Source organism: Ochotona curzoniae, unplaced genomic scaffold, assembly GCF_017591425.1.
Source record: "Ochotona curzoniae isolate NIBS_2020 unplaced genomic scaffold, NIBS_Ocur_1.0 scaffold_3835, whole genome shotgun sequence".
NCBI classification, from domain to species: Eukaryota; Metazoa; Chordata; class Mammalia; order Lagomorpha; family Ochotonidae; genus Ochotona; species Ochotona curzoniae.
Genome location: NW_024467114.1, coordinates 12,347,339 through 13,500,771, shown reverse-complemented (window position 1 = coordinate 13,500,771; position 1,153,433 = coordinate 12,347,339). Strand labels below are relative to the sequence as shown.

The following is a 1,153,433-nucleotide window of genomic DNA, read 5'->3' as shown; positions in this document are numbered from 1 at the left end:
ATCAAGGTTAAGATTTTTAACAGCAAAGGAATACTATCTAAAAGGCTTTTCAAAACAAGGCTTTGTGGCAAAATTAGAGAAACAGAAAAAATATTAAGATTTATATGGAAGGCTACTAAAGTGAGAGAAGCCAGAGATTATTGAGGTTTGCCCTTGAGTATGTCAGCAGATGTTCTTATGAAAGAATAAATGGCATCAATGCAAGCGCAGTGTCACTTCCTGTATAGAAACATGTCTGAGAAGTAGACCTGGAGAACTCTTCATTGACAAAATATAGTTTTGACAGGAAGAGAAGAACTGAGATGCTTCTTGATCACGGCAACTAAAGCACCATATAAAAGTGAGAAACAGCCTCAGTGGAGACTTCAGTCAGATGACTGGCTGGTGGGTGTTCTGTTTTCCTTTGTTTTAGTAGAGGTTTTCACTGAATCTGTAAAACATCACAAATGGGTTTCAGCATCTTGTTGCTGTAGCTACACAGCACTTAGGTCTGAATCATCCATCTGCTGAACCATCTCTTTTTACAGAGATAAAATCCATAATTTTTCTGATACCTCTGGTTTTAACTATGACTTGTTGAGTCAAGACGGTTGAATTTGATTAAAGTTCAATGTCGTGCCCTTCAAAAATTGACTCACCTCCTGGCATTGGACTAGTGAAGCAGCAATAGACGGCCTCATTCAGAGTCTGTACATAAATATTTTTCCGCTCTAAATATTTTTCCACTAAGAAATACATAATTTCAACAAGAAATCCATTCTTCTGGATAATGGCGATAATGAAAGCACAAACACATATGCATCTTTTCTTGCATTGGAAGCCTAGTGCAATTCCCTTGAAGTTCTGTTGATGACCCAAATATTGTGAATGATTATTCTCTACTTTCCTACCATTCATCAGCCCCTTGCTCCCAAGAACACTGAGGTCTCCCTGAAAGTGACTGAAAATGCTCCAGTTTCTTCGAGCCCCTTCACCACCATGGCACATCCCTCAGAGTCACGTTCATATTTCCTGGCATGCCAGATTGCATAGAATGATCTTCATTCTCATCCTGGATGTAGCAAAGGTTCAGAGGATTGGTTCTGAGCTAATATGCTTCAATTACCACAAGAAAGATTCAACAAGATAGTTATGCAATATGACTAAAGCTCACAAGAGACGACCTGGAGTCATTAGGATATAGTCACGTATTTTATTATGTTCTTGAGATGAAGGATCATCCAAGCACCAGCTGTCAGACCAGAAGGAAACGACTCAAAATGGTCTACAGAAAAAACCTGAGACTTATAAACACTTCCTGTAAAGAACCACCCAATAGGAGTTAACTAATACTGAATTTGGGTTTTGTTTCTGAATTCAACTATGCTTGAACTGCCTGCATTTAATTTTAAGATTTTTCACATATCCAAAGAAGCTCCTATAATTTAATAAATGTATTTACTATTTTCAAAGAATGAATTAACATGTTAATTTCATTGCTTTGCATAAAGGTTTCATTGTAACAGAAATTAACATGACAAAGAGCTGGCTGCTGTTTAACAAAAATATGGCTAAAATGTTGAATGGAAACAAATGCTTTTTTTGTGTCAGTCTTTCAGGATACCTGACCTGGAATATTAGAAAGAGATACAACTAGCACACAAAGGTACTAAAAAAGTTTCATGGAAATCAGTATCATGATAACATCACGCATGAAATTCAAAAATTGTTTTTCAGCTGTCATTTATTCATTTTGAAAGGAAATGAAGGAGAAAGAAAGAATTTCTACACATTGCTTCCCTCCCCAAAAGGCTACAATAACCTGGGTAACCTCATTTTGAGGCATCAAGAATCTTACATGCTCCGATTTTCCTTTCCATATTTTATTGGCTACTCGCTAATTTTTCTTTGCTGTTCTTATAACTGTGTGATCTCCAAAACCTGGAAAATCCTAAGCCTCAGTATTGAGCTTAGAACCTTCCCTTGGACCACTTAACATGCCCAAAGCTCCCAATTCTAAGTCATCACGCACATTTCTTTGCTGAACCCTAGACTTGGTTCTGTAACTGCACACTTGATTTGTTAGTGTATCCTCGATATTTCAAAGACTAAAAGTACGATCTCTAACTGTAATCCTCCAAACAGCCTTTTTTTTTTTACAGTCTTTACAAAACACTTTATCCTTCATATTTATTAGAAGTTTCCCTTACCCCCCAAATTCCACTTATCATTAACCTTTGCTTTATGTTCTTCTGGAAGCATATTCTTTTGGCTTTACTTTCAAACTGCAAGCAGTAGATGAATATTTCTTACTATCTCCTCTACATATATCCTAATATAGACCACCAATACCTTTCAATGCCTTTTGAATTATTGCATAACCTTCCAGTTCAGAAGTATCCATATTCTTTTCTGTTAAGAGTCAGATATAGAATTTTTTTAAGCAATGTTGACCCTAAGGTCCTTGTTGCAAAAACTACATACATCTGTCACAATGTAAAAAAAAAAAAAAACAAAAAAAAAAAACAACTGTAGGCAATGGAAAGAGTGAAAGTCCTAAATTGGCTTTTTTTCTTTTTCTTATTTAATGGAACAGGCAATTCACGATCTGCTTTTTGGAGAACAGTTGGGTAGTATCTGTTCTACTTAGACTCCATGATGTTCGTCCTTGTTTTCCAGTAAATTTTCTCAATGCAAGAACCATAGTAATCCACTTAAAATACAAATTGGAACATATGGTATACATTTCTAAACTCTGTACTAATTCAAGCGCACTTATACCTTAATATGGTACATTGAATTTCTGAAGAGAACCCTGTGATTCAGGCACTGACATTTCTGCTTCTCATTGAGCTATCTGCATGAGGGCATTTGCTCTGTCCTTGTGGCAGAATCCATAGAACTGAAGAGTTTGCTGCCTACCTCCCTTAGGTCCTTCCAATTGGAGAAAACATGAGCCTTTTCTAACCATGTTCTAATCCTGCTTTCCTTTCTCTGCTGAAATTCCATCACCATATACTGACACAACAAGTCTTTTGCTTTTCCTTTTAATTCATCAGCCCCTTCCTTAGCCTATTGCTCATGAGAACATTGGGATATACTTAAGGACAATTATGTTTAAATTGTCCCCATCCTCTAACCAGTTTTGAATATATTGCTAAGGACCAATAAAAACATACTAAATGAAGCATTCTAGAAGAATATGGGGTAGGAGAGTCTTCAGTCTAGATTAACAGAAGCTACAGTATTACCATAGCCAAGGTTATTTATGGTTTTTGAAGTAATTTACCAAGTTTTGTCAAATTTAAATGATTCACTTGACATTTGGATGGCCTATTTTTCCATCATGAAAGGTAAAATTACTTTCACTGCCTTCAATGTTACAACAGAGAAAGTTTATACGTGTAACGTTTGTAGATAAGAAGTTTATTTTTCATTTTCTCATATGAAGTTCACAACTAAACTAGGCAAACCAACTATTCTGCTTATGGTCACGGGATTTCAGTGACTGCTTCACAGCATTCTAGGAGTAAGAGCATGATTAGAATGTGGAGGGATGAGGCTATCTGTAGTCAGAGACTTGCGGTTGTCTGCCATGATAATGCAATCAGCTCCAACGTGAGATCTCCAACAGTCTCAGTCATGAGAAAAGTACATAATTAATAAGTGCTTAGCAGCATTGGAATCAGGATTTAATCTTTCTGCCAGCATGGTTTCTTCCACCTTGCATACTTCATTTATAGCAACGTCCCAAGCAATAAAAGATCCCTTTATATCAAGGCTAAAGAATAAAGACAATATATAAACCATACATGCCTAGTGGTGATATACCTAGGCAATGAGACTCTTGAAATAAACACTAATCCATACCAACCAAAGACTTGGTCTCCAGAAGTTTGTTGTAAACACAAACAGACCATGAACAGAACAGATGAGGGACTGAAAGACCGATTCTTCCATGATTCTAAAACAACCATGGAATGCACTGTTTCAGCCATGGAACTCAGGTGTCAGTACGACATGGGATGCAGTGTAAGAACATAGAATGTGTGATCTTGCTTTAATCCTGCATCTTTAGTGTTAAGCCTGGAACAGGAATTTATAATGATTGATCAAATTCTTATACATAGGAAAGCTTCAAAAATTTCATTCAACTTGCATTTTGCAAAAAAAAAATAATGCTTGTTTCTTTTAATTTAAAAAAATATTGCCTTATTTTACCTTTCAGTTTCATTTTCCACAAAATTTTTTCAAGTATCCTTATTCACTTTAGCTTTCCAACCAGAACTTTCCTACTCAAAATCTAATCTGGAACCAGCAACGAAGACATTGCCTGGATAATGTGCAGTGAATACTCATTCTCAGATCTCTTCCCCCAAGCCACCGTACCAGGGTCTAAGGTCGCCAGGTCATCTACATAGAAATTAAAATTTAAGAAGCACTAATTTTGAAAATATTTCCCTACAAGCAAGAAAACAAAAATTCCTTCCTCTATTAGCTAGTGTCTGCTTTATACCCTTAATCACTCTGACTCTCCTTTAGAGCTGTACATGGAAAATGGACCATTAATTTAACTAAGGTAGGATTATGTAACCCATGCAAATAGAACACTAGAAGAGGAAAGAACCTTGGGGAATTTCTTCTCAGTGAGCACTTTCATTTCACAGATTCAGAAAATTAGTCTCAGAAAGGTCATCTGGGCTCACAAAGGTAACTATTGGCTGGGTACTAATGGCTAACTAATATACTTCAAGCCTTGTAATTCTGAATTCCCAGCTTCTTTAATTTTATACTGCTTCCTCCTGAGTTTAACCTGAAATTGGTATATTATTAAAAATTCAGCCTGTGCCTTATATTCTTTCAAAGCAACATTAAGTAGTATACAGATAATTCATTTGTGCTACTCAAATGTGATATCATCACACTTCTAAAGAGGGACTAATTACAAATACAGAATAGGCTCCTCAATAATGTGGAAAATGATTTTTTTTAAATTTAATTCCTCTTTCAGAATCATTACTCAAAATCAATCACTGTCAGTTTACACCAATAAGAAGAGAAGAGATAGACAATATTGGTGATTTTTTGTGAGGTTCAATTACTTCCCAAGACGAGAAGATCAAATCAATTCAACAACTGGGAATTGCATTGTAACTATTTCTAAATGGAGTTTAGCTGCATCATTTTACATTCCAGGCCCTTTGGTCTCCAATGTTCATTTTTTTGTGTGTGAAAAATATACGCACAGTGGTTTTAAGATGGTATTTTAGAACTAATTACAACCCCTTTCAGCATTCCTAAAGGAGGCTTTCCAAGCAGAAGCAAATGCCTTCTTTTATTTCTTTTTGTCTAGTCCAAAAGGAATGACAAGCAACTGAGTATTGAATGATTCTCTTTTGAAATGTGAAAGGGAAGCACAAGAAAGGAATGTGCCAGTAAAGCAATGATATGGTGAATTTACATATTAATGATGAGCAGCTTGTACACATGATTAGATTCTCAAGTAAGTTATTCTGCCTCTCCACCCCAACTTGTGTGAACTCACTTAGCATAGTGCCTGACTTAATGGTTCAAAATAAACACTACTGTTTTCATATGACCTAAACCCCACCACAAGCATTGCCTCCAGTGTTAAACCAGGTTAAAAACATCTAGTTAGCATCTTCAGAACAGAAAGTATTATGTAACTCAAAGTGTCATGGTCTTCACTTGGAAATTGCATAATGTTGGTCAGGAAACCAACAATATTAGTTCAAGAACTCAATTGGTAATTTTCAAACTGTGAGGTAGGGCAAACACTGTGCCAATTCATGGTCCATCTGACACCATTTCTGACCAAATGCTCTATTATGTAAGAATTTCTTATTTCCTACGGAAATTTACTATTGTGACTGCAGTAGCTCAGTGCTTAGACCTCAAATATTGCAATGAACAAAGCACACTGGATTATGAAGAATTCGTAAGACTAAAATCATCTTTAGGAAACTGAATGATATAGCATTAATTATCCATTTGATGATTATTTTGGCCAATTTATGCCTCACTTTCTTCTGTGAATTGCGTATGTGAGGAATGGTTGGAACATCAGTCACGGAGACCAAGACCATCCCATCTTGGACCATGAGCCATTTCCTGCTTCCCCTTCCCCACAGCTTGCGAAATTTGCATCATTCTGGTTATCCACCAATCAGATGTAATCTTGCACATAACCTGAAAATCCCATTCCCCAATCCCTGGCCCCTGGCCCTAGTCTCCACCCACCTACCTGTGGCTCAGATAATCTCAGTCCCCAGTCTCCGGAGGAAGCACACAGCCCCCAGAGCCCTTCCCTTCTCCTTCCCCCTTTCTGCCCTTCCCTCCCTCCTCTCTCCTCACCATTCCCCTCCATCTTGACCCTTCCTCTGCCCTGGCAGTCCCCAACCTGCCACTATGGCAGATTTGCCCCTTCCAGTTTTCTTCCTCTCCACTCCTGCTTCCACTCCTACCCTGCTGGAATAAAGGACCTAGTATGCACCTTGCTGCATCTGTGATTTCGGCTTGCGGTAAATTAATTGTGAAAAGAGGACTTGGCTGCAGCAATTAGCTGCACGTAGCAACATAAAAACCTCACATGTGATTAAAACATAACTATATATACAAATATTTGGTTTAGAAAGTATCTGAAGAAATAAATGCCGTAAGAAACGTCATATCAAGTACCTGGCTCATGTTAGAGATTCACAATCTTTCTTCCTTTTCCCACATCAGACCTGGGGATTCTTGTGTACCTTCTTTAAAGACCATTAAAACAATCTGTAGTTTCTGGAGTATTAGTTCAATCCACACTAATTCTCACAGTTAGGTATCAGCACTCTACTGGGCAGAATGGCCGGAAAGGGTAGCCAGCAATCTGAAACGCAGTACAATTTGATTACATGTAACATTTGATATGTGCAAACAGGTTCGCACTTGAGAAGGCAAAAAAGTCTGAGCTTTGAAGCTTTATTTTCCTAGATGAAAAGATGACCAAAATTTGTCTTCAAACAGTTTCCACATGAAATATCAGTTGTTAATGCACAATGTCAGACTTTGAAAATGGAGTACATAGAATTGTTCAGTCGTTACTAATAGTCTCCAATGAAACATGGTAGATAAAAAATAAATGACCCAAGACTGAATCCAGTTTGTCATTTCATGTACTCGGGTGTCACATAATGACACTAGGAGGACACAATATTACTGATTTTTTTTTTAAAGATTTATTTTTATTATTTTTTCATTGGAAAGGCAGATATACAGAGAGGAGAGACAGAGAGGAAGATCTTCCGTCCGATGATTCACTCCCCAAGTGAGCGCAACGGGCCGATACTATGCCGATCCGAAGCCAGGAGCCTCTTCCGGGTCTCCCACGCGGGTGCAGGTTCCCAAAGCTTTGGGCCGTCCTCTGCTGCTTTCCCAGGCCACAGGCAGGGAGCTGGAAGGGAAGCGGGGCTGCCGGGATTAGAACCGGCGCCCATATGGGATCCCGGGCGGCAAGGTGAGGACCTTTAACCACTTGCGCCACCGCGCCGGGCCCAATATTACTGATTTTTTAAAATTATTTGCAAATCAGAACTTCAGGATTCAAAAGAAAAGGAGAGAGATCCTCCAGTCACTCCCCTCAGGGCCAAAGCTGGTTTGGACTAAACCTAATAGCCTGAATTTTCATGTAGGTCTCTGACATGGGGGAGGAATACTTAAGTCACCCAGCACTGCCTTCTCAGGCACATTACTAGGGACCTAGAGTCAAACTGGAGAGTTGAACTCAAGTAAAAATATTTATGTTTGCAAACACCACAACATTTACAAATAAATTTAACCAAATAGAAAGACCACTACAATGAAAATTATGTAACATCACAGGCACCCTAAGTATTCCAAGATAGGCCTGGCCTGTGCATTGGAAGAATATCACAGCAATGTCTATTTTACTTAAAACAATCTATAGATTCAATGCAATTACTAACACAATAACTATGACATTGAGAGAATCAAAAAAAATAATTTTAAACTTCATGTAAAATCAGAAAACACCCAAAATAGAGCAATCTTTAAGAAGAAAAAAAAATGAGGCATCATAAAGCAAACTACAAAGCTATAAAAGTGAGAACAGCATGGTATTGTCCTAAAATCTGACACATATGTCAATGGAATCAACTAGAGCTCCCAAATCAACCTGTAAACATAGACAGCCAATTGATTTTTCAGAAATGTGCCCAGAACATACATTAGAGAAATGAAAATCTGTCTCATAAATGGTGCTGGCAAAGCTGAAGGTAAGTATGTAGAAAAATGAATTCATTCCCTAACTCTCACACACAAAAAATAGTAAATCAACTCAAGACTGATTAGACAATCTACATTCAAGACATTGTATGAAGTTGCTGGAAGAACAAGTAAGGAAACCTCTCAAGACATGGCATAGATGATATCTTCCGAGACAGAATCCCCAAAGCACAGGCAATGAAAAAGAAATATCAAACAGGGATTATATCTAACTCAAACTTTTGTACAGCAAAGGAAATATTCACTAGACTGAAGAGGGCTCCGACAGAATGGGGATCATACTGCATGTGTGCAGTCCCACAAAGGATTCATGTCCAGATTATCTGAGTCACAAGAAACGGTAAGAGAAACAGTTCTTGAAGGAAGAAATATATATTGCCAGTAAATATATGTAAATATGCTCAACATCTCATCGGGTGAATATAAATCAAAACCATCATGAAATACTGTCCCTCCCATCTAGGAAGAGCTTCTAGGAAGAGTGTGCAAGCACGCAGCTGGGAAACCAAGGAGGAGCCTGGGAAATGTAGTCTCGACTAAGTCAGGCTGAAGCCATGCAGAGACTTCATAAGCAATGTTTCACTGCCAGCAGGTCACAGCAAGTGGAAAGTGAGCAAGGACCTGGCCCAGACAGAAGTCTGCGATGCTAGTGCTTCACAAATGTGACACGAAGTGCTTCAGAAAAAAAACAATAAAAACCTTGAAATCTGTAAAGAAAGATGCTCACAGTGTAATGAATTTTATACTCAAATATTGAAGCTAGACATAAAGCAGTAAATACAGTACAAGGAAACAAACCGTTCTAAGAACATCACAAAGTGTGTTTAATTCTGAGAATTAGTACTGAAGTGGATAAAAAATGGAAAAAAGTAGAAGTATGGTACCCAGAAGTATGGAAACTATATAAAGAAGAGCCAACTACTTACATTAGGATAAAAGGAATAACTATGTAGCTGGGAGTCCGGGCTGTCCACACTGCTGTCACTGCTGGAGGAATCACCGCCAAGGCGACTTTAATGCAAATAACTCCACTAACCTGTCCATCCCACTCCATGGAAAAACAAACACACACGAAGTGCTAGACCGTAGGAAAAATCAGACCAAAGAATGCTGACTGGCTGGGGATACAATACAGACAAGCACCATACATTGTTCCCACCTGGAAAAGCATGAAGACAGAACAGCCAGAGGACGCCTTTATCCCCTTTCCCGTGCCTTCTGCCTGAGAGATTCATTAGTAACAAAATCTGCATATCCATTCCTTCCAGAATTAATAAACTGACTGTGCTTGCCATTTGAGGAATTCAACAAATCTCACCTCTAGTATCTTACATTCAATTACAGGGGATCTAACACAGATTTGAGGAAGAAGCTGGAAGATGAGTAACTATTAGTCTACCCTCTTATAGTCACTCAAATAAGGGATCTATTATTGTGTTAAAGTCCTTAAAAAGGATAAGAAACAACAAAAATATATGGATTAAGTGGGACTACTCAGGTATTAGCACAAATAATTCTGGAAACTATTACTACCCCTGGGAGACTTGAAAACAAAGTGGTGCACTGAGTGCCTACAATCACCATACTCCTGTGGTTTGGGAAGCAGATGTGTAACATGTGTGATATCAAGAGAGAATCCTGGTACACTTCAACAGCAAGATAGAAATGTCGCCCGCTGAAATAGGCAAATACTTGAACAACGTCAATGATACTGTGCCAGTGTGCAAAACTGTATACTCCTACTGATCCTACTGCCGACCAGGAGCCTGCAGTAACGGCAGAAGGGAGCATAGAGAACCCCAACGGACAAACAACATTTATAAGGGAAACGATTTATAAAAATTGTAAAAAGGAACCGGGGCTGTGGAATAATGGGTACATTACAGCCTGTTGCACCAGCACCACTTATGCACACTAGCTGGAGTCTTGGCTATTCCACTTCCAATCCAGCTCACCGCTAATGCACCTGGGAAAGCACAAGAGGGTGCTTCAGTTCTTGGGTCCCTGCGATCAAAGTGGGCAACCTGAAAGCACCTCCTGGCTCAGGCTGGCAGAGCCCCAGCTGCTGTGAACATGTAGGGAGTGAACCGGTGGAAGGAAGACCTCTATCTCTAATTCTGCCTTCACAAAAACAAAGCAAAAAATCTGTTAAAAGTATTTTAAATTAACATCAATTACCTAATAATGAGAAAATCAACCAACATTGTTTAAAATTATGTTGACTTGATATCTAAGTTTAAAGAAATAAAATATTAGCAGCCATTTAGGATCATTCCAGAGAAAATGCATATCTATAACGTAGTAATACCAAATTTCACACAGATTGATGAGGTTAGTGATGAGATTAGAAGCAGAACTAACACTGAGGTTGAAATATAAACACTAGAGCTCAGGAGGTAACATGAGGCACTAAGCAGACTTAGTTTTCTGGTTTAACTCCTTGAGCAACAAGGATCTTTAGATAGTGCCTGAATAAATCAGGATTCTGAACAAGAAAATGATTTAAGTTTTTAAAAATCAGCAATTTCTCTATTCATCTGTATTCTTCAAAGGCAATATCTTCCTATTCATTTTTATTTTATTTTTAATTTGTTAATCTTTTTTATTATCATTTTATGGTACAGTTCCATTGGACCTCTCAGTTTTAAATTTTATACATTAGATAACATTGGATATAAAACCTGTGCAGAAATTCTCAAGTTCACACAGTTGGTAAAATTGATAAAATTCACAGAGTGATCAAGGTACTTCCTGCCCCCTTTTAAAAAGCTACCAAATTTTTAAATGCATGTATTTTTAAGTGAATAATTCAATGTTCAGGCATTTTTTTTTCTCCAGATCTTGTGCAATGTAGGAGAAATGACTGAGTACAAGGATACTGGCAGAACTTTTAGAGATTGGGAAATATCTCAACAGTTATAAATATAACAGTCATATTTTACCCCGTTTTATTCATAAAATACAAAGGGATTTTTGTCAGGGCTGTAAATACCAACATCATTGAGTGCACATACTACGTTTAAAACACAAAGTAAGTGTATACAGTTAACATTTCTGCTTTTAAAAGGGAAATTCCTATGGCTGCCATTGGGTGGATCAGGCAAAGACATCAGCCACATGTGCTTTGGTCCAAATCCCAGCTGCTTCACTTCTGATCCCGATCCTTGCTAAAAAGCATGGGGAAAGCACTGGAAAATGGCACAACTGTTTCAGCCCTGACCATCAACAGGGAGACTCAGACTAAGCTCCTGGCTCATCCTGGCTCATCCTGGCTCAAGCCCAGCTGTTGCAGCCACTGGGGAAGTGAATCAATTAATGGATCATTGCTGTTCATTCTCCATGTGGCCACAATGGCGAAGCCAGGAGCCTTCTCCCAGGTCTCCCACAAGAGGTCAGATTCCCAAGGTTCCAGGCCATTTTGTATTGCTGTTACTTAAATATTAACTTGTAATTTCAAGTAAGTAAATCTCCTCTTTTAAAAAGGCAAATTCATACGTATTTATAATGTTTACGCCTTTACTCGTAATCAACATAATCTGTCATTGTCCATTCATTTTATTTTGGGCTGGCAGTACTATCACGATGGTGTCCATAGTAGTTGCAGATGTCCCTCTTGGTGATTCCAATCATAACTAATGAGCCCTCATGGAATTTCATGGAATGCAGCAGGTAACTCTCCTGAACTTATAATATTGATTCAAAGAAATACTAATACAAGCATTCAATTGTCTTACTTGTTAGAGCTCTGTGGATATTTTCCTATTTTTTCTGAGTCACTTCACATTATTTGTCTAATTTATTACCATACAATTAATCAGAATTCTCTTACAACTTTTTGTAAGAACTGCAGTAATGTCTTGAGTTTCACTTTCTAAATTTCCATTATTTGTATACCATGCAACAGTTAGGTTTTAATTTATTTCTCAACTCAATTTGTTCTGTCCATAAGATATTTATGTAGCTTAAATATATTTTATCATTTATCTATATAGAAACTGACATCTTTACTCTAATATTTCAATTTAAGAAACTTGTCAAGATATTTTCAGAATTCTTTATAACTGCAAAAGCTTACAACCCATCTAAATTTTCCACTATAAATTGTAAATAAAACTCCAGTGTCTCTCAGCAACACATATTACACAGATAACAAAACTCTAATACCACATTTGAAATATTTGAGTTGAAAAAGGTCAAAATATAGCTATTTTTAAAGGGAAATAAAATTATATATGAAGTATGACGATATCCTTAACTTTGAAAAACATCACAGGACATTAATTTTTCTAATTTTTCTTGGCTCTACTGAGTCTTTAACTTTGAGCTAAACATTTTACTTAAAATTTTCTATCTTGAGGAAAACAATTGAGTGAAATGATAAGCAATGAGTTGTCCTAGATGTGTTTTTGGATACCAGTCAGGTTACCAAGTATTGGGTAACGTAACTTGGCTAATGTTTGCCAGATTTGTACATCACACTATCAGGCCCAGAGTCTTCCTCCTATTTCACAATGATGTTTTCCTGGGCCAGCCTCACTCATTCCTTCAAAATCAATATTGTCTAACTTGAAATGGTTGATTCTGTATTAGTAAAATATAACTGATTTTTGTGGATCTTTATGTCGTTTGCAAGACTTAAGTGTTGGCATTTGTAAATTTTCTGGTGCTCCAGGGCTTAAGGGAATGTACTAAGAGTATAGCAAGTAGAGAACAGAATTCTAATTTTGTTTCACATATAAGATGAAGAAAATATTTTTCAGTGGTTTAGATTGAATCCATGCGAGGCCTGACATGAATAATCAGTGCCATTCTTGCCTCAGCCTCACACACTTACTGACTTCTATCCTCCATTGGGGAATGAGAGATGCAGAGGATGTATCCTCTGACCAATCCTGCTTGTGCAATGTGGCTCCCTCCATGCCTGCCTGAGCATCCTCCCTATGTCAGCAGATCTAAACCTACTGAAGGGATGTCCTCCTATGCATAAAACTTGGAATTTGGTTGCAGAAATTACTTGAGCTGCCCTATTGAATACAACTACTCTAAGCTGTTTTATTCTAATCTTGAGCCCAAAAAAGCAAAGAAAAGATTACCATTACTGCATCTGATACTTACATCATTTTTATGCATAAACATAGAAATGATAAACAAAAAGCAGAACAAATTTTTCTTGGTATGCTGGCATGTTTGTTTGTTTGTTTGTTTGTATGCTGGCATGCTTGCTACCATCTAGAGTCCAAACCATTCTGCCACTTTCACATCTTGACCAAAGAACACAATGAGCCAGGGATAGAACCTTTCTTTAGCAGATATTAGCACTTGCACTGGCCTCCTCCACAAAGTTGCATTCCTATCAGGTTTTTCACCTGATGGAAACCATCTGCTGGGTGAAGTTGCCCAGCATGAACCCATGATCATGTCTTAACACTCCAATCAAAGGGCCAAGAAAGGCGACTTGAACCCATTTTCCTGGAAAACTCAATTTCACAGGTTTACAACATGGACGTAAATGAAAGCATGGATCGCAGTAATAGCATTGGCACAAGTACTGATAAGAATCCCATTTTTTCATTTCCCTGAACTATATCATTATTTAAAAAAAAATGAGCTCTTAATAGTGGGTGATGAACAAATATAGGGCACAGTGCGGTAGACTAGTGGCTAAATCCCCACCTTGCATCCACGGGATCCCATATGGGCACCTGCTCTAATTCCAGCTGTTCCACTTTTCAACCAGCTCCCTGCTTGTGACCTGGGAAAGCAGTCGAGGACAGCCCCAAAGCTTGGGACCCTGCACTGCCACAAGAAGATCCTGGCTTCAGATTGGCTCAGCTCCAGCCATTGCAGCCACTTGTGAAATGAACCAACAGTTAGAAGATTTTTCTCTATGTCTTTTTCTGTGGATCTAATAAAAATAAACCAATCTTATTAAAAAAAACTAAATATATTGTAAGAAATTGAGAGAGCAACATACATATCCTGGGTGTAATGTTAGGACACTGGCTTTCTTCCTTATTTCCTCACTGTATACACCCATAGAAATCACACGAAGTTCACCTGAGAAGCCCAATACAAAGGATCAGCATCTCACCACAGGTTGACTACTTATCCACTATGGCCTTTGCAGTTAACATGTAATGACTAAGCTATTGTTCACCCAATTGCTTAACAAAAGGCATCAAGTCCTGCTGCCCAAGCAAATATCTATTTTCAGTTTAAAAGTGAGCAATGTGATGATGTGGTTATATTGTAAACCATTGTGTGCGTTTTTTGTAAATTCTATTTTCCACCGACTATACCTCTGTAGTAAGACTCAATTTATCTGAGTGTGCTCACTTTGCTCGAAAATCATACCACTAGTATATTCTGGATTATTTTATAATTTCAAATGAATAATGAAGAGATAAAGTAATTCAATTCAGTTTAAATAAGGAATATCATTCCAAAAAATCAGGTGATAGATGTTAGATAGTTCTGAGATTAAAATACAAACTGTTAAGAACAAAGCTAGCAACATTAATAAAAAATTTCTCTATTGTTATCCATCAGTGTGTCATGCTTATCCTCACCAGTGATATGCCTTTAGAAGTAAATATCATACAAATACAGGTTTGACATCTTTTCCTGAAAGATTTCTAGGTCTTTCACTGATCAAATAAAATAATCTTACTTATAAGCAAACTTATGCAAAGTGGAGTTGACTTCAATTCCTGAAGCAGATTCTTGTAAGTCACTCACTAGAGAGAAGGCAGGAAATAGAACTTTGCTTGCATTTAGAATGTGGAAGATCTGGGGAGGATGTGCAATATACCATCTCGGAAGGAAATCAGTTGAAAGCCAATTATAAGCTTCAATAAATTTATACAAAAAGCATTCACCAATCCTTCTAGTGGGAAGAAACAAAGGTGTTGCAGTCAACACACGCAGATCAAAAATTGCACATTCTATAAAGAGCAAGGACTGTTTGTCAGCAGCACAGGGTTGAAAACAGACCCTGCCACCAGTTATTTGACTCCAAGGGTGAATTTATTAACTTCCAGATATCCCTGTTACACTGTTAGCAACCTGAGGGCAAAGGGCAAAGGGATAGACTTACCCCTCTCTTAGCACCAGCAGAGCCTGGTACATAATAAAAACTTAATACACTTTTAGGAAGTGGAAGAATCCAGCAAACCAACTAGTGTAGGACATCTTATCGCTTACTAAATGCACGTGTTAGCCTAAAACCAATTGATAGCAATATTTTAACAAGACAAATATATTGACTGAAGCCTGGCTGCAGTGTGAAGTGTGTCTTGTGGAAGGTAAAACACAGAGACGCAGCTGCAGTACTTTGAAATGGCGATTGCCAGGCGATAGCAGGAGGAAGAAAGAAGGACCGACACTGGAGAAGTGTTGCCAACAGTAACTAAGAGAATTTTGTGACTGCATGTGATTTAAGACAATCAATATAAAAACAAAAACAGAATGACTTTGCAACACACCTTATATAAGACTTCATTGAAACTCACAGATCTTCATTTCCAACTATACATTCCTTAAATGGCACCAGAAAAAACTCACCTCAGGATTTTCAGGATTACTAAGCTTACATCCTTTTGCCTTGTTCCTGTCCACATGAATTGTCTATTGGTTTCATTTCCCCTTCTTGCCTGGTAAACTAGCACAACTGCCTCTAACCTTGGGTAAAATACTGCAAAGAAAAAATGGATAAGATTCTAACAGCTGGTAACAGGCTACATTTTTGAGCAACCAATGGAGTTTGTTTTTTTTCTTTCTCTTTAAAGCTTTATTATAAAGAAACCAAATCTCACATTTCATAGGCATAATTCTAAGATAAACATGTTTCTCTCCCACTTCTCCCTCTCCAATCCTTTCTTCCTTTTCACAAATTTTTGCACAACAATTTCAATCAACTATAATCAGAGGCTTAATGCATCACAAATCTAATATTCCATAAGCAAAGATCAAAAACCCAATCTTATAGGAGATTAAACAGCTAAAAACAAATCACAAGATGTTCATTTTGTTCCTATGACCCCTTTCATTATAGTATCTGATTGTGTTTGTATTAAGATCAAGAGAAGAGAGCCACATCACACTGCTATCCAGGAATGTCTGGAATGCCAAACCACCCTAACCTTGTCTTTGCAAAAGGCAAACACCCTCCCAGATGAGTATCCCATGCTGTGAGTCACAAGCATGCAAACCGAGGGGCAGCTGCCTTCTCCCACATCCCCACCCCTCACAACTAAGATGTATAAACGCCCAGTGTTGTACACCTTGGGCAGCCATTTCACTCACACGTTCATCCCACCTTGTGGAAGCGGTTATGGAAGCTGTTAATCAGATTCTCCCCCCCTAAGAAGATCCTTTCCCTGAACTAGAAGCCAGTTTGTCTCTCACTTGTGTTCAGAGTATTATCAGGGCTTGTTTCTTTGGGAAGTCTCTCTCCTGGACTGCAAGTGGCCTTCTCCTCCCCATGTGTTCACATGGTCTTCTCCTTGGTGTGTCTGAATCCCAGTCTTGTGTAATAACAGCGGTCACATTGAATCAGCGCTCTCCTTAAGGACCCTGTATAATTGTAATACCCTCAATTCAAGGACTGATGTCCCAGAGCAGCCACATTTTAAGGTAAGCAGAACTACAGCTTCAAACTATGAATTTTCAGAGGATATAACAGAGCCTGTAACACTCAGGTAAAGTTCATTCTAGAAGAATTAAGAATCATTTTAAAAGAACCAGAATCTGACCTTTTTGTCCTCAAGTGATTTCAAAGAAATTTGCATTTCTATGAATCCTTGAGATCACAGGCGAAATACTCTGTATCTAGGAATTAGTGTATATTTCTAAGTTCAAACCACCTTCTTTCATAAGTTTATTCGATGATATTTGTAAATTTTATCTTTACTTCAGAATGCAAACATGTAAATATTTTTGTATGTTCAAGCATGTAGAGACTACCTGAGCTTTTAAGAAACAGCACACACCATCAAGGAAAATATAGATGGATTTGATCATACAAATAATCAACATTCTTTATGGAAGGAATCAATTGTTAAAGCTAAAAGTGAAAGTCTTGGAGGAAACAATTACTGCATAGACAGGGAGGTTGCATAAAATGCACTTACATACACTGGTTTGAAATGAAATCCACAGCTCTGTGTTAGCCTGATGTTCTTAGCTATGTGACTTTCAACAAACTTTCTTTCCAGATTTCATTTTTTTAAACTTTCTTCAATTCTACAATGGAGATTGCAATACTAATAGCTCAAAGATCAAGCAAGTTATATTGAACACAATTGCAAACAGTCCAACGGCTAGCTCATCGCATTTCATCAGTGTTTAAAAAGGCAAATGTTATACATATTAATGTGTAGAGTTGCACATATTACTTTTTAAAAATACTGCAAAAATTGAATGAAAATTGGCAAGACATGAACACCACCCCCAGAAAAAAAACAATGAAGCAACATAAAAGATAGAATTATTAGCAACAAAATTCAACCTTATACTCAGGCGAAGAACAATGCCAATGCAAGAGAATGCTTCTAAATTGATCCTAACTTAGAATTAATTAATGCAGAATGCCTACCATATAGTAACTACTACATAAATATTAAATGAACAGTTCTCACATTAAAAATATGGAGTCATTTAATTTAGAAATCATGATAGCATATAGACATAATTAAGTACTTTTGAAGGGAATGAATATATTCAGCAAATGAGGATGTAGGATTTTAAAGGAATTTTAAAAATCAAGGCAGGTAGTTTATAATTTCATGTTTACTCAAGTAAGTATCTGTACATAATTCTGTTCCCAAGGCAATTGACATGAGAGGGTTTCAGTGTCCCGTTTTTGAAAGCAACTTTCCTGGGGAACACAGACATTCAGCCTCTCGACCACCTTCACTCTGTCAGGACGCACTCTATCGCACTGGGATAGCACCCACCAAGGCTCTAACTAGCATCAACTGAGCTGCATGAGCCCACCCCCCGTGTTTGTCCACAGGCATAGCTTCCACTAGGAAGAGGTCCTCCTTCATGTGTTCAAAAATGTCTTGTCCTGGTTTGTTTCAGGAAGGAAATTGGAAGTTATATGTCAGCGTGCTACTAAAAGCACAAGGCAATGGACTATCTCGACAAAACAGTGAAACAGCTATTCTGGAATTGGTGATTTCGGATATTATCTGAGCACAGAAGTTTCACAGTGTTCTGCTTAATGACTCATACTCTTACGTTTGTTTAATACTTAATCTAATCACCTCATCTCTTCAGCATTGGTATACTTTCATCACTCCACTAGACACAAATACAGAGAACTGGGATACTAGCTACCTTAGTATACTAAGGCTGCTTATAAAAGATGCCCTTATAACGGGCCATTTATCAAGAACACATAGTTATTGCTATGATTCTGAAGGCTGGGAATTTCATGATCCAAGGTCTCTTAACAGCTCTTTCCCTGTAGATGGTACCATCTGCCTGGCAGAAGCAAATGCCATTTTCTCACATGACTGAGAGTTAGGGGAACCCCCTCACGTGTCTTTTGGAAGGATACTAATTCACCCATGGGTGCTGAATCCTCCTCAACTTGGCATCTACTGAAGAACTAATCTAAACAGAGTTACACTGGACATCAAATTTCAACTCAGGAATTTTGGCATTACAATTAATTAGTACATAACACCTTCCATGAAAAGAAAACATTGGCAGTTTAAAGACCTTTACAACTGAACTGACAAAGAAATTACACTATAAAACTATAAAATTCCTAAAACCTGTATATTTGAAATAACTGTACTGATTCTCAATCCACGAAGCACCATTATCTTTGATTTTGTTCAACTGGTTTATAGAAAAAATGTATTCACACTCTAGGAAAGTTCAAAGTGGCACAATGCTATGATTCAAGTCTGATGTGGCCATAAGAGTGAAAAGGCACCTTGAAATACTGAAGCCTTGGCCAAACTTCTACATCCAAGGCCAATTCTCCCTCCAAGTCTTGCCAGTTCCCATTAGTTCCTAAGTTTGTTAGCATGATTTACAAAGCGGGTCGCCCCACCTAGGAATTTATCACAGACTTATCATAAGCGTAGAACATAATAAGCAGACTGGAGTAATGTGAAGTTTGAAGTAGTACATGGAGAGAAAATGGGAGTTCCTTGTAAAATATTTATAAAGCATATGCTTTCAGACTTGAAGAAATATCCATGAGACGAAGCCACATCAGCATACACCTGTCTTACTCTCATGTTGGGATATATACGAGTTGACACATGACAGAACTATCCTGAGACTGCTGTGGTTCTTTCTGATTGCCAATTGCTGCTACAACCACACTGAAATGAGAGCACTGGCCTTCCTGTGACGGGCTCCGCATGAAGCGGGGATGGCAGGGTATGTCCCGGAATGCATGGATCCTCTAGCTGGCTTTGACAAGCTACAAATTTCTTCTGTACTCTGAGTTACATTACTAGCAGTGAATTTTCATGAGCCATGATTCTTTAACCCCCCCAAATCAATTTTCTCCACCGTTAAAGTGTGGCTTACTATCTGAATATAAAATTCTTCTGATCCTTTTCTATGTTTAATTTTGCCCTATTCAGAACCCATTTGGGTAGTCTTTTTTAAAATTTTTGATAGACTGCACATTACCATGTAAACCCTATTGACTAGGTAGAAAATTCTGCACACTGAATCTGTGTTGTGTGCATGTGTTGTGTGTCTGGGTATGCAGTTATAAATGCATTCATACTTTATGCCATTTTGCAAAACATTTTATCCTCAGGTGGGTTCAAGACGACATTTTCCTCTTAATTCTCTCCAAAGTAACAAATTGTCTAGCTCCCAAATGTTGCTTACCATGACTCATTTGTGGCCTTAGGGACAGTTACTTTATTACCTTTCTGAACTGTACTTCAAAGGAATTAATTAATTGATGCTGTTAGCAGCCTCATCCTGACAAAAACATATGATACTCAAATGTTAAACATGGAACCTAAGATGAAACTGTCATGAAAAAGCTCAAAGTGGTTATTAATACAGCTTTTGACAAATATCTGTTCAGCCTCACACTGAGCCTCGTCTGTTTTCATCCTGGAAAGTAGTTAATCTGATTGATGAAGATCCCGGTTCAGATTGTCTCCCATGCTGAGTTTAATAATGGCGTTTCTTTTTTTTTTTCAAAAATTCTTATGTGCGTTCTTTCGACTGTTTTAGGAACACAAGCCTTAAATGTTGTTCTAGCATTCCCTTGAATTACAAGAATTCCTTACTGCCAGAATCTCATCAGCATGGAACCTGATGGTTTCCAGGCCTGCCCTCTTTACAAACTAAGTTTCATGTGGATACTGCCAATGCCATCGCCGAGCCTCCAGGCACCGACGCGCAAGCCCATCACGACAAATCAGGCAGCCAGCAGTGATGGGTTGCAAGCTTGTACTCATCATCATTATCCACTGTCTCCATGAGCCGTCTTTTTTTTTTCCTCTTAACTCAGTTCAAACAGTTCTAAAGTAAGTGTAGTTCTAGCAATAGCCAACACGATAATAACCAATGCTATATGGATTTATATTCAAATCCTGTGAGTTCCCTCCAGCCACCCTAATTCTGAGTGGTAACACACATCCCTGAGTGTATTTTACTGAAAAAGCCAAATAATAGTGGCCTGGTACGCTAGCCTAGCGGCTAAAGTCCTCATCTTACATGTACCAGGATCCCCTATGGACACGAGTTCTAATCCTGGCAACTCTGTTTCCCATCCAGCCCTCTGCTTGTGACCTGGCAAAACAGTCAAGGATGGCCTGACGATTTTTCATATATTTTTAAATTTACAATCAACCTCCAAGGACGATACCAAGAGGTTTAATTTCTTCACAGGCTCAAGGATTAATCTACTATTCCCTTTCTTTCTCAGCTTGGTCTATCAAACAAGCCTGCAGGAGACCAGAATTAAGGAAGTGTCTCCAGGTACAAAGCTGCATTGTGTGCACACATTCTGAGTTCCATTGTTCTTAAGGGCTTTGCCACTTGAAGACAGCCATTTTACTCACTGAATAATTTTTGTTGCCCAAATTGTATTCGCCTTTTAAAAATTTGTAACGTTTCTATCCACTGCCATTGTTTTCAGGGGAATGCTAATCTAGGGTAGCAAGTGCTTGATTTTTACTTAATTTCTATCAGGGTTTTAACACTTGGGGCTTTATATACAAATTCACTGTGACAGTCCTTTTCAATCACATCAAAAATGTCTTTGTTACGGTAACCTAAGACCACCCTCACTCAATGCTCTGCAATATGCCACAGTTTTCACTTCTCAATTTAGATAAATGTACATGGAGAAGTTCCCAGCACAGACCAGCATATTAACCCTTGTTATTAAGATAATTAATGTTTATTGAATAATTCATAACAAAGCAAACCACTTAAGAAGTAGCTTTAAGATACAGAATTTCGTATTAGTCTCTTTTCTTTTTAAAAAAACTATTTTTATAGAAATGTAGATTTACACAGAGCAGAGGAGTCTTCCAGTTACCAGTTAACTCCCCAAATGGACACAATGGCCAGAGCGGAGCATTTGTGAAGCCAGGAGCCAGGAGCTTCTTTCAGATCTCTCATGTGAGTGCAGGGTCCCAAGGCTCTGGCTTCGGATTGGCTCAGCAGTGGCCGATGCTGCCACTTGGGGAGTGAATCAGCGTATGGAAGCTCTTCCTCTCTCTCCTTCTCTCTCTGTATATCTGACTTTCCAATAAAAATAAGCAAATATTTAAAACAAAAAGGTAAAAAGCACGTAACTATTTCTTTTTTAACAGGTGAGAAATTTTCAATTGATATATTTCCTATAACTGAAACAAATATTTCTCATCATATAAGCAAGCACAGAATCAAGTTTTATTGCAATGAACAAATCTACATTGTAATAGATTAACCATAAAAGCATATAGGACTATCTTTCACTCATGTCACATGTTCACAATGGGTTGCATAAAACTTTTCTAAAATTTTGGCCTTTATTTCAGGAATCAAGAATCTCCAATAAAGGATCAGCCCTTCTCAAAACTGCCAGTTCTGAAGACGGAAGAGGAAAGAGGGCAGCAGCAGAGACTGGGCTGTAAAGCACAGCATCAGAAATAGCACAAAGCCCCTTCATTCAAACACAACTGAGACCCAGGGAAACTGTAGAGAAAGAAATCAATATATTCTGTACCAGGAACTATACTACATCACACATCCAGAAGAACATTAAAATGTGAGGGTATTTAATCTCAACATTACAAAATTATATTTATTTTAACCTTAGAAGTACTGGATGTTTGCTTTAAACACATTGGTTGTATGCGGATATGTCTATTTTGTAATCAAGTATTAATTTTAACATATGGTTTCAAGGTCATTTCCATAGACAAAAATGTTTACTCCATTATGACTAATTCATCAGTTTAGCTAATCCTAATGTGTATTACTATATGGATTTTCTGGAGATTGAGATTACTATTTATTATAAACTGGAATAAGAGAACTTCCTTGCCACTGTGTGTCATTAAATGGAAATAGACATAGCTAAGGCAATTTATCAGTGAACTTCTGCATTGAATCAGATTCATTTTCATAAAAATATATACAGTTTTCCCTGTTTATATTCAAAAATCATCAGCTATCCTTGGAATCTATACAGGGAACATTGATCTGTCTTGTTTACATGTCCAAGTAGGATACAAAGATTCAATAATTTTTGTAATTTCATGGAAATTTGCAAGGAAAACTACCAATTTCATGGTGACATCTAGGGAAATGTGATGATTTCATGCAGATTTAATTCTCTGTCCCTAGCCAGGCACAAACACAACTCACATGAGTTTAAATACAGACAGCTTCTAGGAAGATCCACAGTATTTTGATTATGAAAATGAATAAGCAGACAAAGTAGAGACTTTGAAACTTCAAACTGTTTGTTACAAAATTAGGGGAATGAGAATATATTTCCTTGAAGCAGTCTTCAAAAACATAATTCTTTATTTAAAATCATCTTGAATTCCCACAAATTTAACTAGTGTGAGCACAAATTGAGAATTTTTCTGCAAATAACAGAAATTAACATTTCACATCTCATGCTAATCAATCTATATAATGCTGACTATTGATAAAATCGCAGGAGAGATACTAACTTTAAATACTTTCATGAATCAGTAATGGAGTGTACTAATGAAAATTCCTAATAATCAGATTTCTGTGCTAACTGTAGAGTACAGCAATTATTGTCAGTTACATTCTCTCCTTCTTTAAGCTGGCATGATAAAGAATTTTCCTGAAATTTCAGTTAGTACTTAAATATTTTAGGGCGGGGAGGCAGAAAGTATGTTGGATGGCTACTTCAATCAGCAGGATACACACATGTATATGTACATGTTAATATGTATGCCCATTAACAATGATGTAAGATAGAGAAAAGGCATAAGAAATAAAAACTAGAACACTGAGAGAAAACAGAAAATTTTGCCCACTTTTTAGTAAGTTATAAAAATCAAGCTCAAGGGCCCAGCGTGGTGGCACAAGTGGTTGGGATCCTCGCCTTGCACACCCGGGATCCCATGTGGGCGCCGGTTCTATCCCAGCAGCCCCGCTTCCCTTCCAGCTCCCTGCCTGTGGCCCGGGAAAGCAGTCTTGAGGGCGGCCCAAAGCTTTGGGACCCTGCACCCGCGTGGGAGACCCGGAAGAGGCTCCTGGCTTCGGATTGGCATAGTATCGGCTGTTGCGCTCACTTGGGGAGTGAATCATCGGACGGAAGATCTTCCTCTCTGTCTCTCCTCTCTGTATATCTGCCTTTCCAATAAAAAAAAATAATAAAAATAAATCTTTTTTAAAAAATCAAGCTCAAATGACATTATGTTAAGGCTAGCTCCCAAAGCAAAAATTTTAGAAAATCTAATTCTGAGAGAAACTTAAATTGGTAAGACACTATAATGATAACAACTGAAAAGAGAAAAAGAGTAAATTGTTGTACTTTGCATCTAGGATAAAGAGCTAAAGTTAAACCATGGAAAGAGTCAAAGTCATAGAATAAATTCACTGAAGACATGGTGAACGTTAAACATGAGATGGTAACAAAAGCTTAAAGATCATTTGCATTAAAAAATGAATGGGTCAGGTCTTCAAGAGTTCTACAGTTCTCTTAAATAGTCTGTGATGACATTCTGCAGTCAAGTGATACATGCATGATTCCATGTAAAAAATACTGTTACCGTAGCAAAATTCCAAACACCAAATTGAAAGCCATGTGGCTCCTTAAATATGTAATAACATTTGATAAATTTACTTCTCAATCAATGTCTTCAGTGATCCCCTAAATAATGACAACCATTTATATTTTAACTAATGCTTCCAAGGATATTGGATTTTAGCTGTTTATGAAAGCAAATTCCTAAAATTACAAAGACCTGGGCACAGTGTGTTAGCCTACTGGCTAAAGTTCTTGCCTTGTATGCGCCAGGATCGCATTATGAGTGCCGGTTCTAATCCCAGCAACTCTTTTCCATCCATCTCCTTGCTTGCAACCTGGGAAAATAGTCTAGAACAGCCCAACGCCTTGGGACACTGTACCCACATGTGAGACCCAGAAGAGGCTACGGCTCCTGGCTTCATATCGTGCATTTACTTGGTAAGTAAACTATGAGATGGAAGATCTTCCTCTCTCTCCTCCTCCTCTTTTGCCTATCTGACTTCCAATAAAAAAATTTAACATTTTTAAAACTTTTTAAATCTTAAAAAAATTATCAAGATCTGAACACAAATCTGAGATGACACAATCAATATGGAATCATATTATGAAATGAAACCCTAAGTATGATTAGGATATCAGAGAATATATTTCCTACAATCATACTACAACATTGAATAGCCTCTGTCATGACAACAATAAATCAAAAAGCAATCGGGAATATTTTACTTTCCTAAAGCTGATACTGTGTTCTTTCAAACATGGCTACGGATTCAAGAAAGAATCTCAGACAATAGGTAGATAGGAAGAACAACTTGAAAAGCTGACAAATGAAATTTTCAGATATGTGCAATATTTTTAGGGAAACTGAACCTTCTGTTTCAGGGTAAAGTGACAATATATCTCCAAAATTCATTATATAAGGAAACATGGTTCTGTGGATGATATCATAAATTATTTTATACTAATATCAAAGTTTGATATTATGCAAACCCATGAAGGTAATAATTACTGTTGTCTAGCTCTGAATAAGTTTTCTATTGTTTGTTGAATCAATACATGAATATATGAAAGCATACAATGGAATAATTTAACCATAGCACTATTACAATTTATATTAAGAAACATGTTGCTATCCAAAAGTAGGCAACAGAGACCCAGGAAAATTCAGTTCCAGTTACATTCTTTTGTACACGGTCTTATCAATGTCCTCAAACCTGAAGCTACATTTCTTGTTTTCTGACTTTCTAGAGAAAATGATACTGACTTGCTACTTAATTTTACACTTAGAGTATATAACTTTTTTTCAATGTAGTGGTCTAACAGACAGCCACGATTACACTGTCTAGTTAACTGATGGTGCTCACCAATGTGATGTGATTGGTGCACGAAGCTGAAACGGCCCATTGTGAAACAGAGAGACAGGATGAAGGCTAATATTTAGAGTCATATTGCAAAGTGAAGCAAATGAATAGTCATCCTGGTGTTTCAATTCCATTTGAAATGGTGCATGTGGCATTTTCCAACAAAAGATGCAATTAATGTCATGGCTAGCACTGTCACATTGCATTGGAAAACACTTCACTGCTTGTCTGTCAAAATCAAAGCAGCTGTCACAATTTAACATAAAAACTATTTTAAAGAATTTCCTGTATACGGATGTTAATTCAAACCAGTAATTACATAGATAGCAGCCAGAAATTTAGACTAGAAAATTAACATATTTTCACCCCAATATTGTTTTGGATCTACCCTTTCTTGAGACTTTTCTGAAGATGTGACTTTGAAAGAACAGCTTACAAAGATAAAAATATTGTGTATAGTAATAGTATTAAGACAGTGATTTAGTATTCCAAAACACAAAAGGTATTTTCTTCCACCAATGCCACATCAGATGACTACCATAAAAATGTAGACTTTATTCCATGTAACTTTACAATCCTTAGGACAATGTTACCCCGTTCAGTCTTGAGAGATTTTTTAGGTTTCCACATTTACTTTATTGTCTAAGATGAGACATATACAAATAGGATAGCAAGGACATTGGGATATTCCTTTTTTTAAGATTTATTTTTTATTGCAAAGTCAGATATGCAGAGCGAAGGAAAGACACAAAGAAAGATCTTCTGTCCATTGGTTTACACCCCAGTGGCTGCAATGGCTGGAGCCAATGGCTGGCCAATGTGAAGCCAGGAGCTTCTTGTCAGTCTTCAACATGAGTGCAGGGTCCCATCTATCGGGCTATCATCTATTGCTGTTCCAGGGCATAAGCAGGGAGCTGGTTGGGAAGTGGAACAGCCAAGACAAGAACCAGCTCCCATATGGGATCCCAGTTGAGGCAAGGTGAGGATTTAGCCAATAGGCTATCATGCAGGGTGCCAGTTTACATTTCTAACTCTACTTTCCTTGGAGTGTCCTCCTTTTAAGTGATAGATAGATAGATAGGTAGATAGATAGATAGATATAGATAGATAGATAGATAGATAGATAGATAGATAGATAGATAGAATGTAAACATTATTAACACACCAGTCTTAAGAGCAACTGTGACAACTGACATCAAGCTGAGGTAAACATGAGAAACGGTCTCCTTCTCAGAGTTTAAAGTCCTCTCCGTTGCTGTAACAGTGATAGGCTAACATTTCTTTACTTGGTGAGAGCAAGACCATAAACTTTACCATGCTGATTAGCAGTGATCTTGATATTAGCAACACTAACCTTCCTTGGAATGATGCACTGAGATTAAGTAGTTCAATCGGAAAAGGCCTCAGAATACAGTTACAGCCTCAGAATTTAAAAGCTAATTCACCTACTCCTTGAACAAACCAATAGAAGGAAGTAGTTTAGCAATGAAGAGGTATTTCTGAGGAGGGAAGGCAATCTTTGCCTAAATTAGGTTTGATCCCCAGTTCTGTTATTAGCTTGAATCAAGATGAGTGACGTTGACTGAAAGACATGGGTTGAATTCTCAGCTTCAGGATCTCCAGCACAGAGCGCCATCACCCAGGGTGACACCAATGAAGATCATTATCCCTTCAAGACTACAGCAGCTTTTGAGAGGAACTGGACGTACAAAGTCATTACAGCAGAGCCTGATCTGTGAGTTCTGTCTTACACATTGTTTGGCATTAACACAAGATGCTGGAACATACACAGCATGACAATTGGCTTAGGTCCACAAAAATAGCCATCTTTAAACTCTACAACTAATCATCATTTGACAATACAAATATAAAATGTGTATGCAAACATAAAGGGCACAGTTGTTAATACCATTGCTCATACAAGTGAGGTTTCACACAAATGAAAAAATAAAAGAATTATTAATTTTTGTACTTTTTGCCCAGGCACAAAGACATGAAATGATACACAGATGTGAAAGAAGCTCAACCATAAAAAAATCGGCAAAAGGTTAATGTGGAATGGATTGATACTCTGTGCTACATTTAGAATTCATACTAGGGGAGCGATGGGGGCAGAGAACAAGAGAAGTGGGGAAGAAAGAATTGCCAAGGTCAAAGCCACGTAGTTTTTGCTATGAAAACATTAGTTGACTAAAGCACTCTGATTACATTCATTGAGCATTTTTAGAATGACTGAGTTAGAAAAATGGAGGACTGATTAGTCGTCACTGAAGAGTTAAGGAATGGGAAGAAGCAGGTAAGAATGGGTATGGCTATAAATGACAAGCTAGAGAGCTGCATTGAAGAGATGTCTGCCTTGGTGCATCAATGTACACATTTTGACTATTCTGTTTTTGTAAGAGGTTACCACTGGAGGAAACAAAGCAGAGTGCATGGGGTTTCTACTTCTTACAAGTACATGTGAGTTCACGGTATTTCAATTCTTTAAAAGTCCAACTGAATGGATCTGAATCAGAAGAGGGATTGACAGAGGGAGAGAGAAATTAAAGGAGTTCCATGAATTTGAACAAAATTTCCAGTTGCAAAAAGTAATTGGATGAGGCAGAGAACTCACTTTCCAATTTATTGAGTACCCAAGGAAGAATGTTACGGAGAAATTCCTATAAAGCAAATATTCTTTGCTTTCAAAATGGAGTATGCGTTAGAATAAACCATAAGGAACCTAAAATGGGTAACTGCCTTCACAAACTGCCAGAGACTTCATCATTGTTGTGATTTTGTTAAACTATTGTATGCAACAATTTTCCTTTATGGTTTTGCTAGCAAAAATAACAAGCACGGAATTCCTGTAACAAAACCACTTAAATCTGCAAAATATGATTGGATCCTATAATAAAAATGAATTCATTTTATACTTTAGAATGTAACTGAATGCTTATCTTTCCCTAACTAGGTAAATAAATGTATTAAAACCGATTGACATTTACATGTTTTCCACGGCAGGTATATGATCATTTGTCAAACAATAAAAAGGAAGGGAGGTGATACACTTCTCACCATTCTGTTTATTATTTTACCCTTTACAAGGTAAATTTCCATGAAATCTTGGTGTTACGGGCTGATTTCACAGCAGGAACACCCAGAAGCTGACTTTAGAAAGAATTGTCCTTTTAAAGTGTAAAAGAATCCATGCATTGATTGATTTTCTTGTCTTCCCCTTCAAATCCTTTGAAAAATGATCAAAAAGTGTCTATTTTATATACCACAATTTCCTTTTAATAGCTTTTCCTCCATAACAGAGTCCGAGCTCTGCCTTCCTAACTAAAGAGCACAAAGCTGGCTCAGAGGGAAAACAGCTCAACTGTACCAGCCCTGGGCTGCCATGAAATGTGCCAACACAGGAAGGTCAAAGAAAGGGGCTCAACGCAGACTTACTAGATAAAATGGTTTCCCTTTGTGCTTCCTCTCCTGGACATCCCTCATCCACATGGATTTCCATTTTTCTTTCCTGTTTACCTAGTATACTTCTGTTTGCTTTCAATGTTACACCTATGACATCGCATAACCACCCAGGTCCAACATCTAGAAGGGACAATCTTTGCAGATTTCATGAAATGCTTCATCACTTGAGGGTATGTGTATTTTAACCATTTCCTGATAATTATAACCCACAAAACTCATACCAAAAGATGTCAACCAATGCAATGTGAGAAACTTTCAGATATATGGAAATTGCTCTCAATAAAAGCTTTTTTGAAAGTATCTCAGACAGTTCTGACAAGTATAAGCAGCTTTGTTATACTTTGGTAAAATATGTGCCCAATGTTTTTAATTTTTTTTTCTGGGGGCTATTCAAGATAGGTTGATCCCTCCTAATTTGACAGTCTGTATTATACCTGAAGACAGTAAATATGCCTTCCACGTATTTTCTGTGTCATGTCTATCCTTTGCGCTCTTGACTCATTTCAGTTTGAAATAGCCTTCAAGTTCATTTTGAGTAAGTTTTTGGTTCTATTTTTTTTGTTTCATTTTAAGTGAGTTTTTGTTTCAAATTATGACATCTTGATCATCACCCATTGGACCTTTGCCATTTTAAAGACTAGTGTGTTATGAAAATTAAACCCAGACTCAATCAATCTGTTACTTACTGTTAATTGCATTGCCTTTGTGAATAGCTTGTCATCTCCCCGACTCAATTCTACCTTTGTGAAATATTAAGAAGGCATGCACATACCTCCCAAGATTTTCACCTGGGTTATATGTAGTTATTCTCAACTACTCAGATAGTGCTCATTCAGTATCAGCTGTCACATTACCATCATCATCATCCCCGAGACTCCAACAGCCAAGTTGAGCAGGACTATCCTCACTCACCCTGCTCACCTTCATTATGACCTAAGCTCTCATTTTTGAGATTTGAATATTATAATCCACAAAACCTGCAACTCTTCAAAGTGGACCAAATACAATCACAGAAGGTTTTACTGTGAAGTTGGTCTTGAAGAAGTGAAATGACAGACACAGCTACATGAGCATCCTTTCAAGATGGGTAACACAAACGGATACATTGCTCCTGAAACAGTGCTTAGTCCTGTGTGCTCAGAACAGGAAAGACCAATAGCTGAAGAGAGAACAATCATTTTGGAAGGGTAAACTAAGACTGATGTAGTTACAGAAACCCCTTTGATATCGCTACCAATGAAGTCCCTGTTTCAGCATGCTCTGTGGATGTTGGACATTTCAGACACAGGTGTTGGAACTACATATGGGCAGCCAGTAGTACTGTCTCCTATTACACCTCTGGAATTCTCAAGTTTGGATGAGCGAAGTGTCCAACTACTGGGAATTTACCCAAAGGAAATCAAGTAAGCATATGAATGATTATCCTCATCGTTCAGTTATAGTATCTAAATTTGTAACAGCCAAGATATAGAATCCATACAGATGCCATTAGCTGATAACTGAATAAAGAAAATGCTGTTTATATACATGATGGGATGCTACTCAACCAAGAAAGAATGAAACCCTATCTTGTGCATAAATGGATGTAACTGGAGACCATCAAGCTAGGTGAAATAAGGCAGAACAAAGATTGGTGTTAAAGTTTCTTAGATTGCTGATAGCTAATACACAGAGCATAAAAAACATGAATGGGTAAGTAAAGCTGCCATTTTACGATGTGATTGTTTATAGTCCCTGTGTATATTCCTGTGGAGAAGACTTTGTAGTATTCCCTGGTTGGATACTGTATTTAGCTGAGCATTAAGCAAGTGGTGCAGTGGTATGGCAAGTTGGTCCTCTGCCTATGGCACCAACATCCCATAAGGACACAGTTTAAGTCCAGAGAAACTGTTTCCAATCCAGCTCCCTGCTGTTGGCCTGGAAGGCAGTGGAGAATGGCCTCTGGTCTTGGGTCCCTGTGCCCATATGGGGAACCTGGAAGAGGCTCTTGGCTTCAAACTTCAGAATGGCTCAGTTCTGGCCACTGTGACCATTTGAGGAGTAAACTAATGGAAGATTGGTCCCTCTTTCTCTCTGCAGCTCTTTCAAGTAAAACCAACACATCTTTGCAACAAAAAATATGGTCACAAAAATCTAAAGAAAAGAGGGAATAAGGAAAAGGAGGAGATATGTTCTTAGAATTGCACATGCAAAACAAATGAAAAATGTTATCTGTACTTGAGTAAAATTAACAGAAAATTTAAAAAAATAAACAAGACCAAAAATACAATGGTACCTCAATCCTTCAGAAAAACAGAATTAAAAGATAAAGTCCATTTTCTACGAATATTATGAAGTCAACAGAATTCCTTCCTAGATCTTCTGTTTAAAAGAACTATTAAATCTTAATTTTCCAATTCAAGTGAAAATGTAGAGAGACGATGTTTAAAAACTTATGTAATATTTTTCTCAAGAGAAGAAAATACTTGAACAGCCAGAGGTGAACGTGAAAAAGTAAGAAATTACTCTCTATGGGTCAGATTTATCCTGACAGTAGGAATATTCATTCTAGTCAGAAACACATGAGTGATTATACAGTCTCCTTATTTTGTTACAACATTAAGTCCCCTGAAATCCTACATGCTGGCCCTTGGTAGACAAATCTGCTTTTATTGAAGCAGATTCCTGTCCTCTAGTTTATAGCAGAATCTGTCTTTTAGAATACATTCTCACAGGTAATTGTACTGCTGCAGAAAACCTTATGTGGCCACGAATGCAGAGCTATTGTGAGTTACATGCAGCATGGCTCAACAGAGCATGGACACGGTCCTTTTGATGATTTTGCCCAGGGAAACCCTAAAATGAACTCGCTAAATCTTCCTTGGTTCATAGGCTGAGGAAATTGTCCCTGGAACCTGAGAGTAAACACAAAGTAAGTTGTTGAATTCCCACCTGCATATTAGCCCGTAGTTCACACCAAGATTACTTAACCATGTCCCCTTCAAGGAGTTAAGTTACAGAGAAAGTCAGCCTCTGGCAGATGGAAGAACTGCACCATGCAAAGATGAGAAAAAGCTGCTTCTCTCCATGATGCAGCCTACTCTCCACCTTCAGCAATGGAGAGAGCTAGATTGCATTTCTGGGTGACATTAAACACAAACCATAATAGGGAACCCTCCTTCATCACTACCAGTCCATTAGGATCTGAGACAGCCTCATCCCGGCACTGCTGAACACCGTAGTGTGGAGGAGGAGAGATAAGCCCTGATGGTGACATTAGCATCCTACAAGTCATGGTCATTTACCATATGTGGCAACCTGTCCATGACTCTGCTGGTCGTTTCTCCCAGCACCACTTCCTCAGACACAGCGCTACCGGGAATGACATCTTGGCATAGTGAATACCAATTCTCTACTGCTGTAATAACATTTCTGGAAATACTGTCAAGAAATGCTCCATGAAATTGTGTTTTGGGGGCCATGTCAGTGACCGAAAAAAATCAAGGAGGGAAGCTCATGAAAACTACTTTATTATATGAAGATGGATGTAACTAAGAACTCAAAACTCGAGTCGTTAGCACTTTCTAACTTGTTAGAAAATGAGGAAAAGCTGTAAATGAAGCCGCGCTATTTCTTTTCATTCATTAAATTCTGGCTACAAATAAGCTATACCTATGCAATATTTAAGGTAAGCATCATAATGCAGAGATTAAACAAAACGGGTAAATATGAACTGTATCACGTAGTAAGTCTTAAGACTTTATATCAATGTATGAATACATATGCTTCTTAAAATTCACTGACATTTAAAGATCTTCAGTTAAGCACTTTTTAAACTTAACTTTAAGGCAATCACAAAGAATTTTAGGATAGTCACAAATTTGAACAAGCAAACATGGTTACTGTATTCTAGAAAATGAAGTTGCTCGTTCTAGAAATTCTTCTTTCAAGTAACTACAGGAAGCATTTAAGGACCGTGGTCATTGCTATTTTTATGTTTAAAAATGAACTCCAAAACTACTTCTTTCTCATCTCTAAAATTTTCTGATCTTTCTTCTATTATACTGGATTCAATGATTTAGACATTTGATTAATGTTAAATTTTAAAATCTAATGGAATATTATCAATTTAAATAAATCATAAGGCTTAACTGGTAATGAGATTTGAAAATTAAATAAATCATTAAATTGAAATATTAATGAAAGTTGAAAATGTAAGATCTATTGAATCTCTTCATTCAATGACCATACTTTCTCATAAAATAGCAAATTCCATGCTCTATAGAAAACTGCTTCTCCACTGCTTCCTTGTCCCTCACTGCCAACAGTGATCACTTCCCCAGCTGCAGGCAACTTCCAAGTTGACCTTGTACCTAGGCAAGTGTAACACTGCTGGGAGGCAAGCAGCCAGTAGCTGGAAGGCACTGACCTGCTTAATGCCACATTTGTGCTAAGTATACCAGTGTGTTAGCATAGCTGTTTACTTTTTCTTTCAAAATAAATGAGGAAGGTGGAGAATTCTGGGCCTAGACTCACACTATCCTAGCCCAAGGAAGGGAGTATCGGGAATTATCGGAGTGGGAGCAGCTGAGGGCATGTTTAACAGGGAAGGAATGATTTCGGAGGTCTTCCACGGACCGGGTCGCTACACCCACAGGTAGGAGAGAGAGCTCAAACTGTGGTTTACAGGGGACCAACAAAACATCACATCTGAGTCAGGCCGAGGCACCCACACACGTGGGGGACCTGGGCTGAACTAAGTACCATCACCTGCGGCAGCCTGGCACTCAAGAGCTGGGGGTGGGGGAATGCTTAGTTGGGTGAGGCTACGGTACTCATCTGTGAGTGATGGGCCACACCATCCACTAGAATGCCAGGGAATCAGGTTAGGGGCAGATTCTGCAGGGGAATTGTGGGCTTTCCTCTTTGAACTGCAACCCCTGCCGGTTAACAGAGAGAGCTGGGGATGGTGACAGGCCCAACTAGGCTGGACCCCAGAACTCACCTGAAAGGAATCCACAGGAAGATTCCCGACAGGAACCCTGAAGGGGAGCTGGAACTTGGGCTGGGAGAAGGCTGTGCTGGGCCAGGCCAGGCAACAGCACCTGCCAGCACATCCATGGTTCAGGAAGGAAGGTAGACCATGCCATGCTGTCTCCACTGGTACATGTGAAACCCAGGCCTGGCATAGGACTGGTGGAGAACTTGAGGACATCCCCTATTAGGTCTCAGCTCCAGCTGAGGAACGTAAGACCTGGGGCTGAAGGCAAACCTGACCAGGCCAATCTGTACCACTCACCACCATTTGTGCGGACCAGGTCTGGGGAAAGCCTAAGCTGGGCCAGGCCTCAAAAAGAATTCACAAAGTCAAAATTAAACTCATAATTTTTGACAATTCCTACAAGATGCAGAATTCATATATCTGTCCTATTCTAATCTGTTATTCCTGATACCAAGAATTTTGAGAATCCTTAGGGTACTTTAACTTTTATTGGTTTCTATAGTTTATTTCTGTAGTGGTTTACATTAGATTTTTCTCATTTTGGCCTACCATGTCATTCTCAAATGATGCCCAGTTTGATCAAGATATTTCACTTGTGGGGAGCGGCATGATAGAGCAGCAGCTAAAGTCCTTGCCTTGAACGCATCGGGATACCATATGGGCACTGGTTCTAATCCTGGTGGAACCACTTCCCATCCAACTCCCTGCTTGTGACCTGGGAAGGCAGTCAAGGATGGCCCAAAGCCTTGGGACCCTACATCCACGTGGGAGACCCAGAAGAAGCTCTGGGCTCCTAGCTTCAGATTGGCTCAGCTCCAGCTATTGCAGCCACTTGGGGAGTGAACCATCAGATGGAACATCTTCCTCTCCGTCTCTCCTCCTTTCTGTATAATTGCCTTTCCAATAAAAATCTTTCAAAAAAAGATACTTCATTTCTGAACATTGTTAAAATGGTACTTAGAAATTGTATCTGTTCATAAAGCTAAGCTATAATTTTAGAGACTATCAAATTCTCCTAATGCTTTAGTATCAAGGTAATGAACAAGGAACTGGTGAGAAATTCTCTTGTTATTTGGAAGAGTTTGCATGCAGCATGTATCATGTGTTTCTTTAATGTTTGGAAATAAGAACTTCTGAGATTATGGGAATTAGGTTTTTACAGATTAACATACAAAATTCAGAATTTTCTAATATTACTCATTGAAAAGTCCTTTCTTGAAATTATATGCCCTACAAATTTTTTAAAGTCTTCACTATAATCTTGTTTTATGAAAAATGCAAATATAATCCTTTATTTAAAATACTATACCATTATCCATTTTGCCTTAATTCTTTTTTTCTGAGTTTGCCATGTTTACTAAATCCTTTAATATTCCTCCAGATTAAACTTCTTTTGAAGAATCATTTTGGTCCTTAAAATTCAATGTTAATTTGAGTACAGAAGTATATGAATAACACATAGAAAAGGAGGTCCTATGGAGATGAGAGAATGAAATGACAGGGTTGTTTTTGTGGGAGAACTCTCTGTATGGGAAGATTTTAGGGGAATTCAGCAAGAAAAGTGTAAATAGTAGCATGCGTGTCTTTGCAAGCCAAGCAGAAACCGTTTGCCAAGGCTCTTTCTCAGGCCGGAGCAGTGGCCATCGAAGGCAATGTAAGAATTCAGAGGTAATTGCAGCTCAGCTACTGAAAGATCAATCCGAGCATGAAACAACAAATCATATTACTCTACAGGCCATGTTCAGCCGTTACACATCTTTGTTATTTACCAATCAATTTACAGGAAGGTGGAAATCAATGGTAAACAAAGATACAGAGAAGTTAGGGATTTAGAGGGTTTTGTAGAATCAATGATCTATTAGCGGGGCTAGAGACAAAAGAAATGGAGATATGGGAATTAATTTGTATCATTTTCAAGGGAAGGAAGCATTTAGTCATTAGTGGGGCAAGTAATTGAAGCAACAGTAACTTTGAATATTATAGGTAACTACATAAATCATTCAAAAGAATTAACAATTGCATTTTAATTCATTGTTTTCATTATGATGGCCAAGTGTACACTAGTTTGATGCAAAGCAATATTTCAATAATTTGAATCGTTTAATAAAATTAAGGTTTGCAAATGCCAGCACAGTTTATACATCTGTGATCGTTAAATTCATAGATCTACAGGTAAAGCCATCAAGCCATGCTTTCTTGGAAACATTTTGCGTATATAACAAAATGAATTGTTTTTTCTGTAAGTTTTGGGACAGATCACACTATTCTTTAAGTATAAGGATATTAGGGAATTTTAAAATTCACTTTTTTGTCGTATTATATATACATATATTAACCAAGTTTCATAGGCACATAGAACTTCATGTATTTTGAGAATTGTTAAAAGTATCCCACCAGTAACTTGAACTTCCTGTTGGGTTTGTCTGCATGTTTTCCAAAGTCATTAGGTAACAAGTCACAATGGAGGTCTTGGGTGTGAATAATCCTAGCAACAAAATAGAATACTCTAGCACAGGTGGGCATGTGTGGACTCACGCAATTTGTTCTTTTGAAAAGGTGACAATGAATTTCCCATGTGTCTACTATGCTATATGTTATATTAGATGTTATCATAATAAAACAGAAAATTGTAGTAACAGTAAAAGTTTATTGTTATGCCTTATGTTATGGATGTTTTTGGATTTTTGAGTTTGTTAAAGAACTGTATAGGATATTCGAATGTTTTCATCCATTTTAATCAACACTTATTTTAGAATATCAAGCCTGTTTTAGAAAAAGTGTTAGGGTCCTGAGAAGCAAGCCTTGCTACTGACTTGTCAAAATTTTACATCTTAAGAATTGAAGGACTTGAAAAGCGAATCCTGTAACTTCTGCCACAAAGCTGTTCTAATCTTCCCTGTCCAGTATTACTGCTGCCAATGCCTTTTCCCTAAAGTGGCACACGCCAGTATGAGCAAATAGCCTGCCAACACAGCTCTTTGCATGGTGTACTAATCATGCATTTATGAATAGATAATATACATGGACATAACAAAACTGAAAAGATTTATAGAGAGCAATCCTGGAAACAAATAGCAAATGAGCTCCGTCCTCACCCTGTTCACTAGATACGGATTTTCATTCCAGAAACAAGCACAACTATGCATTTCTTCCCTCCATCAGGAAAGTTATTGTAAATTTGATACTAGGTGCTTGTGTGCACATAACCATTTTACATTTGTGTGCAGCTGTTAACGCCTCCCCCTACCCAAAATTAGTTATTCCAAGTCACTAATGTATTTAAAGACCAAGTGACTATGAGAAAGAACTCTTCCATCTACTGGTTCATTCCCCAAATTACAATAATGGGTACTCTGAAGCATTAGTGGCAGAGACCTAAGAACATAGGGCCATAATATGGTTTGGTCAAACAGGTAGTGTTAATTAAAGGAGTTGAGGTTTGACATCTCCAGTCTACCCACCACAAGACTGTTGGCTCTTGCAGCAAGTGTGGCCAGCCCAACACGGCATGCCCACCTAGGTAGCATGATAGCTCAGTCTATACCATTCAAATCCACTTCTCTGCATCACCAAACCCTCCCTTTCTTTGTACTATTTAAACCTACTTTCCATGCCCTGCCAAATTCCTTCTTGTCCATGTACCAAAATAAATATATAAATCAATTTCATGTTACACGATGTTGTAAATTTAGAACTCATACCAGCTATACAACTGAAGGCTGTGTCTCCACAATGACCTTCAGGTCATTCTAACTTCATAGTAAAATCACCATGGGCCTCTATTTCACTCCATTCTTGAATCTGATGGCACTATATTTTTTTGAAGATGAAAAAGGCAGTAACCAAGTGTCAAAGCAGTCTGTCTTGCCTGAACCTTCAACTGAGACCCATCCCAAACACTACCCAACAGTATCGAAAGGATGGAAAAAAGCTTGCGAGTTTTTTGGAAACTGGATTGGAAGTACACCAGGAGCTTAAATACAAGCACTCCAGTATTAGATCCAGATATCCCAAGTTTACCCACTGCACCAAAAGGGCTAGTTCACCACAAACATTTTCATGGTGAAGATGTGGAGGTTCTTCCAAAAATGTGAATTCTACTAATGAGTACATAACCAAAAGAAATGAAGTCAGTGTATCAAAGAGACACTTGCAGTCACAATTACATCGTTATTCAGAATATCCAGGTTATAAAAATGAACCTGAAAGACCATCAGTGCAAAAGATCGAAATATGGTGCATGCCTACATATGGACAATGAAATACAATTTAGGCGAAAAAAAATATGACCCATTATTTGCAACAAAGATGCACCTGGAAGACATTCTATTGAGTTAAACAACACAGGAACTGAAAGCCAAGCACATTGTCTTGCTCATATGTAGATTTACTATTGGTTGTAGAGAATAAGTCTGAGAAAGAAGCAATTCAGATACAAGGTCACTTCCATGGAAGATGTGTTCATAGCAAAGTACTGAAAAGGACTGACTTGACATCATAAATTATCCCATGATTCTTAGGCCAGAAATCCTAAAGTTGCTGTATGATCAAAGTGCAAGTTATATCATTTTATGGCACATTCAGGTAAAAATAGTTAGACATTCTGTATCTCGATAGAGGTTTTGATATGTATTTCCCCACAAAATGATAAAAGTTCAAGATGAACATATCAACCTGATTTTATCATTAAACAGTGCATTCATAAGTCAAAGTATCAGTTACCCCCTAGCACATTTTTGTATCATTCACATGGTTTTCTGTCTGTTTTAACATGGTCTCTCATCTTAAAATAACCTATCTGAGCTTCTTCATATCATAAATGCAAGGCAGTAAGCAGAAAACATGTGTAGTTTCTTGACCCTTGACTTAAAACTCTTAGAAAGCGAGGTGGATTGTGTGCTGTTTGTGAAAGCTTGTTACAAAGTCAGCCCAAATTCACTGGACTGGCAGAGAGAGACCTACCATCTGTCCATGGGAGAGGCCATGAAATATTTTCACAATATGTGTGTACATACACGTACACATGCACAAATTATGTTATACATTGCTATGTGTTTCACTTTATAGTTAACAGTATCTTTTGGTTATGATTATGCTAATTAGACATTCCTTACTCCACAGTTGTCTTTCCTTTTTGTAGTCTTTTCTTGCTTCCTGCTACAGTCAGTACTGTAATGGATTTCTTGATTTTATGGCTTATCCATGTTAGATCTTCCATGAGATAAATGCCTAATGTTAATAGGGTATGTGCATAAACTAACCTCTGCCCTAAAATCTTAAAATGAAGGCCTAGTCCCAGAAATTCAGCATGCGATTTTTTTTCATACAAGGTCATTACACTTATAATTAAAATTAGGACATACTATAATAGGGTGGACTTCTAAACCCATGTGACTGATGCACTTACAAGTAGAAAATCTGAATGCAGAGAATGCTCTGTAAGAACTTAAGTGATGCTGTTACAGTGCTTGAGTGCCAAGCAACTTCCAGAACCTAAGAGAAACCCTTACCTATTTCCCCGATCCCTTCTAATTCAACATGACAAGGCTGGGAACCCGATTTTGGAATTGTGGCCTCCAGCATTATTAGACAAGAAATGTCTATGGTTTTAAGTCAGCTGGTTTTGATCCTTTGTTACATGAGCAATGGACAACTCACATTTCAGTGGAAGTGACGTATACTTTTTATTCTCCAGCAACATTTGAGACTGTTATTTCATGGACTCTTTGTCCACTTTCCAGCAGGTTTTGTACTTTCGCCAACTTGACAGGTAAAAACAAAAAGATCTGGTGGTGGTATTCCTTCTCCCCCATCATTTCAGTACTTTTTCAAATGCATAAGGCAATTGTGCTTTTGGAGCATTAACTTGGCATAAATGAGATACTAGCAATAAAAATTTTGTATTATGTTTAACAGGCATTTCTTAGGTATGTCAATGTTCCATGGAAATATTTTTAGAAGTCCTTAATTACACAATAAAGCTTCTCTTCCACTTCTCAGTTGAGAACATTGAATCTTCTCCATTTTTAACGTCCCTTTTCCTTGATTATTTATATGATAATACACAATTTCTACAAGTATCAGTTGAGTTTCTCCTGAAGTGTCAGGAAGAGACAGAGAAGCATTTGTATGCCAGAGCAAGGGTGGACAACCACAGAGACAATTCCAAAACTGTATTACAGAATCAAGATCGGTGCAGGTATTTGATCATTGGAATCATGCTACAGTGTTTGCCCTAGTCAGGAGAAAATGGAAGCTCTGCTAACTTCTGAAACCGGACTCCTACGAGTTATTAGAGGTATGGGAAGAAACAGGTTCCAGAGCCAGGACAGACCATCTGAGGACACTCCAGTAACTAGGAGAGAGCAGAAACACCTATGAAAGCTTCAATATACCATCTGGCCCCTTGAAATAAGAACCTAAAAGCTTCCATGTGCCCAAGTCAAGTCTGGTGATTCAAATGCTGTTTTATCAAGCCCAATGAACTGTTTATATCTTGTTTAACAATAATCCCCCATCATCTCACTTAAGACATTTATGGAACATGGTAAATTGTCCAATCTAATGGAATTTACCATCTGGTGAAGGGGAAATGATTGATTATAGTCCAAGTAAGAAAAATCTGACTTAATCGTAGTTTCAAAAAAATCATACAGTTTGTGCCAGGACTTATCAAAGTTATCTGTATGAAAATTAGTTACTGAATTCAACCTGCTATATAGCAAAGATCTCACTGCCTGAAGCAGAATCAGACCTCGTGGAAAAGTCACAACAAGTTCTTACCTGTAACTTATTTCATCCCAGTATTAAATTCTCTATTTCCCTCCCTCCAAGTATGTTTTTAAAAAGGTTGCAATGTATGCGATCTTCTTAGTGTCACTTTCATTTTCACATACCCAGTGTGGCACTACTGAGCACATAAAAGGCAAGAGATGGACAGAAGAGGTAAAAAGTGAAAATGCATGAATGAAAATTAAACTAACAGTATTGGCTAAATAATGGCGGGAGAAATGTATTTTCCCCATATAATTTAATATCTTTTTCTTGTTATCATATACTAGGTAATTAATCACATTAAAATCCACTGTCTTACAACACTGACATTTACCCTTCCTAAAAGTCTGCAATTGAAGCAAGGCTTAGTTGAGGCAGTTTGCAGCACTGAATGTCAGATGGGACGGCTTCAGGCTGCGGTGGGATCATCACGAGGCTTGCTCATTCACAGATCTGGCCGCTGATGCTGGAATGACTTGAGCAGTTGGGGGCTTTAACAGCAAGAAGTCTTCTGGCATCTGTCTTCATCTCTCCGTGGCCTGTAATTGTGCTTTCTCTAGCATTACAGCTTCAGGAATCCCTACTTCCTAGACATGCTCTCTATGAGAGCTTCCCAGATGTAGTTTCCTGAGCGACAGAAATCACCAGGTGGAAGCCCATGACACAGCCTTAAAAAACAAGCCATGTCATATTAGCACATCCTACTGATTAAGACAGTCACAAAGCCTCACTCAATGTAAGGAGGGTCTCCAGTTCTTTGTGAAATTTGGCAAGTTTTTGGAAGAATACGCAGTATAAGAAATGCTACTGTAGCAATTTTGGAATAGGTGTATATTTCCTATGTAATTAGTAACTCATTTTATTTTGCATTGCACTGCAGGGAGACTACATGTATGGACAAACACACAGCACTAGGACAGATTGGACTATAGCTGCAAGGCATCATTTTCTTCAAATCATATTTGTAGGCTAGATGTGATAGGATTAGTGTATCCAGTGTGTCATTCCAGTATTGCTAACTCCCTTAGTGTATTTTCACAAATATATGCCATTTTACAGTACAAGCTTCTTAGCATCCTCTAGTGACTGACTCCATCTAGTTTATTATTTAAAAAAAAGAGAGACAGCCCAGATAATTCCCAATGTTAGTTTTAAAAAAAAAGAATTGGACAGAATGGCAGATTTCACACTAGATCCCAGCTTTTGTTTACTGTCTGATTCAGCTAAAACTCAGATTTTAATTTCCTCTGCTTCCGAAGCGTGAATAGTACATAGTGGAGAAGATCGATTAAAAAGTTCAAATGAAAAATGGAAAACCTGTTCCAGAACTGCTCTGGGAGGGCTTTGAAGTTCATGGCTGGGGGGAATTAAGAGACTACAGACTTAAGCTATTTGTAATGAAAGGAATGGTTTTGGTTTCAGCAGCTCAACTAAATTTTTGCCTTTAAAAATAACTTGTCTTCAGAACTAGTGTCATGACGTAAAAAAAATTTTCAGCTGTCATTCTCAGTCTATGCTACAGACTTAAGTGAGAAATTTTTAATACACTTGACATCTTTAAAAGGAAATTACTTAATTCCACTGTCAAATTCACTTTTCCCTAAGATCAAGAAAACATGCTTAATAATTCACATGATCCATTTGCATAAGGTAAAACCAAGTGAAACACGTGGATCTCCGCAAGAGCATACAAGTCCAGGATTTTAACTCAAGTTGATTCCTTATTGCATTCTTGAGTTGCTCTATGACCCTGAGTAAGCTCATTTAATCACTTTCCTTATCAGCAAAACGCTAACTCCCTGAACGATTCTCTTTTGGAATCAAAATATAACACTGAAATGTCTATGAAGATTGTAAATAATGATACAATTTCATGCTTATGTGGCTCATATTGGACCTGTTCTCTTTTTCCTATCTGCCTATATTCGTACCTGCATAAAAACATTACTGCTTAGTCCAGAATCCTGCACTGTTCTAGAACCTTCCTTGTAAGGCAACCTCTATGTCCAGGCTTCCCCCTTTGTTAGACCTACACTGTCTATCACTTAAGTCACTTACTGTTTCCATGGGATCCACAAATAGCTGGAAGCCAAATACCAAGTTTGGCTATGACACATCTCTTGGAATTGCAACACTCAAAACTGACTTTCAAACTACTTTGTAGTGTTTAATATTTTCTTCAATGCTCAGATCTGTCCTTTGAAATCTAGATACTAACACCAAGATGATAATTGTTTGATTATGTGAGTTATAATCATAGCTTAAGTCCCATCTCTTTCATCTTCTAGCTCTAGCGTATTATGGATGGGAAAAATTGACACTATCTCTGTTAACCTTTAGGAATGCTCCATGAATTATCCCTCATTTGTGAAACCATCTAATTGTTAATCTATAATTCTTTAATATGCTTTGATTTTGGATTGATCTGTTGTCAGCTAACAGAAAATGCCTATAGCTGTATTAATCCGATTATAGAGTACCAGTGAAACTGTGTAATGAATTCTGTAAAGCTTGCTTGCCAAACCCCAATATTAAGGGTGATTATACTTGCATTCATTCTCTTAGTTTTCATTATAAAGCTTCTGGTTATATTAATTGTATTTAGTGAGATTCAATATTTCTTTTCTTCTTAACTATCTGAACTGATACCACAGTTTAGTATCAGTTTTGAAAAATGTCATTATCATGCATATTGTTTAGATCCTTCTCAATGGTAAATAAATCCACAAGCAGAATGTTGTAATATATCAATAGATTAAATCCTGCTGTAAGAAAAATAAAGTATGGGGTATGGTAGAATTAAGTAGGGTTTATCAAGAGTAGATAAAATATTCTAGACAAAGTTCTACATTTTGAGTTCCTGCTATATTCACAGTACCATTAATCCGCTAATAGGATGGATAAATCTGTCTTAGATGATAAGACTACTTGTTAAGGAAAGTACAATTTCTATTGCATTAATCACCCCATATAAAAGGACAACGCATCAGCCTGAAAAACTATGATACCTTATCAATTTTAGTTTGACGAGTGGCTTCAAAGAAGCAATAGTTTTCTTTTTTTAACCATGATGAAAGGTATTGTCAATAATACGTCTTATTTTTTTTAACTGAGAAGTTGAATTATAGAAATAGTTTTGTTGATAGTGCATTTTATGAGAGCCAACAGAATTTTAGAATGATTAATGGTTCTGAGGACCAGAGCACATGCTCACATACACTGTTTGGAGCCTGGAGAAGAAACGCAAGTGTCCACACAATGAGAGTCAAACCAGGATGTTACAGGAACATGAAATCCTGAATTTGGGAGGTCCTAGGCTCCTGAGTGTGTCACCATTGCTACTTTAACAGGATATTTGGGAGGAGCATCTTAGAAAGAATGGTTTATGTTGAAATACAGGTTTGGAGATTCATAATGTGGGATCAGGAGGCCTCATTAGTCTGGCATTTGATGAGGATGAACTCCAGAGGGGAGGCTTGCACAGTGTCTCAGGGAGCAGATAAAGACAGCAAACTCAACTGTCCTTTACTTTGTCCTTATGGAACAATCCGGATTCTATCATGAGGCTCCACCCCAGAAACCTAATCCAACCACATACAGCTACATAAGGCGTCCATTTTAATCCATCACCTATTAACATCAATTTATTAATATTTTGTGATTTAAAAGTCTGCACAAGACAGGTGAAAAAAATCTCTTCAACCTGTAACATTGAGGGATAGTTAATGGCTTTTATACATGTTTGAATAATTAGATATAATTTTGACAACTCTAGAAAATTCATTGTGTAAAATTTTCAAAGCCATTTTTAAAAATCTTAAATTTAAAGCCATCATCATCCTCTTGCATAAACACCAATCATTTTGCAAAAAATATCATGAATTATTATTAAAGAGCAGGTTTCTAAGCAAAATTTTACTGTTTAGACTTTGGTTACCTGAAGTGTCACCATTTATTTCCTCCTGGGATGTCCGAGTGTGACAAAAATAGGATGGCAATGCCAATTAAGTGAATTCTTTTTTACAAAAATGGCTTAAAATGTGTAGGAAAATATTTACAATTAAAAAACAAGTTTAAGTTTGGTAACTAAAAAAAGAACCTGACATTTTGGAGAAAATATTAGAAGAAAAATCTATACCAATATAGTAAGGTACTACTACAGGTATGGTATTTTCTATACTAGCTCAACATTAATCAAGATTTATCCAAAGGTCTTGTCTCTGGATAAAAGTATTAAAATCATCCATATATCTGTTTCAATATTCTAGTGGACATTTGCGCTTTTTTCTACCTGATTTTACTTTAATTTCCACTTTGAAGCAATATTTAACTCAGCCTTTTGGAACATGATTTTAAAGACAGACTATATATAAAGGTAAAGTAATATTGAATTAAATGAGACCTTTCTCTGTATAGGTACAATTTTAAAAACAGCAAGAAAGATTTAACACAGTCAAGTAAATGCATTCAGGATTGAAACTCAAACCAACTAAAATAAATTCACACTTCCATTGTGACCTTCATACTCCTTAAATGCATTTTAAATAGTAGGTTGCTTTTCTTTTTATAGTGCAGTGCTGTGTGCTATCAGAAAGAACAGTAAATTTATATATACTGAACCAGTTATGCAGGGAACATGCCAAACATATGTCCCCACCTGCCAGCCCTCCTTATTTCCCAATGTTTATCTTAAAATAGGACTAGTTGTTGATTAGCTATCTAGAATCTTTACCTTAATAAAGGAAGCAATGAATGCCTAAACATTTATATATGTTGTCCATTAGTCAAAGTGGCTTGCTGAAGTAGAAAAAAAACCCACAAATCTCTCTCCTATAGTGTTGCCTTTTTATTGTATTTGGCAGTTTTTTGGGGGCCCACCTTTTGGGAAGTCCTTCATAGAATGAAATTAACTTAAGTCCCGATACTAACTTAATATTTTTTTCAGAAACAAGAGAAAAAAGCTTTAAGGTTTTTCCTTTTCTTTACTGACAGAACTCAAATGAATTCCCAGTTCTCTTCTACTATAATAATCACTTTTTCACAGTAATAATGATTTTGTTATAATTCTTATGAATGCATATTAGATATCATTAAATGCTATCTGATTCATAGCATCCTAAATTTATTCACAAATGTTCAAACTAAGGATTTTCCATAGCTGTCATGAAGGTTAACATACAAAGGAGGCCAGTATGTATTCTGAAGGCTTAACAGTTTTTTGCGTACTGAAGCACAGAACAAAAACAGATGAATTCAATAAAAACACATACATCTGGAAAATGCCATGCCAGCTCCGCTAATCAGTAAGAAGACATATTATTCAATTAAAAATAGTATTCTCAAGAACTACTTGTTTAGAATTTTTGGACAAGGTATATTTCAGGTTTTTTATTTCTTAAGACAGAATTGTACAAACTAAATACACATGTGAATACACAAATACAGCAATCAGCTCTTTCAAAACATGCATTTTCAATAACCTAGAAAATCATCTCATTCCCTTCCAATCAACTCCTGATATAAAATAATCTTTTACTATCCTAGAATAGATCATTTTTCCCCTTTCTAACACTTGAGTCCAGCCCAGCAGCACAATTTCCAGAAAGAGAACCACGAAGTCAGATTACAGAAACCAAGCCTTCAGTGCACAAACGATTAAAGGCTCCAAGAGCATCAAAAACTTCCAGGGAAATCTGATCTTACCTAACAGCAAAGTATGATATCAGGAACCACTCATTAGGAAGCTGGATTTCTGGAAAGCCTGGATGAGTATTTCAAAATAGTCGATTTAAGTGAACTGAGTGAAATTCAAGGGAACATAGGAAATCGACTCAACATTCTAACAGATCGATTTAAGATGGGCGTTGAAGTAAGGGTACAAAATCTAACTCAATTCCTTAACTGAATACACTAAGTGAAAAATGAAATGTAAGAAGAAGACTTAATAGCAGAATAGATGAAACAGAATAAATAATCAGTGAACCTGGAGGCAAACTTTTGACAATATTTGGTTGGAATAAAAAATAATTAAGATAATGCCCATCAGCAGAAGATTGGATAAGAAAGCTTTGGTTCATCTACTCCATGGAATACTACTCAGCTATTAAAAAAAAAAACAAAATGCAGTTCTTTGTGGCTAAATGGGCACAACTGGAAACTATAATGCTAAGGGAAATGAGCGAATCCCAAAAGATTAGATACCACATGTTTGCCTTGATTTAACCTGTAATTTTTGTTTGTTTGTTTGATTGTTAGTTTTTGAACCTGTCATTGGTACTGTCTCAACCCAGATGTTTCGAAGAATGGAACTTGCATTATTTTTAACATATTGTTTACCCAATACTATGTCAATTAATTCCATAATGTTGTATATTGATACTGAGGCCTTGTTGGGGCTTTTAACTGACCGGATCTTTACTCTGTTAGACCTATCTTCAGACCATAGAAGGTCTCCCCAAGAGGCCACTGAACTTATCTGGACAATAAGACGCTGAACTTTATGCTAGGCATGTGTTTGCAAGCAATGAATCCCAACTGAACTTGAACTATGGTTATGCAACAAGGTGGAGGAATCCACCATGGGGGGAGGGGTATGGGAGGGGTGGGGGGAATCCCCAGCGCCTATAAAACTGTACTACATAATACAATGTAAGCAACAATAAAAAAAAAGAAAGAAAAAAATAATTAAGATAAATGAATAAATTTATGGGAAATACAGAATGTAAGATTTGGTGTTATGAACAATCAGAGATCTGACTGATCTAAGTTATCTCTGAGCTCCTACTGAACTCTGTTGATATTTTCAGAATCATTCTGTGAGCAAATAGCCAGGAGGGCAATAAACGTGACTAATGTTTTCCCATGGCATCTGGAGTCTCTGGAAGTCTCCTCTTTCGTCCCTAACGTACTACCAAAGAAACCACCGCACACCGGCGCAAGATAATGCTGATGCCTGACTTTCCCAAATCAACATAGTGTTTTTCACTCAAAGGGCATATTAAACTGCTGCCTTATTTTTCCTCTGTAGATGGAAAATCTTAAAGCCATCTTTTATATGTTCTATGAAAAATGACAGTACTCTTTATTGGCACTGTGACTCAACAGATTAATGTGCTGATTAATAGGCTATGGTAAGTACTGCATACAATGGCAAACCTGTGGCACAGAACAAGCTCATCACTCATTTGTTACCTTTTGTTAATTTATCAATTGTTGCATAAATTACAAGATATTTATTCTGATTAGTATTTGCCCATATAAATCTGAATACTTCCCTTTGAACTTCTAACTTCTTTGCCATTGAGTTAAACAACACCATCCAAGACACCAGGATGCAAACATCAATCTCCTGTCATTTGACAGACTCGTTGCATAATTACATTCAGATCTCAATGAACTTTCTTCATCTGCATCTAAAGCTATTGATCCTTATCTTTGCATTTGAATATGTGTGTGGGTGGTGTGACACGGCAACACAAAATGTTTTAAGGATAATTATCAACTACCTCATCTTTTGAAATAAATCACAAAAAGGCCTTATACAGAGTACACTGATCAATTTATAAGTAAAAATTTTTAACATGCTTTATTCTGCAATATCATTTTTCACATTCAACTATTTATAAAGTTTTACCCACTTGGTTGGCTGATTCACATGAGTAACAGTAAAGTGTCTTTGAAAAATATTTTGTAGCTTTCAGATTAAAAGTTGCTTATAAATGTTTACGATTCTCTGATATGGGAATTGATCGATCTAACAAGCTTAAACTGCATTATATTTCACAAAAACCATTAGAGCCTTGAGGCAAAGTCATCAAATAGAAATAGCAACATTAATCAAAAAACGACCCTCCACAATAATTGGAGCATTAATAAGAATGAGTGTTTTGAAGCAAAACAGTTAACACTGTATACTCTGCTGAATAAGCTACCCCTCTTTCCTTTTTTTTTTTAATGGAGAAGATCCCCCTACAAATAATGGACTCTAATCCCTTTTAGCAGCCAAGTTGCACCATCGAATAAGCTTTGCTTCTCTACCGAATACTTCTGATCAACGAGTATTTATGTGCTGGAGTCCATGCTAAACTCAAGTTTAGTATTTTCACCTGTAATAAAATGATCACACCAATTAATTTATTGTCTTGCAGTAAACTAGTCATGATTCTGGACTTCGTGATCGACTTTGTAATTGCTATTTAGCTACTCTAAGGGCACAGTTTAATTGAAAAAGTTAGGAGGTGCATGATTATGAAACACATGCTTTAAAAATTTGAGATAACATTTTCAATTTTTTCTTAGTCAAAAATTGTAGGCTGCACTAAGTTAAAGAGTTTAAGAAAAAAACTAAAAATAGCACATTTCAGCAGGAACATAGGAAGGCCTAAAAACCATAATCAAAAGGGTAAATTTCACTCATATGCATTAAAGCTTAGAATGGCACAGGATGGCAAATAGCACATATTCTTCCATATGTGTGAGAAAATTAATTTTTTAAATCAGAAACTAAAGCTAAAAGCAATGCCTGTTATTTCTTGTTGCAAATTTACAATGTTTTGTCAGACTCTTAAGTCTAATTGCTAAGAATGATGTATTACTATAGTTTTAAAGATCTGTGATAAGTATAGATTGATCAAATATCAAGAGGTTTTACATTATATTTTTATTTCCAGTAAGTACAAAGTACACGTGTGCACTCAACTATATTGAGTATGAAACACTAGCCACTGTATTACTAATGTTTTTAGTTATGTTTTAGGATTGCATCTGTGCTGGTATTCCAAGTCTTGTAAGTGTGTCATGGTTAGAACTTGAGATCCAAGCGTTCTTTGGCTACAACTACTGAAAATGTATCAGGCCTCTCTGAATCTCTGCATGCCTGCATTCTCCATGATGCCCACACTTCCTCAGGTAAGAGATGTCAAGTATGTTTCTATGGCTCTGCATCTTTCCATTACAGTATTTACTTATGATGTGAGATGTTTTTCAGTTAGCACAAGCCAGGAACCAATCAAGACACAGTATTAAGTCCAGCTTTGGTTTTCCATTCTGAGTACATGTGTCCATCTCCATGGGTGCTTTGACAATACAATATCATATTCATGGTGTGTATATATCTACATATATACACATACATATACATATACAAAAATATGTACATTACAATATCATATGCATGTATCATAGCATTGGATAAAGAAATCTGGTTAATGTCAGAATACAATAAACGACTAAAATAAAACCTAGTCCTTGTTTCTTAATAGCCATACCCTAGAGCACGTTTTTTTACAATCTAAGTTGAACGCATTTATGGTGGCTGAATGTCATATGGTGAAATATTCACTGGAATTGGTCTCTGCCGTATCTAAGAAAACAGCTACAGATTCATAAATTCCAGGCTGATTATCTTTGAGAGGCAGTAATGAGAGCACTATAACAGGGAGCTCTAAATTAGAACACATATATTTTTCATGACAAAAGAAATGCAAATATGATCATAGTTAATATGCTAATAGTACTTCTCTATTAATAACTATAAACTCAAGTCTAGCTTGGACCAACAGCATATGTTTATTCTCTTCATAAAATACCAAAGATTCCTAAGGGTAGGAACGAAGTTGTGTCTATAATCCATTTTTTAGAGATTATTTTGGTCTTGAGGAAAATGTACTGTAAGTATACACTGCAGTATAACTTAAACCAGAGAATGCCTTAGGCTTTCTTAGAAGAGATCTCATTAGTTAATGAGAAAAGCATCTTTGATTTTTTAGGTATAAGAGCCATCAAGTAATTCAGTTGATTGTAAACTTACAATTATTAGTTCACTTAGCCAATTTATATTGTCAGAAAATTGACTATCTGAAAATGGTATAGACTTCCAATGCCCAGTTTTCTCTGTGTGTGTGGACGTATCTATGTTAACGACTTGGAATTTAAATGACAATCTTCAATACAGAATAGAAATGCCTTTTTAAAACCTGAATTAGTTTAGATTTTAAATTATTACAGAAGTTAGTATTTATCTATATTCTGGGGTTGCTATCCGATTTTAATTTTGTCAGATCTTCAAAAGAATACACCAGGATCTCACTAGAAACTATGCAGAAATTTTACTGCGGCTTATACGGAGCTTTTCAAAAACATGGTGTGCTAATAAGTCCTAAATGGAAATCTGACATAAACTTCAAAGGGTATAAAGACAATCCCTCCCTGGTGATAGTCTTAAACCAGGATAGCAGATAAGAGATAATGTAACAAGAAAAAGTTGCAAAGAAAAGTTTTCCAGGCAAGCAGTTAGTGAAGCAAGAAATCTTCATTTATTAAATCACTTTTATACATGTAATGGTGTGACAAGTATTTGCCAATTCAAACATAACTGGAAATGATGGCAAAGCAACATGCACTACTTCAACCTGACAACCAACGCATCTAAGAGGGGAAATCCCCTTCTGCTAAGAAATATTAATAGTTACTATCTACTGTGGTGAAAAATTCAATTATAAGCCCAAGAGAAATAATCAGTCTTAGTAATGGATTTTATCTAAAATGGAAGATAAAAAATAGGTGCATGCATTAAAACATGTTAATTTCAGTGTATACATGTTATTTTTTAATGTACTTTTACAAACTGGAAACAACCAATATTAATAGGAAACAGATAAGGTTATTCTATGCATTCACTTGTTAATTTACAAGCAATGATTATTATATATACTTCTTGCTATAAAGTAACTGCAAAATAAACAGTACAGAGGGAGCGCTGTCACTAAACTTATCTGCATGCCAAAACCTAAAAAATAATGAGCACAAATATATATAGTATTACTATCACAGAAGAGTTCAGTTGAGTGTGTGGAAACGTTGCCAGAGCACTGGGAAATATTTTGTTTTATCTGTTAATAGCAAGCCCCATCAGCTTAATTGGAGTCAATGTTCAGCTTTCAAAATGGATTGGATGACATTGATAACTCCATTCACAAGGAATGGTCAATGTAAAATATGGTTTTCTTAACAGAAAGGGGCATAATGCTGATAAATAAACTCCTAATAATGGAAATGTCAGAGATAGAGAAGTGCTATGAATCATTCATATACGACTTGAGATAAAAGGTGCAAACGGTAGACTCATTTACAGACTTCCATTTGCTCATTTTGGAAACCTTTCATCATCCTGATTTCACTTGTAGCCATAGTAACTACTTTCTCATTCAATGCTATAGAAATTGAATAGTCATGATCAAAAATGACTTAGTACATATGAAACTTAGTGTTCTGTCCAGGTATGTCATGAGCACCATCTGATAATCGTTGTTATGGAAGCACTTCATTTCCATTTTTTACTTATTCAACCACTTATTAACCACTTGGTGACCAAGTGTCAGGCAGCACCGAGTTTCCAAATGTGAAAGAAATCCACTCAATATTTCTTTGTTTAGTGCATTCAATTACTCAAAGTATTACTAATATCTAAAGGAAGAGCAGAAATTTGACCATTGTTTCTTAATCATTATGGGTAACATGGTTTTCAAGACAAAGATAGGAATATCGATAGAGCAAAACTCAATCATTCATCTTATTTATTGCTATTGCTTGGATTTGCAAACATTTCTCAATGGAATTTACTTTATATACAAGGGATGTGCATTGAAAGAGGCATCCTAAAAATTAGTACTTCGACATCATTTGTCAAAAAAAACAACATTTTAAAAATCTAACAAATTTATTTTTCAGTAATAAAAGGCTTTACATATTCTCAAAGTAGGGAGATGAATTCATTTTGGTTGATTTGCACTTATCACCCCTCTCCTCAAAGAAAAGAGGAATAAGCCTGCTGCTTACTGCCTAGCTAAAATTTTGAGTTAGTTCCTGAATGTATGAACAAACTAAAATGGAACCTTTCCTGCATAGTTTAGAGCTGGAAGGATCAACCGAGATGACCCATATTTAATATATAATAGTTTCACTTCCCTCACATTTTTACACTTAGTCCAACTTAGAAAGCCTTCACACTCCCTAGATAATAGCAATAAAAGTCTAAGTGTGGCCTTCCTTTGTATTGCTGTGGATATTATAAGAAACGAGCATTAGAGTCACATGGAAGCCACTGGGAGAAGCCACTAGAGCACAATATTGATGGTTTCATGTCATTTTCCATACCTCCCTCACAAAGTCCATCTCAGAGAAGGGAAACTTCTCAACTCCCTGCTACTTCCATTCATTCATCCCTATATATATTTTTCCAATCCAACTAAAAATTTATATTCTCAATTTAAAGGGCAGTGCTTTAACTGGTCTCCATTCCTGTTTTCTCCTATAATAGGAGATCTCAAGAGTTTACTGAAATTGAATTTCAAAACAAGTTTATTTTTGTGCATTTTATATGAAATCCATTCAAAATATTTCGTGATAAGCACTTAGTGAAAAAAAATTTAAATATGCACGAATTTCAATTTGTGCACAGTAAAAATAAACACCTTCTAATTCCATTTTTAAAAATCCAGCCAATTTTTCATTTACCTTGTATTCTTTCTCTGGTGGATGTGGTTCAAAACTATAAAATACATTTTGAAATCTTTCCTAACACCTATCTGTCAAACATTTTGACTTGGTCAAATTATTACTTACTATTTCCACTTCAGTTTCACATCACAGATTCCTAAAAGATCTTCTTGAAAACACAGCTTGTTCCCTTTCTTCACTTCCCATTCACTACCCACAACACACCTTCCTCCGGCTACTTCTCTCCAACTAGTGTACCAGAAGAACATTATAACTGCTTACAAAACACCTGTCACTGAATCATAAAGGTAGTAAGCCTAAAACGCCCTTTTATCTGTTAGCACGAATAAGATGCAACTTGACATTAAGGACATGTTTATCAGTGTGAATGGAGAACATACATATTTGTATAAAATTCCTCTGCAAAAGCACTAAATTCCAGCAAGTAAGGCTGAGTTGATCTCATATCCACTCGCTGTGTACTTTTATTCCTTGTTCATTTCACTTCCCTCTTATTTTTACCCAAACTGTCAGCATTACAATGGAGATATGAGATTATACTTTCAGAAAGCATCTTAAGTTTACAAAATAAAATGTTTTTAAAGCAGAAGTTAATGATATGTTAGCTTATGCTTTTCAATTCCTATGGTAGTGTAAGAAAGTGTGCAATTGATTTTAATCAGATATTTGTGGTTTATTACAAATGCCAGGAAGTGTGCTTTTTTATAATATATAAAGCAAGCAAGCACATCCTGGACCTACCTTTACTGTCAGAATTAATGCAAGATTTGCAAAGACACTGTTCAATACTAAAGAATATGTATACGGGAACCACCTATATAAATAGGTTTTAAGCAAGTGTTACCTACACAAAATCTTGAAACAGCTGTGATAAGGAGACTTCATTCAGAATCTTTTCCTATGTCAGGAATTACTTCATATAAAATACAATCGTGTGATATTGCCTTGTCAAAACTTCTATGTGGATTACTTCTGCCCAGATTGTACCTGCACTGACTCTTCATTTTAGTCTCTCTATCCTTAAATTTTGCTGACCTCCAATTGGCATAGACATGACTATCCTACTGAGTTGTAATCCTATGAAATGGTCATTTTTAATTGTTGTTAAACCTCTATAGGAACACACTCAACAATGGCAATCATGTCTGGTTTCATCACTGTAGCATGACAAACACATCCTATATGGACGTGTGTATGTTTGACACACAAACAGGACACAGTATGACAGAGAAACACCTAACCAATGTGCCATCTGCCTAGGTTAGATCCTATTGGTTTGCTTTATACAAGCAATTTTGCCACGTAAAATAACATACCTTCTACAATCAAGTCAAATCCTTTTACATCAATTTGCAAATTGAACTGTACTTTGATGCCAACTACATTTCATTTTATGTTTTCACCATGAAGCTTCAAGAGAAAACAAGAAAGCATGTCACAGAGCTTTCTATTTGATCAAATTGACAGAGGAATTTCTCAGTAATAGAGTTTGTTGAGGTCATTTAAAATCACACAAAAACAATGAATGAGACACACACAAGTATAAGTTTGCGATAGCATATATTTTTCTTCTGTAGCTTGGGCTTAGTCTCCAAATTCCAAAGAACACATTGTATAAATCTTCACTGCCCCAGAGACTGCAAATATATCCCATATTTAGGTGGCTTAACTGGATAAATTATCACAACTGGGTAGGTATTTAGCAGATGTACCAATAGTCATCTCCCCATACTCTAGTCAATGAAGGCACACTCTAACACCAATGCCAACTACCGCAGAAATTTTAGCTGATCTCTCTAAACACAGGAAACACTTTTTCCTATTTAATCTGATTTATAAGGTCACAGACGACTCTCGACTTCTAAGAAAACATGTTAAATGTTTCTCTCCACTGAACTGGAGATTCATAGAAAGAAGAATGACCAGCATTTCAGGTTGCCTGGCTACTGAAGGATCCTCACCCTGTTTAACTTGACCTTTAGGCATGACTGTTCTTGATGCCTATACAGATGTATAGGTCATCTCCGCCCAGTTTATCGTGTAATTCTCAACTACTTTCCTTTGGTAAATCTTATTTTTTCTCCCATGTCTCTATGGCTACACTATGTATTCATAGCAATACTCAGAACTCTTAATACTGCAGGTGGATGGAGACCACATGGGCAGCCCCTAGGTGATAGTCATTCACCAATGACTCTAATGGACGATTGCTCATTCCTCCCTGAGCTACTTCAAGGCCTTCCTCAATACATTTCAAATATGGCTCAGGCTGAATTAATTTCATGTGTGGAACACTTGTGGATATTTACTTTATACATGAGAATGCTGAGCCTCAGATAAGTTCAAACAATATATATATACGTCAACATGGCGACTACTGGAAAGAAAAACAACCCCCCCGCCCCCCCCCCCGGCTCTAACCTAGCATCCTCCTTAGTGTCTCAGGAACAATCAATCATTTTCTATTTTGCTGCTAAAAATTCTACCTAGACTTTTACTTAAAACCATTTATGAGTCTTTAAAATGCATTACAACTTGTAGACATGTTCACGTTTGTTGTAACACTAAGACAATTATCCAAACTGCCAAAAGTATACATATAGTCACACTCAAAGAATTACACAGCCACACTTAAGTATACAGTCACACTCAGAAGTGAACCGTCACATTAAGAAGCAATCACATTCAAATGTACAGCCACTCTCAGAAAATTATGCAGTCACGGAAAATTGTGTATAGTTTCACAGACTACGCAGCACCTAGGCACATTTAGTACACACACAATCACACTCAGAAATGTACAAACTCAGCAAAGTATACATGTATTCACACATGTATGCAGTCACACTCAGAAGTACAGTCACATTCAGCGAAGTATATTAACACTCCTAGTGAAGTACACACACAGCTACACTCAGAAGTATATACAGTCACACCCGTGTACACAGTCACACTCACAGAAGTGTGTAACCACACTCAGAATTGTATACACAAGCACATTCAGAATTATATATATACTCACACTAATAGACCCAGTGAGAAAAGTCCTAGGCAAGAAATGTGTTTAAATAATGTGTAAGTGTTTTCCAATATTTTTAAATTCTAAAGCCTGGAATTAGCTAGTAAAACCTCAAACAAAAGTTGGCTAAACCCCATGTTATCTGCTAGAAGGCTATTATTTCTTGATTACATTCATTTTTTTTAAAGAGACTTATTTGAACTCAAGCAAAAAGAAAGAGGGAGAGAGGAAGAGAATGAACACTTAATTTGGAAATCGCTTATTTCTCAATTTTCAGATAAATTTCTGCTTCCCCTTTCCAGGAATGCATTATTTTCCTCATCAAATGGTACTGCCATTTTGTTACGGCCCCTGTAACTCCCCATCAAAATGTGTAGTGTAATTCAACTCAAGAATCATAAATTATGATTTTTAACCCAACAAAACCTCTGCCCGTGTGTGTGTGTGTGTTATTTTTGATTAGTATTGTTCATGACATCAGCAGACAAGACCCTGAAAAAATGACACGCTGGTGTTAAAACCAGATCACATAATCTTGACCTTAAAACACTAATAAACCACATTGGGGGGGAAAGCATTGCTCATTAGCCACAAAGCAGATCTATTCTAATCACCTTGATCTTCTGCATAATAATGTGACAGAAAGCACACAGAACACAGAAATTGCTTCTACTCATTTACTTAGGTCTTAATAAGTGAGAATAAAATATACAGGAAAATTAAAGAGAAGGCAAGATAACTGGTTAATCCAAAACTATAAAAACTTAATCTACCAGAACTTAGACTTACATATTGTTCCTATATTGAAATAGAGCCAAATGTTAAGGAAGACCACTAAATATGGGTCAATTTCAACTAAAAAAGCCATAGCACCCAAATTAACATCCTAGTAGGTACAACATTTGTGAAGTATTAATTAACAAAAACACAAAAAAAAGTGAAGAGTGAAAGTGCTGATTTGGTCTTACAGCATCTGAACAGATGCATTTGCTAGAATGCACCTTTTCTCCATCTTCTTTCCCCCATATTCACCTCTCCCAACTGGCATTGTGTATTGCACAATGTGTCCCGAGCAATAAAGCAAGCTGCTCACTTTGATCCTGCTGTTTCAGGTATCTAGACTTGATCAACGAATCAAATCTTCAATACAGACAGAAAGCAAAGGGAGAAGCCAGCATTGCACAATGCCCCATCTTCAGGTATTTAGTTTCTGTGTCATTTTTATAAAAACTCATTTGCAGTAGTTGAGGCCTGTTGGTGCCACCACTGAAATTGGTGATATCACTTGATCTGACTCATAATCCCCAATCAATTTCAATAACAGTCTAGCGTAACAGTTAGATTTTCATTCTACAGAATGTTCTTGTGCTAGCCGAGGAATCACTTCCCCAGAGTGAGCCACCCAGTTATCCTGAAGCAATCACTGCATCAACTTCATCTGTAACTGCTAATCAGAGAAGCCTAATTAATGTACCATTTTCCTATTCTTCAATTTCTCAAAGTAAATCTTAAGACTTTTTCCTCACTTTTTCCAATTAGTAAGTCTGGTTTTAGTACAGATATAAAATTTGGGTGTTGATTTCCCTGACATCTCAAACTAAAATTTTCAGGTGAAAAAAAAAACCGAATTATTAAAAACTTAGTTAGTTTATAATAAAAGTATGCTGGCTCTACTTGACTAGATTGCTTTAGAACTAAAGCTTTGAAACCTGTCACAGGTCTTAAAAATAAAATTGCTTGAGTAGCTGAGGAGAACTGTATTAAAATGCAAATTTCCAGCTGTTAATATTTCTTCAAAAACCAATAATCCCTTAAGGCCACCAATATGTCATAATACTTAATGGAAAAATATCCCTTAGGCAGAATGGCCTTTCTAAGTTGACTTTTGATTAAACTTAAAAATATATTATGGCAAAAAATTTTTTTAATAAAAAATTGAACGTAAATATAGGACTCCACTGAAATACCATCCATTTTGCTACTAGGTAGAATGAGTGAACCCAACCTTCACATTCCAAATTGTGAAGAATACTCCCTGTTTGAGGATTAACAAAGTACATGTCCCTCCCAAAACACTGATGTTTTTCTAAATATATTTGTGTTTTTATATGTATGTGAAAGGATACTAAAGTTTCAAACGTTAAAAAAGTATCTTGGCAAAACATATCCACTGAACAAAATGAAAAAAAAAAATCCCTAGACTTAAAAACTAAATGGTCACACGGTTAAGTAAGACTGCCAGAGGTCTTAAATGTCACAAATGAAGATTTATGAAGAATGTTCTCATTGCTATAGTAATGTGAGAGTTATCAGCACCAACACCCAGAACTTTCACTTTCAACTCAGCCTCATCTACAACCCAAACATTCCTGTAGATCTACTGAAAATAACCCAAGCAGCACAAAATGCAAACACAGAACACTGCCTTATTCAAGCCTCCTGCTCTAGATTACAAGACTTCAGTTTGTTGTTTAGTACCTTTGAGATATTCAACACCTTTACCAGCTTTCTATCCAAGCCAGGTAAATACCTATGAATTTTATCCCTCCTTTGCAAATGCATCTTGTCCTATCCAATTTCATTTTTCCTCCAAGGTGTAATAACCTACCAGCTAAGGGCAGTAATGGGAGTAGCAATCCATCTCAACATGTACACATGTTTACATACAGGTGACCAATGAAAACTCACACATTTACTGTATGCCAGATGCAACTGAATACAAGTGGCTCCATATTGCAAATAAATTACAAGTTGGTGTGCAACAAGTTATGCTTTAGAATCCAAATACACCAATAAATAAGCAGCCAATGGTGTCCATGGGCCTTTCAACACTCTTAGCAAAATTGTTCCTTTCTTTTAGTAAAAGCTTAACATAATAGTCTCATACAATATATTTTCTTAAGTAAACACATACAAGTTGATGAATCTTGCTGAGTCATTTCCAGCTCCCCAAACTAGTATGAATTGTTCCATTGTATCTAATTATAAATTCTTACAGCTTCCAACAAAGTTCAGATTTTCTCATACTGATTTCACCCAGTTTTCTACCACATATACATGCAGCTTGAACTATTTTCCCATATCTGATTCATTTAAAGGATAAAAACAAATCCTGGATTCATATTCCTGAAACCATCCAAGATTTTGCAATGAATCCTTAAATTTTATAAGCTATGGGCCAGCGTTAGTGGCTAATGTCCCCACCTTGCACGTGTTGGGATCCCATATGGGGCACCAGTTCCTGTTCCAGATGCTCCACTTCGCACGCAGCTCCCTGCCTGTGGCCTGGGAAAGCAGTCCAGGATGGTCCAGTGCCTAGGGACTCTGCATTAGTGTGGGAGACCTGGCAGAAGCTCCTAGCACCTGGCTTTGAATTGGCTCAGCTCTGGTCGTTGTAGCCACTTGGGGAGTGAATCAGCAAATGGAAGATCTTTTCTTTGTATCTCCTTCTCACTGTGAATTTGCCTTTCTAATACAAATAAATCTTTGCAAAAATTATATGCTGTGTCTACATTCTAAAAAATATTACAAAGCTGCATACACTATCAATAAAAAATCCACATTAAGTATCATTACTTTTACTCTGTTAACATTAGATATAGCCAGTACACGAGCCGTTTCAGTGTTATCCTTACAACATTTTCATAAATACATATTTAGAATAAAAATATTTTAAAACTTTCTAAGTTTTTAAACCTTTCACACGGATTGCCAGGCTAAAATGACTTCACTATCAGTTTTAATTAAATTAGTGTTATTTTTTCCTTACTATTTATCAGTTTTCCATTGGCTATCAAGAAACACTATTTCATTACCTGAAGTCAGATTCAAAAATTTTCAACCAAAAAAAAGAAAAAAACCTAGCAACATCTATTGAAAGGGGAGTGAATTATAACCAAACAGGTTTGTCTCTGGACTTTCAATAGAAAAATCAGTTGAAAATGATGTGACACAAGTCATCACCCATTCAATATACACTCATGAGAGTATTTCCAACGTTTATAAAAAACAGGGCTAAAATAATTGTTCTAGCATAATTTGTCAAGTGGCAGAGGTGATAGTGTTTATTCTGTTTGGAGACACTTGTACTTCGAGGATATAGAAATGTTTTTCTCGATTTTGAAGAGTCCTAGCCAATAAGCTTCTTTCCCACCTCCTAATGAACTCCATACTGTCAATCTGTTGGGATTCTTGAAGTTGCACTACAGGTCTCTGGAGCTTTTGGCATTTCCCCTCATTCTTTTCCATGCCCTTTCTTCCACTGATCATTTATAACTGCAAGTTTCTCTCTGATAAAAGTGTCTCTCCCTCCGAAATTTCATATTTCTGTAACTGTTACCTTCAACTTAAGTAGTTCAATTTGTTTTCTTTATATTTTCACTCTTTATTGATACTCTTTATTTGAATAATTGCCACTTTTTCTTGAATTATGGCTTTATGTATTTTCCTGGTTAGAGTTAGCCTAGAGTAACTGTGAATGTCTTACTGTGTTGAAAACTTGTCATTTCAGATACTGTATTATAGCGCTTTGGATTCTGATCTATTGTTGGATTTTCTTATGTTATCCAAAAGGCAGATTTATAGGGAAGAGATAAAACAAACATCTGTCCACTGGTTCACTCCAAGTGGCCACAATGACCACAGCTGAGCCTATCCAATGCCAGGAGCCAGAAGTTTTTTCCCAGCTTCATCCTGGGAACAGCCTAGGCTTTGGGACACCCTACTGTTTTCCCAGGCCATAAACATGGAACCAAATGGGAAGTGGAACATCCAGGACACAAACCAGCACCCATATGGGATCCCAGCACATGTAGGGTGAGGCCACCCAGCCATCATGCCAGGCCATTCTGGGTTTTTTTTCTTTTGTAGATTGATTACTTCGGTACCAGGACTGGCATACAAACTGGTATCCAACATGTAGTATGCTTATTTTCAAAGTCATTCTCAGAAGTTGCACTTAATAGGCAGACATAAGGTTTGGAAGTCAGTTTTTGAGAGGTGTACACAAAATCTGTGAGCTACTCTAGCCCCTTTGCAATGGATATCTGTGTTTAGAACTGCCTGCAAACTTTTAACAGTATACAGCAATCTTCATGGCTTTTCTTAGCTGATACTCAAGGCTGCAAAACAAGGGAAGGGGGCGGATGTGTGGGTAGGTGGGTGTATAATACATTTATGGACCCAAGAAGCTATTCAACCAACGAAGCTGAAAAAAAAATATATGAATGTCCATAATCCAAAAGACCTAACACAGTAGCTCATTCAGCAGGTAAAATGTGATTTGAAATGCATGAAACTAAAATTAAAAGTTAAATTCCACCATTAACCTAGTAACATGTGGGTGCTGTTTCTGCTCTCCCCTAGCCTGTACAGGTTTATAACTGCTTTGCCCTCTGGCCATAGTGAAACTGGTTCCTCAAAGGTGATACTACTCCCAGGAGGATCGCTGAAATGAACCACACCTGATGCCCCGTGCAACCACGGAAGCAGCTTTACTATTCCGGAGCCACGTGCTATATGAATCTTCATGTCACATACAGAAGCCCCATGTTTTGCACACAGCTCAACTAAGCCTTAAAACCATCTTATAATAATTGGTGCCAGGCTCGTGTCACACATCCAAGCGCCAAACATCAAGGAGAAAATTCAAACTTTCACAATTATGACTTGTTCAAATTCCTGACAGAATCCATGGGTGTTTAAATATACTATTTTCTGATATTTCTAGGGTGTGGGATTTTTTTTGACCCACAACCTGAGATGAATACATACAGAAATGTCTAAAAGTTTCCAGTTTACACAGTGTGGGGAGATTGTCATTTATATCAGCGCTAAAATATATTACAAGCAACTCCATAATTTCACAACCTTGTGTAGACCAAATACTAGGTTCCAATTGAATTTTAAATATTCTTAGCACCATTATTTCCTAAGATAAATAACTTTAAAAGCAATCTTCATAAAGCCTTGGAAAACTAGTGTTAATCCAGCCCTTGGGAAATACATTTTATAATAGAATTTGAAATTGAAAGGATTAGGCATTCCCCTCATTTTCTGGTATTGGAAAACAACTGATTGTATTCCAATTCTTCCGATGAAGCATTGAAAATGCTTATATTCATTCAACAAGGACATATATTCCCATCTTATTGATGAGTAAGCTGTGACTTGAAGTGATTAAGCAGCAAGTCAAGGTGTCACAAGTGTTCAGTTATGAAGACAATATTCAAATGTGGCCTTACTCCAGCAACCTGGAAACTATACCTCAATCAAACTCCAAACAGGTCGTCACAACTGGACTGTTGTTTTGCTTCTGTTGTTTTACATACAAAAGAATGTGTAATGGCGTCATTTAGGAGCCTCGCTGTAGTAACCACACAAAGTCACTGTGCTGTGTGACAGGAAGTAGGTTCAAGACACGTAATGCTAAAACTAATTAGTGACAGCATGTCAGAAATAAAGGACAGAAACTTTGTATAATTCATTCAAGATCTCATCGGCAATAACAAAGGTTGAGTTACTGACCCTCCCTTTCGAAATCCGAAATACTCTTGTTCTATGCCAGGTAGTCCTGAAATTATCTGTGTCACTCCATTACATACGGTTAGTCAGCTTTCTTCAAGTATTCAAATACTTATCTAGAGGTTGTTGAGTTAGTTTGTAGGTGTGAAATTATGCCAACGATCAGCTATCCTTGGGCTTAATGGCCCCTCTTGCTAACTTCTCTGTGGACTTCACACTGACCTTGCCTGCCCTCGTAATCCTGCAACAGCAATGCTTGCAATAGATTGAAGAAGTGTATGCCTATGGATTCTTTTCTTCGGATCAGGGTATGACGAATACAAATATACAAGTGTTAGTTCTTCTGGGCCCTCAAATCACGTTTAGTCTATTCCAGGAACAATTTTTTTTGACAAGTTCCATGAGTGATTTCTTGTTTTGCCAGTGTTCATCAATAATGAACACCCAGTAAGTATCATTTACATATCGTCAGGGTTTTCAGGATCACCTTTAATGTGTTTGGAAGACATCAGGATATTAATCGTTTCAAACCCAAAGCTAGTAAACTTTTTTAAAGAGTCTTGTATCAGCCAAGTCCAAGTTTCCATTAAAAAAAAAGTTGAGATATCAAGTAGAGATTGGATATTTAATATTTTATTTTATGATATCTTATGCTTTCTAGCTTTTCTATTACCTTCTACCATTTCATTTAGAACTTTGAATTGTATCAAGAATACAGAAATCAAACATTGATCAAAGGCTAAGAAAGGCAAACAGACTACAGAAGCTCAAGAGATTTTCATAATGGTTTGCAAAGTGTTGGTAAACTCTAAAGTTTGCACAAACATTCCCCACACACACATGAACTTCTGACATCTCTATATAAATAATGGCTATTGATTCTAGATGAATATTAGAAAAATATACTTCCCTTCTATCTTTATTAGCCATGTAGCTAAACAAAGAATAAATATACAAAACTCAGGAAAACTGAAGTCTATATCCCAACCTTTCTATTTGTTACAACGGTTCAGTAGTTTAAAGGTTATATTTATACTTCAAATTTCATCTTTACTGGGTAAAGTTTCTCTCCCACATGCAGTAATGCCTTATTTCTGAAAAGTTCAGAAGTCTAAGTAATCAAGTCCTACAAACATAAAGCCATAAAATTGTTCCATCATGATCTCATCAACTACTGTAATATCTGAACAGTTGATTCAAATCTTAAGTGTCAGTAATCATGAGAAAACACCTTACATAATCTTCATAGTTTTCTCATATGAGAAATATAGCCAATCTTTCCAAAAAGGGGGCTCTAAAATTATAATGCAAGCCACTATGAAAGCTTCCTAATCCTAAAGTTCCTTTTAAGCAGAGGTTGGTGCTACCAGCTGAGTGGCTGAGTTTTTAGCTCTCATAAAGTATTTCTTTTTTTCCCCCCTTTTCTGATCCTCTATCTTGCTGAGCAGCCTCATGCCCAGCAGGACTCTTTAGTCCCAAACTAATTGGCAAAAATCCTCCTGAGAAGACAGATTTCACTATTTTAACATCCTAGATTATGTCTGATCTCACCTGTACAAGGGCTGTCGGACACAAGCAACCCAGGCTGCCGTTTGTCAAATGGCATAATTAATGGGATTCTGTATTTTATAGAAGGACTTTTTCCTAGAGCCCCCTGATGTTTGCATATTAGCATCTGAGTGAATTGCATTATTTTTCTGAGTTTATTATTATGTTCAGAGCACTTAATCTTTTTTATGCATTCGAACTAGAATAGCATTCCTTTATTTTTCAAATTGTTCTCACGGAGATTATGTACTCTCAAAGTCATATTAAATTCTACAGCAAAGGATAAAGTTTGTTTTTCCCTAATTAATTCAATTTGCTTATGCATATTTGCCCTGCATGCATTTTCCCCTCTTTTCCAGTGCATGGTGACATTTCTTCCAATAGAATATAGCCAAATGAAATGAATAATAAAAAACATACGCCAACATAGATTCACTGTCATACTTAAGTGCAGAAAACCCCATCACCATTGCTATGTAAGTAACATGAAATACATCATGGTTTTGAGATGTCAACAAGATTCTCAAATGTCAGGCGTGATTATAGTGAAATGTTCTTTTGCCACATATCAATTTAGTCAAGGATAAAGATTAAAGGGGCCTGACTTTATAGTTTTCAGTTTAAATATTCTCTCAGGTTTTATTTATTATTCCCTCTTTTTTTCTACTGCCTCAGAAAAAAAGTTACATTCTGAATCTAAAGTATTTCAAAATAACTATGGAGTTACAAACCTATGTGAAATAAGTATGACTTGTAGCTCAATTTATTGTAGGAACCATTCAACAGATTAAGGCAACTGGATTTGGTAAAATGTCCAAAGTATGATGTGTTCATTAAAAAGTAAATGCTTACTGCATAAATCTTAATTATAAAATACTAATATCTTAGAAATAACCCCCGAAGTAATCCCACTGTTTCTCAACAGATCAAAATTAATTTAAGATTCTCAAAAAATCTCCTGATGCTTTCAAAGAGGTTGAACGTAAAAACTCTTGTTTCATATATTACATTCATCTAAGAAATTGAGAATAGGACACAATTTAAAACTATGTTAGTATTCATAATATGAATATAGCATAGTACAAATACTGTAAACCATAAATCCAGATTTCATATAAAAACTTACTACTAATAAGTTTTCTGTACTGCTGATGGCTTTATTTAAATTAGAAAAAACCAAATACTCTAGACCTATAAAATGGGATTTCAAAAATCACTGCCAACAGTATTTATATTTTATAAATACGTAAATAAGGTAGTATATTTGAACAAAGAGTAAACCTATGGTATTGTTACAAAGGTTGCTGTCATATCTGCTTTCCAGAGATTGATTGGGTTTATACCAAAGAACCCATGTGATTTAATTACATCAGACTCTAGAATTACTACCCTTACCATCTGCATAAGGATCATGAGGGAGAAAACAAATTTGTTTGGAAATGTAGTGGTTTGCAACTAGATCCGTTTATTGTTTCCGATATATCTAAATTATAGCAAAGAGGCTGGTAAATATTGGATATTGCCTAAATATGATATTATTCGAAGCTATCTATCATGACAAATTAAGAGATCATTTCATGGTATTATTTTACTGGTATGACTCTGTAGCAAACATTATACATCATTTACCCTGGGCTCAGGTCATTACAGAGAAGAACAAAATCATTGAACTATCGTTGCTTGAGATAACACTATTTGAAATTAAGGGATAGCTTGGTTTTTGTTCCTGTCAGTTCCAGCAAGCAATGCTATCTGAACAAGAGAACCTGTTTATAAATGCTCTCCACACAGCAAAGAACTACATTTATTTTTTAAATGAGATTCATTAATTTCTGGATATGATGTATCAAATACCTAAGGATGACTCTCTGATATAAGCAAAAATCAGCCATTATCCTTCAACACTGTAGCTAATTATTTCATAAGTTTACACATAAACTTATCTCTATTTTTAGATCCCTTATCTTAGTTTCAATATAGGAATGGTGTGGTGGCATAGAACATTAATTCGCCACCTCAGGCATAGCACCTCATAGGGTCACCGGATTATGTCCCAGCTGCCTCACTTCTGATGAAACTACCTGCTTAAGGCCTGGGAAACAAGTAGAGGATAGTTCAAGTCTTTGGGGCCTTGCCACCCATGTGGGAGACCTAAAGGGAGCTTCTGATTCCAATCTTCTAACTTTGGATCGGCTCAGCCCTGGCCATCACGGCCATTAGGGGAGTGAACTAACAAACAGACCTCTGTCTCTGCCTCTCTCCACAAAATCTACCTTTCAAATTTAAAAAAAATTAAATAGCAAATTGTCCTTCAGTAATTGTTCTATAATACAATTAATCAATAGTTGCAACTCAATTTCTCAAGAGAAAATACAAGAAAATAAGAACTCAGTACTGCTAAATTTTTGCCTTGAAAACAGTCAGAAAAAAAAAATCACTGCTAAATCCCATGTTGTGTCCCAAGCTATAAGGCATGCAGCACACAAGGAAGCTAGGAAAGTGGTCGTGATTCACCTTGGGGAGATCCCCCCCATTGTATCTTACCACTATGATCTCTCCTTGAGAGCAGGACAGACAGTACAAGGAGTGGGAGGCAGTCCCAAGGCCCAAATGAGAAGCTTAGTAATAAAATTAGAAACCTACTTACTACACAGTTTAAGATTACATTTATTGCTAAAAAAAATATGCCTGGATTCAACACAATGCGTTCAATAAATGATGCTGGGAAAATAGAATGTATATATGCATAAAATTGACTTTCTCCTCCCTCACCCTGTTCTAAGTATCAGAAGTATCAATATATTAGGATCTAAATTATGACATTAGAAGAACACGTAAGGAAAGCATTTTGATGGCACTGACCTACGCAGTGATTCTCAGCCTAAGACCCCAAAAGCACAGGCAATAAAAGCAAACTAGGCCCAGCGCAATAGCGCAGCAGTTAAGGTCCTCGCCTTGAATGCTCCAGGATCCCATATGGGCGCTGGTTCTAATCCCAGCAGCAACACTTCCCATCCAACTCCCTGCTTGTGGCCTGGGAAAGCAGTCAAGGATGGCCCAAAGCCTTGGGACCCTGCATCCGCTTGGCAGACCCAGAAGGAAGTTCCTGGCTCCTGGCTTGGGATCGGCACAGCATCGGCCGTTGCAGCCACTTGGGGAGTGATTCATCGGACGGAAGCTCTTCCTCTCTGTCTCTCCTCCTCCTCTCTGTACATCTGCGTTTCCAATAAAAATAAACAAATCTTTAAAAAAGAGAACAGCATACTAGACAAATGCAACTGTATCAAGCTAAAGTTTCTGCATAGCAAACCTGATCATCAAAAGAATGAAGACACAACTGACAATGAAATACCATGTAACTGGCGGGGAGGTCCAGCATACATGATGAACTCAAATATTCAACAGAAACAAAAGCAATATTAAGAGCTGGGCAAGATAGGAATAGGTATTTCTCAACAGATAGTCAAATGATTAAATACATAGAAAAATGTTCAGTGTTATTAGTTTTCAGGGAAATGGAAATCAAAATGAGGTGTCGATTCACTTCAACCTCAGATAACTCATCAAGAAAAAAGTAACAAATGGTAGAGAGAATAAGCAGAAGTGGCTGGTAGGAATTCAAATTGGTACTCCATTATGCAAAACAATGTAGATGCTTTTCACAAAGCTAGAACTATCTGCCCTATGACCCAAATATATGTATTAGAGATGAGACTAAAATGCAAAAATGGTCACTGAATTAAAGAAATAGCATACCATCTTCCTGAAGATTTAAGTTTATCTCTGGGAACTCATCCTAATACATAATTTGGTCTATATTCATGATGATCTAATTCCACATTTCTTCTAGGCTCAGAAGATTAGCATGAAACTAAATGGAATTTTTTTGAAATGCTAGCCGGAAGCAGTTAGGAAAGCAAAGGATCAGTGAACAGCATTAAACATACCCAGCCTTCATGAAATAAACCAAGCTCAGGACCTTGAACTAAACCATGGACTATCACCACAAAAGCTACCAAACTTTAATTCCCAATGTGATCCTTTGTTCATACTCAACACTTCTCATGAGATGTGTGTACTGTTAACTTGCTAAATCCATCTGTTAGCTCATGTTTTAAAAGTAAGCATTCATGGTGACATCCTTTTTTTTCAAAAACTTATTTTATTAGAAAGGTAGATTTACATAGAAGGAGAGAGAAGGATCTTCCTTCTGCTGGTTCCCTACAACTATCTGCAACAGCCAGGGCTGGATCAACCTGAAGCCAGGAGCCTGAAGCTTCTTTCAGATCTCCCACATGGGTGCAAGGTTCGAAGGTTTTGAGCCATTCTCTAACTTTTTTCCCAAGCCAAAAACAGGAAGCTGGATGGAAAATGAAGCAGCCAATACACAAACCAACACTCATCTAGGATTCTGGCACATGCAACACAAGGATTTAGCTACTGAGACATCATGTCAGGTCCAGTAATACCCTTTTCGGAAACAAGAAGCCCATAAGTTGTTTATCTTCTGGCAGAAGATTGTCCCACTCTTGACAACTGAGCTATCAGTGGTTTATTTCCATGCATGCTGTTGAGGTTTGGTCACTTACAGCATTATGGGTGCTCCATATCGCCTAGCCCATCTTTTCAAGTACCTACAATAATCATTGTAAAACCAAGCAGAGTTGACACATAAGAGGAAGCAGGAGGGAAAGAGGGGAGTAGACAGTTTGGTATCACCCTATTAGAGCCATCATTACTGAAACATATGTACAGCCACTGAACAAATAGGAAGACTTGAAAACTGAGCAAAAACCTTCACCACCACACGGGTGAACAGTTGGAAAGGTGGGAAAAATATAGGATTATAAATGACAATTGACTTTTCCAAAACATGTCAAAGGGATGAGAATGTATGCATTAGTTTATGCTTTCAGCATGTAACTTTCATGTTACTATTTATGATCATATTCCTTCCTTTAATTTTTCTGACTTTTAAAACTTGGATTGCCTCTCAACTGGTCATAAAATTTCAAGGTTTTGCTTTATCGTTTTTAATGGGTTAACAGTCATCTGTGTACTCATCTGCTCTTCAGGAATATTCAACAACCCCAAGAACACATGAAAAATGAAAGGTCTGAAAGAAATACTACAAGGAATACATGTGCAGTGAAATTTAAAAGGATGTGCACTGACATTTTAGTAGACCCTAACTGTACTTTTTTAAACTACAATAACAGGAATATTAAACAATCTGAATGTAGTGCTGCCTGCCTCCCACATGAACTTCGTTCCTTCTTCAAGATCAAGTGAGTTGTTTTGTAAACTTTTGTCAGGCTCACTCAAGCTCTGCTAACATTTTACTGATGGTGTGATTTAGTGTAGTGGACATTTGATCTTTCTCACATTTTCAAATATCTAGTTGTGCCACGTGGGATTTGAGTTTAGCTGGTAAAATGCAGGCAATAATTCACTCTTGGTCATCTCACTAGCAGACAAAACAAAAGCACTAATTCCATAACATTATAAATTATTGCTGATGTTATGTCGGGGCTTTTAGTTGATCGGGATGATACTCTGCCGGCTCTACCTTCAGACCAGAGATGGCCTCTCCAAGAAGCTGTTGAACTTATCTGGGCAAGAAGATACTGGACTCTATGCTTGGTATATGATTGCAATGAAAATCTCAACTGAACTTGAACTGTGGCAATGCAGCAAGGTGGAGGAACCCACCATGGGGGGAGGGTTTGGCGAGGGGTGGGGGGAATCCCAGCACCTATAAAACTGTGTCACATAATGCAATGTAATTAATAAAAAAAAAAAAAAGCACATTAAGGCCCGGTGCGGTGGCACAGTGGTTAAGGCCCTCGCCTTGCACGCCCGGGAGCCCATGTGGGCGCAGGTGCTGGTCCCGACAGCCCCGCTTCCCTTCCAGCTCCCTGCCTGTGGCATGGGAAAGCAGTAGAGGACGGCCCAAAGCTTTGGGACCCTGCACCTGCGTGGGAAACCCAGAAGAGGCTCCTCTCCAGGAAGAGGCTCCTGGCTTCGGAGCAGCATGGTATAGGCCGTTGCGCTCACTTGGGAAGTGAATCGTCGGACAGAGGATCTTCCTCTCTGTCTCTCCTCCTCTCTGTATATCCGCCTTTCCAATAAAAAAATAATTCTTTAAAAAAAAAAAAGCACATTAACTCCCCATTTAAATTCTAACTACTTAAATTATGGCTAATGTCAGTGCAATATAGCTCTAATTTTATACAGATGTTTAATAATTGCAAACAAAAAATACTGTGTGAAAGCCTACAAGATCCTGTTTTGCTAGTCTCAAACATATCTGCGAGTACTCACTTCAATAACTGTCATAGCTCATTCTGCAAAGCAGCAGTATCCTCCCTTTGAACAACTTCGGGCATATTCCACTTTCTGTTGGAAAGATTTTACTGCCTCTCATTTCACCTATTAATTCTTGTCTTTTCCTCAAATCACAAATTAAACAGCACCTTATCAATACTGTCCTTGCACTGCTGTACATTAGCCAGGGTTCTTTGGGGAAACATAAAACATTTATAGAGAAAAATAATTTTGGTTAAAGGAGTTAGTTCGCAGTATTGTAAGGTCAAGCAAGCCCAGAACTTTCAGGACAAGTCAGCAGGCCTGAGAACCAAGGAAAGGCTGATAGCGTGTGCTATTATGTTCAAACTCAATTCAAAGAGTTTCCTCTTTAATGGAGACTTCATGATTTTCTCTTTGTGTCTTTCAAACGACTAGATGGGACTGATAATTGCACTGGACAGAATTCATGTTTTTGGTTGCTAGGTTTTATTTTTGATATATCATTAAACTGCCAAAAATGTGCCTACAACAGTATTTTCCATGCTTTGTCTCCATATATTTCACAGCCAAGTGTTTTAAGATCACAAGCGTTTATTGTAGTAAGCATTCATTCTATCAAGTGAAGGAAAACATAACTTTACTCATTCTTAAAGCTTTCCATAGGGAGTCTGTTGCGTGAAGGGACATATCTGAATTGAAGATGGGATAACACTATTAACTCTATTGAAATACAAAGTATTATTAAAAAAAGAAAAGTAGCACAAGCAAATGTATTTCACCACAATGGGTAATCTAGATAAACCAAATTTATACAAGCACATAATCTATTAAGACTAAATCCACAGATAAATGTGAAATTGAATAAATTCATAATAACTACAAAGTAATTAAATTCTCCCAACAAAAAAAAAAAAGACTTGGAACTAATGGCTTCACTTGTGAATTTAAACAAATATTTAGAAAAGGATGAACACTAATCCTTTAGAAATATTTCCAAATATTTGAAGAAAAGGAACATTTTCTAACACATTCTGTAAGACCAGCATCTCCCTGCCAGACAAGGATATCAAAAGAAAACAGTCCAAAGGATCATTTATGAACACAGATACATAAATATTCAATACATTTCCAGTGTACCTTTCAATACATTCACCATCTCAAAGGTATTATACACCACAGACAACATAGAAATCACATGAAAATGCCAATAGCTCATACATTGAAAAGAAAAATTGGAAAAACACCCAAGACATTTATACTACATTTGGATTCCTCATTTGTTCCTGTACAAACAGTAACAAATGTTGACTTCCCTGGTTGCACTAAGAAGCAGATATTTTCCATTCACTTTCAGTAAGTCAAGACAACGGACAAAAATGCATATAGGAACAAGAAAGTGACAACCACTTGTAAAGACTCACTCTTATTTCAGTTGTTTCTATTCTGGATGTATTATCCCCTCCCCCCCAAAAAATGTAGGCTATGGAAGACACACAACCACATTTATAACTACATTATTTACAACAAGAGAATGTGCATACAGCTTGAGTCCCCACCACCTGGTGAACACACATGCAAAATAGGCTGTCTACCTTCAATGTTTATTCAGCCAGAAAAACGAAGGAGATTCCAATACTTGTTGGAACACATCAGAATGTTATGCTAAGTGAAACCAGTCACACAATAACAAAATGGCATGATTATGTTTATGTGAGGTACTTTGAACAGTCAAAATTAGAAAAACAAATTAAGATGGTGGCAGCCAAATGCTGGTGAGAGTAGCAAGTTACTGTTTAAAGAGTACAGTATTTTTTCTAAGATTCAGGAAACGGGTAGGAGTGGTTGTGTAAACTAGAAGTGAACACCCAAAGTGCCTAAGATAATTTTCATATACAAACACTTTTTTAAATGATAAAATTACAAAACAACATCGAATAATAAATGTTCAATGTATGAAGTAAAATGATAATATATTACCCATAAAAGGAAATCCTTAATCAGTGATAAATTCTCATAGATGGAAAGATGATGATTTTCCAAAAACTAAGGTATAGATTAAAAAGAATTAAATCAAGATCTGGGGAAATAAGCTAATTATACAATTCATGTAGAAATGTAAATTGTCAAGAACACTCAGTATTATTTTGCAAAACTCGACAGTATTCACAAAATATTAACACTTAGACTTTTAGAAACATTTCTTTTATGTGGGAAAAAACACAAAAGTGTTTAAAGCTGCATTACTCACAGAATCTGACAATGGAAATAACTGAGTCAAGAGTTCACCAAGATAGATACATAAGTTGTGGTATTATGCATAATATGTAATCTAATTTACAACAATGAGAATGGATCACCTCCTGTTAGACGAGATAACAGTAAATAAATATCACAGTCACCGAGATGGAAGAAGTCTTATTCCAAAAGATTAAGAATTATATGACCCAATTAATATGAAGTTTAAATAAGCAAAGTCATCTAATATTAAAAATCAGGATGGCGATTTCCCTTGGGAATATGAGAGGGCACAGTGATAGAAAGGAGCCATGAAATGACAAGAGTGGCCCTCTAATTCCTGACTTAGACATGATAACATCTATCTTTACCAGGAGCTTAGCTTTGAGCTGAACACTTACCACTTGAGCACTTTCAGGCCATCAGGAAAAAGTTCAATTCTAGAAATAAAACTGAGAAAATATTCCAGAAACTAGGGGAAAAAAACATACGTAACAGCTAAAAATAGAGAAGGAAGTAAGATCTAGAAGGATCGACTCATCAGGACAAAACAGAGGAATCTATTAAAATCACTTAAGAATATGGTCCAATTAGAGAACAATGCTTCACCTAAAATTAGCACAGTATAAACTGACTCCAGATTACATATTAACATTTCAGAAGATGAGTGAGAATAATGTGAGATTGAAAAGCACTTCATGGAGAAGAAATTCTGCAGCAGTTTTACAAAAAGGAGATAGCCACTTTGCTATTCAACTGCAACTCAGTAAGTCTACATCACTCTAAACTGCAACCTAAGCAAAGTTATTTAGTCAGCAGTAAAGCTCTATCCATAAGAATTCCACATCCTCCTTCTTAGAAATGAAAGATGTACAGCCAGTAACAAGCGAGTATAAGCCAATGAAGACGAAAAACCCTAATGTTGTATACAGGACACAGTGCCCAATGAGAAGACTATTCCACCAGTCAAAGCGAGAACACTCAAGTACAGACTCAAGCAAGACAGGTGGAGTTCAGGGGACCATCTCCAGCAAAACTGAGATGGGGAAGAATTCAACAGATTTGAGTCTATGTAAAATAGTTCTTAATTTTAATGCAAATTTGGTCAAAATGATGATACTGGAATATAAAACAAAAGAACCAAGATTATTACTAATTATAAGAGAAACTGAACAACAACAACAAAAACCCCTGTAACTCTTGGAGAGGAAATGGCAATACAGAAATACAAGAATGTGAATGTTGAAAATTATAGCAACTAGAGAGAAGGATCAAGATTGCTTCTACCTGCTTGAATTGGAAGCCTATTGAATTTCTAAAATGAATACATAAGGAATATGAATATCAGCATATTATTTAACCATAGAAAGATACAAATTTGGACATGGGTACTGGGAATACTGATGATTGCACAAAATGTTTTTCCTCTATTGGCCATATAAATGCATTTTACAAGTCATATACTTACACAAGTGTGACAATATTTAAGCACAGTTTCTCTGCTCTCAAATGGATTATAATGTTGCCTAATTATATGAAACTCCAGTGTTTATGATTTAAAACCTCCAAGAATAATATCACCAAATGTTCACTTAATTTCAGAAGTTGTTTCATCTCAGATATTGTATACCCACTTAGGGCAGATGTTGGTATTAACCTGCTCTCTGGTTTTCCAAGCACATAAATTTAAGTATTTCATATCTTGACCCCTAATTGGACGTTTCCTTTTTCACTTTATTCACTGATAAGTGTGATACGGATTTCTCTCTATTGTAGAACAGTAAGGATTTGGATGTCACACACAGACAACCAGCATGGAAGCAGTGGTTTGGTAAAATGTCCTTACTGTGTTTCTCACTCTTCTTCATTGCCCTACTTCCTCTCACCTGCCTAATCTCCAAAGAAATTAGGTTAGTACTCCTAACACTGAGGCTTATCGCTGTGTCTAACCTATCACTGTCCCTCCCCCACTAACAGCATGCAATGGGAGGGTCCATCTTCTAACATTAGCTAGATCAAGCTACTCATCACAATTATGTCTGTACTTCAGGTCCTAGGTATACCAGTTGCATCCTTCCATTCCATTTACATACACAGATCAAGGCCTGCTTTCTATTTTTGGCTCTCAGGATGAATTACTAATCTACGCTTTCTTCAATAATTCCTCTTTTTATTGTGCAGTCTATATCAATTTAAATTCTGAACTGCAAGTACTATTAATCTTTTTAATTTTGCCTTCAATGTAAGGGATTAGTAATTCGCAAGCACTGCAATTCTATTAATCAAAAAATTTATCTTCAATAGAAAAAAAATTAATGAACCCACTCAAAACACACTGAATCTACAAATTCACTCCCACACTACAAGGAGCCACCTGTGTGTTTTACAACAAAGCATTGTATTTATGTAGCTAGAAAATGTGGGCACATCATCAAAAACCATGAGCAGAGTGGAATTCCCGAGAAGACCCACATACCGTAAACTGCTTTTATTTACAAACCCATCACTTCCAAACCTTCAGCCCAGAAAGTAACAAGCACGAATCATCAACTCATGGAACTCAGATTCCAGAAAAGACAGTTTAAAAACTAACTTGGAATACATAAATAGCTGGGTTTTTTTTTTTTACTATTGCACAATTCAGAAACACATTTTATGACTAACACAAACTTCAAAAATGTTTCTAAAAAGAAGTCAAATGGCCCTGCCACTAGGCTTTACATGTTGGCAGTCTGGCTTTGTCAATAATGGCTGTGTCACTCCAGGCAAGTTGCCTCAAAACAAAGCATCACACTTTCCCTCCTCTATAAAATGTATATAAAATGAGGAATGGAACTACCAACTTCAAGGATTATTTTAAAAATATCACAACCTGCATATTACTTAGAATCATTCCTAGCACATGTAACTTATGAAAAAAAAAGTCTTTAATACAATTCATTACTTTGACAAGTTTCCTAATCACTCAGTATGATTTCAAAATACACGTAAAAATTGTGTTGTGGTCACATGAGGATGCCAAAAGCTTTAACAGCATCATGCCAATCCAGTCCAGCTAAGCTATAAGCACATCAAAGAGGCAATGAATTGGACTACAAACAAAGGTTAGAGCCAGCAGAAAAATGCTATGAAAGTAAGAAATTTCTCCTATAGAAGTCTTTCTGGGTCCGGTGAAATGGCTTCAGTGGCTAAATTCTCACAGGTTCATATCCCAGCTGCTCCACATCCTATCTAGATGGCCTGAAGCCTTGGACCCCTGCACCCAAATAGGGGGACCTGGAAGAAGATCCTGGCTCCTGGATTTGGACTGGCTCAGCTCCAGCCATTGTGGCCACTTTGGAGAGAACCAGCAGATGGCAAGACCTTTCCCTCTATATTTCCTTCTTTCTGTAACAATCTGTCTTTCCAATAAAAAATAAAGTCTTTTTCAATTATTCCTCTCAAGAAATGCCCTTGATTTTCTAACCCCGGCCTTTATGCTCGTGAGTATGTATGTAACAAATATTTTAAAGTGGACCAAGAAAACCAGATTAAAGAGAAACAGAGCCATCTGGATAAGATACCAGTTTCGCCCTCTTCATTCATTCTCAGCACATCCAAAAACATTGTCAAACCAGTAATTAGCTTTAGTGACATGAGGCTGGTTCTTCAGAGTTTGCAGTGATTGAATTTCACAGTAATATTAGAAATACAATGACAATGTAGAATAACTGTTTGGCTAGTCTACTCCAGTCAATGGTAACTTTTGGCCAAAGGCAAAATAAAAATACAGAATGATGTCATTCCATTTGGAAGACAGAATAATTATAGTTTATTTTTGTTTGTTTTTTTCCTATTCAACCACTGATATAACTATCATCTTCTCATGGCTATTGCTGCAGAAACCACCGAGCAAAGAGAACAGGGGAGCTATTTGCAAACACTAGTATTTACTGCACTAACTTATGAGATGCTACAATTCCTTGGCTAAAGAGAACATTCATTAATCTCCCACATGAGAGTGACATCACAAGTTAGATCAGCGCATATTACCTGGATTTTTTTTATCTACGAAACATTTCATCCCAAAGCTCCCTTCATTGGTGGCATGGATACTTCTCTATTACAGACTGTATGCTAAGTCACAAAACTAGTCCCAGTAATGGCCCATGTATGGACATGTGAACCCATGTAAAAGAATAAAACCCACCAAAATTAATACCCACATCTGCAACTGATCTTCAACCAATGAGCTAAAATTGATCCCATGGAGAAAGGACAATCTCTCCAACAAATGGGGTTGGAGACACTGCATCTACGTATATAGCATGAAACAGAACACCATGCACAAAAAGTGAACTCAAAAATGGATCAAGATTTCAATGTGTGACCTAACACCATCAAAATAGAGGAAGTCATTGGGGAACCTGCAAGACATTGACCCAGGCAAAATCTTCTTAGAAAATATCCCAACAGCACAAGAAATAAAACCAACACAGGATTGCTTAAAGTTCAAAAGCCTCTGCACTAGAACAAGAGGCAACTGACACAAAGGAGAAAATATTTGCAACTTATGTAACCGACATGGCATTAATATCCAGAATCTAGAAAGAGCAAGAAATTCAACAACAAAAATTAACAAACAAGCAAAAGATTAAATAGATTTCTCAAAGGACAAAATACAAATTGCCAACAGACACATAAGGAAATACTCAGGTGATCAGCCTTCAGGAATATATAAGCATCACAATAAAATGTCCCCTCACCCAGGTTAAATGGGAATCAAAAATTCAAAACTTCATCCAACAGAGAAAATGCTATTCATATGGTGTTGGTGACAGTGTAAACCAGTTCCACCATTACAGAAGACAGTATTGAGACTACTCAGAAATCTGAGGATAGATGTACCTGATGACTCATCCATACCACTTCTGGAAATTGACCCAAGGGCAACGACATGAGCATCTCACGGAGTTATCAACACTGCCAGTGCTTAAAGTATCTCAAGTCACAATAGGTGTGACACAGAATCAACCTAAATGTCTTATCGACCATCTGGATAAAGAAAATGTGAGACACAAACAAATACTACACAAAATACTACAACAATAAAAATAATGAAATCTCTTTTGCACCAAGCGGGAGGAAAATGGAAGCCATTATGCTTAGTGAAATAAGCCAGTCCCTCCCCCGCAAAATAGCTCCATGTTTTCTGCTATGTTTCAGTTAACACAGAATGCAGACACACACAGGAACAGCACGGACAGCCTGCAATAGGACCCCTGCTTTCAGCCCTTGTTGATAATCCCCTACTGCATGCTTTGTTCAGGAGCATGGCTAGTGATGGATCAGCTTGAGAGTACAGGGTGGGGTGAAAGCAGGTTTTTACAAAATTTATGAAGCAAAACATGAATCAAGGAGGGGAATAGAGGACAGAAGAGGGTAAGGGAGGGAAGTACAGCTAGAACTGCACCTAAGGAATACATGAAGTATGGTTTTCATAGTAATAAAAATAGAAAAACTGGTTTATTAGTGATGGCTACATCCACTGAAGTTTTTAAGTCTTACCTGTAAGAATTTGACCAGTCTGGCAAACACAATTTGCTTAATGGGCTTGTCCTGGATAAGCCATATCTGCAGAAGCAACAGCAGTAACTAGACCACGGTTATGAGATGTTAAGCTAAGGATGAGATGCCTTCCCAAGTCACAAACCTAAAGCCATAAACAAGGCAAGTCACAGTGATAAAACACAAAAAACAGAACTTTCAGGAACATTCTATTAGAGAAGCTTCACTAGTTGTGATGATATGATTTCGCTCATGCATCTACATACTCATTAACTGATACCTTTACTAAGCAACTCCCTGGTGCCAGGTACTGCTCATGAACAATGTGCAATAAGTGACAACTCTCGGGGTGTTTTTTTCCCTTATTAATAATTCACTTATTTAGTAAATTTAATTATAGTCACAGGAGGGCCCGGTGGCATGGCCTAGTGGCTAAGGTCCTCACCTTGAAAACCCCGGGATCCCATATGGGCGCCGGTTCTAATCCTGGCGGCCCTGCTTTCCATCCAGCTCCCTGCTTGTGGCCTGGGAAAGCAGTTGAGGACAGCCCAAAGCTTTGGGACCCAGCACCCATGTGGGATACCCAGAAGAAGTTCCTGGATCCTGGCTTCGGATCGGCATAGCACTGGCCCTTGTGCTCACTTGGGGAGTGAATCATCGGACAGAAGATCTTCCTCTCTGTCTCTCCTCCTCTCTGTATATCTGACTTTCCAATAGATAAATAAATCTAATTATAGTCACAGGAGAGGTCCAATGAAGGCCTGAGCCTGCTGCTCACATACTGGGAAAGAGAATCAGTATTTCCAGGTTAGAGCAGGCCTTAGAGCGCACCTGTTCAACTTGCAGGTGAGAAAGTCAACTCTACAAAAGTTCAGGTGAGTAGAGCTGATTGGGGAATGATTCCTAATCAGCTCCCAGACTTCTCCGGTCGCAGGCCAGTATTTTTCCTACCTCACAGTAGCTTGTCTGCAATCTTAATGACTCACCTTTGGCTCACTGATGTCCAAGGGATGACTCAGATCAGACAAGGAAGAGAGTTGCATCCTGACAGGACACAGAGTAGGGAGGCAGAGAAAACTTCACCGTGTCCTGTAAATCATTGCACTTATGCAACCCCATCTGGGCCAAGGGCTAGTCCTGACTTTGCAACTCTGCTACCAGTGTCTCCTCTAAGCAGAGGGAGAGAAAATAATCCCCCTTGCATGGCAAGGTGCTTTAATACAGAGAGCCACCAATGCTCTCCTGTGAAGAGCCAGATGGGATGTATTTTAGCCTTCCTTAGCTTAAATATCTTCGTTGCAACTTCTTCATATTGCCACTGCTGCATAAAGGTGGCCACAGAGTCAGTATGCAGCCAGGAGTACAGCTCTAATCCAAGAAGGCTGTGTTGTGGACACTGAACTTTGAATTTTAGATAATGTTCATGTGTCACTAGAGATTACTCTTTTGCTGTTTTCAACTATTTAAAAGAGACATTCTTATCTCTCTAGCCATACAAAATGGGAAGTTGACCTTAATTTGTCAACCTCTGCTCTACAGGAGTACAGATAAAAGTAACAGAGGGCCCCACTGCCATTAACATAATGTGCTTACAAGAAAAGACTGCGTGGGTCCAGCACTACAATATTGCTGTGATTTTACTTGCATACTTTAAGGACATAATCACGCCCTCTATAATAGCAACAGCCACCACTCAGATACAGCTCTGAAATTCATTTTGGGGAAAGTATTTTTCTAGATACTTCTTAATGTAGTATTCTACCACTTCTAGTGAACAATAAGCTACAAACTCCACAACCACTCTGATTATGGAACATCTCAAATGTAGCTTTTGCAGTCCAAAGATTCAACCTTCTCCTCCTTCTAGCTGAAGTGGCACCCTATTAGGCTGATCACAAGTCTAACAAAAAGTTTCAATTCTTTCTAAATCTGAAAGAATGATCTGAGGCAAATACAAAATGCCCTTACAAAGCCAAGCAAGGTAATTTGAAAAAAAAAAATGTAATGACTTTCAGGTTCATGAAATGTGATATTGACAACAGCAGAAATAAATTGCTCCTATTTAACTGCAGTCCAGATCAGAAGAGATGAGCTTCAGCCACGCTCCCACAATGCAGCGGGAGCCGGACGCTGAGAGACACACTCTATTAAGACCAAAGTGCTATTACAGAGACAGACTTACGCTGTAGATTTGGAAATGGTGGAAGAGAGGAAAAATGCCTCAATCTGTACATCTCAGGGACTGACAGCACTTGGCTTCTTATAAATCTAAGTAAAGTTATTAAGTGGCTGAGAAATGTACCATTGGCAGCCAACCTGAGACAACAATGGAAAATGGATAACTGGCAGACAAGACAGACAAGTAAAACACCTAGAAAAGATGCTTGCTCACAGACTCTGGGAGGTAATAAACTCTGCAAATGGGATTTGGGCTGAATCTTTTGGCACCAAGTAATAGCAGATACCGAACAGAAACTAAATAGCTGCATTATCACCTGCTATTCCCCAAATACGGTAGAGTTAGATGATCTGAATCCTATTGGAAAATGTTCTGAAACTTACTAGGTGGGAGAAACATGCTGAACGGAGTCAAAACACACTGCAACAAGCTTTAAGTTCACTTCACTAACTGCAGGAGATGAAGAACAGTGAAACCCACAGTGGTGCCTTACTCCTCCATTCCTGAAGCTTTACCCAATGCTCACCAAGACCCGGCAATAGCATCAACTAAGGCAAAACTACGCATGTGTGAATATCGAGATAAGAAATCAGCTTGATACTTTTTCTGGTGTCACTACCTCTAGGTTGAAAAATCTTAGCAAACAAACATTAACGAGGTCATCTTTCATTGGCTACAAAGTTTAACGCCAAGTCTATGCTTGTGTTCTCTTACAGAATACATATGGGTGAGGATGGAATCACACTAGCCAATTGCTATTGAGCCCCAGTTCCCGGGATGAATAAAAAAACCAATTAAGCAAATAGGACACATCAGGTAGAGGGCCTGAGCATGATACTCAGGCACTCTGAGTTCACAACCTAATTACCACCAACTACATGCCTGATTGTTAATCAGCTGGGTTTATGCTCAAGGGAACTGAAGTCGCAGGAGATAAGAGATTCAGTCTCTACAAAGTCTAGTTCTGCTACTCTTTTCTTCGTTAAGGGCTTTGTCTCAAAAAGAATGTGTCGCTTTATAAATCCAACTTAGGTGCCGCAGCTAGGGGAGTAGCAGCACTGGGGAGACTGAAGCTTATTAATTTCTCATCTCCTGCCTCGACATAACTGGCCCTTCCCCAATCCTACCCCAGGCATTTCTCCCAGCAGTCAGACGAGGCAGCAGCAACCAGACTGTCCCGCACAATTTTCTTAAATAAAAAGTAGCCACAACTTCTAAGAACTTTAAAGTGCAAAGTCATTAAGTTCTTGAACTCTCTCCTCACTAGAAATATTGAAAAATATTGAGTAGCCCATGAGTGCCCAGATGAAAAAAGAACTGAGGAATCCTCAGCCAGTTTTATTGCTACATTTTATGCTCTGAACTGCGATGTACTGCAATTTCTTCTACAATTTGCACATTCATTTATAAAGTAGATCAATTAAAGATAACTGGACAAATGCTTGATTAGATTCTGAAACCTAATTTTAATATTCCTTCCGGATGGAACTCTAATCTTATCAGCTTCAATCTCTCACATTTTCCTGTTAGAGTTTCAGCTGTTATGAATCAACCAAGTGGTACTTACAATGTACATTGGATTTTGTTTTCTATCACAAAAACTAAATAGCAAAGGGGGAGAAGGAGAGTGAATGCCAAAAAACTCCCTGATATCAGATCAAAAATTTAATATTAAACAAAAGTGATTTAAACACTTAGCAATCAAGTTTGGACAACTTCAAGAAAAACTTCTTTGTTTCTACGTCTAAGTCGAAAGTAGTAAAACCCCTAGTCTCACAAAGTGCCACTTCGCATCATTTGATACACCTGTCAGGTAACTCACGCCCTTCTGTTCTTCAGTAAATTAGCAGATCAAGACAGAAGTAATGAGTGGTTGTATACAGTTAAATTTATTCTTGGAAATGCTGCTAATGCACTGTTTAAACCCCCAGTGCACCACAGAAGTATCTATAAATTAACATATGCCTGCTAGCAGACTGTATTGAAATCTATCTTAAAATTCTTAAGCCGTGCATAATTTATTATCTGAGATTCCACATTAAGAGTCTGTCCTGAGTCATAAAATTCAGGGGTGACCATCTCCCTTTCATTATACTGTGCCGCAAACATTAGAACAATGATTAAATAAATTATGAGACATGCTGATTTAATAACACGCTATATTAAAATTAGATTACAGATATTAATAAAACCCTTATTAATATTATGCATTACAGCTATCAGTGTGTTCCATAGATGCTAAAAACCTTCCTTGGTTTCCACTTCTATGTCAGCAGCCAACTCCTACTCTGAGGCCTGCGTCTGCCGCACCGGAACCTGGGAGCCCAGGGTAGGCCAAAGGGCCAACCAACCCAACCCACCATCTGTTCGCTCTGGGCCCTGGAAGCCGCAGCTTAAAGCAACCAAGACAACCTGGTGCCACCCTGTCCTCTTGCCCCAGTTCTGGGTAAGCAGGAAGTCTGAAGTGGGCAATGAAAATATTAAATTTGGACCCAGGCTCTTATCTTCCACAAAAATAAAATTACTGAGACTGGTATCGCGTAAGAACAGCAATAGCATACATTTGGGGTCATGAAGGAATAAAGGCACACTGACACATGACGAGCGGGAGGGGAGGGCTTTCCCACACCCAGAAACAGCCCACGTAAGTGGGTCTAAGAGTTGTCCGTAAGCTAGAGAGAAAATAAAAACCAAAAAAAACGGTACCTGTACTAGGGAACAGCTGCCAGAACGCTGCAGTTGAAGCACAAACAGGTGAGCAGAGAAGCCACGACACACCTCAGGGAAGGTCCGGGGCGGAAAGAACGCTTCCCTAACTCACGCACCTCTTTTTATAAGGAAGGGGGCGGGCCTCTAATTGAATATGCAAATGCCATGGTCCCGGATGTAACAGAGGCATTCTGGGAAGGCAGGTGTAACCAAATGAAAATTAGTCAGCCTACCTTTAAACAGCTTGCCGGCCTGTGTCTTTTGCACAGGTGTTTCAAATTCCCAAATCACCCACCTCTTTCTTTGGCCAGTTTCAGAAGAGTTCCCTGTAGCAGAGAGGACCTACCTCTATCTCTTAAACCTTTTCCTTTCCTCTAGTGAACTTCTTCATGCTGGAAGATTCTTGTCCAGAAACCGGGGACACAGTAGATCAGGGAATAAAGACGACCCTTCCACCTGAAGATGCGGCCGCTCATTGGGGTTTGTGTGTAAATACCACAGCTAGGGAGGCGTGGAGATGAGTTTGAGTCGGATCCTTTACCTGCTCTAGCAGACTTCACAGAGGCCTGAGCCCAAGTCACGTGACGGGAGCAGCTCAGGAGTGAAACTTGAGTTTCTTGTTTTGTCAGCAACGCCTTCCCTCTCCTTGATCAAGGTTTGCTGCTCTCACCCAGGGAACCCAGACAGAGCATCCTTCTCTGAGCGTCTCCTTTTGCAAATAACCTTCATCATTTCCATCTGGGTGCTGCCGCCATCTCAACGCCCACAGCCAGCCTCTCTCATCGGAGGCAAACAGAGCAAATTCCCTTGGTGCACAAAACAGGGAGTTTCCCAAAGGCATCTGAGAACACAGAACATGGAACACTCGGATGTTTCCTCAGAACAGGAAGGGAAAAGCTCTTTTCTCTGTACTTACATTACAGCTTTCCCTGGTCATAGAGGGTTGTAAGGAAAAAATATATCTTGCCCACAGGGGAAAAAAATTATTCTATATCATTTTTACATAGCGGTAACTTTTACTTTTATTTTCATTGCATTTACTATTAGGCATGTAGGTATGTATTTAGCTGTTTATATAAACAGACCAGATTTCATGTATTTCATATACACACTTAAAAGAATATAATCATATTTCCCTCCCCCGCCCTCAATACCCCTTCCCTCCCTTTCCTTTCTTATATTTAAGTTTTTTGATGGCATACTTGCAATGTACTTCATAAACAAGAGCTTAATCCTCCACTAAGTAGAGAATTCAACATGTGGTAAGTAGAGAAATCCCTGCTCCTCGGGGGTGCACACAAGGACTCTAAATAATGTCAAATCCTAAAGCTGTCATTTTTATTCATACACATTTCATGTGCTCTATATTTCACCTATTACAAACAAGAGAAAAAAATACAATGTTTGTCTTTGGGAATATCTGTGAGAAAATTGCCAATAGCTTTTTATTATGGGAAACAAATTATTCTAAACGAGTGATTTGAAACCATATTTATTAATTCTCATAGTTCCATGCTGGATTGATTTGTCTGATGAATGCACTGCGATATGGGACAAATCTGGGTTGACTCAGAGACTGGAAACTTTCCTGTGTCTGATGCTTGCTTGGCTGGCTTGGAAAGAGCATCTCCAGGACACAGGAGCCAGGGTCGAGTCACTGGGATACATAATTACATCCAAAAAAACCTGCACAAACCTCCCCCCCCCCATCCCACACAACCCAAAAACACCCACCAAAACACCACCCAAAACACACCCCCCCCCCAACACCACCCCCCCCCCCCCCCCCCCCCACAACCCCACAAACCCCCCCACCCCCTCACCCACCCACCCCCCCCCCCCCCACCCCCCCCCCCCAACCCCCCCCCCCCCCCCCCCCCCACACACCCCCACCCCCCCACCCACCCCAACCCCCCCACCACCCCCCCACCCCACCCCACCACCCCCCCCCACAAACCCAAACCACCACCCAACAAACACCCACACCCACCCACCACCCCCCAAACCCACACCCAAACAACCCCCCCCCCCACACCAAACAACAAAACCAACAAAAAAAACCCCACCCAACCACCCCCCCAAAACACACCCACCACAAAAACCAACACAACCCACAACCCCAACAAATTACAATAACCCTCCAATTTTCTTATCCACCCTCCTCATTATTCAACAATCACACATATCCACCACCCCACTCATTCTACATTCCAAACCAAAAACCACCACCACACACCCCATAACACCCAACTAAAATACCAACCATTTTATATACATCTGTTAACATCCCTCCCGTTCCCGCGCCCTCGCCCCCACTAGCGAGCCCCACTCTTCCTCACTCCCCCCCCACCCCCCCCCCCCCCCCTCCACCCCGAATTTTCAAGCATACAGTTTTATTAAAGTCACCTTGCTGTACCATACAGCTTTAGAATGTGTTCCTACTATCTCATCGGAACTTTATACTCTTTGCTGAATACACAATGTGTAAAATTTTTCCTTACATTTTCTTTTTACAGCTGTTATACATTTTTCTTTGGAGGTATATATTGCTAAATGCAAGAATTTTTACATGAATGCTCAATGTTTATCTCATGCATTGCAAATTCAGTTCCAGCCTCTGGCTTATCTTTTGCATGTTGTGTGTGTACTCCTTTTGTTTTTGTTTTTGCATGTAAATTACTCCATTTGTAAAACAACAAAGTATTCACATTTTTCTTTGTGGTTTTATATGCAGGTTCGATAATCTGAGTCATTAATCCCCCAAATCTAAAGGTGGAAAGTGAGTAATACTGGCACTTTAAAAAGGTACCCCAAATCATTTTTAACCTACAACAAATATACAAATATTTTCACAGATTTTAAAAATCACTAAAGTGTATGTAAACTAATTTCTTCCTTGATCCTACACAATCTTTGAAATTTATTTTGTCTTTTTTTTTTTTTTTTGTGGAAAAAAGAGTAACTTTGTGGCACCAATTCCAAAGTAATTTTAATCCAAGGGCTTCTTCCATTTTCTACAGTGTGTTACACTCTTTCTCATAAATTAGCCTGGGGTATTGAATCAGTTCTAGAAATTATAAACTCAACTACCCAAGTTTATTTCTAAAAAGAACTGAATAATTTCCTACTCAGTGATTATAGAGATAACTCTGAGAACTCAGAGTGGGTGGTGAGCACAGCAATGGAAAGGGTAGGTCCCTTCAGTCAATGTCCATAACTGCCCCCAAAAGGAACCACCAAAGGGAAGCAAAACTTAAAAAATAGGTAAAAATGTGTCACTGAAAAAATGCTTTTTTGCTCCTACTTGAAATTATAAAACAGCAAAATCCAAGTAAAAATAACAATTGTTTATCAGCCCAAGAAGTTGCATGCTGTTCTATTTTTACTAGAAAGATATTTCACAGGAAAAATATAAATGATTATCATAGCTTCCTTGTCATCAGTACCCATTTATTAAAACTGAGTAAAGATTTATAAATACTTTGCTTATAGTAGCAAAAACAATGATGTAAAGCATCCTAATGTATGACTGATTTGTAGCCATCAAAATTATTTTATTTAATTATTTTATTTTTAACATGGAAAATTTCAAAACCAGTTTAGTGGGATAGTTCAGCTCATATGATAATACAATGTTACCCCACATGCACATCATCAATGTGTAAGAAAAATGAAAGGAAAATATATTTTAGCCTTTCAATAATGTGATTTGTATTTTCAAGAACAAATACAAAATGCCTTAATTTTTGTTTTATTTTACCTTCCAATATCATGCTACTGTAAATTTGTACTCTAAATTAATACAAAACCAAACCAAAATTTTAGCCAAGCCTAAAGTTAAATTAGATGATATTCTGGTAGCTACATGAAGTCAGGTATATTTTTCTAATGCAACTGGATGAATAAGCTAAGTCAAATGAAGCCAAAATATCCACACATTGTGGCTAGCTTTATATTCCCGTCCCTCACATGCCTCCTACTCTTTAGCCTTCAAACTACTTGTATCGTCTACGAAAGAACTTTGTATGCTCAAAGATTGTCTATATTTAAACTCTACAGAAAATCATATACTTACATATGGTTATGATTATTTATGTTGCAACTCATACAGTTAGGGAAGCTAATAGACAATTACCTGCCAAAATGGCAAGGGAGCAGTGTTATGGCACAGCAGTTCAAGCCAATATTTGTGAAGCCACTTATGATGCCAATAGGAGAGTGTGTCATGGTGAATTGTAATGACTACACTTATGGTCCAGATTCCTGCCAATACACCTTGGATGACATTAACAGAAGACCCAAGCCCTTGAGCCCTTACCTCCCACGTAGGAGACCAGGATAGAGTTCCTGGATGCTGGCTTTGGCCTGGCCAAGCCCTGGCTTTTGCAGCCATTTGGGTAGTGAATCAGTAGGTGGAAGAGCTCTCTCTCTTTCTTCTCTCTTTTCTCTTTCTCTTTCTCTTCTCTCTCTTCTATCTTTTCTTGCTCTCTCTGTCCTCTCTCTCTCTCTGTCCCTCTTCATCACCCTGCATTTAAAATACATAAATATTTACACAAAACACTTATTATAAAAGTAGCACAATACCCACATCTTGATATCTGTTGTACATGTTAACTGTGAGGTCCATGTTTTAGTTAGGCAGTAACAGAGAAGTATGAAGGAAAAAGTCAGGAGAGATAAAAGGGTGAACTATACAACAAATTACAGTAATGGAATCTTAAACTCAGAAATATCTTGAATTATAACAGTATAACTCAAACTAGAGACAAAGGTGCTGTGGTTTTTACACACTTTTTTCTATCCAAAACTGGTGAGGAGTTGCTCCTAGTGTTTGCAAGTTGCCCTCTTCCTGGGATGCACTGAAACAGTAAGACCAAGGGCACACTGATCAGGCATCGGACATGTGTAGATCTGTGAAAACTGAGACTTGATGCAGAGGATGGATAAAACGCAGATCCTGTCATTGTCACTTCAGAGGTGCAGAGAATGCACATGATACAGGGAATATGACTCTGAGAAGTGGCCCAAAATGCATCACAATGGACTTATTGACCTGCTCCTTACCCTAAAAGCAATGGGAGGACACGTAACAGCTAGTTTGGGCTTAAGCATCTTACTTTCTTTTATAAATACTTGGGAGAAAAGAATATTAAACAGATCAGTATCCCAGAGATAATGGCATGCATTGACAATTATAGAGAAAAGAGAAAATATGAATATATTTGGGATATATCTAATGAACAAAAAACTGAGAAGGAAAAAATTTAAGAGGAAAAAAATTCTGAATGTTTGCTTTCATATCATGGATGAATATAAAGCAAATATCAGTAGTGATCACAAGGGCAGTATCTGTTCTGAAATAGAGAATTTCTTATGTCTAATGTTGCAAATTGTGATACTTTGTACACTAGATATTTCTCTATTTGATGAAATTGAAGCATGTAATTCAATTATGAAATTGAAGGAGGGAGTGGTAAAGAGAATTAAATATTCATTACGAAGCATTTCCCATCAACCACTTGTTCATTGCTTAGATCTAACATATCTAATAATTTCTTGTTAAATTCATCACTTTTCATTAGAAGAGTAATTGTAGTTGGTAAAAGGTAATGGTTACAGTGTGTTACACAATTAACACAGTGTGAAATGAACTAAAATATGTTCTCTGTATAAATGATTTTCTGGGAACACTGGATACTGGGTTTAGGATATATAAATGAAACACTTTTCTAAACACTATCATTTTGCTAGATCAAATAAAAGTTCATTTATGTAGCAGTTATAAATGAATGCTGCCATTTAGACCTTATAAAAGCTGATACTCTTTCAGCACCTTATTTAGGATACAGGGAATATTTTTCAAAAAAAGTAATCATGTTGCCTGTATTCAAGATCAGAGTCAAGAGTTTGAATCCATGTTGATAATATGCCCAATAGATCAAATCCTAAACTGCATGTTTATCCCAGACAATGAACCATTATTTTCTATCATAATTTTTCTGTTTGTATAGTCAATATGAGTTTATTTGAAAAGTAGGAAAAAATAAAGAAAAATACTGAGAAGAAAAATGTGGTACTTATTCAAATATATTACATATATTTTTTAGTCTTTTTCTCATATTTTGCATTGTAAACATTGTATAAAATGTACCTGTAACATTGTGTAAGTATATTCACTCATATATTACTCTAATAGTGTAGTATATGTATACTTTATTGAAGTGTAATTTAATTCAATAGATTGCACTGATTTCCTGTGCCTAGTGCAGTGATTATGGCGAATGTGTACCAAGTATGAGTACCACCACAACAGAACAACTTCAAAACTCAAAAAGAAGTTTCTTTAACGACCCTTTTCAGTCATCACACTCAGCTGAACTCCAAACTCTTGGCAATATGCTAATTCTGATTAGTCCCAAGAAATTCTTTAGAATTTTGTATTATACAATTTGATGTTTGGCTACTCACAGCTTTATATCCCTACCCATCCTTCTTCAACATCTTTCCAATATCTGTGCAGACTGAAAAGAAAACCCAGGTAGTCTCTAGTTCAACAGCGGCACAGAAACTCTTAACACACTGTGTTTCACAAACCACTATAAAAACTTAACCCATGGTTTACTTTCCTAGCACTCTCTAGCCATATGAATATCAGCTTAGACGGTCAACATATTGACCTCAAAAAACCTCATTATGTGAGAAATAAATATTTCAATATTCTCTTTGAATATGCACGGTGTCACTTGTGCTAACACTCAATACACAGTTTGGATTGAGGCCCCATCTTTTTTCTAGGGAATAGCTAGAACAACAATCATGTATATTGACAAAAAAAAATGGCGAGTGAAGAGTTGGTTCGAAAGTTAAAATGCCCATATAAAGCACGTGTTTTCCATTGCAGAATATCTGTTATTTTACTGCTTCACTTTCCCAGTGCATTCATCTAAATCATATTACCAATGAGTATTTCAGTGGGAAGAGTGTGTAGCCTTGTCTTATTCTCAGTTTGGGAAAAAAACAAAATGATCTCAATATTTTTTATTACAAATAATAGTGACAAGTTTCATAGATAATTTGAACAAGGCTAAGAAGGCTTCTTTCTACTACTTTGAATTTTTTTTTTTTTGTAAATGGATATTTTGTCTGAATCTTTGTTAGATCAGGCACGTAGTAGACTAGAATAACATGCTACTGACTCTCCCTCTACCTTCAGATGCAATAAAAAATCTGTCACCCTGAAAAGTTGGACACCAATCAAGAACACAATACAGACATGATTGAGCCAAACTGCATAAATGCAAGTTGTAGACTCAGTAAACACTGAAGTCAACAGGTCACACACAGGTGACTTATCAACGCAAACAGCTACTAACCATCTAAACAGAAATAGTAAACTCGTGGGCATATGTAGGATATTACAGGTCCAGCATCTCTTTCTTGTTGACAATAATTCTTAGTGTCTTGAATGAAAAACAAAATTGAGCAGTATGTAAGTGCATAAAAATCTATGGATTCAATAAAAACAAACATTCCCAAATCTAAGAACAAACTAATTCACTAATTGTGATCAGATTTTTCTTATCTGAGGCCAAGAAATCAAAGTTAGTTTATAGAATGTAGGAGTTACTTGCATAGTCTTCCATATTGTGTCCTGATTTACTTCCTGTAAAAGTCTAATGGAGAAGGGAGTTGCTGCATTCCCTCATAGGACCTGGCACAGTTCCAGACACCTGATTGACACCCGGAGAATCGAATCTTTATACAGTGGTTGCAACAGCAGAGTAATGGTGACTTCAGATACACCGAACCCATTGTGCACATTTGGAACAAGAATTCATGCTAATTGCAGGTAAGTTGATACCACTTGAGTGTATTTTGACATAGGCTCTACCCTACATCCTTCAGGTTGACAAATCTATTTTGCTTCAAATTACTAGGTATGCATTGCTTGTAGCTTTCATCTCTGACACTCCATGATGGCTCAGATTAGCTATCATCTTTGATGAGCTAAATATATATATATATATTTTTCTCCCTAAAGCTTGACTATATTGTATTTATTTGATAGGCAGGCAGAGTCACAGAGAGCCTGATTAATTGATTCATGAATCTTCCCTACTCCGCACACACACACCAACCCTGCTACCTCACCCGGGCCAGGAACCCAGAACCCCACTGGAGTTTGTAAACTTCATATTTTTACTGTCATTATTTTTTGTATTTTTTTAAATCAGAGTTCTAGTGCCGAGGGAAACGAACTCCCATGGTGCAGCTGTATATATTAATGAGAAGCTAGAACCTGGAGTTTTAGGAGATGTGATAGCATTTATGATGTTTGGTGACTTGAGGGTTAAAATTCTAATTGTGTCAACTCTAAACACTGTCTTGTCATGTATTTACCAAGAAAGGGAAATTTTCATGAAACATGGTTTCACTGTTCGGGTTTTGAACACTTACGTGAAACACTAATTTAGTATTGAAGAAAGAGTTCTCATGGATATTTGTTTGTTCAGTAGAATATGCTTCCTGAAACTTTGTGGCTTCAAGATAACAAATAAATATCTAAATTATTTAGTAGCATGGAGTTAAGTTTTTTCTCTTACCTAGTCAATACTTCTATGCTGCCGAAGTAGCTTCGTCATGCCTTGTAAAGGTCTCTCTGACACACTGACTATACCGGAGGATTTGCCTCTCACCACCCGAGAATCAAAGTCATGGTTCTTTTATGCAAATGGGATCACCGCGTCTTCTTCCTGAAGTAGTCTTCCTTCCTTACCGACATGAGCCTGGTAAACACTTGTCTGTTCTAGACCATATTCCAGTGTTTAGAACAACTTCGACTCAGTGAAAAATATCAGTCATAAGATTACGCCCAATATCCATGAAGTAACCACTCAACAAATGTCCTTTGTTCAATGAGTTAAAATGTAAATACAGTTGTGAAATACCAGAAGTCTAAACTATTAATATAAATCTCAAGTCCCAACAAATTGGACTTCCAAAACTGTGAATTATTGAGCTTGACGCGATGACTTGGTGGCTAAATCCTCTCCTTGCATGTGTCAGGGACCCATATGGGCAGCAGTTTGTATCCCGGCTGCTCCACTTCCCTTCCACCTCCCTGCCAGTGGCCTGGGAAAGCTGTAGAGGATGACTCAAGAGTGTTTGGACCCAGCATCCATCTGGGAAACCCAACAGCTCCTGGCTCCTGGCTTCAGATGGCTTAGCTGTGGCCATTGTAGACACTTGGGGAGTGAACCAGTGGACGGAAGATCTTTCTCTCTGTATCTACTTTTCTTTGTATATTTGAATTTCCAATAAAAAACTAAAACAAAATTTTTAATGTGAATTCTTGGGCCAGGCACGATGGCTCAATGGCTAAAATTTTTGCCTTGTAGGCACCAGGGTCCCATATGGGTGCTGGTACCTGTCCTGCCTGGTCCACTTCCCATCCAGCTCTTTACTTGTGACCTGGGAACATAGTGGAGAATGACATGGGCCTTAGGCCACTAAGCCTGTGTGGGAGACCCAGAAGAAGCTCTTGGCTCTTGGCTTCAGATCAGCTTAGCTCCAGCCATTGTGGCCATTTGGGAAGAAAACCAGCAGAGGGGGATCCTTCTCTTTATCTCCTTCAGCCCGTAATTCTGATCTATCTTTCTAATAAAAAAAAATGAATCTTAAAGAAAGAAAGGTGAGTTCCTGCAAGCAAGAAAATAGTGGTAGTGGACATCATTACTTGTTTTTAAATATGGGAACATGTTCCAGCGTCAGTCAGTTCCGTATGTCAGAACTGTGAGTTGCACAGTGAAGTGCCAAAGTAAACCTAGAGCACGATGCTTATGACTGCAATGTTTAAAAAGTAATACACAAGATTAGGGTATTAACTGAAAACTGTTAATTATTCCAACTTTCAATGTTGTAAAGATATTATAGAATATTTTCTATAAAATTTTGATACAATATAAAGATGTTTTAATAGTTTGTAGAGAAAGGAAAATTTAAAAAATAGTGAAAAATAATCTCTGTTTTTTTTTAACCTTTTTATATTTCAAATGTTGAAGAATTTTTCTGGGTATTTTTTACATTTTTTCTGTGATTTTACAACTTTTAGATTTCCTTCATTGAGCACAATTTAATTTATAACACAAAAATATATAGCCATATTCTTGTAGGAAAAATGTAAAAATGTCAAATGTAAAAAGAGTTAATAATATTACCATTTTAGAAACAGAAACATGAAATTGGAAACAGTAATTAGTAAACATTATTTCAAAAGGTAATTCACCAAAAAAGTGCGTAAGAATTAATTACCAACAACCCTTACATGTGTTATAAAAGTTGTACAGACTACCTGCTGCAGCTGTATTCATGGTGAACAGAGACAATGCAATGCGAATGCCCCCCAAAGTGAATGATTTCATCTGTATCATTAAAGTAACGAAAACTAGGAGAACAGAAAAACATCAGCGTTATCCAACTAAAAACAAGATATTCATTGGAAACTGCAGGGAATGGGCTAAAAGAGATGTTAAGATGAGAAGATATAAAGAATTAAACACAAATTCAAAGATGTTGCATGTTCTTTTTTAAACGTTCAGTGTCATAGTTCGGGTGTTATGCTTAATTCAATAATGCTTTTAACTAGAAAATGAAGGAAAGTACTGTGCAAGTTCATTTTCTATTTTTTCTATTTCTATATACTTCTATATATCTATATATATTTCTACAAAAATTTTCTGTTTTTCTGTGTCTATATTAATTTTTCTTCAATGCCATTTTGAAATTATTCTGATAAAAACTATGTTAATGCTGTTTGATGCATAAATACACTCAGTGATACTGCGTTTAACCTTATCCTACGTGGTGATATTTTCTTCTGTGTGCTGTTGTTATGTTCAGAACAATCTACTATAATTCATATTTAATCTGTGGTGACTACCTACAAACACACTAATAAACATATTCTATTCAGTGGATATGAGTGAACACGTTCTAACATAACCACCAACAAATCTCACCAGGACATTTCCCAACTCTGAAAAATCTTACTATATTATCTCTGTTAGTCTAATTTCCTCCTATACTGAATCTAGTGCCTTCTCTAGTTTTATAAAGTGCCCTTTTTGTTAAAAATCCAACCATTCATTGTTGTCTATCGCCTTGACTATATCTTACGAAGGTTCATTTACGAAAATACAAACTTATTCTGCCAATTGTAAATAAGTCAAGAAAAAAATCACAAACGATTCCAACGAAGCAGGACCAATTTGCAAGCAGGAGAGACTGAGCCAGAGCCTGGGTCTTCGCACACATGGCAGTGGCACAGGTCTGCTAGTTCACAGCAGGGTGAGAAACACGGACAACGCGGCAAAGGAGGAAGGACCCCAGGGTGCAAGGACGACCGCCCCTCTTACTTTGCCAGGTGCCCAGGAGACAGAAGGGATCGGAACATGTTAATAGGAAAAGCCAAAAACTCAGGAATTTGCAAACCGAACAGGTGACAATGTAACTGGTGATAATTGAAAGTTAATTATCATGAGCTAGCAATTGGCAGCCAGGTGTTCTGAGTCACCTGAAAGGCAAGGCCGGGAGGTCCGGGGGGAGGTATTTGCTTTTGGCAGAGATAAATGCGTTTCCTGATACAGGCTTCGGTGTGGGACAGTCTGTTAATTTTTGCTTGGTTTTTGGCGTATCTAAGATCTAACCACAAGAGCTAAGATTGCAAAGCAAGAAAATTATGAACTGTGTGTGCAGGGTGACTTTTTTTTTTCCTAAATTGGCTTTTTCCAAGTGAGTAAAAAACAGAAATGGATTAACCACTACAAGCACAGCCATTGGCCGAGGGCCATGGTGAAAGCAGGCTGGCTTCAGCCTTTCAGTTTTTAATCAGCACTGAAAACGAAACATTCTAGCTAAAAACAAACATACTAACAGGCAAACCAGGAAAGGCAGAATGCACATACTACCTTGCACCTGAGGTCCACATCCAAGTACATACATTCAGAACCCACCTTCAGCTCCCGACGCTGGCTTCCTGCTAACAGAACACAGAACCTGCGTGACAAGGTGTCAGGTGACTGGATTCCCTTCATCCCCCAAGCAAACCTGCCTAGAACTCCCAGCTCCCAGTTTGGGCCTTGCAATTACAGGATAATAATCCGTTTTTAAGAAAGAAATGAGTCTAAAGTCAAATGCTATTTATTATTTGTTCCTAAAAAGATAATGTATAGCAGTCAGAAGCTTAGATCAACCTAAGAAATACATTCAAGATCATACTAACCAGTAAAGAGTAGAGGCTGGCTCAATCCTGCTTAATCTGAAAGACACACTTGGATTCTGCTTTTCAATGAAAATTTTTCTCATGCTTAAACCAATAATAGGGTTTCTGGGGAGGTTCTTTGGGTCACATAAACCCCCGTCATTGGAAATACTGTTTATAAAGATATCAAAAGCTTCTTTTTTCCCCAAATAAACATTTATATTCAAATACTGTTTAACAACGGCTTCATGCAGATCACTTTTGAATATACAGTGAATAACCGCACCTCCACAGTGAAGATGATTTTATATAAGAAAAAAAGAAAAAAAGAGAGAACCACTGCAGTGTGTGATCTGAGAAAACATTCCGAGACGGTGTGCCAACACCAGGAACTCAACACAGATAAAACAAACAGCAACAATTTCATGCACATACCTCATTTAATACTGAACAGATGTGGTGGTCAAGCATAGGATTTTAGGTTTATTTGCAGTTAAAATTTCTGTGCAACTGTAGACTAAAATGGGAAGAATTCACAAAGTTTTATTTATGTAAACATTTTGGAGAAAACACTACCCTTTTTTTTTCAGTAAACACATTAGTCTTCATTTCAACGTACCTTTGCAGAAATTTTGTTCCTTTTAAAAATTTCAATTGTTTATGTTCATAAATCAACAGTCTCACGTATATACTTTTAAGTAGCATTAATCAAATTGTGTTGCTATTTATTATTTTTTTCACTGGCTTCCCTACTAGTCCATCCCCTTTGTACAGTAGGCTATCTTAAACATAGGCATTCAATGTTTTTAAAGCTTTCATACAGTAAGGCTCCTTCTCAAAATAAAATATTTTGCTAAATCAAAAATATGTTATAATAATTTCATTTACTAAAACTATTGTGTATTGGCCAATGAATATGGATGAAGCATTTGAGAACATGTGCTTTACAAGGCTGCTTATTTCTTGCTTTCTGAGTTTGTCTTAACAGCAAATGATAATTGTCCTGGGGAAGAATCCAATAAAAAGGGAAAATTGAACATAATTAAAAATGAGGAGCAAGAAAATAAGCAGTAGCACATGGCTTCTGGGAAGATAAATGGAGATCGGCACTTGCCAGCAAGTCACCAAGGGCCAGCTCTTCCAGTGTAAAAGAGGTTGAGTAGAAATAGAGCAAGTTTGTCAACAAATTCTCTTTTGTCTACCTGCATGTTTTGTTTTCAGTAAAAATAGAAATTAACATGGTCACACCAATGAAATGAAATTGGGCGTGGAAAAGCAGAAATTAGAGATCTGAGAAGAAATTTTGAAAATCCATTGTGAGGACTGTGGATACCCCTGAGAGATATGTATTAGGTTTGCTAGGAGAACTAACGCTTGATTTGAAGTTGAAAGACATGAATGTATAGATGAAAAAAATTGCATTATTGTAACCGCTCAGTAGCATTCTGCCACAAAAAGAAAAGGAAATTATTATAATCCTGAGTATGATAAAGCTTTAAATTTAATAAAAAGGTAGGAAAAGAAATACAAGAAGTCAAAAAGATCTGAGAAGAGACATTTGGGAATTACTGAATTAACAGGCTAGAAACAAGCTGAGTCAGAAGGTGAGAGCCTCTACTTGGGAGTTATAGAGCATGTCTGGTGACAAGACATGACTGCAGAGGCAGGAGGTTGAATAAACAAGAGGAAGTCACCAGAAATGCGAAGGTCAGTGAGCTAAGACAATGACCTTGATTTGGATTCCATGTAGATTCGATATTACTCAAGATTATTAATCTCTTCCGTTCAGACAGATTGGATGACTCAGTCCCAGTCCTGTGTTTACCCCAGACACATCCAAGGACAGATCGTTCGTCAAGGAGTTGAAAACTACAGATTTAATTCAGCAAATGGACTCTTTATAAAAATTAGATTTTCCTATATCTTTCCACCAGCATCAAATAAGGAACATTCAGGGAGGGGGCATAATCTTGGGTGGATGTTTCTTAACACAGTCATAACTATGTAAACTCATTGAACACTCCACTGAAAATGCACATCCTTGAGCTGTTACTTAAGCATCAGAATGGCAGTGACTACTCCAAGAGGTAGAAGTGGGAGGACCATGACCCATCACCACTCGTTAGACCCCTGGGCACCCGTAAGAGAAAGGAGCCAACCTCATCGTTACCTAGTAAAAAGGAGAATGATATTCCAGAAAGCTTTTTCTTTTTCTTTCCTGCTACATAAAAATACATTGAGGATAAAATTTTACATGATTTGCTTCTGGGGACCGTTATATTCTCATTATTAAGAAAGCAAAGTAGTATACTGAAGATGCAGTTTGTGAAAAGAGGACTAAAACAGCACCAATAGAAACAAGACAAATATCCACTTCTGAATTGCTAGCATAAGGTGAGGAGAGGTTAAGTATCAAGCAGTTTCCGGGAAAGATTCATGGAACTAATTCAGCTTTGCTACATTGGCTGGGGAAATTCAGGTCCCTGTAACCACACCAGCAGTCCCAGCAGACCAGTGAACCCTCCTGCCCTAGATAGATAGGAGGTCACCCATCCACCAGGTACTGCTGGATTATTCAAGGTTGATTCTCTCTTTCATGAGTTTTCCCATAGACCTTTGTTCCCTGTCTTCTCCTTATTCATGTCCAAGGTTTGTTCATGTCACTGCTCATTAGCATCTAAATGAAGCAGAGTTAGAAGCCAGGTTAAGTTAAGAACTGTTTAGATGCTCTGTGGAAAAGGTGGAGGATTTGCAGCATGGTCAGGGATAAGACTTGGCTGGTAATCAATTGTTTCCTTCTACAGCCCACAAGTACTCCTCAGAGCACCACTCCATTTTTTCCTCTTCGACACTGCTCTACAGCCCTTCTCGGGCCCCAGGGACCTTGCCACCATCTCGGCTCTTGACAAGTGCAGTGGGATGAAAGCAGTTTGAAGATGAACCAAAACGGGTTTCTTTCCTTTGATTTTGAAATTGTTACAAAGAAGCCAGTGTTTTCCACCAGGGACATTGGCTGGAGAAAACGTGTAGAACCATTCCTAAGACCTCCAGTTCAGAGCTAAGCAGAGAGGAAAACGGAAACAGGGCTGTGGAGAGGAGATTGTGAAGGATCCTAAGAAGGCAGGAAGGAACAGGACGAATGTCAATTCCTGGATCTTGCAGCTCACAATGCTTGACCAATCCTTCCTGTCCTTGAGTTTGATGACTGACTACTGAACTTACAAAAACCAAAACAAACAAAACCTAACCCCTACTTCCTTTACTTTAGGCTAATTTATTCAGTTCTATAAAAGGTGTTAAGTACCCCTAAAAATCATGACTGACAGTAGCACAAACAAATCTTGGATCCCAGCTAGCACTGAAGAGTTTTGAAAAATAAACCATTCCATGCATCATAAAATTATGTTCATCGCAAGGCAATGAGGTCGCTAAAAAAATGTATTCTCCAAACGTAGAAGGTTGGCGAACAAGTTTCAAGGAGAGAGGCTCTGACAGCTCTATAAGGGATGACGGGACGACTAACGGGACATGTCTGAGCATCTGACAAATACAGACCCACAGTACAGTGCAGCTTTCATTTTCATTTAATAGTCAGCTCCAGCTTTCACTTTGGAAAAATCTAACTAATGTAACAGTAAGAAAATTATGGACATGGGAAACATCAAGAAGTCAAACAAACCTTTCAAAAAAGAGACGTGAGCAGGAAAGCAGACCAGGCTCTGGGCCAGATCCAAGGGAAATCCACCATCTTGTTAGCCACAAAACAATAACAGAAAACTCGCTGACCTTTGTGACCAAATGGTGACTCGTCCCTGATAAAAGAAACGAACTGTACGTTGATCTATTGGTTGTATAATATACCCTTCATCTCCCAACAGCCTCCCCCACCACTCAACTGTTAAACTCATGTCTCTGCCATGAGTTCTCTCCCTCTAGCTCTCTCTCTCATTGGTGCACATACAACCCAACCACCAATGTATTCATCAACTTTGTCACTTCTTACACCTGATAGAGCCCAATTCACAACATCTGTAAATAAGAACAGCTCATGACCCTCACTAAGTGCAAGACAAAATCTCGACACCTTGGCATGACATCAAACATCCCCTGAGACCTTTGTACTTCATCCTTGCCCCATGCTCATTTGGGCCTCATTCTAACTGGCTTCAGTTAGCAGAACTCAGCACCATCTTTGTCTCTGTACCACTGCACACACTTTTATCGCTCCCACTCCTAGCAGGTACTTTTGAAAACTCAGTTTAGGAGGTCATATACACAAAGCAGCGGGGGAGCCTCAGAGTGGAGCAGAAGGACAGGAGGAGGCTTGTATCCCAACCCTGGAGACTCCGGGATCCTCACCTAAGACCATCAGTACGGGAACCAAGGGCTATATCCCAATTGCCAAGGAGACCACGGGGAATTGGACTGCCCTTGTAGGCCAAGAACTCTGAGGTCATCTACTCCTTTTCAGAACTTCTGCATGAGATGTCAGAAGTCCAGATCCTTCCTCACAGGATCTAATGTCATCGGAACAATGGCCGGGAGCCCTGAGCAGTCCTCAGGAACAAAAGAACAGTAAACTTCCTTCGGGACGTGGGAGGGGAGCTTTCTCTGCTCCTTACTTATTTCCAACCTTGGATCCCCACACTCTCTTGCAATGACCATCAGGGTCACCCCAGAGCCCCCCTAAAAACAAAACAAAACAATAACAATTTAGAATAGACAGAGAACAAGGAAAGCTTAGAACCAGACAGGAAGTGGTCAGCAGGGACTCACATATACCTTACTAGGTAGGACACAAAAATTAGTTACTCCTCATTGGGGTATTGAAGATTTCTTTGCACACCCCTCCTAAAACTGTTCTGCACCTCAACTGTTGACATACGCCTTGTTAAAGTTATAAGCCAGTTCGGACTACCCTAAAATCTACCAAGTTCAGTAAAAATTATGCTTCAATACAATAAACTGCTAAATACAAAATGATAATGGACACGGGACAGCTGAATAGTTCCCTATAGCCATTTTAAGGTGGATAGAAGCCAGTTGTATATAAACTAAAATTGAAATATCAATAAAGTAGTCATAGGATGTGGTTAAGAACTTGCATTTTTCTAACATATTGGCCACTCAATACCACGTCAATTAACTCCATAATGTTGTAAATTGTTGTTGATGTTATATTATGGCTTTTCATTGGACGGGGTGATATTCTGCCAGTTTTACTTTCAGACCAGGGATGGTCTCCCAAGGAAACTGTTGAATTTACTTGGACAATACAATGCTGAACTCTATACATTGTTCATGTTTGCAATGAAAGAACCATGACTGGATTTGAACTGTACTACTGCAACAATGTGGAGGAGTCCACCATGGGGAGAGGACACAGGGAGGGAATGGGGGAATCCCAGAGCCTATGAAACTGTGTCATAAAACGAAATCAAATACATGAAAAAACAAACAAACAACTCAGTTTAGATTCCCTTCTTGTGTAACCTTCCACAAGTGGCTACCACTTCCTGGCTCCTGAGATAGAGTGTGGATTCCTGTATCCTGGACTTTCTCCTTTACTTGAAAGAAGCCTCTTCAGCAAAGAAGCACAACTTGGCTTCTGTTTCTTTAAGATTTATCCCAACGCCTTAGGAAAGATTCATGCATGCCACTTTGATAGATATTTAATGAATTAATTTCTATTAATTCTACCAACTTCAGTTTAGATCTCTAACTCCATAGGATTACTGGTTAAATGCTTGCTGTCTCCTCCTTCGAAGCTTCTTTGCTTTCCTGAATGTTTTTAGAGATAGCAAGGTACAATTGTTCTTAATCACCTTCAAAATGCAGAGCTTTGTTGGAATTTCACTCCAGAACAAGTGACTTCAATTCAAGAATAAAACATTAATAGTTTTAAGTGTTAATGATATCCTAATCAAAAAAAGACAACAGTTCTATTCAGAAGAAGAAATCTATTCATTAGCTTGATAATTTTAATTAGCAGCAAAAGCAAAAAAGCCTTGTTTCTTTTGCCCACAGGATACTATTATTCCTTCAGAGAGGCAGTTTTGATGGTATTAGCATATTTTGCCTGATGTGTAAAGTCTAAGCTATTACCAAGTTGCACTAATCATGCTGCTCCTCATTTTTAATAGGACATATTCTCAAAGGAAAAAAGACTCCCAGGTGGAGAAACCAGCATTAGTTGCAAAACAGTGTAATTCTACTCAAGATGGCCTTGAGATGGGATCCATTCATGGATTTTAGCACCCATGAAATTAGAGGAATAAGCATACCTTGAAAATGGCTTTATTTTCTTTTAGGAAACCGGATAGCACTTTCTTGCTTTGCTGCTTCTTGAAAGTTTTTGGATCTTCAAACGGCATTAAAAGCTGGAGAATGGGAAAAAAAACAACTCTGCAAGCAATTGCCCAGCAAATGTGTATCTCAGATGCAAAGTCGGAGAAAAGTAGGACATCTTCAAAGAGTGTAATCAGCTTGAAATGAGTGATAAAAGTTCGATTATCTACTGGTGCAAATTGGTGCAACAAATTACCATCCGTCATGTATGGCCAGAGACACTTAGCTATTCTCAAACAACTGACTTTCCATGGAAAGAGGCAAACACAAAGACCTCAAAAATAAATGGTTCTATGCAGCATTGATAAACGTTAAGTATTTTCTCTTAACATAGTTATTCTTTCAGTCTAAAGGATAGATATACATTTTGGAGTGTTGTTTCCAATGTATATTTGTGAGATGATCATTGATGTTTCTAGAAAGAAGACAACATAACAATAAATACATTCCACAAACTTCTAGAAAACACTGAGGGACACTGAGGAAATGAGCGAAATGCATTCTTTTATGATTAGACGTCCTCATGATGATAATAAATCCATATGCTCTGTGAGCCTTCAGGAAAGAAATTATTTTCTGAACAAATGTGGCCAGAAAGATAAGCAAAAATAACAGGTTTCTCACAAAGCCACATTTAAGTATTTGCAACCAAGCAGTAGTAATGGATTTGTTACTGGCTTTCTCCCTGGATTCTATCTGTGCGACTTCATGATGCTCGTTTCTCTCCAGTTGCTTCTGTGACTGAGGGGGAGCCAGCTCTCAGTGTGATGTCAAGTCTTTTACCAGATGGTCTGACCATTTGGCGTGGGATAAATAAAATTAGCAGCGATGGAGGAAAATCCCAGATTTTCATGGATTCGTTCTACCCGGCAATTTCACCGTGTCCTAGACTGTTCGGTTTACTTTAACAAAACGTCACAAAACCATGTGCCTTTCGGAGACTATCAGTGTGTTTCTCCCAGTTCAGGACCCTGAGCAGCTCAGGGCTGTGAGGCCAGAAGATCCAGAACTCGTGAGTTCAGTGATTTTGGTTCATAAGCGATGAGTTCTTCTTGTCCTCACAAGGTGGACGGTGTAAGACATTTCAGGCATGTTGAAAGGGCAGTGATTCTTTCCTCTGTCCTCAGGGCCTGATGACCCCCTCCTGCACGCCAGAGAACCAGCCCCTTGCGCCACGACCTGAGGTCTTAAGACATCCTCACTGCCGATTAATTGCAATCTAACCACCTGGTGAATTACCCGGACTTGAAGAGTTGGAGGACTTCCCATTGGCCCTTACATTCAACAACTCCCAGTATAAAGTCATTTCTTTGTCAGCAAAAGAAAAACAAAAAGCTGAATAACACTGTGTTCTCCTCCTCTCCTGCCAAGGAAAAAGTTCCTCAATGTTACCACACCAAAAAATGACAATTTTCCTTCTAGGGTGTGGATGGCTGAACCCTTATTGGCAAGTAAAGTCTGTCTGCATTTCCATGGATTGGCTACTTTTTCCTTTGTGCTTCCTAAATTTAAAGGGGTCGCGAGTCTGCAGCTAGTGCTATTCTGTCTGCTGGTTTCTGTCATCGTCAGTACCAGTAGCAGGGCCCGCTACCAGAGAGCACAAATCAATCCTGGGTGAATGAATGAATCTTAGTAAATAAATTCCTTTTTCATTGGGCTGGTGCAATCCTCTTCTGACTTTAAAACTAAAAGGAAATTTGATAGGGGCAAAGAAAACTGCTCGTTCCAATGTCATGCAAAAACAGTAGGAACATGATGGAGTTGTCATGTTCATAAAATACACTGAGCCTTTTACAAAAATAAACTGGTGCTGATGGCTTTTTCCTTGTACTTGGAAATACAAACAAAACTGATTTGGTCAATCAAATGTGAAAGACATTTCTCTCACGGTCTCTGAATTCTTGGAGCTTATATCTTCCATGCCATCAGTTAAATCAAGCTCTCCTTTCCTCATTAGCCCTGTGGGTCTTGCTGCCCAACCTATATTGATCCTTTTCTGCACTGCATCACTCCCTCCTGTAAGCATCCCAATGCCTTCATTCCCCCAGTCACTCATGTAAGGAAGGCAGACTTTTCTTGGTGGTTCCAGGCCATGTCTGAATTCACAACATGCAGCATAAACAAACAGGAACAAAATGCTCTGTCTCCTGGCTCTCCGAATCTGTGTCTATATCACTTCCAGGGGTGTGCACCCTTGCCTGCTCTTCACAAATTCCTGTGATCCCATCAGGTCACCCTTCCCATCTCCCTATTCCCTTCTTGTTATGGGAACGGCAAGGAGTGGGCTCATTTTCCATCCATAACTATCTGTGATTATTCAAATGAAGAAAGCATTCTAAAACATATTTAACTTATTAATGGTGTCTTATTAGGTCAGCTCTTCAAAGACATTCCCAGACCAGCTGCTGGGAATGACGTGTTCTGATGTGACATGCAGGTGTGGACTTCCGGGAACCTGAGTCTCTTTGCAGGTGGATTTTTATCTGCCCTGGGACAGAGGGATGAGGAATCACAGAGTTAAATCTTACTCAAGACAGCATGGAGCATTGTTAAATAGCCCGTTTCTATGGGAAAGATCTCATTCTAAAATCACACAAAAGCTTTCGGATATCATTTTTGTTGTGCTATAAAAAGACATTCAGAAAAGAAAACTTGGACTCAAGAGGAAAGTAAAAGAAAACAAACGTCCTGATGGGTTTCTACCACACATCACACACTATTCTCTCTGCTATATTTCATGCCATTATTTTTCTACACAGGATTTCTTTATGCTAAATCCTTTATGTAGTTTCATTGATATGTGTTCCTTTTGCACTTACCTGTTTTTAAAGCATTATTATCCATTTTTTAATAGTATGGTCTGTGTGATAATGCATCAAGTAAATACCCTGCAATCAATTCACAGTAGATATTTAGCTCCGGTGTAATAATTTGGCATGTAAAATAATGTTTCACCAAGCGAATTTATTCAGATAATTTTCTCAGTATTTGGAACTGGCTCACTTCTTCAGGATTTTCGCCTAAGAACTGAAATCAGCCCCTAAACATGAGGATTCCAAAGGCTTTTGTGATTTCTTGCTAACTTCTTCTAAAAATATTACAATATTCTTTATCTTGCGATGTTTAAAACCTTATCCGACCAGCTTTTATAACCTTTGATCTCAATTAAATGTTGGCTGTTGAACTTGACAACAATTCACCTGACAGAAACCCTTTGAGCTGGGCGTGAGGGCAGAAGAGCCTGTGAAAGCCTGTCACCTCCCGCTGATGGAGGTGATCTTTGCTCTTGGCAATGGAACAGTCACTCTGTACCCTGTTTCTCTGCTTACGAACACCGTGCTTGCAAATGACAGCCTTTAGGGGTTCGTGAGTGTCTCTGCTGACTGTACCAGCAGCAGGGCTTTAGGCTGTGTGTCTGCCTGATAGCAAAACAGTATTTACTATAAAATCTTCAGAAAAAGATGTTAAAATGTGTAGGAATTGACATCACTGATTTTGTATAAGGTCACTAGGTAGCAATAGCCTCTTTACCCTTGCGACATTTCCTTGCAGATGACACACTCACAATGCCACCTCTATTTGACACTGCTCCAAATACCACGTACTAACATAATTCATTGCTAGAAATTCCCAGCAATGGTCAGTTTTTAAGAATGGTCAATTGTGGACTTTCCTACTGAGTTCAAAGATTATCTTCACCAGTGTTGCCATGAGTGTGTACACTGGAGGAGGAGATATTAACTACAGCTCAATGCTTTGGAAAAACAGAAATGGCAGCCATCTGCACAGACTGCATAGATGTGCTGTTGTATATATTCACTGTAATACATATGCACCCTACAACGAAAATGTGTTGTTTTCCTCATCCAGGGTATATAACTGGTTTTACATCAAATGACAACTATGGAAACCATGAAGGAATAAAAAAATCACTGATCTCCCTCAGTGTGATTACTGCTGCAAAAGTTCTTGAACATCCAGATTTACAGCTCCAACATGGACAGCAAGATTGATGCCCTAAATGAACACCACTACTGCTGACTGCCTCTGCCTGTGGGATGTTAATATCATCGAAAATCACAAACATTGATTAAATCCCTGGCTTTGTGGTCAAAGTAAACTTCGGCTCTGCATCATCCAAAGAAGGCACCTAGTCACTTTCAGTATGATCTGATAATAGAACATCGCTGTTACTATTTTTTTTTTACATTGGCTACATCAAACAAGCCTCCAGGTGGGTGGCTTACATCATCAGAAAGTAGTAATTCTCATTATCATCTGTTAAAACTTTCTGAAACCAGCCTTGATGGAAATGGTCATTATTCGGTAACATTGGAAGGCTTATCACAAATCAATAACTACGACTTTTCAGCTTCTCCCACTGAAAAATCCTTTTATCACTCATCTTCTTATACTATTCCACATGCTATTCGCATACATTCTGTTACATTTAATTTCCCTACCCTTTCTAATGTTGTCCAAAATCCAGGCAATACAAGCTTCAATAAATGTGTTAAACATTACAGCCTAAGTTGCCACTTCTATCTTTAATCAAATGATTGACTTATTGCAGAGAATTTATAAGAGATGCGTTAGTATTGGGGCCAAGTGGATGGTAGGCGGTAGGCCAAAGGTTGTCAGAAGTGGTTGCTCATCTCCAGGGAGGCCTCTGGAATGTTTAATGCACACACTCCACCCTCAAAGCGTCATTTCACATGCTGTAGAGGCCTGAGCATTGCTAAAGCTTGTCCCCTTGTAGAATGTAACATGCACAAGGTAAAGAACGGTTAGATTGCGCGTGTGTGTGTATGCGCAAGTACTGAAAAGAACAAAACTGTCTATGAAAAGCTGGTATCTAAGGACTTCAGAACCTATGTTGCTTGATTCTGCGGTCAGGTTACAACCAGCAATGCTGTGCTGTTGTTCTTATTCTTATCATAGCATTGGGATTCTAAGCCAAAATTGACGGAGCACTCACTATAGGTAAAGCACCATGCTGGGCTTCTTTATAAATTTGATTTAATCCTTACAATCCTCAAAGGTAAATACTATTACATCTATTTCACAGATTAAGAATCTGACACTCTAGAGAGGTAAAAGCAAAACAGCTTATAAAGCAAAAAAGTAGAGAGCATCTCTTGTAATCCCCCCCATTCCAACCCTGCTTCCAGTTCTCGAACAAAAATTGACCTGGTCTTACAGCTACTGGTCCCGGAAACGAGTCGAGCATTTCAGAATGTAGAATCGTGCTCTTTAACTAACTCACATAAGTAATTGAAGACTGACACCATCACTGTCTTCCTTTTGGCTTTAAAATTGTCTCAGTAATGGTAGCAAACTTTGTGAGACAACCTTCAAAAATGCATGTTAAATACATTCCCTTGCAAATTTGAATTGAAAATGAGATGCTCCTGACTGCAGAAGAGCTGTGGAAACAAAGATATTTGAAGCCATAAATCTGCTTTGGGGGATGGCTTCCAGGATTTACGTGCACATAAATCATCCTGGAAACAGACTCACATCCTATTTATTTCCATATAATTCTCAGCTTTTGGTAAATAGCAACTTTGAACAAAATGCTCCTAAAGGGCCCAGTGCGGGGGGCCAATGACTAATTCCTCACCTTGCATCCACCTAGGATCCCATATGGGTGCCAATTTGTGTTCAGTTTCCCATACAACTCCCTGCTTTTGGCCTGGGAAAGCAGTAGAGGATGACCCAAAGCCTTGGGATCCTGCACCCACATAGGAACCTTAGAAAAATCTCCTGGGTCCTGGCTACAGATCGGATCTGATCAACCAGCTGGGCTTTAGCTGTTGCAGAGGGAAGAGCTTCCTCTGTCATTCTCTCTGATCTGACTGTCCAATAAAAATAAATACATCTTAAAAAAAAAAAACACTCCTAAAAAATCAACTGTACCCGAAAGATCAGAGTCCTCCATGTTAGTTCACACATAGTTTGCTCAAAAAGAAAAATCTTTTCTCTAGACTAAATGCTCCCCAGCCTACCTTCTCTAATGGATATCCTTAGCCCACAAAATGCAAAAAAAAAAAAAAAAAAAGTAGAAAATGTTCTAATGAGTTAAATATTTGTCACAAATACTTAAAAATTATTTTCAAAGAGGTTACATTATCAACCTATTATATTTAAAACTAGCTTTTTCAGACAGCTACCTAATAATTTTTATATAATTGTCAATAAAAAAGTATCTGTACGTATTTCCTCTTCAAAAACCAAATGCAACACAGTTTTCTAATGTATGTATGAAAAAAATGACCTAACATCCTGTTGCAGTTTTCCTCGAAAAATTAATACTACCTCAGTATTCAAAGTCACGAGAAACGAACTGGATTCAAACTTAAGAAAGTCATTTGGCACAAATCCTTGAAATTTATTTCTTTTTCCATGCCTACAAATAAGCTTACCAATGCAGAAAGGGGAAAAAAGAATTTTAGCATCTATTTTGAAGGTTAATTTCTTCATATTTTACATTGTTTTAGTAAGAATCTCACGATGAATGCGTGGGAGTCAGATGCCTCAAGCTCATCTTCCAGATCTCTCTCATTGTGACTTTGAAGCTCAGGGAAAGCTAAAGTCCACATATATCATGATCACATAGAACAGGGAGTATAGTGGGACTAAATAGTTTTTAAAATTCTTAAACACTTGCAAATAATTGTTTGATTTTCTATAAAATTTAATGAAAGCATCAGAATAAAAATTATATAAAAATGTATCACAAAAGACAAGAATATTCTACAAGAAATCAAAACAATCAAAGTAGTCAGATCAGCTGGTCCTATATGCCCTGGGGCCTGAAACATAATATTTCCTTAGATCTGATGAGGCAACTTTCTGGGGCTGTAGCATTTCATAAAAGAGCAGAAGTCAGAAGTGTGTTCACTGCCAGCACTCTCCAACACTGCGGCCATCAGCCTTTACTGAGGCATACTCATGGTATCAGCTACACTCACACCCATGCTGTCCATATGAAACATAGTCATGGGTGGTCTAATGATAAAGTGGTTTTTTTAAGGCATATGGTAAACACAGTAGTCAAAGCAAGGATGGATTGCCTATAGCAATATTTACAACTGCATACTTGGTACTCAGGAATGTTTCATCATGGGACAAAGTTTTCATTTGTTAAGAAGATGTAACATCCTAACGTGTTTATACCTATTCAGTAATAATGAAGCAAAAAAGTGGCAGAAATGAGAGAACAAACAGATGAACCTAAAAATAAGACTTTCAGGTTTTAACAAGCTTTCATCCAAAAAATAAGAATACAAAGACTTCAGAAGGCTACAGCATATTGTCACTGTATCAATGAGTTTGCTGATTGCAATGACACAACACTGCAACAAACAGGACAGCACGTGTTTGTCAAAGAAACAAACCATCCACCAAATAGACCATATGCTATTGTGTAAACTGTATCTCACTCAAGTTAGGAAAGCCAATCACACAGTGTCCCGGACCACGGCAGATGTAAGTAAGGAGGATGTCGGAGAGGTGTGAAAAACCCCCATTTGGAAATCAGACAAAATATTTCTGAATAAGCCATAAGTCACAAAGTGACAGGGTAACAAACTAAAAACATATTAAAAGAAGGAAAGTAAAAAATGTATCAAAATGTATAGATACAAAAAAAACCAGTGGCACAGAGTACAATTCAGACACAAACCTCTTAGATTGCTTTTGCAATAATGTCAAGATCCTTCAATGAGGAAAACATAGCATTTCAATAAATATTAACAAAAATTGTTTACATCCATTTATATAAAAAAAAGGACTTCAATCCTTCCCACAGAGTAACACAAAAGCTACGTCAAGTACATCATAGGAAAAGATGCAAAAGATGAGTTTCTGATTATTGTTTATCGTTTGCTCCTGTTGAACAAGCTCTCCACTTTCGACTTACTGAATTCTTCATTTGGGGGTGGGGTTAGTCTTCGACTCTAAAGGAAACTGAAAATGTTGCCAAAAAATCAGAAAAGAAAAGGAAGGTTTGGGGAATGGGAAGGCGGGAGATGCTGGGAATATGAATACAGGATTAAAACTGTACGTATGAAATACATGAAGTTTGTTTTCTTTACAAAAGCCAAATAAATAAAGGAGTAAACCAAGATTTCCTAGAGGGGAATACCAAGGAAGCACTAATCAATAAAAACGATGTTAGACTCTGTTTCCAAAGACATCATTTTTAAAGATTTATTTATTTGTTTTTATTCGAAAGGCATATTTTGCAGAGTGAAAATGGAGAGGCACAGACAGAGATCTTCCATTCATGGGTTCAATCCCCAAATGACCATCCCCCAGAACTGAGCTGATCCAAAGCCAGGAACCAGGAGCTCCCTTTGGGTCTCCCAAGTGGGTGCAAGAGCCAAAGATTTGAGACATTGCACACTGCTTTCCTATGCTATCAGCAAGGAGCTGGATCAAAAGCAGAAGAGACAGGACTAGAATCAGTACCCACATGGGATGCCTGTGCCACAGGCAGAGGGTTAGTTTAATAAGCCATGGCAGCCGCCTCCAAGGAGATAAAGAATGAAAAAGGCAAGCTACACTGAGAGTTTTTATTTACAGAATATGTATCTGACAAAGGATTAACATACAGAAGATACACAACTCAATAATTATTTTAAAAATATATTTATTTTACTGGAAAGCAGATTTACAGAAAGGAGAGACAGGAAGAAAAATCTTCTGTCCACTGCTTCACTTCCCAAATGGTCAGAATGGCCAGAGCTGAGCTGATCTGAAGCCAGGAGCCAGCAGACTGTAGCTGGTAGCTTCTTTTAGGTTTCCCACATAGGTTCCAGGGACCAAGGCTTTGCGCCATTCTCTAATGCTTTCCCAGGCCATAAGTTGGGAGCTGGATGGGAAGTGGATCAGCTGGGACATTAACTGACGGCCAAGTGGATGCTGGTACTTACAGGTGGAGGATTAGCCAATTGAGTCAGCATGCCGGCCCCCACAACTCAATAATTTTTAAATGAACAAATACTTTAACTGACACTTCCACCCAACAGATGATGTATAAACAGCCAAAGAAACATTTAAAATGATATTCCAGATCCTTAACGGCTAGAAGAGTGAAAACGCAAGACCTGAGCTCCTTTTGCACATCCACTAAAACACCCAAGCTTTTAAAAAGACTGACTACATCTAATGTTTGGAAGTGTAACAAACTGTTGGTGAGAAATTAAATCTTTAAACCTACTCTTAAATTAATTTGTTATTTCTTAAAAGTAATCATACACTTCTAATACAACCAAGCATTCTATCCTTAGAGTATTTATCGAAAAGAAAGGAAATAGGTCAACTCAAAGGTTCCTTTACAAATTTTCAAAGCAATTTCCTTCACAACGGTCCAAATCCATAACCAAAGACCTTCAACAACCAAAATACAAATCAAAGTATTTCTATGAATTTCACTCCTAGTTAGCAATTTTTTAAAAGACAGAAACTATTTGTGGAATGAATGAATTCCGAAAATCACAACGGTGATTCAGGCAAACGGAGAATGTTCTCCGTGATTCTTTCTAGGAAATGCTAGAATAAGAAGGCCAAGCAATAGTCAAACAGGGTGGTTGGAGTGTGACATATAATTAGCTCAGGACCGCCTTCCTTGCTGTAGCACTGCTGAAAGCCTCTTTGTGGGGGCCTAAGTCACAGGCTTTCCTGATCACACTGGGCTGCCGAGCAGGGAGCAAAGTAAAGCCCAGTGGGCAGGAAAAGCTTTCAGGAGAAGCAATGAGGGCCACAGCACGAGGAGGCTGAGCTGAGGCAGTAAGAGGAGTGGGGCCATGGGTGGGACACTGCCAAAGAATGCTCCAGCATTACTGGAGAAGCAGCTCTGGCCACGTGCACTGCTATTCAGAAACTCTAACAGGTATTACAGTTAAAGACACCTTTAAATCTTTTCTACTTTTATTTTCACTCGCTTTTCCACATTGACACATCCTTTTAAAAAAGATGTACCCAAAAGAAACTGACCATAAATTTGAAATTCAGTTTTATGTGCTGCACATAGTCTGCAAGGAACACATCACATTGAATTTGAACATAAAAGTGAATACACATTTCTATAAAAGAGAAAGCAGAAATACAATGTATAAAAGTTCTATTATTCTACCCAGCAATGGTCTTTATTGGCACAGAACATCTTCCTCAGGCTCCCTCAACACAAACATATTTAAAGATCAAGGATTGAAGACACTTAACTGTTTTAGCTTTCAAACTATTTTTGTGCAACAAAACAGTAACTAATACTACAGAGGCCTAAGAGAATTCATATGAATTTCCACATATACCACGAAAAAGTTTTACTTGTTTTCTCAGTGATATGAGTCACCCTCCACTCACTACTAAACCATCACATGTATGTGATTTCTGAGTATCAGCATTACATATTTGATCTGTGAGTCCAATACCTTTAAATCGATTATCTCACTGTAGCATATTCATTTACATGCCAGCTTTGACACAATAGTATACTCAGTTACATAAATTTTTACACAATTTTTTGAACAAATGAATTAAGGTAGTATTTCAATCTTGTGATTTGTAGCTAATATTGTGGTTTTCAAGATTTATTTGTACATTTTAGGACAATCTGAACTCAAGTCTAATGCTGTGTCCTTCTTTGAAGAGACTGTTGATGCACAGATGGTTCTCACGCTAACACCAGACTTTAAGTGATGCACCAAATTGATTTCTAGATATTCTTAAATGAAGCCATATTGCTAAAAGTTTAAATTATTGCTTTATTTACTCAACTCTTATCCAGTTAAAATACACAGACTTAAATATAATTGTCTAATAACATCAATAATTTTCAATGCAAAATCATACATATAAGTAGAAATAAAGTGATCTCCATAGAGCTTTTAAAATCTCCCCCTGCTAGTTTAATTACCTGATAACCTTGACTGACATCATCATTTCATAATTCCTAATCACCTAATTTTGTTGTCCTTATTCTTTTTTTACTTAAAAGCAGTTTATAAAGTGACAGCAAACAGAATCTATCTTTCAAGAAAAAAGAATATAAGTACATTTTTTTGCAGTTCCTTTTTGATCCATAAAAATCACCTTGGCAATCTCTATTTGCATATTATATGCTGATCAGCTAAGAAAAGAATTATGGATCGTGGTCTAAAATTAAGCATAAAGGAATTTACACATTCATTTTTCTGTTTTACTTGTTCCTAGCAGTTTGTACAATACCAGTTTTCCTCTCAAGTTTGCAACAATGTATCAATGTCATAAATCCTATATCGCACAAAAGAATTCTGTATGTATTTTTAAAAGTGACACCTAAATAAAGTTTGCAAGTCTCACAATAATTTTAACAGCAACAAAGTGAGTCCATGTAACTGAAGATGACAAACAGACTTTGAAAAATATAATTTATTTCTTTCCCATGAATTCCAAAGAGATGAACAAAACATGTGAACTAACAGAAATCAGGATGTATACTTTGGGGTCACCATCGTGCGTCCTGAATAAAGCCATCACCTGCGACTTCAGCATTTTACATAGGTGCTGCTTATTTCATGTGCATTTACCTCCACGGGGAAGCTTCAGAGGATGGCCCCGTGTTTGGGTCCGGTCACCTTCATGAGACACTGGCTTGCAGCTTGTAGCTCCAGCTCCTTGCTTTGGCCTGGCCCATCCCTGCCTGTGGGGCCATCTGACGAGTGAACCAGAGGATGGAAAATTGTTTATCTCTCTCTGTGTTCCCCCTCTCTTTGTAACTATGACCTTCAAATACATAAACTAATCTTTAAAAATCTATATAAATGGAAGTCTGTAACTTTGAGGCAGACTTTATCATGCTTGTAATTTCTAAAGCATCTATTTTTTATGTAACCTGAACAGCAAAAACAACACGTCCAAGTCGGTGTTTGATCTGGTCTTTGAATGGTCACTTTGGACACCAGCGTGCATGCAAGTGACGCTCAGTCCTGGATCCTGTGTCCAGCGTCGCACTAAGGCAGGCTGCAGAAAGCAGCAGTGATGGCTCAGGGAACCAGTTCCCCCGCCCCCGGGTGAGACAATGAGAACTGAGCTCTTTGCTCCTGCTTTCAGCATGATTCTATCCTAGTCACTCAGGACGTCCGGAAAGTGAATCAAATCAGCAGCTAGAAGCCCACTTTTCTCTCTCTCTAATGAATAGGTGCACATTCTAACATATTAAGTATCCTTGACTCTTCTCTCCCGCAACACAACCAGCCCCCGACTTGGCGCTGATCACTTTTGTGACACATTCAAAATCTGACGATTTGTCACTGTTTGCATTGAAGTCACCATAGTTTAAAAGCAAATCTTTATTGTCTCTCACATGTGTTATGAAAGAAACCTCAGCACTGGCCTCCGGGCCTCACCCCTACCCCTTACAAACCATTAACCCCTGTGCAAAGGTCCCTGTAAAATATGCCACCTCACGTCTCTCATCTTTTCAAAACTCTCCGAAGATTCCTTTTCTACTCGTAAGTCAAAATATTGCTTCCTTGCTTGTCTTCAGTGCCCACCCTGCTCCAGCTGCTCTAGCCATGTTGTGTTTCCTCAGAAGCACAAAGGGACAAGCCTGTGCCTCAAGCATCTCCATTTGCCATGTTCTGCCCTCACAGTGCCTTGTCCTTGGATGCTCACGTGACTGGTTCCCTCTCTCAGCAGAAGAGATAAGTCAACTCTCCAACACGCTGTAAAAATTAAATTGAAGGGGGCCCGGCACAGTGGCGCAAGTGGTTAAAGGTCCTCGCCTTGCACGCCCGGGATCCTATATGGGCACCGGTTCTAATCCCGGCAGCCCCGCTTCCCTTCCAGCTCCCCGCCTGTGGCCTGGGAAAGCAGTGGAGGACAGCCCAAAGCTTTGGGACCCTGCACCCATGTGGGAGACCCGGAAGAGGCTCCTGGCTTCGGACCGGCATAGTATCGGCTGTTGCGCTCACTTGGGGAGTGAATCATCGGACGGAAGATCTTCCTCTCTGTCTCTCCTCTCTGTATATCCGCCTTTCCAATAAAAAATAATAAAAATAAATCTTTAAAAAAATAAAAAAAAAATTAAATTGAAGGGCCTGGCAGCGTGGCCTAGTGGCTAACATCCTCACCTTGAACGCACCAAGTTCCCATATGGGTGCCAGTTCTATCCCGGCAGCTCCACTTCCCATCCAGCTCCCTGCTTGTGGCCTGGGAAAGCAGTTGAGGACGGCCCAAAGCTTTGGGACCCTGCACCCATGTGGGAGACCCAGAAGAGGTTCCTGGTTCCCAGTTTCGGATTGGCGCAGCACCGGCTGTTGCAGTCACTTGGGTTAGTGAATCATCGGACGAAAGGATCTTCCTCTCTGTCTCTCCTTCTCTCTGTATATCTGACTTTATAATAAAAATAAATAAAAAAAATTAAATTGAAATTTAAAAATTAAATGGTCTAATGAACTCTACATCCTCCCTCGGTTTTGTTTTCACAGCATTTGCCTCCACCTGATACAGGACATGTTTATTCAGTGAGTAGCACCCTCTCTCACTGGGTTCTAAGCTCCGTTAATTCATAGTGCTGTCTGTATTGTTCTCTGCCATAGTCTTCTGACTCAAACAGGTGCATGGCGCACCTGCAGCCTTTTGGTAAATGTGTTCAATGAATACATGAATACTCAGGTGAGGCTGTAAACAGACTGCACCATCCCCCTTCCTCCTTCACGTCCCACTTCACGAGTGTTGGAAACATCTCTAGCAAACACCTAGAAATATTTGGAATACACTTGCACACCGTGAGGTGGCTGTAGAAATGTAACTTTGAAATACACACTCATGGAAAGTGAAGGAAGTGAATTTAAAATGCAACAGAAAGAGTGCTACACTTGTAGTCCCATGTTCTAGATTATGTCACATTCTCAGTATCTAACTTCCCCCTTATAAGATCTCCTGAAAATCTTACAGCTCCTTCCGGTGGGTCACTGTTGGCAAGTGACTTCTCTACTTATTCCCAATTCATAGAATTATGAGTTAAAAGGGGAAGAGAAAAACATGGTTATTTACCTTCTAACCACCTCTTTTACATCTCTGTAATTAGTGATTTTTAATCCAAAATCATTATTTATTACAGGTATTTGAGCTAATACAAAAGTACAGACTTGCTTGATAGAAAGCTCCACAAAGGTCATAAAATTCTGCCTGTCTTTTTAATAAATCCCTCTTGTCCTTTGGTGTATCTAGAATCACAGGTTGCATTTCACATTACATCTGCATTTGCAGCCTCCATAAAACGCACAGCAACAAATTTCATTAAATAAATTAAAAAGTATTTAGCAGATGTTAATTTCAAGTCACAGAATTAATTGTAGAAATGAAGGGTAAAATTTAATTTTACCTTGGTATAACTTTCATCTGAAGCTTAACTTGTACTAAATGGGGAAAAATAACATATCAGCCTACTAAGGATGAGTTCAATTCATTTAGCTCTCCCCACCTATACCCAAAGTTCCATAAAACTTTCACAGGACATATACAACACCAAGGTTTTGGCTGGAGGAAGAGATAGCGCCTGATTACACTGCCTCCTCAGAAAACATGTGCTATCTGGTCTGTTTTTAGCCAGATGGTTGACTTGAAAGAAGGCTTTGAGTTGCTGCCACGGGGCTTGCATGCCAGTTCCTACGGTGACTATTCCATGTGAGACTCTGAACTCTGAAGCTACTTCCCAGAGAGCATTCCAGAAGCAGTTACCTGTGCTCTCGGGTCCCTGGGCTCCCAGCCCACCTGGCTCTCTCCCAGGATACACCACCATTTACGATCTTGCCTCTATCCAAGAGCTTTCCTCATTCTGTGAGTAAGGAGCATGTATTTCAAATCTGGAGATTCTGTGAAGATGAACTAGCTCCATATAATCTTTAACTTTTCCCAGAAAACTCTACCAATGTGATACAGAATTCTTTTTAGGTCTTCCTTTTGATTTACAAATTCAAGCTAAAAGTAAACAAAGCAACAAATGAGAACTTTTTTTGTAAAAAATCAAAACCATTAGCTGTGACTTTTTTTCAAAAGTAAAATCTTCAAGCATGGCCATTTCTGATGCTTACTTCTGCTAGAATAGCAATCTAAAGGAGGGAAATTTCAGTTGCTTATATCAGGGGAGGCTCACATGGTACAAAAAATGGGGGCTAAGCCAGTGGTGAGCGCAATCTTTGAAAGATGTCACTAAAAATGACTGCCTGAGTACTCACTAGAAACTACCTGTTCACAAACAAAAAAGAAAACAATCTTGCAAACTAAAGAAAATGGACATTTTAAATTCTCAATGCAATTTGAAGCATTTTAAAAAAAATTAAAAAGTAACAAAGATAGCCATTCAAAATCAACCACTGGAATGTAGAGACAGAGTTAACTCTTTATCCCCAAAGAGTACTGCAGCTGTGAGAAGCTTACCTAGCATTTCTAGTCATGAGTCTCCTCTGGCAAGGCAGGCACAAGTCCAACCCACCTGGCAAAACTGTGATATGTACGTTAGGGAGCATGGGGAGACTTCCCAACACGGCAAGCCCTTGGCCTTTGTCACGGACTCCCAACCATCTCTGTATTAAGTATAATAGGAAGAGACTAGCATTTGCCTATCTGTTTAAGAAACTTTGTCAAACACGTTTACACCTCCTTAGGAAATGTCATTTGACAATATTTCCCATTGAAAATGTTTACAAAATACCAAGAAAAATAATTTGCCACCAAAAAAAAAAACTTCAGAAAATGAACAGATTGAATTTTGACAATATCAGAAACAATAGGCAACTTACTATTTTTAAAATACTTCTTTAGCAGGGCAGGCCCTATCATAGTTAGTGAGGCCTGCAACGTCGGGGTTGAGTCCCTGCTGCTCCACTCCCAATCAAGCTCCCTGCTCACGCCAATGGGAAGGCAGTGGAAGATGACCCAACTACTTGGGTCCCTGCAACTATGTGTGAGACCTGGAAGAAGCTCCTAGCTCCCGATCAGCTCAGCTCCGGCTGCCGCAGTCATCTGGAGGATGAAATAGCAGATGGAAGATCTCTTGCTGTCTTCTCTTTGTAAAATTTGCCTTTCAAATAAAAATAAATCTTAAAAGTGAGAGAGAGGAGAAAGCAGCTCATATTTGGCTACACCCACATTCCAACAATTGCCTTGCACTGACTATTGATGACCCTCAACCACAAGAGCCAAGTTTACTTCTATGTTGGAGAGGGAGAATCTGGTGACAAGAGAACAGTGATGACCTAGCCAGGCCTATGACACCCTGCTGCAGATTTAGAACAGCCAGCACTTGTTGGGGAAGGAGAAGATTATAGATATATGTCTCACGCATTGGTTTAGAATTTGGGGAAATAACACCGGGCCCCAAGGACAACAGCCACTGCCCCCACTTTCAGAAGGTAGCCAGGCCTTGTGAAGCCACACATGAGCAGCACAACATCTTACATCAGGGAGGGAAGCAATCTTCTTGCAAGGGAAGAGTTACAAATACAAGTTATTTTCATCATACTTCAAACATTTGGCCAGCTGCTCAGCACCAAAAACTCCCTAATTTGCATTGCTCCTTTATTCCTTGATTTTAGAAAACAAACAAAACTAAAAAAACACTAAAGCTCTTACATTGATATTTTTGTTGATATCCTAGGGAACAATAACTGTTATGTTTTATCGCAAATATATTGAACATTATTGAATATAAACTAAATGACAAACCGGTTTCTAATTCACTTATATACGCAGCCCCTACCATCATTTTTGAGTAAGTATGGGACTCCCAAGAAAAGCCAGACTAGCAGATTTTTCAGGCTTTGATCCAAACTACAAATGTATTCAGTTTTCATCACCTACAAACTAGTAAATAATAATTATTCTCTGCATATTAATGCATTATAAATGCTTCTACTGATTTGCATTTTAGTTGAATGACAATATTAAGGTAAATGACAAAAATAAAAATAATTAAAAGAGGTTGCTGGCTGAATAAATAGATAGGTATATTGAGCAACTGGTACATCATCCAAATCTTTGTAAGGGTTATAAACACACCATTCATATTTGTTTCAAGCTAAAACTTGGCATTCAAATTTTATGGCGAAGTTGCAAATTGTTTTCCCAAGGGTCTATTGGCATTGGTTAAGCTGCTGCTTACTTGAAAAGCAGTTGGAAAAGCAGGAAAAGAAAACCACTTTCTCAGGCTGCTCATGAAATCTATTTAAAATCTATTTAAAATCTATTCTGTGCGAAAATATAGCTTATAATTTATTGCCGAAACGTAGGAATCTCAAACTTCTTGGTCAACGGTTTTAGCTTTGACAGGTGTTTCTGTTGATAGCGCAACAATCACTTTCAGAACTTTAGCATGCATTGTTAACACTTATGTCCCTTTCACTCAGGCAAAGCATTTTCAGAGGCCTCCCAACCCAAAAATGCCCACGTGAACCCATATCATGACAATTCATTAATTTTGTGACAAACAGATAAACCATCAGCCTCTGTGATTTCTCTGTTCTCAGGAGGCAGGAAGTTGAACATGTCATTCCTTCAAAATAATTTCACTTTTACTAAACTGTTTCTGGAAAGAAAAAGAGATGATGACAAATCCAGGATTGCATCACATTATTTCCACCCAAAGTTTTTTTCCGATATTTTACCAAAGGTATGGAATATTACTTGAGATTCTAGACAAGGTTATTTACTTAAAGTTGTAACAGCATGAAATCAATTTTTCCCTAATGACAAGATTATTTTCTAGCACAGGTAAAACTTAACCAGTTTGTTGAACTAATAAGTTTGTCTAATGACATTTTCTGACTTGAACATTTAAGTCTTCATATTGACTCTCTTGCTTCATTCAATTTTGCATAAAACAGGGAGGATCTATTGGGCACACATAAATTTTGGGTGAAAAATGAAAACCATCATGATTTTTCCACACTGTAGCTGGAGGGTGGTGATGATGTAGGAGTTGGGGTTATGTGCACACACCAGTCTAGAAAAAAAAGAGCCCTAAAAGTTTGAATGTTTTCAAAACTGAAATTCTTGTTGGAAATTGACCATTTCTTTGTTACAGTATTTTTCCTTCTGGAGGAAAACTAAGGACAATTGAGTCAGTTTCCTTAGTGGCTGTATTAGCTGTGTTCTGTGCTTCATAAAAATGGAAAACAGACATTTCCTGGGGAGTTTAGAGATCAAGTGCATGGGTGGTAATTGAGGAATTTTGTTATCTCTTGAATTTTGTAAAAACACAGAGAGGCCACACAATAAAAGTTACATGTCACCGTATCAAATGATCCTTTAAAAAAAAATCCTTTCCCACTTCTCACTCTTGTTCACTGTCAGCCTACTATCTTCTAAATGATTCTGTTGATAAATAAAACCCACAATAACAAGATTTATCTGTGGCAATTATGTCCAGAGGGTACAATTTAAAAACCAATCATTGTCTATTCTGCCTGAGAGTCTGTTCTATACCAGCTTTTAAAATGTGTGACAAATTAATTAACATATCATATACATGGTTGTCTAGCTACATTGGATGATTTGGAAAGATGACCATTCAATAGTGTCATAGGCACTTGACTTGCTGTTCAACAGTCTCTATAGTCAGATTAGTTTAAAAGCTTTCACTTTACTCCCCTGCCTGTAATTCTACCCATGTGTATACCCCTATAGAATTTATCCATAGGAGGGATACAAACAGGAGCCCTTAATTTGGCTTCTCTGGTTAACCATTGGAACCCTCTTCATCTTAATACCCAGTAAATAGATTTAAAAATGGGTTACCTTATGTACTTTCTGGTCTGCTTAATTTACTGGGATTATTGGTAACCATCATTTTATGTTTATGCCTGAAAGCTATGTAGATCAGGTTCCCCACTGGCCCAGGTCTACTGAGTTAGGAAACCCTCTACTGCTATTGGACTTTCTGTAGCTGAACCATTATAATGGAACCAGAGATATTCAGCTACAATCTTCAGATCTCTTTATCTCTTTTAAATGAAAAAAAAATCACCTACATGCCAATCTCCCACTTAAAGAAAGACTCTGTATAGGAAAGATTCAACAAGTTATACTTAAAAGAAATTTCAATTACCTCCTCTATCTTCATTGATTTTTGATAGTCTGGAACTGGAACTAGTATGACAATTGAGTTTCAGTATTCTGGAATGAATAAACCAAAAATGTGTTTAATGTCATCTGCCACAACTGTTTCTTCGATTTGAGAATGAAACTCTTAAGTTATTTTGACTGGACCTCTAATAGCAATTTAGACAGTTCTGCACAAAATCAGAGACATGAAAATGATAAGGCATGATTGTATTCCAGCACATTCTTCTTGTCAGAACCATTTAAATCACCATCTTACACAAGTACATATTGAAACTCAACTTTTAAGTGTTTATTTTATGTACAATTCATTTTATCCAGAAATAAAGTATCTAAATACAGACAGACTGTAATGTTGTATATGTATAGCTTTCAACAATACTTGAGCTGAATAAATGCTTTGTACATTAATTTTGTCTTTTTAAATGGAGTTCACAGCTACATTGATAAAATGGGTTCCTCATATCCTTTTTTTTCTTTTTTAACCAATGACAAGCAGAGTGACAATTACAATTTAATATTAATAAGCAGCTCAAATAACACTTGGTTAAACTATGTACAATACAAACCATTCATACAAATGAAGACTAGGATATTGAATTTGTTACAATATGGGTAGTAAAGATAAGACAGACACTTTTAACTTACATGGTGTCTGTCAGGCATTTCCCTTCTTATTTAAGGATCAGAACTTGTTTTAAGCAGCCTTAGCTGTTCTTGACTTTGCCAAAGTCCAGACTGGTGATGAAAGCTGCAATCCCAACATAGGCCCACATGTAAATTCCAAATGTTTGCTCATCTTTACTGAGAACAGGTTCCCTCCATAGGAAAAAAAAAAAGCCATCTTATATCACCTTGAATGTGCCTACTAGATGCTGGGAAAAAGTTACTACATTTTGCTGTGTTCATAAAATAAAGAATACTGAGCTCTAAGACACATTTTCCATTTTAACAAGCATATACTCCTACAGTAGTATTTACCAGTACAGCTACTCCAAGCAGTAGGAATGCATGAGTGGGGGCATTGGTTAGCATGAACTGGAGACTTTCAGAGACTTGCATACAGTGAGTGCTAGACACCTTCTCTGGTTAATCCTTTTGTTTCATGACAGTGGATCCTGAACCGCTGAGTCAGACAGTGAAAGCCCTCTCAACAGGAATCATGACAGATGCAGCTGAAATGTGCACAGGTGTGTGTTGGGGTACTTCTAGATGTGAGAGCATATCTACGAGTGTGACATCAGAATCTGTGATTTACAACTCTACTGAGAGATGAAGCTGACTGGGCAGAAAGAACATCGGGTTATTTTCTGTTAGCGTGTTTGCAGCCAGTTGACGAGAGCAGCAGTGTAGACACATTCCAGGCAACAGATACGCCCTTCCTCTTTGAGGTGACAGCCCTATCATGTGACCTTTAATTCCACAGGCTTCAGTCTCACCCCCTTGTTCATCCTCATCCTGAAGGGAAGTAGGGTGTGTCACTGTGGTAGTTGTAGTCGGGGCACACTTTCTGTACTAGTTTATAATCTGTACTATAAAAGGAAATGTAAATACAGATCACCTTAAAGGGCTTGGAGCAGAGCCAGGACACATGACTTTGGGTCTGCTCCTGGTAACAGGTTTTTGAAGGGTCATAGTTGCAGAGTGTGTTCTTGGTAGCCTTGTCAACCTTTTCATATTCGATGCGGCAGTTGAAGGACTTAGAATCTTTGGCATCAATCACGGTTTGTTGTGCCAAGTCGAATTCCACGATTTTTGTAGGGGGCACCAGGCTGACAGATACATTCCCTTGACCGGTGGAATTGTGCCTGAAATAAACGCTGAACGTCCCATTGCCATGATCTACAATTTTCCCAGTTATTAACAGGTTTAGCTTCACTGTTTTGATGTTGGAATGAAAATCACCCCATCCAAACATTTTCTTAAACTTGCCTGTCTTAACTATGGGCCTCCTCTTGGCCCTGGGCCGAGGCTCTTGAAGGTCCGTGGAGTTCCTCAGCCAGTCCCAGAGGTCTTGCTCAGAGTAAGGTTCTGGGGTGTCATAGCGCAGGTCCAAATCTGTATCATTTTCTTTCCCACGGAAAGTCTGTGACAGGAGCCGGCTGATAGATAAGTCTTTGCTGCTTTCTGTCCATATGTGCTTTAGTGTGGATTTGCTACTTCCTGATTTCAGAAGGTCTGATTTCCCACCGTTCGTTAAATTGGCACCTGTGACCTGAAAACAGAGAAGAAGATCTGCATTTATATCTCTGCCTCTTTGAACATTCAATACCCAGATCCAAGTCCTTACTCAGAGGCTCAGAATTAAATATGACACATTTTAAAGGTGCCTTTAACATCTGGACAGTATTTATTAAGATGTGATAAAACATCACTTCTATTTTTATATAACAATGGAAAAGAGGAGGCATGGGTAGACAAAACCCAGAAAACAGGATCTAAAGATTTGTATAAAAACATTGACTAATGGAGGAAAAGTTCACTTTGTATGAGTAATCCAAACAAAATTCAAATAAAACAAGCCAAAGTGATGATTCCTTAGCACAAAAGTACCAATGCTTCTGAAATATTTTATAAACCACTGCTTACCTATTTCAAAATAATGATTCTATAAATAGTTGTCAATTGAAACTCAACAGACTTGACGGAATTAGAAGACTTAGTTTTGCAGAGACACTAGCATGTTGTAACCAATCAAACCAACATAATAATTTAGTGTCACTGATCAAAGGCAAGGGATATATTGTACATACTGCATTTTTTTTTTAAATCTGAAAGATCTGAAGATGTGGCCTAGGAAAAGGAAGATAAATGACAGCATCTAATAAACAGTGTTTTCTTGGGATTTCAGTGTTGACTCTGAAGAGAATTAGACCCACAGGCACACCAGTGATTTAGGAAAATCCGTATCCACAAGTCGCCTCACTGGCCTGAAGCCAGAGCAACAAGTTTTCACTTGAACAGAAATCCCAGGGATGGGAGTGAACACAACCAAACAGGGAGTACAGAAAACCTGTTTAAAACCTGGACTGATTGGTGCTGGTGATGGCTGCTAAAGAGATTCATAGATGCCTACTACAAAGGCGACTGCCACAAGAAAATTCCACCCTCCTTGAGAACTTCCAGAAGTAAGACAATGAATTTTCAGGTTACACCCCTGGCGTTCTCTCCAAGCTCTAACTCTTCTAATATGTGTGTCTTTGATCAAGTGATTCAACCTCCCCTATGTCTGAATTTCCTATAACACAAAACTACTAATGGTGACTATCACACTGGGTTGCTATGAGGATTAAATGAGCTAACACATATAAAGCTTCTGTTATAGCGGCATTTATAAGGGCAGAGTTCATAAATTTAGTATAGTTAGAAATTTCAAGCTAATACATGCTGACAATTAATGAACACAGTCCACCAAGTGATATATGTGGGCACCTGATCTGAATAACTTAGCCCTGGTTTACACAGCCATGTGCTGGGACTCGGAACGCAACAGCATTCCCTCAGGAACATGGAAGTTGAGGCCTTGACAATCAAAGCTGAACAACTTCTCTTGAATGTAATCTTGTCTTTTTAAAATTTCATCAAGATGAAGGAGCTCTTCATTCCAAGCCAGCAAATACTCTATGGCTTGCTCAGTCCAGGCGAAGACAATGTGAGTGTCACGGGAATAGTCTTACCTGCAAAGGGATGTCTGACAAAGTGGACTCTTTTCAGGAAAGACCAAGCTTAAGAAACCCTGCCAAATTCATCCTCACACATGAATTTATTGCATCTAACATAAAATCAGATCTTAGATTTGCACCCAGAAAACTCTTGAGGCAGGCACCATAAAAGCTTTGTCAACTACTTCAGGATGTAAGCCCAGGTCCAGCTGCAGGTGCTATGGTTGGGAACGCAATATTGATAATTCAGGTAAAGAAGCAGAGAGCCATTGTGTATAGAGCTGGACAAAGGAGAGAGACAAATTACCAAAGGAGAATTAGACTTTAGGCATGCAATGGGTGCCTCTCAAAGGATGAACTTGCAGGTCCAGATCATAGCCATAGTGAGGTCATATCCAAGACAAGCAGAGACTAGCCACATGAATGAAGTCACTCAGCAAATTTGAGAACATCTTCTCCTCCTCAATAAACCATCAGCCTAGTGTGGGGTCAAAGGTAGCTACTAGCAGTATCACTACTGATTTGTGAAAAACTACAGGAAATCCAGAAAAAGTGCTCCTTGCTTCCAACTTTACTTCCCTTCCAGGTCCTTCAACTTATCTTGTGCTAACCCCTTGCATTGAAATCCCCCCTTCTGTTCTCCTGCACCCAAATGGGTTGCTTTAGTGGGAGGATTTTTTTTAAAGCAAAAATAATATTATTCCTGAGTAGATAAAATAGAGATGGAAAAATTATTTGGTGGATGTATTATGGAAAGAAATACATAAATTTGCAAAAGCCACAGCAAGAATTTCCACTATCCTTCCTTGCCTAATAACAAAGCAATGTCCACCGAGGTGATTTTTACTCTCATATCACGACTACCATAAGTTCCATCACCAACAGTATTTCATTATGATTATTTGGCCAATAGAAAGACTAAATTCACTAACTGAATGTAGTTCATTTTCAAATACAATATTTTTTATAGCACAGAGAAACAATGATGTTATATTTAAAACTAACATTGACAGAGAAGAGCTGTACAGGTTCTTTAGTTTTGAAGTTTTTCTTTGGGTCCAGTTAGATTTCTGTTTTGTTTTAATAAAATCTAACTGGTTAAACATTTCAATGTGTCCTTGCCTGATTTTATAAGCCTTATCCTTTATATAATTTCCGTATCCCATCATAATATAAAAGAAATAACTGCATAGCCTCTTCCATAATTTTTTCATGGGGCTGCATAGTTTTCCGTTACTTGGATGACAACAAGAATAACTGTAAGCGCGCATCCGGGAGGGTTTTGAATTTCTCTCTGAGTTTACACACACAGTAACACTGGAATGCTATCATGACACATTGGCCAATAAACCAATAATGCAATTGTCCCAAAGAATGAAACAGAAAGGAACTGACACGGCAATTTGCCAATAGCATTTAAAAGGTGAGAGAAAAATGAAAGTGTGATTTCAAGGAAGAAGACCCAATCTATTCAAAAAGGATACTGAGACAGTGATTCAACCACAGCCTCCCATTTTCAAATAGAAATTGCTTAGTTTTGAATTCTTTCTTCACAGCCCTAGCGCTGATGAGCGTAAGCTCTGGGGTCAGGCTCACTGAATCCCAGCCCAGAGTCTTGTCTTTAGCATCTGTGTGAAGTGGAAAAATCCTTTAAATTGTTCAAGAATCCATTTTTTCCCTTCTAGAGACTCTGAAGATTCAACTGATCATTCAAAGTATGAAGGACCTTTTAACTACATTGGATGATCAACATTGGTAATGCTAGCCATTAGCACCTTCAAATATTGTACCTCTAAATCCCATTACATCATAATTTATGTAAATGAATGACCTGGAATAGTATTTGAAAGTAGAGGCATTCATTTTTTTGTTTAAAAGGCCTCTAGCATAACCATAAAACATATCATTTAAAAAGAAAATGTAATAAGAGAAAGAATTAGAGGGAAATGAGTAAATATGCAAAACGTTTCGGTTAAGGGAAATGGAATAAGTTCTGGAGCTCTGTGGCACTTCTCTAACTTCCATCAATACTGTCTGATAAACTTACAATGTTGCTGAAAGGGGGTGGATCTTGGGTCAACATCTCCCTTACAGTATTGTGTATATATATAAAATATTTATGCATGTGTGTATAATATGTATATAAATACTATATACAAATACATATGATATATAAAACTGTATGTGATATGTATCTTATATACCATATATCTGCTATATATACTATATACAGTTTGTATATATATAATACAAACATATCATATATTACTTTATATATATATATAAAATATACTAAATTACCTTATACATGTGTACCTTATACCTACACACGTATACCACATTACCTTAAGGAAACCATTGACACGCATTGGACTCTAAATAAATGATGTGAGCTAAAACGTTAAAGGAAAATGGAAAGAAACAAAGTACCTGCTTTCTGAAGCCCCAGCCTAAAACCATGACAGGCTGCATGGGCAGTAAAACTCCATGTAACACAGAGTGAACACACGCAGCTGTGAAAGAGCTGCCATGGACACTGCATGTACATGCCTGCACTGATGTGAGATACTAAGCTGTGAGTGCTGTTGACAGTCAAGAAAATGTTCTGAAATATCTCAGTTTGGGTATAGGACCAAAGCAGATTTCAGCTGTCAGCATCAATACTATCTTGCATATCCCCATGTTGCTTCTCTTTCCTCTGTCTCAGGAAAGATGGGAGTACAGTAATATTTTTTTTTTTAAAGATTTATTTATTTATTTTTTTCATTGGAAAGGTGGATATACAGAGAGGAGAGACAGAGAGGAAGATCTTCCATCCGATGATTCACTCCCCAAGTGAGCCGCAACGGGCCGATACTATGCCGATCCGAAGCCAGGAGCCTCTTCCGGGTCTCCCACGCGGGTGCAGGGTCCCAAAGCTTTGGGCTGTCCTCGACTGCTTTCCCAGGCCACAGGCAGGGAGCTGGAAGGGAAGCGGGGCTGCCAGGATTAGAACCGGCGCCCATATGGGATCCCGGGCGTGCAAGGCGAGGACCTTTAACCACTTGCGCCACCGCGCCGGGCCCCCAGTAATATTTTTTAAAAAGAATATTAACCATCCTAACCGAGAGGTGATGTCCTTTATAAAAAGCTCCAGATTGGCTCATTATTAACAACAAAGCTAGGTCTTGTTTTACCAATTCAATAACTGTGTAGTTAAAAGCTGCTGACTCAAATAAAAAAAAAAACTAAGATAAATGACCCAGGGTTCTTACTCTCAAGAAGCTCACAGTCTCACAGGAGAGTCAATTATGCAAAACTCAGCGTGATGCTACCAGTAACATATGTGATATCCTAGAAGCCACAGTCAAAGCTGAAAGGTAGCAAAGACATACCAGAAGAGAAGATCTTTAGATCTGGAAAGATAAAAGAGGCTCGGGAGTTCTCCAGATGGAGATGGACCAGCTGAGTTCTTCCAAACATGAGACAAACAACTGTGCAAAAGCACAGCTTCTTGCTGTCTAACTACAACCCCATGTCCTTTGACAAACATCTCTCCATTCCCCCCAACCATAGCCTCCTGCAATCACCATTCGAGTTTGACTTCTTTGCACACTAACTTCAATATTCTGACCGTAACCAAAGGTAATGTGCATGTTACATAGCTCAATTTAACCATTCCATATTGTATCCACATCTCAAAACAGTATGCTGTATGCCATAAATATGAGGATATGTCAACAAGTTTGTGGACAGTGGAATTAAAAGAAAGATTCATTTTAATGGAAAAAAATTTGAAATGCAAGCATAACAGTTTGCTCATAACACACTTCTTCATTTATTTATGTAAAGTGAATGCATTTTATGTGTTTCATATATACAGTGTTAGGCCCAGAATGATAGCTCTCAATCATCATCCTCTCCCTTCATCTCTTTTTTTTTCTTTTAATATTTTTACAGTAACATACATTCCATTCATAGTCACCAGCTTGACCCTTGACTAGATAGAGAATCTATCAAAGGGGCCAGTGCTGTGGCTTCATGAATTGAGTTGCTACTCACAATGTCAGCATCCCCAAAAGGCACCACTTTGAGTCTCAACTGCTTCAACTCAGGTCCAACTCCCTACCAATGCATATGGGAAAGCAGTAGAGGATGGTCCAGATTTGGGGACATTAGCATCCTTGACTGAACAGGATGAAGCTTCTGGATCCTGGCATCAGCCTGGCCCAACTCTGGCCGTTGGGGGATCTGGGTAGTGAACAGGACAATATATATCCCCCCCCCTTTCTTTATCTGGAACTCTGGCTTTCAAAAACACAAAATAAATCTTTTAAAAAATCAGCATGCAGAAAGTAGGCATATAGACAAGAGCTATAAACAACAATCCAAGTCTAAGATGGCAATTTCACTATTATTTGTTAATTTTTAAAAACTTTTGAGGACTTTTCACATACTTAGTTTTTTACTTGACAAACTGGAAGAAATAGAGAAAGAGAAAAATTGCTTTTCTGCAGAACCTCAGAGTGCACTGCTAGGCACATTGAACAGAAGAACTTGCCCAAGGCTGGTAGATCTTGGAGGGGAGGAGGAGGCCAAATTGTGAAGGTCTTGTGGAGACATTTAGACTTAACCTTAGAGTTAATGGGGAATCAATACATTTTGGTTTGTTTTTGAGTAGATCATCATCCTGGTTTTAGAACAATCAACGAGTGAACACTGAGAGTTAGATTAACGTGGAGAGATTCTGTAGTACGTGATATTGTTTCAACAGCCCACTGAGCTGGCTGAAATGCTTCATCTAGCAGAGAAATGAACACACAAAGCTTTTAGCCTAGTGGTCAAGAAGACAGCTGACTCAAGGGACCCTATAGTAGAGCGCTTGAATTTGATATCCATCTTTGGCTCCTCAGTCTAATTCTCTGCATACACAGACCCTGGGAGCCAGGAGTCATGACTGGATCCTTGGCCCAACATGGGAGAATCGTGTGAGTTCCCAGGTTGAAGCTTCAACCTTCGCCTCACCCTGGCCATTGCAGGCATTTGGACTGTGAATCAGAAGATGGGTACACCCTTTCTTCACCCCTATCTGAAAAAAATATTTTAGAAGGAAAAACAGAGAAAGAGAAAATGAGCTTGAGATAAGTAGTGACAGACAAAATGTGGAAGGATATATTTAAGAGATATTTCAGAGGTGAGATGAACTTAATTTGATGATTTATTGACTGCAGCGAAATATCAAAACGTTGGTATTTAATGAGATTGCTTGCAACGGGAGAAATACATAATTAACAAGCTTGCTTGGAAGTGGAACTAAATCTCATATGATACTGTGGGTGGAAGTGTTTGCAAGTCATTTTGAGACTCTATCCAAAAGGAATTAGGCAATGCAGGTCTGATAAAATGAACAGAATGTCTAGAATCATAACTGCTTGAAAAGAAGCTTTCCAACTGATAACCCACTAGTATTTACTTTATTTCAGTCAAATTTCAGTAGTGTGAAGAGACCACTGAAAATAAAGAACAAAAGCAGTTAGCTAAGCATACCCTTTCCCAAAGGCACGCGGCTTCCGGCAATCTTAAATGTTTACGCAACTTTACTGTATTCTTGTACTCAAGTTAGCTTTCCTGTCTTCTGTAAAGGTTAGTCTTATATTTTAATTTAGTTTTTCACTCTCTGATTTCACTATCATTTCTTCTCTTTAAGAAATTTTTTTTAATTGGAAAATCAGATACATAGAGAGGAATAGAGACAGAGAGGAAGATCTTCCTTCCGCTGACTCACTTCCAAAGCAGCCGCAATGGCTGGTGCTGCCCTGATCTGAATCCAGGAGCCTGGAGCCTCCTCCAGGTCTCCTATTTGGGTGCAGAGTCCCAAGGCCTTAAGCCATCCTTGACTGCTTTCCCAGGCCACAGAGAGCTGATTGGGAAGTGTGGCTGCAGGGATTAGAGCCAGCGCCCATATGGGACCCCAGCATGTGCAAGGCGAGAACCTTTGCCATTAGGCTACCATGCCTGAAATGCTTTACCTGTTAACAGCTTTAATATTTGAAACACATACATGTAAACATGAAATTGAGACAGACACAGAGCCTTACCAAATAGCATCATTGTCAAAGAACATCTCACACCTGGAATAGCACCAAACATTGACTTTGCAATCATATTCTAAAATTTTATTGTAATGGTCACCTAAATACCTATGGATATGAGCACATACTAATAACGGACATCATAGGAACTATGGCATAAGGATGTGTGTGAATGGGGAAAAAAGGTAATAAGTTCTAATTAACCCAATTCTAAAATGTCAAAGTATTATGAATCTTTTTTTTTACAAGTAATAATTTCTTTTCTGTAACACAATGATGCCAACTGCACCAGCAACATCATTATGCATTTCAGAAGTCTTCAATGGCTGTTCCAAAAGTGCTGGTTCTCCAATCAAATCACGTCATTCCTGCCAATTAAATGCAGTGATTGTCTCATTGCTTTAGCAACTGCAAAGTGCCACAAAAATTCATTTTTAAAAAAGATTTATTTATTTATTTATTTATTATTTGGAGAGAAGTGGGGAGGAGGAACAGGGACAGAGATGCTCACGCTGCTGATTCACTCCCCAAATGGATACGACACCTGGGAACTGAGTCAGGCTGAAGCCAGGAACCCAAACGTCCAATGTGGTCTCCTGCGTAGGAGGCAGAGGCTCAAATACTGAAGCCATCTCCGTCTGCTTCCCAGGTACCTCAGAGCACAGTAGCCTGGACTCAAGGGGTCACTCCAAGAGGGATTTGGGTATTCCAAAAGTCAACATAACCCTTTGTACTACAGTATTTTTTTCATAAAGGTTGTTGGAATGACTAGGTAGGTACATGCATTTTAAAAAGTATGTTTCTTTTCAGAATGTCCAAAAATAGGAGCAAAGAAAAGCACTATTTTCTTCAACCTTAAACAAAGAGAGCACTTGGGTCTTACATAAAGGGAATGTACTTAGGACAAGATTTGTGCCTGGGGAGGGAGTGTAAATGACTATAGAGTGGTGACAGTGTGAGTATTGATGCCACGCTTTCTTTATCATATCTGACTATCACACATTCACAATTATTTCTCCCATGTCTTTTCATTATAAGCTTGCAATTATAATTCCAAAATACTTCTTTATAATATTGCTGAAACACCTCACTTCTTAAATTCACTGCCCCCTCACCAACAGCTCCATGAGATCTCACATACACGGACTCCATCTGCTAGGCAGGACTCCAGATGTTTGTGCATTTTTTATAACAGTAGAGAAATGCCTTTTAATTTTCATCAATCTATACATTTTCCTGCTCATCTATATAAATAATCTTAAAATTGCCACAGAAATTTTGCATTATTTCATCAATGGATACTTGAAGCCAAACAAAAATGTGAACAACATGATGCTTAAGCAATATCGCTCATCAGAGAATAACTAATCAACAAAATGGCTTTCCTCTGGCCTTACTCTATGTTTACAAAATCATGTCAGCAGATTTATGATTAGTTATGTGGAATACATGTTGCATAATATTAACCACCATTGCTTAAGAGCACACTATATCCAGGATATTGTAATTAGCATTAACATATGGCATATTATTTCAATTGAAACAAACACACACACACACATTCACTTGAACGTTGAGATTAATACTGCAATATTCAATGAGGATAAGGAAGCTCAAATAGAACTTGGCCCAGATCACGTCTTACTTGTTCCACGGTGTATGCCCTTTATGTTTGAACAACATTTAGCTAAGTAATTCTGCATTAATATATGCTTACAAATGCATTCTATATCTATAGGAATTTATGAAATAAACATTAAATGCCCTTCTTCATCATTACCCTCTATTTCATTCCAATTCAAGCTGTCTGTTCAAAGGTAAGATCTGTCAAAATGGTGATATTTAATGTTACTAAATATTTTACACACACACACCATCACATTTTATGAATACATATTTATCCAACTAAATATATCTTAGAAATGCATCCTTATAAAAAATCCAAATACATTATCTTTAATTTGTTTTAATTTTTATTGGAAAGGCAGATATACAGAGAGGAGGAGAGACAAAGAGGGAGATCTTCTGTCCAGGTCCACTTCCCAAGCAGCTGCAATGGCTGGAGCTGCGCCAATCTGAAGCCAGGAGCCCAGAGCTTCTTCCGGGACTCCCATGTTGGTGCAGGGTCACAATCTTTGGGCCAACCTGAACTGCTTTCCCAGGCCACAAACAGGGAGTTGGATGGAAAGTGGAGCTGCCGAGATTAAAACCTGTGTCCATATGGGATCTGGGCACTTTCAATGAGAGGACTTTAGCCGCTAGGCCATGGCACCAGGCCCCATCTTTAATTTTTAAATTTTATTTATTTATGGGCCCAGCGCAATGGTGCAGTGGTTAAGGTTCTCACCTTGCACGCCCGGGATCCCATATGGGCACCGGTTCTATCCCGGCAGCCCCGCTTCCCTTCCAGCTCCCTGCCTGTGGCCCGGGAAAGCAGTTGAGGACAGCCCAAAACTTTGAGACCCTGCACCCACGTGGGAGACCCGGAAGAGGCTCCTGGCTTCGGATCGGCATAGCATCGGCCCGTTGCGCTCACTTGGGGAGTGAATCATCAGACGGAAGATCTTCCTCTCTGTCTCTCCTCTCTGTATATCCGCCTTTCCAATAAAAACATAATAAAAATAAATATTTTTAAAAATTTATTTATTGAGAGGTATTTATTGAGAGGTAGGGAAATGGCCACAGTAAGATCAAGAAAAAGCCAAGAGCTGGGGACAGTTAAAGTCTGCACGAGGGTGGAAAGGGCACCATGACCAGGTTGGGTCTGCCTACTCCGGGCTACGAGTGTAACTTCCTGCAGTGAAGGGTGGCCCTCGTGCTTGTGTTCCTGCGGTGTGTATAGGAGACCTGTGTGGAGTTCCTGGTCCCTGGCTTCAGCCTGGCCCATTTTTAGGCATTTTAGGATGCTGCAGGCATTTATAGAGTGGGCCAAAAGATAGAAATTATCTCTCATTCCCTCTGTGTCTAGTTCTCATAAGGTAAAAAGTGGGAAAAAAAAAATTAAATGCCGCATTGGATGGAGGTAGATGTTTGGCACAGCATCCGCTAGCAGTCTCAGATCTGCTTCTAATTCTTGCTTGCTGCTAATGTGCACACTGGGAGGTAGTAGATGATGAGTCAAGTACTTGAATCCTAATATCAGTGTGCGAGACTCAGACTTAGTTCTGGGCTATCGCGTCAACCTGGACCAGCCCTGGCTGTTGCAGGCATCTGAGGAGGAAACCATCGTATGGAATATCTGTTCATCTGCGTTTTCATCCCTGCTGTTCAAATAAAAATAATTAAACAAACAAGTCAGTCAACATGTTAAAAGACTATTGCATTAGAGATTGCTTGTATCTAATGGATGATGATAGTTTTCCTTTGACACATTTTTTTCCACTATATTTCCTGAAAATGTCACTGGGCAAAAATAATTTGTGAATATTTGTGAACTATTGATCCTACTACTGACAAACAGAAATTTTCACCTTAGAAAATGTTTCCCCTGTCATTGTGTTTATTTTATAGGGACACATGAATACATGAAAGGGTTGTCAGACAGACACATCATGTTGATAATGCTGATGACAAGGGAAGACTCAACAGCACGCATGGCCCCAGTTAGTCTCTAAAAATATCACAGAAGATTAATCAGCCTTACAAAAGTTGCTTCTTAATAAGTATAGAAACTACCACCAACGGAGATAAAATAGCCTAACAAAAGCAGTATGTTTATATGTTTTTATATTATATTATATATAATTATATAATTGTTCCATATTTTGTATTCTAATTAACTATTGAAGATAGAAACTGTTCAGACCACTTCCAGTATAAAAGGGCCAGTTAATTGAACAACAGAAATATGAAAGCGCAAAGATCCTGGGAAGTGTTGGACACTGGGAACCTCCAGTTCCCAAAGTGGAGCAAATACAGTCTTCTGTTGTGGCAATGTTGAAGTAAAAGTAAAATCCAGTAGAGAGAATGGACTCCTCACACACAGAGCAAATTTTAGTAATCCTGAGTTTTCAGTCATATAAACTTATGACATTAGAGTTTAAGTATATTGGAATCATTCATTGGTCAGGTGTGGCCAAGACACGGTGAAAAGTACATCATGCTGAGAGCACCAGGACGTGCAGGGGGCTCTTTCACATCTCTCAGAAGAGGCACAGCTCCTGTACCCAATGAACTTTGAACACCACCAACTCATTGGAAAACTGGTCTCTGCAAAATTCCTGAACTAGCGTAACTTTTCCAAGTCTCTTCCCATAGGAAGATGGATATCCATTCTTTGACTATCAGTTCCTCCTTTGCAAAAATCCTAGTATCGTACACTACCACTCTGGATTTGACAAATCCCCAGCAGCTGCCAGCAGTGGAATCACATGTGGCTGCTTGCACAAGCCTGTAGCAGATCCAGCTTAGCTTTCCCACCATCCCTTTCCCCTCAGGCCCATCTTCTTGAGGTGCAGCTGTACAATCTCCTATTTTAGAGCCACAAATTGAAAAGATGTTCAGGCCAAGAAGCCTTGCAAACAAGTACAAAGACTCCTTCTAATTTTAGGTTCCATGGCTTAAAAGCAAGTCAGTTAGATATGAAAGTAAGCTGTGAGCCTGGTGTCCAAAAGGAGACTTGGTTCTTTTTGTTGTCAAGGAAACAGAATAAACAGTTCCACTAAATCAAAGAAGGCTACACATCCTAAGTTTATGTTAAATGACACAAGTCATGGAAAGCATGGGGAAAAAAAAACAGAGTCCATCAAGGAGGCAAACAAAACCTAAAGGTGCTATGAGAGGTAAAATAGAGAGACTGGATGAAAATGAGTGTGTAGGCAGTGCTCAGAGATTCCCTTAATCCTACTTTAATGTATTCTAAAATGGCTAACCCAGTAATGGTAGTATGTCCTACTATAATCGCCATGGATAGGAGATACCATGGGCAAACTGAAAGGCCAGGTCAGGGAGACACTCCTCCACGCATGTCTCTAGATTTAACTTCCCAATACTGAGAGCTTATTTATTACCCTTTTGGAAATTGCTGGGGAACATTCCAACTGCCACTAGAGGGCAACACAGGACATATGACCACTGCCTCAACTCATGGTGCTCAAATCAGACTGAACTGTGCCATTCAAGGTCCATGGAAAGAAGAGTGGCAGAGGCCGCCATGTTCACTGCTAGCTGCTGACCGAATCGGCCTCTGGGGCTACATCTGGGAGTTGCAGAGATCAGTAAGGAGGTGCGGCTCCTCAAGAAACTAAGAAGCTGTTGTGAGCCCTGCGTTGCTGATAGAGGATGCATTCAAGGATAAACAGATTCATATTTACTATTGGGAAGGTCATTCAAGTGAATGAAACTTAACTGGAAGATCAGTTAGCACTGCAGCCATGTGTCCAGCCTCATCTTGGCTACTCTCACCATTGATCTCAGGATTCTGCACACAGATGACTTTTCCACCTGCTCTCTTTCTTTTAATTGCAGGACCATGACATGTGTTGCTTGCCCTTCCTTGAAACTATTCTACTCATTCTCATCGGCTAAGCAACCCTCTCTTTACTTCCACAGGAATTGTGGATCCTCTCATATCATCCTGTACTACTCCTTTACATGCACACATAAATGTATACACCTCACAAGTATATTTTTCATGCATTTTCTCTGAACTTTAGGAAAACCTTCCATATATATATTCTTTTCTGGACTATCATCTCCATGAAAGAGCCTTCTAATATCTTACCAGTAGTCTTTACTCCACTTTCTATAATGCCACAGAGGAAGTCAGCACTCTACCAACACTAGTTGCATGAATAAATGCATGTTTGGATTGAGAGCCTATTTGCAAATAATGATATTACCTTGCAGATAAGCTTGCCCCATAAGCAGATAACCAGCTCACTCTGGCATAGATAAATGTGTTTCTGTTCTAATCCTCCATGGCAGCTTTGTATCACTCTATCAACATTTACCGTGATGCAAGAGAAATTATAATATTTTTTTACAGGATATTACAATTGATCAGGAATGTTACTTCAAAACTCCCCCTACAAAGAACAATCTTACTTATTGAGAACAAAGTGAATATGAGCAAAAATGATCCATATAAACATAAATCTTTATTTGGGGGCATTGAAAAACATTTACAAAGCTTGAATGAAACAATGAGTATGGTCTTTCAGTTGACAAGAAAGTTAGCCTCATGTAATGGATATTTTTCTGGAATTCTAGAACTTTGATCCTAAGACAGTAGTGAAGGAATCACTCATGGGATTCTGGAGAAAAATACCCCTTGAATAAAAGCCTGCCAAATGTCCTGGGGACATTTTCTTTGCAGCATTCAAGTGGGCACTGATATCGACAAAGAATTGTCTTGAAACACACAGGACATGAGTTAACTTCTTTGTACAAAAGCTCATTTTGTAGGGAAATGCAGTGGTATTTATAAAATGTGAAGCAATACAACCAAGTTTTATGCATATGTTTCTAAAGGCTTTCCATGGGGCATAAAGTCCATCCATTAACAGCACAAGTTAAAATACGAAAACATTAGTCTTGAAGGCATTGCTGGCTTTATTCCAGACCTGACAAAGTGTCAAGAATAAACACAGTTTGACTGTGACACTTGTGCTATGTTCTGTGCTCGAAACAGCATGACTGTGGAGAGTTAGAGTCACAAAACTTGCAAAATCAAAGGAGCCTTAGAAAGTATTGTACCTTGGGAATAGGACCCCCTTAGGACTGAAATAACTTACATGAGGCTACCTCAATGGTTAGCAGAAGAATCAAAGTTGTGGTGAATCTTTCTCGTAGCCCCAATCCTCTTGGTTTCCAAGGTTTTCCTTCATAGAGTCCATGTACTTAATTTCTCCTTCAGAGTTTGCCAAGTCTCTAATCCCTAACCCTAACCCTAACCCTAATCCTAACCCTAAAACCGAATCTCTGGAAAACAGTGTGTCACTGCCAAATAAGACTAGCTCATCATGTCTGAAGGGTTCTTATACTTGTGGGGGTAAAAAAAAAAAGAGTTGGTGGCAAGGGGTTGGGGTATGAGAAATGAGGCAACATTTGCAAACCCTACAACAAAAAGCTGTGAGCCAGGTGCACTGTGACTACAGCTCAGGGTCCCCGTGTTAAGTGTGGGAACAGATTTGTTCTCAGCCCTAGCCAGGTTCAGGCTGTGTAGGAGAGGAGAACCGATGTGACAGAAGCACAACCACAGAGTTTGCATTTAAACATGGCCACCCACAGAGAATTCCTCCTCAGGCCCTGAAAAGGGTTTCCTATTTGCTCCAAATATCAGCATTAGTCCCTAGTTTTAATATTCATTTTTAAAAGGGAAAGTGAAAGCAGGAGATAGATAATTCCATCCCAAATGAACTATCATACAATAAATACATAACATCAGCAAAATGTGGCTAACTATGATTTGTAAATTTTCCACGAATTATGCCAGGGGCAATATTTTATTCACTTTTATATCCATCTCTTATTGATCAAGGTCATAGTATTTTGGAGCCTCCTTCATGTTACAAACCTTAAAAATCAGTTGATTCTTCAATGGAATTATTAAAGCAAACTGCACTTAATATGAGCTGCAGTACACACCATGGAACCTTTCAGAAAAGTAATACTGACAGTGGTATGCACTTGATACTGAATGGTATATTCTAAGTATGTCCTGATTTCCTTTTCTGCCAAAATGTTCATCTCATAGTTTTATATGATATCAAACACGGTGTGACATCAGGTGTGTCTCTCAAAGAGGTGGGTTTTATTATAGATAAGCAATGCCATATTCCTCTGAGCAATCTTGGTCCCTTAAATAACAATTCATCCTAATTTGATTCTGCACAGGAAATAATTTTATAGGTTTTATTTTTATGTAATTTACAGAAAGTTATTTAAAAACCCATGTGTCCCCTCACTTAGCTACCAAGATTCACTAATTAATTTCATTTGATTGTCTGATACCGCATTGTTTTACCCTGTTGTCCATGTGTATGTGACTATCTCAGAAAGTTCGTTAAAATGAAAATGTTTTGGCTGAAGATTTTTGAAAACCTATGCATAGCTTTTTTTAATAATATGAATTTTATGAACATTCTGCATCCCCCTGATATGCCTCAAGATATTTTTGCATTACAATAATAATCTAATTCCATTTCACCTTCCTGAAGTACTCTCATTTTGTGTGTGCATCCGTGTGCTGTGTGTATTTTTTCTGAGCCATTTTGAGTGTCCAGTGGAGACATTATACCCACTCACACTTATGAAGGTCCAGGAAGTAGTTTCTATAAAAACATACAATCTCTCACATAACCACAATATAACTCCCAAAATGGAGAAATTCAACCTTGATATATTATTATAATCCAATTCATAGTCAGTACTCATATGCCAGATGCTATATTGTTTACAGCTTTTTATGTTGAGTCATTTTCCTGGTCCGGGATCCAATCTAGAATAATGGAATGGATTTAGACACAGCAGCACTTGAATACACTTCCTATCTCTTTCTCATCCTTCACCTCTTTGAAGAATAGTCAAGTTAATTTATCAAATGTGCTTCAATTTGTGTTGCACTTATGTGCACTGAAAATCACCCGATTATGAATTTCTAGAACTTCATGTTGACAAAGATGACAGTTGAAAATGTATATTTCTTCTATTGAGAGTATAGAAAGGAACACTTTTAGTAAAGAGAAAATAATATGTACTAGTATGCTATATACCATGCTAAATCAAAGCCTTGTAATTCATTTAGACTATTAATATAATTTCACAGATAATCAGTTTGCATTATATACAATTTTTCCTATTAATAATAAACTCATTAAGTCTTTTCATTTTGTGGGCTCTTTCATTTCACATTTTGTTCTAATGAGGCTAATATTTTAAAACATCTATTTGCTAGTTTCACTAAATTTATCTATTAGTTTTAGGCCAGCATTCTTTTGTTTAAACAAAAGGGGTTTTAAGCTAATATTTTCACAGTGTTGGTCATTCCCATCACACACGTGCAGGCCATAGGAGTGACTTGATTTCAAACAAGTTTCCTGGGTTTACATGCTTGTCGTGACAGGATGCCTAAGAGACTTCCTGAAAGTCACACATCCAGCAAGCAGGTCCTGCCTTGGCTCTTCTGATATAAAAAAAAAAAAATTGCATTACTACTGTTCTGCCATTTACAAAAGAAAAGTGGTCGTGCTATCTAAAAATATATAAAATTTGTTCAGTCCCTTGAATGAGTATAAGCCAAGGATGGACACTTGATCAAACTTGAGGAATTACCTTTGGGCTACAATCCTGGATGTGGAACTTCAAGTTCAAGCCTAACTTCAACCTTCAGTCTCCAGAAGGATTTGGCAAGCAGATCACATTGTTTATAATACACAGGAGCTCAAGCATACAGTTACCCAAGAATCCCAGCAAAGCCTTCATGGCCAAATGATATTTAACGGCAAGGATACAATCTTGAACCTAAATTTTTTCATTCCAAACTAGAGGTAGTCCTACTCTTGTTCCAGTATTATTATGAGAGTTAAAGACAATATATGTGAGGTATTTCTTGTTAGTAATTGGCAAGTTTAATGATACTTATTTTGTGTCATCAAGACAGCTGTATCGATTAGTGTAGCGAACACTGTATGACAGCATATTGTTTCCAAAAAAAATAAAATTCATGCAGAAAAATTGTACATTTTACATAGTGTGGCACAGTGGAAAGGGCACATATTAAAAACAAACAGAAAAGAAGAAAAAACCCAACTGCAGATTCTCACATCTTGCTCTTAAGCAGATGTTCTAGTCTGTGGAGTTGCCTAAATGGGGACTTTCCAGGTCATTTTGGCAGCCATGGAACTGATACCTTTAAAAGATCATTATGCTCTTAATTTAACTGAAAAATACTAGTTTTAGAATACAAAATTACAGCAGTGTACACCAATTTTTTGTCTTCGTCACACATGAGGAGAAAATACTATCCAATGTCCTCATCAGGGCTGCACTATCCAAGTCATGACATTTTTGATCTATGTTTTGCAGAGCATCCCATTAGAGTGCCAGAGAAGCCCTTCCTTTCTATTTTGTCAACGACACCTTTGCTGGCCCGGAGCCATCACCAGCTCTCAGAGCACTGAACCATGAAGCAATATCCATGTAACTAGGCCAAATAGGCCATGACCTGACAGGTTGTAAAGCAGTCATTATCTACTATTAAGTCTGAAATCTGCACTTTGCATATTAAAATAACTATCCAGTTGTGCTATGGAGGTGTATCTGCCAAATGAATAATTAGATTTTTAGGAGACTAAAAAGGAGATCAAAATGCTTTCTACTGTGCCAAAAACAAAGTCAATTCAGATTTTATTTTCTCTCCTCCCATGTTTTTATCCTTACTTTCTGGCAGCCAAACCAAAAATATTTCAAAACAGATAAATACACTTTTGTGGCAGAATTTACAGTGTCAAACCAAGTCTGGGCTGATGTTATGTATTTCGAGTGCCAATGCCTTCTGTGCATGAACTGCAGGTTGCTTTCTCATACAGTCGGGTAGAAAGCTGTAGATGGTTGGCACCTAATATTTGCTTTGTTTGGTGGATGTGATTACAAAGAGAATTTTATAAAATGTAAAATGACTGAATGAGCCACTTAAATGTCAAAGCTCAGAAGAGATTTGCTTTTGTGGTTTATAATTTAAGTGGTGTTTCTTCTCTACTCCCTGGAGATGTCTAAGTAACTCATTTCACACAGCTTTAACGGTAGATATGCAAGCGACTTTAGGAAGATTTGGAATAGGATTGAAATGTAACTATATAAAATATCCTATTAACTCTTGCCCCCTGTTTTACATTTTGAAGAAGATTTTAAACTCAACTCTTGAAGCTCAGTACCTATGATGTCATTAAATATTTTTCACTCCAGTGCATTGTAGTTCTAGAAAATTTGCAACTATTCTTTTCAGCAGGGGATTAAACTTTCAGGGAATAAATTAAATTGGGTTAAAATGTCTAACAGAGTTTTCAGATGAGTGCTTTATTCAAGTAGCACAGAGACATGTTAACTTTGAAATGAAGCTCTAGTTAGGTAAATAATGTTTTTCAAGAACCAATTGCTTGGGTGTTACACTGCTCTAAGCCTACTTTATTAATGTTGGTTTGCAATCTTCAGCACAGGTGCAGAAAGGAATTCTAAATGCAATTAAGGCTGAGCTAGAAGGCCACACAACTATGTTTTAATCAAAAGCTGAGTTCAAGCCTGCTTTACATATAATATGTACAAAGAAAAATCTTTCACATTAAATACAACTGCATAAATACTCTATTTTGAGAGAGCTAATGCAGTTTGAAGAAGAAATGCAAAGGAAGAACAGTTCCACATCACGAAGGATGTTACAAGTACCTGAAGAAATACGAAGCCAAGAATACATCAATGTATTGTTGAGTCTCAGCAGATGTAGCTTTTAAAACCAATTGGTCAAGGCAAAATGAATGTATATTTACATGGGTCTGCATGTTTGTGTGTGTATATAGATATTTTGTGTGTATGTGTGTTTATATGTGTACTATATATGTATATATACACACACACAAATATGACCAACTCTTTAAAATTGTATGATTAAATATTATGAAAATCTAACATCTTTATGCTCAAAGCGATTTTAAACTAGGCATGAATGTTATGAAAGAGATTTACTTTGACTTATTAATGATTTTTTTTATGTATTTAGTGGAAAGGCAGTGACAGAGCAAGGAGGGACTGCAAGGCTAAGGAAACTGAGCTTTCATCCACTGGTTCACTCCGTGAAGTGCTGTAAACAGCCACGACCAGGCCAGGCTCAAGACAGCAGCCAGGACTCCAACCAGTACTCCAATATGCAAGGCAAGCACATTTCACAACTCTGATGCCCACTTTGTAATTATTAAATCATATTCGCAGGTAGTAGCAAAATTAGTTCATTACACTCTTGTGTGCCAGGAAGGAGCTATGAACTTGAGTTTGACCTAGCAGTAGCATGCAGGCTTTTAGGGAATAAACCAACAGATGGAAGATTTTCTCTCCGTTTTGATTTGCCCTTCATTTAACTAAGCAGTACATAAATTTTCATATTTCTGACTAATTCAATGATGTTGTTTCAAATATTTTTCAGATACATTGGAGGCATTAAAATCCACAGTTCCAGCAATGTTTTGCAGTTTCACTCACTGAGGAGGGAACGAAGACAAAAACAAAAAAATTAGGGAAAAGTGGGTGAGATCACTGTTTCCAAATTTTTTGTTCTTTCTGTATCTAGGGGGAGCAGAGAGATAAGAGGAGAAGCCATACCCAGCTTCCCAACCGCCTCAGATCTGGGGATGAGGAATGGCCACCCCATGTCATCCGCGGGTCCCAATGGACTGCCATATCCTGCATGTACATCTGGGTATGCCAGCTTTTGCTCCACCATTGAGGAGACCCAGTTCTGGCACATGTGCTCCATGGTCAGGCAACAGATCCTGTGGTTCTCCCCATGTTTGGAGTTCTGAGTCCAGTGGTTGAGTTGGTGGTAGGGTATAGGATCCTCAAAACAACCTTGTCTGAAGTGATCCCAGACCTGACTCTTGTGTATGCTCGCCAGTACATGATTTGGCTCCATCCATCACCCACATCAGCCTATGCACACACTGGTAGATGGAATTGCTGAGTCAGTCCTGTCTCCAGATCTGTTTCTTGTAAACCAAAAAGATATTGTAACCCAGCCCAACCCTGCCTAGCACACACTCCGTCTTCACAAACACCAGGGGGAGCTGCAGCCTAACTGGAGCAACCCCCAAATAACCCCCACTAACCAGCCCCAGCTCTGGTTCCTGTGCTTGCCAATGTTTAGCAGTCTGGTACAGTTTGTCCCACATCCTACTCAGCTCTGACACATGTCAATGGGCACTGCCTAGCTCAACCAACCCAACCCAACTATCCAGCCCATTCTCATGCCAATGTATGTCACAACCTGTCTAGCCAGCCTGCCCTCAGCCCTGGTTCTCATGCTAACCAGTGGGAGCTGCAACCTACCAAAGAGATACCCACAGTCTACCTACTTGGCCCACTCCCAGTGCCAAATCTTTCACTTTCCAGGTGGTTTTGCAGTCTAGCTTAACAGGATTTGCCCACGGTCCCAGAATTTTCCAGCTGATGCTGCAACAAAGTCCAATCTGCCTGTATTTATTCTGCCTATGCATGCACTAGTGGGTACAGTCACTTAATCCAGCCTAGTTCTCACCTCCAGAGACTGTATCCTGACAGAGGAGTTTCCTCAAGATCTTCTATCAGGTCTCCTCCCACTGGTATATTTTGTGCATACTAGTGGGTCGTTGGCTCAGACTGACTTAGTCTATCCTGTAATGGAAGGAACAGTGGCCTTGCCCAACCGGCCCACACCCATTCCAGTTCTTATTGTCATGTGCTACATCCCAGCCAGAGCTGGTCCACACCCAGACGCAGCTCTCATGTGGTTCAGCAGGTACTGAGACAGTCCAGTACATCTTACATCCTCCCTACATCTCACAAGCTCTAGCAGGTGCTAGAGTCTAGCCAGTCTGGCACCCTTCCCAGATCGCAAGGGACACTGCAGTCATGCCCAGCCCAGATCACTGCCTCAATTCCAGCTCTTGCACTCACAAGTGGGAACAACAACCCCTTAGCTCCCCAACCAGATCTATTTTGAGCCACAGATCTTGTGCATGCCAGTGGTTGCTCTGACCCAGCCCAGCATAGACCATAACCCATCTTGGCCTTTGCCATTGGATGCTGCATCCTGCCTCAGTCTAGCTTGCCCCGCGTTCCAATTCTCACTAATGTGCTGCCGCCTAGTCCTGCCCAGTCTGCTTACATCCCCGGCTCATGCAAACTGGTTGGTGCGATTTCCTAGCCCAGCATCATCACACTCCAGCCTGGCTCCTGCACATGCCCTACCCAGTCTGCCCATCTCCAGAACCAACCCAGACACTTGCTGACAGTTGGGAGTTTCAAATAAAAATGAATAAATATTTTTAAAAAATCCAAAAAGCAATTGCAAACTACATTGGATAATTGTGACTTTCAGTTCTGTATGAGTTCAATTTTTATATTTTTCCTAATTCTGCTTTCTCCAATAAAACTTTTATTTTTTCAACAACAATAGAAAAAAATAAGGTAGAGAACTGTGATTGAAAATCGTAAATATGCCAAATATTATTAATGCCGTCATGAACAGGATGGCCAATCTTCCTGTTTGATTCCTTCTCAGCCAAATTATAGATGTTGATAATGTAATCCAAATGGTTGACACAAGCAGCAAAGGAGATAATGTTTCTAAAGTATTCAGTTTAGAGATGTTATCATTATCTTAGAGAACTTTCTTATTCTTTCAGAAATCGCTGCTTGAATTTTTTATTTCATTCCTAGACAAAAAGGTCAAACTCTGTCACTTTTCTAATTCTGTTATTATTTGCTGACTCTTTGAAGAAGTTTGAACTGTTTGCCTATTTGCCAGAAAAGTTGGTTTACTTTACTATCTTAGAGTATCAGGAGGATGTAGTAAAATTAAATCTGGTGAGATTGTGATAGTTGCTGACACATAGATTTATTATCTGGATGAGATACTTAATGTATACGTAATCTAAAAAAAAAAGCATCCTTGTTAAAATATTGGTAGCTTTCTGGGAAAAGAGAATTGATTCTGAAATTAAGCATAAAAATTCAACGTTGCTTCAGGGACATACACTTAATTGAGATCCTTGTCAGTCTATGTGTAAAGATTCTGAACCCAGTACCTAATGGGCAATGCCAGTGCTTTGATCACAATAGCACACACCCAGAAAACCAAACCCCACCTTTCATGTCTTTTAGCAAAGACTAAGAGTTTCAGAGAAAACAAAACCCATATGACAGTCAAGAATTTCTGATCGAGAAACTTAAACAAATATAAACACAATTATCTCAAAACTGGATGGCATTGTAGCCAGAAGTCCTGACCACAGTCCCTCTCTGCCCTAGTCCAGGTTCTATAGTATAATCAGATTATTCTCAAAATTTGCGTTCAGCAAAGGTTTCATCGTCATCCCTGCACAGTATCATTTGATCCGACACTCAGGTTCCTCAGGGATCATGCTTTTCTGTGTCTGCTTCTGTCCCCGTTAGCTGATCTACGCACCAATGCTTCCAAGTGTCTTCTCAGTTTCTTCATGAATTCAACTCCTGGTTCATCTGCAGCCACCCTCATTAACACTGTGAACGCACACCAACAAACGTGCACACACCCATATCCACGCCCATAAGTGGCGGCTCTCTTCCCATACTCCCACAGAACAGTAGTACTTATAAGCACCAGCTTTGGTCTTGCTGCTGCTTCCAATCATGCCACACTATGCTGGCACCACCTATTCTGAATGGCCTGTAATAAGAGTTAACCGAATATAGTGGGTAAGCACTGTGTTCCCAGCCAGATTGAGTTTCTTGCCTGTCTCAGCACTGGGCTCATAGCAGGGACACAGTAAGTCTTTTCACGAGAAATCACATTATTTTGCATTCCAAACAAATATATCTAATCCACTGCCAGATGAGCCACATGATATTAGACGGATCCTGGAGTGAAAAAGAGATAAAAAGCAGAGCTAAATCTGCAAAAAATCCACCAGACACTGGGGTCAATGAATAGGTGTGCTAATAAAATCTTCGTTTTCTTGCCGGGGAGTACTGAGCATCCAGGCCACTCTAGGAAATCATTATTTGGAACGGATTATTTCTTCAGCTTTCTTCTTGGTAGACATGTCCCTGGGAAACAATCTAAAGGATCTTTTGCTTTATCTAAATTGAACATTGCTAAAGATCGAGGTGATGCGGAAGGCTGTAGAAAAAAAAAGATCTACTTTCCAATGGAATACAACATCCTTGTGTTACACAAACTCACAACATTTGACATGCTTTGTCCAAGAACCACATAGGAAAACCTAAAAAGATTTATGTTTGGCAGTTGATTGCACTTGGCCTTCAATGTCATTTGATTAACAGGTTTCCCCTTGAGCCTCCTATCTGGAAAAAAAAAAGATCTCAAGGTTTAATTCCCCAATCCTAGAAAAACATACTTCTATAAAATGTAAAATGTGAACTGTAGGAGATAGAGAATGAACTTCATACCTTAGTAAACCATCTCCCACCCCTTTAGAAAAGACTTGATTAAAAAATGAAAATCCATCTCGAGATTTCCAGATAGACCAGGAGGCCCATTTGCCCCCAGCTGCCTGGAGACATTTCAGCAGCAGGCATTTTAAGTTTTTAATGAAAATCAGGCTGAACAGTGTGGTATCAATCTATCGGTCTGCCAGAATAAACTGTTCAACTTGCGGCAGCCTTGCTCTAACCAAAAACTCAAGCATGCCCACAACGTATCAGAATTGTTCTCAAAAGAAAGCCGATGCTTCAGAAAGCTACAAAAATATCAATAGAGCCGCTGCCTAATTATTCAATTTTGTTCATAGGGCAAAAGGAGATTCTTCTCTGACCCCTGCAGTGATTAATTTATGCCCTGAAGGTTAAGATTTGATTATCTCTCTCTTAGGATGTATAACTTGTGCACATTATTACTGGTCATAAAATTATTCAGCTACCTTAGTTGGTTCAATGGCTTCCCGAGGCAATAAGCTCAACTACTTGGATGCCTGGTGAAGATGGAGAACCTGACACAGCTCAGACTTCACCCGTTTATTTGTTTCATGCTTGTGTGTTTGCTGTAAACAATTCTTAGGAATCACATCTTGGTGGTTTTTTTTTTTAAGAAAATAACTATAAAGGTAATTTGTGCATAAGACTAAAGAGACGGATATTCACCAGTGTTCTCCTAAAATGGGTTGTTTTCATTGAAATGAATGCTCTGATTTAGTCTCAAATCTTTTGGGTTTTCCACTCTAGTTAAAATCTTTTCAAAGTGTATTAGTTCATGTTTCTGCCTCAGTAAGTACGGTACAGTGTGCTCAATGTAATTAATACTTCTCTGATAACTGAAAGCCTTAGAGTGCCTGAAGATCTTCATATAGAACCTTAACTATGATATTACAGAAACCTATTGGTAAAAAAAGAAAGGGACAGGGCCCGGCACCATGGCCTAGCAGCTAAAGTCCTCGCCTTGAAAGCACTGGGATCTCATATGGTCACTGGTTCTAATCCCAGCAGCTGCACTTCCCATCCAGCTCCCTGCTTGTGGCCTGGGAAAGCAGTTGAGGACGGCCCAAAGCTTTAGGACCCTGCACCCGCGTGGGCGACCCGGAAGAGGTTCCTGGCTTCCAGCTTCGGATCGGCACAGCACCAGCCATTGCAGTCGCTTGGGGAGTGAATCATCGACGGGAAGCTCTTCCTCATTGTCTCTCCTCCTCTGATTTTATAATAAAAATAAATAAATCTTAAAAAAAAAAGGCAAGGGACGGCCCCAGGAGTTTTGCAACGCTCAAGTCCTATAGCAAATTGTGAAAATATTTGGGCTATTTAGTGTTTTTGTTTCTTTATTCTTCACCTCATCCAACGCAGGGTTTGAGGCACCCAGTACACCACACTGTAATTTTTAAATTTAAAAGTGTCATGGCAAAGTGAACAAGTGGATGACATACAAATGAACATACAAAAGGGGGAAAAAAGATACTTCCAGAAAGGTCTTCCCCACAGAACTCAAATGTAATATGAGGACTATCTATAAAATGGAAGGCAAAGAGGGAACAGAATTAACCACAAGACACAGTGTCCCAGTGAATAAACTATAATAAAAAACTCTTGTTAGGAGCAATCTTTTTCTTGATAGATTATTTGTGCCCATGATAATTTTATTATCATTATTGATAAATCAAGTAGATCACTGACGCCACCACATTTTTAGGAGCCTACAAAAGCCTTGGCGATCAGGCTAAGAGGCAGTGACTGAGCAGAAGGTCTAAAACAAACCCTTAGGTAAGGTTAACACCACTGGTCCCTGGACAACATATTGAAGAGCAGGGCTCAGAGAATACCAACGTGATGCTTGCTAACAACCCATCATCCACTGAACTTCACAATCTTTATGGGATATTAGTAGCATGACATCAATTCACTAGATGTATTTCTATAAAATTAATTCTATGTACTCTGGGGTACAAAACACCTCTCAATGTCTTCTTGGGCCCAAGGGCACAATTTAAAACACCTAGCTGAGTAAAGAGTGAACATCTGATCTCCCTTTATGCCAGCTGAGTAAACAGTAGGCATCAAGTTCTTCACAGCTGATATTTTTTTAAGTACTGGAAAGAATTCAGAATATTCTGTAGGCTACGAATTGGTTCTTTCTCACTATATTCAAATTATAGGATGAATTCTTTGTAATAGCATGTTATAAATATTTTTAATTTCAAATTAATTCAATTTAAAATTTGCATAGTTTTAAGCACATATTAAATTATTTAAAGAGATTTATGTTTTCTATGCTAAGAAAATTTCAAGCACTGATCATTTTCAAAAGAAAAAAAGGATCTTTTTTTCAGTACTATTTAAGCAATTATTCTAAACCATGTGAAAACAAATAACAGAAAAAAATTAAATTGTTTGTCTATTATAATTTATTCCTTTTGATGAAATAAAGTCCTGAAACAATAGAATTACAAAGTTAAAAGTTGTCTCTTTATAGGGAAAAAAGAACTGAACTTCAAGGAATTGAAATAACCTTTTCAAGTTTACTTAGTCAACTTTTCTCAGAGCCATGTCTTTCCCTACAAGACCAATGCTTTGTCTCTTATGACACACTACTCTATTATCGTTATTTCCATTGATCCATCAATCACAGTATCATTGCCATTCAATACAATGGTGAGCCATACCCCATTAACTCTTTGAATATATATTGAGAGTCAACAATGTGATTTTGATTTTCACTGATTTTGGAGGACAAAAAGGACAGGATGTGACAACAGTTTGCATTGCTGATTCCTAATGGAACATACAACTTAGGGGAAATAGGCGCACCAGGGCAGGTGTGACTGTGTAGCAAGCTAATCCTCCACCTGCAGGTCCAGCATGCCATATTCGTGGTTTTTTCCCATTTTTTATTATATTTTTGACAATCTTTATATAGCTAATTAGGGTAAAAAAGGTTCAAGAGCTACAGGAAAATGGGTAAGGCTATTATTTCCATATTGTTTCCTTCATATATCTGAACTAAAGGGGGATTTTAAGGGAGAAGCCCCACCCAGTCTCCCACCCACCCCAGGTCCCTGATGTGGGGCATTCTCCAAGGGTCTTGCTCAGGTGGTTTTGATAGTTCAACAGTTATGAATCACTGCCAATCTCGCCACTCCAAGCACGATGAAGCCGTTGAAGAATTCACTGATTGACATAGTCCATTATAGAGTCCGTTTGCCCAGTCTTTCACTGCCAACATAGCTGAGGCGGTTGGTTAACTCGTTCTGTCATCTGTCCTTTTCAGCATGCCATATTTATATCAGTTTGTGTTGCAGCTGCTCCACTTCCAATCCAGCCTCCTGCTTATGGCCTAAGAAAGGAGTGGAGGATGGCTCAAGTTGCTGGGCTTCCTCACTCATGTGGGAGACTCAGAAGAAGTTGCTGGTTCCCAATTTCATATCAATTCAGCTCTAGACATTGCAGCCATTTGGAATGTGAATAAGCAGATGGAAGATCCTCATTTCCCTGTCTTTCCTTCTCTTTGTAAACCTACCTTTTAAATAATAATAAAGTTTCCAAAAGAATAAAGGAACACACATTTATAGTAGGCCCTGGTGTCATGAATTAAAAGAGGGTCTAACATGGGTCTTAACTATTGGATGTATTTTGGCTAAGAAGAATAGAAAAAAAAATCACGCCGGAACCTAGAGAATACCAAGTGTACAGAAAAAAAAACAAATAAACTTCTTGTGACTCTAAGGAGTACAGGTAAGGAACGAACAAAGAGCTAGAGGAGAGAGATAACTATCAAAAATACACAGCAATTTCTGCCTCAAAAAAGTAAGAACTAATTCAATGTAGTCAATAGTTATTAAAATACATTTGGCTCACCAAAAAGAGCCTTGTTGAATGTATTCAATCCACAGATCAGAGGGTTCCTCCTCCCTCTCCAGCTGGATTTGATATTCTTGGTAAAAGGAAATAGTCCACTCCTGCTCCCATCGCCACTCCATCCCTGGGCCCAAAACACAGAGTGGCAAAGGAAAGAAGCAAGCTGACGATCAGCATCAGCCATTCAAGGCATATGATGATTCTTCAGTAGATATCCTTTGCATTTGGATCACTGCAAGATCTTCCATATAAGTCAACCAAGTCTTTCTCAACTAGTATTAATAAATCCCTCATAAAAGCTGTGCTTTAAGGGAAGAAATAATTCACTAAGAACGTGTGTAGGAAAAGTCCGAGATATCTGCCTGTGCCTTCTGTATCTGTTGAAGCTATGCCTTACACACATTCTCCCGTTAACCAAAAATTGCTGATATACAAATCTGATTGAACACCTAAATTCCTGGTTGCAGCCAGCAGTGCATGACCATATAACGCCTCATAGCCAGGCATTCCAACTCTACGAGGTCCTAATCTATTGCCAGCAATTGATTCCATTATAAAAAAACTAAATAAGTTAATGCAACTCCTTTCCAGTCCCTAAAAATCATACCTGTGACTTTCCTATAAATGATCCATAGAAATCCCACAAGAATCTCTACTTTCAGATATATCAAACACTATTGGATTCATTAGGTCATCAGACTGAAAGAAGAGCAGTTTGTACTGCAGCACGATTAGAATTTTCTTACTGTGAAAAGCCTTCTGAGTTAATAAATACAGTGGGGCAATGAACTCAAATGCGGTGTGCTTTTTCCAAAATGCAAATAAGCTAGCTGAGATCTGTGCCACTGTCATTTCTGGCAACTAAATTACGGCAGAGAGGAGTGCTGGTATAGCCCTAAGACAAAACTATGCAGAAGCATTGTTGATCTTTTTATGCAAAAGCACATTGCTCTTGGTGATGTTTGCAAATTGTTACAGTGGCAAAAGCATTTCCCAGACCAATAGTCATGAACCAGACCCATGAGACTATGTTGATTGACTTCAGTAAAGAAATCACAGCTGCAATTGGAATAAATGCTTGATTACATTTAAGATAATCCTCAGTAATTCTCTAAGATACATCCATCTCCTTCAAAATGTAACCAAATGTAAATAAGGACATAACCACAACTTTTGCATATTTCCAGTTTTTGATGGCAAGGATGCTCTGTAATTTCTCTGCGGCTATAGTATTGCTTTATGGTCACCATCCCAGCAGGGACGGAAAGTTCTAAAAATTCACACATATGCCCTTCTGCCCGAATACCGCTCACTTCAAGAGTCAAGAGTCCATGTGTGGAACCTAGGAGTTGTCATATCCATGTGTGACAGTTATCCCTGCAGATGCCAAGGTATTCATAATGAGACTAATGGGATATGATATATCCAAACGACATGGCTAACTCAGAGACCTCATGCAAAACCAGCACTTGTATAAACCTGAGTGAATCCTCATGCTGAACATCCTAATGGTCTTCCTGAACCCTAGTCCTACCTAGCCCTATGTTACTTGATCCCTATAATCCTCATTTCAGGTACCATTTTGGATCCCCACAAATAAGCATAAAAGTAGAAATAATATTTCATACTTCTTAAGTATTTTCTCAAATGTGCAGTCACTATACTAAGTGGCTCTAGTTCCTGTTGAGGAAAACCATGGAGGAAGATGAAACATACATCTTCATGTCTGCAACACTGACTTTTAAGAATTTTATTTTTCATGATATAATTCCTGAAGCTCAGGAATTTCCCGTTCCACCCTCTCCATTTTCTCCTCCCCCAGTATATTTTGGCAATAGCACAGTCCTTCGAGTATAGTCACAAGTCCACCACTCTGCTGTTTCAGTGCATCAAGGCATTTGTAGATAGAGACAATGGTAGAAATCTGAAAACTTGATAATATCAAGATCCTCCATTTTGGTGGCTTGAGTCAGATTCCTGCCACAAGATCCAGAGTTTTGTCTTTTTTAGAAGCAAAAGGATATTCTAGGAAGGAGTCTACATCCTTTGATGTTAAGAAAACCATGCTTAGTAATGCATAGCAAGAGTCTATATAAATAATAAAAAGGTTGGACAATAATTATCCACTGCTCCTGTCTACTAATGTTCTTCCCTTAATTCCAATGGCTTAGCACTGCCACTTGGACACCTGTCCCTTTCCCCCAGCATTCCAACACCTCTAATGAATTCAGAAAGGCTATTTCAGTGGAAGCAACTCCCATCATTACCTATCACCTTAAAAGACTATCATTTCTGGGATAACCAACTAGTTCATTTATTTCTCCATGCTTAAGCTAAAAGGATAGATACTCCATGGGAATATGGTTCACAATATGGTGGTGACAGCATAGAGAGAAGAAATTGATTAGGTAGATCACATAGCATAAGTCTACCCTCAAACATTTACCTACTTTACGCCTTTTGGTTCTTTCTTCAGTACCATTCAAGTGTTCTGAAATTTTAATCTTACAGAACATAAGCCATCATGGAGTCAAAGATTCAGTTTTTTAGAACCACTTCTAGTTACACAAACTTAAGCAACGTAGCTCAATTTTTTTTTAACCAAGTTTATCACACCATTACTCATGCTTCTCTCTAAATAAAAGTCTTAAAACCTCCGACAGAAATTAGTGAAAACTTGCAATCACTTTAAACTATTTCATCCTGTATCAGACTTCATACTGTTTCACTCAGTTATTTTGAGATATTATTCCAATTGTGAGTGGAGAAGCACTAGGAGATGCTTAAAATGGGTCTTGATAAAAGCTACATTCCCTTGTATGGCAAACACCCAAGGTGAAGTATTTACAGAAACATCACACAGGGGGGGAGACTTGAATGATTTTGTGTTTGTTTTTAGGGGGCTGAGCTTATGAAAATTTCTTGGTTTTCTAAACACTGACTTAAAACAAGAGTTTAAAGTCATGAGTCTTTCCTTTTTCAAGCTTCCTGGTTAAGTAATAAAAAAGCAACCTCACCTCATAAATCTTTGCATGACTACTGTAACAATCAAATACAACACCCATTTGATTGCTCTGACCCTTTCCTTTAATCAACCACAGATAACTATGTAATCATGTGCCAGCCCACTATAAGCAAAGTCAATGCCAGGTTCTAAACAACTATGTAATCAATTCCATCCCATAATGCCAACAAGTTCTAGAGCCTGAAATCACTCATGGTACCAAATACCTGGCATGCAGAATTCTGTCAGGAAGACTAAAACCAAGAGAAACATTTCAACAGAAGCATACCATGTGGGAAATTCGATTTGTAATCAATAGTTCAGGAGGACTGGAAAAGCAGGAAGGGAGTAATGAGACAGAGGTAATAAATACAGAAAGTAGCTACCACTGTGAAGTTCGGAGAACTCTAAGGAAAGTATGATTCGAAATCAGAAGCGCATACAAGTAACCGTCCCTTAGAACCTCTGAGAAGAGACAAGGTCCGCAGGTAATAATAGTGCTGGGGTGTCTGAAGATTCAGGGTTGGGGAAAGCCTGAAGTTTCTATTTAACTTCAGTTGGTAAGGGGTAACAGGAAGCAAACAGCAAGGGGAAAGTCTCTCTGTTTCTTCTCGGATACTTCACTGAATGGGAAGGGCCACTGATGCAGAAGACTGGGACTTCCCGGTCCTGGAGCACAAATAAAAGTACACACAGACAGCTTGACAGCCAAGAAAATAGAGCTTGATAGCCAGTCTAAGTTTTACGCAAAAAAAAAGCAAAATCATGAAAAAATGACGCTGAGTCAGGAGAGAGAGTTTAGTCATAGTCATGCTTCTCACTACAATATGAGTTTTAACAGGTAATTTCATGTTTAGAATATCAATATCCATGAAAAAATCCCTGTAGCAACACCAGCTATGCCTTGCTAGCAGCAGGCATAATACGAATGAAAACATTTTGAGTAACTGTTGAATACTATGTAAACACAAGTTTGTCTCATTTTTATTATCCATACTAAATGGACCAGGAATTTAATCGATGAATGGAACTCACAGATAGTTTTAAAATCTTCTTTTAGATAGTTTTACATTCTTTCATACTGACCAGTCTGTACCAAGCATACACAACACAGTACAGAAGCACCACATCTAGTCTCCTGTGACGACTCTGAGAGATAATAATGTGAAACCAAACTGAGTAGCAAGGAGAGTAAGACAGAGCGAGCGCAGCTCATTCTGCCTAAGAGGACTGGTTTCAATAACTGCAACATCCATATACTATTTATACATGACCCACTGCCCTGCTAGTCTAATCTTTGAGATGTATGCCAAAAGCCATTCAAAAAAGTTGAATTTTAAAATTTAAGTATTGCTTCCTGCAAGAATAAATCAAACAGGCCATGAAACAAATAAATCTGCATGTTAGGGAATCATGAGTTAAATATCAAGGACACTTTGACTTAGCCATGCTTCTCCAGAGACTTCTGGATAATCACCCATTGATTACCCAGGGGTTCATCACAGACCCTCTAGAAATGCTGGGCTTGACTGCTACATTTTAGAATTTCAGCTCGATGGAATAAAACTGAAGAGTCTATCTGAAAGCAAATAAGCACTTAGCCATCCAGGAAGGATTTATGACTACCTTCTTTGTGACAAATGCTATGGTCTTAGAATACAAAAGTGAGGAAGAGTGTGATATCTGTCTAAGTGATTACAATATCAGTGGGTTCAGAAATGAAGTGCAAGAACCATTAGTGTTATTTGAAGGTCTTAGCATAGGATTCTCAAATGTGACACTGCATCAGATTCTCTAAATCATGGTTAAGTCTGCTGTTCATAAAGTGTTAAAAGGCAACAAAGCTAAGGCAGCTGCCCTGAAAAGGCAGAGGGCCATGAGCAGCGGCAACATGTTAGGGGCACAATAAGCAGCACTGTGTTGGAAGAACTTAAGATGCACTGGATGCAAGTGCAGGATACAGTATACTACTGGAGACGAAACTGGGTCCAATGAATGAAGGGATTTGTTGCAGCATTACAGGGGTTGCACTTGATTCTGCAGGAAGCAGGAGCCCCATGACAGTGTTGAGGCTAAGTGTAGGGTGTTATGGGACATACACGTAAGGACAGTCTAAAGGCAGGTGTACAGCTCTGGCCCCAGGAAAGTGAGCTACCCCAGGTGCTCTATCAATACTGTCTTCATGGCCAGAAAGAATCCGAACTATCCAAGAGGTAGATACAATAGAGAAATGAAAGGCCATATTGTACTCCAGCACTGCTTTTAAAGTACTTTTTTAATTGAAGTTAAAGCAGCATTTGAGGGTTTTGTATTATCAAATTCAGGCATTTATTTCTATAATAGGCAGTTAGAAGTCAAGGCCAAAAAGTTAAAACGTTTATGACAGAACTTATAAGAACAATGAAAGATGAGAGAGTGTTGAAACTGTCTGAGGAACAAATAATGCTTCATCCTTTATGGGGGAACGACAGAAATGAAGCCTGATTTAATTTCAGAAAAGGAATTTCATTTGTTATCTGTCAAGCACTGATGCAAAAGATAAATCGAAATTCTAGAAAACCACCTTCTTTGGTGAAATGTAACACCACTACTCCACAGCATCGTGCCTGTTAAATAACATTTAAGCCACTCATCAAGGACCCTAAACAGGAAGAGTTTACAATTCAATTGGGTAAAGAAAAGATGACAGTTTCTGAGGTGCCTCACTGGAGAGCCTTTAGACATGTGCCTCCCTGCCTTTCACAGGCAGGGTAATGAAAAGCAAATTTATCTTCAGGTTTCACAATTTATTTGGTGGAGGCACAGTATCTCTGGTCCACACTGGATTTTTGAACAGATGAAATATTTCCTAAACCGAGTAATTTGATTCTGTGCGGATAGTATCCACAGGCAGCGTAATTAATTTCTTTTCTATCTCCGACACAGTAAGTAGATCTTCCTCTTCCATCCATAAGACAAAGGCAGACACAAATCACCATGAAGAGCCAGGTGCAAAATAAAGATTAAGAAATCTATGATGCTATGCATCCACCACTATTCGCTGCCTCACAATGAAAGGAAAATGTTAAAAACCAATCTTTTAGTACTGTGGACATTTCCCATGTAAAGTGGCCAAGACAGATTTAGTATGTGAAGTTTATTTTTCCCATTATCAAAGTTCTATCAAAAATTATTTGATAGAGGACAAAAAGCATGTTGATAAAAGATCTGGCAGCTACTTTTTCTTAAACGCTGCAAATGCCTTCCATGTTAAAATTAAAATGCTTTGATGGTAGTCACCAGGACTCACTAGGACTCACAAAACTCAGATCTGTTCATACTTTTTTCAATGAGAATTACTGCCAAGTTAATTCCTTCTCTGTTATTCCACAGAATAATAATATTTCCAGTACCTGATGTGACAAAACAGTGACACTAAAGAGCACATTATAATATGCATTTCTGCAAAGGAAAAATGAGGAATAAAACTACATAGCATTTCTAGTGAATAATTTCCAGTTGTAAAACCTTAAAGTAAAATTCTGTGCTTTTGATAAAAGTCACAACTATTTATCCAATGCACAGGGAGACAAGGCTGTATTAAGAGGAGATAATTAGAAGCAAACAAGATGTGTTTTCAAGTTTAATTGAATACCATTACAAAAAGAAAGCCTTTCTGTAAGACATCCCAACAATTGGGTCTAAATGGGGGAAAAAAAAAAAGCATAATTGTGATTTGTTCTTTATATGGTTCCGAAGATGAATGTCTGATCTATCCTTGTAATTTTATCCCTAAAGTGGCTAACTGACATGATTCCTTTCATTTGCTTGGAAAGGAGATTGATAGGGAGAGGAAGAAGGATGGAAACAAAGACAGAGATCTTCCTTCTGTTGGCTCACTCCGCAAATGGCAGCAAATGCCAGGTCTAGACCATGCTGAAGCCAGGAGGCAGAAAATCTATTTGGGTCTCCAATGTGAATGACAACTTTGCATGAGTCATCCTATACTGCTTTCCCAGGAACATTGGTGGTTTAACTGGATAGGAAATGGAGCAGCCAGAACTCAAAACAACACTCCCATGGGATGCTGGCTTTCAGGTGGTAACTTAACATACCACCACACCAGCCTTGACACCACTAGTGGATACACAGGTTCAAAACTTAGCTCAAGAACTTAGTTAGGCAACTCTATTGTTTTATTTCTGAAATGTAAGCATTATAATGATATAATGTAATAAACCTGATTTTGAGATAGTCTTTGCTAAATTCATTCATAATCGCTATAGCTAATTAACTGCATTTTCTTGGGAACCTCACTTTTCTCTAAGAGACTGCAAGTTCAAGCACAATCACTCAAAATCAGAAACCTGTTTCTTAGCTTATCCATCATTACCTCAATGTGTGGATCTCAAGTTCTCAGAGCAATTACCCCCTGTATATACTCAACATTTACTATTCTAAAATAAAATTTTTAGTTATATTCTATACACATTACCAAAATATTAAGTGTCCATAAGTTATTATTCAATGTGCAAATGCATGAATACAACTTTTCTAGAAGACGTTCTTAAATTAGATGTTTATTCCAATACTTAAGGCATTGATACTGATAGAAATAGGAGACACTGGCCATTAAATGGGTGGTGCCACCATCATTGACTTGATTCTCCAACATAGTAAACAACTGTTGATGCTGCACTGAACCAATCAAAGACAACATTACCTTCCATTTGCACACTAATTGTGCTCTTAAATCTCTTAAATAATTTCATGCACTCTGAATCTTTGCCAAATTTTCTTGAGGTCATGTGAATTGAAGATAGGCTTTCATCGCAATCTCCAGTGGAGTATTCAAAGATCATGCATAACGTGGATGGAAAAAAAAATCTGTCATTTAAAACTCAAACACTGCAAGGTGTCTAATACCTTTGGCTCCAATGTTCTTCTAACTTTCTGTCTTCCTTCCTCTATTCTTGTTTCCTGTACCACCCTCTTGCATTAATTCTTCACATGACAGCCAGACCAACTTTTTAGATCCAATGATGTTGCTGGAATTTACCAATGATTTCCCGTCCCACTGAGAATTCAATCCAACCCTTTATATGTGACCTCCATGCCTTGCCTGCTTCTGCCTATAGCTTCCTTCCTGTACAGTTTCACTCACCCATGTCTTACTCTTCCTTGTTCCAAACATGTTGGCTCTCTTGTTAGTCCTAAAGTTCCTAAGTTTTGCTCAAGGCATACCTGCAGTTCTCTGTGATCTCTCTTGTCTGAGCCTTCCCCTGATTTCCATGTTCTACTTGACTGACTTACCTTGGTGTTGATCATCTTTCCCAAATTAGAAACTTTGTTCTTTCCCTAAATCATCAACCTCCCTGTCTCACCGTACGGTACACCTTACTGTTCAGACTAAAATATCTGACAACTCTCTTCTCCATAGCCCAGCAGCTCAGTCTGTCTAATTACTAAACATGTCATTTTGCCTTCACTTCTAGAATGGATCCTAAATTTATCACACTGACAGCTTAGCTCCTGTAATTTCCCATCTGTATCATTCCATGGATCCTCAACCAGTCATGCCACTCTCATTATAAACCTCCATAATCCAGTCTTCACTCAGCATCACATCAACTGTGACTTCAGCTAAACTACTAATCTTGTTTCACTATCTGTGACATGGGGATGAGGCCCAGCTTTTGGAAAGTGGCATGCACTGTGAGAGATCGTATTTTTCAACAACCCAGCATTCTCCATGTACTTCAATGTCAACTGCCCTTGTTAGAGCAAACTGTAATACCAATAAAAACATTTTTTAAAAACCCATTATCACTCCAGATTTAATATGGAAGAAAGTCTAGCTTAATATTAGCCATGAATATTTCATATTTTTCTAAAGGAATTATTTTAATAAAATTTGATACCCGAGATCACCAGACCTCCCATATTATATCTAATACCTTTAAAAGTCTGAATCCTCTAACCTTTGGTCTGAAAATACTAATGCATTTTGAGATATTCATTCCTGTGCAGACTGAATTATCAACAGAATCTCAAACCTTGCCCTGAAGTATTAATTTTAAACTTACTTTTGCATTTTTGTACTATCATTTTGCTCAACTTTGCATGTGCATAACTCCAAGAAGCTGCCTCGCTACCTGACAGTGGAGGCTTTCTTATAACGACTCTTTTTTCTAAATTTCTAGTTTCATAGTTATGGGGAATGGGCTAGCACAGATGTCTGATATGTGTTTATCACAACATTAGCTTCTTGATTTCTTTCCAAAAGTCAACTGAATCGTGAATCAAGTATCATTCTATAAAGAAAACAGACAATAAAATTTATTATAAACTCCTTAAGGAAAAATTATATTCTGGGTTCAAAGCATGGTTTCTCCAATCTGATGTGGTAGCAGGGCAGGATTCTGAGAGTTGCTTTTGTTGTTATTGTTGTTTGTTTGTCTGGTTTTTTTTTTTTTTACTGTACTACACAGATAAGTTGAAAAATAAAATCACCATCCCAGAAAAATATCATCTTAAAAGTTCCTTCAACACAACTGACTATGCTTTTTTTTTTCCCCAAAATAAGGCTATAGCTCTTCGATAGACATACATGACAGAGATTTCAAGGGACAACTCAATTTCCCCTCCAAAGCTAACCCTTTACCTGCACTTGGGTGGGGGGGAGAGCAGTGCCATGGATATGTTCCAGCATCATGAGCACCTTCGTGACAAGTCATCACTAGCCCACTGCAAGTTGCCACCATTTCTCACTGTGGGTACCACAGGACTGAATGCTATCCAGGCTGCTACTCTGGCTTTCCTCATTGCCAGTTTTCCATTCAACTTCCAGAGAGATCATTTAAATGAGTACCTAAAATTATTTCACGCCCTAACTACAATAGCATCCAATTATTATCGCAGAGCATTCAAAATAAAATCAGAAGCTTTTAACCTGATGCACGAACCTAAAAGGACAAGGTAGGCCCCGCTCTAACCTTACAATACTCTTTTTGCCCATTTAACCTTCCCTGTTCTCCTTCCTGAGCCTAAAATGTGCCAAGAAATTTCTGGCCACAGAATCTATGCCGCCTATTCTTGTTGACAAGAAAGGTCATGCCCTTGAAAGTCACTTACTCCAAAAGTCCTTCCTTCACCCAGAACAGCCACTCAGTCACCAGAACCTAATGATCTTTGTGCAGTGTTGCATGGTCTCCACCGGCTTCCTTTGATTTACTTGTTTTATATTTGTTTGCTGTCTCTCCCACTACATAAAATGCAATTCTATAAATGTCTTTGAAAAAGAAAGTTTCATAGTGTCAAACCATGTCAATTCCTTGATTATTCTTGCAAAAGTGAAGCTGCAAAGTTCTAGAAAGAATTCATTATAAAGTTATTAAGCACTCTTCCCAAAGGATTACACCCTATATTCCAACGGGCTTGGAAAACTCCAGAGCCAAGTGAGCCATATGTCACGCCAACCAATTAGAGCAACAGCCAAGTGAATCTCTCAATTGTTCACTAAAAGGAAGTCTCCAGAGGAGGGGAGAAGTAAGTCACTCTTGGAGGATATTTATTTAAATCTGGATGAAGAGCAAAAGAGCAGTACAGGAGTGTATAAACAAATTGACTCACCCAAGCTGGGCAAAGGAAAGTTAGAGAAACAGTAGGCCAAGAAAATGAAGCCACATATTACCAGTGTTGGCAGAGCTCGCTCAAACAGTGCTGATCCATGTTCCTGTTAGCTAGAATATTAATACACACAAAAATCACCACAATTATTTATTTCCCACACATGTTGTAAAACCTCCCAGCTAATTCATGTATAAAAAATAAACCACATAGAATTCTGAAAATCAGAAGCACCTTGGTTACATATGTGCTCCATCACATTGGCTTATAAGCGCATTTCTTGGCTTAAATACAATTATTTTACCTACAGACTCACATACAGCCATCAGAATATTCTGAAATATCTGTGATTTCTTTAATTCCCTTTGTATTACTACTGTCTTTTCTTGATTGGTGCTAAATACATATAGTAACATTAAAAACAACTCTTGGTCCATAGCAGTATTTATACAACATAAAAGTACTAATCCAAGATGTTTTTCAAAAGCAAACAGCAAACAAACAAGCAGCGGGTAAAATATTTGGGTTCAAGATATCAAAAAGACAGAAAGGCCATGCCCAGTAAAAGCATGAATAAATGAACAAACCACCAAACAGTCTCAGGCAAAGGATGCACACCTTATTCGTTGATTAACCGACGCTGTTGTCTCTAACATTGTCAGCGCTTAAAACAGGTTTCTAAGCAGGAAATACCTAGTAAAAATAAGAGTGACTCAGGTGGAAAGAAAAGCATAAATCCTACACTTTTTTTTTTCAGATATATTTGAACAGGAGACTCAATAAAAACTACCAACTTTGGAAAGCCTGGCAGGGAAAAGAGTCAATATTGTTTGTAAAAATAACAATCTCCTTTCTCAATGCACTCACATTATCTTATGACAAGAACAAACTAGTCTGAGAGAAAAGGGTCAAGGAAGGAAAAGAAATGCCCCATTATTAAGGTTAACATAAGCCCCTTTTCCTGGCACAATTCTGGTTTTTTAGCTGTTGCCTCTGTGCAGTTTTAACAGCAGCATCATTTTTTTCCTCCTTCTGAGTCTTTTGGTCTGGAGGGGGAAGTATCCAGCCACTTCATGTGTTGCAGAGCAATCACTATGTTCTTGATAGACAGCTCCATAGAGGTATTCTCCCATATCACCCCATAGCCTGGAGACCAAATTGTATATCCTTGCTTAGCAGGTTCCCTTTCGAGTGGATTTGGTGAGTAAGAAGCACCAGCAACAAAGAGAAGGATGAGAATAAAGTGAGATCCCAATGTGTACTACCTGATCTTTGTTCATCTCTGACTAGGATCATGCTGATTCCCTGGACCAGAGGCCACACACTGGGGCCAGGAGCCAGGGGGAGCTCTTCCCCACACTGTATAACACTGAGGGCCCTGTAAAGTTCTTCACTCCCTTTGTCTTACATTCTTATGCATGGTAAGCATTGCTCATTTTGTTAGCCTCAGGATGCTTCACAATACTGATAAATATTCCTTAGCCTTTCCCACGCATACATAAAAAGACAGTTTTAATTCTATTCTCCCGTATTTCTGGGTTTAGTAAGATTAGCACTAAACACAGGTAAAATAATGTCATTTGTCCCTATCTTGAGCATACCTGGATGTTAAATCTTCTATCATCCCCCACCCCAAATTTTCACAGCATGGATGTTAATTCCAACGTGAGCAATTGCATAAACAACTTCAGCTTTTCTATGTACTGATGAGCCTCTTTCATCCAGACCTCTCCACGCATTCTACAACACAGCCAGGTGCTACATTATGCTCCCAAAGGTCATATTCAAGTGTAACAAATACACCTGATATTTTCTACATTATTTGCATGTAATTTGCTTATGCCTAAACAGACTGATTTGGAGGAATACAAATCTAATTTAAATTTTCCTGAACTACCAAAGTGAAATGATAACTGCGCTTTCTGAATTTTGACAGCAGAACAGAATTTTCATTAGAGGTAAGGAGAAAACATCAAACACTTGAGGAACAGAATGTATTCTAAATGCAAACTAGGTACAGGAAGCTAGTGGGGATAAAACATCAGGCACATTTGCTAAACTTAAGGTCATACATAACAAGCAGAGTTAGAAATATCTAATCAAATCCTTAATTTAAAAAATGACTTTTCTGATAGGGATGGGAGAGGGTAAAGCAATTGTTATTTATTTATTTTAGGGAGCCAGGAACATCTTCTTTCCTTACACACACACCTGATGTGTGTCTCACACACTTTGAAAAGCATTTTCTTTGACCTAAGAGAGTCTTAAAAGTCACTAAAAAGAAAAAGTAATTATGAAAGAAATCTACTGTAAATTATTAATGTATAAGCTCTTCAAATCAAATAAACATGAAAACATAATTTCTGAGCTGTTAAAAGCAAATAAACATAGTAGGTTATTAAAAAGTAAATAAATTTGCATCAGTTTATTAAACACTTATGTGAATGAATGGAAAGGAACATAAGGAAATATGACTGATGAGAAAATATTGAAGGGGACAGGCAGAATAACTGCTACTGAGACAGAACCCAGGGCTACTGGGAAGAATGAACATAAAAAGGCTGAGGATCCAGCTCAAAAGTCTTCTGTACCAACCTTTCAGAGCAGTTTCAAATAGAATCAACACCGCTGAATAATGCAATATGGTGAATTTGAATCCTTGATAACAAACACTCTTGTTTAACCAACACTACCAAGTAAACCCACACATTGTTTTTGTAGGATGATAGTTAAGCAACATAGTAACTGCATGTCACCACTGGAAAAAAAATAGATTTAGAAGACAGAGACCCCTAGCCACTAAAGGATATTGGTAAACAGCATAGAGGAAATTGGTCACTGGGAGGAACTGAGTACAACTTCTGTCTCGCCACTCCAAAAGTTGGTGTCAGAGTGTAACTGATGATAGTGTCCTTAAATTCAAGCCTCTCTAACACACAAAACCTCTTACAGTCAGTTCTTGGTAGAAGAACTGGACTGCTAGCAAGAAAGAAATGAAGCCAGAGACTTTGCAGCAGGTGCTTTGTAGCAGAAAAGCTGTATTTTCTCTTATTCAAAGCAATGGTGTGATTGCAACACACAAACCCTCTTGAAACATACTGAAGGGAAGAGATTAAGCAATAATAAAACCATAACAAGGGCAACGAGGAAACAGTCAAAAGACTGAACCTAAGTTTTAGCATCAAGCATCACCCATCAAAAGCCAAGTTTCAAGGTCAAGAGACCAGTCAAATGTCTCCTGAGAATTAGCCTGAGTATGGGCAAACATCCTCAAACTCTCCAGAGGATCACAGCTCATGGCAAAGGTCCCTCGGAGGCATAAATAAGAAATTAACAAGTGCCCAAGTGGCCAGAGATGAAGAGGCTGCTTGCTGGAAGGTCAAGCCTGAGAAGTCTTGTCGGAGTTCATCATCACCAGCCCTGCCATTTCTTCACAGGCCCCTGTGGCAAACCAAATTACTCACTACTCTCTAACGCCTATTCTTTCAGCGCCTGAATTCTATGCTCCACCAAATATCTATTTCCAAATTCTACCTACATGTTAGGATGCCGCATCATTTTTTGTGATAGAATTAAGTTTCCCTATTCGGAATGACAATCAACATTTGATAGCGTATTGCTGCTAGCATATTGGCCTTTGGAATACCTTGCAATCTCTGTTAATATCTAATCTTTGGTAGTACATTTTTCATATTAAGTAGACAGATGCTTTAAACACAGTATGTGTCAGTACATGAATGAATGGACAAATGTCTTGTTATGGTGCTCTAGAAAAGTATCAATCAAAGAATCTGGAAAAATAGGTTGATGTTCACTTTGTGTTTTATAATTTATTTCTTTCAAAGCGATAGTAACAGAAACAGAGCGATTCAGAGAGTTTACATCTGTTGGTAAAGTCCTTGGTGCCTGCAAGAGCTGGGGCTAGGCTAGGCTAAAGATAGCAGCGTGCAACTCCATGCGGTCTCCCCTGTGTCTGGCCTGCAGGAACCTCAGCATGTGGACCATCACCTGCTGCCTTGCAGGTACAATAACAGAAAACTGGGTTGGAAGTGAAGGTGGACTCAATTCCAAGCACTCTGTTATGGGATTTGGGTACCCAAAAAGCTGCATAACCTCTGTGCCACAAAGCCCTCTTATTTACTGCTCACCATCAGCATACGTTACCACAGTGAAAGCGTTTCACAGCTCCTCTATCCAGGCCACCTGATACGCTTATCATATGTGCTCAGATGTCAGAACAGAAATTAACTTCTTTCGTATAGTTATGAACATGGGAAAATCCAGAAATGGCACAAAGCAGTTTCTGATAATTATGATAGTTACCAAAACATAATTGAATACCATTCCATGTCTGGAAAAAAAGACTTTATAATTACTGATTTACCTTAGGTTATATTGAAGACGTTGTAAAAGTTGAGTGGCAATTAAGGATATTCACAAATAATCCTTCATCTAATTCAGATGTTGTAGTCTCAACAAAATGTCTTCCAACTTACATTAAAAATTTAATTTGTAGGACCCGGTGCAGTAGGCTAGTAGCTAAAGTCCTGCCTTGCATGCACCAGAATCCCATACAAGTGTTGATTTGTATCCCAGCTGCTCTACTTCCCATCCAACTCCTTGCATGTGGCCTGAGAAAAGCAGTCGAGGATGGCCCCAAGCCCTCGAATCCTGAACCTACACAGGAAACCTGGAAGAAGCTCTGGGATCCTGGCTTTTTATCTGCTCAGTTCTGGCCATTGCAGCCACATGGGGAATGAATCAGCAGACTGAAGACATTCCTCTCGGTCTCTCTTCCTCTCTGTATATCTGACTTGCCAATTAAAATAAATACATCATTAAAAAATTACTCAGAGCAATAATTGAGGAATAACTAAAAAATAAATCTAGAAATTTCAAAACTTCCGTGATTATAGTGCCTCCTTTCATTTAAATATTGTGTTAAGAAAAAAGGGTCCAGCCCAGCGCGATAGCATAGTTGTTAAGGTCCTTGCCTTGCACGCCTGGGATCCCATATGGGTGTTGGTTCTAATCCTGGCAGTTCCACTTGCCATCCAATTCCCTGCTTGTGGCCTGGGAAAGCAGTTGAGGATGGTCCAAGACCTTGGGACCCTGCACCTGCATGGGAGACCCAGAAGAAACTCCTGTCTCCTTGCACATGTTCCACAGGCTGAACAAACTATATTACAACTGTCCATATCTCCATCACACTGTAACTCTTTGTAATTATTCCTCGTTTAACAAAATTTGGATACATATTTTATCTGACACTAATGATTATTTTTACAATCCTGCATGCATTATTTCTTTGGGTAAATATTTGGTAGTATAATCGCTTTGATGCCAATAGATTGTATTCAGGTTACACTTTAATCATTCCTTCTTATTTGTTTCAAGTAAATTTAATTTATATCCTAAAAAGTATGATTTTTATTATCAGCAAAATTATTCTATTCAAAAGTATAAGTATGTATTTAATTCATATATTCTAAATTAAATGATTTAGAGTTAATTTCCACATTGGGCCTTGTTCTTTTGGATCCAAACACGAGGATCTCTTTCTTTTTCCGTTTCACAGTTATGGGATGGACTCCATATGGCCTGCGGCTTCGGTCAGATTGTATGTTCTAATACCTTGATCATCTGGTTGTACGCTATCACAGTGCCTGCTTCCTTCTCCAGGGAAACACATGTCTGTTGCTGGCATCTGTCCCCGGTTTTCCCCGTAAATGTCTTTGCAAATAATTCATTTAATGTCTTCTGTTCCTGTGAGCAAACTGTCACTTTCTTTCTCATCTGTCATTTCTTGAATGTACTTCTAAATACTTTCCCATTAATAATCTGTATAATTTCTATATTTACAATCTGGTAACCTGCTATTTAAATGGAAACAAACCAGTGCATTTTCTCCTTCTTAAAAGTCAAGAATCTAACATAAATAAAATACCCAAAGAAAAGATTTGGTTTTCAGCTAAAATTCTTCAATTCTGCTACTATCAACCAGGATAAAGAGAGCATGGGGAATTTTTTCAAATACCCTTCATAATTGTTCTCATAGTTTTGCCAAGTCTCAACTCAAGGAAGAAATAAGGTACATCTATACATTAACTTTGCTCTTTGTTGTAAAGACAGCTATGAAACAGGCCATCACAGATTACTACATTTAACCTATATTATTCCTTCTGAGACTGCAAGTTAAACGGGACTCCTGACATACACAAATTTAGAGAGAATATTTGCTGCACAATGTAATTTGTGCCAGGTTTGGATTTCTGCACTGGACTATATATAAGTATGTATATGGTTATGGAGCTTTTCATATTTCATCACATTTTCTGGCTTTCTCTAGCTTTTCAAAGAATAATGATATTTGAAACTAGGGTGTGAAAGAAGAGATTCCAATCAGGTTGATTTCTCTGTGGTAAATATTTCATCATAAAATACCAGCTTTATTCGAATTGTGCTGTTATACCTAGTTAGGCAACTAATATGTCACAGACATCAGAAAATATACAGACTCGCCCAAGTTCAATATAAATAAATACTTTTTGAAACCTTGAGTTATCAATCCTTAGTTCCCTTCTTTCCTAAGCATTAAATACATACATAGAGAATGCCATTACATACATACACATTCACTCTTCCGTGCTTAAGATTTTGTAGGGGAGAGTGACATTTTAAAGAAATAGAGTCCAGTACTACACAAACAGAAGGGCTTTTCTGTCTGAATGGCCTTCTCTAACATTTTTCTTTTCCTAGCTAAAATAAAACTCACAATTGTATGAGCCAGAACTGATTTGGGGCTCTCAGGTGGAGCATTATGCAAATCACTTGGGTTTACTGCCACTCACTTTATCTCATACAAGCTGACTTAGGTACAGAGTGCCAGAATTCCATCACTTGCTAGGATAGAGTCTTTTCAACAAAATTTAAACACTGCTTCTAAACTCACTCCATTATTGTACACAATGGAAACTTAGGATAACATGCATATTTGGAGCAGGGAGTCATAATCTTTTTTTTTTCTGGTTATTCAATTTATAATTCTGCTTTTCAAAGCAGTGTATAAAGTATGGAAGTGACTGCTTTGAAATGTTAATATCCAATACAATTTTACATATTTTTAAACTAACACATTTGTGGTACCGACCACGGTTAAAGCGTTTAGAAACACATCTATTACTGGGGCTGCCTTTCTAAAGCCTAGCCCTAGAGCTGTGTTACTTTACACAGCCAAGTAGTACAGAGAACTTGATAATTAAAAGTAGCTGAAGTCAAGGGTGGGAGGCCTGATTTGCAAAAAAAAATAAAAAAGACCAGATGGAAATACACGTCCTTGAGCAGCAGATGAATTGATTAATTTGCTGGAAGCCATTTAAACATTAAAATATGTCTAAAATTTCTGGAAGAGAGCTATGCTTCTGTACAAGATCTCCATATTTCCATACCTGTTACTCTTTTCAGGAAACAAGCTTACTTTATTTTTTTTTTCCGGCCTGGATAGACCATATTTGTAAATGCAGTGTGGATGTTAATAACTACTCCAACTTTCCAAGCTGTGCTCATTTCTCTCACTGCTCACCACACTGTACGGATCAACTCGAAAGCAAGGCCCTGTCCCTAACCCTGGCAAGTTGTTGGTGCATCTGTATACTCAACATCTGATTGCTGAATGAACAAATGAATGAATCCTAAACTTCCCAAAGGGAGCAAGAATGTGAGCAAATTATAAATCAGTAAAAGATAGATAGTACATTGCCTATCAAGTCTGATCTCTAAATTGAAAGAGATTGAAAGAACCACAATTTATTAGGTAGACAGGTGACAGAGATGTATGCATATTACCTTGGATAAACTGAAGTCAATATTTTTAATTCCATTTTAGAGAAGAGGCGATTACAGCCCAGGCGCATTAGCAATTTTGCCAAAAACACAGGTAACAGAGAACCTGAAATCTGAATGGAGCTCCTAATGCCTCCAGAACAGTTGTTCTCTACCCTATAAACAACACCAGCAAGAATCAGCCTATCCCTACCTTGCTTGCTTGAGGGTTTATCCATGCACACCCAATCCAAAAGACCCTGTCAATCACAACAGGGAAAAAGACAGGGCAGCTCTCTCACTAAGATGGCTTAGAAAATACCATGTTTTATCTGGAGCTGCCTACACCAGTGGGTTCTCCCTTGAAGCCCCGGCCTCAGTTTCTAGGTCAATTGTTCCTGATGAGCATCCGTACCTCATCAGAATGATGTATGGAGTCTCATTAGTTGCATCCCTTCTGTGATAGGCCTCCAGAGAGCATGATTTACTCCAGTGCATGCTGCTGGATGTCAGCAGGGTTCACCCAAAATTGACAAGAGCTTGCTTCATTAACACAGCTACGATCCAACCCCTCTGTCGCTGTGGTCACACTTCTCCAGTTTGTCTGCTGCTCAGCTTCTCACATGCTTCTCATCTCTGGCCTTCTCTGTGTGTGGATGTCTGGATTCTTTTGAAGCGATTTTATGCTCCTTTCCACCTCCAGGGATTTGTTTGCCGAGCCTTAGACCTCAGTATTTTCCATCTGAAAGCACCCATGTTTCTTAATAGAAGTGAATATAAGAGACTAAACTTTCCTTTAAAATGTGATGCATTTTATGAACATAACAAATTTCAGATCTAGAGTCTCACAAAAACAATACCCATAGGAAATTAATATAATTCTAAAGAAACAAAGTGTCATAATGAAAGTCACAGGCTCCCATCTACCCAGCATATGACTTAGGAGCACCACAAAATCTTATAAATATCTAGGTTTCCCACTTTTAAACAGAGATAATGGACCTGATGTGATGGCTCAGTGGTTAGATCTTTGCCTTTCAAGCGCCAGGATCCTGTATGGGTGCTGGTTTGTGTCCTGGCTGCTCTACTTCCCATTCAGCTCCATGGCTATGGCCTAGGAAAGCCGTCGAGGATGGCCCAAAGCTTTGGGACTCTGTACCCACATAGGAGACCTGGAAGAAGCTCCTAGCTCCTGGCTTCAGACTGGCTCAGCTCTGGCTGTTGTGGCCACTTGGGAAATGAAGCAGTGGATGGAAGATCTTTCTCTCAGTCCTTCCTTCTCTCTATAAGTCTGCCTTTCTGAACTCAAATAAAAATAACCTTTTACAAATACACACACAAAAAACCCAGAGGTCTTACTATCTGTTTTACATAGTTGTGGCAAGTTGAGCTGTTTGTGTGTATGAGAATTTGTACATGTTAGTGTATATTTATGTGTGTAACTGTATGTATGTGAGTGTGTGTGTTAAAAATATGAATATGGATGGACAATGGTTCAGGTCCTGGCTGCTCCACGTCTGATCTAGCTCCTTGCTAAAGTGCTTGAGAAAGCAATAGAAAATGGCCCAAGTACTTGGGCTGTGGCACCCATGAGGAATATCTGGAAAAAAAATTTGGGGCTTCTGGCTTTGGACTGGTAAAGCTTCAACCATTTTGACCATTTGGGGAATGAACCAATAGATGGAAGATCTTTATCTCACTTTGTCTCTCTGTAAATTTATCTTTCAAATAAAGATTTAAAAATTTTGTTTGAAAAAAAGATAAGTTCATTTTGGTGCATTTTTAAACTTAAAAAGATTTTAAAGTTGAGGCTCACCACCGTAGCCTAGTGGCTAAAGTCCTTGCCTTGCATGCACCAGGATTCCATATGGGCACCAGTTTGTGTTTCAACATCCCGGCTTCCCATTCAGCTCCCTGCTTGTGGCCTGGAAAGGCAGTCAAGGATGCCCCAAAGCCTTGGGACCCTGAACCTGCATGGAAGACATGGCTCATGGCTTAGGATCTGTTCAGCTCTGGTCATTGCAGCCACTTGCAGAGAGAATCAGCAGACAGAAGACCTTCCTCTTGGTCTGTCCTCCTCTCTGTATAAATTTTACAATAAAACAAATACATCTTTAAAAAGTTTTATGGTTGGTATTAATAATAAAGAGGATAAATACAATTTCACAGATATAATTTTCATTATACACAATTTTCTTGAATAGTTTGAACAACCATTCATATCTTTTTTTTAAAGATTTTGTTTTATTTTTATTGGAAAGGCAGATATACAGAGAGGAGAGACAGAGAGGAAGATATTCCGTCCAAAGATTCACTCCCCAAGTGAGCGCAACAGCCGATACTATGCCGATCCGAAGCTAGGAGCCTCTTCCGGGTCTCCCATGCGGGTACAGGGTCCCAAAGCTTTGGGCCATCCTTGACTGCTTTCCCAGGCCACAGGCAGGGAGCTGGATGGTAAGCGGGGCCACTGGGATTAGAACCAGCGCCCATATGGGATCCCGGGCATGCAAGGCGAGGACCTCAACCACTTGCGCCATCGTGCTGGGCCCTAACCATTCATATCTTAATTGTAAGTGTTAACATTGATAACACTTGCTTTTTATTTTTAGATGTTTCTTTAAACAGGTTTTGTCTTTATTATTTATTCCTTTTTTCTCTACAACCAATCTGTTCCTTTTATAGGACTTGAAACAATCATATTCAACTTTGGTGATACACTTTTGAGGTGTCATATGAATATATAGGACTGATGTCTAATAACTATTTTAAGATATATTTATTTTTACTTCAAAGGCAGATATTACTGAGACAGAAGGAAACACACAGAGAGAGGTCTTCCATCTGTTGGTTCACTCTGCAAATGGCTATAACAGCCAGAACTGAACTGACCCAAGCAGGAAACAGGAGCTTCTTTCTGGGTCTCCCAGGTGGTTTTATGGGACTAAGGACTTGGGGCATCCTCTGCTGCTTTCCAGGGAGCTGGATTGGAAGTGGAGTTGTCAGGACTTGAACTGGTGCCCACATGGGGTGCCAGCACTGCTGTTGGAGGATTAAACAATTATACCACTTCACCAGCCCCTAGAGTTACTATTCAGAAGCCATGATACGTCAGCATCTATGCAAAAATATTTCCATACACCCAAATGTAATCTCATTTCAAAACATCTTTGGGAGGTAGAAATTATATCACTGTTTTCAGAGGAGACTATTTTAATTGAATAAAGCAACCTCAACACTAAGTAATAATGCAAAATTCAAACTTGGGTCTGTTCTAATTCAAAATATATATACTTTTTACTCTATCATCTTGTGGCTTCCTTAACAGCATATAAGAGGGCTGGGATGAGTAATGAAGAAAGAATGCAAACAAGTCCATGAGACAAGAAACAGCCAGCAGAGAGGAGCAAAAGGGAGAATACCTCTCATAGCCTGTGGCAGTGAGTACACCAAGTATGACTCACAAGACACTTAAAGGTATATGATAAAACCATGGTCCCTTTTGACTTTTCATTCTTACGTTTTAATTGACCAAATGCAGACTTATTTTTAAAATGTATCTATTTACTTTATTTCAGAGTCAGAGAAAAAAAAATACAGAAATAAAGATAGCAAATCCCCATCTATTGAAACCCTCTCCAACTGTCCACCGTGCGCAGGAGCCCAGAAGTCCATCCTGGTCTCTGTGTGGATGCAGGACAAAACTACTTGAGCCATCACCTGCTGCCCAGGGCATGCGCGAGAAGTTGGAATCGGCAGCATAGTCAAGGCCCCAAACCGAAACCCTTGGATATGGCAGGTGGGTGACCCCAGTGGCATCTTAACTGCTAAGCTAAATGTCTGTCCCTACCCCACCCCTTCTACTAATTGCCTCAATCACCACAAAAGTCCAGCACCACGGAGATTAGAAAGCTGTTGGACAGCTACTTCTTTCTCCTTTGAGCTCTTTTTTAAAAAGACAGCAGAAAGCTGACATTTATTATTTTATGTTTCTTTGATCACCCTTTTTCAGAATGGGTAAAAGAATTAAGATTTACACAGCAACTTTAGGCTAGGTATGACAGACCCAATTTTATATAACAGGAGTATTTTTCTGAACTCAAACATTAAAACTATCCAAGAGAGACCTAAAATGAACTCAGAAACCACCATAGAACTGCCTTCAATCTAGAAAAACCTTCATTAGCACAACTCCTGGAGTATAAATAGATATTCTGTTTTTAAAGGCCTTAATTGGAGGTAATTGTATGACCTTCCTGGCGGGACACCTCATTGTATTGCTCCAAAATGTTTCTCCCTGAAACAAGGGAAAACATCAGTGTTTTCATTCTTTCTGGCAAATATATGAGGGCAAGTCCTTGATGCCAAACTTTGTGTTGGCAATCAAAAAAATGTACTTTTAGAATGCTCAGGGATCTATCTGTCCAAGAAAGCTTCAAAGGCCAAGAACAGTGGGGTGCTTAATATGATAAAATCCTCAAACATATGGTCTGCTCCACATGAAAGGATTTTGCTGTAATAACTTACCCAATTTCTTTTCTTTCATATAAAAAATAAAACTGTCCATTAAAGCATCAGCAACACACATAAAGGGTATATGGAATTTGAAAGTTGTACAGTATTTATACTATAGCATATAATGTATAATATGACATATTTTCACAGAAATGTTCTTGTCATAATAAGGAATCTAGACAATGTGCATCTCTTATTAGAGTTGAATGGCAGGTATCCATACAACATCTGGGCTGTCAGTCCACAGACCATGGTTGGGACATTATTGAAGGATTTTATTTTACAGTTCCAGTTGATAACTCAGAATATGGATATAGCTAAAGCAAATTAGACCATAGAAGAAGCATTATGAGTTTCAAGCTTTAAGTTTCCTAAGAGAGGAAAAATTTCTGTCCCCTACCTTGTAGGTATTGGTGTGACTACGTGGAAAGGAAAGGAAGGAGAGGGAATAACAGAACATGTTGAAATACGTTTAATAGGGAAAGCTTTGCATTGGATTATTCAGAAAATAGTTGGTTCTATTCAAACAAACTCCGAGTGTTACAAAAAGTCAAGAAGTTCAGTTAGTTAAGCTCAATTTTATATAATCTTCAGTAAGACCAATTTTGTTTTTAAACAATTGTTTGAAGTAGAAGTGTTTGGCAAACAAAAAAATATATATAATGTGTTAAGACTTCAACACAGAAAATACAGACTTGGGAAAGTGATTTTTTTTACACAGGAAAGACTATTTTATAAGAAAGCCAAGGACATTACCTTGAGTAACAGTCACACTTAGTGACTGAGAAAGGAATACAGATCAAGGCAAGAGAGCTCTAAAGCAAGGGAATGCCCATTGCAGGAGAGGCAGCGACCCAGTCATAACAACATAACACCTAGGAAACTTCACTAATGTGAGTCAGTCCTGAATTTCAAGTGAACACTTGTTTATAACAAAATATTCTCAAAATTTAAAAACTAAGGGCTTTTAGCTCTGAGTGGCTCCATGGCAGTTGGCAAGAACAAGTGCTTCATGAAAGGTGGCAAAAAAGGAGCCAAGAAGCAAGTGGTTGACCCAGTTTCAAAGAAAGATTGGTATGACATTAAAGCACTAGCATGCTCAATATAAGAAACACTGGAAAACCCAAATCACAAGGACCCAAGGATCCAAAGTTGTGCCTGATGATCTCAAGGGTCACCAGGTCTTTGAAGTGAGTCTCACTCTCCTGTAAAACAATGACATTGCACTCAGGAAATTCAAGCTGATCCATGAAGATGTTCAGGGCAAAAACTGCCTGACCAACTGCCTGAAATGGACCTTACCCTGGACAATTGCATCCCAAGCTTCAAAAGCAGCAGACTGTTGGAGGCTCATGTTGATACTACCGGGGCTATGTGCTCCATCTGCTCTGCATTGGTTTTACTAAGAAACATGGCAATCAGGTAAGTAGAATTCTTATGCTCAGGTCAACTGAATCTGGAAGATGATGCTGCAGATCATGACATGGGCGGTGCAAACAAATAACTTGAAAGAAGTAGTCACTAAATTGATTCCAAACAGCATAGGAAAAGACTTAGAAAAGGCATGCCAGCCTCTTTATCCTCTCCATAATGTGTTTGGTAGAAAAACGAAAATGCTGAGAAAGCCCAAATTTGAATTGGGAAAACTCAATGGAGCTTCATGGTGAAGGTAGTAATTCTGAAAAAGCCACTGGGGCGGAGACAGGTGCACAAGTTGAATGATCTGATGACTATGAGCCATCAGTCCAAAAGTCTTTAAATTGTAGTCGTTTTAATCATGACAAATAAAAAAGCTCTATTTGTGATGTTTTGTTTCTGAAAAAATAAATTAATGGAATAAAATCTGAGGAATGAAGTCAAGATCAGCAACATATCAGAAAGATAACTAAGCAGCATATTTCAGTCTTCACCCCCTCAGGGGACACGTCAATCTAAACAACGATCACTGAGTTATGAAACCTTTTAAGAAGTTAAAAAAAACTGAGAGAATATAGCATAGATGAAATTTTTAAAAAGGCATTGAAGAGCCTAGGAAAAAGTATTTCATATTATTTGGATCCCCCTACTTCAATCCCAGCAAGTAAAATACAGACCTGATTATCATACATTTGTGGAAAGGGAAATGAGCACAGATGTTGACTTTGGACTCTCCCTGACATCAGGTAGAAACCCATGGTCTCAGACTTGAGATTGGTCTCTGAAGAGAGATACATCAATTGCAGGCACCAGGCCTGTCCAGTGAACTTAGACAGACAGATGCCAGAGGCTCCAGGATTGGGACTCGCCCCAGTGTGGAAACTAGACTTTAGGCGACACTGAGGACAAGCTGAGCGGTTGAGTCCTTGCTGTCAGGCTGGCGTGCATGAATCCAACCTCCAGCACAATCCCCAGGGACTTGGGCTGCAGGACCACCTCACTTTTCAGACCAGTTCAGAGACAATTCAGACCACATATCCCCAGGCTTCCACCTTGTCTCAGTGCCAGGTTGGCACTTCTGGGCTCAGGCACCAGGCTAGTATACATGGATAAAATTCCTAACCAATCCATGACGCCCATCTCTACTAAATCCAGACCTCATTCAGCTGACTTGAGATTCAGGTCTATTGTAGCACTGGGTAAGCTGATACAAAACCAGTCTAAAGAACCACTCTTGTGAAGACAGGTCTCAGGCTAACACACACAAGTTTAGTCCAGCACCCGTGGATACTCATGAGCCCAGGCTCCAGATTATGTTTCATAAATGCAGGTTTTATATCTGCCTCAGCAACAAATTGCTTCCAGTGGACTCAGGCCTATTCAAACTCAGGACCCAGGGTCCAAGCTCAGCCCACTACATTCTGGTGTTATTGGGCTCCTATTGACTGAAGTTCTGGGATTCCATCTCATGAGTCAGGGTCCAGGTCATTCACACACCCGATTAACAATTCCACAATGCAGAACCAATTCTGTGGGCCTAGATGCCAGGCCTAACAACTGTGTGTAAGCAACATGTCAGCCTGACCCTGCAGGCAACAAGTCCACGCTTGGACCATATCTGGTAGCCTGCCTGAATCTCTGGTTAGGCTGACTGACCAAGTTATTTGTAAGATAATAAACATCCTGAAATTATTCCCTATTCACTCAAATGTATAGGGATCGACATAGAACAAGAGTTGTGGAAATACTGGTTCTAAAAAGAAGTAATAGCTCTAAATGAACAAAACAATCTCCCAAATTTTTCTCAAGAAAGAAATACACAAGCTGCCTGACAAGTAAATAAATATAATGTTAAAAGGAAGCTCAGTGAAGTTAAATACAGAGAAACAAATTAATAAAATCAGAGAAACATGTACAATGTAAGATGTTCTATAAGTATCTTTACAAATCAAATTATGAAACTGAAAATTAGCATGAATGAAAAGAAAAAGTGCAACAAGGAACATCAACAGCTGGCTTATTAATGAATCAGAAAAAAATATGATTTTTTTTAAGTACACAGCCATGGTGGTTCAGAAGGAGGGAGGAAAAAAAGGATGAAAAGGAATGACTGAAGTTTGTAGAACAGAGGAAAGCATCAAAACATCAGATTTGAATGATGACAATTCAAGAAGGAGAAGAGAAAAAATATATATAGGAGAATTCTAATCAGGCTATCAGAGAATTCCTTGTTCATGGACAGGGAGAAATGAAACTTTTTAAAATGCCAATAATGCTCAATGTCTACATATCCAATGCAATCATGATCAAGATTTCAGCAGTATTTTTCATATAGATCCTAAAGAACTAAAGTCATCTTGTGCAAAAGAAACACATCAAGAGACAATACACTATGTGTCTTCCAAACCTACTTCAACTTTGTAATAATCCAAGTAGCATAATACTGGCAAGAAGGCACCAACACGTATCAACAATACACAAAAGATAACTCAGAAATAAATTAATGTACTTGCAATTAATTTACTTTCAATATGTGTGTCAAGACCATATAATGGGAAAATATTCTCTTCAACAAATGTTTGGAAAACTAAATATCCATATGCAAAATTACGTAATCACTCCTTCTCTTACAATCCTATAAAACAGCAACTGAAAACATATTAAATATTTATTTGTAAATCACAGAGCTAATAAAGCTACTAGAAGAAATAGAAAGCTCCATGACATTTATCTGTGCAATCAATTTTTATATGAATCCTAAAACACAAGCAACAAAAGTAAAAATAGACAAATAGGATTACGCAATACCATAAGGCTTTGCACAACAAAGAAAACAATCATGAGGAAATCCTTGCAAATTGTGCATCTGATAGGGTTCTCACATCATATATCTCTGCATTATGTACATATATATTCAATAGCAGGAAAATAAGTATAATAATTGAAAAGTAAGGAAAGGATCTGGATAGATATTTCTAAAGAGAAACATAAAAGAAACCAACAGACATATGGAAATGCTCAACATCACTAATCTTCAGAGAAGTGCACACCAAAAACAAAAATCATGGTCTCATCCCTGCATCAAGGGCACCTGAGGACAAGATGCGAAGTGAAAGTAATTCAGGCACTGAAAGACACATAGTATAATCTCACTTACATGAAGACACTTCAGAACAACCACAGACCAAAGCTCATTTTGCTCAAAATAACTTTTGCACTTCGTGCATGATTTTTTCATACGATATAGTTCCATGAACTTTTTGAAGTATCCTCTAAGGACCCAGCCATTCAAAGTAGCATTGTTGGTTACCAGGATTGAGGTGATTTTTGGAGGGGATAGGGAAATGGATGTGAAAAGATGAAATTTCAATAAGGTACAAGGCATAAATTTAAGAGGTGTGTTATATAACACAGCGACTATAGCAATGTGCTGTACACTTGAAAATTCCTGAGAGTAAAAAAAATGTCAGTTTGTGAGGCACAAAGCCGTTGGTTCCATTCACCCTCTCATTCACGTATACACATCTTTGAACATCACATTGTATATGGCACATAAATACAATTTTGCCAATTAAAGAATTTTAGGAGCAGGTGTTTTGTTCAGCAGCTAACTCAGCCCATGAAGCACCTGCATTGCATTAGCAGAGTACCTGATCTCTGACATCCCCGTAAGAGACTCAGGTTGAAGTCTGGGCTTCTGGTTTTAGCCTGGTCCACTTTCTGCTATGTGGGCATTTAAAAAGTGAACCAGCTGTTTGCCTCTCTTACTCTCCTTTTCATGTTAAATGAAAATAAATATTTAAGTAAAATTTAATCTTAAAAAGCAACTAAATAGGAAACCTTGAGGCTATCGTATATAATATTCAACATTAAAATCATAGTTTGAAAAACAAGGAGCTGGGAATGTTTTCAAAAAGGTATGCCAAAACAATAAAATCTATTGCTTTACAAAATAATTTCCCAAATTGAAGTATATAGCACAGTATTGTATATACATATTAATGTTTGCTTACATTTTTATATTATGTATATGTTTACACATGCCTAGATTCATCAAGAGAATATGCACAACAGATAAAGACTGAAAAACATATCAAGGTTGACAAGTAAAATCAATTGTTTTTAAATATTAGCTGGGGCTATATCCACCACTAGGGAACGGAGTTAAGTCTTTCTTTTTTAATCTTCTTAGAGTGTTTGCATTTGACAGATACCAGTTTCAAAAGACAAAAGGAAAAAATTCCAGGCAAATCAAGGTGGAATCAGAGGAGTAGTGTTGAGAGGACTGTGAGTGTTTAGAACTCAGAGTGGACAACTGAGGCACAAATGATTAGGGGTTAGTAGACACAGATAACCAAATAAAATCAGTATTAATAACGAAAGGAAATAACTACCTCTGTTCAAGAGAGTGACGCTACCGCCATGGATTAAGACCACTGACATCAGGACTGTTGGATTCGTGTCAAGGGATTAGACTTCTTTCAGTTTAGCTTGGAGAAAGCTAAAATCGGCTTTCCTGGATGATTAGTCAAGGAATTATTGTACTGCTTTGGAATTTCTGTAAATTAGTATATTAAATTAAGTTTATTAGATTTATAAGCGACATCTCCATCTTTTTGGCAATTGAAAAGTCTGGAACAAATTTAAATCACGTTTATAATCTTAAAATGGAATGATCTGAAACAGAACCTGAATTTAGCTATTATTTCAATGACACATATAGCCATCACATTGCAGATTAAAATGCCAGAAATTTTTCATTTCTTCTCTTCTTTCTTCCTTCCTTCCTACTTCCCTTTCTCTCTCACTCCTCTCTCTCTCTCTTTGAAAAAATAAGGACCTTAAAATCCACCTACAGCTGGAGTTATGCAGGTGGGAAACAGAGAGATCATAAGATTAGAGACAGGGATAAGACTGCATAAATGATTTAAAGAGCAAAAGTGTTCACATCGAGAGTGCCAAGGCAATAAGAAGGCAGACTGGGCCAGTAGTCCCAAGGGGAACCAAAGTCACTCCAGTCCTTTTATTTTAACAAGAAAGGATATTTGATATTTGCACACATTTACTCCATGACTGTTTATTACCTCTTAGGTCCCAATTGTTAGTCCAGATCTCTGGGCAGGGCCTCGTGCTAAGACCCTCCAACTTGGTTACCAGTCCCTTGGAGTAGACATCTCCCAGCACACAGAACTGTGTCTATGTCAGGTCGGAGTCTGCATGCAATCTCCTCCCAGTCATTAACACTCTGACCTAACCAATGATTTCTTGAGAGAAAAAACATGGTTGATCATATCTAAAAGCACCTTCAGTTGTTAAAACAGTGCATAACCTTTTGTTGTTGACACTTCCAAGCACTGAAGAAGTACATATATTTATGAATATTTAAGTTAACAGCACAGGTGGAAGAACAAATATCACAAACCATGGCTCGTACGTAGAAATTTGAAGAGATTTCAAATACTACTTGTAGTAGAATGCAACAAACAGCGAAACAACTTAGATGTCCCAAGGTAAAGCCCTGAGTGACATTCACTTGCCAGCTGGCTAGAGTAAAGTAACCACCCAATATAATCATTTTCGAAAGGGCAATACCATAACTTTCTTCACAAACTTTGCCCTATTATATTGGGTCTCTTTCTGTTTAAATAAAACTATATTTATGTTTGAAGTTTTCACAGTAAATCATCTTGTTCTGGGAAAAAACACTGGCAAATATATTCTAGCAATGGCAACTAAACCTGTCTCCAAAGCTTGAGGGTCCCAGTTCTCACAGTTATGAACTGAATAAAATGACGGAGCAACTGTGCCCTTCTCTTACCAAGGGTGACTCCAGCAGCAGCATTACACGGCTCTAGCTACGTGTGTAGTGATGTAGATTACACATTATATCTGTTGTTCATGAAGACTGAAAGATTATAAACACCCTCTTGATGACAAATCCATGTAATACATATCTATATGGACATATATTCATATTCCATTCCTCAAAGATACATATGATAATTTTTCAAACAGAAATGTAAACCAAGGCATGAGGCACTTTCTGTAGTCTTTTTCAAGCTCATAAACAAATTTTTTATTGCAAGCTCTGTGGAAAATCTTTATATTTTTATCCACTAAATATGAGACAACTTTAACTTTTCTAGTTTCTACACTTGTGTACCAAATGTCTCTAACAGGTCCTCAGTATTGCAATGTATATTTCTATGGGTCAGTCCTATTTGGTGGTACATTATTAAGATATATGCAATAGAGGATTTTAATAAAAAAGAGATTAGGGCATCTCACATTTTTAGAAAATGAAAAACTCAAACTCAACAATATATTTATACTTGAGAATGTTTTATATGTCTTGGTTATTTCTACAGATCTTGGGAGGCTGGGGTATAATTGAATCAAAACCCTTTTTCCTACCTACGTGCTGATGGTTTTTTCCTTCTTTCCTTTACAGTGCCTTTTATTGCTCTAGGCAGTTGTTCCGAACAATTAGATTGTGTTCTTTTGATAAGCCTAGGTTTGATGAGCCACACTATTCTTTAAGAATCAGTAGATGCAGAAAAGACCACTTGGGATACTGTACTGCTTGGGATGAACAGGCAACTTCCATAATTCATCCTCCATCGCAGCTGTTTCACACCAGCATCATTTTTACCAAAACTGAAATTTTCACATATCTTTTGAGGATAAACAATGGATAAAATGTTCTGAGGTCTCCATATTCTGATTTATTGATACTTTGCTTCTTGTTCAGATGCGGCCTGTAGAGGAAGCGGCCACTCTTGTTCTTTTCTATGTGACTGAGCAGCTTCCCAATCACAAGAGATAACCTCAGGCAAAGATTGTTCTATCTAAGGCCATACATCCTGGTCTCAGTCACCTTAAAAAAAATATATAGAGAATTCATGGGTCCCGCCCAACAGACTAGTGGCTGAATCATCACCTTGCAACTGCCAGGATGCCATATGCAGCCAGTTCATATGCTGGCTGCTCCACTTCCCTTCCAGCTTCCTGCTTGTGGCCTGGGAAAGCAGTTGAAGATGTCCCATTGCCTTGGGATTCTGTAACCACATGGGAGACACAGAAGAAGCTCCTGGCTTCAGACTGGCTCAGCTCCAGCCACTGCAGCCACTTGGGGAGTGAAACAGCAAACAGAAGATCTTTCTGCCTCTCCTTCTCTCTTTATATTTTCCTTTCCAATAAAAATAATCTTTTAAAAAAATCAGAGAATTAGATTCATGAATTATGTCTTTTGATACTCCAATAATTGGGATTCTCTCACCTGTAAAGTTAACCATTTTTAAGCTGGGAATTTTTGATACACAGATAGCAAATAAGAGTGCTAAAAAGTGCTTAACCTTCAGACTAACACTTTCTTTTAAAAAGTTTGCCTACCTCAAATCTATTATTAGAAGGGCTGTAAATGTTTCCTCATCTGGTAGTACAGCTCAGTCATGCATAAATATTTTGCAATTATTCTTATGCCAAAGAAGCCTCAATTGTTATTATTGAAAGAGATTTCTCTTCCAGTGAGTGCCCTCACTACTGTCCAATTCATTCCAAGTGTATCTTTCCTACTCTCAGATGCCAAAAAATGAGTTTTACATTTAAGCCTTATTGGTCTAGAAAATTCAACAATTATGACAATGTAATCTTTAAAATTCACAACTACTTGAATTTAGAAGGGTTCCCTTTAATTTTGAGTATCACTTGTAATACAAATACCATATTTCTTCTTAGTCTCTTCTTTCCAGAAATTTTATACATGCACTTATGCAAGTTGACACAGTTTTCATTTGAGCGCTGACTAACTGTAGGCACCAGTCTACCATCAGCCTTCTGAAGTGTGCAAAAGAGGACTACAACAAATTAATAATGACCTGGTAGAGTGTTGTTAAGGATGAATATGATGAAAATGAAAATGCATACGAACACTTCCACAGGGCCAGCAAAAAGTAATAGGAATTGTGAATGAGGGCATTCTGTCATTAGCATGTCCTTAGCAAGTTAAAATAATGTATTGTTCTATACAAGATGAAGGAAGTCACTCTGCTTTTTTTTCCCGAAGCATGATTATGTCACTCTTCTGTGTTCCCCAAATGCTCAGTACCAACCGTCTGCATGTCCTTTACCTGGACTGAGGGACGGGGCCGATTGTTTGCTTCTGCAGGCTCCCACACATCACCAGCCTGGGACGATGGGGTAAACGGGGCTGAGACCATCTGGCACAGTCTGCATCCTCCAGTAACTATGTATACAGCAAACAGTAATTTGAGTCCATTGAAAGGTGCATTTTTAAATGTATATTTATCCAGTCCTGGAAGAAGCTATTTTTCTCTGACAGCATGTATTAAAGGAAAGTCTCAGAAAAAAAAAAAAAGTCCGAAGCACTGGGCAGCAGAAGCGTCTCTAAAGCATTATTTCCTGGCTGTTTGAACATCCTTTTTTCTTCACCTTGTGCCTGTCAGGAGTTCTCAAGTAATCTTTCTTTTTAACTACGTTAATTAGCCTTGAAATTTTCTGGAGTTCTCTTATAGTCCTCAAAGCAAGTCTTCAAATTATAACCACACAGACGACTGGCATGGGGTTCCTGAGCATGGAACAGATCCATTTCCTGGGATATGTACCTCATCCAAAAATAAATAAATAAATAAAAATATGTTGCATCTTTCTCTTTACCAATCTCCATTCACAGCATTATAATTCTAAGAATTTCATATATATATATATATCTTTCCTATATAGTTCATTTCCTTTAGGCCATTTTAAGCTAAATTATCAGAGTGGTTTTATAGAGACATGAACCGATATCATCTTATTTTTCCATAAATAAACTGAACTGGATGGCATTTTATTTCCTGTTAATAAGTATCTAAAAGAAGAACCTTGTGTGATATTATGCAATCTTTTTTTTTTTTTTTTTTAGCAAGAGCTGAATGGTGATTGTTATAAATAAGTGGCGAGATGGGGACCAGGATTAAATTCAACTGAATGCTTAACTTTTACTTGATTGTATAATGGGGTTATTTTTAATGGCATTTGAATGAGGCCACATTTAATCTACATATTGTCTAAATCTCAAAATCAATTTATAATCAGAAACCACAAAGCAAGGTTTTACCTGGTACCTGCAGAGTTTCTCAGATTAATTCAACAGTGGTTACAATATGTTCTGAAGTCTTAAACTGACTGAAGCAACTCATGAAAGAATGTTAAATACACAACATAGCCAAATAATAAATAGAAAATTTGTTTAAAATTGAACACTCATTGTGCACTTAACATAAATCAGACTCGATGGTAAGTACTGAGGACACAATAAATAAGAAATAGCCACAGGAATTTGTCATTTTGATACTAAGGTTACTTATCAATATGTAAGCACTCAGTTTGATTTTATTTAAAATTTGCTTGAAAGTTATACACAGATGCACCTATCAGAAATACTGTTTTAAAAGTCATCCAATATTGATCTGAAAAAGGGTGTAAGGAGTAAAGTCAATTTTGGATTAATTTATTATACTGAACATCATTCCTATCGTTGCTGTTGTAATTATTAGAAGAAGCATTTACCTTCTGAAACCTGAGATGTGGACACAGTCTTGCTGCCCCCTGCTGCTATCTTACTGCTTGTTGGTGATAACCACTGAAATTTACACTCCACCACAGTGCCCATGCCCCATCCTTCTTCGGTGCTATCTCCCAACCCCCACCGTCCCATACTGCCTCTGCCTACTGCCTAAAAGTAGGACATGGCTCCTCCACTTTGCCCTTCTGATGTTTCCATGACCAGCAGACCTTCCTTATGGAAGGAACTGTCCTACAAATCACTGCTGAAAAGCAGTGAGGAATTGTGAGAAATCGCCTAAGAGGAGAAGTTTGGAAGTATGCTAGAAAATGATCAAATCCAACTAGCCTGAAAACTGCCACAGTAGTTTTGCTCACCCTTGAATTAACAGTTCACTTTGTTTGCATCGTTTCTTTGCCACCTGTTCTACTTTGAATTCTTCATGGCGTTGATTTTTGTACTCTTTGAATTCAGGGTGTCTTTTTAAATCGTAAAAGCGTTTAATTTGCCAAGTGCTGTGTCATGGAGACACCATAAGCTTAAAAAATTAGGGAAATGTAATTCATGTCTTTAAGTGCCTAAGTCAATATATTTCTTTTGTTTGTTTTTATTATTTTTCATAATATGGTTCCACAGGCATAAGGTTCCCCATCTCATATACCTCCTTGGCCCCATCACTATTTCCCCACATATTAATACAATAGTATAGTCCTTCAACAGCAGTTAAATGGCTAGGACAACATCACACACACATAAAGAAAACAGTAAAATAAGCACTGACCAAACTAGAAATGCACTACTAGAGAAATAATATCTTACTGTGTCATACATAAATGGAATGATAGCCAAAAATAAACCGAAGTCTGTTAATGAAGCACCAGCTATTAAGAGGCAACACAGAGAGTGATACAAAGAGCACAGGGGAAAGCAAGAAATGAAGCTTCATTCCAACACTGTGCCTAGTGCTTACACCGAGAAATTTTAGAAAAGCTACTTAATTTCTTCCAGCCTACTAATGCAAGTCTAGGGTGAGAATAATATCTTACCCACAGAGCAGTAAAAGCAAAATCAGATAACTTAATCATTGTCTAGTACATAGAAAGTAGTTAGTAATGAGATCCTTGTGTTGATTATTCATTTTCCCTTCATATATTACTGGGGATATATGCTGCTGCTTTGTAGTACAAAAGCAAATGATACTTATATAATCATTCTTAACTTTCCAGCCATTTATATCATCTGGAGGGAACTAGAGAAGTATGCCTTTTGCATCCTTTGTTTTCATTTCATTGTATATACCCATATGTTATATTACCAAAACGTAAATCTAAAAGAAACTAAATTATGTATGCATAATTTAGATGAAGATCACCCATCCAATAACATTTATCTTACATTTTATTTGGAAAAGCATATTGCTAAGCACTAGAGATGCAGTATTCAGAGCCTGTCTAGTTCTATGTAATTTAACATAGCTAGGGATAAATGCGCGCGTGCACACACACACACACACACACACACACACACAAAACATAGTAGTACAAAAGATTATGTTTACAAACAAATTGTACAAATGCTAAAGAAATGTCTTGAGGACAACAATTAATTCTGCAGAGATCAAGGGAAGTACTTTCGAGGCCCTAATGTCTGCTTGACAGGTTGATCATTTTTCTGTGTGCAGAAGCTGAGAACTCCAGGCAAAGGCAGAATCTGCACAGAGAGCCAAGTTCTGCAGGGCAGTCCTGGAGACGCCTCCTCAACTATCCGTCACTCTCTTCCCTGGAGTCAGTAATTACAGTAAAAGGACAGCATCCCATGAAGAAAAGATTTTAATAATCACAGGTCAGATATGACAATTACCTGTGCTTTTTATAGACTCAGGAATTAGTCAATTTCTAGGGAAAAATAAAACAGTGCAGAGTCCTACCGTCTTGGAAAGATTATTATTCTGATTCTGAAATAAACAAATCAGATAATAAGGTCTTTCTCTATACTGTTGCCTTTTCATTTCTTTTCCCTTGGATTATTCGAACCTGTCCCTGGGAAGAATCTAAGGAAATCACCCAGCTCATATTGACACGCATCCTCCTCCTTCTGTCCCCACTCTGAATTTCCAAATCTCAGAATCAGGCTGACATAGAAAACACATGGGAGGCACATGGAGTGTACTGAGTTAGTCTTCTTGGAGTACTGCACCCAAACATGAAGTCTGCACTATACACAGAGAAATCTTGGGTGGAAAAGAGAAGATTAGGATGAATGAGACCATTATTATTGTAGGTGTGACTGTCAGACATGAAATGTGTCATGGGCCACATAGAGGCAAGGCACATACTTCTCAGAGTAATGGGGGTTGAGTTGATTTGAAATAAATAAACAAATAAAACCAGTGCCACTTTTGTACCTGCATTATTTGTTGGGACACTATAATAATGAAAACATCATGTATTTATTCAGTTGAATACACTTATATTCATTTTGTGACCTATTTAAAATCAGAGAATTTCTAGAATAGTTGAGTTATATGTTCTTGTTCCATATTACCCTATATTCAACTATAAGAACCCTTCCTGGGTGTCAATTAAAAATGTAAATGCTAGTCAGAATCTGAACTCAGCAGTCTAGTGTGATGGTTCAATTGGCTAAGCTTCCCCTTGAAAGTGGATTCCAAATGAATGCCAGCTAATGTTCCCGATGCTTCACTTCCCATCCAGCGCCCTGACTGTGGCCTGGCAAAGCAGTCGAGGATGGTCCAAAGCATTGGGACCCTGCACCTGCGTGGGAGTTCCAGAAGAAGCTCCTGGCTCCAGACTGGTTCAGCTTCTACTACCGCAACCACTTGGGGAGTAAACCAGTGCATGGAAGATCCTTCATATTGTTTCTCCTCTGTTAATCTGCCTTTCCAATAAGAAATAAATGAGTCTTCTAAAAAAAAAAAAACTTAAAGAATCTGAACTCATGAATCCTGCAGTAAGTAAATTACTTGAAAGGATATAAAGCTTCCATTCACCAAATGTCTGAACGCTACTTTTTTTTTCTTTCCCAGGATAAATGGCAAAAGAAATTATAACTACTCAACAAAAATATCTTGAATGGTTTTTCTAGAGTTAAGGGCTTGAAATGTCTTTGACACCTGCTATCTTTTTGGAAGCCCATCCTCTAAACACAGATTTAGATAAAAGCAAAAACAAATGAACCACAATGAAAGCCCAGCTAATCCTCTTGATTTTCCAAATTTTGAACTGAAACAAGGTTGACTGTCTTGTTACAGTAACCTTTGTTTTAATTCACTCATATCCATGCACATCAGTTTGTCCTGGCAAGCAGGAAAGGAGATTGGGTAACAGGTAGTAGATCACAGGGAAGTAGAAGTAATCAGTTCTGCTGATCCACAGTATAGTGGAATAAATATATAGTAAAGAACTGAAAGAGTAGCTGGAAAGTTCTAAATTTAAATAAAAGAAACTAGAAAGATTCTTTGCCTGGTTTGCCCAGTTTATGCTGAGTATATGTGCCAAAATATTGCACTGCATCTCAAAAATGTAAACGCACAACATGACAATGAAAAAAAAAACATTTTAAATTATTTAAACGTTATAAATTATACGGAGAAGAATTAAACAATGATGTAAAATGAATGAAAGTAAGAAAATACATAAGATGTTGTAGTATGTTTGCGTTCTGATAAAGAAGAAATTCTGAGAACTTCATTTGTAGCTTATGGACCCATCAAGCAACTAACTAAACTCTCCAAGGAAGAAGATAAGTTATCATCTGCAGTTGAGTGGGCAGATTTGTACCACCCAAGACTTAGGGAAGAGAAACTGGGCTTAGGTATATACAGCAAGTGGTTGGTATCAACTATTCCCTCTTTGAAAACCCTCCAATCCTGTGACTGAGAAACACAAAATTACATCTGCATGGAAAATGGGAGAAGTTAGAGATTCCATGGGGATGTGCGTTTGAAAAGGATGTAACATCATTCATGCCAGAGTCTTGAGAAATATTTTCTAGGCGTACAATGCCTCCCTGTCCAAAGCTGGCAAGCACTGCAGGCATCAAATAGTCAAACTCTGTTTCATGCTTGAAGATATAGAGCAAAGCAACACAAAGCTACACTAGAGTACAAAGTGGCTTTTTAAGATTCTACCACCAAAACACTGCGAAAATGTATCCTGTAAGAATCAGATAAAATTACAGTGCAATGTGTATATTATACAATGTATTCAATTGGGAGCATTTACTAATTTTTATATGTATTTATTTAAAAGCTGGAGTTATTGAGAAGGGGAGTAGAAGGGTGGAAAAGGGAAGAGAGTAAAAGAGGGAGAAAGAGAGAAAGGGAGAAGGGAAGGTATGGAGGGAGAAAAAGAGACAGAGAGAGGGAGAGAGAGAGAGAATCTTCTATCTGCTAATTTATTCCCCAAGTGATCCCAATGGCTGGGGCTGGGCCAAGCCAAAGGTAGAAGCCTTTTTCAGGTCACCCACATGGATGTGAAAACCTCAAACTGATGATGGGAGTCAAACCAGTGCCATACAGGATGCCAGCACTGCAACGGACAGAGTAACCGACCATGCCACAACACCAGCCATGAGAAGCATTTACTTTTCATAACTGTGACATTAAAACTGATTCTTTACAAGCGTCTGTCTCTTACATAGTGCTTCTTATGTTTTCCTCTAATAATTTGATGGTTGTGGGTGCTGACTTATGTCCTTGATCAATCTGGAGCTGATTCTTGTATAAGATGACAGGTGGGCATCTCAGTTCTTACTTCCACAGGCTGCTTTCTGATTGTCCCAACAGCAGTTCTTGAAAAGAGAAACATTTTTCCTGAATTATCTTCATTTCTCTTGGTGAAGACAAGCTAGCTATACATGTGCGGGCTCACTTTGGGAGTTTCTGTTTTGCTTCATTGAATATCCTTGTTTCTGGAGCAGTACCAGATTGTTTTGGTTCCAACTGTCCTCTAGTAGCCTGGAAGCATGGAATTGTGATTCTCCAGCTTATTTTTATTCTCTAGGGTGGTTTTGGCTCTTCATGGACTCTTATGTTTCCAGAGGAATTTTTGTAATTAAGCAAAGATTTCTTAGAAAACTCACTAAAAGCACAGGCAGTCAAAACCAAAATAAACAAATGGGATTATATCAAACTAAGAAGCTACTGTGCAGCAAAGGAAATGATAAATGAAGTGAAGAAGCAACCAACAGAATAAGAGAAAATCTTTACACACTACACAACAGAGAGGAGACTAGTATCCAGGATCTACAAAGAGCTTCAGAAACTGAACAACAGAAAAATAAACAATGCTGCAAAGAAAGGGACGGAGGAAATGAAAACATTTTTTGAAAGAACTAGTTCAAGTGACTAATAGACAAATGAAAAAAAAATGCTCAGGTTCCCTAGCTAGCAGGGAAATACAAATAAAACCACATTAATTTCACCTAATTCCAGGGAGAATGGGTACATCTGGAACTTTATTAACGACCCCTGAGGCATGGATGTGGGGAGAATGGCTGTGCAGTCATTATGGACTTCAGTAAGGAGACTGCTGAGAATGTGAAAATACATCCCACTTCTGTGAATATATCCAAAGGAAATGAAACTTGCATATGAGAAAGTGACCTATCTATTTACAGCAACACAATCTACAAAAGTGAAGACATGGATACAACCCAGATATCCATTGAAAGAAGAATGGATAAAGAAACTGTGGCATATCTACTCTGTAGATTACTATTCAGCCCTTGAAAAGAATGAAATTCTACTATTTGCAACAAAATGGTCTCCAATATGTTCAGTGAAATAAGCCAATCCCAAAGAGACAAATATAATGTTTTCTCTGATGTAAGGCAACATTCACGCAAAATACAAGATTAATAGATACAGAGGAAAACATGTATATAAATATATTCATCTACACCAACTGTACAATGAGATTAGCATACCGTAAAGTGAAGACATTGCAGTATGCCTCTCCACTCTTGAATGCATTCCAAATCAAAGCATGAAATATATCTTGACAATAGAATGCTGTACTTTATATCATTGCCTATACCTACGATGTCTTGATACATATAAATAGCAGAACAATTGACTTACGACTACTCTTGAAGAACTATTGCAATAATACAGGGGTAAAGAGTTTTACAGAAGTCCCTGCTGGGAGCAGAAATCCCTGAGCCTAAGTAACTGTATTTAATTTTTTTAAAAAAAAATTTTTTTTTAATTTTAAGATGATTCTGAATGCTACAAATAACATTTTTTATGTGTGTCATGTCAAAGCCTCCCAACTTCAGAAACAGAAGTCTGATGATGACTCACATGGTCTGTAGAGTCAAGGGATGAGGCTGGGAAATACATGTGAGGTTTATTTTTATTTGTTTGTTTACTGTAGTTGTATCAAAAGGGTCATTTGTAAACCCAAAGATAAGATATGATAATGAGGAAGAATTGTTTAGTATAAAGAGATGGATCAGAAGTATAAACTAAAAATGACTTCCATGTGTGCAGAAGTTCTCCAGTCATATTCACTGCTAAACTCCATGCCTAGAACTGGGGCTGTCAGATGGTGGGAACACAAAAATGATGTTAATATTTCAGGAATCTCCTGAGTGTCAGTAATGGATGAATATTTTATTACAACTTACCATATTTATGTACTATTATTGGGTAGATATAAATGATGTTTTGGAAGTTAATTTATTGATGCAAAAAAGTCCCCATGTTATAGGTTTCCCAATGTTGGTAAATCAAAAAAGGGTAAAATGCCAGAGACATGTGACACTGCTTGTTCTTCTATAAAATACAGACAAAACTACAATTGTATTCCTATATATTCTATGTAGGAATTATCTGCTATTCTTTAAGTATTCATAAAATCTTTCGATGAGTCACATAATCAGTAAAAGTATTCATTATGAAAAGAATAAAAGCAGATACAGAAATTTCTAGCTCATTTTCATCTCAAAACTTGCAGATAAAGAATTTTAAAAAGATGTTTATTCAGAATTACTCTGCCTTTTTTTAACAGAAATAAAAATGAAAATATTGAGTACATCATTTTTACAACTGCATAAACAGAAGCAATAGAGGGCCTGGTTGATGCAGACAGAACTGCTGAGTGATGTGTTTCAGCAAGTCTTAATATCCTATGGTCAAGTCACTGCTACCAGTGAGTCTCACTCACTCATTCAACTGCTGTTTACCTGTGTGCAGGAATCATACATAAAAGGCATGGAGAATGGAACTGCATTTAGGGCTTCTGTTTCTGGCAAGACGGTACATTACTGACAACTGGGTACCAGGAAATTTTAGTGGTGTATGTGCCCAGACATCTACAGTAAAATATTAAGAACATTCCTGCTACATGCAGCAGAAGGTAAAGGATATATGCTATCACAGCTACTATTCTCTTTTAAATCAAATATCTGAGATAACGATATATGATAAGAAAAATCAAGAATGAATATGTAAAATGAAAACACTACAAAAGGTCTTACTTATTGGTGATAGTATTGCTTACCTAAACTACCCATGAAATTAAATGAAAATTAAGTTGGTTGATCAAAAAAAAAAGATAATTAAAAACCCTAAATGCTTTTATACATATTATTGCAAAACAATTAAAATATGAACAAATCTCAGAGGAAACTGGCCAAGCACTGTCTTTTAAAAGGCTACCAAATGAAGGTGAAAATGTCAACTCTGATGTATAGTTTCAATATATTAAGTATTATTACCCTTAGTTTGGAGCTTTGGAAACTGACACTAAACAAGTTATGGCATTTGTCAAAGACCCACAGTTAGTTACAAGGTGACTCAAGCCCACACTGGGCTGACTCCATGATACCAAGAAAATCCCCTGTGAATGTGAAATCAAAGCAATAGATTGATCACAATGAGTAAAGAATAATGCAGCCAGAACTGGTTATGTAATGAAACATTGCACAAAATCAAGTAAGTTCACTATTAAAATAACACACTTGAAGCAGGAAATACAATAATCATTCACTGGATTTATAGGTGTGGCACAAAGAGCCTTTCCCAGTGTTTGTTATCTAGCCAAAAGCACCACCACATACACAATGTGTGATACAACTCTGGATCCCTAAATGAGGTTCTGTCTTCCTTATTTAAAGGTTCCCATTGCAACTGCATCATAAATAATGCCTTGCTTTACTAGTATAAACAATAATATCAGCAGCAGTGGCTACTGTGCAAACCTCAAAAGCTTTCATGGCACATGCAAGAGGACTTTAATTTTTTTTTAATGACCATAGGCCCACAGCAAATGAAGGCAGATAGCTTGGCGTTCGCTCTGCTTTTTCTGATACGCCCAAAACAACCAGCAGGACAGCATCGTTTGGGTTCCTCACTCTACGACATGGTTGCTGAGGTGTTTGTTGGCTCTTGGTCCATGGTAGAGTCTGGCTCTCCTCCCAGAGCGTGTGCTTTGTTTTCTCAGCCCCCGTTGGTCTAGACCATCTGCTTCCCCAGATCAGCATTCTCTTGTCTAGGTCCTTCACTGAAAGTCATTGTAAATCAAAACATTTTCAAAGTGATGGTCAAGATAGTCAAGTCTGTGTTCAGTTTTATTTTCTTTATTTTTGGAGGAGTTTGGCTTATTTAATTTTATGCCTACACTGAGATTTTTTTCTTCCATGTATAGGTCTGAGCTTACTCAATTTATTTTTATTGAAAAGACCCACTATCACATATAAAATAAATTCTTTTGATTTGTCTTTAATCATATCACAATCACTACTATTCATATATGACTCAGTTGGATAGCTTCATTATTTTTGTCTTAACACATTTAATAGAAATAGCAAATTCAACAAGGCTCAAGTTCATCTACAGATAAAGGCAACAGTATATCAAAACCTAGAAGTTATTCGTAAATCAAAAAAAAATCAAATGTAATGCCTCAACAGAAGGGAGTTATTAAACTGGCAGAGCACTCTGCATTGAAGGCAGGTTAATCTGAAACAGCCCGAACTTCTAGACCAGACCACGAAATGAATCCATCTCAGAATCAGGAAAGAGGACAAATGAGAGGCATGAGACATAAGAACTGGCATTGTGACTTTTCTGGTTTACCTATAAAACCTGACCACTTGTCTACAATCAGTGCCCTGGCTACACAGCCAAAGAAGAGAAAATAAATCAAGCATTTTTGTATGATTAAGATGGTTTCCAGAGGCAGGAAGCTTGGGTACTTGATTAGAACTCTAACTCCAAGTGGGTTGTAGTCATAAAGATCAAAGAAATAGCCTTCAGTCATCAACTGAGGGAACAAGTTCACAAAGCTGGGTTATTGTTGAGACTTCAACTATTGCTCATAGTTTAACATTTCACTGATGTTTGGTAGTTTGGGTATGTTAGCCCAAACTAGGATATCATGTATCAGATAGTTCAGAAAATCAGGCAGATAAATAATAGGCCCATACAAGATTAATGTTAAGGATTGAAGCCAAAGATAGACACAACATATGCTACCTCCCCATGTCCATGACAAAGATTTTTTTAAAAAATGCATGTGTTTTTACTGAATAATCACACATTGGCATTATCTCTGTGATTTGTGTGTGAAGTCGTACACAGAGACTGGTTGAAATTGGCATTCCATTGAAACTGATAGGACTTTGTTATCCTTCATTTGTCCTTTTCTCTTGAATCCTTTGCTGCTAAGTTTTTATGGAAAGTTTTAAAGGAATATCATTATCTGCTGTGCACAGATGCTTGTAGTTTCTCTACCTATTAATATGGGGAGAAGGTGGCTAGAACAGATCAGAAGCGCTGTTGGAAATTCTGCTGACTGATGAACATTTTTGCAGACCAAAAGTGGTTTTCGGATCTTATCTGGAAGACACTCCTACAGATAAATTTCTTTAAATATTCTCATAGTGTCCTGAGTTAAACTTTTGTTTAAAAGGAGCACAGAGACAAACACAGGGAGCTCTCACTTACATTTACTCAAATATCCCCGAGGGCTGCCTCTGGAGTTTGCCTATTGAGTGCAGAGTCTCGTGGGTCTGTAAGCTCAGACACAATTCTTTTCAGGGTGCAAATGAAATTGGGCAGAATTAGGCAGAAAACTCTATACTTAAAGGAAAAAGAAAGTCTATGCAGGCTGCAGTCCAACTTCAATAAAAAATGAAAAAGGAAGGAAAAGCTTTACCCTTGGATACAATAAAGTGACCTTCAATGGGTGCAATGAAAAGCATTACTTTGAAGACTAGCACACTCTAGATTCTCTCTCTCTCAAAAAACAGCATCTCTTGTATAAATGGAAGGTTAAAAAAAATAATGTACCTTTCAAAACCCTACCAGTTAACATACTATTGACCAAACCTTTTCACTTGTGTATATTTTTAATTCAGTTTAGACCAAACTTTTTTAATTTTAAAACAAAGTTATAGCCTGTCATTATCAAACAGTTCCAAAATAATCCTTATTTTCAAAAGGTTTTGACTTGTTTTATTAACTTCTTTTTAAGCACTTCGATGTAGACCCAGTGTTGCCATCATGTTCCAACATTCTGGTAGATAATTGAGTGATGGTTCTTCATCCAAATTGTCAATGTTGATATGTTTCGTTTTTATTCTTTCTCCCTATGGCCATGTCATTGTCCTTAAAATTGAACAGTGGTTTTGACAACAATTCAAATGGTGTTCAAGAGCATGAACCTATTTATAATACCGAAAAGAGAAAGAAACTTGAAAGAAATTGTAAAGTTCTTTTGAATTCAATAGCTGTCTAACCAAATGGAATGTGATGTGAGATTTTAGGGCAAAAAGCAACAAGGACTGCTATGCATTAGTTCTTAAAGAATTGTACCTTCAGCCTGCTATTAGCTGTCAGCCCCATAACCTTTGAAGAAATATGTATAGCACTCAAGCTCCAAGCTTACCTCTACCTCAGTGATACAGCATTTTTTTCCATTTACAATTCTCATTCAGCACCTTAAGTTGTTCTTGAAAATTTGCCTACTGGTTGACCATTTCAGATAGATAAGACTTCTAAAATATATTTGAGAAAAATGATTACAGATTGCTAATTACTAAAATCCGCAGTGTTACAGCTGTGTCCTCAAGATGCTGTTTGTGCTTCAAGTATTGAAATCTGTTTTTCAAGGATGGGAAGCACAAGCACAATTTACACAGAGATTTATTAAAATCATTATTTAAGTCCTTTAAACTTGCTTTATTGCAACCTTTGAGTCCTAAAGTTTCAAAGGTTGCAGTTGGAGCAATGGTCAGATTTAGGCCAAAGAGAAACTTTGTAGCTGGATGTTTTCCTGCTAGATAAACAGATTGACACTTATGGCTTTCTGGAGTATTTTCATCTCAAATCTAATGATATAGTGGGGAGAAATCTCTGTTCTCTTTAGAGAGAAATCTTCTAGATAGTTCTGGAGAATTTCCCTCTCACAGCAAACATTGTAGTGTTGTGAGTGCATTCTCTTTGGAGAGAAATCTCTATGATACAGATCATCACAGAAGAATGTGCTCCTAATACTTTGTACATTAATGCAAATCATTATTAATCCAGATCTGGCCAAACTGTAGGCCTGATTAATATGATTTGGGAAAATCAAAGATAGACACAGACTACTGTGATGCAGTGGCCAGACTAAAATGAAAACCTAATTTGCAAACATTAGAAGGGTTTTTTAAGGGAAGAAAAGGCTCCTTGGTGAGAAGAAATCCCTACTTACCAACTCCCTGAAGACCAACCAATAAACCATGGCTTCCAACTCCTAAGCACACAATTAATACAAATTACACAAATACTGAATACTAGTGCAATTACAATACCTATTTGCTTTCCAGACCTTGGTCTTCTCAATGGCAAAAGAGGATTCATTCAACTGAAGTGACTGAATGAAGTCAGGTAAGTGCATTTTTGTCAGTTGACAGAAGGATCAATTTGATGAACTCCTTTCTTCAGTTTTTATTGACTGGAAATTTCTTTTCACAAATTACTGAAACTTACTGGTAGAACTATTAGGTAAAGTCGGGTTATTCACAAGTCTTAGTGCGTTACGAAGCTTTCTGAGGTAATGAAAGTGAGACTCAGTATCCTACTAACAAATTTGGTTGTCACACAACACAGGGATACATCAAACAGGTGCTTCTGCATCCTCACATTTTTAGAGGAGTTGTGCCTTGATTGACCTCAGAGTTTCTAAGCTATTCTTATTTTTATAACACCCCCTTAGCTATCTTCACTTCATCAACATTACTTTTTCAAGAGAGTTATTTGATTCTGTTAGGAGTATCAGGATATGTCCTTTATAGTGTCTGCAAAATTCCATTAGCTAATGTTCTATAGACTAAACTAGAGGTAAAAGTTGACTGAAATTTGGAAAAGAATCATCCCAAACTTTACATTTCCTTTTCATCACTGCTTACTTGATCTAATAGGATAAGACTGTTATTATAAAAATAATTAGAGATGTATGTTAGAGAAAAAATATTCTAATAAATTGCAATATTTCTAACTCAACTTTATAGTTCTAACTCTATTCCTTAGACATCATTTTCAAGGATGGAGAAATCTGAGCGTTAGAACAACAGTGAGTCATTTACAGAAATCTATCTACTCTACACAGGTATCATCTTTAATAAAAAGGTGACTTCTAGTTCAGAAAAGATCATGAGAAAATTAAAAGCTGAATTATGTCCAATCACTGCTCCAACTACCGCATTTGAAAAAGAGGTGACAAGTAGCACCACGGCACAGTAGGCGGGGCTTCTGCTTCCAATGCAGAAAAGCAGTTTGATGCAGCTCCCTGCTAATCACCTGGGAAAGCAGTGATGGATGACTCAAGTCCTTGGGCTCCTGACCCCATCTGAGAACCAGAAGAATCTCTGGTTCCTGGCTTCAATAGTCTCAGCTTCAGTCATCACAGCCATCTGGGGAGTGAACCAGAGGATGGAACAATTTATCTTTCTTGCTCTCTTTCTTTCTTTTTCTCTTTCTCTCTCCATCTGTCTCCCCTTCTCTCTGTAAACCTGCCTTTCAAATAGAAATAAAATCTTAGAAAAGAAAAATTAATGCTAGTAGAAATGAAAATGTGTGAGAAAAATCAAAATCTAGCAAATTCCCCACTCACTTGTTGCAAGCAAATCTGCTAGAAGCAAGATGACCAGAGAAAAAGCCATATATTTATTTGTGAACTTGTAGGAAAGCAGAAGAATCATGAAATCAAGAATGAAAGCAGAAGTAAACATAACCCTAGCTATAAATACTGATAGAAAATACTATTGAGCAAACTGTGAAATGTTCCATATCTTCAATCCTCTTTCAGGATAAGTCATACATATTTTTTTTATACTCAGTGTATTGATATTGTTTAAAAGACAGAAAGTTTCAATTATGAGGAAATCTCTGTTCCCCAGACATAAGTTCCCAGCGAGAAAAGGAAATCCAAGCCAAGGTTCAAGTTGAAACAGCCACATGAGGGCAGCTTGCTGAAACGTAGCTATAAGGCCTAAAAACTGACTTTACATGGACCTCTAACTCTATTACCACCATAAATCTCAAGGTGCTGCAAAGACTTCCCTACCACCTAAAGCCGAATTACCAGGCCCTCTTTCAGACAAGAAAACATATTTTGATGATGAAAACTCTTAACAGTGACACTGATGAAATATAACTGAAACACAATGAAGTCACATTAGAATGATAGTTTCAATGTTATTCCCTAATAACAGTTGGAAGAAGTACAACTGGCTTTCATTCAGAAAATACTGGAAACTAAAGAGTAGGAAGAAGTTAACAGGAATCAATATGTAGAATACCTAATATTTCATGGATCTGTGGATGTTGACTACATTACTTGTAAGTATTAGAAAATGTTATACTGTTTGTGAGTGGTGATTTTCTGAAAATATTAAAAGTAAAATAACTAATCAAAACAAATTAGTAGTAAGTAAAGTTTGAAATATGTGAATCCTATTAATAATGGCATGCCAGAAAAATCTGCATTTGTACTTTCAGACTAAAAGTGTTGCCAAATTAGGCATAACCTTCAGTTTTTTGTACTCTTGCTTATTAATATTACTAGAAAAAAGTGAATTGGAAATTTTCATAACATAAAAATTAGCTAAACATTTTTATTAGATTTAACATCATTTCTTTTCCTCACAGAATGAAAATTCATTAAGAATATTAGGGGATAACATTGTGCACACCAAGTAGAGTTGCTGTCAGTAACCCCAGCAATCCCAGATGGGCATTGCTTTAAGGCCTGGCTGCCCCACTTCCCATCCAGCTCCCAGCCAACTGCTGTGAAAAAAAAGCACAAGATGGCACAAGAGCTTGGACTCCTACCACTTACACAAGAGGCCTGAATGAGAGACCCGGTGTTGGATAACTCCACTCCACCCACTGTTGCCATCTGAGAAATGGACTAGTAATTAAAAAGTCTCTCTCCATGTCTCTCCTTCTCTTACTGAAGCTGTTTCTAAAAATTTAAAAGGATGTTAATGATGCATTCTATAATTTATATCCTCACAATAAGCATATGCTAAACTATTTCTGTCTGTGTTACTTCCTCAACAAATGTGCTAGCTATTTTTTTCCCCTTTGTTTTTTCATTTGGTCACGTGCTGGAGCACTATTGGGTATATATTGCTTCTGTAACTACATCTAGTACTAGGCATCATTAGACACCTTGAGAATTATGAAGATTATAAAAACTTTGCAGTTGTAACTCAGTAGCTTTTTGTATAATGTTGGACTGAATTTAACACAACCCTTAATACTCTAGAAAAATGTCATAATAACCAAGATTTTCTATGCGAAGCCTCACAATTAGTACTAGGCTCAGTACCATAATGTCATCCATTGATAATGTGGCTATCGTCATAATTTTATATCAACAGGATTCTACTGAAATAACATCAACAATTCTTACAACATGTCTTATCCTGTCAAAGTTAATAGAGTGTTGTTGTTGTTTTTTTTCTAAGACCTAAGGGAGAAATGTTGGGGAGAGCGAAAAAACAGGGGAGGGAATATTCACTAACCCACCCATCTTAGCTCCTTCACAGTACAACCAAATCAGATGAGGAGATATGTAAACTTAAAGCTGTTATAGAAGATACACAGGCAAAAGAAAAAAGAAAGTAAGAAAAAATTATCTAATTCTCACAGAGGCAAAGAGAGTACCTAAATTAACACAGTGGCTGCTTAAGCTGACAAATGCACCAGATAAATTTCTAAACGCTCAGCTTCACTTTGTCTGTGTAACTACATCTGTGTTTAGAGAGTCCCACATGAGGCTTTAAATGGACTCATCTGTAATACACAATAGGTGGTACTCCCATTTATTACTGGGTCTTGCTCTGTACTGCCTCATAACTTCAGCATTTGGACAGCAGTCAGAGCATTTTTTCTCAACGCCCTCTGCTTGAGAATACTAGACGCAGTTATTGCTTAACAGTATAAAGAAAAATTTTGATGAATTATCTACGTAATTTATGAAATGACTTTAATGCACCAAATTCAAAATGAATTTGCAGTATTTCTAACTATGAAAAACTATACCAAGAGTTTAAACAAAACAAGAGATTATCTTCCCAAAATGCCCCTAAATCATTATAAACTTCATACCAGGAAATATTCATTGTGGTTTCTAGCAATTCAACTTTCCTAGAAATTATAAATTGGCTATAATTTCCAGAAGTTAGTCTCCATCTAAGAATAAACTTTCCAGAACTAAACATTATTTTAAACTAAATTATTGTGAATTTCCATGCAACAACACTATTCAAAACCTCAACTATAACCTCTGGAAGCTTTTGTGTATAAAAAGAATACTTAAGAAATAAATGTGCATAACAACTTGTATTTGCAAACTGGATTTTATAAGACCTGGATAGAATCATTTCTGTGATAACAAAATTTTATAATGTGGGTCAAACTTGGATTAGTTTTGACAATACAACAGTATCCCTGAAATGAGATCTCTTGTATGTGAATGTATGCTTTCAGCATTCCTTATTTTTCATTTCTTCTTTTGAAAACAGCACAACGCTATCAGATGTGTTTATCTTAAATTTTGCCAAGAGTTAGAATGCATGTGACCTTGACCAATCTCATTAGCCTAATGATAGCGAGATATATGAAGCTTTCATCTTCCCAATCCCATATGGGTCTGGCTTCAAGGGAAAATGCAGTCTTCATAAAATAACCTCAGCAGATAACAACTGCACTACCGTCTGTTCAAAGATGTCAAGCCTCACTAAATTTATACATTCTGACTCCAAAGAGTGCTTCATTTTCCCAGAAAACATTGTATTAAACTTGCTTTGTTAGGCCAGTGTGGCCATTGTGCACACTAATCCCTCCACCTGCAACTCAAGCATCCCATCCAGGTGCTGGTTCTAATCCTGACTGCTCCACTTCCTGATTCAGCTCACTGCTAATGACTGGGAAAGTAACAAAAGATGGCCCCAAAGCCTTGGGCACCATAACCACATGGGAAATGCAGAAGCAGCTCCTGGAGCCCAGCTTCAGACAAGCTCAGCTCTGGCCATTGCAGCTATATGCGAAAGTGCACCAGCGGATGGAAAACGTCTCTGTCTCTGTATCCCCCGAGCCCCTATAACCCTGGCATCGTTTAAAATAAAAAAAAATTTTTTTAAATGCTTTCCTTCAAATCTACCAGGTTCTTTGTATACTATCCAATTATATAGTTGAATCTCTCTCGAGATAAACTATGTATGGCTTTTGGATATGAAAATGAAATAATTTTTTCATAGCCTCACAGCTCTTTCTCTACACACATATACAAAAAAAGGCTTCCTTTAGCTTAAAGGGAATGGAGATTCACATTTAAACTAACAATTCCTATAAAAGTTGTTACCAACAGACATGTTACATCAGACCTTCTTGCCATGACTTTCTTTTGTTTTTTAAATATGTGTTTGCATTGTTTAGGGCTTTATTTTTTATTTGTTTTTTGTTTCATTTAGGAACCCTCTTTTATTTTTTTAGAATCAAGGAATTAATATGTCTTAATGTGCCCACTAAATAGCAAGACCTTGTTTCTCTGAAACCTTGTCGGAACACATCTGACATCAAACTATGTACCACATCAGTGACGCTGTTATTTGCACCTTTTCGTCTCTTTGCTGTGAGAACCATTTGAGACACTATCGTTACTAAGGTGTCCATATACTCTTCCTTTACATTTCCCTTACCTTGGTGCAGGAAAGAAGTTACATCTCTTCTACTTTAAAATAATGAGCACTAATGATTCTGATTGTCATGATCTTCTATTATTTCGACTTTGACAGCTATTCTCCTATGTAGCCAGGATGACCTACCCAGTCTAGACATCGCTACTTCCGTGTCCTTCTCTTTTTATAATGCTTTATACCTATGCACTGCCTTTTATCTGCAGATCTCAAAGTGGCTCTTTACCTCTAATATACCTCTCTATTCTCTAGAGGACCAAAGAGGCTTCTTTTTTGTAGCTCTAGCTTTCTTTTATGGATAAAATCTGGTCCGGTTGCTAAGAAGCGTGGATTTGAATACACTCTAGCAGTTTCTACCCTTTTGCTTTTAAAATGGTAGTTCTTTTTAATCCATTGAAGTACATTTGACTATCATTTTTAAAAATCTCTTTTTAAATGTCAAAATGCAACTCTCTGGAAACCAATGAATCTTATTGTCATGGTAGGGTGGGTTCTCTTGCTTGCAGATCTATAATCATTTCTTCACTGTCAGTAATAAAATGCTTCAGTAATTCTCCTAGGCCCCAGGCAATCTGCATGTTAGTACCAGGCCGTTCTCTATTGAAATCCTACTACTCAAACATCCAAGAATGATGGTGCTGCTGCCATGGCAACTTGGAGACTTGAAGGCCTAGTATTTCTTCATTTTATTTGCAATATGAACTGCAGAATAAATGCTGTATATTAAAATAACTATTTCATTAGTAGCACTGCCTGAGTTTGTTTCCTCTCTCCATATAGACTTGTCTATCTTCTCTGGCCCTTGTTTCAGAATACCAAATTGTTTGGGATCTTGTCTCCGTATAGAATGTTTTCTATTATCAAGCCTAAAGATATACATGAATCCTCAGACTCCTAAATCATAGTTGTTGGATGCCAAGTATACATAAAAATTTGCAAGAATCAAACTTTGTCTTCCAGGAGGGTTATTTACACATATGTTAATCATTTTCTGCATCCAAGCACTGAGCTAGGTGTTGAAATGATCTCAAAGAGATTATTGTCTGATAGAGATAAAATTCTTATAAATAGCTGGTGGTTTTAAAGTCACAGGGTATAAAGGAGTATAAACAAAGAACCTCTTTGCCCAGTTGAGGAAAGGAGATGGGAGTTCTGGGAGTGCAACTTGGTAGGAAGGAAAGCTCAGTAGGTGTGTGAAGGATCACAAAGAGTTACGGAAACAGAACTTGGAGAAAAGCATCCCAAGAATAAGGAAAGTGTGAAAAACAGCTTAGAGGTATAAACACCACTGCATCTGATAAATTAATAGCTATTATTAAACATAAAAATTGAATGATGTATATGAGTACAAATTACAGAAGATACTGTGACATTGTCATGAAACAGATCATGAAGGCTACACTTTATCTTACCAAAAAGGCCAAGAAGCGATAAGATCATGAAGGCTAAATGCAATATGTTTGCAGAATATTTGCAAAATACATCAGCAAAAATGTGTTTTATATGAGACGAGGCCTCAAGCTTGATTAGCACAAGGTACTAACATAATGTGCCAATAAAAGCCATCTCTGTTAGTCATTGTAGTGTCACTTAAAAAAATGGGATGGTGGTGCTTGCAGTTGTGGTTAATATGCTGCATAAGATCTCACATCATTGTTCATTTTCCAGCTACTGCACTTACAATGTCCTACTAATGCATACCCTTGGAGGAATCAGGTGATGGCTCAAAAATTTGGGACCCTCCCACCAAAAAGGAATTCTATCCTGGGTTCCTAGCTTCAGCCTGGCCCAGACCTGGCCATTGCAGGCATCTGGGAGGTGAATCAACACAGAAAATCTCTCTCTCTCCCAATTACTCTTTACATGGAAATACAAGTTCTTGGTAAGGCACCTCATAAGGCAGCGGAAAGGTCATTGAGCCTAAGCTGGATGACAAGTTACCCACAGTAGAAAAAAAATGAATTGTAGTTGGTGAAGTAAAAGTTGCCAAAAAGTAAAAGGATAAATCATTGCACGACAGTTATTATATTCCACTGATACAACAGAATCACAATGCAAAAAGATAAGCAAGACTGCATTGCAGCTATATACAACAGACTCAATATTATGTGGTTGCCTTAAAAGTTCCTCTTCTTTTAGGAATGATTTTTCTCATCAGGTTTAGTATATTGTTTGCTTGTGAGCGAAGTCCACATATTTGAGAAAGAAGTCCATGAGAAGAAATACAAAATAGAATAATCTCCAACCACCCCCAACCCCTAAAAAATCTTGAGAAATAACAGCTCCTGGTGTCTCCTACTTACTACACCAAAAATCAGAAGAGCAGTGCCCATCTATCACTGACTATGTGCCTAAAACACAAGCCAAAAGATCAGGCAGCTAATTGAAGGTCATGCAGAACATCAGTCATCTCAAGATCAGAGTCCATCCTCTGATTCATTATTTAAATCTTCCATTATGTCACTTACCTAATGGAATGCTGTGGGTTAATCTACAATTGCACTTTGCCAAGATCCTTTCCAAAAATCTTTAGCTTGACATCACTCTAGGATAACAAATGATGCTTGAGTCATAAAGATTTCAGACGTTTTATCTCTTTTTGTGATAACAAAGATGTGACAGGTTTGTTAAGAAAACTGGTGATGAGCCAGTTCCTGCTCAGGCCTCTGGTAAATGTTCTGAGAAATAAGGAGCCATAGAATCAAAGAAGTGGGTAGTCTTCTATGAAACTCTGTCCTTTTCTCAAGGCCCATAATCGTGCATTTTATAGTCCTGTCAAGTCTGTTCCAGAGCATTTGATTCCACCACTGTGAGCTTTGCTGGGCGTTAATAGACCAGGGAAAGCATTTGTCATCCCAGATTTGTCATTTAAGAAGAATGCTACCATCTGCGTAAAACTTTCTGCATATTTGTATCTAGCAAGAAGTGGAAAAGTTCACAAGAAGTAGGTCATAGTACAGTTTGAGTTGGTATTCCCCAAACTTCCTACTAGAAAGGTCTAGTAAAGCATATGAATCTATTTCAAGAATTTTAAGAACCCTCAATTCTTTTTTTTAAAAAGCCTTTAAAACAAGATTTAAAAAATTAAAGCATCTGTTTGGCACACAAATCAGTTCCATTTTCTTTAAAACAAAGTGTTACATAGCAGAGTGTAAACCACCCCGATTTGAATTATTAAAGGCTAACAGGTTTCCATTTGCACATCTGATCTTGAAGGTCAAGGCAATCATGACACACAGGAAAGTGAAAAAGGTGTGCTCATATGCATTGAGACATACAATGATGCTTTTAACTGGCAGGCAGTGAAATGTGAGTGGTAAAAACGTCCAATATTCCTTATTCAACTGTAGAGAAATAAAACATTAAAGCCTCCAAGTTGATGGCATTTCAGTTCACAGCACTTAAGAATCAGCCCATCTGTCCATTAAGTGATGACCGAACAAAGAAAATGTGATATATATACTATGAAATAATTCTCAGCTTTGAAAAAAAAGAAACACTGTCTTTTGCAACAAAATGCACATAGCTGAAGATCATCATGTTTAGAAAACTAAACAATATCCAAGCAAATAACATTTTTTTCTGATTTGTGATAGATAATACATGGAGTACAAAGAAATCTCTACTATACATGAGTGAAATAACATCTTAGTAATTTATTATTGTTTATAAACCCTGTCTATATTCCTGTAAAACAGTGTAAGCATCACTTAAGTAGCATTGCTGAAGGAGCATCATTTTCTTCCAACTATGGAAATACAGACATTTCTTAGGGTTTTTCTCAATTTTCTTTTGTATACCTCTTTTCTCACAACTTTATTTCCATGATCTCAGCTATGCCTAACTGTCAAATTGACACCTCCCTCACAGGTATCTGTAGAGCCTCCACTATCTCCAGCAAGTGTTGAACCAGCGAGCTCCTACACACTTTAATGAAAATTTTCAGATTGGTTTATTTCACTAAGATTAATGGCCTCTAGTTAGACCCATTTGGTTGCAAATGGTAGAGTTTCATTCTTGTTAATGGCTCAGTGAAATAAGCCAAACCCCAAAGAACAAATATCATATACTCCTTCTATTATATGGCAACCTTCATGTAAAATACAAGATGAATTGCCCCTTCAATTCTGTTTTTGCTATCTCTCAGGGGGAGCTGATATTTTTGTTCTTATTTTCATTTATTTAAAAGAAGTTTCATTTATATTATTAATTTCCTCACTGACTTATAGGTTACACAATTACATTGATTGCTTCAGGAAAGTCTTTGATTTTCTTCAGTGACACACTGGTCATTCAGTAGCATCTTATTGAACTTTACGTTGTTTTAAATTTTTTATTCTTCTCTTTGTTGATTTTGTTTTATGGCTTTTCATTTAAGGGGATGTATACTAACTGTGTGGTAGAGACTATCACATATAGATGTGAAGATACAATCCAATGTGCATCTCTACTTCCAATGAAACTGCTAAATGCATCTTGACAGTAGCATGCTGGACTCTCTGCCCTTGTCCACGCCGACAGTGTCAGGATACGGTTGAACAGCATAATGATCAACTTATGATTGATTGTAAAGGACTATACTATTGTAACAGCATGGGGGACACTAGTGGCAGGTTGCGGATTTGTGGTGAAGAGAAGGGAAATATTGGGGTCTACAGAACTGTATGGTGGAATAATTAAATAAGTATATAAAATAAATCATTCAGAAACCAATCTCTCCAGCTTTTTCTCTGCAGACTTCCATGTCTCTCCTCCAAGACATACAGGCACCAAGGCCTTAGAAACCAGAAACCCCTCTGATGCTTTGATCTCAACAACTGACCCAATGCTACTAATCACACCTCAGCATCTGCTCCTTCCTTTCTGGCCACATTGCTTCTGCTTCAGGCTCTCAGGCCTGACCTGATTCTTTCACTTCCCCCTAGCTCTGTAATTATTACAAAAATCTTCAACACACCAATGAATTGAAATAATAACAGCACACCTGAATACCTATGAACCAGGCTAAATACATTCTAATAGTATGTTGCATGGGCTTTTCCTATAACTGTACCCAGTTCTAACTAGATGTATACAAATAGCACCAAGGTTGACTCTGGGTATGGTCCAGGTACAAATATGGAAAGAAACATGAAACATTCAACAAACAAGATATGGATTCACTTCATAGGCAAGATGTAGATCTAGATACAGATTTAGATACAACACAGATTTGACAATGATACAAATATATACATTTTACAACTTGAAAGTAGCAGGATAGTATCATGAGACTGCTGAGCACATAATGCTTTCGAGTAAAAGTTCTCTCTTACATTATCATAAAATTGAAAGCCAGTAACACTATACTAATATCATCTGAATCCAGTGCACTTTCAAATATTCCTCCTGATCCCAAAAAATACCTTTTGTAATGATTTTTTAAAAAACTACAATTCAATCACAGTCAACAAATTGTAGTTTATTTAGTTAATTCATTTCCCTGATATTTCTGTTCCTTCACGTATTTTAGTCACCTAACACCCAACCAGTTTTCTTCACAGAACTTTTTAAATATCATATTCAATAATACTGTTGGTTTAGTTTGTAAACTACAGGGTTTTAGGCAAATATAAGGACTCATCCCTATTTTCTGGGATGTGGTTTCCCATTTGAATAACTAATTAAAGGATAAAATAGAAGAATTGTAATACTTATTATACTGAATGCATACTACAATGCAATTCAGCTTTATATAATTAAGATAATCCATAAAGGTGAATGAAGCTTTAGTGCAAATAGTATCACAGATTTACTTATGCTAGAGCTATTGATCTCTTTACGCAATATCTGAAAGATCATAGAGCATCACTTGTCTAAGCAAACAGGAATAAATAAAGCCAGGATTAATCAACTCTAGTAAAGCATTCATATGAATATATAATTAAAGGATTCGTGCTGTAACCAGGAACAAATGTTAACAAGAGAACAGAAACAAATCATAAGAACTAAGTAGTGGTAACAGATAACCTCAAGACCAGTCTGAACAAGGAGCCTAGACAGAAGTGCTTACTGGATAGAAGTACTAATTTATGTCCAATGTGAATCAATACCCCTCCCATGCACATGTCACCTTGCAACTCTGACATGAACATACATAAAATGTAAAGACTCCAAAGCAAAAACAACCCTAAGGTTAAACTCAACAAGTCCTCAGCTTGCTCTATGAAGAGAGAACATAACCAAGTTGCGCCATGGGAATTCATGGATGCTACCTATCTTGCAGATATTAAATGTTTTCTGTTTAAAAGTTTGTAAGAAATAAAAGAAAAACATCTCCATTTTGTAATTTTCTTCTTGTTCTAGATTCTTACCATGAAAATTGTGGTGGCAGAAAGAAAGAATTGGGGTCCAGATAACTCTAATAAAGGCACACATATTTAGACATTACTTGAATTCTGGATAGTATGCCTAGCTTATATTCAAACAAATAAAATAGAAAAGAATATGCATTTTCTACTGTTCCTTAGGCAGATCAAACATATAAAGATATTGATTTAGATACCTTGTATAATCTCAATAAGCCCTCACAATGAAATAATGATGCAATGATTACACTTCTTGGAAAAACGATATGCTAACAAATGTTTCCAACTCCTCGCCTCATTTGCAAGTTAAATCCAAGTCTTATGAATAGCTTATTGTTCCAAAGTTTGCTCTAAAAGACAATACAGCTAATCTGGCATTTCCCTGGGGGTAAAAAAAAGTAAAAAGAAAGTAAAGGAAAAATGTATGTCAACGTCTTTTGGATTCTTTTATATAAAGTTAACAACCTATTTCTTTTATCTTCACATACCCACTGATTGCCACAGAGCATCAGAGTATCATATTTGAAATTCTGTTAGAAGACAGAGGTACCATCATCAGATGTATGGTAAACAAAAAAATGTGCGTGTGTGTGTGTGAATACATAGATATATACATAGATATACAATGGAATATTATTATGAAAAACAAAGAATTTCTATCATCTGCATCAAAATGGTGAAATAAACCAGAACCAGAAAGACAAATATCAAACATTCCCCTTGTTTCCATGGGAGTTAAAATTAAAGAAGGAAGGCAGGCAGGTAGGCAACCTGGGAGGCAGGCAGACAGATTGAGTATCAGTATTGTTGCAAATACAGTTTTACAAAACTTTGTTTTGTGCTTGTCAAACCAATATCTAACAATGTTATACTATCATAGTTTTAATGATATGTGATCACTTTTAAAATTTATCATATATGAATAAAATTGTCATTTTTCCCCATTCAACTATTGCTTACAGCCATTTTCTGTATTCTTGCTGAACTAGAGTCTTTTTTTCTGTTTACTTGTTCAAGCTGTTTTTTGGGTGAAATAGTAAGCCTTTTTACTGCAATGTAAATTCAAAATATTTCATCCCAAAATATGAAAAAAAATAGGGAGATGGGAGAACAATGGAAGGAGAGAAGGGAAGAGGAGGATATAATTTGTTCTTAGAATTGAACATACTAATCAAATTGGATCTGTTAAAAAGTAATTAAAATAATGTTTAAGCTGTATTTATTTATTTGAAAGTCAGGATTACAGAGAGAAGGAGGGTTACAGAGAGAACTTCCACCTGCTGGTGCGCTCTGCAGATGGCAGCAATGGCCAAGGAAGGACCAGCAGCTTCTTCTGGTCTCCCAGGTGAGCGCCAGGGAAATAAGCACTTCGGTCATCTTCTGTCTTTTCCCAGGCCATTAGGAGGGAACCGGACTGGAAATGCAGCAGCCGAGACAGGAACAACAACCCGTAAGAGACACCAGTTTGGCAGTTAGCAGTTTTACCTACTATGCCACACCAGCCCCGCCAACATTACTTTTTACGAATTAAATTCTTCCAAGCAGTTATCAGGAGTTATATATTACTACAATTTTGGTCTTCTGTGACTCTCTTGAAGTTTGTTGTATATTGGTGAGGTTGAACCTTTTTTATTTGATTATTGCTTATGGACACAGTTCCTGCTCAGATAGTCTTTTGTTTTTTGTTTCTTGAACTATTTAGTGAAGCACTAATCCTTTGACTGTAATATAAACTGAAAATACACTATATTAAAGATAAAAGAAACATACAGAATTGAATACATGATGATGTAACAGATAAGATGAAATTTAACCAATACCATTCTCCTAAGTACCTCCCGAATCTATGAATACATAATTGTTGCTTATTCCTTTCGACAATGATATCCTTCATTTGTCAGACACTTTCCATAATCTGCATTTTTTTCCCAGCTTATTTAGTTAGTTAGGGAGCTGAATCAAATGTCTTCATAGGATGAAAATACCCACCGTGTTATCAGTCAGCTTGTTAAGAAATCAAAGAAAGAAATTAAGTTAGTTTGGCGTGATTTGCTTTTGATGAACCCATGTCGCCTCCTAATTATCACATTATTTTCCTCCAGATGTTTGCAAATTGAGTGAGCATAGGGATTCTCTTTGTTCAAATGTACCACGAAAGCCCTGAACAATAGACTGTGTTTGAATGCTTCCAAATTGCTGAATCACTCGGTTAACATGGAGCTCCTCTGGCTTAAAAAAAAATGTCCATACACCTTAAAACCTTATTATAACTATCTATATTGGTGATGTAAAAGGAATGGAATTGGTGTTTGAAAAGAACTACTCTATACAGTATATACTAAGAAAGACAAAGGCTATTTAACAATGGTTATACAAATGTGGTCATACACAGAGTGATACGTTAAAAACACAGGTACTACAATTTGGCAAAACATTAATCATCTTTATTATGATCTATCAAGATAAAAACTGAAATTAGTTTATATTAACAAAGTACCTTTACTGTAGCATATAATCTTTTGCTTAATTGCAACTTAAGTTTCAGAAACAGAAAATGAAATTGAATTTCTGAATATTTGTATCTACTATCAGCAATAGCAGTGAGAGGAAAAAACAACTTCCAAGAATGTAACCTCTGTGTCTCCTTATCTACAAAGCAAGGTTAATGATACCAGAATGGGGAAAGGGTTTAATGAATGAATGTAGCATACTGTGAAGACAGAATGCAGGCACAGTAAGCAGTTTTCTAATGTTAAAGAATCAGAATACAAAGAATCTTCTCATTGTTCTCTCTGGACTGTAACAGAAGTAGAAGCTAAAGGCACTGCTAGAGTGTAGAAGCAATAATCTTCTCTTTTAATTAAGAAATAGAATCACTTATTGACTCTTGGTAATACTAGGCAAGCCAATATTTATACACTTATTTATAATGGACCTAATTTAATATAATTGTTTGAGAATGCTTACAAAATTTCAAGAAAATTCAAGTTCCTTCCTAATACCCATACTAATGCAATCTCCACTGTTCACAAATATTTTAGACAGAATGAGAGAAAAGCAGGAATTCACCACAAGAGTGTCTATCATAGCACAACTGCTTGAGTTGATTGATCATTTCACTGTGACTAGTCATTTGGAAAATGGAATTAAGGAAAAAAAGAGAGAAAGAGTGAGAGAGAGAAAAGGGAAGAGAGAAGGATGAAGAGCAAAGTCAGGAGGGGAAGAAAAGAAGGGAATGTAGAAATGGAAGAAAGTGAAACACTGAATATGCCATCTCATTCTCTTACCCTTTTAACATCCTGACTTCTCATTTCTTGATATTCTTTGTTATCCTGCACATGTCAAGAAACTGACAATCTTGAAAAATTTATAAATACATCTGGTTTGTTCTGAGATTACATTTCCTTCCAGAATTACATGTGTGCTGAGAACGTTCTAACACCACAAATTAACTGCCTAAAACTTTGCTGCTGAGACCATGCTTAATAAACTTCATTTTATTCTTAGCTTAGTACTGGAGAATCATGCAATAAAATTCTATTGAGAAAGAGATGCTGAGGGATCACTACGATGTCCTTCTAAGCTAACCCAATTTTCTTTCTACCGAAAAATATTATGAACTTTATTCAGATTGAATAGATTTACAAATTGTCACCTGCCAAGAGGTCACCTGAAATTCCTGGAAATATTCATTAAACGGGCCACAAAGGTCAGTGCGCTGTACATACTCTGAAATGATCCACTCTGCTTTTCGGTGTATTCCTTCACAAACTCCCAAGCACTGATGATTCTTCATTTAGATTTTTTCACCTGATTGCCACTAACAGTGATCCACTCTCCAGACCTTTCTCTATTTTAGTCCAGACTGTTACAAGAGATGTCATCTAGATGCTAAGCTGCACAACAGTCTTTCCTCTCCTATAACATGCTTAGTTTCAAGACAGTTACTGAAAGTGCAATGATTTAACTCAAAGAAACACAGGAGTGATTGAATGTTCTATGGCCAATTGAAAAGAGTTTTGAGGTAAGAGGAAACTTCCCAGAATCCTTAAGATATATAATTTAGATGCATCCTTGGCCTAGCCTTCCATATATAAAAAAAGAAAAATGTCCACAGGGCCAGAGTCCTTTGTTTTTACACGTCAAATGGGATGTAGCCATTGGAAGGGAAACACGAGAAATAACACTGGTAATAACAGGTGTGGTTGACACATAAATTCCTGGACAACTCAGCCTTTTGTGCCATGGAGCACGTCCAGAGTTCCTACACATTGTCAGTTCATAAGTAAGTTGGTTGAAAGTTTCCTAGTTCTTAACAAGTTCAAAGGGAAATATCCACCGCTTCCTTAATTGAAGTCAGCCCTCTTAATGCTGTTTTCCAACTGTGAAATTTCAATCAAAATTACGCTGTAAGAGTATAAAGTACAAGTTTTTCTGTTAACAATTTTCCACTTAAGATATTATAAATTCTTCACAGCTATCACTGTAGCAAGAAAATAAATCAAAATTAAAGTTCAAAACTCTAGCCATGTCCAACAGCAATACCTCTAAGTCAAACAAGTAAATCTTAATAGTGCAATACTCTCTACACCAAGGGATTTAAAATTCTGAATGCAACAATTAATTGCTCTCAGTTATTTTAACTATGAAAATGTTTTTTTCTACCTAGCATAAAGTAAGACAGAGATGTGTGTGTCTTAGAATTGCACAAACTTATCACCTGCTATATTAAAAAAAAAAACAGAGCTTGGAAAATATATAAAAACTTCCATTATGTTGTGATAAATATTCTTTGCTCATATAAATTTATGATGTCAATAAAATTCAGACACACAATGGAGGACTACACATGTGATAAAGATTTTTCCTTTATAAAACTGGTTCAAAGATAATACATTCAGCAATAGCATGCATTCCACCAAAAAGTATTTTTGTTATTAAATCTTTCTGAAATTATCTCAAGGTACTTCATGGTTGCTATCTTAGTCTGCAGCTCATCCACGCTCATAGTACCTCCTCACAAAGCACCATCTCCCTGTGTGTGAAGCCACTGTGTGAAAATCTTAAAGGTTTTTCTATCTATTAGAATCTTTTAGACTGTCTCTTGACTAGCATATTCTTAATCTACAAAAATAAAATGGTAAAACACACATATAGTGCCTGTTATTACAGAGAAGACTAAAGAATTACACAAATATTTAGGAGGTTGGCTTGTTGGTGCTATATATTGTATTTCTTGGGCTTTTGCGGTTACTTGGCACAGCTGGTAGACATCAGTTCATTGTTAGGAAGGCTAAGATAGATACTCAGACCTCATGTATGATTAACATAAATATACTTGTGTAAAATATACTCCTAGTTCTCATTTGAAAGACCTACCTACTTGCACAAATGATTTTAAATGTTATCCAAAAATCCTTAATGTAAATGTCAATAATTACTATATGACTTTGGATTTACAGACACATTTTAAAATATAATCACTTATGCTTCATGTCACATGATGAGTAGATTCCTCTTTGGGGTTAAGTTCACCTGAAGTTTATCACATTTTGTCAGATAGATTCTCCCATGATGCCCTGTAATGCATGGAAAACACTGAAGTTTTCAAAATGCACATTAGAAAAGGGAGGATCAAACCTGCATGACTTACAAAAGCACAGATGGGTCTTTTATATGAGTAATTTGCTCAAATGTTTATTTTTCATAGATTTTCTTACATTGAATATATTTTTCCATATTTTCAATGTACATCTCTTGTCCTTTCTTTGTTACTAACTCCATTTTTACTGCTTTGGTTAAAAAAAACTCACTAAATTTTTCAGTTTGTCCACGCCCAGCTGTTTAAAAAAAAAAGTTGCTTATATCTTGCACTTAATAATCTATCTTGGCCAATAATTCAAGTAAAAAACACAGGTTTGTTGTCTTATGATACTATAACAAAGCATAACAAACTGAGTGACTTGGAACACCAGCAAAGCACTCTCTTGTGATTTTTCAGAGCAGACGTTCAGAAGTTACGGATCCGGAGTACGAAGCCCTCTGATCACCGCAAAGACATGTTCCTTACATCCCTACTTGTGATCACTGCCATCTTTTACATTCCGGGCATGCAAGTACAGCACTCCAATGTCATCACGTGTCAATTTTGTGTCTGTTGTGTCTCTTCTTTTGGTAAAGATGAACATACTACATATCTGAAAAGCAGAGTGAGTGAAAGAGACATGGAAAGGTTTTCCATGTGTTCTATCTCACTCCTCAAGCTGGTCCAGACAAAGTCAGGAGAGTAAAACTAAACCCACATGTCCCACATGGGTCACAGGGGCCCAAATGCTTTACCCAAGTTTCACTATTTTCCACATGCATCAGTGGCAAACTGATTTGGAAACAAAGCAACTGTGATTTGAAGTGGTACTTTGCTACAGGACACCACTGTTATAAATGACTATTAAAAAATGGTTAAAAAATGGCTATAGATGGCTGTTGCACTACAACAGACCTTTCTGTGTCTCTATTCTAAAAAGTCAATAGACATAATAGATTCAGGGTCTACCTCACTGCACTTTAGTCTTAAGTAACATATGAAAAGATTTTAGTTACAAACAAGACATCATTCACAAGAGTCAGGACTTCAACATTTATTTCTGGAAAAAAAAAAAACAAAACAAAAATCTCAATACAGTTGCTGCAAAGGCACATCCAACACAATTATATTGCAATAAAGGAGACTACAAAAAATTTTCACAAGGACCCAGCAGGATAATCTGGTGGATAAATCCTTGACTTGCATCTACTGGATCCCATAGGGATGAGAGTTTCTGTCACAACTACTCTGCTTCCCATCACCTTTCTGCTTGTGGCATGGGAAAGTAGCAGAGGATGACCCAAAGTTTTGGGATCCTGACCCATATAGGGGATCTGGGGGAAGGAAGCTCCTATCTCCTGGCTTTGAATCATCTCAGCTCTAGCCATTGCAGCCACTTGGAGAGTGAACCAGTGGATGGAGGACCTATCCATCTTTCCTTCTGTGGGTCTGCCTTTTTAGTAAAAATAAATAAATAAGTAAGTAAGTAAATTTTTTAAATCTTTAAAAAATTTTCACCATTTAGAGTATGGCAAATATCATAGCCGTGTTTCTACAGGATGGAATGAGTTTGGATATAAAGCATCTACGTTATTTGCCATAGGTAATCTGAGTTTCTCTTTTCCTAGGAAGTTCTTCCAAGTTACAGATGTGTTGCATTAATAACCAAAGGCAAAATGCAAGTCTGTGGTAATTATCCTGATAACATGATCAGCTAATGAAGTTCATTAGTCTAGTTGATGGAAACAGGGATTTATTGACTTTTCTACTTACCACTAGTAAATGAGTACTGACTGTATGCTGTGACACCATCCAGGCCAAGCAGGAAGGAAATGCATTCTTCTAGCAGCTCATCAGTCTCAATTAAATTGTGCTTTTAATTCACTTAAGCTAAAATCATCCGGAGCATTTAAAATTTAAACACCCATTTCAGCCATGATACATTTAAATGCAGTATTCATCATGAAAAAGCTAATTATTGTTATTACATTTAAAACAATACAATGTGATCACATACTGCTTGGGTTCAAAGTTCTTTGAATTCATTTTATTAATTCTACCACATATTTAAAGATTTTATAATCTCTGAACCAACCACAACTAAAGCTTTAAGGAAAACTGCTCAATGAGATATTTGCTCAGATGATCAAATTTACTAGAATGCAGTCTACATTTCTAATGCACTAGAGAAAGGTTATATCCAAAATCCACCAAAGGGCACATTATTGTTCAGCTTGATGTCCTACTCCCACATTAGTGAAAAATACATCTTTACAAAGTCAGTAAAGATATTTTTCAATACCCTAAAAAACCACACATCCTTATCATTTAATCATAGCACCCTACCAACTTTATACCTTTTAGGTTTTCAAACAGTGTCATCAGTAGAATTTTTGTGTTATTCTGTGCATAACCATTGATCTAATAAGACACACACTTAGATTTGAACCAAGGACCTGGGTGAATACTTCAAATTTAAAATAAAGCAAATCCAATTCTTTCAACAATGTTTGAAAGGCAGTGTCAAAGGGTAGCAGTCCTGTGTCTTGCCCCACTACAAGAGAGGGTCAAACCCATGCCTGAGCTTCTGATACCTGGCCAGATTTTTATGCTGTTCTTGTCCCAGACTGTTTTCCTGATCCTCCTTATGTTGTTAACTCACAGAGGAAAGAGACAGTTTAAAAAAATGTCACAGTGGGAAGTGCTTTAATATTAAGTGGTAAATCCCTAGAGGCAAATGCAAAATATATCCAAATTGTTAGCACTGCCTTTGAAGCAGACCTAAGATTGTTAAAACAAGTTACTGGAATTTCTTTCCTTTTGATATAAGTTGTTTGTGGTTTGGGGTTGCTTGCAGTGGGGACATCAGAAGTGCTTTTCATTACATATAATTAATTTTATATCCCCATGTATTTTATATTATACTGCAGGATATAATGATTCCCATCTTGTCTCCTATACATACTTCCCAAATTTAGCAAAATAAAGTACATAGCAAACAGCAGTGTTCAACTGAGAGTTCGTACCTCAAAAGACAAATACATCTATCGTTCCATGTTTAGTAAAGACATTGTAGGTCATTGTTATCCAATCTCCAAACACACACAATCACCAAGATCTATTTTTAACTAGTAGATACAAGAATTATGAATATTCTAATGTGAGCCAAATAATTTTCTGGAATGGCAGATTCTTTCAAGGAAAAAATGTAGGCTTCATTTTATTCATTGTATTGGAGAAAATAACAACAATTTTCCAGATTATAGTCTCTAGAGAATAAAATCAAGAATGGTGCTTTTATAGCAAGCAGGAAGTGCAAATATTAAGATCCTCAGAAACTTAACACGTAACCTTTTTCTTCCCAATCTGATTTGATTTTTGTTGATTCCACTCTAAAAGATTTAACTTATCTATTTTCAAAAAGTGCTTAGATTTTCAGGATCACTGCAACTCCTTTGTAGGCAAAATTGGTATTTTGATCTCTGACGTTGAACATCTGCAAACTAAATTTATATGCATGATAATGACACACAATCATAAAGGAAGTGAAATAATCTGGCTGTGTTACAACAGATGTCATTTTTTGTTGCTTGTTATTACTAAAAGGGGAAGTGTAGCTCCTCCCTGTGATAGTCATGTTGCTTCTAATCCGAGCACTGAATGTACCTAGAATATGTGCAGAAGTGGCACTCAGCCTGGATATCCATCACTGTTTTGATTGTTTAAAATGCATCTGGTCCCTCTGAGTATATTTACTGTGATTACCCAGTTCAAGCCTTTTCACACTATTGTATGTGTCATCAAATGACAGTAATGAAAATAACTGCAACCATTATTATAGGTTTTAAGACTTTGCCATCTGTTGAGTATTAGCCTTTGCCATTCCACAACTGGCATTCCAGTGAGCCAAAACTGCACAGAAGTTACCCTACAATACCACACTGTATCATCACCTTTCATTTCCCATACACCAAAAGCAAGACATTCCCTAAGCAGTCCTTTTAGGAATTGAGTAATTAGTGAATATGAATGAACTCACTTACTGTCAAATCTTAAAGGACATGTTTAAATCTTATAAATAAATACTGCATATGATATACAATTACAAGAATTAGCAGCAGTATATACTGTTGTGATATATAAGCATCAATTAAAATGGTAAAAAAAAATAGGAAGCACATTATCTACATATGACATAAATTATGTGGAAGTATCCAATATATTTCTTATTAAATATAGTAGCATCAGGCTTTTGAGACATCATCAAATTATCATAATACCAGCCTTTGCCAATCACAAATTTACAGAGTTTACATTCACTAAGTCTATAATTCTGTGTCTGACCATGCCATTGCAGCAGTAGTCTTTTGATTTAGAAATATATCGGGGATTGAGCAGCTGGCATTGTAGTTAAGATGTCCATTGAGATGCCTTCACATTGGGTCCCTGTCACTCACAACGGGAGATCTGTCTGAGTTGCCAACTCCTTGGTTTTACGGGCTCAAAGATGCTTGCTGCAAGCATTTGAGAGGAAAACCAGTAGATCAAAGATTAACCTCTCCGACAGGTAGCTTCCAATTACATCAATAAACAAATTAATTAATAAAAACCACTCACACTTTTTTTTGGCACTTCTGCTAATACAACACAGCCAACCCACATATTATTTGCATTTTCCCCAGAAAAGAACAATAATTTGAGACATTCAGTTTAAGGAATGTATAAGAATATGTTCAAACAAAACTTTTGACACTTCTCAGATAGAACTGAATATTTTCTTATGTAAAAATAGTTTGTAAAATGTAAATGAGGAACTAATGACTAATCATGGTATTTTTAAACAAATAAAGTCTCAACAATTAAAGAAAGGGGGCTGTTGGGACTGCAGTCAAGGACAAAATGTATAGGGTTTAGGAGTAAAAGAAGTATATATTTTTCAGTGTCACAGACAGCAACCAAAAAAATCATTTTCTATCCAAGTACAGATACAGGAAAACATCAACCTAATAAGTAAAAGGTGAGAAAATTATTATTAATTGGGAAAGATCTAAACAATGATAATAGTGACCAAAAAAATATATCCACACAAAAGCATAAAAGTAGTCTTGCGTGGTCTTCCTAAGTAAGTGGATGGTGCCCTGCCTGGAACGCAGTAAAGACACAGCTATTGATCCTTTCTTAATAATGATGTGGCCATCTGAACAACAATAAAAACAATAAAAATAGTAAGAGCAATAATGTTTCCAAAGGGTGTAGTGGCTGCGGAGGTCAGTAAGAACACCTTGTAATACACACTGCTGCCTGGCACAGCATTTAATTACCGCATTTCTATTTTAAACGTTTTGTACTAGTGAGTATATTTCAAACTAATGAGTTTATTTTCCTTGAAAATGTCCCCCAAATAATTTGGACATGTCACAGTCTTTTGACATTTGACTCAGAGATGTTAGCTGCTTACAAAAAATTTTTTTAAAATACATAAACCACTATTTCTTAGGCATTAACGCTTTATAGACATATACAAGGAGCTACAAAAGACACAAAGGTAAAAACAGCTCAACCATTGTTGAGTTTGTACTACTGTGTTTTCAACCGATATGTGCATGATATTGAAGCGCCAATGGTGAGCTTTCTTCCTTACGTATTTTAAAACAGTGCGAGGATACTACCATTCAACAAGGCATCACAATAAATTATAAGAATATTTATCTCCAGTCATACTCAAAATTTAGTGGAAGAAACAAAACATCTATGCACACATCAAGCTGTGGCTGAGCCAGAGACAGGCTTAAAAGAGAGAAATGAGTTGTACAACAGAGCAAAGCAAGATCATAATTCTAGGCCCAGCACAGTAGCCTAGTGGCTAAAGTCCTCATCTTGCATGTACCAGGATCATGGGCACCAGTTAATCCTGGCAGCCCCACTTCCCATCTAGCTCCCTGTTCCTGGGCTGGGAAGCGGTCTAGGATGGCCCAAAGCCTTGAGACCCAGGATGGCCCACATTTGGAGACCCGGAGGAGGCTTGGGGCTCCTAGTTTTGGATTGGCTCAGCTCTGTTCATTGCAGCTGCTTGAGGAGTGAATCAACGGATGGAAAATCTTCCTCGCTGTCTCTCCATGTCTGTATATCTGCCTTTCCAATAAAAATAAAATTGAACTTCAACAACAAAAGATACTAATTCTAGTGGAGAATCACCTGAAGAAAAGTGGGTTTTAACCAGCTTACAGACACATAAAGATGTGGAGAAGCTGTCAGGACATGGTGACCGAGGACCAAATGCAGCACCTGGTCATTGTCATGGACCAAAAGACTGAAGGACAGACACAAAACCCCAAGCCACAGTGAGACTAGTTCATTCTGCAGACAAGGAGACCAAGTCAAGATTTTCACATCAGGAAGTAATATGATCAGAACGCTAGACAGGAAACCTGTGGGCACATTTCAGGACTTGAAATCTGGAGAAGTAAGTAAAGGAACAGACACCAAAATATTAACAAAAGTGAGATTCTTGAATAGTTAGTAATTTCTCTTTGGCTGTCTGTATTTTCTAAACATTGCACAAAGAATGAAACTAGTATTTTTATTTATAAAAGAAGTGGTGTTCTTCTCTGACATCCTATAGATATTAACAGTAAATACACTATTTATTATCACTATTAGATCAATACAAGAGATTGGAGAGGCAAGCATTCCTAATTCCATAGAAGTCTTTAACTTTCAATATTGATTAAGCCAAATGTGGCCATTGGCCTTCAGTCAGGACTTTACTGAAATTGATTTAAATCCAAATATTTACAGCAGCCGGAAAATGACGACATTTTCCCAAATATGCTAGAATAGCGTTGTGACTCCTTGCATTACGGGAAAAGCCAAGGTGGATCACAAATCTGGGAAGTGAATGAGTGTTTCACCACGGAGCAGGAAGAAGCTTAATAAGCACAAGGGCACGCTGACTTCCCAGGCCCAAGAGAACCACACTCTGACAAGAGCCTTTCCAGGGACACATGCCTCCCCTGGTAGTGGTTGGTGCCCATTTCTAATGAAAGGAAAATAAGGAATGATAATGGTGAGGACATGGAGCAGCACCTTCTCCCTGTCCTGAAGCAAAATTTCTCACTATTTGTGCAGAGAACAAAAGGAAGATAATAAAGTCATTTATTAGTGCGTGCCATCCCAAACAAAGGGTGTAGAACAGTGAGAACTTTGACAAGTTCAGGTCACTAGGCAGACCAATTTGATAACATGTTCTTTTTTAGCTCTTCACCCTTCATGTGCTGAGAAATATGTTTTGAACAAAGGTAATTCTTCTCACTTCTTTTTAGTGTAGCTCCCCAATGACCTAATATTACAGTACATGAAAATTCATACACTAAAAGAAGTTTGATCTTTTTAAACTTGAACAACAATAAGAAATCCAGAGAGGTAGAATTATACTTAGTGGACAAATTTCAGAAAAGAATATTTTATGTTTACCATGAGTTTACATGCACATATAAATGTGTGTATGTGTGTGTATATCATATGAATAAATAAATATATATAGTATAAACAGAATATTTGCATTCATATCAAGCCTCCTAAAGAGAATAAGGTAGTTTTTTACATTTGTAACAAAATTTAAATATTTTTCTCAATTCAGAGATCAAACAAGTAGGAAAGCAAGCAGAATCAATGAAGGCAACTCTTGCAAAGTTTAAGATTTGAGAGTGGCTTGTTATCCCATATAAACCACAAGCCTACCCTGGACATTTCAATTGATCTATCTCAGTGTATCCTGGGCAGACTAAGCTTAGACATTACTGCAAGTATGCACAGTGAGATCTATGAGCCCATATGTGGCCAGAATGATCAGTCTTCCATGGGCAGATCCAGGCCAGTAAGTGAATGGCCCAGCAATACAGTCTCAAGTCTGGTAACTACATCCAAAGAAAAACATCAGAGCAGAGCCAAAAGCACAGAAAGCCAAGTGGGTCAGGCAGACACTGAGTGAGCTGAAGCAGCAAGAAAAGATAAACTAAGCCTGGAGAAATTTCTCTGTGCTGGATTGGATTCCAGGTTTCCAAATAATACTGGATACGGTTCCTTTTAGTCGCCGGCATGAGTCATCCAGCATCCATAGAAAGATCCAACAACAACAAAAACAAAAGCAAGCATGACAGCAAAGCCTTGAAAGAGGACTTTTTTCAAAATATTGACAAAATGAAAGTATGAATATATTCAACTTCTCATTTGAATAGCACATGTCTAACCTATTAAAATGGGACTTGTGAAAACTAGAAACCATCCTCCACCATTTCTAACTCCTTCTCTACTACTAACAGTCAACTCTGATACTACCACTCCCCAACCCCACGCCCTTTCATATCTTACATTCTTCCTTCAAAATGAATAGAAACACATATTTGCTTAATTATCATAATATGACTAGAAGATCATAAATCATCCCTAAAGCTGAAAGTTTTGTTTGCATTTAATACCAACAATCCATCACACAGGCACAGGATAGGTTTGGTTAAGCAGCCTCAGTAGTGATACTGTTTACCTGCTCCAGTCAGAGTAACCCACAGTACTAGTAGACAAAACTATCCCAGTAGACACAAAAGTGATTAAACTTAATATTGGTTGGCAGATGAGAAAGATACCACTAAATGCAGAAAGACAGTTGTGTAAATATTTGAGTATATTTGAGAAGCAGATAATTCAGAGTTAGAGAGTAGAAAGACAAGACATGGCAGAAGATGATAGGTACCAATCATGAAGCATACTAAGCTAAGAAGCTGCTTGTTTTAGGGGGGAGGCAATGAAACATGTCGGAAGTTATTACACAAGGATGATAGAATGAAACTTGTGAGTTATAAAGCTTGCAGTGGTAGCAGGCTGAAAAAAGAAATTTAAAGGAAAGAAGTACAAGATCATAGGAAAAAGATGCCACATTGCAAAACAGAAGATTTTGACAGGCAGGACAAATAACAGCATAATAAGGATTAAATCAGATTGGCATTAGTGTAGCTGCTAGTGAAGTCATGCTTTTATACATGCACCAGTTCAGGCTTTGGCTGCTCTACTTCCTCTTCAGTTTCCTGCTAAGATGCCTGGGAAAGCAGCAGTGAATGGCCCAAGTGCTTAGGCCCCTCCCTGCCACATGGATGACCTGGATGGAATTCCAACTTCCAGCCTTCAGACTGGCCCTGCCCCAACTGTTGCTCACTTCATTTAAGGGCTGAATCAACAGAGGAAAGATTCTCTCTCATTCTGCCTTTCAAATAAATAAATAAGCAAATAAATATTTTAAAGAGAAGATGAAATCACAGGGTGCAAGGATAAATTTTGAATCCTCATGGAATCCCTCAGTATGAATGTCCATTCACATACTACCTATAAGAAACTCTCAAAATTTAGTTCCAAATCTTCCCATTCCATTAATAGTCTATATGGTAGTTTCCATAGCCTTTCCTTTGCTCCCTCAATAAAGCATCTAGGTAGTTTTGCCTTGTATTAAATTTAGCTTTGGCACAAAAGGATTGGCATCAATGGACTAACTGCAGAAAATCCACCTCATGCTAGAGAGACCAAAAGAGCAACTAGAAAACCAGATATTTGTAAGTAAGGACAATATATATTTCTTATGGAAAAGTTCCTTTGTGTTTCTCCATAAAACACAACAACAGTTACAGAGATTCAAGACATCTTATTCTTAAACAGAGATAGTTATATACTGACACTATACAAACAGATCTTTTCTCTTGCCCTCTTCCATCCCAACTTTAAAATGGGAAGATTCACCCTAATGGTTTCTCAGTTCTGAATGATCAAATCCAAGCCCTTGGGGCTTCAGCAGAGTCTAGCTATGAAGGGGAACAATTTCTCTTATCTCTGACCCCACCACCACTGGAAAGAAATATGTCCATGGGGTGCGTTTCGTGGCAAGCGAGATAAGCTGCTCCTTGCAATGCATGCATCCCATAGCACAGTTCCAAGTCCTGGTTATTCTACCTGTCATTCAGCTCCATGGGAAGGCATCAGAATATGACCAAGAGCTGTGACTGCCCACACAGAAAACCCCGAGGCAGTTGCTGCCTGCTTGTTTTGGCCTGGCCCAGCTCAACCTCCAGCTGCTGCAGCCACTTAGGGAAAGGAACCAGGAGATCAAAGAACTCTCTCCTTCCTTCTTTCTCTCTATCTTTGTGTCCACTCTATGCATGCCACTCTATATGCAAATAAATAAATACGTAAATAAGAAGAACAGGACCTATGCCTGTCTTTCCAAGGATCAACCAAAGAGAAGACTGAACACTGAGACTGGGATAGCTCTCCATTAACAACTTATCTAGGGTTTTTGGATCTCATAATGGAGAAAAAGAGAAACAACATAGGAGCCATCTAGGGTTACTGGCTTCCTAAGAATTACTTGGTACTAATACCACTCTTCCTAAATCCCTTTGAGAATAACTGCTTAGATACTGAGAGCAAATAATTGCACAATTTCATGGTGATACTAAACAGCAGCTCATAATTGACCTCACTATGAATAGCAATAAAGACAGAGAGAATGACATATGCTCTATAAGTGAGCATGGGCAGGATTCAAACCCTAATGCTTTGACCTGAATCAAGAAAAGACGCATGAGAAAACTGCTGGAAAATTATGCAAAGCCGACTTGCTTCCTACAGCAGAGCTGTAGGTTTCCATGTCACTTCTGCTGACTGACGACACTGAAATGACAGCTCCACTCTGTAGGCAAAGAGCTCTCGTATTTACATCACTACAGGAGTTGACCAATTTGGACATGCCACTTATTTCCTAAAAGGGCATTTCAGTGGACCAAATCAAAACGAAGTGTTCTACATTTTTCCACATAAGTTTAACAGCAGCTGAAGAATGACTGTTCATCAGAGTAATAAAGTGTGGTGCCAAATATAAACGGCAGAGCTGCGACTTACCTGGCTCCTTCTCTTACATCTCAGACCTGAATGTGTAAGCAGAGCTAGAAGCATTTACTCATCACGTTCTAATTCACCTTCAGACTGCTCAAGTCTGAGTGAAAAACAGACAGAGGCCCTTTGACTTTATTTAACTGGCTCCCAAAGCTTCTGTCCCCCCAAAAGATCCATCAGAGTGAACATTTAAAATGTGTTGATTCAAATTTGCATTAAAGGAAATTCTAGACACAAAAGAAATAAAAATATTACTGAAAGCTCAGTCCCTATAACCTTGACACTCCTTCCTTCTTAGCCTTCCTCAAGGCTGCTCCTACTCTTGGGTTCCCTAATACAGACATTCCACCATCCACCTACTTGCCCATCACGGACTTTTTATTGGCCAAATTCCTGCATGGCCCCTAATTGATTTCCCATCGCAGGTTTGTCTCACTAAGCAATCCAACTAATCCACAAAGGTGACTACTGGATGAAGTCCATCATTAAAGCTAACAAGAATCTTGGCTGTCACCACATCTCTTTATTATTGTCTCTTGAACATTCCACCCACTCTCACCCAATCTAAAATGTGTTTCAATTGAACAATTTGAGGTTAAGAAAGCTTGTGCTGTACTCTCTGGCCTCCTGTATTTGTTTTTCTCTTCTCTGCTTTGTCCACATTGGAAAACACTACTTTATCCTCAGTATTCCCGCCAAGATACATTGCTGACTCTGTAAGCACCTGACACAATGTCATCCGTGCAAACAACACCAACAGCCCCTTTCCTGCAGTATTCCTGATTGTTGTTTATGGCTCTTTGATTGCATTTGTCCTACCACAAATAAAAACATGTGATCCTGGTCTTTTCTGGAGGGTCTGCTCTTCCAGTGCCTCATCTGAAGTGAAGAAAATTTTTACAAACACCAGCTTTTTACAGTATGACCATTACAGGTTACTTAACCTCTGTACTTCAGTGTCCTCAACTACAAAGTAAGGCTCATAATAACATATAACTTGAAGAGCTGTTGTCAGAATTAGGAAATATTACTGTGTAAAGCACTGGTATAGTAAATCCAGTTCCCTGCTAATGTGCCTGAGCAAGCAGTGGAAGATGGCCCAAGTGTTTGGGCCTCTGCACCCACACGTATGAGCAAGAAGAGCTTCCTAGATCCTGATTTCAGTCTGACCCAATCCTAGCCATTGCGGCCATGTGGGGAGCAGATGGAAAACCTTTCTCTTTCTCTCATTCTCTCTCTCACTCTCTTGCTCTCTGTAATGCTGCCTTTCAAATATATATAATATATATATATATATCGCATATAATATATAATGGAAAATTTTATAATATATAATATATAATATGTTTATATATTGATTCTATAATATTTATATATGTATTGATTACATGTGTTTAATTAAAATGCATCTGATTTATATTTAAATTTAATTTAAATCTATGTTTCTTAAATTAAATATATATTTATTATATTGTATTGTGTAATGCATATATTTATTAATTATATAAATATATAAACATATATATAATTGAAAATTTTCAAAAGTCAGTGGCATACAGCCTCAATTTTCAGTGGACATGACGTAAAAATTTTATACATAATAGAATAGTTGGACCTGACTTAATTTAAGGAAAGAAGTCATGGTAAGGTGTATTCCAATAGAAGCATTCTGACAATAGTTAAGCCTAGAGGTTTAGGGCCACACAGTAATGAACTCCTTTGCAGAGCCCTCATACCTATGTTCTTCTATTGAGGCCACCCAGAAAGAAATAAACTAGAATTCTTCAAACCAAAAGCTTATTTATTTACATATTAACTTGTTTTTTAGCCCAAAGTAAACAATGTGACTTTAAGAAGACAGAGTAGGCCTCAAAGAAAACACAATGATGACACAGCTGAAAGATAAGACCAAACAATTGGCTAGAGTGAAGTTGAGACTGTGTCACAGTATGAAAGCTACTTCATCATCTTTGTAAACTTGGGTAACTTTTAGGAAGGTTCAAGAGTTCTCTTATCTGGGCTTGCTCATCTTTTCCTCTCTTTGCTTCTTGCATCACCAATTAATGGAAATACATACTCAGCCTAGAGCAATGTAGGGATTTGATTCCCCATGAATTGCTAATGAAAGTCTGAGCCTCCACAGGGCAATCATTTGTTCAAATTTGGAAGTGCCAATTGCAAGCAGCAATGATTCCTTGGGGACACCAGGCTTCTATTAAGAACAATGTTCTTTCACTGGGTCAAAGTCAAGTCGACTTCCAAAGACACACAATTTATGACCAAACACCATCCCCTATCCTTCCTCCTGCAAGAAAGTCTCACTGAGGCCAGACTTACTCTCAGTTCTAGCTTTCATTTGGTGGAAACCAACACATAAGTCAGAACCTGTTCATTTCATCTCTTTTTGTTTACAGCACGGTCCCACAAACGAGCAGAAAGAAACGTATTTTTAAGCTTGAATGGCTGCACAAAGCATATGCATCTATTCTGCTGATGTTCTCTGTAGTTAAGAAAAAAATGGTTTTTTTTTCTGTTTCCAGATTTCTAAATAGGCTAATGCTAACCACCTTCTCCAGCTGTTCAAGGCAGTTATCGTCTCCAGCTGTTTACCATTTCCAACAATGACATACTTCTGCATGTCTTAAAATATGTGAAACTTTGAAATAGCTATCCCATGCTCCAATCCAAAGTAAACACCCAAACATTTCCTGTTCCTACAAATACTGAAAAGTGCAAAAGGCATTTCAGAACTGCCATAACTTGTGTGTGTGTGTGTGCCATTTTATCTCCAAATCTCTCATGTCTGCATTTATCATTCAAGTAACGCTGGAGGGAGGAGTGGCTTGGTTCAGAAAAGCATGAGCCCTTTTAAGAAGAGAATCATTAGGTTTTCTGAAAATGCCCAACTTTCCAGAAGACATTTTTTAAAGAGATGTCTTCAATCAGTGGTCTCCCAAACTTGTTACTATCAAACTCTTCAGAAGAATTTTGACACACTGTGCCCAAGTTAAAATTTGGCATATAACATTTTTACAATAAGCTAAATGTTTATGATAGGTAAACCTCCTCACTTGCACTATATATGTCCACTTTCAATGTATCTTACAAAGCCTTAGTACTATATTTAGGGGATTCTAATTTACAGAGAATGTCTGCTGTATTCAGCATCTTACATAATAAAGGAAGTTCTTATTGCCAAAGAAAACCAATTACTTTCTGTGTGTGAATACAACCCTGTGAAAATTTTGTCATAACTGAATGTTAAGAACTGGGGAGGGCAATGAAGACACACACACACACACACACACACACACACACACACACACACAGGGAAAGAGAGAGACTAATGACTGCTACAGCAAGATGGTGAGACTTGCTACCAGCAGATTATTTTAAAATGAAGAATCTCTGCAAGGTTCTATGCACTTATTTACTCAATTTTAGTTTTTAAAAGTCCTTTCATTCACCTTTCATTGACTCCACAGGCACAACTGAAAACAAGAAATTACATAATCCCCTACGGCTTAGAGGACTCAAGGGCCATTTATTCCACAAAGGAAGAGAAATCAACTTTTTTTGTGTTTTACAAGATTTGAATATGAAAACATACAGTTCCAACTAGAATTTTAGTCATATTTCTAATCAGTTTTCATGGCCAGATTTTAGAAGGCTAAATTATGTTGGTAATATAAATATGATTGCTACTTACTCCCCAAAATACATAATTCATATTCACTTTCATAGAAGCCACTCAAAGGACAGTTAAGCCACTGCTGAATGCCTTCTGAGAGGCCATTGTTCCTGTGGAAGGAATAAGACAAACAGAAGAATCTGTTCCTTAGAAAAACACAGAATCTGCTCAGGGGTTCATACAGATACACCAGAAAGAACTAGGAGAATATTCCATGAATCCACAGATTCATTAGTGATTGAGAGGTTTTAGTTAATGAAATGGATTTTGCAATCTACCAGAGCTCGGTGATAAATTGCTTCCGTGTAATCACAGCTTGTTTGTAATAAAATGGAGACAATGAGAATGATAAGACTGGGCAAACTACGATCCATGGAACGAATTCTGCAAAATACCTGCTTTTGAGTCACATGAGGTAAAAACGGCATCTACACTTAAAAACTGCTAAAACCTAAGACTTGTCAAACTTAAGACTACTTCACAATCTGAAAATCATATAAACCTCCAATTTCAGTGGCTACATATGCAGGTTCATTGGGCTATGGCTGCTATTACTGATTTATTCATTCTCCAAAGCTGTTTTTTACATTAAAACAGCAAACTTGAATATTTGCAACAGAGAACATGAAGTTTGCAAAACATAAAAATGTTACCAATTGACCAATTTGCTGTAGCAAATTTTCCTAAGATTGTTTTTTTTTATAATTTCAAGAAATAAAATGGTTAACATATCACCCAACATGTAACCAGCTATTAAAAGCTAAATATGTTTGATCAGAAATCATAATTTGAACAAATAGTTATCTTTCAAGGTAAGCAAACACAAAATGGCATTAATGTATCACTAGGTTGCCATTAAGACCCTTAAATTTTTTTTAATATATTGACTCCGATTTTAGACTCTAACATTTTCAGATCCTCATTTGTTATGCTCTGCTGGTTGAATACCTTCCTTACTCTGCTGTTGGAGTCGCTCCTTCCCTCCACCAACTCTCCCCTTAAATACCAGCTACTCAATCACTGCATTATAACACCTCTTTAGCTTTTCATAGCACACTTCCAGTTATTTTTACAACTAGCTTATTTTCACATCTAGCTTTCAAAACATTAAGATAACAATGAGTTATGAGACTACTTCAAAGAGCTCTTGGAAAATGGAATTAAAGACAAATTAATATTGATGCAAACACCCCCCAAAATCACAACTTACCCACCCTCCCCTAAACCCCCATCCCATTCCCACCCCAATAATCCCCTTCACATCCCTCCAAACCACATCAAAATCACCCCCCATTCCCCCATCACCCTTCACCAAAACCCTCACCCACCCACACCATCCTCCTAACCCCCCAACCTTGCTATATGACAACAACCCTCCCCCCATCCCCCATTACACCCCACCCCCATCCGGCCCATACATCCACCCCCCTCACAACTATATCCCACAATCCCACCCACCAAGAATCCCACCCCATCCCAAACCCCCTCCCTATCCCAAACCCACAACAACCCTCCCCCCAAAATATATCCAACCAAACCCCCCCTTTAACACTCTATTCCTCCATTACCAACCACATCCCCCCCCCACATCCACCCACACCCTCCTAAATATTATCCAACACCCCCCCTCCTAAACACCATTCCCCAATTCATCCTCCAATTCTCCCATACCATTCACATTAAGTCCCCTATCTATCCCTTCCTATTTTTATTCCCCCTACTAACCACACTAATATTATCCCACATTCCTACAACAATTCTCTCTATACTCAAACATCATCCACAAGATAGGACGGCAGAACTTTCAAAGGCAGCCAAGATCAGAGCTTTTACAGCCATGCTTTGAAACATTCACGGATTAGAAAGTAGAGAATGCCAACAGTCCATAGCTATCATAATCAACAAACATTTTAGAGTAGTGGTTGAAAATGCAGACTCTAGAATCAAATGCTATGTGCACGAACGCTAGATCTACCCCCTACTGTCCATGCCACTGTAAGTCTCATTTCTTCATCAGAAATAGTAATGATAACATTAGGCAGATAGAACCATTCCTGTGAAGGTCAACATTTTAAAAAGGGGAATATGAAGGAATGATAGACTGTTAATGTACAGTGAGCACTCAAAAAAATCTTGGTTATTACTTTTATTCTTTTGATAATGGTAGGTGTGAGGATAGTATCCCGTTTTCTTTTTGTTATCCTTATGCTACTATGAACTAAGCTGTTCCCTGGTAGCACAGGAAACATTTCTAAAATTGAATGAGCATTTGGAAGCTTCTAGGGTGCCACTGTATGCACAGAAGTCATACCTAATTGAACAGTAGCCTAATAGCCTCAGAAAGCTACTGCAATTAAAAAGAATTGTGGTGTTAAAAACAGAAGCAGCTCAGAGATGGGAGAAGGAGATTCCATAAGTTACCCTGATATTTCTCAACACCATTTCTCAAAGAGTAAAACCGGAAAAAAAATACATATATACACAAATACATATATATACATATACATACATATAAATCAAAAAATCTTGCCACTTTAATAAAATAGGAGATAATTCCTGTGGTAAAGTTACTATCTCTAGAAAGAATCACTGATGAAGGCCAAAAAAAATTAAAATAAAGTCAAAGAATTAATATAAAAGCAGTACAATGTAGGTTCTACTTATGACTGTTTTCCCATGAAAAATTGAGATCTACAAGAAAGTATGGTACTTTAGTCTCAGAATCTTAAGCTATTTCATTCTTGGAAGAAGGCAGGTACCATTTGTACAAGAGAGCTGGGGGAGTGTTTCTCCTGATACAGACGAAGAATTTTCTTTTACCACTAAAATGCTGAGAAAACTAACACTTTGGGGAAAATCACAAAATATATAAAAACAGCTCTGTCAGTCAACTGTGTTTATGGTTTTGAAGCAGCCTTGACTAAAAGCAGCGGGATTTGCACTAGGGGTTAACAAACAATTACTAATGCAAGTCTGTCTTGTGGAAGCCTAATGAGGGAACCTTTGCTTTTTGAAAGAGAGTGAATGCCATTGGTGGTAGAGTTACAACTCTAAGCCCACCTCAAGATCCATCTCTAGCCATGTTAGATGTTTGACCCCAAATATCATATCTGTCATGATCCACATGAACTCCCAATGAAACCACTTTTGAATAATTGTGAAAAGTTGAATCAAGCCAGGACATAGGTTTAGGTCTCTGGAATCATGGCCAATTTATACTTAGTGCCACAGCCCTCAGAATTATCCAATAGAACTTTCAACAATGAAGAGAATGTTCTGAAGCTGAACTAGCCAATATGATAGCTTCTAATGTCCTGTGACTACCAGCACTGAGGGACTGAACGTTATTTTAGTTACTTCCAATTAAGTCAATGAGACCCATGTGGCTAGTGAGCTTGGAATTCCAACCCTGCCATTTCACATGCTTGTATTTTTCATCAACTTATTCATTAACAGCTTCAGCCAACGCTAGCTCACACTTGGTTCAAAACATATTACTCATGCAGGGGCTGGCATTGTGGCATAGTGGATTTTCAATGCCTGAGTTGCTGGCATGCTGTATTGGTGCTGGTTCATGTCCCAGTTGCTCCATTTCTCGCCCAGCTTCCTGCTAGTAGCCTGGGAAAAGCATCAAAAAATGGCCTTAGTATCCCTGATAGTCATGTGGGGGACCTGGATGAAATTCCTGGTTCCTGGTTCCTGACATGGGCCTAGCCCAGCCACAGCCATTGCACATATCTGAGGAAATGAACCAGTGGTGGAAGACATGTCTGTCTGTCTCTCTCTTTCTTTCTCTCCCTCTGTAATTTTGACATCTAAAAAAAAAAAAAGATTGAAAATGTACTGCTCATCCTTCACCTGTTCCTTCCTTCAGGTCACGTGCATGACCCCTGCTGCCATCCAGCACGTACGACCTCTTCCCTGTAGAGTACAAGCCCAGCACCCTTGTACCCCCTGTCTTTAGCAGCACTGCATATTTCTCAGTTATTCTGCCTTGATCAATGGTAAGTACCATTACTTTCTCCCTCTGGACAGTAACAATTTAGGAATGTATATTGTTCTGCAGAGAAAAATTGCAATTTCTCTAAGTTTTGCAGTAAGATCTTATACCCTGCAGCTTAATACAATGGAAGTATCCAAGCCTGACAAGCAAAGATAGCTCAGCTCCATCTCTAATTCTCTGACTCCCAGATTCTATTCTAGGTGTCTATTTTCATCTTACCCTTTAAGATTAGTCTCCTTTTTGATTATTCATCTATAGCCTGCTTTCCACAGCTCAGAGCAAGGGGAAAAATATTTTAGAAGTTAAATTTTATATTTCTAAAGGTCAGTTATCCAGGTGTGAAAGCAGGCAAACTTTATTCCACTGGAAATCTGTTTTGATCATTTTTTTCTGCACTGATAAATACACACTATTTTATTCTTACTTCCCCAAGAACTAGAATTGGCTCAGGCTAAAGCAAAGAACCAGAACTCAAGTTAGGTCTCACAGTTACTTTAGGAAACCAATTACTTGAACCACCATTGCTGTTTTCCGGGATCCTGCTTAGAAGCTGAAATCAGGAACTATGAGTCAGTCTTGAATCCAGATAATCTGATATCAGACATAAATATTTTAATTGGCAGGCCAAATGTTCACTTCTTACAATCACATCTTAAGCCTCTCTTCTTTTCTCCATATTTTAACTTAAGTATAGTCTCACAGATTTCCCCAATACCAGATAGGGGAGGATTGGTCCTCCATTCTGCCCTCTTGGAATATAACACATATAGGAAAAGATATCCAGTTGCTATAAAATTGTGCTGTGTGATTCCATTCAAAACACAATGGGCCCCTAAGCCTAGCCATACCAATCAATGTCCCCAAACTCGTTACATGGAAGTAAGTATAAAAACTGAGCACAACTTTGGAGAGATGTGAAACACTCAGGCTTAGAGACCTTGAGCAACCATGCTCCTCACTGTAAGGGTGTATCATCTACTGTGTGTAATGAGGCCAACATGAAAACAAAAGCAGAAATTCAGTTCTTATTTCTCCTTGTGTTGGGAAGAGGTTCCACTATCCTTCCAGCTATTTTAGATAACTCAACATATTTCTAATAAACTTCCTATTTTCTGAGTTAATCAAAGTTATATTTTTGCAACTTGAATTCATGAGTGTTGATCAATACCATATACTTAACATTTAAAAATTCTGACTAAATGTAGTTTTGTAGATGATAATTGGAATAATATATACAATCCAGTAAATTCAAAATCAGATTCCATAGCAACTACTCTCAAGTAGATGCCACAGTTGTATCAATGTTCCAAGAGACTGTATAAAGATTAGGCAATGAACACAATGTCATTTTGAATTCTCCGACAGAACTTCTTACACATATATTTTAACTGTACTTATTTTGATATAAACTATATTTATTTGATTTTAATTAACCAGTTTCATGCTTATCTAAGACGACAAGGTATGTTCATAATGATACTGCTCAGATTTTGTTTTATGATGAGATGTAGAAAGACCGTGGGTACTCCCATCCCGTTTCACTCCCTAAATTCCCACACTGACTAGCATTGAACCAGGTCAAAACCAGGAATCATATACTTAATGCAAGTCTGCACGATGGGTGGCAGAGACCCAACTACTTGAGCCATCACCTGCTGCCTCCCAAGGTCGTCATTAGTAAGAAACCACAACTGGAAACATTGGGAACAGAACTGACTCCCCAATAATGTGGCATAGCCACTTACTGATGTCTCAACCACTGGCTAAATGCCCTCCCCTCTTCAGACTTATGCTATTTTTCCTCCATCTCCACAGAAAACTGTGCTGAAACTCCCTCCATGGTCATCTGTAAAAGGCTCAAAACCTATTCCAATTAATTTCCTACAATATCATCATTACTGTGGGAAAATATTTTAGAATAAAAGCAGTTATACGGCTCTAACCAAGAATTCAGTGAGTCAGCTCAAGCGGTTGTCATTTCCAAAGCTCAGTAAAATCATCCTTATAAAAATGTGGCATGATCACAAGCTAAGAATTGGCAAGGCACAGAATCTGAAAAGACTGCCAGGACTGGCAGCTTGCCCTCTCGATCCCATCACTTAAGAATGGAATACCTGTTCATTGCAAATGTTCCAGCATATGTGTTGTACATTCATCCTCTTATTTTTAATATGCAAAAGAACCTTCTTGAAATGTAAACAATCTAGCCAAAACATAATTATACCAGACTGAAAGCAAGAATGCAAATAGATTGACAAGCAGATTTTAAGATTTTAGAGATGACTTTAGATGTAAGAGTAGTAAAACTGGGGTAAGGTAACCCAGTTGCTAAGATGCTATCTACTCTAAACCTGCTGTTGAAGCAGCAGCTCTGGTCCTGATTTATCCGTGAATGAGCATAACAAGTTCTGTCCAGTAAACTATAGCTTAAGATCCCTAGGAAAGGTTGTCAGCAGAGGGGGAAAAAAAAAGACTTCAAGCAATTCTCTATCCTGAGGCAGAGCAAGCATGGCTCCTTGGAACAACATAAGAAGATATGGGGCTCTATCAGCAGACTGAGTTTCTTACACAAAGTTACCAACAAAGAGAAGAGCTATACAGTTCTTCAAATTTTGTGTATTTATTTACTTAGTGAAAAAAGATAACACCAGAAACCCCATGCAAGCACTTAAGAGTGGGCTCCAGGAGAGGAATGCACCTATTGCTATAAATTTTAAAAATGAGAAGATAGTTACTGAAGCACAAACATTCCATATAAAGTATTTCATGTTACCAGATTGCAGAAATAGAAGGAATTTCTGAGAAATCCCACCCAAATTATATTTTTCAGTGAGAATAGATACATTAAAATGTTGCTCAGATCTGTTTTACAGACTTTGAGTACCACTTGCATCTCTGACACAGAAAAGAACCAATGAAAATATATTTTTAACATACAGAGTGATGCTTGCCTCAGAAAACTTTGGCACAGTTTCATCATATTAAGTATTTTGGAATAGTTTGAAAAATGGAGGTAGTTCCTTGGTAAATATTTTGTAGAATTAAGTAGTAAAACCATTGTGTCCTGGATTTTTCCCTGACAGAAGATTGTCAGTTATTGCTTCGAGTCTCATGACTTCTTGTGGCTCTGCTTAGATGTTATATATATATATACATGTATATATATATATACATGTTATATATATATACATGTTATATATATACATGTTATATATATATTATATATATACATGTTATATATATATTCTTGATTTAAACTTAGTAGGTTGTAAGTGTACAGGAATTTATCCATTTCTTAGAGATTCTCTAGGTTGCTAGCATATAGTTTTTCCTAGTAGCTTCTTAGGATCGTTTTACTTCGGTGGTGTTGGTTGAAACGTGGCCTTCGTTATTTCTAATTTTAACTATTTGAACTGCTCCGTTTCTTTGGTTTGTTAATTTTGCTAAAAGTTTATCTTCTTCAAAAAAACCAGCTTTTTGTTATGTTGACCTGCTTTTTAGTTTAATTTCTTACTGCACTGATCATCATTCTTACCCCTTAATAATTCGAACTCTTCTTTATTCTTGTTTATCTATATTTATGATTTGTTATATCATTTTAATCTATTGTTCTTTTTATCAATATATAATGTCCTGCTTTGTTCTTTTTTTCAGTTTTTTTAATTAAAGCTCATTGTACTTGATACAAATATACGTACTCATTCTTGCTTTTGGTTTTCATTCACTTAGTATATATTTTTTTCAGCACTTCACTTTATTGTGACGTGAGCTTCTTGGAGACAGCATATAACAGGATCATAGGCATTTATTCAACCAACCCTTTGCATCTTTTGGCAGGAGAATTTCATTCATCCACATTCAAGGATAGTATTGCTGATTTGTTAATGATTCTGCACAGCAAAAGAGACAATTACAAAGTGACATGCAACAATGAAAGAGCATTTTTGCAAGTGACCCATTCAACAGAATATATCGGTGCCTCAAAAAATTCAACAACGAGTAACAAAGACATGGAAACAACTCAGATGCTGTCGAAGAAGAATGGATACAGAAACTGTGGTATATCTACTCCATGGAATAAATACCCATTAAAATGAATGAAATTCTACCATTTGCAACAAAGTGGTTCCAACTAGAGACCATTATGCTCAGTGAAATAGGCCAAGCCAAAAAGAACAAACATTTTATGTTCTCTCTGATACAAGGCAACCTTCATGCAAAATATAAGACCAAAATATGTACATAAGCACGTATACACATACATTCATGTAGAGGAACTGAATAATTTAGATGATCATACTGATAAGTGAAGATATGTTGCAGTTTGTATCTCTATTTCCAAATAAAAGAAAGACTCCTAATAAAACTGTTAAATATATCTTCACAATAGGATGCTGGACTTGCTATCAGTGCCTATATCTACCACGTTGTGATACACTTAAATAGCAGAATGATGGACTTGTGACTATTGCTGAAGAACTATAGTATTCTGATAAAATGGAGGGGAAATATAGAGTGGAAAAGGAAATCTCTGAGCCTCTGGAACTATCATAAAAATGAAAATAAAACATGCTGAAAGTTGAAAAGAAGGTGCAAAAATGGGAACACTTACACAGTGATGAGGGAAATATAAATTAGTGTGACCACTCTGAAAATAGTATGGAAATTTCTTTGAACACTGAAAATAGACTTGGCATATGATCCATCAACCCCATGAGATATACTCAAAAGATATGAACACATGGTATAAAGGGATATCTGTACTGCCATGCTCACAGTAGTACAGAGGAGAAAATTTTCTGCCAATGAAGAAAATATATTAGGAAATAGAAAAGCCACCATACTCTGAGCTCCTACAGTGATCAAGACACAATGTTACTGCTGTTTCAATAGTAACCTTTAGTTTTTCCCCACCAAAGAAAAAGTTTAACCATGAAGATAACATTGCAAGCTGGGGGTCTAATCATCTAGGATCAAATTCTGAATCCACTTCTACCTATGTGACATTGAACAAACTGTTTAGCCTACCTGTAAGCTCATTGACCACACAGAAAATGGAGACAATCATACCTCATGGATGCATTATGAATTAATAACTACACAGTACAGAGTAACACCAAGAAGAGAATAATATTTGAAAAAATAGTATATGCACCCACTCACAATGCAGAACATCTTAGGTGTGTGCAATTCCCCGTAAAAATGGCAGACAAGCAATATTTTGAATATAAGCCATTAGCTACTACTAGCAGGTTGGACATCTCCACCTTTCCCCATCTCCACACAAAAGCTCCATGACCAGGTATTGTAGCATAATATACTAACTTCTTACTTCACCTTTTTTCTCCACCTCCAAAAGGTAAAGAATTGATGACTTTAACCACCTTATCCATCTTCCCTACCCGCCCTTGTCAGGTCTCAAGCCCTAGCTAAGACTCACCATAATTGCATTTGTTACCTTGAATGCAGCGCCTCCAGGACTTTGCCTCCTACTGCAAGGTTCAGTTTCTGCTCCCTTTTCCAGAACAGAAAAGTCCAGCAGCTTCACCAGGGTAGTGTCAATTCCAATTCTATCACCAAATGCTGGGTAACACATTTCATTCCCCTGTAACTTGGTCTATCTTTACAACTCATGATAAATACTATATTAAAGAAAAAACAAGCCATGGGGAGCATATGTCATTGACCACATGATGAATAAAGAGTATGAAGATTCAAACTCAGATGCTCTGATTTCAGAGCTTGTATGTCCTTGGCATCATGGAAGGTGCTTTTAAATGCTGTAAGCCATTTAAAGTCAGAGTGTGAGTCCTAACTATATGCTAGTAGGTAAAGTAGTCTATGGCTTATACTTGAACAGATTCCTAAACATGACTTTCATACCTCTTACACATTAGCGCCACCTTATATTTCAAATGTCATATCTCCCCAGCCTAACTCTTAGTAAGAACCTCTCCCCACACTATGATCAGTAAGTTTCATCCTATCTACAGAAAATTCCACCAGGGAGTTAAATGCACCATGAAATCAACATTTCCCTGTACCAGATCTTAGCAACTGCACTTCCCCCTGCTATGAGCACAGCCACATCAACACGGACACTTTTCTATGAAGCCTTTTTTGATCCTTTTCCAATTTTCCCCCAAAATAACTTGAGAATCTGTTTTGCTTCTGCTCTCCCCCAGCTCCACCAAATTTCTCATCACACTGGACTACAATGGTGCTTCATTTCCTTCTACACTCTAAGCTGTATGAGGACTTCAGCATATCACATTGGTTTCCTGATGTATCTTAAATGAGTACTAATGATGTATCTTAAATATGCATGAAAAGGAAGGATGAAAAGTATAAGGAAAGAAAAATACAGCATGTTTGCTTCCTCTCTTAGGTTTATTCTAGGAGTATCCTAGGCTTTTAGACCCAATATCTGTAGAGAGCAGGCAGAGGATGATGAGTGGAATACATGTGCATTTAGCCTCTGAAAGTAACTCCCTTTCCTGCTCAGTTGCTTAGCATCTCTCGGGAATGAAGACACATACATTCAAAAACTCCAGATAACTGGACATGCTAACGGTTGAATATTTTAAAATTCCAAGCACAAAGTAAAGTGTTTTTTTTAAAAAAAAGAAGAAGAACAATTCCATCTGCCAAGTGCCAGATGTTAAACCATTTCACAGACAGAAGGGCTGAAACTTGAAGGAATGAGGTGCCCTATATGTTCAAAAAGAAACTTAATTAAATCAGAAACTGAGTGAATTCCAGGACTCTACACCAATCCTTGTCTGTCTCCCCAGAAGAAAGAAAAAAAAAAGTGACCCATACCATCCAGCCTACCTGAACAGAACAGATCTGGCTCGGATGTCAGGAACATCACTCAAACGCCAACCAAGAGAATGCTGAGCTATCCAGAGGTTTGGCTGGACTGCAGCCAGTCAGTACTACGACTGATATCTTTTTCTTCAGACATTGCAACGTTCAAAAATAAAAGGAAAATATGTTCAGCTGCTGTCTCTTCAGCAGCTTTGCCATTTTCCAAAGATCGGCCTCTCTCCTATCCTCAGCTCCCTAATCTCCAAGTAGAGTAATAGTCTGTCCTTGCCTAGGGAGTTGTCTTTCTGTGGTAACTCAAGAATCTTTGGTTTCCTAATTCTTTCCTGCCAGGAATAAATCAGCAGATGTTACTTACAGGCAAGGTGCCCTGTAATACTCTGTTTTCATCTTTCCCTTAAATCTCTCATGGTGTCACACTTAATAAAAGTAGCTTGTGACTGTACTTTAAACTCCATATTCAACCAGCAATATTTTGTCACTCATGCTCATTCTTCAACAATGAGTGGATGAGTACTGGGCACCTTCCCTCTGTTCTCACATGTAAACTATGAACAAGCTCAACTCGTATTCTTAAGTCCTTTTTTCTCAGTGTAACAAGTGACTAGAAATCACATGCCTAATGCTCCGTAACTTACTACCTATCTTACGCTCTTCAGCTCTTGGCCAAAAGCAGACACAGAATGTCATAGATTCTTCTCATCTATCTAATCACTGAGCTTCATGACAAAACCACTATTGATTTTTAAGATCTTGCTTCTGCTCTCTGTAGATAAAGAAGTCAAGGACATTCAAAGCTGACAAACACCTGGCTCCCGATAGAACTCCGTGATCTGTTCTTTGCCATGCATGCACTGAAGATGCTTCTAGCCTTCTGGCAGCACACCATGTGGATTAAATGAAATTACATGCATAAAAGGAATTACATTCTGAATTTTGAGTCATAAAAGTTTAATTCCACTTATTAATAATTTAGAATTAAACTATAGCCGAGTTTCTGGCTCTAGAACAGATGAGCTAATTTGTTAAGTAAGGCTTGTCCTCGTCACTCTGATAACTTCCTCTCTCTTTAAGCAAGTATTTGATTGTTTGCTACCTGTCTGTCAAGGATGCTGTCATAAAGAAATATTAAGTACCATAAACGTGAGATAGAAGGAAAACCTCAGTTCAAGTTCAAATTCAGCCATAAGCAACTTAGCAGTTGCTATCAAGTTGCTCCCCTGAAGTCTAATAAGGGTGTGGTCTGAAGTAATGAACGGCTAGTCCCTAGCTGCTTCTCTAGCCTCCTTTAGCATCACTGGTTCCCTTGTTTTAATGCATCCAATCCTAAGTTTTTTTAGCCTTTGAAACAGGATCTTCTACTCTGGTTCAGGGCTTTAAAATACTTAGATTGCAGTGTCTCATCTTCACCTGCCATATTTTTTCACCATAGGTTGTGTGTCACTCATTAAACTCCAACTGAATTATGTGTCCAGAGCAGATATTTTGGGCCCACAAATTACCTTTGTCTTCCCTTTTTTTACACTCACATAGCAACTTATACTTGAACTTTGACAGGAGGCTGAATTCTTGTGACATTTAAGAAAAATAGACTGTCTTCATTGATACCTACTATGATTCCAGAACCCAGATCACTGACTTCCATGTGGTAGCCATTCAATATATATTTATTAACTGACTGATCACCTGAAAAAAAGTCTACACTTCTTCCAGGGAAATAGTTATAATAGATGCTGTGAAAGTTATTTGTAACCTGCAAGACTGAATTGCAAACTGCTATTGAAATCTAAGCCACAGCCACGATATGGATATGTCATGGACTCCAAAACCCACAATCGTATTTTTATCTATGAGCCAGCCGAGGCGAGGTTAAGTTTTCTTTAGCATTATTTGACACATGTCTGAGATGTGAATACGATCCTCCCCCATTTAAAAGGAGAGAATGATACGGAGGTAGTTGCCAGCAGCAAAGCAAAGCACTCAAAACATAATGACTTACAGCAATAGAGAGTATGTGTCAGCTTCTCATGATTTTTGAAGTGAAAAAATTTAGGAGTTGGCCAGGCTGGATGTTTTTGGCTCAGATTTTCTCATGAGGCTGCTGTCAGGTGTCATCTGGGACTAGACTACAGTGATTTGAACAGTAAGTTCTCGAAAATGAATGTGTGAAGATACCTGTGGCTGGAATCATGGACAAGCAGATTCTAAGGTAGACATGGGATGAATGTTACTTCATTTCTGATGTGAGCGATGGAAAAAAACAAGGATACTGAGGCAGTTCAGGAGTCAATACATAGTCTCCAGGCCCACAAAAATATACATGTTTGGGGCAGAGGAGTTCGATAACGCAAAAGAACACAAGCCCTGAACTCCTTTCCAAGTGTCTTAGCCTTGTCATAACTCCTCTTGAACCTGTAGCAATGCGCAGAACAAAACAGAAAGCACATGCTTTATGTTTTATGTTAAAAATGATGACATTTAGGGAGTGCCAATTTTCGGACAGTGGATTTTATTATCCTTGTTGCAAAAGTTTATACATTTTTTGTTCTTATAAATACTATACAAATTCATTCAAAATATAGCTGGAGGGATTCCAGCATTTTGAATTAACATAAGGATTACAATTATCATCTCAAAGTTCTAAAAATATCATTATTTTCATTTTCCTTGAGGCCATTTTGAACACAATTTCTGAACAAACAAGTAAATATTTTCAAATTTTGACCATGAGACAGCAAAGGTCATTCATAACAAAAAGGGAACATTCTAGATCAGAATTTTATTACCTTAACATTCAAATGGATAAACACATCCCAGAATCACTGCTTTAGTTATTTGGGGGTGTGAGCTAATATCCGCAAAGTAAAGCAGTGGTTCCATGAAAAGCCAACCCACCATCCACATAGGAGCAAGACCAAGACCTGGTAGTTATCCAGGACATTTCCCTCTACCTCACTGCCCTTATCTAATGGATCAGCATCTCAAAAGACACTCTCTACTCAACACCTTTGTGCATGAACTGGTGCCATTATCCATCTTCTTTCCCGTACAGGAGCCCAATTCTCTCATGGGTCTCAGCTTTGTCCATCTTACAGCATACAATCTCATAATACTTGCTTCTGCAAGCTAATGTGTTTACAATGCCCTTCACTACCTCCTTACACTTCAATGCCACTTCAAGCAAACTATCAAGGGCCTCAGTGGAAACTAGCTCTGTTACACGTCTTACAGCACTCCGTATATTCTTGGCAACTCCTACCACCGTTGTCAATTTTGTTCCCTACATTTGGATAGTGCTGGTCTCCACGCTCACCTCACTTCCATCCCAAGGGCACACACAAGAACCACTTAGCTCTTTATGAACTCTCAGAGACCACACAAGTTTCAGCACGAAGTTCACAAAATAGGGAAGGAGATGAGAAGTGGACTTTTGGAGAACACACATAGAATACAGTGTAGACCACTGGAAAACTTAAACAAAAGAAAATAAAAAAACAAAACCAAATATCTCTCTTGATGATTTTTTGCATTAGTATCAATGCCTAGAATGAAAAGAAACAGAAGGGGTTTCAGATGATCAAGAAGTGGGTATTGCCACTCTTAATTTGAATTTTTTTAATGTTGTAAACTCTTTCTAGTCAGATTTGGAACGCACATTTGCTGATGACTGTTCCTTTTAACACACAAGACTTTAAATATTTTTTGTAGAAGAGGAAAGGAAATAATAAGTAATAGGAAATGACAATACACAATAGACTGATAATATACTGCCATCAACCTTTTCCACTGGTCAGCTACCCTTCATCCAATAAGAACATTCATTAAAAATAAAAATTGGATGATAGAACAATTTAAAATCATGTGGTAGAATTAAACAATAATGCTCAATGCTTCTAAGACAAAAAGGAAATTACAGAAAATCATATGAAGTACACAGGGCAAGTACAGCTAATTTAAATGAACCAAGCAGATGCATAAGCCCTGCAAAATTTATGCTTTTTCTGTAGAAAAGTTAGTTTCAAACATTTAAGAATAGAGTGACAGCACTGACTGTAAGTAGAAGTAATTTCACACACTTCAACTCTTTAAGAAGGATTTCTATGCTTCCTACTCATCTTAACAAATTCTAAACATGAACTCCAAATTTCTATTAGAACAGTCACATATAAAACAAAGGAATTTTAATGAGTTTTCTCCCAAAAATACCCAGTGCTACAAATTCACATTAAGGATTAATGACCTGTCAGTGTACTTAAAGGAGAGAAGAGATATTTCAGTCGTAGAAATTTAAAAATAAAGGCATTTGAAACAAGCAAACCGATCATTTTTTTTTCCTTCTGTGTCATAAAAAGAATTGGCCTGATCTACTTGCTTTTAAAGTGGCCAAAAGTAAAATCTATTAAATGGTTGGCTTTAAGCTTAAATACATTTTGAGCAAAGTTTTATGACAAAATTAGGCCTAGTCAGAAACATTCTTTTTGTCATTTAAAATGGCACAGCATTAATGTCGAACACTATCAAAAGGAGGCACTATTTGCATTGCTAGACTTTGCAGAATGTCTCTGGTGACTGCTGTAATGTAGAAGATCTCTTCCCTCCCGTGTCTGTGGTAGAAGGCATAAAACGTCCACGAGCAATTTCCAACGAGCCACACAATTTTATTCCTGTTTCCTAAGGTCTTACCTATTTCAAGAAAAAGTTAATACTTTGTTTTCTGATTCATTCACACTTGACACAGCCATAGCAGAGAAGCACTATCTGAGGGGCAATGAATCATTTTCCCCCTTTGAATTGAGAAATGATATTGTGACAGCAGGAGACAGACAGACTCTAAAAGCTGAAGAGATCAAGCTGAATTTGAAACTCAGAACTTTCCGCATTTAAAAGGATTTCAAATGCAATTGTTCACATGCTCCCATCTTCTTAGAAGATCCAGAGATGCTAAGAAAACAACTCATGAAGTTGTTTGATCTTCCTTTTCCATAATATACTCACAAACATGAGCAAATTTCATATTTTTCCTTTTTATTGTTTTCATATGTATTAACTTAAAAGGCTTGAGAAACACAGAGAGATCTTCCATCCACTGCATTATTCCCCAAATGGCTATAACAACCAGAACTGGGCCAGACCAAAGCCAAGGACCTAGAACTCATGCTGGTCTCCCAAAAGGATAGCAGGGCTGCAAGCACAAAGGTCGCCTTCTTCAGGTTTTCCGTTTAGTAGCAGCTGATGCACAACTGGGGATGCTATGTCCCAGGCATGTAGCCAGCTATGTCACAGCACAGGCCACTACTTTCCTTCAGCAACATCTCTAACAATCACTCCTACCATACCTCCAACAAACTACACCTGCGCCCTGAAAACATCTTTGTAGTGGGAGAAAATAAAAACAAATAATAAACTAGTTGCTGTGCCGAGAAGATGTGAGACAAATCTGAATATTTCAGGAATTGTTTTCTTTAAAGTTTCATAAATATATTCAGGAGCATATCAAAACTTATGTACCTAAATATTCTTTTCTTTATAGCATTTATGCTCTTTTAATCCTGCTTGCAGCCAGGAAGTTACAGGGCACATCATTAAACAAGAAGGTCCTAGAAACATCTTAGATCCTCAATAAATCTTTATCACACTCACAATTCTATATGCCACATTTGAAGGTTTCCATGACATGCAGGTGACCTCTCATTTTTCTACCTTCCAGGAGCTTTATTCAGTAACTGACAGAAGTGTGTAAAAATCAATTTATGTTCAATAAGGTAAATGTCAATGATACCTTGGACACGATTAGCCAATGGTATAGTTTATTTCCAAGACATTCAAATTTTCATAGCTGATGACCTTAATAGTATTTTGGCATGATCCAAAAGTTCAAAGACATTTAATAGCCTATAATTAACTGGAAGAAAATTCTAAAGTCATGGTCTTGTCCTTCTCAGAAGTCTTTCACGGATCACGCTGCTTACAGAGAAAACAGGCAGGCATTAGTTTAGTACTGAAGATCTTCCAAAATCAAGCTCTATACTACCTTTTTGACCAAACTCTATGCCTTTGTCACTAACACCACCTGCTCCAAAAAACTCCAGCTATTTCTTATTTTTTGACTTCATACCATGTTTTTTCATTACATGTACATAGCATGATCTTAATTACATAAACAAAAAAAAAGAAAATGGCTAGAATGAAACTCATTAAAATGATAGTGTTATTTCTAGCCCTTTAAATTTGAGGTCACGATTTTCCTCTTCTTTTATAAATTCTTCACTCTTTACACAATTCTGTACATATTACCCTTGCCAAAAAAATGCAGTATTTCCTCCAAATCTGTATTTTAAAAAAAAATACACATAAGCTGCCTCGTGGAAAACCTCTCAAATGACCCCTGATGGAATTAATGTGCCATTTCTCTGTGGTCTCATAATATTTTGTACTTCCAAATATTTTTAATCAAATTTTTTGCTTAATATACTTGTGAATTTAATTGAAGAAAAGTACCTAATGCAGATCAGATCCTCACCTTTGATACTCTAAAAACAGATGCAATTGTAGAGGAGGTTTCCATATATAGTAGCCCCTATCTGTGATTACTTTCAATGCAACACCTGCTAACCAGCATTCTCTTTTAAAAACCAAGCATCAAGCTTACCTTCATCGCTCTGCATCTGCAGTGTGTTTGATAACTTATGCCTTAATTACAGGCTGTCTTCCCACAAAATGTACTAAGATTATGAAACAAAATGCTAAAATGTAGACAGGGTTTGAAAAAAATAAGACAATAATTTTATCATAATATAGGAAGAAAAAAATATGACATAATTTCCCAGAAAGTCTATTTTTTCTTTCAAATGAAATGTATACATGTTTGTGTAAATCAATGTTATAAATTTCTATGCAACATTTTGTAAAAACGTCAGCTTGGTCTTCAGTGTTAATATTTGCTATATTTTCTATATGAGAAGTCTTCAAATATTCAAAGAAAACACATATTATGAAATATTTTTGATGGAATTTGAAAGTTTGCTATGAAGATAAACTTATTTTTTAATTCCATTTTCTATAAATTGTTTGATATAGCTTCATATACTATTATACATCACTACATGTAGAGCATTGGAGAGAGCTAATATATAAATAGTTCAAGTTGAATTTCAGATAGATACTGAATTTTTAGTGTATGCATGACACACAATATTTGGGAAATGCATATACCAAAATAACATATTGTTTAACTCAGATTTAGATTTAACTTCATGTCTTCTATTTCTATTTGCTAAATCTGAAAATTATGAAGGGGGGGTAAGGGTTGCATCCCACATATTGACACAGTAACCTTTCAATTCAGCAGATAATGAACTGAGATAACTAAATTTTACACATTTTTCCAAACCAAGTTAAAAAAAACAAAAGATCCAATATTGGTGCCAGGAATCACTAGGAATCCCTAATCTCTCCAAATTCCAGAGCCTGAATTCCTGCCAAGTCCATAGGAGAGAATTAAGTACAAGATCAGAGTACCTTGGTGCTTTATTTTTATGCATTTATACCCAACACAGGAGCCACAGAGCTTAGAGTGTATGAGCTCCAATGTTTTCAGAATCTTTAATGCACACTAGAGAACCAAGTTCATTTGCCCTTGTTCTGTCATAGAACAGTAGAGATGGAGATTTGTCATTTTTGGACTCTTCCTTGATGATAAGAGACATATTTCATATTTTCTTAACATTACAACTCTATTTTCTTCATCTCAAGTTTTATAGATATTCTTCTATGTGTCACAGGCTGCTTAAGATGATCCTTAACAAGATAAAACTTCACAAAGAATCACAGGTTTATTCTGTGTTGTTTTCACCATCACTTACCCCTCCACATTTTGTCAGTCAAATCTTTCCCATTTCACCTCTTAAAAGTACCTATGAATGGTCCTCATCCTATCCTTCCCATCCCCCATCCCTGCCTTTGCTCAGAATCTCTGCTGACTCTGGTGTTTGAAATTCCAGTATACTTATGACTCCACTGGGTAGCTTGTTAAAATGCAGATTCTGATTCTGTAGTTGGATGAGACTCGAGACTTCCCATTTCAAACAACTACTTTGGTGCAATTGGCAACTGGTGCCGTCATCTGTGAATCACCCTTTGAGTAGTTCTAGGTTATTTTTACAATCTAGTCCAACTAATCTCCATACTGCTGTGGATTCTCTGCATCAAATTTCCATGATTCATTTTGCCTGCTGCCTTATTACAATTTAAACTAGTTAGTTCGCAATGATACTTCGTGCTACATTTTCCTCTGTCTCAAAAGACCCACACTCTAACACCTAACCCCACTCCACTTCTTTGTGCTCCTGACTCACTTTTTCTCGCCCACTTCCAGGTCTTTATGAATGCCGGGCCCTTCGTCTAAAAGATGCTTTCATCCAGTTGAAGCTCTAGAGTCACGCTTTCTGTGAACCATCTGCAACCCACTTAAGGACCAAGTCCTCAGCGCCCAACAGAAGCACCCGCACCTGTCACAATAGGCTGCTTTCAATATCACTTTATACACATTATGAAATCTTATGTGCATTATATATTAAGTACTGTTCATAATTTATATATAATGCTCATAACATCCTATAAGCTAAGCACAATTACTCCCCACTATACAGGCAATGATACTGAGGCACAAAATGTAGTGACTGCTTAAGATAGCACAGCTTATTCACGGCAGCACAGAGTTTGAAAAATTCATGAGTAATTCTCTAACAAATGCCTTAAAAAACAAGATGATTATCATGCTTAACAAAATTGTAATATAATAAATATTCCTAAATATGATCATAAACCTATTTCTATTCAATTTTTGAAAATCTGCCTGCATTATGCTTGAACTAAAGAGCTAATAATGTTTACCAGTGGTTTATACATACGCTACTTTTGTAATTCATGATAGATTTTGTCCTTTTTCTTTCCTCCATTCATTCACTAAAGAAATGGTAACTAGGACTAAAAACTTTTTTAGATACAGTTTAAAGTATATTTGACAAAAACTTTCAGAATGTTTTAACAGGTCTTGTGTCATCAATCACTATATTTCTGGTCACCCTAAATTTGGTAGGTTAAGCAGGGGGTTCAAGGGTTGTCAGCAATTATTCCGTGTGCAAGTAAATTATATTGAAGTGGTTTTGGAAGCTATAAACTTTCAAGTGATTTTATCCTAAGAATTTCTAAAACTTTTTTCTAATTCTATAGTACCTTCCCAGTTCTCATCAATTATCAGCCACATATTTCATGGCTAAGTAAATGTGTCAGAGCACAAACATATCAAGTATTGCATCAATACTGACTTAAAAACAGATAAGGATCTCCAGCCTCAGAAATTGTAATCAATATCAGGATTAAAAAAAAAAAAGAAATCAACAAAATTATACTTACTATAAACCTCAAACCCCAGCAAAGTGCTTCATTCGTTGTCATATGTTTCAGATTCACTAAATATTCTTATTAAAATCAAGGTTTTTTTTCACTAAAAATGTAAATTTTCTTATATGCATATGAAAGAGATGAATGTAAATGACTGATTATTTGACCAAGGCATGAAGTTTGGAGAACTACACAAACACAGAAATGAAACCTCATTTAGAAAGTCATGACAGTGTGAACAAAAACTTCAATTAAAAATAATTTTTCCATTGCATTAACATAATTTACAAAGTACCATCTTTCTTTATAAATCTACATGATAAGCATCAAGGCAGAGCATTGTAGTAAAATTTATATTTGTAACATTTGCATCCAGGATCAGATATAAAAGAATCCATGGCACTGGGGAAAGAATATAACTAATGAAATTCCACTATTTGTCTTGTTCACCTACTCAGTGATAAAGCAAGTTGGGTTCCAAAGAGAGATGTAAGAAAATGAAAAGCTGAAAGAATTTGAAGAAATTAAAGCCCAGCATCTTGGTTATATTTTCTGCCAACCCTAGAAGACTTACAGTGAATTCTTACATAATCTGCTCTGTTTTATTTATCTATATTTCAAAGTCTTACCATAACTGTTAATTTCATATGTTTCATCTCTCTTTGAAAATAGCAAAGGACACTGGAGAAGCCTCACCCTTCAATTTTAGCATCTAATTTTCACACCACCCTGATGATCTGTATTACACAAATACTTTTCTAAATTATGTTTATTATTTGCCGTGATGCATTTTTATAATTATAGAGACATTCTCCTGCCCTCCTCTCCCCCCACCCTGAATTTCTTCCCCCATCATGTCTTCCCATACAAGTTTAATATTCTGCTATTAAATACATCTTGGAATTGTAGGTACAGACAAAGAAAGTCCATCATATTGTCAGGTATATTTAACTGTTTCACGGGGAGTTTTTTGTTGCTGTTGTTGTGGCTTGAGAGTGGAGTCTATTGTGATATATATTCACTTCCTGGCATGCCAGTCTCCATTTTACAGTTCATCTATGAGAATACATGTATATACTTTGTCACCCATATATCTATTGCTTTTCTGTTTTGTATGAATATTGCCTTATATCAGAGAAAACATATGATATTTGTCCTTTTGGGTTCGCTTATTTCTTATTTGAAGAGATTAGTCTTGATTTGGTCTAGATGATGTAAAGTCACTACCATGCAAAACTATCTGTGGTTTTGTTAAGTGATACATGAAGCTTATTCAATGAAACCATGTTCCAAGCTGTGTTTAGACGCAGCATGACCACCATACTCCACATAGCTTCATTCACAGAAAACTAACCTTAGAGTAACAAATATAGTCCACTATAGGAGAATCTACAGACTTCTATCCAGTAAAACTTAGTATCCAAGAAAGAGAAAACAGTAGAATTCAAAATGTTTTGGTATAAATCACAGTATGTCAGATTTTATTGTTTCATAGTTTTAAAACTTTCTTTTTATTTGTATTATTCAAAATATTAAATATTGTTATAAAATATTCTAATTTAGAATAAAATTGAGCTTCTTATACCTAAATACTTATTTGAGGGATCCTTAAAAAATTTGAAGAAATAGACTTTTAAAAAAGCTTACTTGGCTACAAAAATTTTTGAAATCCATGGATACAAGGGGTTTTCAAAAAAAACTCTTGAAGGGCCCAATACGATGGCTCAATTGGCTAAATCCTGACTTTGGCTATGTTGGAATTCCATGCAGGCTCTGGTTCATGACCTGGCTGTTCCACTTCCCATTCAGCTCCATGCTTGTATCCTAGAAAAGCAGCAGAGAATGGCCCAAAGCCTTGGGACCCTGCACCCACATGGGAGACCTGGAAAAAGCTCCTAGTCTCAGATCAACTGAACTCCAGACATTGTAGCCATTTGGGGAGTGAAGGAGCTCATGAAAAATCTTTTTCATGGAACCGGTGCAGTGGCCTAGAAGCTAAAGCCCTCACCTAGAATTTGCCAGAATCTCATATGGGCGCTGGCTCTACTCCCGGCAGTTCCACTTCCCAACCAGCTCCCTGTCTGTGGTCTGGGAAAGTAGTTGAGGATGGGCCAAAACCTTGGGATCCTGCACCCGCATGTTAGACCTGGAGGAAGTTCCTGGTTCCTGGCTTCGGACTGGCACAACAGCAGCCGTTGCAGTAACTTAGGGAGTGAGTCATCAGAAGCTCTTCCTCTCTGTCTCTCCTCCTTTCTATATATCTAACTTCGCAACAAAAATAAATAAATCTTTAAAAAATCTTTCTCACTCTCTCCGTAAATATGATCTGCCCTTCTAATAAAAATAAATAAATCTTCAAAAAAAGAAGTTTATGATAAAGCCATGTTATAAAACTGAAGAAATAGCAAATTTTGGACCAAATGAGTATATCTTTCATTTACATTTTCTCATAAGTTTTTTTATTTAAATTCATACCTGATTCATAACAGTCCTACAAAAGTAGTGCTCTTTTAAAAATGGCTAGTCAAGTACACATTTGTCGGTCATCACTGACCCTGCACACAGCCTCCTCTGTGGAGATATGTGCTAGTATTTAACATAAGACCCCTACCAGAAGTATGAACAAGCGTCAAATAATTCAAATTCAGCAACTGGTCTATGGAAGGACCTGTTATTCAAAATTAAATAGTATGAAACTTTTAGAAAATTGTTTTTGGAAAGCCTGAAAGACTTTTAATTCAATTGCAGTTGGAACTGTAAGACTTGGAACAAGTTGACAACATAAGGGACACAGCCTGGCAGTAAACAGAACACAAACTAGTTAGTGCACAGAGTACTATGTTTGAGAGAGAAAGCACCCACTGAATACAGAGACCCAGGTAATTCAATACTCCTACTGACACTTAAGGCCACCTGAATCCTCACTGTAAATACTGCCTTTCTCCTTGAAAAATCAAATGTGACAGGGAAGAATCAGTATGAACTAGAATGAGTCTCCAGATAGTGGAAGTCTTCTGCCTTGTCAGAAGGTACCAGGGTGCCCAAAGCCAAAGGAAATTCAAATAGAAAAGCTCAATATTTGCAGACACACAGAGTCCCCTAACCTTCATCCAAGGAAGTTTATTACACCTGAGTGCCATGGAGGAGAAAAGACTAAACTAAAAGAACAGTTGGTTATTTATCTTGTGACTCTATAATTCACCAGGCTATAACCATTCATGAAGTTCCCCAATACTCAAGGAAATACAACAGAGGGCTAAGAGACAATGTGTACTGATTCTACAAACTATGGAATGGGAGCACCTTAGCACACTGGTGAAACCCAAATCTTCTGTAGGAAGCAAACACAGGCTCTAACCCTCCATCTTGCTGTTGGCTTAGGATTTTGGCGTTTGAGGCTTTAAAAATGCCCAAGATCAGGGGCAGGCATTGTGGCATTGTAAGTAAGGCCGTCGCCTGCGTTCCAGCACCACATTTGGGCACCAGTTCCTGTCTTGGTTGCTCTACTCCCAATCCAGCTCCCTGCTAATGGTCTTGGAAATTAGTAGAAGATTGCTCAATTGTTTGGGACCCTGACACCCATGCAGGAAATCTGAATAAAGCTTGAGGCTTGAGCTTGGCCTAACCCTGGCTATTGAAGCTATTTGGAGAGTGAACTGGCTCTCTTTGTCTTAAAATCTCTTTCTTTTCCTCCTATTCTGTCAGTAATTTTTTCACATAAATAATTTTTCTAATGTCAAGATCATATATTACATGCATGCTGAAAATATAAGACAGTTTTCTAAGTCATTTTCCTGGGAAATACTCTTGAGGGAGGTGGAGAGAGAAAACGAGTATCAGCAGAAGCATTTTCTTTGTTTTGAAAGAAGCTCTCAGTACCCCAACACCCCAACCTATGGTGATCATAGAGTGGTATTTGCCCTGCTTCATTTGTCAAAGTTTCTATGAGTGTCCTTGAAAACTAAGAAGAAACCATAATAAAATAAAAACATACCAGGACACATGAGCTTTGAGGTGCTGTTTTATAAGCCTAAGGTGATGGGATTGCTAGCCATCTTTGTTTTATCTCTATTTTTGTCTCTAATTCAAAGCTTAAGAGCTAGCTATCCACTTCTTGGTAGGGCTGTCCAGTCTAACAAATAATAAAAGGAGATTCATAGAATGATTCCTGAACTGACATATCAAGTAAGCAATGAAAAAATCATTCCATGTTTCCTGCTCCTCCGTCTTATTTCCACCTAAGACTGCTTCAAATTCTAGTTTTCAAAGAGCATAGAACATACTCTAAACTTGAGCAGGAATAGCTTGGTTCTAAGGAGATTCAGAAGGAGTACATACCCCATTCTTACCTGGACTAGTGCCTGGAATAACATAAAACTGGGCTGCCTTAATGAATTGCTAGTCGGCAAAGCATTCCAAGGATGTGGATCCTCTGCCCTCCTACTTGATTTTCCCTTCTCATCAGGAGTCTGGAGTAGATGTTCAATTCAGTGGGGAAGCTACCATGTTTACTAACTGAGATGGCAGCCAGGAGCTCTCAGTTTGAGATATGCTTTCAGTGAGGTGTTGCCAACTTTGCTTCCAGATGGCTGTTAAGCACCCACAACCGACAACTGACACAGCTTCTGGCAGCAGTTGGGAAGAGCTGTGAGCAATGTCACATTCCACAGAGAAAGCCAGCAAAATCTCATCTTCTGCATAGCAATTCTCAAGCACTACAAGAGTTCTATTTTTATTAACAGAATCATTTAGAAGAGGCGTGAAATTAATTTATTGCTACACTGGTTTAAAATATTTTCTTTTAAATTATTTCTTGCAATTGACTTGGATCTGCTTTGCTAGAGGAGACTGGGATGGCAAATAGACAATAAACAAGGAAAGACTACAGCTCCAGGACAGCAAGTGATTGGCAAGGTTGCTGGTAGTTTTAGTTAAGAAGGGACGAGTCTGTCAGAATGCATAGGCAAAATCTATTTTTGTGTTCTGGAGACAATAGGGAGGATTCGGGGTGCAGTTCTTTGTTCTATGAAAGTGGATGGATATCTCTCCAGTCCTTTGCACACATTCCCCCGTGTTCAAAATCCAACTGGCAAGGAAGAGTATTGGCATTGACTAACTGAAAAATGCTCACTTATTCATTTATTTCATGGCTGTTTGTTTTGCTCTTTTAGTCTCAATGGCCCATCAATTTTTAACTGCGTTCTCTCCAAGGTTTATAGTCTGGACAAGCCATTTAGCCAGGAAAAGAGGCATTCCTAAAGAATGTCTGTTTGTGTTATTAGCAGAGCATGGGGGCCACCATGGACTCTCTAGGTAAACAAATAGAGCACTTGTGAGTGAAATTTGTCTCAATCTGTGAGAAGAAGGAATTTCCAAGTGGGTAATCTTTCTACCAACCAGAATCACCCACTGCTCTGTCTCTTTACCAGCCCTTTGCATTGCATCTCAATATTTTTCATGTCTTCTTGGCTGAGGTTGCAAAGTGCTCAATAAAGTCTCATTTTAATCCCTCTGCTTTCACCTTTCTTATGAAATAAATAAAAGTGAGGACATCAACCTACTGGACTTTCACAGGCATGGCTTGCTGTTCTCCACACTAACTTCATTCCATTCTAGGAACAAAGTAGAAGTATGCTTAGATCCCAATTCTGGACATTCTCAAAGATTTCTGAGGATTCTAACCCAATGACTAAAATAAATAAATATATATACATATGTATAGTTGATTCCTGTATTAAGGTACATATTTTCTCTTTTAAATACACAGCAGTATTTTCTTCTTCCAAATAACACTGTTGCACAGTATTGTGCAACAAGCAAAAAAAAAAAAAAAAAAGGATTTCAAGGACCCAAAGTTTAGAGCACAAACTGACTCTGTTCTTTGTCAAGCATAATAAAGAACTGATTTCATGTTGATCTGAGGCTTGACTAATTCCACCATAGGTATGGAAGTTAATGTTATATGAGAGGATGTTCATAAAGTTCATGAAAACTTCATATTATGGAAAGATTATGCATGGATTTCAAACGCTTTTCTCTCATAATAAGGATGGTATTCCCATTTTAGTAGTTTCCTTTTGTTTTTATCTATTTCTGTGTATATTTACATATTTATTTCTTTAGGAAAACAGATAGACAGGAAGTCAGAGAAAACACAAAGAAAGAGAGCTGCCTTCAACTGGCTCCCTGCCCCACTGACCAGAGAAATCCAGGGACCAGGAACTGAGTCCAGGATTCCCATTAACTTCAGGGTAACAGAGGCTTCGCCAGATGTGTTATCAACAGCTGCCTCCTAGGACATGCGGTGACAGAAAGCTGGAATCAAGCAGAGCTAGTGTTGACCTCAGCATTCCTTAGATGTGATATTGAGTTTAGTTTCATTCTAATACACATCGTTTGTGCTTACAGATAGAATACATGTAATTTTTTAAATCAAAGTATGCAGAAGTCACCAAAAACAACTGGAAGTATATCTTCACTTGTCCTTTGAATATGTGCACATACAGAGGCACATTTTTTGTGAAACTGGGCTTATACTAGACACTGTATATACAATGAGTGCTCCTATTCACATTATGTATAATCTGACTATTATTGCATTAACTACATTCACTTTAAAATTAGTTTAAAGCTTTCCAGTTTACATTCCTCAAAAACTGGGCTGCATGCATTACTAAAGAATTTATGAAAATCATATTTAAGGCACTGAAGGTCTAAAAAGAACAGCAACAACTCCCTTTTACTATCGCTGGGGCTGAATTTAGATGTATAGAATTCAGTAAAGGTAATATAATTAATTTTCAAAAATAAATTAACTACTATAGATATTGAATTTACACAGGCCTACTTTTGCAAGACCTTCCTCCTGCTGAGGTACTTTTCTTAATATTCGTCTGCCTGGAATAGGCAATAGCTCCCCTGCCTGGTTCAATCCTGTAGACTGTTGATGACCAATACTTTCCATCTGGCCTTTCCAACTGCTGCAGCCTTTTCTTTAAAAAGGGCTCTGTGCCTCTAGAGAGGAAGCTGAGGTGTAATGTTTCAGTATAAAAGGGTAATCTTGAGCAAACTGTTTCAATGTTTTGTGTCCCAGTTCCTCATCTGTAAAATGTAAAAAGAAATATTACCTTCCTCACGGGATTGTTGTAAAGATCATGACTTAACAGATGTCCAGAGCTTACACTTATGACTTCAACCTTACAGGTTTCCAGCTAATGCCCTAATTATCTATAACTCTCCTTGGGTGTTGAATCACATATTCGACTTAGTAACTTTCATTATGACATGATGTACACCTTAAATATTCATACTATTTGTTTTTTCAAAAATCATTGCTTTATTCTTTCCTTCCTTGTCAAATACTTTTATTCTCCCATTTCCTATAGTTTTACTCTTTTGGTACTGCTCTCTTTTGGGACAAATAACTAAATTTGTCCTTTCCTGGTGTCCTATATTTTTTCCTGTTTCCTTCCTGTTGAGAACTCACAGACCTTTACAGAACCTCATTATGCCCTCTAATACTCCAAGTCTTTGGACTCTCAGCCTGGAGTAAAGGAGTAGTCTAGCAGAAAAGTCAGGCTCCCAAGAAGTGGCCTGTTCAAAGGTTTCCGCAGGCAGCTTCCTGCACCATATGATCAGCCCATGTTCTAATCTTTGCTCATTTGTTTCCACCCTTGGGCTGACTGTCTCTGGGCAGAGGGCCTGAATCTCAGGTGATGGCTGAGTCAAAAAATAAAAGCTACTACTACATTCCCTGGTACACTATTCTAATTACTGAAAGAGCCCAAAGGAAAGAGGAGGAATTGAGAGAGCAGAGACACAAGTGAGTCATACAAGCTTCCCTCATCTTAACACTGACTGGCATAGGCAGAGCTGTGAGGACCCTACTATGCACCTAAGGGTGATTTCCAACACAACTAGCTCAGCAATTTTGAACAGTTCTCCCTCACTCACCAAATTTCCTTGCTAGAATCATTTGTTTCTTTTAGAGCCTAAAAACAGAGAAACACACGGAAGCATCGAGTTACAAGTTTCAGAACCCAGTGGAGTCCCTGTGTGTGCATCTGTGTATCCTACTGGGAGAGTATATAAGATCCCTGTAGTTATAATTGGTGCTGTTGCCCTTCGGCTTAGAATTGCATTACTTGAAAAGCAGAGGGGTTGCTGTTGTACTTGTGATCATTAATATTTCAATCTAGAGGGGCCTGTTTCCTCAGCCCTAGGAGAGGTAACAGAGGTTAGCATGCGAAATTCAGCCAAAAGGCTATAACCTGCAGCTGGATGTGTTATGAATAGCAATGTGTGGAAGAAATAATAAAATCGGATAAGGAGGACAGGTTTCTAGTGTTAAAAACCTTAGCAAATTGAGGTTTTGTTTAAGTATGTGGGAGCTAAATGCCAAGGAAAAGCCCCCTGACCCCAGCAGCTTGCTGAAAATGGTTGCACATAATTCAACAACTCTGGCAGAAAAGTTCTACACAAAAGGTTGAGAAAAGCTGATCCAATAGATCAACTAATGGCCTGGAAGGAAGTTATAGAACCAAACACCTCATCCAAGCCTCCTTTCACTCCCCCTCTCTCCTTGACATTCCCTCAGGGCCCCATTGCCTCAGAAAAGGGACTTAACACACAGCAGTAAAGGGTAATAAATACTTGCCAACAACCTACCAAAATTGGAGAGCGCAGCAGAAATAATGCAGGTTCCAGCAAGTGGCTGATTTTGAAATTAAAGCAATCCTGTGACCACAGAGCGTCCTCCCTTGTAGTTTATCACATCAGATACAGCCATAAAAATCTGATCACCATCTTTCTAGATTGACAGCATATTTCATATAGGCTAATGTTCAGCTCCCATGGTTTCCAAATATTAGCAATGTTTGAGGTCTCAACTACCAAGCAGTACAGCAGGCCTACGACTGTCTATATTTTCATAAAGCAAGAAGCTTGGGCCTGAAAAATCACTCTTTAAAACTTACAGTTGCTTTTATAATACTATAGGTTGATGTATGCCGCTTCTCAATATGACCTGACTTGACTATGTGAGTTGAAGTTGGGCAGGTGTTCAACAGGTTCCATAGTGACTTATGTTAGCCTTTCATGTACAATCCTGCTTCATAGCTGAGACACCAAAATGAAACAGTCATTCACTGTCCCAATAAATAACACCTAGAGTGAAGATGGCGCTCTCACGAACCCTTTTCCCCTTCCCAGGTATGTGCCAATAATCAATCCTGTCATCTTTGATGTCAGCCTACTTTTGATTTTAGAAAAACCAACACTTCCAGAAATCACTGCCGAGGAACCAGAGGTGGTAAGCAAGTTAAAAACTGGTCCAGTATGGCATTCCCAGTTCAAATGGGGTGGCCTCAGGATGGCTCCTTCTGCGCTCAGTAATGTAGATGAGTTTTCATGACTAAAATCCCTCTCTGTAGCATTGATCTGGAGAACAAGGATGAGTTAAATGTGTATAACTGAGTCAGTAGGGGCTACACTTGGCTCTGGCCACACCAAACCAAATCTTTCTCTCTCTCACTCAACACTTAATGTGTTAATGACATCTGAGGCAGGAAAGCTTAGATTTAAGTATTAGAAGTGTTGGAGAACTCAGATAAAGGACAACACAGAGTGAGAGTGAGTGTTCTTCACGCATGCCAATCATTATGTCTAATGAATTAGAAAACAGGAGTTGAAAGAATGTATTCCAAATTTAATCTTAGGATACAACTACTGTGATGTTTGTTTAGTAATTGTGAATTTTAGCAAAAACCATTTACTCAAAAACATAGCTTGCTAAAACAGGAGAAATTGTGAACACTGATCTCAGACACAAATGAACGTAAACAGGAAAAAGAGACATGCTTTTGAAATAATGAAGATATTTCATGCACATGCTGATGTTGCAAAATTAGATCCCAATATTGTAGTCATTATTCCAAGTTTTTTCCACAGCTCACTATACCTCCTAAAACAAAACACGCAAAGATAATTATGTAACAATAATAGGTAAAAGGTGTAAAAAATCATCTATGAAACAGTATGTAAAGCAAATAAGAAGGAAAAGAAAATCAATTGATTCTAACTTAAAAAAAATTAAAATCTCCCATAGGCTGATGAAACAAAGAAAAAAATAAGATGAAGTTACTACAAATTACTAAATATCAGTAACAACCACATAAAAGAAAAAGCATGGGTTAATAGTGACTTGAGCCTGCGAGATGTAAGAATCCAGCTGAGTATGGAGCCAATTCAAAAGAAGTGAACCCAGTGAACTCAATAAACTGAGAAAGAGACCAACTGGGAGCACGCTCACTGGACTTCTTACACAGTAAGTCAGGTTTCAGTGGTTTCTGTGTCTCTCAGACTTTAAAAAGATGAAATTGAACCCTTACCCCTTTATTGGGCCTTCATCCCCAAATCATAGTTACTCTGACTCTCCAAGGCCAACAGGATGTCCAGTGGCTTCATGAAAGAAGCACTCTGAAAAACTTGCCAATTTCATCTCTGTTACCTGCAGATGATCCTAACTCCCATAAAGACTTGTTAATATCTGCTCTTGAGAATGCAGACAACATGCCAACTGGAATAAATAAAATATAAGTATGTCTCGTGAAAACTGATAGTAAGGAATATGTCCAAAATATAAAGAAATTTAAGAACTGAAAATAAAAGTGCTTGCTCAGATATGAACTTCAAATAAAAATCTGCCCCATCCTTTAGTAAGAAAGTATCGAATCAGGGTGGGCAGAAGAGAAATTTTAATAACAAAGCCTATTTAAGCATGAGAAGTTCTTTGAATACTTTCTATGGCAGGTCTTTGTGGGGGGCAGAGGGCTAATGCCCTATGCAAAGAAGATTAAGTACATTCAAAGCTGAGAACAAACCAGAAAGAATAATCTGAAAGAAGCAATTGGCTTTCTGTATCCCTTCCCTTGGTACAAAATCTGCTACAGGACCCAACATGCTGCTACATACTGAAAGCCAATGTTGGCAGTTTATACAGCTGTACACAGTGATCCAACAGAGGAATTTCATTGGACATTTGTCCTGGTCTTATGGGGTAACAGCTACTTGAGAAGAAAATGCTTTGTACTGCACTAGTTCTGTGCAACACTCAAAATATCATGAAAGGAAATACAGAGGTTGAAAACCTATTACTGCTAGGTACATTACACACAGTATATTATTCTGTCCTCAAAACTCTTAAAGGTGGTTACCATTAGCACTATTCTATAAAACAAGAACTCCGGCCCAGAGGGGAAAGGTCAGTAATTTACCCAAGATTATAAGGATTGCAAAGGATTTTTGGTCAAGTCAGTTAGAGAATCCAAGCACGCATCCCTCCACCGTACCATTCTTGTTTCTTTATGATGGTTTTAAGTAGCGGTGTTCATGATATTTCAGTCTAGGCCTGCATTAGGAAGCGACAAAATTTACAGTGCATGCCATTTTAAACCTTAGTAAAAACCAGGGACAAACACACATGAATAATGCTACAGAATATTTGATACAGATTGCTGTAGAATATTTGATCCACATCCTGTTTTTGCTATCTAACAGTTGTGTCCTGAGAATGTTACAGCATCTCCTTGTATCTCAGTTTCTTCAACTATAAATAAGGACAATGACAAATGCTCAACTCATAAGCTTTGTAGATTGAGTAAAATTACTTACCCAAGAATTTCAGACTTACTGTCTTGCATAGAATAAGGAATAAACATTAACTACCACACTAGTGTTAAAAGTTCAACACAAAATGACTCTCTCCACTTAATGTGCCTTCATGCATTTTCATTAGTGAAGCATCATGTGGCAGTCTGGAGTTTTCCAATCTTGTTCAAAACTCCTGTGATCTTTAACAATTGGTGTCATGCCCCTGTAAAGATGCGGAATTCATTTTGGATGGCAATGTTGGGCGTGTCTGTTCTAGTTATAGCCCATGCCTGGAATATTGGTTTTTACTTCTACCTTTTCATGCCCTCTTGGAAGCTATTAACTGTGCTGCATAAGAAAGTACAAGTAACCCTGTAGAGAGGCCCATATGAAACAAAGCCAAGTCAGTAGTGACAGCTGAACTCCCAGCAGACAAACAGTGCCAAAGCGCCAGCCAGATGAGTGAGATTCTTGGAACGAGATCCTCTAGCTTCAGCCAAGAGGGACTCCTGCTAACTTCACTTGGAGCAGAGGTAAGCAGTTACTTCCAAACACTGCTAAGCGGCAGATTATTGTGGTGTCAACTTCCCATGTTCAGGGCCAGTCTGTTACACAGCAGTAGACACCCAGAACACAGTCTTGTTGCAATCAGTTGTTCTACCTTTGAAATAAATACTCCCTCTGATGGAACCAGTCTATTTTCTGTTTTAGGATCTATAGGCATATTTTATACTGAGTATCTGCTGCTTGCCCTTCTCTGGCCTGTCCTGACTGAAGGGAAAAGGGAAGAACACACTGCATTAGCATGTCCCTGCCCTTAGTTGAGGGGAATGAGGAGTCAGGTGCAGAACCAACCAAAACAGTGTACAATTTCACAGTAGTCTAAACCAGGTTCTTGTGATCCAAATACAGATGGAGGGATAAGCAGAGACATAATCTTTGGCAGGAGCGGCTTCATTATGAAACGCATCCCCAAGAATTAGATTTAAGGCATATTTTTGAAGGATAACAAAAAAGGAGCAGTCACAGAAAGAACAGGAAGAAGGCACACCCTGACATTTAGGAGCTGCAAGTGCAAAGGTTCAAGTAGCAACAAACACACCATAGACAAAATTCTAGCAGAGGTCCTTGCTAGGAACAACAGCATCAACAAAGGAGGTTGGGGAGTCTGGAATAAAGAGTCAACACATCTCTACTCCAAGCCTGTACAACCCGGAGTGTTTTGGCCTTGGGAAACTTCGCCTTTTCTCCTTTCAGATGGAAACCTTCCCTGTAGCCCTCAAAGGCAAGCAGCCTGAGTACTGACGCAGGTGCTTCTGTGACATAATGCTTGGTCTCTTTACACAATGTCTGCTGTGTTTTACTCAGCAGCTCATGGCAGCTCTTTTGTAGCACCAGGATGACTCAAAATCATGTTGTATCTTCTGCCTAGTATCTTCTTTCAGAGATGTCTAAGTGAATTCCTTACACATCCATCAAAGACACATTACTTCAGCATCAGAACTGAAAGCAAAGTGACTGTATCAATCAAAACAGTTCCTAGCTGATTCACAAATGCAGCCTCCAGTGGAGTGCTGAGCCAAAATAATAAAAAAAAAAAATTCCCCCTTGACTCCACTCTATTTGTTGCCTGTGAGTTTCCCCAACCCCCAAAAACTTAACAGTATTCATTGCTGACCCTGAAAACAGAGGTTTCCCACATCCTCTTATGGGAGCTTCCTACTGTCTTTTCACTCATTTCAATCTTTGTATGGAGGACCCACCCTTTATCAGAAACAAAGTTGACCTGGAGGGTCCCTAGCACACAGCTGTCCATGCACTACCCTTCCCTCCTATCGCATCTCGGTGTGTTCTAATCCAAAAGGGCATGAGGCCCACTGAAGTCAGGAGAGCATAGCAACTTGCTCTCAATCCAATGTTCTCAAGAATGCTAATGAGATCAGGAAAAACATGTAAGCTGAAGCTAAAAAGTAAAAATCTTTTCTTAAAAAAGATTTATTTATTTTTATTGGAAAGTCAGATATACAGAGAGGAGGGAAGAGAGAGAGAGGAAGATCTTATGTCCATTATTCACTACCCAAGTGGCCACAATGAACAGCCGGAGCTGGCCTGATCTGAAGCCAGGAGCCAGGAGCCTCTTCTGGGTCTCCCATGCAGGTGCAGGGTCCCAAGGCCTTGGGCCATCCTCAACTGCTTTCACAGGCCACAAGCAGGGAGCTGGATGGAAAGTGGGGCTGCTGGGATTAGAAGTAGTACCCATATAGGGTCCCAGTGCATGCAAGGCAAGGACTTTAGCTGCTAGGCTAACACGTTGGGCCCAGAAAGCAAAAGTCTTGATTATTTCCCTCTTAGTTTAAATACATTCATCTTTGTTCAAATACTATCACAAACCCCATTGTTCCAGTGAACAATGGATATCATTTCAAGTAATGTGTCTTCCTAGAGAACAGGAGGGTTTAGAATTGAAAAAGAGAAAAAAGTGTAGGATATAGACCAACCATGTTCTATATGTATTTAATGTTTAAACAGGTGTGTCTAGAGGCTTTTCTACCAAAATTTTGTATTGCTGTACCTGAATTGTGAGCAAAAGAAAGGATGTAGAAGCATGAAGAAAACAAATAAGAGTCTTTTATTATGAATATACTTAGGCATCATAATTCAGGATGCTGAGGACAGCTGTTCGTTTTGCATATTTACATATACCTGAACACACGTACAATCCCATCAGCACAACACCTTCCATTTCAAATCGGAAGAGCACCGAAGGGCTCATCCTGATGGATGTGAGTTGATCGCACACCATATGGTCCACATCTCTCCTGCCTGATGAGTGTATCATCCTCAGGTTAGAATCACATCTGTCTCATTAGACTAAAGGACTGCCTCTGGCTATTGTTGAATTTTTATACAACTCCGGTATCCTCCCAACTGCCTCAAGGCTGACACCAAAGCAATGACAGGATCAAATATTTACACGCACTTGTTTTATTTTTGAATATATTGTCTGTTTTCCTCTATCACTGTATCAGTTCCTGGGGTTCCATAGCTTATCTTTTCAATAAGCACAGCTCTTACCCTAAGCACCTTGTGAGTGCCTTAGAACTTTGTGGATTAAAATAACACTCTGGCCATTCATAAGACCATCTCAGCTTTTTTTGAGATTCAATTCCAAATTCCATAGTCAAATGAAATAATTTCTTGAAAGAAAAGTTAATAAATAATAGATAAAAGTTTTTCATACACACACACCCACACACAGGAAACACCCTCAGCAGAGAGTGATGGCAATTTTGAACCAGTAACTAGTCAAAACTACTGAGAACCCACCCTAAAAATCAGAAGTGGACTGCAACTCTAAATAATGGATTCCCTTCCTGCAGCATCTTAGCCTGATGAGTCTGCTCAGTAGATACATTCAAGAAGACAGACTAAATGAAAGACTGAAAGACACAAAGAAAACTGGGTGGATAGCTTGATTTGTATTCCCATATAAAACCTAAATTAGTACTCTCAAAAAGTTTACTGAGAAGCCCACCCCTTTAATACCCATCTCAGTTCATGCCAACAATCTGATATGTTTCACATACATGAAGCAATCATGAGGCTGGCCCGGCTTTGAGCCAAACTAACACCAATAGAATTGAACCAGCAAGCATTTATTGACAAATGCTGATGTGTCAGAAAATTTTTGCTCCAACATTTAAAAACTGAAAATGTTGTAGCATGTTTGGGTTTTTATAATAGGTCTGTGTATACAATTACATATAATAACAAAACTAGGCTCACCACCTCCCTCTACATGTAGCAAAATACATGAACTATTTTGTAAAATGCAACAAAATTTTCAATCCTCAGGAATGTCAATTCTTTAAAACTATAATGAAGCCAAAACTCTGTGAAATCCATCATACACTTAACATATTATGGGTAGAAAAACAGGCTTGTTTGTCCAGCTCTGGCTTTGCTTTGTTTTGCCTTATTTCAGCCAAATAGAATCTGAACAATTTCCTAAGGCAGTTTCACTAAAAGTATTTTTCACTTTCTCTTTGTCCCGATACCATGTTTGTGGAAGGGGCCAGTGGAGGTGGATTAGCTATGCACATGTTTATTTTCCTCCATTTCATTTTGCAGATATATTTAGTTATTGCTTAAATGACTGCCTGAGTTATTAACTAATGGACCTGTAAGTTGATACTTCTCAATACACTTCACGTTATGACCATCAATTTCTATATCTTTAAATGCAAAGACAAAAACACACCAAAAATGTCCCAATATGTTTTGCTAAAATGTATTACATCATGGCCTGAATTTTAATACCTGGAGAAAATGCAGTTTCAATTAGGGCTAGTTGAGTGGTGACAATGAAGAAATGAAGCAAACAGATAAAATGCAGTATTCATGGTAAGATTTAAAAACACATAGAATTTTTTTTGTGCCCTTATATCCAAATAAAAAACTTGACAGTAAAGAGTGTATTTCTAATAGAAAACTGACCATTCCTCGCAGAAGGAAAACAATGTAAAAAATCATAACTCTACATGGTACAGTGTTAATGTGGTTGGAAATGCAAAAGCCGGGAGATGGTACTCATATTACCTGGTCTGTTAGCCATTTATGCACCCAGGAGCAAGCATGTTTATCTTTCACTTTGACATATGATTGCTGTGCTAATGCCATTTAAAACTAGATGGAAGAAAATTATATTCTTCCAAGGAGTTGACTGATTTTTTTTTCTTTAAAGAAAAGAAAAAACTAAAGATAGCCATTTTGATTCAAACAAAGTGCTACATAGAAATCTCTGGGCAAAAATCGCCTCTATAATTTTTGCTTGCTCTCGGTTATTGCTGGGATAATTGCATAGGAACAGTATTTGTGTAATTGTCAGCAATAGTACTCCTGGACCAAGGACCAAGGCCTCCTGCAGGTTTCCACAAATCATTACTCTCCTCACATTTGTGCCATTTTTTTTCCCCTGCAGATCACAGGAATTAAGCCAAATAGAATTATTGTTCTCTGACTTGGGAAGATTCACTTTAATTTCTGAGAAGTACAGACAAATTTTGCAGCTAACCAAAGTTGTACCCTTTAAGAAACAAATAAAAACACCAAAGAAGTGTGGTGACAGGGGTAGGAAATTTTCCAAGAAACAGCACATTCTCAAAGCTGCAGATCCTACTTGAACAAATTGAAAGCTCATTTGGCAAATAGGGGTCAAGAAAGCTATTAGACTGTTTAACCCGAAGGGGTGGGATAGGGGAGAAAGACATTGACAATAGTTATACAACACTGTTTTCTTGTCCATTTGTTTCTCGTTTCCACGTTGCTGCAATGCATTATCTGTATTCAGAAGCAACAAATTACTACATGCTTACAGCAAAAAATGAGACTGGGAAATACACCTGGAGACAAACACCCTTCTTCCAAATTTATAAAAGATATCTTTACCCTATTTATAACTGGCCAACTTTTAATGAGACATTATGAATCCAACCTTAAGACTAATCTTTCCAACAATTTCATAAAGAAAAATTCTTATTTTTTTAAAGATTATTTTAATTGCCAAGTCAGATATACAGAGAGGAGGAGGAGAGAGAGAAAGATCTTCCATCTGATGATTCACTCCCCAAGTGACCGCAGCAGCCAGTGCTGTGCCGATCCAAAGCCAGGAGCCAGGGACTTCTTCCATGTCTCCCATGCAGGCACAGGAGAAAAACAGCCAGCATAGGATGCAGGTGACACAGATGAAGCCTTAGCCCGCTATGCCATGGCACCAGCCCTGAGGGCAAACATTTTAAAAACTGGGAAATGAATGGATAACAACAGATCTATTATTTAATCAAAGAATTTGTAATAATAATTCTTCACGTTTGTGGGGACTTGATGACATCTTTTGGTACAGCCAATTAATGTTTTAATGGACATATTATATATATATATTTCTATATATATATATTTATATATCAGTTATTACGTGATATTTCCACACATGCATACATTGGATAGTGTCCAAATAAAGTGAAGATATCCATATCTTCAAGCATTTAACATTTCTTTATGGTGAAAATATCCAAAACTATCCTGTCTGATTTTGACTGATTTTACAGAGAAATACACAATATATTAATAATATCTATAACCACTTTGCTATGAGAGTCCCACAACTATATTCTCAGTGTTGAATCATAAAATCTTTTCAAGATATCACTTAAAATCTAACATTAATTTTGTTCTGAGCTGAGGTTGTCAGTGAAACTATTACCATAAGACAGAAACTCACAACCCCCTTTCGCCCCCAAGCACTTCGTGTTCTGTCACTTCCCTCTGGATTCACTAATTGTCTCCTAGTCATTTCTATCTTGTAGTCACTTTCAGCTGTCACTGCGAATACGCATCCTCTAGTGGCTTTAGCCAAGAACAGATCAGCCAGACACCTGTACCTGTCCCTGCTGTCCGAATGTTTCCAAATCACCGCAGGCAAGTCTTGTAACCACCATTAACTGATTCTCCTATTGAAAAAATGTGTATCATTTGATGTCATGTTCCTTCTAAGAAATAAAATAAGACAGAAATATTATAAGGTATAATTCTGCATTCTCTGGTACCAATCCTTACCATGTAATAGTTACTGTGCTTTCTGCCTGAGATATGGTTTCTGCCTTATAATAGTTTAGAAGGGATTTGAGAAATGCCAGCTTAGTGGTTACAATCACATTCAAGCTGGACTTTTCATTGGAAATCTAGCTTTGTCAATAACTATATGATCTTGCACTAGTTGAGAAATCTCTCTGTGCTTCTATTTCTGATTCTGTAAATTCAGAGCAAAGAGTTAATTAGTCCATCTATAGGTAACATTTATAACCATTTTGGTGTAAGGGTTAGCAGTTATTATTGGAAAGGCATTGTTTCCTCTCTTTTGCAAAACTATAAATACGTTTGAAAATTACTGATTATTAAGACATATACATTACACTTCGGAAGATCCGTTTATAAATATTCCCATATGACAGAAGGAGGAAATGCATTGACTTAGCCTTAGTGACAATTTACTGAAAACTAAGTTAACACAAAGAATAGTTTTATGTATTGTTCGTGTTGGCTAGACCTCACTAAATACACTTGGTATTCAGCATATTTACTCAGAATAGAGACTGAATAAATAAAGCTGTTTCACACGTGTTAATATCTGTCTGTGATGGGCCACTAGTCCAAGAGGAATAGATTTTAAGTAATTACATTTCACTTTGGCTCATATCAGCCAGGAGTTAGCTGTGCGCAATTTAACGGAGAAGTGCAGTGTTGGTTGCACTTAACGAGGCTGCATTCAGTAAGAGACTATGGTGAGGCCTGGAACCCTAACAGCAATGCAACCCAAGCTTCAGGCAAGAAGACTGGCTCTTCAGTATCCTTGCTTCCAAAGGGAAAGCAGGAAGTCAATTGCTGGATTTATCCATTTATTTTTTTAAGATGATTAAGAATGAGTGAGCTTTTATCTTTCAATCCTTAAATAATAGAATTCCATAATAGCTTTGATTTTAAAGTGTTTTTTATCCATTTATCCATTTTCTGTGCAGTGATCCAAAGCTACCCTTAATGTTGAATTTTTACGAATCTTAACTATCATTCAACTATTCCTTTCACTGACAAGGAAACTGGAAGTATAAATATGTGCTTAACAATGTCAAGAAGCTAGTCAGTGTCAAAGACAAGACCAAGTAAAATCACAGCAATTATAAGTATTTATTGAGCACTTACTAATCATTATATTTTTCACGCAATCCTCCATGTTTCATCGAGCAGATGATGGAAACACAGTAAGTTTAAGTGAATAACCAAAAATCACAGAGTCGACACTCGAGCTGTATTGAGAACACAGGAATGCCAGCTTCAGCAAGCACGCTTTTGATCCCTGTTAGGTTATGCTATAGGTTCTAGGGCCTGTTGCAGTAGCCTAGTGACTAAATCCTCACCTTGAAAACCAGGGATCCCATATGGGCACCAGTTCATGTCCTAGTTGCTCCACTTCCTATCCGGCCTCCTGCTTGTGCCCTGGGAAATTAGTAGAGGGTGGCCCAAAGCCTTGGGCCCCTGCACCCAAGTTGAGGACCTGAGGGAAGCTCCTGGCTCCTGGCTTCAGATCAACTCAGTTCCAACCATTATGGCCACTTGGGGAATGGATGAAGGATCTTTCTCTCTGTATCTTCTTCTCTCTGTATATCTGCCTTTCCAATAAAAAAATAAACCTTAAAAAAATAATAACATTGAAGCTCCTCCAGGTCACAGGAAGCAACAGAAGTACATTACGAAGTCTCATTAGGAAAGCACTTAAAATTTTGACTATCAGCATTGACACAGCCACTTCATAGCCTTAAGAACATACATGCTGACTGTATCTTCAGAACTGATGTGAACAAATCTGTGCAAATATGTGCTATGGAGACAAAATATTTTCTTAGCAAAAGAATGTTTTTGCACAGATTGCTCTCTGCAATCTCAGTAATGGCTAACCTGGAAACCAGCCAGGAAGGACTCCACAAGGAGCCCTACTCACTAAGGAGCATAAGACAGCCCATCGGGAGCAAGCGAGCTCTTAGATTCTAGATTCTACCTAAGGGGTAATTAAGTTCTGAATAGTCAAGTTCAGTTGGACTTTAATGATAAGTGTTTATGTGACTTAAAATCTCTTCCACATAGACCTAAGTTATTGCTGCCCATCTCAGCATACAGGGGTGTCCTGGAGTATTACCTCTTGAAGCACTGAATGATCACATAAAAGACAAGGCCAAGGTCATTTCACACTATGAAAAACTCCCCAGTCTCCAGGACCAGAAATCTCTGCATAGAACAGCCATGACTTGAAATGTACAGAGCTAACTGCTGCTCTTGGGGAGTTTGAGCTTCCTTAAAAGGTCGACATGTTGCTCTTGGCAGCTACACACCAAAGCATCACTACCAAAGTGCTCAGTCATGATACGTATCCAAGTCTCCACACACCAAACCAAGAACCATTTTTGGGCCTAGGGTGGTAGCCTAATGGCCAAAGTCCTCACCTTGAACTCATTGGGATCCCATATGGGCACTACGTCTAATTCCAGCAGCCCTGCTTCCCATCCAGCTCCCTGCTCGTGACCTGGGAAACCAAAGAAGGCCAAAAGCCTTGGGACCCAATACCAACATGGGAGGCACAGAAGAGGCTCCTGGTCTTGGCTTCAGATCAGCTCAGCTCTGCCTGGCCATCGTGGCCACTTGGGGAGTGAATCAATGGATGGAAGATCATTCTGTCTGTCCTCCTCTCTGTATATCCGACTTTCCAATAAAAATAAAATAAATCTCTATTAAAAAGGAACCATTCTCCAAGTGTATAATCATTGATATTTTAATTAGCTTATATCAAAATATTCCTGACCCTTTGGTGCAATCTTTAGGGTTAAATGAAAATTGTGACAGCTGGTCTCCTTACTCACTTTGCACATTTAGCCTGTTTACAAAAAGATGAATTATTTTGTTCATCAACATAATTAAGCCTGGATATTGACTGGCTCTGTCAGCTTTGGCCAGAAGCAAACTTGTATGAAAGCTTGATGTAATTGTATTGAGGGCTGACAGTGCTTAGTCCAACAGGCTGAGTACAAAAAATGATTTTAAATGGAATGTGTATATTATTTCCTGCATATTAAAGAATATAATCTAAGCAATTGATATAACTTCTGCAATATGTAAGCTATCAATATTGTAGTAACTGAAAACTTTCCTTTAAATGTTAAGTTACTAATAGACAAAAAGTGAGCAGAGCATTATATTAATAAGTGGAAATCCAATATTTCGTTTTGACCAAAAAGGGAAGCAAATAATTTAGAAGTTTGTGTTCTGCTTGCTCTTAACATTTGTGTGTTGAGGTCTGTTGTATATGTTTTTCCAATGAAGTGGATGCTCTCGAGAAAAACAGTTTTCTCTGATAAAGATTATACTGCTAGGGGTTTTTTGTTTTGTTTTGTTTTTGCTTATTTAGTACTTTGGTCTTTCAGGTAAAAGTTTTTATTTTGCACAACACAAACAATTGCAATTTGTGCTGTAGATATACAGTACAGACATATGCAAATCATGGAGCCCAACACCAGCAGCTGAGGAATCAAACCGATTGCAAGATCAGAAAGTGTTCTCATAACAAAACTAATGCTGGAACTTGACCTTCCCTAGATCCCACGGCTGCTTGGTTTGATCAGCTAGTCGTTTGGGTAAAGTTTTCCTAATGTAATATTTCTCTTTTTATTTTAGACTTTTAATAGCACTAAAAAGACATTTTCCTAACTATTGTTTAACAACAATATGTTGCTCTTCTACTAAATCTCACTTCATATTTCCTATTTTGTGAGAGCAGAAAAAATGCCTCTTCTCTCAACAAACATGAGTATACAACCATTAGGAAATTATTCTATCAGGGTCTAACTTGACTAAAATGTGTTCATATGAACTTTCCTAGTCTTGCACACTTAAATAATACACATTAAAGAAGACATTTCACAGAACAAAGCAAAACATGTATTTCCATTTTCCAAAGGGTAGAGCTGCATAATTTTCCTTGATTCTTGAGAAATCCACAAGATAAATGTTTCATATCTAGAATATATATACATTGGCTTACAGATAACAAAACATTCTTTATACAATAACATATAATGTTCTACTCAAAGGAGAAGTTGGCACTGTAGTAGTAGTAAAAAAAATATTTACAGTGAGCATAACAAATTCATAAATATAAAATCTAAATCACAGCATCGTCTGCCTTAGTTCACTGCACTTCTCTATCCTACTTACACTGTGTGCGTGTGGTATCTTCTAATAGTCACTGTTGCCAGTGCAGATCATCCTTGCACATACACATCTATTATGAACCTTTCCCAAAATCTATGACCCATAGCCTGGTCTGTGTAAAGAAGGGGTTTTTAATTGGGGATGAGTTTGCTTCCCTGGATGACATTCATCAATATCTAAAGATGTTTTGATGGGCACAGTTGGTGTAGGAGATGCTTCTAGAAGCAAGTGATTGGAGGCTAGGGTCCTGCTAAAGTATCTACAAGGCACAAAAAACTTTCACAACAAGCATTATCAGACCTCAAGTTATTCACATTAAGCAAGCTAAAGCAACAGGTGTTCTTCCTTAGAATGACATCCATTTTATTGTACGTAACACTGACAGGTATATGTTTAAATATTCTCACTCCTAGCAAGATACAATATATGTGACAGCAAGAATTCCAGGAGATTTAGCTTCTGCAGAGGTAACTCACTAAAAACCTGTGTGAATTTGTGTAAGTCATTTAGCCTCACATGCCCTCAACTGTTCGACAAATGTGGACCAAATTAAATTAATTCTTGGGACTCTTTCTGGCCTTAAAATTCTATTATTCAAATAAGATACAAAAGTCAATAGTTCAGAAAAAACTAAATTACTTAGCTCTACAATAATATCCATAACTTTAAAAACTAACTTTAGAATACAAACACAAAACATTAACTGCATAGTATCATAAGTTGGTTGACATTTATTAAGCACCTATTATACACTCAATATGCTACCCAGTGATATAAATATGGATGAAATACTGTGCATTTAATTGTGTGAACTAAATTAATGAAGACCACCAAAGAGATTTGCCTTTTTCCCAAAGCATGCAATGTAAATCATCACATTAGGAACTTTTACTATCTTTGACAAAATAAAAATCCATAAATCTGAAAATCTTATTGGGTTGCAGTCTCTGAGAATTTAACCTAAAACCTGCAGGGTTACCATCCCTTCCACAAGTGATCATAATACATACTACACTTTAATACCCATGAGATTGAAGATTAATGATACTTTTAGGTGGCTTTGGTATTGATCAGAAAACATTTTTATAAGAATTTAAAGAATTCCTAACAAGTTACACAAAGTGAAGAAAAAGTTTAAAAAGTTTAAAAAAATTATTTGAGCTTGAATAGAAGTCTGGAAAGCAAGAGAGAACAAGGAGAAGTGGAGTTTCAGTGTGGGCAAAGGCACAGAAGTAGAGTGGGTGAGATGTCACCAGAAGCCAGCGAAAGGTCCTGGGAGCAGTGCTTGTGTGAAACAAATGCAAGGAAGAAAGTAAGCAGTCCTATGCATGTGCTAGAACCACTTTGAAAGCACCCATCCCCAACTATCAGGAGAAAGAAATAGCTCGATGTTGTTTACATCCAATTAGACATTATCTGTTTGAAATGTGTCTCAGTGACTTTAAACTGCATGTGCAATTCAAGAAGAGTTCAACTACTGTATGCATTAAAAGTTCTGGAGATCTAGAATATTTTCCCAAACTCTCAAAGTCTCCTAATGCATTTCATTGATCAAAATCATCAGTCTAATTTTAGCATCAGTCTTATTTTCCTCTAATATTCACATTCTTTTCTCATTTCTAAAGTGATATTCCCATATTGGTCATTTTTTTATATTATAACTGATTCTCTCTTCTTTCTGGGGAAGAAGAGACAGGTTTTTTTTTTTCCATTTGTTTGTTTGTTTGGTAACAATAACCAAAAATGGTATTTTCACCTGAAGTGCTGTTTAATATAAATAATTCAATCTGTCTGTTAAATGGAATGCTTTATGAATTTCTAATACATCATGTCAGAAGATGCTTCCTGTAACATGAATTCTTTAAAATTCACAGAGACTGTTTTCTGGCCTAGAATATGGTCTATATTGGTTAATACACTATACCCCTTTGAAAATGTGCTGAATCCTGCTGTTGTTGCATGAAATTTTCTAGGCCTGGATATTAGGCCAATCGGTTGATTGTGCTGTTCAAATCTTTCATATAGTTCCCTGAATTTTTTCACAGACTTATCAAGTATTGAATATATAGCATAAAGTTTTGACTGTTCTTGTGAGTCTGTCTCTATCATTGTTATAAAACTTTTATGATTTTTCTTCATATATTTTAGATTATTTATTTTTAACCTATAAAGTGTGTTTCTTTCAAACAGCATATGATTACTTTATTCTCTACCTAATTTAATCATCTCTGCATTTTAATTGGAATATTTTGGTTATTTGCATATGGTTACAATATATTTAAATTTAGATCATTATCATCCTGTTAATATTCTAAATGATCCTATGCTCATTGTTTTCTTTCCCTCTTTATTTGATTCATTTTTAGTAACCTAATTTATTCATTTTATTTGTTTTATTTTAGTTACTGCTTTTCATTTAAACACAATTTTAATTTTTAATTGTATGATATTATACAGCTTCAAATGCAGTATAAGGATCTTATAATGACAACCCCCAAGTTTTTCCCTTTTGATAGTTTTGCTTTTATTACCATACATTTTACTTTTACACTTATTTCATTATTTTGGGTTAAGTAGCTAATTATTTACTGATGAAGATTAAATAATATTCCCAAATCTTGTAGAATTACCCATATGATTGCTATCTCTAATATAGGTCCTTCTTTATATTTATCACAGATTTGAATCAATTTGCCTATGATGTGTCTTACTGAAGATTTCTTTACATTTGTAAAAAAGGGACTAATTAGAATTTTACATTCAGTTCACTTACAGTTTTCATTTAATTTAGAGAAATTTTATATTATTTCTTTAAATATCTTTCATGTCTTTCCTATACTCCTTTATTCAAATAACTTCAATTATATGCATGTTAGATTTTTAACATTGTCACACACAACTCACCCGTGCCCTGTATCATGGTGTTTCTTATTTCCTATGAATGTCATTTTGGAAATTCTCCACGCTGTGTCTTCACATTTATTCATCTTTTTTCCTGCCATGTGTAAGTTGCATTAAGCTTTTCTAATGTTCTTTTGATTTCACAAATTGAAGTTTAATGTAGATTTTGTTTATTTTTCATATCTGTACTAGCTATTCAGAATACAGCTAGACCAACCGAATGCAGCGCTGCCAAGAACAGAACCTTTCCAACGCGCATTTGAGGAATGAACCAGCAGATGGAAGACCTTGTCTAGCTCTCTTTCATTCTCTGTAAAATCTGCCCTTCAAACAAAAATAAGTAAATAAATAAATCATTTTAAAACTAATAACTTGGAGGCTCAAAAGCTAAATCCTCATCTTGCAAGTGCAGGAATCCCATATGGATGCCAGTTCATGTCCCGGATGCTCCACTTCCTTTCCAGTTCCCCGTTAATGGTCTGGGAAAGCAGTGGATGATGACCCAAAGCGTTGGGACCCTCACTCATGTGGGAGACCAAGTAGAGGCCCCCAGCTCCCAGTATCAGATTGGCTCAGCTCCAGCCACTGCAGCTACTTGGGGAGTGAGCCTGTGAATGCAAGATCTTATTCTGCCTCTCCTTGTCTCTGTAAATCTGATTTTTCCTTCTAATAATAGTAACTAAATATTTTTAAGAGAGTAAATAAAATAGGGCTGACTGTATGATCTGTAAAGAAATGAAAAATTAACATAATAGGAATTTTTTTTTTCTAAAAAGTATAAAATACGACTATTTGGTAAAACCTTTTTGGTCAAGCAAACCATTTCCTGAAATAAAATACACAATTTGCCTTCCTTCCTACATTCATAATATTAATTTAAGTTACTAGTGGAAACATGTGCAAGCTTAAATAAAGGGCTTTCAAAAATTCATAAAAAAGGATATTATGAAAAAAACTACACATGCATTTCAAAAATTATTTGCATCCAAATATGCTTTGAATTCTATATTTCCACAAACCTTGTGAAGTTCTCTCACATATTCAATGCCAGTTTCTAAGTGTTAGCAAAGGTGACAAGGACAAGGTCACTGCCTTCTAGAATACAAAATTTAGTAAGTATTCTCTTGTAGTAGCATGGCATCTTCTTAAACAAACAAAAAATTTAAATCTGTATGTTTATCTGAAGACATGATTGGTAATATTATTAAGATATGATTAGTAAATTGATCAATATCTGCTTTACTTTAAATATTCACATCTTAATTTTGTATCCAAGTATCACAGATATTCTGTTGTCCAATATTGCAGTTTATAACCTCCTGCATAACATGTAGATTGAGTTCCACAATCTGTGAAAATCTTGATAAGCATTTTTAAAGGAAAAAACTTCATGCAAACTTTATAGCTCGTATCTACCTTACTTAGGAAAAAGGCAAAAAGTAAAGATAGGTATCTATCATATCTTTCTATTTCTGTTTAGCAGAAGATCATTATTATACAAGTGAAATATTCAATATGTGCTTACAAGAGAAGACAAAAACCTCCATGTACCCCTCCTTTTTGCTTACCCCCTGTTATCCAGCTGTAACTACTTTCAGCTCCTGTGGTTGCTTCTTCCCACAATTACCTTTGTATTTCCAAATGTAAGTCCTGCTCTTTTCTTCATAAAGCTTAGATATTATCATTTCACTTCTTTTCATTTTAGATGCTAAGTTAGCTCTATCTCACAACCACCCTCAACTCTTGCCCTTCCCAGATCGGTTAAGTTGCAATTTTTGGTTATACAAGTAGTCATTGTTTCTAGGAGTTTGTGTGATTCTGTTTATCATTGGACCAATTTGTCGCATAGTGGTGACATTTCCTTGACGAGAAATAATTTTTCTTAAAATTATCTGCCTTATTTACATAGATTTCCATGAGTTAGCTCTAGTATTTTTCAAGTGTTTGAATATACTGGATTTTTATTCTATTGCTTCCCTTTCGTTCCTGTGGATGTCCTTCTAACGGCCCTCAGCCAGACTGCTGTCTGGACCTTCAACAGTGCTGCCACATTGTAACAGCTAAACTGACTCTGATAATATTTACCATGATAACAGCTGAATTAATAACTTTCTGCCATGACTGGTGATTTCCAGAACTTCTTTCAAGAGAATATGTAGCTATTTGGCACAGTTGATAAGCTGTTACTTGGGACACCTACACAATACCACCAACACAGGAACACTGTAACATGAAGCAGACAACGGAACGTGAGATTTGAGTCCTGGCTCCCCTTCTGACTCCAGCATGTACTATGCAGAGTTTGGGAGGTAGTAGACCACAGCTGTAGCAGTTGGATCCCTGCCATTCATGAAAGAGTTCCTAGCTCCTGGCTTTGGCTCAGTCAACCCTTCGCTGTTGAGGGCAATTGGGAAGTGAAACTTAGATGGAAGCACACACTCTGTTGCTGTCTCATTTTTTCCCTCTTTCTCCTCTCCCTCCATTTCTCTCTTCATCTCTAACAAAAAAATAAGAATTGTCAGGTAAATATCACATATTCTGTATTGACAGTGAGGAAGCAATGTGGAGAACTGCCATATTAGCATGTAGAAGAGAGGGAAAATGCACAAATACTGTTTATTAAATGTATGCACCTATGCTTTGGACATTGTGAATAATGTGAATAATTGTGAATAATCTTCATGAAAAATAACATCTATTTGAATTCTTATTATTTTATTTTTATTTAAAAAGCAGGAAGACAGAAAAACCAACAGACAGAAATCTTCCATTTGCTGGTTCACTCTCCAAATGCCTACTATAGTTGGGCTCTGCCAGGCCAAAGCTAAGCACAGAAAATCAATCTGAATCCCTCCAGATGAGTGGGAGACACCCAAGTTCCATTAGTAGGAAACTGCAGCCGGGAATTCAACCTGGACTTGAACCCAGGAGACATGCACAGCCACTGTGTGTAACAGATACATCAGAAGCAAACTTTTATAACTCTTTACTCTTTATAAGCACTTTCCCATATTTTATGTAACATTATTCCAACAAGAATCTTTTGGTGTAGGTGTTTTTATTGCTATTATGGTTGTTAGTAGTGCCATTTTATAAATGGGTATAATATTTAATAGGATTCTGTCTGTCTCCCCTCCCTTTCACATGCCTGAGTTGAAATTATTTTCTCTAAATTGGCTCTTTCTGATAGTCTAGCCCTTTGAAAACCTACAGTAAAACCTATAAGCACATTTTGAATTTGCAGAGAAAATGCCAATGGCAGAATTTTCAGGCTGGAATGGAATCTGGTCACGACCTCCATACACCTAGTCTTCAGATGAGAAAATTCAGGCTCAGAAAAGTATTCATTGGAATTCTTAGTGAAATAACCAAATGGAATGACTCCTTGTTCAGTGGCATATAGTGTGAATGGCAGGGAAGGGAAGATAAGTAAGACAGAGAGGTTAAGAATAAACAGTGTGGAAGTCTCTACTGCCATCCACCCATTGACTAAGCTAATCCAAAGACCATAAATCTAAGGCGTACAAAAGGGAACACAAAAACAACGCACCTTCAAAAGTAGTTCATGACAAAAGAAGAATAGGTTAGGAAATTATTTTTAAAATTTTCTAATAAATGCAATCATCTGCAGATTTAGTCCACACATAAAATATGTGTAACTGGACATCTTAAATTTAAGCTATTCATAATGGACTTCTCAATTTTACTCATCCACCCTCTAAACTTACCATCTCAGTAAGTGGTGCCCCCATCCAGCTAATTACCTATACTAAAAGCAGACATATGTAGCTTCCCCTAAACTTCTATCCCAATCAATGAAATCAGTCCTATTGATTCTATTTAAGATATATCTCAAATATTTCCACTTCTCTTTTCCACTTCTGCAATTGCAGCCCAAGCCAGCATATTTTCTTTCCTAAGTCATTAAAGTAGCTTTCTCAGTAGTAGCTGCTCTTCTACTCTGCCCCTCCCCAACAGCACATTTTCTACCTAGCAACCAGAATATTTTCTAAAACAAGTGAACTGAAACATGTTATTCCCTTTAAGTCTACCAGTGGTCATATCAGCTTCTTCTCCATAGGTTACAGGCTTTTTATGTGCTTTCTAAAATAAACCCAAATGCTACAAATAGCATCTCTAGTCAACTATTAGGAGGCTAGGCAACCTAGCAGTAGTCATCAGTTGCCAGAATATGTTGATTATATTACTTTATAAAGGCAGACTACTGCATTTTTAGTTATATCTTCAGAAGGCAGTGACAAAAACAGAAAAATATATATATTCTTATCAACCCAGAATCCACAAAGCGTCACTCTCCTCTGCTCCTTGCAACACTCTCCTCTGCTCCTTGCAACACTTGTATGTGATCTGAATTAAACTTCAAATATTCTGTATTACTTTTTGTATTTATACATGCAAGCCCAATCCTGCCACTGAAAGATAAACTCTTATTTTCTTATCTGAAAGCTCCACAGTGACAGAAGAAGATAGAAAAGGCAAAGGTGACAGAGCAGTATGATCTTAGTGGCTCTTAGGATCTGTGTAGCTCAATTGAGTGAGTAGACAGACCTTAAAAACATAATTACAAGTGTGATTACAATGACCAAAGTGGAAGTAGGAGAAATGAAGTTACAAAGCCCATCTGAGCAAAGGAGCGTGTCAGCTGTGATTGAAGATGAAATAGGAGTTAACAGAATCACTTGGTGAGGCAGAAGATGAACATGTGACTCTGGCCTATAATATTGACAAATAATATATCTACCACCTATGAAGATTTCCAGACTGCTTTCGTAATCATAAATTAATTAAAAGCAATATGAGTTGTCGCTGTGGTACGATATCCCATAAGGGCATCAATTCAAGCCCTGCATGATTTAGCACCCTGCTAATGCACCTGAGAAAGCAGTGGGAGAGATGATCCAAGTGCTTGAACCCCTGCCACCCATGTGGGAGATCCAAGTGAAGCTCTTGCCTCTTGGCATCAGCCCAGCACAACCCAGCCCAGCTCTCACACTGCAACCATCTGGGAAGTGAACCAGTGGATGAAACATCTCTTTCTGTCTCTCCCTGTCTTTCTGTGACTCATTCAGAACAATCCATTAGTCTTTAAAAATAACTTACTAAAACTGTCCTTATCAGAAAAGGTTTTTTTTCTGACTGCCTTATGTAAAAAACAAGCACCTCAACAACTTTATCTTTGCTTTTCTTTATTTTCATTTTAATACTTACACTACCTACCAGGACATATAATTGGGGGTGCTTTTCTTTCCTTACTCCTCTAAACGTCATGAGAGGAGTTTGTCTCAGTGTCATGTTCCAGTCAATCCCAGTCCATGTTGGGCCCAAGTGACAGGAATGTGCTGGTACTGACCACCAGCACCAATTCAGCCTTTATTCATGGACAAAGTAGCCAGCAGCACATTGTAAAGGACTTACACTGGGAAATCCCTTCAACTTTTTTTTTTTCAAAATGCCCAGTTAAAATAAACTCTATTGAGTATCTCTAAATTTGTCTTCAATGGTTCCAAATTACCATTTCTGTGGTTGGTTGGATTTTTTTTATACAAACCTAAAGGTAATAGGCATTTAGGTATAATATAACCTAGGTCAAAGTTAAAACAAACTACTAATAAAGCGTAATTTGATAGTCTTTGTTGTTCGTGTTCATGTCCCTCTGTATTGTAACTGCAATTGGGTCTACTGGATAACAAAACATCTGCATCAAGGGGAAAACCACCAATATGCCCAGGCTTTCATGAATAGTGTAGAGCTAGCTTTCACTGACTTGGGCAGAGCTGTTTACCAAATCTTAGTTGCCAAGTTTGTTGTTTTTCATTCATTTGTTCATTTTCTTTTATGTTTCCTACAGGAATGCTTTGTGGCACAATGATATATGCTCAAGACAGAAAAATGTGGAAATACGCCCCCAGTGTAGTAGGTAGAATAGGCTGTATTGTAGCTTTACCCTGCCAGTGACTTTCTGCAGAAAACTTAACCAAGCTTAATTTCCTCATCCAGCAGGGGTGAAAATGCCTGCCTGGCATAGTGCTATAACAAGTTCAGACAGTTAAAATAGATATGGCAACAAACATGAGAGTGTTATGATTCTTAAGGCACTATGTAAGCTTTCTTCTTTGGTGTATACAGGTAAGTGATTTTTCAAATTCTCAGGAATTTATAACACCTCTATTTTATACAGTATGCTTTTAAATAGAAGATAACAAAATGTCTTATCCAAAGACTCTTATCCTTTTAGCTACTAAACAACTCACAAAGCAGCTTAACATATCAATATGGCTGACAGAGTACTACTGTTGTGCAGGGAGTGATCCATGCAGTCTACAATTTCTTTATGCCCCAAGGTTTCTAGCCTAACAGTAAATGGATTCTACTATTCTGAAACAGTTGGTAACTCTTATTAGAGTATTTCTGATGACTCTTACAATCCTAAAAGGCTCTGTGACCCTTTCAACTGCATTTCTTTTTGCAAGAAATATTTTCAGAATTTTTGTTTTTGAGGTACCAGTATCTTTTCAGAATCCAGTATAAACTCCAAATATGTCACATAATAACTTATATATATAATTATATATATATATAGTTCATATATAGATATATATAGAGAGAGATATACACATACACACAATAAAGAAGTCCTATTTATAAAATCACAGCTTAGGGTATGGGACAGTGATGTAACAAGCAAAATCTATGCATGCAGTTTACATGAAATGCAATCTATGCAAAATCTATGCATCCCATATTGATGCCAGTTCTAATCCTGCCTGCTCTACTTCTGATTGGTTTCTTGCTAATGGCCTGGGAAAGCAGCAGTGAAAGGCTCAAGATCTTGAGCACCTGCACCCACATGAGCAACCCTGAAGACTGTTGGCAGCTCCCGACTTCGGACCACCTCAGTTCTGGCTGTGAACTAGTACATGCAAGATCTCTCTCTCTCTACCTCTCCCTCTTTTTCTATAATTATCTCAAGCAAAAATAAATGAATCTTTTCAACAAATGATAACTTAATGTATAAAATAACATATACTGATTATTGTGTCTTTCCAACGACTTGACTGTTGTCATTTTTCATTAAACTAGTAACTTTGGGCATCATGGAAACACAATATGCTGTTAATATTTGGTCAAAATTAGAAATGAATTATCTTGCTTGTTTGTTTATTCTAAGGCTTAGTCCTACAAATACCCTGGGTTAATTTTCAAGGTCAGTGAACTGAGGCACACTTCTAACAGTGCTCACAGAAAATAGTTCTAAAATATTCCCTCTCCCCAGTGCCTCCTTCCTCCCTTCAGCATCAAAACATTGATCAGATTTTCTCTCCATGTCCTACGGAGGTGATCAAGGCGCAGGTTTGGTGGTGAACAGCAGGTCGGAAAAACACACAACTATTGCCACAAGATTCTATTTGCAGCTATTTTGCCTTTTATTTGAAGAAAAGTAATGCAGGTCCTTTGTCGAACAAAACTTGAAAAAAAAACTAAAGCATTAAATTACCTTCAACATCAGTAGCCATAGACAGCCATGAACAATATTTAATTTTCATTATGGTTTTTACATCTTTCATGACTACTTCTAACAATCCACACTGCACTGATTTTTTTTTCTTAAGGCATGCTAATTCATCTCATTGTTACCAAATGTTGATTTTAGGGAGCAGAGAAAATAACACATTATTGACACTTCTCTCTGAGGCAGCTTGGTTTAGAATGCATGTGTGGAGTTTTCTTTCACTAATGAGGGGCAGAATCTGGAAAAGAAGATTAACCAATAAAAGGGCTCCAATGCTGAATTGATGACCAGTATATGTAAAACCAGAAGAAAAAAAGAGGTGAGCTCTGGCTGAAAAGCAAGTAAAAAGAGTGAATAGAGGATCACACAAACCTGAATCCTCATCTTTACTCACCACTCCGTTTTTCTTAATTTTTACTTAATAATTCTTGAGTAATCCCACTGTGATCTTATTTTCTTAAATGTATTACGCAAGCATAATAGTAATATAAACTTAATATTGAAAAAGAGTAAATACATGTAAAGCACTTAGAGCAGTATGACCCACCCGCACCTCAAACAGTAAGCTCTCCAAAAATCTTAGCTGTGAGCAGCAGCAACAGTACAATATTCATCAGGCTCTGAACTGAATGCTTTGCATACATTGCCTCATTTACTTCTATGCCATCCTAGAAAATAGGATTAAATGAAAATGTACCCAAATCATTTTATCATCCATAAGCTTGAATTACAAATGAGAAAGTTGATTGAATAAAAACATTCATTATTTCAACCAAGGCCATAGAATTCGTGAATGATAGTTTGGAATTTCACCCAGGGCTGTAAATAACAGTTTTTCAAAGTATGGCTTTAAGATCGCCATTAGTATAATCAGAACCTCTGTAACCAAGCCCAAGAATCCACACTTTTAACAAGTTCCCCAGGTAGACCTCAGGCTATAGATCATAATTTGTTGCTACATACATGTTTACATGGCAAAATGATTCTCTGTCATTTGTCTAGAGATAGCATCAGAATTTGAATTTAGGGATGGGTACCTGGCACAGGAATTAAGACATTGTTTGGGTCTCCCACATCTGATAATTGAGTGCCAAGTTTGAGTCTCTGGTCTTACTTGCAACTCAGGTTCCTGCCAATGCCCATGATGGGAGGCAACAGGTTATGGCTCAAGAAGGAAGGGCCCTGCCACCCATGTGGGAGTCAAGTATTAAAGTCCTGGATCTTGGCTTTGACCTGGCTCAACCCTGGCCATTGGGAAGTGGAACAGTGAATTTTAAGATCAATCTCTCTCTTTCACATTGTCATTCTCATTGTTGGCACTTTCAAATACATAAAAATAAAAATTTGAAACTTTAAAAAAAAAATCTCAGTTGAAGTTCAAAATTTTTTAATTTTATTCACAGCTCAAGGAAAATTCACTCTTTTCAAATAATGTCAATAAATAATCCTTTAGAGACCACCACCACACAACATAGGAACAAGGCTGTCACAAACACATGTCTTTTTACTGCCTGGAGGTATCAAATGTCTGTTTTCATGCAACTGACTTTTACTTTACACATGATGGATTGATACATAGATTTAATTATATCATGTGTTGTCCCATCAATACTGCTTTGCAGCTATTTTACACTCAGCCTGGATGCCAGATTGAATTAAATGGATTTTTTAAAGCCTATAAAATAAGAAAATATCTTTCCCTGGTTGATATTTTTTACATATTGGTTACTAAAAGTCTATCAGCTTTAAAAGGTTGTAAAGTGCATTTGTTAGTGAGAAAGCTGATTTGACTTTTACAGCTATTAAGCTTTTATGAAGCACAGAGCAGAGTTACCGTCAATGTCCCTAACTTAGACACTTCTGTAGCTGTTGGGATGGACTAGGATACTTTTCTGTGGGAGGCAACTATACTGACCATTCCTAAGGAGACAACTTCCAGGTCCTAGTCATCCAGAATGCAGCGATACCTACTGTAAGCCATATAGAAAACTCACTGCCATTGCCTTGACACCAGCTGCATGACACCACACGTTTTAAGGAATGGTGGACAGGGACTTGATCATTTAAAAAATTATAGTTCAAGCATTCCTCAAAAAATATTAATTCATTCATCACCCCTTCTTTTGGTCCTACAACTGCCAAATGTGGTTCTACCAATGTAGTTCTACCAACAGTGAGAAATGACAGTCAATGGAACTACTTTCATTGATCTCACATTCCAAGGAAACAAGTTAGTCAAGGAACATATAAAAATAGGCTCATCATATGATAATAGAGGCTAAGATCATATGATTTTTCTGCAGTGTTGCTATATACGTACAGTGTTTCATTCAACCAGCAGAACAATTTCCTTATGTGGTATCTGATATATTAACTTGCTTTGAACTACACTAAAACATGTTTTTCCTTCATTAATTCAATAGCTACTTTTTACTGTTTCAAATTTTCCAGGGATTGTGCCAAGGCTAAAAAATCAACAGCTCATTATTAGGGAGCATTTAGCAAATGCAATTTCGTGAAACATACTTAAATGATTTCATAGGCTGGTAGGGTAGGAACTGTTAACTCCTCATCTCTACTAATTCTGAAATCCAGATGGATTTAACAAAATATCTAAGTTCACATCTTTATTTGGTGCCGGAACTAGAATGAAAACCATGTTTCCTGATCTCCATTCCAGATGCCTTTAAGCAGTGACCCATTAAAAATCCGATTAAATTTTTTGTTCTCTTTGGATATAAAAGAGATAATATACATCCTGTAAAACATTCACCTCCACTTCATTAATAAGTGAACCTCAAAAAGTTGTATATTAACCCCTTGCCTTCAGGCAAATAATTAGCACTAGCTTCATTTGTATATGAAACTTTCACCAAAAGAATCCAATCAGCTCAGGAAACAGGCTGGTAACTTTATACCACAAATAAATCAGATGTCCACATGGATAAGCCCTATATTCAGAGATTTTCAACGGAGCTGGACAAGTGGGCAGGGGTCTAAATGGCACCCTTTGCTTTCTCCTCATTCATGGAACCATGTTCATTCACCTGCTCTTCTTGCCACTGTTCATACAGAATCTGTACATCAGACCTTTATTCTATCTACTTCCTGCAACAAACCTGGAGTACCTGCTCCTCATCAGAACTGGTATCTTATTTTTATACACCAAGGTCAAGTCTCAATAGCCTGATTCATAGAATCTTGAAGAAGGAAAGGACCTCCAAGATGACCTTAGATCAAACAAATCCATTGACAAATGGGAGCCAGACAGGATATACAACATGAGCCAAGTTATTCCTAGCTACCAATAAGCACCATGATTTCATGTCTTGGGTCAAACGGCCTTTGTATCCCAACTCATGGCATTTGGGGGCCTTAAGAACATGAGAGAGCGAATGTCTAAGATTAGTACTCAGGGAATTTGCTACCAGCTAATGGAAGACATAGGGAGATAGATTATGACTTCTTGACATGTCTCAGCTCATTTACTTAACCATCCATTGTTTTATTCCCTACACTCTCTTCATGAGGATTGGTTTTCTCAGAGCTGCCCATTAGTTATAGAGCAACACTGACAAATTTAACAAAGAGAGGACTTGTTTCCCTTCAAATGATCAGACACATTTCAAAACTAGGTAATGATTATTTCAAAGCATTGTAAAGTCATCAACGTATTTTTGACAAGAAATGTATAAATGATAATACGTTTACTGTAAAAAAATGACAAAATCAAGGCACAAAGAAAACAAGATCACACAGCTAGCTGGTGAAAGAGGACAGAAATGAAATTCAAGCCATTCTAAGCTGAACATGCATTACTTTGGAAAATTTTTTCCTATTCTAGAGAAAGTAGGAAATAAAAACAAAATTTATGAAATTTATCGATCAATGACTATATGCCAATATGTACCCTAGTTCATTAAATCACAACATCTCTATAAGCTAAGTATTATTGTTATTATCAACATAATTTTCATTAGTCACATGAGAAAATTCAAATTTAACAAAATTAAATAGTTTTATCAAGGAAAGTAATTTTTTTAAAAAGCCAAAGCCAAATTTTGAAAGCAACCGATCTGATCCTATGGTCCACATTTATCCTATTCTGTATTGGTAGAAGACCCTTTTATGTCAACATGAAAAATTGGCCTTGGTAAGTACAGATTCCCATTACAACTGACGAACAGTCTCCTTGTTTCCAATATTCAGACTAAGCTACAAGCTAATCATCTCACTTGCCCTGTTCATACTAAGCCCACAACTTTACTCACAGTGGGCTTACAAGTTGAATTCCCTCCTCCCTCCCTATGACCAGAATAAATTAAGCTATTGTGGCCACATCTATCAGTACGCTATCTTAAGTACCAAAGTGGCTTAGCCAATGTGATTTAAGATAATGAGACCATCCCAGAATATTTGCATGAACCCAATGTCTAACACAGGAACCCTCAAAAGCAGAGGTCAGAAGAGAAACTCAAAGAGATGTGATGAAGAAGAAACTGGAGCTAGTAAAAGTATAATAAAGATTCAACACATCATTACTGGCTTTATGATGTGTCAGGGATATAGAGATCTGCAAGGAGCAGGTCAAAGGGTTATATTCTTCAAAACAACCAGTAAGCTTAACAGCAGATGGCAAATCTCATCAACTAGAGCCTCAGTTGATACCTTGATTGTAGCCTGCTGGGTCCCCAACCAGATAGCCCAGCCATTCCGTGCTGGGCTTATGACCTGCAGAAACTATAACATGATAAATGGGCTTTGTTTAAAATGCCCAAATCTGTAGCAATTTCTTAAAGCAGCAGTAGAACACACTAATATGCATGCCCTTGTCTTCTCCTCTCCTTTTCTGACCCAGCTGCAACAGGAAAGGAAGTCTTACTTATAAAAACAAATTTCAAAATATAAAAACATGTGCAATTTTCATGAGATGTTTCCTTCTACTCTTCAACAAAGGAACAAAAACTTACGCTTTTCAATGGTAAACTAGAGCTGTTCTTTCAAAGAAAAATGAGACAGAAGAGACCACTGCAGAAAGAAACATATTTCTCATATGCAAATGAGGCATCATTTCAGCTCAAACAAAGACACTTCAATATGGTCCATGCCTTGCACTTCATTTGTGCAAATTTCACGTAAAAACAATCTGTGTGTCTGTACATGTCACATACTTGTAGGATACAATCTCTTGGAAAAGCAAAAGTGTTTTTGCAATCAAAAGTCAAGCCTTTATTCCAGCATCTCCCCCTTCAATATATCCAAGCTGAAGCCCGGGCTGCATGTGTACTTGCCAACACGTGGGTTCCCCACAGAGCTGTTAGCACGGCAGGCAGCCAAAGCTCCATCAACAAGGGCAACACCTATGCCACGTGTGTTGGACACCTTCACGGGCCTCCACACTCAGCCTTCCGCCTTTCAAAAGGAAGCCTCTGTCTCTATCTTTTCTACAACCTTTGTTTCATACACACACAAAATCACTTCTTCGCACCATCGCTCCTCTCTCTCACTACGGTTCCTCTGCTTTTGGAGCTCTGTCAAAGAATCCCTCTAGTGAGTTCTGTAAGCTACAAAGCAAAAGATCAAAGCAAAGAAACTACACTACAGAGGGAAGGCTCTTCCCCACAAAACTGTTCTCACCAAATGATCTGTTAGAAATAGTCGCCATGTCATGGACCATTAATGACAGAGCAAAACGATCTGGGCAGGTCCCACAGCCCGCACCCCTTATCCTATCTGCCCTGCTAGAGTGCATGCCAAGTTGTGGATGTCCTTTTGCCACAGTAAATTATTACTAATGAAGTCTGTTAATAAGGGGAAAGCACCTAGCAAACAAGGTCAGGTTGTATGCTGAATGAACACTGTTAATGCATCTTTTAAAAAAAATTTTTAATATAAAGAGAACAATTTTATGAAGCTCATAAATATAATCCTAAAATAAGCATACCTTTCTCTCTCCTTTACTCACTCTTTCAATCTCCCTCCTTTCCTTTCTTAAATTTTTCAGAAACCAATTGAATTCAAGCCCATTTCTCTCCTTGTCTGAGTCTGAATCCATGAAATCAAGCCCATGTAGGTAACCAAAGAGAAATGTTATCCAAAAGTATAGCTCACCTAGAGTAACTCTCATCCAGCTTGTAAACCAATCACACAGATCCCTTGTCCTCTCAGCGGTTTTACCAAAGCTGCACTTGCCGCCACTTTTAATGAGAAGATGTATCACTTTTATGTAAAATCCCAAGGTGTGAAACAAGTCCTTGTGCTGAAGAGATCGTGAAGGCAATTTCCTGCTTCTGTGTATTCTCACTGTGCATGGATCAGACTTTAAGGACAAGAAAGTGAAAGTGGAAGCTGGCACACTACATGTGAGGTGACAGGTCAGTGTAAGCTGCCTACCTACAGTGACCCCAGCCAGAATTTCTGCATCATCAGAAGCTGTGCCTCACCTTCTCCTACCCAATGGCAGTTATTTCTCCAGCCACTAATGAGAGAAACAGGGATTAGTAGATCTGATTTAGCTGAACCTCAGTTAGTAGAAAAATTCTGTATACTTTACAGTGAGAAATTGCTGTAGAGAAATTTATGGTATATCATAATGAATCTAACTGGTGTTAGAACTGGATTTCAAAGCTAAGACACTCACATCATTCAAAAAACAGAGGTTCAAGAAGAGTAACACAATTACTGATTCCTTGCCGCTGTCTCTCTAGCAATGGCCTCTTATTTGAGCAAAGGGTAGATGAACAAGCCACACTATGATTTTTCAAAGGGAAATTGCCAAGTCTGTGTGAGGAAAAAAGAAAAGATGACATCTTCTAGACTGACCACTCCAAGGCCTGCTGGGATACTCCTTTGAAGAGCTTAGCATCTCAGGGAAAATGAACAAGACCTTAAGAGGACACTGATAGGAATTTATTGAGGTCATTAAGTACAAGCTAGGTAGATTTATAACCATTTAAATAGCTTTGCAGTATCCTTAACACACCTGAAACAGTGCAGTTTTATTTCACTTCTGACGTTTTTTGACAGGAACACTCAGGACTGCAAAAGCGTATGCCTAACGGAGAAGAAGAACAAAGCCTATGTAGGCACATAATAAAAAACTGGGTAAAAGAAGAAGAATGAAGGAAATTTAATGAGGCTCCAAAACTAGATCTATACAGAGTAATCTAGGCTCATTCACTCAAGGAGCAAATATTTGCTTCAAGCCTACCCTATATCAGGTCTTTTGGTCTCTTAAGAGTTCCTTAGCATAAAATAGGACAAAACCTCAGAGAACTTTTGAACTTAAAAAAAAAATGTAATCCAAATTTCGCAAAATGTATTTAATGCTTACACTTCTATATCCTATTTTTTCCTTCTAAGAACATTTGAATATTTCAAAGAATTAGTGCTTCCTGGGATATTTTTGGAAATTCTAATATAAATTACATATGAATATTAAACAAATTATGCTAATTATCCTTAAAGGGCCAGAGTAAGGTGATATTTATCAGGGGCTCCAGTTGTTTTCACACAATCCTGAGAGAAGAAAAAACTAGTTAAGAAATTTTACACTGGTCTCAAGAGGAAGGTACCAGCAGAGGTCAGATGAACAACAGCCCCAAATATTAGGAAATTCTGAGTCTGCCTATTACAAGATACTGGGTATATAAAAGGCAGCAACAATATCTTTGCTCCAACATGGAAGGAGTGAGATCAATGTTGATACTAAAAAGTAGGTCCAGTATATTCAAAGAAAGTCTTGGGACAGACTGAAGAACCAAGATTATATCCATTCATCCAAATACCAAACTGCTAATTGTCTTCACCCATGAAATATGCCATCTTGAGAAATTCTATAAATTACCACCTCTGAAATATTTCATTTTTATAAATGAGGAAACTTAAGTACAGAGAGTTGATAATCAAACTCACAATTAACACACGACAGAGTCAAGATTAAAATCCAGGCCCATCTCCCTGCAAAGTCAAGACCTGTGTTGAGTTGCAGAAAAACTGTACCATATAAAGCAAATGAATGTGGCAGAGGTGTCAGAGTTCCTGTGACTTTCTCAATCAACCACACAAGAACAGCACAACTTGAGATCACCACCACCACTCCCTCCTTTTTTGAGGATTTATTTATTTTTATTTGAAAGGGAGATTTTACAGAACAAAAAGATGAGACAGAGAGACATGTCGTCTATTCATTGGTTCATACTCTAAATGGCTGCATTTACCAGAGCGGAATTGATCCAAACTTGGGAGCCAGGAGTTTCTTCCCATTCTCCCACGTGGGCTCAAGAGCTCAAGGTCTGGAGCAATTCTCTGCTGCTTTCCAGGCCATCAGCAGAAAGCTGGATTGGAAGTGGACCAGCCAGGACACAAACCAGTGCCCACGTGGGTGCCCATGCCAGCCCTGAAATATCCCCTTTTATAACTTTGTATTCTAAGACAATGAAAACAGTGATGGACAAGGCTCTACTGAAAAGAAAATGAAGTGACAAAACCTGGGAAGAAGTGTGTTTATAACATACTGCAACCAAATAGCATATCTCCTATCTCAGGCCGAGATGCTCAGAACTAAAACCCTGTTATCCCATTACCAGATGGGGAGAGTGATCCCAGTAAAGGTTAAGCTTCTTGGACATGGTTAAACAATCACACAAGAAAAGCCAGGGAGAGTACCTGCAAAGGTTGTTGGCTTAGAGCCGTTCCTACTAAATTAGATGATGTTCATTCGTCACTGACAGCTTTAGGGGAGAATGGATCAATAAGCACTTCCCTTTGGGTCACCCTCCTACCGTGTTGGATTTATATCTGCAAATGTTTAAAGAGTTCCCATTTACCTGGGGTTTTATGACTTTGTTATAATTGCCAGAGCTGGGAGAAGGCTGCCTTCTGTCTGGCTTTTCCTCCTGCAGGGAGCAGTCCAAAAACCATGTCATCTCAATCATAGAACAAAAATGCTTTGAAGGAAAACAAATGCTGCTTTTTCTTTTCCCTAAAAAGAAACTGTTGAATTGCCGAGAAAAGTCAGACAGTGACTTGCAAAAAAAAAAAAAAAAAAAAAAACCCTTTCTTTTTAAGTTGTCTAGCTGCTGGCAGGAGAGGATGGATCACCACGATGGATTTTCAAGTGCCTCATTCAGGTCATCAGGAAGGATTGAAAGATTATTCCAGGATCTTGAGATATCATGGCTAAGGGTCTTACATGTCCAGATTTCTTATTTTAAAAATGCCAGGCCCATACTGCCATTCATTTTTTTTTTGTAATGAAAAATACATACCAAGCTTCACCTTTATAAATGCTATTACTATTGGTGTGCATTATTATGAAGACAGTTGGAGAATAACACAACATATTTATCTATCTCTGCTTACTTGGTATTCTGGCATTGCTTTTCTATTTTTTTACATGATATTCTTTTACAAATAAGCTTTGCCATTTCAACTTAAGTGTTAATTTGTATATAAGTACATTTCTGTAAATACATTTAATACATACATCTCAGTATATGTGTGTATACATACACACGTCCACATATATAAGTATATTCAAAGTCCTGTATGTTAACGAAAATTGACAGCTTTTGTTTGCCTGCTTTCTTGTGGTTTTTTTTCCTATTACAAGATCTTTCAGCCCATGCCTGGCTTTCAAGTAATGTACACACACCGGGAAAGGTAGAGAGGAAAGAGAACAAAGTCCAGAAAAGGAATGCTGCTCTGCAATTTATCAAGAGAAGAATATTGACAATTCAATTACATGGCAAAAAGCAGTGAGTGAGTTTGTTCCCCAACTGCAACCCCTTTCTTTGTACAGCTGGCTCCCTTTCTTCTCTTGGAAGCCCTCTAAGTGTGTTTACAATTTTTATGTGTTCCTTGCTGAAAACAAAACAGCATTTGTAATGTAGGAAAAGCTTGTACAAAATGTTACTGAGTCAGATAACATATAGAAGGAATTATTAACTTAAACATATGAATTACAAAATACATATTCCTTAATTCCTAGGAATTCCCTACATACAAAGGGGCAGCTTTAGGTAATGTCTATGTCATTTGCCACAGCACTTAAAAAAGTATATTTTTAAGTCACGGTAACACATTTCCCATAATTTTATTTATATCATAAATTTGTTGAAGAAAACCTTCCCCTGAAAATTATACAAAACTATATTCTGTGACAGTCATATAACCTTGTGGTTAGAATGCCCATGTTCTACTTCTGAGTTTGTAATTAGACTCCCAGCTCACGATCCTGACTCCAGGCTTCTACTAATGTAGGCTCTGAAAAGCAGAAGTGATAGTTCAAATAATTGAGTTCCTGCAACCCATGTAGCAGAATGAGTTGGACTGAGGTCCTAGCTCCCAATTTCAGTTACAACTAGGAGCTCTTCTGGGAATTTAGGGAGTAAACCTGCATGTGGACTTGTTCTCACATCTCAATCTCCCCATCCCTCCCCAACCAGCAACATTTAAATTTAGAAACAGTCAATTCTGTGTGATTAACAAATACTAAACACTTTGAAATAAGTAAGTAATCCTAATGAGACTGAGCTACATTGCTCTAAAGCCTGACTCTTAAGTGAAAGAAAGGATAGAACAGCAAAAGCCAAACGGCCAACACCCTATCCGCATCAACCATTCTGCTGCTGTTCCTTTACAAAGGCAGGAATCTCATCAAATCTTAACCAAAAAAACTCTGTGAAATCATCATTGCTATCCATTGTGGGAAAAATGAACACATCACAGGGGAAGCCAGAGAACTGAACAACTTGCCTTCCTGACTGTGGTGAAGAAAAGCACAAACTGCTGGGGTTCCAGAAGCCAGGCAATATACTGACCCAAAACAGGAGATTAAGAACTTTTTTTGAAAATTCTTCTGTTTCTGCCATTAATATGTGTGTTCCTCATTTCTTATTTTTTTCTGAGTTAGGACAGAGATGTAAGAAAATATTTTGAAAAACATGAGATACTGTAAATGTGGTTTATTTACTCCTTCAATGTATCACAAATGCTACCTATCAAGTACCTGGAAGAAAACAAGCTTTTAGGGTTCATTAGTAATATACTCAAAGGTGAACTTTAGGGCACTAATATTTTTTCATACCTACTATGTGCTAGTTCAGAGTCATCAATTAGATGAAGGTAAGCCCTATACCTGCCCAAGTATCACAAACACAACTATTAAACTCAGCACTTACGCCCTGCTACTTCTAGCTACCATTTATCTGCATATTAGACAAATACTGCAATACTCAACTGACCTACTTGAGCATCAAATATATATGCACCCATTTCTAACACAACTTTGTTCACCAAAGCACAGTCCCGAGCAGCTCTGCTCGCTCCTAGCAGTTCTCCAGCGGTCTCCTTCTCCCCAGCGTGTGCTTTATCTCCCTCAATTGCCAGAAACTACCAGTATATAAACGCCCCAAGCGGAGCACAAGAAAAATGATATTCCTTTCTCCTCCTCCCTCAGTCCTGTTCTACCATTCTTATAAACAGAGGCACCAGCAAAACTGTGGAGAGAGAGGTCTCCTGGGGTGGCCTCGGATTCTAAGCTCAAATGTTCCTTTCAAAGAGAAACAACCAGTTTTTGTCTCTATCTGCTGCAAACATGCATTGATTTAGAAACACATTTTTTATATTAAATCATAAATTGGGGATGGCATCATGGCTCAGATTGTTATGCCAACACCTATAATGTCAGCATCCTATACCAGAGTACCAGTTCGAGCCCCAGACAGTATGTTTTCAGTTCAATTTGACTATGTACCTGAGAAGATGGGAAAAAAGTGCATCAAGTACTCGGGTGAAATCCAGATGGAATTCAGGTTTGGCCTAGATGTGACTATTGTGCCCATACGGGGAGTAAAGTAGCAAAGGGCAGATTTTTTTCTTTATGTTTGTTCCCCACTCCATTCCTATAGCTTTTAAATAAATAAAAACAAACCTAGCAGGGCCAGGCACATTGACTCAATGGCTAAATCCTTGTCTTGCACATGTCAGTATCCCTTTGGGACATTGGTTTGTGCCCTAGCTGCTCCACTTCTCATTCAGCTTTCTGCCTGTGGCCTCAGAAAACAGTGGAGTACGGTCCAAAGACTTGGGACCCTGCGCCCACAAGTGAGACCAGGAAGAAGCTCCTGGTTTCATATTGGCTTAGCTCCGGCTATTGCAGCCACTTGCGGAGTGAAGCAGTGGACGGAAGATCTTTTCTCTTTCTCTCTACAAATCTGCCTTTCCAAAAAAAAAAAGATTAAATCTTTAAAAAAATAAACTTTATTAAATGATAAATTCTATCTAGCTGTAAAGGACAAAAATAAGCCCCAGTATGGTCAGACTTATGTCTCAGAAGAATGCTCTCTTTCTTTCCATCCTCTTCTACATCACCCATTGGCTTTCTCTGCAGTTATCATGATTTGGTTTAATCAAAACCCTTATAAACCTATTTGAGAATAAATAAATGTCAAGAAATTTATTCATTCTCATTTCTACTTCTCAAAGTTCAATTCTCAATGTTCTGAGCAAATCTTCTTGACTGGTTGATTATTCATTGATTGATAATTCTAACTTCCTTCAACTCAGAGAAATGTCAGGCAGTGGAAGAAGTTATTCAGCAACTAACAAGAAATCCCAAACTACATAGAGCATTAGAATTGTCAGGGAGGGAATAAAGAGTGAAAGTTGATCTCAAAAATATATAATCGTAAAAGAGGGGAAAATGGAATCTTTCAAAAAAAGATCCAACTTGAGATCTAGTAGAACTTGAACAACTCAAAGATACATAACACTTAAAGCAAGCCAAACTTGGAATTTTGGTATATGTAACAAATGAAAAAAAAATTACATCAAAAGTTTGATAACAAGAAAACAAACGATGAACGCAGAAGGTTATGAATAGTCTAATAGGACAAGGATAGAATGTGTGTGTGCCTGAGTGTGTGAGTGGCTGTGGGAGGCAAGGGGGGGGTCGTTAGTAAGAAAGGACTAGGAGAGGATTTGAAAAGAGCTGTGACTACAGAGAAACAAGCAAACACCTGGCAACTCTTTTTATTATTTTATCCAATTTGCTGTGACCCGCAGGGTTGCTCTGATGACATCCATGTTCCACATGTGAGTATATTGATGGCATTTAAATGCTCAGTGCCTAAGGTCTGCCTTGAAGGAAGAAGGTGAAAATACCTGCAATAAACAATTCCCACCAACAATTCTGAATATGCTTTTCTAAATCCTGAGAACACCATAGTGAAGAGTAGTACTGAGTTTAGGTGCTATGCTATTCCTATGCTCTTAGTGTAACATACACATTCCTTTTCCCCTCTGTGAGTACCAATTAGAAATGACACATAATTATGAAAGCTGTCCAAAGATCATGAAAGCTTTTTATAAACATCGTGTAAACGAGTTTCCCTAACCAAAAGCTCCAGTGTTCACTCTTTAGCTGTGAACTGTGACAACGCTCGAGGATATCCTGGCAACAAATTAGTTCTTTTCCTTCTGAGCAGTATGCGGTGTTTTGTGGCATATGATCTATCATTCAATAAATATTCATTGATGATGATGAAGTGGAACAACACAGATGCATGGCAGTTCTGCAGAACCATCTCACCTCCCAGTTGTACACACATCTGTCCAGCAGTGTAGACTTTCGAGCTGACTCAAAAGCAGACACTTGGGAAACATTTTTAGCCCAGCTAGATTAGAAATTCCTTTAAAAGGTCATTTTAGCCAGAACACATTTTGTAAACTAGAAACCATCTTGATCGCTTTCATTTTATCTCTTTCATGTGTGCACTTACACACACACACACACACACATCGCTCTCTGAAATGCTCAGTCCACTCTAATGCTTTTAGAAAATGAGAAGAGCCACTCTTCTTAACTGCAGCAGGTTCTTTGCGTGACAGAAAACATATGGGTGATACGAATAATCTGACAATAAATGTCTGGAAAATAAGGTAGCAAAGTAAATTTCCTTGAGAGCATGTAATTGTGTTAAATCATCATCACTGAACTACTGGCTTGTAAAAAGTCAAAGGATGGAGTTCCAGGCACTGGAATGGGATGGCACCACATGATGAAAAGCAAAGGCACACAACTGGGCACTTGGATGTGCTGCCTTGCAGAGTGCCTTTCTGAAGGCAAGACTGACGGAGACCATCTCACAAGCTCACGGTTTAAGGCACAGAAAACAGGACAGATCTAATTGTCTCACAGAAAGACCCAATGACTCCCGTGAGCCCACAGCTTTGATGAGAACAGCTCATGACAGGAGTGCAATTTTGTCTACTATCTCAAGAAACCAGTTGCACTTGTGGTTTCACAATTTTCTAATACACTGAACTAAAAAACTCAAATTATGTCTTGGTAGAAACACCTGAAACTGAATTCCAATTCTGTGATTTGCTATGCAAGCTTAACAATATGGTGTCTTTGAATCATCCTTAAAAATAAGAACAATATTTAAAAAGACAAAAGAAGAAATGGATATGTTTTCAGATATTCATCATCTTAATTAAATGCCTTAGATGAGCTGCTACTTTGTTTCCAAATATTATTTCTTTATTTGTTCATGTATTTATTTAACAGCTAGTGTAACATGGACATTTTCCATCTGTTGGTTCATTTCCTAAATGTCCACAATGGCTGGCACTGGGCCAGGTTGAAGCCAGAAGTTGAGAACTCCTTTCACATTTCCCACATGGTAAGAAGGAACTCAAGTGCCTGGGCCATTCTGTTTCCCAGACACATGAGCAGGGAGCTTTATTGAAAGGTAAAGACCCAAGGTCCAAACCATAGCTCTGATACGGGATTGAGTTGGAAGGAACAGCTTAACATGCTTCACCATAATGTCAGTCAGTCTTGGTAGGAATTTCTTAGGAAGAAAAATGTTACTTCAGCTCGCAGTTTGAAGGTTCACAGTTCAAGATTGGCAGGCCTGCTTGTGTGGCATCCAGGGGAGGCTAACAAAGGTGAGTACATGCAGAAGAAAGGCACATGGTGAGGCAGGAGGCAGTGAGAAGCTAGGCAAAGCTTGGCTTTCACAACCAACCCTCTCATGAGAACGGCATCCGAGTCTCTATAATCAAGTCAAGTCTTGAATCCATCTGCTGTTAGCATTAATTCATTAACTGTTAACATGAGACTTTGGGGCTTAAACATTCACATGGGTTTGGAGAGCCAAATCCTGTTTGATTCATAACAAAGGCTAATAAATAACTTAGAGGTTTTCCAAATATTAAAAACTTACTGAATAATACAAAAGGATAAGAAATGAGCTTGAAATGTTTAGATTACCAGATTAGGCATGGTGGCTCAATTATAAGCCATATTCTTCACTAAAGAAAATCACTCATCACCCACCCTTGAACTTTCCCTATTTTGAGGAAAAGGTAAGGGTTGATGATCCAGTGTTTTATACACCTTCCCCCTGCAACTAGACTGTTCGAAATGAGAGCAGCTCCTGAAAGGTAAGTTACTTCACGTTTATATATCTCTGTATTCTCTCTGCTTGCCATGCAGTGTGTATTTGATAAATATTTGTCAATTCACTGAATGAATTAATGCTTTAATTACCAAAATAATGTTACAAATATGTAAAGAGTTAAGCCTCACTCCAGCCATTGCACTGTTAGGATTATTATACTATCCTTTGTGGTTCTTAAAACACAGGAAAACTACCACACTCTTAGCTTCTCTTGAATGCTGTATTTGGAGCAGAGCCACAGCAATCCCTCTGGTTTCTTACTGTCAATTTCTTTAGAAGAGCCAACTCATTTGGACACTCAGGGGTGTTGGCTGGCAGCTGTCAAGCTCAGGATTATGCATCTTGAGCCTTGGCATCTGCAGCTTGGTAAGACTCGTGTCTAGTATATGAAATGGCTGGAGTCCAAGGGCCAGAGTTGCCAGTACAAGGTTGCCCATTCATTAGGTTGTCAGATCACCCAATGGCTACTTTCTTTCAGGCAACTTTGATAAAAAGAAAGATGGCATCAGTTCTGCTCCCTGGTTCATATCTGATGGTAGCTGCCTGTAACAGGACTGAAATTGTGCCAGTATCTCAGTAGGATACAAAAACCTGCTGCATGAGGACTTATTACTAAGGATTTAGTTCATCACCAGAACAGAAATAACTGCTATTACCTGCATCATATCGGTGCCAACACAATAGGTCATGGTGATGTATAACTCACAAGCTACCTGGTGTCAAGGGACTAGAAGATACGCAAACAAATTTTTCTCAAAGCCTTTGAGTTCCATTACTGGCTGCTCATCTTCTCTAGACATTTCAAGGTCCCTAGTCCAATGAGTGATCAGTCCACTTGTACACAAAGGCTTCACACCTGAGGGAAGGGCAGGTTGCCAAATATCACAGGGCCAAGGCCACTTACAGAAGTCTGAAATCAAAGGCCAGAACAACATTCATAGGCAGCACATGTTCCATAGTTAGGGAAGAAATGTGAAACTGACTTTGGCATCCTGTGTATCAAAAATTGTATCTTGCATCCAAAATGGAGATAAACTCTTCCAGAACAAACACAAAAAGTTTACAATACAAAATACTGCATGGATTTATTTATCAATGTAGTAATGTAACACATTTCTTGTTATCACTAAAAAGTTGTGATAATTTTATATTACTATATATAGCACAATATTTCTTCCGAGGACTTAACCAGAATTGTAATTCAAGACATATTCATTTTTGGATTCTAGTTTAAACCAAACTCATGTTTCACTTTGTTTACAAAGTTGGGGATAACTATTTGACTCCCTTCTTTATCAATCTAAAAGTCAGGGAAGTAAGGATGAGACCAACACCCATATAATAAAGGCATGTATTTTCTAAGAGCCCACTGTAAAATAAGTGGAACCATCCAAAAGGAAGGGTTCAGAAATTCAAACTTAACTGAATTGGAACTAAAAGGCACATGACTACTGACAGGGTGTAAACCTGCAGCAGGAGGTACCAAACAAATTTATCCTAGTATCTCACTTTAAACAAAATGTTTAAAATATAAACTATGGGTATATATTAATCCATATACAAATGAACACATGGATGAATATTTTTAAAGTTACACATCCACGTACATTCTAACAGTATTTAATATAATTCTCTGAAAGAGATAGGCCTATGCCTTGGTTCACACTGTTCTCATGTCACCTCAAAGCAGGATCATTCATTTCCTCAATCACCAAATTTCAAACACTGTCAAAATGTTGTGTCTGTCTTCATGGTCCTTTATTTCAATGAGGCTAATACTGGAATTCTATAATCCAGCCTATGTCTCAACAGAAAGAATATGCATCAATTCCTCCAAGTCCCACTTTTTCCTAAGATGGAGACAATAATGGTGAGTGAAAATCGCGTGTTACGATGTCTGTGAAAGTATTTCACTTAATATTAATGTTCGTAAGTAAATATTAGGAACTTCCACAATGACATCATTCACCAACAACTTTCAGTCAGATTCAACCCAACCAGCTCTAGCATAATACACATTATAATACATTTCTCCAATCTGAAAGGGAGGATTCTCTAAATCACAATAAAAATGAGGTAAACAAACACTAAAGCATCCTAACTCACTTGGCTGCGGACTTCCACATAAGGAGCAAGATGATACTTTTACAGTCATGAAGAAAAAAACTGTCACCCAAGAATAGAGTACTCAGAAAAACTATCCTTCAACACAACAGATAAAGACATTCCCCCCTCAAAAAAAAAAAATGTTAAAGGAAGTTTTTCAAACTGAAAGAGTTGCAACCAAAAAGAAATATCCGAAGGTGGAGAAAACTCACTGGTAAAAGTAACTATATCAACAATTTAACACTACTCTGATATTATAAATCTGAGTGGCACATCATTTATATCTTTCCTGGATGACTAAAAATTGTAATGACTAATGTTAAGAGTTTGGCAATATATAAAGAGCTCAAATGTAACATGAAGCTTTCAAAATGTGAACAGGAACAAGGCACCAACGTGTACAGTGTTATTAAAATTTCTTAACTTTGTCTCTTTCTTCTCATAATGGCATAAACAACATTATAATCATTTCCAGATAGCTTGTTATAGCCAAAAGAAGTATAGTGTAAGCTTCAAGGTGCCAAGAGAGCAAAACCTTTAAACAGACTTACAGAAATAATAAGCAACAGAGACAGGCTTTGTCTCACTGTGGGTTAAACTACCATCAGCAGGACGGCAACCCAGAAGAATACGTGATGGAGGAAGAGATGCTCCATTTCCTGTTAAGCTACCTGCCAGTGCACCTGCAAAAGCAGCAGAGAATGAACCAAGTGTTGGAGACTCCTCTACCTTTACTAAACACAGATGGAGTTCCCGGCCCCTGGTGTTGGCCTGTTCCAACCACATTTACTGCAGCCATCCACAGAATTAACTAGAAGATGGAAAACACCTGTGTGTCTCTCTTATCTAACTCTGCCTTTCGAATTAATACATTAGTCTTGAAAGAGAAAGAAGAAGAAGCATTAGTAGCAGCAACAAATCAAAGCGCATCATTAGAAAAGAATCATTTAACCACAAGTGAAGATTCAGGAAAATAAAAATGCAAAACAAGTATCAGGATGGCAGTAGTAACACTTTACCTATTAATAATTAATTTAAATGTCAATTATCTAAATTCCTTAATTAAAAGACTTGGAATGATCAATAGTGCTTAGAAGAATCTCTCTTCATCTCTACAAATGCACTAAAACCTAAAGTAAAGGAATGGGCCAACGAATTCCATGTAAATAGAAACCAAAAGAAAGGATAAGCAGTTATAGATTTTCTGTATGGAACCATTTTAACATGGAGAGCAGTGAGAAGTGACTGGAAATGTCATTATATAATGATAAAGCATTCAACCCAGCAAAAGAAAATAACTTACACATACACATAACCTACTATTGAAGCATCCCAGTATATAAGTTAAATTATAATAAACCTAAAAGGAAAGACAGACTCCAACACAATAAAGTAGAAACTTCAACACGCTACTTTCAGAAATGGATAGAAAATCAGGAAAACAACAGCAAAGTTAAATGACACCCCAGATCTTTCAGACTTAACAAATATCTACAGAACTTTCCATCCAACATGTACAGAATATGCATTCTTCAACAGCACAGGGAGCACTTGAAAGCATAGATGATATGGTAGGTCAAAATATGAGTCTCAACAAATTTAATAGAAAAGCATAGCAAGAGTCACAACTTTTGACCACAACTCAATAAAACTAGATATCAATAAGAAAAATATTGTAGACTGCAGAAACACATGAAAATTTAAAAATTTCTTCTGAATCATCAACTGATCAGGGAGAAATCAAGTATAAAAATTTTTTAATGCTAAAATGAATGCAAGTAAAAACGTATATCAAAATTTATGGCATACCAACAGCAGCACTAAGAGGGAACTTTACAGCTAGCAATAAATTTTTTAAAAACAGGTCTCAGTAGAGGGAAAGCAGTAGAAGATGGCTCAAGTTTTTGGGTTCCTTCATTAAATGGGAGACCCAAAAGAAGCTCCTGACTCTTGGCTTCAGACAGCTCAATTCTAGCTGTTGTGGCTATTTGGGGAGTGAACCAGCAGATGGAAGACTTCTGTGTCTCTCCTTTTTCTACAAAATCTGTCTTTCAAATGAAAATAAATGCATCTTTTAAAAAAGTAGTAATCAAACACAGAGTACAAATAAATCATACAGAAAGTAACAATAAATACATGCATACATATATACATACATACATACGTAAATAATGAGTTGGTCCTTTAAAAGAAAAAAAGTTGACAAACCCTTAGCTAAAATCATCAAGAAAATAGGTGATTAAAATATATAGACTCAAGGCCTGGCTGAGTAGCCTAGCTGCTAAAGCCCTTGCCTTGCATGCACCAGGATCCCATATGGGAGCCTCTTCATGTCCCAATTGCCCCACTTCCCATCCAACTCCCTCCTCTCCTCTCTTCTCCTCTCTGTATATCTGACTTTCCAATAAAAATAAATCTTTAAAATAATATTTATAAAATCAGAGATGGTGATGGAGACATTACCACTGACATCACAGAAACATAAATGATCGTTAGAGATTACTGTAATGAGTATGTGACCAAAAAAGTGATAGCGTGGAAAAAATTGAAAAGTTTCACATACTTTGCTCATACTGAATCACAAGTGAGTAAAATACAAGATCAGTGGCAAGACTGAATCAAATATAAAACTGTCTCACCAAAAAGAAACCAGGACCAGATGGCTTCACTGCGCAATTCTATCAAATATCTAAAGATGAATCATCACAAATCTTTCTTACATTATTTCCCAAACATAGAAGAATAGAATTCTCCCAAATTCCTACCATGAGGTCAGAATTACCTTCTTGCCAAAACTATTCAAGGACATACAAGGAAGAAAGCTATACACAAATATCCTTCATGAGCATAACTATAAAAATACTCAACGAAATCCTAGCAAATCAAAATTATGGCATATTATGAAGATCATTAACCATGATAAATGGGATTTGGTCCTATGGGAGTAGGGATGATTCAACATATGCGCATCAATATGTATGATTAGCAAAATGAAGGACAAATGTAATATGATCATATCAATAGATGCAGGAAAAGCATTTAATAAAACGCCTTCATGGTAACAACTCTGGCCATATTACCTATGGGAGGAACATATCTCAACATAACACTGTCCATGTATATTCAAACAGCAGTTACTGATTGAGAGGGAAACTATGTTTTTAAAGTACAGTAAGTTCAAACAACTCTGGAGCAGGAAGGGGAAAAAAGTCCTAATTGCTATAACGCCATGCCACTACTCCCAGCCTGCCTTGTTCCTCCCTCCTTACACACGCCATAAAGCCAATGGAAATGTTCTAATTCACTGCATTAGGTATTACATTGGTTGACCCTTGACTGTACACAGAACACAAATCCAGACAGCGGACTTATGAATTAAATGAAGAGCCTCTACCCTCCAGGATACATTTTCTAACTTTCAAGGGGAAAAACATTAAACAAAATGAAATCCCATAAGTGAAAAGCATTTTAATCTTATGTGATCCATATTCCATCCACGAAGCTCCCAAAAATGAAGAACTGTGTATATTCTCCCTTCCCATGTATCACTATCAAGGGGCATTTCAACAATAGTACAGCTCTTTTTGAATGAACGTACTTATTGGCATAGCAGGCACTCCAATAAATATTTTACATATTTACAATAGATATTTTCTTTACTTAACTCAGGCAATCACCCTATTGAGGAGATATTATAATTTCTTTTACAGATGAGTAAAACAAAACTTAGAGATATAACTCAATTTAGTCAATTACTGACTTCTAATATCCTTAGTAATAAGCAACATTTGGTAGTCAAAATGTCTATATTTTCTGTTGGGTTGAAATGCATTTGAAAGATGCAATATTTGCTTAATTGTAATTTGTTTTACAGGTGAAGCACATCCTATTTGGGTGCAGGGTTTGGGCATAGTGGGTAAAGCTACCACTTTTGATGTCAGCACCCAATAATGCAGTTCATGTCCCAGCTGCTCCAATTTCAATCCAGTTCCCTTCTAATACACTTGGAAAAGCAGCAAAAGATAACCCAGATGCTTGGGCCCCTGCATGGATGAGGGAGATGTGGAAGAATCCTCTCTCTTTTCTCTCTCTCTCTCTCTCTCTCTCTCTGCTTTTCCAGTACATAACTATTTTTTTAAACATAGCCAAATTTATAATGGAGAGAGAACAACCAATTCATGAATTTCTAAATACTGTTCTACTAAAAAACATAGCAGTCATGATTTTGCAGTGATATGCTGTGAACTATTCAAAGTAAACATGAGAAATATTCGATGGGCACCAGGTGACTGGTAATATGAGATTCACTTAAATCAGCTTGGCAAAGCGTTAGCAATCTTTCCACAGGGTGTTCCTGATTTCAGCATTAATCAGCTTATTCTCCTTTTCCCTATTGACTGGACATCTACTTCAATAGAACACTCCGGCTGTTCAAAGAGCTTTTTCATGCAGCCTTTAAATTAGCTAACTGCCCAGCCACAAGGCAGGTAGCGATTTATGCCCAACAAATCATGAGGCAGGAGGTTCTGAGGAAAGTCTTCTTATTTTCTTTCTGCTCTCCTGTAGGGAGGGAAGGGGATGACAAATGTCTGTGGATTGGTAAACTGCACTAATTTACAAACCTGCTGTTATCTTTCTACTGTAACACTCCCTAGAGGAACTTGGAGGAATGATCTAGCTGTAGCTTTCAGTTTCAATCAATAAACTTAGAAGATTATGAAACATGGGAACTTACTTAATATAGCAGAATCCGGCTTTTACACATTAGGGGAACTACCAGAAAATTCACGTTGTCAGTGATTTTAAAGTAAAAATCAAGGAAATGAATTGACATTTTGTTTGCTAAGATTTTAACCAAAAGGATAGTAACACACACACACACACACCATTTCTATAACTCATTAGAGGTCAAAGTATCCACTAGGATGCCTCAATAGCATCTTAAAATCATTCCCGGGGACATAGTGGATTACCTATTAAGCAGCAGGCTCTGATTGAGTGCTTTGCCAGTGTTTTACTCGCAACATTCACTTTCACCTTGAAACACTAGGTTCCTGAGTATCATTCTGCATCCTAGGGATTTAGCAACCAGCTACTCAATTATACAAGTCAAAAATCTGGGCACTCAGACACTTCCCTCTCCAATCACCCAAATACAGCCCAGTCTCTAATACACCCACATCTCTCCAGGTCCACTGCAACTGCAACTGCCTTAGCCCATCAACTCTCACCTGAATATCTACAATGGTTTCCCAGTTGTCCTTCTGGAATCCTCTGCTCTCTTCCCATCATCCTCTCAGTCCACCAGAGTGGATAATGTAAATGAAAATATGATTGTATCATACATGTATCCCTATAATACACACACCTAAAATCCTTCAAAGTCTAGGATTTGACCCAAACCACATAGGCTGCAAAATATGAATTGGGCTCTGCCTCCTGGTCGTTAGCATAACCATCAACCTTGTGCTGCATCCTTTAGCTGTGTCAGCCTTCGTTCAGCTCCTCCAAGTGTGCCAGTCATTCATCCCCTACCACATTTGTCCCCTTCTGTTCAGCTGCTATGCTATCATGACCATCCCCTTTCCTATATATTGGCAATTCATCCGTCACTGCTCATATCAAACATTTTTCCCTGGGGTAAAGCTTCTCTGACTCCCTGGGAAAAAAAATGGCTCTCTTTCCTCCCAAATCAAATCCCTTGGCTTTATGCCTTCATTTTCCTTACTATCTATATGTGCAGGAAGAGCAGCAGAGGTATGAATTGATGCTCTATAATAAATGTGTTGAAGTTCTAGGTCAGCTAGTAAGTAACCCTTGAAGATAGTGTTTATAAACTAAATGGTTGAATTGAATGCACAAATTACACACCAAATATCTTTTTTCCTGTTAACTCTTCACAAGGCCCCAGAAAAGAAATACGAATAGTGTTTCCCCTTTATAAACGAAGTAGCTAAGCTTCCTTTACGCTGAGATCTCAGGCAACTAGGTGATGCAGCCAAACCTTCAATTTGAGTTTTCGAATTCTTTAGTAACCCAAAATACACTTGTGCCATTCAAATTAGAAACTACTGCACTTTGTCACCAGTTCCATATTGGACTATCTAAACCAGGCAAATCACAAGAGAGAAATGATCACAATGATAGCTGCATGACTCAGAAAATACACTGAATATATTAAACTGTATTAATGCAGGTGAATTTCATGGCAGGTAAACTGTACTTCAATCGAATTCTTTTTAAAAATTATGTTTCCTCACTGGTGCTTTAGAGTGTAGCTTAAAAATCATCTATAAGAGTCTAAACAAGAACAAGGAAATCCTATAAAACAATTTGTCGATTCTGAAAGAATGGCCCTCAGACAGCATGCATGAGAACCATAGTGGGTGCTGTAAAATGCAGAGCCTCGGCCCACTTCTGAACTTAGTGAGTTGTAACAATTGGGAATGAGCTCCAAGAAACTAAAATATTTAATGTGCACAGAGGGTGACCCTGCAACACATTGCTGTTGGAATACAGATACATCTGCATGCTTTTCCAAGTTAATTTTCTAATGAACAATGAGACTTCCCATAATCAAGAATAAAAGTGGAGCCAGCATTGTGGGCCAAGGTAAAGCTGATGCTTGTGATGCCATCATCCCTTTATTGGAGAATTGGCTCAAATCCTAGCTGCTCAACTTCCAAGCCATCTTCCTGCAGCTGAAGTTGGCCTGAGTGTGTGGGCCTGTGCCACCCACACAGAACTCTACCTGCCCATCCCCAGCTATCATAGCCATTTGTGCAGTGACCCAGTGAATAATTTTCTTCTTGGGCCTGGCAGCATGGCCTAGCAGCAAAAGTCCTTGCCTTGAATGCGCCGGGATCCCATATGGACGCCGGTTCTAAACCCGGCAGCTTCACTTCCCATACAGCTCCCTGCTTGTGGCCTGGGAAAGCAGTCAAGGACAGCCCAAAGCTTTGGGACCCTGCACCCGTGTGGGAGACCTGGAAGAAGTTCCTGGTTGCCGGCTTTGGATCGACGCAGCATCGGCCATTGCGCTCACTTGGGGATGGAAGATCTTCTCTCTCTCTCCTCCTCTCTGCATATCTGACTTTCCAATAAAAATAAATAAATCTTTAAAAAATAATAATAATTTTCTTCTCACTTTGTCTCCTTCTCCCTCTCGGTAACTCTACCTTACAACTAAGACATTTACAAATAGAATACAAAGAAAATCATATGTAACATAATCTACCCAAGAGCTAGCTTTCCTCTCCAAATCCCTATGATTCTGGCTTTACAGACCATTCTGATTCTCAATTTAGTCACCTGTAAAACATTATCTTGGACCAAATGTTACACCAAGTTCCAGGCAGTGCCCAAATGCTTTGATTCTGATATTGAAATTATGATCTCAAAATTTTGAAATTATTTTAATGTTGCTGCTTTGGAAATTGATTCATCAATATCACCATTAAATTTTAAAACGAATTCCTTTAATAAAGATGTGGACACTAAAATTTGAATTGGCCTAGGAAACAACACAGGACCTTGTAAATGTAACAGGTGCCCAGGTCTCACAACAGGTGTGAGAATCACTTCATTCATGCACGCGGATTCACTGTTTTATATTCATATCATGTATCACACCACAGCTAAAGGTTTGCAGGAACTAATTATATGCCATTCCGTTACTCAACAGCAAGTTGTAGATTCTCATTTTTCTTTAAAATGCATGTGAAAAGCTAACTGCAGCTCAGTGGTGAGTACTGAGAGCCACATTGCATTATGAAATTTTAAAATGACAGGATTTTAGTCATTTGGAAGAACCAGATGACAGAAATCCAATCCACAATGGTGGACAGGTTTTCTGAAAGCTGTAAGAGCAAAAACATCATCAAAGGGTTTCATAAGACACCGTAACACGATCATAAACAAGACCTTTCAAGTTACAGGGACCTTGTCCATACGGTTCATCTTCGAGCATTATGTTCTGCTGAACTTCTAGAGGTAAACACAAGAAGATGTGTATTAAAATACTGACTCTAACTACAACCCCGCCTTACTTCTTTAACCTCTGCTATGTGTTCTGAAAAATGAACAGACCTAACAGAGGGATGTCTACATGTATGATGTGTGATTTCGTGAGAGGCAAATTGAAAGTAAAAGATGTTGAATTTATATTTTGATGTCATGATTACTATTACAGTACTATTATGACTGCCACAAAGAAACAATTACTTTCAAAAATTCTGTATTACAGCAGCAGGCAAAACTCTAAACAAACCAAATAATATGATGCCTTTTCCAACAAAGAGGCTTGTGTTTAGAAGCAATAACAGCAAACATGTGTCAGACACTCAAGGTTCAAACCACAGCAGCTCATCTAAGGCTCAGAATAGGTAAAGAAGGCAAACATCCACAAAATACATCTTTTGATGCACAGAGAAGTTAGCAACCTATCCAAGATGCTGCAACTTGAAATGCCATGCTCAGATTGCAAGTGACCAGACCCTAAAGTCTGTGCTCTGAAATATGACATGCCAACCTTTTCAAGTGCGCCAAACTAAAAATTACTAAAAATTCTCAATAGTTATTTCCACACTTCACTGAGTTACCAGTTTTTCAGAGAAACCATACAAGAAAAAATTCAAGCATGTGACTGATCCAAAGTTGTTACATAAGGAAAATGATACTGGTGAGGGGGAAATTAAAGATTTAGGATGTAAAAGAGAGCAATACTGATGTCTGTGCCAAATACCAACACACTCTCATTTTGCTCTGCCTTCTTTGGGTTCCAGAATCTTGACATGATGATCATGAAACTTCCACCAGTGCAAGTCTATTTCTGGATGTGCTATTTTGACTCCCAAATATGATGACAAAACAATTTGAAATTTTGGAACCGTGCCACCTTAAAAGCACATTACTTACTTCTAAGTTCACTTTTAAGTTCACTTAATTTATACAAAACAAACTGTGGAGGATATGGAGGAATGTTTGTCCTTTCATTAGAAGGTGGTGGTCATCTGTACTACAGTTCCGTAAGGAGCTCATCTTTAGCTTAGCGCCATAAGGAGTCTTTCAGCTGGTATAGCCCCTCCCTCTCCCACAGAATCAGTGGGTTGGGAAGCGAAGGGTAGACCAGCAGTACAACCCCATGCTCTGACGTGCACAACGATAGCACAGAATTAAGGCTACAAAAATGAACTTAGGAGTTCTGCTGACCCCAGCTTTTACGGTGCTGATTCAGCAAGTTTCTCATCAGGCATCAGTGTTAATAATATAACTTGGAGCAATTCTCCGTGAACACTGAGATGCCCTGGGAAGATGCTGTATCTATTCATTCACCTATATGCTTATCGTTGCACTGACAGCCAAGCCTTGGTCTCTGACCGGGTATTTGATGAAACTGCAGGCTGTGAGTGCTGCTGGTGGCTGTGAACCCTGGGAATGCAGGGGGGCTGTGATCGCTAGAGGTGGCCTGAGCAGTCAGCCTGAACTTTCTCAGCTGAAAGGAGCATCCTGATGCTCAAATTAATAAATTAATTGTTCTTTTTCATCCTGATGATGGGAGGGATTTTTAGGTTCCTTCCTTAAGATGGCCTTTCCCTGCTTTAAATCAGATTAATCAATATCCAGGGAGCTATACTTTCATCTAACCTAATATGAGATTTATATTTCAATGCTAAGTAATTTTAAGGCTAGGTCCCTTGAATATCAACTACCAAAGATTATACTCAAATGGAACACAAAATACATACCATCTCTCTGATCAGAATTAAAATCCCAGATTGTCAATGGAGTTTCCCAGACCTATAAGTAATACACCTGATTCTAAGTTAATTTTGGTTGTTATATGACTCTTAACTAACATCACCCATTTTCCTTTCCTAGTAGTAAATCTTAGCACTTTAAGACCTGGGAACCTCTCGGAACAAGGACAAAAATGGATTTCTCCCATAGGAATATGAGCGTAAAACAACTCAAAGCCGTGTGTTAAAACTAGTATGCTAATTGGCTGAAGTTTTAACACCTAGTGATCAGTCTCCATAAACTCATAAGCCCAATTTATTGTTCTACAACTTCAAAACAGAGCTGAAAAGGAGATGTCCTACTAAGAATAAGCAAAATCAGAATGTTTTCAATATGAAAAGCAATTTCAGGAAGTAGAAATTAAAAAAAACTCTAAATCTCACCTTTAGATGCCTTTTGGTTTGTAAATTTTATAAACCTCAACTAAGGCTATATCCATAGTATGGGCAGAAACATTTTCAAAGTATAAAGGAGAAACAGGTTTGATAAATGACTGGGCATTAAGTTACCCTAAATATCCAATTTTAGCCAAAGCAAACCCATCAACTCCATTTTTTCACAGTAAAATTAAAGCATTCATCCATGAGTTGACCAATTTTCTTCCTCTGATTTGGCTCTTCTGCTCAATAGCTAATTGGTCGGGGGTGGAAACTCATTGACAGGTGTGTAATGAAAGTTAAATGATTAACAAACTCCAGGGAAATCCTGCAACATAAAGTTGATGCTCATGTAAATAAGGTCCTTGGAATCACTTATGTATGGTACCTCATGATTTAAAAGGAGTTTCCACATATGTCAGCTAGTTTGATACAATATTCTCACAAAATTAGCAGAGCAGACATTATTAACTAAGAAGAGGAAATGTCAGTTGCAATATTCTGCCACAAAGAAACACATTAACTTTTGTTGTTACTCAACTATATCCTGCATATGTATTATGAGAAGCAGTTCATTAATAGATGTATCTTAGCATGGAAGCAAGGAGCTACTCTCTTGTCCTGTATCAGACACTGCTCTAGGACAAATGTCCTCAGAGTTTCACACACATCACAATCACCTGATGAGTTTGCAAGTCCTAAGCCCCAACATCCAAAGTTTTTGAAACTCTGGTTCTGGGGTGGAACCCAAGAAGTTACATTTCTAACAGGTCCCCAGGCAATGGTGCTGTGGCCAGTCTGGGGACCACACTTTGAGAACTACCTTCAAATTCCCAAGCTGCATTTCTACCTTGCCTGCCACTGACCCTACATGAAAATTTGAGGTTGAAATTTCTTCTACTTATTCCTGGATTATATTAGATTGCAACAACTATCATTAAAATTATGAATATAATTATGAATATAAAATAATGCCCATTTCCTGATACTAGGGAAAACTCTACATTTTGACCTCATGTAAAAACTTTATTTTTTCATTGTCAGGAATTCTCAGGCTGGAACACAGGAGGGTTAAAAAGAGACACATGACTGGCTTCTAGATTTCTCTGCCTTGTGTTCTCCCCTCCCACACACACAAACATACAACAGGCCTTCTATGGTTGGTGGAAAGGTCTTGCTTGTAGGGATCCAGAGAGGAACAGAAGAGGAGTCCTACCTAAAGCAAAGCTGTATCAACAATCCTTACATTCAAGGTCTGCCAGATTTTGAAGGTAACTCTCTTTGGGTGTCTTAGTGTGCTATCTATGGAACCCCAATCTGGTCTCTATTCCAAACTAGCTCAAGCCTGCTCTTTCCTCAGCCCCTGGAAATGTGCTCTTTCTGGGTTCCTTACACAGGGTCTTTCTGTACTTTTAGGATACCCTTCTGCAGGAGCACCATGAACACACACCTTTCACCAAAAAATTAAGAAAGATAGATCAACCCTGTGGCCATTACTTAACACCACTGACTTGACCCTATTTTACCATACTCATCCATGTATAAAGATTAGTTCTCATGGTCCTCTCTCAACCACAGGGTTCTACACATGAGGTTATATCAGAGTGCCTTCCTACAATTTGAGCAGAGGAGATAAAACTCACCTAGTTTCTTTTTCTAAATATTTTTTATTGGAAAGGCAGATTTACAGAGAGAAGGAAATGCAAAGAGGAAGATCTTGCATTCACTGGACACTTACTCCAGATTGAGAAAATGTATTGTAGTCACATAACAATGAATGTATAATACTCTCCAGGTCCCTGTCCAAGGTAAATGAGCTGTATCCTCATTGTATCAGGAACAGAATGTTCCTTTTTCATGATACAATAAATATTCCAGGGAAATAGGAGGCTTGGGCAACACACAAGGCAGTCTGACACATCAGTTACTTACTGACCTCAGTTTTATAAGCCAGCAAACTACCAGATTTGAACCCTGCTTTTTATCCAGAAGTGTTGAAATAGAGCTACAAAAATTATTTAGAACATACTTCCTGTCTTGGAAGGAGACATCCCTCCAGGTAAGCTCACTATAGGCCTTGCATTACTGGGGGTAGGTGGGGAGAGGGGAGCCGAAATATCCAGTAATATAACCCTGGCCATGACTAAACCACTGGAGTGCAAAGGGCCACAATCTCTTAATCATGAATTTCTCCTGTCTCATAGAGACACTTGAGAGAATGGTGGATTATCCATCACATGCTGACCCAAGATAAGACCCAGAGGGACCTTGAAAGAAACAGGAAGCTTTGCGCTTTGAAAATGAACTTCCCTTGTTCATGGACTCTGATACATTACATTTTCGAGGAGTACAAAGAGAAGGTCTTCCTTTTTCCTTTTATTTTTTTTCTTTTTGTCTGTTTCACTTGGAACACTCTGGTTACAAGGGAAATAATCGATAAATAGAGTTTCCAGCCAAACTTAAGGGGATAAAGTAGTAAATGCTAAGCTTTGGAGCATTAAAAAGCTCATTGTGCAGTTTCAGAACAATTTCCACATCATTAGCTCTAACTGCTCCCTCCACCAATGGGACTGTCAGGAACAGCATCAGCATTATTTTGCTTTCCACTCTCAAGCATGACAATACAACAACCGTGATGGGGGTGCCACCTCTGCCTATGCATAACATACTGAAGGATATGCAGTTTCATTTGGTGCATGAAGACAGGACTCATGTCTGTCTTAGTCACCATTACGCTTCCCAAAGTATGTCAAACTGTCTGGTAGATAATTGCATGCTTTGGAGTAAGTCAGATTTGTTATTCAATCCAATCCAATCTTCTGAATTTGGATTCTTCATTCCATTTTGCAGAAGCTAACACTGAGATTCATGGACTTAAGCAAAAATTCCCAGGGTCACAGAAGTAGTGAGAGTCAGAAACCAAAGTGAAATCTGTCTTCATGTTTATTTATTCACTTTTACTCATAAGGTTGGCAGAGTGACAGAGAGGAGAGAGACAAATGCAGAATGAAGGAGAGCCCATCTACCTGCTGCTTCAGTCCCAAAATGCCTGCGACAGCAGGTCTGATCCAACCCAGAGACAGAGTCGGAACTCCATTCAGATCTCCCACCTGAGCAAGAACCCAAGTACTTGAATCCTTGGGCTCCTATGTTACCTCCCAAGATCATTAGCAGAAAGCTGGATCAAAGTGGAAGCGAGACTGGATCTCAGATTCTCCAATGGGGGTTTTGGCAACCCACACTGAAGCCCCTCTGCTGTGCCACGGCGCCTCCCCACTAGCTAAAGTCTTCTGACTCCTTTGTATTAATCATTCTACAGTATTGCCAAACTTGATGATAGATATGTCACAAATTTGGCAAGTGACAAGACTGATGCTCAAAACATAAGACTAATTATCCCCGTTGAAAGAATGCCAAGAGAAAAAAAATCTAAAAATCTAAGGTCAGATCACAATAAAAGTACAGTGAGAAGTCAAGTTCATGAAATTGGTCATTAGTAATCCAATTATAGATCAGCCCCAATAGCCACATATTTCCTCGCACTTACACTCAAGAGACCCTTTTGTAAAACATTCACAGAAGAAGATCGATACCTCTCGGGAGGTAAGTGGCATAAATTATGTCTCAACATATACACCACAGGAGTTCTACCGTGTGTTGTATAGAGTAATTGCATTTTATAGATGGCTGTGGAAAGCTTCAGTCCTCATTGATTTTGATCATAAACTAAAAGGCGACAAAAAGAAAGGAACAGCACTTTAGATAAAGAAGTCAGTCAGCTGGAGCAGCAAAAGAAAATGAAAATATGGCACGCTGAATGTGATCAATTCACATTTCTTGGAAAATGAATGTAGATATTTCGGTGCTTGCATTATGAGTTGATAGCAAGACTTGAAAAGCACTATGAGAATCCCTGTTCATCTGACAGTCAGTGGTAGAACCTTTCAGCAGAATGGGAGGTGGCAGGAAGCCAGCCTAAGCTACAGGCTTTCTGACTTACACATTTGAGAAACCGTGAGAATGGCTTATGAACCATGATAACTGCATGTCAGTGTTTTTTTCATTATTACTTCAGTGAGCAGATCTTTGGGGTTTACATTAAAAGTCAAGCGCAAATTGTGATGTAATCTAGGATCATCGACGTGTTGTTAATGTTTGTACCTCCCAGAGCCATACTTTTCAAGCACACCCCTCCGTTTCCTTCATTTCTTCATGCCCTTCACAGCAAGCAATTCTGAAGGGATGTTAATGTGGCATAGCAACTCTTTACCCTTTTTCAAGGCCAATTTTGCAATATGGGCAAAATGATTGGAAATGGAGGCCTGAAAATACTGAAACCATCTGTCAGGGACTCAGTTAAGAAGATACACACTGTTTCACAGCCAAGGATATGGATAAATTATTCCTGGCTGGAAACAGCCAAAGCAAGTGGGTTCCCCTTCAAGCTTATTAGGATAAATTACAAATTCTTTTTATTACCCATTGTCCTGATAAAATTGCACTTTTAAGGTGTAATAAACCACAAATGACAATGACAAGGAATAAAGCAAAACAGTGAACATTTAGCAAAATAAAATTTCTAGTAGTAAATAATAATGAAAGCAAGTGTCATTAAAAGAAACTGCAAGCTTTCATCAAAATGTCGGCAGCCCTGTTTACATCCATGTTCCCATGCATTCTGTAAAAATAACCCTGTGAATATTCAATTGCAAATTCCAGAAGTACTTGGTTAACATTTATTAAGGTAAAGCTGTTGTGATTAAATTATATGTCCTGAGATGTCAAGCTTTAGAATAAGTTACACCCTTTGTCGTCCTCCTTAAAACATTTATTGCCATTTTAAAACTATTGGCATCTTACATAGAAAACAGTGATTCTCACATTTTATGACACAGATTTTTATGCTAGTAAAACATAGGTAGTCAAAATGCTGCCACAGGTGTTCAAACTGATCTGCTTCCGAGGAATATCTCAAAAACATCCCAGTTTTAAGTGCACTATTACCCAAAATTAATGCTTACTTCTACATTACCTCACTCAGAGATGGCTACATGAAAAAGAAAAATAATTGTCCTTTTCACGAAGAACTAAGTAGATAGTTTGGGTACAAAGTTGAAATCAGAATTGTTCCAAAGTGTTAAGAAAACAGGGCTGGCATTGTGGTGCGTTAGGCTAAGCCTCTGCCTGTAGAGCAGCCCATATGGTCTCTGGTTCATGTTCCAGCTGCTCCACTTCTAATCCAGTTTCTGCCTCTGGGCTGGGAATTCAGGAAAGGACTGCTCAAGTCCTTGGGCCCCTGCGTCCATGTGCGAGGCCCAGAGCAAACTTCTAGCTTCCTTCTCTGGACTGACTCATCTCACCTGCTGCAGCCATGTGGGCAGTGAACCAGCAGATGGAAAGGTGCACGGAAGGGTGGGTGGGAGGAAGGGTGGGTGGGTCTGTGTGTGTGTGTGTGTGTCATTTCTCCTCTGTTACTCTACCTTTCAAATCAAATTAAATCTTAAAAAAGAGAAACCTAACAGAAAGCAACTTATGTTCCTATTATGTTCATATAGCTCCAAGCATAGTCATACCTCCCCTAAGGCCAGACTTCCTACTGAAACACTGGCATACATGAAATGAAGTTAATCCAGTAATCCCTTTAAACTGGTAGTCCCTGAACTCACAGCAGATTTGAATTTATGACTGGAGGTTGAGTCTTCGTCTCAGGGAACTGGGAGTAGATTGAGGCAGGTACACTGAGGGCACCCATAACACAGCAAGTCCCTTTGCATACATGATTCTCTCAGCTGGCACACTGAGGCATAATCTTGGTGCTTTCTTCCTAAATAGGGGCTCCTGAGAGTTGATAATCTTTTCTTTTTTAACATCTATCTTATTTGTTTGAAAGGAAGGCTTACAGAAACAGGTTTGAAATGAGACAAAGAAAGAAAGAGGGATTTTTTCTCTATCTGCTGATTCACTACTCAATGTACAGAATTAGATTGGAAGTGGAGCAGAGAGGACTCAAACCAGCAGTCTGGTATGACACGGGCATTGCAAGCAGCAGCTTAGTGTGCTGCTCCACAACACTGGTCTTAGCAAGTACTTCATGGATGCCAATATTATCAAAGAGTATGTTCATTCCGCACAGCCCAGGGGCTCATGAGTGAATCAAACAATTCAAAAAATAGCACCCGCTCAATCATTAGCCTTATTAGATCTCCAGAAACACTAAAGGGAGTAAATGGTAAGAATGGCTGTTAGCTATCTAAGTGCAGTGCTTGGCACAGGACACACTCATTACATTTGCTTTTACATTTTCTCATTTTTTTCTCTTCCTTAATGACACGGGTAAGGGTTTGAAGCTCTGGATTTTACCATCAGAATCTTCTCAAACTGGAATGAATGTTTCAGTAAAGTTATAAAACTCAGGCACCTCAGAATGAAGATGGGCCCGTTTTCATACAACTAGGCCCCTCATTTTGCAGTTTTCTTTCCTTTCTACAAGTTGCTGCATGGAAAATCGAGAGAGACAGAGAACATCCACAAGCAAACAGGCCAAATCTGCCCTTGCTCTGAGGGAGAGAGAAGTTGCTGTGATTTCATCCTTACATCTAAAATCTGATCAGAAAGCTACAAATCACCTGAGACCCTCCGAGGCTTTGTTGTCTTGTAGTTGCACCCCACTTCCAGAGTTCCACAGTTCATCATTTACACATACGAAGAATCAAATGAAAGGCCCTTTAAAGGTTTGAGTCTGCAGATTCTCAATTCAGAACAAATACTGAGCAGTTAAAAAGACTTACTATAGAATTCAACACAAATTATTGAGGTACAGTAGGTTGCTAACAGGGTTGTGGAAAAATTACATCATCATTCATCTTAACAGAATCAGTAGCATTGGTATTACTTACTGAACTCTGTCTGCCAGAAACTATAGGCAATAGAGTAAACAGATCATTTCATTTAACCCTCATGACTTTCCAGGTGAGTCCTGCCATCATACCCATTTAAGAGATGAGGGAATTCCATCTGGGTTTATCTGAAGCCCTACAGCTTTCTGCTGAGTGACCTGGATTAGGGAAACCTATGTCAAAGGGAATGTGAATGAGTAATTTCCTTGTTAAATGAAACACCCCTTAGGTGGCTCATGGACCCGAACAGGTCATAGTTGCCAGACTGAATACAAAATTAAAAATTATGAGGCCAATCACTTTTCTTTCTTTGAGAAGATCAGCTTTACACGTTTGAGAAAATTACTTAATCAATTTAATCTCTAGGGTTAACCGGTTATGAAATGACCAACACATAGAAATATTAAAAGGAATAACCATTTCTATATTTAAAATTTTATATCACAACTAATATAAACTGTTGGGTTATAGGACAGTATTACCTAGAAACACAAAATGCAATGTATTTGTAAGACATCAGAGCATGGACTGTGATGCAAGAAGAAAAAAGATAGAGGTTCCCATTATAGAAGCACCTGCTAAAAGATGATGCCTTCTATGCACTATCTTCATGAGGCCTTTAAGTCATCACCAATAAATAATTCACTATGGAGGATTAAGTAATGAAAACAAAAAGAACCATAGTAGTTTGTTGGCAAAGCCTGAAAAGCACTGAATCCTACTGTGATGTAGCTAACAACCTGCATAAAGCTTATAACAACTTTTGATTTTTTAAGCAATTTCATGTAACCTGTAAAATTCTAAAGATGGAAAAATCGAGTTTGGAAGTTTAAATGATTTAATCATGTGACTGAGTGTTGGAAGATGGACTTAGACAGATGTGACAAACTCTAAGCCCTTTTCCCTGTCCCACACAAGTTCAAGGCCTCATGGTCTGACTCTGAATGGGGAAATTTCCCTTGTTCGCTGAACTCCAAAGTTCAATGTTCTGAGACTCTATTTTGTGCAGAGTTACAGTTTTCAAGAAAACTGCTGACTATAGTAGAAAGATTAATATGTCAAGATATTTAAAAATCTCCCATAGTGATTAAAGAGATAGAAGTATTAAGTCATAAATAACACTCTTGCATGTGGAAGTAGAATGACAAAATCTAAGGATAAGAGAGAAACTGTATGATGATGGATGTTCCATCCTATAAACCAGTGAGCTGATGTTTTGCTAAGAAGAAAGAGAAAGAAACTAACATCTACGGGTCACACACATTGTGCCAGGCATTTTATACATTCATTTAGTGTGTAGTGGTAAACAAAATGAACACAGTTTTATGTGCTTATATTCATAATGCAGAGCCATGAAAAATAGATTTTAAATAATTGTTCCAATAAATACATATTCTTAATCATAAAGCCCATGAAAAAATAATAAAGGGCTTATAATTTAAATTAATGAAGGAGTTAGGAAAGTCTCAGGAAATAATAATTAACTTGAGTACTGATGGGAGGTTAGGAATTAGCTAAATCAAGATAATGAGAAGTCAGTCCTTGTAGAGATTATTGCATATCAAAGATTTGGAGGCCAGAAAGAGCCTGAGCATTCCAGGAACTGAAAGAAGGTAAAGCCTGGACAGAGTCAACGGTGGTGAAGCAATCAAAGCACACAATACATCTGCAGAATGGGCAGGGACTGATTCCAGCACATAAAGTGGTGCTACATTAACTAGGTCTGACTTACAGAGAGGAAACAGATTCACACAAGTCTGATTTCTTTCTTAGTTCACACAGCTGATCAATAGAGAATTGGTCTTGTTCAAATAAAGTGTGTTTTGGGGGGAACACTGTTTCCCTTCCAGATGATTCCTACGAAGGAGGGAGTTCACCAGCACAGAAGTTGGCCTCTCCTTTCCTGCAAAACAAAGAAGCAACTCAGTTCTAGGAGCAGATGTGGAGGGCAAGCACGAACTCTGAACAGAGGCCTTGATTCTTCTCCCTGCTCCTAGAACTGCCTTGCACATCCTGTCCTGCTCCTATATATTAGAAATCACATCACTAAATGTTTCTACCTGCCCCTATTAGGAATTCTTTTGTCAGGCTCTGAAGTCATTGTTACTGGAAATAGAAATATTTTAGAGCATCTTTTTAATCTCACTCAATTCATAACACAAATCCCATTTAAAATCTATAAAATAATTTTGGAGGCATTAGTCATTTGAAGATTTCTTTATTTTTTATTGGAATTATTTACAAAAGGGAGTGACAGAGAGAAAGATTTTCCATCTCCTGGCTTGCTTCCCAAATGGTCACAACAGCTAGAACTGAGCCAATCCGAACCCAGGAGCCTGAGCTTCTTCCGGGTTGCCCATGGAGGTCCCAAGACTTTAGGCCATCCTCGACTGCTTTCCCAGGCCACAAGTAGGAAGCTGGAAGAGGAGTAGAGCAGCCGGGATATGATCTGGAGCCCATATGGGCATGCAAGGCAAGAACGTTAGCCACTAGGCCACCACACCAGGCCCTGAGGCATTTATATTAACCAATCAGGCTGCAAAGAGAAAACCACGTCTTGAAATCAACCATTTATAACCAAACTCAATGCTGGATGAATATCATTGATACTTAACCCACAAAAGGTTCTGACAGCTACTGCTTCGTGTTTTCATCACACTGATTGAAGCATATCATTCTGGTATTTTTCCCATATCCACGGAGAGAGATGACTGATTAGAATCAATACCTATAACTCAACGGGTCAATCCTCTATCTGCAAGCGCTTGCATCCGATATGGGTGCCAGTCCATGTCCCAGCTGATTCATTTCCATCCAGCTCCCTGCTTATGACTTAGGAAAATAGCAAAAAAATGGCCCAAAATTTGGGACCCTGCATCCATATGGAAGATCTGGAAGAAGTTCCTGGCTCCTGGTTTCAGATCAGCTCAGCTTCAGCTGTTGCAGTCATTTAGATAGTGAACCAGCAGATACAAAAGCTTTCTCTTTGACTCTCATTTTCTATGTAAATCTTCCTTTCAGATTTAAGTATATCTTTTTGTTAACATAAAAAGAATCAACACCTACATCCAAATTGCATCTTTTCTTTGGCAAAAGAATGTATCATTATGGCCTCCTCTGCTGTATATCTGATATAAACCCTGAAACACTAATAGGTTTTCTTTTTGTATACTACATCTAAATCACCAAGCGTGTCTGACAGTGGGGAAGTGAAGTCATATGAACTTTCCTCCCCTCTAATCTATCCCATCTCTATCTCTTTGAAAACAGCGGGGTCTCACAGACCCTGGAGTAGAATGGGAAGTTTGTGGTTTCAGCCTTTGGTGACACAGGAGAGGCACCAAGAAGTAGAAGTCCCCTCATAGAAATGTCCAACATCCCCATGACTGGAGGATGAGTGGCCCGACCATCACCTGCTGTGAATTCAGGTTGGGGGTTGGTGTCCTGCAAGTGCACCTCACGATATCCTCACTGTGGTTTTCTTTTGGACAGAACTTTACACATTCAGCAAGTTGCTTGGGCAGTGGTCTCTCCATCTAAATAGAGCATGGAATGCCAAGCATAAAATGTCCTTGAAATTTGTTCATGCAATGTCATCTGAAAAAAAAAAAAGCTAGAAAGTCCCATACTGGAATCATATACAATCTTTTCCTGGATGAAAAGCAAAAATGAAACTATTGTTTTCATTAAAGAAAAAGATAAAATTAAATATACCTATCTATACCCAGTTTCCAATTATGACTCAAAAAAAGTTGACTTGCTGGAACTTTTCTCATTTTTAAAGCTGTTCAATTTTATGATGTTTACTCAACCAAAACCAAGATAGAGGAACTTACTGTATGACTGCATAGGTTAGAAAGGAGATAGGAGGAAAAGGAATTTGGTGACCAGTTAACATGCTGATTGGGGCATGCACATTAAGTCCCAAATACTCCACTTCCAATCAAGATTCATGCTAACTCCTACGGTGGGAAGCAGATGATATCTCAAATACTTAAATAACTGCCCCTGTCTGAAAGACCCAGATTGAGTCCCAGCTTCTTGGCATGAGCCTGGACTGGTCCTGGCTGTTGCAGGCATTTGGGAAGTGAACAAGTAGAAAAAAAAAAAAAAAGATTGTGCTTGCTCTCTTCTCTTTCTTCTCTCCCTCATTCCCATCTTCCATTCCTCCCTATCTTTCTGTATTTCTCTGTTTCTCTCTGCCTTCCAAACAAAAACTGGAACAAATTTTGGAGGCAGAAAGCTAATTTTATTTTATTTGATATATCTCTAAAATTAAAAAAAATTTATTTTTGATTCTGATATTTTTCTTATTCTTTATAAGAAGATTTAAATTTTTTCTAGTTCCATAAGGACAGCCACAAGCCACAGGCATCGTCATTGATGTAGACCCACACAAATCATAATAAACAAGATGAACCAAATATTCCAAGCACAAAAATAAAAATAGTTGGAACTGTCAATCCTTAAAACCTAATAAAATCTTGATACATATGACACAAAGTATAAGTCCCAGCTTTGATTTGCTGAGTACAAATTTAAAACAACTGTGTTGAATGACTATCCTTCATTTAGGGATTTATCTTAGGGACCCTTGTCACCCTACTACCACCATCGTGCCTGGCACACAGAAAACGCCACACAAATTTACACAGAACTGGTGTGTTGGCAAAACACATGAAGGGTTCAAAGCTTAAAGAAAAAGATGACATCATAGCCAAGATAAAGATTTTCTGAGTTGTGGCACTGAAATAAAACAAAGTACTAAGTAGATCATTATTCTAGTAGCCAGTTGTGTTTCAATAGGCATGGCCATAACTTTCACTTGTTTCACTATATTAGAAATGTTGATCAAGGTAACTATAGCTGAGTGTTTGTTCACATATAGTCTCAGAATAATGTAGTTAAAAGGCACCTTAGAGAATATCTGATCATGTGGTTTTCAAACTGCACAGGGCCACATCTGAGCGCTCTCAAAGTCCCAACAAGCAGTTCTGCAGTTCCCACTTACACATGATTTAGCTCAGCTGCTTTTATACACGTCATTTACATTTGCAGTTTTATAAGATTTTATTAGAAACATGGTTTCAAGTGCTGAAAACACTCAATGCAAATCATCTAATCCAATCTTCTAATCTTGTATATGTAGCAGTAGTGTTCAAATACCCAAGCTATTATAAGCAATAAGCAAACCCAGATATATGGATTCCCCAGCCTAGTGCTCATTCTACAGCATAGTTAATTGAGAATTGTAAGGTCTTATATTAAGAACCTAACACCTGGGCCCGGCGCGGTGGCGCAATTGGTTAAAGGTCCTCGCCTTGCACGCCCGGGATCCCATATGGGCGCCAGTTCTAATCCCGGCAGCCCCGCTTCCCTTCCAGCTCCCTGCCTGTGGCCTGGGAAAGCAGTCGAGGACGGCCCAAAGCTTTGGGAACCTGCACCCGCGTGGGAGACCCGGAAGAGGCTCCTGGCTTCGGATCGGCATAGTATGGGCCCGTTGCGCTCACAGGAAGAGGCTCCTGGCTTCGTATCGGCATAGTATCGGCCCGTTGCACTCACTTGGGGAGTGAATCATCGGACGGAAGATCTTCCTCTCTGTCTCTCCTCTCTGTATATCTGCCTTTCCAATGAAAAAATAATAAAAATAAATCTTTAAAAAAAAAAAATAAAAAAAAAAAGAACCTAACACCTAATAGCTCCTATAAGTCTAGGAGATAAAAAAAAGTCATATGTAATATCTAGATCTATAGCTGTATCTATATCTATATCAATATAGACAGATAGATATAGATATAACAGTTTGTGTTGCCAGGCAACTTGCAAAGAAATCAACATATATGTATTTATTTCTGCATATTGACAATAAATAAATATATTGAAAGCAGATGTTTCACATATTTGAATGGAGAAAACTGGTACCTACCCAATAGCTCCATAGCTAACAGGTAAGCCACAGAGCTGGGACAAGCACACAGTTCCTTTTAACCATTTTCTCCAGAACACTACAACATGAGGGCAAGGTCCACCTACCAATCTCTTGGACCTCTATGATCCACTCTTGTTCCTACCACAAATAACAAATATAATTCAATACATGAGCTGGTTCATTGATTGGTCAGAGTAACAAGAGTTTGAGGTCAAACACTGATTTAACAGAAAAGAGACAATGACTACACACCACATTAACTTTCAGCAAAGGAAAAATGGAGACTATGCCAGTCAAGGCTTTTCCATCCCTAATGGAAAAATACCAAGATTTCAGATGACAGAGGAAAAGGCTAAAAAAACTGAGATTTAAGTCCCAAACTAGCTTTCACTTTCAGTCATGCTATTTGCCACTCGAGGCCCAGGAGAGAACCCATTGGCCCCCATGATTCTGTAAACAGTATGTGTTTCCAGATCTCTCCTTCTCCTGAACAGCTCCTGGCTAAAACAGAAGTAAGTGGATCTGACCCAAGACAGTTTAGTTGTGCAGGAAATGGATGTTAGAAAGGGAGATGGCAGCACTCTCGTCTCACAGAGGCACATGCAGACTGCTGTGTCTGGGCACTGCTGACAAGGGCCAGATTGCCTACAGTCCCTGGGAAAGCCAGCGAAGCCCGTGGAAACCTCTCCCCTGCAATTTGGCCCCAGCTGTTCAAGCTGAGGCTGCTCTTCAGAGTGAGGCAAAGGAGGGAAAAAGCTCAAGTTCAGCAGTCTCACTCTGCTGGGCCAAAACTTCTGTGCAGTCCCAGCCCACAGATTTTGCTACGTTGGCCAGATGCTCAGGACCTCCCCAGCCAGCCCTACAGAGAGCTCCGCAAAAGGGCCCACTGTGTGCACAGGGTCCAGTTCAAATGAAGCCACTCATGGTGGGGGTATGAGTCTGGGTGAGCCTGTTTTCCTGGCAGTCTGGTCTGGGCCAAAACTGAAGTCATCAAATAATTTTTATAAAATAGTTTTTAAAACAATAGAAAACATGTTTATGATGGCAAACAGCCGGGCTCTTTATTTCAATTTCATAAATTAAATCCCTGACTCTGAATGTTAATTTCATCCCAGTGGCTGTCATTAAGTTGCAAATAAATCCCAAAGCAATACAAAAAAGCTTGCTATTTCCCCTCTGATCTCGGTTTCACTGTACAGTATTTCTTTTATTTTAAATACCCCTAGCTTCTAGATGAAAAACTCTTTCCCAAGCACAGACATATATGTATAAAAGTTTTTTAGAGTTGTTTTTCTCACCCAAGATGTTTTTATGCCCAGCCAACTACCAATGCAACTGGATTAATGTTATCTTTACAAAGGCATCTTTCAAATATGCTTTACAACCTTATGCAAATAAATTGTTTTCAGTCCTCTCAAGTACCTTTGGTACTATTTTTGATTACTTCTGTTCCTGCGTAAAAGAAAAGAGGTGATCAGGATAATCATTGCTAGGTATTTCTTTACTTTTGAAAATGTTGACAGCAAAAAGAGACCCCAGGAGTTCCTGAAATCTCCATTCAGTAGCGTGCATTTGATCCAGGAGTTGAGACACCATTGAGGATGCCTGCATCCCATGTTTCCAGTTTGAGGTTCCCACTTTATGCAGACCAAAAGAGGCAGCAGTCATGGCTTGAGCACTTGGATCTCTGCTACCCGCATGGAAGACTCAGACTTAGTTTCAGCTTCCCGACTTCAATCAGGGCCAGCCCCAGCTGTTGCGAGCATTTGGGAGCTGAACCAGCAGATAAAAGCACTCTCTCTTTCTCTCTCAGCTGTCTGTCTCTCTGCCTTTGAAATAATGTCAGAAATAAATCCCTCTCCTTGCCCACAGAAGAGACCACTATGTGCACCAGACTGATGACACACCGTCTGTGCGTGAGCCTCACCGCTGAGTGCAAGTGTGTTAATGAAACTTTCTATTTGAGCCTCTTGTCAGTAATTGAAGGGTCTGGAAGATAAAGAGTCTCACCATAAAGTGAAAAAAATAATTCCTTTGGGACATCCATCGTGAAAATGATGAAATGTGTGGGCAACAGTTGCTAACACTTAGGGAATCAGTATGGAATAAAAGATTTCATTTCCAGGATGGTTTGAGGGGGAGGGGAGCATGTTTTGCACAATGCACAAACCTTGGCAACTCATTTTTTTTTTCATCTTACAATTCCTAGGTGGCAAAGTTGACACAATAGATGGATAGATTAAATAAAGATTCACTGTAGATTCTAGAAAGGGAGCTTCAAAAGTATTGTCAGTGCTATTTAGGGAGGGCAAGGGCATGTGTGGGCCACTTCGGGCAATGGTTTAATCCACTGAGATTTATTGCTTAGCTTCATGATACTGAGTGTTAGAAATTCTCAGAGGTAACAAGACCAAGTCACATTGTTTTCCCCAGAGGCAAATGAAGCACAGAAAATTTTGGAATCCAAAAGGAAATAGTGTCTGTTTCATATCACATCTGTTCTCTGGTGTACTGGGGACACCCTCATCTAACAACAAATGTGCCCTGTACTTTAGGAGTTTACAGACTCCACTGAGATCTCAAACCATTTGTGTGAGGAAAGAATCACAGGATTTACCTGGGAGAGGAAATAAAAGTTTTATACAATATCGAATCCATTCTGTGTTGTTGCTTTTAACATTTTGATTGGAAAATGAAACACATACAGAAAACAAAAATCATATGCACTCTTAGAGTTTAACATCATCCATAATGCTGTGAGTCAAATATCCTGCAACCCACCCAGAAGTCTAAACATAAACCTTTGTGAGCCACCTAAGACATGTCATCCAGGTGCTCCATCCACATCTCAGAAACCTCCCTCTCAAAAGTTACTGTCCTGTCACAGTAATACTTTTGTACAGTTTTACTACATGAGGTTTTTCCCAACTTTTATCTAGTTTTTCGAGAGACAGAAACAAAAAGTGAGAAAGATGCTGAGCCCATACCACATCAGTCAGTAACAGATGTCTTATTCATTGATTCACTCCCCCAAATGCCCACAATAGCCAGAAGTGGGCCCCATGGCAAAAACCTGAAGCTGGGATCTCAACCCAGGAATCCACATGAGCATCAGGCACTCCAATTACCTGAGCCATCACAGTTGCCTCCAAGGGGCTACATTAGCAGGAATCAGAAATCTAGAGACAAAATGAGGAGCCAACCCAGAAACCCTGTTGTGGGAATCCAGCTTCTGAACCACTGGGCTAAACGCCTGAACCAGACTTACAGCAGTGTTGTTCAAGGGTTTGTGGCATTTGACCTCTTCAGTTTCCTACAGTCCAGACATTACTGATTGATGTGGTATGCGTTCAATATGTCACTCAGCTCTTGATTCCTACAAATCAGCAGCTGGATGCAGCCCTTGATAAGTTCAGATCCATTCCCTTCCAAAGCTTACACTTTACATGGTCTCATATCAAACCCAAAATGTTTACATTTGTCTTTTTTTATGGTAGCTTTAATACTTAATGAATATACCTAATGATTCATTTTGTTATGCAAAATGGTAATAGTTTATCAATTGTTTTTAATTTTTGTAAAAATATATTTATAAATAACATGCTTCTCACATACTATTTGGGGTTTTAGTGTTACTGTTCATACTGGAAAGGTAGGAGAAAGTCTTAGTCTTCTCCTGTGTGTACCTATTTTTAAGATAAGGAATTGTTTCTCTAGAATTTTCTGAAGGCAATCCGTTTAAATATCACTTTTTCTTAGTATCCAGTAACAATTTGTGTCCTTTTTACTGAAAACTCGGTCTTTCTAGCCAGAAAAGTGTTTTGCTCATGTTTTCTTTCAGTCTCAAATTTCTTATTTCACTTTCTTCTGCCTATGCAATTATTTCCCCTCCAAGAAGTCTGATTATAATTTAATTTTCTCTCATCTAATAATCATTTCCAGTTCTGCCAAGGATGCCCAAATAGTTTTGATTTTCTTCCTCATCAAGGTTTACCCATTTATAACCTAAAATTAGTTGTACTTGGGATCAGTGTTGTAGCACAGCATATTAAAACCAATGCCTGTGACACTGGCATCCCATCTAGGCACTGGTTCAAGTTTTGACTTATTTGCTTCCATTCTAGCTCCCTGCTAATGTAAATAACAAAGCAGTAGAAGATGGCCCAAGTCTTTGGGCCCCCATTACCGTGTTGGAGATCAGATGGAGTTCCATGTTCCTGGCCTTGACCTGGTCCAGTCCCAGCTAGTGTGACCATTTAGGGACCAAACCAGCAGACAGAGGAACTCTTTCTCCCCTCCAAATTCCCTCTCTGTAACTCTTTCAAATAAGTCAATGCATCATTTTTATAAAATAATTAGCTGTTTTCAATTGATATTCTTAGCTACAACTTTCAATGTGGACTTCAACTCTTTTTTCTTAATTCCAGGAAACATTTCTTGAATCACAGCTTTTTGAAGTTATTCTGTTTGTTTCCTTCCTTGGAAATGTTTAATATACTTATGTTAGACCATTCTTTTAATGATTTGCTTCTTTAAGGTTTCTTGTTTTTATATGTTTTCCTTTTTCCCCCCTTATATTTTATTTTTGGTATCAACTGCTTCCTTAAATGTGCTTTGTGTTTATTCTAATTTAGTCTTCATTTCTGGACTGATTTTTCTTTTATTTCAGGTTCTTTGTTGTTACATCCACTCATTTCTAAGTATTTTTATTCTTACTCTATCCAAGTGTTGAGCCACTTTCTTAATGATTTAGTCTACTTTTATATAATACACAATAGGTTTTGGCTTTTTAACTGCATTTTTCTGGTGCTTTCTGTTTTTGCTTTAAAGATTTGAAAGGCAGAGTTACAGAGAGAGAGGAATAGAGACAGATCTCTTCCATCTACCAGTTTACTCCCCAGTGGCACAAACGGCTGGAGCTGGGTTAGGTTGAAGCCAGAAGCCAGGATGCGTTCTTGGTCTTGGTCTCCTAAGTAGATACAGGGGCACAGTCACCTGAGTCAATGTTATGCTGCTTTCCCAGGCCATTAGCAGGGAGCTGATTTGGAAGCTGTATAGCTGAAAAACACATATAGAATGTCAATATCACAGGTGGAAGCCTAATGTACTACATGATGATGCCTGTCCCATGGTAGATTTGAAGGGAGAGATGATGGCACCATACTTTTCCAAGTGTCCATGCAAGAGAGCTTCAAATAAACTCCAACCTCAAATCTCCAGTAGGGCAGGCTTTGCAGTAGAGCAGGCATTACCTTCAATACAAGCATCCCCTATGGGAACAAGTTCAAGCTCCACTTCAAGTCTTTCTCCCCTCTAATTACCTGGGAAAATAGCAAAGGATGGTCCAAGAGCTTGGGTCCCTGCCATCCTCATGGGACACCTGAATGAAGCTCCTGACCCAGGAGCTGTCGCAAAAAAACAGCGAATGGAAGATGGACTCTCTCTCGCTTTCTTTCAAATAAATGCATAAATATTATTTAAAAAGAAAGGAATAGGAATTCTCCTTCTATGTCTTCGAATATTCACACCTTCATTCTTTGACTCACCCAACAAATCCTAAGAATACTCACTATGTTTTTGGTAAGAGAGATCAAATTATTAGCAAAATTATTCATGATTGGTAAGATAAATATTAATAACTCAGGCATATTCCAAGCCATGGTAGATATATAACCTAATATAAAAGTTATGATATGAAATCAGCAGTTAGAATGAATCCTTGAGGACAATCTATGTCCATGACTCAACCTTCTCTACTATAGTATGAGTACATATAAGGGACAGCAATAGTCTCTTACTAAGGCAATGACGATATTTTCAGATCATAAAACACATTTACTTAAGGCAGCACTTCAAAATCTTTCCTGTGATTCAGACACAATCATACTTCCGCCACCAGCCCTGCAGCAAGATGCAATTCCCGTTAAGAATATGGCTTTCATTCATGCAACAGAATGTCACTAAATCTAGTTACATTAAGAGGTCCATTAAAGACCTGTAGTGAAATTTGGTACATTTACATATTCCTTTTCTAATTATATAGCTTCTTCTGTCCTACAGTGCATTAACATGTACTGCCAGGCAACAGACTAGAAGAGAAAGAGAATCATTGTTACTTTCCCAGTCAACCTCGCGTCAAGGATATGCTTGTATGACCGTGAGAAGTGAAGACCTACAGCCATCAGTCACCTACACTCTAGCAATAGGATTGTGAAGAGACATGAGAAAATAAGTCAACACAACACAGAGAAATACATTAATGTGTGGATAGACCTGGGCTTTTCTCTCTCTCTTTTTAAACTTCTTATGGGAATTGTGAAAGTTTGCTGTTCTTAGTCGTCCAGTAAGGAAATGGGTTTCTAGAACTTGCCCTCATATTGTTGGTATCAATTTAGAACCAAGAAGGGGAAGGATAATTTTTCACCTGTTTCTTCCCAGATACAGAACTCCCATGCATTTTGTGATAACATTTTAAATACACCAAGATGCAACAATATGTCCACAATTAGACACAGGAAATTTTCTTTGGAATAAAATACCCATCCAATCCTCAACTTGAAATAAAGTTGGGAATGACAGAAAGAAGAGATTAGCAGTTATGATTTGATGTGCTCCTATAGCCAGCTCTGGAAACATTTCTGTCTTGTTATATTTTTAATGCAATGACAGATTACTTTTACTAACAGAAATCATACTTTCTGATGGCATACTTCATAGATTAGGTAAAAATGAATAAATAAAATAACAGTGCTTTCAGGTTCACTTAAGGATGTCAGATCAGAGGAAGTTTAGAGTAAAAATACTTTATAAATAACAAGAAAAAATAGTGTAATGTTTTTAAAAATCAAATAACAGGGTCAGCACTGTTATTGTTGCCACCTGCAGGTAATGTTGCCACCTGCAATGCCAGCATCCCATATGGCCTTTTGTCTTGACTGCTGCACTTCCACTCTAGGCACTTCCTGCTAACTGCATGGGAAAAACAGTGAAAGATAGCCCAAGTAACTGGGTCCCCACCACCCACAAAGAAACACATAAGAAGCTCCTGGTTTCTGCATTCCACTTGGCCCAGCACTGCATGCGGCAGTCATCTGGGAAATGATTCAGCACATGAAATATCTCTCTTTCTCTCTCTCTTTCTCTCTCTTCTGCTGTCCACCACACTCTTCCCATCTCCCACCCAGCCCAATAACTCTCTCAAATAAATAAAACTTAAAAACAATAACATATGTATCAAAGAATATCAAATATAAATCTTGGCAACTTGAGAGAAAAAGGAACAAGCTAATACTTGAGTAATTTTAGAAAAACGGAGAAAAATAATTTGTTCTAAATTTAAATAAGAAATATATAGCATAAAAGGCTTTGAAGGGAGACAGCCAAAGAGTGTGTGTGTGTACAGGGGACATGAAGACACAAATCCAGGCCTGAAAGAATACTAGAAAAGCAAAGTAGATCAAGTGTTTGAGGAAAGAAGATAGCCACCTGACAGAGCAAGAACAGGGCTTTACCCTGTAAGTGTCAACACTAACACCACTCATAGTGCTTCTAAGAATAGCTTTCCAGAGTCAAGCATTCATGAACCTCCCTGAAGTACACACAGACAAGGGAAAGGAAACTGAATTATTTAAAACAAAGAACCCATAAATATCTTCAGACTGAGAAAATGGTCCATGAAATCCAAAATATTAAGAAACTTGCTGTGCAAGTTAAACAGAATCTCAGAAAATGTTAGTGTCATTTCACACCCATTCACACCCACCTAGGTTGCCATAAAAATGGACAAAGACACACCATGGACAAAAAGAGTAAAAATTAGCTACTCTGTAGCTATTAAAGTTGTATTTTGCAAAATTGAAAACATTCACAAGATAATGATTATAAAAGCAGGTTACCAAATGCACATCCATTTTATGTGTTTAAACATACAGAGAAATATATAATTGTATGTGCTATTTTTGGGTATGTGTGGAGAGATGTAAAGAGATACCAAAAAACATGCACACAAAAAGTATGAGTTTACTTTACATGATGGTATTATAAGGGATATATCTTTGTGCTTCCATACAATTCCCAATTTTAAAATATTATACATACTGTATTTATGCTATTACATACATCTTATGCACTAGTTTTTGTTACTTACACACTTAATAAATGATACACTTATAATCTAACATAATTACACATTATTCAGTTGCGTAATATAACCATGAGCATAATTTATTTAATGTATAATAATTAATAAAAACAAGGAAGCTTCTCTTCTACCTCTTTTTCTGTGTCCCCTATCCTAGCACTCATCCCATGAACACTTGGAATCTAAACTATACCAACTCAAGAAAAATCCATAACACAGCACAAAAAATGCATTACCATCCTGAAATTATCTTTACGTATCCGATTCTTAATTCTAACCAAGTCCTTTGACATACACAATCACACTGAGTAAAATAAACACCATTAAAAAGGACATCGAGCTCAGAGTTCTGATAAAGCAATGGTTAAAATTCATGAGAGTGCATTTTGCTCTTAATTGGCCCTCCACCAGGAGAAGCCTGGCTATCTGACGCTGAATAGTCACAGCAGGCCCTTGCAGATTGGCTAATGAGCTGTCCACTCATTGGCAATCCAGCTATTCATCAAGCCTCTGGGTAATTTGAAGGAGCTCAGGATACCTGTAGCTGTTCAAGTGGAAAATGAAATCTGAACAGCCTAGAAAGGGGAAATGACATCCTGACCAAGCTAAAAGCATCTGTTCTTTTGGGGTAGATTCATCTAGACTAGTCAGATTGGACTGTGGAAATAACAGAATGCAAAATCTACCATCCCTGGGTCTTGGCAACTTGCCTTCTCTGGAATTCACCCCAGCTCTGCCTTCTACCCTAGAATGACCTCAAAAGCACATTAATGAGAACATAAGCATATTCAGCAAAAGGAAAAGGAATTCTAATAGAACTAAAGTTTGGGGTAGGGAAAAGATGTTCAAACTGATGATACTATGTACTCACAAGTTTTAACAGTTCAAAGACAGAAATTATTTAAGTAGGTTTTAATCTGAATCGCACCATTCATGTGCCAGTTTTAGATGGAGGGGAGTGCAAAAGGACACAGGAGTTTAGCAACGTCAGCCGACTGTCATCCTGTCAAGAGTGCAGACAAATAGTCACCGTGTGAAAATCAATAGCAGTGGGGAAAAGCCTTTCTTGTACATTTATGATGGATAACACAGCCTGGGTGTAATGCGTTGAAACATCTAACTCCAATGATGCAACCTGTTTCGGTCAATGATTTTCAAGCCTTGGTTCGTAACAGCTGTACTCCTAAAGCATTTACAGCTCTAGGCACTTGACAGTGGCCATTTCCCTATGTTGAAGAATTAATCTGAAGACTGTTTCTGAAAACTCCAGGTAGGAGCATGGAAAAGACCATCCATTATGCCATGACTCAGCATCATAATGGGAAAAGTGACTCCTGGCCACAGAGCTTCCTCTGATTTTTGAATTGGGGAGTAGCACACAATATTAATAGTAATGTCTCCTTTTATTTACTTATTTAAGAAGCAGAGAGAGCAGCCATCCACTGGGTCATTCCCTCAAACGCCTGCAATTGCTAGGGCCGAGGCAGGTTGAAGCAAGCAGCAGGATCCTCCGTCCGGCTTTCTCCACATGGGTGGCAGGAACACGATCAGTGAGTAATCACCCTAGCCTCCCATGGTTTACATCACCAGGAAGTTGAAGCCAAGAGCCAGAGCTGAGAATTGAACCTAAGCACTCTGAAGCAGGATGCAAACTCCTTAACCCATCGGCCCAATCTGTTCACTTTGATGTAAAATCCAAGGAAATGTTTCAGTGAAGAAGCAGATTGGCTCTCTTGTTGAGCTATAGAGAAACTGGATTAGAGGAATAATGGCTTCTCCAAATTTCTAGAAACTTGTGGAAATGCCAGGAGTAGATGCTAAAACCAAATGAGTTTCCCTCTTTCCGTCAACATTCTAGGAAAGCTTTCTGCATCCTTTAGGCAAATTGGAATCTATCGTGACTAATGAGCCAATGCCTTCAGCAGCCTGATTTCACTTTTGATTATGCCGAACAGAATGATCGCAACCAGCAGCTTTTCTACCTTGACCTGGGATATATTCCATCCCCATTTCTGACACTTCTGGGGCCCACAAACGTACTACCACCTGCAGACAACCTGAACTCCACAGCTCATTAGAGGCAATGGGGAAGACAGCGCAGGGGCAGCAGGCTGGAACCACAAAAGGACAGTCACAGCTTCACACAGGCTCTGATCCTAATTATGGGTGACTTTGGATAAACCATACAACCCCACTGAGGCTCAGTCCCTCCATTGTAAAATGACAGTGATCTTGCCTCTCTCGCTGAGTGCTCAGCGAGAATCAACTGAAACCATGAACATCAAGTACTTTAGAAAATGTTCACACATAAAGTCCAAGAAGGACCTTGAAGATCATTTAGTTTGGTCTCTTAATAGACACATGAGAAAACAGTCTCCAAGTACCTGAAATGACTCCTGTAAAATCAAACAGAAGCAGAACTTCTACAGAAAGCAAATCATGAGTGTACCAACAAGTACATCCTCGTGTGAGTGCTAAGCACAAGAAGGCATTCCACCCATAGAAATGAAACAACAAAGGACCCTACCAAGACTGGAATACATAATAAAAGGCTTACTTCCATTTCATTGTAAACATGATAAAATTCTATTGCTTGGAGTTTTCAGTATTTGAGGACGGCAAAAAAAAAAAATGAACAGAAATTACTCATAATTCTCTCAGGAAAAATATCCATAGTAGCATTAGGCAGAACACCATTTTCCACAGACTGGATCATCTGCCATTTTGAATGTAAAGAATTTTAAATACTATTCTTGCATTCCAACAAAGGAGCATCTGAGTGTGTTAATAATGAAGAATATAAAACATTATTAGGGATTTTTATATATCATGAGTAAAAGTAAATTTCCATGAAGATCTTAATGCATCAGGGTACAAAAAAATAAATACAGGTGGTTCTGCTAGAAAGTTAAAAGATTTCTCCAATTAGATGAAGTTCAGAGACAAATGGTTGTTCCAACTGAATGAGCTTCTAATAGACACCATCTTCTGTTGTATTTAAAATCTATTTCCAAAGCAACAATCCACTTAGTAGTCTACACAGAGTAGCAAAATTTAGATTGTAATGCTTTTTTCAATATTAATCACTCTCAATTCTCTGTTCTTAGCTCTCTCCTCTGAACAAAAGGTGAACGTCGTGGGTCTATGCCTTCTCTATTGGTGACATTCCAGTGATCTAGAGTCTTTACTCCTCACTCCCCCTGGAATGAGGGTTCATTGCATTGATTAATTCCCTTACATGCAATTTTAGTCCCCCTTTGACCTAATTCTAACTTAAAGTGTAAAACTCAAAGGTGACTATGTCCTATTATCTGTTTGACTTAATCCTGAGATACTAAACTGAGATGCAGTTTCACATAAATCATTTACATCCAATTTGAGTCAAACCAGGCCTGCTAAATTAGCTATGGTTTTCAGACCCAAGATTATCGGAAATCCAAAAGCCATCAGTTTGCATCTGCTCTCACTGACCAATCACCAAAAAAGGAAATGTCTAGTTTTAAACGGACACTGTCTTTGCTGTCATTGCCCTAATTTTTAGGGAATTCTAAAGTATCCTGAAAAGAAAGATTTTGTAAGACAACCATGGCAATCATTTTGCTCTTTCTTTCTTATTAATAAATTTAATTTCATCAGTTCAGAAGCACAAACAATAGGAAGGAGCCAAGCTATGAAAGTATCATCTACAGAAGTATCATCTTTGCATAGAAGTTTGGGGAGGCTGTTTGGGTCTTTTCCTAATAGATCCATAGAATATAAATAAACTTGATGATGAGTCATTAGTCATTATAAAGCATCACATAAGAACACAACTGCAGGGTCCAATATAGTAGCCTAGCAGCTAAAATCCTCACCTTGCAAACACCAAGGTCCCACATAGGCACTAGTTCTAATCCCAGTGGTTCCGCTTCCCATCCAGTTCCACATTTGTGGTCTGGCGAGGCAATCAAGGACAACTGAAAGCCTTGGGAGCCTGCACCCGTGTGGCAGATCTGGAAAAGGCTTTTGGCTCCTGGAATCAGATTGGCTCAGTTCTGGCCATTGCAGCCACATGGGAAGTGAATCAGCGGACAGAGGATCTTCCTCTCCGTCTCTCCTTCTCTCTGTACATCTGATTTTCCAATATATATTTTTTTAGAAAGAGAACCCAACTATGAATACATAAGCAAGGGTCTTAGAATGTGTCGGGAGAGGCGGAGGGCTGTTCCTGCTCACTCCCTCATCACTTCCAGTACACATCGGCCCTTTCTATGGGTCCAACACATTACCAGCATTACCAACACATTCCTGTCTTAATTCCTCCCTTTTCCCACTCTGCACCTTTTATGGAAAATGGTGTGACATTCAAAAGTGATTTGCCTCTAATTAAAACGTAAATTTCATGAAGCTTTTGGAAGTTCATCACAACTCAGATAAAAGGTTCCTCTTCATAGAAAATTTTTTTTTCCAAATTCAGTTTTCTTCAGGAATGTTAATTTGTTATTAACATTTTGCTGCTACTAACATTCTGTTACTACATTTTGTTAGTCTATGACCACACATATCCAAACTCCAACTACTTAAATCCTTCTAACCCTTGATTGATATGTAACTGTATTAGTACCACTTTTCAGGCGTGTCAAATGGTTGAACTACGCATTTCAGCTTATCTTTGTAGTTATAAAAGTAGATCTCTACCTGATCAATCTGATAATTCACATACAGCATAAATATTAAATATTTATAAATATTAAAAGGATCTTTCCAAGCTGGACCAACTGGAGATGCTTCAAAATTGCTCTCAACCAACCTGACTACACGTGAGCTGGATTCCATGACACGCACTTCAGCTGCATTGGAAGAGCACACTTTGAATATATTTGATGTTAAACTTAGAACTGAGGGACGCTGTAGATTGAGAGTCACAGGTTATGGAAGCAGCCCAAACTTAGATGAAATTACAACTCTTTAATCACAAATTGTATGTCCATGAACAAATCCATCACCCTTGAAGTTCAGCCTCCTCAGCTTAAAACTAGAGTAAGATAATCTTATTCCACAAAGCCGGTTACATGGATGACAAGTAATGTATGTAAATGCTCGGCATAATGTCTGGTCTTCAGTTAATACTATACATACAGCAAATGTCTGCAGCTAGCAATAATATGCTCGCACAATTTATTATTGTGTAAGAGACAAACTGAAGATCCCTGGGCCTCTTCACAGCACAACTAACTTATTCAAGACAATATGTTAGGTTAGCTGATTATCTGACATCACTTGCTTTCTGAGATCATCCTTCGAAGAGAAAACAGACTAGTAATGTAAAAACAGGAAGACCAAGGAATGGAGTACAGAAATCTCACCTGAGGCTCTTAGACATCTAAGGACAGTGTTACCTGAGGGCTCAGGGAAAGTGCAAAGCTCAGGTGTACTAAGGCATCTCAGGCCAGAGCACCCTGAATAGTAGTGGGTATTGGGAAAAAAATAGAAAAATAGGATAGGGACATTTGCTCGGGCTTACACAACACACATTCAAAACCAAAAAGCAAGCAGATTTATTATTCAAGGACTAAATATCTTCGATAGTATGAGACACAAGAAAGCAAATGCTGATTTCTTTGAGCCTGGCTTTTTTCTGTAGGTCAGCATTTTCAGAGAAGCTACTTTTTTAAAAACTTCCTGTTTTTCATAATCTATTCACATGAACAGAACAGAATGCAAATAGGCTTTAAATTTCTTAACTGGTTTGAAATTCCCTTCACTTCTTTAAAGTCATCTGCATCCCTACTTATCTGCTTTTCCACTTTAAAAAAAATTTTTATTTATTCATATTCTTTTTTTTTTAAATATGGAGATAGCGGTCTTTTGTTTGGGTCACTCCCTAGATGCCTAGAAAAGGTCAACCAAAGCCAGGAACCTAAAATTCAGGCTGGCTCTCCCACACAGCTGACTGGCCTAGACACAGATACTTACTCCATCCCGTGCTGCGTCCTAGGGTTGGCCTCAGCAGGAAGCTGGATCAGAAGCAGAGGACTTGGGACTTGAACTAAGTGCCTGGACATGGGATGAACATCCCAAGAGTCATTTTAACTCCTGAACCAAATTTCTGACCCTGTTTGTTCCAATTTTAAGGCTCTTAGAAACTTCTGGATTTCATTTTATACAGTATGATACAGACTTACTCTTGAAGGATACGTGTTAATCCTTTAACCTGATTTGTTCCAGAAATTTTAGAAACATGGCATGAAACACTTTCTGTATGGAATGATCACAATGCCTTTTTATCTATTTTTTTTAAAGATTTATTTTTATTTATTTATTTATTTGTTTATGTATTTATTTTTGTTGGAAAGGCAGATATACAGAGAGGAGAGACAGAGAGGAACATCTTCCGTCCGATGATTCACTCCCCTGGTGGCTGCAACAGCTGGAGCTGAGCCAATCCGAAGACAGGAGCCTCTTTCGGGTCTCCCACACGGGTGCAGGGTCCCAAAGCTTTGGGAAATCTTCAACTGCTTTCCTGGGCTACAGGCAGGGAACTGGATGGGAAGCGGGGCTGCTGGTATTAGAACCGGCACCCATATGGTATCCCGGGCATGCAAGGCGAGGACCTTAACCACTGCGCCATTGCACCGGGCCCTTTATCTATTTCTGATGCAATTTATTTCACAACTACATATTCAGTAAACTCTGCTAAAGAACTGTGTCGAAATGACAAACATCCCTACAGAGACTCCATAAACCTGACGGTGTGAGATACCTGAGAAACTTAGAATTGGTGATGTAATAGGTTGTTCCTCCACCTGCCAGCACTGACATCCCATGTGGGTGCCAGCTCATGTCCAATTCCTGATCAAGCTCCCTGCTTAGGGCCTGGTAAGGCAGTACAGAATAGCCCAATTCCTTGGGTTCCTCCATCCATATGGCAGATCCAGAAGAAGTTCCTGGTGCCCAGCTTCAAACTGCTCCAGCTCTGTCCATTGCGGCCACTTGGAGACTGCATCAGCAGGCCAAGGATCTCTTTCTCTGTCTCCCCTTACATATAAATCCTAAAGTGAAAGTGGCCACTATTTTGTCATTGGTCATTTTGTTAATCAGCCAAATCTAGGCATAGCCTGCTCTCTCTAAATATCTAACATGCTTGAGCAATATCAATGAAGGCTAGGAGAAAAAATTCAATATTTTCATGAACAGGCTAAAGTGCCCTGACAAAGATGTAGGCCAGTCCCCTACCAAACCCCTTGAATTTTTCACATTTGCTGTCTTAGGCTCAGGTTTTTAGAAAAAGAGCAGCATAGGAGTGTGAGAGATAAGGAAGTTTGCAGGAATATTAGCAAACTAGGAAAATTAAAATCCTAAAAGAGAGACATAATAAAAGCCTAAATTGAAATTAGGACAGGAAGCTGCTATAAATTATATGTCTGTATGCAAATGTGTATGATATGACCTCAGAGAGAATTCCAGAAGATAACTCATCATCTGATGTAGCCGGGCTTCCTCATTTCACAGCATTTAGCTACTAATACCCTTTCATAGTCTTATAAAATACATTGACCTTTTAAACCAGATTTTAGTTAAATCTGGGCACATTTTAAGAGTCATAATCAGAAGAATTGAAGAGACTTAAATTAGTTCAGACTTCCATAAAGAAGAAGCATTTGGGGCTGGCACAATGTCGTAACCGGTTAATTCTCTGCCTCCAAGCACTGGCAGAGAATTCTGGGGACTGGTTCATGCTTCTGATCTAGCAGCCTGCTTACTGCCTGGGAAATGAGAAGGGGACGATGCCTGAGACCCTGTACCCACATGGGAGATCCAGAAGAAGCTCCTGGCTCCTGGTTTGGGGATGACTCAGCTCCAGCTGTGTGGCCATTTGGGGAGCAAATCAGTGAATGGAATATCTTTCTCTTTGTCTCTCCTTCTCTTTGTAACATCTGCCTTTCCAATAAAAATAAATCTTTTTTGCAGGATTCATACACAAATTTTCAAAAATTAACTCACTCAACACTAAGTACCTGGCTACGTGGCACGTGCTTTACAGTTCTGTCACTTGTGTTCTCCTCAAAGGAGCCCAAGGTGAAAGGAGAGCTGTTAGTTCCATGTTGCAGATACAGGTCAGAAAGGTTTGGGGAAGGCTCATGAAATCAGCAAGGGGCAGGTCATAGTCCTTGTCACTGTCCCACCCCAGATCTCATGCTGAGTTCTGCTCTCCTGTATCACCTACCTGACATACAACTGTGGGAAGCAAGCTGAAAGAATTGTGAACTAAAGGACTAGTGAATAAGTCACTAGGATCGAACCCCTCATAAACTTCTCTCGAGTCTAACGTTCAGTTTCTTCTACTTATTTTTTAATGACTCATGAGTTATATCACAGAAAATCAGATAGAAGGATTTTTCTTACCTAGCCTTCCTTAATAATATATTAAAAACTAAGACTACGTGAATGCATAATGCCCCTTCCAATCTTTATCTAGATGTGAATCTAAAGAAAAACTGAATGTGAATAGATCAGAACTGCAGCAAATGTGGCAGACCTTTTTATTCTCCCAAAGATATCTACATTTTATTTTTCTGTTCATAAAAATTTATAATTAAAATTGCACAGAGCAGCCTAATCTGTTCCCTCATTTTAATGCCTACATACATCACTGGTTGTGCTGACCTAATAAAAAGAGCTCATCTTTCCCATATCAACAGACGTCTAAAGCACCAATCAGCTAGTGTCCATTTTGTGTACAGACTAGGGCTGTATTTAATATATCAACTCCATTAGCTGCTTAATGCCATTTTCAAGATTTGACAAAGCAGATTCAAAAGCCCATTCAACAAACTGCCTGATAATATCATGGTTCTGCTCTTGATTTCCTTTAACTCATTCTTTTATGTTTTTTAAACACTTTTCAAGATGCCCACAAAGTCCAGGAGGGTCAACAGAGGCTAACAATCCCAAATCCTGTAGTTGCTACTGCACATTTTTCACAGATCATTTCCTTGGGAACGACCTGATGGAATTAAAACCAGTTAAGGAACAACATCAGGATTTGCCCCCCAAACCCAGGAACTGAACACAGAAGCCACCCTGTCCACTCCCCTTCCTCATCAAGGCTGGAGGCACAACGGCCTCCACCTCTGCTAACAGTACGCCAATAACATCACATCTGCTCAGGGGGTGGCTGTAATCCCCAGGAGAGTCACATTGTGTGACATGAAGCCAGATAGTGCTAAGTGAGGTCTGGGGAATAATTAAAAAGCAAGCATTTTGACTTTTAAATATTCTGCAGTCTTTAAGTGGTTTAAATAATTCCTAAGTATAAGTGTCACCAGGGAGAGCAGAGTGTCAGCCGGAGAATGAATGTTGTTGCTAACAGCCAACAGCTGGAAAGAGACTGTGACAATGCCCCCTGCCTTGCGATACTTCCCTGCTCTCCTGTGCTAGTCTAGCTCAGGAGTCTAATAGCACAATATGAGAAATGAGAGCTCATCTATCCGCTTGTCAGGAGCACTGCAGGCATCCCATGTACAAGCCTTCCCAGCTGGACCAGAGCTGAGCTGGACCATGACCTGAAAAGGAAGCCTTTCAGGGGTGACAAGCCTTTGATGGTAATTAATCCTCCAAAAGGTACAACCTCCAATGTCACTGACCATAGAGGAGCAGGTGGGAAATTCCACTATTCTGAATGTTTTATATGGATTATACTGAAAAGAGGCTATATCAGACATTCAAGGAAAAACTGTTTTCTTTGGGATACCATAATAATCTTCTAGTGCTTTCATAAACTTTAACCCCTGCTGTTTCTAGAGAACTCTATCTTCCGGTGCAATTGAAATCCTTTCTTTTTGAGTTTGGGAAGAACTCCTAAGTCACCTCTCCCTGATGTTCTTTCTGTTATATGTACAACGCTCCCAGATGAAGCTTCTCCCCAACTCCTGTTGGCCACATCAACCTCTTAGCTAGTCACCATGTCTCCTCCTCTGTCTCCTGACTTATTCCACACCAAATTAATATCTCAGTATATGCTCTTATTTTACTGTTATCCAAACAACATCAAAAGTCCAAACTCTAAACACTTAGGTAAACTTAAAGGTCTTGAAGAGCATAAGCTTTTGATTTTTTGACCGTAAATGGTGCTGTTCTGGTGAGTGAGCCATTTTCTATGTGAGTTCTTGAGACAGAAATAAATAGACACTGAACTAAGCAGTTAAGTACAGTCTTCAAGGAGTAAAAAGAAAGTAAAACTAAGGGTGGGCATTTGAAGTTAAGACATCATTTAAAACACTCACAACCCTCAAAGTATGTGGGCTTCATTTCTGGCTCCTGCTCCTGGCCCTGGGTCCCACAAATGAAGATCAGAAAACTAACAAGTGACTGCTCCAGCAACTGAGTCTCTGCCACTCATACAGACCACTCTTGAGTTTTTTTGATCTTTGATTTGTCCCATATCCCACTTTGTCCGACATAAGCATTGGAAAGGGAATCAGCAAAGGGGATGGTTCTCTTACAGTATGCCCATCTCTCTGTGTATCTCTGCCTCTCAACTGAATACATAAATATCTAAGAAGGAAACAAAACTATATGTAATTACTGATCTATTATCTGTATCTTACTCCACTAAACTATTTTATTTTCATTTTATGTGAAAGGCAGAACAACAGAAAGTAACAGAGCAAAGATCTTCTACTATCCACTGGTTCATTTCACAAAGCCTGAAGCAGCTAGGGCTGGAGTGGGATGGAGTTAGAAGCTCAAAACTCAACGTAGGTCTCCAATGCAGGAATCGGGGATAATGCTGCCTCAAACTGTCCATTGGCAGGAGGCTGGATGAATTGACGTGAATCCAGGGCTTGTGACAGGGGATAGTGACGTCCCAAGTTGTAGCTTGACCCCCACACCAGCGATCCGCCCCATCCTCCAAACTTTTAGACAAGCATAATGCCACTTTTGTCATCCAAGATATTAATGAATTGGGCAACTGGGGCTGGTGAGACTTCAACAAATAAATGACAAATGTGAAGGGAACAACATGCAGGGAGTAGACGGCAATTGATTAGAAATCTTAAGAACCAGCATGATATGGTGAGATCATAGAGAGGACCTAGGTAATGGGGTAAAAAGATGAAGACTAAACCCAAAATGCTCAGAAGGCCTGAGTGAGGAGTTTGGACTCCAGCCTGTGAACAACAAGTAACTAACAAATAATTTGAAAATATAGGCATATTGGGTAGTTTAAGAAAGAAAAATATTTTACAGAGTAGAGGACAGATTAGAGAAGCAAGGGATCGCAGATAGGAAAGGCTTAAAAGCGGACAAATTCTTCAGGTGAAAGTGATGACTGCAAAGTGTTTCATATACGGGAGGAAAGGGAAGCAATGAATCAGCAAACTTGACTGGGCAGGAACATGAAGAAGTCGTTTAAATAAAGAATAAAGATAGGAAGAAGAAAAGCAAAATTTCTAGGAAGATAGTGTTTGTACAGAAGTTGTGGATGGAAATACAACTTGGAACTATGGAGAAAGGTCCAAATGGGAGACTAAGACAAAAGGTACGAATATATTACAGCAGTAATAACAGTGACAGTCAACATTTATTGCCTGCCTATTTTCCCTCAGATGCTGCGAAAAATTCCTTATATGCTCAAATGATTAACCCAGGAGTTTTCATACAAAGAAGCTTGGTTTGCTGATTTGAACACAACTGATGAGGATCTCATAAGAAAACAACAAACAGCACACAATGAACGGCACTCCCAAGAAAAGTTACTCTATTAAACTTGATGGCTCGTCATGGCATGTTTGACTGGCCATCATGTTTTACATAGCTCACGTCTGTTTTATTTCCCAAAGAATCTTCAGCCTTTAATTACTCATTCTTACATTCATTCAAGCAATAAACAATTAAATCATATCTAGGTTTACATTGACTTCTCCCATAAACTTCCCAGCTACACAGACCTCATAATGGGGATTTATATCTGCTCTCCTGTCCATTTTTACTTTCTCCCTTAAAATTCTTACCCTTCCCACTCCATTCCATGCTTTTGCTTCCTCTAAACTCAGTTTCTTCCAGCTTTGAGAGCCCACAGTAGACAAGTTCAATAGACTGGAATCAAAGCTGAAGTCATTAGTTGGGAAAGCAGAGCATACATTTGCATTAATGAATCTAAAAAGGAAAAGATGGCAGGGTCCCGTAACATTACATATCTTCCTTTATTAAACTGAAAAAATGCAGTTTAACATTTCAAAGATGTTTTCTCTGTTGAGAACTGTAATCTATACTATTGGGCAATTTGATTAATCTTGTGTTTTATTACAGATGCCATGATTCTACCTAGAGGTAAATTAATGGAATATAAATCAGTTTGTCACATATCCAAGAAATTTCAAGAAGTGTGTTCGACTTCAACTTGTAATATCTCCACATGATAAAATTCATCATCCATCTCTCATATCATTGCATCCAAACTTTAGGTAAAAATGAATAATTTTATGTTCCCATTAACCAATTTTTTTAGAAATACTAAAATTCTTAAATCAGCATTTAACTAATAGACTGCCGAGAAAACCCAGGGTGTTTATTAAGTTAGCTCCTTTTGCTTGTAAAAGCATTAGGGGGAAATCATGAACAGATCAAACAGATACTGTGTGGTGAAGTAACTGATATATGTAATTAGAAGTTTATGGATAAGAACACTCCCAAGATAATCATCAGGCTACAACTTGCTTATAAAAAGAAAATTGTCATCTGTGTCTTCTTCACCTTGCTTCAAAACTCTATTCCATGCCAGAAAGAATGCTTTTCAAGAATTTGTGTAAAGCAGTTCTTTCTGTCAAGATTATTTCAAGACCAGCAAGCGGTATGGTAAAGTAAGCCTTTTGTCTATGGTGCTGGCATTTGGGTGCTGGTTCAAGTCCTGGGTGCTCCACTTCCAGTCTAGTTCCCTGCTAATGTGTCTGGGAACGCAGTGGAAAGCAGTTCAATTTGTGGTCCCCTGCACCCAGGTGAGAGAACCAATGGAGCTCTTGGCTCCTGACTTTCAACTAGTGCAACTCGAGCTGTTGCAGTCATTTGGAGAATGAACCAGCAGAGAAGACTTCTCTCTCTCTTCCTTCTTTCCTCCTCCTCTTCCTCCTCCTCTTTCTCTATGACTTTGCATTCAAATGGAAATAAGTAAATCTTTTCAAAAGAGATTATTTCAACTTGTCAAATTTATTTTAACCTATTTCTTCACTCTCTCCACCGTGTCCTCACTCCCTTTGCCTCCCTCTGCCTCTCATTGCAGGTTATTGTTTTCAACTCTTACTAAATAGTAACACAAATACCACAAACTACATATATAACTGAGACTTGGACAAGCCCAGTGGCTTTGAGATCGGTTTATTGTAGGAGAAATACTGAAGGCTTTGAAGTCAGAAATCTGAGATTTTATTCTTGTTTTTACCTGTAACTAGCTGAATCAGTCACTTCATCATTCTTCAGCTCATTTTTTTAACTAATGAGGAAGGACTGCTGTAAATTAATTCCAGGGTTTTTGCAGGGGAGGTGGGAGGGAGTTGAGACTAACAGAATTTGTACTAGGATCCCTGTCTTCCTTTCTTCATCTCTTCCTCTTTCCACTGTTCAAGATGATAAGTCTTAAAGAAAAAGTTCTCCGTGTCTTCTCACAGTAGCATTATTCATCATTTCACATCAGCACAGCCTCACAGACAATATAGGAAAACAAGCAGACTATATGCAATTGTATTAGACCTCAATTGCATTACCACAACTGTTTCACTTGTGTGACCTAGTACTCATTTTCATAATTTTTTAAAGCAGACTAATTTCAAATGAAACATTCCTCAAAGAATTAAATAAAAACATTTACTATGATATCAATAAGAACTGCTCTGGGAACTTGACTCTGACATCTGACTGACCTTCAGTAAGTCAAGAACTACACTAAGCCTTGATTCTTTTGTCAAAGGGATTGGTCTGAAATTTTTTCTTAATTATGCATAGCTCTAAAATATTTTCAAATGTTTTAATGAATAGCAACAAAAAGTACAGAAATGTGTACCTGATCTTAAAAAAAAAAAAAAAAACATGGTGCAAGTGTGTGCAATCACACATGCACACACAGGAGAAAATAGCCTGTGTCTAATCTTGGGCAGAAATTTAAGTAGTAAGGAAGAGATCTACAAATATTCCATGTGGACCCTCCTGAGATTCATCCAAGGAGAAGGCCGAGGTAATACAAGTATGAGCTGTGGGAAGACTGCCAGGAGCTAGAAGACCAAATGGACCAATGAAATTGGCATACCTGCCTTTGCAGCTCCTCTCAGGTATTTTTGAGAGGGGAAAAAAGAAGAGAATTAGAGCAATGTAAAGCATTCCACTAATGAAAAAAATGGTGTGTGACTAACCCTCAGTTTTTCAATAACATTAAGAACATGGCCTCCAGTTCTAGCTGTCATGGACACTGTGATGCTTTTGTGCTGCATAGTTTGACAATGAACCAACTTTGACCCAGCACAAACCAGCTACAGATGGCATCATCTTGTTGTTGGGAAAAGGCTCTGGCCTGTCTAAAAAAAATTAAACTACATAGACCAGATAAGGAGAGATTGATTTCTATTTGCACCAGTTGCCTACTCTGCTAGAATGGTTGCGCAACAAGAGTCTTTCTTCAATATCACAAGAAATTAAGTGCATCTCCCAGGAAGTAATGCTTCTTCCACAACTAAAGGGTTTAAAAATATCTAAGAGTCTTTTAAAAACATGAAGAACCTATAGTTCCGACACATTTTTTTAAATCCACATATTGGACATAAAAAATTTCAACTGAGCTTTGTAAAAGTAAGAGAGTCTCTGTTATAAATGTGAGGATTGTGTTCAGAAGTACACCTGAAGTAACTGGCTGGCATGTGACAAGCCAATGTGGTTAAACAGCCAACAATGTCACAGAGGCAGTGGCAGGCAAATGGTGCAAATAAAGAATCAAAAATCACTGGCAAAGCAGTTCAATGAAAATACAAGTCAAAGGCAAAAGGTGCTATCACCACAATGAATCTGATCACAGAAATAAGCGTAAAAGATCACAGAAATAAGCGTAAAAGAACAATTCCCAGACTAAGCAATTCCCAGACTAAGTCTCTTGAAATAAAAAAGAAATCTTTCTTATTATAACAATTTCATATAGCTTAATGGATTTGGAGGTATAATTGTGGTTAATAAAAACTATTTTTGTCTTAGCTTAGCTTTTCAACTGAAAATCAAATAGCCCAACAATAAAGCTACTATTTCAAGACTGTCTAATTCCTTTTCCACCATGATTCAATGAACTTGGTATGTCATGTCTGATCCGGAAGAGGAGCAGATGTCATTCCAATAAGACCTTTGCTTCCTTGAACCTGAAACCCCATTCATCATTCTGTCACATGCTGAGCAGACATAGCACTTGGACCAGACTCAAGGTCCCAGAGTCTCTGGGACTTCCAAAAAGACAAGAAAAATTTCAGGAAAATGCTGAAACTACAGCAACCTTAGAATCATAAAATACAATGAACGGTTATAATTAGTCCCAGAAAAAGAATCAATGAGTTAATCATCTACGGTGGAGATTAACCAAAATTCTTTCTCTCCCCTCCCCTAAATATATATACAGGATTCCATTTAGTCAATACAACAAGCTTTCACTGTTACGTAAATGGGAGATCAGTAAAACAATATAACTTCCTTTGACATTGAACTTCTCTCTTTGCAAGATGAAAATAAGTATACTTGAGCTGTAATTCCCACATGTGTAACCCATTTAAGATTTAACTACTACTGTGTGCTCTTCCAACACTTATAAAATGACTTTTCCCCATATCTAGCCTCTCTCTCTTCCCATTTCAGAGCAGAGTTTACATTCAGAAAAGTGTCTGATGACTTACAGGAACTGTGTTTGCCATCCCAAAGCATCATGCTTTTCTGTTAGGGTCAGCAAATAAATAATTGGCAAAGAAATAGCCCTTTGGCTATTTCTATAACAAGAAAAGAAAGCTCTGCCATTTCACATTCAGTTTGAACAAATGATAAACATGCCAGTGTGCTTTTAACAATCCACTTCATATTTTACAGGTTAGTGGCTTCCAACATCATCTGATATTGAATATTGGCCTAAACCCTTTTGGAAGATGTGACAAAAAGTGGATGCCGATAAGCAGCAAGCAATTTCCTTCCAACTTGTGCTTGCAAAAGACTGTAAACATTACAATTCCAGGCTAGAGCATCGCTCAAATTCTGATCGTTTCTGGGAAGCACCATTCTCTCTGGGCAGTAATGGCCACTGAGGCCACGAGATTGTACAGATGGCATATAGAAAGAGGGAAGTCTGCTTTCATTTTGAGCTGAAATGCCTCAGCTTGGAAATAAAGCTTTACCTTTCACCTTCCGCTAACACTGAAACAGCCCTGATTTCCACTAAAAGATTCACTCATTTCCTTTGTCAATGGCACCACAAAGGAAAACAGGGCAGAGATTACTTCCCCAAAACACAATATACATCAATTTTTCATGCATAGAATACCATGCCAGATGATTAATGTCTCAGGGTTAGTCTTTTTTAATGGCTGCAAGTTGTTCTTTAATTGAAAGCGATTTTCCCCTTTTTAGCACTATGCCACAATACTGCAAACACAGGCTAGTTACCTTATAATAGGTTTACATATATGAGAACTAATGATGTAGTTCCTAGAAGAATATGTTGGTTTATATGGGGTCTTATGGAAAATAATGACATGGCATAGCATCTGCATGCTTGCCTTGGATACTCCTAGTTCTTTTTTCTCCCAATTCACTCTACCGTATGTGGCAGCTCAAATAATGCAATTGACTTTTTCAGTGTCCTTTGCATCTTGCAAAGAAAGCAGATTTCTTTGTGATCTTCTCAAATCACCATTTCCTAATTCTGAAACACAACTTACATGAGCATATCAACATGAGGCAGCTGTTCCAGCAAAGATGACTCTCCAAAGAATCATGGTGTGAGTCAGAAAAAGGAGCTGGTAGCCAAAGCAGATATCAGCAAAGAACATTATACACCCTCAGTGAGGAACCTGCATTCTACCACTGCTCTAGTCATCATGAAACAAGTCAGAAAATAAACTAAGGGTTTGGAAAAGCTGAAGAACTAGGAAAACAAAGAATTGTGATTCACAATACAGAGAAGTACTTTTTCCACATCTTGTATGGTTAAAAAAAAAAGCGGTTTATCCCCTTAAAAATATAAATACCTAAGACCTAGGAAGATATGTGCTGTATCGCCCACTTCACAAAGTTCCCTGACAATGTCACAGATCGCAGAAGAAATATTCTAATCTTCTCTTTCAAAACTCAATGGAACAGATTTCTTAGCACTGGAATGTAAAAGGGAGCTCAATATTACCAATATCATGATAGTCCCCCATGCAGTTACAGCCTACACAATTCAGATTTTCCTTAACTAAAGTAACTTAATAAATAACATACTCTAAATTTTCTTAAAGTAGATGGCTCCACAGATTCTAATTCAGACCACACTTTCCCACATACTATATCTAAAAAACAACCCTTCACATAATGCTATGGTTGGGGTACAGAGCACCTTGGAAAGCAGTGACGCAATTCTACAATGCATCTGTTCATTATATGTGTCGGGGGGGAGTTTGGAATTTTTTGGTGTGGTTTCTGCTGATTATCATTTTAGAATGATTTCCAGATCTTAAGTAGCTAAGAAGGCAGTATATGTCCACTGCTCAGTTCATTTGAGAGGTGATCGACCTTTATGTCCATCAAGTGATGACTGGATAAAGAAAATGTGGTGTATATACAACACACACACACACACACACACACACACACACACACACACACACACACACACACACACACCCCGGAGTATTACTCAGCCATAAAAAGAATGAAACAGTAGCAATTGCAGCAAAATTGATAAAAAAAAAAAATGGACACAATTGGAGGTTGTCATTTTGAGTGAAACAAGCCAGGTGTGGGAGGATCATGTATTCTTGCATGTGTAGAAGTTATTATGTAGGAAAAAGAATGTAAGAATTGCATAATGCAATGTAATAAAAAAAATAAATAAAATGAAATTTAAAAAAAAAGAATTGCATGGCTGTCATACCATTCAGTCCATTCAGTACATAGTTATAAACATTATCTCTGCTAAATTTAACCATCTAATTTATAATTATCCTTCCTTCTTCACTATAATCAGTGCCATTAATCCCATATTAGGTGATTATTAATTTACCTATTTAGGAATAAAACAGTACATTTGTGCATGCATATAATATCTACATGAATATGGAAACTCTTAACAATTGTTAACTCTTAGAATATTTTAATTTTCTCAGCATATGGAATAAATGTAAATATTTAATAGCTCACCCAACTCCTCCTTTTGTCTTTATCTGTCCCCCACCAACTCATTAAATGCGGGTAGGAATAATAATTTGAAAGGAATCTGACTTTCTTCTGTTTTAGTCAATTTTAGTTTTGGTGATGCAGTGAAATTTCTGGAGTGTCGTTATAGGTGCTATTATTTAACTCAGTCTTTGCCAGGGATTGCACAAATTCAGTTGCTGCAGAGACGTCCCCCGTTATCCCAGGAAGGAAGCACACATGTGTCCCATACTGACAAAAATGCCAGTCTGCACTGATGCTTCCGGAAAAGGATCTTCAGCTCATTTTTGCCAGTGCATTAAAAAAAAAAAAAGAGGATGAATATGTGAAGCAGCTGTAGAATCGCTCCTTACCACCTTGCCCTCCATTCTTTTTAACGTCTCACAAGTTTCCAACTTCTATCACCCCCAAGAACTTTAGAATAACATGATATGTCTACAAGATATCGACTAAAAAACAAGTCAAAAGTCAAGCATTTGAAAAGAGGCATGAAAAATGCTTTCCTTGCTTCTCACCATACAAATAGCCTTGTCTTGCAACCTAATTGCTGGAATTCCCCACCACGAAAAACATGTGAATTGAGGCATGGCAGTCTAACTTATTAAATCAACATCACACATTCACATTTGCAGCCTCAAGCCCTAATGGAGCCCTAGAAAAGGAAATAGAATGCACAACAGTGAGGTTCTAGACTAACAGGAGCCAAGATCAAAAGAATGTTTTCAGATGTGAAATCCACAAAAACCTACTTAGGGGGAAGACTCAGTAGGTGCACAGGTGCTACTATTTGACTGAAGTCTCATTAGTGTTAATAGTACACACTTGCAGAACATTTCGGAAGCGACTGAGTGGGTTTGTTGACCTGGAAAACGCAACACAGAAAAGCAAGTCAAGAGACAGGACAGGAAGGCACTGAGCATGAAAATGGAACTTCAGCCTTATGCTGGGCTCCAACAAGGCCTGCCTCCTTTTTTTTACTCAAACACAAAGGCATGCGCACACACGTGCACACATGCAGTACAGAGCCACTGCATGAAAAAGCAAGATATCCTGAGCAGCTTTTCAGATACTCCTTTTACAGAAAATGGGTCTCACCAGAATGACATACTAGACAGCATGAGTCTCTCTCTGAACATCTGTTAAGTCTAGAAGCTCTGACAACATTCATTTCCTGAGCCCTGAACAATTTCACCAGGATGATGCAACCCGAAGTCCTCTGGGTGGAAGCTAATCAGGCTTCTTCCATCAGTTTTCCCAGGACTGACCATTCACTGCCCAATTTTCATTTTTAAAGGAATTCACTGTGTTTTTTTAAAGAGTACGAGCTGCGTTTTATGAGGCATGCCACAGTGGTGAACCCTGGGTACCCAAGTGCATGAGGAGCCTGATTGGGCAGAGGGGAGCAAAACAAGGAAGACAAAAATACTCTTTGCCAACACAACGATCTTTCACAAGTGTAAACCTTTCACCTGAAGACCAAATTCCATCTTTCCTAGTCATCTATTTGAATACTGAGTCACAGGTAACATAAGCACATAATTTATGTTCCAAACCAGCACACTTTTGAAATAAGGCAATTGTAGTGTTGAAGTAGACAGTGGGCATAAACCAGGACCCGCTCAGGTAGACTGGGATGAATAGAGACTTATTCTTACCTTAGTTATATGTCCTTCACTGCTGGGTGATCATCACGTCTCCTCGGGGAGAGGATGAATGCTCTTTACAGACAATTAAAAAATATCTTTAAAAATATTTTTAAAGGCCTTTCAGAAGAGCAATCTCAAACAATTAATCAAGAAACAGGGACCCAGTGATGTGGCACAGCCAGTTAAGGCGACACCAGCACTCCATACAAGCTCCCTTCAAGCGCTGCAGGCTTCACGTCGGATTTAGCTCCCTGCTAATGTGCCTGAGACAAGGTCTGAGTGATTGGGTCCGTGCACCCACACCTGGCACAACCACTACTGTTGTAGCCATTTAGGGAGTTAATTAGGAGACGAAAGCTTGCTTGCTTTTTTCTCTCTTCCTCCTCCCTCCACCCACCCCCACCTCTCCTTCTTTCTCTCTTTGCAATTCTGTCTTTCAAAAATGGAACACTTACAGTGCTTTTAAGGGCCTGGCACCGTGGCCTAGCAGCCAAAGTCCTCACCTTGCATGCACCAGGATCACCATATGAGCATTGGTTCATGTCCCGGTGGCCCCACTCCCCATCCAGCTCCCTGTTTGTGGCCTGGGAAAGCAGTAAAGGACAGCCCAAAGCCTTGGGACCCTGCACCCATGTGGGAGACCTGAAAGAGGCTTCAGGCTCCTGGCTTTGGATCGGTGACGCTCCGACCATTGCGGTCACTTGCAGAGGGAATCAACAGATGGATGAAAGATCTTCCTGTCTGTCTCTCTTCCTCTCTGTATATCTGACTTTCCAACAAAAGTAAAATAAAAATTTTTAAAGCTTTTAAAAGAAAAAAGCAAACAAAATAATCTTCCAAAGACAGAAAAAAAAAAGCTTTACATGATGTTGGCCTGCTCATTTTCTCAAAAAAAAAAAAAATTGTGCTCAGTTCAAGGTTAGTAGAAAAACAAAACTTCTGCAGCAGCTGATAAGACATCTGTGCTTCAAAAATGACTGACAGGTGCCTCCAGAAGAAGCAATCAAAAGTCATTAACGATCAAAATCATGACAATTAAATACAAGAATCTATTGGGTTCTTATCCAAATTGCAATGAAAGATTCTCAACGCCCTCTTTCTCAAAGAGAGGAGCATCTACTTGACTTTCCAAGTTCACTGACTGCATTTTGCTACTGGAATTCTGAATGATCTACAAAAAAAAAAAAAAAAGATAAGCAAAAGATGTTAATTGAAAAAAGCTGGATCCCTCAACATCTTTCAAAAGCCCATTCTTTCCTTGTTGCAGAGTTTCCTTCAGACTGCTTTTGTAACTAAGAAAGTATATTCTGGGAACATTTGGCATTTTAAAAGTTCAGAGTGGAAAGCCCAGTTTCTATAAATAAATCCACAATGAAGTACTAAAAGATTTATTTCTGATTTCTTATTTCACAAACTAGGGAACTAGGCGTAAAGATATTGGGTCATAAAATGCTTTAAAAGTAGATTACTAGAAACTAATAGAACACGTTATTATCTATTGAGCCAATGATGGGTCAAATGGCATTTTGAATTCTTGTGGAGAATATGAATATGACCTTCATGTATACCATTTAGAGAAAGCAATTTTATTTACATTTTTAAGTCCACATAAAGGTGAAAGATGATACTGCTACAAAATGGAACATTTAATTTTTTGCCCCAAGGCATAACTAAGCTTTCCCAAGGTCAAACGTAGTACAAGGCTGAAATGAAGCCAGCCTCTAGTCCTCATCTTCTGCCAGAGGACTCGCACTTTGGGCTGGAATACCTTAGCTGTACTTGTATACTTCAGAAAGAGAAAAATTCCTTGATTCAACGTAAACTGACTTCACACACTATTTTGTGGTCATTTTTCTATTCTATTTTTAAACATTCAGAATTCAATAGACATCTAGAATGTTTGGGACTATTTTGACAATAAGGTATTAAGTTAAGCAGATTATCTTAAAGTATCTTACTTTGTATCATTGTTCAAAGGTTTCATTTTTAGAAGCCTGCAGGTTTGGACACCTCCCGTTTATATCTCATAAGTTAGCAGCAAGACAGAACTGATGAGAAAAAATGCCAGAGAAATTGGTGTGTATGTTGTATACGTGTGATTATCTCTTGCTCTCCCAGCCCTCTCCTGCTCAGACATGGCAAATAATTCAAAACACATGTGTGTGATTTGTCGGGAAAGACACAGCGGCTATGGATCATTTTAAATTCTGCCACAGATGACGGTAAGACTGTGCTTTATGCCCCGGTCTCACTTACTACTTTACCCTGAGGCCCAAAGATCATTTTTCATGTTGGCCAGGTCAATACAAGCAGCCTCCTAAAAAGCTTGTGTTCCAGATGCTCTCAGCAGATGCTGGAGTCACGACCATCATCAGACCTAAGCTTGTCAGCCTCAAAAGAGGAGATCATGTAATGGGAGGCTCCTTAAGAACCAAACTACATTTAATAAAACTACTAAATTATAGTAATGCAACAGCCATTTTATGCACACTCCTGTACCCAAGTGAGGTCTTCCCAAGACTGGGGAAAGACAGGCTATTTACTAAAATGGAAAGCAACATAGTGACTTACTTTCGAAAAAAAATCTAAGATTTATTATCCTGTCTCTCCATTATGTATGCACATGCGTATGTATATTTGTGCACGCACACACACACACACACACACACACACACACACACACACACACACAATACGATATAGCAATGAAAAACCCTAGCTCAAAAATAACATAGCCTGGGGCAGGCATTGTGGTGGAGTGGGTTAAGGTGCCATATAAACACAGGCATTTCGGCGCCAGATTGCTTCCAAGCCATTATGCTTTGGCTCCAGCTCCCTGCTAATGCACCTGGGAAAGCAGTGGGAGACAGCCCAAGCTCACGGGTCCCTGCACCCATATGGGAGACTCAGAATAAGCTCCTGGCCCTGCCTTGACCATGGTGACCATCTGGAGATTGAATCAGCAGGTGGAAGACTGATATCTATCTCCCTCTTTCTCTCTCTCCCCCTTCCTCTAAACTCTGCCTTTTAAAAAAAATGATAGAACCTTATTACTTGAACTGAACAATTATACTCTCAATACCCCATCTCTAATGGGATCTTATTAATATACAAGATGGCTATATTAATATTTAATAGTAATGATATTAGTAGGAATTCAATACTTGAAGTGTCTATCATCTCATAAAGCTGTGAACAGAACCACATGGAAAACTCCATAGTGAAGTCTTGAGGTTTTACCTCACTCTGTGTTTAAACAGGAAGGCAGAACACATGATCCTTTGCAGTCATTTCCACACTTTCCCTAAATCCCTACATTTTCATCAAATCCGAGGTACTAGTGTTTGTGCAGGAACTTTTTCATTGGTACCCAGGGAAATGCTCTGAAAGGTCACAGTCTACAGAAGATGCGTGAGCAGTGCATGAGATACTAATTCTATTCCACCAAACTGTTTCATCTGATTTTCCTGGAGGGTTAATGTGTTGCCACAACCAGGTGTTCAGTTACAATGATTTTCAACAGAGAAAAATCATCAATGTTCCTTGACCAAAGGTCTATAAAGGTGAAAACCCAGGATTACACTGTTGACAACTTCTAAAAGAGTTCCACGCATAGAAAGTAATTAAAAGCAAATACAGTGCATAAGTCAATCAATACTTAAAATCAAATCTTAATAGATGCCATAGTGTTTAAAGCACCTGAAATTTAAAAATCCCAAAGATACTCGTTTTAATCAGGCAATCTATTCATTGAGCCTTGTTGATGATTTCTCTCATTCCTATAAACAGCTGGCTAGTGGCTATAAAAACTGCCATTTTCTTCTGGTTTTAATCACAATGGTTACTATCCACATTAAGTACATATGGCGTTCTGGGCAGCATTGGACAAGTGCACAGAAATCAACTAGTAGAAAGAGGAAAACAAGTGATAGAAATAGTTTAGAAAAAGCACTTGTGAGTCATCCCTATAACAGGCGTCCTGGGAAAATATGCAAATCTGCTCCTGAAACCCTTCCCCCCAAAGGGGAAAACGACTGTGCTTTACTCATTCCTAGTTACTATGTACCATTTCCCACGCTCTTTGTAACACATTAATACGTGAACCCTCAATAATAAATTTACTGTGTAATACATATTATTAGACCCGTCTTATATATAAAGAAATTGAGGATTTGAAAATACTGAGTTTACTCAAGTTTGCACAATTTTTAAAAAATGCAAGTTTGCACATTTTTTTAAATGCTATCATTATCTTTTCCCTTTTTCTCTTATGACTCGTTTTAAATGCTGCTTGCTTGAAATTGAGAGAGAGAGAGAGATAAAGAGAGAGAGAGGAGAGATGATTCTGGGCAACTACAATGGAGTTTTTCACCTCCCTTTTGTAGCCAGTCTCCTTTGGAATCAAAACTACTTCTTCCTCCTCATCCTTCTAACACTGACACTTGATCAGGTCCCGTAATGTCACCCTCCTGGGTGGAAATTTGGTGATGGTCTTTGGGAGAATATCAGCCATTTTGGGGCATACAAATTTTCCCTTAAAGTCTCTTTTTTTACGATTTATTCAGGAAACTCTTAAAAAAAAGAAAAAGGAAATCCACGAATCTATGCAAATGTATCTGGCTACATATTATTCGGTTGTTCTAATTGTGAAGGGAATTCAATCAGAATGCAAGGCAGGATTAAACATTTGGGACCAAATCATTCACGTTTCATGCTTCCTCATCTCAAAATACTTATTTTAAGCAATGCAAATCCAAAGTTGTTAGCTCGGTTCACATAAATCAATACCCGAACTGCATCAGTTTGAGAATGACTTGAGATTACAGCCGCCTCTCTGGGGCTACTGCTCATAACGTACCTTGTTAAACCAAAAGAAAGGAGGTGGAATAATGCAACATGAGGTGTCCGGCATTCAACTACAGAATTCTTAGGAAACTGGCAAAGATTCCGCTACGTTCTGCAACATCTCCAATTAAACTTAACACCAAGATCAGAGAAACAATACACTAGCTGTGCATAAGCTGTGGTTTGCATCTTTCCATGCAATTCCATAAAATAAATTACAGTGCCACAGTGCAAGAACCGTTCACAAGTAACTGGAAAAGATAATTGAGTACAAATACTTTTTTCAATTTCAGGTATCATACGGGCAGTCCTTTACCAATAGCACAGCTGCTTTAGCAGCACATCACAATATATTATTCTGTAAACAGGTTTTAAAATCAAACATTATGTTAATTACGCCATTATCACTGACAATATAATGGGTCTCATACATACCCAGAACACACACTTTTGTTTTCATTCAGATACTAGGCAGCAGCTACAATGTTTACCACCAATTTGTAAGTCAAAGAATTGTCTCTAACTTACAGGAGATGTTGGCACAACACTGTAGCTTTTTTCCACCACAGCAAAGGGATAAATGCTGTGACTATCCTACTTATACTCAGAGTGAGAAGGGGAGGAGAACTGCTTCTGTTAATGTCACCGTGAGTTTTGAACATGTGTAATCCTCAAGTGAATAAGCTCAGCTGTTTTTAAAATCATTCCTACAATGAAAATGCACAGTAAGGAAAAAAAGAAGCTTGCAGTAAGCTAATGACATTTCCTGTAAATGCTTAAAGCAAGTAACAGAATAAATGAGAGGATTTACTTTTTAATTTGTCTGGAGAAAGGAAGGAATGGGAATGTCAAACTTTTCTGGATTTTGCCTACGGAAAACATAAGAGATTTGTTTTCATGAAGTGTGATGCTTAAATTAAAACATACCCATCCAGTTATTTTTAAAATATACAAAATAGCACATAATCTACAACCTTGAAAATACAGTGTAAAACAAAATGATGAAACAATGCTGTAGAGAGCTTTACTCCTTCTCATTTGTGACTTCAGAGTGGCCTATATGTCTCTATGTAACCTGACAGGTCAAAAAAACAAATGCATCTCTCCTAAAACTGTGATTTTGCACTTAGATATTACCTTGAAATGAATCTTCGCAGTCAGTTGCAATACAAATCAAGCACATAAAAGAAGGGGCAGTCTTATGATTAGCACATCAGTGCACAAACATGGACAATAAATTTCTATCACATTGTCAAACTCACTCAAAACAATCAAACATTTTCACTGAACCATTTGTAACTATTGATTGCACACCAAACTTGACTCTTTCTAGTTTAAATGCATGCAATATTTTACAAGAGCCTCACAAGTAAGAGACCGTGGATGTAAAGCAGTCCATTAATTTTATATAAGCAGTTTTATATACCTGTGGGTCTCTAATAACATCCAGCTACAAAGTTACAAAGAGCAATCACTTCTAAAGTTCAGTTAGAGTGTGTGTGTGTATATATATCCATATATATATACTCTCTCTATATATTTTTTATATATTTCATATATTTTATATATATACTCCATATATATGGATACAGATTGATACAGATATGTATAGAGATATCCAAGACATTATGACAGTATATTCTACCACAATTGCTTTCAGTCTATATCTGAAAACTCTAAGCAGGGTGAATAGTTCAGTGTCAGAAATCAGATTTCCTTTGAGAAAATGGGTAAGTGTCAAATCCAAGTTGGAATTTCAAATCCAGGAACTTAGGAATACATAAGAATGTTCCAGGACCAGCGCAATAGCAGAGTGGTTAAAGTCCTTGCCTTGAACGCACCAGGATCCCATCTGAGTGCCGGTTCTAATCCCGGTGGCCCCACTTCCCACCCAGCTCCCTGCCTGTGGCCTGGGAAAGCAGTTGAGTACCGCCCAAAGTCTTGGGACCCTGCACCCATGTGGGAGACATGGAAGAAGCTCCTTGCTCCTGTCTTCGGATTGGCTCAGCTCCAGCCATTGGGGCCTTGGGAAGTGAACCATCTGATGGAAGATCTGCTTCTCCTCCTCTGTATACCCAATAAAAATAAATAAATCTTTAAAAAAAAGAATGTTCCACAATAATTTTCCGTGGAATCCCTCAAAGAGGTAGTTACATAAACGCATCCCAGGCCTGGCTCTGCTCTGTATGTACTTGTTTAACCTATTCCTTTCCATTTCATTTCTCCTTTCAGTGTATGATCTTGAATTTCAATAAAATCCTTGCCAATTTGCACTGTGGTAACTTTGTGTTGTCTTTGGAAGGCCCTGTTACTCTATGTGTGAATTTATGCATTGCAATGGCTTACAGGCAGAAATGGGTAGAAAGTGTTGGATCCTACAACTGTTTCTAACCAGCTCTTTCCATGCAGCTTCCTCCATCATACTGTCCTAGCCCACAGCGTTCTCCTCCCACAAGTGGCTAGTCTGACCTTCTGTTCCTCTGAGTTAGAATGAGCTAATAAACATCCTTTTCACTTGATTGAAATCTCCTTGAAATCTCCTTGAAACAAGCAGGACTGTGGAATCTGACCTCACAGAGACAGACCCCCTAGACATCAAAAAAGTAAATTAAAGGGGCATTTCTGTTAATATCAAAACAGGCTTATTACTTCAACATAAGCACTTCCTTATTTTTTCCTTTCTCAGCACGCAATGTAAATATAAATAAAAGGGTGCTCTACTGGATGTATCTTACACATATTTCACAGAGTTGAATTACAAAGCCTCTAATAGGGAAGATGGTAAGAGGAAATGATGTCAGTAGATTATGCAGTTGCCTGGCTGTCTCTGGAACAAAGACACCCAGGAAACCACCATACAACATGAAAGGTTGCATTCACAAGAAAAAACTCAATGACAGGAGGGGGAGAAGGGAGGATTAGTAGTATTCGTTTCATAGCCGGAAGCCCACAATTTTTAATTTTGTTTTCATTAGTGCTATTATAATTGTATGTTATAATTATTTTACTGCAACAGAGGATTCCTTTTTTTGTGTGTTTTGTTTTTTTAAGAGCCACATCCTGCCTTTCCTGCAGCAATGGCTCAACTGTGACGCAAGAGGAACTCTTTCTGGGAGGAGCAAGTCAGCCCTAGGAGGCATGACCCTGTGGAAAACTGTCAAAGCACCAGCACAGTCACAAGTTTCAACTCAGACGTTTCTTAGCCGGTACTTGAGCCAGCTATTCAAAGTGAGTGCACGCTGCAGCTGGGAGGAGAAAGGACAGTTAGGAGGGGGACCCTGGGCAGCTCCGTGACCTCTGCAGGGGGGCCCTTGTTTCTAACTGCTAACCCGCCAAGATTTGGCCGCAGTGTAAGGGGACAGACTTTCGCAGAGACATGCAGGCGCGTACTGCCAGGGCCTCAGAGAACATTCGGCAGGCGGTTTTCCTAAACCTTTCCTTTGCTTTCAATTGCTTTCAATTCCGTCCCCCAGCCCTCTTCGCCATGAGATGCAGTTCTTCCAGGGGCTGGTCTTTCTACGAGCCAGTTTCTCCTCTCGGTTGATGGAGAACTACTTGTGGGACGTCGGCTCCTTTAATTCAGCGGGGATGGGCAGCATAGAGCATCCGGAAAGGACCCACTAAAGCAAGAGAAACGAACAAGGCTTCTACCTTCGCCTTTGACATAAAGCAACCCCTAGCGCCAACGCAGGGTACTATCCGATTATTTCGGGATCAAATCCGCTCTGCCGCGGCAGCTGAGGAGCAGCTCCTACTTCAAGTGACCATAGCTGGCCTTGTGGTGCACGGAGAGTCCCCGGGGAGCGCACTCAATAGCGGGTGGGGAGGTGAGGCAGGCAAGGTCGCGGCTGTGTGGGTCAGAGTGCTGGGAGGAACTTAGAGGTTGTTGTTTGCGAAGTAAATAAAGACACTCTCCCGCCCCATCCCGGTCTAATGATGATAGATTCCACGCTGCGTAGGCCTGAAGCCGACGAACCTGAACACAGAAAATAATGAGGCTGCATCCTCATTCGTCTGCATTAAAGGCAAACCAGGCAATTTCGATAGCAAATACATCGATTTCCTTGCTCGGGTCGTGGTTTATCCTGCTGTCCATGAATAATTACTGCTTCTTTAGAAATTCATAATAATTAGGCCTCTGCCAACCCCACCCAACCCCGGAGCGCGCCTGTGGCTATTTCAAGGCGCCTGATGCCGGAGATCATCTGGGTGCCTCCAGTCTTGCTCCCTTAGATGGGAGATGAGGCACGGGTCATTTCTGCCCAATCCCGTGCCTCAGTTTCCTTGTGTGTCCAATAAAGCTTCCACTTGCAGCTCTACATTATAAAATGCCATGCCCTGTTGTGGGCAGGAGGGATCGGTTAATGAGCTGGGGCAGAGGGGAGGAGGGGATACCGGGAGGGAATCAGTTTCCTTCCCACAGCTGAACTCTGCGGGGATCACGTGACGCCGCAACCACGGAGGGGGCGGGGGTGCGCACCCGAGGTTCTGACCGCAGGACACAACTGGGGACCTGGCAAAAGCAGCTAGGTATTCCTGACTGTGAGGGCGAGCAGGTCGTTCCCACCAGGACCTGACCACAGCGCAAAGTCCACTCTAAGATACTGGGAGAGCCCCGGCGCAGCAGCAGGCCCAGGGCGCACAGAGCTGGCCATGGTGCTGAAGAATCCCTCTCCCGGCCTCGGCTGCCACGCCGCCCGCCCGTGCCCTTCTCTTATCTGGGCGTCCGTGGTCTCTTCCAGAACTGCCGCAGTCCATTCCGCTGTCCCCGGAGCGCCGAAGCTCATTCCCGTCGATACAACTTTCCACAAAGTAACGCTTTAGTTGGTGCGGCTTGAGGCCCGGACGTACGAGGTCTACGCCTGTGTCTTCCTAAATCTGTCGGGATTGCTCAGAATCACCGAAAGGTAAAAGCAGACTAGACGCGCTGCTGCGGAGGCAGTGACAACTGGGACGGGAAAACTTGCCCCGGCTGGAACACCACGCTTCTGGCAGAGGACTGAGTTTCCGAGTCGAGAGAAAGAAGTCTACGTCGAAGCAAGTTCCCGGCTTCTTCCCACAGAAAATGTCTTGAAATGGCCTTTCAGCTCAATTGGTTGCGAGGGGATCAAGACACCGGGCCAGGAGGCCTGAGGGAGACGCCTTCTCCCAGTGGTAGTGGGGATCGCCTGCCTTCGGTGCGCCCTCGGGCCACCGCCGCTCGGACCCTTCCCGTCAGAATCCATTAGGGCGGCTCGGGTGACCGGAGAGGAAGGCAGGTTCAGCCAGGACGCGCACAGCCCCCAGCGAGCCAGTTTCTAAGGAAACACTCGGCTTTCCTAAGCTGCAATTTGTCATATTGTGGGAGAGAGAAGCAATACAAGAAAAGGCTCCCGGTTCTCCATTCTCATGCAGATGAGGCGATGCGCTCTGGCAGCGGCCTGTGCACTGCAGCCCCCCCTCCGGATCGGATTTCCGGCTTGTGCGCGTAAAACACGTTCATTAACTTAAAGGAAGGAGCCCAGAGAAGCTTTCCTCTAGCCGCGGCCGGAAAGGCACCTGCTGCTCTGTCGCAGCTCCTGGGACCCCCAGGGCAAGCACCCAGCCCAATGCCCCTGCTCTATCATTCCGCCATTCCGAGCCCCGGCCAGACGGGCAGTCCAAGGAGCTTTCCATAAGAAAGGGCACCGGAGCTTGGGAATTCTCCCAGCCCCACCCCCCCCCCACACACAGCCGTCTTAGTAGTAAATATACTAGGGAAAGCTGTTTACAAAGGAGGTAATTAGGTTTTCAGCCCGCAGCAAAGAAGCGGCGCCTCGGCAGAAGTTTAAACAACAGCCAGCAACCCACGGGGGCGGACAGCAAACTTGGAAAATGAGCACACGCGCTCTCGCACGCACGCGGGGGCCTGGAGAAACCGCCAATATATATCATCTCAATAAAAAGCCGCTCCTGGAAGGCCTGCATAGTAATTGAGACGGGCGAGCTTTTCTGATCTAAGTTGGCATTTCCTCATCTCGAGCTGACAGAGCCAACTCAGGAAATTGCTGGTAATATTCATCTGGGGAGCACTTTCATTAAACGTAATTCATTCGACTTTCACAATAAATTGAGTGACATCCTTATAGCGGAACCTTTTTATCCTTGATTAAGTGCTTGCCAAGCTTTGGTTTCCCACTTTATCGTCACATTCCTTCAAGCGGAGTCGTCAACATGCCAATCGGAGGCAGAAAAATGCGCGCGCGCTGTTTACCAAGCTCCGGGAGGGGCGAGTGCTGACTCGGAGAGAAAGAGCTCCTCGGGAACTCGACTAGCGGATAAATCAAGACCGCAACTTCTGCAAACAGGCTGCGGGACCTAACGGTGAAGTGGCCGAAGCTGAGCAAGGCGGGGGCGCAGACTCGCCCGGCGACCTTCTGCGCCTCCGAAGCCGCTGCGCTTGCTGGGCGGTCCAACTCGCCCGCCTCCTCCTAATTAAAATGCCCAGGGTTGTTGACAGTCTGAAAATGAGACCCGACATCCCTAAGGGATGTGGCTTCTCCGAGGGAAACTTTGATGGCTGGAAACAAAGCTAGGACCGACCTTCTTTCCTTCCTTCCTTCCTTCCTTTCTTAGAGAAAAAAAAAAGAGGAAGAAGAATGCCTGTGTCCTAAGTTGGAGCAGGCCAGCTATCGGGCATTCATTGACTCGCTTCCTGGGCCTGGGAGGGCAGAAGCAGTGTCATTGCGATTCCCGGAATGCCCCGCGTGACCTGATATCAATGCCTCTGGAATTGAATTCATTGGGGGCTCTTCAGACCACGAGATTCCACAGGAAAGCGCCTCAGTATTTCAGGACTGGAGTCGCTCTGCCCTTCTCCCCTACTGCTCCCCGACTCCACCCCAACCCTATAAAATCAAGGGAGCCCAAGAAAGAAAATTGCTTATTTGAAAAAGCAATATCCAAATGCTTTCATCTCCCAAATGCCCTTTAGAAAATATTGTCGACAGCGGTTATTACTAGGACAATGCTGTCAATTTCTACAGTCTGCGGGAAAATCTTTCCTCAGAAAAGGAGGACACTGGGCACCCATCTAAAAAAAAATAGAATAAAATAAAGCCAACCAATCTCCCTACCACCCGACAGATTTTTTTTCACCCAGACAACATTTTCATTAAGGGGAAAATAGCAGTCAACAATTCAAAGCCAACTAGAAATCAACTTCACACAAAGAAGAGTCACGCATTTAATGGCTTTCCAGGAAAAATACCTCTGACAGAGTTGGAGCAGTTCTGCTTCTCTTCCAATACTGAAACTAGTTCCCTGCTATCACTAGAAGGCCCAAGGCTGGGATAATCTGTATGGAAAACCAGGAACAAAAGCCAAGTTCTCTGGCCCCCTTCCCCTAGAACCCTGGGGACTGATGAGTTAGTCTCTGGGTGCTACTTGAAGCATCAGCCCTTTCAAAAACCTGGATCTAATCCTGCATCCGGAAGGCCAGCCAGAAGGGTCAGGCAGACTGGGTAAGATTAATCCTGCATCTGGAAGGCTGGGCAGAAGGGTCAGGAACTTTTAGTACCTCCTCAACAAAACAAAAACACTTATACTGAGACTCACAGTGAGACAGTGAATTTATTTTACTTAATTTTATTTGCAGAATAAGTTCGACTTGCACTTTCCAGTGAGCAGCTAATTCAGTGTTCAATGTTCAGTGTTGGCCCCCAGCTTCCATGACCCTTACCAGCCCTAATCCTGAGCGGCCTTTACCCAGATTGTCTAGTTTGTAAAGGTTCTGAGTTAGTGGTTCTCAAGATAGATCACCCATTTTTTTTTAATCTAAACCATCAGTATAGAATTCACATGCTATGGACATCCTCAATGAAAGGGGATAGGCAGTTCACAACATTCCTGAATACTGTGGTACAACAGACAGAAAGGATATTCAGTTCTTGCCCATTCTTTTGGTCTAAAGGACAACCAGACTATTGGCAATTTTCATTCCAATTAAAACCGACGGCAACTTTTCTCCTTCGAGTAGTGCTGCAGATGTCTGGTCACAATGATATCATGCAATGCCTCGTCAGAGTCTCGGACTCGATTTCTGAGTGACTTTTGCATTGTCATGCCCAGGAAGTACTCCTCAGATCTGAGTCTCAGATCTCTGAGAATTATCACAAGAGAGCCTTCAAACAGAGCACATTTTCTCCCTGTGTGGTCTGTTTCCTCGGATTCACTGAGAAGGACTCAATTTAGTGCACTCATTCTTTAGAGGAAGAAATCATATTTTCCTAGTTTACCAAGAGAGAGCTTCAATCCGATTCAAAGATATTACATCATGCTGAAGGTATCTTGGAATCAATCCAGAAGTGACAGGAGAATGAAGCTTGCCAGACTTTGCAAAATCTTAACAAGCATTGTTCAGCCATAGATTCCTCTCCAACTTAGACACTAAAGTCTGTAACACACAACATTCAGTGGACTGAAATTTTCCCCTTACCCTGGTATGCAAAAGCCTCTCCCTATATATTTACAGCTGGATCTTGCCCTGAGGTGATTTTTGATATTTTAGCTAATCTGTTTCAGGAATAACTTCAAAAAACATAATTTTAATTAGCTCTTCATTAAAGTGTTAAAAACGAGCTTCTATTTTAAACTAAGGTGGATTCATTTCTACATACAGAGAAGCCTTAACCTTTGATCCCACATTCAAAGCGCTCTGGGCCAAGGACCAAGTGCTGAGAAGCTTCACGCCAACAGATAACTGGTATAATCTAGAGCACTGATTTATCACACAGAGGTTTTTTTTTTTTTATCATTAAAAACTATTCCAAAAGGTGGATGGGCTCAAGACATTTTTTTTCTATAAGCAGAAGCCTAAGCTTCTCCTTGGGAAACCTAACTGGGATTCCACATGTTTTAAGGGAAAAAGAAGACTAAAGACATCAGCTGGGAGACAATGTCATGTTTCAGTCACATAACCGGTGTTTGGCTCACCAAGACAGTCATTCATGAAAGTCCTCCTTCCTATGTCAGTGTATGAGGAACACAGACAATATTGATTTTGCCACCTTTGCCTTTCTAAAATTAACTCGAAGCAGCTCCTGGCAACCTGTGTGCATCTACAGAAGGCTCTTCGCAAAGGGGTGCAGTGACAAATGAATGTTCAATTCAGTTCGCTGTGTCTCAAGTCTAAGGCAAAGGAGAGAAAACTGGGTTTCTTGATCTGTTCATCACCCAGGAGTTTTAATCAAGGAATGCACCTGCTCACAAACCAGCCTGGAAGTGACTGCCTAACTCACCCTTATAAATTCATTTCCAAGGTAAAAGTCAGTTCCCTGCTTCTGCAAGAAAACAGCTCCAAATAGTGCTGGCAAATGACCCGGGGATTGCAATCCCTGGAAATACCACCTTGGGGCGCGGCCATCAGCCTTTTGTTTGGGGGTTCTGTGCCTTCTAATCCCCAGGACACAAAAACAAGTTTAGATTGGAAAGGAAAGAATGGACTTCTAAATCGCCATCTCTATTTTATTGTCAACAGTTTGCGTTGTTTTGAGTGAAATTGGAAAAATTGTCTCCTTTCTCTGTATTGCCAAAAGGCATTCAGGTAATGAAGTCTGTAACTAAACGGTAATTGAATCAGCATAATTTGCACACTGAATGGTTTTCAAATGCTCCCAGTTTACAATTAAAGGAGAATTAATGCGCTTGTTGTTGAGAAAGCAGCGCATTAGAATAAATCCAGCACTGTTGTTGTAACGAGTGGAGAGCGGTTTAACTGCCAACAAACACATTTAAAATTTAACACAACGTATTGATTTCACTTCTGCTTTTGATAGATTATTTTCCAGACTATCGAAATACTTGCTCCAAGCAATAAACTGCACCACAGCCACGATCCCTTGCCGTGTTTGTGAGCACGGCCCAAGGACAGAACAGTCCTGAGGTACAGGCCATGCCTAAAAGCGTGCAGAGGAGAAGGGCAGGCAGGTGGGGACAGCAAGGAAATCAGTAATATTCTTGCTCTGTCGCTGTCCCCCTCGCCTCCCCATGACCTATTAATATACATCTGCATTTCCTCTAACCAAACTTTCTGTCCTCGGCTTGGGGCTGTCAATGTCAGCGTGCTTACTGGACACAGGTAGGGGCCAGAGATTGAAATGGGAGCTGGGAAGGTCGCTCTCTGCATTCCGCGTGCGTTCCAACCCGGGAAGGCACAGACTTCGGTGACGGTCAGAAAGGCTGTTCTTTTCATTGGCTGCCCCGGCTTTCACCTGTTTACCCCAAGGTGTCCTGTAGGCGAGGACACTGATGCGCAGCGCCCTCTGGCGTCCCCAGCTGCTACAGTCAGAAGATAAAGGTGCAAAGACAGGGTTGAAGCTGAACCCACTTGAATATCTGTATTTGTATGCGTGCACGCACACACACACACACAATTCATACAACTCGCAGCAATGCAGTCACATGCATCATAGCAACGGCTGAGAAACGTTACGAATTGCAAAGTTAGAAACCGTGTCGCTCGCAGGCCTGTGGCTTCTCAAGTTCTGGGGGTGAGGGACGCCAGCATCACTCCCAATCCCGGTTCAGGCCCTCCAAAGTGTTCAGGCCGCTCTGGTGCTCCTCGTCCCTGCTTAGAACCCTCTGAGCCCTGAGTGTTCTCCCAGCCCGGGATGGTGGCTACTCTGAACACAACTTGAGCAGCAGGATTTGAGTGTCCCTGGTCCTCCCCGGGAGCCAAACCGGAGCAACCGCACATGCTCCCTGGGCTCGGCGTAGTGCCCACAGCCCCCAGTTCATCACAACAAAGCTTTTGTTGGTTCCAACGGCCTGAGAAGTCCCCACTCCAGAGCTCCTGCTCCAGCAGCAGCCCGGCCCCGGCTTTATTTAGGAATTCTCTCCTACTTAACCAGGCCGGGCAATACCTCCTTCCCTAGGGGCACTTTGGTAGAGCGGTCGGGAGATAAGGGAGGGGTGGGACATTGTGGATGAAGTACCTAACTATCTCGTTGCCCGCCGTGCCCCTAACAGTTAAACTTAGGCTGCCTGAACCCTTCCGAGAAAGTTGTCTGCGCTCCTCTACTCGCTAAGTCTCCAAGCCAGGGGAGTGGTTACCTAGACTCACTTTCAAAGTCGCAGACCCCGGCAGACTCGTGCCTCGTACTTTCCAGCCTCGACATCCATTTCCTTTCATTTAAACTCGGCGGAGAAACTGCTCGGAGTTCCGTGTCTTACAAGCTTTCTCTCCTTTCTCTCTGCTCTTTCGCCCGAATAGCATTCCGTCCCATCACCTCCGTGGTGTCTGAGTGCCTAGGGCACCTGAGCCACTGCACAGAATCACGCGCAGGACGGGGGGAACTGGAGCAGGAAATGGGGAACCCCGGAAAATCCCGCAGGGATCTGGAAACCAGCTTGCCAAAGTTGCTTCAAAGCAGTCGCCAAGAACGCAGCTGCTGTCGCTGAAGCCGCGGCTCAGCCTCCTCCCGCGCACCCAGGTGCCTCGCCCCTGGGCCGGAGCTGGGTGGCAAAGGCGCCCCACACGCAGTGACTTACCAAGTACACGGTGGGCTGCAGGAGGAGAAGCACGTACCAGCACGCAGCCTGCATCCTCCCGCGTCTCAAACTTCCTTGGCGGTGCCTTCTCTGAGTCTTTGTTCCTTCAAAAACATAGATCCACCTGACATCCACTTCACAGAGCAAGGAGCCCTGTCAGCAGCCTAGATACAAATGAAATTAGACATTCCATGACCACGCGGGCAAGGTTAGGCTTGGCGATCATGTGGGGGAGAGAGGGTCGTGGCGGGGAGGGAGACGGACTAAGAGAATCGGGTGGGGGTGCGAGAAAACCAGGAAGCGAGTAAATCCAGCGCCTCAAACCAGCGAGAGCGCGGTCTGCAGGCAGCCGCTGGGGCGGGCGAGGGGCTCCGCGCGCCCTGCGCTTCTAGGGTGCGAGTTCCCGGGCGGCAGGGGCCGGAGGCGGCGGGACACACAGCACCGCGTGCACGCAGGCTGGTTCCGAGCCCAGCCGTCTCTGGCAGTTAGACCTGTCCTAGTGTTTGCTGGCCGGGCGGCTAGAACTGAAGGCAGCGGCTGGTTCTCCGCCAGCCCTGGCAGTGCTCACACACGTACACACCAGCAGAGAGAGACAGAAAGAGAGGGAGAGGAGAGGGAAAGAAGGGGGTGGGGAGAAAAGGTAGGTACAACTGACCAGGATTAGGTGCAGGGTATCTCCAGACGCTGGGAGAAGGGGGTGGGGGAAGGAGATGCAATTTGCATACAGGAAAACAGGGCTCAGTTTACCCACTGGAGCCGCTGCACACGCGTGAACAGTCACATCGCTAGCATCACTTTGGCTCCAGCCAAGGGGGCACAGCCAGTTCCTAACTTCTAGAGTAGAAGCCTGCCTAGGGCTGTGAGGATCGTCTCCACCAGACATCCTCCATCCCCTAACCAGAGCCGCCCTCTCCCGCCACCCCGTCTTCGAGCCCACCACCCCAAGGTGTCTCCTTCGGGAACACTGGAGGAGAAGGATACCTACCGCACAGGACAGGGGGCGACGCTGGCGAGCAAAGCACCGCTCTGGGCAGGCTCCATGGAGGAGCTACTGGGGCCTGGCGTCTCCAGTGCCCCGGACATGCCCTCCCTGTCGCTCCGTCTCCATTCTCGGGCGCGGACCGGTCCAGCTGCTTCGTCCAGCCTTGGCGGAGCCGGGGTCCCAGAGCCGGGGTTGGTTCGGGATTGGTTCGCGGGAGCAGAGGCTTGGCACAGTTGGATTTGCGGTGCAGAAAACTTAAGAGGCAAAAGGAGGGGGGAGTGGAGGAGGAAACAGGAAAGGAGAGAAAAGAGAGAGAGGTGAACGCGCCGAGCTGCGGTGCCGGACCGACTGGGATTGCGAGCGCTGAAGCTGGGACCTGGAGCAGCGCAGCGGCCACTGGAGGGTGGTGGGAATGACTTAAGGAAAAGATGCTGGACCGGTCCTAGGGACTTGAACTTGACAGATAAGGCACTGGCCTTTAGGGGGCGGGAGAAGGAAGCGACACAGCAGGCGTGGAGTTTTCCAGGGAGGGAGGGAGGGATGGGGGGAATTTGGAGCAGCACCTCCACCCGCACCGCCAGCGGCCTGGCAGCCACCAGCCTTGAGCCGCGGGTGCTGTCCGAGGTGCTGCCCGGCCTGTTTGGGGGGGGGGGACGCTCTGAGGCGCTCAGGGCTTTGGAGAGCAGTGGCGACGGAGGTGTCTCCACAGGGCCGTGGCTTAGCGCGCCCGCCTTCCTAACACGAGAAATCACACCGGCACGTGGGTGACTGATCCCTCATATACTAATTGATGCCTCGCGTAAACAGATCCTGGTCTCGGTGGCCCAAGACCGCAGGGAGAAGCGCGTCTTACGCCTGGTCTCTGGTGGTCATAGCACCCCCTCCCCAGGGGGCGTAGGGAAGACAGCGCCGAGCTATCCAAGCGCCCGCACCGTGGAGGTGCGCAGGGCGGGGACCCGCACGGGCGCACTGGCTTCGCTCCCTGACGCGGGACGCCGCCGACCTGTGGCTGCGCGGCGGGAGGCGAGGGTGCTGCAGACCGCCAGCCATTCCGCGCGCCACCGCCTGGAGGACTGTGCGACCTTGGGCTCCGGACTCCTCTCAGCCCGCTGGGTCGAGCGGGCGAGAGGGGGGAGGCGAGGGATGCTCCAAGCTGTGGCCACCTCCTCTGATACCTACACCTACAACGCAACCAGCCTCGCAGCCTAGTGTGTCTTTTACAGTCCTTGGTGTCTCTCAACCTCCCCCATACAAATAGATATCTCTCAGTATCTCTACCAGCAGCCTATCCATCCACACATCATCTACCTACATGCGTATGGGTCATCTCCTAACCTATGTCTCCGTTTTTGTGATCCATGCATTTGACTCTCAGCATCTTTCTCCTAACCTCTGTCTCTCTAAGTGTTTCTCTGAATACTCCGGTCAGTCTCCGGGTTTCTGTCTCTACTCCAACCCCGCCACCTCCCTTCATGTCCGTCTGTTCTTTCCTTCTTCCCTTTGACTCTGCAGCACACAGCCATCAGTCCAGCTCAACAATATCCAGTGAGACCCAATGTCAGCTCATTCCGCTTAGGGTGAGGCTGTCAGAGCCCACAGGAAGTGGCCCAAGTCAGACCGCGAGTTCCCGTGTGTGTGAAAGCATTTCTCATCCTCCAGGCAATGGGTGACTTCTGTAAGTCTACCTCTCACAAAAGCCCAGCCTGTGTACACACTGCACGGTGGCATTTTGATATTCATGTGTAAGAATTCAGTTTAAAATTCATCACAGAACTCAAGTTGCTACCATGAAAAAAAAAATCATGATTTTTTTTTCCTGTTTTCTGTGCATTTGGGGCTGACCTCTCCTGGAGCCTTTGTATTGGGTACCTCAGGCTCTGCAAGTGCCACCCCAGTCAACCTGGGCCCTGACACGGTGTAGCTCTGGACAGCAGGTCGCAGGGTGTCCACAAGCAGGATCCCTTTGGTGGGGAGCGGGGCACAAACAGAAATACAGGCCAGAGTAGCCCCACTGTCACCTTTACCTGACATCAGATCTCCAAAAGTCTCCAAACCAGACCCCCACCTAAGGTATAACTGCCATACTGAGAGGCCTGGTCTCTGCCTTATAGCAAAAAAAAAAAAAAAAAATCACTCCTTAAAAAGTCCCCTGGTCTAAGCTCAAGGAACTCTACAAATCCACTTTAGGAAAAATACACATGGACCTGCAGCATAGTTGCAAGGCTGTGACTTCCATGTTCACTCACCAGGCTTTTGTGTTCTTACAAAATCTAATAAAGAGAATTTGACCTCTTTTGGTAAAAATGTATGAGGATGACCGGTCAATGTAAGGGAAGGAAAGTTATACATTCTTCTACCCTCCCGGATTCATGCAACCTTCCTACAAGCACACCCCACCTGCATGTGCGCCCTGGGCCCTCCCAGAGTCAGGGCTGGAGTGCTCTATTCAGAAGTCTAAGTACATTTGCTGCCAGAGCTGAACTTCTGTCTGACCTTTGGGAAAATGAGAATCTGGCCAGCTTTGGGATATGTCAAGTTCTTTTCTAAACCTTACTTCAAAAAACATTCTGCTTCTAGTGCCATTTAGCCTTAATTTTTTTTTTTCTCGTGTGAAATAGAAAGATGATCAGGGACCTTGAAATCTCAGGCTGAATGGGACTGATTATTTAAGAAAAGCACCACAGGTACTCAGTAATGGGAAGTGGGTCTGACACTGTGTCACACAGGATGCCAAAGAGCTTTTTATGTTAATGACCCAGACCTTCTGGCAAGACATTGAACACCCACTGGATCCTAGCAGACCCTTGGACTGGGATATAAAGTAGCAGTGCTCTGCCATCTTTTAGATCAGCACAGGAATGTTCATTTTTTATGTCAATCAGAAAAACAAAACAGACAGCCAACTAGAAACACTGGGAAACTTATTGTTTCTGCTAAACTTCTCCAATTTTAATGATGTAACATTACTGGGGAAAGGGGCAAGGATGGCCCATTTACCTGCTCTTCAATGAATGATCTGCTGTAAAAAGAACTCTGCAATAAAAGCATCACTCTCGCACATTCTGTATAAAGTAGTCCTCCATGTGCAATGCACTCATGGAATACAGAACATCAGCAATTGGCTGCACCGAGATAGAACAAAAGTGCGATTTTCCATGAGGTGTAGAGTACGCTTTCAGACGTTACTCAGGCTGAGAATCCTGTCGAAATCACCCTCTTTCTAAATGTTGGGGGCAATGCAACTTAGTATGCGTACAAAATCCAAGTGAATTATAACCATTGTAAAATGAAACTGTGCCATCTGGTTTTCCCCAGGTATGCCTGGTCCAACCTGAAGTGAATATATAAAGCAACAGTATACATTTATCTCCAGAAACACAAATAAATTCTTAAGGAGTTACAGGAGGCTACATTCAAAAAGAAATAGCAATAGTAAGCAACTTTCATGATCATTAAAACCAGACGAAATTAAAATTAGGATTCGTTTACAATATACTAATACTTTTGTCAAACGTAGTTCTGCTTTGGTTGATTTAGCTTGGTTCATTTGTTTGATTTTCATTGCTTGTTTGCTTTTGGCTGGGGAGCGGGAGGGTTAGAGTTGAAGGTTTGGATTTTCTGGCTGGGGAAAGAGAAAGAGGAGGAAGCAAGCTAGCTCTGAGTGCTGCAAGGCTCCATTCCAAAATGAGCCTGTCTTGAACACGCAAATATCATCAAGTTTTAACAAAAGCCTAAGAGGGGACAAAATTATGATTATGAAGCATTCAGCTATGGTCTTACTTAAGCCTCAGGCCAGACTGAATCTCCTTGTGCATACTATTGCTTTGAACTTATCTTAGAAACCAATTTTTTCCCCATAGTCCCCCAAAACTTAGACGCCTTGTCTTGCCCGTCTTCCCTGATCTCAGTATAACATAATAGTTCCCTGGAATATTTTCCTGGGCAGTGTCTGCAGATTCCCCTGGCCTCAGCTCCATCTTCTACGTGGCAGGAAAATAAAGTGAGATAATTTTTAAATTGACTTCCAGTTAAAAACTAACTTTTATTCTATTTTATGTGAAGTCATTCCTGATTTTCAAGTTCTCCTACTTCATATAAGGCAATTATCTGCTACATTTTGATTTTCAAAGATACAATTAAAAGGCATGTTGTTAGTATCTTTCTAAGATTTTAAATCCAGTATGCTTGTGGGTTAGAGCTGAAGTTTTGTATATTTCTTCCTGCCCCACCCATATAACCTTCTTCTAGGTCAAGGGTTGATTCTATTGGATTTTTTTTTTTAAGATTTATTTTATTTTTATTGGAAAGGCGGATATACAGAGAGGAGAGACAGAGAGGAAGATCTTCCGTCTGATGTTTCACTCCCCAAGTGAGAACAACGGCCGATGCTATGCCAGTCTGAAGCCAGGAGCCTCTTCCAGGTCTCCCACACGGGTGCAGGGTCCCAAAGCTTTGGGCCGTCCTCGACTGCTTTCCCAGGCCACAGGCAGGGAGCTGGATGGGAAGCGGGGCTGCCGGGATTAGAACCGGCGCCCATATGGGATCCCGGGCGTGCAAGGGGAGGACCTTAACCACTGCGCCACTGCGCCAGGCCTGTTATATCATTTTTTCATATAACTTGTTCTGCACATGTTTTAGTACCATTGGTTTATGAGAATCTATATTCAGAGTGGCATCCTTATTGTGCTTATGAACATTTGTTACAAGAGATCCAAACCTCTTTCCACTACTTTTGCAGAATTCCCAAATGTCACTCGGGACAACTAAGGAATCTCCGGCATTTCCACACTCAGGAGTGGAAAGAAGGATCGCTTTCAATGTGATTTCCACCAGCCTAGAAGATTTAGTATTTGAATGTAGTAGAACTTGGTTAATAACTTGAGGCACGTATGCTAAATTGCCATTACACGAATGCTATAACAACAAGATCACTGGACTAGAGAGAGAGAGAAAAGGGGGGATTAAAAAAGGAAGGGGGGGAAATCAAAAGCTTCATGTAGAAACCATTTTCTTTTCTAGAAGTAATTTATATACACACATATTTCATTTCTTCTGTTGGAGAGGACAGAAAGTTCTCAAAGGTAGGGTAGTTTTAATTATGCTCACAAACTTTAAAAAGAAGATGAATACAATAAGAGAAATTAAAGAAAGCCAGTTAAAAGGCAGTTGAATATAAAAGGTGGTAAGATTGGGGTCATTGCCCCAAAATCATAATTAAAATTTTTTTTTAAAGTATTGTGATTAAACAAACCTTTGCATTGTAATCTAATTACAAAAATTCTTCATGGTGGATCCTCCAGAGATCCTTAACTGACAGTTTCCTTAAGCAGAATCACTAAAGACAAAGAACTTGATAACCAATGTTCTGTTCACAATGCAAAGTACAGTATCCGCTTCAGCTGAAAAGAAATGTGGGACTCCAAGCACATAGAAATAAAAAAAAAGTCATGGGGACAAAGGCGACAAGCTCTGTAAATGCATATTTCATCTCCATAATCTAATGTACCTAGATATTTCAAAACACAGGTGTTTTTCCAGCTTTTATCTTGATTTTGCATTATGAAGACAGACTCTAAAGTAAGATATTTTATAGAGACAGAGAATAAAAGGTTGCTTCAACTCAAATATCCTAGGGAAAGAGTTTTGGTTCAGAAACCTTTTAAATAAAAGATATCCATGAACACAACAACTATCTCGGCTCTTCATTTTAAATACCAAATTAATGAAGCCAATTCTTCCAGAATTTTGTCATAATTAACTTGAGGGGTCATACCACAAAAATCATATACTATATTTTCCTGCTTTTTCCATTGCCATTTGTAAAATGCTTTTGATAAAGTGTAAGATGAAAAGATCTAACATCAAATTTTATATAAAATAGATGGTTGTTTCTGCAGTTTTTCATTCTTTCCTTTCGTATCCATTCCCTTCCTTTTCCTTCATTCTTCCCTTCCTTTTGTATCCATTTATTCCATTCTTTACTCCCTTCTTTATTCCTTTTAATCCTAACCAGGATTAAAGAGACATGGCATCTTCCACTAGACATACTACGCAGGAGGAGACGCACACACAGGGATAGAATCTACCCTTCAGCAGAGAACATGAAACAAGAAAAACACACAAAGCAAATCTTGAGGTTGGCCTGGGAGATGCAGACTTTTCCTGCTGTCCTGTAGAGCCACAAGTGAGAAATCAAGTCTGTTGTTCAACTGCCATGGACTGGCTGGGGTTTACTGCACACCATCATCACAGCCCAAGCCGACAATCCTAACCCCACCATAATACTGGAAACCATGCAGGTCGTATTCTCTTACTTCTTTTTTGCACTCAACATGAAATGTAAAATTACCAACCCCTCTTCAGTTTACATCTAATTATCTTCAGGTTCCTGCTCCTGCTACTACCCAGAATCACACATCAGTCACCTGCACTGTGACAACAGCCTTCCATTTCACATTCTTGAGCTTCAACCTACACACACCCACTCCTCATCTCTACCTGACTGAAATGAAGACTAAAACATGTCTACACCTCTGTAGATCTCTTCCTAAACTTCCCCTTGAATAACAGATCAAGCCTGCAACAAGACCTTTTCTGAAGAGGGCTCAGTTCACACCTGTGGCTACTGACACACTTCACACTCTTCAGTTGCAAGATCTTTACAACTTCCAACGGCCACTCTGCTTCTCAGCATGGCGCCTCTGCACAGACCTCCCTTTGCGCTCACTCTCCCTAACTCAGCCTCTAGGGGGCAGCCAATCTTCCTCACTGACCACCCTCTTCCCAGGTTTCTCAGGGATTCATAGACCACAGTGGAAGACCAATTCAGCTTCTGAATCATCCCCCCAGTAAAGTAGCTGAAAAGGCAATGGAGTTTTGTCCCAGTGCTTGGGCCCCCATCATCTGAGTGACTGGGATGGAGTCCCTGGCTCCTGGCTTTGGCCTAGTCCATACACAGCACTGCAGACATTTGCAGAGTGAATCAGCATAAGGACGTGTGCTCTCTTAGTCTCTGCCTTTCAAACAAATAACAGACAAATTAGTCTTAGTTTAAAAAGAAATCGTAGTGAATACCATTATCATAATTACTACCAAGCCTGGATCTGGGAAATGGGGCTTACCCTTATCCACAGGGAAAAAAAAAAAAAAAAAACTGGACATTGAACTTCATTGTTCTGGGCTTTTTCAATGAGACACTTTGGCAGAGAGAACTTAGAAGTCTTTGGCCAGTAACTACCTTTTTCCTATTGCAGTGAAACTCCTGAAGCGATGTATCAGTCGTCGGCTTCCTAATCTCCTTTGTATTCCCACCCCTTTACAGATGAGACTCTTAAAAAGAGATTTATTTACTTTTATTAGGAAGTCAAACTTACAGAGAGAAAGACAGACAGAATGATCCTCCATCTGCTGGTTCACTCCCCAAGTGGCCACAATGGCCAGAGCTGAGCCAATCCAAAGCCAGAAACCAGGAGCTTCCTCTGGGTCTCCTATGCAGGTGCAGGGGCCCAAGGCTTTGGGCCATCCTCTACTACCTTCCCAGGCCACCAGCAGGGAGGTGGATGGGAAGTGGAGCAGCCAGGATATGAACTGGTGCCCATATGGGATCCTGGCACATGCAAAGCGAGGCCTTCAGCCACTAAGCTACCACATCAGGCCTAGTAACCTGCACTTTTAACTGTATTTTACTCTAGAAGAATATATGGCACCCGTTATGAGCTAAACGAAATCATCCTTTGCAGTTTCTTTCCTACCCCTAACAGTTACTTCACATCTCCTGCTCTGATTTTACCTACAAATCTCTCCCAGATTGAAAAATGTTCTTCTTTCCAGCTCTTTTTGACCTAAACTAAGTCTAGTATCTGCTGCCACTGGGCATATTCATTCAGATTTCTATGTTTCATACACTGTTCAAGATAAACTCAGTAACACCTACTCATACACACTCAGATACACCTGTTTTATTCACAGACAGGTCCCAAATTTTGTAATGGCATCCAGACTTAATTTGTTCATAACCTTTGTACCCCAGCATCAGTTCTCGGTATCTTTGTGTCTTTGTGTGCAGCCCAACACACCAGTTAAGTGCATTGTCAAGTCTTCCTCAGAACATTTCTTGTAGCCATCTCTTTACTGCCATTCTAGAGAAGGTCTATCATTCCTTTACTGTTTAGCCATCTCCCAAACGCTTTCCAAATTCTTTTTTTTAAAGATTTATTTATTTTTATTGCAAAGTCAGATATACAGAGAAGAGGAGAGACAGAGAGGAAGATCTTCTGTCTGATAATTCACTCCCCAAGTGACCCCAATGGCCAGAGCTGAGCTGATCCAAAGCCAGGAGCCAGGAACTTCCTCCAGGTCTCCCACACAGGTGCAGGGTCCCAAGGCTTTGGGCCATCCTCGACTGCTTTCCACAAGCAGGGAGCTAGACGGGAAGCAGGGCCACCAGAATTAGAATCGCCCCACATATGGGATCCCTGTGTGTTCAAGGCGAGGACTTTAACTGCTAGGCTACTACATTGGGCCCATTCCAAAATTCTAATTCCCTTCCTAACTCCCATTAGTCTAACCACTGTGAGCACCAAATTGGTAAGAGGCTGTGTTTTATTCATCTTTGTGCTTAATGCTGTTATTATGATGCCTAATGTACAGCAGAAACTCAATAAACATTTGTCAGATGCACAAATCAACTCCTTTTAACACTCCCAGGTTTTTTCTTAAACAACATTTGATTATGTGCCCTGTGACACACACACTCTTTTATTCTCTCTCTCTCTCTCTCTCTCTCTCTCTCTCTCTCTCTCTCACACACACACACACACACAAATCTATCTTTAACACCGCACATCTACAGCAGTTATTGTTACTAATATATTTTCCCAAGGAACAATTTATTTAAGAGAGTACGCCCTCAGAAATATAGCAGGTAAAATGGAGAAAATAAAATAAATAAATAAATAAAATCAAAGAAACTCAAACACTTTTCTGAGTCTTAGCACAATGCTAAAACTGAGACCAGTTCAATCTCCCATCCCCTCTTTTCTTGCATCCCCCAAACCCAAGGCCTAGTAGCCATCTAGAAGACCCGTCACCAGTAGTTCCCAAACCTCAGTTCACTTAGTTTTTCATCTTGAAGATAAATTACAACGTCTATCACAAAGTCCTGGGTTTTTTTTTTAATTGCTACTTTTTGGACTAGGTTTTGATACTGTTTCACAGGCATCCGTGTGATCGTGACAGAGGAAATCAGAGAACTGTATTTTAAGAAGCTTGATCCTAGAAGGCAACAGGTGGAAATGTCTGTGAAATTCTGGTATATGCCCCATCCATCAATTTTGAATTACAGGGATATGTTGATTTAACCATTCCACTCTATGCACATGTATCATACTATCACAGTGTGCTTGATAAATATATAAGCGATTATGTGTGAATGTGGAGTAAATCTGAATGTCTAAAAGATTTTAATAACACAGTGCTCCCAGGAATGTTTGCTTCATCTTACTACTCTATGGCTCCGGATCATACTAGCTGTAATCTAAACTATAAACTTTTTCTTTTCCAGCTCCCCCTAGCTGGTATGATCTTCTGCATCCACTTCCTTTCTTCACACTTCTCAAAGCCAAATGTTACTCAGCAGGTGGCTTAAAGCATTTCTCCCTGAGACTTCCCTCATCCACACACTCAGCCCCTATCCATTCACCCAGCAGAAACGGCACAAACATGTTGAGGAAGCAGTGATTGTGAGTCCTGTGGGGATGGGAATGGACAGATGCACGCATGCTCTTCTCAAGGAGTGCAAGAAGACTGGTGAAAAAAAACAACAAGAAGGTGTAAGTTTATATAGTAAACTAGATGATAATGGGTTCTTTGAATAAAAAAGAAAGAAACAGAATCAAGAAACTGCCAACGCAAATTTAAGGGCAACATCTGAGACGGTAACAATTGAGTGAAGACGAAAGACACCGTTGTGAGTAAAATCGTCTCAGGTAGAACGGAGAATTGAGAGGAAAAGGCTGGCGCGAGCGCAGTGGTGCGCTGGGGGACATCAACGCCAAAGATCCTGTGAAGAAGTGGGGCACAGAGAGGCAGCAAAAAACGACGTCGGAGGTGACTGAGTAACATCTGAAGTACTAAGCTAAGTCTTTACAGTACGAGCAGAGAAGTAATGAGCCTTGACTCACACTGCAACACAACTGTTGTGTTAGCACGTCAAGAACCACCTTGAGAGGGCCAAGAGAAGAAGATGACCACAGCAGTCTAAGCCAAAGGGGTTGGGAAATGGGTGACTTGGATTGTAGCAGAGGTGGTGGCCAGTGAACCAGTTCTGGACATATTTTGAAGGAAAGGACACATAATTTGCTGAAAACAGTGAATGTGCAATGTGAGTAACATTATTATCTCCTAAGTTTTCACCCCACGTGCTGGACAGGATAGAGTTCTATTCATCCAAGGAGGTCTGCGGAGAGGAGGGTGGCCGGAGGAAAAAAACATCACCAACTCAACTTGATAAATGCTTAGAGATGTAGACTAGATATTCATATGTAGATATTGAGTACAGCAAGTGAGGAATTCAGGAGATGTATCTGGGCTGTAACTACAGACCAGGGTGTTTTTAGCAAATAGACAAATGTCAGTGTCAGATCATCGTAGGAATCGTACAGGTAAGAAGAGATTCTGGACTCTCGGTGTAACATCCAGGAGAGCTGCCTGGGAATGAGTCCTCACTGATGCAGGAGGAGTTCAAGGAAGAGAAATAAGCCACTGAGTCAAATGCTTCGATAATCCACATGCTGCTGAAAATGTTCACTGAATTCAGAAATACGGAAGACCTTCCGGTAACCTTGACAATGATCTCATCCACCCCCTTGCAGTTTTAGAATAGCAAATTAGGGAGAAGTTTGAAGGGAGACAATTCAAGATGAAAACGAATGTACGGCGAGGGGGTGCGTGGCTGGGGAGTCCAGGGCACACCCTCCAGGTTTTACCTTTATCCTTCTTCCTAGATTCTATACCAACCAGCACCAGTTGGCTTAAGTCTCTTATTGCATTTCATCTTCAAGGACACTCAGCTCCTGGCTGTGTTTATGTCCTCTTCCCATTTGGATACTGTGAGGATAAAGAATCCGTGTCTGCTCTCACATTCGCATCTCAAGAGCCGGCACCATTCTGTGCCCACAACAAGTGCTCCAAAACATACCGCAAGGAGTTTTGCCCCATTTTCCACCTCTTCTACTTGTTTTAAAAAAAACTTCAAGATTCAATTTCTTCCCCTCCGTTGGACCTTTACGGAAATTCATAAAGTGACTAGACTGTGTCATTTAGAACTTTCTTATCTAGCCCCATGCTTTAGCCATGATAATTTCTTGGCCATTTCTAGAAAAGAAGCTGATTATTTTTACCTGCCATTTTTATTATGATAAAATTCTTGTCTAGAAATTCTTCCTTTAATGCAAAAATCTTTCTCCTCTTAGAAACTAACAAGAAAAGAGTCTTACTATCATCTCTTTTTTGCTCTTTGTATAATATTCTATTCAAAATTTATATATAACTATATATTATCCAATTATATATAATATATAACATTATATATATATGCCATCCAACTTTTAGGTCTTATTATCTGTATGTTGATATCATGTGTGTATGTCTATGCATTTCAATCAAAATGAAAAAAATTAAAAGAATGCACTTGGTCTTAGCCAAAAGGCCGAGACGCGATAAAAGAAATCAAAAGAATGAACAAAGAAAAACTATATGGTTACATACAATGTTACAGTGGAACTAAAATCTCTAATGAGCAAGACCAACTAGGTAAGGCAACCAAGCACTTATTTCACCTGGCATCCCCGGAGCCTCTCCAGGATACCATCAAATCGTCTCTCCCACAGCCAGAAGTGGGAGAGGAATGGAAAGCTTAATTTTAAGATAATTTTAACATTGGTAAAGAAATATGAGCCAATAAATGACTTAAATTTAACCATACACTCATCATTAAATCACCTCTTCACAAAGCACTGACTGGTGTTTTATTTTCACAGTTAATTATAAATATACAACGTAGAGTTTAGGATATTAGCCTCAATAATTCAAAATAGTATAAGCTATATTTGACTTATATTGATTTCGTGAAGGTGATATTCCTACTGATTAAAATACTGAGATATTATTGCATCTTTAGGCTATATTACTATGTATTTCTAGTTTCAGTTTCAGGTTTACTATCTATACCTGTGTCTCAGAATGCAGAATTAATGAATGACACAAACACTTTCCACGTATTGCAGACAAATTTGACAAACAAGGTGATGGAAAACCAAGCCTATGTTTTCCATTATCTTTTTTTTTAAAGGGGAATAGATTAAACAATGATAATTAACCCTGCACGCAATCTTTTCTCTTTCTCTCCAGAATCTTAAGTGGGTTCTAGGAAGTAATCTTTTCTTGCAAAAACAAATATAGACCTCAATTAAACGACTGTGAAATAGATTTTGCCATTGAGGAGTAGAGATGAGATATAAACGGGAGCAGCTCATACCACAGTTTCTCCCTTTCCTTACAGCATAAGCAAATGGAGGCAGAAGGAACAGCCTCCACCTTCCATCACATGCTCGTCTCTGCTCCAAATTTCCAGTGACCTTTTAAATGAAAAGAAAACCACGAAATGAGGAAGTTGTCAATCACAGGAGGGATGACCCCAAGTGTATCTTCCAGAGGATGATTTGAGGTAAGTTGATGATAGTTAACCAAACTAATACCATGACTTCCAGGATCAACAGAATTTGCAAAGCAGAGCATCAAACAAAAGGATGTTGTTTCCCCAGTGTGATTTGTTTTAAAAAGTTACTGCAGAGTGAGCAGTGCACAAACTCTATTTCACTCACGAAAAAGCTGCACTTGGATCTTTATTGAGTGAAGCCATAGTCAGAAGAGAAAGAAATCTGATGATACGCATCATTTCTTAATGCAAAAATTCACACTGTTCTTGGTTTTAACAATGAGGGGATTTGTAAAGGGCTCTAATTGTGGTCAATTATTACAGTCCTCCAGCGCCACCTAGTGTTAGACATACTTTCCTGTATTCTGGTTCACCCAACCAACCAACCAACAATTTCTTAGAGACATACACCACAAATAAAAGGAGATAGGAAAACTTCAGAAACTTGATTGTAATATCTTACAGCCAAACTACTTTCCACCATTATATTTTGATGCTTTTAAATTGCCTATGGGCGTTTTCAGTAGGCTCTCACTGAACTGAATGTTTTATGAATCTTCGGGTTCATTCTCATTGATCAATGTCTAGGTGCCACTGTTTCCTGGCAAACTGGCACAATTTTGAGAGTGATAAAAAGGTAAAACACTTCTTGCTTGGATCACCTGGGCATTTCAGATTGGAAGATGTAAGTGCTGAGTTCACAGGAGTAGTCAAGAGACACGCATACAGCCATGATCATAGAATTCCAAACAAAGCTGGGTGCGTACGCTCTCACAATCTCATTGTTACAGATGTTACTCACACAGAACGTCTAGTGTAGGTGACAGTCACTCACAACCCCATTACCAGATTATAAATTAGACCAAACTACGCCCCTTACGGAGAAAGTTTAAAATAAATATTCAACGGAACTCTTCATGGAAGTTGATTCTGTAAGATGAATAAATTCTAAGCACTCTTCTTTGTTGGTGCTCAGATCACTACCTTACAGAGAAAACTCTCAAGAGAAGACGATGAATCCTTAAGGCATTTTTTGTTACATTATCACCAATATGAAGGAACTAGAAACACCCTGGATTGGTGGCAGGATAAAGATTTAAGCAACATGTGCAGGAATAATAGGTGAAGTTTTATTTTATAACCTCTGCAAACGATATTGTCTATAGCATTTCCCTATACTCCATGTTGAGCTAACGTCTTTTCACTTTTCACTTGAACTCTTTGGTGGAACATTAAACCTTTGATGGGAACATACATTAAAGCAGCTTTTCAAACATTAAACAAAGAAGGAAGAAAGCAATGAAATCAAGAGAGTAAGCAAGTAGAAAGAAAGTGAGAGGGAAAGAGGGATGTTAAAATAATAAAATAAGGATAATGTTAAAGAAATTCACCGTAAAAGAAACTTTTTTTCAAAAAGCACGATATTGTTAACAATAACACACTCCAAGTGCAGCGTTGTTGGGCATATCATGACAGCATAGCAAGAAAGCCTACAGCGCCCTGCTGTTTCCCAGCACCCTGAAAGTCAGACGGTCACGATGCTTGCCCCCAGGAAACCCACTGGAATTCTTGCTCTACTTTCCTCCCTGAAAGACCTATCAAGATAACGCAGCAACCAGAGAAACATCTCTGCTTTTAGATAAGACGTGCTAGGATGAGAGCATTGTCTATACGGCAACAGGACTGCAGGCTGCCTCTTCCAGATCCAGACAGGCATCAGAGAAAAGGGCTCAGCCTGCTCAGGGAACAAAGAAGAGGGAGGAAGTTCACCATTTAGGCCTGAATGACTCTATCTTCCATTTCAAGCAAAGCCAGTGAAGGGAGAAGAATCTGTGAAACTAGTTCAATTTCTTCATTTACAAAATGTGAATGGGCGCAGAAATGTAACAAGGACGGCACTCAATTATCAAATAAACATTGCAAAAGGCACATTTGGGTTTTATAGATTTTTATACCAAGTAAAGTGTTTAGTATTTTGTAAGTTTAAAAATTACTTTTAAAGGATAATTTACTAAATATCTCAGTTAGTTTCATATATACAGGCTCAAATAACTCTCCTTTAGTTTTAAAAAGTTATAGTGGGGTCCGGCACAGTAGCCTAATGGCTAAAGTCCTTGCCTGGCAATGCACAGGAACCCCATAAAAGTGTCAATTCTTATCCCAGCTGCTCCACTTCCCTTCAAAGCCTTGGGACCCTGCAATCTATGTAAGAAACCCGGAAGAAGCTCCTGGCTGCTGGCTTCGAATCAGCTCTGCCCTGGCCATTGTGGCCACTTGGGGAGTGAACCAGCAGATAGAAGATACTTCTCTCTGTCTCTCCTCCTCTCTGTATATCTGGCTTTCCAATAATAATAAACAAATCTTAAAAAAAAAAAAGGATCATTAGAATACTGCTATTTACCACCTCCGTGCTTTGTTGATTTTCCTTGCTTCCCACTGGTGCCCTTTTAATGGTCCAGGGTCCCATTCAGGACATGCGATTGCATTTAGCATCTTTCCCCAGGTAACTCTTGACTGTGCCAGCCTCTCAGACTTGCTTTCCATGACCTTGACAGTTTTGGGGGCAGATACCAGTCTGAGAGTTTGTAAGATATCTTTCTATTTGATTTTGTTGGATTTTTTTTTCTCATGAGTAAACTGGTATTATGAACTTGGGGAGAAAGAGCTGAGATGAAATGCAGTTTTTAAAAAGAGAATATTTATGCATTTGAAAGGCAAAGCATGAGAGAGAGAAAGGGAGAGAGAGAGAGAGAGAGAGAGAGAGAGAGAGAGAGAGAGAAAGAGAGAGAGAAAATCTGTTCTTTTACTCCTCCAAATGTCAATACCATCCCAGTTGGGCCAAGCTGAAGCGAGGGGCTAAGAACTCCATATGTATCAGCTGCCACACGGATGGCAGTGGCCAAGCACTTGGGCCGTCCTCTGCTGCCTTCCCAAGTGTTTTATTTTGGAAATGGAAAAGAAGCAGAGCAGCAAGGCCTTGACCTTGGCCTCTGATATGCGATGCCAGCGTTGCAAGCAACAGTGCAGATCAAGGTGCAGCAATGCCAGCCCCGGAGTGTTCCACTTCCTGACTTGTTACCGTATGTGTTATCTCTGTAACCTGGCGCCCGCGGTAACACTTAGCACCTTGCTAAAGCAGTATATTCAGATTTCCCCACTGGAAATGATCATTTATCCCTCTGCATTCTTTCATTCCTCAGAAGCAAGTCACCAGGCATGTCCACATTCAAGGATGAGCCCTGAGCTCTGCTCGAGCATGTAGGAGCTGCATTAAACACTTGTAATCTTTCTATAAGGGATGTTTGTTTCATCTTTATTTCCCCTACGCCAGTCTCTCCTTCAAATAGTTCTAGTTTATTTAATCACAGAATGGTATTAGAACCCAAGATCTGTCTTTTGTATATATTCACTAATAGAATAGACTGCTTTGATACCCCATCAACAGACAAAGAAAATTCATGTATTTTCATAACGTTCCAGGATCCCATTCAGCATATGACATTACATTTAATAGCCATGTTTCCTCAGGTACCTTTTCATGATGACAGCCCCTCAGACTTGCCCACATGTGTATAAAGGCCCAAGGACTTGAGCCATTGTCCACTACCTTTCCAGGCCATTAGCAGGGAGTACATTGTAAGTAGAATAGCTAGGACATGAAGCAGCAGCCACAAGGGATGCCAGCACCTGCAGGCTAAGGATTAGCCTCTTAAGCCACTATGCCTGCCCCAATTTTGCTGTTTTACATATTGCTTTCCAACGTTAATAAAAAGGAAAAACTACATTGCAATATAGAGTTCAAAAATAGGCATATGTATTGACCTTTTGCCACAAAAAAATATTCATGCTTATTATAAAAATCTGGGAAAATATATTTGTGCAGTCATACTATATCATATATACAATTAGGTGCACTATTCTTCTTGAATCTGCATGCATTTCTGTACCGTAATGTATGATTTGTATTATAATTTGAATGACTGTTTCACGTTCTGTGCAGTCAGTAGACCAAAATCACTTTTACTAGGCCTCTATTATTAGAAATACAGTTTCACATTCTTTGCCAACAACAAAAAAATATATATGAAATTCTTTATCATTTCCAATCAACAGAATTACTGAGCCAAACTATTTAAGGTTTTTAATGCTTTTTACCAAATGGCTATCATGGAAAGTTGTATTAAATTATTCCTCCTCGATATTATCGGAGTGGCTTTTTCACTTGTATATTTTAACATTATTATCTAGCAGCAATCATTGTTTTACAAACGGTCATTAAAGCTGAGCCTTTTCCTTATCATGATCAGCTACAATTTAATTTACTCAAAGCCCTTCCAGATATTAATTGATTCAGAAAGAGTTAAGCTCCTTTAAGGAGATCCCAATTAAGTAATTGAAAAGTATGTGTATCTGTTGATAAGGTGGAGTATTGTTGTTATTAATAAATCTTTTGTGCAGATATACTTCTTTGCCTAAAGCTTAATCTTGGTTTGTTTACCACCCCTTAATTAAGAACCCCCGATAAGATCGGTTAAATAAATCAGCCACGTTTGCATCAGGAGTTGTTTGGCTCTGCTGCTGATCCTGCCCCCAAGCTTTGTGTTGTAATAAGACTCAGAATCTACTTATTAACCAACAGTTATTTGTGGACTGAATAGAAATTATGGGTTCCATAAAGACATAGTATTATTTTCCAGTATATGAATATACACTCACATTATAGTTAAAATACAATTTTTAAAAATACTACTAAATTCACAACAACTTTTGCAAACAAGTATTTTCTAAGAAAAGTCTCAAAACACAGTGATATTATGGGGGCTTTGGAGATTGAAAAATCATAAAATACATTTGTTACATTAAAAAGGCTGACAAGGACTTAAATGGGCTCCAGAGCACACATGTAAATCGGGTGGTGTTAAACAAGGCCTGTGCTTGCTGAGCGCATTAAGCAAAATGGCGCTCAAGTAGTTGTCCTTTAGCTTGCTTTGAAAACTGGGTAAAAATGAATTCTTATTCTATCTATCTTACTCTATTGTCACTGTTCAATAAAAGATGATGCAACAATCTAACCATTTGATGGCACCCAATTTCCAGTTCACAGTTTTCATAAACCCACAGCATGAATTTGAGCGAGCTGAAGAACAGCCAAGCCTACCCTCGGCTGCCAACATTGGTGTGCCCATTCTCCATCCGGAGGTCAGGCAGTTCCCACAGTGTACACCAGGGACATGCCGGGCCGGCACAGGTGACGGATTCCACAGAAGCTGCAGCCTCTGGGTGGCTTTCTTGGATTCTTTTGCTACCATGTGTATACTCTCGAAGCCCAAGACTGGCTCCAGCAACGTAAGTGCTAAGGCAAAGAAGCAACAAGAAGAAGGCTTATTTTTATAAAGAGAAACAGAAGTGTTGTTACCTGACTCTGCTGTAAGACTATGAAAGCTTACACCTTGCTTTATAGGAGGAGCAGTGGAGCAGGAAATTGCTAATGCAACACACATGGAAAATGAGACAAGATGTAAAGATATAAGCCAAGACGCAAAGATTTGAATATCTACCGAAAGCCACTGCTGCAGACTAAAGGGGACAAAGCACACATTCAGCTAACGAGAGACCACTTCAGTGAACGCAGATTGGAGCTGTTGAATCACAAGGAAGCGAATCAAAAAAGGCAATGGTGTTAACCCACAGCACTTAGCCAAGAGGACTCATTTTCCCCACAGCTTTTATCTTCTATTTCTTTTTTTTTTTCTGATAAAACATTATAGATGCCATGTATTGTCAACAGATGGTCATTTTCAGTATTTTATAGAATCTACTTCTCAGGTATTTAACGGATGATATCTTGAAGACTTACAACAGCTAATGTTTGACACAGAACAATTTCCAGAGACTATGAGGACACAGACAGTTTAAAGGGACTGTATTTCCAGATCCTCAACATCTACATATGTTGTTGATATGTCTCTCTCTTAAAACTAATTTAGATTCTAAATGTTATTCACAGAGGACAGCCCAAAGCCTTGGGACCCTGCACCCACGTGGGAGACCCGGAAGAGGTTCCTGGCTTCGGATCGGCATAGTATCGGCCGTTGTGCTCACTTGGAGAGTGAATCGTTGGACGGAAGATCTTCCTCTCTGTCTCTCCTCTCTGTATATCCGCCTTTCCAATAAAAAAAAAATAAAAATAAATCTTTAAAAAAATTTAAAAATAAAAAATAAATGGAAATATGACTTCTTTGAGAAATGGCTGTGTGTAGGGCTAGTACAAACAAAATACAAGGTAATCTTGGGGTTGATGTGATGGGTCAATTGGCTAATCCTCCACCTGCAAGTGCCAGCAACCCATATGGGTGCTGGTTAGTGTCCTGGCTGCCCCGGTTCCCATTCAACTCCCTGCCTGTGACCTGAGAGAGCAGCAGGTGATGGCCCAAGTGCTTGAGACCTTGCATTCACATGGGAGACCCAAAAGAAGCACCTGGCTCCTGATTTCAGATCTTCCTTATGTAGCTGCTAGGTTTGAGTGAAGCCAAGGAGGACTGAGTGAAACAAGCAAACAAACAAACAAAAATCACTGTTACAACAGAGCAGTAATAACTGCTGTAGATAAAACCCACTACTGGTGAATACTGAAATGAGTGTGAAAAACTTTAATGAGAAACATGATAGTTAAATAACCTCAAAAACCTCCTCCAAAACATTTGTTAATTGCAGTGGTGATTCCAACTCTTTCCTCCAGGAGCTGGAGTTTAATTTCCCTGTCCTCAAGTGCAGACGGAACCCACAGTAACTCTCTATCGTCAAACAGTAGACAAAAGGGAAAACAGAAACTTCACAATGACGTCATCAAGGTTAACATCACCAGTACTAAGTCAGGTTGCTATCAGGAACCCTGACATGGTGCCACGGTGTAAGAACACCTCGGCCCTGTGGTCTTCAGCATAACTCCACAGTCACCGTGAGAAAACATCACACTCAAGCTGACAGACATGCTGCAAAACACCTAACAGGTGCTCTTCGAAAGTGGCCTCAAAACATCAAGAAAACACAAAGGAACTGTTACAGTCTGAAGAAGCTAAGAAGACGCATGGATGAAATCCAACATGCGCTCCTAAACACACACACACACACACACAAACACACACACACACACACACACACACACACACACACACACACACACGCACGGACCTCCGATGGAAAATCCTGGTGAAACCTGTGCCGGTTTGTAAAGTCTGTGCCCATTCTAGGGTCTTGGGTTTTATAAAAAGTCCAAGGATACCTGAGATGTCAACATTAGTAGAAGCAGAATAAAGCAGAAATAAAAAGCTTAGTCGAGAAATACAGGAGAGATCTAGGCCACCGGCCTGCAAGGAATCCCAAGACCAAAGTAAGTTACCTGACTCTCAGTTTTCCCTCCATCCTTGTTCCTCATTCACTAGCACAGGTCCAGGGGGCAGGAAGGCCCTCAGAACAGTCTAGATTCTGTATTACCAAACTGAAAACAGTCATAAAATGTGGATAATTCTTCAAGCCTGCTAATTCTCAAAGAAACATCCATCAGATGGTTATCCAACCCTTTCCAAAATTTCTGGTGATAAAGAATATTACTTTCCAACATAAGTTAAAAAAAACACATGCTATGAAGTTTACAAATTTAATCACTTTTAGATAGAGTTGAATGTATTTACACTGTTATACAATGTCTGGACATCTTTTCCCCTAGCATAACTGAACTCTATCCCCACTGAAAAAGCCATTCCCACCCTTACACCTCACACCTAACAACCATCCTCTACTTTCTGTATTCTGAATGCCACATATAAATGCAATCATGTGGTTTACCTTTTTGTGGATTTATTTCTTTTAATGTAGTTCTCAAAATAATCCTTGTTGAAACACGCTGCCAGAGCTCTCTTCCTAGGGTAGGTTTTTAGCTTAGAGGTTGACACATCAGTGAAAACTTTCTCCTCCCCTCCCTGGGTACACACACAGAGTCAACTGCACCTGCTGTGGAGTGCAAAGATCCTGAAGAAACTCACCCACTTCCTCAGGCAAAACCAACAGGAACAAAAGAGAAGAGGGGGAAATGTCAGCTATAGGAACAATGGTTGAAAGCAGTCACCCAGGAACTGCTACATCATCAATCATTGTCGTCCAATCCTGAGAAACCAGTATTCTAGTGTTTAAGCCCATATTCAATTCAATAGTTCTCAGTCAGCAAGGAGAAATGTATAACAATAATTCAGATGCATAAATATTTCTCCATCGTCCCAGTGATCCTCAGTGGTGAACATGACAGGAGCCAAAAGGACATGCAGTACAACCAGCACCACAAGGGCTCTGAGAGCTGGCGACCCACAGAGTGCCTCTATGAGAACAATATCAGACATGTAGCAAAAGGAGCCCCAACAAGCTGCCTTGAGAAAACGTTTGTCACCTAAACTTTACTGAGAATCTTTCCTAAAAATAACTGAAAACTTCAGTATTTATCCACATGCCATTTAAAATAACAAGATCATTGAACAAGCCATTTGAATAGCTCCACAGTAAACAATCTGTGACTACCAGGTCCCTGAACATTGTTTTCCAAGATCTCAGGACTCCGTTTCCAGAGAAGAAAGGCAGCAAGCTTGTGCCGGTTGCCTAGAGTCAGAGATTAGGGTACTGATTAGGAAATCATTGGACTCTGAGGATCATGTTGAGGGTATGCGGTGCCACGTACTGAGCTGTGCCTCCCCAGCATTCCTACAGTGAAGCCTTATGGCCAAAGCAATGGTCTTAGGAGGTGATCTCTCCTGGACAAAGTCATAACAATAAGACTCTCAATGATGGGACGAGAGCCTCAGTGAGAAAAGGCACACAGAATTTTCTCTTTCTCCTTATTTGCTATGTGAGGGCACAGACAGAAAGCCACCATCTGCCACCCAGGCAAAGTGCCTTCACTAGAGAATCAAATCAGCCAGACATTGATCCTGAACTTTCCAGCTTCCAGAATTGTGGGAAATGCATTCCTGTGGTTCAGGCCAAACAGCATGTGATATTTGTGATGGCAGATCAAGCTATAACATGCAAGTGGATAGATATGGAGAATTTCAAATCCCTTAAACTTGAACTTCCACTGAAGGCCCCTCAACTGCTCTCTGGTGAAGTTTTTCTTGCTGTAATTTAAGACCCTCTGATAACCTTGCAAGAAAAAAAAAGTAAAGTCTTATTTCCTTTATCTTCACAAATCTTAAAATCGGAGCAAAATCTCAGAATATCTTAGAAATACAAACTCAAAGATAAACTCTCGACAGGATGCTTAAACAACAAAGGAATTTGTTGACCCTATAATTTCATATGAGAAAAATCTAGAGAATTAATATGCATGGGAAAGAATTCAAAAATGTTCCATTCAAACAGATGTACTCACGAGAGTATTCACCGCTGATTCTAGACTTGATTAATTCATGCAGGTAACTACAGTGTTTCTGGACAACTTTTGAATGCTTTTCCTGAAACTTCAACAAAAAAGTAGACATACCATATGAAAAGAAAAAAAAATTCACTGGTGTAATAGACAGGAATATATAACAGCACAGGAACGGGTTAATTACATGTGATCCATCCACCAGCCATACTCTTACTTCTTCCTTCGAGCAGATCTGATGTTCATTTACCAAGGTCTTGAGAAACACTGGGGACAGTAGTGCTAACATCCTTGAAAAGCACTTACATGATTTTTGTCCTAATTAGTAGGAGGCATTGCAGTGACACAATCCCTAGAAATGAAGGGGCTGGAGGTATCCTGAAAGGATGGAGGTTCCGGAAGCCTGAGACGCTGCCCCACACAAGATGGAGTGGCTACACTGCACAAAGGAGGGTCCAGGAGAACATGGGAAAGGGTGACTTCAGCGGGATCTCTGGTAGAGAACAATGGAAGGGCTTGTGTCAGAAGCCACTATGCCAGATCTCAGAGCTCTGACAACTGACATGCCCCGGCTTCACAGTGACGACAAAGTGGGCCAACCATGTGGGAAGCCGTAAAGAATCTTCGTTAGAAATTGAACGTAGAACTACCATATGACTCAGCCATCCTGCCGTGCATACATGTCCAAGGGTAACGGAATCAACCTGCCAAAGATTCATCTGTGTTCCCGTGTGCATTGTAAAACTATCATGATAGCAACAATAAAAACAATCCAAGTGTTCATAACCTGGGGAAGAGATGGAACGAAGACGGTGCGTAAACACAACGGAATCCTACGTGAGAATGTCATCTGTGGCAACATGCATGAAACTGGAGGCCATTTTATTAAGTGAAATAATTAAGACACAGGGAGACAAACAGAGCAAGGTCTCAAATCACTCGTGGAATCATAAAAAATTAATCTTATGGAAGTGGAGACCAACCTTGTTACCACAGGCTGAAGACAGTGTGGGGAAAATGAGTGGTGGGGAAAAGGTTGATTATTGTGAACTAAGTTATTCTCAGATAACAATAATAAGTTTGAATGTACTGCACAATAGAAAGGCTACAAATAATGTTAAAATGTACCACATTTTTTTGAAATAGGAGAAAATACCTTTGAATGTTTTCCCCATAAAGAAATGGCCTATTGGGCCAGCACAATAGCATAGTAGTTAAAGTCCTCGCCTTGCATGTGCCCGGGATCCCATATGGGTGCCGGTTCTAATCCCTGCAGCCCTGCTTTCCATCCAGCTCCCTGCTTGTGGCCTGGGAAAGCAGTTGAGAATGGTCCAAAACCTTGGGACTCTGCACCCACGTGGGATACCCAGAACAGGTTCCTGGCTCCTGGCTCCTGGCTTCAGCTCAGCCCTGGCTGTTGCGGCCGCTTGGGGAGTGAATCATCAGATGGAAGATCTCTCTGTATATCTGCCTTTCCAATAAAAATAAATAAATCTTTAAAAAAGAAGAAATTGCCTATATTCTAGCAAATGAATATACTTACCATAATTTGAATGTTACATAATAATGTACACATGATTCAGGATTTCACGTGACACCTCATAAATTGTACAATTTTCATTATACAGAAGAATGAAATTCATGGTGACACTAATAACCTACACAGATAAATTTTAAAATGCAATAGAATGATCTAACTGCAATATGTAAACTAAAGGAAATTTATTATAGCAGAAATAAAAATCTGTGGGCGTAATTGCATTAAAAGTCACAATGAATTAATAAGATGCTTGTCTCATTCATAGAATCATGTAAATTTTACAGCTATAGGTCAAAGCGGGATACATACATATCACTTTGGTAACTTACATGGCACCAGTGTCATAATCATCAAAAATGTGATTTTGCAAAAAATAACATGCAAATCTTTTTTTAAAAAAATCAAGTATGTTCAACTCCCAATTTATCTGAAAAACTGTGCAACAATAGTTAGTATTTTTGTGAATAACAGAGTTAGGTTTTAGGCCACAAATATCCGTAGTGTCATTTGCAGTTTATGCACAAATAGGACGATTCTCTCTTGCAAGAGTCCGTATTGCAGGTGAAATTCTGCAAGAAATTCATCACTACTTATCGATGATCATAGCACTCAAAAACCAACCCACAACTTTCCAAAATTTTCCTTGTGGAGGTACCACCCACAATGAGCACAAGTAAATGGAGTCAGTGTTACTATGCTATCTGGCACTCTCCCTCTCCAATAAAATAGTAAAACTCAAGGATTAATGTATTGCTCCAGCATGAAAAAGTGAATGATTGCTTATAAGCTAAGCTGTAGGGTGACATGAGCATTTGCCTTGTTCATTTATATATCTCACGGGTCTAGAACTGGATTTGGCACTTAGAAACCCAATGCGTGTTTGCAGAACAGATGAAACAATTCCATTTAACTCTTCAGTTCACACTTTTCAGGAGACATATGGATCTTAGACAATCTAACATTTAAATGTTGGCTTCATCAATTGAGTTGCTCTACCTGAATGTGTTGTTTTAGCTGTGCAGTTCTTCCAGAAGCAAATATACCCAGACTATGGCATCTAGTACATAGATATATGCATTTATTTATGAAATATTCATATTTTTCAAAGACAAGCTTTATGAGGGGAGAAGGCTGGGGGAAAGGGGTTAGAGAGAGAGATTTCTATTCACTAGTTCACTTCACAAATGGTTGTAACTGCCAGGGCTGGAGCAAGCTGAAACCAAGAGCCTAAAAGGCCATCCAGGTCTCCTGTGTGTATGGCAGGAACCCTAAAATTTGGGCCACCTTCCATTGCTTTTCCAGGCACATTAGCAGGGATCCAGATCAGAAGTAGATGAGCCAGGACTCAAACTGGTGTCCATACAGGAAGCCAGCACTGCAGGTAATAATTTAACTCAAAGTGCTGGCCCAAGTTTTACTCATTTGAAAGGCAAAGATACAGACAGACATAGACATGATGAGATCCCCAATCCAATTACCCACTCCCCAAGATGCCTGCTGCAGCCAGAGCAGAGCCAGCTGAAGGCGGAGCCAACAACTTAAGTCCGGTGTTCCACGTGGGTGTTGGGAACTCAACTACCTGAACCACCACCACTGCATTTCAGTGTGTGCATTATCAGGAAACTAGACAGAGGCAGAGCTGGGACTTGAACCCACACACTCTAAAGCAGTGTATCCCAAAGAACATCTTCACTGCTTCAAAAATATCATCCTAATATATAGCTTTTAATTTGAAACAAAAAAAAAATATTTCCCTATATATCTCTAAAAGCAGAAAGGACCAGAGTCAGTATCACAATCTAGCAAAAACTACAGCATAACTTGTATCATCTTGTCTCAGAATCATATGGACCCTCCAGCTCCATGCTGTAATTCGTCCCAAGCCTTGTTGAACATCACCCCCTCCCACGACAGGATGCAATAGTAGTTCCTTTAGGACCGACCTGGAAAGCATGCTCTGTGGGATGATGCTCACTACATCTTGCCCTCTGACTCCCAGTCTTCCCTTCAGTTCCATAAACCACCCGAATACCTTTTCATCAAAATGCCTTTCTGCTTACGCTATCCAGAGCTGATTCCTTACATTCGGATGCAAGTATCCTCATTTATACAGTTCCTCAATTAAAGAATATTCCTCATTGGAGAATGGCAAGATTTGCAGTTTCAATAAGCTCAGTCATAAAATTAGTATTTATATAATATCGACTGTAGATAGATAGACAATGTTACACATATACATGAGAGCAATGAATACAAAACTGTTATAGAAAATACTGGAAAGAAATACATCAAAATATTGAGGGGCTGTCACTTACAATGGGAAAACTGGTGCTTTTTCTTTTCACTTCTAGGTCTATTTCCAATTTCCTACAATGAATACCTAATTTTGTATATCAAAAATGCTTATCTTGTAAAACTCGGGTTATCAGGAAGATAACACAATTTGAAACGGTGTCATATATTAGATGTTGTTCATGTTTTGTGTGCTAAGCTAGACTAAAATTCCTTCTAATAAAAAAAAAGTTAGGATAAATGAACCAATATGGAAAAGTTCTTTGAGTTCATTAAAAGTCACACCCAGTATTCCTCTCCTGGGCTGACTTTATTATTTCCCCTGCTGAGTTCATGGAAATCACTAAATGGAATGATGAAAAAAGAAGCAACAAATGAGAAACTCCAGTCTAGAACCTGGGACTATTAGTTTCTTATTGCTACTGTTAATAAGTTGCCACAAACTGTTTCAGAAATTCTGCAATTCTGAAGCTCAGAATTCTAGTATAGGTGCCTCGAGGGCTCTGTTTTACCCAGAGATCGTGGGAGGGAATCGGTTTCCTCACTTCTTCTGTGTCTCACAGGCACCTGCATTGCATAGTGGATGATGCCTTCCTTACATAATCTCAGACTCCTGTGTCCCTCATCACATTTCCTTCCCAGACTCTGGAACCCCTAACTCCATCTTGCAAGAACCCTTAGGATGACACTGGGCTAGTTCATATAATCGGAAATAATCTCCCCATCTCAATATCCTTAATTTAAACACACATGTGACAAATAAACAAACATACATACATACTCCCATATACCCATGCATCCTATAGTGATGTGAACTCATGCATCTGTAAGTTTCAGGAGCCAGGATGTAGACATCTCTCAGGGTTGGGGAGAGGGTGTTATCCTGTCTACTGCACAGGGGCTTTGAAAACCTAAACTATCAAATTCAGGACGCACTGCCTTTCCAGGATAAAGGACAAGTGAGGATCAATGTTTTCAGAGCAGCTTTCTCATTTCAGTGCCTGGATTTTGTCAGAGCATCTAAAAGACCACTAAGGCTGACGTGGCCCCACCAGCCTTCAAATGGGCTTTCATGACATTGCATTGTGCAAAGAGATTTGTTACTGACTTCTTAGAAACTGTGAAGACCACTGAGTTTTTTTTAAATGCTCAGGAATGCTAGAAATTCTTGATTTTTGTTCTTTGGTTGGAACTACAGTCTATTAGACTACCTTGTTATCTTACAATATCCACCAAATAGAGGGTATTTCTCATTTATATTGTGACCCTTTCCCATAAAACATTTTATATCTGCCTCAGGGACAAGTAAAAAACAAGACATGAGTCATACTGCAATTAACCAGGCATCTTGGGAAAGGAAATAAAAAAGAAAGTGATAACAACTCTATTTTACAATGGTGTTTGCCTAATATCAGTAGCAATTGTATTAACCCAAGAGAAAAAACTCTCCTTTGCACAACGTTTTTATAAAACCTTGCCAATTTGATTGAGTTGAGAGGAAATCTTGCATGTTAAATGTCTCAGATCTTAATGGTTATTATTTCAAGAACTACATTAGTACACACTAGTATAGTATTTCATGATTGCAACATATTTTGCATACATTCTTTACTATACACATTATTTGGCATCTTTAACGAAGCCATTTTCACTTTTAATATGTTTCTCTATTAACATTTTTGTTTAGAAGCTGCTGTGTTACAAATGTGTCCTCAAAATCTCTGTGTTGGTGCTTAGTCACCAAGGTGTTAACACTGGGGGCTTGTAGGGGGTGATTAAGTAATGAGGGATGAGAAGGGATTCCTGACCATGTGAAGTCCCAGTGTTCATGCCCTGCAGAAGACAAAGCATTAAGGCACCAACTTGTACACAGAACAGCTCTCGCTGGACACCACGCCTGCTAAAACCTTGATCGTGGACTGTCCAGCCTCCAGAGCTGTGAGAAATATATAGATAGATATGAATTCCTTATAAGTTACCTGGCCACTGGTGGTTTATTAGAACAGCACAAATATACTAAGACACCATTTAAGCAATATGATGATAATTGTCTGATAAATTGCTCCTTCACTCCCATCAAGATAGTTTTGATTTGTAGTGATCTCAGATTTGCACATGTAAATAGTCCCACTGTAATCAATTTTTATTTATTTCTTTTTATCCATTTGAAATACAGACAGATGGAGAGAGATAGTCCATCCGTTTGTTTGCTCCCTCAACACCCACACTAGCCAAGGCTGAACAAGGTTCAAGCGAGAAGCCCAGAATCTGCTGTGGATCTGTCTCACATGGGTGGCAGAGGAACATCTGTGTTCATAGAAAAACACAGGAAAGTCCTACTACCACAAAATTCCACACAAGGAGTTGTCCTTGCTATATAAAGCACACACCAATAGGTGCACTGACCTAGCTTTCTGCATGAATCATAAAACTTAGTATGGTGGCATACAGAAAAAAAGTCTCCTGCAATTTTCATGTGTCAGTATTTTCCCCTGGAAGAGAAAAGGTTAAGTCCTCATACAGCTTCCAGAGAACAGACAAATACAGTCTGAAAATAAAGCAGATGCAGTGAGGCAAGGATAAAAATATGAACAAACTGCAACTACTATGGAACTTTGCAATCTGTGCCAACACGTGAATTATTACCACAATCATTGAGAAAAGTGCAGTCCAAACACAAATTCCTAGTCCACACATTCTTAAATGTCTTGCAAGTTGCTGTCTAAAGACAATGCTCAACAGGGTACACATTGATACATTTTTCTTCTGTATTTTACTGATGTGATTACTCCATGTAATTACGAAGTTTGAGAAAAAGAGATTTCAAAGAAAATATTTTTAAAGTGCCAGAGTAGAAATCAGTTAACAGATTATAAAATAAAATTATGAAAAAAATCTGACACTAATAACAACAGAGAGAGGGAAAAAAACTGCAAAAAAATGTCATATTTGTAAAAATTTACCTAAGACATTATCTACCGAAGAGAAGGGATGACAAAGAGATCGTTATGGGGTTGTACGCGTGTATGTGTGTTCAGCCACTGTTCACAGATCAATCCAGAAGAAATACACAAATGTTGCAACACAGACTACAGTTGTGTGGTTTCTTCAGTTCACAGGCACCAGCTTTCCAGAATTCAGTGTCATTAAAATAAGATAGATTTCTACATCTGCAAAGCAAACAATTTGAGAGAGCAAGCATTCGAAGAGGAGAAATTGCAATCATATGAAATCATTCAACACCAGAGGCAATATAGCAATATTTGAAACAAAACAAATTATTATTTGTTTTGTGCAAAACTTAAAAAAAAAACTATTATGACTGTTTCTTCCATGCCCAATGTTCACCAGTTTCCCTGTAGGTGCATAAAGGGTAGCAATTTAATTATAATCAATTGCTTCCTTCTTATTCATTCCACTGCTATGGCTTTTAGTCTTCAACTTTCAAGTCTTTAAGTTCAAGGTCAAATATCATCTCATATTTATCACAGTTTGCACTTGTAAGCATATAAGTAGGAATAAGTAAGGTGGAAGGCAGACAGAAAAGAACTAGAAGCCAAATTACAAAGACTGATTGAAAATGACCTCCTAGAGAGACCATCTTCAACAAGTGAGTACGTTCATACCTTCTTTTGTGCTACAGAGCATCACCTTGAGCATATTACCAAGGCTCCATCCTTTGCCAGAGGAAATGAGCCAGTGCATTGGTTTTGAACTGCACGTGACAACTCACAGACTGTAGAGTGACACAAGGCTGGCAAAGGACGAAGCAGGGGAACTGGTGAGCTGTTGTCTGCAGCTACAAAGGAACACATAGTAAAGACACATGAAGGAAAGGTCCCGGGCAGGAAAGCATAACTGACGAAGCGCCAGAATGTAAAAGTAGCCCGCCCTGCAAGACATCTGCCCATGGCCAGCTGCAACTGTGCACTTGGAAAGTGGAGGTTCCTTCACAACTAGGCTCCATGGAGCTTCCACCCAGAGGTGAGGCACAACCTTCCCCATGTCAGCAATAAGAGCCCATGGCTGTCCAGAGGACACAACCCAACACTAGCAGGTGTTGGGAAGTTTTGCTCAAGAACTCAACATTACCCCAAGACATAATTCCATTTCACTCTGAACCACCATTCTGATAATCCTTAGCATTAAAGATGAAGATGGGGCTAATGTTTCCTAATAAGACACGAAAAACTAGGGCATATAGGTGCAGTGAGGACCACCCAACACAGCTCAGCAATCAACACTTTGTCAAAGTACTAAGCCAAAGCCAGAGGCAACTCACTGGTAAAGAGACAGGAAGTGACTCATGGGTCTGTTGAAGGTTATTCCTACTTAGATCACAAGAGCAAGAGCACCTGAGATCTGACGCGCCCTTGAAGGCACAGATCTGAGAAGCAGATTGGAATGGAAAGCGCACAGTCTTTCAACCCTCAACATCAGACAAGGATCACACTGGATGCCCTGGGTCCTCTTCTCTGTGTGACATTGGTCTAGCAGGCCCTTCCACTTGCTGAAGTCAGTCACTTTGCATCTAGAGACCATGTCACACAGGTCTCCCAAACTTCTATAGGTGATGTCAGACATCAAAGCCATGATGATTGTAAACAGTCTGACAGCTCTACTAAGACAAAGGAAATGACTTGCAACTGATCAAAGGACTGAAAACATGTATATGATGTATATTTCAGATGGCATTCTTCAAAACAAATACTTAAAAAAATACATTACAAGACTATTAAAATGAGTATACACAGAATGTAGGTGAGGCTTTTAAAAGTACTTTACAAATGCTTGTGCTTTAAATGTACTCTGACCTAATTCTCTAAACATGGCCTATCATATTTAACTATTTCAGATACCACCTGTTCAATAAGTGTTCCTGGGGTGGGCATTTGGTGTGGGCAGCTAAGAGAGTACCTGAAGTGCCCACATCCCACGTCGTAGTGCCTGCTTTGAGTTGTGCCTCCAATTCCAATTCTAATTCCAGTTTCCTGACAGTCTGCATCACTGAAAGCAGCAGGTCAAAGTTCAAGTTAGCTGAGTGCATGACACCCTTGTGACAGACGCAAACAAAGTTTCTAGCTCCTGGTTTTGGTTTGGTCCAGGTTGGGGAGGCATTTGGGGATGAATCAGTGAATATTTTCTCTATTTTCTTCTTCCCACCATGCCCCACTCTGTATCTCTGCCTTTTAAAGAAAATAGATAAGTAAATAAATGAAAGTTTCTCTTGAAGAGCTGCAAGGCTTGTTAAAAAGTATCACCACCAAAAAAAAATATATATATATCATCTAGCAGTCTTTGAGATTTTTTTTTCTCAAGTAAAAGAGCAATTAGAATGTAGCTCAGGTTCGAGTTTAGCTGTATTCCAATCCAATTAGCTCTATAAATTAATAGCTTTTTGTTTTTCAGCACTAGGTGATGTTGTTTAATTAGTCAGTTTATTGTTTCCAGTCTTAGTTCAGAACTTCACATTTGATGAGTTACAGAGTTTTAATTGAACGGATGAATATTCATCTAGAAAAGTGTTTGCGTTCAAACCTCTGTCAGAACAGTGGTCACATTAAGATTCCCAGGTATAACAAAAATGCAACACCCAAGCTCCAGAATTTCATAGTGTTTATGGCAGAATTCACAAACAAGGGACTCCACATCTGTAAATGGGCTTTTTTTTCTTATTTTATTTTTAAAGGCATACTGATCAAAAAAAAAAGAGAGATTTTTCCTCCTGTTGTTTGAATCCTCAGTTGCCCACAGCAGCCCGATATAACAGTTACACACGAGTGACACAAATAGGACCAGGCAATAAATGGGATCGGTGATGTCGGCCTGTAGATCCGTGGACTACTCAACTTAAAAACCAGCCGCAAGGAGAAGAATCCACTAATCAGAGGTGCAGTGGCCGAGGGCTAACGATGAGGCACTGGCACAATGGATGCAGCTATAGACCCCTCCCCAGCAAAGGAGCAGAAGACTATTTCAGCCTCATGATTCACTGAAGAAGACACGAAGGCCCTTTTGGATAACGGATTTTTAGACATCATTATGTAACTCCTTAAAAGTATTGAGAATCTCATATAGGAGTTCAGGAAATTTAAAGAATAAGTAGACAAAGTGATAAATGACACAGAAAATAGCAACACTGAAACAAAATAAAGCTGCATTATTAGAAATGAAAAATCCAGCAATTTTTAAAAATTCAGTGAAAAACCTCAGTAATACAATGAGCGAGGCAGAAGAATCCCAGAACTGGAAGACATCTCCTGAAAAAATGCTGAAACAGAAAGCCGGAAGAGGAATTGAGCAAAGCTAAGAAAATCACCCAATACATAAGATTAATTAATCAAAGAACTGGTTCTTGAGAAAATCAACTAAATAGGTTCCATACTAGTCCAACTAATCAAAAAAAGGGGGGAGGTGGAGATAAGATATGAATCAATAGTATCAGAGACTACACAAAATCAGAAGTTTAGCAAAGATATCTCAGACACACATAGAACAATCAGAAAATAGTAAAAGTAGCTATAAGCCAACAAATCCAACAGTAGAAGAAATGGATAGATTATCTGGACACATACAATTTTGAATCAGGAGATAATTAAAATCTAAATTGACTTATAACCAGGATGGAGATGGAATTAGTAGTTAAATCCCTCTAAACATAGAAAAGCCCAGAACTGGATGGCTTCACTGCCAAATTCCATCAAACATTTCAAGAAGAACTTAGCCTAATCTTCCATAAGCCATTCAGAATTATAAAAGAGGAGACAATTCTAAATTCTTTCTGTGAAGCCAACATTACAACAACACCAAATCCAGATAGAGACAGAAGGGAGAAAGAAAACTATAAACTGATATCCCTGATGAACACAGATGCAAAAATCCTCCACAAAATACTAGCCAACAGAAACCAGCAATACGTCAGACAGAACATTCACCTGGACCAGGTGGGATTTATCCCCAGCACACAGAGATGCTCTAGCATATGCAAATCGATAAATGTGATATGCCATATCAATAATATAAAGAATAAAGGCCATATGATCATCTCAGCAGACACAGAGAAGGCATTTGATAAAATCCAACACCACTTCATGCTAACAACACTAAGCAAGACAGGCATAGATGGAACATTCAATAACATAATCAAAACAATATACAAAAAACCCAATATCAACATCATAATGAATGTGCAAAGACTGAAAGGTTTTCCACTAAGATCTGGGTCTAAACAGAGATGCCTACTTTCAGCACGACTATTCAACATAATATTGGAAGTCCTAACCAGAGCTAACCAGGCAAGAAAAAGAAATGAAAAGAATTAAAATTGGAAATAAGGAATTAAATATTCTGTTCACAGACTACATGATTCTATGTATAGAACCAAAAGATTCAATCAGGATACTCCTGGAACTCATAAGAAAAGTTGGCAGGGTATCAGGGTACCCCAAAATTAGTGTGCACAAAAAAGCTCCATGGCTAAGAAAGAACTTGTAAGTATAGTTCCTTTTAAAATAGCAGAGAAGAACCTTAAATACCTTATAATAAACCTCACCAAAAATGTGGAAGACCTCTGTGATGCCCCACCTCCACCACCCCTTCCACCCTCCCCTCCCCACTCCAGTCCAGGATACCAGTCATGGAACTACTGTAGAAGCAACACCCTTAGCTAAAAATAGAAAGGAAGAAGGAGGGGAAGTTAAAATCTACCAGTTGCAAAAATATATAATGCCATCACTTGCAAAATGAATAACAATAATCCACCAGTTTTTTGCAAACCCATAAAGGAAAAGAAGTTCTCCTAGTTCCTTGCTCTGGTTTCACTGCTTTGAGTGTTCAATCCCACCTACAAATCAGCAACAGGCACTAAATTTATCATCTCGTAAATCAACTATTTTAATGACAGAAGAAAGCTAGGTCCATTATTTTGGCTTATTCCCAATACTTAATAATGGGAGACATTTTGAGGGCACTAACAGGGATACTTGTCAGGAACTCCTTTTACATAAGGCTAAAAACAAGCCAGGAGTGACACTTGAAATTGATCATCCTTTTAGTCATCCTGTCAGGCTTCCAAAAATTAATAAGTGAGCTGCAGAAAGGAAGTGGCTCACCAGACAGCACAAGAATGTGCTGATCTTGCCTTGCTGAAATTCTGCTTAGCTAATGCAAAGCTCAACACCTCCCTTCTCAACCAGAGTCTGCTCCTGAGTTCTCCCCAGTCAGTGTCATTTCCTCCTCAGGCATCTTAAGCAAAATACAAAAGAAAGTAGCATAAGTCACTGTCCTCCAAGGAAAAGAGGCAACAGATATTTTTCAGCCTCACAAAATCACCACACATTATACCCAGATCAGGTTCAGAACCCAAGAAATGTTTGTTCAACAATGTAAATCAGGCAGTCATGAGGTTCACTTCTCCCACAAACTGTATGCCCTGGGCAAATGAGAAAGCTATCTGAGACAGCACTGCTACCTCTGAAAATTGTTGGACCCCATTCTTACAGTCTTCTGTTCCTTTAAGAAAAAAAAAAGAATTCAAAACATAAGGAAAGGAGGAAAAATTAGATAATATCTAAATAACTTAAAAATTAACGAACATTGAATGAGGAAACTTCAAGGAAAAGCAGAAAAATTCAATAAGGACTTAAAATTCCCTAACTCAAAAAGGGATAGAAGGATGGAGAGAGAGAGAAGGAGAATGGTTGCTTCATTTCTCCAGTGCCCACAACACCCAGCCAGTGACAGGATGGGTCTAAATCCAGAGCAGGAACTCAATCAGTTCCATCCAGATCTCCCACATGAATGGCAAGACTGAGACTCTACCCACTGCCTGCCACAGCACACAGAAGGAAGCTGCAGTCAACAGCTGAGCTGAACTGTGGATCCAGGCACTATGACATTGGATGCAACATTCATGACATTATAGGTACAATTGTTTGGGAAGTTTTTTCACTTGTTTTCTCCTTCTTTCCTTACATTTGTTGCTTTGACTCAAAAATCCTGAGAAGACAGTAATTGAGACAAATATCTGTTTTCATATTTAAGTCACCAAGTTGATACCCACACCTTACATGGAGATGTCTCACTTGAAGTCCTGTCTCCTCTTTCAGTTCCAGAAATCCCAGCATCCTGCTAAACACATCCTGGAAGGTAGCAGGTGTTAGCTCAAATAGCTGTGCCCCCCGGATTGAGCTCCCAGTTCTTGCTGTGGTCTGGATCAGGCTTGTCAATGTGGACATATTGGAAGTAAATCCGTGGATAAGACCTCTTTCTCTCCCTCTCTTTCCCATCCACTTCTCAAATGATTTTTAACTTAATAAAGTACATGTTCACATTAACTTCATAGATACTAAGAAACCACTGAGTGGATGAGCAAGCAGAAGCTGACAGCAAATAAGAAAAGAATAATTTCCAGAAGTGTTTCACTGGGGTTGTTTACATTTAGAAACATTGAGAAACAGGAGACAGAACAAGGAGCAAACACTACAAATGATGAAAAATACCACATGCAAAGCCTTAAAGGAATGAACAAATTGGAAGCATACAATTAAGATAAAGCTATGCTAAAAATTCTCCTAAACCTTTGAAAAGACATTTTAACAATTTATTTTAAGGTAATTTTTCTTATTGCTTTTTTCTTTCCTTATTTTTAAGTAAAGTAGTATATAGTGGGGTCTGCATTGTGGCATAACAGATAAAACCACTGTGTGCAATGCCAACATCCCACTAGGCACTGGTTTGGGCACTGGTTGGTCCCACTTTCAATCCAGCTTCTTGCTCATGGAAAGCAGCAGAAGATGAGCTGAAGTGCTTGGGTTGCTGCTCCATGTAGGAGACCCAGAAGAATCCCCTGGCTTCAGCTTGCCAAGTCCTCGCTGTTGCCTTCATCTAGGAAGTGAACAAGTGACAGAAACTCTGCTGCTCTTTCTCCCTCTCTCTCACTCTGAGGGCCCGTGAGCCTCTGTGTATGCGCGCGTGTGTGTGTGTGTGTGCCTCTGTGTGTGTGTGTATGTGTGTGCGTGTGTGTGTGCCTGTGTGTGCGTGTGTGTGTGCATGTGTGTGCGTGTGTGTGTGCCTCTGTGTGTGCGTGTCCTCTGTTTCAGCATCTCTGACTTTCCAAATACATATTTTTAAAAATGTACAAAGGAATTGTCATCAGGCTTCAATATGTATATACATTTTATAATATTCAAATCAGGAAACACAAAACTATCTCTTCAAACTTTTATCATTCCTTTGGCAAAACATTCAAAAATCTTCTGTTCTATCTCTTTGAAATATGCACTACACTATTCTTACTAAGAACCCCGGTGTGCATTAGAACATCAGAACTGTTTTCTAAGTAACTTTAACTTAGTGCTAATCAATTAAGCTCTCCTCTTCCCTACCTCTCCTCTACCCACCACCTTTGAATGGTAACTACCATTCCGCTCTCAAGTTTCATGAGATATTCTTTCAGATTCCATGTATGGAGGAGATTGTGTAGTACTTGTTTTTCTATATCTGGCCAATGACCTGAAGTGCACAGTTTCATCTGTTTTATACTAACTAGCTAACTATGCTAACTAGCTCTCCACTGTATATATACCACATTTTCATCCATTCATCAGTTGGTGAATCCTTTAGGTTTTTCCTGTTTCTTGACCACCATAAATAGTGTTATAATAACCCTGGGAGTGCAGATAGCTCAAGAGAATGATTTCCTTGTCATATATATATACCTAGCAATGGGATTGCTGACCACATAATAGTTCTATTTAAAAATGTTTCGAGTTAACCCCAAACTGTTTTTCCATAAGGGCTGTACTAACTTATAGTCCTCTTTCCCCTCCACACCAATAAGTGCTGTCTTCTGCTTCATTGGAAACAACCAATCGAACTAGAGTGAAGCAGTATCTCATTGTGGGTTTGATTTACATCTCACATATACTTGGTGGCCATTTCTATGTCTTCTTTTGAGAAATGTCTATGAAGATTTCTATTGTCCATTTTGTACTGAGATTATTTATTTTGCTTTGTGTTTTGCTATTGAGCTGAGTTCCTTGTATAATCTGGATCTCATTAACCTCTCATTAGATGTATGGTTTGCAAATATTTTTTCCATTCTAAACGTTGTCTCTTTAATTTATTGATGGTTGTCTTTACCAGGTAAAAGCCTTTTGTTTGAGGCAGTCCTTCACATTTTGCTTTTGTTTTGAACTTTGGTCATGCATTGTGAAATTGAACACTGCTGTCTTTAACCCAACATTGTGATCTTCATCCCCAAAGCAAGGCGGAATGTATTGTCATTGTTCATCTCCATACCAGTACTTGTGGATGGAAGCTGAACAAATGAAGAGACTTCGCTGCACTTTCATAAAGCTCTGCATTGAGCATGAGCCACTGCAGGAGGTGTGAGAAGGAGAGGTAGAGAGCACCAGCTCCTCTGCTTTCATAACTGCAATCAGAATAGGATGTTGCGTTTATGGACTCACAGGACATAAAGGAACAAATTCAAGCACTTTCTGTAGTTGCTGCTCATTACTGACTATTCATTAAAAAGGTATTTGGCTTGTTCCAATGTAACCCCAATGTTCTTCATAAAGAAAAAGTCTGTTGTGCCATTTTCCTACAAATTATGCAGTGCCCAGTTTATTTTTCTTCAAAAAACCATGCCCTGTTTTCTAAAAAGACCTGTTTAAAGGTTCCTGCAGCCTTTGGCATTGTAGCTAAAATACTGGAATCATACTATTAAAGAGAAGAAAAAGCTAAATTATACCTCTGAAAGGGATACTGCCCAAGTAAACGCTTCCCTTGTGCCCGAGTGAAACTCATTCTGACAAGCGGGGCTAAAATGTGTTCCAGTAATTGCATCTTTCCTTGGCAGTGCTGAGTAATTGCTTTGCAACTTTGCCCTCCTGGTATACACACAGAGTTATCATGACGTGATCCCTAAATGATATCTAAATGCAAGGAGCAGTGTTGTATAAATCCTGCAGTCAAGAATGGGGAAGACTAACACAAGAAACAACTTCACTTTTATTTCAGCAGCATCCTAGGTTCTCATCCAGAAGGAAGAGAAATATGCCCAGAAGTCCATCAGGACTTGCACCATGGCTCTCCCTATCTGTCCTCTCTGGACAGTAGCCCACACACAGCCCATCCAGATGCTTTGTCCTTCCAGCACCAACTGCCATCACAAAAGCTAGATAACATTCTAAACATCTTGTAGGGTCAAATGTCTCATCATGGAAGAATATGTTCACAGTCTCAAGATGGAGAAGGTTGGTCTGAGACATCCCTAGACCGCCTCTCCTAAATAATGCTAGAATATATATAACATCGCTCCTTTATTTCCTAAATCCTTCCTGAAACTATATGCATTTTTGGTTTATATGTACCCCTTGAAATTCTACAAATTTATAAGAATTGTCATGCTTCATAGTGGGTTTTTCATTTGCCTTAGTTCAGCCTTTCTACTGATGGTTAACACGGCAGTAAGCACAGAGGAGATGATTGGAGAAATATTGATGGATAGAGAGTTAGATAGACAGACAATAAATAAATATTTTAATTGTTTGGAATGGAAGTATGTGGAATAACAGTGCATCACCCAGTTGGCTCACTTTGACTTGGTGCCATGCTTAAAGATGGCAACTTAAATGTTTTGATTTTTTTTAAAAGATTCATTGTGTTTATTTGAAAGGTATAGAGAGAGGGAAATATAAAGAGATCTTCCATCTGCTGGCTTACTTCTCAAAGTGCCATAACAGCCAGGGCTTAGCCAAGTCCAAGCCAAGGGCCAGGAGCTTAGCTGGGTCTCCCATCCAGACTCAGGGGCCCAAAGACATGGGCCATCTTCTGCTGCTTTACCAGCACATTAGCAGAGAGCTGAATCAGAAGTGGAATAGCTGGGACTCAAATCATCATGCATATGAGATGTGGGCACTGCAGACAGCAGCTTAACTTACAGCAACACACTACTGGTTCCAAGTGTTTTGATTTAAAAGAAGAAATGAACACACAGTTATCGGAACCTGTTTTAGAAAGGCTGGTATGTAGGTAGATACACAAATAGGTAGATCTGTAGGTAAATAGATTTCAAAAAAGATAAAACAGGATTTTCAGGAATTCTACTGGCTAAGAGGTATGGTTAAGGCTACCAATGTTTTTTCAGTAATGAAGCTGACCAAATTCCTTCCCACATGGCAAACCTCATCACCATCTGGAAAATAAGCAGGCATATATTGACTGCAATCTATTCTAACCTCGCTTTCCTTTGAGAAACAAGTCAATCACATTTTTTTCTGTGTTTCCTTTATTGTCTCTAGACACTGAGACCTCCACATGTCCAACGACACATTTTTGAAATGTGTGATTGGGAATATCTCTTTGCTTTCTATGGCCAATCAAAAAATATTTAAACTCCAAAACAAGGGAAGATTTGGGCTAGGTCATTTCATACTTGTGAAGCATTGGAAGACTTCCTGAGAGAGGAATTGTATTACCATGATTCTCCAACTAAATTATTCCAATCCCCAGGCCAAATCATCTGTCAACAGCTGAATGTTGACCTGCATGTATTGCACTAAAGTGTTTCAAAAAGGATGGAATATTTGATTTGTATGAAATTTGCTCACCAGGTTTTTCTCAAGTTTAAAGCAAAGAAACTTAGGTTTTAGTGGCTCTCACTGTGTGTACGGCTACTTCATTGATCTCTGAGACCCACTGCTCTCTACATTATCCCTTAGTTTGTAAAGAAAAACCCAAACTACCACCAGAACACATTGATAACACTGATGTTTTACCCCTTCCTGAAATATTACAAATCATTCAGTGGCTAAATTTAGGATAGCTGCTTCCCCTAACTCAGTCATATAGACAATGTTTGCCACTAATGTTGATTTTGCCCAGGCTTGTGTCAGAGCTTATCATCTGTATTGATGGTAGTCAAACCCACAACTTTGGTTTATTTGGTTACCTATGGGACAAACACCAAGGTCAGTGTTGGGTATCATTCATCATGTTGCCAATATGTCTGCCATGATTAATGTGGTGATGTCCTATAGGGGCCCTGATCTCTGTTGCTGTCACATATTTTGCTTCTTGGGCACACCACTTCGCAGATACTGTACCAGCTCATCTCCTGATGGCTCTTTGATTAAAATGGCCCAAGAACCACCCTGCTTTCAAAGGGTGCTGTTCTTGCTGACTCAGTGCATCATCTGGGGGATAATTATAATTTGTTTCACTTCCAAACTAAGTTGTAATCCCTTACATGAATGTAAACATGGATGACTTTTACCCAAACCCACAGCCTTGATACATTAACTCATCCCAAACATTAAATTCTGGATGAGATAAAGACTACTAAAGTAATCTTGAACTTTCCGCAACGTTACTGGAAAACGAGAGAATTTTTTAGCTAAAATATAAGAAAAACTAATCTTAATTTTTGCTTTCCTAGATAATATGTAATCTCAGAGACATGATTAAAGTCCTAAACCTACGTCAATAAACACAGCAAATACTCTTGACTTCAAGCTTTTCCTCCCAGTAAACGTGTCAACTCCAACCCAGATAGAAGCACAAAAGTCGATTATGAGGAAAAATGCTCCAAGACCATGTGTTCACCTCCTCTTCATCGTCTTCTCTTTTTAATCAATAGCACACTGAGTCTCCAGCTTCTATTGAATTAGGTTCACAAAGCTTTTTTGTTCTCACCTGTCGCTAAGAAAAATCATTCATGGCATCCTGGATCTGAACTAGCAGAGACTGCATGAATCAAAAAGGTAAAAACGCTCCCTCCCTAGGGAGGCCGCCAGCTGTCTCATTGATTCAGCGCTGCTCTTGGCTGATTTGGAGGCTTTTCTGGCACCGGTTCCAGAGAGCACTGTATAATAAGGTACCACAATGCAAACTGTTACCAGGGAGAAACAGAACATCTGGTCTGGAACAAAAGCAAAGTCCATCGCTCAGAAGCAGCCTGGCTATCAGCGTCCAAGCATGAATATCCTGGGTAATGCTACCTGAAAGAGGGGGTCCCTGGAGCCAAGTAAGAGAAGATAAAACAGAAAGTGTAAGGAAAAGGAAAACCCAAGAGAGAAATAATACATTATTTTCTCATCATTTTTTTTTTCCAAATGTAGTCTCCATTAGTATTTCTAAGAGCTCTCTACTTCTTTTTTAACGGTCCCAACAACAATGATAAAAATGGAAATACTAGAAGGCAATGATTAGTGTCTTTACTCTGTGAGGGTTGTTTTTTTTTGGGGGGGGGGGCGAGGGCGGGGATGGAAATGCTTATTTTGAGTGGTATGTTTTATTTTTTGATGGATGCAGGCTTCCTTTGTCACTCTGCTGTTTTAAACAGAGTTAATGACTGGCCTCTGTTGTGTAGAAATATTTTACCTGCCAAGCACCTATTGATGTGGGCAGCCAACCCGGGACCAGTAAGGATTGGCGACCCACACCATGCTGACCATGTGCCTTCAGTAAGCCATGCATTCATTCTGGGTGTTTTAGAGTCTATAGCCATTCAGGTTGCTTTCTAAGCTCTTTGTTGGTTTTGTTGCTTTAAGTACTAAACAACACCTTGAGAAAAGAATTTGACTTCCAACTGCTTTAAAATGCAGATTAAGAAAAATAGAAGGTTTACCCTGTTGACAAAGACTCTGTCAAAGTGAGAGTCATTATACTCCACGTAAGGCTTGTGTACTTCATTCCTTTCCAAAGCCATCTGTCTGAATTTAATTCACTGATAATTTTATCAATCTCCCCATGCTTTGCCTGAAACCTCTCCACAGCATTTTTTATTCTTCACAGATGTTAACTCTTTGAATGACAGCTCCAATGCCTTTAGAATTTTGATGAAGACACACATCCTCTCCAAAGGATTGCTCTCTTATGCAACTCTTTTCAACTGCCCCGCGGCTCCAACATTTGTGCTTTCCAATAAAAGTTGTGCTTTTTCTGTATAAACTGTATCTAGGCACAAAATTCTATCCAGCACATAGTTAAAGCTGACATCTGCAGTGGCAGCATCACAAAACACTTAAGATGCATTTTTGGAAATGAGAATTCACAACACATTTTATAGAGATATTTGCCTGTATTTATTCTTTTCTAACTAGTACCCACAAATTTAAGAAAAAGCAGACTAACAAAGGATACTACAAGGATATTTTTAACCAACTATGGAAACTATTTCCTTATTTTGCCACTTATTTTAGACTACGCATTCTTCTTATCTTTTAAGGGAATAATATATATATGCTCTTTTGGGTTGTGCATCTGATGATTTGTGTCAAGCACCATGTCAAATAATTTTAAAGGTGGTCTTTCATGCGTTTCCCGATTTACTCGAGGAGTAAGCTGGACTCTGTTGTAGCTGAATGGGAAGGTTCCCAAGACACCTACTCCCTAAAAGCTGGGACACAAAGCAGACCGTGATTGGTACAGAGCACCACACAACCACAAGCAATACACAGATTTCTTTATCTTTATTTACTGATTTATTTTTAGTGGATAGGCAGATTTATACAGAGAACATGAGTCAGAAAGATCTTTCATTCACTGATCCACTCCCCAAATGGCTGCAATAGTTAGAGCTGAACCAATCTGAAGCCAGGAACCAGGAGCTTTTTCCGGGTATCCCACGAGAGTTCAGGGTCCTAAGGTATTGGGCTATCCTAGGCTGCCTTCCCAGGCCATAAGCAGGGAGCTGGAGGGGAAGTGGTGCAGCCTGGACACAAACCAGAACCCATACGGGATTCTAGCATTTGGATGTTGAGGATTAGTCAGTTAAGCCAATACACCAGTCCCAGTTTGTTTCAACAAAGACATGATTCAGACATTGCAAAAGAGATCAATTGCTATTTGCACTCTGAACATTGGATAGGATTCATAGAGATAAAAATAAGAAGATATTTGCTTACAGGAAACTCTGTCCAGAGCATGGATATGGAAAACAGGGAAGAACAAAATGTGGGAACACAAAGGATGCTAGTTTGGCTGGTGGTGTATGAGGGAAGAAATCAGAAACAGAGATGCATAAACTAGAGCCATGATTAGGATGTGAACAGACACAACTGGAAATTTCTCAACAAGAATAACACAGAATATGGACTATGCTTTTAGTAGATAATGGCAGTTTTTGGTAGGATAAACTAGAAATAGACTGAAGACAGAGGAAACTTGGAAGTATCATAATGATGAAAATAAAGGGGAAAGTGGATTAGTACAGGTGTATTTGAAATGACAGCCTGAGAACTTGCTCAAACATTTCATCCAAATAGATGAGAGAAAGACTCAGCTGAGCTGACCAAAACAATCTGACTCAAATTTCCTATCGCTTTACCTCATCCAATCATAACTTTGGGTCTCTGAGATGACATCACCATTTCTCCAAAGAGCAAAAGCCAATTCTGAGGGTAATGGGTTCCTCAGATGGTGACTTCCCACATTTTTATATACTATTCATTTTTAACTATTCATTTAGCTTCACACACATTTTGTGTTTGTAGAGTCAGAAGAAAGAGTTCTTAGATGCTGATGCTTGAATAAGATGGAAGTTAGACAACAAGATGGTAATGCATGGCACTCCAGGTCTAAGGAACATTTTAGTACAGAGTGTTGGGACAGCAAGTACAGGGCCTCAAATTAATATAGATTAGAATGACAGAGCTATAAGGAAAAACATTGTTGCTTTAAATTGTTGATGATAATGATCTTTATCAGCAGCCTTATGATGGTAATGTGATAAATGAAAGATCCAAATATTCGGGTCACAAGCAGTAGCTTACTGGCTAAAGTCCTCATCTTGCATGTACTGGGATCCCATATCAACGCTGATTCATGTCCCAGATGCTCCACTTCTTTACAGATTCCTACTTATGGCCAAGGAAACCAGCAGGGGCCAGCCCAAAGCCTTTGGACCCTGCACCCACATGGGAGACCAGAAAGAAGCTCCTGGCTCCTGGCTTCAGATTGGTTCAGCTCCAGTCATTGAGATCACTTGAGGATTGGACCAGCAGATGAATCTTCCTCTCTGTCTCTCCTTCTCTCCATAAATCTGACTTTCCAATAAAAATAAATACATCTCTTTTTAAAAAAGATCCAAATGTTCTAGAAGTGTGATTCAACTTTATGTTCAATAACTTACAGGATTATTTGTAGCTCTAAAAATCCCATTAATAAAAAAATGACATAAATGCTCCCCAAGTATCAACTTGGGGGAATTTGACTTAGTGTGGTACAGGAAGGACTATCTAGCTGCTTGTCCTGGGAAGTGCCACCCTCTCCAGAAGGAGGTGGTGCTAAGACCTGACTCCTGCCTTAACGCATTTCAACATGATCCTCTACACTCTGTTGTTTTGCTGTCTGATGCAGTGCCACAGCACACATCTTGACACACCCAGGAGTGCAGGGCCACTAAGAAAGAAGAATTATGTGAAGCCATTTTCATCAACTGACACAGGAATCCCATGTGAATAATAAAACTTCTATAACCTGTTACAGCACTGAGCCACTGAGATTTGGGGATTGGTTTTCACAGCAATTAACCTAAGTAGTTGGTGTAAATTGGGGGCTTCAAAGTCAGATAGACTTTGGTCTATGTCTCATTTCTAATAGCTCCCAAGAACATGGGCAAGTTACTTATGTCTGAGAGCTTCAGTTCCCTAGGAGTAAAACAGAATGTACATAAATCTTCTGGCAATAAAAAACATACCAACTGCCTTTGGTAAAGAAGAAATCACATGTATGTGTTTTAGCCAGCAGGAATATGACATTGCAAAATGGGATAAGAAGATAGCTTTGTCAGAAATACTCCTCTCTAGCATTCCCTAGGGAAGGAAACTGCAGTGTTATCTTTGTTTATTATCAAGGAATAGCTTCTAATTTAAAAAGTTTCTTGTTATGCTTGAAGAATGATGGTGAAATCTAAGATTTAGAGTGGGAATTCATAATTCAGTTCTAAGATATCCACCTCAAGCCATAACAGAGTTATAAATATAGAAATTACACCTTTATTGTAAACTATAAAACCGGACACTATCTATGAAATAATTGTTCTCAGGCATCGCACAAGAAACAGCACAGGGATATGTGATCTTTGACAGAAGAGGGGAACTTGCATTCCACATTTCTTTCTGAACTGCTGTACATAAATTGTCAGTCTCACCAGGCAGAGGAAACATAACCTTTGGGTTTGGGGCTGTTGAAGACATTGGAACTTATAGGGAAAGGTGTTTGAGTAGGGAAGATACAAAATATGGGGTCCTCAGAATTCCACACAGAGATGCCCCTTAGGAGTTTGGCCAAGCACTGGCCTGCACACGTAATGGGTAAAACTCATAGAGGTTAACCATAGACCAGCTGGTAGGAGATGACCCCTGAATGAAGACACCAGATATTGTAAAGCACTGGGAGATTTGGGGTACAAACCTCTCAGAATAGTGTGTAGAGATTTCACTTAGTCTAAGTGGCCATTTAGTTAAGACCCCAGAAATGCCACACCTAATGAAGAAAGACACCTTAGAACAAGGGTTGGGGGGAAATGAAATTAACTATCTCTAGCAAAACCTGAAACCCCATATTTATCAACTTCAACACTGCCAAAATAGTGGATCAGATCATTGTTTGTTGTACAGTGCTGTGAACTGGTAATATTTAATGGCCTCTACTCCTTGCTTCATCTCTGTTTCCAAGATGTGACAACTAAAAAGTGGTCTGGAAAATAAGCAAAAGATGGCCCAGGGACTTGGGACGCTGAGACCCCATGAGACCCAGAAGATGATCCTGGCTCTGCCTTTGGTGTAACACAAGCTTCACTATTGTGACCATCTGTGGGGTAGACCAGTGGATAAAGGATCTCACTCCCTTGCTAGCTTTTTCTGTCCCTATCCCTTATCCTCCAGAACTGCCTGTCAAATAGGTAAATATATCTTAAAAATAAATAAATAATCCCTTTTCTTTATACAAAAAATTATAATCCATGAATCATGCAACATTCTAAATATCTACTATATATTTTGTAATTACAGCCACTTGGGGAATGAACAGCAGATGGAAGAACTCTGTCTTGCTTTATCTGTATTATGTAAATTAGGGAATCTAATATTAATGATTATAGGGTTAAGTGGATACTTAAAATGTATATGTTACTCTGGACTAACATTTTTAGTTGTTCGTAATTGAACTGATTTTACTCTGAACTTTTGCAAGGCCTTCATTAGTTTGCACAGCACACGGCATTCTGTTTCCACATACACGGTGCAGTGGATTCAGTGCAGTGAATACAAAGAACACAGCCTTCAAAGCTACATTTGTTTCACACTTACATGATGCATGATTACGGTGGAAAATTTAATGCTCTCTTTCTTCTGGTTTGTAAAGCAAGGTGACGGTGTTTACCTCCTAGAACTTTCTGAGGTTTACCACAGGTAGCATTTGTGACAAGTTGAGGCACAGAAATGAGTGTTTCTCATCATTTTTTACTGCCCCCTAAAATTCACAGGTATTTACAATAAACAAGCTCTTTGATGGGAAAAAAATGCTCTGTAAGATAGGAGCCATCATTGAATGAATATGTGGAGTATCAGACAACACAAGCCTCTAAGTCTATAGGGACCTGTTGTCTGCGGCAGTTTTGATCTTTCCTTGTAGGCTTAGTAGTCTACCAGCAGATGGCAGGAGATGTGTGATAAACGGCATGCATTGAGGCCATCTAGGCTGGCAAGAGAAGCGTTCCAGAGAAGAGAGCAAAGAATGATGTGGACTCTTCCCAGTGATGGGATACAAAACATCGCACAGATGATTCCTGATGGCATGATCAGGTAACATTAAGTTCTGTTCAATTCAAATGTCATGTCCACATGTCCTAATAGAATTGTTACACAAATCATACTTCATGAATGTTTATTCATGAAAAATGGAATTTAAAAATAAGCTTATTTTGGTGTTTAGTTATGAAATTAATGCATAACTTCTTCATAATATGTATTTTCATGAACTTCTCAAAGACACATCACATTAACTGGCAATACAGAGAGAGAATACTTGCAAATGTAAAAATGACAAAATGTTACTAAGTGTATGTAGGTGATCAATATACAAACATAATACTATTATTGGATGTGATTTCTCTATGAGGTGGAACTTTAATTGGGACATTTTTCCCCCATGATATGGTTTTGTAAGTATAGGGATTCCCCCTTACTCTTCCCTGTCCTTTCTCCCCATTCTCCACCCCACAATCTTTCCCCAAACTATTACAAAAGTATAGTTCTTCAGCAACAGTTGCAAATCCAACTTCCTGCTACTCAAGTGTTCACGGCATTGTAGATACAGGCAATGGCAGAAACTCCAGCATCCTATTGTCAAGGTATATTTAACAATTTCCTTGGGAGTTCTCCTCTTATTTGGGAGTAAGGATGCATACAGCAATGCATCTTCACTTCCTGGTATTCTGCCCTCCATTATTCAGTTCTTCATGAGAATATATGTATCTACCTGTTTACCGATTTATCTATCTGTTTTATAGTTTGAATGAATTTTGCCTTATATCAGAGAGAACATGACATTTGTTCTTTCGGGACTGGCTCATTTCACCAAGCATAATGGTCTCAGGCTGGGATCATTCTGTTGCAAATGATAGAATTTCATTCTTTTTAATGGCTGAGTCGTATTCCATGGAGTAGCTGAGATCTGCCATCCCAGTGAAAATGGGTGATAACAAACCTGTGAAATGTGTTAGTTGAAGCATAAATGAAGCAATCAGTGAAATAAGCAACCCAGTCCATACATGTTTTGACGAGCAGGATCTGTGGATGTATACTATCACACTTGGCTCCACATTTTGCTCTTTTGGCAGAGTTGTGTTATTGCACTTATCTTGAATGCAACAGTTCTCAGGGAGCTTAGTAGGCTTTCACATGAGAAGCAAGCGTTTATACCCCTGCCTCCCCTCTCCTCTGGTTAGACATCACATTTTCTATAAGATTCTCATGTTACAAAAATAACTCAGGCGGGAAGGAGGCACAGCATGGCACTATCCCGTGGCACTGTCTTACAGTCTATTCCTTTGCTTTGGGAAATGTCTCTCCTGTTGGAATCACAGAAATGACTGCCAGGGCATCTGTACACCTGGCCGCTCTGTCCTGGGCAGTGTGCATTTTGACAGCCACTTGTGAGCTCTGCAGGACAGTGGGGACCGTTGTGCCAGTCTACTCTCCCTTGGAACGTAACAGGGTCATCCCAAGCACATCCGAGAATGGTCAGATCAGAGCATCCCCACAAACCTCAGCTGTTCTCCCTTACGGTATATACTTCAGGGTTCCACGGAATCTATTTTGAGATTATTTTTTTAGAGTGAGAAACTTGTTATGGTACCTGTGATCCTTTAAAACATGTTTTCTATAACACTTTTTTTAAAAGAAAATATGAAGCCTAGTGACCTGCCACTTCTTATGCCTCCTGTATTCAACTCTCAACCATGTTAAACCAAATCTGGGCAGTCCCTAAGTCTTTCTTCTTCTAACATAGTTTGTCAGTCATGTTTCTGTATCTTTTACTACTCGGTTAAACCCGATTCAGAACAAAAACAGCCAAGAATTTCAAATGTCTCAGCTTGTCATGGGCAAATGAACTGGCATCTCTGCATTTCTATGGCTTTTCTTCTAAAGCAGCAGTAAGTGCCTCATGGGGCAGCACAAGAGTTAAATGAAAAGGTAAAATTCCTGCTTGATCTTGAACTCTGAGAATGGGCTCTTCGTCACATTCATCTATGTGTCACAGCACCAAGGACTTTAAATACAAACTTGATGGAATATCACACCTGCATATAAATATAAGCCTTAACAAAGATGGTCGTCTGCTCCCAAATACTCTAGGGAGAAGCATTTGGACTCACAGATTCTGCAGTTACAAGCTATCATACTTGGTGTGAGTAGCTCCAATTTAATTTGTATCTGTGTTGCTGCTTTTTCATTGACTCTCAATGTTCTTAGGTAGAAGAAAATACTGAATTGACTTCAACCACAGTGCTTTGCTCATAATTAAAGGATTAAGATCCATAAAGCGATACAATTATTATGTTTTAAATGTTCTGTATGTTAGTCCTGGGATCTGCAAACATTTTGTGTCAAAGTCCAGACAATAAATCTAGGATCTGCAGGCCTAAATTGGATGGTTGTAGCCTTTGCCACAATCATCCAACCCAGTGATTATAATGGGAGCATATCTATGGAAAATTCGTAAGTAAGAGAGGCTGTGCCTCAAGAAGACTTTACAGAAATACTGAAAATGAACTTAATACAATTTTATATGTCTCAAATAGTTTTGCTCTGATTTTCTTCAAACATTTAATTTCTCTCAAAAGCAGGTATCATTAGGGCAAAAATATTACTTGTTTGAATAGTACATGAATTTGCCAAATACTTTTGTATCAATCTATAATTCAGCTTTTGAAAATATGAGATAAATAGACATTGGAATAAAATTTCAGTTTTATAAGAAGAGGTTAAAATAATTGATAAGTGGTTCTTTCAAAGTTAGTCTTTTATAACAAATCTAATTATTTACTTTTCATTATTTCTACTCAGTAAAAATTTCTAAAACCACCAGTGAATATAAATTGTTTCCATGTACATGATTAAGCAGATATTTATTGACAGACACTGGTGTTTTATAGGCATCGTATATATTTATTCATTTATGCAACCATCCTCTGCCCCACAAATACTAAAACTTGGCCGGTATTGTACATGTTTTAGAGGGAAAGTACATATGTATTTTTTTCCTTGACCTGCAATCATTCCAACCATATGGGTTTGGCAAATGTCAACAAAAGGGAAAACTCTACAAATCCAATAAGGGAAACTGAAAGGTACAAAAGGCCCATAAACAAACAAAATAAAATAGGTTAGATTGTTGTTCACTCTCCTCTAACTGACTTGCTTACAAACTTCTGTAACTAGAGCAAAGGAGTAAGTTCCTACATACTGTAGCAGGAACAGACAAGAGTTCACAATGACCTAGTACATATTATAGTAACGTGTAGAAGAAAGAAGCTCCAGGAATCCCATCCTAAAATAATGTCCAAATGAGGAAATGTTGGTTACGCTCTTCTGTATGCACATAAGTCCACACAGGCATTGAAATATCATGCTGCAACCCATAAATATGCACAAGTAGTACTGCTAATACAATTTTTAAACCCTGTATAAATTTTTATAGGATATTACAAGAGATGGGAAGGATAGGAGCTATTTGCTTAACAAATAGTTACTGAATTTGTCCTATATACCTAGGATTTTTGTGGCACTAAGTAATCGTGACCCAGGCGAGCAAGTTCTTATCATAGAAGTCATACTCATAGGAGGTAAACACATAAAGAAGAAAATTGCTGACCAATGGTAAGGGCAATGAGAATAATTTAATAGGCTAATGCAGTAGAGCATTAAAAGGAAGGTCAGTTCAAACAAGAAGCTAAACAATTGTTTCTTGAATAGGATGACTCCAGGGTTGAGACTGGATTGGCAAGAAGAAACTGGCTTCATGAGATCAAGGAAGAGTACATGCCAGGGACAGGCAACAAGGCCTAAGCTGTGAATGAGATGGGCCAGTTGAGAAAGAAAAACAAGTATCTCTGGGAAGCAGTTCCATGTTTGGACTTTGTTCTAAGTACAAGGAGGCAAGAACTTAAGGAGGAAGGTTAATAAGGAAAGTAGGATGCTAGTCCAGGCCAGAGATGATCGTGAGTAGCAGTAACCAAGGTCTTGAAGGTGGCTGAAGTGAGGAACCTTTTAAAAAGATTTATTTATTTTTATCAGAAGGGCAGATTTTACACAGAGAGAAGAAGGGAGATAAGAGAGAGAGGGAGAGAGAGAGTAATCTTTTCAATATACGTGCAATTGATATAAGGGTTGAAGTTATAACAATAAATGAAAGGAAACTATTATCTGCCATGACATTCAGATAATTACATTGTTTATATATATATATACACACAATATATTCTTATTGCCATAGAAGTCATACTCATAGGAGATGAACGCATAAAGAAGAAAAGTGCTGACAAATGGTAAGTGCAATAAGAAGAATTTTAATAGGCTAATATAGCAGAGCATTAAAAAGAAATATATACTATATATATGTGTGTGTGTGTGTGTGTGTGTGTGTGTTTAATCTGAGAGAGAGAGCTGGAGAGAGAACCAAGCTGTCTGCAGAGTTGGGAATGGATTGGAGCCCTATATTAATGAGTGGTCAAATGGGTGGTCCCCAAGGAGCCAGTAATTCACATGAGTTTGAATGATGATTCCCAGCGTCTGGTGACCTGCTTCTGCTCGGTCTGAGCCCCGTAGTTCTGCCCTCCTTATCTGCACTCACAGCCTTTTCCAACACCTGTCTTCCAACTGAACCAGCTCAGCCTGTGTGTAGCTGTCAACTCTGCACGTCCAGGTTAGCTTGAAATTCAATGATGTTTTATGCCTCGTTATTTTGAGTCAATATCAAGTTTACTAAGATTATAATCCTGATATTAATGGTTCAGGGATTTTAGTCAGAGGGAGAAGGAAAGAAAGTGATTTAAGAAAAAAATAACACCAAACTCAATTTGAGCACAGCTTGGCAATCTTTCCCTTGAGAAAGCAACAGAATTTTTATTTTGTTTTGATTTTTGTTTTATTCTGCAATTTCAGGGAAAATTAAATTACTTATCGGAGACAGTTTGGAATATGAGTGTTTTGTATTTTAGATTCTATCTGACTTAACATAATTTCTCTGTGGTGAAGTCTCTGTTGTAAAGGCTCTTTTTATAGATAATTGAGTCTGAGAGTGAAAGCTAAGCATCTGAAAGAAATACAGCTTGATTCTCTTTCCAGGGGGTTATAATCCTGGCCTCCTTCCTGGAACCAGTGAAGTATGAGGCAAATGACAGTCCTTGATTTCAATCAAAGATCCAGGACTGTTCCCTGGCAGCTGGGAGGGTGCAGGGACAGGTCTGCCAGCCAAGTCAGCCCCGTCTACCTCACCAGCTCTTCAGGGCACACAGCACTCACATGATAAATGACAGGCACCAATGCCATTAGCAAGGAGAATATGCACTGATAACACGCTACACAGAAAGTCAGCTGAAATATTCATCAAACTGTTGTGAAAAAAGACGGAGCAGAAGGAGCGAGAGGGAGAGGAGAGAAGGGAAGGAAGGAAAGGAAGAAAAGAAGGAAAGTCAATGCAGGCAAGGAAGTTATTAATAAAAGTATACCCTCTTTCACTGCCAGACAACAACACTAGACACAGTTAAAGCCATGGGTTAAAATCACAGAAAGGGTCATGTTCAGCTTTATTACTGGATAGCAGGGTTGTAAATTACAGGTCATTACAAACGGCATCGTAGGAGGAAAGCAACAGATGTATACAATCAAACCGTCTATCGAGGCATGGAACCACAGAGCAGCAAGCAATCTCCATAGAAAGCAGGGCAGTGACAACACAATTTTAAATCCATTTGATAGGCAAACGGTATCAGCTGAAATTTCTCAGGGTGAATGAATTTAAAACTCGTTATCTATAGAGCAGCCTATCCCGAGACACCACTTTGTTTATTCAGATGGAGAGTGAAGAATATGGGTAAACATTACAGCTCTAGCCTCACTCTGCTTTATAGATAAATCCAGTACAGTGTGTGTTCTCTGTATTTTGCATAAGGTTCTTTTAGGAGAAAAGGATGGGGAGTGAGGAGAATGGAGAAAAGGGTATCTTAAAAAGGCACTGTGCAAAGAACTGTGAAATGACAAGATATGTTTAAGATGCTGGCCATGACAACACTGGAAGGCACTGTGTCATTTAGTGTCCCAGCTATCCAGTTTTGAAGAGCTTGGAAGTACTCTAACTTCTTCAAGCAGTCTACCAGATAATAAGATTCTCTGTATGTAAAAACACCAGTTAGTCAAAACACACAGCAAAACCACTTCACAAATATTTGCTTTATGTTTGAATTTTCATTTTCTCTTTTCTCCCATTGGGACCCCTAGTTGGTTTCAACCTAGTGAGGTGTCAATGAAACTAAGATACAAATTTATGTAAAGGTAAGTCTTGAAAGAACTGTGGAGAAAGAAGATTGAAGATACATTGTATGAAAAAGATAAGAACCAGAATATAAAATTTTGAATTGAATATTAAAAAATCCATCAAAACTTCTATAAAAGTTTTGCATACATTTTTTCACTTACTGGAGGACAGAGATGGATTTGAACTAGTCCTGATTAATATCTAAACTCTTCCATCAAAGGTGTCTTACTCTGTTTCATTGTCTAGTTCATGGGAAGTTTGCTGTCTTATGCAGAAAGCATTGGATGATCGTATAGGAAAAAAAGTTTCAGTTCACTTACTGATTAAGGTGTGAAATACTGTGTCTTGGAATAAATGGTATATTTATTTTTATTTGAAAGGCAAACAGACAGTCACACATAAACAACTCCTTAAATGCCTGCAATAGCCAGGGCTGGGCCAGGCTGAAATCAACAGAAAGAACTCAATCCAGGGCCCTCACACAGTAGCAGGACCTAGTCACTAGAGCCACCAGTGGCTGCTCCTCATCCCCAGTTTCCACCTTTGCACAAACTGGAATCAGGAACCAGGGCTGGAAACAGGACTCAGGCCAATATGGGAACCTGGTGTTCTAACTGCTAGGCCAAGTGCTGCTGGCCATGTTTTTAAATAATGCTTAGTTCAGTGTTTTGGAGTCAGAATCAACTGTGCAAAATTAGTATTAGGGTTTGGAGCACATCATTTAATCTGTTCTAGTCTTTTTTTCCCACTTATAAAATGAGGAATAAGATCGTAATCTCTGCCATGTTTTCACTCCATTACTTGAATCATTATTAAGGAATACAGAGCAATGCATAATTTTTGTCGTGAAAGAGATATCAGACAATATAAGCCACTCTTTATCAAGTCTTTGCATTATCATTTGTAATCTTCATAATACAACAAAGTAGTTGCTATCATTTTTAAATTCAACTTGTTTTTTAGATAATAAATGAGCTGTAATGATAAAATGCTCACAATTTCATGTTTACACAGTAGAAGAAATCCATCAAGTCCAGGTCTACCTGATAACAATGATATCAGAGAGAGAGGGCGAGAGAGAGGACATCTTCCATTTGTTGGTTTAGCTTCCAAATGGCAGCAACAGTCTGGGGTTTGGACAGGCCAAAGCCACAAACCTGGAACTTGATCCAGGTCACTCATGTGGGTGCACGATCCCACTAAGACTGTCTTCTGGTTGCTTTATCAGGCACATCAGCAGGCAACTGAATTGGAAGTAGAGCAGCCAGAGCTTAAATCGCTTCTCATTTGAGATGCAGGTATGGCAGGTGGCAGCATAAAGCACTGCACCACAATGCCACCATCCTGGACAATGTGATCAGGCTCCCATCCTCACATTACATTTGCAACTGACAGCTGAGTAAGAACAGCCATTTTCCCTAGGTCTCTGAGCCAAACTTAAATCCAGGTTTGTTTTCCTCTAAGTCGGTGCCTATTACTTTATACCATCTAGCCTGTTTGGTGAAACCACAAAACAGTACATAATCAAAACAAAAACTTAATATTCTCTGAGCCTAATTAGCATATATAATAAGCATAAATTTAAAGAACAGGGAAGATTCTAACTAAAGCACAGGGTGGATAAATTTGCTGTTACAAGAGAAAATAAAACAAGATATGATGATAACTGAAGATTAAATTCAAAGGGATGAAATGCAATCTGGTTCTTCATCCATTGATATGCACCCGATATAGTATCTAAATTATCATTGTTCCCTGTTTCTAAGAACAGTCTAGATGAAAAAATTTCTGGAGTCAAAAATCCTGCATGGTCTCACCTGTTTCCAGCAACCTCATGCAGAGCATCAGCCATAGCGTAGCAATTAAAATGGACCACCTCTACTTCATGCAAAAGTCTCATCATAGCCACCGTGAGCATCTCTTGTAATGGTGAACAGCTTGATGCTTAAAATTTGAGTCAATTTTAAGCTGTCATAAAAAAGAGCTGTTCCTTTGCACAATGAGAATATGTACATACATTTTGTCCCATCAAAGACAACTTGCAAAGTCTTCCAATTTGCTTCAAGGAAAAATGGCCTTTGAGATTATGAAGGGAAGAAAATTCCAATAAAGGGGAATATTTTTCAAAAACTTGCAAGAGACTGCAAAGCCAGTTAACACAGAAAACCTTGTCACCTTGAGGATGTCATTTGTTATAACATACACAGAATACATCCATTCATCTTCTTTTAATTGCTTGCTAGACCAGAAACACAAAGCAGTTCACTGATGCAGAGACTGTGAAAGAATATTTTGTCAAGGAAACTTTGAAAACATTTCAAAGCAGAACTTTTCTCTGGTGAAATAAAATCCTGTTGCTGTTGGTTGGGCCTTGTGGTTGGTTGATAGGAGCCCAGGATAAGAAACCTTTATGAATGGTTTACTGAATCTTCTGGTGTTTGCAGATGGTTGAGAAAAATTCCCAGTCTTCCAAGCAGAGCATAGGGGAGTAGCAAATTACCCTTTCTTCCTCTTGTTCTATAAGATGGTAGGTAAGTAAGTGAGATTGTCCATGACTCAGTAGGTAGATACGTGGTTACGAACTGGAGTGGTATTGAGATCAAACTTGGGCACATTTGAGTGCACTCTCAAGAATTTTGCTAGAAGTCACTTTGAAAAATTAATTTAGGAGGCCTTTGGGTTGAGAGGCCTCATGCAACTTGAATTTCCATGTAAGCAAATCAAAACCCAAATAAGAACCACTACTCACAGCCAGGAAAAGGAAACATGTTAACCATTTAGAAGCTGCTAACTAGCCTCTAATAGAGACCCTTACCAGTCAGAAACCACCTGCTAATCTGTAACTTAGTTTTCCCAGTCAGAAATGTCCATTTAACTTCCAACTAGGAGGTTGCCACTGTAGTAATCAAGTATTTTCTTTTTGCTTTCTAGAACACCTAAGCAAAGTTCTCCCCTTCTGTGTCCTCATGGAACCACAAATTGGTTGTGTTCGAAGTCTGATGGATTCATGAATCACTATGTGTCAAATTTAACACTTCCAAATTTTAACATACCATTTAGCAGAGCAAATAGTGCACGTGTGTGCACTTTTTAAAGGAAATACTGCACATTTACATCAGTTTTTCAAAGTTTTATTTATTGAACACCTACAGTTTTATGATATAGACTCTTTACAACAATTCTATCACATCTGTTTATTGAAGATCTCAATCTCACTGATGATGAAATTGAAAGTTTATTTGTATTAAGTAACAAAGCCAACCCCCAAATCGCAGGGTCTTTGCCCTATACCATATTCCCCGACCTTGATGCTAACTAAACACAGTCCAGTGAAGCTAAAAAAGGACGGAGACATTAAACGTTGTGGTTCTTTCAAAATAATGAAACCACTATGGTTTTCATTTATTTATTTTATTTGTTTCAAACACAGAAGCTCCCCCAGATGTCATCAAGGGCCAGCACTATGCATGACTGAAACTGGGAACCAAGGACTTAATACAGGTCCCTCACCCAGTTGCAGGAGACCAAGTCCTTAAGCCTTCATCACTGATGTCTTCCACTTTATGCACTGGCAGGAAGCTAGAATTAAGAGCCAGAGCCAGGTATGGAAGCTAGTACCTCTCCTGATGTTGGACATTGTCTATCTCAATCATGAGTGCAAACACCTGCCATCCATGAGCTTTATAACTCCTCTTGCATCGTACCAATGCCCCTCAATTCACAATGGGGATATGTTGAATAAATTTATCATAAGTCAAAAATATTTTTTATATACTCACCCTACCAAACATCAGCCACTAGTAGCACAGTGTACTGTAGAGTATTAGTGGTTCACTCCTGTGATTGTGGGGTTGACTCAGAGCTCTGCTCACTGCTGTTCCCCAGCAGCATGACATGGCGCGGCAATTCATACCATTACAGAACAGGCCAACACTGAAAATTTGCTGTTACGTCATCAAGGCAATGAATAAAATAAGCTGAACTTTCCTGAGTCTGGAAACATCTGGGCAATAGTCCTTGTTAAGAACACACCTGAAGTTGCATCCAAATTGTCCTTTCTCAGCTCCCCTCTACCTTCATGATTTTTCCTATTTCATAGATATAAAATAGCATGCCTTCCACAAACACCTTCTTTCTTTATGGTAATAACTCAGGGGATAACTTGAAATATTCCTGTCCCTAACATTCTAGCAAGTAAAATACCAGGCAGTGTCTGGCTTTATGCCCAAAAAGAAGGACTCCAAAAGAAACTTACAAATGTACCTCAATATTACAATGCTAGGTTTTATAACTTTGCTAGTATTTAACATGTCATATACATTTAAATGTCATAAAGTTAAACTCATAACTGATACTAAGGACCTATACTATTGAGATAATAAGAGGGGGAAGGAAGAGGTGAAAAAGGGCAGGAAGGAAAGAAGGAGAGAGAAATGAATTGCTGTATCTACAGAAATGTATCATGGAAAAAATAATAAAAATTTAATTAAAAAAGAAAAGAAATATTTTTCTCCAATAGATGTGTTTTCATCTAGAACATTAAAACACACAATGGCCTAATTCTTATTAACAAATTAACTTTCAATATTTTCTATGTTTTGCACCAAAACTGCAACAAAAATGATCATGTTTACCTTGGTTTACAAATTATTACATTGTATCCAGAGAAAATGTTATAAATAGAAAAGCACATTTTACCATTGTACATTGTAAACAGAATACAATGTGCAGTGTAAAAAAAGCACAATCTAAGACTTACAAAATTTAAAGCTAATTTCCATTTATAAACACACATTGTAAAGAAATATGATGAGCAATAAAAGATTCTCAAAAATATATATTTCATTATGATAAAACTGAGTGGAGAAACTGACCAAAAAGAACAACATGAAATGATTTTAAAAAAAAGTTTGTTCTTAAAATTTAAATGGAGAGTGGTGAACATTAAACCAATGCAGTAATACAATCCAATAGCTGCACTTAAATATAACATGCATAATAGTTTTATTTTTACAAGATCATGGTTTTCAAGTAAGTTTAGGTCTTCAAATGCCACTTAGATTTGTTACTCACAACAAATATTAGAACAGGACACAGAATACGTGAAAATTACTATCAAAGGCCGATATTAGGACTACAATGAAAACAAGAAGATTGACATAATTTCCTTTTCTCCAATATTATTATAGCAATTTTATGAAAACTGCTCTCATATTATACTATTTAATCCTCTTGTTAATATATTTTTCATAAGGGAAGCTAGCAGCATTTTAATGATTTAGTTACTTAAACTTTTTGTGATACTCTCTGTCCTTTGATTGACCCTTGCATTTCACCCCTTTTCCAGTTACAAGGACTGAGGAAAGCAATTGTCAGCAAATGAAATTACAGAGCATTGGAAAGGTTAGCATGCCAGGAACTGCCATTATTTTTCTGACAAAAATTATAACAAGCACAGAATAAGATGCAACTGGCATTCATTAATAGCCTAGCACTCAGAAGCAGAAGATATCTTGGTGCAACTTTTAGATACAACAAAAATGGTTGATATTCAAAGAAATACCATAATTCATGCTCACAATTGATTTTTTTTAGCCTTTGGCTGAGACTGGCAATAAATGAAATGGCTATTAAACTCAGTAACGATTGAGGTACCATGATGTATGTCAACTAAGAAATTGGAAAATACTTCATTATTCACCACCGTTAGAGATATCGCCTGAGCTTTCCCATAACAGAGTCTACTACACCCAGGAATTCAGTTAAAGAAAGGTGCATTTGAGCCCTGGGATACTTCTACAATAGCATGTTCTCACCCGCATACTTCTCCCAAAGCATGAGCAGAAATACACATTAATACTGTCTTAGAATGAACTGACATGATTTTTGATGATAATACTTTCTGGCATATGTCTATAAATTTAGATTTGGAGGGAATATTAATGGGTTGGAAATGATTTCAAACATGCAAATCAGCAACAAGATTCACATTTTTGACCAAATAATTTTAGCCCATATGTATTGAGTGCTATTCACCATGAACTGGTGGAACTCAAAGATTAAAAGCTTAATTACATTAGCCAAGACCATTTTCCAAATAGTGCACAGAATTCCAACCCAAAAACAGGCCTCAAAGCCCTTTATTTAAGAGTTACTTATTATTTATTTGAAAACTAAAATTAAAAAAGAGAGAGAGAGAGAGAGATCTTCCATCTACTGGTTCACTTCACTAAATAAATGTAATAGTTGGAGCTGGTCCAGACGAAAGCCAGGAGCTTCTTCAGAGTCTCCCACAAGAGTGTGGAGACCCAAGCATGTTGGTCATCCTCCACTGCTTTCCCAGGCACATTATTAAGCAGCTGTATTGGAAATGGAGCAGTCAGGACTCAAATTGGTGCCCATATGGGAGGCCAGCACCACAGGCAGAGGTTTTATCCACAATGCCACAGTGCAAAATCCCTGGACTTAATGCTAGGCTATCCAATAAGGTGGTGATGCAATTGAAGTGTGGCTAATCAAAACTGAAATGTGCTAGATGAGAAAAACATGCACCAGATTTCAACAACAAAATATAAATACAATATAAGGTGTCTCAGCAATGATATTTAAATTGATTGTAACAAAATGATAATGCCCTAGATATGTTGGGTTCAATAGAACATACTGTTAAAATGAACCTCACTCTCCTTTGTACTTCTTAATGTGGCCTGTAAAAATTCAAAATTACATATGCAATTCACCATAGTTCCATTGTGATTCATTATATTTCTATCAGAAAGTGCTGATCTAAGTCATTGCATATACTAGTATATTTGTAAATGCACATGGATGGATGATGGATGGAATTTTAATATAAATTAATATTAAAATATAAAATAAGGGTGGACACTTGGCTTCACAGTTACAATATCATATACCATGTAGAGAGTTCTGATTCTATACTGCGTACCATCCTGAGTTGCTTTCAGCTAATGTACCTGGGAGGCAGTGGTGACGGCTCTTGTTACCAATTTTGTATCCTCATATAGAGAAGACATAGAATGAGTTTTTGTCCAGTTTCAGTCACAGCCAAGGGCCACTGAAGGCATTTGGGGGGATGTATCAGTGGATCCAGAGCTCTTTGTCTCTCTCTCTCTCTCTCCCACCAAATAAACACATTTTAAAAACATTCAAAAAATGTGAAAACGTGAACAGAGATCGATCTGCTCAAGCTCCCAAAGCAAAATACCATGGATTGGGTGGCCTAAACAGCAAAGCCTTTATTCTACAGTTCTGGAAGACAGATGTTACAGACCAAGGTTCCAGTCTGGTCAGTTTCTGGTAAGGGTTCTCTTCCTGGCTTGTTGACACACCTCACATAGCACAGACCATGCAAGCTTTGGCAACTCATTGTGTTCTTGTAAACCCAGGGGCCAATCAGACTAAGGCCCAACCCTTAGGACTTCATTTAATCCTATTTATTTCTCAAAGTAAATAATCTAATTGAAGTTGGGGGTTCCAACATATGAATTAGTGGTGGTGGGGTGAATTTAGTCCATAACAAATGATTATCTCTAGATAACTAAATCACAGTGAATCTGTGTGTCCTTCATATTTTTTTCTGAAAATTGTATACAATACATTCCTGTTTTCTTTAGAAAATATGTATTTCCCTTTTAGCAAAAACAAAATATCACCCAGGATTATTTTTCAGAATCCTTCCTCATGCTATAATCTCACAACAAAGATACAAATAGTCACCTTAATACTAAGCATTGATTTCTTCCATAGCATTCTATTTCTTCTTTGAGCGAGTTCATGCTATGTAACTCCACAGTGGCAAGTTGTCCCTAATACTTAGAGGGCAATGGTAGAGCCAGACCACTTAAGATGTACAGCTGGGCTCAGAGATTCTCTCTACCAACTGGAAGACCCCTGCGCTCTTTACCATGATCCTGGTATCCCTGGAAGCAGGAAGGAACAGGAAAGACTGCTGCCTATCCTGCGGGTCAAGCTAGGGATGCCAAGCAGGAAGCTCAATGGTAATGCAAGGGAATTAACTAAAAGGTTTTATATTTATGCATAAATAAGGAACATTAAAAGTACACAATGACATATACTTTTGTATATGTAACTATATTATTCTTTATTTGAAATCTGATGACATTTTCTTGCTTATTTAACTAGGTGTCAAATGACCAGAAAATCAGCTGGGAGCCTCAGTCTATGATATTTTAGGAGAGCAGGATGGTAAATGAAGACAGATTGCTTATGAGCTTTTGATTCTCAACAGATTTCTCATCTCCCCTCTTCCCCCACTCAAATGCCCATATCTGCTAGCTATTGAATAATGACATTTAAATCTTCTTAGGCCATTATCATAGCCGCAGCAGCAATCTTTAACAAAGTGCTTGCTCATCCAGTTCCTACTATAATTCCCAACCAAATAAAATATCACGAAGTCATTCAAATTCATAGACTAAATATGTGTCTACGGAGACAAAGTATAGGATAAAATTCATTATCCTGATAAATTGAAGAACCTGGACAGCTACTCTGAATAATTTGAGCCAACGGAATTTTTTTCTCAGCGGTTTGATATTTCTGGTCTGATCTATCCATATAATTGCCTCGTCTCTCCATTTCATTTTGCCCATGTCAACACAACGAAGTCCCTGTACTGGATTTTGAAAGCTTCACTATTTCATGTCAAGTTAGCAACTGAGACACACATAGCAAATTCTGGACGGAGTTCTTGTGACAAATGACTTCTATGGTTTGCACGTGTCTCTTCAGTGACAGCTGCTAGGAGGAAACATCACTTCCCAGCTGCACAACTTGATCCTTCTCTCCCTTGTGAATTAGGAGGAATTGAATGTTTGACTTTAAAGTGGCACTTCACACTCCTCTCCTTGAATATCACAATTGTGCTCAGCCAAAAGGAAACAAAAAACCCATCATTGGCAACTGATGGCAGAGAAAAATAGTCCTCTCATTACAGAGATAATAAGCAGGATGTTCCCCCTGCAGCCTTCCTTCCTAATTCTCCTTATTGTGTTTTATTAAATGATGCGGTTTGAAATTAAGGCTTTGGCAACCTTCGTGCACACTCTGCATAAACAAGCAAAACAGAAACACAGTTAAAAGAGCAAGGATAAGCCCCTTGCAGAAGCCATCTGCTGTCTCCTTGTTATGGAACTTCAATTCATCAGCAGAACTCTAAAGAAAATATTTATAGCAGAAATGTAAGCCTCCATTCTGAGACCTCTTGAAGTCAGGGTTAGTGGAACATCAAAAAACTTGGTGGGGTTGTGTCACTTAATAACCAACACGGAACTAACCATTTCATTGGCCTTGTACACTCAGTCAATAGTTGCCCACTTGTTTACTCATCCAACAAAACGTATTTAAGACCTGAAATGTACCAGGAGTTGTGGTGGTTACCTCTGTTTTCACATCACTAAATCAAGAGCATGGTGATATGGGCCATGCTTGGGAGACCCAAAAGAAATTCCTGGCTCCTGGCTTCAGATCGGCTCAGCTCCAACCATTGTGGCTACTTGGGGAGTGATTCAGCATAAAGAAGATTTTTCCTCTCTGGCTCTCCTCCTCTCTTTATTCCTGACTTTTCAATAAAAATAAAATCTTTTTAAAGAATGAACTGAGTGCATCAACTAACTGTTTAAAATAATAAAAGGATATACAGTCCAAGTTTGCTAAGCAAAATGCACCCTGAACTTTCTGTTTCATTTTCCTTACAGCTTACAATCTTCAAATCTAACAGTAGTTTATCATCAGAGTCTAACATAATACTAAGACAGAAACCTGGAGATTTTGCATGAAAAAGAAATAAAACTTGCGGCACATGTATAATCTAACGGTTTAGACTCAGGCTAAGATGCGCACATCCCATTCCAGAGTGCGTGAGTGCAGTTCCTAGCTCCACTCCTGACTCCATGTTCCTGCTAGTTCAGAGCCTGGGAGGCAGACGTGATGAATCAGGTGGCTGGGTTCCTGCCAACCACGTGAGATACCTGAATTGAGTTCTTGGCTCTCAGCTCCCAGATGCCAGTTTCACTGCAGGCATCGAGGAATGAATCAAAGACAGAAGGAGTTCCCTTTGTCTTTCCGCCTCTCAAACAACTACAATTTTTAAGCAAGCACTGAAGCGTCTTGGTATTTATCAACCATTGACTGAGATGGCAATTACTGTCTCCTTAGCATATTCTAATCTATCCTAACAAATTTAGAACTAATACCAAAGAGTTAAGAAACAAAGAAACCTAAAATGTATAACAATGACTTTGCAGTTAGGCAGAAGACAGACACAAGTGTTGGCGATCAATTGTATGCAGCAGGAAAATGTGACAAAACTAAAACCCTCCGATAATTTGAGAGGCAGACCACACGAGTTCTAACCCCAGTGATTTTAGAGGAAGTCTGTGGAAAGGGAATGTGATCTCTTTTTAATAAAATATTACACACAGGACACAAACTCAGGAAAACCCCGGTTGGTTTGTAAACAAATAAAGGGGATGAGAGTAGAAGTTAGTTCAGAAAATCTGGAAGCTTGCAAGCTGTGAGAGTGGATACGTCTAGAGCCCATATGGTAAGACTTGACGCATCAAAAAAATCCCAATGAAACATCTGCATTGCTCAAAGCCGAGGACATGAATAGGAAGGAAGGTGACGACATCCACCTACTACAGTCGGACAATCTTCAAAGTTGCCACCACAAAGTTGACCAAGAAATGCATAGAAGTCAGAAAGCAAGTGAACAAGCATATTGCAGAATTAGAAAGGAACTTAAGGTGTGGTTGCTGCACAGGGGATTTAGTGACAGCAAACAGAAAGGCCACTATGATTTATAAGGAAACTGTGCTGTTGAAGAAGCCATGAGCCTACACTGAAAGAAACCACTGACATGCTGAGCTGACGATCCTTGGGTTGACATTTGGAAAACATTTGCTGAGAAAACTGTGTGGCCCCCAAGAACAGCTCATTTCCCATTGCTCACATTGGAGGGACTGATGAAGATAATGGAAAAGAAAAAGGTAGTTCAGAGGACGTAACTTGTAGCCATGGAGTACAAGAGGTCGAAGAATTCCCAAGGATAAGAATCAAGGCCTAATCAAATTACAGGCACCAGCCCTTCCATCGGGGAGCCATGGTCATGTCTGCCAGGGCAGCTTCATCACTGCATCTTCAATCTCCCCTTTCTAAAGAAAGTGTGTACTGGTTATGAGAGTGCTTCCTAATGTTCTTGGAAAATGTTTATTTTAAAAGAACTGTACAGAGGGCAGATGTTTGGCTGTGGTTAAGCCACAGCTGGGGTGCCTGCGTTCCCTGTTGGATGCCGTGGATTCTCATGGCTGCTCCACTCTGATCCAGCTTCCTCTGACACACATCCTTGGAGGCAACAGATAATGACTCAAGCAGGTGGACAGCTGTCACCCTCATGGGAGACTTGAATTGAGTTCCAGCTGTTATGGATAATCTCTGTGCTTTTTAAATGAATAAAAATGAATTCTATGATATAAATGCATGAATTTAAAATCTCTTTGTACCAAAATAAATGTATAATTTCATTTACATGAGCCTTTTAGGTTCTCCTGTATATCCAAGTACTAGGAATTATTTGTGTAAATTTCCTTTCAGTTCATAGATAGCCTGATTAACAAGGTTCTCCTGTAGACGTATCAGAGAGGATCTTGCATCCCACAGGGCTGATTCAGTGACAAGCTTAGATGTTAGGATGTTTTCCCTAAAGCAGAATTGTGAGGTCTCATGTGTGCGAAGAACAAACATTCCTGGAAATTTGGTGGTTAAGGTTGGTAAAGACTGTAAGTTACTACCAAATGCCAACACGTTTTTCTATATGTCCAAGTCCCCATGCACCTAAATGAGGTCAGGCAAACAAATCAGGCTGTGAGAGGTGAGTATAATGAATGTTTTAGCTCCCCTCCTAATCTTGTCCTGCTCTCTCCCTTTCCCTGATCTTGTGGCCCTGGGGTTATGTGATCCAGATGGTGCGACTGCATGATGGAAGACAGCATCAGACCGCATAAAGGAGAAACACCTGTTATTTATGCAAAATCACTAGGATTCAGGGTTTATTTACTTTCAAAGCATAGCTAAGAATAGAGTAATAAATATATTATTAACTACAAACTCTGTTCTTTTTCCATGTTGATTATTAATTTTAAAAATTTGAGAGTCAAATAGACACAGAGAGCAAGAGAATTCCCATCTGCTGAGTTATTCCTCAAATGCTCGAGGTTATGGTTGATTTTAACATCTGGAATTACAACCCAGGTCGCCCGTGTGGGCAGTAGACAGCACCATTGTATCCCAGAGTTTGCACTAACAGGAATCTGGAAACCAGAACCAGAGCCAGGAATCAAACCCAGTTACTGCAAAATGGGATGCAGGTGTCTTAGCCACTGGGCTAAAGGCCCTTTTCCTGATCATTGTTTTTATGTGAATGGTTTCCAGTAGCCTTATATACTGTGGTGTCTGTACTTATTTCTTGCCCTGGCCCAGTATTTAAGCCCTAGAAGGACAGAAGGATCCAAGCAAGACCTTAAATTTATTTTAACACCAGGACACTGGGTTCATTGACTTTGATAATCATGTAAGAGAAAATAGCACAATATGAGGATCAACTTCATGATATTTCCCTCAAAGGGCTTTGTTCCACTGAAACTTGATGTAAGAGTTCCAGGTAGGGAATGTGAACACAACAGCTGCAACCTATGGGACAGAAGTACAGCCAGTGGAAATAGCAGCACCCAGCAGAAAATGTTAGTAGGATCTTGTGAACCCTGTATGGCTGATCAGACTTTCCCCAAGCAGTTGTGGATTCATCATAAATAGTTGTAATAAGAGAAAGAACTGTGCTGAGTGCTAAATCCTTGGGAGATGGAGTACAGCCAGTGGAGCCTCATGTATCAGCTTGTGTTATATAAAAACATCTTGAAGCTTCCTGACCTGTTATGACAACTAAATGGTTTCTTATTAAGTCTCAATGGATTGTGCAGCTCTGATGGACAGGACTAAGCTTAGGCTACATCAACTGAAGGCACTCACATGTCTGTGGTCATCTAACAAGTCAGCTGAGGGCTTGATGAACCAGGTGCTCAATGCTGCAATAACACAGCATCCTTCCAGAAGTCTCTCACATACTTCCAAAAAATGAACTCAGGTCACAGAGAGGCCAAAAAGCACAAGACCTTTAAGGCCTACAGATGAAACTGTGGGTCAAAGTGAGTCAGAAGGCCAGGTCAGATCTATGGAGAAAACTGAATAGTTCAACACAAGAGAAGCAGACACTGAGGACAATGACTGGGGCCATTGCTAACATTCCATCTGCACACCTGGAGAGGGTTTTTGTTGCTATCATTTTACTTTCATTACAATATTATTCAGACAGGAAGACTCTGGTTACACTTGCCATAATTTTCCAAGAACCAAAAGATCAGATTTTAGCAATCATTGTCTATTCCCACCTCCTAATTTTAGAGATAAGGAATATGAGGCCCAAAGCAACTAGGCAATTTGATTCATAGTTCAAAGGCAAGGGAGAACTAGATATTATTTCTCATTTATTCAACATCTTAATTCATCACGTTTATCTATCCTCTCTCCCAAAATACTTTTAGGACAGAAATTTGATTATATTTTCATCCACCAGATCTGCCATAAAAGAATTATCTATATTTCTTTTAAATCTACTTGAAAAGAAGTGATGGAGAGGAGGGGGATGGAAGGAGAATCGTCCGTCTACTGAATCCCTGCTCTCCGATAACTGTAACAATCAGGGCTGTGCCTGGCTGGGACTGGGAGCTGGGGTTTCAATCCAATTCTCCATGATGAATGGCAGGGTCCAAGCACTTGCAGCATCATCTGCTGCCTCCCAGGATGCATTATCAGGAAGCTGGATCAGACAGCAGTCAGGACATGGGCCAGCACTCTGAAACGCAAGCATTTTAAGAAATGCCCATCTCTGAAACAATTACCTGGAAACTCATCAAGATGGTCCATCTCAGCTGCTGTTCTCTGTCTTGGTACCCTCACCAGGACTTGCCCTGCTCCTCCTTGATCTGCCTTCTGTCCAAGAGTAAACCAGTTACCCCATCTTGACAGTGAACTTCCAATTTGCCTTGTCTTATGATTGACCCTCTCTACAGAACCAAGCTACTCCACAGATTCTAGTATTTGCCCTTTCCTTAAGAAAAAAATAACCCCAGTTGCACCATTTTCTCCAAGAAGCTTTTGTTTTCTTTTTCATTGCTTCATTGACACATTGGTTATTCAGTAGCATGTTACTTAGCTCCATGGTGCTGGAAATCTTCTGTTGCATCTACATTCCTGTTGTTGATTTTGTTCATGGCTTCTCATTTAAGAGAATGGATAATAACTATGCAATAGAGACTACATATCCAGTTGTGAAGATACAATGCAGTAGGCATCTCTACTTCCAAGTCAAAGATGGATTCTCAATGAAACTGTTGGATATATCTTGACAACAGGATGCTGGACTGTCTAACATTGTCTGTACCAGCAATGGTACAGACAATTCAGGACACACTTAAATGACAGAATGATGGACTTATGACTGCTTATGAAGGACTATACTATTGTGATAATATGGGGGAAATAAGTTGGGAGGAGGAAATATGAGAAGGGGGTAGTGGAAATTCCAAGGCCTATGCAATTGTACCCATAAAAGTAAAATAAAATAGAGGAGAAAGAAGAAAAATAACCCCAAAGACAGTTGATAATAACTTTAATTTTGCCATTTTCCTTTCTATTGTGCATAAATACCAGGAGCTGCAATTCTGCCTTCCTTTCTTATAGCTTTTCTCCATAATCTAAATTATAAACCAGAAAAACTGAACATCATTACATGTTTCTTATTCCATTTAACTTACAGATATTAGGAATATGGCTACTTCTACTGTATTTAGCCTGAGTTAGAGGGATAGAAGAGGGAAAAGGTGGCCATCACTTTCTGATACAAGGCAGTTGAAACTTGAACCTAAGGCACCATCACTCTCATGAGGACAAGCATATGGTGAAGCAGCTTGGTACTGCAGCACCCTCCTTTCTGAACACAGAGCAAGACAAGAGAGAGAAAAGCTTCAGGTTTTCGGCCGTTCTTCTGATTCATCTCTGTTTTGATGAGCATCCCAGTGTAGCTCACTTCGTTAGCCATTATAGAGATTTTAATTCTTGAGTTAATCCTGTATTCACTCAACAGAATGAATATTAATATCTTTCTAATGTAATTTTTAATTAAATATAGCATCACCCTTATTATACCCAAAAGATCTAAATAGAGTTTGAAAGAGAAGACAGACATTATCGCAATAAAAATCAGTGAATTCTTCTCACATGCTTTTCCAGAGCTGATCACCTATGAAGTATTGAGAATAAATTGTGAGATAATGTAGGCAGATCTAATTAAGATAATGAGCTATGATTATGGACATGATTTTCCAGGGTTAAAGATCTTACAAAAGGCAGTGTATGAATATGTTCTAAATATCTTCTTTGGTTTACTTAGTTATATTAACTATGCCTCTTAAAAATGAAAATATTCATCAAAAGTAAAGATCCTCGGTGTGTTATAAGGTTTTAACTGTGCATTTTCTACAAGGCTTTCCCTGGTGCATTTAATAGTTTGGCATATTCTTTTATTGATATTTTGCATATTTCAATGAAACAGCTAGTTTTTAAAACATGGAATTCAAAGGGAAACAGAAATATCTGGAACAACATCCCCTTTTATGAAGATATTTTGGTTTGGTGTGCAAACTTGGGTGTCTATAAGAAATTAATTTGCCTGGCTTCAATAGGAGCAGCAGACAAGACAACTGGAGGACAGGAATGACCCTAACCCTAATAACTAGAAATATATTCTTACCTCATTTATTTATAAATATTGATCATCGCATAAAACAGAAGAGGTTTCCAAAGGTAACAGAGTGTACAAGATCAATTCATTCAAAATTTTGGTAAGGGTTGTAAATACTTTGGGGAGGGATTGCTTTTATATCTCAGACTGTGAACAATTTATTTCAGGCTTTTGTGTTTTGAGTTGTTGTAACTTATTTCCTCTTACACTTGATAGCTGAATTCTATTAAAATTGCTCTTCTAGCCTGAGACTATCCATTTTTGCACTCTGAACACTACTGCATTGATAGCTGTTTATTAAGGGCTCATTTTCAATATCTGGATACAAGGAAAGGATTCTAGTTAAACGGGATGCAAAGGATAAAAGGAGTTTGGATTAGAAAAATAGGGGATTCTAAGTGTGGCTCATTAATTGTGACAAAGAAACTCCTATGAGATGTTAAAAGTGGAAATGAAATGAGGATTTATCTTGGAGCTTTTGTATTACTATCATTCAAGTGTAGTTTCAAATTAAAGGCTATTCTGGAATAGTAAGCTTTTTAAAGAATCTGAATCTAATCAACAGTGTTAAGCTTGAGCCCCACCTGAATCATACTGGCTGTAACAGGCTGTCCAGATATCTGTATGGTGTGGGATTAGTAATAACCTAAGCCAGATTGTTTCCAACTTCACAGCACATAAATGTTATTGGAAATATTCACTCCCCTGAAAATGTTGCTATTAACAGCATTGCAACACAACACTTCTTGGGAAATGAATATAGAAACACAGATAAATTGATAGATGGATGGATAGATAGATAGATAGATACCTCTCCTTAAAAGCCAGTGAAAAAAACCAAATTCTGGGTTTTTTAAAAAGACAGCAAGAACAAGTCTCCAGTATTCTGGGCAGCCCCTAATCAACCACAGCTGGATGAATTGGAACAAAAGGCTCTCAGAAGCCATTAGCCATTTTCATGTAAAAATTTACATTTATTGCTGATCACTCACACAGCTCTGTGAAATGAAGGATGGGTTTTATCTTTCTCTCGCCATCTCTCTCTCTCTCTGTAAGAATTTCTTTAAACAATCAATGCTTCCTTATGGAATGGAGATTTTTTTTTCGAACAGAAAGTAGAAAGACAAAGGGGGAAGCCACATTTCAAGCAGGCTCAGCAACATTTAGAAGGGGCTCCCTGATCCAAAGTTTTATGTCATACTTTAAAGGGAACCTCACCAGAACTACCTGTTAGGCATGGAAAACTCATCCCAGAATTAATACAGTTAAAAATTCACTATAGTAAGTGTCATTTCAAGTCAGTTCTCAATAGAATAGATCTATTTTTGTGTGCCAATTATTTCTAGAACAGACTTGATAAATGTTACAAAACAGGTAAGATGAATCTTTGGTTCCTAAACATCAAAAAGGCCTCTTCTCTCATGGGAACATCTACTTCTTAAACTATCCAATTGCATTTTCTTGGCCATGTACTACTCTGCTCATGTGCCAATGTGGTCCCAGGCATTAAACATCAGCACGAGTACTTGAGGAGAAAGAAGTTTTGGATAAACTCCAGTTATCTGTTGAGGAAGAGCTCTCATACACACTCAGGAGTGTTCCTCACACCCCATCTCCAGTACATCATGTGCTACAGTTCTGGCCATGATCGCTGCAACTCCACAACACAGCAAAAGCCAACAGGTCATTCTGACCTGGCTCTGTCATCCCTTCACGCATTACTCATTTCTGTTCTACCCACACAGATGCAAGAAATCAGTCCTGGGGCTCTGTACTCCTTCCCTCTCAAGGCTGAGTGGGGAAAAAAATGGCCAATGAAATCCTGCTTTCAATAGTAGCAAACTAGGTAATGAATATAAATTATCTACAAATGCAAACTTAGAAATGTTGAATAAAATATTTTAGGTTATGAAATAAATGTTTTAACTTTAACATATTTTAAACATGTATTTTAAACACATCAAAAAGCTAAAAAGTGAGTTAGGATTAACCATGCAAGATGGAATGTTTTTACCCATTAGCATTTAGGGATGCGGAATATTCAATCCACAGGTATTGCAAGGCCTCTGACATTTCCATCTTGCTCTGTCAAGGCAATCTCAGGCAGGACTTACAATTCAATTAATCTATAACAGGCTAATTTTTAACTTTATATTTCTATGTGGTCCAGGAAGGACGTTAGAAACATCCAAAGGCCCTTAGCAGGAAAAAGTCTCCTAACCCTGGAAGGGACAGATGAGAGACCGAGCTGAAAAATGAGCAGCTATGATGGGATAAGGAGACAAGAATAAGAGTTCAAGGCTCACTAAGGTCTAGGAACTTGGTAAATCACCATATGCCTTAGATTGGGACCTTAAATTCTCCATCCTTGGAATAAAGGAAACTAAAAGAAGGAGAGCTATCATTACTCATGGACAACATAATTAAGATTCTAGAGAATTAAAAGAATCTACAAACATCATTAGAAATGGATAAATGAACTTAGCAAGATCATTTACTACCTGGTCAAAATCCATTTTGATTCTCTATGCCAGAGTCAAATGACCTCACAATGAATTTTGTCGTCATGTATAAGTCAGATCCTTAGTAATAAAGCTTATGAAAAAATAAACTTTTATATAAAACAGATAAAACATGATTGAGGAAAAGTAAATCTCTAAATAAATGAAAGTATATACCATATTAATTTTCCGACAATTATATTATGCTTTCAATGCAGCCTCAGTCAACACTCCAGCAGTCTGTGTGTGAAACGTCTGGCAGTTACATTCTCATAAAACAACAGAGCAAGAATAGCCACAGCAAACCTAAATAGTACAAAATTGGAGGACTTATCATGACTTACTATAAAGCTGTGGGAATTCAGCCGATGTGACAGTGTTAGAAATACACAAATAAAAATATAACCAGATGAATGAAGAGACAGGGTGAAGAACAAACACACTTTTAGTCAATCACTGGATTTATGACAAATATGACACTGCAGAAAAGTGGGAAAGGGTCAAATTCTTACAAAGGGTGCTGAGTCAACTGGATATCCATTTGGAAAACAATGAAACTTGACCCTTACTTTATATCACACACACATAAAAAAATCAATTCCATGTGGACCAGGGTTCTAAATGCAAGAGGTTAAAACAGTGAAGTAACCCCAAAATAACACTTTGACCATTCGGTAGGCACACTTAGCAACATGCAAAATATCACTAATTAGGAAGGGAAGATCGAGGCACTGGACTTCAATGTTACAAATTCCTTTCTATTAAAAGATTTCACTACATAGCAAGTCACATGTAATAGAACATACCTGCAGCACTGACAACAAACCCCCAACACCCAGAATGTGTAAAACTGTCCACAAATCAATAGAAATTTATAAACCAGTGAGTAAAATAAGTTGATAACTTGTAAAAGAAAATATTTAAGTAGCCCATTAGCCATGAAAAGTTTTTCCATGTTTTAATAATTAAGGAAATGCAAAAACTTCAGTGATTTTAATACCCTCACTAGAACAGTTGAGAATTTAAATAGTGATATTTAGTGTTTGCAAAAACTACAGCAACTATAACACTCACATACCGTTGTGAAAACATAATGTGATGCAAGCACTTTGGAAAACTCTTTGCTATTACCCTTTAGTCCATGTAGACAAATGATCTAGAAAAATCTCTCCCAAATTTACAACCAATAGAAGTGTGAACATACACTGTTGAAAAAAATTGGCACAAGACACAATCATTGTCCTTAATTGTAAGAAAATAGAAAACAGACAAAATATTAATGGACAATAGAAAATATAAATAAAAACACACCCATCCTTTGCTCAAAGAAGTTCTGTTCATTCTTAAAACTCTACCAACTGTATCAAAAACAGCAAAAGAAAAATATCCTATTCTTTTCAGTAGGAATTGAAAACATATTTATTCAAATAACAATCTCAGATAGAAATACAGACAAAAGAAAAAACTACATTCCAGTAATGAAAAGACAGCAAGGTGACTCAGCTGGTTCAGTCCCTACCTCTCACATGGGAAACCTAAGTTGAGTTCCCAGTTCCCGACCAGCCAGGACCAATAAAGTCGAGGACATTTTAGGTGAGTGATCATTCTCTCTTTCTCTCTGTCTCTGCATTTCAAATGCATTAGATAATAAATTCTTCTAAAAACTGTATCAATGCCTACAACTACTCATAATAGCTCATTTGAAAGTCAGGCTCTTAAAATGCATAATGACTTTCATATTCCCAAGTGTCATGATACCATGAATTTCTATTTTTATTTTCATTGTCAGTTAATTAAATGTTCAGTCTTAGGAAGATATTTAAATCAGTTAATTCAACCAATCATATTAATTAATGTAAATCCTTCAATCTCATTACTTCACGATTTTTAAAGCAGCATTTTGCAACTCACTAGTTAGATAAACTGTCAAAAAGTGGTGGATTTACTTGGTCACATTTGAAAAGTCCATGTTAATAAAAAAAAGTCAATATTAGAAATTGTTCTGTTCTCATTCCATGATATTCCACTGAAAAGGTGAAAAATAAAACCTACTGGATTATCCAGTGAGTTAGTGTATTTTCCCCTAGCTCGTAGGAGGGGTCCTTTAGTTCTCAGTCTGATTGTCACCTTGCTTTCCAGGTGGGTTTTGCTGACACAGCTGTTACGTGATATGGTAGTCAAGGAACAAGGAGAATGTCTATATGCATAGACTGTAATGAAATCTACGAAGGGTTACATTTGTCTGAAATTACTGTGCAGCTCAAACACAGAAAATCAAAGCAGGTAGAAGGAAAGAGAAAAGCAAGCATCCTCAAACCCACACAAAGATGACCCTTCAATCATGCTTGGAGGAGTGAGGTTTTCTGTTTCATGTACAATGCATTTTTTAAAAAGATTTATTTTTATTATTTTTATTGGAAAGGCAGATATACAGAGAGGAGAGACAGAGAGGAAGATCTTCCGAGAGGAAGATTCACTCCCCAAGTGAGCACAACGGCAGATACTATGCCGATCCGAAACCAGGAGCCTCTTCCGGGTCTCCCACGCGGGCGCAGGTTCCCAAAGCTTTGGGCCGTCCTCGACTGCTTTCCCGGGCCACAGACAGGGAGCTGGATGGGAAGCGGGGCTGGTGGGATAGAACCAGCGCCCATATGGGATCCCGGGTGTGCAAGGCGAGGACCTTAACCACTGCGCCACCGCTCCGGGCCCTACAATGCATTTTTGATTGCTCCATCTCTTCTTGACTAGGAGATGGAGAAAACATTATTGTCCACCCTGGTCCACTCCCCAGAAGGCTCCCTGGACTGGGCCACACCAGCATGCTACTGTACCTACTGGCTTCGCTGGGTTCCAACAGTGAGATTCCAAGCATACAGCAACTTTCCAGCATGGCCAGCTGCATCCCTACCATCAAAGCACCTGCATGTCCCACCACTTGGCTCCACTGGATCCCTGTTCCAGTAATCCTTGTATTCTAAGCACAAGGGTTGGTAATATCTTCCCATCTCTGCTACGCTATGTGCACATGCACACCCTGCCAACCTCTGTTAAAACTCTCTCCAAATGACTCAGTGTGAACTGGCCATTTCCTACAGGACTTTCTCTGATACACAGATTTTACTTATTATCCTTATCATTTTAATATTTATAACATTTATGATAAACTCCCTTGTTTATTTGGATAAACACATATGCACATTATCACATGCCCGTCTCTCTTGGTTCAGGGTCATCTGCATGGCTCCTGGCAAGGAGGGTGTGATTGTTTAGCAGCTCTCACAGTTCATACAGGGTTTTGCAGACATTACCTCATAAATCCCCCCTTCTCCCTTCACACACGCCACAAAAAAAAAAAGGAGAGAGAGAGAGATGAGTCTGATAAACACATTTACAGAACCAAGGGAACACAGCTGTTCCTAATAGAAATGAGAATATTAACTCGAGAGTATCTCACTACAAAACCTGCGGCCTTACCCAATAAACAGAATCAGTCCCTTCCCACACTATGCCATCTTGAATGGCTACTGAGTTGTATATAAGTACCAATTCTTACAACCAAAGATTCTCCACGTTCTTTCTGCATTGCAAGGATGATATCTATACCTGATCTAATTGATGAAAAATGAATTTGCAGATCCAATATGCATTTAACCATTCTTGCCTGTCTTAGCTCATTTTGCGTTGCTATGTCAAGCTACTAATACTGGTCAATGTTTACTCTGGAGGTTCCAGACCACAGTGCCAGATCTGCTCAAGTCTTGTGAGAGCCACAAGACAAATGCGATTGGTAGGGGATAAAAAAGCCTCCAGATGAATCCAGTCCTCATTCAATCACCCTCAACCAGTCTGTCCCACATGAGCCCCCAGAAATTGTAGAGAACATACACACACACACACTCCCTATGAAAGTCATTCCAAAAGTTCATGGAAATGTATGTTATAAAGAACACTACGCATGAATTTCAAAATCTTCACATCACCATATATTTTTCTCATAATTCCCAAAAGCATTTCACATATCCTTCCTTTGTATCTACAGCTAATGAGAGTGTTGGTGTGCACACTGGAAAGCCAGACAGAATAGCATCCTCTGAGTCAATACCTGATGCCTCATGATTAGCGATAGGAGAAAGCAGAGATAAGGAAGAGTTAACAGAATTCCACATTGTTGTCAAGTGTGGCAAGAGACAGATAAAGTCACACCTATTAGTGAACTCACTCATTAATGACCCAATAAATGTTCTAAATATCCAAAGTAACCCATCTCTTCCTATACAGAAGTGAGAGAGGGAAGAGATAAGAGGAGCTTTTTCTAATTAACTAAGTCAATATCTTTCTCTCTACCCCAAGGTAAAATTTTAAATGTTGGACTCCACTTTGCTATCTACTAGCATTAAAATGGAAGCTACTGTCAAGCTACTGTCAAGCAAAGGAATTTGAGTCCAAGTTCTGCCTGCTGTGCACAAAGCATGGATGAGCCCAGGGAGAGATTTCAGTTAAATGGAAAAGTGCATTCTCAAAGCAATTCTAGAGCACATCACCAGGATGGACCAGCAGCTGTCTGAGTATAGAGGGCCAGTGACAAAATTATAGATCTAATGTGCAAGGTGAGAACAAATTGAGCAAATTGTAGTTAAGTAAGTGAATGAGGAAACAAAGCAAGACAAGATACAATAGGTGCTGTCACCGTCTTATTGTGGGCCATGAGACTGTATGGTATGGCAGGCACAATTGGGAAAAGGTGATAGCTGAATTCCAATCCTATGACTGTTCTTTGTGATGGACAATCCATAACCCTGTGTGGACACCAGGGAGATTTAGGAGATGGTAACATTCAAATCAGAAAGAATACACCAGGCGACTTCTCAGCACAGGAAGAGCAAGAGCAAAGGCCCTGAGGCAGAAGGCGACCAGCATTCAAAGACCAAGACAGGTGGGCTGGAGAAGGGCAACAGTAATGAAAATGAACACCAAGGGAAAACCAAGGGCTAACATTCAGGCCTTTGAATGCCATTCTCAAGACTTGAGCCTTTACTCTGCATGACACTGTAGACCTTTGCAGGGACTATAGGAAACGAATGAGACTGAATATTGTATTGGGAATAGATTTAAAGCAACCAGCTTAAAGCAAAGAGGACAATCAGGAGGCTACCATAGTATTATTCCCACATATACTGCCAATTTGACTAGTACATGGTAATGTAAAAATGAATGAATTCTGAATATATTTTGGAAGTAGAGCCATCAGGAGCAGCAGCCTCTTTTTCATAACACAAACTTGTAACACACCACATATTTCGTTCTCAGGGATTTTATTGTCCCTCTTACAGAGATGAAAGTTTCATAAACTCAGGGATTTATGTGCCTCGTACACAGTAGGTACTCAACAAATAGTTGTTGGTAGACTAATTCATCTGAAATGTTTAAAGAACTCTATTTTTCTTACCCTTGTCACACTATCTCCCACTTACAGGCATTATTTACTATAGGTTTGATCTCATTATTCCATCATGAGTCATTCACTACAGTAAATTTATCACAGTAAATTTAAATTGATCTACATTGCTTAGAAGATGCCACCTAAATTATTGCCATGGCTCGGGTGCCCTGTTCTGCTAGCTGGCATAAACTATCAGCTGCTGATGTATAAGACAGAAGATGAGGTCATTGCTGAGTGCTAATTGGCTTGATTTAATTAGCACGGCCGTCAGTGATGCATGCTCCCAAGGGCACAGGGTGGGACATTCTCGCTTGTGTTGAGGTAATGCTGTACCTGTTTCTTCCTTTGAATGTATGATCGCTGGATGATGTTGTACCACCACAGCCACTTTGATGCTACGGACATGTTGAGGTCCGTCGGTAGGACCAATCTGAAGGAAGAAAGTTATGACACTATCTAAGAAACTATCATAACTTTCTCTTTTATTTTCTACCAAACAATGAGCTTCACCTCACCGTCTCTGAGATTCAGGGAACTAATGCTGAAGATGAGATGCACTGAAGAGTGAGCTGGGTCAGTTTCTATGTTTAAGAACTCACGTTCCTCACCCTGGTACATCTTACAGAGGGACATCAAGGTGAGAGTCCAGCTGAAATTTATGTCATTCAATAAATGACTATCCAGCCACTATCCAATATCTGAACTGCTCTGAGCATGGAACAATCGTTTTCCTTTATATGATTCTTGGTAACTCATTAATAGAAGTTGTTCTCTTCTACGTGTGAAACACTTTTGCATTCCTGGCAATGCTTTTTCTTGCCATTGAAACCTAATTCTTAGATTTGCATTAGACCCAGAAATGAGGGAAGGGAGAAGTTACTGGAGCACAGCGTTTTCTTCTATACTCACTCTCAACCTCACAGGAAATCAATTTATTCCTTTTATTTTTTTAAAAAATTATTTCTTTTTACTGGAAAGGCAGATTTACAGAGAGAATGAGAAACAGAAAGAAAGATCTTCCATCTGCTGGTTTACTCTCCAAGTGGCCTCAACAGCCAGAGCAGAGCCGATCCACAGCCAGAAGCCAGGTGTTTCCCCCAGGTCTCCCATGCAGGTGCAGACTCCCAAGCTTGGGGCCATCATCCACTGCTTTCCCAGGCCACAGACAGAAAGCTGGATGGGAAATGGAGCAGCCAGGACATGAACCGGCACCCATACGTAATCCTGGCACATGTAAAGTGGGGATTTAGCCATTGAGCCATTATGCTGGGCCTCTCAATTTTTTTTTAAATTTAGTTTAATTTTTATTGGAAAATCAGATATACAGAGAGGAGGAGAGACAGAGAGAAAGATCTTCTACCCAATCATTCACTCCCCAAGTATTCGCAATGGCCAGAGATGAGCCTATCTAAAGTCAGGAGCCAGGAGCCTCTTCTGGGTCTCCCTCGCAGGTACAGGGTCCCAAGGCTTTGGGCTGTCCTCCACTGCTTTCCCAGGCCACAAGCAGGGAACTGGATGGGAAGCAGGGCTGCTGGAATTAGAATGGGCACCTATATGGGATCCTGTGCAAAGCAAGGACTTTAGCCACTAGGCTATTATGCCAGGTCCCCTTCAGTTTAAAATTTCTAATGGCTTTCTTAATGCTCTTAGTAACTTACGTTTTTATTAAGACTACTTCTTTTTTTTTAAAGATTTATTTTTATTATTTTTTTTTTTATTGGAAAGGCGGATATACAGAGAGGAGAGACAGAGAGGAAGATCTTCCGTCTGATGATTCACTCCCCAAGTGAGTGCAACGGCCAATGCTATGCCGATCCAAAGCCAGGAGCCTCTTCCGGGTCTCCCACACGGGTGCAGGTTCACAAAGCTTTGGGCCGTCCTCGACTGCTTTCCTGGGCCACAGGCAAGGAGCTGGAAGGGAAGCGGGGCTGCCGGGATAGAACCGTCGCCCACATGGGATCCCTGGCGTGCAAGGGGAGGACCTTAACCACTGCACCACCACGCCAGGCCCTTAAGACTACTTCTTATTTTTTAAGTTATTTAATGTTATTTTATTTACTTATTAATTTATGTGTTTATTTGAAAGGCAGAGGGACAGAGAGACAGAGTGAGTTCCCACCTACTAATGCCCTTCCTACATGCCCATATTGAGCAGGGCTATGCACGGGCTGGAACCAGGAGTGGTGAACTCAGTCCAGGTCACCTGCATCAGTTGTAGAAACCCCATTTCTTAAATCGTTTCTGCTGACTTCCAGTGTCCACACTGGCAGGAAGCTGGTTTGGGAAGCTGATCCAGAAATCAAACTGAGTAACTCTAATAGAGAACAGAGGAATCGTAACCAGCCTCTTGATTGTTGGAGTAAATGTCCACCAGATTTTATTTGTGATTCATGGATTGGGATGCCATTGCCAAGAACGCAAACGCATTGCCAAGAAGGCACACTGGCTTTATAGGCAAAGTAGACAGAAAAGGAAAAAACTCAGAAACACAGAGGGATTGGTTAATTGCCTGAAATTCCCCACAGAGGTTCATATATTGGAAGCACGGTCTAAGGCAGAGCTGAGAACTTTGAAGAGCCTACTCAGAAGTCACAAGCATGCTCAATTCGGAAGCAGCTGAGTAGTTTTCATGGAGCTCTTGTGAGAGTGAGTTGTTGAAAGAAGACCAAGATTAGTCCCACTCAACATGATGTGTATCATGAGGTGACACAGTCAGGGCACCCTTGCAAGAGTCTGTTTAGAGTTTCTGCCTCTGACAATGTAAACCAAATCAACCTTCCTATCCTGCTGGCTAAAATTCACAGCTCTGGGTAATTCGTGTCATGTGGTTCCATCAACTCACTCCATCCTCAGCACTGATCAGGTGCACATGGAGAAGAGCACACATTCCTCAACGAATTCTAGAGTTAAGTTTCAAGAGAAACACTCTAGTCTCAGTTCTTTATTTAAATTCATCAACTATTTAAAAGGATATTTAAATTATGTCTATGAGGGAAGATTAAAAATTTCTAAAATTCACTCTCTGGCTCCAATATGAGAAACAAAATGTAGGAGAGCGAAAGCAGTCCAAGCCAGAGAACATGGTAGCTAAGATCAAAAGAGGACAGGGAGTATGGATAGATTCCAGAAAAGTTAACAACATCAACACAGGAAAACCACTGAGTGTGGGAAGGCAAAAAGGAAATAGAAACATCAAAGATGCCTGCTAACTTGTTACTCCCAACACCGAGAGAGGAAGGGCATGAGAAAATAAGGGTAGGAGAGTGGGAGAAAGAGTGAGAACGGAGCAACAGGTCATGATGAGACCCAAGTACTGGTCAGATGTTCAAATGGGACTACAAAGTGGGCAACTGGTTATACGGATCTAGAGTTCAGACTAAAGAGCAAACTAGAAGCATAAACCTTAGAGTCATCAGCTTATGGATGCTGTTTAAAGTCATCAGACTGAATGAGCTAGTTTAGGGACAGAAGAGGTGAGGTCCAAGGACAGCCACGGGGCACACGTTCATTCCTCAGTCATTTGCGATTCATTAAGTCACAACTGGACTAGAGAAATGAGCCAGGGAAGGAAAAAGTACCAGTGAAAAGGAAAGTTGAAAGATAACACAGGGGCCAAAGATCAAGGAAAACCTTCTGCGTCAAATGTAGCCATGAGGTCACGCAGATGGCAGACCAAGGAGTAGCCAACTGGGTGGGTGTAGCAAGACACGGGTGATGAGTCCAACCTCGGGGAGTGCTGAGACCAAGTTCTGACTGGGGTAGGACTCCCAAGGGTTGCACAGCAAAGAAGCAGAACGTTGAAAATGAAGCAAAGAGAGTCAAGCGATGGGAGCGGGGAGGTGACGGCATGCAGTATACACATACAAAGTTCACGCAGCAATCAGAGGTAAGAGCAAGACTGAGAACGCTGCAGGAAGATGGGCTGATTGGGTGGCAGAATGATGAGTAAAATCTTCTACATGAATCAGGATGCTATATCATCAGCTAAGAGCACAGGGAAAGGAATTCCCTGGAGTCGGAAACTGAAAAGAGAGAATGGGGTGTGTTATACAGTCATTTGGAAGAGCGAGAAATCCAATATACAAGAGAGGTGAAGATGAATGTCATCTTTCAGCAGTGCTAAAAACCTTCTTCAGACTCATGGTTCTAAATCGATCAATCAGTCCCATTGAGTACTTTTCTGAAACATTTTCAGCTGCCTTGGAGCAGCTGTGGAGCAGCAACAGCAGGTTTAACCAGGAATAAGTTTAGTCGGGAAAATATAATATAGGGAGGCTGGGACAGGAAGATGAAAGTTGTACCAAAGAAATGAAGCAGTTGTGTTGGTAAGTCATGAAGGCTGTACAAGGTCATGAGAAGAGAGAAGAGAGGAGATGCTACAGTGTGCTGAGCTTAGTGGACTGAGGGTCTCAAGAAAGCTGCAGGTTGTGGCAGTCAGGTATTAAGAGTTTTGGACTAGAAAGTTATAGACTAGAAAGGTGATGGTCAGCTCCAAGCAAACACTTCAGAGGCAGCACAGGGCTTGGCACTGAAAAGGCCTAGATACAACTGAGAGAAACCCGAAAAAGACAGTTGGAAGTGATGAGACCAAGGACCAAAGTCAGACTAGTGGATATGCGACCTGTGGTTTATTATTGAAGTCAATGAATCACAAAAGAAACAGTGATCGAAAGAAAATAAGGCCGCCATTCTGCCGTGCTCCATGGTAGCAGCCTAGCAGACACAAACAAGGTGTAGGTCCTTTGAGGGCACGGACTCCCCCCTTACTGGTTGTGCAATTCCACCTGGCTATGGCAATGCCTAGGCCCTACCAGGTACTCAGTACACAGTTAATGAAGGAAATACTAACACCGGAGTTTTTGCTTCTACAAAATTAAGCTTAGAAGGAAAAGCATGAAAAGTCAAACTAGAACTATGTGACCTATTGGCCAAGAGGAAATTATCTTAGCCCTATCATAGAAGACCTTCTGAGGCTAATAGTAGGGAAGGAAAATTGTTTTAGCCCCACGGTCTCTGGAAAAGGAACACAGCCATTCATGTGGTGACTCCCCACTCATGTTGCCTGCATTGTTTTTACCACAAACAGAGCTTGCAATAACTGCCCAGGAAAACCCAGGCAAATGGGAATAGCTACAACTAAAATGGAAATGCAGCACAAATGTTTCAAAGGAAACAGAAAGGATGCTGAGGTGCAAAACCATAGGAAACTTTACTAAGTGGAATGAGCATGGAGCACGTACGATGATGCAAAAGTTAATCCATCACGTGTGATGCCCATATCCTATAGCAGAGTCCCTGGGTTCAAGGCCCAGCTCCGCTTCTGATGTCAGCTTCCAGCTTAATGAGCCCTGGAGGCCAGCATGGTGGTTCAGTGACTAATCCTCCACCTGTAAGCACCAGCATCTCACATGGAGTTAGTTTGTGATCTGGCTACTTGACTTCCCATCCAGCTCCCTGCTTGTGGCCTGGAAAAGCAGTGGAGAATGGTCCAAAACCTTGCAACCCTGAACCTCTGTAGGAGACCCAGAAGAAGCTCCTGGCTCCTGAGTTCAAAGTTCCAGCCATTGTGACCATTTGGGGAGTAAACCAGTGGAGAGAAGATCTTTCTATCTCTTCTTCTCTCTATAAATTTGACTTTCCTAAATAAATAAGCATATCTTTTAAAAAATAAAAAATCTCTATGAGCCCTGGGAGGCATCAGACAATGGTTCACGCACTTGGGTCCTTGCTACCATGTGGGAGACTAAGATGTGACTCCAGGCACCCAGCTTTGGGCTGGCTTAGTCCCCTGGCTCTAATGGGCATTCAGGAAATGAACAGATGAAAGATTCTCTCTCTCTTTCTGTGTGTGTGTGTGTGTGTGTGTGTGTGTGTGTGTGTGTGTTAGAGAGAGAGTCTTTCAAGTAAATAACAAAAATAAAATGATGACCATGAAAGGCCTCTTTGAGAATGTAACATTTTAACTGAGACCTAAAGGGCAGAGAAAAGGGTATTCCACAACAGAGACAACCATATGCAAAAGTCCTTGCCTTGAATAGGTTAGAGTTTTAAAATTGCAGACACATGAGGCTACATGCAGGAGGTTAGAAAGGCAAGCAGGGCTGAAGGGCACACTCAGAGTTGTGCTGTATGCACAACCGGAAGCTCCCAGAGGACCTGAAGCAGAATGATGTCATTATATCCATTCTGTCCACCTGCCATGTGACACGCACTAACAGGTGCTGGCATAAACATGCCCTCTATTCAAGGAGTAACATTTCCTCCATTCCATGATGATGTTCCCCACCTCCTCCTATGAATAGGAGACTAATACAAGTATTTTTAAAGCACAATCGTTAGCCCATCAAATTTACTTTGACACTAAACACTTAATGAAAATCACCTACCTTGATTCATCCCCCTAGAAGCTGATGAATTAAGGCTTACTGACTCAATCCATAAATGAATAAAATATTAAGGCCAACTGCAGGTCCAACTAACAGAGAACATAAATGATTCAAACATAAAATGACTAGAGATCCTAGAGTAAATATTTGCCTATAGTCACTCACACATGATTCAGATTTCCAAGTGAACTACCTGTCTGTGCTCCTGGGGAAACCATGTTGAACAGATAACCATTTGCAACTCTATTTCCTCTTTCAAGAGCCACAGCGCACAAGGACACGGAGGAGACTCTTCTTATTCTCTCCTGTCGAATCTGCTGTGTTGTCCACATATCCCGCAGAAATCACACAACCAGAGGGAGCGGGGAGAGGCAGCAGAGACGCTGAGCAGGGAGGATCTCACCTTTACATGGCTTTAAGCCGATTATGTGACTGCTGAGTGCCTGACTGTACAGGAACTTACAGATCTGGGTTCAGTTCCTCGCCTCACCCACTTATCACACAGGCTCAGAGAAGTGTTTACACATGTCAAGATTTTTTCACTTTACAGAGTAAACAACAAAGTAGCCACTCACAAACTCATAGCAATGAGCATTCCCTACAACATTAAGAACTTCTATACAAAGAAATAAAATGCAGTGTTCTCATGAGAACGATGGGATTCCGAGTTCAATTTTAAAACAGTCCATGAGGAATGGAACTCTTAAGATTCGATGCATCACAAACTGTGGGTACGCTCTGTGTGGACGGCACAGCAGGCAGGGCATAGAAGGGGCCTGTGCACTCACTCATGCTTCTAGGGAAGCTGGCAGTGATCTGAGGACAGCTGGAATTCAAGAGGCAAGGAAAAGGATTTCATCACCAGGAATGGGAACTAGAAAAGACGACAGGTGAAAGGAACTTTGAGATCCACACTGCCTCTGTCTGGTCACAACAGCCCACATGCTGTCAGTTCCATAGCTCTAGACCAGAGGCTTCTCTGGTTTGTAAGTTGACTTTTGCTTCTGAATCTCTTTGGCTAAATGAGAGAGTAAACGAGAAGCAATAAATCAGAGAGACCAAACGTGAACAGATATGTTTCCAACTGTCTCAAATGGAAAATTTGGCCACTTAAATAATAATAATAAAACACTTGGGAGTGCTTGAAGGCAACTAAATCTGTCATTGTTATATACAACCACCAGATGGCACTATTGGTTTAAGCAAATTGGTTCTCTCGTGCACCAGACTACGTAATTTTTGTCCTCAGAAACCTCGGGAGGCAGCCCACCCAAAAACCAAGGCTCTGCTTACTATCCAGGGATTTACGAAGAAATCAGCACTCACTCTAGCACCTTCAAGCTCGCTTTCTTGTGCTTTTCGGTTTGACATTTTTATTTTGTTTCTTGTTTTGTTCAAGCTAAACCTACCTAATGATGATCTCTGTGCTTGTGACCCACAGGAAAAGAAAGCGATCAAAGTTAACAGTCACGTCACCAGGCTCAGGTCTCAGTAACAGTGTGTGCTCACCTCCTGCCTTTGTACCACGCTTGCCTCCTGGGTATTGCCAGTGGAAACAGACCTTTGCCAAGGGAAAGGAGGTGGTGAAGAACTGCCAATCAAAGTCCGATTAATATGTGTTCTCTTTAAGCAGGTGACATTTAAACAGTAGTCCCCAGAAGGTGGTTCACATTTCTAAAATTTACAAATGAATTTTTCATTGAATGGGTATACTTGAGATTACTTTATCCCTTTGTTTCTCTCTGTTTCGGTAAATAGAAGGAAGATTAAATATTAATATCTTTTGTTGCTCCCTTCTGGAGAATGTCCATTTTCTCTCCAATGAGATTTCATCAACACCTCATCCTCACCAATACAGTGGAACAAATAATCTTTCTTCTTCAGCTTTTTCTAAAAGGAATTTATTAATATATTAGAGTCTCAGGATCCTAGCAAATGCATGATAATTACTGTAAGATAATTCTCATTGAATGGGAGAGACAGAAGGACGGGCAGAGAAGTTCAATGCTTAAATATTCCCAATGAACATGCTTACGCTGGGGACAACAGCCAGGAGTCCAAAAGCAGCCCAAATCTCCCACGAGGATGACAGGAAGCCCCAGAACCATCCACTGCTGCCTACAGGGTCTGCAACAGCAGGACCTTGCATCAGAAGCTGGAGCCAGGCGTGTTATCAGGCATTCAAGTTGGGATATGCGTGTCTTAGCAATTAGGCCAACCACACACTGCAGCAATTCTTTATTCCTGGGTCTTCCTTCCGATTTCACAATTTCTACTAACTTTTCAGGGAGGGATGCCTAATGGATTTGTATTTCTAAATATCTTGGAAATTGCCCACTACATAGAAACTCTCAGTATTTTTTCCACTGCAACTGGAACTTTCAAGGCAAGAAACAGCACATGACCAGAGCAAGGGCTAAAGAAAGGCAAAGCAATTCAGGCAAGAACAAACAAACAAACAAAGCAAGGAAGTGTATACAACCACTATGCAAAGAAGCACAACCTCAAAGAGAAATTTCTTCCTAGCTTATTTTTGTTAAATTACATGATTCCAGCACTAATTTTTTAGATCCCATGATTTCAATTTTGTTTTACTTGGTGATAGAATGAAGTTCCTTATTCAAACAAAATGACAAAGAATTGTATAAAATGACATGGACCCCCCAAAAGATGATGATTTATTTAAGTCTTGGGAATAATACTGAAGAGTTTAAACACAATTTGCTGCTAAAAACAGGACATTAATGATAAATTAAATACATTCAGTGCAGCAATTCATTCTGTTTGCGTGCATGTTGAGCAGCTTTTAATCTCTAAGGGGTAATCACCAAACCTCTCAGACATTCCAAATGCGAGCATTATGTCATTAACACGATTCTGGTCAATGAGTTGAGTAATACAGAACTTAGGAAAATATGCTTTGCCAGTCTCTTTCAAATGAGCTGCATATTACACCCATTAACATAACTATATTGATCTAATATCATTATTTTCCATAAAGTATAGTGTGGAGATATAAAATTGATAAGTGGGAACCAAAGAGAGGGCGAAACAAAAGGTCATAAATTATGAATTTTCAGTAAGAAATAATTGCCAAGATGCAGAAATATTGCTATTGTAATATGCATTTCTGCAGAGAATAAAGTATTAACCATTTTGTTCCTGCTAGAGTATTGCTGATAGTAGATAATGTGATCTTTTATAGAGAGGTAGTTTGAACTTACCTAATATCTTGGTTACTTATGACATGAATTGTAAGATGCTATAAACACGATCCAGATCTGGAGACTTGGGTCCTAATTTGATTGATCTGCATCTAAACTGCCTCTGAAGTCTAAGAGATTCCCTAGTTTGGGCAGCCGAGGTTGAGGATGGGCAGGCAAGGTGAGGATGGGCAGGTGAGGTTGAGGAGGGGAAGGCAAGGTGAGGATGGGGAGGGGAAGGCGAGGTTGAGGAGGGGAAGGCAAGGTGAGGATGGGCAGGTGAGGTTGAGGAGGGGAAGGCAAGGTGAGGATGGGCAGGTGAGGTGAGGATGGGCAGATGAAGTTGAGGATGGGCAGGTGAGGTGAGGATGGGCAGGTGAGGTTGAGGAGGGGAAGGCGAGGTTGAGGAGGGGAAGGCAAGGTGAGGATGGGCAGGTGAGGTGAGGATGGGCAGATGAAGTTGAGGATGGGCAGGTGAGGTGAGGATGGGCAGGTGAGGCTGAGGAGGGGAAGGCAAGGTGAGGATGGGCAGGCGAGGTTGAGGATGGGCAGGTGAGGTGAGGATGGGCAGGTGAGGTGAGGATGGGCAGGTGGGGCTGAGGATGAGCAGGTGAGGTTGAGGAGGGGAAGGCGAGGTTGAGGAGGGGAAGGCAAGGTGAGGATGGGCAGGTGAGGTGAGGATGGGCAGATGAAGTTGAGGATGGGCAGGTGAGGTGAGGATGGGCAGGTGAGGTTGAGGAGGGGAAGGCGAGGTTGAGGAGGGGAAGGCAAGGTGAGGATGGGCAGGTGAGGTGAGGATGGGCAGATGAAGTTGAGGATGGGCAGGTGAGGTGAGGATGGGCAGGTGAGGCTGAGGAGGGGAAGGCAAGGTGAGGATGGGCAGGCGAGGTTGAGGATGGGCAGGTGAGGTGAGGATGGGCAGGTGAGGTGAGGATGGGCAGGTGGGGCTGAGGATGAGCAGGTGAGGTTGAGGATGGGCAGGTGAGGTTGAGGATGGCTATAGCAAAACTCCTATTTCACACATCCAAATGTTGACACATTACTGCTGTGTTATTTTCAATGTTATTTATAAAAAGCAGTGCTTGCAAATTACATTTGACATGGGTTTGAAAAAACATCTGAGAAATTACTTCAAAAGGTGACTACAGGGGTACCATGCTGGTGGAACACATTAAACCATTGTCTTGGATGATCCTATCCCATACTGGAGTGCCTGCTTCAAGCCCTGGCTACTCTGCAATTCCAGTTCAGCTGCCTATTAATGAGCCTGGCATGTAGTAAGTAATGAGCAGGCATTCGGGGTTCACCTACAGACGGATTGAGCTGCTGGCTCCCTGCTTCATCCTGAGCTAGCCCCAGCTAATACAGGCATTTGGGTACTGAACTAATGCATTAAAGGCCTCTTGCTCTCTCTGAATTTCAAGCAAACAAATCCTTAAAAAAAAAAAAAAAAGCTGATTCAAACTATACAATCTCCAGAGTACGAAGCTAATTCCAGGAAACTTCCAAATAATGTTACTCTTGGTCTTACCAAAATAATCAAGCATAACATTCAAGATCAAATAATCTGGGATTAAACACTTTTTTTTTCTACAGGGTTTCTTCAAATTTATAACACAGAGATTGTAAATATCCAAAAAGGACAGAATTCCTCATGTCACAGCAAGAAAAATACGTGTTAAATGATTGAGGAAAACGTGATTTAAGATTCCATGGAAAATACTTCAGGAAATTCAGCCCAAGGTTATATCTCTTCAGGAAATAATAGTTAAGATACAACGCCAAAATTCTGTCCAAGTATTTCACTGTATAGGTCAAACTTCTTGCTTGTTAGTGTTCTCTTTATGATTCATCATTGTAAAACTTTCCATTAGTTGGAGGTTTTCTACTTCTATAGGAAGCACAGCGTTGTAGTTAAGACTACAAACTCAAGATTTCTTAGGTTTGCGTCCAACATCTTTTTACTTCATTTCTCCGTTTTGGGGATTTTCACCCTTAAAATGGGAAAATGTATCACATTTAACATTCAGTGATACAGTGCTTGCTAAACTCAGGTCATCATTATTATTGTAACAGAATTTCAAGGAATATTTTAAAGCGAGTAACCAAATCAACATATAAATAATATCCAGGAAATTTCTGAGGATCCTTCCATAAATTCTGAGACCTTTCACTCACTTTAACAATATGGAAGGACAGAGAAGGAAGAGACATTCCTGGGGAGAACAGTTACCTTGTCTGCCATTCTACAATATTGAGAGGGATTCTAATGGGTCCACTTAGAGATCCTAAGTGGGGACTCTCAGCCTGCATTCCACCTTCTGCTGAGGAAATCTGGATAATCAGAGATGGCTGAATGATTGCTCATTTGTATTTTGAGTGTTTTTCAGGATTAAGGAACCAGAGTAACCAAGAAGTAGGCAGCATATGAGAGGAAAGCCAGCATGGTCTGGGTCAGCAGGGCCCTAGAGGGCAACAGGCAGAAGCTGGGACAATCCCAGACAGCCGGGATTCAAGGCTCAAGTTGAGATGTCTCTGTGCACCAGCAACTAGGAAACTGCAGGAGGAAGGTCCCCAGGGAAGGCAGTCACAAAGACTCAAGCCCGTCACAGGAGAAAAAGAGTTTTAAGTCAAAACATCCAAGGAGAGCAAAGAAAGCCAAGAAGGAGCCCTCGTCCAGTGCCAACTTGCAGCAGATGCAGGCCGAGCAAGCGAGGATTGGCCATTCAAGAAAAGTCTCAATTTTGTTTATATTTTGGGCCACATAATCAAATATCTCAATGAAGCCTGCATTGATGTCCTGGCAACAGGGTAATTACCCAATAGAAAGTAGGTCTATTGTTTAAGCATAAACTAAAGCTTCATGGTATGTGGGAGATCTCATCTAGGGGCACACAGTAATTACTCAACAGATTTTAAAGTTGCAGAAGGACAAATATGTATTATTTTGATGATGCAACTTGAACCTTGAGATTAACACATTAATTATAAATATATGCAGAGTCTTGAAAAAGCTCAAAGAAGAAACATATTGTGAAAACAATTATGCTTGGATTTCAAAATATTTTGCACCAGAATGCACTTACCCTTTAATTTTACTTTCCACCAGTCTGTGAAATGCTCTCAGACGTGTGTCTTTAAGCAGAAATGTGTCACAAATTCCCATACACATTTTTTCACTTCTGTATAGACATAGCTCAAAGTGTGGCTGATGAGCCAGCAGCAGCAGCAAAATCAACTGTAAGCACCTTTAAAATGTGTCTGTTGTTTGTTTTTGCTTAAAAAGCAGAGTTACAGACGGGCAGAGGCAGAAAAAGAAAGATCTTCCATCTAGTGGTTCACTCCCCAAATGGCTGCAAAAGTTAAGAATGGGTCATGCCAAAGCCAGGAGTCAAAAGTTTCAACCAGGTCTCCTATTAAGGGACTCAAGGACTTGGGGTGTCTTCTGATGCCTTCCCAGACGCTTAGCAAGCACTTGGGTTAGAAGTGGGGAAGCTGATCTCAAGCTGGCACCCATAAGGGATGCTGACAAGGCAGGTGGTGGCTTAACCTGGTATGCCACAGGGCTGGCCCTGGAAGGTTTCTTTACAATGTAGACTCTCAGGCCCTACCTTGGAAGATCCAGGGTTGGTCTTAACAACTATTAAGAAATGTATGGGCACAGCCATCTCCCATATCAGGTCTCTCTGGTTAGAGCCCTAGCTCTTCTTCCTATGTCAGCTTCCTACTAATGTACATTTTAAGAAGTAGTACATCATGGCTCAGGTCCTCGGGTTTATATCATGCATATGAGAGACCCAGACTGTGCTCTGAGCTCCCAACTTCAGCTTGATAAAGTCCTGGCTGTTGAGAACATGTGGCCAGTGAACAAGCAGAAGGAAAATCTGTCTGCCTTTGCCTCTTTCTGTCTCTCAAATACAACAGAAGTAAATAAAAATACATTAAGATCCCAGGGGGAGTCACATGCGCAGACTAGAGAAGGATGGCCACCAAGGCCATCACAGCCATTACTACCTCTACCCTGTATCACCACAACCCCTACCCCACACACCACCCACCCCCAGCTTGGAGATTTTCATATTCTATAACTATGATCCAACCAGTCCATTGAGCTAACATCTGAAAGACTCCTAAGAGCAACACATGGGTGTTAGCACATTGGCATTACAAAGACATTTTGCAATCTCGTTTTATCTGTTACTTTCAGTTACCTTACCAATCTGGTTTAATTGTTTCCAGTGTTATCCCTTGCATTTAGAGCACATGAAACTGGTTAGGACTACTGATAGGGAAATCTGTTTCTAACACCTGGGAACCACAAAGAAAAATTAGAGAATTTAGCATCTGCGGTAGAGTGATGCCTGCTCATTAGCTTATCTTATAATATTGCACAGGGCTTCTGGGTTCCATGAATCACAAATGACAGATACCATCGCAGACTATCATAGCCTAAGGAAACTGTTTCGGGTGGTCTCCCCAACAGAAGTGGAGACACGTTATCTCCTTAGGTACTTTACTTGCTCTTCTGTCAGCCTCTCTAACTGGAAAACCCCTGGCTATAAACCAAGCGGTAAATCACCATCTGAACTTTAGTGGGTGGGTTCAAGGGTGACCCCATAAACAGGTCTCACTTTGGAGAGCCAAAAAAAGCAAAACAGCCCAAGGGAGACTCCCAGCACCCGCTCCAGGCATGCACAGCATGTGTGCATAGGATGGCAAATCAACGTGTGTTGAGTGAAAAAACGAATTATAAGCGTGCTGAGGGACTAGTCTGGAACTAATACCCTCATGTGTGCTATGTATTCCTACATTTATATGTTTCCCTGATGAGTGTACTCTTTACACAATTCTTTATTTTTAGTTTCTTTTTGTATCTGAACTCACCTAACAGCTCTGGGAATTCCTCTGTGTCCCACCAAAACAACACTGAAATCCACATAAGGCTATTGTCCTGATATAAGTAACTACCTATGAAGTAAGAGGTTTAAAAGAAGGCTCTTCCCTTAGAAGACTGGGTAACTCAACTTTTGGAGCCCCAGTAAATTTATAAAACTAGCAATGCTTCATCTACGGAGTGATTGTGCACCTGTGGACATTTGTAATAAGGTGTGGGGTGCCTAGACAGTCCTCAGCGGCTCCCTGAACACTCCTAGCTTCACCCTCACCGGAGATGCACTGTTCTGGGCTTAGGCCTTGTCCTTGCTTCTTCTAGAGAAAAAGAAAAAAGCTTGAAAACCTTTAAAACAATTAAAACGATCTACTTTTATACATGGTTGTAAGAGCCAGGGCATAAAATCAGCTTGATTTTTCTGTTTCAAATTCATTGGTTCATTCCTTCACACATATGTTCAAAAAATTATTTACTAAACACTTAGTAGGCATCAAGTATCATTCAAATACATCCAACTGGAAATAAGCCCCTTCCAGAGGGAATGCCATGACAGGTGTTGCAAACTGTGTGCCACTGTTCTGAGTATCAAAGTCCCCTACATGGGCATTCAAATACTGAGATGCCAATGGAAATGTGCAAATATCAAATATCCCAGACTAACTGTTGAATGAAAATAATCATGTGTAGGTCTCTTCACAATCAAATCATATTAAAACACACTAGAGTAGTATATAGTATATGCCATCTGTTGCACACAGACAGACATAGATTTCTACACAGACATAGATTTCTACTTATGTACAATATTTTGCTTCTTGGAGGTGCAGGAAGTTCAAATAATAGACTGATTCAGAATGGGACAGCTGTCATTGTTTTTACACTTGATTTGGTGAGAAGAGGCAGTTACCAATTACAGTCTCTGCTCCACGATACTGAATGATAGATTCCATGATTATTCCTGGGTCAAACAACATTCTATTTGGTCCTGGCCAATTACGAGTCAGTTACAACATGAAGTGCTAATACATCATGGAGCACTTTAGATTCTGCCAAACCAAAGCCCTGTGACTCAAACGAAGAAGACAAACATCAACGGTCTACAAGCAGCTAGAACACTGTCTTAGGTGTTGAATTAGTAACAACTATGGCTTAACCGTAGTTGCAAGTGACTTCATAATTTCTCTCCTTTGGGGTAGGGGAAAAAAACTCAATAAAACAATCTGAAGTATAAATGTTGAAAATTACGTTCGGTTACAAAACTAGGAGATGCAACAAAAAATAATTCAATAGAAGAGGGCGTACTTTCAATGATAAGTTATGAAGACCTAGAAACATCAGGAACTGCAAAAGAAATAACCCAGAATGTTTGTAGGTGAGGAGGAAACGACGGGTTTTCTGATTAGAAGATTGATTGGCAATAGACTTGACCAAGGAGAGGAGGCCACTTGGTGGGGTGTAAGGGAAGAGCCACTTTTGGGGTGTGCCAATCTCTAGGTTGGTGGAAGTTTACTCAGTGTTCATACAAAGCTGTAGAGAAGGATTTCATCCCTTTTGGCAGGCAACAGAGATTCAGTGTTTTCAAGAGGTAAATACACTGAGATCTAGACTACAGAAAGGCAACATTCTCGATAATCATTCAAGTGAGTCATCCTGCTCCATAGCATTCTCTCTGGCTCAGAACAGGTGTTCAGTAAATATTTGTTTCACAAAAGAGACTGAACTGAACCATAAATGTGTTTACATGCTCCCATATGCCAGGACTTACAAATTAATTGTGACATTTTAGTGTGTGTGTTCCCTCTAGTAAAAACTTAAACCAATAAAATATACATTAGCCTACAAAATTGTGCCATAAAATTTAAGATTTTTTTTACATTATTAAAACAGAAAGCCCAACATGGAAATGATGAAATTCTTAATGCCAATTCACTTTGAAATATTGGAATGAAAACTAAGTGGCACTCCTATAGACATCGTGCTGGCACTCGCAATTCCTGCCTCGAAAGGAAACATCTAATTCCAGATGAGAAATAAAGTACAGCTTGATTGATTTAACAAGAATCTCAGACTCTCCAATAAATACTAGACTGGCAGAAACAGCTTGACTAAGACGCCTACGTAATTTATCCTGTTCCAGAGACAATAACTGCTACCTGCATCATTGCTCAGCCCAGACAGTGGACTGTAAGCACTGAGATGAAAGGGGGTTACTTCTCAAGAATGGGTAAACAGCAAGCCTTCAGAAAGGACACTTACCGATTCCTCCATGCTAAGCCCTAAGGTTCTCCTTCCTCACCACTCCCTCCCCTAAGTCTCTCACTTGTCAGCTCCAGCCCCTCAGTCCCCTCCAACTTCTCTCGGTTAGCCTTCCTGTGGTTACTTGGAGTTCTCTAACACTGATTTGTAATAGTCTGATGGAGTCTCGGTTCCCAAGCACATTTGACCTTTCAGCTCTGATACGCACTGTTAGTTGACAACTATCATTTGTGACATTTAGCTCCTATCTCACCAGACTGGCTGCCAGGTCACAGGAGAGAAGTGACCTTGCTCCTGCATGTTATTGTCTCAAGGGCACCGATCAATGAGGTCCTTATGCATGTGAGTCATAAACTGCTGCCCAGGCCTGGGTCCCATCAGTTTGATGAAATATGGGCATTTGGGCCAAGACAAGAACCTCTCCCGCAGCTGCAGTAGGGTGCCTGAGTGACTCCTTCCATTACCTTCTGCCCTACCAGGTCTGGCCAAACAGAACTGGCTCATACCCATGACTTTGAGCTAATTAAAATGTCTGAACAGAATTTCCATTCTGTAATAATTTATTTCCCATTTTTCCTGATTCTGTTTGCATAATCTACAAGGATCTAAAAACACAATTTGAAAAGAGTCCATTTCCAGGGAGTGGAATAATTTTCACATAAGTGCCAAGAATTTTTTATGTGTCTAGCTTTGCTTTTGCTGCTGGATGAGTGATTTGACTAAGTTGATGCATAAGCAAATGATAGGAATTTATAATGTACATGTACTTGCATTCAATTTGCCAGTTTTTTTTAACCAAAGATAGTGAAGATTTTGTAGTTTTTTTTTTAAATACATTTCAATGAAATTTTATACATGCACAGACATTACATAGGTAATTTCACTGGATAGTTTTAGAATGGCCTGATCTACTGGTCTGTTTATCTGGCAGTCATGTCTCTTAGGTCTATAAACACAGTAGTTTTATCATGCAAGTGATAGGTTTGCATCGTAGTAGGAATTCTAATGTATTTAAGGGGGGGAGGGGTGAGAAAGGTAATCGAACAAAATTGCAATAGGAAAGAAACAATAACAAATATAACCTCACCCAGTGTCCATGACAAGGCACTGAAAGGATGGCTGGCTGATCAATGGTATGAATGAGAGAAGGTATAGATAAAAAAAGAGCCACAGAATAACAGGTGGAGAAGAAACTTGCTTTCACATTCAAGATGGCAAAATATATTATGTTCAAGTCGCTACTCAAAACATACGAGACAAGCAAAATCATTTAGATCAATATAAGAATGTTTTCATTCTCCTTGATGGAATTAAACTAATAGGAAATGCTAAAATCTAACAATAATTATAGGTTTAATGTATCAAGGAAGGAAATAATTTTAATTAAATTTTGCAAACAGAATAAATCTCATTTAAGGATGTATGCCTCTTCATAAAGGAATTAATAATAAAAACGTTAGTGTAAGTTGAAAAAAATCAAGAGCATTGGAAAAATTAAGAAAAATATGAAATTAATTTATAAAGACGTATTATTGCAACACAGTAAGTACCAATAATGCAATAGCAGAGAAAGAAAACAGGAAGTCAGGAAGGAACTAGTTTCACAGTAATAGATTTAGAGAAAGATAAAATGGGGGAAAAAAGGAATCATTAGGAAATATCCTGGCAGAATGTAAGCTAACAGAAGCCGAAAGTGACATTTATTGTGTAGAAAATGCACACACCATGTACGCCTAAGGCAGCAGAGACGTTCCTTCAGAGCCGACTTTCACCTCTGGTTTTAATTCTCAAAGGGATCTCAATCCAAATCTCGGCGGAGAATTTCAACTCACGATGTTTAAATTATGTTTACAGTAAACAGACTATGAAAGATGAAAGGTCAAAAAAAATAACTTGTTTAAAATTACATGTCTCTGCATCAAATCACTTCATGTTGTTCCAACTCTTGGAAAACATCTATAAGATAACACAGCAGGAAAAGAACAAGGAGTGGTATCTTCCCAAGCTATCCCTGCTCTGCCTGTTGAAGCATGGGACAGCTCAACAGCTCGGGCTCTTCCGAGAGCACCCACGCTCTCAACTTCGAAAAATGGAAGAGAGGACCTAATTATTCTGATGCAACAAATTTGCAAATGTTCGATTTCACATCACCAGAAGTATAACTGCCGATATGTTTATACTGCAGACGTCGTTTTTTTCTACTTTCCTGAGATATTTGATCTGTTTCCTACAATGCAAACCCAAAATTTAAAAAAGAAAAAGGAAGAAAGCTAAATGTTATAATCATCTATTAAATGACTCTAAATGCATTGACCATCAGACCAGACAAAAGAAACAAAATTTATACCTAATGCTCACTTAAAAATATTTTCAATTCTGTTAGGTGTTCAACGTAAGGATATCTCTGGCTCAGTTATGGAAACAGCAATAAATTAAAAATATAGCTTCTTTTTGATTCTTTTTTATTGTCAGTAACGTTAAATAAAATATGTGCCCGGACCAGCAGCAAGGAGCACAGGTTGTGAGGGCCAGTTCATCTCTGAATCTTACGGATTATAAAAATAAGACTTCATGGTTGGAACTTGTCAGTTCCCAGATTTTTTCAGCCTTTGAGGTTAATCAATCAATACCCAATCAATGGATGTATGAGGGCAGGACAAGAAGAAAGGAAAGAGGAAGGAGAAAGAAAGAATTCAAGCTTTTTGGAATCTAACTTGAAACCAACTGGCACAGTGATACACATGGTAAAGAGGCCCAGCCCCCTCCCCAGGCACCTGTGAGTGTGGGATGAAGGATGCTAGACTCCATTAGAGGCAAGGCTCGAGCCACTGGCTCACAGGCGCCACATCAGACACGCCTCTCTTATCAAAATGTCAAAACACTGCTATATTAAACTTACTGATTATTTTTCTCCCATGTCATGTTTTTTCATTTATTCATCCCCTGCTTTAAATTCACCTACTTAGAAAAGAATGGAAGTCTCTTATCAAGTCATTTTATTGCTTTTTCACTAATAAAATAGTAGCAGCAAAGCAGCTGAGTGACACAGTATCCTACGCTTTAAAGAAGTCCTAGCTACAGTGAATGTCCACCTTGGGACCTCACATGCATTTCCCCTTTGGAAAATGATTTCATGATCATTTAAAAAAAAATGAACTCTCAGAATCTTTCTTCAGCACTAGTATGAGAAAAGCAGAATAAATATTGCCCTATCTAAACAGGAAATCACCCCTGGCTATGCCCTTCCTTTCCAAGCCAGCCTAGCAAAGATTTGTTTGTTTGTTTGTTTGTTTTTTAAGATGTATTCACTTTTATTGGAAAATCACATATCCAGAGAGGAGGAGAGACAGAGAGGAAGGTCTTCCATCCATTGATTCATTCCCCAAGCGACTGCAACAGCCGAAGCTGAGGTGATCCAAAGCCAGGAGCCAGGAGCTTCCTCCAGGTCTCCCACGCAGGTGCAGAGTCTCAGGACCTTGGGCTGTCCTCGACTGCTTTTCCAGACCACAAGCAGGAAGTTGGATGGAACTAGAGCATCCGGGACACTAACCAGCGCCATATGGGATCCCAGTATGTGCAAGGTGAGAACTTTAGCTACTAGGCTACCACACTGGGCCCCCTAGCAAAAAATTTTTTTTAAGATTTATTTATTTTTATTGGAAAGGTGGATATTCAGAGAGGAGGAAAGACAGAGAGGAAGATCTTCCATTCAATGATTCACTCCCCAAGTGGCCACAACGGCTGGTGCTGAGCCAATCTGAAGCCAGGAGCTCTTCCAGGTCTCCCATGAGGTACAGGGTCCCAAAGCTTTGGGCCATCCTCGACTGCTTTCCCAGGCCACAGGCAGTCAGCTGGATGGGAAGCAGGGTCGCCGGGATTAGAGCTGGTGCCCATATGGGATCCTGGTGCATTCAAGGCAAGGACTTAAACCACTATGCTACCGCACCGGGCCCAACAAAAACTTTAAAACAAAAATACCTATCAGAAATCTAAAATACATCTCTTCTGTCCATTGCCTTAATAACAATCAGATGTAAATTAATACCTACACTTCTATGGGCCATGTTTTAAGAAGTCCTAACAGAAGATGATTTTGAGGGTATTCAATTTTGTATTTCTTGATCATCTACTCTGTGAAGCCTTTCTGTAAGACAGCAGAATGCCAAGTTCTAGTCAACAAGTCAGCTGAAAGCTTACCCTCTAGTTAGGGGATCAGGAGCGAAGCAGAAAATGAGAAATAGTTTGAAACTGCTATAGAGGCTAACCAGGAGTGCAGTGTTATTGAAAGTACAGGAAGACTTGGTTTTATTTGCTTGGTTTTGTTTTGTTTTGTTTTGTTTTAAATAGCAAAATGTATGTGACAGGCCTAGAAACCATAGCATGCTTGGGTGCTGAAGGCAAGTCAGTAAGCCTGGTTGTTGGAATTGTGGTGGTTTCAGATGCGGAGGGATGGGCAGAGGTAATGGTGATATGTAAGTATGGCTGCCATTCACTCGTCATAGCATCCCTCCTTTTCTCTGCCAACAGAACTACAGGAGATTGTCAGAGAACATTTGACTTAAGGACAGCTAAGGAATGAAACAAGACATTCTCATCTCTTCATCATCGTGTCTGGGTTTGGGCCTGTGGTCCAGCTGTGGCCAGCAAGACCAAGGCAGCTTACTGCATGCAGCTTCCCTTCCAGTTGGCAAATAGATGCTGAGCGGAAGAAGGCTGCTCTGTCCTTCCCTATGTGGAGTGCTCACGTACCTGAGCGCACATACGGCAGCTATCAGTGATCCAATATGACCAAGGCAAAGACTCAGACAAGTGCAGAGCTGACCAAGTCACTCCCACTTGGCTGAGTTAACAAGCCAGGCCTGGCCTTGCCCTTGTCTCTGCATTTCGTGGTGCGTGAGAAAAGAGACATCTTCTTGTTGGAGTCTAATTGTCATGTGCTCTGCTTCTTGCATCTGAGCCCTTTCCTAAAGTTCTCCCAAGCTGTTCCAATCAACAGCCTTTTCTTGCAGTGACAAAACTTAGTCCTAACCAGCTTAGGAGATAAATGGGGCTTTAGAGCAATGTATGGGGAAAGTCATGGGACCCAGGATAAGAACAGGAGCAATAACCAAGGTTTACAAACAAGTTGAAATGGGGCTTCTACCACCACCCAGGGGATGCCCCCTGCCTCTCACTTGCTTCTTCCCCTGGGTTGGCTTTCTTCTTCCTCTTCACTGACCAGGACCCTGAAACTGGTGAACGCGCCCAGTGAGAGCTCCTGAGAGTCTTGCCTTTCAGTCTCTCTTACCCAGAAACAACAGACACACGATTCTTCTGTTTTTTAAATCTAGGTTCCCCTTCTATTCCCATGATTAGGTAACAGGTCCAAGTGTAGAAAGCAACAGATAGCCACTTCTCAGGAATCCCATCAGATTTCAAGCAAAGCAGAATACTAATTCAATTTTCGATTTAGAAAGACTGCCCTGGTTTAGGCTATATTTGAAGACTATGTGCAAGAGGAAGGGTAAAGAACATGTGAAGTCCCAGTGCCTAAAAACTGGTGCATACAAACTTAAGGTTCTCATTTGGATTGAAGTATGTAGCCACTTACAGTTAGTTCTTCCTTCTATATCACAATATAAAGAGCCTAATTTGTCACTCAACAGAAAGAGGGAGTGGACAGAGAGAGCTGCATACATAATTACAATTTTAATTGCAGGCTTTTGAAAAGAGATTAATCAATTTGCTAGCTTTAACAGTTTCTTTTCAGAGAAAGTCAAATTTTAAGATTCAGTAGGTATTGGATAATGTTGAGGTTAATATTCATTCAGTATTGGTTTAATATAAATACTTTTCAAGTGTTTTTTGGACATAACATGTGAAATACAATTGTTAATAGTGTCTATTTGTCTTATGATCCTACCAATCCCCAACATACTTCAACAGAAAATTATTTGTTGCATGTTTTACCAAAAAAAAAGCTTATCTGAAATATAAGGCAGACCCAGCCTTGGCCGATGCCAAGATGCTAATAATGGAAGCCAAACTGCTAAAAATAAAAGCGTAGTAAGGAAATCTTAGCAAGACCAAATGCAATTACACATAAAGTGAAACATAATCCATTCAAGTGAATTATCAAACATGGCATTATTGAAATTAAAAGTTGAATGGCGTGGTTTAATCATTTTTGTATGATTTCAGATATGCAGGAATGTTTTTTTCTGCTGGCTGTCTAAAATGATTCCAAATGTGTATTTCTTTCAGGAGAGACTACAAGCCAACATTTCAAGGACAAGACAATAGATGGGAGGTCAAGCTGAAGCAAAAAAAGGAAAACAAGAAAGGTAGAGGATTTCTTCCAATGAACATTGCATTTGCTCTCTGTCCCAGGCTCCGTTCAGAGTTGGAAATAAAAGATGGGCGTTCTTGGTGCAAACGTGCTGACCAATAGCCTGATAACTGCCCTGATAGTCTCTGATGGCGCTTTGACCTGAATACTGACATACCACAACTTGCACGAAGTTGAAGCACACAGAGTTCCTTGCAGAATTTTCCTTCTGGATTCCATGAGCCCATTTTTGGCATCAAACTCCACCAGCCTTTTGGCTCAACAGAACCAATGTTTCTCAAAAAGTCAATGTGTACCAGAATAATCTAGATAGCTTAAAATCAGAATCCTAGCCCTCCATTCAAAGATTAAGCACTTAGATGTGTGAATGAAGGTATGATGGTAATGACCCTCCCCGCTGCCACTTACCCACACTGAAGTTCAAGAATCACCACTCCAACAGGACAGTTCCCAGTTCAACAAGCTAAGACAGCACTTGACTCTTACCTCGCCACGTTGGAGGGCCTTGGTTCCAGTCTTGGCCCTGCTCCTGACTCCAGTTTCCTGCTAACTTGCACCTGGGGCAACAGCAGACGATGGCTGTCTTGGGAGACCCAAGCTGAGTGTCAGCTCCTGGCTTTAACATGGTTGAGGTCCAGCTATTGAAGAGTTTGGTGAGTGAACCAGCAGATGGGACTTCTTTCTCTCTAAAAAAAAAAAAAAAAAGGAGGCGGAGAGGCAAATACTGGTCAAAGCTATTAGGAACTATATTGAGTGTGTATTAAGAAGGTTTGGATATACTTCAAATGAAGAGTTAAAATTAAACATTGAATGAAAATAGTTATAAGAAATGGTATCTATATAATGTTAACTACTCTAAAAATATTTTCTGCTTCACATGATAAAAAGATTACTTCTGACATTAAAAAGTTCTGCAGGAAAAAGCAGAAGTCTATATACAAATATTGAACTCACGAGAGCCAGCAATGGGGTATCAGGTTCACATGTTGATCTCCATAGGTGTATAGAAGGCACAGTCCTTCCACAAACTGATTGAGTCAAAACAACAAGAGGCAAGGCTCAGCCAAGGGAAATTTTGACCAGGACCAAGAACCACTGCTTTAGCCAAAACCACAAATAAGCTGTAACCACCTGATGGAAGTATACGTGGATTGGAAGGGCGAGCTTCTGAATGGCAATGTTAAAAGAACAACTTGGACTAATTCATCTTGAAAAAGTACACTTGAAGAAAACAAAAGCTGTAGAACCGGTCAAGATTTCAGACCATAAACTGGTTCAAGAACACTCTATGCTGCCTCAAATACAGGATGTACATATAGTTGAAGAAATGGATGCAGCACACAAAAATGATCTGGTTGCCTGAAGCAGGCATTTACCTAATTTGGACAATGTTTGGCCAGTTAGCAGCTGCATGTGACTGGTTGAGCCTCAGTTATAGTTATTGCTTAGTTATACAAGGGTGTACTCCTAGGTTAGGTTCCATTTTGTTTACCAACCAAGGGAGGGTACAGTTCACCACTTACGGAGCTGGCTTTGAATCAAACTTGATCACTCAGCTATGAATGCCAAGCTAGCCTGGACTTATTTCCCTTAACAGTACTTCCTTTGTAATTTGAATCTAAGCTAAATTGTTGTTCTGACATTAACAGTTGAAACTATGAAAAATTGAAAATATACCAAAAAAGCTAACATTCACATCTGTTCCTTTCACTTTTATTTAAAATATTTTGAAGCCTAAAGATAGTACATTTAAAGAATGTCATTATTTATAAGATACATTCATGTACATAGTTATGTTAACTCCAAGTAAAATGTTCGACTGGCAGTTCTCATCAGCATTTTATACATGAAGAAACGGGCTGAGAGAGGATAGTGGTTCCTCAGCTTGCTTGCATGCTGGAATCACCTGGGACATTTCAGTAAATGCTGATGCCTGGGTTGTGGCCCTAGATCTTGAGAGGGAATTGGTCTTGAATAGGCCTGAATTCTGGAATTAAGAATGGATATTCTGGGATTCTAATGTACAGGCCAATCTGGGACACTTAGGAATACATCCAAATCACCCAGATGCTAACTATGAGATTGGAGCTCGGGTGTTGATGTCAATCTGCGGTGCATACAATTATATTTAGTATAAAGCTCAAGGATAATAATTACCCTCAACTAATACCACTGAAGTTTTACAGGAGAGAATTTTCAAATTACTTTGGCCATTGAAAGGAATCTGAGGAGTAAAATAAAGAGCATTGGCACTTTCTTTCACCAAGTACGTGTGCCCCTGTGTTCTTGGGCCAGCAGTCCGGCATTCCCAGCCCACCCTCAGGGTTTGAGCGTCATGTCTTGCAGGTCGGGACAAGTGATATGTGTATATGAGATGTGTATTTCTGTGTAAGCACTTGTGTGCTTAGCTGAGTATTAGATAAATAAATTTTAAAAAACTATCATAGATGGCATCAAACAATATTAGTATTATATTATTAAGTATAACATTTGGTTTGAAAACATTGAAGAATTAATAAAGAGGACTCATCAAAACAGATTTGAGATAATTAACTGGATATCCCGTCCTCACAGCTATAGTTGTATACAAACTAGTCATGCATTCATTAACTCTAGACACTTTCACCTAGGGTTACACATCCAAGGCACTAAGGGAGAGGTGTCTGAGGACATACAGTACTGATAACAAAACACCATTACCCTTAAAGACCTGGCAGCCTGTGCACCTCTCCTGTGGAAAAACAAAGTGCTTCAACTGGGTCTGGTAAATTCTAGAATCCGTGTTTTCCTAACAAAGTGCTCTTGTAAGATGGCTTGAGCAACCATTCACTGAGAATTCTGATAAGTACGGTAAGGAGCAGAAAAGGCTTCAGGTGCTTAGCGGACATGGGAGAGGAAAGACCAGGAGTTTGGGAAAGGCCTCGAATGAGCAGCTGCACGATATTCAGTGAAAAGTTTTACTTGGAGTCAAACTGGATATATCAGCTGCTGTATAAATGACCAAGGCAAAGGAAGGTGACTGTACGGGGTTGGAACAGGGGAGGACAATTCAGGCTGGAAGATAAGGAAGGGAAATTAGGACTGACAATGGCTTTTACCTTCCTAATTACACATTTGGTTCTGAGGTAAGCTTTGTAAAATTTTGTAGTTGGGACAGAAGCCAATCAAAATACTACATAATTAACTTCATCTCCAAAGGTTAATCTCCCACACAGGAGTTTTCTATTCTTTTTATCTACTATCCCACTAACATTTAATATGGTAGTGAATCATAACCCTGTAGCCAGCCAAAATTTAATATTAATTGAAGTAAACTACTAAGGAGAAATTCAAAATGTTTAAGCTCATCCAATTTAATGAGAAAGTTCTGGAAGGAAAACATTATTCTGTCATATCAAGTTTGAGACAATAGATGTTTTCTAAGTCAATGATACACCATTCTAGTGGTGATGTCTCAATCTGGGAATAAAATATAGAACTCTGGTTACACATGAAAGGTCAATGCATGATCTTCTTTCCCACCTGTTTCTGGACAACTTCTAACCCCTTAAGAGGTCATGAGACTCCCAGAGACACCTTTAGCAGCTCCAATCCCATGGCATTCCTGTGGATCTTCCAGCACTGTCCTTTGGGAATAGTTACCTGAAATGTCAGGGAAAATAAGAAAAGCTTGAACTTGAGTTCAGATTTCTTCATCTCCTGAGAAATTCACACTGTGATTTTCATGTTTGTCATGGCAGCAAAAGCACAAATTCATGTGCTTTAGCAATACAGCAATCTCAAAAGTTAGTCTCATTAAATATTACAAACCAATGAATATTGAAGACCACGAAAACCAACACTTCACTACATCTTCTCATGTGAGGATCTCTATTCTTTCTAGCATCAAAATTGAAATATTATTTCTTTGATAAAACACTACACGTACATTGTAAAGATGTCAAGTATCACCAAAGTGTTTAAGAGAAAAAGGCAGCAGGGCACTACTCCTTCAACCTCTTTACCCAGGGCACTACTCCCCTACAAGGGCAGAGCAGCCATTAATCATTCCCCTATGACCCAACTTCTAATACTATCGCACTGGAGGGATACATATTCAGACTGTGACAAGAACTAAACTCCATCATTTGCATTAGGACTCACTCCTTGCATCACACAGGCAGCTCTGAAACAACGCAATAGATTATGTGTCCACTTTTACAATTATCACCCAGAACAATTTGCCTGAAAACTCCATGGTGGTCTGTGTGTTTACCACTCCCTTACCCTAGCTGCCTGCCAACCACACAGATATTCACTGTCTCCATTTTGCCTTTTCCAGCATGCCATATTGTTGAAGTCACAGATCCAGCAGTTTTTCAGATGGCTTCTTTCACTTACTAATACCCATGTCAAGTTCTTGCACACCTCTTCAATGTTGAAGACCATCCCATTGTACCAACGTGCCATACTTAGTTTCTGCATTCACAACTCAAAGGCATTCTGCTTGCTTCATATTTTTGGCAATTATGAGAAAGCTGCCCTAGGCATTTCTGTGAAATTTTTTGTGTGGAGAAGTTTTCAACTCACGTGGGTAAATACTAACAAGTGCAATTTCTAGATGGGAATAAAATGTTAAATTTTATGATAAACTGCTAGGCTGTCTTTAAAAGTGGCTTCCCTATTTTGAATTCCCATCCACAAGGGGTATTCCTATTGCTTCCAGTAATCCCCAGCATTTGGTGTTAATTAAAATTTGGATTTTAGCTATTCTACTAGATGTATATGTCCCTGCTGTTTCCATTTACAGTTTGTTGATTTGCATACAGTGTTGTGTAATACTAGGCTTATTCACTGTCTATTATTTTCAATGAGGTTTCTGGTCAGATATTTTATACATTTTTAATTGGATGGTACATTTTTCTCATTGTTGAGCCTGAGAGTTCCTTGCATATTTTGGGTAACAGTTTTTTAGTAGATATTTTTTTGAAAATTTTTTTCCCAATATGTGGTTTATTTTCCCACTTTCCTGACAAAATCTTTTGCAAGAAATTATTAATTTATTATTATAAAGTATCATTTACCCATGTTCTCATGAATTGTGCCTTTGGCGTTATATCTAAGAAGGCATTGCCAAATCCTCCAGCATCTAGATTTTCTCCTACGTTTATCTTATATGAGTTTTATAATTTTATGGATTACATTGTGGTTGATGCCCCACTTGGATTTAATTTTTTCTAAAGATTTATTTCTTTTTACTGGAAAGTCAGGTATACAGAGAGGAGGAGAGAGAAAGAGAAGATCTTCCGCCCATTGATTCACTCCCCAATCGGCCGCAACAGCTAGAGCTGAGCCGCTCTGAAGTCAGGAGCCTTCCCCCAAGTCTCCCACACAGGTGCAGAGTCCCAGGTCTTTGGGACGTCCTCTACTGCCTTCCCGAAGCCACAAGTAGGGACCTGGAAGAGAAGTGGAGCATCCAGAATACGAACTGGCATCCACATGGGACCCTGACACATGCAAGGTGAGGACTTTACCCACCAGGCTACAGCATTCGGCCCAATGGACAGTTTTTTCAATAAATAATGCCTGAGGCAACTGGGCATGCACATACAACAAGTGGAGACTGGAATGTTCTTGGTTCCTGGCTTCGGATTGGCTCAACTCTGACCCCTTGTGGCCACTTGGGAAGTGAACCAGCAGATTAAGGATTTTTCTGTCTGTCCTTATCTTCTTTCTCTGTAAATCTTTCTAATGAAATAAATGAATCTTTTAAAAAAAAAAAAAAAACCTGTCCATTCTCTGTTATCATGCCTTTGCTCCTCTTTCAGAGAACAGATAACTATGTTTGTGAGTGTCTATTTTGGAGCTCTTTGTCCTACTGTATGGATTATTTGCCTATTATTTTTCCTGGAGTACACTGTTTTGACTATTTTATCGCTTTAATAAGACTTGAACTTAATTTCAGGCAATGTCAGAGAACATTGTTTTTCTCATTTAAAATTGCACTACTGATTCTAGCTGTGGGTGAAGTTTAAAGCAGTTTCAAGGGCGCAAGAAACACAAAAATTTAGTAATAATAAAAACTAAAGATGTAATAATCAATTGCATAAAGCCAATGATGGGGACAATATCTTTAAATCACCTGGGGGAAAAAGAGGGTATAGAGGACAAAAGAAAGAATAATAGACTCTAATTGAAATCTATGGGCACGGCGTGGTAGCCTAGTGGCTCAAGTTCTTGCTTTGCATGTGCCAGGATCCCATATGGGCGCCGATTCTAATCCTGGTGGCCCTGCTTCCCATCCAGCTCCCTGCTTGTGGCCTGGAAAGCAGTTAAGGACGGTCCAAGGCCTTGGGAACCTGTACCCATACCTGGAGGAGGTTCCTGGCTCCTGGCTTATGATAGGCTGAGCACTGGCCATTGCAACAACTTGGGGAGTGAATCAGCGGATAGAAGATCTTCCTCTCTGTCTCTCCTTCTCTCTGTATATCTGACTTTCCAATAAAAATAAAATAAAAATTAAAATAATAAAATAAAAAAAATTAAAAAGAAATCCATGTAACCTTGTAAGCTGAAAGACAATGAAGCAAGATCTTAAAGAACTGACAAACGAAAGAAGTGAACTTAGCTTTCTTTACCAATGAAAAATATCTTACAAATAAAACTGAAACAACCTTTTTGAATATACAGGTCTCAGCACCAATATACATGCTCTCAAATGAATTTTCCTTTGCAATTGTGCAATATGTATTTCAAATATCAAACTTTGTCAAAAAATCTTTTCTGTCTGTGAACATAACTTGTCAGGGCTTGGTGCCCATGATCTTTTGTAATTAGTTCCACAGAGTCTCAGCACCCATGGCTCTTAGACTGACCACTGATTCCACATCTTTACTCCACAAGAACTGATGATCTAAGCTAGTATTATGGGACAAGTGGGTTATTTAGGAAAAAAAACCCTCAACTACAAGAACGTTTCAAAACTGTGAGTTAAACAGTACTGACTTTTATTACTTTGTCATCAAAGCATGAAGACAGGAGGGCTGGTGTGGATGGCTACTCAAGGGCTCAGCCATCCAAGCTCCTCTTATCCCCTGTCTGGCCCTTTACTTGCAAAGCTAATGGTGACCCAACGAGAGGGGAAAGCAGACATCAGGGTGTGTTTCTTTCACAGACATGACACATGTCGGTCGGTCATAGCCGATTGATTACAACCCGGTTAGTTGGCCACCTTTCAGCAAGAAAAGATAAAGAATGTGGCCTTTAACTGGTCAAGAAGGGGCTCAGACGCAGCTTCTGTGACTATAGAAAAATACACAGACATACTGGGGGGATGACTTAAGAATCTCTGCCAGGCAAGTTAGGGGCTAAGCAGAAACTAGAGGAGAGAGAGCTCATTAGAGTCAGGAAGCAGGGACTGTAGTTCTAATGGAGTCCCTCCCTTTATGACTAAACCAAATTTACTATTTGAACTCAGTTTGTGATGATTCTACTAAACCGACCCTTGCTAGGCAGAGGAGGGGCAGGGATGGTGGACACCAAAGACTAGGAGAACCTTATCCTAATCATTCAGTGAAAACCTGCTTTTACTGCACACTGTGACCCAGGAAGAACCATCAACCCTAGGTCTAGGAAAGGCAGGAAGCAGGGCAAAGCTGTGAACTGCAGACTAATTTTGTCACAGGCAGGACTGCCCTGCATGACGTATGAAAAGCAAAAGTCTCCACCTGTGTGAACAAGATGCCACACTTCAGTACCACTGCCAGCCTTTTCTCTGCACAAGTTCCCCTGTGTGATCCTAGGATTGTGATACTAGGATTGTGTGGCAATGAGAATAATTACTTTTCTCTCCAGTGTAAAACAAGTCTCCTTTCACTTTAGCCTTAATTTTAAGAGAAAGGAAGTTAATTTTAATTAACGAAAGTTAATGTTACTAATTAAACATTTGTGCTATTTTCATATGCACACACAAGTTTGCTTAAAGATCTAACCAGGTCTGCTAAGGATATTAGCACACAATGTCCGCCTCATGGACAGTACAAGGGATCACAGGAATGAAACTAAAATTGGCCAGCATCCTTAGTCAATGTATATTCCATTCAGTATGTCCAATTACACAACCCAGAAATAAATGACTTCATGTTTGTTCTAGAATTTAACCTTATCTGTCCTTTGATTTTCTTTTTCTAAATTAAAAAATGTTTTCATCTACTTTTAAAGGTAATCATTTTGTAAATACCTCTAGCAGTAGGGGCCTGGTCAGGTCAAAGCTGGGAACCAGTAACTCAATTTGTTCTCTCACCTGAGTAGCAGGGACTCAACTACCTAGACTATCACCTGCTGTCTCCTCGGGTGAACATTAGCAAGAAACTGAAAAAGAAGAGCTAGGACTTCAAACCCAGGTACTCTGACATGGGATTCTGGCACCCAAGCAGAGTCTTAACTGCTATATTAAAGGTTTACATCTTTCCTTAAATTTATAACATACATACAAATCAACACAAATTAAAAAAAATTTTTTTCTAAACCTCACTCTCACATATCATCTATTTAAAAAAAACCTCATTTTTATTGGAAAGGCAGATCAGAATTACGAAGAGAAGGAGAGACAGAGAGATCTTTCATCTGCTGGAAGGAAAAGTGATTTTTTGTTGTTAATAAATGTGAACTTTGCAGAGATTTGTGTGTATGGTTCTTACTAAAGACATGAGCTGCTCAACAATACTAGTGGAGGTTCTATCTGGGAGCATCCTCTACTCCGGGACTTGGATAAAGAGTCCATTTAATACTGCCTCAGAAGACTAAAGAAACAAGGTTTTCAGACCTGGAAAAGACTATGAATAACTGTCTAGAAGGAAGGACCGTTCATCTGTGCAATGACGCCCATTCACCAAGAGCAAGAGTTGCAATCTGCTTCACTTGCTTACACTGGCTGAGAGTGTAAGAGCATTTAGGATGTTAGCATTCCAACAACTCAATAAATGGCACTGCATGTAAATGAGTAGTTTGTACAGACATGTCCGTATATATTTATATGAGCACTTACATACACATGAAAGATAATTGATTCAGTCAATGCTAGACAATGTGGACAGAATGAATAAATCGGAAATGGCCTGTCGATTCCATTTCCCTTGAAACAAATACACATTCCATGCATGAGGAATATGATACTGTTCCAGCACAACAGATGAAGTGCATTACTGATGTAATTCATTTTAACCTAAGACTGCAAAGAGGGAAAGGCCACTGAGGGGCCTTAGTTTGTTAGCCAAAAATAACTCACAATGCCACAGTTTGATTCTGCTTCATGGAAATAAAAATAAAGACCAAGATATTTGTTTCAAGGCTATAGGATTCAAGCAAAATACTTGTAAGACAAGAACTTTCTTTCCTATCATCAAGAGATGGACAGAACTAAGATATTTCTCTTCCCTTTGCAGGTTTTTGCATCTTTTCTCCTTAAATTTAGCTTCTTAATGTTGACAGAATTTTTTCAGCACCTAGAAATCTGGGATAGTTCACATATTTTGGTGAACTAACCATTCTTACACTGGAACTAAGCCTAGAAAAGATTCTAGATTTATATTGTGTGTGTGCTTCAAGTATTTGCAAATGCTTAATCTGTTTTTCACACACACACACACAAAGTAAATACGAATATTCTTATTTATTTTCAAGTAGGAAAGTGTATCCTGTGATACACACACATATGTAGGGAAGGGAAGATTCTTGGAGCCAGGAATCTAGAACTCAAACTAGGTCACCAGCTAAGTGAGCTTTCACCGGCTGCCTCCAATGACGCACATTATGAGGAAGCTAGAATCATTGGCAGAGGCAGGATTCAAACCTAGGCACCTTGACAGGGATGTGGGTTCCCCAACCACCTTCATAATTCTTAGGCCAAATGCCCACCATTTCACTTCTTTTTCAAACAGCTTTAGTGAGACGTGATTCACATACTATAATTTGCATTAAATTATAAATACACAATTTTAATGGTTTCTGGTATATTTATAGATAGATATGTAATGAAGTACCACTGTCAATTTTAGAAGATTTTTATCGTTTCAAAAAAACCCTAGCAGTGTTTGGTCTACCAGCTGGGATGCCATTTAATAGGCCCACATCCTGCTTGAGTGCCAGGGTTCAATATCTGATTTTAGCTCCTGGCTTGGCCTAATGCAAGCCCTGGAAGGCTCTGGTGGGGGGTTGAGAATCAGGTTACTGCCTTTGGTCTGGGTGTCATGGACTAAGTTCTCACTGCAGTCTTGTTCCATGCACTGTGGGCATTTGGGCAGTGAACCAGTGGACAGGCCTACCAGTGACTAGACCCTCTCTATGTCTTTCTCTTTCACACTATATTTTACAAAGGAAAAAAAGCCCTGTACCCTCTAGCTGTTACTCCCCTTCCTCTCATGCTCTCTCAGCCCTAAATGATCACCGATCTATTTTCTCACTCTATACATTCTCCCATTCTGGAATCTTCTCTGCATGGAATAATACGACACATGGGCTTTTACGACTAGTTGGTTTCACTCAGCAATGTTTTTCAGGTTGACCTAAGTTGTAGTATGTATTAGAACTCCATTCCTTTTTATATCTGAATAACATTCTACTACTGAATAGACTGTTTTGTATTTCCATCTGTTTGCTGATGACAGCTGAGTTGTTTTGATCTTTGAACTTCTTGGAATAGCACCCCTATAGACTTTCCTGTGCCACTCTCTGGGTGCAGGTTTTCGGTCCTCTGTGGTTAAAACCTTGCAGAGGAATGACTGGGCTCTATGGTAACTGTGCTTTATCGTGGAGGAACTGCCAGACTCTTTCCAAGGTGGCTGCATCATTTTACTCCCAGCAGTAATGCCTGGGCGTTCCGATTCCCCATGCCCCCACCTCACTAAACAACATTTCTTCATTGACGAGGATGGAACAGAACAAAAGGCAGAGGCAAACCCTAGGACACAGTGGACAGCATGCTTCCCTCCAAAATTCTTTGACGTAAGAGAAAACAAACACCCAGTTCAATTTATGCTTGGGATTCAGTCCATGTGGACAGTACCTAAGCAAAGCTCCCAATCCAAGTAGTGCTTAAAGAACATCTTCAACTGGCAAGCTGAAGAAAGGAAGAAAGAAAAAAGGAAGGAAGGAAGGGAGGGAGAAAGAGAGAGAGAATGAATGAACAAACAAAAAAAGAAAAAGAAAAAAAGAGAAATAAATCACATAAGGGTTTTTACCCTAAGAATTTCTTTTCATCCTGTTCCATGTAGGGAAATGCAACTATTTCTTTCTAATGTCAGATCCCACCATTCAATAGCATTTCTGACTAGAAAATGTTACAACTTCTCAGGAGCTTTTTGCAAGATTGAAACAAAGTCCTGATACTCTGTAACAACAGAAGTTGCATAGATGGAACAATTCCTTAGGGTGGAGAATGAGTGTCCCTTTGTTATTTCCTTCCTCAAACATTATGCTGAGTCTCAGCACAAAATTAAGGATGATCAAACGTAGTTTTAACATGTTCTCTTCACTCTTTGGGAACCCAGGCTGTGGAGACAGCACTGCTGTCACGTTTTCGGATCCTTCGAGGCACTGAGTTTTACTGTTCCTAAGAGAGTGTGTTAGCCTCTAAAGCAACTTTCCACCTTTGCCTTTGGAAAAGCACAAGGGAACCTGAGTGATGACAAAAACAGGCTTCCCCACCGCTTTCCTCCCTGCTTGCATGCTGAGGGGGTACCCTGGACACACAAGAACTCGATGTTCTGGATCTGTTGTACCAAGTGAGAGTCTGCCTCAAAGCCAGTCTTTGCTAAATGGGGTTCCTGGCATGTTTTCCTGCAGCCAGTAAACAACTGTTGGTGGAAAGGAGATCACTGAGCCAGGAAAAACTTACTTGTATGATCTATTCCTTTCTCAGTGTTTCAATTAATTGATACATTTAGCCAGTATTTGTTGAGTACTTAGCATGTCAGAAATAGCATTTCATTCTGTTAAAATTGATCATCTGTTCATGGTTCCTGGACTCAGCTATCTTAACACAAACAATTTTAGTCATTTTTTTTCCCTGCAAGGTAGCCTTTCTCATTTTAAGTAACTTTACCTTCCTTTTCCCTGTCTCACAAATAGAAAAATCACGTAGCTTTCCTTTTTCCAATGAATTACTTAGAATATTTTTTTTCTGAAATATATAGGAGCAGTGTAGTCCTCAGAATTTCTCCTTAATTTTAGCTTTTTAACAACTTGCTGTCCTGTGGACCACATCCGTGCTTCGCTTATTCACAAACATTGAATAAGGGCCTAATTCTAACCAGCTCCCTATCTTTTGTCTTACACTGACACAATATTATAAACATGATAAATAACTTCACTAAACAGAATCTTTAAAAGTCATGTTAAGTTTCAGGTCTGTACCATTTTATTCCCTTTCTAATAAAATGTCAAAATCTTCTCCTACACTATTTTCCTGACTAGACCAATTCTGACAAGATTTGGTTTGGTTCAGACAACCTCGGATCCAGAATCCCCCAGGATTCAGAAATCTCATGGCATTCTGGCCAGTGTGTTTCTCTGTAAAAAGAGGGTAATTTCCCCCTTAAGACTGCACTGCTGACAGGGAGCAATGGTAAAGTCTGCACCGTGTGGCTTAGGACACGGGCACCCCGTTCATGTTAGCTGTGGGTTTCAGGCTTGTCTGCAGCGCTGCCCAGTAACTATTTTCCACCCCATTCTGTAAGATTGTTTCAGCCTGCGACCATTTATAACACAAGGAGGGGCCCCATGCTGCCTGCGGAGTTCTCAGGCCAGCCCAGGTAATGTTAGCGAGCACCTGCTCCGAGGCTGTCTCCTCCTACGCTCCGTACACTGCAGGGCAGTCCAGAAACAAAGATCTGGTTCTTTCCTGGGTGACGGATTGTAGGAGCAAAAAGAAGCCCATTACCTGCGTCTGTAAAGCAGGCATGACACACACACACAGGCTGTACGAAAACAAAGGATGTGCTTACACACACACACACACACACACACACACACACACACACACACACACACACACACACACAGTGGGCCTTTCCCTCGCAAGCCGGGGTAGATTTTCACGTGTAGACCACAGCCCAAGGTGGCAGCCAGCAGCACACGCTGGGCACCACACTGGGGGGGAACCCGGAGGCGTTCGCCGCCGCAGCTCGCACCTGCCGCCAGGTCATTGTGACGCACACGGTAGGGACACGTGGAACACCTGCGGGAGAGCGGGGGCGGGGACACCGTGCGCGGACGGACGGAGCTGGGGGATCCCTCAGGAAATGGGGGGTCCAGGGAAGGCCCCAGGGAGTCGAGAGAGGGACACTCACTCTCCTCGTCCCCGACCCGCCTCAGACAAGGTGAGGCCGTCGCCCCCTCCCTCCGCCTTCCAGGTGCCGGGGGTCCCGCCGGGAGGGGGTCCCGCCGGGAGAGGGTCCCGGGAAGGCGGGTGGCGGGCGGCAGAGGCGAGGACGCCAGCTCCCCGTCGGCCGCCGTGCCGTGCCGCGCTGCGCCGCGGCGCGCACCGTCTCCTCAGGCTGCGATTCCGGCTGCGGGCAGCCGCCGCAGGAAGGGCCGCTCCCGGCGCTCCCCCGCCCCCTTCCCTGGTCTTCTGCTGACGCTGACGTCGGGTGAGGGACGCGGAGGGACGCTGGGACCGCGGCCGCGAGGCTCCTGGGGGCCGGGGGGCTCTGAGGTACCTGCCCTCCGGGGCCGGGGCGGGGACGCGCCGGGGCGGGCTGAGGGCGGGCAGCGGGGGACGCCCTGCAGCCAGCCAGGGGCCCGTGGGAGCCGCCACACCAGGCTGCCTTCCTCGCTCCCCGCGGTGGCGGCGGCGGGTGACAGGCAGGTCGCCTCCTGCGGCCCCCGAGGCGCCTGAGGGAAGCGCGTCGCCTTCCTTTCCCCCGCCGCCTCCCTCCGGCCTGGACCGGTCTGGAGGATGCGCGCGCCCTGAGAGAGAGCGTGCGTCAGCCCCCGGGGGGACGCGGGGTGAAGTCGGGGAGAGATGCGTGTGGCCCCCCGCGCGGGAGGTGCTCGCACCCACCTCAGCCCACCGCACCCAGCCACGCCGCGCTGGGCCGCGCCGCGCCTGACCCGTGGCTTCGGCCCCACGACCCCGAGATCGCTCCTCTGGGCAGGGACCTGGGTCCGGGGCTGACTTGTTGACAAGTTCACCTGCCGCCGTGCCTCATGTCGGCGTCTCCTCCCTGACTCTGTTTGGCCCGGGTGACAGGCAGCAGTTGGGGACCTCTTTCGAAGTGACAGTGCCAGGAGGCCTGGGCCCCCGCAGCCGCTCCCGGTGCGTGGGTCCACTCCGCGACCAGAGCCCCCCCAGCAGGCCGGGTTCCTGCGCCCCTCCGGCGCGCCCGTTACCAACGGCGGCTGCGGACCCCGCCTTTCCTGCCCTGGGGCTGTGGCAGCTCTGGCTTCCTCTGCAGAAAGCAGTGCATCCTGCCTGTAGTCGGCCTAGCGGGTCTCCATGAGCCTTTGCCAGCACCCTTTCCCTTGGACTCCCCCAAAGTCCTTCAGCTCCTTTTTGGGATCTTAACAAGTGTTGCACCGGGACGCTGGTTAAGGGCAGTGCCTTGGCTGGCTGCTGGGAGAGTTTAGAAAGAGAACTATGCATCTTCTTGTAGATAGTATTTTTTTTTTTTTTTCTTAAGTCAGCACAAGACAGCATTTTCTCGGTGAACCTGGAACTCAGTTCTAGTAACTGCAAAAATGGTCAGGGCCTGGAAAATATATCGCCAGCTGGTTTGGGAAGAACACTGAACGTAGGAGGGAAAGGTCCTGTAAATTATGACTCACTGCAAACATGCTTGTGTCCATACATTTCAGTAACGTCTCCAGAGAAATCTGAGATTGGTTTCTATGGGAAATGCTTAGTTTGAAATTGGTGCTAGTGACCGTTGCTTATCTATTAGTTAACATCCAGCCATGCATACACACACATGTTCTAGAATTTTTTTAATGAGTTTTCAGGCTGACGATTTTCTTTCCAGATTTCAGTCTATATTTTGAAAGCCATTCTGCAGGGAACATCACAGGGAGAGCTCGTAATCACGTAAAAGCTCAGATATCATCGCTTGATTTTAGACATATTTTTCGGGAGATGTTGTTTCCTAATAGGATCTTTTGGTATTATGTGGGTAAACAGTTGTATTGATCTTTAAAAACCTACTCATCGTTGGTTGAAAAATTCACCCTGAATTCTCTCCTTGGGGATCAGGGCAGGCTGGATGATAAGGGCCTAAGGGTGGGTTTTATAACTTGTCCCCCTCTTCTCTGTCCACTTGAGTAATCCCACCTGACTGCTTTCTCTGGCATCTGTATTTTTGTGTGTATCTCTCCTCTGCAGCCTTAAGAAAAGTATAGACTTCTTAAAACTCAAAACCTTTGATATCACTGTCATCTAAAGGGATTAAAAACAGCTGTACCTTATGGCAGGTGCATGCAATTTTACCATAGGTAGGGAGGGGTGGCAGCTGTGCCCCGACACAATAGGATGAAACTTGTTAAGGCCACAGAAGTATGTTTCCTCTTTATTGACTGAGCCTGCTAAGGTGGAGGCAGCATCTATGATCTGTTGATAGAACACTCGTATCTTCTTTCCACCTGCATCATCCATGCTCAAGGATGCTGACTGCAAGTCTTTGTGTGTGAGGCAGTATTGACGGCTGCCTACCTCTCCCTTCTACCTCAGCGGAGGTATAAACTCCTACCGATAGTGGAGATGTGTTGTCCCTCTGGTGGTGGTCCTTGACTGCTATCCTGTTAGATTTGTACACCACAGTCTTATCCAGCACTATGCAGGAAGGCAGAGGATTCTCATGGAAGATGATCCAAACCCCAGCCATAACGTCTAGCTGTATGCTCTCCAGCAGATTCTTTACACGTTCAAAGCCACCATTTACCATGCCCTTATTTATAACACAGGAATAGCCACCTAATGGGATTGTGTTAGGATTAGAGATAAAATGTATGCATTGTTTTACACAGTGAATGGGACTCAAGTCGCAGCCATAAATTCATCCATGTGCTGAACATATGTGCTGTCTGCATGTGAAAAACTTGCCATGGCTTCCCCTGTGAGAGGGACTGTTCCAACTTGGTTTTGAGTATTTGAAGTGAATGTATACCCATACAGAAAGTCTGGGCTTTTAGAAAATACTCTACAGTTTGGTGGGGGGTGGAGGGAGAGGGTGCCATCTGTGGTCCAGCAACAAAGCAAAGCTAATTTGTTCCAGTGGGGATAATGCTCTCAAGCCTCTGCCACTCAAATGTGGTCCTTGAACCTGCAACACTGGTTTCCCCTGGGAGCTTGTTAGAAATGTTCAGTGCCCACCCTTCATCACTAGACACACTGAATTCAAATCTGCATTTTAACAAGTTTCCCCGCATGCACTTTAACACAGAGAATCATCGCTGTAACTTGGCATTTCTCAAACTTCAGTGCCCCAAAGGATCATGTGGAGGCTTGTTAAATGTAGATCCCCAGTCTGGCTTGCCCCATCTGCTCTTCAGCAACAGCTTGTGTCACTCAGATGCTCTGGGCCTTCCTCCGCTCTTTGAGAAACATGGCTATAAGCTCCTTGGCATTGTGTTCTTAATATGCGCCGCTCTCGACTTCCTTAAGAAAGCACTCTGGCAAGTGTAATCGTATTTGGCATTCTACCCGTTAAGCCAGTGTTAGAATCCCACATCTATCCAATAAGAAAGTTAAGATTATAGGCATGATTTGCCTTGGAGAATGCAAATTGTGGAACTTCCATGGGCAATACAGAAAGTCTTAGTTGGCTGTGCTTTCCCACTGCTGCATTCAAATTAGCAGGTAATATTTCATTTATTTTTGCTTGTTTGCTTTCTGGGTAGTTTGGTTTGTTTGATCTGGTTTTCTTGTCTGTAATTTTCTCAAATGCAATGACTCTGGCCAGGACAAAAATGACCCTGCCCTTTGGGTGTGTTAGGCATGATTCTGAGCCTTGTTGTCAAAGGGGTTGCTATCACCCTGATATGTGGTGACAGTGAGCCATGTTAGGGAAGGTTTCTCAGTGAATGCCTGCTGCTCCCAGTGCACACCTGTTGGGAGGCGGAGTTTGCAACAAGCTGGAAAGTGACACCCTGCAGCTGATGAGAATGTTCAGCCCTTCCTGCTGAGTCAAGTGACATCATTCACCAAGTCTTTGACTGAATCAGAAAAATGGGGTCTCTTAGTATTCAACAGGTCTTTGTTATTTGTGTACCATGGACCCTGAGCTGTGCTAAATGCTGGGAATCACATGATGACACTCAGTGCAGTGTTCCAGAGGAATGCCGAGCCTTGACAAGGGGTAACAGTGAAATGAACTGACAATTACCTTTCAGTGAAAGCACAAATGAGATAGAAGCCTAGGCCAGAGAACATGAGAGAAAGCAAAAAGAAAAAATCTCAGAAGGTTTATGGAGGAGTGGTTGTTGAGCTAAGCTTGAAAAATACCAGTATAACTTCAGAAGGTGAGTAAGAGTTGAGAGTATGTGGGAGGTCTCAGCAGATAATCCACAGGTATAAATGTAAGAGAGACAGTATTGGCAAACAGTCTTAGGGTCTGGGGCCTGGTGTACATGTGCCCTATATTTTCTGAGTGACCTTCGGCAAGTTTGACCACCTGTGACTTGGGAGAATTGAACTAAATTAATCAATGTAAGCATGATTTATGTAGGTGCTGGATAGTTGTGGTAGAAGTATTAGTGGAAAACAGGAGTCTGATATTTAGAAATGCTTGAGAATGAATATTGCAGGATTTAATTTTAGAATACATTTAACCAAAAATACATAGAATTGAAAGAGGTTGATGCAAGAAGATCATTGTACGTAATAGAGTACAGTGGAGTGGGAAACACGCTTATATATGTTCAGTGACCAACTCTGAATATATAGATCATAGTCATTGGTAAGCTTGCAAGTCTAGAGTGGAGAAAAGAAAGGTCCTCCAATGATGTTGACAGTATTTGTGCAAGGAGTGACTCTAAGGTATTAGAACTGTTTACCCAAAACACTTGATTGAAATCCACTGCATTACTCACTGTCTTCTTGATCACTCACTCTTGCTTCTCATTCCCAGAATAAGGTATGGACACCAGTATTAAAAATCTAATAGTACTTAGCTGGAATCCAGATTCTGTGGGATGTTTCCCTGGGACACAGCATCCTTGGCCAGAGACCAAGGAGCTCTTTTTGATGAAAGAGATCCCCCTTTCATTCTTTGGAGGAGTCTTGATAGCCTCCAGAAACCCAGTGACATTTGCAGGTTTTGTTGATGCATAGCATCGCACTGGCAATTGGTTTGAGAGGTGTGATTTGTATAGAAATAGCTCAACCCCCTTTTATACAAGAGCAGAGCAGAGTGGTTATAAATAGGAGCTCAGAAATCGAAGGCAGAGTGGAGTTTACTAGTGGGTAACAATTACCTCACTCACTCCTTCTGAACATTTGTCTTCTTTTCTAAATGATGTGATATTGCTTTTCACACTGCTCTGCAGATGAGATGATGGGGTTAAATGCTTCTCATGCATAGAATTCCTGGTAATTGGCACCCTTTGTCCCACACGATTGACTTAAATGCATAAGAGGCAAAGATGATGAAAGTTAGGGTCTCTGCTCAAAGGACCCTATAGTCTGGTGCAGGAGGCACTGATGTAATTATTGTCTTGCAGGATGGTGATGGGAGGGCAGAGGTACCCCTAGCCTGGGGTAGTGGGGAGGACAGGAGTGGGAGAGCAGGGAGGACAGGGGTCGGTGGCACACATGTTAAATCTGGAAGGCTACAGTGAGGAGAGTCTCCAAGGAAGTTGGCAGTTGGCCTGCTGGACAAAGGAGATGGCATTCCTAGTGGGAAAAAGTCACCTCCAAAGCGTTGTAATAACATTGTGTATTTCAGAAGCTTTAGTGTTCTGAAATGGCCAGAAGGAATAGTTCTCATAAGATGTAGTAGAATTTGAGGGTGAAGGGAGTTACAGTGTAAAGGGCCTTACGGTTTTATTGAGAAGTCTGGAATTTCTCTAGTGGCAAGAGAAAGCAATCAGAGTATTTTTAACTAGTGTCATTTGATTTGCATATTATAGTAACAATTCAGACTGTAGTATTAAAAAATTAAGCTGCAGGTGGGTACAGAGGTAGTATTGCTTCTTGTGGTCTAGTCTAAGTCCTGGCTATGAAGAGAGAGTGGAGAAGATATAGCTAATGCTTTTTAGGAAGCAGAAGACAGAAAAATCTAAAGACTGGAGTTAAAAGATGAGAGCAAGATCAAGCTTGCAGCCTGAGCCTCTTGGTGCCTTTAATGCTGATAATTGGCATGGGAGGCACAGAAAGAGGAACTTGTAGAGGTGGCGATGGAGAGAAGTTCAGTTTGAGACATGTTGAATTTGCTGTGCCTGTGCACAGTTGAGGATAGAGGTACTGATATGGTGCTCTGGGGAGGTGTTAATTTTGGAAGCCGTTAACATCCAGCTGCTGATTGACAAAATGGAAGCTCATGAAATCACATGAAGAGGTGACCTGTGATTGAAAACAGCCAAAAATAAAACTCAGGGACCTTTAATATGCGAGACACGGGCACAGAGGAGGAAGAGCTAAGGAAGAGAATCGGAGTGTGAGGAGTGTTTCCTGGAAAACCACAGGGAAGGAAGGGCTCATGAAGGAATGGAGCACCACCAGCACTCGGGGCAGCTGAGCACTGGAGGTGGGCCCACAGCAGAGAGTCTTCTCTGACGTGGGAAGAGAGCAGTAAGGCTGTGTGGGATTAGCAGAACCAGCTGCAAGGAGAAGGAAGAGAGAGGTCATGAGTGGGACCAAGAGATTGAAGAATTTGAGCTGAGGACAGAAAGCAAGATTGATTAACATGAAAAAAAGAGTAGCGGTGCTGCAGCAGAACTGAAGTGAGAAGGGACTAAGGGTGGGACCTGCCAAGGTGGTCGCAGTGATGGCCAGGGTGCTGCAGTGGTAAATGGACAGTGGGAGATGAGTGCAAAGTCAAGCCCACACTTCCCCAGAGTGCGGAGGGGAGGGACTGGCCTCTGCCTGCGGGGAGCTTCCTCCCTGCACTGCTGCCTGAAGGACACAGGCTGAATATCTGCACACCTTCAGCTGTGTCTTCATGCTGCCGTGGGCAGCCTCGGTGGCATCACTGCCAAGTAGATAAATGTTACCTTCCTGCCAAACCCCTCCTTCCCATCTGCTTCCTGTTTCTCTTTCTTCTGCACTCCTGACCTAGAGTTCCCGTGCTTTTGTGTAACTTCCTGCTTATTCCACCCAAGCCTGCGCTGCCACATATGTGCCCAGGAGCCCTGATCTCCATCACAACAACCGGTCTTGTGGTTTAAGAGCTTTGAGCTTTGCTACTATTTAATCCCATCAATTTAACCTCTGAGGAGGCAGAGAAAACCTGGAAATGGAATCTTTTATTGGTTCTCAAATAACGTGTATTAGATGACCCCAAGTGAGAAGCGGCTCTGTTGGAAAGGCATTCTGGAGGGTGCAGAGCTTTCTGCTTTCCCACTATTGCTGCCTTTAAGATCCTCTCCTTGCTCCTGCCTCCCCACTGCATTCTTTGCTATCTGTGCTTGGTATACTAGCACAGAGTACACTAAACTACCGGAGCTCCTTGAATATAGACAGAGGAGCTGTGGTGGTTTTACATAGGAACCCTGCATAGGAAAGTTGCACACTGGTTTCTGTATAGCTCAGTGGTTCGGATGAATACAATGAGACTTACTCTGTGCCTTGGGACCTTGTCTTTGGTCCTGAACCTCTGTTCCTTCATCCATGAACACAGGAGCTTGGGGAGGGTCCGTAAGTATCTATCAGTGAGATCCTAAGAATTGCCCTGGTTGGTTTTTGAAGACGCTTTCTGTTGTGAATTAACTTTAAAGACTGAGAACTTTACAAACATGAATATCTCTCTACTTAATGGTCTGATTGCTGGCACTTCATTGTTAGTAACCTCATAGCACTGTAGTTCCTTAATTCTCTCTCTTCTAGTCTTCCCGTGTATATTACTATTAACTACTGCTGACTTTTAATTTACATATAAATCATTCGATTTATAAATAAATGTCTAAATTTTATGTGTGTGCATGTAATATAGGCAAGAGAGGCAAGGTTGCAGATTGTCTTTATGTTTTCAGAAGGATGGATTTATATCATAGAATTTTAATCAGTTCATGGAATATAGAATGAAAAAAGTTTATTTTGGTACAACAACTTTTGAGAACACGGCACAATATCCTAGTGGCTAAAATCCTTGCCTTGCATGTGCTGGGATCCCACAAGGGCACTGGTTCCTGTCCTGGTTGCTCCACTTCCCATCCAGCTCCCTGCTAGTGGCCTGGGAAAGCAGTCGAGGATGACTCAAACCCTTGAGACCCTGAACTTGTGTGGAAGACCTTGAAGAAGTTCCTGGCTCCTGGCTTCAGAGCGGCTCAACTCTGGCCTTTGGGGCCCCCTTGGGGAGTGAACCAGAGGATGGAAGATTTTTCTGTCTCTCCTTCCCTCTGTATATCTGCCTTTCCAATACAAATAAATAAATAAGGTTTGAAAACCCCAGCACACAAGAGTCTTCAGAAAGTTCGTGGAAATGTGTGCTATGAAGAAATTATACACTGATTTCAGATTTTTAAAATTTTATTACATTTTAAAACCTGTACAGAGAGAGAAGGAGAGATAGAGAAAGAAGGTCTTCCATCCAGTGGTTCACTCCCTAAATGGCCACAATGGCTGTAGTTGAGCTGATCCGAAGCTGGGACCCAAGAACTTTTTCCAGATCTCTCAAATGGATGTGGGAGCCCAAGGAATTAGACCCGTCCTCCACTGCTTCCTCAGGCCACAAGCAGAGAGCTGGATCAAAAGTGGAGCAGCCTGGACACGAACCAGCACCCATATGGGAGGCCACCACCACGGGACAGAGAATTAGCATCAGTACCACTGTGTCAGCCCCAAATTTTCAAAAATTTTTGCACTAAAATAAATATCATTCTGTGCTCCATGAACTTTTCTGTGAACTTTTCTTTTCATGCCCTCATGGTAGCCCCCCCCCCCCAGTTATCATTTGCACGCATCTGATATGAAATGAATAGTGCAATCCTGAACACAGAGTTGGGATTTTATCAAATGTGGCTTGTAACTATTTTATAAGTAATCTTAAAAGAATACATAAAATTTTTTAGAGATACAATATTTTAAATTTATGTTATAATCAAAGGCCTAATGTTCCATTAAATAATAAATTTAACAACTAGAAATTAAAAGGATCATAGTTGATCTGTACAATAGACAAGTGCTATAAACAATAATCAGATAAAAAGATAGCAACTTCAATCATGCATTTTTTAAAATAGTTACATTTAAGACTGGTAGAACAAAATTTTTAACAGCTTAACAAAGATTTTAAACAAAATTTGACAAAACATTATTTGCAGCACACCTGATACACGCATGCATTGCTTTTTTTGTTTCTTTGTTTTGATTTTTTGTTAAGATAGCTTCCACATTTAAAAGAACATGCAGTGTTTGTCTTTCTGTGTCCAGCTTATTTCACTCAACATGATGTCCTCTAATCCCAACAATTTTGACACAAATGATAGAATTTAATTTCCTTTTATTGCTGAATAATGTTCTATTGTGTGTATTCTTACATGTATATATCCATATCATATTTCCTTTGTTCATCTGATGGTGGGCACTTTGATTGATTTCATATTTAGGCTATTGTGAGCACTGTTGCTATAAATATTGTGCAGATATCTCTCTGCTGTAGTGTCTTCATGTCCTTCGGGTGTATACCCAGGAGTGGAATTGTTGGATCATATGCAAGCCCATTTCAAGTGTCGTAAGGAATCCCTGTGCCTGTTTCCCACAGTGACCACCGCTTTCCCACCAGCGTTTGCTACTCTCTTTGCGTGCTGGCCATTCTGATGGGGGTGAGGTGATGCCTAATTGTGTGTATGATGTGTGCTTCCCTGATACCTGGTAATAACATCGCTCCACCATGCATTGGTTGGCCCTTTGTAATTCTTCTTTCTCCTTTGAAGAACTTTAAAAATTGTCCTGTCATTTCTTAACTGGACTGATTATTTTCTATTGTTGAATTTTTTGAGAAGTAAAGATTTTATTTTGTAGTGGTATTTTTGGAAAAGACTATCAGAGATTCTAGGCAGAAATAAGTGTTGGAAGGATTTTGTTTCTAGTATAGAATATTGATGATAAGTTATGTAAGTGAATTTCTGGTGTTTGTTTATTTAACATCTTAGAGCAAGATGGTATGGCAAAAATGCAATAGCAACCATGTTATAATTTAAAATTTCTAGCATAGATTGAGCACCCCAATCAAAAATCTGAAAAGCTCCAAAATCTTAGTTTTTAAACAATATAGTGCTTCCTTTATTAAGCATCATAGACAATGGTTAGTCAATCTGTATCAGCAAAATATTTTTAGTGTAAAAATCTTTAAAAAAATAACGTAACTTGATATTATGTTATTTAACCCAATATGTCCAAAATATTATTTCAACATTAAATATAAAAACATGAAATGTAATCAAATATACAACAGAATTATAACACATTTCTATATAAGTATATTGTAAAACAAATATGATAAAATTTAAATGTAGACAGATCTATAGTAGAGATACAAATAATTTTCACAAGTGTGGGTCAATACAAAATGTAGGTAAACCAATAAGATTTTTTTTATGTATTAAATCTTCAAAGTCCAGTGTGTGTTAAATTTGAGCACATCTGAATTCAGACTAGCCAGGTTGAAAATGCTAAATAGCTACATGGGACTAGTCACTGCTGTCTTGAATGACATAGCTGGAGATGATAAAATTCGTTATTTTTCCATAATTTCTTTTTAAAAATTGCTATCACTCCTTGAAGTAACATTTCTAAGAGATTCCCAAGTTTTGCATTGGGGTCCTAGTTGAAATATGATGTAGGGGTACCATTTAGTCCTTGATTTAGTAATGCTGTGTGCTGATGTGGGAGAAGACAGGATTCCTTTCCAAAAGTTGAATCCTGTGGCCAGGGTGTTCCTTCTCCATCCTCCGAGCTCATCCTTTTACACAGAAGGCCACCATCAGTGCAGATTAACACCTATATGCTGAATTTGAATTGTTTTTTGAAAGTTACATAAGCCTGCTTGAATAAAAGCAAGGTGAAAATGATTTATACAACCAGATTTTGAAAAATTACTCCTTTCTTTAGTGTGGCAACTTATTTGTTCTTTTTCTATTTCCAATCTTCCGATTCATTTTATATGATTAGGTGTTGCAGATTTTTTTTTTTCATTTATGTGTACTTACAAATGCCAACTTCTTTATTACTCCTGCCATTCTCTTTGCTGTTATATAAAATTCACCATCATTCGTGCTCTGAAAGTGGGCTTTAAGCACATAAGATGAGGGAGACCTAGACCACACTCTATAGTATTTTGTAGAGAGAGGATATTTTTACAACTTTTTAATAATGATGCTGAATGCATTTTAGAGATTAATTTATCTTTCAGTCTGCGTTGCCTTTGAATGTTTCTTGGAATAAGGGAGTAGGTTAAGGGCAGAGCCAACTTGTTAATGGATTAGATAAGTATTTCATTCCCAACATTTCTCCTTGTGAATTTGACCTTTGCCCTGGTCTTGGGAAAGTTGTCTCTATTTCTAGAACACCGATGAACTCATCTTTTAAAAAGATGTTGTGTTTATTTTTCCCAAGATAGAAAAGATTTAAAACCAGGTTTACAGGTTTTGCCAGAGGACAATTGTTGGTGAAGGGACGTGGAGGACACATCAGCTTATGGCATTGTTAGAGTTTATGGGTTCTTAGTTACGTGAAACACTGTAAGACATTGACAGATCCACTGAAGGAGTGTGGTTTTTAATAGTTTTAGGGTCTCATTCAGCTTATGTAATGCCTGTGTATAACACATCAGTTCTTTTAGAATGTAAATAAAATGCTCACTTAAAAATATCGTACGATATTCATTAATAGGAAATACAGACCTTAAGAGTAATTTGCATCTGTAGGCTTTAGATAAAAACTCATCCATTTTAATGCTTCCTTAAATAAGGTCAGAATTCTGGTTTCCTCTTGCAAGATTTGCTAACTCACAAATCCATCTTTTTTCAGATTTACTTATAAGTTTATGAAATGTCAAAAATCATTTTCAGGAGACACGAAATAGCGACAGAATCCATTTAAATTACTTGGGATGCTCACATAGTCATCGCCTTATGAAATCTGAGTGGAAAAGCCGTGTGGTATGTGAGAGGTAGGACAGCACAGAAACTGGCCGAAAGCCTGTGCCTTGAGTGCTGAGCTAGGGGCAGATGGAACGGTTCAGTGTCCTACCAATGAGGGACTCTCCGTTCTCAGCTGCACGGGAGTATCATTTGTTAAGTTCATCTTCTAACTGGAGGACTTGTACCAACGTTTTCACTGCTTCTACTGAAATGTTTTAATATTTGTACTCAAAGCACATACTTCTCTTTGTAAGAAATTGTAAAAGTCATTATTGATTGACATAAGAAAAGAATGACTGGAGTGAAACATAGAAGGAAGATGAAACCTACTTTTTCCCAGAAATACCATGCAAACATTATTTTTATCTTGGGAGCTTGAATTTCTAACTCACTTGCCTTTCTCTGTTCGTAAGGCACGCTTGGGGAGCCTGACTCTTAGTCACCTTTTTGGATCACAGTTCCCCATTTTAAAAGAAAGGGGCTTCCTGCGGCAGTGGCTCACTTCCCTTGAGGCTCTAACTCAGGACTCATTCATTCTGAACTCGCATCTGAAAAGAATGAAGCCAAAGACCTGTGTCACTTCATCTCATTCCAAGAAAGAGCTCCATGTAATGAACTGAGGGGAAGGCCCACATTTCTGTATCTCTGAAGAAAATTAACTCCATTTGAGCTTTATAACATTATTCCCTGCCATGTAAGTTTCAGTTATGAAAAAAAATACCAAAACTGGTTATATTTCCAGAAGACATTGTATTGACGGAAAGATGGTGTGAGGAGAAAGTTGTTAAACTCAGTGCCATGCAATTGACATACTGCAGGTTCACCACGTGTGTAATTCATGGTCAGAAGATGAACTCCGCGACAGAGGTGACAGCAGAGATGCTCGTGAGTGCAAAGCTGATTGCATTGTGTCTACCTTCTAGTAGCTGCTGAATGAATCTAAACGCTGAAAGTGGCCGGTGGTGCCTTCCCACAGTGGCCCCTATGTTCCTGCAGTCACAGATGTGGTGAATGTCTTTTGAGTTGCAGTCCTGTACAAATGCGAACGATTGGTTACTTGCACAGCTGTGCTGTGGAAGCATTTGTTCGCTGCCAGGGAAAATCGAAGCCCATTAGGTCTGTGGTTTGAAACCTAAGAAGAAGGCTGACCAGGAAGAACCTCCGTTTTCCTCTGCCCTAGAGTAGAGATTGCTCCTTGCCAACCTGTAACCACCACCAGCCCCACCCCCCAGGGTTGTTAAATCGAAATTGGAAGCTTATTATCACTGATCTTGGGCCCATCTTCTTTGAGCAGGTCTCAGCTGTTTTGGAGACTGCTGGTGTGTCTTCCTCAAGGAGATTGAGTTTTGACTATTGTTCATATTCATGTGGTCAGGTTGCGCTGACGGTGATGACATGGATGCTTTTGCCCCTCTTATCACAACATTCCCTGTCCATAAGTAACTTGATACTTGCCTTTTTTTTGCATATCTCCCAAGTTAAGTTGGTCACAAGTAGAACTCTAGGAAGTAGTGTTCTTTAGGTCTTTGAAGCACTTGAGACATGATACCATTCATTTGGGTCTGTTTCCTTGTGATGGAAGGAGAGAAATAGCATTCTTTAGAACCACTAACTAATCCATTCTATGGGGAAATGCTATTTTACTGCAGAATTGACAAGTATGGGGATTGATGAAAAGTTTTTTTATGTATCTTGGTTCAAAGATCTATTTCTCCTAGAAACCATGTGTAAATATCTTTCTTTTAAAAGAAAAGCTTTTTTTTTTTATTGGAAACTCAGATTTAAAGAGGAGAGATGAGAGGAAGATCTTCCTTTTGTTGGTTCGCTCCCTAAGTAGTGGCGATGTCCAGAGCTGAGCTGATCTGAAGAAAGGAGCCAAGAGCTTCTTCCAGGTCTCCCATGTGGATGCAGGGTTCCAAGGCTGTGGACTGTCCTCGACTGCTTTCCCAGGCCACAAGCAGGGATCTTGATGGGAAGTGGAGAACTCAGGCTAGGAACTGGCAGCCATATTGGAATTCTGGTGCATGCAAAGTAAGGGTTTTAGCTACTAGGCTACTGAGCTGGACCCATAAATATCTATCTTTATCCCTGTGTCTGTGCAGTCCAGTACTGTAGGCACTAACCTTGCTAGATATTTAGTGTCAATATGGCTAGTTTGAATTGAGACTTACTCTGAGTGTGTAATACACCCTGGATTTCAAACAGTATAAAAATATGAACACAAAATACATTGTTTCAAAAAAATATTTTAAAGGCAGAGTGACAGAAATGGGAGGAGAGAAAGATTGAGAGGAGTGGAAAAAGAGAGATCTTCCATCCGCTGGTTCATTCACCACATGGCTACAACAGGCTGGGCTAGGCCAGGCCAGGAGCTAGGAACTCCATCTGGGTGTCCCCCACGGTGGCAGGGCCTCACTGCCCTCGAAGGCACATTAGCAGGAAGCTGGATCAGCGCAGTTGAGGCTGAAACCAGCATGGCAGTGTTCACAGAAACTTACCATGCTGTGCCACAATGCTGGACCACATTAGTACTTTTTGTCTTGATTTCAATATATGTTGAAATGTAAGATATGTGATGGTAAATGCATTATTAAATTCAATCTTGGTGCTTATGTTCCGTGGCTGCTAGGTCATGTGCAATTCTACATGTGATTAATATGTTTTCACTGGACGCAACTGATGGGGACTTTGCTCTCTGAGGTCAGAGGGATTGTCTGCCATTTATTGACTAGGAGCTCAATTCCTTCCAGCTCGATGGTTCCATTTCTAAAGGAATATATTCTACCTTACAGAAGGGAATCCTGGCTTACACCACGAAACGTAGATGAACCTTGAAGGTGTTCTGCTAAGTAAGCCAATCACAAAAACACCAATACTGCCTGATTCCGCTTACAGAAGGTATCTGAAGTAGTCAGACTTACAGAACCAGAAAGTGGAATGGTGATTACTGTGGTCTAAGGGGAGGGAGAAACAGGAAATTGTTCACCGAGTGTACAATCATTCAAGATGAACAAGTTGTAAAGATCTCTTGTATAGCAATGTACAGGAAATCAACAGCCCTGTACCATAACTAAAAATTGCTGACAATAAATGAATGTGTTTTCTGCTTCAATAAAAATTAACAAGTAGCAACTATGTTGATACTTTGTTGTAGTACCAGTCTGCAGGGCAGATTGTAATAATGTTTCCTTTGCATATCTTTTCTTCATAAGAGAGAATTTTGTTGGAGACTTTGTGGTAAGAAAGGAAAATGTCTCCTTGCAGCGAAGTTGTGTGGTTGGCAAGGAGACTGGAATATGGGCCTATCCCTGATTGCACTGTGTGACTTAGAGAGCTTCTCTCTGAATGTCATTTGCAATGCATATTGGTCAGGTTCTTGAGAAGGAGAGAAAGAGAGAGAGAGAAAGAGAGAGAGAGAGAGAGAGAAACAGAGATGTGGATTTCAGGATGGTGTCATTTCAGAGGCAGCCAGATACGCTTTGAAAATGCCTTTCCCTCCGTCTGCCTGAAGCCTGGAATCCAACAGCTCGATTTTGTTCCCAGAAGACATGTTTTAAAAACCAAGTAAATGGCTAGACCCTTTAGCAGTGCTGACAGCCAGACTCTCACTGAAGTGGGAGGAGGGGGACACCACAATGAGGGAGGTGGGATTTGTGGACAGGCCAGAATCAGCCTTTATATACTGAGCATTGGCTCTGGCCATTGCCCGAGGGTCTGGGTCTGAGCAGAGCGCATTGCAACGAGTAAGTAGTGAGCTCTCCGCTCTTCCCTGGGACAACTGGGCAAGTGTAGGCTGATGCTGTGCTTGGCTGCATCTTCCCCTGGAGTTGGCCGGGTTCCAGAAGTGGAGCAAGCAGAAAGAGGACAAAGGCACGATGTGACTCCCCTACAGACCAAGGAGGTGAATGTGCAGCTCTGGGCTGGTGAGCAGCAGCCCATATTCTGTTTCTTTGCACTTTTCCTGCTACCACGGTCTGTCCCCTCACCCTCCCCAACAGTGTGATAAATGCCCTTATACCCTCATCATATAATATTCCTGTGTGTCAGTATTGTTTCATATGTTTAAAAAAACTCATGTGAAGGACATCATATTTTATGTAGTGTTTCACAGTCTGCTTTTTAATTCAGCCTAACTATTCACCTCTTTAATTGAATTTGGGATATTTCATCCAGAGATACTGAATTATTCTTAGCACTGATATAGTATTACCGTTTTGGGTAATAGCATTTAGTCCCTAAAATATTCTAGAGATAGTTTAGATGGAAAATTCTTAATGTGTCAAATGTATAATTCTAATATAGTAACTAAAATATGTTTGTTTTATTTTAGGTTTAATGTAACATACCCTCTCAAACTTTATCCCCGCTCCTCCTCTCCAAATCATCCCATTAGAAAAAGAGGAAATCATGTCAGGACACAAATGGTAAGCAACTCACGATCTTTGCTCAAGTGGATGAGGCTAGTGAAGTTGGAAAACATGTGGTTTATGCTCAATAAATCTCTATTGAACAGAAAAAGTCAACAGGCACATTAGCACCAAATAAACTGGTTATCCTCTCTGATGGCAGGCATAACCAAATTCAGTATATTAACTGTGGTGTGAAAACAAGTGCAGAAATATTGTGAATTACATCTTATGTGTATTCTCTTAAGAGACTCACTTATATATAACGGACTTCTTGGAATTCTAGTGATGTTTTTTTCTTACCACCATTCTTCTCTAATGTAATGAGTTGATGCATTTAAGCCATTAGAGATAAAAGGGAATTTTATGTAGGGAAACTATAAAATAAGGGATGATTCTCCAACCATATTTACTAATTTGTAGTCATGACTTCAGTCATCATGAATGTTCCGGAAGCAGTCATGATCGGGAGTGTGTGATGCTGAATGAAATAAATATGGTATAAGACGGCTATGAGCGCTGTGTTTCTGTGCCTGTAGCCCGTGCAGGCAGCATGGGAAGGTCCTTCCTAGTCCCTGAGCTAGTCCAGTCATGTTCCTGAACTCTTTGCCAATAAACAAGCACATCCTTTTCAAGTTTTACCTTCTTTAATCTGTATCATGAAAAAGTATAGTATATGTATACATATAAATATATATATATATATTTTTTTTTTCCTAAGTGTACAGTGAAAAGAACTGCGCTTTTCCGTTTCGCCCCTTGGTGGCGAACAACCAGGACCAAGTGTCCTGAAATATCACATGTCAAACTGCAAAAGAAATTTTGCATGTCTTAATATGGAATGAGTTTTAAAAGTAATTAAGATAGCAATGAGATTTAATTCAAGTAGACCCAGTTAACAGTTTTCTAAGAGTTGTCAGACTTTTTTAAAATGGATTTTCTTTTTTAAAGAAAGATTTTCTTTTGTTTGAAAGGCAGAGTTACAGAGAAAAGGACAGAGATTTTCCATTTCCTGGTTTACTCCCCAGATAGCTACAATAGCCAAGGCTGAGCCAGTGTGAAGCTAGGAGCCAGGAGCTTCTTCTGGGTCTCCCATGTGGGTGCAGGAACCCAAGGAATTGAGCCATTCTCTGCTGCTTTTCCAGTCCATACGCAGGAAGCTGGATTGCAAGTGGAGCAGTCAGGATACAAACTAGTGCTCATTTGGGATGCCAGTGCTGCAGGTGGAAGCGACTGTGCTATGGAGCCTGCCTCCTGACATTTTTAAGCTTCCTTTTTTGCCTCTTTTTGACAATGGCCATCAACCTAACCTTTTAATGGCTTTTGTATCCTGGCAACAAGCTCAGTGATATCTGGTCAACAGGAAGGTAGCTACTTCTCCGTGAGACTAGAAGGCCCAAGAAGTAGGCTGTTTCCCCAATTCTGTCTCCTTTTTACTGCACTTCACAACCTGGTACAGAAACGCAGCAGCTACAAGAGTATACTGAAATGAGCACTGGATTGGCTTTTAAAAGTCTGGATTTTAGTCCTGTGTGTCTTTGGGTAACATTCGTAGTGATTTGAAACCTAAGAGTCTTCATTTGTTGAATGATAGGGGATAGGGGTATTCACTAGGTCTCCTCAGTCTTTTTTTTTTTTTTTTCTAATATAGAATTTTTGGTTGTTGTTAATCCATGAACTTTGGCTCTTAAAAATAAGAAGCAATGGGCCCAGCACAGTGACCTAGTGGCTAAAAGTCCTTGCCTTAAATGTGCCAGGATCCCATATGGGTGTCGATTCTAATTCCGGCAGCTCCACCTCCCATCCAGCTCCCTGCTTGTGGCCTGGGAAAGCCGTCAAGGATGGCCCAAAGCCTTGGAACCCTGCACCCTGTGGGAGACCTGGAGGAAGTTCTTGGCTCCTGGCTTTGGATCTGTGCAGCACCGAACAATGAGGTCACTTGGGGAGTGAAACATCGGATGGAAGATCTTGCTCTCTCTCTCTCCTCCTCTCCTCTCTATATATCTGACTTTGCAATAAAACTAAATAAATCTTTTAAAAAAACAAGAATACAAAGAGGACCTAATTGCCTTGAAATAACCCTGGTCTTAAGATTTGTTTATCATGGAGAAAGACTTTTTTATTGTTAGCATAAATGTTATATTGATTCTTCTTTCATATGAGCTCATAGTCAATTTTTTTAAAAGATTTATTTATTTCATTGGGAAGTCAGGTTTACAAAGAGAAGAAAGAATCTTCTGTCTGCTGGATCACTCCCCTAGCGGCAACAATATCGAGAGCTGAGCTGATCCAAAGCTAGGATCCAAGAGCTTCTTCCAGATATCCCATGTGGGTGCAGGATCCCAGGGCTTTGGGCCATCCTCTATTGCTTTCCCAGGCCGTAAACAGGAAGCTAGTTGGGAAGTGGAGCAGTTGGAACATACACCAGTGCCCATGTGGGATCCTGGTGCAGGCAAGGCGAGGATTTAGCCATTAGGCTGTCACAACAGGTCCTGTAGTAAAATATTTTAAGTAATGTAAGAATGATATGAACTAGATCCTGCAAGTCTCATGATTGCACTACTCTTCTCCAAAAATAACCATTATTTAAAAAGTTGTGTCAATATAGCTTTCTAGCTTTTTAGGAATAAAAGTGCAAATTGAACAGTGTAAATTTAGTGAAATTGTCAGTGAAGGGAAGAATAAATTATCAGGTTTTAAGATACTGGTACTTGGTACAGTTGCATGAAGGAGCTCGTGTTTTTTAGCACAAATCTGGCACATGTTGAGTGGTGATGGCATGGGGTGGGTGAAGGGACATGTCCCAGAGAGGAGGTTCCCGGGTGCCCCATGTAGGATTTGGAAGAGGAGTTCCAGGCTGGAGGAGTCTGTAGATCAGCAGCTGGAGGGGGCGTGGGGAAGGGAGCCCCAAGCAGTAGACTTGCCATCAGCATCTAGGTGGCTAGGTCAGTCTCAGAGAATGCCATCTCTCAGTCTTGTTTTCTTCTAAGTTCTTCATGAATGTATTGATTTGTTCTTCATTGTGATTTTCCCAGAGGATAGCTTCCTATATGTATTTTAAATATTTCTTTTGAAGCAACTGTACGTTTTTAGCTTTGGGAATCTACAGTTGTTTTAAAATTTGTTTCATTGCAGTAAGAATGCAATGTGAAATCTACTGTCAAGTTTTTAGATACACAGTGCATTATTGGTAGCAATAAGCACATTGCTATTTATGGTACATTTCTAGAACTTACCTTGCATAACTGAAACTTTATGCCCATCAATTAGCAACTCCCCATTTTCCCTTAGCTCCCATCTCTTGTAGCTACCATTCTAGTTTCTGAATCTGTCAGTCTGTTTTAGATCCCCTGTGACAGATTATAAATATTCTATTCTACAGCTTCTTATCTCTGCTTTGTTACCAGTATGAGTGGAGGCATGCTGGTGGCCAGCTTTATCTTATCTGACTCCCTGAGATGCCATGGGCTGGTCACCATGCCAGGCTTGGTCTCATTTTCTCTACTTTTAACAGGAATGTATCTAAACCATCGATACCTAAATTCTGTGTTTCATTTCCCACTTTCCAATGAACAGTTTCATTTTCTCACTCTAACATTGAAGGTTTTGGAGTAGATTAGAAGCAGTTCATTAGATTTGTTGCTGTAAGAATTATGTAAGGAAGTACTTACATGTTTGCTAATGTCGATAGTGTAAAAGGAAAGTAGGTTTAGGTGGGTGTTTTCACAACAAATCATAATGATGTTTATGAAAGTTGGAAATAAAGCAACTCTTTCAATGTCTTGCAGTTACTCGTGGGACTTACAGGACCGATATGTTCAAGATAAATCGGTGGTAAATAAGATGCAGCAGAAATATTGGGAAACTAAGCAGGCCTTTATTAAAGCCACAGGAAAGAAGGAAGATGAGCATGTTGTTGCCTCTGATGCAGACCTGGATGCAAAGCTGGAGGTAAGCCCTCCGTCCTCAGCCCCAGGGCAGCAACTTTGCTGTGCCCTGTTTGAAAATGGGTGGAATTTAGCATTAGATCAGTTCAATCCTGCCATGTTTTTTACAACCTACAAATAATCACATAATGATCAGCATGCCTCAGTTAATATTTTTTCCTGCACACTTAGTTGAGGTGCCTGATGTATGATGAATTCTGAGTAATTGCTTAATGAAAATAAAAATAATGCAAAGAGCTGCCACTAATGATATCTGAGGAATCCAAATTGAAAATGTCAGGCAAATGTTTACTTCTTCTTTTTCTTTTTTTTTTTTAAAGACATTATCTTGGAGTGTAATATGGTTGATACTGAAAATTCTAGAAAATTCTAGAGTAGAACTAACTAAGCAGATATTTAGTTTGTCTATCTAGTAATACAGCAAGCTGCAAATGATCTGTTTGAGCTAGAGTATTCATACAACTGGTGGGAAGTCCCCTAACTCCCTAACTTGCTGATCACTTCTACAAATAACTTAGATCTAAATTTTGAAAACATAATTATCATTTCTTGAAGGCTAAGGCACCAAGCAGAAGAAAAAGAAGCTAGATAGTTTGATAAGAATTCCCAACGATCTCAAATATTAATTTGTAAACTGAAGTTAATGAGCGGAACATTTAACGTCACTAAAACAAAAACAGCATGGTTTCTATAAGCCTTCCCCGAAGGATGGCCAGGGTGGTGAAAACCGTGGTTACCCTGGGACCAAGAGACTCCAAGGGGACATCTTAGTCGCTGAGGACCTGCTCCCCTTCTGCTCATCTCTGGCTAGAACCAGACCCAAAAGGAACTTTCTGATGTTCAGGCTGCCCAATGGGTGATGGGCTGAATTTGATACCACTATTCCACAAACTGTTAGAACCATGGGAGAACTACCTAGTTTTTTTTTTTTTAATCATTGTTTTGTTATTTCAGCTAACATGAAGGTTAAGTTGTGCCAAATGGAAATGGAGACTGTTTATTGGGTGTTTATTATGTTCTAGAGACCATACCAAGTATTTTCCATCCTTCATCTCTAACACCCTGCACAGCTCCTAACCTGCCTGGCCTGTCTCCCTGCCTTGGATCTTTCTCTGCAACAACACTTACCCTGCTTGTCTTCTCATAGTCACTCTTCAGCCGTGATGGCTCTTTCTCATTCTCAGTGCACAGCCAGGCAAAGTTATGCCCATCAGAACATCTCTGTTCTGCCTGGACCCTCCTCCTCCAGACTGCCCCTTAACTGACTCCTCTGAGTTCAGGTTTCAGTCCAAAAGTCGCCCTGAAAGCCCTCACTTGGATATGATATTTGAAGTTCCTGCTTGTCCACTCCCATCCCCCAATTACACACTCCCTCCCCACCCCCGTTCACCATATAACACATGGCCTTGTTTATGGGTGGCACTCATCTTTATGGCATTATCTTAGCTGTTGTGTTTGCCTGTCTTCTGTCTACTGTAAAGCCAAACTCCATGTTAGCCTTATTCGCCACTTTGCCAAACCAGACACGCTGGGCCCGTGTGGTAGACACTAACTGAAAACGTGTGCTTGATGGTGTAGTCATGCTGGTTCTCAACTCTTTCCTTCCTCTTCCAATGGGAAATTTTGAAATTGAAGCTGAGCTTCACAAGACATTTCAAATGTTCCAAAAGACATTTCTAAAAGGGGGAAAGGAAGAACCAGGGAGTGTATGTTCTTATTTTTAGATTCCAAATACAGATTCAATTATTGTGAGTCTCTTAGCTTTTGTTCTTCACAATCTGGTAAATTGAGGATTATTTTTAAAAAGTAACCCATGAATTAGTAGTGTGTTAAGTATCAGATTTACAGCTAGGATCATGAAACAGCACTACTGCTGAGTTGTATTCGATTCATGATTTTACCCATGCTAAGGGTTCCACTGCAGAAATGCTAATATTGATGGCAACATTAATAAAGTAGATTTTATCCATGAAAATCACATGCAAATCATGTGTTGCATGCTTACACAGAGATGTCCCTGGAAGACTATCTTGTACATCAAACACTTTTGCTGTGCTGCTCCAGAAAACTTGACTGCAAAGTTTAATAGTTAGATTCTGTTACAATCTGCTAAGAAGTTAATATACAAATGTACCGTTTTAATATTTGTCAATGCAGCTTTCTTATATAAGTCATTGCTCAGAAACAGCTCTGTTTTGCAAAAATCAACAAGGCAGACCTGTGGTGACAGTCTTTTCATGGCTGTCAGGGGCAAGGTGTGATGACTTTGTGGCGGAAATATTTCTTATCTTGTGGTTAAGTCAGAGTGTGTGACTGTTGAAATCCACAGGATGGAATAATCCAGAGCTGTGCAGTTGTTGCACTTAAGATAGTCCTCAATTTTTAGGAAGCCAGTGGTGACAGAACAGCCTCTGAAAGTACTTTGAGTCCTCTGCACCCACACACAGGCATTACTGCATGGGGTGGTTTGCAGCTCAGGATATTAGGCAAGGAATGTATACAGACTGCTGGTTCCTCTTTTTGTTTGATACTGAGGGGTAATTTTCTTTTCCACATGGATGGAGAATATATATATTAAGAATGTACTTATTCTTATTGGAAAGGCAGATATGCAGATAGGAGGAGAGACAGAGAGGAACATCTTCTATCTGATGATTCACTCCCTAAGTGGCTACAACTGCTGGAACTTCGCTGATTTGAAGCCAGGAGCCCAGATCTTCTTCCAGGTCTCCCATGTGGGTGCAGGGTCCCAAGGACTTGGGACGTCCTCGACTGTCTTCCCAGGCCACAAGCAGGGAGCTGGATGGGAAGCGGGGCCGCTGGGATTCGAACCAATACCCATATGGGATCCTGGCGTGTGCAAGGTGAGGACTTGAGCTGCTAGGCCATTGTGCCTGGCCCTGCAATATATTTTTTTTTAAGATCAAGTGTTATTGAGCATTCCTATGAAATTTTTCTGTAAGATTTATTTGAAAGACAGAGTAACAAAGTGGGACACAGAAAGCTACTGTTCATCTATTGATTTACTTCCCAAATGGCTGTAGCAGCCAAGGCAGAGCTATGACAAACCCAGAAGGTGGCAACTGTGTCCACAACTCCACATAGGAGGCAGGGCCCACATCACCTGGGCCATCTTCTGCCAGTGCGTTAACAGGAGCTGCATCAGAGGTGAGCATCCAGGGCTCAACCCGGTGGTCTGATACGGGGACTCAGCGTAAAGGCAGGCATCAGCTTAATCTGCTGTGTCACAAAGTCGGACATTTTTAGCATTTATTTTTAATGGACAATTTGGTAAGATTGGTAATGAAGCAATCATTTGTTTCACTCAAATTTGGAAATGAATCAAATTTGAAATTTTGATACCAGAGACTAATTTCACCAAGGCTAGGACACTAGAAGGAGTTTGAAAATTTTGCCATGCCTAAAATGAGTGATTCTGTGGAGGCAAAGTGTGCACCTTCTAGATATTTCTTTCAAGTTTTATTTGAGAAAGAGAGAAATATTCCATCTACTGATTCAGTCCTCAAATGCTAGCGGTAGAGGTAGGCCCAGCATTACTTCCTAATATCCTACATGGGTAACAGGTTCCCGAGTGCTGGAGAATCATCTGTTGTCTCCCAGGGCATGATTTAGCAGGAAGCTGCCGTCAGAGGTACAGCTGGGGCTTGAACCCACAGCCTCCACCATAAGATGCATGAGTCTTGAAGGCATTTTAATCCCACCCAGCATGTGCTGCCTGCCAGGTTTTCTGGTGGATATAAGCCCTAGTCTCTGAGTTATAGGACAGAGTAGAGAACATGTGAAGTTGTCTCTGACTCTTTTTGAGCTATGTTGGTTTCCAAAGAGGAAAGCAGGAGAACCAGGAATTAAGTCCAGTTGGATCCCCCCTCAATAAGGCTCACCTGCCTTTCCCCCAGTTTCCCCTGTGCAGATGCAGCTTGGCCTTAGCTTGTCTCACTGTGTATTTTATGAAGTAATCGGGAAAATTAGGAGTGATAGGGGTCTGCTAGCTAAACAGTATTTTACCAGATGCCTTTTAAACAGGCAGAAAGCATTCAGCTGATTGATTTTTGTTTTCTTTATCCAGTTGTTTAAGCATGTCATAAAATGCATTAGAGTCACAAAATAAGTTAATGCCATCTTTAAAATATGGTGCTTAATTGGCAGATCTTCCATTTAAAAAAAAAAGACAGCAAGTGGTAAAAAAAATAAATTAGATTTTGAATGAATATTGGGTCTCTGGTTTACCAGTTCCTCCAATTGTACCCTTCACTTAGGATTTCTGTTTTTCAGCTATTATTTCAGTAGTCTGGAAGAAGTATAATTGTTCTACAGACCTGAATTTATGTCACAGAGAAATGAATTCCAATAATAACTGATTTCGATTTTAGTGGGAAATTCAAATATTCTGGTTATGTTTGATGTGATTTTTTTCTTATTTGACCACTGTCTTACTGAGCATTTTGTTTGTATTTTTATTATAGCTGTTTCACTCGATTCAGAGAACCTGTTTGGACTTGTCTAAAGCAATTGTACTGTATCAAAAGAGGATATGTTGTAAGTATGTTCTATGTATGACAGTTAATCAGACAATAAGAAACAGCAAAGTATTGGGCTATATCATTAGTATGATTAGGACACTAATCAGACATGCTAAGTTTTGCTTTTTAGAGAGAGTCTACAATAATTCTAATAATTTACATAAGCTATTGATTTTTCAAATAAATTATCAATGGATTTGGAATACCATTTATTTTCTATATGAGGAACTAGTTTTCCAATTTATATGTTGGGCTTTTTAAATTGTGAACTTTTCATTAATTTGTCTAGACTCCCTTATAACCAATTTTGTGTGTTTTAAAATGGCCAAATAGGAAGAGAGTATACATATAGTTCATTAATTGATGGTACTTGGCTAATAACACTTGCTCATGGACATTTTTTATGTTGTACATTACCCTAGTAGGGAGTAAGACTTTATATGGTCATCCTGTTTTAAAAGCAAAGCACCACAAAATATTTGGAAGGAAAGGAGAAAAAGAAAAAAAAAAACATCAACAGAGAGATACCAAATTGTATGTTAATATGTCTAAAATTTCAATTTAGACATTTAGACATTTCCATTAGGTCATTTTAATGGAAGCATTCTTGTGACACTAGAATATGCTAATTACTGCCAAATGCCTTTCTTACCATTAGCAAATGGTAATTTTTTACCTTAGTATTTCATTAAGACAACTTACTTTAGGGAAGTTCAAAATATGCATGACTTTATAAATCATGTATTAATATTTGCCAGTGTTTTAAGTGTATGGGTTCCTAATCCCAGGGTTCTGAGTTAGGTGGAATCAAGAAACAGGACAAGAACCCACTGCTGCTCTGTGCCACACCCAACATCAAATACTGCACCATACCCTTATACCTCCACAATAGTTTTTATTATTGTTTTTTGATACAGTTTAGTTGGCACCGGGGTCTCTTCCTTCTCCCCCACGTTCCCTCTCCTCACTTTGTTCTCCCCTCCAGTCTCACAGCAGGTCTCAGATCTCAAATCTTTGCCCTAGTATAAGATAATATGATGTCAAAGCTAGGGATATTACATGTGAATCTTGCCTTATGTCACTTCGTACTCACCTGTACCTTTTGTAATAAGAACTTGTGATGTAATTCATTAGTCAGCCATCCATAAGAGAGTGGTTATAATTGCCTGAGATGGTCAGTGTCCCTTTTATCACTGTTATTAGTCCTGCCCATAAAAAACAACGATCTAGTCCTCATTATACCTTCGGTAGGGCCCTGGGATACAAGAATGAACTCACAAATAAATGACTGACAGTCTTCTACATGGTTGGGAGACACTCCATTGGCAGCATGATGGGATTGGGAAAATTCACAATAGTTTTAACTTTTTCCTTCCTTTTTGCATCTACTCTGCCCCCACCATTGTTCAAGTCATTGCTATCACCCTCTCACTATGTTAGCTATATCAGCTGCCTGTTTGGTCTGGCCTCCTTGTCTCCACTTTTGCCTCCTTAAGCCCAGTGACTACACTGCAGAATATACTTTAAAGCTGATCAAAGAAGTCCCTTGTTTAAATCCTGCATTTTATGGACTCACTGGTCAATGTCCCCTTTCTGTATGTATAGTACTCCTAATATTCACTATGAGATGAATCATTTTGTCCTTTATGAAAGAAGGCAAAAGATGACAGAAAATTGTGACAAGCTTTTAAAAAAAAATTGGGTGAATTTCATGAAACTGTGCATTCTCTCTTAAAGAAGAAAAGATTGATGTTTATGAAGTTTCTGTACATAGTGATTCTCTGAACGGAAATTATCCTCCCCCTTGGAACACCCCAGATTAAGTACTAGAATAATGTTTGAGTACCCCTGAGGTTCATGAGTGTTTTGTAAGGTAAGGAACTAAACAGAATCTCCACCCTTGAAGTCAGCACCTGGTGGTGTGGTAGAGCTTGGTTGTGGGTTCTGCCAATCCCTTGTGTCTGTCCACTAAGCTCATGTGAGCCACAAGTGGGGCTGAGTAGACAGAATTCTGCCTTGCTTGGGCTTGAAGGAGACCCCCACTTTGATGGAGGACTAAAAATAGTGGGGTTACCATGAGGGTGTTGCTATGTAGCTGTCAAAGAAATGTGGGGGAGCTGCTCTAGGAACTGGGAGGGGAGTGAGTTTGAGGCTGTAATCTTCTGTGAGGGAAGTAAAGCACAAAAACATCCCTTTATGTGCTGTCCTACATGCAAAAAAAAAGGGGGGGGATACATGAATGAAAAAAGCAAGGGATGCACCTCACACAAATACTCTTGTGTTTGAAGTCTACTCATTGTGCTAAGGAAATTCGGAAAAAATAAGCCATGAACCGCAGAGACGGAATATCAATCAGTAGGGTTGGGAAGAGGAGAATGAAAATGAGGCCTCGGGAAAAAGGAAGGAATTGCACCCTTCTGAGACACCTCCAAATAGTTCCTGACTTTTAAAATCCTAGTAATGTTTCCCATACTCAGAAACTCCTGTAACTCAACCAGGATGTGAGAGAATCTGCAATGAAATACAAACAGTATCAAATTAACTTAATAGCATTACAAATGAATGACATCACCACCCTGACTTAACAGGGAACAGAAGTAATCTCCGCGATTTGGGGAAACAATATTTTTATGAGAAACTAAAACTAAATACAAAAAGAACTATATGAGACAGCTGTCCTTTGGTTAATAAATTTGTTGCTCTGAAGAGTATGGCTCAACAAATCTGAAACTACTTCATGTGCATACTGAGATTGAAACGCATAAGTAAACATAGTGAGGATAATGACAGCCTGGTGTGTCCATGAATAGTACAGAGTGGTTACAAATAAAGAGAGAAGGCTAGAACACACTGGTGATGCACTGAAATCAGAGGTCTAAGAATGAAGTCATTCTTTAAAAATATTTATTCAGAGAGTTTATATACAAATATGAATGTGTGTCATATGCCTGGGTTAGTGTACATTCCTGTGTTTTCCTGACTCTGACAGCTGGGAAGGACCCGACCTTGGTTTCTAAATATCCTTGTTCATTATGAGGAATAATACTGGGCAATCTGATTGATTCCAATAGTAGGGCAGCAGGGAAAGTTTAAGATGGGCTTGGGGTTTCATGCAATACCAGCACATAAGCAAGTGCTTGAAAAAGAGGAGGACATGTTAAAAGGGCATTAGCAAACCTGTAATCAATGTTAGTATAATATGAACAACAAATAAATAATGGTAGTGTTGAATTGTAGCCCACAGGAGAAAATAAATATCGAATCAGTTTATATGGAGATAGAGAGAGAGTAGACAAAGGACAGCTGTTCCTTATAAAACAGCTCCAGATAATAAATATCAAAAGGAAGAAGGAAGAAGCTACGATAGTACCATTAGCCAAACACTACCGTGATGATCATGGCAGGTGAGATTCACTCAGTATCTAGTTAGTGAAAGTTGGAAGAGAGGCTCATGTCTTCTCCCTTCCAACCTTTAGAAAAATGGTAGCTTTGAGTGGAGAAGCCCAGGAAATATCAGCTTAACCAAGTGACACAGGCTAATTCCCCAGAAATAATGTGTCGTGATGTCCTGGAGACCCTAATACCATGCACTAAGGACCCTTCACTTCAGTTTTGTCCTTCCCCTAAGCTCACCACCCCTGGCGAGTCATGAGAAATCAGGCAAACCTTTATTATGAGGTGTTCTGCATGAGTTAGGTGGCTAGTCTGGTTAAAATGTGCCAAACTCAGGAAAGACAAGATCAAGAAGCTGCCTCAGACTGAGGGAAACTAAGGAAATAACATCTCCAATTCAGCTGGGATCCTGGACTTGATCTTGGATCAGAAGACAGACATTAATGGGAAAACTGGTGAAATTCAAGCAGGATGTATAGCTTAACTGATAAGATTGTAACCATGTTAGTTTCCTAGATTTGATCATTGTACCATAATTATATAAGATGTAAATATTAAGAGGAAGCCTGGGAAGGATATGTGGAAATTCTATATACTGTTTATAATTTGTCTATGCATCTAATATTATGTCAAAATAAAGGTTTAATAAATATAAATTGGACCATATTGTTCCCCTCCTGTTGAAAACCTCCAGTAGCACTTAAATAAGAACCAAACTCCCTTACTGTAGCTCATGAATGCAATAGCGTCTGGCCTCAGCTCTCCTCCCTACTCTTCCCCACCTTTTTGTTTTGTTTTAATTCCTGTTTATGTGAATCGGCTTCATATATTTCATAGATAGAATCCTAGGATAACCATGTTTCTCTTCCTTCCTCTTTCCTTGCTTCAATCTCCTTCCTTTCTAAAAAAATAATTTTTGCAAAAAAAAAAAAAAAAAACAACAGAATTCAATCCACTGTGTAACCATAGGCTTCGTGCCCAGCCTTTTGCCCTTTCCTCTGCCGGGAATGTCCCTGATGTCATAGTCTCCAGAGTGGCTTCTTGTCACTTAGAACTTGACCGTCATGGTCATCTGTCCCGAGAAGCCCTTTTTGACCACCCTAAGCCAGTTACCACGTACCTTCTTAGTCTCCATCTCGGATTGTTATACGTGGCATTCTTCCTCCTGTGTTTTGTAGATGTGATTGCTACTTTATTTTTACCCCCTCCTGCTTAAATGTAAGAGCAAGGATTCATGTGTATTGTTCATCACTGGATTCCCAGTGGCAAGGTAGTGCCTGCTGCATATGGATCATCTGTGAATCTTGCTGAGTGAGTTAATGCTGTCAGGCTAATTGGTTTCATTGTTCTTTGGTTGCTTTTTTGAAGACACATCTGAACACCTAATCAGCAATTAAATATGAGTAGGTTTTTACTTCTTTCTGAATTAAATCCCCGGAAACTATAATCTTACCAATAGGCATTTTTGATTTATCTGATGCTCCTGAATATTGAGCTTTTATAAATTACTTCTAGGATGTGAACGTTTTAAATTAAGAAGTGACTAACTTTCCTTCAGAAAAATCAAGCCTGAGTCTGATGGAGCTCAAACTCATTTCTAGTCCCTTCGCATGGCATTGCCCATCACAGGTAGCACTTAGAGTGAGGCCTGTTTGCTGCCCCAGGTTGGACCCTCAGGTACAGAAAATATCCAAAAATCATTTTAAAGTGCTTCCACCTACTTGGGCCTATCTCCTCAACTCTGTATCATCCAGGTACTCGGAATTGCTATGATGAACAAAAATAGGAAAGTACTCTCCGTAGGGAAAAAGTCATTGTGAAATTGAGTGATTCATACAATTGTCCATGGAGAAGAAAAGGATTGAGAAGTGTTAAAAAAAATCCTGCATAATTACAGGATTTATTTTTTACTTCACATAAGCCATAGTATACATATGAGACTTTAAAATAAGCTGTAGGGGGTAACAAGCAAAACTTATAGTTAATTCCATTTACAAGCAAGTTAGAGATGCTAATACAAGAGTTCACACTGGCCTAGGGAATACAAAGTTTAGGTGAGGTTCTTCAAAAGCTTAAATTCTGAGCTCGGGGCAGTAGCCTAGTGGCTAAAGTCCTTACCTTGCATGCACCAGGATCCCATATGAATGCCAGTTTATTTCATGGCTACCGTACTTCCCATTCAGCTCCCTGCTTGTGGCCTGGGAAAGCAGTCAAGAACAGGTCATGGTCTTGGGACCCTGTGCCCACATATGGAAGATCTTTCTCTCTATATTTCCTTCTCTTTGTAAATCTGAATTTCCAATAAACATGAATTAATCTGGAAGGAAGGAAGGAAGGAAGAAAGGAAGGAAGGAAGGAAGGAAGGAAGGAAGAAAGGAAGGAAGGAAGGAAAGAGAAGGGAGGGAGGAGTGGAGGGAGGGAATGGAGGGAGGGAGGGAGGGAGGGGTGGGACTTGGAATTCTTTGGAAACAGATGGATCTCTGCCCCTCACCCCGTGCCCCAATATCCATCTTGACACAATGAGTACAGATGCAGGCACCCAGAGGTGCTGCTGTCCACAGATTTCAGGATCAGCGAATTTATAGAAGAAGTATTTGAGCTGTGTTTTGACTGAAGGGTGGACTTCAATATTGAGAGAGAAAGAGGGAAGGGGAATCATTTATTTCTCAGGAAATGTAGATTCTACAAGCTCCTTGTTGGCTGAGTCTTCCCAGGGAACTGTTTAGAGGGATCCATGACTTGGGTTTGTGGTCTCTGACCAGGTTTCTGCAGCCATTGTCGGAGAGGTTGTGACAGGGCAAGATGCCTTTGAAAGAAGGCTACCTGGTTCACAGAAACACACAAAACTGCTAGTAGCATTCAGAAGGCAGTTTTAGACACATAGTAACTGCGTCAAAACATATATGTTAAAGTTTCAGTGGATACTGATATTAAATGCAGTGTATAAAAGATGAAAAATCCTTTTGTGAAGCTTGGTGTCACCCATGTGTCAGCTGTTGGTATGTGTCTGACATCCTCACTGGCCCATTATGTGGGTGCACTGTATTTTATTTGATCAGGCCCTATTTACAGAGAGTGTTTTATAGTTATGATGATGCTATTACTATTTTTGCATGTTAAGGAGTATTTCAGAAACTTCATGGAAAGTGGAGTCACAAGTTAATTTTATTTTGAGTGCCAAATAATTTTAGAATCAATGCATATTGTGGGTCTTTAGTAAGTTCATAAAAAAGACAAAAAAAAATACAGGGATTGCAAAGTTCTTGCACAATAAAAACTTACCTTTGAACTCATTTTCCAATGCACTCTTGGCAGTGCCTTCATACACACATCTGTGTGCCCCTCATACTGTTTCCTTCGGGCGTGCTCCTAACAGGAAATGTCAAAAGGCAAAATTCTAGACTTCTCAAATCTACCACCAAATCCATCTGCAGAAAGTACCTACCAAATCACTCTCCTCAGGGGTGATGCCCTCTAAGGTTGTCCTTAAAAATAAGGCCCATATTGCACATGACTGATTCAGATTTGGTTCCAACTCCCTATTTTTCCAATCCAGCGTGCCATCAACCTGGTGACTTACCCACCTCACCTCCTGATCTTCACCTCCAGCCCAAATCTTGTGTCACAGATGAAGTAGTCAGACTGCTTTTCAACTAAGTATAGAATTAAAGTCAGAACACAGATCAAAAAGTCAGCAGGAGAGAATAATAAGAGTCAGCTAGCACTGCTCTATAGGCCGCCACGGAAGGTTCCCACAGTCAACTTGACAAACCCAACTCCTTTATTTCTGCTCGAAGCAGCACATTATGGGCTGCCTTTTCAGCCCAGAGGTCATTTTCTGGTTCTGATTACAGGGCAGCAAACCCACTGACAGATGTATTCAAGTGAACTTGATCTCATGTATTGTAAATGGAAGAACAGCATGAAAGGTCATTAGCAGGGTAGGGGAGTGGGGATAGAACTTACCTTGTAGCCTGCCACTTGGATTTAATTTCATCATGTCTGCCTCTGGAAGAGAGAGGACCTTGTGATTTGTCACTGTCGTTCTCTTTGTGAGAAAAATGCTATTGTTCATGGCTTCTTTTGGTCTTGTCTTCATCAGTCTTGTCTCAGGAAGAAAATGAACTGGGAAAATTTCTCCGATCCCAAGGCTTCCAAGATAAAACCAGAGCGGGAAAAATGATGCAAGCGACAGGAAAGGCCCTGTGCTTTTCTTCTCAGCAAAGGTGTGTGGCCTTCACTGGGGCTCTGTTCTAGGGGATCTGAAGAGAACCTGGGACCCCACTGCTCACGAAGGAGAATTGTTCAGTACAAAAAAGACTTCGCTCAAGGCCAAGAAGCTATCCAATTGTCAGTTCATACAGATGAGTGAAGTATCCCTTATCCAAAAATGTGAAATACATAATATTCTGGAATCTGAAATATCATTTGAATGCTGACACTAAGCCATGGGTTTTTCACACCTGGCCTCTTACGCTGAGTTGCACACATACATACAGACGTACTAACAATCATATATTCAGTGACATTGTGGCTGCGTGTCTAAAGCCTGCTTGCTAAATGAAGCATAAACGAATTTGGTGGGTAGGCTTGGTTTTCTTTCTCAATATATTTTTATTATCTGCATGCAGATATTCCAAAACTGGAAACAAAAGGAAATCTGAAAGGTTTCTGGCTCCAAACATGGAAAAGGGACATTCAACCTATACTTAAATTTCTGATCAAAATCATGTGCATGGTTAGGTAGTTGGGTAGTTGCCAGTTAAGACGCACGTCTTATATATCCCTCATGGCAGCTTCTTGGTGCAGTACCCAACTCTTCTGACTTCACTCTCGTAATCCTGCAGACCCTGGGAAGCAGCTGTGTTCCAGTAAGTCTTGGATTCCTGCTCCCCAGGCGGGAGTCCTGGACTGAGTCTTAAGGTTTTGGCTGGTGCGGGCACTGGGGAGTAAACTAACAACTGAGAGATTGTCTTTTCCAAATAAATAAATAATTGTTGAACATCTAAGAGTAGCATATCAGATTTTGCCCCTCTCTGTTGATTTTTTTAAAATATTTTATATATCTTCCTATTTATGGGGGCATGAAGTATGCTAATCACTAAATGCTGCCCTACACCTTTATTTGACCTTTATCAGTACTTCTGTCAGTCTGAGCCCCTTCCAATAGCCAATTCTAGCAAGAGTTTAATGCCCCAGATTGAAGAGTTCCTTTTCCCTGCTTTCCATAGGCCAGTGTGCTTCTCGTGGCCTTGGTGAGGGTGTCCTGGACCATGCTGCTCTGAGCCAGGCCAATAGCTCACCAACATCATCTGGGATCTGGCTTCAAATGCAGAATCCAGGCCACACCCCATCTTGTTAAAACCAGATCTGCATTTTTAACGTGATCCCTTGTTGATGTTAATGGCCATTTAAGCTTGAGAAGCTGTGGCATAGAGGAAATTGTGATAGAACCACGGCATTTCTGTAACACAACAATCATGACTCATTTTTATGGTCCATGTTCACTAAGCAGGAGCTCCTTCCCAACCCCCACAACTATTCTTGATGCTTGAGAAAAATGACTTTCCTTCTTTCTTCCTCCTCACTAGCTAACAAGCCAACCAAATATCATTCATGGATATTAGGCAGCATTATGCCTCAGAATTTCATGGTGAGGAGTAGTATGTCTGTAGGAGTGTGGCTCAGGGACAGGGTCGTGACATTGTGAGGGTTACTATTACTATTCAAATCTGTTGCAAAGCATACCTGTAACACCTTAAGTTTATGTGATCGCATCTTTGGATACAGGTAAAGCAACAAGAACAATGCAGGCAGTTGCACACATGCCCAACCTGCATTCTATCTATGATGAATGCAAGATGGCATTAAATGTGGCACAAAGTTAAATTAATGCGGTTTAGAAGATGGCCTGTACACAGCCTATGTCTCGTGGCCTGCAACCACTTGCCAGGCACACAAATCCCAACTTCCTCCTCTAATCATGAAGCAAATGGAAGAATTACATGAGCTTCAACTCTCAGGGACTGGATTTACAGTTGCAAGAATATACTTTTAGCATACAGTTTTGGGAAAATGTTTTATACTGATTACCTTACACGTTACTTTTTTTGATGAAACATCCTAGCTATTTGTTTATTTCCATTTGTGTCTTTTTAAAAATGAAACGCCCATAGCACAAGTCTTTCATTAGTCAGGCATGCTATGGTACATTAACTTAAACCTTCTAGTTACCTCCCAAGTCATTTTCCCCTTTCCTAATAAAGGATAAATGTCCTTAAGGTGCACTATAGGCTCTTTATTGTTTATTCCCATTGGGTGGATTTTCATGAGTAAAAATATGGGCCAATATTGCAGGAAAGGTTGATATTTTTCTGTAAACTAAGGTTTTTTGTTTTGTTTTGTTTTTGTTTGCTTTTTCTTTTTGGTGTGCCCTCAGTCCTTTATTCCACAAATGAATCAATTCTTTCACTTTTCTGGTTTTGTTTAAAGCAAGTTCTAGGGAAAAACATGAGATGATTTTACATCTCTTTTTTCTTTATCATGTTTTTGCATCTTCGAAGATTCCTGTCCAACTTTGTGCTGAAGAAATAAAGGATACTTCTTTCGCCAGTTTAGGAGAAGCAGTAGCATTCGTGGTTAGATAAAGGAGTCTGAAAATGAGCAGGAACCCCAGGAAAATAGTTCAGGGATGTTCATCTCCTTGAATAGAACCCTCAGTCACACACACTTCCACACCCATGTTTGTTTTGCTTACTTATTTAATAGTGATTGCTACAACTGCTCATTCTCTCTGACGAATGACAAGTAGCAAATTTAAACCGATGGGATAAAGCACTGACTTTATTGTACAACAATATGTCTTTGAAAAAAACCTACAGCATCTGGATAGGACAGTGTAGGCAAGCTGTTTTTATAGAAATGCTTACCTTTTTAAATAAAATGAAACAATCCCCTATTTTCCCCTTGTCTGTAAACAATTTATTAGCCCATTTAATCTTATCATGTTGCACACACATGAGGCATTGCAGACGTTAATGGAACTGCCAGAAGCTGCCTTCAGCTCACTGACATCATTTTTTCCTTTAGCTAAATTAGTTTTCATTTACATTAAGATCAAATATTCATTTTATTTTTGTTTTGTACTTGTGCCCTGAAACTTCACAGAGAGGCATATATCTTGAGAGTGTAACTCAGGAACAGTATTGTATCGTAGTAGAGGTTGTTAGTACTTACTTATTGTTAATTATTCTGGGATATTGCTATCCAGGTACACCCTATCCTGACCGCCATATGAGGGCCAGTTTGTGCCCTGGTTACCCCACTGCTGACCTAGCTTCCTGCCAGTAACCTGGAAAAGTACACATTTGGGCCCCTGGCATCCATGGGAATGACTTGGAGGAAACTGCTAGCTCCTGATTTCAGTCAGGCTTGTTCCTGGATAGGGTGGCCATTTGCAGAATGAATCAGCAGATGGGAGATAACATGCTATCACTCTGTCGTGGAAAAGAATAAAGTAACGATGATGATAACAATGATGATACAGTAACAAAGAATTGTGAGTCAGCTGACATTGCTCACTTTTTGGTTTAGGAAGATGAAAGATGCAGTATTTTCCTTCTTCAAGTAGGTTTTCTTTGGGGTCAAGTTTGATGTGAGTCAAACATTCTTGAAACAAATGCTAGTGTGTTATGGGCATTGTGACAGCAGTTCCACTTCGTTGTACAGCACACATTTATTTCTGGTGTGGTGGTTTCAAGGTTGTTGTTTTTAACATAAAGAATAAATCATATACTGTGTCTGAAACTGCTGATGCACAGTAGAGCCTCAGTCCATGTGTATATCTCCATTCTTAAATCATTTAAAAATGCTTCCTCCTGTGACTGCTGGAGCAAGCAGCAGCTATCAAGGCCTGTGGCCCAGTTAGGAACACCCTCATAGTCAGGTATACCCTATCAGACCTCAAAGGGCAAGGCTCAGTGGAGCATAAAATGACCAAGAATAGAAATGGGAGGTCTCATACCTTAACCATTCTGCATGAACCAGGAGCAGTTCCAGCTTGGGCCAGGCATGAGACTCTACCTGTCCAGTTGCCAGTGACACTGGAAAGTGGTCCATTAACAGACCAAGGGATCAGCACCTGGGTACTTCTTGACAGACCCATCCGTTCATCTGCATTTCAATGACTCATTGAATCCCGATGCAATGAGCATCTTCCAAGTTCCAGACACTTTGGAAGCTCCTAAGATTGGCCAAACCTCAAGGACTCAAATTGCTGACTGGCTTACTTTCAAAATCATGGCTTTGTCCTCTTGCCCAGGTTGGCCTTGCGCAATCCCCTGTGTCGATTTCACCAAGAAGTGGAGACTTTTCGGCATCGGGCCATCTCAGACACTTGGCTGACGGTGAACCGCATGGAGCAATGCCGGACGGAATATAGGGGAGCGCTGTTATGGATGAAGGACGTGTCCCAGGAGCTGGATCCAGATCTCTACAAGCAAATGGAGAAGTTCAGAAAGGTAGGGTGCTTCATGTGGATTCCCCAAAGGGAACCTGCTGGAAGGTAATGAGGTGTGATTTGAATCCTTCCAATGAGGAAGACCTGAGTCAAAAGCACCCCTTGCAATTAATCATCATTGGTGTCTTTTTATAAGATAGAATACCAATTAATGTGATATGTAATTCTCTAAGGATGAGATAGAAGAGACAGCTGGAAATTATGAAATTTTTTAATTGAAATCTTTAATTGAAGTCAGATTTTCACATTACATACACTTTTGGTAAGGTTGTCACTTTCAAATGCCTTTTCATGCATAACTAAAAACCAGGATTAGATTGAGCGAATCTGGAAGGTGAGAACAGACTACTGAGGAAATCTTTTTTTAATTGCTAATGCCCATTAAAATGAATGGAGTAACACTGCTCTTTTGTGGCACTTTCAGAAGCAGTAGGGGTTAGTTGTAGGATTAACTGAAGTGACGTTGACTCCATCTGGTGTGGGCCTCTTCAGAAACTTCTCTAAAAAATTGCCAAGGAGGTGGGTAGACTCTTAAATGTCCTGCAAATAACGGGTGCCCAGTAGGGAAACATTCTTGCTGCCTTTTTGAGGTTTTGCTAAGCAAGGATGCATCCTACCACCAGGTGGCAACCATGCACTAAACATTTATGAAAATACAGTGAGATTTTTTTTGTTGTTGTTGCACACACTTGGAGCTTCTTTGTTTGGTCAACTGGATGTATTTCAGGTTGTAGAGGACAGAAAAAATCAAGTGTTAGGCTTGACATAATAATTGTATCAGTTGTCTTACTCATGTCACATGGTCCTAGATATCTTTTTAGTCATATTATTTTAGAGCTAGACAGTGTGTTGGATATTGGATGTGTGTGTTTGGGGGTAGAGGGAAGGAAGGACCTTCTGTCACCTAGGAGGATGGTCTCCGGATCCTGACCCAGATGTGAGAGCCACACAAGCTCCCTCCAAAGTCATTCTCTGTGTGTGTCACCTAGAGCCTTCCCTGGAAGGAATACTCAGGTTCGGCCTCAGCTGTTCTTCCTGTGGTTACGGCATCAAGCTTCTCAGGCAGGCAGGCTGTGGGTGCAGCGCCAGCCAGGGCAGAAATGCTCTTAGTGGTGATCTAGTAAAATTCACTCCTCTTAGAAAAGAGAAAGATCAAGGCTTCAGAACAGAAAAGAAAGATGTGAAGGGGATAATAGACAAGTACTGGTGAGCCAGGGCTACTTTTAACCTTTCCTGGCTTTCTGAGTAGATTAGTGTGCGCGTACACACACACACACAGAGTAACTCTCGGGCACAGTCTACCTCTGCCTCCTATTAAGCCTCACAATAACCATGGCACATATTTTATGTTTTATTTTTGGACATCCTTATCTTTCTAGACTTACTTTAGAATGTCAACTTTTTCATTGAAAATTTTTATCAGACACAAAGATGTCACACATTCGTATGAGGCTTTGGCACATGAATGTTGTGCATACCAAATTATATTAAATGTAAATATGTCTTCAACCACTTAACTTTTTTTGTTAAAAACATGCAAAATCCTATACTCCTATTGTTCATTTGAAGAGAAATGTGTAGTCTGTTGGCATATTTTATAGTCACCCTACTGGGCAATACAACCCTAGACCTTCTTATTCCTAGCTACTTATGAATTAGTAGCCAGTCTTGCCCTGCATTTTACTTTATAAATGAGGACAATGGTGTGCATGCTAAATGACTCACTCAATGGAAGACAGGGAAATGCACATATTCAGATTCCTAGGAAATATGCCCAGTTAGTGTTCTTGTCTCCAATAATGAAGCACACACTCAAAATGGACAAAGGATTTTCTTTCTCATAGTTGTACCTCTCCTGTGATTTATTCACCCAATTAAAATTTATTGAACACCTCCTCTGTGCTGGGTAATAGAAATAACCATGCACTTCTTTTGGAAAGCAGAAGAATATCACATGAAATTGCATGATTTTGGTTTGGTCAGGGAGTAGTTGCTAACCATTAAAGGATGAAATAAAAAAACCATCTCCTTCGTCATTTGGTTTGGATGTTGAAATACTATCCACTCTTTGGTGTCATCAGCTGGTTGATTTGGAAAATATGGTTTTCTGAAAAAAAAAAATCCTTTGCCATGCTGACCAAAAGTAGCTGAAACTCAACTTTTCTCCCCAATCCTGTTTGTGCTGAGTTCAATTTGGTAGCTAAATATGGTGTACTTAGAACTTAGGGGAAGCATATTTTGCCATCAGCGATTGACAACACCTCTGGAGTTGCTTGGGGAGAGGCAGAGGGGTTTCAGTCCTCAGCACCAGTCATCACTTTTACATTTCAACCACTGAATCCTGCTCTTCACATGCAGAGTTTCTGGTGGAGACACAATTGGAACTCCCACTTCACTGAAGTCGCCCCTGTCTTGACCTTACTTTTCTCGTTGATGTAATAAATGGCCAGGTAGCCTGGCACATGCCAGGTAGTATCCAGAGAAGCCAGCAGACTGGGTCCCTGCCATCTTGTGGAATTCAGCCCATAAATACAGTGCACTAGGATGACCTTGGTGTCCCGGGAACACCACAGAGAGCCTCCTGGAGGAGGAGTCATGCTGGGAAGATGTGAAGAATGAACACGGAGGAGCTGGGAAGAGGGAAAAGAACAAAGGAGCTGAGGAATCTGGAGAGGCAAGAGGCAGGACATGCAGGCCCAGAGCACGAGGAGACCACAGTGGGCAGCCCTGAGACCAGAAGGGTGAACAGGGCTGCACCGGAGGGACCACGAACGGGCTGCGGGAGAGGCCGGGCTGTGGTCGGATCTGTGCTGTCTGAGCCGCTCGCCTTGGCTTCCCTGTAGAGAAGGAACTGGAAGGGCCCAAGCCTTGAGATGGGAAAGCTTTCTTACAAAGCCTGAGATGATTTGGGATGACTGAAATGAAGTAGGGCATACACCCAGGAGACACACACTGCTGTGGCCTCTACCAGAAGCTGTAGTCATCCCCTGAGTGGCAGAGCTTTTACTTATTTCCGAAGGTGGACAAAATACATATAAAGAGTCTCCAGCAAGTTCAAGTGTATGTTTCAACTCAGAGCCTCTTTCTCCATCATTTTAAGAATGCTGAGGAGCCTTTTAACTAAACACACAGTGAAAAGATGAATGAAAAACTTAAAATCAAACAAAGCGAATAATCGGTTTTCATTCTGGCACCCTTTGAAGAGCGTCAGCCTGATGACAAGGCTCTCAGCATCAACGTGATGAGTGTTGATTATGTGTCTGGGTTAGGGATGGAAATGCGGGGAAGTGGGGACGCCCAGCCCCAGCTCTCACCAAGGACCTGGGTTGACATCTGTGCCTTGTCAAAGTGACTGTGATGAACATAGCAACTGGGGAGTGTGTCCTCCCCGAGTCCCAGTCATTGGCAATGGTAGGTGAGTTTCATCGGGCAGGGCTGGGCAGCTGTGTGCAGCTGGAAGCGCCCCCTGATCACCCGATTCACCCCGCTTCCATGAGGTCTTTTATGAGCACAGTTACGTGTGATATATGTGCCCTTTGAAGGCAGTGTAAAAGGATAGTGTAAAAATAGAAATCAGCTTCTTGTAGCAGATTACATCAGCTCAAGTTGTGAGCTCACTCAGGGCTGCTGCAGCCCCATGCCCTTGAGAGAGTCCTCCTGTGGTCAATTAAGTGTCTTGTTTTTCTTGAAAGCCAGAAATGGAATGGAGGGTAATTATTCTAAATGGAATCAAAGCTGTGTTCACTGTTAAGAAAAGCATTCTGTGTCTCCTAAAGCGATCATATGGAAATGTATACGTGGGCATTCACAGGAGCTAGAGTCCTCCTCAGACAAGGACGAGCGAACCAGTGTTTTCGTGAGGACCATTTATTAAATGGCTTAATGAAATCCTATTTGTCAAGCATTTCATCACTGTAATTCAGAAGGTGTTGTAGGCAATGGGAGTGATACATGCTGGTGTTCACAGGCTCGTATCTATGTAAAATGGTGTTAGGTTTAAGGAGACCTGTTAATCCACCAGTCAGACTATCAAAGGACGGGCTAGAGCAGGAAGGATTATTAGCCGGGGTTGGCAGCTTACTAGGTAGGGCGTTATTAGGGCCATCTGTCAGTGGTATCCTGGGGTCCTGATTTGGATTTATAGAGATTGGTCAAGGACTGGTAAACAGCTGTATTGTGACTAGAGGGATTTTTTTTTCTGTGAACAGACTCAGGTTAATTAATTTGACAGCATCATTAATTACTGCTGAAATCATTGGGCTTTGTCAGAGGTCAGGCTCTTTTAGCAATTGAGGGCAGATCTCATGGGAGTCCAAGACACCAAGTAATGTGGGAGGGTCACCACTCGCCATCCCTGCGCAGTGACAAAAGCTGTCCCTTTTGCCTTGGGTCATTGCGGACTGAAATCTGTTTCCCTCAGTTCAGTGCCTAGGATCAGGAGCTGGGACCCCCAGCAAATAGTGGTGGTTAAGTGAGGGGGCATCTCAAGTTTGGGTCCCATACAATGTTCGATGTCAAGTATCTGAGAAGTACCTTAAAACTTGGTCTTTGCTTAATTCATCCTTTAAAAAGGAAGGATGAACTCAAGTCTGTTGTGTCTCTACTTCCATGAGTAACTGTGTGTAATGGGAAAAAGGTTTTGATGCAGTGAAAAAATTCCCCTTTTAAAGCTAATGTTTCCTTGAAATGACACTGCTTCACATTCTCCCCCATTTGTCTGTTGAATTTGGGTGTGTGCTTGCTGCTTGTCTGGGACACATGTTAGCTTTGGTCCCTAAGCGGATTGAATGTGGTTGCTATGTTGTAACAGTGCCCAAAAGCACTGGCACAGCTTGGAAAGGAACAAATAATGACACCCTTTCCTTCACTTCAGAATTTTATGAGATGAAGCCGTTGGGGCTCTTGCATGTCTTTATTGATTTTCTCCCACTAAGCCTGGCAAATAGTAAATACTAGTTTCAGGGTTCAGCTAAGACCATTGAGAATAACACAAGTGAAATGGGAAACATGTGAAGTGGGAGACTGGCTGGTAGCTGCTGCTGAGTGGAAATCCGAAGAAGGGGGCATACGCAAGGGTCAGTCGGATGTGACCCACAGGCCAGTCACCTGTTTGGTAAATAAAACCATTCACTTATCACCGACTGTGGCTGCTGGTGGAGTTGGGAAGTCACAGCAGAAACTATGGGACTGTGTACTCTGTGACCCGTTATCAAAACAGCTTGCTGGCCACCGCTTTATAAAAGGCAGCTGTAGTGCAGATTGAGGTTTAGAACTTACGGGAGTTTTCTTTAAGTTTATATGTATATGGAGAGATATGTATGCATGAAATTTACTATCTTAGCCCTTGAAGAAATTTTAATTTATCTTTATCTGAGGGGCAGAGAGAGGCATAAAGAAACATTTCATCTACGAGTTCATTGCCCAGTTTCCTACAGTATCTCAGGCTTGGCCAGTCTGAAGCCAGGATTCTAGAATTCAGTAGTAATCTGCCACATGGATGGCAGGGACCAAGTAACAGTCATCACCTGTTGCCTTTCGGAGTGTGCATTGTTAGCAGGAAGCTGAAATAAATGGAGAACTGGAAAAGCAACCCAAACACGGCACTCCAATATAGGACCCAAAGCCACTCTTTCCCCATCCCATCATCCTACCCAGTGGTATGAAATTGATAATGGTATTTCAGAAAGTTCACAGAAAATCAAATTCAGAGTTTTATTTTGATGCCCTGCAAAAAAACCCACTTGAGAGCCATACAAAGACAGGACCTTAAAATGTTTTTAGAAAATGCAAACTATTTTTAAAAAACCTACACATGGATTTCAGTATTTTTGAATGAAAATAAACTTGTCATGTAATTTTGTTTTTTCTGCAAATTGTGTGAAGTACCCTCATATTCACACTATTGTGAAACAGAACTACAAAACTTTTTAATCTTGCAAATCTTAAACTCTGTATCCATGAAGCAATTCTTTCCCCTTCAGCCCCAGTCTTAGCATCTTGTAACCATTATTGTATACCATGGTCCTATGTTTTTATAATTTCGACTATTTTAGATATATTAGTAGAATTATATGGTTTTTGTCTTGATGTATGACTTACTTTCTTTTAGTACAGTGTCCTCCTTATTGAGGCATGCAACAGGACTACATTTTTAAGGCTGAATAATATTCCATTGCTTGGATATGGATATATATATATATATATCACATTTTGTTTATCCTTTCATCACGAATGGAAATTTAGGTGGCTTCTACCTGTTGGCTGTTGTGAATGATGCTTCCTGGAATGTATCTATACAGAAAAACTTAAGAACCTGATTTTAACTCCTTTGCATATATACCCTGGATCTAAGATATGATTGCTAGGTTACATGATTCTCTCTTTAAAAATATTTGAGGAACCACTATATTGTTCAGGTTAAGACGTTTGCTATTAAAAATTGACATACTTCCTGTTTTTGTTTCTTGTAAAATATGCCAAAGTTCCTAGAATTAGCGACTTCAAACAAATATAGAAGCATATGCAAATACATGGCAGTTAAATACAAATTTTTAGACAAGTGGAGGTTTTACTCGTTGAGTTTCTATCACTACTACAAAGCTGCGTATTGGAAAGAAAGGTTAGAAAATAGAAATAGATCAAGAGTACATGGCTAGTTAGAATGTACCTTTATTAGTTTATATACCAGTCCACTTCTTTATACCTTTCATATAACCAAAACCAGATAGTGACATCCACATTGAGCCCATTAAGGATACAGAGGAATGCCGGGAAAACTAGTACTTGCATTGGAAATGAAAGCACCTCCGATGCTTGTCTCCTAACCCCAAAACAAAAGGGAAAACAGAAAACTACAGGTGTGTACCCTGCAGTCCACATATTCCTACAGGTTGGGCATATTCTCTTCTTCAAGTTACTGGTTAGAGTTGTGTCTCAGCATTACCAAGATCGTTGAAGGCAGGCATGTTTCTATTTTAAAAGCATTGCAGTTAGTGGAATAGGTGAGAATGTGATTTTAAATGTTATTCATCTAGCCCTGTCTTCATGGAATGGTCTGCTTGATGCTACGATGACTCTATAGGAAGGTGTGAAGTATGGCAGACACATGTGGAGACCTTGACTAGCATGCAAATTAAACTAGGAAGGGATATTCACCCGTATTGCAGTCAGCTCTGGGTATCTGTGTTCATGGATGAAACTGCCACAGATTGGAAATATGTTTTAAAGGTTGCTCCTAGGTGCATTGTGTCAGAGCCAGTTGAGCTGCTGTTTGGCACTCATGTCCCATATTAGAGCACCAGTCTGAACCATACTGAGTCCTGGCTGCTTTGCTTCTGACTTATATTCCTGCTGATGCTCCTGGGAAACAGCAGATGATGGCCCAGCTACCTGAGCGCTTCCATGCACATGAGAGACTCAGGTGGAGTTCTGGCTGCTGGCTTTAGCCTGGCCCAACCCTGACTGTTGTGGCCATTTGGGGAATGCACCAGTAGACTTTTCCTTATCCTTCTCTAAATAACACAGTGTAATAACCAGTTTTATAGCATTTATATTATATTAGTTGTTATAATTATTTTAGAAATGGCTTAAAATATGCAAGAGGATGTCAGTAGATTCTATGTAAATACTGCGCCATTTTCTGTGAGGAACTAGAGCACCTGCAAATTTTGCAGTCCGTGAGTATGTGTACTGGGAAACACCTGTACTTAGCTATTTGGCTTAAAATTTCCAACACCTTTTTGTTACAATATACAGTGTATATTCTATGGTCTATTGTTAAATGAACATTTATAGGCTCGTTAGCCCAGTTAGCATGCCTATTAAATGGGCAACGTTGCTTTCAGCATTCTGTAAATGCAGACAAGGGAATGGAGGTAAGGAGGTAAGGAACATAGCCAAGGCCTCGAAACGCATGTATGAACCCACACAGGCTAACTCCATCTTGCCTTCCTGCACACCATGCAGCAGCACTACACACATCTCCTGTTGATACCTTCGCTTCGGAGGCAACCCCAGCTGGCATCCCCATATAGAGATGAAGCAGTTCCAAGAATAAGAGGCATAAGAACCTGATTGCAACTAGTGCAGTTCCATAGCTCAGTGTGCAAAAGTGTTTATTCCATGCTTTCTGAGAGAGCAGTGTATACCAGGAACAATCTAGATATGCATGTTGCTCAGCATAGAAGGGGTATACATTGTGAACCATATTATGTGTCTCCTCTGGGCATAGTGCTGAGTGTATTACTGAACCCCCTAATCATGCTAGGCTTCCTTTCCATGTGGAAGTGAGACAGTGCCCCTCACAGGGTGGAGTGAGGCTGAAAGGGCATGATTCATGGGAGATGCTTAGCACAGCATGTGGTGCCAGGCAAGCGCTCAGATAATGGAACTGTTGTTATAGCTACCATGTTTATTTTTCTATCCCCAAGGGAGGAAAATTAACATCCAGCAAAACCCATATGCTAAATAAATGACTTTGTGGGGTCTAGCTGGAAGGATGGCCCTTAATGGAGCTGAAGGAAATGGGGTGTGAAGCTTGACAGACCCAGGTCTCCCAGAATGGTGGATCTCATTGGCCTTCTTTGCCACAATTCGACTGCTCCTAAGGTGCAGGTGACTCATGCAGTGCTGGAGTGTCCAGGGAAACCAGCTCATCCGGTGTGGCCTTGCTGCTTGTCCCAGAGTTGCCAGGGTCCCTTGTCCATTTTGCTGTGAAATTGTCCTTGGCCATGATGTGATTAAACAACCTTTCTTTGTGTTTTGGGGACAGGGATTTTCCTCCTGTGTAATCTGTTTTCTAGTTGATAACGTCCTTACAGAAAAAGAAAAAAATGGCTTTTAAGCATGATTTTGCATTTCTAAGTGGATGGACTAGAACATGGAAAAGCAGTCGAACTTTTCCTGCTTGATGCACCTTCATAGCTTTTATATTATTGCTGTTAGGCTTCTGTGTGAGCAATTGAAGCAAATAAACTGTGTTTTGGTATGTTTATGTCCTGAAAAGCTATAGTTTATTTTTGTAGTAAACATATTTATACGCATCCTCAAAATAACAAGGATGTTTGAGCATATTTCTGCCGCATCCTGCTGTGTGGCCCAAGCAATTTGTGGTTTCCATCAATTCTATGTCCAGAGTGTCTGCTGACTCCGTTCTCTTCACATGCTGAATGCTGCTGTCTGAGCTGGGACCCCTCTCTCTTCAGAGGCTTGCACCGGCCTCCGATCTTCCTTGTAGTGCTCGCCCTGATTCTGTAACACAGAGCTGGTCAGGAACCATCCATAGCCCTATCTTTTCCAAGCAACAATGGCAAACTGGTGTGGCCATCCAGGCCCCTCACGGGCTGGCCCCTGCCCTGTGCTCCATACTCCTGCCCAGCTTCCATCTGCAGCAGCAGCCCCACCTCTGTTTCCAGCTGGCATCATGAATACGCACTCTGTGTTATTCACCCCATTCTCAGCATACTTTGATCCTCGCAGATCCTGCTTCTTACGTAGAAAATTGTCTTCTCCCTTCTTTTTGCTGCTAAAACTCTGAGGCATCACTAAAAGCCACAGCATGCCAGGGAGTATTTAGTGACTCCTCCAAAAAAGCACTTTTGCACTGTTGCCATCATACTTTGTACATACTGCTTGGCCTGTATAGTGTTAATACTCAATAAGTATGTATCAGATAAGTGAATGGATGAATATATAGGCTTATAGTTTCTTTGAAGGCAAGAACTGTTTTTTTTTAACAGTCCAAATTCATAATAAATGGGCATGCATCTTTTCAGCGTTTACAATATTGACTGAAATGTAATCATGTCGTTGATAAAATGCGCGTCCTTCCATTGAATGAATGCAAATGAGACTCAAATATACAAGCCAGGAATCATTTGACTTTAAGTTCCTGGAAGATATCATGTATACCTGCTAACTCAGAATTTTAATTGCCTAAATTGTATAAGAAAACATTGCTATGGTTTTTAATAAATGAAAAAATTTTATCAAAAAAGCTAGTGTGTCCCCTTAAATTAGATTTTTTAGGGGTATCTGGAAGAGGAAGGGGTGTTTTCAGCTTGAGAAGTATCCAGTCTTTGCATGTATCATTTTTCTGATTATGTAAGGAAAAACTTACCTAACAATCAAGTTTCACAGTGGGCAGTAGACCAAAGTGAGTTATCTAAATATCTATTGATCCAACCCAAACCAGATGATTTTGCCTTTTGCAGCTTGTCTGGCTTTTCTTCCTAAGACTTATGCATAGGTAGCACATGTAAGTCTGATTTCTAGAGTCTTCTGCATGACACCACACAACACATGCAGGTTTTCCTGAAGGTTACCATCCGATTTGCATACTGAGCCCTTCCCATAACAGGATTTCTAAGTATGGCAGCAACCTCAGGCTCTTGGGCAAATTCCTTTTTTGTCATGTTTCCATCACATTGTGCTCTTGGCTGCAGGGCCAGGGAACCTACCTGGTCTGACAGCTCCCTCACCCACTTCCTAATCACAGATTGTACCATTGGCCTCCTTATCCACTGGGTAGCTCTGAAGATGTGATCTTAGACTCCAGAGAAAATTACTGTTGAAGCAGTGTGACGTAGTAGTTACTATCTCTCGGCTCTCTGTGGGGCTGATGTAGGTGCACATTTGTTAGATCACCCTCCTCCTCTTGACTCACAGCTCAAATACTGTGTTCCTCTTCCAGCTCTCCTGGTTAGCCCGATGAATTCATTGCAGCTCTTACTGTCTTGTAGAACTCTGTGTGAAAGGTTTGGCCGTGTTACCTGATCGGGGAGCCTAGTACTCACGAGTGTTACTGCGTTAGGAAGCTGTCCCACTACTAGGTTTAATTTTCATTTTTAACAATGTTAATTTTCTTTAGACACACAAAATAGAACATGTTTTTTTTTCATTGCATTCCAAACAGAAACAGCATATTTTTCCTAAATATCCATTCCTGTCTAGTAGTGAAAGTTCCTTTAATTATAACCCAAAACAACTTCCCTCAAATTCATGATTCTTTAAATCACACTTTTTAGTGACAGCAAAAATAATGCTTCAGTAGTGATCTACAATGTCGCTTTTGCATCACCTTGGTTTTATAGATTTGCTGTTGAGAGTTAATATTTCACGTGGTTGATGGGTACCCAGTAGGTTCAACTCTTACTCCATGTAATAATGTGGTAAAAGGAAAACCCTAAAGAAAAGCAGCTTTAAAGTGTGTTTGCTGACCTTTGGGGTAACATTTTTAGGGCAGGTTCAGGTTCAGTACGATTATTCTAAGATTGTGCTTCCTCTTCAGCAATGAACAGGATCACACACAGAATCTCTCAAATCTTAAGCGTGCCTGGTTTGCATGAACTGAGGGAATTCTGGAAAGAAAGAAGCCGTAGGAAGCCCATTGCTGTGACTTTGAGCTTAAATTCCTGCTTGCATTAATTAGGTATCCTCTCTTGTCCCTCGATGAAATGTGGGTTTTAGTGCTCAGTAACCCTTCACCCAGCCACTCGTCTTTCTGTCCATCCATCTTTTTCAGTTCTCCCCTCCGTTAGCTGTGATTTTGAGGTGCTGATTCCTGACTGTGGTTCTACTGTAAAGGCTGACATTGGAGAAATGATTAATTATATAATCTAATGGAGAGCTAAGCTCTTCCTCACCCCCCACTGGCTTTGTTCTTATGATGTAATTTCTGACCTAGACTTCTAGAAGTATAGAAGGGCTATGCTTATGAGCAAATGTGCTTCTGGGTGTTATTTTCTGTCTACAGACATAGAGGAGGTCCCATAGGCAAGAAGCCCATTGAAAGATTCATGTGAAAGAGACCAAGACATTTCTCAAATGGACAGGGAGGCTGCACAGAAAGTAGCAGGTAAAAATACATGCCTTAGAAATTTCTGTTCTCTCTTCTTTCTCTCTCTCTCTCTCTCTCTCTCTCTCTCTCTCTCTCCCTCTCTCTGTCTCTCTCTCTCTGTCTCTCCTTAAGTTACGTGGGGAGGAAGACACAGGAAAAGCTGCCGACCACAGTTGCTTTCAGGACAGGGGACCAAGTTGGAGCTTGAGATAAGAAGGCGGTAAGATTGAGATTGGCTCATACACCAAATGTACCATGTGCACCTGTTACACATTCTGATAATTCATTTTCCAAATAATAAGAATTAGTAAAGTGAGAGAACTGCTAAGATTGAGTAGGGGAAAAGGGAGAGCAACAGGACACTCTCTGAAACTGGCAAAAACAGGGAGGGTTTTTGTTTTTAGTAGCAAAGGAAGAGAAAGAGCAGACTCTCAGGATAAGGCTGAGAAACGAAGTTTACAGGTGAGGTCATGTGGGCTGCGGGGTGGAAGATGAAGTCATTTTGGGAAACAACAGCAGGAGAACCATGTGAGATGGTTTAGTCACACAGGGATGAAAGGATGAAAAGCAGTGCCAGAGGGAAACCCACCCAGATCAGACATGATGATGAGGATGTCTCTTTTCAAAACCTCCACTGTTCTAGGAAACCTGCCTTCTGCCAGATAACTTAGACATGCCCCGAAGGGGTGCAAAAGAAGAGAAAATAGAAAGAGAACTTCTTCTGTAGAACTTTAGTTTTGTTCTGCAAGGAGCATGTTCTATGTGCTGCACATAGAATAGTTGGAGAAAATCCTCTTTCCAGAGAGAATCAGAAGGACAGAGGAAGTGACCTCCAGTTGCTGCAGGGCCTTCAAGCTGGACTGGCGCCTCCTGCAGCGTGGGCTTACATGGAGCTCCCAAATGAGGTGTGCTGTGTGTTTGTCGACCACTTTCTTGTCCCTTGCTATTTCCTCTGCTCCGACAAAATTCTTCCCAGTGGTATGTCTATTCTCTACATCCAGAAGCTTCCTCAGTCCCTTCCTATTGACAGTCTTCCAGGACTGAAACCACACACAGAAGAGTTAGACTCCTTCAAGCCCAAATGCTGTCATTAAACATGTTGGGGAAAACTGTATCGATGATGTGGATCAAACTACAGCCCTTTGGTTTAGGGGGTTTGCTTAGGACAAGCTTCGTTTTTAATACCCTCCTCAGCAGCTTCTCAGGATGCAGAAGTTCAGAAAGAAATTTGGAGACATGCAGATTGTAAACCACACATCTTTTTGTATGCACGTTGTGGGTTGGGTTTCTTACAAACTAACAACGTGCTCATGTCAAAGGAAGGTACAACTGGGAGGGTACAAGGACACAGTTCAGGGTTTCCAGGAAGTGTATTCAAATTCCACTGACATTTTATCATGGCCACCACAAATCAAGTGCTTTATAATAACGCACTGAAAGCAACTTTAATTTTAAAGATTTCCATATCGTCCTCATCCAGAATGTGGATGCAATGCCATCTCCCCTCCCCAGGCCCTGCCAGGAAAAGCCAGTGATTTGCAAATTGAAGCTATGTCAGCTAAAGCTTTTATTGGTGCTTATTATCTTGACCTCCGTCTGCTTTTAATTCTCTGTGGAAAAAACTAGCTTACTCTTTTTTGCATGTCTTCCATTTTAAAATAAAAAGCAACAGCTACAAGTCCTAATGTGAAGCCAGACCCTGGTTAGGTTTCATGTTCGTCTCCTTTTTTGTCCTGAGTGTGTTTTAGGTTTTAGGCAAAAATCCTTTGCAGTCTTCATGGGCTTGCTTGTCTCTCTTCTCCCTCCTCTGCGTCGCCATTTTCCCCACCATTCTGCAGTTTCAGCCAAAAAGTCATACAAATTCATCTGACATGAAGACATTGAAGTTACAGAGTAAATGTTTAGCCTAGCAGTTACAACACCTTGTTCCATAATGTTGCATCTGGGTTTCATCCCTACTCCGACTTCAGTTTCCTGCCACTACAGCTCCTGAGAGGCAGCAGTGTGGCTCAGGTAACTGGCTTCCTGCCACCCAGCTGGGAGCTGTGGGTTGTTTCCGGCTTCTGGTTTCAGCCCAGCCCACTCCAGCCGTTCTGGGCATCTGAGGAATGAACCTCTGTTTGGGAGTGCTCTCTCTCTTCCTGTCTTGCTCTTGCTTTTTCAGCTTTCTTACTCTGCCTCTCAAATACATAAATGCATATATTTTAATAAAGAATTTTATGTTCAGAAAATGTTTCTGGAAATATAGGAGTTCATAAACGCCTTCGCTTATCCTTTAACTCAAAAAATTAGCTCAATATATTTTCAGAAAATGTTAAACATGAGTTATAAGAGTGCAAATACTGCTCTATTTCTTTTTTGCTGAAAGATATGTATTTTTCACAGTTGAAAAAGCAGATGTTTAAATTCAAACAATGAACAATATGATAGATTTATTTATGTAAGACAACATATCTGAACTTTTTCTCGGTCTAGGATTTTCTTTAGCATTTTGCCTTGCAGATGGATGTAGCAGCTTTTAATACTATGTACATAATGCAGAATATTTCTGATTAAATATTTGTGAAATGCTTTTCAGTGCACAGAGTTGTTTCATATTCATTGCTTAGTGAAAGCTGCATCACAGCTCAGTGAGAAGATGTGTCGTCTGTACTGGTTCGAATAACCCTGCTGAGGTGCCCTGACTGCCACCCACTTGCTTGCCAGCACACATGCAAGCCAGACCTCCAATCCAGGTCTTCTGACTCCAGAGTCAATGCTCTTCCCACCCATTCTGCTCTAGTTTTGGGTGTCCTAGTCCATTGAGAGAAAAATGCTTTGAGCTGTATCTTCAAATAGCGGCCTCATGGTCTGCATATTGCTGGTACTCTGAAGTTATATTTACTGACCCCTAAGAACCCAGTTGGTGAACAGGCTGAGGATTACTTGTTGATTCTTCTCACCAGATCATCTGTCTCTTTTCCTGAACCGTTCATCACATTTCTATTTGCAGCATTTAACATTCTGTTCTACCTTGCTCTGTGCATGCCCTTTTGAGGTGAAAATTGCTTGTCTGTGGCCCGGGTTCCTTAGGTGTCAGCTACCTGAATTCTCTGTAAAAGTAGGCTTCAACCTCAGGCCCTGATAGTGATGGCAGGATAAGAGGCTTGCGCACGGAAAATCACATCACAAAAGACAGCTCCCCAGCCGAGGATCCTGTGCAAATTTCCTTATAGGTTTAAAGCTCTCTTGTGTATTGGCTTGCAAAGCAATAGAAGATGACCCAAAGCCTTGGGACTCCCCACACATGTGGGAAACCCAGAAGAAGTTCCTAGCTTCAGATTGGCTCAGCTCTGGCTGTTGTGGCTTCCTTGGGAATGAACCATTGGAAGGGAGACCTTTCTCTCTCTCCTTCTTTTCTCTACTCTGATATGCCTTTCCAATACAAATAAATCTTTTTAAAAAATAAATCATTTACTCACAAGAGGAACGTAACAGAGGTGTTGTAGCTAACAGGCACAGAGCAACAGCAGCCTACTAGCTGGAGTTTCTAGGAAAGGATAGCCAAGTTAAGCCTGAATTGGGGCCTTTCTGACTGGAGCTAACTGGAAGAATCCTCTGAGAAGTGAGTTGAAGGAGTCAAGCTCCAGGGAAGCCAACCACGAGGCCTCTGTGCCCAGTGCCTCTCAGAAATAGCTGATGCTCACAGTGACGAGCAGTCCATTTCCAAGAAAGAAATGTTTTGTTTAAAAAGACTTTCAAAGAGCCAGGTGCATGCTGTCGGAACATTTCTTTTTTAAGTCCGTTTTTAGTACAGTAAGTTTAAACCATGAAAAGGTCACTTAAACGATTTTATTTCCCAGAAGTCCTGGATCAAACATTACTGTGCTTTTTAGTATTTATCTTACTTGTTCACAAAAGCCTTAGGGTCCAGGGAATTATACAGCTCAGACATTCAACTATTACTTACTTTACTCATTTATAGTCAAGACTAACCTGTTTAACTCAATCTTCAATCACAGCACATCTTGGAATCCTCTAAATTGACTCACAAAACTGAAAGAGGCAGAACAGAACTCTGGGTTGCCTAATTTCTAGAATTGAGTATGCAGGATCAGGCAGTCCTGGGAACTAATTTATCTGCCTTAATCCTAGGGCAGGGAATGTTCCAGTAGCAACACTATATGGTTCTGACGTGTGTGAAAACATCAGCAGAGTCACAAATAAATCATCCTATTGCATTCTAGTTGTCTGCTCCCTAGGGGTGATTTTTCCTTTTAGGAATGGACTAGCTTGAGGTAGGGTGGACTGCACTGCCAGATCCGTCATGTTCCTGCATGGCCCACTGCATATAAGAGTATGCATGAGAAATAGAGCCCTGGCTGAGGTACTTTCTGTAGGGAAGGCTCCAGTGTTTACCAGTCTGAAAGTGTGTGCATGGGATATTTCTCATTTATTCCCAGAATCATATTTCTATGCTTATAGGAATGCCATAAATCAGAAATGAAGAATATCAAGAATGTTGCACCCTTACATTCCTTTACAAATATCCAAACATTTTTGAATATGAAGAAATGTTAAGTTTGAATTGATAGTGGAAATGATAATAAACTTAGCAAATACATGATCAAGCGTTTATCATGTCTGTTACAGTACTAAACACTTTATCTGAATAGGGCCCTTGAGATGCCAGAGGGGAAGATGCTTTGCTCCTCTCTGCACAGAGGGGAGAGCTAAGGGAGGATCAGCAGCGTTCTCAGGGTGACACCAGTGGAATGTCTCAGAGCCGGGAGAATGGGGGAGAGCTTCGACAGGCTCAGATTACATCAAAGCGCACATCTCATTATATTCTAGAACTACAGGGATTTTCTTTTTTTCTTTTTACTGTTTTGTTTTTAAGTTTTATTTGTTTTTATTTAAAGGCAGATCAGATTGACAAAGAGAAGGAAAGAGAGATCTTCCATCTGTTGTTTCACTCCTCAAGTAGACATAATGGCCAGAGCTGCGCTGATCCAAAGGCAGGACATTCTTTTGGGTCTTCCCATGTGGGTGCAGGGTCCCAAGGTTTTGGGCCATCCTTTACTGCTTTCCCAGGCCATAAGTAGGGAGCTAGATTGGAAGTGGAACAGCTGGGATGGGGACCAGCACCCATGTGGAATCCCATTGCTTGCAAGGTGAGGATTTAGTCATTGAGCACCAGGCCCAACTAAAGAGATTTTCTTATGGCTGTGTGATAGCTTTTGAACTCATTAGTTACACCTGATTAAATAGCCTCCCTTAATTAGGTTGAAATGCTCAGTCTGCCTTTGTGTTAGCACTGGTTTTATATACCCACCATTTGGTGGCTCAGAAACCATTCCCACTTCTCACCTCCGGGAAGCCACTGGACTGAGCATGGACTGGAGGTCAGCAGGAGAGGGTTGTTGGCATCACTGTCTCTTCCCTGGCTCCTTGCTTCTCTTTCAGATTTGCTGGACTCGGCTTATAGGGTGTGTCTTGAAATCTGTGGCAAGGGTGATGGTGTCTTTCCTTAGCTGCAGCCATGATCAGTGGCAGTGCTGTTAGGGGAAGTAATGATTTAAACAACTGGTTGCTTGTTGTGGGCCAGGTTCTGGGCCAAGGAACTGTGTATACAGTACTCTGGAAGGCTTCCCACCAATTCTGAGAACCAAGCAGTAGTAAAAAAAAATCCCATTTTACCTTTTCCAACGGCATGCATCTGAGATCTGAGGTGGGATATTTTTGTATTTCTCTTTCTAAAATATCAAGTGAAGAGATGAGTAGACGGGGAAGTTCTTTTCCTTTGACCAGGGTCATAGAGGTCAAGGGGAACAGGTTAGCAAAGGAAGGAGAGTAATGGTGAGGGAGAGAAGTCCTAAGCAGGACTTGAAATTCTGAAATTGTGTTCCTTTACTTTTTGCTTTCTTGTCAAATGGTTGAGTGCATGCACAATGGGCAGTGTTGCCTCATGGGCAGTCTTTCCTCCCATGTCCTTGACATCAGCTTTCTCAGCAGCAGCACCTCTCCCAGAATGGTACATCAGATAGATGCTGAAGGTGGAGGACAGGTATGCAAGATTTCACCCCTGTAATAGCTTCAAAACAGGCTGGAGCAGAAAGCAAACACATGCCCACATAGGCCCGAAGCAGTGAGCTACAGCCGAAGCCCTACAGAATGTGCAGAAATGTAGAAGAAAAGGTCCGTATCACAGCATTTCACTATTGCACTTCTTCTGGTCGATTTCCTATCTCATTTCTTCCATTTCACTAATGGGTGCCCTTTCCTGCTCAAGCTTAACTAGGCTTTCTTCAAGCTATTTCTAAGAAATAGCTTTATTGGGTCGTCTGCTCTTCATGTCCTCACATTCTACAAATGATTTAATCCACTCTCACAACTGCAAGTTCTCATTTTCAGTGTTGATCACTACATCTCTTGCTGGTTTTATCTGCTGATTCACTCCCCCAAATGGCTGTAATAGCTAGAGCTGGGCCAAGGTGAATCCAAGAGCTGGAAACTGGATCAAAGTCTCCCACGTGGGTGGCAGGGAATCAAGTACTTGAACCATCATCACTGACGCCCAGGGTTCCCATTTGCTTGAAGGTGGTGGGATCAGGAGTCAGAGCTGGGACTCAAATCTATGTGGGTTATGAGCAGCTGAGGCAATGGTTCAGCTGCCATGACAAATGCCCACCCCAACCTTACCTGGCTGTGTGTTCTGCCTTAACAGTGAAGTGTGTATACTTCCTTCAGGTTCGCTCAGACATACCCTGCAAAGACCTCAAATGAAATGACAGTGTGCTTTGTAATTCACTCACCTTGAGGGGAATACAGTTTAATAGGGCGTAGTGATAAAAGGAGCCAAATCATGGATTCATGTAGGTGTGGCATTCTTCCAAGGCCTTTCCTAGATACTTAACTATCTCATTACCTGGTATGATTTTATATAAATTGGAGAAACTAATCACCTTGTAATTCACAAGCTTCCATTGGAATTATTATTCAATCCATTGTAACACCATAGAGGGAAGAGAAGCACTTTAGCCCACAGATGCTAGGAGCCGTTAGCATTTATTCACTAAGGTATGTTGAAACCCTGCTGTGTGCACAGGAGAGTGCTGAGCTGGGCAGACCAATCTCTGTCCTGTGCAGCTCATCAGTGGTAGGCGCAATATCTCATGCAAAATGCATAATTAAAAATTATGACCTATTCTGTGAAAGGAAACCACAGTGTGCTGTGAGAATATGTGGCAGGGACCTCGTTTAGACAGGAAGCTGAGTGTGGGCATCTCTGAATGAGGTCATTAATTTTAGTCAAGAATTGAGGATGCATTTGGAGATGGGATTGTTACAAGGGTGAGTGCCAAGAGGGGGTGGCAGGACATGGTGAAGTCCTAGGGTGGGAAAGACTTCAGAACAGGAGACCTTTGTTGTTGGCATAGAGTTAGTGAAGGGCAGGATCCAGGCCGTGTGGGACTCCGTAAGTAAGTAATGATTTTATAATTTAAACCAGCGACCCTGAACACAATGGAGGACTGTGAAGAGAGTAAAATGATCAGATTTATGTTTTCAAGTGGTCTCTCAGCTGCATATCTGGAACCATTTTGAGACATGGGTGCAGGAGGGCCTAGGCAGCAAGGAAAGATTATGGAGAACATTGACAGAGTTAAGGTGACACTGAGGACGGTTTGGATGGGAGAAACAACACTCAGAAGGGAGGAAGGGGGTGCTGTGGGGTTAGAATTCCCCAAAGCCTCTCCATGGAGAGACAGTCCAGTAAGGCAGTAGGGCTATAGGCTTCAGGACAGTGCCTCCAGGTCCTCCTTACTGAGCCATAGAAAACAGGATGAGGTGCAAGTCTGGTACAGAAGAGCAATAATTGGGCCTTTGGGTCTACTGTAAAGAGAAGCATAGATAGGACAGACCTAACAAGTTGCATATTTGGATTTGGGGTTCCACAAAGAGATCCATATAAGATACATGCATTTGAGCCTGATGTGGTAGCCTAGTGGCTAAAGTCCTCACCTTGCATGCGCCGCGATCTGATATGGGCACTAGTTCTAATCCTGGCAGCCCTGCTTCCCATGCAGCTCCCTGCTTGTAGCCTGGGAAGGCAGTCGAGGACAGCCCAAAGCCTTGGGGCTCTGTACTGCGTGGGAGACCCAGAAGAGGTTCTGGGATCCTGGCTTCAGATCGGCGCAACTCTGGTCATTGTGGTCACTTGGGGAGTGAATTAGCAGACAGAAGATCTTCCTCTCTGTGTCTTGTCCTCTCTGTATATCTGACTTTGCAATAAAAAAAATAAACCTTTTTAAATAAAAGATACATGCACATAGGAGCTCTTGATGTCTGGTATTCAATGCATGAAAAGTGGCAGATCTCTTAAAAGAGGGTTTGCAGCATAATGAGGGGAAGGCCATGGGTTTTTGTAGTATTTTATGGGTCACAGAGATAAGGGCAAATCTGAAAACAAAAAGCAAGCTTATCTTCGTGCAATGGAAGAAAATAGGAACACCTTGAAGGAGGACTCTTTCAGCTCTGAATTACATGGCTGTTATGCAGTCAGAGTAGTGAGGAATGAGTGCTATTCCTCAGGTGTGCATCAGAACCCAGAGAGCAGCCACTGCTGCGCGTGTGGACCACCCTGTGCTAACAATGTGCAGTGTGGCAATCTCCCCAATGAGGAGCCAGTCACAACCTGGACTTTTCCCTTAGAAGCCACACTTGTCATCCTATGCAATGAGGCAGCTGCAGTTTCTCCCCCATGGACTGCAGATCAAATCTGGCCGGAGCCATTTTACACGATAGACTGGCCATTTACAAGAGGACTTCACAACCTTTGTGGAAAATGGAATGGAAACATCATTTTGGTGTTAAAAATAAAGTTGAAATCATGCATTTTAATAACAGTTTTCTGTGAACATTTTAAAGACCCTTCATACACCTATCATTTTGTTCTTCCTGAGACCTAGTACCATCCCCATATAAAACATCTGTTATTTCCTGGATGTTTACTTGTAAATAACCTGGGTAATGAAAAAAGCCTGGAGTATCTACCATGTCAGCCTCCCACCTGACGGAAACGATCTTCTTGACTGTCCCAAACCTTCGTAAACTTCCTGAACTTTGTCTTTAGTTCTTACTTTCAACGCCTCCTTCTTCCATTCCCTGAGACGTTTGTAGCCACCAGCCTTTGATCTGCTGGGAACTTTCTGCCCTTCCAATGCTCTTTCCATCAAAACTCCAGAAAACTGCCTTCGCTTAGTTCCTTAGGATTCAGTACAGCTGTTCTCCTGAAATATTTTTTTTTTTTTTTTTTTTTGCTTCTCTGAGGCCAAATTCTATCAAATGTGATGGGGGTAGAGGATGAATGAGTTATCGCTTGCCTCTCTAAAATCCTGTATCCTAATATCCCTCCTAACCTTCCCTTACACCTTCTCATTGCTACCTGTCCCCTTTCCCGTTATTTTACTATCTTGTTTCCCAGGATCCCACTCTTGGCTAACTGTCCTTAACCTCTATATGGTTCCTGAATGATCTGTTTATCTGTGCTGTCATTTAACTACGGGTGTTAATGAAATCTTTGTCTCTCAAACCCACCCTCATGTGCCCAGCTAGCTATTTAACAGCTTCACTACACTCATGTCAAAATTTTAAAGGAGATGTCTTGTCCTTGGCCCCTGTACTCCCACATAACACCACACCCAAACCAGCTCACTTGATCCTCACTGAGGTGAGAAACCAAGAAAACATCCTTTCTCATGCCTTCCACACCCAACATATCACACACTTGCAAATTTTTTACCTAATATTTCCCAGATCTGTGTCTTCCATGAGCTTATCATTCGCCTCTTGTTTGGACCCCATGATTCTCACCTAGGCCATCTGTCTGTAACATGACGGCCTACTTCACATCCTTCTTCTGTATACCCCAGTATAAGCAAAGCAGAACCCAAATTCAACCATGTTATGTGTCTGCAAAGTAGCTACTGAGGTCACAGGATGGGGTTCAAGTTCCTCAGCATCCCACAAAGACCTTTGTGGTTTTGTTCGTGTCCAAACCTGGGACCTGACCTCCCACCACTTCCAGTCTGATCTTTTGTATTGCAAAAACACCATGCTTCTTCGTGTTTCCTGCTGACAGTGAACTGTGTGTCATACTCATTCCGGCTTTTCTGGAATTGTCTCCTCTGCCAGGAAGAAAACTGCTTCAGCAGATGTGTAGCTGATGCTGCCTCAGCCTTGGACAAGACAGAAGCTATGCAAAGGAAGGTGTAGTCATGCAGTGTAGGCATGATGGGTGGATGTTTGTGACAATGGGTGACATTTGCTCAAACCACATTTTCTGCCCTGGGCCATTAGCTCATATTCTACTTCCATATTTTGGCCTGTGGCATACCACAATCAGTATTGTTTGTCACATACATGACTTGTGGAGATTTTAAGCATCAAAGGCAAATTGCTGGAAATATGTCATTCTAAAATATATACGATGCCTTTTTAATAAAAAATTTCTTCTGACATAAATTCTTAGTTGATTGACCAACATCCACTCTATTCCCTGGAATCTAAGATAGTGGTTCTCAAACTGTGGCCCCTGAGCAGCTACACCAGCATCATCTAGGAACTTACTAGAAATTCAAATTCTAAGCTCCTATCCAAGGGTATAGGTAGGGCTCTACCAGCTGTCTTGTTGGAAGACAAGTGTTTCTGCTGCATTCTCAAATTTGAGAACCAGTGGCTAACAGGAGTGGCAACTGTTTTGTGCCAAGGGACATTTAGATATTTATAATACCATTTGCGGGCCATACAGAATTATCCATTTAAAATTAGCTTGCTATAGATTGAATTTTGAGGTTCACCTCTTGTTACCCTGGCAGAGCCAGGCAAAATGATTGAGCATGTTTTATACAACCTGTGATCGGGACATCCCTCACTCCTGTAAGATAATCCCACAGTTCCCTTCTCTGCATCTCTGACTGGCTTAAGCCTGTATGGATATCCAGTGAGAGGTATAAAGACATTGATTAGGGAAGCAAGAAAAAGTGTCCTTGCTCCTAAGAAACATACTCCAATAAAAGGTACTCCTTTATTTGTGTGGATGTTGTCATGTCTAAATGGAACACCTGTAGCAGCTTCAGCCTTCCTGAATCAAGAAAGATGTGCAGGAAGGGCCAAGGAAGCACGCCTAGGATGTTGGAGCAGGAGGATGGAATAAGGCATGAATTAGCTGGCTTTGAAAGCTTTCCTGACTCCTATGCTTCCTCAGTACCAGGTTTTATTTGAACTAGATTTCTAATGCTCATTAAAAAGATCAGCACAAAAGCACATACATTTCTTCAAACCTAAAACCTCTTCCTTTGTAAAGGTGACAGTAGATGTTGATTATCATCACTACCGTGTTCATGAGGTTCTCTGAAACTAAATGATCAGTAACATAAAGTGAGGTCGCTTCATTTTAAAGGACAAATGCTGATGCTGCAATCCCCTTTCCTATTGTTGTTCCTTGAAGGCTCAGGACTTGCCAGGATCTCCAGCCCCAACACTCTGAAGAATCCTGAATGAATGTTGTGTGTGCCTCAGTTCTGCAGCTGCTGTCACTAATGGTGTCATTGATCATCCTTCAGCCCTCCAATGCATACACCTTCGGCAGGCTGTCCCTCATCTGTTGTCAGGGAAGTTAATTATGACATTGATGTGCAGCTCCTCATGGATTTCCTGTCACGTTTTCCCAGAGTCCACTTGGATAGGATGTTTCTCTCCTCCATATGCAGCCTAGCTCTACATACAAGACACAGCTTCCCTCTCTTACCTGCAAGTGCCATTGGCCAAGTCCTTCTTCCCACTGAGGTCCTTGAAAAAGTCGTTGTTTCATTTGTCTAAAGGGAGGAAATGATAGCAATGCAGTCTAGCCATTAGATGGGTTAATGTGCATCTTATAATGCAGAGTCCTTTAGCTCCTCTTAGTGTATAACTTCTGCCTCCATCTCAGAATGTTTCCAACTTTGCCTCTTTATAATCAAATTAATTTTCCCCAGAAACAGAGGAGCAGTTTCTTTTCAGAGATGATTTCAATCCTCACATTGAGGGTGGTTTTCCTTCTTTTTGTCATCAGGGTTAAGTTAGAGTTGAGTGTCTGCTGACAGCATGTTACAAAAGAACAGATGCTCTCGGAGCTGGTGACCAACAGAGGAGGCAGGGCTGTAAGGAGAAACTTGGAAATAGAAAGTGGATATTTTAAAGTGGCAGGTCTTTCATGAAGAACAGCATGAGCAGACCTGAGCAACTCTAGAACGGGAGTACCCCAGGGCTTATTAATTGATTCGGTTCATCTTTCAATGGAAAGTTTGTGAATTCCTACTAAAGAATGCAGCCACTCTGGATCTGCATCTTATCCCTACTACTAATTGTTCTTTCCGTGGTCTCCAGTTCAGATTTCCAGGAGAGAGAATTTGTGAGCCAGTTCATCATTTCCTTTTGTGTTTGAGCACAGCTTTTCATACCAGATGACCTCACAGGTCATTGACCCCAATAGGATGACTCTCTTGGGTTGTGTGACAATCCCAGATCTAATCAGCTGTGTTGATGGAATGGAGGTAGAGTAAGGGCCAGGGTCATAGGGTAACCACTAAGTCACCACTTCTCAGGGAAGAGGCTAGGGCTGGTCCTTCACTTGAGGCTGTGGGTGGTGTAGTTTCCCTTAGATGGAGCCTGTCGGTGGGTAAGGGCAATTGTTGCAGTCTGACCATGCAGTACAATGCAGTTTTTTCCCAGGGTGCGTAAGGCTGACTTTTAATTAGTGATTGACATTCACACTTTGACCTCGGTGTCCTTTCCAGTCCTCAGTTTCTTCATCTATAAAAGCTATTCATTTTGGTGATTTCTAAGGACCTTCCATTCAGAGAAACTCAGTCTTATGTAATATCTGGAGCACTCTTTTGGAAAAAGAATATGAAAATCAAGAGCCAGGGCTGGGAAGAGGCCCTGAACCTGAATGCTCTTAGCTTCATGTAAATGCATACTTTCTATCCTTGGGTTGTTTGGTTCCTTTATGGATATTGTTTTGAATTCTACTCACCTCTTGTGTACACATCCTGTGGCCTTTCTCGTGAGCTGCACACAAGTTGGTCTACAGCTTCACTTACAAAGAACAGTGCTCCCAGACAGTCCCTGAAGTCCTTGTTGACAATTTGGTGAATTGAGAGGGGAAAAATAGTGGTAAAATAGCATACCACAAATTTAGAATGTATTATTATGATGTTGGTATTATGTTTTTTTAGAGAAATCCTTCTCTTTTTAAGTATTCTTTGCAAGTGTGCCTATATGTCACAGATGGCGCTGGTCAATGGCCAGTAGTCTTTATGTCTTAACTTATTAGCCAGCATCATGTCACAGTGCAGATATCTTCAACATGTTAATACAAAGTGAATTTGCATTTTGTCATTGTTTTGTATCTCCTTGCCTCTGCACATAGTTCACTAGCTCTGAAGAGAGTGACAGTTGTGTAAAGTGACGTATTCTATCTCATATTGATGTGTTAGTCCAGAACTCTTAACTTTATAAATGTAAACATAAAAATTTTTGAAAGAAGTATAGCACTCTCAGAAAGCTGGATTTAACTGTTTCATTACTGAATTGTGTAAGGTTGCCATAACTTTTGATGACGACATTTCCAAATTTCAGTGACATGGTAATCTGAGGTTTGCTTTCTCCTACATTAATTCACCTCATCTCCTTTTGTCCTAGAAAGGCAGCATTGTAAGTTGCATTCTTTGTATCAGTACCTTCAAGATCACAACCTAGTGTTTCTGGACTGCTAAGCTGGGGATTTGACTTGCTCAAGAAGACTGAACATTGATCCAAATACATGTGTTTGTTACCTTGAATTTGTTAACACTTTATGGAGAACAACATAATAGGTTACCTTTTGTTTGGCTATACTTAAAAGTGATACTTAAATACTGCAATATACTGCAGAAGAATGTTCCGGAGACGACCACAAGAAAAAATACTTCATTAGGTTACATTTGACTCAATCCCACTATTGAACACTATGGTCTTTAAGCTTTCCAGTGTGAAATGCCAGTCAGCCAGCCAAAGAACTGAGAGTGATTGGCAAAGCTCCCGAGAGTGTTAATTCATTTGCTTGCTCTGAATATATAAAACCATCTGGCCAGGTTACCAACTGCAGTCTTGCTGCCCTTTTTGATTCATTAAAATTGTGAAGTGAAAACTTGAAATTTAGAAGTAAAGAATAGAGAAAAAGCCAATCTGAATGTGAAGCTTTCTGCAACGCAAGTATTCATCTCACTGATATTTCAAACAATAGCCCAATGATATGAAACTCCAACACATATTACTATGATACTTATTACTGCTACAGCATTGTTATTAGTTTTGGCTACTCAATCTTTATCTTTCTGTTCTAGTTTTAATAAATTTGTCCAACTTCATTTTTAGGCCAACTGCCTTGTTTTCCTGGATATTTGCTTATTTTTAAATATTCCTTTTTTTTATAACATCCTATTCTTGTCTTGTGAATAAAATATTTCTCATTTTATTTGACAATGAGTATACCAATTGTTCTACCTGAAATACTGCTTTCCTTCCATTTACGTCTTTCGGTTTTCTATCCTCTATAGAGTGGAAAGGCTTTCCTCAAAAGGTGAGTCTTTGATAGCACACCCATAGTAAAGAACAAGACCCTGACAAGCTGGTTGAAAACTCTGCTGTGTGTATTGGTGGAATTTGTCAACTGGAGTCGATTTAGAGAGTGACCTGGTTGTCAGTATCTTAGTGAATTCTAAACTATATGTTACATATTTTCCATACATTTTCTGAGCTCAATAGATTCTGTTAAGAGGAGGGGCTGTTTAGTTCCTTACAGGGAGGGTATAAATGTTGTTGTCAAAATTGTGGAAGCCAAGCAAAAAGAAAAACCAGATCATCTACTTGAAGTATGGACATTTCATCTCATACCCTGTGTTGCTTATTATGTCCTCGCTCTCAGGTATACCTGGGTTCTCCATATTGCATCTTAAAAAAAAAAAAAGCAACTTTCTCTAGAAAAACAGCCTTTCCTATTTGGGGTGACAGGAAGGATCTGGGCCTTTAATTACTTAAACATTCAGTTAAGATCCTTCTTATCAACTCTGCTTTTCCTTCTACATTAAAAGGCGCCTGAACTATCACTTCTAAAAACTTGCAGAGGTCTGAATTAACCAGGTGGTAATTAGGGAATTTTGTTGTTTCCGCTGCCAGATTCAGGGTCAGCTCTCTTGGGTGTGTTCATTTAGTTAGCGCTCACCTGTCTACTTCCCAGCTTAACTTGTAGTAATTATTCTCTCATTTTTTATTTCCTTTTTCTTATTTGTGCCATCTTTTAATTCCTCTCATGTTTTAAGGGGTGTGCAAGAGATAAATGGGTGGTTTCAACCCATCCTCTTTAAATACAAAGACACCATTTTTTTCTCTTATATTTTTAAAATTAATCTTATTAATAGCAGGCATTGTTTTCTTAACAATGTAATATATTGGTTTTATTATCTTTTTTCATCTTTGTTTTCATTCATCCTTTGCATAGGTGTGTAACTTAAAAAAAAGTTTACATTGGCTTTATAAAAGGAAAATTTTAAAACCTTTGAGGGTTTTTGTTTTGTAGACAAACATATTTTTAAAAAACTGCTGTTGGAACCAGGATTGGGTAAAGACATCTCCCATGATGCAGACATCCCATATGGGTACCAGTTCATATCCCAGTGGCTCTACTTGAAGCTAATGTTCTTGGGAAAGGTATAAAGGGCAAAAAACACTTGGGCCTCTGTACTCATGTGGGAGCTCAAATAAAGCTCTTGGTTTCTGCTTTCAGCCATTCCAACCCTGGCTGTGGCAGCCATTTGAGAAGTGAACTAGAAAATGAAAGATATTCTCTCATTCTGTTTCTCTCTCTCTCTTTCTCCCCCCGCCCTTTCTCTCTTCCTCTCTCTCTCTCTCCCTCTCTGTTTCCCTCCCTCCCTTCCTCACCTTTCAGATAACTAAAACTTCTGCTGGTATGACCTCGGTTGCATTTAGTTGTGGCATCTAGGACATAGTTAGGCATGTGGAATATGGTTTTGTAAATGGACACACACATACAGTCACATGTGTATGTGTGTTTGTTCCAGAACTACAGCCAGATCTGGAGGAACACTGGTCCTGTTTCAGATATGAAATCACATCAAAACTTTAAGATTTTAAGACAAATTTTCATAGTGGAGGTAGCTGAATACATTTAGGTGAGCATATATATGGACAAGGAATAAAAATGAAACTTGGGAAAATGTAGAGTATGGCTAGGATGCAGGCAATTGAGGCATGTTGTTGAAGTCACCCATACACAAAAACTTCACCCGTAACAGGCTGTTGGCTCCCTTCCTGTGAGCTTTCTCTTTACATTTAATCTTTCAACTTTGAGAAGTAGTAGATACACACAGGTTCTCCATCTGCTGATTTCACTGCCCAGATGCCTGCAGTGGCTGGGGCTAGGCCAGGCCCCTTCTGAGAGCCTAGAACTTCGTTGTTCTCTTCCACGGGGACAGCAGGGTCTCAGCTACTTGAGGCGTCACTTGCTACCTGCCAGGTTCTCATTGGCAGGACACTGGAAATAGGAGCGAAGATCAGCTTATACCTACAAACTCTAATACGGGATGCAGGTGTCCCAAATGGAATCTTAACCACTATATCACTTACCCCTGTTTTGGCGTTCCTTCTTTTGTTTCAGATTTGCTAATTTTTAATGGAAAGGCAAATTTACAAAGAGAAAAGAAGAAAGACAAATATAGAAAATTTTCCATCCCATGGTTCACTCTGCGAATGTCCACAAATGCTGGTCCAAAGCCAGGAGAGCCTGAATCAGAAGTGGAGACCCAAACCAGCACCCATATGAGATGCCAGCACCACAGGCTGAGGCTTAAATTGCTATGCCACAGTACCAGCCCCCTTTTGACCATCTTAAAACATTTGTTTCACCTAATCTTTTTTCCCTTTCCTCTGTATTATCATCTCTATGGTTCAACTTTTCTACTTAGATTATGTTATTGCATTTTTATGCAAGCAAAGTATAATTTACTCAATGAATAAATAAGCAAATGGAATGCAAGCCAGATTTTATTGTTGTTGTTGATATATCTGTCCAAACTCTGACTGCAGTTAGTTATCACACACAAGTGGAGACTCCAGTGGGGGGAGGGTTTAAGGGTTAGAATATTTTTGCTGCCATACTTTTCATATTGGATTTGTTAAGAGGACTAATTTAGGAAATGGAGATAGAAATATTGACAGCCTTTATTGATCACATCTCTGATGCCTTGGTACCTTAGGCTCTAGCTAACAGACTTTTCCCATTATAGAAGCATAGATTAATCATTCTGAAGCCTATCTTTGTACATTTTTGGATCAAACAGATAAGTTATTGATGATGACATCAAGATTCAGCATTTTGGGGGAAGGAATAGTAGAAAAGGAGTCCAGTGAACTACGTAGTATTGATTTCTAATTGGAGATGTAAGTGTGCATTCCTTGTTTGTAGTACACGCACACAAACGCGTATGTATGCATTCAGTTATATCATGTGTATATATTTAAATGGATATAGACATGCATTGACTATCTTTGTGCTCTGTGCAGGAGGATGACTATGTAAATTATTTTTATTTTTATGTATTATAATAAATATTTTCTAGCTGTATGTTCTGAGAGGGCCTTTAAATAATTTTACTAGTCACAATGAACATAGCTAGAGCCTAGAACTTAGTTTTTCCACTAAAAGGAAATAGCATTTTCTAGAGAAATGACTGAATTCAAGATTGGATAATGAAAGAATAAAGTTTGCCAAAAGTGTCTTGTTAGGTCAGAAACAAAAAAAAATTTTAAGAGTAACTGTATGTCAAAATAACACAAGAGCCCATTTGAAGGGAATCCTTTTGACCAAATATGGTATAATTTAAGTATTAAAATAAGTTACTAGTTTAAGTTATGATGGCAAGTTTAACAAAATCCATGACAAACTGATATTAACAAACAAATGAGGGAGATAGGAAAACTTTAGCAGAAAGGCCACTAATAAATATAAATGGAATGAGGAAGTTAAAACCACTTTTCCCAAGCCATTATAAAAATGATTGATTCAGGAAAGACTCATCCATGAATGCTGAAACTCACAGATGAGAGACGAATAAGAAGCAGAATTTTGGAGCAGGCATTCAGCCTTGTAGTTCAAAGGCCACATCAGATTAGCCAGAATCAGTTCCCAGGTTCTGATTCTGGCTTCCTGCAAAACAGACCCCAAGAGGCAGCAGGGATAAATCATGTAGGATCCTGTCACTCATGTGGAAAACCTTGACTGGGCCCGGTGCGGTGGCACAAGTGGTTACGGTCCTCGCCTTGCACGCCCGGGATCCCATATGGGCGCCGGTTCTAATCCCGGCAGCCCCGCTTTCCTTCCAGCTCCCTGCTTGTGGCCTGGGAAGGCAGTCGAGGACGGCCCAAAGCTTTGGGACCCTGCACCCACGTGGGAGACCTGAAAGAGGCTCCTGGCTTCGGACCGGCATAGCATCGGCCGTTGCGCTCACTTGGGGAGTGAATCATCGGACGGAAGATCTTCCTCTCTGTCTCTCCTCTCTGTATATCTGCCTTTCCAATAAAAAAATAATAAAAATAAATCTTTAAAAAAAAAAAAAAAAAGAAAACCTTGACTGAGTTCCCTGCTCCAGGCTCTGGTCCCAGCCCAGGTCCAGTGCTTGCAGGCATCTGACAGAGTGAACCAGCAGATGGAAACTTCGTGTATCTCTGTCTCTGTCAGTCACTTAAATGAAGTGCAGTCCTTTCGTGGTCTCAAAATAGATCACTGCTATTATATATTTACAGAGGGTGCAATGGTAACTGCATGGAGAACCTAGCAAATTCCATCTCCACCAAAACATTAAAGTTAACATCACTAGTGCTAGGACTAATTAATAGCATGTGTCTCCTGACACAGTGCCCTGAGAAGAAGCCAGAATCCTTTAATATACTGCAGGAGGCTTTCTGCCTTACGTTAATCATGGAGACACTTCGGACAACCCAAAACGTAGGACTGTCTGTGACATACTGACTTTACAGAATCATGACAGCCGAAGGCAATGCCCAAATACCTGTTGTTGTTGTTGTTGCTGTTGTTGTTATAAAAGGGTGTTGTTGGAACAATTAGGAAACATCCCAGTGAAATTTGTAGATTAGATAATATTATTGCAATTATAATTTCCTGATTTCAGTAACTGTAGAAGAGAGTTCCTTGCTTCTTGGAAATACACATCGGAGTATTTAGGGGAAAAAAGAACATCATATCTACAACTTAAATACTTGAGAAAACATATCCGTATGTACTATGTATTTACCAAAAGACAACAGTAGTAAATGCTCACATTTTGGGAATCTAGGTTAAAGGTGTTGAGGAATACAAAAAATTCTTGCAACTTTTCTGGAAATCTGAAATTATGTTTGGTGACTTCATGATTTGAACTTTAATATATCCATTTATAAATATTATTTAGATTAAGAAAATGAGTATTCAGGTTATGCAATACTAGAATGAATAGCATTCTCCAAACATAGTATTAACAGAAGGCTGTAATGAGTGTGTTCTTAGGTATAGTATCGTGTAACAACATATAATAAATAACATGTAAAAATACAGTATGATAGTGTACTAACCACTGTTGTAGAAGTACAGTAATAAGCCAGCACGCGCCGTTGGGACGTTTGTGACACCTGGTCCATGTCTTTCAGTCGTAGCGGCCCAAGACTGGATGATGTCAGGTACATCATGTGCTGAGATGATGACCTCAGTAACTGCTCTTCGCTTGGGGGAGGGGCAGCTGCAGCTCCGAGTGCTCGCTGCGCGCAGACTAGGGCTCCTCACATCTGCTGGCTGTCCTCTGGTTGTGCAATAAACAACTCTGATGGCCATTTAGTCGTCAGCATACCGGAGGAATGTCCCTGAGGAATCCCAGGGCAGTCAAGATGTAGAAGCTCAGTGTTTAAATTTCCAGAATGTTTAACTTTTCCACCCAAGACAAAGCAAGGTTCCCAGAAGCAAACTTCCTTGTTCACTAAACACTCAGCCCAGAAAACTTGAGAGATCACACATGTAACTGTGAACTTTGCACTGCTGGATTTATAAACTTCACAAACCAAAAATAGATTCTGTTGTTGATTCAAAAGCCTTCGTTCTAACGGCAAAGTTCTGGTTGAAAACTTTTCAATGTTAAATTTAGTACCTGCTCGGTGCCTGCACTTGTGATGCAGCCAGGTTCAGCTGATTGGATCCTGGGAGAAGAAACATATGGCTTCCAGGATTTTCTAAGCCATCCAAAGAAAGATACTAAATAACCATGTCTGTTAGGTTTTAGAATCCTCCAGGGGGCACTAGAACATTCCAATGCAGTGGGCCACTGCAGAGTCCAGACTCCCTTGCCCTTAGTATAATTGATTTCCCCTACTGTAACTTTTCAGTCCCGTTAACATTATTAATTTTTTGTACATTTGTTTTTACAACGTTTCTGAGTTTATGGAATATTTCAGTCCCTCTGAGGAGGTGGAGGAAGGAAAGAGATCATCTCTTGGATGAGGCCCTAGAAACCGGAGCCATGTCTCCTTTGGGTAAATATAAAAGCTTTCAGCCCACTCTGAAAATAAGGATTTTCCAAATGTTCCTAATCTTGCCGGGCCTGGGTGGGGAAGAACCTGGAGGAAACTGAACATTCAGTTCACTTTTCTCAGCCTAATGCTATGCACAAGCCACCCTGTGATTATCATTATTAATAATAAACAGTGAATATCAGACAGGCCCTCCATGGTAGAGTTTTATATGAGTTTTATGCAAAAGTAAGGGGTTGCCAGGCTACTGCATAATATTACTCAGTTCTGGTCCAGGAGTACAGAATTCCAACAGGCCTCCTGAGCCAGTCCCTCCAATTAGTGGCTACTTCATTACAAATAAAGAACCCTCATTACTGTGGGCCTTCCAGTGAAATAGGATCTCCCTACCTCTTGAAATCTGCCTTTCTAAGAACAGACAGTTCCCAACTTCCAAACAATCCACTTAAGAACCACCAAGGCATTCAGAAGCTGCTCTAGCCTCCTGCAGCTGCCGCCTGTCCAGACCCCCTGCCTGGGGGGCCCCCTACCCAGCCTCGGCCCCACACTCCTGATCTGCTTAAGGGAGCACCACCACCCCCACCCTGTAGAGCCATCTGCCCACCTGCCCTCAGCCTGCAGCTCAGTCTGGGTGGGAGTTCAGAAAGGCCCCAGAGCTATTGCTGGTTTTATAGTTGAGCTCAGCTATGGGGTAAATGGGCTTTTGTCTGGCCTGGGAACTGAACCCCCATTTAAAAGAACAAACCTGCCTCCATGGGAAAGTGTTTTCTGCATTCCTTACAACCCTTCAGCAAGTGTTGGGATGACTGTAGACGCTGTCTTCATGCTCTGGGCAGGGCAGAAAGAGACAGGATCAACCTGTGTGTGCTGTGTCCAGCTCCAGCACCAACCCCTGCCTGGGAGGGAAGGGGCCTGAGCAGGCCTTTGAACTCTCCAGGTCTCACATCTGTCAGACAATTGGATAAGATGAGTTACGAACCTCCCTCTTGCATAATGACTCCAGTAGATCCCAGCTGTACCCTGGTTTCATCATTCATTCAGAGGTATTTTACTTCTGACACCTGCTCTGTGCCAGGTTTTGAGCTGTAAGTTGGCGACTCAGTCAAATAACTCATACCTCAGTTCTTGGGCAGCTCTGTGTCTTTTGAGAGGGAGGCAAATAGCTAAGTGAATGCTTAAACTGCAGGTGCTGTGACTGAGCTGATCTCCAGTGTTGCCAGAGCCCTGGAGGGTGGCATCAAAGGACCCCCTCAGAGGCCAATCACTGGCTGGTGTGGCTTCCACAGCTTGGCCCCTAGGAGAGGCTATCCATGCATCAAGGAGACAGGTTACAAAGGCAGCTCCTACAAAACTGTCATTTCCATTTTCTACAGGCACTGCTTGGAGATGCTGCCTTCTTCCCTCCCTCGGGGAACCACAAACCAGCACGCTCTGTATCTCCTGGGGCATCTTGTGCCCTAGCAGAGGCAGGATGGTCTTTTGTGTTGACTCCTGTTGGATTGTCAACACCACTGGTACTTCCAGATTTAGGGCATTCTCTACCACCCTGCTCCCCCCAAACCCCAAATGTTCCTAAATGCCTGCATCCCTCCTGCTCTCTTGTGTTTTTAATCGCTAATTATATTTCTACCAAAATTCACTGCCAGGCTCCCACCCTTACCCCACATTAGCTTTTAAAATTAGTAGCAAAGCATATAATTCAATAAGATCCTCTGCTGTCTGGCAGATTTAGGTTTGAATGTTGACTACGTCTTGTTATCTGACATCATAATGTTAGGTTATTAGGGAAGGCTCCTGGGCAGGGAAGTGAGCACAGTGAAGAGTCAGCTGGGGGAAGGTTACTTTTGTAGCTCAGTGTGGGGGATGTTGAGAGAATGAGGAGAAAAAAATGATTTCCGGGATAGAAGTGATAACACTTAGAAACTAAATTGATGGAGCTTGGTGCATTTTAAAATTTATGCACCTTTTCATATTCTCAAAGTACAGTATTCTATGTACTTTGCATCATGAAAGTAAATTGTGAGTGGAAATAATGCCTCGAAGACTTTCCTTTCATGTAAGTCAACACCCCAAGAAAATGGTGGCAGCTGTTTTCTGACCTGGGTTTCCTCGTCATCCTTAGGATGTCCTTTGTGTAAAAAGCAGCCTGGCACTGAGTAGAGGCTCTCAGCCTGCTGCCAGCATCTCCCAGGGTCCCGCTATGGCCAAGTCCTAGGCATGTCTCTTGAGTTCTCTGTGGTCCAATTTTCTTTTTCTTCTGATAATACTGATCATCTCCACCTCATACCTTTCTAAAGGGGATTGAGTATGCAGAGTGTGTCAAGTACTTAGTAAATCCAGCAGAACAGGGGCCCAATTTTAGGCATTCCTTAATACATGCAAGCAAAATGAATTGTCTGTACATTATGTTTCTCGTCCTTTGGGTTAAGGTCAAGTGTAAGATGCTGGATGTCTTGTCTTTTGAGAGACAGAGAGAAAATAAACACTCAGCTTTGCTTGTCACATTTCCCCGTCTCAGTAGCACACTGAAGCCCAGACCTATAATGCGACAGGCCCAGTCAAGCTGAATGCACTCTGTTTGGAAGTGACCTCTGATTTTTTTCCCATGATCTGCCTACTTTGTTTCTGTTAACCTAATTTTGAACCTTAAATTCAGATTGTCTTCTCTGTCTCCTTTTCTTTTATCTCAAAATTTCATCACAGACATCTCTCATCCATCCCTTCTCTCCACTCTTAAGTAGTGTACCCAGAGCTGCCAGAATTATCTTCCCAAATAACTACCCTCTATTGCCCACTTCTCCACGTAGGACCTTCCGTAGCTCTCAGTTGCTTGAACTATGCAGCTCTCACTCAGGTCGGGCAATGAATTACATGAGTCCAGCCCACTCTCTGTCCCTACTTCCAATGCTCACAGTTCCCAGGAGCCTATTCTCCGAGATGACGATTGGTGACCCTGAGATGGTCCCCTCACCCTTTTACTCCTGTGGTTCTAATTTAACTGTTTTTTTTTTTAAGATTTTTTAAATTACAGAGAGGGACACACACACATCTATTCTCTGGTTTACTCCCCCATTTGGCCACAATGGCTGGAGTTGAGCAAGGTCAGAGCTAGAAGTCACAAGCTCCAGTCCATTCTCTGACACAAGGCAGGAGCCCAAGCTCTGGGCCATCGTCTGTTGCTCTCGAGACGCATTAGCAGGGCATCAGATTGGAAGTGGAGTGCCTGGGACCTGAACAGGCAGCTCTATGGGATGGCTGTGTTGCAGGTGGTGCTCCCTTAGCTATTAATGATGCTTTCATTTGTAAAATATTTCTTTTTGGACAATAGATTATAGAGGATATTGACTGTATTTTGGAGGAGATACTGATTGGCTATGGAGCAAAATGAGAATTCTGGAATTCTCAAGATGTTATACATGTATATATGAAAATTTATAGCACTATAAACTTCATATTTTTATTTAATATATGTGATGATTGAATAAGATATTAAAAAGAAAACTCACAATGAGGAGTTTGAGGAACAGTGGGATGAAGAGCTTAGTCATAAAACATGTTCAAGAAAGCATAGGAAAAAAGTGAATTTTCATAGCATAACTTGTTAGAAACATTTTTTAAAACAGCCATGTAATATGGAGTATCAGTTGTTTGTATAACTGAGTTTTACATTTCTTCATGTTTCAAACATGTAATACCCATCCTAAATATTGAGACTTCTTCTCTATAAAAGAGTTTTTTTTTTAACTGCTTTCATTTTTTCTAAGGAAAATATTTTCATCATTTGGAAGTTAATTTTGGGAACTGCAGCAATAATCTGTTGTTGACATCATTGTTGATGATTAAAGCATCGTAGAAGTATCACATCTTGAGATTGCTGCTATTTGTGCATGGGAATTTTAGACTTTAACCTACTTCCACCATTTTATCTGGAATCATGAGTCACTTAATCAGCCTCCGCTTAAAACTATCTCTGATTGGGCAGGGTAGTTGAGCCTGGGTTATGATACAAAGAGACACTCCAGATTCCACACCAGGAACTGATAGAAGTTTTTACTTTAGTTCACCAATTAGTCCTGGGCTGGTGTCCAGGCTGATGGGGTGGCTCACCTCCAAGAAGTCACTTAAGAGAACCAGGCTGACAATAGCTTCACAATCCTTAGGACCTGCCTTGTAATGTTCCCTGGATTGGGATATTGTAGTCATCCAGAAAGGAAAAGGGGGCTGCAGGAGCATGTCTAAAGGTTGTATGGGCTAGCCTGGAAAGGATGCATGCTGCTTTTCCTCACATGACATTGCAGAGAACTTAGTCTCAAGGCCACAATCATTTTCAGAGGAGTCTGCAAATTCTGAAGGACAGGTGGAATTTGATAATCAGCTGGCCGCCTCTGCCGCAGAAGCACTTGCTTGACATCTGGAAAGCCTGAAATGTTGACAGTGCTGTATGACCAAAGTAGTTATCACTAACACAACGCGTGAATGGACTGGGTATTAGCCAAGAACACAGAGCCCACATATTCTAGAATAGCCAAGCTGGAACAAATTGTGACGAGGTCGTTTCTAGCAGGAAGGGGCAAGAGCGTGTTATAGCAATATGTTAAATATCAGAAAATGTTTTTAAAATGCAGGCCATGGAAAGTTAAAGCAGCTAGACCACTTTCCTTCCTGACATCCAACAATTGCTGTGGCAGAATCTTTTCCTTCAAAAAAAAAAATTTTCCAAGTGATAGAACATCAGTCATAAGATAAAAATAGAAGCCACGCACCCGTGGCCCAAGATGGTGTATACCACTGTGCACCAGTTTGCCTTGACCTTCAGCCATGAGTCAACAAAATAAAGATGTGGTCCCTGTCACAGACTACCTGGAGAATATCAAAGACCATCAATCAAAGCAACAGTGGCCATGCAGTGTGATAATTGTGAGGTAACAGGTGTGCTCCAAGGTGCTGTTGAGAGCAGAAGCAGATACCCACAGTTACCAAGGTGTGCTGCCTAGAGAAAGTAGCAAAATCTGAATCTCTGAGAGTCCCAGAAGGAAAACGAATATGATGTGGATAATGCAGAAAGAAGCTGATGCCTCTAAGAGCTGGGATAATTACCATTGTTTAGTTTTGTTAGAAGCTAGGATAGGAGCAGGAGAAGCGGAAGATAAAGGCCGAGGAAGTGGGCTCAGGCAGATCTCAGAGGTTGCGTATTCAGCTTACAGTCAGGATTTGCTTATGCTACTTCAGGGTTGTCCAGTGACATTTCTGCATGTCTTCTTGGCTGTGCACACTTCACATCCCAAGAACACTGGGTAAGATGTGTTCTCTGTGTTCAGGCCCCACCTCATTGTGGATATGCACCACTCCCAGAAAGGACCATTCCAGCCAGCTCACCTACTGACGGTGTGTTACAGTTACTTAAGAGAATGGCCAACAAGAAGCATAGTGAAACCTACAGAAAAATTAAAATAGCATGTTTGACTTGGACAATGAAGAGCCACAGCAAAATTTTCAGCCTTTTCCATAGCACATACAAAATGAATAAATGATCAAAAGAAAGAGTAATAAATATACAAAGAATGGTATTTGAAAACCACAGGAAGAGAGTAAGCGTTTAGCTAGTGGTTAAGGTACTGGTTAAGAACCTATGCTCCATTCCTGACTGACTCCAACTCCGGCTTCCTGTTCGTGCAGACCTTGCCAAGCAGCATCGTTAGCTCAGGTGCTGGGTTCCTGCCGCCTCTGGAAACCCGGATCGTGTGATCCTGGCTCCCGTCTTTGTCCCTGGCCCAAGACAGCTGTTGCAGCTGTTGCATTTGGGAGAGTCAGCCCTCAGATGGGAGCTTTTGCTATCTTCCTCCCTCTTAAATAAATAATTATTTTAGTTTAAAAAAAAATCCAAGACACACCAAATGGGAATATAAGGCTGTCTTGTAGGTTCTTAGTGTGAGCTACAGTGTATGTCTCTCACAGACAAACTGATAAAGTATGTCCCCCGGGCACAATCCTGTGACCTGAATTAATACTCCTACTAATGATCTGAAAGAGGAAGTGAACCCAGTCAGTTAAATTTTCTGATGACAGAGTTGCTTTCTTAAAGTTAAAAACAGAAAACCAGAAAAAAAAATTTCGCCAGCTGAGCAAACATTAACAATGCTGGGATATTGTGGTAACTGGCTAAATTAATCTGAAATGCATCTGCACACTATATTCTAAGTTACACGATTGTAAATAATTTTGAGCATGTTTATTTCCTCTTGCCATGGAGTGGAAAATAGACGTTTCACTCTTTGAGCCTACATATATTAATGTAGCTGCATAAGTCACATGATAGTTTGTACTTTGATACAAAAATCTGGCAATACACACTTTTAACATTTAGAATGTTTTTGTGTGACGGGTAACAAGGAAAAGGGGCAGGAGAACAAAGTGCTGAAGCCCTCCTTTTGGGTCATATACAGTTAATCTCAGTAAGATTTGGTGTAATTGGGATGGCAACGTGATTTAGTGATTTAAAGGTGGACTTTCACATCCTGGCCCCACCCTTGGCAGGCAAGTAAGTTCTGGTAAGTTGCCTAATGGTTGTGAAACAGTCTCCTTTGTGAGATAGAAATAGCAAGGAAAGTATGCAGTAGGCATGTTGTAAGAATCAAATGAGAAGATAGGCACGCAAGTATAACATGTCATCTCTAAATGGTGCTGGCAGTAATGAGAAAACGGAGCAGTGTCTGAGAAAGTCTCAACAACAGATCAGCAAACAGAGCCTGATGTGCCCTTTGAAGAACAACATCGTGTAGCAGGGAGGGCAAGGCCAGATAAGAGATTTGTTCACCTATTCCAGGATCCATTCCGCTTTCCCTCAAGATCTTGCATACCCGTTCTCAGCAAAGCTTAGGGCTTTAACCTGATTGAAGAGAATCACCAGCTTGCAGCTGATTAACTTCTGAGTCCAGAGGGTAGCAGGGCACACAAGGAAACAGGTGGCTCTTAGCACAGTTTGGTATCTGAAGGGTGTTGCATAGTGTGTTGCCTGCAAAGAGGAGGAAATGGCAGATTCTGCAGAAGAGCGTTGCAGGAAGAGGCTTTGAGAGGCCCAGACCCTTGAGCAGAAAAAATGAGAGAGTGAGTTACCATGTAGACAAGAAGGGAGAGGAAGTGTGAAAAAAGCACGGACGTGAGTTTGGCCTGCGGGGCATGTGTGGCAGTGCAGTGTGCCCACAGCACATGGTGTGTAGGATGTGATGTGGCAGCCAAGGCTGGCAGGGCCTGGTTGTGGAGTTTGTATTTAACACAGGAGAAAGCAACATCCACCTGGGACAGGTCCTGGATCCTGTATCCACAGGTTGCTTTGTTTTCAGAGAGCAGTTTTTTTGTCCCTCTGTGTTCTGCTATGTAAAATGAAAAGAGTTGCCTGGTGAAACAGATCTAAGTTGAGATGCCCTTCGTAAGCGTCCTCTCCTTTCCCCCTTTTCTCCTAGGAAGCAGCTGCAGAGGTCACTAGGTATAACAAACAAAGGAAACACACGGCTCTCTTTCCTGGCAACACAGGGGGCTGGATTGTGGGCCCTCGCTCCATCAGTTTTCAGATGACTGTCTGATAAATGTGTTCCTTTGTGCAGTGTTTTATGATTTCCTAGATAACTGCCCTGCAGCTTGGGTGTGCTGTGTCCTCCGTGACTTTGATTTTTGTTTTGTGATCCGAATGTACTATGAATGTGCACTTCCAAGGAATAGATTTAGGGAAGAAATTTGATGTTGGCTCATGAATGTCTGAAAATGAACATTTGAATGATGTGTTCATGTCCTTTTTGTAATGAATTCATTTGAAAGAGTTCCAGGGCAAGAGGGAAAAAGAGAGAGATCATGACCTGCTGTTTCCCTGCCCAGGTGACTGCAGTGGTCAGGACTGAGCCCAGCCCAAGCCAGGAGCAAGGCGCCTCCTGCAGGTCTCTAACGTAGCTACTGGGGCATGCATTCTTGGGCATCTCCTGCATTTCCCAAATCATGAGCAGAGCACTGGATGGAAAGTGAAGCAGCCAGGACTTGAACAGGTGCCCTTATGGAATGCCAGTATCACAGGTGGCAGCTTTACCTGCTTACAGCACAGTGCTCGCCTCATTCGGCCTCACTTTTTTTTCGTTGGCTGAGGCCCTGAACTTGACAGGTCTGCAAAGTGATTCTGTCTATCTTTAGCAGTCCATTCCAGACTGGAAATACCCTCTCTCTGCCATGTTTAACTACTCCATTCTTCCAACTCCTTATATTGGCAGAACATCTGTATCCTCCTGGCCTTTTTCTAAAGTTTCCAATTCTTTTACTCTATATTTTCCCTAGTAGTCAGGCCAGAAGTTCACACTCTCACGTGCCATGGTGGGAGGGGCACTGCTCAGGTGGCTGTGTTTATTCCCTTCACTATACAGAATGAGTTGTGTCATTCTTGTCAACGTGGGGTAAAAATCCACACTACAATGTGGGAGGAAAGTTTTGTGTACGCATTTCAGTAGCACTCTATTCCAGGGAACTAGAATCATTATAAAAACATAAGGTAAAAAAAAAATGAGTATATAAACAAACTTCCCATAGATATAACCACAATTGTTCAAATCATCATATACTGGTTTACAACACGTGCAATTTTTTTTAAAAATCACCTTTTGAGTTAGATTAAGAGGGTTATATTATCCACTTGTTAATATACTTAGATTCCAGTAAGTCAGGTAAAGCAATTCAGGAAAGTATGACTTAAACGAAACGACCACAGTTCGTAGCACAGACCTTAGCCTGCTCTCCCAGCAGGCCGCGGCCTGCCTGCCTTGCTTGGAGAGTCCGTGCTCTCCTTCCTCCATTTCTCCAAGACTTTGTTCTGATATCGTTTTCTTGGAGAGCTTTTCAAGACTGTCCCATAAAAAACAAAATCCTCTCCCATCCCTCCTAAACTCCACACGTGGGTCTGCTTATGCTGCGGCAATTTTATCATCTAAAAATGGTCACACAGTGTCCGGATTGATGTTCCTGAAAGGAACAGCGGTGAAGGCGGAGCTCCGCTCGGCTCTGCTCGTCGGTGGCGCTTGGAACCGCCGCTGCTCACAGTTCCTGGGAAGCAACAGGAGATTAAGATTTAAGCATTCTGTCAGGAAGACTAAAGCTTGGAATTACCTTGGGTTTATGAAATATTCTCTAACACAAAAATCACTTTTGAGTTTGGGAGCAGTGCGTTAGCTTAGCCCACTCTTGAAAACAGATGGCTTCACATGTTCTGTATTTCTTCTTCGTGTGTGACTGTGAAAACTTCAAAAAGGAGGAACTTTTCCGTATCAAAGATGAGATCATCCTAAAGGACAGTTTGATAGGTAAAATGGGGTAAATATTTGACTCTTTGTCAAAATGCTGTATTGGTTCATTGATTTTTTTTCCCTATGCGTGCCCAATGGAGGTTATGATTTTCTGGCTATTTGTTCATTTGCTGGTTTGTGTGCTATTAGAAAGACAGATTTGAATATGTCTAATGTGTTTTATTTTTTTATTGGACAGTCAGATATACAGAGAGGAGGAAAGACAGAGTGGAAAAGCTTCTGTCCGCCGCGTCACTCCCCAAGCGGCTGCAAGGGCTGGAGCTGAGGCAATCCGAAGCCAGGAGCCTGATTCCTCTTCCGGGTCTCCGATGTGGATGCAGGGTCCCAAGGCTTTGACCCATCCTTGACTGCTCTCCCAGGCCTCAGGCAGGGAGCTGGATGGGAAGCGGGGCTGCCGGGATTAGAACCAGTACCCCTAAGGGATCCTACACTTGCAAGGCAAGGACTTTAGCTGCTAGGCTATTGCACCAGGCCCTCTATTGTGCTTTTACAATCAAACATAAATTTTATTGACACTCATATCATCTCATTTTTGGTTAGTGAGAGTCTCTTCAGATTGACTCCTAAGTCTTTCTAAAATGATCCTAAGTTTTGGTCTTCCCCGGTTTCTGATAAAAGATATTTCATAATTAACAATCTTATAGGGAGCCCAATTAACTTTAAGAGGGGCCTAATAGTGAACGTGATCCTGGTGCAAGGAATGTGAGTTATCGCTAACATTGTTTTTATACCTTGCTGATGCACAGAGCCACTGAATCACAGTTGTATGTGATTTACTCCTTTTGTGTGTGTGAAAATGAAGCGGATCTATCGCTCGAGTGCTCCTCATTGTCCTCCCTCCTGTGTGATTTCATCTTAGCAGCAAAAGCCAAGAAACCAGAACCGCCAAGCCGCAGTGTTACTTTCCCTCCAGCAAGGAAAGTGGTTTGTGAAGTGCATGGACCTCTCCAGCAAACGGACCCTCGGCGTGCAAGTGAGGCTAGCGTGTGCTGGTTGTACATACATACATTTTGTCAACAGATTTAGGTGAATGATGTCCCAGAAAGGGCACGTATGCAAGCGCAGAAATGCTGCCAGTGAGGTTTGCGAAACCAGGGGTGCCAGAAAGGGCAAGCAAACATTGTCCTATGTCTGAAAGAGAAATTTTAGAAACTCAGTATAGTTTATTACATGATCATTCTTAACCAGACCTAGAACTGTTGGCTTTACAGATGCTGTGTTAGCAACTTAAGCAAAAATGTAGTTATTCTAAAGGATAATGGGTTAACTTTAAAAACAACACCAGACTTACCCCGTTTGTTTCTTATGCAAGTCTCTTAATGTCATCTTCAGATAAAAAGAAGAAAATGGGCTACAGACTAGATTTTTTAAAAGACGGGCCCCAGCTGTATGAAATCGTTATATTTGTAGCTGACAAAAATAGATTTTAGAACAAGAACTACTACAAGACATAAAGAATATGTACTAATTTAATAAGGTCAGTTCAGAAAAAGGAAATAATCCAGTTTTTGTACAACTAATAAAATAAATAAGCAAGAACTGATCATTCAGATGAAATGAATAAAACTCTTAAAACATAAAACCATCACATTTTATTCAAATAGAAACAAATAACCTGATAGCTATAGGTACTAATATATCAGATTTATAGTTCTAAAATTCCAGTCCTGTGTGGCTTCACTGGTAAAATGTATTTCCCATCAAAGAAATATTATTAATTACACACAGACACTTCCAGAATATAGAATGAACACTTCCTATTTCATTTTATGATTCCAGCATTAACCCTGACAACAAATCAAGAAAAAAGACATTTCAAGAAGACTGTAAAATATTGCCTTCCGTGAACATGGGAAAAAAATCACAATAATAGCAAAGGAAATGGAAATTGAATTTCTTTTGCGATTGATAGAAATATTCTAAAGTAGCTCTAGTCATGACTACACAAATGTATATTTAGCACCAAATAGATTAATTGTACGGCGTGTGAATTTTACATCAATAAGGCTGTTCAAATATTAATGAACAGAGACCAGCAATATCTACAAAGGGTTATGCGTTTTGATTAAATGTGGTTTATTTATACTCATTTGATATAATTTGCTATATGAATAGACCAAAAGCAAATCATACAATTATCACAAAGGATCCAGAAAATTCATTCGATAAATACAGTATCTGTTTCTCATAAAAATTCTCAACAAACAAGGAGTAGAAACATCCTCAGTCTTATAATGGGCATATGTAAAATCCTACGGGATTTATAGATCACATCTATCCAGGAGAGACTGACTGCTCACCCCTAAGATGCAGGAAGGGTCAGATACGTGTGTCTCACACTAGCTGTGCAACATTGTCATGATTACAATAAGACAAAAAAATGAACAAAATACATATACATTGGAAAGTAAGAAATAAATGTGTCTGTCTCAGAAAACATTGTACTAATACATTCATCCATCTATATAAACTTTTAAAAGTCTTGTAAAATAATGTAGCAAGATCAAGAAGCAAAAATTTTATTTTTAGTAATGAACTGATAATTGTTCAAATGTCTAGGAGTTATAGTAGCTTCAGAAATGTATAATAAATTTAACAAAATATATGCAAGATCTGTGTATCAAAACTTATAGAAAATGACAAAATAATTTAAAATTCCAGTCAATGTAGAACTGTATCATGTTAAGAAAATACTAAGTATCAATTCCTTCTAAAATGCTATAGACTCATTGCAATTCTAATAACATCTTAAAGACTATTTTTACAGAAATTAATAAGTTAATTATAAGATGGTTATAGAAAGTGGAGTTCCTGAAATAGTCAAAATAAATTGAAAAACTTAGAGTTTGATTTTTAGGTGTAGGAAAAATAACAGCAGTGAAGACGGTGTGATGTTGGTAGATACGACAGAAATATGGATCATAGTAATATAAAACAAAGTCTAAAAATAAGCACATACATATGTGGCTAGATGCTATAAATGCCAAGGTGATACAATCGAAAATTGTACGGCTTCTCATCCATGGCCCCAGCATGATTGCATGTTCATTTGCAGGGAAAAACACAGTGAACCTGCAGCCCATCCCACGCTATATACACAAATGACTTAGGAATAGTTTATTAACATACATATGATAGGTAAAATATTGAGTTTCTAGAAGAAAACCACAGGTAAAACTTTGTTATGTGGATTAGGTAAAGGTGTATTGCGGCATGAAAAACAGAAGCCGTGTTTCAAAATTATTAAGAAAGGGCTTGATATGGTAGCACATTAGCTAAAGTCCTCACTTTGAAGGCATAGGGATCTCATATGGGCGCCAGTTCTAATCCCATTAGCCCCGCTTCCCATCCAGCTTCCTGTTTGTGGCCTGGGAAAGCAGTTGAGGACAGCCCAAAACCTTGGGACCCTGCGTTCACATGGGAGACCCAGAAGAGGATTCAGGCTCCTGGCTTCGGATCAGTTTAGCTCCAGCTGTTACAGCCACTTGGGTAATGAACCAGCAGACAAAAGATCTTCTATTCTGTCTCTCCTCCCCCTCTGTATATCTGCCTTTTCAATAAAAATAAATGAATGTTTAAAAAATTACCCAAAAAAAGGCAAATTTTAAAGTTGAAGAATGTTCCAAAGTTGCAGAAAAATGAGACTTCACAAAAATTTCCCAGAAAATGACATTACTTTTTAATTCCACTTCTCCATTTTAAATCCCTTTTCTATGCTTGATAATAGATTTATATTCAGAAGGTATAAAAACTCATACTTTCATAATAAAAAGACAAACCCAAGTTTTTTTTAATAGATTACTAAAGATATATAAGAGCCAATTACCACATGAAATGATCAAAATCATTAATCATCAGAGAAATGGAAATTAAAATGACAGTAACTAGGACTACATAACCACTATAATGACTAGAATTTAAAAGACTGAAAATGCCAAACATGAATGAGGATGTGGAGTCTGGAGTTTGCATTCATTGCTGGAAAGGAATGTAGAATTATACATTCTTGGGAAAATGGTTCCTTGGTTTCTTATAAGCATGGGTTTACTATATGAACCGGCAGTCCTACTCCTAAGTATTCACGTCACGAAGCAGAGAGCATGTCCATGTGAAAGCTTGTCCTAAAATCTTTATGGCAGCTTTATTCAGAGTTGCCTAAAACTGGAAACAACCCAAATATATACAAATCACAATTATAGCATATAATTGAATGCTATGTAGAAGTGAAAAAAAAAAAACCAACCCACTACTACTCTATGCCGTGGATGAGCTCAAAAAGATTATGCTGAAAAAACCCAGCCACAAAAAGTCTAGAAACCACATTGCACAGTGCCATTTATCTGATACTGACAGTAAGCAGGTTGGAAGATGGTGGGGCTGACAAGAAATTGACTGCAGTGGGAACTTTCAGGGTGATTTCCATGTTCTGTATCATGATCTTAGTTGAGTGTTACAGATGTATCTGCTTGTCCAAACACTCATAGAACTGTATACCTGGAATTATAGACCATGGAAGTTGTTTAAAACTAGTGGTGAGGTCGGGCACACCAGTTAGGATGCCCACCAGGAAGGATCCCTTGCTGGAGATCCTGGATTCTCATCCTACATCTTCTCCTGTTCCCAGCTCCCTCATACGCAGTTTGGAGGTGGCAGGCAAAGGCTCAGTGACTGGTTCTCTACCACGCCCAGCTTTAGTGCAGCCTAGTCCCAGCTGTTTCATGTATTTAAGGAGTAAATCTACTTAGTGGAATTGTCTCAAGGTCTCCTTCCCTGTCCTTCTGCCTCTAAAATAAATAAATAAATTTGCTTTTTAAAATTTGGTGCTGGCATTGTAGCAAAACAAATTAAACCACTCCAAGGGAAGCACCCTTACCAGAATGTCTGGTTTGAGTTTTGGCCTCTCCGCTTTTGACCCAGCTTCTTGTCAATGCAGCCTGGAAGGCAGCAGAAAATGGCTGAAGTGAATAAATCCCTGCCACCTCTATGAGATACCTGAAAAGAGTTCCTTGCCCTTGACTCTGTCCTGGACCAGTCCTTGCTGTTTGGGGCATTTGGGGAATGAACCAGAGGATGGCTTCCTCTCTTGCTTGTTCACTCTTTCTTCCTCTCTTCCTCTCTCCCCTTCTCTCTCTTCTCCTTCTTTCCCTCCATCCTCATCAACAACACTTTCAAGAAATAGATAAATATCTTTTTTAAGAAAATAGCCATGATGGTGAGATGATGTAGGCAGTGGTGGCCATCATCTCTCACATGCAGATAAACACTGGGATAATCAACGTTGAAAAAAACCAAACGATTTTTTTTAAAAGATTTATTATTTTTTTATTGGAAAGGCGGATATACAGAGAGGAGAGACAGAGAGGAAGATCTTCCGTCCAATGATTCACTCCCCAAGTGAGCGCAACAGCCAATGCTATGCTGATCCGAAGCCAGGAGCCTCTTCCGGGTCTCCCACGCGGGTGCAGGGTCCCAAGGCTTTGGGCCGTCCTCGACTGCTTTCCCGGGCCACAGGCAGGGAGCTGGAAGGGAAGCGGGGCTGCCGGGATTAGAACCGGCGCCCATATGGGATCCCGGGCGTGCAAGGCGAGGACCTTAACCACTGCGCCACCGTGCCGGGCCCAAAACAAAACGATTTTTATGGACCTGGCACAATAGCCTAGTGGATAAATCCTTACCTTGCATGCCCAGTATTCCATATGGGCATGAATTCATGTCCTGGTGCTCTACTTCCCATCCAGCTCCCTGCTTGTGTTCTGGGAAAACAGTAGAGGACAGCCCAAAGCTTTGGGATCCTTGCACCTGCGTGGGAGACCCGGAGAAAGCTCCTGGCTTCAGATCGACTCAGCTCTGGCTGTTGCAGCAGCTTGGGAAATGAACCAGCAGATGGAAGATTTCTCTTTCTTTCTTTCTCTCTCCTTCTCTCTCTAAATCTGCCTTTCCAATAAAAATGAAATTAAAAAATAAAAATTCTTAAAAAATGATTTTTATTTAATAAATTTGTAGAGTTTTCATGTGAATGTCCAAGAAGGCAAACATGAGCCACCTGGTTTAGTTCTCTATTGGTTCCAAGCAACAGAACTCTTTTTTGAGTAGGCCGAGGCAAAGGAAGAAGTTATTTAGAAATCCCGTTTTACCACTGAGGGGCAGAAGGATCCAGGAGCCAGAGTTCTACCAGGGCATGCTAAGCATCTCTTCTGTGCTTCTCTCTGTCACCTTTATTTTCTCAGACCAATGTTCTTCCCTTGGAAAGAAACTCAGATGCCAGGAATTTTTTCCTCTCTTTAGCCACTAGAGAAGGACTCGGGCTTTTTCTCTCTACTCGCAAATTCAGAAACCCTAAGCTGGGGCTTTGATCACCCAGTTGGAATCAGGAGCCTTTCACTGCATTAGCCATGTGACCCATTACAATTGATTCAGTTTGGGTCAGGATGCTCTCCTGAACCAATCAGTAGGAATCTCTTGAAAAGCACACACGTCCCAATGAAACTAAAATGTTAAAGGGAAAGAATTTTGTTTTTCAAGATGGGCTAAGGGGCGATCCAAAAGTAGGTAGTTCCTGAAGTCCACTCTTTAGCTCATTGCATACATGCATGGCACATACACAGCCATTTTCACATACATTTTTTTTTGCATGAAACAACATCAAAATTGCTCCTCCATCAATGGGTGAATATGTGATAAGTACAGTAAGTATTTGTTGAAGTGACTCAGCAGGGGCCAACATCATGGTTATGTCAGGCTAAACGGCTGCCTGCAATGTCAGCATCCAGTATGGAAGCCTCTTCATATTTCACTGCTGCACTTCCTATCCAGCTCCCTGGGAAAAGCAGCAGAGAATGGCCCAAGTAGTTGGGTCCCTGCTGCCCATGTGAGAGACCTGGATGAAGCCCTTGGCTCCTGACTGGCTTGGCTTAGCCTTGGCCATTGTTGCCATCTGTGGAGTGAACAAGTAGATGGATGATTTTTCTGTCTATCTTCATCCCCTCTCTCTGTAATTCTGACTTCAAAAAAATAAATAAATAAATCCTAAAAATAAAAAGGTCTTCATTGTTTTCAGACTGCTCCTAGGATGAAAACTAAACCTGAATACATTGAGGCCCTCTTCCATCATGTACATCAACCACTTCACCTGCCTCCTCTTGTTCCACCCACCTGTCTGTTTTTAGCAAGCCAACTGCATCAGCCTGTGATCCATTCTGGGATCTGCCTTATTGTCCTCCAGCCCGGAGCCTTTACATATGCCCCCGACACACGCACGTTCACCGATTACTCTGCACTCTGCTCAGTCCTCCAGGGCAGATGCTGAACACCGTGTTCTCAGCTCACGTCCTCTGGATCAGATTCTTGGTTAAATGTTTTTGTGGGGCTGCGGAGCTCTTGCTCTAAGCACCTCGTTCAATGTGCAGTATACCTCCGATGATATTCCCTGACAGTGTCACAAGGGCAGGAATCATCTCCAGTGCTGTGTGCTGCTACCAGTGTATGAAAGATAGTAGATACCAGCTGAATTAATTGAGAGAGGGCGCAGAACTGTCTTTCAAAAGAAGATAGAAGAGTGAGAGTGCAGTGGCTAGTTTTGTTTTGTTCTCAAAAGAAACAAAATACGTGTCAGGGGAGGGGAGTGAGGCAAAAATATAAAACCACCATCAGCTGATACGGTTGTCAGGTAGGATAAAGGCCTTTCCCACTGTGGAGGAGCAGACTGAACTACAAGGACAGACAGCTTTGACTGCATACTGTGGGGTTCAAGTTAGGGCCAAGGGGACTTTCTGGTTAGGAAGAATAGGAACAGGGAAGGACCCCACAAATCTGACTGTGAAAGTATTGCCACCATCTCCCACAAACTGAATTTCTGTGGCCTGAGCAACACAGGACCCAAACTATAAAAGGCGTTGATATGCAGGGTCAGCTCCTGAGATTGGAAAATATGAGAAAAAAAGGGGGACGTGACAACCCTAAGAAGTAAACAAAGGGCACATTTCTTGGAGAATTTTCTTCATAGAACCTTGAAAACCACAGGAGTTCGTTCCAATGTTTATGTAATTGGATAAAGTGTATCTGGACTGGCGAAGAATGATAACCCAAATGTTTCTCACTTAAGTGCATCTGGAGGTGTATGAAATTATACTGTTGATGGTAGCTAGGGCGTGACTGCGTCCTGGGGCTGCAGGCTGGAACAGACATGGAGCACAAAGTATTAAATGAACTCTACTGTATTCAAAATGCCCAGCAGTGTCACATTCTCCTTGTTTGGCAGCAAGAAGGCTCAGCATTTGGAAACTCAGCAGTGAATTAAGTATTTTAATAATCATTGTTGACACACAAAGCATATGGCCTTCCAGAACTTACTGGGTCAAGTGTTGAAGTTGTGTTATGGGTTTCTAAATTTATAAAATCCAAGCAAAATTAATTTAAGACACAGTTCAAAACTATATTCATGATATTTTTGTCATGACCAAATTAAATAAGCTACCACCTAGCATGTAAACTTATCTTTGAGTAATTAATTTATTCCTATAAAGAAAAAAGGCATAATTCACATCCCTGCGAAAAAAAATCAGTTGACATATAATTAGAAACTCTGGAACATTATTACAGTGGACCAATTGTATAGATGCTTATTATCCATCCTTGTTATGCTTTGAGACCCAGTACGCTCTATCAGAAGCCTTCATGGTCTTGTTCTTATGATTTAAATCAATAATCCACAGCCACAATGGTTGTGAAATCACAAGCATTGCACTCAGTGGCTTCCACTAATAAGCATTTTTATTGCTCACAGATCTGTGAGTTAGCAGCACAGTTCTTATCCCGGTGGAGTCATTTGGGTGGCCGTGGTCAGGTGTGGGGCAGTAAGGGGCTGTACTGAAAATGGCTGGGCTCCCTCACATGTCTGCAGTCAGCTGGTCAAAGACTAATCTGTTACACAGCTGGGGCCTCCCTGTCATATCTCTTGCATGCAAGTATTTCTTGTACCCATCTAGCCTGGGAGCCATTCCCATGACCATCATAGGAAAGCCAGAGCAAAAGCAGAGGCAATTTTGACAAGCTTCTAGTGCTGAATTTTTGTTAGCTTCTCACTGGCCAAAGCGAGCCACATGGTAACAGGGTATTACAAAGTTAGGGGGTGAAAGGGTAGGATGTAGAGTGGCAGATCTTGGGCTTTAGTGATGTCATCCAACAGCTTGTCTGTGTTTCACTTAGTTCTGTTTCACCATTTTCCTTCATTACAGTGTGGTTGCTAACTTTGTCCTTTCTAAAAGCCTGAGAGGTCCTTACGCCCATGGGCATTTATTCCCAAATGGTTACTGATTGCCCATCCGCTGGCTCATTCCTTCTCAACACCGCAGTGCCTCGTGCTGGTCCTGACATGTAATGGAGCTTAGCTCATGTGTGTTAAATGAAGGCACACATGAACACTTGCACCCCTATATCTGTTTCCTCCCCTTCAAGGGAGAAGGCTGTGGTAGATGTTTTGCAGGAGTGCAGTGGTGGTTGCATTCTGAGCAGCTGGTGACCACAGTGGTCCTGCAGTGAGGCTCTCAGCTGGTGAGTGACATCCCTTTCAGGCCCTCCCTCTGGCACTCTAGAGCACAAGTTTTATTTCTTTTCTCTCCTTAATTCTCTCAAAGAAAAGCACTTAGCTCATCCTAGACACTTTGTATGCTCGGCGCTCCAAGTAGCTTACACTGAAGTACCCACTGCAGAGTGCGTGATGCTCCAGCTATGGGCTCAGTGGAAGCCCACAGTACGGTCAGTTTGAGAGGAGCAAAATAGCTACTGACCTCTGATTTTTTCAGTTCTGTAGAACATCATAGAGTAACTGCTATGTAGTTATACCCAGTGGGTGTAAACCACTTAAGAGTATTAATTCTGTCATGATGTTATATGTACTGCTTCGTTCTTTTCTCTAAGTCTATAAACTTCTCAGGACTAAGTTGTTTTTCCAGATAAAATTGTAATTTTGACCCTCTTCATTTTCAAGGGGGCTTGAAAGTAGCTTGAACGCTTGCTTGGGAGGCTTTGGTGCTCAGGCAGACTGGGTCAGACACTGCACTAAGTTACTTGCCCTTGCAGAACCTCGCAGTCCTTACCAGTAAGAGAAAAAATGACAGCAGCTAAAATAAGATCATTGAATTTATTGTTACTCTGTAGTTCTCTGTAATTTTATAAGCTGTAAATGTTGGTGTTATTAGTGGTAAAAAATCTGTACACTTTATATCAAATATAATTGTGCCCCCTTTATAATTTAGCTTTCCCCAGTTTCAATCATCTATGATTGGATTGGTTCAAAATGTTAAATGGAAAATATCCAAAAATAATAAATTGTTTTTTACAAATACATGTTATTCTGAAGAGCATAATGAATTCTCACACTGTGAGAGACAGTGTGATAGAGTATAGGAAAGAAAGAAAGAGAGAGAGAGAAAGCAGAGAGAGCTTCCATCTGCTCACTGCCCCCTCTCCCCCAAATGACAGTAACGATCAGGGCTAGACCAGGCTGAAGTTAGGATTCAGAAACCAGGATCTCCATCCAGGGCTCCTACATGGGTGACAGGGTCTGATTAATCAGGCCGTCATCTGCTGTCCCCACCCCAACTCCCAGGCACACGAGCAGAGAGCTTGATTACAAGCAGAACAACCAGGAATTAAAGTGAAACTCTGTTACGAGATGACAGTGTTGCAAGCAGCCGATTAAACCACTGCACCACACCACCAGCCACAGTCAACACTTCTGTGCTTTAAGATATAATCAAATGCCTTAGTTTTCAAATGTCCTGAAGACTTTCTTCGTTGAGTCAGGAAATGCATGAGTGTCTGCTCTGTGGCAGGTTGCTGGGCTGGCGGAAAGTCGGACCTTGTGCATGTCCCCCAGGATCCTGTGGTGAAGGAGCAGGTCATCCAAAGCCCAGTGTCACTTCCAGTTGCCAGTTACCTACCTAGTGTCCACAATTTCATCATTACCTGAGACAGGTTCATAGCTGAATTCTTAAAAGCTGAATATCTTAAAAAGATAGTTTTTGGTATGTCAGTTAAACTTCAACAAAGTGTTAAAAAGGAAAAAAAAAAAAACTGCTTCACTTTCCTTGATCACAATATGACTTGGGAAAGAAAAGAATTCCCTGCCCTGGTCCACTCCCCAAAAGCCTGCAACAGCTAGGGCTGGGCTAGGTCGGAACCTGGATCTGGGAATTCAATCCAGATCCTCCATGCCCTGCCTCCCAGTGGAGGCTGGAGTCTGGAGCAGAGCCATAACTTGAAACCAGGTGCATGGGTACAGATGGGAGCATCCCAGACAGTCTCCTGAACTAGCAGACTGAACAGCTTCCTCCAGCTCACAATTGTTAATGCAGTTGCATTAAATTTTAATTCTGCTTTACTATGAAATATACAACAGGCATGTCTGAATCTTTTCTTGGCCTTCGCTTTGTCCCTAGATTTTCTGTTGGTTCAGGGACAGAGGCAGATTACTAGTGTACATAACTCAATACAAGGAACTTTAAAAATGATCAGGGAGCAGGCAGTTTCTTTAGGAAATGTCAGAATTTCCTCCTGTGTTATCCTGCGTTTGCTCCTTGAACAGTGGCAAGTCATGTGAAATCCAAACCAAGAATGTAGATTAGTAGTGGCTTGCTTGTGGCAGTGTTCATGTCCCTGTCTTCACAAACCTGTCCCTTTATGCATGAGAGAACACTAGGAAATCTGAGTAAGACGTGTACGGGAACACAACTCCAGGGAAATACAGGAAACCAGTGGAACTACCACCATCACTTGCCACCCTGGCCAACTGCAGAATTCGCCACACTGTGCCCAGTTTGCCTTCAGAAGAAAGGAATTTTAACAAAAGAGTAAGGAAAACGCAATTAAGGTGTTAAGTCCACTGGGAAGGAGGCACAATGAGCTGGGCTTTGACTTCAGATATTTGGAGGCAAAGAGTGACTATAGGATTTTTTTTTTTATCTGGAGTTTTCAAATAATAAAGAGTGGAGCCCGCTGCTGGACTTCCCTCAGGTACAAATTTGACTAATCCAGAAATGATTCTTTGGCTTTCACAGGTACAGACACAGGTACGTCTTGCAAAAAAAAACTTTGACAAGCTGAAGATGGATGTGTGTCAAAAAGTGGATCTTCTTGGAGCAAGCAGATGCAATCTCTTGTCTCACATGCTAGCAACATACCAGGTAACAAAGTGATATTTGTTATGCTGAACAAAGAGTCCTTGAGGCATAGATTAATGCATAAAGGATGTTTGAGCAAAAAATCGCTTTTGACATTTTCAGGATGCCATTCTCATAATTTACTCCCCACGTCTCTGTCTTCTAGGGTTCTATGGTTTTATTCAAACCAAGTATCTATTCCCTATACATACATTGTAATTTTATACATCCTTGTATTTACTTAAGGGGTCTGCTGAGCGTGGGTTGCCAATTGCTGTGTATTGTTATAAATATAAAAGACCAGGTTCCATGTCCTCGAAGAGCTTGCAGTTTAGGCAGAAAACAGACAATCTGACAATATTTCCTAAACCTCTAGGACAGAAAATACTAAGTAAAAAAAGTTCTAAAAAGGTTCATGAGGCTTTCAAAAAGGAAAACTCAAACAGTTGAAGAATATTTAAAATAGATGATTACTGATGAGAGTGGATTCTGGAAAATGGATTCAGTGATACAGAAAGAATCCAGAGGGAAGGGTCCCAGGTGAAGAGAACTGTGTAGGACATGGGAGGCAGTGCTTGAGGGAAATGGAGCAGTTAGTTAAACCCCTGGGGTGCCTGGGGACCTAATGGGAAACTAGGGTGCTGAAATGAGATGGACTCCTCCAGCAGAGGATCTTGGAAGCTGTGTACATTCACGCTTGTCCAGGGCCTGCAACTCAGCATTCAAAACATAAACAGCTTTAGTGCTTTTCTTTCCAGACTACCCTGCTTCACTTTTGGGAGAAAACTTCTCACACTATGGCTGCCATCCACGAGAGCTTCAAAGGCTACCAACCCTATGAGTTCACCACATTGAAGGTAGGAAAGCCGAAAGCAAAGCTCCACTGTAGTATGCATCATACTCCAAGACTCCAGATGTCCAAGAGAGAGGCACACCACACAGCAGGGTCTGGCCTCCGACTTGAGATTCATGATAGCCATACACAAATGCAATTCAAAACCCCATATGGAACCCTAGAATCCCTGGCACTGGGTGATCTCCTCAATAGCGGTGAATGTTTCGGCTCCTTTACAATACTTGTTCATGGCTGAAGAGAAGGTTGCAATAAACTGCACACGTGGTTGCTTTTGAATTACTAAATCCAAATATATATTCCTTCTTTTGCTTACTTTGAAAAAAAAAAATTCTATCCTGAGAGTACCATATAAAATTCTTCTATAAAACTACAGCAATTTTCTAATTGAAGAATCAACAAACTCGATGGTTTCTTAGAAGAGACAGAAGCACAGAATCTGAATCTCAGTATTGAAACTGAATATAAAATTATTTTTCTCCCTAATAGTTGCTGGGAATGAAAGCATATAGAGATAAGGAAGTGATTTTGCTTCCAAAAGAATTTTAACAATGGTGAGAGAACAATGAGTGCTTTGTTAACAGGTTGTGTCTTGGAAAGAGGAGAGCAGCCGGGCAAGAACTAGCTAAAGTTCACCTGGAGATTGCCTTACTTGTCATTTGTCGGGCAGTTCGTGCCCTGATGCCTTGCTTGACAAACCTAAAGAGCTGTTTTGTTTGTATGTTTTGTTTTTTCCATAAAATGTTTCTCTAATTTTAAGTTATTTATAAAGTACTAAGATGCTTTTAGATCTTTTAAGGTGCTAGTGGTTAAATTGAGGGTCCCACAAGGAACTCAGGAGAGACCCCCCCACCCTGAAATCCAGTCAGGTCACCACACAGTTCCTCTGGTTATCCTCCCAGCAGCTCACTTGCACGTTGTCGAGGCTGACTCACAGGCCGTCTGGTAAAAACCGTCAGTTGTTGTGTTGTTCTGCTCTGCAAACTCTTAGCATCGACAGGAAGGGTCTCATTTTTCTGAGAGTCCTTCTTTGTCCAGCTAAGTGTTTGCACACAGGAGCCTGCAGCCTTCCCCCTCGCACCGATGGTCCTACGATTCCTCGTAAGGGCTGCATTTCTTCTCTGATCTATTGCTGCTTTCCGTACCTTAGGAAGCAGCCCTAATAATCACAATGGACTGATGAAAATTATAGCACACTATTCACAGTTCTCACATGGTTTGAGCAGAATCTCCTGGGTCACCATGGTTTGGGGGCAGGAATATACATGAGGTGTTATTTTGTGTGCCATTTCAAAAGTTATCGGTCCTTTAAATGAAAATTATGTCAGTCAGCCAAGTAAAGGAACAGCCTTAGGTTTATGTTAATTATGTATAAAATGTGACGTGAAATTGAATGGATGCCACAGTCCTGGAAAAACCTATATCCTTGGCCTCCTATGTTGGGGAAAGCATGGCTTTTTAATATTCACCATGACATTCACCCTGCAAAGAGTCAACTGATGATGTTCGGGTTTCTAGGTGGAGAATTCCGTGAGCATTTGCCCACAGTGGTTCTGGACATAGTTACACACATGTTGGGTAGGTGATTGTCCTCACCTTGCGCATCCTGGGATGACAGCTTCCATAACAGCCCATGGATTGACTGTGATGCACTCCTGGCAGTATGTCAGTTGAGTTATAATCAAGTTGTAGTAACATTAAGCATGTGTCCAGAAGCAAATCTTACATGACCTGTACTTTGAATGCCTCTCTATAATACTGCTCATCTGAGTTTTCAGCCATGTCTTATTGCATTAGAATCTCAAGCTGAGACCTGATTTCTTTATGTGGCCTCAAATGTGATGTAGTTACTGCAGTTAGGTATATCACATATCGTATTGTATGCAAAAAAACATGAAAACCAAAGCCATGAAAACTGGGGGTATTATCAAGATATGCCCTGTGCTTTTAAGCTTTTTATTTTATATGAGGTGTACATGCACTTTTCTTCTGAGTGGCACTACGTAGTGATCCTGGAGATCTTGAAAGTTAAATAAATATCTTCGTGGTTAATTTGTTCTCTGGATGTACCCAAGCAGATGGCCCTTAGGTGCCTTTTGGGATTCTGACTGGAAAGCAAACACCATGTTCGAGAGAGCGGCCAAGCACTGTGAACAAGAAGGGAGCCATTTGTTTTCTTTGCTTCAGGATTTATTCTGAGTGTGTTGGTAATTGTGCCATTGCAGCTGTATTTCCTGACTGTTGGTTTTATGCTTGATGAAGGATGATAATTAATGTGCTAAACACTTAGTGCATCCTGTTTGGAGGGAAGTTGTTGGTTTTTGTTTTTTGTTTTTTGTTTTTTCACTGCAGTTAAAGGAAAGTTAAGTCCCCAGAATGTCCAAGTTTTACTTCTAAGTAATCTTTCTCTAAGAAATACATAACAGTTCTTTTACAAAATAATTTTATTATTGAAGTCTCCACTCCATCTAACTTGAAAAACATCCAAGGGGCTACTGTGACATGTTGTGGATATTTTGTGGTTATCCTTTGTGGGACAGTCCTTTTGTGTTTATTTTACCTAGGCATGATGTGATTATATTGGTTCTAGTTAATTTGAAAGACGCAGAGACAGAAACAAAAGTAGAGACAGAGCAAGGGAGAGGTTTCGCATCCACTGATTTACTCCTCAAATGCCCAAAATAGCCAAGGCTGAAGCAGACCAAAGTCAGAAGCCGTAGTTTTCATCAGGATTATCTATGTAGGTTCCAGGAACCCAAGTGCTTGAGCTATAATGTGCTGCCTCACAGGGTGCTGCCTCACAGGGCACACATTAAACAGGAAGCTGGAATTAGAAGTAGAGTTAGGACCCACACCTAGCCACTCCAATATAGGATGCCGACATCCCAAACAGCATCTTAACCACTACTCCAAGCACCACTCTATTTCGTTTTAATTTTATTAATATAATCCTTCATCGTTTTGATTTTATAATAAAAAGATTTCTGAAAAATTTAGCCTTGGGATGTTTTTCCATAAAAGAATGTTAACTTAGTAATTCTGACAATTCACATTTAGAACAGAGGGAATATTTTAAGTGTTTTCCAACAACAAAAGTAGTCTATTCCCTAGTCTTAAATTGCCGAACATTTATTAATTCATTAAAGTTTAGCTAAACATGCATATTTCATGTTATTTATCTTTAAAGCATCAAATTTATACTGATTTTAATTCATTTGGGAATATTTTTCACGTGAATATAAGATCTGGAAAGCACTGTCCCATTTTGGGGAAAGTAATGTAGACTGTGAGTCTAAAGCATTTTAAAAGCACAAACTGAACTGTCTTATGAGAGAAGAAGCCCCATGTCTTAAATTACCAGCCCTCAGATGTGGATGTGTTTTCCTCATCCTGTTTTCCCTTGGATCCAGAGCAAGCATCAATCAAGATAAGAAGATATTAGGAGTCAAATGACTTTTCCTAGGAAAATCTAGAATTCCAGTTGTATCACTGACTCCTTTAATCTGGCTCACTGACAGTGGATGGGGTTGGACATCTTAATAACATGAGCATGAGCCCCTTTACAACACTGCACATGCTCATCTGGACACTAGTTAAGGAGGAGGCATATCCCTTTGAGTTTGTACTTTTAAAAAGATCAGAGCACTGGATTTAAGAAAAACGGCTGCTAGCAAAATCTCTTCCTGTGACATTCTGCTTCTGTTGTTTCTGGAAGGACACTCAAGGGTTTATTTTAAAGTACTTATTAATAGAAAATTGATTACATAAGCTACCAGTGAAGTGATCTTGTCAATGTCCCTGTTGAAAAGTATGGAGCCCATCTCCAACATGTATTTTTCCCAGTCTCTACCTGCCGAATTGTCTCTCCTAGACATTTCAGATGAGTCGGATGATCAAATACATGTTTGGTTTTGCTTTTTAATGTCTGGCTTCTCCCACTTAATGCTGTTCAAGACTTGTCCATATTGTAGCATGGATGAGTACTTTTTCTTGACTGTGACCAAACAGTATTGCACTGTATAGATCCACATTTATATATCCAGATGGGCATTTCAGGGATTTCCACTTCAAGGCTATTTTTGAATGATGATGCTGTAAACATTTGTGTTCTGTGGACCTAGATTCTCTGCCTTCTGGAAAGATACCTAGGAGTAGAACTGCTAGGTAATACAGTAACTTTGCCTAAGTGGCTGCTCACTTGACATTTCCACCAGTTCCAGTTTCTACGTTTCCTCTCAACACTCAATATTCTCCTTAAGCACATTAAACTTTATTGTCTTTTTGATTGACACATAGTTTTTCTTATTCGTAGGATCCAATCAGCTAGTCTAATACACACATAAGGTAAATAATAAATCAGAACAATTAGCATCCTAAGCATGTGTCATGGCATCAGGAAACTTTGAATACCACTCTTCAGGTTGGAGAACCACATTATGACTTTGCTGTCTGGTGTTTGACACAGTAAGTCTTTAAGAGCACACATGCTGGAGCCAGGAGGATGCAGCTTTGAATCTAGTGCTGCCACTTGGCTGCCGTGTAAATGGTGGAGGTGAGAGGTTGATGGTGTTTGTGATGGTCGTGGTAGGTGGCTGGTTGCTGGATTGGATGCTGATGAGGTGACTGTAGGTGGTGAAGACAGATATGTGGAGATGGTGGTGGTGGTGGTACTAAGGCTGGCAGCCATGGGAAAGCTGCAGTGGTCATGGAAATGGGCTGCTCAGGAATGCTGTGGTGGATCCAGAAGGTAGCCATTGAAATTACGGAGCTTTTGTTGAAGTGACTAAATCCACTGGTGCAATGTTAACTATTTTACTGCCGTTTTCATCCTAGGTTAGGATATTAGTTTTACAATGAATTGCACACACAAGACTGTGAATGGCCACCATACCTTGCCTCAAGGTAACCCAACCTACTCCCTCATTTCTGCAAATACTGTAGCAGCTCCATTCCCAAACCTGCCCTTCTGCCCTGCATGTGATGATCTGGGTTCACAACAGTCCCTGCAGGGAAGAGAGAGGGCTGGGCAGGCCTGTGAGCAAGAGAGGCAGGAGGCCTTCCCAGGCCTGAACCAGGGCACATTCTGAGAAATGCAAAAAAATGGCTTTGATACTGTTTCTTGATCGTGCCAAGATTTTAACTCTAAAGAAGCCTAACTACGAAAACAAACTGAGCATGTTCAGAAATAACCGTTGACACAGATGTGCCACATTTCCTCCTTTCTCTCTTGGGGTGCAGGTCTTACCCATTGTTGGGTAGAATGTCATTCTGGAGACTAAAGTGCTTTTAGCTTTTAGAACTCAGAAGACATCCTTTTCTAAATTTTGTTTTTCTCAAATCCGTATGCCTAGCAGCCGCCTTCCACCCACCTCCACATTTCTCAGTTAATCACCAGAGCGTTTACTGACAGGCCACATGGCTCTGCAGTTACTTGCTTTGAAAATAAAGCCGTAGTAGTTTTTATGAAAATTGGGTAAATATCCCTGCAATGCTATTTTAGTTACCAGTCCCAACAAGGCAATTACTCATGGCGAGCGTCCAGTATATCCTCATAGACTTTCAAGTTTCCTCAGTGTCATTTACTTCACACAGCATTTCGCATAGCTTTTCTTTTCCCAGACTGCTACAGGCCGGATCGTTGGAAACAGCACATTGGGATGCATCCAGGTCACTGGGGAGAGAAGGGCTAGCAGAGCTGAGCAAAGTCACCAGCAGAATCAGAGCTGGACGAGCCAGAGCATGTCTTGTCATGTGTCCATCCATTCCTTCTGGCGGCTGGCATTGGTTCTCTCAGGCAGCTGGTAGCTCAGGCTTTCCTCTCCATCCCCCACTTGGTTTTTTGGTTTGGGTTTGGGTTTTTTTTTTTTTTTGGTCCTTATTCCTCCTTCAGGGAGAGGAAAAAGTACGGCCGTTGTGTGGGTAGTTAACACTTTGCCAGCACTCTGTAAAGGTGGGGATGAAATAATGTCTGGGAGAGCTTGTCTAACCGTATATTTGACTCTCATCTGCAGAGGCTGGGTTTAGTAATCAGATTCGGTGAATGCTGAATTCATACATCATACATCTTAAAAGTATATTTATGTTCTGAAGTTAAATATCAAAATAGCCTTGAGATGTTAAGGATCCTTGTTTCCATGAGAGTTTTTACACATTGTATTGATTTAATTTATTTGAAGAGCAAGTAGTGAGATAGTTCCATCTGCTGATTCAGTTCTTGAGTGCATTTTATAGCTGAGGCAGGGCCGGGACTAAGCCAGGAACCTAGAAGTCTAACCAGGTTTTACATGTGAGTGGCAGGAACCCAAGTGCTTGAGCTATCAACTGCTGTCTCCCAAAGTGTGCAATAACAGGAAGGTGATATTAAAAGTGAAACCAGGACTCAAATCTAGGCATGCAGAATAGGATCAGGAACTGTAACTGGCAGCTTAGCTACTGCACCTGCCTATCCTTGTTCCCATGTTTCAAATGAGAGAAGTGAAGCTCTGAAAAATTGAGTTTGTGTTCAAGGCCACGTGCCCCAGTCTGCAGTAGACCTTGAGAACAGGGATACCATGCTTTCCACCAGCCAACTGCTGATTCTCAGGGACATTTCTGTCTGAGATCGGAGGACTGAAGGTACAAGTGCCATCTTTCAAAAGCATAACCAAGGGTGACTGTTGGGCAGGGCAGGGTTTAGCTCACTCAGGAGTCCTGCTCACCGTATCAGAGAGCCTGGGTTTGGCTCCCAGGTCGGCCTCAGATTCTAGCTCCCTGCTAACATCATCCTGGGAAGCAGAAGGTGATGGCTCCGGGACATGTGTCCTTGCCACCCATGTGGAATACTCAGACTGGCTTTGAGGCTTCTGACTTCAGCCTATACTAGCCTTGGCTATTGCAGGTATTTGACTGTTCCAAGCATTGCTAATGAGTAAAAGTTCTCTGTCCGTATGTTTCTCTGTATGTCTTGCTCTACCTTTCAAATAAACTAAGAGATTTCTTCTTTAAAAGAAGTGCAGCTGTAACATCTCAATTAAAAATAACACTTGACAGAGTATGCTGGTAGCCAAAAAGTAGAATTTACATAGCAGTTCACAGTCACCTAGGAACATGTGACTCTTGTTAAACTTGGACTGCAGCCTTATTTTCTTGGCACCTCCCTCTGAAGTGGGAGTTCAGTGAATGTTCTTGGCTTGACTATTCAGTACCATTTCTTAACTGGTTTTAACTTTTTAAAGATCTAGATTCACATAGTGCTTCTTTATGGTTTGCTGGCCTGAAGCAAGCTGCCTTGCCATTCTGAGTTCCCTTTTCCATATCCAGAAGTCAAGAAAGCAATGATTCTTGTACATGGAAAAGATGGTGTACAGAACCTCATATAGAATGAGCAGCTAAAACTAAAGTCCCATGAGACCTTTAGAAATCACTGATATGAAAGTGTGTCTTCAGCGCTCACTGCAAGTTTGGTCAGCATTGCACAGATGCACGTGGTCGGTTCTTCCCCACTGCGTCCCAGCGAAGGCTCACTGGCCATTTCCCCAGGTCTAATCTCCAGGTCTGATGCTCACATCATGTCACAGTATGACTTCATCTATCTCGCAAGTCTGTCTTTTCCAGAACATTCTGATGTTTTCCAACCCTGTGTTTTCCATCTTAATTTAAAGAATGAGAGCGTTTGTGCTTGTGATTGAAACTTTGTAGTTTTTATTTCTTTGAAAGATAATGAGAGAGGGAGTTTTCATCTGCTGGTATATTCTCTAGATACCCGCATTGGCTCAGCCGGGGTCTTGTCAGACTTAGAGCCAGAAACTCAATCTAGCTCTTGAAGTTGGATTTCAGAAACCCAGCTGATTCAGTCTACTCTGCTTCCTCCCAAGTCTGCATTATCAGGAAGCTGGAGTTCGGAGCCAGAGGTAGATCTCTAACCCAGGTAGTCCAGTATAGGACACAGGCATTTTAACCATTCCTCCAAATGCCCACTCTGGGATTGTGAATATTTATCTCTAATTGTACTCTTTTGCTTTGTTATTCTGTAGTACAATTCTGGATTATTTCTGGTCCCAGTTTAATGGTATTCCTTATAAAGCTAATTAATAGTATTCCTAATATGGTTGCCTTTATTGGTTTATAAATGTGTGATAGGGTTGGTAGGGCTCATTTGCACTAAATATCCATGATTTTCTTGGCCCAGAACAACACTGTGGCCTCTTTTTTTTTTATTTCTCATGTGCTATTAATTATATAAACGTACACATCCAACTGGGTTCAGTATTTTTTTAAGTACGTCCCACTATTTTAAACACTTCTATAGAAAACTCTTTGGCATCTTTATATACACCCAGTGAAATTAAGGGAAGGTAGCGCCAAAAAAAGTTAAATGTCATGATTAAAGATTACAAGAAATATCGCTTCATTGTCTAAGTTGGAGACTAAATGTAGGCTTTTAGAGCTGGCTGCTGACCTTGTGTCTTTGTAAACTGTTTTGCTGAGTAGCTTTGCTTTCATTCCTTTGAGTTGCTGTCACTTTTTTTGTCCTAACACAGGAAGTAGTAACTCTCCCTCTATTAAGCTGTTTCCTTTCTAAAACACTCTTGCAAGCTCATTCTGCATGTCTCTTCTGTCACACTGATCTCATATATTGTGTATGTGCTTTCTGAAACCATGTATAAGTGGATGGAAACTATTAGCATGTTGGTGCAGCTCAAACAGAGGAAGGTTCATCTGAAAACATGCTTTCTTCCATGTCACCTTTCAGGTCTGTTAGGATGCTGTGTGTTGCTGCTATATAGGTACATTCACAAGCTGTTTTAATCAAAGACTAAGAGAGTTAAAGTTTTAGAAATAGAATGCATTGCAATTTTCACTGGATATAAATTGACACATGGCTTCCATCAGCCAGAAGTTGGAAATGTTTTCGAGGCTGCCTCATCCTAACACAGCCAGATGAAAGTCTCATCATATTCACTTTTCCTGAGCAGGTGTGTTCATGTCTCAGAGAGGCAACTGTTAACCCTGAATTCTGTGTATGTTGAAGGCATTTTCCACTGGTTGTAGACTTCAAAATAATATGAAGAATTTACTTCCATCCTGTGCCCCCAGTTCAGCCTTTATAATCCAGCCTTGGGGAAGGCAGCGCTTTCTGTATAAGCCTTATATTGGATAGTCTCATGCAGGAACCCATTTGCAAGAATGGCTGGGGACCTGGGTTGTCCTCTGGTTTCTCTTATGCTCTTTACATCTCCACTGGATACAAGGTTTTGTGATAAGTGAGTTGCATGTGTAACAGGTGTTCTTGACTTGCTGTGTAGACTAGTTTAGTCCAATCCAAGAACTCTTTCCAGCTTCAAGCACTGCACCAGATATTCTAAAATTGATTGGGTTGAAATTTGTAAAATTCTGTGACTATGCTATAAATGTTCAGTTATGCATTTTAAAAGTGGATAAGTTCTATGGAGTGTGAATCATCTCTCAGTTAACTAATATCTGTGTGTGCCATTGTGTTCACACACAGAATTCTCCTTTGTTCTAGCGTTTAATAAACAATCCCCTCTGCTCACTTTTCCTTTTGCTTGTGGCTTGATAAACCTGTCCATATTCTGCCCCCAAGCTTGTCAATTCCAAGCTGAAGAGCTCTAATTTATTCAGTTTAACTTTATCTACATTACTAACCAACAAATACACATTTAGCAACTCTCTTGAGCTGCAGCGACCAACTTGTTCAAAGGACAATGGCAATAGCAGGAGGAGAGAAGCACTTGTCACAAGAATTATTAATAATAAATTAAAGTGGCGATTGGAACGGCAGCCATTCTGTTGTAAAGCACAATAGTGACTTAACTGTGATGGTGGTGACAGGGAGCCAACAATTGAGTCCCTGCTAATGGCCCAACAAGGGAAGGGTTGAAAAGAAGGAGTGAGTGGTTTACATTACAAAGGGGTTGTCTGAGAGCTGTTCAAGTGTGGTTCTGAGGGGAGGTCAGGCTGGAGACAGAAGGGATGATAACCATGGAGCTGTCAAGGGCATCTCAGGGGTGGAGGCAAGGCCTGTGGCAGCTGGACACGGCAGGCTGAGAGCAGACATGTCCTGGCCCTGCCTAGTGCTGATTGATCAAAAGGAAGCACAATGAGAAGATAATTGAGCAAACCAGGAGGCCTGGGCAAGTGTCATAGATGCTAAAAATGAGTCTTGGGAGCCAGCCGAACCTTGCCTGAAAATACTGCTGACTTTCCCATTACCAGATTTGAACCATTTTGTGGGGAATAAAGCTGTGTGTGTGTTTGTGTAGAGAACACTGTGATTGGCGGATCTGTTGAAAAGAGGACATCTTTGACATCCATGTGATCATTCATTTCCAAAATAGCATACATGCGCATATACTTCCATGTCCAGCTTTTGTTGGATGCTTTGGGCTGAACATCCAGAATACAGAGCCTGTTCTGATGGTCTCATCTGCTCCTGCCTGCAGCCAGGCATAACCTTATTACACTGAGTTATCATGCGTCAGAGAAGCAAAAAGAGCAGAAGTATATGATGAAACAACACCGGACAAAATGTTAAGAATCAATGACTCTGGATAAAGGAATGTTCTTCCCTGCATCACTCTGTCTTGTGAGAGGCTGGGACTCCTGCCAACCTTAAGGAAACCCCAGAAACATTCTTTTTCTTCCTCAGAGAAGCCTATCTGGTCCCACCCTGGGCCTTTGTGCTCCGCTCCATCTTCTGAGCTGTACAAGATTGGTTTCTTCTTGCCTCTAAGCTTCCAGCTGAATTGCCACTTCCCAAAGAGGATATCATGTTCACCAAAGTAACAACCCTATCACTCTCAACTCCATCGTAATTATCTGCTTAGAACAATCTGGTGATTTCGTCTGTCACATTCACCATTGTATCCACAGTACCCAAACTAACACCTGAGTTTGATGTATGCTCAGACGCGTTTTGTTTGCTGTATGTATTCATTTAAATATTTAGAAATGTGGAGTCAAAAAAGAGTGACAAGAGCCAGCACCCTGGCAGTGTAGCTGTGCCTCCACTTGTAGCTCCTGAAGCCTCTATGGGCACCCGTCCATATCCCAGCTGCTCCCCTTCCCACCCATTTCCTGCTTGTGGTCTGGGAAGGCAGCAAGGCTGGCACAAAGCCTTGGGCTCCTGCATCTACATGGGAAACCCAGAAGAAGCTCCCAACTCCTGGCTTCAGATCAGCTCACCTCCAGCCCTTGCGACCATTTGAGGAGTGAACCAATAGATGGAAGATACCTGTTTCCTCCTTCTCCTTCTCCTTTCTCTGTAAAAACAAAAGATATTTCTTTCATTTAAAAAAAGTTACAGGACCCGGTGCAATAGCATAATAGTTAAAGTCTTCACCTTGCACTCACCCGGGATCCCTTATGGGTGCCGGTTCTAATCCCGGTGATCCTGTTTCCCATTCAGCTCCCTGCTTGTGGCCTGGGAAAGCAGTCGAGGATGGCACAAAGCCTTGGGACCCTGCACCCACATGGGAAACCCAGAACTCCTGTCTCCTGGCTTCAGATTGGCTCAGCTCCAGCCATTGCGGCCACTTGGGGAGTGAACCATCGGAGGGGAAATCGTCCTCTCTGTCTCTCTTCCTCTCTGTTTATCTGCCTTTCCAGTAAAAATAAATAAATCTTAAAAAAAAAGTTACAGAATTAAAGTAGCTGTTATCAGAAAGACAAAAGATAATACGTGTGGCAAGGATGAGAGTAATAGTGCGCACATTACACACTGTTGGTCGGAATGTTAATTGATACAGGCATTTCCGAAGACGGTGTAGAGGTTCCCCAAAAAATTAAAGATACAAGTATCATATGATCCAGTGAAGAACCTAGATGCTTTCTGTTTTTGTGATTCTGGCTTGATTGCTTGGCTGGGGGCTGTGTGAACTCCAGGCCTGCGGGACAACACTAGCAGTCCTGCTGGACATCACTAGCAGTCCTGCTGGACATGCCATCAAAGGCTATGCAGTTCGTTCACTGATCTTTCCATTCAGTGGCAAAGGAGTGGAAACAAGGGTCCACCAGCTGATGAGTACATAAAGAAAGTGTGATTCATAGACATCATGGAAACACCACTCAGGCACAGAAAGGATGAAACCCTTTTTTTTTTTTTGCCACACAGCATGGGTGGGGGTGGAATTGGAGGTTATTATGTTAAGTGTAATAAGCCAAGAACAGAATGTGAAATACCGCATGATCTTTTTTGTACAGAGTCTAAAAATATCATTCTTGTGGGTGTTGATAGCAGATTAATGGGGCTAGGAGACAGTAGGGGAGAGTGAGAGGTGAGACCAGGTTAGTATTGAGTTCCTCACATGGGAGAAATAAGTTCTAATGACCACAAATAACAAAACCACACTGTATGTTTTTAAAAGATCCAGAAAGGTTTTGAATGTTTTCATCAGACAGAAATGATAAGTGTTTGAGGATGTAAACAGACCCATCCTGATTTGAACATTCTGCAATGTCTGTGTGTATCAAACTAGCACATTGTGTATATGCTAAATATGTGTGTAACTTTATGTGCAAATTGAAAATATTAAATAATACTAATGGGTGTGCTTTATGCAAGAAAATCTTTAGGAACTCAAGTCATGGGATATAAAGTCAAAGAGTTTGGGTCTACAATGGAATATTGGTGAATGAATGCATATTTATCTATTTCAATTCAATAGTAAATGTGTAAGGTCTTATACCCTCCACTCTCATTATTTTTTTATTATTAACATATACAAATTAAAGAGTATTGACTGATTATAAATAATAGATATGTAATAATTCAATTTATATAAATAGTATAAAAAATTGTAAAAATAATAAATTTTAGGTTAGTGGGATTATAATTGCTTTTTTTTACTTTTTGTATTTTCCAAACTTTCTATGTGTAGTTCTACTATTTTTTAGTTTTAAAAGTACTTTACTAAAAATGAACATATTTATGGAATACCAGGTAATATTTTAGTGCATTGTATGATGCCTAATCAGGGTAAATAATATCTTCTGAATCTAGCAACATGTCTTATTGGAGGAAAATATTCAAAATCCTATCTTTTCATTATTGCATATTATATCTTGCAATTACTACATATTATTATTAGATGAGGTAATATGTATCAAAATAAATAAGCACAAAGAATTATTAGGAGACAAAATTAATACAGGCTAGATATGATCAAATATGAACAAGACCCTAAAGACACATTTAATGAAGCTTTACCAAAAACAGTGGTCACTGATTTGGGCTTCGAAATGACTGCTGGGACTTTTGAGGGGGCGCAGATAGAATGAATAAAGATAGGAAGAGAGCAAGGTACATGCAGAGAGCACGCAGGGCACCTTGAGGAATGGAAAGCCCGTGCTTGGGTGCACTTGAAGAGTGAAAATGGGACACTTTGTAGAAAGATCCTTAAAATCAGGTGCACAGGCTCATACTAGAAGTCGGAGGGGACCCACGTAGGTTGCTGAGAGAAAAGGCAACGTGATGACATGGGTGTTTAGGAAGGTGACTCTGCAGGGGAAGAGAGCTGGCAGCGAGGTGGTGTCATACCAGTGTCCTGCTTTTCGTGGCAGACTGCAGTACAGTCACAGCTCTGCTCTGCCCTGCTCTGCCCTGCTCTGCCCTGCTCTGCCCTGATGCAGCCTTAGAATCATTCCCACCCAGCCACCCAGTAAGCCATCACTAATTGATCAAGGGCAGTACTTTCACTGGAGCAGTGAACTCTACAAAGGAGGAACCCAGGAGAGACATGAATGCCTAAGGAAGAGAACTTGGCTATTAACAATTCTGAGAACCAAAGAAAGATAAATATCCTGGCATGTTTCCTTCGGATTTATGTATTTGTATTTTATTTAGGGTCAGAAAAAAGGTTGCTTTTGTCTTCTTTCTTATTTAGTTTTTGCTTTCTCTTTTTGATTCCTTTTCCCTGGTATCCTAGGGAATTTACTTTTGTAAAAAAAAAATGCCTCTTAAATATTTAATAAACTTTGAAAACAATAATTCTAACAAAAGTGTGCCCAATAACGACTTTTATCCACTTTTAATCTGCCAAGATTTGATGTAACTACTCTGTCCATGTGTGGGAGTTGTCAGAATGTGTTCAACCACTATTTTTGGTTTGGAAAAAAAAAGTTTTTGTTTTCTGCTATTTTTCTAAAAGCAGCTTTTAGATTGCAAAAACAGCAAACAAAGTTAGAAATAAAATAAAATTGTCTCATCTTCGGTGGTAGGGAGTTGCTACTGTCAGTGTGTGGGCTGCCAGCAGAACAGAATGTTTATCTTAGTTGCATGTTGAAGTTGGAAAATAAAGTTAGCCATAGCCAAAAGGCCTTCTTGCAAACAACGTTTCACAAAGGGGCAAACATAAGGGAGGAAACCAACTCTTGGATGGGTGTAGGAACATTGTTCTTTTGATATATACATTTATTTCTGTCCTCTTGATTGGTTCAAGATTAATCTTCCAAACCCCCTAATTCATGGGATACTGGAACCTGTGACAGTTGAGTTTTCTAATTGAGGGTTTTTCTTTTCCCTCCCTCTTTCTTTCCCTCCCTCTTTCCCTCCCTTTCTTGCATATCCATGCTGCATGTTGAAGAGCTTGCAAGACCCAATGAAAAAACTAGTTGAGAAAGAAGAGAAGAAGAAGATCACCCAACAGGAGAGCATAGAGGCGCCCACGCAGGAGTCGAGTCAGTAAGTCACGGGTTCCTTTCCTGGCACAGTCTTTCTTTGATGGGAGGATAGCACCAGGTCTAACCAGTGCCTTGGACACATGTGATTGTCTTGCTTCCTCGTTTCCAAGTTGAACACACATCGAGGTCAAACTTCTGAAGCATTTGTGCCTACGGGTCTGTGCCTCACTTATCCTAGTAAGAGCCCCACATCTGGGGGTACTTAGAAGGGGCACACTCATGAGAAGTTGACCGCAGCAAGGAAGGGCCAGTGTCTGCACATGGCCTGATTGTTTGGGGTCTCAGTCCCAGCCTTGAGTGTTTCCAAGTGTTTGCACATGGCCTGATTGTTTGGGGTCTCGGCCCCAGCCTTGAATGTTCACAGGGTCTAGACCCTGACTGCTCTTATGTCACTGACTCACGAGGTCTCATCCTCAACAGGGAATCCCCTGGTTTGCCCTTAGAGATAGGATAACCTATATGATTGCCTTCATGTTGCACAGAGCATTGAAGGAATGGTCTGTGAAAATGTGGAGTTTGACATCTTGCTTTGTTCTGCTGAGACTTCATATTTTCTCTGTGAAGCAGGGCAAGTGGCTTCCATGGCAGGAAGTGGCTACTCCATCTCCATTTCTAGCCCTTTATCGAAAAAAGATGCCTCCCATTAGTTTAAAGATGAACTTTACAGCATGTATGGTGCATGCAAGGTTCAAATGTGAATCTGTGGTTTTCTTGGGAGACGGAATAGCCTGCAGGATGTGGTTAATCCTCAAACTGCCTGACATTGGGAAATAAATGACCATTCCTCTGCTTGCTGTGCCTTTCTCACACAGAATACTTGAATGAGACTCTACAATAATACAGGCTTATATTTGCACTGTCTTTCTGAACAAAAACTCAGTTGTATTTTTGTCCCACAGGAATATTTTCTGCTATTAATTATCTGCTAATAATTATTTTAAAGGAAACCCTAAAAAGTTTCATTTGTGGAAAATTAAGCCAGTTTTCACTGTAGAACCAGCTGTAGAATCTGATCTTTATCATCTACAACAGTTGGCTATTTTTAAGAACATGTTTAACTTATTGCTGGCAATGGTAACAACACTTAGCCATCACGAAATGAAGGGCAACTGTATGCCTGGCAGAATGTTAGGTGCTTTGGGCGTGTTACTCCGTGCCACAGTAATCCAAAGTATTCTGTATGCAAGCATTTCCCTGTAGCGTAACTGATGGAGATGAGGCTTGTGTTTGTTAATGGCCTGCCCACTGTTTTTGTGTAGTAAAAGGTGAGTTCTAGCACTTTATTTTTACCATGTAAAAATAAATCCAAACAAAAGCATTCCAAATGCAATCCAAACAAAGCATTCACCTTTGCTCAGAAGAGAACTACCCAGGATTTTCTTGAGTCATATGAACTAAATTCAAATTCCTAACCTTTGCTAGTCTGTCATAATTTGTAAAGGTATCAAAGGCAATTCCTGGAAACCATTTAGAATGACTGTGAATGTTTAACAAAATTAAGTTCATGAAGAACAGGGAAAGTGAGGCCTGGCAATAGGTGAAAAGCTCAGAGGCAATGAACGAGTGAGGTGTTTGTCTTTAAAGACAGGGCAATGGATGAATAGCCTAGACTGACGGGGACCTTGCTGTCTACCTCATGCTGTCAGAGTTTACCTTATGGAGTGTCCTGTCTTATAATAACAGGAATCGGAATGCACTGCCTCTAACCACTGGTGTTTTACTGTTGTCTTTCTTGTCCCTGATGACCCATCTAGATACAGATTTTGTGCCTCATGATGAAACCAATCCCTGTGGAATGGGACAGAAAGCCAGCCAATGTATTTCTGCTTGAGAAGGTGTACAGACTGTACATGACTGTATAGTCATTTCTTTGTGCACACACGAGTGTGTGTTGTTGTTGTCCTTATAAGTGGAGAAATAGATCTTTATTGCTTATGTCATTAGTTTGTCAATTATAGAAACTGATAACCATAGATTTTGTTTTCCTTTCAAGATTGATCTCTATAGAGGATGAAAACCAGCGTAAGGACTCCTCTTGTTCTAAGAGTAAGTTTTGAATTTTATTTGGCTTCTCTCTGCTCCATAGCCAACTCGCTTTCTCTGTGCAAACTCCTCCTTGAGCCTTTATGCTTTTCTAGTGGACAAGAGGCATGTTAATATGCTTCCCTCGTGTCAGCTTTACATATTCAAGTATTAATCAGGTCAAACCACTAGCATTATTGAAAGATTTTACAAGGAGACTTCAAAAATTTCATGAAATAAGTCACTTCAGCAGCCAAGCTTCCAAGAAGCAGGCATATGGGAGACCTGGCAGAAAGCCAGTGCATGGCAGACACTACAATTTCTGCTGTTTCTCATACTATTTCTGATAGTCTTCATAAAATGACATTATTGCATTGGGGGAGTTTGGTTTGGGGAGCTTTGTGAGAGTGTTGGTCATTGTTAGGGCAGATGGAGATGGTACAGCTCAGACACTGCTTGGCTGAGTGATTCCTCAGCCTACCTGCAGTGACTGGCACCGCTTAACTCAGACCAGCTGCACCTGCCATGGTCGAAACAGGGCTCAAGGTTGGGAGATGACACGATGCACTGCGAAGGGCTCATCAGCTCTTGCCACCCCTGCCATGGCTGCCAGCTTTTTCCTGGCTCTGCCTCTCTTTGCAGTAGAACTAAACTCAGCTCAGCCCTCTCTTCAGACTGCCCTCACCAGAACCTGTCTGCTTGTGCCTGCTGCACCCTTTGCTCTGCTGATCTTTCTGGGCAATCCTAGAGCTTCCCTGTGGGTCATTCATCACCTCCTGCCTCTGCCCACCTGTTCCTGCTTTGCCAACGCCTTACTTTGCCCACTTTGTCTTTTACTTCACTCTTCCATTGGCTTTGTTCTTGTCTGCCTTTGAATACAAAATGGCTCAGTATGTCTCTTCTAATGCTTGGCCTCCTGTCATCCATTCACACATGTCTGCCTTCACCCATGGATTGTTCATTTGCTCAGCAGATGTCCACTGAGAGGTGCCCTGGTGCCAGGCATGGCACTGGGCTCTGGGCAGACAGGAGGATGCCAGATCTACTTGGGCCTTCCTGATGGGGCTCCCAGTCAAAAGGAAGAGCAGATGGTACCCTACAAGTAACCCAGCAGTTCCTGCTTTGGGGAACACAGCAAAGGGGAAGTGGCAAGGGCCCTGGCCATGTGAGCAGGCACCTAACTTAGTTGAGGGGCTCAGGGAGCAAACTCAGGCAAATTCTACTACAGGCCTTGTCAAGGCAGAGTCTGTGAAGCAGGAGGATCACATGAAGGTCAGAGAAGTAATGTTATAGAATGTAAGCAGGTAGAAATAGGCTGGAGAGGAGGTGAAGAGACTGGCCCTGATCTCATCTGGCCATGGAACAGCTCTTTTTCTACATCCGTCCAAGACTCACCTTGAGCATTCTTCAGTGGAATAACAGAATCGCTAACAGATGAATCAGGGTCATCAAACAGAAAACTTTCAGATCTCCAGGGAAATACAAACTCCAGTATATTGTATCCGTATGCAGTTTATGAATCTATAAATATTATATATTCACACAATAAGTGACAATGCAGAGGAGTCGGATTTTCTGTTTCCTTGGCACAGGATAACCACGTATGGTTTTTGCATAATATTTTGAGGTTATAAATGTCAATCACTTATTTTATATATATACAGAGTGGAAGCTATTTTAATGAAGTGTCATCTGTCTCTTACTATGTGAGCTACAGAAAATTTAAGGAACACAGGAGCAGGTCAAGTTTAATGTTATTCTGTGGTTCAGAGGGAAATTAGAGGCAAACGTCAGAGACTTTCCATGTGTTTCCTGTCCCCATATATACATAGCTCTTCTCATTACCAGCGTCCTGCATCTGAATGGTACATTTGTTGTAATCAATGAGCCAGCATAAGACATCATTATCACCCAAGTTACTAATTTACATTAAGGCTCAATCTTGGCATTGTACATTTTGTGGGTATTGGAGATTTTAATACTATGCAAAATACTTGTACTGCCCAAAATGTCCTCTGTGTTCCACCTGTTTATTTCCCCTTGTCTGAATTTCTTGGCAAGCAGCATTGGTTTACTGTCTCCGTAGCATTGCCTATTGCTGGTTGAAGTGATACGCAGCAGCTAAATGCATATTTAGGCCCATGTAGTTGGTAACCTTTCCTGGTTTTGTTTTTTTTTTTTTTTCTTCACTTAGCTGCCTTTTAACTTCAGCCAGGCACATATGGCTAATGCTCATTAGCATCATCAGGTCATTGTCAATTGCTTAAATCACGTCTGTACATAAAAGGAGAATTATTAGATTGGTGTCACATAGTTTCAAGTTACCTCCCCAACCAAGCAAAGATTTAGGGCTGTTAATAGCACTTCTTGAGAGCCAATAGCTAAGGTGAAATATAATCTGAAGATCCCAGCTTCTGCATGAATGAGTTGGTGGCTATGTCTCCTTCTGATTGCTGTGCACTTGCTTTACACTGCAATGGAAACTGAGCGCACACACCACCCTGAGCTGATGCTGACGAGCCACATGTGTTATATTACAGCCGAAGATGGAAAAGATGTTTTCTCTGCCCTAGACAAAAGTGTGATGAATGATGCATGTTCAGGTAAGCTAGATTAAAGAAGGCTCCTCAGTTTTAATAATTTGACTCAAATCTCTTATAAAATGAAAACCTGATCATTTTATTTTCTTTCCCTTCCTCTGAAGAACCCATAGATGGACTATTATACATGAAATCTGAAGAAGGTGGTAAGATTTATGCGTTTTTTCCATGTTGCAATTTAAATTTTGTTCTTCTTTTTTTGCATTTCTAAGGGGTTGTGTTTAGGTCACTATTAATGACTTCAAATATGCACAAGCACAAGTGAAGATCTAAGTGTCTCATCATCACTGTAATTAATTTCATCATGTGTAAACTACTAAAGCAGAGCATTCTGTCGAAGGGCACATGCTGTAATAGGGAGAAGACATGAATTTCAGAATCAGATGGAGGTGTGAATACTGGTTCTTGACTCATTTGCTTTATACTAAAGTTCTCTAAACCAAAATTCCTCATTTGTGAAATGGAACCAATAGCAAGAGCCTGATGGAGTTATTTTCAGGACTGGAGAACTCATTATGTAAAGATGTTTCATGGTCTCTGAGCCAGTGTGTCTTTTTAAAGGATAATCAGTTGAGATCAGACTAGGAAAGTAGTGCAGGTGGCTTCCTACCTTCATGCAGCCGTAGTTATTTGTTAAATGCAGGGCATACGTGTCTGGAAAGCCCTGCATCCAAGTTCATGAGACCCAGAGTCACTAGACAACCTCCAAGAGAACTCAGAGCCATGGATTTGAATGGCAGTGGTGATTCAGTGATTGCAGGAAACTGAGTAAGTTCAGCCTCAGCTTAGCCTTTGTTCTCTTCTTACTGAGAGTTTTTATTTTAATGGCTTGCTAAAAGTTTAAAACACCCTTGAGCCAAACTCACACCCATCCCCTGGGGGCTGGCACTGCAGTGTGCCTTGATCTCACAGGTTTCTTATGGGACTAGTTATGGGATAAGGTGACTCTGTGGGCCAAGCAGGGCAGACAGCTGGACTCACCCTGAGCTCCAGGTGGTTTTCACTGAGAGAGTGTGAGAGGAAGAGAGTCTTGGGGGGAAGGGACTGATGGACACTGGTTAGAGCATGTCCAAGGTTGAAATATACCACTTTAGTAATACCTGGCCAGACAGCAGCAGATGCAAGTCATGACGGTTTGTGTATTTTATCAAAATGACTGGTCCTGTGCAAATATTGACATCAAGGCAGATGATGAAGTTCAGAAGCAAGCAGCGAATGCAGAGTGCCACACATGACCTCCATTTTGTTAAAAAAAAAAAAAAATTCAGCCTGTCTTGAAAATAGAATACTTTGATGCAATGTATTTTTTATAAATTATTTTTCCAAGAGAGAAATATCTTAATCTTACTAAAAGTGACATATAGATAATAATATAATGAAACCTAGATCCTCACTACCCATTTTTTAGCAAGTCTTAATATTTAGTGAAGATATTTACAATTAGACTCAGGTTCCAACTCACCTTAATAGAATTGTTTCTGCTATTCCCAACAACTTGTTCATATCATTCTCTTTTGCTTTTATTATCAACGTATTTAATTATCTTAACAAGTGTAATTTTTGAGTAGGTGGTAACATTCACATTAGTGCAAAAACAAAACAATTATGAAAAAATACATGAACTTTTTCTTTCCTGTTCCCTGCCCCCACTTCAATTTCAACATATCCTCAACCTTACTGTAACTTGCCAGTGTTTCTTTCCACAGGCATAGCAAACATGAGTCTAAAGTCTTCTTAGCTTTGGGCTTGGGTGATCTAGGTAGCAGCCATGTGTTTCTTCATAGAATTAAATCAGAAGTGCTGCTTCTCTGAGATATATGCTTGCTTTCTTTTTAAAAAAGATTTATTTATTTTATTGGAAAGGCAGATATATAGAGAGAAGGAGAGACAGAGAGGAAGATCTTCTGTCTGATAATTCACTCCCCAAGTGACCAGTGCTGTGCCAATCTGAAGCCAGGATGCAGGAACTTCTTTCCCGGTCTCCCATGCAGGTACAGGGTCCCAAGGCTTTGGGCTGTCCTCTACTGCTTTCCCAGGCCACAAGCAGGGAACTGGATGGGAAGTAGATTAGAACCAGCGCCCATATGGGATCCAGGCGTGTTGAAGGCAAGGACCTTAACCATCACACTATCACGCCAGGCCTTATGCTTACTTTCACAAACTCCTTTTGAATGCTAAGATGCCTTGGGATAATATGGTAGCTTTCTATTTCTTTAAAAAAAAAAAAAAAAAAAAAAACCTTTCCTACTTCATTGGCTTATCATTGGAATATCCGTGTCCATGAGCTATGTAGAGCGGTAATTCAGATGCCATTTTTTTCAGATACCATTTTTGATCACTTAATTTACTCCCAAATATAGAGTTTTAACTATGTTCTTCCTTACATTATGTATTGTCCATCAGAAAACAGCTTTCCCAGTGGTGGGAAATGTCATGATCTCTCATTTCTCTATGTCATCACCAACCCACACGTTGCTTCGTCAGGCACCAGCAATGTGTTCCCACTGGCTGCCTCTCCTGTTGTATCAGAAACCCATAGGTGGCATCAGCTTAGACACGCCCATGACCATGAGTGTGAACAGATGCTCCTGGTGATGGAGTACTTGTTTCGACTGAAGAAAACGCTCACTGATTTCTGGACTTCAGATTGTGCCCCTGGGAAACTGTTGGAAGACCCAACTCCCTAATTAAGATGTTGATTAGAACATAAAAGACATTAAACCAAGAGTAAAATAGCTTAATCCAGAAATGACTGACTTTACAGAGCTGCAGTGCTCTGCTGAGTGGGGTCAGTTGACTTCCACTGGAAAATCTGTGAGACGGCATGGATAAGCTGAAGTCCGATGTTACCAAGACAGCAGTGACCATTCTCAAACAACGGCCCCAAAACCACTCTGATTCAGTCTCACAGTGAAGCGTGCTTTCTCCTACTGAATGCATGTTGTAGTGGAAAGCAAGTATTTGACCATAATTTGTAAAACCATCCTCAATGATAAAAGCATCCATTGACATTTGGAGACCCATGAAACTGGCTGTACAGTATCCTTGGGCAAGCAAATGTGACAGTCTGCCATCAGTCTGTATAGAAGTTGTTTGTGTTCCTTCAAATTCGACCAAGAAAAATAACTACCGTAAGACTGAACGAAAGTGTTGGTAAAAGCAGAAGGGGGGTGGATGAATTCAGCTCATCTAAGTCTTATGACTGGAACTTGCCCAAAAGACCCTTCTCTGGGACAAGAATAAGCCAAAAGCAAATAAAAACAACAAACAACAACTGAAAAGCTGCTGCTGCTCCCTCAGTTATTATTTCTGGACTGGTAGGTCTTAACTCTGGCCACATGGCCCACTGTCACGTGTGGTGAGGAGTACCTTCAGCCTTCTCCTAGTACTCAGGGTTACGTACTACACAGTAGGGATTAGGTGTCTCACAGTTTCCAAACCCAAAGCTCCTACCTTTCCTCAGCAATGTCCCCACTTCCCTCTCTCCTCGGCATTCTGGAATGTGCTGCCACCTTTGATCCTTCCAAGAAGCAATGATATACTCTGAAGCTCTCTGCGCTTCCTCCTGGGAACTCCTAGAAAGTTGTTAGTATTCCATGTAGACTGACTCCAGAAAGATGTTCATGGAGATCCCAGAGACACTGACCCTGGCTCGGGCTCCGTGCAATCTGTAAGGTTGTCTGGTTGCTGAGATGGAGCATTGAGATGAGGGGCCAGGTTTGGGGGTGATCAACAAGTATTTGGTGCTGTTCATGTTTTGCTCTATTGATGTACTGTTTTGTTTTCAGAATCGGAGTGTGGCAGGTTCCCTGATCTGTTCTTATTGTATCAAGTATTATATCAATGTCTGTTTTTTTTTAAAACCAGAAGGGAGTTTTTACAAGACATATTATTGAATTCTAAGCAAATACAGTTTCTGACCAGAGCCTTCTATGATGAATATGTTTCTTGTTAGATACTTTTGTAAGTTGGTTTCTATCCCTCCTGCCTCTGCCATCTTTTGGGTGATGTGAGGAAAGAGTCTGTGTGGGGTCAAGTGGGGGGCTTTCTTCTGTGTTGCAAATGTGCAGCCTTAAGATTAGTCATAAGAGGAGAGTGCAGAGCAGAGAGCCGAGTCTTCCTGTTTCACACGCACCTGAAGGTGGGTGCAGTGACATTTATCTGTTTGTTTTCCTGTGCTCTCATTTTCAGTCTGTGTAGTTATGTTTCCATCCTCTGCATTCCTCATTTATGCTGAGGTCATGAAACTCAGTATGATTTCAAAAATGTTACCTGAGTGAGTTGTCACCAGTTTCCCACAGGCCGAACGTCAGAGAGCTTCCCCTGCCTGTGGGTCATCATGCATGTAGAGCTCATTGGTGTATGGTTTCTCTTGGGGCACAGGGTTTTATGTTCTAACCCTAGAGCATCATGGAGAAGCACGCTGGGTGGATCGGATCGGCACCTTGACCGCTATACCATGGCAGGCAAAAGCATCTGTTATTAAAACTGTCATGTAGTTTACATGGGAGATCCAGAATAGTCTCATGAGCAGACAGGGTACCACAGTGAGGAAGCACCTTGACCTGGGAGTCAAGGGTCCCCCACCAAATGACCTGTAACACATCACTTCTGATCACAGACAGTTCATCTCACCTGGGTGTCCTCTGTCAGATGAGTCAAAGAAGATGAACTTGTAGAGACAGATATATTGATTTCTCACCCAGCAGGTCCTGAAACAGATAGGAAGGCAGCAAAGCATGTTCAGCCTCCACAAACAGAGGAGCTGGCTGGGTCGTGGGCTTCTTGCCGTTCACCAAAAGGGCTCCATTGAAGTGTGGAGGTCCCAAAGGCAGCATGAGTGCCACTTTACTCTGTGGCCCTGGAGAGCCATTGAAGGATTTTGAGCCAGGGATTCATTTCATAATGGACTCAACAAAGACCCCAGCAGAAGGGGGCCTCTGTAGAGTGCCAGCATCCTAGCTAACTGGCAAATTTTGGAGGCTTCACACCTAATCTTTCCTCCCCCATAAAAATTTGTCATCAGAGTTTGAGAAAGAACCTAGAATTGGAGATGGATTGGAAGTATGGGAACAGGTAGAAACTGCAAGACAGATATGGTGTCACATGGTGAGAGCTTAGGGCAAATAGATTAGAAAGAGGCAGCAAGGAAGGTAGTTTCAAGGAAGTGGCAGGTTATGTGCAAGACCCTCTTCATGGTGGCTTCCAGGATGACATCATTTTCAGAGCGAGGCAGTGGTGCAAACAAAATACTATTATGGTCAAGGTTCAAGAAAAGAGAATTGGAATTCATCAGGAGAATCTACCTTATAGCTTCAAGAGAGCCATGTCAGTGTAGGAGATAGACAGGAACTTAATTCCAGACAGGTGAATAAAGGGTAGAGACATAGTGTACGGCTGTGGAAGGAGGGAGGCATCAGGAGGAGTAGACAGTAATACCAGGTGCAGAGTGGTTGTTGTGGGGATGAGCACAAGTCCCCTCAGGCCAGGGGGAGGAGGACTGAAGGAGCAGAGACCAAAGATGCCAGAGCCCAATAATGGTGGGAACACAGGAGGCTCCTGGAAGGAGATGGCAGGGAGGGGGATGGACGGAGGGTCATGGAGTTGGAGACAGAGGGGTGAGAACATGGCTACGTCATGTCTGTTGGCCCTTATTTTTATGGTAACATCTGTGGTTGGGTTATCTAATGTGAAGCCTACAAGAGAGTGAAGAGGGCTTGGAGGAGCTTTGTGGGTTTGGCACCAGAGTGCTCCCCAACCCTTGCTCTTCCTTTCAGATAAAAACAGGATGAAATGCCATGAGCCAGTAGCAGCACTTGCTCGCCTACATGGGAGGAAGCTCTCGCTCCGATGGGGTGGGCACAGGAGCTGCTGTCAGACCTTATCATCTCTGCTTGCATCCCTGGTTTTTTTTTTCTCTGTTGGGTGGAATTATTTTCAAAGCAAATGATAGCATGGTTCTCCTGAGCCAAGTGACTGGTGTTATTTCTCAAGTCTTGACTTGTCTGAATACAGACCTCAACGTGTCCTTTTCTACTTGTAATTAAGTTTTTTCTTACAAGTTATGTGTAGTAATTTCAAGCATCTTAATTATCAGTGCAATAATTGGAAGCTTCCATGTTTTATGGTTCAAGGCAGTGCCAGTTTCATTGCTTTTAGCTAATAAGTTCTCTTGAAGTGAAAAAATTCACTGTGCAGCCTGCTTTAACTGTTGAATAACCAGGGTGCTAAATGATAGGCCAAAGTCAATGGTAGACTTCGATGTAGACCAAGTTTGTGTTCAAACCTGGCTCTAGATAATATCGGCCTTATCACCCATACTTTCTCATCTCTGTTGCTAAGAAGTTTGAGTTTGACGGGATATGGTATTGGGGATATTTGGGTTACAAGGATAAAAGCCCTAATCAAACAGTTTAGGTTTAAAACTCTTTAAAAACAAAAATCAGTCCGTATAACTGAGCACATACAGGGATGGGCTGGATCCAGAAGCTCCGGCAGCATTATCAGGAGTCTCACTCCACTTTATCAACCTGTTTCCGTCCACATGATATCACTGCACTTTAGAATCCCAAAGCAAAATCAGAGGTCCTATGCAGTGTACCTGTACCAATTCGGAGAAGCCTCCAGCAGGTGTCTGTCATGGAGCCAGGCCTGAGAAATGGAGAACTCTGAGGCAGCTCTTAGGATAGAGCTGCCATGCCAGGGTCATGTGGAGAACCTGAGAATTAAAGAAGAAGAGGGAAGAGGAAGAGGTGTTGAAGTCACTTTAAGTACCGTCACCAAGTCCCCCCTAGCACCAGGACAGGACTTCCAAGTCCTGCTTGCTTTTACAGGGCTCTGTGTCGTTTGTCATTGCTGATGCAGTGATACATACTCACGTCAATGACAGCAAGGAAGAGTACCCCTTGGACTCAGAGGAATGTCTTCTCAAATGACCCTAGGGATAGTGTGTCATCCCCTAGGCTGGTTTCGAGTCACCCTCAGTTGGAATTGGTTCCATGTTACTGGGCTTTGGTTCAGTCATCATCTGGTTTCAGTCAGGTCGGAGAGAAAACCACTGAAAGGGCTGGGGTATTACAGCGCCTTTGAAAGGAGGAAGTGCAGAGGTTTGTAAGTTGGTCTGGGTCCCAAGGGCCGAGCCGAGAAGGGGGAGGAAGGGGCACACATGTTGACGGACACATGCTTAGGACCCACCTGGGTCCAACTCCTTACAGATGGAGCTGCCAACCTGGCCCTACCCACACTGGCCACACACAAGCCTGGGTGGTCACACTGCTGCCTCAGAAGCTTGAACATACCCTCCTCCCCAACCTCGCACCTGCCTTGCCTACAGGCTCTGTCTCAGAGAAAATGTTTTTGATAAAATAAACAGTAAAAACAATTACATTAGAGAGTTGGCTGATGAAGGTGATGTTTCCCACTCTTTTAAAACCAGGAGGAAGGAGGACTGGATCCCTCCCCTCCCTAATTTATAGCCAAGCTCAACAACATCAAAAAGTCCCCTTCATCTTTAGATCTTTTATGTAAAGTGTGCCTGGAAGTAGACCCAGGGAAGTCAACACAGAGAGCTCTGTTTTTAGAAAGAAAGAGAACAAGACTTCTCTTACTGTCTTTTAGATTTGAGGGACATCTGATAATACCACTTGATAAAGCTGATTGAGATTGCAATGCTGCCATTTTTTTTTCTTCTCTTTATGACTTACAATAAAATGTTCAGTTTCCAGGTGACAATGAAGTGCTACCACAAAACCACAGTTAATAAATCCATCCATCCCTGTTCTCATAATATTTAGAAAACTCAACGAAAGGTCTTGGTGTAGGCAGCGTGTTCCCGTCCTCCTGGTCCCAGTATTCAGTATTCTGTCAGTGCACTTTTTCCAAGGATGGATATCTCCTCTTAAGTGTTAAGGTGCAATTTCTTTTCATCTTCCTGACAACACCCCAAGGTAGGCATGATGAATATTGTAACTTTAGGGATGACAGTCCAGAGATCCGTGACCATGCAGGCTCTTGCTGAAGTCAGGGGTACTCATGTTAACCCTTCAGAGTTGTGCCTGTGGCCCAGGGGTGCCCTCTCTGGGGTCCTCCTGGGTCCTCCTTTCCTGTGCTCCATAAGGTTGTGATTTCAGCCATGGAAGACACAAGGGTGCCTTTCTTGGTTACTCTGCACCCCCTTTCCTCCCTGGGCAGGGCACAGTGAGGTCTCTCTCCCCAACCTGAGTGGCAGGACAGGCCTGCCACACAGTGTTCACCGTTCCAGTCCAGGCAGTGTGGAAAGAGTCTGGGAGCTATCTATATTTTAAAAAAAGAAGGTGGGGTGGCTGCCAACATGCTTTCAATCCTGGCTTTGTTTTGGATCTAAGAAATATTTGGGTAAATTTGCTTTTTTGTTAAGGAAAAACCAAGACGCTGGCATTTTCTGTGGCCAGTGTTTACACGCCACTGTTAGCACTCAGAAATTGTACTGCCTTTGATGGACAAGCTTTCTGAGAGCATGGGGCTGGAAACTGAATTGTGAGATCTACAGACTGCTAGTGCAGGATGAGTGTGTACAAAGGGGTTTTACAAAATTGTGAAAAGAGGGAATGAAAAGAGGTTTATTTGGATGCACAAAAGCTTTGAAATCCAATATAATTTTTGCATAGTAAGCATTTTCCATGAACTTTTGAGAATCTCAGGTGTTTTGATTGACCATATGCTTAAGCAGAGATGGCCCAGTAGTGTCTGTGGCTTGGGATGGGGCACTCTGTGGTGATGCACTGTGTGTTGTTGCTTCCATCAGCTAGCCCAGGCCCCGGGGCAGGGACCCCAGACCCTGAAGGCGCCGACAAAGATGACTTGCAATTGCTGACGGAGATCTTCAGCACATCCTCCCTGGAGGAGGGCGAGTTTGGCAGAGAGTGGGCTGCAGTGTTTGGAGATGGTCGGCCGAGGGAACCTGCAGCTGCCATGGTCCTGGGAGAGCCAGACCTCAAGCCTCAGGCAGGATCTGGCTTCCTCCCCTCTCAGCTTTTGGACCAAAATATGAAAGACTTACAGGCCTCACTGCAAGGTATGTACTGCTGGGATCGAAAAAAAAATATTTTTTTGCCTTGTTCATTCTTTGTTGCCTTCTTTTAATCCAGAGGTACACCAGGAAACTTGAAAAAGTTTGTTGGAAATAGAATTGGAAGATATGTTGTTTTTGATGCAAAAACAGTTTTGAAATCCATGCGCAAGAAGGTGTTTTCAAATTTGACAAAAATGTGTAGTGAGAAAACTATGCATGAATTTCCCAAATTTCTGCACCAGAATTTATCTTTTAATCTAATTTTTCTGCAAGCTGTTGAAGTACCCTCATATCTGCTCTCTCTTTCACTCCTTTTTTCTTTTTTGTAATTTTTACCCACTGTCTTAAATGTCTATTTGGAGGGGGCTCTGTGTATTTTTATTCCACATTAAGTGAATGTGGAATAAACCAAAACAACCGTGAGGGTTGTTCTCAGTCTGAAAATCATATTTGAATTTTGGACTTTTTTGTGGCATATATGAGATGGTTGCCTTCAGGTCATAACCCCTTGAGGACATTCTCCTAAGTTTTCCCAGAAACAAGTAGCCATGTCCCTCTATTCCTGGACATGCACTCTCCCCAGTTTGCTGCTGATGGCACTGCAGGGAGTCTCTGAACTCTACCTGCACACTGACTTTTGTCTTGTCCTCTCTGCTCTCTCCCTGCCGCAACCCATTCCACTCTGCCTCAGGCATCCCCTAGTTCAGCTGTTTCGTTCTGGCTGAAAAATACCTCCAAATGGCGCCTCCGCAGCCACAGCAAAAGTAGTTGGCATATCAATCAAATGAGGAAGGCAACATCCTCCACGTGCTTCATGGTGCATGGGGCTCCCCCACAGGTCACATGTCACTGGGTGAGGGACGACACTAATATGAAGGTGCAAGAATGAGGGGCTAGCAACGTGGTACAGTGATCAGGCTAACACCACACCCTGTATCCTTGGATTGCAACACCAGTTCAAGTCCCAGGGTTGCAGATCAGCTCTCTGGTAATGGCCTCGTCCAAGTGCTCGGCCTCAGCCACCCATGCAGGAGATGGGTGTTCCTGATGGAGTTCCTAGCTGCTAGTTTTAGCGCTGCCCAAACCTAGCTGTTGTGGCCATTTGGGGAGTAAACCAGCAGATGGATGCACTCTCTCTCTCCTACATGTCAAATAAATATTTTATTTTTTTAATGCAGAAACAAAACCTCAGATTGAAATTTAAAGTTTGAAATTTGACCTTCTCAGTGCTCAGATCTCAGGAAGGAAATCATTTTCTGTTCTTTCAACACTTTTTCCTCCTTTCATGATTCTAAATCTCGGAGAGGAATCACTCTTGGGGAAGCTCTCACGGTGTTTTGGTTTTTCTATGAATTCAGGTTATCTCAGTAATAAACAGGGTGTTTATCTGGCACTTCCAGCCGAGAACAAACGGCAGAGTGGGGAGGATTAAGTAATTACGGGCTATTAGAGCCTCAGGTCTTGAGAGATGAGATCATGGGCACAGAGTTCTGTAGGCAGGACAAGGACCAGTCCTCCCTCCACCCCGTTTGGTGAAATGCCTGGCTTCTGTCCTCTTCCTCTGTGAGTCTGTCTCAGCTATTTGCAGTCCTGGGGTGGGGAGAGCAGGGATCAGGGCGAGCCAGGCATGCTTCCCACCCTGCCTCTCGCCCTGTGTTCCACCCCCTCACCTGTGCTCCAGGGAAGCCGGCTGCCAACCAACTCCAGTTTCACCCCCACCCACCTGAAGCGGGGGTGCTAACAAGCCCTGGAAGAGAAGGTAGGGGCCCCAGATCCTCATCCTGTGTCTCGAGGCAGCTGGCGACTCACCAGCTGTGTTGCAGAGTGAACCCCCTTCAGGTCCCCACGGCCGGCAGGGCTCAGCAGTGGCCGCACACCGGTGGCCACTAGAACTCCCGCCTTCCTCCTGCTGAAACTCAGAGCCCACACCCTCTTCCTGAGCAGAGAGCCACATCCACAGGAAAGACCCGAAACTCACACAGGCCTCAGGGGCGTAGGGCAGCGCAGTCTCAGGCAGTGGAAGGAGGAGGGAGGCCTAAAAGGGGCCTGCTGATTTCTCAGGCCAGCAGAGTCTCTTCTGAGGTTGCCATCTCGCTGGCTCCTGGTTAAGCCCCTCATTCACCCAGCAAGTATTTCTTGACTCCCACTGCATGCCGGGAACTGGTGATTTGTCCAAGAACAAAACACATGCAGCTCTTTGTGGTCCTGGAACTCATTCTGATGAGGAGGAGACAGTGGGCAGCAAGCCTGATAAACAAGCCAGTGGCACAGGCATGGGTGAAACGTGGCTCCTGTTAGAGGGGAAAGGAAAGCTTGGAGCCGGGGACAGGAGAGAGTTGGGGATGGCAAGGCAGATGGGGCTGTCCACTGAAACTCTACTTGCCCTGGGAAGCTGACAGCTGAGCCAAGACTTGCAGAACAGGCTCCCTGAGCCACAGGAAGGTCACTGTGGCTGGAAGGGTCCGAGGTAGCGGGAGAGACAGTTACAGGCCGCAGAAGCTAGGCCAACCCCTAGTGAGGGAAGGATATGTGTTGGCCTGAGTTTTTGTTTTTGTTTTCACAACGTCCACAGCCTAGAATAATCCATCGAGATATGTGAATAATCATGTATATGCAATAGTTTAATAATAACTATTCTTTGCCACTTAATACTGAAACTGCATCCCCTGGTTACCAGATCATCTCAAAAACCATATTCACTAAACCACTGACATAATTAGTCAGACTAAACACCAAGTAGAGAGGCTCCCTGGGCCAGTGGCTCACTAATAAGCGGCATTGTAGCAGTCAGAGCCCCAGGCTTCTACAGCCTCACTGCTCCCGCCCACTCTGCAGTGGAGGGAAGCCCCTCCAACTCCCTGGCCCTTGAGCTCCTCTCAGAAAGGCGTCCCCAGACTCAGTGTCTCCCCACAGGTTAGCCTTGCTTCAGAGCTATGAGGGTCTTCATGTGCCAAGCTCTATTGCATGTGCTTGCATTTATGCTAGTCTCACTAGGTCCTCGTCAAACACTTTCCACACTGGGGGTAGTGTTCTGCTTCACAGACTGGGATACAGAGGCACACAGCTGCCAGCTGTCACACACCTGGAAGGGGCAAGCTGGCCCTTCACCTAGGGCAGCCTGACTCTGGAACACTTGCTGGTTCCTGGGACCTCCTGTGGCCTCTCAGGACAGGGTCTTGGGTGGCAAACGTGCTGCCTTGGCCTCTGGACCAAGGAAGGTGCCACTGGACCTCCCTGAGCCTCCTGGTCACACACAGGGATGGGGCACCCGGGAGTCACAGAAGGGATAAGCAGGTGTGGGGTGATTGAGTCCCTTTGCATGCTGCAGGGCTCCAATGATCTAGAATAGATTGTTTGAAACTGAGATGGTCCCAGGAAATCTGCATGGCTCTTGAGAGCAGCCTGCCCTGCACCTTGCCCTGGCATACCCATGCTATCTTGTCAGGGTTGCTAGGGTCTGGCTGACTGGAAGGGCCTAGAGCTGTGCCCAGGGGTCACGGCATTGGAAAACAGAGTTGGAGGGCTCCCAGTTGGCCACTCCCTTCCCTCCCAGTCTTCTCAGGGAGTGGCAAGGAACGGTGATTTAGTAGGGGAACAATTCCACCTTAGTTCCCTCCTACTGAAGACTTAGAAGTCTAAAACAAAGGAATATGTGCCAGATCAAGTGGTACTGAAAATCCAAAGAAGGGGTTAATTTTAGCTGAGATTTCTAAGAGTTTCTCAAGTTATTGGGATGCTAGGAGCTGGGGTTTCCTGTGTCACAGAGTGATGAGAAAATTGTGCCTTCCCAGGGCCTCTGCAGGCGGGTGGGAGGAGAGCCAGGCAGAGAGCTGCTGGGCCGAGCCTGAGGGCCCGGGCTGTCTGTTCTTGGTTCTCCACCTGTATCCATAATGCCACTCAGACTGGAAAGCTTCACAACTGCTTAGAGCAGACACACATGGTGAGCTTTAGAGGGAGCATTCTGCATAGTGGAATATGTGTTCTCGTTCTGGATCCAGCCTGCATCCTGGCATACCATCAGGCTGTTTACTGGGTGCCATGTTGTCAGGTGCAGTGGTCTTCTGCATACGTTTCCCTTTAAGACGAATGCAGGCTCAAGCCTCAAATTCATCCTTCTGCACCAGAGCTCGTTTCTTACCCTCCCTGGCCTCACCCAGCTTCAGGTAACTGACACTCCTGGAAAACAGCAGGGTAACACAGCAAAGGAAACACCTGAACCTGTGTCAGGTGCGCTCTGCAGAAGCCAGAAGAGTTGCTGGACCTGTGCAAGTGGCAGCATCTTCTGAGCCCGCAGAGGAGCATGCAGGCTTGGAGATGGATAGGACTGACGGGTCTGCACAGGTCCGTGGAAGGGACCTTGATGGCCATTAGCCACACACACACAGAGGAGGGCATGGGGAGCCGCACAGGCTCATGTGAGTTGCCATGATGTCTGTAGTTAGTCAACCCGCTGAGAAATGGCTGGCCCCTCAGTGGCTAGCTTTGTGGCTGAGTGGGGTAGGCCCCCACTGAGGATGTCGGTATTCCATAGCTGAGTGCCAACTTGAGTCCTGGCTTTTCTTCCTAATACTGTGCCTGAATGGGAGCAGTTGATGGCCCGAGGACTTGGGTCTCTGCCACTCACATAGAAAACACAAAGTTCCTGCCTCTTAGCATCAGCTGGGCCCACCCCTGGCTGTTGCAAGCAAATGAGGAGTGAACCAGCAGGTGGAGGCTCTCTGTCTTCACCTCTATTTTATTTTACTTTTCAAAGAAGTAAGTAGGTATATAAGTCTTTTTTTTACAGATTTATTTTTTATTACAAAGTCAGATATACAGAGAGGAAGAGAGACAGAGAGGAAGGTCTTCCGTCCGATGATTCACTCCCCAAGTGAGTGCAACATCCGGTGCTGTGTCGATCCAAAGCCGGGAACCAGGAACTTTTTCCGGGTTTCCCACACGGGTGCAGGGTCCCAAAGCATTGGGCCGTCCTCAACTGCCTTCCCAGAGCCCACAAGCAGGGAGCTGGATGGGAAGTGGAGCTGCCGGGATTAGAACCGGCGCCCATATGGGATCCCGGTGTGTTCAAGGCGAGGACTTTAGCCACTAGGCCATGCCGCCAGGCCCAAGTCTTTTAAAAAGAAAATGACTGAAGAACTCTCCAGCTTGGCTTATGTGAAATTCTCCAGGACTTGACCCTGGTGTCATGGCTGCCCGAGCTGCCCTGCCCTCAGCAGGGCATAGAGACGTGGTACGGCTGCAGAACTGCACAGCCTCTGCCTGCTGGATCCCAGCCGTGTCTGACTGCCCTACAGCCAGCACTGGCACTCCAGTGCCTGTCACTGCTCCCCGCTCCTCTCCGAGCACAGCACTCCCTCACACATGTAGCTCTTCTCATCCCCAGGCTCTCACCTGCCTGTCCCTCCATGCAGGAAGTGCTCCCTGACTCCTCCCCAGCAGTCACTTCTAGGTGTTTCTCTCCCCCCTCCCATCATACCCTGAACTTGATCATTTCCTCCCACCTCTCCTTATTGTCAAATTGATTTTTCTGTCTCTTGCTCTGAGTCATTGTGGGAACGTGGCCCATGTTTACTTAGCATCGTGTTTCCAAAACCTAGCTCAGTGCCTGGAATACAGGAGATGTTCCAGAGGTACTTTCTGGGCAGATGGATAAATGGGAAGAGAGTGAGGAAGAAAGGAGGGGAGAAAGGGAAGCAGAGATGCAAGGGAAGAGAGGAAGAGAGCCGCTGGCAAACCCCGGACTGAAAGAAAGCAGTCGTCCCGTGAAGCCCTGCGGTGATGGCCTCAGGTCAGCCCTGGCATGAGACCCTGGTGTCCAGTGTGGACATCTTGATGGCCCACTGTCTGGCCTCTCTACCACCTGATTTCACCCAGCAGCTCCCATTTATCCATACAGTAACCCAGTGAAGCAGGGATTTCAGTGCCTCTCTTGCAAGCCAGAAGCCCGGGGTTAGGGACAGTAAGCTAGTGCTTGGCCACTGTGGCCTGCACAGCAACCCCACCCAGAGGGCCCAACCATGGCCCACTGTCCAGCCTGGACCTCCCGTCCCACTAGGGAATCACATTCGTGGTGAAGTGCTGCTCTGGACAGTGAGACTTGGCTGCTCAGACTGCTCTCCCGGCAGGTGTGACTTCTGGCTCGGTGCTGTTTTCCCTTAGGTGAGGCAAGCGGGCAGGATCGCTCTCATATGATTGTATATGTACTTCCTGCCGGTGGATAGCACATCTGCGATATCAAAGGAGCTCACAGTCTTTTTGTTCATGCAGGTCCGGGGGGCCTATAACCCCAGCCTTTACTACCCCATTTCTAGACCGAGTGAGCCTGAGACAGGACAACATCTCTGGCCGCATCCTCCCGTATAGAAATGCCCCTGCCAGCTAGCATGAGCTAGAAAACTGTTGATGTCGATTACAGGAATATTAGCCACTCACAGATCTCTAAATAGCATTTTTTTTTTCCCCGACAGGAGGCAAAGCATTTAAGAGCTATCTTGGCATTCCTTCTGTAATTACCATCACTGCACCCTTCCCCTAAATAATTTTCACAGCCATGCGAGTGCAGGTGGGACTGCCACTGAGTTTAGTACTGGCTGTGCTTTGCAAGAGCTGGCAGCCCTTCCGTACCAGCTGACCCCTTCCTTTGCAGACAAGCTGCGGGCAGAGGACATGCCTGGCAGGCCCGCGGTAGCCTCTGCCTTGCAGCTTGCGGACAGCAGCGGGGAGCCCTGGGAATGTCCACGAGGACATTTGCCACCCATTCCAGCCCCCTGAGCAGGTGCCTTTGGCCCGATCTCCTTCAGGTCCTCTGCTTGGGGACCTACCAAATGCTTGGGTTCTTGGGACAGCTTATGTGGCACACACACCCCCGCCCCTGAGGGCTGAAGTGGGCACTCTTAAATTTTAAAATTTCAGCATCACAAATAAATCCAAATATGAGACTTTTGTTTCCTTGCTAGTGCAATCTGCCATGATCTTTTACCCAGTATGCACTCCGGGGAGCCTCAGAGGCCATTTACAGGCTGAAATTCCCATACTAGCTGTGCCTAACAGTTGTGGGTAATGGGCTTCACCCCCAAGGGTTCTGACTCTGTGGACAGTCACTTGTGAACTTGATTTCTCACCAGCAGAGCATGCCGCTGTGCTCTAAGTCACTGAGCTAGGCTGTGGCACTTGGTAGGGACCTTGCTTGGACTCTTTGGGGTGCGGGAGAGGTTTGAGAACCCTGCCTGTGGTGGGGATTGTCAGGCAAAGCCCGTGGAACCACAACTTTGACTTTCCACATTTATCACTGTTCCACGTGATTTGGGCTTAGGAGGAAAATAGGCACTGGACAGTTTTCTAGGAACCCAGGAAGTTTTTCCTGAGTGCCTGTCATGTTGTAAGTTATTTCCCATAAAGTTCACCCACATTAAGAAAGCAGTTCAAAAGTTTCTTGTAAATTGATCCTGTCCAACCTTGCTTACAGCCAGTGTTAGGATGTTTTTATTTCATCCCAGAAAACTCCCTCCAAGCCTGTTCCTCTTGCTTGTTTATGACTCAGTTAATTATAAATTCTAGCTCCTTTCCTGTGAGTAACAATGCCCACCCTTTGCATTTGTCCCAGTGTTTCAGGCCCTGTAAGTAAAACAATGAGCCACCTGTCTCACCACTCACTGGATGTCTTCATGGAAAGTCAGAATGCACTTGCCCAAGGTGAAATAATTCGAAGTGTTAGGGTATCTGTTGTGTGCCAGGCACTGCTTTCTGCCTCCTAAAAATAATACTTTATGGCTGAATTTCTCACAGTTGAAAAGCCTGCTTTAGTAGTTTATATTAATTCAGTCATGTTAGAGTCAAACATCCACTGTGTGCCAGGCAGTGCTGCAAAGGGCTGAGGGATGGACGGTGATGCATGCTCTCCAGCTGAAAGGGTTCATGAGTCTACGATGAGACAGAAGTGCAAACTACTGAATCCAGCATGGTTCTGCAGTTCACCCCCACAGCAGGAAGGAGTCTCAGCATGGCAGAGTACATGACCTGAAGTCCAGTAATTTTCGGGGCACATGAGAAAGCATTCTTGCCCTTGAGTTAATTTCCTTGCCCCATCTATACTTTGCCTCCAAACACGACCTCTCTTAAGGTCCCTTTTAGAGACATGAACTTTTGTTTTAAAAACATCCTGGTAAGGCCCGGCTGTGCCAAGCATCCTGGTTCCAACAGTGATGCTTTGGCTGCTGGTCCACATGCAGCCTTTCGACTCGGCCCTGCCCTTGGCCAGTGAGCAGCTGCTGGTACCAGGTTTAGCATGCTTTGTCTCATTGAGAAGGCGGGACTTGCACAGATGTCAAGACAAACATGTGAAAAGCATGTGAGAAAGCTCTAAAGTGTATGAGTCAGGCCGGAACATCCCACCCGACCAGCCAGTGCTGTGGGGAGCCAGCCCTGCTTCCCTCTCATAGGAGTGCTGAGGGCCCCTCATTAGCCAGGGTCAGGCAAGGCAGGAGCGCCACTGCAGAGTCATGGGTGAATTACACGTTCATTGCCATCGCAAGGCAGGGCACAAGGTGAGAAAGGGCTTTTGTTCTCCTTGAAGGTTTGCACTGGATTGTCACATGTGTGACTTGACCACACCTTCGTGCTGGCTGCTGGCGTCTTCCAGGATGCGGTGTACAGGAAGGGCCCCAATGGGGTGGGGGTCACATGTGTGTGCCCCTCAAGCGGTGGGTCAGAGCGCTGCCCTTCTCCGGAGCTAACATCCTGTGGTTTTGAATATTAGGCTGGTCAGAGAGCAGTGTCAGTCCTCCTCCTCCACCAAGGTCAGCAGCAAAGACCAGCAGCCCTGAAGCGAAAGGTAACACACAACAATACTTGCCTTTCTTTCCAAGCGCCTATCACTGCTTTCTCAGCCTCCTGCCCAGTCTCCCCTGGCACGCTGAAGGCTCCAGAAAGGGCACGGGGTGAAGGGTCTGCTTTCTCAGCCTCCTGCCCAGTCTCCACTGGCACACTGAAGGCTCCAGAAAGGACACGGGGTGAAGGGTCTTGCGTGTTCCTGGGATTCTCATTCACACGTTCTGCCTGGCTTGAGGGACTGCATCACGCTCCCTCTGTCAGAATGTCTTCAATGAGGCTGAATCAAATCTCTTGTGTGCCTGTGATTGGGAGCTTGCTAACATGGGTGGAGATACCAGCCTAGGAAAGGCCACCGAGGTTTGCTAGCTTTAGCTAATAAGAGACGACCCTGCCGCCAGACACTTGACTAGAAAGGGCCAGATTCTGTTGTGAGAGAGGTGACTTTGAAGCACCTGACTTCCGTTCTCCAGGAAACAGGCCCCCAAGGACAGTGAATGCGTGGATGAGGAGCTCAGCTGCATTTGCAGCTAGCTCGCTTGCCATCTGTTCCTTGAGTCATCACATCACCCACTTTCTGCTGACCACAGGAAGTTAAAGGGGGTGTCTACTCCGCCAGTATCAAAAAGTGTTCCTTTGTTGTTCTTGAAGTGCTGTGTGAATAAGTTGCCCCTGGGGTGTGCCTGCAGTAGTGGAGGCCTGGGCACACGCAGGTGGCTGGGCTCCAGTGAGCTGGGCCAGGCTTGCTTCCTGGGGCTCCTCAAAACCTCGGTGGGAGGTCAGGGCGAAGCGGAAGTGAGCATGTTATCTGCACTGGGGATGCCTTTAAGATATCCTGACACAATCTGTCAAGAGTAGAGATAGATTTGTCCTTCCGCATCACTCTCTCCCCGTGCAGTATCCTTGTGTGACCTCCCACGTGACTCCGGAAAGTGACCCTCTTTGGAAACATGGCCTCCTTCCCCACCCTGTGTTCCCCGCAGTGCTTGACTGCATTCCCGCAGGTGTGCATGTACCACCTAAGAACAAGCCAGGTTGCTACGTAAGAACAGCTTTCCTATTACCAACTTGTCTTGCTAGTTATAACAGGCACACTGATTATCTTGTTATAAAGTAGTATATCCATAGGAGACTTTGAGGAGAGAAAGGGAGAGCAATCGAAGTAATTGGTGATCAGAGTGGCTACCTTAGCACCTCAGGCTCGCAGCAGCAAAAGCGACAAGGCCCTGTTCTGCCATCAGCTTCTCACTTCCACACTATCGTTGCAACCCCTTTTCACAACTTGTCCTCCTGATGCTTTTTGAGGTCCCTTTTGGTCAGATGTTGCCACACCTTCCTGGCTGCCCTTGCCTGGAAGGATGGCCCATCAGACGTTTTCTTCTTACTTGTAACGCTCTGGCCTGCTGGGGAAGGAAAAGCAGGGGTCCCCCAGGCCTATGAGCTGGGTCCTCCTGTGGGACGACTCCCGTGGGTAAGGTCACTTCCATGAGGCACCCTTTCAGAAACGCTCCAACTGGGAAACAATGTGGCCGTCTAATCACGGTGCTCAGGAAGTTGGGGCTGCAGGGCAGGTGCGTGGCTGTGTCCCAGTGAGGCTCAAAGTGTATGGGTGGTGTTAAGCCTCCTTGGGGAAGGGAGGCGTTGTCACCAGTGTTAGATCTGGGGCTGGCCCCCCGCTCCCTCTTCCCCCTCTCCCCCCACCCAGTCACTGAGCCAGTAGCCCTGCCAAGTGGGGGTAGAATTACCAATTAGCCAGGGAGGCCCTCTGCCTTTACAGGAGTGGGTGGAGAGGCAGTGGCTCCAAGAGAAGCCGCTCCTACATGGGTGGCAGTCGCCCCGGGGAGCCAGCAGCCAGGGCGCTTCTCCCAGCCCAGCAGCTTTGAATTTTTCCAGCCAGCACTGGAAAGCACCCTGCACTCACTCGGCCATGCAGCCTGACTCCAAACGAAGCGTACTGCTGCCTAGTCGAGCTGCGGCAACGACACAGTCAGAGGCTTTAAGCATCTCATGGACTGTGGCCCTCAGGATGGGGGTGGGGGAAGAGGAACACACAGCACATTCTTCCCTGAGCTTCAGGCCAGTCAGCCAAGGAAGGGACCTGGGTTCCTTTCTCATTCCTAAGGACAAGAGTGTAAAAGGGGTGTGTCCCAGGGAACAGCCTCCCTGTGGCCGCCCCACCCGGCCCGGCGGGGCTGGGCACCTGGAGGGTGTGTCCTCTCTGACGTATCCTCTTCTCTCCCCAGAGCCGGCCAAGGCGGCCTCGGACCTGACTGCCTGGTTCAGCCTCTTCGCTGATCTCGACCCGTTGTCAAATCCTGATGCGATTGGGAAAACTGATAAAGAACATGAGCTGCTGAACGCGTGAGTCCTGCGGCCTTGCGGGAAGGTGCCCCCGTGCCACCGACGTGGCAGCCCCATGGCCTAGCAGGGACACACGGCCATCAGTATGTTGTTTCAATATGTACGTGCCATTTTAATAAAACAGAGGGGTCCAGGGCCCTGTTTATATTGCTATAATTACTACTTTTCTTTGGTATCAAGGGTTCTAGGAATGGACACAACGCACACCACCTCTGCACAGTGTCGGGCTGACTCCAGCCCGGGGCAACCTGCGGTTGCTTATTGGGCTCCCGTGAGATCCAAGTTCAGATCCCAACCCTACTTTGCATTAGGTTCCCTTTACGTGTCCTGCAGCCTCAGCAGCGGCAGGAGGCTGGCTGAGGCTGGACGCCTCCTGTCCTTCTGAGAAGACCGCGGGACCTTCTTGCCAAGCCGCTTGTGGCGAGCCCCGGTCGATGAGTACTCCAGCCAACCAAAGATGCCGCCTGCACGGCGCTTGCCTGGCACCCGTGTGCTCTCCTGCTGGCCAGGGATCTGGGCCTTCTCCACGCTGCAGGACCGAGCCACGGAAAGCAGCTATATTGGCAGAGCCCGGTGTCTCCTGTTGTCTACATCATGGCTGGAACTCAGCAGCATGTACTTCTGAAGCTCCTTGTGATTTGGTTATTTTTTTAATTATTATTAAACAAAAAAGAATTTTGACATGCAAAGTCAAGTCCGTGGCATCTGTTGTACAGTGGGTGTGGGACTGGAGTGTGTGTCAAGAGCAGGAGAGGGTGAGCACCCACCCCACCCCCTTGAAGCTGTGGCCTTGACTCCTCACATCCCCCAGATGAGGCTATGTGGCAGGAAAAGAGAGGATTTGGGTAAGCTGGGGTGGGGGTGGGAACGAGTTTTAACCTGGGCTTAGAGGCAGCACATCGACTCCCCTGACCTGGGTTAGAGGTGCCTTAGCTGAGCCTTCTCACCCACCCACGTGGCATGGCCCTGCACATCCCCTCCGATGCACCCTGGATCCTAGGAGTCTTTGGACAGGGGTCACCTGGGCTACCTGTGACTTCCAGCCCTGCTCGACCAGAGCTTCTCAAGGTCACGTCCAGAAACACACCCAGGACAACCCTCAGGAATAGGGTGCCCTCTCCATGCCCTCCATCCTCAGATTGGCAGCCCCCTTTGGGAATTAGAGCCTGGCTGAGCTGGGCTGCGGAAGGCACCATCCTGTCCTCGCCTGTGCAGAGAGCGATCCTGCAGGTGACAGGAGCTGGGACCAAGCACTGTAGGCACATGGAGTGTGGCTCCACTCATCTCCTGGCCCCAAGTAGACTGTCAGGTGGCGCCACCATCCAGGGGCTCAGCACAGCCTCAGCTGGCACGTGGGCACTGTGAGGTTGCCCAGATACTGCATGAGGAGCACTTACTGCACCCCTGCCTGCTCCAGCACTCCCCTGCACCTGCTGTGCATGCCCCAGATGCAGCCTCAAGCCTGCCCACCCTGAGGAGCCCCCAGATCGGCCTCCGTCACAGGACTGCTCCGAGGGCAGCCCGCAGGTCTACAGAAGGGGGCTCCACCTGGCCTTGGGGGTCGGTGCCTCGGGCATCGGCAGCTAGTGAGCTGCTGCACGCCCAGCGACCAGGCTCCCCAAGCCTCCATCTTCCACAAAGCAGCACCGTGGGCTCAGCTTGAGGCAAGTGCAGGAGGCACGGTTGCAGAATGGAGCTGTGTGGCATGGAAGCATCTCAGATTCCCAGCCAGGGCCCATTTGTGTGTGGACAGTGGTGGGCGGGCGAGCAGAGGCCCATCCGCTGGAGAGAGGGAGGGTTTGGAGTGGACACTGCTTAAAACTGCTCTGTGGATGGAGGGCCTTCGGACAGGCTTTGGTGCAGGGACAAGGAAGGAGCCATATGCACATGAAGGTATTTTCTCATCGAATTTTCTTTACATTTTGTTAAGATAAATAATTAAAGATTGCACTCCCTGTCCCACCTGCAGTGCACTTGGCCAACCCCCTGATCCCATTGGCTGAGTGCGTCTTGAGCTGGACTCACACAAAGGCCTTTGTTTGCCATTCCAGCCTAAGGCGGCCCAGCTGCCACGCATCACCAACTCAAGTGCCTGTGCAGGCATGGGCCATGGCACCTCCTGGGGATGCACCCGGGGGCCCAGCTACACCCGATCCCTGGGCTCCTGGGAAGCTCTCCGGCCAGTTGAGGTGGTCTGCAGGTCTCCCTTTCCTCTCCCAGCACCCCTAATGTCCCCCTGCCACCCCTCCACCCCTAGCCGCCACATGAGAAAGATACACGTGAAGGACAGCAGCTGAAAGCAGTTCTGTCTCCTCCTTTCTGGATTCTCTCCCCAGCTGGCATGGACTCTTTTTGCACTTCAAGAGTTTGTTCCTTCCAAACTAATTTTAGTTTGGAGTTCTGGGAGAGTGAGGGAAGCAGCAGAATTAGAAGTGCAGCCTCTTGGAAGGGCCAATGCTTTCCTGTGAGGGCCTTTGGGCTGCAGCAAACACTGTCTGCTGTGAGTGTGTGACCCTGGGAGCACTGAAGGCAGAGCTGTCCTGTGTGCCAGGAGGGATCACGAAGGGACCTTGTGAGCCGGGGAAGGAGGCATCTGCCAGGCTGTCCAGCCTCCACCCCATGCTTGTGCTCCAAAAGCCCCGGATACCCAGGTTTTCTCTCCCAAAGGCCACTGCAGAGGGACCCCTTCCAGGAGCATCTGCCAGTAGCACAGGAGTCAGCATCCAGTTGTGCGTGCCTTGGCCAGCAGCTCAGGTCCTCCAGCTCCGCCCGGGCGGCAGGTCCTCTGGCCAGCGCGGAGACTGGAGGTATCTTCAGCTGTGCTGGAAAACAGCCGTCTCAGAGCCAGGAGGTCTGTGCCGCAGGGATTCTAATCAACGAGGGAGGGAGGCCTTGCAGGGGGTGGGCAGGCCTGATTGTGCTCTGCGGGCCTTCTTGCATGGATGGGGCAGTCAGCAGGACAGAAGGTGCTTCAGCAGCAGCTGAGAACAAGTGCATCTGTGGGACAGCACCTGGCCCTGCAGGTAAGATGCCCATAGCTCACTTGAGAGCACGTGTCTGTAGGTCTCTCCTTGGCTCCCGATTCCAGCTTCCTGCAAATTCAGGCAACAGCTAACCTGCTGACCTCGGGAAGCAACTGGTCTGAACCCCTGCTACCCGTGGGGCAGACCTGGATTGTGTTTCCAGCCACCCAGCCCAGTCGCAGTGCTTGCAGGCCTGTCAGGAAGAGAACCCGGGATGAGAGCTAGCTGCCTCCATCTGCCTACTTCTCATTGCCTCTCCAAGCAAGGCCATGTGCTTCCTCTCTCACATTCTGTTTTCAGTACGTGTGGGTGGGTCCTTCCCCACAAATCCTCAGGGGCTCCAGCTGAGGAGGGCATCCCCAGCTGCAGCTGCTCACAGGAAACGGAGGAGTCTGGCTGCAGCAAGCAAAGGCAGAGCTGTGTGGGCAGGTGCTGGCTGTCCCAAGAGCGCCCGCATCTTCCGATGGTCAGGTGGCCCTGCCAGACTGCAGGCGCAGCCATTCCATCATTTATGAAGGCTCTTAGTCGTGCATGTCCATGCTGAAGACCTAGTTTGTTCAAAGGAAAGGCTTTGGTGGGTTTTAGCAGACCAAGGTCTGGTCCTACTAGCAGTTCTTTGAGGATATTGGGAAAGTACCAAGTGAAGGTGCTATCTCAGACCAGGATGCAAGATGCCAGCTGCCCCATCCAGCCACTCTGAGAGACACAGCATCAGGCCAATCTAGACGGCGGTGCTGAGTTTCTTGGCCTTAGCTAACCAGCCCCCGAGCCGTGTCACAGGCCAGGAGAGTCACTTGTCACCATCGAGCAGCCAGGGTTGCTCAGGCTCCCTCCTCGTATTCTGAGCTGGGGATGGTCCCAGTGCAGAAGCAGCACAGAAGCAAAGCCCGGTGAGGAGCCCAGCAAGGGCTGAGAGGGCCGTAAGTGGCTGGGCCCTGCCATCGCATTGTCACTGCTCCCACTGCTCAGCCCCACGCTTTAATCAAGGTCACCTGTTTGCACCTTTTTCTGCTAACAGAACCTTTGGCCTTCATACAGAATAAATGCCTCAGTGCTGGCCTCTGCTGATCGGCAGGGAGCTGGCCAAGGGAGCACCTGTGCTCAGCATGTCCGACTGCACACTCAAGGGGTCTGAGGCCTTTGCCCGTGGCCGCTGAGTCAGCTTCCATTCCTTTTGCCTTAAACCTGATCACACTTAAATTCTGCACCCGAGTCACACTTCCCCGCCCCGGCGCCCACTGCTCTCCCCCAGTCTGCTCCTTCCGGCTCCTGTCTGTGTTGCAGGCGGCTTCCCAGGCACTTGCAGAGCACACCGGAGCATGTCGGTGCAGCCTGCACAGCCCTGAGCTGGGAGACGCTGCTGCTTCGGGGCTTCCCACTGCAGCCACTCGGCAGGAGCTCCCGTGCTGATTCGGGTCCCAGACGTCTTCTGGATGTTACACCTGGCCCTGGGGAGTGACACCTCCAGGGTCTGTTTCTCCTCGGAAGTGTCCTCCACCTCCCTCCGGGCCAGCAGGGACAGGGACCTCCTCAGCACCCTTACATCTGGCACCACTGACGGGCCACGTGTCCTGCAGCTGCCCTGTTCTGGAGCTCTGTGCCGGCCTGGGATCCAGGGACGCTTCACTCCAAGGGTTCTATAACTTCCTGTGGCAGGGCATCTATGGTGGGTTTTTAGCCAAAAGGGTTCCTGCTGGCTGGAGTCTTCGCGCAAACTCAGAAGACACCTGAGGGCTTGCCATTTAGGTGAGCACACACAGCCCACAGCCTTGTGCATAGTACACAACCACACGCACAGGCTGGGGTCCTCGAGCCTGTGTCCCCTACCAGCAAGTCATAACTCCCTGTCCTGTCTCCACTCACCATGCCCTCCCAGGCCACAAGCACGGGCCAATTGAGGTGTATTTTTATGCTGCCAATCAGAGCTGCCCTCCTGGGTGACCTATGGCTTTGGCTCCAGCTGGAGAGGAAGAAGCCAGCAGGGAGAGAAGCAAGCCTGGCCCCACAGGTGCCCGGCTCCTGCCACCTGCAGTTTGCCACCCATCTGTCTTCTGTCCTGAGGACCAGCCCTGAGGGAGCCCCTCCCTGCTTCCTAATCCGGAGCTTCAGTGGTGAGCTGGGTTGAGAGGCCCAGAGCCAGGCAAACCAGATCAGGTTGCAGAGAGCACACCTTGCAAAGTCAGGAGAGTGGGGCCAGGCTGAAGCCGGCAGGGTAGTTACCTTGGCCTGCCCTTCCAGATCCACGCAGGCTGAGCAGGGCATGGAGACAGATGAGCTAGACAAAAACCTGTGGCCACACTCTGACCTCTTGCTTGGGCAGCGAGGTGCCCGCATGAGAGCCGGTGGACAGCAGAGTGAAGCTGCGCCTGGCTGCTGGCCACGTGCCCTGCACTATGAACTGTGCTCCAGCATGGACCCTTATCTCTCCTCTCACCCCTACATTGCCCGTGCCAAATTCAAACAGCCGCTGTCCGTGCCAGGCACGTGCTGTGCGCACTTCATGAACCCAAGCCATCCTCATCGCTGTCTTATGGCCCGAGGCTGTTTTGATACATGAGATGTTTTAATCGAGACATACTTTACGTAGCACGGCATTTACCCTTTTTAGAAAAGATTTATTTATTTGTACTTAAAAGCAGATTTACACAGAGAGAGAGGGAGGGAGAAAGAGAGAGATCCTTCATCCACTGGTTCACTCCCCAATCGGCCCTAACAGCTGGAGCTGAGCCAGTCCTAAGCCAGGGACCTGGAGCTTCCTCCAGGTCTCCCACATGAGTACAGGGTCCCAAGGCCTTACGCCTTCCTCTGCTGCTTTTGTAGGCCATAACCAGGGAGTGTTGCAGCTGTCACGCTGGCCAGTGCTCATGTAGGACAAGGAATAGCCTGCTGAAGACCCGCAACGTGCACCCTTGTAAAGAGCACACGTTTTTAGCACATTCACAAGATCCTACAAGCATGACTATGTTGTAAGGAGAAAACGGTTGTTACTCCTGGAACAAAGCCCTGTGCCCATCCCAGGGACTCCTTGCCCCTGCACCCCTGCTCCCCCAGTCCCTCAGGATTTGCCTGCACCTGCACATGGGTGATGCGGTTTGTGCTTTCCTGTGACTGGCCTCTTTCACATCGTATCCCATCTGTAAGGCTTATCGCCCTGTAGTGCCTGTGAGTCCTTCACTCCTTGCTTTTGCTGAATAATACTATTAGCCCAGATGTAACACTTTATATGTAAATGGAGTGTAGCCATCCATTTACAAATGCTTGGATTGCTACACTCAGGCTGTTATGAAGTAATGCTGCTACAAACGTGTGTGCAAGTTTTAAAATAGCTGAATGTTTCTTTTCAAAAAAAAATATTTAAAAGGCAGAGTGACAGAAACGAAGTTACAGAGACAGGAATGTCTCCCATGCACTGGTTCTAAGTGGCTGCACTGGTTGGGACTGTGCCATGCTGAAGCCAGGAGCCAGGAACTTCTTTCAGGTCTCCCATATGGAGGGCAAGTACCTACACTTTCACACCATTGTGCAACCTCTCCAGGCACGTTAGCAGGGGGTTGGGTAGGAAGCATGGCAGGCTGAGACTGGAACCAGCACCCAGATACAAAATCTTGTGGCACCTGAACTTCCGTGCTGCCATGCCAGCCTGTTTTTATTTTCTTGAATAATGCTGAGCCATGTGGTGTTTCTGTCTGTAACCCTGGGGATGTTGCCCGGCTGTTGTTTGGAGCAGTGACGTCATCTTACCCTCCCACAAGTAGCTCTCGGGGAGGCCCAGCTTAGCTTGGCCAGAGCTTTCTGTCTTTTGGGGATGGCCATCCTAGTGGGTGTGGGTTGGAACATCATCATAGTTTTTTAATTTCCATTTCCCTAATGAAAGCATATGCTGAACTCTGAGTACGTAGACAGAACTGAGCGCTCACTAAAATTCATATGGTGGAGCCCTAATTCCCTGCATGACTGTATTTGGAAACAAGACCTTTGGGAGGCAATTATGGGAAAATGAGGTCACCGATAGGGCCTAACCCACCTCAGGAACACACACTGATGCTTGGTGTCTCGGGAAAAATGATGTGAGGACAGTGGAGCCACCTGCACGCCAGGAAGTGATCCCCGACCACACCCATGCCCTGCATGACCCCAGCCTGGAATTCCAGCCCCCAGACCTACAGGGAGTTCCTGTAGCTGAGGCCACCTGGTCCAGCCAAGCGGACTAAGACAGATTTAGGGTTATTTAGTATCTCCATACTACAAATAAAGACTCCCAGGATCTGAGGACCCAGCCTCACCCCTGTCTGCTTGGTGTTGACCAATGTAAGGACCATTTCTCCTAATGTCCCGGTGCTTCTGCATTACAGAATATTCCAGGGGGCGTAATTCTTCCAGGCACAGCCTGCCAGCTCAGCAAAACTAAAGCTGGCACAGCACTGAGGCCCAGTTCCATGTAAGCAGCAGCTGCTTTCTAATCTGCACAAGTAAGCCAAGGCCAGCATGCTCATGCTGCTGCCCGCGCTCTGCCTTATGTAGATTCAAAGTCAAGGACTGCGGCAGGCTCAGAGCCTAGCACTTGGAGGCAAGGTGTCCACTGAGCCAGTACGAAGCTCGGATCCCCGGATTTCTCTGATACGAATTTGAGTGCAGTCATCGCTGTGGCCAAGGAGTCGGCACCAAGCTCACATATGCCCACTTCTGGCATCTCAGAGCAACTGGCCTGCACATCCTCCACAGAAGGATGCTGGGGACAGGTGCTAGACACAGTGGGGAGGGTGCTGCTCAGGAGGTCCACGTCGCAGACTGGGATGTCTGGGCTTAGGCTCTGGCTGCATTCCTGCCCAGCTTCCTGTTCAGGTGATGGCTCATGCGGTTGGGTTGTTGTTACCCTGTGAGAGAGCTAGATGAGGATTTGGCCTGCTAACCTTGGCCTCTGCAAGCATTTTGGAAGTGAGTAAGCATCTCTCTCTTTTTCTCTCCGCCTTTTAAATGAAAACTAATGAATAGAAATCTTTTGATGAGTGCGCTTAAAAATATTAATCATATTCTAGATGCTCTCTTAGTCATGTTTAGGCTTACACGGTTTGTGTTCAGTGTTAAGCATTGACAAGAGCCTGGCATGATGGCTCAGTGGCTGAATTCTCAGCTTACAAGAGTTGAGATTCCATATAGGCATATCCCGGCTGCTCCACTTCCCATCCAGCTCCCTGCCTGTGGCCTGGGAAAGCAGTCGAGGAAGGCCCAAAGCCTTGGGACCCTGCACCCGCATGGGAGACCCAGCAAGAAGCTCCTGGCTCCTGGCTTCAGATTGGCTCAGCTGTGACACTGTGGCCATGTGGGGAGTAAACCAGCGGATATGGGATCTTTCAGTCTTTCTTCTCCATAAATCTGATCTGCCTTTCCAATAACAACAAATAAAATCCTAAAAAGAAAAAGCAACAATAGCATCAATGAGATGCTGGCCTGGCCCAGCCCTGCTATGGCCCTCTGGGGAGGCAACAAGGACGGGCGGATCCTTCTCTGCCTTAGAAAAAACCTTCTAGAGTTAGGTGAATCCATTCTGCCTTGACATGAGACAGCTCATATCCCTGCCCTCTCAGTGCGCAGTTCATCTTTATTTCTGTGACGAATTTAAAGGTAACAAATATGAATTTCTAGTGCCTCCATTACTACTGAAGTTACACGCTGAATCTCAATGTTCATTTCCTCTGATGTTTACCCTTTTGTAAGGATCATGCAAAAGTTAAGCCATCCCTGGGCCCGGCAGCATGGCCTAGCGGCTAAAGTCCTCGCCTTTAACGCCCCAGGATCCCATATGGGTGCCGGTTCTAATCCCAGCAGCTTCACTTCCCATCCAGCTCCCTGCTGGTGGCCTGGGAAAGCAGTCGAGGACGGCCCAAAGCCTTGGGACCCTGCACCCATGTGGGAGACCTGGAATGAAGTTCCTGGTACCCAGCTTCGGATCGGCGCAGGATTGGCGCAGCACCGGCTGTTGAGGTCACTTGGGGAGTGAATCATCGGATGGAAGATCTTCCTCTCTGTCTCTCCTCCTCTCTGTATATCTGACTTTGTAATCAAAATAAATAAATCTTTAAAAAAAAAAAGTTAGGTCATCCCCACTTTTTTTTGTGAACTGGAAGATGGACAAAGCGGTGGCGCAGGCAAAGTGAGGCTTGTGAGCAGTTCCACAATATGAAGGGCCTGTTGCTTGTCTTTACCTAACGTTACAACAGGAACACATGCTTGTTGCAACAAAAATATATTTCAACAGGGCCCACACGTACTGTAAAACTCACAGTACCCCTTTCCTGCCTGTCCCATCAAGTCCTGTCCTCCCAAAAGACCCTTCTTAGCCCTTCCGCCTCCCTCCTGAGTGTCTCCTGTGGGACCGGTGCTAGCCGTGGGCACAGAGGGGCCATCAGGAGAAAAGCCTGCAGACTTGAAAAAGAATGGCTTCTTCATGCACAGCTCCCAGGGCATGCTCCAGGGTGGTCGCTGGGAAGAGAAGCTGAGAGACTGTACCAGGTGTTTGTGACCGAACGGGCAGACAAGCAGGGTCAGGTTGGATTACCCTGTCTGCCTTCATCCCAACCCATATGAAAAATAGGCTGCTCAGTGCAGCTCCAGGGCTGTGCCCTTTGTTAAGTGTTGTCCCTGGAGTGTAACCCTTTTCCTTTACAAAGTGGAATGGAAAACCCAAGCACAGGCCTGCCTTTGCAGCCGGAGCCCTTCTCCCCACTTTGGCAGCTCCTTGTGGAAGGCGACAGCCACCTTTTATCCATCCTGCTTCCAGAGCATGGTTTGAAATAACATCCACTGCCCGCAGTGCCGTACCCACTTCTGGCTGGAGGACTGGCACCGAAGTCAAGCCTGCAACCAATGCCAAGGCCTGGGTAGCGTCTGCAAGGTGAAAGGGGACCCGCTCCTTATTATCAGAAAATCTTTTGGCAGAAAAATGATCTGATTGTTCAAATTCTTGATGCTGAGGAAATGGGTTATAAATGAGAGAAAGCATCACCAAACCGACCCAGAGCCTGTGAAAGGCCTTATTTTTTCCTCTGCTTTTTAGTGGGTGCAAATGTCCTTGGAATTGGGCAGACCAAGTCAGGGGCCATCTGACTCCTCTAACTGTAGGGAAAAAAAAAACACAAACTCTTTGTTTTTAGAAGTTCTGCCCTCTTCTTCAGCTTTAAAATCTCATCACTACTGCTTCTTCCTGCAGCCTTACCGCAGCAGGCCCCTCCCCCACAGGGCTCCCATTTTGCCTACTGGATTATCAGATGCTCCGGCTTTAGATGAATTACTGTACCAGAAAACACAGCGGGGAGTTAGTACCAGGCTTGTTGTTTAAGACACAAAACATTGTATGAGAAAAATGTGTCTGAGACCTAACCTGAAAAGGTTTATTTCAAGGATATTCACTCTATTTAAAAAAAAAAAAAAAAAAAGCGCCTTGCTTTCTGAACCCACAGGGTAGAATTACATAGTAAGACTCCAGATGATGTTGGGTGTGTGTGTGTGTGTGTGTGTTGGGAGGAGTTACCGTATCATGTTAGTGTTCTAATTCTATGTAACACATCACTCTCAAACTTAGCACCTTAACATTTACCAGGCTGCCGTGGTACAGTGGGATAAGCCACCACTTGTAATGCCAGCCTCCTGTTATCAGAGCTCTGCTGCAAGCCTCACTGCTTTGCTTCCAACTCACTCCCTGCTAATGTGCCCTGGGCCCCTGCCACCCACGTGGGAGATGCAGGGATTTTAGGCTCCTGGCTTCAGCCTGGTTCAGACCCAACTGTTGAGACCATCTGGAGACTGAGCCAGTAGATGAAGACTTCTTTGTCTTATCCTCTCTTACTACTTTGTCTTTCAATTAAACATAAAAAAGCACCCCTATTTATCTCAGGTGGTGATGGGACTCCAGGCGTTTCACGAGCTGGCAGCCATGTCCCGGCCTGCCTGGGGTTGCAGGGTCCCCATCCACGTGGCACCTAGTCTCTTACGCACTTCGCAGGCATCCTCACAACACTTCTCCCAGACGGCAAGCGAGCGCACGGAGTGAGATAGCTCCCACGGAGTTAGCCTTTCCATCGTTCCGGAAGAGCCATCCCATCCTGCATCCCGTATTCGATTCCTAAGAAGCTGGTGCAGCCCACAAGGCACAGGAAGTGAAGCCCCCATCCTTGAAGGGAAAAGTATTCATCTTCGGACATATATTTAACATAATCACGCAGGTCTTAGAAGTTCCCTACAGCCAGTGTCTTCTTTTTCAGTCTGCAGCAGAAGCCAACAACTTCTTTCCTGTGAAGGACCAACTGGCAACCATTTAGGGCACTTGGGGCCAGATTCCCTGTTCCTACAAAGAGATAAAATAACTACATGTCAGCAAACCATGTACAAGTGAAGGTGGCTTGGTCCTGGGAGCTGAAACATCTCAACATCATGATGCGTGTTCGGGGAGAACACGCAGCCTCGTGATTAGACGATGGTTCAGAGGCCTGCAGCCTCCCGCTGCTGTCACGCTCAGCTCCCGCCTCTGGGTGTGGACTCCAGCATCCTGGTAGTGTGAGGCGGTGACAGTGGCTCAGGGCAGTGGGCTCAGCGAGCGCGAGAGCCACTGGGGCCATTTAGGGACGAACCCTGGAGAGGGGCTTGCTCCATCAAGTAATTAATTTTCACAAATTGAAGTTTCTCAGGCAACAGTTTTTACATGGTCACTTTTCAGTTGAATTTAAAGGTCAAATCTTATCAGTCTCTTTGAGGAGATGTTTTGGAAATGAATAACGTGCTAGTGAATCATTTCTCAACGTGACTTGTTTTTGTGCTTCCAAAGGGCTGACGATGCTGGCCCTTACGCCAGTACTGGGAGTTAACACCCCCATGTTCTCAACCTCAATAAAGAAAAAAGTAATAAAGAATTTCTTCTCTGAAGTATGCACCTTCTTTTTGAAGTGATTTCACTGAATTTGTTTTTTTAAATTATTATTATCTCAGATTTATTTTGACAAAGTTACAGCCCGAGAGGGAGGGAGGGATGAAGAGAGGAAGAGAAAGGCTCTTTCACACGCTGGTTCACTCCCAGGCAGCTGCAGTGGCCAGCACCGGGCCGGGCTGAAGCCAGTGGCTTTATTTCGGGTTTCCCGGGCGACTGGCAGGGTCATCTTTCTCAGCTTTTCCCAGGCCATCAGTTCAGAGGAATCAGAAGTGGAGCATCTGGGACACAAACTGGAGCCTGCATGGGATTCCAGCACTGCAGGTGGCAGCTTCCTCTGAAACGCCACAACATTGACCCAGCTTTTCAATTTCTGTAAGTGCACGAGGACGCTGAGGTGGAGACAGCGCTTGCTCGGAAGCACTTGGCTGACTCACAGATATGGAATTTCTCGGCTCACAACGGCAGATGCGCAAACCCGACGTCAAGAGACCGAGTGAGGAAACTGGATCCCCGTGGACACCCGCAGCCCCAGACACAGTTGGGGTTTGGGCGAGCACTGAGCCCCGCTGCCACTTTAGCCGGTTCATCTCCACCCCACAGCATGTCGCCCCAGTCTCTCAAAAAAAGAAAAAAGGATGCAAGAGAAACACTCCAGTTTTACTAATAACTTTATTTAAATAAGACACAGGAACTTCTCTACTGAAAAAATACAAAACAGAAGCCACACATTTCCTTGTGTAAAGCCATATTGTCTGATAACTCAATACTGTTCAGCGCAGTGGCCAGAATTAAACAGTACAACTATATACAAAATTTAAACAACCGCTGACAAATTTCTACAGCTGGATGTAGGATACATTTGAGCTCAACAACTTCTGGGAAATTTACATGGCAAAGCATAAGCTTTAACACATTTGGTTCAAAACTTTAATATATGCTAAGAACAAATGTACAACACAATTAATAGTTTTTCATGAGAAAAATAAAAGCACGTGTCACTATAAATATCGTACATCAGATTTCATCACCAGAAAAGCATATTCAGTCCATCAATCTGAAATTGATACTATTGCATCTTAGTTGGACAAAACCAGGTCACAAGATCAATCGATCAGCTGATGCCGAACCGGACAGCAGAAGTTAAATGGAGCTCATATTTATCATACAGAACTAGGAATTTTCTCCCTTTAACCATAATCTACAAAATATAGTATTTTCATCAAGGCCTGAGATTATTAGGGTTAAAGGTGTCTGCTGTTGAAAAGATTGTTTGAAAAGGTTCCCCTGTGAAAAATGGCAAAAGTGAACTGAGTCACTGTCTCCATGACAGTCCCCTACAATGTAACACTGACTGATGGGAAGGAGCCCGCCGCACCTTCAGGGGAGAATATTACTGCAAACTTTGGTGGAGATAATTGGGATCATGACAACAATACACAAAACGCAAGCACACACACACACACACACACACACACACACACCCCTAGTTTTCTTTTTAAAAAAAATCAATGGTGTTACTTCCCTTTTATATCCCCTCCATTATTCTTCAACATCCTTAGAAAATACACAAAACAAAGAGAAGCTCAGGGGCGGCTCTAGGGAAAGAAGCGCCTTCTTTCAGGAGGCGCTCTAATTCCTACGAGGCCCAGGCCCGGTGCGTGACGTGCAGAGCAAACAACGCCAGGTTTCCCAGAACTCAAGCCTGAGTCAAAACGCACGCATTCCCCTGAACTCGTGGACACTCTGTGCTACTGAAAACAACACCTACCAGTCTGTTCACCCTTGCCCAGTCAGCAGTATCTGGGCCTGCCCGCTCACCTCTCTGGAGAACTTGACTCTGCAAGTTCAAGGCTGTTTATCTGGACAGAGGTTGTTACACTCCCCAAATCTTTAAACTATTCATGATAGTCTTACGTGAGGCTTAAATCAGACTGCTTCAAATAATTGCTTTTCTAAGTCACCAAATAACTTGCTTTCTTATCTTGTGTCAGTCTGAGATCCCCTCGTTCTGTGACTGCAACTCGGGCACCTGAACTGCCTGCGCACGGTCACAAGGGCGCCGCGGCCGAATCTCCAATGAAACCATCTTCCACAGAGAAAGCAAACACAAAGATGCCTTTAGCTAAGCAGGCAGCAGTCAGGGCTGAGTGACAGCAAGGCAAATCCAACCACTCCTTGTGAAACTTCACTTGCTTTACGATGAAACCGAGACACTGCCAGGTTTCCATGTCCTCACGCAGGATGAGGAATGTTCACAGTCTAGTACTCAACACTTCATTTGCAACAATGCAACAGTCACCGAGCAACACAACAGCAACACAACACGGGGACACGTGCTGAAACAATGAATGCAACAGTTGTTCTACTCTAACCACATGACAAAAGCGATGTCACACACCACAGATTTGCTGGTTCTCATGTTCACCCATGTCCAGGACTCTCATTCTCCTTGGGTTGAATGCACTGCTTATTCTAAGAATGTGGAATGTAATGAGGAAAAGGAAATGCATAAAATAAGGAAAGGCAAAAGAGTGATGTTCCCTCTTTAGCTTTTTAGCTGTGAAATATTTAATATCCCAATATGATATACATTCCAAGTTACCTGAGTTTAGACTTCAACTGAAGTACCTGAAGCTAGGCCATAGGGTGGGCACTGTGCAACTGTTGTGGCCATTTGTTTTTGCATTGTATGTATTACAGAAGTTAGAACAAACACCTGGATCAATTGTAAACATAATCCTGAAGTACAGTATTTTCCATAGGACAAAACACAGCAAGACATTTTCTATTTAGACAGGCAACTTTTTGATATAGAGCTTATTTATACTGAAGAATTTGGAACAAAACACAGGACACAGTACTAATTTGTCAAACATACTATGAAATGCATAGTCTCCACTTAAAATGCTCAATGACACACACATTTTGCAAGCATTACTGCTTTCCACAAAATCTGCTGGATAGGAGTCCCGTCCCTGCCAAGATCAGTGTGCGGAGATGCTTGCTGACACTGCCGAGTGTTCCGCTGGTGGAGTCAGTGGTGTTTGGAAGGCCTATCACTCCATGCAGACAGAGGCCTCATCTGAGGAAGGGGGGAGGAGGCCAGCTCCCCTGGCGTTAGATGACCACAAAGCTCTGCGCAGAGAGGGGCTCTTCGCCCTGCAGTTCCTGCAGGAGCTGCTGCTGCTGGGCTGGCTGCGGGACCGAGGCCTCTGTGGGCTGGTGTCCTGCTGGGCTGGTGTCCTCGGAGAGGGACGTCAAGGAAACCCGGGAGGAGAGCTGCTCCACGGTCAGAGTGGCCAGAGTTGAGCTCTGGCTGGAGTTGGGAGAGTTCTTGAGCATCAGGTCAGAGGCAGGTAAGAGAGGGCCTAGAAGTTTTACAGGACAGAAAGCTGATCCAGTTGGGATGAAATTAACCTTGTTTTTGTCAGGACATGAAAAGAGAGGGGCCGAGATAGGCTGGCGAGACCTAAAATCGTAAAACAAAATTAGGCTTACAATTAAAACCATCAATACTTCTGAACCAAGTGGCGTTCTCAAAAACAGCTCAAATGTGAATGGCAAGGGAGGGGACGTGTACATGGTGGGTAAACATCTTCCATAGCACAGGTCAGCTGGCAGGCCACTGGAGGACACAGCGCTGAGTGAGACTCCATACTCAGGATTTTCCAAAGGATGGGAGGACAAACACTTTGAGAGATCACTGGCTTGCTTCCAATCATTTAGGAAGATGCAAAAACCTCCTACCTAGTAGGTGAAGATTATGCAAGGCAAGAATGACCTTTTCTGTTAAGGAAAAAGCACACCGAAGCCACTACCCATCAGGTGTCTGGCTTTACGCACTCAGTGCCTCCTTTCGCTAGCACGGACTGGGTGGCTGTCTGACTGTCGCTCTGGCAGAGGAGGGTCCACATCCCCGCCTCCTTCCATGCCCAAGAGCTAAGCCATCAGCTCCTACAAGCCTGCTCTCTCTTGAAGTACAGCAGCCCCGACCTGGCACCCTCAACAGGACAAGGGGACGTGTGAGTCCCAGGGCCACGCTGTCTCCCCAAGCTCGTCTGCCCAGGGGTTAAGCATGACCTCTTCCTCTCATTTCTAACTTAAATATATTAAAACTGCAAAATTGAAAAAAAACTGTCAACAGAAAATTTGAGTTCCATGAATAACATGCTACACATGTCCACGGGGGGTGGAGATGTCTTCCCCTGGGCTGGTGAAATACACTTTAGTCACACATGGGTATTAACTTTGTTCCCAAATGTCTTTTTGTTGGCCATCTAAATTAACAGAGTTCTTGAAATAATAATTATTTACAATAGAGGTTTTAGGTAGTAGGGGTGAATGCACAAGCCCCTTACCCAGTCTCCCCTCAGTGAGGTCTCTTTAGCCCTCTGCATTCTCTGTTCATATTTGCTCTGGAAACACATTATCAGCTGGATGGAGTAGTTGTTTCATCTGAGATCAACTGGCCTCAGTAAACAGCTCCACAGCTCTGCAGGTCCCAGCTGACAGAAAAGACATTACTTACGCCATTTCCTCAAAGACCTTCACTCGCTCACATCCCTCGGGGGGCTCCCGTTTGAACATGTAGCTGTTGTTTGGTTTGGGAGATGAAGCATACTTGGGTAACGGTGAGCTACTCCCACTGTCTGTAAATTTAAAGCAGTTATATTAACTAGTGGTTGAGAGCGCTTTTAAACTGATTCCCCACAAAGAGCCTTTTGCACAACTTAGCCACGCTTGTCCCTCTGCCTCCATCACAGAGCTCTTTCATGGAGGAGCTGCTGCAGTCGCCCCTGGGTAGCAAACAGCTTTCAAACACAAACTCAGTGCAGTGGTAACCTGCTACATCATCACAGAACGCGACAGCAGAACCTTCTGGTTCAGAAAACAACATTCTGAATAAAGCAGAACTGTAATGCTCAAAACAGGCATGCCATTGACTATGGATTTCAGAAACGGGAGTGAAGCTCCCGTTTCAGACTATGGATTTCAGAAGTGTGAGCTACAGTCACAAGTTTTCTAGTAACTTTCTCTCTGTCCAAGCAAATTAAATGAAAAATTTTAGCATGTGAAATAATTTTCATTACAAAAGTTTTTCACAAAAATGTTGCTTCTGTTCACACCACAAGTAACATGTAGGCAGGGCAACACAGGGCACAGGCCCTTCCCGTCTGGCCCCCAGGACAAAGTGACTTCCTCTGAAAGTGGCCTTCTTAAAAATGCCTCTATAAAAGGGCTTTTTCAACACACTTTGCAGTTTTTGCTACTGGAAGACATGAGACATCCAAAAACATCTCTACCTAATATGTTTTCCTCTATTTCTGACCAAAAGCAAAATGGTCTATTCATGAAAAGCCATAAAACCTATATGCAATCTCTCCCTTTCCTACCTGGCAAAGGATTTGGAAATTCAAATCCACCAAAATGTGTTATTATCTTTGTAAGATGCCAAGTTGTAAAGTCAGTAACATATTTGTGTAAATATAATGGTACTATTTATACAAATTCTGACTTATGCAAACCAATCCCAACTGTTAAAATGCTAAGCACATGATTGACTGACATTTATTATTTTCATCTGTTTTGAAAGACTGCATTAGCACCATAATTATATTTGTCATAATTTTCATAAGCTGCTTTAGTTTAGCCACAGCAAACAATCCAACATTCAGACACTGAGTAACAGGAACATTTTTATAATCATTAATGAAGTAGATTTGGGACGTACACTGATGCTATACTCTATGAATGACTGACAAGGCATATGGACAGCCTTGGTGAATGCAAACCTGTGCTTATTTTTTAATATTGTGACATCTCTGGATGGGATCATTGCCTGCAAAATAACAAGGCCACAGCACTGGGGGAATCAGAAAACTGTATCTCTTAGAAGGAATTAAATTTGGGAATGAAGTTGGGTTTCTTCACGTGTAATTCAGATTTGAGATCTTAGCTTGACAGGTATCCTACACCCTGCTCATACAACTGGGATGGAGAAGGAAGATTAAGTGCTTCCCTTAGCACGATGGCAAGCCTGACTGGGGCTCACTGTGCAGCTCTCTGTCTGAGCAAGGCTAAACTCTTGGGACTGCTCAAAAACTGGAGAGCAGGAGGCTTCTGACTTCTTATCCTACCAAAAAATATATCGTGACCTCTAAGATCCAAGCGGCAACAAACCATGCAAAAGTACAAGCGAGCAAGGTGACAAGTAGATACTGCATGAGACGCCTCCACAGAGATCACCGCTGGGCACAGAGTCAGCGCCAAACCACACGCGCCACGGCAGTAAGGCTGCTATCCCATCAGCGGGGATGGAGCCAGCCTGCTCTCCAGTCAGGAAAGCACGTGGGCCACCGTCACGGCCCTCCACGTAACCGTGGGGGCCACAGGTAGAGCTGTGCACCTGCTCCTGCTTCCTGCATCAGCAGGCCGACCACATCCTGCCTTCCCAACGTCACTGACAGCTTCCAGCAACTTCTTCAGCATTGAAAGTGAGATATGAGCTGCAAACCCTGTAAAACTGATATGTTCCTATTAACAACCTGATGTCTGATGAGATTTTTTTATTCCAGATGCTACCAATGTATTTTTTAGAGTTTTGGCTACAGTAACTTTATTTTCCAAGTTTTTTTTTCCAGTTGGAAGGAATTATTAACTTTAAATAAATAAGTATATTGTTGGGCTAGTCAATGTTATTATAGTCCCGTCTTCTCAATAAAACTTACTTGGTTTTTAACTGATATTTGTAACTATTACATTTATAACTATTATACAACTATTGTAACTAATGATATTTATAACTATTATTATATCTATAATGCTTGGTGGTAAAGAAGTGCAAGGCTTGAAAGGAAATAATCGATCTATAAACAATATTTGTCAATCTGAGTCTTTCCTCAGACTGCACAAGGCCCAGGGCCGGGAGGAAGGCAGTCTGTGGCTTCAGCTCGGACATGGCTGTTTACCTGCAACACAACTGCCTCTCTCAGTTTCTCTGTAGCTCAAGAAGTTTCTACTCCCAAACTGCAAAATTCTGTGAAGGAACAACATGTATATTTGCTTTGCACACTGACATGCTTAAAATCAACCCATATGACCAACCTATGCCAGACCTGAATGTATAATGATTCACTTATTCATTCAAAGCCCAATGTTGAATTTATTAACCACATTGTAACAACAGAACATTATAAACATGAGGTGGGCAAGCCCACTCAGGACACAGAGCCTCATGGTAATCACAACTCAATCTTTTTGTGTTTAAACATGGTAAAAATTCTGATTCTATTATCCTACATGGAAAAAATACTTGATGATGTCTGCAAATACAGTTGAAATTAAACATTACTGTTTGTCTCCAAACACAGCCAATATCAACTGGCAAAACTAACCATCATAATGAAAAATTTGCAAAGGTACTAACACTTGGAATTTTATGCACGAATAAAATCATTAAACTATGTGCACTGTAAAAATATTTGTTGATTTTTTTAATTTGAAGGGTAGACAAAGACAGGAACATCCAGAAAGAGAGTGAGAGAGTCAGACAGGAAACGAGTTTCTGTTGGCCGACTCCCCAAATGCCCCTGACAGTGATGCCTCAGACAGGCGGAAGCTGGCAGCCAGGATGGAAATCCAGGTCTACCATCAGCAGGGAACTAGAAGCGCAGCGGGACTCAGCCCTAGGCTCTTCCATACAGGGCGCAGGTGTCTGAAGTGACATGCTAACTGCTGTACCTGAAGTCTGTCCCTGTGTGTATTTTTATAGCTTAAGAGTTTTCTTACTTTCTCAGAAGTAATCTTCATTATTTCTGGTATATTAAATTCTGTGGCCAATACTTTCACTTCCAATATTAAAAAATTATATATATATATATTAAAGTGAATTCACTTATCCAAGTAGGTGTTTGCTAAGATTCTGTTCTAGTCCCAAGTCTAAGAGTTTCACCTTTCATGGTACTTACCAAATTAAGCAAAATTCCAAAGCAAATAAAACTCAATAGTGGTTTTAACCCTAGTTTCACATTGTACTCATCAGATGTTTAAAAAATACCAATGTCCACTTTATGTCTTAAAGATTCCGATTTAGTTAACCTGGGGAACAGCCCAGACATTTTCAGTAAATTTCTAAATTACATCTGAAATGCAGCCAAATTTCTGAGAAGCAATAGTGAAAAGATTTAAGAAAAGCTTTTTAGAATGAGGTTACTTTAATTCTTCATGGGCCTAACTGATGTAGTGCTAACACTGGGTCCTTTTAATAAGAACAACTAGAATAACTCCAAAAGATGGCTTGAAAAACTTATATAAAAGGATTATGAAAGTCACAGAAACACAGGAAGCTTTCAATCTTATAACAAAAAGAATGTCAGGGGCCACCACAGTGGTTCAACTCCTCCTCTACTTCTAAGCACCAACATCCTGTACCGGCACTGGTTCGAGCCCCAGCCGCTCCACTTCCATCCAGCTTCCTGCCTACGGCCTGATGGAGCAGTGGAAGAAGGCCATAGTCCTTGGGACCTTGTACCCACATGGGAGACTGGAGGAGGCTCCTGGATCTGACTGCTCAGCCCCAGCCCTCCCGGCCGTGCTGGGGAGTGAGCCAGTGGTTGGAAGATCTTTCCTTCTCCTTCCCTTTGTAGATCTGCCTTTCCAATGTAAATAAATACATCTTAAAGATATGTAAATTCAAACTTCAATTTACTAATTTAAAAAGGTGAGGCATTCAGAAATTAAAGGCCTATTCTCTCAGCAGATGAAGGCTACAGAAATATTTTACTCCATTGAGAAACCGAACGCTATTCCAGCACATGAAGATAAAATTTAATTTCTGGAGGAAACCAAGAGTAATATCTGAAAACTTCCTCTAAGCTTATCACTGCTTGGCACGGGCTAGGCCAACTCATGATGGCAATTTTTAGAATACAGCTACTTATCATCCTGAAATTCAAGCCAATGTCTTAAGTCTACAGCCCTGTGCAAAGAAGAGTTTGCCAGGATAAACAGCAATAGTAAGTGAATGTGTTTCTTACTGTCTTTCCCAGGTGGCTAACTAACGTAGCCACCATTATGGTAAGTGACATACCAAGGGATAATTAGCTCAGAGTCTTGGATTAGAAACAAGCCTGACTAACCTGGACCTAAGCAAAATTACTAACCTTCCTGTGCACACTGCTTGTGCTGCCTTAGGAAGTGAAACTACCAACTGTCTTGTGGTTTGATGGGCTAATGAAATCACGAATAAACACATTAATAATTACACAGAATTTCTTGACAATAAGTTTTTAAAACTGAGTAAGACCACTACAAAATGCATAAAAAAATTTTACATTTTTAGTTAACTATATTTGGCTTTTATAAATAGCTTCAATAGCATCTCTCAAATTTTGAATTTAATCCTTTATGAAACTGATATAAATTTTGCAGTCAATAAAGGGTAAGAACAACAATGACATCACATTTCACTACTTATTTCCAATTGGTTTCAAATCAGATTTTAAAAAAATCTAGCACTCAACAGATTCCAAATGTTAAAATTATTAATGTAAACTTTGTAACATGTAGGAGCTGTTTTATATTTTATCATTAAATTCACTAAGTAGTAACTGCTCTGATAGCAATCTATGAGTTAAGGTGTTTCTTCCAGACATAATCCCGACATACAGAACAATGCTATCACTCTCTGGCTCTAACTCAGCCTCGGGTAACTGTATGCTGACTACTTACTCTGAATCTGACCTGATAATTAAATGAAAGCAAATCACATCTAAAAGAAAGCTGTTTATCTAACTTATGGTAAAACTAGCTAAGCTGAAAATAAGACCACATAAGCAATTATATATCAGGAACAGCAATGTATTTAAGGATGTCAGGAAAATTATTGTAATACCGGGCCCGGCGCGGTGGCGCAAGTGGTTAAAGGTCCTCACCTTGCCGCCCGGGATCCCATATGGGCGCCGGTTCTAATCCCAGTGGCCCCGCTTCCCTTCCAGCTCCCTGCCTGTGGCCTGGGAAAGCAGCAGAGGACGGCCCAAAGCTTTGGGAACCTGCACCCGCGTGGGAGACCCGGAAGAGGCTCCTGGCTTCAGATCGGCATAGTATCGGCCCGTTGCGCTCACTTGGGGAGTGAATCATTGGACGGAAGATCTTCCTCTCTGTCTCTCCTCTCTGTATATCTGCCTTTCCAATGAAAAAATAATAAAAATAAATCTTTAAAAAAAAAAAAAAAAAAACAAAACAAAATTATTGTAATACCATCTTGGTTTTTATATCTTCCAGTGTCTTAAATGAAAACAATTTCTTGGAACATCAAGAAGAACATTTTGAAAAACTGAAATAAATTTCTTCAAGTATCAAACTGCTTCTAACGTATTCTACAGGAGAGAAAAAAGAAACACTTCAAATTCTAAGAAAAATGTCATTGCGCTTTTGTAGTTATTTACCAAATATAGACCAAAACAAACCAGCGAGAAATTCTGCCTTAATGTAACAGTAGATAAAACTCAGTATTCTGCCAGCCCCACCACTTTTTTCACAAAAACTCTTGCTAAAGAGAAATGGCCTTAGAACATCTTTCACCGGAAACCAATGTGGGACCTTGAGCTTATGAGGTCCCGTTAAAACCTCATCCTTTTCCAGTGCTCTCTACTCTGTCACAAGAATCACTGCCCACATCTCCGGCCTGGAGCTTTCCCGTTATCTCCTCAGCTGTTTCCCCTCCCTCAGCAGCTGCATTGGCCATCGAAGCTGCTCCTTTATCTTCAGCCCGTTCTTCCAATTCCTTGGCAGCTGCTGTCTTTCCTTGGCTTATAACTGAGGCAGAAAAACATCTGCTGACATGCGGGAAGAATATATAAACATATCTGTACATATTTTCTATCCTTAAAGACACAGATTTTACGAACATTCACTTAAGTTCCAGAATGAGTTACACATATATGTAACTTAGAAATGTATGAATTTAGAGCCGGATTCAGAATTGCTAACATGAGCATGCAATGTTTGAACACTATAGGACCATGCTACTAAAACAGCATCTTGTCTTGTTCTGTTTCTCTGCTTTTTTGAGTTCCTCCTGAACTACTACACTGCTAAACTGGTCATAAGCTTTAGCTGACAGAGATCTCTGCTCGGCCCTTCACTTCTCACAGCAAGACATACAAAGTCCCTTATAAAATGCTGGTCTTTCTGTCTCTCCACTCTCACAGCTTCCTACTCCCTACCATTTACCCCCAGGCTCCAGGCACACAATTTCTTACTGTTCTCCACACACCAGGCCCTTTTACAGCTGAATGTCTACATCAAGACCATTCCTTCTGCAAAGCTAGATGTTGTACGAGGTTCCTACAGAAGATCTTTGTTGGCATCTGAATTCCACAGAAGCTAGAAAAGCTAATTTTCTAAGTCCTAGATTCTCACTCTTCATATAATAACAATGTTACCTACTCAAAGGATTGTGTTATGTGATATCTTACAGGGAAAATCACAACTAAAATAGCCTAAGCACATTAATCATAATTCCATGAAGCAACAATTCCCAATGTACATGCATGGAAACTAACAGGCTAAGTAACTTCTCCAGAGACACATAACTACTAAGTGGTGGAGCCAGACTTCAACCCAGCTGCTACAAGAAGTCAAGGTTCATTACTGTCGTGCTATATGCCTCACTAAATTTTGATCCACCTAGACTCTAGTGTCCTCATTAGAGATCTGAGGTGACTAGATGAGCAAGTTCCTCCCAGCATAACGCTCTATGGTTCTAATGAAAGGGTTACAGCTTCACTGTGTCTGTCTGATAGTCGCAAAGGATATAGAGCGTAAGGAGTGGCCTGTATGAGTCATTAGTTCCAACCACACAGATACATGGAGGAAAAAATCCAACAGATTCCCTTTTCCTCTGACCTACACGATGCTCTCTGCTTTCTCCCCACTGGTAGTTAGAGTTTACCTGCTACCCACTCAATTGAGAGACAGGGAAGGTCCGTCAGGTTTTAGCAAATTACTTCCTTTATCCTAATTTCAACAAGAAATTTGAACTTCCTGTATTCTTTTCCCTAAAACCTATAGCATAAACTGTTTGGCTATTCTTTAATGCTTTGCTTCAAAACTATATACACTCTTTGTGAACATTAAAAAGCCTACCAAATGCAGCTTATAACTTAATATTATCAACATGGTTATAAAAGTACATCCTTAATGGATGGGCATACCAACTCAAAAAAGATGCACACTGAACAAACACTACACCATGGTTGGCATACTGTAATTGCTCAGAATAAAGCGATAACCAAAACAAGGTGCCCTACTGCTGCAGATTAGGTGAAATACATGAGGCTTTAGAAGCCATGTTAGAAACTTTTGATTTGCTTATATTTCAGACTCTTACCTGTGACAGAACTGAGCTGTGTATTAACCAAGTGATTTTACATTTAAGTTATAACTGCAGATAGCTATTACAAAATCTGCAATTGGTACAACTCTAAATATTTTCATGAAGAGGAGAAAGCAGTTTTTACTGAATGCTGTTAGACAATGGGAAAGTATCCAATTTAGATGCTACTTGAAATAGGGAAATGAAAAAAAATGACCTTAGGGTCACAAATCTAGAATAGATCAGCTCTGACATATGGAATTTCTGAGGAACAATGTCTTTGCTTTCTGTCACTTCACTGCCAACACATTCTCTTGGGATAATGAGCACTGTGGAACTAACTATGCAGAGATACTCTTCTAATACACAGAACCGGGTCAGAAACAGTGATTTTCGAGGTGTGTGGCCAGCAGCAGGCTAGCTACTGAATGTGTTTTCACAGCAAAACCAAAAAAAGTAAGCGCCACAAAATCTCTGCTGATTAGGTCACTTGAAAGATGAAAGGCTACCATGCAATAAGGGCAAAAGTCAAAAAATGCTCAAAAGACAAGAGTCCTAGAGATTAAAAAAATAAAATCGTCAAAATTAAGGAGAAAGAAACAGAAAGATGCCCTAAGCAGTCTGTCCGAAACATCTGCCTAGTACCTAGGATCAGCCCAAGACCTTGGAAGGATAGCACTTCCCTGTGTCTCTACTGAGCCCAAGGGCAACTGACGTTCAACACCAAAGTTGAGCAATGTTAATATTTATCAGTTAAGTTTTAGCATGAGTTAAATAGGATTATTTGCATTGGCTAGGGATACTCAATTCATACAGAATACTGTTCCTTTAGGAAAATATAGTTTACATCACAAATAATTTACTGACTCTTGGAACACAACTCTCAGTAGTTAGCTAGAGTAAAGTGCTTCCATTGACTTTATGATTATAATAATCACTATCTCCACAATATCTTGCAAAATTGCAGCATTTTAAAGCAATCGTCTAAGTCAATAATACCAAGGATCAATAGTAAGTGGCAGACAGAAGCCAGGATTTTGTGGCAGGCTTCGCATCAAGTTTGGCCACCATTAAGAAATGCTAGCAGAGATGCTGGAAGGACTAGTATTTGGTGCTGGACTAGGTACATGACTCCCCACCACAATGGCAATGTGGAATAATTATGCTTGTCTCTGAGAGACAGATGTCAAGTCAAGAGTTCTTATTCCATTCTCTTATTTCATCAAGTACCTATATAGAGCTACAGAAACTACAGATGATATTGGTTAGTTAAGCCTGGCAATCTTACCTCATAACTAGACTGATTTTGGTCTTTAGGCCACTGGAAAAACCTAACAAAACACAGGCAGGCAGACACACACACACACACACACACACACTAAAACTCAATCAGGATAATTAAACTGTCATTAACATCCATAGGGCAGATAAGAGGGAGGGTTACTATTCAACTAAAGTTATTTAGTCTCAACTGATACATCATCTATGGACAATACAGGACAGAAACAGCAGAAATAACATCGGCAAAGGCAGTAAAGGACATGTAACACACGAGAAGCAGAAAAATAATCACTTCATCAGCACATCAAAGAGCATCTATGCAGGCACTTCAACAATCGTAGAAAATATAACTAAAACTCACTTGGTGACAAAAGTTTTTCATAGCCATGTATATGAGAAATTTTCAAAAAGTTCATGGAACGTGTGTATTATCAATAACTAGACATACACTTTCAATGTTCTGTGAATCAAAACTACTTTCTTTTAACTTGATTTTCCATGCACTCTTTAATGTTCCTTTGCATTCACAATTGGCTATATCCACTCCTGTGCATGTCTAACCAATTCCTAAGGGATCTGGAGTAGCCATTCTGGATGGAAAACGTTTCTCTACAGCAAATACAGAATATGGTGGTAGAACAGACTTATCAAAGCTAATGACGCAATCATAGCATTCATTCTGTTCTCAAAGCTTATGTTCAAAATCTGTAAGATCACTTCTATACTTCCATGTGTTTTCTGAATTGCAAGTAAATAAGATGAAAGATCAATTTATAGTTTACTGTAGATAGTGTACATTATGAACATTTGTATCTTTAAAAGCCCCCAAGACTCAGAATTTGGTCTTTGTATGCATAAATTATGAGTAAGACGCTATTCTGCATTTTGAATGCCACAGCTTGATTCAAGAAATTGTAAAATTGACAGTGTTTTGTATTTTTATTATTCTAAATATAGTTGTATAGCAGCATATTTGTTTACATTTCATTACTTCCTACTAGGCTATATACTGCTTCTAGACAGATATCTTATTCATCTCTATTTTTCCACATTCCAGTGGAATCTTTGACATACAGTAAATGTTCATTTATATTCCTTATATGAAGTGCAGCCACAGTTGAATAGACATAAATGTCTATTCCCAATCTTAAATGGAAATGAGTACACATGTAAATATACACACATAAAGGGATAGGTATTATTTCAATTTTCCCTCATGGATATGTTTTGATTACTTTGAGAACCAGAAATTTCAAACTGTAACAGTATATCAACTTGGTCTAAATCACTAAGTGAATGCCTCCAAATGAAATATGGTAATTATGCTAAGAAATTGATGTCATGAGGTCTTAATTCTAAAACTGCAGTAATCTTGTAGAAAATAGACAAATGTCTTAAACAATATCTGAAAGATCTCCTCTAACTCCATAGTTTCTAAAGATACTTTTAAACTCACTATTGGTAATATCCACCAGCACTTACTGGTTGTCTACCAAAGCTTACGTTAAGCACTTTACTTCAATGAACTCACTTAACCTCAACAATGATATGAGGCAGGTACTGTGATCCTAACTGTGAGAAACATTTTTTTTAATTATTAGAGAAAATATTGTGTCCTTAGGAACAATGTTCTCATTTTACATATCAATCAAAAACCAGAGGAAGAGTATAGAAAAGACGTTAGTGTTAGGCAGGGACGTGGTGGATATGGAAACATAAAGGGGCATAGAGGAAGACCTATAAGCAAAGGCAAGATGCAATGAAAAGATCTAACTTATCTAAGAAATGGCCAGAATTTCAATGGTGGAAACTAGGTCGGGGGGTGGGGTGCTTTGGATATGCTGTGGGAGAGAAGGAGACGCTTCATCAGGAGACCAACAGCTGATAAACAATGCTGCTTATTTTTACAGCAGCAGCTCTACTTGGTGAGTATTTGATGGTTATTGCAGATTTATGTTAAAAACTTCCAGGATTCAAATGCATTCCTGGGTAGTCTAGAAGCCAGTGTTGTTCTTAGCTTCTATGTTATAATGTCTCCTGCCTATTATAAATATTATACACAGACATACACACACACACATACACAGACATACACACACACACATATATATGTATGCCTGGCAGGAGAGTGACACAGTTATACTTTTTCATGCTAAAATGATAAAAATCTCTAGGAAAAAGAGACACAAACAACAAATACCATTTAAAATGTAGAAATTACCGAAAGAACTCTTGTGAGCTTTGTGGCCACTCATTATTACCTCATGGGTAGAACCAGATCTGAGAATCTGAATTCTGATCAAGACTCCTTTTCCCACTGGTATCAAAATGCAAAACACAAAACTCTGCTTTTAATTATAATGTGGAAGAAATAGGAACATTTACAACTTACTACATGCCTGCCGTGTGCCACTCTCTGAAATTAGGTGCTTCATACACATTGTACTGCATTTTCACAAACTGTGATAACATTTTAATTCCTACTATAGAATCTCAAGTTTGTGTATTTTAAAAGGATTTTATTATTTATTTTACTGGAAAGTCAGATTTTACAGAGAGAAGGAGAGACAGAGAGAAAGATCTTCCATTTGCTGGATCACTCCCCAAGTGGCCACAATGGCCAGAGCTGAGCCAATCCGAAGCCAGGAGCTTCTTTCTGGGTCTCCTACATGGGTACAAGGTCCCAAGGTTTTGGGATGTCCTTGACTGCTTTTCCAGGCCAAAAGCAGGGAGCTGGATGCAAAATGAAGTAGCTGGGGCATGAACTGGCGCCCATACAGGCACATGCGAGGCAAGAACATTAGGCAGTAGGCTACCGCAATGGGCCTTCAAGTTCATGTGTTTTAAATGGTATACTTAGACTATGTGCCAGGCACATTAGCGGGATTCTAATACAGGCACCTGGTGGCTCCACTTCTGATCCAGCTCCATGCTAATGCACCTGGGAAAGCAGCGGAGGCTGGCCCAAGTGCTTGGGTCCCTGCACCCACATAGGAGATCCTGATGAAGCTCCTGGCTCCTGGCTTTGGCCTGGCTCAGCCCTGGCCATTGTGGCCATTTATGGAAGAGAACCAGCATATGGAAGATCTTTCTCTTTCTCCTGTCTTTTTTTGTCTCTTCCTCTTTGTGTGGAAAAACTCTTTAAAATAGAGATTTTTAAAAATAAATAAAATTAAAGGATTAAACATCAGAATACTACATATCACTCCATTTCTGAAAAATAAAGCATATGGAAAAGACTAGAAGATGCTGATCAAAGAAGAGTGTCTACATCTAGGGGGAGGGGAAGAGCACTCCCTGACAGATGTGTTCCATGCTACAGCATCTAGGCAACAGCTTAATAAGCATCCACAGTAAAGTTCACTTGGCTAAGAATTTAAGATCTGGTTACTTTACAAATAACAGTGCCACAAAATCAAACAGACAATAAGACCTTGTAAATTTTTGTAAATACAGCTTTTATGTGTTTTTAAAAATTTGCTGCTATTATTTTATGATGAGAAGCAGTTAATGTGTTATAAAAATTTGGTCTTGCTCTGAAAGGAGTTAGCACTAAGGTGCCCAGAAACAGGAGGATCCCAGCCAGCAACAGATGAGTGCGTGACCACAGCAGGGCAAACACTCCAAGACAGCCCGGGCCTCACGGTCCACAGACCCGCACAGGTCCGGACAGGGACCTTCACCCACATGCTCTAGCGTGATCCCTGCTGTCCTAGGCGTACTGACTAAACTTCATCTCCTTGGTTAAAAATAAATTTACTCTCCTCAGAGAACCTTTGAAAATAATTTCCTTCAACATCAACCTGATCATGAAATCTAACTTCAGGCACATGAAATATAAACCATTATATGAATAATCCATTCTGGCACACTCTGAGGGACAGACTGGGTTTTCTATGATAGGAAGCTGCACACGCTCTATTTTATACAAGTTTTCATCAAGTCTTAGAACCATGCGCTGTGCTTCTCTGACACATTTATGGAAGATGTTTTTGAGAGTCACAAAGAAGGGAGCATGTGACACTAACGAACAAACAAACCCAGATTAATCAATCTTTTACATTCTCACCATTCAACAGAAGGAAAAAAAAAAGATGTAATGGTCTAAACAAAGCGCATAATGAGCCAGGCCCTCCAACACGCCCCACTACCTGGACAGCTGCATTCTCACCTTTATCACGGTCGTAGAGTAAATCTTCTGTGGAGCAGGGGCTACCGTCCTGGGATTCCGGGGGACAGAACGGGGAGACACAGGGCGAATGACTGCTACAGCTGCTGCTGCGCTCCTGCACAGACGGGGTCTGCGTGTCGATGCTGCGAGTGCTGCTGCTGCGGTAGTGGGCAGGGAGCGGAGCTCTTCGGCCATCGGGGATGTCCAGAGGCTGGGGGAGGAACGTCACGAAGCATGTGAATAAGAACATGTGCAAATCACAGAGAAAACGCGTGGTGCTTTCTTTGATTTCAGATTCCATCACTAGAACCGCCGTAATTCAGAGGAGCTATGTCTTGAGTTAACTTTAAGACAGAGTACCTTCACTGAACTAAAATGTTCTTTCAAATCTAATTGTTTGTCTTAAAATCCCACAGCTTTCTGTGTGGATCAGAGCATAGAACTCCCCAGGATTCCTGTCCAGGAGGGTGTCAGTCTGCGCCTCTAACATCTAGCACCAGTCCTGCATGGAGTGGACATCTAGCACCGTGTCCTACAGAGTGGACACGACATCTAGCATCGTGTCCTACAGAGTGGACATCCAATAAACCTTTATTGAGTGAATTTATGGAATTGCCACAAACATCTCTTTGATTTGCTGGTAAGAAAAACTGAAAAATCAATATTTACATGTATAGATTTTTCCCTTACTCTTATCTTAACGTTCTAGAAGACAGGAATATACTTCTATTTCTTAATCTGCAACTGGGTAATACTTACCAACTTCTTTGATTAACTTTTGTTTTATTGGGACTTAGAAAAATTACAAAACACTTTAGAAATATATAAATATGTAAATATGTAAATATTTATATATAAAACCAATGACAAACTTTCTAAGCCTTGGAGTATCAATATATTTAACATGACAGTTTTCTTTTTTATTTATGGGAAGGCAATGTATTAAAACTGAGGCACACTTAATAATAAATCCAAAATTTGTAACAACTGTTAGTTACAAGTTTATAATTGATCCCAGGATAATTCTGAAATGGCTATTAAATCATAATGAATTATTTAAAATAACTATTTTAGTAAGTTTCCTTATTATAGTAGTTTTTGGCATGCTTATGGAATAAAAAATATATTATTATTTCATCTTTCAAAAATAGACCAACATTAATTCATTACATTCTTTTTCTCCAACTTTTAGTGAATGTATTAAAAGAAAAATGTAATGATAAAAAGCTACGAGATGGCAAAATACATATATAAAAGGAATATCAAACTCAATAGAAAACAAAGTGATACTATCTTTTAGGAAGTGTTTCTGGAAATATCAAAATGTTATTTATTTGAAAGGCAGAGTTAGAGAGACAGAGACTGAATCTTTCTTTCAATGTGTCACTCAGGCCAGGAGCCTGGATCTCAGATGGGTGGCCAGGTATCACGGACCTGGGGCCATCTTCTGTTGCTTTCCCAGGCCCATTAGGAGGGAATTAGACTGGAAGTGGAACAGCTAGAGTTTGAATCAGCACTCACATGGGATATTAATCTAGTAAGCAATAGCTTCACCCTGTTGTACCATAATGCAGGCCCCAATATTCATCAAAATTGTAAATGTAAAACTAACACTCATCAATTTCATTGCTAGGAGATTATTTATGAAAGTATACTCCATTTTGTAGAACAATACCTGTGATGAAAAAACAATCTAAATGTCAACAATAGGAGGCATAAATATTACAGTAATCAATTTAATGATTTAATATTTACAAAAGAGCTACCTCACACATAAACACACACGGAGCATCAGGAAGAATACATACACAAGTTTCTCACACTTGCTGAGCAATATGAAGAGTAGCAACCTTCATACTCATTTACTTTTAAATGTATTCATTTAAGAGGCAGAAACACAGGGAGAGTGGGACAAGTTCTACCAATTGGCTCAGTTCCCAGATGCCTGTAGTACTGGGGTGTGAAGGGAAGAAAGGGGGAGAGGCAACATCAGGAGCAGGGAACTCAACCGAGGTCTTCCATACAGCTGGCAGGAACCAAACTACTTGATACAGCATCCACTGCCTTCCAGGGTCTATGTTAGCAGGAAGGTGGAATCTGAAATCACAGTCAGGGCTCAAATCCGGGTACCCTGATGCTTAGTGGTACCCTGACTGGAGCATTAGTGGCAATATGATGGCAAACCAAGCAGAGTCTATAATGGAGTATAATGGCAAGGCCAAGGAGGAACTTTATATTTATTTAAGAAAAATAACCCAGCTTAAAATTTACACATTATTTGAAAGAATGAGATACACACTTCATATAGCTCAAATCCTAAATTTAATTTTCTAAAAGTACTAGGCAGCTCATTGTGCCAAAGGTTACTTGATGTTTCATTTAGTTTAGTGTGCCTTTAAAAATGGGGCCAACTACAGGTTCATATAGCGTAGTCTTCAAGGTAATTTACAAAGCATTTTTTAAATTAATTCAAAATGGATCAAACAACTTAATAAACAGAACACAAAAGAAAGGAGTAAATTAGTGTGAGCTGGGATTAGGCAATGCTTTCTTAGGTATGCCAAGAGAGCAAGCAACAAATGAAAAAACAATGAGTTAGACTTCACTGAAATTTCAAAAATGCAGTTTTCAAAAAACATCAATAAGAAAGTGAAAATTGAGAGGATAACTAACAGAATGGGAGATATTGTGAAATGATAAATCTGTAATTCTGTTAAGGAAATTATATATAGAAAATAAAGATCTTTATAAAAGACATTTATAACAACAAGACAAATAACCTAATTTTTAATTACTGAAATAGATATTTCTTTAAAGAAGCATCAATAACCAATAAACAGCATGTGAAAAGATGCTTAACTTTCTGAGTCTTTAGGAACTGCAAGTCAGCACCACATAACTGAGTGCCATTTAATGCTCATTAGGGTGGCTGTAACTCAGACAGACATCACAAGTTTTGGTGAGGTCTGGAACTGTGGCACAGTGGGTTGAGCCACTGCTTTAGAAGCATTATTCCATTTTGGAGCATAATTCCCAGTCCCAGTTACTTTACTTCCAATCCTGTTCCCTTCTGGCACATGTATTTGGGAAGGTAGTATAAGATGTCCCAAAACTTGGACTCCAGCCCATATGTGGGACACCTGGACAGAGTTGTGGCTCCTATTTTGGTCTGGAATGGCCCTGTCTGTTGTGGTCACTTTGGGATAGCTCATTCTCTCAATCTTTCTCCCTTTTTACCCGCCTCTCTCTCTCTTTTTCTCACTCTTCCTGCCAGATAAATAAGTATTTGTATTTTTTTAAAGAAACTGGAACTCTTATACATGGCTGATGGTAATGTGAAATGGTACAGCTACTTCTGAAAAACATCTGCAAGTTACATCAAAGGTTAAACACAAAGTCACCAACAAAGTCACTGTAGCAGCAGTTCCAAGGATATATCAAAGAGAAATGAAAACATCAGTCACATGAAAATTATATGCAAATGCAAATAATGGCATTGTTTATGACAGCTAGGGAAGTAGAAATAATGTACATGTCCATCAAATGATGAATAGGTAAATAAAACCTGCAAAATTTGGTATTATTTGGCAAAGAAAGGAAGTATTAATACATCTTCTCACATAGGTGAACTTTAACTCTGCTAAGTAGAAAAAGTCATTTACCAAAGTCTACATAGCATGATTACACACACACACACACACACACACACACACACAATGTGTAGACCAGGAAAATCCACTAAGAAAACAGATTAGCGGTTGCCTAGTTGGGAAAGTGTTAATAAGTGTAGGACGACTGCCAAGGCCAGAAAGTTCTTTCCGGGGATGATGAAACTCTAAAACTGACTTTTGTTATGACTATACAACAGTGTAAATGTTAAAAAAAACTCTGAATTGCACATCAGAGGTATATGGTACAGTATGTGAACTGTTTCTCAATAAAGCTGTTACAAAAAACACATTAAAAAAACTATTTTTAAGATATCTTGCAATATTAAAGAAAAAAAATTCCAAACGCTTATGTTATCTTACCTTAGACACTTCCTCCTTTCCATTATTCTCTTTAATGAACACCTTTTCTAATTCAGGACTTATTCCTTCTACATTGCAGGGCACACGTGAAATAGATGATTTTGGCACTGATATGCTGGACAGTGGCATAGGGACTGACCTTGATCCAGAAGCCTAGGAGACAGAGTACAAAGTGCCATCAAAATAACCCATGAAAAACTGCTTTTATATAAGGGCAAAGGTAGAATTCTACAATGCACACAGCTGTTTGGTATCACAGCAGCTACAACCTTGGCATTGTTTACATTTTCCCCTTTTTCTGTTTTACCAGAGAAGTACAGTAGAGATCAAGGAAGTTAAGCATATCATATGGCTCCACTGTGAAGTCCTGTGTATGTCTAAAAGATTTGTTTCTAAATTAACAATTACCTTCCAGTATTTTTAATTTCTATTTTGTTAGTCATTTAAGACTATTCTATTTTGTTAGTCATTTTCTTAAATGACTATCAGATATTTATTTACTTATTTACATTTTGTGATACAGTTGCATAAGCTCTGGATTCCCCTCCCATCCACTGACTTCCCCTCTATTATTTGCATAGCCCTTCCTAAACAGTCAGATGACCATCACTCTGCCATTTAAGTGTATCATGACATTGTGGGTATTAACAATGGCAGAGTCCAGCATCCTACTGTCAAGATACATTTAAGTTTCATTGGGAGTAGTTCTTTGGTAGTAAGCCTGCATATCGCATTGTGTTTTCACATCTGGATATGATAGTCTCTATTACACAGCTGCTACACATCCCTTTAAATATAAAGCCACAAGACAAAGTTGACATTAGGATACTATTCTGGGTTGGCATTTTTTCTGTTTCAGGATCTGGAAAATGTCACTCCAATCCCTTCTTGCTTGAAGGGTCTCTTTTAAGAAGTCGGCAGAGAGTCTGATGGTTTTCCTCTATATATTTTCTGATCCTTTTTCCATGCTTGTTTCAGTATTCTTTCTTTAGGTTCAGTTGAGGGGAACTTGACAATGATGTGTCTAGGTGAAGATCTTTTTGGATCAAATCTGTTTGGGGTTCTCTGCACTTCCTATATTTGGTGTCCCCTTATGTTTGGGAAGTTCTTTTATAATTTCACTGAATACTTCCTACAATTCTGCCTCTCTTTCCATGCCTTTAGGAATTCCTATAATTCGGATGTTAGATTTTGTAGATGTTAGATTTTGGCAGTGTCATTCAGCTCTTGGATAGCTGTTTTTTGGGGGGAGGGAGGCTTTTAGTCACCTTTAATTTAGCTCTATAGTGTTTGCTCTATAGTGTTCAGCTCAAGTATTTCCATTTGGATCTGTTTTACAGATAGTATCTGTTGTGCTATATTCCTTAAATTTCTTGAATTCCTGACTTTGTTTCTCACTGTCTCTGAAGAGTTTTATAATGCTTTTTTCTATTCTTTGTCGGGGAGATCCTCAGTATCTTCATCCTGCAGCTCTAAACTGATATGGTCTTTCGTTCATTTTATAGGGAGGCATCAGTTTCCTCATTTATGTCTCTTCCTGTTTCTCTGTTGCCCTTCCCTGTGGCCTTTCACATCTGTGAGCTTTTTCTTCAAGAAAATTTTGTCTTTGTGTTTGTTGTTTCCAAACTTGTGGGTAGGGAGTTTCAGTCTCGGTCTCTGCAGACACTTTGTCCTGGCTGAATTTCTTATTGCTCTCTGTCTTGCCCCACCTGCTTCTCCTGAGTTGTGTAGTGGGGCAGGCCAGCAGTTTTGCTGCTTACATCTCTGCTAAGGCTTCTGTGGTTGTTACCGTGCTTTCTGTTCAGGACACACACTGTGCCCCCAAGCCGCTGATGTGGGCACCCCTGTGGCTCTTCCCTCTCCTCTGGTGTTATGCTGGCATTTTCTGTGGCTTCTAGGGCCACAGAGGTTACTGTGGTAAGGAATACTTGCTGTGACCTGCTCAGGCCAAGACCTGCTCCGACCAGTCCTGTCACAGCCAGGGAGCTGTGGAGTAGAGCCTCTGTCACGGCTGCTCAAAATGTTCAGTTTCCCAGTTACCAGCATTGCTTGAGCACACCAACAGGCAATTCCTGCTATGGATGTGTGCGCCTCTGCAGGTCTCCACTCCCCTGTGTTATTTCGCTTTAGTCATTCCCTTTGCTGGTAGATGAGCGACCTAGGCTTTCACTGCGACTCACACTGGAATTCATGCAGCTGCTCCTAACCTGGATTCTGCTCCCCCGGGGATCCAGTGTTTCCCTTTGGGTGGCTGTGGTATCTATCTGGGGGGGGGGGGCGTGGATTAGGACACAAACCCTTAGGTATGGGGTGGACTCTGTTCTCAATCTGTGAGTTCCTCCCTCAGCTCAATGACATTGAAAGTTTAAAACAAACAAAGAAACAAAAAACATACTTAGTTTTCCATTAGGCACCTTAGAAATACCATTCAAGGGCCTGGAGCAGAAGCCTAGCAGCTAAAGTCCTCTCCTTGAACGTACTGGGATCCCATGTGGGCACTAGCTCTAATCCCGGCAGCCCTGCTTCCCATCCAGCTCCCTGCTTGTGGCCTGGGAAAGCAGTCAAGGATGGCCTAATGCCTTGGGACCCTGCACCTATGTGGGAAACCCAGAAGATGCTCCAGGCTCCTTGCTTCAGATTGGCTCAGCTCTGGCTGTTGTGGCCGCTTGGGGAGTGAATCAATGGATGGAAGACCTTCCTCTCTGTCTCTCTTCTTCTCTGTATATATAACTTTCCAGTAGAAATAAAATCTTAAAAAAAAAAAAAGAATAATGCCTCCAAAAGCACTCGTGTAAGGGAATATCTCAAGAAATTCTTAGAAAATTGAATGAAAAGATAAGCTATTTTGGTGAATAGATGTAAATACTTTTACATTTTAAATTTCGTGCGTATGAGAGGTCTTTAAAAAGTTATGGGAAATGTATGTATGAACAAACTGTATGGATTTCAAAACAGTTCCCACCAAAATAAACTTACCTCTTAATTCCGTTTTTCCAGAAACGCTCTGACGTGTCCTGCACAAGTCTCTGTGCAGACACATGATAAACAGCAAAGTCTGGGAATGCTGAGTTGAACGGTCCTTCTATGTTTAACTTGGTAAGAAACTGTCCTTACCAACATGTACTTATTCTGGTGTGTCACAACTTCCACAATATACGGAACTATCAACATTTTTCATAGTAGTGATTCCTATCATTATTTACTAGCCTCATTTAGTTCACTTTGGTTTTATAAATAAGCAACAATACCATATGCAGATAGTGATTTTTTTTCTATGTCCAGTTAGGACATATTAGCAATCACATTAGCAATTATAAACATTTATGTTTTTTTGTGCTGGCAGTTAATGTTGCCAGCATTTTATTATTACAGTCTCACTGTATTTGTAATTAATCACAGTAGGGAAAAAAATCCCATTTTCAGTTCAGAAAGAGTTTTTATAAAATCACAACTGGACACCCAACTTTTTATCAAACACTATTCATTATCTACACAATAAAATGATTTTTATTTTTAGTTTTTATTTCCCACACTGATTTTCTGATGTTAGGAACTAAGCCAGTCCCAAGTTGAGCTGTCCTTATCTTTGAGAAACAAAGCAACATTGGATCGGCCTTGGGAAGACTGCTTGGATTTTCCACTGTATCATCACATTTGACTTGCAAAGATTTGCATCCATATTTGTAAATGAATTTGGTCTGGAGAGGTGTTTCCTAAATTTTGTTCCAGGGGTTTTGTCACTAACTGCTTTTGAGAGGAAACAAAAACCCTAACCTTTACTTTCTTTCCACAAGGAAATATACATAAAGAAAACTTAATATACTATTAGGAAAATTTGGAGACAATGCTTGTAGCTGCTCCAGAAGTGCAGGAGTTACAATTTCAGTTCAGGCCAGTATCAGACCACAACACTCTCTTAGTTTTGTTCATAAAAGGTTAAACGTATGTTTTCAAAACTTCTTAAAGCAGTTTAGCAAATAGCAATAATTTGATAGAGCTCAAGATTTAAGTGTTTTTTTTTTTAACTCTTAAAATGATGAGGGCTGGAGTCATGGCATAGCAAACTAACCCTCCCCCTGCAATGTCAGGCATCCCATTAGATCGCCAGTTCACATCCTGTCTGCTCCACTTGGGATCTGGCTCCCTGCATCTATGCTGAGAAAACAGCAGCAGACGGCTCAAATGGCCTCTGCACCATAGGAGAGACCCAGAGAAAGCTCCTGGCTCATGGCTTTAGATCAACAGAGCCACTGTTTTGGCCTTCTCTCTCTCTGTCCTTCACTATATAAATTCACTTTTTAAATAAAAAATAAACAATTATAAGAATTATCCCCTTTTTAAAATAATAAAGATAGGTATTTATTTAATTCACTTGAAAGGGGGAGGGGGAAAATGGAGGGAGAGGAGGAGAGACAGGGAAAGCAAAACCACTGGTTTACTCCCCAGATATGTGCAGCAACCAGGGATGGAGCAGGTCAAAGCCACAGAGCCGGAACCAGGAACTCCAATACACTCTCCTGGCAAGGCGGCAGGAACCCAAGCACTGTGGCATCAGCTACTGCCTTCCCAGACACACAGCAGGGAACTGGATCGGAAGTGGAGAGAAGACTCGATCCCAGCCAGTCTCACATGCAATACACGTTTCCCAAAAGGAAATACAACTCACTGTAACCATGAAGCACTCCCCAACAGATTTTCCTTTCATGAACTAAAAGTAATTACTTACATCTAGACAAGCAAAGTGAGCCCACCTGAGTGTGACTGATTGTTATATGGCTGCCATGAAGAGGGGACTGCCGATCTTTCTCCTTACTGTGCCGACTACTCTGCTTACTGCGTTGCAGCTGCTGTCTCAGTTTGGCAATCTGCTTTGGGAGGAGGAAAGAAGAAAAGAACAAAAATAAATTTCAACTTTTGTATTTATTTCTTCAGTTGCCGGTTATTGAGGAATGACTCAAATGTCTCAAAAATAGTTTAATATTTCTCTTTTTAAAAGACTTACTTCTTTATTTGAAAGTGCAACACAGAACGCAGGAAAGACAGAGAATCTTGCATGCACCGTCTTGCTCCCAAAATGGCTACAAAGGCAGACCTGGGCCAATCCAAAATCTAAAGCAGGAACTCCCTCCTCCCTGTTCCTTAGGTGGTAGGCAGGACCTCAGGTACTTAGAACTAGAAGGGGAACCCCCTCCAGGAGGGCTGGCGTTGTAAGCAGAGGCTTAACCTGCCATTCTATAAGGCTGGCCTCAAGAAGTTAATATTTCATCACAATAATTTCTTCTTCCAAGATTTTATGATGAAATTATTAAAAATGAAGAATAAATATATGCTACAAATGTTTCACTTCAACAAATTTAAATTGGGCTATGGGTAAAACATCAGATCTTCTTTTTTAAACATTTTTCTAAGACAAAAAACTATTTCAGATGCCTACTGGCAACTTTGGGGAAGTCATTTAATATTGGTATTATCTTCCTTTTGGGAGGAATGACAACATCAACCAATCTATAAGTATTCTATGAGCACCAACAGTGAACCTGGTTTTATGCTACCTAAGCAAAGTATAAAATATATTGCCACAAAACAAAATTAGCAACAGGAAGAAAAAAAGGATATTTACAACATCATGAAGTTAAATAACATGCTATTGGATGACTAATGTGTTGCTGAAGAAAGAAGGGGAGTGTGTATAGTAACTGTAATGGAGACTATCATATCCAGATGTGAGCACAGAATGCATTATGCATCTCTATTTCCAGATCAAATATGGACTCCCAATGAAACTGTAGAACACATCTTGTCAGTGGGATGCGTGATTCAGCCATTGTCCATGTCTGCAATGATGGACTTAGGACTGTTTATGAAAATGAGACTATTGTAGTAATATAGGGGAACTTAGTAGAGGAAAAGGGAGGGGAAAGGGAAATCCCAGGGCCTATGGAACTGTATCATAAAATGATCAGAAGTACAACTATATGCTTATAGTAAAACAGAATTAAAAGGTGCTTTTTCTGGTATAAAATTTTTTGAATTCCATGTATACAAAAGATTTTCAAAATGTTTATGCAAAATGTGTATTATGAATTTAAAGGGTTTTTGCACTACAATGAACATATTTTAACTTTCTTTTTTTAAAAAACTCATTGAAATACTCTCATACTTGTTTCCTTTATGCATTAACAGGATCTGATAGTAAATATGTAATGTGCTTTTAAAAAATTCACTAATTAATTCATCTGAAAGGCAGAGTGATGACAGTGAGGGGGTGGTGTTGGGAAGGGGAGGCCTGCTGGGGGGACAGTCCATCCACTGGGTCACTTCCCAAACGACTGCCATCAGCTGAGCTAGCCCAGGCCAAAGGACCCAGAAGCTGCATTCAGTTGTGCCACGTGAGTTACTGGAACTCAGGTACTTGAGCTGTATCACTGGGGCTTGCCAAGTGCTTAGCAGGAAGCTGATAGGAAGCTGAGTAGCTGTGATTTTGGCATGTCAAGCAGTACTTAACTTTCAATGCCCCAACACAGACTGGCCTACTGTGCTCTTCATTAAAATTTTGGATTTATTCAAGAGTTGGGGGGGCGCGGGGGGAGAAACAGTTACTTCTCATCTGCTATTTGCCTCTGCAGTGACTCTCCTGGCTGAGGCTGAAGTCAGGAATCAGAATTTCAATCCTGGTCTTCCACATGGGAAGCAGGAATTCACCCATTGCTTTAGGCAATCACTGCTGCCTCCCAGGGTCAACATTAACAGGAGCTGGAGTCAGGATCCAACTGCAGAGTAGACCACATGATGGAGGAACTCTCTCTCTCTCCTAACTCTTTCACATAAAAATATTTTTCCTAAAAAAAAATTAAAGATTATGTGGGTGTTACTATTGTTTTCAACATGGGTCCAAAAAACACTGTTTGACCCTACTGTGCCATGGTCAAGGTAAATTGTTAGATGATTTTGTAATATGAGGGTACTTTCAAAGCTTATGGGAAAACTTTCTTTTGGTGAAAACATTTTTGAAATACATACAGGTGTTTTTTTTTTGTAACAGACATCTGTCATAAACTTTGAGAAGACCCTGTGTACACAGGTTGTTGGGGAAACTAATTTTTACCCATACCAAATAATAGAAAAGAAAGACTATAGAGGAAAATAAGACATCAAAGGAATAACTTGGATCAAGATATCTTGATGCCTGTGGGTTTTTAAAGCTCTTTGTAGATTATGGAATCATCATACAATGTCCTTGAAAAAGACACACAAATAAAATTATGTTAATACTTGTGTTCCCTGCTCATTAAGATAATATCATTTTCTTCTAGAGAACATTAATTTTCATGAGAAATCAAAATTAGTATGTAATGATTATAAATAAACATTATTCTCAGTAATAAAAATAAGATTTCAAGCTGTACAGTTATTTAATTAGGACTGAGGTATAAAATTAAGTGTTTTCTGAATATTAATGATGTCTTGATGGTGTTGCCAAGACTGATAAATGCTTATAAGTAAGAGCCCAGAATATCTAGAAATTAATCAAGGTAATTTGTACTGATTTGTTTTTTAAAAAGTCAATAAAAATAAACAAAAATAATCTTAAAATTGAAAAACCTTACTCAACCTGTTTGGCAAGGTATCTGGCACATCAAAAAAGTCAGAAAACTTTGTCTATGCATTTTTGCATTTTTAACTATCACCTTTTCTAACACAAAAAGTACCTATCATGCTACACACCGTACTTGCTTGGAAAGATCTGCTTAAACAATCTAACTTTATATTATTTCATACAACATTGTCCAGCTTTGGAATGGTTATGATCCTGAATACAATTCAGTAGGAATTAGGATGAAAAGACAGTCTGTCTTCCTAAACATACAGCACTGGGACATGACACATTCTAGTTAAGGCCATGTGAATTGCAAGTGTGGCAACTATGTTAGGAAGTCCTCCCGTGCTTTGGAGAACAGGAAGCTCCTGCCACCTCCAAAGGGTGGCAGATCTGCTTAGCAGCATGACAATGTGACAACAATCCTGCCATCTGTGGTCTTTGCACAGAATTTCCCATCTTTTCACTTTGCCCCCAAGTTTATCTGAAGCCACCAATTCTCACCAAGCCTAGCACCAGCGCAGAGCAAACACAAAGGCGTGCGGGGAGGAAGGGACAAAGGAAAGCTGCAATGTTTCCTCTTGCTTCTTGTATTACTCTGAACTTGCGCTCACTTCCCACTGTCTGATACAGCAGCACTGTTCCTCACTGCAGTGGGTCCACTCCAGAAAACATGATGAAACAAGTAAACAGAATTGCTCTTCAAAAAGGGGAAGAGCTGTTACCCTGAACTTTTCAAGCTCACCTATAGGCAAAATTTACTTTATGCTTCTAAATATTCATCAGCTATTCTGAAACCTTAAGAAAAATATAGAGATAAAGGGTCCCATGTGCTGGCATAATAGCTCAGTCCTTCACCTGCAGTGCTGACATCCCATATAGGCACCATTCAGTGTCGCAACAGCTCCACTTTCAATCCAGCTCTCTATTTATGGTCTAGGAAAGAAGCAGAGGATGGTCTAAGTCCTTGAGTCCTGGTACCAATGTGGGACCCTGAGAGAAGCTGTCGGCTCCCAGCTTCAGATCAGCTTAGGGTGGCCATTTGGGCAGTAAGCCAATGGATATAAGATTCTCTTATGTCTCTCTCTTCCTCTGTAAAATTTGCTTTTTAAGTAAGTAAACATACATGAAATAATTTTTGGAACAAAGGATCCTTGGCCTCAAAGACAAAATACTCATTGCACAGAGAATAATTATCACAGTCATAAAGAAAAAGCAACAACATTTGTGCATTACATGAAAGAAAATCAGAAACCAGGTAGGTCCATGCAAGTCTGAAAAATAGAACTGCATTTTTTTTTTGAAACCTGGTAATATCATTCTTGCTTATTTGTTATTTTTGTCGTTTTTCTTTTTTCCTCCCATTATTGTTAACATCTAAAACCAAACCAAAATAAAACAAACCTCTTAGCCTCAGAAGGCTGGTCATTTCGTTGTTGCTGTTTGCTTTAGGAACTGAAGAGAGGGAAGTATTTTTCTGAATGGCTTTTACCACACTAAGTAGACCAGCAAGATGAGACATTTTAACTTAAAAAAACTAAATAGGAGTGGGAGGGAAGACAGAACCCTAGGATATTTGGAACAGAAGGAAAAAGAAAGTAAGAGAGCTAGCCCTAAACCAGGAAACATACATGTATCAAGATATCTCTTATCCTCAGCTATTCCTCCAAGTTGTGATCTAAGTACAATGTCAGAGAAGTTGGGAACTCCAACTTCTTACATCCAATGAGGGACAAGGCGGGAAGCACATCTCTTATTTTGTGACAGTCCTGAGCGGGATCTGATATAAAAATGACTGCACATACTAGTTTGTGTTCTATCCCACTACTGGTTTCAAAACAAAATTACACAAAACAACGTTTCAGTGTGAAAAACATATCCAAAGTATAGGGCATCAAATTTATAATGAAACATGTTAAGACATAACCTATTCAGAACTGTGTTGTGTAATTAATTTTGGCCGTCAGTTCCCTTAATGTAACAAAAAATGCCATCTGAAAAGAAAAGCTGCAAATCTTAACTAAAGTAAAAGTAATTTATATTTAATAGAAAGTGACCATTCTGGATTGGGCAGTTTGAGTACTGTTAAATTGAACAGTTTGGACTAAAGCTGCCTGGATATAATTTTAATTTTGGCTTAAAAGTTTCTCACACCGAATGATAAATAACCTACCTTGACCTGTGAACAGACTATAACCTAACCCAGTAACAAGAAGCAGAGTTTCAGCCAATCACAAACAGACTATACTCAGATGTGTTCAAGTAAGCAGACCTCAACTGCTGGGAATCAGTTGAAGCTGGGAATCAGGAACCTCTTCCGGGTCTCCCAAACGGGTGCAGGGCCCCAAAGTATTGGGCCATCCTCAACTGCTTTCCCAAGTCACAAGCAGGGAGCTGGATGGGAAGTGGAGCTGTCAGGCTTAGAACCGGCGCCCATATGGGATCCCAGTGTGTTCAAGGTGAGGACTTTAGCCACTAGGCCACGCCACCGGGCCCTATCTTTTTTTTTTAAATGAAAGATTATTTATTCTGAAAGTCATGATTACAGAGAGAGAGAGGGAGATAGGAAAGATCTTTTATCTGTTAGCTGATTCATAATATATCTGCTACGTCAAGGGCTGGGTTGGGCCAAAACCAGGAGTCAGGAAACTTATTTGGGTCTCTCACATGAGCAGCAGAGACCCAAACACTTGGCTGACCTTCCACTACTTTGCCTGGGTCATTACCAGGGAGCTGGATGAGAGCTAGAGAAGCTGGAAGGTGAACCAATACCTGTATGGGATGCCAGTGTAGTACATGGCAGCTTTACCAGCTGTACCACAACACCAGCCCCTGACAAAATCTGACACTAGTGGGGCTACACCCACTACAAAGGAGCATTTTCCTAATGTATCCTGAGATGCCCTCTGAGGTAGTACTCATTTAGACAAGGTGCTTAAGAGTTGAAATCCTGTTTGACAGGAACCAAAGATAATAGCTATAGAGCTTTTCATCTTTTACTTTTAGAGATACCATAATAAAAAGGCTCACCATACAATAGGAAAAAACATACACAACATATATATCAGAGAAAAGATTCATATCTACAACACGTAAAGATATCCCCACAAAGAATTACGAAAAATACTACCTAAAGATTGAGAAAAAGATATAAACACTCGGGCAAAGAGAATACCCAAGTGACTAGCAATGAGAAAAGGTGCTGAATACTGTTCTTACAGGCAAATACAAATTAATACTCATCATAATGGCCAAAGGTAAAAGATGACAAATCAAATGCTAACAAACACATGAAGAGACTAGAACTCTGATGCTCTGCTGGTGAAAAGGGGGGTATTTTATTCTAATGTAGTAGGATTGATTATAGAAGATTTATGGGAGACGAGCTTACATCCTCAATATCAGGTCAGTGAAGATAGCAGCTACTTCCAAAACTAGAACTCTTTCTAAAGATGATTAAGATTACCTTTGGGTCAGTCTGTTTGATGATTAAGTGAAAAGCAGCACTGAAACTTGTTGAATAACATGAAGTACTAGCAATGCAAAAAGTCCCCTCTACTTAATCCATGTGGATGATTACACTTCTTTTCCACAAACGTATACACAAGTATTGTTATTACACCCACTTTACAAATGAGGCAATCAAGGCAGAAAGGTTAACAAGGTTGCTGTGATTGGAACAGATAAGTGGTAAAGCAAGTTTGATTTCCAAAAATGGAATTCCAGGGTCTACTCTCCTAATCACCATTGAATACTGCATGAAGGACCAGGTCAACAACTCACAACTGGACAATGAAGTTTTACAAAGCAAGCATACATGGCAGTAAAATATTAACAAAACTGACAAAAATCTACAAAATATGATCTTTTCCCACCACGAAATACAGCACTTAGTTACTAAAGATATCAACCCACATAATTTTTTTGAAAATACGGGTAGCCAAGAAATCTCAGGTTATTACTGTCTTTTTTATTGAAACAGGGAATATACAACAAACTTCAGTGACTGATTATGCAGATCAAATGTCTCAAAGACAGGTTATGTGACTTATTGAAAGCAAATTCTACTTAAATTGGCCCTTGACAAAATTTTCCAATTTCTAAAATTAAAAAATTTAAATGTCTCTTTGTCTATTTACATGCAGAAACAGGTTTTCCTGTTTTTCTTTAGTGTCAATAGGCAAAAACCAATGGCCTACTTGCTCTCTAACCTCCTATTAAAGTTCACACAGATGCCAGCATGCATAAACGTACAGAGAGAACACGTCGGCGTGCACGCACAGCATACATGCAGAAGGCAGGAGTGATTCCCCAGCCTGTGAACCCTCCCTGTCCCCAGGCAGACACGCCAGCCCACAGGTCGACTCCCGTAAACCTGCTCATCCAAAAGCACAGATGCTCCCCTATCCCCGACAAAAAACCATTCCCAGAAACATCGCTAGCTAGAGAATTTGTTTTTCTTTTTATATTATTTTTTATTGATTACACTGCATTATATGACACTGTCTCATAGTAGTCACAGGATGTGGTTAAGAGCTAGAGAATTTGTATTCACATACTAGCTTCAGCATAGAAATGTATAACTAATAATAAGGCATAACTATGGTAACCGAATCATACACTTAGTTCACAAACCCACTACATTCCTCAAACCTATTATATTCATTTTACAGATGAGAACTACAGAAAAATGAAGCTTACGTTGCGATGTGAGAGTATTAACAAATCAGCCCTTTACTCCTCAGTTTGTAACCTCTCACAGTAACACTTGGCATTGTATTTTAGTACTGCTGCTAAAAGCAATACTATCTTCATTTTCAATTGCCAGTTAACTGCCAGGCACTATGTACTGACTCAGGACCCCGCATATTTCACAAAGCAACTGTCTTTTTCTTCCTTTTTTTTTTTTTAAGATTTGCTTTATTTAAGTGAAAGATGGAATTACAGAGACAGAGAGCTCGCTTCATCTTCTACTTCATCATTCCTAAACTGGCTGTAACAGCTGGAGCTGGGCCAAGCCAAAGCCAGGATCCAGGGCTTCCTTCAGGTCTCACATGCTAGGCCACCCTTCGCTGCTCTATCAGTCCATTAGCAGGAAGCCTGATCAGAAACAGATCATCCGGGACTCCAACCAGTACTGATACTGGATGCCAGTGCTGCAGGCAGCATTACCCATCATGTAGGACCCCAGCCCCATAACTATCTTTGTTAACATTGAAGATACTACGGTCTGTGAAGCTAAAACAGAGGAACAAAAATTCAATGAAATAATTAACTAAGTATATTCTAACCTACTGGTAATTTTATATTTGTTGATGAGTAATTTGTGTGGCCTTAAGAAAACTGTTCCTGTTAGGAGCCTGTGTTGTAGTACAGTGGATTAAGTCATTGCCTGTAATGCCATATGTGCTGCTTTGAGTCCTGCCTGCTCTACTTCCTGCTGCGCTCCCGGGTAATACACCCAGGAAAATACTGGACAATTCCAAGTACTCGGCTGTTATGCACATGGAACCCCAGAAAAAGCTCCTGTCTCCTGGCTTCTACCTGGCACACCCCCAGCCACTGCAACCACATGGGGAGTTAATCTGGACATGGAAGATCTCTCTCTACCTCTCTGTCTATAACCTTTTAAACATACAAATAAACCATTAAAAATCCTATTGGATCTACTTTTCTAAAAGAAAAAAAATTATAAAGCATATTTTAGTTCTATTTAATTTAGACAAGAAAGCTGACTGGATAAAAAAACATAAGCTTCTTGAACTTTTGAGAAAACTCGTTTGACTCCAAAGAAATGGTTAAAAAAAAATCTCCAGACTTTTATCCAGTAGGTTCACAAAAAGACATATCAATTTAAAAGTATATTTTAAAACATCCAAAATTAAACTGTTGGAGCAGGAGGAACACCTTTACAAAAACTAAATCTTAACTTTAAAAAGGAAGATCATATCGATAATACTTAGCAACCACTTTTGGTTGAAAAAAAAAACACTCGCAATCATTTCACTGCACTTCCCCACATGGTTTCATTTAAGAAAATTTATCCCACTAATGAGGTTTCCTGTGGAGATAAAGAAGCAACACATGATATTTCCTTCTTTCCATTATAGGACTTTAGAAAGTAAACCTATCCTCTTCAACTTTACTAAAATTAGAACACTAAAATAGAAAAAACAACAACAACCAAACAAGAGTACACTGATGTAAATTACATCAAAGGGAAAGCTTGCTTACTAATGATTTAAAAAGCAGTGGATTCCCCAAGTTCACAGTTAATCCATAACATCACCTACTGGATGTGCAGGCACCCATCTGGGGCTTCTAAGCATTCCTACGGGTCTTGGAATTCAAGAAAATGGGTGTAAATGTGATTTCTTTGCTCTGCTGTGAATAACAAAATTCCTTCTTTAAAAAAAAAAAAAAAGTTATCTGCAAGAGAAAGAGAAAGTGCTTCCATCAGCTGTAATTGGCCAGGGCTTGGCTGGGCCTGAGTAGGAAGTTCAATCCAGTTCTTCTCACAGGCGTGACGAAACACAACCACTTGAGCCAAATAGGGCAAATAGTTATAAGCATGAAAGGAGATGAAAATTCAACAATATTAAAAGATTAGAAAGCATTTAATCCTTAACCACAGGTGCTTGAGTGATCAGATTCTTGTTTTATTACCATAGGTAGGGAATTTCTCTCTGAAATCCAGTAAGGACTGAGGGAACTACGTAACAAAGCACTTTTACAACTAACTTTTAAAAAATCAGAGTTAAATTGCTGCAACAGACATCATGACATATCACAAAGCCTAAAATATCTGCCACCTAGCCTTGTGTAGAAACAAATATGCACCATAAACTAGATCAACATGCAGTACACTGTTCCCAATGACTGCTACTTGGCATGCCACTGGATGAAAACATTAAATTTTGCTTATACAGTCAGTGAAGACATTTTGAAATTTCCAGTTTTGGGCTACTGTGACCAATGCTATTAATATCCATGGACAATTCTGAATGTAAACACATAACTCAATTTTTTTTGCATAGCTTCTAAAAGTGGATTGTATGCTAAGTTTATGTTTTAACTTTTTTTCAAGAAACTGAAAGGGGTGTCTACTGTGGCATAGCAGATAAAAGCCACAGCCCGAGAGGCTGGCATATGGACACCAACTTGTGTCCTAACAGCTCTACATCTGATCCATCTCCCTGCTAATGGCTAATAGGGAAAACAGTGGAAGATGGCCCAAGTGTCTGAGTGCTTGCCACGCTTGTGGGAGACCTGGAAGAGGCTCTTGGTTGCTGGCTTTGGCCTGGTTCAGGCCTGGCTATTGTGGCCTCCGGAGAACCACTGGATGCAAGATCGAACTCTCTCTGTAGCTCTTTCAAATAAATAAATAAAAACAAACAGAAACTGTCAAAGTGGCTGTACTATTTTATATTTGCAATGAAGTTGCAGAGTTGCAGCCCTCCAAATCCTTATCAACACTTGGTATTAGCTTGGCTTTCAATGTCATTGCAGTATATATTAACTGTGTCTGGTGGGGTTTTAATTTGCATTTACCTAATTCCTAATAACATTATTAAATTTTTTGCAGTCATTTGCCATTTATACATCTTCTTTGATGAAATAATTCTAGTCAAGTGTCTTACTCAGCTTTTAAGTGATTTGTTTATCTCATTAATTTCCAAAATCCTTTTTATAATCTGGCTATAAGCCCTTTATGAAATACATGATTTAATATTTCTTCCAGTCTGTAGCTTGATTTTTCACTTTTCATGGTATCTTTTGAAGTGTAAATGGCAGTTTTAATCCAGTTTTCCTATCATTGCATTTACCCTTAGTGTGTTATGTAAGACGACTTTACCTGGGCCCAGTGCAGTGCCATAGCAAGCTCAGCCTCTGTCTGCAGCACCGGCATGGTAACCAGTTTGAGTACTGGCTGCTCCATTTCTGATCCAGTTCAAGTTGATTTTACTTTAAAATGTCTGCTATCATCTTGCTAATTTTTTTAAACTTGTTGAGAATAAGATACTGAAATCACCAATTTCTGCCATAGAACTGTAGCTTCTCCTTTTACGTTTTGTGCTTCATGACTTGATAGATGCATGCACATTATTCACATTCATTATGTCTTCCTTGTGTACTGCCTTCCATCATCACAATCAGTTCCTACTTGTCTTCATTAGTACATCTCGTTTTTAATTCCGTTGGCCTCACTTACATTAATGTACTTATTACTGTCAGCACGTTTACATTTTTGTATATGTTTTCTCATCATTTTACTTCCAAGCATTTTTTTGTCTGAATCTATGGTATTTCTCTTAGAGACAGCACATAATTAAGTGCTGCTCTTTTTTTCTTCTTTAAGATTTATGCATTTGACAGGCAAGTGATAAAAGAGTAACAGAGAATGATTCTTCCATTTTCTGTTTAATTTCTCAAATGGCTGCAATGGCCATGAATACTCCAAGTTGATTTCAGGAGCATGAAACTACATGCAGATCTCCCAAATGGTGGCAGGGCTCCACATACTTGGGCCTTTCTCCACTACTTTCCCATACATGTCGGCAGGGAGTAGAGCAGCCAAGAGCTGGATTTGTACTACACTATGGGTGCTCACATTACGAGCAAACTCACCAAGCCACAAAGCCAACCTGGTGTCCCCCTTACTTAGTCGTCACTGCCTTTACTTTAGTTTCGTCACCTACTTAGTTTCCCCTTAGTTTGTCACAGCCTCTCCAGTAGAAATGTTCAGATCACTCACATTTTATGAAATTATTATTACAACTGGATTTATACAGGCCACTTTCTTATTCATTTCCTATTTGCATGTCTTCTTTCTGTTTCTCTTCTCCTTTACTGCTTTGTTGGAAAATATTTTTTAGTGTGCTATTTTAACTGCTATTTTTTGTAGTTATTTTCTTACCAACTTAATAATTGCTTTAGAGATAACATGTATCATCATTTATCACATTCTTTAAAATAATAAACAATTCAACATAACAGACACTACATTTCAAAATATGTTCTTGCCCTCCGACTATACATATATTTCATAGAGAATTATGTCCAATAAAACAGTGTTAGAAATTCATATTTATCTACATATTTGCAATACCACTTACTCTTCAATTTCTTTCAATCAATTCAAAATAACATCTGATGTCACTTTCTTCCCATTGTTGAAATTTAGCTTTGTTATAAGAAGCTTAGTAGCAAGAAATTTAATCTTTGTCCAAAAATGTCTTTCATTCACTTTCCATTTTTAAGAATAGTTTCACTGGATGCATAAGGCTTGGGATGATCTTTTTTCATTGCTGTTGCTTTGGTAATCTGAAGATGTGATTTCTGACCGCATCCCTTGTTTTCAGTGAAAAGTTAGCTATTAAAGGTATTATTTTGTTTCCTATGTCATCAGTTACCTTTTTCTTTGGTTTGCCAATGTCCGTATTTACCTCTGACTTTCAGCAATGTTAAGTATCGTGTGTCTACTTATGGTTCCTTTTGTGCTCTTCTAAAGGTTGGGGTTAGTTGGGCTTCTAGAATTTGCAGAATATGTATTTTATTAAAGTAATTTTGGCTTTTTGACCATTGTTTATCCAAAAAATTTTTTGGCTCTGTTCTGTGTCTTCTCTCCCAGGTCTTCCAGTATGTATATGTAAATATTCATGTGTATTTTGTCCCACAGTACTTGGAGGCTGTTGATTTTTATTTAATTTGTTTTTCTCTGTTCTTCGAGGGATATAAAGTATATTGACCTATCTTAAATTCACTAATTATTCTGCCATTTCAAATGTGCTCTCAAGTCCATCTGGTGACTATTTAATTCTAAAATTCTGTTTGCATTTTAAAAAATGTCTCATTATGGAAATTATTTTCTGAATCTTTGTTGTCCCATTTTTCTTCAATTCTCTTTTATTGGCTTAAGATATTTATTTGAAAGACACAGTGACAGGGAGATGGAGAGGAGAAGGAAGACAGGGAGAAGGAAAACAGGGAATAAAGGGGAGAGAGAAAAGAAAGGAGGAGACAGAGGAGAGACAAAAGGGAGAGAAGGAAAACCAATGAATATCTTCCATTTACCGGTTTACTATCCAAATGGTTCACACAATCAAGCTTTGGTCAGGCAGAAGCCAGGAGCCTGGAACTTCACCTGGATCTACAATATGGATTGCAGGAGCCCAAGTATTTGGCTATCTTTGGCTGTTTTCCCAGGCACATTAGCAGGGAGCTTAGTGGGAAGTGGAACAGCCAGTACTCAGACAGTGCTTTCATATGGGCTGCCTGAATCACAGTTAACCTGTTATACAATAACACCAGTTCCTCCACTTAATTCCCTAAACATATTTTCCTTTAATTCTTTCAAAATAACTGCTCTGATTATCTTTGTGTGGTAAAAGTTACATACTGAGACACCTAATAATTAAGATGCAGTTTCTACAGACTCTCTTTTCCTGAGTATAGGTCACATTTTTGTTTGGTTTTTTGCTATGAGCATCTCCATATTTTTGTTGGACTTTTTAGATAACATACTTCAACAACTCCAGATTCTGATTTTCCCCTGTAGTTGTTTTAATCTTATTTGAGTAACCCAATGTCTCTTGAATTCATAATCTCCATTATTTTAAATCCGATTTTAAAAAAAAACAGTGTTACTCTTACTGTTCTGTTGGGGACTGGTTAGAAATCTTCTCTAAGCATTTCAAACCAATAAAGCTCATTCCCCACTGTTAAAATCTGTATGTGGATAGATGAGCATACCTATCTTTTACAGATATCTGCCTGGTTTTATTTCCATCTACTTCTAAATCAAAACTCCACTGGTAAAGGTTGGCTGGACGCCCACCTTGTTCTCTACTGTGCATCTGCACACCTCCTGTCAACTGGGGTACAAGGGGAATTCATTAAGCACCATGAAACCCCATTAATGCCCAAGTCTGTTGCATGACCCAAATTGGATTACCAGCTAAGACTGGCACTCATGCAGTCCCGCAGTTCACTTACCCTGAAGATCACTATTTTAACCTAAAATGTACCATGCCAAAATAAAATGATCCCTCTGTAGTATGGGCAGCAAAGCTGCTGGCCGTAAAAGTCGGTCCCATCCTGGGTGAAAACACCCAACAGAGCCGGGAATAAGAAAATGGATAGGCGAGTAGCACTAGAGAAAAACACTGTGCACACTAGTACTATTCTCACCTTAAGATCACTAGTTCCATGAATAAATACCTTAGTGTTTATTACTGATTTCCAGAGCACCAAAATGGCAGATTTGATAAGTTTTGTCCAGTAGTCCACGTTCAATTTTGTTGTTCATCTTATGCTATGTGTGGCTATTTCCTTTTTTGTTCTTTTTGTTGCTGCTGGGAAAAGCTGGTTTTGTCCATGTGTTTGTACATAGGGTAAAAAGGAGTTGTAGATTCTCCTAACTCTGTATAATATAAAGAAGCTATAAAAAATTACAACAGAAACAGGCAAAAGTCATCTTTATAGACTGTTTATTCAGTCCAGACACTCCAACATATTAGGGTACCTGAGAAAGTTTATGGACCAAAAGAACGGGGAAAAGCATTTGTGAGCAACCTATCCAACAAAGAATTAATAGTGAGAGTATATCAGCAATTTTAAAAAAACTCAACAATTTTTAAAAATCCAGTTTAAAAAAGGCCAATAGATCTCAACAGAGCATTCCCCAAAGAGGAAAGTACAGATGGCCAACAAACATATGAAAAAATGTTCAACATCACTAGGTGTCAAGGAAATACAAATCAAAAAGACAGTAAGATACCACTTCACTCATCAGAATGACTGACATCCCAAGACAGAGAGTTAACAAATACCAGTGAGGGTGTGGAGAATGACAAATATTTACATGCGGTTGGTGTGAAATAGTATGCCCAGTATGGAAGATCAGCATGAAGATTTCTTAACAAACTAGAAATAGATGCCATATGATCCAGTATTTATATTTCTGGCTATGTATGCAAAATACAGATACCTGCTCCACCATGTTTATAGTAGTACTGTTCACAATAGACAAAATATGTAATGAACTTTTTGTCATCAGATGAACAGATGAAGAAAATGTGCCATATATACAAACAGAAAAAATATTAAGAAGAATGAAACTCTACCATTTTGTAGCAAAATGTATACAAATGGAGGACATCATGTTGAATAAAATAAACAGGACACAAAAAGATAAATATTGCATGTCTTCCCTTATATGTGGGAACTAAAATTGAAAAAAAAGAAAATCAAAACAAAAAAGAAATGTCTGTGTGTATCAACATTGCTGCAAATATAGTTTTATCTAACTAGGTTTTACACCTTTCTTTGAATGTTATATTACTATTATTTTAACAACTTGTGATTACTTTGAAATTCACTGCATTTGGGTGAAACAGCCATTTTTCTACTTGATTATTGTTTATAACCCTCACCTATATTTCTACTATACTAGAGCATTAACTCAATGTAAACTGAAGACAGTTTAACATTAAAAGTTTGTGGAAAAGTTATTAAATATTAATTTTGGTAAACAAAATGAAATCCAAGCACATTGGGGGGGGTCTTCAAAAAGTTCATGGAAAATGTATATTGTGAAGAGCTATTCAAGGATTTCAAAAATTTTTTGTACCAAAGTTCTCTTTCTCCTACATTTTTCTATAAGCCTTATGAAGTATCATCTTAAGTATATGAATACAACACTAAGTAATATTCAAGTTATGGTAGATGAAAAACGGGTGAAAGAAATGTTGATGGTTACTCTGGAGGTTTTGAAAAAACTACTATGGCTAGCATTTCATGTAATTGAACTTAATATTGTTCAGAGAACAGGGTCAAAATGAAGTAGTATTATTCTGAGTTGAAAGCTATGACACATTTAACAACTTTAGCTGAAACAACTGAACTGATTCTCTATAATGTATTGACCCTAATATAGATAAGGTAATCATATTTTAAGAGTATTTGTACAAGAGACGGACCAGAAACAATCAGAAGAGTGTAGATGGATAAAAGATAAAATTATCAGAAGAAAATTCAAAACATACAGTAAAGATTTTATACACCTTCTTAGTCACAATAATTAAAGGAGTAAGTCACAGAAACGACTTCTAAAAGATACAGGTTTCATAGCATTGTTGAGTTCTGCATGACAGCCATAAGCTGATTATTCTACCAAAGTTATTTTAAGTCAAAAACACTATCCTATCATTTTCCCAAAGTTATGAGCTACAGCCCTAAATACAAAAAGCTGAAGGGAGAATAAAAGACAACTAAAATGAACAAGACATGGAGATTATTACATAAAATCAGCCTTTACTGGGATAAAGCAAATAGTACACAACAGAAATTTATAAAGATATAAAAGACCCAAATAAGGTAAGTTCAGATTTGTTCACCAAAACGTAGAATGTGATTCTTGGACTCCAAAAGATACAGAAAGTTTTCTATTCAGAAGGTAGTAAGATAATCTGCTAGCACCAACACAGGTCACACACTGGAAACAGGAGCAGCTTACCTCTTTGAGTTGGTCAGCACTTCCCCAGGACGCGGAGCGCTGGTGTGATGACCTCTTTTCTCCTCCCTCCTCTGCCCAACAGCTGGGTGTCTTTAAAAAAGGAGGCAGTGTGAAAAAGAAGGAATTGTGTCACTATCCCTAAATTCAAGCAATTATAACATGCTTCAAATTCTAAAATATATTAGAATGGAACTATACTAAAATCATGTAAATGATGAGATTTTCATCATGTGGAATGCTCAAAACACTTGTTAAATTCTGAATTACAAACAACTAATCAAAGCTGTCAACCTTGTTTTTAAAACACTTGATACCTTCACATGAACAGGACTAGTGTCTTAAAGTTACTAATTCAAAGAGAACTCATATTGGTGTTTAAAGATAAGTACAAAACTAAATATGAAATGGTACTTCTACTTAGTATGACACGGTATGAACCGGACTCCCTCACAGTGACAATATAAACAACTGACATATCAACTGTCTACCTCTGCAGAGGACTGATACTTCACTTTCTGAATTCAGGAAAGAGAACAGCATTACAATATCAATTGAAAAGAAAAAATCAAGCACCATTATACAAAAGCAAAGTTACAAAGTTGAAAGCATAAAAAAAGCTCCCATAAATATAACATCAATGAACTGAGCTAAAGCTAAAGAAAATTGAGCTACATATTAGAAAGCATAACCACTTTTACCTAAGACGTCACTATCCATTATTAAGACAATACACTAAAAAATAATATAAGAAATCCCAACTAGTGCCATAAAGCACTAATACCAATGATCACCTGAAACTACAGCAATTAAATAATATCAAAGTTAACATTAATATATGAGAAGACTGCAATGAGCATTAGGGAAATTAAAAACCACTATTTAACAATCAAAAGTAAATGATTATCACAATAACCATATATGGCTTTAAAAATTTTTTATAATACATAAAGGGAAAACAACTTCATTTCTGTTGAGGCCACACTTGTGAATCGTGTAATATATAAACCGTTATGAAGTTCTCAGTTCTACTTTATATAGCTCAAAATTCTTTGGATAGAAAATTAGCATCTCTTAAAAAAACCACATCCCAAAGTGAAATCTGTAACAACAGAATGCTAGCTGAATACAGACATAAAATGCTTGAACCCAACTCATTAAATCTGAATATTTAAGTAATATTCTGAATTTTGAATTAGGAAAATAATACAACAAAAAAAGTTCCTTCATTTTATGTAAATAACAGCCACTTCCAACTGGCCATTCTGTCTACTTACTTAGACCAGAACTTCAGAGGAGTGCTATCTATAATGATGGATCCACTGGAAGTTACTAAGCATTATAAAAAGAGAGAGGTTTCAGGGTCAAATAAAATTTGGGAAAAATTTTGTAACGCCCCTCTACTCAACGTAAGAGTCAAATCAGTATTTTGAGAACACTCTCACAACAAACTACTCAAAAACAAAAAACAAAAGCAAACAAAACAAAAACTTGGTGACCTTTCCCTATTTATCTCAGAACACCTACTCTGCAAGCATGCTCACTAACGTCCTGTGATTTGCTCCTCCACAGCCGCATGCGATCAGTATTAGAATTTACTGTTCACAACAGCTTGTTCCTCAGCCACTGCTTCTAAGCGCGCTCCTCCTTTCTACTTTCCACCCCTGGCCTACCAGGAACAGAAAATTAACTTTTTGCATACTTGAGAAGTGCAGAATTAAAGACTACCTGTAAGACTGCTCACTGAAAAACGGTTGTTTAAAAAATAAATAAATAAAACTTTGTTTTTTCTCATCCCCCAGAAGTTTCAGAAGTCCAGCCCATTAACCTTTCATTCTAACACAATGTCCATACTCTCAAATGGCTTCCTGCGTGAGGACCCCTCTGAATGAAATATAATCCTAATCCTGCTAGCACAGGCTCCAAAGTGAATCTACACTAGAGAAACTACTTTTGGTTACATCAATTAAGAAGCTTAACATATTGATCAGTTTGTCATTGTTTATCTTTTCTCACAAGCCAGCAAGGGTCAAGCTTCTAGGCCAGGCACAGTAACTCTCATCAGGACAACACTGTCAATATGCGAAAGGTTAAACTCCCCACCCCCACCAAACAAAAAATCCCGGAAAACAAAAAGTTAACTGCTTCACAAAATGCTTTTAATCCTATTTAAAACCTTAAAATCTATTTTTCAATGGTCTGTCCATGAAATTTAGTCTAATTTACAATCTAATATGCAGGTATGACTACTGACTGCTGATTATTTTAAAATAATAATATACCATAAATAACTCTAGCAATAAGTTGGATAGGATTAACTGAAAGATCAATAAAATGTAAACAATAACCTGATCTGAGTGAAGGATGAAGGAGCACAGAAGATTATGATTCTAACATTATTATTTGCTTTTCTGGCTACAGTGATACTCAGATATAAATAGCTGCTTCAGCTAACAAATATATAAAAGCCAATGTTTAGCTGAATAAAAACAATGTGAAGGTTAAGACTGCATTTGTTTTATGTACAACAGAGCCTTTTAAAAAGTGTTTTTAAAAAATTCAGTGACAATAACAGTTACGTGCTCAAATTTTCATTAAGCTCCAACTATATACCAAGTTTGTGTTCATTAAGTTAGCCCATTTCTAGAAACAGTAGAAATGGACCTACTAATTTGAAGAGCCATTTCTTATTTGCAGGATTTCACAGTAGATGCATAATAGCTACTTTCCACTGAATGAATTCTGACCTACTAGAAATAATTTACTGAATTTCAGAGCCCTTTTCTATTCTAGTGTTATTTCCATCATTTGTATATCATTTCCTATCAGTTCAGATTTAATGTTTATAGTTGTCTAATCACTTGTTGACACTACTAATAACTTTTACTACCCATCAAACTCAGTATTATTACACTTAAACCTATTTGCAGTAAAACATGGATTCTAAATACAAATGTTGCTAACATTTATGGGCATTTATTATGTCCTAGCACTGTGCAAGAAGCGTAACACAGATTATTTTATATAGTCCAAAATGCAGCAGGCACTCAGAAAACTTTGCTCTTTGTTTATACTATTTCCCAACAATATGTTAGCTCCTATATCATTCACTTATTCATTAGTTTAAGGGAAATAACTATTAACACCTGGAGAAGTACAATGTTTACTCATCTTAGATCCTTAACAATGATCTACTTCTAAATTGTGATCTTGATTCCATCATCTTAATTCTTAAATCATGCTTCCAACATACACATGGGTTTTGCACTAAGTGCTTTTAAATACTGCCACAGGTTTTCCAATGGAAAAATTATGGTTATCAAACAGAACAAGTGGAGAACCAACGTGCCAGACAACAAACGTGAGGGAACCAAGCTAAGAGTAATTATTTGAAATAAATATCATCTATTTCATAGTTTTATGAAATCCAACTTAAAGGGCAAAGCTGTGGAGAAGAGATGAAGGGAAACAAGTTAACTTTGGTATTAGTGACATGTTTCTGGTAAAGGCAGGAAAACTGTAAATAGGAGTACTGGAAAGATCCTGCACTACACACCCTTTAGTTTTGCCCGAAATGAACACACCATCTCTTAAAAATTAATGATAATTAATATGAATTCCTGATAATCTCAGAGAAACATTTAAAGCTGCTGCATAAAATACTAAGCACTGGAGTCATAGACTAAAATATTTTCAGCAAGGCAGCTAAGTATATCATTTTAGCAACCAAAAACCTGACTTCTTGAGACAGAAACAGGACTACCTTGGTGGAACTATTCCCCGCTCTGATCCTGTAGTTACTCAGTATCTCACAATTGCATCACGGGTGAAAGGAAAGGTGGCCGTGCACTTACTTAACAGCCAGTTAGGAACAAGTTCCACAGTGCCTGAAATGCAACTGAAGGGGCTAAAATGGCCTAATCTTCAATCTTGCTTCAATTTCACGAGGTTCCCCACTTTCAAAGTGTTTCAGCAACCATTGCTGTTTGGATTTTAACAGCAATCTCTTCAACAACAACACAGGAAACTCAGTTTTATCAAGTGTAACTTTTGACCAGGAAGTGAGTTTCTGATCTGAGTGGTAAAAGTGAAAGTTGCCATAATATCTACTAAATGAAATACATGATCTATTTCTATTTCTTGATTAAGTTCTCTCCAAACAAGCTCCTTTCAGGAACAAAGGAAAAAGCTGAACATTTCATTTCATTTCAAGTCGACTTCATTGAATATTAGCTAAGGTCAAATAGTAGCTATTTCAACTTTTTCAAAAATAAAAATAGATTTCTTACATAGAGGTAAGATTATAAATTCCCCTATACCAAATCCTGATAAAATTAAGAAGAACTTAAAAACTATTTAATAAAATGTATGGTATGTTTTGTAGATCAAATATTTAAATTAATTTACATATGAATACTCATTCATGGAGGTGTTTAATCAAAAGAATAAAATGGTACACTTCACATATAGAGATAAATGAGAAATTTTATTTTACCACTTTGATTATGAAAAAATATTACCCCTAAAAAGAAAACATGAAGACTTTTGTCTAAGTTCTAATGAACCCTTAGCCCTCAAAGAAGCTAAGCTTTAAAATTCTATGATAACAACTGAAAGAGATCAAGGTTATGAAAGAAATTACACTTTTTCTGAAGAGCTACAATTTCATCTATAAAATTTAGATCCAAGTGACAAGCTAAGATATTTACAACATGCTAGAGCACAGAGCAAGTAAATCTTACAAAACCTTTCTAGTAAGCATATTAAAAATTGTAGAGAAAATAAATTCATACTTTATTTTTGAATATTAAACAAGTACTAATGATTTCATTGCCACTGTATTTAAGAACTTAACTGTGATTACCTAAATGCAATCATGACCTAAATACTAATCTATTAAAAAAAATTCATCATATATACGAATTAAATCAAAACATTCCAAGATGAAACAGCATTCCTGATTAAATAAGAGAAAAATAAAGCAATGATTTATACTTGAAGCATACAAAGTATAAAATATAATCTCCAGTAAAATAAACTAACATTATAACTACCAAGAACAAGCCATGGCATTCACCACAACAACCATCAGTTTACATGGCTCTGAAAGTGTTAACGAATACAATTTCAAGAGAGGACATGTATCATAGGATAAATGGAAGGGAAGCAGAACTGCACTCTATAGGATTGTATATCTGGAAAAGAAAAAGGAATTAACTGAAAAATTACTTGAAATACAAAAATTAAAAACTGAAAATTCCATGTAAACAAATGTGAAAGTAATGGGATATTTTAAACATAACAGCAATTGGAAAAGACAAAATATAATGTACAAACTAAGTATGAAATGTGATCCTATAAGAAGGAAGCTTAGTTTAGTTCCAAAGGACAAAAACAACAACTGAATAAATAACACATATCCCTTCCTTGGATAAAATTGAAATGGCATAGTGGACAATTTCACATGAATTAGTATTTACTTGCGACGCCAAATGCTTTAAGAGGAATCTGAAAAATATGCTTCTAAAATTAAACAATATGCAAAATTATGTAACAAGTTACTGAAATGAATTACCAAGCAACAAAATTCATTAGAAAAGCACACAAAGACATTAATAATATACAGAAGAGAATCCAGAAAGGAACTGAAATAATTATAGAGATTTACTGTATTATAAGAGTAGCAACTGAAATCAGTAGGGAAAGAACAAACTGTTCATCAATTCGCCACTTGAAAAAAATAAATACTGCTGATTCCAATCTCATTCCTTTCATTAAAGTGGAATCTGGTAAACAATGATGTGGGGGTCCTGGGTGATTCCTCTGCTAAGTGTACTGCCTTGCCCTCTCTGAATGCCAGGTAGAGTCCAAGCTGGGTTGCTTCAGATCCAGCTTTCTCCAAGATGCCTGGGAAAGCAGCAAAAACCAGGGCCTCCTTCACCCATGTGAAAGACCAGAAAGGGATTTTTTTGGAATCACCTCATTCAGACCAAATCAAACAATCAACAACCCATTGCTAAACTGACAGGACCAAATCACCACATATCCATATTAATCCTGAATGTAAATGGCTTAAGCTCATCAATCAAATGTCATCGATTAGTAGACTGGATAAAAAAAAATCTATCCAATGACACAAGCAGACATCTCACCAACAAAGAGCAGCAGAAACTGTATCTCATGGATTTCAATGTCTTGTTTTTATTTTCATTTCTTCAAAATAGTTTTTTCTATTATTAAAATCTTCACTGATTCAGGTCATTCAGTAGCATTATTTTCTTCAAGAAGATTTTTCATTTATTTTTCATTTCTTTAGCGACACATTAGTCATTCAGTAGTATATTACTGTTTTTTTTATTTTTTAGTAGTATATTATTGTAAACTTACATTTTTCTTCCTTTTTTTTTTTAAAGATTTATTTTTATTATTTTTCCATTGGAAAGGCGGATATACAGAGAGGAGAGACAGAGAGGAAGATCTTCCGTCCGATGATTCACTCCCCAAGTGAGTGCAATGGGCCGATACTATGCCGATCCAAAGCCAGGAGCCTCTTCTGGGTCTCCCACGTGGGTGCAGGTTCCCAAAGCTTTGGGCTGTCCTCCACTGCTTTCCCGGGCCACAGGCAGGGAGCTGGAAGGGAAGCGGGGCTGGTGGGATTAGAACCGGCGCCCATATGGGATCCCGGGCGTGCAAGGCGAGGACCTTTAACCACTTGCGCCACCGCGCTGGGCCCACATTTTTCTTCCTGTTATTGATCTTATTTTGCTGCTTTTCATTTAAGAGGATGTATAGTAACTATACTACACTATCATATCTACACGTGAAGATAGAATGCAGTAAGCATGACTACTTCCATATCAAAGATGGACTCCCAATAAAACTCTTAAATATATCGTGACAATAGGATGCTGAACTATCTGCCATTGTCCATGCCTGCAATGTTAGGATACACTTAAGAGTGATAAGACTTATGACAGTTTATGAAGAACTATACTATTATAATAGTATATGGGAAATCAGTGGGGGGAGGGAATTTGGGGAAGGGGCAAGAGAAATCCCAGAGCCTGTGGAACTGTATCACAAAATAGCTTAAAAAAATAAAAAAAGGAAAAGAAATTTTAGGGCCTGACAGGATGACAGGATAGCTTAACTGGCTCCTCATTCTCCACCTCCAAGTGCCAGGATCTGATATGGGCACAGTTCGTGACATGGCTGAATTTCCCCTCAAGCTCCCTCTTTGTGGTCTGCAAAAGCATGAGAGGATAGCACAAAGCCTTTAGATCCTGCACCTGCATGGGAGACCTGGAAGAAGCTCCAGCTGTTGTGGCCATTTGGAGAGTGAAGCAAGGATGGAAGATTTTTCTGTCTCTCCTTTTCTCTTAATCTGTCTTCCCAACAAAAATAAATTTTTTAAAATTACATGAAAAAAACAGTTAAAAATATGATACATAGTGTGTATATATATCTCTATGTACCTGTGTTTAAAGTATTTACTTCTATAGATGCAGAAATTTCTCAAGACATGTACTCCCCCCAAAACCTGTCCATGGAGTCACCCACGTGTCAGCAGCAATGACACATGTTCTCCTCAATTACATGGATTACTATCAACAAGCAGAATCAAAAAAACTAAATAAAAATATGTAAACTGAGTATTTCTTTTAACTTAGAAGAATCTAAAACATCCTGAGTTACAAAAAAATTCTACAAATGTATCACGACACATCTTCTCAGTAAGAACTGAGAAGTGCAGAAATGTTATAAGACATTAGGTTAGGATGGTGACCTAGGGGAAGAGTCAGAGTATCTAAAGTGAAAAATCTGTTTTAGGCAAATGAGCCTATTCAATTCTAAGTTACAAGCATTACATTCATCATTTATTATGAATATAAATGTAACCTAATGCTTTTCCAAATAAGGTGGTATACTTTCTTTTGCTGAAGTCCAACACATTAACGTACATAACACTGTTGACTGGAATCAGCAGCAATATGGTAACACCCTCAAGTGGTCCAGTCTAACAGACACTTCAGAAGAGAAAGCTTGCAGAAGGCTGAGGTAGTAGCAGTCTGTTACCATTACTTTGGATATACTAACCATGCAGGGAAAATTGCAAGAAAGAAAATCAGGTCCACACAACTCAAAGAATGATGTAATAGGAAAATAAACTATTAAGACAATGTTAAAAAAAAAGTTCACTTCAGTTTTAAAAAAAAGCTAACCAAGCAAATGACAAAGTGCAGAGGAAATTTTTCTTTTAATATTCAGTTCATTATTTCATTCTATCTTGATTTTACATTCTCATTGTATCTTCTAAAAGTTGTACATAATATTTTTTTAAGAGAAAACACTAAGATCTGAAACCTGGCTAAACGAGGTAATATGTTGCATAAACACTACAGATGAGATTATGCTCCAGTTACTAGTCAACCTTCAGACCAATAGGTAACAGCTACACAGTTAACTTCTAGCCCATATCACATACGAAGCTCTGTTAAAAGGCTGTAACTGTCACTCCACCCAGTGACCCAGATGGACAGAAAGGAAGTGAACACTGTTACTTCCACCTATCACAGAGAAATTACCCGTTCCTCAAAGTTTCTTCCCATAGCAATTCTCATATACTTGGCAAGGACACATTTAGCTTCAAGTGACAGAGGAGTCCAGTCCCGCCACACGTTGAGGTTCAAGCCAGGGAGTGTTTGTGAATACTCTGATCCCACTCTACTTGGAAGGAGGAAGGCCCTTTGACTGCTGTGGCTTATGTATACTGCTTCTCATTGTTTGACTACTTACAAGAGTTATTTATTACACTCATTTAAAAATGCACTGAAATTCAGAATTAAAAACCCGCCCAGAGATTATACTTCACAGTATAGGGCAAAGACTGAGGAACTACTACTATCTGATTTCAATAAACTTAACTTCAAGAGTTGACAACAAATTTTAAAAAGGTCACATGCAAACATAAAATAATAAAACTAAATTCCTAAACTAAACTAATCAATGATTTTTACCTTTCCTTTCTTCTAAATGAACCAGACTATTCCAAGGAGCTGCCAATACTTATATCCTCCACAGCCTTAGAATATGAAATTCTTTCACTATTCAGAATAAATGACTTGCAAATTGGATCTTATTAGTTTTGACTTACAAAAAGGCAAACTGAAGCCCAGGTGCCTCAGCAGTTAATTCACTGGGCCACGATTAGGTAACAATTAGTTAGCCAATGCACTGGGAAACACATATCTTTTTTATATTTGCTTCACATATATATCCTTGTATCCATCCAATAGGTCTTATTTTTAATTCATTTACAAGTCAACTGATTGGAGCGTAGGTAAGGCTGAGCAGTGGCACGGGTGTCTGCATCCCCCAGTCACATGGCTGTTAACCCAGCTTCTCTTTCTACACCTTCTACGAATCCCATAACTCCTATATTTGGCCCTTTAATAGTCTTTCAATTCTTGAATACTGTTTTTAGCCTGATCCAGCTCAGCTTCCAGCTTTTTGTTTGTTTCCCCCTGGTGATAGGAAATACCTTCTAATTTTGAGATTCTTTCTTCTGCTTGCTTCATTCTATTTTGGAGACTCTCTGTTGTACTTTTAATTTGCTCCACTGTATTCTTCATTTCTGATATATCAGCTTTCGTTTGATTCATTTCCAGTGTGACATATTCCTTGAATTCCTCGAATGCCTGCTTTATGTGCTTCTCGTTGCTGATAGGAAGCTTTATGACAAGTGTTTTGAATTCTGTATCCCCATTTTCTCAATGTCTTCCTTAGTTAACTCTGAGGTTGGCAAAGGCTTCTGTTCCTTTGCAGAGGAGTCTTCAGTAATATTCATTGTGCCTTTCTCTCTTCTTTTGTTCTTGGTGATTGTATTTCTGGTTGTCAGATTCTTCTCCTTGGGGCAAGTTTCTAAGCTGTGTCACCCACAGGTCTACAGTTTGATTTTAATTATTGTAGTTGGTACACGGCTCTTTGTTTGCAGTCATTTGTGCCACTCCATCCAGCAAGTTCCAGGTCTGGATTCTTATGTTAGATTTCCACCATGGTCTCTGTAGCCCTAGCTCCTGGCTCACCAGTCTCTACCTCCTGCGATACCGTGCTGAGGCTACTCTGCTGTCTGTACAACCTTTCTCCCACTTCTGGTTGGAGCAGGTCCCAGGATTAGAGACACCACTTGTGCTATATAGCTAGGTTTTTGATGGTGCTGATCTTGCAGGAACCTGTTGGCCATTAGGTGTGAGCTCCACACAGACCTATTTTGACCCATTCAATGCCACAGTCAGTATTATTTTCCTGTGGGACCAGTGCAAGTCACAGAAATCAGCAAGTTCTCGCTAAGCTCAACACATGCACATCTCAGTATTGTCCCCACAGTCTCAAACCTCTTGCCACACTGTAAAAATGGAACCTGATATGCAACTATTAGAGTTCTTAATCTGCTGGCTTTCAGATCTGATGGCTACCCGGACTTGTCACGGGTGGAATCTGTAGGATGCCATGTAGTTGCAGTTCACCGAGTCAGAAATGAGTTCACTCCTAGCTTAGTTCATGCACAGTCCTGCCCCAAAGCCCTTGCTTCTTTAAACAAAATGGCACCTGATTAAGCTCCAGGAGGCAGACTGGGCTGTGAAATCCACCCTATTTTCACACCAACTGTCTGGGACCTGCTGCTCTGTCTCTGCTCGTGGTCAAATCAAACAAACCAGCAGGACGAGCAATTCTTTGCCTGGGCTCACCTCTGGAGCTCCTGACAAATGTCCCTTCCCACCTTGTTGCTGGTGGAGTTCCAGCTGCTGGTGGAGTTCAGATTGTTGTTTGCTGAATGCCACTGGGGTATCAGTCACTGCCACACCATACCATTGTTTTCACTGCTTTCCTGTGTCTGTCAGTCTCCAGGTACCCCTCTGTTATTGTTCTGTCCTCTCATATTTCCTGGAATGTGCCCTCTCTAGTTCACACTGGCTAATATTTCTCCAACTGTTTAAACATGTCCTTACCCTGTTCTGCCATCTTGATTCTTCAATTTATTCTTTTTTACATGAAGGGCACACAGACAAGGCAGAGATAGATTGCTTCCATCCCTGGTTCATTTCAGAGATGGCCATAATGGGTAGGAGGAATGGGCTGAGCTGGGAATTCAGTTCAGACTCCCAAATGAGTGGCAGGAAACCAATCACTTGAGCTGCTACTGCTGCCTCCAGGGAACTGTGCTAAGAATCACGGTTGGTACTTGAACTCAGGCACTGAGAAGGCCATGTAGGACATGGGCATCTTAACCAATAGGGTAAACATTTAACTTGCTAGTTCTTTTCAAGGGATCAAATATACTAGATAAGAATTTTGTTTCTATCTCAATAATTACGATAGCTGAAACATGAAAACGAAGTAATTGCTAGAAATACATTCCACCAAGGTCAAAGAACTAGATACTGACTGTAATTTGGTTATGCCATCTCCCCTCCACCCAAGTTAATATATCAACAAAACTACTCCTCCCCTCTCCAAGAATTCAGCTTAATCCAGTAAAAACAGACATGATAATAAATCCATCTCACATACTCATCTCCTACCTCTGCAATTAACTAATACTTACTAGATAATGAGATCATTTCTTATGCTTGTGACATAAACAACAGGATAAATGCCACACGCATTTGTAGCTGCCATGAAAGGAACTTCCTTTGGAATCACCCAGGGGTGGGTCTTCATACTTCATACAGCTTCCATCGGGCCTCCCACTGGGGTGTAGGGTTCCAAGGCTTTGGGTCTTCCTCTGTTTTCCCAGCCAACAAGCAGGGAGCTAATGGGAAGTGGAGCAGCCAGGACATTAACTGGCATGCATATAGGATCCTGGCACTTGCAAGGCAAGGATTTTAGCCACTGAGCCATTACACTGGGACTGTACACATTACTTTTTTAAGTATCAGGTTCCTCACTGTAAAACAATGGCTACATTTCCAACTTTCAATGCTGAGTTTTCTCAAACATATGATCTACTTCTAGATTCATGCAAGGCAAGCCTCTATGCTAGAACTCCTCTGGACAGCCTTTTCCAACCTCACCCCTACCTGTAGGATGAAAAAGACCTTGGAGCACAGGATGTGTACATAAGGCCATGCCCTGCTACAGACTATGGTCTGGTTAATCTAACCAGGCATCCTCTGCACAAACAACAGCAAGACTGGCTGCCAAGTCCTGCAAGAACCCATCTCCTAGGTCTCCCTTCTTGAAGGGGTATGGGTCAAGACTGAACGTAAAGACTCAAGGATTGGAGTCTCCAGGCACATGGACAGAGTCACTTCAAGGTATAGAGTGTGAGTTTGGAGGATCAGAGTTAGGATAGGCAAGTCCCATGTCAATACATGGTGGAAAATAACAAAATTCTTAGCCCAAATTTGACTTTTGCATTCCCAGACTTACTTGTCACAGTGAGAAAACAAAACATTTCATTCACTTAACTCCTGGGGGTCTTCATTTGCTATTGGTTCTGTAAATGTTACAAGTGGACTTGTGTATCACTTCTGATAATCTATCATAGTATCTGCAATATCAACTTTAAATATTATCACATTTAATTATATAATATCATAAATTTTGGTTTCATTGACCCCAATGAAAGCTTTGGGGTCAATGAAGCCAGGATATATAAACAAATATATAAACAGGATAAACAAACAGACACGATTAAGAGCTTCTGAGAATAAGTATTTCTGAATGGCATCAGCATGAAGCATGCATTCAAAACAAGGTTTTTTATGAATGCTTTTTGTAATCTAAGATAATAGCTACCAGTTTTAGTTGAGTGCCAGCGAATGTGTTATGTGAGTTAGAAACTGATATGCTCACTGTTCTATATATCCTAATAACCTCATTTTAGTAATAATAAAAATGAAACTCAGGTTAGTTAATAGACTAATCCATGTCAGAAATCTGGCTCCAACATTTCCCAGCTTTATGATTCCTGTTAAACCACTTTGCTTCCCTTTCTGTGCCCCCAGCTGTGTAATGGTGCCATGTTTAGAATTAATAAATGTGGATTCCTTCCTCTCCTTGCTTCCAGATGAATCAATGAGACACTCTGTCCTTGTGAGTAATTCTAAACACCGAGTCCTTGGTTGCTTGATCTTTATCACATTCAGGAAGCCAGTTCCTTCAGAAAGATGTTTCTGAATTATCTGTACTCTAATTTCTCCTGAAACATCCATACAACATCTCCTAAATTTTGCTTGTTATAAATATTTGAGAAGCTCATTGCCTAAAGCATCTACCTTGTCCTTTTCCTCACTAAATGAAATATGGAAAACAAAGGACTAAGGTGGCATAAAATACTACAAAGGCAGAACTGATGGGAAGGATAATAAAGAAGAAGCTAATTTCACGGTTTCAAGCTTGCCTGAGAAAATGTCAAAAAATGAGAATTAGTGGTTTCATAAATCATGTCCAAAATTCTTCCGTCTTTTCTTTCTTCATTCTTCAGACACGAAGCTCTAATCCATCTACTTTTTAACATTCAAAGCCAAAATACTCTCTTTCCTTTGACGGGCACTCAAATTTACATGTTCCATTTATCTAACATCTAATTATACACCATTTTGTATAACCAACTGTTATAAATTTACATCTTCTTAACTATGTTGCAGTTCTCTATGATGGATTACTACTTCTATTTTCACTATTACAATGTCAATAAATTTTGGTTAACTACTTTTATGAAGATACAGTTAAGAACTAGAATAACTATAAACAAAGAGATATTTAAATGTTTTTCTGATAGGAAGGAAAAACTTTCCAAATCAAAATCTTGGGTATATTTCCACATAGAAGGAAAATATGACAAACAGTACATTTCTATTTCTCTGAGATTTTTAGTTAAGTCTTTCAATAGAAAAAAAAAAAATCTGTCTTTAGAAATGTTACCCATTAATACTTATTAATTATTCAAGAACTTTGCAAACTTGTCTTAAAAAAAATTTACATTTTTCCAAAATGACTACTCATTATTAGCTTAATTTGCAACTCTTAAAACCCTAAATGCCTAAAATTATAAAGTAATATTTGTTTAAAATTAAATGCTTAAAAAATCTAAAGTCTACATTAGAAAGACCAATTACTGTAGACTTCATCTAAAGCTTCTTCTTTGGCTTCTTTTGATTTGTCAATTTTACCTGAGTAGCTTTATCTTTCATGCATGAAGGGTAGTGAACATGAGGGTCCCGTGGCCACTGTCCTGTGAGGTAAGGTCCTGTGATCGTATCCAAAGAAGAGGTCCGCCTTATTGTACTAGAAGTTCGAACTTGCTGAGATTTTGGCCTGTCCACTGCAAAAAGTGAAACAAAAACAGTGGTTAGAAAGTAAATTTTTAAATTATTTAAATATCATGGTTTGTAGACTGTTAATTATTTACACTAACAGCCTTGCTGTATGGCCTAATTATGGAACTATTTTCAAATAAAATATATTAAATGTGCATACACTTCACAGACTCCAAGAAGCTCACCCATTTTAGAGACCAACGATACAACTTATCTATCCCTCCCCTTATCACTTCTTTTTTTTCTTAAAATATTTATTTTTATTGGAAAGTCAGATATACAGAGAGGAGGAGAGACAGAGAGGAAAATCATCTGTCTGCTGGTTCACTCCCCACCTGGCCACAATGGCCGGAGCTGGGCTGATCCAAAGCCAGGAGCACGGAGCCTCTTCTGGGGCTCCTACGAGGGGTGCAAGGTCCCAAGGCTTTGGGCTATCCTCTACTGCTTTCCCAGGCCATAAACAGGGAGCGGGATGGGAAGCGGAGCTACTGGGATTAGGACCAGCACCCATATGTGATCCCAACATGTGCAAGGTGAGGACTTCAGCCACTAGCCTATCATGCCAGGCCCATAAACACTTCTTTAATTAAGATTCCATCATAGGAGCTAATGTTTGATAAAGTAAGTTAAGCATATGTCTGTCATGTTGACATCCCATATTGGCACCAATGTGAGTCCCAGCTCCCCTACTTCTGATCAAGCTCCCTGCTAATAGTCTAGGAAAAGCAGAGGAGGATGGTCCACTTGGGTCCCTCCCACACATATGGGAGATATCACTGCATCTCCTGGCTTCAGCCTGGCCCTGGACTGGCCGCTTTTGGCCTTTGAGGAGTGAACCCATGGATGGAAGATAACTGCTTGTCTCTCTCCCTCTGTAACTCTAACCTTCAAAATAAACAAGCAAATCTTTTAAAAGACTCGATCATATCTCATGTAAATTGCCAACTTTCTTACTTTTCCTGTAGTCATTTCAACTGACAGTGTCTATCCACTCCTACTGAAATTTTTTTCCACATTCAAACATTGCTATCAACTTAAACCTTATCTTCTTCAATATGCCATAAATGTTCAAATTGACTCCTATATATCTCAACAGCTAATAACTTACTATTAATAACTCTATAAGCCAATGCTAAGTGTCAGATATGATTCACCTGTGTTTTTTCCCAAACATATCTATCCTGGCTCTACAAATTTTATTTTCTTCGGTTCCCAAGAACCTGCTCCTTCCTTGTTCACTTAAGATGTTCTTTATTTGTCCCCAAAACCAGGTAAGATGTCACACTCTGAAACCTTCACCCTTTCATTTCCTTCCATCCCTGCTCAAGATCAACTGGCTCTCTTCTGCTTGAACTGCACCCTAAGATTATCTCCCCTCCCATCAGAGCAGTCGCTACAGACTGAAAATTGAATGAATGTGAAATATTAAATGCACTTCTTCACAACCACACAAAAACAGTATGTATAAATAACTTTATACAATTAAATTATCCAATGAAATACAGCTATAAAGAAAAGACAGCAGTTAAAAGGGTCTCCTGACATTCTATATAGTTAAATCCTCCACAAGAATAACTTACTTCCTATATAGGTGCAACAACTATCTCCCTATAAAATCAAAACCATCACATATGAAACCAAACCTAGAAACAAACATAGGATTTTCTATATATATAGATCCATCCAAAATAGCTTATTACTACAATAATATGTATTCTGTGATAAAGTACAACAGATGGCAATTTTCCCAAACACAGAGTTATACCTTATGGCAAATAAAAGTCCTTACACATTACGGAGGGTTAAGGAACATTTGCTGTTAAAGGACAGACAGCAATTAATTTAACTACCTTTCTGAAATCAGAAGACACAACTAGTTTATTTAAAAAAGCAAAAGAAAACATAGTAGGCTCTGATATTATTTAATCTGGTCAGTTTTGATTTTTGTTTGATGCCAAGAGTCAGAAAAAGTCAACAATGTTTTTTCATACTTTACATACTATACATAATAAATTGTTTTGTTTCATAACTACAGATGTGGTCACTATATGTATTTTAATTTTAAGCTAAGTGAAAACACCAGCTCTCTACTCATTAACACAACGTTACCCTAATTCAGGTAGATCTAACAAGAAGACACTTTAGCAGTCAGAAACATAGTCAAATAATCTCTGGATTATTTCATAAGAGCTTAGCTAATAAAGTTACTAAAATAACTCACAAATATATACACATATGTATATGTATGTATAAGTTATGTATATAAAATACGAAAGAAAATTAAGTACATATCACCATGATTTAAGCTGAACATGCAGGAGGGAAATCACAGCTGTTCACAACTGGTGGAATCAGGTGACTAGTGCTACTGCTAAGTAACCCCTGCTGAGCTGCCTGCCACATATACCAAGGGAAATTTCAAAATGAATTTCAGTTTCATTCTATCCTCAAGAAGTCTGCATTTGTGTAACAGAGACACGATCTGCATAATTAATCTATAATATGAAGTAGTGTATGCACACACAGAACATTCACATCAATGAAGGGTAAGAAAGCAACCACAGCAGAGCATGAGTGAGGTAGTAGACAGCAAGGAACGATGCTCCATATACACACTTACATAACTTCAGGTAGTAACAGTCCTGCTGTGAACACCTCTCCTTTAAGCATTTGTGGTTAAAATATAAAATGTTTAATTCCACAATAAAGTTAGACTGTTTTTTAAAAAAAAAAATTACTACATAATGCTAGATGATCTCTTCAAATTCCAGCACTGCTGCCAGATAGAATCAGAAAATGAGTGCTCACAGATCTTGATAGAAACACCACCTCACCAGCTATCTGCCAGTAGCATTTTTTGCCCTCCTTTGTCCCCTAGAGACCCTCTTGACAGTTGCAGCTAGCAGGCCTGGTTCTCGTCCAGTGTACCTACTAAGAAATCACAAACTAAAATCTGCTCTTTAATAGGCAAACAATGGTAAAGGAGGTTAAAAAAAATAGGAAACCATTTTGAATAACTGAATCTGATTAGCAAACCAGGCACCACTGTTTCTAAGCAGGGAAACTGCCAGAACAATACATCAAATTAATCAATTTATTTCCATAACTTTTATTTTACTAACAGTTACTTAAAATTTATCAGTATGTTTGAGAATCTGATGCCTTAAGAAGCTAACCTCCTGTGGAAAGTTAATACAATTAAGTGGGATTTCTACAAGTTAAAAAAAGGTAATTAGAGAATGTTAGAATCTCTAAGAATTTTAGCCACAGGATTATGAGATATAAACACCACACCTTCAAAAGTACACTTATCAATGGCAAAGAGTATGCAATATTGGCATTGCCACCAGGCAGCCACACACAATGCAAACCAATATATACAATAAAGGGCCCATATTCTTTTCTTGGGCTTTAACAGATTACAACCTTGTTTTCTATTTTCTGCCGGTTCTTGTATTAGTAAATGAATGCTGTTGGTTTGCTCTGTTCACCTCTCAATCTAAACTAAAGCTCTCCACTAGAGTGACTACAGAGCGAATCTATTAGCAACTTAAACTGGAAAAGAGTTACTGCGCAAGGACTATAAATCTGTGAAACTTACACCATCACCACAAAGAAGAAACTGCTTCTTACTTTATTTGAAACTCCTCACTGCTTATAATCATGAAGAATTTTAGTTGTGGGATCTGGTGCAATAGACTAGTGGCTAAATCCTAGCCTTGCATGTGCCGGGATCCCATATGGGCACTGGTTAGTGCTCCACTTCCCAACCACCTCCCTGCTTGTTGTCTGGGAAAGCAGTAGGGTACAGCTCAAGGCTTTGGGACCCTGCACCTACGTGGGAGACCCAGAAGGAGCTCCTGACTCCTGGATTTGCATCAGCTCAGTTCTGGCCATTGTTGCCATGCTGGGAGTGAACCAGCAGACAGAAGATCTTTGTCTCTTCTTTGTATGTCTTTCCAATCAGAAAAATAAAATCTTAAAAAAAAAATGTTTTTCATTGCAGACACCTGTGCAGCTCAGTAAAGCAGTTCAGATAGCTAAGTACTAGTTTTAGTTCTTTACTACATAAAGCATATTGGCCAGCTTTCATATATCACATTAGTTAACAGTACCAAAGCAAACGTGTGTAAGGACACTTTGCTTTGGATTTAAGCTCTTCAAATGTAAGAAATGTAAGAATATGCTTGTACACTAACTTAGCTACTGTCTGTAATGAAAAGATGCATTGAGACTTATGAAGTATCCACAATAGGCTGGCTAAGAAATGACTTCAAGAAAGGAATATTGAGCCACAATTTTTTGTAAAAGAACCAACAACTGGATTATTTAAAATGCAAATTACTAGGCCTCCATTCCCAGAGTGTCTAAGTGGTGACAGGCTAGAACCAGGAATCAACAATTTTTAAAACTAAACTAGCCAGATTCAGATATATCACCAGATGCGGGACACTGAGGCCTTCCAGCCGTGGTTAAGCGCTAACACGTGCTGCTTATTCTCATCAGTGATGTGAGGACTCTAGTAGAGCAGGAACCAAGAAATTCAGATCTTTACTAAGCAACTCAGGTGATTGCAATGCTTCTTATAGCTCAACATCCAGAGAACTGAAAATACATTGGAACTAAAATGCTTTTTTGACAATAACCTATTCAATTTAGAGCTATTTAAATTTCACTACAAACTCAACATAACATTCTGCTGCAAACCAGTCAACCAATCTTAATCTACATCTGCGAATAACAGCTAACCTTCTAGATTTAATAAACACCAAACAGCTCCCCACTCTCTAAAAAAGTCCATCCATCCGTCTTCCTTTTCTTTTTTTTTTTTTTTTGTCATTTGTGAATTTCAGCAGAAGCACTTTCCCTCGATAGTTTCAAAAAATTATTTTCCCCAATAGTTTTGTAGATACAAGGGTTCTTTGCTGCCCCTTCCTTTGCTCCCTCCCCATTTTCCTCTCCTGCCAATTTCCCCCAAATTATTACAGTAGTATAGTCCTCTAATAGTGTTACAAGTTTAATTTTCTCCTATTCAAATGTATCATGGCACGGTAGGGATAAGGCAAACACAGGTGTATATTTAAGTGTTCCATTTTGAGTCCTTCTTCTATTGGTGAGTAGATGGTTTGTTTTCTAAGTTAACTATTGGCCATATCAACATAACCTTCTGGTGAGGCCTTACTCATGGTGGAGGGCAAACTAGCATGTGTGAAAGATGAAGACCAGGAGGTAGGCTTGGACTGAAGCCATCTTCTCCACGGAACTAACCCCGACCTAGAGAAGGAGAATCAACTTCCCTCAGTAAGCATGCTCTCCCTCCTCACAATATGACCAACAGCTCAACTCTGATACATCAAGAAACGAAGCCCCAACACAAGTTTTGATGTAGACAAATAATACAAAAACCATATCAGTCACATGAAATGAAATCACCAAATTCACTGAACTTCAAATGAAAGACAGGGAGTATATCAGATCTGAATATACTGTCTGAAATAAAACCAAAGGGAAAAAACTGAAGCCCTCTCAGTGTGAGCAGATTCAGAAACACTAATCAACAGACCTGGAATCCTGCCACAAAAGCAATCTAGAAAACATGCAAAAAAGACCATATGGCTGCCTTGTAGTAATCTGGAAAGGAACCAATCAAGAAGCTGACAAGAGAAACAAATCTGATTCTGACCAAATGAGGCTTGACACAGCCATGTAATCTGAGGTCCTGTAAGAAAAACCTTCAGTCAGGCAGCCACTTCAGAACTAATCTCAAGGTTACAGCTCAACCAATTAAACTTACACCAAATGATCACATACAGGGATAGATGGACATTTGGACAGACTTTACTTGTAAACATAGGTTGTAATGGAAACTTAAACAGAATGCTCAGAAGCCTGATGACAACGACTGGAAGAAGCATAACATTTAAGACCGAGCCAAGCTATCAAGGACTATCTATGTGACAGATGAGGCACATTTTCCTAAAGCTCTTTTTTTTTCTTGTAGGCGATGACCACTAAAAAATTTTGCACAAATAGTAATGAAAGGATATTTATCAACCTTATAAATTCTAAATTATTTTATTAATAAAAATTCCAAACACATAAAGCTTATTATAATGAGAGCTAAAATAAAGGTCAAGAAGAATCAGCAACTATGAAACAACCAAAATTTAAAAAAAACCCAGAAACTAAAGGTGGTATTTCAGTCATAATGTAACCAAAAGAAGTGTCAATTATTTGTTAATCAGAAAATTGAACACATGACAAAATCTTTTTTCAGGTTAAAGCACTGAAAGAACTTACAAAATTTTGGTTAAATGAGTCAAACCAATTTAAAAAGGAAAAAAAAGTTACATTAAAGGTTATGAAATAGGCTTTGAATATAGCATGACAATAAATATGATGGTCAAACTCCATGAAGTAGAGAATCCTTTCCTGAAGATCATGATAAGGAGATAAGAAAAAACCTTCATCCTCAAATTTTTTTAAAGATTTATTTATTTTTATTGCAAAGTCAGACATACAGAGAGGAGGAGAGACAGATCTTCCATCTGCTGAGTCACTCCCCAAGTAGCCGCAAGGGCCAGAGCTCAGCTGAGCATGAGCCAGAAGCCAGGAACCTCTTCCAGGTCTTGCATGTAGGTGCAGGGTCCCAAGACTTTGGGCAGTTCTTGACTGCTTTCCCAGGCCACAACTGGATGGGAAGTGAGGCTGCAGGGATTGGAACCAGCATCCATATAGGATCCTGGTACATGTAAGGCGAGGACTTCCCTTTGCTCAAACTATCCCAAAACTATGAAAACAGTGGTAGAAAATAGCTTCACAATTGAACAATGAAGGCAGGTAAACCTATAACACAATAAACTGACTACCTTGGTTTCTGATGGTTCAACAAGAGAACACAGATTCCCAATAAGTAAATGTCCAGCTCGCGTCCCCACTGCTTCATTTCTGATTTAGCTCCCTGGCAATGTGCCCAAGAATGCAGTGGAAAACGGCCTAAGTCATCAGGTCTCTGCACCCATGTGGAAGATCTGGTTGAAGCTTCTGGCCCCTGGCATTCGACTGGCTCAGTCCTCACTACTGCCATCCTTTAGGAAGTGAACTAGCAGAAGGACAATACCTCTCTTTCTCTTTTTCTCTCTCCCCCTTTTTCCTTAACTCTGCCTTTCAATTAAGTCTTAAAACAAACAGCATAAAAAAGTACCACAATGAAAAAAATAGAGCAAGAGAATTAAGAGATGTCTCCACAATTAATGAAAGCATGCTGGAAAGGTATGCGTGTAACAAAAATGAAAACTGAAATCTAATATTTCATAACAAGCTAAAATTGCTTAATAATCTCAGGACTAATAAAAACTCAGGAATAATATATTTTAGGACAATGAAGATATGGAAAAAGAGGAGACCAAACTCAAAAATGATTTATAAATAAAAGCTTATTCCAGGAAGACTAAAATTTAAGAAATACAAGAATGAAAAATATAGTGGATGATGCTTTAATGGAAACAAAGTAGAAAAGACAAATTTTAAGGTAAAGAGAGAAAAAATATTAAGAGGGAAAAGAATGCTATGTAACAGCACAGGCAAAGATGATCCAATATAGGTCCAATAGCATCCCTGAAAGCAATGATCAGAACTCAAAAAAAAAAAAAAACCACAATAAAAATCACAATGAAGAAATGTTCTTCAGTGCTGGCACTGCAGCCCAGGGAGGCAAGCTGCCGCTTGTGGTGCTGGTGTGAACCTTTCCGCTCTGCTCCTGACTCAGCATCTGGGAGGACAGGGAACAGCATGCGACAACAGCTGCAGTTCTCCGGAGCCCCTTCGATATGTGGTAGACCCACAGGGAGCTCCTGGCTCCTGGCTTAGGTCTGGCCCAGCACTGCCTGTTAGATCCATTTGGACAGTTAACCGGCACATGAAAAACCAACCTCTGTTACTCCATCTCTCAAATAAATGATTCAAAATCTTTGAAAAAATAAGCTCTCCTAAAACAGAAGGTAACTTCAAACTAAATATTAGAAGAACATCTACATGTATTTGGGAAGAAAATAATCCAGAGCAGTCTGTATCACACATATTTTAATCAAACTAAGTTTGAAGTATAAAGTTTCAAAGTGCACCTTATAAGTAAGATTCAAGAATGGGTCAAAATACAGGAATTCCTTTTATAGAGAAAGTTGTTCACCAGAGGAATGGCAGGGCAATGGACTGAGGTTCTTTGAGAAAAAGAAAATAAAAAGAAGCTTTGAAGAGGTCCATTCTCCCTTTTCAGAGGGAAGAATCTACAAGGGTCCTGAAAGAACCGAAATAAGCAGGCTCTGTCTATACTGCCCTCACTCCATCATCCACTAAGCATGTCAATTGAAAAAAAAAGCCTCAAAAATTATCTTGAAGGCCAAAGAGAAGTGATTATAATTACTAAAATTACAGAATCATTACAAAAGGACACATGATGCTATAAAAAATTACTTAAGTGTCTAAATGATTACATCTCCTGTTCTGAAAAACCATCTGAAAAGTTTCACTTTCTTGAAAATCATCCACTCTTTCGTTTCATATTTTAATGAAGAGTAACGCTGAGAACACAGAAATTATACACAGGAGTGAACAGTTCCTCTCATTACAGCTAAACTGAAATTTTATGGGATTCTAAATTCAAATACACCTTAACAACACAAGTTATAAACAAATGCTTGATAATTTTGTTTATGTAGAAGTATTATCATTTTAATAATAGGATGAAGTGCTAAGTTCTTGTTTAAACTCAGAAGAGATTAAGGGGAAAAGTTTAGGCAAAGAATGACAACTTAAGCTCAATAACCTATGACTGCCAGCCAAGATAACGTACTGGTGCCAGGTAAATGAGAAACAGAAACCTGTTCTGAAATCTGTCCAGGACCACTAACTTACTAAATGCAAAATTCTCTAGTAAATTAAGTCTAGGCCATAAGCTATATTTTTCTCCATATTGCATCATGAAATCCAGCCATCTTGTTGACTGGGAAGTATACAGCTACACTTTTCTAGAGTAAACTCAGAATAAACAGGCTCAACAGAATGAAGGTTTCTAAAATACAGAAACACAGATGTTTATCCTAGCATTTATCACAAATATTGACACCAAATAATTAAATGCGTAGCTGTGAAACAGTAGTTTATACAAAACTGAAAGCTTCATTAAAGTTGGAAATGGCCAAAAGCTGCAGGGAACATCCTGAAGAGAAAGTGTCTCACAAAAATGACACCTTTGTAAAGGCAACTGAGTAAAACAGAGCATGGTAAAATACCACTCAGTGTGTGAGCACATAGAACACCTTTCACCTCAACAATTCTATAAATATTGGTGCCAAAAGGATTGCCCAAAAGAATTGCTAGTGACTTAAAAAAAAATAAAATCACCAGCAACATGAATAAGTATTGAAGAAAAGTGTCATAAAATATTATACAATAGCACCACATTTTATTCTTCTAAGAATAATCATACAGCTACACTTTAATCATGACCAAAATAATCTATTGATAGAACTCAACTGTGCTTCAATCAAAATAACCCTGGTCCAAGAGATATAGATGGACTGTCATAAAAGTTTTAAAGCTTATTGCTAGTCTCCAAGTTAACTGATGTTAATAAAGAATTAAAGCACAAATTAATCTCAGACTATGGTTTTAGACTCAGCTTGAATCATTAGCAATGCCTACCATAACTGGAGCTTTTGAAATAAATATCTAAACGTCTTTAGATGTACAGGAACGATTCATCTTAATGTGGGAGGAAAATGAAAACCACAAATTACACAAATGATTGCTCAAATATATTTTGATCACGTTTTTTGGCCTTCCTTTTTATACCTGATAGATTTTTAATCCTTTGTATGGAGTACTGACATGAACATCATATGTTCATACCATTATAAACAATGATATCAATTTTTCACAAAAATGACTCATCACAAATTGTTACTTTCACTTAAGAGAGAAAAAATATTCAAAAACTTGCTTATGTTGCATACTAATTGATTGATTAATGCAAAATTTACCAAGCAGAAAGAGGGATACTTAATGGCAAGGCCACTGCCACATTTTTATTTCTTTGATACATACTAAGTTTGTTCAAGAAACATTTATGGGACACATGCATATCATTTACCTACTGTCCCCTTGGCATGTATTCTAGACCTCTTTAACAAATCTTTTTCAAGAGTCTCAAACAGAACAGCTCAATATTTCACTTCAATATTACTTATGTGGGACTCATCTAAAGTCTTTGTGAGTAAAGCAAGATAATAAAAACCAACATGAATTAGGGCTAGATTGTCAATCTATTTTCCTCATTTACAGAAAAGGTTGTAATTTCCATGCTCAGCTACTTCACAGGTAATTCAGATAAAAGGTGTATATAATGTAGACCTCTTCATATAGTGATTGCTCAATAAACATGTTTACACAAACCACAAGAGCATTGAACCAATTAATCAAGTATGTACTAGCAAAGGGAGACCACAGACTAATTTCTACAAGGTTGTCATTGCTTACAAGACCTTTGAAATTTTTTTGAAGATGGTCTTTCAAAATTTTTATCCATGAATTGTTATAGGATCTTTGGTTGATGAGAATAGCTAATTATATCAGGATAAATACATTCCACCAAGATTACAACCAAACTTGATTAAGTGTTGTATACTGGCAGAAATACTGACAACACATGAGGAACCCCTCTCGCCACTCGGACATAGACCAGGCAAGAGTGATCCCCAAGGTGAATTCTCAGTGTGGTTCTGGCAGCAGCAGTCGGTGACTACTTTTCTTCAAATGTCAGGGAAAGTTTGTAATAGAGCAGCTGTAAATTGAAAATGAATGGTTTATCACAATAAAAGGGTATATCCTCATTGCTAACAGATGGTCTTCTACAAGACCATTGATGAATTCAAACTTCCTTCATGTCATGGTTCCACATCTCCCAGGGGTCCTTGGTCAGTTAGGTTCCCTGCATGCAGCTGGCAGAGGAGAGGAGGCAAAGAATGAGGCTCAACACACTTTTTATTATTGAACAAGGATGAAAACATACTGAATAGGATTTAGTTTTAGGATTTAGACTTCAGAGAGAGACCTTCACTGAATAGGATTTAGTTTTAGCTGCAAGCAGGGTGTTCAGAACCTAGAAGTATGCTAAAAAGAAGAGTACGTAGGATTTGATGAACGCATTCTAAGTTACTCTTCTGGACAGCAAAATTTTCAATTACATCTTCTTGCCTTACCATTGTAATATGCCACCACAAACAGGTAATCTAACTTTACTTGCCATGTATGTTCTTAATTACTTTTGGTTATTTTCAAGTCATAGTTATACTAAGACTGAGGTTACTCCCTTTGAGGCTGTTTTTAATAAAATGCTATATAGTTCTCAAAGGGCATTTCTAAAAAAAAGAAAAGGATTTCTTGTAAAGGTTGTGAGATACATAACTCTTCCAAGTGCCTCTTTGAATAGGGTTAGAGAACGCCGCAGGGTTTTTCTTGAGGGGTTGATCAAGACATGCGTGCCCTGTGTAAAGGCTCTGCAGTGGGGTAGGGCTAAGTGGCCATCCGGTCACCACCAGAACACACTGAAGAACTAACTCAAGTTCCAATCATCTTACTTCTGATCCACCTTCCTGCTAACTGCTAAAGCACCATGGGAGGAAGTTGATATGGTTCAAGTCCCCACCACCCACCTGGGTAGAAGACCAGGATAGAGTTGACTCCTGGTTTTGGCCCGGCCCGGCTTTGCTGTTACAGACATTTGGGGAGTAAATTACCAGGTGAGCACTCTCTCCCTTTGTTTCTATCACTCTGGCTTTCAGCAAAACAGAAAGATTCTCTTAAAAAAAAGGGGGGGATGGCATATCACATCAATCCTCCGCCTGCAGCAACAGTATCCCATTTAGGGACTCGTTTGTCTCCCAGCTTAACCACTTCTGATCTAGCTTTCTGCTTACGGCCTGGAAAGGCAGTGGAAGATGGACCCTGACATACTGTGGGAGACCCAAGGGAAGTTTTAGGCTCCGGGCTTCACATCAGCTCTGCTCTGATCCTTGCAGCTATTTGGAGAGTGAAGCGGCAAATCAAAGATCTGTCTCTCTCTCTCTCCATCTCTCCTTCTCTGTAAATCTATCTTTCAAATAAAAATCAATCTTAGTAAAAGACTTAAAAGCTTGTCAAAGTAACATGGTATACAATTTCAAATTGACAATAATATTCTTCATAATATTTGTAATAGAAAATTACCCAATAAAATCCTTACTTCATTATTAAAATGAAACACATAACATGGATTAACTTTCTGATTCAGCGTTAGACATAACCATGAACCCTTTTGTAAACTGTAAACTAATTCACAGAAGTACAATCTGAGTTCTAGGTTTTGGACCATCAGGAACCAAGGGAAAAGGAGGAATTTTGTTTTCCTATTTCCTGTATCATCAAGTCTTTCTAACAAAAACAAACAAACAAACAAAAACTAGCACTTTTTCTCCAAAAAGCACTTAAGTCCATCATTCTTAGACCTACTGTTCTAAATTTCTCCAAGGAAATAATTTAATTGAACTAAGTCAAACAATGCAAGTCTATCCCTAGGACTCTTCTTTCAGACCTGCACTAGTAAAAAGGCCATCCTCAACTTAGCGTATCTCTAATTACTAAAATTTCAGTCAAAATGAAAAAGTAAAATGAAAGGATTCGAAACAGCAGAATATCTGCCCTCAAGAAACTAACATTTTCAGTAAGAAAATGAGTGACCAAAATAGCAGTAATATAATAATAATAATAATCATAGTGCCTTGAATATTCGAAGTAACAACTATCTCTACCTGGAGAAGTGGGAATACTCGTGCAGAAAAGGGTAGTATTTCAAAGCTGTTTGCAAAGAATAATTACAGACTTGCATATTTTGGAAGCTTAGATATTCCTGACGGGAAACATACATCCAAATAATGGAATCAAAAAGTAGAACTGCATTTTTAATAGAAAGTGAGCTCAGTTTGGAAAGGAATACAAAGTACAGACGAGAGAATAATGACATGAATATCTTATTTGTCAAGTTAAGGATTTTGGATTTTAGCTGTTATTAACCAAGCAATCAACAGAAATTTTTCATCAATACCAGACTTCCCCACTGTCCCTACATACAGAAAAGATTCTGTGAATAGTTATAAAATGGCTATATCAAAGATGGGAGATAATGGTTTGGGAAATGACTGTAAAGGTGTCAGTCCCAAGAGGCTGAGTAGCAATGAATTGGACACAGAGTGATAAAGATAAGCTTCGAGATTTGGAGAGAACTTGGAGATGGGACAACGCATAATCAGCTGAATGGAAGAAATGGGGGAGGAGGAGAAGTCAAGAATTATGGCTAGCAGGAAGTAACAACTCAAGGCAATAGTGCTCTGGGTTTGTCCATGTTGGTGTTCTAGTCACTCCATTCCATTTCTGTACCAGAACTTGGAGCTTAAACTTAAACCATGCATAACTTGGTATCTTGTTAACTATACTGGTAATCAACTTTATTACTCATGAATCATAAACCACACAAGCTAAAGTTGCCATCATACAGAGTGAATTTTGTTAATCATTCATTTTTCCCTTCCTCAGTAGCATATAAAAACTCATTTTTTCCCAAGGAAACTAAGTACTATGGGAGTGTGACATATCTGACCCTGTGAAACAGATTCAATATAACTTTAAACTTTTCATACGGATGGTAACAGGACTAGTAAGAAGATTATAAGCATGAGTAAAACATTCAAAGACAGTCACAACAATATTGTAAAATATGTAGAAGTTTAATCTGGCAGAAAGTAAGGGTCTTATCTATTTTAATTTGCTGAAATGCAAGTACCAAGTGTAATCGAAAGAAAGGCAATGACTACAGTTTCCAATACTTGCTTCTATCTGCAACTTCAAATACCAATCCATCTTTCTGCTCAAAATCAGAAAGCCAAAACCTTCACAGGCAGTTGTAAGACATCTGTTAAGAAAATTATGCTGCAAAGGTAACAGCTGTCATTCTGAAGCATGCGATGATTTAGAAAAGGGAATTTACATAAACATTAATTTGTGGCTCCAAATGCACATAACAAAGTTACCTCTTAACAAATAACCCTGAAGTAAAGAATTGAACAAAGAAACTCAGGACTGAAAACATGACCCAAGAAGGAAACCTAACTGTGATTCTACAAAAAGAAAGGTCTACCGTAATAAGCAGGAGGGCAAAATTCAGAGCTGTGTCTAGGATGTCCACTGCTTTTATTTGATATCAGGTGAGCAAAATCCCTAGGTCATTACCACTCAGTGCAGTTATATTTCTCTATTACAGATTAGGAAAAGGTGACCTAGAAACTCCATTTCAGTACTGTAACTGTAGCACAGCAGGTTAACTCACTGACTACACTGCCAGCATCCCAAATCTGAGCATGGGTTTTGAGTCCTGCCTGCTCCACTTCCCATCCATCTCCATGCTATCGTGCCTGGGAAGGCAACTAAAGATGGCCCAAATGTGTGGATCACTGCCACCACGTGGGAGAGCCCAAAGTGGTTGCTGACTTCAGCCTGACCAGCCCTGGATGTTGTGGCCACTGGAGAGAGTATCAGCACATAGTACATGGAAGCTCACTCACTTGCTCGCTTGCTCGCTCTCTCTGAATGTCCCTCTCTGTCACTCTGCCTTTCAAATAAATAAATACATCTTATTAAGAAAGAAAACTTTCTTGAAGTATCAAAGCCAGTGATAATCCAATGATTTCTAAGAACTGAATGCAAACCTGAGAGCTTACCCATGCATGCATTCTTTCTCACACATACACAGCACAGATCTGTATAAATACACTTGACTTGGCCACTTAATCTCTTCATCTGTAAATGCACATGCAACTATAAGTTCAAATCAGCCTGTGGGAATATATAATTGTAAATAAAGGCATGATTCAAAGCACTAATCATATTTACCAGTCTAATTATGATTACTTACTGCTTTGTCCTGCAGACATTAGTAAGATTGGGTTTGTGAAAATTTTCATGAAGGAAAAAGGAGTACTTCCTCTATAAAGCTGGTTTGCAATGGTTTGCTAAGAAATCATAAATAATGAACTATTTTTTTAAAAGATTTATTTTTATTATTTTTTTATTGGAAAGGAGGATATACAGAGAGGAGAGACAGAGAGGAAGATCTTCTGTCCGATGACTCACTCCCCAAGTGAGCGCAACGGGTCTATACTATGCCAATCTGAAGCCAGGAGCCTCCTCCGGGTCTCCCACGCGGGTGCAGGGTCCCAAAGCTTTGGGCCGTCCTCGACTGCTTTCCCAGGCCACAGGCAGGGAGCTGGAAGGGAAGCAGGGCTGGTGGGACTAGAACCGGTGCCCATATGGGATCCCGGGCGTGCAAGGCGAGGACCCTCAACCACTTGCGCCACCGCGCCGGGCCCGTAATGAACTATTTTTTAAAGGAGAAAATGTTCCAGAGAAGGTTCTGGAAAATTTATCTAATATATCTTTCCACAGAGAAATGTGAGAAATAAAATTATTAGCACATATGAGTTGTTTCTCTTGTAAGATTATTTGAGTACCAAATTTCTTAGAACTTTAAAACTCAAGACAAGAAAGAGAATGGAAAGGACCTATTCATGTTCGTGTATAAAGTTTCTCAGGATATTAGTTAACTTTGCTAAATGTCAGAACATTTTATCTGGCAATGAGAATTACATTTATTCAGTAATATGTTTATACAACTGCAAATGAACCAAAATCTTGTATAACTGACTTCCTAAAAGTTTGTGTAAATAAAAGTTTGGTAAATTGAAGCATTTTACTTGCCCATAAATTGGACATTCTGTAAAGCAGTTAATCACCTCCTAAAACTATTTTACAGTTTAAATTTTCTGCATTATAATGAAGTATAAATTAATATATACCTCACATTTTTCTTACTTGGGGCTTGCTTGTAACTATAGTCATGGCCTTCAAGATGGACTATAAACATTTTTAAATTTTTAATGGGAAGAACCCATCAAATTTAGGACACTATGGTTTTAAGTTTCTCTAAATATAACAGATTCAGAAGCTGATTCCATAGAGCCTCACTAGACCATAATTCAGTTTAAAGAACTTGAAATGTAATACACTCATTTTATACAAACCTACCTTGCAGCTTTTGAAAAATGGGGATGAACCCAACATCACCTATCTCTACCAGCAAGAGCACACAGCTTCTGATTTGTGTGAAGATCTAATCTCTGCCCTTCCATGCTTATAGCACACTACACTACTGCATAACAGGACCTGAATGAGGGAAAAAGGCATCAGCTGCCAGCAGAAAACCAGCAGGCATGTTCAGAAAACGGATGGCTCAGTAGAATCTATTCATCTTCAATCTGTGGATGTTTGTAGGACACATGCCCTAACAATCACATACATATGTAGCTAAAATCACATACAGATATTGCTAAAAACAAAAATCACATACACATATATCTAAAAATGGAAATCTCAATATAAATCCTTTGTATACATTTGTAACCACAAACAGGCAAGAAGGTAGAATTTTTTAAATGACCAATGTGTTATTTGGTGAAGCACACAGATCCATCAAAACTACCTTGAAGACAGAAAAACATGAGGACAAGACAGATGGTACCAGCACTGTGAAGTAGTGGGTAAGGCCAGGAACTGCAGTGCCACCACTTCATATGGGTACCAGTTTGAGTACTGGCTTTCCTACCCGTTTCTTTGCTGATGTGCCTGGGAAAGCAGTAGGGTATGGTCTAATTGCTTGGACCCCTGTACCCATGTGTGAGACTCAGGAGAATTCTGGGCTCCTGGCTGCAGACCAGCCCAGCTCCAGCCATTGTTGTCATTTGGTGAGTGATCCAAAGGATGGAGGATCTCTGTTGCTCCCTCTCCCTCTTTTTAAATAAATAAATAAATAAAAAGATAAACAAGGAATCCTAAATAATCCTGCATACATTGGTAAGGTCTCCAGAATTGCTACATTAACAATAGAATAGTAGAGAGGCCAAATATGCAAAAATTCAGCTACCACACCACACAATTATATGAATCACTATAAGAGATATTTTGGGGAGTCAACAAGTAAACAGAAGATCTTAGTCTGTCTCCCTGTTATTCTGCCTTTACAATACATAATCTAAAAAAGATTAATACAATATTAATACTATCATTACTTTTCTAATACCTTTTTCCTAAAATTTCTATGTGCCATTTTATTTTGAATATGTAATTATTTGAAGGGCAGGGTGACAAAGAAAGAGAAACAAAAAGATCAAGAAGCAGCACCCACTGGTTCGCTCCCCAAATGGCCACAACATCAGGAACCTGGCCAGGCTGAAGTCAGGCCTCCCCCAGATGGGAGGCAAAGACTTGGGCATTTGGGTCATCTCACGCTATCTCCCAGTTACATTAGCAGGGAACTGCAACTGGAAAAAGTCCTCTGACATGGGATGCTGATGGTTCAATCAGCAACTTAACCTGCTGCACTGTAGCTCAGGCACACAGGTTTCGTTGTTTGGTTGTTTGTTTGTTTTTTTAATCTTAGGAATTTTAAATTAAGGGAAAAAAACTATATACTGATTTAGGAAGCAAATCAAGTGAACAAACTTCCATGTACCAGTTTATTCCCTAAATGCCTGGAACATATGTAGGCCCAAATCAGGAGCCAGGAACTCAATCCAGAGTTTTCACATTGGTGGCAGGAATCAAAAAGACCTGATGACCAGTGTTTCCTAGGGTCAGCAAGAGCCGCACGACTCAGATACTGTACAAAGATACTCTCACAGGCAACATAGGCATCTTAACTAAACAACGCCTGTCATGCAATTTTAGATGTTTTGCTGTATAGTTATACTCAGTGGCCATAAACTTTTCCTTCAGCATTCTATATGTAACATTTAAAGAAGAAAAAAGCAAACCACAAAACAGGGTTCATCTAATTCTTGTTTTGCCATGAGGTAGTGCAATACTTCATTAAGTAACAATTGCTAAATAAAGATGTTATTTTTGATCCCATGGCTCAAAACAAACAGGACAACTGTCCTGAATATTAATGAACAGTGCTGGGTTATAATGCTAAATGCTATCATAACATTTCTTTAAAATATTAAAAATTGGGGCCAGCATGGTGGAATAGCAGCAAAATCCTCCACCTGTGGTACCAGCACCCCATAGTTCTAGTCTGGCTTGCTCCACTTAAATGGGCACCAGTTCTAGACCTGACTGCTCTAGTTCGAATTCAGCTCCCTGCAAATGGCCTAGAAATGCAGCAGAGGACAGCCCAAGGCCTTGGGACCCTGTACCTATGTGGGAGACCTGGAGGAGGCTCCTGGCTCCCAGCAAAATCAGATCAGCTCTCACATTTGGGAAGTGAACTTGCAGATGGAAGAGCTCTGTCCCAAGGCCTGGAGCCATTGCTGACTTCTTTCCCAGGCCAAAAGCAGGGAGCTGGATGAGAAGCAGACCAGCAGGGACATGAACTGGTGCTCATGTGGGAATCTAGCACTATGTGCTGGGCCTGAACTTATCACTTTCTGTTCCACTTCAGTAACAGCAGATATTTGACTAAAGCCAAGTCATACTCATTTCATTAGCCTTCCAATCCTAGCATCGGTACACAAAATGATCACCATCTATCACTACACTACCACAACATAAGACACCACATCCGATAAAATAGTGTGTGACTCTGTGTGTGTGCATGTGTGCACACACACAAAGCTAGATAACATTATCCTAGACAACATATAAATTATAATATGTATAGGTAACAGTATATTTATTTTAGACTGCATTACAAAAACCATTAGGACCAAGGTTCTAATAAGAGAAAAAAAAAATATGAACAAAAGGCCAGTTTCAAAACAGGATATCGAAAGGCTCAAGTTAAATTAGTAGAAACCCTATTAATGGATGATGAAGTCCAAAACTTGGCAAGGACAGTGGGTCCAACTACAGCAAATTTTAAAAGAACTCAATTCAGAAACACCAACTGGAGCTTATTAACTGTACCTAGAATATATATTTTGTGAAGTCAAACACAGTTCCCTATACAGAGTAGGGATTTAATAAATACTGTTGAGTTAAAAAGAAAAGTCTATGGGTTTACTTACTCTTTATTACCAACAACTAGTATAATAGTTGACAGCAAAATTTAAATATATCTAGAATAAATTAATAAAGTCACATTAAATCTATACTAACCTTTATAACACATCACCATCTGTTTCTCAAAAAGGTACAAAGTGAACACATGCCACTGAAAGAAGTAGGTATTTTTAAATAATAGGTCACTCTGGAATGTGAACTATCGATATAACTCTAGGTTTTTAAAACTATCTGACCAAAACATTGTAGAATGTTGTCATTTTTCCAAGGAAACCTAATTTCTGAGCATAGACTAGATCCTAAATTTTTCAATACTAATGAAAGTATATTTAGCAATATTTGCTAATCCCTATTTAATGAATATTAGACACTTACATGATTTAACTAAAGATGGGAAAAGGATGGCTGATTCTTTTTAGGGGCAGCATATCAGAGTAACCCAAAAAATACATATTAAGAGAAAATTATAATGTCAACATTTTCAAAAACTTCATGAACATACAAAGAATCTTCCAAAATTTCACAGATAATGTGTATTATGGAAAAAAACTATGCATGGACTTCAAAAAATGTTGCACCAAAATAAATTTGTCTCTTAATTCCAATTTCCATGTTCTTCTAAAAGTACCTTCATATTCTGTTTACAATCAGCAAAGAAAAACATGTATTCTATTGTGATCCTTCTGTGGTGCCATACAAGGATCTCTTCCCAGGACTCACTGAAAACAGCCATTTTTGAGGGGCCACCTTAGTGTGACCCTGAGCAACCAAACCCTGCTGGTTTTGCAATCATTTCTTAAGTACTGACATTACTTCGCTAATTCCATGTGTAAAGTGGTATCTAAGTACTTAACTAGAAAATAATTACAACTATGGAAGAGATGTCACAAGAAATGTTTACCCATGACACAGATTACATGTAATATTGCATCGCATAACAATAAAAGCATAATTTCCTTAATATTACTTAGGAAAGGACTGATTTCCACATTGACTGAAGCAGAGCTCACATTAAACCCAAATGACATTCAAATAAAAAACATACACACTCTGGAAGAAATTAGTAAAAGGGACACTGAAATTTATTTTTTACATCACATGAGGAAATCCAGAAGTGGAAAGGCCAAGTTGATAAAAATCAAGTTATTTTTAAGGTAACGTGAGTTACTTTGCCATGTCAGTGATATATTAAAAAGATATCATTTTAAATGCTGCTCAAATATCAAGAGATAAAAGAGTTATAATGGATTCTTAGGATACTTCATAATAGGCAGACTTTGTAAGGATTACATTGCCAGATTTTAACGTGTCATATAAAAGAAAGTTTTTAAATTGTCTTAATAAAGTGGTAGATTCTTTGAGGTCCAATCAAGGGGGGTAATAGAGTTTCAAAGAGCAACAAGGTTCTTAGAGCATATATGTGGCCTGACTTGGGGACATTTGGAGTAATTTTGCCTTCCGTGGACCGTGGAGTCCAGTCCCATTTACTTTTCTCTGCACCCAACATCCTGAACTTAATTTGATCATTTCTACATCTTCACGTATAACACACTGTGCCCGCGCCATCATCAACTTCCAGTAACCTGAAGTCGGGGCTTAGAGTACCATAAGAGCACTTCAGATCCTCCATGCAATCTGTATGACATGGCCAGGGGAAATTACTTAATCTGAGGCCCTCACTTTCTCATCAATGAAGCAGATACTCAATATGGGGTCCTAGTGAAGATTAGTAGGCGACATAGACCCTCAATACATGATAATTTTATTAAGAATTATCAAAGAACTTTCTTCTCCTTTCAATAGCAGAATCTTTTCCCTATCTACCCAAAATATTTACAATATTGTTGCTTCATTTTAAATACGGGCAAATTGAATGTTTAACATTGAAAATAGAACCCAAGTCTCTTGACTCTCATTCACTATTCCCTAATTCATATTTTTGTCTCTCACACACATTTATGGAAGCACTTGAAAAATAATTGCTCTGAATTGTTTGGTAATTAATTTAGAGAAAAGAGCCAGGCCATAGTGTAAAGCAATAATGTAACCACACAGGATTCATTCTACCTTATGAGCAAAACAGCAAATCCTAAAATCAAATTTACAGAACCAGTTACAGTAAGACTCTACTCCGTCAGCTCTCATGTTCTTTCAGCCAGTTTGTTTATTAGAAAGGTAGAGTAACAGAAACATCTCACATTTAGTGATTCACTCCCCACATGCATGTAAGAACTAAAGCTGGACTAAGCTACAGGAACCCAGGTTTCCTTAACACAGGCTTCCAGTGTGGGTAGCAGAAATCCAATTAGCTAACCATCTTCTGGGGTGTTTCTTAGTAAGAAGCTGTTTTAGAAGCAGAGACAAGATCTGAACGTAGGCCACTCCAAAATGGCGTACAAGCATCCCAAGAGGCTTAACCTCTGTGCACAAAGCCCACCCTACTCATCCAATCTAATTTTCAATCCCACCACAATGATCGGCACATTAGATATATAATAGGTTCTAATAAAGGCAATTAAACCATAGTTCACTTATGGTTAGTCACTACTACTTTCTAAAGTAACATTATATCATAAATATATTTGTACAATTTTAGAAAATTTCCCATTAAAAGCTAACTTTTCAATAATTTAGATGCTGAAATTAACTTAAAAAAATCTCTTCAAGACCATATTAGATAAATAAGGGCTATTAATTTGAGTTGCTTACAGATATTTGATTTGCTGTAACACCAGGCAGCAAGTCTTACCAAATTTTAACTTTTTGTTATGAAACACATCTAAATCTTTTGGTGAGTTTCCTGACAATTCACACTTGGCAGACAATTTACAAAAATGATCTTGCCACGATATCATGGCACTTTGTTAAATTTTGTGCATGTAGAGTTAAAACTCTAAAGTTGCAAACAAATGCTGGGTCTGGGGAGCAGCAAATCAGTCTAGTGCCAGCTGCTGGGCCAACCACCTGAGACCAGTTTCTGATTTCTGAAGCATTACTCAGCTCCCTTTCATACACCAGATCCAACACTTGTGGGCAGAGAAAAGCACAGCGGACTGTAGTTTCATATAAGAAGGTGATAGAATTGGGTTCATACCTCTAAAACCCCCAGGAATAAGGATCTCCCTCAGTCGTTCCCTTTCAGTCACCCTCATGAATGCGTAAACAAGAACAATGGCCAATCTCCGCATTTTGCTTGTTACACTCACCAATCTAGGTCTCATTTTTAGACGTTTTGAAAATGTCAGCACATATACCAATACAGCATTCCAGTGCCATGGAAACAAAAGAAAACTCATTCCTTTGCCATTCTTTTCCTGCAGAAATATCCAAGCTGATCATCAACATTACAGTTATTTTTTTTAAATCGGAGCAACACAATAGTCCTGTGGAATGAACCCCAGATCTGGAATCCAAAAACCTACATTCTAAATCCACTCAACTACTGAACCAAAGTATATAGCGCATGGAGGGGAATTTCAAAAAGTTCATAGAAACAAAAGTAGCCATCTTGGTGAAAAAAATTAAAATCATGCATTTTTTCATAATAAGCATTTTCTTCATAATAAACATTTTCCATAAACTTTTTGAAGACCCCACTTCAGATGGCTTGACATATAGTTAGCACTCAAATTAACGCTCACCTTCTAGCCACAACAAATGGAAATACAGTGTCACACAGGAGAAGTAACTGAGGCATTTGCCATTTGAAGCTAACAACATCATGTAAAGAAACATCTGCTATGTTTCTTCCAACCAAAATGGAACACTGGAGGCCAACACTGTGGCACAGAGGGTAAAGCTGCTGCCTGCAAAGCTAGCATCCCACATGAACAAAGGTTCAAGTCCCAGTTGCTCCACTTCTGCTCCAGCTCCAAGTGCTTGTCCACTCCCAACCCCCAACGCCCAGAGAACTTCTGGCTCCTGGCTATCAGGCCAGTTGGGGAGTGAGCCAATGAATGAAAGACCAACTCATTCTCTTTCTCCCTCTTCCCTGTAACTCTTTCAAATAAATAAATCTTTTTTTTTTAAATGAAACTCTGGAATAATCATGTTCAAAAATCTGCCCATACTATTAGTAAAACCCTCCCATTTTTCACAATTCCTAGTAACCTGTTATCATGTGTTTGCCAGAGTAAGCACACATCCTGGTAGAATGGCTGCATGAGCGAAGCTCCGGGTACTTCCACAGGTGCTGATGAGAGGCAGCAGCAAAGACAGGGGCTCCTGGCTCTTGCACAGACTCCACCAGCTTTTGATTCCAATAGATGGGCTAGGCCAGCTGCTTCTTCAACACTACTTACTTCTGGCAAACCAGCCAGATACTAGAGCAAGTTAGATAAACTCAATTTCTTACCAAAAGAAATAGTATAGCACAGGAAGAGTAGCAGTGATTTGGTTTCTCAGACAACTAATAAGATAATTAAATTGTACATAGAGGGCACGAAACACAAAGCTTAGTAAAGCTCCAGCAAAGGTACTGTGGAAAAGTCAATCAATGTTGGGACTTTTAAGATCTGAAACACAAATCAAACTAGAATGAACAACAAAGGGGTTAATATATACTTTTGGCAGACTATTAGCTACATCTGAAGGCTTTGGAAACACTTCTAAGGATATATATCTAAATATCAGTTACTTGTTGAACACTATCACTTATTTTCATTTTATTCACTGCCACAGAGCCCAGTCATTGGTCTGTCTTGTTTACATGTAGTCCATGTGACCACAAATAAATAAAAATCACAAAGATGGCATTATTCTTCAACTTGCTCCCTATGCACAAACCGAAGTTTGTATAAAGTCCTTGCAGATATACACACTGCAATGAACGAAATGTCCTGCTAAAAGCCCTGCAGTCAAGGGAATGATTTTCAGCACAATGTACTCACACAAAAACTCAGAGCTGAAAATCGACTAAAGGTGTCATCATAGGATCTTAAGTTTTAATACACCTAAAATAGTAACTAATTGAGAGGAACATAATCTTTGAATATAAGAGAAGTAGACTCATTAAATGACTTTATAATTCCACAAATACATTTTGCGATTTAATTTACTCATTGATTAGAAATTTTATGTATCATATGATAAGTGATACAAAATATGAGACTCATGAATAATGAAGATTGCTGCTATTTAATGCAGTCCTTAGAGGTTGTTCTCCAAAATTAGTATTTGAAATTTGTCACCTTATGGGAGCAAAACTTTAGTGCATTTTCACTACAGTATAGGAAAGCTCTGAAATGAGTTATTACTAATCCTAAGAACATTAATTTTAAAGGGGTGGGGGGAAGAAGCAAAGATCTCATTTTCTAAGAAGATCAGCCAGAGAATGACGTTTGAATAAAGAGAATATCTGAGTTATCTCTGATTTCTTTTTTGTATTCTATCAACTGAACATAGCCATGATTCAAAAGAACAAATGTAAAAGATTAAAATTCAAAACTAGGAAACTGACTAAAGCACACAGACATAAACAGACTACATGCAATTATACAACACTACATTTTATTGTCTTTTATATTATCTGTTACAATAGAATTGTAACCTTTTTATTAAAACAATGAAGTTCTCAAGATAACAAAAAATTCGAACCAAATTCCACTCCAGAATTAGCAATCTGTGTAAATCTGGTATGTTAAGTCAGGAATCAACACATGCTATTTCTCATAGCATGCACTATATAAATTACAAGCTCTTCCACCAGGCTTCTGTCACTAGATTTGCTATACTTAAAAACAACATTCTCCATTCAGACACTTAAATGCAACTTTTTTTTTAAATCTGATGTGTAATTCATCTTTATGAAATGAAAACTCATGAGGATTTGCATTTGCTACTTACTGTGTTGCAAAGTAAAATTCAGAGTATGTTTTGTGATTAAATCATGGGTTTTACCCTATGAGGATTCAGAAAGAAACAACTTTATTATGTTTTGTTGACTGTTACTAATGATTTTAGCTTAAAGATCATTAATTCTACCATTAACATCCTGCTTTATTCTCCTCTGAGTTCTTCTATTTATCTCAAAGGTAGACTTTATGTATTACCATTACAAAAAAATAACCATTTGCATAATACTTTATGATTTTACATCTATTACAAACACATCACAGGGAGCCCGAAGACGCATTCAGCAGCTTGTCACTCACCACTTCAAGACCCTTCAAAACCAAACAAGGGGGAGGGTGACATTTTGCTAATGGCAGAAGTGTAGAAATGAATATAAGTAACAAGCCTGGAAGTTTTAATCATACAAAAGAAAGAAAAAATACAAACAGAGGATGATTCATGGGCATAAACAATGGCTTCAATTTGTAAAGCCCCATGCTCTTTATTCAGAGCAAGGTGTTTTATGCATCTTCTGTTACTGACAATAACTTAAATCATCTAAAACTCTGCTACAGAAATAAAGGGAATTCTTATTTTGCTGCATTTACACATTAATGGCATGACAGGATTAAAGCTGACTGCTCCTATTTACAGAATTCATCTTTTTCCTCAGCTTTGTGAAGTGATACGAACAAATTCTTTATTACTTCAGCCTTTATCCAACAAATGTGTATACTAAGAATGTTTACGGAGATAATGGTGATACATGTTTGGAAATCATCCTATTCCATAGTTCACATGAAAGGATTACAAAGGAAATTGTCCAAAGCATCTATATTTTCATCCATAACCACTCCAGACAAAATGCTAAAATAGTGAATGCTCAGTTATGTCTCCTCTAGTTCAAACGCCCATAGCATTTGAAGCTTTCTGTAAACAATATATCTCAATACTAAACACGTATCCATTGAACTACCATGTACTTAATTTTAAATGCAGTTTCAAATGCAGTGCAACACCACCATCTTAGGAACACACACATGCACACACACACACACACACAAACACACTCACACACGGGCTGAAATGTGTGGAGAAGAAATGGAGCACGGTGTTGTTTTTCATTCATGCAGCGGAGTGAGCTCAGTGCCTGCAGCAGCAGTGGAAACGGCAGAAGCCCTGACCAGGCAGGCTACATTTCACTCAAGTCAGAACCTTGCAGAATCACAACAAACTGAATAATCGCCTGGAAATCAAATAACCCCTTCAATAAACCCTTAGCATGGGCTTTGAACGGCTAAGTAGAATAGATTAGTTGTACAGTTTTAATGTGGATGGGAAGGAGGAGGGGTGCAGACAAGTACCACAGGGGTAATATAATCAGGGAATAAGGGCCCAAGAGGCTGCATTCAAAATCACCTCAGTGTAAGAAACTGACAAAACCACCTGGTGTTAAAAACAGCAGAAAAACATCTCCAGCAGAGAAAGCCCTTCCATTCCCAAACACAGCTCCCTGACGCTGCAAAGCTGTCTAATGCACCAGACTCAGAAAAGTGTGTTCATCATGACTGTATTAAAATTGCATTAAACTTGGATGTGCTATACAACAACAAAGAGGATAGTTTGAGCTTGATCACAAATTGCATTACAACTACTTGATGATGGAGCATGTAATTCCTAAGCAATGAAGGCCTTTGACGGATGCAGAAAAACAAGTTGCACTATTATCTGTTGTAAGATGTTAGTGTTGATCAACAAAAGGGGAGGAGGTCCTAGGTGGCCATGGTATTGTTGCAGCAATTGCTGAAAACTTCTCTTGCTGTGCCCACAGCACCGGCTCCACACAGCTGCAAGGCTTACTGACGCCTGCCACATCAGTCCCTGCCAGAGAATCCCAAGCCCCAACGTACGCACTGCTCAAGATAAATCACTGAAAAACGCAGACCGCTGCTGCCTTTTCTTTCTTCTCTTTTTTTCACCTCTTGTTTAATGTAGCTCAAGAAAACATGCAAGGAGTTGCATATGGCATTAATCTGTTAGAAAATGGTGGCCTTTTCTATAAAATGCAGCCAAAGATGTGTGCTCAGTTGTGGTCATTCTTAGGGCGATCACGTTGCTTTCATTCATTCATTCAGGATTTGCAGGAGGATGTGAGCTCCTGCAGCAGCTGGCTCGACCTGGGGAGGAGGGGAGCCCGTTCCTCCCGGCGCATACAGATTACGGGACGCGATTCTCGCCGCTGAGCAGCGCGCTGCACCGCATCCTACCGCAGCTCTCCACCAAGTGGTCTGAAAACAAGTGCCTCCGCAACACGCCAGTTACACATCTGAACTATTTCAACAGGGCAACCAGAACCGCAGTCTCCCGAAGCGGACAAGCCCTTTCCCCAGCCCCAACACCAGCGAGAGAAACCCATTGAAAAGAGAAAAGTCCACCTACCACCCAAACATCGTGCAGAGCCTGACAGCGTTTCCCTTCCAAGCAGAGATTTTTCCACTTGGTCTGCTCTGTTCCTGCACGAGGCGGCAGCAGCAGCAGCAGCAGCAGCAGCAGCAGCTGGAGCTCCAGGCTGTGGGATCTAATGTCAGCTCCTGCACTCTCCCTCAAGAGCTCTAGGTCCTTGTTTTGGCTAATCTTCCTTTTCTCCCCCAGGACTCAACTAGATCATGCACTGGGTCCCTAGACGTACACAAAACCAAACCAAAACAGAAAACACTCGGGGACGCCCACAGCAGCCACCGGTTCACCGTTACCTTTGACACTAACAAAAAAGAAACTTGAGATCCCTTCAACAGCACGACCGACCTGCTCAGCGCACTGAAAAAGTGCAAGGAGAAAAATGCACACAATTTACTATGAAAAACCTCGCGTCGGGCACACGGTACAGCTTCTACGTGTGCTACGGCTCTGATGCATGACTATATAAAGTAGAGGCGAGAGGGAGCCCGGGGAGGGGGAGGAAAACCCCGCACAGCCCCGTGCACTTGAGCGGCACATTCCAAGCTGCCCCCCGCCACAGCCAGCAGACCGCTCACACCCCAACGCACGCCATCAGCCCTCCAGAGAAGAAAGAGGGACTGATCCGGGAGTCACCGGCGGCGCCTTAGCAACTTTGCAGACAAGCACAAAGAGGCTGCAGCTGACCACCACCGCCACCTCATCCGCTGCCCAGTTTGCGTGCGTGCTGAAGCGCTTCGCCCTGTTCCTGCCTCCCCGACCACCAACAGCACGCACACGCGTGAGCTCCGCAATGCTCACACTGAAAAGAATCCTTTCCACTCCGGCGAGGGAAGCCAGATAAAAACCGGGAGGGATTGGAGGCGGGGGGGGGGGTGCATTTAGAGATGCCAGGAGGGTCAGATAAAAGTTGCTTTTCAGTTCGCTGCTCCGAGCCTCGCAGCCACCGCAGGGAGCGGGGTGAGATTTCCCAAAGCCACTTTCACACCTTCGGAGAACGCACTAGCAAAGAGTAGCCCGCAGAGGCTCAAGTTTCCACGGAGGGCACCGTCGGGGAGACGCAGCCCGGGAGGACGGGAGGGTTGGGCTCGCTACCTCTGCACACGGGCGAGCCGGGGCTCCGTCTCTCAGGTGAGCTGCTCCTCCGGTGGCTCTCAGGGGACCGTCTCGGGCGGCCCTTGGCCCGCGGCGCCTGCTCGAGCGGAGCTGCGGCCGCCGGCGGCGTCGGGCTGGGCGGGCTGGGGCCGCGGGCCGCGCCGGGCCCCGGGAGGCTGCCCAACGAGGCGGCGGAGGCGGCGGCGAGCGGGCGCGTGGGACTGTGCTGGCTGCCCCGCAGCAGCTGGTAGGGCACCGTGGCTCGGATGGGCTGCAGCAGCCGGCCGCTGCCCGCAGCCGGGGCGCAGCCCACGCCGCCGCCTCCGCCGCCCGCACTGTTCCCGCTCCCGGTGCCGGTGGCGGCGGAGGCGGGCGGGGAGCCCGCGGCGCTGCGCCGCATCCTCTGCGGCGGGGGATGAGGGGTCTGAGAGGAACTGGAGGAGGAGGAGGAGGAGGCAGTGGACATGGTGGCTCGGCGGGCCCTGCACGTCGCCGGCCGACACGGAGGCGCGCGAGCGTGTGGGAGCCGGCGCGATAGTGCGTGCGGGTGTGTAAGGGGGAGGGGCGGCGGCCGCGAGGGGGAGGAGTCTCCGACGACGGGGGGAGGGGAAGGCTGCGAAAACAGACGTCCAACGGCCCCCAGCCGCCCGGCCCGGCCCGGTTCGGCGTGGCGTGGCGTGGCGTGGCGGTCACTGCCGGGGTGGCGCGGGGCTCGCAGCCGCTGCCGCCCGACAACGCATCGCGCTGACAGGGCACCGGCCCGCTTCACGCAGCCCCGGGAGCCGCCCGCAGGCCTTCTCCTCAGCCCTCGTGGAGAACCCCGGCAGCTGAAGGAACCTCCGATTCGGAGAGCCTGCTGTAAGGGAAGAGGGCCTCGAGGTGCCCGGCGCGCTGCCGAGTCTCCAACGCCGCCCGTCACGGCCGCCGCCGCCTCTACGGGCTCCTCACGCCGAATGGCAACTAGCCCCTCCCCGCCAGCCACACTCCGCCCCCGGCACCGCCCCCTGGAGCCCCAGACCCGGCAGCTGCCGCAGCGAGCGTCGCTATTGGCTCTGCTGCTCTCCCCCAGCGCTCTGGGGATTGGCTATGGAGCACGAGTGAAAGGCACGTTCACCAATGACGGTGGTAAGCCCCGCTTTTAGGGCGGGGCGGCACGAGGAGGAAGGGCTGAAGAGGGGGCGGTGCGTGTGGGGAGGGGCGTAGGAGTTGACAGCCTTTGAGGTGAGAGCAGACTAGGAAAGTGGGTCCCTGTGTGTCCTGCGCGTGCCCGGACACCCACACACGTGCACACGCCCCGGTGAGCCGACTTCGGGAGCTCCACCCCCCGCCCCGGGCCGGGTGTAAAAACTGAAGACACAAGACGCTTGAAGCAAACTTATTTTGCAAGCACACCTGCATCCGGTGGGATGTTAGAAGAAGAATTGATCCCTTTCTCTCTAATTTTAGGAATCATGAGTTATCGGCTCTAGGAGCCTTATTTGTCAGTGGAACTTCAGCCACTAGCAGCACAGCAGTCTTTGGAAACTGGACAGAACAAAGGTCGCCCTGACCTGCAAAGATTGTATCTGAACATTTGTAGTGAGGTGATGAAAAGATACCCATACACGTGTTACAAGACGGTCCCTCTGAATTACAGAGGCCAACACGGGTTTTTACGCCACTGCATTAGCAGTTACATTCATGGGACGGCACCCCGTTGGCTTTCCGGAAGGGGTGGACCTGGCGTAAACACTTGGCAGAATCTAACAATTGACTGAGGGGGTTTTGTTGTTGTTGTTTTCATTCTGCAGTAAAATTGCGGAGATACAAAGATTTGGATGACTATCAGAACTTTAAAGTTTTAAACCTTAAGCAGGACAATTAATTTACGGGTATCAGAGAGCTTCCATTCCCGTGAGGTTAAGAGAAGCCAGAAAGGAGATGGCCTACACCGGGTATCCGGCCACAGCAACAAGCTTCACCTGGCCTCAGGTGCTATGTGCAGGGGTCAGTATCACACAGAGGCTCCATCTCTGCTTCCTGGAGCACAGAGACAAGAAAGCATAACAAATTCTGGAAAATGTTGTTGAAACCCCAAAATAAAAAAATTGGCATGCAGTGTTTTGCCTCCCATGACAGTTCCTCATTTATCACATAATGGAATTACAGGTCACAGTGGCTGAACACTGGCCAGGTGCCAGCAAATGTTCTAAGAACATGCTGTGCATCACTCAGTCCTCCAACCATCTACAAGGTAGGTACTGTCATTCCCACTGTGCTCCCAGCTGAGGCACAGAGAAGCTAAAGACATTTGAGATGACTGGGCTGCCAAGTGGGATGCCAAGAGTGTAACTCCAGCTGCCTCCAGAGTCTGAGGAAGCCCTCTGGTCACTGCTGAAGGTTGGAGAGTTCAAGAGCCGTTAGAGTTGGTAGACCAATCCGAAAGTATCATCTGCAAGATACGTTATCATTAGCTCAAAAGACATTTTGCAATTGAAGACAGCCCATTATTTCTTCTGGCTTTTCAGAATAGTATACTTTCATTATTGCAAAAAATTGCTCTTTGAGGCTTCATATAATTGACCTAGTTAGCGCTTCCATCTAAGAATTAACGATTCTTCATTGATTAAGAAATTGCATTTTTTTTGTCAGTGAAAGAAAAGGATAAGTGGTTTCCTTGTAGTGATAGCAAGAAAAAATTTATGCAGATTAAAAAATATATAAAGTTTCAAAAGTGCTGGTTAATTTCCCAAATTGTGCATTTGATTGCAGCATGTTTACATCATGTAATTATCATCTCTGGCCACTCCTAAGTGCAGGTATGGAGCAGTCCCAGCTCGTTCCAGTACACTAACCTTAAACGTAGGCTAAGTCACTGTCGAAATGATCAATATCTCGCTGAGACCTAAAATCACACACCTAGCCATAAACTAAAGGCTTTCTGTGGCTGTTCAAATCTGTCACAGCCAACTCGAATCACACCTCTAAAACAAATCTAAATGACCTTTACAGATAATGAGTATGATCTTCAAATACAGGTGACAGCTGCTGGTACTTTGGAGGTACAATCACTTTCTTCCTGCCAAAGAGACCTGGGTTGTTTCTTAAACCTTTCCTCTCAGAAGCAATGAGCCGCATCCTTGCGGAATTCAGGATCCAAATAAATCAAAGAGGGCTCAAATAGGTGAACTTTCTACCTGACTTCAAGTGTCCACTTCTGGACAATACCTCACTCGTATTCGGCATGGTGGTAGGCGCCCAGGGTATGCAGAAGCCTGGGAGAGACACTCCTGGAGGGGGTGCGGATTGCTGGTGTGTTGGCTATGAATAGATCCGGTGTAATTTTCCCTGATTGTTGACTGCAAGTGCAGCGATCCTGGAGCAGTCTGTAACAGGCTGAATATTAGTAATGATCTGTTTACTGTGCTGTCCTGATAGAAGCTTCTTGGTTTAAATATGGTGGTGGGCCATATTTTGGGTTCAACTAAAGCTTAGAATCATCGGTTATGTTTGTTTAACAAGATGAGAGATAGCAAGATGAGAAATCAGAGAGCCTGGAGAATTCCTATAAGCTTCCTTTTCTAGTTCCAGCTGGCTAGCCAGGCTGGACTGTCCAGGACCTGGACAAATCTGAGCGGCGATCCAGGCTGTCAGTGTTAGCAATGAGGTCATGGCTGGGAGAGAGCACTGAACAGATCTGCCCTGATGATGTTCATCTTAAGCTGATTAAGTTCTCTTGGAGGTGGATTCCTAATAGCAACAACAACAACAGAGTCCTGCCTGAACTGTTGTCCGTGGCAGATGCTGGGAGTAAAAGCCCTCACTACTGGGGGGTAGCCTGTGTGAAGCGTGCAAGGTGTTCCTTCTGCCTGAAAGCACTCTGCCCTAGATATCCAGATGGCTCCCTCGTGTCTACCACTTACTTATTCAGAGATCACCAACTTCAGCATGGTGCTTCCTAAAATTGCAAGTACCCCTATAGGCTTTCCGTACTCTCTATATCATTTTGTTTTTCTTTGAAACACTTATCACCATCCAATTTGTTACATAATAATTTTGTCTTGAGTCCAGGATGTAAGATCTATAAAGGCAAGACTTTTAAAATTAATTGTACAGCTGCTGTATCTTGTGACAGACAACCAATAAGTACCTGTTCAGTGGTGTTGAAAGGAAGGCAAACTTTAATTATGGTTTGTCTTATGAACTAAAACTTGTACCTTTCATAAAAAAAATAGTGTAAGAACAGGTGTATTTCTGCAGCAAAAGCATGACCACAGAGTAGAAAAATACTCTGTGTGGTTAATGTAAACCGTACTGATGTGAGCACTAGAGCTGGCATTCAAAAAGAAAGAATAACTTGTATGGTCCTAGAACCCTTGTACGGTCACAGTACAATGTTGGTCTCGGTGGTTCCTGGGTGCTTATCAGGAGTTGAAAATGAAAAACAGAATTGGTTACGGAGAAAAATCAGTTGATATTTACAGAGAACAGACAGACCTGAAATTAACAAAGACAGGCAGTTGAAGAGGCTGAGTTGGGAAGTGACACCTGCTGATGGGTAGCTGGTCCTGCTCAGTGTTGCGACCAGCCAGCTACTCTCAAGAGGACTGTGTAAAGGAATTGAAAAATAAACTTATTTAATTCAGTAGAAAGAATCATCACATTAAAATGATGAGTTTTGCTTTGTTACTAAAACAAGTTCAGAAATAGGCGACACTTTATTTTTAACCAGAAAGGTCATCCAAAGAGTGAATATACAGTTATTCTATGAGAATAGAAAACCATGATGAGGAGCACTGGTTTTTCAGTTTCTTTCTTCTCCACAGTGACTCTGGTTGCCAACCACAGCGCTGGTTTCACATGCTCTAAACTACTGCATCGGTGGACACTTACAGTGAACTAAAAAGACTGTACTTTGGAAAAACAGCACATTCCCACTTTTATGTGGGGACCAATGAAATGTAAATATTCGAACCCTTCCCACTGTGTGATATTCCACTTGGTTTGGTCCCAAACGTGATGTTCATAATATGGAAAGTAGCAGTGAACCTCTACCTGATGATGATCATCTTACATTTTAATGAAAGTATAAAATGTGTTTACGGTTAATTTCTTCCTCTGTGGCTGAATCATTTTTAATCACATGAACAAGAGTGTTGAAGCACTGAGGGGGAACAAGTTAATCAGTGGTGCTTGACTAGAGAAGTTTCTTTGTATTATTTTCAACTTTTTGTAGCACACAGGTTTTAAAGTCTTACTCAGCCGTCTATTGAAAAGGTTCATGTTATTGTATGTAAGGAGCCCGGATGAGAGCAGATTAGCAATAATATTAGTATCAAGCCATAATAACTGCTTATCAAGTTACTTATAAAATACTTTAAAGTGCCTTATACCCTGTACATCATACTTGTCATCACACTTTGATCTGTTTAGGAGTAAAAAGACAAGCCTACAAATAAGGCATCAAGCAATGTCTACATGTACACTTTCTATAAAAGAGATGCAGAGCAAATCCTGAGTTGTCCATTATGAAGATTAATGCAAGGAGAGTTTATAGGATGGCTTGAAGGCTGAAGACTGAAAGATGACTGAGGAGGCTTTGAGAAGAGTCCATATGAGTTTGGGTAATGTGACTTTGAGGGAAGACAATGGCATGGAGGAGAACAAAGAGTGATCCTTCTGAGCTGAGGGTCATATGGACCGTCCAAGCAGGAGGTTAGTTTCCAGCTTGAATGCCTGAGAGGGTAGTAATGGCCTCAACAATAACAGGACAGCCATAAAAAGGACTGAGTTTGGGCAAAAGATAGTAAGGTCAGCTAGATTTGAAAGAAACAGGGGATATAAGTATTGGCAAGTTTTAAAGGCTAGTAAAGCTGAGAACACAGAGATGGGTTTGAGGGTTATCCATGAACATATGGTAGTTGAACCCAGAGGTACTTATGAGGTTGACAAAGGAAAAAGCTTAGAAATAGAGCATCGAGAGCAAAATTTTGGAAAATTTTGCATTACAAGGGGAGAGAAGAATGAAAAATAAATTTAAAAAAAAAGAAAACTAGAAAAGAATGCAGATAGAGAAGTACTCCTTAATAGAACGCAGAGTTCAAGGTCTCAGATGATGAATTTAGTAGACGCTAAGATTCCACATCCCCGAGAACTAATCCTCCCCAAACACACAGAGAACACGGGCCTGGTGGCTATTTTGTAAAAAACATGCTTATTCCTCTGACCAAAGATTAATTTTACCTGCAAGTGACTTTTTACTAAAGTTGACCTGACTTTCTCTATGTGGGGATTTCAAATTAAGAAATAATATATTATTCTACTAAAGGCAGGAACTAAGCAAATTCACGCATGAGGGTGGTGACCACCAGGCATAGGCATAGAAAAAGCAGAGGAAATTTGCCTTCCAAGACAAAGAAGAATGAATTGAATTGCAAAAAGAAGGAAAAATGAGACCAGGTAGCCAGAAAAAAGGAAAGAGAGCTTAAAAACTAGTTCATTTCCATATGATGACTGCTTTATGTCTTATCCATTCTCTTCTGTCCTCTGAAACCACCCCCAGTCCCGTCCCACCCCTGGTGATACAATTACAGTATATTCCCAACATGGGGTCTGCACATCTTCCACCATTTGGCTCCAGACCTCAACCAGCTCCTCTATTTTGGTTTAAATTTCTTCCCTAATTACCTTTACAGGGACTTCAAGTATCCCTACCCTATTCATTAATTAACAACCTCCCAATTATTTCCAATAATGACCCCAAGTAAATACTTTTTAAAAAAAGATGAAGATTCTAATGCCACCTCTTTCCATTTGCAGTCTAATAAACTGAGCCCATCGCAGCAACACTCCTTGAAAAAATGTCTACACATGACTTCTGATTTCCTCTGCAACCTACTCAAATCTAGCTTCTGCCCATATCATTTTACAGAAAAGTGACAATCACTGTCAACAACCTTTACATAGCCAGGCCTAGTAGATATTCCTAAGACCTCATTCTAATTCAACTTGAAGCAGTTTTCCAACGCAACAGGCCAAGGTCAATCTCTTGAGAAAAAAAAAAATCTTGGATTTATGCCACTTAACTTGCCTGTTCCCTCCACCACTTCTGTACCCACTGCTACTCATGTCCTTCAGGGGCTTTTCCTCCTCCAGTCCCCACTGATAGTTGGGTTCTGTCCTCTGCCTTCTATTCTGCAAATTCATCTACTTAGGAATGAATTAATCTCTCCAGTCCAGCATCTCCTCCAAATTCTGCATCCATATATCTAGTTGCCAAATGGACATGTCCAGTCTCCATGAACATCTTAAGTGGATGTGTCCAAAATGGAAATAACTTCCTAATGTCTATATTTCTGACTTTTCCTCTCCCAAATTCTAACCACATTTTTCTCATTTCAATAAATAGCGTCAATATTTATCCAATTATTCCAAACAAGAAACCTGGGCAATACACCTGACGTGTCATATTCCTTCTTACCTCCAACACATAAGCTCATCCTCTCATTTGTTCCTCAGAAATACTTGCACATATCAAATCCACCCACCTTTATCCATTTCTTCTGCCACTACATTAATCTAAACTACTGCCATCTGTTACCCAAACTATTGCTAACGCTCCCCAACTGTTCTCCTAGCGTCTCCTCTCGCCTTCTTTAATCTAGTTTCTATTATTTGTGAAGGTACACTTGGACATATATTAGGCCATATTATTTCCTGCTAAAAGCATTCAATACCTTTCTATTACTTGGCTATGAAATTCAAACTCTTTAAAATAACTTGAAAGCCTTGGTCTTCCCCAACTTCTACCACCTTTCCAACAGTATGCTCCCCTTCACGCCAAATGATCACTAATTGATGAACTTTTTAAAAGGAGGTGGTCAGCAAAGGCACATGCTGTCAATTGGGCAAGAGAGTTAAGAGCTAAGCCAAATTCATTAGATCTCATCACTGGTTCTCTTCAAGATAAAAAGGTAATCTTTAGGGTTCATAAAATACAGCACCCTGAAAGACAATTGGTTTTGTGTGAAGAGTGAGAAGGTGGACACACAACAATTTAGCATACTCTTTGGTAAGTTTGAACTAAAAATCTGGCATGAAGCTAAATGGGATCTTGGAATTCAGCAAAGAAAAAAAAAAGCATATATTGATTCAATTTAAAGGAAAAGGGAAGAGATGCCTATTGACATGCCAATATGCTAATCAATACGAAGGAGAGAAAATAAAGAAGCCAAGTCTGGGTGGGGAGGAAGATATCCAAGAGGCAGCAAAGAACACCATCACAAGCACAAGGGTGACAAAAAGGGCAAGAAGAAGCCAGAGGCAGAAAGAAACTTAGGTGGCATGTGATGAGGGGACACGACAGTGCTTTGCCAACACATCCACCAGGACCTTGCCCAAAACAAGGATTCCACACCTTCCTCTGCAGAGTCTGACCCTGCCAGTGCTAGTGAGGAGTGGAGGACTGCACAGTTGTGGACAAGATCTCCAGGTGATCTTTACTGTCAGGCAGATTTGAGGTAGATTAGAAAAAAAAGTTTACCAAGTATAATCGCAGATCCAAAATATTTTTTCCATTATCAACCAAATTGAAAAAAACACTGATACTGATATTAATTTATAGAAATTAAAGTTTCAAAATTTTACTGTTACAATATAATCAAAGGGTCTAATCATTTTACATAATTAGCACATAATACTATCATTCCCATTAACCTGCAGTCAGTCCTCTGTCCCCAAAGACTTAGCCGAGCACAGATTAAATACATTTGAACAGGGCCTGGCGGCATGGCCTAGCAGTTAAAGTCCTCACCTTGCACACCCGGGATTCCATATGGGCACCGGTTCTAATCCCAGCAGCCCCGCTTCCCATCCAGCTCCCTGCTCCACTTTCCCTGTGGCCTGGGAAAGCAGTCGAGGACGGCCCAAAGCTTTGGGACCCTGCACCAGCATGGGAGACCCAGAAGAGGCTCCTGGCTTCGGACCGGCATAGCATAGGCCGTTGCGCTCACTTGGGGAGTGAGTCATCGGACGGAAGATCTTCCTCTCTGTCTCTCCTCTCTGTATATCCACCTTTCCAATAAAAATAAAACAAATCTTAAAAAAAATGCATTTGAACAAAACTGTCTGAATTAACATAGAGATTTTTTTTCACCTTCATGATTCTCTATAATAGAGTATAAGTCTATTTACATAGCACTTACAAGGCGTTAGGTATTACAAGTTATCCAGAGATGATTCAAAGTATAGATCAGAGGATGGGAGCTAGGCTCAGCAACAGGGGCACTGTTTGGTACAAAGAGCCATAGAGCACATCTCATAGAAGAGTGCCTGAGTTCAAGTCCCCACTCCTCTTCCAATCCAGCTTCCTCCTAATGTGCACATGATGGTTCAGGTGTCTGGATTTCTGTCATCCACATTGGAAATCCAGACTGAGCTCCAGACTTTGGGCTTCAGCCTAGCCCAGCACCTGCTGTTGTGGGAATTTAGGACTACGGCTCTCTCTCTCCCCCTCTCCCTACCCTTAAAATAAACAGAAATAAATAAATAAAGTGCACTGGAAGATACGTGTATGTTATTGGTAAGCACTGTGCCATTTTATACAGGCACTGAGCACCCCCAGATTTCAGTATCATGAGAGTTCTAGAACCAGTCCCTCCTGGATAATGAGGGGTAGCTGAGTAAGACCATGTGACACATATTTTCTTTTTTTTTAAAGATTTATTTTTATTATTTTTTATTGGAAAGGCGGATATACAGAGAGGAGGAGAGACAGAGAGGAAGATCTTCCGTCCGATGATTCACTCCCCAAGTAAGTGCAACGGCTGATACTATGCCGATCCAATGCCAGGAGCCTCTTCCGGGTCTCTCACGCGGGTGCAGGGTCCCAAAGCTTTGGGCCGTCCTCAACTGCTTTCCCAGGCCACAGGCAGGGAGCTGGATGGGAAGCGGGGCTGATGGGATAGAACCGGCGCCCAAATGGGATCCCAGGCGTGCAAGACGAGGACCTTAACCACTGCTATTCACAATGTAGCCATGCCTTCCATTTTTTCATAAATAGGAAAAACAGAAGTTGTTGTTCAGGACTTATTACAGAGGAAACAGAAAATGTTTAAAATTTCAAGGAAATGGTGTGACTCCATGGGTTTTTGTTTGTTTTTCGTCTTCTACTTCCTAATAAAACTTCAAAGTTTAAAGCACTTTCATATCCATGACCTTTGTGAACTCTGGAGTACATGGACACACTCTCCATTTCCCAGATGGGCAAACCGAGGCCCACTGCTTTGGTTGGGATTGCAGTGAGCACTTGAGAGATTCAGGAGTGGGAAATAGTTCCTGCTGATTTCTAGCTCAGTGTTTTTCCACCACTGTAAACATCGTCTAGGTGGCAAGAGTCAGGGATGTGACCACTGGGTAACTGGGAGGTTCAGTTCTTTTCCACATTGCTCTTTGAAGGACTGGGGGCCAGTAAGGCCTGTTGGAGAGGACATCTGCTGCCTGAGAGATTGATGACCTGTGTTCAGGGCACGCTGGGTGACCCTGATAACAGAAAGTCCTGTCTGAACATCCCAATGTGCTTTAAGCAGCCGGCGTGCCTGATAGAAAGGTGGGTGTGGTAATTACATACCTTGCTTTGGGCTTATCTTCTTCATATCCTTACCCTACACATGTCTTCCAAACATTGGTAATTACAGAGCTCAGAGCCAAAACCTACCAACTCATAATGCACACAGATGACATACTAAAATCAATTCAAACTTGTAAATCTGAAGAAAATGTCAGTGCTACTGTCTTCAGGTTTGAAAAGAAAACAGCTTCAGGGGTAGGCCACCTAGCAACCGAGACTCTGGTTAGGATCCCAGTTGTCTTGTATCGCGGGGCCTGCATTCAATGCCTAGCTCAGGCTCCTGACCCTGCTGATCCAGACCCTCGAGGCCATTGCGATGGCCCATGTAACTGGATTTCTGCCACACAGGTAGGAGACTCAGACTGAGCTCCTGGCCTAGGCCCGGCCCAATCCTGACTTTTGGGAGCTTTGGGGGAGTGAATCATCAAGATGATAAAATAAAATGTTTTAACCTTGAAAAACTGACGCAAATGACTGTAACCAACGTGAAACAATCAAGTAACTGCTTCTGAGCAAAATGTAAAGTCAGCATTGAGAAAGAAGCGCAGCACTAGGATGCTGGTGGCCTGCTTATGACACCTGAATTAGCATCAGAACTCTTGGTAAGAATTCAGCAAGTGTTTGTCACTGTGGCATCAACATAACAATTTATAAGGCACGGTGGAATTTCTCACCATCTGTATCAGCACCCTGAGCTTTCTTAAAGTATTCTGGGCAATTTGGGGCCCCCACAACTTAGAAGGCTAGGAATGTTTAAAGAATTGCAAAAGCAGGCTCTAGAAAATGTCAACTGCATTAGCTCTTCAATTGGAGAAGCGGTTTAAAAGGGTCCTCAAGTATATTTACTGCCATAGGTAATGGCTTCAGGGGTTTTATTTACTTATTTATTTATTTATTGTACAGAGAGTGTGGAGAAATGTAATCAAACGGAGAGGAATGGAGGAAACGGAAAGAATACAAAAGGTAAACAAGTGCGGAAGCGCGCTCCACACTTCCACTGCGGTTGACATACTGCATGCGTTGTTTCAGGAAATTCTCACAGAAATCTGAGAGAGGATAGTAAAATCAAAGTCAGAAATTCAAAGGTCAAAGTTCTCTAGCTGTTTTTGTAAGTTCTGCTTCCCTCCTCAGCCTGTGCTACCACTGCAATACTGTGTTACACAAGGCTATGGGATCTTTTTCTTCTTCCCTTCTTGAGTCACATGCAGGCATTCCCAAAAGTTCTTGCAAAACTGGCATAAAAAGATAAATTCCATTTGGAACAAAGCATCTTGAAATGCAGGCATTCGTTTTTTTCATAATACACATTTTCCACAAACTATCTGAAGTGCCTTTGTATGTCTAGAGTTGTGATACACATCTATCTAGAAACTAAACAACTGGACTCAGTTCCTCAGAAATCACTTTAATTCTTGAGCTAAAAAGATGAAAATTCAGGCCGGTACAGTACAGTTCCAGGATTTGGCAGGCATACTTTTTCTAATCATTAAAGAGTTGAAAGCTATAGCACAAGCAAGGCTTTTCTATTTATAATTGTTAACAGTTTATTTCCCTCCAATTTAGATACTCAACAATAAGGAATTAATACTATAAATCGTAGTATGAATACACAATGGAATTCTGTTGTTAAAATTATGTGTTAAAGTGTGAATGGCGTAAAATGTTTAGTATATGTTGTCAAATAAATACAAAAAAAACTTAGAAGAACCAAACTAAGAAATATATTTCTAACTTATATGCATTTTAATGTGTATGTTGGCAGGATTAGCAGTATTAGCAGTGGTTTCCTGACTATACTGGATAACAGGTGAATTTTTTTCATCTCTTGGTTTCTCTACATATTTATAAAATGAACAAAATCTATATATACTAGGGGGCTTCAAAAAGTTCTTGGAAAATGTAATTAGAAGGCAATATAAGGGCCAATGGGTTAACCCACCGCTTGGGATACCTGCAACCCACACTGGAGTGCCCGGTTCAAGTCTTGGTTACTGCGGGTTTCTGATCCAGCTTCTTGCTACTGCATTGGCAGGGCAGTGGATGATGGCCCCAATACTCCCACGTTGAGGGGCGACCCAGATGGAGCTCTGGCTCCTGGCTCCTTGCCTACTTCAGGCTGCTATGGGCATCGTGGGAATGAACCACTGGGCAGAAGATACCACTCTCTCACACTCTGCCATTCAAATAAGTCTTTACAAATATAATTCAAGGGCCAGGCAGCGTTGCCTAGCAGCTAAAGTCCTCTCCTTGAACGCCCCAGGATCCCATATGGGCGCCGGTTCTAATCCCAGCAGCTCCACTTCCCATCCAGCTCCCTGCCTGTGGCCTGGGAAAGCAGTCAAGGGCGGCCCAAAGCTTTGGGACCCTGCACCTGTGTGGGAGACCCGGGGGAGGTTCCTGGTTCCCAGCTTCAGATCAGCACAGTACCAGCTGTTGTGATCATGGACTGAAGATTTTCCTCTCTGTCTCTCCTCCTCTCTGTATATCTGAGTTTGCAATAAAAATAAATAAATCTTTAAAAAACACACAAAAAACCCACAAGTATAATGTAAATTTCCCTCATATTATTAAAATGCTTTATATACTTATATATATATATGCACATATATATGTATACAAATTTTTGCAAAGGTTTTAAATTTTTGAAACGGAATCACAGTGTATTACAGATACAATTATGTAAAGTATAATTTATTAAATAGCAATGGAGCCTACTGTTGCCAGTAAATTATCACTCTGCCCAACACCAGAAAGAAACTTGGTTCTTCATTCAATTTCTTATTATGCTGAAGTTATCATCTATAACTAGCAGGGTTTCTCTCAGTCTCTGCCTCAAACCATCTACTCGAATGCCTAGAAACACACAGCTAAGCATGTGAAAATGGAAAGATCAGTCACACTCAGGGATACTCAAAAGATGTAAATCCCATAACCCTTCTAATGCTCCTACCAGAGCACCCACACAGCCAATGCTCACAAATGCTGGCTATCTCCATGGTTATGCTTTTACTGATAAATCAAGAAACAGAAGAGTTCTATGGAAGAAAATGGCTGTTGCTCTAAGGATTTCCTATCAGCCACCTGGCACACAGCGTCTAAATGGCCTTACAATTAACATAGGCGGTGTCCAAAGGAATCCTTGTTACAGTGTAATTATAGAGTTCATCTCGTTCTCCTTTGGTATGAAGATTTTAACAAATGCTGGACACAGGAAATGAAGCTAACAATATCATTAAATTTTTCTTTAATCATTTTGCTACTGCTTACGTTACATCAAAGGATTGAAACATAAAGAAAATGTTAGAATTTTTGGATTTTATATTTTATTAAAAAATTTTTTTAAATTTAGGTATATCCTATAACAAACAAAAACACACATCTATGGTTCTCCCTTGAAAACATGTCCAGGGACTGGGGTTGTGGCACAGTGGATTAAGCTGCCACCTGCGACCCCAGCATTCTATAACCAAGCACAGGTTTGAGTCTTAGCTGCTCTGCTTCTGCCCCAGCTCCCTGCTAATGCACCTGAGAAAGCAGCTGAAGACGGCTTAAACACTTGGGCCCCTGAAAGCCACGTAGGAAATTCAAGGATGTCTAGGCTCCTGGCTTCAGCCTGGCCTACCCTTAGGCATTGTAGACCTTAGAAGAGTGAGGCAGTTGATGGAAGATTTATTTCTCTCTCTCTCTCCGTGTTACTCTGTTATTCAAACAAAATAAAATAAATCATTGAAAGAATTAATTACCAGGTCCATTTACAGACATATATATCTACTTAAGTGTATTGTAAGCATTCATATTTGATAAAATTGGAATGGTTAAATCTTCTATATTTTTTAAGGAAAATAATTGTAGCATGGGCCACATTTCTAGATGAGGACCTATTAAACCAGTCATTTCAAAGCACATGGCTTGGGCCTGTCATCACACTTCAAGATCAAGAACGAAGGCTTCAATTACGCAGTAAGTATCTGAGAAATGTTACAATTATAAGTGATAAGAAAGCAGTTCCAAAATGCATGAGAATTTTATGGTTTAAACTTAGACTTGTTGGTCTCCCACTCTGACTGACAGCAGAAGCATTTATTTGCAGGGGGGAAAAATCTGGAAGACTAGATGGCAAACGTTCTCGTTAGCTGGAGAGAAAGGTTTTCGCCTGCCCAATGTAGTCATTTCGAACATGTGGCTTAGGTCCACAGCTGCTACAGCCACCCCACCTCTCCTCTGTCATTCTGCACCCATCTTCTCAGGAGCCTTCCTAGGAATCCCTCCAGGCCCTCTGTGGAGGAGAGCCCACCATCCTCCAGGGTATCCCCCCTGTTTTGCTCTTTGGGGCAAGTGTGTCCTCAGTGATTTTCAAGTCTTTCCTGGTGTCATCTAACATTTCCTCACAGGTAATTGTTGGAGTTTTCACCCCAGAGAAGGCATGATCGTGGGAGAGAGAAGGAATAAACTGGAGGTGGAAGAGTGGTCCCTCACTGACGGGCATGCAAATGGGCAAACGGATTCCACCAAGGAAAACAGGCCCTGTGTTTCCTTGCCTATGTTCAGTGTGATTATTTTTTCACTGTATCCAAATTTCACATTTTAAATATTTTTAGGTCTCTATACCATGTGTTTTTAAGACAATCAATTTTAAAGCCAGAAAATAATCCAAATGGGGAAGGATGGAAGCTTATAAAAATTTGTTCCCTTACTCCCTCCTACTTAGAGCTCATTTATATACGACTGACTAGTGAATCTTACATTCCAGGTGGCAGAACACTCTTGTGGATAAATTAGGGATGTCTCTTTCTCTTCCGAGGGGAAGTTATGTGACTCTAGGGTTGGAAACCAGACAACACACACCCCATAGGAGGCACAAGAACTAGTTAGGAGGAGGATGACTTTTCATTTCAGAAGATTTGGAGAACACGCTTCTGCCAACTTGAAGGCCAGTTTTGGATCTGTAGGGTTAGACTGGCTTCAGGAGCACTGAGCGTGTGTTGCTCAGACATTCCTAGACTGGAAGAAAACCTTATGAGATCAACAGTGTGAGACCAGTTAAATGACCCGAGAATGACTTTCTTTATCTGTAAAATCTGGTGATTAAATTACCCCCAGCAAAAGATAAAACACATGTAAATTGGAATGAATCTGCACTTTCAGGGCTGGATCAATATTTTTAAAGATTTGTTTTCATTTTACTTAAAAGGCAGATTTAGAGAGAGAAGGAGAGAGACCTTTCATTGGTTGGCTCACTTTCCAAATAGCTGTAATAGCCGGAGATGGGCCAGTCCACAGCCAGTAACTAGGAGCTGCTTCTGGGTTTCCATGTGGGTGAAGGAGCCCAAGGCCATGGTCCATCCTCTGCTGCTTTCCCAGAACATAGCAGGGAGCTAGATCAAAAGTGCGGCAGCCAGGATTAGATCCGGCACAACGCTGTGTCAGCCCCTAGATGAATTTTTAAAAACCAAATCAAACGGGAGCCTGCAGATGAAAGCACAGAGCACAGTCACGCTTAAAGGGTGGACTGAGACTCCGGCTGTCTCTAAGGACAAATTCCAAAGTGATGAAGACACTCGAGTTCACGGTCATGGCTTCTGCTCGCTCCCAGACTGCAGTGCAAAGTCTGGAGAAGGCACAGTCTCTGTAGCAACACAGATGTCAAAACGTGCACATTTTGCTTTCATTTCAATCTAGAAATAAATAAGTGAATTAAACAGCAAAGATGTCTATTCTAATTTGAACTTCTCTGTACATAACCTAAAATGTAGTGGGTGCTCAAAATCTGTTCATGACCAAATATGAGTATCCTCCATGCTGTGCTAGCTGTTAAGTACACGCCATAGTTCATTTATTATAAGATACTTTCTCACATTTTAATGTCTCTGGGATGTGGATAAAATTTAAAACGGATGGCATGTCATGGTTTAATTGACAGCATGATTTTTTTTTTCTTAGCACCACTTAAAATAATGGTACAAATGCAGATGGTGTCTCAGACTGGGTGAAGGATTTCATCAAGTGATGAAGTATTTGATGAAGGATATTCAACACAGGTTAAAAAACAAAAAGCTGTGTAGAGTCTTGAGGAGCTCTGGATGCTGTAGTGTTTGGAGTTGAGAGCAGGCCTGAGAAGGTAGCAGCTGACAGCACAGGATGTCATCAGTGCCCTACGTCACAGGGAGGTCTCTTCTGACTCCCCCTAAGGTCCTAAATCCGGATCCCCACACTTGAGTCTCTTCACATGCAGCTGGAAATTACTGAGACTCCGCGTCATGTCCTAATGCCCAGAATGCTAGGTATGTTTTCTGGGTGTTCTATTTATTCAAAGTTCGATTGTACTTTAAAATACTTATGCATTTAAAGGATTTGGAACCTCATAAGGCTCCTAAGAAGTAAGTGAATTTTTAATGCCTTTCAGCTAACACGTTTTGGCCACTCTGTTACCATTCCAGCATCAGTTCTTCAATAGAGGATTTCAGCACAGGAACAAAGTATGCGTTTTAAGGAAGAATAAAATCAGCAACTTTCTGTTCTAGAGAAAAAATACACATACACATATAAAGAAACGTTGAGGGCTTGGAAGGGTGTGTCAAGGTGGCTAATTTTGAACCAAAATGATTAGGATTTGTTCCCCATTTATTTTTCTAAACTCTGTCACAGTCACGTGCATACCATGAAAAGATTATGCACAGATTTCGATTTCTTTCACAGAAAAATAAGTATCTTTGGTTCTCTTTTTTTCATGAGCTTTCTGAAGCATTCTAATGCTGCTCTTACAGTAATTGCTCATGTTACTCTTGCAGTAATTCAAAAACATGGTGATCATTTTTTCCTCACAGCAAGACTATACGAGCACTAAAAAGGACAGATGGAATTGTCATGGATGCATTTGCTTGGTTGTTTCTTCCCACAGATTCACAGGCACCATCCAGTTAGGCCCCAAAGTCCAGGTGAGAGTCAGCCACATACGAACCAGCAGGGGCCCCAGGCTGACACGCAGGAAATCATTCCACCCTCCATGTTGACAGAGCTGGAGCCTTCAGCCCAGTTCCGTGTTGACAGTACAGACATATGCATGCCATTTGCCTTCTCCAGCCTGGCTAAAGAAGGGAGCAATTTGCTTAAAAGCCTGATTCTGTTGTTCTGGATTTTGTTCAAAAAGCTGGAGCTGAAGTGTCTTTTATTTGGATGCTACGAGATCTCTTACAGCAGAAAGCCCTCTTAGTACAACTGTACCTTCCGCAACTGTGACCACATTTGTGCCAAATTAAAAATACTGATTAACACTATTTGAAAAGAAATGAAGATTTAAAAAAAAAAAAATGTTCCCTTTTGTTTCACTGCAATCACACTCTTAGGCTATTGTCCCTTCTTTTCCAGATACAGGGTAGAAAATTGTATTGCAGTTTTTTATATAATTCATAAATTCAATGGTTGATATCTTTCAGGTTGTTTGTATCCCGAAGTCATGTTATTAACATTTATTGAAATGTATCTCTTTCGTGTTGTATCTTAGGTGTATATAATCTTATCAACTTTACAGGAAAACCCGATACCCTTAGGGTCTGCATTAGTATTTGAAGAGATAAGCTCACTTTTAGTCCATGCCTAATACTATTATGTTATTGTTAGTGATAGCAGGCTATGTCTTATACATTTTAATATACTCTGTCATCGAATAATAACTCAGTTATGCTACTGATAAACAATAAGACTCACATCAAATTGTTGGTGATGTTTTATCAGTCTGTTTTTGCCAACTAAAGAATATAGAAAACCATGCCATAACCATTCTAGGATTTTGGGAAACTTCACAGTACCTCTTCATATGTTATTCAAAAAGCATTTGTTTCCAATTGTTTCAGAGGAAGAATACAAGGGACTCAAAAGGAGGATTTACTTGATGTTGTGAAATTCAACAGCAGACCCCTCTGAGGTGCTCTGGTAAATAAGGATGATCATTCCTTCCTCACTGGGTGGCCGCACTATTAAATGGAATGATGAAGTTATAGGTAGACACTCCACAAAGCCCTAGGTCGGCATTATTATGATTGCATAGGCAAAAGCATGGAGCTCATCAGACCAACCTTTAAAATGTGGTGCTTTTGAAGGTGTTGGAGCACTCAGGGAACAGGAAGAGGATGAACACTGTAGAGCCGGCATGACAAAGCCTCATCGCCAGACTTGCCTGGTAATGGACACAGTCTGCCTCTTGGAGTAGGCGAAGTCTCCTTCTGGCAAAGGTGCTTGTTGGGGCTGAGGGCATCTGGTTTTGGGTCAGTAAATTTAGGAGGATTCATGGAAAGAGGTTAGTGAGAATCCTCTTGGGAACTGAAATGGGTAGCAAGCTTGGATTCAAAGGGCTCACGGGTGCTCACAGAATATACCACCATCTTGACTGGCCGATGGAGACCATGTCAGCCCTTCTTGTCACCACACGCAGCTCTACCTGCTGTTCACACGGCAATGTTACCCCTCAAGTAAGAGTCAGACAGACCACGAGCTGCCTCCATTGCCCTGGCTGCTGCCTGGAGAACTCTGGCATGTTTGTGGGAAGCAGACATTCTACTTCCATCAGCTTGTTATCAGGCAGTAACACAGGGCAAACAGAACGGATTCTCCTGCGCAGTGTGAGTGACAAAGAAATGAGACAAAGTATGGAGAAACTGATGGGCAGTCATTGAAAAGGTACAAACAAGATTTATATGTCTGAAGGGACTGCCTTCAGAGTCAAGATGAAAGAAACAAGCCTCCCAGCATGACCACCCGGCTCTAACTAACAGGGATTGGCTCATCAGCTACAAGTGTTTGAAGGGTGTAAACAGCAAGGATGGAGAGAAATTATTTAGTGTGGGCCAAAGGGACGGACAGCAGGAGGAGTGATGGAAATGAAAGTCAAAACAAAAATGATTTAGGCAGCTGAGCGAGTCACAGACCCTAATGGAGAGGTCTATTATAGGCCACGCAGTCCCATCCCCAGAGAGGGGTGGCAGCCCCATCACTTGCGCCATTTACAATTGGAAAAGGCACTAAAAAGTAGATCAGCATACTGGAGAGGGAAAAACCACCGCCTGTCCTCGGGGGACAAGTGGGATGACATAATAGGTCTTTCCATCTCAAATTACTGAGATGCGGATGTGTGCAAGGGCACCTGAGTTGCTAGAAAATTTTTTCATCATCTGGACTTTATGGTTACTACAAGGTCTTGGTGAAGAGATTCTAATAGGCAACGGGAAGGAGTTTCTGCACTGTAAATAGAAGCCGATGCAGGATGAAGATGTTAGTGTGAAGGTAGAATCGAATCCAGTAAGTTCCCCCATTGTGATTCCAGTGTAAATAAATATGCACGTGTACCAACTGGGACACAAAAGAATATCTACGTAAGAAGAGAGACCCAAGACAAAGTGAAAGCAGTCTTGCCACATTTGGATGGGGTATGCATAAATGAAAGTTCAAGTAACTTGTTCTCTAATCTAGAAAAACAAACACCCAAGTATTTAAAGTATATTTCTTTTAAAAAAAAGATACAAGTCACTTTTTAACCATGAAGAAACATGTACTATGTACGAAGTTCAGCTCTCACATGTTGAGAATGTTTATGTCACATTTCTGTACACAGCTGCAGTCGTTAATTGGCAACTGACACATCCTGAAACCGGGGCTGGCCAAGAAGGGCCTATGTAGGTACAAGGTTGTGCCAACTTGAGCAACAACTGCAACGGAAAAGAACGGGCACAGATTGGTCATCTGGAAACTGGGGCAGACAGAGAAGGGCTAGTGTGCCTGTGATTGCTAGAAGGAACACAGCTGTGACTGTCCCAACCCTTCTCAGCCAGAGAATACACAGAAGCAGAGGACAAAAATGGTAAAGAGGGTGACACGAGAGAACGACAGCGAAAAAGAAAGCAAAAGAATATAGGACGGGAAAGCCACAGATGTAGGCTCTTGGCAGGTGGAGGATATCTCAGTTCCTGATAAAAATAGTGAGTGTGGTGGGGTAGAAGTTAAACTTGACGTTCTGGAAGATTCAAGTTTGCTGCAAACAAATTCAGGGTTTGACCTACAGCTGACAGATATAGGTCAACCCTCAGCTTGCTGCTCTCAGCAGCTGTAGCCAATGGAAGACAGAGCATGCTGCCGTAAGCTGCTGCTAATAGATGGAAATCAGCCTAACCCCATTTCCTGCCGCTGCTGTCCTCACTTGTCTGTCCTGGCCGGTTCAGGCACAGGCCGAGCTGCCTGCCTGCTGGAGCTGCAGGAGCCCTGAGGACTGGAATCTGTTGCTGACAGAAATATTCCCACCCTGACTAGGTGAAAGCTAGCCTTCTAAGCCTTTAAAAGGCAGGCATGGTACTGTCTAATTCTCGTTCATTAGCCTAAGTGCTATCCTCAATTCACAGATCCGAAAGAGGCTTTACGGATCCTTCTCTTCCGCAGAACTTCAGAGAGAGAGAAGCCCACGACCAAGGTCTCTCTTCGCAAAGGACACAGCACTAGTTAAGTGACCAGTTAACCTTAGTGACTAGTTAGGTGAGTTGTCTTAAGTTCCTGGAGGGGTTAGGGCAGAAAGAAAACTGACAATAAATGGAGAAATCAGGAAATAACATCTGAAGAAAAAAATAATTATCACGGAAACACTTTGGGTTAAACATCTACTGGAAAACTACAGTTCAGTAACACACACTGCTTTGTCCTAGGTATTTAGATGAGTCTCAAAACTGAGTTTAGATATTTTCCTATGTTTGCCTCTTTTAAAAAAGGTCCAACTCATTCTCCTCAATGAACAAGCCCTTAAATCAAACTCAAACTGATGATTTGGCCTCTTAACTCACCGGAGAGGCAAGAAACCTTAAATATGAAATATTTTGCATTCTTCCTCTTTTTTTCCCTCTGATTTCCAGATGAATCTGAGCTAATCTAGGACCAAAGAAGCTGAGAATTCCATAATTTAGGGTTTTTCATTTAAATTTTTTTTTCACAAAAATGAAAACAAATATGGAATCAACTAAGGTGTCCATCATCATCAGATGAATGGATAAAGAAAACGTACTAACACTTTTGCTAAAAACCCAAAATTAAATGTAAAGAAATGCCTGTATGTATCAGTATTGAAGCAAATATAGCTTTGTCAAACGTGGCTCTATAGTCTTAGCAAACAAAATGGTTAAGAATGCTATATCATCATAGTTTTTTCGCCCTTCTATTTTATTTTTACTTTTATGGTACAATGTCATAGGCTCTGGGATTTTCCCTACCCTCTCTCCATATTCCCTCCCCCCAACCTACTTCCCCAATATTATCAAGATAGTATAGTCCTTCATAAGCAGTCGTAAGTCCATCATTCTGTTATTTAAGAGTATACTGACAATCCTGATACAGACAATGGCAGACAGTCCATCATCCTGTTGTCAAAGATATATCCAACGGTTTCAATGGGAGTCCATCTTTGATGTCTACTGCATTGTATCTTCACATCTGGATATGACAGTCTCTAATACAGTTATTATACATTCCCTTAAATGAGATGCCATGAAACTAAATCAACAACAGCAATATTACCATCATTTTAATGATCTGTGATTACTTCCTAATTCACCATATATGGGTGAAAAAGTTGTTCTCCCACTTGAGTATCATTTGTCCCCTTTGTTTAGATTCCTGCTAAAGTAAGGTCTTCTTATTTTTAACTTGTTGAGCTCTCTATATTTTGCAGCATGAAGTCTCAGTACAGTGTAAATTAAAGATACGTGATTTCAAAAGTGAAGGAGAAAGCAAAAGAGAGAGGGAGAGGTGAGTGGGAAGGAGAGTAGGGGAGAGAGGGTGAAGGGTCGTATCATTATATTGTTAAAATTATAAGCTACATTGAAATTGTTAAAAACCAAAAAAAAATTAAAGGAGCAAAATGTACATGTTTTCATTATCTTAAGAGAGCAAATGAATCCTCAGATCTCTTGTCCCATTACTCTGATTTCTGGAGGATATTCTTGCCTGGAAGCCGCTCATGTTCCAGAAGCACAGGTAACTGGCTAAATAAATACAAGTGGATTTGTGCCAGAAAATCTGGAAAATATTGAAAAGAATAGAAAATCACCTATAAGCTTATCACACAGTGACACCCATGTGAACATTTCTGTCTGTTTCCTACTTATGTTTACATGTATGCTTGCCAAAATTAGTTAAATTAAGTGTTTTAGATATTTTTACATATTACCAAATTGCCATCTAGAAAGATTAAATCAATTTTGAAATTCATTGTCATTGACAGGTATAATTTCATAAAAGCAAGCTTTTAATATTGAGAGTTGTAAAATAATGTACTGTTTTTATTTTGTTGCATTGCCTCACCCCTAAAGCTCAGTCTCTCTCTCCTCTGTGATTCTGGTCTAGTCTGCTTTGGCTCCTCCGTGACAATATAGCTTCTGGATTTAACCTCAATTCTAGAGATGAGTCCAGTCTAACGTAGTTCAAACACGGTATACTCAAGTCTGTCTTGCCAGTTGGTGGTTCAGAAACAGAACTAAGCTTTTTTTTTTCCCTGGCATTTTGATCCAGGTTGGTCCCAAGTTGAGTCAGTAAGGCTAGGAGTACTTGTGTCTGGTTGTTAGCAAAGAGAATCTCCAGTGGATATGAGGACCTGCTGCCACACAGCTGATGCAGGTCATGCTCTTCCCATCTTGAAGGCAGCCAACCTGGCTTTCTGGTCCTGCAAGATCATCCAGTTCCTTACTGTCTAAGGTTGTTGGATGTGGCTCCAATTCCTCCTGTGAGAAGCTAGAATCCTTATCCCATTGAATATTTTGTCTTCGGTTTTGTTTTTGCCAATTTCTTTTGGGTATTGTATTGACAATACAATACTGCTGATGTGGTAAGAACTTCTTTATGTTATGGTTACGTCTCCAAGCTTACCACTTTATTATTTTCTATTTCTTGCTATTTAGTATTGTAATATAGGGCCTGGCATGGTAGCCTAGTGGCTAAAGTCCTCACCTTGCACGTGCCAGGATCCCACATGGGTGTCAGTTGTAATCCTGCCAGCCTCACTTCCCATCCAGCTCCCTGATTCTGGCCTGGAAAAGCAGTGGAGGATGGCCCAAAACCTTGGAACCCGGCACCCATGTGGGAGGGAGACCCAGAAGACGCTCAACGCTGCTGGATTTACATCGGCTCAGCTCTGGCCATTGCAGTTACTTTGGGAGTGAGTCAGCAGATGGAAGATCTTCCTCTCTGTCTTCCTCTGTGTATTTCTGACTTTCCAATAAAAAATGTAAATATACATTAATATTAATACAACCAAGTTTACCAATGTTTTTGTTTGTGGTATATTCCATTGTTTTTACTTTTAACAAAAGAGATTGGTTTATTTTTATTGGAAAGGCAGATTTTACAGAGAGGAGAGAAAGAAAAATCTCCCATTTGCTGGTTTATTCCCCAAATGGCTGAACGGCTGGAGCTGATCTGATCTGAAGACAGAAACCAGAAGACTCCTCTGGGTCTCCCACATGGACACAGGGTCCTAAGGCTTTGGGACATCTTCTGGTGCTTTCGCAGGCAACAAACAGGGAGCTGGATGCGAAGTAGGGCAGCTGGGATATGAACTGGTGCCCATATGGGATCCAGGCACTTGCAGATAGAGGATAGGCCAATTGAGCCATCACAATGGTCCCTGCCTTTACTTTTATTCACGGGGTGGAGGTCGGGGCGGGGGGAGAGAGAGCGGAAGAGAAACCACCAGGTACTAGGCACAAAGAATATAAAGTGAGACAAAGAAGATCATCCCTCATGGAATTTATTTCCTAGTGGAGGAGTGCAGACAGGACAGACACTAGCTGAAAATCAACACGTGGAGTGTGAGCTGCTGGTAGATACATCCTGTAAAGGGAAGGTACACGACACACCAGCCTTGATGGAAAAATTAGAGTTAACCAGGGAGGTGAGGAGAGGCTTCCCTGGGGAAGTGGTGACTGAACCACAATGAGTTCTGAGAAAAAAAGATTCGAGTCAGTGGAAACGTCAGGTCTTCTTCGGGAACAAGTGAAGGAGAGGCTTGATAGAAGATGAAGCTGGGAGGATGGGGTGTGCAGGTGGAAGTGGGAGAGGCGAAGCATGATGGTAGAGCATAGTGGCTCCTTCACACCGACAGGAAACCACGGCAGGTGTCATCTTTGAAAATCACATTGGCTTTACCCCTAACAGCTAACCCAATATGTAGTCCTACACATTCTGTTTTCTAATTCTGTCCTTTTCAGCAACTTCCCTCCATGTTCACCAACTCTGCTCTCACCCAGTCTATGACCTCTGCTGCCTAGACTGATGGAATAATTTCTTCAGCAATGGACTTGTACTTCCTCCTGCCCCTCTGCAATCCATTCCTACATTACAATAAAATGGACTTGAAACTGATGCTATTTGATGACATGGAAAACAGTGAAAGGCCTGAATATTCAACATAAAAGCTATATGAAATAATATTTTTTCTGAGCTCAAGATTTTTGCTAAAAATGTAGATTTTCAAGGTTCTTGCCACACAAAAACTAGGTAACTAGGTCAAGGTTATTTTGTTTTACTAGGCTTAGTTTCCACTATCTATACTTATAAAAAATATAAGTATACCTTAAACATATAAGCATTTTTAATTCAAGGGAATAGATTTATATTGTTAAAAAAGAAAGGATGATGACACTCAGAGAGTACCATTTTGTTGTCAGTTTGACTTTTGGATAGATGGATATGGAATGGGAAACCAGTGAGTTCAGTTTTGTGCCTGATGAGTTTGAAATTCACTTGGGATGTCCAAGAGAAGAAGCCAAGTGGGAGGTGGATGCTAGGTAGACATTTTCTGCTTGCCCAGCGGCAGTTGCTCACCACTCGTCTCTATTCTGCTGTGTCCAGAGAAACTGACCTGTATGGAAACATCCTGTGTCTCGTGAACTCTGGATACTACTATGTGGTGATGAAAGAATAAAGAAAGAGCATAAAGGCTCAATATTTCCTGTTCTCTCTGTCTGTCTGTGTGTCTCTGTCTGTCTCTCTCTCTCTTCCCTTCCCTTCATATCTTATTGCTCCTCTTGGTCTAAGCCATAATACTTCTGAGATACTGTACCATCATCCTTTCCTGTCTTCCCTAAATCTTTTGTCCATTATCTCTTTAACAAAAATTTCCTGCATGACCCATTTTGAGGAAGTCACCTGTCTTTTACATGGATCCTGACTAAATCGTTTTTTTGTCTAAGTGTAGTACCTGACTAATACTGGTAAGTTAAAAATGGCTTGAATTAGAGCTTCAGTTTGTGAGTCACCTGAATGGTGAGGGCAATCGGAGCCATGAGTACGAATGAGAATCTCTTGGGAGAGAGTGTAGAGAAAGAATGTGGCCTGAATAACTCAAATACAGAATGATCTCAAGAAGAGGATAATCCAGGATAATTTTTCACTGGCAAAATAGGGCCCAAAGTGATGGGAGAAAAATCGGAGGTGCCTGTCAGGAGAGCCAAAGAACAAGAAGAGAAAAAAGCATTGATAGTCAAGACTTATCAGCTGGTACTGTGGCATGACTGAATTCAGTGGCTTACACCAGTTTGGATCTGTTATTTTCTGTGTCCACGTCTCATTTATATTGCTTTTATTTTTTAATTTCTTTAACTTGTTGAGAATTTACTTTGGAATAGCTGGAGGTGGAAAAAAGTCTTTCTCTAGCCATTATGCCAACAGTATTTATTACTAGGTTATTTGTGTTTCCATTGTAAATCTATTACAATGACTTTATCATGTACTGTTTTTAAAGGTACAAAGAAATGCTTACGTACTTTCTACTAAATGTTTGTTTCCTAGTTGTATCATATTGGTCAATGTTTCTCATATCATCATATTTAAAAAAAATGTTTTTTAATTTGAAAGATAGAGTTACAGAGAGAAAACAAAAACAGAAAGATATTCCATCTGCTGGTTGATCCCCCCCCCCCAGTGACCACAACGGCCAAAGCTTGGGGAACCACAGCCAGGAACCAGAGGGCTTCCTCCAGGTTTCCCAAGTGCGTGCAGCATCCCAAGGATTTGGGCGATCTCCTGCTGTTTTCCCAGGCGATAAGCAGGGAGTTGGATTACAAGTGGAGCAGATGAGACACAAATTGCTGCAAGTGGAGGCACTGGCCTCATCATCAAAAATATAAAATGCTTTAGGGCAGGTCTAAACTCTTATTTCTTAATTTTCACATTTCTAGTATCACAGTTCAATTGAATCTTCCAGATGAACTTTAGAACAGTTTCATCAATTAAAAAAAAAAAAATCCACTGGGATTTTGTTTGAGAATGTTTTGGTCTTGTAAATTCAATTGGGAAGAATTTATCTTTATTATATTTAGTCTTCCTAGCCAGAAACTTGATATATACTTATCTTCAAGTTTTATTTTGTAACTCCAAAAACAAAAATGAAGTCATTTTCTTCAAAAAATAAACATTTTATAAAGGCCATTTCCAAATGTTTTCTATTTTTCTTTCTGATTTTTCTTATGTGCTCTTTGCTATTATTCCTCTGACTTATTTTTTTGCAATAAGAATAATAAATCATGAATAATTCTAACATTCAATATTGAGATCCCAGAAGTCTTTACACTTTTGTTGTATCTGCCACTTCTTATATTCTTAAATGTTGTATTCCTTATACCAATGAGATACTATGTCGTCCTATAACTTGCTTTTAAACTAGGATATGAGCAATATCTTTTCACCATAGTACATATATCTTAACCCACCATCTTTCCTTGCTGCATATGGAATAGATGTACTTTAATTTATCTAAATAGCCTCTTACAGGACCTTTGCTGTTTTTTGGCATGAAATAATGTGTTGATAAACCTTTTTTACCTCTTCAACTCCAAAGAGCATTGAAATTTTACTTTTGCTAACTATTACTTGCCTACAAAGCAATACTTAGTAGATAAATGTTCAAAAATGGTAAAATAATAATACATTGTATCACCAACAGACTCATCATTCTGTTTTTTAAAAAAACAGAACATCTATGTATCCCTCCATAAACCATTCTTCTTTCCTCATCATTCCCTTTATATTGTTTTTACTTTACCACAAGCACATAAATGCCTGAACATTCATATTATGTAATTTTTCACATTTTGATCTTTATGTATTTGGAATTTTATTGTACAGATTTTTTTTATTCAGTATTACCCTTAGACTCACTCATATTTTTACAAATACCTAAATTAGGCTCAGCTCTGACTGTTGCAGGCATTTGGAAAGTGAACCAATGGCTGAAAGATCTGCTTCTCTCTCCCCCACTCTCTGCCTTCCAAATAAATAAAAACAGACAAATAAACATTGAAAAGCCCATAAACTAATTCATTGGCCCCATATCTCCTTTAGTTCTTACTATAATTCACACTTTATGTTTTCTGCCAAAATGATGGGACTAAAATAATATGCCTCTGTGGTTATACTCTGCATTTCCCTGAATACAAATAAAACTGGGCATATTTTCATATGTTTATTCATATTTGTGTTCACTTTTCAGGAAGTGCCTATTCAGATATTTTTGCCATTCAAATTAAATTAGTTTTTTTTTTCTGAAAATTATGGTCTACGTTATGGTTTGGACAGGATTTGGCTTTCAAACTCAAGCAGATGTTTAAACCCCAAAGTCTTCTGTTAATCGTTAATGGCTTCATGCTAATGGTTTATGTAATAAGGGTGGGAGCTTGATCCAATTATGGTGTCTGAAGGTGGGGCTTTGGGGAAGTGAGTGGACTGGATTCAGTTGCTAGGGTGGGGTCCCATGATGGAATCCTTATGGCTTTGTAAAGAGAGACACATGGACACAGAGGAAGAGCCTGTTCCCGGTGTTTTTTGGTCTTTTACAGGCTCCCTCTGTTCCTTCTACATGCACTCTGCCACTTGCAGTCTCCACCTTCACCATATTCCTGAACCAATGAGTGCATCTGATCTTGTACTGTGAACCTACAAAACTGTGAACTGAAAGAAATCTTTTCCATGTAGCTTGCCTCAATTAAAGTTGAGTATCACAGACTTATCAAATGCATGCTGTCTGACTACTGATTTTTTTTAGGTTTTTTTTTGGTCATATAATAGCACAACAAAAACCCTCTCCTAGTGCAAGGTTCATCATTTCACTCTTGTTAGGGTACGGTAGTTCTTAATGAACAAAAGTTGCTCATTTTAATGTAGTTGATTTTTAGTAATACCATCAGAGTCTGTATTTTTTGTTGAAATTTTTAAATTTAGTTTTTGGTTGAGAAATAAAGATAGATACACAGAGACCCCTTGTATTTGCTGATTCATTCCCCAAATGCCCACAACAGCCAGGGCTGGACCAGAACAAACCCAGGAGCTTTCAACATGCAGACTATTCACCTGCTACATTCCAGGGTATTCATTTAGCAGAAAGCAAGACAGGAAGTGAAGTTGTTCAACAACTGGGAAGTGGTGACTCAACCACTATACCATCTTCCCACCTCCTAGTGTTTATGTTTTTCTGGCTAATTTCAGAAACTCTTTCAACCTTCTAACTGAAGAGAATATTATCTTGTATTACTGTCTTTAAAGTTTTAAAGCTGTATGTAATATAAAGTCTTTAATCCACACAAAAGTGATTTTTGGCATGTGACATGAGACAGGGGTTCAAGTTCATGAATAACTGGTTGTCTCCGCACCATGCATTTCAAGCCCATACTTTCCCAACTGATTTTCAGTGCCAACTCCTATACACTTGAGAATTAGCCTGCCAAGTTCCATGATCCACTCCTAAAACCCTCTGCCCAAAAATGCAAAAACATCTAGTTGCAATTTTTACTGTAATGTAATTGAATGTATGGATCAATCTGATAAAAACGGAAATATGTTTACAATATCAAAACTTCCTATTCATCAACATAGTATTTCTTGCCATATGTTGAAGTTGCCTTTAATTTCTGTTAATTATTTTATGATTACCTGTGTACCTATTTCATTTTATTTTCCTTAGGTGCTTAACATATTTCTAGTGTTATAAATTCTGCTTTTTATTACAAACCATAACCATTTGTTGTAGGTACATAAAATGTATTTTAAAAGAATTGACTTTGTAAGTATGCATTTTCGTAAAAGTCTATTTTGCTTATAGGTTATTTTTTATTTTTCTATGTAAAACAAAACAAAACAAAACCCCAAAACCTCATCTTTGACAACTCCTAGTTTCCACCACTCTAATTCTTAAACCTGGTATATAAAATTTGCATCATCCAATGTTTTCAATGAGGGGTGATGTGTACTTGCTTGATGTTTGTGTTGTGTCACCCATTGATACTTTTGTTTTTAACTGCTGATTTGTAGTTCTAGAGGAATTCTTTGAAGCCTAGGTCCTAGGGAGTTTTCTTTAGAAAGGATTTGTATATCTTTCTGCCAGATGCCCGTGGGTATTGCTGAAGCAGGACCACTTTCAACTAAATTCTCAGCTTGATGTTTTTCCAGGCCACCCAGGTACTGAAACTCAGGCAACAAAACACACCAAAGCCCTGGTTTGTACTTACAAACGTTCAGGGAACATTTTCCTTCCCTTCTTTGTCAGTGCCAAATTGTAAGATAAGCAAAGTTCCTTATTGTCTACTGTGGGCAATTGTATTTCTGGTTTACCCTTTAGGACTCTGTTATTATTGTCCATACCATGGGAGGCTATGAAAACTAGAAACCAAGGTTCCCTGAATTTACCAAATTCCTTGGAGCAAAAGCCAGCAGCAGGGGTTGGCAAGTGGCTCAACAGGCTAATACTCTGCCTGCAAGCCTCCAACATTCCATCTGGGTGCTGGATTGTGCCCCAGTTACTCCATTTCCAATCCAGCTTCCTGCTTATGATCTGGGAAGGCAGCAGAGAGAGGCTCAAGCCCCTGGGCTCCTATACCTGCATGAGACCTGGAAGAAGTTCCTGGCTGCAGATCAGCTCAGCTCTGCTCCAGCCAGTGAGGCCATTCGGGGAGTGAACCAGTGGATACATTTTTCTCTTTCTGTCTCTTCTCTCTGTAAATCTACCTTTCAAATAAAAGTAAGTAAACCTTTAAAAGGCAACAGCAGTGCCTTGGTCATCTTTTTAGGGCCTCACATTGAATGCACATTTTTAGGGCCTCACATTGAATTTGGCTTTAGTTTAATGTTGGCTCACTGATGCATTCAAAAATAACCTTGGGGGCAGGCATTGTTGCAGTAGCTTAAATAGACACTTGGGGCTTTGGCCTATGATATTACGGAGTAGAACTCAAGTCTCAGGAACTTCACCTCTGTGCTAGTTTTTGGGTCTTTGCCACCTATGTGGAAATCTACATGAAGTTCCAAGTTCCTGGCTTCAAGCCAGCCCAGCCTTGGCTGCTGTGGGCATTTGGGGTGTAAACCAAATGATGAAAAATATCTCTCTGTCTCACTGACTTCCTCTTTGCCTTTCAATAAAAATGAAAACAAATAATTTTTAAAACATTTCTGTGTTTTATTTGTTTTAAAATTACTTTTAATCAAAGTGTTGCTAAGGCCATCTGGTTTGTCACTGATTTTCCATCTGGTACACTTGAGCTACACACTCTCATACTGTACCCCAGAACGTATCATTTCCAATGTTTTCTACCCTCACAATTTTAGTTTCAAATGTTTACTCTGGCCATCCGCTCCTGTCTTGAGCACCACTATTTTAACACATCTCAAACCCTTCAAGTCTTCCCAGCTAAACATCCCCAAATATACGTTATCTGCATTTTGAAATACATTATTCTACACATCAGAATCTTTAATCCCTGTGTTGCAAAACAATGTGAATAGTGCCTTCCGTTGCCTTGCCTGGCTAAAGAACTGATTCTGGTTCCATCATCATCATCTTCCTCACTGTCCACCACACATCCTTTATGCCCATATTCCTATTCCCTTGTAATATCTAGTTCAGCAATAATGATTGGTTAACCCCAAATTGACCTACCTACACTTCGGTCTATTTCTGCAGGGAAACAAACAGCTGTGAGGACAGGATTCCTTCCAGACATGTGTGATGTCAGTATGCTTGGCAATCCTATCACAGCACAGTTCTCTTTACCACCCTTGAAAGCAACTGATTCCCAAAATCTCTCTGCAGATTCCTGGCACTCCCAGATCTTGTCCCTTCCCAGCTGACGGATTCACTTTTTATTACACTGAGGCCACAGAACCCAACATGAATTTCCTCATTACCCATGACTCTATCAAGCAAATCCTCTGCAGTGGCAATACATGGTAAACTATCCTGACTTCAGATGGACTGTCTACATGCACGTGGGTGCCAGCCCTTGTACTGTCCTGTTGCAAAAGCATGTGGATGCTCACCACTCTCTCTCTAATTCTGCCACCTTCTTTGCCCTGAGAATGGGAGCATGCTCATCTTTGTCGTTGTTGTTTAGTTTAGCTGTTTATTTGAAACAGGAGACTTCTGCTTTGGGAGAAGTGGAGTAGACATACTTCTCCCTATTATTTCAGCTACATGGCATGAAAACATACTAAGGTTGAAAGGTGGAGGGGAGAAGGCAGACAGGCTAGAGACTTCAGGATCTGAGAAAAACACAGTGATTAATTCCCTGTGCTCTGTTTGTTTGCCTTATATATCCCAGACGTGGAGCTGAATAAGCTTGCAATCCTCAAAACCCAACAGGCACAGACAAAAAAAAATTCTCAACAAAAGCTTGCTGTGTCTAGTCAAAGAACCAGGAAGAGGTCAGCCTAGAAAAATAGAAAACTTTTAGACAATAACCACTCTACTTCAGCTGAAAACCACAGAAAAACATTATGGCCACACTCTCATCCATGCCAGTCAAGCCCTGGCACCAAGGTTAGCTGTCACCCTTCCAGCAGGCTATTCCAAGACACTCTGCTGCACCTACCACAATGATGTGAGAGAATGCTCTGTATGAACTGGGAGATTCACTTTGCATCTTCTCCACCCCAGTGCCAGCAAAGCCCTGCAATGAACCTGGGCTTGTACCCCACCTAGTTCCTGTTCCCTGCCTACTGGATACCAGCAGAAGAGGCCTGATGGGATTCCAGAGTTTACATCACATCTTCTTAGTAATGGAGCCACACCCCCACATCAACAGAGGCTGCATGGGGATCAGTCATGAGCCAGGTCTGTTTGATGCTGGAAGGCATCAAAGGGTGCCTGGTAGAGAGCTGGAATTCCCACTCCTGCCCAACAGCAACAAGAAGCTATGAGAGAGAGCCTAGATTTTGCCGACTCAGGTCACTGTTGCAAGGCCAGTGTTTGGAATATTGCTTGGCCAATGACAGGGGCTAGTTACACAATCCTGTTCAAATCACCCATCCATCTGTGCCTCAAGATGGTGAGAATGCATGTAATAGTAACTACCCCCAGGCCTCCAGGATGAAATGAACTCATCCCCTCAGGGCTCCTAGACCAGTGCCTGACATACACATTGAAGCTTTTCCTGCTTCGGGGGGGGGGGGGGGGGTTGTCATTATTCCCTTTCTTGAGTTATATGCCTCTTAAATATAGCTTTTGCCATATCCCATGACTTTTGATTTGTGGTGCTTTCATTATTCTTATTTTCCAAATATTCTGTAATTACAATCACATTTCCTCTTTATGCCCAAGAGATATGCAGAGGAGTATTTTTAAATTTCCAAGTGGGTGGGAAATTGTTGTTTAAATGTTTGGTCCTAATTTGTAGCTTTATTATTTTGTGGTCAGAGAGTATGCCTGTGTACTTGGTGCTTTAAGAGACTGATTCATGTTTTCTTTATAGTCTAATACATGAACTATTTAAAAAAATAATTTCTCCAATTAAAATAATGTCTCCCTTTTTTCCTCATTATGAAGACTCTTACGGTAGAGATGTATCCTATAAAGATACTTCCCAGCTCACCAAACTGGACAGTTCAATGAAATAAATGTTTCAATCATGTTGCATTAAAATGCTTTATTCCTGTTCAACGCTCAGTAAGCACAGACTGCAAAGTTCCCTGGAGAGAGAGACAAAGGAGGAGGGGTGCTCTGTCTGTAGGTCTGGTTTGTTAGCTGTTCTTGTGCTGCCCTCTCTCTCTCTCTCTTTCCAGTTTTCTTCTTGCAGAGAATGCCTTTAATTCTAATTGGAACACACTGTGATTTCCAAAAGTGGTCATGGCCACACTTCATGTAAATGCCCTCCTAGGATCCTGCCATTTGCCATTAAGAGGTGAAGTCAAAATCACAGTCATTGAACTTCACAGAGTCTCTATGATGACTTCCACAAAGAAACAGTAAGGCAGAACCACTTGTAGCAAGATGTCCGAGATGGGTCGAAAGTAGTAACGCGACCTTTGTCTATTTTTCTCTCAATATGCTCCTCTTGGAAGCCAGCTGTCATGTAGTGAAGATGCTCAGGCCATCTTGAGAAGTGACTTGAAGGTGTTCCTGCCAATGGAAGCCTGGCTGAGGTCCCAGGAATAGCCACCATCAATCAGAAGAAATGTGAATGAATGAGCCTTCAGATGATCCCAGGCCCAAGCCAGGGGATGAAGACCATGGCCAAACCAGACTTAGTGAGCATAATCAATGGTTGCTTTATTCACAGTTACTGGGAAATTTATTATCCAGCTACAGAAACCACAGCACTAAGGATGTAGTAATCCCTAACCTATAGAAAATTGCAGGGAGAAAGGTGCTGTTATGATGAGAAAACAGTAGCCCAGCTAGAAACCTGAGACCTTTGAGTGGTAGGCTGGATGGATCTTTTAATGGCCATGGGCACTGGGACGAATCATATAGCCTTTCATATCCATAAAAGAAGGCATTGGGAGCATTCAGGCACCTTCTATCTTTAATGTGTTCATAAGAATACTTCCTATTACAAACATTTTTATAAAATTAGAAACCTTCTTTCTCTTAAGATACTGATTACTATTAAACTTTTTAAATAATTTGAGTTGAGAGGCAGAGACAGAGATTCCATCTCCTGACCCACTTGCCAGATGCCCACAAGAGCCCGGGATGGGTCAGGCGGAGGCTGGGAGCCCGGGATGGGTCAGGCGGAGGCTGGGAGCCAGGGAGGGGTCCAGGTTTCCCATATGAACAACAGAGATCCAAGTATTAAAGCTATCATCTGCTGCCTTATGGGGTCCACACTTAAAAAAAAAAAAAGCTGAAACTGGGAGAGGGACTAATGCTTAAACCCAAGTAATCCTACAGGGGAATGTGGCCTTCCTATTTTCTCCTTGAGATTTATTATTAGTTACTTGAAAGGCAGAACGTAATTAGCATCTTAGCAGCTAGGCCAAAATACCTGCCCCACGTTATCTTCTTGGTCAGTGATTTTCCCGACTTGACAGTTAACTCTTACAGGGCAATCTTAATTCCCTCATTTATGAACTACTTGAAATAGTTTTGTAAAATTCTGAAGGTAGAAAGCAGGGTCCACTTTATCAACTCAATTCTAGGATAAAGTTAGTGAGAGAGTTAGAAAAGCATTTGCAGCAGAACCAAGGGTTAGAATAGGTACAGGAACGACTGCTCCTATTCCTGACTTTTATATTGTCCAGCTATCTCTGCTTACTATTTTGGGTGTTCTTTGTTAGTCACAAGGTGACATGCTGCCAGAATATGCTTACTGAGACTTCCCTGCTTCTGCCCTAGATCAGCGGTTTGGGAATTTACAGAACTCAAACTGCTATGAGATATGCAAGGCCAGTTTCTCATTATTTGTAATCTTCAGAAACTTGCATTGTTAGGAGGAATCATCTATTATTCTGCATAGTACATTCCAGAAGAAGCTAAAGCAAGTTCTTGGTGTGTCATTTCCAACACACAGTGCTCCATGATCCCTAGAGTGGGGTGACTTAGGACTGCCACCCTTACTCAATATTCAAGGGACTCAGGACACTCGGCCACTCTGGCAGTTTGTTAGGGACTTAAAGGGCACCAGCTGGGCTCTGTAGCCTGCTCGTGCCACCCCCGCTAAAACACATGTTCACCCTTGCTTCCCCCTCCAGGACTCACAAGGGTCACTCACCCACAAGGCTATCTTGTGTTAGAACAAAGTTAGCAAGTCAAGCTCTGATACAAACTGTGTACTCCCTGAGAAACAGTTACTTCCCCAAGCTATTTATGACAGTTGTATTTTGTTATTATGATGGCATGATCTCACTACAAATTATATAAATAGATGAAATATGAAGACAAAGAGCTGTTTCTATGAAAAGGAATCCAAAGCTGCACAGAGTGTGAGTGACGCAGTTGCAGAAGATTGTGGGGAAAGAGCTAGAAGCATTCTGCGCTCAGATGGCTTCCTGTTTATCTGTAAGTTCTCACTCCTCTTGAAAGAAATCCATTCTTTAAAGCTTGGTTACAGGGTGGGAGTTGTGGTGCAACAGGACAAGCCTCTGCTTGGGATGCCTGCATCCCAAATCAGGGTGCCTGGGTTCAAATCCCAGCTCTGTATCCAATCCTGCTTCCTGCTAACACGCTTGTTGGGAAGCAGCAGCTGATGGCTTATGTACTTGGGGGAGACCTGCTGGATTTCTTGGTTCCTAGTTTTGGCCTGTCCTGGCTTCAGCTGGAGTGAGCCAGCACATGAGGTCACTCTCCCTTCCTTCCTTTCTCTCTCTCTCTCGCTCTCACTCTTTCGTTCTGCTTTCCAAATAAAAAATTTTAAAAGTTTCATTAATATTTATAAGTAATGCTTTACTCAGGACTAACACCTGTGCTCAAAGAGAAGGGCTTGCGGCTCTATCCCAAGACTGGTCAGCAGATAGCTATATAATTGTTTTCAGTTAAAGTGTTTGTGGAAAATACCATTGATTTGATTTGTTGCTTTAACCTACTTTTTAACAGACTAACTGCTGGCCCTGCTCCTGAGGGATAAGTTGGCTTGGACTGAACCTAAATCCAGCTCATCTTTCTTTTCTGTTTCATCACAACAAACACACAGCTGCTAGACCTGCCCTTCCCTTGTGGCTCTTTGTGACCCCGTTTCACATCAGCCTTACCTTTGACATGAGCTGTATTCCAGTCTCCCCAACCCATCCTCCCAATTTAATTCTAGATGCATGTGACTTATTCTAAGCTTCACAAGCCTCACTGAGATGTTTCCACTTAAACTCACTTACTAAAGGAATTCTCTGCTATTTACCAAACAAACAACAAAAAGAGGCCTGGAGCACTAGCCCTTGTGGCTAAATCCTCATCTTGCATCTACCAGGATCCCAAATGGGCACTGGTTCCTGTCCCAGCTGCTCTACTTCCATCCAGCTTCCTGATTCTGACCTGGGAAACCACCAGTGGAGGATGGTCCAAAGTCTTGAGACCCTGCACACACGTGCAAGACCTGGAAGAAGCTCCTGGCTCCCGGCTTTGGATCATTTTAGCTTTGGACATTATGGCTATTTGGGGACTAAACCACTTGGAATCTCTGTCGGTCTCTCCTTCTCTCAGTAGATCTGTCTTTCCAATTAAACACACACACACACACACACACACACACACACACACACACACACACACACACATCTTAAAGAAGAAGGGTTCTCATTCAGGGTGATTCCCTAATCCACCACCTGGTTCCTCTTTTCCTTGCATCAGCTAGCATGTACTGGGCCCCTGGCAGCAGTCGGGTTGGCTTCAGCAGGTACACAGAGCTCAAGCAAATGTGCTTTTTCACTGTCTGCTGAGTCCTTTTGTCTCCTTTTGCTGCTGATAAACTGCTGAACTGACTGGGGTTTGCCTAGATGAAAAGACTTATTGCTTATGTATTCATGCATATATTTGTATATAAATTTGACTTTTTGGGAAAATAAAATGTGTCCGGGCATATTTTATCTTATATATATATAATAAATAAATATATGTAATAAATATTTTAATCCAGGGTACTGGTAAACTTTTTTGAGGATCAGGATCAGAGAGTACATGCTTTTATTTGTGAGCTTTGGTCACTCTTAGAACTCTTCTTACTTTGCAATCCTAGCACGAAAGTTGTCATCAACAGGATGGAAATGATCGGGAGTGGCTGTGTGCCATGTCATTTACAAAACTAGGCAGGAGCCACAGTTTGCCAATCCCTTCAGTATATCAAAATACATGACTGGTCCCCCAGCCTGCAGTTAAACTTGCTAAAAAAAAAAAATATTAAAGATAAGCAATTCAAAGAAGTCTCACATCAGTGCCAAAAGTGGTTTGGTATTTCCCATCTCTTTTCCTTGACCTTTCATGCCAGATGATCCGCCCTCTGCTCACCAACCCACTGAAATTGCCCTGATCCAGGTCACCAACAATCTCCGTGTTGCTAAATCCCCATGGCTTCCTTCAGCCCTGTAGTTCTTCATTTCTTCACAGCTTTCAACACAGCAAACCTCTCCCTCTTCCTCCTGGAAACTTGTCACTTGCAACTTCTGAAACCTCAGAGCCCTTGTGCTTCCTGCAGCCTTCACAGCCCTTCCTTAGCCACCCGGAGCTTCTTGCCTTAGTTTAAATCTCAGAGTTATTCAGGGTTCTGGCCTCAGCTCTGAGGACCCCTCCTGTTTCAGAGCTTTCAGTGAAATATGCTGAAAACTCCACACGCTTTATTACCTTCACCTAGATCTTTCCCCCAGTTCCTTGTTCATCTGTCCAATTGCCCACTTGATGTTGCAAGTCTCCCAGGTGTCTTGAACATGGAGTGTTGAGTACATAGGACTGAACTAATAAATGAGCTTTCCTGGTGGCTCAAGTAGAAGCCAGACTCCAACTGCCAACTCATTCCTTTTGCATTAAGAAAATGTAGGCCGGGCCCGGCGCGGTGGCGCAAGTGGTTAAAGGTCCTCGCCTTGCACACCCGGGATCCCATATGGGCGCCGGTTCTAATCCCGGCAGCCCCGCTTCCCATCCAGCTCCCTGCTTGTGGCCTGGGAAAGCAGTCGAGGATGGCCCAAAGCTTTGGGAACCTGCACCCGTGTGGGAGACCCGGAAGAGGCTCCTGGCTTCGGATCGGCATAGTATCGGCCCGTTGAGCTCACTTGGGGAGTGAATCATCGGACGGAAGATCTTCCTCTCTGTCTCTCCTCTCTGTATATCCGCCTTTCCAATGAAAAAATAATAAAAATAAATCTTTAAAAAAAAAAAAAATGTAGGCCACATTTCCCCTAACTCCTGAATGTTTCACTGGCCCTCTAGAACTAATTGGCAAGCTGGCCCAATTCCGCATGTGGCTAAAATATTGCCATACTTCCATGCCTGTAAAGAGCTACTAGCTTAAGCCTCAGCTGTGCTGGCTATACTTCTGGAATGCCCATTTCTGTCCATCCTAGTCCACATGAGACCTACACATTCTAGTCTAACGCTGAGGCTAGCTTCCTTCTGGTGGGTGCCAAAGGGGTTGTTAAATATTGTAATAGTATCCTTGCCCAATACCAATACTAACATATTCTAGGACTAGAAAATTCTGTCTCACCTAGATTACTGGAAAACCCATTCAGTTGATCACCCTGCCTCTTCCTTCCTTGTTCATTTCCAGAATGGGCAGACATTTGGCCTAGTGCATCATACGCTTCTGGGGACACTTACATACCCAGTCTGGAATGGCTAATTCGAAATCCAGCTCCTCTGCTTCCAATCCATCTTCCTGCTAATGCATATCCTGGCAGGTGGCATATGATAGCTCAAATGTTTGGATTTCTTTTTTTCTTTCTTTTTTTTTAAAGATTTATTTTTATTATTTTTTATTGGAAAGGCAGATATACAGAGAGGAGAGACAGAGAGGAAGATCTTCCATCCGATAATTCACTCCCCAAGTGAACGCAATGGGCCGATGCTATGCCGATCTGAAGCCAGGAGCCTCTTCTGGGTCTCCCACGCGAGTGCAGGGACCCAAAGCTTTGGGCCGTCCTCGACTGCTTTCCCAGGCCACAGGCAGGGAGCTGGAAGGGAAGCGGGGCTGCCAGGATAGAACTGGCACCCATAAGGGATCCCGGGTGTGCAAGGCGAGGACCTTAACCACTGCGCCACCACGCCGGGCCCAAATGTTTGGGTTTCTAACACTCACACAGGAGATTCACACAGGAGATTGAGTTTCTGGCTACAGCTCCAGCCTTACCCAGCTCTGGCTATTGCAGACATTTGCACTGATCTCTCTATCTTTCTATGTCTCTGCCTTTCAAATAAATAAATTTAATACATTTTCAACAGCAGGTTCTTCCTGTTTTTCTGCAATATGTGCTTATTCTTCATTACATTAACCACAAATTGACATCATGATGTTATATCATGATGTTATTTTTATCTATTTCTATTAAACTGTAAGCTTCCACAGTGTAAACGCCATGTCTTCCTTGTACACTAACATACCCCTAGGCCCTAAATATCTGTTATGTGAATTAGTTTGCTTACTCAGATACCCTCCGTTTCAACTCTTCCTATACTTTTTCCTCTGAACCCATGGTCTGTTGGCATGTAATAATTGTTTACTCAATAATTACTCGTTAATGAACTATTCCTAGATCCTTGAACACTTCACATGTACTGTATAACCCTTCGCCTGGAGACTTTTCGCTCAGAGAACTTCCACTTTGCCTTTCAAGTAGCAACACTGTCATTACACCAAGAGGCCTGCCTGCTAGTTCCTTGAGGATAGAATTCTTTGTGCGGTGACAGAAATGTGTGTTTCCCTTTTTGCTTTCCTTCGTACGTGGTAATCTCTACGAAGGCTAGGACTGTGTGTTTTCATGACTGCATCAGAGGCCACTTGCCTGGTGCCAGTGCTTAGTAACTAACTGAGCGATCCAAGCTAAAGCTGACATCTCAGACTCTCGAGAGGAAACCAGTAAACTCACCTCCATTTGGCTTGCAAGATTTTTTAATTTGTAAGTGGCTACGCAGAAATAAAGGTTTTTTTTTTTTTCCCGTAAGAATACATTTTCCTTTGGCTATAGAATTCTGGAACATGCAGTGACTGCACCTGCAACTCCTTGTTGGGCTTTAAGGACAGAAACTGGTTCATAAGTTGCTAAATTTACTCCCAGCTGAAGTAGGAAGTGCAAAGTTTAGATTGCTAAAAAGATCTATCATGAAACAGAGTTTTGCAATGTCCCAAGAGGACACAATAAAACAGCAGTATCCCTTCATTGAAATCTTTTTCTTGGTACAAATTCCTCCTGGATTTATGTAACTTAGTTAAAAACAGAATTTCTTTCCTCTGCTTGCTCATGGTGGTTTTTATGGTTTCATTCTGCTGGGCATACAGATATGTTATAATAGAAATCAGCCAATGGTATGATGAATCATTTCAGTCTTATTGTGTGTATGCTTCTACTACAAATTTTGGTCGGGGTGGGGGAGAAGCTTTTCATGCTGTGCCTTTTAAAATTATGCTAATGTGATTAGTCATTATGGTCCTACTTACTCTATGATGGATGCAAGATGCTGAGGTCTTTAGTACCACTATTTGTAAGGGGTCTGATTAGTGTTGAAGACACAATCAGGAAGCCGTTGATGAAGTTCAAACAGCACATCAAAAAGTTATATATGACAGAACAGTGACTGTCATACAAGTCTTCTCATAGAAGACTTTATCAATTAACCAAATGAGTGTGAACTGTATTAATATACATTTTATCCTTCCACAAGAAAATTTCAGCTCCTTCTATACTGTTCAGGGTATTTTGTCAAGATCTGCCAGACCACTATTCTTGCCATGAAAATGTAAAAATGACAGAGTAAGCTGCCTTTAATGTTGAACATGAAAACCCCTACACATCCCCATCAGCAAAACACTTCATCAGTTCTGCCATTTTCATCTTCCTGTGGCCAAGCAAACTGAAAAGCAGAATTTAGGATGATTTTTGAAAAAATTTATCCTCCTGAGATAGATTGCTCGTGTTACTGTCTTGCAGAGAGACTAGAACCACAAAGGGAGAAGCGAGGAGCAGGACAAACAGAGATATGTGTGAGGCAAACCAAAGGACAGTTTTGGAATGTTAAAAGTGTCCACTAGATTTAAGATGTTATTAGCAGCCCAGGAAATAAGCTTCATGAGCAATAAGTACAATATAATAAACTTTCCATTCAGTGCTTTTTAAACTTTTTTAAGAAGTGTAGGAATTCTTATGAATAAATCTTTTGAAAAAAGACAAATATTACTAAGACTCACAATCCATAAGAAGTTACATAGTGTTCTTAGTCATAAAATTTTTAGTAACTATTTCATCAGTTCAAACTTATCACATTAATGAAAATCCAGTGACTTGAGAAAATAAGGCTGATTAGGTGAACACCAAAAGCTAAAATTAAAATCATCATGAGATATGATCCTTAGGAATCAATTTACTTTCGCAATTTCTAACTGGTTATAGTTTCTGAATTTTTTTGATTAAGAGGATAAGATGTTCAAAGCCAGCATTGTGGTACAGCAAACTAAGCTGCCACTTGCAATGATGTCACCCCATGTGGATGCCAGTTTAAGACACAGCTGCTACACTTCTGATGCAGATCCCTGCTAATGTACCTGGGAAAGCAGCAGAAAACGGTCCAACTACTTAGAAAGAAACAGTTTGTATGCTAAGTTAGCAGGAATGTGGCAAAAATTGTCCTTGCAATTTCTGCTCTTAAAATGTAAATGGGGTCTGTGTGATAGCATAGTGATTAAAGTCCTTGCCTTGCACGCCTGGGATCCCATATGGGTGCTGGCTCTAATCCTGGCGGCCCCGCTTCCCATACAGCTTCCTGCCTATGGCCTGGGAAAGCAGTGGAGGATGGCCCAAGGCCTTGGGAACCTGCACCTGTGGGGGAGACCCGGAGGAACTCCTGGCTTTGGATTGGCTCAGCTCCAGCCATTGTGGCCACTTGGGGAGTGAAACATCGGACGGAAGATCTTCCTCTCTGTCTCTCCTTCTCTCTGTATATCCGCCTTTCCAATAAAAATAAATAAATAAATAAAATATTTTTAAAAATGTAAATGAACTATAGGCTTGACACAGTAGCCTAGTGGCTAACGTCTTCCCTTGCATATGTCACAATCCCATATGGGCCCTGGTTTATATCCCAGCTGCTCCACTTCCCTTCCAGCTCCCTGCTTGTGGCCAGGGAAAGCCTAGGACAGCCCAGAGCCTTGGGATGCCACATCAGTACAGGAGACCCTTAAGAAGCTCCTGGCTCCTGGCTTCAGATGGCTCAGCTCTGTCCACTTTGGTTACTTGGGGAGTGAATCAGCAGATGGAAGATTTTTCTCTCTGTATCCTTTACTCTCTGTAAATCTGACTTTCCAATAAAAATAAATAAATAAATCTTTCTTAAACAATGTAAATAAGATAAAAAAAAAAGAAAGAAAGAAAATGTTCCAACTGCTTGAATCTTTACACCCATGTGGGAGACTGCGAATAAGTTCTTGGCTCCGGCTTCAGCTTGGCCCAGCCTAGGCGGTTCCAGTCATTTGGCGAGCCAGCCAATGGATGGAAAACCTGTATCTTTCTCTTTCTCTTTGTAATACTTTGTTTCAAATAAAATAAATCTTTTAAAAATGTGAAAATAAGCTGTTAGAAATGCTAAAAATATGCATTTTTAAACAATCTGCCTGGTAATCTCATGGTACTATTCCATTTATAAGAAACAAGAGGTGCCTCCTTCCTTCTGAGCATTGCACTCAGAGCTTTAACTATGTAAGATAAGTCTGCATGTTGTTGGTTTCTATTGTAATAACATTTGGTACATGACACACTTGTTTTATGCCCTACTAAAGGCACAAAAGATGCATTCCACATGAGCCTAGAGTGATAGGTCAATTGGCTAATCCTCCCACCAGAAGTGCTGGGATCCCATATGAATGCCAGTTCACATCCTGGCTTCTCTATTTCCATTCACCTCTCTGCTTGTGACCTGGGAAAGCAGCAGATAATGGCTCAAAGTCTTGGGACCCTGTACTGGCATGAGAGACCAAGAAGATGGCTTCTGGCTTCAGATTGGCTCAGTTCCAGCCACTGTGGCTATTTGGGGGAGATAACCAGCATATGGAAGAGCTTCCTCTGTATCTCTCCTTCTCTGTGTAAATCTGCTTTTCCAATAAAATTAAATAAATCTTTAAAAAAAATATGTACTTTGTGTTTAGTGCTCTGTATCTCAGGTAATAGAATCATCACCGTCATGAATCTGGGCTCCTCGGGTTTTCCTTTATCATTACTCCTAATATTGCTTTCAAAATATTATTTATTTGATATACAGAGAGAGAGGCAGAGGTCTTCCATCTACTGGCTCACTTCAAAATGTCTGCAAAACCCAGTTCTGAACCAGGCCAAAACCAGGAGACTGGAACTCAATCCAGGTCTGCTACATGCTGCTCACCCCTAACAAACAGCTGTGACAAAGTATCTGTCTGCATGTTGTTGCAGTAATGTCCTGACTGCCACCTGCAGACACGAGCATCACCCCAGAACTTCAATTCTGCCACATACACACATTCGAATGGCCCACTCCCACGCTGTAAGATGTAATGCTCTCTTTTGCCTAACTGATAATAGAAGACCTTTCATTTGCTGACCCTAATACTGTCAAACCTCATCTTGGGCTGGCATCACCAATCCGTGTTCCCTGAATTTGCCACCCCTGAAGCCACCTCATTCTTTGCACCTGTTCTCTTTGTACATGAATTCTTACTTGTCTTTCAAAACCCAATTCAAACCCAACTGCCTTTGCAAAGCATTTCCTGATTTCCCCAGACCAAGTTACTGCTGTGCAGTTTCTTCTGCACCACATGACCTCGCAGCTCTCGTCCCAGTGTTTTCCTGCGGCATCTGCTTATGCATCTCTCTTTTCACCCAGTGAACTCTTAGCAGGGATTGCATTTCCCCACCATTTTCATCCCAAGCAGCTACTACTGTGCTTGTAATGCGTCTGATACATGGGACATGCTCAGTGCCTACTTCTGAACTATGTGTTACACCATTTCATGTGGAGCTTGTTCCTGATTCTTACAGTGATACACATACAGAAACCACAGTGGCATCCTGTAGACTCCCTGTTGCAACGAACACACAGCCAATTGTCAGCTTCTTCTTACTTCAGTTTCTCCTTGCAATTAGGTCCCAATATCTTTTATTTTCCTCCAACTTCGTTAACATATATTATTAAAACCAAATTCCAAACATCTTTAGGATGTTGTTTGTTTGTAAGGTAGACAGAACGAGACAGAATGCCTGTGACAGTGAAGACTGGGCTGGGCCAGGCTAATGCCAGGAGCTAAGAACTTACCCAGGTACCCCAGGGCAGCAGTAAGTATGAGGTACTCCATTACTTGGGCCTCTACTGCGGCCTCCTCCAGGGAGGCAGAGTCAGATGCCAGAGCTTGAAATCACTCCTGAGCACTGAGATGTAGGTAACTTAACCAATAAGCTAAATGTCCATCTACACCGCAATTTTTCCCCCAATATATTTTGTAATCCTTCCAAGAGAAATCATATTAGGATTTGCAAATCTTAGGTCTTTCGCCCACAGCCTTTGAACTTTTAAGATACCAGAATGAAGTTGGAACCCTCCCTGTATGTAGTAATCCATGTGTACATGTTACATACACTGTATACTTTCTTACACACTTGTAATTCTGTAAAGGTCTATCAGGTTACTAGTCCCCTACAAACTCAGTTGTTTATTATTCCTGATTTGGGGCTACTTAGAGTATTTTTAAAATCTTTTATTTCCCTTTTTCTCTTACTTGAAGAACATTCAATGACACCACGATGGTGATTCTTCCCCATTCATTTAACCATTCACACCCCTTTCAAGGCACTACATTTCCTATTTCCAATCCTCCCTGGGTTTGGAAGGAAAAAAAAAATGCTTGGCAATGGTTCACTAAGAATTGTAATTTAATCCTTTGGAATAACAGGCTTTTCATCTGTGCTCCCTGCAATGATCCGAGGATCTGCCACACAATCGGTTCCTTAGGAGAAAACAATGCAACTCGGAAGAAAAGAAAGAGCTGGAGACACGGTAAAGGATATGAGGCTTAAAAAACACCCCAAAATATAAATTAACCTTGAGAGTAAATACCACCAAAATATGAATTATTGCTGTCTGTCTTTGGAAGAGAGTCAGGGCAGTTTAAGCAGTCAGTGAATGCAAATGAATCGAAGTGTCTGTGCTTTTGATCTGCACTGTGTAAACACAGGCTCATAACTAGGTGGTTTTGTGTTTATACTGGTGGAGTCTCTAAAGTTATGCTTGTAGACCCAGGAACAATGAGACATTCAAGCAAGAGCAAACACAACCTTACTTCTTACCTCTCCTGGCCCTCGACCTCAGGAGTGTTTGTTCAAGTTGTTTGGTGTCCTTGTGCTTTAGACAGCAGGTTATTGTAAAAATAATCAAATCAAATAAAATACCGCTAAAGCCTTACGTGTCTACAAAACTGCATATACATTTATTTAAATAGAATTGGCCTGTTGTGAATGCCTCTTTTGGGAAGCTATCATAGGGCATCAACAGTCTGCATAGTAATTTATCACCTCCTTCTCAGTCATTATCACTGCTTGTCATCCATGTGTTCCACAGCCTCAACATCACAGAGAGTTCACTGGGATTAGTTAGGTGTTTCAAGATTCATTATCATCATCATTATTACCATAAATCACACTACTTACTTAGCACCAACAATCTGCTGAAGAAAGCAGATTGGCACAATGTATGAGAAATAAGCCCTTCCAACCCCCCATGCACATGAGGACCTTGGGTGGGAGCTGCAGGCAAGGATGGGTGACAGCAGAGGATGGAGGAGGCTCTCACGCCTGGAATGCAGTCTCCCACAAGGACAAACACTTTGCAAAAACCTTTGCTTTCCCCCAGGAGCCTGATCAGTACAGAGTGGAGCCGGGTGACTACAAGGAATGTTAGAGACGAAAGAATCTGGGGAAAAAGGCCTGCCTATATTTGTGGCACAAAAACAATGACTGCTTCCTGCACAGCCCATTGACAAAATAGCTCTCTTGGGTCCAGGGGAGCCTAAGATGGGTGCAGGAGCCCCTTGGCCTGCGTGCCCTCCCTCTGGCAGCACAGGTGAGGATGCAACCTTAGGAAGAGCCGAGCCAGGTGGGAAGAGGCTGGCAGCCTGAACACGAATGAGCACGAGAGCACTTTGACGTAAGAGAAATCGTTTCTTTCTCATCTAAGAGTTATTTCAAGCAATTTAAGCTCAATTGATGCTACGGGATATTAACTCTACTACAGTTTTCTTTTCTTTCTTTCCATAAAGTATGAAACTACAAGTAAAATAACTTGGGAGTTCTAGGTTAGGGTGCAGCTTAAACCTCCACTTACTACACTGGCATTCTAGATTGAAGTGCTGGTTGGTGACCCAGCTGCTCCGCTTCCTATCAGATTTCTTGCTAATGTGCCTGGAAAGAAAGGGGAAATGTGTGAAGGGCTTGGGCCCCACCCCCCTATGGCATAGCAGACTGCAGTTCTGGGCTCCTGCTTTCTGCCTGGCCCAGCCCTGCCTATTATGGGCATGTAGGGAGAGAAGTAGCAGACGAAGATCTCTGTACACTAGGTTTCTATACATCTTTGTGTTTTTCTGTCTTTCAGATAGAAAAAAAAAATCAAGTAACTCTACATGTGACTTTAAAATTTCATTTTGGAACTAAGGGTTTTTTTTATTTGTTTTTAAGAAAAAAAAATACTTTTTTTTTTTTTTTTTGCCTGCCACCGAACTGTCCAAAGCTTTCTGAGAAAGAAAAGAATCAACTGGAGTCTGACATGATGCTGCAACTGGCTAATTCTTCCCCTGCAAGTGCCAGGATCCCATATGGGCACCAATTTGTGTGCCAGCTGCCCCACTGCCCATCCAGCTGCCTGCTTGTGGCCTGGGAAAGCAGTGGGGAATGGCCCAAAGCCTTGGGACCTGTGCCTAACTGAGCGATCCAGAAGAAGTCCTGGCTCCTGGCTCAGCTTTGGCCATTGCAGCTGCTTGGGGAGTGAACCAGAGGATGGAAGATCATTCTCACTGTCTCTCCTTCTCTCTATATATCTGATTTTGCAATCAAAACAAATAAACCTTTTCAAAAGTCAACTGCTGCAACAGGTTTCTTTTCAGCTATTTATTTTGAAAATATTGAGTGAAACAATAATTCATATCAACATACATTATATTTATTGAGAAAAATAAGTTCAAAATATCTTATATTTAGTAGTGAGTGCAATCCTAGTAACTACTGAAAATCTTTATGTGAAAATTATACATTTCTTAATATGTGCTGTGAAATGACTTTTGACTTTTTTTTAAATTTATTTTTATTAGAAAGTCAGATATACAGAGAGGAGGAGAGAGAGGAAGATCTTCCATCTGCTGAGTCACTCCCCACGTGGTTGCAACAACTGGAACTGCGCTAACCCAAAACCAGGAGCAAGGAGCCTCTTACAGGTCTCCCACATGGGTGCAGGGTCCCAAGGCTTTGGGCCTTCCTCGACTGCTTTCCCAGGCCACAGGCAGGGAGCTGGACGGGAAGCCGGGTTGCCAGGATTAGAACCGGCACCTAAGTGGGATACCAGTGCATGCAAGGAGAGGACTTTAGCTGTGAGGCTACCATGCCAGACCCAGATTTTTGACAGTTTCAAAGACATATGCTGGACTCTGTACATCATAGGTACAGTTCTAGGAAATAACCATATTTTCATGCTTAGGACTTGTTACAATATCAAATTAGTCATAAAGACAGTGCCTGTATATTCAGAGTGCCTTGATTTCATCCCACTTAGAATCTATGCCTATAAATGTAACTAAAGACAGTGGAAAATGCTTCTTTCGGGCTGAGTTATTCCGACCTGGTGTTCTTAGTGTGAGACAAGTAAACTTTACAGAAAATGTCTGCAGAAGAAAAAATATATAAATTACTTGAGAAGATGAAGTCCAAAAACTCTTAAATACCTTTAAAGATTTTAAAATTAAATATGAAAAAAATACGATGGACATTTCCAGAAAGCAAAGTGAACCAACATACTTCATGACATTTTCACGGCTTTGAAAAATTTCTTTTTCTAAATACCTAAACCAGTTAGAAAAAACTTGCCAACTCTTCCCATTGTGACTGGTGCCATTTGTGAGGTTTCTCTGACAGGAGCAAGATGGCAGAAGTCTGAGAAAGAAAATCCTGTGACCTTTCAATAGTCTTTATGAACAATTAATTTTTTAAACCTTGGATCTGTTGGGTGGGAGGACTTGCTAGGCTGCTTCTGGAATGACTACACACCTGCATTTGGTGAAACAGAAAGGAAGCTTCTGTTGTTCAGTAATGTATCAGATGCAAATCGGGGTCGGAGCAACACAACAGCTGGCACGCAGAGGGTGCTTTGCAGATTCTCGGGGAGAAGGAGCATAAAGGCACTGAGAGCCCCACGGGCCATGGGGGTCGGGGAGAGCCTGCAAAGCTGCATCGCGCCGTCTGGGTGGCCTAAGGAAACGGCCGTTAGAGAAACCGATCAAGATTAGGGCCCAAGTCCAACACCCACTGGCACTGAAGACTGGGCAAGCGGATAACAGGAAAAAGGCACTGACACTCACGCGTAAAGGCCTACTTGGGATTCTTCCAGTTGTGGGAATGTGTCTCTCAGCTGGATTTATTCCAGATCTTGCTGCAGATGAGACAACAATTCAAAACGGGGACATATGTATAATAATGAGTGGGATTTCCCTACAGAGGGAGAGCAGTACAAACACAGGCGTGAGTGTGAGAAAGCCCACGAGGGCAGGATCTCCCCAAGAAGGTCCAGAGGGAGGGCTGCACAGGAGGACAGAGAAGGCCGAAGGGCACTCCCTCATCCAGTGGTCCCCTTTCTGGGATGGGGGGGTTGTTTCCTACTTGAATATACAGACAGGCAGGTCTGTGGCCCTGAGGCCTTTGGGAATGTTTCATGGCGAATTCACGTACAGCTCAGCTCACACATGTTCATCCTGGGATCTCCTCCCTGCCGCCCCTGAGGACATGCAGCTACCTTGTGGCAACATGGGTATGACGGGTCGGCAAATAAAGGCATGGAGTTTAGATGCAGGGTTAGAGACAGAAAACATGGACTTTTTTCCTGGCTCATTTATTCTATAACTCCCTGCTTGTCCCGGGTCCAGTGTCATTACTACCAATTGAAAATACAGGTTCAAGTTGTACTCTCTTTATACAAAACATTGTTAAATTCAATTTTTTTATGATGGAAAAGTGTAGGGAGCCTACTTGAATTGGAGGAACATACCCCAATGACACGTGTCTTCTATTTTCAGGTCAGGCTAGGGTAGGCTCATCCTTAGGCCTCTTTCATAATCAGTCGCCTACACAAAAGGAGTGATCGTGCGTCAGAGCAGGACTGATAGCCGACCCGCAGGGGCAGAGCTGGCCAGGGAAAGGAGTCTGGGCCACTTGTGTTTTCAACCTGTTCACCTGTGAAATGGGGCTAATCAACCTCACACTTGGGAGCCTCAAACCATGACATAAGACAACATGCAGATGATGTACACAGGTAAAGCATGATTAATAACAGCGAATCAGTTCACTAACAACTGTCTCAAATCCCTAAGCAGCAGCGTGTCATTATAATAATTTGATTCTTACGTTTGTTTTAACTAATTATCATGAGTATCTCTCTTCTTTAGGCAAGAAAGCTGAATTTCCTTTTCAGGACATCCTTCTGCTTGTATTCAACTTTGCCATTTCCATGTTTGCAGAACTGACTGAACTCAGCCAGATCTTCAACAAAGAAGTTCCAATGTTGATAAAATGGGCTATTTTGGCACTTAGATCCTAAATATGATTAACAAAGACAAGAGAAAACAAAACAAAACAAAACAAAACAAAACAAAACAAAACGAGACCAATGTTCTATTCCATGCAGTTTCAGAATCCTGGGCTGTCTTAATTCTTGATCCACTGACCAAAAAGTTACCATTTTAGGCAAGAATTACACATATCATTGTCCTTTGCTGTAAGCTTTACAGTAACATCCATAATACATGAGGAAGCCCTGGCAAAAGTAATCAAAATTTAATTGTGTTTGCAGAGTACTATTTATTGTTGCAGCTTTTAATTTTCTCTTTTTAGAGAAATTCACAGTTTGGCATCTTCTCAAGAAAATACTAGAATGACCTGGAACAATGGCCTGAGTGGCTAAATCCTCGCCTTGCACACACTGGGATCCCACAGAAGCACTGGCTCCTGTCCCTGTTGCTCTACTTCCCATCCAGCTCCCTGATTCTGGCCTGGGAAAGCAGTAGAGGATGAGCCAAAGCCCTGGGATCCTGCACCCAGGTGGGAGACTCAGAAGAAGCTCCTGGCTCCTGGCTTTGGACCAGTGCAGCTCTGGCCATTGTGGCCACTTGGGGAGTGAATCAGTGGATGGAAGATCTTTATCTCCTTTTCTTTGTAAATCTGCCTTTCCAGTAAAAACAAATAATAACTTCTAAAAAAACCCAGTATTTAAATTTCAGTCAAATACGAAAATATATCTATATCTATATATATATAGAAGCCTGTGATGATGCAAGCAACTTTGAGGCTTAGAGGTAGATGAATGTTGGAACAGGACTTCTTTGCCTCAAGTTCAGAAACATACTCATTACTGGGGAACTTCGTCCCGTCCACCTTGTATAACTTGTCTTTTCCTACAAAAGTGGAGAGGTCTAGGAAGTTGTGATTATGAAATGTAAGTTTAAAAAAATAACAAGATAGACTTTACCACAATGAAATAATAATGTTCGTGCACAATGCTACCTTTTTCTTCATGTCTGGGTTGGCCTGCAGACTAGAAGTACTGGGATGCTCTGACGTCCTCTCTGAGTTGCTTTCAGGTAACTGAACCTTCTCATAGCATAAGCTGAAGATCAAAGGCCTGCCGTGGCTACTCTGAAACCACATGGGTTTTTTTTTAAGGCGGTCTTACACACACACACACACACACACACACACACACACACACACACACACCTTCCATCCAATGATTCTTCAGTCGACTGCAAGAACTGGGACTGAGCCAGGCAATAGTCTTTCATAAGGGTAGATGACATGCAAGCCCTTGAGCCATAATCTGCCACCTCCCACTGCGCATGTTAGCAGAAAGCTGGTTTGGAAGCTGAGGAGCCAGAACTGAAACCAGGCACTCCAATACAGCATGTGAGCCCGCCAAGGGCTGATGCAACTGCCTCCACAGAAATCCATGGGGGCATTTTTTTTTTAAATCTATGAGATGAGTATCCCAGAACTGAGGCTCTCAAGGCCCCTGTCAGCACTGAAGCTATCATGGTTTGAGGAACAACACTTAAAAATCGTCCATAGTTATTTATTGTGCATACCTGATAAACATTCACAAAAATGGAGACTGACTCCCAACATCTATTACGAAAAACCTTCCAATCTTCTTCATTGAATTTTCATTTATATTTTTACAACTGGCAATGGTATAACAACGAAGAATCACAAATGAAGTAGTGTTTTTTGCAGAATACCATTCACATCCATCTTACTGTAAGCTCTTGTTTACCCCGTGGGAATAAATATGAAGTCCTTCTCTGAACAATTACGTTCTAGATGACAAACATTTACTAAGATGATCACAGGAATGTCTGTTGCTATCAGAGCAGCAATGATAATTAGTGGCTAGCCAGCACAGCTGGCTAATATCTAACCTAAGCTCTATCATTAACTGACCAGATGGCCTAGAAATAAGCTTCAGTTTCCTTATCTGTAAAGTGGAAATTGGGCCGCTGACCTAGCTCTGGGGAAGCACCAGTAATCACCATCCCGAGATGCGGAGGACAAATGACCACCTGGGGCCATCTCAGACTCTTTGGGGATGCATTCGCTCTTTGGGGCCATTATGGGAGCCACTTAGTACTGACAGAACAATTCACTAATGTTGCCTCCAGTGGCCCTAAGGAGTTAATGCACTTTCCATATACTTTCCCCACTTCTCTATGTAAATCAACTGATCTATCAAATGTCACTTTTGACGAATCAATTTGCTTGGCGCAGGTGGGCATTTTATCTTTCTCTTCTTTCCTCACAAACCCCAGTAGACATAAACAAGCAGTCTGTTATCAGAGTGGTCTGGAGTTGTTTATGAAATAGACTTGTTAACTCCTGGAACTGCTCAGAGCCATGACTGGGACCTGATCTCAGAACAACAATGCTGTATGACAGTGTTGGAGTCACTTGACAGGGAGTCTTGATTTTACTGTTTCAACGTTAATAAAAGCCACAGGGTGTACACATTCACCACCTGTCCTTTGCTGCTTCCATTTGGATTAGAGAAAGAGAGACTTTGAACGTGGGTCAGATATTTGGCCTAGCAGTTAAGACCCCACATTCCACACCGCTATATCTGGCTTTGATACGCGGCTCTACTTTCCAGCTCCATCTTCTTGCCAACACAGACACTGGGAAGCGATGGTGATGGCTCAGGTGGGAGAGGCTCCACCAGCAACACAGGAAACCTGGGGTGGGTTTTTAGCTCCTGGCCCTGGAATAGACTGCAATAGGCTGTTGTGGACATCTGGGGAGTAAATCCATAGATGTCTTGAATAAGAATACAAGTAGATTAATGACGAAAGATGATGAACAACGTTTTTTGGTTTTTTTTTTTAAAGATTTATTTATGCTTATTGGAAAGGTGGATATACAGAGAGGAAGATCTTCCATCTGATGGTTCACTCCCCAAGTGACCTCAACGGCTGAAGCTGAGCTGATCCAAAGCCAGGACCCAGGATCCTCCTCCAGGAATCCCACGTGGGTGCAAAGTCCCAAGGCTTTGGGCCATCCTCCACTGCTTTCCCAGGCTACAAGCAGGGAGCTGGATGGAAAGCAGGGCCGCTGGGATTAGAACTGGTGACCATATAAGATTCTGGCACATGCAAGGCAAGGACCTTAATCACTACACTATCGCGCTGGGCCCCCGAACAATGTTTTTGTTCCAGATCTTTTTGTCCATTCTGCAAGCAGAATTTTGATCAAATATTTCTATTCTCCTATATCTTTAATTTTTTTGCTTTTTCTTTTAATTCACATGAAAAGCTTTAGATAAACCATATTATTTCTCCTTCTTCTCTGCCCCTTTTTTTTCCTGTGTTTCTCAAAGAGAAGTCCCTGCTTATCCTCATTCATTTCCTCTATGACCTCTGTAGCCTCCTCTGAATGCGGTCACTGTAGGTGAGCACTCCGCTCTAGCTTTCTCAGAGCTTCTACAGTTTTGTCGGAGATCTAAAGAAGCATTGCTTGGCTCTAGTATGAAAAAAAGGCTAGTATATTTTAATAGGCAGCCATTTAAAAGGGAAACATTTTAATCCTCTACACGTTTATGAAATAACCTTAATGTGGAATTTGGTGCATTTTTTGATGTTGGCTAAAATATGAGCCAGCCAGCTCAGAATCCCGTGGCCCTGATCACGGTTTCCTCAGAATTAAGTGACCCTGATCACGGTTTCCTAATCACCAAAACCAGTGGTTCAGGTTCGATTATTAATAAAAAACGAAGCAGCGCTTCGTGGTGATTAACATACCCTCCTTTCCCTTACCTTCTCTTCTCTGGACTTCTGTGGTATTACCATCTTCCAGTCTTTCCACCAGCCTCCTTGACCACTCACTCGCCCCTTTGTTTCTCCTCTACCTGAGTTCTTCTGTGTTCTATTCTCATGTTATAGATTTTTTTTAAAGATTTATTTATTTTTATTGCAAATCAGATATACAGAGAGGAGGAGAGACAGAGAGCAAGATCTTCCATCCACTGATTCACTCCCCAAGTGCACGCAATGGCCAGAGCTGCGCGAACTGAAGCCAGGAGACAGGAACTTCTTTCCGGGTCTCTCACGCAGGTGCAGGGTCCCAAGGCTCTGGGCCATCCTCTACTGCTTTCCCAGGCCACAAGCAGGGAGCTAGAAGGGAAGTGGAGTTGCCAGGATTGGAACCGGCACCCATATGGGAACCCTGTGTGTTCAAGGCGAGGACTTTAGCCGCTAGGCCATGGTGCCAGGCCTCATGTTATAGACTTTTCTTGGCAACCTCATCCGCACCCATGTGCCATGATCATTTGTATTCTAAGCTCCATCACCATCCATGCTGACATCTCAACTGTAACTATTTTCTGCTGCTCAAAGTATGTTTTGTGTTCCTCTCTGAGTAAATGACCCCATATCCATTCAACGGCTCCATCTGGAAATCAAGGACATCTTAGAGCATTGGTCACGGTTTGGTCAATCATCAGTTCCTGTCTATTTCACACCTACAATCTCTTCATTAATTTCTCTAATGCAACTCTGATTTTGTCATTCTCATGCTCATTTCCTACTTTGACTCCCACTGACCTAGGGCAAAGTCCCCACAAATGACTCATGGCGCCTTCCATGAACTGGCTTCTGCCTCTTCTCCAGCCTCAAATCCAACCCCTCTTCCACCAGATACATCTTCCTTGACTGTCTCAATATCATTCACCTGCTCACCACCATTAAATGTTCACTTCACGTGTGGCCTTGCCTTTTATAACTTTCCTTACTTCTTTTAATTATTTGTTCTGTGTCTATCCCAGGAATAAAGGTGGTCTACTTCCTGATGTGTACTTCCTATGTACCAGATACTTGTACTCTCATTATCTCATTTTAATCATCACAACAACTATGAAGTAGTCCTTACTAGTACTCTAGTTTTAAAGAGACTGAAGCATTGGGAATTTGAAGACTTCAAGCTAACAAGGATTAAATTAAAACTGGAACACAGGCAGATGGTGCCAAGTGCCCACACAAGCTCCGTGACTGACACTGCTTTGGTCACAGACAGTAGAGCTCCACAGGATGGAGGCCAAATCTTGGCACACAGAAAGACAACACAAAGTCGCTGGACTAATGTATGCAAGCCAGAGTGCTGCTCAGAGTCCTCCATCATCTCTCCCTGTTCTTGCTTCTTCTGTCCTACCTGCTGGTGATAGAAGCTGTTTTCTGAATCAGCTATAACTATCCACAGCTCTACCTTTTGTACATGTTCACTCACTCACAGACTCACTCATCTGTTCATTCCCCCAATTCGCACTTTCATTAATGTACTGAATACCTACTTAAGGCTAGGCCAAGAGAAGTCTCTTCTAGGTGAGCTGTAGGAATCCAGACAAGTGGTTTCTAAACAAGATGAAGGGGTCAAGCCAGTCTCCCAAGAGAAGTAATGCTGAAATTGAATATTTCCTGAGAATGTGCATATTTGCACGGCCACACCCATCTTCCTGGGCCCCATGCCAGTGTCGTTCCCCAGCTCTCCCCAGTGCAGATCTCACAGACACTGCAGCCCATGTCTCCAGATGCTGACCTCCTGCAGCAAACGGTGAGATCCCCTTACCCTCCTGGTGTGTATCAGTCTCAGTTCAGTGCATTCCTGGCACAGAGAACTCCAATAAAGAATGGATGAATGGATAAATAAACAAAGGTCCTTTTTCATTGTACAACTTTATGTACTTACTTGACATTTCAGAATTTCATGCGAACACACAGCATTGCTCTATCATTTTATTTTAGACATGGATATGTAAATTATATGAACACAGTGTTTAAGAAAACAGGCGCACACACATTCACTCACATGTTTTTGTAAATCTGGAGACTAACAATGTGAGAAGGTAAGAACTCCCGCCACCAGGCCCAGCTTCCTGAAAACTCCAGAGAGAATGCTTTATAACATAATGCTAACGTATTTTCTGAAAGACAAGGCGAATGCTACTAATAATTCATTCATGAGAAAGAAAGTTCTTTTTAAATGTTATAAGCAAGTCCATATGTTAGGAGGCCAGTATGATTTGTACAGCTATGTAAAAAGATGCCATCTACACACTGTGGACTAACATCACACACCTCTGTTTTACAACTACTCTTTTTTGGGTTTGCCATGTAGAGCAGCTCCTCGACAATGTGATGAGACAAACCCATCCCAGCACGGTAGCCTAGCGGCTAAATCCTCGCCTTGCACACACTGGGATCCCACAGAAGCACTGGCTCCTGTCCCTGTTGCTCTACTTCCCATCCAGCTCCCTGATTCTGGCCTGGGAAAGCAGTAGAGGATGAGCCAAAGCCTTGGGACCCTGTACCCACATGGGAGACCTAGAAGAAGCTTCTGGCTCCTGGCTTTGGACCAGTGCAGCTCTGGCCATTGTGGCCACTTGGGGAGTGAGTCAGTGGATGGAAGATCTTCCTCTCTGTTTCTCTTTCTCTCTGTATATCTGTTTTTCCAATAAAAATAAGTATTAAACAAAACCAAACTCTATCCCATATCCCTTCTCTACCAACATGCGGCTGGTCTGGTGGGACACAGTCAGTCTTTACCGGGCAGAACCAGCTCTCTCAGGAGACAATTATGCCAGTGCTTGGCATTGTAAATTCCGTTTGTGTTTGCAGGTGCTGACCGCAGCTACAGCTCTTTCTTGCTTGTGGGACAGATTTCTCAACTGTAAGTGAGGAGGCTGAATTAGAATCAGTGAATATTTGTGGCAAAAACTGAGACGGTAATAACATTTTTGACTGTGGCCCACAAGGTCTCTGTTGAAATTACTTTCCTATTATAGCATAAAAGCCCCCTCCACACACACACAGTAGGTCGATAAGTGGGTAGAGATGATTTCACTGAAAGGGGGAATACTTAGCTAGAAGGCAACTTTGTTTACAGAAATTTGTTTACAAGAAGTAGGTTAGTTTGGCCAGTGGGTCAGTGCTGTAGATTCCTGGTCTAGAAGAACCAGTATTCCTAACAGGCATTCAGTCTCAATGATTCTAAGATAGCTCACCACTGGGGGGACAGCAAGGAAAAAAAAGGAAAGAAAAAAGAAGAGTGCATTTTAAATAATCCTTGCCTGGATGAGATTACTATATTTGACTTATCGTCTCTCTTGGAATCTTTTAGCTTTGTAGCATAATGCTCCTATTATATTTAGCAATTAGAGTGCCATCACAAAGTAAAATGTAAAACCATTATTCCTTGAAGAGAGAAAAGGCTTACGGTATGAAATGATGCATGCAGGCAGTGTGGGTGATAATTTACTCATACAATCATTTCTATTTCAGTTCTATGGCAAGTATTTCTGGGGACGGCTCACACTGCAAGGAGATTTTTAAGATGTACATGCTATAATCAATTATTTTGTACATACTGATAGAAATATCAAGTCTTCCCTTTGTTAGTAGTTTTAACTTTACTTACGATCAATGGAGTTGATTTGAATTAAAGAATGATGCTTATAAGAAAAAAGCCTTTATATCTTGGGCTTAAAACAAAATGTACATATCCTTCCATATGCCTGGGTTCTAGTTGTTGAACACCTGTGTGTTTTTCCTCTCGTTGACACAGGGGATTGGATGCTCTGCAAATGCTTCTGTCGTGCATACATCAGTAATTCAAGAGGAATGGTTCTTGGGGCTGCTTCCCCATAACCAGCACGAGCCCCACTGGGCACTGGAGCTTCTGAGTCAGAAGTGCTGGAGGTGAGCCCAAACTTTAGGGTCACTGACACAGATAATTCCTGTCTTAAAAAGCCAGGTAAAGTGCAGAGCTGGTTGCATGGGAAGCTCGATATCACCCAGGGATTGGCATAAGCAGAAGGCGTAGTGGAGGGCAGGGAAAGAAGAGACAGCAGGTCCATGAGTAGGAGGAACCCAGAGGTTCTAGTCACAGATATGGCCGAGCTCTCACTAACACCTCTAGTGTCAAAGAGGTCAAAGACAGTGCTCTGTGACTCACAGAGGAAGAGTCCTCTGGGTGACAGGGACAAAGAAATGATGAGTCACCCCACCCCCTGACTCTGTCTGCAGAGTTCACAGTCGGAGTGAAGAAAAAAGGAGACAAGCAGTAACTGCCCTGAGAATGCACACTGTCTAACGAGGCTGGATGTCACCAAAGAGAGACAGGATCAACAGTGACAAAGGGGAAAAAGGAAAAAGTAAGAGGATCAAGAAAGTGAACAGTTGAACATGCTATTTTTTTTCTCTTTTACTAAAATGTTAGCCACCTTTTAATTTCTGTCATTACTCAATGGCAAGCCCTTCTTGCATTTGAAGATTCAGACCCCTCACAGCTCTAAATTCCTACATTGCTCCACTGGCTGGAACCATAGAGGGACCACAACCTAGAGCCTTCCTTCTTTTATAATGTTTTCAGTTAACCAGAATGAGCAGCCCACACACTTATGAACCCTGAGGTGACACAGGGCTCAGTGCCGGACTGTGATGTCGCTTCCCAGTCCCTTGTTGACAAATTATCCCAAAGTGGTGGTATTGGGAGGCGTGGCCTTTGGCCGGCGGTGACGTCATGTGGGTGAGGTACATGACTAGGATTAATGTCCTTAGGGAACAGGACTTAGAGGAATCCCTTGCTCCTTACTCCTTGTGAGGACACGGAGAGAAGATGCCCATCTAAGAGCCAAGGATGGGACCACTACTCTCCAGTGAACCTGCTGCCGCTTTGGTACTGAGGTTCTCAGCCTCCAGAACTGTGTCATTTACAAGCTATCCCCTGTTACAGCAGTCCCAATGAGCCAAGGCACCAGGAGCAATGATGCACTCTTACGCTGGCATTACCTGATCATTTTTTTTTCTTAGTCCTGCTGCATAGTTTTAATCTTAGAATCTCATGGTGAAATCATCTTTGGGTCCATAAAAAAAGAGGATTATAGGTGGAATAAGACTTCTAACATCAATCAAACACTTGTATTTTTATAGTTTGAATGATTTTTAGAAGTCACTTTGCCAAACAGTCTCAAAATTTTAGGAGTGACTTCATTGTTTGAATGAAATACTTATACTCACTTAATACAAGTATATATATATATAAATATTATGGAATAAAACAAAGAAGTAAATGATTCCTCAAAGTAAAAGATTACTAACATTTGGTGAACAGAATGCATAAATACAAATAGACGGATAGATAATTAGAAAATGGTTTCAGAAAGAGGGATCATATGGCACAAGTTATTTTTAAAAACAAGAGTTTTTATTTTGGAATAACTTCAGATTTACAAAAATGTTGCAAAGATAATTCAGAGCATTCTTGTACATTCCTCACTAAGCTTCCCCTATTATTAAGATCTTATCTGTGTGTCTCTCTGTCTTACACATGCACACTTGGGTATTTCAAAAAGTTCATGGAAAATATACATTGAAATGTTTGTGTGTGTATGCATGTGTGTGTGTGAGAGAGAGAGACAGACAGACAGACAGACAGACAGAGGTGGAACTGGCTCACAGAATATGAAGGCTGAGAAGTTGCGAGATCTGTGGCTGGTCAGCAGCTAAAGGCAGAGAACTGATGAGCAGTTCTACATTGGTAAGCTAGAGACCTGAGCAGGACCAACACTTCAGTTCAATCTGAGGGCTGGAAAAGGGTTGTCTCAGCTCAAAGCAACCAGCTAGGAGGAGTTCCACTGGATTCGGTGTCTTTGGTCTACTCCTGTTTTTAATGAACTGGAAGAAGTCTGCCCGTGTGAGGGAGGACAGTCTACTTTATGTGGTCTACTCACCCAAACACTAGCCTTTTCAAGAAATGGTCTCCTAAGCACACCCAGAATAGTATTTTCTCAAGTGTCTGGGAACCCTTTGTCTTGGTCAAATTGATGTGTAACACTAGTCTTACACATGTTATTTTAGAATTCGTTACTTTAATACAGTATCTGACTTGCTGGATCATGCTTTTCTGTGATCACAGCCAGCAGACAGTTCTCCAGCCCCATACCTAGGTCCCCAGTGGTTCAGCAGAATGCATTCCTGCAGTCAACTGTGTTGGAACCCAAATTAAAAACAAACAAAAAACCCCACATACCTTAATTAACTTTCCTGGTAAAAATAATACAAATGCAAAATAACTTGCTTCCATGAAAGCACAATAAATAAAAGAAGCCTAAATGTGGCAAAATGCTGGGGATGGGATGGGATAGAGAGGACCCTACTAGGACTCTGCACCGTGATTCCCTCCCAAACCTTTCAGTTCTTGTTTCATTTTAAACAACTTGAAACTGGAAATCCTAGAGATTACATTTGTAGTTCATGCAAAAAAGATGGCCAAGGAACGTTCTGAGGAGGGCCAACAACCCGGCTCCAAATAATAAGCTTGGCAAACGGTGAATGAGTATGTGGATGACTTATGTTCAAGTGAGATACCAAATTTGCAGACAGAAACTGGCGACAGTACACTACAAAATGAATGCAATTAATAGTGTAGAAATGCACACTTCAAATGGTTAAAATGGCAAATTTGATGTTATGCATTTTCACACAAAACATACAAAAAGAAACCACTTATATTTTTGAGATTGTACACATCAACAAGTTCTAAGTACAGTTCATGAAAAGTAGTTACATTAGATAAGAAGGTTTATTCTTCCTTAAATTATCTTTAAAGTTAGTTTAGCAGAAGAACAGAACATCAACATGAAACTGAATGAATTTCATGGAAATAATTTGTTTTTGACCTCACAGATCAAGAAATTTCAATCCTCTAATGTGGTTTTAAATTTAAGAGAACAGAAATGAAGGGTGTTCAGAATGTAGAACATTCTCTCAAGTGTTAGACCATGTCGGTCCTCCAGCCACGCCTTTGGAAAAATACACAGATGTGTTCTTGGTCATGACAATTACAGAGCTCCTAGCAGAGATATCAAACATCATATAATGTGCTTAACAGACCTGTTATCAAGGCCACACCCATGCCAAATGTCAATACCTCCCTCCGTGACATACGTTAGGGAACAGCCTATATATTTTAGTTTTTTTTTTTTTTCCTAATAAAATCCAACCTGGAATGCAAAAGATTATCAGGATAAAATCCCACGAGCAGCATTCAACATTAAAAGTATTGCATATCTCAAATCAGTTTTGCCTCCACTACTTTTTAAAAATGCTTTAAAGCGCAAATGTCAAATATCTGACATCAGTACAGTACTCTTAAATTAACAAAAGCACCAGGCTTATTGGGTCTCTGCTAGATATACAGATGCTGCGAGACATTCGTATCAAAATTTATGAGTGGAAACTGCTAGTTATATCCTATTGGGCTAAATATTTCTGTCAAAATTGAGAATGAGAGGAAAAAGATGAAATTCATTTGAAATAAAAAATATGGAACATTTCACAAATCTGCATATCATATCTGCACAGGAGCCATGCTAATCTCTGCATCGTTCCAAATTTAGTTTCTGTACTGTCGAAGCGAGCCCTTAACATGTGTTTAGAATTATGTTTCAATTTTGCACTATCAATTTCTTCATGAAATTTGAGAAAAGAGATGCCGCTTCTTTCTTCCATAATCTTGTTTTTGTTAGTCTTGCTACTGATTATAATATGTAGGTTATAACAATTACATATTGTTCAGAAACTACAATTCAAATCCTTTTAACTCTTGATCCTATTTTTTTAAAAAGATTTATTTTGTTTATTTATTGGAAAGTCAGATTTGCAGTTAGAAGGAGAGAGAGAGAGGGGAAGATCTTGCATCCACTGATTTACTCCCCAAGTGGCCACAATGGCTGGAGCTGAGCTTATCTGAAGCCAGGAGCTTCTTCCAGGTCTCCCAAGCAGGTGCAGGGTCCCAAGGCTTTGAGCTGTCCTCCACTGTTTTCCCAGACCACAAGCAGGGAGCTGTATGGGAAGTGGGGCCTCCGGGATTAGAACCGGTACCCTATGGAACCCAGGCATGTGCAAGGCGAGTGCTTTAGTTGCTAGGCTACTGTGCTGGGCCCTCTTGATTTTATTTTAAGTGATCTGAAACTCAGGCTCTGAGGGTGGCTTGGGCACGGGGCCCAGGGTAAATTTTACTTTGCCTTTCTCAAGTGACTTGCTTTTGCTAGAGTCCCCATTCACCATTGTTAAAGCATTTTTTGTTGGAAATATCTAAAGTGTTTAAAACAAACAAGAGGTTAAATAGAAGATATGTATATGGCAATCAAAATCAGCTTAAAACTTTAATCACTCAAGCTAAGAATGACAAGACTCATTATTGCCACTGTGAACTCCTCCTCTGTCCACGTCCCTCCTCCCCATCTCCTCCCCTGGAGAGGCAATTTTTCTGAATGTTTGTGCTTCCCTTGCAATATTCAAAACACTCTGTCAGGTCTGTTCACATCCTGAAACATTGGATCAATGTTTGAATTACAGAGGATGGCCATCACAATATATGTACGCAGTCATTTGTGACACTCTTTCCAATCAGCTCAGTGTTTAAGAAAGAATTGTCTATTTTTATTTGAAAGGCGGTTGCAGAGATAGAGGGAGAGACAGCAAGAGATAGGGATCTTCCCAAATGGTACAAATGCCAGAGGTGGGCTGATCTGATGCTGGGACCACAGGTCAAGGCTAAGCCTGCCACAGTGCTGGCCCCTCAATTTAATACTTAAAAGGCTCATCCTTGTCACACTCAGTTACCATAGAGCACTCTTTATTTAATAGCACTCATTATTTAATTGCTATATAGTTCACATAACAAAGTAATTATTGCATACAAAAAGTTTTCAGTATATTTAGCATTATGTAATAATCACACTAAAAAAAATTCTTCCACCTCTATTTTTCTTTAGGATTGATGTTTTATTTATTTGAGAGGCAGTTAGAGAAAGAGAGTAGGACAGACTGAAAGATTCATCATCTTCTGATTCACTCCCCATAAAGCTAGGAGACAGGAGCTTCAACCATGTTGTCCAAGTGAGCACAGGGGCCAAGGACTTGGGTCATCCTCTGGTGTTTACCCAGGCAAATCAGCAGGGAACAGGATTGGAATTGGACCAGCCGGGAATGCAGCTGGTGCCTATGCGGGATGCCGGTGCTGCAGGTGCCTGCTCAGCCCCACGATAACAGCCCCTGTATCACTGAAGTTTACATAAACTCTCACCCCTTATTTCCACTGCACACTCCCTCCTTCCCCCAGCTCCAGAAGATTCTTCAGAAGCATTTTTACATTTATACTTTTAATTTCCCTTTCAATTTGCCAGGGATTATCTTTCTTTGATTTTTTTTTGTCTTTTTCAGCTTTTTATTTTCTATTCTTCTCACTCCAATCTCTTCTCCCAACACATCTCTGGTAGGTAGACCCACTCCTTAAAAGAAGTTTGAGACCAGGGTGCTCCACTTTCAATCCATCTCCTTGATAATGTGCCTGGAAAAGCAGCAGAAGATGGTGAAAGTGCTTGGGCCCTTGCAACCATATGGAAGGCCAAGAAGAAGCTCCTGCCTCCTGGCTTTGACCTGGTCCAGCCCTGGTTGTTGTGGCCATTTGGGGAGTGAACCAGAGAATGGAAAATCTCTATCTCTCCTCTCTGTAATTCTGTTTTTCAAATTAATAAAAAATAAAAAATAAAATAAATGAATAAATAATAAAACAATAAACAATAAAACAAATTAATAAAAAATAAATCTTAAAATATGTATGTATTTTTTGGTGACCCTCCTTTGAATGCAGTTGTGTTTATGCATTTTATTTTGGGGGTCCGTCAACTTTTTAAAAATTGGCACTCATGGGGTGAGCGTTTGGCCTGGTATCTAACACATCTCTAGGGGAATGTGTGCATCCCCTGTCAGCGTTGCTGGGTTCTATCCACGCTTGTGGGTGAATCCAGCTTCCTTAACCAGACCCTGCGAGCCCAGGAATGACGCCTCCAGTGAAGAGGTCCTCATCACCCACAGGAGAGACCTGGATTGAGTTCCTGGCTCCTACTTGTGCCTGCAGTCTCACCAGGAACAGTTAGTTAGTTGTGTGCTGTTCTCTCTTCAAAAGCAAACAAGCAGAATCTAAATTGTTCAAATGGTCCACAGCATGCACATCCACAATTACATTTCTACACTGTTAGCAGATGGAGATATTTAAGAAGTTTCTATGTGAAGGTTGAGGTGTGGAACTTGGAGTGTCTAACATTACATCACTCCTTGAAGGGTGGGAGATCCTAGCGACTCCAACACACGCCATCTGTAAAATAGGATTCCTTACTCAACGTCCAAGTTTTCAGTAAATGACTGTTGATTTAGGGGGTTGCTTAGAAACTTCGTTCTTTCCACTTGAATTTTATGTAACAATGTGAAACCTTATAGAAGGTTAGTAGTTTAAATCATTCATATTACACATATTTTCAAATCTGCTATAAAGTTTAAGAGTGAAATTACTGATTTATTTTACTGCCCCGAGGCAAGCCCTGGAATTTCCAACAGATGCTGTAGGAGACTGGCCTCTCTGTATCTGGGATCGAATGGAGCCTCATCACAATTGTGAGCTATAAAACACTGCGTTGCCAACTTAACATCCTGTGCCCTCCAAGAGTCATGTCTGACACTACTATTAAGTATTTTGTAATAGGAATGACACTTTTCTGTATTAGAGAACCTGGCCAGTTCAGAGGAACTTAACAATGGGAGAAGTTGGTGTCTGGTTCACTGATTGTTTCTAATTGCTTGAACAACGAGCTCTTGCAAGTTGGCTGACACTAGGTCAGAGGCAGGACATGGAGAGAGGCTGGGGGAATGATGATCCTGGGCCCAATGGGAAGTAGGAGGTGAAATTGACATTTTCTCAGGAGAGCCATGTTACTCATTATTTTGCTGTTTGTACCAGTAAACACCTTCAAAGTGAAAATTAGCTTCCCTCTTGGATTATTTGGGGTATTATTTTTGATGCTCAAGTTCATGTCATCCTTGCCCAATATTTTGTTTTTTTTCCCAAAATGAAAAAAAAAATCACATGGTTGTTTTCAATGCATCCAAAAATAGATTTCTGAGAAATTTTCATTTCCCATGATTTGCTCATTGACATTCTTACTGATACCACTTCTTTAAGGAAAAGGGAGAGAGAGAGAGAGAGAAAGAGAGAGAGAGCATTTTATTGGGGGAGTAGGAAATATGAAACTCTCCTTTAAAAAATCCAAAAAAGGAAATGTCACTTACTTCTAAGAATCGTCAACAATTAAAATGTGAATTAACCAGAAATAAGCTTCAGGAGATGAAGACCATTCAAGAACTGTCTGAAATTGCACCTGTGAATTTTGCATCTGTCAGCCCAAACGTGTTCTGTCAGAGAATGGTGGGGACAAAAGGCTTTTCTTAACCTAACCAGCTGCCTCCTACCCCTGCCAGAACATCTCTGGGCTGTGCCCAGGGTGCCAGAGGCAAGCCAGAGGAGCATGAAATTAACCACAGTTTCACCTTCTCTTCTTACTGCTCCCTTTTCAGCCATCCATCAAGACTTTGGTTCCGAGTGGCTGGAGAACTGTCAGGCTCATCCAGGCCCCTCTTAGCCAACTCTGTCCAAGGGCAGGCTGTAGAGCTGGGCAACTTTGCAAGCTGAGCAACATTCCACGTTGATTTCCTCAGCACCAAAGAGAACAGTTCTGCTTTCACTTCCTTGGGTAGGGCTTACTGGGACAGGTTTGCTGTTCTCCTTCTCCTTCTTTTAATGATTTATTTATTTGAGAGGCAGAGAGAGACATTTGCTGGCTCACTCCCCAAATGCCTGAAGCATCCAACTGGAGCTAATAGCTGGGAACTGGGAAAGGAGCTGAGAATTTAATCTGAGCCTCCCACAAAGGCAGTAGGGAACCAACCAACTTAAGCCATCATTTACTGCATAGAAGAGGATGCGCTGTTAGCAGGAAGCTGAAATGCTGGAATGGAAACGGAACTGGGACTTTAACCAGGCTCTCCTGATATGAGATGTGACCACCCCTAGTGATGGCTTAACCACTTCACCAAAACCCTGCCTCAGGTTTTTAATGTCCTAATAGGCAGCTCTGTTTTAACAGAGTAATAAACTATTAAACTGCTCTGGTGGATAAAATGTAGCATAAGCACAGTAGTAAACTGAAAAAATGTCATATTGTACCTTACTATAATGTAAAGCTGGGTATGAGCTTTGGTTTCATTTTCTTTAGGAGCTGAGGAAAAAGATTAATATTCATTATAAAGTAGACTAACTCTACAGCAGATACAGGAAAGGTGCAGGAGTTGTAGAAGTAGCAGAGAAATTTCTTTTTCATCAGGTTTAGTGGTATTACCATTTTCTGTATATTTTAGGTTAGCTGAAAGAGTAACAGCTTTAGGAAAAAAATATGTATTTCTTCTTGGACTTGCCAACAGGTTCCTTCTAGTTTACAACTGAAGACCAGCTGACCAAGGTCATTGTCACTAGAGAGTTATGAAAGACGCTAGTCATGCCCTCAAAGACCTATATAGGCTCAGGAGAATATTGAGCGTGGATTACAGTAACAAGGACTAGTGCTCAGTGTTAACCAAGTACTAACCACAGGTAGACATGGGTTTCTTTAGCCTCTAGCTCTATATGATCCCCATAATTAAGGAGAGCATTGCTTTATATGCTTCAGTGAAATTCTATTTCATACAGGAACAGAAGAACTACTCTTTGGCTCAGTTGACAGCATGCCTACCAGAAGTGCTATGCAGAATGATACCAAGTAGACACTGACATCATACAGAACTCAGTCTCCATGGCTATGTCAAATGCTGCTAAGACATGGCAATAAAGTAAAGTACTTTGAAAGTCATTGATTTGCAAGCATTTACAGACATTTACTGAGACCTGCTATCCATTTGACTGGGGCCCAAAGGTTAATACCATGGATGCCAGAACTGGCTCACCATATCCCAGAAATTGAAAGAGATGGATGCATCTGGGCAAAGAGTTGCATTCTGGGCTCCAACAGAAACTATTTAAATCCCAGGAAATATCAGTTTTGGACTACATGTTTTTAATGTAGAATCAAGAAGATAAAGACAAGAAGATAAAGACAAAAATCCAAAGCAACCCAGAGCAGAGGAAATACTTGAATATAACATACCAAATGCCAAGAAACCAAAAATTATGCTTTTTTAAAAGCTATGGATGGTGACTACACAGGTTATTAAGTGAGCAGGAGGGGTCAAGCTTTATACAGGTGTAATTTTTTTGTCTTTTAGTAGCGTATCTTTACTGTACCTTTTCTCTGTTTTGAAACACAAATACTGACTGTCGTACTATAAATGCCTACAGCAATCACTATAGTAATATACTATACAGGTAGTAGCCTGGCAACAATAGGCCATATCAACAGCTTAAGTATGCAGCAGGTTATAATATACAAGTTTATGTAAGTACACTCTATGATGTTTGCACAATGACAAAGTCACCCAGCAATGTTTCTCAGAATACACCCCCATCATCAAGTGATGAAAGAATATACTCCCTTATGCGGGAAATTAAACACCAAGGGAGAAGATTAGTTGGGTGGGGATGAGATTTGGAGGGCCACAAACCCAACAACCCTTTCCCCAGCTGAGAGTGCTTGAATTACAGCTACTTGATCCCTGCTCCTCCATCACACTCCTCTTCTACTCTGTAAGGACTTATGGCTAAACACAAACACGCAGGGAAAGCATATAGTCAGTCAGCACCGTATCTCACGGGTGCCTCATTAATTCAATCCAGTGTGAGTTACCTCAGTTGATCTGTGTTCCCACGAGACATCAGGCCACCTGCTCCACCACACAGGCTGGTCAGAGAATGGGAAGGAGAGCGGCTGCAAAGGCACGTGCCCTGAGTTCCAAGCACAACTCACCACTTACCAGCACCAAGATCCAGCTAGTTCTCTAACACAGTGGTTCTCACTTGATTCCCCTCTCCACAAGACACTTGACAATTTCCAGAGACATTTTTGATCATCACAACGAAGGGATGAGGTGGGAGAAGTTACCGGTTCGGGGGTAGAAATCAGAGATGCTGCTAGTTATTTTGCAACGTGTGGACAGCTTCTCATAACCAAGAATTATTCAGTCCAAAGCGTCACCTCTCAGGTTAAGAAATCCTAATGTAATCTGTCCCTCACTTTTGTCACTGTATCGGGCAGGATTCATTACTTTACAAACACATCTAACTCCCCGCTGCCTCCACTGCAGAGGCTGGAAAAATGGAATCTGACTCACTGTGTGCAATTTAACTCGTCCAGCAAGGCAGCCCTTGTCCTGCTGCTTGGAACAGCCCTAAGACCCAGTGCTGCTTTCTCATGATCTTCTATGATGTATATTTCAAAGTCTTTATTTACTTATTTTGAAAGTTGAAGTTGCAGAGTGACAATAGAAAGAAAGAGCAAGCGAGAGAAAGCAGGTTGGAGAAACTGGGAAAATGCTTTAAGAGTTCTGAAATGGCAGGTGAACACCCTCATGGAGGGAGCCAGAAACGAGGCTTCCCTGAGCCCTGGGCAGAGGGTGCCCAGGTGGAACAGAAGGCAGAGAAGGAAATATGTGCTCAGCAGAGTAAAGATGGTGGGCACAGAGCAGGCAGCAGGGAGCATGGCCTTATTGCTACTGTGCAAAGCAGGATTCAACAGCGAGAGAAGTGCCCAAAAGGAGCCAGGCCGTCACCAGCTGGTCACTCCTGCCGAATCCCAGAGAGCACAGCTGTATTTCCAATGCGAAAGCTTTTCATTCTGATCCCCCACCGCTACGCTGGCTTACCTATTCTTTTCATCGTGTGGCTTTTCAAATCACACATTTGCAGCAAAGTGCTTTTCCAAGAAAATTAACTGGCTTCAAAATATTTTCTTGGGGTGCTCTGAATAGCCATGGCCATCCTCCAAATCACCTTCTTCCACAACTTTTATTTAAGTTGGCTCACTTTACCTGGCATTTCATGATGATCAAACCTGTCTCTGGTGGTCAACCCGATACTATTACTGCTCCCGGCAATCTTATACTCTGGAATGAAAAGTGCTGAGGATAGAGACCTTGTCTTTTGTGTTCTATGTTTTGTTCAGTGCAGGGTACATTTCTAGCACTTTGTACCTAACAGGCATAACAAAGCACACCCAGGCCGAAGGATATCGCATCTGCTGTCCTTCCACACAATAAAAGCAGCAAGCCCAGTGGCCTCCAACCTCTAAGGTGATGACAGATTACACTGGGAAATGAGGCCCTTATCACGATCCATACGAAAAAAGAAATACTGCCTCTAGAGCATCTACATAAACTCTGAGAAAAGCCTCAATGGAAATAACCTACACCCAGCAGACAACCTCTTTGCTGAACAAGGGTTTTATTCCCACAATCACTTTCTGATAGTTGTACCTTGCCAAGTGGGGAAACTTAGAATCACTTAAAATTACTAGGGTGGTAAACCTGAGATGGGTAGAGACAGTTTCAGCAGATAGTCTTTCAATTGAAAAGAGAATGAGAAGCCATTGACCCCTGAGGTTCATTTAACAGAGTGCTTCAATGGAGACTAGCAAGGCAATAAAGATTAAGAATTTGCTTTTTAAACTTCGGCTCTGGATCCTATTTTTGCTGAAAATCACATCTAATAAAAGATTTTATGACTTTCTGGTGTTGGGAAGTATGGGTAAACTGTTTTTGGATAACAGAGATGTGAATTTTGCTAACTAAAGTGAGACTGTTCTTTTCTGTTTTTATAGATGAAGTTGAATTTGGAGGAAATGGCCGCTGTTCTTTCCCCATGTGCTGGCGGCAATGTACGTTTGTCTCCGCTTCTGGAGGTCAGAGGGCACCTGTGGGAACAGGGACACCCCAGGCCACAGGGGTCACACGCGAACCACACTGCTCATGAGTTGGCTGGACAAACATTGTGCAAAAACATAGGAATCGTAATAAAAAATTTAAAAAGCCGAATTCATTCAATAAACTACCTACCAAATGAATGGGCCAATTAATTGATGGTTTAGAACCTGTTTTGACTGAAAACAAAACAAAACAAAACAAAAGAACTCAAAGTAATTGTCTTCCTTTTTCTCATTCTGATTTGCTTAGAAGAGCTTATCCTTCAAGAATGTGGACCACCACCAAAAGGGTTAATATTCCCAAATTCTTCACTAAGGTTAAGTTACATAAAAACAGAATGCCACAGCTCATTAAAACATCAGCTATTCTGTTTTATGGGACCTATTCAATACATACATACAGATCCATGGCTTAAAAAGAACCATGCAATTTAATTATCATTAATCAATGCTGATTTAATGAAAGGCAGAAGAAAGTTGTAAAAATCAAAAATAAAACCCCAGGTATAATACATAGATTCATACAAACTTATATAGCCTTAATTTAAATACTGAACATTACCTAAACAATTATAATAAATATAAAATATTTTTAATTCCATTAGTGCTGACATTGCTAACCAAACAAAAAGCAAATTTATATTTAAAAAATGTAAGGTGACTTATTTAGGATACAAGACAAATTTAGGAGCATTAAACAAGTATAATATAGTCTAGTAGACATCTTAAAGATTGCCTAAAAGCTTCAAACACAGATACAAGGACAAATTCTAACATAGATGAGATATAAATCTCATATATTTCCTTGAATCAACAGTGATTCAATTATTCACCTATTCAACAAATTTTAACTGAGTATACATCTTTTGTCAGGCATGATATTAAGCATGAAAATAGATGCTAGCTCCATTCAGAGTTATGAAAACAGACAAGTAAATAATCACAACAGTGTTTATCAAGAATGATGTGAGCAAAAAGTGGTGTAAGAACATGGCAGGATGTTTATTCCAGCTTAGGAGGAGCAAGAAGCGACAATTCCAAAGAGAAAACATCTTGTAGCAGGATTTATTCAGGCCAAAATGGGAAGATGCGAGCATTCCAAGCAGAGGAGATAGAAAAAAAAAACACCACCATGCTGAAAAAGGCACAGCTGAGGGTAGGAAAAGCAGTCCCCAAAGGTATGAGATACAGAGATGGAATGAAACCGAAAAAGCAACGTCACCGGAAACCAAAGATTGAAGATAATCATAAGAGAACAGGATCAACGAATAGAGACAAGTGTCTCAAAGGCACACCGACAGGGTACCTGTTGTTTTTAAAGGTGATTCTATTTCGACCCAGTGCAGCGGGAGTTCTAACCAGGGGTGGGGAACTAGATTGCAGAAGTTGGTGAGCGAACAGAAAGTTGGGCAGTGGAGACAAAAACACAGAGCACTCTCTGGAGAAGAGTGATTGAAAAAAGGAAAGAGCTTCTAGCTCTAACTGGATGGGAGACATCTAAGCATTTCATTTGCTGAAAGACCAGAACTGGCAGAGTAAGAAATATAGGAGAGTACTCAAAGAAAGGTGTTATTATTGCTTATTTAAAATACCTGAACACCCCGGAAGCAAAGCATTTGAAAAAGGAAAATATTTGTCAAGGACAACAGCTAGGGCCAGGATGCAAACATAACTAAGAACACACCAGAAAACTTGGCAGCTAGATAAAACCTCAGATGAGTTCATCCACAGCACCAAAATATCCTGCATTGTCTAGAATCGGCTGTTACCCATCACCAAGACACACAGTCATTGGGGGCAGAGGAAAACACCAGCTGAAAACATGAGGAATACTCAAAACAGACAAGAAGGCACAATCTGCAGAGGCTTGGGAAACTCAGCATTCTTTTCAGCGACACAAACAGTTCTTACCGTAGCGAGAGAAACTAAAGAAATTAAGGAAATTTTAACACTGTGTTTTTTGGGAAATCTCATTCATAGGTGATTTAGTGATTTACTTCGCTGGTTTACTCATGCACTCCACAAACTTACTATTACTAATTGATTATTTTTTTTTAAAGATTTATTTTTATTATTTTTTCATTGGAAAGGCGGATATACAGAGAGGAGAGACAGAGAGGAAGATCTTCCGTCCGATGATTCACTCCCCAAGTGAGCGCAACAGGCCGATACTATGCCGATCCGAAGCCAGGAGCCTCTTCTGGGTCTCCCACACGGGTGCAGGTTCCCAAAGCTTTGGGCCGTCCTCGACTGCTTTCCCAGGCCACAGGCAGGGAGCTGGAAGGGAAGCGGGGCTGGTGGGATTAGAACCGGCGCCCATATGGGATCCCGGGCGTGCAAGGCGAGGACCTTTAACCACTTGCGCCACCGCGCCGGGCCCTACTAATTGATTATTATTGCAGGTTATTATATGCTAGGTACAATTCCAGCAGAAGATCCATGAGAGTACAAGTTCTAAAAGAAACGGAGACTGGTGACCATACTTTGAGAAGGCATAGTCAATTGACCTGTTGTCTTTGTGATAATAAAATGTAGAATAAAACTCACCAAACATTTATACAACATTCAGGAAAAAAAAATGTTGGTTTCATAAGCAGAAAAGACAGTGGCTTCAAGGATTCCAAGCTCTTTCAGACAAGATTCAATAGAAAGATGACGTGTGCCATGAAGTTCAATTCTAATTTTACAAGCTGGGAAAGGCAAGACAAGGAATAGGTGTTTATTTAACTATGGAGGTATAGACAGAGGGATTAAAAACAACGGCAACTATGGCCTACTGGTTCTTCACCATCTCTACCAGTGTTACTCTCTTAATTATTGTTATTTCTGGTACTGCTGCCTGTATCTATAGGATGAGGAAACTCAACAGCCTACCTAAGTTAGAAACTTTCAGATGGGCCCGCCGCTGTGGCCTAGTGGCTAAGGTCCTTGCCTTGCATGCACCGAGATCCCATATGGGTGCGGGTTCTAATCTTGGCAGCCCCGCTTTCCATCCAGCTCCCTGCTTGTGGCCTAGGAAAGATGTTTCTTTCTGTCTCTCCTCCTCTCTGTATATATTTGATTCTGCAATAAAAATAAATACATCTTAAAAAAAAAAAACATCTTTCAGACTCCTCACAAATCAGAGCCAAGCTTCCTGCAAGGCGGAGATGAGAGCTGAGTGCTCATGTTTTTAAGATGTGCTAACTGATGGTTACAGCTGGAGACGGAAGGCTACATGCAGTCTGTTCCAAGCTCAAAAATACTGCAGACAAATGCAAATTCTCCTGAATGCCCAAAGTAAGGATGAGGGGAGGCTCCAGCGAGAGAGGAGATAGTTAGGATTTGTGTTGGCATAATTGCCTGTTGGCATCCATTTTTTCCCATCTATGCAAATGACTAAAGTGACAAAAATCACAGAGGCGTGTTGGGGTCCCATGGACTCCGGAGAGGTGGAGAGCTCAGCCTTGTTTTACACTTGTTCCTGAACCAGAGCTGCTTCTTTGCTAGTCTCCCAAATGTTCCCAGCCATTGTATAGACACATTAATGACAAAAAAAAAAGAAAGAAAAAGAAAAAACAAACAGTAAACTACGTATCTTCTGAAAGACAAATTTTAAAATCCAAAGAAATAATCGCTCATATGTACAACCAAACTGACAATACCCCGTTTCTCTTCTGTGCCTGAGTGAGAGCCAACACCTGTGACCATATGCAGGGGAGACCTGGCAGCTGCAGAATCCAGATGTCACACAGCGGATTGGACGTCCCTGGCAGCAGTCCTTAGCTGACCTCGGAAACGCTGTTGTCGGCCTGGGTAGTGACTAACAAGCTGTCTGTCAGGGTTAGTTCAGAGTCGCTCTATTGATGGCTTGTTCTGGATGCAATTATCCGTTGTTTTACCTTTGATTGTAAGGAATTCAGTCCCTTCATAAGGGTGAAAATTGGACCTAGGCAAATTCCTGACAAAGGATTATATTCATATTTCTTTCCAGACCAGAATAAGATACTTTTTGTCTTAACTGATTTTTGTTGTTGCTTCTCCCACTGAAATTGGGCAAAATCAACCTTACATTTGAGTTTTCATCAATTAAAGGCAAAATTAAGAGTTCCTTTTTTTTTTTTTTAGAGAGATCAATTTATTGTTAATTTACAGAGAGGAGAGACAGAGAGAAAGATCTTGCATCTGCTGGATAAGTGACTGCAAAAAAATGGAGCTAAGCTGATCTGAAGCCAGGAGATTGTTCCAGGTCTCACAGGGTCCCAAGGATTTGGGCCGTCCTCGACTGCTTTCCCAGGCCACAAGCAGGGAGCTGGATGGGAAATGGAGCAGCTGGAACACAAACCAGTGCCCATACGCCTTTGGTCAAGAATGAAATTAATGCATAAGATGCAACAACCTGACAGTGAAGTAGGAAAAGACCAATTTTTTTGATTGTAAGGTGAAGAGAGATGCACATGACATTTTTAGGAAGATGAGTTCTAAGAAAGCCATGGAAAGTATCATATATCTAACATCAGATATCTAACATCTATATATATATCTATATATATATATCTAACATCAGATGTTTCTCACCTATACCATGAAAACTGTTAAAATTTCCTTATTAACTTTTATAAAATTGTACACACACTTCTTGGGCAGCACTGTTTATACTCGGAGAAAAGACTGAATATCCATGAGTTTATACTAATATAAATGAGTAACTCATAAATAATTGGGAAGAAGTGACAAATCTATACACACAATTCATGTAATGCTCTTGTTCTAACGTGTGGAGTTTCATCATTGGTGCTGCTTAAATTGAATGAGAACAGTATAAAAAGGCTAGGAAAATCACTTCAAGTAGGGAAGGAAGACAAACAATACACTGGCCAGGGGAGCAACGCTATCATGGGTAATAACTTACTTGTTTCATGAACATCTTTATAGCATGACATGAACTCATCAAAGGCCATGCCACTTTGGTAACTTCCTTTAGAAACCCATAACACAGTCTAACCACATGAAAACAACAGACAGACCTAGCTGAGGGATATTCTACAACATCAGTACTTCTCAGGGCAGGTGCTGTGGTGCAGCACACTAATCCTCCACCTGAAGGTAGCAGCCTCACATACGGGGGGCCGGTTCCAGTAATGGCTCTTCTGCTTCCAATGCAGCTCACTACTTGTGGCCTGGGAAAGCAACAGAGGATGGGTCAAGTCCTTGATCCTCTATAACTACATGGGAGAACTGGAGGAGGCTCCTGGCTCCCAGTCTCGAATCAGCCCAGCTCTGGCTATTTGGAGAGTTAACCAACCAGGAGACGAAAGAACTCCTTTCTTTGGATCTCTTGCTCTCCCTCTGTAAAATCTATCTTTCAAGTGAAAAAAAATCTTTCTTCTTTTTTTTTTTTTTTATAAATACCAGTACTTCTCAACACTGTCAATGTCATGAAAAACAAGAAAAGTCTTAAAAACTGTTGAAGTCAAGAGGAGTTTAAGGAGATAGGCTGCCCAGTGCTGTGTCATCCTGGACAGAATACTGGAAGAGAAAAGGCATCCAAGGAGAATAATGAAATCTGAAGGGGGGGAGTTTCAGTAACCATAATGTACAATGTGGGTTCCATTGTCACGACAAATATACCATAATAATTTGAAATGATAACAAGAGGGGAAAGAGGATAAAGACTATAGGGGAACTTTCTGTTCTATCATCATAGCTCTTTATAAATAGAATACTGTAAAAATTTTACATATTTCTTAAATTTTAAAAAGATGATGAACATTCTGCTATGTTGACTGTAACACAGTTACTGTGCATGAATCAACACATGATTTCATTTCTCACACACACACACCTATGCGCTCAACCATATGGCATCAAGAATCATTTTTCTGAAACTCAAAAATACTTCATCATTCAAGCCACTGTCATATGAATGGAGCTAGACCTACTGCAACAGTTTCAGATTTCCACAATAACATATATGTCATGCCCTCAGTATGAATCCTCAAAAGTTGGTGTCTACCAAACCACATTTCTCAACAGCTTCAAAAGACAAAATATCTTCCGAACACCCATCCAATAATTTGCATTTCATGCAATTATTCTTAATGACACGATTAATAAGACAATGCATTAGCCTTTGCAGACTGATGAGAGCAGTGTTCACTTATTGATCAATTGTTACCAAGGGAAGGGGGCGGGGCTGAGATTGACATGGACAGGGATGAGGTTATTGCCTCGTTAGCCGCGCTTTCCTTTCAGATGATAATTACAAAATCTTCAAGAGTTTTAAATGACACGTTTGTCATATTGTTTCAATTTACCATTTACTGTGAGAAAGAATAAAAAGTGTGCTATGAACAGTTATTTTAAAAATATTGCGGACTTCTAGAATTATTAGCAATATTTGTGCTTTTGCAAATATTTTAAAAGTTTGGCTAATCAAAATTTAATTAACCAGAATAACAATGCAGTCAGAATTTCCCCTTGAAAGAAAGATAGCAAAAACAAAACAAAAACAAACAAATCCCCCAAACCCTACAACTTCCAGAACATATTTTAGGATCAGAGCAAAATTCAGTACAATTACTTATTTTTTAAAGACTTATTTTACTTTTTGTTGGAAAGGCAAATATACAGAGAGGAGATATGGAGAGAAATATCTTCCTTTTACTTCTAAAGTGGCTACAAGGCTGGAGCTGAGCTGATCTGAAGCCAGGAGCCAAGAGCCTTCTCCAGGACTCCCACACAAGGCCGAGGGACATCCTTGATTGCTTTCCCAGGCCACCAGCAGGGAGCTGGATGGAGAAGTAGAGTAGTTGGGACATGGACCAATGCCTATATAGGATCCTGGGGATACAAGGTGAGGATTTAGCTACTAGGCTATCACACTGGGCCCCCAAATTATTTTTATATTATATATCTGCAATGCATGACAATAACTTATATTTAGGAAAAGGGTGATTATTCTTGATAATAAGGAAAAGTTCCCTGTGGAGTTCTCAGTTAAGGCAAAAGAGTCAATACACTGTGGGAGTATTTTGCATAGTGAGGTATTTAATATGAACAAAATACTGCAATGGGGAAACCCACAATTAAGGAGATGGTGGTTTATTTACACTACTATCTTTGTGTAGTTAGTGTATTAGAAAGAGAATTGTAACAGTATCCTCCCCAGAACATGGCTATCTAAAAATGTTTTTAAAAATTGTAATGACAAATCAAAATTATACATACATATGTGCTACCACAGGGTATTTTGATATACGTATACACTGTATAATGCCCAGAGTAAATAGAATTATAGCCTCAAGCATTTAACATCTCTATGACAAAAACATTCAAACCCCATTCTTACAGTTTTTTCCCAAATAACAGAAATATACAGTGCATTAACTATAGTCGCTCTATAGTAGAAATCCAGATACTTGTTCTTATCTAGCTATAGCACAGCACCTATTTGAAAAAAATATTTATGTGCTGTTTGAAAGTCGGAGTAACAGAGAGGGAGATAGAGGGGAGGCAGGGAGAGAACAAGAGTGAGAAACAGAAGTTTCACATGCCGGGTCGCTCCCCAAATGGTAGGCTGAGGCTGGACAAGGTCAAAGCCAGCAGCCCATGTGGGCTGCACAGGGCCAGCAGCTTGAACCACCTTCCACTTTTTTCTCCAGGCACATTAGCAGGACGCTGAGTCAGAAGTAGAGCAGCCAGGACTCAAACCAGCACTCAGATTCAGTATACCAGCATCACAAGCAACACTTAGCCCATTGTGTTACAACACTGGCTCCCAGTACCTCCTAATGAACCTTCCTCCATTCCTCCCTGACACTGTTTCCTCCCCAGCCCCTGTAACCAACAGTATGCCTTTAACTTCCATGACACATACGAGTGAGATCATGCATTTCTTTTTCTTTCTGTGTTTTTGCCTGGCTTATTTCACCTCCCACAAGGACCTCCAGTTCTAAACAGGTACTTGTTATATTGCTGCTTTAGCAGTTCATTTAACACGTACTTCGTATTTGACTGCAGTAGAGCGTGTGTGCTTATACAACTCTAACAGTCGGCTCCCCAGAACACATTCAGTTTGCCAAGCCTCAGGTTGCTAGGCATTTGACCTATATTACTAACCATCTAATGCAACTCTGTGGAGTACGGATCGTTCTCATTTAACAAGAAGTAAACTGGAGGACTCAAGAAGTTAGAGCACAGATGCAAAGTCCCTCAGCCTGTGAGGGGCCATTTACAAACCCTGACGGCTGCCTCAAATGCCACGACTTTCCCACTCTGCCAACCTTACAGCCGAATTATACTTTTTTTAAAAAGTCCTGCATTTTGCTTATTTTAATTATACTTGAAAGAGACAGAGAGAGATAGAAAGACAGATAGAGAGAGCGATAGAAAGAGCGAGCGGTTCCATAAATGTTTACTCCTCAAAAGCCCACAATAGCCAGGTGAACAAGACTAAAGCTGGGAGTCTGGAACACCGTCCAGGAGCACACGGGTGGCTGGAGCACGAGTCTAGCTGCCTCCCAGGATACACGTCAGCAGGAAGCTGGATCAGAAGCAGAGAAGGAACTCAGCAGTCACTGAGAGGAGATGCAGCTGTTCTAAGGTGTGACTCGACCTCCACGCCCGATTCCTGCTCCACTTTTGCGATGTTTTCTTATAATTATTGAAACTATTAAAATACACATTTATCACTAACCAGGCAATTTAAAGTTGTTTAACAATCTTAGGCTTTGTTTTTCCCCTGGGTAAAACGCAGTTCCCTGTTGATTTCTAGTATTTCTTTCAGTTTTAAAATAACACTAATGTTAATGTACATGTTAATGGCTAAAGAAAATGTAAAGAAGCATCTTACAATATCTTTGTTAAAAGGCAAAATATGGTTTTACTAATTCTGCAATAAGACTCCAGCTACAGATGGGCATATCAATGTTTTTTGCAAATCTCTCTAGTCCTATTAACTCCTTAGTGATTTTCGTTTTCAATGTTATTTCTTAAAACTTACACATGAGGAAATTGCATACTCCTCTTGGCACAACAAATATACATATACTTAATTTGTTTCCTCCTAAGAAATTAATTACTTGTGTTAGTATATAAATAATACAAAGGAATTAATTTTTCTGGATCTGAAAATAATGAAAATATTTATTTCACATTTATTAAATACAATAGTTGCTACAGATATAAGAAAATTTATCACATGGTAGACATAAATATAAATAAAATATGTAATTTTTTAGACAAGTTAACACAGTTAGATGAATTAATCTCAAGTTTACATTTAGTTGTAAGAGTACCTCAGCACAGATATATGAAAGAGATGTACCTTCAAAAAACTCCAGAAAATGTTCACATTTGTGTCAAAATGATATTTCCCAAATTGATACTTTTGAAAAACATAGAAAGATCTAATTTAATCACCGACTTCACATGGCATGAAGCACACCTTTGTCAACAGAAATGTTCCATTTTTAAATAACAGCATTTTTAGGAAGATCATACCACAGTTATTAACAAACATGCGTAACACATTAGTACTTGATAATGGTTATACCTTTATACACAGTGTTTAGTTTTGTATGGTTTTTCTATGTCTTAAAAAAATAGACTTAAAATTTGGCACAGAATTAACCAGCCATACTGCTACGGCTCTCGATGAATGTGACTCGAATGTTCCACAGCATTGGTAACTTACGCAATTACACCTTCCCTTCACAATTTGCCAACCAGTGGCCGGTCTCTTTTGTTGTAATTGTAATAAATTAGAGATACTCAAGAATTAAAAGTTATATCTAGATATTTTGCCTACACTCTAAATGGAAATGCATTGATTTCAGTTTTTCTAGCAGTAAAACATTTCCATCTGTAATGTGGCCAACACATTTCTAAATAAGGGTGTTATCACCAATAATATGTATCATCATAAGATTTTTTTAGAAGGCAGACAAGTCGAAAAGGAAATGTAGAACTCTTCATAAACTGGGAACATATGTGGTAAGGAGAGCAAATGCCAACCAAGATGAAAGCAGGGAAAGTTCTTTGGAAAGCTGGTCAGCGAGCACGCTTGGAACAAGCTTTAAGAGGCAGAGAACAAAGGTGGGGATACAGTAATCTTCCGGGGTGGCAAAGGAAGGCCACTGGTGGGAGGAAAAAAGAATGGACCGCTCAGGAAGCAGTGTCCATGGCAGTTTTAGCATTCATTTTTTAAAATTTGATTTTCTTAATTTCAGAGGTAGAGAAGCTGGTTTAATTCCTAAATGCCCACAAGAGACTGCGGCTGGGTCTGTGCAAGGCCAAGTGTCAGACAATCCAGCAATCCTGTGTGGCAGGAACACAGTCACATGACCCAGCACTGCGGCCTCCCAGAAAGCCAGAGTCAAGGGCAGATTTGGGAACTGAACCTAGACACGCCGATATCAGACCTGGGCATCTTTAGAACTAGGTCAAATACCCTTCTGAGTTACAGCATTTTTGTATTAAACTGCCACTGATGTTTTAGAAAAGTTTTAAATTTCCATATCAATAGGTCTACAATTAGCCTGGAGCAATTAAGCCAACTGGCAATCTTTTTAATTCACGCATAAGCACAGTAGAATAAAGGGGATAAAATTCATGTTTTCTGCAAATCAGAGAAGAGAAATCATCCACTCATTGCCCCAGTTTTGATTCACAGTTGTTTATCAAGGTGTTAGAGTTTGGAAGACTGGCTAAAGGAACCTCCTTGGTGACCTCATGTCAGCACTTATTACAAGGCAGGAAAAAAGCTCAATGTTTATACATATGTACTCTATTCTAAAAAATTAGAGCAATAAAAACAATGCTATTTTCTTTGCTTTATGATCCTTGCTTTTCTGAGGGTCTTGAAACAATGAAATGACAATCACCAAACAGGTTAAATGCAACAGGCAAACTTTTGTTTTTAAAACTATTAAGGTAGAAACAGACATAAACATTATGAATCACAGAGCACTGAATTTTCAAGAGTGAAATCATACCAAAACCGTGACAAGTTTTCGCTGACGTCATAGGAGAGCAAGTGTTCGGGAAGGTCGCTGATGGTGCCCTGCACTGCCAGCACGTGTGGGGCCAAGGTGAAGGGCACGTCGCTCAGGAGCTCGGTCATTAGCGAGCTGCTCTCCAGGCTCTGGCCTGCCTTATTTTCCGTGTCAGGGCCTGCCACAGTCTCACTGGATGAGTTTTCTTTGTTGGTCTAAAAATACATATACATTTAAAACACTGAGGGCATTTGAAACTGGGAGGCTTAGTAACAGCAAACGTGGCATTAAGACATCAAAATAATTGAGAAATGTGGCATATTCAAGGTAGTACAAAAAGTTCATGGAATATAGAATTTAAAAAGTTGACATAGGTGCCAAAAAAAAAACCCCTTAGAAACTGTTGATACAAGTCTTCTTCATAAAGTTGATTAAAATATGCATTATGGAAAACTAGGCATTTAATTCTACTTTCCAAGACCTTTTCAAAGTATCTACACATATATAATTCCAAGAATTATGCGCAGCTATTTATTTTACTTGAGAAACCTATCATCCAAATCTCCTCTAGGTTTTTAACATGGCCCCTAACTAGTCAAATTCAGACTGACTCTCACATCTCCTTCCATACAAACTGGCATTCTTATTATTTTCCATCCCAAATAATGCCTGCAAAATCCATGTCTGCTTTTTCCAAATCCCACATATACCTTCTGATGATTGCCCAGATTCCCTGGGAAATATTCGCCACCATAGTCCAAATCAGTCTTGCTTTCTTTGGTTGCTTACAGTGCACAGTGTCTGTGAAGCCACTTGGCATTTCCTATATGTGTTCTTCCATGCATTTGTTATAGTCCTGATATGATTGTACCATCCTTGAGGGCCATTAATCTAACTGACCTATCTTTATAATTTACAATTTGGATATTTTACTGCTTGCCCCTAATACAGATTTAAGAATCTGTGTTCTAGTAGTGCCTAATCAGCTCACCTTCCACTTCTGTCACAAAGTTACACAAATAAAAGCATGTTTTTTCCCTGCTTTAAAGCTGGTATCTTTGAAGCTTTAGCTTATAAACAGATGTGTGTAGAGATGTTCATAGCTGCCTTCACCACAGCCCCAAACTGCAAATAACTAACAGGTCCATCAACAGAATGGATAATACACTGACGTCCATTCACAGCAATGAAAATTACAGACTTACCATGATAAGTGGCTGAAACCTAACATAAGCCAGGATGAGCCAAAGAAATCACTCTTGCCCATGTCCCAATCCAGGCAGAACGAGGACCACCACCCTCTTTGCGACCAGATGCAGACCCGTCTCCACCTCCAGCCTTACTGGTCACCCCTTGCTCACTGCTCTCAGATTTCCTTCTGCTCAGACCCTCTGCTTCCTAAGCCATCTGCCCAGGGGGCTGCTCTTCCAAAACACACAGGACGGTTTCTCTTTCCTTTTCCCAGGAATCATCCTCTCAGTGAGATCTCTGCTGAATGCTTTGCCTAAAACGGGGACCTGCGCCCTGCACTCCCTGTCTCCCTGTTGTGGCTTCTGCTTCTGCAGGGCACTGAGTACTATGTCACATGTCGCCTAACATGGTCCGCCTCTACTGTTCCCAAATGCCTAGGTCAGTGCCAACTATTCGATACATATGTGTTGAGGGAATGAAAATGAGTAAAATTTGTGCCCAATGAAACTTATATTATTTGTTTGAAAACCAGAATGACAGAGAGCAAGACCTTCCATCCATTGCTTTGCTCCTAAAGTGGCTACAATAAGTCAGGGCCAAGTCAGGCCAAAGTTGGGAACCCAGAAGTCCATCGCTGGACTCTCAGATGGGTGTGTTAAATTGCCTGCCACCCATGAAAAGAAAACATCAGCTGGGTGTAAAAAGATGCACAGAGGCTTTTATTGAGATCCTTTCTCGGGCTCCTTCTCCCCGCAGCGAGGAAGAAGAGGGGTGTGGAGAAAAGGCAGACAGGGGAACGTGTGGGAGGTTTTAACATCCCTTCCGACACGGAAGCTGGCACAGTCTCTGTTTAGGTCCTAATTAGGGAAGGATCAGCCTAGATTCATCATTGGTCGGCTGGAGTCTTGCTGGCCCAGTGACGTGTCTGGCTCCTACCTCCCCTTCCAGTTCTGGGCTGAGGTCTGGGTGACATGTCAGGTCTGAAGTAAGCCCAGCCCCTCTCCTGTACCTGCGGCAGCCCTCAGGTGGCAGGACCTCAAGAATTTGGGCTTTCATCTGCTACCTTCTGAGGCATGTGAGCAGGAACCCAGACTGAAAGCAGAGCAGCTGTTTAAAGATCCTTGTACTCTGTGTAACGTCCTCAAAGAACCCTCTGTTGCTGTGTTGACAGTATAGAGTTTTGGGGGACAGGTAGTGAAGGAAACAGCAAAATGGCTGGAAATATGAGGACTGTGGTGTGTGTTAGAGTTGTGATGGTGACAGTGAAATGAAGGGACTGAAACTTGACAGCCTTTGAGGATAAAACCAACAGGATTTGCTGATAGAATGACTGGTGGCAGTTCAGAGTGAGAATATATTTAAGTTAGAAGTTAGAGTTGTAGGCATGCGCAGTTAGAAGGATGGAGCCATCATGGTCAGGGCAGTGTGGGAGGAGGAGGTCTGAGCAGGATGGAACGTGGCATGTTTGTAGTATCTCAGCAACATCAAGTAGATGTGTGGTTAGGCAGGGGTGATTTATGTCTGGAGAGGATGAGATCGGATGGGCAAAGCAGGGAGAAACCTGAGAGCAGACCGCATTTTCTAGGTGCTGCGCTTTTGGAAGGAGATAAAGGCTTGGAATTCTAAGGCTGTGATGTCAAGAGACACTTCTTCTGAATTGTGTTTGTCTTTAATTTTAAGTTGGGAGAAGAAATGGTGCTTGTTAAGCTTGAGAAGCTCATAAGAAATTCTATAGAGAAGGACCCATTCTTTTGCAATTTTTTTTTTTTAAATTTTAGATGATGTTTACATAGTTGATGAAGGTGGGAAGGATCAAGGGTCAGGGAAAAGTGGGTGTGATCATTGTTTCCAAACTGTCTATTTCTTCTTCCTGTTTCTGGGGGGAGGCAAGGGAAAAGGGGAGAAGCCTTATTCGGCCTTCCAACCGCCTCAAACTCAGGGATGGGGACCAGCCATCCCATATCAACCCAGGAGGACCTATTCTTTTTACAAAGCATCACCAACTCTTACAACATGCTCTAGACATATTTAATGAATAATCTCAAATTAACAAAGTTACCGAGCATGTTTACCTACAGTGGAACTAACAGCCAGGTACAATCTTATGACTACAACTACAACAAAGACATTTCCATGCTGTTATGACAAGGCCTATAATAAAGGTCCCTGTGTTCAGAGGACAGACCCTATCTACTGAAACCTAACAGGGACGTACAGTGTGAAGTGTTGGTGCACAGAGCACAGGCACAGGAGTAACACTGCCACTATCCCAGCCTCTTCTAAGGGTTCTACTATGCATTGCTTCATACAGAGAAACTGAGCGGGGGCAACATTTGCATGTACTCATAAAGCCTCATTACACATACACCAAGGCATTTACTACACAGGAATGCACAACAGGGTGGCTAAGAGCACTGATTGTAGAGCCACACTTCTCAGGTGCAAATCCCAGGCCTCTGGCTTATTAATAAGCAAACAGCCTTGAGTTATTTAACTTCTCTGGGCCTCAGTGTCCTCAGCTATAGTATGAGATCAATAATAGCACTATTTGATGAAATCTGCATGAGGATCAACTGATTTTGCATTAAAATAAGTGCATTATTAAAAACTTCAGGAATATCAAATCCCACAATTAAAAAAAAATTAAAAACCCTCTTGTCTCTTTAGGATTGGCATTCACTGGTGGTTCACGCAATCTTAGCCACAAATAGTCTTGAGAATTTGTAGTTCGTTATTAGAAAACATGACAATTACCAAAATAACATATCTTGGCTTAATTTGGATGGGAAAAAAAGGCTCTGACAGGTTTTGCCTATGGAATAAAGGGTTGATAAAATCATTAAGGTGACATGTCCTACAGATGGACTGCAAGGATGGAAAGGCAACTGTAATTTAAGCTCTACCTTCCCCTGGAAATGAATATGAGTAAAATCTTGGGAAAAACGCCATGCACAGTGAAACATGACTGTGAGTTGATAAGTGCTGAAATGGAAACCCACGAAGGTAGGAAGGAGTGTACTACAGCATTTCTTTACCTAAGTTTGAAAATGTCCCATAATTAGGTTTTCTTTTTAAAAATAATTTTAATTTAAAATGACCATGAACAAAATGTCCCAGCAAAAGCGTCCTAGAATGATCTGAATTTCAGCTGTGCCGTGTTACTCCAGCATCTCGTAACAGTTGGCTGAAGTGCAGTGATACAGTCTCCAAGGAGGCTGCCTGCCCCCTTGGCAGCAGGGTGAGTGCCATGGTGCAGCTGCTGTTGGCATGCTGAGAGTTGGTAGGGGAGAAATTATAAGGCAAAACAAGACTAAGTCACAAAGAAAATGTGAGTCAAAATTCAAGGACCCCACACCCACTAAACCTGATTGCTAAGGCTTCAGCTTGGCAGCCAATGGAAGCAGAGGTGCGGGGCTGAGGGCTGAAACAGGTGCACAAAACAGCCTTTTCTCTCAGACACAAAGTCTTGCAATTTTTTCATTTGCATAATAAAATGGGTCTTTAACAGGAAGAATTAGTATGTTAACCACAATGGAGCAAGAAGAAAAGAATCTATTAACCTACTGGTTAATAGCCAAATTTTGGAAAATTAGTGCAAATATTATATTCATAAAGCATGTTCATTATTTTTGTGATTAGCACTGTTCACAGAGGTGCTGCTCTAATCATGCCTGTAAGTCTCCTCCACATAATCTTGCTTTAATATTTTTTCAAAACAGCACTTCCCCATCACATGGTCTAGATATGAGTATACCATATAGGGATTCTTAATCTAATTAATAATCTTTCTTAATCTACATCATATAGCAACGTTTACAATGAGATGTTTTCTTGTTTGTGTAAAAATCATTTCTTGCTAATTAGATAGCCCATTAAAAATGAACTAGCTAGATTTATTCGCAGTTCTATACATTTTACTATCTTTCTTTTAAATTATCTCAAGAGGCTTATGGGTGCTTTTACTCCTTTTTCACAGCGGACTATAACGATTCATGAGGTTCAATCTGTGAAATCTACTAACAGCATGGGGAAAAAAAAAACACATTCCAAAACTACAAGGCATATAACACTTTAGCAAAGACATGCAAAGATGGCACCACTTCCCCAGAGCAACCGAAGGGTGGAGGCATCATTGAGGGCCTCACTCCAATGTTTGAAAGCTACAAATTTCAGGTTTAAGAACAGAAAACCCCATTTTTCCTGGCACAAGAGCACCACCACCACCAGGAGATCTATTAGGAAGGCCAAAACTTTACAAATCTCTTAACAGCCATACCTGACTAAATTGGGAGTATTCTGTTAATGTGGAAATCATCCATTCAGGGGAGCTTTTGATTCTTTCATATAAATAGAGAGAAAATAGTATCTTATAAAAGCAAAATACTGATGCGTTATAGTTTAGAAAGTAATCTTAACTAAAACAGCAAAAGGACAATTAAAGGACATGGGAACTTACAAAGCACATATCTTATACGTGCAATTCACAGGCCATGAAGGAAGCTATCTCAGGCATAATTCTACGAGAAGGGGTATAGAAAGAAGAGGTGGTATCAAGCTCTGGCTGTCTCAGCCTTTAAATTCTAATGTCCATAAATAAAAGGCACGCTCTTTGAACAATAGCCTGAACAAGCCACCCTGTCACTTTATCTCCCCAGATAACTATCCATTCTATTCCGGCTAAAGCTGGTATCTGCTTGCATTACATCAGCTTGATGGTGAGGGTGAGCTGGAGGGGCAAATCTGAGTTAGAAACACCAGGGGACAGAGGTTAGGAGGTGATTACAAGCCACAAGATTTTAATTTTTTTCTATGAAACTAGCTGCCAATATCACGCTCCCTGTTTCAAGCCAGAGGTCTGGGATCTTGCAGCTATGTTAAGTGCTAAGCAATAGCTCCTTTCACTTGGGAGAAATCCTATCGCAAAAACAAAACTGCTATTTTTCTCCAAATTCTCGGTATTCGGAATGGTCACTGCCCATGGCAGGTGCTCATTAAATATGTTTGACTGGCACTGAATCTAGTCCCCTGGCTTCTCAGACACTCTAGGCATGCAAACTTGATTTTACAATTAAGGGGTAAGGCTAAAGAAACAAACAAATGTCCAGAACACTCCGCCACTGACACAGATCAATGAGGTGACAGAAGCTGTGTTTTCCCTGTGGCCCGTGTGCTGGTTTTCCCTGAAGTGAGGGTTTCCAGCCCAAGGATGCTCTAAATGATTGGTCAACCCAGAGGTCAGGTCAGGAAATGGATATTTTCCACTTCTAGCTACTGACATCATTTCAGATGACATTCTGCATCATGATATTTTTCAGTATTTGTTCTCTTTTCTTTTTCCTTCAGTGCTATCACCTGCACGTGCTTCCTCCTTCTCCCATCCTTCTTCAAAAAAATTCTACTGACTTCCTCTTTTCAGATCTCTAGCTGAATGCATTCCAATGAAATGGGGGAAGTGAGGAGGCTATCGCTTGCTGCTACAGTGTCTGTTCCACAGATTCTTGGAAAACAGCTTGTCTGGAGCCGGAAAATGTTTAGTATTTTAGCTGGCCCAGGAAGAGGTGCAGTGGGAAGAGCAGAGAGAAGCATTTAAGGAAATCAACCAGACAAGAACTGGTGTGTCCAGTGTGGGATCCTGTTGAATATAGAGTTTGAAAATACAAAACACCGTCCTAATGATTAGAAAAGAAGCTTTACCCCATTTCCCGCACTGCAGACAGCCTCCCAACTCTCTGAAGAGGAACCATCAGGTGAGGGTGGATGCTAAAACCTTTCTACTGCACCCAATAATCTCGTCTGTATTTGTTTCCATCCCCAAATCAGAGTCAGTTCCTTGCTCAAGCTGCAGACCTGTCCTGCCCTCCACCTCTACTCCACATTAGAGCACTAGGCTTTATCAACTAGGAGATGTCTTGGAATTGCTAATCTTTCCTATTAGCAATTACTCGTATTAAAAAATCCCCTGTGGCCCATGCTGCCTACTGGCACATCACCTACTTAACTCCCAAACTGTCTTTCTAATTTTTTTTTTTTTTTGCACGCAGGACAAGGCAGTGGTTGACACTTGCTGTCTGCCATTCACCCCTCACCCACAGCCATCTGCCTCTCCACTGGCTCTGCTGTCACAGAGGTTACTACTAATCACCACCTGCTAAATTCACAAGGAAGTCTGCAAGTGCTAATGCTCTAAGAAAGCTGTAAGACCTCCTTGCAGCCCTTAAAGCTAGTGACACCTATCTGGGTTGTGAGACGGGAGGGGAGAGAGAGAGAGAGAGAGGAGAGAGAGAGAGAGAGAGAGAGAGAGAGAGAGAGAGAGAGAGAAGAGAAGAGAGAGAGGAAGAGTGTTTCAGGGTGTTTTTCCTTCTTAATGTTCCCCTTTCTTCGTGTAGCTGGGCTTTTAGTGTGTGTGTTTCCTTTCTTAGTGTTCCCTTCTCCTTGCCTGTTTCAGAAATGATGGTGTTCTTGTTCTCCATGGCTTCATTTCTGTTTCCACACTCTTGGGGATTGATTTACCCACGCCGTGGTGCCCACTGCCCTATCAAAACAGAGCAATGTGTAGATGTGTATGTGAAGGCATGCACACACATCCTTTTATCTCAAAATCAGATTTCCGTGTAGAGTTGCTGAGCCACAAGCTCACTCCTGTCACACGGGTTTTCACACACTAAAGCTGCTTTCCTTCTCTCCCCTCACCATCAACCCCACCTCTGCCTTAACGCTCCTCCAAGCTTTCCTGTGTCAGAGGACATGAATGTAGCTTTGTGGCTGCCCAGCACAGTTCCTGCATTACCTGCGACTTGCCTTTCCCTCTCACCTCCTCCTTGCAGTAAATCATCAACTCTTACAAACTCTTGTTAGTATCTCCCCCTGCTCTTAGGGACCATTGTCATTCAGGCCACAGTAGTGTTCTGCCTTAAGTGCCAAAAGGGTTTTGAGCATATGGCCTCCTTGACATGAGTAGGACCTAAAACACATTCTCTTCCTCATTTAAAAACTGTTCAGTACCTTTGGGAAATAAATCAAACTCCCTATGATGGCACAAAGTACTGGCCTGGCCTTGCTTATCACTCACTCTTCTTTCACCACCATGCCCACAGTGCTTTCCTGAGCCCAACCACCATAACCTGTTTCCATCCAAACAGGCCAGGCTCTCTAGAGTTGAGCTTTGTTTTAGTCAATTACTTTAGCCCTAAAGAGAACATCTTTACCTCCTACACCCTTAATATTAGCTGTTTGTCTTTCAGGATACACACAAAATGGTTTTAAGAATGACTTTTGATCTGGACAAAATGCTTGTTTATGTGTCCCCCTAATAACCTGTGTACCTCTGTCTCACAGAACTTATTGCACTGGACTAAAATTTTCTTTTATCCTCAAAATACAACAGGTCCAAACCAGGGGCCATGGCTTTCACCTCCATTTCCCTAGCAACCAACATAATGAAAGGCTCATAAGAGGCAATTAATACATATTTATACATGTATTTATAAACTCTATTTTAAAAATCACTCAGAATAAGTTACAGATTATGTTGGGTCCTGATTCCTCCATTGTTTCTCTACCAAGGTTTCACCAAATCTGTTTTCTCCATTTTTACCAGTGTGATGAGTTATGGATGATATTACATGTATTACTTAAACTGGTTTGAGACTCAAGCTCCATCTATTTTCTGCAGAACAAGAAATCTTGTTCTTTGAGTTGGTAAGTGAGCAACCTCACAAATACATCAGTCAAAGACAGTTCAATGAGGTTCTGCTATGTGTTGATGAAACTGCTCAATGAATGTTTTTTACAGCAGGTCCTTACTGACTGAGCAAGGAGAAACAGCAGGCCTCATCTATTCCAACATCCATTAGCCAACCTGCCTTGCACAGCCTTCTCTCCTAGGAGCCAGTGCTTCCTTCCAGCTTTGCAGGACAGTGTGGAGAGCTGCTGTGCAGCAGGTGCTTAGGACAAGAGTCAAGCACCAGCAATAGGGCAGCAAAACCAGACAAGCACTGGAATGGTAGGCAAGCCTCAGTGATGAGACCCAAAGGAAAGAAAGTAGATGACAGGGAATTGTCCATATGTAACCCCTCTTTACCCATGTTACAGGAAAATACTTATCTGCTTTTGGGGTTTCTAAGAGATTTTTTTTTTCCCATACAATTCTAATTTTGTCATCTACCCCTTATTTCTCCTGAAGCTACACTGGGCTACATGCTTGGAAGATCTAAATTGTTTCTTTTTTTTTTTTTTAAGATTTTAAAATTTTTATTGGAAAGGCAGATACACAGAGAGAAGGAGTAGCAGAGAGGAAGAGCTTCCGTCCAATGGTTCACTCCCCAAGTGACTGCAACAGCTGGTGCTGTGCCGATCCAAAAAGCCAGGATCCCGGAACTTCTTCCGGGTCTCCCATGCGGGTGCAGGGTCCCAAGGCTTTGGGCCGTCCTCAACAGCTTTCCCAGGCCACAAGCAGGGAGCTGGATGGAAAGTGGAGCTGCCGGGATTAGAAGTGGCCCCATTTGGATCCCGGAACGTTCAAGGCGAGGACTTTAGCCACCAGCCCATCGCGCCTGGCCCCTAAATTGTTTTTAATCACACTTCTGACACCAAAAGTGTGGGATTTCCCACCTATATCAACCAATTCTCTGACTTTTTAGAGACCAGCTGTATCTGACACTTAACTATTGGGAGCTGGTGCTGATCCCACAGGTTCAGGGCTCAGTGCCACATAAGTGTCCCCACTTCAGATGTCAATCACAAGTCTATGACTCATGTTTTGAGTAACTCACTATATTTGGGGGTTCTAACAACCCTTCTTAGGCACAATAATTTGTTAGAGAACTTTCAAATTTCAGAAAAAGCAGTTTACTTATGGATTTATTATATATGGTAATTGACAGAGAGCCAAAAATAAGTATGTAGGGGACAATAAGCGAATAGGGGATGGGGCTACCATGCGTTGTGTGGGAGAACTGGTCTCCCAGGACCTCTCATGTTCTGCACAGAGAAACTCTCCAAACTTCTTTATTCAGAGGCTTCATGGGTGTTCATCATATGGACACAAAGTCCTTGGCCAATAGTAGCTGACTCAATCTCAAGCCCTTCGCTTTCTCCAGAAGTCGATCCAGTGGTGGGGTGAAAGTCCCAAGCCTCTAATTACATGTTAACTTCTCTGGCAAATAGTACTACTATCTTGATGCCATCAAAGGGCCCTGCCAAAAACATTTTATTAGTACATATGGTGGCAGCATTGAGAGGGACTTACAAACAATAAAAGATGCCCCTTTTACCCCTGACACTCAGGAAATTCTGAGGGTTTTAGAAATCAGGGTCAAGTACTCAAATACATATTTTCTCATCATTATGGTGAGTGACAAGCTCATGTCTCTAGAAAGGGGATGCTAAACCATGCCAGGCTCCGAGGTCTAGGAAAAGTATCCTTCTCCTGCTTTACGCTGGCCAAGGCAGACAAGTGGCTACAGTGACAGTGTCCGTTGTGCATATTGGAATCTCTCCCAGAACTAGACACTGGAGCACCATGAGTATAAAAGTCTATTTAGCTGCTAAACTAAAGAGCCTTGCCTAATGGTGCTGTCTTCTTCCTGGCTGCTGACACTTTGTTCCAGTTTCTCCAGGTGAGGGAGAGAGTTGTCCTTTGTAAGGAAGGACCAATGGACCCAGCTATTTCAACTTCCCAAAGCAGTTCCATCTATACCAAAAGTGACATATTAATACATCAAAATAAAACCAAGCCAAAGTAATGCATACAATTAAAACATCTGAAAGTAGAAGTATAATAAGCCAAAGATTTTTTAAACTCCAACATCTTTAAGTAATCTAGCAAATACTTTCTAGTATGATTTTTACCAGTTTCATGGTAATTCATTCAAACCTGAGACATGTGAGGGTCTCAGGAGAATCTTGAAACTAAATGGACAGTTAATATTTTTCCAGGACAGTTGCTTGGCTGAACCAAGATGCAATGTGAGATGTTTGCGTCCCAATCAGGATGCCTGGATTCAGTCTCAGCAATGCATAGGACTGATTCCAATTTCTTGTTAGTGCACACCTTGGGGAGCAGTGGGGCCACCTCAGGCAGCAACTCCCTGCCACCCACTCAGGAGATCTTAAGTGAGCTCACTCCCTTTCCAGATTTCTGCCTGGCCAGTCCCAGCCATGGCAGGCATTTGGAGAACAAACCAAAGAATGGAAGATCTCTGTCTCCGTGTCTCTACCTTTTAAATAAGTAAAACAAGTAAAAAGTTATACTACTTCATTTGAACTCAACTTACAATCTGCTACATTTGGCAGGGAGGTGAATTTGATAACTATGGTCGCACCACTCCTAACTAAGAGAAGTTTAGACTCTGGACCCCCTGATTTACGATCCAATGGCACCCCTCCCATGTTCTATGGAGTACAGAACAAGCATCTATCCCTTTGTCTAGACTGCAGCAATCTAACTGCACACATATAAGCAATTCATAACCAAAGTAATCCAACCTGTGTAAATATACACACAAACATATATATACACACGTTTGTCTATATGTATACATGTGTACATATACACACACACACATATATATACACACACACACATATAAAGGTTAAATTTTATGCACTATAATTTAACAGCAAAAAAAAAAAAAAAACCAAAAAAACCAAAAAACAAACCCAAAACCAAGCAAAAAACAAAAAACAAAAAACAAAAACAAAAACCATTTCCCTTTTCTGAGTTTCTGGTGTTATGATCGGGATGCTGGCATCCTGTATGAGATTGCCAGGGACTGGTTTCTGGCTCTGTCCGATGCAGCTTCTTTGCTGTTAATGTTTCCCACGGGAGGCATCAGAGGATTAAGGAAACACTGCAGCAGAAGTCTGATGAAGCCTCACAAAACCATGTCTGTCGTGGGCGTTTGGGGAATGAACCAGCGGATGGAAGGTTAGTGTCTCTTCCTCTCTCCTGTACCCCACCAGCACCCTCCCTGTGTGTGCCTTCCAAATAAAAATGAAAATTAAAAAAAAAAAGTTTTAGATTTTACTTAGAAATTACAATTTTCTGGATGAATTTAACTCGGCAAAACTCCTTGAAGTCTTCTAGTTGGGGACTACCATCAGTGGAAATATTTTAGAGGTTATCTGTCTTATAAATTTAAACTTAGCAGTTTCTCTATGTACAAGTGTTATATGAGATGGAGAACAAACGTTTTAGCATATAGACTCTGCCACTATACAAATAAAGTTTAAAGTGACAGTTCAACAACACTATAGTATTGAGCTAAACTATCAAGCTGGCTGCTACAGATAAATACATTAAAAAAGCTCAAGAATATGATCACAGCCAACGTTTCCAATAGTTTAGGTCTGTGCTCTGATTCTTCCAGCTTTCAGCCACACCACAAGGAGGAAGGACTTGGTATCCTTTATTATAGTAGATTCTCCTAATCTTACATTTATATAGTCTTACTTCAAATATCTCTTCCACTTCTGTATACAGTTGGCACAAGATAGTCTTTTGACAGATAATTGTAAGGGAAAACAATGAAAGATCATCTTTGACATCTCCATAGCAAACTGATTTTTAGTTTATGTGTTGCTGAAGTGAGCAATAACATTCGTTTTCATTTCAGTTAAATGAATGCTTTTCATATTATAAAGTAATGAAGTACTTCAATTGTTCTCATATGCAATTTAAAAAGGAAATGGATAAATGGATATTCTATTTTTAAAGCTCAAAAGGGAACAAATATATTATACTGGTTTGTTCTTAGATAATGAGATAGTCATCACTGACATGATACTGACCTACTAGAAAGAAATATAGCAACATATCCAAAATTCTTAAATCTAAAAATACTAATAGTTACGTTGCTGCTATTTTTGTATATATATTGATAGAATGAACATTTGATAGTTGCAAAACCTTACTAAAACACATACCTTTAAATGATTTTTTTAAAAGAGTTCTTTTACTTTTATTGCAAAATTAAATATACAGAGAGGAGGAGAGACAGAGGAAGAGCTTCCGTCTGATGATTCACTCCCCAAACGGCTGCTGCAATGGCTGGTGCTGAGCCGATCCAAAGCCAGGAGCCCAGATCCTCTTCCAGGTCTCCCACACAGGTACAGGCTCCCAAGGCTTTGGGCCGACTGCTTTCCCAGGACACAAGCTGGGAGCTGGATAGAAAGCAGGGCTGCTGGGATTAGAACCGGCGCCCATAGGGATCCTGGAGCGTTTAAGGCAAGGACTTTAGCCGCTAGGCCACCGCGCCAGGTCCTAAGTGTTTTAATGAATGAATTTTAATGAACAAAGAAATAAATTTAAGAACCAACAAACCACAGTAAATGTAATTATTTAGAGCTGTTTAAGGATATGATGCTGATCTGTTTTTTGTTGTCCTTTATTTATGCTTAGACCTTTATACCATCAGTATGCAAAATTCCAAATATACCAATCTGAGTTTGTGTTTAGAATTGTCATGTCCATAGCTAGAACTCAAACATATTAGGTTCTCATATCCACCCTGTACGTAAACATTTCTGCAATATCAGAAGACAAATAGTGTTTCAAGAAATAGGAAAATACTAGTGAAGAGAGGTCTTATTTTCTTTGTAATTTGAATGTGGTGTGTGGAATAGTCCACACAACTCAGAGAGAGCATTGGTATTGCATACACAAACAGATGAAAGTGAAAGGAAATACGTCATACTAAATTGCGTACAGAAATTATGAAGGAAGGCCAATTCAATCCCACTCAGAGCATGTGAGTGATAGTATTACCCACAGTTGTTGCACCTACCCTAGAACTCCACTGGAAAAACAATACCTGGCAAGCTGAAGGGGTGAACAGAAAGCTGTGCCACTTGACCTTGGCTCTCATTTGCAAAAAGGTTATATTTCAAAATAGAAGATGGGGTTGGAAAAGTAAATACAGCTGTGTTTCCTCCACCCTAGCACAAGAAAGAAGGGGCTATTCAGAATGGCAGGAGGCTGAGTCCCTTCTTGGTGCACACTGGAGGACAAACTAGGGTGCAATTGTTTCATCTCAGAGCTAAATCAGGACAGTGCTGTTGTTGTTGCTTTTAATTGTAGCAAAATATACTAAGCATAAAACTGGCCATCTTGGCCATTCTTAATTATATAAATTGTATAAATCGGTGGCATACGCTAAACTTGACCGGACAATGAGATGCTGGACTCTATGCTTGGTGTATGGTTGCAATGAAGGAATCTCAACTAAACCTGAACTGTGGTTGTGCAACGGGGGGGAGGAGCCCACCATGGGGGGAGGGTTGGGAGAAGGGTGGGGGAAATCCCAATGCCTATATAGAAGTGTGTCACATAATACAGTGTAATTAAAAAATATATATAATAATAATAAATGCATATTAAAAAAATCAGTGGCATAATTGCAATCAGAATGCTGCGTGGCCATCACCACTACCCTTCTCCAGGACTTTGTATTGTACCCAACACAAGCTCTGCCAACGAAGCAACAGTTCCCATTCATGCCTCCTTGCCCCCAAAATCCTGAAATCATTTCTTTTTAAGACTTATTTTTAAATTTTTATTCAAAAGTCAGATATACAGAAAGGAGGAGAGACAGGCTACAAACAGGGAGCTGGATGGGAAGTGGGGCTGCCTGGATTAAAACAGGTGCCCATATGAGATTCCAGGGAGGCTAGGCGAGGACTTTAACCACTAGGCTACCATGCCAGGCCTCTGATATCATTTATTACACTTTTTCTATCTACCGATTTGCCTGTTTTCGGTACCTCGAATAAAGAGAATCATACAGCATTTGTGTTTTGGTGGTGGATCATTCCATGTTATCTTTTCAAGGTCTATATATATAGTAGGAAGTATAGGAATTACATTCTTTTTTAAGGCTGAATAATATTTTATCTGTTGGTGAACTTTTGGATTGCTTCCACTGTTTGGCAGTTATAGAATAGTATTTTAAACAACAGTTCGATCAATTGGAAGCAAAATATAAGAAACAACTCTAGTAGGATTTTCAAGATTCAATGAATATAGGCATATAGAGTATTAAGTGCATGGAGAACAGTTATCAAGGGCAAAGTAAGGGAAACAAAATCCATGGATGGTGCTTATTTTGGATTATAGATTTTTCACATATAATAAATTAATATACCATGTTATTGGCTTACAAATAATAAAAGTCATGTTAAATTAATATTTTATTAATTAAAATCTGACTATAACTGATATTATTTCAGCTTTGTTTGAAAGAGCTCATAAAACATGGGCACTTCCACTAAAATGCTCTGTCAGAGTTTTCAAAAATAAATACCTCAAAGCTCCTTAATATTTGAAAGGGGGGATATACACGAGAGGAGAAAGAGAGCTTCCTCCACTGGTTCACTGCCACATGCTGCTGCCTGCAATGGCCAGTGTTGGCTGGGACAAAGGTAGAGGTTGGTCAAAATCCAGATCACTCAAGCAGGTGGCAGGAAATCCAACATCTTGATTCATCGTGCTCCCTCCTGGGAGGCACGCCAGCAGGGATAGAGCAGGAGTCAGGAACTGCACAGAGGTGCTCCAAGGCAGCACGCAGGCACCTTACCCGCTGCGTCCAGTGCCTACCTTTATGTCAGAACTGCGTGTTGTTATAAGGGCACATGATGTGAAGACCTGTGCTAGAGGAAGGTCTCCCGAACAAACACAGACTCAGTAATGCCAAGAGGAACTGACTTCAATTCAGAAGCCACAACAGTGTCTCAAAAAATCATGAGAGGAAAATTCAGAGTTCATATAGCTTAACAGTTTTAAAAACTATGATACCTCATGGTGTGCTAAGGTAGTTGGCTCTCTGCCACTGACACAGGGGACCTGGATGGCTGAGTTGCCTGCTCCCAGCTTTGACGAGATATATTCCCTGATGTTGTGGGCTTTGGCTGGGAACAGTGGGTGAGAGTACTCACTCTTGCTGGCTGCCTCTCCCTGTGCTTCTCATGGAAATGGACTTTCTAATACTCACCCTTTAAAAAAATTATACTCCCTTAACAGAATAGCAAACTCTACATAAGTGACCTGGAACTTCCCAAAGGAAAATATATTATGATCAATAAAAAGGCTGACTAATGTATATTCAAGTCTTGGGCTCATGCTTTTTCAGGACTCCCAAGTTTGGTGGGAGCAAGAAAGTAATTAAAAGATTATAAGTGGTTACTTGTATATCTCATTGAAAATTAATCTGCTGGACCCAGTGCAGCAGTCTAGCAGCTAAAGTCCTTGCCTTGCACATGCCATGATCCCATATGGGTGCCAGTTTGTATACCAGCAACCATGCTTCCCATCCAGCTCCCTGCTTGTGCCCTGGGAAAGCAGTCAAGAATGGCCCAAAGCCTTGGGACCCTGCATCCATGTGGGAGACCTGGAAGAGGCTCTGGGCTCCTGGCTTTGGATTGGCTCAACCCTGGCCATTGCAGCAGCTTGGGGAGTGAATCATCAGAAGATCTTCCTCTCTGACTCTCCTCCTCTGTGTATATCTGACTTTGCAATAAAAAATGCTAAAATAAATCTTTAAAAAATTAATCTGCTAAACTTAATGGAAAGGTCACTAGACTAAAGTTCCAAGGAGCCCTGCTTCTACCTAAATAGAGGGCTTCTGCGTTCCTCCTCCCTACTCTGCAGGTGAGTTGATGTTGCTGCAATTCTCTTAAGACACTGAATGATTTACAGTTTGCCCATACGGATGGAAATAAGGTGGTTAAGAACACGAGCCCTGCTCCATATTAATAAGTAAATTACATGAGCAGTTAGCAGTTCCAGTTTCAAATTTTGTTTCAGTCTAATGGTTGTAACCGTGCAATTATTTCTAGTACCACGGACACTAGCTCACATTGAACACATATTGATTTGCCAGTGTCTTTATCTGTGTTCTCTGACTTCAATTTCCCTTTATACAGGGGGTACTGTTTCAATTTCCAGTTAATTGATTGGTAATAGTAAAAAGCAGAGAACTCACTCGGTCTAACTCAGACCTGAAGCTTCACCACCTTTCTCTGCCGCTTCCCCAGTCTGGCAGCCTAAGGAAACTTCCCTTCACACCTTTACATATGCAACATGTTTACAAAGACCAAAACATATCTTCTACTTCAGAAAGGGGCCTAAGACACTCCTCTAAAGCCCATGATCCCTTCCTCCCAAAACAAAACAAGTAAACAAGGGCCCTGGAATGTGGAGGAAACTGATTTTGTTGGGAAAACACATTGAGTGTCATATTATGTGTCATTTTTATATCCAGCTGGGTATGTTAATTCTCTGCAGATCTTAGGAAACCTGAAATTACACAGTTTGGACTATTTTAATCCCTAAAAAGTACTGCTGTGATCTCTGAATCATGTATGTTCAAAATAACTGTTTTACTTTAACCGAATATATTCTAGTCAAATTTAAGAACCTAAAGTAGCACCACGCTGTCCTTTGTTCATTACAATGACTTCCTGAGGCTAGTCGGCGGCAGCGGCCAACTGTCCAGTCACAGGCTCTGCCTGCATTTAGCTGCTGTATGTGTGAGCTTGTAGCACTGGGTGAGCAATGGCAAAGAAAGTGCCAGATGGCTGGCTGGGACTGTGCTTCAAGCTGTTGTGAGGAATGAAAAGATACCTTGACAAAAAAAAAAAATAATAAATAAAAAAAAATGAAAGAGAGAGAAAGGAAGGAAGGTTAGTGGGAGGGAGGGGTAAGAAGGAAAGAAGGAGGGAAGGAAGGAAATAAGGGAGGGAGGAAAGGAGGAAGAAAAGGAAAGACGGGAAGGGAAGGGAAAGGAAGGGGAGGGGAGGGAAGTTACCTTGCCTTTACCAGGCACACATGGTCTGGCTTCATTTATGATTCTTGAAGTAACTATGACTAGAGATGATATCAGAAGCTGGAAAAGACACTGAGAGGGAGGGTATTTGGGCCATGGAATGAAGCTGTTTGTGACACCTGCATCTCATGTAAGAGTGCCTGTTGGAGTTCCAGCCACTCTACTTCCAGTCCAGAATTCCCGCTAATGTGCACCCTGGGAAACAACAGGATGCTTCCAGGAGTTCCACCTTCAGCCTTCAGTCTGGCCAAGCCTGGCTGTTGCCAGCATTTGGAGACTGAACCAGCAGATGGGAAACAAACGAACGAACAAACAAACAAAAAAACCTCTTTTTCCCTCTCTCACCATTTCAAATAAGATGGGAGTAGTACATAAACACTCAATTTTTTATTCTTATTTTCCATTTTACAGTTATGTAACTATAGGGCTTTCCTTCCCTTTCTGCCCTTATCATCGTCCCCTGTGTTTTACAATAATATAGTTCTTCAACTGTAGCCTCAGCTCCATTGTTCTGCTCTTTACATAAGTGAGGACATTGCAGGTATAAGAAATTGTAGAGTTTAGCATTTTTAAACACTCTTTTTCTAAAGGAAACAGAATGAGAATACTTCCAGAATTCAGTATACTTGCCTAAAAATGCAGGAAACGGGGAGAATGCTTCATCATTATTTATGCCTGATAAATATAAACAAACAAAAGCAGAGCTTTCAGGCTTAAAGAGAACTGCTGACTTTTAAAAGCCCCATGAGTGCATTGTACTTCCTATTTATGTAACTGCTTTGAACTGAAACATAAACAAAAAACTGAAATGATATATGATACAGTTCAAGATAAAAATTTCATGGTGATTGCTTAATAAAGACATAAGAACATCTGGGAATATGAAACAAAATTAAAGCAAATTTCAAGTTTAAAAGCAAAATTCTGAGTGGACAGTGATGAAAAGAAAAATACAAAAACATTATATTGGGGAAAAATGTACTTAGCTGAAGTTAGTATTCAGTTTTCCTTCCATATCCTAAAGTCAATTTATTTCTTAAAAGAAACTTATATGGATGACATATGCAAGAAATCTACTCTTTCATAAATGAGCTTTGTATGTTTTTTTTTAGCAGGGTTAACATGTATTTAGGATTAATGTAATAAACCAAAGCAACAAAACAAAAAGTAAAAGCTTATTCCACATAACATCAATACACTCAGACAAGATACGAGAAAAGATCCCTTACTCTTAAGATGAAAAACATCAACAAATTAAGAATGGAAGGGAATGATAAAGTACATCTGTGAAAAACTCAAACTAACCACGTACTTCATGGTGACAGTCTAAAGATCACAAACAATGGAATTTCCTCTTGTTGACTCCATTCACTGTTGTTCCAAAGGTGCAAGTGCCAGTCAAAAAAAAAAAAGTAAACAAATTAGAATTCATCCAAATTGGAATGGATTAAGTCAAACTATATGTGCAGTAGACATGATTTTCTACATAGAAAATCTCTAGGAATCCATTAAAATATTTTTGAATTAATAGCTTCAGCAAGCTTGCAGGGAACAAGAGCGATATGCAGACATTAGTTGCACAGTCATGTGACACGCAACGATGCGGTGGAGAAGAATGGACCAGATGTACAACGGTGGTCCTGTAAGACATTAGTGTAGCTGAAACCTTGCTACCACCTAGTCCCTATGATCATCAGGATGTTGTAGCACAATGTGGTACTCATACGTCTTTGATGATGCTGATATAAATACACCGACAGTAAAAATTGTTATCCTTGAAAATTGAGAAAATAATTTCCATAAACTTGGCAGCAGAATATAACAGAAGCAGCGAAATACATATAGCTTTTAAAAAATCTTTTCTTTTGGAAATATTGATAATTAACATAATAATTCTAAAAGTTGACTTGACTTTCTCCTTGCCTTTTCCTTTCAGTTTGATGACTGAATTTTTAAAAAGCCAGTTGTAATTTTATAATGATTTCCTGCTGGCTTCTAAGCACAGTGGTACAGATCACAGTAGCATTCCAAGCAAGATTTCACAGACCTCTCCTTATGTTTCCCTTTAACAATGTCCAGAAAATAACTACGGCAATAACTAAAAGCATTTCAGAAATAGCAATTCTAACCTCTCGTTAGTGTATCTTCTTTTAAACTTCTTTGAACTTTTTTAAAGTTTTTTCTATTTTTCTTTTTAAAGTTTGTTTCTACTTTTTAAGGCTTTTTTCTATTTTTCTTTTAAAAATCTTTTCTTTTTTATTTATTTTATTTATTTCTTTTTTATTGTTTATATTTTTAGTTTTTTCTTTCTTTTTTTCTTGTCTTTTCTTTGTCAGTATATCTTCTGTTGTTATTTTTGACAGTCACCAAAAATGGCTCTCTCTTTGGTGGAAGTAATGTATTTGGTAATGAGAATAATTATAACCAAAATGTGAATACTTCAGACACAGACCAAATATTCATACAGAAACTGGACACTTCTTGTATGAAACCACACAATTACCAATTCACTATCATGTATAAAATTCCTAAAACATGTTCTCTTCTTGAAAACAGCAAATTCTATGCCATTTTATTTTGAGGTAACAGGGTGAAACTCTGATAGGTAAGAATAGGTACCTTAGAATCAAGATGGCAGAATAGGGTAAGGACACGTTTAAACAGACGGAGAAATATTAGCAAGTGTGGAGCAGAGAGGGGACACTCCAGGAAACAGGAGAGGACAGAACAACAGCAGAGGGATACCCGGAGACTGACAGACACAGGAAAGCAGCAAAAACAACGGTGTGGTGTGGCAGTGAATGCCCCAGTGGCTTTCAGTGAATGGCAATCTGAATTCCTCTGGCAACCAGAACTCCACCAGCAACAAGGTGGGAAGGGACATTTACTGGGAGCTCAGGAGGTGAACCCAAACAAAGAACTTGCCGTCCTGCTGGTTTGTTTGATTTTACCAGGGGCAGAGACAGAGCAGCAGGTCCCAGATGGGCAGTGTGGGACTAGGGTGGATATCATAGCCCAGTCGGCCTACTAGAGCTGAATCGGGCACCATTTTGTTTAAGAAGACATCTCCTTCAACAATGGGAGAAAAAAATAAAAAGCTGGAAGAGGAACTGAGTCAAACTAAGAAAAGTATTCAAAAATTAGGAGACACTGTTAAAAGCCTGAATATAAGAGTTATGGGAGTTCTAAAAAGCACAGAAAAATAAACTGGGCTAAAAATGTATTCAATGAAGTAATAAATGAAAACTTCCCTAATATGGATAATCAATTGGGAAACAACATCAGGGAGGGGCACAAAACTCTCAACATGGTTGACCAAAAGCAATGCTTACCATGACACATGATAATCAAGCTCCGTTCAGTTGAACATACGGAAAAGATCCTTGAACGTGCACACGCAAAAATCAATTAACATATAGAGGAACCCTAATCAGACTAACCTCTCAGAGGAAACTCTACAGGCCAGAAGAGAATGCACTGACACACTCAAGATTCTAAAAGGAAAAAATGGTCAGCCCAGAATAACGGACACAGCAAATGTTTCCTTTGTCTTTGAAAATGAAAGAAAATTCTGCCACAGTAAACAAAAGCTCAAAGAATTTGCCTCTTCCAGATCTGTGCTACAAACAAAATTTAAAGTGTTCTATTGACAGAGAAAAGGAATAGCATATATGAAAATCAAAGGCAAATGTGTTTTTTCTCTCTTGCTTTTCTTCACTAGTCTGGGTAAAAGTTTTTTTGCTCATCTTCTTTAAAAATGGCTCTTTATTGTTGCAAATTGTAGTTTTTTTAGTTTCAATTCCATTTACTTTTGCTGTGATTTTTCACATTTCTTGCTTCCTGTTCATTTTTTTAACAAGTCCTTGAGTTGTTTTACTAGATCATTTATTTGCAATATTTTGATTGTTTCTAAGTACCTGATGTTACAAATGTCCTTTAAAAAAAATTTTTTTGCTACATCTCAAGGGTTTTGATATTTTTGTTTTTGTTTTATTTCTTCAAAAAAGTTAATTTTTAAAATTAATTTCTTCAGTGATACATGGGAGATACAGTAGCACTGTTTTCTTCAAGAAGGGTTTCGAGATTCTTTTCTTCAGCGACACACTGGTCATTCAGAAGCATGTTATTTAACTTCATGTTGTAAATTTTCTATTTTTCTTTCTGTTGTTGATTTTGTTTTATGGCTTTTCATTTAATGGTATGTATGGTAACTGTGTAATACAGACTATTATATCCAGATGTGGAGATACAATACAGTATGCATCTCTACTTCCAAATCAAAGATGAATTCCCAATGTAATTGTGAAATATATCTTACAATAGGATGAGGGACTGTCTGCGATTGTGCCAACCTACAGTGTCAGAATACACCAAAGTAGTAGAATGATGGATTTATGACTGATTATGAGGGATTGTACTTGTATAATAATACAGGGGAATCAATAGGAGAAGGGTACTTGGAGATCGGGAAGGAAAAACCCCAGAACCTTTGGATGAATATCATAAAATAACAAAAATAAATAGATTAAAAAAAAAAACAGACTGCAAAAACTAAAGGGCTACCATTTGGCCAATTAGTAATAATATTAATAAATATTTAAAAGTTATAATGCTTATATGCCTTAGTAGACAATATATTACTAGCTCCAAAGAAATTCTAAAGTTAACTGAAACTTTCAACAATTCTGCTATTTACTTAGTTAACAATTTCTCACTGGGTTAATTAATATTGACTCAAATATTTTAAAAAACTGAAATTATCAGGCCCGGAGCGGTGGCGCAGTGGTTAAGGTCCTCGCCTTGCATGCCAGGGATCCCATATGGGCGCCGGTTCTAATCCCAGCAGCCCCGCTTCCCATCTAGCTCCCTGCCTGTGGCCTGGGAAAGCAGTCGAGGACGGCCCAAAGCTATGGGACCCTGCACCCGTGTGGGAGACCCGGAAGAGGCTCCTGGCATTGGATCGGCATAGCATCGGCCGTTGCGCTCACTTGGGGAGTGAATCATCGGACAGAAGATCTTCCTCTCTGTCTCTCCTTTCTGTATATCCGCCTTTCCAATAAAAATAAAAATAAATCTTTAAAAAAAAAACCTGAAATTATCTTAAGAATCTGGTAACATACAAAGAAAACAAATGGTTTTAAGAAAATTTTCCTAAAGGGTATAGATAATGTCCTTAAATTTTTGTAGCTAAAAAGTATACACTAATTATTAGTCAAGGCAGTATACTGTAAAAGAAAATAATTAATTAGAAATCAGATCAATTGCAGTCATCTAATAAAAAAATATCTGAGTCAATACAGCATAGTGTAATGCCAAAATACACAATATGTAATAAAATTATACCTAAAAGAGTACTAGATGGACACACAATATGCAAAAAGAAACTAATCAGATTAATAGACTCCACTGGAAAGCTGCTTTTGACAAGATTTTGATCCTCAAAATCATTAACTCATAGAAACGGGAGAGTGCCTGGTGCAGTAGCCTAGAGATCTGTCATCCATTGACTCACTCCTCAAATGCCTACAACAGCTAGAGCCGAGAGAGGCTGAAAGCAGGAGCCATGAACATCACCTGTTCTCCTCCATGCCTAAAGCCTTGGGACCCTGCACCCACATGGGAGACCCAGAACAATCTCCTGCCTCCTGGTTTCAGATCTGCTCAGCTCTGCCTGTTGTGGCTATTTTGGGAGTGAATCAGTGGGTGTCTCTACCTCTCCTCTCTGTAAATCGGATCTGCCTTTTCAATGAAAATAAAAACTAAAAATTTTAAATATAAATAAATAAGTTACTTCGGTAATCTAAGCGATAAGAGATAATAGCAGCTTTCTCTCAGCCATCTGAGGTAGTAAGAAGAAAATGTTCATCTGTAAGCTTGAAAGTCGGTCCTCCCCAGGAAGGCACCTGGATCCCACGCTGCTCAGCCTCCAGAAAGTGTGTACTACTTCAGCACCCCATCTCCAGCGCTGCATTATAATGGCTGCACCAAGTCACTGTCCAGTGACACGGTACAGTCTGAAAATATTAGAAGGTTGGAAAGAGGGTAGGGATGTAAAGATGACTGAATCACATCAAGTTATGCAGGACTGCTAGGGACATGGAGAGTTCTTTCTTAGGCAAATGGCCTGATAAATTCTCCAGAGAACTTCCTTGGAAGCCAGTGCATGATGATGTGAGATCGAGAACAGATTTGCAAGATTAGACGTGAGAATTACTGCTTGACACTGCTTTCCTTTCAAATGTTTCAAATAGAAACTTGAAAAGCAACCACCACGTTCTGACTGGTATTTGGTAGCTAAAGATATTTTTTTAAATATATACAAAGAGCTGTGTGTTTTGTACATCTATTGTATTTTGGTAGATTTCCATGGGATAAGGGTTAGTAAACACTGAGAAGACATGTTGTATCTTGCTATCTTTTTCTACTTGTGTAAATGAGCTACGCTGTGACAATTCCTGGAGGTTAGTTTTCTTTTATTTATTTATTTATTATTTTCTATTTTACAGTTTTGTGGGTATAGGACTTCCCCCTTTCTCTTTCTTTCCTCCCCTTTCTCCCCTCTTTGTCCCATTTGGGAGGTTAGTTTTCATAAATCTCTACCTTGCCCCCCTTCCTGATATCCCAACTTCAACTCAAGACATTTATGTTTTTCTTCCTGGTCTTCTTGATCCAGCTCCATCCCCTGCTTCTCCTCTATGTCAGGACAGTTGCCAATAATAAGAAACAGAAACTACACTGTCTCTGATTTTCACCCAGCACACTTCATAGACGACTCTGGCTCAAATTCAGCCACATTTCTGAATGCGTCTCCTTCCACTGCAGCTTATTTGATCTGCTGAAGCCGACCTCATTTCCTAGGTTGGCTCTGCTCCTGCCAATCTCTATCAAGGCTGTGCTTTGGCTTCACAGTGACAGCAGAATTAAGCAAGTGTTCTGTCCAACTTTCAAGGCCTTCCATGGTGTGGGCCCAAGTGGCTTTTTCAGTTCCATTCCCAACCACTTCCTTAACAAAGTAACTACAACAATGCAGAATGAATCACTCTTCTCTAAACATGCTTATGTCTTTAGCGTCTCGCACCTTACCTCACACACAACCTTTCCCTCTTTTTATATGCAACCTTCCCTCTTGTCTGTCAAAAGTTGGTCTTTTGGGTTGGCACAGTAGGCTAGTGGCTAAAGTCCTCATCTTGCATATGTCCGGATCTCCTATGGGAGCTGTTTCCTTTCTAGTTCCTTGCTTGTGGCCTAGAGAGGCAGATGAGGATGGCCCAAAGCCTTCGGACCATCCACCCACTTGGGAGACCTGGAAGAAGCTCCTGGCTTTGGATGGGCTCAGCTCTGGCCACTAGGGCCACTTGGGGAGTGAATCAGTGGATGGAAGATCTTTCTGTCTCTCCTCCTCTCTGCATATCTGAGTTAAATAAAAATAAAAATAAATAAATAAAAATAATAAAAATAAATAAAAATAATAAAAATAAATAAATCTTAAAAAGAAAAGCTGGTCTTTCCTTCCTTCCTTTACATCTGATTTCGAAAGCAACTTCTTCCTGGAAGCCTTTCCTGAGGTCCACGATCCATGTGATCACTGCCTGCCAAGACTGGGCAAGCAGCCTGCACAGCAGGCCACAGTCAGCACGAGGTCCTAAGCCCCAGACAGTCACGACGGCACTGTGCTCGTCTCTGAGCCCTGTGGCCAATAACATCGGACTTCACATTACGTAGAGCTCTGCTATGGAACACAGTCCTCAACAAGACTGCGCCCCAACTTTACCACTGACAGAGCCACAGCTTTCCCTGTTCACTTACAATATCAGTGGAGACAAATGGCTACCTCACCACTCTTCTTTCTGCATTTTAGAAGCCATGTTTCTGTGATTAGTAATAACTGATTCAGCTGGGAGGAGAGGACCAGCAGCAATCTGTTTCTGCACAGCTTTCAGTGAGTAAGGGGAATATGAGATGATATGTTTGAGTAAGGAGGGGAAAGGAAATAGAGTTTTTAATGGGGGGGGGGGAACTTCACAAAAGAAAAACCTGTTTCATAAATGTAGGCTGTGGAAAATCTTTCAACTGAAAGTCAAGATTAAGAAAAATCAATAAAAGCTTGACATTAGAATCCCACAAAAGGCCTTTTAGGCTTGATGACAAAATACCAGGCTCTGGCTTTAACACATAAAATCTTGCCCAGGAGCCACAAGGGTAATTCAGCATCCAGGGGCCTCTATGGTCCCAAAATACACTTAGCACAAATTGCTTATTGCACAGATAGGGACAGCGAAGATTCAAAGGGCCAGCAATTTCAAAAGGACTTCTACCAAGGGTGTAATTAGTTGTTCAGGCAAAAACTGCACACACGTCTAATTGCACACACAATTGGCTAATTGTATCTTCAAAATAAAGGGTAAAGGGTTAATTGTATCCACATCTGGTCACAAAGAGGTTGTCCTTTGAAAATATGACACTATACTTACAAGAAAATTTGCATTAAACAATCATCCCTATTACTACTAATAATTATAATAATACCACATGCTTACAAATTAATACCTTTCATGGTGATCCTGAAAACACTTTACAAACATTAATTAAACTCACAATACTCCTAGGAGGTATGAAAGGCGATTATCCCAACGGTGTCAATGAAGAAATACAGCAAAGTTAGACTAATTGTCAAAAAGCCACAAAGGGAATCAGAGCTCCCAGTCCCTGGCTCCTAACATTGGCTCAGGTCACAGGGAAACACAGTGTGGACCTTAGTTCATTCAACGCACAACAATGAACTAAAAAACAACACAACCCTTTCACAAAAGTGGAAACCCATGACTTAGAGGACATTGTAACTTGCATGGTCAAGTAGTTCAGATAATGTTTTTGAAAATGCAATATATGATGGATCAGTATGAATGTGATTTTGCTAGATATATAACAAGATGTTGCGGCAATAGGTGCTTTGGCGTGAGGGCATGGCAGACTAGCCAGGTGGCAAGGGCTAAAACAGAATAAGACTGGCTGCCCTCAATTCTAACTGCTGTAGATTTGGACCAAATTGCTGATCACGATCATCGGGTTTTGTTAGCTGAGATATGTAACTTAACACAAATAATTTTCCTCATAAAGGCACAGTATATCATTAGTATTTCATGTAACTTTATCTTCTTTAAGAATGAGATGTGAGTTAACAAATACACATTTATGTACCATTTTTAAATAGTTAAAGCAATATTCTTGTAGCAAAATGAGGAGATATTTTTGTGGTCTCCTGATCCATCAGAATCGATGACAACTTCTCTGTAAACATCCTGAACAAAGATGTGGCAATTCAACTCGGTTCAGTCTTCCAGTGAAGATACAAAGATGAGCAAGACAATGTTCCTGCTTTCATGGAAGTTACAGTCTTGCATGTATGTCTGTTCACTCAAGTACAACTCGGTCACTTTGATCAAGGTTCTGTGGCAGTATCCGATAGAAAATAAAGCATTAAAATCGAAAGTAGGAGAAGGAAAACAGAACCAAAACATGCTGCAGATAAAAATCAGCAGGAGGAGGTATCTATGCTTCAAGGCTGTCCTAATATTTGGCACCCACAGCACACACAAAAAAAGATATGTTAAAGATATGTTAAAGAGAGCAAAAGGAAAAGAAGGAGAAAGAAGAGGGAAGAAAGATGCCACAATATGCAACAGAATTTTCGAATATGCCTGACAGAGGTAAAAACTAGAACGGTAAGCAAGTGCTTAACACCAAGCACTGACTTTTCTTGGGAGAGGCTGGGAAGGCTCCAGAGAACACAGTCCTACTCTGGGCTGGGCCTGAGGGCAGGGCTGCTAGTCAGAGAGGCTGTAAGCAACACGCAGGCAGCCCAGGCAGAACGCTGTGCAGGCGAGTGCAAGGTTGGCTTAGGAAGAGGCCAGGAGATTCTTGCCCCAGGCTCAGGGCCAGACTGCAGGTCCACTCACAACATCTATGAAGTAACAGCTACAATGAAAATTTCTGAAGGAAAGAGAAGGTGGTAACACGATATTCCCCCCCACCCCAATGCTTTTTTTATTTTTAAAAGTAGAAAACTGTAGCTCTGTGTGCAAGTCAGCAGGAAAAAAGGTCAGGCAGGAGGCGCCACAATACATCGATGAGAGATGATGAGGGTCTGGTCTCTGTCTTGGTGCAGGAGAAGTAGATAAAGACAGGAGTCTTTGACAGGATTTGGTGAATAATTAAATGGAGTAAGAGGTTGAGGTGCATGTCACTTGAGGCTGCCTCGCCTCTTAAATCCTCCACGGCCAAGGAGGTCCACACGGCTGCTACTACGTGTGTCTTCTAATGCTGTCTTGGATCCAGCATCAACAAAAATAACAGATGCTGGGCCTTTTCTTTGTCATAAGTATTTTCTATCAAACAAAAGGATACAAAGCTGGTTTTATTTAAGTACTTAAGCACAACCATCATATCAGAACATGAAATGGATCTTTCTCTTTAAAATCTGGCCTTTCAACCAAATCCATACTCTAAGACCTAGAGCTCACTGGTTATTGTTCTAGCTAAGGTTTCAACACTTTCATTTTCCTGTTCAATTATACTTACAAAAAGGAAAATGAGATTTTTTTCCCCCCAGAGATTCGAATGATACTGAAGCCACTAAGTTTCTCTTCCTCCTACACTGCAAAGGATAACACAAAACTAAATGAACAAAGTAGATGCTTGAAAATTACTTGCCGGCTGAATCAATTAATACATTAGAGCCCAATGGAATTTGCCTCTCCCTGAGTCATGAGACAGTTACTGTCACAGGCAGTAGACTATGTAGAATGCAAGCATTCCGATGATTATTACACTCAAGTCAACAACAATTTAATCTCTTTATCTCAAAGATCTACTTTCTAAAAATTTTAGCCTTATCATTCAACTTGTTGCACAAGGCCAGGTTCTTGCTAATGTGAATGCTAAGAATTCCTGAAGCACACACATAAGAAAATGCCTAGGAGTCATTGCATCACACTGACAATGTTTCCTCAGAAAATAGCATGGCCATGTGGCTGCTATTACATAAATATGTAGATAACATTAGAATGCTACCTCTTAGACGAGTTCTCCTTAATTTAATGATAGTCTATCAGTGACTTCTGATCACAGACGAAATTAAGTTCAAACTTTTCCAGGGTTTTCTGGGCAAAAAGAAAAGGAAGGAAAAGGAAGGAAAGCCAGCTAGAAGATATGGCAGCTTCTTTGCTTTTTCTGGTTTAAAGCTTTTGGTGGCCGCTTCTAGTCCCTGCGTGAGGCAGTGTGGTACGCAGAGTGAGGCAGTGCGTCCACACAGATCCTTACGGACTCATCTAGCCACCGAAATCCCTGGCCCAGGGGCTCTGTGGAGTTTGAGGTAGAGCAGAATGCCCCAATTTCAATGCAGTAAGCTGTGTGTTTGATCTGAGACCAAAAGCTATGAACTCCAGTTTGAACCACATTTGGTACACGATTGTGACAAGGCATTCCATTTCAGCACAGGTTTTCTCAACTGCAATATGGGACAGAGAGAGGGAAATCTGCCACCCACTGGTTCACTTTCCTAATGCCTGCAACAGCCAGGAGCCAAGGACTCCACTGAAGTCTCCCGTAGGTGGCAGGGATCCATCACTGCAGCCACTCAGGATGCAAGTCAACAGGAAGATGGAAGTGAGGTAGAACAGCTAGGGCTCAAGCCAGCACTCCAGAAGAGGATGCAGGTATTTCAAGTGGTGGCTTAACCTTTTGGATGACAATGGATGCTGCCATCTAAAAGGGGAAAAGCCAAAATAAGGAAAGTTTATCTTTCTTACAGCATTTTGGCTTTCGTGTGGCAATAGATAGCTACTTACGAGGGAATTATGAAGCATATCAGTATAAAAATGTGAAGCTGTAAACATTTTTCAGTAATACTGAAATCTCAAATTTCAAATATTATGCTGTGTTTAACAGATCAAGAAGAAGGTTCACTCCTAACTAATAAAACAGAATATTAACTCTTAAAAGGAAAAATAAATAATACTCATTGACATGTTCTAAGTGCAATAACCTCAAAGACAAGTACTTCTAAAATGCGGTCCACAGAAATATACTGGCATAAAACATTTCTAAGGACATATCATTAAAAAAAATTATTTTAACCAAAGCATACTTTCACGATAAATGAAAGAAAAGGTACCAACAAAAACGTTTTTCATGCTCATGAAGGTCGTACTAACATGTGCTCAGTTGACAAAGAGGACAGTGGCTTGACTGGAATTCAGGGCAAGGTGGGAAGTGCAAGGGTGCCAACCTGGGCATCTTGCTGCTTTCACACGTAGACACTACAGCTGCTTCTGAATGAACTTCAGGCTTATTTTTCCTACTTCCAGAGCCTCTACCTCATTAAGGCCCACACAGAAACAAAATGGGAGCTACTTTAGGGGGGGGATACAGACCCCCACCTTGCATGCATATCAACTGAAAACAGCCCTTATTCATCAAATTTAAAAAGAACTCTCTCATTTCATGCTAATTGTATGGTTCTTTGCATGATATACAAAAGATTTCCTACCATCAAAAGGCATTAAAAAGAAAGTACCAGTCTCGGGGTTTTTTTGAAGATTAACTTAATACTTTTTTTTTTTTTGAGAAAGCAGATAACTTAATTCAAACGTTACATTTACTTCACAGAATGACCTCTGCAGATTTTATGTTATCATTTTATCATTAACAGCTTCTCTCTGCCAAATAACAATGTGATTTCATTCTACTAATTTCAGTGATTCAAAATCCTTTGGATTGGTGTTTTACAATTTTTAAAGAAAAGCACATACAGATTTTTAGCAGTTTTTTCTCATAAGGAAAAACAGTTAAGGCCCACTGGAAATGAGAGGCTCATTATTAAACACTTGCTTCCTGTCCCCACAACACACAGGTAGGGCTTTAGCTAGTAGTCTATAAAAGCACAGTAACAAAATCTAATTTTTCATATTATTACCAGGAGTAATATGTAATACTATGTCAACTAGCAGAATATTACTCAGTAGTTATAAACCAGAATATAAACTTATGGCATATAATTTATGGTATGCTGTAACATATGAATTGGATCTCTGAAAAAAAAAAACAGTATTAATTAAAGTTTACATTATCATAAACATCGACTGAATATTAACTATGTGAAGGCCATGAGGGGAAGACCTGGAAAGCAGAGAAACAACAGGTATAGTTTGCTCGCTGGGCAACACAATGACAGAGTGGCACTTATGCCTTCTAGAACCATCTATTGATTGCTGTCAGTCAACTCAGACACTAACAATTTGAAAGAACTGCTGCTTGCTTCACTTGGACTCCCTGAAGAAACCAGGAGAAAACCTAAAATTCAGGCCCAACAGTAGCCTAGCAGCTTAAGTCCTTGCTTTGCACACGCCCATATGGTTCCATACGGGTGCCAGTTTGCATCCCAGCAGCCCCGCTTCCCATCCAGCTCTCTGCTTGTGGTCTAGGAAAGCAGTTCAGGATGGCCCAAAGCCTTTGGACCCTGCATCCATGTGGGAGATATGGAAGAAGCACTGGGTTCCTGGCTTCAGATCAGCACAGCTCCCGCTGTTATGGCCACTTGGGAAGTGAATCAGTGGATAGAAGATCTTTCTGTCTCTCCTCCTCTCTGTATGTTTAACTTTTCAATAAAAATAAAATAAATCTTTTAAAAAATTAACTTCTCAGACTTAAAAAGAATCAACAACTCATCAACAAGGAAAATAACAGTCACTAATATCTCATGTTTACTACAAATAAAAAGGGCTTTTAATCTATTTCTCTGGTATTGTTCAATGAAACGGAAAAGCATGTAATTTAAAATTTTCTCATAGCCACTTAAAGAGAGTTAAGCAAAACAGGCAAAAATAACTGTAATACTCCCTTTTTTAATCCAATAAAATATTATCACAGTATCCAGTAATTAATATAATTTACAATCTGTTTTCATGCAGTCTTTGAAGCCCAGTATGTATTTTACCTAATATGTAGTTACTTTGACACATTCAATAGCCACATGTGGTAAGCAGCAACTACTTTCAGTGTAGTTAAAAATTTCACACATAAACACAAGAAAACAACAAAAAACCCTTGTTTTAATTACTCCAAAATGTTTCCTATTAGTCCAAGCTCAGGCCACTAGCAAAGTTACTTGTTCTTTGTGCTAACCGAACATAGCAGGCTACAATGTACAGAAAGCTGTTTCACTAAAACTGACTGAATCCTAAAAAAAGATCAGAGCTTTGGGCTCCATAACAGTAAAGTATTTATATATTAAGCCACTTGTTCTTCTCCTGGCCACTTTGTGATTCTGCCACAAATTTTGTAGATTCTACTTTTTCTTTGAGGGTGTAACTATCAGCTACATCACCCGATGGTCGCTGAAATACTCACTTCTCTACTATGTGCTATTTGGAAAAAGCAACACTTCAAAATGGTAAGATAAGTAATTCCTACATCCAAAGTGATTTTCGACTATTTGGTAAGACTAATGGAACTTCCTCATGAAAAGACTTTGAAAAAAAAATCAAGGAAAGAAATAATGAAAAACAAATGAGTAGCAAAATACACTAAATTCCAGGCTAACAAGCTCTCCATGGCCCTTGTGAAACAACAAAAGACACAACTTGAGGGCTTTGGAGCTGAACTGGGACCAAACTGGCGTGTGGGAGTTGCTGAAGCTGAGATGTCATGGGCAGGACAATCAGCGACAGAGAGGGGTCACGTTTAACCCTCAAATGTGAACATTCAGATTTTAAGACACAGTATTTTTAAAAAATGAATGCTACTTTGCTTTTCATTCTCATGTATTGTTGAAATTTCAGTTTTATGTTTGGGACCTGAAAAGACTAACACTTTAAGACAATATATTAAAAATCAAAAAGTCAGTATATCATGTTATAATAAACATCCCAAAGAGTCTTAATATAAAATACCTAATCACTTGTAATGAGATTAATAGTTAAATATGTTAGAAAGATAAATCATTCCAAAATCACCATGGTTTAATATGCAACGTATTTACAGCTTTATCTGTAGTTCACACATTATCCACAGGCTTCATATCCTCTGTACCGCCATCTTTCTGCATTACCGACTCCTTAACATTTTCCTTGCTAAAGAAAGATGGTGGCATGGCTAACTGATCACTTGATTAATTGATGGCCTGCAATACCCTATAATTTGTGTGAGTGACAATCACCCCTAAAACATATACTTGTGAACTTCAATGCAATTATGATAAGCTTTCTTACCTCACAGTACTATGATGAGCTTTTAGCAACATAATAGAAACTTAAATGCAAAAATAATAGCCCATTTTCAGATTTCAAGCATAATGATTAACAAAGTCTCAGCCAAAACAGTGTTTGAAAAATAAATGGGATGAGCTGATATTGCAAAAGTGTACCTGGGTAAGAAAAAAATTTTAATTTGTCAACCAAAATGAATCAGATTTTAGTTAAGTTATGACAAAAATGTAAGTGCAAAGTTACTCTTCAGATTGTGATGAAATAACCTTATAGCGAACCCAGTGGTTCTCTTTTTCGCTATCTGGGCCAGTGGCCCTCTGATGTGTGATTTTCCTGCTATTACCACAATAACTTACTGAAATCAATGAGCTCTCGAGACTCTTAAATTCTACCAGGTATTATCTTTAACGTGTCAGATATAATACAGACAACTGTTGAATTAAACACTATTTGATAGATTAAAAAACCAAAGGTTGAGGCCGGGATCATGGTGTAGCTTGTAAAATTACTGCCTAGGCAGTGGTATATCATAAGGGTGCTGGATCATGTCGTGGCTTACCCAGTTTCAGTCTAGCTCCCTGCTAATGTGTCTCAGAAAACAATGGAAGATAGATCAAGGGCTTGAGCTCCTGCACCCATGAGGAAGACCTGGACCAAGCTCCAGGTTCTAGTTTTATTCTGGCCTAGCTTCACTTGTTGTGGCCATTTGGAAGGTGAATCTCTGATTCGCCACAAAATCTTCACAAAATGTTTATCATTTGCTAGTTTTGTCAACTTAGTTTTTGTGCAAGAATGGGAGACGAAACACATGAGAAAGGACTCCAAGAAATCAATGCTTAAAAAGAGAAACCTGGGGCAGTGAAACAGCATAGCAAGCCAATCCTCCATCTGTGGCACCAGCATCCCATATAGGTGCTGGTCAGTGTCCCCACTGTCCCACTTCTTCATAGGATGGGAAATCAGTAGATGAAATCATAGATGATTCCTTGGCCTGATTCCTTGGAATCCTTGCCATGTAAAGTGCTGGGATCCCGGTGGATCCAGTGGCACCACTTCCCATCCAGCTCCCTGCTTATGGCCTGGGAAAGCAGTCAAGCATGGCACAGGTCCTTGGGACCCTGCACCCATGTGGGAGATGCAGAGGAGGTTCCTGCCTCCTGGCTTCGGATCAGTGTGGCTCCAGCCATTATGGCCGCTTAGGGAGTGAATCAGTGGATGGAAGATCTTTCTCGCTGTCTCTCCTCCTCTCTGTGTATCTGGTTTTCCAATAGGAATAAATAAATCTTAAAAAGAAAGAAGATACCAGCAAAATGCAACAGCAGCATTTCACAGGGCTCTCTCCCATAGAGGAGGCATAAATGCAAGGATTCTATGGCAGGCACGTGCAAGAGTGAATTCTGGCTCTACTAGTTTATTGATCTGCTGGCAATGGGGAAATGGTATTCTTGAATTTTTATTTCCTTCTGTATAAAATGCATAAGTAATATTGTTTATATCCATCTTTGAAAATTATGAAGTAACGCACAGGGAGCTCCTATGAGCACCATTTCTACTTTACTGCTGATTCAAAAATAACCCGGCTGTCCTCTTTTTTTTTCTATCCCTTTCTGATTAAAAGACTTTCTCTTTTTTAAACAGGATGTAGTCACCCTCAACGATACTTTTCTTGACTCATCCCTCAATCTACACGGATGTCTACCATTGGAGGAATGATGCTTCTAAAAGCAAAACAGATTACAGCTACACTTGCTACTGGGTGTAGTTACAAAACACCGTGCAGCACGTCAAACTCTATTAGAGATCTGTGGAAACTTTCTAGATACAGGAACATTTCTTCCTCTTTGCTGTTTTTCTTCTTTCAGCTTCTTGGAAAATTGGTGTGATAGGTGGAGTTTCAATAACGATCTTCTAACTACAAGGAATTAAGAATGACATGATCTTGGCCTTGACATCCCTGAGCTCCTGAAGTAAGTTTTCAATTGTCTCACCATTTTTTTCCAAGGGAAAAAAACGAAATCCCAAGTTGTATTAATGTCTCTATAGCTCTCAACCTAGCACCATTCTCCATCTGACACTGAATGACTTCAAGCAATCAATCATAATTTCCTTCCATTTTACATTTAGAAACTAAATGTCCAGTATATATCAGATAAAGTCTAAACATATACACAAATACATATTGAGTCACATAATTCTTACGATAGCACTGTGTATGTTTTGTTGTTCCCATTTTATACCAAAGGAACATGAAAATCTAAAAGGTTCACTGCACTGTTGAAGGTACCACAGTGGTACGTGAAGAAGGTTAACAGGCTCCAGCTGTGTCTGATGATAAAGTTTACATCCCTGAGCTGTGCATGCTACAGCAGGTGCTCTGTGAATCTGCTAGAATGAATGAGGAATCATCATTACTGTCAAACAATCTCTCTAAATCACAGAAGACACCTTTTCTATATTCTCTGTACTACAATAATCCAACAGGTATGCGACCTAAAAGTATACAGTAGTCCTGTGTTATATACAGTTTCACCTTCAGCTTTTGAGACCCAACTGTATCCCTGGAATTACTAAATAAAATTTTTCAGAAATAAATAATTCATAAATTTTAAGTTTTATTACAGCATGTTATAAGTATTCTATTGTATCAGTTATAATTTTATTCTTACTGTGCCTAATTTATAATTATCTGTTCTCTTTATTATAAATATGCATATACAGGAAAAATATACACGTTTATGTACTTGGAATATGCAAACACACACACAATTATATATAGGGTGGCAGGCTTGGAGATATATTCCATAGAGTTTTACATGACTTCTAAAACTCAGTTGTAAATATAGATATGAACTTTCTCCTGGCCAAAAGTAAATAGAGAAACAGGACAAAGTAGAAACCTCACAATGGCCATGAGAAAAAGAGATTATTCACTTTCAGTTAGTATAAAAGCCATAAGAAACGAAAAGAGCTGCAGTGGGCCCTCAAAAGAGGAATAATGCAATGTGCTGTGCCATGTCTTGGTAACACCTACATAATAAATGTCAGAGTGTGTTCCACACAACAGCTCCTCACAGGTATTCAATCAAACCAGAAACAGGTTGGGCAGGCCACCTGCACAGGACCACGGCAGTGAAACTCAAGTCTGCAGCTCTCTGGTGGGTGATGGGTAGGCTCAAGTCAAGTGCAAATTCCACAGCATCTTGATGAACAATCACATTGCCTGTTCTGCAAATATTCTCCAACAACAACAACAACAAATTCTTAAGGAGTAGGGTTATCAATCCTTTTCATCTAAAAAATCCTGAGAGCATTTTCATGGCATCTTTTTTTATTATTATGAAAACGGCTTTTCAGTTCATTATTACACTGCTACTCAGTTAATGTCATTCTTTTCTCTCTCAGTAATGTGGTATAAAAAGGTAGAGAAAATGTTCACCATTACTTAAAATCAAAATTATAGCTTTTAGCTTTTATGCTAGGAGATTTTGGAACATATAGTTTTTTTCTCTGTTACAAAACCAACATTAGAGGAAATTTTTGAATTCACATCCATAATGATTTCTTAGCTAATTTTAAAAGTGCTATGTGAAAGGCATGTTTCTAAGCATATGAAATCCTAGGAGCAATTATCCCTGTGCAGTTGAAAACTGAACTCCCATCTTTGAACAGGGTGGGAAGGATCAAAAGTTCATTGTAAACAAATGAAAAAAAAAAAACAGGAATGGAGCATGCTATACCTGGAAACACAAATTGTATATAAATTTAACTGAACTTCATTTAAAAATGTTTTTGTACTCATCTTACTGCACAAAGAAAATCCTAAGTAAGGCACTAAGTGGAATACTCAGACAGTATCAAGGTGACCAGAAACATAACTTCTTTCTCTTTTTCCATTGCCTGAAGATTCAGCTGAAATTTATCCTTTAGCAGGAATTTCTAGGTGTGTTAAGACACCATAAATACGGCTGTACTTTAATTGAAAGCCTCTATGTAGTCTCAAGAATTAGACTATAATATGCACCAAAGGTGGACAAAATAAGGATCATTTGCTGCTAATTAAAAATAGGGATTAGAAAAAAAAAGATGGCTGTGGGAAATAGAGAACAGTTGTTCTCCCAACATGGACTTCTCACCCTGCTGATTTTGTGATTTTTTTTTTAAACCTACAAAAGTGAAAACTGGAAATAATGACAGAAAGGTGATAACCAAAATATAAACAGAATATTCTATGTGGTTTTTAAAATAATGCTTTATAAATCAAATATATAAAAATACATGTAGTAAACAGAAAGCATTTTCACAATTTGCTTCTGTCTTCTGAATATACATAATTATTACAAAATCAGAGCCAATTCAGTTTCACAATGGAGTAACAAGGTTCCAGTTCTTGGATTCTAACTACAATCAATCAACAGATGAGGTAGGCAGTTAAAGCGGTGTAGCTTTAACAAACTATGATTGCTAAAGTTAAATAAATATCACTGTGGTCATTTTAAGCTAACTAGCTTGATCAAGCAGAGCTACAAAAGCAGCAGGTTAGCCGATTTCTGGCAGGGACTAATTGGCGCTCAACAACAGACTGTGTACACGAACAGAAACATTGCGTAAAACTCACATTACTGGCTTGCCCACACCATATGTGCATTTTGGATGGAAACAGGGACAGCTCTCATACACCTCACGTGGTTTGGCCTACTGGCTGGGATGAATGAATATTATGTTTCAGAGTGCTGGTGAACCCCCAAAGAAACCAGAACAAAGCACCAGAATTATGACCTTTCAATTATAAGTTTTCCAGGAAAACTGAAATTAGGACACAGATGCTGTAGAAACAAAAATGTACAAATACCAAGTTACAGAAGAGTTTTTCAAATGTTGGTAGGAAAGTCTTAGGTTTATTCATCTGAGCTGTGCTTTGGGGAAAATAACATATGCTGAACCGAAGCCAAACACAAAAGCCAAGAGTCTATACACTTAAAGAAATAATTATAAAGTAAGTGGTGCTCATTGTTTTTTACCTGCACTGAATTGACCATTTCAAACCCTAGTCAGGGCAAGGATCTCTGAAATGAAGTTTGCAATCTCACATCTACTGCTAGGACTGCTGAACTGTTTCTTCCCAATATACATAAAGCCTGATTAATCAATGCCTAGAATGCCTTCATTATGCAGCAAAGCCCTGCCTCCACTCCCTTGTCCCACTCCACCCCACTCAACCATTAATGCTGGCATTTGGTGGCAAAACTCCAATTCCCTTCCCAGAATAGTAACGAGCCATGATTTCTGGGGAGGTAAAGATCTCAGACAACACATCTAAGCTACCTTGTTCACAGACTACAAGTTGAAGCTGAGGAGAAGTCCAGCAACACGTCCTAAGTCACACAAGATAAGCAAAGGAGGTCAACTGCTCTAATCCAGCAACTCAGGGAAAACAAATGTTAGAGAAATGCATTCTACAAAATCTTCCCAGAAGGCATCTCGGGAAGAGAATAAGCACATTGAAGAGTTATATTTACCATTTAAATAACAGACCATGAACCATCTAACTGCACTTCACTTCCCCCAAGAAATCAGAAATTTGAGAGGTTTTCTTTTAGGAAAGACAAAAAGGGAGTAAAGAAGCCTATTTCCTTGATAAATTTTTTTTCATAAAATAATGACAATAAAGGTAGAAATCAACATACCCAAATAAAGAACCTAAGCATTATTAGCTATAATGGAAGTAGTTACATTTTTAGACAAATACACAATCCATCCAGTGGCCTACAATTTTCTGGTGGAAAAATACATGTGTCTTTACAAGTAACATAATGACATTAAGAACCTAATGAAAAAAGTGTGGCTATATGATTTCCAGTTTGACATGAGGAATAACTTCCAAGTGACTTCACTCCTCTCCCTGTTGGAAAGGTCCTAGGGTGACAGGGGACAGATGTTTTGACAAACAGTAATCAGATGTAGTACACAGTGATGAACTAATTAAGAAATCTTATACCAAGATGAGCAAGGAAAGAAAATGCCAACAAATCTTCTTAAATAACATCTTCAATAGACTGTCCCTTTCTTCTATACTTCTACTAGGCAAGAAACTGCCCTTGAGTGAAGACACGTTTTCTTAACACAAATGTTACATTTATTTAAAATACAACATGCATTCATCATAGATCAGCAGACCAGAAGACTGGAAATGATGATTTACTCTGTGTATGTGTCATCCCCAACACAGCTACTCCTAATGTTTTTGTGCATTGAAATCAACTTTCCTGCACGGATTTTACAGGGCAGCAATCACACTGCAATCCTACATAGGAATCTGTATGTATTATAATTACATTTACCAAAACCAAGTATCTTCTTATTGACAGCTCATCATCAATGCTATTTTTATAAAAGCAAAAAAGTATTCCACTCGGTGCATATGCCATCTCTTTTGCACATAAAACTAGTGAACTTTGAAGATGATTTTCTTAGAATAGAATCTTAAAAATGGAATTACTGTCAACATATATTAACATCTTTCTGCCTCTTACAATACTTATTGCCAAAATGTTTTCCAAAGATAGTTGCAGCAATCTAAACTCTCTTCAATATCAATACACATTATTTGTGCATTTGGAATGTGACTATCTTGTGAGAATAAACAGGTTCACAATCATCTTTGTGCTCCCAACACCTCACATGCATATACTAACATAGCATCCTATATTAACAACAACAACAACAAAAAACTGAAGAAAACCCAAATCTTGGCATCCAGTAAATGAACATTTGCTCTACTGCAAATTATTCTTGAGATTCAGCCCTTCTAACTTCCTTTCTCCTACATCAGGCAACTTCAAATCTTTTCCATCCAGAATTCAGTTTTTAACAGGATAATCTTTGTCTCTTCTTTAAGGAACAGTAACCAAAGTCTGTATCATCTGGAATTCATGAAGCTAAAGGACATTTTCATCAAATAAATAACTAACAAAAGATCCATATAACTCTGGGAAGACATGAAGCAACTACAAAAATACAGCAGAAAAAAAAAAAGAAAACATGCTCCATATAAATATTTCTTTTTAAAAACATTCAACTTTAAGGTTGGTGAGAGCAGGGTGATGAAGGAAAGCGGAGATGCTGACCAAAGGATAAACATCTACAATTACATAGAAGGAACTGACTTAAAAGGTTCAATACCCAGAATAGCACAAGAATAAACAATAAGTCATTCTATTTTTTAAAATTGCTGTTTCAAATTTTTTCATCAAAAAGGAAAAAACAAGTATATGAGATTTTTGTTAATTAACCTGGCTTCATTATTCTATATTTTAAACATACGTGGAAACATTATACTTTATGATATAAATATAACCAATTATTATTTGTGAGTTAAAAAGTTTTTTTAAAAAAAACTGAACTTAAAAATAAATTTTCTTGCCTAAATTACTAAAATTTGCATTCCATATGTAACTCACTCTGTATCTACATGGTTTAAAAGACTCAAACTTTTTTTACAATTATATACAAATGTGACCCCTGGGTACTGAACTGAAAAGCATGCTTGAAATAAGTAGAATAAATAACAACAATATACTCCAAATCCTTACTTTGCTTTCCATGGATTCTAATATCATGCGCTTAACAATTTTAGCAAAATATTTTTTGCTGCTATTGCTATTACCTTAATCACCATTTTTGCAAATGTTGTCTATTGAATTTCCTAATGCAAATTGGCCATAAGACTGTGTAGATCCTCATTAAAGATATTTATATTAAATACGCAATAAGCTATTATGGTTAACAGAAGCTGGGGGGATATTAGTGCCACAGTTTATTATTATAAATAATTTTTCTGTCTTCTGTCAGTATAACCACAGGAATATTTCAAACCACCAGCTGATAATAATCTTTATAAATCCTACTTTGCAGCTATACCATCTGTTAGTTATTATATTTTATATGTGTCTCCATATGCATATGTGAATTACTTACCACTTAAGATAAATATACAAATGGAATTATGGCTTTGTGGGGAGTTCTTTATTGACCTGTTTTTGTATTTTGTTATCTTCAAGCCAGTAAATAAATGAAAATAAATGAAAATATTCCTAAGACTTAACAACCAAAAAAAGTGCAAATTTTTAAAAATCTTTTTTCAGTTACAAATATAAAAAAATTTAAAGTTCAACAAATACTTAAGTGGGCTAAAAATATTTGCCAAACTAGGTTAAAATTCACAGTCACCAAAATTGGACAAAGTTTTGCTAAAAATGAAATGTATTCACAACTCCCTAAATATATCTACCACAAAAAGCAGAGGTCAGCTAGTCATTTTCATGATATGAGACACTTTTTAAGACAACCAGCTATGAAAAAATAAAAATTTTCTTATTTGCAATGGGTCATAATGGCAAAAACTCTACACCAGATTTCCCACTGGTCTCTGGGTTTAATCCCCCAGAGTTGTAAGTAACAGGTTCCTAGACTAGCAGAAAGCAGTAAGTTAGTGCACTGTCATTACAGCTCACTATCAACATTCTCCCAGGAGGGCAATAACAAAAGAAGGAACATAGTGATATAGATAATCTTTTTATTGGATGGTTAGTTAAAATTTTAAGTTTTCCTGTGGGGCTAAGGACTAATTTTAATTAGCCCAAACTCTTACTCTATACACCAAAAACATGGCAAATTCTGCCAAAGTCACCAAAGGTTCATAAAAAAAAAAAAAACGAAGAACAAACAAACAAGCAAAAACAAAACAACAACAACAACAAAAAACTTATTTGTTGAAGGGAGATAGAGCGTAAGAGAGACAGAGAGCTCATATCCTCTGGTTCACTCAGCAAGTACCTGCAATAGCAAGACTGGCGGAGCAGAACCTGGAAGCTAGGAATTGAGTCCAGGTCTCTATGTAGGTAACAGGATGCATTTGAGTCATAGCCATTGTCTCCCCTTATCTGCACTAGCATGAAAGTGGAGTTAGAAACTAGAGAAGGAATGACAGCAGGTACTCTGCTAGTGGGGAGAGAGTTGTCTTAACTACTAGGCCAAACACCTGCCTTGTCAATGGCGCTTAAAAAACAGACAAAAGTGCATCCTGACAAAAATCATGTTTGATAACTAGAGAGTTCAATGATGTTGCTGTAAGTTAGTCTTACCCTAAATGAGGATATCTTAGGATGATTCAAGGGGAACTGTGAGGTGCACGAGTATTAACTGATTTAAGCCACATTGAAGGAAACCTTCCATTACTTTAGGAGGGGTAATGAAGAGACAAAACATACAATCATGTTCAGTGTATTTTGAGAAATGATTGGGGGAATGAATGCTGTATTATATCAGTTTCATGGAATGCAAAACTTCATTACTATTTAATGCAAATAAACATTATGCTTTTGTTTATTTCAAAATATCTCATAATCCAACAATGGAAAAATTAGCCTACCAAATGCCCAAGCCAGACCATCTTTTTAAACTCTATTCTGTGTAACAAAATTTCCATGGTGTTGAGAGCTGTATTTGAACTTAGAATAGTTTTGAAACACACACATGTTCCATAAAGTGTGAGGAAAAATACCTTCAACCATTCAACAACATATTTTAACATCCATTAAAATCATACTCTAGAAGAGGTCCAGCTACAACCATTTCATTTTTAACTGTTTATTATCTGTCTTGTTGATTCAGGTGTATAAAGCACTTTCGTACTATGATCTGCTTCCATATTTCTAAAAATGCACTTAAGGAAAAATTTCTTTTCCCAGGAATTTAACCTTATAAAAATGAAGTAGAGTAATTAGAAAAGAAAAAACCATGCATGGTTCTAACACATGAAAATCTTTCTTGACTTCACCTAAAACAATTTCCCTTTCCATCAAATTTCTAAGCTATCTTTGCCATTGCAGAGTTGGTATTCCTTTATATTAAGTTTTGCATTGTAGTAATTTACTGAATTTCATAATTTTCCATAAATACACAGAGAACATGGGTCACCCAAACTGACAAACCCAGTTCCATTCCTTTGAGTTTACCCAAACTTTGGTCTTCTGAAAGGCACTTATTATTCCAAACAGTCCTGAGAATGTGAGTTATACTGGGGCAACTACAAATGTTATCTTTTCGAAGCTGTTGATTTCCATCTACTTGAACTGCTGGTTCACACCTCAAATCCTTGTAACATCAAGGAATGGGTGGGGCCTGGAACTCCATCCAGCTCTCCCACATGGATGGCAGCAACCCAAGTACTTGATGATTCCCACAAAGAATTAGCAGGCAGCTGGATAAGAAGCAGAGTAGGGCCCGGCGCAATGGTGCAGTGGTTAAGGTCCTCACCTTGCAAGTGCCAGAATCCCATATAGGCACCGGTTCTAATCCCGATGGCCCCACTTCCCATCCAGCTCCCTGCCTGTGGCCCGGGAAAGCAGCCGAGGACGGCCCAAAGCTTTGGGACCCTGCACCCACGTGGGAGACCCGGAAGAGGCTCCTGGCATTGGATCGGCATAGCATCGGCCCTTGCGCTCACTTGGGGAGTGAATCATCGGACAGAAGATCTTCCTCTCTGTCTCTCCTTTCTGTATATCTGCCTTTCCAATAAAAATGAAAATAAATCTTTTTTTAAAAAAAAAAAAGAAGCAGAGTAGCCAGGACTGAAACACATACCCCAACATATGGGATGCAGAGCTCCCAAGCAGTGGCTTGATTCTCTGCATTACAGCACATGTCCCATGAATGTTATCTGTGTTATAGAAATCATACTAATTTTCAAATATATTTTTATTCCAGCATTTCATTCATGGTCATTAAATTAATGAATCTTTCTATTACAAAAGTTATAATCGCTCAACAAAATTATTTAACTTTCCTTATTAATATAGCATACCAAAACAATATGTGTTAATGAGATTTTAAATAAATAACTCATAAAAATTATAAGAATTAACAACTTTGTAGTGCCAGAAGATATAACAATCTGTTTATAATGCCTGTTAGAGGGCCTGGCACTGTGGCTCAATGGCTACTCCTCCAGTTCCAAGCACCAGGATTCCACATGGTTGCCAGTTCGTGTCCCAGCTACAGATCAGCTCGCCTCTGGCCATCGCAGAGTGACCAGCAGAGGGAGGATCTTTCTGCCTCTCCTTCTCTCTGTAAATATGATTTTCCAATAAAAATAAATAAATGTTTTTAAATGAAAATATGCCTACTAGAAACATATGTAAGGTAATTTGAATGTTGCAGCATATTTTAGCCAACGAACAAAATTTACTCATATAAGTAAAATTTAAGGAATAAACAATTTATTCATAAGAAGATCACGTATTTATTCAGTTACCCATCCAGGAAACATTTATAAGTTATTTGTTCACACCAAATGTGTCTGATAGGAACTCATTTGCTGAAGTCATAAAACTAAATTAGATATAGTCTTCACCTTACAGGAACTAATAACAGAATAAAGACATGAAAGAGCATCTACATAGTAGAGGACTTTAAGGTAATCGCAAGAGCTGAGAAAGGGGTTCTTCAAGGGAACAATTTTGAATAGAGTTTGGGGTTTAAGCTCTACTTGGCAGCAGTTTTGCAAGTGTAGGAGACAATCTGGCTTTCTTCTTTAGAAAGGGATTTGGGAAAGATTATGCCAGTCTACGTTCAGTCTACTGAAGAGTTGTGGACATAAGTGGGCTAGCTGAAAATAGATCTGGAAGATGTTTGGTGGAGAAAACCAACAGGATCTGATGATAGAGTTGATGCAGGAGCAAGCAAAATGAGTCAAAATGGCATTTAGGCCTCTGACTTGGCAGAAGGATGACAAGATGAAATGAATTCTACATGATCAATTCACAAGTATTTGTTATATTCTGTCCTTGTACCCCCACAGTATTCTAGGTGTACCAATTCTATTTGCATTTAGTCATGGAGGGCCAACAATAAACACAAAATATAATTGAAGATAAGATAAATGAAATGGAGAAAACAGGGTTATTGATGGTGACTGGGAAGAAGGATATCCTAGCTGGGTTGGCAGTCATGAAAAAGTGATTCTTGAATGATAAAAAAAAGTGAGGGCTGAGAAGCTCAAGGCAAGAAGAAACAGCAACACAAGGGTAAGCTGGGAAGCTGGCCGACGACACCAAGAGACAGCAGGCAGGCCAGTGTGCACAAACGGGTGCTGGGCTGGTATACAGCAAAGAGATGGCCTACTGAAGAAACTCAGCATTTAGTCCAGGGGCAGCTGAGTTAAGCCTGAGTGTGATTTATGATCTACTTTAGATTTCTGTCTGCTCTGTGGAGAAAGGACTTAAAAGAAGGAGAGTCTTCAAGGAAGTGATGGTTTAGCCTTCCTAAGAATCACGATGCCAAGAAGCAGATTCCAGACAAACTGGATAATATGATTGGACTTGCTGATGACAGGAGACAGAGCGTCATGGGAGAGAGAAGCCTGAGGACTTTAGGTCTTGAATCACTATGTAGATGGTGATCTCATCAGGCAGAGATCAAGCAAGCTTGGTCAGACACATTCTTCAGGGTTCTATGTTTGAAAAAAGGCTGAGCTGTCTAAGAACTTGGATATGAAACATCACAAGGCCATATGGATATGATGTCCAGAGACCATGACAGACGTCTAGTTAGAGATCTACTCTGAAACCCCCTGGCTCTACATGGAACTTAAAAGCTTTCAGGCTGATTAACACTCACTAAGATAGAATACAGGAAGTGGAGAATGTGAAGAAATATTTTGATTTTGGGATTTCTAAAGGAAAAGAGCAAGTGAATCCCACAATAGACTTAAGGTTATAACAAATTATTTAGCATTTTGCAGCAAAACTTATGTGAGGGACCTTTAAAGAGTTATGGAAACTGCATATTCTAGAAAAAAAAAAGTAACCATACACTACAAAATTTCTTTGCACCAAAGTCAACATATTTAATTCCATTTCACCATAAACTTCTTGAAGTCCCCTTATAAATACTTCAATCTTTAATTATATATCTTATACTAATGGAGAGATTTGCAAGTCCAACAACAATGAGCTAATTCTAAATCTATGGAGATTATAATATACAATGCTTATTTCTTTAAGAATCGATCTTGGAAATCTACTAATCAACATTTTAAAAAATATCAAGTTCTGACTTTAGAGAGTGGCCAGGGCATAAGGGGCCAAGCCATCAATCATGGAATTAGTGTGTTCTTAAAGGGACCTGAAAAAACTGGAGTTGCCTCTTTACTAACAGGATTCCACTATGGAACCAAAAGCAGGGCCTTACCCGGCCTCAAATGGGACAACATCTTAATCTCAGGATTTCTAGCTTTCAGAATTGTGAGAAATAACTTTTGTTGTTTACTAGCAACTCACCTGGTAATATTTTTAGCTTGAATAGATTGACACTAAGCAATTAAAATCAGAAATCATGAACGACAATCTTGATGATTATTTCTCACTTGATCTTAGCCAAAAGGCTGAGAAGTGATGATGATTATTTCTCAAGTACCAAATATATCCATCTTTACTATCAAAGACGCAACCACTCATGATCAGCACTCATTAGATATTTAAATAAAGGAAACAGAGCTGTTTCCATGCAGAAACTAGATATTTGTCTTTGCATCTACTTCTTTCAGCATTGTATACTCGGCACCTTCTATGGTGTCTTCAGTACAGTCAGCGTTCAATCAATGTACAAAGTAAAATTTCTCTTCTTAAAATAAATATTCTCCAATTATAACTCATCCATCTAACAAGCATTTTTCACTGTGTAGGCAGCTGCTAGGCATTGGGGAAAGCAGTGAGAGCCAAGCAGGGCAGGCCTCTGACTTCATTCTAGCTGTATACAGCAAAACCCTTCCTCGCAGAATTTCAAAATTCATGGCCATTTCTTAAACTTTTGCATTCCACTTATGTCTTATGATTATTTAAGGGTTAAGTGCCGCTAATATATCTCTACACAGCACACACAAGTAGTTATCCTAACTACATTGCCAAGTACTCTCAAGGAACAACTGGCTTGCCGATATGAAAAAGAACAAAGATCCTGCTCATGCATAGGAATACTTTGATGGACTATACTTTAATGCTGGAAATAGTAAGGGAATACAGTACTGAATTCACTAGTCCCAAACCTTTCTCTATAGGGGCATAAATTGTGAATTAAGTCAAACACAAAAAACCTCAAAAAGCGTGTGAAAAATGCAATTAAAAATCTTTTGAAATCCATGTTTTTTTTTCATAACATGCATGTTTTATACACGTTTTGAAGACCTTTATATGCATAGATTGTGCTTTCTGGGGAGGTAGAGGAGGCAAAATAAAATGAACTTAATTTCACTGTCTACAAACTTTTTGAAGCACATACACATTTTGGAAAGTAATGAACAAAAATAGTCCCAGCACTTTAACTTAAGGACTATAATGCTCTCTTTTGTAGAAAAACTTTTCATTTCTAGCACTACGCAAAGACTGGCACTTGGGAAGTCACCCCCTGTGCTGCTCCACTGACTGGCAAATCTCCTGCTTCTCGGGGCCTACATAACTCTTCACAGCAAAAGAGAAGTTACTCTTTGTCCTCAAAGAAGTATACCCGGTCAATGAAGAATTTGAACCACTTGTTCAGTTTCTCTCCCCTCCAAAAACAAAACAAATAAAAAACCCCTTATTGTTTTTTTGCTTACCTCTAAAGGCGGATCACCTTCTGCTTCTGAAGTCTTATCTTTTTGCTCATTTGCTGTGTCTCCTACGAAGAAAAACAAAAACAAAAAACTTTACCATGCTACTGAGACCAGATTGTCTTCTTATGATTTGAACTAACATTTGCTAAAACGTACTCTAGCAGCAATCGCTGTTTACTTTGTTTAAAAAAAGTAAACCAACTAACTTTTTAAGATTGTACCTTTGGCCAAGTCTTATAAATCGTTCACAGATATATGCATTATATGTACAGACTAACCAATAAGTCTATTTCTTTGAAACAAAATCAGAGGTAAATTTGGTAATCTGACAATTGCTTACCCTGTAACATTAAGTCATTTTAGTAATGTCCACAACATAGATTACCCATCAAAAGACGAAGGCTTGTTTGACATTAAGGGTTAATTATTAATATAAAGAAAGTCACAAATCTTTTTCTCAAAGATTTATTTATTTTTGCTTAAAAGAATTACACAGAGAGTGAGCAAAACCTTCCATCAGTTGGTTCACTCCCCAAGTGACTGCTACAGCCAGAGTCACACTGATCAGAACCTGGAAGCTAGGAACTTCTGGGTCTCCCATATAGGTACAGGGTCTCAAGGACCCAAGTCACCCTCTGATGCTTTCCCAGACCATGAACAGCAGCTGGGTCTGAAGTGGAGCAGCCAGCACACAAACAAGCACCACAGGGGTTGTCAGTACCACAAGCAGAGGATTAATGTGCTAAAACTGCACTGGTCCCAGAGAGTTACCAATGTAACTGTATATAACGTATGAAAATCTTACCTGTGCTTAACTATTACATTCAAATCATTAAAGTATATTTACGAATGGCTATAAGAGTTTAATGAAAATGTTAAAAGAGTGAATGTAATTTTGTTAAATTCTAAAATCATGAAGCAAGAACAAAACTGATGATATATTGACTAACATAAGACAATGTAACACTCCCAAATGTCTGACATCAACACCTATTCCAACCTATGTTCTTTCTTCTCAACTGTGTGCAACATTATTACTGTTGGATAGAGACTAGCACAAATGCGGATCTGGTTCATTTCTCATCAACTAAACTGTCAGAATAACACTGAGCAATATCTAGTACAATTTGTATCTTAGTATTCAGTACCATCATTCTATTAAAACATAATAGTGAAACTTAATAGCCAAAATTCACAAAGGTGTGACTATCACTTTGACAGACTATTACTAGTTATCCATAATTGTGGCATAAGGCTACTACTATGAATTTTTTAAGAAGTCCACAATTTCAAAAACATAATCACATGGCTAGGAACTTGGGGTTTTCTCTCCCCGATAAATGAATCATTGTGAAGTGAAAAATTAAATCAACATTCTCTTCTGACGAACTGCTTTGATTCATTCTTTAAATGACTGTTAAAATTGACCATTCTTTGGCACATCAAGAGACTTGCTTTCAGAAAAGTTTTTGCTCTTGAAAGTTAATGATATGATCATCAAGTTCCAAGTCACAGATGGGAAACTTAATGCACAAGGAGTTTACTTTGCTCAGCTATTACAGGCACAGGGTCATAGCAACAGGAGTCACCAAGGGAATACAAGTCTCTTCACCATGAGATCTAAGTGCTTAGTAATGTGCACAAACGCTGTTTATAAGAAAATGTGCACCGCCCACTATGAAAGGTAAGGCACTCCGAGAAAGATTATCTTTTAAATTCATTATTGTTCCATTCATAACTAACTAAAAGTTCTAGGACAGTCTGTCTTCCTCTGTCATTTTCTGATTCTCAACCTTTCTGCACTGCTCCCTCCCACTTGACATCCCAGACAGGTTATCAGTCTTCCTGACATCACAGAGCACACCTGCCCGGAAGCAACTGAAAAATCACTATTTACTGAAATGTCACATCTGGCAATGACTCAGGACAATAACATTGCAAGGAGGATTGCCATCTGCAAGATTATTTCTCTGTAAGCAGAGGCACAAAATGAAAATGAAACAAGCATGTAGAAAAGAACAAGTAACAATGAAGTGAAAGTTTTGGAGTTCTTTTTCTCCCATTGAAGAACTGTTTTATTGTGGCAAAAATGCAATCATTATCTGTATTTCCATAATCTCTCTAAAATTTAGATATTTTAACAAAAAATGGAAACAGAATGTGAGAAATGGCAAACAAGGTACTTTAATTTTTAAATATCTTTAAAAATATACCTTTTATATGCTACGTAGATTTGTTTGCAAGCTAGCCATTCAAAAAGAAGGAAAACATCAACCTCTTCCCAGGATTTATGTTTCATAGAGCCCTTTGGAAGTAGTACTGTGGATACTGTCGAGCAGGTGCCGAAAATTGTCCAGTTGACAGGTGGATGAACTCTCAGGGGGCCAAGGAACTCAGTGACTCCATGAACCAAAGTCACCAAGAGGAACAGATGTCACAGTGGGAGTTGAACCTCATCTCTTGCCATCCTAGGGAGTCAGTATTCTGGTGGAATTTATGTACTCCAACTTTCCTGCAACAGAGACCTGATGTTTGAGCTCCATAAGCGGATGAGAAAACACAGGGATGGCCACAGGAGCAGCACCATGATCCCACTACAAGAGGCAAAGGTAGACTGATGGAGTCATACAACTGGGTGCGTTGGCACAAATAAGAAGAGAAATCCCCAGAGATGGGAGGGAACTCCAATGCTTAGCTAGGCCCCCTGAGCATGCCTGCTGGGGAGGGTTGATGGTGCATGAATGAGGGAACAGACACTTGGTACCCACAGAGAGAAAGCTCTATCAACATTCCCATAAGCCTCGCTCTGCTCCCCTGTCCTAGAGTGTCTCATGAGCCCTGGCACACACAGGCCTATATCTTCTCTTGAGAATGGAAGTGCTGAAGGAAATCCAGAGAGCATGTTGCTCTGTCTCCCCTGATTCTTTCTACAAGAGTCCCTTGTGCTTGGGGAAGCCTGCCGTAGCCGAATTGGATTCTGGGATTCAGATTAGCACAATCATTCACACATTAGAGTGCCTTAAAAAACATCATGGAAAATGAAATCTTAAAAACAATCATACTTTGTTGAAAAAAAAAAAGAAATCAATGCAAGGAATTCTCAAAGGGATTTAAAAATGTGTAACATGAACTACATGTGGACTTCACAATGTGATGGCACCAAAAACAATTTTTAAAATTGCCATTTCTCACACAAACTTTTTGAGACACCTTGATGCAGGTATGCCCCATTCTTCAACAGCAGCTTTATAGGCAACCAGAGTAAGAATTTGGCTTCCATCTGTCCTTAACTTTTCCCTCTCAATTGGCCAAATCTCATCTGGGGAAAGGAGGTTTCATGACCAGAACGCCCTTGAGCTCAACAGGACTGAGGCTGGGCTGGTGCGCTCCACAACAGACTGTCTGCACACAGAAAGCTGTGATACATAACAGTTTTCCTTCCCTTTTCTTTTACTAGAGAAGATATATCTAGAACTCTCTCTGAGAATGCAATCCACAAATGTACTGGTTCCAAGAGGCTCACATAGAAAAAACATTTCTACGGGTAAGTCTATGAGACAACCCTGCAGGGCATGTATTCTCTTCCAGCTGACTGCCAACACATTTTAGCATCTGTGGATTTCTGGAGTAAAGAAACTTTCAGAATTGTGTCTCTGTGTATTGACTGTGGGGACATAGTATTGAATCCCTTTGCAGAGGTCTATGAAAGCACTGATAGGTCATTCCTGAAGGGAAAGCTAATTATGTAATACATGTATGCATACATACATATATGTAAGATATGTTCACATACACAAACACATTTATCTACTTTAAATTGAATTCTTAAGAAGGTTTTCAATATAACCAAATGCACATGTGCATTTATATTCATTTTACACAAGGCTCACCTGCTATATTTCCCCAGGAATGATTTTATCTGTGACTTCCTGTTGATTCATTTAACTGTACTTGGGACAAACAAGCAGTACAGGATGCATTCTACTCCATAGCTCCGATTTCACAACAGCTGATCTTCTACAGAGGAGAAAATCTTGCCCAGGCTTCTTCAAGACATAGGAGAAAGCCCTCCTACTTAAAAATATCTCTCCTACAAATTCTACCAATTAGAAATTCATTAAGGTTAATGAGCTCCCCTTTTAAAATGCAAATGCCCTCTGGGAGTGTTTGCCTATTAGTCATTCAGCTAGGGAAGTAGCAAAGGACAGTGGAATGGCCATGCCATTAATTCCTTTTTATTCTTCAGTGGTACTCATTATCCAAGGCAGTCTGGCACTAAAGAAAAAGATAGGCTTTGAAAGCTGACAGAACTCTACCCAAAATGCTCTACCAAATCTATGACCATGTTGTTACTTCTCAGCCCTCAATTTTCTCATCTGAAAAATGGGGATGATACGTAAGAACACCATTCAAAAGACTAAAGGAGAGGCTGGCATTGGCATGTTAGTCAAGTGGCTTAAACCCCTGCTGGAGAAGCTGGTATACCAAACTGGAGTGTCATTCTGACTTCCAACTGCCCTGCTTCTGATCCAGCTTCCTGGTAGTGTGCCTGGTAGGACAGATACAACGGTTCGCCTGCCAAAGCACCAGCCCCCATGTGGGAAACCAGGCCTGCTGCCTCTGGCTCTTGGCCAATCGGGTCACCTGGGGCGGGGGGAACAAATGAATGACTTCTTCCTTGTCTTTCTGTTGCTCTGCATCTCAAAACAATTAATCAATCATTTTTTAAAAAAAATGAGAAAATACGTTGATTACTAATAGCAGAGAAGTAATGAGGGAAATTCCTTCAGGACAAAGTTTTGTCTGGAGTCTTGGTGCCCCGTTGTGTTCTGCCTTTGTCACACAGCTACAGCTCTTACTACACTTTCCGCACAGGAGAATCCACGTGCCAAAACCACCAAACGCACAGACTGGAATATTAAGGCCTCCGGAAGGTGATCCGTTTAAAACTGTGGATTCATCCTCAGTGAAATTCATGCATGTTCTACTGGCATGTCTCGTCTGCCACTGAAAATGCAACAAGAAGACACATTCTGTGAGCCCGGAGCGGAGCCCTTACCAAGCTTCAAATCCGCCAGCACTTCAATTGTGTGCTTCTCGGCATCCAGCAGTGTGACAAAGAAATCTCTGTTATTTACAAGCTATACAGTTCATAGTATTTTGTTATAACAGTGTCAATGGACTAAAATAAGGAGGGCAGTAGGAGAGGCCCTTACATTTAATTTCATATAATGCTTGACAGAATTGTGAGGTAGGCTTCATTACAGAGCCATTAAACAGGGACAAACCTGGAATTGGAATCAAAGTCAGCTGTTGATGCCAAGTTACTCCATAATGCCCTGCTGTTTCCCATGACTGATCAAAATTTAGTTTTTCACTTCCATGTACTAGTCATTTAACTCACCCCCAGTCCACTTTAATTTTCCTTATCGCCCTTCCTAAGTCCATGTATTTAATCCCTGTCTGTTTTCAACCACAACAAAGCAGAGGAATAGAGAGAAAGCAAAAAGCACTAATTGCTTAAGACATGGTCTGCCCAGGAGCCTGGTCAGGATTCTGTTGACAACTGTTATAACCTCAAAGGAAAATGAGCCAGGGATGGGAACGGCTAAGCCATAGAGGAAGGAATGCAGTTAGCAAACAAATACAGGAAAAGGTTCAAGCTCACCACGAATTCATGAGAAGCAAATTAAAATGGCATTGAACATGGATTAAATTAGCATACCAAAAATATTAAAGCCCACAATTCGCAAAGGATGGAAGACAAACGGCACACTGGCCTCATTCTAGTCATAAAGTGGATGTCCAATAAGCAAGCATCTGTTGATTGGACTGTGGAAGGAGAGAGACAGCAGGAAAGAAAACTGTGCACACACACTAACAAATAGAATTATAAATGGCTGCTAGAGGCTGAGCAGAATCTTAAACAGGGTTCTACAACTTCTTGGCACCATGTTAGATTTTAGCCAGTGACTGCCACTAAAATCATACAGTTTCAATTTTACTACAGTGTGCAAATTTTAATACGGTGTGTAGGATCACACTGGGTGATTATGGAAACGCAGAGAAGAATACCAGTAATATAGTAATCATACCCTCCTACTTTAAATTAATTTGTCCTAGGATCTGAGTCTTGTTACTTTGTAGCTATGGGATAATCTGTTTTTAGAAATCATGAAGTAAACCATAAAACATCAATTAAGCATTTAACAGTATGTTAAAACCAGGTATTCCTAAACATTCCTATTTTTGCTCCACAAAACTAGAAACCAAAAAGGCCAAATTACTTTTGTGCTGTGTTGATAATACTCTCTTCATCAGGAAAAAATCTGTATACAGATAGAGTAATCTGGGCTGGCAATTCCAGTCTCGATCCTGAAATGCTAACACAAAATTCCACAAAGGGTCACTCCAAGCACTGCACTGACTGGGCACAAGAGCTCCTAGGCACAAACAAAAATGTCTAGTATCAGGGTAGAGATTGATTGTCACCAAGTCATTCACATGCCCAAAGACAATTGTTTCCTTTACAAGGTAGGCAGGGTCACCACCTTGGACGCCATTCCTCCCACACCAACTAGGTGTTCCCTCCTGCTCGTCTATGACTCCCACCTATCAGCACCTGGAACCTGAGAGGGACGGATATTGCTTTGTGTAACCACTCTCCCCTCACATGCCCTATAAAGGCCCTTGATAAGGAGGGGCTCTCTCTTGGTCTGTGCTTCAGTTGCTCTGGCACTCCGACTCTTAGCCTCCCCAGTACCTGCTTGCTCTCTGGTTCCCATGGACAGACTCTGAGGATAGGTATCCCCTGAGCACGACCCCTGTGTGGTTGAATTCCTCACCCTCTGTTCACTGCTTGAGTGGGACATTGAAGATAGCCATGCTAAGATGTTTTGTATTTCTAATTTGTGCACTATTTATTGTGAGTTCCAGGAGAGGTGAGGTCTAGCAGTAGTGGAATGTGGGCAGAGAAGCCAGGGAAAGGTGAATGTTTGCAGCTTTGTGTGTCCAGGTATTCGTTGCATATCTCTTAGGATAACGTATTGCTGGGGAAGCTGGGGCATAGGTCTTCAGCTTGACGGATGGACTTCAGGGTAATGACTGTCTGTTCCTCTTGGGGTTACGATTGACTGGATTGCCATATGGACTTGTGATTTCCTATTTCTAGCAGACCCTGTTATCACCAAGCTTGATTAATAAAGACTCCTTAGACATGTCTGGCCCAGCCTTGCTTAATGTTATATCCCACCCTTCTCAAAGAATTTTAAGCAATTATTTCTTCCAATATTCAAGGAAACTGAAAGAATTTCATGAAGGGAAGCTCTAATCATCTCTTCACAAAAGCTTTATGAAAAACAATAATGTATTCTAATAGGTAATAAAAATAATGAAAGACACATTTTTTTTTATTATTATTTTTTTTTATTGGAAAGGCGGATATACAGAGAGGAGAGACAGAGAGGAAGATCTTCCGTCCGATGATTCACTCCCCAAGTGAGCGCAACAGGCCGATACTATGCCTATCCGAAGCCAGGAGCCTCTTCGGGGTCTCCCACGCCGGTGCAGGTTCCCAAAGCTTTGGGCCGTCCTCGACTGCTTTCCCAGGCCACAGGCAGGGAGCTGGAAGGGAAGCGGGGCTGCCGGGATTAGAACCGGCGCCCATATGGGATCCCGGGCGTGCAAGGCGAGGACCTTTAACCACTTGCGCCACCGCGCCGGGCCCGAAAGACACATTTTTAAAAAATTTATTATTTTTATTGTATTTTTGACAATCTTTACATAGTTACTTTGGGTAAAAAGGTTCAAGGGCTATAGGAAAGTGGGTAAGACTATTATTTCCATATTGATTGTTTCCTTCATGTATCTGAGGGTAAAGGGGGTTTTAAGGGAGAGGTCCCACCCAGTTTCCCACCCACTCGAGGTCCTGGATGTGGGGCATGCTCTGAGATTCTTGCTCAAGTAGTTGTGATAGTTCACCAGTTATGAATCTCTGCCAATCTCGCCACTCCAAGCACGACGAGGTCGTTGAAAAATTCACTGATTGACATAGTCTATCATAGAGTCTCTGTTTGCCCAGTATTTCATGGTTGATTGCCTTATTCTGTCTTCTGTCTTTTCTTGGTTAGGGTTCCAAGTCCAGCATTTCGATTGGGGAGATCTCAAAAGAAACTTTGTCTGAGGTGTTCCCAGCCCAGATTCTAGCAAGTACAGGGCCCGGCACAGTCCATCGCCCCAATCAGCTGGTGGTTGCAATTGCTGGGTTGGTTCTGTTTTCAGCCCCGACTTCCACTGGAACCCATTGGTGTTGCAGTCCAGTCTGGTTCTGCCCAGCACATACTCGGCCCTCACATATACTGGTGGGAGCTGCAGCCCAGTCAGGGTGACCCACAATAACCCCCACCAGGCCCACCCCTGCCCTGGTTTGCCAGTATGTGTAGCAGACTAGTCCAGTCTGTCCCACATCCCATTCGGCTCTCATACATGTTAATGGGTATTAAAGTTTAGTTCCATCTAACCAGCTCCACTATGCAGTCCACGCAGATGTTGTAGGGTGTCTCTCTGGAAAGACACATGTTTAAAAGTTCTAGGCAACCAAAAATTGCTAAGTGGTATTCCTACATTGAAACTGAAGTTTACCTGGGTACAAGATTCACATTCTTGATTATAAAATTCCCTCTACTTAAATAATGGCACAGCATGATAGACAAAGCACATTTACTTATTATCTTCAATTTCTTATTTGTACCACCTCTGTTTTGGTGAGTGCACTGACAAACTATCTGTAATTGATCTGATCTACCTTCATTTCACAAATTAGACAACAAGGATGCAATCAGCCTGTCTCTCGCGAGGACAAAATGAAATTGTAGATAGTCTCCTTCGAAAGACAAGCAAAACTACCATCTCAAAAGAGGATAATCTGTGGCCTAGACTAGTGAGTTTATGGGTCCATAAAAGAGAGCAGACACTAGGCATTCTCCCATTGTTGCTGCTGCAGACACAGAAAATCAACAGTGTGGATTAACCAGGATTAAAGCATTATTTTCTGATTACATTTGTGGTTCAAGATTCTAGGTAAGGAAAATCATCCATAAGATTAAACAAAAATCTGCAATTCAAAATCTATTTTAAAATAAAACTAATTCAAAAGTACAAAAACATTAAACAAGAATTAAAAATAAGATGCTTTGATTATTCATGGTGAGACATGCGTATATATGACTTAAGATAGCTGCGAGAGGAAAAGGTCACAGACTTCACAGTCCCTGACAGTCATTTGTTCCCATATGCTCACAAGTACACGCACATTCAAAAGAATAACTGGTATAAAGAGGAAATCTTTGGAATGATCCAGGGAAACAGTAAGGTAGAAGCAAACAGAGGAGGAAAAAATGTAAATGAAGCCAGATTCACTTTTTCCTATTTACTCTAAAGTTTATTTCCCAGTAGTATGGCAACATTTCTTCCCAACTCATAAATAAGTTCAATTTTGATTTGTTAATTACTAAAAAAAAAAAATCCAAAAATTCTTCCCTAACTACTATATTCCTAAACAGTAGGGTATGGGGGATAGAAGATAGATAAGGGAAGTATGAGAAATAAGGAAATGATAAATATTAATATTTTCATAACTATTATGCTTAATGTAGCAATATATTATTTTTACCTTTTGAAATTTCTACATTGATTTTATATTTAACTTTGTGACCTGTTTTATCACTCAAATATAATGATAAGGAAAACAGTAATAGTTTATAGTACCACAAAGCATAAAAACATAAAAAAAGTTTTGCAAATCATTTTTATTTTGAGATATTTTATTTATTTATCATTTTATTTTTATTTTATTTTATTTGTCCTGTTGTAAAAATTTACCTTTATTCTAGATATCAGTTTTTCTCCTTTGGAATTAAAAGTAAATGATCCCAGACACAAAAGCATTATGAGGAAAAAAATCTATTAAACATAATAGGAGTTCAGTAAAGAAGATGAATTAGGTTAAAATGTTTAAAGACTTTCAGTCACAGGATAATGTAACTCCCACTTAAATATACAGTGTTTCAGTTCAAGATTCAAAACGGGTCAAATGAAGCAGACCTGAAGTATGACAATAGCCCTAGCGGCAAGCAGCATTTCTCCCACTTGCTAGCCATGTGACAGGGGCAAGTTATTTAACTTGTATTTGAATGGATTTATTTGAAAATGGTGAAGATAATAATACGCTGATAAGAAACTTAAATGAAATCAACCACTTACAATGCTTAAGCTAGATGTATGACAGAGGAAACCTTGATTAAGTCCAATTTGCTAACAACTTTTATTATTTTTACTTAGCACAGAGTTTCTAAGTGCCAAAAAAAACCAAAAAACAAAACATAAGAATGTAATAGGTAAGGACCTTGTAGCCTCTAATTTACAATAAATACACATTTCTTTAATTTTCAAAGTTTTTAAATCTATAGCCCATTTGAAACAACAGTTTAAAGTAGCTAAATTTTTCACCCTTACCATATTCACCAATTGTTAAACACTGACATATTCCTTCCATACCCGGCCCCCAACACACATGACTACTGTTGGAGAAGCCAAGACGATGGGCAGTTGTAGGTATGCTGTATGGAAGAACTTACTATACCTATTCCATAAGTGTTCAGTGCTTTTCAGAGAATGTAATATTACAAAAATACAAATATACTGTTTTAACGCTAGACTTGAAATGGACTAAAAGAAAATAAGACGTAAGTATACCCAAAAGAACAGCAGACATTACAAACTGACCATCCCAAGTGATGCTGATGGATGCATGTAATATGCAGTTTGCAATGATATCTGCACATCATGTACTGAACACATTCATCATTCACAAAAGTTTGCTTGCAGGGTTGGTGCTGTGACACAGTGGATTATGCAAGTGCTTGGGATGCCAGTCATATCTGAATGCTGGTTCAAGTCCTAGCTCCTTTGGCTCCCATCTAGCTCTGAGAGAATGGGCCAAGTTCTTGGTCCCTGATATTCATGTGGGAGATTCAGACGTAGTTCCTGGCTACCGACTTTGGCTTGGCCCAATCCGGGATATTGTGGCCACTGAGAAGTGAAGTAGTAGAAGGGAAGCTCTCTGTCTCTCCCACTCTCTGTATTGCTTTTGTTTTTCAAATAAATTAATAAAATTTCCTAAAAGTTTACTTGTGCTACTTTGCAATCCATTCCTCCTACACTGTGCTCATATCCCCAAGAAACAATTTCATGTTGCACCAGCATAAGTTTTCATTTTTTTAATAAATTCTTACATTCAGAAACAAAAGCCATCAAACATTTCTCTTGGGTAAAAATTAAAAAGTAGAATGGCTGGGTAAAAAAAATAGGTCCATTTAACTTTAAATGAAAAAAATAAAAGTGTTAAGCATTCACAAATGCTGTACCATGTTACATTCTCCTCAGCCAGACATTCCAGTTCTTCCATACCATCGCCAATATTCCACAGGGTCCATCATCATCATGTTAACCATTCTAATGGGTACAGTAACATCTTATTGAGGTACTGATCTATATTTTCCTAATAACTAACAATATGGAACATATCTTCATGTGCTTATATATTATATATATCTTTTTAAGAGCCTATTCAAAGTTGTTATTTGAATAGACCAAAGCAAGGCAACATATACTAACAGTCACTGGAGTTGACAGTGAGGTTAGTGATGGCCCTTGAGACATGAATTTCAATACCATGAAACAGGGAAATCAGACTGAAATGGATTAGAAGAAAGGACACAGGGTGAAGAAACAAAGAGATTAAATCATTCTTTAGAAAATGTGGGTGAATTAGAAATGAAAAAAATACATGGCAATGAACACAAATAGAAGGTCTAGGTAGAGATTGAAAGGACAAGAGAAAGACATGAAATCAGTGAGGAAGCAAGGCTAAACACGAGATAACATGAGAATGTATCAAGAACACAGATTACTTTTGCAAGGACAAAGTGAGAAACTGGGTGAACACAGACGTTCTGATATGACGGCCAGGGAACTCTTTTAAAAGCCTTGCTCAGGGGTCTTTTTTACTTGTCCTCCTGCCACTATGGCAGAGGATCTCAAAGCTCCTGCCACTAGAAGGGAGTCTCCTTTCTCAACTTTTTCTAATAAATCTTACTTTAAAACTATTAAAAAAAAAAAAGCCTTGCTCAATCTTCTGGCAGAGCTAGGAGGTGTTTCCTCTGCTGATACTAAGACTCTCAACTAAGCAGACCACAACCTGGCTGGTATGTAGCACAGCTTCCGCTCTGTACTTGAATAAATAGAAGCCAAAAGAAAAGTTTTCTCAGAAAGCTTTGACTGGTTGAGACTTGAATCCAGATCTTTAGATTCTGATTCTAGTATTTAGAATTTCCAGAAATGACATTACGTTTCTCCTACCTTTTATTTTCAGGATCATTTACTGCTATTCTTACCTTCAAACCTGGTCTCAGACAGTTTGATCTTGCACCATTCCAATGAAAACTCCTATTGTGTGTGTTTCTAGGCAACTTTGCACAAGCATTACAGGTTGCAGGAGTCCACAGAGACATCACAGAGCAGCCTCCAAATGTGCAGAGCCTCCTTAAGGAAGGGGAAGGAGAGTGTGGTACACAGTGAGACTGTTTGTAAACTGAAAAACAACCAAGCACTCTCCATGATGTACCCACTAGAATGAACTCATGGGCAAGTGGCAGTGTGGCTCAGCCAGTTAAGCCATAGCCTGCGACTCCAGCATCCCATACTGGAGGGCTGGGTTAGGTTACTCCACTTCTCATCCAACTACCTGCTAATGCACCTAGGAAACAAGCAGAGAAGTGTTTGGGCCTCAGCCACTCACCACACAGAGCAAGATGGAGTTTCTGGCTTCAGGGTTTGGACTGGCCCAACTCTGGGGATTGAACCAGCAGATGGAAGTTATCTTCCTCTCCCTTTCCATTAACTCCCTTTCAAATAAATAAATCATAAGAAAAAAGAATGAACTCACTGATAATCCTCAGCACTTTCTTGTGTTTTTTTTAAACCTGCAACTCACTGCAGAGGCCTCCTCCTGAAACACCTCACAGGGCAAGGGCTGAAAGACTGGCATCCAGCCACAGCCCCTGGGTTGCTACTCCCACTCAGCTCCTCCCAAGTGCCCCCATGATAGAAAACTTAATAACCCCTCCCAAGAAAACATGAATATATGTATGATACACAGCCAACCTGACCAGGCACCTTTGTTTGCACAGGGTGAGTTGCTTTGTTTTGTTTTTGTAAATGTGTTGAGCCTCTAATAGATGAGCAAGTGTGAATGTATAGTTGGAATTCTGGTTGTTCGTGAATACAACTTTTTTTCCCCTTCCTTCTTTCTTTTTCTCTTTTTGGGAAATTTGGCTCTGTCTGACCTTGGAACAGTTATTTTGCTACTGTAGACTGTGATGCAAATTAAGGCATTTCTATTCTTATTTCAATGTCTGCTGCATAAAATCAGTGTATCCTTTTCAAAATCAGTTGACAGCCTAATGCTGCACATTTAACTATAACAAATCAACACTTCATCAGCTTATTTCATTATTGCTTGACTACTCATTTTGCAGTCTATCAAGAAAAATGTTGTATTTGACCTTTCATGATTTCTGGTCTTAAAAGACAGACAATACTCTAACACATAATAAAAGCTCCCCTTCTGTTGCAACTTATGTGTAGATCTAAAAAACAATCTCATAAAATTTCCTTCTATGTAAGTGAGTCACTAACATTTTTGATGCATTAATGTTAACATAAATATAACTGCACTATCTTATTTTTACATGATTTAGAAAGCAGATATTGCACAAGCCGAATCGTTTTTAAAACAAGTACTATTTGGTTTGCACTTGTTACAAAAACAAGCAATTCTTCTGTAGCAGAGTGTCTCATGTTCCCTAGAGCTCAATGATATTGTGAAACAGTTAGATCCTGCAGACTGGAGTGACACAGATAATTCTGCTTTTAAGCATTAAAGAAAAAAAAAATGAATAAATTTGAGGTGAACCCTCTCAAATAAAAGGCTTCTTCTGTTATATTTAATCCACTTTCACACAGTTTTTCTTAATTACACTACAGCTGTCTGGTAAGACACAACTGACCACTTCCATCATGAAAACAAACTGTACCCCACCATCTAAAAAGTTCTCGATTAAAAAGCGAATGTTTTTGTGAGCCCAGGGAAAACGGGTGCAGCTGCTCTATTTCACGAGGCAGGCACCTCTACTCCATTCAGCTGTGAAGAATGGCAATGACTGTAAATTGTTCTTTCCTGATCAGTTCCACAATAAAAACAAACCACACTACTTTCAATTTTTCAAAGCCATTTTTTTTAAGCCTTCAGTACACTGGAAACAAGAGTTGTGTTCTTCTGATTCATGGCCTTTGATTTCTACAGAAATGTCCCTGTATGCATGTAAAAACAGGTCCCTGCAGGATACTCACAGACTGTATATATTAACTTCCCAGATGTACCACAAGATAGAAACGCCATCAGCCTACCTTTTAAAGCAAGATACTATTCAACAGCTTAAACTGCCTGTGACTAAAGGCTGATGGCCAAGCACATCCACTCCTTGTGGAGACGCATTAGGCAGTTCATGAGAAAACTTCATGTTCACAAAAAGTACCACAAACAGTTCTGAACTTGGTTTTCAATGGTTCCCTTTAAAATCCATAGTAAAGAATTAGGTCAAGTCACACATCTGCATTTTGCAATTAAACGACTTGAAATCTGGCAACTAAAATGAGCAACCAATTTTATTAAGAAACTTCTAAATGCTTACCATTTATTCATACTGTTCTAACAGTAACGATGGCTTAAACCTAAAATCTCCAATGTATTTTTACAAATCAAACATACATGTAATAAGTTTAAAATCATAAGACCATACCTCTCCTCTGGCACAGGATTTCTGTAAACCTGATGTTACTTAATGACAGTCATGAAACACTGCACTAATTAGCTTATGCACACAAAAAAAATCACAAAACATAAACACTTTCAAAGAATGGAATAAAAACAATATATAAATACAAGAACCTACAAAAAGCTCATGAGAAATGCTGCATACATTTTAATATCTTTCAAACCTAGATGATCTTGAGATCATTTTCCATGAACTTCTTGAGTTACTTCCATTGACGTTTTCAAGACATTTGTGCACTCCTGTGATTGGCCTTGCACAGCTCCAGACCGTCCCTTCTCCGCCGAGTTCATGGAGACCCTAACCGGACCATGACTAACATGGGGCCAAGCTCCATCCCTAGTGGCTACAAATGAATTCTCTGATTTCTGTGAAATTCTACCCTTGCATTCAAGAAGACTTTTTGTAGAATACAAGGATATAATCTGCTTTCGAACAACTCTTAATTCTGGCTTATAATGGGGTTTTGCAATAGAATTCAAGTGTGTTTAGAACTTACCAGGAGAGATCAGAAGATGACTTTCAGATTTGTGAACCTTGTTCAACAGCAAAGCCACTGGGAAGAAGTTACCAATGTTTCCTCTCTACATAGGACAGCAATCAAAATGTTTCAACTCCACAGGCAGGTTTTTACCGAAAATCCCAGGCTGCTGTGGGATCCGTACTCTTCTCTGTTGATACCTCATTTTCCAAACTGCCATGTATAAATCCAGTCCTTTCAAATAGCCTCCTCATTATATATTTCAGGCAAAGGGAGTTTGGAAACCCACAAAGTGAGGAGATATGTAGTAAGTCCTACAAATACTGCAATGCACAGTGATTTTTGTTTTGAGTCCATACAGTGTGACCAATTTTTGAAGGAGGTGGCAATATAATTATCGTCTTCAAGGAGCTCAAAAACAAAAACCTAACAGGAAACCATCTATATACATATACCCTATTTGCCCTCTTTGTCTCTGACCCTTGATTCTCAGGCTTCCTCACGGGTTCTTCTACATCCCATGTAATTCCCTAGCGTTAGTCTCCTTTTATCCCACCATCAGGAATATTATACAAAAACTATGACTCAATGATACCCCCATTCCTTTGGCTACCACAATTTTTAAAGACTTTTCATTTAAAAAGCAGATTGATGATGATATGGGAGAGACATTCCAAGTGAGAAAGAGAGAGAGAGAAAGAAAGTGAGTGGCCTTCTAACCATTTTTCACTCCCCAGATAGCCTGCCTACAGCAGCTCAGACTGGGCCACAATGAAGCCAGGAGCTGTACCTATATCCACGTGTGCGTACTAGATATAGATTTGTCACTCTGATTTTCAAATAAATGCAGAAAATAGAGAGATCAGAGCGATGAGTAGATTGAAAAAGAAGAAAAAAAGAAGAAAAATAGTAGTTCCAGTTTGGAACAGCCAAACTGTGGATAATGAAGGAAAAAAAAAAAGCCAGCTTATTAGGAATAAGTATGAAAAAAAAAAAGAAAGAAAGGGAAAGAGAAAAGTCATCCTGAGTAATAAACAAAACTGAAGATCATAAACATGGACCAGAAGCCATAAGCAGGCTATGGAGAAAATTGCTGCAAGCGGATGGGTGGAAGGAAGGGAAAGAGAGTGATGGTGTGCTGAGGGATTCTACATTACCAACAGGTCTCCATTCCCACCATTGAGTAGTTAGTTCTGTTTCCCTCAGGCCAGTGCAGTTTTGTTCTACTTTTTCTCATGGAATCTATGTTCTCATGACAATGAATGCTGCTGCATTTCTGGAATGTGCCATGTTGCCAGGCCTCTGTCACTGGACATACTGTTTCCTCTGTATTAATATGCTTTCCTCTAACTCCACCTCTACTCTACCAAATACTCCAAAAAGGAACACTCAAAAATAAATGTGATCAGCATGCCACCAAGCTAACATTCCATAAACATTTGATTGGGAAGAGACCATATGCCACATAGCAAAATTTCATGCCAAATACGAGGCAGGCTCTCAAAGGTATAAGAAGAGGAGGGTGTAATGTGGGTCTGCAAGACCCTCTGGTGCGTAATAAACCTCTAAACCATCATTCCTGAGTTATTTGGTCCATGACTAACACAATCAAAAGCAAAATATAGGTTCCTCTAAGGTTTTCAAGACTTCAGTTTTCATTAAGGCACAGCAGTTATATAAAGTTAAGCCACCAAAGTTCTCTGACAGAAGCAGATGTATGGAGTTTCCATTGTGCATCCCTACCTCAATAGCCAATTTCCTTCTGTACTTTCTGGAAACAAAAATGAGTACCTGGGACAGTTTGAGTGGGATGCCCAATTGCACAAATTTTATAGACAAAGAAAGGCAAAACTCCTGGAGAGGTTAGTAAAAGAGGACAGCTAATATTGGCCTGTTCTTCCTTTCTGGTTCAGAGTCTTGGTAGTCACTACCCTTCCTGATATTTCCCTCTAATCATCTTTGTCCAAATGACATAGATATAAAGGGAATATTTAGGCACTCAATTATTTATTCTCTACCTAGTAATAATACATGTATTTATATATATTTGGGAAAAGATACCAGGAGAATAAAATGAGAAGGTTACAATCTGAGGATCAAGGGAAACCATGTAAAAAATGTTACATACAGGACCTGCATTGTGGTACAGCAAGTGAAGCTGCCACCTGCAATTCCAGCATCCCATGTGGATGCTGGTGAAGTCCCAGCTGCTCAGCTTCTGACTTATCTCACTAATAAGGCACTTCAGAAAGCAGAAAACTAGAGCCTAAGTACTTAGGTCCCTCCTCCCATGTTGGAGACCTGATGGATCTCCTGGCTCATGACTTCACTTGGCCCAGCCCTGCCTGATGTACCCATTTTGGGAGTAAACCAGTGTTATAGAAGATCTCACTTCTCTCCCCTTCTATCTGTCTGTCTCTGTGTGTAACTCTGCCTTTCAAATAAAAAAAATTTTTTTTAACTTTAAGATCTATTTATTTTTTTGGCAAGGCAGATCAGATTCATAGAGAAGACGAGACACAGATCTTCCATCCACTGGTTCACTCATCAAATAGCCACAACGGCAGGATCTGAGGAGATCTGAAATCAGGAGGTAGGAGCTTCTTCTAGGTCTCTCACACGAGTTCAGGGTCCCAAGGTTTTGGGCCAGTCTCCATTGCTTTCCCAGGTCACAAGCAGGGAACTGGACAGGAAGTGGAGCAGCCAGGACATGAATTGGCACCCATACGGAATGCTGGCAAATGCAAGGTAAGGATTTAGCCATTGAGCCATCACACTGTTCCCAATAAACATTTTTTTAAAAAATTATCACAGAAACAATATTGAGTGCTATATAATACAGGTAAGCTGATAAGCATAATTCAAAAGGTTTCCAAAAAATGGACTCAGAAGATAAATTTGGCAAAAAAAAAGAGATAAATTTGGTGCAAAGCAATTTTCAAATTCCATGTACAGCATATCATGCTATATTTCTGTCATGAACTGTTTAAAGTACCCTCATGTACTTGACACTGTTTTCAGGTGCTAAGGTTTCAGCAGTGACAGGGAAATCAATAACAACAACACATACTCCCAAGCAGTGTAAGAAGCAAATAAAAAGCGACAGGAGGCAGATGCACTGAAAGCAGTGACGTGTCCAGAAGGAGGGGAACCCTGGAAGCAGCCGGAGAAGCATGTGGTGACTAAAGCTCAGGTGCTGAGCAGCATCACGTAGGCAGAGGAGGGCAGTGGTCCAGGAACATAGTCCCGGAAAGCAAACAGGGAGAGCAGGGAGCACAGCCTTGGAGAGACTGCAGTGGCAAGAGACGAAATCCCTCTCCAAACACCAGGCCAGCACTGCGCTTGTTCTGCTCATGGGAATACCAAGACAGCTTGTTCGCATGGTTGGCCAGAGGTACTCCAAGCAAAACTCTGAATGCCATGAGTTCAGCTAAATTTTCTTCTTAAACACGATAAATCTGCTAGGATGCTGCGTATAAGAAACATTTGTAAATTTCAAAAAAAAAATTATATATATATATGTGTGTGTGTGTGTGTGTGTGTGTGTGTGTGTGTGTGCAAGCAAATGCAGGGAAATGAATTTCCAGGTTACTATCTGTTGGAATTACATTTTTTTTTTAAAGAAAATGGCTTCTAGGAGAGGGTCATCCCAAATAAACAGTCTTAACAAAAAAAGCCAGCATGTTCACTCCCACATTCAGAGTACAGAGATATTTACTATCTGAAAGACAGTGAATTGGTGGAAGCTGACAAGGCAAGCAGGCAGGCGCTGCAGCGCTGGAGGGCCACTGCAGTGCAGAGGGGCTGCCAGGTCACTGTCTTCTCACAGCCTGGCCTCAGCTGGATGTGTAGTATAAAGTACAGCAATACACCTCAAAGGATTATTTTGAGGATTAAATTAGTAAATATGTGTAAAGCTCATAAAAATGGCATTTGGTCCCTTCTTATAAACTGTTATTAGAAGGGTTATTGTTGCTATTATTATCTAGATCTGAGTAGTTTACTGTAGAAGCCAAATTAGCCACTGATGATCTCCTGGAAAAATGTTTATCCTCCTATTAAACTGTGTGAAATGCTGCTTTCCAGCTACTAATACCCTACCACTAAAACCTAAAATAAACATGCTTAGCAATGAAGATTATTTAATCCTACTTCTGGTTATGAGCTTAATTTCTTAGAATGCTCCTTATTTGCTATAAATAGTAACGGAAATCTTGTAAGCAACAGCTTCGTGCAATCTTTTGAGGGTGAAAGTATTTTAAAAGATAGAACTTGAACTAGCTGCTTAGATTTCACAAGTCCAGAGACTGTATAAAAGCAGAATAGGCAAGAATCCCTATTGCATCCACCGGAACACAAAGTCCACCAGATAATGCACGTTTGTGGAGGCCGGGACGTTCATTGTACGCACTAATGTGTCACCAGTGTCTAGACTTATGCCTGGAACATGGCTAGATCTTATTATTTTTAAGTAAATAAATACCACAGTTTGAAATGAACAGTTCACATTTTTAGGTTCAAATGATCACATGCACGTTTATAGGCAATTACATGTATGCTTCAATGATGAATGAATGAATATTAGGCAAGATTTTCAAACAATTGGACCTTTGAGCTTTAAATGAAAGGCTGAGTGGATCCTCAACGCTAATGAACTCAAAACCCAGAAAGGGAAAAACTAAGCACCTTGGAGAACCTGTAGTTTGCCTAGAGAGTTTTAAACGAGACTACCACCTGCACCATTTAGAAGAATTCAACAAGGTGAAGTTATGAACATATAACTTATAAAACCTTGGGAGTTTTCTTATTTTGTGAGTCACAGCAATTGTCCGCTGGACCTGTGGCAGGTACACTCGTTCTAAACTACATGAGAATCTATTTCATTCCTGACTAAGTCTGAAACCTGAGGCAATAGCAGTTTATTAATCAGATGATCTTTTATGTTGAACAGTAAAAGTTTTTACTTGGTTAGCATAAATTGTTGGCCTGCAGATATAAGCAACAAACATGTCTGCTCCATGAACACACTGGTTATTAGTTTACCAAAGAGAAAACATTTTATTTTTGAAAATGGTAATTTGCTTAGTTCTTCCTATCCTAAACACTACAATTTTAATTTCCATTTATTCAGAATATTGATAGATATTGGTTTGGAAGTTTGTGGCTTGTATAAGACACATGTGGTCTTAACATTGCTGATTTCTAAGAGATTTCTGCTTCCCTATTTGATTGTAATGAGTTTGTGAGATGAACTGCAAAAGGACTTCTTCCTGCCTGCCATCTCCAATTGCACCCCTGGATCTGCTTGGCTGTGTGGTATTCCATTGGCTCCCTCTTGGTATTAGGAGACATTTTCACCATTTAAGTATCTTCAGATTATTTGCTCTGTGACGTCTTCACTTACATTTTCTCAAACGGAACCTCTGTTCACTGGCACACTTCTGAACCTTCTTAGGTGTCTTTGTGACACTTCTCTTAATGCACTGGCATGTTCCCCAATCTACAATCTGTAAAACTGCCTGAAGCACTTCATTCCTGACTTTACATTTCCTTTGAAAAAGCAAAGGATAATCAGGCAATATGTTTTCATGAACCTCCTGCTAGGTAAGAGTTCTGAATCATCATCTTTTTAAGTCAGTAAATTTGAACTATTTACTACTCATAGAAATTACGCATCTTTTGGACTCTGTGACTATTTGCTGGCAAAAATTAACATTTTCTGTAGCATTTATTTTATATAATCCATATGCTTGCTTCAATTTCATTTATTGCATGAGATAAAATGAATGCAGAGGTAATGATAACCAAAAATAACAGCCCTTCTGTCTAAATTTCAAAGCCTAAAAATATGTCAATTTTCAGTATCTCATGATTTAAATTATAAATAGCATCTAAATTGTCAGTGAACCATATTTAGCATTTTTAATTCTACCTAATTACATTTATGAGAGTTATCTATATTTTCCCTACTAAGCTGCTTTAGAGTTTTGCTTCTTGTGATCAAACGTATTTTAAAATATAATTTGTCTAGGGCATTTCTGAATATGTATTTCCTCAATTCTGGATTTATTTAACATTAAGTTCTATTTTATACCCTTGTTTATTTCTATGCTTTTTTTGATACTGCCATCTTATAAGCATTTTAAAAAATTGAACGTGCTCAAATTAGTGTTATTCAACTCAATTTCAATAGAATTCTGGCAAAGCTTAATTGCACATTGTTATCTAACTCAATAGTCCTTTAAAGAGAGAGCACCTTTTAATGCCATCTGGGAAAGTTAAGAGTTAAACATGTGTAATTTAGGAAAGAAATATGGCAAGCCCCGTACGCAGCTCAGTGCTGGAGTGATGTTTACACAGAGAATCCTGGCTCTGTCTGCACTGTATTATGACCCTTGTCATCGCCTGCCCTGGAGCAGTTACATATGTGTCTAGTTCTCTTACTAAGCCAGTCTCTCCTGAAAAGTAGGAGCAAATTGAAACCTCTGTATCTTCCCCCAGGCTGCCCATAGCACTTTACGCAAAGCAGCCACACAATAAGTGCTTGTCAAATTATCAGAAAAGGTCTTGATTCTGCCTAGACATACAAGCTCAATGTGGGAAAACGAAAGGAAAAATAACTTACAGGAATGGGAAGGTAGTGGTAAGAATGGTAGGTAGCAAGCAACCTCAAATGAAAATACATAAATGTGATGTGACTTAACCAGTCACCAATGTACTTGAACAAGCTTAAAAGAGGAAAAACTACACTTGTTATTCTCCCCATGTTAAAAGATAAGGGAAATGTTATTATTTTGTTGGAAAATAATTTCTACTTTAGACACACCCATACAACACAGCCAATGTAAATAATTTGTAATCTTAACGTTGATACTGCTGAACAACGATGCACAGATCAACAGTAAAGGAGTTCCCCATCAAAGAGTGACCATTGTGTTGAAAATCTATCCCAAGACAACTGTATTTAATACAAGTTTCTACTTTATATATTCTGGCACACCCTTTATCTCTGCTGGTGAGTCAGTCTCCTGCAAAACCTGAACCTTATCATTCAAAGGCAAGGTAAATCAATTCAACAAACATTTACTGAGTAAGACTGCATGCAAAAGTGCAAGACCAGAAGCCTGAGGTGTATATGGGAGGGGAGAGCCTGCCAAGGAGAATGAGAAGTAGCAGTGTTCCAGCTGGAATTCTCTTCCCCTAACTCAGTTTTCCTGCTAGAAGCTCTTTTATTCAGCAGTGTATCTAGGGGAGAAGTTTTACACAACTGAATACTATCTTCAGCAAGCACCCCAAAACAACAGCTCTCCCATTGGTTTTGGCTGCTATTCCAGATATCTGTTGGTATACAACGAACTGCTTCATATCTGCAACTTAAAACAATGACTTCTTTTTATTACACCTCCGAAGTGTGTAGGTAAGAAACTTGGCACAGTATTCAGCTAAAAGATGGGCTGCTCTGAAGAGTCCCAGACAACTTCACTGGAATGGGTAGCACTGACTAGAAGGCTGGGTTCGGCTGGGGTGTCAACCAGGTCATCTGCACTCACAGCCTGTACAGAATGCTGGTCAAGCTGGTTAGATTTCTTCAGTTTGGCTCTAGGATTCATGAGTGGGCATTTCAGCCAATATGGCATAAGCCGAACTGCCTTTTATGATCAACCCTTGTAACCCATACTGCCTCCTCTGTTTATTGTGTTGCTAACATGGCCATAAGCATGTCCAGGTTCAAGAGCAGGGGGAATAGATACTGTTTTTCAAAGGGAAGAAGTCAAAGAACATATGGTCATGTTTTAACACTGTCACAGGTAGAACACAAAAAATGGGAAATGAGGAGAAAGAGAAACTTTCATCAAGAAAGGTCTGAGCTTCTTTCATTACTACTCCTCAAATATGCCCTGTTTCATTCTGTTTGTCTTCTAGTATCTTTGGAAACCCACCTTAATTCTTCTCCTTCCTTTTAGACCTTCCTAAATGTCACAGACTTCTAAAACCAGCTTAAATTTTCCTTCCTCCAAGAATCCTTTACAGTTTCTTTCTGTCAGGCTTCATTTTTAGTAATGTCAGGTTCCCTGGTACTTTTTCCTTAACATGTTTCTTATTTGCAATCTTACTTATTAGGTTTTCATTGATGTAAAAGGAAAACAGAAGAGAAAGGTAAAGGGAGTAACAGAATATATTATGAGTCGTAGACTTTGGAAATTCTTATGCCAGTTTAAGGAGGACACAAAATGCCCAATGCATTTTGGAACTCTTCGAGAATCAAAACCAGATACTGAGTTTGGTGTCCAAGGCAATGTCAGCTGAAGCTGACTCAGTACACACAGACAAGATATCTCAAATATATATAATACACATGTAATTACATTAATCTTAAGATATTAACATTTGAAATTTGTATGGATTCAATGACAGATAAATAAAAGTGGAGACAAAGAAAGGTTTAAAATCTTTAATGCTAAATGATAATTTCTAATACTATATATTTTTGTCATTAAACATGTTCAACATGAAAATTTCCATTACCAAAGTAAAAGTCATGCCTTACTTAACACAATGAGGGGGGACATTAATGGAACTGCGAAATTGTAACAAAATCCAAGAACTTAAACAATGCAGTTTATATAACCATGTAAGAAGTGTAATTTGGGATGAGAAAACATTTGGTTTAACTTTAGGATAATGAAAATTCCAAAAGAGCTTACTTCCCTGATAAAACCAACTAAAATAAGGGGCTGATACTGTAACACAATGTGTTATGCCAGTTCTTGGGACACCTGCCTGGTTTGTGTCACCTCCACTGGATGCTTCTGATCCAGCTGCTAGTTAATGAGGCTGGAAAACAGCAGAAGATGGCTCAAGTGCTTGAGTCCCCACCTCCCGTGTCGGAGACCAGAATGGAGTTCATGGCTCCTGATTCAGCTCCAAGAACATCTGGGAAGTGAACCAGCATATGAAAAACATCTCCTTCTTTTGCCATGTGTGTGAATGTCTTTAAAATGAATAAACAAAGCACTAAAAAAAAGATATTCCAGAAGACAAACTGGCACATCACATGGATGTGAACATCGTAGGCGGCAGCCTAATCTACTGCACTGGCCTCAAAAAACAAATAAGCAAACAAACAAACAAAAAAGTTACAAAGACTTATAAAGTAAATGTAGAAATGTTCAAAATACAAGAGACACAGAGTGAAATAGATAATGGGACACCATATATACCTGCTATTCAGTGATGAAAGGATAGCTACTTCTTTTTTCTTTTTATTCTTGTTTCCATTTTACAGTTTTGTAGATATAGGGCATATCCCTTTATCTTCCTTTCCTCCTCCTCACTTCTTCCCTCTCCATTTCCCCCTATATTTTACAACAACATAGTCCTTCAGCTAAGCTCTCAGCACCAGCATCCTGCTTTTTATCTGTGTCATGATATTGCATTAGAAGCACTGGTAGAGTCTAGTATTTTGTTGTCAAGGTATATTTAACAGTTTTATTGGGGAGTAGAGATGCATACTGCAATTCTTTGATTCTTGGTACTCTGTTCTCCATTACACTGTTCATTTATGAGGTTACAGGTTATGCTTATTTACCTATACATGTACTTATTTTGTATTTCAGATGTTTGTATCAGACTAAACACTTGATATCTGTCTTTTGGGGACTGGCTTATGTCAGTGAGCATAATGGTTTCCAAGTGGGATCACTTAGTTGCAAGTGGTAGAATTTCATTCTTTATAATAGCAGAGATTATCCCAGAGAGTAGATGTACCACAATTTCTTTATCCATTCCTCTTTTGATGAGCATCTGGATTATTTCCCTGCCTTTGCTATTGTATTGTAGATTGTGCTGCCATAAATACAAGATTACAGATCACTTTCTCATAGGCAGGTTCCTTTTCCTTTGGATACATTCCCAGCAATGGGATTGCTGGGTCACATGGTAGATGAATTTTCAGTTGTCTGAGCACTGTCCAAACTGACTTCCACAATGGCTGCACAAGTCTATACTCCCACCAGCAGTGGAGTAGGGTACGTTTTTCGCTACATCCTCGCCAGCAGGTATTAGTAGATTTCTGAATGTAGGCCAATTGCACTGAAATTAAGTGGAACCTCAACATGGTTTTTATTTGTAATTATCTTATTGCTAGGGAGCTTGAGCACATTTTCATATGTCTGTTAGCCATTTGAATTCCTTCCTTTGAAAAATCTTGTTCATTTCCTTCGCCCACATCTTAAACAATTTGTTTGTTTTGCTGTTGCATTTCTGGAGCTCTTGTATATCCCTGGATATTAGTTCTCTATCTATTGTGTAGTGCAGAAAGATTTCTTCCCATTCTATTGGCTGCCCTTTTTGTTTTGTTGACTGTGTCCTTTACCACACAGAAGCTTTTGAATTTGATCTAGTACCATTTGTTTATTTCGAACTTGACTGCATGTCCTTTGGGTGATTTTTCTAACATGTCTTTGCCTGTAGCTATATCATGTAGAGTCCTTCCCATGTTTTCTTCTAATAGTTTGATGGTTTCAGGATACAGATTTAAGTCATTTATCCATTTAGATCTGATCTTTGCATACAGTGAAAGATGTGGGTCTTGATTCTTGCCTCTGCAAGATGCTATTCAATTGTCCCAAAAACATTTGTTGAAGAGACCATCTTTTCCCCTGGGTTATTATCCATTCTTCTAGAAGAGTAGTTGGCTGTACATGTGTAGGCTCCCTTCTGGAGTTTTTATTCTGTTCAATTAATCTTTCTCTTTGTTTCTGTATCAGTAACAGACTGTTTTGATTATCACTGCCTGTAATATGTCTTAAGATTTGGAATTGTGATTCCTCTAGTTTGATTTTTTATTCAAGATAGCTTTGGCTATTCAAGCTCCCTTTTATTTCCAGATGGATTTTTGTATCACCTTTTTCCACCTCTGTGAATAATGCTGATGGGATTTTGACCGGGACCCCACTGAATCTGTGTATTACTTCCAGAAGTAAGGACATTCTGATAATGTTGATTCTACCATCCAGGAACATGGCACATTTCTCCATCTTAAGGTCTTCTTTTTATTTCTTTTCGAATGTTCTATAATTTTCATCATAGGGGTCATCAACATCTTTGCCCACTTTATTCCAAGGTATTCAAGTTTCTTCTCCACAGGAGTAACTACTGCTATGAGAACTGACAGGCTTCACAGACAGCCTTCACCATGTTTCTCCATAATGTTTTGTGCTTAAAGCTATGTACCTTTTTAGGTAGAAGATCACTGTATCATTTCCTTTTTCTTTTTAAGATTTTTTTTTTATTGGAAAGTCAGATATACAGGGAGGAGGAGAGACAGAAAATTAGGTCTTCTATCAGCTAATTCACTCCCCTAAGTGGCTGCAATAGCTAGAGCTGAGTTGAGCTGCAGCCAGGAGCCAGGAACCTTTTCTGCGTCTCCCATGCAGGTGCAAGGTTCCAAAGCCTTGGGCCAGCCTCTACTTCTTTCCCAGGCCAAAAGCAGGGAGCTGGATGGAAAGCAGGACTGCTGGGACATGAAACATGGGATCCTGGCACATGCAAGGTAAGGACCTTAGCCACTAGGCTACCATGCCAGGTCCTGTATCATTTCTTATAAAGCTTAGTAATCATATAATAAAATTTTAAGATGAAAAATCTGTAGAAATGAAACTTACACTTGAGATAGTCACTATAAAGATTCAGCACAAGCAGACTTAAATAAAGACATGTCAGTCTACATAGACATGGAGTATGTAGACTGCCATGTGTATATGAAAGTCAGGAAGTAAAGAAGCCATTAGTCCTCACAATATGTGAACAAAATGAAACAACCATGCACATACATTTTAGAAAATTGTGAAGTAAATCAAATTCTTGATCCTTCCACTTTTGCATTTCTGTATTTCTCCCAACTCTAGAGCACCCAGGTTATGGAGAACTCAGAGACCCGCTGCAGCCCCTGGGATGGCATGGCGGTAGACTCAATGACATAATTAAGCTATTAATTAAGTGAGCATCTGTTAGATAATAGTCACTGACAGTGCTAGGTTTTACCTGTATTCTCTGCTTAAGAGACACAACACCCTATAAAGTGGGAATTACAACCATGCTCATTTCAGGAAACTTAAAGGACTTGACAAGGTCACAAGTGCTAGCAAAGGCTGGAGCCAGAATTCTAGCCAGAGACAACCATGTAATCAGTGTTGTGCTGCCTTTCTGTCTCTGCAAAACTAGAGCTACATAATCTCTGTAAACTAGTTCACCCTCAAAAGTTTACCTCATTTACATCTGGCTCCAAAACATGTCTAATCAGTTTAAAACAGCTTTACTTCAGCAGTTTCAATGTTTCCCCTTCTGTAAGGCAACACAAAGAGCTTTACAGATCAGTCTAAGAAAACCACGTGTTCTACATTCACATGGTTGTCAAGGTTTAAAATGAATACAAATAATAACAGAAGCAATCCAAGGAGAGCTTTTTTTCTTTTGGGTAATACAATTTGATAGAAACATTGAAAAATGAAAAAAGAAACATCTGGAATAATTTTATTTTCTCACATCTTGGATACCTTAAACTGTACAACAATGTGTAAAACAAAGGATGGTGGGGGAAGATTCTGGAATATCTCAAGATTGCAGAATCTAAAGGGAACCTTGGTAACAAAACATGATGGAGAGTTGCTTAGAAATCAACGCCTTCAGCTTTTCCTTTCCAAACATTAACACTTCTAAATCATTCATTTGTTAATAAATCTCTCAAAGAAATGAAAAGATCCCAGTCATTTAAAACAAACAAGTTGCATATTATTTATCATAAAAACAGATCAACTTGCTCACCAGCCATTTCCTCTAGCTTAACCTAACACCAGCAAATACGGAATATCCCGAAATCCCAGGAAAAGTGAACTTAGTATCTCTCTTATCGGATCATCACTATCTCCTTTTAAAGCAAAGACATCCTATTTTTCTTCATCAGTAATTCACGCTTTCCTGGAAATATTTCCAAGAGCTTTTTAAAAAGCATCACATATCCGGGTCTGATTTCCCACATTTCAAAGAAGCAGAAGTCCACCCTGCGGGCACTGAGCCAAACAGCAGACAGAACAGGTCATGCATACTGAAGATGTGGATCGTGATCTTCAGAAAAACTTAAAGCTATTCAAGACACCTGAACAGGAAAAGGAATGATTTCACTGAAACATTAAAAAAAATCCTGGATCCAAAGCTGTATGAAAAATAGAACCATACAAACAGAATAGAGTAGTATGCAACTAATAAGTGAATGTGATCAAACCATAAGCTGCTTTGGAAAGATGAGCAGATATAATCAAAAGCGAAGATGCAAAGCAGTATATGCACAGTAAGACTGCTTGTTGAAAAAAAATGTATTTAATACATATACAAAAATATCTGTGAAATCTTTTCTGCTCAAAAGGCAAATTTACTCATCGAAGTTTCTTTAAACACAATTTCTTTCTAATAATGGAAATTAATAAAATTTAAACCTAGACAGTTCAAATTTTAATCAAATTTAATACCTTAGTAACATCAGAAATTCTCCAGTGTCCACACCTAGCACTATCAAAAAAACAAGTATAAGATACATAAGAAAGTTTCCTTTTTTCCTTCTGAGTGTGAAGGAACATCCTACTTCTTTATCCCATATAATAAGTTTGCATATAGAAAGCTAGTAAATACAGAAAACAGTGGACCTAGTTTGTAAGAAGTTTAGAATCCATGTAACCCATAAATATCTTGTTAAAAGAATATAAAATTAGATAACATACTGAAAATGCATCTAAAACAAGAAAAAAATTCCAAAGTTAAAAACACTAAAAAAAATGAAATCACACACATTTCATCCTATTTTATTCATTTGTAAAGTGTGTATAAGTTTCACTAAATATTCTGTGTATGTATATTTTAACAAACGATAATTTTGTAATATAAATTTGCATATCTCAATTACTAGGCCAAATGCTTGCCCCCATATGTAAAGCTGAACAATACTTTAGCATTTGCTCTAATTATGACAAAGAAACTATTTTTGGAAACAGGTTTATATTACAAACACTTCCCTTGACTTCACAATTCAATATCAGGTAAAATTTTATGATCACTATAAAATGCATTTTTCATATAAAACTATAAAATTTCAGGGAATTTAGATTCTTGTAGCCTGATTAATGTTAAATATCCTCTGAACTGACGATACTCATTAACCTTGAAACTCAGACAGGGTTGGCCATTTCTTGGTCATGTCCCATAGTGAAGGACCTAGCGAGTCCCAGTTGGGTTCCCACTTTAGTTAATTGCTACTGTGTCCCTTGTGAAGGCAATGGATGATGGTTCAAGTAGTGCAGTCCCTTCCTATCACTACGGGTGTGCCAGATTGTCTAAGCTCCTGGATTCAATGAGGCCCAGCCTTGATTATTCTGATGACTTCAGGGAATAAACCAGAAGTTGCTAGGTCTCATTTTCTCTATCTCCATCTTAGTATTGGACCCAGTATCTCTCTGCATTTCAAATAAATATAAACTAATTAATTAATTAAAACTCATTAGCATTGAATATTATGAAGTTTTATGTTATATTGCTTCACGTTACTAGGCTGAGTCAAATCAGCATTAAACAAATTTTTTTTTAAGATTTATTTTATTTTTATTGGAAAGGCGGATATACAGAGAGGAGAGACAGAGAGGAAGATCTTCCATCCGATGATTCACTCCCCAAGTGAGCGCAACAGCAGGTGCTATGCTGGTCTGAAGCCAGGAGCCTTTTCCAGGTCTCCCACACGGGTGCAGGGTCCCAAAGCTTTGGGCTGTCCTCGACTGCTTTCCTGGGCCACAGGCAGGGAGCTGGATGGGAAGAGGGGCCGCCGGGATTAGAACCAGCGCCCATAAGGGATCCCGGGTGTGCAAGGCGAGGAACTTAAGAACTGCGCCATTGCGCTGGGCCCAACAAGTATTTTTCTAATATACTTACATGATTCACCTATTTTCATGAACTAGATCTTTTAAAAAGTCTATCAATACAGAGAATCAAGATGGCAGAATAGGGTAAGAACACGTTTACACAGAGACATATTAGCCAGTATGAAGCAGAGAGGGTACATTCCAGGAAACAGGAGAGGACAGAACGTCAGCAGAGGGGTACCCAGAGACTGACAACAGCAGGAAAGCAGCAACAACAATGACGTGGTGTAGCAGTGACTGATACCCAAGCGGCAATTAGCAAATGAGATCCGAATTCCACCTGCAGGCAGAATTCCACTAGCAACAAGGTGAGAAGGAATGTCTACCGGGAGCTCCAGAGGTGAACCCAGACAAAAAACTAACTGCCCATCCTACAGGTTTATTTGATTTGACCAGAAGCAAAGACAGAGTCGGAGCTCCCAGATGGGCAGTACGGGAACAGGGTGGATTTCACAGCCCAGTCTGCCTCCTAGTGCCAAATTAGGCACCATTTTGTTTAAGCAGGCAAGAGCTATGCAGCAGGACTGGGCATGCACTGAGCTAGGAGTGAACTCATTTCTGGTTCAGTGAACTGCGACAGCATGGCATCCTACAGGTTCCACCAAGACAGGTTAGGGTAGCCCTCAGACCTGATGGGCAGCAGATCAAGAACTATAGTGGCACATCAGGCATCATTTTGTACAGTGTGGCAAAGAATTTAACACTGCAGGGGACAAAAGTGAGCTGCACATCTGCTGAGCTTGGTGAAAACTCATTGACCTCATGCATTGTACTGGTCCCACAGGAAAATAATACCGACTGTGGCATCATACAGGTCAAAATTGGTCCATGTGGCTCTCAGACCTAACAGCCAACAGGTTGAGGAAAGATTAACACCAACAACAACCTAGCTATATAGGACACCTGGTATCTCCCTAATCCTGGGACCTGCTCCAACCAGAAGTGGGAGAAAGGTTGCAGAGACAATGGTGCAGCCTCAGCACGGTATCACAGATGGAGAGTGGTGAGCCAGGAGCTGAGGCTAACGAGATCATGGTGGAAATCTAACATGAAAACCCAGACCTGGAACTCCCTGCAGGGAGGGGCACAGCTGACAGCAAACAAAGAGCCGTGTACCAACTGCAATAATTAAAGTCAAACTGTAGACCTGTGGGTGACAGAAGTTAGAAACCTGCCCCAAGGAGAAAAATCTCATAACCAGAAACGCAATGGCCAAGAGGAAAAGAAGAGACAGAAGCACAATGTATATTACTGAAGACTCCCCAGCAAAGGAGCAAAACCCTTTGCCAACCTCAGAGTTCACTGAGGAAGACACTGAGAAAATGGGGGATACAGAATTCAAAACACTTGTTATAAAAAACTTCTTACCAACAAGGAGAAGCACGTAAAGCAGGCATTCAAGGAACTCAAGGAATATGTCACAGTAGAAATGAACTAAAGGAAAGCTGATATAACAGACATGAAGAATACAGTGGAACAAATTAAAAGTACAGTGGAGAGCCTCCAAAATAGAAATGCAGGAGGCAGAAGAATCTCAAAATTAGAAGATAATTCCTGTCACCAGGGGGAAACAAACAAAAAGCTGGATACTGAGCTGGTCAGGCTAAAAAGAGTACTCAAGAATTGAAAGATACTATTAAAGGGCCAAATATAAGAGTTATGGGAGTCCCAGAAAGTACAGAAGAGGAGCTGGGTTTACAAATGTATTTAATGAAATAATAAGGGAAGATTTCTCTAATCTAAAAAAGAATTAGAAAATACCATCCAGGAGGGGCACAGCACTCCCAACAGGCTTGACCAAAAGCAGTCTTCACCAAGACACATGATCATCAAACTCTCTTCAATTGAACATAAGGAAAAGATCCTTAAATGTGCACGTGAAAAACATCAACTGATACATAAAGGAATGTCTATTAAACTCACAGGAGACCTCTCACAGGAAACTCTACAGGCAAAAAGAATGGAGTGATATATTCCAGATTCTGAAAGAAAAAAAATGTCGGTCCAGGATAACGTACCCAGCAAAACCTTGTTTTGTCTTTGAAAATGAAACAAAATTCTTCCACGGTCAAGAAAAGTTAAAAGAATATGCCTCTTCCAAACCTGCCCTAAAATGATACTTAAAGATGTTCTCTTGACAAAGGAAAAGGAATAGCACCCACCAAAAGCAAAAGCAAAGAACATCCCAGGAAAATAACAACAGAAGACTAAATCAATAAATAACTCATTGCTAAAATGACAGAACCAAATCACCAACTATTTGTACTAACCCTGAATGTAAACGGCTTAAACTCATTGATCAAATGTCACAGATTAGTGGAGTGGATTAAAAAACAAAACCCATCAGTTTGTTGCCTACAAGAGAAACAATTCACCAACAAAGGTCAGCGGAAACTGTATCTCATGGATTTTGATGTTTTGTGTTAGTTTCATCTCTTTAAAACACTTCTTCTGATCAAATTCTTCAGTGACTCATAGATCAGATAGAAGCATCATTTTCTTTAAGAGGGTTCTTGATTTTCTTTCTTCAGTGACACATTAGTCATTCAGTAGCATGTCATTTAACTTCATGGTCTTGTTAACTTCTTTTTTTTTTTTTTTCTCTTCCTGTTGTTGATTTTGTTTTGTGGCTTTTCATTTAAAGGGATGTATAGTAACTGTGTAATGGAGACTATCATATCTAGCTGCATGTTATTTAACTTTATGGCATTGTAAGCTTCTATTTTTCTTCCTGTTGTTGGTTCTGTATTGTGGCTTTTCATTTAAGGGATATACAGTAACTATGTAATGGAGACTATCATATCCAGATGTGAGGATACAATGCAGAATGCGTCTCTACTTTCAGACAAAGATGGACTCATAATGAAACTGTTTACCATAGCTTTTTTTAAAAAAAGATTTATTATTTTATTGGAAAGACAGATATACAGAGAGGAAGAGAGACAGAGAGGAAGATCTTCCATCTGATGATTCACTCCCTAAGTGGCCACATCAGTTGGAGCTGAGTCAATCCAAAGCCAGGAGCTTTTTCTGGGTCTCCCACACGGGTGCACGATCTCAAAGTGTTGGGCCGTCCTCAACTGCTTTCCAGGCCACAGGCAGGGAGCTGGATGGGAAGCTGGTCTGCCGGGAATAGAATCAGCGTCCATATGGGATCCTGGTGCATTCAAGGCAAGGACTTTAACCACTACATTATAGCGCCAGGCCTGTTTACCATATCCTGACAATTGGGCTTATGGAACTATTATTATAGAATTGATAATAACATAGAATGATAATAACAAAAATAACTAAAATTTAAAAATAATAAAATAAAAAGTCTATCAAGCCTGTTCATTTTGAATTTTGTCTCTTCTGAGTAAATTAGTACTTTCTGGATAACCTAATCTGCTTGCAATATAGTTTTTGATGTCAGGATAATTTCTGTATATTTCATGAACTGCCTTTACTGCTTTAATGTCCTAGTGTGTGAATTTTCCTCAGTTCTTTAATAAATGCAATGAGAAAAGAACTAATGCTTGATGTATGACTAAATTAGATATTAGTAACCTTCCATCTGCCTTGTGAAATGACCCAAAATATCCTTCAAATTGCACTTAAATTTGTGTATTCCCAACTCTCGTTCTTGACAGCCACACACCAAAAAGCAGGTGAATGCTTCAGAATAATCACATTGGAGGAAATGTGATGGCAGGAGGCTCTGAGAAGAAAAGAACCAGCAGCCCTAAATATGGCTCAGTGCTTAAATTTTACAAAATGTTCATATGTTTCAGTTTCAAAACCGCACTACCTTGTGGAAACATGGCTGGATGTCCTCCAGGGCCAGGGAGGGGTTGGCTTAGGCCCAGGGCCCTGAAGTGTTACTCTCCCTCCATTTATTCCTAGTCAACTTGCCCAATTACAGGATCTGAGAAGAAATGGAAGAGTTGCCAAAGGTCCCTGGACTTAAACTCCTGACAAAAGCAGCGCTCCTTCCTAGCTGCCCCAGCATCGTCATGTGCAGCATTCGATTTCAGCTGAGTTGCTATTGGTGGTTGCTACAAACGCTAATTTACTTTCTTTCTCTTGATCACATGGCTGAGATAAACTTGTTTAAGCTCAGTGTTGGCCAAATACTGAAATACACACAATTTGAAATCTTAATTAACTAAAAAAGTTTCTGATTCTTGAAAGACTTCTTCCATTTCAGTAGCCCCTATGCATTATTTTGATTGGTGTGTTCAGTCCTTTTCTAAAAGATCTGGACTTTTTAGCCCTATTTTAAACAACTACAAGTTTCCATTGTCCCATTTAACCATTAAATAATTTCTCTCAGTTATAACATTTTAAAAATCATGATACACACGATTGGGAACAGCAATATTCATCGCAAAGCTCAGTCTTCCCCAGACGGAAGCAAAGAGGGCTGCAAACAGCAACCACCAATGATGACGTCACAGTCACTTAGCTCAGCTATGTACACAAAGGGAAGCCTGTGCAATATCAAGCACATCTGTAAAGCAGGAGTTTCAACTGGCTTTCAACACAATGAAAGCCGGTTTTCGCTTTCCTTTTACAACTCATCTTGTATTTTCAACAGAGAATGTCAAGGTCTTATTGGGGAGGTCATTACTCCACACTAAATATTTTATCAACACTCTTGACCATCTCCATTGACCTTCTCACACTTGTGAGTCCAGGAACAGCATTAGAACAATCCTTACTTTCACTAAATTCTGTAAAAACTGAAAACTACACACAGTTGAGAGCAAAAATCTCTTGGGGGCTGAATGAGTTCCTGTTCCAGGTAAGTTGGACTCTGGCTACAGGGTCTGAAGCAAGACACATCAGCTTTGTGCCTCAGTCACCTCTCTTCTAAAATGGGGATAAAGGAATGCCTACCTCATATGGATGCTGGGAGGATGAAATAAAACCACGTGTGTAGAAACCTAGAGCAGTGCCTCACAAGAAACAGAGCTGTGTATGTGCTTGTTAAAGCATAAGAAAAATGCACACGTGTAGTATGAAAAAAGAGCTATAAAAAAAGCAAAAACTCGGGTATTTTGCATTAATTTGAGTGGAATTTTACCATTTTCCCTTAGGTGTTATGAATTCTAAGAGATAGTTAATTTAAATGCAAAAGCAAAATCATATTTCTGAGCTCAATATATATGTCCCTTATCAATATCCTGTCTGTGACCAGGAGGAGACAGTACAGCAGACAGGCAGCAGACTGGTGGAATGTAAAGCAGGTGGAATGGACTCTACTTCAGCAGCTTGAAGCAAGCAACTTCATTTCTTGGAACTCCAGTTTCCAGATTCAGGCAGACTGGTTAATAATTATCTAAATTCCATAAGATATCTGCTAATCTAGTGTTATATTAAACACATTGAAAGAATAGCCTGTGATACAGCTTCTAATAGAAGCCCAATAGGTAGCTTTATTGCACTTGCAACTAACCAATATCATTCTATCCTGCTGATATTCTTCCTTAGATATTATACTATTTAATCTGAGTTACTGTCCCTTGCCATTCTACAATGGAATTAAAGATATTTCTTTTCTGTATTAACGGTTGCAAGGACTACCAAGCACATTCATGTGTTACCTCGTCCAAGACTAAGTAACACAGGTGAAAGTCCCTGCAGGGCTTTTTACAAAGGCTAATGTGATGCACAGATTTTTTCATTAGCATTTACTTACATTATTAAATGTTAGAACACAGAAAACACCAATTATATGCTATTACAGAAATACCAATTGTCGAAATTGCCAACAACAATTTCAACTTTTACAGTACCTCTGGTGAGAGCTTTCAAAATAATCTATATCATATTATAATTTATATTATAAAAAATCTGTATTATAGTATATCTTCTATTTTATGACTTTTCATATCTGTATACTAGATCACAGCAAGTATCAATGACTAGCCTTATTTTAGAAAAACATGAGACTACAGATTTATGATTTGCCCTGCTAACTCTGTCAAGAAGGAAATTCACATAATTTCTCACTTTTCTGGAGGAAGCCTTTGCCACCAGTACTGAGAATGCCATAAAATTAAGTATTAGATGTTAAAATTGTTAAACATTCTATAACCTTATTTTAAAAAGCTGGTTATCCACAACCATTCCTGGAAAATGCATTAAGTAATGTCTCTCAAATATTTTTGCTTGGATTAGGTGGAAACAGCTCAAACTCAGAGAAGACACACAGCTTTAACCTGAAATGCTGCCTGTTACAGTGGGTAGTGCTGGAAAGTAATTAAACCTGTGTCTTCATTTGGGTGAAACCATAAAAACTCAGAAGAGTGTCAGAACCCATTAAATTAATAAAATGGTAAATTTCACCAGATTAATTATGGAGCTGTTGCAATTATTTTACATTTAAAAATAAGTAATTGATAAATTGATTTTGTCTTAGAATATCATATAATTTTTCTTCAAATATACTGTAAAAATACCAACACCAAGTACAGCAATGCTATGAGAGAGAGTCAATTACGCTGATCTCAGCAAAGAGCCTGTGGGAGAAGGCAATCCCATGTAATGGAACGGCTCTGTGACAGAAAAAAAAGGCGATGGTGGCAGTGTTAGGGTATGGGAAGTTTCGTTGTCCCAACACTTAAAGATGACCATGTCTGTCTGGTTCAAGTCTTTGAGAAGTAAATCACAAAGTATTCTACTATTCTTCCTCCTAAATGTATACTTCTAAAAATAACAAAAAAATTAAATTAGTATTATCAAAACAGGTACTATTTCTAATATCATAACATGATATATAACACCTCAGCAGGTTTGAAAAGACAACAGATAGAAAAATTGGTAAAGGAGAGTGAATTGAGAATGTTAATACTACTAATGTACAACTGTAGCAAAAGGTTGAATACTTTTTTGCAAAGGTAAATTAAGGCAAAAACAAGTCTTACAAAGATAAGCCATACTTCACCTAGTCTCCCCCCTATAGGAAAAACGTTGATTAGTTTGAGGAATAGTTATCTGGCTCTATACCAGCAGAAATTTTAAAATATCATCACTGGCCTGTTATATTTCTATAAATCTATACTGTATGAATGAACACTGAATTGACAGCACACCTTTAAACAGAATCTGGTTAAGAAATCGCTGTGTCTTACACCATAACGATATAAATAAGTACATAATAAAGCATAAAAATAACATAACTTGATAAAATTAAACATATTATACATATATGCCCCCAAGATGCTTTATTAGGGAATTATAGTGTTTTTCTATTATTTGGTTCAGAACAATATATTCTCTGGTCTTTAATAGCTTAGATTTAATTTCCATATTTTCTTTGAGAAAATACAGGGAAACATTTCTTTTCTTGAAAGAAAATTATTTGGTAAATTGCAAGTAATGAAAGCTAAGTTTTCCATTATGTGGATAAATAGGGCAATTTAGCATGCAACAATGAAGATTTCCCATTTCCCAAAACCTTGACCTAGTGGGCTCAGTTCCTGAGATGAAAGGACCAAAACCCACTATTTCTGTTCTGTTTTGAGTTACTATTCTGGCAGCTTTTCTGGCAGCTTCTATTGGCTAAAAGGAGCATTATTTCTTGGCAAAAATTATTTTCATAATCACCAAGTGTCCCAAAAATATAAGCTTTCTGAGTGAGTGTGCAACAGAAAGAGAGGCATCTTCTACTTGACCACATGGTGGCCTTGGTCAAATAAGTGCAAATCTTGGAGCCGCAGTTCTCTGTGGCAGTTAACATATGCCCTGCTTGAACTAGAATTTCTGAAAGGGTTCAATAAAGCTGCATGTATGAAAGGCTCCATAACACACAAAATGTAAAACAAATAGAGTATTACTCATAAGAATAAAAGAAACAGTGATTATTAATGAAAAATTATATACAATGCTATTTGCAGTTTTAGGATACTCTGGTTCAAAGAATTAAAAAAAAAAACTTTAAGGAAAAAGGAAAAGTACATTTTTTAGATAACTTAAATATGAAAAAAATGCCAAAATTTCCGAGCAAAACAGGGCTAACATTTTCCTTCCCTAAAAAAAAAAAATTATCACTGTATAAACATCGCCTCTTCTTTTGCAGATATTCTTAGTAACCAACAGTCAGAATTATCAATTCCTTTTATTTTCTAGCAAAATTCCTGAAGGTCTTTGGGCTAATTAAAGTATCTCATTACTATTCCCACCATGTACTTAAAGCCACTTTGTCTCCTTAATAATCAATATAATTTCTAATTACATGTATATAAATGACCTAAAATATACAAGGTAGTAGTATGTACCCACCCACCCTGCACACATACACTCCTCGTAAAATTACCAAGACAATCCTTCTAAATCTCTACGGTCTTAATACCCAACAATAGCAATGATGATTATATCCACTATACCAAATAGTGAGATATTTCCTGGCTGTGTAGTGGCTTTTCCAGTGAGCTAAGCTGGAGGACATTTTGGGGACAGGCCATGTGGCTGGCATTCTGCCACTTTCCACAGGAGGTAGTCTTGGTCGCTGTGTTTGTCTCCTGTTTTCTTCCCCGAGGGAAGTCACAGCCTTCTAAGTCACAGGCGAGCTTTACTGCAGCTCTGGTAACTGCTTTACAAGGTGATAAGCATTCACAAGAGGATTTTACTAGGCCAGTAGCTGACATTAAAACTGTGTGCAACATGTGTGAAAAAGAAAAACTAAATCTATACGAGTTTCAAGCTTGCATAAGAGAACCACACAGCTCTTGAGAATGCTGGGTCTAAGAACATAGAAAGGACATTTTGAATTGCCTCAAATGTCACTATGTGCGTATATGTATTTTTTCTTTGCCTTCCGTTCAACATATCAACTTGTGTAAATTAACTATATCAACCTCTGCATCTGCTAAGCCACATTGCTCTGATTTTGCCTGTACTATGTCTCTATCACTTTTCCAGCTGATTTTGCAAAGGTCCAATAAAACGAAATGGTCCAAACTATAAGGAATGCGCAAGCAATGGGCGCAACTAAGCATCCTAAAGGAAGATGATTAGATACAATGCAATTACAGTGTGGCGGTATTACACTAACTAGGAAAAAGCAGATCTGTGATCCAGTCCTGAGATATTGAATTGAAAGGCAAGTCCAGGAGCCAGGTAGTCTTGGGTAAGTGGAGGGAAATGAAACAGCCTAGAAAATGACAGGAATAATGACCTGATAGCAGCTTCCAAGGCCAGCAACTGAGTGAAGAACTCAGATGAGGAGCAGTGGAAAATGTGGAGCAGCAGACCATCTGTCATGGAACCAGACTAACTTTTACAGACCGTGAAGTGAAATATACTCAGTGATATTCAAGACTCCTTCAACTGCTCGCAAATTTATATCATAAATCTAGTAAAATAAACTCTCCTTGGCCTGCACAGCTCCACTGCTTTCTCTGACAACTCTGACCAAGTCCACTGGACAGTCGGCTTGCTAGGGGTGAGTTCCAGCCGAAATTCCCAGAAGCTGCTCACAGTGCCAGCACATTAGCAGACACCGAAAGAAATGCTTCCTGAATACTACAGCACAGTCAAGCGGGAGGGAAGGACCTTTTCTAGCACAGAGCATATTCTCAGGTTGTCACTGATAGATGCATCCCATCAAAGAGCTCAGGGTATCCCAAAATAAAGCCATGATGTTGTCAGAAATCAGGAGTAGTAGAACCTGAAAAAAGAAAGCATGACAAAGAGGCAACCCAGAGAATGGGAAATATTTGCAAATTATGTTCCACACAAGAGACTTTTATCTAGAACAAGAAAGTCTTTTCACCCAAAAACAAAAATCTGAATAACTCAAAATTAAGCCAATAATCTGAGTCAATGCTAATCCAATGAAAACAGAAAAAGCACGAGGATGGCCCAGTAGCAGGCTGTCACTGTGAGGTCACACTCCATATGGTGGTGTCTGGGTTCCAGGCTTGGCTCTGCTTCCACTTCCACTTTCCTTCCAATGGTACACCATTGGTGACAGCAGGTAGTGGCCCAAGTAGCTTGGTATCCATGTGAGGGACCTACAGGGAGTTCCTAACTTCTATGTTTGGCCTGGATAAGTCCTGGCTATTGTGAACAACTGCAGAGTGAAGTACTGGATGGAATATCTCTTTCTCTTTTTATGTCTCTCTGCCTTTCAAATATATATATTTCATATATATATATATGAAATTGAATATACAAATGGCCAATAAGCACGTGAAAGGATATACAACATCCCTAGTCATGATGTAAATGTCAAAACTACAATGAAAACCCACCTTACACCCACTAGGATGAACATAGTGAAAGAAACAAAACAAAACAGCAATTATTAGTTCTAGCCATCAAGATGTAGAGAAACCTGAAGCTTCATATACTGCTTGCTGGTGGGATGGTAAAATGGGACAGCCACTTAAACAGCCTGGCAACAACTCACATGCTTAAACACAAAGTTATCGTGTAACCTGACACAGGTATTATACCAAAACAAATTTTAAAATGAAACACTTGTTTTTTATTGGAAAACCAGATTTACAGAGAAGGAGAGACAAAGATCTTCCATTCAACAGCTCACTCCCCAGATGCCTACAATGGTAGCAGCTGAGCTGATCCAGAGTCAAGAGATTCTTCCTGGTCTTCCACATGGATGCAGGGCCCAAGGACTTGGCCATCCTCGACTGCTTCCCCAGGCCACAAGCAAAGAACTTGATTGGAAGTGGACCAGTTGAGACATAGATTGACACCCATATGGGATGCTGATGTTTGTAGGTGGAGGATTAGCCTGTGAACCCACTGTACTGGTCCCAAAGAAACACAATTTACAAACAAACCCACACAAAAATGTTCACAGCAGCATTATTCATAGTATTAGGCAAAAAGAAAAAATATCCTAAATATTCATCAATTGATGCACAAAGTAAATGTCACCCAGCCAGATAAAGGAATATTATCCAGCAATGTAAAGGAATGCAATAATGGTCCAAGCTCCAAAATGAATGAATCTCAAAAGCACTAAAACCAAAAATTCAGACAAAAGACCATACACTGTACACTTTCACTTACATAAAATGTCTTGAACAGGCTTTTCTATAGAAATAGAAAATATATTAGTGGGTGACTGGCAGTATCTGAAGGAGGATTTGGGGGAAGTAGTGAGTGATTGTTAGCAGGTTCTGTTTCAGTGATGAAAATGTTCTAAACCTGACTGCAGACGTGGTTGTAAAACTCTGTGAGGAGGTTAAAAGCCACTGCATTACACTTTAAATACGTTAAAGGTTAAATTGGTATGGCATATGAAATACAGTCCAAAGAAGATTTTAGAAAAATACAGTTTCCATTAATATGATAAAAAGCCTTTTAAAAATAGATAGTAATGCTTGCTTCAAAATATGACTAGTATAATTAATATCTTTGGTATACTTAGGATGGACACTTTCTCACTACAAATACATACATATTTCAACACAAACTTAAGAATAAGAGAAGTAGAAAACAGAAATACATGCATGCACATCTGCCTAACTTCCCCAAATTTAATTTTGAATAGTTTTTTTTCCCTAATCAACTCACTTTGTCCAAAGTAGAAAAATTCCACATCTAATGCACAAGGGTAGTATACTAACATGATTTTGGAAAGTATTTTAAAACAAATTAGCATAGCAAAAATCAGTGAAGGATATCAAAATCACATGCTATTAAACATTGATTTGGTTTTGTAATTTATAAACTTCTTATCTGTGATTCTTTAACCTGCCTTAACTGTGCTTGACACATGATATTTGTTAACTGTTTTCTATTTCCTGTTGTGAGGAAATTAATTAACTGTTACAATTCGGCTTTTTTAACAACAGCATTTCTACCATTGTGCCTGAATTTTGTATAACACTTCACACTACAATTAATCTCCTACTTTACTTTTGAAGCAGTTCCTATGTATCTGTAAAGATGTGAACTAGTTTATACTTCATCTTGACCCAATAGACCAAATCTGATTGCTTTACTTCCAAGCCAATTCTGGACAAATACATAAAACAGAAATCCATGCTGCTCTGAAATAACTAAAAGTAATACTGAATTACATATTACCCTTTCAAGTTTCAACAGAAATGTGAATACAAACACACACACACAACAACAACAAACAACATGCATGGAATGTAAATCCCATGTGAATTATAAGAAATATTTTCTGCAAATCTTTTCTATACTTTGAGAGTTATTAACTCAACATGATTATCAATTGAACATAGAGAACTTTGTTGGGTTTCATTAAGAGTCAGTCTAATATTCCAGAACGATTAGTAAATATTTTCCCACAGGGTATAATAAAACATGCATCCCTGCTTCCAGAAGAAAGATGGATTCCCAATGAAACTGTTGGACATGTGTAGACAATGGGATCCTGGACTGTCTGACATTGTCTGTACCAACAATGTCAGGAGTACACTTAAATAAGAGACTGATAGAATTATGATTACTTATGAAGGACTACAACATTGTAGTAAAATGGGCAAAATCTGTTGGGGTGTGGGAGTTTGGGGGAGAATCCCAGCCTATATGAAATTGTACCACATAATTCAAAATTCAAAATAAAAATATATTTAAAAATATTATCCTAAAGTGCCATTTTACACAAAATAAAACATCAGTATCAGAAACTGGAAAAATTAAAATATCAAACAACAGTAAACTTCTCGGCAATCCAGTTTATTTTAAAGAGATGCTACAGAATTTCAAATGTGATTATTCATATTTACTTTCTTTTTCATTGACAATCATAAAAATCACTGTCCTGACAATGTTCGGTCTAAGTGTCATTCTCATTAATAAAAAGAAATAATCATTCTGGAATGTGTCCTTAGTCCAAATCACCACCACTGCTCACCTGGATTACCTATTACTGCTTTAGGCACTTCCTATCCACTCTCTCCAAGGACCAGTGAGTTATTTCAACAATACATTTCCTCTGGTTAGACATCCTTCAATAACTTCCCATTCCAATAAAGAACAAAGTCAAACTATTAATACCTGTACACTCTGACCTGTTCCGTTCTCTCCATCTAGCCCATGTTTTCTGCTCCCTTCTCTGCATTAGGGTACTAACTTTGTGTGCCTATTTTTGTATTGTCTCATCTGTTTCCTCGATTTTTGAGGCAATCTTCACTGCCTCAGGGGTTCTGTACATGCTGTTTCCTCCGTGTGCAACCCTTTCCTCCACTTGCTACTTAGCTGATTTTGACTTTCACTTACAGTTTCAGCTAAAATACATATTGCAGGCCTGGCACCGTGGCCTAGCGGCTAAAGTCCTTGCCTTGAACACCCTGGGATCCCATATGGGCGCAGCTCCACTTCATATCCCAGCAGCCCCACTTCCCATCCAACTCCCTGTTTGTGGCCTGGGAAAGCAGTCAAGGACTGCCCAAAGCCTTGGAACCCTGCACCCACGTGGGATTCCTGGAGGAGGATCCTGGCTCCTGGCTTAGGATCAGCACAGCGCCAGCCATTGTCATCATTTGGGGGGTGAATCATTGGATGGAAGATCTTCCTCTCTGTCTCTCCTCCTCTCTGTATATCTGACTTTCCAAGAAAAAAAATCTTAAAAAAAATAAAATACATACTGCTTTCTTGGTGAGGCCTCCCAACTCTCCAAATTAGATTTGTTCTCTCCTCTAATATACATTTCTATATCAAGGGATCCTTTGCTTCCATTCATATCATTCATTACTATATGCAAGTAAATAACTACAGACATTTGGCTGTGTGTATGTATGTATTAAATGCTTATACCTTCAGCTTTTCAAATAGGTAAATAAATATTAAAAAAAAAAGAAAAGAAAGAGCAAAAGAGAGAGGAAGAAAGAAATTGGAAAGAAGAAAAAAAGGAAGAAAATGGAAGGAAGAAAGCAAAAAACTACTAAAATAATATCATAGATATTTAAACATATTTTAGATATTTATATCAAAGTTATTATATTTACTACTATGTATGAAAACAATTCAAAATGAACTGAAATTCTTTTGGTATAGTAGTTTAGGACTTAGATCTTTCCTGAGCATTGTAGGAAATTACAAAGTATTTTTAGATAATGTATTTGGACTTTGAGAGCTTGTTTGGAGGTTCTAGCAGGGGAGCGCAGCTACTCATATACCCTTGACCGAAGACCGGTCCTCCTCTAGCGGGGATGGTCGTCCTCTTCGACCGAGCGTGCAGCTTCGGGAGGGACGCACATGGAGTGGTGAGGGAGGAAGGGGACGCCTGCCTAGCCAGCCAGATCAGCCCAATCAACCCTGGCGATCAACGGGGTGACAGATGTCGCAGCCAGATCGCCCTCACATCCTAGATAATGTATTTGGGATTAAAATATTTGCTTTTTTTAAAAAAGACTTATTTATTTATTGGAAAGTCAGATATACAGAGAGGAAGATCTTCTGTCCAATATTCACTCCCCTAGTGAGCACAATGGCCAATGCTATGCCGAGCCGAAGCCAGGATCCAGGAACCTCCACCAGATATCCCACACGGGTGCAGGGTCCCAAAGCTTTGGGCCGTCCTCGACTGCTTTCCCAGGCCACAAGCAGGGAGTTGGATGGGAAGTGGAGCTGCGCCCATATGGGATTCCAGTGTGTTCAAGGTGAGGACTTCAGCCGCTAGGCCACAGTGCCAGGCCTGCAATACGTATTTGTAAGGAAGAACTTTGTTTTAACAATACTCCTTAGGATCTTGGATATTTACAATGAAAATTCAAATGTGCAGTTTCATACTTTTTCAAATAATGGAGAATAACATATTTCAGATTTGCTTGGTGGAAAACTGATTAGGGAGTGATATTTAAGAGTTAGTGCCAAATAGAGAAGATCATGTTGAATAAGTTTCCAATATTTGTAGACACTCAACGGCTCACATTTAAAGACCTTACTTAAAATCTTCATAACAGAGGTTAAACACAACCTAAGGTACAGCAACCAGAGAGTTTCAGGGAATCAACATGATATTCACACCCCCACGAGAAGAAATCCAACAGTTCAATTTCACCAAGCACGCCCCAAATCTTACTACATAGGACACAAAGCTTCAGATTTCCATGAGCCAACACTCTCCCCAGGATTACAGAACTAGGAGCAATCTTCTCAAAGGAATGCTTTAGTCCTACTCCAATTTTACACTAACTCTACAAACGATGATACTGATCACAGTTATCAAAGGATTAGATGAAGGACACATTTTGTTGAAAGTATCAGGAAATCAAAAACTTAAGGTTACCTAAAAGAACCAGATATTATATCAACATTTTCTTTTATAAAAAGAGCGATTCATATATGATATAAATGTATAAATACTTTATGAACATATGAGAAGCCAGCTATGGTGTGCACTATATAGATTTCAAGACAACTCCAAGATATTAATACAAATGAAGTGTGTCAGACATAAAATAATATGTAACTATAAACAACTCAGCAGCAGAGTTGAAAATCAGTAAAGGCTGATAACAGAATATAACTTCAGTTTACATGAATCGCTAATATTAAAAACTTAGGATAGATGATATGCCTTAAAATAAATTCTGTATGTCTGGTGATGTATACAGTCATAAAAGCCACAAACTGCAAATGTTTTCCATTCATCATTCATTCCATGTCATCATATTAATTTCAAAACATGAACAATATGTGTTTTGACAAGGGCGTCATAATTCTTATTTAGGAGTCTGAGATTTAGATTGCTTGGTTTTGATTTCTAAGATGACCAGTGTCATTGCTGGCTGAAAGATAGTTTCACTAGCCTAATAAATAAAGCCAGCAAAGGAAATACATCAGTGAATCACCAAATAAGCCAGCTTTCAGTGCACTTAGAGCCTAATGGCCTCTTCAGAACTAGCCACAAAGACCACTGGGGTCTTTCTGAGGTTTAACTTGGCACTCAACTGACTACCCAGAGATTCTGGAGTCTCCTGCCAAATACAGGACAAGCACACCAACTGCGTTTGGTGCGCTACTTGTTGCCATTTTAATCAACACTGCCATATTATAATGCTCTTTGTCCACAAAGATGCCTGACATTTCTGGCTTAAGACCTTTTAGGCCTAATAAATAATTCCATTTCTTATAACAGAGGTTTCTTTCATTGATGGGTTTATTAAATAAATAAGTAGTTCATCAGTTTACGGAATATGTTATTTCACACAATTTAATATGAAAGAACTAGCAGGTGGTACTATTAAGAATCATCAGTAGTAGGAATTGTTTCATAGATGATCAACTTAATCTACCTCTGGAACACTGCCACCCTTCATAAGGCTTTTCCATAGAACACATTCAAACTTTTAGTGCCCATCTACTCAGAGTGTTTATGAAATCCTTGTGCAACTTTAAACTTGACCTATCCCACTGAACTGTATTTTATGAGCCTGTGTCAAAGCTGCTGTGTATTCATCCAGACCACATTCTTTAAAGGAACTTCAAGCCAGGATCATGAATGCAATTTATGAAATCATTGGGCAGCAGCTGGAGAATGTTTTCAATGAGGTGGAAAATCAGACTGAATGTTTGATCACCAAAAAATGGTGGTTATGTTGAAGTCTATAAATTTAAAGTGCAATATTAAAGTACTATGCACACTAATTTGTTTTTACTTTTTTCTGCTATAAAATACAACAAAGGCTAAGACTTACATTTAACATGGATAATTCAAAAATACCCCAAATGCCTATAATGTTAAGCAGTGTATCCACTAGAAACTTTCATTTTCATTTTCCCCATGTTGGAAGAGAATAGTATCTTGCTAGAAAATGTTGTTACAGCATGTGAAGAAGGCTAAAATATATCCTAGACATCACTGATTCAATTGACCTGGGTAAGATTTGAAGATCTTTGCTCTTTACAAAGTTGCATATCTAGAAGAAAATCATTTCTTAATGGGTTATAAGAGGGGGAAAAAATTATCAGTTTGAGTGACAGATTCACTAACATGTTAAAATCCAAGAGGGCCAATACTAAGCAGAATATTTCATGGCACTTTGGAACACAAAAAGGACATTATTGCAAAACTTGGTGAGACTCAAGGGAAGTCTGTGGCTTAACTGATAGTATTGCCTTGATGTCCATTTCTCGGTATGAACAAATTTATCATGGCTATGTGAGACTTTAATCCAAAGAGAAAGCTGGATGAGAAACAGGAAAAAAATGTTTAGTACTATCATTATAACTTTTACATAAATCCAAAAGTATTCCAAAATTAAAATTTACCGATTTAATGTTATTAGAATACTAGTTGCTTTTCCAGTCGACTTTTTGACTAAAACACTACATCCCATCACATATGGCCTTTAGCAACATTTGCACATTAGGAGTTGCCCATTCACTGGCTTACCCTCCAAATATCTGTAATAGCTACAATCGCATTGGGCTGAAGCTGGGAACTCAATCCAGTTCTCCCCCACAAGTAGCTGGGAGCCATCTACTTCATTCCTCATTGCCTATTGCCTCCTAGGCCTGAAATCGGGAGCCAGAGCCAGGAATTCAATTCAGGTACTCCAATACATGACATAACCACCTTACCAGGTTGCTCAAACATTGGGCCAACACCAGTCCTCAGATGGATGCTGACAAATGAAACATGGTAGAAATGCTATACAATTCTGGTTATAGTTCTGAACTGGCTTGGAAGCTTCTACTTCTTCTTTCTGAATGTTTCCTCTTCAAGCTTACTTGTCATTTTAGGAGAAATTCAACTAATATGGGAAGGCTGGGAATAGGTACTTTCAGTTCACAGTCTCAACTGGCAGTCACGTGAGTAGGGCAACCTGAACAGCATCTGCAGCAGTTTATGAAGACAGCAACTCCATATGACTACAATCACATGAAAGAGCTTAAGCAAAAACTGCACAATTAAGCCCATTCAACTCTAAGAACTATGTAACGCAATAATATATTGTTGTTTTTAGTAGTGTTCTGTAATTTGGATCCTGGTCATCAATAAAAGGGAAGCTACTACTCAGATGAATTTGCAGGAAAGTTAGATCCAAAAGGTCCAGGTACTATAGCAATTGGTTCCACTTTAATATTCTGATTACTTTCTCATCACAGAATTTGATTTTAATACCTAAGTACAGTGGGTAAGTTCTGGGGGAAGGGAGGAAACTACTCAACTGTAACCTCATGGAAGAATCTGCTTTTTGATACTTACTGAATCAAACACTTCAGTTGACTAACTATTCACTCATAAACAGGAGATGTGTTACTCATTTCATTTGTTTACTAAATAAATAAAGATACTTGCCAGAATCTCAGTGGCTACAACAAAGAGTCCAAAAGGAAGCTGGAAGAATATTCATATATAATATTCATTATAAATGGACCACTGTAAATATTTTGAATTGGTAATCAAATAGGTCATTTAAAACGTCCTCTAACACTGCACTCCGCAGGAGAGAGTTACAAACCATCACCAACTTATATAATAGTTTGAAATAGGTTTCTTCAGATTTACAATTGCGCTAAGCAATGCACAGTAGAAACAACAGTTTGAATTTGGAATTTGGACCTCTTCCCTGGCTAGTGATCTTGTAATATGACCTCATGGTGTTGTGTATAGCAGAGTCAGCTCTCAGTCAGCCATGTGACTGTGAGGGGACTCACTGCTATGTACCCTTTGCTGCTATGTTATTCAATAGGTTAGATGTACTAACTGCATTTCTGAACTCTGGGTCTATCAGAACATATCTGATCATAACTCAGACGGATTTGGATTTTACTTTTCAAAAGATTTTCTTCTGAAAATTTTCTTTTAACATTTTTTGCATGGAAAGTTCCTTCTTAAGAAAAATAAAACAAACAAACAAACAAACAAAGCCAGATTCAGTTATAGAGGAAGAGAGGGAGAGTTAGAGAGATGTTAAACTCACTGGTTAATTGACTAAACAGCCACAATGGCAAGGGCTGGGCCAGGTGGAAGTCAGGTGTTTAATCCAAGTTTTTTATCCAAAAACTTAGGCCATCCTCTGCAGCTTTCCCAGGGACATTATCAAGAAGCTGAATTGGAATTGGAGTAGCCAGGACACAAACCAGCAACCATATGGGATGTAGGTCAAGGCTTAACCTGCTAAAGCAAACCACTAGCCCTAAGAAATTCTTCTTTCAGAGCAGCTTACAAATAGTAGGCAAACTAGCCAAGATTTTTGGTTAATTATTATGATGAAACTGACTTAAATGATTATAACTCTGTGACATAATGCAAAACTTACCACCTCCTTTAGAGTCTATCTCTAAAAACACTTTGACAAGTTGTTCCCTTTCATTCTCTCTTTCATGAACTACTCTAACCAAGGCTACATCAATTCTTGCCTAGACAATTGCCAAATGGCTCCCAAATGGGATTCACAAGTCTAGCCTGTTTCTTTTCTTTAATTTTTTAATAATTATTTTAAAATACAGTTCCATAGGCCCTGGGATTTCCCTTATCCTCAACCCCAATTCCCTCCCCTTTCACTGAGTTCCCCTATATCATTACTTTAGTATAGTTCTTCATACACAGTCATATGTCCATCATGCGCACATGAACAATGCAGAGAGTCCAGCATCCTAATGTCAAGATAAGGTAAATAGTTTCATTATGAGTCCATCTTTGTCTGAAAGTAGAGATGCAAACTGCTTTGTAACCTCACATCTGGATATGATACCATTACATAGTTACTGTATATCCCTTAAATGAAAAGACACAATACAGAACCAACAACAGGAAGAAAAATAGAAGCTTGCAATGCCATAAAGTTAAATAACATGCAGCTAGATATGATAGTCTCCATTACACAGTTACTATACATCCCTTTAAATGAAAAGCCACAAAACAAAATCAACAACAGGAAGAGAAAAAAAAAAGAAATTAACAAGACCATGAAGTTAAATGACATGCTACTGAATGACTATTGTGTCACTGAAGAAATGAAAAAGAAAATCAAGAACCCTCTTGAAGAAAATGATGCTTCTATCTGATCTATGAGTCACTGAAGAATTTGATCAGAAGAAGTGTTTTAAAGAGATGAAACTAACACAAAACATCAAAATCCATGAGATACAGTTTCCGCTGACCTTTGTTGGTGAATTGTTTCTCTTGTAGGCAACAAACTGATGGGTTTTGTTTTTTAATCCACTCCACTAATCTGTGACATTTGATCAATGAGTTTAAGCCTTTTACTTTCAGGGTTAGTACAAATAGTTGGTAATTTGGTTCTGTCATTTTAGCAATGAGTTATTCATTGATTTAGTCTTCTGTTGTTATTTTCCTGGGATGTTCTTTGCTTTTGCTTTTGGTGGGTGCTATTCCTTTTCCTTTGTCAAGAGAACATCTTTAAGTATCATTTTAGGGCAGGTTTGGAAGAGGCATATTCTTTTAACTTTTCTTGACCGTGGAAGAATTTTGTTTCATTTTCAAAGACAAAGGAAGGTTTTGCTGGGTACGTTATCCTGGACCGACATTTTCATGTCTGTTATATCAGCTTTCCTTTGGTTCATTTCCAGTGTGACATACTCCTTGAGTTCCTTGAATGTCTGCTTTACGTGCTTCTCCTTGTTGGTAAGAAGTTTTTTATAACAAGTGTTTTGAATTCTGTATCCCCCATTTTCTCAGTGTCTTCCTCAGTGAACTCTGAGGTTGGCAAAGGGTTTTGCTCCTTTGCAGGGGAGTCTTCAGTAATATACATTGTGCTTCTGTCTCTTCTTTTCCTCTTGGCCATTGCGTTTCTGGTTATGAGATTTTTCTCCTTGGGGCAGGTTTCTAACTTCTGTCACCCACAGGTCTACAGTTTGACTTTAATTATTGCAGTTGGTACACGGCTCTTTGTTTGCTGTCAGCTGTGCCACTCCCTGCAGGGAGTTCCAGGTCTGGGTTTTCATGTTAGATTTCCACCATGATCTCGTTAGCCTCAGCTCCTGGCTCACCACTCTCCATCTGTGATACCGTGCTGAGGCTGCACCATTGTCTCTGCAACCTTTCTCCCACTTCTGGTTGGAGCAGGTCCCAGGATTAGGGAGATACCAGGTGTCCTATATAGCTAGGTTGTTGTTGGTGTTAATCTTTCCTCAACCTGTTGGCTGTTAGGTCTGAGAGCCACATGGACCAATTTTGACCTGTATGATGCCACAGTCGGTATTATTTTCCTGTGGGACCAGTACAATGCATGAGGTCAATGATTAGCTAGCTGAATGAATGCACCGTGCCCCAAAATCATTATTTTCTGTTTAATATTGCTTAAATTCAGATTTGGTGGTTTGGGAGCTTTTGCCAAGAATTACTTTTTAAGAGAAAACATATGCTGGCTTATTTTTTATGCCTAGTCACTCTGGTCATTTGGCTGAGGTCAGAAGCGGGGGCCTGCTAGCACATCTTCAAAGTGGTTAAATGTTAGGACACAGGCAATTCTCTTCCCATCCCCTCAAAAAGACTGAACCAGATAAGTGTGGATACAATTAAAAGGAAGTCTAATGGCACAAAAAGGAGAGCAGCTGATGAGGTAGGATCATCTACTTCAAATGATGGGCAGCAGAACATATCAAACAGTGTCTGTAGGCACCAAAGCCCTGTGGTTCCTAACGCTGATTGCACATTCCAATCACATGGAAGCAGTGCAGCATCCCTGCCAGGTGTTATCCAAGGCAATTATATCACAGTCTTTAAGGAGGAGCCAGGTATTGCTATTTTTCAGAGTATGATCAAATGGTTTTAGTGTACGGTCAAGGTTGAAATCCACCCTATTAAGACAACGCTAATGAGAAAACCCAAAAAAAGAGAGCTTACAGTTCAGGTAACCAAAGAGCAAGTGCCTAGAAGGATTGTTAAGGTTTTATCCAGGAATACTCAGTAGGTTGGATGTAGCAACAAATAATGGGAAAAGTGGGGGGTTATCCAAAATAGAAAACTGGGAGGAATAAAAATAATGAAGACCTGATATCACAGCCATAAAAGGACTGACCACAGGTTCCAGACTGATAATAAATGACAAGCTGGGGACAGATTCAACAAACAGCTGCTAGATGAACAGGTACAACTACTGTCATAAAAGAGTGACAATTTGACATCATACAGTATGAACTCTGGGTTTGAAATTCTAGATGTTACATGTGGCACTATTCTCTTTATATAGTATAGATCAAGGTCACTACAAAAAACTGTTGAAAGTCACCAAGAACAAGAGATTGCAGTTAAGCAGGCAAAAATAAGAGGGAAAAAAAAAAGAAAAGGCAGTTAAGATGTTAGTATAATCACAGATATTACAGCTGCCCAGTCTGACTACGGGGTCTAAGCATAGGAGGAGGACAGCAGTGGACCCTGTCAGGCACACTCAGCTCAGACAATGGCAATTGTAGTTATGAGTACTAGAGAAATGGACTCTAGTGCATATGGATGCAAGAGATCCACGAGGCTGATGACAGAAGCAAAGTTCCAAATTCATGAGAATAAGCAGCTTCTGTCAGGGAAAGCAAAGTCCTCTCAACTCAAGGCAGAAAATAGAGCCTTTTCAAAGCCTTGTTTCTTCAGGTCATCCCCACCCTCAGCTTACTGATCATCGCTGGTTTCCAATGCTCCTGAGATAGATGCTACCAGGGCTCAAAAGATCCAGCTGCACCTGTCTGCCTACCTCCCCAGCCTCATTTTGTCCCATACCCCTTCTTCTTGGTTCTCTCCATGCCACCAGAAGGGCCTTTTTCCACTCAACAACTGTGCTTTGTTCCCTCCCACCAAAAGGGTGTTATACTCCGCTGTTCTCTGAGTCTTGAACTCACTTCCCTCTCCTTTCTGGCAGTTTACTTATTCCTGTTTCTATCATCAGTTAAAAATATTATTACTTAGAGAGGACTTCCTCACCCTGTCACATTTGATCATCTGCTGTCATAGCGCTTATCAGCAGTGTAGTTCTGCATAAATTCTGGTGACAACAAAACCAGTGTCACCTGTCCAACTACACTATCAGCTCCAGGAGCATACAGACAGTATTTATCGTATTCACCATTTCTTCCCAATGCCTAGCAAAGTGCCTGCCCTAGTGAAAGCTCATTATCATGCTTCTGAATGAATGGATGCATAACTGCATCCAGGAATGGAGAGAACACCGTGCAGGTTCTACTGGACTCGCGACACAGACATGCCATTCTTAAGTGCTTCCTATGTGTCAGATATGGCTACTCACTTAACCTATGCATCAGTCTCTGAGATCGGCTTTGCCATTTTCACCATCTTTGAAAATTTTATTTATATAATAGGCAGCAAAGCAGACACACACAATGATCATCCATCCACTGGTTCATTCCTCAAATGTGTACAATTCTTGATGTCCCCTGAGGTCCCTTGGCGTTTAGCTGCTTCCTTTCAGTCTCTGAATCTGTTCTCATCTAGTCTCCCAGCATCCCACCCACAGCTGAATGTCTGCATTCAAATTTCCTTCTCGTATAAGATACCAGTCTCTGCCTGAGGGATCCCCTCTAGTGAGTACCGCCGCATCTTAATTAATCTACAGAGGCTCTACTTCCAAATAGTCACATTCACAGGCTCCAGGATTTTTTAAATTCATTTTTTGAGGGAATAGGGGGACAAAAATAAATCCAAATTATGTAGCAATCACCCATTAGTCCTCCAGGTACTGTAAACGCTAATTTTCCATAAATTCAGACAGTTAGAAAATCATTGAATGCTTTTAATTCCTCAGTAAAATGCTCCTTTTAGTTAAAAGTTTGGTTAAAAACTGAAAAAAAAAAAATGGCTTCTACAAACTCACCTATGAAGACAATAATCATGTTTTTTTTTACCCAAAAATTTCTTTTCATGAAAGAGCTTATTTCTCACCATGAAAAATTCAGTTTGGCAACTCAGAAGCAATAGAATTTACTTCTGCTCTATCGTTTTACTAACAGCCCATCATACCATAATGCTACAGTAGTCTGGGTCAATGTTCTCACATTTTGGCATATATCAAAATCACAGGGATGGGGAGTTTCAGGAGGGAAATGATGAAAACCACAGGTGCCTGGGACCAACTCCAAACCTACAGAATGAAAAGTGAGGGAGATGAGGCCCAGGCTTACTCACTTCTGACAAGCATCCAAAGTCACTCTGTTGAGCACCAAGTTTGAGGACCACCAGGGTAGGGTTTTTCACACTCCATTTCCCCCTTTATTCCCAGAAGTTTGCAATTTGCACATTCTATATTTTAATGATTTTCTGAGTTCATGTCCTTTGCTGCAAACTACACTGCCTATTTTTGGATATTTATAATTAAGCTTAACAAGCAATCTCTACATATCTGATCATATCCATTTGAAATAATACTTGTGAATCTATTTTAGATCCGGTAACATTTCTTTCCTCTAAAGAGGGCAAATATTCTCAAGCAGATGGCTTCTTTCATCCCCACCAAGCACCTCTGTGGTACACTGGAAAAAGAAACTATTATTCCCTTCAAAGATGAAAAATAAAGGCTCAAGTCCAAGTTAAACTGAGTATTTGTTCAACACTTTCCAAGTTCAAGACACTGTTAAACATCACTTCATCAGGACAGGTAGTAGGTTGGAAGGTAACTAGGGAAAAGGTTTGCAAAATACTTAAACACTTCCATGCACACTGACCATCTCCTCCTTGTACAGAATTAAAGAGTTTGGACAATTTAATTATTTCAGTTCATCAGTGTTAAGTAGTTGTGAACAATTGTGAATAAGAGCGCCACGTACATTTTCTTCTTCCTACATTTTTTCTCATCTTCAATTCACATGTGAAAACTAATGACAGCCTCAGAAATGTCAGATTACAGGGTGCTGTAAAGTGCTACAGCCACAGGGATGAAAGCAAGCAAGTGCCAATTCCCATGGCCCACTACAGTTGAAACTATCTGAACACATATATAGTTGAAGTGTTTTGTGAAATCCCTTGTGAGACTCGATTGTTGCTTGTGGTTAGAATACATTCAAAAGTGTAATCAGATTGCATCACCACCATCACCTGCTCGGAGGCGCGTTGAAGAAACACGTGATCATGAGGCTGAAGCTGCCTCATTGTACTCCACTCTCATGTGGGCTTGCCAGAGAGATTAGTCACCATTTTGCAGCTGGTTTCAAATTCAGTTGCTGTGATACAAGTGCAGATGCAATGGCTTACCCTAATTATATTGCTCCGGTTTAATCTTTCCATTTGTAGCATACTATATACAGGATCCGATTCAAGATTCTGGATTGGTTGCAAATAGAAGAGATTTCAAAATCAAGCATTTGTGATCCTCTCCCCCCAGCTTGCAGATTGTATTTCAGCACTGTATCATTTGGATCTTCTGCAACTATCCTGAAAGGTGTTTTTAGCCCTCTAAGCTTTCACTAAATTTTCTTAAATAATTTTTTTTAAAAATAGAAACAACTTCCTAATGGGAAAATAATAAGGTAAAAAAGTTATGCCATTTCCAAAATTATCTCATGCATTTCTTAAAAATTCATTTTCTCCTACTTGGATGTAAACACCTTAGCAAATCCCAAGTATTTTAATTGTAATCAGTGGTTTCTAAATTTGACTGATTATCAAAAACACTCTGGAAGGTTTAGCCATACTCACATCCACACATATTTCTTCAACTTCACCCTAGACTTACTGGGTCTTAATTGTAAAAAGCTTCTTTTGACATAATCTAGAAATTACAAAAAGCTTATGCTGGTACTACTGAGAATGAAGAAATGGAAAATAAATTTCTGCCAATGTCAAGCAGGTATTTTTATATTTCTGCTATTGTGTAAATGCTGTGTTTCAAGAATGTCTATACAGAGATGAAGTAATCAAAAGTAGAATAAAATCCTGGCATCATTAGATCCACAGAAGTTAAGAACATAGGAAGCTAAAAAGGTGTTTTGATATGAACAATTACATCGAGGAATATATCACACATTCACAAAAGGTCTTAAATGTTTCAGTATTTCAGTTTGCTGGGTGTATATAATTTTTCTTCAGAATAACACTAAAAATTTCAAGGGACATATGTTACAGTTTAGATTATATATTTCTGTTGCGTTTTTTCCTTCACTGATTGCATGCTGGAAATGCTGTGGCAAACAAAAGCTGACCTACTGATGGCCTCAATTGCACACAGTATCACAGAAGGTGTTACAGAAACAAATAAAATACTTCTAATACTAAAGTGATTCATAAGACATTATTTCCAAATACCTTTGGAGATAAACAGAAAATATTCTAGTTACAACTTGCTGTATTACTGAGAAAAAATAAAAGTCTGCAATATTTCTCCTTCCTAAATGAATGATGCACAATTGGGAATATGGGGCAGGTGTTGGCCAACTGTTTACAATGCTGACCAAGACCCTCACGTCCCATGGAGAAGATCAGGGTTCACTGGGCAGCTTGTTCTCCTGCCTCCAGCTTCCCGGTGCTGCAGCCCCTCCGAGGAAGCAGGACTGGCTCAGACATGGCTACTGAGTCCTGAACTGAGTTCCTGGCTCCATCCTCTGCACATCTGGGGAAGGAATGGGGAATATTCGCTCTGTATCCTTTTTCTTGTTGTTAGAAATGGAAATTTTCTAAGCAGATTTTCATATGACAGAACATCAATGAGTCATTCCTGATCAATCATAACCATAAAACAGTACTGATAAAATCTACACAAAATCTTGGGATTAGAATTTGAAACTCATTTGTACTCCCAAGCCACAGTCTCTGAGCTATGTATTACTAACTTCTTTGTTACTTTTCCTTAAAGTTTTTTTTTTAAGATTTATTTATTTATTGGAAAGTCAGATATACAGAGAGGAGGAAAGACAGAGAGGAAGATCGTCTGTCTGATGAGTCACTCCCCAAGTGAGCACGATGGCCAATGCTATGCCGATCCAAAGCCAGGATCCAGGCAGTTCTTCCGGGTACCCCACACGGGTGCAGGGTCCCAAAGCTTTGGGCCATCCTCGACTGCTTTCCCAGGCCACAAGCAGGGAGCTGGATGGGAAGTGGAGCTGCCGGGACTACAATCGGCGCCCATATGGGATCCCGGCACATTCAAGGCAAACGCACAAGGACTTTAGCTGCCAGGCCATGCCGCTGGGCCCTTTTCCTTAAAGTTTTATTTATTTGAGAAACACACACAGAGAGAAAGACAGAGAGATCTTCCATCTGATGCTGGTTCACTCCCCAAATACTCACAAGGACCAGGACCAGACAGGCCAAAGCCAGCAGCTGGGAGCCCTGCCCTACTGACAGGCGTTCACACACCTCAGCCCTCACCAGCTGTCTCCCACCATGCACAGCAACCGGAAGCTGGGATTGGAAGCAGAGGCAAACCCAGGGCATTCTTTACAGGATGTGGATGTCCTGAGCCCACACGTGTGAAAAAGTGTTGATTTTCTAAAATTGTAAGTTGTTCAAAAAACATCCTATATAATTAAACTCTCAAAGTGAGGAAAAGGATGAATTAGATAAGGCAATCCAAGTCCAATTTCTTTACTTAACAAAAATACATTTAAAGCAAGAAATCATACAAAACAATATATGTAGGGCCCGGCGCGATGGCGCAGTGGTTAAGGTACTCGCCTTGCACACCCGGGATCCCATATGGGCGCCGGTTCTAATCCCGGCAGTCCCGTTTCCCATCCAGCTCCCTGCTTGTGGCCCGGGAAAGCAGTCGAGGACGGCCCAAAGCTTTGGGACCCTGCACCCGTGTGGGAGACCCAGAAGAGGCTCCTGGCTTCAGATCGGCATAGTATCGGCCGTTGCGCTCACTTGGGGAGTGAATCATTGGACGAAAGGTCTTCCCCTTGTCTCTCTCTGTCTCTCCTCTCTGTATATCTGCCTTTCCAGTAAAAATAAAATAAATCTTTAAAAAAAAAAACAATATAAGTATACCTTAAACATCCTACTTTTTTCAAAACAAATTACATACATTTTTAAAAGATTTTATTTATTTGTATTTATTACAAAGTCAGATATACAGAGAGGAGGAGAGACAGAGAGGAAAATCTTCAATCTCTTGATTCACTCCCTGAGCAGCCACAACAGCTAGAGCTGAGCCAATCCGACGCAAGGAGCCAAGAACCTCCTCCAGGTCTTCCAAACGGGTGCCGGGTCCCAAGGCTTTGTGCCACCCTCGACTGCTTTTCTAGGCCACAAGCAGGAAGCTGGATGGGAAGCGGGGTTGCTGGGATTAGAATCGCTGTCCATACTGGATCCCTGGTTTTCAAGATGAGGATTCTAGCCACGAGGCTACTGCGCTGGGTCCTATAAACATTTTTGAAATGAGTAATTTTAAGTCATGTAAAATAAATAACTCAGCATTACTCCTTCCCACACTTTAATACTGCTGAATACTGATTCAAGCTGTTATTCAACAAAACATGAAATGATTGCTTAGGCATCAATAATTATGACTTGGCAATTCCTGCATCTGGATTGCTAATTTGTTCATTGCACTTACTATCTCCTCCCACTCACATTTATATCCACCCATTTCTGCCACAATCTGAATGTGAAAAAAAGTCTTTTATTTGTCTCAGATAATTAAAAACAAAGCATATACACAACAGCAGGGTTTTTTTTTTTTTTTTTAGCTACACAATAACAACAAACTGTGTTTCCTTGTGATTCAGTCATAATTTTTTCCAGGTTTAGTAAGTAGTCAAATGGGAAGTATTACTCTGTTACATTATTTTTTAAAAGTTTGATAAATGTTATCTGTCTCCTTATTAAATATTCTAGAATCCCCTGATATACCAGTAGAAAATAAAAATCCTATTCAATAGCAAACTATGGCTCTTAGGTCACTTTTTCTTCAAGAAACTTGTGGATTTTAATTTTCATTTTGTGTGAAACAACTGCGACAGAAAATCTCCATTGTTAATCCCACAGAAACAGAGATTATGTTCACCCTGTTCACACACAACCGCACCTGGCACAGAGAAAGCATTCCAATGCTAGAATGCATGAATATAGTGCAAGGAAGCTGTAATTATTGAAATGAGATTTTACTTTTCTAAGTTACATAATTAGGTACTAGCTTTGGTTGTCAACAGGGCTGAATTTCAGATTTGGGAGAAAATACATTAAGTTAGCTATTCTAAAAATGACAAGTTTAGGCCAATTCTACTACTACCACCAGGCACCAAGCTCACTGATGAAACTTCACTGACAAATCCAGCAGAAATTTCCAGATATTTTATTTGTAGATCCATTTGCTTGCAGTTCTTAGAAGGAGAATGTGAAGAAACAATATATGGGGAGCAGTCATTTTAAGCAGATTTTCTTCAACTATTTCTAGGTTGAATAGACATATTTCTGAGGATATAATTCAGTCCATCCACTCAAAAAAATCTTTTAAAAATATGGTGTAAACTTAAGTTCAGGATTTGTGAATTTGCCTAGCAACAGCAAAAATATGTTGTCAAAGCTTGCAATGCGGGCAGTCCATATGGGTAGCAGTTTATGTCCCAAATGTTCCAATCCCAATCCAGCTCTCTGCTTATGTAATCAGAGAAAGCACTCTAAGTACTCTGTCCCAACACCCACATGGGAGACCCAGGTGAAGTCTGTGGTTGCAGGCTTTGACTTGACCCAGCTCCAGTAATTTCATCCATTTGAGGAGGGATCCAGAAGATGAAAGATCTCTCTCCTTAGTTCTTTCAAAAAAATAATTTTCTTCAATGTGACTTCTTAATTCCAGTTGCACTACTTTCTATTTAAAGTTGAAAAATATAGAATTTTAAAAGATTTTCCACCTACTTACTCTACAGTCACATATATGGCTTTTTGGTATCTCAATGACATGGTATAGCAGTTCTGCAATTGCTATTGTTAAATAAAGAAGATAATTCCTTTAAATATTTTGAATATGGGATTTCACCAAGGAACGTAAGCTCTTTATTAGTGCCTAATGTATAAACCTCAACACCTCACTGCTCCCCAACTTCCAAACCATTTACTGCTTGCTGTAATGTTCTCACATGGGGAAGATGGCAAAGGCTTTTGTTTGTCATTAGGGATGTTTGACTATGTAAGCACAACAGCTAATAAACATACTATATACAGTGTCTGTTTTTAAGCAAACAAGAACTTAAAAACATGCAAATCAGTCTTCTGTGGATTTCTAGATTTTTTCATTAACTCATCTCACCAACATTTAAATTGACAGCTCCTTTTTAATTTCAGTAATTCAAATGAGCAAATGCACTTGGGTCTAGCACCTTGGCTCAACAGGCTAATCCTCTTCTGGCAAGCACTGACATCCCTTAGGGTCACCAGTTCGTGTTCTGGCTGCTCTACTTCCCATCCAGCTTCCTGCTTATAGCATGAGAAAACAGTGGAGGGTTGCCCAAACCCATGGGCCTCTGTACTGACATGGACGGCCAAGAGGAAGCTCCTGGCTTCTGGCTTCAGATCAGCTCAGCTCAAGCTGTTGTGGCCATTTGGGAAGTGAACCAGTGGATGGAAGATTTTTTTTTCTCCTTATCTCTGAAAATCTGCCTATTTAGTAAAAATAAAAAGGTTTAAATAAAACAAATTTTTAAAAAATAAACAAATGCAATCTTTAAAAAAGGTACTTGGAAGATACTTTTTAAAAATAAACGTCCAGCTAAAAGGCAGATCTACAATTCCAATTTCTATTTCAAATATACACTAATATCACTGTATTTTCAAATAAAAGTTCACAAGAAAATTTCAAAAGATATCAATTAGAATTTCTAAATCTGTCCAATTTTTACATAGTAAAAAATTTTCAACCCATTCAATGAATGCAAGCTTTCCACCTTGATACATCTACTGCTGTAGTTTCATTAATAACGAAGTCTGTCGATCAGAGCTCTATCAGTTCTAAAAATACACTAAAAAGTTTTAATGCTGGCCATACATTAAGACACAAGCAGCACAGAAGAACCTGAAAGCCCCAGCCGAACACAAGGGCAAAAACTCGGGGTTTTAATTGGATTAATGGTCTTAAACAATCACACAAAGGCAAAGAGAGTTACAGCTAATGTTTTAGTTCAGTGAATCAACAGGAAGATGGAAAGAATTTGCGAAACAAGAGCTTAAAATTCCTGAATGGAATGACCAGCAGCATTTACAGATTTTTTCATGTGAGACTCTAATGATTCAAAAAGGGACTTCTAATGTAAATACTTTGAAGTTAAAATTTTTAAAGTAATAATTCAAGAATTCTTGGAAACCTTAAATCATTATGATAAGTGTCTGAAAACAAAGGGCTCCAAGCAGGTCCCCGCAGTTTTGAGGAACAGGAATACAGAATGAAACATTACATTGTGCTTCCTAATGCTGCCCTGCAGAGCCATGACACACGGCTCTGTGTTTATTCTTGGCTTGTTTCGCCCTTTCCTTACCTTGGCCTTTAAAATAAATAAAAATAAATGTAAACAACTAGCCAACATATTTATTGTCAAAAGAAGTACTATTATTTATGCCCATTGTGTCTATTCAAACTATTTGTCTCTAGTATTTCCACTTGCTCATTTCAGTTAAATCAGCTTAATATTTACTAATTATAAAACATAACTTTAATATGACCAAAACAAAATAGCTTGATAAATATACCACTATTTAAATAGAACATGCTTCTTCTTCTGACATTCTGTCCTACAAAGGAAAATGTATTGATTGATTTTGAAAGATACCCTTTAGATAAAACCAGTGTTACTTTTATAAAAGATGCTAATAGATGCTATTAATTCCTTAAAAGAGTGTTAGATATGATCTCATTCAATGTTGTGTATTGAATATATGGGTGATTGAATCGTGGTCACTATCCTGTGTGTAGCTGTTTAATACAGAAATATAATATACAAAGCTCAAAAATAAAGTTGAGCAATCAATATTCTCATCTACAGAAGCTAATTCAACATTAACTAGTAAATCAGGGGTGAAAGGGAAGGCTGTAAATCATAAAGAAAAGACTCATTTTATTCTTAATTCCTCCTTCAACTTATGTAAAATGTTAAGTTACATACAGTTAAGGAGAAGCTGTTGTTTTTGAATATGTAATTGCTATTTAGATGATAATGGCATGGATGTCACAGTACAATCATGATCCAAATTTGAATAAGGTCTTAATGAAGGAGGCTAAGAAAAGAATGGGGAATGAAATACAACAGTGTCAGCAACAGACTTTAATGAAGCAAATTACTTTCAGTACCTTTGTAATTCAGGAGGAGCTGCATTAAAAAGTGACAACTAAAGGATCAAAAGCAGGACCTTTGCAAACTAAACATGCTTCAAACATGACATCACTGTCTGGGCAACAAGGCGTTGTGGAAGGAGCCTCCATGTTTGGGTTTTACAACTCACATCGCAAAATAAGTACATTAAAAGATCTGGCAAGGCAACCCAGTGCCTTAGAAAGCATCTTTATATTTCGAGTTAATGACATTTGTGAACAGAAAAGGAATTTAAACGCCAAGGATACCTTGGCTGATTTTTTAAAAAGGAATAGATACTAACAATAAGAATAGCTTCAAGGAAAAAATTCAACTGGATTCTGAGGCTTAGAAAATATAAGATTTTTTAAGTTCCAAGATATTATGTATTCTTTCATTATGTTAGATTTATGAAGGATACAATTTATACTACTTAATATATTATGGGATCACTTTACACACTCTTACATTAAAATCAATTTCACTTTCACAAAATCGCACTAAAGCTATTTGAGAGCATATGGCATGCCCACTGCCAAATGGAACATACACTTCACATGTTTAAGTGATTCATGCAAGGTAACATTGATGATGGTGCTAGCAACTGAACACAAGAATTTAGCTTCCAAGGGAGTCATTCAAGGCACATGAAAAGTGCCGCAGTATAAATCTGGTATCTATAGGATATTTTTTTGTTTTATAGTGTTTGGTGATATTTTCATTCCACACTATCCTTGTAGCCAGGTGCAAGAGGTTTATACCACAGCGGACACTCCTTGTCATCCAAACTAGTATTCACACAGGGTTGCCCAAAACTGATCGTCTCTAAGTCTCAAACATATACATAAACGACAATCATACTAATCAACTAATGCTGGTAGAGTGCAACAGTTACTTAAGCTCCGAGGGGGCTCCTCAGTCAAAATGAAACAGTGCTCTTGCCCAGGAACTAAACAAAAACATGTTAGATTCAAACAAAGGAAAAGGACATAAAACTGGCTTTACAAAAGATTTGCTGTCCCATCCCAGGGCCGCTGTTAAGACCTTAGCCACCACTACAAACATTTTTACTATACTAGATTTTATTTAAAATCTAAGTAAACGGAATTGTACCATAAAATTTAAAATTAAAAAGAAAAATAACAAAATCAACAGACAGGATATAGGACACACTGCTTAAGAGCACAGACAGGCAATCTAGCTCTAAATCCCAGATCACTTCACTTAATGTGTAAACTAAAGCAAATTATTCAACTTCCCAGACAGCTATTTTCCCCAACTACGAGTGAAGAATAATAGCACAAAGTTAACAGAGCTGCTGTGAAATGAACTGGTATCAGCTACCATCGTTAACTGCATAACTACCCACTGGCAAGTGTCTTTTGTTCAGTTAGTTAAGCTTTTTTCCACATTTTTCCTCAATTCTAAAAAATACAGGGTGGATGTTTGGGTTAGATCGCTGCTTCCAACACCTACATCCTACATCAGAGCACCAGGTTAAATTCTACTTGATCTGCGTCGGATCCAACTCCCTGCTAAAGCAGGAGATGATAACCCAAGTGCCTGGGCACCTGCCACCCGCATGGGAGGCAAAGATGGAGCTCCTGGTTCCTGGCTTCCATCTCTGGTCCATCTCTGGTCCATCTCTGGCCATTCTGCCAGTCCACAAGTGGACGAAAATATCTTTTTCTCATCTCTCATTCTCTTAGTCATTCTGCCCTCCAAAAAAATAAACAAATCTGAAGTAAATAATAATAATAATACAACATAACATTTCAAGCATAATATAGGTGAGTTATACAAATTGCCTAAAGAGACTACATGGTGGTGCAGCACACTAAGCCATAGCTCGTAATGTTGGCATCTTATATATATGTACCAGTCTGAGTCCTGGTGCACCAGAAGTTCCACTGCCACCATGGGCTACTGTGAGCATTCAGGAAGTGAACCAGCAGATGGAAGATCTGGTTTTATTACTATTACTACTACTACTGTTACTATTATTATTATTATTTTCCATGATACACTTTTGTGGGTATAGGGATCCCCCTGATTTCCCTCCCCTTTCTTCCTCCTCATTTCCTCTACCACTATTTTCCCCCATATTATATTAGTAACAGATACATAAGTTGAAATTCTAACTGCTACTATTGGAAGATCTCTTTCTGTCTCTGCAACTCTGCCTTTCGAAAAATCACTTATTTTAAAATGAAACATTGCCTAGCAAGACCAACAATTAGTTATTATTAGCATTGTAATAGTCTTCATTTTTTAGCATCCTTAGTTCAATGTAATGTCCATGTTTTCTGCTACTGAATTTCTCTTTTCCATATATTCGCACATAGCTAACCAGTAAACCCAAAGAAATAAGTTCAGCCTCAATGCCTGAACCTCTTCTAGACATCCTTAAATCTTGCACAAATAACTAATATTTTAATGCTTTACTGTTTCTCTGCTTAAAAGACAGTTATAAGGCCTGGCGCAGTAGCATAGTAGTTAAAGTCCTCACCTTGCACACTCTGGGATCCTATATGGGCACCGGTTTGTGTCCCAGTAGCCCCACTTTCCATTCAGCTCCCTGCCTGTGGCCCGGGAAAGCAGGCGAGGACGGCCCAAAGCCTTGGGACCCTGCACCCGCGTGGGAGACCCGGAAGAGGCTCCTGGCTTTGGATCAGCATAGTATTGGCCGTTGCGCTCATTTAGGGAGTGAATCATCGGACGGAAGATCTTCCTCTCTGTCTCTCCTCTCTGTATATCCACCTTTCCAATAAAAAAATAATAAAAATAAATCTTTAAAAAAAAAAAAGAGTGAATCAATGGATGGAAGGTCTTCCTCTCTGTCTCTCCTCCTCTCTGTACATCTGAGTTTCCAATAAAAATAAAACAAAACAAAACTTTTTAAAAAGTTATTCATCATCTTCTAATGCAACAAAATGTTCACTGACCTCCCTCCACTTTTTCCCTTCCCAAATATCACCTGATAGAGTCTGAATGTTCCTGTCAAAGTTCACATTTTGGAAACTTAATTCTGAATGCAGCAACGCTGGGAGGAAGGCACTGATAAGGGGTGTTTGGGTTATGAAGGATCTGTTCTCAAGAATGGGTTAATGTTATCAGGGATCAGGGCAGTTATCGGAGGGGAGCCTTATTAGAAAAGCATGCGCAGCCATTTCTTGCTAATGCTCTCACGCCTTCCAGCTTCCATCATGGAGTAAGGTACCAAGAAGTCCATCACCAAATGCACTCTTTCAACCTTGGACTCCCTAGCCTTAGAACTGTAAGAAATAAATGCTATTCTTTACAAGCTCCCAGTTTCAGGTATTTTGAATAACAGCAGAAAACAAACTAAGACAATCATCTACTTTCTTTGCAGTGCTCTGATTCCTTGATAACTTGAATGGTAACTTTCATACTCTATTCTAGAAAATTATGATTTCATCTATCTTTCTAAGGATAACAAATATTTCTAACAATAGACTATATACTGCAAATATTTTTTAAAAGATTTATTTCTTTTTATTGGAAAGGCAGATCAGACTTAGAGAAGGAGAGACAGAGAAAGATCTTCCATCTGCTGGCTCACTCCCCAAACGGCTGCAATGGCTTGAGCTGAGCCAATCTAAAGCCAGGAGACAGGAGTTTTTCAGGTCTCCTACACAAGTGCAGGTTCCAAAGGCTTTGCTCCATCCTCTGCTGCTTTCCCAAAGCATAAAGCCGAGAGCTGGATGAGAAGTGGAGAAGTGGAACCGGGTCTCCATATGGGATCCCACAGCTTTAGGTGAGGATGTAACCATTCAGCTATCACGCCAGGAATGTGCAAATACTTTTTAAAAAAACAGACCTTTCTTAGAACAGTTTTAGGAACACAGAAAAATTCAAAGATGATATAGATATTTTACATGTATCTGCCCCATCATGTACATAACCACCTCCATCAGTATTCCTCAGTACAGTAGCATAATTTAGAGCTGATGAACACACTGATGCATTCTTTCTACCTAAAGTCCATATTTGACTTTAGGGTTCACTGTTGCTATTATACATTCTAAGAACCAGAGCAAAAATCAATGACATAAACATACTAATGATACGCAAATATCCTCACTAGAGTACCATAACGTTTCATTGCCCTAAAACTCCTAAATACATACCATCTTCTGCTTATAAATAGTTCAACAGTTTCATCACTAATTATTTCATTGCCTTTGTATGGGAATACTTAATATGATTATCAAAATAATGGATCCGCATAGTACTTAAGAGTTAGATGATTATACAATATATTAAGCATTTTATAATAACACACTGTATGTAAGCAGTAGCTACAAGTTGTATATCACAATGACTCAATTCAATTTTATTTACTTAAACCTTCATTAGGTTACATCATGACTTGAAATATATAAAACTACTTCTTAAACTTCATAGTACTCTAACAATGAAATGTAAATGTAAATGTAAATGTCTCTCTTCCTCTTTGTGTATCTAACTTTAAAAAAAAGAACAACCTAAATAATTAAATAAATAAAAGAACAACCTCACAGGAACAACCTAAGTGTCCATCCACCAATGAATAGAAATAGAAAACACAGTACATATAGATAGCAGAATACTACTCAGCCATAAAAAGGATGAAATCTTTGTCCTTTGGACCAACATGGAGGAAATGAGATGTTACTATGATAACATCATTTGACTTCTCTCATATGTGGCAATTAATAAAGGTAATTTCAGAGAAGTTAAAAGCATAACACTGGTTACCAAAAGCAGGAAGGAAAAAGAAAAGAGAGCTAGAAAAAAGGTTGATTAAGAGGTACTAAGTTATAATATGACAGGAGTAAATTTGTGGAGTTCAATTGAAAATAGGGTAACTACAGATAATGTTCATTATTTGTATATTTAAGAAAATAACTAAAAGAATGTTAAACAACTGAGGGCTAGACATATTTATCCAGATTGGACATTACACAATGTACAGATGGACTGAAATATCACATGGCATTCCACAAATAGGTGAGAAAGTATGCTTAATAAGAAAAACAAATGTCAACCTTAAAGATTACATAAATTCAATTCAAGTAACTACATGACTTTTTCGTAGAAGTTTCACTTTAAGCACATTTTCAAATTCACATTGAAAAGAATTACAAATGTCAAGTAGATTTTAATCGCCATTTTAGTGGGTAATCATAATTATTTTTGGCAAATAAAATAAACCACAGCTGTACTCAATTATATGAAGAGTCATTCAGTAAAAGTTTGGCAAGGAAGAATTTTCCATGCAGGCAGTAAATTCAGTGCAGTGATAACTTCAAGAGTGGCTGATGGTACTGCCTTGAAATTTTCATGGCTATTCTCAAGGCTTCAATGAAAAAATGATAAACTTCTATTACATCAGGATGGAAGAACAATACAAAAAAAAAATAAAATCCCTCTCACCTGAATTGTGGACAACACAGATGTACACATGAGTTTAGCAATAACTGTTCATCAACAAAAAAATTACAAATCCACATTTTTTTACAGAAAAAAGAAAATGAAGCATTCATGGTCACATAGGGTAGACTGTTTAACAGCTTAATTTTTACTCAAGAGGACAAATTTCAGAAATATAACAGATGTCGGCAAACAGTAAGATTTCACTGAAAGAAAAATCGCTTTAAATAATTTATGTAAAAGTACCAACACTAAGAAATATTTGCCTTTTACTTTCATCTTTGAGGACTGTTCATTTGGGGAAAAAAATTAAAATCATAAGAAAAATACAGATTAAGATTTAAATGAGAATAGCTATTTCAAATGTCAGACAAAAAAGGACCCGCATATTATACAAGTGCTATTTCAGTGTATGTAAAACCCATGATTTTTGGCTCTCAGACTAGAATTATCTCCTTATATTTCAAAGTCTTCCCTATAAAAAGTCAATATAAAAATTAGGTCTAATAAAATATGTAATTTTAAAACTATATTGAACACAGTTCTGCCTTTCTTTGAAAACCACTTTAGGAGGCACAGAGCTAGCTCTAAGGGAGAACGTCAATAATTACATTACTAACTTATGAAAAGACAAGTTAATAATTAGAGTTTTAAAATGTAAAATGGCTAGCTACTACTATACTGGTACTTTCAAAAGGCCATATTTTTAAAGTCATGATATGAATAATTATCATACAAAATTGAATTTTTGATCACAAGAATAATGGAAAAGAAATTTCATTAGATAACTATAGTAATCCCTTCTTTACCTCCCTTAACATAAAGTTCAACTACATGTAAGTGTATTGCTGCATACCTTTTCTACTTGCATTCTAGGTCTCCCCTTTCCCAGTCACGACACCCATTTATAGGAGAAATCACAAAAAAGCATGATAGCGATCAGAAACAGCAAAGGGTGGTATAGCTGAAAGCAATGAAATGTTGGAAAGCATAAGCTAAAGGAGGTAGAGGAAAATGAACAATTCCAAGCATCTTCAGAGAGTAGAGCCATGAGTGTTGGGGTTTTTCATGAAATAACCACAGGGAAGACCTGACACTATGCCTGCATATAGGAAGGCGGTGGAAAATAGATGGGGAAGTGAACATAGTGGTAAACATCCAATCAGGTTCCCCCAATCATCCCAACCACCTGCTATTCATATTTCCTTAAGATCACAACCAGGCAGGACCTATGAGACAGGAGATCAATTCTGAATCAGAAAAGCAGAAAGACAGAACATTCAAACAGAGGGAAGGCACAGGGAACACTACTTCGTAAACATTTCATCTCTAACAAAGCAGAAAGTTCCATGACCCCCTCTGCCTTGTAAGGATTCAGAAAAGGAGAGGTCCCTGATGCAGAAAGCAGGCCCTCCAATGCTTTGATCCTGGACTTTCAAGACTTTCAGTCCTCGGCATTTCAGAGAAAAAATTTGTGCAGTGGATAAACCATCCAGTTTGTGGTTCTTTGTTGTGAGAGTAGAACTAAGAATCCCTGCAAGGAGGTAGTTACTTACATGAGTGAGCATCTATGAACACTTGAATAGTTTGTGAGGGATGAAATACCACCATGCTTACTCCACAAGAAGAAAGCACTTCATTCCTTTCACTTGTACCTTACCTTAGAACTTTATTTTTAAATGTTATATATGGTAGAATCTGATGATAAATAAATAAATAAAACCCTATTTCCACTGTAATAAACAGAATTATTTATTACTCAGAGCTCAGCTTAAAGTTTTTACCATGTATATTTATCCATTCACTCTCACTCAACAAATATTTACTGAATACCTAATATTAGTAAGACATTATGTAAGCACTAAGATCACAAATTCTGAAAAATGTTGGTTCTCCAGCAACTGTGGAATTAGAACAAATACATGCCCTCACGCAATATAGCTTTGGACCCAAATATGAAAACCCTGGAGAGAAGGAAGTAGTCCTTTCTGGTTCTAAACTTAGAACTCAATCCATATTCAAGACAACCTTACAATGAGAACATCACATCCACAGCCCACCCGGGGACTCACTTCTCCAGCAGAGTTCCTACTGTGAAACATGCCAGGGCTCCTGTTTAGTTCAGAAGGTGCCACTGTCTTTAAACAGTTTAATGCCTTTCCTATTTTAATGCAAACAGAAATTAAACAGACCATCGCTCTAATTCATAAATTTCTACAAAAGTCTAAGGAATCTAGGATATTATAATTTTAACTTGAGGTCCAGGTTTATGAATGACTTAGGCATAAATTTAACTTCAAAATCATCAGTTGACAAAATTATCTAAGATATGTAAAACTGTATTGTATTACTTTAGAGATCAGTCCAATACAATAGGAAGGAAGATTGCAGATCGACACTAAGGCCTATCACTTCTGCCCTAGGAAAGTCTGTGAGCCTTGGGATTCGGGACACAGAATCCACAGAACAACCTCGCCACATCATCCAGCTTCTGGCTCCAAATCACTCGGGCAGGACCACAGTTTATCTTGCCAGTAAATAACACTGCAAGAGACAGTGTAGGTAGTAGATACAGCTGGAGAAGGGATGTTGAAAAGTTGCTCCAACCCAACTGAAGAAACTGAAGCTCCAGCCCCCTCCTGGGAACCTGGAATGAATGGACCAACCAGCATCTTTAGTTGTACTGCATATCGTCACAGAAGGAAGAGGTTACAGCCTGCAATGATTCAACTCAAATACTTTTAGTTAAAGCTAAATTGAGAAGTGAATTCTAAGGAAAAGACCAAGTTCATAAAATACCAAAAGTTGATCTACAGTGATTGTTCAACTCAAACTTAATCAAAATATCCACCAAGCAGAGTGAAATTAATAGCTAATAGAGGGGGAAATGCATTATTATATAGAAAAAAGGTAAAAGTAATGCTCTACGGTTATAAAACGGGAATTGTTCATGAAGCTAAGTTTACAGTAACTAGTAAAATATGAACAGAAATTGAGGGATGTTTATTCTTAGTGCCTGTTAGCACAGCACTTAACTCATGAGCAACTAATAAGTATCTAAATAAACACTCCGTAAATGTTTACTGAATAAATAATGTACTAGAAATCCATTCTTGATTTATGGAAACTTTATTAACATCCTCAGACTGAAAAATAAATATTGGGTCCATGAATACATGAGAATTCTCATCAGATTTGCATATAGTCTATATCTAAAACAGGAAAAGACGCGAGCAAAGATTGAATTCTTTATCTTTTAGCAGGCAATTATTAACATTTTTGCTTATTACTGAGATTTTATAAGAACTCGATCACAGGAAGGTTGTAAACATGACATCTAACTCTAATCTATAATGCAGAAATTCACTATATCTAATTAAAAATAGAATTTTACTCTAGCAATCAAATGAATAGGTCAGCCTGATAAGAAACTCTATCCCCTAAAGTCATGCAGGTGAGCGGAAGAGCAAAAATATCTTCCAAAAACAAGTCATTTAAGCAACTGAAGAACTCTTGACTTGCACTTCTCAAACTGGAAGAGATGCCCCCACCAAAAGACAGAGCATGTGGGGAAACACATGATAAAGGAATTGTGCTTTGGCACTACATAGTTTAAAGAATTTTATGTTAAAATAACTATTAGCTATGCTATGTACCAATACACTATCTCTGTTCATATTGGCAATTCCATGAGGTACTTAAATAGCAGAATGTTTAATTTGTAACTTACTGAAGGACTATACTACAACAAAACGGGGGAAATGAGGAGGGAAAAAAGAGAGTGCAAGAAGGCAATTCCTATACTTTCAAAAATGTATCATGAAAAATAGTAAAATTAATTTTAATAAAAAACAACAGCTACTCAGTGAAACTGTTAAATATATCTTGACAATAGGATGCTGGGCCTGCTACCATGGTCTATACCTACCATGTCAGGGTACCCTTAAATAGCAGAATGATGGACTTGTGACTGTTGCTCAAGGACTATACTATTACAACAATATAGGGAAAGCAGGTGCATCCACACCTCACATCTGAGTCTGGCCTGACAGTGCCCTAACCAAGCAGCTAATACAGGTGAAGCAGCTGTCAAGGGGCAATGCCTCCTCTGCATGGCTGACTTTCAGCAGCTCTACAGGCAGAATGCTATATTTGGCTTGAGCATGCGAGTCATTTCTTCTGTATGAGGGAGAACAATTGGCAACCAAGGAGAAGGAGCGCAAGATCAGTAACTTGCAGACAGTCGACATCGTTTAATAACCAGGAGGAAATAACCCTCACCCTGAGCAAACAGGATCTGAAATTCATCAACTTCTCGAACCATATTCATACAATAGGGTTATTCTATTCTCAAACAGGCTGTTTGATCAGTTCCTTTGGCTGTTCTAAGACATATTTTTTCCAGATTTACCTTTATAAGAATGTACATTTAATAAGAGTCCAAATAGTTCTTTAAATGATCTTTATCATGATACTTCACAAATCAGATATCTGTTGTCTGGCTTCTTAAAAATCTACCTTACAACTCATCAATTTCAGTTCTCAAAGAATGAGATATATGTTAGCTTGTAAAAAAAAAATCAAGATCAGTAAGAGTTTAATACATGGTTGGCAATACACATGGTAGGATTTGGAAGTGACTCCGATGAAAGGGACTCGGGGATAAAAGTCAACTATCCATTTCTCTTTTATGCCTTTCATACCTTTACCATACCGTGATCCTGCCACTAATGCATAAAATGTAATGTGTATAATGTTGTTTAATATTTTAAAATATTTATTTATTATTTGAAACATAGCTAGAGAAGAGACAGAAAGATAATCTGTCTGCTGGTTCACTGCCTAAGCAGCCATGACAGCAGGAGCTGAGCTGATTCGAAGCCAGGATCCAAACCCAAGGGCCAGCAGCTTCCCGGTCTCCCACATGGGTCTAGAGTCCCACAGTATTGGGACTGCTTTCCCATGTCACAAACAGGGAGCGGGATAGGAAGTGGGACAGACGGGACATGAAATGGAGCCCATATTGGATCCCAGAACATGCAAGCTGAGGATTTAACCACTGGGCTATCACACCAGACCCACTTTTGTTCAACATTTATAATTACAGAAGATAAATTAAACAAACAAAACACTAATAATGACACACTGGCAGCTTGTTGCTAACACACGCATATATAAAAAATGCTGCATCTTTCTAGAACACAAGTTATTGAGGGTCACTGCTGGGCCAACTATGCTCTCAAGCAATGTTTCTTTATTCCAGGCCACAGCACCAAGAGTCACATTCTGTCAGGAGGAATTTCAATGCCAGAAATTCAATGTGTTACAGTCATGAACATGAAAAGTTTGAGTGTTCTTATTCTGATACTAAACATTAGGAAGTTCTATACCTAAAAATAAGAATATCATTGAGAAGTATGTAACAAAACTAAGTGGACAGAATTAGAATAAAAAAGTAATTTATGAGGTCTAGAAGGGACAGAGGGACAAGGTTAGCAGATATTTATCTCTCTACAACCCCTCTTATCTGCTAGGACTCATTCTGTGTTATAAATAAATGTCTAAAGCTGGCTGGGCTTGGGAATTCAGTGTGAGATAAACCATGGCAGGGAAAATGCTGACTACAAGTAAACAAACTATTACATGCTTACCTGGCAGGAGCAATGGTACTTCTCTCTTTTAGAAAGACTGCATGCTTAATTCCTTTATCACAAGGCTCAAATATGACTCACACAGATAAACTTCCAACTACTTTGTAGTGCTTCTCTACGAATATGGAAAAAAAACAATGGTTTTGCTTTCTCTCTCTCTCTCAAAAAAAAAAAAAAAAAAAAAAAAAAAACACATAACCAAGTGACTAAATCCTCACCTTGCATCCACCTGGATCCCATATGGGTGCCAGTTCGTGTCCTGGCTGCTCCACTTCCCATCCAGCTCCCTGCTTGTGGCCTGGGAAAGCAGTCGAGGACGGCCCAAAGCCTTAGGACCCTGCACCCACATGAGAGATCCAGAAGAAGCTCCTGTCTTTGGATCAGGTTAGATCCAGCAATTGAAGGCACATGGGGAGTGAATCAGCAGACAGAATATTTTCTTTTAGTCTCTCCTCCTCTCTGTATATCTGACTTTCCTTTAAACATAAGTAAATAAATAACTAAATAAACCTTTTAAAAATTGCATTAAGAAATCTGTGGCACAGGAAAATCATCAAAATTACATAAGATGAAAAAATAAAATAGACAGCAAAATTCCCATGTTCCCTCTTCAAACTGAATCTTCTCATAATGAATGTTATTAAATGTCCAGAAATCAAGAATGCTCCTTGGGTGGAACATTCTTGAGTGGTAGCCTAGCGGCTAAAGTCCTTGCCATGAATGCACCAGGATCCCATATGGGTGAGGGTTCTAATTCCGGAGGCCCCACTTCCCATCCAGCTCCCTGCTTGTGGCCTGGGAAGGCAGTTAGGGCAGGCCCAAAGCTTTGGGACCTTTGACCCACGTCGGAGACCCAGAAGAAGCTCCTGGCTTCAGATGGGCTCAGCTCCAACCATTGTGGCTGCCTGGGGATTGAATCATCAGACAGAAGACCTTCCTCTCTTCTCCTCTCTGTATATCTGCCTTTCCAATAAAAATAAATAAATCTTTAAAAAAAAAAAAAAGAATGTTCCTTGTAGAACAGCATGAGATTTAGTATTTTAATTTCCATCATACAAACTATCATTTCAAAAATGTTAATATGCCAAGTCTCAACTGCCACTAATGCTCAATTCATTATAATTCATAGGTTATAAAACAGAATATAACATCCTAACTTGGCTACAAATGTCTACAGAATAAAACAATTAGGCGAATAAGTAGTACTGGATGTTTTACAACTGTTTGCTTTTAATAACCATTTGCTCCTTATTCATACATTTTATCTGCCTAACTCTAACGTATAATTAATGCTGACTCTCTCTAGCATGTGAGAAATGTAAGGAAAACCTGACACTCTAGCAGCTTCTTTCCCCATTATTCGATTTTGGCAGTGGAACCTCTACCCAGCTCCAGGAGGGAGCCTGTGGTGTGTGTGGGAGACACAGGGTGGAACCACGCTGAGCTCTACTCGCTTCCAATTCCCGTAACCTTAGAGACCTAAAAGGAGCGCAAAGAAATTACATTCCTTTAGGGGATGCAAAACATTTAAATATACTTGACCTGAGAATATTAAAATATATTTGGGTGCATTAGCATATTTTCATAACAGGTATCAGCCATAATTTAATTTCTGTGGTGACAAGCCAACTCTAGCAATAAAAAGATGCCTATAGGCTAGAGAGGCATTTATATTTCAATGTTAAGGGAATTATTTTACTACAATTGGTTTGTACCATAATTTGACATTTTATATAAGGTGGCTTTATTCTATCTTAACCTTTCTTTCTCCCTTAGCAAACAAAAGAACTTATATCCTTTAAGTATTCAGATTTATAATTAGAAAACAAACATATAAAAAAGGACTGGCAGGATGGTTATCATCACCTTTAAAAATGCTTCTTTAATTCATCACACTGGGTATGAGTAATGTGCAATTCAAGCAAAAACACTAAAGCATGACTCTAGAGCTATAAATTTGAAATGATAAAAGGAAATACGAACACTTACATTCTTCTCCAAAATTTCCATGTTTAAAAGAAGGACTATGGTTTCATTCAACACCTTCAGTATTTTTGGAAATGGTACAGTTCTACGTATGTAGCAGAGAGATCTACGATGAACATTAGTGAGCTGCTATTTGAAGCCCACATTATCATTAGCAGGACTTCTAACCTCCTACTATGCCTGCACCAGGTTAGTACCAAGAACTCTCGCTTAGCACACTGATAACATGTCAAAAAATATAATACAGAGCCCTTGTTATAATACAGTAGATGTGAAAAATCACAACGTGCTGCTCTTCAACATAAATACAGTTAAAAAAAAAAACCACCTATGGAGAAGTAGCACAGTATTATGCTAAAAGGTTAAGCAAGGGTCCAGATCACAAGACAACTGAGACGACTGTCCTTCGTCACCTACTTTATAGCAATGGCCTGATGTCCTTTGGCATAGCAACATCCAAGATGTTCATTCTCTCTGATGATGCTACACACATCTGTCAAAATGGTTAAATGACTCTGATAAACTATTAACTTCTTTTAAAATGTAGTTCTAGCTCATTTCTACATAGTTCTGCATTCAGAGGGACATTAATAGAAACTTCTTTCATAAAGGCTAGAACTGAAGAATTTTTCTGAGTTATGCATACATCCTATTAGATATTCAAAGTAACTGCAAAAAGAAAGGATTATCCAAGTAAATGTAGTTTTTTTTAAAAAAAACATTTACTTATTTTTATTGGAAAGATATACAGAGAGGAGGAGAGACAGAGAGGAAGATCTTCCATCCAAATGATTCACTCCCCAAGCGGTTGCAGTGGCTGGAGCTGAACCAATCCAAAGCCAGGAACCAGGAGCTTCTTCCGGGTCTCCCACACAAGTGCAGGGTCCCAAATCTTTGGGCTGTCTTCAACTGCTTTCTCAAGCCACAAGCAGGGAGCTGGATGGGAAGCAGGGTTGCCGGGATTAGAACCAGCACCCATATGGGATCCCGGGTGTGCAAGGTGAAGACTTTTAACCACTACACTATCGCGCTGGAAAGCAGCAGCAGACAAACCAAGACCTGACATGCATGTGGGAGACCAAGATGGCATTCTAGGCACCTGCCTTGAACTAGTCCTGGCAATTGCATCTCCATCTCTCTCTCTCTTTTTCTCTCATAAGCCAGTTCTGTACCCTCTTGCTCTTTCTCTTGTCCTCCCTTTGCTCTTCCACAATGGAATGAAACAGCAAGATGATGCATGTTAGTTGTTGGCTGCTCCATCTTGGACTTTCCAGCCTCCAGAGTCATGAGCCAATATATTTGTTCTTTGTAAGTTACCCAGGCTGTGGTATTCTGTTACAGTGCAACAAAATGGACTAAGACAGTTTATGTGGCAAGCACCACACCCTTCCATGTAACATGGCGACTTTCCAGCTAAGTCTAAGTTGCTGCCTCCAAAGCAATTTCCCAAGCATTTCACTGAGCTGGTGAGCATTAACTGAGTCACTTGCATCTGTTTTCCTCTCTGTGTATTCTAGGCCTCATGGTTCAGGATGGCAGCTGGAACACTATCCAATCATCACACCTACGGCCAGAATGCGGGCAGCAGAAGCAGGGGGCCAGGAGAGACACACATCAACTGTGTTTTTAAAAGGTTGCCTAGAATCTGCAATATAGAGTTGCTCATATCTCCCTGACCAGACACTTTTTCAATATTATCCCTAACAGCAAACTAGCTACAGGGCAAGATAAAACGCTTTAGTAAGAAAGGGAAACAAGTACTGAGGGACAAGCAATATTTCCTGTTTCACATCATTAGGAATCTAATAGAATCTAAGGTGTGTGATAGACTGATCTGCAGCATGATGAGTCCAGATTATCACTGTTATTGTTGATTTTCTGGCTTCTTGTATCAACCTGGTTGATACTTGCATACTTTCTCAATGACGCAAACATATGATGCAACTGTTTTTCTTTTTCATTAAAAAATAATTATTTATATTGATGCAAATATAAAAATTGATTTTAAAAATTGCTAATCTGTGTTTTGAAAAAACAAAATGCTACTGCTTTAGACTGCTCTGATAGATGCCCAGTGCCAATTGGATAAAATGCTTATATCTCAGAGTAACTCAAAAGTCCAAACACAAACCATCTTTGAGGCTCATTTCTCATCACCGGCCCTGATATACCCTGTCTACACAGCCAAGAACTTTTTAGGAGCCAGACTACGTACCAGATTCTTCTGAAGTTACATAATTCACATACTCTGTCACAACACCTGGGAAATTTTGGTTCTCCACCACGCCTTATAAAACAATTATGTAACGATTCCCAAACAACACGAATAAAAATCCCCTCTACTGTTGCTGGCTTTATCTCCAAAGATTATTTCACTAAGTGCAGGTTCAGGCCAAGGAATCTGCAGCAACTTAAACAAGCAACAGAACACAGACTGAGAAGGTGCTCAAAAATGTTAACTAATGATGACTACAGTAAAAAAAGGACTATGTCATATTAATTTACCACGCTTTTCTCCTGGCTTGACTTTTTATATAATGCTCTTCCAGGATAACGCCATAATTCTGTCATGATTTATAAAGGAAGCAAACAGTTAAATGTCTTAGAAAGTCACATTTCAGGTATAATTGCAATGTATATTACACATTCATGTGTAACCCCAATAACTCTTCTATCATAACATGCTTCAATTTTATATAACTGGATAAAGACAGATAACAACAAGACAATCAGTTAAATGTAAAAGAATGTGACACAGTCATTCCTCAGTAGCTAGCGGGATCATTTTCAGGACTGTCATGAGGCATCCACAGACACTAAAGTTCATGACGTAAGATGATGCAGAATTTCCATATTATCTCCCCACATCTTTCAAAATATTAAAATCACCTCTAAATTACTAACATGGTACAATGTAAATACCATGGAAATACTTGTTATAGTGTATTATTTAATACAAGAAAAAAATCATTGGTACAGTTCAGCACAGATGTAAACTTTAAAAAAAAATGTATCCATTTGAGAGGCAGTGAAAACAGACACAAAAAGGAAGAGAACTCCTAAATGCCACAACAAACCAAGCTGGGTCATGCGGATGTCAGGCACCAGAGAACCGACGCAGGGACTCAAGCCCTTCAGCCAGTGTTGCTGCCTCCTGGGGTCTGCATTAGCAGGAAGCTGGAATCAAGACTGAACCCAAGCACCACGACACGAGACATGGGTGTCTTCATCACCAGGCTGAATGCCAACCGCAGAATGCAATTTCCCCCCAGCTGTTTCCGATGTGCTGTCGGTGGACAATTCTGGTGTAGAATCTGTAGGCACCAAGGCCATCAGTGATGTTAAGAATGCTGCAAGGACATTTCGATTCTTCCAATCTGTTGGAATCGCAACTACAAGGTACACTGCCCACACCTATTCCATCTCACTGAAGATGCTCATCCTCATGATAAAACTTGTGAATGGAATGAAACAAAAATAAACTTTAAATTAAAACATCAACGCTACATTTAAAAAATCTGTACTTATGGGCCCGGCAGCATGGCCTAGTGGCTAAAGTCCTCGCCTTGAACACCCTGGGATCCCATATGGACGCCAGTTCTAATCCCAGCAGCTCCACTTCCCATCCAGCTCCCTGCTTGTGGCCTGGGAAAGCAGTCAAGGACGACCCAAAGCTTTGGGACCCTGCACCCATGTGGGATGCCCTGAAGAAGTTCCTGGATCCTGGCTTCAGATCGGCATAGCATCAGCTGTTGCACTCACTTGGGGAGTGAATCATCGGATGGAAGATCTTCCTCTCTGTCTCTCCTCTCTATATCTGACTTTCCAATAAATAAATCTTTAAAAATAAAAAAAAAAATCTGTAGTAACATGAGGTCAGTTGTGGAAGTCACAGTATTAGCAAAGCCTATAGGAAACTACAGCATATAAGAAAAAAAATCTATAGGAAACATAGCAAAGCCTATGGGAAGCTCCATTTACATAACACATTATACATACTTATACACTTAGAACATTTTTTTAAGACAGGCATTTGATCCAGAGGCTACGAAGCCACTGAGGACTTGTGCGTGCTGTGTCAGAGTGCATGGTTGAAGTCTTCCTCTGCTTTGAACTCCAACTTGAACAAAATGTACCCCTGGCAGGCAGCAGGTGACTGCCCAAGAGTCTGGGTCCCTTCCACCCATGGGGGAAACCCAAATTGCACTCCGAGCTCTTGGCTTGAGCACTGACTGATCCTGGTTTTTTTTGAGATAATTGGGGGAATAAAACAGTAGATTAAAAAAATGTATCTATTTGAGAGGCAGTGAAAGTTCTAGATAAAAGAACGAACTTTCTCTCCTCTTGAAAGACAATAAAAATAAAATAAGAATTTTAAATTTAACAAAACACTTTTCTCGACCTATATTGCACTGAATAAGTATCTTCCAGGAGACAGTACACAGTAAACCAATCAGTTCCCACCAATGAGCTATCAGAAACATGACGGCTCAAAGGATTTAACTTAGTAAAAGTATATGTTGCTTTGGAAGTTTACAGGTGTTAACCTGCCAAAACATTTAACCTAAAGTAAATGTAGACATACAAACACTATGGCTAAAAAATGTTTTTTCAGGCCCAGCACAGTATCCTGGTGGCTAAATCCTCACACTGCAATTGCAGGGATCCCATATGGGCACTGGTTCCTGTCCCAACTGCTCTACTTCCCATCCAACTCTCCACTTCTGGCCTGGGAAAGCAGCAGTGCACCCACATGAGAGACCCAGATGAAGCTCCTGGCTCTTGGCTTTGGATCACCTCAGCTCCAGCTGCTGCAGCTACTTGTGGAGTGAACCAGCAAACTGAAGACCTTTCTGTCTGTCTCTCCTATCTATTGAACTGACTTTTCAATAAAAATAAAATAAAAATTTTTTAAAAGAAAAAAGAATCACAAGACCACTTGGAATTCACATCTGAATAATGAATTTTAACAAAAAGCTTCAAAATTATCCCAATGAATTATTTTTTAAGATTTCAAACTTACTACCTATAGAAACACATTTAATTTCCTAGAATTGCAAACCTTTCTGCTCTTTTCCTATCTGATATATTGGAAGTACATTTCCCCAGAAATTTTGGGCCCTGTTTGCTTTTTTGTCCATTTGTTTGTTCTTCTACTAAAGTGGAAGACAAACTTTCTATTTTGTGAGGTTTTTTTTCCAATTGTCTTAAGACATTGTCTGATGGTTTCTAATCACTAAATTACAGAATGAACTGCAATGCTCCTCAACTATGCATGTACTCTAAGAGAACTCTGAGGAGAAATAAAACTAAGCACAATGTCTAGGGGCCAAATCCCAGAGCCCACTCCTCAGATTCTAGGATGGACCCCAGCACCAGGGTACTACCACACACCCTGCAACACACAGGGAGCATGTGGACAGGCCTTCCGTCACATTTTCCAACTTCATCCACCGGCTCTCCTGGGTGTAACTGTGTAACCCAGAGGAGCTGCCTCTGCTTCCCAGCATAGTTCCACCTCTCCCCAGTCCACGCAGCCCCCTCTCCCAGTGCACATGCAAGCTGGAAGGGGCAGCAGCATCCACCAGCACTTGGGGAACCTCCCAAAACACCTAGGGAAATGAAACACTGCCAGCTTAACAGCTAAGCCAGAACCAGGGAACAGGGCCGTGAAAATTAATCTATGAGACACACATCTTCTCTTTTCTTAATAGGAAAATGAGCAATTTTACTATACAATGAAGTTAATTAAAAAAAAATCATGGCATACTTTCTTTAGAATTTAAATATCAAGCGCAAAAGCACAAAGATCACCAAGCAGACTAAAATTTGAAATTTTCTGGATACTGCAACACATGGATAAAGAGACAGTAACAGGGAAAGTCACTTTTTAAATCCATACACACTACTTTCTTAAGGATTTGTACATTTCCTTTGTAAGAACCGGGAGGAAAATAGAAAGCACGTGCTCAAGGCTTATTTAGTTTCTGTCTCTGCTGCTTTAATGAAAACCTTCAGCTCCAGACAGAATCAAAGTGACTTATTGTCCTTCAGTCTTTGGAATGTAAATTTTTATTTTACACAAGAGAATTTCCACTTTTAAATACAGGAAACAACTTGGAGATGAAAAGATTACCTTAAAAATTTCCACATACAAATGTGCTTGCTTAATTGAAGCATACACACACCCTCAGGTTGAGTGATTTCCACAGAGGAATTCAGTAGGAGACAATCACGCAAACCACCCTCCAACACGGACACTATGCAAAATGTCATTGGTCATTTAAACTGAAAAACAGAAGGTGAAATTAGATTACATTTTTTCAATATTAGTACTTAAAAGATGAAACCCAAGCTGCTGAGAATAACTAAGCTGATCCTAAATTCAATGAGTTTTGTGAAATAATTAGTTTAATGGAAACTAGAAGTTCTTATGCCCTACTGTTAGCAGCACCTGCATAGTCTGAAAAACATGACTTTCAGTTGTACTGTAACCCAATTCCTTTAATCTCAATAATGGTGCTTGCCTGGTTTCATTTTGCCTGCTCCAAAGTTACACTCAACATTTGGTCAACAACATTAGTGAACATAGCAACAGGAATCTGAATGATTCCTTTTTATCTTACATCCTATATTTTTTTCTTTTTCCTTTATTTTGGCTTAAACATAATAAGCCACTTCATGCCTTTCTTGTAATTTTGGGAGGAATTTTATGCCAACATCTAGGAGATACCCTTTTTCCTAATTTAAAATAACTATGAGATTGTAGACTGCAATAGTAAATTTGTATTCAACTTAGAGATAATGTCTTAGAAGTACAATTAAACATGTCATAACAGAATAAAACCCTGGTAATTACAAACAGTCCCATGTTCTCTGGGTTTTCATACAGCAGTGTTAAAATTATGAAAAATCGCCACCCAGTGATACAAGTGAAAACTGCAATTTGTTTTTGTGTAAAATGAGCACCCTAGAGGATTACCTCATTACTGAATGAACAAATAGCTATTACCTTCTTATGTGAATAGAAACTAGTTACAGGGAAAGGATGTTTTTCTTCTAGGTTTACCCCCCTTATTCTTATTCAGCCCACTCAATATTTTACAAAGGCCAAAAGCTTTGCAGATCCTAAGGAAGGAAAAAGCCTTGCCACCCAAACGTGAGCTAATTGCATGCAAGCAGCTCAGATATTCTGACTCCAACAAAAGTGCCTCAACTATGGCCAGTTCCTACATTTCAAATCACAATCTGTTGACTTCACCAACTCAGCAATCCCATATAGTAATGGTGACCTAAAAGCTTTTTGTGTTAAGCCTAGAGGAAGAGGTATTATCAAGTGAAAAATGACAACTGATACTTCCACAATATGATTTACTCTGTCCTTCTTATAAACAGGTGATAAAAATCAAAAAAGGAGATAGTCTCTCAATTTTATACAATCCACCTAGATGAGAAACTGTTGTTCCAAATATAATCATGTTTCTAAGTCTTGTTGTATCAAATGGCAGTCAGTAGGCAAACACACAAAACCAATGACATATATGTGTCTTCCTGTAACAGACTTATTGCATAGTCCAACACCAAAAAACTACATGGTTACAAGCTCATCGAAATACAAAAGTAGGGGTCATGGAAATAAGGGCATGAGCATTTCAAACTCACCGTTTAACCTGCCTGGCATTTTACAAAATATCTTTACACAGTATGCTGTGACACTAAAGAAGACAACACCATGTATATATACATAGAACCCTATAACAAAAACAGCAACTCAACAGGACAGATCAATTTTTTTAAGAAAAAGATTTTACCATTATATTTTTAAAGAAAATCAAACATATTCCTAACAATCTGTCAGGACCTTGATCAGCCAATTCAGTTTACTCTTTACTTATTGAGGGGATTTTTTTAAAAAAAACTAAACAATGTATGTCATCTTATTTTCCTTTTTGATCGATTTATTTTTATTGGAAAGGCAAATTTACAAAGAGAAAACAGACAGAGAGAAAGGTCTTCCATCCTCAGGTTCATTCCCCAAGTAAATATAATGGCCAGAACTAAGTTGATCTAGAGCCAGGAGCTTCTTCTGGGTTTCCCACATGGGCTACAGGAGTCCCAAGGTTTTGTGCCATCCTCTACTATTTCCTCAGGCCACAAGAAGGGAAGTGCAGCAATGGGGATATGAACTTGTACCCAGAGCAGATCCTGGCACATTCAAAGTGAGGATTTAGCTGCGGGGCGGGGCCATTCTGCTAGACCCTGTATGTCATCTTCCAACTCAACTTCAAGTAGGCCATAATTTGAAAATCCTTCCTTTTCTCTTTTAACAATAGAGAGTACAACTCAAATTTATTTTAAAAACCTTATGGCTACAGGCATCATGATACAGTGGGCTAAGATGCTGCTTGGCAGGCCCACATGCTGTGTCAGAGTGCAAAGGCAGCAGATGACGATACAAGTACTCATGTGGGAGACCCAGATGGAGTTCCAATCGCCTGGCTTTGGCCTAGTCCAGTCCTAGATGTTAAGAGGTATTTGGGGAGTAAATTAGCAGGCGGAAGGTGTCTCTGTCTCTTGCTCTATATTTCCAAGAAATAAAAATAAATGAATTTAAAACAGATGAAAGGCTTAGAAGATTACTCACGTTTTAAAACTGAAACTAGTGCTATGACATTCAAGCAATTCACACAAATAGTTCAGGGGTTAAACAGATAGGCTCTGACCAAATTGCCTGGTTAATTCCACAAATACTTGTGCTAACTGGAGGAACCTGAATAGGTCAAGATTTTACCTGTCTGGAGATACAGGACAGCCACCTCACTAACAGGGATGTTCTAAGCATTTTACACACAGTGACTCATTTCATCTCTTCAATAGCTTCATGGGGTAGGTAATGATATATCACTCACTTCAGTTTGGCTAAGTGACACTCAGGGAGTTAAATAACCTGCTCAAGGTAGAAACCCTAGTAAACTAGGGAGCTGAGCTGCCAACCCAGAGAATCCAGCCCCTGAATTAGCACACTACAGAGAGACATAAGACCATGCTGACACCATCAAAAACCAAGTTCACAGGACACTTACTGCACTTGAGTTTTTGTAGACAACAGTGCAGGAGTGGAGCTATACACCTGAGGAGAAATAGACCGAAAGAGACAGGCATCAGCAGACAGAGGACCTGAGGGACAGGGAGGCCTCACTGAAATCCAGGGAACTTGTCTGGCTTGCATCCTATAAACGAGGCATAGCAGTGGCTCAGCAACAAAAGAAATTGCTATTCAGGAGCTACAACAGAAGTGACTTTTAACCAAAACTGGACAGCTGCTAGAAATACACCCTTGTATATGACAGTACGAGGAGGTTCTCACAGGACAGCATGTCAGCCTTCAGGAAACAGCCAGGAGGGCTCAGCAATACCAAAGGGAGCAGCTGGCACTCAGAGTACATTAGCGTAATTAAATCCTGGAAACTCACGGAAGGGCACGCCTGCTTATCTTCTGAGGCTCCGTTTAAGACTACTTTTTAAAATCAGAGCTGTTGCTGGGAAAGGAAGAAGTTCACAGCTGTTAAACTTCACTTGCTGAGGCACAGCACCCTGGAAACTGGGGCACTTCAGATGTAGCCCAGAGACGGGCAAGGGAACATCTGGTCAGGAAACAGGAGGAGCTCTCAGGAAGACTAGCACGAGCAGCCATGTGAGTTGTGGTGAACTGCTGGTCTCTGAAACATGACAAGATTGCGGGACACAGGAGCACAAACAGAAAATAAATTAAAACAAAAGGGCTCAGTGCAGGAGTCTAACATCTAAAGTCCTCACCTTGCACACCCAGGATCCCATATGGGCGCTGGTTTGTAGCTTGGCAGCCCCGCTTCCCACCCAGCTCCCTGCTTGTGGCCTGGAAAAGCAGTCAGGGATAGCCCAAAGCCTTGGAACCCTGCACCTGCATGTGAGAGACTCAGAAGAAGCTCCAGGCTCCTGGCTTCAATTTAGGGCAGCTCTGGCTATTGTGGCCACTTGGGGAGTGAATCAATAATAGATGGAAGATCTTCCTCTCTGTCTCTCCTCCTCTCTGCATATCTGACTTTCAAAATAAAAATAAAATATATAAAAAAAAAACTTGAGGAGGTCTAACATTAGAAATTCTATGAGATTCCAAGCATCCAATTACACCCTGTAAATGGCTGTATGATAACAACAAGGATTATGTCAATTTCCACTCATGAAATAACAGGGGAAAAAAAAGGTCCTCTGTTAAGATTACAGAGATAACTTTTCAAATAAGGAACACAAAATAGTTTGTAAACAAGGCTTCATTGGAACAAAATTCAGAGAGAAATGTTTACCATGAAAATGCTCCCTTAGTGAAGTGAGAAGACAGCAAGACTATCTACTTTCGAGGAACAAGGGATGAGGTTGATAAAGCCAGGTCTGACTTGGGAGACAAGGCACTAATTCTGGACACAGTCAGGAGGCAGGGTCACACAAGGTCATATGCCACCTTATCCTACAGTCAGAAGCCTTCTTCAGAAAAAACACAGTCCCTAGTCAGAGACCAAGTGCCATGATTTTACCTCAGGTGTCAAGAGCCTGGTCTGAAATAAACAACTCTAGCCACACTATTACCCCAGTGCTAGGCCACAGAAGATGGATTCAGAAACACACAACAGTCCTGACAGAACCAGGCTGTGGAAAGAATGGAACATTCTACACACACATTTATTCATGAGAATAACCATTCTGGTCTCCCACAGAGTAATAAAAAGAGGGCCTTCTTTACAGGTAAAGTCCCTGTATCTTCTCTACAAGAGACCAGATCCCACAGAGAAACACTGAGAAGGCTGGACCCCACCATAATGCCTCTGAATGTCAAGGTCAGAGGCACAGGGAAAGTCGAAGGCTCAGCAGGCAGGAAGCTAACAAAGGATCACCCACAAATCTTAAAGAAACCATTTCCATTTCTTCCAACATACTGAGCACCTGTCAACGCTAGTGGACACCTGTCCAATTAGGCTGGAAAGAGGGAGAAGTAAGAAACCAGCATGCAGAGGGAGATTCTGAGAAATACTCCAGCAAACGAACCCAAAATGAAACATACCTCTCCTCAGAGAAGGACCTGGCACTGGGTTTTGGCTACGCCATAGCACTCATTGGGTACAGAATTTCTGGGAAGATCATATGAAGACAGCCAATTTCTTACGTGGAGGGGAAGAGACAATGACAATGAGGAAATTTTACCTGCAGAATTCCCCTTGAGCAGAGTACTGGTTTTAGGTGAAAGAAATGTCTTTAAAGCCACTAAAATCTTTCCAATGAAAAGTCTTTTAATTTCACGATTTAAAAAAGTAATCCATGCAAAAATTTAGAAATTTTTAATAAATTTGGATTTCAAAATCTATTTAATTTAATAAATATTTATTTTAAGAAGCCAGACAAGAACTATCAATAAGACAACGCTTGCGTTTATCAAAGATTCTTAGCTTCCTAAGTTAACTGATGGGCATAACAGGTGGGGGAAGGAGTTATCCTCCAAATTTAATTTGGAACATAGAGCCAAACCAATGTTTAAGAGGTGTATGAGTTCATAACAGCATTTCATATGATTGATGACTTTTTATAGATATGCCCTTTTAAATTACACCTGCAAGTTAGTTCTGAGGTTTTTTGGAAGAAAATTAATCATATAATTATCAAACAACTTTAAAGGAAAGACAATTCTTTTAATTCTGATTTTCTTCTTAGAAAAACTCACCTAGGTAACTGTCATTAGGCTTTTGGTTAGCACACTTCCTTTCTACTCCAGAGTACGCGGGTTGGATTCCCAGATCCATCTCATCACTCCAGCTTCTGACCAACACACACCCCAGGAGGCAGCATCAAGGGCTCTGACTCTGTCTCTGAGTAGGAGATCTTGTCTGAGCTCCTAGCTCCCATTCCAGCACCAGCATTTGGCTGGTGAACAAGTACATGGGAATTCTCACAGGAAGTAAAAACAGAAGCACAAAGACTCACCCAAAAGGACGAATCCTTCTACCTCTTCTGTCTCTGGCGCTGGGGGCTTTTTAGATTCGGGGGGCTTTCTGAAGAAGTGAAACATCACTGCTGCCGCCGCCGTCTCCACCTGAAACAGAAACACTGGATAACCCCGCTTCACATAGAACTTTCAAGCCCTGGTTCTGCCTGACAAACATAAAGATATCACAGATATTTCTCTTAGAAATTTATTACTGCCAGACCTAAAAGCATGAGCCTTCTCTAGCTGTCAGAATACAAAACTAGAAATTAAAGTCACTAGATTCCCAGGCTACAATCCGTGTGAATTCAAATCCTTAACACACCCTTTCCCAATCTCTACATATTCAGAAAATAATCAAGAACTTCTTATGTACAAAGCTAAAAACCAATAGATAACACCAGACTCCAGAGTGATTACTAATCATAAACCAAGGAGGGAAGGTGGGTAAAGATTAGAAAGTCTTCTAGAAACTGAGAGTAACAATGGGATTTGCACAGGTGCTCGGACCTGAGCTGGAAAACTCAAGAAGGGTAATAACTCCCACCCAGATAAGCAGAGAATGCAAAGAACCCATGTACTGACAGAGAATTCACATCTGAAAAGATTTCACTTAAAAAAAAATATATATATATATTTTTTAATTAGAAAGTCAGATATGCAGAGAGGAGGAGAGACAGAGAGGAAGATCTTCCATCCATTGATTCACTCCCCAAGTGGCCACAACGGCCAATGCTGAGCCGAAATGAAGTCAAGCAGCCAGGAGTCTCCTCTGGGTTTCCCGTGTAGGTGCAGGGTTCCTAGGCTTTGGGCCGTCCTCGGCTGCTTTTCCAGGCCACAAGCAAGGAGCTGGATGGGAAGCGGGGCTGCCAAGCTACAAACCAGCGCCCATATGGATCCTGGGTGTGCAAGGTGAGGACTTTAGCCACTAGGCTATCTCACTGGGCTGATTTTACATTTTTAAAAAAGATTTATTTTATTTTTATTGGAAAGGCAGATATGCAGAGAGGAGAGACAAAGAAACAGATCTTGCATTAGCGGGGTCACTCCCCATGTGGTCGAAAGGTCCATAGTTGAGCTGACTTGAAGCCAGGACCAGGAACTTCTGCCGGATCTCCCATGTGGGAGACCCAAGGGTCCCAAGGCTTTGGGTGGTCCCTGACTGCTCTCCCAGGCCACAAGCAGGGAGCTAGACGGTAAGTGGAGCAGCCAGGGCTTGATCCAGTACCCATGAGGAATCCTGGAATCCTGGTACTTTCAAGGCAAGGATTTAACCATTGAGCCATCATGCCAGGCCCAAGACTTCACTTTTAAAAGAAATTTAAAAACAGTGAACAAAAACCTTTGCCATGTCAAAAAGAAAACACCACAGGAAGGAAAGGGGAGAGCCTCATTTCCTTCTTGATGATTTCCAATTTATTTTAGATTTCTTATAATGAGCAAATCTGATATTTATAAACAGGAAAACACCAAAATGTATTCCTGATGGTTGCCACGGTGACCAGCAGAGGGCGGAGCCTGCTTCCAGCACAGTCTCATGCTACAACCCAGAAGGGCAGGTGGAATTGTGGCACGCCCCCCAGGAAGCGCGGCCACTGCTGCACCAATGACAGACACAAACCAATATTGCCCACCAAATAAGGGCTGAAGCAACACCTGCTTCAGCTTCCGTGTCAAGGGGGTTTAAAAACCCCTGCATGTTTCTTTCTTGGTCTTTCTTTCTGTTCCTTTGTAGCCCCTTCTCCACGTCTGTGTGCTGCAAGGGAGAAAGGCCTGTGAACTGGGATTTCTTTGAATAAACGTCATCTATATTTTGTCTCTACTTGGTTGCTTTTTTCCTACACGGGTGGTCAAGGAATCTAGCATTTCTGGTGGCTCGCCTAGGGAGAGGGATCGTTAAACCACCCCACTGGCAGGGTTGTGGCTGCCCACTCTCCGACCTTCAGTCGCCAGGTACCAAAGACCTCTGCCCAAGCAGAAGGTAAGACCCCTCCAGGACAAGCCCCCTTCGTCCAGAAAAAGTCCCTATCATTTGGTTTTGGACTGCCCAGTCGCACACATAGCGGTTCACCTTCGCTGTGGACCTTTTGCGAGCCAGGAGGTGTCTCCCTCGCACTGGCCCTCCGGTTCTGGGGCCTCAGCAATTGAGAGATGCCTCATTCGCCGACCCACCCTTGTCCCTGCTAGCCCAAACTCCAAGGCGGGGATGACTTCCTCGCATTTGGACCGGCCGCGGGATACTGTCAAAACAAGATGGGCCGTGCCAAAATCCCAGCGGAAGCACTTTTTTTTTTCAAAGATTTATTTTTATTATTTTTTTATTGGAAAAGTGGATATACAGAGAGGAGAGACAGAGAGGAAGATCTTCCGTCCGATGATTCACTCCCCAAGTGAGCGCAACGGGCCGATACTATGCCGATCCGAAGCCAGGAGCCTCTTCCGGGTCTCCCATGCGGGTGCAGAGTCCCAAAGCTTTGGGCCATCCTCCGCTGCTTTCCCGGGCCACAGGCAGGGAGCTGGAAGGGAAGCGGGGCTGCCGGGATTAGAACTGGCGCCCATATGGGATCCCGGGCGTGCAAGGCGAGGACTTAACCACTTGCGCCACCGCGCCAGGCCACACTGGGAAGCACTTTTTAACTGACATCCTCATGGATCTGGGCAACTCTGTCACCACCAGGACAAAAGCCTTCTGAAAGCCCCGTTCAAGTCTCTGTCTCTGTTACCATATGTGCTAGCATCCTGGGAACTGCAGTCGCATCTTTCTGTCTACACGGGGACCTGTGACCAAAGTTTCCTGAAATAAAGGCCATGTAAATTTTTTTCTATACGGAGCTGATGTGTTCCTTCCCAGGTGGTCAGCGCATCTTACAATTCATAAAAACCTTTATTAACTAGTTGCATTACTCATGCCTGTATGAATTAGAATTCAATCCAGAATTCGTCCTAATTTTCAAATAACTGGGATCTTGCAACTGTCTCAATACAAATGAGAAAAAAAACTCACCCGCCAAGCCACAAGCTGAAAGAAATAAATGCCTGTACATTACACATGCGAGGGAAAAAATGCCTATCTAGAAAATATGAAGAATTCTTAAAATTCAAATGAGAAAATAACTAAAAAAACTAGGCAGAAATTGCAAATAACCACATTACCACAAAAATGTATTCAATGACAAACCACCACATAGAAATACATTCAATATCATTAGTCAATAAAAAAACATAGATTAAAATGCCAACAAGATAAGTACACACCTAACACTTAAATCAAAAAGACTTGCCAGGCCAGGTGTTTGCAAAAATCTGGAGCTGGTGGTAGGAGTGTAACACACAGTATGACCACTCTGGACAACAGCCTGGAAGCTTCTTCAGCACATAAATATATCTCCCACATGACGTAACTAAGAAAATGAGGATATATTCTTATACTTGTAAACAAATGTCATAAATGCCTGTGTAATAGCCAAAAACTGGAAACCATTCCAATGTCCAACAACAGCTAAACAAACTGTGATACATTCAAGCTACTATTCAAGAATCCAAGAGAACAAGGTACTGACATAAGCTACAACGTGCATGGGTCAGCACACGGCCTAGCCAGTTAATCTTGCACCTGCAGTGGCAGCATCCTGTAATGGGTGCTGGTTCGTGTCCCGCCTGCTCCATTGCCATTCCAGCTCCCTGCTTATGACCTGGGAAAGCAGTAGAGAACATCCCAAGGCCCTGGGCTTCTGCATCCATGCAGGATATCAAGGAGAAACTCGAGGCCGCCAGTTTTGGATCAGCTCAGTTTTTTTTTTTTTTAAAGATTTATTTTTTTATTATTTTTTCATTGGAAAGGCAGATATACAGAGAGGAGAGACAGAGAGGAAGATCTTCCGTCCGATGATTCACTCCCCAAGTGAGCGCAACGGGCCGATACTATGCCAATCCGAAGCCAGGAGCCTCTTCCGGGTCTCCCACGCGGGTGCAGGTTCCCAAGACTTTGGGCCGTCCTCGACTGCTTTCCCAGGCCACAGGCAGGGAGCTGGAAGGGAAGCGGGGCTGCCGGGATTAGAACCGGCGCCCATATGGGATCCCGGGCGTGCTAGGTGAGGACCTTAACCACTTGCGCCACCGCGCCGGGCCCCTGGATCAGCTCAGTTTTGGCCACTGCAGCTATTTGGGGAATGAACCAGTGGCTGGGAGATCTCTCTGTGTCGCTCGCTTTCTCTGTAGCTCTGACTTGAGGTAAAAACAATAATTATAATAATAATAAATGTTGTTTTTAAAGCTACAGCATGCAAAGAAAAGGTTTTAAAAATTGACATATAATGAAAGAAGTCAGATGAAAAGTTCATACTGTGTTATTCCATTAATACAAACGTGTACAAATGGAAACTAACATCTAGTGACAGGAGAAAGATGCACAGCCTAGGGAAAGGAGAGACAGACAGGCGGAGGGAGGGATTATGAAGGAGTACAAGGAAACTTGGGGGCTGAGGGTGACAGATATGTTCATTATCTTGACTGTAACAGTGGCGTTAGTGGTATAAACACATGTTAATCACACTGCACATTTTAGTACGTGCAATTTATTGATGACATCTCAACAAAGCTATGAAAAATTCATTATTAACATATTTAAATGTCATATAAAACTTTAGTTCAAAATTATTCAGAAAATTTTCTTAAGTTTAAATCATTCTCTGTTTTAGAGTACAGTCTTTGTATGAAAAACAAAAAGCTTCTTTTCTCTATGCATTCACACAATACAGAAATAAAAAGGCATTGTATTCCCCTTTAAATGGTATACATGGACTACACATAAAAGAGCTTGCTTGACAGTTGGGCAAAGCAAATCCTCCTGCTCTGGAATGGGGAATGGTAAGGGAAATAATCCATTTCTTTTTCCCCCCCCTAAAACTCCAAAGCCTCCCTTTTCGGTAATATTTCCCATGACAAAAGGATTACCAACATGGTTTTCTCAATTTGATCTCTCCCTTTCAATTGCAACAGCCATCTAGCTAAATGTAAACCTATCAGAAGGACCAACATTCCCCTGTGGCTGATGAGCAGCAGCCACATGCCATAGCGAGAAGCCTCACACACACATTTTCCTTTACGGCTGTCCCAGAATTCAGTAATTCCAAAAAATTTCACAATGCTGAAATACTGAGAAATGATACAATGCTTAATCTTCCTCCTCTTCCCACAGTGGGCTAAAAAATACATGATTTCACAAATAAAACACAGTTTAGATAGTAGATTTATTCATTTATTTTGAGAAATATGTAACTAGCGTAAGCTAGTGGTCTGTGCTTTTAATAACTTGAATTTTGAGTCAAGATTTCATCACCCGAGACAACAAGGAGCATCCCTTGCTGATCTCATGGATTTTCCTGCTCAGCTGGCGAGATCAGTAAAGCTTGACAGACTGCATATTCTCATATTCTTTCTTTTTAAGATTTGTCCTTTAGTATAAAAGGACCAAAGACTCTTGTCATTTTTTCATCCTGCTAGGTTTGTGGTTTTACAGGCTTTGTTATTAATGCAATGGAGAATAGTACAAAAGGCTGAGAGGAAAGCAAAGAAAGAGACCTTAAAACTCCTGCCCGAGATGCACCTCCTCCAAACAGCCTGGAAACCAAGTAACTAAAGCATCAACAAACACGTTAGTTCCATTTATTTGAATTACACACAGATCAAACAAAAAACACATAAGACAAGATAACAAAATACTACACTTTATATCTAGCTACTACCCAACTGAATAAAATCAATCTAGTAGCTGAAGGCCAGTTTTTGCTTTTGCTTTTGTTTTTAACAGACTAGTGAGAAGAAAGTAAAAAGAGAAAGCAGAAAGATTATCTGAGAACAAATATATGGTAGGTGATATCTGATGAGCTTCTGCTTTGGGATATGTGTGCTGGGCCATGATATGAAATATATGTCTTAGTCCAAGTGGCAAGAAAAGAAAATTAAATGTCATTGATTATGCTTAGGCACTAACAGACTGCCTGAAAATTTTTTGAAAAATTATGCATACCACTGAACTCCAAAAGTTGACATCTAACACTTTCCACTGAAATTACAGAGGATGCAGTTTCTAGCATATTATAAATATTTATATGTTGAAACAAAACTGTTAAGTCATTCTTTCAAAAGTATCCATTGAAATCTAAATACCCTAACAGGAACTACCAGGAACAGCCTGGAGTCACCGTTTTCACTAGAACAGGAAATCCTGCTACCATGGACACACCCCTCATTCTGGTTTTCCTAATGTTCTAGGATACTATCTCAATCAAATCATTGCTTTCTACCATATGATAAAGTTCTTACAAGAGTCACAATCGTTCAATTGCTACACCCTCACCCTGCAAAGTGCCAGGATCCTGTATGGGCACCTTTCAAATAATTAAATGTTAGGAAAAAAGAAAAAAGGAGTTGCTGACCTCTAGGAATGTTAAGGAAAAAAACTACACTTATAATTTATTACTTGGATCCCAATCATTGGCCAAGATGGTAATTTATAGATCGTCATATTATCCTGACTTCTAAGTTAATAATGCAATGACAGAATTTGCTATTTCAGAAAAGTTACAGGGCCCTGCGCAATAGTGTAGTGGTTAAAGTCCTCGCCTTGCACATGCCGGGATACCATATGGTCGCCGGTTCTAATCCCCGGCGGCCCCACTTCCCATCCAGCTCCCTGTTTGCAGTCTGGGAAAGCAGTCGAGAATGGCCCAAACCCTTGGGACCCTGCACCGCGTGGGAGGAGGCTCCTGGCTCCTGGCTTCGGACTGGCTCAGCTCCATCTCTTGTGCTCACTTGGGGAGGGAACCATCAGACGGAAGATCTTCCTCTCTGTATGTCTGACTTCACAATAAAAATAAATAAATATTTTAAAAAAAAAGAAAAGTTGTAAACATAATTCTATATAACAGCTACAAACCAGCCATTATGGCTAAGGCATAAATACCACTCTGCTATCAGTCCCACAGGCATTTCTCTCTTGTTCTTTCAATGCTACCACTCAGGAAAGACAGCGCATCGTGAGAAAGACTCCAGAGAACTCTAACAAAAGTCATCTTGATGCATAAATACCTTTGGTGAAATAAACACATCTAAACAAAGCCCTAAGGGGATATGCAATCATTTGATGTGAGGTCACACCTCTACAGCTCTGCTTCTCTGGGGAACCTGGCATGAACCAAGAAAGAAAAATAGAATGTTATTCAGTGTGAATCTTTAATTGCTCTCTATGCGATCACTCAAAAACTTCAATGCTCAGCAGGAAGCATCCCACGCAGCTTTCAGGTACTCACTCCTCTAACTACACAGTAAAAATCCTGCATCACTTGCTTTCCACCTGATTCACAAAAGGTCTACACCCATCCCCAAAAAAACAAACTTCTGATAACATTCAGTCATTTCTCTGTTTATTTTTAAACTCGTTAACCATGATTTAAAAAGAAAATAGGTATATTTATTTACTTATTTGAAAGGCAGAATGACAGAAAGAGAGAAAGATGTTCTACCTATTGGTTGCCTCTACAATGACCCCAACAACTGAGGCTGGGTCAGGCCCAGGAATGGCACTCGGAACTCCATGCCTGTCTCGCAAGTGGAAGGCAGGCCCCCAAAGACCTGGGTCATCTTCTGTTGCTTTCCCACGTGTATGATCGAGGAGCTGGACTGGAAGCAGAGCCAGCACTCCAGTACCAGCTGCTTATGCTGCTGTCCCAACGGGTAGCTTAACATGCCATGCCACAACACCAGTGCCAAACCATCATTTTTTTTTCAGACCTCAATAGTGGGAAGGTATAAAGCTAAACCCTTGGGAAAAAAGATACTTTTCTTCCCCAAATTCCAAGAGCCAACCAACTTTATTGTCTCTTCTCCTCATACCTCTTACAACATCTTTGGGCACAAATCAAGGTACTAAATCCTGTGTCGACTCAGCCCCAGCCACACAGGCTGTTAACAGTCCTGTCTAGTCAAGAAGTATCGTTAGCTATCTGTTGACCTGCTTCAGACTCCCAAGCAAAAAGGGAACAAGCTGTTCTACCTCCTAAATTTTCATCAAGATGCACATTAAGAAACACAAGGCAGAAACCAGCAATGGCTCAACTGACTAAAAATAAGAGACCATATGCCAGAAACTGTGAGTCAAATTACCCTGAGCTACATGATCAATGGGGCTGACAGTGAACAGCAAGGAACTAAGGTCATCCCTGTATCATATACTATAGCTAAAATTCTACCCCAGGAATGAGTCAATGACTATGTGAGCAAACAAGCAAACTAAACAGGAGACTGAACCCCATGGGCTCATCTCATCCATCTTCATTACCTGTCCTTAATTCTCAAATATGGAAGCTGGAAGCTAGAAGTTAGAAACCCAAACACCCACGGACAGAAAAGTGGAGACAGAATGTAACACAGCTATGTTATGCAGCGCATTATGCAGCATTAAAGGGAATGAAACTCGTATGCATGATACAATACAGTGAACCATGAAAATGTTATCCTACGTAAAATAAGCCAGACCCAAAAAGGCAAATGTTGTATGATTTCAATGACATCAGTTAAAATTTATTTACATTAGTTTTATTTATGGAAGTTAAATTCACAGATTCAGTAAGCAAAACAGTGGTTAACTAGGGTTTAGAGAGGAGAGCATCAGAAGTTACTAGGTTCAAAAGATTTAAGTTTTGGAAGCTGAGGAGTTCTGGAGATAGATGGTAATGATGCCTGAACACAACGTTAGCATACCCAATGCCCCTGAATGGCACATCTAAAATCATTCAGGTAGTAAATGTTATATGATGTACATTATACTACAAAGAGTAAATTTTTAAAAATGTTATCTGGTTTAAAATAGTCATGTGGTTAGCATATCCCAAGCTATTATTCAATCTGAACCGAGGATGATCTACCTGAAATCTCATTCAATGTTTTTACCTCATTCCTTGCCATGACACATAAGACAGAGATTCCAACTCCTGCCATTGACCTACCTTTACATTTAATGCTCAACATTTTGCCACACCTCCAGCAAGGTCCTAGCTACTATTCAGTTGGGTTAATATTTCATAAAAGATCATATAACAGAATCAGTTTGCATTTCTTCCAGAAAAGAGACCTAGGTTCAAGCTCAATTATCTCAATCAAGGAATAAACCGCATTGGATCAGATTCCACATCCATTCAATTAAAACTGTTTAGCAAACTAGGAATGGAGGGAAATTCTGCATGCTAACAAGAAGAATTCCAAGTAGGAAAGTATTTCCAAGAAGGCTTCTGAGAAGGAGCACATCCCAAGGAAGCAAACCTTGCCGGCTGGCCCCGTCTCTGCTGCCTGCAGAGGAGTGTGGCAGCTGAAGTGCCAGTACTCTTCCTGGCCTAGAAGAGGCTCTCAATACACAGAGGGAAAAAAGAGAAACAGAAATTGGCTCCCTGAGTCCTCGTCCTTTTTTTTTTTTTTTAGATTTATTTGTTTGAAAAACAGTTACAGAGAGTGAGAGAGAGACAGAGACAGCAGGAGGGAAGGGAAGGAAAAGGATAATAAAGTTTCATCTGCTAGTTCACCTCAAAAGGGCTGGACCACATAGAAACCAAGAGCCTTGAACTTCATCAGGGTTTCCCCGTGTGAGTGGTGGGGCGCCAACACTTGGGTTATCTTCCACTGCTCTCCCTGGCACATTAGCAGGGAGCTGGATCACAGTCAACACTGGTGCTCATACGCAATGTTAGTTCTCAGGCAGCAGCCTAACTCACTGTGCCACTACGCCAGTTCCTCTGACAGCTTCCTAGTGGCACTATGACACCAAGGTGTGCTGCATGCCTCAGGACTTCTCTGCCATGTGAGAGAAAGACACTACGTACTGAAGCTGCGTTTATCTGTGCAGCCAAAGCCTACTGCATCTGAAATGGTGGGGGCAAAAGGCAGTAACAATGAACCAACAACAACAACAAAAACACAAGAGAATTGTATGAAACAACCTTCAATTATTCACCTATGAAGAGAAAACTCAAAACAATATTACAGAAAATTAGAACTAAACAGCGTCACAGGGCAGGTACAGCTATATGTCAACAACGATCAGTTAAAAACTTCACTTTAAAAAGTAATAAAAATAAATTTCACAATAAAAAATAACAGCATCAACACAAGGTATGTTAGAATCAATCTAACCTAAAAGTCAAAACTTTGGGTAGAAAATCATGGAACTTTCTAGAAAGATTGTAAGGAAAATAACATAGCTCAGGGATAGGAGTTGTCATTAAAATGTTACTTCTCCTGAAATAGATCCAAAGATTCAATGTAATTTTAATCAAAATCCCTTCACAGGTTCTCATGGAATTTGACAAGCTAAATTTTATATGGAACCGCAAAGATACAAGAACAACCAAGATGTTCCTGAAACATACAGCCCCATATGTCCCAAGCTATAATGTTACAGAAGAAAATGTGTGATGGCATAGAGACAGAAAAATAGAACTGACAGCCCAGATTTATAAATCTGTAAATTTAGGGCGACACTGAGGGTCAGTACAAAAAGGTGCTATACTCAATGATGACAAGAGAAATGAAAATAAAAGAAACTGGACACCTATCTCTAACAACATACTTAAAAACTCAATTCCAGGGGCTGGCACTGAGGGTGTAGCAGTGCAGCACATTAAGCCACTGCCTGACATACAACTTCCGAGATGGGTGTTGGTTAACATCCAAGCTGCTCCACTTCCAGTGTAACACACTGCTAACGCACCTGTGAAAGCAGAGGAAGGTATTTCAAGAGTTTGGGCTTCTGTATCCCCACGGGAGACCCTTAAGAAGCTCCCATGTCGCCTGGCTTCAGCCCATCCCAGTCCTGGTCATGGTGGCCACTTGGAAAGTGAACTAGTAGATAGGAGATCTCTCTCTCTCTCCCTCTCTCTTTTCTTTCTGTGTAGCTCTGATTTTCCAATAAATACATAAAGAAATCTTTATTAATTAAAAAAAATCAATTTTAGATATTGGGTTGTTAAATATAAAAGGCAAAAATATAGAATACTTCTAAGAGCATAGTATTAAAAAAAGTCTTACCTAGTTTTAAAAAGTTGATTTTATTAACTATACTAAGCTTAAGGGAATCACATCTAAGAACATCAAAAGAGCTCTTTCTAGTTTAAAACAGGAAAAAGAGAGGAGAGGGAGAAGGGGCGGGGAAGGAGAGGAAAAGATAAGCACTGTAGCTTGGATCTGGTGTGAACCCCAACAGTTCACGTGTTGGAGACCTGGTCCTTGCTGTGGTTGTGTTGAGCTGGTGGGAACATTTCGGGGGTGGGGCACAGGGGAAAGGTTACACTGTTCTCCAGGACTGAGTTCCACTGAGAGCAAATCTTTGTAAAAGACTCAACCTACCTCCCTGGCTCCTAGCTCTGCGGTGAATGTCACCTTCACTCAGCCTTCCGACACCTGCAGCCTAGTGACTGCAGAGAGGGTCCCACCAGAGACAGCCCAGCCAGCGATGGGCAGTAAAGCAGTCTCCTTTTCTTAAATACACAGGGATTGCAAATGAAGACCACAACAGCTTGTAAAGTTGCCAAGAATGTGGATCAACTGGAACTCAAGTCTCCTGAGAAAATATGTTAGCTTCTCTTTGACTGATCAAGCTGCGGATCCACGCCCTATGTGCCAGCAATTCCACCAATCCATGTTTGCACAAGTGCACAATGGGTACAGGAACATTCACAGCAGCACTGCACACACCAGAAAAGCACTGCAAACAAGCCAAAGGTCAGACAACAATAGAGCGAAGGAGTGAAAAGGAGGAATGCTACCTACATTCATCCACATGATTAACTTCAAAAACAAGAAAAAGGAGTCAAAAATACACAAAGGGTATTCCAAAAGCTCACACGAAATATATACTGGGAAAAACCATGTAAGATTTGAAAAAACGTTTGCACCTAAATAACTAATATTTACATTTCATTTCATTTTCTTCATAGCTTTTTGATGTGTCCTGATAAATGATTCAATTTATGGAAAGGTAAAGAAATAGGCCTTTATGTAATTACACAGTATATCATTTAAAAATGCCCATGTGTGGCATTTGTACACACAGGAGTTAAGTTGCTATGTGGGATGCCATATCAGAGTGTGTGACTCACAGCCTGGCTCCTCCAGTTCCAACCCAGCATCCAGCTAACGCGCCACCACAGAGGGAACAGGTGCCAAAACAGGTGCCAACTCAAGCAAGAGCATTGCTGCCAATCAAGTGGGAGACCCAAACGAAATCCCTGGCTCCTGGCTCCAGCCTGGCCCAGCCCTGGCAATTATGGGCATTTGGGTAAAATGCTGTCTCCCAATTCCCAACTCCCATTGTCCATTAGTTTTTTTTTTTTTTTTAATTGAAAGGCAAAGAGAAACAGAGATAAAGAGAGTGCTCCTGTGGGTTCCCTCCCCAAATGTCCACAACAGCCAGGGCTGGGCAAGGTAAGCCTGAGAGACAGGAACACATCCAGGTCTTTCATTTGGCTGGCAGGGACTCCGCCACTGGAGTTGACAGCTGGCAGGAAGCTGGACTCGGGAGCAGAACCAGGTCCTAAATCCAAGAACTCTGCTACAGGAAGCACATGTCCCAAAGGGCGTCTTAACCATTGTGCCAAACACTCACCTCACCACAAACTTCTTAAAACACCATCATGTATACTACTTCCTGTGTTCCATATTTAATAATAAGTTTTCATTCAAAACATGGCCAAAACTCCCTGCTAACACAGACCCTGTGAGGCAGAGGTGACAGCTGAAGTGACTGTATTCCTACGGCCCATGTGTGAGTCCTTGCGCGAGTAGGAACAGCCTAGGCTCGTTTTTTCTTTTATTTCAGTGATACAAATCCATAGGCTCTGGGGTTTCCTTACCCCTTCCAAAACTCCCTCCCAGTCAATGATTTTCTCTATGTTATAATACTATAGTGCTTAATAAGCAGACCTAAGCCCATCATTCTGTCCTTTAAGTGTATCCTGACATTGCGGGTACAGACAATGTCAGACAGTCCAGCATCCTATTGTCAGGATATATTTTACAGTTTCATTGGGAGTCCGTCTTTGATTTGGAAGCAGAGCTGCATACTGCATTGTATCCTCACATCTGGATATGAGTCCCCATTACACAGTTACTATCCATCCCCTTAAATGAAAAGCCATAAAACAAAATCAACAACACAAAGGAAAAAAGAAATTTACAACATCATGGTTAAATAACATGCTACTGAATGACCAATGTCCTGCTGAAGAAATGAAAAAGAAATTAAAAAAATCTTTTTGGAGAAAATGATGCTACTGTATGACCTATGAGCCAGTGAAGAATTTAATAAGAGGAAAGAAACTATTTTGAAAGAAATGAAAATTAAAATATATCAAAACCCATGAGATGCAGCAAAAACAGTATTGAAAGGACTATTGATCTTATATTTTGCATGAAGGTTGCATTATATCAGAGGGAACATATGGTATTTGTCCCTTTGGGATTCATTTATTTCATTGTTGCAAAAGCTGATTTTCAGAGTCAGAAAGATCTTCCATCCGCTGGTTCGCTCCCCAAATGGTCACAGCAGCCAAAGCTAAAAGAATTCAAAGCCAGGAGCCAGGAGCATCCTCTGGGTCTCCCATGAGGGTGCAGGACCCCAAGGCGTTGGGTCACCCTCGACTGCTTCCCCACGCCACAAACACGGATCTGGATGGAAAGTGGAGCAGCCGGGTCACAAACCAGCACCTATATGTAATTCCAGCACTTGCAGGTGGAGGATTAACATGCCAAGCCACTGTGCCAGTCCCTGTCTAGGGTCTTTGGGGGCATTAGGACAAGTCAATGGAAGGAAAGTTCCCTCTCTCTCTGCCTAATAAGTAAATAAATGCAAGTATCTTCTTGATCATCTACCTATTTTTAGATAAATATCCTTGCTCATAAGAGTTCACTATAACAAAAACAGTGATGCTTACAAGATTACCTTTTAACTACTGTTACTGAAGACATACAGATCAACACTACTGTACGTAATGAACATCAATTTTCTTTCTTCGCTAATATGCAAAAAGACCTTCGGCTTTATGCAGCAGTAGAAAAGCATGACTTGCACAGCCACCCCCTTTGGCATGCCTCCAGCATCTGTTTAAAGACATTCTTTAAACTTCCTTTTCATAACAACAACAAAAATATATATATTAAGCGCTCAACACTGGAGCAGGCTATCACTTAATACAAGAGGATTCCAAGCTTAAACTGTCAGATGAAGTCACAAGGCCGACTTCTTGCTTAAGGCAAGAGAATCTGAATGGCAACGCCTCTCGGGGTTGGGGAAAACGCCCACTCCATGTGCCCAGAACAGCTGACACCTAAGGGAAGGTGTTTTCCACTCGCAGCCGCACTGCTGGAGGGTCTTTTTATGTACACGCATTCTGGAACCTCTCGTGCGAGGCGGACATCAGTGTCAGCGGAATGGATAGCTACTGGCCTGGCCGCGTTTGGAACCAGCCACTGACTGGAAGACAGTCCGAAACCCACAGGCACGAAAGAGCATCTTGCATCACCCAGGGTTCCGGCTTCCCGGGGAGTCCTGGGCGGTGGAAGGACAGCAAGGGAAGGAGGGCAACACTGCTGGAGGGCTTACAGGAGCCCCTCACTCCCAGTCCTCCGACTGGCCGGCTGGGTAGTGCAAGTGCCGCGGCTGACAGCTCTGCTCAGCCCCTCGGGCCCGCCCAGGCCCTCCCCTGGCCATCCAGGCCTTCTCCTGACCACCCAACCCCTCCCCTGGCCACCCAGCCCCAAGCGCCTCCATCCACCCCTAACACATGGCGAGGTCCAGCAGGTCCAGCCCCAGCATGCTCGGGGAGGTAACAGGGTCACCCCTCTCCTCACAAGTGGGGGAAACAGACCCTGTGGCCCCTTGATCATCAGCCAGAGCCTGAACAGGGTGCCCAGGACCACTGACAACCCCGGCCCGGTCTCCTGAAGGATGGGTGTCAAAAACCAAAACACTCCCGACCTCCCAGACTCAGCAGTGATCCCGCGCAGGAGCGGAAAGAAAGGAGGCGGGGTCGTCAACAGCCGGCGCATAGCGCCAGGGACGCCGCGTCCGATTCCCGCCACGCGATCTCCTCAGTCCACACGGCAGGGCCGCGGCGCCGCCTGCGAGGACAGGTACCTGAGGCCTCGCCGCAGTCCCCCGCCGCACCGCCACAGGAGCCCGACACCCCACTTCCGGGGTCAGGTCGCCGCGGGGTGGCCCGAGGTCCCGGGAGGGGGCCCAGGTCCCGCCCCCGGGCCACCCCCGGGCCCGCCCCCTGGATCCCCGCTACTTCCGGGACGCGGCGCGTCACTAAGCAGCTGGTCCGAGCCCTCCCGCCCCTTGTCTACCTCCGCTTCCGGACCGTGTGAGTGCGGAAGCGGCCTCGGCGTCGTTGATTGGCGGAGCTGTCGGGCCAGTCTTCGTTGATTGGTGCTAGGGATCAGCCCCATAGACGCCCGCGGGGCGCACTGATTGAAGGGTTTCCCGCCGGCTCTTGTTGGCCGCTAATCATGGTGGACATCATGGAGTTGCCCAAGTCGCGCGTCAACGCCAGCATGCTGCCTCAGTTCATCGACCGGCCAGTGTGCTTCGTAGGGAGATTGGAGAAGGTGCGCAGGGGCTCCCGGCGGCCGGGGGGTGGGCCAGACTCCCAGGCTCACCCTGAGGGATTTGGGGGTATAGGCCTACTGAACCGACTCCCGTGGGAAGTGTACTATCCCGACGTGACAGCTCTGCAGATCCATTTTAGTAGACAGTGCTAGCCAACGTGAGTGTATTCCCAGGAAGAGGGTTTCTAGATCTAACAAATAAAAACGAGGGACCCATTGAGGCGAAGAAAGTGTCCAACTAACTAGAATTAACGGGGTGTCCCATCGCTAGCTCTTGGTAAAACAAGATTGTATGTGGCAACGAATACGTTTTTCAAAAAAAAAAAGCAAAAAACTTGTTTTGTGCTAGCTGAGATAAGTTAGAGTCAGCCTCTTATGTTTAATCATGTTCTTTTTTTTTAGATTCATCCCACTGGAAAAATGTTTATTCTTTCGGATGGAGAAGGGAAAACGGGAACTGTTGAGTTAATGGAGCCTGTAGGTTTAAGTAGTCATTCTGTACATATTGGGATTGTTTCATCTTGCTTTGATTTGTTGTTGATGTTTCTGATTTGGGGAATGGTATATTAAATGTGGGTTTATAGAACTTCCCTAGCTATAAAGGTAAAAATTAAGTGATTCTGTGGAATGTTTAAATTGTGTCTTTGGAACTGCTAAGGAAACAGCGCTTGTGCTAATGCTTAGGTATGCACATGATCTTTAATGAGTTGTAGTTTGTGGTTTCCTTCCTTCTTTCCTTCCTCCCTCGCTGCCTTCCTTCCTTCCTGTCTTCCTTCTTTGCATTAGTACACTTAATTTATTTTTACTCAAAAGCCAGAGTTAGAGAAGGAGGATCTTCATCTCCTGGTTGACTCCCCCGAGGGCCTCAATGGCCAGAGCTCAGCTGGTGTGAAGCCAGCTCCTGGTCTCCCAACTGGCTGCATGCGGGTCTGGAGGCCTTGGACCTTCCTCTGCTGCTTTCTGAGGCCACCAACAGGCAGCCTGGCCACAGGTGCAGCATCCGGGACTCGGTCTGGGATGCAGGCATCATAGGCAGTGCTTAACCTATCACGCCATGACACCAGTCCCTGCATTAATAAACATTAAAATTACTTACATGGATGAAAGGTTAATAAACTAAAATAATAGTTCTCAGATTTATCAACTGAAAATATAACACCACATTGTTATTTTATTCTGCATCTCAGCTTGATGAAGAAATTTCTGGAATTATAGAAGTAGTTGGAAGAGTAACGGCCAAAGCAACCATCATGTGTGCATCTTACGTCCAGTTTAAAGAAGATACCAATCCTTTTGGTAAGTAACACATTGTAATATGGAGAGGTTTTATGAAATTTGAGGAAAGCATTTTTATTCTTCAGTCTAGCCTGCTGTCCTTTCAATTCCTATAGAATTTTCTAATACCAAGGAAAATGAGAGAACATTTTAATATATATATTTTTTTCATTTTAACCTTCTAAGTAGTGCTTGAATATGTAGGAAATTAATAAATATTGATGTTTGTGAAAAGAAAAAGTTTTAAAGATGGGAAACAAAGGGCCCGGCACAGTAACCTAGCAGCTAAAGTCCTTGCCTTGCACGCACTAGGATCCCATATGAGTGCCAGTTTGTATCCTGGCCACCCCACTTCCCCTCCAACTCCCTGCTTGTAGCGTGGGAACACAGTTGAGGCGAGCACAAAGCCTTGGGATCCTGCACCTGTGTAGGAGACTCGGCAGAGGCATCTGGCTCCTGGCTTCGGATCAGCTCAGCTGTGGCCATTGTGACCATTTGGGGAGTGAGTCAACAGATGGAAGATCCAATAAAAATAATCTTTTTAAAAAAACAGATGGGAAACAAAAATAAAATTGTACTGTTTTATTTCTTTGAGTGTATAAATTGAAAGGCTAACTCACACAGACATCACATGTAAAACACTGCCAAGCAGAAACTGCCTGTAGAAATGGTTCTCCAAATGGCTGATCTCCTTTCTATCGCATCTTTGTTTTCTTTTTTGAGCCATAATTAAGTAAAACGGATTGTATCTCAGTTTTAGGAATTAAATTGTGAAAGTAAGTTGACTTCTGAACAATAGAGAAAAGAAAAAATCGAAGTCTTCGTTTTCTTTCCATAGTGTATTAAATGTTTCCTTAAATGTTTTTTTCAGATCTTGGACTTTACAATGAAGCTGTGAAAATTACCCATGAGTTCCCTCAGTTTTTCCCTCTAGGAGTTAAACAGCATGAATGATCTGAAGAATATTAATGGAGTCCTGTTCCGTATGACGGAGGGACTCGTGTGGTTTCTATTATTTCCTGTTTAATATTGAATATGCTAAAGTCCCAACTCTCTAGTTTTTGATGGAATTGCTATATTGACAGTCCTCACCTAAGTGCTTTGACAAAGAGCTGCTTCTCTAGCATATTCTTGGATCAGATGAAAGATCCCAGCAGGTTTGTGAGTTTAGGTTTCTATTTTGTTAATAAAAATTAAATGGTCCACACTGTTGGTCATCTCATTTTTACTGTTGTAGTCTGTACACTTGGACTTTCACATTTGAAAGATGAGGACTTAGATGTTGCAGGTGGAACCCCAGGTTAGGCAGAGAGGGTCCTGACCATCTCGCAGCATGGACCTCCTCCACAAAGCAGTTTGTACGAGTTATGAAAGCTAACAGAACCCTGTATCTTCTGTAATTAGTATCGCTTTTTCTGCGTTTTAAAATAGCTTATAGTGGAACCAAGCAAAGGACACATCTATTTGATTTTGCTCTTTTTCTTTGCAGTTGTCATTATCTTTAGGTGATGTGAGTACAGCATCAAATGAGAAGTATGCTTTGCTTTTAGAGGACCTGCTTGCCTGTTCCACAGTAGCTGGAGTTTTATGTCCCCTCTCCCATTGTATGTGCATTCACATTTCTTTCACACTTCTCAACACTTTCACCAATGTACCAATGGTTCTTTTCTTTCTTTGTAAATTTTATGGTACAATTATGTAGGGTCTGAGATTGACACCCCCTCCCCGCCCCCCGCCGCACCTGATTTTCCCCATATTATTACAATAGTAAAATCCTTCATAACAAGTTATAATTCCATCAGTCTGTTATTTAAGTGTACCCCAACATTGCTGGTACAGCAAATGTCAGACAGTCCAGCATTTCATTGTTTAGATATGTCCATCAGTTTCTTTGGGAGTTCATCTTTGATTTGGAAGGGATGCATGTTGCATTGTATCTTCACATCTGTCTATGACAGTCTCTATTACGCCATCACTATACATTCCCTTAAATGAGAAGTCACGAAATAAGGTCAACAACAGATATGAAGTTAATATAAAAACAAAAAAAAATATATAGCACCATGGAGTCGGAAAACGTACCACTGAATAACTAATGCATGGGTGACGAAAAGAAAACACAAAAGCCTAATTTGCATCTTGGTTTCTTTATATTAGAGAGAACATATGGTATTTGTCCTTTTGGGATTGACTTATTTCACTGTGGATGATGGTCTCTAGTTGGGATCATCGAGTGCAGATGGTATGATTTCATTCTTTCTAATGGCTGAGTAATATTCCATGGAGTAGATGTACCACAGTTTCTTTAACACTCCTCTTTCACCAATGGTTCTTATTACCTGACTTTATGTAGTCATCCTAATGGGTATGAAATGGGTGCCTCCCTGCTTTTGATTTACACTCTTAGTTTTCAAGCTGCCATGAGCCATCCAGTGCCCAGAAGCACTCAACCTCCAGTGCTTAACTGTATACTGTCATCACTGCAGGCTCTGGTAATTGATGCCTTTCTGGAATTACTCTAATAACCGTTGCTATATAACTGCCCTTCCTACTTTATTCCCTTCCCATCACCTAATGTGGACTGCATTGAATAGTAGTGGTAACACTACTGTGAAGCTTCAAAGCTCAGAAAAAATTGCAGAAGGTAACTGCTGAGAAGTCTGTGGTGCACAGCAAGTAATAAAGTCATCAAGGTTAACCACAGGGATATCACATGGATATAATGCGCACTGTAACAAAAGCTAGGAGTACTTCTGGGACAGGTGTTTCAGGTAGCTAATTAATGTGCATGTCCCGTTATAGAGTGCCTGGTGTGAGTCCAGTTTTACTCCAGTCTAACTCCCTGCTAATACATACTGTGGCAGGCAGCAGAGAGAGAGCTTGGGGCCCCACAGCCCACGTGGGAGACCCGAGAGGGAGGTCTGAGCAACACATGTGGGAGACCTGTTAGATCTGAGCTCCTGGCTCTGACCTGGCCTAGCCCTCTTGCTGTTGGAGGAATTCAGGGAGTGAATCAGCAGATAGGAAAAATCTCTGTATCTTAAGTGTGTTTATCTCTCTCTTACTTCCAAGTAAAATGGAAATTTAAAAGATACTTATCTTTTTTTAAAAGGGTACTTGCCTCCAAACCTTTAGCTCCTGTCTAACGAGAAGACATCAAATGCAGTTTTAGGGTCATTCTATAACCTTGCTAACGAACGCTGTTCAACACTGCCAAGGTCCTGCAAAACAGGGAGATGGAGAAACCCTGAGCAGAGAAGCCTAAGCAGACCACAGCAGCTCAGGAGAGGTTGTAGCCTAGGACAAAAAGGGACATCAACAGAATGTCTAGTGAAGTGTGAACAAGTCCAACGAATGGTGATTTACCTGTGTTGCTATCAGTTTTAACAAATACCTAACAGTGTAAGGTGGCAACTAATGGAGATGGGAGGGAGGGAGGTGCATGTGGGTTCCATAAACTGTACAACTGCAACTCTTCTATAATGTGTAGTTACTTCAAAGTTTTCCATGTATATATTTATTTATAAAGTGAATAACTTCACCTCCGAATTCTATTCTCTCCTGGGAAGTCACTTTAGGGTACACAGTCCACCTACATCTTTCAAATGCAAATGTCATTGGACCTGCTGTCTGCTCTGACTGGAATGTGTGTTTCTTTGCCCAAATAAAAATATTCCCATTTTTAAAAATTATTATTTTCTGATACATTTCCATAAACCCTGGGATTTCCCCTATCCCCTCCTCAGGATCCCTCCCCCGCCACGTGAGTTCCCCTATATTATTACTATACCTTACTTTCTTAACATTATTCCCTTTGTTGTATTCTTTTCCTTATACCTATGCTTCCTCTAAGTTTGTTGTTGTTATATTAATATATTTTGGGGATAAGCACTTCAGTTTGGTGGGCTAAGCTGCTGCTTGGAGCCCCCTTACACCCTAACAGAGTGCCAGATTGGGTTCTGGCTCCTCTGCTTGGGTCCTGACCCAGCTTGGAGCTAATGCACACTGGGAAGCAGCCATTGATGGCCGACACACTCGGGTCTCAGGCATGACTGTGGGGAGGTGCTATTAAAGAATCTGTTGGTGGTAGGCCGCTGGAGATTGATATTTCAGACCTAAGTTGTGTGTTTCTCTAATAGTCACCATAGGACTTGACTTCAAATATTGGTTGAGGGGCCTGCCTAGTGGCTGAAGCCCTCACCTTGCAAACACTGGGATACTATATGGGCACTTATTCGTATCCCAGCTGTTCCACTTCCCTTGCAGCTTCCTGCTTGTGCCCTAGGAAAGCAGTAGAGAATGGCCCAAAGCTTTGGGATCCTGCACCCGCATGGGAGACCTAGAAGAGAAGCTCTTAGGTTCAGACTGGCTCAGTTCCAACTCTTGTGGCCACTTGGGGAGAACCAATGGATGGCAGATCTTTCTGTCTCTCCCCTGTGTAAATCTGCCTTTCCAATAAAAATAAATATTTTAAAAATATATTGGTTTAATAATTACTGCAAATTAAATCAATATCTTAAAAGGACAACTTTAATGTCCTGTAATTGGCTATTTCATTGTCTTTAAGAATTGCGAAATAGGTCACCATACCGAATGATTTCATTTCTCCAGCTAAGTTCCCCAGCAAGATGAGAAAACAAATTAGGAAGCCCCTTTGGTATTTCTCAGTATCTTAACAAACTGCACAAGTATGGCAAGCCCAGTTTGAGAAGCCACAAAACCCAGAGGACAAATACAAAGGCCAGAATCCCAGGGAGCCAGTGGCGGACCGGAAGCCAGGAGTCAGGGCTGTGTGACCATGGATTCCCAAGGACTCCTGGAGTAAGAACCCAGGAAAAGGATGACGGGGTTAGGGGGCAATACATTTCCTTTGATACAAATCAGTTGATAGGAAAAGACAAGTAAATAAGCTGTTGAATTTTAATAGCATTAAATTATTAGAGCAATTTTAATATTTCATACAGAATATGAACTATAAAACAGTTGTCTTTAGTAGCAATTTTACATTTTTTAAATGTTCCTTTTTATTTCCATCTAACAATGTCCAAATTTAACACAACTGTGAAATGTTGTTCCAGAGGATGAATAATAAGCTGATATCACTAAATCTATAGAACTATTTTTAGAAATATATGCTCAGATTTTAAAATATATTTTTAAACAATGATCTTTATTTGGAAGGCAGAGAAACAGAGCAAGGAAAATTTATGTTCTGAAGCCAGGATCGCAGAACTCAAGCTGGGTCTCACAGGTGGGTGGCAAAAACTCACCTGCTCTGGATTCTAACTTGCTCAGAAATATAGCTGAGACTTGACCACAGGCACGCCAGTGTGGGATAAGGGCAGCCCAAATGCAATCCTATGGTCGCACCTACACACAGCCCTCAATCTATTTAAAGTTGTCCTTTCAACGTACTGGTTTAATCCACATTAGGTCATTCAACAACTATTTTGGGTCAAAGCTAAGAGAGGAGACCGGCCTGTAGGTGAGGTGTGAAGTACCGATCTCCAGCAACCTAATAGAATCTCAAAAGGCGTCTCTGCTCTTAACGCTGGAAGTGGTCTGATGTTTCAAATCCACCACAATCACCAGATTCCATAGGTGCTATTCAGTAAAACTTCCATTTGGTTCCTTCCCTTATTTAATGCACATGGTATTTGATTCTAACCTGTTGCTGAAAAAAAACATCAATAATCTTGGTACCAGGGGTTATCTTTCCTGAAGAGATGACACTAAGTCTACGGTGCTATGAGAAAACATGTGTTTTAAGTTACTTTCTAATACTGAGGAGATTGTTTTAAGCCATGTAGGTTCTTTGTGACCCCCGCTTGACCCACAGCCATGGGGTTTTGAGATGGCTAACTAAGAACAGAGGTATCGATGATGAGGAATTTATAGTGTAATACATTAATCCTGATTTCCTGATTGCAAGGATGAATGTTCTTGTGACCTGTGGCAGGGTCTCAGCAGCAGGATACTACTGTAGGGGCCTGTGTTGTAACTCAGCAGTGACTACCTCCTTTTCTTTGTTAGAAATTTCCACTGATATATACTGACTTTTGCATTATAAAACATACTGTTTCAACAAGATTTGTTCTTTTGCTTTGGCAGGTAAAACAGTGTAATATTCAGGATACACAATTAATTGTCTGACTTTGAAATAATGATTTTTTTTAAAAGGGACAGAAATGAAGATAAGAGGAAATATAGTGAAGCTAGCACTGTGGCATTGGATGTTAAGACTCCACATGCAGTGCCAGTATTCCATATGGGCATAGGGTCCTGTATGGCTCCTCCACTTCCCATCTAGCTCCCTGCTGATGGCCAGGGAAAGTAGTGGAGGCTGGCTTGACTAGTTGGGCGCCTGCACTGTGGAAAGAACTAGAAGCTCCTGGCTTTGGCCTGGCCCAGACCTGGCCTTTGTGGCCAGCTGGGGAGTGAACCAGTGGATAGAAGGCCTTTTGTTGTCTTCCCTCATTCTGTTACTCTTCCAAATAAAAAAAAATTTTTAAATCTTTAAAGAAATAAGCATGTGTATATGACATGTGACTTAATTAGTCCTTTTTGCAAGCAACTGTTATATACAAAAGTTTGAAATATTATGAAGGAAAATAAGCTGATTATTTTGGCTGTGAGAATCCTGTATCGTGCAATGTCAAGATGATAATATTCATGTAACATGTGCTTAAATGTGTGGATTCAATGAAAGATCTTACTATCTTTTCATCTAGTTCTTGAAAATCATCAGGAAGAAATGCTGTTGTATAATAATTAATTAAAAGCTAGATAATATAATTTTGACCTTAAATATTCATTTTTACCTTAAATATACTTAGTTCTTACTGTTTACATTCTCATTGCCCCAAATTCTCATTGCCTCATGGCTAATACACCATGATCATTTAAAGCTAAGTTGTGTTACTTTATCACAACCAGAAACAGGGCTAGGTTTCACCATGTTTCTGTTAAATGTTTGAGAAGCTTTACGTATTAAGAAAACATTGGGCCCAGTGAGTGTATACATTTTCCTTTTAGAGGGATGCATCTAACCTTCTGAGTGGTCAGGGTCCCAGTTCATCAATCATCCCTTCCATATGGCTCAGAAGAAATGTTATGTCTCAGTCAGTCATGTATTTGACCTCCTACGAGAGGCCAGCTGTGGACCAATGGATGCCTCACTTTGAAATCACCTCAGAAATGGCCAAATGTCTTCCAGATGAACGTAGTGTGGGCCCAGGAGGGGCTGGGAATTAAACACCATGGCCTTCAAACAGGGGGATTTGTATACTTCCCTTTCTTTTGGAACCTCATGACCCATAGGGATTGACCGCATAAGCAGTTCCTTCATTCTCAACAGTATGTCTTCAGGTCATGAAAGCAACTCAGCAGAAGGTACCCTAATTTTTTATTTAGATTCCATTTGTTTATAACAACAATAAAGGCAGCTACAAAGGTTTCTGTTTTTTCCCTGTTTTGTCAGCATAAACGCATGCAAAGTAACTTGCCAAACATAAACTTCAGTTAACAGCAGAGACAGACCGAAGCAGTTTATTACTGTCGTTTGTCACAGGGCCACTCATGCTAAACCTAGCAAAAATACCCTGCTTGATTCCTTTTAAGGGAAAATAAATATTTCAAGATAAATAAAAGATACCTGTGTTGCTTTTCTTCCTCTATCTGCCACCTTATAACTTGAAACTATCAGAGATAAAAATTTATGAATATACTTTAGACAATACAGAGAAAATAGGTATACATGAACTCTAAAACCATCTACAGCAACTTAATTAAGGAAAAAGAAGGCTCCCCTGTTGAATCTCTGAGTAAGGGGAGAGTGTTTTGGTACTTCTTTTCAAGAAGCAAGAAAAATGGGCCACAAATGGGAGGGAACAAGACGCATTTGCTAATTTCTTCTGCAGCAATTGGTAAAGGAAACCAACTATGTACACATCTATAATTTAAAAAATAGAATCTCGGTAAGTTGTCTGATTGGAAAAGAGGTTAGGAAATTGCAGGGATTTTGAGATGAAGTGATACACAGACAGCCCTTCGAAGCAACAGGACTCTTCACAGGATTTAGTTTAAATACATTTCAGAAATGCATGATTTCGATTGATGCATTTGAACTTCTGAGATAAAGTCATTAAGTCTATGACATTTAAAAACAGCAATGCTGCCTTCTGTGTCTTCAAACCGATTCTAAATTCAACTCCATGTGTCTTGTGATCACAAGCTGTGGCTACAAAAAGCAGAAATTGTTGCAAATTCCATGGTAGCATTTTCTGTGCAGCAGCAGAGGAAGGATGGGGGAGGGTGACCTCACTAGTGTGGCCTGCAGGTTACATAACACAGACCCAGACACGAGGAGGAAACACAAGTTAAAATAGAAAAATGATCCTGTGAAAAATAGACTTTTCTTTGTTTAGGGAAAAACCTCTAAAATATTGGTGAGCAATTTTAGATAAACTATTTCAGTGTTCATATGTTTTGGAACTGGTTCTAAAAAAAGAAACTTCATTTCCATAATGACAGTCATACAAGTCAGTTTTATTTATAAAGGGTTAGGAAATATTACAGTTGTATTAAAAAACATTATAATGGGCCGGAGCAATAGCTCAGCACCTAAAACCCTTGCCTTGCATGTGCCAGGATCCCATGAGTGCCCATTCTAATCCCAGTGGCCCCACTTCCCATCCAGCTCCCTGCTTGTGGCCTGGGAAAGCAGTAAAGGACAGCCCAAAGCTTTGGGATCCTGCAGCCACATGGGAGACCCAGAAGAAGCTCCCAAATCCCGGCTTCGGATCTGCTCAGCTTTGGCCATTGCAGCCAGTTGGGGAGTGAATCCAGTACAGGTAACTTTTGGTTTGCAATTCAACCTGCACAGTTCATCTGACATGGGCTTATTCACAAGTATCCAAAGTCTTACCTGAGGATGCTCACTGCAGCACTGAGCAAAAACCAAATATCTGAAATTTTATCAAGGGAAGAAGACATATCAACATAACCACAGAGCAGTCAGTCAAGTTTCGATTTCTAAGTAGGTACCTGAAGGCTAATAAGAAAAATAGTCAATGTGTATTTCAGATTCAAAAAGAAAAAACGGCAGTTGGAGGAATTTGTAGACTATGACACAGAGTGACTTGGTGTGGACACACAAACTGGAAGTTTAGCCTGGGACGTGAGAGTGGAGTTCAGCACAGTGGGGAACAGAGGAACCAGAGGGAGAAGACGATGGAGACATTCACATTCCTCGTCGCTTTTCCTCCATGTTTTGTTGTAAAAGATACAATAAAATTTGTCATCTAATAGTGATATGCAGCTGTGACTACCACCCACCACTCCCAGCCATCTCTCAGTTTGCCTCCAGCCCTGGTAATCCCCTTTCTATATTGGAGCCTGGGATTGGTTACTCCGTATTCCTCAGGCAAGCAGGACCATCTCTTTCTGGGGTTGGCTCAGTGTTCCCATCAGCATTTCCTTCGTTTTTAAGGCTGAATCATACCCTCTTGTGCATGTATACCACATATTGCCTATCCATTCATCCAGACATCGACATTTGAGTTGCTTCTGCATTTTAGCTATTATGAATAATGCTATGAACATAGCATTATTAAAAGATTCATACTATTGTAGCAACATGGGGAAAACCTGTCCGGTGGTGGGAGTTTAGGAGAAATCCCCAATAAAATAAAACTAAAAAAAAAAAAAAAAAGATCCAAGAATCTTTTTAAAACTACACTTTCAGCTCTTGTAAGTATATATCCGGAAGTAGAACTCCTATATCATATTTTATTCTTAACTTTCTGAAGAAACATCATACTGTTCTCTGTGGTTCTATGCCATGGACCTACCTTCTTTTTTGCATGAAAACAAACATATCCAGCTTTGGAATTCATGAAATCATCCCACTAATCAAGCAGCAGGAGGTCCAGTCACCAGGAACCCTAAGGCCTGATTCCAGTCAGGCTTACTGGCCAGTGCCAGTGGCTCCTTGAGTCATCATGCATTTATCATTTATGCTTTCAGCCTCTTAGTACTCATTTTCCAAATGAGTATATAGGCTCCCGATGGGCATAGAGGTGGACACTAAGCAGTGGCTGCCTGGGGGACTACCCTGAAAGGGGATCTGAGGGAGGAAGGTAACAGATAAGCAGTGTGGCCATTCACAAGTTTGTCATTGGAGCACATGTAGCAATCCTGTCCCCATGTTTTTCTGTGATCCTACTATTCTTATTTCTGTGACTATTTTCAGACCAGTTTCCAAACGAAGAGTCCCAGTGATCTGTGCTGATCAGTGTTGGTGATTCTGCCCTTTACTAAGTCATCAATCTTTTCTACCTCCTTAAAATAGCCAAAGATGGACTGTATTACAGCTTAAAGGATAAAGCTGCCTCCAGCCACATACCATGAGGGCACCAGTTTACATTGAGCTGGTCCACTTCCAATGCACCTCCTTGCTAATGGCCCGGGAACATGAGTAACAGCCCAACTCCCAGGCCCCTGTCACCCACATGGGAGACTCAGAAGAAACTCCTGGCCTGGCCCAGAGCCAATTGTTGCAGCAGCTAGGAAGTGAACCACAGGGTGGAAGCTCTCTCTCCCTTCTCTCCCCTCTCCTCCACCTCAGTTAGTAAACAAATCTATTTTTTAACAGCCGGAAAGGGAGGAAAAGATGAAAAACCCATATTACCACCACCAACAGCCCATCTAGTTGACTCAAAAAAATGTGTTAAGTCTAGATGAGAACACAGGTTGGATTGAGGAAAAACCTGTGTTGGCTGCATGTCGCTGTGTAACTGACTCTCTGCACATGCATTCCACTTCCTGTGACTTAGATGATGCAGTGCAGAGAGGTGGGCTGTTTCAGATTTATTAGTCAGCTGTTCTTGTCAAATTTGGGAGCAGGGTGGGATGGAGAAGAGAGAACCAACAAGGAGCACGAGAGGAACATACCAAAGATTGGAACACTGGGAGACAGAAGTTCATCTATTTAAACACAGGAACACGGAAAGCTTGAGAACAGGAGTCTTGCGGGCAGAGCGAGGTGCTAAAATAGAAGCTTCATTTCGATGCATCACTTCACCGAAACGACAATCTGTCACTTTTTTTGTAGGTCTCTGCAGGCTCGTATCATCTGCCATCTGTTCTAGAAATACAGCCCGTATCACCCAGGCAGCTACACGACGATGTTCTTATTCGCTCATTTTCACATCTGCTCACTGAAGCACAAGAAAAGTTTTATTGTCACTCTAGATCCTCTGACTTCCCTTCTTAATGGTTTAATTCTGCTCTTTCAAAACTGCCTCACTCTATCCTTTTACTTTTTTCCTTAAAGGAAGAATTTGACAGCTCCATGGCTCATTACTGCATTTTCACAAACCTAAGTTTCATTTCCTGAGACAGTGATTAATTAAAAGAATGAGAAGTTTGGCAATCCCAGGGAATTGTTCTTGAAACAATAATCCTTCTGTGCTTCCGTCTTCGGCCAACACTTCCGTGATGCTAGGTGCTAAGCAAGCCAAACCAAACTACCCTACCAGGTGTGACAGTTGCTAACAGTGAATATTATGTTATTTTTGATGCTGTAAATTCTTTTATTTAAATGCTAATCGATTGTCGTAGCACAGCCCTCCAGTGGCCGAATCCAATTCAGTAACAATGCTGATGGCTGCAGAATGATGGACAGAAGCCTCCACTATTTGGTACAAAAGGGGTGGAAATGATAGGCAGCTCATTAATCATTTATCCCAGAGATGAATGTGTTCAGCCGTTGATAGGGGGCAGTGGATGAATGCTGCCAGAACAAGAAATGTCAATTGTCAGGCCTAGTGCATAATGGAGAGCTGTCTGAGGCTCCTTCCAAGATTAAAGTTATGCCCTTTTTCTCCCTAGAGTTCCATCACATATGCTTGGCAATTTTGTTCTTGAGAATTCATTTTCATTCTGCTCAGATGTCCCTTCTTCAGAAAATGTACACAGCCCACAGTCTACCATAAGCTCTTCAAAAAGTTATACATGGCCTGGTGCAAGATCCTAGAGGCCAAATTCCTCGCCTTGCATGCACTGGATCCCATATGGGCACCAGTTTGTATCCCGCCTGCTCTACTTGCCTTTCAGCACCCTGCTTGTGGCCTGGAAAAGCAGTCAGGGACAGGCCAATGCCTTAGGACTATGCATCTACATGGGAGACCTGGAAGAAGCTCTTGGTTCCTGGTTTCAGATCGGCTCAGTTCTGGTGACTGAGGCCACTTTGGAAATGAACGAGTGGACAGAAGATTTTTTCTGTATCTCCTGCTCTCTATATCTGCCTTCCAATAAAAATAAATAAATCTTTAAAAAAAAAGTTATAGAGAGACCTGCAGGGTACCACATGTTGTGAGCAGACTTTAGATGAGTAAGAATGGCATTGAATAATTCTTAACTAACTTTTCCATGTTGGATGTAGGCTCAACAGTGCTGATATACATTTTTTTCCAGTAGAAAACAAACATATTCTGTTATTTCACATACCATTTTCTAAAGACAGCAAAGAACAAATGGTGCCATTAAAATATTATTCATAAATTAGGTGAACACTTCCAAGAACATAGCCACTGTCCAAATTCAAGAAACTGCCTCAGCTAACCTATCTCCAATGAGTATCTGATTCTCCCAGTGGCAAAGAGACGGACTTTAAAAACCTTGGGTGGGGAGCACATGGAATAATAAGATTGGTTTGTTTCGGTGCAAACAAGTTTTTGAAATCTACATAGTCTTTTCATGATAAATGTTTTCCATGGGTGGAGGTCCTTCAACGTTTCCTGCCCAGAGCAGTTCTCTTTGGAAGCCTCACAATATCCTGGCATTCACTGAAAGAATTGCACTCAAGTTTCCAAAAAGAGCTGAGTGTGTTTTAGCAACTGTCCATCTTCAATAAATATCAATTAGTCCTAAGTCTCAAAAGACCCTACATTCCGTTTTTGAGGATTGGAAGGGAAAGGTCAGAAGATTCAACACAATAAAGCTTGCTACTCTGGCAGCAGCTACTTTTCCCTCATTATTAAGTTGCTGAATGGCTCCATAAATTGTACGTCTTTATCTATCTTAGGAACCATGATACACACTCACTACTGTACAAATATTATATATACCTGTTAGTGCAAAATACAAATTGCCTGGGCGACAGGGAAAATTATTTTTCTTTGACACAGTATGGCGTACAGGAACTTTGCATCAAATTTGTACCATGAAATAATCAGATTGTTGCCAAAGACGAAATTCGGTTTTACCATATGTGTCACAGTGGTGACTTATTTTACTGTGATCAGAAAAAAAATATGTATCTGTAGGATGATCCAAATCTGGGTAATTTCACCATTTGTAAGTTCAAACATAGGTTTTGTTGCACACAAGTATTAATGTAAGCATGTTTGGAAGGCATCCATGCTCACCACTATACCACCAACGCTTGAGTATTAATGTAAGCATGTTTTTTACTGCATGTCAAAATGGTGCTGATATGCTTAATAAAAAGATCTGAGACCAACAATTTGCATGGACTGTAACGTAACAGCCTGTTTTGAGTCCTTAATCCTTTCTAATGCTGCACTGTCCTTGTGAATTCATATTTTAACTTCCCGATTGATTAGATTCATGTATCTGAATTTTCAATTACAAAGGCAGGGACCAGGCGTTGTAGCCTAGCAGCAAGTCTTCTTGCATGTAACGGGATCCCATATGGGTGCTGGTTTGTGCCCCCAAAGCCCTGCTTCCCCTCCCTGCTTGTGGCCTGGGCTAGCAGTAGAGCACAGCCCAAAGGCTTGGGACCCTGTACCCATGTGGGAGACTTGGAAGAAGCTCATGGCTCCTGGCTTTGAATCAGACCGTTAGCTCAGACCATTGTGGTCACTTGGGGAGTGAATCAATGGACAGAAGATCTTCCATGCTGTCTCTCCTCTCTGTATATATGACTTTGCAATAAAAATAAATCTTAAAAAAAAAAGAAAAGTGTGTGTAGGCAATTATGCTTTTCATGAGTTGAATGATAAAGACTAGGCACTGAATTGTTATGGCATTACATAAATTAGCCTTTATTCCTGAATTGGCTTTTTTAACAAGCTATTTTTTTAAGACACTGTGCTATTAGATCACTAAAAATATTACATTTTGGAAAATAGCACAGATAACTTCTACTTACTCATATTATCTCTAACCCCCAAAATTTTAAAGTCCAAATTGTAAAAATTCAAGAAAACGAACACTTTAGGGCTTACAGAAAGACACAAGATGCTAAAATGATCTTCATTTTATTATACAAATAGTAGCAATTACAAGTATTAACCCGAAAGGACCTGATTGGAAGACATGAATTTCAGCTGCTCCAAGGCATCCCTGCACCATCCATCCTTCAGGTTTGTGACTCCCAGCACATGTGCAGCACACACTGAAGCTGACAAAATCGAGGTGGCTCTCGGGGAGCGTAAGGCATGTTCAGAACTCATGACTTAAGCACAAGCAAATTATTATTAGAAATGATGTTGCGGACACGCCCTCCAAACTGTCTTGGACAATCATCAAACTGTTTACCAACAGAACAAGTCTCCTGTCACAGGCCTGCTGTCAAAAAACAGAAATCCTGAGATTTCATGAGCAAGATCTTAGGAGAAAGAAGATTTTGGTAAACTTCCCATGCAGCACTTAAGGGGAAATCAGAGCTATTGCATACATGCATTTCCCAAAGTGCTCAACAGAGCACACATGCACTATTTCCAAAGATGGCAGGAAGATGACAGAGCAGAGCACCTCTCTGTCATTAGCTGTATCACCAGTGCAGACTACGGATCTACAAGATGACTTTTGGACAGTTACTGTCAATGGTCATCTTTATAATCCCGTTAATCTGTTTATTTGCTTTTACAAATAACCCAAATTTTTCTTCCATTATAGTAACAGGACACCCTATCTGGAAAATTTTCACAAAAGCCAACAATGTGTGTGTGTGTGTGTGTGTGTGTGATATGCATACACATTTATATAGTCATTAATACTGTAAGAAAAAATGCAAGATATAGGTACCAAGAATAATTTATCAGCATCCCTTCCTTTAAAGATGACCACTGTTAGTTTCAGTATTTAACAGTTCCTCACTGAAATATGTATGCATACATACTGTTCTCTACCTTGCTTTTTCCTTTGGTTACCAGGATATTATGAATCTTCCTTGTAAACAAAAATAACTATACCATTTGAGTAGTTTCCCTCACATTCTCCTTTATTTTCTTTGCCAGAAATTTCTTTTCTAGTATTAGATATTTAAATTTCTAAGGTTTTACTGTAAATACTGCTGTGAAGGACATTATAGAAATGTACTTATGCACTTACTCAATTAATCCCTCAGAAAATATTATCATTATATTTTTGCTCACCTGTTGTGAAGAAATACTGGCCTAAGCTCTCACAAGGTGTTGAGAATACTCCTTCTCGCGCCTGCAAAAATGCACAGGTACAGGGAAGGTCTTCCAGAAGTTCAAGGACATCCCATATTATGAAAAAAACTATGCACTGATTTCATACTTTTAGACACAAAAGTTATCTTAAAAAAAAAGTAAAAACACTTTGAGAAGCAAGGAAGGAAATGAAAAGAAAAAACAAGAAAGCCCACACTCACCCACCTTCCCATCCAGTCATCAGAGCACGGCCTAAACCAGGAATAAGAAATGCTCTTCGGGCCTCCCCTGTGGGGGCAGAAACCTATCTGGAGCCATTACTATTCCTGCGCAAGCAGGAAGCTGGGAAAGAAGGCACAGCTGGGAATTGAATCCAGACATTCCATTGCCAGGGGTGGGTGCCTTAACTACTAGACTAAATGCTCCCAATAAGCTTATCATCTCAGTTAATTTTCCAGGAGCTTCTCTGAAGTTTTTGCATTATCTTTTCTCACTTATGTAGACAGGTGAACAGTACTTTCCTTTCTAATCGATGTTATTAATGTTTTACATTTGTCATTCTATTTTGCCTACACAGGTTTGTGAGATTATCCATTGGTTGCCTTTTCCTTAAGGACTTGAGAATGTTCTCATGAGTTAAGGACACTGAATCTGTCACACAACATATTTTAAGTATTTATGATATCTCTGCCATACGTAGCTTTTAAGAACTTGGAAACCAGTGAGCACTCCTTATTTTACCATTCTGCATTGTTAAGGGCAGAATCAGTGACGGCAGCTCCCATGTTACTCCTGTGCATAAAGAAGATTCTACTACTTCTTGGGCCAGCACTATAGCACAGTACTTTAGGCTTTGGCCTGCAGCCCTGGTATCCCATATGGACACCAGTTTTGAGTTCAGGTTGTTCCACTTTGGACCCAGCTCCCTGCTAATACGTCAATACTTCCAACTATTTGCAGTAAAATGGATAGCTGAAATTAAATGCAGAACTATATTCTTTCCAATGGAAAGCTACTTTATATATTAAAAATGTATTCATTTTCATCTGACAGTATTACCGAGAGAAAAGGACAGACAGAGAGATCTTCCACTTGCTGGTTCATTCCCCAAATGGATGGAGCAGCCAAAACTGGGCCCATTCAAAGTCATGTGTCAGCAGCATCTCCTGGGCCCCCTACATGATACAGGGACCCAGGACTTGGGTCCTCTTCTGCTACCTTCCCAGACCATAAGCAGGGAGCTGGATTGGAATTAGAACAGCTGGGACGTAGACCAGTGCCCACATGGGACACTGGTGCCACAGGTAGAGGCTTAGCATGCTTAGCATACCAAGGCCCAGCTACTTTTTAAATATACCATTACAGGGCCTGGTGCGGTAGCCTAGAGGCTAAATTCTTGCCTTGCATCTGCCAGGATTCCATTTAAGATGTTAGTTCGTATCCTGGTTGCCCCACTTCCCAACCATCTCCCTGTTTGTGGCCTGGGAAAGCAGTCAAGGATGGCCCAAGGCCTTGGTACACTGTACCTACATGGGAGACCCAGAAGAAGCTCCTGTTTTTGGATCAGTTCAGCTCTGGCTGTTGTGGCTACTTAGGGAGTGAACCAGCTGATGAAAAACCTTTCTGTATCTCCTCTCTCTAACCACTTTTCCAAGAAAAATTTAAAATCTTAAATAAATAAATAATCCATTACACAGAGCAATAAATATTCCTGAAAAGTCCACTAACCTGTAGAACAACCTAACAAAATGTTATTTTCGGTGTTGGTTAAACGATAATGTGTATTGCAGACATCCTTCCCAGCTGGGTACCAATTCCAGTCCCGCTGCTGCACTTCTGATCCAGCTCCCTCCTAATGTGCCTGGAAAAGAAGTGGAGGTCCCTGTACCCACATGAGAAGAAGCCCCTGGCTCCTAGCTTCAGCCTAGTGTAGCCCTGGTCACAGTGGCTATTTGGGGAGTGAAACAGGATGTAAAGTTTCTTTTTGTCTTGCCTTTCCTTTCTGTAACTATGATTTTCAAATAAACAAGTAAGATGCTTTTTTGGGGGTAGGGGGTCACTTCTAATTAAGCCTGCCATTTAAATCACTAACATTACTGTATGTGATTATTTGTAGGAGTCACAGATAGTTTCTATGACTAGACATGTTGACTTCAACTCTGATTTATTTATTTTTTAAAAATAAAGCACTTTTTATTAAAACTCTCCAAATTAATATATTTAGGTAAAATATCTTGAATTTATATCCCAAGTATCAGTGATCTGGTGACAAAAAAGGGAACATAATCTGGGTCTACTTTCCTTGTCTACACACATTGAAAAGCAAAAATACCACATGTTTTACTAGCAGTATATACATACTCAAAACCTTAGCAGGCCACAGATAGTCACAATCTTAAAATGGCACCTTAAGTATTATAATTATAAATAATAGTACTGTTTATATAACTATGTCATATTTTGAGTTTTTTCCAAAAATAATGCAGATGAAATTCAGTAATTTCATACTTTACTTATGAAATGCCATTGATTAGTTTGACATTACTTGAAGTTGCCTATTCATATTCTAAAACAAAGGTAAAAGGGGTGCATTAACAGAATGATGTAAGACTTACTTCACAGAGGCTAGAACAAGCCCCCTTCACAGCGATCGGTGCTTCAAACGATATTCTATCTGCAACCCTTTGTTTAAAAGATGACTGTCTTCTAGGTGGGCTGTCCAGAGCAGATAAAGCATCACAGTGTTTCTCTAGTAAAGGGTCTTTTGTAGCAAACCACAGAGTAAAACATAAACTTGACTCACTTTTATTTAATATTTACATCACACCTCAAACTAATTTAATACATTTTTAGCTTTTGCCAAGTAAAACTGCTAGCATAAAAGCCCTTAAATTCTTGAGCTTAGGATATTTCTTTCACCAGAATCTATAGAAATTTATGCTTACTGCTTATGAACGAACACAACTTTAGTTGCAGGACCGTTTCATCCTTTGCAAATGGGAAATGACAGTTGTTACAAATCCTTTGTCTTCTCTGGCTACTACCTTGGTCACAACCCAACCAAAGCTAAATGATTAAACAGTCCCTGGATGAGCCCCAAGATACTTTCTTTCTAACACTTCAAAGCAGCCCCTGAAGTGACCTGTTTCTCCCACTTGCCCCTGTCCACTGCACAGAATCCCAGGGCACTGCATCAGGGCAGAATCTGCAGGAGGGCATCCTACCGAGATTACACGGAAAGGCTCTTCTCATGGAACCTTGCACAGACTCAGTGTTTAGTAAAATGCTTCCAGATGATGAGGATCATAAATTAATATGCAGAGAAATCTGTGAAGACAAATGAAGACACTGGAAAGCAAAAGGTGGAAACTAAGAATGGGTAACACGTTCCCCTGAAATGACACACATTTTAAGAGCCAGTCTTCACTGTGGCTTTTCCAGAAAGACAGTAATAGTGGTCCGGGCTGAAACACTGTTTCAGTAACTATTATGTACATGTATATATATATATATATACACACAGATATGTGTGTTTATGTATCCCGATACATCTTACTCTAGTATGGCCTAGGGGAATTCCAATTCTAAAAGTGAAAATTTACAATTTCCAGTTATTTGAAAATAATCTAATTTAAGCATAGTTAAGCCTAAACCATCTTCTGATCACAGAATTATTCTTTTTGTTCTAAAAGTGCACGGACTTTTCTTTAAAGACGCCCAACTTCAGCTTTGAAGACAGAGGCCTTCAAAGGTCTATTGTTATTACTGAAACTTTGCTTCTACGATGTTACTAATTTCAACATCCTAGAAAGCTCTTCCAATATCAACTTTTTCAACCACTGAAGAGAACTTGAGCCCACACTCTGACGGCCATGTCAGCAGCATGCGCTTCCAGCAAGAACAGCAAAATCACTCAAACATCAAATTGCTGAGCCTAGAGAAGGATTTATTCTCCCATTACAGGAAAGTCACAAGTGACTTGTTCTGAGGTATGTTTGAGCTATGAAGGACATGGATTGGCAAGCTCTGCACATGAAGGTTTCTCTTCAGGTGAAACTTCTCAGGGCTGAACAGTCTCTGCAGGAACCAGGTTCCCTGTCGTATCCAGCTGCATACACTTACAGGTGCAACCCGACACAGGACACTCCGCATGGTCCCTAAAAAACAGGTCAAGCAACAGTCAAAATCCAAATGCAACATTCTTACACTTATTCCTCTGTATCACGCACCTCTCTGCAATGCAATTGTACAAAATGGCACTTGGAAAGAAATACGGTAATCAAAATCCAGAGGAAAAAAAAGCATTAGAATTTGAAGTTAAACTTGAAAGTTACTGAACATTCAGGAATTTTTTTGCATATGTAGCAAGATACCACATTCACAGTTATGGAGGTATTGGGGCCGTGCCGAGTTTCAACTAAAGCCAATGAGACAAACTGGGGCACGAGCAGTACAGGCTGACTGGCGTTGCTGGAAATGCAAGTTCAGTACGGTCTACACTGCATGAGGGCCTAACCCTCCTCAGCACTAGCTTACTTAAAACTGGTGCACTGGTTTGACATACACCCTACCATTTTATCGGCAATAGATTACAGAATATATAAACACACTTTTCCCCAATAAAGTAAATAATGTTAACGTTCATTTAAATCACAAACATATTGAAACTTACAAAAGTATTAATGTTACAGTTTCTGGTTATACTACACACATACACACACACTGTTAACAAATACATTCATCCTTTGCATATGCATTAAGAGGTAAACCTAAATCATTTAAGAGTATGTGCTGTATATCCTAGAACTCCAAGCCTATTAAAGAGGAAACGTGTGGAGTACCTGAACCAGCTAAGCATATGGCCAGCATGCCCGCCGTGCCTGCAGTTGTGACACCATGTAAACCAGTTGTTAAACTGAGCTAGTTTTTTGTCCTTGCTCAAGTCTACTTTTTCATCTGATTTGGATCCTCCTATGGGGAAAAGAAAGTCATCATTATTAACTAGTTTCTTAAAAGCTGTGATTGAAAATACAAATAATGTATCATACTGAAATAGTAATTTTGGTACTAGGATCTAGTTTAGATTGAAAGAATACTAAAGACAGTTTTCCTGCATTATTTAAAAAAAAAAAAAAACACATTTATTTGAAAGTCTAAATTACAGAGACAGAGAGAGATCTTCAATCTGCTGGTTCACCTTCCAGATGGTCCACAGCCAGAAGCTGGGCTGGGCCAAGGCCAGGAGCTTCATCTGCATCTCGCACAAGGGTCCGCAGGCCAAGGACTTGGGCCATTTTCTACTGCTTTTCCCAGGCCATTAACAGGGAGCTGCATAGGAAGTGGAGCAGCTGGGACACAAATTCGCATTACATGGGATCCCAGCATTACAGGTAGTGGCATTACCAATTTTGGCACATTTCAGCCTCTTTCCCATGTTCTTAATAGCCAATTAAAAATGGAAAAACACAAATGATCAAAATCCACTAGAAACTATCTGAATCAAAGATTTTAGAGAGGGGCCAGCATCATGGCACACAGAGAATTAAGCCACCATTTGCAATGTTGGCATCCCCTGTCAGAGTACCAGTTCAAGAGCTGGCTGCTCGACTTCCCATCCATTTCCCTGCTAATGTTGCCTGAGAAAGCAGTGGAGCTAGCAAGAGAGAGACAGAGAGTGAAAGGAGGCATGGCTGCAGGCCGCCATCAGCTTGTCAACCCCCAAACATCCACACTGGTACTGCTGACATACAAAATAAAAATCCCTGACTAAAATTCAAATAAAAAATTAACTGTACATTAAAAAACATTATATATTCCCTTTATCTGACCAAACAAAAAAGTCACTGGATCAATTATTGATATCAGCAAGTCTTTCATGGATGTTAACATAACTGAACAGACTGTAGAACAGGATATAAAACGTGAGATCTGGAAAGGTACTTCAGACCAACAGCCTCTATGAAAGAGAACTACAGCAATTTCACAGAGGTAAAGCTGACATTCTGATACGCTACGAAAATATTCACTGTACTGCTATGCCAAATACCCAAGAATTTTTCATTACATTTTTTTGCCATACTATCATTAATGTCTGGAATACATTCCTAGTCACTGATATATTATGCCCTATTGACTGCTACTCTTAATTTTCCCAAATGTTTACCAAAAATACTAAAAAAGAAACAAGCAATGTAAACAACCATTCAAATATGTATATATATATTTATATATGCTAGGTAACTAACAAACACAGCTGAAGCAGCATTTGGCCTAGAATTCAGGGGACCTGGCTTCTAGGTTACTGACTTCCTCTATGCACTCAGATTGCAAAGATGAAGAGGAAATGTTTAAGCTAACTGAGACTAGGAAAAGCTCCTTCCGCAGACAAAGTTGGAAGTTAACAGATACAGGTAAAGTGATTTTCAAATTTCAAGCTTTGAGGAATTTCTATTAGTGGAGTAATCTTAAGAAAACAGTATAATTCTAAGATTACATTTAAGCTTTTTTTTCTTTATAAAAAATTCTGTGGCTACAACTTGTACTCGTGCGTAAACCAATAGGAGCGGAAAAGTCGCAATACCTTTCCTTTATTTCTCAGCTTGGCTTTCTAGTAAGTCTAACTTCACTGATTATAGGCTGCAGTATTAGAGACCGTCCTTTGTATGGGTGATTCTAGAACGGAATTTGTTCATGAACTCACTTGACAGTAGAGATGACATTGAGCATTAATGCCCTTGAACTCTATTCTGTAACCACTGAACGCCTGCTCTTCTTGCTGTGGGGGTGCTACCCCTGTACTGGCCCACAGCTCAGGCTCCACTTCCCTGCTTCAACTGTGACAGCATGACAACCCAGCAGAGGCCATACCACCAACTACACGTGTTCACCAGAAAGACGACACTGCCAGCAAACACCTTCAGCCTGCCTTCCTCATAAACTTTAAACTTGTTCACATTTGTGAGATCACCTGAAGTATAGTAGATAGAGCATTTATTTTTAAAGCATATAAACTTAGAAGGATCACAAAAGCTTTCAAGTTATTAAACTTCCCTTTTTTTTTTTTAGAAATAACACAAACTATCCTGTGGTTTATTTTTGTCATTAACTCAATTATACAGGAACAGCTCCAGCTCAGAGAAGTAACGCAGAACTATGCCATACCAGGACAGCTAGATACAGGAGTCCCCATGTTAATGAGGCAAAGTGCACAGCGAGGAAGGGGTTTGCGACAGCCGGGGCAACTTGTGACTTTGGATTTCGTCGGGGAGCCGCTCACACCATACTGACTGAAGCCTCTGCCCTGGTGCGGCACGGTGGAACAGCTGTAGGAGATGGACTTACCGCAGAAATTGCAGCTCACAAACACCTACAATATGAACAAAAGGAGAAACAAGCGTGATATAAATCATAATGGGATCATTAAACTTTGATTCCAACAAATCCTTTTTAAGCAGTCTTCAAAACTTTATTTTATATTGTTATGTGATTCACATACTTACTTACTACATGATTCACAGATTTATTTACTAAATCTGACAAGTTCTCATTTAAAATCTCCACTTTGCAGTTATATTACTTGGGTACTTCCTTTCTGTTAATTTAACTATAATCTTCCTAATACCATTGATACTGGTGGAAAAACTACGGAACCTCAGACCACCACACTTTAGAATTCACACTGGCCCACTGCAAAAATCCATCTATCACTTCTAAATCAAAGTTCTACAATGGAATCTTCCAGATACAATTTTCTCATAAAGAAAACACTCTGTTCTAAAATAAAAAGGAGTAAAGGATCCTGGAATGATAAACAGCCAAAAACGTTTACAGTGAACTATCAGTCACTTAATCTATTGTTGTGGAATATACTCTATCACGTAATGCTGTGCTACCAATATTCTGATTAACAGAAGCACACGAACTCTCCATTTCCTAAACTAAGCACATAGCACCATCCAGTGCTCACACTGAGGATAACGTAACATCTGACATCCAAACCAAAATTGTGTTACATGATCTTATGTGATCTCCCCTTCTTTTAAACATATGAAAAGAATTATTTATACCACTATTTATTAGACCCTCAAAGTTTGTCTTAATGCACATAAGTAATGCAAAAGGACTTAATATACAGAGACTCTAAAAGATCACGGTTTGGATCCTCAGAGGGTTTGGAAGATAGCAACTTCAGATGATACTAGGAGTGATTCAAGTTTCCGAGTTCCTGTGGGCCTGCTGTGGTTTGTTCCGTCTCACACTACAGGCCAAGATGCTAAGAGGATGGTCAGAAGTAACAGAACCGAAGACTGATGACTGAGGAAAGAGTGCAGCGTAGGACAACCAGACGTCGCTGGGATGACAGCATCATCCGAAAACGCAGCGAACCACCGAGTTACAACTTACCTGTGCTAAAGGCTTGGAACTTGGGTCCAATTTACTCCTGTGAATATCAAATTCAGCTCGCTTGTGCCAAAATCTCCAAGCATCTAATAAATTTCTGTAATTCTCAATCCAGTACTGAACCCTTTCATCTTTAAGAACATCTAAAGGTGAACCCTAAAAACAAAACAAATAATTTCAAATATTCAAATATTTCTTGACTAACAGACAAAAAAAAACAGACCTTTTTAAAACTTTTATTTAGACAAAAGCTGACTTCTAATGAAGATGCTGATAAACTGATGGAAGCCACATTGATTTACTTAGAGTTCACGCCCACTCCTGACACAAGCATGTACTATAAATACTACACCTGGCCCAGGAAGTGGATTACTCCATTTCTCAGTGTCGTTTAAGGAGTTGAGAGCAAACAATTCACCTTCCTGGTTGAATTCAGTAAGTAATGATGTAAATACCCTTTGCTGTAACAAAGACAATCCTGAGGTTCACAAATCCTGTACACTATCTAATCCAAATGCACACGCAAATCACTCAATCACATTTTAAGCCCCGAGTGTGGAAGCTAACAAGGTACTGCAGACTTGGATGCTGCATTTATATAGAAATGTGTTTCTTGGATGCAGTTAGAACAGACATTTATTAGCTTAAAAGAAAATTCAAAACAAAACTCTTAGTTTTTTGCCTTTAGGCCAGCAATCTGTGTTTTTAAAATTCTCAGTGAGAAGAGCTATGCAGTGCTCTAAAAGTTTTCCTCCAGCTCTATCTCCCTTGGATGCTGAGCTAAACCGATCCAAAGCCAGGAGTCAGGAGCTTCCTCCTGGACTCCCATGTGGGTGCAGGGTCCCAGGGCTTTGGGTCATGCTCTACTGCTTTCCCAGGCCACAAGCATGGAGCTGGATGGGAAGTGGAGCAGCTGGGACATGAACTGGTGCCACACATGGGATCCCGGCGTGGTGCCACATTACAAGGTTACCATGTCTGGCCCAGGAGTTTTTAAACCATTGTACAGTTAAAACTGAGAGAAAAACAGACAGCCCCAAATGACTCCCACCGATAATACAAAAGGAAAATAGGATATAAGAGAACCATCGTATAACTTGTCTCAGGCAATTCAAGGAGGCCTAACTGAGATCAGGGAAAGGGAATCTCACGTAGAAGGCTGGTTCTCACAACAATCAGAAAACCACAAGTGAGATTTCTTTTTTCCATTTAAGCCCTATGCAAACTGAAGTACAGCCAAGACTGGTACCACCAAACGTCACATGAGAAGATGTGGGGGTCAGTCACCTGAGGCACAGGTGTTCAGCTACTCAGCTGGTTAGGGTCAAGCTAAATGCAAGATCCAAAGCAAAGCCCGACTGCACCTCTCTTCCAGCTGAGGAAAGCACACACACCACATGGGCAAACTGCTCTTGTAGGCTGCCGTCAGCCACACTGACCTGCAGCATGCAGTAGCTGGCCGTCTGCACATCCCCTGTTCTGTCCACGTAGCTCTCCATTAAATCCACTCCGTCCTTAGTCAGGCCTGTAAGCAAAATGCCTTCCAAGTTGCCAGCTTCTTTCATTTCATTGGTCAATTTTTCAATGTATCTATTTAACTGGAAAATCCAAAGTGATTTTTCTAAAGTAAAGGTTTGCTAGAAGGATATTTTGTACTTCAAATCTACCACATTTAGAAAAACTTCAATCCTCCTGGAGAGTATTGGCTAAAATTCCCACATACTTACCAAGAAGTCTGCATCTATCTCTTTTAATGCAGTATCCATGGTCACTAACTAAACACTAAAAGACATTTGGTATGTTCTCATGATTATTTTAAAAGAACGATAGATGGTTTACAATTTTAAACAGAATTGTCCTCATCAGTCAGGAAAGTTTTGTTATTCATCACTGTAGTATATAAAGCCATAAAATCTGAGTTGGAATTTCAGATCATCAAGAAGTCCCATTCCAGCAATGGGGACTTGGCCTTGCTTGTGGCTTCAGTAAAGCAGCTCCAGCCACTAAGTGCAGCCTCCTGCTCGTCAGTGGGAGTGGTTTAGGCAATGAGCTCCCTGCCATCCTGGGTTGAACTCCCAGCTCCTGGCTTTATCCCTGGCCAGCCCAGACCACTGCAGGCATATGGGGAATGAACAAGCAGATAGAAGCTCCCTTTCTCTATTTCAAGTCGTTTCCTTACGTCTTCCGAGACATTATTCTGCCATAAACACCAGTCAAGTCTCCTCTTTATCACTCCAGGATTTTATCATTATTATAGTTCTTGACATACTGTTTTTACTATTTAAAAAAATTTCTTTATTTAATCTGAAAGGCAGTCTCACACAGGGAAACAGAGAAAGACATCTTCCATGTACTGCCTCACTGCCCAATGGCCACAAGGGCCAGGGCTGGGCAAGGTCAGAGCCAGAAGCCAGGAACTCTTTCTGGATCACCCACACTTACTTGTGGCAGGGACCCAGATACTTGGGCCATCACCTGCTGTCTTCCCAGGCACATTAGCAGGAAGCTAGATCAGGAGCCCAGCCGAGAAAACAGTAAGTACTGGGCATGACATAGCTGCACCCAAAGTGGTTTAACTTGCTGAGCCACATGCCAGCCCCACACTAACTCCTCTTACATGTATTTCTCCTTCACTAGATACAAAGCAGAGGCAGTCAGAAATGAATGTTCTGAAGGAGACTTTAGCATCGTAATAGCTTTTTACTCCATAAAGCAAAAATATATTAAAATACCAAATCAGCATTCCAAGTAAGTAAATTAAGCTATGCAAGACATGCATGTCTTGATAAATGCGTTTTCAGAAATGCTGCTACATTAAATCTCACTTATATGTAATTATGAAGATTTTAAAAAAAATATATGTATTTATTTGCAAGAGTTGCAGAGGAGGGAGAGGCAACGACAGAGAGACAAACAGAGACAGAAACAATCTCCCCCTGCTGGTTCACCACCTACACAGCCACGACGGCCAAGCCTGGGCCCAGTCAAAGCCAGCAGCATGTGAGCAGGGGCACCAGCACCTGGGTCGTCCTCCACCATCTTCCCAGGCCACTCACAAGGGGCTGGCTGGGCACCCAAACGGAACGCCAACACTGCAGGCTGTAGCCTCACAGCATGCCACATCGCAGGCTCCAAAGTTTCACTTCTTAAAATAATGATGTGACAGTGAATGTTACTCACTTCAAGTAGAGTTAAATCTGTTCTTACCTGAGCATCACTGAGGAATTTACAAGCAAATGCCACTCTGTCACGAACTGCAACTTTGTTTTCATACTAGGAAGAGAAAAAGCAGTTAAACTGCACATGCTGTAAGTTCTAAACTTTTACAGTCTAATTATGCACCTGGTTACTTTCAAATATATTAGTAAGTCACTGTACACATACTGACAGGGCCTTAAGTCATAAAATGCCTTACCTAACTCATACAAGATAGACAGTCACCCTGATGACAACTTTAAGATTTATGTACTTATTAATGCGAAAGAGTGACATAAATAAAGGGAGAGAGAGATATAGACATCCTACATTCCACTGGTCCTAAGCCAAGGACTAGGAATTTCATCAGGGTCTCCCAAGCAGGAGACAACTCAAGTCCTTGAGCACCACCTGGTGTTTCCCTGATATATCAGCTGAGAGCTGGACTCTTAACAAGAGGTGCCAGGGCTCCAACTGACACTGCTGTGGATTGTGGGAACCCCACGTGGTGGTGTGACTCACGGCTCCAGGACAACCATCCCAATGCACACAACATATTTACATAGCAAATTACATTTTATTTGCTTTTATTTGAAAGACAGATTTTACAGAAAAAGAAGGAGAGCTAGAGAGAGGTCATTCATTCATTGATTCACTCTCCAAATGGCCTCAACAGCCAGGGCCAATCTGATCTGAAGCCAGGAGCCAGGAGCTTCTTTGAGGTCTTCCATGTAGGTGCAGAGTCCCAGGGACTTGCGCCATCCTCCTCTGCTTTCCCAGCAAATAAGCAGAGAGCTGGATTGGAAGTAAGGCAGCCGGGATGCAAACCAGCACCCATATGGGATGCTGGTGCCACAGAATGTAGGATTAGCCCACCACTGGCCTCACAAATCATCTTTATGTTTATGTAGCTATAGATATTTAGAGCTCAGTTCTTAAGCTAAAGGAGTAAATCCTTACTCCTTTTTAATGTATAAATTACTAAAACTATAAAATGCAAATCCAACTTGATATCTGTTAACAAGCCTGGGCATCACACTCAAAAAGAGCTGCTGAAAATGGTTTCAGACACTTTGTTTAAAGCAATATACGCTCGGGGCAGATGTTGACCTGGTGGTTCAGCACTAGCTGAGACACACCTATCCGTTACTGCACAGCCGGCTCCGGCTCTAATGCCAACCAGGATCCTGCTCACCGGCAGCCCAGAAGTCCATAGATGACACCTCAAGTAGTAGGGTTCGGGTTCCTCACCCATATGGGGGGCTAGACTGAAGTCCCAGCTCTTGGCCTTAGTTCAGCCACTCCAGCTGCTGTACACATTTGGGGAGTGAATCAGAAGACAGAAGCGGTTTCTTTGTCTCCCAAATAAATAAGTAATACATATTCATAAGTAACAGACAGTACTTGATGGCAACAGACAATTTAAAGATGTCAACAGATAAAAACTTCAATTTTAATAGTTTCAATTTTATCATATATTAGTAAATATTATATAAACCAGAAATCAGCTTACCAAAACTCCATCGTAAGTTCCTGTTTCACTGGTCAGAAACGCGAACATGACACACAGGTATGGATTGTTCAGTTGCAATCGCAGGGTGCTGCACATTTCTCTCCAAAGGGAGTTTTTTTCATTTGTGTACCCTGACAAGGCCATGGCTACCACATTGAGATTCAGGTCTCCTGCATGTTAAACACACCAGGTTAATCAGAGTGAGCAAAGGTTCGATGTCGCCCACTGCAATAAGTTCAGCTTCAGAAAAGAACCTTAAATGTACCAAGAATTTTCCACATTTATTACAGAAGCATTATAGCTTTAATTTTGTTTCCTGAGTCTAATAAACTTCCGTTCAATCTATGTGCTTCTCACTTTGTTCTTAAAAGCCATATTTAGTTCCATAAGTATTTCCCCAAAACTAGTTTGTACTTGCTTCCCCTGCCTATTCTATTAAATTATATATAAAGTTTTTGAAAAATAACAATAAAAGCAGCAAAGGGATACATTTTGTTTCTGCATAAAACCATTTATTTTTAAGAGAAAAGGAATGTTTGGTTTGAAATTGTTTCTCTCTACCTTCACTGAATTACTACAATGACTGCATGAGCTTTTCTGGGGATTGTTAGTATGTCTCCATCTACAACCCAATTCTCCAGGTACACGTGACAGAAAAGGATCATGCTTTTAGACAGCAGCAAAATCATAATAGACTTGTAGAATTTAAATATTAAATTGTTTTTCATCACCACATACTTTATATTATGCATTCAAACAGGGATGATGTGGTTAGTGTAAAAGTTAAGAAGCAGGCACCTCAGGTTTTTCCCTATGGCTCACTCTAACTATAATGGTTTCAAAATCAACCAAAAGGTCTTGGCACAGTGGCCTAGTGGCTGAAGTCCTTGCCTTGTGTGTGCCAGGATAGCATATGGGTGCTGGTTTCTAATCCTGGTGGCCTTGCTCCTTGCTTGTGGCCTGGGAAGGCAGTAGAGAATGGCCCAAATCCTTGAGACCCTGCACCCGTGTGCGAGACACAGATGAAGCTATGGACTCTCAGTGTTGGATCGACGCAGTTCCATTTGCTGTGGGCACTTGGGGAGTGAATCAGTGGATGGAAGATCTTCCTCACTGTATATCTGACTTTCCAATAAAAATAAATTAATCTTTAATTTTAAAAAGTTTATGAGCTATTTTTTGAAGAAAAAGGCATTAAAATGGACATATTTGAGCACTTCCTATAATATATTTTTGTTTTTATACACCTAAAGGAAGATACAAATGAAAAGAATGGGTTAATATCTAGAATTGTGCTCTTTCAACGAAAATTTACATAAAAATATTGACCAGATACTTGAACATGAACAGCCTTGTCTAGAGTTCTATCAACACAACTAAGTACCTTTTTCTGAAGATGCCCCTTCGTTCAGGATCTGGATTGCTCGCCGAATATCCAAGTTGAACAACGCCACAGCAGCAGCTCTTTCCCACTCCCCCTCTTGTACGAGGGAGTTCAAAAAGGGCCCTACATCCACATCCGTTCCCTTCCTTATCCACCCACAAAGCTGCAAAGCTAAGATTCTTTCTTCATTTAAATTCTGAATATCAGCTTGCTTATCCAACCCACTCCAATTGTGTCTACTGCTTTCCACCATTCCTAAAAAACAGAAAATATATTCACATATTTGGCTATTTTTAAGTATACTTGGAAAATAAATCATTTCTACAAAGAAATATTTCAACGATACACTTAAGCATATTCAGAGATGGGGGTGTTTGGCTTAGTGACTAAGAAGTCAGGATGCTGCGTCCCACGTCCAGGGGCTGGGTTGGATTCCAAGCTCCAGCTCCTAATTCCAGTTTCCACCAGTGCATACTGCAGAAGGCTGCAGGTTCCTGAGTTCCTCCCACCCCTGTGACAGATCTGGACTGAAGCTCTGATCACTGAGGGCATTTATGAAATGAACTGATGGATGGACTCTCTCAAATAATAAAAAATACACATGTTCAACCTCTTAGCTGCAGTTTTACGTCAGTACAGATGTGAACCAGGCCACAAATCAAGCATCACTGAGCTGCTTCTTAGCAAGAGAGAAGCGAGACGCGCTGAAGGAGCGGGCTGCTCCACGGGCTGGTTCACTGCTGCCTCCCTGACCTGCAGGTCACAGCAGACACACCCCTTCCTAGCTCAGTCACCACCCATGCTTCTATGTCTTACCCAAACTCCCATATTTTATTCACTGATTTATTTTCCAGTCTATCTCTTCTTTCACTAAACTACAGGATCCAAACCATAAGGTACTGCCCCTGCCCAGTGTGTGTGTCTCCCTCCCTCCTTTCCTGCTCTGTGCGTACAATACATGAGAAAAACGAGAAGGATTCAAGTACCTGGAACACTGAAGACAAATACTAGCACAGAATTCTGTGAAGGGTTTTCCCCCCGGTATACATCAGAAAACTTCATATTCTAATCTTTTTTTCTAACAAAGCAGTACTATTCTCATAGCATTATTTACTCTGCAATTAATCCTAAAAGTAGAGTAATGTAACATGGGATGAAATTGCTGCCAAATAAAGACAGAGTACATGAAGATGAAACTTCACACCTTTACTAACCACAACTCGAAACACTGTAGCATGCTGCATCATCAAAGTTGTCACTATGTGATTACCTCTTATGGTAATTACATGGATTTTCAAAATAAACTCAGTTATGAATCAGGCAACATAATGGTCTAATATTACCAACTTTATTATCTTTGCAAAAATTTGTATTTGCAACTTGCAATACTCAGACATTTACATAATTACATACGATACCACAATAATACATTAGTATATAACTAGACTAATGGAAAGCAGACAGGTTTCCAGAAATCTTATTGGAAATATTTACAAATCTCATTAATGGGCATTGCAGCCACTTGGGGAGTGAATCAGCAGTTGGAAGATATTTCTCACTGTCTCCTTCTCCCTGTAAATCTGACTTTCCAATAAAAACAAATAAATCTTAAAAAAAAAAAAACAAAAGGAAAGACATCTCACATCAGAGCTCGGTGGCTGCAGGCAGGCAGGAAGGGCTCCCTGACACCTGCACCGTGGCAAGCACACACTGTATAATTCAGTGCAGGTGGGCTGATTGCTAAACTACAGATTATTTGCATATAGGAACTGAAATTTTTTTGCACCAAATTAAACTTCCCTTTTAATTCTACCCTACACTCTGAAGTACACTCACAGAGCAGAAGTAAAAGCATATGCAGATCAGATATAAACGAGGTCCTGAACTCAGCTGACTGGATCAGATGGAGACCTGCAATGCGGGCCTGGCCCATCGGCGGGACCTCGACAGAGGTGTGGAGGTATAGAAAAGTGACACGATAGAGAAACTGCTTCTCTTAATCTCATGAAAGGCTGTCAAGCAATGAAGGTCTGTGAGAAAACCACTGGCAACAGGGAGCAGCAACTGCAAAGAGCTAAGTTCTGTCAGCAGCACAGGAAGCTGAGAGCTGACATCTGCCTGCGAAGGAGGCAGCAGGGCCAACCTCAGCCCCGTGGCCAGCCCAGCCATGCCCACACACATACACAGAAATGATGCAGCCACACATGAGAAACAAGTAAATATCCTACATAATGCCTGGAAGAACAAAAACAGTACGTAGAAAGGCATAAACTGCTCCACTACAGCTAATCCATACTTCTAAATAACTTGTGTGATTATCTGACATGGGTTGCGGGAAGTACAACATCTAAAGCACCACCTGTGTTAGCGCATACCTGACTGCTTTCCAGAAAGATGAATTACTTGTAAATGTCTGGAAACTCAAAGAGCCAATTACACTTGAAATTTATTTTACTTCTGAAAAGAAATTCACTGATTTTAATAGGACTTCCCACCCACCGAAATGAGGAAGCACTCTGCCCTATTTGTAACCAGGAGGGAAAGTCTGCCTAAAGACAAAATTCAATACTGGCTTTTGAAAGTGAGTTAGTTTTTAATAACTTCTTATGAAGATGTTGAGTGATTAAGTTAATAAACACTCATTTTAAAAGTTAGGGGCTGGCAAGGTGGTACAGCCAGTTAATCATCCACTTTTGGCACTGGTATTCCATGTGGGCACAGGTTCATGTCCTGGGTGCTCCATTTTCGATCCAACTCCCTGCTTATGGCCTGGGAAAGCAGGGGAGAATGGTCCAAGTTCTTGGGACCCTGCACCCACACGGCAGACCCAGAGGAAGCTCCTGGTTCCTGACTTTAGATTGGCTCAGCTCTGGCCATTGCAGCCATCTGGGGAGTGAACCAGCAGATGGAAGACCTCTCTTTCTTTCTCTCTGGAAAACCTGCCTGTCAAACAAAATTAATCTTTTAAGAAATTAATCAAATCACATATTTTGAATAACAAATTTAAATTCTTAGGTTGAATGTGGTCATTAAATTTCAGCTGAAACAAACTGCAGGTACATTTAAGATGTTTACTTTTATAGCTCTTATACATTTTGGGTTCAAAATTGGTATTATTTAGTTGCCAGTAAAATAACAGTTCAGGGGTGGGTGTCTGGCATGGTGGTTAACAGGCTGCTGAGGATAAAGAATCCCCCGTGGAAGTGCCCGGTTCAAGTCCCGGCACCGCTTACTTGGGGTTCAGCTTCCTGACAGCATGAGCCTGGCAGCAATGGCGGTAGCTCAGGTCTTGAGTCCACCGCCACCACACCGGCCCCTGGGGTTAGGCCTGGCCCTGCCCTGGCTATTTTGGACATCTGGAAAGTGAATGAGGATGTGCAAGACCTTTCTCTTTCAGATAAATGAAAAATGATTTTTTAAACATATTGTTTTTAAAATCCTGTTAAAATAGGTCAGTATAAAGCAGAAATTTATTTTTCCAAATGATCTCTTAAAGTTTCATAATAAACAGTTTTAGAGTTCTATTTTATAAAGCTTATGTCATGAGACCAATATATGTGAACCCAGGGTTCACTGGTGGGAGATGAACTGTATGTCAAAGGCATGAATTCTGTATCCTGTATTTTGGCTCCTGAGAGACCTTTTTATAACCTGACAACTGCTACAAAAAATGGGGGTTATCATGGGACTTCTAGGGGGAAGGAAGAGACAGAGAGATACAGTTCATGTTCACTGGTTCAGTTCCCGAGTGCAGGCAGTAGCCAGCGCGTAAGGCCAAAAGCTGGGATCTGGAAATTCAATCCGGGTCTCCTATGTAGATGGCAGGAATTCTATCACGTGAGCCATCCCACTACCTCCCAGCACCGGCAGAAAGCGAGCCAACAGCCAGAATATGGAATCGAATCTAGGTACTCTGATATAAGATGAAGATGTCTTAAATACTAGGCTAACATCACTACTCCTACCATGGGTTTTTTTTTTTTTAAAGATTTTATTATTTTTTTTCATTGGAAAGGCAGATATACAGAGAGGAGAGACAGAGAGGAAGATCTTCCACCAGATGATTCACTCCCCAAGTGAGCGCAACGGCTGATACTATGCCGATCCGAAGCCAGGAGCCTCTTCCGGGTCTCCCACGCGGGTACAGGGTCCCAAGGCTTTGGGCCGTCCTCGGCTGCTTTCCCAGGCCACAGGCAGGGAGCTGGAAGAGAAGCGGGGCTGCCAGGATTAGAACCGGCGTTGCCAGGATTAGAACCGGCGCCCATATGGGATCCCGGGCGTGCAAGGTGAGGACCTTAACCACTGCTCCACCGCGCCAGGCCCCTACCATGGGTTTTAATAAAAATATTTTTAGCACGTGTAAATTCTTAGTTAATCCATGAAAAAGCATTAAAATCTATTTATGTACATCATATTACACAAAAGAAACAAAACTATATTCTTGAATTTGAAATTGCTCTTATATAAACAGAATATTTTATTAATGATTCTGAGTTTACATAAACACTGGCATGTTTAAAACAATTTGCTTCAAATCAGTCATCATAGACAAGATCATCTAAAGATGTTAATATTATTGTATTGTTTTGCCTCTTTCATCAAGCAGTAACATCATCCATTATTTATGAGAACATTTTGGTGTTAAACTAAAATCCTAGCTATTTTATCCCTTAAAAATCACTTTGAACAGACCAGTTCTCTAGGTTAGAGTTTACTCTTTAAGAATTAAATATGTGTGTATCACGTTTGGAATTGAAAGTTAGCCAACACTTAATTCCCACCATCTTTAAAGCAGTGTATTATTCTCAGATAACACTGTGAACATTATCATGCAATATTATTCAAGGAACTTCCTCAGAGCATCTGTTCTGATCTGGCTGACTTCTACACAAGTTTTTTCAATAAACGTGTGTTTCTTCGCTTCCTGGCTTTCTGAGTTCCAATGGTTTGCACCTCCCGAGACTTTAGCTACTTCTTTTATGGACACAACTCTAAATTGTTCTCCCTGCAAAACAGTTCCTTTATAACCGAAACTACCTAACTTCTCAGAAATTTCACTTCCTCCACATTTTCAACCCTATGTTGTCATCTATCACTCGTTTACGTTTTCCAGTATTGTCCTGTCTTGGTTGTCATCACTATCAAAATGGCCAATGAGTGAATCACGGTTTTGAAAATATTCTTATTCCTCCTGTTTTACTCTCCATTATTTTGTCTCTGGTAAAATAGTGCTAGCCTGCAGTCAGCACCCCAAGGTTTCTGCGGACAACTCTCCTCCTGTCTTGTCCCTGTATGCTGCCTGTAATGCTTGTCCCTGTAATGCTGAGCTCTCTGGTCATTGTCCCTCTAACATGTCCATGCCAGCTCCTTCCCACTTTCCCTTCAGCTTACCTAGAGGAGGTGTGTCCCCTACTGTCCAAAGCCCTGTCTCGGACCTGATCCACTGTCTCCCATGACCAGAGAGCTTGTTATTCCTGTTATTCCGACCCCTTCAAGTCACAGCTGCATGCTCTTTCTTGCTTCCTTTCGCCAGCATGTACACATGCGTAAATCAGTCCCAACACACAGCAACACAAAAGCCTAGCGTGACTCAGACCTGTCTCCTGCTATGAATATCTTTTTACTTCTTTGTATAGTCGAGCTTCTCGAATTATTTATAACTGATGACTTCACTTCTTCAATCCACTCTAGATTTCTAATCCAATTGCAAACTGCCATGCCAATATTGAAGCTCTTTCCCCTATTACTACTCATTTTTAGTTCTTGGATTACTTTTCAGTTTTTGTATTACTGACTCATTACTCATTACTGATTTTTCTCATCCAGATGAATTTATGACCTTTTGGTTTTTCTTCTATCTCACTTTCCAAACCTCCTCAGTCTACCTGAAGCCATTTCTTAGACCATTCATTTTTGCTCTGTCTTGGGAAAATATCATGTGCTCCATTAACTTTTATTCTAACCCACTTAGTTATACTTCTCACATAAACTTTGAATCTATATTCTCTTGTTCAGTGGGCATCCTACCTAGCCATTTTGACTCTGACTTGCTCCAAAATAAACAGTTTCCCCTATTCTCATCTAATTAACTGGTATCATAATCAGCTAATTTTCTAAGATAAATACAAGTGTCCTTTGGTTTTTAATCTCTACCCCTTCATCAAATTAATCATTAATTTTTCCCTACACTCTAATTCATTCCTATTGGGCCTGGCACAATAGCCTAATGGCTAAAGCCCTCATCTTGCATGCATCAGAATCCCATATGAGCACTGGTTCACTTCTTAATCATCCCACTTCACATCCAGCTCCCTGCTTGTGGCCTGGGAAAGCTGTTGAGGATGGCTCAAAGTCTTGGGACCTGCACCTGTGTGGGAAGAAGATCCTGGCTCCTGGTTTCAGATTGCCCCAGTTCCATTTGTTGCAGCCACTTGGGGATTGAACCACCGCATGGAAGAACTTTTTCTCTGCCTCTCCTTCTATCTGCAAATCTGACTTTGCAATAAAAATAAACGAATCTTATAAAATTAATTCCTTCATATTGCTCCAGGTTCATCTGCTACTAACCTTGGCAAGAACACCTTTCATTTTTGGCTGATCACTGTAGGTTTCTACCAGGTGTCCCAACTACCAACTTGGATCCTCCCTTGACCCTACACACACAGTGACAAATCTAATCTTGCCACAATCCTTTCAAGTCCTCCTTCAGTAAATCTCGCTCAACCTTTAACATGATTTCAAAGTCCTTCCTGAGAGAGCCTACAGTTTACTTTTCTGCCCTCCATTCTTATTTCCTCTCTCATGCAGCTCCATACTAATATTTCTACATTTTCTTCCTGGGTCACTGCCTATGTTCTTCCCTATCTGGACTTTGTTTCTGCCTCCACGTCCTCCAATAAAGCTCTAAACATTCCTGTCAGATACTTCTTGTACAGAATTTTCTCCCTTGTGTTATAACTGCTTGTTTACTTGTCCACTGTCAGCATAGAATGTAAACTACCCAATGGGGAAGGCACAGTCTTGCTCACCCTCTACTAGGAAAGGCGCGATCTATCTCGCTGACAGTTATATTTCAAGAGCGTAGGTTCATTTCTGGGACACAGAAAGCATGAACAAATACTGGCTGAATGAGGAAACTTACCTCACATGATAATTAGATAAGTTAATGCATCATGAATTTATTAATCATTTGATTCATGTGGGTAAAACAACTTTACGTTTTTATGTCATTATGTCTAATTCACAGTAAGCACTGTTACGGTTTGTCACCAAACTAAAAAATAGCTCTGTGCTCTAATAAATGCACATACATAGGTTAATGTAGGCAAGATCATTCAATGTGTTCATTATGTATTTACTATTAGACCCAAAATTAAAGAAAGAGGTCCTGCCATGTAAAACGGAAATGAGATCCATCAGTGCCATCTTGGACAGTAATTTGTATTCTTTTTGCCTTTATGTAGTAAGAATAAAAGCAAAATACAAACCAAGATAGATCTAGTCATGTGGAAACCTGACTACTGTGACTCAAGGGTAGATGGCTCGGCTGGTCTCCACCAGGGTCACAGGGATATTCTACTCTGCCTGAGTGTTCTCAGAAGTAGGCTGCTAGCATTTCTCTACAAAGTGTCAAAGTGCAACACACACAATAACCATTTCAGAATAACATGGCCTGATTTTAAACAGTTAACATATTGTAAGTTCTGCAAACTTGGTGCTTAATGTTTCCCAGCAGTGGCACTAAAATCTAAAATCATGAACCATGTTTACTCCAGTTCATTTGTCAGGGTAATTCACTGTGTTTGTCCTTTTGCCTATGTCAACAAAAACAGTAGTTTCTAATTAAAGCCATTCATTTTACTATTTTTAATAATTTTTTTTTTAGAACACTAAAATGAAATAGATAAGAAATCTATCACTCCATTCAGCAATGGAGGTCAAAGTCACCTCAAGTCCCCTAAGGGTCTCTGGCTCAAAAAGCAAAAACAAAAACAAACAAACAAAAAGCTGCATGTACAACTTCTACTGTTCCTGACTAAATAATGTGAACTACTAACTACTTTTTTAGCATCTTGACTCGGATCTAAACATGATCACCAAAAGCTAAAGATCAAACACTTGGTTGAGGAGATAATTATAATAAAACCCACAATAAAATCCTAATAAAAGCAGTAATACCCAATGCTTACAGCAGTCAGTGAAAACAGAAGTTTTCATAATTCTTAGGTAATGTATTAATTCCACTCTTACATCAATTCACTCTTTGAGTGATGAGAGTCGGCTTCACGCATGGCCCCCTCATACTAGACTACACTCGAGTCATAGTTAATCCTTGCAATCAGATGGCTACTTGAACTATCTGGACAGCAAACAGATCTAGGTTTTGAAAAGCAAATGATGTGATAAAACTTGAATTAGCAGTCTACATCTTATAAATCAATTATGTGCAAAGCCACTGAAAGAGAGTCAAAAAACAACACTGAGTAAATGAATACACCTCACAACATCAACGTCACTTCAAAGAACCAAGACCATGTCCCAGGTATGAATGTACTTCACTCAACAGCCAGCTACATCATCTAACCAGAAAACCAAAACAGAAAAAGGATATTTACATAAATAACCCTAACATAAACAGTGAGGACCAAAACAAAGGGTACGAAAGTTTAAAAACACACTGAAGAAAAAAAACTGAAATTTTCTTACCCAAAGATGATTTTACAATTGACTTAATTCCTGCATAAACCAATGATCCTTTGTTGCCTGGAGACTTCTGATCCACATCTTCTGTATATTGTTTCATAAGTATTTCAATGTATAGGAAATACTAACTGATGACGTATGAGAAAATATCTCAAAGCTAACCATATCCTGATTTGGATCCAATTCATAACAGGCATCAGGGAAAATAAAGTGACTCTGCTATGCATTTTCTTCCTCCTACACTACTTGCAAAGCAGTATTTCAAGTTCAAGAGTTTTGACTAATTCACTTCATTAACTTTAGAATTACATAATGTGTACTTGCTTATAAAACTGCTGGCATATTTATAAGCTGACCTTTCAGCAAACTTACAGACATCCCCTGCCTTCCTAATGTGACACAACTGAAAGGCAAAGGATATAGTGCAGAGTGTACCACAGTGACTTGAGCTGTGGGTCTTCATCTCCAGCTAAAACGTGATTCCTCCACAGCTGCTCTGTGTCGAGCCCGTACCTCGACAGGGCCCGGAGGCGCATCTTTGTGGCTATATCTTTTTCTAAAGAACTATCGTTTTCTTCTTCTGTGCATTCATACAAATGACGGCCACAAGCCCACATTAAAGATGTAACGGGACTCCAGGCAAGGGATATCCTTTCAAAAACAGTAAAGTCAGACATCGTTCGGTTGGGAGTTAAAACGATCATTCGATTTTGACTTGTTGGGTGCCATGCAAAGGAAGCAATGTAATTGTCACAGGGTTGCACGCTTCTTTCAATAATTGTGGGCTCAGTTTCATCCCCAATAGGAGTGGGTGTGTGCTGCATATCATACAGTCTAATGATATTACTATCCCTTGTTAAAGTGGCAAGCAGACCAGTCCTGGTTGGACACCATGCTACTTTGGTTAAGGGCTTTGGTTGCTCAGTTAAAGTCAGAACTGGCTTCTCAAATTTTCTAAGGTCCCATATTGCAACCTGACCTTCATAGAAGGAAGCTACACGATCATGGAAGTATGGGTCGACAGTCACCCCCTGAACAGCTTTTGTATTTACAAACATCTTCTGGCTCGTATTCCGAAGATCGAATATGGCTAGGTTCCGATGCATACCAGCCAGGAGAAGTTTCTGGTCTCGTGGAAGCCAACAGAGAGAGAGACAAGCATCATTTTGTCCTAATTCATAAAGCGGCTTTGTTACTAATAACGTGCTTTCCGTTTCGCCTGCTGAAAGTCTCACTTTTTCCATGGGAACTACATCAGGCGTATATTTGCTGCAGATATCCCATATCAGCACAGAGAAGTCTGCTCTGTGCTTATCGAGACCAGCAGCAAGCCAGTTACTATCCAGAGGATTCCATGCAAGGGTATTGCATTGTCGTGCATGTTTTGGAACAAACTCTTTCCCAATCAAATCTTTGAACTTGGAGTTATGATCCTGACCAAGACTTGTAAGCACAACTCGACCGTTTGCTTGTCCAACTGCCAGGAGACATTCAGGATCATAATTGAGATACCAGGCAACGCATTTCATGTAAGGTGTATCTGAATTGATTGACAGCAACGTGGCTGCAGAGTCCTCGGATAAACGTAAAGATCCAGCTTTGAGTTCTGAATTCACAGTAGATTCCACATGGTACAGGCTCAGTTCTGAGTCGCAGACAACAAATCTGTCAACTTGGTGTGGTGCCCACAAAATGTCAGGTTTGGTACCACTCATGTTTACGGATGTGCTCACGGAGTCCAGTCAGGTCCATGCACTGAAAGTATTTAAAGGAAGTGTTAAAATACCAACCAAATACAATTATGAATTTAAATAAACTATTTAGGAAAATCAGGAAATTGTCTACACAAGTATCCTCTTTTTCAATGTTTGTTATTTTTTCATCCACCATGAAGGCATATTTATGAATTAAGTGAAAGAAAGAAAAGTCAGAACTTTCTCCAATAAAATGAACTAGTAGGGACATGAGAACTCCATTCTGGCCTTATTTCCCAAGATCAATTATTTTAATTGCACTGTTACTAGTACTTCCAATATAACCTCTGAGTTATAATAACTTTAGCGTGGTGAGCAAATTAGTAAGTGCCACCACCCTTTGAAGACAAGAGAACTAAGAAATGTTATGAGTTGTGCTCCTAAGCAATAGGGCAGAGCAGCTCTGCTGTCCAAGAGGGTAGCCACTAGCCACTTGTGGCTACTAAGCGTTAGAAATGTGACTGGTTCATACTTTAAAATAAACAACCAAATGTGGCAATCATAATACACAAGCATAATACACAATTTAAAGCACACTGTGGTCCTGAGAAAGAGGGGTCTTACAAATACCAGTGGAAGACAAAAGGCATTAATAAGGCAGAATAAACTGTGGAGCTCAGTAACAAACACAACTTCCCTCCCGAGCTCTCCTACATCCTAGTTCTGACCTTCAGAAAAGCCACGTTGTGTGGGAAGCTCCCTTGCTCCTGCTCTACACAACAAAAGCTGTTTAGATGAGTACTTCTTGAAACTCTTTCACGTACTATCTGGACCCCTATTGACTTATTTTTAAAAATCAGAAAATTGACCTTAACATAATCATAAGGTCTATGGATGGCGGTTACATTAGCCAATAATATTTTGTCTAAAATCTGCTAAAATACATGACTATTAAAAAGCATATAAACTTGTGTAGAAGCCTCCCATTTACAGTCAGCGGTACACACACATACTTACTAGAAGCTGTCTCAGACTTGGACTCTATGAACTTTTGAACAGTGCTGAAATGGGATTTTTGAGAAGATACATATTCTAGAGGTTTTAGCACAAACTAAAAAAACTTATGATTAAAAATGACATTTTTAACAAAAGTTTGTTTGCAAAAGCTTCTTTTATTAAGAATTTGAGGAGCAGAAAGAGAGGTTTCCCACCCTCACTGATACTTTCCCCAAATGTCTGCAATGACCAGGTGGGTTACAGGTGGAAGGCACTCAACCTGGGTCTCCCACATGGGTGGCAGGAGCCTGAGTACTTGGGGCCCAGCCGTGCACTGGGAGAGCGGAGCCTGGACTGAGACACTCGCAAATGGGATGTGCAGGCTTTACGCAGAACCGGAACTGCTATACCAAATGTCCTCTCCTGTCTACAATCACTGAGATGCCTAACAGAAACGGGTGAGAGGTAAGAATCTGGGTCCAAAAGGAGCTTACATGCATCGCAACTTGTACCTGCACAGGCTCACAGTTCTTAGAGGGTGAAGCTTTGGTTCACTCATCTCTCTATCCCCGGCACACACACAGGCTGAGCATCCCTAATGCAAACTTGGAAATGCCCCAAACCTAAAGCTACTGAGTGTGGTATGACAGCGCTAGTGGAAAATTCTAGACAGGTCAGAGTAAAACTGCAGGCACATAAAACAAACAAATGAACAAACAATAGCAACAACAATAATTTACTCTTCAGCTAAGCTATATTCAGAACAAAACACAAACGAATTTCTTTATACATGGATTCTAGCCCAAGCTATCTCATTCTAAAAATTCTAAAAACAAAAAAATAATAAAACTAAAACCCTTTTGTCCCAAGCATTTCTGACAAGAGATATCCAACATATACCAAACAATTCACCTCAACCATATTTGCTTTACCCTTTGATCTTCAGTAAAAATTACTGGTCTAGAATTTCATAGACTCACATAATTAAGATGATTAGGAAAAACATAAAAGTCTTACTTTCTGGCTTTACTTTTTTTCTTTCTTTCTTTCTTTTTTTTTTTTAGCATTTCTGAAGTCCAGGACCACTTTAATTATATAGGGACTAGCCTCCTCAAGTTCCTGATTCCCTCAGCACTTCCAAGGTTTTTCAATCCTAGGTCAACCTAATGATCTTCTGTCCAGGCAAGCTTCTGCGTTTCAGCAGAGGGAAGTCAGGGTTCTGAAGTTGTAAGAATGGAAAGGTGAACAATATAGCTGCCCGAGGGGGCTGACTCAGCCATTCTTCCACCCTTTGTTCTATTCTAGTCCTTTAGAAATCCACCTGTTCCAACATCAGAATCATCTTTTCATTTTAATTTTCTATGTATTCTTATTTTATTAACTGTGAGGCAGAGACAGAGAAGAATCTCCTATCCACTGATTCGCTCTCCAAAAGCTGCCAACAGGCAGTGCTGGGCTGGCTACACCCAGGAGCCAGAAGCTCTGACTGCCTCCCACACAGAGGGCAGAGACCCTAGCATCTGCTGCTGCCCAGAATGAGTCTTAGCACACAGCTGGAGTCTGGAGCAGAACAAGGATTCCAACCCAGTCACTCCAAATGGGACGTGGGTGCCCCTGCTGTGACAAACACCTACCCAGAAAATAAACTGTTTTTTAATGACACAATGCTGACCAGGTTATTCAGTCCCTGCTTAAAACCTTGTAATGTTTTGCAACTGCTCTTAGTATGCAGAATTCAGAATCCTCAATATAACCTCTAAGGCCATACATGTCTTTGGCATCCACCTGCTCTACCCTGATGGGCACATCCTCCCCCTGCTAACTGCAGCTGCACTGTCCTTTCTGCTTCCTAGAACAAACCTACCTCCCCAGCGCCACACCTTTGCAGGTCCTCCGGGAGATGCGCACTCTTCTCTCTCCTTCTCGGACAGGACAATGCCTGCTCCAGTGTTACACGAGTCATTCTCCATACTCCCCCTTCAGGACAGGTAGGATTACTCATATACACCTGTACTGAAATGTCTCCCATTTCAAATCACTGTGTCTATCTCTTCTACCAGAGCCAGTGTAAGCTCCTTAAGAGGAGGTGAAACGCTTTCACTCCACTGTACCCTCAGAACTCAGCACAATGAAAGACACTCAGGAGTTGGTCAATAAGTTCTTGCCAACTAATGCATGTACTAAATAGTCCCCCTAATATTTCTCCCAGGACCTGATATCCCGATAGCCTTCCTGGCAGAAGCTGGGTCAAGCCAAGAGCAAGGCACCCTCAATGACGGGCAAGAGTTGTAAAGGGAGCCATCCTAAGACAGGATTTATCCTAACTAAATTATTTCCCCCTTGATTCTGTAACTGTACTGAATGCTGGGAACAAGACAGTGAATAGGGTGGAGGATCAGGCCCCTGGTCAATTAGAAATTTCATTCCAGTGATGCAGTTCAGTCTAATCTTAAGGGTTCAAGACAGTACGAATGAAGAGGAGGAATGGCACCTCAAACAACACGAAGTAGCTAAGACAGCAAAGAGGAGACAGACAGTGCCATACAAGGGTTTACACTCACATCTTCCAAGACAGAATACATTCATTGGTGATACTCTAAGAACTAACCCATCTTCCTATGTTGCTGAAAAGTAAAATAGGCATTTAAACAAAATCTATAACCTTATTCACATAACAAATAGTCTGATAAAAAAAAAAAGCTAATGCCACAGGGCTGTGGCTCAACAGGTTAATCTTCCATTGCAAGTGCCAGCACCAGTTGTACGGGCAGCAGTTCAAATCCTGGCTGATCCACTTCCAATCCAGCTTCTTGTTTATAAACTGGGAAAGCAGTGAAGCACGGCTCAAGTTCTTGGGTCTCTGCACCCATACAGGAGACCTGAAGAAAGCTCCTGGCTCCTAGTTTCAGATCAGCATAGCTCCTATCATGGTGGTCATTTGCAGAGTGAAGCAGTGGATTCAAGACCTCTGTCTCTCCTATTTGCAAACCCGCCTTTCAAATAAAAATAAACATTTTTTAAAGATTATTTAGTTTATTGGAGGGTAAGATTTATAGACAAGGACAGTCAGAAACATCTTCCATGTGGTGGTTCATTCACCAAGTGGCCACAATGGTTGGAGCTAAGCGATCCAAAGCAAGGAGCCAGGAGCTTCTTCTGGGTCTCCCAAGGGGGTACAGTGTCCAAGGATTTGGGCCATCCTCTACTGCTTTCCTAGACTACAAGCAGGGAGCTTTATGGAAGTGGAGCAGCCAGGACACGAACTGGTGTCCACATGGGATCCTGGCACATGCCAGGCTAGGACTTCTTCGGTCACTAGGCTACTGTGCAGGGCCCAAAATAAAAAAGTGTTAGAGAAAAAAAAAAGTTGGTGACACATCACATTTTTCTTTTTTAATTTATGTGGAAGACATAGAAATGATTGCAAGAAAGCTGAGCCATGGAGATCTTCCACATGCTACTTCATTCTCCAAGTGCCTGGAACAGTCAGGACAAGGCCTGGGCAAAGCCAGAAGTCCAGCACTGCACCCCCATCTCCCACGCAAAAGGCAGGGACACAAGGCAGGGAGCCATTACCTCTTGCCTCCCAGGATGCACATCAGCAGCAAGCTGGATGGGAAGGAGAGCAGCCGGGGCTGGGAACGAGGCACACGGGTACTAGATGCAGGCGTCTCAAGCTTCCATCATAACGTCTGCGACACAAAACCCACACAAGAAAAACCCATCTTACAAATCACAAATGAGAAGTGTATAAGACTATGATTATAGAAACTCTTGATTTACATGGTTATCAACAGAGACTCATCACCAGCATTTCTTGTGGTGTTATACACTTTATTTATACTACAACCCTTAAAACCTGTTAGTCATATAGAATCACAGGACTGCAAACAGAAGATCAACAAATTTCACATGGGACAAAATGAAAAGACTAGATGTCTTGGCTCCTGGCTCTTAAACCAATGACTTAATTTGCAAGACCTGTGCAATACAAAAATGCAGTGCTCCCTCATCTAAAACCTTCAAGACAGATGCGGTAGAGTACACCGAGCTGCTCTACAATCCGCACACTGCGGAGGGGTCCATTTACAGAACTACCCTTTCCCGAAACGCACCTCTTCACAGCGCAACGCACAGCGGAGTTGGAGCCTTGCTCGCGACACACACCACTGGGAATCCGGTCCACAGCAAAGGACAGGACCCGGGCGCCGAACTCCTCCAGCCACTGACCAGCTCACAAAGCCCGGAGTCCGCCCTAGTTCTACCTCAAAGTCGTGACAATCCAGAGACAGCTCTTGGCATCACCGAGTCGGATTGTTAAGAGCTCAGGAAGCTTATCCTTCCAAATACTGCTGTCCTTGAGAAGTCGGGTGTATAGGGGGGCAGAGGTAGGTGGAGTTTGTAACAATCACCCCTTCTAGGAGCTCCTTACCTTCAAATGTAACAAGTGTTCTCATCAATGCTTTCTTAGCCGACTATGCCTTCATCATCAGACCCCCCACAACAGTGCTATCCCACAAGAAACACGGCTTGAGTCACATTTACAAAGAACGAATGAATCAAGAAAACCAACGTATCAAAAATAGTATCCTTTCAGCACAGAACCCATTTTAAAAAAGTGGTACCGGGCCCGGAGCGGTGGCGCAGTGGTTAAGGTCCTCGCCTTGCACGCCCGGGATCCCATATGGGCACCGGTTCTATCCCGGCAGCCCCGCTTCCCTTCCAGCTCCCTGCCTGTGGCCTGGGAAAGCAGTCGAGGACGGCCCGAAGCCTTGGGACCCTGCACCCACGTGGGAGACCCGGAAGAGGCTCCTGGCTTCGGATCGGCATAGCATTGGCCGTTGCGCTCACTTGGGGAGTGAATCATCTGGTGGAAGATCTTCCTCTCTGTCTCTCCTCTCTGTATATCCGCCTTTCCAGTAAAAAAATAATAATAATAAATCTTAAAAAAAAAAGTGGTACCCAGCCATGGAAATCCTATGTGTCCTCAGTAGCTCACAGCGCTTTTCAAGTCCATGTGGCTAAGGGGCAGTCAAGTCCAATGCACTCTGACTGCACGAAGTGTACAAAGGGGCCGACCACATGCTTTGGGCCTCTTACGAAAAGTGACAAACAGGAGGGCCGTATTTCAGATCTCCACGGCGCGCCTCCAAGCTCTCCTTATGCAGATCTCCTTAAGCAAACGGTCTGCGAAAGCAGTCCTTTGCTGAAGCGCCTCGGCCAAGCTCGGGGCATCTGCAAGACTTCTCTACCCTCTGAAGGAATTCTCACGGCTCGACGAAGGGAGCGGAGGCGGCTCGGGGGGGAGAAAGGCCCTTGAAGAAGTCCTGAGCAGGGCGTATGCAGCCATTCCGGGTAAACCGGCCACCTGACGGCCACTCCCACGCGCCAGACACCTGGCCCAGCCTCCCGTCCACGCCGGGGACGCGACTCCTCCGCCCGGACCCGCCGCGCCGGCGCTTGCAGCGCGGACCCCCCGCGCCCTCGGCCGTCGTCCCAGCGCCGGCAAGGCTGGGAGGCGGCCCAGGGCCCGCCCGCGCCCAGGCCCTCGGCTCGGGGCTGCCCTTGGGGCCCTCTCGGCGGCCCCGCGCTCCCGAGAGGCGACACCCGGCCCGGGCCGCACTCACTGACCTGAAGTGGTGGCGCGGCCGCCGCACAGCCGCTTCCGGCCTGGACGCTGCCCCTCCAGCCGCGGGAGCCCGGACGCGGCCAAGATGGCGGGCGCAGCCCGTGCACTGGGACGGCGGGCCGCGGCCCACGACCCCACTACCGCGTCTCGGGGCCGCGCGGCCGCGCCTGGGCCTGGGCCTAGGCAGGGGAACGCCTCGCGGGTCGCCCCGCCCCTGGGCGTGGCCACGGCCGGGGAGACCCCGCCCCCCGCCAATCGGGATAGCCCCGCCCCCGGGCGTGGACGCGACCGGGGAGCCCAGCCCCGCCCTCCTGATCTCCCCGCCCCCCGGGCGTGGCCTCGATCCTGGAGACCCCGCCCTCCACTCCCGCGCCCCAGCCCCAATGCCGTTGGGTCGTTTTTTGCAGGCTCCATACAACCATCCTGGAACTCTGATTTTCTCTCTGCTGTTCTTTCATCTTTTGCATTTTTGTAGGTAGAGTTCAGGGAGTGGAGAATATATGAAGAATGTAATAAAATAAGTGTGTACATGGTCCAGCCCGTATGCACAGGGGGATGCATGATAAGGGTGATAATTACCTGTACCTGAGCCTGACTTTGACCTTTCACACCACAGTGTAACACCTGCAAACAGTGTCCCTTAGGCCTCACCCCAGTGGGTCCTCAATGGTGAGTACAAAGATGAGGTCACCATGCATAGTCCTTCCAACACGTTCAAGAACTGTGGACTTATGCATGTTAGACTGTCTCCCCACAATTCAACATAAACCAAACTCCTCCTTCTATGAGAAGGATTGGAGAAAAGGGAATGGGGAAACTAAAGATTAGTCACTGGTAAAAGGATCCTGGGAAAATGAAGCCGAGGACATGGGGTTCCCATGACTTACTCTCTGGAACTTCGCCAGTTTAAATAATCAGAATCTTTGAAAAGATTAACATTAGCTGACACTCACAGGCTATATACTAATTTTGAAGAGTCATTCATTCCACAAATATTATCAAAGAATGTATGTCACCATGGGTGTTACAAGCAAAGAAAGAAGCTTAAAAGTGACGCCTTTAATTTAGTGGGAAAGATGATATGTTAGTATCATTTTAGAATATCAAATAGTGACATCTCAGTATGAATCTTACGCATTAGTAGATGAATAATAACAAATAACAATGGGAAAATTCAGAGTCAGGAATTACTTCATTTTATTGAAAGGATGACTTCTTATGATGAAACAGTGGCCTTTCACTAATGAGATTTTGTGGGAGGTGTGTTTTTAAAATTTTTTATTTGAATTCTTAAATACTTTTTTTTTAGCCTGATCCAGTTCTGCTTCCAGCTTTTTTTTTTTTTAAAGATTTATTATTATTTTTTTACTGGAAAGGCGGATATACAGAGAGGAGAGACAGAGAGGAAGATCTTCCATCCGATGATTCACTCCCCAAGTGAGCGCAACAGGCCGATACTATGCCGATCCGAAGCCAGGAGCCTCTTCCGGGTCTCCCACGCGGGTGCAGGTTCCCAAAGCTTTGGGCCGTCCTCGACTGCTTTCCCAGGCCACAGGCAGGGAGCTGGAAGGTAAGCGGGGCTGCCGGGATAGAACCGGCGCCCATATAGGATCCCGGGCATGCAAGGCGAGGACCTTTAACCACTGCGCCACCGCGCCGACCCCCCAGCTGTTTTTTTTTTAAAGATTTATTTTATTTTTATTGGAAAGGTGGATATACAGAGAGGAGAATCTTCCGTCCAATGACTCACTCCCCAAGTGAGCGCAACGGCCAGTGGCCAATGCTATGCTTTCCCAGGCCACAGGCAGGGAGCTGGATGAGAAGCGGGGCTGCCAGGATTAGAACCGGCGCCCACATGGGATCCTGGGCATGCAAGGCGAGGGCGTTAACCACTGCGCCATCGCACTGGGCCCTGCTTCCAACTTTTTGTTTGCTTCCCCCTGATGACAGGAAATATCTTCCAACTCTGGGATTCTTCTGCTCGCCTCATTCTATTTTGGGGACTCTCCACTGTACTTTTAATTTGCTCTACTGTGTTCTTAATTTCTGATATATCGGCCTTGATTTGCTTTATTACTCCCTTAAATTCTTTGAACTCTAGTATGTGTTTCTCATTTTTGATCAGAAGCTTTAAAATGAGTATTATTGATTCTGTATGCCCCATTTTCTCGATGTCTTCCTCAGTGAACTCTGAGTTTGGCATAGGGTTTTGCTCCTTTGCAGGGGAGTTTTCGGTAATATTCATTGTGCCTTTGTCTCTTCTTTTGCTCTTGGTCACTGTACTTCTGGTTAACAGAGTCTTCTCCTTGGGGCAGGTTTCTAAGCTGTGTCACCCACAGGTCTACAATGTGATTTTTCTTATTGTAGTTGGTACACAACTTTTTGCTTGCAGCCACTTGTGCCACAACCTCCAGCGAGTTCCAGGTCTGGGTTCTTATGTTAGATTTCCACCATGGTCTCCACAGCCCTATCTCCTGGCTCACCACTCTCTACCTCCTGTGATACCGTGCTGAGGCTGCACCGTTGTCTGTACAACCTTTCTCCCACTTCCAGTTGGAGCAGGTCCCAGGATTAAAGAGACACCAGGTGTCATATAGTTAGGTTGCCGGAGGCACTGATCTTGTCGGAACCTGTTGGACGTTAGGTCTGGGTGCCACACGGACCTATTTTGACCTGTTTGATGCCACAGTCGGTATTATTTTCCTGTGGGACCAGTGCAATTCGCTGATCTCAGCGAGTTCTCGCGAGCTCAGCACATGCGCAGTTCACCGTTGTCTCCTGCAGTCCCAAAGCTCTTGCCACAGTGTACAAAGCCGCGCTGACATACACCCACTACTGTTCTTGATCTGCTGGCCGTCAGAACTGAGAGCTACCCAGACCTGCCCCGGGTGGAACCCGTAGAATGCCATGTCGATGCGTTTCACCGAGTCAGAAATGAGTTCACTCCCAGCTCAGCGTATGCTCAGTCCTTTCCCTTGCCTTTGCCTCCTTATGCAAAATGGTGCCCAATTCAGCTCTAGAGGCCTGTCTAGGCTGTGAAATCCACGCTGTTCTCGCACTGCCTGTCTGCGATCTGCTGCTCTGTCTTTGCTCCTGGTAAAATCAAACAGACCAGTAGGATGGACAGTTCTTTGTCTGGATTCACCTCACAAGCTCCCAGTGGTTGCTGCTGGAGTTCTGGCTGCTGGTGGAATTCAGATTGCCGTTAGCTGAATGCTGCTGGAGTATCAGTCACTGCAACACCACACCGTTGTGTCCGCTGCTTTCCTGTGTCTGTCAGTCTCCAGGTACCCCTCTGCTGTTGTTCTGTCCTCTCCTGTTTCCTGGAATGTGTCCTCTCTGCTTCATCCTGGTTAAATGTTTTTCCGTCCATTTAAATGTGTTCTTACCCTATTCCGCCATCTTGATTCTCTTCCTTTCTGTGATTTTAAATAATTTAAGAATTGTGACTGGTTCTTTAAAAGTTTGGTAGAATTTAATAGTGAGGCCGTCCTATCCTGAGCTTTCCAGTTAGGAGGCCCTTTAGTACTGATTGAATCTCAGTGTTATTGATTGGTCTATTCAGGTTTCCTATGTTTTGTGCCTCAGTTACACAAAATTATGTATGTCTAGAAATCATCTCTTTCTTCTAGATTTTCCAGTATGTTAGCATGCAACTTTTTAAATTTCTGTGCTATCAGCTATAGTATGTTTTTGTTTTTTTTAATCTCTTATTTTACTAATTTCGGTCTTCCTTTTTTTTTTTTTTTTTTAGCTAGGCCAGTGTTTTATCAATTTTATTTTTGCAAAAAATAAGGTCTTCATTTCACTGCTCTTTTATATAATTTTTAAATTTCTATTTCTTTTAAAATTTTTATTATCTCTTTCTTCCTACTTATTTTTAGTTTGCTTTTTACCTAGGTCCTGGAGATGCATTGCTAGATAACTTTTTTGGATACCATTCCAGCTTTTGTTTTAGGCATTTATTGCTATAGATTTTACTCTTGATGCTGTATCCCACAAGTTTTGAAATGTTTTCATTTTCATTCATTTCAAGAAATGTATTGATTCTGTTCTTGATATCTTCTATGATTCACTGTCCATTCAGGAGCATGTTATTCAGTCTCCATGTGTTTGTATATTTTATAATTTCTTTTAATGTTAATTTCCATTCCTTTGTTAACAAAAGATATAGGATTTCAATTTTTAAAAAAAAATGTTGAGAGGTATTTTATGGTATTATTTATTATCTGTCCTAGAGAATGTTCCATGCACTATGGAATATGTATTCTTTTTAAGAAAAAAAAAACCACTTTTTTTTTTTTTGGAAAGGTAGATTTACAGCGAAAAGAACAGAAAGATAGAAGAATCATGGACTTGATGGTTCATTCCCCAAATGGACACAACAGCCAAAGGAAGGCTGATCTGCAGCCAGGAGCCAGGAGCTTCTTGCAGGTCTCCTATGTGGGTGCAGAATCCCAAGGCTTTGGGCCATCCTCTACTGCTTTCTCATACCATAAACAGGGAGCTGGATCAGAAGTGGAGCAGCCAGAACACAAATGTGTGCCCGTGTGGCATGCTGGCATCCCAAATGAGACATTCCACCAACCTGTAGCAGTTTATTTTTTTCCTTAAAATCTATCTTGTCTGATGTAGGAATTGCTTTTTCTGCCCATCTTTTAAAATTTCCATTTGCTTGTAATCTCTTCTTCAACCCTTTTAGTTTGTATGTGTCTTATTGGTGAGCTGTGTTTCTTATAGACAGCGTGTAAATGTGTCTTGCCTTTTTTAATCCCTGCAATGTGTGGGCCATTTACGTTCAAGGACATTGTTACTAACTAATGACTTGGTTCTGCCATTGCTTCATAAATATTCCTATTGTTTGAATATCTTATGTTCTTTCACCTTGTTCCAATACGCTTATTGTGTTTTTCTGTCAGTTTGTCCTGAAGTGTCATCTGTAAGGATGGTGATAGGTTACTTCAATCTTTATCAGGAAGTCTTTAATTACCTTCATTTATAAGAGAGCTCTTCACTAGGTAAAATATTATGTATCAGCCTTTTTTTCTTTTCTTTTCGGATATGAAGTGTAGCTCTAAGAATTGCTTAGGTCATGAATGTTGTTTTTATTTATTTTTTTTAAATTTCTCTTCTTCATTATTAATTTTTCTTTGAGAGGCAGAGTTAGCGAATGAGCCACAGAGCTCTTGCATCTGCTGGGTCACCCCTCAATGATCACAACAGAGCGGAGCCAATCCGGAGCCAGGAGCCTCCCGCAGGTCTTCATGCAGGTGAAAGTCAGTGAAAGCATACTCTGAGAATCATTTTGTTGTCTGACAAACTGTATGAAGAAGCTCCTGGCTCCTGGCCCCGGATCAGCTCAGCTCTGGCCATTGCAGCCACTTGGGGAGTGAGCCAGTGGATGGAAGATCTTTCTGTCTCTCCTTCTCTGTAAATGTGTGCTTCCAATAAAACATAAATCTTAAAAAAAAAATAAGTGAGGCAGTCAGGACAGTAACTGGTGCCCGTATAGGATGCCAATGACACAGGCGGAAGTTCCAAGTTCTTGCTTCACTCTCACTTTTATCTTAGAGAAATTGAAACTGTCAATCAACATTCCTGTTGGACCTGCAATCACACATTCCTTGTCACCACAGATTGCAACTGTGGGTTTGACAAGAATTCAAGAAGCTGGTGAAAAGTCCATGAAAGCATACTGCGAGAATCAATTTGCAGTATGACATTTTACTGTCTAGAATATTGTCTACTTAGCTATTTATCAATTGTATATCACCTATGCTTTGTATTGGTATAATAAAGTTAGGTGTGGGCCCGGTGCAATAGCCAAGTGGCTAAATCCTCACCGCATGAACTATATGAGTGCTGGTTTGTGTCCTTGCTGCTTCACTTCCCATCAAGCTCCCTGTTTTTGACCTGGGAAAGCAGTAAAAGATGAGCCAAAACCTCGGGACTTTGTACCAACATGGGAGACCCGGAAGTTCTTGGTTTTGAAACAGTTCATCTCCAGCTGTTGCAGCCACTTGGGGAGTGAACCAATGGCTGGAAGATCTTTCTCTCTGTTAATCTGTCTTTCAAAAAAAAAAATCTTTTAAACAAACAGATCTTTTCACAGTAACTAATGTTAGCCTTTTTTGTAGTAGCTGAAGTTCTTTTTGGGAAAGGCCTGTTTGATTTGCTGCAAACCATGCAGGAGGTTACTTATTCCAACAGGGGTGAGGGCTATGAGGTTGGCAGTGGAGGGAGAGTGAGGGAGAGAAGGAGAGAAGGAAACCTCTCCTGCCGTAGTGTCAGGAGGGGCTCCGAGGGAAAGGGAGAGAAGGGGACAGGACAAGGAAAGCAGGAAAGGGTGCCGGGCTGGTGGGAGTGTGCCTGTGTGTGGCCAGGGGCAGGCATCACAGGGCCTTGAGGGACTGGTAGGTACAGCGGTGGGCAAGGACTGGCGGAGGGGCTGCGAGTGGTTGGTAGAGAGGGCTGTGAGGTATGGTGCCACGAGGTTACAGCAGGTTGGAGGGGTTACAAAGTTAAAGCAGATTGGAAACCTAAATGGCATGCAATCTTAAGGAAGCTGAGACCTAAGGGAGGCAGGTATTTAGAATGGTACTAAGTCCAAAATGGCGGGGACCCTCAGGGCCAAGGTTTGAGTCACTCCTTAAACTTCGGTGTGTTATATAGATACACAGATGTAAATATGGGTGTATTTTTTTCCCCTGAAAGCTGATTGTTCGTTTTCATTGGGTGTTATCTTTTGTTTCATTTGTTCCACTTACCTAGGTCAGGCACGTACTGCACGCTCTTTGATTCTGCTTCCTAAATACTAGAATTGTTCCTTTCTTTCCGCCCCTGCATCTGGTGCTTGAGAGCATTGGCTCTCATTTGTGTGACAATAACTGCTTCCTAATGGCCTTCAGCCTTCGGCCTTGCCTCCCTGCAGTTACTTTTTCATACAGCTACAGAATGATTTTCTTAAGATGAAATTGTGAGCATGCCACCCCCTAGCTTAGGGTTGTTCAGTAGTTCCCCATTGCTTTCAAAAGAAGGCCTACACACTTTAATGTGTGATGGAGGACCCCCTGCTCACCCACCAGTATAGCAACCCCAGTGGAGAGCACCCCTTTCCAGGCTACCTTTCTGGATGTTTCCATGACATATTGCTGGCATCATGTTCTGCTCTAACATTTTGTTATGAAAATTTGGAAACATACTGAAATTTGACAGACTTACATCCCAAACCCACTGTCCACTCCCTAGATTCCACTACTGACATTTTAAAAAAGCTTTAAAAAAGCTTGTTGTTTATTTATTTGAAATGCAGAGGTAGAAGGACAGGAGAGAGAGAAGGAGAGGAAGAATGAATGCCCTGTTTGCTGGTTCACTTCCGAAAGGCCTCCAGCAGCCAGGACTGAGCCACACTGACGCCAACTTAGTGGCAAGTACCCAGTTGACTGAGCCACCACCTGCTGCTTCCCAGGGCATGCAGCAGCTTGAAGCTGGGAATCGGGAATGGAGCCAGAATTTGAACCCAGACGCTCCTCCATTCAGTGTACACTGCAGCTGTCCCACAGTGGCTTAACCACTGTATCATTGACTGTAAAGACTTGTAAAAACTTTTTGGTAAGAATTTCCATCTTTGGGGCTGTTGTGTTAGCGCAATCGGCTAAATCTCCAGTGCAAGTGCTGGCATCCTTTGCATGCACTGTAGGAGGACAAATGATTGGATTTGTAGGAAGATAATTGATTAAGAGGTGACAGTGTGAAGCCTCGCCAGTGTAGGGCCAGCTGCAATGAACTCTGGGAACAGTTGATATGCAAATGCACAGGCCAACAACTCTCTAAGCCTCAGTCTTAGTTTACAAAACAGAAAATGGTACTTCCAGGCAGAGGTGGGAACTCCCATGTTCTCCAGTTGACTTTTTGTTATGGTTCATATATAATTTCCTCAAGCCCTGCTTCCCCATGCCTATCAGTCTTTAAAAGTCTGATGCTGTTAACAAACTTCGGCTATTGACCATCAGTCAGTAGTCCACATGTATGATTACTGGCTCTGTGCACCAAGTCCATTGCTGTTGGAAAGTGAACAACGCACCAGTTTGAATCCTGGCCATTCCACTTCCAATCCAGCTCCCTGCTTGTCGATCCCCTGCACTCATGTGGGAGGAAGCTCCTGGTTCCTGGGTTCAGATCTGTTGCTACCATTTTGGGAGTGAATCAGTGAATAGAAGATCTCTCTCTGACTCTCTCACAGAGTTTTTCTCCTCTCTGAAAGTCAGCCTTTTATCAGAATGATGGACTGATGACTGTTTATGAAGGACTATACTATTGTGATAATATAGGGGAAATCAGTGTGAGGAGAGGGAATTTGGGCAGAAGGTATGGGAAATCTCAGAATCTCAGAGCCTATGGAATTGTATCATAAAAAAAAAAATCTGCTGGGTCCAGTGCAGCATCCAAGCAGCTAAAGTTCTCACCTTACACTCACCGGGATCCCATATGGTGCCAGTTTGTATCCTGGCTGCTCTACTTGCCGTCCAGCTCCCTGTTTATGGCTGGCCTAACGCTTTGAGAAGGTCTGCGGAAGATCTAGAAGAAACCCCTGGCTCTTGACTTCAGATTGCCTCAGCTCTGGTTATTGTGGCTATTTGGGCAGTGAACTAGTGGATAGAAGATCTTTTGTCTTTCTTTCTCTCTGTGAATCTGATCTGCCTTTCCAATAAAAATAAATAAATCTTTTTTTTAAAAAAACTTTCAGTGCCTTTCACTTGCTCATCTTCTTGATTACATTAAAATGACTTCTTAAATAAAGATTCATTTTTATTGGAAAGTCAGGTATACAGAGGGGAGGAGAGACAGAAAGGAAGATCTTCCATGTGCTGGTTCAGTCCCCAAGAAGCCGCAATGGCTGGTGTTGCACTGCTTCAAAGTCAGGAGCCAGGAGACTCTTCTAGGTCTCCCACTTGGGGGTGCCAGGTCCTAAGGCTTTCTCAGGCCAAAAGCAAGGAGCTGGATGGGTGGGGCTGCTAGGAGATGAACCAGCGCCCACATATGATCCCAGGGCATGCAAGGCGAGGGCTTTAGTCACTAGATTACCCCACCAGGTCCCGTTTCTTATCTTTTTTTTTTAAAAGATTTAGTTTATTTTTATTGGAAAGGCAGATATACAGAGAGGAGAGACAGAGAGGAAGATCTTCCGTCTAATGATTCACTCCCCAAGTGAGTGCAACGGCCAATGCTATGCCGATCCAAAGCCAGGAGCTTCTTCCGGGTCTCCCACGCGGGTGCAGGGTCCCAAAGCTTTGGGCCGTCCTCGACTGCCTTCCCAGGCCACAGGCAGGGAGCTGGAAGGGAAGCGGGCATGGTGGGATAGAAGCGGCGCCCATATGGGATCCTGGGCGTGCAAGGCGAGGACCTTAACCACTGCGCCACCGCGCCGGGCCCCCATTTCTTATTCTTGTATCTAGTGTGTCACTTGTAATGGGAAATAAGTTCATTTGTTAAGCAAATACATTTCAGATCTCATCAGAAGTGACTTAGAGTGTTTCTTGATTCATAAAAGTATTTTATGAATCCTTTGGCTCATTACCTCTTTCCTCTACTCAAAAGATTTACAAAAAGCAACCTATATTATTGTTAAGCATTTTAATGTTAATGCCACAGAATAAACTGTCACTCTGTGTCTTTCTACAAAGCTCCACAAGATGGTGCCCAAATATCTTTTTCAAGCAATTGTCCCTAAAGACCAGTGATCCACTCTGATGTGTGTTAGTGCTGACATTTCTGAATTTGGTCAATTAATATATAAAAATGTATAATTACATCAAAGTTGATTACGTTGAAAAAGTCACACATGTATCATGTCAGTATCTGTAGTTCTAAGTATGAACAATGAGTGAATACAACATGTGCATTACATTTCTGTAGTTTGGTTTTACTAAAAGATTCTTCTTAGTTGTAAATATAGAGATATTAGTTGGCCTCAAGCCTTCTTTATGTGAATTTTGTCAGTGAATAATTTATCCTCAATGCAAAAGAGTACAGAGGACGCAAACTGCAGTTGCACAGTAGACAGTACAGAACACAAAGGAGGTGATTCTGTCGCTTTCCATGGGAACCATGTTGTGTAATCCAGCCTTGTGTTGAGTTGACGTAACAGTAGGCCACAAGTTATTTAATTTTCTTAAAACATTAGTTCCTAGAAATTTGATGGTTATCTAAAAACTTCTTCATTGAATAGCTTTCTAAATCCTAACTACATGGCCAGAAACCTCAATTTATCATTGAAGTTCTGCAATTTATTATTCATGCTTATTCATGTTGCTGGCTGACTTTTTAAAAGAAGTATTCATTTATGGCCCCGGTGTGGTAGCTTAGTGCCTAAAGTCCTCACCTTGCATCTACCAGGATCCCATATGGACACCGGTTCATATCCTGGCTGCTCCATTTCCCATCCAACTCCTTGCTTGTCACCTGGGATATAAGTTGAGGATGGCCTAAAGCTTTGGGACCCTGCATCCACATTGGAGACCCCCATTTGTCTTCGTTCTTTCTCTTATAAAAACCCTATGAGATTCCAAACACTGTTTTATGGTGGGGAAAAGTGGATACGTGAATATTCTTGTGGATACTCAATGTAATGATGCAATAGTTGTTATAAATGAGGTTCAAGGGCCAGATAAAGAATGAGTTAACATCTCATTCTTGTATTAACTTTACTATGATGATGAGAAAGTTTCTGAACTCTCCTTTGCCTCACTGTCTGAAAAACCTGACTTATTTGTACAGCAGCTTCTGTAAGAGGGTGGTTGTGCTTATGGAGGATTCCATCAAAACATATGTGAAGCACTTGACACAGTGCTTGGGACCTGATAAGCTGTCAGGTAGAGTGGGCTGTTAAATTAGGAGACCCATGAACGCTAAAACGCCTTCCTAAGAGGGTCGGTTTGAAGCTGTTGCAGCATGATGATTTATTCTGCTTCTATTTTCTATCTCAGAGGCAGTCCTCAGAGAGGCGGTCCACTGGCTGGGGTCAGTGGGGTTCTTGGCAGTATATTTGACACTAATAATGACTTAATGTGGGTTTTAACCACAAGGTAGAAAATGCAAAAGGCATGATGCAAGGGACAATACTGAGCATTTGCAAACCTACTTCTCATTATAGTGGATCCTCAGAAGCTGAGCCAGAGCAAATGTAGATTATTCTTTCATAAACATTTTTAATGTAGAGTTTGAAAAACTGAGGAAAGACTACAGTATTAACCCTCATCTCATTTCCATAATCATCAGCAAGTTACTTCTTCTGGAAAGCCCATTTTTAATCTGACTCTTGTTTCACGTGTAACTTTTCACAGAACTGTCTAGAATCAGTATCTTGGAGAGTATAGCAATAAAAACAGAAGGATGCAGCATCAGGAACAAAAGCAGGTTGTCGAGCAATGCTGTAGACGTAGAAAATTTGCTCAAGTTGTTTTCACCATAGTCCAGAGGACACAGACTCATTCTGGAAGGACACTGCTCCTTTAAATTACTCACACATCCCACCCAGATCTTGCACCCTGGCCAAACGCCTGACCACTCTCACTTTAACAAAGTCTTATAAACGTGAATCCAAGATCACAAAAGATCCAAGGGCAAAGATATTTTTTGTTTCCTCACAGAACTGAGCCACATCGAGTAGCTGCCTCCATCTCCAGCAGCAGTCCTCGCTGTGGGCATTCACTCAATCCCTGACTCTCACTGTAAGGTAAGACACTGCTGTTTTGTTTGCTCACTTAACTTGCAGGATCCCCTAGGAAGACCAGGTGGCTTGCATACTTAATAAGTGATGAAAGTTGTCAAAACTTCTTATCCTCTGATCTTACTTTAACTAAATTAATAGAAAGATATAAATTATTGTTAAGTAGACATTTAAAAACAATTATGAAATTATTTTGAAATTGATTTTTAACTTCTCAGCTGATAAACAGTATTCTAATGATGTTAATACCCTTTCAGACTTTTTTTTAATTTGGAATAATTTTTTACTCAAATTTAATTATAGGGATACTTGAGCAGTTAGGACATTTTCAAGTAGTGTCTTTATACAGTAATCTTTAGCTTCATGAACAAATGGCTGGGATGCAGACACCAAACTAAATTGAACAACTCTACTAAAAGAAAATATTTATTTCTGAAAAATTCTAAAATATAAAATCTCTCAGATTCACTGATCCTGATATTTACTAAAGTTTTGGAAAAAAAAGTGAAATTACTGAATTTCAATAAGGATTGTAATTGATTCTGCAATTATCTAATGTAATAGTGACAAATCTAGGGATTACATTTATGTCACTTAACTAATGGCATCTCTTACCTTGCCTAATTTGTATGTGATTTCCAAAAGAGAGCTAGGTGAGTATTATTAAAAACTGAAGCAAGTGAAATGTGGTAAAAGTGATTAGAAATGAACCATCTCTCAAGAGGCCAAATAAAGATGAAAAATATTTCAAGAAGTAGAAAACAAGACAGGACAGGAGTGGATAGGTAGAAGGCTGTCCTCTAGCTACAGCAGGGAACCAGGATGGAAGGGCAAGATTGGCTTGGGTGAATCAGATCAAAATTGCCATGGTAAATAGTAACCACATTATGATTATCATAAAGAATAAATCATGTTAATGAGCATCACACATCCTGGACTTGGGGGGATGAGTTCATGATTCTCGACCTGTAAGACGACATGAACAGGTTATTAGTTTGGGAAATGTAAGTTTCCCTTTGAAGTCCGAGTTTCCAGAACCGTAAATGAAGTCTACACATGCAAAGCATGTCATTTTCCTTTCAGGATCCTGCATGAGGCTCGCCTTGTGTTTTTGAAGAGTAGATTGCTAATGTAGCTTGTAAAATCCTTCTTGTTCTGAATGAAGTTAAATTCTCAAATTCTCACTTGCAGAGTTTGAGGGATATATCTTAAGTTACAGATTCAACAAAAGAGGAAACTCGTGTGATTTTAGGCCCACTCCCCTCTGCAGATGCAGTGGAAGGTGTACTGTTCTATATTTCCTGGCCTCTACACTGATCTTCAGACTTACCGTTGTATATCTTTCTGCATTCTTCTCCTTGATCAGCAAGGGTTTAAGGATGAATGTCTTTAGTTTGCTCCATTTCCTTTGTGTATTTGTGTCTTCTGATTTCTCTTTAATCCAGCTGTTTTTACATCAGCCTATCTGAACTGAAGAGCTGTTGGGATTTGGCCAGGTGCACTTGATGCACTAGCCAGCTGAGATGCCTGGTAATACTAATCTAAAGTTTTTCTAACAGTAAACTTCCTGCTGGACGGTGAGAGTTGAGAGGCAGGCTGTGGCATGAAGCCATCCATTGCTCCATCCACAAGCCAACAGCTTTGCTTCCTTGTGACTTGCCTGAAAGAAGTCAGTCTCCCATCTCATTCCTTAGTGCCTTGTGTTTTTATTCTGTGTTCAGAGCCTGGAAAAATCATGTTTTTCCTCTCCTAGTTCTCATACCCTGAAAGTAAGGTGCCAAAGAAGAAAAATGTGATCATTGTTTTCCGGAACTCCTGAAGCAGGCAAGCATTTCCAAACTAGGTTGAATAGCAGTTCAAAATCAGTTGCCTTGTTTCCATTCTCTTAGGCACACTGAGCTGGCAACATATCACCCTTACTTTGCCATGTAAGTCTACGATTTAAAAATCAGTTGGTGTGTAACTTGGCATATTGATTAAGATGATTGGGGATTTAAAAAAACAGAATTAGATTTTTCATTGTTATTTTACTAGATAGTTTCTTTTTTTCTTTTCTTTTTTTTTTTTTTTTACTTTTTGATTGATTTATTTTTATTGGAAAGGTGGATATACAGAGAGGAGGAGAGACAGAGAGGAAGATTTTCTGCCTGATGACTCATTCCCCAAGTGGCTGCAATGGCTGGAGCTGAGCCAATCTGAAGCCAGGAGCCAGGAGCTTCTTCCAGGTCTCCAACACGGGTGCAGGGTCCCAAGGCTTTGGGCCATCCTAGATTGCTATCCCAGGCCACAGACAGGGAGCTGGATGGGAAGCAGGGCTGTTGGGATTAGAACCAGTACCCATATGGTATCCTGGTATATTCAAGGTGAGAACTTTAACTGCTACACTAACATGCTGGGCCCAATCTAGACAGTGTCACAGTGTAGTTCCACAGCCAGTCCTCCTTCTGCCTGTTATTTCTTCTAGTTAAAACTGGAAGGATTATGTTGTTTTTCAGTAAAACTATTGATTTTGTTCTCACATGCTCTAAATTTAATGGATTTTTAAAAATTTTCTTTGTTTTTACTGGAAAGGCAGATTTATGTATAGAGAGTGAACCCTCCCCAAGTGGCCACAATGGCCAGAGCTGAGCCAGTCCAAAGCCCGGAGCCTCTTTACGGTCTCCCATGCAGATCAGCGTCCCAAGGTTTTGGGCCATTCTCTGATGTTTCCCAGGCCATGAGCAGGAAGCTGGGTGGGAAGTGGAGCAGCTGGGATACGAACTGGTGCCCATATGGGATCCCAGTGTGTAAAGGTGAGGATTTAGACACTGAGCTGTCGTTCCAGGTCCTAATGGATTTAGTCCACTTAGGAACCCTACTGGAGACAGAATTTCCCAAGAAAATGTAGAAAAGAGAAATGAGATTCTGTGGGAACAGGAGGGAGGTTTAATTTTGACTTGTGTTCTGAACTCAAGGAGGTTTGCAATGAGGTTTTTCTCTCCAGTCCTGTGAAATACCGATGTGCGGAGGACCAGTTACAGTGAACACGGAGGGGCTGTGCACATAGCAATCTGAATTCCAGAATCTGAAGCTGTCAAATCCAACCCTGTATCTCATCACACACAGTGGGATTGAGAGATTTGAGATGGTTCCCCAGTCCCCTTCTCCCCAAAGTATAATGAGAAATTGAGACTGTATGAATATAATTCTTTAAATAGGGTAAGTATTCATTAACAAATGTTTGGTTGGTGTATCTTGATTTATTTAAAATAACAACATTTATAATTTCAAATATTTTTGAGAACTTTCATGTAAACCTCTTTTTGTGCCAGTTTTCAACTCTTCTTGCTTTAAATTTAAAAGAAGCTACAGACATTATACTTTGTTAAAACATTTCAACTGGTTTTTCTATTAAAGGTTCTACGAGGCAGATGATATTCCACCATCTACCATGATGTGGAGAAGCTATTCTGCCTTATGCCTCTTGCTATTGACAACTTTTCTGAGTCAAGCAGTATTTGGACAAAGAAAGAAAGGACTAAAGCCAAATTCACTTGCAAGGAAAAATGCCTTCCAGGGTAAGAAAGAAACTTGTTTATGTTTGCAAGTATTAGTTTGAGCCTGTTAAAATACAGAGATGAACTTTTCTGAATGTTTCATGTGTACAGCAAATCACACACAGTTATACCTCCATCTATGTGGCATTCTACCTGATACAGTCATATAGTGACAGTACATGCTACACAGCTTGAGCACATTAAAGCTGTTATCCACATGTGCTTCACTGTCCCTCCTTGAGTTTTGCTGGGACAGAGATGCCTACTTTTGTATTATATGTAGAGAAACTGTGGTGAAGAGGCATATTCAAGCACAGGCAAATGATCACAGAGTATTCAAACCTATTTCTTTTTTAAAAAAATTATTTTTATTGGAAAGTCAGGTTTACAGAGAGGAGAGACAGAGAAAAAGATCTTCCATTCACTATTTCACTCCCCAAGTGGCTGGAACAGCCGGAGATGAACCAACCCAAAACCAGGAGTCAGGAGCTCCTTTTGAGTCTCCTACATGGGTGCAGAGTCCCAAGGCTTTGGGCTGTTCCTAGACTGTTTCCCAGGCCATAAGCAGAGAGCTGGATGGGAAGTAGAGCAGTTGGGAAACGAATTGGCATCCATAGGGGATCCCAGTGCCATTACCATACTGAGGCCTAAATCTTTTGCTTTAAAGTTGTTAGTTCCCTCTTATTCTTGCTAGGATGAATGTAAGTCATTTATTTCCCTAACTTCAAAAATAGTTAAAAACATAAAACCAAAATTGGAACTCATTAATGTGCTCTGAAACTTGGGAAGCATTATTTGCTTCTAGGCAACATTTTACACTGTCAATTTTTAAAAAAGATGTGTTTATTTTACCTGAAAGTCAGAGTTGCAGAGACAAATGGGGAGAGACAGAGAGATCCTCTATCTGTTGGCTCACTCCCCAAATAGCCACCAACAGCCAAACCTGAGCTGGTCCAAAGCCAGCAGCCAGGAGCTTCTTTTCAGTCTCCCCTTGTGTGCAGGGACCCAAGGGCCTGAGGCACACCCCCACTGGTGTCTCAGGCTATAAGCAGGGAGCTGGATCAGATGTGGAGCAGCTGGGATGAGAACCAGTGCTCATACGGGATCCTGGCCCAACTGCGGAAAATTAGCTTGCTATGCTGCTGCTCCAGTTCCTCATATTAAAAAAAAAAGATACATCAGTCCTTCCACCCACCTTATAAGGATTTAATAGAGAGAAGATGCTTAAAATCTGTAATACTTTGTATAACTTTATTAGGTAAGAACTTACATACCGAGGTTTTCTTTTATGGTGTAAGTGTAAGCCTTATCCCCACACTTTCTTTCGTATTTGCTTTCCTCATCTTTTAAAAACTTAGACAACACAACTTTTCTGTGCTTTTCATGTGCCGAGTTGTTTATGAGCATGGATAGTTATAATACCTACCCTTTCTGTGTTATTTCAGAGGGTGTTTGCTTCATAGACATTGTCTTCATTGTGGACAGCTCTGAAAGTTCCAAAATCATCCTCTTTGATAAACAGAAAGATTTTGTGGAGCGTTTGAGTGACAAGCTTTTCCAGTTGACTCCAGCTCATTCCTTGAAATATGACATCAGACTGGCCGCCCTTCAGTTTAGCAGCTCGGTGCAAATTGACCCACCCTTTTCTTCCTGGAAAGACCTGCAGACATTCAAGCAGAGGGCAAAGGGTCTGACTCTAATTGGACAAGGTACCTTCTCTTACTATGCTATCTCCAACGCAACCAGGCTACTGAAGAGGGAGGGCCGCAAGGCTGGTGTGAAAGTGGCATTGCTGATGACGGATGGCATAGATCATCCGAAGAATCCAGATGTCCAAAGTATTTCTGAAGATGCGAGAATTTCAGGAATATCGTTTCTCACCATTGGACTTTCCACTGTTGTCAATGAAGCCAAACTTCGTTTGATATCTGGAGATTCTTCCAGTGAACCCATTCTCCTGTTGAGTGACCCAACACTTGTAGATAAAATTCATGATCGCCTGGTAGGTGCTAGTGGGTTGGTCATGTATTTCTTGTTATACATTGTTTTTAGCTTGTTTAGAATCTCTTTAAGGAAAAAGGTTGGACCACAATTTTTTAAGATTCATTTTATATTTATTGGAAAAGTAGATTTACAGAGAAAAAGAGAGACAGAGAGAAAGATCTTCTATCTGTTGGTTCACACCCCAAGTGGCCTCAAAGGTTAGAGCTGAGCTGATCTGAAGCTAGGAGCCTATTCCAGGTCTCCCATATAGGTGCAGGGTCCCAAGACTTTGGGCTGCCCTCTAAATCTTTCTGAAGTCTCTCCCCACTTCTTGCATAGTTTACTCCAGCTAACATGGGAAAGTATTAGACTTATTCCCAGGAGTGACGTACCTGACTCAGCCAATGCTGAGTGAGTTAGGGAGACTTGCTTGGCAGTCAGAAACCTGCAGCTCCGGTGTATGTATACATTCCAAGATCACAAACACTACAGACTTCCATTAATATTCTAGTCGGCTATAACTTCTCAGTTGTTCTTTTCCCATGCTATAATGCAGAAATATTTTTGACTCTGTCTCAACAACTGCCGCATTATTCTACACAAAGTGTGAAGACTTCAGTGTTTAAAATTTTCTGCATGCTGCTTAGATGTTAACAAGTCCATCCAATTTAAAAATCACTTGCTGCTTGCAATCAACCGGTGCTTCTCCCATCAGATCAGGGAGCCTGTGTGATTGTCCGATGAGTTGTGGTGATGCCTTTCTAGACTCGATGCCTGGCTGTGTGTGCAAGCCTCGCCTTGCCACTTTGGCAAACACTGGACAAAGCACTCCAAACAAAATCCTCCTTCACAACATTTCTCCAGGGGAATACTCTTGCCGATGAATTGGTTGGTTTGTTAAGTGTTAAAACATCGATTTTTGTAAAAGCACTGATGTGGTGGGTTTCCTGAGAGTTGGGCAAGGCGCACGTGTGCTTTGGGTTCTGGGCATTTCACGTGGAGGCTTTCTGATCATTGTAAAGAGGAACTCTGGCTTGGGCCTTGTTCCAGATTGTCCTGCTCCCTTGTTTCTTCTGACATCACTGTTACCTTTCTGTAACCAGTCATTATTGGGCCAAGGCCAAAGGTGTCCTTGTCTAAAGAGAGTGCAGTATGTCTTAAGCACTGCTCCAAGCACCTTATGTATTTTATTAAGGGTTTCCCATGGTTTCAGGACATAGATACCATTACAAAATTTTAAAAGAAGTATTTATTCTTATTGGAAAGTCAGTTTTACAGAGAGGAGGAGTGATAGATCTTCAATTGGATGATTCACTCCCCAAGTGGCTGCAATGGCTGGAGCTAAGCCGATCCAAAGCCAGGAGCCAGGAGCCTCTTCTGGGTCTCCCAAATGGGTGCAGGGTTCCAAGGCTTCAGGCTGTCTTCATCTGCTTTCCCAGGCTTTAGGCCGAGAGCTGAATGGGAAGTGGGGCAGCTGAAATTAAAAGTGGAACCCTTATGGGATCCTGGTGCTTGCAAGGAGAGGACTTTAGTCACTATACTGCAGTGTCAGGCCCCATGGATAGCATTTTTATCCGGATTTTACAGTTTAAAGATTAAGGCCAATGAAGACCTGGAATCTGCATTGCATCCTTGTGTAGGTGTATTGAAAAGGGAAATAGTATCTGGTTTTACGGTTTCTGCTATATAGAACTATCTTGACTCAGTTAACTGGTGTCCCTCCTCCAAAGCTACTGTACTTTCTGGCTTTCTCTGCTCAGATGAAGAGCTTCAAGGGGAGTTCTGCTGAAACCAGAGACTGAACTAACAGGTCGAGTTTCATGGTCCTGGGGATGTGTGCTCATTCTGAGCAGTTCTTTGCAGGGAAGGGAAAGTTCAGTTCAGCCTGGCTAGTGCCTGGCCCTACATGTGCTAGGGTTTAAGGAATCCTCAACCCTAAGCCTGAGACAAAAGATCCCAGTGTGAAAAGAGAAAATCCGGGGGTTGTGATCTTGAGTCATCAGTTGCCACTTCCTCATTTCCCAAGTGTGGTGAGGTCTCACTGCGGAGGATGCAGGACCAACAGCAAATGGCCTGGCCAGATGTGCAGGCTCAGAATGCTCCCGTGGTGGCCTCCAGACGCAGCCTCGCCCAGGGCTCCTGCCCAGCGGAGCACAGAGGTTCCTGGCAGTACACTGGAAAGCTACACTGTTTCTGGAGCAACCAGGAAATAGCTAACAACACAGCTCATTCTTGGTTAGCATCCTGTGATTTCAGTCCGTTTGTTCAGATGGGAGCTGTGGGAATGAGCTGCTTGTTAGAATGGGGTGCTGCTTTCCAAACATGTCCAGGATCCTAAGTGTTTCTTAGGTTTTCTACAGAAGGCCATGCCAGAGTTGAGGCTTTCTCAGGACCACCGTCTGGGAGGCACAAACCAGTTCTTGATCAGATCGTTGGTACTTCTTCAATGAATCCATTGCTTTTGTACCTTTATGTGTTTTTAAAAAACTTTTAAATTTAAACTAGTTCTATAGTTGACTCTTAAGTTGATTATGTATAGTTTAAGCGCAAAATTGCATTGACTTAAAGTGCAGGATGCTCTAAGTTTTGACAGATGAGAAGACTGAAGGGTTCTTATATGGAAAAACTTCTTCACCCTCAAATGCTTCCTTCTGCGTGTTTGCTCCTGACCATCCTTCAGCTTTTTAGAAGTATGTACAGCTTCTACAACTTGAAATAAGTAAACTCAGAGTTTATCGCTTCTCAGCCATTTGGCTAAGATCAAGTGCAGTAAGTTTAGAGTCTGTACTCTCTCTGCATCAGGCTTCCTTCTCTCAGCCTAGTGATCTTGCAATGAACCTGAGTTGTGCTTTGAATCGGAACTTTATTCCTTTTATTATTGAGAAAACTTCAGCTTACTTATTTGTGGTTAATCCATTCCTGTGTGGTAAGTATGACATGGCATTGAATATGGGGGCTTGGCTTAAGCAAGTGACCCTGGCCAAGTTACATCACTGTGGAGGCACATTTCCTTATTAAGTTGGAAAGGTTGGATATGGTAGACATCTTGGGATCATTAACAGATACTTTTTCATAATGATTTTTCAAAACGGGAGAGATACTGTTTTTCCACCATTTAATTTTTTCCCTGATTTGACAAGTTGTAAATGTAGACATTAAAAAAAGATGTATTTATCTTTATTTGAAAGGCAGAGTTATATAGAGAAGACAAGATACAGAGAAAGATACCCCATCTGCCAGTCCATTCCCCAAATGGCTATAGTGGTCAGACCTGGGCAAGCCTGAAGCTAGGAGCCAAGAACTTTCTTTAGGCTTCCCAAGTGTGCAGGAGCTCAGCCCCAGGGTCCCCTTCCATGCTGCTTCCCCATCAGCAGGGAGCTGGACCAGAAATGGAGGCACCAGAACTTGATCTGCCATCCATATAGGACTCTAGTGCAGCAGGCAGATTAGCTTGCTAAGCCATGGTTCCAGGACCAACTACTTTTACAAAAAATGCAAATTATGCATATTGTTTGGAACTGTCCGGGTTTCCTAGGAAATGTTATTTCTAATATTCTTGAAATCTGAAGACTGGATCCCTTTTTCTTCTGTTGACATTTTACAAATAAGGCACAGGTGAAGCTCATACGACTTCAAATAGGAAATCCTTTCTCTTGGGGATCACTATGATGTGAATTTTTGTTATTGTATAATCTGAAAAACAAGAAGATTATTAAGCTAATTTCCTCATTTTGAATTTTATTATGATTATCTAACACTATTAATATTTTACAAAATTATGCTTCTAAAATTAATGTTTTAATCTCCCCAGTAAATGTGTATATGTATAGAGATGGAGAAAAACAATACAAGAAGAGAATTATTTATTCTGCCTTAGTCCTTTTAGGTAAAAGTCAGAACTTTCTCATGGCTCATTAAGCTTGTAACTAAATTATGGAGATGACAAAGGTGATACAAGAACTGAAGGATGAAGCACAGGATGCAGTGGGATAACTTTCTAGAAAATGGAGAGTGATGTTTAAGATGCATGCCCTTCATGCTTTCTCTTCCTGTGTGCTCCTTGGGCGGCTGGCTAGTTGGCTTTATTGCTTCTCCAAGGTTAAAAAGGCTGAATCGCTATTCTTCTTGAAAACTGCATATCCCATAGGAATAATTAAGACTAATAAGAAGCTGGGAGCAGAACCATGAGTAGAGTTAATGTTTCGTTCTTTTTCCCTCCTAGGGCATCTTGTTTGAGAAGAAGGTAAGCACCACATGCTTTGATGATTATGAATTACTTTAAAAGCTTGCCTTAGTTAATCAGTGTTATAATTCACAGTAAAAGATAAGGTGTGACTAAATAAAAGTGCTTAATTCTACTTAAAAAAATCTGTCAGACAGCATCTGGCTTTTTCTTAATGCTATCATACCCACACAGGCTGGAACCTGCCAAAGTCTGAGTTTGCCTAAAATAATGGAGAGCAAAAACTTTTAAAACTTGCAAGGTAGAATTTCTTAGAAAGAATACTTCAGTCAGTTGTGTGCTGAATCACGTTTGAATGCTGTGTCTTTACTCTGTGTTAATATTGTATTTCACTCTTGATTCAGTGTGAACGCAAGATTTGTGAATGTGAGAAGGGGGACCCAGGTGATCCAGGACCTCCTGTGAGTACATTTCTGCTTTGCTGGGCATTGCCCATTGTTCTTACAGTGGTAGCTCTATTCACACTTGAAACCCCTGGGGAAATTTCATACTGTTGAAACATTGTTATTTGAAATAACGAAAAGCCTTGCAGTTTTGTGACCTGCTCAGAGGGCAGACAGGGTTTTAAATGAAGTTTCTCCACTGAATATATCGCAGTGTCACTCCTGTCATCATTAAGGCCAGAATGTCTCAACAAGACAGTGAAAATGTAGGGAATGGAAGCACAAATCACCAGAACATTATCCTGCCAGAAGCAATGGCACAGCTGGCCTGGGAAGCTGTTGGTGCAGCAGTGACAAAGTGGCCTCCCGGACAGGAAGCTGCCCAGCATGCTGTACAGGGAGTTGGGTAAATCTTATGAGAAGGGAGCAATGCAAAGTAAATCCCAGAGTTGACTGCAATCATTCAGTACTTTTTTGGTCAAGTTTTCTTTATTTATTTGAAAGGCATTACAGGGCAGGGGGCAGCAAAGCCAGCTATCTTGTCCATCTGCTAATTCACTCCCCATATAGCCTCATTGGCTGAGTCTGAGCCAGGCCAAAGGCAAGGATCTGGCACTCTGTTGGGTCTTCCATGTAGGTGGCAGGAGCCCAAATACCTAGACTATTTTCTGCTTTCTCAGGCATATTAGAAGGAAGCTGGATTAGAAGTAGAGAAGTGAGGATTACAACCGGCACCTTTATGGGATACTGGGATGCTGGCATTGTACTGCAGGACATGGCTTAACTTGCTGTGCCACAATGCAGACCCTGATTATTCCATATCTGAGAAGATAGTCCTCAAAGTGCTTATTTATATTCTAGCCTAGTATTTGGTAGGTGTCCCATCTATTTTGGGAAGCATTTGAAATGGCATCAAGATTACTAGAGAAGCTGAACATTTTATTTATTGATTCACTTATTTTACTTGAAGGGGCAACAGAAAAAGAGAAAGGAAGGGAGGGTCGAAGGAAGGAGAGAGAGAGAGAAAAAGAGAAAGAGTCAGAGAGAGAGAGAGATCTTCAAATTCTCACAACAGCCAGGACCTGGACAGGCTAAAGTCATGATCCAGGAACTCCTGGTCTCCCCACATGGGTTATAGGGACCCAAATACGCCACATCACACTGCTTTCCTAATGCATACGGAACTGAAGTCGCAGGGACTCATTGTGGGAGGCAAGTGTGGCAAACTGTGCTTTACTCACTGCACCACAACTCTGGCCCTGTAGTCAGGGAGGCAAAAACCAGAGCAATAGCTAACAAGAGTGGAGATGAGCTCAAGGAGCGAGAGGAACCAGTGGTTTTTTCTAGCTTGTTGAAAACAAAGCCAAACTCCAGACAGTGTGATGGGTAACTTCTTGTTCCTTTTCATGTGCTGTTATGATAAGCTGAAAGCTTATCTCCTTGCTTCCTCTTGATAAACTTGGAAGCCCAACACTGGTTCAGAATAATCTTTCTCTTTCCCTTCAGGGCACACATGGAAACCCAGGAATCAAAGGTGAAAGAGGACCGAAAGGAAGCCCGGTAAGAGAATAATCAGCTGTTTAATACAACGCATCTGCTTCTGGATTTCTTTAAATGTCAGAAACTAATGAAACAGAGAATTGGCAAAAATCTGATATTTTTTTGTGAACAACACAGGATGTTTCCCTCTAATATTATCTATTTATAAACTCTGAGCAGTATCAGAGCATTTGGTTAGTAAATGGAGGAAACCTCAGAATGTTGAAAAATGGGAATGTGTTCTGAGATGATAGTGGCTCAGATTAACTTAGCGTTTTATGAGTGGACTTTGGCACCCAGTTTTTTTGTGAATAATATGAAAAATTACCATTTTCACAACATTTTTTGGATAATGGTGCTACAGGTTCAAAAAAGTCAAAAGGACTCAGAAGAAGATTAGCAGATGCAATTGAGGGAAAATTTGAAAGTCCAAGTTCGGAAGAGAAGGGAGAGTGGCAAGGAGAGAGATTCTTCACCTACTGGTTCACTCCCCAGATGACCAATGTGGCGAGGGCTGAGCTGGGCTGAGTCAGGAGCTTCTTGAGTCTTCCACATGGGGACCAGGCATGTGGGCAAGTTTCCTCTGCTTTTCCCAGGCCATGAGCAGAGAGCTGGACAAAAGTGCAACCGCAAGGATCAGAACTGATATGAGACAAAATTGTTACAATAAAAAGTAATCATTAAAATAAAGAGCTAAATATTTAGGGACATGTTTGCACCAAACAATGGATTCTGAGTTAATTCCTATAGAGTATGAAACCTTGTAAAATTAATGAGGCAATAGCAAGCCTATACTAATTACATGGGCAAAGGAAATGATCTTCAAGAGAACAAGCACAGCAAGTAAGCAAAAAAAAAAAAATAGAAATGCATTTGCTTTCTTTAGATAATGAAAGAAACTCGCATGTTACAGATCTCCTTTAACACTATTTATCTTAGAAACCTTCAAATCCAGAAAATTTAGGGGGGAAGAAGCAGTTTTCTACTTCACAGTAGTGTGTGTAGGTGTGTGTGTGTGTGTGTTGAACTTTAATTTTTTTTCTTATAGTAAGGCAACAAAACTAAAATAATAATAATACCCAGTGAGATCAATGTGCCGTGAAGCCGGTTTGCTCCTCACTGTCAAGGCAATTTGGCACACATATTTTGGAACACATACAACTCCTGTTACTCAGGTTTGTATTGATGCCAACATGCTTTCTTTTTGATGCATCAATACCTGTCATAAGTCTGTATTCACACTTCATTTATTTCATGTGCAATCTTGTGCCCCATTATAATTTTTCCAAGTCTTGCTGCAATCAAGCAGCCGCTGTTGAGGATGTTTAAAAAAACATTTTTAGCCACTTGGAGACAAGCTAAAAAGGCCACTCCAAGCAAAGACGATGCTCTGCTTGAGAAGAATGGCTGTGTTGTCAATGTGTGTGGCTGATGTGGGGTGCAGCCTATGCCGTGAGAACGTACTGGGGTTCTCCCCACACACCTCTGGTTTCACTGTGTTTATCTGAGCTGCTATTGTCATCCCTGTTGTAAGATGAAAATGTCAACCTTAAGATTTACGATGCTTTTGTAATGGGTTCACCTGTTAGTATGGGACTTTTGAAGGACACGTTGCATTGAGCAGTAACCCTGCAGGGCTGTTGGGTTCTGACTGAGTGTTTTTGTTTGTCGCAGGGGGATGCTCAAAAAGGGGAAACTGGAGAACGAGGGCCAGGGGTATGTATGCAACTGGAATGGGATGCTGGGTGCTCACACCAGGGGACAGACCATTTCGGTACTTGTGGAACAAGTGCAAAAGTGATTTCTGCCCATCTTTGCTCTGAATGGCCCAGACAGGCAACCAGACACACATGACACTTGAGGTGGAAATGTGAGATGATGTCCTGCTAACTAGCAGTGATGGTGGAACCAGGGATGTTCAACACATGATGTGCCCTCATGTATCAGGAGGCATTTGTGGGAAGCTTTTTTTGTGTGTTTGCTTTTGGTTTCTGCATGGCAAAAGAGTTATTTAGAATTCCAAGACCAGGGCCTCTTGTAATCCAGTTCTATAGACAAAATGAAATTATCTTCCTAGTTGATTTGTCATCTCTCAAGTTAGATGACAGAGTTTTTTGTGCATTTCTCATTTGGCATCTCTGTGGGCTCTGCATTAAGTGCACAGAATAGCAGAGAAGAACACAGTGGATGAAAAGGAGGCATGCTGTGTTGTCTTTCTCTGCCTTCCCCTGCATGCAAGCCCTGACTGAAACAGAGATTTCAAAAACTGTTATGAGGTTTTCAAATCCATTTCCTGAACATATCTCATATCTGATAATGAGTTTGATAATGGCAATAGAAATTAATTCGGAACTTTGTGTTACTTATTCTGGAAAGTTTTCTTATCTTCTCCATAAAAAGATGTTTGAACATGGAAATGAAACTAAGACCAAGTGTTTAAAATTTTGGAAAGTTTATTTTCTCGTAAGAATCTATGATAAAATAGTCTATGAGATTATTTCTCATAGTCAAAGTAGCTATGCATGACGGAGAATGTCAGTATCTTGGGAAAAGCACACAAGCAAAGTAGTGGAGGCATTCAGAGGAGATTGGAGCTACTGGGTTAGGTTTTGTGGGACGATCCCTGGAGAAGTGAAGGACTGGGACAGGCAGGGATAAACTAGAAGAGGGACAAACAAGCATTCCTGTTGGAGAGGATGCCCTGGGCAGCAAGGACCGGGAAGGAATGAGATAGCATCAGATGTAGCCTGCGGACAGGGCTGAGGTTCCAGTTAGGTGCTCAAGTCTGGCTATAAAATCCATGCTTTCTTGGCTGATCGGCAACACCTGAAAACATGGATAAAGTTTGTGAAAGCTCTGAAAAAGAGTTTGACACTTGGGACAAGCAAAAAGGAGTGCTTAGAAGCAGCTTTGGTACTGCAGACAACGAGGGCTACTAGCAACACTGACAAGCTCTGCTCACTGTAACATGAAGCCCATTGGCCAAATGTGGATGTGCGGCACTGGACACACGGCTGATCTGAACTGAGCTATGCAGTGGGAGAAAAAATATACATGGGATTTTTAAGACTTAGTACACACACGAAAATGAAAAATGTATCATTGAGACATTCTAAATGAAATTTAATCCCATTTTTAATATAGAATTTAATCAAATGCTGCAGTGGCAATTTTTTGAACTTCTTACAATAATAGAATCTATTATTAAAATTAATTTCACTTCTTTGCTCTTTGAAATGTGGGTAAGACAGCATATTGTATACATGGCTTGCATTTTTGTGCATATTATGCTGAACAGCATTGGGCTACAATGATGGAAAGACAGGAAGAGAACGTTGCAAGATTTTGGGAGGGATTGGGAATGATGACATGAAGTATTTAGCTCAAGTGTGCAACAAATACTGATTAAGCCATACAGTTGGTCCCTGACCTAAGTCATGTTCTAATAGGAATATACACACATAGGCAAACAAAGAATCCTTTTATTCAGTGAGAAATGCTAGGAAAGTATAAGCAAGATAATGAGGTATGTTAGGTGGAAAAAACCACAGATACAAAGGTTTCAGTGGGGGAAAAAGTCTGACAGGTATAAGAAATAGACAAAAAGCCAGAACCTGCTCATGGAGCGGGATGGAATGAGGCTACAGAAGTGGCTGGGAGCTGGATCACACCGGCCTGTTGGGCATGGGTAAGAAGAGCAAATTGCAAGCTGAGTTCTGTGTGAAGATGTTAGGAAATCTAACACGGATTGCATGAAGCATACCGCAGGTAAGGAAAAGAAAAAATGAAGGTAATTATGATAGTTTGATTCAGTGTGGTTTGTAATCACATTGTGACACCACTAGAAATAGGAAAATTAGAAATAAATTTGTCAAAGAATGGTGCCTGCCATGTTGGACATTTCAGATTATAAGGGCTGAGCTAAGGCTGAGCCTGGGAGCTGGGAGCTCCATCCATGTCTCTTGTGTGAGTGGAGGGACCCAGCCCTTGAGCATTTCCTCTGCCCTCCAGGGTTCCTAATAACTGGGAGCTGGAGAGGGGATGCAATGCAGAGTGGGACTTTGCTCTTCCTACTCGGACATCTTAATGGCCTGGCTGAATGCCCACCTCTAAATATTTTAAAGCTAGTGATTAAGATGCTCTGAAAAAAAGTGGGAGGGGGGAGTTGGTAACAGCCAAAAAGTAATTCAGCCAACTATTTCATAAATATTAAGAAAGAAAAAAAGGCAACATAGAAAGTAGTATTTCTTTATTTTTTGTTAAGGTGCATTTGGATTCTTTGAAAATGTAAACAATCTTTCAATGCAAAGTAATTACAGAGGGGTAGATGCAGTTGTGTGTTTCAAGGGGTGGCAGTGCTCTGAGCTTCCTGAGATTGGAATCCAGGCTTTCTTAGCACCACCAAGTGATTCTTTCCAGAGGTCCCAGCTAAACTCTATCTGATCTGGCTTTTAATTTAACTGTCATTTAAATAATGCAATGCTCCTCAGATATATTAACTGGTCACGTAACCATATTTTTGTGGGTTTTTGCTCTACAATATCTTCCTTTGTGGGGAAAAAAAAGCCACACTCATGACCACCTTGTGTGGTCTGCTTCTCTTGCAACTATCTCTTACAATTCTGTTTTCATACTTCTGAAATAAAGTTGGATGGGGGAAAATGTGAAATCCCAATAGAGCAAGACTTGCAGTGGCTTCAAGTCGGTTGATTCCTCAGCCCGTTGGAACCCTGGGTTCCCAGCTTTGGGCAGATGTGGGATGGACACAGCTGAGCAGGCATCCCATCATCACCCAGCAGGCAGCGAGGTTCTGGCCCCTCGTGTAGCATGAGAGAAAATGTCGATCTCTCAGGAAGCTGGATAAAGGAACCATTCATTTCCTTAATGTTCTAGATTCTTGAGCAAATTTGAAAGGAGGACTGTAAGGGAAACAGATATTTCTGTACTTTGCAAAGGCCATTCTGTCAGCTCGAGTTCCAGCCAATTTCTCTAACAGTCTCCGTAAGACAACTTTCTGTGGCCGTAGTTCATGGTTTAAAGAAAATGTAACAACTTTGAAAAGATTGCTAAAGGTCACTGCTTGAGCAATGGCTTTCAGGGGACATTCCTTCCTCAGCTTTAGAGCATAGAGAAAGAAATTGGGAACGAAAAATATCTGGAACTGAAAATAGAGTATAATGAAGAAAAACATTGTGTTTTTTTTAATCTTATCCTTAATAAATGTCCATTTCCAAGTATAAAGAGAAATGAAATATCTTGCTTGTCTATGATTTTTACTTTCTTGTACAAGTGTTTTTGTTACACCGTATGTTAAAAGTATCTAATATTTTTCTCTTTTATTTTATTTTTGTTAGGGAATTCCTGGATACAAAGGGGATAAGGTAAGTTGTAATAACAAAGAGATTGAAATTTCGAAAAGAAACATAGGAACAATTACACTGATGAGAGTTACTCCTTGTTTTTGTCTAAGTTCAGACATCTTCATTCCCCAGCATACCCTTAACTTTGTTAAGGTAACTATGGAACTGGATGGTGTGGGTGTGTGCTGTAAGGCATGGAAGAACTCTGGGATTCCTGAGATTAGAATCTAGTCCCTCTGAGCTTTGGAACCTGAATGCTGTCAGTGGGACCCCTGTTTTAGCGCTAGTGCAAGCTGATGAAGCCATGCTCCCCTTGCCGCTTACCCCATCGTGACAACCTAGCTACTGACTCCTTTCCCAGGGAATTGGGGGGATTTAGCCTGGCTTACCAAGAAAAACACCAAAAAATCAAAAACTACTGACTTGAGTAAATCAGGCATCTGGGTAGAGAATTTATAGTAGAAAAGAGGTAAAATTTGCAAAGAAGCAAACCAAAGGTATGGATGATTTTTGCAAGTTGGAGAATCAGACTGGTCCGATAAAAATTAACCACATAAGTCTAAGCCTTAGGAATCTGAGCATGCTCAAATGTTCATTGAGATATGAGTCTCAGAATTACACGGCTAGATTTTGGTTTGAAATCAGAACATGTTCCTATCATTTATTCTGCCTTACAAGTGTGTTAAAATGCTCAGGCCTGGGCAATAGGCCTAAATTGTGAGGTTCCACTGGCCTCCCCACCTCCTATGGAGTCAGGGGTCAGCATGGAGGTGTGGGCCCACTGTAGAGTATAGTTTGAGTTCACAATGGCCCAGCAGCCCCGCACACTGGCTGGGCTTGCTTGGCACACATACACAATTGCCCTTTTCACATTGCTCTTTCCACCAGGCCAGGAGGGGAACCAAAGCTGGCTGTTGGGGTGGGGTGCAACAGTGGTCACGTGGGGAACTTTCTGTGTACTCTGAAACATTTTTGTGCATGTGACCGTGGTGTCTTGTGCTGGAGAAGGAGCTGGAGATGAGAAGCAAGGTAGGGACAAGGCTTCATGTAGTGGGTAGGGGGCTGAGGATTTCTAAGGAATCCCCCAGTTTTTAATTCCATTTAAAGGTCCATCTGTCAAGAAAGAAAGTCAGAAGAGAATTGATTTATTAGTTTGATTTATAACTTCTAACTATTCAGAAGCGTGGCATATGGGCCTTCACCTGTGCTGTTATTCTTGGCTCTGCAAATACTAGGGATGACCCTGCATGCAGGGTCTATAAGTACATCCTAAGCACAGAAGTGTTAGGCCTGGCAGGGGTGAGGGTAAGAGTTCACATTATGTTGCACTTAGCAATCACAGGAACTTGGAATGCCTATTTCTTTACCCATATAGAACTGGATGAATACAGACCTGATGGATTTAGAGGGTGTTGCGAGAATAAAGTGGACTAATGGATGTGATAATTTTGGGAAACTCTTTGCTGGACTGCAAACGTAGGGGATCATGAAGGGGAAAGGAACAAACAGTATTATGGTAAAGTTAAAAAACATCACGATTGTTAAGTTATCCCATATGTCATTAAGGATAATTTTGGAGGACTCTCTGTCCCATCTGGATTTACACAATGAACTAGTTGCCAGGAATAGAGAAGTTTATAAGTGACTATTCTTTAGAATGTTCATGAGAAATGGAATAAAAAGATAAGCTTCTATGAATGCAAACATTTTTTTGAAATCCATGCACATGAAAAGGTCTCCATAGAAATGTACATGATAAAAAACTGTATGAACTTTCTTTTGAACAAAAAAGAAACTGTTTATTAAAAAAAGATTTTATTTATTTGAAAGGCAAGGTGACAGAGAGAGATGAAGAGACAGAGAAAAACAATTTTTGTCCAGTGATTCATTCCCCAAATGACTGGGAAGCCAGATGCTCAGAACTTCAACTGAGTCTCCTATGTTGGTGTCTGGGCCCTAAGGACTCTCCCAGGTGCATCAACAGGGAGCTGGAAGGGAAACAGATCACTGAGCCTCACATGGCTGCCCTGGAATGGGGTGCCAGTGTCAAGGCAAAGACTTAACCTGCTATACCACATGTCAGCTCCAATAAATGTATCTTTTAATTCCATTTTCCATGGTTTTAGAAATACCCTCATGTATTTTTTTGGAAATATTTACTTATGCTTTTGGGGAATTACAGATTTCTTGGAAGCTTTCTTGCTTGGAAAAAGAAATTTTCAGGGCAAAGTGATCCTGAACCATCGACCTTCAGTAGAAGCAGACATCCTCAGGAGGCAGAGGCTGGGAACAGGACCCATCTGTTCACGGCCTTCTGAGGGCTTGCTCCCTGGAGCTGTGTAACTGTGGCCATCTCCCAGGGATTGGTGAACCCACCAAAAATGAAAATGCCATTGCAAAGGCAAAGTGCATGAGTACAATGTTTTCATTGATGGAAATCTGTTCCCAAAACAAACGCTGTTCCTGAGGACCCTATAGCTAACAAATCTGTCTGGCCAAATGGAATGAGAATTCTGGCCCAAAGAATTTTGAATGTTATTTATGGTACTTTCTGTTTTATATTTTGGTGGTTGACTCATTTTATTCCCATTCAACATTAGTAAATTAAGTACTTTCTAATTGAGTCTTCAAGGGTGATTTTCCATTTGCATTCAGAAATAAAAGTTCAACTTGTTCTACATAGAAAGTCAGTTTTTCCTGGTTGGTTTGACTCATAGAATGAGGAAGAGAGAGAACAGATTGCTTTTGAAGAGATGCATAATTGGTTCTAAATAATTGCCTCTCCTTGTTTTCTGCTCTTAATGTCAGCAAGAGCCCAGACAGTACTCTAGGTGAAGGGTCAGGTTGATGGGAAAGGGCTTGACATGATGTTTAGCCAGTAACTTGAACTTGGAAATCTGATAAACACAAACTCATGGTCATGGGCGAACTGCTCAATTTCTGTGAGCCTTACATTCCTTATCTATTAGTGGCCTATCTATCTTTCCATCTATCCGTCAATACTTCTATTATCCAGTAATCTATACATCCTTCTCTCAGTCTCCCTTCCCTTGCCTTCCCTGCATACCTATCTACCTAGTCTTTGTTCTCAAGTCAGCTGTGGGGACTAACAGAAACATGGAAGCTGTTGCACACAGCTCGCAGCGTGAGTGGTGGCTGTAGTTGTTGTAATCTTCGCAAGAGCAGCAGTGTTGAAAGTGCGGTTGGTCTTCAGGCTGTCAGTCTGATAATTGTGGCTGTTGTGCTGTCCTATTTAAACTTGCAGCAGATTATAAAATCATTACATTATCAACTATTTTAGTCACTTCAGCTGAGAGTTTTCATGGTAAGACTGCCACAATGAAGGAAGTAATGATTTATGTCCTTATATCATTGTGTAGTGGTGCTTTGAGCAGCAAAAGTGCCAACTAGTCTTGAGGACACTAAACAGCGAGTCATTGATGAGCACATCTATGGAAGTAAATCATTTAATTCCCCCGCTGGATTTTCTTAAAAGTAAGAATGCTTTGGAACGCAGAATACATACATGCATGAAAGCCCTTTGAAAATTCGAAAGTGTTTTGTAAAGGAGATGGTTTGATGATAAAATTTTAATAATTTTTTATTTTAAACAAATTTTTAAGAAGTGCATTCATTTTAAGACCCATTTTTAAAAATTGCCATGTTAATAAAAAGAAGGGATATACTTGCTTATTTAATTAGAATTAGAGGGAGAGACAGCGAGAGCTTTCATTTGTGGATTCCCTCCTCAGATGGCAGCAGTGGAAAGCCAAAGCCAGGAGCCAAGAGTTCCACTGGGTCTCCCAGGGCATGCAGGGTTCTGAGCACGTGGGCCTTCTGCTGCTGCTTTCTCTGCCATTTAGCTGGCAGCTGGATCAGATGTGGAGCAGGTGGGATACTAACTGGCACCCATAGTGGGTACCTTCACCCACTGTGTCACAGTGCCAGCCCCTTAGAAATTTTTTCATTGACAGGAATTGCATATGTAAAATATCATATGCAGTATGATATTTTAAAATATGAATGCACTAAAAGATGACTAAATTAACTAATTGATATGCTTCACCTCATATCTGTCATTTTTTGTGCATATGTGTGTGGAACACTTGAGCACTCTGCTAATGATTTTCTAGAATACAAGCTCTTGGTCACTGTGTTGTGTTAATAGATCTCTTGGGCTTATCCCTCCTAATATTTTCTCTTTTAGCCAGCATCTTTCCAGCCCTGTACCTGCTATCTCTGATGACCTTGATTCTATTCCCAAATATGAGTTCAACTTTTTAAGGTTCCAGATATAAGTCAGGTCAAGCAGTACTTCTTTCTGAGTCTGGCTTATTTCATTTAACACAATGGCCTCCAGCTACAATCATGTTGTCACAAACAGTAAGATTTCCTTTTTATAGGTGGAATAGTATTGCATTGTATATATGCAAGGAGACTTTGAAAAGTTTGTTGAACGTAGTCTGAAAAAAAAAAATAGTTTTCTTTAGCACAGAAAATGCCTTTCATGTAGTATGCATTTTGCATGAATTTTCTGAATATCCCTCATAATCATTTTGAAATACAAATTTTCAGTCTGTGAGACCGGGTTATTAATATCTCTTAGATGTTAACGTCACATTACATGAACTTAGTGTAAAATTCTGTTTGTAAATTCTAAAGCCTAAGTCCATTTTTTTTTTTTTTTTGCTTGCCAGTAATAGTTAAGAGAAGTAAGTAGAGCTTGAGTTTGGGTATGGCATGTTTGTGGCTACAACCCAAACCTTATAGTACAGCTGGCTTTGAGGGCACATCCTGGGTCCCATCCCACCCTGCCGTGACAGACTGTCTCAGGACCGTTCTTTCACAGCTCTCTAAGCAGATGCTACTAGTTGGTCAACAGGGACGTTCAAGCTAAATGCTAGTGTGGTAGAAAATCAGAAACTCTGAGAGCTGAGCTGGGTTCCAGTCTGATCCTTCTGCTTCCTGGGTGTACGGTCCAGGGAAGTTTTTTCATCAAATTTAAATTTTCTCGATTACAGTAAGAATTGTAAAATTCATCTCATGGGGCAGGTAAGGAATCACCTGACCAAAGGTTATCTAATCTGTGTTAGATGTTCACTTCCTTTTCTGTCATGTTTCATGTGGTGATATCACTGTCTTGTCAGGTATCACTGTGTTGTCAGGTAAGAATGACTCAAGGGTACGAATTTTCCAGTTCAATGGCCGTTCCACCCACAACCTTGAGGCATAAAATGGAGTAGAAAGCAGCCATGCTAATGTGGTAAGACTCTGGTTATGTTAAAAAAAGAAGTCCTAACATTGAATGGTGCAAATTTTCTCTCTCTCTCTTTCTCTCTCTCTCTTTTTTTTTTTTTTTTTTTTTTTTTAGGGTGAGCGTGGAGAATGTGGTAAACCAGGAATAAAAGGTGACAAGGTAAGGAACATTTAAATTATGTATTTATCTGCATAAACAAGAGATATAGAGAATATTGTGAGGTAAAGAAAGCAATCCAGATAGTCCACATAAGTGACAAAACAAACAAACAAACAAACAAGACGACCGTCACTGCTGCTTCCTAGGGTCTCTCCTGGCAGGAAGCTGGAGTTGGGTGCCGGACCTGGAAGTGGAAGCCATGTGGTTTGATGCGATACATAGCTGCTTAACTGCTAACCTAAACTCCTACTCCAGTAGTTGTTTTTAAAATGCCAACATCTGTGGTCTGATTTGGCCTGAATTTTCTTGAGAGGAAATTATTTGGATGAATTTTGTGGGTCTCACCATTAAAGTTAGAAGGCCAATCTTTCCCATTTGTGAAAGATAATGTAGCAAACTAATTATCTTAAGACTGCTTCATGATACCCTAAACTCTGATGTCAGGCATATTCAACATTATGGTGAAAAGAATAGTTCAACAAGCAAAATGTTAAATAAGCCAATGCAATAATCATAAATAATGTAAGTTGAAGTTTTGAAAATGCAGCAACAAACACAACGGGACAGATAATTATCTTTGTTAAAACATAAGTATGAAATAGAACTAAAATCAGAAACAATGTTAAATATTTTATGAAATTCCTTTATAGGCCAAAAACAGAGACAGCATTTCTGAAACTTACTGACCCTAGGAAGCTGCCCATAGCGGATGTATCCTATAAATGTGTGTTAGGATTACATGCTAATAAGAAAAAAAAACAAGTAAAAAATAAGAATTAAAAAAAGATCTGTGCTCAAAGATGTTCATTATATTTTTTAAAAATCAGTAATCTGTAATACTTTAAAGTCAAAAACATGAGAAATGAGAAAGTAAATTATAAATTCTGACCCTTAAATATTTTTCAATGACATGGAACAGTATTTGTGAGACAAATAAGCAGTGCTTTACTAAGCTCATGTTTAGAAGATAGGCTAAGGAGCGATCTAAATATGGAAACTAAGGTGAACACCTACTTTAACGTATTCTTTATTTTTGGAAGAAAACATTTCACCATGGCTACTGACTTCTACTGAATACTACCTAGTAATTTCTTTATTTTGGTCAAAACATCAGCATAGGGCTCAGCATTGTGTCACAGTCTATTAAACCCGAGTATCCCATATCAGACTGCTGGCTTGAATCCTGGCTGCTCCACTTCTGATCCAGCTTCCAGCTAATGCATCTGCGAAGGCAGTGGAGGATGGCTCAATTACGTGGACCTATGCCACCCATGTGGGAGACTCAGAGTTCCTGTCCTCTGACTTTAGCCTATCCCAATCCTGACCATTGAGACCAAGTCAATCAGCAGGTGGAAGATCTCTTTGTATTTCTTAGTCCCTCCATCAAACTGCCTTTCAGTATTCTGGCCAACTGCTTACGACAAAAATTACACTGCACGGAATCTGTAAACTATAGGCATATTTGGACTCTCAGTAGCTCTTCAATAGAGATCATTTAACTTGCTGGCCAAGTTGTTTGGACAACTAGAGAAGACTGGCAGTTGACCAGAATAGGTTTCCTTCCTTTCTACCTAAAATTGCTGTATTCACCAGTGTGTAGATAGAGACATTTACCATCGGCTTTATTCCACAGGGATCCCCAGGACCACATGGCCCGAAAGGACCCAGGGGACTTCAGGTAAGACATCTACATTCCAATCTAAGTCCCCTACATAGTGTTAGGAATCCCTTTGCCTACCTGTGCTCTTTATGGATTTAACCAGAATGTCTGGGGTTGGAACCAGCATCAATATTTTAGAAGACTCCCCAGATGAATCCACTGTGCGTTCAGTAGGTAAACAACTCTTCCAATGTTTCAATTAACAAACTCAAGCAAGAATTATGTAGTGGCAGGCAAGTCTGCTTGCTTAGTGAGAAGTTGAGGAGATGAGAAAGATTACCATCTGGGAAGACGGGGAAAGTAAAAATACTTAAAAGCAGGAGGTAATTGTGCCGGCGCTGGTGCTACAAGATAGTTGGAAGATCTATGTACTTCCTCTAAATTACAGCGCTTGTGTTGTTCTGTCACTTTAAGTAGTGAATATTTTATAGTACGGAATGATTCTTTGGCGCATTTATTTAAATTATACTTATTCCATGGATTTAAAAAAATAATTTGGATGAGTTTTTTCCAATCTATGCTAAAGGTTTAACAGGGTGTGAGTGTGAAGAGCTGATTATGAATATTTACTGAAAAGTATGTTATTGCCCAAGATTTTCTAGATAATGACTAATTAATAGACAACACCTTTGTTTTGACCTGGAGTTACCAGGGCAGTAACTAATTATCTCATGGCCATTGAAAAGTCTTTCAAGTATATAAGCTTTAGATATTTAAAAAGTTGTTAAATGCACAGACTGCTTCAAAAATAGAATTCATAACAGGAAAAAAGTTTGGAAATACAGGTTTAGAAAACAAAAATCTCTAATAAAATGCTTAATCTCAGCCTAAGGGCTGTTTTAGAAGTATCTTATTTGACTTAGGCAATTTTATCTCATCCCATTTTTCATTTGGGATGCATTCTCAGTTTAGCTCTAGTTATTTAGTCTGACTTCTAACATCCATGATCGTTGAGAAATGGCTCTTTCCTAGTGGGCTTTTGCATACAGGACTAATTCTTGGTTTTATGTTGGACAGGGCATCAGTGGACCTCCAGGGGATCCAGGCCCCAAAGGATTTCAAGGCAATAAGGTAATTTTACCTTTGGTTTTGGCTGGCTGACTGCCTTCCTCTAGCGTACCATGGCTACGCAGGTTTTATTATGTACAAGTTAATGGACTATGAAGAAATACCTTTGGAAAAACATAATAAACTGCACGAGTCGGCACTGAACCGAATCCAAGTCCAAGTCTGTGGCACAGATTTATCATTATTCTCTTATTCAAGAGAGAATGATTCACTATGAAGCATCATCTACCATCATTTCTGTATTTCCTTCTTTTTTCTGACCATGAGTTATTTTATGGTTTTAGTAACTGAGAGGCAAATAACACCATTGAAAGCACTGTTTCCCACAGGTGACGCCAACTCTGAGCATGGTTTATAGTGAGAGTGAATTTACACGTTCTATAACAACAGAAGGAAAGCCACTAAAAACAGGCAACGTCAGCCATCAGTCCCAGCTTTGTAATTCAATCCCACAGATAAGCAGGCAAGACAGAAAGGTAGTAAGTGCCAAACTGAGCCAACAGGTGCTGTTAAGAGGGATCTTTAGGAGTGTGCCTTTAAGGTTCTCTTTTCTCCCCAAAGAGAGTAGTCATCAATTTGACTAAATAATTAAATTTTGTGTCCTTTTGAATTCTTCTTCGTTCGTGGTAAATTTTGTGGGTATAATCAATAGCCAGTAAAAGGTGCTGATTCGGCAATTAGAGCAGAAGGGAATACGACCACAGAGGATGCTGTCCCCGACTGACCCAAGACAAAGGCAAAATTTTTAGAGCCTATTTTCAAGGGGGATACTACGTTAAATTGTAGGGAGTAGTCAGGTTACTGGAGTGCTCATTTTCCCAGAGAGAGGAAAGTGAGTGAGAACCGTAGTATTTTTAATGAGATAATGACAGCCCGTAATTTCCCAGGCCACTTTTAACTGGCAAATTAAAATAGAATGGGCTTCTCAGCAGGCGTGTGCTTAAGCTGCATTTGGGGAGATGTTCTTTTCCAGTCCTTGCCCGTGATTGATTCTCTCTGAGGAAAGAGCGATCCTGTTGAATACAGAGTAGAAGTGCCCATAAAATTGCTTTGGCTGTAGATAAAAATCTTACAGTGGGAAGAGAAATATTCTGAGAAAAACACATATTTCTAGGATTCTGTGGTTACTAATGAAGACAATTTTCACACAGTTAAAATCAGGCACCAGAACCAGAGCTTGCCACAGGGTTAGAATACACTGAGGTTGTGTCACAGGGTGTGTTAAGAGACCGTCCTGCCCAACATCTTCACTTTGGAGGTCAGAGGTCCAGCCAGCTCCCATCAGCCCAAGGGGTACAGGGAAGATGGTGGGCTGGGAGCAGTAAATGCACCTTGGGGTGACCGTGGCAGTGGGCAGGGGGAGGGACAGGTCTCCAATAAGGTGCCATTGTTTGATGGCTTCTCCACAAAATTTAGCTTTGAATTCCAACAGTGCATTCATTCTTATTAAGCAATGAACCAAGTGTTTTCTTGGACAGGGGGAGTGACGGCCCCTGTTGTCTGACATACTAATGCTTTATATTGACTTGTACATTGTGATCACAAGAGTTGTTTTTTCACGAATGTTAGAGGAATTCATTATTTTAACAAGTGCCTCTCTTGAAATAGAACTTTTTAATTAAAAAAACTTTAACAAAAATTGTGGTGAAAGAGGCATGACATAAAATTTCCACTTAGGCTTTAATCACAAAGTTCGCTGCCAACTGAACAGAGTCTATGATTTGTTTTCCAGGCAATGTTGAGGGACACTGGGAGGCTCTTAGGTGGGCAGGAGTCTCTTATCTTCCTCCTCCTTATGTTTCTGGTTTAAGGTCATAAATTTAGTGGTCTGTTGGCTGCTACTTTGAAATTATTTCAAACCTCCATATAATTTCTACTATTCTTAGCATTTGTTAGAGTCAGATATCTATAACACATTAATTATTACCTTTTGTTTCTTATTTTATACATTTAGTAGTGTGTTGTTCAAAGACTTGAATTTCAAAAAATAATTTCATCTTACCCCCCAGAATGTACTTTTAAATGTTGAAGCTATAACAAATAATTTTATTCCACAATCTGTATATAACATATTTTACAGCAACATCTCTTTTTATCAATTATAATTTTATTAGAAAATACTCCTAGAAACCTTCTATTTTTATGTTTGCAAAAAGTCTCTAAAATCCAGGTATTCTGCATTTTCTAATGGCTGAAGGACAGAAACTTCGTTTTCAGTAATGATTAGTTAACATATACTTATTAAATGATTGCTATTTGCATATATCATGTAAATACTCATTTTAGACTATCTTTGGTAGGAAGATATTTTTTCTCATCCCCGTTATAGAGATTAGGCCAAAAAAGGTATAAAGTGCCTCTAAAGTTACACAGCTAGAACTGGGACAGATTCACGCACAAAAGTCTGCATTTAGCTACTGTATTCATCCCACAGATTGAATGAAAAATAGTCAGCCGTTCCTTGACTATTTGGCCTGAGATAAAGGCATTTCTTCTGGATGCTTTGCAAAGTGTGCTGTCTCCCTTCAAGGCCCTCTGGTTAGGAGCAACAGTTTGTTGACTGGTGTGTTTCATCACATGGCCCCATAAGTAGTTCCTGAGTGAATGAGCAAACAAACAGCACAAAGAGTGAATGATTTTTCAATAGTACACCTTATCCACAGGGGATATATTCTAAACTATATATAATGTTATATATACATTTCTATAACAATGTTTAATTTACAAATGAAATACAAAAGGGATTAAAGTCTATAATCAAATGGAGATTGTAAAATACACTGTTAAGTATTACTTAAAGTTTATGAATTACTTCATTTTGTAGCTTCTTATTTAATATATTCTGAATATGGATGGCTATGGGTATCTGGAACCAGGAAAACTGAAGCCACAGGTGAGGCAGTGATGCACTGTCATAAATGGATAAATAAAATAAGTGGTCAGCTGTACTGTACTGAAGATGGAATAGGCAATTGCCCGAGAATCATTGATGTGGTCATTGAAAACCTTTGCAAAAGTAGTTTCAATAGTGCTGTGACAGAAATGGTGATGCGGTGTCTATAGGCGAAATCAAAAGTCAGGACACGGTGGTCAGGACTGCTGACCATTCTCCCGACTCATTTGGTCATAGAGAAACAGGTTGTTGATGTAACCCATCAAAACGTTCTTGGGTATTAGACTTTTTCAAAGTGCTGTGAAGACTGGTGACTTGAACCTACTTTTTACAGTTTCATATATATTCATATAACTTAGAGGCTCATGTTGTCTTTCATGTATCTTCAATAGAATGGAAAAATCAGTTCTAAGTATTCTGGGTTAGTAGATTTAAAAACACCATTTTTTTCAACAAGCTTATGGACTCACTCAACATAAGACAAGCAATAGGAACAACTTGAAGTGGCTGCCAGAACACATGGGATGACACCCAATAGCTTCAAGGTAGACGATGCAGAGGACTTCCATTCCCAATTCTCTGATACAGGCAGTTCTTAGGTAGTGGAGCACAGTGTGTGTGTAAGAGATTGTCTGAAAAGAAGCTTTTATAAACCAAGGAACCCAGATGCCATGAAGTTGCCTAGTTGTTCTCAGTGCTGATGGAGAGCAGAATCAGGCCCCGCAGTGTCTTATTGGATTTCACATTTAACTATATCAGCATCCGATACTCCTTCAAGGACATTATGATAGTAGCTTTGCAACAGGCAAAATTAACTTTATTTCAAATGTATGGTATTACTTATTTTTCATTGTATATTTTTCATATGTTTATTTTTGTTTTGTGAATGAAACTTACTAGGAAATTTCACATTACACTTCCACTCTCTGTGTGTTTCCTTTGGGAAGAGCTACCGCACACAGTGACATTACTTTGTGACTTGTTCTGTGGTTCCTTGGAGCCACAGGGCTGCTGGCTGTCCCCAGGATGCTGCACCTCATTTTATGCTTCACATTCTCTCCTCTTCCTGAACTCTGGCCCCTCTTCTTTCCTGTCAGATTAGCCAGGATGCCTACTTCTTTGTTCAATTGAAAAAAACAAAGACAAAAACAACTTCTCTAATGAAACTTTCCCAATTCCTTAAGGCATAATTAAACATTTCTGCCTCAGAGACTTGTGTGCTCTGTTAATGCTTTTATTATAGGTAACTGGCATGCTTGTATTTGTTTTATGTTCATTTATTTCTCCAACCAGATTGTGTAAGCTTCTGTGAAGTGCAGGTGCAATCTGATTTAGGTCTAATTATGTAACCTGATACTCCATTAGTGGCATAAAACTTTTAAAAATTGTAGTAAAAAGAACTTAATATAGAATATATCATTTGCTTGAGTTGTGAGTAATTTAAGAGTGTTAAATGCATTCATAGTGTGTATAACCTTTACCAAAACCTGTGTACAAAACTTTTCATCATCCCAACAAAAACTGGGTATCTACTGAATAGTAACTGCCAACTCTGACTTCTCACAGATTCTGAGGTTAAGTGTGTAAGAAACATATCACTTTATCACATGGGCCCACCTCCTCTCATTATCAGCATCCTTGGTGTCAGATTAGGAACACTATTCACTACCATTTCCTGGTAGCTCCGCTCCCTCTGTGCCTCAGGAATTGGAACTGCGGCCACCAGCATCACAACTCACACGCTGCTGATTAGCTGCCAACTGCTCCTTGCCTTCAGGAAAAGAATCACACATTCCATAGATTGGGAAAAAAAAGACTTATTTTTATTTGAGTGGTAGATTTTAGAGAGAAATGTGGAGAGACAGGGATCCTTCATCTACTCACTCACACACCAAATGGACAGAGCAACCGAAGCTGAGCCTATCTGAAGCCAGGAGCCAGAACCTTCTTCTGGGTCTTCCACATGAATGCAGAGGCCAAGGTCTTCACTGCTTTCCCAGGCCACAAGTAGGGAGCTGGATGGAAAGTGGAGCAGCCAGTTTGCAAATTGCTGCTTGTATGGGATTCAAGCATTGCAGTTGGTGGCTTAAACTGTGGCACACTAGAGGGCCTTACTCTGATTTTTGATTGAAACCCAGCACAATATTTTGTTAGCTGTGTGATCTGGAAAGTTTATTTTAGCTTCCTATGACTTGGTTTTCTCATCCATGTAGTTTGTTAAGACAAGGAAACCCTCTGAAAGTTTTGTGAAAATTAAATGAATTGCTATATGTGAGAATTACAGAATCATCTGTTGCATAGTAAGTGCCATATGGGTTGGCAAATTTCATTAAGTTATTAGGTATTTTGACAAGTTTATGTTAATCAAACCAAATATACCCTGATGTTTTCTGAAAATAAGATTTTATTACGCAATACTTTCTTTTAAGCAAGACAGATTAAATGCAAAATGGAGCTCGATTTAACAAATACTTGGCACATATTAACTGTATCTCCCCTCCCTTTCTTCCTCCCTCTTTTCTTCTTTCCCTCGTCCCAAATGTTTATTCCTCCTTTTCTACCATTTGGAAGGGTGATTGCATTGTTTCTAATCGTATTATCCAAGAAAAGTTCTGGTCTGAAATAATCCCAAATCTTGGAAAACATTTTGTTATTTCTTATTGTATGGAAGGAAGGAAGGAATTGTTTTTGATGTCATGACTGCAAAATGTTAGATTTTGGTTTCATATCCAGTTTCATGACTAACAAATGTTAGTTTTTCTTTATCTGATTTTTCCTGTGGCCGTTTATTATGGTTTAATTACCATTGTAGCTGAAAAAAAAAAAAAGCCTGGTTAATTGCATTTGACCAAGTTTGTAGGAATAGCCATGTAATAGGTAGTTGATATACAATGTAGTTTGTATGCAGTTGGTTTGGGTTGAGAACTCAAAGGAACGCAGTAGGAACATTTCCAGGCCCATAGTTTTCACCAAATCCCCAAACATCAATGTGCTCTTCTATTCCCAACCCACTTAAATGTTGGTGTTGTCCATGGTTCTGACCTGAATCTGCATTGTCTAGTAGAGTAGCCACATGTGGTTACTGAGCAGGTGAAATGAGGATGGTCCAAAGAGAGATAAAAAGTATAAGTGTCAGTGACATTGTACTTGCAAGAATTAGTCTTAAAATCACAAAAGTTATTACTATTTAAAAATATTGATTATATTGAAATGGTATTTTAATGTTAATATAATGTTTTTTATTATTTTTCATGTTTATTTTTGTTTTGTGAATAAAACTTACTAGGCAATTTCACATTACACTTGCACTCTCTGTGTGTTTCCTTTGGGAAGAGCTGCCACACACAGTGACATTACTTTGTGACTTGTTCTGTGGTTCCTTGGAGCCACAGGGCTGCTGGCTGTCCCCAGGATGCTGCACCTCATTTTATGCTTCACATTCTCTCCTCTTCCTGAACTCTGGCCCCTCTTCTTTCCTGTCAGATTAGCCAGGATGCCTACTTCTTTGTTCAATTGAAAAAAACAAAAACAAAAAAAAACTTCTCTAATGAAACTTTCCCAATTCCTTAAGGCATAATTAAACATTTCTGCCTCAGAGACTTGTGTGCTCTGTTAATGCTTTTATTATAGGTAATTGGCATGCTTGTATTTGTTTTATGTTCATTTATTTCTCCAACCAGATTGTGTAAGCTTCTGTGAAGTGCAGGTGCAATCTGATTTAGGTCTAATTATGTAACCTGATACTCCATTAGAGAAGTAAATCATTACTCTCCGGAATGTTGTTGACCACCAACCTGGTACAGGCAAACCTACACACACATGTGACTGTTATGGCCTAGGTATTTTATTTTTTATATTTATTTTTTAATGCCCTCCAAAATACTGCAAGGTGGAAATCATCATTCTCGTTCTGCATGTGTGGATACTGCAAATGGTCAAAGTGTTAGTAAATGATGAAGACAAGATTCCACCAGACTGAATCCCTCCACAGCCGTGTTTCTTTCCCCTCTGATTTTGTCCATGCTAAATTCATTGGCTAAAATATGGAGACTATAATTCTGTGATGTAAATTAGATAAATATGTTAATTTGCTAGGAATGTTAGAAGATTAAATGAGGTAACAAATGCAAAAGTGCCAGAGCAGGGCCTTTTTATAATCATGTAATTGAAGCAGTGTTAAGTGTTTAATTAATTAATAAAATTAATTAATAATTCTACATATTCAATTTTGCATATTTATAGGGTATAAGTGATATTTCAATACGCAAATAATATCCAACAAGCTACATACGTTTATTCTTTATTTCACTTAATGCAATATCTTCAGTTCTATCTGTGTTATTTAAAATGTCAGGATTTTATTTCTTTTTGTAGCTCAGAAATATTTTACCAGGTACATGTATCATATTTTCTTTATCCATTCATTGACAGATATGCTTAGCTTGTTTTAACTTCTTGCTCTTGTGAATAGTGCTTCATTAAGTGTGGAAAACCAGATGTCTGCCAGATGTATTTCATTTCCCTTGGATATATATCCAGGAATGGGATTGCTGGGTGATAAGATAGTCTATTTTTAGTTTTCTGAGAACCCTTCACACTATTTTCTGCAATGCTTGTATGAGTTTATATTCCCATCATAAGAGTTCAAGTATTCTCTTTTCTCTATATCCTCAACAATATTTGTTATCTTGTCTTTTTGATATGCATTTTCTTGATGAGGCTGAGATTTTGTTCATGTACCTATTGACCATTTGTATATCTTCCTTCGAGAAATGTCTGCTTAGAGCTATAGTCTGTTTTATAATTGGATTATTTGGCTATTTGGTTATTGAGTTGTTTGAGTTTCTTATATATTTGGGATCTTAGTCCCTTGTCAGGTATATTACTTACAATATTTTCCCTCATTCTGTAGATCAGTGTCTTCATTCTGTTGAGTAATGTGTGCTAAAACACGTCATCTCATGAGGACCAGGTCTCTAGCTAAATGCTTGGGCAAGTCCAAACTGTCCGTAAGCACTAGAAACCACTATGATCTGTCCAGATGCTTCTCAACAGACATTTCCCAAAGAAAGACGTCACAGAGTTGTTTCCACAGGGAGATGATTATTGATACCTCTGACACAGCCACCGTCTGGATTTCATTCCCTCTTGAAACTCAACAGCCAATATTCATTAACTCAGTGAGAGTATTCAATCTTTAGCACAAACTAAATGTACATGTGTGTATGTGTGTTTGTATATAAAGAAGAAAATAGACCTCAGTCTAATAGCTTAAACTATTCTTCATGTTATAGTTCTTAATATATGAAAACATTTATGCCATGAAGATTAATTTGATAAATAGAATACATTCATATTATAAGCAGAGCAACTGGAATCAGTAGTCATTGTGCTTTTCTCATTATCATACTACTGGGGCTGGAAGCCCATGAGCTCTGAAGAGCCACGTCTCTGTGAATGACATTGAGGGGAGAATTGGGACTGGCTCCGTAATTTCTTGGGTCATATGTAAAATGTAAGGGTTTGAGTGCCATGGTTTCATCCAATTCTGGTGTATTTGAATTCTGTTACGTGCCTGCCACATAGTATCTGGTCGTTAATTGGGAATGATGTTGCTTGAATAGCAATGATGTTGACTAAGAATGATTTAAGCCATGATAACTGTTTATTAAGGAAGTGAAACATTTGGCAGTAGGTTATCTAGGACCGGATCAGTAACTCAACAGAGTTATCTCGAAGCCAGAATTTTTCCATTTTTCTTGTGTTGTCCTCTTCAACCACTGTTTTTCATCCTTGAGAATGTTGTTTCACAAGAGAGTTAGCACACTTCTGGGTGGGAATAAAAAAAAAAAAAGCAAAGGCTTGTCTCTTAAATGCATAAATCCTATCTCATTGTCCAGAAATGAGCACCTGTGCAAGCAGACTAACAGTGGCAAAGAAAAAGGAGAAATTCCAACTTGCTTGAGACTGACTGCCCTTTCTCCTGCAGCTCTGAGTGCCAACAAGAGCTGCCCACTGACCTGAACCGATCAGGGTTCCATCAGCAGACAAGAGGAGGGAGGCAGAGAATAGCCAATGGGCAGGAAACAGAATGTGTGTGCTGGAGCCCTTGAATGCTGGATGAGCAAATGAGGGCTACTTTGTCTCATTCATGCATCTTAAAAATATTTTTGCCCCATGTGATCTTCCTCTATTAAAAGCATTTTATTCCGTGACTGTTAATGGATTTATTGTTCTATATTCCTTATTATTAGACTTGTATTTTATTCTGATTTAAGAAATTAAAATTCATTTTCATGGGCTCTTCAAAGTACTGTGGGCTAGATACTGTCTGTGCCCACTACACCTGGTGGGTAATTTGACCCTGGCTCTATGTTGTTTTTCTTAATGGATTGTAAACAGTCAGTAGCAGGACTCTCTACTAGGTTTCATTGTTACGTTCAAAATTCCTGCTGCAACACCATACCTATGTATGCTGCTAATGTTAGGGTGACCTAACCCATCACTGTGTCTTCCCCTAGGGTGAGCCAGGTCCTCCTGGTCCTTATGGCCCTCCAGGAGCCCCTGGAATTGGACAGCAAGGTGTTAAGGTAAGAATACTTGTCTCTTTGTCCTTTGATGACCATTGAATTTACAGCAGGGCCCAAGGGAGTGTGAGTTAAATCTTGTTCAGCATGGCTTTGTCTCCAGGAGGAGCCTTCTTGGGGAAGCTCTTTAGGGTTTGTAGGCTTAGATGGCAAAATGTCCTTGGCAGAGACAAGAACTATAATTGTAGTTTTTATTTGGCTGGAGGAAAAATTCATCTCCAAATTCATACATCCTCTTACCGATGTTCATGTACTTTTGCCGAACACTCATTGTTTTAAGCATTCGTGTTAGAATATGCTATTAGGGAGTGTGACACGTTAACCATCAGTTATCACTTTAAATTTATTTAATAAAACAAGCACAGTGGAACAGAGGCCATTTATCTCATGACACTGAATAAATGTCGACTGAACATTTGTGGGGAACTAGAAAGGGCTGTTTCTGCTTCTGGGAGATTTTGCATCATCCAGACCATGGAAAAGCAGAAGTGCTGTTTTAAATGGGCTTTCTTACTGGCTGAGCTGTAAGCCTCTAAAATAGGTCTGTGACAGAGAGCAGTCAAACGGACACCATCCAACATCATTTGATCAGGACTTCAGAAAGTATGTGGAAGCTGGAATTAAATCATCAGCTAGAACAGAGTAGAGTTAAGAGAGGGGAAGCATTCCAGAAGGATGGCACCGGAGTGGGAGACAGTGCAAGCATTATTAGCTCTGCATTCTCAGCCACCAAGGGCTGAACTGCCACATGGTCTGTCCTTCCAGTTACTGTGCCACAGTTCATGAAAGCAGAGAACACTGCAGTATATCTAGACAGAAAGAGATGAATATTTAGGGTGATTTGTCCACTTAAATCCAGGCATTTAAAAAAAATTTATTCTTGTTGAACTCTTCGGAGTAATATGTGTTGTGTCTTTTATTTATTTTAGAATTCAAATTTTCATTCTATTCTTTTCCCCCCCCCCAGGGTGAAAGAGGTCAAGAAGGAAGAACAGGTGCTCCTGGACCAATGGGAGTTGGTGAACCTGGACAGCCAGTAAGTTGCAAAAATTTAAGTGAAATAAGAGGGACATGTAGTTCCTAGGGATTTGTTTTTCTTAAGGCTTATGTGTTTAGTTGAAAGTCACAGCTACAGAGTGGGTAGAGAACAAGAGAGAGATCTAGTGTGCACGATTTCACTCTCAGAATGGCTATAGTGGCTGGGGCTGGGTCTGGCCAACTTCAAGAAATGGAAACTCCACCCAGTTTAAGGGTACAGGGGCCCAAGGACAGTGGTCGTCTTCCGCTGTGTTCTGAGGTACATTAGCAGGGAGCTGGATCAGAAGTGGAAGAGGCAGGATGTGAATTGGTGCCCATCTAGGAGTAGGAGCTGCAGATGATGGTTATATGTAATACCCCACAGCACCAGCACCTCCTCCCCATTCTCCGTGACTCCTTAAGTTTAGAAAAAATGGTCAGGTTAATCCACCTTATTGTTTTGAATATCAAAAGACACTGAGTATTCAAGGACTTTTTCATACTTTTGAAATAGGACCAGGCCCAGTACAGTAGCCTAGAGGCTATGTCGTCACCTTGCATGCTTAAGATTCCATATGGGCACCAGTTTGTATCCCAGCTGCTCCACTTCCCTACCAGCTCCCTTCTTGTGCTCTGGAAAGCAGTTGAGGATGGCGCAAAGACTTGGGACCCTGCACCTGCCTGGGAGACTGAGAAGAAACTTGTGGCTCCGGGCTTTGGACTGGCTCAGCTCTAGCTGTTGCGGTGACTTGGGGCGATCCAAGGCCTGGAAGAACCTTCTGTCTCTGCTTCTCTCTGTAAATCTGACTTTCCAGTAAAAACAAATAAATCCTTTATGAAAAAAAAAAAAGAAAGAAATAGGACCACCTAGATGGGGGTGCTGCAAAAAGCTCTTGGAAAAATGGAATTAAAGGATAGGTATATTTTAATGCAAAAATTTTGAAATCTGTGATCCTCAAAAGGTTCATAGAAGTACATATTGTAAAAAAAAATTATACATAGATTTCCAAAATGTCTTTTTGCATCCAAATATATTTATCCTTTAATTCCATTTTTTTCTCTTGCGTTTCTTTTTTTTTTTTAAAAAAGATTTATTTATTTTTATCACAAAGTCAGATATACAGAGAGGAGGAGAGACAGTGAGAAAGATCTTCTGTCCGATGATTCACCCAGGTGAGTGCAACGACCGATGCTATGCCGATCCGAAGCCAGGAACTTCTTCTGGGTCTCCCACATGGGTGCAGGATCCCAAAGCTTTGGGCCGTCCTCGACTGCTTTCCCAGGCCACAAGCAGGGAGCTGGATGGGAAGTGGAGCAGCTGGGATTAGAACCGGTGCCCATATGGGATCCCGGGCATTCAAGTCGAGGACTTTAACCGCTGGGCTACGCCACCGGGACCACTCTTGAGTTTCTTGAAGTCCTTTCTTATGTTTCTCTATGTATACTCATATATGTGATTTTTATGACTGGTATCTTTTTTTGTAGTCTTTACAAGATTAATCAGCTTGTCTGAGAAGAAGAGTTCTCATGTGTCAACATATCCTAGCAGATAAGAGATCTGGATTCAGACATAATGGGTTTACTTTGCAGTTGATTTTTTATAACCATAAAAATAATCAATCACTGTGAATGAGGATCTTGTTTGTTATCTGGTCCACGAGTGCCTCTAAGCCTGGATTGATGATGGTAGAAAGAAAAAAAAAATGCTCTTCAGGTTTCAGCCTATGTAGCTTTTCAAGTTCAATGCTTTTTTTAGAGAGAAAATTTTTCTGTCAAATGGCATGTAGAGAAGTAATGAATCAGACATGATGACTGTGGTATAACAACAGTGTTAAATTTTCAAGTTATTGGTTTCCCAGGCTAAAAGGGGTAATTGATTAAAAAAATCTTAAATAGAACTATTCTTCACTTTTGCCTAAAACCTACAGTTAGTGTACGGAGTAAAGGGAAGTTGGGTGTGTCCCACTGAATCTGGAAGAAGACAAGGGTATGTAGTTCCCTCCATGTCATTCGGTATCCTAAAGGAAGCCCGTACAGGAAAAGAGACAAGAAATAAAATGGGAAACACTGAAGTGAAAAAGAACAAAGAAAAATGTCCTTGCTTGCAGATGACAGTCATGGTTATTGTACATGATTGGGAAGTCAAGTGGTGGATAGATTTCGTTCACACAAAATGAAAATAAAAACTTAAGAAAAACGAAGTTGTTTTCAGTAAATGTGTGTTCGCTCAATTTTGTGACTTGGTTTTTTTAAAATATATTGTAGTTGGCATGGAGAGCTGGGCTGGGTGCCAACTCCGTGTTCTACCAATAACCAGTACAGTTGTTGAGACCTTTGGAATTGTTTAGGATTTGTTGGTAATTTTTTTTAAACTTAGGTTGACTATGCAACTTAAAAAAAAATCTGTTCGTTCATAGGGTCATTATAGTGCAAGTGAAAATTTATTTCCTTCATTTATGTTGGTTCAGTCATAATTTATTTTGATTAGATTATAAAATGGTTTTAATTCCATGATGTTTTTAGTTGGAACATTTAAAATTTTTTGAAATTATTTTTAAAAACCTGCCTTTTGCTATTAGGTTTTTGCTATACTATTTTTGATTCTGTATTTTGTTTTTTATTTTCGTTAAGCATTTATAGTATGTTTTTGGTCTTTTATTCCATTATTTGTAAGTTCTAAAATTTGCATCGTGTTGGCTCACTTTTATTAATTGCGAATTATTTCTTGGAAGTTTTGTACTTTGGACTTGGAATTTGTTTTCAGCAGGACTTTCCTGGTCAAAGTCCTAAGTGTCGTGTGTGGATGGTGTTTAAGAGGAGTTTGGCTTGACATCTCATATGTCCTCTCGGGATTTCCTTGGTGTTGATGTCTTGATTAAGATGCTCAGACTAGGTGATGCTAATCAAAACCACAAGCCCATTCACAGCAGAGAACCATGCTAAAAATGTTCAGGATCACTTAGATCCCAAGACAGTGCAGGCAAGAACGTTGTCGTTCATATTGTGCTGATCAGCTGCCTGTTTTCTACTCTGTTTCTTAAATGTGTATAACTGCCAAGTTCCCAGCTTGTTGTTGGAATGCTGGTTCTAATTCTCCCTTCACTTTCCACGGACTACTCCACATTCTCTGCTGTTTTCCCTCCCTTTGGATATCTACATGTCTTCCCAGCACACGAACTGCCTTGGTCTAGCAGGAAACCTGTTTTTGAGCTATGTAATTTGCTTTATTTTGAGGAGATGGGGCTCAGTTATATCTTTACAATTTATTGTGAAGAAAATTTTATTTGGTCTTTCTAATCATTTGAAACTAGAGAATTTTCACAAGATTGTCAGCACATGACATTCTTGTTTGTTTTCTTTCCAAGCTACCAGCAAAATGAAACTATGAAGTTTTATGATTTAATTGGAAGTGAAAATCATAACGAAGTTGGCAAAGATCTCAAATAGTGTGTCAAATATCACAGAATTCCTTAATTTCTCCTTAATTTCTTTCTTCACTGGAGTCATCCAAAGTAATTTCAGGTTTAATGCCAAAGAACTATAGTAGTAGGCGTGTACTGGTGAGTGGAATTCCTAATCTGGCTCTAAGACCTAACTTTGAACTGTCATCTTCCTTCTGGTTTTGACTGATCTGATTGATATAACTGTTTCATGAAAAATAAATTCAGACTCTGCAGGTAATTTATGTGTGTGTGTGTGTGTGTGTGTGTGTGTGCAGTGATCATCAGAGAACTCTAAGTGGAAAAAAAATATTCCTAAAGAACTTGGGGTAACAAGTTAACTTGGGGTAACAAGTGAAATAGATGACACTGATAATAATGGAAAATTTTTGCTGTTTTTACCAGTCTATCTTAGTGGTTACAAAGTCTATTGAAACTACTTTTATTTATTATTAAGAATTTAAATATGGGAAATTATATGTTGTCTAATTGTTAATGTCTCAAATGAGGCTGTTAGACTGTATGAACTGGTAATTATTTTCTTTTTTTTTAATTAGAAATGTTTGTCAGAAGTGAAATAAACATGTCATAGTTATAGATGGTTTAAAGCCTTGGAAAGGACACTGACATTTTTTTTGTGTGTAGAGGTATTTTTGTCTTTTAAAAATTGTCCTTTGGAATTGCCAAATAAATTAAAAGTGTGGTTCATCTAACACAAGTGCCTGTTAATTCTCTTTCCTGGTTCATGGTCTTCCATTATGTTTAACTGGAGGATACACTGTACTGTAGTTCAGTAATTCAGCCTTGAACTACTGACTTGTAAATTCCTCTGAACGTTTATGAAGATTGAGTATTTTTAGCAGCTTTAAATACAGGACTCCTAGAATCTCCAAATTTGTCTCCTCCGCTTGGCTGATGTGTTCTAAAAATTCAGAGGAGGCAGGAAGGTGCCGTGTTTATTTTGTGGAGAGAGCCTGTCTTCACATTGCTTAGATTAAGCCGTTCTCACTGAGATTGCCTTACTTGGAGAAACTGTCTTCAAATGATGCTCTAAGCAATTGTGGGGCTTCAGTAATTTTGACGCTTTTGGCAGGTGTCTGCTGAAGGCTTTGTACAAGAGCACTTTACATCTGACTTAACCCTTACGATGACATTCAAAGTTGACGAAGATGTTGATCTTATAGCCAATTTGAGGCTCCTGAGCTTTGAGAAACTGAATATGTGTTTAATGTCCCACTACTGAGATGTAGCAGTTTAAACTTGGACTTGTGTCTCAATAACACCAAACTCCGCTTTGACTGTCATGCAAGGCTGTGATCTTCATGACACAGGAGCAGATCTGTTTGTAGCTCCTAGAACCAAACACTGTGCCTTCTGCCTATTAAGACATTTGGTACATCACTGATGAATAATGAGAAAAACGAAGTCAGCTTGAAAAAGGCTCCTTTATGTTTGCTGTAAGTTGTGATGTTTTCATTTGTCATCTCATATGGGAAGGAAATTAATTTGTTCCTCTTTTCCTTGTGAGGACGTGTAATGTTGGCCTGGCACTTTTCATTTTAGTTGTGCAATCTGGTTTTCACGCTCCTTTGAATTTTCCTCTAACGAATTGCTCTGCCTTTAGAGTAAGCTGTCGTGGATATTAGCACTTTGATTAAGGTTTTCGAGTGTGAAGAGTGAGATTTCCCATAAGCATTCTAATTTAAATTGAATTAGATGGTAGCTTTTTCCCTCATAATTGAAATCTTTGCTAAAAAGGCTATGTGTAAATACTAAGTGGCTGTTTCTTAGAAAACATTAGAAAAATTCATTAGAAAAATTCAAATTATTAAGCATTCACAGAAAGTTAGTTTTTTATCATATAAATCCATAAGTTTGAGGCGTTCCTGATGAGTATAATACGTAATACGTAGCTCAGTTTGGCTTTTTAGATCACCCTGGATGTCAAGCCAACAGAAACCCAAAGTGTGCTGGTTTAGGCATTTCCAAGAAATATAGTAGATTTTGGTTCTGTCGTAGCTTACTTTCCCAGCAAGCAAACCCAAATTATTTGTTTAGGTTAATTATAGGAAAACATCCAGGGGGTGCTTCTGGATTTTTCACTGCTAGTTCCTTTTCTATCTTTCTGCCTCTGATTAAAAGGAGGAAAAAAAAAAAACAGAGGCAAAATGTGCAACCTTTGGACATTCCTAGTTTGCACGAATACCTGGTTCTGTTGCTTTTTGTTTTTCATTTGGTCTATTTCCTGCCTGTCCTCTGCAAAGCCTGGGACTGTGCTGTTCTTTGTGAGAAGTTTTCTCCTCTTCCAGAGCCTTCCTGAGCAATTCCACGAAACTCTTCATTTTAGTTATTGAGAGAGAAAATCATATTTTCTGTTAATAGCTCTATCAAGAGATCCGATCTGTGTGTCAAACTGCCAGTGGGTTCAACCCATTTTTTAAATGACGGGAATCCAAATTTACCCAGCTAGATGCTAAAACACATGATACTAGCATCCAGTGTTGTGTAGAGCTAGTTAGTCATTCCTTCATAGCGTCCCCCTGATGCTTAATTAAATTATTGATTCATTCTGCATCCTTTTCCAAGCCACCCAAGTGATGGATTTATAGTTTTTCCTCAGAGGATTTATTTCCTCATTCTTATTCTGAAGCCTTCTTAACTGTTCCTTTATTTTCAGGATTCTTGAAGGTCTCATGCTAGCCAAATGGAACAAGTATTTCACACTGTGGGGGATGCTCGGTGTGAAGCCTGCCAGAAAGATTTTCAACAAATGCTTGATTAGGACTAATTCATTGTCATGACCATGAGAACTGAGATATAACCGTTCTCTCCCTTCCTCCCTCCCTTCCGGCCCCTCTTCCCATTCTCTCTTCCCTTGCCTATTTGGCCTGTCCTCCTGTCACACCCAGGGTCCCCGAGGCCCGGAGGGAGCTCCAGGAGAGAGGGGCTCACCCGGAGAAGGAATTCCAGGACCAAAGGTAACCCCGCCTTCTGGAATAGACAAAGTGTTTTGCTCACATGGTGAAGGGTTAAAAATGTTAAAAAAAATATATATATATATATTCTAGCCAGTGATTAAACTCAAGGACTTTCCTGGGGACCCTCACCCTATTAAAATAAGTAATACATAAATTTCTGCTTCACATGAAAGTACAGTGAAATGTGTCACTATAAATAAGTAGTTGATGAAATGCAATTTTATGCAAACCCCATATTAGCATTAGGGAAACCTTCCAGTTTATAATCATTAGGGATACACCCTCTTTATGCCCAAAAGTTAAGTTACTGAGTGTAGCTATGGCAACAGTTGGGTTACAGCTTTCTTTTATGAAAAAGCAAGTTAGAACCTTAGTCTAAAACACCAATTTCTAATATAATAAGAAAGGAAATTTTACCATCAGAAACAATGTGTAAAAGACATACCTTTCACCTGGCAGATGGGAATTTAGATTTTCCGTGCATCCAACCTATGATTCTTGGAACTCCGCCTCCTCTGCTCCAAAGGTTGGCACATCTTCTCTGAAAGGGGCCGGATAGCAACTATTTCAGTCTTTCGTGAGCCATCTAGTACCCTTTGCAACTTCTTAACTGCTGATATGGAAGGAAAGCAGCTGCAGACAATGGACAAATGAATGAGGGTGGATGTTTCAAAAAAACCATGTTTTTCAAAGCTAGGCAGTGGGCTGGCTTTGGCCAGTGAACTGTCATTTGCTGTGCCTAGATCCTGACAGTGTGCTTAAAATCTCTGTGTAAGCCACATGGCAAGTGGTTTTCCAAAACCCAAACAAACCAAAACAAAACAAAACAACAAACAAACAAACAAAACAAACTCTAGGTAGCACCAATAGAAGTCCAGAGCAAGTCAAGGTTGGTTTTAGAGTCTCTTCTTCATTGCTCAAGTCCATCTCCTACGCACACTCCTTGTGCATACAGGCTCTGTGCTGCGGTGAGGTGTTCAAGGATATCCACATTGGGCATTTCATCGGGTCACTGCCATCTGATCTGCCTCCCGTGGCCTCATGCTCTAAACCAACTCATTCACAGCCTCTGCTGATGTGCTCAATGTTTAGTTATCTGTGAGAAAACTACGTTTCAACTTGAGAGATGGCAGTGAGCTGAAACAACTGATTTGTACTAAGTTATGAGTGCCTGCTCTGTTGAATTGCAGAGAGGCCCTTTTTAAGGAACACAGTTTAGTTTGTCCTAACAATGAAATGACCTATTGGTTTGAGGGATGTTGCTGGTGTGCCTGTTGTCCATCATCACAACATCACTACCAGGAGACAGAGGTCCACAGTGTGGCAGGACATTTCAGTTTAAATTGTTTTTGCTGTATGGTGTCTTCCTGTTTGTGTGTAGTCCAAAGAATCTGGAGAAACCAAGTAGGATCATTTCTCTTCATAATCTGAAGGATATTTTTTTAAAGATTAAGCAATGAAACATAATTATATGAAACACCATGTAACAACTTGGAATATAATGACCCATGGGTACCATATTGACTTCTTTCTTCCCAAAGAAGGAACATTTTATATTTAGTGCTGCCTGAGGGTCAGTTATAGGTGGTCATGATCGATCAAAAGAACCTATTAGGTTGCTTCATTTCTGATCAGCCAAATCAATGGCGTTTAAAGACATCTGTGTAACTGTGGCTAATTTGCAATAATGTAGCCAATTTGCAATGGTGTGGGGAACAAATTATGAGTATAGAGAGACAGTTATATTTTCCTGGGATTCTTGCAAGTACCATTTGATTTACTTTTGATTCTAAAATTCATGAAATGGGTGTCAGTTCTGACCAATTACATGTTTTAGTTTTCAAAGACAACGGTGTTCACTTTCGCTGGTGTTACATTAAGGCTACAACCATTCACCTAGCTCATGTCATTCTAGAAGCACACCTAAAAATTTTTCTTTGAATTCTTTAACCCTAGTTTTGAATGAACTTTTATAAATTTAGGAACAGAACACTTAGTGAATTACCTACTACTTACAAATGTTAGATCATATATTACTATGATGTTTCCTGTGTGATGCGTTGCATTTATGTACATAATAATATGCATTCTATGTTATTATATCTCCACATAATATGGAATTATTTTCCAATAATACGGAAAAGAGGCTTTATCCAGTTAGCTATACTCTATGATTGGTGAGGTTCCACCATTTCCAGAAATTTCTGTTGAGATCAGAAATTGAGCTTTATATCTTCCATGATGCTACATATGTGTTTGCTTGAACTGCCCGCTTCCCAGATAAGGAGTAGGACTAATTGTTTTGTTTTTTTTTTTTTTCAAATTCCACTATTAGAATCAGTTAGAATTACCCACTTGTAGTAAATAGCAAATCTAGATGTTGAATTTATAAAGTCGTTTACAGCATACTTCACATTAAGCATAAGGCAAACAGATTTAAAATCTGGATGATGGTTGTAATAATGTCTCTCCTATGTTTCATTTTCAGGGCGAAAAAGGTTCTGAAGGACCAGCTGGCCCACAGGGAGTACAAGGCCTGTCAATCAAAGGCGACAAGGTACCACACGTAGGATGCACAGTAGGAAAAATGTCAATACAAACTTTCTGTATCTGTGAACATTTTTGAACTACATACAGTGCAACAATATCACAAAAGTATCCAACTAACTACACATCTTGTTTATTTATGCAAAACACATTATGTAGCACAAACTATGATAAGGCAAATATCATTATTTAATGTTTCACTTATTATTTTGGTTTCAGTTCCACTGACTTGCACCATCAACAAAACAACTTTGAAAGCAAATGACATGCACTCCTAGTTTTAAAAATAGTTCCAAAAAGTTGTTGACCTGGGCTCAGTGTGGTAGCCTAATGACTAAAATCCTTGGCTTGCATGTGCCAATATCCCATATGGGCGACAGTTTGTATCCCAGCTGCTCCAGTTGCCTTCCAGTTTGTGGTCTGGGAAAGCAGTTAAGGACAGCCCAAAGCCTTGGGACCCGGCACCCCCAAGTGGGAGACCTGGAAGAAGCTCCTGGATCCTGGCTTCAAATAAGCTCAGCTCTGACCATTGCAGCCACTTGGGGAGTGAATCAGCAGATGGAAAATCTTTCTGTTTGTCTCTCCTCCTCTCTGTATATCTGACTTTCCGATAAAAATAAATAAATCTTTATAAAAAGACTTGTAGACCTGACCCCATTAGGAGTGCATGTCCATATACTCAAGGATGACTTAAAAATGAGATCAAAATGGCCCAGCATGGTGGCAGAGCAGGCTAAGTCATTGAGCGCAGCACTGGCATCCCACATGGATACCTGTTAGAGTCCCAGATGCTCTGCTTTTGACCTGGGAAAGCAACAGAGGATGGCTCAAGCCCGTGGACCTCTTGCAGAAGACCTGGAAAAGCCTCCTGGCGCTTGGTTTTGGACAGATCCAGCTCTGGCCACTCTGGGCATGTGGGGAGTGAACAAGCAGATGGAGGATTTCTCTCCTCCCTCTCTCAATCTGACTTTCAAGTAAACCAAATATTTTTATTAAACATTAGGGTTGAAATAGAGGCACTCATTTAAGAAAACTAGTGCTGATGCCTCCAACATCCACATGAAGACACCTGCGGTTGATGAAAGTTTGTTGGCTTATTTCAGAGGAGACACACTTACTATGGGGAACCAATGGAATTCAGAGAATGAGACATGAGGGTTTTTTTGTAGAGTTTGAGCCAGTGGCCACTTATTTTAGAAACATTCAAGATGACTCTGGTTTGGATGTTATCAGAAAGCAAAGGTAATCTTGAAAGTTGTAGGGAGTGTCACATCGAAGTCGGGGAATTTTTTCCCTATGTTAGCTGGTCAAGGAGGCAGGTTGGCCATTCTGAGGGACCCGGGTGGTGTTTGTTGCTTCTCTGTGTCAGGCATGATTTGCATGAGGTTTCCTTTGGCCTTGGCCCGGCTCCATGGTAGTGCAGCCTTATTGGTGCTGCTGATCTATAAGACTGTAAATGCTCAGCACCACTGCCCTTATCCTGCCCACCAGCCATCGCCTTGCTGATCTCCTGCTAATTGCTTGTTTTCTTTACAATAGCTGCCTAGGATAGCCAGAGCAGCAGTGGAAGTGAGGTTTATGATCATAGAAGCCACTGGGGGTTAAGAAAGAAGGACCAAAAGAGCAGAGGGAAGTACGGGCGGTCAGGGTGGGCCTGGGGAGGTGGTTTAAGACATGCACAGAGCCGAAGATCTCTCGTCACTGTGGAGCCATTTATACATCAGCTTCTGAGCATGTCATTATATGAGATGCATTCTTTTTGAATGATTGATATTCATAGCTCTCTCATGTGTTAGTTTCATTCTATAATGACTTTACTGGTGGTTGTTGCTCTTTGATATCGGTTTAAGTAGTAAAAATAGTGAGAGTGAGTTAAATACATTTTTTGATGCCATGTCATTTGTTCTTTCAAGTAGTTCAGCTCTTTTTCTAACTGCAGCTCCAAAATACTCCAAAAATATATGCAAGATGCTCTTTCTTCCTTTAGAGCAGCGAGAACTGAATACAACAGAGCCACTGTTCTAGCAGTTCAGTAAATTAACTTTTTCCAGGGTGCTGTGACATGGTATTTGTGTTTTTCCATCTGGAGCTCATGCAAAGAAAACACTTGGAAGCATCAGGACAGGATCACATAGCAAAGCTTTTATCTGCTGTTGCCTTACGAAGTCCAACCCACTCCTCGTCCTGCTTTCTTCCTTTCCTTTTGATGTTGAGCATTGGATTTGGAGACTGTGGTGTCTGTGACTCCATGATAAGCTCCGTATCATCCCTATAATGAGGCATATTGTACACACATATAACAAAGCAGCACTTATGTAAATCACACCTTACAGAAGGCGGGTCTCTCTTTTGTGTGACTAAGCATTTGTAGAACAGTAGCTATGCTTGGGTTTGTGGAGTCAGAGTGGAGTTGTATGTACTAACAGTTGTGTGTTCCAGGGTGAGAATGGAAAAATGGGGGTGCCCCATTCAGGGGACATATCCACTAGATAGGAGAGTGCCAGGCTGGGGACATCAATTTGGGAACCCTTGGTATAAAGTCATGGTGGGGTGGCTTTACAAGTAGATGAATAAAGGAGAAGCTTTGATGACTGAGTCTTTCATGTACTGCAACCACTAGAAGAAATAGATAAAGATGCGGCAATAGCAATGGGAAGGAGCAGCCAAGGAGCAGGTGAAGGGAGGTTCAGCAAGGTGAGGGACCGATCTATCAAATGCCATCGACAGGTCGATTCTCAGTGGACCACTGAGAGCTAGGCCTGCAGCAGTACGCTTCTTCCAGTGGCGAGCGTACTTAGACTGTGATGGGATTGGCAAACTTTTGCTGCAACACTTGAGTAGTAAACATTTTTGGTTTGAGATCCTTGAGACACTTCTATGGAGTTACTTTTATTATGGAGGAACTGGTAGTGCGAAAGCAGCCTCTCAAAATACATAAATGAACAGGTGCACCTGGATTTCAAAGACGTTTTACCTGTAGAAACAGGCAGGCAGCCAGATCCTTAGTTTGCCAGTGTTTGGGCTAAAAATAACGTATTTTGATGAACAAAAATGCATCCTTCGATTTTACTTCCTGTATTATAAAAGTGTATCAGAGCCACGTAAGACACGCTCTAGAAGGTTGTTTTTAGTGTTTCACTTGGCAGCAGTTCTTGATGGAAATAAATGGAAGGAATATTTGATAGGATCCAGTTCTGATTCAGAGCTGGAGTCCTGTCACATAGAACTTGGCTAGTTTATCACTTAGTGGTTTGGGGGGGGCTTTTATTTTAAAGACTTTCAAATAAATAAATATTTAAAAACAGCAATAAACCACCTTTACAAAAAAGAAGCCAACCACAATCCTAACTCTTGCTGTGTTACACGTATTCGAGAGCCCTTGGTCATAAGGAACATGTCAGGCCACTTCTTTGAACTATTTGTTTTGCCTGCAATGCTTTTCCTCTAGATTATTTTTTTAAAGGATTTGCATATTTTTATTTGAAAGGCAGCTTTTATGGAAAGAGAAGGAAAGATGAGGAGACAAGGTCTTCCATTCACTAGTTCACTCCCCAAGTAGCCATAATGACCAGAACTGAGCTGATTGGAAGCCAGGATCCAGGAGCCTCTTCTGGGTTTCCCAGGTGGGTACAGGGTACCAAGCACTTGGGCCATCCTCTGCTGCTTTCTCAGGCTATAAGCAGAGATCTGGTGTAGAAGTGGGGCACCTGGGACACAAACTGGCACCCATTTGGGATACCAGCACCACAGGGTGGAGGATTAGCATGCTGCACCAACCCAGTGGTCTGATTCTTTCAGTTTATAGCTGGGATCCTTTATTCTCACCCATGAAGCACTTTGGGCCACTTTGGAGTTGCCATTGCCTGTCTAATGTGCTTCCCTTAGCATGCAACGTTATTCAGCATACTATGTATGTCTTCTGTCTTACATTTCTCCTCCTAAACCTACCCCTCCTTCCTATTTCTCCTCCTAAAATGTAAAGTCTACTGAGACAGATTTGGGGCTGTTTGGACCACTGTTGTTCTTCAGCGTTTGGAATGGTTTCTGCATGTAATGGACACTTAGCAGTATTTGTAGAAGGACACAATGAATGACGGCATTGTTCTTGCTGGTAATTCTCTCTTTGTCTTACCAATTTGTTTCATGAAAGGAAAAACAGTGAAGTTCTTTAATATTGCTTTATTAACCTTTGATTATTTCTTAAATTTAAAAATGTATTTTAAGGAAATTAGGAGATTTAAAAATAGTTTATGTTGCAAACTTCAGTTTTCCTATTTCTAGTAAAATTTATACTTTTAAATATTTTATTATGATTCTAACAGGAAATGCTTATGTCACAATGTAGGGAAAACGAATTTTGAACAAAATGATTGATAACTCTAAGCTGATGCAGATCAGCAGTACGGACAAAACAGCAAATACGTTACTTATTGTTCTGGCAAATTGTTAGTGTGAACTCTTAAGATGAAGTTTTATAATTTTTCCATTTGAATGTAATACCTGGTTAGTAAAGTGTGAAGGAATGAGGTTTTGTTTTATTGTCCGATCTCTGACTTTGCACACAGGGAGACATGGGCACTGTGGGAGCACCAGGGCCGATGGGCATCCCCGGACTTGGAAGTCAAGGGGAACAGGTAATTCATGCTCCCTTCCTTTATCTTGAGTACAGAACCCTGGAGTGTAATCCTGCAGATATCTTTGGCTGTGAAGTTGAATCGAAGCACAGCAGTGAACGCAGGCCACGGTAACATGGTTTTAGGATGAAAGCTCATTTTTTTTAGACCTCTCAAAAGCTCAAAAAACAGATGGTGTATTTCTGGATCTTTGAATTTTAATATAAAGCCTAGTAACAGGATAAGGGTTTGGAAATAATGGTTCTTCTTTTGAGTTCCCTTTAGAGTGGTCAATTCACCTGTTGGTTTGTAGGAGGTTCTTTTCCCCCTTGAAAGTCTGTAACTACATTCCTCTCTGTCATGCTGGGGAAGTAATGTGTCCCTCACTGCTGGCCACGCACCAGCCAAAAAGGTATTTACATTCAAGGGCCAGCACTGGCGGTAACTTCTTTTAAAGGGCCTTCTGCCAAGTAGAAACCAACCACAGAAGAAAGAGATCTCTGAGGATGCCTTCATGTTTGTGGTTGGAACTCAGCACAAATTCTGATCATTTCTGAAGTAGTTGGCTAATTGTGTTAGATAAAATGGAGATACTAAAGCAATACCATATGTTGTTGTTTGTGATTGTTTCCCTACAAAGTGTTATTTAACGTAGTGACCAGCACGTTCAGATTTATGTTAAATATCTTCATCCAAAAATAGCAAGGCAGTTTGATTAAAATATAAAATTAAGATCTGAATTGTCTTTTGCCTAGAGAATGGCTAATTCTTCCTTCATCTAAGGTAATAGAAAAAGAATTTTAAAAAGGAGATAATTACATATCGTATGATTGACATCTAATTTTGACTTTATTCTAACCTTTCTGCTAATTCATTAGGAGCTATATGCTGATTTCCCTGGCCTGGGCAACAGAAAAGTTGGCTGCCCCTGGCAGAGCTGCTAGTATGCTACGTTAGGAGGATCTCAATGTGGAAGAAGCCAAGAGAAACCAGTAAATAAATATTTAGCTAAAAATCAAGGGCTGGATATTTTAACTACTCAAGGGTCATGGGTTGACTCTACTACCAAGCATTATCAAGCTTTGTGGTTGATCTGCTTGTTTTAGCAGAGCTCCTGTTCTGATCCCAGAAGCAGGTGGATAGGGTTTAGCAGGCTGGGTCTTGTGTCCCTGGTGTTGAGAAAAGAAAGTGATATGTCCAGATGGCCTGTGTATTCTGGACCTCCCTGCCATGGTTTCCTGTGGCCTTTAATGTTGGTCCTCAATAGAGGTGACTTTTCTTTAGGTTACAAAAAAACATCACTTTGATTTCTTTAATTTTCTCATCTTTTTTTCTTTTAATCTTTTGAGAGGAAGAATTTTGAGGTAGATGCATCCTTATGGAAGTGATGACTGTTGGTTAGAAGGATGTGAAAGAAAACTGCTCTGAACAACAAGATGATTGTGTAAGATTTTCAGGCAAATGATAGAAATTCCACCTGTTTGCGCAATTCAGTTTTCTTCTCACTGGTAATCTAATGTGTTCTCTGCATCATTGATCTTCCCTTGTCTCTAGTAGAAATGCTATTTCCCACCCCTCTGTTTGTAAGAGAAAATTTTTGGGGGCGGGGTGGTTGTGACAGCGTGTTTAAAATAGCTCCCAAATAGCCTGCAAATTTTCCTTAAGTATATGGGGTTCTGACCACTTCAGTTGTTTTACAAAATGACATGAACTATAAATAAGCCCACATGTTCACGTGCATGAACATGCCTCTCAGACATCAGTGGATCTCCCCTTTGCATGATAGTACAGGCTAGCTCCATCTTGTGCCTGGAATACATCTGACCAATGGGGATTCTCCTGTGCTTCTGCCCTGGCAAGTCCTGAATGCAGAGGCTGACCCCTCTTCCGGCTGCCCCAGGCCATGTTGCCTTCTCAGATCCAGTCAAGCTCTGGGTCCTCGTGTCCTGAAAGTAGAAGTCAGTCTCTGATGGTTTCCTAGACCACCTTTCTAGACTAGGATAAGGAGAGAAGCAGCACAAACACCATTCATTTCCTATGAGGAAACTATAATCTAGGCCACTTTCCCCAAAGAAAACCCCACCTCCTGCCTTGATTCTTGGTCTTCAGTGTGAGGGACAGAATCCAGCAGTTTGCTGCTCAATGCCTAGGACAAACCTTACCTCGATCAATAATGGAGTATGGACTAAACTTCCACTTTAGAGAATAGAAAAAGTACTGTTATCCAAATATTAATTATACTAATCCTATTTATTTTTTATTTCAAAGGGAATCCAAGGCCCTATTGGGCCTCCAGGCCCCCAGGGGCCTCCAGGACAAGGCTTCCCTGGCCCCAAGGTAATTTCTACATGAAAACAGACTTCAGGATATCTCTGATGCAGATGCTTTCTGGTCAGTGATGGTGTATTTGGGAAAGAGTAAACAGGATTGATTTTAAATTAAGACATTTCTATTTAATGCAAGTGTTGCTGCTATTACTTAACAGTTTGGGAAATGCAGTATATATTCTTCATGCCTTACAAAGTCATCCACAATCTTCATTTACTGTTTGCTGTGTTGCAAGGCCTTGTCTGGCTGCTCAGGAGATAGTAGCAGTTGAGGCTCCCTAGGGGAGAAGTGTCTCTGGTTGGCCAGTTCTCATTCCACCTAGCAGTCTCACAGAAAGTCCAGCTACTAGAGACTTAAAGGGGTGGAGTCACAAAAGATCTGATTATAACTTTTTTTTCTTAATGAACTTGGCAGTCAGATGATCTCCTAAATTGGAACTACTCCTAGTTACTTAAGGAGAGGGGCATGGTTCTTAGGGTTTTGCTGGTTATTGTTTCAAAGTATTATAACATTTTGAAAACTATTTAAAAAATTTTTTTTGAAGAGAGAAAGGGAGAGAAAAATATTTTTTGCCCATCTGCTGGCTCACTCCCAAAGCATCTACAAGAGGCAGAGGGCAGAGCTTAGCCAGACTGAAGACAGGATCAAGTTTTCTGTCTTGTTCTCCCACATGGATGACAGGGGACCAAGCGTTTGGACCATACCTTGCCTTCCCAGGACAGTGGATAGAAAATGAAGCAGCTGGGAGTTGAATTCAGTTGGCAATACGAGATGTCACTCCAGTAAGCTGCTTTATCTTACATTTGTTGGTGGAAGATGCACTTAGGGGATTGAAGGCAGGAATATGTAATTTTTACCTGGTATTACACTCACATACCTGTTTCTTACCAGGGAGAAGTAGGCCAGGTAGGACCTACTGGCCCTAGAGGGCCAATGGGAATTGGAGTGCAAGGTCCAAAGGTGAGTGGGCTCTGTGGCTTGTGGGCATGTAAATAATTCATGTGATCTGAGGTTTCCTTTCTAGTGAGATGCAGTTGCGGGCGGTGTGTGTGTGTGTGTGTGTGTGCGTGTGTGCGTGTGTGCGTGTGTGTGTGTGTGTTCTAACTACATCGCCTCTTTGTCTTAACTTTCTAATCATGGCTGCTCGTGTGCCTGCTGGAAAAGCTGCACTTAGATGCATAGCTTACTAGGTATTTCTGCTGGGGTAGTGCTGCTCTAACAAATAGGTTCCCTTGGGGTAGGCTTCTGTTCATCTAGTCCATTTGGGGGACATGATAGGTTCTCAAGAGCTACTGTCCAAGAAATGGATGGATCTTTAGTTAATCCTTCATAATTTCCATGATTCATCCTGAGAGTGTGTGAGGGCTGGTGAATCATATTTCAAATTTATTTTTTTCTTCCTTTTGTCACATCCTTCAACTTACTTGTAGGTTTACTGTGCTTTTTTATTTTTCCACTAGCTTTTTTTTAGGTTAGTTGTGATGACTTTCAAGTAATTAAATCCCTTTTGCTCTTACAAATTCAGTAAGATCACTTTTATACTGCTTAAAAGTGGCATGTGTTTTTAAAAAGCATTCTAAATGGCTGGGTCATAAATTAACGTGAAAGCATACAGAATTGTTGAATGTCAGAGCTGGAAGTAGTATCAGAGCCCAGATTTAAAATTTTACCTCTGTATTTCTTTGCTGGGGCTGATATAACAAAGCACCGCACATAACAGCTGCAAAAAAAAAAAAATCAGAAAATTATTGTCTTCTTGTCGTAGAGGTGAGAAGTTGGAAATCAAAGTGTCTGTGGTGCCATGATCTCCCCAGATATGCTCTTCCTCTCTTCTTCAAACCTTGGCTTCCTTAGCTTGCAGTTGTGTCTCTGCCTCTCTGAGCACGTGCTGTGCTCATGTTCTTATCCTTAGCAGGACATCAGTTATCCTAAGGTAGGGCACAGCCTGGTGAGTCATGGTAACTTGATTATGTCTCTTGGGCCCCATTTCCAACAGAGGTCCAGAGATATTTGGCAACTTGCTCAAAATCAAATAATTGAGTTGTCATTAATTATGAACCAGATGTCTCATCTCAAAGGCTTTTTTAGAAGACACTGTAAATACAGGTGCATTGCAGATACAAGCTTCTGGAAAGTAAAATCTCTGTTTATCCACTAGGGGGAGCCAGGCTCGATAGGGCTCCCGGGAGAGCCTGGAGTACCGGGAGAAGACGGAGCTTCCGGGAGGAAGGTAATGCCAGGTAGCCCTTATTTCTAAAAACTGCGGAGTCAGATTGAGATCTTAGTCCTGCAGGATCTCAGATTAAACCATTCAGGACAAACAGCGTCTGTTTAAGAAAAAATAAACCGCACAGTTGTGCGTTTTCCCTTTTTCTTGCCATAGAAAGAGTACCAAGTCCAAACCTATAAAGTTGCCACAGCCTCTTCTGTCTGGCTGGCTTTCTGGCCATGGCATTCTGAAGCAACCCAGTTCTCTCAGGCTTTCTAGAAAGTGCATTAATTTAAACTTAAAAAAAAAAAAACTTTCTTTTTTGCACCTCCAAAAGTAGAGTCTGAAAATGTGTCCAGTTAGAAAGGCCATTGTAAAGATTTCCTGAATTATTTTGAGTTGGCATTTGAAATGCTGCTTTTTCAATAAAAGTAGTGAAAAACAGCAGATGGAGAGCTGAAGGTCCTTCTTGTTTTTAAAAAATCCACCCAATGTAGACGAAGAGCCAAAAGAAAGTGTGCTTATTGCTTTGGAAATTGGCTAAGAAACTGTACTTTTTCATAATATTTCATCCACTCTGGTTAAACTGGAGTTTAATGTTAATTCATTTGAGTTGGCAAACCTCTAGATTTGAGGCTATGGTGAAGTTCTGGTCTGTTTGGGAGGAACTCGACTGGTAGGCAGAAGGAACAGGTGGAGCTGGGGTGGGGGTAGGTCATCTTAGATGTCAGTGTCATTTCAGGGAGAAGCAGGGCTTCCAGGAGCCAGAGGCCCCGAGGGACCACCTGGAAGAGGACAGCCTGGCTCCAAGGTATGTAAATGACAGAGTGAAATACACTTTGGGAAGTGAATCACCAACACTGTGAGAGTGAATGGGAACCTTGACACAGCGAGCTAGGCTTGGGAGAAACTGAAGAAAGATCATTCAATACAGCATAAGCCAACTAGGACCGTTAGGTAAGCCAAGGGGAAGGTAGAAGGCTTCAAGATGGAAGCGTTGGTGGAATGCAATGCGACCCAGAGAAGAAGGAGAACATGCAGTGGACAAGAGAGGTTTTTAGAGTTGTGGCATTGCAATAGTTCATGACTTCCACGAAGCTCTTAGAAAGAGGGCTAGGAAGAGGCTGCTTGTCCCAGGCAGGACATGACTCAGCAGCTATGCACTGTTACAGGTAACGGGCTGCTGTTGTCATCCAGGATGTTGTAGATCTATAAGTTAATTTGGTAGGTTTTATTTACTGTAAAATGATAATGATATAGTAACTAATGTTTGGACATTCAGCTGTATTATTATTATTACCTATGTCACTGCTCAATTTTCATGGGCCATAGGGAGTGAATTCTAGCCCTGTACATTCTACCAGGGTCACATCATAAGGTGTAGCAACAACAGCAGCGGTATCACCTGCATATGTTAAAATCCCAACTCTTGGGCCCCAGTGCAGACCTCCTAGGTGTCTGGGGTGTGGGCCCAGCTGTTGTAGGGGCGCTCTCACATGCTCTGCTGGTGACCCCACTGCTCAAGTCTCAAAGCAAGGGGATTGGTGATTATTATCCAACTCTGGGAATGGCCTCAGTCAGCTGCCTGACCCGCAGAGCTCTGGCTCTGGGGAACACAGCACATGCCCAGAGGGAGGGATGTGGGGAGTGGAGTGCTAAAGCAGCTCCTGGGATTTTGGGAGGGGCTGCAGGAAGATGGCGGCTGGCCCAGGGCCAGGAGGCGGAGCTGGTCTCGCCAGCAGGTAAACTGGAAGTCACAGGGATAAGCTAATGTGCCCGCTGGGATTGCTGGCCTATCACGTAGCACCAAGTAGGCCCACGGGGAGAAGTGATTGGTGGAGAACTATATAAAAGTAGCCAGTAAAAGCTAGGGTCTGAGGAAGGACAGACCGAACAATGGGGGACAGACAGACAGACAGATAGATGAAGACGGATGAGAAAGATTGGGGGCGGGCGGAAAGAAGGGTGGCAGAAAGGAGATGGGCAAAGTACGGGAAGAAGAACGGGAGGAAGGGTGACAGAAAGCTGACCAAAGAAGCAGGAAGGAAAGCTAAGGCCAATGGGGACAGGAGCAGCGGAGAGGATTTAAACGCAGCTGCTTTTGGCAGTGAGGGGTCTGGTTCCGGCTTTTCCCGGACCCTCGAGAGCGTGCCTTGTTGTTTTAGTGTCCCCGCTCTTGGGCAGCGGCGGCAGAGGGCCTTACAGGAAGTTTCACAGTGCTGGCAGAATCCCAGCTAAAGGCAGCACAGTTCTTTTGGGGAGCCTTGCCATGCATCCGTACCACTCAGGGGAATGACCAGTGGCAGCTTTCCGCTCTGCCTGAACACCCTCCTTCCGATATCGTCATGGACCTCCTTTGATGGCAAAGAACCGAGGCTGTGCTTTGGCAAATGCCTCATTTTATGTTTCAAAACTGAAAGAGCACAAAACCTCAAAACAGCATGAAAACTCAGGACTGGTTCTCTCTTCTGAAACTGTAAATATCTCACCACCACCTGTTAATAGTCCAGGAGTGCAAAAGAAGCACAAATCCAGACAGAATTCCCAAAGAGCAACAGTAATACTTAGTCTTTCAAAAAACAATGATTCATACTAAACTCATGATCAGAACTACCAGTGCTAAAGTCATCCACTGTACTGGGGAACACTGACCGGTCTGGCCCAAGGGGGCTGGGCCGGGGCATGAGCGGATGTGCGAGGAGAACCTGGCCCTGAGGCCAACCATTGCCAGGCCGCGAGGCGCTCTTCCTGTAACCTCTGTCTTTTTGTAATGAATTTGTCAGGGTGATGAAGGGAAGAAGGGGAGCAAAGGAAACCCAGGACAAAGGGGATTTCCGGGGCCGGAAGGGCCTAAGGTATGTTTCTTACTTTCTTGTTGATGCTTTGGGGATATGGTCATTGGGTCTGGTTTCAATTGATTTCCATTGCAAGTTTGATTTCGTGTTTCCTTCTCAGCAAATACAAAACACCTGCCTCCCAAATCAAGTCTAAACGGAACAATTCCCGGAGTGCAATAGGATGGAATAAAAAAGTCATATAAGCGATGTCATCTTCGTAGAAATACTTACACTTCTAAGAGAGGATCCATTGCCAGGGTCCTCCAGAAACAGCCACTCAGAAGCTGCACTGCAGTTAGGGCCACAGGGGAGCTTGGTTCTTCATCACCTGGGTTTGCTGGACAGCAGCCCTGTTCGGCTCAGACTGGGAGGCAGCTCAGTGGGGGGTTCCTGACTTCCTGGGCAAGAACAGTGAGGCCCTTTGAATATGTCAGGAAAGCAAAACTGCCAAGTGGAAGATGCTAATGGTAAGAAAGACACAAGGGGTATGTTTAAAGCCTGGATGATTAAGCATCACATTTTTAAACAGGTGGAAGTGGCAAGAGAGGAGTAGGAACAACAACAAAAGGCTTCTGCCTTCAGGTGAGCCTGGCTCACCTGTGAGCTTGTTGCAGCTCCGGATGTGGCCACACCATCCATAGACATCTGTACTCCATGGGCGATGAGTCCCTGGCATCGACGTTTCTCTGCTCAGTGTCCTGCGCTGCAGGTAGTTTGGGAAGCACGTTGTGAAGAGTGCCACTGCATCTGAAAGCTTGGCGCTCTTATTCACGGTGCTTGCTTGTGATGTCTTAGCCACTCGCAACATACTTTATCACTGGGTCATTGTAAACAAGACAATCACGTGCTTTCTAAAAGTGGCCTCTTAAAAATGCACAACAAATTTAGTCTAGAAGTCCAATTGCATGTTACTCCCGGTTTAGGTGAAGAGTTGCAGTCAGTAACTGGTTCCTGTATCTTTGGAGGGGGCATTTATCTGTTGCCGGGTCTTGACTGTCATGTGCTCTAGCCTTCCACATATACATTTTAGGATTGGCCCAAACGTGCCCTGGCATGAATGGGGCTGCCATGGGCTGTGTGCTCAGCTTGTTTGCAATGGGTAATCAGTGTGGTAGGAGGCCTCAGCTGGGGAGATGAACACGGCTCCTGCTGGGAAATCTGATTGTGGAGTGGCTTCCGGAGGAAGAGGCTGGCAGGCATTTTCAGAGGACAGGAGCCAGCCAGAGGTAAAATTAGTCACAATCTGAGAACCAAGAGCGTTGGGTTAAAACGCAGCATGAAAATATTCATTCCACCTAAGATAGGTGTTCACAGCTGATTTCTCCCCCAACTGTTTGTTTATTTAAAAGGTAAAAAGAGAGAGCTTACATTTACTTCTTCATTTCTCCAATTCCACATGAGCCAGGGCTCCGCTGGCCAAGTCCAGGAACCCGGAACTCCATTTGTACCTGGCCTGTGATGGCAGCGGCCGGAGCACTCGGCCCATCACTCGTCACCCCCCAGGATGTGCACCAACAGGAAACTGGGGTAGCTAACTGAGGCACTTGGACATGGGCCCCAGGTGTCCCAGCAGCTTCATAATCATTGCCGACTGCCAACAACTTCTTTTTGATAAAGGGCTAGATAAATATTTTAGCTACCTGGGTGCAGATGCAAAATCAAGGAATTACAACTAGGTAAGGATATGAACAAACAGTGCCAATGTTAGGATTCACCAGCCGGGACAGACTGGTTGTGAGCCAAGGATAAAGTTCACTTCAACCTACTCTAGGGCAGGGGCTTCCAAGCTGCTTTGATTAGAAACCCCTGGCAGTAAAATTTTGATTGGAGCCCAATACAGACTTGTCTTTTATTTGTAATCTTTATTTATAAACCGTCATGCTAACCTGTATCATGCTAATATATACATGTTATGAAATTTACATAAATATGTGAAATTTTAAAAGAACAGGCGAAAATAGAGAAGTCCTGGTATTTTCTCCTTACACTCCAGCGAGTCATTTTGAGCCTGGGTGGTGTGTGGGGATAGCTGTGTGTGCTGGTAGTGACTGTGAGTCTCTGGGTTGCTTATGAAGTTCATGTTTCTGGGGCTCAGCTCTAGGTCTTAGTGAACTAGGACCTCTAAGGCTTGAAGCACAGGCCGCTGCATTTGCCAAGCTGTTGCTATGATTCTTCTCCCACATGTGAGGCTCTGTGGTCTACATTCACGTGGGATAGAGGCACTGCCCGTTGCTCCACATCACGTCTTTGAGACTTAGTAATAGTACAAAAAATTTAAAAAGAATTTTCCACTTGAAATATATGTGTTAACCAAAACATGAAATAACCTGCAATGGGAAACTCATATATCTTGAACCAACAAAAGACATAAAGGGTAACATTTTACAGTGTACCCAAAACTTAAGCTGAAAATAGTGTTATCATTAGACAAAAAAAAAAATCTCTCCGAGTTCCTGCCATACAATGCCCATGGGAAACACTATGAATGACCTAATTTTTACTGATGAATAAGAGGATACACAGGAGATAGCATTTCCTGAAATTGTGAATTAATTGAATGTGTTTATTTAAAGGCATTGAAGCCTTGCTGATGGACCAACCTCAGTAGCAGTTAACGGAGTGCTGAAGTGGTTCTCATGCTGGTCTTGGAAACAGAATTCACAGTATCATCTGGAGAGCTGCATTCATGTCTGTGCTTTGGTGGATCTAGTCTTCATATATTCCTCTGCGTAAGGTGTATCTGGTGTTTCTTTCCTTCTTCAGGGTGAGCCAGGGATCATGGGTCCTTTTGGAATGCCAGGAGCATCTGTTCCTGGGTCACCTGGGCCAAAGGTAGGCTTTCCTGGAAATCGTTGTTTTATTTGGGCCTTTGGTGGTTGCAGGAATATGTGTGTAGAGATATAGATCAGGATCTGGCTGAACTAGAATTTTAGTTTTGGAAGTGCCCCCAAAATTGATCCCACTCACCTCCGATATTTCACAAATAAGGGAACTAAAGGCCAGAGACAGAGAGCAATGGCTGGAACCCACATCCCCTCTCCCGGTTCCAAGCTAGTCACCACACCCTGCCTTACCTCTCACAGACGACAGAGCTCAGCGCAGGTGAGAAATCATTGCATCTATTAACAAGAATCTACTAAGAATTAGAATGAAACAAACAAAAATGGTTGAAAAGAACCCTTCTCAATTTTAAGAGCATCAGCAAGCAGACTTGGTCTAAGTATTTGAGTCTAAATTGCCGCATACCATCTTAGTGTGCCTTCTCTAAACAGTTATAGTTGTAACTGACAGGTTGCATTCCCTGCAGATTAGAAATTCCTCTAGTACAGGGCAGAGAGATAGGCTGTGTTGAGGCCTTAGTCGCATGGATTCAGCACATTACAGGTGACCTAACCTCTTTGGGGCTACCCCTTCCCCGTATCCTTGGGTTTTCTCATGCAACCTACAAGCTGTGTCTCTTCTTTGAAATGTGCAGGGAGACAGAGGAGGACCGGGGCTTCCAGGGCCCAAAGGGGAACCTGGCCTTTCTGTTCGAGGATCCAAGGTAGGCTTATTCCTCTTCCTTTCCTTTCCCTGCTTATGCACTTAATATAGAAGAAGTCGATGGTTCTATTTGCAGAATCTTTTTGCTGAAGAATTAAAATGCAATAATGGACTACCCCACTTTTTATTTTTAAGAAGCCAGGCAATCAGATAGCTTATTTTTCATACATGGGGGCATAATAGCTGCCATGGTTAAATTTTCATTCCCTTGACAGTTATTAGTGCTTTTTCTGCTGTAAGTGTGATACAAAAGTTAAATGGCCTCTGGCCTCTTTCAGTTAGTATCCTTGGCTAAATTATCTGTTTTGCAAAACACTGCCCCATAACTTCAAGTTTGGAAGATTTCTGCTAGTTTGTCCTTCAGTTTTGTTTTGTTTTGTTTTTTTTTTTTCAAATGAAAGGAAAATAATTATGGTCGTCCTATCTTTGGTTTTACATGGCAACAAAGCTGTATTTCCCTGCTCACTCCCTTGTACGTGACTGCAAAGTTAAGCATTCGTCACTCAACTGCATGTCAAGCAGGACACCTGTGTGGCTGACCCAGCATCAGCGCTTACTAACTGCATGTTGCTAAGTAGCCTTCAGGCTGACTTCTGTATTCTCTTCTCAAATAATCTCTTCCAAATAAAAGGATTCCTATTCTTAAGCCAATGACTCTTCAACTTGAAACACTCAAGGTCGTTCTTTTAAATGAAATGGAATGCAAAACCTCTTCAGTTAAATGATCCAAGCTGGAGTGGTTCTTACTGTGGGTAGAGTTGGGATCTTCGGCCAACACCGCCCTGCCGTCTCTCATAGTCCTCACCACCAGGGGAACACTGCCCTAGTTTTCCCCTGGACCGAAGGTTTCTTAGCATGCAGGCATTTCAGGGCTAAGATTGGGAAAGTCTTAGGCAAGGTGAATCAAGTTGTTCATCCTGTTTTCCAGAGCCGAAAGTCCACAGTGCCCAAGCTTCTTGTGGAAACCTGAGCAAAGTAGACAACTCAGTCAGAACATGCCGAATTTCTTAATGTGAAAAGAGGACCAGGACCAGTTGTATTTGTGTGCCACTTTTTATAATATTTGACAGCTGTGTATTCAAAATTCACGGTCTATGCTCCTTTCTTCCTACTGATACCACTCTTTGCGGTCCTTGTAAGGTCTATGCAGTGATGAGCCTGTATTCCCACTGGCTCCCCCTCCTGAGCATGGTGGGAAATGGTACTAAAGCTGCCTGCCCTCCCGCCATGCATTTCGCTCATCTCCTGGGCTCCATAACACCCCATCAGCCATTCTGCTCTAATTGTTAGTATGTAAGTTTCAGGAGACTCACATACCTATTTGGTTATCTGGTAGAGTTTCTAGTGCCTGAGTTCAGTTCTGTATGCCACTTTGGGAAGTTCTAAGTCCCGCATGCTTTTCAGTTTCTGATGAACAGACACAGTTGAGAGTGAGTTTTTAGGACATTCCTTGACTCCATGGCTGAAAGTCTGAGGGGTAAAATTCTGTCTGTAAAAATCTTGTGAGGGGCTCTTGATAAAAATCTACCTTTTCCCCCATAAACATTAGCAGTAACAAGCAAGCTGAAGTTTTTGCAAGGAGGAGGAAGATCTATCTGGGAAACATGAGTTTGTAAACTGTAAGGTGCCCCAAGCTACTGCCCCTTGCTGCGTGTGCCAGGGGTTAAGCACTAACAGCTGCTGATAATTTGTTTTGGGCTTGGAAGTTAGACATAAAAACAGAAATGTGAATTATGATTCCAATTTTCCTTTCTGCCTAAGTAGGGACAAGTCACTGTTCGTGCTTGGCTCTTTCTTGTATAAGCCCTAACAGAAATGGGTGCCTGATTTTGAGACATGTCTCAAAATTTAGAGCTTTAACCTTAAGCATATTGCAATAGTGGAGAAAGTGTGAAGTGGCCAGTTCACTTGAGTTAGAGATAGGCCCAAAATTCTTCTGTCCTGAAGACGTTCTTGCTTTCTGTCATATAACTTTAGGAGATCTTCTGCTGACAAATAGCACATAAGTTTTTCTAAATGACGTGTATTTTCTAAAGACAATTTTTTAAAGCAAATTGTTTTATTTATGTGAAAGGCAGACTTACCAAGCCAGCAAGGGAGAAAGGCAGAGCGCTGGCCAGAGCTGTGTTTTGTCTCCCATTTTACTCCTCAAATGGCCGTAATGGCCAGGACTGGGCCGAGCCAAGGCCAGTAGCATGGAAATCCATCGCATTCTCCCATGTGGCTAGCTGCCTTTTCCCACTGCTTTTCCAGTGTATTATTGCGCTGGGTCAGAAGTGGAGCAGTTGGTACTTGAGGCAGTACTCATAAGTTATGCTGGCATCATAGGTCGTGGCTTAACCTACTGCACCAGGACACCAGCCCAGTGATGGTCATTTTTATTTTAAGATTTATTTTTTATTGGAAAGGTAGATTAGGTTAATGTAGAGAAGGAGAGACAGAAAGATCTTCCATCCACTGGTTCACTCCTTGGATGACTGCAATGGCCAGAGCTGAGCTGATCTGAAACCAGGAGCCGGGAGCTTCTTTTGGATTTACTATGGGGGTACAGGGTACCAAGGCTTCAGGCTGTCTTCTCCTGCCTTCCCAGGCTACAAGCAGGGAGCTGGATGGAAGTAGAGCAGCCAGACAATGAACTGGTGCCCATATAGGATCTGGGTACTTGCAAGGTGAGGATTTAGCTATCGAGCCATTGAGCTGGGCTCCATCGATGGTCATTTTTAAGAAGGCTAACTGCATAAAACAAGTCTTTTGGTTTTAATAAGAAAAAGCAACTATTGCCTTTGATTTTCCAATAAAATGCTATGACTTAAAGGATATACAGTTATTATTTTTTCCTTTCCTAATCACTCATTCATTTATAGCAATGAAATGAGAAACTTTTTGGGGAATTAGACTTGGGGCAACATTTTGGCTAGCAAAGTGGCAGTTGGATCTCAGGATGTGCTTGCATGTGAGGAAAGTATGTGAGAGTCCTGGGACTTTTTTTCCTCCTTGGAAAACAAAGGTCTATCTGTTAGGGGAGTTTCCTCCTAATATTCAGAAAACATGGATATTTAAAACATCTATGGCTCTTTATCCAAATATGCTGTGTGACTTGGCAAGGGCTGTTCAAAAAACATGCCAGCAGAATGGAATGTGGTGTCAGAAAGAAATGCTGTAAGTCTTGCAAGTGTAGTGGATTCGTATGCAATGTGCCTTCACTCAAATGGCTCCTGTTCCCGTTCTCTCTCCCCATTTCACTTGAGCCAGACATGGTTCAGAGTTATACACCCGGAAAAGCCCTACCGTCCCAAGGACAACTCTTGCCTCCTCCCGCGCTCTCTGCGTGGGAATAATGGCCGCTGCTATGGATTTTTGATGCCTGAGATTATTGCTATAAAGCAACATTTACAATTATTTCCTAAGTCCCAATGTGGGAACCACAGTCTCTTGGTATCCTGCCCCTCAAAACTTGCCTTTAAAAAATGAATTTTTTTTTTTTTTGGATATACTGTTTTCTGTGTAATTTGGGCCCTGTTGTTGAAGACAGTAGATTTAACACAATGAATAGGTGGACAGAATTACCTTATTTCACACTCAAAATATTTATGTATATTGTTTCCAATGCTTTTGGCACATGCTCATTAAATTTTCTCATTCAGTGCTTCTTCCTAGGTTATAATATAGAAAAAGTTGTACTTTTTAGAATAGAAATATTATTGATAGATATTTCCCAATCCTTCACAGTACGCTTGCTATATGGGACTTGATCACAGTTCACATAGATACATGTATTTCCTACTTTCACTTCATGTGTTCATTGCTGTTGAACTCAGCTACCTAAGAGTTCCATGCAGATAACAAGTTGCCTCATGTGGTGGGATTTCTGAGTGTTTCAAATCAGTTCCTTATACTGATTACGTCCACCTGTGGTATACTGAGTTGGTGTTGTGCTTATGTCTCTTTGTCTGATGATGTCACTTGGTGTTGGAACTTTCTCAGGGTGCTCAAGGCCCTCAGGGACCCGTGGGTGCTCCAGGACTCAAAGGAGATGGCTATCCAGGTGTGGCTGTGAGTATGGACTCTCCTCCTCACCCCTCCCCTCTCCTTTCTCCATCTTTCTGAGCATTGCACACTACAAGCTTGCTCCCTGCTTTCCTCTCTGTGTCATTTCAGGGGCCTAGAGGGTTACCAGGCCCCCCTGGGCCGATGGGTCTACGTGGAGTGGGAGACACTGGAGCAAAGGTAAGATTTCTAAGTAGGCAATGGACTACTAACTTAGATGTATATCCATTCTCTAATTTTTCTGATGCTTCTAGTTTTCTAATGGAGAGAAGGGTTGTATGTGTTCAAGGCTGAGTTTGATCTCTCTCTGGCCAAGCTTTTAGGAATGATAACATCCTGAGACTGTTGCTGGACAGAAAGCAGGTGCTCCCAGCAAAGACGGGAGACTGTGTGCTCAGTACCATCTCTGAGGAGCTCTTGATGTTTGCGCTGTCTCTGTTTTTGGGGTTAATTCTGTGAGTCCAGTAAGAACACGTGTCTGAAGGTTCTGTGTGATCCGTTCAGACGGACAAACCTGCCGGGCTTTGACCCAGGCTCTGGCTTGGTGTGACTCAGAACTAAATCAGGTCCTTGGGAAAGGGAAAAGCAAAGACAGAAACAAAACCTATTCCCAGCAGTGTCACTAAACTGAATTCAGGGATTAAGCTGCTCTTTTCTTGTGTGAAGGCATAATATTTTTCAAAATGTCACAATCTTGAGAAAATGAAATGGAATAAGTGAACCTGATTATTTTCAACTCTGCCTAAGATATTTGTGAAAATCTTATACTGGGTACCCTGGGGAAGTCGAAGCTTGTTCCTGTGTAAGATAAGGCTTGAAGTAAACGGTGGTAAACATATTCTGGAGTCTGCTAGTGTTCTGGTGGAATCAGCTGGTTGTTTGTATTTTCAGAGCACATAATTATGAGTTTTTATCCAACTGTACCCTCTATTTTAGTCACTTCCACTGTTGCCTTGCTGTTTCGCACTGAGCAATAATACCGCCAGACATTTGGGCACAGAGAAGAATTAAAAATGTGATTTTTGTGACTATTCTGCTGGATGATTAAGATACAGACTGAAATGATTTTCCATACCTTTCCGAAAGCCTCTTATATTTGCTTTCATAAATATTTAAGACATTTATCCTTGGGAAATGTCAGCTTACCTGTAACTACTGGTAAGAGCCAACAGGTTGCCAGCGAGTCCGAAGTGAACCTCAGATTGGCAGTCCACACAGGAGGCTGGTGGAAGTGGCAGGCCTTGGCTTGCTGTAGGATGGCATCAGCTGGGTCCCGCCTCTGCCCACTGCCTCCCACCCCCTGCCTTCTGTCTGTCATTCCTGGCTGTTCCTCATGTGCTCTCTGGGGATCATGCCTTGCCAGGAGAAGTCTTGTCCCTAAGGGTCATGTTCAGAGAAACGAAGGAGCTTGGAGCACCAACCTGAAGATAAAGGAGAGTCTAAAGCAAACAGCAACTTGTACGGAGCTTTCACAGCCATCTCTCCTAGTCTGTATGTCGCCTTGCTTTCTGAAGGAAATGCTTGTAAACATGCACACAGACACACACTCACATGGGCGTGTACACACTTAGGTACACATGGACAGAAATTGGTGAGGAAAGAAAGCGGTTCTGTAAAGCTTATATCCTGTTAGCTTCGTCTTTCTGATTTGGCCGATTGGAGGTGTGGCTGTCAAAATGCCAAAAATTGTCAATGGCAACAGAAACATAAGCCCCAAATGTGTGCAAAATGCCTTCCATTTTGAGTTAAAATGACAGAGAAACGGTAGGTATGTGGAAGTGTGGTTGCACAGACATACATTCCGTGGCATGTTTTTCATTTAAACTCTGTGTAGTCACCTTGAAATTTTGGCCTTGAGGCATTAGGTTGCAGGACAAATGGTCTTGTGCAATGAGGAAACTATTAAGGTTGACAATTAATTTACGATGGGTTTCTGTGGTATTTAGTTCAGGTCACATGTGTTGAGCACATGAGAGAGACATAAGAATCAATGCTGTGTTCCAAACATAGAAAAGCAATGCCTGACAGCTCCCCCCTCGTGCTTCATGGCTTTCTTCTCCAGTGGAAAATTCCATCAGCATCAATGGGTAGCATTTTTCTATCGATTATGACTTTGAATTTAATTAAAAATTTTGGCAAAATCTTTTGAGATATTTCCAAAATCCTGGTTAAAGAAAGAAAATAAACGTTCAAGGACATGATTGATATGAGGAGACTTCAAACAGTTCATGGAACTAAGAGATGAAGTACGCTTTGGAGCAAAAACATGGAGATTCATGCGGAGTTTTCCAAGACAGGATTTTCCGTTAGCTTTTTGAAGACCCTCGGGTAACTTTAGAACCTGCTTTTGAAGCATGAAGGAAGGAGGAGTGGAGAAAGCTGCCAATAACACTTGCCCCTGTAGTTTCACTCCTAAATGCTCATCAAGTTTGTGTAGCTCACAAGCTCGTTGCCTGCTGTCCTGAAGTGTGAAAGTTTGCTGGGTGTGTCAAAGAGAAACGTGAGAGGTAGTTCCACTAGTTGCACAAGCACAGGTCCACCCCACCATGAGCCACTCTGGCTCCCGCATCCCCCTCAATGGGCATCAAGAACTTTCCTCCCATTCATTGCACAGGGGAACCTTCATCGGGATTTGGAGCTTTCCAGAGCTCCCAAAGTTGGAATAAAGTCTCTCGGTTCTGAAGACCTATTGGATCATTGCTGTTGCAATTATTACTTACTATTTCCAGAAAATCATGGCATGGGAAATAACTCTCCTACTATATAGACAAAAGAACTATGGATCAGGAAAGTTGAACAACTTACCTCCTTACAATATAAACATTGTTGTTGCTGTGTTTGTCCAAGGTAGGAGAGGGAGACTGTGAAATGGAGACATGGATGTAACACCCAGTGGGTGCATAGATCAGGGCAGAAGGACTCACACTCAGGTTCACGGTGTTCCATCTCCAGTGCATCGTTTTAGCCGTGGGCCGATTTTTTTCTTCCTATTCTAGGTTTTCCACTATCAAAACCCAAATGACATCATCCTCAAAAAGTATAAACCCAGAAGAGTTAAATATTTTTTTTAAAAAAAGCTTTAAATGTTTGAGAATTATAAATGCATGCTTTATTTGACACAAGTGGCCCATGGTCATAAATTAAAATGCAAGTCTCCATGAAATTCCACCGAGTATCATTATTCCGAGAATGCTCCCAGCCTCTGAATCGCTGCTCTGTTCTCTGCAATGGCTCACATATGTGCACACCACCAACAGGCAGGGGCAGAACAGAGAGCCAATTGACACAGCGACGTGGAGCGAATTCACGGATTCCTTTGGCATCCACAGACCGGCCCAGGCACTCCGTTTTGGGTGGTAACTGCCGGCCATGGAGGCTTGGTCCAGGGTATGGATTTCCAGTAATAAAGGGAAGAACCTGTGTATCCCAAATGAGCTTGAATTTTGCCATCTTCCTATAACATGATGGCAAAATTGCTGCAGGCTAGACAGGCAGCTCAAAACGGGGCTAATTAAAACCAGAGCCATAAAAGTTAGAATGTCAGGTTGTTTGAGTCGTACATTTTAGAAAAGGTCACGTTCAAGACCAGGGAAACTTGACAAGATGATTTTGCAAGTTAGCACTTATTTTGGTTCCATGCATGAGCTGTAAGATCTGAGCTGGACTCCGGCCTTCCTTGGAACTCGGCTGCTCACTTCCCACCATTGTGCATCTTCTACCAGGAGTCTTTGACTTTCCCCTTAGCCCTGGAGATACACCCACAAACCTCCTAATATCCACAGCCTGCATCACTGTCTACACATCTTGATTTTTCTTGGAGGATCAGCTCATTAAGTTTTTATTTGTGAGACAGAGAGGTGGGGGGAGAGAAAGAAGAAGTCCCCCCATCCAGCGATTCACCCCCAAAACAACCATAATGACTCTGGCCAGGTCAGACAGAAGCCAACAGCTGGGAGTTAGCTCCAGGCCTGCTATGTGGAAGGAGGTACCCAAGAATGTGAACCAGGGTGGGCTGCGCTCCTGGATGAACATTCATAGGAAGCTGGGAATGGGAACAGAGCCTGGATTAGAACTCGGGCACTCTGCTATGACTATCTGAATCGGGCCATGAGGCCAAGCACCAGCCTCAATACAGTTTTATTTTTAATCTTGTGGACTGGAGGAATCTAAGGCACTTCTATTGAATGTAAATTCGCAAGAGCTTCCTCCTCTCCCTGGCATGAGGGACAGAAAAGAGGTCTCTACTTTGAAGATTTTTGACTTAGCTCCGTGAGGAAGCCGGTTTCTCTCCAGGGAGATCTTGGCACAGGGTGATCATCCCCATTGAGTTGATTTTGAAGAAAGGTGGAAATAAGAGCAAATCTCCCCAAATCCTAAAGTAAGGTATTCAATAATCAGGAAGCAATGAGATACAGCCATTTGGGAGTGAATATTAAAGTTCTAGGTTTGAAATTGTTTCCAAAGAATTGAAATCCAATATATTGACATTTGAAACGGGAATAAAACTTGAAAAGTGATGGCAGCGTAAGGCGACTCTGTTTGCTGGCATTCTCTGATTTGTATTCCCAACCCCTGACGATGGGACTGGGCATCCTGACTGTGGATTTTTCATGTTAAAGGGTGTCAGTGAGAATTGGCTGAGTGATGGGCTGATGGCCAGTCATCAGTCCGCCTGTCTGTGTCTGGGCTTCGACAGGCTGGCGACCCCGAGTGAGGGACTGAGGAGTCTGCAAACTGTGACCCAGGCTGATTTCACTGACTCCTCCCAGAGTTAATGCTCATGTTGGAGACTTGTTGTGTATATCTTAATTTTATTCAAAAGCCAGAAAAAAGGAAACATGAACCCAGTACCAATGATTGGGTTGGCTTCTCCTAACTTATTTTAAAACACAATGATTCTTTGGTTTTCTTGATTTTGTCACTTTGGGATTCCATTCTTTAGAAAACCCTTAAGAGGCTGATTTGTGTGATAATTCACTTCAATTTTTTATTGTCCCCAAAGTGGTAAAACATGTCACTGTTAGAATGATTGTTGCTTCCACAGTCCTCTGAAAGCCAGGACTTAGTAAGTACGAAAGGAAAGAGAGTGACCAAAATCCTGTTATTGCATGCATGTTGGTGGATTTTTAAAATCAAATATTGCATGTGTTTTATGAAATACATCAGTACATGGATTTTTCCTGGTTCCTGCTTCACCTTAACGCTTGTCACTTGTTAGTATGTGACCTTAGCAAGTCATTTACTTTCCCAAAGATTTAGCATCTTCATCTGTCATTCAGTGGTGTCTGATTCACAGGTTATTGTGAGAAATTAATTGAATTGCGTGTGCAGACATTTAACAATTATTATTTTGATAATCTTTACCTAGTTAATTAGGGCACAAAGGGAGAAGGGCTATAGGAAATTGGGTAAGACCATTGTTTCCACATTCTCTCCCCCTTTTTTTTCTGTATCTGGGGTAAGGGGGGAGATAAAGGAGAAGCCCCACCCAGCCTCCCCCCCATGCATATGCAGACATTTTAATGAATTCTTAGCCATATAAATGTTATAAGTATTGATAGTAGTCATAGCTTGCATTATTCTGCCAAATCAAGGACCTTGTAGGATAGCTGAAAAGAGACATTGAGATTTTGGTAGCTGGAGGCCAAATCTAAATCCTTGCAAAGTCAGCATCACATAGGAACTCTGATGCAAGTCAATGGACGTTCTATTTCTGTTGCAGCTGTCTGCCAATGCATGTGAGAAAGCAGGTTAACATGGCCAAGTACTTGGGTTTTTGCACCCATGAGGAGAACCTGGATGAAGTTCCAGGCCTGTTTCGGCCGTACATAGTATTGACCGCTTTTGCCATTTGGAGAATGAACCAATGGGCGAAAGTTTCCCCTACTCTTTTCTCTCCCTCTTTTTTCCCTCTTTCCCCTCTCTTCCCCCTCTTACCCCTTCCTCTTTCTCTTTAACTCTGCCTTTCAGTCAGTCAATGAATTGATCAATTAACCAATCAGATCTTAAGATTTTTTTGTGTGTAGGCAATGAAATATCTTTGGAGATGGAATGTTAACTACCCTGATTTGATTATTATGTTATGTTATCAGACGGTATTCCATAAATATACATCATTAATATACATCAATGAAAACACACACAGTTAGTTGAAGATCTGGAACTAGACCAAGAAAAATATTGAGGCAAACCACAAAGCTGAAGAAAAACAGTGGTGGGGAGCAGAGGAAAAGGGAAGCATTAGGCAGCTGCGTGCTTGTGCTTGTATGGCTTCTGTGGGCTGCTTGTAGTCTGAGTTTTCATCATTTGGATGTTTTCTGTTTTCCTTGAGAGAGTTTGGTTGGCAATGTAGGGAAAGGGAATCCATGGCCGCACAGCTGTGGTCTGTGCACCCACGGCCACAGAGCTGTGGTCTGTGCACCCACGGCCACACAGCCGTGGTCAGGGCATTCAGAGCCACACAGCCATGGTCAGGGCACCCATGGCCACACAGCCATGGTCTGGCATGAAATGGCAGTTGCAGCAAAGTCCGGGAAAAGTTTATCCAGGGAGATGGATTCTGGAGTCCCACGTGGCTCTGAATTGATTCTGGCTGTAATACTTTGTGGCAAGTCATGAATCCTCTAAAGTTTCGATTTCCTTACCTAGAACATCAGAGTGAGTTGAGGTTGATAGAATTGGGAAAGAAAATGAAAACCTATATCATAGCAGTGTTAGTATTAACCAAAGCAAAAATCCACCATCGAGAAGGTAAGCAAGTATGATAGTGTGGGTGCTTTTTCCTTTTGTTGAAACAGTGAAAATGTCCATGTTTGATTACCAGGTGTTGTTTCCTAAGGGATCTGGCATGGGCCATTCTGCAAAGTTATGTTCTGGGTGAAAACTTCACAGTCATTCATTCACACATTCCACAGGCGATGCTACTTTTGGCCAGGTCCTGTAAAACTGAAAGGAATAGTTCCCCATCTGGAATCTCTTGTGGGCCAAGAACAAGCAGTAGAACATCTAAAAAGCTCTTTAGCTTAGGGGATGGAGGCAGGTGAGAGTAAGACTAAGGCTTCTGTTTCTCTAAATTGATGGAAATATTTACTCGCTGGTCTGTTCATATCTCTTGATGCAGGAGCTCCCCCTACAGGCTTCAGCTGCTGTGAGATGCTGGGTGGGGAAGCTAAGCCATTGGAAGAATGGCTGTAAGACTTGAGTATGTTAACCATCACAGGCAGCACATAACCTCAGTTTTAATGATACTGCATTATGGCACAGCTGTGCTGGCTGTGTGGGAGCTAAATCAGACTTGCTCAGAGTCCTGTTACTTATATTCACTAGGTATAGTGGCCCGGCAGGGAAATATGACTCCAGAACAACAACAACAACAACAACAACAGAAACACAGACTATGGATTACAACTTACTTGGTGCCTGAGATTCCCCCTAATGATAAGTCTAGTGTATTCGTACTATAGTGTGGCCCAACTCTACTATCTGCAGAAGATAAGATTTGATTCACAGCCTATGACGTTCCTGAAAGAAGAGGCATCTAGCAGGTTATAGCCTCATAATTTGGAAACTAAGATTTTTCTGAGAGATGAAAGAGCTGTATATCCATGACTGTGTGGAAAGGGGGAACGACGTGTGACAGGAAGATGCTGAAACACCATTGATGGTGTGGGCGTCACACACTGGGAGCTCCAGGACAGAAAGGACAGTAGGTTTCCCACAAGGCCAGCCCCTGGTGGTTAGCTTCCAGAGGCGCCTGAGTGATGAGAGTGACAGGAGACTGGGAGAATCTGAAGGAGTTCAGTGTCCACTGGGCACTCACAGCGCTGGCCCTAAGTCCACTGCTTTCAATGTTTCTGTATCTGAGGAGGATGGGTGTTAATTTGGTTAATACTAAAAATGTCACATTCTTTCTTAAAGGAGTTTAAAATTTTTAATGAAAATGATCTGTTTTTATATCCTTAATTTAAAAATAAAACAATTTGTGGCATACCAAGAATACAAGAGGCACATGTAGTTCTACTGATGCTGTTACTCTAACCATTGTTCTATCAGCCCATTTTTACAAGCCTTTAATTCCTGTGTTCTTCCCTATTGATGGCTGCCAACAGTGTAGTGATATTTTCTTACGTCCATCGATGAGATTTTGTTGTGTATTGTTCATGGATTTTAAAAAATGTTATTGAAAGTGCTGTATGGAAATATTAGGGATATAAAAAAGTTGAAAGACTAGTGGCATGCACTCTCATTTACTTCTCATGCTTCCCTAAAAACTAGTAGATATTTTGTTATCTGAATTCCTGATTCCTCTTACTGCTTGATTCTGAAGCAATTTTCAGGAAACATCCATATAAAGCTTTAGCCCTTATGTCTCAAGCCACAATAACTCTTTCAATAACATAATTGTTACAGTTTATACAATCTGAAAAATATTAACAATTCAAATTTTCCAGCTTGGCTTATAAATTGGCTACGGCTGATTTGCTTAAATTGGGAGCTGAACAGTGTTCACGTATTACATTTGATTGAGGTACCTTTTAAATCTCTTTTAATCACAGCTTACCCTTCTTGTATTCCCCTTGTGATTTCTTTGTGAATGTGTTATTTGTGCTTGATGACTTTTAAATTCTTGGTCTATTTATTTAGTAGGGAAAGGCAGAGATAGCTACAAAGAGCTATCTCTAAGTACTGCCATACGCCTGCTTCCCCCCAGGTATGCCCACTAGCTGGGCCCCAGAGCTGAGAGCCAAGGAGCCAGTACAGGTCTCCCACTTGGATGGCAGGAGCCAGAAGGTGTGCTACCTTCCAGGGTTAGCATTAGTAGAAAGAAAGCTGCAGTCGGGGGGTGGTGCCGTGGTCCACGGCTATGTACGCTGCTATAGCATGCAGGTGTCTTGACTGCGAGGCCTATTGCCTGTCCTGTGCTTTGGCTGGTGTACCATTTGGTGTTGTGAAAATCCTTCTCCAGCAGCTACTTCTGTAAACTGTAAGATCTAGAGACCTGTTCTGATCAGGGTCTTGTTTTTCTTTTCCAGAATGTTCTCAGGTGAGATCATGCATTCTGCACGTATCACAAAGCAGGAAGCACAGGGTTGGTGGGTGGCCACATCCTCCCAAGGTCTTTGCCTCATCGGGGAGGTAGAGAGGTGGGTAGAAACCCAAGCAAGGAAGCCATGATATCTGAGATGTTCTTGGAGCCAGTGAGCAAAGCAGACAATTCGAAGTTTTGGATAAAGCATTAAATAATTCTGGGTGAAACCTGTTCAGCTGCATTTACCTGTTTTCAATTTTATTGGAGAGTACCAAAATGTTTGCAAGAGAGAAGACATACTCCTTTTAAGCTATAAGCAGTTATGTGAAGTCATCAGATGTAGTGGAAGCCCATGTGCCGTTAAGTTGCCTTGGGTTCCTTTTAAGTGTTTCAGAGGTACTCAAGAAAGGTCTGTGGAGGCATGGCATACAGGACATCTGTATGCTTCCTGTGGGGTTCTTGATATTGGGGTGACCATTTAAGTGAGGAGGAATCTGGGATTTGTCGGAGCTGAGAGTCAGTTAAGAGAGAGGTGTTGAAGAACTTGCATCTTCAGACAAGCTGAATAATAAGAGGAAGGGATGGAGACGAGGATCTGAAAGCACTCTACTAAGATTTCTGTTAAACCAAAGAGAAATTGTGATTCTGAAAGCAGAGATTAGAATAATTCGTTCAGTATTTTAAAAGCTTTTCTCTTTTATTTTTACAGAGAAGTCCCAACATTTTGAAAGGTGTTAAGATTTAAAACCTGGCTCTGGGCTCTGGCATTGCCACCACCTGCAATTGCAACATCCCTTATGAGTGCTAGTTCAAGTCCAAGCTGCTCCGTGTCCCTTACAGTTACAAGTAGACTGTTTACATTTTTAAAGTAAATTTGTCAAGCTCTTATGGCCACTGGATAATCAATTGTTTTCATTCCCCCAGTGAGATTCTCCATGCTCGTTAGTAGTTAATCCGTGTTCTGATCTCTGGCCCCTGGCAACAAGTAATCTACTTTCTCTGTGTAGATTTGTCTAGTCTGAACATTTCATCTAAATGGTGTCATATAGCACATCTGGCTTCTTTTACTGAGGGTGCTGTGTCTGAGTTCCTGCATCCTGTAGTAGGCATTTGTGGCTTGTTCCTTGTTAGTGCTGACTATACCACATTTGGTCTCTCCATTCACCGGTTGTTGGATATCAGATTATTTCCATTCGGGTCTGTTCTGAATAGTACTGTTAAGGATATTGCTATGCAAGATGGTGTGTTGACATATGTTTTTGTTTTCCTTGGCTGTGTGCCTAGTGCTGAAATTGCTGGATCATGTGGCAAATTGATGTTGAAGAAACCAAAGGGTCTGCCCCAGCCCTGATGAAGTTTCTTGTTTTACCACATCTGCATAGCCCTGTTTCTTACGACTTGGGCAGACTTCACTTTCCTCTGTAGTAAATGGGTAGGTGGGGATCTGATGTTGACCAAGTGCCTACTCAGTGTTAGACCTTATGATAGATGTGGTCTCACTTATCTCTGAAATATCTATCTCATTTTGTATATGTTTGAGGAATTTACTGAAGTTTAGTGAAATTAGTTAAACTTGTCATCATTGTGACCCTGTGGGATTGTTGTGGATACATACACAGAGTGACTGACAAGTTTTTATTCCTCTGATTTTTTTTTTTCTGTCAGCAGCTTTTCATCTTTTATGTCTCGGATTCTTTCCACTATTAGTGTTGGGTGCCACCACTTTTCTGGTTCTAGTTGCCTGCTGTGAGACTCATGCCTTAGAGACATGGAAAAAGCTTTTACAGCATTTACCCTGAGATCAGCCACTCTAATGGCAGAAATGTCACAGATCAGTCGTTATTGAAAATGGCATCACTTATGTAAAACTAAGAAAGTTGGGCCGGTGCAATGGCTCAGTTAGTTAATCCTCCCCCTTCAAGCACTGGGATCTGTATGGACGCCAGTTTATGTTCCAGCTGCTCCACTTCCCATCCAGCTCCCTGCTTATGGCCTGGGAAAGCAGAGGAGGATGGTGCAAAGCCTTGGGATCCTGCACCCACATGAGAGACCCGAAAGAAGCTCTGAGCTTCGGATCAGCTCAGCTCTGGCTGTTGTGACAGCTTGGGGAGTAAACCAGCAGATGGAAGATCTTTCTCCCAGTCTCTCCTTCTCTATGTAGATCTGCTTTCCAATACAAATAAATAAATCTTAAAAAATATGAAGGCAACAGGTTCACGCTGTTGTTACAGCTCTTAATGGTTATTCTCATACTCTTCTTTTGTCCCCTGCTCACAATAATAATAAGTGCCTTTCCCAATCCAACAGAGTGCTGAAAAATGTGTGGATTCGTGTTGCCAAGAAACCAGATGAACTGATTTAGAAAATGGACCTGTGTCTGTTGGTTTAAAATTGGTGTAAGTGGCAATAGGACATGAAGCAAAGGAAGAGAGCTTTTCATGACCACAGAGGAATGTGATCAATGAGAAAGGGGCTCAATTAAGTAGGTGTTAAATTCACGAGATTTTTAACCTTGACAAGACAGTTTGGAAGATATATTTGAATATGAAATATATCACATGACAATTTTTAAAATGATTGGTGATTTGTCATCCATGTGTTTTTGCAGGGAGAGCCTGGGGTCAGAGGTCCTCCTGGCCCCCCTGGGCCTCGGGGCACAGGACTACAAGGGCCAAAGGTGAGTCGTCTGGTCTGTGCTCTGTGTGAGGGTCTGCTGCCAACAGTGACAACCATGTCAACAGTAACTTCACAGGAAATGTTCCCTGGGGTGTTGGTTTTTATTATTATTATTGGTGAATGGTCCTGTCTGTTCATATCTTGTGAACTTTTTATAAAAAAGAATATTGGATTTGATTACACAATTTGCTTCTCCCAAAGAAGTTAGAGTTTCTGTTAAGTATTTGCAAAGCTCTTAGAATATTTCTGAGTTTCCAAGAGGCTGTGCCATCATCAAGAAACGCATCCTTACTACAGCCAGAAGAGCCTCCAGGTCCCTAGTTAATGTGTCTGTGCGTATGAATGCTGCGTCCACTCTATCAGAGCCTCAGTCCAAGGGATCCAATTTTCTGCCCTTGTAGAGAGTAAGGAGGAACTTCTGGTCCCTTTGTTGTCACTTCTGCTCTTCTTGTGTCCCCCAGTTTGGTATTTGTTTTTCATTCTTGTATTTCTTAACCTGGTGTCTCCCCTCTTTACCCAAGGGGGCACCTGGCAATGCTCTGGTGCCTTTCTGACTGCTGCAGCTCTGAGTGCTCCTGGTACCTGGTAGGAGGAGTCCATGACGCTGCTGCTGATGCTCAGTGTCCAAGGCAGCTCCGTAATGCAGAATTACCCAGATCCAAGTGTCACTAGTGCCAAGTTGGGGACACCTGCTTTCATGGTTCATTTACCTGTTCAGCATTTTTTTGTGAGAGCAGTTGTTTGTGAGCTATTTGTCATGAATTCAAATATCAGACAGCACAATCACACCCAGGTGCATGGAAGCAAATTGGAATCCCATCAGCAGAAATAAAAGGAAAAAGATATTGTGAGCCAATGATTTTACTGAGAATCCCAGAATAGTTGGCTCTGGGGGAAGTTCTCCCCAGGAAGTCAACAGTCACAGGGACTGGATGATGGGAAGACAGGTCTGTTTTTCTGCAATGTCATTTTCGTTTCTGTTTTTTAAAATGCATTTGCATTGAGTAAGTGTTTTTTCCTTAAAATTAGAAAAAAAAACACTTTTGTTAGAAAAAAGACTGACTTATATAGTAACATATTAATGCAACATTCCTTAAAGGTTTTTCTATCCAGTGATAATTTAGCAACTCCTGGGATAAGCAAAGGCAAACTAATTTCTCTTTTGTAGAACTTCTTGGGACCTTCTCTCTGTGGATGTGCAAGGGAGGTATCTGGGGAGACAGTTTTCCTATCTCATTCTGCTACAAAAGTCTTCCCCGATGATATGTGAGGTCAGCTATGCACACCTTCTGAAACATGCTGCCCTTGCTTATTTCATCTAGAAATTTCCTCTGGAAATCTAGCACCTGAGGTGGGCAGGTGCCCTTGCATTCCCTAGTGAAGTACTTGGATGGGAAGTACTCCAGCTCACCACCTCCAGCTTCCTGCTAATGCGGATGCTGGGGAGGCAGTGATGAGGGCAGAGCTCTCCGTTCCCTCCCAGCCACGTGGGAGACCTGCTGTGTTCCTGGCTTTCACTAAGGGCTAGCTGGCTGCTGCGGGCATTTGCAGAGGGAACCACCCAGCAGGAGCTCTTTCCATTTGTCTCCCTTTGTCTCTTTCTGAGTGTCTCTTCCATAGATGACAAAATTTTAAAAATCTAATGTTATCCACATCAGTATCTACTGCTTCTTTAGCTATAGGCCCCAGGGGATGGTTGCTCTGGATTGAAATGAAGTGAGCCTAAATAGGATTCTGTGTCGATGTCACTTGCCCCAGTGCAGGGCAGCCTTGCTCTTCCAGGCTCCGTGGTGGGGCAGGGGAAATGGAGTAGACGATGTGCTGGTGTCTTCCCTGCTGCACACGGCAATCAGCTCTTTATTTGCTGTTTGGGTTTTATGCAAGACTTTGTGTGCACGTGATTCTGTGGATTGAAATAGTCAGCAAAAAGCTAACTAGGGCCTAGTGCGGTGGGCTAGTGGCTAAAGTCCTTGCCTTGCACACACCAGGGTCCCATATGGGCACTTGCTCCCAGGCAGCCCCACTTCCCATCTAGCTCCCTGCTTGTGGCCTAGGAAGGCAGTCGAGGATGGCCCAAAGCCTTGGGACCCTGCATCCCAAGTGGGAGACCCGGAAGAGGTTCCGGGCTCCTGGCTTTGGATTGGAGCAGCTCCATTTGTTGCAGCCACTTGGGGAGTGAATCATCAGATGGAAGATCTTCCTCTCTGTATATTTGACTTTCCAATAAAAATAAATAAATCTTTAAGGAAAAAAAGTAAATACAATGTGAAGTAGTAGTAATAGTACGATACTTCATTGCTTTCACTCCTCTTACACTTTGTCTTCCTCCCATCTCCCACCAGGGTGATGTTGGGCAGAAAGGCTTGCCTGGTCCCCCGGGACCCCCTGGCTATGGATCCCAAGGAATTAAAGTAAGTGAATGTAAATGGGATGGAGGCACGCTGGAGAGAAGGGTCGATCACAGCAAACGTGCCTTTTATGAACTGGATCTAATGTGAGCTTAGCTGTTAAAATGGCAGTCGGCATTCAGAAACATCTCCCAGAAGTGTGAAATGGTGCAAGGATAGTAGTTTCACAAATGGCGAACATTATGTAAAACGCTTGGTGAAAAATGTTACAGTTCTAAGGTCTGCTGTTCTCCTTGGTCTCCAAACCGAAAAGACACTTTATGTCTGTCCCCTGTTTTTCCTCCCTCCCTTACTCATCTGTAACTTCCTTTCATAGGCCGAAGCTTCCCAGTCTTAGCTTAGGGTGGAATACGCTGGAAGGGTTGTGGATAATACTGGTACCCTGCTCGGGAAGAACGACAGAGCAGTCTCCAGAGGTGGCTGGTGCAGTTTGAGGACCATGGCTTGCACAGCCTCTCAGGTGCCCCCTGCTTTGAGTTCTGAGTCTGTGTTGGCATTCACGACCATTCGCATTTTGCATTATTTCTGCCCAGCTACGACAAGGTGATCCCCACATCATGGCAGACAAAAATCTGACATCTAAAAAATACTATCTTGTTTTAATTTCCTTTCCTAGTTCAAATCTGCTGACTTTCAAAAGCAAAGCTGGCTCCTTCGCCTCTCCATCTGTGAAATGGACTGTTACTTTTCTCAGACTTAAGTCTAAGACTTAGTAATTGATATTTGATAGTTGGACAATGGAGATTGACTAGAAAAAAGTAGAAACATTGAGAGCTAGCTCTTTTTGAAATAGAATTTCTTAGTAGGATATAGGAGGAGCTATTTACAAAAACAGTATCTGGAAAATAATAACAACAATAAATTCGCAAAAAATATTCTGAATATAAAAGTCCTGTGTTGACGTACGGAGTGAGTTTAGTGAAGAGCAAAACTTCTGAATCTGTATGAAGACTTCAAGTTATCGCACAGTGTCTAAGGGATTCCTTGGCAGGTGTTTAAAATAGCAGTTGTTCATTAGCTGGGTGTAGGACGGAGAACGTGTTGATAAAACAAGAACAAAGCCAAGTGTAGCGAAGCTGCACTTCCTTAGAAACCACACGGTCCTTATCCTCAGGCCTTAAAACCAGCAGGGAAACGTGCTCAGTGTGAGACTTTGCCTGAGTTTACTTAAGAAATGACCCTACATCAGAACCCTGTTCTTGTCACTGACTTGTGCTGAATGTAACTTGTACCACTGGTTCATTTCCTCCACCTCTTGAAATCCAGCGTTTCTCCCCTGGATTATCTGTGAAATGTTTTCTTATTCACACTGGACTGCTTTGGTTCCCACTGAATGAGTCCTTACTGGCTGGGATTCACAGGGTTGTTGTCCTTTCTGTGCCCTTAACATTATGCCACGTGTCAACTCCATTCTGAGGTGGTGGAGGCGAGCACCACAGGGGAAGAGCCAAATTCAGAGCTGCCACATTGCCAGGCCTCTCAGACATGAGACGAGCTCTTCCCCAATGCAGGGCTGTGGCCTGATGCCACTTGGCAGTGACCCCTGACTCCTGATGCCTTGCTAGAGCCTGGCACTCCAGCTGGCCGAGCGCAGGAGTGATTCCCGCAGGACTCCGCCCCCCTTCCCCGACCCTTGGTTGCTCTCACCCCAAGGGGAGAGAACTGAGATCACACTGGATTTAACTCTGAGTCCTGCTAAAGCTGTCTGACCAGTGAAATTTCATTTCTTAGCTGTGTTTGTTGGCTTACTTCCTACTTCTCAGGGTCAACTGCAGCAGCCAACTTGCTTCTGTGCCCATGCAACTGGAGGTCAAACAGGAATGACTTGATCAGGTTGAACAAGACTCACTGTCATACCTTCTTTACAAAGGTGGGTGGGGTTAGAAAAATGGGGAGGTGGAGGGACTCCTTCCCAGACCCATCCTTGTGAAAGAGGATGTATTTCTGGAAACCCCCTTTTCCATCCTTTCCTGGGACTTCCCAGAGTTGCTGCTGTGGATGAATCAGAAAGAAATTCAACATAGTAGTGTCAAGAAGGCATTTATCTGGAGTTTTAAATGGATGGATTACAATTATAATTTAAAAGAATTACAACTTGGAATGCAAATCTGGTTTGGAAAACACAAACAAACAAAAAAAACCACCACCACTACCAAAACCCCCCAGGAATTCAGATTGTAAAGGGTTGTTAAAGGGAAAGACAAAAGAAGACAAAGAGAATTCCAGGCAGTTTGCACAAGTGGCCTTGCTGGGGAAGCTGGCGGACACAGGCAATCACGGTGGGGTTGGTTGCTGTGACCGTCTCTAGGTCAAAGTGCAGTGGAGTAGACCCAGCTGTGCTTCTAGGATGCTTATGTCGTTAGTAGACATGGTCAGATCTAGATGTTCACACTGCATTGTGGGTAGAGATGTGTAGTAGTTCTCCCTCCACTTTTGGAAGGTGGCTGAAGCAGGTGTCCTGGTGCCTCTGTGGGGCTCAGCTGTTCCTCTGCAGCCCTGCGGGACCCCAGCATGGCCACGCTGACTCTGCGCTGTAGAGGAGCACACCTCCAATGGGGCCTCTCTGCCTTCTCCTAACCCTAAGTGTTGTTCATTGGGTCTGTGAATGGGGAGTGTGGCTCTTTCATCCCTAATGATCTTGGTCTTCCCGCTTCATAGTCTAGGCCAGGAAGTTATTATGGGATACAACCCTTTGTCTCACTGTGAGCATGCCACACTCAGTGCTCTCCTGGGAGTGAACTCCAGAGATGTCAGCAATTCTAAAAGTTCAGTCAGCGGGGGAAGGGATCTTGAAATCTTGAGGGATTTCTTGACATGCCAAGTAGCTCTGTAAAGTTCAACTCTAACAAGATCACCGGAAGGGAGGTGATAAGGTGGTGGATTACTTAGGTGGAAAGCCAAGTTGTTGATGGAGATGGGGGCCTCCCCTCCACTTCACTTCCTGCCAGTTAGGCCCCTCTCTCTCCATCCTTGTGCAAGTCAGTTCCCATGTCCTACTCAGCCCTGACACTCCCTTAGCACTATTTTCTCCAAGAATCAGGAGGTCCTTGCCTGAACAAGGTTCCTGGTAGCCTTCCTGGATTTCAGGACTAGCCTTTGGTCTCACGCGTGCTACTCACATGCCCTTTGTGCCTGTATTTGTTCCCACACCCTGGCTTCACTTCCTTTTATAAGTCTGAATGTGGTTGGTGATCATTTCTGTGTAATTGGGCCGTGATGAGGGCTAGGCCATAGCAGGACACCAGATTGTTTCTAGTGTTGAGAAAAATAGAGCCTTCATGCCAAGCTGGCACATCTGGTGAACTTGATCAACAACCCCCATGTCTGCCCAGCTGACAAGTAGTCACCCGGCTAACAGGTCACTCTGACAGCCACCTGGGACCCTTATAAGGCAGGAGGTTTGGTTCTCATTTCTCCCCTCTTTGTACTGATCCCAGTGGTATAATGCAAAGGAGTCTTGTAACAACACAGACCTTGGCCTGAATCTGGACTGTAGTTTTTCCTAGCTTGTATAGACTTGGGAAGAATCATTTTCCAAGCAATCTCAGGTTACCCATTTTTAGGGTTGTGAAGCTGAAATTTTCCAAAGTGTCTAGTACATGGTATGAGTGTGTAACCAGAACTTGGGCCAAGGAGACAATAGATTCTGAGAACTGGATCTATACCCCAGTTTTTGTTTCTTAGTAATGGCAGTAATAGTAGTGTGTTTTCCTAAAGATGTGAGGAATAATTGATATTAAATGAAATAATATTGCAGTGAGCTTGATATATATCCAATAAATATTTACAATTTTCACACTATTATTCCTTCCAGCTTTGCTTCCCTTTCTTTCATGCTTGTATTTCACAAGCAGAAGCCTTGTAATTCTGTGTAATTCACTGTAGCAGTCAAGTAGTTTACTACTTTAAAACATAATATATTTTTTGCTTAGTTAGTGGAGGCCTGACTTCTCTACCAAATATGAGTGATCTTCAATATGTTTGTGGAAGATATAGGTTATCTTTTAATTCATTTTTTCATCAATTTTTTAAAAGCTTCGTCATAGAATCTCAAAGGTATAAGGCTTCAATTCATGAGAAGTTTGGCTCACGTATCAGCCCAGTGTAGGTGTTGCTTTGTTGGTGGGGTAGTTTTCATCCATACAGAATTTCAGAGAACCTTGGTTTCCACTCGGGGTTCCTCCACCTGCTAGGCATCTTTACTGCTTGTATGTAGCAGCAGAGAGGGAGTGTGTAGGAGAGGCATTCCTGCTTTACTTAACCAGCTAGTTACCATCACTTCTGCCCACACTCTGCCAAGGAGAATTAGTTGTATGGCTCTGTTTAATTGTAAGGAAGGCTGGGAAAGATTGAGTGTGGACCCACCATGGGCTGGTGAAGAACTAGCAATTGCTGTCACACTGGACATAGCTCCTTTTTAGGAAAAATGGAAAACTGCAAGTTCTTTCTCTGAAGTATGTTGGTACTTTGGAAAGAAAGTAGAAAATGTAAGTTGTTGTCCCCATGGCAACTTTCAGACTACTCCATCTTTCTCTTGATACTTTGGGGTACAGTTGTCTGGGCTTGTAAGGAGTTAGTTTAGCCCAGTCATTTCTTTCATCCTATAATAAAAGAAAACTTTGAGGGCCTTGATAATCTTTGTATTCATTTCAAGCAGCATCGAGAGTACTAGTAGCTGATTAAAGAGTAATGTGTGTAAGTGGGCTAAGTGCCAGCAAGCAGCTGAAGAGGGCATAGGGTTCAACAGGACTAGAGTAGCAACAGGAAGTGCCCATTCATGTCTATGGTAAAGCCAGGGCCAGAGGGAGAGGGGTTCATGCCATCTGGCTGGTGAGCTGTGGTTCCAAGATGAGAAAGAGAGAGAATATGAATTTGAAAAAGGAGCAAAGCTGGCTTGAAGAGCCTGATTTCAGGAGATAAAGAGGGGATAGCAGTTAGCATCTTATGGCAGTAAAGGAAGTGCTGGAGTCATAGGGGCTGCTGCCTTGGACACCTGGGATGGTGGGTGGGTCCCATGTGAGTGCTGCTACATGGTGGCTTCTCTCTCCAAAGCCCTCTGGCTTAGGGATTCAGGACAGAGCCCAGAATTACATAATGTCATATGACAATGTTAACTTTAAGGCGGTAATGAACGTATGTGTGCATACAGATACACACTAATATCATGGCTTCCTAGAATTTAAATTGAACATTTTCTTTCCTTTTCTTGACTGCAAATACAACAGCATCAAAATATGAAACAAAGCTAACTTTGGCAAGAATTCAGTCACTACTCTTGATTTGAACACACTTCACCCATTACGTAGACACGCCAAGTCGAATAGTAGCATAGTGTGTATGCTTTATTCCAGAAGCTGCCTCTAAGCTAACGTTTGATACTTAGCTCTTGTAATTTCCAAGTGCACGCACAGTTGCTGTACATAAAAAGAGTCACTGAAGCCATGTGAGAGATTTCAACTTTTAAAACTTGGCGTTTCGTGGTAGCACCTGCCACAATGACCATGGCAGAGGAGGCTGTGACTGAAGGCTGATTATGCCAAGTGCACACACCAGTTTCAACAAGAACACATCTCTGTGTTCTTATGCCTCTTGTTATATTTAAATCATTAGCAATTACATGGGTTACCAATGAAAGCCCCAAGTGCTGAGTCTGTGCCGCTATGTGCCCAGGCTTCACCTAGCAGGGACTGGCTGCATCTGTTAAGGGGACTGGCTGGAATGCCATTTGTATTTCTCACTTTCATTTTCCTTCTTTTAAGTCAGTTTCTCGTGGTCCTCCTCTCTGCATAACTCTGACTTCCAAATTGAAAATAGAGTGCATCTTTATAAAAATGTATTTTTCACTTTGTATTTGAAAGAGATATAGAGAGCTCTGGAAAGCAGCAGGTGGCACCTCAGACATTTGAGTCCCTGCACCCAAGCGGGGATCTGCGCTGGAATTTCTAACTCCTAGCTTCATTCTGGAAGAGCACTGGCTAGTGAATCAGTAAACAGATCTGTCTCTCCCTCTCCCATCCCGCCTCCCTCCCGTCGTCCTTCTCCCCGCCCCATCTCCTTGCTCTCTGTCACTCTTTCATAGAAATAGCCAGTTCCCAAAATCAGAGTTGGAATGAAAACTTGAGATTCTCAATTTAGTGTGGAGCAAATCACCACTATTGGCAGCATTTACTTCTTGCCTTCTTACCCTGAGCACTGTTTTCTGCCGTGACCAGTAACTGTCACAAAATTTCTTCATTTCCACCACATTCCTTACAGTGCAATGAATCTAAGAGGAAAAACACATTTTGACATGGTATTTACCCAAGTAAATACAAGATCCTACTTTAAGGTTTTACTGTGGTTTCCTCAATTCCCAAAGGAAAGTAAAAGTGAGTCCTGAGTTGGTAATAAAGACATTGTGGTGATACAGTATTTTTAGTTAAATATCAAAGGTTAGAAATGTGTATGAAAAGTGGCAATTGGGTGACCATGTACTACACTGATTCATCATCATAAGAAGTATTAACTTTAGTAAGCATATAGGGGGCTAAATTAGTGTTTTTTAAAGCATTTTTTTATTGGAAAGGTAGATTTACAGAGAGGAGAGACACAGACAAAGCTCTTCCATCTGCTGGCTCATTCCCCATATGGCTGCAACAGCCAGAGCTCAGCCAATCCGAAGCCAGGAGCCAAAAGCTTCTTCCTGGTCTCTCACATGGATCCAAGGTCCCAAGGACTTGGACATTGTCTACTGTTTTCCCCGGCCACAAGCAGGGAGCTGAATCAGAAGTGGGGCAGCCAAGACATGAACCAGTGCCCATATTGGATGCCGTGCTTGGAGGTGGAAGATTAGCCAGTTGAACCATTGTGCTGGCCCCATATATTAATCTTTTTCTTTCCATTTTATTGGTGTAGTTCTTCCCTTCTGTGTCCCCTCCTCCCACTCCTATGTGTATAATATTAAAAAAAATGTAGATACAATGTATTTATTCTCTTTCATTCCTAAAACAGGTGGTGTCCATATAAAGCCAAGTCTGGTGAAAGCCATGGAGAAATGACTCGTGGCTGCTGCAACCATATTTATATCCTATGAATTTCACTGCCAAAAATACATACAAGGCTTTTTATCTTTCTTCCCTTTACAAATGGTTGCTTAGAAATTAAAATACCAGAACAGGTGGTCTTCTTAAGAAGTTTATGAAAACACAATTCTGTATAGACTTCAGTTTTTTTTTTTTACCCTAATGTACTTTCTTTTAATTTCATTTTTCCCTAAACTCTTTGGAGATGCTCTTGCAAGGGTCCCCCTTCTCCTTTTAGCTAGATGCCAAGTATCTCTTTGAATTAGTCCTTTGAACTCCTGGAGTGAGGTAGGGGCACAGGCAGGACATTCAAAGGAAGAAAATTATGAGTCTGTTATCAAGAGCCTATGCTTGGATTTCAGTTTTTGAGCAATGGAATAAGTTCATACTTCTAATTCTGTTTCCATGAGCCTTTTGTTTATGCTGTTGTATCACACTGTCTAAATTGGGGGTGTTGTATTCGGGTCTCATCATCCTCTAAGAGAGGTGGTAGGAGACTCAAGCATGGAGGTGACAGTGTCCTGAGCTCACCAGAGCCACCCTGTCCCCTGGCCTTCTGGAGGAGACCGTGTGTTCAGTAGTAAGCATATCAGGTTCAATTTCAGAATGAAGGAAATGACTACCTTGAGCCTTTCAACAGTGAACGTCACCTAGGATTTTAATTTGCATGTTGAAATTAATTGACACTAAACATGTGAATTACATAAAGACAGAAGATCTAAAAAGCGGCTCAGTCAGAATCTCAGGGCAGGATTGGGTGGATGTTTGCAAGTCCAGCTGGATTTAGGATTTACAGCAGGATCTGCAGATCTATAGCCTTTGGGCAAGGGCTGTAATCACAGTGCACTGCACACACAGTGGGAGGTTTGTCACATCCTTTCCGGTCCATTTCCTTGAAGGACATACTCTTGTGAAATTGAAAGCTTTGCGTCAAATCATTGAGGAAGAACCCCACAATCTAAGCTGATTTTTATAGCATGTACAAACTTCTTTGGAACTTTATAGTTGTTGATTTTTTTGTTACTCTCTGTACCTTTCCTTGTCTACTTTCAGTAACAAGTGTGGGGAAATGAAGTAAATGACCCAGTTATAGTAACTCAGGGTACCCTTAACCAAGGATTATAAAAGTTGATAAGTATTTGTCAATGGCAGTCCTGGTCTCTTGCGTGGATGGCGGGAATCCAAGTGCTTGAGCCGTGCTAGGACCTGTATCAACAGGAAGCTAGAATTGGGAGCAAAGTTTGAACTTGGAGCCAACCACTCCAATGTGAATGTGGGAGTGGCATCTTAAACACCAGACCAAAAGCCTGCCTGCCCTTGTTTTAATTAAAATCACTTATATTTACTTTATCAGCTTCCTGGTTCAAAATAATTTGCAACAATTTAATTCCATTTACCCATCCTGCTGGGTAATCCGTATTTTAATCAATTTTGACAATCAATATTTTAACAATTACAGTCATGGTATGCTTGGATTCGTTCATTTGTTGACTCTTTAATCCATCCTGCACCTCAGATTGGAACCATTCTCCTCCCTCAAGTCGCATGCTTTGGATATCCTAGACGATTTAGAAAGTTTTAGAATGTGTCTTGGTGAAGTTTTCAGCAGCAATTTCTCTCCATTTTTATTTGCCTGAAAAATATCTATGTGTATTTGTTCCCTCAATATATTCTTGAAGTGTGTTTTATGAGGGTAGGACTCTGGGTACATATTGTTTTCCTCTCAGTGTATGGAACATTTTCCTGTCATTTGGCCTCCCTCCTTTCTCTTGAGAAGTCACCTGAGAAAAATCTTTTTGTTTCATGGCAATGTGTTTATTCTTAGTGGCTTTTGAGGATTTTCTATTTCTTCTTCTTCTTTTTTTTTGGGTTTTTGTTTTTTTTTTTTTTTTTTGGTGTTGTTTGTTTTTGATCACACTGAATACAGAGAAAGAGAATGTATTTGTTTCAAATGAACACACTAGGACTGTTTTGCTGTTGGTTCTTCTATATGCTCAATGTGTTCTGCCATGATAGAGTATATATTCAGCAAATTCTCAATGAATCCAAGCTCAATTCTACTTTAAATGACTCATATTATCTATATTCAATCTATTACTAATATGGATTTCTCAGAGTACGCTGAATGCTGAGGGAGCCATCTGGTAAACCAGGAAAAAAACTAAGATGCCAAGAGGAAAGGAGTTGCTGGTCATGTCCTTGATCTTTCAAGTTAAAAAAAAAATGATTTTTTAATTACCTTTCCTACCTGATACAGATCCATTCTGCAACATTCTGCAGGGCCTGGCGTCTTGCTTTTGTGTTCCTGGGAATGAAAATATATTCAGTTAGAGTGAATATTTTTCAGTGACCTTGTAGCAAATTCAAGAAGTTTTGTGACTCTAAAATGAAAACAGTGTACAAATGTATTAAGTCAAAATCCTTCATCATTATGTAAAGTTAAGAAAATCTCCCTCTCCCCTTCAGCACCGCCCTATAGAGGGCGTCACTGCAGCTTGGGCTGTGGTTCCCATTGTCTCTCTACATGTACAACACAGTACCTTTTTACATCATTTTAGATCTCGTTTTCTCGTTGATTTAAAGGTTAGCACAGATAACCTTTAAATCAACGTGTGAGTTGTATTATATTTTTAAGTGATTGCACAGTAGTCTGTGGCTTAATTGTAACATTATACATATGCGTTTCCCTACTCTAAACGTTGCTGGAGAGAACTTGCTGGATTTCCTCACACCGCACTGATATTTCCATTTCATTAGTGTTTGAAAGGCTTCTGCTGTAGTTGTAATTGGTAGATTTTTCTTCCTTAAGTGGCACTGCAATCTGCCTACTTTGCCAATTTTCCTGCTGCTGTTAGTCCTTGGATATGGTTTTCTACTTCGCTCTGAGTCTTTATAAAAATTTGTGAACACAATTTTATAATATATATGTACATACATATGTATATGCACAAATATATTATATATTTACTTCTTTTCCCAATAGAAGCTTCACTGGTTCACAACTCAACTTTCTTTAAAATTCAGCCTTGAAGACCATGACCTTGTGGGCCTGTTCATAGTTTCTCTTTGTTTCTCACCCCAGATACGCTTTCTGGCATGTATGCCTCTGTGGTTTAGTGAGGGCAGTGACTTGGTTGTCATCAAATGGTTTCGAGGAAAATCTCAAAGGGATATGTAGGGAACATCAGGAGAGAACTTTGTGTAGATGAGTCAGCTTTGGCTCCCTACTCCCTCTCTCCTGAGTTGTCAGAAATATTTCTTGTGACAGGTGGAAGCCACGAGAAAGGAAGACAGGGCATACAAATGAATGAAGTTGGGATTCTCTCTGGGACATGTTGATCATAGGACTTCATAAATGCTATTTCTTTAATCCTTATGAGATTAAGTGGGCCTCAGGCAAGGAAGTTTTGCTGGGAAGGCTACTGCTAGTCCTTTCCATGCTGTTTATTCTTGGTATCCAGCAATCACTTTATATAATGCTATTATCTTTCCATTGCTGTAATGCTTTTGACAGGTAATAGAATTATCGGGGCAATGAAGATGCATGGGACCCCGTAATCACATCTTGCATGTTGTGGCCTTTTCTGTTCCTATCAGTGGTGCCTCAGGAATTTCTATGTGAAAGAGGCAGCAACTGCAGTGTCTGGATGGCTGGGGAGCTGACCTGGAAGGTGTGCTGGCTTTGCAGGCCCTCTGCAGGCAGTAGGCTGAAGGTCAGGGGTGATGCTGAAAGGGACCAAAGGGGCAGTCTGCTCTCTGACCCACTCTCTGATGCATTATATAGCAGCCTATTGACAGGCAGATGTGACTCAAATGTCGCACTGGAACATTCTTTTGATACTCATATGATTAAGCATGCAACATGTGAGGTAAACCAGTTCCCTTTCCCCCAGGATCAAACAGTGATGATAAAGCAAACATCATTTTGTTTTTATCAGCCATCACACCTATAGGATGACAGTTGAGGTACTTCTGTCTTGACAGCTGGTGCTGTGACCTTCCGCTTGCATAGAAAACAGCCAGCTGTACTTTTCTGTTCATCAATAAATATACACCAGACTCTCGTTGTACATCTCCTGTTGGTATTTCTGAAGTTTATGGTCACTGAAGCTAGTTAACTCTTATTAGAATCTTCCCTGTGACCATATGCTCAAACACTCATGGCTTGTATCTTTTGGAGACTTGGAAGGATGAAGTGTATAGATCATACATATTGTTTGCCTTTTTCCCATTGCTTTCCCTTTCTGCTTCCTATCCTGGAGGACTTGGATAAGGGAAAGGGCATTAGCTTTAGGAAGTACTAGTTAATTGTTGGGGGGAGATCAGGTGCTTTGCTAGCCTGGTTTCATTATTGGTTCAAAATCATTAATTGAATCTCTTTTGCACCAGGCCCTGGGATAGACTTTTAGAGATGTGTACATGTCTAATATAGGACCATGACGTAGGGACAAACCAGAAGCGTTATCTGGCTAAACTGAGGTTAAGATGTGATGAAACGTGTTGGAAACACAGAGGCAGATTGGAGAAAGATCATTGTAGCCAGACTAGAGACCCCTTGAATCCTTCCAGCCAGCAAGGATGCCCAAACCTCTCTTCCAACATCACCTAGGAATATGTTGGAAATGTAGGTTCTTGGGGTCTACCTGTTTCTGGTTAAACAGCAGCTCTCAGGATAAGCCCAGTAGCTCCTATTTTAACAGTTGTGGCAGATATTTCTGATGAACATTAAAGTTTGAAAATTACCAACTACTGGGAGGAAATCCTATAAGGGCTTATTTACAGTTTTATTAAGATATGACTTATTATACCATATGTAACTCACCATCTAAAATATGCAGTTCAGTTACTTTTAGCATTTTTTACAGATTCATAGGATTATCACTATAACTTAATTTTAGGACCTTTTAATTGTCCCCCAAAGAAACCCTGTACCACTAGGCAACTCTTTTGCATTCCTTCCCACTTGACCCTTGCATCTTGGCAACCACTTATCCGTTTTTACTTTGTCTCATTAGCTCTGCCTATTCTGGACATTTTTTATAAATGAAGTCACACCGTATGTGGTCTTTTTTGATTAGCTTCTTTCATACAGTAATAAATATTATCAAGTGTTACCTATGTGATACCAAAATGTCATTGCTCTTTATGGCCAAATAATATTGCACTGTATGGATATACTGCATTTGGTTATGCCCACAGATGGGCTATTTATGCTTGTGACTATCACAAATAGTGATGCTAAGAACTTGCCTGGGTCAACGATTGTGTGGACAGATGTTTTCATTTATTTTGAGTATGTGGACAGGCACAGATATAGCATTTTGGTGTTATAGGTTAGACTCATACTTGATCCCACTCAGCCTCCATGTCCATCACAAACTCGTTAGCTACTGTTCCCTTCTTACGTGGCAGTGTGAAGGAGCAGGTGAACTGTCTAGGTGGAGATCTCCCTCTCTTCTTGGATTCTCATGGTCTCCTCTGGATCTCCTCCTCCAAGCCCACCTTTAAGGACCTCTATTATAGACAAATGTGAACTGAAGACATGGATCAAGAAACCTGTGATGTGGCCACACATGAGGACAAATTTAGAAAAGAGGGATGAGCTAACTCAATTCCTAACCTCAGTGACTCATGGCCTTCTTGCAATAATCTTCAAATACACTGCAGAGGCAAAGTAAGTGTGACATGAAATGTTTTCCATTGTGCTTTCTCTCCAGGAGAGAATGAAGTCCTAGCAGGAGATCATTTCCCGGAGTCACTTCCCTGTAAAACTATACCACCTGCATGATGCCCATAGCTCCTCATTTTAATGTCACAGTTTTTACCTTGTGACACTTGAAGTAGAAGGGCTTTCTGAGCCAGATTTCTTTTGATAACTCAGTGCAAAGTGTGCTATCTTCTGGTCTGAATTTCCATGAGTAGGAAGGAAGATAACATATCTGTGTGTTTCTCCTGTGGTTGTGTAAGAAGTCACCGCAAGTTCGCTGGCTTGGTACAGCTCATATTTGTTCTCAGAGTTCTGGAGCCACAGAGTCTGCCATGGATCCTACAGTCAGCATGAAGAGGGCTCAGGGGAAGCTCCAGGGAAGCATCCACCTCCCAGCTCAGTGCCTGGAATCAAAGCTCTTACGGCCTTTGGCTCAAGGAACCTTCATCTAAGTTCACAGTCATTGGCTTACATCCTTTTTTTTGCTGACTCAAAATCATCCTGTTGCTATCTTTTGACCTCTTCCCTTTTGTGGTGAAATCTCCCTCTACTTCCATCTAATAAGAGATTATCTTAGGGTGAAGGTGGTGTTTGGACATTGAGAAAGTGAACCAGTCGATGGGAGATTTCTGTCTTTCAAGCAAAATTTAAAAAAATAATAGTAATACTGTGAGTGCAGTTTGGACCTGCCCAGATCATCCAGGCTCATGTTCTTGGATCAAGATTGTCAACTTAGTTGTACGTGAGAACACCCTGTCCTTAGAAACAAACATTTCCCAATTCTAGAGTCAGGACCTGCATGCCCTTGGGACCATTATTCAGCCCAGTCTGCCATTAAATCAGCAGGAAGGCAGCTTTCCCATTGTGATTACCTCAGGACTCATTCTGGTCTCCTAATGGATTAGATTATGAAGAAGAATAATTTGAAAAGCATGCAACACTTCATGGAATGTGCCCATGCAACAAACTTGTGGGGATTGAATGTCACACTAGGAGGCCCCACTTCCTGTTGCTGGGGGAGCAGCTGGTTTCCGTTGTCTTTACACCCTTGTAGCTCTGCTGACAAGGCCTTGCAGTCAGCAGAATGCTCCCCAAAGGCATCATGATGGTTTTGTAGTTGTGAGAACCCCCCTCACCTGCTACATTCAGCGGCCTCAGAGGCTGGTGTCATAGGCGCTGTTAGTAAAGTGACCCTGGCTTCAGCCCCAGCTTCTAGGCTCAGCGAACCTGGTTGCAAGCTCCTCCTTCAGTAGACTCCTAGAGTAAGTTCTCTGCTGGCGTATCTCCATGGATACCACATCACTGTGTTTCCAACATGGATACCCAAAGTTTATCATGGAATTTGCTGTGTACTAACCTGAGAGGTACCTAGGCACGTATGGGATTGGTGAGGCTAAACAGGATGGAGTTTAGGATGCATGGTCTCTAAGCAGCTTCTACCAAGTGATGACCAATGTCTACACAGACAGGACCCTGATCTAGGTAGGAGCCTCCAATGGCAGGTGGACAAGGAGATCTGAAGCTAAGTAGGACAGTAGGCTGTGATACCTCACTGCTGTGATGAAACACATGCTTCCAGGCAGGTGCAGGTGATGCAGAGGATGTGGCTGGGGTGAGGGCAGATCAGGTAAGGTTTCTTGGGTGCATTGGAGGACTGACACTCGCTCACAGACTGGATGAGCATGTTCAGGAAGCACAGAGGGCAGAGCAGTGAACTCCAAGCCGGGGAAGCCTTTTCCTGTCACCTGAAAGGGAATTGAATGAGGCACAGCCACGAATGAGAAGTAGGTGCTGCTGAGAAAGATTTCTGTATCTGATGGACGTGGCTCTGAGGTGACTAGAAGGTGGAAAGTTCTTGAAAGTAGATATAAAATTTAGCCTGGAGCTTAGAAATAAAGGTGAGACTGGAAGCTAGAGAATTGTGGATTAGCCCTATAGTCTCTTTGCCTGAAATCATTGACATGGGAGGATTGCTAAGGATCAGACAAATGAAAAAAATCAGAGCCTGGTTTTACCCCTGAAAGGGTTCAGAGGGCACCGAAAGAGGCATCAGAGAAATAATAATAGAAAATACAAAATACAAGCCGAACCTCCAAATCATGAGAACCCCGAGGGAGAGCCAGGAGGCCACATGCGCAGACCGCAGGTAGCCGCTTTCCAGATGTCCTTGTTGCTAGCGCAGTCACCGGCTCTAGAACTGACCCTGCCTCCCAGTGCTTACCACTGGTACAGGCAAAAGCTGTGTGAGCAGGACAAGTGTCTATGAGGGAGTGAGTGAGCTGATTAAGTCCCACAAGACATGGTGCTTTTTGTACTTGGTATTCACAAAATATGTAATGTTGGGAATTAAGATGAGCAATCTTTTAAGATTTTTTTTTATTTGAAATATTTATGTAGAGCAGAGACTGAGAGAGAAAGAGAGAGATCTTCCATCCACTAGTTCACTCCTCAAATGGCTACAACAGCCAGAGCTGAACTGTTCCAAAGCTGGGAGCCAGGAGCTTCTTCCAGGTTTCCCACATGGAGTGCAGAGTCCAAGGACTTGGGACATCCTTCTCTGCTTTCCCAGGCCATAAGCAGGGATTGGAAGTGAAATAGCTGAGATATGAACTTGCATTTGTATAGGACTCCTGCACCACCGTGCTGGTGTCCTGAGCAATTTGATTATCAGGAGACAGGATGAAATTCTATGAAGTGGATAGAAAGCAGGTTCCTGAGAAGCAATCTGACGGTTCAGTTAAGTGGCCTGACTGTTGCTGGGACTGTACATACTCATCTGCTATTTGTTCAGTCACGTTGTTGTCTGTTGGTAGAAAGGGAAGCACAGGTTCAACTTTCAAGAAAATGAAGGTCAGGGGAGGGAGGAAATGAGGACATGGCATCTCCAAGTTGGGAACATTTGGCTGTTACTGTTGTGAGTTGAGCTAGGTCAATCTGAATAGTTACAATTTCTTGCATTCTTTCTGATGCGATGGCTCTTTCAATGGCCTCTGTCCATGAGAGCCACCTGCTTCTAGACTATCTTGCTTCACTTAAAACCGGTTTCCAGCAGAGTTCTATTTCTAGCTGTTTGTTAACAAGAGGCATGACAGCACATGCTGAATGATCAGAGTCCCAATTCTACATGTTTTCAAGCACTGTAAGGAGTGCTTTGTGTAAAATGCTCACTGTGGGGCAAATGCAAAGAGTCTCATGACAGGACAAATTCACCTTCTAGCTGGAAGGGATTCTTCATTAGGGCTTGCAGGTGGGAGGTACCTGCTCTGATGGGCACTATAGAGTAGGGGTGCTATACTGAAGTAATTTGGCTGGTGGACTCTTCTGATGCTTTTACGTCAGTCATACAAGCAGTGAGGTCCCTGTGCAATATTTCTAGCTACCATATGTCTTGAGTACCTTTCATCTCACCAAAGATAAATTATTTTTTATTATCCTTCTGGAGAAAATTCAGCTAGCTGTAGCTGAAGTACATACAACATTTCTAGCTACCATATGTCTTTAATACTACTTACTTTGCAGAACATAATTTATTCTTTATTTCCCCTTGGAGAGACTCCACACAGCAATCCTCGAAGCAAATGAACTACTATCATCGTACAGTCATGTGTTGCGTAACGATGGGGAGATATTCTAAGAAATGTGTCGTTAGGTAGTTTCCTCACTGCGCAAACATCATAGTATACACTTACGTAAACCTAGATGACACAGAGCGATCACTTGACGTGGGCTCTTGGAGCAGTTGAAAGTACGCTCTGAAACGATGGTAAAGAGAATAGTAACTGCAGAAACCGATGACTCGTCATTGGCTGTACGTAATCGTACGTGTTCTGTTTGTGTGACTGACAGCGCACAGTGTGTTTGCGTCAGTGTTACCACAGACGCAGGAAGGAATTTTTAGGAATTTTTCAGCTCCCTTATAATCTCAATAGACCACTCACTATTGTGTATTCAGTCCATCATGACCAAAAGGTCACACCCAACACTTGATTGCATTGCAGCAGTTAGGTTAGCATTCTTAGAGTGCAAATTAGCTCACCCGGACACGCATTTGTGATATTTTCTCAACAGAAGGATGTTAAGGTAAAATCATGTTAACTTTTTTTGCAGTGAGCAGGAAGTCATCACTGTAGGCTGAATAGTGATTCCCAAAGATGTCCACGTGCTTTCGCTCCTAAACGTGTGAGAACTACCTTCCATGGCAGAAGGCTTGTGATCCACAAGAATAGCCTGGATTATCTGGGTGGCCCCGCAAGGCAGCGACAGGCAAGAAGGGGAAGAAGGGTCCTGGAGAGGAGCCAAGGAGGTGATGGAGTGGAGGAAGGCAGGGTAAGGCTGCAGGCTACAGGCAGGCTACAGGCAGGGTAAGGCAGCTGCTGGGAGCTCACCTGGGTTGAAGAAGCAAACTTCCTAACCTGTGGGACTCCAATCCTGTCAACACCTTGACTTTGGTCAATACACCTGAGTTTAGACTTTCAAGTTCCAGAGCTGTAAGAGGATAAATGAGTATTTGTTTGCATCCCGTCAACCTGAGGTAATCGATTACGGCAGTCACAGGGGATGGATATAGTTATCAGTATTCATGCCAGCATCAGCTCTGTCAGCTTCTGGAAGCTTCCATGGGGGCTATCCCACAAACCTTTGTTGCACACAGCTGATTGGTCTCAGGTTATTTACAAAGGCTCTGTACTGAGGGTCATGGAGAGAAGCTAAAGTTCAAGTAGTGCCAGCATTAAACAGCTTTCAGGAGCTGACCCTGAATCTGTGAAGAGCCAGTCCCTTCTTCTTACTGGACGCGAGGGAACTGGTTACCATTTCAACGGAAATCAAATAGAAGGTAGGTGTATTTTTGTTCCGGTAAGTCCTTTTGAGGCAATTCTGGCCTGGTTCAGGATGAGCCAGCCATACTCCAGTATTAGCCTTCCTGATAGCTAAGTTACTCATTGGTTCAGTTCCTAAACCAAACACACTGATTTATTGAACAAGGATTGGCTGTGTTGGTCCTCATTAGAGAATTTTAACTCCTTAAATGGGACAGGCAGTTCGAAGCATTCAGTTCCACAGAGAAAACATGTGTGTTGGGAGGGACTGCAGCTTTGCATCTGGGGAAGCAGAAGATGGCTTAGGACGTGGTTGTGATGTTAGCATCCAAAGTGGCGTGCCAGAATTAATTATGAAAGCCAGGGTTTTACGATTTACACACTTGCTCACCGGGTTATTATAGAAATCCAGCAAGAACATTCACAGAGGCACAAAAATTGTGAGAACCTGAAAGGAATCAATGCTCAAGTGGCAGACGGTTGGGTGGACCTGGACGTACATGGGTGAGCTCCTATTGAGATGGATGACTTTGTACCCCAAAGCCTTTGAGAAAGTGCGTTTTCATTCTCAAATGAAATGGCTGTGCCCATAACGCAGAAAATAATTCCTGTTAATACAAATACTTCCTGGATTCCAGGCCAAACACTCTGCACGCAGGTCACCGAGTACTGGCTGCTCTGCCTTTGCACACTAAATCAACAGCTTGGTATAATACTGACTGCCTTATTTAAGCTGGCACAAGGCCTTCACTCTGACCTTTAAAATTTGCAACTCCCTGGGACCCTAATTAGCAACACCATAATCACCATCAGAAAGGATGAAAGGCAAACAGGAAGGGAAGCAGAGGGATTTTATTATTTTTTTAATTCACGATGTTTTGGGTTACACTGTGAATGAATGGCTAATGATTTGGACTCTAAATATTATGATACAGTTGTATCCCAGCAAAGAAAATTCTGGCAGTTGGTAGAACATCTCCTCAATTCAGGGCTTCTACATCAAGTATCGTGGACCCTGGAAGGTTTCAGCTGGCTCACAGCTGAGGGAGGGTAGCCAGGAGATTCATTTATTTTCCATCTGGGACAGGCTCTGTGTGCTTTCTCAAACAGGACTGCAAATCTCCACGGAGGAGAGACCCAAGCTTGTCCTGGAGCCGGGAAACCTTGGCTTTGGACACCTTTTATGCTAATAGTCTTTAGGCTCTTCTTGGAGCAAGAAATGGAAAACAAGGAAGAAAGCAATTCAATATAATGCAAATATTAGAAAGATTGATAAGTAAAATGTAATGTCGCCAAGTGTGCTCACTCCGTTGAACCTGCCTTCGAGCTACATTGATATTTAAATACCTTCCCCTTCCGCCTGTCTGTGTGACACAGTGGGTACTGAGATCCTAGAATATCTCATTTCTTTTCTACCTTTAGTAAAAGAATTTCTAACTACCCTTTGGTCAGTATGAAATCCGCATCTCTTAGAAAGCAGTAACATAAAAATGTGTAACTACCTCTGAAATGATGGAGAAAATTTGAGAATTGTGACCCTCCCCGCCCCCAAACAAGAAGAAAAAAATGATATTTGGAGAATAATTTTTCTGATTTGCTGCCCTGGGCAGACTTTGTTTTAACTCTGTCGAAATAAAAGTCACAGCTTGCTAGTCCATAATCAGAACCTGGCTGAGGAATTGGCTGGGGTCATGTAGGCCCATACTGCCACTGGTTTAAAAGGTTCGAGTGAAATTGATATGGGTGAAAGTGCTAGGCAATGTCAAGGTTTGAATGTCTCCTGACTGCAAGCAGTGAACCTGTCTCTAGGGAGGAAGGAATCCCCACTTGGGGCTTGGTTGTAGATTTCTTTCTTAGCTCCAGTGTGCCAGAATGCTGGGGAGACATTTGTGATTGTGCATTCCTGTGTTTCGGCTGCTGCGGGCTTGCTAGATGGCATCTTTGTGGGACCTTCTGGCGTATTTGTTCATTCTGTCACTCATTTTAGAAATTAATTTAGTGTTAACTTTAATTTTGAGAGCTTCTGTGAGAATAACCTGCTGTTGTTGATGAGCTGTTGATCCACAGTGTTTTGTCCTAGCATCCCACATAGACACAAGGGGGTTTCTACCTCCAGACATTCCCCAACAAGGAAAGCTTTCTCAGACTCTTGGGGGGCTCCCAGTCTGTCTCTGGAGAGTCGGAAAGGGCTCCCATGCCTGCACCTCCTGAGGGCACTCTCTGAATGCCCCTTACCTTCACCAGGCATGCAGGCACTGCATCTGTGTGTGCTGAGAGAATCCTGTGTTCCCATAGATGCTGGGTCAGCTGCTTAACCTCTAACTGCAGTTCTGTAAAGAAGTTTGTACCGGTTGTAGCCTCGTAGATTAGTCAGCATTTTTTCCTTTTTGGCTAGGGAGTGAGGATAATATGTTTTTTCCCCTACTTTTCTACTCTCAGTAGAAACCAGATATTCATTTAACATTTTTTTGATCATCTCTGAATTTGATTATTTTTCCTACTACAATTTATTAAGAAAATGTTTGGAGGGGTATGGGAATCCTGTTGTTTCCTGACATATAAGTAATGCCAAACAGCAACAAATCCGTGCATCTCTTGCTCATTGCCCTTGGCAGTGTCTCCTTCAGAGAGTAAACCCTCATCTGAAGCCTCCAAAGTCATCACGTTTTGGGGGTGAGGGTGGCAGTAGAATGTCATGATGCAGTGATTAAGAAGCAAGTTTGGGAATGAGGATTTAATTATGCTTCTCAGGAGACAGGTCCTTGCTTGCAATTACTTCTGACACTGAAATAATCATTTATCATTTTCTAGAGACTTCTAATGAAAGCGATCTGACCGGCTTGCAGTCGCTTGTGCCAAGCTGGGGCATGGATTGACTTGCTTGCTTGCTTACTAAAAGCCATGCAGCATATTCTGAAAGTTATGGGATGCTTTCAAGTATTTTGAAGGGAAGCTGGTGTTTACAAAGGAAGAAAGAATTAGCTTATTCCAAGGAAGTCTAGCTTCCTAGAACAGCTCAGTGTGTTAGTTACTCTCTTGAAGATGTTTAATATTGTGAAGTAATGCCAACTGAATTCCTGACCCTGGAGTGGATCCTCACATGGTAATGGGCTTCACAGATGTTTTTTCCCCCTCAGGGCATGGAGGTGAAGCCGCAATAGCTGTTAACTTTGTTAGGAAATTGTATCATTTCTTCAAAGCAGCTATTTAGTCATAAACAGTGATGGGATTTCTTCTTTATTGCTGATGGAGGAGTCGGAAATGTTGCAAAGGAAATTATTCTGAACAATTATTAGCAGGATATGGGCTCTTTCTGGTCTCACTTTGTCTAAATATAGACTTCTTAGTGGTGCCTCATTGTTTCACAGTCCTAGCTGCTTTGTCTGCCGTTTGGGGTCAGGATAGATTCTACAGTAGATTCTTTTCTGTGGTCTCTGTATGCGTGAGCATCAGTGTCCAATACACTGGACCAGGAGCCTTCCTGGCCCCCTGAATTCACATAATAGTGGCCACCCAAAGCTACCTGTCTAGCAGATATCTTGTTGAAGGAAGATAACCCTTTATTTACCTCCACAAAAAGCCTGAGAGAATATCTTTCTAGGGATATTTGGGCTGTGTTTTCTTTTCAGTTAGAGGATGGTAGAACACAGCCATGTCCAAGTTCTTGGTCCCAGCCTGTGGAGTGGCCTCTGCATCTGTGTGCAGGAGGGACCCTCCTACTCTCACTGAAGCTGTAGAAGCGTTTTGAGCTGAGCACGTTTACGCTTACAGAGTTCTGAGATGATCTGTCTGGGTTGGGCATATATTCCTGCAAATTCCTCTTCATAATACCTGTGCTAGGGGCACTGCATTTGCAAACCTAGCAGGCCTGTCTCCTTTCCTTGCTTCTTCAAAACCCATCCTGGAGTCTACCTATTGGTTTAATGTTTTGGATAGATTTAACTGGACAGAACCCCGATCAAGGTTCTAGACCTCCTAATGTCACCAAGTATCCTTTTAGGAAAAATTATTCTCTTTTGAGTGTGAACTGAAGAAGCAAGACAATCTCTCCATGTGACCTATTACTGTCTAATCAAATAACCAAGGAAGCTTGCTCTCTTCAGGATCTGTCTGTACAAGGCTCCCCACCCCGGCCATTGTTGCTCAGCAACACAAGGACACCTCCAGTGGGTCCCCAGTGTACAGCTGGAGCCTACCTGATACCAAGATGAAAACACATTCACAATATGTTCTCTATGCTGTGGCCATTGTACGGAAGCTGTTTAAGTCCCTGCTGCTCAGTAGGCAAGACTGTAACCCCATACTTGTGACCATTTGGAAACTCAGCACAGCAGAAGACAAGAACGTTAGAATTCTGCCAGTCTGCTCTGTGATGTGAAATTAGAGCGGGGTTCATGAAGAATGGAGCACTTCAGTTCAACTTGAACAAAGCTTGCTTATTTTCACTTTATTTTGTACTCTTCCCTACTTATTTTGTTATCAGGACTATCCTCTAGGGAGTTATACAAGTGTACAAGCATATGTGTATGAAAGAAAACTCATAGATGCATTCTTTAATCTTTGTGGGGCATCATGGTTTGATATGTGCATACACTGTATAATATAAAATTATACAATAACTATCTCCTTGCATGTGTAACAATTCCTTATGGTAAAAACATTAGAACTCCTATCTTTGAGTTTTTAAAATAGAGTTACAAGCAATATATCAATATTACCTATGGTAACCCTAATGTATAATAGAAACCTGAAACTTCTAACCCTTATCTAATGACTATTTTCTATTCATTCATCAATCTTTATCCCCTCTTCCAACTTCCCTTTCCTCTTTTACCACTGATAACTACCATTGCATTTTTAACCTTTTTTAAAAAAAATTTACTTACTAGATTTGAAAGTCAAAGTTACTGAGAGAGAGAGAAAATCTTCCATCTGCTGGTTCACTCCCCAAAAAGGATGCAATGACCAGAGCTGGAACAGTCTGAAACCAGGAACCAGGAGCTCCAGGGTCTGTCACATGAGTGCAGAAGCCCAAGGCTTTGTACCATCACTTAGTGCTTTCCCAGGCTGTCAGCATGAAACCAGATTATAAGTGAAGCAGCCAACAGTGCCTTTATGGGCTACTGGCACCACTGAGGAAATTAGCCTACTATGCCACTGTGGCAGCCTCAGAACTACCTTTTGTAAAAAACACTGTTAGGAATTTTCACCATTAATCCAAAATGCCAGATGGCAGCACGTCACACAGATGGTATTTATTCCAGCAGGAGAGGTGGCCATGGGGAAGGGAGGGAAAGCAGAGCAGAGGACAATGACTGTAGGAAGGGAGCGTGGGAAGAGAGAGATAAGGAGAGAGAGATCTCCTCCATAGTGACGGGAGGAGGCTCCAAGGGAGGCTGGCAGGAGAGCAGAGAGAGCATGGGGGGAGGGGGTGATGGGGAGAGGGGGAGAAGGAGGAAAGAAAAAGAGAGAGGTGAGAGGCCACGTCCTCTGTGCATAGGGATGGCTGTCAGGAACACAGGGCCATGAGGGATTGGTGGATTGGACCATCAGGCACGATGCCATGTGGCTACAGTGGATTGGATTCGTGGAGAGCAGTGTTACAGCAGGTTGGCAGAGAACAAAATTGGGCACGGAACTAAAGAGCACGAGACTTACAGAAATGAAACCGAAATTTTAGTGGAACCGGAGCAGACATCCAAAATGGTGCCGAGTCTAAACTGGCAGAGATCTTATCAATCTCCGGGGCTGATGTTTGGGTCACTCCTCACAGCCACTGCACCTGACACAGACGGTGTGGTGCAGACCTGTTCCTGCTTGTGCTATTGCACTCATCCATCTCCAGCTCCATCTATGAAGCATTGTTCTCAATAAATGTCTGTCAATGGGATAATGAGTTGTAGTAACAGCTTGCAATCTGTTAAGGTAGGAATGTTGACAGCACAGTAAGAGACAAAGGCTGTACAACAAGGTCTTCACTCCTAACCCAGATTTAGTTGCTGGACATTTGTTAACCATTGAGTATATGTTGAGATGTGTGTCTCAAGGCACAGTGTTATTACACAGTTTTGAAGCTGTAAGTATGTTCTGACCCCGAGAAAATTCTGAGATACCTTGGGGATTAATGGGAAAATCTTTTCTCATGTCCTTTGTAGGGGGAACAAGGACCTCAAGGCCTTCCAGGGCCAAAAGGCACCATGGGCTTTGGCCTCCAAGGCCAGAAGGTAAGAATTTTAGGATTTTAGAGAAATTAAGGTTTAAAATCTTAATAACTTTAACCTCAGGAGATCTTGTGTGTGTGTGAGTGTGTGTGTGTTGCTTTGCCTTAATTTTAAAAGGAAGAGAATCTCTTTGAAATGGGATGTTTACATATTTTATATCTATACCCAATGTCAATTTATAAATGTTCTTTTTCTTCACTGTTAAAAGCCAGTGAATAAAGGACTGCACCATTACCACACACCATGTGGGAGACACCAAATAGCCCACAAATCCGCTAAATTATGCAGTAACTCAATTTCCTGAAGGCAATGAGCTGATCAGAAAGTACCTCAAGGTCTCTTGATTTTTGGACTTCTGGTTCACCCTGAATTAGATTATAATACCTGGGGCAATGAAAACAAACTGTCCGCCATTTTTTATATGGTAAATTTTTATTAACAAGAACTCTATGTTTTCAAGGAATTGCAGTTGGCAGTGAGCCTAATTGTAGAGTTTTTTTCTAGCTGACGTTAATAACAACCGTCTGAACTTGCCTTTTTACCATGTTTAAAGGGAGAACATGGAGAACGGGGCGATGTGGGAAGGAAAGGCGACAAAGGGGAAATTGGAGAGCCTGGATCTCCGGGAAAACAGGCAAGAAGTGATGTTTAAAGTTTCACTGTGATTCTGTACTTTTACTGCTTTGGGCCTGTGCTGACTGCTACTCTTCTCCCACTAAGTAGGGGTTACCAGGACCCAAAGGAGACCCTGGACTTACAGTGAGTATCCTGCATGGAGGGTAATTGAGGGTTTTGTGTTTGCAAAATTATCACGTCTCATGTTTTGACTTTCAAATTCCGAATATCTTGGATGCAAAATTCCAGTTTCTATTTGAATGGTAGCAATGGTTGCCAGTCCAGCATTGACTTAGATGCATAACGTCACTGAATCTGAAAAGGAGAAGTGATACCAGGCAGCCTGGTGTAACCATTGCTTTCTAAACCCTGGTAGAAATTACCACACTGCTATTCTTGATAACCAGGAGTTCAGTTGTTTAAGAGAAACTGAAAGACCACGTGACTTTATTTGACATGGGACATCTCATTTTGTCCAACAGTTCTTTTCCTCCATAAATTAATTCCTTTAGGACGTGTTATAAAGACAATAGTAGTCACAAAATGGTAGTTATATTTGTATATTAATATACTTATTCAGTTAATATTTTCTGCATATCTATACATTCTTCCCTGTTCTCCCCATACCATTAAAAACAGAAAGCTGACTCTGAGGTTTCTCATAAGTGAGAAAGCTTTGGAATGTCTACTGCATATTGTAATCCTTCCTTTTAGAAATGAAAGAATGACATCTCCTGGAGTTGAGGAGACAGAGGAGTGTTTTCTTTTATGCTTTTTCTATGACTCAGGATCCAGAGATGCTCATCTTGCATTTCATGCCAGGAAAACCAAATGTGAGCTGAGAGGAGTTCAGATGGAGAAGGCAAACACAGTCAGCCTGTGACAAAGGGAGCTGCACATGGGTTGGGTGGTCTGTCTTCCTTTTCTCCTTATTGTTCCCTGCCAAAAATGAGACCCTCAGAGACACTTTCAGTGGGTGAGGCAGCTGGACATGCAGTAATTCCTTTCCTTAAAGTTAGCAAGGATGGTTACCTATGGATTTGCACCTGCCATAGTGGTCCAGCCTGGGGGAATGGGACTGCTGTCCTTCATCTGCTCACTTGTTTATTCATTGTTTAATCAATGTTTGTTGGGGTCAGGCTCAGAGATAGGCAATTTCCAGGAGTCAAGGAATGCACAGTCTAATGTAGAAACAGCATGAAAGATACTGATTCATGCTGTGATAAAGCAGAAATAATTGTGGAGGTTCAAGGCAGACAAAAATGTTATACATGATGCATGAGTCAAAATAGTTTATATTTCTTTTTTTTTTTTTTTTTTTTTTAAAGATTTATTTTTATTATTTTTTCATTGGAAAGGCGGATATACAGAGAGGAGAGACAGAGAGGAAGATCTTCCGTCCGATGATTCACTCCCCAAGTGAGCGCAACGGGCCGATACTATGCCGATCCGAAGCCAGGAGCCTCTTCCGGGCCTCCCACGCGGGTGCAGGGTCCCAAAGCTTTGGGCCGTCCTCAACTGCTTTCCCAGGCCACAGGCAGGGAGCTGGAAGGGAAGCGGGGCTGCCGGGATTAGAACCGGCGCCCATATGGGATCCCGGGCGTGCAAGGCGAGGACTTAACCACTTGCGCCACCGCGCCGGGCCCCATAAAATAGTTTATATTTCTTAAGCAGAAACTTTTTAGGCAAGATGAAGAGCTCTTACAAATGGCTACACTATTCTGTTGACCTTGGCTTTCTAGATTCTAGATGGGAAGATTTAAGGGCAAGAGAATTTGCATTAAATGAGAATCTAGTTTGTGATGGGAACCCCCAACCCCTTTCTATCAGTACCACCTTTATTCAGTACTAACGGTGCCTGGAGGCCCCTACTTTGGAGAAATTCACTGTGGATTCCCAGTGCTCCTTCTGCAAAACTCCTTTTTCTTGGCAAGGAACCCTCGGACTCAAAGGGTATCGCCACTGTGTCATGTGTCACTCTAAGTCACACTCTAGATACACAGGATTCCAGAATTCCTGGCCCAAATGGTCCCATTTGGAGAGCTGACAACACTGTCCTGCATAGTTGGACCTACCCCAGAGGTAGCTAATAGAGGTAGGTGATTTCAGGAGCCCTCAGTGGAGCTTGGAAGTCAGGGTCCACAAACACCGACCAAGGCTCCCTGTAGCACAAGAATTGATAGAAAGGGGCAAGCTGAAGGGAACAACTTTCTCTTGCTCAAGATCCCACATTTAATGTATATAACAGCTCATCCCACATTTAATGTATGTGAAAGCTCCATAGGCTACATAGCATTCATCTACACCTCAAGTGAAAACATGTTAAGTCAGTGAAACCTATTGAAGAATGTGTCCAGACTGGCCTAGGCTAAGTTTCAGAGCCCTTTAGAGTGGGCCTTAGAACTGAAGTCGATACCAAATCCAGGCTGTCCCCTCATGAAAGCTGTTCTTGGAATACCTCTTTTCTCCCTCTGATCACATGAATCCCCATATAATGATCAATTTCAGATTCATTCTAGACTATGAAATGGTTCCTCAAAAAGGCAGATACCACTGTTGTTGGAAGATACTGTTTTGTCACCTGTCCCTTCACTGTTAACATTTCCCTCTGCCCCTCCTCGATTGTTCCTTCTCCATCTTTTATTGGATAGCCAATAAAAGCAGGAGGTTGGAGACTGTGCTGTTTTTTAAGATTAGTTTCATAGCACCATAAAATTATATGGTGATTGAAAAGTATTATTTTGGATTATTAAAATGGAGGATTGTATTTGTCAAACAAAATTGGGAAAGGATGCCAGGCACTGGTTTCAAAAAGGGCAGAGGAACCCTGCTCCAGGAAATCTCATTTGCAGACCCTGCTTGAACAATCAGGCATATAGCTGTATTTCTTTAACTGGCTTCCCCACGGATCACACTCCAGGGCTCTAGGCTGTATGTATTACCACCTATCAGATCTTTCCAACTGGATATTCTATAGGGATGTCAAGCTCAGCCTGACCCAAGCCAGGCCAGTCGTCTTTAGGAGTTGTTAACCTGCCCCTGTCACATTTCTCCTTATCTCAGAGCAATCATCTATCTCCTCTTAATGTTCAGACAGTGTTACTTATTTGAAAGAAAATGCAGTTGAGGAAGGGGAGACAAAGACAGAAACAAATTGAGAATGAACCTAGCATTTGCTGTTTCACTTCCCAAATGCCTACACCAGCTGGGGGCTAGGTCGGGCTAAAGCCAGGTGCTAGGAACTTGGTCTGTGTCTCCTACATGTGATAGGAAGCCACATCCTGGAGAGGTCACCTGCTGCCTCCCAGGGTTCTCATTAGCAGGAAGCTGAATCAGAAGTGGAGCCAGAGCTCACACCCAGAGACTCTGAGAGGGCATACAGGTATCCCACACCACATCTTATAACCTGCTTCAAGGATTCCTCTTTCCTTCATCTTTTCTTCCAGTTATTTACCAGCTGTCTTTATTCTCTCTCTGGAGTGTCCCTCCAGATGCCCTACCATTCCTTCACAACTACCATAGTCATTGTCTTCTCCTTAACTATTTAGGAACCTTTGGCACCTCCATTGGCTTCCTTGATCATTTCTGTTATATAAAAGCTGCCAGAGTGCTCTCTGTATGGGAGTCAGGTGTACCCAATACCCAGGGTCAACCGAAGCCTTCTAGATTCCATCTGGCCTCTCCATTTCTTGTGTGTGTGTTTGTGTGTGTGTGTGTGTGTGCCATGTACTCAAGCCATAAATTCATTCAAATGTTCACTGCAGTGTGTGCTGTGTGAATGCTGTTCTGTTTGCCTGGGGTGCCCCTCCTATCCCCTACCCTCTGCCACCTGCCCTGACCCAGTCAAACTCCACCTGCTTGGGCCACCATCCCAACACACCCTCCCATTCCTGGAATCTCTAGCAGATCAACGTGTTTCCTTAGCACTGCAAAGCACTTGCAAATGTTTGTCTACTTCCTACTGCATTATGAGGGTTTTCTAGGTACAAATCTGATGCCTTATCATTGGCATCAAGATTAAGTAGAGAGAAGGAAGTGTACCAGTCACTCAAAATATTGATATATATGACTACTTAAAGCATCTTAAACCTTATTATGCAACAAAAACATGTTGAAAATTAAAATCTAACTTCAATATGTACCAAGACAAAAATTCTTTTAGAAAACATATACAAAGGACATGCAAAGGCTATACAAGACCAAACACTGCAACTTGGAAACCAGTGTGTGAACCGAAATTTAGCCACACGATGGAATAAATGCTATGTAAAGCAATGATATGGTATAAGCTGTGTGCATTAGCCTCATGTAATCTACACCACTACCCTGGGATAGACATTGCTAGCTCACCTAATGGCTGAGGTCACACAGCTGCTGGAGCTGCGGTGTGAACTCGAAAGCATGAGCTATTAAGTTATATAGCTCTAACCATTTCAGTTGTGATGTGTTGTACTCAACCTCTAATTTCTGTGCTATATCATTTTTCTGCAGTAGAAGGATTAAATCAAATGGCCTAGTATTAATTGTAATGACTTACCTTTTATGACTGCAAGAAAACACGTTGTAACCATACCTTTAATTCTAATATACTTCCCTCCTTTTTCCCTCAGAGAGAAGAAGTTATCAAACTTATCATAGAAATATGCGGTAAGATCGGCTACCAAATAAGCCCATCATTTGCAAGTAGCAGCTCACTATGGTGAAATGGTGCACTCCTGCAGGAGATGTGTGATTACTTAGCTGGTGCGAGGTGTGAAGCTCATTTCCAAAGGCAGTGGGAAACAGGGAGGAAGCCATGGGAATCATGTGTGTGGTCTTCTCAGGCTGGTTAAAGACCTGAAGGTGGTAACCTAGGGGGTATGGGCAGTTGAGCCCTTTGTAAACACATTGCTCACTTGCTTAGTGGCATCCTCCTGAACTCTAGAAGAAAAGCGAACAAAGGAAATGCGACTATGAGAGCCCAATTGGCATTTGAGTATGTCCTGAAGCCAGGACATCTTTCTGAGTCAACTCTTAGGCCTGATCTTTAGAGCTGCACTTGAACTCACTGAACTTAGTAGCAGGAGAACAGAGGCCCCCTGGGAACTGTAACTCTGAATGCTTTTGGCTGAATGTTTTAGACTTTGAACAGAGGAAGTGAAGTGAAGACATTAGTCAATAGGCAAGAGATGAACTGAATCACTGAGCGGAACTTTGGTGTGTACAGTGGGCAAAGACAGGGATATTGCTGTCCTGTACACAGAACCCCAGAACTTATTTGTCCCCACCCCCAAGATCTTTGACCTTATGAAGCAGCCTGGCTTTCTGTGTTGGCAGTGTAACATGGGCATGGCTCCTGGGATCTAGAAGCACTGGGAAAATAGCACTTGGCTTCCTGGTGGTTTTCTATAACAGGGTTGTTGGGCAACAGGAGTGTACAAATGAAGAAGTGGCACCCTGATAATTTTTATTTCCTGGTGTCTCTGGCAACTGCTTTTTGTGGTTGTTTGCTAAGCTATGGATAAATTAGTTTGTGAGGGGAAGGAAGGCTCCTCCCCTCAAGGTTTTCATGATTTTGACAAATTACAGAGCTCCCTGCCAACAAGGAAGCCTCCAGAATGGTGATCATGGAGGATTGGAACATGACCTGGGGTAGCTGAGGGCAGATGGCTTTGTATACATTTTAATTGTGTACTCAATCCTCTCCCCACAATTAACATTCCCATCCTATTTCCTCATCCACTGACCAAGGCAGCGAACAAATCTCCATTTTCATGGATGGGTATGGTAGAAGGCTGGGATATCAAGTTCCAGATTTAGATTAAATACAAATGGGAGAATAATGAAAAACAAATTTATGGTAGTGGTTACCTTTTAAAAGAAGGAGAAGACTGTGACTGAGACGGGCTCATTGCAAAATATTTTGTTAATTTAAGAAATGAGTGCATGTCTTTATTTTATCCAAGACAATATTTTTTCCCCAGGATCTTATGTTTGAAAAAGAATCTCTAAACACCAGAAGGGAGGCAGTAGTCAGCTAAAATAAGATTTATTTTATTTTTATTGGAAAGTCAGATTTACAGAGAGGAGAGACAAAGATCTTCCATCTGCTGGTTTACTCCCTAAATGATCACATTGGCTGGAGCTGAGCCAATCTGAAGCCAGTAGCCAGGAGCTTCTTCCAAGTCTGTCATGCAGATGCAGGGTACCAAGGCTTTGGGTCATCCTCTACTGCTCTCCCACGTCATAAATGGGGAGCTGAAAGGGAAGTGAAGCAGCTGGGACACAAACTGGGGCGCATACAGGATCCCAGCTCATGCAAGGCAAGGATTTAGCCAGAAGGTTATCACGGCATGCCCAACTATTTTTACAGTCACAGAAAAGGAACGTTCCCGTTCCATCCTCAGGTTCCTCCTTGTGCTTCTTGCCCCTCCCTCTGTACCACAATGCATTTCCCCTGTGAGGCTCTGATTTTCATTCCTGCAGTGTTTCTACCTCAGTTCTCATTTTGCAGGTTGTGGGCCCAAGTGCAAAGAGTCACCACTGGAGCTGGTGTTTGTGGTTGATAGTTCAGAAAGTGTAGGGCCAGAGAGCTTCCAGATCATCAAAAATTTTGTGAAGACTCTGGCTGACCGGGTTGCCGTAGACCTTGCCACCGCCCGCTTAGGCATCATCAACTACAGCCATAAGGTGGAGGAGGTGGCACATTTGAAGCAGTTCTCTAGCAAGGATGCCTTCAAGCAAGCCGTGGACAGCATGCAATACCTGGGCGAGGGCACCTATACAGCCACCGCTCTCCAGGCAGCCAACTCTATGTTCAAGGATGCAAGGTCAGGTGTAAAGAAGGTGGCCTTGGTTATCACTGATGGCCAGACGGATTCCCGAGATCAGAAGAAGCTGACCGAGGTGGTGAAGGAGGCGAGGGACAACAGTGTGGAGATATTTGTGATTGGGGTGGTGAAAAAAAATGACCCCAACTTTGAAATATTCCACCAAGAAATGAATCTAATTGCTACTGACCCGGAGCATGTCTATCAGTTTGATGACTTCTTTACTCTGCAAGGTAAGCTTGCCCACCCCGGGAAAGGAATTTCTATTGTTCTTCCTGGGTTCTTCCGGGTACCACATCATAGGATTATCCTGAACAAAGGCAGAAATCAAAAGGTGGCTGTGGTTTGTGCCAACACAAAACTGTAACAGGAACTTCGAAAGATACCGTCTGCTTTGGAGGGTGCAAACCTTTATCTTTATCCCTATGAAAAAGTGCTGACTTGTGTTTGGACTTGTTCACCTGCATGGTCCACACTCAATAAACTAAGGTTAAAAGGATAAAAATAGGAGTTGGTGGTGTTGCTAAGGTTGGTTAATGTTGAGAAAATTACCTAAGTGGAATAAATGGTGAAGCAAGCTAGTAGCAAGGCAAAAACAACCATAAAATCAAAGTGAAAAAAAAAACATGTTGAATGAGAAAAAGTTACAGTAATGTAAAAAGAGGGAGAATACAAGTAGCTGGGGTTATTTAGGAAGCATTTTCTGATCTGCATTTCTGTGAAAAAAAGAAAGCAATGAGTGGATAGGTTGGGTTGATGCTAAAGAATAATTGTTTAGATAGTTGCCATGTGGTCAGCGTGAGTCTGTTAAGCTTCTATATGCGGATTTCACCCTTTTGTAGTAATTGAAATTTGTTCATATGACGTCCATCCATGATTAAATTATGGTCAGTCTCAATTCCCAGGAAATGCAGATTAGTTATTTGGAAACTGATGACTCATTCCAGTAGGGCCCATTCCTGGCAAGGGAGCTAAGGGAGAGATAAGCCTAAGGGAGTTTGTAGGCTTCAGAGTGGCTGAGTGGCTGTGTCCTGCACCTGCCTGGGAGTGGGACCTCAGGCCCTGCCTCCCCTGGGCCCAGCACATCCAGCTCAGCAGCATCCTTCTTCCAACTTTCCTCCTTCTTCTACATTTCCTAGTCCCTTATCACCCACCAGGGTGGCTGGTGAGCTTATCTGATATATTCCATCTCACTGTTAATGTGATAAAGTTATGCATTCTAGGGAAAAAGTCTATTTTAATGATTGAAGAAAGTTTATTATCTTACTTGAAGGAAGTTATTAATTTGGGAGAACTAAGACCCACCAGAAAAAGTATTTGCACAGTGACTGGCCTTTTACTAGTCTTAAAAACCACAGGTATGGCTCATTCAGCTTCTTTTTTGAAAAAAAAAAGTTATTTTCTGTTTATTTTTGTTCTGTTTGAAGAGGGGTGGTGTGGGGATCTTCCTCAAAGGCCTGCAACAAGCAGGACTAGGCAAGGCCTGGAGTCTGGAACTCCAGCTGGATCTGCCATATGTGTGGCTGGGATTCAAGTACCTGTGCCAGCACCTTGTGCCTCCCAGGTATGCTGAAAGGAAACTGGATCAGGGCAGAGAAGCCAGGACTCAGAAGGAGCCCTTTGCTCTGGAATGCACATGTCCTCAGCAGTGACTAAACTGGTGTGCTGAGTACCTACTCCTCTGTTCATAGTTAAGTGATAAGTTGCACAATCAACAAGATAATTCACTTGCCTCTTTGCGCCACATATTATTAAATTTAGTTTATTTGGGGTGACCTCTTACAGAGGATGCATAATGATGCATAAGTTCATGACTGCAGATCTCTTTGAATAGACTTTAAGTAATTTTTCACTGCTTCTACTATCTACCTTTTTGTGTATTTCAAGATACACTGAAGCAAAAACTGTCTACGAAAATTTGCGAGAATTTTGATTCCTATCTTCTCCAAGTTTTTGGTTCATCTTCTCTTCAACCTCGGTTCGGAATGTCACTGGAAGAACTCAGTGAACCCACTCGACAGCCACAGGAGATTTTAGAATTGGTGAGTGGCTGATAATGGTGAATTCTGTCAGTTTACTGCTTTGGATTGGCCCTATTGCAAGTGAGCAAGTGACATTAAGTGCAGGACCATCAATGAAATTGAAATTCATTTGCAATAGGAGCCAGTTAATAATTATATGCAGAGATTTTACTAATTTCCCTGACTCCTTGCTGGTCCTCAGTTACATTCCTTCCAGTCCCAGCTTCTGACTTCAACATTGCCAGAGGCGAGGCCCCTTGCCTGCAGATCTGGAGAAATATTCTCAGAATTTATTTTCATGTCATAAAGAATAAGCCATTTACATTATTTATGTGTTGGTTTATCTATCATCTATCTATCTATTGACCTCTTTGACATGGGATATAAAAAAGTTTTACAAAACACTATGTTAGCAGGAAAAATGGCATTTCTCTCTTTCTTTTTTTTTATAATTAAAAAAAAAATTAGTTCTTGCACATCAGGGCCAATACATGCATTCCAATGCAAATGATAGGACTGCATTGTTTCTTTTTTTTTTTTTTTTTTGTAGCTGAGTAATATTCCCTGTATATATGTGTACTTTTTCTATCCATTCAGCTAATGATGACACCTTGGTTGATTCCATGTTTTGGCTGTTGCAAGCAGCACTGCAGTATCTCTTTGATACAATGTCTTTTGGGTATATAACCAGTGGAGGGAATGCTGGACAATTCAGCAAGTCTATTTCTAGTTTTGGAAGAGATGTCCATGCTGTTTTCTGCAGTGGATGCACTGATGTTCATTCACGTCCCCTGGGTATCATGCGTTTTCCTTTCTACAGACCCTTGCCAACATCTGCTACTCTCTGTGCTTTGCATGATAGCCATTGTCATTGTGTTTCTGATTTGCATTTCCCTGACAGCTAGTCACACTGAGCAATTTTGCCTATACTTCATAACCATTTGCATTTCTTTTTTTGAGAGCTGCCTATTGAGAGTTTTTAGCCATTTCTTAACTGGATTGGTGGTTTGTTGTTGTTTCCTCCGTGCTGACATGTTCTGGATATTAATCCTCTGTCATATACGTAGCTTGCAAGTATTTTTCTGTAAGCTGGTCATTCACTGTGTTGATTATTTCCTTTGATAGGAATTTGATTTTGTCCCCATTGCATGGTTTTGCCTTTGTTGCCTGTGCTTTGGAGGTTTTATTAGCATTCCAAATGGGCTTGTACAGGAAACAGGAAGTGGATGCCTGAACCAGTGCACAGCAGCCCTGTGCTGGACACGACCAAGTTGACATGGGAAGAGCCCCTTACAGTAGCTCTTTTCTTTCTAGGATCTATTGATTTATTTTTATTAAAGCAGATCAGATTTGTGGAGTAGCTCTTTTAAAAAAAAATTTGGTTTTTTTGCTTGAAAAGTCAGAATTACATAGAGACAGGTTGAAAGACAGAGAGAGCTCCTTCCACCTACCCCAGCAGCCCACTTGCTCATCCGTCCACCTGCACTCTCAGAGCAGGACCTCCTTGCTTCTGGTTCATACCCATTATGTTCCTATGTTACAGTCAGAATCCATGGCCCATCTCTCTTTTCCATATTCTGCCCAGTTTACCCATTGCCTGTGGATTGTGTGATGCTATTTTTACTTCACTTACATATGATTCCTTTATCGATAAATTGTCCCAAACCCCATCTATAAAGAGATGGCATATAGTTTCACTTGGTACTGAGCCTCTAGGGTGGTACAGCAGGATAAAGAACATGTTTGAACGAATCTATATTTTCTTGGAATGTTTTATGCAAGCAGTGGCATGTAGATTGTTACTGACTGTTAAAATGAGGAAGCTGGTCCAAAGGCTCTGCTCGGTGCTCTTGAAACCTTCAAGGCCGAGTGTTTAGGTTCTTCATGGACAGGAAAGTCATCATGCTTTCCTTCTGTCACACTTGATTATTTATAAGTGGCTTTGACAAGTCACATACCTAGGTATGTTTGTGGGCTCAGTTCTTCAGTTTAACTTATTTATGAAACGAAATTGATGATCTCATTGTGGTGATTAAAGAAATTCAACTTCTTTGATAGGACTCTACAGAAAAAGTGTGTGCTTATGTTAAAAAAAAAAGATTTATTGATTTTTATTTGAAAGGCAAAATTACAGAGAGAAGGAGAGACAGGTCTTCTACTTGTTAGTTCTGGCTACAATAGCCAGAGCTGGACTGATCAGAAGTCAGAAATTTCTTCCATGTCTCCTCTGTAGGTGCAAGGTCCTAAGGACTTGAGCCATTTTCCACTGCTCTCCCAGGCTGTAAGCTGGGAGCTGGATCTTAAGTGGACAGCCATGACTCGAATTGACACCCGTATAGGATGCCTGTGCTGTGGGTAGAAGCTTAACCTCCTATATAGTGACAATGGCCCCTGTTAGTGATGTTATTATGTGAAGATGTTCTGTGAACCTGTGTCATGTTAATAGACTTACTATCCTTGGAATAGAAAATGAAAGCAGCAAAGCATGCTGTCGACTGGGAGTCAGGACTTGGAGTCAGCGCAGAAGCTGAACACTGCGTTGCTCACCTCCTCAGTCTGGGGTTTCCCCATTTTCTCATTGCTGAAGCTGGGCTGTGTATTCAATCTATATGATGTTCCTTTAATGCTATCTGGCGAGTACGATTTCTCTCCTGATGAATAATTCCTTAGAAATTCAATGTGGTAGCTGCCTGACATAGGAGAATTGGGCATTTGCTTGAGTTCTCTGTTTCCTCAAGGGTGACCAACAAAACATGAGTCCTCCCCTCTAAGAACATGAGTAGAACAGCACAATACCCAGCAGTGCTGGGACAGAGAACACTACCCTAACGCGTGAGAGATTTTTAAACAGAATTCAGTCATGCACTCCCCCTTTTGGACAGCTGAAAGCCATGGTCCACGTGCAGTAGAGGCATAGCCCCAGTTCCAGGTGCCCCCAAGGGCCACAGTTCCCTTCATGAGCCACTGAAGAGCCTTGCATTGATGGACATGGAAATGCTGAGTCGCCTGGCCTGATCAGTCAAGGAGCATCCTGACTGTGGTGCCAGTGGGCGGAATCTGAATTCCTGCATCTGAGCGGGAGACACTCTGACCCTCACTGCTGGGAAAATGCTCAGTGGGAGCAGAGGGGCCGGCACAGATGGCGGTTAGCATTCAGAGCAGCCATGAGTTCAGGTCGGGAGAGTTGACGTGGAATCCATGAAAAACACTGGGCAGCGAATTATGATGAGAAAGCAGAAACCAAGAGGCTTTAGGAACTGCACGATGCCTGCTTAATCCGGATCATCCTTAGTCCTGCACGCCCGTTCCTGCTGCTTGCAGACCTGCACGGACACTGAAAGCTGGCACAGCTTGTCCAGCTGTGCTAAACACACCTGAACACTAGGCTAGAATGCTTTTTATGTCTCTAACTGTAGTCCGCATCCCTCAAGGCAGGCCAGGGTGGCCAGCTTCTGAATTTTGGCTTATGACTAATGAAGAACAAGAACACAGCAAATACCCGAGTGTCCACCCCAAGCAGTACCTGGTGCTTCCATGTGTCCACTGTTCCAACTCCCGATACGTTTGAGGTGCAGTGTGTCCCCCTCTGGAGTTCCTTTTTCCCTCTCTGGAGACAACTCCTAGCACCAAGATAGCATGGTTTTTGCCAGCTGAGTTTGGATGACTTAAAGCCCTCTCTCAGGGTTAGGAGGCACAGCAAGGCCAAAACGTTCTTATTTTAAAGATGATAACATTAAATCCTAGAGGTAAGGAATGGTCCGAATTTGTCTCCCTCTCTGCCCTTTTCACGTTTTTATCAAATTCAACCGAAATGTGCAAGTGACAGATTCTAACTCGTGAATTTATTCAGAATCTACTGTCTTCTTCTGTGCTATGGAGATTGAGAAAGAAAAGAAAAAGCACATGAAGGAATGAAGGAAGGGAAGGAGGAAGGAAGGAAGGAAGGAAGGAAGGAAGGAAGGAAGGAAGGAAGGAAGGAAGGAAGGAAGGAAGGAAGGAAGGAAGGAAGGAAGGAAGGAAGCAACCTGAGCATTCAGGGAAGTTTGATCTGGGGAGAAAGAGTGTGAGTTCCTGAGCTTTCACTTGAGAGCTCGTGTCAGGGAGCTGGGGGTATGCATTAGTGCTGAAATTTCCCCTACAAGTTCTGGAAAGCAAGGTGGCTTTTTAAGCCTGATATTATTGTAAACAAAAAGTGTCACCTGTTTGTGTGTGTGTGTGTGTGTAGGTCAGTGTCCCAGGAGCCCAGGATGGAGAAGACGAACTGTCAGAGCCCACCCGAGCCAGTGGCTTGATTGCCACTTCGTCAGATGCTGCCACCCACCACGGGCCATTGCTCAGTCCCCCTCAACACGGGGAAGGGGATGTGGACACCAGAACTCCAAGTCCTGTACTGATCTCACAGCATGCAAATCTGATACACAAAGGTGAGAGACGCCTATGTGTCAGCTGCCAGGTCTACAAAGTGAAGGGGCAATGGAAGGCTGCCCTCTAGAATCTAGCCTAGGGAGAAAATGTTACCACTGCTTAATGGGGAAGGAAAAAGATTGTTTTCCTACCAGAGTGTATTTAGAATTTGAAAACTGGCTGGCTGTGCAGTCAATGTGGTCTATGAGGACTTAAATAAAAAAATTTATTTATTTTTATTGGAAAGGCAAATTTACACAGAGAAGGAGAGACAAAAAGATCTTCCATCTTCTGGTTCACTTCCCAAGTGGCCACAATGGCTGGAGCTTCTAAAGCCAGGAGCTTCTTCCTGGTCTCCCAAGAGGAACAGGCAAGCAGGATGTCCTACAGATTGTCCTTGGTCAACCTGATAATTGTAGAAATTGAATAATTCTTGGAATGTGGCCTACCAAGATAAATGGTATTTTGAAAAAAACTAAATGATGGAGAAACTTGTGCAGAAACTAGAGAATGTCTGCAAGAAGCTTAACGAAAAACAGAGACTCTAAGTTGGACTATGTCAACCAGTGGATTCTGCAGCGATTTCATCATGCTTGGAATGCCCCCAGGCCCGGCAAGGTGGCCTAGCAGCTAAAGTCCTCATCGTCAACACGCAGGGATCCCATATGGGTGCCGGTTCTAATCCTGGCAGCTCCACTTCCCATCCAGCTCCTTGCTTGTGGCCTGGGAAAGCAACCGAGGACGACCCAAAACTTTGGGTCCCTGCACCCATGTGGGAGACTTGGAAGAAGCTCCTGGCTTCTGGCTTCGGATTGGCTCAGCTCTGACTGTTGCGGCCGTTTGGGGAGTGAACCAACAAACAGAAGATCTTCCTCTCTGTCTCTCCTCCTCTCTGTATATCTCAGTTTCCAATAAAAACAAATAAAGAATCTTTAAAAAAAAACTTTGAGCCCCCCAAAAAACTTTGAGTCCCAAACTTTGAGCCATACTCTGCTGTTCTTCCTGGTCATAAGTAGGGAGCTGGATGAAAAGGGGAGCCAGGGCAGGATCCAGCACCCATATGGGATGCTGTGCTTGGAGGTGGAGGATTAGCCAGTTGAGCTAACATGCTGGCCCCTCTGTAAGAACTTCTAAAGTTATTAAAGTATTTATTAGTAGGTTAATTTATTCCATTCTGTTGTAGCAACCTATTTTTTTATGAAGTTATTATGTTCAAAAAAATCTGTTAACATTCTGCAGAACACACAAAAGAGTAAAATCCTTTTCCAAAAGAAGCTTAGGTTGTCTTGAAAACAGGTTACGCAATAAGCAGTATTTAGCTTTTGCTTTTAGAAACACAAGTCCTGGAAATCTACTTTTCTTTCTACTCCATCCAAGGAATCTTCGAAGGAGAACTAAATTTAGATGTTAGCTTAGAAAAAAAAAACAAATAAATGAAGGCATTCTCCAAATCTGGGGAGATGATTAAAGGCGATGGAGAGCGCGCTGGCTTTGCTTTAGAGGAATGAAGTTTCTGACCTAGAAAGCATCTCACAGAATTTGAGAACCGAGAGCACTTACCTATTTGATCTTTTTTTTTTCTCCCACTCAGAGGTAGGTGTGATTTTCTCACTTGGAAAATGCCCATCAAGGCACTTTGAAATGAGCCACAATGAGGGGGTTTATTGAATAAGAAGCTCTGGTTAAATGACCTCCTTAGTACCGGGTGGCTTCATAGTGTCAACTCTGCTTTGCTTTTTTCCAGTCCTCACATTTCTGAAATTTATCCAGAAACTGACATTTGAAAGTGCAGTCATATTTTTAGTTTTTGTAAGAGCTGCTCTTTGAAAAGGAGAATTGGACTACAAAGACCTCATTTGACTTCTTTTGCATCTTAAAGAATTTCCCTTTTTATAGTAAACACAGTTGCGGGTAAGCCTGCTGATGCTTTCTATGATCAAACTAGGTGAAAATGCATACAGAAGGCTGGAAATAATTTCATTCTGAATATTAATTTGGTTTTTTAATTAAATCCAAAGTAAATGAAAGCACTGTTATCTTTCCCTGTTGACCATCTCCATGCAGCTGTTGGCCAGTCAAGTCACATCCCCGCTCTTAGGAACACATGCATTTTAATGATGTGCTGTGAAGATCAAAACCTTTTCTGATTCTGAAGTACTGAATGGACTAGGGGCAGAGTTGTAGGAGGTGGGGACGCGTTTGGGTCTTAGAGAACTCTTTTTTCACTGACATAGAACTGTGTTTTCTTAGCCTATTAGTATGGGTGGAGAAGCAATATTTAATAACTGTATCAAGCTTTTATTTTTTTAATTCTTCAGTTGAAACCAAACCTGTATTGACATAATGTCCTTTCTCATCCCAGATCCTAGGTGCCTGGAGACCCTGCAGCCCGGGAACTGTGCTGACTACGTGGTCCGATGGTACTACGACCAGCAGGTCAACTCCTGTGCCCGTTTCTGGTTCAGTGGCTGCAATGGCTCAGGAAACAGATTCAACAGTGAAAAGGAATGCCAGGAGAGCTGCATTCAGGCATGAGCAAGGCCATGAACTTGGCTCCCTCAAAAGGCTAAAAAGAGCCTCTTTAATCTCAAAATACTCACATTACAAATAAAGTACCATATTGGAGTAGATGCTGAGTATTTACAGCTTTCACACAATGCAGCCCTCCCAGCAACCCTAGCGTGGAGGTGTCATTATGCACATACGCAGATGAGGGAGGCTTGGTCAGTGGCCGCCCTGTGAAAAATGGGCTGTCATTGTGCACAGGCTCTGTGCGCTTCCCGCCGAGGCTGGTGTTCAGACCTCCGAGTTTCTGGTGAAGGTCTTGTCTCTGGTTAAACCCCAACCCACTCACACCTGTTCCTCCTCCTTTCCTCTTGACTGCTGCTGGTAAAAGGTTGCAGAGGAGCAGGAGGGGAGTGATGGGAACAGTTTTGTGAATTGAGGGCTGGGCAGGAGTGAGGATGAGGAAGGCGGCTAGATTTATGCCACAGATAGCTCTGAACACAGTAAGGAGAAAGCAATAACAATTAAAATTACTTAAATGTGTTACAAATGATCATATCCCATTTCTCCAACATCTTTGGTAGCAAAGTTGTAGCATGTGTTTAAAGTGTAGATTTAAACAAAGGAACTTTTTAAAAAGAAATTTATTTTATTTTTACTTAAAAGTCAGAGTTACAGATAGGGAGGGAGCGATAGAGAGAAAGTTTGCCTCCACTGGTTTATTCCCCAGATAGTTGTAACAGTCAGAGCGGAGCTGATCCAAAGCCACGAACCAGGAGCTTCTTCTGGGTCGCCCGTGTGTGTGGCAGGGTACAGGTGCCGAAAGACTTCAGCCATCCACTGCTGCTTTCCCAGAAAATAAGCAGGGAGCTGGATTATAAATGCAGCAGTAGGGGCTGGAATCTGGACCCACATGGGATGCCAGCACTGCAGGTGGAGGCTTAGTATGCTGCGTCACTATGCTGGCCCCACCAGGGAATTTTACACCTGCTTCCTTTCAGATACCTAACTTGGGCTCTCCAGTTTTATAGGGACAGAAAAAGAAAGCACTTGGCAGACAGGATCCACCTGGAGTTGACATTCAGTCTTGTAAAAAATTAGTTATTTGAGCGGAAAAAACAGACACAGAGAAAGTCATGTCTAGCCACTGGATCACTCTACAAATGCCCCCAGCAGTCCAGGTCTCTCATATGGGTACCAGGCACCCAAGTATTTGAACTGTCTCTGTTGCATGTGATCAGGCAATGGGTGTCAGGATCCAGAGCTAAGACACGAACATGCAGGTGTCTTCACCTGTAGGCCCAATGCCCGCCCTGTGTATCTGCTTTGGGCAGGATTTTGAAAAATATCAGGACTCACGTTGGAAAATGAGCAAGAGGTGTTTGTTACAATAGTTATTGGGACACTTGGGTTCAAGTGTTTTGATGATGATTCTAACTTCTACTTAAGTACAGCAGCAGCAGTTTCCTGCTTTCCTTTTGTTAGTTTGGACTCTGGCCTTTTTAAGTTTTCTTTCTCCTTCTTTACTCTTGCCGTACAGTTCCTTCAGGTGGATGCTTAGGTCATTGAAGTGGACCCCTTTTTTTCTAGTAATATTTGCTGGCATACATTTTCAAGTTCTATTTCAGTGGCATTCCATAAGAATTTATGTGTTGTATATTTATTTTCATTCCAGTTAAAACACGTCCCAGTTCTTTCTGGGATTTATTTTTATATTTTTGTTAATGATTCCTAATTTAACATTGTTAGCACTGTGATAAGACAACAAGGGTGTGTGCTTTGCACTCCTTCCTACTTGTGAATCCTAACAGGTGATCACAGTACCTGCACTCGCCCCAGGGTCTCCCAGTGCAGGGTTTGCAGCCCGATAGGTGCGACAAGCACCATTCCTTGCCCAGTGCTGGCATCTGCTCCATCTGGTTTTTTCTGTTGGTTTTGTTCATGGATTAGAAGGATCTTATCACAAGACTTGAAAATCTTCCCTCTGCATTTGTCTCTTTACAGTTTTGGCTTTCAGAATGTTAGCTGCCGTAGGCTTTTTATTATTACTATTATGGCTTCTTTTGTCTCAGTGCGATGCTCTGTGTATCCATTCATTGGTCCTCTCTCTGCGCTGTTGCCTGGAGACTCTCTAAGCCGTAATTCTGGATCCACCTCCCATTTCCCTTACCTCTTGGGCATCACCATTATTCCTTGCCTGATTTATAGTGTCTGGTAAGTCATCATTCTGTATATTTTGTCTATTTGTGATTATTTTGGGTTTAAAAAAATTTTTTTTTGAAATTTTTATCAAAAAGTCAGATATACAGAGAGGAGGAGAGACAGAGAGGAAGATCTTCCATCTGTTGATTCACTTCCCAAGTGACTGCTACAGCTGGAGCTGCGCCAATCTGAAGCCAGGAGCCTAGAGCCTCTTCCAGGTCTCCCATGCGGGTACAGGGTCCCAAGGCTTTGGGCCATCCTTACCTGCTTTCCCAGGCCACAAGCAGGGAGACTGGATGGGAAGCATGGGTGCCTGGATTAGAACTGGCACTCGTTTAGAATCCCAGTGTTACAGGCTCCAGGTCTCAGCTGGTCCATCTCTGGTGTTACCATCATCAGGAAGTGAACCAGTGCTGGGGAGTCCTGCCCTCATTCCTCTCTGTTCTTCTGTCAAATTAAAAAAAAAAATGTAACAGGTAGAATTGAAAGGTCAGTTTATTCCGGTGCCAAAAATGTTACTATCCATCCATACGAGTGATCCTCAAAAAGGTCACGGAGAATCTGCATCATGAGAAAGCGTTCGTGTATTTCAGTGTTTCTGGTCTTCCTGTTCTACACCGCCCTCCCCTTACAAATGAAAAATATTTATTTGGGTGGAAGCAATAACCACCAGGCCGAACACCCATCCCCAAGCCATGCATTTTAAATGCATGCTGTTTGTTATCTCACATATATCTCAACAATCCTGTTAAATATTATATAGTGTCATGGCGAGAGGAGTGAGAGAGAATGAACTGGAAAGAGAAGATGAACGTGAGCTGATCTTTCCGTCGTCCAGGTGAGACAGAGCTAGTTATCTCCTGAGCATGGAGCCCTTCCATTTGGTGAGCACCGTAATTACACTGCGCCTCCCTGAGGGGCCACAGGATCATCAGGTAGCATTGCCAATGACCAGAGCAGCTCCTCGGGGTTTGAGAGTTGGCGGGGGACATCACCGTCTACTTAACAACTAAACCAAGAAAGAACTCTGAGTCCTTTGAACCCAACCGTGTCCTCTTGCCACCATCTCCCCACTTTGTAGCCATCTCCCAAGTTCATGTCTTGGATTCCCTGGTTCCTAGGCTGTGAATTCAGAAACCTCTATCAAGTCTGACTTCTCCTTTTTAGAATAGAGTTGGTGACCTTCGAACATTCTACTGCCAGTGTTCCAATGATTCTTCATAAATATTCTAACCTGCCAAATCAGATTGCTTTCAAAGTATCACCCCAGCTGCAGAAGGAGGTAAGTAGTGGAGAGCCTCACTGGCAGACTTGTAGCTCCCTTCCCAACCCAGTCTTGGCTTCCGTCATTCCCTCCCACGCTAGCCTTTGTGTGCTGTGTTTTTGGTTGCCTTTGTGTCTTCACATCTGCTGTCTCCCTTAGCTCTTCTCCACAAGGCAGTTTTAGACTTTTTCTCAAGACTTCATTATAAAGCTGATTTTTGATAAAGCCCTCCCCTGCTTCCTAGAAAGATGACACTCTTCTGTTTGTCACCCAGATGGCTTTGCTCACATGACATCTCCTAATGGACAAGTGAGACACTAACTTACTGCTCCTGGGGCAGTGATGTGGTCGGAGCTGGAGGAAGTGAGTGTGAAGCTAGCATGAAAAGGAAGAGGACTGCTTAGACTGCAGGTTGAAGTACCTTCCTTTGCTGCAATGACTTACAGAGCAGTTTTTGAAATATAGCCACACGGAGCAGTTAATTGGCCAAGCAGGGCGCCGCTTGGGATGCCTCCATCCCATAGCAGAGTGCCTGTGTTCCAGTCCCAGCTCAGGTCATAACCCAGCTGCCAGGTAATGTGCGCCCTGGGAGGTAGCAGGTGAGACTCCATGTGGGAGACCTGGTGTGATTCCAGGTTTCTGGCTTTAGCCTGGTCCGGCCCTGGCTGTTGCAGGTATTTGGGAAATGAGCCAATGAATTATAGAATTTTCTCTTTCCCTCCCCTTCTCTCCCCTTCCTTCCCCTCCCCTCCCTCTTCCTCTTCCTCTTCCTCTGTCCCCTCCACCACCATCCCCTTCTCTCCTTTCCTTTTATCCACCCCTCTCCATTTTCAAATAAAAATAGCCAAGATTTTAAAAGGATTGTAACACTGAAATATGAACAGTAGGTTTTTTTTTTAGAATAGTCATAAGAAAGAGCAATGTTCTGGTCATTTAGAAGCTTGTAATTATTAATCCCACCCACTGGGCAAGGAAACAATTTGCTTAATGACAAAGAAGACCACAGCCAGACATTTCAAACTGGGGTTCACGCACCAGAGAGAGAAGACAAAAAGAGGCTCCTCTCACTGGCTGGTGTGATTCAAGACGAAAGTTCATGTCTTATTTTTGGCAAGTATGGCCATTACGATTCATTGTCATCAAGATCCAAGCCTACATGGAGAAAGCAACTTGGTATAAGGAAGCAGTTTTGGGGGACAGTTCTCTTGATTCTTTTCTGCTAAAATAGGTGTGAATGTTTTATCTCATCTGATAAAGAAAACAAATGGAAATGTTATAACAGTGCTTTTAAACTTAACCCTATAGATAACGTTTCTATTTCTAATATCAGAGGCTCTGGTAAGTAATTGTAAATGGAATCTTGGCACAAAAAGAAGGAAAGTTTTTCTCCTGATGTATTTTTTATCTGCCTTTCCCCAGATCCTTAGTTTCAAATTAATGGATATTGCTCCTAAACTCATTTCCAAGTACAAATTCTACCCCTCCTTCAGGTAATTTTTGTTTCACCTTCAGCTTAAATGAGCTTTCAAAGTGAATGGATTTTTCATTATTTTAGTTCAAGAAACCCTCCCCAATCAATCCTACGGGAAATTTAATGATACCTTTTGATTTCCTGAACCATCGACTACAGAATTGACTTGAACATTAAAAAAAAAAAAAAAAAAATTGGCTGGATTTCCAGAACATTCTGTATCTTTTGTTTATTATCTGCTTCCATAGTGGAAAACCATTTTCTTTCCAATTCAAATAATATCTTATGGTCTCTAATAGGACTTATTGATTCCCTAAATTTTCTTTATTTTAAAGAGCATGTTTTTTTTTTTTTTCCACTAAGAGTTCTTTGGTGTATGTAGTTTCGTATTTATTCATCAGGAAATGCCTGAGGTTATTTAAGATTAGAGACTATGGTTAGCATTATGGTACATTCTCTCTGGGTGTCAGCTCACATCCAGGCCTCTGTGCCTCCAAGCAGCTTCCTGATCTTTGGAAGGCAGTGGGACGTGGTCCAAGCACTTAGGGGGCCCTGCCGCTTCTGTGGGATGCCAGGCTGGAGTTCCTGGCTCCTGGCTTGCTCCTGGTCTAGACTTATTATCCTTATTATCTTAGCAAATCCTTGCGTTGAAAAGCAACTGTTTTTTTGAAGGAAGTAGAAAATATTTCTTTAAAAAAATCTTAAATTTCTTTTCCTTAAAAACAGCTAATGAGATAGAAGGGGATTACAAAGTTAAAATATAAAAGAAAATGAATTTTCACAGTTCAGTTTTACACTGAAGCTGGTCTTGCCTCCAAACACTTGTTATTCAGAATGTGGTAAATTATGATTACAGTAACATGCGAATATGAAAGGGACAAAATTTAAAGCTCAGGGCCACATGTTAATGGAAAGACTACCAAATTATTATTTGTGCAGGATTTTCAAATTATTTTCCTCAGCTATTTTTATGAAATAATGTTAGTTATTGTCATGACAATTTTTAATATTTTAAATTTCATTTTAATTTAGAATATAGGCTTCTTAGCCTCCTATTAAATAGTTAAAACTGGAGAATAAAATAGCGTGGTGATTCTCATGGGATCCTTTTTTCTTTTTTCAAGAAAAATGACCTTTTGGAAGAGATAGCTGTCTTATGAAAGAAAAGAAGTGAATTAGATCTCTCAGGAAGCGTGTGTAAGAAGAGCAGAATACCGGGATGTTTCTTTTGAAGGAGCAATGGGAGAGAAACCAGAGGGAAGTCTGAGGATCCCGAGAGAGGCTGGTCAGAAAGTCAGGAAGAACTGTTGTCTTAGTGCAAAAGCCACAGCAGGAGAGCTGGAGGTGAGCAGCCCATTCAGAGGACTTGGTAGGTATTATACCAGAATTGTCCATTGAACTGAGGAGGACGTGGAGACCTTGGAAAAACATCTCAGGGGAGTGTCAGGGCTGGTGCAAAACAGAGGTACCAGATAGGGGATAGAAAGAAAAGACAGCAAGTGCAATGAGTGCTTTGAGGAGTGTTCGCTGGCAATAAAGAGGAAAATGACTGAGGAACAGCCAAAGGGAGACTTAGAGTGCATTGGTTATGTACTGCTGCGTAACACACTATCCCCAAACTCTTATTTCAAACAGTAAACATTTGTGCCTCGCTCAAGGGAGTCAGTGAGTCAGATGTTTTGAGCTGAGCTTTTCTGGGCTTACGCACGCATCTGGGGTCATTTGCAGACTGGCTTGTGCCAGATGATCCTGCTCACAGTTTGAAAGTGGGTTTTCCATTGGCCTGGATGATGGAGGTGTTTGTCTCCTTGTTCAGCATGCTGGTTCACAAGGCCACAGCAGGATTCTAAGCAAGTAGCACTCTGGCAGACCTATATCTTTTATTTTTATGCAGTTTATTTGTTTATTTGAAAGGCAGAACAATGGGGAGAAGGAGAATGGAAAAAGAAAAGATATTTGGATAGGGAGGGATGGAAAATAGGAGGGAAGTTGACTGGCAGGTATCCTTGAAATGATATTGTAGCTGTCACCTGCCCCCTTTCCTTGCTTTGTTAGCCTTTTGTCCAGTGGGAAACCCAAGGTGTTCCCAAACCCTCACTTTCAGTTTGCATCTCAGAAGAATAAATTTCCAACCCCAAACCAAGCCCAACGCACACAGCCAAGGATGTGAGTAATCGTGGTCCTGGCTTTAAAGGGTATTAACTTAGCTTTCAGTTGGAGTGCCATCAGGCTACCCTGGAAAGAAATATTACATTTAGTGCACCTGGGACTCCTCCCAGGGCTGGGGCCCAGAGGATGTCAGCCTTCAAGTGCTAAGCACAGGTGCCAAGGGGCTGGGTGAACTGGGATCATGGGTTTTATATCCCAAAGAACACTCACCACTGTCCCTAGGGAAATGGTACCTTGGGCCTGGCCCCTCTCTCTCTACCTCCCTTCAACTCTGAGGCCACACGGATTTTCTTGGTGCTGTGGTTTGGATAGTAGGGACTATGACAGCTTCTCCTGGGACCTAGCACAGAGCCCCATGTCCGTGAGGCTTCTCTCCCCAAACCCATACCTCTCTCCTCTGCAAGCCAGGGCTGTCTCTCTGGGAATGAACCCTTAGAACTACCCCACGCTTTCTCTCTCCAAGCTTCTCCCCTTACACACCTGTGGGACAGGGGAGAATGTAGCAAGCTAAGAACTGGGATAGGAAACGGGAGTTGTAAGCATCTGAGAGAAGGAAAAATGGGCAGATGGAGAAAAGACAAATTAGACAAAGTATTTGCAACAAGCTCTGCCCCTGGGCTCTGCTTGCCCCATGCTGAAATCCCCATCCTATGGAGAGTGTCTTCTCCCAGCAAGATATAAAGGTGGGCTTCCTAAAAGTAGGGTCTATGTATCTGTCTCCTCTGGATCTTTCTCTGGTTGAACACACAGGCATGTAATAATCAAATAATTGGCCTTGAGAAGCCTACCAAGTACACAGAGCATGTTGTTTAAATGTTCCTTTTTTACATGATGCTTTCAGCTTGCCTGACTTGCTGCTGCTCTTGGTTCAAGCGCAAACTGTTTATGAATGTGTGGGCTCTCGTGTCATCTCTGCGATGTAAGTGGCTCAAAACTCCTACATAAAGAGCCAGGTACTGGGGCCTGGCACAATAACCTAGTGGCTTAAGTCCTTGCCTTGTATGTGCCGGGATCCCATATGGGTGCCAGTTCTAATCCTGGCAGCTCCGCTTCCCATCCAGCTCCCTGCTTGTGGCCTGGGAAAGCAGTAGAGGATGGCCCAAAGCCTTGGGACCCTGTACCCCGTGGTAGACCTGGAGGAGCCGGGCTCTTGACTTCAGGTTGGCTCAGCTCCAACCATTGTGGCCATTTGGAAAGTGAATCATCAGATGGAAGATCTTCCTCTCTGTCTTTCCTCCTCTCTGTATATCTGAGTTTCCAATAAAAATAAATAAATCTTTTTTTTAAAAAGAGAGAAATCAGGTTCTTCTATCGACCTGTCACTGCTACCTGAAATTCAGCTACCTAATGATTTGTTTCTTTCTATGTTTCTGGGACAGTGGATATATCAGTTTAAAGATGCAAATATTGTCCTTGGGAAAGGGAATGCTTTTAAGTGGTATGATTGTGTCTAATAGCATCTAATTTGAAAGGAACACCCAATTGCTGACTCTGCTGATGTCCTGAGGAACGTGGGAAATGTCTGAGAAAATGGAGTGCCAATACTGAACACTCAGTCTTGTGCTTGTGGCAAATGAGGCCCCCTATATGTTTTTTAATTATCCACAATTCAACGACATGGAATCTTCATTCATTGACAAAAATCCATTTTCCTTCCGTGTTTAACTCTCCAGCAAAATTATTAGAAGTCTCTTTCTACCGGGTCCGCAAGATCTTCCTGGCAGGTGTCTGTCACCTCTGCCCTCCTCTAAGATGCTGCTCTGTTTCTACTGAATGATCAGCAGGTGGGTGTTTGTTTTTCTCTCTTTTTCCTTGTCTGTCTCCCAGCCTATTCCACATTGCTTGCATTTGCCTAGAATTCCTATAAATGACAAAGTCATAGAGATAGGAAGCAGACGGGCACAGGGGCCGCCTGTAAACATGCGGGAACATCAGAGGGTACTGTCCATGTTCCCAGCCCCCACTGTGGTGATGGCTCAAGTGAGAAAACAGAGTGGAGCTTGCTGTTTCTTGCCTGTTTTCCAGGGTGGGGACGGGAGATGATTTCAGGCGTTGTGCTCATTAACCCTGAATGGAAGAGTCCACCCAGCTGCGTTCTGTGCTCTTGCCCCTCTCCCCCCACTCTCAGTCTGAGTCACAGGGCCTCTTATCCTGCAAGGTCAGGTTGACTCAGCAAGTCTTTCACTAACATCCCTGGCCAGTGCCCTTGTAAGCCTGGGAAGGAAGCCTCTCTCAGGTCCCCGCAGGTTGTTTCAGGAGTGTTTCCGGCTGCTTGGACAGCAGTTAATGTGTAAATCTAGCAGGTTTGTCTTTGTATCTTTTTACGATCTTATAGTGAAGCTTCTGATTTAATGGTTGACTTAATGACTCCAAACTGTCTCAATCTGATTCTGTAGCTAACCTCTGCAGGTGCATCCCCCACAGGTGGCCTGTGAGGCCCAGCACAGCTCTACCGAGCTGCCATCGTCCCCTGTATCAGGTGCCATGCTGGCCAAGGAGACTTCGGTCATGCCTCCTTGTAGGACCACTCCCTCTGCCTCCTCCACCCTACTCTCAGGGTTGTATTATTGGATTAACAGCCACTTTCCCCACCTAGTTTCAGTTCTCTGTCTTGTTCCCTTTCTGTTTTATGGGAAATTCCTCTACTCTAAACCCTCCCTGTTAATCGGGAACAATGGAGAAATATACATGGACAGTTTTCTTTAGTTCGAGTTCTTGAGAACTCAGTGGAAACTTGCCTTGCACTGCAATTGTCTCTAATGCAGCAAGAAGCTTTTGCCAATGTATGACCAATTAAACAATGCTGTTTAAAACAGTTTTATTCATCCAGGTCATATAGAATGAACACTAACATGGCTTTCAGGGACATTTCATGGGGGAAGATTTGAAAGCTTAATTGGAGGGAGGAAGAAAAAGTCTGCAGCCACCAAAAAGTCGGAAGGTACAGTAACATCCTTGATTCTTCCTGTGGAAGCAGGAGGGAGGGAGCTTACTGATAGGTCTGATGTTAAGTGGGACTAACTTGGGTGATCCTGAGGATATCAGTCCAGAAAATCCAGAATATGTTCAGAAGAGAAGTCAGTGCCTTTATAGAACACAAGAAAATATGCAGGGAGAGAAGCTGAAGAGGACAGAGGGACAGAAACAGGAGTGGAAGCAGGGTGGTGGGAAACCAAGGCCATGGGAAAGGATGTTGAGACTTACCCGTGGCTTTGGCTGATATAGACCTGTAAATGAACCAGTGAGTTGGAGATACTTGTCTCTCCTCTTTCTGTTACTCTACCTTTCAAGCAAATACAACTTTAAAAACATCTTAGAAGTTTCTGAATTCAGAATCAGTTGTGTGCCACGAATCAAGGTTAGCATCCATACATATAGAGTTCTAATATTCATAATAAAAAATTGGGTCCACCTAGAAAAGGTGTCTGTAGGGAGAGTTTGGGGCTGTGCTCAGTGTTGAGCCCGTATTCACCCAGGAATCCTAGTCCATTTGGGCAGGAAGAAGAACATCTTTCTAGGCACACAACTTACAGCCTCTGTTTTAACCTCTCTCTTCCTTATTCGTGGTGCCAAAATCCATCGAGCCTTGAAGCCCTCAGGCCGTAGGGCTCACTTGGCACCAGTGTTGGCCCTGTTCCATTTTCTCTGTGAGAGCCTTAGTTCTCCTGAAGATACTGTGGCCTTTGGCTGTGCCAGATAACCATGCCTGCAAGGTCAGTGCAGAGCCATTGGGCCACGTGTGCCTGCCAGCATGGATGGCACAGCCACGGGGCCTATTTGGGAGCTAGAGCAAGACCAAGTGGCAATCGGCATGCCTGTTGATTGAAGAGGCTGACCCTGAGGAACAACAGGTGGGAAAAATAATGTACATTACAAAAGCTCAGCTCATTTCCGTAGTGTAGTGGTTATCACATTCGCCTCACAAAAGCTCACTTTGCCAAGAAAACCGTGAATGTAGCACAGCCATAGATGGCATCTGTCTGGGTCTGGTGTGTCTTTAAAAGGACAGGGGCAATTGAAAAGTGGAATAGTTGGAGAGCTCCCATGAACTAAGACCCGCCCCCATCCTGCCTCCTTCTGCTGTGCCCACTGCTCAGCTGCCTAAATGGCTGTGATTGGATGGCATTGTTCTGACTCCCTTGATTGCATGTAACTGGGCAAAGATCCACTGTCTGATCTGACCAGATTTCCCAGGTTGGCCGAGACAAGCTGCAAGTATTCATTTACTTGGACTATTGTAAAAAATGCCACCAACCGGGTGACTTCAAACCACAGCAATGTGTTCTCTGAGTATGAAGGTGGGCAGGTAGAGAGCTATGTGCTCTCCAGCAGCTCTCGGGAAGATTCCTGGCTGCTCCTGGCTTCCGGCCATTGGCTGTCCTTGTTGCAGAGCTCACACATGCATTACTGCCAACTCTGCCTCTGTCCTCTGCCCTGTGGCCTGCTGCTTGGGTGTCTTTTGTTTTAAGGTCACGTGACCGCTTGCTCAGGCTCTCAGTCATGTTGGATTTAGAGCCCCTTCTGATCCATGTGACTCAACCTTAATATGATGACATCTGCCAAGATCCGATTTCCAAGTCAAGTCGCACTGACAATTGCGAAGAGTTCAGATGCAGACATGTCTTTCTGTGGGACAGAATGCAAACTGCGCCCCTCCCCACCCGCAGCTCTGCATCATGATTTTCCTGTTGATAATGTGCAGGAAGAAAACGTACAGGGAGTTCACCAGTTCAAAGGACGATAAGGTAATAATTGTCAAGTCAGAGCCTTGCTAACTGGAAGTGACATACAAGCCGGCAGAGGTTACTCAGGGGCAGCCGAGGTAGACGCCAGGGGCGCTGGAAGCTGCAGCCACAGAAAGGGAAGAAGGGGCCTCTTGCAGGTGGGGATGACTTTTTCTTTATGGATTTATTTATTTATTTATTTATTTATTTATTTATTTATTTATTTGAAAATCAGATTTACGAAGAAGAGAGACAGAGAGACAGATCTTCCATCCACTGGTTCACTCCCCAAGTGGTCGCAATGGCTGGAGCTGAGACAGTTCCAAGCCAGGAACCAAGAGCTTCTCTGGGTCTCCCATGCAGGTACAGGGTCCCAAGGCTTTGGGCTGTTCTGGACTAATTTTTCAGGCCACAGCAGGGAGCTGGATGGAAGTGGAGCAGCTGGAATACAAACTGGTGTACATATGGGATCCTGGCAGTTTCAAGGTGAGGACTTTAGCCACTAGGCTACTTCCATGGACCCGGGAGGATGGTTTTAAAGCCATTCTTCTCAGCTGCAGTCCCCCTAACTAACTGTGTGGGAATGTTTCAAACAACTCTTGCAAAAGACACTCAAAGTTGGTGTTAGTGCCCCCCCAATACCATTAACTTTCACTGATTTCAAACATTTTGTTTTCCCAATCTCTTAATGCCATCTTCCACCAAATGGTCATCTCCCCTTCCATGGGAAAGTCCCTCTTTTTAATAATTCTAACAGCCTGTTCCTCACAATGGCACGAGCTCAAAGGAACCCGTTCAAGGATGCCTGCCATTTTAGTGATGAAGAAACCCAAGCCCAGAGTGACACAGTGGCCACAGTCCGGGGTCCTGGCTCTAGCAGACCCCTGCAGGCCCTTCTTTCCTGGGAAGGCCACTGGGAAGGATCCCAGCTGCAGGCAGGGGCCAGAGGACTCCATCAGTTGCTGGAAGAGTCAGTCACCACAGGCCCCCAAGAGCAGGCCCGGTGCTACACGGTTAGCACAAACCGCCTTTCGGGAGGGTCTTGTGGTTTCCAGGTCAAATCCCGGTAGGCACACAGGTTAGGCTTTGCTGGTTACTGTTTAGCTTCTCTGTCAATCTTGCACCCACATGAAAGGGAAGCTGGCACAGGGCCCGAGGCAGCGCAAAGTGAGTCAGGAGCTGCCCTTTCCGCGTTTGGCCTGGGCTCGGCTGACCCGATCGCCCGCCCAGCTGGCACGCAGTACACCACCCCTGATTTCCGGGAACTGAGGCCACCCAACGGTCAGCACCCCAAAAGGTGGGGAAAGAGGGAGAACTTGGAGGCTTAATCTGGAGTCAGTTTGTGCTTCATTCCCAGCTTCCTGTTTTCTGTCACTCTCAAAAGATTTGTGTCAATAACCAATAACCTGTTATTCCTGAGATAATGCCTTAGATGTGTGTTAGGGATTTGCTGATAAAGCTCTCAGCCGTTCTGAAGAACTGAGAAAGAGGAGACAATCCAATTAGGAGGTGAGAGGAGAGGCCTGTGGCTGTGCTGCTCAGGAGGGGAGCCCTGAGCAGGGCTCGATCTCGCAGCGAGGAGGATCTGACACTGAGCACACAGGAGGTGTCCCGCTTGGCCCCTGTCCCTGCCCTGTCTCTGATGGGCTTGGCTGACCTGGCCGAGCCTGCTCTTAGGAACTGAAGTTTAGAACAGGGGAGGAGCCTTAAGCCATGATCCCATTTAGTCCTCAGAACCACAATGCAAAGTAGGCTGGGCAGTAAGGACCACAGGGATTAAAGAGATTTCCGGTACTTAAATTCCTGATTGAATGGAAATTCTGTACTTTTTAGTTGCCTCAGTTTCTTCTTTTAGAAGAACCATGAAGGGAAGTTTAAAAAACAAAACAAAATAACCTAACAATGTGGCCCTGAGATACAAAAAGTTAGTTATCAGCCACTACTGCTTGCCAAGAGTTTGAATGTAGACAAAAGCTGATGTGTAAGCATTACCCCTGAGAAGCCAGGGGCCCGGTTACATGCACCCCACCATCATCACTGTCCCCCCAGAGGCACAGCTAGAACTGTTTTTCCAAATCTGGAGAGAAATAGAACAAAATGTTATGGTGGAGGTGATAGTCTTGGTCACATCTACCTCCCTAGATTTTCCCAAGATTTTTTGAAGACTTACTCATTTTTATTGGAAATGCAGATTTACGGATAGAAGGAGAGACAGAGAGAAAGATGTTCCATCTTCTGGTTCACTCCTCAAATGGCTACAATGGCCAGAGCTGAGCTGAAGCCAGGATCCAGGAGCTTCCTCTGGGTCTCCCATGCTAATGCAGAGTCCCTAGGCTTTGGGCCATTCTCAACTGCTTTCCCAAGCCTCAAGTAGGGAGCTGGATGTGAAGTGGTGCTGCCAGGACAAAAACTGGCACCCATATGTGTTGCTGGTGCTTGCAATTGGAGGACTAGCCAATTAAGTAATCACACAGGCCTCCTAATTTTCTATATTAATTGATGAGTAATGTGATTCATACTTCTATAATGAACAATGCAGTACCATTATTTTAATGGCACAGAACTATTCCAAAGTTGGGCTTTAGAAAACACTGTGTTGGGTTTGATCGAGGTCAGAGGAGCCTGTCCTGAGTCACCCTCCAAAACTGAAGTCTAAGAAATGGGGGCATAGGGCTCACCTCCATTTCTCCACACTTCCCACCTTCAAGAAGTAAAATGCCATTTGGAGGAGCACGTGGAAAGGGTTTAGGGGACCATCACTCCTCTGACTTGTTCGCAGGCCCGTGATAGACAAGGCTCAGGCAGCCAGCTTCTCTCATCTGCAGGAGCCAGAGTCTGCCAGAGGAGGTGGTCAGTGGCAGGTCAGTATGAGGACTGATGGGGCCAAGTGCAAGGCGCACAGGTGGCAGCTGCCAGGAACTCAGCAGAGGCACTGAGAGACTGCACAGCCCCGCTGCCTGTGCTGGTCTAGACACCCTGACAGTGAGTGAGCCCACATCAGCTTGAGCACTCTGCGCTGCTCACCCCATTTATCCTGCTCACGTAGCGCCTCGGGGGCCCAGTGGATCTGAATGAGAGGGTGGGGGTGGGAGCGAGAGGTGAAGAAAGAAGCAGCAAGCCCCGTGTGCAATAGAGTTGGTCCCCACCGAACAAATCTGCAGGGCAGGTTCAAGAGGGTGAGCTGACAAAGTGGCTGCTGGTTTTCTGACCATGTCCATTGACCTGGAAGCCCACTGTGGCAGAATTTAGCAGGACAGAAAGCATGATTGGTCAGGTATAATGCAGGATGGCTCTCTTACGGCCAGCACTCATTTTGTGGCAGTGTCGGGACACACTGTTCAGCATCCCATAGTGTAACAGCAAGAGGCTTTAGTGCAGCAAGCGAAGGGTTGTTGGGCAGGTGGTTAGGGGAGCCATAGCCGGAAGTCTCCATCTCCCCTCTTCCCGCAGAGCTGTGCACTGGGCCCGGGTGTGCAGGCAGGGGCTCTGCTCCAGCAGATGGATGGCCTGCTTGTCGCCTTTTCTTTGTCCACAGCAGAGTTAAGACAGCAGTGGGCTGCCAGGGGAGGCTACTGCTTACTGAACTTGTCTGCTGTACCAGTCATGCGTGGGAACTGTGGGTCTGTGGGAAGTCCGCATGCGGTATGACGGGTGGGGGTGGGAAGAGGACTGGGCATTTGAGCAGCAGGGATGAGCCTTTCTGTGAGAAGGAGCCTCCCTGGCTGCCATGCTGGCTCACGGTGCTAGCAACCGATAATTTGCACCTGCGGTTATATCCAGTTCTTACAACCGCTGAGCCATGAGATGGGGCAAGGACAGGGAGGAAGTAGGGAATAATTTAGTGCTGGGCAACTGGATCCGTGAAGACGGTAAAAGGCAGCCCGTGGGAAGGCAGCATTGACATCAAACAGACGATTTGTCCTCGATCCTGCAGACAAATGAGTGTGTATTGACTACCAGCTCAGTAAGCCCACCCAGCCCCCATCCGTGTGTCCATCATTTCCCAATGAAGGCGAAGATGAAAACCTGCGAATTAAGAGAACAAACAAACTGCTTGGTTTTTTATACTTGGCAGAAAAGGAAGCCAGCAGTTTCAGCACGGAAACGGATCTGCGGAACACAGTTGCCATCCTGGCACTTGGTTTTATGCCTGATATGGTCATTTGAAATCCAAACGTGCCAATCACCTTTGGCCTAGTGAGAACTCGGGTTGGGGGGTGGTTTGTGTTACAGCCCATCTGTTTCTCATCCCACAGATTCAACCCCACTGCTTGCCGCAGCTGCTGGTGCTGATAGCCCTAAGGGCCCAAACCAGAGCTGGCTAAAGCACAGCCACACCTCGCAGGTGTTTCTAAGCAGCCGCCCCTCCGTTCCCCCGGGGTGAAAGCCTGTGGGATACTTTAAAATCTCGGCCCGTACTTCCTCCCAGCCATTTTCCTGGCGCCCAGCGTTGGCCTCCCAGCTTCCCGCTGCCTTCCCATCAGCACCAGCCCCTCCGAAACGCGTAAGTGACCCCGTTTCTACGGTGCCGTGCGTTTTTTACTTCACTTTGCCGCAGTGTCTCACCTGGCCGCTCCCAGCCTAACTGTCACCCTGTCCGGGAGTTTCATAGAGAGCAGTTTAGCTTGGGTCCTCAGACCAAAGAAACCTCAACCCCAGATCAGAAGAAAACCACAATGCAGGGCTCATCATGGTTTTAATTTACAGCCAGTAAGTGGTTTCAGCCAAAGCATGCCGGGGTTGCCCTTTACCGAGGCAGGGCGTCAGGACAGGCCGCATGGCAAGTGCTTACATTTGGAAGTGATGTGTGGACAGGCTATTCATCATGGCATTTCGTTCTGAAATGATAAAGGGTTGAAAAAGAGCTGCTGTGGTTGTAAAAAGGATGCTCATTAAGTCAATTACATCGCATGATTCATTAGAACTAGTGCAGCTGCTCAAACAGCAACACTTTGTAATGTACAGATGAGAACGACATGCACACTTCACTCTTGGATCAAAAAGCAAGATCCTGCAGGAGGTGGTCTATGCCGTCCCTCATGTGAAATGCCAAGATGGTGCTGGGATACTTGAATGTATAGTCTTGGATATGGAGAGGATGTTTCTAGAAAGTAGCAGCTAGCTGAGTGTGAACTTGTGTAAAGTGGTCACCCATCAGCTGGGCCAGTGCTGAGAGATTGCACCGATGTGGCTTTGGAACCATAGAAGCATATCCACTCTGAGAGGACACATCCCGTGGGGAACAGCCCAGGGAACCTTCACTCTCTTTCAAAGGCTGTGTGGGCTCTCCGCCTTGCGTCAGAGTTTTGGTTCTGTTATTTTTCTGGGTCTTTTTTTGTTTGTGGGGTTTTGTCCCTCCATGTATATTGGTCGGTTGTGTTAGAAGTGTGGGCTCTGGAGTCAGACCAAATGGGGAGCTGGCTTCACTGGCACCTGACTGAGGGTGCTCAGGGGGCTGCTATGTCCCTGGTTCCAAAACGGGAAGAGGAGTATGTTCCCAGACCTGGGAGGACTCCATCAGATAAACCTGGAAAAACATGGTGGAGACCGTATGTCCAGTGAGTGGGAACTAGCAACTATAATGGCTTGTTAATTTCTAATTTTCTGTGCTGAGACAAAAACCTGTAAAGTGTCTTGGGGAAATTTGGATGTTTTCATTTGTAGGGTTTTCTCTGGAGGTAAATATTAATAGAACTTCTGAGTATGCACTGGGAAAAGGCTATTTGGTAGTTGTCTTCATTACCTGTTACTGCCAAGCAGGTTGTAAATACGTAGGTGTTTGTATCCATGTGCTATTTCTGAGGGTTGCTAGCCTGTGTGACTTGGCCAGGTGGTTCTGCCTCTAACTTCCCTGGGGCCTCATTTATCAATGGAGCCAAGGGACGGGGGCTCCAAGTGCCGCTTGCATGTGACTTGGTCCTTAGGCTCAAGATGGGAGGCATCAGTTACTTGCCAAAGAAACTTCAAAGGGGACAGACATGAGGGCTGAACAGGCTAGCCATATGCTCTGCAGCACTGATAGTTCACATGGGCACTGGTTCGTGTCCTGGCTGCTCTACTTCCAGCTCCCTGCTAATGGACTAGGAAAGCAGCAAAGGATAGTCCAAATCCTTGGGCACATGGGAGACAAGGAGGAGGCTCCTGGCTCCCGGCTTCAGATTGGCTCAGCTTCAGCCATTGCAGCAGCCATTAGAGGAGTAAGGTGGAGGACCTCTCTGTCATCTCTCCTCTGTGTAAACCTATCTTTCAAACAAAAACAAAACTTTATTTAAAAAAAAAATTATTGTATTTAGTTGAAAAGCAGAGTTGAAAGGAGAGGAAGAAGGGGAGAGCTTCCGTCTACTGGGTCACTCCCAAAAAGGCTGTGAAGGCTGGGGCCAGGCCAGGAGGGAGCTGGTACTTCATCCGGGTCTCCTTGGTGATACAGGGGCCCAAGAACTTAGGTCCTCTTTCTCTAGTTTCCCAGGCTCATGACCAGGAAGCTGGGTCAGAAAAGAAGCAACCAGGAATTGAACCGGTCCCCATTTAGAACACTGGTGTTACAGACAGCAGCTTGACCTGCTGCGCCCGGTGCTGGGCCTTGCTGTGTGCTGCTCTCAGTTGTTGACGTGTCCTCCCAGCTTAAGAGTGATTGATCCAAAAGAAGACAAGAGTGTCTGCTTCCATTACACAGAGCCGAGGCTCACACGGTCACTTCTGCCTTACCCTCGTCCCTGAAAGCCTGTCGCTAAGTCTAGTCTATACTTCGGGGATGGGAAAATGAGGTTGCAGGCCTCGAAGGCAAAGAATTTATGAACTTGTGTTTAAAATTTCCAAAGAAGAACCATGTAATTTATCATTCAGACTTGCTGTGTTAAAGAGTGAAAGGTGGTAGACCCGGTGCTGTTGTCTAGCAGCTAAAGTCCTTGCTTTGTGCGTGCTGGGATCCCATATGGGCACCGGTTCTAATCCCAGCAGCCCTGCTTTATTGAAGTATGATTAAGAAACATTGTGCATGTTTAAGGTCTTGATTCACACTAGCATCATGACTAGATTTATCCCAAGCTAATAAATCACTTAATATAATCCTTTTTTTCCTTGAAGGATCCAATGAATTTCTTAGTCAATTCTTACTTGGCATTATTAACTATAGTCACCATACAGGAAATTAAATCTCTAGAATTTATTCAAACTCTAGTGGGAAGTTTGTACCCATGGACCACCATCCACCCTTCCCCAGTCAAACCTTCCAGCCCCTGACCACTGTCACACTCTGGTTCTAGAAGTTTGATCTTGCATTTCATTTTTTAGTTTTAAGAATTTTTAGAGTCAGACGCTGGGAATTGCTACTTTCCTCTATTTCCAGGCCCTCAGCATTTTCAGATTCCATTTTGAGTGTGCCCGGGGAGCATTTGTCTTTCAGGTGGCTTATTTTTACTTAGCATCAGGGCCTCTGTTTAGGGTATATCAAATGTCTAATTCCTTTTATAAATAGTGTAATATTCCATGTATCTACACTGTATTTTCTTTGTGCATCCAACAATTGATACCTAGAACTTTCTTGTACATTATTCTGAATAATGCTGCAATGAACATGAAAGTGAAGATACTCTGAGGTCCTGATTTCAGATCCTTTGCTTATCTATGCAGACTTGGGTTCTCAGGTGACTATTTTAAGATTTATTTATTTTCATTTTCATCTGCGGCTCACTGCTCAAGTGGCCACAACTGCCAGAGCTGAGCTGATCCGGAGCCAAGAGCCAGGAGCTTCCTTCGGATCTCCCACACTGGTGCAGGGTCCCAAGGCTTTGGGCTGTCCTCAACTGCTTTCCCAGGCCACAAGGGAATGGGAATTGGAGTGGCCAGGATATGAACCAGCACCTATATGGGATCCCAAGGTTGTAAGGCAAGGATTTAGCCACTGAGCTGTCATACTAGGCCCCATCCCCCGATTATTAAACCACATTGTGTGTAGGAGTTTACTAAACAATGCCTTCTATGCCCTGTAGGCTTTCTTTCTTTTTACTTTGTTGTTGTTTCTTAGACTGGGTCATTTCAAAAGCTTTGGGTTCACCAGCTCCCTCTAACTTGCAGTTTGAGTTGATGGGTGTGTGTCAGCTGATCTACTTTTAAAGCCTGCTGCATTCGATCTTGATCGTTTTTTAGCTCCAAACTTTCTATATTGTTCATTGATGATCTCTTTGTTAAATTTCATTGTATTCGTGTATTTTTAATTTTAGGGGATAAAATTCCTTGCTATAACTATTTTAATTCTTTTTCAGGTATTTCATACACTTCCACCCTCGATAGGGCAAGGAGATGGGAAAGGTTGGTCCATGAGAAACTACTTTGTTCCTTTATAGGTAGTCTGTTTCACTGGTTTCGTGTGTGTCTGTCCTGGCCTTGCTTAAGCCTCTGTGCAGTTGAAGGGGCAGTGGACTCTTCAGAATCTGTGGACTGTCTTGAACTTGCAGTGAGTGCAAGGGTGCTGGCTGGTAACGTGCGGACACTCCTGTTGGAGAGAATGTTCAAGGGTGGTGTCTCTAGCTCTGTAATGTGAAGCCACTGTCCACTCTGCAGTGGGACCATGCCATCAAACTCTGTGGAACACAAACCCTGAGGATGGCTCTAGGTAGGGTTTTACACATGTGGCCTTGCACCTGGGTCCATACCAGCTCCAGATCAAGAGAGATCCCCTCTGGGAGTTCTCCCATGAAAAATCAGGGAGCAGGAGGGTCTAGCAGATCCCATCAGCATCTTGGACCCTTGCCGTTTTAGCCACCAAGGTGTGTGTGTGAACTGGTGGATTGCTGACAGAGGTGGAAGTGACTCAGCAGTGTAGACTCCAGACAACTCCATGAGTATCAGTGAAAATGACAGGGGACCTCGGTGGCTAAATGACAAGGGTCCAAGATGCTGATGGCGCCATCTCATTGCAGAGCTCCTTGCCGCTGCTTTCTTGAGTTTATCTGTTCTCTTTGTTGTCTTTGTGGATAACCTGAGAGCTGGGACTTCCTCTTCCACTATCATAAAAACGGATTGTGATTAAAGACAGAACAGGAAGTCTAATCGTGAATCATTTCCCTTTATTTCTTAGGATTCATGTTCCTCTGTTTGCATATGACTATAGCACTCTTATCACATTTATGACATCATCACCTTTATCATTGACTTCTATTCTGAGGGAACCCCACAAGCCACCCATTCAGAGACCTTTCCCGGTACTTGGCCCTTAGTCCTGATTGTGATATTGTTATCACAGTGGCAGCAGGTGCCCTACCTGACCGAAGGCATCATACCCACCTCGATGTCCCAGTTGCCAAGTGGAGGGAGGTGCTTTGCACTCGCTTCATCTGATACTGCAGTCAGGCCAGCACTATTGTGTAGAAAAATGAACCATCCTTGTAGCTGGAAGGAGCTACCTTTAATAATCTGCTTACGACAAATCCATCAAATCCCACCTACATTCGGAGGGCAAAAAGCTCATCCCCAAGATGTAGGAGAATATGGGGCCTCAGCGGTCATGGGGCTCTACTTTCTAGTAGCTTCATGAAAGAGTTGGCAGAAAGCTAGCTCGTGTTGAGGGAGCCGGGAGGCCCACAGCAGGGTGGTGCCCTTGGGGAACCTGGAAGTGGATTGTTGCCAGGAGCCGTAAGGGATGGCTCCTTAATTTAGGCCTGGCCAATCTGTGGAACTGTGAGAAATAATTTTCTGATTTATGAGGTTAACTTACAGTAAGTCCAAGAAAGACTAGGGTGAACTCGAGGCTTATTTGCTTTGCATCTTGATAGGCACTATTCCATGTCTGTAGGAGTGGTTGCCCTTTTCCCTGCCTTTGAACTCTTGGTCCCTTCCAGGGTCATGGCAAATATATGACAAACCTTTTCTGCCCAGATGAGAAATGTCCCTCCCACCCCAAACTTAATCTGCCACAGTCAGCCATGAGTCATTTTTTTTTAATCATCTTCTTGAGAGAAAAAAATTGAGACATATTTAGGTTTCTTCAATCTACCAGATTGCTTTGCACGTATTAGGTACTTCAGCTTGTTCTAAAGTGGATTGTGTGAATTCAGCACAAATAAATGGGAACTGACCACAAAAACCAACACCAATATTTATCAGCTATTGGTGAGTTAAATAACCTTTACTTTTCCAAGCCCATGTACAAGCATGCCTGTTCAGACTGCCCATTCTTAAAGGTTTTGTTAAAGCAATAGGAATGCTGAAAGTATCTGGTCGAATCAGTATGTGTGGTGTAATATTTGTGTCAGTTTTACTCTTTGAAATGTAGATTGATTCGAAATTACAAGACAAAAGATATCAGAGGGGCCCTCAGTGTACTCGGTTCTCCCAGTAGTAACATCTTCCAGATCTACCGCTTAGTATCGCACATAACACTTCCATGTTGATCAAGTTGAGAGACCAAGCATCTGCTACCAGGTTGTTTGTGTTATCCTTTAAGTAGTTGCACCCTCCTGCCTCCTGGTTCAACCCCCTCTGTAGCCCCTGGAAACAGCTAACTTGGTCTCCATCTCTATAATTTTGCCATTTTAAGAATTTTATATAAATGGAACCATAAGGCTTTCTGGTTGCTATGGACAGAAGATGTGAATCAAGACATGTGCCCTTTAAGTTATGAGTGAGTGTAGGAGGTACATGGAAATCGGAAGATTTTGCAGCAGGACAGACGGCCAGCAGGACAGGACAGCTCCTATATGTAATACAGTTAGGGTGTTGTCACACCAGACGAGGGAAGGTATTTTTGGATTTTAGAGTGACAATGTTGGCTGTGTGATTTAAAAAGCTCATTTGGACAGCCAGATACTGGATAATCCCAGGCAATGAGCAGGAAGAATAATAGGGACATAAATTTAGTAATCCAAATGAGAAATCCGGAAGAGCTGAATCGGTGGCAGTAAAGAGGAGGAGGAGAAAGGAGATACTAGAGGGAAGTCATGGAGGTGGAGGGCTGAGGCGAGGACTCCAGCTCGGGTCTTTGGTTGGGTAGCAGGGAGTAGGCCCGAAAAGTTGGGTTCAAGGTCAAAATTACAATGAGTTGGGTTTTAAATGCTAATTTGAACGTACTTGTGGGACATTTATGGAATGTCCAAAATATGTGAGGTTGATGCTGTAAAGAGAAAACTAGTGTAAAAAGTGGGGGTCTTCCCTTATATGTGAGATTATGGAACCCAAAATGATAGGGAAGGGGATTCCTGCAGAAACCAAAGTGCAGAGATGACACTGAACAGGCCAAGTGAACTTGTATTTATTGGTGAGTTACGGTAATAACCATCATTCACCTCATTCCTATAGGAGAAGGCATGCTTACTAGAGTTAAAATATGAAAGAATTCTACAAGTTGAATTACTACTATGATAAAGATCTTAAAACACAGAAGGATAGGGCTCTGGTTAAGGTGCCTTCAATGCTGGCATTCTGTATGGGCACTGGTTCAAGTCCCAGTGGCTCCACTTCTGATCTAGCTCCTTGCTAATGCATCTGGAAGAACAACAGAAGATGACCCTTGCCACCCGTGTGGGAAACCTGGATGAAACCTCTGGCTTAACCTGGCTAACTTGGCTGTCACATCATAATTGAGATTGTCTTATACCACTAGTGTCCATGGAAATTAATTTTTTTTTAAAGCAATTCCTCTCTAAGTCCTAGGCCTCATCCTGAGCCTCACCTAGCCACTTGCTAACAGACTTCCTGGAGAGATGCTTACTGGATGAATGATGGCCATTTTGGGAGTAAAACAAAGGGTGGAAGACCTGTACCCTCTCTCCTCCTCTCCTTTCTGCTCCGTAACCCTGCCCTTGACATAAATAAACAGAACTAGAATAAGATTGTGAAACTTTGACCCTATTTTCTCTTTAGCACCATTTCTTCTTTCTTTTCTAAACATGCAAGTCATGCTCCTATTTTTGCAGAATTCAGAAGGGCAGATGTGTAATTACAGTGATCTGAGTGGTTGTTCAGGCCTAAACAGCAGCTTCAACAGCCAGAATCTTATAATCAGGGGCACATCCTCAACCACATTTTCCCAGAAAAGTAAATCAGGACTAAACAAGAGCACCGACGGTTTGTCTCCGCACTGGAAGGGAGGACAAGCCCATCTGCATTGGTTCTTCCACTAGTGCAGTCAACTGTGGGCTTACCACTCGGGTACTGTTCTGAGTACTTCCTGCCAACACCATGCTGAGTCGGGAGAGCAGGTTATATGCAAGAGATCTTGGAAATCAAAACATACCTATGCCCTCTCCTCCTCCATTCCCGCCACTATCCCACCCTCATTATGGGGATGACCTGTTTACTCTGATTTTCACGTCTTTTTTTCCCTTAAGAGCTTCTGCAGATAAAAAAACCAAGTTAAAAATACAGTGCTCAGAAATACTGAATTGTATAGAAATTCCATGCCAGCGCTGTGTATTCCATGGATCTAGAAGATTAAATCAGATTGCTAAAAGTTCAAGAACAGTCGCACACTCTGAGGCTGTTTATGGACCTGTCGCAGTCTTGTTGGACTGGGAGGAGCAGGGATCATGTGTGTGGATTCTTCATGTCGGATTGAGTGAGTGCTGTCATTCATCCAGTGAGCATCTCTTCGGGAAGGCTGTTAGCAAGTGACTAGGTGAGGCTTGGGATGAGACTTGGAGAAAGAAATTGCTTTAAAAAATTAGATCTATTTCCATGGACACTGGTGGTATAAGATGATCTCAATTGTGATGTTATTATTATTTACCTGCAATTTTACAGAAATTAATTCCATTTAAGGGCCATCAGGAAGCCGGAGACATCCATACTGTAAATTCCCAATATTTCCTAATTGGTTTTCTGAATAAAGCTGTCTAAAGGAAATGAACTTACCGGCCATAGTAAGGATCCCCAGTTATGAGCTGAAAAAGCCAGACCTGTGCAGGTGCAGCGAGCAGTCCCATGAAGCCCCATGGTCATGGTACACTGCGGTAACATCTGTTTCTGCAAACCCCAAGGGGCCAGATGGTATGCTGGGGCTGGTGGTCTGTGTAGCTTTCAGAAGCTTCTGCCGAATCTGGCAGTGCAAAAAGTGAAGGCATTCAATCAGCAGGGCTGGCTCCTGGTTGAATGGTTGGTCTGCAACTTTCTGTAGAGATGTTGCTAAAAGCTCCCTGCATGGAAGGTCTAGGTGAGGCCCTAACCCATGGTGCAGGAGGGTTCGGGTGGGGATTGGGCCTCAACAGGAAGAAAGTGGATTCCTTGTGGAAAACAAATCAAATCATGGCAAATAAATGATTTGGGGGGTAGGGGTAAGGTAGAAAAAAATGAAAGCATTTACTGATTTCACCTGAATGTGCAGCTGTTTATTGCTTCTAAACCCAAAATGTGTTTTACACGCTGGCTGGCTGTTTGTCTCCACAGTAATAAAAGTGAGCTGACAAACTAGCCAGTTTAATTCATCTTGCTTAATGAATATCTCTTGTGCACCTGCTAAGTGTTGAGCTCTTCAGGCACAGGGAGACAGATGTGAACAAGACTAGGAACTCATACCCTGGGTTGGGTGTTGAGGGGATAAACATGGCACTAGCAGCATCCTGCCTCGAGTTGAGTGTGTCTGCATGTCCTTGGCCCGCTGTCCATGTGCTTTGTCACCGCAGGACACCATTGGCTCCAACATTCAGTCTCGGCTACAATATGTTTGCTTTGCATCAGCCTTGAAGTATTCACCTTTTGCCTCCTTCAATGTATTGTCAGGAAGAGAAGCACAAAAAGCTGTTAGGATTTACCCGAGTCCTGAAGCCACGGGTCCCACCCCACTCACCTGGCAGTTTTAGAGGCTTTCTGGCTCAGCCACATTCCTCCTTGGCTCAAGCTTTGCTATAAGCCCTCAGCTTTGGGAAGGGTAAGCAGTATCCACACTGCTTGCTGCACCTACTGTCACAACCCAGCAACAGATGACTCCTGGCACATGCTCTTGTGTCCAGCACACAAGCCTGGGCTGGACCCAATGGTATCCATTTTCCTGTTCACGCCCTGCAGACTATACTTTGCCTGCACATCTCATTTAGAGCAATGCCTATCTACCATGCTCCAAAATGCCACCCAGCCTTCTGGAACTATTCTCATTATTGAACTCTTTGAAATTCAGAACATCCACAGCTGAGCCTAGATACCCTAGGGAGGGTGAAGATTGGAAACGAAAGCCCCCTGGAGTAAGGGAGAAATTGCCCTCACACCGAAGGTATTAGAGAAGTCCTTCCCTCTCATATCTCTAATTTGTTGCTGGCATCTGAGAATATTGTTAAGGCAGAGTATTTCTGAATGACAATCACATTTGCATACACAATCTACCCCAAGGTAAAAGTCCGTGGTTGATGTTGGTTGATGTGCCAGGCTTCCTTGGCCAGCACCTTCTCCCTCTTTGGCGATGGGTATTGTGACTTCTCTATGGCTTCTCTTCTTTGTATTCCATTTTCTTTCCCACTCAATAATTTCGGGCGTTTGCCAGTCTGTGAGGGTTTGAGGGGTGGGAACCGTGTCCTTAATGGCTGTGAAATAAATCAAAGCCATGGTGTCCAGGGAGCCTCTCTGTGTCAAAGCAAATCAAACCCTCCAGGCACTCTGATCTTGCAGGGAGATCTGACAGATTCATGACATGGAGAAGGGCGATGTGCCAAGCAACTCAACCAAAATGCGAAGCAAAACGACTAGTACAGTCGTCACTTCTAGAGAGCCCAGGGCTAGAGCTCTATTATAGGGCTGGCAGCAGAAGACCTTGTCGGAAACAAAATTCTCACCAGGTCATGGGTGGGTGCCTCTTGGCAGTCTACATGTTCAAAGCTGCCAGAAAGAATAAAAACAGCCAGGCTGCTGGGGGGAACGTCCAGTGTCTGACAAGCTGTCAGACAGTCATTAGCATTCCCCTGACCACAGAGGCCTTCAGACTGGAAGGCTTCGCCTCATCACACACACTTTCCTGGTAATGAAGTATCGAGCCAACCCTTGAAATGGAAAACCTAGAAGTCTCCTTGGAACCGTGCTTCCATTTGGAGCATGTTTATCCCTGGATGTGGGCAGTTCCCCACTGGACCTCTTTTCCCTCTTAAGTTTCAACTACTAAAATGGAAGAAATGACTAACTTTAGTTAAGGTGGAACTGGCTTCTGATCCATGTTAGTCCAAACTGAAAAATAAAATTGTTGGTGTTTCTGATGTATTAAGTAGTAAGTTGCCCTCTAATGTGCTTTTGAGTAAGAAAATAATTCTGAAACAAATAGGATTGATCATTTCTTTTCTTATGTTGACTTTACCTACTTGTGCGTTATTTCATTAATATTTCCAGTGCATTTAATTTCTATTCAACAAAAATACCACTTTTTGCTACTTTCTGTGTTCTGGAAAATATTCTTTTCACTACATATTAATGTGAACAAATACATATTCATTAATGTGAACAAATACATATTTTCCTAAAGGGCCATTGGAAATGTATCCCCCATCCATACTTACTGTATTACCAATAGATACTGAGTTAATGTAAGGTAGGATCAATGTGCAGCTCCATGATTCAGACGTTGGAATGGTTGGGCTATGCTCCCATGCATAGAGTCTCATGAGTCTGTAATTAATCCTCCATCACTTACTTGGGAGTGTAACTTAGGATTTGTCTTGATAACAAAGTATGTGTTAGGTAAGCTGTAGTATGATCGGCGTTTTTGGGAGGTGTTTTTCCTTATGCAGAAAATCGTTCCACTTCAATGGGGTGACACCCATATCCAAAAAGCTGCAGGAAGAACGCTGAAGGCTTGTAAGAATGTGTATGACCTGCTTAAGTCTTTCAGAATCATAACTCAGTCGTACGTGCCCTGCAGGTGCTTCCCTGGAAATGCCCAAGAAAGTACTGGAGTTGAAGACTTGGAAATCCTATATAGAAAAATGAGAAATACTTGACAGACCTGGTATGTGAATTTAGGAAATCTCTTGTACATTTACCACAATAGAAGAAAGGCAGAATGCCAAGTAGGAATTAGTCATTATTTTACACAAATGAGTAATTTATAGTTAACTTCCTTTTTGCAGTAACTGGAAATTTTATCTTTCCCTCACCATTGCAGCCAAACATATTTATTGTGGTTTTATTTTGCTGAAGATACATTCTCATGGACTCCTTTCCTGGTGTGTCTGTTCCTGATACACTATGTTCTATGGAAACCCACCAGCATCATAAGGAATGAGGTGGGTCAGGGTGTTTATCTGGAGTCGCACTCCTTCGAGTCAGCCACCCTCTGCCCTTGGGCATAGCCATGGTGGCTGCCTTGCACTTGTGAGACAGCAGCTACGCCTGAAAACATCAGAGCTGCTCACAGGCGGAAAGAAAGGGAACAAACAGCATTCTTGCCTTCTTGAGACTTGCTCCCTTAACTGAACGAAGACAGCCTCGGTGATATTCACCTGTGACTCGTTAGCGTCACATCACCCTTAGCTGCAAGGGACTCTAGAAAAGTTGGTGTTGTGCAGTGATGACATATCCACCCTAATCAAATTAAAATTCTGTTAGTTCACAAGAAGGAGAAAATGGAACCAGCAGATAACTGGAGGGATTTGCTCATGAAGATTTTTGTGTGTGTGAATTTCTGGGAGGTGAGGTATCTCACCCCATGGATTCTTTCTGTTCCTACCACCTGTTGGCCTGGGTCACTGAATTATCTTTTTTGATCTTACCAGCACAATGGGTTTTTTTGTCTAACGGTTCAACATAGGGACAGATGAACAAACTGTGGATGGAAAATAGGGAAGACATTGCACCTGCACTGTGCATGTATAGAATATTTTCTTTGCATTCTTTGAACAGCACAATGTAACAAATGTTTCACATAGCACACACACTCCGTTAGGTATGATTTAAAAACTAGAGCTGTTTGAGATTATGTAAATTATATGCAAATATGGCATCTTATATTAGAAAACTTGAGCATTCTATTTGGCTATGTGTGATGTCCTGCAACCAGTCCCTTGTGGATACCACAGGACAACAGTGTCACCTTGCACAGCTCTCTACTCCTTTCCTGTCAACTTCCCTTGCTTCCTTTTGTCTCTACCTCTTACTTTGTCTTTGATTTTATTTTTCTGAGTACCATGAAGCGACTTCAGCTGATCTCCCCTTGAGACAGTATGGGACAGAGTTTCTTGTGGAAGACCAGAATGATTTGGCAGTATTACTAACTAAATCCAGACAGTGTTTCAAATTGTTGGCTGACTTTGTTAGACAAAAGCAAAGCCCAAAATGAATTCATTGCCATTAGCAATCTTAAATATCCATACAGTTTTGTATCCATAATGTTGACTTGAACTTTCCCAAGGGAGATGGGTCTTTGATTCTGAACTGAAGGACCAGAGCTTAGGTGGCCCTAGGATGCATTACTGAACCAAAGAGGAAGAGTCAGTCAAGTACAAGTTCTCCTGGTACATAAGACACTTGTCTTTGCAAGGAAATGAGCTTACTTAAAAAGGCTCATGAGAAATGGGAGGAAAAGATGACTGGATGATGTCAACCTACTTACGTTGGTGTCAAAACCTTATGAAATGAATGTATATAGAAGCCCCTATAGGAAATGCAAGCAGGAAAACAGCACACATGGACTTGAGAATTTTTGTACTAGGAGTGCCAACTTTCAGGAACTCGGAGAAAACAAGTGAGAGTTCTCTGGGCTGACATACTGGATGATGTCAACCTACTGAGCCTTCCAGAGTCAACAGCTTGTAAGAACCCCAAGCTCAAACGATTCTGATGTTTGAACAGTGCTCTTGGAATTTGTACAAAGTGGCTGCATTTATATCAATCAAAGTGATTATGGATTGTCCTAGCTTTTCAAATAGCCTGTGATGACTGGTGACTGTCTCTGTTAGTGGTCTGATGTCTGGGTCATGTTCAGTTGTAGCTATGGGAATTGCATCCCAGATCTGTGGAAAGCTGTGCTGAGGCAGGATTCTGAGTCTTGATCCATAACTACATAGGAACCTGCCTCCTTTCTTAAATTACATCCTTAAATCATAAATTAGAAAGCTCTGAGATGACACTTTTTGTTAGAACTTTAGCAAAAAATATAGTTAAGTAAACTTATCTCAAAGTTATATAAACTATGGCAATAGAAACATACATCCTCCTATAGCTTTTGTTTGGAGATATTCTAGAAATAAAGGTGTTTTATTTATAAGCGACCATACTCATGTCATTGACAATTTCTAGTACTAGTCCCTAAAGTATAAAAACCTAAAAATCATAATTTTCTCTGCGGTCTTGACCATTTGTAGGAAACGCCAATCGAGCGTACTAGAGATTTCCAGAGCTTTTTGGCCGAAAGATATTATGGAATCATAACTGCATAAAGTAATCTTTCACATAGAAGGCGATCTCTGATGAAATGGCCACAATATCCTCATGTTGCTTTCTATGTTTTTTCCTGCAGGATACCCATAGTGTAAAATATGCATGAGATGACTCCCTCAGTTGTTGCAGATATGTTGTGATGGCTGTTTGTTCATTTCATAAAGCTATGTAGACTGGAAAAGGGAAAACTATTTCAGTTTACTTTATCCTAACTTCAGTTTCCTTACAAAAGCAAACTTTTGACTTGCTTGTTTCTAAGCCCAATAGTTAGATGAATTGTTACTCTTCACATTTGAATAAGTGGGGGATAAGCTGTCTACTTCATATTTTTTTTAAAATTTATTTCTGATTGGACAAAAACAGTTACAAAGAGAAGGAGAGACAGAAAGATCTTCAATCTGCTGCTTTGCTTCACTCCCTATGTGGCTGCAATGGCCAGAGATGAACCGATCCAAAACCAGGAGCCAGGAGCTTCTTGGTCTCTCACGTGGGTGCAGGGTCCCAAAGCTTTGGGTCATCCTCCACTGCCCTCCCAGGCCACAGCAGGGAGCCAGAAGGGGAGTGGAGCAGCTGGGACATGAACCGACACCCATATGGGATCCCAAAGCATGCAAGGTGAGGACTTTAGCCACTAGGCTCCCATGCAGGGCCCTACTTCATATTTTCATAAAAGTTTCTTTCTCTTCAGAGGAAAAGAGACACAGGGGAAAGTTCCCATCCCCAGGTTCACATTCCAAATGCCTGTGAAGGTGGGGCCAGATCAGAGAACTGGGAATTGGATCCTAAATAAATGTTTTAATTCAGTGTTTCCATAAGACTTTTGAAACAACTTACATTTTTATCTACAAAAATTCCAGGCTTCTTCTTGAATTCTATTAGGAGAGTGAAAAAAAAATCACTATTTAGTTCTATCTAATAAACAAAAGCATTTCAGATAATTCTTAGCTTTTGAGGAGAAAAAAAATGGTCTTTCAGATTCCTTAGCTCGGGTGCTGTCCTCAGTATGTCTCTAAAGTGTCTTCCACAGCTCTGAGGGGCAGATGTGTTTGAGTCCTGTGTTTAAGGGATTGCTTGGACACGGTGCCTTCAGGGTGGTGGACCTAGCCCACTTGCCATGCAGCTACCTGGGGCTCTGTTCTGTGCTTGCTTAACCCCCTTCGCGTGCCCAGGAAGCCCCTGTGGCTGCAGGCTGCCTCCATTCATCCCACAGTCTTAGCTTCACATGTGTATTTCTGAGTGTGTTCTGCAATGTCATGGTCATGCTGACTAAAGCAGCCCCTGGCCACTGTTGTTAGTTCTGCACATCCTGAGAGAGACACTGTGTTCACTCTGCCGGATGGTCCCCTCTTGGATGGAGTTGGCACATCCTGGTTCTTAGGGGCTGTCATACTTTGACTCCCAGTGGTGGTGACCCGCTCTGTAATCCTCGCCCATGACCGCCACAACAATCCCAACTGGGAAACTATTCCAAAGACCTAGCACCCACACCATCCTACACCTGCTCACAGGGGAACTGAGGTCCTTGGGAAACCAGAGCGAGTGCTTGACTTTCTGCACCGCCATGTAACATGAGGCCTCTCTGGGGTGGTGCAGCTTGGCTCCCGAAGGCATCATCCTTCCAGGAGTTCCGAGTGGAAAGTTGGGTCCAAAAGCCGCTCCTCTCCCCTCGAGCTTTCCTCCGTTGTCTCAGCTGGTTGGTGGAGGAGGGTGCTTTCAGCGCCCATCGCCTATGTGCTGTACTTTTCTCTCTCCATCCACAGCCGATCTTCTGCCAGTCCTCAGGAGAAGGCTGGGTGGGTTGAGGTTTCAGTGTGATGTGCATTCTTCTACAATGCGATGGGTGATCAGAGCTTTGCCACCTTGCCAGAAGTTTCTTCTCTGATCTGCTGGGGAGCTTCCTCCTTGGGAACCTCCAGGCTGGGAACGTGATGAAAGGAGGAGAGATGATAGGATTGTGGAAAAATCCTTTGTCCAGGCAGTAGCCTGGCTTGGGAGGGTTATTTTTAAATGCATAATATTTTTAAGGCAAAATGTCAACATTATAAAATGTGTTCCTTATTTGACTATTATGAAAGTGGCATCTCTGCCTCCATACACTCTCCCTTCGGTATTGTTGGTCTCAAGCCAACTGGGAGAAGGCGAAACAGGTATGTGTCACTAATTTGTGATAGCTTTAGTCTGACACAAAGTATGTTACACTGGGAAGTCGCCTCCCATGACAGGGTGATATTCCTGCTATCTTGACAAATCATGGGTGAAGCAAAGATTTGGTATATTTTTCTCCTGGTGGAGGTTTTGTTGTTCTAGAGATAAGACAATGTATTTTATTTTCTTCAGGCAAGTTTCTTGCAACAAGTTCATGATCATGAATTATACAAACAGCTTCTCTGCAAAATACAGATAGGCAGCCAAGCT

General features: G+C 40.3%; 7 protein-coding genes, 1 non-coding gene and 1 pseudogene across 15 annotated transcripts; 4 read left to right on the top strand and 5 right to left on the bottom strand.

Annotated features, from left to right (window-relative positions):
* Positions 1-121,661: 121,661 nt before the first annotated feature.
* Positions 121,662-368,427, bottom strand: NXPH1 (neurexophilin 1). Its single transcript, XM_040964954.1, has 3 exons — positions 368,077-368,427; positions 367,092-367,255; positions 121,662-123,602 (listed from the first exon to the last, which is right to left on the bottom strand). Exons 2-3 carry the CDS (start codon positions 367,143-367,145, stop codon positions 122,841-122,843), a joined length of 816 nt encoding a protein of 271 aa, XP_040820888.1. The 5' UTR covers positions 367,146-367,255; positions 368,077-368,427; the 3' UTR covers positions 121,662-122,840.
* Positions 175,073-175,875, top strand: LOC121145571 (annotated as a pseudogene).
* Positions 368,428-481,185: 112,758 nt separating the features above from the next.
* Positions 481,186-613,276, top strand: ICA1 (islet cell autoantigen 1). Of its 2 annotated transcripts, XM_040965095.1 has the most exons (15): positions 481,186-481,338; positions 497,580-497,673; positions 501,444-501,606; positions 506,087-506,159; positions 513,639-513,762; positions 517,857-518,055; positions 571,931-572,056; positions 572,791-572,889; positions 587,468-587,565; positions 589,558-589,610; positions 592,127-592,189; positions 592,291-592,332; positions 600,969-601,238; positions 609,991-610,065; positions 612,305-613,276. In XM_040965095.1, exons 2-15 carry the CDS (start codon positions 497,657-497,659, stop codon positions 612,424-612,426), a joined length of 1,524 nt encoding a protein of 507 aa, XP_040821029.1. In that variant the 5' UTR covers positions 481,186-481,338; positions 497,580-497,656; the 3' UTR covers positions 612,427-613,276. The 2 variants fall into 2 exon arrangements, with proteins under 2 accessions (XP_040821029.1, XP_040821030.1); XM_040965096.1 differs by lacking the exons at positions 481,186-481,338; positions 592,127-592,189; positions 609,991-610,065 and adding an exon at positions 481,590-481,673.
* An 11,739-nt stretch (positions 613,277-625,015) lies between these two features.
* Positions 625,016-760,283, bottom strand: GLCCI1 (glucocorticoid induced 1). 3 transcript variants are annotated; one of them, XM_040965052.1, is made up of 8 exons: positions 759,970-760,283; positions 681,512-681,663; positions 667,338-667,427; positions 650,976-651,092; positions 646,225-646,377; positions 642,194-642,404; positions 628,894-629,014; positions 625,016-627,834 (listed from the first exon to the last, which is right to left on the bottom strand). In XM_040965052.1, exons 2-8 carry the CDS (start codon positions 681,530-681,532, stop codon positions 627,483-627,485), a joined length of 1,065 nt encoding a protein of 354 aa, XP_040820986.1. In that variant the 5' UTR covers positions 681,533-681,663; positions 759,970-760,283; the 3' UTR covers positions 625,016-627,482. The 3 variants fall into 3 exon arrangements, with proteins under 3 accessions (XP_040820986.1, XP_040820984.1, XP_040820985.1); XM_040965050.1 differs by lacking the exon at positions 759,970-760,283 and adding an exon at positions 710,186-711,124; XM_040965051.1 differs by lacking the exon at positions 759,970-760,283 and adding an exon at positions 710,186-711,124 and having other exon boundaries at positions 650,976-651,089.
* Positions 760,284-771,829: 11,546 nt separating this feature from the next.
* Positions 771,830-771,933, bottom strand: LOC121145964. Its single transcript, XR_005882122.1, has one exon. It is a non-coding gene; the product is annotated as a U6 spliceosomal RNA (small nuclear RNA).
* Positions 771,934-789,360: 17,427 nt separating this feature from the next.
* On the bottom strand, positions 789,361-942,019 carry UMAD1 (UBAP1-MVB12-associated (UMA) domain containing 1). Of its 2 annotated transcripts, none has more exons than XM_040965054.1 (4): positions 941,774-942,019; positions 926,751-926,859; positions 839,153-839,214; positions 789,361-791,443 (listed from the first exon to the last, which is right to left on the bottom strand). In XM_040965054.1, the coding sequence occupies exons 2-4, from the start codon at positions 926,833-926,835 to the stop codon at positions 791,186-791,188; spliced, it is 405 nt and encodes a 134-aa protein (XP_040820988.1). In that variant the 5' UTR covers positions 926,836-926,859; positions 941,774-942,019; the 3' UTR covers positions 789,361-791,185. The 2 variants fall into 2 exon arrangements, with proteins under 2 accessions (XP_040820988.1, XP_040820987.1); XM_040965053.1 differs by having other exon boundaries at positions 941,933-942,000.
* A 135-nt stretch (positions 942,020-942,154) lies between these two features.
* On the top strand, positions 942,155-944,887 carry RPA3 (replication protein A3). Its single transcript, XM_040964656.1, has 4 exons — positions 942,155-942,405; positions 942,808-942,882; positions 943,593-943,701; positions 944,552-944,887. The coding sequence occupies exons 1-4, from the start codon at positions 942,307-942,309 to the stop codon at positions 944,632-944,634; spliced, it is 366 nt and encodes a 121-aa protein (XP_040820590.1). The 5' UTR covers positions 942,155-942,306; the 3' UTR covers positions 944,635-944,887.
* Positions 944,888-963,034: 18,147 nt separating this feature from the next.
* On the bottom strand, positions 963,035-990,783 carry MIOS (meiosis regulator for oocyte development). Of its 4 annotated transcripts, XM_040964580.1 has the most exons (12): positions 990,622-990,783; positions 988,567-988,682; positions 982,722-984,055; positions 982,304-982,402; positions 973,598-973,852; positions 972,214-972,383; positions 970,713-970,778; positions 968,945-969,103; positions 967,509-967,661; positions 966,267-966,471; positions 963,947-964,076; positions 963,035-963,262 (listed from the first exon to the last, which is right to left on the bottom strand). In XM_040964580.1, the coding sequence occupies exons 3-12, from the start codon at positions 984,013-984,015 to the stop codon at positions 963,166-963,168; spliced, it is 2,628 nt and encodes an 875-aa protein (XP_040820514.1). In that variant the 5' UTR covers positions 984,016-984,055; positions 988,567-988,682; positions 990,622-990,783; the 3' UTR covers positions 963,035-963,165. The 4 variants fall into 4 exon arrangements, 3 of the variants coding, with proteins under 3 accessions (XP_040820514.1, XP_040820513.1, XP_040820515.1); XM_040964579.1 differs by lacking the exon at positions 990,622-990,783 and having other exon boundaries at positions 988,567-989,574; XM_040964581.1 differs by lacking the exons at positions 988,567-988,682; positions 990,622-990,783 and adding an exon at positions 989,256-989,574.
* Positions 990,331-1,120,936, top strand: COL28A1 (collagen type XXVIII alpha 1 chain). Its single transcript, XM_040964512.1, has 35 exons — positions 990,331-990,821; positions 1,005,744-1,005,904; positions 1,007,329-1,007,885; positions 1,012,089-1,012,109; positions 1,012,454-1,012,510; positions 1,013,999-1,014,052; positions 1,015,706-1,015,747; positions 1,019,386-1,019,412; positions 1,024,763-1,024,807; positions 1,026,441-1,026,485; positions 1,027,485-1,027,538; positions 1,036,950-1,037,018; positions 1,037,983-1,038,051; positions 1,044,382-1,044,450; positions 1,046,939-1,047,007; positions 1,051,563-1,051,631; positions 1,053,879-1,053,947; positions 1,054,830-1,054,898; positions 1,056,097-1,056,168; positions 1,056,890-1,056,958; positions 1,058,931-1,059,002; positions 1,061,748-1,061,816; positions 1,062,460-1,062,528; positions 1,066,512-1,066,580; positions 1,066,686-1,066,754; positions 1,078,211-1,078,279; positions 1,080,621-1,080,689; positions 1,104,427-1,104,495; positions 1,105,046-1,105,126; positions 1,105,216-1,105,251; positions 1,109,718-1,109,754; positions 1,111,601-1,112,149; positions 1,113,804-1,113,958; positions 1,118,163-1,118,361; positions 1,120,704-1,120,936. The coding sequence occupies exons 1-35, from the start codon at positions 990,331-990,333 to the stop codon at positions 1,120,874-1,120,876; spliced, it is 3,963 nt and encodes a 1,320-aa protein (XP_040820446.1). The 3' UTR covers positions 1,120,877-1,120,936.
* Positions 1,120,937-1,153,433: the final 32,497 nt, after the last annotated feature.

What these genes read in the sequence shown, in the direction of transcription:
- MIOS (XM_040964580.1), bottom strand. Translation starts at nt 984,015, where the DNA reads ATGAGTGGTACCAAACCTGACATTTTGTGGGCACCACACCAAGTTGAC. An exon ending in AGGGGCATCTTCAGAAAAAG is followed by an intron (nt 972,384 to 973,597) that starts GTACTTAGTTGT and finishes TTTAACATGCAG; the next exon opens with GAGACCTGAATCTCAATGTG. An exon ending in GTTCCAAGCCTTTAGCACAG is followed by an intron (nt 966,472 to 967,508) that starts GTAAGTTGTAAC and finishes TTCATATTGTAG; the next exon opens with GTGTTTGTGAGCTGCAATTT.
- ICA1 (XM_040965095.1), top strand. An exon ending in TGCTTTTCTTCTCAGCAAAG is followed by an intron (nt 513,763 to 517,856) that starts GTGTGTGGCCTT and finishes CCTCTTGCCCAG; the next exon opens with GTTGGCCTTGCGCAATCCCC. An exon ending in CAGCAGCCCTGAAGCGAAAG is followed by an intron (nt 610,066 to 612,304) that starts GTAACACACAAC and finishes TTCTCTCCCCAG; the next exon opens with AGCCGGCCAAGGCGGCCTCG.
- GLCCI1 (XM_040965050.1), bottom strand. Translation starts at nt 710,651, where the DNA reads ATGTCCACTGCCTCCTCCTCCTCCTCCTCCAGTTCCTCTCAGACCCCT. An exon ending in GTGCTGACCAACTCAAAGAG is followed by an intron (nt 651,093 to 667,337) that starts GTAAGCTGCTCC and finishes CTCCTCCCAAAG; the next exon opens with CAGATTGCCAAACTGAGACA. An exon ending in TAACAATCAGTCACACTCAG is followed by an intron (nt 646,378 to 650,975) that starts GTGGGCTCACTT and finishes TCTGTCTCCTAG; the next exon opens with GCTTCTGGATCAAGGTCAGT.
- RPA3 (XM_040964656.1), top strand. Translation starts at nt 942,307, where the DNA reads ATGGTGGACATCATGGAGTTGCCCAAGTCGCGCGTCAACGCCAGCATG. An exon ending in TCGTAGGGAGATTGGAGAAG is followed by an intron (nt 942,406 to 942,807) that starts GTGCGCAGGGGC and finishes CTTTTTTTTTAG; the next exon opens with ATTCATCCCACTGGAAAAAT. An exon ending in CTGTTGAGTTAATGGAGCCT is followed by an intron (nt 942,883 to 943,592) that starts GTAGGTTTAAGT and finishes TCTGCATCTCAG; the next exon opens with CTTGATGAAGAAATTTCTGG.
- UMAD1 (XM_040965054.1), bottom strand. Translation starts at nt 926,835, where the DNA reads ATGTTTCACTTCTTCAGAAAGCCCCCCGAATCTAAAAAGCCCCCAGCG. An exon ending in AGAAGGATTCGTCCTTTTGG is followed by an intron (nt 839,215 to 926,750) that starts GTGAGTCTTTGT and finishes TTTTCTTCGTAG; the next exon opens with GAGACACAGCAAATGAGCAA. An exon ending in AAGGTGATCCGCCTTTAGAG is followed by an intron (nt 791,444 to 839,152) that starts GTAAGCAAAAAA and finishes ATGTATTTTTAG; the next exon opens with ACCAACAAAGAAAACTCATC.
- COL28A1 (XM_040964512.1), top strand. Translation starts at nt 990,331, where the DNA reads ATGCAGCCATTCCGGGTAAACCGGCCACCTGACGGCCACTCCCACGCG. An exon ending in GAGGACCGAAAGGAAGCCCG is followed by an intron (nt 1,014,053 to 1,015,705) that starts GTAAGAGAATAA and finishes TGTTTGTCGCAG; the next exon opens with GGGGATGCTCAAAAAGGGGA. An exon ending in CACAGGAGATTTTAGAATTG is followed by an intron (nt 1,113,959 to 1,118,162) that starts GTGAGTGGCTGA and finishes GTGTGTGTGTAG; the next exon opens with GTCAGTGTCCCAGGAGCCCA.
- NXPH1 (XM_040964954.1), bottom strand. Translation starts at nt 367,145, where the DNA reads ATGCAGGCTGCGTGCTGGTACGTGCTTCTCCTCCTGCAGCCCACCGTG. An exon ending in TGCAGCCCACCGTGTACTTG is followed by an intron (nt 123,603 to 367,091) that starts GTAAGTCACTGC and finishes CTCTGTTTTCAG; the next exon opens with GTCACAGGTGCCAATTTAAC.